This window comes from Orcinus orca, chromosome X (assembly GCF_937001465.1).
Source record: "Orcinus orca chromosome X, mOrcOrc1.1, whole genome shotgun sequence".
Taxonomy (NCBI): Eukaryota; Metazoa; Chordata; class Mammalia; order Artiodactyla; family Delphinidae; genus Orcinus; species Orcinus orca.
Window position 1 is genome coordinate 94,278,502 of NC_064580.1, and position 1,153,433 is coordinate 95,431,934.

Below are 1,153,433 nucleotides of genomic sequence, written 5' to 3' on the forward strand. Positions count from 1 at the left end.
GCCTCCCCTGGGAAACCAGGGGGCTTAGAACACAGCTCAGTGGCTCCAGGTTAGGGCGTGGTGGAGGAGACAATGAATGCCCAGAATCAGAAATGGCAGGACGCCAGATGCCAGAGACATGGGGCCAGGGAAAGGGTGATGGGTGAGGATGACCTTCAAAGAGAGGCAGAAGAGGGAAGTGGAGTCGGGATCGTTAGACTTGGCCGTGCCCACGAGGCTGGTGGGTTTTGTGAGTGAACTTTCAGCAGTGACAAGTGGGGCAGCAGGGCTTGAGAGCATCTTTCCTTGGGGGAGAGGGATGGGGTTTGGGCCACCGCATACATTGTGTCCTTTCCTCACTGAGGCCCTCTTAGCTCCTTTGCCCATGTCAGGGGTCTCCTGTGGATTGGTATTAAAGAGAATGCACCAAGTAATCTGGATGATGTTTCAAAAGAGGGAAGGGGCCCACTCACATTTATTCAGTTCCTCACTTCATGCTCCCTCACATGGACCCCCTGTCCTTTTCTTTTGGACCTTCTTGGGGTATCCTTCCTCCCGAATCACCCCCTCGAGCTGAAGTTGTGTTAGTAGTCACCTCGCCACTCACTCCGAAGCTGTTATATGAAAGCAGGAGCAGGACAGAGGGATGGATGGAAGATTGGGTCCCAACTCGCCATAATAGCTGTGTGACTTTGTGCAAGTCACTTAAACGGGCTGAGCCTCAGCCTCTTCACCCGTACAATGGGGGTGTTGTGACAGTTACACAAGATCATGGCTGTAGCACAGGCCTGCCACTCAGGGGGTGCCGGTGAACGGACAGCGAGTCAGAAAACCAGTGCCCCTGGGGCCCCTACCGCCCACTCCATTTTAAACTCAGTAAGACACCAGGTTTATTTTTAGAAAAAAAAAGAGCAAACTTTATTGAAATTTCAAGCTACATTTGAAACATCAAAGTCCAAATCCTGGAGACATAACATCAGGATAAGATGTCAGAAAGTGGAAAGTGTTCTCACTGCCGCAGAACTCCCTAGAGACAAGCTCCCTGAGCACATCACCCAGGCACCGTCGGGTCAAAGCCATTCCCTTGTCTATCCTTGTCCACAAGAGGACACCGGCAAGCTACTCATTCTGTTCATTTGCAAGTTTTCCAAAAAAAAAAAAAGTTTTCGAATGACAATGTGGAGTTCCAGCTGATCTTCTCTCAACCCCATTCTATGTAGTCAGCACCAGTGAATGGTGGGTTTGGCATTCAAAAGAGGACCTCACATGTCTTCAGGGGACAGATGGGGCAAAGGTTGCAGCAGCAAGGCATTCAGAGGGTGCCCCCCCCACCTTTACTCTTTAGTTTTACTTAACCTAAAGGACAAACTGGATCAGCCTGGTAGATGAACACAGTCAAAGAATTAGCCTTAAGAGATAAGGGACCAGTCAATACTCCCAAAGCTGGTTAGGCCCTTCAACACATAGGTGTATGTGTATATGTATACATCGCTACACTAAGATACAGATCTAGCCCTATGGGTATATATACGCACGTATGGCTATATAGAAAAACTATGCCAACACTAACCAAACAGAACTTTGTAAGCGGTCATCCCAAAGCCGTAATCCCACACTGGGCTGTGCAGAAAGCCATGCATTACACCATATTAACCAACAGAAGGCTGACTTGGCTCAATCTCTCCCAACTGTGGCCCTGCCTTGGCGAGGCAGGGGAAGAGAGAGAGGCTGCCTCTGCTTAAACCACAACTGGCTTCTTCATAGGACAGTCGTTGTCAGGTGAAGCTGTTGAAGATGTCCATGGAAATGAAAAACCAGACCCCTTAGACTTTCTGGAGCAAACTGGCGGCCTGTCTCAAACTACCTTTCTCCTCTGCCAGTTGCAGCTAAGTTGCCCAGGCCCTGGGAGCCCCCAGGGCGCGGTGGCATTAGAGGCTCGCTGGCTTGGGGTGACGAGGCCCCATGCAACTCAGCCTCCAGAGACCTGCTCTTTGTCAGGGGTCTGTCACTGGAGTGGACCCAGGTGGCCATGTCCTTGGGACATCTCTTGGCACCAGCTATGCTAGGTGTAAAGTTCTCCACGTGAGATGACGCTTGGGGAGCCAAAAACAAACTGGAAAGAACTAGGTAAAACAAGTTTAGTGGCTCTGCCCACCCTGAGGACAGAGCCACTTACACCGCAGAACCACCGGGGGCCTCGGGTGCTTCTGGGGTTTCGGGAGCTGGCTCCTCGGGGCTCAGACGGGACTGGAACTTCTCCAGCTGCTCTGGGCTCGCCAAGGTCTTCAAGAGAGTGTTTTCACGCTCCAGCTGGGAGTTTTTCTCCACCAGCTCCCGGATCTGCTCCTTCAGGATCTCCACCTCCTCTCTCACAGCATACATCAGATGATTCTTCACCAGATCCTGTCCCGGAGGAGATCACGACAAAGCTATCCGTTAGCCGCGGCGGCCCCTCTGCGGCACCTTCTCCTGGCCGTTGGGGCGCCTGCGCTGTCCCTCATGCTGCCAACCTCCAGCCTTCCCTCAGCAGCCCCTCGGAATGCTGGCCCCGCAGCCCTGGTCCTCCTGCCCCTTTCTCCGAAGCACCTAAACCTTCGCTCAGGAGAGCTGCGTGATCGGGGCCACGCCTGAGTTGGGAGCCCAGCTTTGAACTACATAGGAATTCCCCCCTGTAAGTTTCTGATGACTTTCAAAGCTGGCCTCCTGGGAGACTTTTGGGTGAGACTTCTGCTGGTTGGCGGTGGTATGCTATATCCCCATTTCCACATAAGGTCCCGCGGCTGGCCCAGATCCCAGGGAACACCTGCAATGCACCCTGTACTGTTGGTCTGCTTTACCCATCTCCACCAGGAGAATATAATGGGCTCTTCTGGAGACTTCTCCTGTCCACAGGACCCAGCATACTGAGCTGCAGCTGTCCTGCAGCCTGGCCGGAAAGGACACTGGCCCTGGGGGAAGGTACCCGGATGGCTTCATCCTCTCTGAATTCAGATGACTGCACTGGGGGCGGGGAGCTGTGTCATTAGGCTCCAGGGCACAATAAAGTGTTTGCTAAAACTGCTGGAGGCCCCAATCCCCTGCAGCCATTTTGGCTGCTTGGTGGAGTACGACCTCTACCTGGTGAAGGAGGGAGAAGGGGTGGGGTGCTTTGCTTCCTGTTTCCTCCCAACTCCTGACCCCAGCCCAGGCTCTGCAGAGGCACTGCAGTGCGGTGGCATCCAATGAGCTCTGGCCCCTGCCAACTGTGGGATGCAGACAAATCCAAGGGTCTGAGCTCCCTGCCCTGCCACGGGCCCAGGAGGGAGCCAGAGGCTGCTGCAAAGCCCTGGGATGGGAGAAGGAGGAGGAAAGGAGAGGGTCCAGCAAGGGTGGCCTGGAAATGCCCTAAAAGGTGCCACTCTGATGGGACTCTAGCTAAGGCCTCCAAGGGGACAGGAGGCAGGCTGTCAGCTTCCTCGGGCGCTTGGCTTTTGCACCCACCCGCTCACTGCCACCCTGAGTTACATAAGCAGTAGCCAGGTCTGGGGATGGGAATGACGCAGTGATGCCACTCACCATGGCCTGCTCGATCTTGTTGTCTAAGGCCACCACGCTGGCTCCGGAGGCACTGCCAAGACAAAAAGGAAAGCGACTGCGTTACCCACTTGGTTCCAGTCTGAGTACCTGGTAGCGGTGGCCACAAAGTCCTCCATCTGCCCCAGCTCTTCCTCTCTATCGCCTCGCTGGCCCGAAGTTCCGGGCACTTTGTCCCTAGGTCCCTCTCTGGCCCCTGCAGGAAGCTGCACCTCCCCACCCAGACCGGCTCCGCGCCGCCACCGCCCAGAGCTCCGCGTGGAGCAGCGCGCGGGTCCAGGGGTGCACGGGCCAGCGAGGCCTGCTCGGCGACATGCAAACAATGGGGGCGCGCGGCCCAGGGAGTCCCCGGCCGCCAGCCCATTCCGGCGCCGGCCCAGAAGGTCCCAGGCAAACCTACCGAGCTCCGAAGCTAGCTAGGAATTCCTCCTCGGCTCGACAGCTTCCGGCCTGCTCCCCAGCGGCGCACGGCGCGCGGCTAGCCCCCCTGCCCAGCCCAGGCCCACTGCCCCTCTGCCTCCGCCCCCGGCTGCAGCAGCTCGTTCTTACGGTGCAGCGGCCGCAGGGACGCTCCGACGGCGGATCCCAGCGCGGCGGTGACCCCCCCCCTTCCCTGCGTCCCCTACCCCCGCCCCTTCCCAGGATGCTGCACCGCGGGGAACGGGGACCGGCGGCGCACGGCTCGCTCGGAGATCCCGCTCTCAGCCCAGCCCCCGCCGGCGCCCGGGCTTGGGAGCTGTGGCCAGGGGTTACCTGTTATCCAGCTTAACGGAAACCACATCCCCTCCAAGCAGGGAAGAGAAGAAGGAGATGTTGAAATTGTGCAGCTGGTAGACCGCCACCTCCATGGGGGTCTGATACATTTCGGTATTCATGGCTCGGGCTGCCGGGGAGCTCTGGCCGGGCTGCGGGCTGCGGGCTGCGGGCTGGGCAGCCGCTGGCTGCTGGCGCGCTGGACGGGGCTGGGCTCTGCGCGTCGGGCCCTGGGGCTAGGAGGGGGGCGAAGGCTGCCGAGCGAACCCAAAGCCGGTCGGGCGTTCCAGAGTTGAAGGGAAGTGACTCGAGGGGTGTCACCTGGTGTGTCAAAAACTCCACGGCCGCCAGTCCAACCCAGACTCGGAGATATTTCGGCTCCTTCTTCTTTATATAGGAGGAGCCGGCTGCGTCACATGGCGTCAGCGGCATGCAAATGAGTCCTGTACCGGGCTTTGTGGCTCAGTTAAACCACATCCCCTCCCTGAACCTTAGTCTGGGACTGTAAACAGTTCAGCACTTTCTTGTGCCAACTGGCATCTCCAAAGAGGGCTCTGGAGATTGGTAAAAACCAAATGGAACTGATTTCTTAGAGAAATGAGAAGTACAAATGCCATTACAGGAGGTAGGAAGCCTTCAGTAGAGGGCGGCGCTGGTTTTAAAAGCTCTTCTTCGGATGTCCGCCAGCATACCTCCCGTGTCTTTGCAGTGCTGTCACAGGCCGCCCTCCCTGGACACCCGCCCTCACCATCAGGACCCTCACTCCTTCCTGGTGCCTGCCTTCTCAGCCTCTCTCCTGCACACAGACTTTGTCAGTTGCATGTCCCCTCACCCAGCCAGCTTGTCCACTGGCTTGCCCCCATCCGCAGCATCTATCCACTCACCTCCTCCTACGGATGTACCTGTCCGTGTACTGACACATGCACAGATCTGTGACATGCACGGACTAGCTAATCTGTACATGCCAGTGTGCATGTATGGAGGAGAGCATGAGTGTCCAGGAACTCAGATGAGTGGGGGAACATGTACAAGGGGGCAGCTGGGGGCCAGGTGGGTGACAGAGGAGGTGGGGAGGAGACAGTAGGGGAGTGGGCACTGCAGTGACCGCAAGATGCCAGCCCTTTTCTCTTTGGTCTCAACACCCTATTCAACATCATCCAGGATCTCATGTTCCTATTTTTAAAAACAAGATTTTGTTACTGTCCTATGAACAGCAAATGACAGCAAAACTACAAACCAAGGCTAAATATAAACCATCCCAGGAGAACACCCGCCCTGTGATTGGTCCAGCCACACACGGGGTTACAGGGTACTTCACAGACAAACAGATTCCAAATCACAGGGAAAATGAGGTGACTGTTGCCTACTAAGAGTTACACATGTTACCATCAAAATATATTTTCATTCTTTTAAGCGTCAAGCTTAAAAAAAAAAAAAGCCATCAGAGGTTTGAGGTCCTTTTATCCTGCTCTTTCCTAAGTGAGGCCACCTGGTGGTCTGAAGCAGAATTGCAGCCAGTTGGAGCAACCTAGACCAAACAAGGGACAGGTGATGCAACTGGGAGTATTATTTACACCAACTCAGGGCCGTAAGAAGAACGTTGGGTTTCACCACACATACAATAGTTTGGATGAAGTTAGGGCCAGTACCCATGAATCAGTTGGTGATTCAGGCTATGGTCCAAAGAAATACCCTAGTGCAATCAAGCTATTGGAAAAGTACTGGGGCCTCTTATCAGCAAAGAAGGTAATTATTATTTGCTTCAGGATATTTCACCTAACCAGGTACCTGGCACAGACACCCTGGCCAAGGCCCCAGTTAAGCCCAGTCTGAAGGCCTTAGTTTTCTTCAGGCTGCCCGTGCAGTCATGCCACCGAACAGCCAACATTTTTCACTATGACGTGGAGCTCCCATTGGATCCCACCGGTGGTAATACGTGCACAAGGGCCATTCTATTTGCAAAGGACCGACAAAGAGATCTACCCAAGCAAACCTACTGCATGCACTAGCCCAGGATGGTGATTTCCTTCACCCCAGTTTAGCTGGGAGACAATCCCAATCTCAGGATATCATGTTATCTTCAGGTCACAAACTCCCTGAACAAGGTGTTCATGCTAAGCTGCGTGTGGTAGACAGAACAAAGTGCATACCACATTTATAGGTCATCAAGAACATTATTTGAGCAAAAATAAAAAAAAACCTTCTTAAATCCGGAGCTTAGCTGATACTGGAATTCCCTGATATATTAATCTGCCCTCTGTGTCACATAGAGCTTTCTTGGTCCAGGAAGAGTCTGAGTTGACCTTTCATTGGCTTGTAAATCTTTCCTCAACTCACTATTGCTACCTACCCCAAGATTCCAAGGGAGATGATGAAAAGAAAGAAAGAGAGATAAATAAGCCGGGTCGGCAGGGAAAAAACACCACCAGGAAAACAGGGCATGGGACCGAAGAAAAACCAGCTCCTTCAATGGGGACTCCCTTATATGGTGACAGAGGCACAGAAATCCAGGTAGTTTGGGGAGGGGAAAAAAAACAACAGATGAAGTTTGCTAGCAAGGCTGTGTTTGAATTGTACATTAATTATACTTCAATTAGAAATAAGCTCGGCTTGAGACCCGCTGACAATAACAGCTACCATTAACTGAGCAACAGCTGTGGGCCAGGCACTGTGTTGGCTGAGTCACAAACCCTGTGGTGTAGGTGCTGTCACCATCATTTAACAGATGAAGAAACCGAGGGTCTGAGAGGCTACCTTGCCCAAGGCGGTGGCACAGCTAATAAATTATAGAGCTGGGACTCCAGCTCAGGTCTTCCTGAGTAGAGACCAAGTTTGTTCTTACTACACTTACTAGTGGGGGCAGGGAGTAGGTTTGTTGAATGAGTGAGTCAAGGAAGTTGGGGGACGGGTTGGAGGTGCCAGGAAAGTGGTGTAGAGGAAGAAAAGGTGAGGGGCAGGGAAAGTACTCCTAGGACTCCAGCAACATGGGGGACCAGAAGAATATACAAAATGTCCAAATGAGCTTCATAACAGGGCTTTGCTCACCTGCATTATTTCAAAAGGCAGCCACTGCAGTCCTTAAAGAAAGCCCTCTCTGCCTAGGAAATAGAAACTATGAAGCCAACTAGCTGGCTCCCAGAATGGACTCCACAGCGTCCCAAATTAGGTATGGAGTCTCATGACAATAATCACAGTCCAGTCAATTTCCAGTTTGTAACTGGCACCCTTAATTAACTCTTTCTCCCCCCTATACCTGCTGTGTCCAGCTTTTAGGAGAATTAAACCAACAAGAAAACAAGCTAATTTCAGGGATTTCATTTCAGAAAAACAACTTTGAAAGGATGTCCCAGGTTCAGCCCACACTCAGCCAATCTCTCAGTCCCCTCTGCACCTCTAGTTTACCAACCAATAGTGAGAAGAGCTCACCCTGAGGGCTTATGATTCTCAGTTCGCAAAAAATGGCTGGATCCCTGGATCGCAGGCTTTGCTAAAGGGAGACCACCAACCTAAATGTCTCTGTAGAAAGATTTTCAAACAGCAGGGGTAGGGGAGACAGGGGCAGATAGGAGGGGGAGAGGGAGAAGTTGGAGGAACCCAAAAGGCTTTCTGTGTAACCCTCGGCACACCGGAAAATTCCTCTGCCCAGAATAGCTGAGCCAAATGTTGCAGTGAGTGGAAGCTTGTGCTGTATAGGGTATCTGTGATCTGATCTAACTTTTCTGAGTAAAGTGCTGATCTATGAGGCTCTCAGCGTCCTTGTGTCTCTGGAGGTGGGCCTCAGGCAGGAAACAGTGGCCTAAGGATTCAACAGCATAGCAACTCCAACATGTGTGTTTCCAAATTTCCTTTCTTCCATCCTGTGAGTTACATGGTAGGCTGGACCCAGAGCCACTGTGGTCACAGCGCCCAGCTGATGAGCCAGGTCCTTTGCTGGCTCTCGGTTCTAGGCCTACAGCTATGGGATTCTGTGATTAAACAGACACAGCTGACCCTCCCTCTCTCAGGGTGACTTTCTAGGTGGAGGGTGGCATGAGGAGGATGGGGTCAACTCCCACCGTTTCAGGTGGCCCTGGAAGCCAACTTGTTCCCTTTGAAGTGGAAGAAGGGTCTCAACATCGTCACCGTTCTGTTCCACTTCAAAAGCCAGACTCTCTAGGACAAGAGTCCTTCCTATTTCGGGTTCCCATGGCGCAGGAAGGCGGAGACTGGGCAGTCTGGGCCTCATAACCTGTGGGCAGGATCTCAGCACGCTGCCGAGGGGTGGGAGGCAGACTCAGGGTGGGTGCGGTAGGTAGGGGGTGGTGAGAAGGGGGAACATCTCACTTCCCTTTTTGTCACACTCAAAGCATTGTGTACCACGCAGCCCAAAGGAAACTCTTTATAGGCAAGTCTTCCTTATTTTCTACAGGGAATGTTCCGCCCCCAAGGCTCGGCAATGTTGGCGGCGAAACACAGGGTCTTGCGGCAGGAGAAGCGGGAAAAGACACGATGCGAGAGGTGCGGGACAAGCCACCAAGCAAACGCTGCGTTAGGAGCTGGACAAGGAAATCAAAAAGGATGCTGAGCACCAGAGTGTTAGCACAGTTGACAGGGCGGCTGCAAAACAACCCTCCCCATTTACCCCTCCACGGCGGCCCCCTTCTGCCTGAAGCTCTGTCTACGTCTAGTTACTGACTTGTCCCTTTTTCTGAAGAGGCTGGGGGAATAAGGAGGCTGAAGTGCCATCATTTAATTTGTGCTGGCTCCACTCTTCTCTCTTCCCCTTGGTTCCACTCCAGTGTGGGAGACTATAGACAGGAAGGATGCTGCCACTTAATCTTTACTTTGGCCTCATGGAAAATCCCCAAAGTCCAGAAGGAGGGAAGCAAGAAGGAAAGACGGAGACAGACAAAGTGCCTTGTCCTCTGTGGGTCACGTGAACTGCCCTGCATGGCCAGGGCCCAGAACGTCGACTTTGGGGGGCAGGAAAACAGGGAGGAAGATGCGCACGCAGATGCAGAAGGCAGTGGTGGGCGGCAGGGAGCCCACGAGGAATCGTGGTGGAGAGGGACACTGTCTTGGAAAAGTGGCTCTAGCAACTGATTTGGGCCAAACCCTGGCACTGAATGATGGCAGGAGCAATGAATTGTGCCTTTCAGCTCCCTCCCCAGACAGGATCCAATGTGAGCTTCACAAACAATCTCCCAGTGACACGAGGGATGACAGGCAGAACCAAACCCCATTTGGACAAGGCACTCCACTCCACTCACCCTCGTTCAAAGAAGTCAAAAAGGGCTCTTGTCAAATCACCTTTGTTACCCCAACTTTGGTGGCTAACTATGGGGGGTAGGCAGTCTCTCCTGGCATCTCAGCAAGACTGGAAGTACTGGCAACGTTATCCAGGAATGAATGCAATTTAGCTCAGTGGATCTTAAATTTCATGAACCTTGTATCAATATTTATGCTTGTCTCCCTTCTCTTTTTGCCTTGCAGCTGGGAAAATTTACGTCCATCATTTTTCTAAGCTCTCTTCTCATTTTCCACCATCCCCATTACCCATCTACAAGTATGAAACAGATATTCCTGAAAAAAGAGAATGTCAAATTAACCTCGGTAAATGGAATCCCCTCCTCCACCCAACACTAGTTGCCATCATCATTCAATACAATTCAATTCAACTCAATTCAAAGTTGATTGACTGCCTATTCAAAGTACAAGGCACATTTCAGGGAAATTAAAAACAAACAAACTGGTAGTGCAGGTTAACAACTGTGCTTCCTTCCAGAATATCCTGGGCCTCTGGTGAACTCTGAAGTCTACCTACTGGTTAGATCTCAGTGAAATGTTTACTTCAGGAAAAAGCCTAGGGCTTGGGGGTGCTCAGGAGGGTAGCCTGGGGTTTGGGAAGGCCACACCACCGCCATCACCCCTGGCATCACTTCAGTCCTCAGAATCGGGCCCGCCTTTTTTCTCCCCACCCTGTCGTTTGGTCCGTGCCCATCTAGATGGGGATTAACATAGCAGCCACAAAACTTGGAATTTCTGTGGGACCCAAGGCTCCTCTGACATGGTGGCCAACAGTGTCAGGGTCCCTCACTCTGATTCCCTTCCTTTGTAAACCAGGGGAACAAAGCACAGGTCCTTAAGGGTCTCTGAGTTGCCAGCCCCTTCCTTCTGAGAAGGGGGTCTATGTTTAGCACGGGGAGGGGGTCACCTCTGTCAACCTCCTCGTGGTCTTATCCTTGTTCTATAGTGCCCTCCCAGACCAGCGAGCATCTTCACGTGGGCAAATAAACTCCCTCATCACGGCCCACCTTCTGGGAATCCTGGCCCTCGACAGCCTTCTCAGGGGCTGGGAAAGGAAGCAGCAAGAACATGGCTACTCTCCGTGTTTGTTTGTCTGCACCAGCCCTCCACCAGCTTCTCCGGGCCAGGGAGACACTGGCAGGGCCTCTCCCCAGTCCTTTTGCTTTATGGAGCAGTCCCAAGAGCCGAAATTCCAAGCCTTTTTTTTTTTTCTGGCAGTTGCCGGGGTTACTCTGAGTGGTATGTGAAGGACTTGGGACTATTGGCAATGCTTGGAAGATGAGAACCAGGAGAATCTTGCTGGGGACGCTGAGCCAGCAGACAAGGGGCCTGTGAAGAGGCCAGGGGCTCTGAGGTGCAGCACCTGACTCCCCTGTGGGCCCCGCTATAGAATGGGTGACCTCTGAAGTGGTCCAGGTTCCCTGGGGAACAAAACGACGGTAATAACGCCGGCCTCTTCAGGCGCGGGGGCTCCTGGGCCACGATGGGTGAGCATTATGAGTCTCCCAAGGCTCTCACATTGTACGCCCGAGGCCCTTGTTTAACTCACAGCGGAGCTATTCACCGTGGGCTCACTTGAGGTAGCTCCTTGATCCTCTGTTGTGCGACTCTGTGACTTGTGAGGAAAGGCTCTGTAATTGCAAAGGGCCTCTGGCTCTCCAGCCGCCTCCCCCCTCCCTTGGGTTTCCCGGATGGAAAGAAGGCAGCCCAGCTGAGGTGGGGGGCGGTGGCAGGAAGGGGCAGGGGACACACTAGTCAGGAGAAGAGAAAGAAAGGACAGAAACAAGGCAAGCTTCTCCCTGGGGGCACCCCACCCAGCCCCAGCCATGGGAACAGAGCCAGGCAGCTCAAAGGCATGCGGGGAGGGGTTAAGGAAGGCCTCCTGCCCGGTTTGAGAATTGCTGACAAGGAATACACACACCTTATCAGGAAGAAAGGGCGGCGCGCGCGCGCGCACACACACACACACACACACACACACACACACACACGTTTATGCAAACACCCGTTCAGCCTTTGACAAAGTCTAATTCACAGAGCTAGGCACGCAGAGGGCATCATTCCATCTCTGTCTCTCTCACCTGATGCCAGCTTCGTGACCCCCAAAGGGGTAGTAAAGCAATAGGACATGCAAAGTGGCAAGGCAGGACGCTGTAGACCCAGTCAGAGTGTTACAAGCCGTGGCCTCTGCTCTCTCTGACATCCAGAGCTGGCTGCGTGCTGTGCAGGGGTCATAGGTGACAGGCTCTTGGGGGAAGCTTGGAGTGGAAGTTAGGTGGGCATAGGGGGAACCAGCTTGAAGCTTCACACTGTACACCGGGCACAGGAAGTGCTGGTGCCGCCAGGTCCACAGTTTTCAAAGATGTCAATCACACATTCAAATGAAAGAGAAATAAAAACAAGCACCATTTGTGTACAATCAATCATGTGAATGCCTAGGAAATGATTCCCATAGGCTCCTCACGAGGACAGCTCTAAAGAGAGCCAGTCCTGGCATTGATGTCACATGTGACTGACGACCTGAGAAGTGTGATTTGAACGGCACTGAGAAAAATTCCTCTCAGTCCAAGCTGTTTGCCTGACCGGACTACTGCAGTGCCTACAAACGTCACCCTCGGAGTCATACCTTTGAGTTATAATGGAATTCTTTACACTTTGAGGAATTAGGAAAGTTTTTTCTTCCAGTGCAAAAGCCCTGGGAGAGTACCACATTCTGCCACTATCAGCTATAAATACTTAAATAGGGATAAACTAAAGTTCTGTAATACTTTCAACACAGTAGTCAGTGGTGGATCAGCATCAGAAGATGATTAAACACACAGCAGGTACAACTTGCTGGTGGGCTGTGGAGGGAAAGAAATGGGTCCAGGTGAGGAGAGTATGGATATCCTGGGCTCCAGCCCTAGAAAATCTAGTAGAATACATCTGTGGCTTGAGAAGGGTACTTTCAGGAGATGAGGATGCAGCTCTTCTGGCCCCAGTCCATGGAACTGCTTTTGGGAACCATTGGCCTACAGGTGAGAGCCAAGACAGGATCTACCCGAAGACTCCCCAGAGTCTAGCCACGACCACCACGACCCACTCTGTGTGACACACGATGATGGGGCTCAGCATATTCTGAGCCTAACATCTGTTCAGTCATCTCCTTCCCTGTCATGTCTGGCTACCTCTTTCCCTCTCACTCCTGAAAACTTGATCAGAACGTGAATGAGAGCTGCTATTAGAAAGATAACGCAAACTTGCTCTGATTTATAAATCAACCTTTGGCAAATTTGGCTTCTCTGTTAATGAGGAACAGATTGCTTCTAAGACACTTCACAGCTGTCTGTGGGAACTCTTGGCCTGGGAGGTTGGAGGCGTGGGGGGCAGGTATCACAGGGCGGGAAGGGAGAAGAACCTGGAGAGAGGGAGAGAACAGAGAGGGGCTGATTTTTCTCCAACAGCACAGTCTGGTCAGTTAAGCTGCCCTATCCCCCTTCAACAAAAGCCAGCTCTCCTCCAGCCCTGTGGCTGTCCCTGCCTGGTCAAACGTGGATCCATTCCGAGGTTGGCTGGAGGGCTGTGACTCATTCCCCCCTCAGGAGCTTGCTGGGGCTGACTACAAAGACTTGCCAGGATCTCTGCAAACGTGCCCATCCCGTCCCTGAGCCAAGCCTTGCGCTCCCCTGCCCCTACCATCCGCATCCCATCCCATGGCTTGCAAGTGCCTCCGGGGCAAGGAGGGCACCCCTGCGGCTTACTGACTCCCCTCTCCCAAGGGAACTCACTGCTCTCTGTGGTACGCATCCGGCCTGTGTTTCAGTATTTTATTTTATTTTTATGTTTAATTTACACTGCCTGCTAGGTTTGGGGCTTAAATAAACAAAGGCTATGTTTCCCCCAAGGCCTGGACTTCCCGGTTGCCTGTCAGCAATAGAGTAACCCTTTTAACCTCTTTTCTTGCCCCTTGAGACACGCAGTGTTGGGGGTGGGATTGGAAGAGAAAGATACTTTGGGTCAAAAGCCTGGAAATTCTTAGTGCCAGCCTAAAATACCACCCCCTCGCTCTTCTCCACATGAATGTTAAGCCCCGAAGCTGCCTTAGCAAGTACAGACTTCCTTCAAAGGCCACTGCAAGACTGTAAGGGTTAAGGCACAAAAACGGAAAATTCAAAGTATTTGCGTTGATTATTTGAAAAATCTACTTACAGATGTCTTTGTACCACTGAGCAAAGACAGAAGGGCCCAGGTCTTGGTGGGTGGAGCCTTGGCAGTGAGCAGCCTTAAAGGCCTATAGACTGAGCAGAGCTCGGTGGGCCTGCCTGGGAAAGGCTTCCTGCCAAAGCTCATACACCTTAAAAAATAAGAGGAACACTGGCCCCTGTGTCCTAGGATAGAGCTCTAACAGCAAAGTAACAAATCCTGGTCAACAGTTCTGACATCCTGTTATTTGCTAAAACTAATAATACTGTGGCGTTTGTTGACAGAGTTGCAGAAGAGCTAAAGTAAACATGGAAACTGAGGAAAGGCCAAGTATAGACGGTTACTAGCTCAGCAGTTGAGAAAAGGGAGTTTCACAGACACTCCTTGGACATCTGGGGGCAGTGGGGCCTGAACACAGTTGGGAGACAACCCAGAGGCATCTGTCTTGTCACCAGGTGATTTCTCTCTAACAATAGGCTACTGCAATAATGGGCTTGGCCCATGGAGCTGAGTCCTCAGACAGAGAGTAATGACAAGACGAATTGAGAGGGACTCTCCTAGTGCGTATGCCAGGGTAGGTGCCCCCTGAGAAACGCAGCTCTGGCACCCATTCTAAATGAACTAGGTCAAGTGGGAAGAAAATACATCAGAAGGCCAGAGTTCCTTTTCTACCTTACCACCAGGCCCCCAGAACTGCTTAGAAGGCTTCTAAAACCCCTATGCTGCTAGCTCCTCGTTCATGAAATGGGAATGATGCCCCCCTGCCCCACATAAACAACACACAAGGTGTATATGTTTATGGACTCCCCAAAGTCTGGAAATGGAGATAACATTGTATAGTTTTTGCAGACTGATGATGTCCTTGACAACATGTATATATGTGCCTATGTTTCCAGACATGGTGGATATCCTATAGGCGGCATAGCTGAGTTCTTCAGGTAGTAAAAAGGGCCATGTGAATGCGATATGTGCCGTGATGAGTAAGGGCCCTGGTCCTCAAATGCTGTTGGCAAAATGGCTCACCAAACGAGCAGTCCTATCAATGCTGTTTCAAAGTCCAGCATTTCTAACTTCCTGTCCAGTTCCAGTTTGTTGTTTCCATGATTTCACAAGTTATGGATACTGCCTATGGGGAGGGGCATAGTTTGAGGGACTGATGTTCAGATGGAATCAACATTCAAAATTTAGTGTCTTGACAGGCGGAGGTGAAGCAGGCGGTGGACGAGATGTTTCCCGAGGGTGCCGGGCCCTACATGGATCTGGACGAGGCAGGAGGCAGCACAGGGCTCCTGATGGACTTGGCAGCCAATGAAAAGGCAGTTCATGCAGACTTTTTTAATGATTCTGAAAATCTCTTTGATGATGATGATATCCAGTGAGGTGTGTCCGGCGGTGTGTTTGCTCAAGTTTTGCCACGCGGTGGTGTGGCGGATCTCCTCAAAGGACAATTTCAGATGGTTCCAGAGAACTTGTGGAAATCACTTAAAATTAGGAGATGGTTAACCAAGAAAGAGAAGATGGTTTTAACCATCTGGATGAGGCCTGTTAATCTCTGAATGTGGCCAACTTTTGTCCTTAACTTCAATTAAAAAAAGTGATGTTATTTAAAAAAAAAAATTTGCGTCTTGAAGGTCTTAGCAATCCTTCCCTCACAGAGGACTTGTAACTTGCATAAAGTTTTGGCCTTGAGAGCTTCTCCAATGGCACAGTCAGTAATCAGCAGGACCCCTAGTCTTTCAAGCAGGACTGAAGGCACAGCGAGATAAGATCATGACCACTGGAAGTGGACAGTGCAAATGGTCTCAAGTGAGCAGTGACTGGCTTTCTAGACTAGAATACAAGCTCTTCGAGGGCAGGGGCTTATCTTATTCATCACGGCACCCCCAGAGTCTAGACTAGTGCCTGGCACACAGTCTCAATGCCATAAACATGTGCTTAATAAGTAAAGAGAAGGTTTAGATAAGTATTAGAACTTGGCTAATGGCCTCCACAGGGAAGAACTACAGGCAAATTCATGAATTTGCCTCCTGTTAACATGTTAATTTGGGGACAATCATTGTACAAGAGCAACTCTGCAGTTAAAAACACGGAAGACTGGTGAAAATCAAACATACTTGGAAAACCCAACCCAAACACAATTTAATTGAGTAAGTGGCCACTAATGACCTGGAACCAAGGCCCGACCTCTTCAATAAAAGGGATAATTCACCCGTGTGTGTGCTCCTGGTTCTGCACTAATGCTGGGACTTTGCTCAGTTCCCATCTTTAGCTGGAGGGGCTGGGTCAGTTGGGAACAGGGCACCCACAGGGAGCAGTAGAGGGTGATGAAGCCCAGGAGGAGGGCAGCCAAGTCTCAGCTGGCAGTAACATCAAAGAGGGATTTCAGGCTAGCAAGCCTGATTCTGAGCAAGTGACAGCCACATAACTGGAACGATGTGGCGGGGGTGGGTTGCAGATAAAAAATCCATCCTGACTAAAAATACCCTGATGACCATCAACATAAAGGAAATTCTCACCATTAATGTCATCCTTGGGTTTGAAGTCTTGAGGGTCCCTGTTAAAATGAAAGGTCTTTCTCAGAAGGGGAACTATTTAGTTTTTCTCCGGGAAGGAACATGATGACCTGCTCACTGTGGTCCGAATAGTTGGGGGGCTTCTGGGAGAAGTGACCCAGGCTGACTAAGTATATAGACTAGGGGGGTACTGCCTGGGGTGGGCCATACAATGGGTCCTGGCCAACTGGTGGCCTTAGGCTTTCAGGGGACAGGCAAATGTGCCCAAATATTCCTGGACTCACTGTAAAGAAACCAAACTGCCTGAGTGGGCAGCTTTGAGTAGCAGAGTTTGTGACAAAGGAGATTGTTTTCTCCTGCTCTTCTTGGTAAACACAAGCAAACTGTTCTGAAGAGGCCGCGAGGAGCAGTAATATATATATGTCCAAGCCCGACTCGGGGTATCTATCTTCAGTGCTTTCCCGTCCGGGGAATCTTGTTTGCATATGCTCATCAAAGCATCCTCCCTGGAAATCTCCTCCTCAAGTCCTACTGACTCACTGATAAGTTGGCATAGGTGAGAAATGGAAGGCTCTGTGACTGATAAGGGGTTGATGGGTTCACCTTCCCCCTGGTAATTTCTTTTTACCAAGAGCCTCCTGTTGACCCAAAGGAATGCGTCCAGTGGGGGAAATGCCAGGCAGGAGGTCAGGTTGCTGGGGGGAGCTTTCTTTGGCCATCTTCCACCAGTCTCTGTTGGCAGTTGCCTTCTCTGCCTGTGTAGCAGGCGACTCTGGCGGCAGACACAGTACTCACACCAGAGCTGGCCAGGGCAGCCCTTGCCCCTCAGCACCCCTCTTTCTTGCCCTTGTAAAACTGGCAAAACCTCAGCTCCAGAACCCCACTCTAGCTTGACCAGGTGATGGCCAACTGCTTGATACCAGGCAGAGCTGGGCCGATGGAGGGAGGCAGGGGAGTAGGGCTGGGCAGGTTCTCCCACCCCCGTGGCTCTGTTGTGAGGTGCTGACAGCTGAGAGAGGACCTGAAACCAGTTAGCCTGGGGCTCCCAGCCAGCAGTGTATTTTCATCTTGTTTTGACTGGGACTGTCCTCCTCTGTGTAAACACGTCCATGTCAAGGGGAAGAAAATGTAGAACAGCTTAAAATAGGTGGGTGGAATGCATCCCACCCATGAATCACCAACTCAGGGAATGCCCTGCAGGTAGGCCTTGCTTTAAGCAAACCTGACATATGAAAACCTTAATTCAACAAGAGGGTAGCGATGCACCGCTATTAGGTCTTGACCTATCACTGAGAGATCTCAAAGCCACATCTGGTCCAAATAATAACTTCAGTAGCTCCCATGTACTGATTACTTAGCAGGCACTGTGCTAAGAGTATATTCATTAGCCTTTTGAACGTTGTCAAGAGTTATGGATAACTGATAGTAGGAATTGGGTATCGTATTATCATTAAGCCCCTTTTGTGGATGAGGAAACTGAGGCCCAGACAGGTTAAGTGACTTGCCTAGAGTTACCTGGCTCATAGTGGCAGAGGAGAGATGTGAACCTCTGGGGTGTGATTCTAAAGCTCCAGGCTGTCTCTAGCTGGGCATTTAGCTTTGTCTTGAGATTTCTAGGCAGGGCTGCATTCTTGGCATGAATGTCCATTCGTGCTGAGCCCCCTTCATCACAGTTTGCAGGGGAATGATTAACAGGCCTTTATCAGGGTTAGGGTGGGGGAGCCCCCCAGGTGGGGGATGGTTCTTGCCACTGACTAAAGGATTCCCATAAGGGGGGCCCCCCTAGCATGCCAGGATCGGACAGATCTGCATTTCATTTCAGGCCTGGCAGACTGTTTAAGGGCAACTGCTTGACCAGACACAGGGAAGGTCCCTCCTAATTGCAAGTAAGTACAAACTACTCGACACCAGGCTGGGGTAGGGACAAAAAGACTCAGTATAATCCAGTATAAGGAAAGACCAAATGTAAACATGTATTTTGAAAAAAAAATGTCACCAATCACAATGTTGGTGCAGGGCTGGCCCCCAGGCTAAACTGTGAAGTAGGAGTGTGTCTTCAGAACCTTCCTGCTTCATTTTTGGGTACCTTCTTCCTGCCTGTCCCTGCAGGTGACCTGTGCCCTCCTGCTGCCTAGGGTTCCATGGGGCCCCTCACTACTGTTTGCAGCTGCCTGTCTTCCCTAGCAATGCCCCCTTTAAGGGGGACTCTTAGTCTCCCTCCCCCAAATCATAAGGACCCAGCCCATCCTAAAGGACAAATCAGGAGATGTGTTTGTGTAAGTGATAAGTAGTAGCTTAACAGGTTTTCCCCAGATTATGGGGCTCTAACCCTTAGATTTCAGTCAGTGGTACAATTTTAGGCATGGGCGGGGGGTGTGGAGGTGGGCAGAGAACAAGCTGGGTGGGGGCAACAGTGGGAGTGGGGGAGACTGCTCGTCAGTGACCTTCAAATCTTGCCAAGTAGGCCATGTGCTCCTGTCAAGTCTGGGTCTGCATGGAGGGATAAGCGCTCCACCCTTACACTCATGCTGTATTGTTTCCAGAGCATGGTAGACAGGGCACTGGGATAATAGTCAGGAGACAGGAGTCTGGCCTGGTTTTGCCTCTGGCTACTGGAACAACCTTGGAAAAGTCTCATAACCACTCTGAGTCCCAGTTTCCCCTAAATGTAAAATGAGAGGATCAAGGCTGCGAATTTATAGTTATTTGGGGGCTTATTTGATGAATGATACCCCCATTTAGACTGGGAGCTCCATGAAGCCATATACCAAGGGCCTATAACAGTGTATGGCACATAGTAAGTGCTCAACGAATGGAATAATTGAATGAAGGAAGGAAGGAAGGAATGGCAAAAGTGACTTCTAAGGTTGCTGCCAGTTCCATCAGTCACAGCCTTGATGTCCTCAGATGCAGCTCTTTACAGCTGTGCCTCTGAGTGGAGAGGCCCAGGCCAAAGGCTGGGTTAGGCCTTCAGGCCCTTGCCCTCAGGACCAGAAGGTACAGGGGCAGCCTGCACTGCAGAGGGGCAGGCTCTGGGACCGAAAGCAGTAGGCAAGAGCTTCTGGGAGGCCCAGGAGGCTTGCAGGATGCTGGATGGGGTGGGGGTGTGGTAAGGAATGTAGGAAGGGAAGGGTCGGTCAGGAGAAGTCAGGAGAGTAACTTTTACACAGTTTTCTGTAAAACGGGAAGCTGAGATAAGAGAGACTTGATGGGTGTCTGGGCTGAGGTAGGAAAAGTGCCGAGTTGCATGGTGACTCAAGGTCAGGAGCTGGAATGGGGCCCAGAGCTCTCAAGCCTCTGCTCACCCCCTTGGGACTGGCCTCTGGCTCCAGGCCAGCTCCCTGAATAGCTCCCCTCCCCCACTCAGCCGTCCACAATTCCAGCTTCTTACGCCAACCTGCTTCCCTGTCCAGCTGATGCCTTGGCTGCCCCCTCCCCCTCCCCCACTGAGACGTGAAGTCCTCCCCCAACCTCCCTCCGAGACTCCGGTGCAGTCACCCATTAGACCTCTAGAAGCAGACTTGCCCACCCCCCTTCTCAGCATCGCCCGCATTCAGACTCTGACGCAACTCCTCACCTTCTTACGCAAAAGGCTGCCTCCCTCCCCTCCCCTCCCTTCCTGGCCTGCCCCCCTGCCCTCCCCTCCCCCACCCCACTCCGTGGCCAGGGCACTCTCCTAGGAATACTCCCAGACAATATTCTAAGGCGCTGAGATATTCTCGCGTGTCCCCACTCTTTCCTCTAGCACCCTTTCACGTTTCAACAGGAGCCACAGTTTCAATCCAGGAAAATGAATCTTTAAGAGTGAAATTTCAGGTATTAGTGAGCGGAGAGAGAGAGATTTATGGGGCAGGGGTCTTTCCCAGAATTCCTGATATAACGCTGTGGAGGTGGTTACCTCCATAGTCTGGATGCTCGTTAGACCAATTCTGTCTTTTGCTGCCCTGGGATTTGGGAGATCAAAGTTCTGGTCCCATCTCTGCCATTAAAACTGTCTGTGTGACCTTGGGTAAGTCATGTAATCTCACTGAGTCTCGGTTTCTTTATCTGTCAAATGGGAGTAATTACCCTTGCCCTACCCACCTCGACAGGGGTGTTTTGAAAATTAAAGGAGATGTGTGTGTGTGGTGTGTGTGTGTGTGTGTGCGTGTGCGTGTGTGTGTGTGTGTGTGTGTGTGTGAGAGAGAGAGAGAGAGAGAGAGAGAGAGAGAGAGAGAGAGAGAAACCACTAACTGCAAGGCCCGGGACAAATATCAGGGATTACTCATTCAGGTTACTTGTACAGCCCTTTTTACAAAAATGCCAGTGTGCCTTTGGCCTGCCCCCTTCCTCTGTTTCTCCTCGAGGGCTTGGGCCTTAGCCAAATCTGGTCTCCTGTGTAACTCCAGCTTTGAGAACATCTCCCGCCCCTCCCCCAACCCCTCACCACCCATCCTGTCGCCCTCAGGCCTTCCTTCACCATCCAAGGGCCTCTTGCCACACTCTCTCCCTCTCTCGCAGCCCAGGGCCCAGGGCCATCCGTGTGCGCCGAGTGACCCTGCTCTCCCAGCCCTGACCTCAGCCCATCCCCATAAAAGCTTTGAAGAGGAAGGACTCTGGGGCAGGGGTAATGACTGAACTTGATGATTTGCTACAGAGGCTGAGCACAACGCAGAACACCCAGCATGCGCTCCAGAAACACATCATTGTTTGGTTGCGTGTGCTGAGGGAGACCTGGGGGTGGAGTCTGCTTTGGGGCTCCTGACATCGCACCAGATAGGCAACTGCTCCACCTCTAGATCCGCCAGGCCCCGCCCGCCTGGTCTTCCCACCCATCTTTCCCTTCACCTCTCAACCCAGAGAATGTGCTGGGCTCTTTCATCTCCAGGACCTGCATGCTAGAATGTGATTTGGGGCCTCCCTGGCCTAGCGCCACTGAGTTTCTCTGGTGACCCCACCTTTCCCCCAGGGACAAGAGGCTGAGAGCAGTCTGGGGCACCCTCTGAATTTCCCAGCATAAGCAATCAGCTCTCTCTGAAGGCCGTACCCAGGAATCTTCTCACCTGAGGAAACCTGGGTTTCCCTCTTCAGAATTAGGGGCTCCTGGGATTTTCCTAGGGGCTGGAGAACGATGCTTACCACAGTTCAGCATGGATCTAATAGCTCTGCTCCTATATTAGGTTGACAGCAGTCCCCTTGGCTGGAATGTCTCTTGGTCTAGCAAATACTAGAGAGGGTTTCTTCTAAATGGCGGGGGCAAAGCCCTTACTTTTATCCTTCAGGGCTTCGTTTCAACCTCCCCTCCCCAAAGGAGGAAATTAGAAGCAAAAGGTGACCTTGCTAGGCCTTGGCAGGGAACTGGTGACAGGGCGGCAACACAAGGCCTTATTTTGTTGGCCCCTGCCACCTGTCTCCCTCCCTCTGCCTGCTGTTGGGGCCCCATGTTGGCAGGCAGGTGGAGAGGAGGTGGAACTCTCTGGAGAGGCCACCTGGGAAAGCTGGTCTCATAATGAGAACCTCAGTCACCTGGAATTGGTTTTTCTTCACTCCATTTTTTCCCCTAAGAGGCTAACAATTCCAATCAGGGATTTGTTTAAGAGCATCCAATGAATGGGGCAAAGGTCACACAAGAGTACTGGGCTCTGAATCAGGAGAGAGACCAACTTTTGCTCCTGGCCCTGCCGTGACGTTGTTCTGTGACCGCAAGCTGGTTGAATTCCCTCTCAGGCCCTCAGTTTCCTCACCTGTCCAGACTCTATCTCTGGTCCTGGGCAGGGATCAGCGATGTATAAAATCCAAGGGTGTCAAATACTTAGTGATGGGCCCCTGAACCCTCTGTCCTCTGTGGAAGAAGCCCTGCCAATTTGAAAGCGTTTCCATTCCCCAAACCCCACTTGGAGCTTACCCTTTGGTGAGTCCACTGTAGCAGTCACCACCCTTAACATCTGGTCCAGGACCCACTCAAGACCTCTGTGCCAGGCGGTGGCTCCTTAACTGGCATGCCCTCCAACCAAGGCCCCCCTCACTGAACATGCATCCATGTCCCTCCCTTCCAATCTCTCCTTTCAGATGACCTCGCCCTGCCTCTTCCTCCCAATTCTCCTTGCTCTCCTTTCCCCCCAGCTCACTATTGCTCTGGGAAAACCATCCTTCTTTTCTCCTGGCAAATATGTCAGATACACACTGGCTGGCTTCCTCCTTAAATGGGCAATTCTCCCCTTTGGCCTACTTGGCATTGTCTGACCTCTTTTTGTTGTGTTTTGCCTTCCCACATATTCAGAGAGATGGAAGGAACCTTGAGGATCAACTAGTTCCAACCCCTCCTTTTATAGGCGAGGAAACAAATTTGAATACAGCAAATGACTTGCCCAGGGTCACACAGCCAGGCAGGGGCAAAGCCAAAACTCCATCCAGGTCTACCTGATTCTGGGGCTTCTGCTCCTTTACTCTGCTCCCTTACCCTTCAGGTAGGGCCTTAGCCCACCAGCTGCCATTCCCCTCTTTCTCCAAATGCACCTATTGCCCATGTCACACCGCTGAGCACTGATTCTATTCCCTAATTGTTTCCCATGTGTGTATCTAGGTTTCCCAGCGAGAAAGTAGTCTATGAGGGCGGGAGCTAACTCATTCCTCCCACTTGAATGAGGCACAAAAAGGGGAAGTGAGCCACCTAAGGTCATGCAGCTTCAGTGGTAGAACTGGGAACCAGATCTAGGTCTCTGAGTCTCCACTTGGGGCCTCTTCCCACTATACCACGATGTGGTGCACCTCTCTTTTTATCCCATTTTTCCCATTCTGTACTGTACTGGGATGTTTCATTCTTGCTTCTTCTTTATATTCTTATCCTCCTTCTTAACTTCTGCATTTCTCACAAATCTGCTGGATTTTAGAGCTGGAAGGGACCTCGGGGATCATTAGTTTCACCTATCACTGCACAGATGAGGAAACTGAGACCAGGAGAGGGGAAGTCATCTGCTCGAAATCAGAGAGCTAATTAGTAGCCCAGCTGGGAGCCAAGTCCAAGTCACCAACTCTTAGTTCAGTGCTCTTTCAACCACCCTCTTCCTGTCTGCACTCTTTGCCAAGAGTCCTTCTTGTTTGGAAATCCCCCCTCCTCTGCCCTCCAGGTCCTGCAAGATCTGAGAGTGCTTGGGCCCAGGGTCATAGAGCATCATTGGGGAAAGGTAGAAGGAGCAGAGGCCTGGAACTGCCCATATCCTCCCACTTCCCACCCTGGAAGGCCCCAGCCTGGCCTTGCCGAGAGTGGTGACTACCAAGTATGTGTTGAGATAAAGCAATAGCCTCTCGGATTCTCAGTTCATGGCCTAGACGGTGGCGTCAAAGCCCGAGCCGGCTGCAAAATGAGGTCAGTTCACTGTCCTCCCAATGGAAAAATCTTGTAAAATCAATAGCACTTATAACGTCAACAGACCCGGAGACCTTTCCTGTTTATTTTTTCCTTCTTTCTCACCCACCCTGCTGTGAAGGCACAGACAACACAGGAATCTGGCCAGCGAAGCTGCAAAGGCCAGACCATAGCTCCCAGAGCCCCTGAACCGAATGGGGAGGGGTGGGTGCACATCAAGGTATGAGTGACTTGTGAAGACCCCGGCCAAGGCCCTCCTGGCTAACCCTCGGGCAATGCTAATCAGATCCTAGGCCCTCCTTGGTAACTGGCACCTGGTTGGGAATAATCAGAAGCTGTCCGGAGCTCCAGTAGTGATTCTGGAAGCTCGGCCCTACCCGAGCTTTGCCACACTGGGCCTTCACTAAGGAAGAGAATAACTAGAAAGCCAATTAGACAACACCATGGGGCCTTCCTGCACTGGGAAGTGTCTGAGGCCCTCAGACTGGAGTGGATGTTGGCCCTTTTCCCAGACATCCTTCCCCCAGCCCCAGTGGGTGTATACTACCTTCCCTCCATGCACACAGAGAGTGGCTGCCCTCATGCTGTTATTTGCATGGTCACAAACAGGCTTCTTCCTCCTGCCCCGAAACTGGTCCTGAAACCAGACCACAGAGCCTGAGCCTGACATTTCTTCTATTAAATGCTGTCCTTTATATGAAAGTACTGTGAATTTATTCCAACCTGGATTCATTTCACAAATATTTACTGAGCGCCTACTCTGTATCAGACACTGGTAGCTTCTATCAACTGTGTTTTGTGCAGTTGAAGACTGCTGTACCTCACGAGTTCCAAACGAGCATGTAGGGTCAGATGAAGCTCGGGGGTCAGCTGCGAAGGCAGGTCCTGAGAGTAAGCGTGTACCATAGTATGGGTCTCTGCACATCGGGGATACTGAGGCATGGGCGCCTAGGGTGGTGAGCTGGGAGATGCCACTTCTACACAGACTCCTAGGACCAGGGACAAACCTCACACACCAGAGAAGTTGTCCTGGGTAGCCGCAAGAGGCAGAGGTGAGGACAATCACAGGGCCTTCCATGGCTAAGGGACAGCTGTGCGCTCCACCCTCAGTCCTTGCCTGTTGACCTCGCAAGCAAGGCAAAGGACAGGACATTTTGGAAGGAGCGGTGCTCTCTTTTCTGATATGTCCCCCGGGCCCCTGAGTTTGGTTCCCTTGCTGGTCAAGAGGTATCCAAGGCATTTAAAGGCAACTAGGTATTTCTTCAGGGGACAGTGTTCCTGGTTAAACACCCACCCCCACCTCCCAAGTGCATGAACTTGACTTTGCAGCTCATCTTCTCCTAGGCAAGGTCTTGGTCCTGGGCCTGGTCCCCCAACCCTGCCCTCTGGGTGATCTTGCTAAAGGATGCCAAGGGAGTTGGTGGCAGGGGCTGGGAGCAGAGCCCAGGTTTCCTGGATCCTGGCCTGGCACTCTTGCCACCAGATCCCACTGCCTCTCCCTCTCTTCTCTTGCCCTTTGTGCTCTGTCTGCACCGTCTGGAGGCACGTGCCCTGCACCCCACTAGCTTTCACTGCATGAGATATTTCTGTCCGACACCAGTCAGCAGTTCAACCATATGGGGCATGGGGAGTCTGGCTGTCTGCTGCCCGTGGGGCCAGGCCCAGGTGGGGGAGGGGGAGGGCGGGTCGCTCTGCTGGTCTGGGATCCACAGAGCTGCAGCCCTAATGCAGTCATTTTTTTTCCAGGGGCCCTAGGTGGGGCCCCTAAGCTTAGCATCCCAGGGCTAGGGCTAGGTCACCGTGGGTCCCCACTCCCAGGGCTGTTGCTACGATACTGGGTTCTACAAGTGCTGAGTGGCACTGCCGGGGCCGGATGCAAACGGCATGCAGCAGGGTCTAGCTGTGAGCCAGTTGGCCAGCTGACATTTCAGGGTCCAAAGAGCTTGTGTGTACTGGACAAGCTGTTTATTGTGGTCTTGGCACTGCCCGGCCCTTCAGACAGCAACAAATGCTCCCAAACTGGGAAAGGAGAGGAAATAAGGAGACAGCCGTAGCCAAAGAAGACCTGGAATCTCTTTCCTCACACCATTTGCTCCCTGCAGCTGACATGGTGCTGGTGCCAACCATCGGAAGTGCCCCTGTGAGGGTACCGGAGGGGGCAAGCCCCACAAACCTCCATTCGTGAAGACCTACATTGCAAATCATGTACATGCCCACATCAGCATCCTTCCGACTGCCCAGCTCTCAGAGGCCACTGCTGAGGGAAGGTTGAGCAGTCAGAAAACACTAGGAATGAGAAATCTTGATGTCACAAAGTTTAAACACGCAGAAGAACTGGTACCCCAAGGCTGAAGGTTCTTCACACACACACACACACACACACATGCGCGCGCGCGCACACACACACACACACACACACACCATCTTCAGAGAGATAATTATCAACAGGCCATGATAGAAATGGTCATTTCGAGTCTTAGCCTGGTTTTTTAAGTTACACTCAGGGTTGACAACATGCTGGGGAACGTGCAGCAAGGGCATGTGTATTAGAGCATAGGGTGGGTGGACAGATGAGACATAGGAGACCCCAAATGAGGGAAGCTGAGAAGCCAGAGTCCAGAGAAGTTGTAGGAAAGGTAGAGTTTCCCAGAAGACATTTGGCCCTATCCACGCCTGCGAGTCTAGTCTGGCCTATGGCCTGAGGAGAAGCCTTACTTGGGAGGGATGGAATCAGGGATAAGCGGTTGAACTCGGCCTCAGGCTCTTGACCTCCATACCTTGTTCCACCCAAGATTGTGGCTGCCAGGGCTGGACAAATGGAACTGCCAGAGTGCCTTCTGAGTGTCTTGGTCAGGTCCTCCAGTTTGTCTATGGTTTAGCACATAGTCAGTCTTATCAGCTCAGCTGTGCATGATAGATGCCTCCAATACACACACACACACACACACACACACACACACACACACACACACACACACACGGTAGCAGTAATGAACACCAGCAGTTAACATTCATTGAGTGCCTACTTTGCACCAAACATAGTTCAAAGCACTTCATATACAGTACGTATTTTATCTCAATTAACCCTCCCCAGTTTACAGAAGGGGAATCTGAGGTCCAGAGAGACGAAATAACTTAAAGTCCCACCAGGTAGAGTGGCTGAATAGGGATTCAGTAGAGGTCTGGCTGACTGCAAAGCCTGTGCTCATTAAACTACAGGGCCCTTGTGACTAAGCATATGAATGTGCCCATTTATACAAAAAGCCTCAGGGAAGGAAGGAAGAGAGGGGTAAAAGGGAAGATTGGAGAGCTGGGCCTTGGAGAAGAACCACAATGGTGGAGGAGATGGTGGGCCATGGTGTGAAAGAGGGAAGATGGGCAGCAGAACGCCCACCAGATGCCAGAAGCTAAGATTATCTAAGTTTGCAACCTCACACCTCTTGGGAACCCCCAAGGCCCCCCATCATGGTGCTTGCCCTCACACCAGTACTCACTCAGTAAAACTGCTAAGGAGCAACCTTGGGGAATACACACAGACCAAGTTGCTGCCTCCCTCTTGGTAAGACCCAAGCTTTAAAGTGGTTTCCTCAGAGGCCAGGTCACCAGACATTACTTAAGCCCCCAGCACGTGGCAGGCACTAGGGGGATAGAGACAAACCCAACAGGCACCCTGCCCTTGAGATGTGGCAGGCTGGCAGAGGAGATGTTAGATTGGCCTTCAGCCACCCCCAGGGGTTAACTGGGGCTAACGGTGCGGGCTGTGCACAGTCAGGGAACAGAACGAAGCCCCTGGGTCTCCCCAGAGACAGGGCTGCTGCCTTTAGCTCCACTCACAGAGCTAGGCAGCCCAGCTGGCACCATTCTCCACTGGGTTGCTTCTACAAACGTAGCTCGGAGCAGCCTTTCAGGGCTGTGCCGGGACACTTTAGCTGACACACAGGGAGCCTGAAATGGGTGAGGGCTGGGAGAAGTGGTGAAGCCACAGGAGGATACCCTTGCCCTCTCGTTCTTTAGCTTCTGCCAGTGGGCCTCCCACCTCCAGCAAGGGGAGAACACTCTTCTTCAGAGCTCTCCCCCACCAGCCCATCGTCTCCTCCCTTCCTGGGAAGCCCAAGGCTTAGAGAAATGAGTCCAAGTAATTAACTAATTAATGAATATGGATGGGAAAGTTGCTGAGGTTGCTGGAAAACACCCTGTTGCAGCCAACACACACAGCCCAGCCAGGCACCCGCCTCCCAGCATGGGTGAGAAGGAAGCTCCGAGCGACTACTCGACTGTATCTCCCCAAGGCTCCAGCTGCATCAGAAGCACCCGCCACCCAGCAACCCCTCGCCCGATGCCAGGAGACCTGCCTCTGGACGGCACATCCCCTTGCAATGACAGCCACCACCACCCCACTCCAGCTGGGGCTACGATCTGCTCAGTTACTCGGCATCAAGGGTACTCTCTGTGGTCCAAGGAAGTCCGCCTGCGGGCTCTCCCAATGCAAAGTGCAAGGCTGCAGGAGATGGATGGATGGAGATAGGAGAAGGGGAGAGAAAAGCAGAAGGAGCAACCAAGAGGCACACACAGCTGGCAGGAGCCCATCTCCAGCTGTTGGGCGGGCTGTTTCCTTTGATAAAGCACTTGGCAGTACTCCCAGTTCTGTAGTTTCTGGCCTGCGAAAGCACACCCGGAGCACAAGCCTGCCTGTGGGAGGACTTCAGCCTTGCTTTGTTTTCTTTCTTTCTTTCATTTTTTTAAGCTTTAGAAGATGCCCCTCCCCTTCCAAGGAACCTCATCCCTCCCCCACACCTGGACAAAGTGAAGTTGTACCAGCAGGTGATGTGGGCTGGGCTGCCAGCTGGTCGTCATAGAAAGTCAGTGCCACAGAGGCACAGGGGTGTGCAGTGAGGCCTAGGCCTGTGTGTGTGTGTATGTGTGTGTGTGTGTGTGTGTATGTGTGAGAGAGCGAGAGAGAGCGAGAGCGAGAGCGAGAGCGAGAGGGAGAGAGAGAGAGAGAGAGAGAGAGAGAGAGAGTCTGTGTTTGTCTGAGAGGCTCTGCTTGTTTGTTGTGGCTGACACTGCCTTCTGTGTGGCACACCATCACTGGTCTCCCCACCTAGCATCCTTCCAGGCTACTAATGTTTCCCCAGAAAGCACTGGGAAATAGGAGTCCCGCGGTCACGTGATCACACAGAACAACACGCCCTCCCTCAAACCCCTGGTCCTGTGGCTTTGTGGAAGCCAGTCTCCTCCGGCCCGTGTGAAATGAGGGGCCGGGCTTGAAGGCCTCCCAGGTCCCTTGGAGGAAGCAGAGCAGGCGCTGTAGCAGAGCCCCTGCCCCCTCGTCTCCCCCAGGCTCCTCAATAGCCTAATGACAAGCCGCCCCCAGGCCCCAGTGTCCCAGATCCCTGAGGGGAAGCTCATCGCCCGCCCGCCTGCCCGGGAGTGGCACGGGCTCCTCGCGGGGTCCCCAGAAGCCCCCACTCCCCGAGGGCCCCGAGCCAGCACCCACTCCCACACCCAGTCCACCCCCGGCGCCCGGAGGCCGGGTCTCCCAGGGGGCCGCTCAGCTCGCTTCGCAAGGCTGCCTCCCAGGGGAGGAGGACCGGCCTGGAGGAGACACACAACTTCCTCCGCAGCCAGAGGGGGAGGCCCGGGGCGGCCCTGAACCACCGACCCGCCGCCCCACCGCGTTCACGGCCCAAACCGAGGGGCCGCCGGCCCTTAGCCATGGGAGAAGCCAGTCGGGAAGAAGCAAACACGGAAACAAACACAACCTGGGAACTGTGGACCAGCTTCCAAACTGAAAGTCCTCAAATATACCTTGGCCGCCCCCTCGCAAAAAAAGCATTTGCCTCATGAGAAAACCTAGGCACTTAGACTGCAGGATGGCAGAGCCAGAGCACCTCGGGGGATCATGTCGTCCAACCATTTCATCTTATGTATGGGGAAACTGAGGCCCAGAGTGAGGTGGAGACTTCTGCTGGTTAGCAGAAGAGCTGGCACTAGAAGTCAGGGAACTAGCCCAAAGAGTTCTGGGTCCTGGCCATGGTTGGAAGACGATATACCAACCCAAGGCCCAAGTAAGAATTCTGGGATCTAGAAGCTCTGAGTTGACATGGGCAGGGTAGCCCGGTGAGCTGAATGTGGCCCTGAGGCTGGTATGAGTCTGTGAGCACTTTAGATCCCTTTCACCTGTCAAGGGATATGCCTGTTGATGTTATGGGGCCATGTGGCCATCACACCTGGAGCTCAATGTCAAGTCGGAGTTGGGTTGGGGACCCCCGCTCTTTCTTGCCTTCACCTTTTCTAGAGTATTCTTCCTACCAGGGCTCAAGCTCTGGAGGGGGAAGAAACTCAGCCATAGTTTCTCCACCGGTTGGGGAGGGCAGTATGGGGGCAAGCCTAGGTATGTGACTTTTGCCACCTCTTTGGGATTCAGAGCCCACCTTGCTCCTTCACAGCCCAGGTATAATCCTCCAGTTGTGAACAGGAAAGAAGAAGTGGGTAGGCAGGAGTGCCTATCAGCTTCAAGAAGGTAATAAGCCTTAGATAGCTTTCTTAACTTTGAGCAAGCTCTGGGGCCAGATTGTAAGCAGATGGCAAGGCCCACAAGGCTAAGCCTGGCATGCTCAGGCTGAAATTATATCGACTGCGTCTGTCTTCAAGCCATGCGCTGGGGCTGAAGCTGAGCTGACCCCACCCCCTCTGACGTAGCCAACCCTCCACTACTAGAAGCCACTAACCCTTCACTATGGCTAGTGTGGAAACAGCACGTGCTGTTTTCTGAGACACAGTGACCTGGATATCTGCGAGAAGCTCCATTAACATAAAGAGCTCAGCATGGAAGACAATCATGCCCAAAACTTTCAATACTTAAACACATGCTTTAGAACCTACTTTAACCACTTCCATTCCCCCTTGTTCTTGCTGAGGGCTGTGGTATTCAAGTGACAGTTAGAACAAGGTCCTTCTTGATCCCACCCATGAAGTTCTGCACCGAGATTCCAGACAGTTGCATTTACCACTTAATTCCACCCATCACTTTATAGAGACCATCATTTTATAAGACATTTTGCTATGTGTTATTTTACATCTGTGGACTATCTCTATCATTGTTCTGGAGTGATTTCTCTGTGTGTGATCTATCTCCCCAGCTTGATCCAAAGCTCCTGATGGGTGGGAAGCGGGCCTTTGGTGGCTTTTTCTCCCCTCCTCCCTCTCCCTGTAGCACTCAGGACAGTGGTGTGGCCAAGAGGATGGTCTCAATAGTGCTTGTTCAACTCAATAACAACAACTCGGGAGGCCAGCATAATTTCTGAATTCATCGGCAGGCGCATCCAGTGATGACGGAAATCTGCAGCTGGATGTATCCGCTGCTGTAAAGAAAGAGCTATTCTTGAAGGGAGGGTCACCCAAAGCCAGCATGTCAGTTGACTTAACTACCCCCTCCCTGTCCCATCTTGATGAAACAACAACTAAGCAGTTGGGACAAGAGTGGGGTGCCTCACACCAAGCGGCCATTAAGCCGAGGAGCTGGACATTCCATTTCCCAACATCCACTATTCTGTTTCATCCATCTCTTTGGCAACAGAGTGTTAGGCTTCTTTCTAGGGTCGTTTCCACAAGTGACAGTCTCCCTGCGTCTAGCTGTGGGAAGACAGTGGACCCAGATTGAATTATTGATAGGAAATTATTTGAAACTAGAGATCATGTTTGTTCATTAATGGTTATTAACGTATACCTTGTTTATGGGTTTACCTAGGGGAAAATAAAAGAGGACTGGCTTTGATGGTGGATACACATTTATGGATGGGAACCTTGAGTATTTAGGAATACTTTTCCTAAAACACTCATTCCAGTCAGAACTGTCTCTAGGTTTTCCTTCTCTCCTGTTTCATAAGTGGCCTCACCAACTGAGTAGCTAGAAATCTTTCATTTCTAACAGGAAGAATACAGAGGTAGCCTGGAGACCTATGTTATAGCTGAGATTGAGAATTTAGCTAATATCTCTAACGAGTGAGCTACTTACTATTAACCTGGTCATTAATTAAGGTCATGTTTGCACTTCAATTGTCAGCCCCAAACATCTGTTTGTTTAAACCGAGGTCACTTCAGTTTATTACAGTTATAGCCACTGGTGAGATAATCTGCTTAGATTTCACAAGTATGTGTGAATTGCCTACCTCAGCCCTTATTTTCACAGAATAAGAGTTCTCTTGAAGGCACAGGGTCAGACTTAAGATAATACATGCTTTTCCTTCTCAATAGAACTAAAAACAAGGCTTTAATTAAGTCACCAAAATTCTCGGATTGAATATCTATATTACATTTCTTAATGATGTTAATCTGTCCAAGGGTGACCCACAGGATTCCCATTGATCCAAGAACAATCTTTAGGCAGACATTTTATTGGCTCGGAGATTGTTTCCCGATCATTCAGCACTGCCCTTCTCAATGGTGGAGTCACCCCCACTTTGTTGATAGAGACTGCAGGTGGCCTGGGAGAGGGGGGGCAGTGGGGAGGGATGATAGAGATCATGAAACAGAGAAAGGGGGGGAATGCAGAGGCAGAGAGCTTAAAGAGGTCTGTGAGTGGAGAAAAGGGAATAGGGGCCAAGATGGTTCTCCCAGGCAAGCCTAGGACTTGAGGAGAGTCCAGACATATGCACCCTCACAAACCCTCACCACACACACACATACACACACACAGAGGCACACATGCCTCTTTTACATATACCTTCCTCACCCTGACTCTCAAGTCCCAAATACAGGAATAGGCTCAGATGGAGTTACAAACATATGTCACACACACAAGAACACCAACCCTCCCAGATGCCATCTTTCCAGCTGTCCCTTCACGAACACAAGTGTCCCTCCCCATCTACACATAAATATATTTACCATACATTTTCCATACCTTTTTTTGCATACGATTTGAACATATTTTTATGTACATTCCACATTACTACCCAAACTCCCTCCACACAACCAAGTCCTCGCATATGTACACAGCTACACACATACACACACTCATACACATCTTCCTTCCCATCAGAGGCCAAAAAAGTCTGTGCTCAATAAATTCTAGTGCTTTCTTCCTTGGTGCGTGGGATTTGAAGAAGTGGCTGGATAGCCAGGTGAACTAGAGAAGTGCTTTTCCTAGCATGGTTCTTAGCATGGTGGAAAAGTCCATCAAGGACATTTGAAATCCCTCACAGAGTTCACTCCCTTGGCCTATAGACAAGACACCAGCGGTAACCTTTAGCAGCTGCCAAAAGCATCTAAGACTCTCTTAGTTCTGCTATGCTAGCTGACCTTTGCAAGGAATCCTGGGTATTTTGAACCAAGAACATTTAGTATAAGAAACAAAACAAAACAAAACAAAAATAAAAATCTTTCCCTGACATTTAAGAACAATACTAAAGTGTCTGTGCAAATTCACCTGGCAGGCTTGGCCTGTGGCAAGATGGCAAAGAAGGAAAAGTTGATTTTAAAGCCCACCAGCCCTGGATGTCCTCTTGGAGCCTGTCCCCATCCGCCTCCCCATACATGCTCTGGAATCTCATTGTCCCCCACCAGGCTGCCTCTGTTCTGGCCAAAGAAGACTAGAACTGGGAAAAGGCTTTTGGATTCGACAAAAAGGAAGTGATGAGCAAGCTGAGAGTGTGCAGTTAGTCTATTAGATCTAAGATCCAGGTGGTGGGCACTGTGATCTATGCAGTGCCATCTGCATAGGAAGTCTACGGTCCAGTTAGTTTCTATCCAAGTCCCACCAGCCTGCCCATTAAAAAGTTGAAATGTGGCTAGGCTGAAAAGCAATCAGATCTGTTATTGACACTGTTTCATTCTGAATAGCACAGAGGACTAAAGGCTTTCTTTACTTAGTTCATTAGTTAGCTAACAAGCATTTTCCAAGCACCTACTGTGCATGGAGCACTGTCCCAGACACTCGCTCTTGCCATTGCTGCTTCTGCTATTTAATTTCTGAATACAGGCTGTTGCCAGACATCCAATTTTCTGAGTGCTTGCTCTGACAGGGAACAATGACTAATGAACCAAACATCAGGGAGGGCCCTCTGATCTCCAGCACAGAACATGCCCATAAAGGCAGAGTCTAATTTGTTCAGCAAGCAGCTGCCAATTCTTCTGGGATCTTAATTACCTGGAGCAGTTTATATGGGTGAATCCCCTTGGGAGAGAAACCCTGAACTCCGTCTTTCTCACATCCTATCATACGCCAGGCCCTACAAATGGCTTTAACCCCCAGCCACTGCACATGGGTACAAAGTCCAGGACACGGTGGTTCACCAGACAGGCATTCCGGCACTGCACACGACCCTCCTTCACACCTCTACACACACTCCCCTACACACACACACACACACACACACACACACACACACACACACAGCGGCAGCAGTGGCTTATAGCGGAAAGCACTCTGGACTGCAAGTTAGGAGATCTTGGTATCAACCCAGCTCTGCCTCTGCTTCTCTGTGTGACCTTGGACAAGACTTTTTCTGTCTCTGGGCTTCTGTTTCCTGTCCTATAACGTGAGGGGTGGGACTAGATGATCTCTGTGGACCTTTCCGGTTCTAGGACTTGACATTCTACTTCCTGAGTCCCAAGAGAGCTGTGTGACCAGGTCAGGTTTGTAAAATGGGGATAAGACAAGATGGGGGCAGTGGTCGACTCAAGCAGTCACCATCATGGAGAAGGGGATATCTCCTTGGGTCGGCCCCTCCCAAAGTTCCATTCTATTTCTGAAAAGTTTCACAAACCAGGCTGGGGGATCTGGTGGCACTGTGGGCTCTGCTGCTCCCTTCAACCTCATTTCCCTCCCCCATCATTTCTTTTTAACCCTTTTTCCAACTCTCATTCCTTTTAACCAGGCTTTCAGCTCATCCTGACTAGTTCCCTTTAGCAAGCTCTTCAGAGAGACGGATGATTAAATGGTCTTGAGAGTCTCCTGAGTCTGTAAAATGTAAATAACAGTCCCTGCCCTGGCGGCCTTCACAGGCTTTCCAGAGGATCAAATAAGATAAAGTCTGTGAAAGTGCTTTGGAAATTGTCAAGTGCTATGCAAATGCGAGGGATTATTATTAATGATGGTTGGGGAGGCAGCCACGTGATGCAAGGGGGAGCAGAGTGTCAACTTGCCTGCTCTCCTCACCATCTTCGCTGGGTGAAGGCACTGGTGTTGCCAGCCAGCTTGTAGCCGACTAACACATCAGTAGGGGTGGTTCTTTGATTAGCGTTACCCCCCATTGTCCCCTAGTAGAGTTCAGAACCAGAGGAAAGAGGACAAGGAAGGAGTAGGTTGATCTGGATATATAGAAAGTAAGGCCTAGGGTAGTGATTTTTTTTTCTTACAAAAGCGAATCCTTTCTTTCAAACAGAGTCTCACATGGAAAACCCAATTTATAAAACAGATGAAAGCAGAGCTACTCTAGTTGAAGTTGAGATGAGGCCCATGGATTCCCACTGGCTGGGCTCTCCGTTTGCCCTCGAGATCACTCTGGTGGCTCCCCAGGGCTCCAAAAGGAGCACATTGGAAAACTAGCAGTGTAGAGCAGGAGCTCTTGCCTGGCACCCAGTGCTCCAGACATCCAGGGGGCAGCCACAGCCTGGGCACTGGAGTGATGGGGGTACAGGACATAGAGAAGGGGAGTGAGAGAATGCTATAGAAAGGCAGACAGAGTTGGGGGCAACACCTTTTGTTTACTCAGCAGCTTTGTCTAGGGTCCCAGGCCGGCATTCTCGGGTTACCCTAGAATGGGGCTGCAGTTTTGTGAATCAGTGCTGGAAGGCCTACGGAAAAACATGGGTCTAGAAATGGTAAAACAAAGGATGGGACCAAATGAACGTGAGCAGGGCTCCTGCTTTCTTATTTTGCTTTGAGGGGCAGGGGGTGTTGGGCCTGGTCAGGATTGGAGTCCAGAAGCCTGAGACATAGAACAAGGAGAGACAGCTGGGGAGTTGGGGGGTGGGGAAAGAGTAGGCTCCGTCCTGGAGCGCTTGCTCCATTTTCCCACCCTCCCCACCCAAACAGGCTCAGCGACAGGGCACGCTGACTGACTAGGCAGAAACCGATCAGATACCGCAGGTACAGGCTGAGGGTTCCAGGCCAGATAGGGGTATGTGTGTCCAAGACTTTCACACAGCCAAGACATGTGTTGTTGCTGACTCCCTAAGGCAGATGGAACAGTGTCAGGGATTTTGTTTGAGTCGCTGTAACTGGGAGGATATAATAATAATAAAAAAAAATCACCTTAGACTAAATGATGCTGGCATCCGAGAAACATCCGGCGCTGGTATTTCTATATTATTCAGGCTGTTTGCAAAAGCCCAGCATCTTTCTCTCTGTGGAGATTCTTATTCCACATGTGTCTTCCCCTGATTCCTTTTGCACATGTGGTGGCCTAGAGCTCCTTCTCAAATTACCCTGAGGTAGCTGCTACAGAGACACGTTTGCTGTGCCAGGGCTGAGCAGGAAATGGGTAACCCAGAGCAGAGGATCAGCGGCAAAAGCCATTTGTGCTCGAAGGAAACGAGAGCATTTGGAATTCCGGTGTGCTTGGGCGGAGGGGAAGAGGTCGTTACACGGGCCCAGACAGCCTTTGTCCCTGCTCTTCTGGAAAGGAGCAGTGGGACCATCTCGAAAAATGTGTTGGATGAGAGAATCACTTGGCTAGAGGTTACTTCCCCTGCATAAGCCTGTGTGAGCACAGACACCAGGAAGGAGGTAGAGAGGGGGGCTCCTGAGGGGCCTGGGGAGGAACAGAACTCAAGGAGGAAAGAAGAGCAAATGAGCCAAAAATAGCTTAGCAACAGACCCCTTGGAAGGACTGTAACCCTTGCTCTGTAAGTGGTTAGAGCTCCTCCCTTCAAACGAGAATGGTTTTGCTATTACAAGTAATTGCCTCACTCTTGCTTTCTCAGATATTTAAAGTCAACTGAGTTAGGTACACACACACACACACACACACACACACACACACACACACACACACACACGAGCGAGGATTTCCAGTTTCTTCCCAGCATCATCCAAAGTGCCTGCCTGGCTGGTGGGGGGAGGGCAGAGGCCAAGGCCGAATTTAGGCTCAGCTGGAGCCTTACCCCTGTGTATGGGCTTCTATGGGGATGGGGGCAGGGCACAGCCAGGACTCTCCCAGTTGCCTCTGCTAAAGTCAACTGCATCCCCTGGGATGACTTTGCACATACATGGAGAGGGTAGCTGCCTGCTTGGTATGATTTAAGGGGCTAAAGGTCAGAGGAACCTTGCCCAAAAAGGTCAGCTCTGCTAGCCCCCAGCTGAGCCTGCAGTTCTCACTTCACTTCCATCAAAGGTCTAGGTCTAAACAGAATTGTGACTTGGGCAGGGGAAGCACATTCAGTTACTACCAGCTGTTTACACCTTAGCTGGATTCACTGTACCATATTAGCAGTAGCAGCAAGTAAGCCTCCCTCAGGGGCATGGTTAAGAGGCAGGGTGATCAGGAAAGTTCTGGAACACGAGCTATCTATCACCCTGTAGCTGAGAGCCCTAAGCAGCTGGGGGTAGTTTGAGGGAACCTGTGCTAGAAAGGAGAATGGGGGAGAAAAGAGAAGGTCAAAACCAATTTCTACCCAGTTTGCCATTTTCTGTAGAATGTGCCTGCTTCCTCTATCCAGGCTGACAATGTTTCAGATTTGGCAATTAGGTTTACAACAAGAGAGATAAAATCACCTCTCCAGACAGAGGCATTTCCCCAGAATTCAGACTCATCGCCTCCCACATAACGTAGGGACCATGTGCTGGTGAGGAGGGATGAGATCTGGAGCCAGGAGTGTCATTCACCACCCTCCCTACTGGGCTTCAAGGCCTGGCATGGCCCACCCCTTGCTTCCTGAGAAGAGGAGCATGACAACAGTCACTAGTTTTTTTTCTTTCTTTCTTTCTTTTTGCTTTTAGTTCTTTATTTTTTAAATTTTTATTGGAGTATAGTTGCTTTACAATGTTGTGTGAGTTTCTACTGTACAGCAAAGTGAATCAGCTATACGTATACATATATCCCCTTTTTTGGATTTCCTTCCCATTTAGGTCACCACAGAGCATTGAGTAGAGTTCCCTGTGTATGTTCTCATTAATTATCTATCTTATACATAGTATGAATAGTGTATATATGTCAATCCCAATCTCCCAATTCGTCCCACCCACTCCCCTTCCCCCTTGGTATCCATACATTTGTTCTCTCTACATCTGTGTCTCTATTTCTGCTTTGTAAATAAGATCATCTATACCAACTTTTTCAGATTCCACATATATGCATTAATATATGATATTTGAGTCACTAGTTCTTTGTCATGGCGGGGAATCTGCTCCCTTGGCCAAGCCCCTGCCCTGGAGACAAAGAATAGGAAAGGAACACACAAAGAGCTGCACCTGGAGGCCAGGAGTCTGTTTCCGTTGGTGCTGGGAACAGACCTGAGTGGAGTGGGTGCTCCTAAAGACACTGGGTTGGACTTTGCAGCTGGGGTCCCTTGGCATTGGAGAAGCTAGAAGTCATCTGGACAACTAGAGCCCAAAAGATGGAGCCCTGCTGTCCAGCTTATATTCCCCAGAGACACCACGGAAGCCTAATGACATTGCCAAGGGAGCAATCCTGGCAGCCACGCTTCAGGGGAAGGGATGTGGAGCAAAGATGCAGTCCCAGGCTCAGCAGAGGGCCCATAGCCAAAATGTGCCCGGCAGGCAAAAATACAAACATCAATTCACAAAGACTGCAAAAAATTAAGTCTAGATAGAGCCCCCTGGCCTCTGTGGGCTGCAGGGACCTGAGGAACCCCATCCACCAGGTTGCCACAATGCCCATCATGGCAACATGGCATCCACTGCAAGCTGCTGTGACTGGCTCAAGGGTCTGGGGTCCGTCCCCTTGGCCTCTAACTGCCAGGCAAAAAGCAGCAACAAGCCTCCTTCCTTCACCTACAGCTTGGCCCCTGGCGGGATGCACCTGGCCAGCTCTGCTCTGTTTTCTTAAGTGTGTGCGGAGCCAGAGAGGAGCGAGGGAGGGAGGAAGGGGGTGAGGAGGGAGGATGGACTCGAGGAAGGGAGGAAGGGCCAGGATGCTGGCCTCCTGAGGTAGCCCGGATTCTGCATGAATACATTACTGACTGTGAAAGGTAGCAGTGCTGCCTCTTCCAATTCTAGCACTTCTGGGAGTCATTTCTCAGCTCACACTTCCCTCCTGTGACAGATACATAAATCCTTGGCTGAAGAGGCTGCCATGCCCCTTCCTGTCTCAGACGTGATTTTCCTCAGATGAATTGCACCACCTCCTTCAGACTTGCACAGGTCGGGTGACCAGACTAGGCACAGTGCAACAGCCATCAGGCTATGGAGAAGAGGGAGAAGGGAACGACGATTTCCTGTCAACTCCCTGGCCCTGTGCCTCCCCAAGTCAAACTAGGTACTGATAGGCAGACCCCTTAGACCTTCCTGGACAAATCCATGGCTTAAACAACTATATGACACATTCCAAAGACACACAGAGAAGATTTCTGAAAGCCAACTCCCAAGTATTTCTGGTGGCTTTTCCACTTTGTGAAATGTCTGTGGCAACACTTGGTCTCAGCTTAGCTTCTCCCTACACCCAGGTTCTCCTCCTAGTTTCTGTATACTCCAGGGATGCAAGCTCACTTTCATATGGGTCCAAATAATTAGGAAGGCAGAACTACTGAAAAAAGAAAACTAGACCCATAGTGCAGTTTGAAAGCTAGCTATACATGATTTTTTTGTGTAACTTTTATTTTCGATTATCTATGCCACAGGTCCAATGTTACCTCAGCCACGTAAAATTCAACTATGATCGTATTTGGAATCTGTGTGTGAGCAGATAATTTATTTTTGCAAGAATCTTCTTTATTTATGCTTGACTTGGATTGGTGTCAAAGTGACCCTGCATGCCTGAACACCCAGAGAGCAGCTCAAGGGTGTGTGTGTGTGTGTGCTGGCAACCTGGGATTCAGTGACTTCTATGGATAATCCCCGATGTGGATAATGAATATAAGAATAATCAAAGTATGACTCTACCCAGATACGAGAATGGGGCTATGTGGGTAGGGCAGCAAAAGACAGAGGTTGCAATGAATTATAAGCACACAATTTAGTATCATTAAGGAAAAAGCATGATCCTGGATGCTCTAAATAAGGAAGAAGCATGTAGGGACTCTGAGGTCATCTTCCTTCTCTATTCTATGGCCACTGGCCATTAATGAAACCCTACACTGTTCCAGTCTCCCGTGGGACAGCCAGCTCCGAGGGTTAGGGCAGGTGATTGGGTCCTCCGAGGTCCAGTTAATTTTGCTCCTTTCCTAACCTGCATTCTTGCAAATGTGTGTCACTGGTCAAAGGAGAGATTTGGGCGATTGGCTAAGGGCAGAGACGTGCCTGCTAACTCTCAGCTGTTACGGAGGACAGAATGAAGTTTCTGGTGGAGAATTTGGAGACTGTCTAAGGAATGGAGAAATACAAACTGATTCTAAGTATTTTTTAATAGATTTTGCTAATTTGGAAAAGAGAGCTGACAAAGGACATAATAACCACCATTTAATCATATTAAGGGGGTATATCTGAAAGCAGGAGGACAGAATTTAGGAGGAACAGTCTCAGAGAGCAGAGGTTGTTAAACACTGGAGTGTATGACCAAAGGACAATGTGGTATTTCCTTTCTTAGAGGTGTTGGAAGATCAGCTGTCTCTCCTTGAGCCTTTGGCTAAAGACAGTTCCAGGGACAATACAGGAAAGACATTCAAGGCTCCTGAGGTACAATCCAGGTGGAAAGCAGGAGACCTGACCCAAAACCTTTATCACCTTTCCACTTCCTTCCAGGGCTCAGCTCGCAATCCGCAAGGTGAGCCCTGGGAGGAAGCAGGACTAATAATCATGTTCCCTATCTCAGGGCAATGGAAGGAGGAAGTGGCCCAAGCTTATTTACACAGAGCCCATTACAAATTCTTGGCAGAAGTGGGAACCCTCTTGTACAGTTTGATTTTATACAAATTTCCCACCGAATCTTGCCCGAACCTGTCCGGAAATCAGCACCGGTTCATGCGAAATTGCTACAGTGACATATTTCCTGTCCTTCTACTGTGGCTTTGTGCATTCAGAGAAAGATTGGAACCTCTTTGACTTGCTTCCTGGATATACTCCTTAGGTTGGAGCTGAATATGTCCATGAACAATGCTGAGAAGTAGTCAGTGAAAGCTGGTGAGGACAACTTCTCAGTGCTGTGTCCCCGTGTGTGCCCGAGCATGGTAGAGACCATGCCCTGGAGCCAGGGAAAGGCCTGCTGCTGATCGGGAGTGTTGAGTGTCACGGGGCAGAGCAGGACACCAGAGATGTAAAAATAGCAGGGTGTTCTTACACTTGGAATCGGGCTGTCAGAGGGGGACTTCAAGCTAGGTGTACATGGACAAGACGATGTCAAGTCATACTGCATGGCTCCTATTGACCACTCTGCTAACACAGTGTGGTAGGATGGCCCCCAATCCAATAATTTGCCTACCACTCTCAAGATCTGGGCCATATTTGAGGACCACCAGTATTGTTATTTATTTACTACTTTCTCTAAAATAACTTAAAGCAGATTAACTTTTTAAAAATGCCTCCACCTCAGAAATATTTTTGAAATCATACAGTGTACACACTCCCCCCCATACATGTTAAATAAATAAATAGCTACAAAAATAGAAGAACAAAGTTAGTCCACGTACCACCTAAAATCATCTTGCACACCACCAGCGTATGTTTACCGCACTTGAGGGAACAGTGCCCTCTGTATAGTGCACGCAGATGGTCCCCACCGCCAACAAGCACGGCTTTATTTCCTCCTGCGATGTAAAGCCAGCAGGGCTTTAGAGGGCCGAATGGCCGGGATGCCTCCCTCACGCCTTCCTCTCAGGGCTAGAGCCCTGGCTCTTATTATTTTCCTCCTTTCAGGTGCCAGCCCCAGCCAAGGCTGGAGTTTGCAGCAGAACACAGGGCCCTTATTCTCGGTCAAGTGCTCCTTCCCTCGAGCTATTTCCCCTGCTGAGAATTCCTCACTAGACCTCACTTAACTCGGACAGTGCCCTCTGTGGAGTGGACTTCCTCAGCCTTGGCCCCAGGGGCTGCTTTGGCTGGAGTGCCCTAAGCCCACATCAGTCGCCTGCCTGTCCATCCCAGCGCTCACATGGGCCCCAGCAACCTCCGGCTGGGAAGCTCGGAGCACGTGGTGCCCTTAGCTGGGAACACCGTATTCCCTGGGAAGCCAGCGACCCCCCTCTGAGCCTGCTCTCCGGGTGGTCAGGAGACAAAGGAGGGCCGCAGCAAGAACATGAGCAGTGGGGCTAAAGCAACCTGCAGGCCAGAAAGATTGTGCCAATGTTGGCTAAACACAAGGACTGTCTAACAATCAGGGCTGACCAACAAGGCAACCGGCTTGTGGGTAGATGCCTTCAAGCTGAAGCAGTGTGTCCACCCCCTGGGGATGCTTTACAAGACATTCTTGTTTGGGCTGGAGAGTTAAGGCCCTTCAGTGGCTTATGGCCTTTTTTGATGTTGTTGTTAAACAGATAGTCATTCCCCATCCCCATTTCCCCCAATCTGACCTGGACACTCTCAGGGTCCCTGGATACAAAGTCTTCAGACGAGCAGAACTGCTCTGAGGGAGGCGGGGCTGAGGCAGGGAGTTCCACCCACTCGGCCCAGAGCCCCCTAACTTCCACTACCCACCAGGAAATGCCTTGTAGTTCAGGGCAGCCCAGCTCGAAAATCCTCTGGTGAGGAAAATTAAGCCAGGTGAGGACCCAAACCACTCCAACTTTAAAAGACACATGCAGATTCTTCTTTGTGACCTTATTTGGAAGTGTAACCTCTATTTGGTGAGGGCGGTGGCACAATCAACCTCCCGTCTTTCTTTCTGTCCCCCTCTAAACTCTCTCCTCTTCTCCTTTCCTCCCTTAAATTCACCTTCTCCCTGGCTTCTCCCCTGCCACCAACTCTCTCCTCCCTTTCTCCCTTCTTCTTTCCTTTCAGCAGTCCCTAAGGCACTAAGGAGGATCATAGCACTCTATATAGTGCAGCACTATTCCCTGTGGGAATTCTAAGATCCCTTGCAACCATGGGAATCTATGACTGATTAACTGAGGGGCAAGAAATGATTGTTGAACAAACTGAGCCAAGAAGAAGGAGGGTTAGCGGCGAGGAAGCAGAGTGTGCGGTGTTGAGGGTGAGGGTGCTAGGGCAGTAGGCAGGTGTCAGGACAGGTGGGGGCGGTTCCTCTTCTACCTACCCTCCCCACCACAGTCTCCCCAGCAGTGGAGAGGCTGGTGGGTACACGGTTGGCAGAGGACACTGGAGATGATCTACCATGTAGGGAACCCCGAGCTCTCAAGCCTCTTGAGAGCTCTCTGGTTAGTGAAATGGCACCTACTGTGGCTCTGGACCCTCACCATATAACCCAGGGAGAGATGACCCACTGTGAAGGAATCTGAAGGCAGTGAAATGTACCAAACACCAACATTCACCAAGCAGATTGGTTTCTGGTAGCTCATCTGGGCATTAGCTGGGGGGAGAGTAGCTATACATAGCAGCCGTCAAATTCTAGTCTTTCTTCTTAGGCAGTCTTTTAGGTCTGGATGTGAACATCCAAGACCTGAAAATCCCCCTAATTCGAATGAGAATTTCCACAAAGACACACATGAAGAACTCAAGAAACGCATTCTGGATTGAGGACCTGAGCTGTGGGGGTGAAGGCGCCACTGGGAGACATTTGGTGGAGGGCTCATTGGCAACTACACACTGACCACACCCCCAAACACCCTCGTTCTTGTTACTAACTCATTCCGAGCCCATCATCCTTGAGTTTCGAAAATGGACCCTAATGTTCTATTCAGCCTAGACCCTCTCTTGGAGTCACGACTCTACACATTTACCATCTTCTCCTTCCCTTTTTTGCTCATATGAACCCCCTCTTTGTCACTCCCACCATTCTAACATTCAGGGGTTCAATGACATATTCAACTGTCCATGCATCCCATCTACACACATCAAGATTTTAGAGATGTAGCCTTCCAGAATATCTGAATTGGAAGAGACCCTAGAGACCACCTTGTCTCCCCCCTCCCCCATTTTTTAAGTAGGGAAAGCAGCCCACAGAAGGGCAGGGAGTTACTTACTCAAGCTCAAGCATCAGATTGGTGGCAAAATCAGGATTCGAACCCAGATCTTCTGGATCCAAATCTGACCCACTTTCCACCACTTCGAGCTGTAGCTCCTCCAGGAACTGTGCCTCCTCCACGAGTTCAGTGTCCTCTACAAGCTGGGGGTCTTCCACGAGCTGGGGCTCCTCCAGCCTTTCCCCCTTCATCTCACTGTTGCCCAGGGAAACCTTGATTGCCTGGCTGGGGTTGGCTCCTGTCTCTCTCTCTCTCTGTGCCTCCCTCTCGCTCTCTAGCTCTCCCTCTGTAGCTGCCTGGCTAGGCGGGAGCAACTGGAAACTCTTTCCCAGGCTCAGAAGAAAAAGTGCTCAGGAGCCTTGGGGCCAGCCTGGGCTGGCTCAGCTGTGGAGGCGGGAGGAAGTTCCCGGCCCCGGCCCCGGGCCCGAGTGCCTTTGGGGGCTCCCAGGCTCTGAGGGAAGGCTGGAGCTCCTGGGGCGAGCGCTGCCCTCCAGATCTTCTGCCGAGGCCGGGCCAGCTTCCTAAACTAACTCCCAGACTGAAGGGGAGGGCCGGATCCTCCGGGGGAGCCCAGACGGCGGCTCTGCCAGCCAGCCCCTGTGGTTGGAACTTTCAAAAAGACCAATGTTTCAGTAACTGATTTCTTTTCCAACCCGAACAGCAGGCCTTTCTGTCCCCCTTGCATGACTGTGGCTGTGGCATGCAGCCCCAGCCTGAGCAGAAGCAAGATTCCAGGGCTGGGACTCCGTAACACCTAAACCACTGGTCAATCCCGTTAAATGAAATCAAATTCAAAAACACCGTTCTTGGCATCAGGTAGACCCAAAGCTGGTCTCCTGGCATGGAGGTGTTGTGTACCTACTGGGATGGGATGTCCACAGCCATCTAGAGACAAGAAGTCATGAGGCCATTGGATCAAGAGAATCAGGAGACATGGTTTCTTTTTTCAGCTGGTCACTAATTGGCTGTTTGCTTTGTGGCAGGTACCCACCCATCCCTGGGCCTCAGTTTCCTCATCTGTAAGGGGTGGGCGTCAGACCGAATGGCTGCGGAAGTCCTACCAGTTCTGAGCTTTTGTGTCTCCGGCTAAGATGCATGTGGCAGCCACCAACCCTCGGGAGGGGGAAGCTCAAGGTCTTGAAGAGGCAATCCCCAGCTCCACTGCCCTCTGAAATCCTTCTCTATTTGCCAGCAATGCCAGTAGGGTGCCCTGGTGCTTCTGTAGGTCTTGATCTGTTAAAAATTTCGCAGCTCCCAGCAGCTCGTCCCCCCAACAGGAGGAAGACCAGAAGCCTTCTCAGTAATTTCCACCTGAGTGTGAATGAAGAAGGTTCAGAGAGCAAGCCTTGATAGGGAGAACGCTTGCCAGACTGGGCTGCAGGTGTTAGCTGGCTTTGGGCAGGATGGGGTGTGTGATTGACGGAGCAAGGAGAGGGGTCGGTGAGGGGACTGGTGAGAGAGGGAGATGAGGCAAGTCTGAAGAGGTTTTCTTCTGGCTCCACGTATGACTTGCCTAATGATGACGAAGGCTTCCCTTTACTGAGTGCTTCCTGGGGGCGTCCTCTCACTTAACCTTCCCAACCACACTTTCACCATTTTCTACACGAGGAAACTGAGGTCCAGAGAAGTCACTTGCCAAAGTCACAGAGTCTGTCAATGGTAGTCTTATCAGACTCTTCAGGAGCACACAGTGGCTAATGTCCTTCTCTACTCCTCAGCAGCTCCTCCAGGAACTTTCAAGGGTGAAGAAGCCCAACCCAGCTCCCCACAAGGGCCAGCACCTCCCACCTCCCTGGGACAGGAACCAGGGAAAGCAGAGTGGGGGCCCTTCCTCTCTGCAATCCTTGCTCCCCCAGTCTCTACAGCCCTGGGCACATCCTGCAGCCAATACTAGAATATACCAGCAAAGCCTCCCATGTTTGAATAGGAGACTGAAGATACAGCATTTTGGAGATATGGTCATTTTGGGGGGCCAGTTCCGAGTGTAATTTTCAGCACATTAGTTCTTTTTTCTCTTCAGTGACCTTCATCCTGTTCATCTGGCAGGTGATGAGTTCTTCAAAGCCTTTCTGATCCCGATTTTCAGCTGATAGGCTATTACGGCCCTTAGAGAATCACTCTGCCTAAATCATGGCTGCTTGATCTTGGCAATGAGAAAATTTCCTCGGAGGTTTGCTCCTATCTGAGGGCCCCAGTGAGCCAGAGGAACTTCAAAATCCACATCTTAGGGTATTAGCGGTGACTGGGTTCATTTTAACTTTCCTTGCTACTGATTTGGGGCAAGAATCCCTCACAGAGGGACACAAGCAGTGCCCAAGGTTTTAACAAGGTGACTTTTCTTTTTGCGGATTGTCTAATCCTGGGGGAAGCCCCCTTAGCCTGTGTTCTCACGGCTTCCTGCACCTTTTCTTCATTATGATCAATTGTAATGATATGGTTATTTGTGTAATTATTATTTGATGTCTGTCTCCACTACTAGATTGTAAATTTCCTGCCGCGGGGATCCTTCCTGGCTTGTTGGCTGCCACTTTCTCCCCTGTGTCTGATTTTCACTTGTGTGTGGAAGGAGAAATCCTCCTCTTCCCCATGCACCTGGGGTGGGCAGTCTTATCCCAATGCCCCCCACATTGAGATGCTCCCCCAAATTGTTAGACTATGGAGGATGGGTGTCCCATTGAAGCTAATTTGTCCAGGAGATAAGGCTGAAGGATGCGGAGGGGACCTAACCGCTCCTTAGTCTATTCCCCCACATGATTCCAGTCCTAGGAGAGTATATGCTAGCTTTCATGACTGTTCTCCAATGGAAATTTCATACACATTTCTATTATGAAAGTATCTTCCTAAAAACACCTTCGGGCTTCCCTGGTGGCGCAGTGGTTGAGAGTCCGCCTGCTGATGCAGGGGACATGGGTTCGTGCCCCGGTCTGGGCGTATCCCACATGCCGTGGAGCGGCTGGGCCCGTGAGCCATGGCTGCTGGGCCTGCGTGTTCGGAGCCTGTGCTCCGCAACGGGAGAGGCCACAACAGTGAGAGGCCCGCATACCGCAAAAACAAACAAACAAACAAAAACAAAACAAACAAAAAAAACACTTTCATCTCTCACACAGGCACTTTCCTTTTCCTTATAAGCACCTACTCTGACTCCTTTGCTTTCCCCACCTGTCTATCCCCTTCTGTCCATGGTCCTTATAACCAGCCCTCTCACACTTTTATTCAGTTCTTTATTGCTATTGTTACCACCTTCCCCATATTTGTAATATAACATCCCTTGGTAATTTTGTCTAGCTTCTCTGAATGCTGGTAGGCAGGAAGTTCTTTCTGATATCTAATCGCAATTCTTCATGCTACAGTAGAGGCCTATTTCCTCTTGTTCTGTTCCTAGTGTGGTTTGGAAACAGCTAGTCACCATCTCTGAGTTGTAACTTTTCTTATATTTGAAGATCAACCTCTCTTCTCTCTCTCCACAACCCTCAGGCCCACCCTTAATGTTCCTCTCTGATCAATCATCTTAGTTCCTTTAGCCTGGCCACGCAGCTCCCTGAAGCCCCAGGCTTTAGCCCGTTGGCTAAACAAGCCTCTCTTCCCTTCTGCATTCAGGCTGTTTTTCAGCCTGGACAAATTATCTGACATTTGCAGCCCAGAAAATTTACACCCCAGGCCCCAGAAAGGAGTGCAGCCTGAAGCTCTGTGCCCCACTGCCTCTGTACGATGAGAAGCATTCATAACTCACAAGGAGGCCCACAAAGGGAAAAGAAAACCCAGACGACCCTCCCCATTCTTTTTCTTTACAGTAAATAATTTACAAAAACAAATTTTCCTCCCCATATGCTATACTCACTTTATCACTGGTCCCCAGGGCCAGCCTTTACGCATTTCCATACTGTCATGGGCTATTTTTAGCGAAGGATGACGTTAAGTACTAGCTGCCCCGTGGGCTTCAAACTCATCTCTTCCTCTTGTCAGAATGCTGTCAGTCCTCCTCTTGTGGACCTGCTGGCCACTCATGGCCTAGAAATATTTCCAAGAGTGTGAGCAGCTACCTAATGTTATGACTTCAGAGGTTCCTGAGAAAGCCTCTGTCTAAACACGTCTCCTTTGGCTTGGGTCTGATGATTAGAATTTCAGCAATAGAGATTCATTTCTTTAGCGCAATATCACTTCCTCAGGAAGCCTTGTCTGATCCTTTGTTATACTCTCTGAGAGAAGCTTATTCCTTTTCCCCCTTGGCACATATTTGTAATTATACTTTCACTAGCGTGGCTCTTCTGGTTAATGTTCATCTCCCCCGGTCTACGGACTATCCCATGATGGCTGTGACCATGCCTTTTGTGAGTTTCCCACTCTATTCCCAGTGCCTAACGGTGAGTCTGTTACATGGAAGGCACGCAAGAATTTGTTGTTGCTATATTTGTTGTTGACTGAATCTGGTCATGAACTTAAATGTGAATTCTCCAGAGCACTGATAGGAAAGGGTGTGGGCGCGGATGCCCAGGACACTAGCACGGGGACAGGGCTGCAAGAAAGTAAGGTGCTGACCACAAGCAGCATCCTCCTTCCCCAGATGATCTGAAGCTGGTTCCTCTTTGCTACTCCAGCTCCCTCTCCTTTCCCGTCAGCTCGAGGCTTCCCTCCTTCCTCAGCCCAACCCCAGGACCGTCATTTATAGGGAACCTGGGAAAGAAGCGTTTGACCAAAGTAGAAGCGAGGCTAAAATGACACCCTGTGGGGCCTCCAGCGGCAAAAGGTATATATAATTATCAGGGCAGCACCTTGGCACGCCCCTGCTTCTGTCACCCCCCCTTAGAAGGGGTCTGGTGGAGACTGTGCCAGAGGTGCACAGATGTGAAGCCATACCCCCAGGCTCCTCTGGTGCCCACCCTCAACTGCACTCCCAAGCTCAACGCTGCTGGTTCTGATGAGCTTTCCACAAGCATCCACGAGAGGTGCCTTCCTGCTCCCGGGCCCTGAAGGCCTCCACCTATCCAAGTCTAGCTAGGTCTCTGAGGGGAGGCTACTAGGGGCCAGCTTGCCCCGAGTCAGAGAGGGGCTATGAAAGGAGGGCCAGAGTAGGCCTCTCCTTCCTGAAGCTGGGTGACTCTGGGTTTCAGCCCAGGAAGAATAGAAAGTGTTCCTCACTGTTCCCACCGCAGCCAGCTCGTTCTGACCCATGAGCCCCGCTGGACTGGCAAGGTTCCCTTTCCCGCTCCCAACTAGAGAGCCCTACAGCTCTTCCCACAGGGCCACACCAATCCATTCTTTAAGGCCCTGCTGGAAGCCACAGCCAGAAAGAGACTCTCCTTTCCTAGTCTGCTTTGGCATCGCCTAAGCTCCGGACTTGCGGATCCAGGGAACAGCAAGCTCGAGGCCTTTCCCTCAAGGAGCAGAAGCCCCAGTGTGGCCTGCGGTGGCTCCGGTGGAACTGCTTGGTTCCCCGCCGGCCTTGGGATGCAGCTCTATCACTCTCAGCTCCCCGCAGCCCAGCCCGTGCCTCTGCTGCCTGCCTTCTGTGTCCTCTACAGTGCTTAGCAGGGTAGACATTCAATAAATCCGCAGTAGGCGCTAGATTACTAGCAGGCCCCTGGTCGATAAATGATGGATTGATTAACTGAAGTGCTTGGTCACTCAGTGCAGGGCCTGAGTTCATTCATTTCTCTGTGTACCTGGGGAAGGCGGAGTATATTGCCTTAAAACTGGGCAGAGGTTTTCTTATTTTTTTTCTTTGTTTCTTTATTTTACTGCAACTGAGATGGTGGTCTTCAGCTTGTCTGAGGATTCATGACTCTGAGATTTGGATACAAATCATAACTGCTGGTAATTCCCAATGCCACCTTTTTGACTTTATCTCCCTGTTTCTTCCTCTTTTTCTCAGACAGGACAGCAGTGTCCCCAGCTACCCTCAACCTGTGAGCCATTTACCCCCTGGTGACACAGTGTGACAGGCTGGGCAAAAATGAGGAAAGAGAAGAAGAGGACTTATTGGTTTAGTCACAAACTTTGAGTCAATGCACTATTAGATCGATAGGGCTATTCTGTAATGTAGATATTCGAGTAAGCTTATTAGAGAAATACGTCATAGAATTCAGCAAGCCCCAGTTCACTGGGGGCTCAGTTGCACCAAACCGGTAATGCAATTTTCTGAACAGGCTAGGAAGAGAGCTAAGTATCACTGTGAATTCAGGCTAGCCTGGGGACTTTTAGACTTTGTGGAGAATGGATTGGTAATTGGCTTAGGCCTTCCTTTAAAAAGTTCCTCCAGCTTCCACTAAACCCTTCTCCCTAAAGTCTCCAGAACAGTACCTGAACCAACAAGCAGATAGATACAAAAGGAAGAAGAACTTCTGACACCTGTTTTGGGGCCCCTCCAGATGCACCAGGCTGACTCTTTAGCACCGTACCATCAGGTGATAGCAGGAGATGCCACCCACCCCCCAAAAAACACCCCAAACCACACTAAGCCCACAGCAGCTCACCTGCCTGGTTACATTTGCTGCTGAGTGTGGGGGCTCAAGAGGGAATCACCTTCACAGCCTGGCACTTGGCTCTGAGCAGATACTGGCCTGACACTAGGGAGAGCAGGCTGTTCCTCTGGAAGTGTAGTGAGCTCTACTTAGACCCCCATCAGGCTTCTGAATGCCTGGCCCCAGGGAAGCCTGCCACTGAGCAAGCAGAAGCTTGATGCCTCAGTAACCTGGCTCTGTTACATAAGGCACTACGCGAGATATGAGTCAGGGACCTCAGGCTGGCCCAGGCCCAGCCTAGTCTGGGAGTGAGGCTAAAAGGGAGGTGTGTGTGTGTGTGTGTGTGTGTGTGTGTGTGTGTGTGTGTGTGGTGTAAGCCAGGAAGGAGCCGCTGGAACCACTTCCCTTCCTCTCACTTCTCACCCCCTTCTTCCTCAGGGATAGCTGTAGCCAATCACTGGCCTAGAAAGCTCGGAGCGGGAATCCTGGCCAGACCCTAAGCTGCGAGCAGCTGCTCTCCATCTCCCCTGAAGAGAAGACAAGAGGAAGTAGGTTGAATACCCAAGGCTGTTTCGTGAGTAAATTCTTCCTTCGAGGAAGGATGGGGAAGGTCCCTGTGGGGCTTTGTCCACAGGCAGGGGCCTGATTTCAGGCTGGGTCTATTTGAGGAAAGTGGCTCCCAGGGGAGGAAGGCTGATAGCGTGCCTGGGGCATCACTGACCAAGCATGCTTCTTGCTCTTGTTTCCCCCTGGGCTAGTGTCTGCACATTGGGAAGCTTCCTAGTCAGTCTCCATGCTGGCTGGGATCTCACACCTCTTAAACTATTTCCAAAAGGGCAGTAGCTACTTTGGGGCAGGGATTTCCAGCTAGAAGGTACAAGTGAATTAGACTTGTCTGTAGAGAAGATTCCCTCCTGCCTGGATTAGCATTTGAAAAAGTTTGTTTTCTATTCTCCAGGACCCCATCTTATCACCGCTCTGACTCCTTCGCTAAGCTGGATTTCGGTATGGTACATGGTAGCTTCCATAAGCCATTTCCCTGCCCTGACTCCTCATCAAAACTGCTTTGAGGCTGGGATCTATCCTTCAGGCCTTCACAGAGATCCCATTAGCCCACAGGGTCCTGCTCTGCCAAAGCTGCGGCCCCACAGCGAAGCCCTAACCCTTGTCCCATTACTGCAAGCCTTGGGACAGTACATGTCCTGGGCCATTATTGCCTTCTTCATCTAAAAGGGAAATTTCATCTTTTTTGACCCCTGTGGTCAAGGAATGCTCTCCCTTGAGTGCACTGAGCACACAGATGCCCCACCAAATGGGTCCAAGCTTCGGGTCCAGGCAGCACGTTGGCTTCTCCAGGGGTAGAGAGACTATTGCATGACACCAACCAATTTGTTATGTAAACCCAGCCAGCCATGGCAGATTATGGCTTTGTAGTTATCTTGAGGGATGCCTTACATAAGAGGAGAAAGTTCAGGTAGGAGCAGAATCGTGATGAGCAAACACCATGCAATGGCCACCACCAGGTGCAGACATGGCCGACCTTATTCCTCTCAATCAGCCCACAAGGTGTGGGCAATGCTCTGCTGGGCTCCATCACTCAGGGGACCTGGAGACCCTGCAGCCATGGCCAGACACATGCATCTCCATTTTCCCAGACTTCCTGGCCTTCAGGACCTGTTATGGAAAGGATCCAAAGCTCTAGCTGGAATTGAAAGCTTGTTAGCTTATCTGGAAGTACAAATATAAGCAGGATTGTTAACCTTCTCTTCAGGCTGGGAGGGAAAATAAGGTCATCCTGGAAAGAGTTATTTTCTGAGGTGTGGGCTCACATGACAAACCAGAGGTGGAGAAGGTGAAATCTGTGTTCTGTTCTTGCCACCTTTCTTGAAGAGCACGAGCATTCCATCTAGACCTCTCAAGCTCCATGCTGGCCAGAGCTCCACACTGCAGCAGGCCTTTCAAGAACTCCGGCCCCGTCTCTCTGCTTCTCTTCTCCAAACTTGGCTTTCCCATGTTCCATTCCCATAGAACCCTACTCCCAGTGAACTGTCGCCCCAAGGAAAATTCTGATAAACTAATCCACACATAGTAGGTAATGACAAGCAAAGCCGTTACATGTTACTCTTTTAAAAAGGAAACCCTCAGGTAGTAAACCCCCGTAGACCCTGGCCATTCATTAGAGAGACACGCTCAAAACTTTTGCCAGTTCCTAATTCATGAGCATCCTGAAATCACATCATTTCTCTCATATGACTTCTACTATTTCTGTTGTTTGTTAAACTTCTTAGCTTTCTTTTCATTGTGATCACTAGCACTAGCAGTTGACTCAGGGAGGGGGTGTTCTCCCCAAAGAAGTAGACATTCATTCACTTCATGGGCATTACTACACTTGAATGGATTGACTAAGAGTAGAGGACCAAAAAACTGAGTTGAAAAGTAGGTGCTGGGCAACTCCACTCCTAGGTAGAGACCGAAAAGAATTGAAAACAGGGACTCAAAAATATATGTGTATACCAATGTCCAAAGCAGCGTTCTTCACCAGAACCAACAGGTGGAAAGAACCCAAGTGTCCGCGGACAGATGAATGGATTAAACAAAATGTGGTGTATCCACACAATGGAATATGATTCAGTCATAAAAAGCAGTGAAGTACTGATACATGGATGGACCTTGAAAACATTACGCTAAGTGAACGAAGCCAGACACAAAAGGCCACATATTGTATGATTCCACTTATACGAAATATCTAGAATAGGCAAATTCGTAGAGACAGAAAGTAGAATAGAGGTTACCAGGGACTGGGGGGGGAGGGGAGAATAGGGAGTTATTTAATAGGTACAGAGTTTCTGTTTGGGATGATGACAAAGTTCTGGAAATGGATAATGGTGATGACTGCACCACTGTGAATATACCTAATGCTACTGAATTGTACGCTTAAAAATGGTTAAAATGACAAATTTTATGTTATATATATTTTGCTGGTATATATGTACATACTAATATATATATATATATATACACACTTTATATACATATATAAGACACACACATATGTAATATATATAGTAGCTGCTAGTAGAGCAGTAGGGTCGGTCACTACCCAAAGCCTCTTAGCACATGGAATTCACATCTGTGCCTCAGCAAAAAGGCAATTTCTTACATATTGAGGTTCTCATGAGGTATACAAACCATAAATGTTAAGTTTGCAAATGCATTTGTGTTTTTAACAGAGAATGTGCCTTAATCCAAGAGTGCCTATTCTTTGTCAGACCACTAGGCACTCAGGAATTAGTTATTTTGAATTAACTTGGGCTAGGGAAGGACTTTCAAAGTTTGATGCCAAAAGCAAAAATCACGAAGGCAAAGAATGACAGACTTAACCACACGGAAACCCAAAACCTCTCTACAGCAAAGTACGCCATCCTCAAAATCAAATGGCAAATTAGTTGACAAAGGGTTGCAATCTCTAATTCAGGATTTCTTATGGTGTGGTCCAAGTACCACTGCGCTATGGGATAGGAGTTTTAGATGGTACAAGGACAGAAAACTGATCTTAGAATATGAATTTAGGCACTACAGCAGGCAGGCAGGAGAGTTTTGTCCCTCAAATCACACCATGTAAGTGGCTACGTCCTCAGAAATCAGGTCCAGGAATATACATTTATGAAGTCATTAGTCTGAAGATTCAGAGAAGCACACATAATTTTTATGCAATTTTCTGTCAGAAGCCTGATCTCTCAATCTACATCTTTCCCTTTACTGTTATATATACGTCAACAGGGAAGGTTAAATGAATTAGCACACATAAAACAATTAAAAATCTTTGCTATTATTATTTTCTGAGCATCTAAGTGTGGGGACCAGTTGTTGCCAGCTCAGAAGCTTAAAGGTAGACTCCTGGGGCTCTCCGAGCTGGAAGGGAACTCAGATTCAGAGCAGCTCAGATCACATTGGCTGATGTGCTTGGGGGCCAAAGGCAGAATAGAGCTGATTAAGTAGTTTTGGATAAAATCTCAGAAATAAATTTAAGGTTACAACAACAATGACAACAACAGAGTATGGCAAAAGCTCCCATTCCAGCTTGCTACACCTTACTGATCGGAGAATTAAGGCCCCTCAAATTTCAACTTTGCAAGTTTTTTAATAGACTGTATTTCAATTGGAAATTTTAGCTCTTTGCCCGGCATATTACATCTGCCTCTTAAGTTTTCCAGTTTTAGAAGCATTTTCAAACGATACGGTATAGTCCCCTAATAATAGGGTGACCAACCATCCCAGTTTCCCTGGGACTGTCCCAGTTTGACCATTGAAACTCCTGTGTTGGTTGAAAGTCCTGGGATGGTTGGTCCCCTGACCTAATAAGGACATTTTAACCATTTGGTTAGTTTCTGGGATAATATTTACCTCTGCTTAACAATTCTTTCTTCATAGACAATTCTTTAGTGTCTTTCTGACCTTAGGTGGAGTCTTGGCTCTGCTCTTCATTGTAAGGCATCGGGCAAGTTATTCAATTTTCCCGAGCTTCAGTTTCTTTCATTAAAAAATGAAGAACGGTGATAACAGTACCCATTTCATTGGGTTGGTGTAACTATTAAATGACATTATGCAGCTATACTGCTTAGTACATGCTGTAAACACTCAATAGATGTTAGCTATTAATCTATTATAGTTATTAGTTACTTAACACAAGATTGAAAGGATGGTGTGTAAAACACATCATCTCCCCCCCCACCCCAGTAGTTTAGAGGCACCATTTACATACCAACGAGCTACATGGCCATTACCACTGATTCACATGTATATACACAGCACTGTGCATCAGGACTTCTACCAAGCTATTAGAATTACTGCATGTGGTTCATACCGAAAAAAAAATCACATTTAAACCTTAATAAGAATTTTCCAAGACTAAAGTTGTAAAATCTTTACAGAGGACCACACCAACAATTAAGCAGTCATCTAGCCAAAAAAAACCTTTACTGAGTACTGGGTGTATAACTAAAAGCCAAGGGAAAGCCAAGTAAGTGGAAAACACGCCCTACCCTCAAATTGCTTACACTCTTGTGTTCCAAGGAAACCAAGAGCTAAGCTGGGAGCCAGGGACAGGTCAAAGCAGACAAACCAGAGAGAAATCAAGAACTTGCCCCACCCTTTCTCCCAAGAATATAGGAGCCCTTGCAGCAGGGGAGTGGGCTGCAGGAGGAGGGGCAGGAAGAGTCGCTTCTCCAGAAGAGACAGCCTTGAAGGTAGACAAATTAGAAGAAAAAGACACCCAGGCAGGAATCTGAAATATCAAATCATTAAATGGAACAGAAGGAAGAATGATGGCTGTGGTATGAAGATAGAAAACCAGGGAATAAATGAAGTAAGAAGAGGAAATTTTCACTCGGGAGAAGACTGTCCAGCTCAGATTTTGGAGAAACCCCGTGACCAGTAATAATGGTCTCCTACTTTGCTAATGAGCATGTCATTCTAGGCAAAACCTCAACCAAACTGAGAATCTCCAATCTCTAAGGTCCCAGTTGTCAAGGCAAATGAGAGAATGCTTTGTCCTGCTATTGTCCCGCTAGAACCGTTAAGGCCGTTACCACAGGACCCTGTCACTCCCCAGCCTCATGGAAGCCTGAGGGCTTGAGATGCTCCCTCCACCAATGCTCTCAGCCCCCCACCCAACCTGGTAGCATTTCCAGGCTTTGCCAAGAACCGAACGTCAACAAGCAAGTGTCAGTGGAGTAGGTGACAAGGAGGTCTTGCCACTCAAGAAACCCAGACCACCAGAAAGCCTCCCAAGGTGTGGCACAAGCGAACACTTCGATTTCAGGCTTTCAGTCTCACCCCTCACTCGCTTAGGTCTGACCCTCCCAGGCCTCCAACCTAGGAACCAGAGCCGAGGAAGCGTCCCCTCTTCTGTGTCATCAAGCCACTTCGGAGCCGTTTCTCTCCCAGCTGAAAGAGTGCAAGTGCTACAGGCGCGCGCTTTCCAGGTGTCTTGCCACCCCTCCCCCGCTGCCTATGAGCCCAGATCCCAGCAGATTGTTAGGAGCCTGTTAGGGCTTTCGCTCGGCAGGGTTGCAGCTGCTGTGGTCTGAATACGCTTGTAGTAATCTTTCACCAGAAATGAAGATTCCCTCGAAACCTTTTCCATACACAGTGTGGTTTCTTGGAGACAATGAGATAAATTGATGCGTAAAGTAAAATAATAGGTGAGAAAGGGCTTCGATGGCATGGAAAATGCCTGAAAATACAACCTGTTATAATAATGCTAATTAAGTCACTTGTCCCCTCCTGGAACTTCTGGGGCTGAGGACGCAAACCTGGGCTGAGCACTAAGTGAGGGTAGTTCTTGCCTAGCTCAATGGCTTTTAAACTTTCTTATTTGTGCCTCACTGAAAAGCCATTCAATTATTCAAGTATTCTGCGGGAGCTCAAAATTTCTTATTACCTTGTCTGAGCACATTACCTGCCCACAACCTGGCATCTCAGAACTAGAAGGAACCTTAGAGACCACAGAGGTCAGGCGGCTTGCTCAGGTTCACACAGGGAAGTAGAGCCATAACTTGTACTGCAACCCAGGTCTCCCACAGTGGGGTTTCTCTTTCTCTTACATAACCTGTGATGTTGAGAAAGAAGAAAATCCACCTGCTTGCACGCACGGACGCACACACGCGTGCGCACACACACACACACACACGCACCAGTGCCCTGTTCCTATGGCTCTAAGAACACCAAACACACCACTAGGTTTCCTGAAGTTGCCTCCCCTGCCTCAAAATTGCCTCAGTTGTCCCCCCAAGACCGGCTCTTACCAGAGTGTCTCATACTGGAGGACTGCAGCCACCTTTGGTCTTCCCATTGTGTTTCTATCCTTCCCTCTCTCTTCCTTGCCCTTCAGCAAGATTTCTAGAAAGCCTGACCCGCACTCCAACACACGCCTGCTATGACATGGATCATCCACCCTCCTGTCCTTAGGATGCTCTTTGGGGCTGCATTTAACCGTCATTGGAAACTGAAGGCTGTGATCCATGGAGGCGGTGCGGGGTCCCGCCTCATCCGGAGTTTCAAGAAATTCTCACAGGTCTCTAATTTTGCCTATCCCCCCCGCTCTCCCCGACACCAGCAGCAGCTTAATTTGTCTCAACGTTTTGCTTGCCCTCATCCTCAGTCAGGGCCACTCAGTAATTTTAAAGCCCTTGCCGTTTCCATCTGAGTTTGCATATTTGGAAATGGGCTTTTTAATGAGGGTGGGACTCAGATCCCAAGAGCTACACCCAAACCATCTAGGACTCTGTCCACCTTCTGGGCTCCAGCATCTCCCTAGGAAAGACTCTGCAGGCACCTTTCAAAACAGGGCTCCCACCTGCCAGGCTTCCCCTCAGCCGTACAGGAATCCAGGTAGCCTCAGGGTCCGGTCGTGGCAGCCCGGGAGCCCGACAGCCGCCCCCCCTCCGTGCCCCTTTCTGTCAGAGGGGCGGGTCCAGCCGAGGCGGCTGCGAGCCGGGCCCGTGTGCCCACCCGCGTGCCCTGCCACCCACCTGTGGAAGAAGAGCAGGATGGAGAGCATGGTCTGGTCGATGTTGCGGTTGCAGATGCCCTCGTTGATCAGGTAGCAGGGGTCCCGCAGCACGGGCTCTAGCGAATCCTGCCGCATTATGCTGTTGAGCTTGTCGGTGTTGAGGTTCTCGAAGATCAGCTTCTCCTGCAGCTGCCGAAAGTTGCTCACGGTGGGGCTGCCCGGGTTGTTGTTGGCCCCGCTGCTGTCGCGCTGGAGCCCGCTGCGGTGGGCCAGGGCCAGGCAGCAGTTGCAGCAGTCGAGGCCGACAGGTGAGCGGCAGTCGGGCTTGGACTGGGCCATATTCTCCGCCTCGGGGGACGCCTGGCCCGCGAGGTCAGGGGCGGCCGGCAGGTGCGCGCCCGCCGGGCCGGCCTGAGGGGACTCCAGGGTGTCTGGGAAAGACAAGCTGTGAGGAGAAGAGTTGGAAATGAGCGCCGAGAGCCGGCCACCCTCGGCTCGGCCCCCTTCTGGCTGTGCCGCTCGGGGTGCGAATAGAAACAGCTGGACAAACAGCTCTGAGCGGATCCTTCGGGCTCACTTCCTCCTCTTCCTCCTCCTCTCCCCCACCCCCTCCTCTCCGGGCCGGGGCCGCCCCCCTGAGGTGCCACACGCGGCCCCAGAGCCGTCCCAAGTTTCCCAAGTGTAAGCGGGGGCCCGGGGCGGACCTGTGGTAGCAGGAAGGGCGGTTGGCGGGGTAGAGGGAGAGCCGGGGCGCGCCCTCGCTCCCTCCCTCACGGGTTCGCTCCCTCCCTCACGGGTTCCCTCCCTCCCTCCCTCCCCGGCTCGCGGACTTGCCAGAACTCGGGCTCCCCGGGGCTGCGCCGGCGGAGCGGTAGCGGGAGCCGAGCGCGAGTGAGCGAGTGAGCGAGCAAGCGAGCCGCGCGTCCGGTAGTCGGCGCGGGGCCGTGACAACATGCAAATGACCCCTGGGGGGCAGGCGGACCACGAGGGGCCGCGCTTACCCCCGCGTGCTCCTCAGAGCCGGCGCGGTCCTGCCCCGCCCCCAGCCCCGCCCCGACCCCCGCACTCTAACGGCTGCCCGCACCCTCGCCTGAGGCGCCGGGAGCCCGGCCCAGCTCTCCCTCCCACAACGCGCTCCACGGCGCCCAAGCTCGGGCTCTCTCGCCGCTTCTGGCGCATCTTCGGCCAGAAATCCCCGAGAGCAGCCGCTCGGGGCGGCCTCGCCACCCCGGTCTCGAGCTCGGCGGGCGGGCCAATGTGTCTGGTCCCACCGCGGACGGGTGCCCCTACAGGAGAGACGCCGCCTTCGAGAAGCGGAGTGGCGGTGGTGGGGGGGGGGGAGGTGCAGAGAGAGCGGTGGCCCCTGAGGAGAGTCTGAGGGCGCCGGGCACGCCTCGGGAGGACCCAAGACGGGCCTGGAACAAAAGTCACAGAAGCACACTCAACTGCTCCTTGGTCTCTGTCCCTTTCTTTTCCCTTCACTCATCTTCCCCTTTCCTCTCACTTGCTCTCTCCTGTCTCCCCTGAGCCCCAGCGGAGGCGGTCTCTGAGCTCGCTCCGGGGAGTGCCAGCCCCTCAGCGGGCTTCCCGCCGCCCCTGTTCCCTCGCTGTCTCAATCCCCCACCCCCCAGCCTGCCTTCTCTTGGCCCTTCTCCCATTCCTTATCTCAGTTTTCCTCTTTATTTACTCCTCTCTGCTCTTTCCTTTCTTTCTCGCCCCCCCCTTTTTTTTTTTTTTTTTGAGGTACCCGGACCTTTCACTGTCGTGGCCTCTCCCGTTGTGGAGCACAGGCTCCGGACGCGCAGGCTCAGCGGCCATGGCTCACGGGCCCAGCCGCTCCGCGGTATGTGGGATCTTCCCGGACCGGGGCACGAACCCGTGTCCCCTGTATCGGCAGGCAGACTCTCAACCACTCTGCCACCAGGGAAGCCCGCCCCCTTTTTTATTCTTTTTCTGGATTCCTTTTCTTTATTTCCTCATTCACCCCTTTCCTCCCCCATTCCTCTTTTTCTTGCCTTGGTTTCTTTCTTCCCCTTCCTTTCCCTCATTTTATTTCCCCCTCGCTTCCCTCACCTCTGCACCTCCTCTTTCTCCCTAGTTTTGTCCCATCCTCCCCTCTTCACTTAGTTTCCCCGATTTTTCCAAATTTCCTCTCCCCTCCCTTTTCCAATCCCCACCTGCCACCTTAGGTGATCTCTGTCCTTACCCTTTCAAGGTGGGCATGTAAATTGATACAGCCACTATGGAAAAAGTGATACATACCAATAAATTGATACATACCACTATGGTATGGAGGTTCCTTAAGAAACTAAAAATAGAACTACCTTATGACCCAGCAATCCCACTACTGGGCATATACCTTGAGAAAACCATAATTCAAAAAGAGTCATGTACCACAATGTTCATTGCAGCTGTATTTACAATAGCCAGGACATGGAAGCAACCTAAATGTCCATCGACAGATGAAGAGATAAACAAGATGTGGCACATATATACAATGGAATATTACTCAGCCATAAAAAACACAATTGCGTCATTTGTAGAGATGTGGATGGATCTAGAGACTGTCATACAGAGTGAAGTAAGTCAGAGAGAGAAAAGCAAATATCGTATATTAACGCATATATGTGGAACCTAGAAAAATGCTACAGATGAACCGGTTTGCAGTGCCGAAATAGAGACACAGATGCAGAGAACAAACGTATGGACACCGAGGGAGGAAAGTAGCAGGGAAGTGTTGGGGGGGGGGGATAAATTGGTAGATTGGGATTGACATATATACACTAATATGTATAAAATGGATAACTAATAAGAACCTGCTGTATAAAAAATTTTAAAAAAGATTATAGGGCAATTGTGTCCAATAGAAATATGAAAATCACATATATAAATTTTAATTTTCATATAGCCATATTTTTAAAGTTAATTTTAATAATGTTTGAATAATGTAATTGAAAAACATCAATCTAATAGCCCTATATCAAACTCTAAATTTTGATAACAGAGAGAATATACTTTCTTTTCAGTTACTCAGAGAACTTTTACTAAAATTGAGTTATATAAGACTACAGAGAAAACATCAAAAAATTCTAGAAAGTAGAGGAAGAATAGCATAGCGGTTAGCCTGTCTTGGGTAGATCCCACCTCCACCTTTGGCTAGCTGACCATGGGCAGTTTTCCCTTGAACTTCCTCTTTTCAAAATATCACCAATTAGAACAAGAACAGGCCATAATGCTCCAGCAATGTCCTGGTGGCCCCTGTGGCAGCTAACAGTCAATTAATGCTTCAGTTGCATGGAGGTCTCTTAAGAGGGAAGGTGGAGGGCAGGGGTAGAAGCCAGGATGGCCACGGTAGCTGGGAGCTTTGCAGAGGTTGGTGGGAGAGGCGAGGGAGGGGAGGAGGTAGGTGGCTCCAGGCAGCAGCTATTCACCAACCGTTATGGATGTATCTCAATATTTTAACAACTGGTGCAGCTTTATTATAACAATGTAACTGAATAACTAAAAAAAAAAAAAAAAAGAGGTGCAGAGATTGGATGTTCATGGGCACTGGGGTGGGGAGGGGGAATCTCATGAAACTTTGACCTGAGGGTTCTTGACCCTGAGGAGAAGGTGTCTTTGGAGCTGAGCTGAGGTGAAAGGGCAGACTTGTGGGGAGCACGGCAGGCTGATGCCCTGGGTCAAACCCCACCTTTGTGAGATGTAGGGATGCGCTGGGTGGGTAAGTGGTAGGGTTCTGGGGTGTCTCAGAACTTGGAGACCTGGAATACTTTGAATGCATAGGATTCAATAACTATTGGCTCCTGAAAAATATTTAAAATATTCATGATGTTCAGTTTTCACTCAAAACTCAAATGGATTTCAGTTTCAGTCAGCACTCCCCACCCCCCTTCTTTCACAAGCCCATGGCCCTTGCAATAGAGCAGTATATACTGCCATCTAGTGTTCAAGACTTCGAACATTTCCTGCCTGAGTCAGGTCTTGCAGAGACACTGAATTCCACTAGTGGAATTCCACTTGCCTGCTAGTGGAATTCACACTGCACTGGTCCTGAGAGCCGGAGGAAAGAGGAGGTGGTTCCTGTACACTAAGAGGGCTTGATGGCCAGACTGACACCAGTTGGGGCAGAGCCACCCTCTTCTAGTGGCGCTCCACTTGCCTGAGTCCCTGTAGATTGGGCTTTCATAGATTTGACATTCCCTCTGTATGCCACGAGGATCACCCCCATGATTAGGAGCAAAGGGCAGCAAACAAACTCCTGTTTCCAAGGCTCTTGGGTCTTATATGGGGCCCAGCAACTTCCGGAAATGGAAGGAGGGCCATACTCTCTCTGCTGTAGGGCCCAGAAAACCAAAATCAAGCTGTACCCCTGCTTCCTGACAGGATCCCAAGATAAGACGTGAAAGAGGCATTGGGAGGTCACTGACCAGTCCAGCAAAGCTGAGAGTATGCTGTGTTCTCACAGACTACTGAAGATTGTTTGTTCTCTCAAAACCCAATCCTTTAGATGCGTTAATTTCCCCTTTTCTTCTTCTTCGCTGTCTTTTTTTTTTTTAATGTTCTTGGGTAAAAGCCAGAGGAGGTAGTAGAATATGAAATTTCATATGCATTGTGTGGACTTATAGCCTACTAAATTGTTTTTTAATTACAGTGTTTATGATTTTCCCTCTTGTTTATAATTATTTTATGTTAAACATTATAACAAAATATATTAGCTCCATAAATGTTTATTTAAGTTGTGTTTTGAGACTTGCTGGGACCTTTTGCTTCTACACTTGCCTGAGTCCTCTTATCTTTGTGCATAACCTTGGGATGAGGCCCTGGTGGAAGTATTTCCTTCTTGGCATTTGGCACCATTAAACTCCAGATTTTGTCCCCTTGACATTTCTCTTGTTGTAGTCTTTGCTCGCAAGCAGTATTGTTAATAATTCAGTACAGCTTTGCATACTATATCCAGGCTGATCAAGAGCAAATATAACTTAGAAAGAGGAAAATCTAGATAGCTCGGATATAGAGTTCAGAAAGCTGTTGTGTGTTTGCATACAAGTCCAGCTTGTACTGACATATAGCATAACTCCCCGGGAAGGCTGACTGGGCAGGGCCTCCTTGACTCCTCTCTGTGAAGCCTTGCTTTGCTCACATATACTGTGTTGGATGGAGAGACTCCAAGTAGCAAAACGTTCTTACATAAACCCAACAAGCAGAAGGGGCCCCCACTTGCAGACAGAGCTGGTGGCTTTCTGGGTGGAGTAGAAAGGGGAGAAAAGGGACACCTTCTTCTCAGATGGAGTCATCAACAGTCACATACTCTCCACTTGCCCTGTGCCAAGTATGGGGTTAGTGAGGTTTCAGAGGTAGATAAGACACAGCCCAAGCCCCCAAAGAACTCATGGTCTAGTTGGCAAAACAGATACGTAAACAGACAAATACAGCACAAACGGGAAGTGACGATGGAGGCCTGGTGTGTGTGTGGGGAGCACTGCTGGGGGAGTGTGAAGGAGGGGTCAGCTCTGGAAGGAGAGAAGGGCAATCTACATGGAAAGAGGAGAGAACAGAGACCTGGAGGTGACAGCAGGGTGTATGTTGGGGGCTGCGTGTGGATTACAAAGAAAGTCGGTGTTACTGGAAAGTAAGATGTGAGGGATGGAACAATGAGAGTCAAGGCTAGAAAGGGATTTCAGGACCAGGTCTCAGGGGACCTTGTGTGAAGCATTAAGGAAATCCTCCTGCTTCACAAGTTTGCCATACATTTAACAATTATTAAGAAAAGGAATAGATATTACTTATTGAGGTCATGCTATGTGCTGGGCACTTTACATATATCATCTCATTTAATCCCCACAACAATCCTATGAAGTAGGTACTATGATTCCAGTGATGAGCTGGGCTTGGGAAAGTTAAAGAAGCTCTCATGTCACATAAGTAGTAAGTGGTAGCATTTGAATTTGAACCTACCCCTTTCCAACTTCAAAGCTTATGCCTTTTACCATTAGGTGACTTTTTAGTGATGGTTTATTATACATTTACAAAGTATAACATCTGTTTTAAGAAGATTGCATACTGCAAAAAAGTGCAATCAATGATTTATTAACAAATATATATATAACCACAATCTTCTTTTTTTAATTTTTCAAAAATTTTATACAATTTAAAAAGTTACTTTCCATTTACAGTTATTACAAAATATTGCTATATTCCCTGTGTTGTACAGTACATCCTTGAGCCTATCTTACACCTAGTAGTTTGTACTTCACACCCCCCACCCCTATATTGCCCCTTCCCCTCACTGGTAACCACTAGTTTGTTCTCTATATCTGTGAGTCTGCTTCTTTTCTGTTATATTCACTAGTTTGTCATATTTTTTAGATTCCACAAATAAGTGATATCAAACAGTGTTTGTCTTTCTCTGTCTGACTTATTTCACTTAGCGTAATGCCCTCCAAGTCCAACCATGTTGCTGCAAATAGCAAAATTTCGTTCTTTTTAATGGCTGAGTAGTATTCCATTGTGTGTGTGTGCGCGTGTGTGTATACACATATATACACACATACATATGTGTGTATATATGTATATATACCACATCTTCTTTATGCATTCATCTGTTGTTGGAGATTTAGTTTGCTTCCATATCTTGGCAATTGTAAATAATGCTGCTATGAACATTGGGGTGCATGTATCTTTTCGAATTAGTGTTTTTGTTTTTTTCAGATGTATACCCAGGAGTGAAATTGCTGAATCATACGGTATCTATTTTTAGTTTTTTGAGAAACCTCCATACTGTTCTCCACAGCGACTGCACCGATTTACATTCCCACGAACAGTGTACAAGGGTTTCCTTTTCTCCACATCCTCGTCAACATTGGTAATTTGTGTTCTTTTTGTTGACAGCCATTCTGACAGGTGTGAGGTGATGTCTCATCATAGTTTTGATTTGCATTTCCCTGATGATTAGCGATGTTTAACATCTTTTCATGTACCTGTTGGCCATTTCCATTTCCTCTTTGGAAAAATGTCTCTACAGGTCTTCTGCCCTGACCAATATATTTAAAGACTTTTGTTTGTACTGTGGAGAGCCAGGAAGGAAATTGATAAGTCTGGTATAATAATTAATATTATAGTAGCTGATGGACTTCCCTGGTGGTGCAGTGGTTAAGAATCCGCCTGTCAGTGCAGGGGACACGGGTTTGATCCCTGGTCCGGGAAGATCCCACATGCCACAGAGCAACTGGGCCCGTGCGCCACAGCTACTGAGCCTGCGCTTTTGAGCCCGCAAGCCACAGCTAATGAGCCCATGTGCCACAACTACTGAAGTCTGCGCACCTAGAGCCGGTGCTCCACAACAGGAGAAGCCACCACAATAAGAGGCCCACGCACTGCAACGAAACTAGAGAAAGCCAGTGCACAGCAATGAAGACCCAGTGCAGCCAAAAATAAATAAATAAATATTTTAAAAATATTATAATAGCTGAATTTTTTATTACTACCATGGGCCAGGCACTGTGCCAAGTGCTTTACATGGCATTATCCAATTTAATTATCACAACAACCCTGTGAGATACTATCATCATCTCCACTTAAAAGATGAAGAAACCAAGGCACTGAGAGGTTATATAGAATATCTAGAGAATAGGAAGCTGCCGTCTAAGCACTTACAGTCTAATTAAGTTCAAGTCAAGGCATACAGTAGTTTTTAGATAAGTCCATTTCCCTACCATCAATATTTAATTTTGTTAAACTTTCTTAATGGGAGAAAGCAGAGTATCTTTCCTGAAACTTTCACAATTGTTCACAGATTTGTAGACTGCTATAGTTGGTAAGGGTTTAAAACCTTCTAGATCAGGGCTTCTATTTTTTTTTGATGATTAGAAGATAAGGTTATATCTTTATTTAGTTGATCTGGACTTATAGTTAAACCATTTAAGAATTGTCCCGTGAAGGATTAAATCAATTTACATTGGGAAGAACCAATTATACAGACAAAAAAACAAATGATCTCAGTATCATGCATGCAATCTCTGAAAGAATCAGTTTTTTTTAAGAAAAAACATTATGAAATGGTAAGCAGTACACATTCAAAATATGTTTCTGTCAAGATTTTTTTTTTGGACTTACTATTTTTTAATGTAATTTTTTTTCATTTAAAATTTCTTTGGAAGCACAAAGAATAAATATAAACATAATATACAATATACGTATATAATATGTAAGTATAATATACATAAAATAAGAGGAAATAAATTAACAATTATTTCACCTTCTAGAAAATTGTGTTGAGTTTTTTCCTATTTGTCTCTATGCATTTATACACGTATTTTGCATAATTATGGTTAGAACAAAGATCTAATTTGGTACACAGTTTTTCACTTAATATAAACAGTTTTATATAGTTTTATACAGTTCATAATTATAATTTTAAATGGCTACATAATATATTCTTTTATTTTGCATGTTCATATCAGCTTTATTATTTTCTACCTGCCAGCATCATTTACACAACTCTTTTTTTTTAAGTTCTTTTTTCTCACACACACACACACACACACACTGTGTTTTATTTTTACAATAGATAAACTGACACCAAGCATTGTAAATGGATGACCACAACAAAAGCAACAATGATTGCAATTACCAAACACGAAACACACTCATACTACGTCATAATATTGACATTCAGTCCAGTAATCCTCCACTGTAACCGCTCCTTTACTTTGCAGTGAAAATTGATTTGTATATTTTTTGCCTCTGAGTCCTTGTGGGATTTTTTTTTAATTCAAACAGAAAGTCACAAAAATTATAATCATCCTCATCAGTTCACTCAGTCCCATGTAATTAATTTTTTTTCATCTTAATCTTTGTTAGCACTTTTATGAATTCATCAGTTTTCCATTAGAGTTCTGAAAATGCTTATTCATTCAGTTCAGCGGTATAGTCAGTTACCAGAAACCTGTACTTGTCAGAGTCTTTTCCATGAATTCCTTGAAGATGAAACCCTTTTATAGGAACATCTTTGCAAAGGCAACAGAGTACACCCAGAACTGTCTGTAAATGACAAAAGACTTAAAAATGACCACGGTTAAAGATTTGATGAAAGTTCATAATAATGCAATTGACAAGGAAATTTAGTTATTTCTGAGATATACATTTTAAAGTAATAACTAGAATTATGACTTATAACATTATACCAGAACATATAAGATTTTTAGAAATTTCATGTAATGTCTGAAACATTTATATTAACATATTTCCATACAAATAACCCAAAGAAAGTTTAGTATTAGTTGTTTTTTTTGTTTGTTTGTTTTTTTATACTGCAGGTTCTTATTAGTCATCAATTTTATACACATCAGTGTATACATGTCAATCCTAATCGTCCAATTCAGCACACTACCATCCCCACCCCACCGTGGTTTTCCCCCTTTGGTGTCCATACGTTGGTTCTCTACATCTGTGTCTCAACCTCTGCCCTGCAAACTGGTTCATCTGTACCATTTTTCTAGGTTCCACATACATGCGTTAATATACGATATTTGTTTTTCTCTTTCTGACCTACTTTACTTTGTATGACAGTCTCTAGATCCATCCACGTCTCAACAAATGACTCAGTTTCGTTCCTTTTTATGGCTGAGTAATATTCCATTGTATATATGTACCACATCTTCTTTATCCATTCGTCTGTCGATGGGCATTTAGGTTGCTTCCATGACCTGGCTATTGTAAACAGTGCTGCAATGAACATTGGGGTGCACGTGTCTCTTTGAATTATGGTTTACTCTAGGTATATGCCCAGTAGTGGGATTGCTGGATCATATGGTAATTCTATTTTTAGTTTTTTAAGGAACCTCCATACTGTTCTCCACAGTGGCTGTATCAATTTACATTCCCATCAACAGTGCGAGAGGGTTCCCTTTTCTCCACACCCTCTCCAGCATTTGTTGTTTGTAGATTTTCTGATGATGCACATTCTAACTGGTGTGAGGTGATACCTCATTGTAGTTTTGATTTGTGTTTCTCTACTAATTAGCGATGTTGAGCAGCTTTTCATGTGCTTCTTGGCCATCTGTATGTCTTCTTTGGAGAAATGTCTATTTAGGTCTTCTGCCCATTTTTGGATTGGGTTGTTTGTTTCTTTAATATTGAGCTGCATGAGCTCTTTATATATTTTGGAGACTAATCCTTTGTCCGTTGATTCGTTTGCAAATATTTTCTCCCATTCTGAGGGTTGTCTTTTTGTCTTGTTTATGGTTTCCTTTGCTGTGCAAAACCTTTGAAGTTTCATTAGGTCCCATTTGTTTATTTTTGTTTTTATTTCCATTACTCTAGGAGGTGGATCAAAAAAGATCTTGCTGTGATTTATGTCAAAGAGTGTTCTTCCTATGTTTTCCTCTAAGAGTTTTATAGTGTCCGGTCTTACATTTAGGTCTCTAATCCATTTTGAGTTTATTTTTGTGTATCGTGTTAGGGAGTGTTCTAATTTCATTCTTTTACGTGTAGCTGTCCAGTTTTCCCAGCACCACTTATTGAAGAGCCTGTCTTTTCTCCATTGTATATCTTTGCCTCCTTTGTCATAGATTAGTTGACCATAGGTGCGTGGGTTTATCTCTGGGCTTTCTATCTTGTTCCATTGTAGATCAGGGCTTCTTAACCTTTTTTGTGCCAAGGATCCCTTTGACAATATAATAAAGCCCATGGATGTCTTCTCAGAACAATGTTTTTAGATACACAGAACACAATACGTAGGATTACAAAGGAAGTAAATTATATTGAAATGTACTTATAAAAATACTAAAAATGGAAAACTGTCATATAGTTATGTAAGTGCTTGTTATTAATGTAAGTAGCAAGATATGGATGCAGCTCTGATAACCACGGTAACTTCAAAGTAATGATGAGTGTAACAATATTTAAAGACATCTGTAATAATAGTAATGTGACATAAAACTGTGATTTCTACTGATGACAAAGTCACAGGTACTGCTAATACTACTGCGATCTATTCTCTGCATTTATAATGGAAGGAAATCTAAATTTCAGTTAGAGGTTGGTGAAAATACAGATGTAATATTTTTCCCTTGAAGTTCATTTATCCCCTGATTTTTTAAGAGTTCCTGTTCTAGACCAAGCACCTTATAATATTAATAACAACAGCTAACATGAATGAGCCTTTACTATATGCAAGGCACGGTGCTAAGGGCTTTACAACCATTTTCCATTTATTGCTCCTAGCAAGCCTATGAGGTAGCCTTGTTTTACAGCTCTCCAAGAGATGGAATTAATTTTCCAAGGTTACACAGCTGGCAAGTGGAAGAGAACGACAGAGATTTATTTTCTCACAGTTCTGGAAACTAGAAGTCTGAAATCAAGGTGTTGGCAGGGTTCTTCCGAGGCCTCTCTCTTTGCCTTGTAGATGGTTATCTTCTCCCCTGGTCTTCATGTGGTCATCCCTCTGTACATGTTTATATCCAAACATCCTCCTTTTATAAGGATACCAGTCATATTGAATTAGGGCTCACCATAATGACCTTGTTTTAACTTAATTACCTCTTTAAAGATCCCATCTCCAAATATAGTCACATTCTGAGGTATAGGGGGGATTAGGATTTCAACATATGGATTTTGAGGAGGAACATAATATCACCCACAACAGATCCCAGTTATAAGGATTCAGATTCAGTAGGTCTGGGGTGTGGACCAGGGATCTATAATTTTAAAAGGTCCCCAGGTGATTCTTATAGACGGCCGGGGTTGGGTTCCCAGCCACAGATTTTTCTTAGCACAGTGCTTGGACATGGTAGATGCTCCATAAATATTTGTTGATTGACCAAGAGGTGATGCCTGAACTGATCCTTGAAGGATGAACTGGGAAGGCTGAGCCCATCTTCTAGTGCTGAGTTGAGATACTAGATATACAATACTTAGTGCCTAGCACATAGTGAGAGCTCAATAAATGTTATATATTATTTTACCTGACCCTTTCAAACAAACTTGAAAGACAACCTGTGTTTGCACTGAGGCATAAATGAGATGATGCATGTAAAGTACTTAAGATAGTACCTGGTACATAATAAGTGCACAGGAAAAGGTGGCAGTGGATAGTGGTGGTGGTGGTGGTTTTATTATTTTTAGGTTTTACTGGACTGAGATGGAATCGTCTATCTCTGATCTTCTGTGTTGTATGACTCTGCAGTTTGTCCTGTTACATTATTTCATATATAGTGTCTCCAAGCGTGCTTATATTTGAGATTTCCCTTATAACAAGCACTGGCCCAGCCACCACTACCACCATCACCAGTCATGTGGTGTGTTCATGTTGTAATCTCCAAAAGTGTATAGAAAATAGAGGAGCTGATGGTAGAAGAAATGGATCAGAACTCTGGTTGCCTTGGAAGATATTTTTGTGTAGTAAAGGGGTAGTCTCTGGTTTTCTGATCAGTACAGCCCCTGAAAACAGCTGGTAGAAGTGAATCAAAAGCTTTCCCCCTCTTTCTTGGGCACTTTCACTGTCTGGTAGAGTGTACGTAGGCCACAAGTATGGTCCTCAGTCCAACCCAGTCTCCCCACAAGAGCCAGCTCTTCCTTCCCCACTAGCAGCTGATGATCAGTTTTCCCCCAGTTTCCCTAGCTAGTGCAAAACTCTTAGTGTTCTCGCAGAGCTTCATGGATATCGTAATGGGCATTCGTAAATGGTGGGTATCAGACTTTGCTAGCTTGCTGCCCTATTAACCCAGAGTTCCCCTGGATATAATCAATTTTCTTGCTAAGGACTTCAGTGAGAAGGCACAAAAGTCCTTTGTTTTTTCCATGGTCCTTTGTTATTAGCTTTCCACCTCTCTCCATCCTGGGAATCCTGTTTTCACCAGTCATCTCATTTTACCCAAAACAGTAGTCTTCTCCCTCTTTGTAAGGAAAAACTGTGTTGTACTTTCCTGAAGCTTGGATCTCCTCTTGAAAGAAGGAGGTAAGGGCAGAAGGAAGCCAAGTAAACCTGGGGGGTGGTTGTCAGGGTGTGGGTTGAGAAGGATGGAGGTTGGGGATGCTGTTTTCTGTCTTCTTCTCTGAACTGAGAATCAAGGCAAATTATAGAGAGCAATGCAGGAGGAGGGTAACCATCTCACAGAGATAACTTGTAAGGCCTCTATATTGTTTGTAGATCCGAAGCTACTGATTAGGGGCCCCTGACCTAATATAGTAGAAAAATGGTTCGTGTTGTTCTTGCTGCTGTTTTTAATATCCTTCCTGGGGTGTATCTCCCTTCCTGTATTAGCTTTCTAAACCTTGATACTGTGCCCTCAGATTGATCTATTTACCCTAACTTCCCGCTCCTTGGAGCTTTCTCATTTACCATTCAGCCACCTCTAGAATTCTGGAGTCGGTTTATCTAGCCCTTTGTCACCATTCCATATGTTGACATACAGGCAGCCTCCAACATGTACATAGGCTGAGATCTCAAAGTTCACTCTGAAGTCAATCGTTTGGAAGGTGATGTGCGTTTTTCCATAGGAGAAAAAAATTGTTAATAAATGGTAGTTACATTTCCAGGCCAGCCCACAAAAGATATTTTTTAGCTTTAATGTACTAGAACAGTGGGCCATTTGCGATGAAAAAGTAGAAAATCTTAGTAATTCAGCAAAAACAAGAAGATAGTCCAAGGGAGTAAGAAATGCTTTAGCCTGACTCTGCTGGCTGGCGCTGGAATCAAGGAGGTTGAATTGGATGAGGAAAATGGGGCTTTCATGGAGGCTCTCAAGGGGACTTTGGAAGGCTACACTAGTTCTTTGTTATTTCTAACTTCACTTTGAAATGGATCGCTTTCAATAATAATGAGTACTATATACTGAGCACCTACTCTGTGTCAGGCCCTATGTTAGACAGTTTACATACTTTCTCTTCATTTCAACCTCACAAAAGCACTATAAGGCAAATACTATAATGACCTTTATTTTACAGATGAGGGAACCGAAGCTCAGAAAGGTTTATAAGCTTGATGAAGGTTATTCACACAGTACAATGGGAAACCAAGTCTGTGGTTTCCCACTCCCCAAACTCATGCTTTACGGCATGTTACCTGGCTACTCTTTTCTTTTCCTTATCTGGGCATGTCATGAGCACTACTTTTAGGGCTCTCAGCCATAATTAGAGTTGTTTGTTAGCTTACAATGTAAACAAGAATCAGAGAAATCAAGAGAGGTAGAGGGAGGGAGAAAAGGAAGGAAGAAGGGAGGGAGAGTTTTGCTAGGCGAAAGTTCAGCTGAGAAACCAGGTATAGCAGTGCTTCTCAACCTGTACTGTGCGTTCCAATCACCCGATGCTGCTTCTGTTGCTCCACGGGCAACACTTTGAATTGCAAGGCCGTACAGTGCAAATGATAAACGAACAAACAAAACCCATTAAGCATCATTAATTTCTTGTTACTAATTTAATCGGGGTCAGCTTCTATACTGAACAGTCGCTTATTACACTCTTTTCTCCTGTGGGCTGTCCTAGGCCATCGTCTCTGCTTTGGGTCTGCCTGTCTGTTTCAGCTTATGCTCAACTGTTTTTTAAAATACACGTGTTAAAGACATATGAGCATCTTCTACCACTCTGAGGCCTAAGCAGCCTCAATCAAGCATTACTTTCTCTTGGCACTAGCCAGATCTCTGGCCATGAGGTCCAGGCTTCAACAGCTGCTCTCAGCTTTCTCTGTCTTCCTAGGAACAGTCTTATAAAGGTGAGGCATGTAACACTGCTGTCCCAGCTCTTTCTAATTTCCTTTCTCAGAGCTACTGCCTTCATCTGGAGCAGGAAACAGCCTGGCTTTTTAAAGAGTCCAAATCTTTATTTCTTCCGCATAGTTGAAATAATACCAAGCATTAATTTAAGGCAGCCATTGAAAAGGTTCTTCGCAGAGTTCTCCTGCTAATTCCAGAAAGCCAGTAAAATTTGTTTCCTGGAAGGTTATTTGCTTTATCTTGCCACCTTCTCTCCTCCCTCCCCTTAGGATTTTGATTGTGATCATTTTGAGCCATTCTTCAAGTCTTTCTTCTATTTTTAGATGCTCTGACTCATTCTTCCCCACTAGCGAGAGTCAGGGAGAGCCTTCTATTCTAGCCAAGCTCTACTTTATGAAGTAGGAAATAGTCTCTCACAGTGTCTACAAATCAACTTGATGATCTGTGGCCTGCAACGACTCCATTGCTTTTCCATCTTCTTTAACAGTAGCCTTTCTAACTCCCTTTTCAGGTATGTATTCATCCAGCCTCCACTTTAATATACTAGGTAAGTTCACATTTCATCATTGGACACATGAAAAACTGTGCAGAAAAAGATTTGCAAGCTTCTCCTTGTAACTTCTATCCATTAATCTTACTTTTACCATATGGAGCAGAAATAACCCTTCAAATGTATCATGAGGCCAGTCATATCCTCCTTTAAAGGTTAACTATCTCTTTGCTAGACTAAACATGCCCAATTCCTAATCAATCCACTCTAGTCTGTAAGTGTTCACTTTAAAATAAGGTGCCCAGAAATGGATGTACTGCTCCATGTTTGGTTTGACCAGAGCTGAGTACATTAGGACTGTTCCATCTTGTGATCTTCTAATGCGATTTTACTATTGTGTGGGCTTAAAAGAAGTCACTTCTTCACATTTATTGAGCACCTCCTTTGGGTCGGATACTTCACATCTACTAAGCAACTTCTCCAAAGGTTCAGTGGCAGAAGTTCTCTGTTCTCTGTTACCCCGTGAAGCCAGGAAATGATATAGTTACCCTCTTCCAACCCTTCTTACTGTTATCTACAGCCCTCCAGGTCTCTCACTTACTGAGCACCTTGGTACCTCACTTATAGTCTCCCCAACTCTGGCCCTTAGATATGCTCAGCTTTCTCCTATTCAAAAAAGAAACAAACATGGACCTAGAGATTATCATACTCAGTGAAGTGAGTCAGACAGAGAAAGACAAATATCATATGATATCACTTATATGTGGAATCTAAAAAAATGATACAAATGAACTCAGTTACAAAGCAGAAATAGACTCACAGACGTAGAAAACAAACTTATGGTTACCAAAGGGGAAAGGGAGGGGGGAGGGATAAACTAAGAGTTTGAGATTAACAGGTACAAGCTACTATATATAAAATAGATACACAGCAAGGTCCTACTGTATAGCACAGTATCACAGAATCACTTTGCTGTATAACTTTGCTGTATAATGTTGTGTAACACAACATTGTGAATCAACTATACTTCAATTTTAAACAAAGAGAAACAAACAAGCAGAACTCTCCTTCGACACTATCCCTAACTGGTGCTCACCCTATTTCTTTCCTCCCACTATCATAGAAGCTTTTCAAAAGAGTAGTCTACACTTATTGTCTCCTTTTCCTCACCTCCCATTCAAAAGCCAGCCCCGCCTCCCTCCACCCCCCAGTCTGGCTTTTCTGACCCCAGAACACCACTGTTAACTGCTCTTGTTAAGGAAACCAATGACATCCTGATTGCCAAATCCAACGAACAATTTTAAGTCTTTGTTTTACTGGACCTTTGTTTTACTGGACGTCTTTCTGCTGCATTTAACATCTCATTGTTGCTCCACGTCTGTCCTCATGCCTCTCTTTTTTTTTTTTTAACATCTTTATTGGGGTATAATTGCTTTACAATGGTGTGTTAGTTTCTGCTTTATAACAAAGTGAATCAGTTATACATATACATATGTTCCCATATCTCTTCCCTCTTGCGTCTCCCTCCCTCCCACCCTCCCTATCCCACCTCTCCAGGCGGTCACAAAGCACCAAGCCGATCTCCCTGTGCTATGCGGCTGCTTCCCACTAGCTATCTACCTTACGTTTGTTAGTGTATATATGTCCATGACTCTCTCTCGCCCTGTCACAGCTCACCCTTCCCCCTCCCCATATCCTCAAGTCCGTTCTCCAGTAGGTCTGTGTCTTTATTCCTGTCTTACCCGTAGGTTCTTCATGACATTTTTTCCCTTAAATTCCATATATATGTGTTAGCATACGGTATTTGTCTTTCTCTTTCTGACTTACTCCACTCTGTATGACAGACTCTAGGTCTATCCACCTCATTACAAATAGCTCAATTTCATTTCTTTTTATGGCTGGCTAATATTCCATTGTATATATGTGCCACATCTTCTTTATCCATTCATCCGATGATGGGCACTTAGGTTGTTTCCATCTCCGGGCTATTGTAAATAGAGCTGCAATGACTCTCTTGAAAGTGCCTACTCCTTGGCTTTGGTGATGCTGCTCCTCTCCTGATTCTCCTCATTCCTCTCTAGTTGCTCCTTTATATGCTTCTTTGTGAACTCTTCTTCTGCCACCCGTTAAGTGCTGGTGTTTCCCAGGATGTTTCTCATTCTACACCTTTCCCTTAGATCATCTCATCCATCCCCGTGGTTTTATCGACTGTGCTGTTGACTCCCTAATCTATATCTATGGCCCCAGACCTCTCTTGTAAGCTTCAAGCCTGAATACTCAATTGCAACTAAACATGTGGGACATATGTGCCACAGGTACCTCAACACCAAACTGTGTGTCACAAATTCATCTTCCTTTTCAAATCTGTTCCTCCTGCTCTACCTACCCCATAACTACCATTTTGGTGACTCAGAACCTTATCCACAGTAGTCCAGGCCTGAATGTTGGGAGTCTTCCTAGACTCTTCATTCAACTAGTTACCAAGACCTGTTAAGTCTATCTTCTAAGTGTCTATCAGGTATGTCTTTTCTTTATATTACTACATTGTATTAGTCCAGAGTCCCCATCATCTCTTTTTTTTTTAAACTACTAAAATAGCTTCCCAAACGGTCTCCCTGACTCTGGGCCTACTCCCCTTTAATCTTTTCTCCATATTGGTACTAGAATGAGTTTTCTGTAACGCATATCAGATCACATCACTCCTCTGCTTCAAGCCCTAACATGGCTCTCCACTGCTTACTGGTAGAGTCCAAACTGTTCCACATGCCTTACAAGGTCTTTCACAACCTGACCCTGGCTACCCTTCTAGTCTTATCTTCTAGAATCCTTTCCTTATCTTCTTGCCCAAATGGTATCAAACTGAACACCCCACCATGCCTCCATGCCTTTGTACACACTGTTCTTTCTGCTTAGAATGACCCCTTGTTTTCCAGCCAAACCCTTATTCACCTTGCAGAATTGGACTTGGTGTGTGTCTGGATAGATACACAAGAAACCAGTGACAGTGATTTGCCTCTGCAGAGAACGGGGTGGCTGGGGCACAGTGTCAGAAGGCAGACTTGCTTTGCCCATCTTTTTGTATATCTTGTACCACAAATCTGAATCGGTTATTCAAAAAATAAATACAATGTGATCATTTTTTAACAGACTCAGGGATCATGTCCCCCTAGAAAGTCCCCCCCTCATATTCCTCCTCTGTAGTTTTCTGTCCCTTCTCTGTGCTACCTCTGGGCCTAGTATGTGCTCCTATAAGTAGAATAATCACATTGTGTTAGAATTTATCTTGTAAGTTGCCTGTCTCCGCAGGTTGTGAGCTCCTTCAGGGTAGAGGATGCGTCTCATTCTTATTTCCCTAGAATCTAGAGTGCTCCAAGAATGTTTATTGAATAAATGAAGAAATGAGTGAATAAATGAATGAACTATGGGATTATAAAATTATAAAACAGGACTCTTAAGCCTGTGCTCTTTCCAGATCTCCCTCACTCTGTCCTTTTGCCCTGTGTTGAATCTAAAAAGTATTACTTCACATTTATCCCTAAGTACTAGCCATCACCTTGTCAGTTTGGGTTCAATCATCCAAGACTGCCCAGATCTGTTCAAAGTCCCTCCTAACTCTGTGTCATCAGCAGATTTGATATGTACTTATTCTGGGTCACTAAATCACAGAATTGGAATAATTTGTCTAGTACCTGCTGTTTATTGAACACCTACAGTGTGTTAAGCACTGTGCAAGGTGTTTTCCCCTATGACATTGTCACAGCATTTGCTTCAAGGTACGTGTTTTTATCTCCGGTTTACAGATGAGGAGATTGAAATCAGTGTGGTTAAGTACTTTGCCTAGGGTCACGTTGCTAATAAGTGGTAAAGCTGAGATTTGAAGTGAGGTCTTTTTTTTTTCTTGCTGTGCGTGGGCCTCTCACTGTTGTGGCCTCTCCCGTTGCGGAGCACAGGCTCCGGACGCGCAGGCTCAGCAGCCATGGCTCACGGGCCCAGCCGCTCCGCGGCACATGGGATCCTCCCAGACCGGGGCACGAACCCGCATCCCTCGCATCGGCAGGCGGACTCTCAACCACTGCGCCACCAGGGAAGCCCTGAACTGAGGTCTTTTGACTTCAAAATTTATACTTGCTTCATAACGCTACACTGGTTAAAAGGGGTGTCTACATTGCCCGACTACCGGGCAAGGGGTTCTCCAAGGTTGGCTTGAACTCCTCGGTGCCTAGTGTTCATTGCTCCCCAAGGCAGCCCATTCCAACTTTGGACTGCTCTGACCATTTCAAAAGCTCTTATTTGTAGGAAGCCAAAATTATAAATGAGCTGAACAAGACACAGCCAAGAATAGAGCTTTTTGGCTCACTCCTAGAACTTCCCTTCTAGTCTGACACCAAATCATTCGTTTGTTCAATCAGTTACAGACTCATTTCAACAAATAGCTGGAGCACCCAGCCTATATTCTGCCATCTCGTCTGCAATGAAATTATGGGAAACTTTGTCTAATGCCTGGATGAAATGAAATCCACTATAGCTATCACATTCTCTGATCTGCCAATCTAGTAACCAGGTCACAAAAGGAAAAAAAAAAAGGAAATGAAGTCTGGGAGGGATATTTGTTTTTTAACGGGGCAATTTGTCAATGACTCAAAGTAATGAGTTTCTAGCAGCAGACTTTCAGACACCATTGACAGGCTGTCAGGAAGATGATTTTGGGGCAGTGGTCTTCCTACTAAGTAGGAAGGGCCCCCCATTTTCATTGCTTTGAATTGTACAGCACCTGGTTTTATTTAGGCTCCCATTTCCGGCTTCTATGCTTTTATTTTTCTTTGTGTTCTACCCTTGCACATGTTTTCTCTATCTGGCTCTTTCCTTAAATTTCTACACCCTCCCCCCAAACACACACACACACACACACGCACACGCACACGCACACACACACACACCCTCCTTGTCATTTGAGAATCAGTGCACGCAGCCCTTCCTCTGGACACCTTCTCTGGTGCCTCCGAACTGGGACTGTTTCTCCTCCTGTGTGATGTAATGGAAAGTGCACGAAATATCCATCACAAAGTAGATGCCCAATAAATGTTAGTTTCCTTCTCCCTTTCCCCAGGTATTTTGCTAAAATAGTATTGATCACACCATATCATGTTTTCTTGTTTACTTGTCTGGCTTCATCAGTCAATTCTGAATTCATGTGTTCTATCATTCAACACATATTTATTGCATGTCTACTGTATGTGCAAGTCATTGTTCATGCTAGGTGCTGTGGATACAATAATTTCTGAAAATCATACTTTCACTGTATCTTTTTCATTTTTGCATTTATAGCACTTAGCATAGTGCCTGGCAAATAAAGATTGCTCATTATAGGTTTGTTAAGAGAATGCATTTCCTCAGAAGAGTTTCTCAGAAGTGTGGTCCTTGGACTACTTGCATCTGGATCACCGAAGGGTGCAGGTTAAATGTTAAATGTCAATTCCCAGATCTTGCTCTAGATCTGCTGAGTCAGATTCTCTTAAGGGTGGGCTTCAAGAAGCTGCATTTCAGTCTAGCTCTGCAGGTATTTCTTTCACACTAAAATTTGGGAACCATTGCAAAATAGGAGTCGGGGAGGGGGGAGAACTAATGCATATTTTTTAAAAGTGTAGCTAAAAGCAGTTGAATCATTTTTAATGCCTCCGACTACAGTAGGAAAATTTAGTAAAGGGGGAAAAGGGCATTCATTAAAATTATCTGGGAAGGTTTTTTAAGTAGACTTGGAATATTCAAATAATTAAATAAAAGTCTAAGATGATGAGTGGAATTATTGCTAGTAAAATCTAATCTTAATTTAGGTCAGATTTATGATGCCAGAGAGTTCTTATTTTTATAGAGCTTCTTGTGTACTTGATAGTACTTAGGGATTCTGCCTAACTTAACAACACAATATATTGATTTCCATATTATAGACTTGAATCACAAATTTATTATTTTAAATCATAAAAGAGTATGCCACAACTGTATTTGTGCTTTGACCCTGATTATGTATGTGTTTTATCTGATGCCTAGTCCTTGATCAGGATGATACTAGTGCTCATTCTCCATGAAAATTTGATCCATTTTACTGTTTTATGCCGTATTTTCCGAGAGCGTACTGTTATTAAATGTGTTCTTTGGTAATAGATGAGGTATGTAAGATCTGAGTCAACCAAAGGTAGCATAACTTCCCTTTCAGGAAGACTTGCAAAATTGGATTTTATGACCATGTTCCTGGGGCTTTTGGAACTTTCTATTTTTGGTTTGCCTTGATGTGATCCTCATGGTCAAGAGCTGAGATGTCTATGCATCTGGGCACAAACCTCTTAAATATACACAGGTTTGTATTTCAGTTTCCCTCCTTGTAACTTTACTTTTGTTAAATTCAATTTAGGGTTTCTTTGGTGGTGATACTGGTGCTAAGCTGGATCGGGAACTGCTGCCCTCACAGCACCCACCGGGCACTATGTCCAAGGACCTGAGAATTCTGTACAGCAACTCCTCCCTGGAGCTGACCGAGTACCAGGGCCAGCTGTTTAGTAGCAACGACAATGAGCATGAAAAATTACTGATGGAAAGCTCCACACTGTATGTGGGGAATCTTTCCTTTCATACAACCGAAGAGCAAATATTTGAGCTCTTTAGTAGATGTGGTGATGTCAAGAATGTTTTTATGGGCCTGGATAAAATAAAGAAAACGGCACGTGGTTTCTGTTTTGTAGAACACCATAACAGAGCTGATGCCAAAAATGCCATGCGATTCCTAAATGCGACCCACCTAGATGACCATATTGTCCACATAGCTTGGGATCTAGGCTTTAGAGAGGGCAGACAATATGGCCATGGCCAATCTGGGAGCCAGGTAAAAGATGAATTTTGTGAAGAGGAGGCTTCGGAAAACAGCCTCAGGTCCGTGGTAGGAGAGGAATCCACTAGAGAAAAACCTGCAACTGTAGCCCCTCAAAAAATATATTAAAGAAAAATACCAGGCCAGGAAATAGCCCATTTCATAACAAATCTAAATTACTTTATTTGCTGGGCAGAAACCCTTTTGCTGTATCTTTTTCTCTGAAATGTTATTAAATGGTGCGAACCAAAATAGTCTCTTGTTCTTGTCTTAATTTTGAAGCTGGTTGTCAGATTACCAGTTTGATCATCAGGTGGTCAAAAGTGAAGTGTTTTTCAGGAATAAATTAGGTACGTTAGATATGAGTCATGAAAAGCACAACTTCCCTTTCAGGAAGCGTCAGTTGGATTTTATGACCATGTTCCCAGGGCCTGAAATGATCATTGTTTTAGACTTTGCATAAAATAAAGTCAAAGAATTGGAAAACTTTAAAAAATTATTAAAAGAATACAAGCACATTATTTTAAAATATTAAAAAATCCAGAAGAGTCTATAATGAAAGCAAAAATCCTCCTGCCCCACCTCTTCCTACCCCAGGCCTATTCCCTGGGTAATAACTTTCAATTATTTTAGCAGGTTGTTTTGGTTTCTTTCCTGGTAGTTTCCTCCATATTTCTAAATAACATGACTGCTTATACTGTTTATTTTAATTTTAAAATTAAATTTAAACTCCCTGCTTTCACAGATGAGAATTTAGCTCACTTACACCCCCACTGGCACTTCTCTTCTCTCAATCCTCTCAATATAGTTTACAACACTTTACTTACATTTTCTATTGTTACATCACATAGGTTAGGTTATGCTGCAGTAACAAACAACCCCAAAAGCCTTAGTGGCTTAAAAATCACTAAAGTCTGCTCCTCACACTACATTTCCATTGCTGATTGCCATGATCATGTTCCTTCTGGGGCCCAGAAATCTTATCTACTATCAGTAGTGTGAATCAGTTATGGTAATTCCCTCTTTCTTGCTGGTGATTGGTTTAGGAATCCAGGCTTAAGCCAATCAGAGGTTTACAATCCCGTGAGATTAGTTATTAATAAGGTCATAGGTGGACAATGACCAGTGGGGTCCCCAGTAAGACAGAAATGAAAGATTTTTAATTTACGTTTGAAGGAGCGGTTGTCTCTCTCCTTCCCACTGGATGTGAATAAATATGTGTAAAATGATTGCTACAAGCAGCCTTCTTACAACCACAAGAGAAAAAATCCCTAGGATGAATTGGACTCTTTAGAAGGTGGGAAGAAGGACCAAAGAAACTGTGTCCTTCACAAAATTATCCAGCTGCCGAATCAACTAACCGTGTAGCACACACTACATCTGGATGTCCTATTATGTAAGAAAATACATTATTTTATCCTGTAAACCAGCTTGTTTACATGCATCTGAAAGTACTCTGATACCAAATACTTTTTCTTAATTTCATTCTTGTACAAAGAATTTAAATTGCACTCTCATGACCCCAAACTTACCTCTGCAGGGTTCATCACCTTTCATCTGGAAAGTTAGATAAAATCACCTTCTTACTCCTGACTCCTTCACCCTGTGACCTGAGGTTAACCTCTCCATTCAGTAACATTCTTTCCTGAGTAGAGGAGGAAAGGGAATGTCAATTTTTATAACTATTATGTTCCGGGAAATTTGCTAGAGGCTTTAAAACACAATTTCATTTACTCTTAACAGCTCTGTGCCCTTTACATAGATGAGAAAACTGAAGATCAGAGAGGTAAAGGCATCAACTAGTAAGTGGCAGAGCTGGGGTTCAAACCAAGGCATCCATGTCAATGATGGTGCCCTTAATCAAGGTACTCTATTATCTCTTTCCCTTATCTTCAGTCAGGCCAGGAGGTGGAAACCTCTCGTTGAGTTTCCTCTTTCTCAGGAAATTATCCCACTGACTACATCATATCTGAGCTCTCTCTCCCTCAAGCAAGCTTCTCAAGTGTGATCACCTTTCGGCCTTGACGTGGAGGATCACTCAGACTCCACCCAGCCATATTTATCTTTACTCTCTGGGAGAAACAGGAGTACCCGACATGCATTTCTGGCCAATTTAGCTTACTCTGCATACAGCAATGGAGTTTACTAACTTTTTAGCATCCCCTCTCTGTAACTTCCCTAAAACATAAAAAGAGATTTTTCAAGTCATGTGATTAAAATGTTGTTTTTATCACAGGATGTTTGTGGAGGAGTACCTTGGCATATCTCCCAACCACTCTTCATATTGGCTACCCACTTACCCTGCTCCCAAGGATGTCTTTAAGGATTTAACAATGTCCTATGAAGCATACTGTTGGTTACTTTAAAGGAACTTTCATACTGTATGGCTAGAGGACTCCTCCAGTAGTTCTTACAATATAACATATTCTTTAAAATCATGCTGAATAAGGGCTTCCCTAGTGGCACAGTGGTTAAGAATCCACCTGTCAATGCAGGGGACACGGGTTCAAGCCCTGCTCCAGGAAGATCCCACATGCCATGGAGCAACTAAGCCCGTGTGCCACAACTACTGAGCCTGCGCTCTAGAGCCCGTGAGCCACAACTACTGAGCCCAGCTGTCACAACTACTGAAGCTCGCATGCCTAGAGCCCGTGCTCCACAACAAGAGAAGCCACTGCAATGAGAAGCCCACACACCACAACGAAGAGTAGCCCCTGCTCGCCACAACTTCACCGCGTGCATCAACGAAGACCCAATGCAGCCAAAAATAAATTTAAAAATAAAATAAATAAATTTATTAAAAAATCATGCTGAATAAATCAACAGAATAAAGGATAAAAATCACATGATCAAACTTCAATAGATGCAGAAAAAACATTTGAAAAAATTCAATACGCTTTTCATGATAAAAATGCTCAACATAGTAGGAATAGAACAGGACTTCCTCACTCTGATAAAGGACATCTATGAAAATCCCACAGCTAACATACTCAATGATGAAAGACTGAAAGCTTTCCCCCTAAGATCAGGAACAATAGACTTTTATTCAATATTGTTCTGGAGGTTTTAAGCTAAGATAATTAGGCAAGAAAATGAAATAAAAGACATTCATATTTAAAAGGAATAAGTAAAATATCTTTACTTGCAGGTTGCAAGAGAAAATCTTAAGGGGTCCACAAAACAGAGAACTACTAGAGCTAATAATTCAGCAAAGTTGCAGGAGATAAAAATCAATATACAAAAATCAATTTCACGTCTATGAACTAGCAATAAAAAGTCCAAAATGAAATTAAGAAAGCAATTCCATTTAAAATAGCATCAAAAAGAATAAAATACTTAGGAAAAAATGCAAAACAAGAGTGCCAAATTTATACTCTGAAAACTACAAAATATTGTTGAAATTGAAGAAAACTTAAAGAAATGGAAAAATATATCCCATGTTCATGGATTGGAAGACTTATTAATATTGTTAAGAGGACAATACCTCCCAAATTGATCAATTGTTTCAGTGCAATTCCTATCAAAATCCCAGCTGGCTTTTTTTTTTTTTTTGAGAAGTTGACAGGTTCATCCAAGAGTTCATATGAAAATGTAATAGAATAGCCAAAACAATCTTGAAAAAGAAGAACCAAGTTGGAAGCCTCACACTTCCTGATTTCAAAACATACTACAAAGCTACTGTAAACAAGACAGTGTTGTACTGGCCTAAGGATAGACATATAGATCAATGGAACAGAATTGGGAGTCCAGAAGTAAACCCTCACATTTACAGCCAAATTATTTTTGACAAGGGTACCAACACAATTCAATGGGGAAAGAATAGCCTTTAAAGCAAATGGTACTGGGACAGCTTTAAACGGATATCCACATGCAAAAGAGTAAGGCTGGACACCTACCACACAGCATATACAAAAATTAATTCAAAATGGATTAAATAACTAAAGATAAGAGCTAAAACTATAAAACTCTTAGAAGAAAACATAAACATAAATCTTTAAGACCTTGGGATAGGCAATGGTTTCTTAGATATGGCACCAAAAGCCAAAGAAGAAATAGATAATTGGATATTAACAAAAATTTAAAATTTTGTGCTTCAAAGGACAGCACCAAGAAAGTAGAAAGACAATCCACAGAATGGGAGAAACATTTTGTAAACCATATATCTGATAAGGAACTTGTATCTAGAATATATGAAGAATTCTTACAATTCAACAAAAAAGACAAACAACCTAAGTAAAAATGGGCAAAGGATCTGAATAGACATTTCTCCAAAGAAGAAATACCTATGGTCGATAAACACATGAAAAGGTACTCAGTGTCTTTAGCAATCAGGGAAATGCAAACCAAAACCACAATGAGATGCTACTTCACAAACAGTAGGATGGCTATAACCAAAAAGTCAGATTCTAATAACAAGTGTTGGTGAGGATATAGAGAAACAGGAACACTTATACATTGCTGATGGGAATATGACTTGGCACGGCTGCTTTGGAAATAGTCTGGCAGTACCTTGAAATGTTAAGCAAAGGGTTGCCAAATGACCCAGCAATTCTTCTCTTAGGTACATACCCAAGAGAAATGAAAACATATGCCCACAAAAAAACTTGTACACATATGTTCATAGCACCATAATTTATTAGAGGCAAAAAGTGGAAACAACTCAACCGTCCATCTACTAATGAATGGATAGATAAAATGTGGTATATCCATACAATAAAATATTATTTGGCCATGAAAAGAAATGAAGTACTGATACATGCTATAATATGGATGAACTTTGAAAAAATTATGCTGAGAGGCACCAGTCAAAAAGGACCACTTATATGAAATGTCCACTGTAGGTAAATCCACAGAGACAGAAAGCAGATTAATAGTTGCCAGGATCCAGGGAGGTGTGGGGCAATGATTGCTATTTGGTATGAGATTTCTTTTTGGGGTAGTGAAAATGTTCCACACTGATTGTAGTGATGGTTGCACAACTCTATGAATATACTAAAGCCTTTAAATGGGTGAATTGTGTGGTATGTGACATGTCTCAGTAAAACTGTTTAAAAAATCACACTGAATAAAAAGTTTGTTGGGGGCTTCCCTGGTGGCGCAGTGGTTAAGAATCTGCCTGCCAATGCAGGGGACATGGGTTTGATCCCTGGTCCGGGAAGATCCCACATGCCGCGGAGCAACTAAGCCCGTGTGCCACAACTACTGAGCCCTCATGCCACAACTACTGAAGCCCACGCACCTAGAGACCGTGCTCCATAACAAGAGAAACCACCGCAATGAGAAGCCCGTGCACTACAACTAAGAGTAGCCCCGCTCACCACAACTAGAGAGAAAGCCCTCACACGGCAACGAAGACCCAGTGCAGCCAAAAATAAATAAATATATTAAAAAAAAAGTTTGTTGGATATGGGCAGATATAGGGGGAGACAGGCTATTTTATCTGTGTATATCCTGGTGATATTGAAGGCTTCTTCAATTAAAAATTTATTGTATAAGACTTGTCTTCCCTACAACCCTACTTTCACCCCCAATTCATCTTCTTTCAATTTGTGTTCTTTGATGGGTTTTTCTATGGTGCTAGCACCACCAACACTTTCCTTTGTGGGAAGGGGGGATATATATTTAGTCACACATTTGGATTTGTTCCTGTATTCTCTTTGTCCTGATAAGGATAGGGCACTGGACCAATTTCTGATCTCAATCTAGGGATAACTGGAAATGATATACAATGCTACCTTTAAATCACTTCCTCCCTGAAAGACACTTTCTCTGTCCTCTTGAGGCTCTTGGATTTTTTATTTTTACAACTGGACAATGAGATTTTCATCTTCACCAATTTTCCAGACCAAAAAAGAAATCCCCCTGGAACTTTAACTAGCTGTCTCCAGTGGGTGTAAATTGGGCACAAGGTACAAAATAATGAACTGAGAATGGCCTTGTATCTCACCTCATAGGATCTCACATCTCATCTCATAGGATTCCCCCAAAACTCCCTTACTGAGATAATCCATGCTTTTCTCTAATAAAGTTCACTGTTTTATTATGTATGTTCTTTTGCTGGTGGGCAGATAAGACCTGCAGATAACAACTTATTCAAGGTTTACCAAGAAATCAGGGAAGTGAAAAGGAGGGAAAACATTTTATAATGAGTTATAAATTTCTAATGAGTTATAAATTCTTTAATAGTCTTATAGTAGATTTCTAATTATTTTGAAAAAATGTGGTTTCACTATGTTTTTGTTTTTGTTTTTTGTTTTCACTATTTTTGAACTCATATTCATTAAATAATTATTGAGTGCCTACTATATGCCAGCCAGTCTGTAGGTTCTGGGAATACAGCAATGAACAAGATGGACAAAAATTCCTGCCTTCATGGATCTTGTATTCTAAAAGGAGGAGACATAATAAATACATACAAAATATATGTTGGATGGTGATAAGTACTATGGTGTTAAAATAAAACACTACTTAGTGAATGAGCAGGTAGGATTGCAATTTAATATAGAGTGGTCAGGAAAGGCCTCACTCAAAGTGTCACTTGATCAAAAATCTTTAAGAGGTGAAGGAGCTAGCCATTTGGATAACTGAGTGTGGTAGATTGTATGACTGTAATAATCTCTCTCATGCAGCATGCCCTTTTTGTAATGTGACTTTGCTACTCCTCCTATCAAGAAGTGGAGTTTCCCCTCTTCTTCTTGAATCTGGGCTGCTCCTGTGACTTGCTTTGACTAATAGAATGGAACAGGAATGATTTGTAAAATTATCAATGCTAGACCTCAAGAGGTTTTGCAGCTTCTGTTTTTACCCTCTTAGAACGTGGCTTCTACATAGAGAAATCCAAGCTCTCTTGATGTAGAAACAGGTCACAAGAAGAATTAAAGTGCCCCAGTTGACAGCGAGCACGAAGGCTCCATTCTTGTGAGTGGGGCCATACTGGATCCTCCAGACCTAGTCAAGCTGCCCCATCCAATACCATGTGGAGCAGAGATGAGCCATCCCCACTGAACTCTGCCCAAAGAGGAGACAGACAAAAAAAGGTAAATAAGTAGAATAATTATAAAGTATAGTAAGTTCTACAAAGTAAACAAACAAGAGGCTAAGAAGGAGAATAATATAAGGGACCTAATTTATTTAGAAGGATTGGCCAGGGAAGGCGTATCTAAGGAAATGGCATTTGAGTTCAGACATAAAGGATGTAAAGGAATGGTGGTAAGAGTATACTAGGCAGAGGGAAAAGCAAGTGCAAAACCCAGTCTCAAAAGAGAGCTTAGGTGTTTCAAGCACTTTTTAAAGAAGACAAGGGGGGCTAAAACAAGGGAGATGATTCCGGGGAAACAGACAGAGATTTGATTATACAAGGTCCAGCAGTTGATAAAGAATTTGTATTTTTCCCTAGGTGAACTAAAGGGTTCTAAGCTGTGTAGTGACATGATCTTTCATTTTAAAAGGGTCACTTTTGCTGCTGTGGGAGAATGGATTAGAGGGGTCAAGAATGCAAGTAGAGAAATTAGGTCCTATTGCAATCCAGACTTGAGTGGAAAGTAGTCCCGTGAGAGTGATGACAATGAAGATGGAGAAGTGTGACTAGCTTTAAGATATGTTTTGAAGATACAGCCTGCTGAGCAGTGAGGACAGGATAAGGGAAAAGGAAGAATCAAAGATGACACATCGATTTCTGGCTTAGGAAATAGGATTGATGGTAGTGCTCACTACTGAACGTAAGGAGATCATTAGGGGACTCCAGACTTCAGTTTTGAATACATAAAGTGTGCTATATTTGTGAGATATCTTTATATAGGTGTCAAGTGGACAACCGGAACTCAGAGGAGAACTCTGATTGAAAGATTTAAATTTGGGGGTCATCAAAATAAAATACGGTATTTAAATCTATGGGAATGGCTGAGATCACCCATTGAGAGAACATAGAATAAAAACAGAAGAGAGTATAAGACAGATCACTGAAGAATACCAATATTTAAAAATTAGCTAAAGGAGGAGCAGATAGTTAAGCAGAATGAGTAGTGGCTAAGCAGTTAGGGGGGAAATCATGGGAGAATGGTGTCAAGAAAGGCAAGAGAGACTGAATGCTTCCTCTCCCATTCCTCAGAATAGCTATTTTGACCCTATACTAGGTACTTTCATCCTTGCACTGCGTAGATGACTTTGCCTCCTACTCACAAAGAATATAGGCCATCAGGAAGGATATCTCTCTCACCAACTCCTTACGTACAAACTTACCTACGTATGCACAGTCCCATGTTTTCTTTCTTTCTTTCTTTCAAAATTAATTAATTAATTTTATTTATTTATTTTTGGCTGCGTTGGGTCTTCCTTGCTGCGTGCGTGCTTTCTCTAGTTGTGGCGAGTGGGGGCTACTCTTTGTTGTGGTGCATGGGCTTCTCATTGCGGTGGCTTCTCTTGTTGTGGAGCACGGGCTCTAGGTGCACGGGCTCCGTAGTCGTCGTTCACAGGCTCCAGAGCGCAGGCTCAGTAGTTGTGGTGCACGGGCTTCGTTGCTCCGCGGCATGTGGGAACTTCCCGGACCAGGGCTCGAACCCATGTCCCCCGCATTGGCAGGCGGATTCTTAACCACTGCGCCACCAGGGCCGCCCTGTTTTCTTCCTTCTTAAGTGCAAATCTATCTACTCTCCTGTCTAAGGTTAATGCTCCAACGATGTGGAACTGCACCAATGTGCCCCATGCCAGCGATATCCCCTCTCTCCTGTATCTTTACCCTATTTCCACTTGATGTTTCCCCTGAGGCTATAAACTGGCACAAATCTGTCCCATCTGAACAACAGCAGCAGCTGCAACCACTACCACCACTGTCCTCCCTCTGGACTTGCCTCCACAGGCAAACTTGCTAAAAGAAGTCGAAAGTAAAGTAAAACTAGTTGAGAAGAAGTTGCTGTCTCCACTTCTTCATCTCAGAATCACTTCTGTGAAATTTTAGCTTTTTATTTGAACATAACTTCAGACACAGAAAACTTGCAAGAAGAGTTTAAAAAAATCCCATTTTGCCCTTCACTCAGATGCCCCAAATGTTAACATTTTACCACATGTGTTTCCTCCTCTTCTCCCTCCCGCTTCTTCTTCTCCTTCTCCTTCTTCATGTCCCCCGCCCCCACCGCCACACACACACATACACACACACACACACACGCACACACTTATGTTCTGGACCATTTGAGAGTAATTTGCAGACATGATGCCATCTACCCTTATATATTTCAGAGTGTTTTTCCTAATAATAAGGATATTATTAGCACAATGATTATTATTAATTAAGGATATCAAGCACAATGATTAAAATCAGGAATTAACATTGATACAGTATTAATAAATCTACAGACCTAATTCCTAATTCAGATTTCACTGAATGCATTGTCCCAACAGTGTCCTCTGTAGCAGAAGAAAATCTTGGTTCGTGAGTAGCACTCAGCTTTCGTGTCTCCTTTAATCTGGAATAATTCTACAGTCCTTGTGTTTCATGACATTGACAATTTTGAAGAGTACAGGCCAGCTATTTCGTAGAATGTCCTTCAGTTTGAGTGTATCTGAATTTTCCTCATGATTAGGTTCAGATTATGTGCTTTTAGAAAGAGCGTCACAGAAGGCCTGTGTCCTCAGCAAGCACATGATGCTGATTTGTCCCGTTAGTGGCCATATTAACTTTGACCACTTGGTTCAGATTCTGTTTGTTGGGTTTCTCTGCTGCAAAGTTATTATTTTTTCCCTCTTGTACTAATAGATATCTAGTAAGGAAACACTTTGAGACTATATAAACATCTTTTTACTCAAACTTTCACCCACTAGTTTTAGCATCCACGGATGAGTCTTTATAAGAGAGAGGAAGGAGAGAAGTTAGAGAAGGTGATATGACATCAGAGGCAGAGACCGTGAACGATATGTGACAAGATTACGCTGCTGGCTTTGAAGATGAAAGAAGGGGCCATGAGGCAAAGGAATGCAGGTGATCTCTAGCAGCTGGCAAAGGCAAGCAAATGGATTATTCCCTAGAGCCTCCAAAAGAACCAGTCCTGTTGACACCTTGACTTCAGCTCAGTGAGACTGATTTTAGATTTCTGACCTCCAGAAGCATAAGAAAATAAATTTGTATTGTTCTAAGCCACTAAGTTTGTGGCACTTTGATAGCAAATGCAATAGAAATAGAAATACAATACAATAGGAATACAGTACAGTAGCAGTAAAAAGGTAATTCACTGGGGCTTCCCTGGTGGCGCAGTGGTTGAGAGTCCGCCTGCCGATGCAGGGGACATGGGTTCATGCCCCGGTCCGGGAAGATCCCACATGCTGCGGAGCGGCTGGGCCCGTGAGCCATGGCCGCTGAGCCTGCACGTCCAGAGCCTGTGCTCCGCAACTGGAGAGGCCACAACAGTGAGAGGCCCACGTACCACAAAAAAAAAAAAACAAAAAACAATTCACTTACCTCCTTGTTACTACACTGTCCTGCTTTTCCTACCTCTTTGGCTGCTCTTTTTCCTTCCTTCCAGGGGTCTCTTCCTCTGTCACTCCTTAAATAGTGAGAATCCCCCAAACTCTGTCCTCAGCCCATCTCTCACCTTATTCTGCAGCCTCTTCCTAGGTGAACGTATGTGTTCTCATAATTCCAGTGTGCACACTCATGATTTCCACATCTGTGTATTCAGCCCTTATCTCTTTTCTGAGCTCCCCATCCACATATCCATTTGTCTACTCAACAATTCCACCTAGTTATTCCCTATACTCCTCACACTCAACATGTCCCAAACTGATCTCATTATGCTTCCCCCACACTCTCCATCCCCATTTCTACCCAAAGTCTGCTTCCCCTTCTGCATTCCCTGTCCCTGATAGTAACACCACCGTCTCCAAGTACCCAACCAGAAACCTGACTCTTTTCTCCTTCACTTATTTTGTCACAAAGTTCTAAATCTCTTTCCTTTGTGCACTCTCCTTGTTAGCTCTTGCTTCACATATTGCAGTGGTTTCCCAACAGCTCTTCTGCTTCTCTCTCAACCCCTTCGAATGACTTCAGCTACCTGAGTAATTTTTCTAAAATGCAAATTTCATCATGGCATTCTTCTATTTAAAGCCATTCAAAGATTGCTCATAGCTTCTGGATAATGTCCATACTCCTTGGAATGTCATTCATGAACTGCCTTCGGACTATCGCACCAGCTTTTTCTTTTCATACTACTCCATCCTCAACCTATGTGCCTACAATATTTTTTTAAAATAAATTTATTTATTTATTTATTTAGGGCTGTGTTGGGTCTCCGTTGCTACACGCGGGCTTTCTCTAGTTGTGGTGAGCGGGGTCTACTCTTTGTTGCAGTGCACAGGTTTGTCATTGCGATGGCTTCTCTTGTTGCGGAGCATGGGCTGTAGGTGCGCGAGCTTCAGTAGTTGTGGCACGTGGGCTCAGTAGTTGTGGCTCATGGACTCTAGAGCGCAGGCTCAGTAGCTGCAGCGCATGCGCTTAGTTACTCCACAGCATGTGGGACCTTCCTGGACCAGGGCTCGAACCCGTGTCCCCTGCATTGGCAGGCAGATTCTTAACCACTGAGCCACCAGGGAAGTCCTGTGTGCCTACGATATTATTCATTTATTGAAGTTACCATGTTCCCTTTGGCCTCTGTGCCACTGTGCCATCTTTCTGAAATGCCCTTCTTCCCCTGAACAACATCTACTCTGCCTTCGAAAGAAGACATAGTGTTTTCTTTTTTTAAAGTCTTTATTGAATTCGTTACAATATTGCTTCTGTTTTATGTTTTGGTTTTTTGGCCACGAGGCATGTGGGATCTTAGCTCCCCAACCCGGGATTGAACACGCACCCCCTGCATTGGAAGGCAAAGTCTTAACCACTGGACCGCCAGGGAAGTCCCTCTACTCTGCTTTCAAGACTTACCTTTCCCTGGCTGCCCTCCTCCCACTTCCACTGCTTAGTAGGATCCCGTCCTACATGCTCTGTAGCAGCTTGTATTTATCGTATGTCAGTGCTTTATCACACTTTATTGTGATTGTCTGTTCACTTACCTTTCCCCTACTAGACTGTGGACTCCTTGAGGACAGGGACTCAGCACACACTGAAAAAATTAACGCTAGTATAATGAGTTTGATTTACATAAAGCACCAATGAAAACCAATCCAATTGTTTTGTAGTCACAGGCTTGTATTTTATCTCATTGTATATGCATTGATAATTCCTTGAAGTAAAATATGACATATTTTTTTTTAAACATTGTTTTTTAAAATATTTTATTTATTTGGTTGTGCTGGTCTTAGTTGCAACTCACGGGATCCTTAGTTGTGGCTCACCAGCTCCTTAGTTGCAGCATGTGAACTCTTAGTTGCAGCATGCATGTGGGATCTAGTTCCCTAATTAGGGATTGAACCCAGGCTCCCTGCATTGGGACCACAGTCTTAACCACTGTGCCACCAGGGAAGTCCCAAATTTATATATTAATTGTCATGTGTTTTGATATATTTGCTAATTCTCTCATTCTGTCCACCTGGACTCCATTTTCACTCCTTGAAGCTTATAGTTCCTTAGAACACAACTTAAAGTCCATTCTAAATGATTATCTTCAGTGAACAGGTAATTTTCCACAGTCGCACAGAACTGAATTCTTCATTTTCTCCTACAAGCTTATCAGGAGTTAGAGAATCTAAGAGTTGAAAAAGATCTTTATAGGTTTCATTTTCCAGTGCTTCCCAACACTGATAGCTCATCTGAGGGAGCCTGTAAATATACGGATTCTCATGCCCCACCCAAGAGGTACAATACAGTATAATCTGAGATCAGTATTTCTAAAATTTTCCTCAATTAGTTCAGATGAGCAACCAGTGTTTAGAACCCTTGATTGGGTCTAATCATCTTACCGGTGCTTAAATACCCTGGATGGCATTATAGCATATACAATTCTTTTTTTTTTTTTTTTCTAATTTTTTATTTTTTGCAGTACGCGGGCCTCTCACTGTTGTGGCCTCTCCCGTTGCGGAGCACAGGCTCCAGACGCGCAGGCCCAGTGGCCATGGCTCGCGGGCCCAGCCGCTCCATGGCATGTGGGATCTTCCCAGACCGGGGCACGAACCCATGTCCCCTGCATTGGCAGGCGAACTCTCAACCACTGCGCCACCAGGGAAGCCCATATACAATTCTTCTTAAACTTTAAAGTGGAATTTTACTCGGTAGGTCTGGGTAGGGGGCCTGAGACTCTGTATTTCTAGGAAATTCTCCTATGATACAATGTGGCTGGTCCTTAGGCCACACTTTGAATAGCAAGGGCATGAAAAGCACACAGTGGTGGAGTCAAGAGAAACCTGGGTTCAAATCCTACTTCTTCTACGTAGTAGTTATGCAACCTTGGGCAATTTACTTCACTTTTCTGATCCTCAGTTTCCTCACTTATAAAATTGATATGATAATGCCTCATTGGGCTGTCGTGGAGATTTTTTTTCAAAGAATACAAATTGACACAGATATATTCTTTTGAAAATTCAAGCAATCCAAACCAATTGAACTTTCTCTTCATCTTGATTATGCAGACACATTCGAAGAGAACATCTTTACAGTACTGTGCCTTCCTATACAGAAATGTTGCTGTGTATTTGTCTTTATGTGCCATGATTAAATTAAATGAAATAATGCTTTAGAAACACTTAGCATGGTTCCTGGCCATCTTAAGTGCTCAGAACATGGTAGTGGGTAGCTTTAAAAAAAAATTGATTTTGGAAAATTTCAAACACACACACTGTAAAGAGGACAGTATAAGTGAATCTCCATGTATCCATCACCCAGTTTCAACAATTATCACCATATGACTAATCATGTTTCACCTGTACACCAACCCATGTCTCCTTCCTCTGGATTATTTTAAAGCAAATCCTAGACACACTTCAGTGTGTATCTCTGAAAGACCAGTCCCCACCCCACCCTTATCTCCCTCTCTCTCTCGTTAAAACCATCATGCCATTATTCTCACCTAAAAATTGAACCCCAAAATCTTAATGTGATCAAATATCCAATCAGCATTCAAATATCTCCAATTATATCAAAAACAGTCTTTTGAAGTTGGCTTGTTCAAATCAGGATAAGAATGGAAGTTGTATTATTCTTATTCTTATCATCATCATCATTATTATCATTTCTATCACACAACTCTCCAGCCTTGACCTCCAGTGATGAGAAGCTTACCAGCTCTCACAGCAGTTCGTTTTTATTATTATTTCTTTTTTTTGCAGTGTGTGGGCCTCTCACTGTTGTGGCCTCTCCCGTTGCGGAGCACAGGCTCCGGATGCGCAGGCTCAGTGGCCATGGCTCATGGGCCCAGCCGCTCTGCGGCATGTGGGATCCTCCCGGACCAGGGCACGAACCCATGTCCCCTGCATCGGCAGGCGGACTCTCAACCACTGCGCCACCAGGGAAGCCCTCACAGCAGCTCATTTTATTTTTCGATAGTGTGACTATGAGGTTTCCATTCAATATAAAGAAGATTGCTGTCTCCCTGTATCTTCCATCCATTTGGGTCTTACATGGAACAAATCTGCTCCCTCTGCTCCGTTACAGCCTTTATTAGTTTCCTGTGGCTGCCGTAACAAAGTGCCACAAACCAGGTGGCTTAAAACAGAAACTTATTGTCTCAGTTCTAGAGACTAGAAGTCTGAAATCAAGGTGTTGACAGGGCTATGTTTCATTTGAAGGCTCTGGGGAGAATCCTTTCTTGCCCCTTCCAGCTTCTGAGGGCTCCTGCTCTTTGGGTTGTGACACCACAATTCCAATCTGTGCCTCCTGCTTCACCTGACCTTCTTCCCTCTGTGTCTGTGACCGAATTTCCTTCTCAGAAGGACGCCAGTCATAGTGGGTTAAGGGCCGACCCTATGCCAATATGCCTCATCTGAATGAATTGCATCTGCAAAGACTTCATTCAAAAGTAAGGTCACATTCTGATGTTCCAGAGGTTAGGACTTCAACATACCTTTTGTGGAGGGGGCGGGACACGATTCAACCCATAACACAGCCCTTCAAATATTTGAAGAAAATAATCAAGTCCCTTAGAGTCTTCTCTTATCCTGGTTAAACCTTCCCTGTTCCTTCAACCATTCCTGAACTTTGGCTTTATTTTTTTCCAAACAACTGCCATTTATTGAATAGTCCAACTGAGCCCACTGATTGAAATGTTGTTCAGGCATAGTTTGACCATGCAAATAGACCCACACTATCTCCTCCCTGGTTCAACATACTCTATTTCTATCACTGCAGCTTAGGTTTGACGTATCATTTCCTCTACCTCCCCTCATCTCAGGCTGAATTGGGTGTCCCTTTTCTGTTCTTTTGTTTTACCTTTATCATTGCACTTACCACACTATGTAACAATTATTTGTGTGAAAAGAATTAAGGGTGTTATAAGTCAACCTAATGAGCCAACAGTATGTTATGGCCATAAAATAGTTGATTCATCAAATATTAATTGAATTCTTACTATGTGCCAGGCACTGTACATGGTATGATGGATACAATTTTGAATAAAGCATAGTCCTTGCCCTCAGGAAACTCATAGTCTAATGAGGAATACGGGCATGTGAACAGACAAGAAAAATATGGCTGGACTAGTGCTGGGATGGAGGCAGGATGCTTTGGAAGCACAGAAGAGGAAAATCTAACCCAGCCCAGGATGGGACATGTTAAAGAAGCCTTCTTTTAGGAAATGATGCCGGGGCTGAGTCTGAGAGAATGAGAAGTCTGCTAGGCAAAGGGGGAGTGAGAAGCAGAGAGGATGGGCATCAAAGCAGAGACTGCAGCATGAGCAAAGTCATAGAAGTGTTTGGAGAATTGCAAGGTTGCAAGCAGTTTGGTATTGTTGAGACATTAGCTGTGAGTGAGGCAGTAGCGTGGGAGATGAAGCTGGCAAGTTTGAGATTTGCATGGCCCTGACGTAGCTTGGATTCCATCTTGCAGGTAATGATGTGTTACATGATCATATCTGCAATTTCAAAAGCTCATTCTGGTGGCTGTGCGAAGGGTTGGACAGGGTCAAAACTGGAGGCAGGGAGATCAACTAAGAGTTGGTTACAGTTACTAGGTGTGTGATGAGGTGAGAAATATTTGAGAAGGAAAATTATCGAGATTGGTTGGGGGGGACTTCCCTGGTGGTCCAGTGGGTAAGACTCCACGCTCCCAATGCAGGGGACCTGGGTTTGATCCCTGGTCAGGGAACTAGATCCCGTATGCATGCCACAACAAAGAGTCCACATGCCACAACTAAGAAGTCCACATGCTGCAACTAAGAGCCGCATGCCACAACTAAAGATCCCACATGCCGCAAGGAAGATCCTGCATGCTGCAACCAAGACCCAGCCCAGCCTAAATAAATAAATAAGTAAATATTAAAAAAAAAGATTGGGTCAGGATTTAGCTATGGGGGGAGTGAGAGGAAGTGAGGAGGCAGAACTGACTTTCAGGTTTCTGGTGTGGGAGGGACTGGGTGATGCCATCAGTTGAGACAGGGAATATAAGAAAAAAAATAGATCTGGGGAGGAGATACTGAGTTTGGTTTTGGACATGTTCAAGTTGTTGTACCTGCAGGATTTTTCAGACTTGGAGTAAAGTTCTGGCCTGGAGTTATACATTTAGGTGTCATCAGAGCAAAGGTAAAAATGAAAACCATGAGGATGGATGGGACCATCTGGGAGAATTTGGAAAGTGGGAGGAACCAAGGACCCAGGATGAAATCCTGGTCAACACCTACGGGTTGATGGAGGAGGGGGATCACGTGAAAGAACAAGCAAGAATAGTCATAGAGGTGTGAAGGGAACAAGGAGAGTGTGGTGTCATGGAAACCACAAAAAAGAAAGAAATGAGCAGCAGTGTTAAATGACACTGAAAGGTCTAGTAAAATAGGGATTCCAGGAAAGAACTTATTTAATGCTTTGCTAAAATCCAAAGAAATCCAAGATTCCATTTGCTTATTCTTCCTAACAATTAGCCTCATCAAAGAAGGAAATCAGGTTAATTTGACTTATTCTTAGTGAAAACATCTCCCTTTAATAATCTGAGCATTCTAGAATTTTTATTAAATGGACATATATTTATTGAGCATTTAACTTATGCCAGGCATTGCACTAGGCTCTGTTCTAGGCTCATCATTAGTAGACTAGACAGAAAAAAATCCCTTCTCCTGTGGAGCTTGTAACTGAGATACACTATAGCTATGATTCTGACTCCAATTCCGATGAGTGTCAGGGGTTGTCCCCATACCACCAAGCAATTTTCCCACACCAGCCGAGTGTCCTACAATTCAACTCAATTCTGACACTATCCACCTGGACATAAATGTTAGAACACACAGGTTAAGGGCTCAGTCCTATAAGACCCCCACACCTTTAAATGTCAATCACAAGATCAGATTGTTGCCTGTGCTTCTGACCCACTGGCTATAGATTTGAGGTTCCAATGACCCCCTCCTTGAGTTCAGTTAATTTGCTAGTGCGGCTCACAGAACTCAGAGAAACATTTTACTTACTAGACTACCAGTTTATTATTAAAAGATATAATTTTAGGAACAGCCAGATGGAAGAGATGCATAGGGCAAGGTATATGGGAAGGGACACCGAATTTCTAAGCCCTTTCTGAGTGCCCAATCTCCCAGCATCAACATGTGTTCATTAACCTGGAAGCTCTCCGAACCCTGTCCTTTTGGATTTTTATGGAGGCCTCATTACACAGGCATCACTGATTAAATCATTGGCCATTGGCTATTGACTCAACCTCCAGCCCCTCCTCTCCCTGGAGGTCCCCTGACAACCAGCATCCTACCTTGGGTGTGGTCCAAAATTCACCTCATTAACATAACAAAAACACATTTCCCACTCTCATCACTTAGGAAATTCTAAGAGTTTTAGGAGCTCTGTGCCAGGAACAGGAACAAAATTCAAGTATATATTTCTTATTATAAATCACAATATCACAATAGCATAATGCTTATGAGCCTGGGCCTAAATCCTGGAATCACCACCTGCTAAACTATATGAGTATGGATAAATTACTTAATCTCACAGCCCTAGTTTCTTCGTCTGTAAAATGGGGAGACTAAGGATTATTGCCGGGAGGTTATTATTAAGGTTAAAAGAGCTAATACACGTAAAATGCTTTGAACAGTGTCAGGCGCATAATAAGAGCTCAATAAATGCTAGTTATTCTGCTGTGTATGGAGGCATGGGGACAAGCCAATAAATAAGAAAATATGCATTAGTGCAATGGAAATAATTAAAATAGATTTGAACGCAAGTAAATGCATAGTTACTTTAGATTGGATTGTCTTACTCTAGGACAAGGATGTTTGAGTTGAATTCTGAACAAAGAGGAATTAGCTATGTAACAATCCTGGCAAAGTACACTCCAGGTAGACCAACTATGGCCCTTGGGCCAAATCCGGTCTATAGCCTGTTTTTGTAAATAAAGTTTGATTCTTTACATATTATCTGTGGCTGCTTTTGCTCAGAGATGAGTAGTTGCGACAGAGACCATATGGCCCAAAAGCCAAAAATATTTACTGTTTGGCTCCTTAGAGAAGTTTGCCCACCCCTGCTCTAGGCAGAAGGAATAGCAACTGCAAAGGCCCTAGGCAGGTATGAGCTTGGAGAGCTCAAGGAACAGAAAGAAGTACTGGAATGGGTAAGAGGAATGAATGGTAATGAATCTTGCCTCAGACCCACATTAAGTCCACACTGGTCTGTAGTTTGCAGAATCCACCTTCCTTCCCCTTTTGAAAGCCATTCATCTCCAGTCTTTGAGGATCTGATACTGGTACTTCTCCCTTGTGTACGATTTTCCAAGGATCACTAACCGTGGTTCGATTGTACTTGCAGGTTCTCATTGCCTAGGGAGTAATTCATCTGGGCCAGGAGATTTGAACTTATTTAGAGCAGCACTCTTAACATATCGCAGGCCAGTCGATATTAACAGTAAGCACTATCTCCAACCACTGCTTTATTTTAAACTTGAATCCCATTGAACTTCATTTCACTGATATTTTTGACTTGGAATTTATTGTCATGGATCTTAAGTTAACTCTGATTAATATCTATTATATATATATTTATAGATATACATATCTATATGTTTGTCTATACATATCTATACTTGTCTATATCTGTGACAGTGTTTCCAAAACTGTATTTTGAGAGATGCTAGTATCCTGTGAGATATTAATAAGTGAGTAGAACATGAAAGTTCCACGGTCAAATATATATGGTAAATGCTAAGCAAAGCTAAAATAGGTTTTATTTCTGGCAGGACTTCTTAAAGCCTTAATATGCTAATGTGTGCTGTGAGTCTCTGAGAGAGAGATTCAGTGTGCAACATTTCCTAAACTTACTTGATCAAATTCATTTTTCTTAGAACACCAGTTAGTACCCCGAGGGACACTAGTGTTTCTTGGGTCAGTTTGAAAATCGCTGGCTTTTAGGCAGTTGAGGCACTGAGAAATGTATCTGGCCTCCCTGCGTGAATCTGCTATAAATTTCTGCCAAAAGATCCTTTTCATGTGATATTCTCATTGCAGATTGAAAGCTGGGGTAAATCTGTATCGGTGTGATTAAAGTTATCTCTGGACTGTACTCTTTCCTGATTCTTGCCATCCATCCAGCAAATATTAGCACCTACTATGAGCTAGGTCCTGTTCTAGGTGTTGGAGATACACCAGTGATGGAGACAGACAAGGTTCTCGTTCTCGTGGAATATATATGCGTGCGCGTGTGCATGGCGGGGAACATATAATAAACACATATGATAATTTTAGCTAGTGATAAGTGCCCTGAAGGGTGTTATATCAGAGAGTAATGTGAAGGGGTAACTTTAGATGGGGTAGTCAGGGAAGGCTTCTCCGAGTATGTGATGCATAACCTGAAAGAAGGAACTAGAACAACTATGTGAAGAGTGGAAGGAAGAGCACTCCAGCAGAGGGAGAGAACTTGCAAAGTTTTGGGGATGGCCAAGAGTTTGTGGTTCAAGGGGTGTCGGAAGGCTAGTGTGTTTGGATTGTAGTGAGCAAGGGTGAGAGTGGATGGAGTGGGAGAGGTAGACAGGGGCCAGCTAATGCCAAGTCTTATAGACCATGTCAAGAAATTTGCATTTGACTCTAATGGCCATGAGAGGAGAAAGTAAAATGGTCAGATTTCCATTTTTAAAAGATCACTTTGATTGCAGTACTGATTGCAAGAGGGCAAAAGTAGAAGAGGGGAGACCCAAATTAAAACTTGATGGATTGAACATTGGGTGTTGTGGAGGGGAGAGCATCAAGGATGACATCCCAGTATCTGGTTTAAGCAATTGGGTGGGGTGCCATTTGCTGAGATGGGGAGGACTAGAAACCGATAGGTCTCTTTTGGTCACATTAAGTTAGCGCTGTCCGTGAGGCATCCAGGTGGAGATGTAAAATAGTCAGGTGGAGATGCAAGTCTGGACTCAGGGGAGAGGTCTGAGCTGAAGAGCTAAAGTGGGGATTGTACTTAAATCACGGGACTAGAAGCGGTCACCTAGGAAGTGTAGCTGTAGGTGGAGAAGACAGCCAAGGACCAAGGCTTGGCTCACACCAACCTTCAGAGGTTGAAGAGCAGGAGGAGGAAGCAACAGATCCCGAGGAAGAGGCAGTGAGATGGGAGAAAAACCTGGAGGATGTGAAGTCACAGAAACTAGACCCTAAGTGACCCGGTACGCTGGTTAGGAAGTCACGGTGAGCCAGAGGGTTTAGGCTTGGCCCTAAAGATTAAAGCTCTAGGAAGCCCGTGAGCCACAACTACTGAGCCCATGTGTCACACCTACTGAAGCCCGCGTGCCTAGAGCCCGTGCTCCGCAACAAGAGAAGCCACCGCAATGAGAAGCCCACGCACGGCAACGAAGAGGAGCCCCTGCTCACCGCAAGTAGAGAAAGCCCACGCGCAGCAACGAAGACCCAACGCAGCCAAAAATAAATAAATAAAATAAATTTTTAAAAAAGAAAACTTTAAAAAAGAAAGCTCTAAAAAAAAAAAAGAAAGCTCTAGGGAAATATTTACCAATGTACTATAGATTTCAAACAGATGCGTTCATTGTAACAAACACAATAATTCAGATAAATTACAAAATTAATGAAAGCAATACCAAAATATAGATCAAAAGTGAATAAGAAATACCAGGAGCATGCCATTTCTTCATACTGGGAATGTATTTATTTTGAACATGGCCTGTTCACAACTGGTTTTAGAACAATGTCTTATTGATGAGCCCGTGCCAAAGTACTTTTCACCATCCTGTTAAGAGCCCCCTGGTTAGAAAAGCCTTCAGTCAACCTCTGGATTTCAGACAACTAGCTGCTTCTTTTGAGAGCAGCATGAGGGTTCCCTTCTGCAGAAGCAACAATGCTCTTGTGCAACAAAATCTCCCTTCTGTGATTTTTTTCCTTCTGAAACAGACTGGGTTCTGTGCTTCTCTCTGTAGAAAGTATCTGGAGCGTTCCCCTGCCTACCCCGCCCCCCTATTTGTAGTTAGAAAAAAAGAGCCCATGAGCTGTCCCTTTCATACTCTCGGACTCTGGTGTCCTGAGTCTGCTTCAGATTAATTCAATTAAACACCTCAAGCTGAATCTGTAAATCGTCTTTTTTTTTTTGCCATGGGCCTGATTTACTCTGCTAATAGGATCAACACATGTTATATACAAAGGTAACCATTAAATAATTATAAACAAATAATTTCACCCCATACTCCCAGCTGATTTTGCATCTCCTGCCAAATACAAAACATTTACTTTAATACATTTACAGCGATAATTTGCATAAAACTACTGAAAGTGGGGATATTTTCAAAGCAGCTGCTTATGTGATGTGATTAGCAAAATCTCCCTACCCCATCCCCATCCACCCACGCTATTCGTCATTGCTTTGAGTTAATACATTGAAGCCCTCTGTTAAAATTAAAACATTATCTACAGAGACAAATGAAGTTATTAACATTTAGTTCAAATTAGTTGATTGAAATCCTTAATCAGTAAGGTCCTTTGTGAAAGGAACCCAGAAGCAGTGTTAAGTTTTGAGGAAGGAAAAGGAAAGGTCCAGAATATGGGCTGCTGCTCGGGGAGGGAAGATGGGTTTGGGGCACTCTGTATAGAGCTCTGGTAAGCCAGGGAATAGCTTGAAAGCACTGGAAGCTCAGGCGGAGGGGAGACTGCTAAAAAGTAAAGGAAAGGGTGGTTTCTAAAGGACAATAAAAGCCATTAAAAGCAAGTCTCCTTTAAGTGACAGTTCTGCCAAGAGCCAGCTAGCTTGTTTCCGGTGTGTCTATGATGAAAGTGGTCATTTCTTCACATTTTAGAAAATTCTCCAGCTCTCTGTAGGGATCATATCAAGTGAGGTTAAAGAATTCTCAGGCGTCAATTGACTTCTGACTCAACTTTGGGATTTTTGGAGACATATCTTAAAAAAAATTTAACTACAAAAGAAATTCTCATTGTAGAATATTCAAACAGTTATAACATATATAGAATCAAACCTGGGGACTTCCCTGGTGGTCCCGTGGCTAAGACTCCGTGCTCCCAATGCAGGGGGCCTGGGTTCGATCCCTGGTCAGGGAACCAGATCCCATAGGCGGCAACTAAGAGTTCGCATGCCGCAACTAAAGATCCCACGTGCAGCAACTAAGACCCAGCACAGCCAAATAAATAAATAAATATATTTTTAAAAAACCACCTTGAAAATAAAACGTGAACGATCCCCTCAACATCCACCACAATTCTAGGCTCACGCTATTTTACACTGTGCTTCCAGGTTACTTTCTATGCATTTACTGGCATATACATACATCTATTTTCTTACACAAATACAATAAGCTCTACCTGTTCTGTATACCTCCTTGTTCTTTTTAAAATTTGTTTTATTGTGGTAAAATGTACATAACGTAAAATTTACCATTTTAACCAATTTTGAATGTACAATTCAGTGGTATTAAGTACATTCACAATGTTGTTTAACCATCACCACTATTCAATTCCAGAACTTTTTCCATCATCCAAAATAAAAACTCTGTAACCATTAAAGAGTATGCCCTCATTCTCCCCTCCCCTCAATCCCTGGTAACCTCTATTCTATTTTCTGTCTCTATGCTCCTCTTTCTTGCAAAATTGTTTTTGAAAAGGTAATACACAAACATTATAAAAAAATTCAAACAATACAAAAGGGCAAATACAATGTTAAATACTTCTTCTCCTATGCTTGACTCCCAGGGAACCAGGTAATCAGTTTCTTAGGTATCTTTACTGAAGAGTCTGTGTGCATACAAGCACACATGGACAGACATATACCTTCCCTCCTTTTTTACATAGTAGTAGCAAACCATACACAGCTTGCTCTTTTCACTTAATATCTGCGATATATAAATATATATTATACATATATATATATAATTCTTATACATACACTTCTGTTATGCTAGGACCATTTTATTTCTGACTCAATTTTTTAAATTAATTTTTATTGTGGCAAAAAGCATATAACATAAAATTCACCCTCCTAACAATTTCTAAGTGTACAATACCATATTGTCACCCACATGCACATTGTCGTGCAACAGATTCCCCAGAGCCCCTCACCCCAGTCCTGCATGACTGAAACTCTACATCCACAAAACAACTCCTTCCCTCCCCTTCCCCCCAGCCCCTAGCGTGCACCATTCTGCTTTCTGTTTCTATGAGTTTGACTACTTTTGGTACCTCCTATAAGTGGCATCATACAATATTTGTCCTTCTGTGACTGGCTTATTTCACTTAGCATATTTATCCTCAAGGTTCATCCATGTCATAGCATATGATAGGATTTCCCTCTTTCCTAAGGCAGAATGTATATGCCATATTCAGTGCATATACGCTGAATGTATATGCCACATTTTCTTTATCCATTCATCTCTCCGTGGATATTTAGGTTGCTTTTAATTCTTGTTATTGTGAATAATGCTGCAATGAACATGGGGGTGCAAATATCTCTTTGAGAGTCTGCTTTCAATTCTTTCATATATATTTCCAGAAGTGGGATCGCTGTATCATATGGTAGTTCTATTTTTAATTTTTTGAGGAACCTCCTTACTGTTTTCCATAGCAGTTGCACCATTTTACATTCCCACCAACTGTGTACAGTGTTCCAATTTCTCCACATCCTCACCAACACTTACTATTTTGTTTTTTGGTTTTTTGTTTTTTAATACTGGTCAGACTAACAGGTGTGAGATGATATCTTATTGTGGTTTTAGTTTGCATTTCCCTGATGAATAGTGATGTTGAGCATCTTTTCATATGCTTGTTAGCCATTTGTATATCTTCTTTGGAGAAATGTCTATTCAAGTCCTTTGCCCATTTTAAAATTTTATTTATTTATTTGTTTATTTGTTTATTTATTTATTTATAGCGGTATGCGGGCCTCTCACTGTTGTGGCCTCTCCCTTTGCGGAGCACAGGCTCCCGACGCGCAGGCTCAGTGGCCATGGCTCACGGGCCCAGCCGCTCCGCGGCATGTGGGATCTTCCCGAACCGGGGCACGAACTCGTGGCCCCTGCATTGGCAGGCGGACTCTCAACCACTGCACCACCAGGGAAGCCCCTTTGCCCATTTTTTAATCTTGTTATTTATTTTGTTATTGGGTTGTAGGGGCTCTTTACATATTAACCCCTTATCAGATACATGGTTTGCAAATATTTTCTCTCCTTTCTTGACTTTTCACTGTTGATTCTCCTGTTGCACAGAAATTTTTAAGTTCGATGTAGTCCCACTTGTCTATTTCGCCTGTGCTTTTGGTGTGACTCTTTTACTTCTCTTAGGGCCAGACTTTCATCAGGATAGCTTGGTTGTGATTTTTGCCTTCCTTTCCACCTCAGTACTCTCTAGCACATTGTTTTGTTTTGTTTTTAAATAAATTTATTTATTTATTTTTGGCTGCCTTGGGTCTTCGTTGTGGTACGCAGGCTTCTCATTGCCGTGGCTTCTCTTGTTGCCGAGCACAGGCTCGCGGGCTCTAGAGTGCAGGCTCAGTAGTTGTGGCGCACAGACTTAGTTGCTCCGCGGCATGTGAGATCTTCCCGGACCAGGGCTCGAACCCCTTGTCTCCTGCATTGTCAGGCAGATTCTTAACCACTGCACCACCAGGGAAGTCCTAGCACATTGTTTTACAGGGGTGTTGGCTAATTACTATTGGTTCTCTGATGGGATACACCCAGAATTACCTTAATTTTTCTGGAATCATTCCCATGGAAGGTAATGGGAGGCCTGTGTGAGAGGGGGTTGTTTCCTCCCATTTTCTCACTTCTTTCCCTTTCATCTCCCCTTTTTCTCCCCTTCCAGAATCTCCTCTGGGGCCTCCTCCTTCCCTCTCCCACCCTCCTCGTGAGTGGGGCAGTGGTCTCTGAGACAATGACAGGTCAGCCCAAGGGCTGACTCCAGACCAATGAGCGCTTCTGGGTTCCAGATGGACCAATTAGCTTATTAGGGACATTGAATACCTGTATGGCTGGCATCTGTCCCATTGTCCTCTTATTAACGACCCTCTTGTCCATCAAGGATTTGAATGTGTAAATGAAGCCGTATTCTCTCTCCCATTTTTTTTTGTTTTGTTTTTAAATTTTGGTGGCTTTAATCCATCCCCACAACTTCTGCCCAAGGCCAATAAAACACAGCCATTCTCCCTTTGTAAAAAGAAAGAGGGGTTGGGTTTCCTTCAATTGTCTGCCCTTTTCTGTCTCCTCCACTATTTTTGTTTTACTCTGTAGTTAACTTTGCATAGAGCAGCTTCGCCCGAGGACCTGTGCGGTGGACCTAGGCACTCTTTTCTCACTGCCGGTTGCAACCGCCTTTTCGTTGTTCTAATCTGGGGGTTTGTGGGACCAGGGGCTTGGCGGCTGGGAGAAGAGTTTGGCCAGAGCCTTCCTTCTGCATTTCACACACATTCTGCTCTCGCTCTCTCTCTCTTACTTACACACACACACACACACACACACACACACACACTCTCACACACACCCGTTCGGGCCCCTCTCCGTGTGTCTTCCTTCAAGATGACAGGGCGCTGGAGAAAAGGCTGCTGGAATCAGCTGGTAGGTACAGTAGTAGCCCGAACCCCACCCACCCGCTGCCTTTGCTCGCTCAGGTTTCTCCGGTCACTCCTGCCAGGGGAGAAAACATGTAAACGCGCCTCCAGAGGAGGGGCAGGGGGAGCTGGGAGCGGCGGGGGCGGCAGAAGGTGAGCCGGGGAAGGTGGCCGAGCACCGTGCTGCCGGGCCCTTCCCAGAGCTCCCTCGGGGCGGCAGTCCCAGCCCGGTTCGCCCCCACCCCATCCCCCTTTTCGTCAGGATTGCCTTTTTTTCCCCTCCTTCTGCGGCGGCGGAAATGACAGTGTGGTGCTGCCGCGGTGTCATGGTGCTGCCCCTGGACTAAGGAGCGAAAACTCTAAGTTTGGCTCGGGAGACCCAGCCGCGGTAGCTTGGCGGCCGCCGTGCTGTCCCCGGCGGGGCGCGCGGGCGGGCGGATCCCGGCTGCTGCGCGGCGGCGGCGGCGAAGGCGGGCGGCGGCCTAGAGCGGCGACGGCAACGGCGGCAGCGGCGGCGGCGGCGGCCGGGGAGCTCGCGCCGGAGCCCGAGCCAGTTCGCGCAGGAGGCAGGCGAGCACCCGGCGCCCTCGGGCGCGCCGAGGACATGGCCGGCAGCCGGGAATGCTCTGGGTAAAACGCGCCCCCTCGCCGCGGCCCTGGGGGCCGAGCGCCACCGCAGGCGCAGGGCTCGGCCCCGGCTCGGGCCGCGTCTCAGGTGCGGCTGGGGCCCGGCGCGGGCAGAAGGCTGCTCCGGGGCTCGGCGGGGCGTGATGACGGGGCCCGCGAGGCTCGAGGTGGCGGCGGCGACGGAGGGCGCCCCGGCCCGGCCCTGGCTTCCCGTTGCGCCGCTGGGGCCCGGGCACCCGTCGCTGCCCTCCTGGGACGGAGTTTGCACTCCGCGATGCGGGGCGGGGGCGGGTCCACGGCCTCCCGCGCAGCCCGGTGGGGCCGGGTGCGGCCCCTCGAGCGGCTCTCCTGGAGCCTGGGTGCTAGTCTGGGAAAGGGCACCGCCGCCTTCCCACGCTCCCGCGGCCGGCAGCCTCCTCGGCCCGGGCGGCGCCCCTCGGCCGCCCGGCGGTGGCTGCTGCGGCAGCCGGTTGCTGCGGACAGCCTGCCCGCAGGAAGGCCCGGCGAAACTTAATCCCTTTGCTGCCGGGGGAGCGATCCTCGAGTCTCCGTCTGGGTGGTTCCTTATTTCTGGCCTAGCTGTGAAAGCAGCTCAGTGGGGGAGAGGGAAAACTTATAGGTGCCCAGGACAGGCTGCGACTGAACCCGGGAGAGGTGGGGTTTTTCCATTCCTGGCTCGTAAGAATTAAGTAAATAACGGCGGAGTAGATTTACAGAAACATTTTCGGTGATAAGGATTAGGTTACTTAGCATTTCGTATGCAGCGCATTTCTTGGAGGTGTTTCTTCTCGGAGCAGGAAATTGGGATCCTGGGGTCCTTAGGTTCTTCACTTTCTCTCTTCCACACTCCCCTACCCGCCTTCACGCTCACTCACCTTCTTCCTACGTGGTCGTCACACATCTACCTGCCCACCCGAATCTCTCACCAACCACCCGTCCCCTGGACTCCTCCCCATCAATCTGTGCACTCCCAGCCTCCCAGCCATGCAGCCTCTGGCTTGTGAACCACTTTGCCTTTTTGAGGGTTTCTGAGTGTGAGGAGGGTGGATGGTGATGGTTGTTTGTGAAGAGGAGCCCTTATAAAGGAATATATTAGAGGCTATGTAAATAGACAAGTACTACTGTGTGTGAGTTGATTCTTCAGATTCTCAAATTGGGCCAAGAGGTCTGCCTTTAACCCCATTCTGTTCCCTCCCAGTACTCTAATCAGTTCTCTGGCAATGTTCCAAAAGAAGGGAACTGCTGAATAGGGAGACTCCCTCCATACTCTACCCGGGCTGGTTACCCCTAACCCTCACATGCCCCTTTTCACTTCTCTCCACTGATCACTGCCCTGGGAGCGGGGGGGAAGAGTCTTTGCTATTTTTCTATATTCCTGCCCAATCAATTAACTTAATGCAGATATATAATGTAAATTAGATTTCTCCTGATTGTTCCTCACAACTTGCTTTATGTGCTTGAAATACAAGTCTAGGAGCCAAGAAGATCAGAGAGTTCATTCCCAAATCTGATGTTGCATTGGCTTTGTGGCCTTAGGACATTCCTGTAACCTTTCACTTGTATGAAAGGCATCATATTGTGTACTGGCTATTGTGAGTCTTGGCATGGCCCTTTGAAGATGAAAGGGTTCTATAAACTCTCAGCACTATACTTTTCGAAGAAAGTTCTTCATTTACCTTTTATTGGGGTAATAGATTGGGTGTAAGTAGCAACCCTAGTTTACTGGGAACCCCCACTTGCCATTATTAATCCCCTTGGGAGCCAAATATATCACTCTACTTTGGTCCTAAGTCTGTTTCTTTTTTTTTTACTCTCGTGCACATGCAACTGAATGAAAACATACATAAAAGTAGGCATACAGAGTAATTGGCGATTATTTTACACTAAGGCTTGAATCATATCTAATGTACTCCAACCTAACAATCTGAGTCAGACTCATTTGAAAACATAACCTCACTAATTTTTAGCCCATATGGGGTCAGGTAGTTAATTTCTACTGAAAAGTGGCATAAATAATTTTAGTCATGGCTACCTGAGCATGATTAGCATCTAGCAGTGGTGAGTCAATAATATTTATTAAAAGCACCTACAGCGTGCAGAATCCTCTGTTGACTGGTCTAAGGCCGCAGCCTTGGCCTTGTATCTTGGCCTCCTGCTTGTTTAAGGCCTACCTCCTTACTTGCAGCTCCGGGATTAGGCCAGGGAGGGGCTGTGCAGGGCTGGGGTAGAGGCTATAGGGACATGAAGGAGCAATTGTTTCCCTCCCATTCACTTTCGTGACTACTAGACTCCTCATCTAGCATGCTGTACCTTGCAAGGCCACCCCCCGGGGAAGTACTGCCGCAAATCAGAATGACTTGCTTGCTTCATGAACATATCATCTGAACAGTGCAAACTGATTTAGGTGAAATTGGTTTAGTTAATCCCTCCTCTAAGTGCAGGGCAACTTGCTCAAACTTGTATATCCTAAAGCAGTGCCAGTGGAGTCTCATAATAGCGTCCAAAAATTGCTGTGGGTAGTGAGCCTGTCCATTCCCTCATCCCTCCTCCCATGAAATCTGCTGACACCATGACAGTTGAGAAGGAAACTGCAGAAGGAGTATGTCTTTGCTACTTGGTGAAGAGGAGAGAATGTCCTCCCTTGACTCTGTCCCTTAGTACTCAGGTTCTCTCTTTCCCAACAGGGACAGACAGCCCTAAAAAGGAGGTGAAGACAGGGCGGAGGCACAGAACGTGTCTCAAATGGCTGTTCTCAGAGGTACCAGCTTGGCCTTGTGTGTGTGTGTCATTCAGTCTCTATGGGTCTTGGTAAGTCCCTAGCTGTTAGGCCATGGTCCTCTGCTGCTAGTGGAGGCCAGGGGGTGTTCCATTTCCAGTTAGCATTAAGTTTGTGGTCTTCTCTTCTGTGCAAAAGGGGAACATGTGGTACTGTGTTTGTGAAGCACCTCCTTACTTAGGCTGAGTGCCTTGACTTAGAGCATTGCATCACCAAGATATGACATGTAACATGTTGATACCGGATATACGACAGTTCAGGAGAGTTCACAGTTGTTCACTTTTTGATGAATGAAATTTGGGTACCAAGGTGGTGTTGTGCTAATGTCTGTATTTCAGGTCTCTCAACAAACATTGTGTTCATCACTGAGCAGTGTGAAAAATAGACTAGAAAAGTGTTTCTCAACCAGTGTGTTGGATCATGCTAACATGTGAGAAGACCAGATGAGTGGTGTTGAGACAAGAAGTTCCAACTCCAATGATCCCCTCTGTACGGGCTGCTAGCCCTCTTTTTATTTCCCTTCTCTTCCAAGGATCAATATATGTTTCTATCTCCATTTTCATGAATTAAAACTCTGCTAAGAGTCTTCTGTGGGCACTGGAGGTTTGTGGCTCTTTCTACAGTTTCTCTTTTTCCATCTTCCCCTTCTCCATGATCACAGCCAGACATATTCTTTTTGACAGTCTCCCAGCTCCTGCATTGCCCTTAGAAATCCTGTAAGCTGCTAAGACTACTAGATGGTTAAAGTATGGGTGGTGGAGGGATTTTGAGTAATGTGCCAACATCCACTACTCCCTTCTCTGTGTTGGGTTCAACTGAATACATAATAAGGGTGTTGGTTCTGCCTAAGTGGGTTAGCAAAGTATCCTTAGGAAGACTTGTTCTACTTGGGTTCTTTTCTCCCTGCAGAGCTCTGACTGCCTGACCTTGGGCTTTGTCTCAGACTCTTTCCTGCAGGTCAGACTCCTCTAGTTGATGAACAGCATCCCCAGTCTCTGAATCTTCCTCTTACAGAGACCAGAAGATCTGATAACAAATTCATTATATAACCTAAAATCCTCCTGAAACAGAAAATCCCGGTATTTACAGTTTTCCCAGTTAGGGGTATAATGTATGGGCATGGTAGACAGTGCTAATGCAGGACAGTGACATGTCTGAATGTATACAGCCCAGAGATAGAAAAATGGTTTACGGTCCAGAATCCTCCATCGCTTTGTCTATAGCCCTTTGTTCAGTGTTGCTAAGATCCATGTGGTTCCCAGGGGAGTAGAAGCTTGATTTCAAATAGGCTTCTGTTCTCTGTCCCTTGTCTCTGACCTGAACTTGGGGTCCTCTCAGCCTAACACTCAACAGCATGCCCTACATACATATATTGCCAGTTTTATTCTGTAGAAGTAGAGATGACTGCCCATTTTGGGGGGGGGCACTGAACATTAAAAAATTTACAAATATTTTATTGGGTAACAGATTGGGAAAAGCAGTCCTAGAATAGATGGAAAGCTGTGCTGGTAGCAGTAGGTAAATTAAGTTTGTTCTCCAATCTGGAAACTGCTAGTGTAATTGGCATTAAGATAAAGGTGTTATGAATTATACTTAATGATTTGTGACAATTATCATGTGTTACCTTGGTAAATCTATTTCTTGGTTACTTAGATTAATCTATTGTGTTTGTAGCAGATCTAGGACTTTTAGTTCTGCTATTGTGATATTCCTTTTAATGTTTATGATGACTGTATTGTATAAAATAGCCAATGGCTGGATTTAGGAGCTAATTATTAAAAAAAAAAGATCATTAAGGAACTTCCCTGGTTGAGACTTCGCCTTCCAATGCAGGGGGTATGGGTTGGATCCCTGGTGGGGGAGCTGGGATCCCACATGCCTTGGGGCCAAAAGGCCAAGACATGGAACAGAAGCAGCATTGCAACAAATTCAATAAAGACTTTAAAAATGGTTCACATCAAAACCATCTTTAAAAAAAAGTATAGGTCTCAAGTCATTAAAAAAATCATTAAATCCATGTACTGTAAAATATTAAGTAGGCTTTAATAACCTATTAGACAGGAACTGGCTCTGGTGCTGTCAGTCTGTAATCAACCTCCAGTCCTGAGCTCACCCTGTGTGTGATAAAAGCTTAAGAAAAAAGAAGAGAGACAGTTCTTCCCTTTGCGGGGGACTCCAGTCTAACAGGGGAGACATATGAGCATAATAAATACCACAAGAAGACTCATGGCCCTCCGGAAAACTTGTGGGGGAGTGTAATTGTCCTCCGTTATGTCAACCATGCATTTGGGGTGAATTTCCAAACATGTGCTATTTCCTTAATAACTTGCTCTGTATCTGTCATCTGTGAATGTGTGTTGAGAATATCTGTATTTTTAAAGCAAGTTAATAATTTTATTTTATTCTCATCTGATCCTCACAAGAGCCTGTGAGATGGGTAGGGCAGGTATTTTTCATTTGACAGATGAGGAGGCTGTGGCCCAAACAGTTTAAATGTCTTACCTGGGATCACTCAGCTAATTCAGTTTAGAGCTAGGACGACAACCAGGCTCTGTTGTGAGGATCAAATGAGATAGTGGCTTTGGAACCATTTGAAAAGTGTAAAACTGGTACACAAATGTAAGGTGACTGTTATTATTAATTATGCTTACTGACCGCCTAGCCTCTTTTTTCTGGGTTTCTATTTTCAGTCTATCTTTTTAGGGTGAGAATTCTATGCGTTGGTTGCCTTTTATGTTCCCAAATGATCATTTCTGAAATTAAAGAGATCTTTTCCTACTAATAGTATTCTAGGATTTGGTTGTCTTCCTTTTCTTCCAAAAGGTGTTGTCATTAGTTTGTACTCCCATGGGACTCTCCTCACCTTTAGTTGTTCCCTGGAACACCCATTATATCTTCTTTGAAGTACAACAGGCAAAACCAGCCACTGTCCTTGGGCACCTTGGCTTAGCCAAGGGTAAGTAATGCATTTTGTTTATTTCCAGTTCCTTTCATGATGATGCCCATTCTTGTCAGCCTTTCTTTTCTTTTTCTTTTTCTTTTTCTTTTTCTTTTTTGGTATGCGGGCCTCTCACTGTTGTGGCCTTTCCCGTTGCGGAGCACAGGCTCCGGACGCACAGGCTCAGCGGCCATGGCTCAGGGGCCCAGCCGCTCCGCGGCACGTGGGATCTTCCCGGACCAGGGCACAAACCCGTGTCCCCTGCATCGGCAGGCGGATTCTCAACCACTGCGCCACCAGGGAAGCCCTGTCAGCCTTTCTAGTCACACTAATAAATAAGACTTGTGTCTTGAGGAGCTGGTTTTCAGTAATCCAAGGTGTCTTTCCTATGTGGTAACAGATAGCAAGAGCTCTGTAATAATAGGATGTCAGAGCTGGAACACATGTTAAAGAGATTGTCTGGTGATTCTAGTCCAACTTGAATGACATTTTACAGTTAAGGGAACATCAGACTAAGCCAGGACTCATTTGCTCATCCTCCAAGGCAGAGAGGCAGTTTCTGGTGTTTTTAGGAAGAGCTCATGGGACATTACTGTTAATATCCTGAAGAATGTAAATTCTACAAGCCAGCTGAATCCTCATTGTACAGCCCAGGGGTCAGGTTGGGTTTTATACTCATGGTCTTTCTGTGAAGAAAGGGAGACTGTGGCTCCTCAGGGAGGTAATGAGAGCCCAGACCCGTGTTCCGTGGATCTGGAAGATGAACACTAGATGGAATATAAGCTGTTGAAATAAGTAGGCATTTAATTATGTTCAAATAACACTTGAAATAATAGCATTCTGCCAAGTGCAGATCATGACTTCTCTCTCTGATCAGAGTTAACCGAATTTTGGATTTGAAGGGCAATGCTGAAATCAATCTTTCATTTTGTAAGTGCAGAATGTATTATTTTTATTTTAATCGTCTGCATTGAAAACTCCTCCTTTGTATTTCTATCTACTCACACAGTCTTATGATACCTTCTTAAAGTTTATTCTCATCAACTTTTTTTTCAGGAGTCTCAGCCTGAAGGGGGGTGCAGGGTGATGATAAGCCATACAGAAACAGTTTTATACTAGAACAAGGGCAAATACATAAGCATCCTTATTTGACTACACAGCAGTAACTAAATGATATGGAAGGGAACAAATCAGTGGATGTGGATGTGGGCATTTGTTTCTTAACATGGCATTTGGTCTGCCCGCCTAGGCATTTCATCAGTGCATTTTTATGGCAAACCATTGTGTTTTCTGGCAAAAGCTTCATGATTGCCTGTCATTCAGTGACACTCTACCAGGTTTACATCCTGTCTTTATCCTTAGTGTATTCTCTAATTCTGCATAGATTAATGATTCACAAGCTTTTTGAAGTTGCAGCACTGCCATTGTTTTATTTTTTGTCCTACCACTTCCTCCTGTACTTCCTAAAGGTATTTTGTGATCTAGGAGTCAAATATTTTTTAGGAGTCTTATCATTTTTAAATGAATAAAAAATTGGGAGCTGATAATTTTCTGACACCCATTGATCATTAGAGATGTCCCAGGTATTGCAAAACCTAGACAGGGAATCACTAACCTAGAAGAGCAATTGAAAGGAGTAAGCAATTCAGTAGACTTTAGAAATAGTACATAATTACACAGTTGACAGTATGGAATAGTGGTTAGGTGTTTGTTCACACTCTGGATTGTGGGTTTGAATCTGTTTTAAAAATTAAGGTAAAATCCATATACCATAATATTCACCATTTTAAAGTGTACAGTTCAGTGGTTTTTAGTATATTCACAAAGCTGTGCAATCATCACTGCTAAATCCTAGACATTTTCATCATCGTCAAGAGAAAACCCATACCATTAGCAGCCACTCTCCATTCCCTCTACCCCCATGCCCCCCGACCCAGGCCCTTGACAAACACTAATCTACTTTCTGTTCTTATGGGTTTGCCTATTCTGGGCATTTCCTATAAAGGGAATCATATAATCTGTGACCTTTTGTGACTAGCTTCTTTTACTTAGCATAATGTTTTCAAATATTATCCATGTCGTAGCATGTATCAGTACCTCATTCCTTTTTATTGCTAAATTATATTCTGTTGTATGGACATACCACATTTGTTTATCTGTTCATAAGTTGAGGGACATTTGGATTGTTTCCACCATTTGGTTATTGTGAATAATGCTGCTATGAACATTTGTGTACAAGTTTTTGAGTGAGCATATCTTCAGTTCTTCTGGATCATATGGTAACTCTACATTTAACATTTTGAGGAACTGCCAAACTATTTCCCAAAGCAGCTGCATCATTTTACATTCCCACCAGCAATGTATGAGGGTCCCAATTTCTCTATATCCTGGCTGACATTTGCTATGTTTTTAAATTATGGCCATCCTAGTGTGTGTGAAGTAATATTATAGGTATCCTAGTGAGTGTAAAGTGGTATCTCAATGTGGTTTTGATTTGTATTTCCCTAATGGCCAATGATGTTGAGTACATTTTCATATGCTTACTGATCATTTGCATATCTTCTTTGGAGAAATGTCTATTCAGATCCTTTGCCATTTAAAATATTTTTTTGCCTTTTTATTGTTGAGCTGTAAGAGTTCTGTGTATTTCTAGATACTTGACCTGTATCACATGTATGATCTGCAAATATTTTTCCTATTCTGTGAGTTGTCTTTTCACTTTTTTGATGGTGTCATTTATAGTACAGAAGTTTTAAATTTTGATGAAGTCCAATTTATTTTTTTTCTTCAGTTACTTGTGCATTTGGTGTCATCTAAGAAACCCTTGCTTAACCTAAGTTCATGAAGATTTACACTTACGTTTCCTTCTAAGAGTTTTATAGTTTCTGTGCTTACATTTAGATTGTGGATCCATTTTGAGTAAATTTTTATGTATAGTGTGAGGTAGGGCTGTAACTTCATCCTTTTGCATGTGGGCATCCGGTTATCCCAGAACCACTTGTCAAAAAGATTATTATTTCCCTGTTGAATGGTTTTGGAACCCTTATCAAAAGTCAGTTGACCATAAATATAGGAGTTTATTTTTGGACTCTCAGTTTTATCTGGTTTTGAATCTTAACTTTGCTACTTGCAAACAAGTGTGACCCTGAACACATTACCTTTTTTATTGTTGTAAAATAGTACCTGCCTTTTAGAGGGTTGTTGTGCCTGGCACATGGCAAAAGCACAATAAATTTAAAGGGGAAATGTGCTTAGGTAATCAGGGAGGTAGGGAAAATGGGAGATAGGTTGAAAGGATGCTGAAATATTAGGAGTGACCAGAACAAGGTGGCCTCATAAATGAGAGATGAGATGAACAGATGTTTGGAGAAGTTGCAAAAATACTCAGTTCCCCGAAATTGTAAAATAAAACAGAATAGAAACAGTATAATAGAAAAAGTTACTTACCATAAGGAACAGAGTGTAACCATCTTATATTATTCTCTATACAGCCGAAATCAGTTAAGGTAGTTATTTTAAAGCACTGATGTTTGGCTTTTTTTCTGCCAAGGACTCTTTTGAGAACATTTTGAATGCTATGGACAACCCTCTCCCTGTGAAAGTGTATATATGATATACATACAGCATCCTTTAAACATTTCTAGAAGTTTCAGGAATCCCTGGTTAAAAATCCTATTTTGACCTTATCCAAGGCAATCCTGACCCATAGCATGCTTTCCTAAGCTTAGTTTCATAGTGAGGTTCAAGTGTCTCACGTAGTCAGGAACAACTTTTAGGACTGCAGGAAAATTCGCAGAGCTTTTCCTCTGTACAGAAGAATTAATATGGTGTGATCCTAAGATTTAGAAGAGTTGTGGTACTCTAATTGTTTTTGTAAAGGTTACAACACAGAGGCAGGTCTATCAGCAATGCATCTTGACCAACTATAATTTTGGCAGGAGGCCTTACTCGATTCTCCCAGGTAGCTTCCAACACAGACACTGAGGAATGCAGACCTGCAGTTCTGGAAGAGGCAGTAATAGAAATGCAGAGTAAGGTGGAGATGGGCCTAGAAGAAAGAGGTATGATTCTGAAAGGGACTAGGAGTGAGAGGCAGATTCAGAGAAACTCAGAGGGACACAGAGAGACACAAATAGAAGTGGAAACATGGTGTCTATAAGCCCTCTTGTAAATAGTCAAGATATTTGTCAAGTGAAGGAGGTGAGATGATTGAAATAAAGGTGTGTGGGAAAGAGCACAGGCCTTGGCATTAGACTGCCCCAGTGCTCTGGGTGTGTGTGTTCATTTACTTAATAACACTGAGCCCCAGTTTCCCAACCATAATATGCGTATAGTATTAGTACCTTCCGTACAGCCTTCCTGATAGAATTTAATGAAATATTGTGTGTAAAGTTCTTAACATGGCACTCAGAATACAGGAGGTACTCAATAAATGCTAGGCCCCTTCTTTAACTTCCTCTACTTGAAGGGATCCTTCATTTAACAATTTTTAAATACTCTGTGAGTGTGAGACACTGTACTATGAATAAAAATATGAAATAGTTGATGCCCTCAAGGAGCAAGGAGGGTTAGCTGGAGACACAGATGTGTAAATGAAATAAAACAGAATGTTCTGGAAGCCACCAAGTGGTTGAAGTGATAAACATGTTCAGTGAGAGAACTCCTAGGTTTCTAGGCTTGGATGGTGACATTCAACAGATAGGGAAAATTGGAAGAGGAGCAGGTGTTTTGTTTTGGGGGGCAGGGAAGAATAGCAAGTTCATTTATGGACATGTTGAATTTGACCAATGGAACTACCAAAGGCAATATTCCTGCTTTGAGTGGAAGTTGGAATCTATCATCTCTAAAGTCTCTTCCAATTCTAAGATTCTATGATATATGTACATTTTAATTGTTTTACTTTTTCATCTCTATAGGTGAATGCTGATAGATGTTATAAGCTACAAAATACTAGCCAACAATTTCCAAGCTCTTGTAAATTGTAAAATAAGAACACCACACACCTCACTTTTAAAAAAAGTGGTTATACAAACATCAAACTTATCAAACCAACTGAGAGTGACCATTTTACAAAAAGATTCTTCACTTTTACAGTCCAATTTCCTATAGATTTCCATTAAATAGCTAGTTAGTTAAGTGCACTTAAAAGGTTTGATTTAGAAACAGCTTTTAGGGATACATCTATTGCACTTATGCACAATGTATAATTGTACTCAGTATTTAAGTTTCCTGTGAGAGGGCTATGCAGATATCTCTGACAGATGACAAAACCTGAACAAATACCAGTGGCGGAATCAAACTTTCAAGCCCTGATGAGAGTCTCCGGTGATAGTGAGATGATGACCAAAAGTTATTCAAAAGCAAAAGATGCCTTTCTCTTTCCTATAAATAAGATTAACACTTTAAACCAACAAAATATATTTTATACTTTTTATATTTTAATATTTTTCCTATTTGTCTCTAGTAACTCAGTTTACTAGAAATAGGATGGAACAGAAATTTCCATGTGTGGTAACAGGAAGTAATTCAAGTTCACACATCTGAAGAACTTATTATCCTGTGCTGAGAACTACATTTTTCTAAAGCTCTCTCTTCTCTTTTTATGCAGGCTCTGAGAATGGGATCATTTCAAGAACTAGAGAGTTAGTTTCAAATATGGCCTTGTTTTCCTTCCACTAGATGTGAAATAGGAGCAGCCTCTGTATTTTAACTGGAAGTAAAATAGAGAACAATATTGGAGAATGGAGACTGAGAATTTGGCAGGGCCTCAGGTGCATCATAGTCCAGGACAAGAGATGTCAGTGGAGAGGGTGTGTGAGAGACTGATCCGCACCAGTGTGGTGAGTTGGAACAGGAATGTGAGTCAGTAAACCGGGATTCAGAGATGGCCTCTAGTTTCTGTTTATTAGTGCAGGAAAATAAACCCACGCATTTGTCAAAAACAAGGTTTAAAGGGGGAGAATGGCTTTTTGATTAATTCCCAGCTCACTTTCTTATTGCTCCAGCATCCCTGGGGAATCCAGCCTGTAAAACCTCCATTGGTTAGTGTGTAATTATGCTACATCCACGTTTCCTTTGGAAATGCTTAATGACTCTTGCTTCGTGTTCCTTGCAGGTGAAAGCCCAGCCTCTGCGGTTCTTAATGCCTCAGCAGGATTATTTTCACTAAAGATGGAAACACTGGAGTCTGAATTGACCTGTCCAATCTGCCTAGAGTTGTTTGAAGACCCCCTTCTGCTCCCTTGTGCTCACAGCCTCTGCTTCAGCTGTGCCCATCGCATCTTGGTCTCGAGCTGCAGCTCTGGTGAATCCGTTGAACCCATTACTGCTTTCCAGTGTCCTACGTGCAGGTATGTTATCTCACTGAACCACCGGGGCCTGGACGGCCTCAAGAGGAATGTGACTCTGCAGAACATTATTGACCGCTTCCAGAAGGCTTCCGTCAGTGGACCCAATTCCCCAAGTGAGAGTCGCCGGGAGAGGACTTACAGGCCCAGCAGCGCCATGTCTAGTGAGCGAATTGCTTGCCAGTTTTGTGAGCAGGACCCGCCAAGGGATGCAGTGAAAACATGCATCACCTGCGAGGTCTCCTACTGTGACCGTTGCCTGCGGGCCACGCACCCCAATAAGAAACCTTTCACCAGCCACCGCCTGGTGGAACCAGTGCCGGACACACATCTTCGAGGGATCACCTGCCTGGACCATGAGAATGAGAAAGTGAACATGTATTGTGTATCTGATGACCAATTGATCTGTGCCTTATGCAAACTGGTGGGGCGTCACCGAGACCATCAGGTCGCGTCCCTGAATGATCGGTTTGAGAAGCTCAAGGTAAGGGATCTGGGAGATAGCCCTTACACGACTTTGTCTCTTTATACACAGTTATACAGTTAGCAAGTTCCTTAATAAACCAGGTCACTTTTTCTATATGACAAGTGAATTAACTCCAAATTCTTCTCGTGACAAATAGCCTCCTCGCCTGCAGGCTCTCACTGGAACCTGTTTCATCTGTTGCACAAACCTGTTTGCGTTCGTTCACCTCTGGCCAGTTCTGGGGGAATTAGCCTATGGCTCATACTAATAGTACGGCCAGAGAAACAGCAGCCTCTCTCCTCTGACAGTGATATATTGTACCCTATATATCTTTGCCGTGATCTTTCTACCTCTTCTTTTAAGTATGTGAGTACCCGTGTAGGTGTATTACAATTAGCATATGTGCTGATTTGCATATATATGCGTATAGCTATGGGAAGGTTGGGTGTGTCTCCGGTATGTGTGGGTGGAGGTGTCTGAGTGTATCTATGTAGGTGAGAGGTTTTTGTGGAGGACAGTAGTGTATGTGTTTGCACACTCAGTACACTAAATAAGCAAAGTTTTGGTACTGGCCACTACAAATTGCCACTAAGCCCTTAAGAGGGGGCTAATTCTAAACCTGCCTTAAAAAACAGAGCAAAACAAAACAAACAGCCAAAAAAGGGACTTCAGTGTACCACGAAGTTAGGAGGGATAATCAAATACCTGAACTAAAAATTTAAACTGAAGGCAATAAATATTTAATCCAGTATCATATTTTGTGCCAGTGTTGGTTTTGAAGTGCTTGTTTGCAGTCTCTGCCTGGGAAGTTCCTGTTCGGTTGCCAGAGTTTTCTGAAGTTGTTGTGCCAGCATAGTATTTATATGCAAGTCTAAGTGCCTATTTTTTTTAAAGCACTACTACCTCACGTTGATGTTAACAAATGTCAGATCCAGCAAAATTGTTTTAGTCCCATTGCCTGTCTGCTACGTGGCTTGATTTCTCTTAAGAAGCTACTTAACAGAAATTCCAGAAAAATAAAATGTTTAACTGAATAATAAGATTACCACTCCAAAATCAGGCCTAGATATATAAGCCAAGCTGGAAGGAAGACCCAGATGGGATGGAAGGAAGGCAATAAAAGAGTGGAGATCTTCCTCTTGCCATGCTATGGAAAAGTCATTGTAACATATGTAAAAATTATGATGTTGGTGAGGGTAGTAATACTCAGAATAGGATACATTTTCCCTTCTGTAATTTATTGAAAACAATATTGAGAGTGACATTGACAATGGTTTGTGCTGTTTTTGATTTTTTATTTACATTTAATATTTATAAATTTGTACAAAGTTTAATGTTTGTTGATTTCACTAAGGGTGATATTCTCATTCATATCAAGACTGCAGAGAGCAACAATCTCAGTGGCTGCAATTCTTTTTTTTTCTCATTTTTAATTTTTATTTATTTATTTCTTTAACATCTTTATTGGAGTATAATTGCTTTACAATGGTGTGTTAGTTTCTGCTTTTTAACGAAGTGAATCAGCTATACATATACATATATCCCCATATCTCATCCCTCTTGCGTCTCCCTCCTACCCTCCCTATCCCACCCCTCTAGGTGGTCACAAAGCACCGAGCTGGTCTCCCTGTGCTATGCAGCTGCTTCCCACTAGCTATCTATTTTACATTTGGTAGTGTATATATGTCCATGCCACTCTCTCACTTCATCCCAGCTTACCCTTCCCCCTCCCTGTGTCCTCAAGTCCGTTCTCTACATCTGCATCTTGATTCCTGTCCTGCCCCTAGGTTCTTCATAACCATTTTTTTTTAGATTCCATATATATGTGTTAGCATACAGTATTTGTTTTTCTCTTTCTGACTTACTTCAGTCTGTATGACAGACTCTAGGTCCATCCATCTCACTACAAACAACTCAGTTTCATCTCTTTTTATGGCTGAGTAATATTCCACTGTATATATGTGCCACATCTTCTTTATGCATTCATCTGTCAATGGACACTTAGGTTGCTTCCATGTCTTGGCTATTGTAAATAGAGCTGCAGTGAACATTGTGGTACATGACTCTTTTTGAATTATGGTTTTCTCACAGTATATGCCCAGTAGTGGGATTGCTGGGTCATATGATAGTTCTATTTTTAGATTTTAAGGAACCTCCATACTGTTCTCCATAGTTGCTGTATCAATTTACATTCCTACCAACAGTGCAAGAGGGTTCCCTTTTCTCCACAACCTCTCCAGCATTTGTTTGTAGATTTTTTGATGATGGCCATTCTGACTGGTGTGAGGTGATACCTCATTGTAGCTTTGATTTGCATTTCTCTAATGATTAGTGATGTTGAGCATTCTTTCATGTGTTTGTTGGCAATCTGTATATCTTCTTTGGAGAAATGTCTATTTAGGTCTCTGCCCATTTTTGGATTGGGTTGTTTGTTTTTTTTTATATTGAGCTGCATGAGCTGCTTATATATTTTGGAGATTAATCCTTTGTCAGTTGCTTCATCTGCAAATATTTTCTCCCATTCTGAGGGTTGTCTTTTGGTCTTGTTTATGGTTTCCTTTGCTGTGCCAAAGCTTTGAAGTTTCATTAGGTCCCATTTGTTTATTTTTGTTTTTATTTCCATTTCTCTAGGAGGTGGGTCAAAAAGGACCTTGCTGTGATTTATGTCATGGAGTTCTCTTCCTATGTTTTCCTCTAAGAGTTTTATAGTGTCCGGCCTTACATTTAGGTCTTTAATCCATTTGGAGTTTATTTTTGTGTATGGTGTTAGGGAGTGTTCTAATCTCATACTTTTAAATGTACCTGTCCAGTTTTCCCAGCACCACTTATTGAAGAGCCTGTCTTTTCTCCATTGTATATCCTTGCCTCCTTTGTCATAGATTAGTTGTCCCTAGGTGTGTGGGTTTATCTCTGGGCTTTCCATCCTGTTCCATTGATCTATATTTCTGTTTTTGTGCCAGTACCATATTGTCTTCATTACTGTAGCTTTGTAGTATAGTCTGAAATCCAGGAGCCTGATTCCTCCAGCTCCATTTTTCTTTCTCAAGATCGCTTTGGCTATTCAGGGTCTTTTGTGTATCCATACAAATTGTGAAATTTTTTGTTCTAGTTCTGTGAAAAATGCCATTGGTAGTTTGATAGGGATTGCATTGAATCTGTAGATTGCTTTGGGTAGTATAGTCATTTTCACAATGTTGATTCTTCCAATCCAAGAACATGGCATATCTCTCCATCTGTTTGTGTCATCTTTGATTTCTTACATCAGTGTCTTATAGTTTTCTGAGTGCAGGTCTTTTACCTCCTTAGGTAGGTTTATTCCTAGGTATTTTATTCTTTTTGTTGCAATCGTAAAATGGGAGTGTTTCCTTAATTTCTCTTTCAGATTTTTCACCATTAGTGTATAGGAATGCCAGAGATTTCTGTGCATTAATTTTGTATCCTGCTACTTTACCAAATTCATTGATTAGCTGTAGTAGTTTTCTGGTAGAGTCTTTAGGATTCTCTATGTATAGTATCATGTCATCTAGTGGCTGCAATTCTTAGACTCCTAAGATGGTAGGCCTTGGACTTGGTCTAGTTGAAGCCCTACACCTTAAAGTGGTATAAATGGAGGCTTTGAGAGGTTAAGCAATTTGGTCAAAGTCCCAGAACTGGAACTGGAACTCAGCTTCTAGAGCTGAGTTGAATTAAGTACCTTTCTATTGCAGCCTGCTGTCACTTTGTTTTGGACCTAAATTTTCCCTATGAAATGTGATTTGAAACTTACTTTTATGCTCCAGCAACTGCACATTTCATGGGTCACAGATAAACGGTTAACAGAGTCAAGGAAAAGACATAGTATAAACTTAGAGTTTTTTAATGGCAAGAGTTGGGGGCGGGGTGCAGGAAGAGTGGGGGACATGGAGAGGTAGAACAATCTCTTGCCAAATATTTGCAGGTGTTGGAACTATAATAAGGCATTGGCCTTGAGAAATATTCCAAACAGAAAAATCTGTATCCATATGTACTGTTGAGATAACAAAAGACTGGATAGAATAAGCCTGTATCTACAGAGCACCAGCTTTTTGAAAACATCCGAAAACATGAAAACATTGGATGATTGATTAGATATTTGGCATCGTGCAGCTATAGTCCTTGTCTCCAGGGATAGATGGAACACAAAAGTATTTTACCAAAAGATCCTTTACTCTGTAACTAATCAGTAATTTTTGGAGAAAGAGAGGCCAAGTTTTGAATCGTTCCCCTTTAAGTTTTTAGGAAATGTGCAGAAAATTCAGATTATAAATTAAGTGGAAACTTCTTTGCTCATTTTTGGACGGAGAGTGGAAACATATGAATCATTCCCAACCGTGTGGTTTGTTATGTTGTCTGAAACATCTTGGGCTTTGAGGGGGGAGAGGGAGGTGCTGCTTGTGTGAGAGGGGGATGGAGTGGGGTAGGAGTCACTTTGGTTTGGTGCCAAGTATAAAAGGATATTAGTTCTCCACATTAAGCAGAGAGGAAGTCTGACTTTTAGTGTCACATATCCTCACTTCTTTGAGTTAATTTTAATTTAGGAAAGCATTTAGGATTATCCCCTTAATCTGCTTGATTCTTCCCCAAGGAGAAAGGAGAAAGCCAGCTGTCAGAAGCTATAGGGGAGATGGCCTTGAGTATACTCCCCTGGCCCTGAGAGGAGCACGGGAGTCCTACAGGAGTAGGGAAAGGGCTTTGACTTTCTGGCCAGTGACTGATACAGTGTGTGTTTGTACTTTTTTGTTCTGGAGACTCGTTGTTGGCGTTTATAACTACACTTTTTTTTTTTTTTTACTAATCCCTGATTAGGATTAGTGGTCTCTAATATTTATTTGTTCAGTAAAGAATAAACAGATCATTACATTATAGATGAAAGGTCAGAATAACCAGAAGCCAGCCTGTCATCTTAACATGTACTCAAAATGGACTAGAGGGTTTGGGATACCTAGTATAGTTTATTATCCTTAGTTAATAGTCCAGTTTACCTAAATATCCTTCAGAAGGCTACCAGTGGTTCTTCAATTTGAAAGAATAATTGTGTTTATGACAGTTATTACAGTTGTAAGGCCTATCAGAGTAACCATTTTCTCTATCACTTTTCATTTACTACTCCCAATATATATCTTAGTTCATGATCTGTGTTGCGTTTCTAGTGCTTCACATTTTAGAGTTTTCATTGTCACATGACTTCCTCCCCTTAGAAAAGACTGATATTATTGTATTAATAAATGTGGCTTTATAAAAGAGGTCAAATTTGGGTGACTCTCTATTGGTGACAGATCTCAACTCAGTATTCCAAGTTCTGTACAACTTGGTTCTCATGCTTGCCCAGCTGTCTTTTCTTCCTGCCACTCTCAAACATGTTACCTTCACCTGTCCAGTCTAACCTAACTGTCTGCTAAACATACTACTCTCTTTCCTGACTCTTAACTTTCACTCATACTGTTCTCTTGGCCTGCTTAGGAATCCTACCTATTCTTTAGTGCTCAATTAAAATCCCACAAGGCCGCTCCAACATACCCCAGTTTTACCATAAATTCTTTGGGGGCCAGGCACAATGTCTTTTATTTCTCCAATGTCTTCCTTAGTGTCTAGCACACATAGTATATGCTCAAGAAATCCAAGTGAATTAAATCTTTGTAATGGATTTGCAGTAAGTATACCAGCATCTATAACTTGTTTCCATACTCATAAGATATAAAGCTGTCTTACCATTATGAATACCTTAGAAGTCTGGGGAGAAAAATCTCCTGTGAGCTACTGATAATGTTCAAAACCACAGTGTTAGCAAAAGTACGACATGTCCTTAATTTTAGGTGCCTATCCATTTTGATTGCTGGATTTTCCAACTGCCTAACCCCATGGTGACATCTGTATAAATCAGATGTGATTATTGTAATTCTCTTTGAGAGTGATGGCTTCACATTTCCATGCCCACAGCCTGCCAAAAATATAGCTGATGAAAACCAGGGGGAATAGAGGAATTTCCTGAAAGGAATAAACAAGTACATTTTCTTTATCTCATTACATTTCCACAAATTAATTACCACAAATAATTCTTTTTTTTAAGATATTGGAAATGTCTGTTTCTTTTTTTAAAAATATTTCTTTCTTTCTTTCTTTCTTTATTTGGCTGCATTGGATCTTAGTTGCGACACGTGCGATCTCACTGTGGCATGCAGGATCTTTCATTGCTGCGTGCCGGCTCTTCCTTGTGGTGCGTGGGCTCTTCATTGTGGCGTGTAGGCTTCTCTAGTTGTGGCGCGCAGGCTCTAGAGCACACGGGCTCAGTAGTTGTGGCTCGGGCTTAGTTGCCCCGCGACATGTGGGATCTTAGTTCCCCAACCAGGGATTGAACCCATGTCCCCTGCATTGGCAGGTGGATTCTTTTTTTTTTTTTTTTTTTTTTTTTTGCAGTACGCGGGCCTCTCACTGCTGTGGCCACTCCCGTTGCGGAGCACAGGCTCCGGACGCGCAGGCTCAGCGGCCATGGCTTACGGGCCCAGCCGCTCCGCGGCATGTGGGGTCTTCCCGGCCTGGGGCACGAACCCGTGTCCTCTGCATCGGCAGGCGGACTCTCAACCACTGTGCCACCAGGGAAGCCCGGCAGGTGGATTCTTAATCCCTGGACCACCAGGGAAGTCCTACAAATAATTTTTAAATGTAGTTACATTTACCTATCAGGAGTCTTGTTGTTATAAAATATAACCTGGTATTAGAGTAAGCTTTTTGTTATGGGAAAGTAAAATACACACACCACACACACAAAGAGAGACTGAGACAGAGAGAGCTAAAGATTGCCAAAGAGAAGGGAGATATGAAACTTGGAGAATATTCAAAGGAAAACCACAACGAGAGTCAAAAGGTTGGAAAATATGATATTCTAGAATTTTATCATAGTTGGTCACTTGTCCTTCTTCCTACTCAGTCACTCTATCATGTACCCACCCATTCTCACTCAGCCACCACCCTTCTCCCAGTTGTTTGTCTACTCACCCACTCCTGTCTGCCAAAGCAGATACCCTCTCAACTTATCTACCAATGGACATTTGACTGTTTCTGAACCAGTATGAATATGAGTATAAGAGAAGGAAGGAGAAATATCTTTATGAGAGACTGGGTTGAGAGGGCATATTTGCATACATCTGTATGTGCCATTATATACGAGTGTGTGTATTTCTGCATGGGTGAGTGGCTGAGAATTTAATCTGTGTGTGTCTATGTGTATCTATAAATGTGTGTCACTGTGTGTGAGGAGGAGAGAGTGCCTGTGTTAGTCTTCTGTGGGCTTATCTGTGGATAACTTGGGTGTGAGGGGGCCATGAGTGTAGGGCAAGTTTTCTGTGGTCACCCTAGGGAGAGTTAGGACTTCAGGAGAACCTATCCTGAGACTAGGGATCTCCCTAATAAATGAGCCTCATGATGAGACAAATCTTCAGTGGAGGCCAGGGTGGGTTACCATAGCTGAGGGAACAGAAAAAGTTGTTTCTCACTTTCACTCACTTAGGTACTGAATCACAGTAGCTAAATATAAGAGCAAAGCATTTGTGTCTAGATTTGGACTCTCTAAGGTATGGTGGTGGACATGTGTGCATGGGGTGGGTGTAATATCTGTCATGGGGTTTTTCAGCAAAACCAGCCTTCAGCTCAACAATCGTAAAATCATTCTTGCTTGTAGATCTTGCTTCTCTGTGGTCTCTTAATTGTCCAAGACTTGCTCCCCGTTACTTATAATATGTATAAATCTGTACATGTTTTGTATGTGTGTGAGAGGGTAAAAAATGCATATTATTCCATTTCTACTCGAACTGTGTGCTAAGACTCATTTGAACCCCCCTTTCCCCCCTCCAATAATTATATTGATTCTCTGGCTCTACTCTCACATAGTATTAACAGGACTCTGTGTTGGAAGATGTTTTCTATTGTTTCTTAGGTTTGAGAGCAAGTTTAGCTAGTGGATACTCCAACTGCCTGTGATCTTATCTTTCTGTTTTTCTTTTATTTCTTTTGTCCCAAGTCTCCTCCTCATCAACATCTGAAAGAGCTAACAATCATCAGTCTGAGAACAGCTTACAAAACACTGACTCAGAGATTGTTCTTGGGTGGATGAAAATCCTGTCTGTTATTATTGGGCAAGAGAACATGTTACAGAAATATAATATAGGTGAAGAAAGATTAAGGAAACAAGAATTATTGAACCCAAAGAAGTGAGGTTTAAAGGGGAAAATGTGATAATGACACTCAAGTTCATAAAGGGTTGATATAATGAGGTACTCTCTTGTTCTTTATCTCCCCTGAAGATGGACCAGACAAGAAGTTAAACTGTAGCCCCAGGGTGTTAGGCCAGGGGCTCATTCATTCATTTAAAAAACAATTAATGAACATGCACTTTGTTTATTAAACACTTAAATTGTTCAAGTCATTGTAGTAGGAGCTGGGGACACAGGAACTAAGGCACAGTGCCCGCCTTACTGAGCTCAAAGCTCAGTAAGGGAGATAGGTAAGAACATCTTCGAATTCAGTATGGTAAGTGCCATGGCAGAGGTTTGCACAGGGTTCTCTGAAGCACAGAGGAAGGGTCAGTGAAAGGAAGTCATTGGGCTCAAAAGCAGGGAATCATAAATGAATTCATTGGAGAAGAGGGCCAACTGGAGAGAGACTGTGAAGAAAGAATTGACAGGACTTGGAGAACGACTGTAGTGGTTATAGATGATGGAGAGAAAGAATTAAAAAATGATTTTTGAGGAGGAGATGTCTTGAAGAATGGTGGTATCGGTTACAGAAATAGAGAAATTAGGAAGGGACTAGCAGTTTTGGGTGATGACTTCAGACGAGTCTGGAGGTGCCAAGCACTAGAAAAGGGGTTGCAGTTCCAGTGAAAAAGACAGCACATCCCAACCCTGGTGGAGGTGTCAGCGTAGTGTGCAGAGGCAGACGAGTGAGGACACAGTTACAAGACAGTGTGGTGAGTCCTGTGGCAGTGGAGGCACGGGGCGTGTGTGTGTGTGTGTGTGTGTGTGTGAGAGAGAGAGAGAGAGAGAGAGAGAGCTCATAGGAGGGGCATCAGAAGAGACTTTGGGTGGCGTTAGAGACTTTAGGTGTCCCTCCTAGTTGGGGGACAGGGATGGGGTCAGGGACAGGGAGTGTTCTAGTCCAGAGAAAATAGTTTGTTCAAATATCTGGTGGAGATAGAGCATGGGGCACTCTCAGAACTGAAAGGGCAAGTGTTCCAGAAGGGGTTGAAATTCAGGCCTTTGTGGTGGCCGAAGGATCAGGGCAAGAGACATAGGTTTGAGGGTCTTTAGCGTGGAGGTAGAGCCAGGCAGTAGGGAGCTGAATGAAGGCTGAGGAGTGAGCCTTGCAGCACACTCCTGGTCTAGAAGGTAGACAGAGAGGAAGGGCAAGTGAAGGAGAAAGGGGAGGATGTGTATGAGAGGCAGGAACCGAAGAGGAACCGTGCAAGTGGAATACAGTATGGAGGCCTCCGGGAAAGTAGAGTGGTTTCAGCTCAATATTATCAAAATGAACACTGGATTTAGGTTTTTAGTATAGGTTTTCTTTTCGAAGGTCCAAATAATAATTTATACATTTAAGCTAGAGATTTAACCATGCTATGCAACTGAACAGAGGGAAAAGAAAAGAATGTGGGATTGTTTGTGTAACATTTCTGATAAGGGGACTGGGAGAGGGTGTGTCTTTGCTGGATGATTTCAGAACCTTCTGAGAAGAGGAGGGCTGGCCACCTGTTTCACCTGGCTTGAAGACCAGTCTGGTGATCCCCAGCAAACCTCAGGTAGAGTAGACCTCATACCTCCAGTATGTCACCTGCATCTCATTCTGGGACATAGCCCGTGTCTATACAACAGCGAATAAATGTTTGGGGAAAGAATAAACTCAGGCATAAGGGTGTGGGCTTCAGTTTGTGGACCAGATGGTGTGTTCTGCTGTTGAAAGGCCATATGTAATTGATACATAAAGTGACAGACTGAAGCAAAAGCAAAGTAAGTATTTTAAGACAAGCAGTTAAAAAAAGAAGGCAGAATGTGACCCCAAAAGTGTGCTAAGATTTTGACTGCTGGCTTTTGGAAGAGCTGGGAACATCAGTGAATAGACAAGATGTCAAAAAAGAGCTTATTAAAGAATAGTAACGGGGTCACTGGATCCGAGTATTTTTAAAGATGAAGTTGTCTTCTATCAATTGGGGAGGCTCGGGTTTGGGGTGGGTTGGCCCTTCTTCCCTTCACTTCTTTTCGAAACCTTCAAGGTTCAATTCCCACATCAAAACAGTTGGGATCTTGTCTAGTTTTAGATAATGTTCGCCTTGTACCTTGTAGAAAGTAAGAGAGAATATAGGCATTCAATGGCAATAAAACATGTTTCAATAGAACAAACAGAAAAGCTCTGACCCCTTTTTAGGCTTCAAGACTCGCTGTGTCAGGTAGGTGTATGTAAGTGTGCTCATACATGTGTGAATGCATGTGCCTTCCCGGAGCATGACATATGAAGAACACAGTCAAGTGTGTGCCATAAGGGGACTCTCTGGCTTCAGTGAAGAGCTGGTGTTTGGACATGTAGCTAGTTTTCTTCAGGGAGCCAATGAGAAAGTTATCTGAAATAACCTGTGTCTAAAGAAGTGGAAAAAAAAAACCCAGCAATTATTTGAGAGTGTTAGTGAAGCCATTTCTTTTTATGGGAAGCTGTCTGGAAGAAAAATAGCCTGTGCCTAGCTTTCTCAGAAATAGCAAAACATTTTCCTCTTTGGGGAGGGTATAACAGAACACAAACAGGCCAAGTCTATATGACACAAATGAAGTGGAACTTGGATAAAAATGGAATCAGTGTAGACTGCCAATTTAGCTAACTTGGGCCTTTTAAAATCTCAATTATGCAAATCAGCCAAATCTTCCCCTCACTTTGTGCTGTTTAGACACATGTACAGTTTTGTGAGAGCTCTAACAATGTAGCCACCTGGAGGTGTGGAGGGTCTCACAGTTTCATAGCTGAAATGGCTTCTCTAACCTTCACACAGGGAAGCACAGGAGGGCCCAGAGCTAACCTCCTGCAGCAGGAAATGGGAGCTTCATCCTGCTCTCCCTGCCAGCCTCCTGTCCAGTTTCCTCCCGGCAGATATCTCCATTCCAATCTCCCCTGCCACTTGGGCTCTCTTGTTGTCACAGTTCAAGTGTTCTGAGAAAGCTGCACTAACTAGGCTTGGGCAGAAGGAGCCTGGCTCAGTCACTAAGTGGACTGCATGAGGAAAGAACACAGCAAACCGGTTCTTCACAACCAAGCAACCACAACAACAACACAACAAAGAGACGTGTTTAGTTTTACATAAAATTTTGCGCGCGCGCGCACACACACACACACACACACACACACACACACACACCCTTTTTGTTTACTTAGTCTGCGTATAGACATGATAATTACTTGGCCAAGTCAATGAAATTCATACCTAGAGTGGCCCAGAATTTCTAGTTCGAAATGATTCGTCAGGGCTAAGCATGATAAGGAAGGGTGAGGAAATCAACTGCATAATTGCTTCAATTCTCTGCTTCCCTTTGCATATGTTGATTATTGAGAATCAATTCCAGCTTGAGAGGAGGCTTTAATTCCTGGTAAATGAATAGGAAGTGAGTAAGTAAATGTTCGGTGTTTCCCTCAAATTATGTCTCGTAATGTAAGAAAACAGTGGCAAAAAGCCATCAACAGATGGTGTTTTCATTAGCCAAAGATTTATTTTTCAAAGCCTTTTCATATTAATGAAGTAAAGATGAAATTAGAGTCATCTTGTCAGTTCTAGTTCTGGATTGCTAAAATGTGCTGGCATTCTGCAAATTGCTAGGGGGCCAGAGCAAAATAACCATTTGCCATAATGTTGTGATGGAGACCCAAGGTCCGTAGTCTAACCAGACCCCAAATTATGTGTTCAGCCCTAATTTTTGTTTTCAGTGGCTTTACAGAAGCTGTGAGTCTCAGTTGTGGGCCACAAATGAGGAACACACAGCAGGGATCTTAGTCCTGCTCTGCATTATGAATTATTTATAAGATATCAGTTTCCTGACAAGTGTTGCAACAGGTTGCATACACTTGTTAGAAAACATTCTCCCCTTGGAATCCCATGTTTGAAAGAAAACACATTACAGTTGAAACACAGATTTCTTACACTGTATCTGCTCTGAGTTCCTCAATCTACATTATATTTACCTAATATGTCCATAAACTCATTTGTGAGACATGGAATTTCTACTGATCTAGGAATCTGGACCACTCTGCGGGAAGAAATCACAAACTGATTGGGCCCGTTACACATGCCCACTCTCTAACTTGAGCTGGACCTTTTCATCAAACTACAGCTCCATCATATTCACCTTACGTTCGAATTTTTGAAGAGGAGTCCACACTTGTAGCCTCCACATCGTCACTATTTACATACTCACTAACCCTGTACAGTTTGGCATTTGCTTCCAAAACTCTACTGAAACTCCTTTCCCAAAGGTCACCAGTGACCTCTAATTACCAAATCCAGCTGCCTTTACTCAGGCCTCGTATTTCTTGCGCTCTCTGCATATCTGAGAGTGACAAATCCTTTCTTGAAACCTGTTTCTCTCGATTATCCTCTTAGCTTGGCCTAGATCTGCATTACCAACTGCTTTGCATATTGCACTCTCCTCCTAACCAGTGCCCCTGCCCCCAGGCTCTCCTGTCTTAGTCTGCCCCACATAGGTTGATCTCATAAATGCAGCCCTGATTATGTCATAATCTTGCTCAAAAAAACCTACAACCAAGATGACTCTACCCAGCAAGGATCTCATTCAGATTTGATGGAGAAATTAAAACCTTTACAGACAAGCAAAAGCTGAGAGAGTTCAGCACCACCAAACCAGCTTTACAACAAATGCTAAAGGATCTTCTCTAGGCAGGAAACACAAGAGAAGGAAAAGACCTATAATAACAAACCCAAAACAATGAAGAAAATGGGAACAGGAACATACATATCGATAATTACCTTAAATGTAAATGGATTAAATGCTCCCACCAAAAGACACAGACTGGCTAAATGGATACAAAAACAAGACCCATATATATGCTGTCTACAAGAGATGCACTTCAGACCTAGAGACACATACAGACTGAAAGTAAGGGGATGGAATGGAAAAAGATATTCCATGCAAATGGAAACCAAAAGAAAGCTGGAGTAGCAATTCTCGTATCAGACAAAGTAGACTTTAAAATAAAGACTATTAGAAGAGACAAAGAAGGACACTACATAATGATCAAGGGATCGATCCAAAAGCCTTTGGTAAACCCCTACTGCTTTCAAAAATAGGTACAGACTCCTCACCTAGACATTTAAGACCTTCATAACAGGGCCTCTGTCTCCATTTCCAGCCTGTGCCCCTCTATTTTCTTGTACCCTCTGTTCTAGTCAAACTCACCTCTGTTCCCTGGATGTGTCCTATGCTTTATTCCCTTTTACTTTTGCTCATGCTACTCCCTGTGCCTGGAACGCCCTGCCTGCCTCCATCTCTGTCTATTAAAATCCTGCTTATCCTTCAAGACCCAGCATAATTTCACCTTCTCTTTATCTCTGAAGTCAAAGCACCTTGAATAGAGTAGGTGCTCAATACCTTTTGTATTAAGTAGAAATGAAATACCTTTTGTATTAAATCTCCAAACTTCCATTTCTTTTTTTCCCCCTGACATCTACTTAGCTTAGAACTCATGTCCAAATCAACAATTGTGGCCCTTTGTTTTTCCTTTTTCTCTCCTTTTTTCCTTGCTGAGGAGAAGACCACAGATTGAGATGGTGGTGGGGTTAAAGAAGGCCAGGGGAGACACTGTATCCAAGCCAAGAAAAATGGAATAAATGGTGAAAAAATCACTCCCATGGGCATAAAGCCAAAGAAACCAAGTGAGATCTGGCCAGAAGCAGAGATTAAGCTGATTCTCATAATCCAGATTGAGAACAAGTGAGATCAGACTGCCTGTCCTAGAAATACATATATCTGTGGGAATACGCCTCTGGGATGGATTCATGGGACAGTGCCAAGGGTACTAAGGAGCCACAGCTACCTAGCGGAGAAGAAAGGGGCCAACACGAGTCCTCTCTCCTTCTTCCCACTATCCCTTGCCCCCTCTCCCCCCCGCCCGCCCCGCCCAAAGCATGCACTTTGAACAGCTATGAACCATAGGAACCATGGAGACAGCAATGAAGCAATGAACACAACCAAGGGAAGGAATGCTGTGCTAGCAGGATAAGGACCAGGAAGTTGGGGTATTCCATTTGGAACAGACTTTGTGGGGATGTCGGGATGGTGAGTGAGAGAGGAGTGGATATTGGGGCAGGTCCTGGAAGAAGCAGCCGTCAGAGCTGAAGACTTGGAAATGAGGAGGAATAAAAAAAGCCCATTACCAATCTAGAGTGAATAACATTCTATTTTGTTCACATGAGGAATGTAAGAGAGTAGCTTGCTCAACTGAAAATATGCGAGGAGGTCTTAGTACTGTTTTAACTTATGTTATAATAAACAGATTTGCAAAGCGCTGCTAATGTTTCCCTAAAAGGATCTATGTCCCAGTAAACAACAGTAAACAATGGATGTCCTGTCTTGATACATACAGCTAGGCTTTGCATTTCTGTAGGCTATTGCTTAGTGCCAAAGGAGGGAAGCTGTGAGATACAACGCTAGATTTTGATGAATTCCACACTGAAAATGCCATCTTTTTTTCTGAAGGAACCTACTGATAAATATAAAGTGTTATCAACAAAGACAAAAAAATCATGGAATACTGGGGCAAAGCTGTATCTGAAGACTAGAGACCTGGATTCCAGTCCTAGCTTTGCTACATACTAGTTATATGACTGTGCAAAACACTTTAAGCCCACTCTGCAGCTCAGTTCTCTCATCTGTAAAATGCTGACATCTCCTACTTCATAGACTGTCATAATTATTAAATGATATGTATGAAATTGCCTAGCATAGTGTCTGACAAGTAGTAATTGCTCAATAAATTATAGTTTTCTTAGTCAACTCATCTGTAAAAAAGAGAGAATAAAATCTGTTCTCCCTATGTCACAGGATTACTATGAGGGCAAAATGAGATATTGACTATGAAATACTTTTTTTTTTTTTTGGCGGTACACGGGCCTCTCAGTGTTGTGGCCTCTCCCGTTGCGGAGCACAGGCTCCGGACGCGCAGGCCCAGCGGCCATGGCTCACGGGCCCAGCCGCTCCGCGGCATGTGGGATCCTCCCGGACCGGGGCACAAACCCGTGTCCCCTGCATAGGCAGGCAGACTCTCAACCACTGCGCCACCAGGGAAGCCCCTATGAAGTACTTTTAAAAGTTAAAAAATATTATAGAAAACATAAAGTTGCTTTAATGTTATTAAATTCCTACATTCACAAAGTCATGAATGTCATTTTTTCCCCAATAATGACAGTCTGGAGCAAATGTACAGCATTATTACTTGCACCTAGAACAGTGCTTGGCCCATGTGCAACGAATCTTTGAAATATTTGTTTACTGACTGACTGATTTCCACGTGATACTGGGTCTCAAACTCATTGAACATTTCTTCTTTTTTCCCCTCTTCCCCGTTTCCCTCTGGCTTCATACTCTGCGATGGCAGCAAACTCTGGAGATGAACCTCACCAACCTGGTTAAGCGCAACAGTGAACTAGAAAATCAAATGGCCAAGCTAATACAGATCTGCCAGCAGGTTGAGGTATGTAACAGAAACATCTGTCATTCTTTTGAAGAACCTGGATCAGGCGATCCTTTTGGGGGGACTTGTTTTGTCAGAGTGTAGCTCGGACATTTGGAGTGAAGGGCTGAATGATCATTTTAAGAAGTCTCATTCCTTTAGGATGCCTGTTCCAAGAAAAGTGGCAGATAGCTATTGTTTAAAAAATAATAATAAGTGGTGGTGGTGGGTTGGAGAGACATCAGTCCCAGGGGCAATCCCTTCTCCTTTTCCAGTAGCAGGTGGTGTGAGAATCCAACATGAAGTGTGTTTCTTTCTTCATCAGACTGAACATCCTAGCTCTTTAAAAAGATTGCTAGGGAGTAAGGGAAGTTGTGAACCCTAGGTCCTCAGGGTAGAGCGAGGTTTGTTCAGTGCAATATTGTTTCTATAAGAATATCATCAGAACTGCTTCTCCTCTTCCTAACCTCTCCTCCCTTCTTCCCCACGCACCTTACCTGGTCCTCACTCGTCGCCTTTCCACTTATTCTTGTCATCAACAAATGGTATCTGTGTTAGAGTTATCTGTGAATTATCAAGTGTTGTACCATATGAGATTATCTACATCAGATCTCAGAACAGAGCCTACAAGAGGAGTCGACCTCTTCATAAGTGGACATAATAAAACAAAGATGTTATTTCTCTCTTTTTTGCAAGAGTGTGAAACTTCAGCCATAGCATTTGGTTTTGTGTTGCTTTTGTTGAAGAGGTGATGGTAGGTAGGGCTTAAAGTGTAAACAGGGTCGGGTAAAATATTATACAGGACTCCTCATGGGCAGTGGTTGGATAAAAATGTTTCTGTTTATAAACCTGATAGTCTAGTTCTAATCTTACTTGTATGACAGAAAATGTAATGGTTCAAGTTTATTTTATTTTAAGCAATAAAATAATTTTATTAAGATCTCATCTCTTAATACCTCCTGGGGAGTCCTATTTAAGAGAATGTGGAGAGTTTTCTTATAAGGCAAATAATCTTCTTATATAAGTAACCACTCCTGATTGTTTGAATATCTTAAAGTATTGGGTTTCTTAAAGTAGATTTTTGTTGTATGATGAGCATACCATAGCAATTTAATCCCTGCTGGGCACTCCATTTGTGGAAGAGACTGGTGCTATAGGTAGAGTACACAGGATACCAGTTAAACTCAGGTGTGAGATTATGGAATGGGGTGGGGAATTTAGGAAGAAGCATAAGGAATGGAAAGAAAGAATGCTGGAATGTAAGTTGGAAAGTTGGTTTCTGAACTTGACTCTGTCATTAACCGGTAGTATGAACTTGAGTAAGTCATCTAGCCTCTCAACTTCAGTGTCCTTACCTATAAAATGAGGGATTGAACTGAATACATGACCTTCAGTGTCACTTCCAGATTTCTCAAGTCGTGATTCTATGAATGGTTGCTTTCTTTATTCTTTTCTTTTTCTCTTCGTTCTCATCCTTTCCAAGAGGGGAGAAGCAAAACAAGGCATTTTAGAGTGGTTTTCAGCTATTCAGATTCCCTTTATGTTCTACTCTATCAAAGCTTCTGATTATGCTGTTAGATTACAGTATAAGAAACCCACACTGGTGAAGAGACAAGGAAGTATTGTGAGCAGGAGACAAGATAAGAAATCCCTTGGTTTAGAATTTACATGATTGAGGGTGGGGCAACATCTCATAGTGAATAAAATGTGGTTAGAAATTGTAATCATCACTTCCTCATTCTCATCAAAAAGTTATTTAAGTAGAGAGCAAGTTGTAGTCAAATTAGCAAAGTAAGCAGTTTATTTTCATTGCTTATTCACTTTAGCACCTCTCTAACATCTTATCATTCCACCCCCCTGCACCGCCCCCGCCCAGGGAGTTTATCACTCTGGCCAGCCTCACCCAAACATAGCCCTGTTCCAACCTTTCCCAGCCCATCGCACCAATCAAACCTTTATGATTCAGGGCCCTACTCTTTTCAAGTGGCAAGGAGCTAGTCTCATAAAACAGTGCATCATTGTGTTAGTGGAGGAGGACTCATCCTGGTCCTCTAGGTTATAGGTGATGTTTTCACAGTGCCTTTCTGAAGTTAGTATTCCTGCTTGAGCCTTCAGGAGATAACACTAGTGGTGCCAAATGTAAGCAAAGTAGGTGGGAAAAGTAGCCCCATGGCAACCAGCAAAGGAAGGGTTTAAGAGACTCCCTCAGGGATGCTTACTAATCCTCGGCCAATCGTCTGCTCTGGTACACAAAAGGTCACCTTTTATTAATACTTACTTATGCATAGCACTGTACCAGGTACAAAGAAAACAGCATAGACACAGTATTTACCCTCTGGGGGCTTACATGTTATACAAATCCACCCTGATGTGGATACACATGTGCAAGAAATACAGACAATGGAATTGAAATGTTAACTGAGAATTGGGAAAGAATCTTGAGATACTGCATTACATGTCAAGGGCGAGAGTGTATTTTGGGAGTTAACTTCATGGTCTTATTCAGTTTAGGATTCTGTCTTTGACAGGGGCCCTACAGGATGGTTTATGGAAGGCCATGGCTGTGCTCTATGACATCATCCCTTCTGAAAGGTTAGGGGTGTGCCCTAACTTCCCCATAATAATAGGGTGAATCCAGGGTACTTATTATGTTCGTTCAGCACAGAGCCTGTGTGTCCAGAAGGCTTCAAGACAAGCCCTGGGATTAGAAATGCAGTTAAAGAAGAGATTTGAGACTTCATAAATGCTTACAAATACTTTATAAAATGAAATAAATAGTAGGATACTTTCATGTAAGCCAGACATTAAGGGGTGGTTTGAATTTTTTTCATTTTATCTAATCCAGATTTGTCTATTGGGAATGACTATATTCACAGTGTAAACCAGGCATTTCACATCGGGCGGGGGTGGAGGATACCAGCTAAGGCACTTCTGAGAAAACTAGAATAGGCTATTTTCCTGCCAAACCTGTTCCCCTTCCTGATTGTCTGCAAATGTTTTTGTCACAGATTGACTTTTCATAAAAGAGCCATAAATACTGCCTCCCTCTCCTGGTTCTTTCTCCCTGTTCTCTATTCTCCTCAGAAAGTAAACAAAGCTGCAGTCTTCCTATTATTACAGAAACAGAGATTAGGATCACCACAGATTTGTTAGCTGAATTCTTTGGTAATGCAGCCTGTTAGAGTCACTGCCCAGCTTTCAGAATTCAGTGGATAGGCAGCTGGAAAATATTTTCTGTCGGGGCTGGAGAACATGGGAAGGAGGGAGAGGCAGGCCCAAGACTCCTTTAATCTGGTTAAGGAAGGGCATGCTCTGACCTTGCTACTCTGGCCACTTGATCTCTATATATAGTTCTTTGTCCGGTCTCATCAGGCATCCTTTGTTTACATTTCCAAAGGAAATCTCTGTTTAATGCATAGCCAAGGGAAAATGTATACCAACAGATGAATAGTTCCTCTTGGCTTCCAAGTCTGCATGGTTTTGTGAATAAATAAGCATTCCGGAAAATATTGAGGGGAAGAAAAATGGTTAAATACTTAGTAATCAGTCAGGCAACAACATTTCTTGAGCAAACGCGATGTACTCAGTGTGGTAGGTCATTTGGGGGTTACAAAAGAAACATATTTTTTTGATGACCTCCAGAAACTTTTATTAGTCTAGCTAGGGACAACCCAGTATCGAGAGAGAAAGAGGAGTATTTATAACACAGCGTGCAGTACAGGGAGCACAGATGAATGTAGTATAGCCCTTCTGTGTTTACTTTTTTAGTCTTCTTGTTAACTTTTAGGGCATGGAGCACATTAAAGCATTGTCCTGGCTATTTCGTGTGCCATCTGTTTTCCTCCCCTCCAGAACTGCTGCAGGACAAATGGGTTGGTCCATCCCAGAAGCTCCATGGGCAGATTGATTTCTTTCTGGCTCTTCTCAAGCCTTTTAAGGGGCTGGGTGGCATGGCTGTTTAGCATTAAGAGAATGAAAAAAGAAAGGAGATGAGCTGGAAGAGAGGGAAAGGCTTCCCTTAGTTTGGGGAATTTCAGCTTTTCATCTTGCCACCAGGGCTTTGCTCCGGTAACTTTCAGAAGTCTTAGAGCTCAAACCGTAGGTGGCTTGGAGTTCTCCCCTTTCTGCTCATGTTGCTCATTGAAATGGTATTTGGTTTGGGAAGAGCAAGACTCAATGTCTGACTACTTCTCCAAGCATAAAAATAAGTGTCTTAATAGAAATTAGTTAAAAAAACACACCACTATGGATGACTTCAGCAGATGATCCTGAAATGTTTCAGAGTGGTCGGGCTAGAAGCAATAATAGAATCTAAATCATTAAAGCACAAATATGTTTGTTGGAGGGCTCTTCTGCAAGCACGGAGGACATGGTAAAATGAAGGAATGATTAGACTGAAGTAAGTGTGATTAGGGAAAATTTAATGGATAAAATGCATTTTAGCCAAATGTTGCAGGAAGAAAAATAAATTCCTCCCTCTGCTGAGACAGAGAGCAGTGATATTAATGGAGGTGAAAATGAGCAAATTGTATGGGCAAAGTGGTACACTATGCACTAGGTATACACTGGGTATATAGAGATAAATAGCAAATGGTCCCTGACCTCAAGGAACTTGCTTAACAGGTAAAATGTCAAATATAATGTGAAGTGATGATTACTGTAATGAAGGTAAGTGCAAGATGACAAGCTAGCATAGAGAAAGAAACAACTAAGTCTGCCTGAGGGACTTAGGAAGGACTGCAAAATGGAAATAAAAATCAAATTGTCTTGAAATAAGAGTAGAATTTTGCCCAAAAAATGAGAAAAGGGAGCAAAGGGAACACCATGTGGGAACATAGAAGGGTAAACAGCATAGAGGTGTTCAGGAAATCACAGAAGTTTGGTTCAGCCAGAATGTGAGATGTGACATCATTGCAAGAGGTGAGTGTGGAGAAGTAGCTAGGGCCTGGATAGTGAAGGGCCTTGTATGCCATGCATAGGTGTTTGGACTTTGTCCTGAACACTCTAGGGACCCATGGAAGGATTTAAAGTAGGTGAATAACTGGATAAGGTCTTCATTTTAGGATTGCTCTGGCTGTAGTATGCAGGATGGAGCAAGGATCAGGGGTCAAAACTGAAGGTAAAGAGACCAGTTCGGTGGCTTTTCCTGATCCATGCAGAGATGAAAGCCCAACCTAAGGCAATGGCAGTAGGGCTAGGGAGCAGGGGATAAATTCAAAACACATTTGTAGTAGGTAGAATCAATATGACTTGGTGGTCAGTTAGATGCAGTGGGTAGAGAGATGAGAGAATAGTAGGGTGATCTATAGGTTTCTGGCTTGGGTAACTGAATGGACGTGTTTCCTTTAACTAGGTTAGGAAATAGATGGAGTTCTTTTTATTTTTTAAATTTTAACATTTTTTTTGAATTTTATTTTATTTTTTAATACAGCAGGTTCTTATTAGTTATCTATTTTATACATATTAGTGTATATAAGTCAATCCCAATCTTCCATTTCATCCCCCCCCACCCCACTGCTTCCCTCCCCCCTTGGTGTCCATACGTTTGTTCTCTACATCTGTGTCTCTATTTCGGCCTTGCAAACTGGTTCATCTGTACCATTTTTCTAGATTCCACATATATGCATTAATATACAATATTTGTTTTTCTCTTTCTGACTTACTTCACTCTGTATGACAGTATCCAAGTGAATCCACGTCTCTCTACAAACGACCCAATTTCGTTCCTTTTTATGGTTGAGTAATATTCCATGGTATATACATACCACATCTTCTTTATCCATTCATTTGTTGATGGGCATTTAGGTTGCTTCCATGTCCTGGCTATTGTAAATAGTGCTGCAATGAATACTGGGGTGCATGTGTCTTTTTGAATTATGGTTTTCTCTGGGTATATGCCCAGGACTGGGATTGCTGGGTCATATGGTAGTTCTGTTTTTAGTTTCTTAAGGAACCTCCATACTGTTCTCCACAGTGGCTGTATCACTTTACATTCCCACCAACAGTGCAAGAGGGTTCCCTTTTCTCCACACCCTCTCCAGCATTTGTTGTTTGTAGATTTTCTGATGATGCCCGTTCTGACTGGTGTGAGGTGATACCTCATTGTAGTTTTGATTTGTGTTTCTCTACTAATTAGTGATGTTGAGCAGCTTTTCATGTGCTTCTTGGCCATTTTTATGTCTTCTTTGGAGAAATGTCTATTTAGGTCTTCTGCCCATTTTTGGATTGGGTTGTTTGTTTCTTTAATATTGAGCTGCCTGAGCTCTTTATATATTTTGGAGACTAAGCCTTTGTCCGTCGATTCGTTTGCAAATATTTTCTCCCATTCTGAGGGTTGTCTTTTCATCTTGTTTATGGTTTCCTTTGCTGTGCAAAAGCTTTGAAGTTTCATTAGGTCCCATTTGTTTATTTGGGTTTTTATTTCCATTACTCTAGGAGGTGGATCAAAAAAGATCTTGCTGTGATTTATGTCAAAGAGTGTTCTTCCTATGTTTTCCTCTAAGAGTTTTATAGTGTCCGGTCTTACATTTAGGTCTCTAATCCATTTTGAGTTTATTTTTGTGTATGGTGTTAGGGAGTGTTCTAATTTCATTCTTTTACATGTAGCTGTCCAGTTTTCCCAGCACCACTTATTGAAGAGCCTGTCTTTTCTCCATTGTATATCCTTGCCTCCTTTGTCATAGATTAGTTGACCCTAGGTGTGTGGGTTTATCTCTGGGCTTTCTATCCTGTTCCATTGATCTGTATTTCTGGTTTTGTGCCAGTACCATATTGTCTTGATTACTCTAGCTTTGTAGTATAGTCTGAAGTCAGGGAGTCTGATTCCTCCAGCTCCGTTTTTTCCCCTCAAGATTCCTTTGGCCATTCGGGGTCTTTTGTGTCTCCATACAAATGTTAAGGTTTTTTGTTCTAGTTCTGTAAAAAATGCCATTGGTAATTTGATCGGGATTGCATTGAATCTGTAGATTGCTTTGGGTAGTATAGTCATTTTCACAATGTTGATTCTTCCAATCCAAGAACATGGTATATCTCTCCATCTCTTTGACTCCTTTCATCAGTGTCTTATAGTTTTCTGAGTACAGGTGTTTTACCTCTTTAGGTAGGTTTATTCCCAGGTATTTTATTCTTTTTGTTGCAATGGTGAATGAGATTGTTTCCTTAATTTCTCTTTCTGATCTTTCATTGTTAGTGTATAGGAATGCAAGAAATTTCTGTGCATTAATTTTGTATCATGCAACTTTACCAGATTCATTGATTAGCGCTTTTAGTTTTCTGGTGGCATCTTTAGGATTCTCTATGTATAGTATCATGTCATCTGCAAACAGTGACAGTTTTGCTTCTTCTTTTCTAATTTGTATACCTTTTATATCTTTTCCTTCTCTGGTTGCCATGGCTAGGACTTGCAAAACTATGGCGAATAATAGTGGTGAGAGTGGACATCCTTGTCTTGTTCCTGATCTTAGAGGAAATGCTTTCAGTTTTTCACCATTGAGAATGATGTTTGCTGTGGGTTTATCATGTATGGCCTTTATTATGTCGTATATGGCATAGGTCCCCTCTATGCCCACTTTCTGGAGAGTTTTTTATCATAAATACGTGTTTAATTTTGTCAAAAGGTTTTTCTGCATCTATTGAGATGATCATATGGTTTTTATTCTTCAGTTTGTTAATATGGTGTATCACATTGATTGATTTGTGTATATTGAAGAATCCTTGCATCCCTGGGATAAGTCCCACTTGATCGTGGTGTATGATCCTTTTAATGTGTTGTTGGATTCTGTTTGCTAGTATTTTGTTGAGGATTTTTTTTTTTCAGTACGTGGGCCTCTCACTGTTGTGGCCTCTCCCATTGTGGAGCACAGGCTACGGACGTGCAGGCTCAGCGGCCTTGGCTCACGGGCCCAGCCGCTCTGCGGCACGCGGGATCTTCCCAGACCGGGGCACGAACCCATGTCCCCTGCATCAGCAGGCGGACTCTCAACCACTGTGCCACCAGGGAAGCCCTTTGTTGAGGATTTTTGCATCTATATCTATCAGTGATATTGGTGTGTAATCTTCTTTTTTTGTAGTATCTTTGTCTGGTTTTGGTATCAGGGTGATGGTGGCCTCATAGAATGAGTTTGGGAGTGTTCCTTCCTCTGCAAATTTTTGGAAGAGTTTGAGAAGGATGGGTGTTAGCTCTTCTCTAAATGTTTGTTAGAATTCACCTGTGAAGCCATCTGGTCCTGGACTTTTGTTTGTTGGAAGATTTTAAATCACAGTTTCAATTTCATTACCTGTGATTGGTCTGTTCATATTTTCTGTTTCTTCCTGGTTCAGTCTTGAAAGGTTATACCTTTCTAAGAATTTGTCCATTTCTTCCAGGTTGTCCATTTTATTGGCATAGAGTTGCTTGTAGTAGTCTCTTAAGGTGCTCTGTATTTCTGCGGTGTCAGTTGTAACTTCTCCTTTCTTATTTCCAATTTTATTGATTTGAGTCCTCTCCCTCTTTTTCTTGATGAGTCTGGCTAAAGGTTTGTCAGTTTTGTTTATCTTCTCAAAGAACCAGCTTTTAGTTTTATTGGTCTTTGATATTGTTTTCTTTGTTTCTATTTCATTTATTTCTGCTCTGATCTTTATGATTTCTTTCCTTCTACTAACTTTGGGTTTTGTTTGTTCTTTTCTCTAGTTCATTTAGGTGTGAGGTTAGATTGCTTATTTGAGATTTTTCTTGTTTCTTGAGGTAGGATTGTATTGCTATAAACTTCTCTCTTAGAACTGCTTTTGCTGCATCCCAGAGGTTTTGGATTGTCATGTTTTCATTGTCATTTGTGTCCAGGCAGTTTTTGATTCCCTCTTTGATTTCTTCAGTGATCTGTTGATTATTCAGTAACATATTGTTTAGCCTCCATGTGTTTTGTGTTTTTTACATTTTTTCCCCTGTAATTGATTTCTAATCTCATAGTGTTGTGGTTGGAAAAGATGCTTGATATGATTTCAGTTTTCTTAAATTTCCTGAGGCTTGATTTGTGACCCAAGATGTGATCTATCCTGGAGAATGTTCCGTGTGCACTTGAGAAGAAAATGTAATCTGCTGTTTTCCGATGGAATGTCCTATAAATATCAATTAAATCTATTTGGTCTGTTGTGTCATTTAAAGCTTGTGTTTTCTTATTAATTTTCTGTCTGGATGATCTGTCCATTGGTGTATGTGAGCTGTTAAAGTCCCCCACTATTATTGTGTTACTGTTGATTTCCTCTTTTATAGATGTTAGCAGTTGCCTTATGTATTAAGGAGCTCTTACATTGGGTGCGTGTGTATTTATAATTGTTATTATCCTCTTCTTGGATTGATCCCTTGATAATTATGTAGTGTCCTTCCTTGTCTCTTATAACATTATTTATTTTAAATTCTATTTTATCTGATACAAGTATTGCTACTCCAGCTTTCTTTTGATTTCCATTTGCATGGAATATCTTTTTCCATCCCCTCACTTTCAGTCTTTGTGTGTCCTTAGGTCTGAATTGGGTCTTTTGTAGACAGCATATATATGGGTCTTCTTTTGGTATCCATTCAGCAAGCTGTGTCTTTTGATTGGAGCATTTAATCTATTCACATTTAAGGTAATTATCGATATGTAAGTTACTATTACCATTTTCTTAATTGTTTTGGATTTGTTTTTGTAGGTCCTTTTCTTCTCTTGTGTTTTCCACTTAGAGAAGTTCCTTTAGCATTTGTTGTAGGGGTGGTTTGGTGGTGCTGAATTCTCTTCGCTTTTACTTGTCTGTAAAGCTTTTGATTACTGTCAAATCTTAATGAGATCCTTGCCGGGTAGAGTAATCTTGGTTGTAGGTTCTTCCCTTTCATCACTTTAAACATTTTGTGCCACTCCCTTCTGACTTGTAGAGTTCCTGCTGATAAATCAGCTGTTAACCTTATGGGAGTTCCCTTGAATGTTATTTGTCGTTTTTCCCTTGTTGCTTTTCATAATTTTTCTTTGTCTTTAATTTTTGTCAATTTGATTACTATGTGTCTTGGTGTGTTTCTCCTTGAGTTTATCCTGCCTGGGACTCTCTGCACTTCCTGAACTTGGGTGGCTATTTCCTTTCCCATGTTAGGGAAGTTTTTGACTACAATCTCTTCACATATTTTCTCTGGTCCTTTCTCTCTCTCTTCTCCTTCTGGGACCCGTATAATGTGAATGTTGTTGTGTTTAATGTTGTCCCAGAGGTCTCTTAGGCTGTCTTCATTTCTTTTCATCTTTTTTCTTTATTCTGTTCAGCAGCAGTGAATTCCACCATTCTGTCTTCCAGGTCACTTATCCATTCTTCTGACTCAGTCATTCTGCTATTGATTCCTTCTAGTGTATTTTTCATTTCAGTTATTGCATTCATCTCTGTTTGTTTGTTCTTTAATTCTTCTAGGTCTTTGTTAAACATTTCTTGCATCTTCTTGATCTTTGCCTCCATTCTTTTTCCGAGGTCCTGGATCATCTTTACTATCATTATTCTGAATTCTTTTCTGGAAGGTTGCCTATCTCCACTTCATTTAGTTGTTTTTCTGGGTTTTTATCTTGTTCCTTCATCTGGTACATAATCCTCTGCCTTTTCATCTTGTCTATCTTTCTGTGAATGTGGTTTTCGTTCCACAGGCTGCAGGGTTGTAGTTCTTCTTGCTTCTGCTGTCTGCCCTCTGGTGGATGAGGCTGTCTAGGAGGCTTGTGCAAGCTTCCTGATGGGAGGGACCGGTGGTGGGTAGAGTTGTGTGTTGCTCTGGTGGGCAGAGCTCAGTAAAAGTTTAATATGCTTGTTGCTTGTCTGCTGGTGGGTGGAGCTGAGTTCCCTCCCTCTTGGTTGTTTGGCCTGAGGCGACCCAGCACTGGAGGCTACAGTCTCTTTGGTGGGGATAATGGCGGACTCCAGGAGGGTTCACACCAAGGAGTACTTCCCAGAACTTCTGCTGCCAGTGTCCTTGTCCTCATGGTGAGACACAGCCATCCCCCGCCTCTGCAGGAGACCCCCCAACACTAGCAGGTAGGTCTGGTTCAGTCTCCTATGGGGTCACTGCTCCTTCCCCCTGGGTCCTGATGTGCACACTACTTTGTGTGTGCCCTCCAAGAGTGGAGTTTCCCCCAGTCCTGTTGAAGTCCTGCAGTCAAATCCCACTAGCCTTCAAAGTCTGGTTCTCTGGGAATTCCCCCTCCCGTTGCCGGACTCCCAGGTTGGGAAGCCTGACGTGACATGGGGATCAGAACCTTCACTCCAGTGGGTGGACTTCTGTGGTATAATTGTTCTCCAGTTTGTGAGTCACCCACCCAGTGGTTATGGGATTTGATTTCATTGTGATTGTGCCCCTCCTGCCATCTCATTGTGGCTTCTCCTTTGTCTTTGGATGTGGTGTATCTTTTTTGGTGAGTTCCAGTGTCTTCCTGTTGATGATTGTTCAGCAGTTAGCTGTGATTCCGGTGCTCTCACAAGAGGGATTGAGAACACATCCTTCTACGCCACCATTTTGAACCAGTCTCCCCAGAGTTCTTTTTAGACATGTGAGGTATGTTGTGCTGTCAGTCAGAGAGTCTTGTAGGAAATGCCTATTGGACAGCTGGCTGGATCTGGAGGTCAGGAGAGAGGTCTGGGAAAGGGATAAAGACTTGGGAGTCATCTAAGTGGCACTGAAAGCCACGGAGAATGTACAATGTACAATGAGAAGAAAGCCTAGGGCACAGAAATCCAATTGTTTGTCACTCAGAATACAACAACAAACTGAATTTACAAAAATAAATGGAAAGACTGTGGAGCTTTTTATGAGATTACTGAGGGTTGGCGTGTGTTTAAAAAATTAAATATCAGGAGGAAATTTTTCATTTGTGGGAATAGTCAACATTTTAGAAATTACCTCTGTAAAGACTATAATAATAAGTGACACTTAATGAAGATTTTTCATATATTGCAGGTAATCACTTTATATGTGTTAACTCATTTAATCCTCACAACACTATGAAGTAAACACTTATTATTCTTGCTTTACAGATAAAGACATTGAGATACAGAGAGATTGAAGTGATTTGCCAGGGTCATGCTGCTAGTAGGTAACAGAGTGGGGATTTGAACTCAGGCACTTTAGCTCCAGAGCCTCTGCCCCTAACCACCCCATTATACTTCCTTTTGCAAGGCCAAGGTACACATCACTTGGATGTCCCTTGTTTACCACCAGTGGTTCCTGACTCATCATGAGGATGGCTTGTAGTCAGTAAGGAGAATGATATATGGGTGTGAATTCTGGAAGAAAGCAAAAGAGAAACAGATGGAGCAGAAGGGAGGAAGAAAACTGACAAAACAGAGGCTGAAAATAGCAAAGGAAGAGAGGCCTTCAAGGTGTGGAACTTTTGATAGAGTCCATTGGCGCAGCACCATTATACAGGAAGATATCATTAATGACCTTTGAGGGAGCAGGTTCAGTGGAAAGGTGAGGATAGAGTCAGAGAGGTCAAAGAGAAAGTAAGTTGTAAGGAAATGCACGCTGTGAGAAGTTTGATCGTGAAAGTGAAGAGGGAAATAGAGTGGTAGTTATTATCCTTTTGAAGTGCAAAACAATCAGACTCACAAACACTCGTACAATATTCTAGTTGTTTATTTTGTTACTGGGTAGCTAACAGTAGGAGTCACTAGATCCACTGACTCTGACCACACATACTTCATTTCCCATCCTGACTTGGCTTCCAGCCATCTTTCCAATCCTGGGCCCTCCTGCCCAGCTCCAAGCCTCAGTTTCTACAATTCACTCCTCCTAGAAAGTGTGTAGGTTCTGGGATGCAATGTGATGTGGTAGCTTTGGAGTTGGGCATACTAGCTGTGTAACCTTGGACACACACATAACTTCTCTGAGCCTCAGTTTCATTATCTATGACACTTAGACTAATCATATTTTGAAGGGAAAGGTAGTACATGTAAAACACTTGCTACTGTAATTGGCAGATAGTCAAGGCTCAATAAATGGTAGTAGCAGTAGCAGCAGCAGCAGCAGTGACAATAGGAGCAGTTGTTAGTATTAATCGTACTGGTAGTACTAGCAGTATTTCTGGGCACCTCACCTTTGCCAGAGATTCCTAGCCCTGACCTCAGGACTTCTGGAGGATCATCGTTATTTCTGAGGGTGGGGAAAACAGTCAGTCCCCAATGCTCACAATCAATCTTAAATTTAACACATGAACCAGAACTTTCCTTGGGAAGGGGGAGTGGTAATGAAATTACAGCACTAAAAATATTGGAAATCTCAGCCATATGGCCCTATTTAATCACCCACCAACAACTGTGCAAAGGTGGTACACTAAAAAGGGTTATTATGTTCAATAAGCTGCCGGTTTTCAGTTACTGAATTAAACAAATTTTATTTAGTATGGAAAAGTTCACTGCCCTTCTTTACTTAAGTAAACTTGCCTGTTATCCTGCCCAAATTCCTCTTGATTACTGCCCCAAAGCAAAGGCAAAAGAAAAGTTTTGGGGAGGGACAGATGCTTTTTTTAAAACCACCTCTAGTGGTTTTAAAAACAGAGAGTTTGGGGGATTTTTTTTTTTATTGAAGTGTAATTGACATACAACTCTGTTAGTTCCAGTTGCACAGCATAGCGATTCAATATTTATTTGGGATTTTAAAATGTTTATTAGCCAGAATGTTCTGTATTTTTGTGGGAGATGGAAGAGCAAGAGCAGCAGACTTAATACTAAGCTCCTGAGGACGATTTGGGCTACCAGTGCCTGGTGAAAATGAAATAGCTATTTTGAAACCAGTGTGGAATTATGGGTGGAGAAAATGGTTTTCATGAACAATGGGAAATAAGTACATAGTGACCTAGTCAGTCTCTGCATTTATACTACTGAAATGACTAATTCAGAGTATTATATTCAATCTTATTAAGTATATGGCAATTAATATTTAATATAGATGAAAAACCTAAGTCAACTGTGCAATCTGAAGTGTGGGCATAGCCTATTTTTATACTAGCAAAGAAAGTGCTTTATAATTTTCCAGATACCTAACGTGCTTGATTCTTTTTCAAAAATACTCTATGACAATTCTTGATATATTCCAGTGAAATAAAATTTTTGAGGACATTAAAGGTTGCATTTGAAACATTTGGAGGGTATGGACACATGACAGGGTTGTAAGGATAAAATGAGTTAGGATGAACATTGTTTTCCCTCCCCTCCTCCCCCATATCTATAGGGCATATAAACTTTCCAGTGTGGCCATGTTTTCATAGTCAGAACAGTTCATACAGGAATGCACTCTTGTTCTGTTTTTGCCCTTTTTTTTTTCAGTGCAGTGAAGCTCATTTTATAGCTCCATTCCCCATCTGCTGCCTTCTTCCTCCAGTTCCCGTTTCTCAGTGTTCAAATTCTATGTTAAATGACCAGAACACTTGCCTAATGTTGGACTCTTCTGCTTACTCCGCTCTTTGCACAATCCACCCAAGTTCCCCATTTCCAATGTGCTCTTGGAAAGTTGGTGGAATTTTAATAATTCAAGTTAAAGCCCTATCAAGCCTACCCTGTACCTTTAAATGTTTCCAGTTCCACCTCTACCTCCAATCTCTCTTGCCATCAACCCATCCAAAATACCAAACAAATAAAACAAAACAAAGACCAAAAAAAACCCTAAAATGGAAACGACTACCACTATAACAGACATGCACACAGCCCTTGAAACGCCCTTTCTGTCTCTTCCTGTCTAGAAGAGTCCAGCTGTATGATATGGTAAGCAGAGATTGGGAGTGGGAGAGAATCGTATTTGAATCATATGTGCTGGTCTTTGTGCTAGAGGCATTCTTGTTTCTAATCTCAGTGTTTATGACGACCCTGTGATAATGTTTGTGATATCCCCATTTTACAAATGAGGAACCTGAGAGTGAGAGAAATTAGATGACTTATTCAAGGTCACACATAGAGTAAGCTCGGGCTCTGTCTTGCATCTCTCTGACTCTGAAGTCCATGTTCTTTCCGCTGCACTATTTGTTTACTTGCCACGGATTCACTTGTGTTCAGATAGAAAGGAGACGGCTTAGGATGTCCACTGATTTTCCTCCCTTCATTAAACAGCTCCAGAAGAATAGATGATCTATTGGGGGCCTTGGCATTCCTGACTCCATGGTAAGCCTCTTATGTACCTGTATTTGATAGCCCAGAGTGGCTCTCTGTCCTAACAGCCCTTCGTGGGGTTAGGAAGCAGAGGGAGAATGGATGCTGGAGTTGGCAGAAGGAAGCAGTAGTGCCTACAGTTAAGGCACTTACTTGCTCAGATTATTTTTGTGCCATGAGACCCAAGTCAGGGGTTGAACACAGAGTGGGCAGCTCCAGGTATCGATACTGACCATGGTCATGCGGTCAGTTTACTGTGGGACCCACACTTCCTTCCTGAGACTGTCTTGCTGGGTCATCCTAGGGCATGACTGTTGTCTCCATGCGACACAGATTTTCTTAATTATTACAAAAGAGTTTGGCAGTAAAGATTTACTCTCAAAAAGTGTCCTTAATCTTATCATACTTTGACTATAACTAATAAATATAATACCACAGTGACTGCAAATATATGGATCTCCTCAGAAAAAGTGCATATATTGTTACTATTTTTAAAAATTCAATTTATTTAAAAAAAATAGAAACAGTTCACCCATTTCTCCCATCCCACCCCCATCCCTCACCTCTGGCAACCACCAATTTGTTTTGTATCTATGAGCTTATTTTTTTTTAATATTTTTTACATCTTTATTGGAGTATAATTGCTTTACAATGGTGTGTTAGTTTCTGCTTTATAACAAAGTGAATCAGTTATACATATACACATGTTCCCATATTTCTTCCCTCTTGCGTCTCCCTCCCTCCCACCCTCCCTATCCCACGCCTCCAGGCGGTCACAAAGCACCGAGCTGATCTCCCTGTGCTATGCGGCTGCTTCCCACTAGCTATCTACCTTACGTTTGGTAGTGTATATATGTCCATGCTTCTCTCGCTTTGTCACAGCTTACCCTTCCCCCTCCCCATATCCTCAAGTCCATTCTCTAGTAGGTCTGTGTCTTTATTCCTGTCTTACCCCTAGGTTCTTCATGACATTTTTTTTCTTAAATTCCATATATATGTGTTAGCACACGGTATTTGTTTTTCTCTTTCTGACTTACTTCACTCTGTATGACAGCCTCTAGGTCAATCCATATCCCTACAAATGACCCAATTTCATTCCTTTTTATGGCTGAGTAATATTCCATTGTATATATGTACCACATCTTCTTTATCCATTTACCTGTCGATGGACATTTTGGTTGTTTCCATGTCCTGGCTCTTGTAAATAGTGGTGCAATGAACACTGGGGTACATGTGACCTTTTGAATTATGGTTTTCTCAGGGTATATGCCCAGTAGTGGGATTGCTGGGTCATATGGTAGTTCTATTTGTAGTTTTTTAAGGAACCTCCATACTGTTCTCCATAGTGGCTGTACCAATTCACATTCCCACCAGCAGTGCAAGAGTGTTCCTTTTCTCCACAACCTCTCCAGAATTTATTGTTTGTAGATTTTTTGATGATGGCCATTCTGACCGGTGTGAGATGATATCTCATTGTAGTTTTGATTTGCATTTCTCTAATGATTAATGATGTTGAGCATTCTTTCATGTGCTTCTTAGCCATCTGTATGTCTTCTTTGGAGAAATGTCTATTTAGGTCTTCTGCCCATTTGTGGATGGGGTTGTTTGTTTTTTTGTTATTGAGATGCATGAGCTTATTTTTTTTAATTAAAAAAATTTTTTTTAGATTCCACATATAAGAGAGATCATACAGTATCTGTCTTTCTCTGCCTGACTTATTTCAGTTAGTATAATGCCCTTGAGGGCCATCCATATTGTCACAAATGGCAAGATTTCGTTCTTTTTTTATGACTGAATAATATTCCATTATAGAAGTATATCGCAATTTCTTTATCCGTTCATCCACTGATGAACACTTCGATTGTTTCCATGTCTTAGCTATTGTAAATAATGCTACAATGGACCCGGGGGTGCGTATTTTTCAATTAGTGTTTTCATTTTCTTGGGGTAAATACTTGGAAGTGGAGTTGCTGGATCATATATGGTAGTTCTATTTTTAATTTCTTGAGGAACCTCCATACTGTTTTACATAGCAGCTGCACCAATTTACATTCCCACCAAAAGTACACAGGGGTTTTCTCCACAAGGTTCTTACTGCCTATGTTTTCTTCTAGGAGCTTTATGGTTTGGGGTGTTATGTTCAAGTATTTAATCTATTTTGAGTTAATTTTTGTGTATGGTATTAGGTAGTGGTCCAGATACATTGTTACTATTAACAGTGGGCCCATGTCCTTTGATGGAATGATTATTGAGAAGTGCATGTACACCCACGGAATCAGCTATTTACCACCTCAGGACAGAAAGAGAATTCCACATCTCAGCCCATTCCCACTACCTCTCCTCTCACCTACATCATATCTCGAATCTAAGTTTACCCCATCTCAGGCAGTTCTAGGAACTCATTACTCCTAAGAGCTTTATATGCTCTTTATAAGATTCATTTAATCTTTACAATAACCCTATGAGATAAGTATTATTATTATTCTCATTTTACAGACGGGGAACCTGAGGCACAGGGCAGGTAACTAATTTGTACAAAGTCACACAGGGAGTAAGTGGCAGAGTGAGGGTTTGTATCCAGTTAGGCTCTAGAATTCATGCTCTTAATCACTACGCTGTATTAAAAGTGAAAGGCAAAGCTAACCAGATCACTTAATGGCTCTATGTGCAGTGCCTTCCAAGTTGCTGATTACTGTGCCTATGATCTGGGTAAGGACAGACGTCTGTCTGTATAACCAGTCTTGGTGTGTTATGTGAATGTGTGTCCATGTGGGAAGGACATGATGTGTATCTGGAGCAGTGTTTAGGCATGCCCTTCTTTGTGGTGATAAGCTTCCTATAGAACATGCATCTTAGCGCCCTTGCATATGCTATGCATCTCTCTATTTCATACATGGCTGACTGAGCGTTCATGTCGTGTGTGTGTGTGTGTGTGTGTGTGTGTGTGTGTAGGGGGTATATTGTAAAGAGGATATATGTGGAAAGAAGAACATGTCTAGTGAGAGAATTAGTGTTTAATTAATTAAACATTAAACTGGGTTGTGAGGACTGCTTTGACATCTGTTTTTTTTTCCCCTCAAAGGGTTCTTTCCAAACCCTCGGAATTTTCCCCATATAGGGGAAGAAACTGGGAAACAACTAGAGGAGGTTGTCTTTTGTTTCCTCTGATTGGAAACATTGTCTCTTGTGTTCAGAGCAGTTTTTCAGCCCTCTTTTCCTCCATATCCCAGGCCTGTTCCACTTTCTTCTAGTAACATCAAAAGCATGAGACAATCATTGGCTTTGGAATAATTTCTAAACCAATAAAACTTTAGCCAAAAGATTGCATTGTACCAATGGGAGTCCATGTCGCATAGAATCACACACTTCTGCCTTTAGCTCCTCCACTCCCAATCTATATACAGGTAGTCACGCATTGGCACACAATGGCAGGCTTACGAGTGCACAAAGACGTCTTCTTTGAAACATCTCAGGTGGAGGGGCAAGCACAGGACAGGAGGAGGATTAGAGAAGAGGGCGAGAAGACCAGGCAGGAAGGGATCACAATGGTACACTGTGAGAAAGTATGTGAAAAGGAAGGGGGAAACAATCATAAGATGCCAGTTTAGTATATAGTGCACATAACAACGAAATTCTTGCCAAATCTGTGACGTGTTCTAGGATCTGAAGAGCTCTGAATCTTCTAGCCTCCTGGGGCTATTCTGGGCTTCTGATTGCCACCGAGTCATCAGCCAAGAAATCCAAACTATTTTAGGAGGATTCCATTGGCTTTCGAATGAAGTGGAATTTATATTATATTGGTAGCACAGATAGAACATTTTATTTAAGAAGAATCTGATCTCACAGGTGAGTAGGCAAATTGCATATTGTCTGCAGGCCGGGGAGTAGAATTAAACATCTTCATGCTTTCACATTCCATTTCTGTCAATAACAGGATATTGGTAGCAAACCATCTGAAAAAAAACCCACTGACCTACAGCACCATGCTTAATGCTAACCTACTGTACAGCTGGTAACACAGTGACACATCGTTAGCCCAGGCGGTAAAAGCAAATGGTGTTCCCAGGATATTAGCATTTACTATTTATGGCCTTCCTTTTAAAAAAATAACTACCCTTATAGAGAGTCAGTAAAACTTCTGTCACTTTTCCTATGTGAACCTTTATCAAAAGGTATTTATTAAACTCCACTCAGTGCTTAGCATTGTGCTAAGTACTACGGGGGACTAGAGCAGGTATGTAAGTCACTATCCTTCTCTTCAAGGACATTATAGTCTAGTTGGGGAAACAAGAACTAACAGTATAAGCAATGATAAACAATATAAAATAATTGAGTCCTCAATTGTGTGATGAGGGCTATAGGAGTTCAGAGGAGAGGGAGATCAAAGAAGGCTGACATTATCATCACTCTCATCAATAGCTAACATTTGTTGATACTTAAAATGTGCCAGGGGGCTTCCCTGGTGGCGCAGTGATTGACAGTCTGCCTGCCGATGCAGGGGACACGGGTTCGTGCCCCAGTCCAGGAAGATCCCACATGCCGTGGAGCAGGTGGGCCCGTGAGCCATGGTCCGGAGCCTGTGCTCCGCAACGGGAGAGGCCACAACAGTGAGAGGCCCGCGTACTGCAAAAAAAAAAAAAAAAAAAAAAAAGTGTGCCAGGTATTGTGCTAAGTGCTTTACACATATTATCTCATTTAATACTCTCAGCTACCTCTGAGATAAGCATTATTATTATTATCCCCAAAAGATAAGGAAACTCAGATAACTAAGTGACTTATCCAAGGGGAGTAATAAAACCTGAGACTTAGAGAGGCAAGGAAGGACCTGATCAAAAAGGACCTTAAGAGCCATGTTAAGAAGTTTGTAATTCATCCCGAGGTCAGAGGGAGGCCAGTTGAAAATTAGAACGAAGCCGTTTTAAGCCTGGGAGGAGTGTGTTTTTTTAAAAGATTATGCTGCCTAACTGCTGGATTAAGAACACACTTTGTATTGGGAAGATACAGACCAGAGACAGAGGGACCAGTTAGATGACTATTGTAGCATAGTGCCTGGTACATATGTATTAGGCACTCAATGCCTATTTGTTGGATGGCTGGATAGATTAAGAAAGAGATTCTAGTGGACAGAACTAGTGAAGTAATAATAAAAGATAGAAAGGGATAGGTTCAAATTATATTTAGGAGGTAAAATATATGGGATTTAATGATTAATTGGATGTGGAGGATGAGAAAGAGAAGTTAAGAACAATGCCCAGGATTTCTGAGGGGCTGGTGATGCCATTCATTCATTTAGGGAGTATTAGAGAAGAATCAGATTTAATGGAAAAGTGTGGGGGAAGGAGATGAGTTCAGTTTTGGAAACACTGATTTTATGGTTCCTGTGGTTATACAAATTAAAGTGTCCAGTAAACAGTTAGATATATGGGTCTAAATTTCAGGAGGGAGATTTAGGATGGAGAGAAAGATAAGTGAGGCAAATAGGGATCTTTTTGGGGTGACAGAATTATTCTAAAATTGGATTGTGGTAATGGTTGCACAGTTCTGTAAATTAATAAAAACTCATTGAATTCTCTAGCAGCACTATTTACAATAGCCAAGACATGGAAGCAACCTAAGTGTCCACCAACAGATGAATGGATAAAGAAGATGTGGTACATATATACAATGAAATATTACTCAGCCATAAAAAAGAATGAAATAATGCCATTTGCACCAACATGGTTGGACCTAGAGGTTATCAAACTAAGTCAAGTAAGTCAGACAGAGAAAGACAAATATCATATGATGTCACTTACATGTGGAATCTAAAAAATAATACAAATGAATATACAAAATAGAAACAGACTCACAGACTTAGAAAACAAACTTATGGTTACCAAAGGGGAAAAGTGGGGAGAGGGATAAATTAGGAGTGTGGGATTAACAGATATACACTACTACGTATAAAATAGATAAGCAACAAGGATTTGCTACATAACACAGGGAACAATATTCAGTATCTTATAATACCTATAATGGAAAATAATCTGAAAAAAATATATGAAAAAAATCATTGAATTCTCCACTTAAAATAGATGAATTTTAGGTATGTAAATTGTATCTCAATAAAGCTCCTTTTTTTTTTTTTTTTTTGCCTCGCCACGCAGCATGTGGGATCTTAGTTCCCTGACCAGGGATTGAACCTGCACCCCCTGCATTGGAAGCACAGAGTCTTAACCACTGGATCACCAGGGAAGTCCCAAATAAAGCTTTTTTTAAAAAAAGATAAGCAAGGCACTGGCATATAGGTGGTATTGAGGCCTTAAAACTGGATAAGGTTGGGCTTCCCTGGTGGCGCAGTGGTTAAGAATCTGCCTGCCAATGCAAGGGACACAGGTTCGAGCCCTGGCCAGGGAAGATCCCACATGCCGCAGAGCAACTAAGCTCGTGCTCCACAGCTACTGAGCCCACGTGCCACAGCTACTGAAGCCCGCACACCTAGAGCCTGTGCTCCGCAACAAGAGAAGCCACGACAATGAGAAGCCCGTGCACTGCAATGAAGAGTAGCCCCCACTCGCCACAACTAGAGAAAGCCAGCGCACAGCAACAAAGACCCAACACAGCCAAAAATAAATAAATAAATTAATTAATTATTTTAAAAAATGGATAAGATCACGAAAGACTGAGGGTGATAGAATTCTTGGAATACTGGCATTTAAGGTTCAGGCAAAGGAGTTAGAGTGATCAGAAGGAAAACTAGGAGAGTTAGTGTCATGGAAGCCAAGGGAAGAGAGCATTTCCAGAAGAAGTAAATGGATGATTTTTTTTAAACTATAGGAGAGACTTAAATATCTTTAAATGTCAATGGGATCCAGGAACCAGTTGACAGAGAGAGGTTGAATGAAGGAGAGAGAAGGGAAGATTGATTAAGTGAGGACCCCAAGAGGGCAGGAGAGGATGAGTTGCAGAGCACAGGTAGAGGGATGAACTTTCTAGAGGAAGAGAGACACCACTTTTTTATAATGCTAGAAGAGGGCAGGATGGCTGAGGATGCAAGTATGTTTGTTTATTTGTTTGTTTTGAGAATTTGAGGGAATTTTCTGGAATGAGTACTATTTTCTTTGTGAAGAAGGAAGTAAAATCATTTGCTATGATTTTATTGAATATTATGAGTGAGAAGGGAGGTGGTGGCTTTGGAGCTTTGAGGACTGTGGAGATTTGAATAAGCTACTGTGGAGAGGTGGAGAGAGCTGTCAAGAGAATCACTAATATAGGATTAGTAGGAAACGTTGAGAGCCTGTTTGAAGCTGGACACCACGAATTTAAAGGGGAATCAATCTATGCTTGTGTGATCAGCATATAGGTCGCACTTAAACCCACAAGAATCAAAATGTTGCTTAGGTGAGAAGAAGGATGGAGATGTGTGTGTGTGTGTGTGTGTGTGTGTGTGTGTGTGTGTGTGTGTGTATACAACAGATAAAAGGTTAATATCACTAATATTGGAGATATCCAATATTGTATTATTATATTAGTGATGTTAACCTTTTATCTGTCTCATGTTGTGATTTTTTTCCTGGTTTGTCATTTATCTGTATTTTCCTATGTCTTTTAGTTTTTCTGGCTTGTGGAGGAAGGTCTCCCCTCCTTAAACATTGTTTTCATATTTTCAGTGGTTTTCTTTTCTGTATTTCAAGCCTTTAGTATACCTGGAATTTATTTTAGGGTACAAAGTTTTGAAATTTATCTTAGGATATGTAGTTTTGTTTTCTTCCAGATAAATAACTCCTATGCCAAGAGCATTTATTCACACAACAGTCCTTTTCCCATTGCCATATATTGGGTTTCCATATGTACTTGTACCTATTCTAGACTCTACTCTGTTCTAATGATTTAATTTTCTATTCTTATGCCAATACCGTACTATTTTGATCATGGTGGCTTCATGGTAACTTTTTTTTAAACATCTTTATTGGAGTATAATTGCTTTACAATGGTGTGTTAGTTTCTGCTGTATAACAAAGTGAATCAGCTATACATATACATATATCCTCATATCTCCTCCCTCTTGCGTCTCCCTCCCACCCTCCCTATCCCACCCCTCTAGGTGGTCACAAAGCACCGAGCTGGTCTCCCTGTGCTATGCAGCTGCTTCCCACTAGCTATCTAGTGTATATATGTATATATATGTATATATCAGTGTATATATGTCCATGCCACTCTCTCACTTCGTCCCAGCTTACACTTCCCCCTCCCATGTCCTCAAGTACATTCTCTATGTCTGCATCTTTATTCCTGTCCTGCCCCTAGGTTCTTCAGAATCTTTTTTTTTTTTTAGATTCCATGTATATATGTGTTAGCATACAGTATTTGTTTTTTCTCTTTCTGACTTACTTCACTCTGTATGACAGTCTCTAGGTCCATCCACCTCACTACAAATAACTCAGTTTCATTTCTTTTTATGGCTGAGTAATATTCCATTGTATATATGTGCCACATCTTCGTTATCCATTCATCTGTCGATGGACACTTAGGTTGCTTCCATGTCCTGGCTATTGTAAATAGAGCTGCAATGAACATTGTGGTACATGACTCTTTTTGAATTATGGTTTTCTCAGGGTATATTCCCAGTAGTGGGATTGCTGGGTCATATGGTAATTCTATTTTTAGTTTTTTAAGGAACCTCCATACTGTTCTCCATAGTGGCTGTATCAATTTACATTCCCACCAACAGTGCAGGAGGCTTCCCTTTTCTCCACACCCTCTCCAGCATTTATTGTTTCTAGATTTTTTGATGGTGGCCATTCTGACCGGTGTGAGATGATATCTCATTGTAGTTTTGATTTGCATTTCTCTAATGATTAGTGATGTTGAGCATTCTTTCATGTGTTTGTTGGCTGTTTATATATCTTCTTTGGAGAAATGTCTATTTAGGTCTTCTGCCCATTTTTGGATTGGGTGGTTTGTTTTTTGTTATTGAGCTGCATGAGCTTCTTATAAATTTTGGAGATTAGTCCTTTGTCAGTGGCTTCATTTGCAAATATTTTCTCCCATTCTGAGGGCTGTCTTTCAGACTTGTTTATGGTTTCCTTTACTGTGCAAAAGCTTTGAAGTTTCATTAGGTCCCATTTGTTTATTTTTGTTTTTATTTCCATTTCTCTAGGAGGTGGATCACAAAGGATCTTGCTGTGATTTATGTCATAGAGTGTTCTGCCTATGCTTTCCTCTAAGACTTTTATAGTGTCTGGCCTTACATTTAGGTCTTTAATCCATTTTGAGTTTATTTTTGTGTATGGTGTTAAGGAGTGTTCTAATTTCATTCTTTTACATGTAATTGCCTGGTTTTCCCAGCACCACTTATTGAAGAGCCTGTCTTTTCTCCACTGTATATTCTTGCCTCCTTTATCAAAGATAAGGTGACCATATGTGTGTGGGTTTATCTCTGGGCTTTCTATCCTGTTCCATTGATCTATATTTCTGTTTTTGTGCCAGTACCATACTGCCTTCATTACTGTAGCTTTGTAGTATAGTCTTAAGTCAGGGAGCCTGATTCCTGCAGCTCTGTTTTTCTTTCTCAAGATTGCTTTGGGGCTTCCCTGGTGGCGCAGTGGTTGAGAGTCCGCCTGCCAATGCAGAGGACGTGGGTTCGATTCCTGGTCCAGGAAGATCCCACATGCACGGAGCGGCTGAGCCCGTGCACCACGGCTACTGAGTCTGCGCTCTGGAGCCCGCGAGCCATAACTACTGAGCCCGTGTGCCGCAACTACTGAAGCCTGCATGCCTGGAGCCCTTGCTCTGCAACAAGAGAGGCCACTGCAATGAGAAGCCCACGCACCACAACGAAGAATAGCCCCAACTCACTCCAACTAGAGAAAGCCCGCGCGCAGCAAGGAAGACCAAACACAGCCAATAAATAAATTTATAAAAAAAAAAAAAAGATTGCTTTGGCTATTCGGGGTCTTTTGTGTTTCCATAAAAATTGTGAAATTTTTTGTTCTAGTTCTGTGAAAAATGCCATTGGTAGTTTGATAGGGATTGCATTGAATCTGTAGATTGCTTTGGGTAGTATAGTCATTTTCACAATGTTGATTCTTCCAATCCAAGAACATGGCATATCTCTCCATCTGTTTGTATCATCTTCGATTTCTTACATCAGTGTCTTATAGTTTTCTGAGTGCAGGTCTTTACCTCCTTAGGTAGGTTTATTCCCAGGTATTTTATTCTTTTTGTTCCAATCATAAAATGGGAGTGTTTCCTTAATTTCTCTTTCAGATTTTTCACCATTAGTATATAGGAATGCAAGAGATTTCTGTGCATTAATTTTGTATCCTGCTACTTTACCAAATTCATTGATTAGCTCTAGTAGTTTTTTGGTAGCATCTTTAGGATTCTCTATGTAGAGTATCATGTTATCTGTATGGTAACTTTTAATATTTGGTAATATCTTGTATTTCTTTGTCATAATTTTCTTGCTATTCTTCGATATTTTGTTCTCCATATGAACTTTAGAATATTTTTATCTAGTTACTGAATATACTTAATTTGGATTGTGGTTATCTTATTACATTGGGAAGAAATGGTGTTAAATCATCCCAAACAGAATCATAGTATATCCCTGCAGTTTTTTAGGTTTTATTTTTGGGAACTTCTCTTTAGTATTTTATTGTATTCTTCAAATAGGTACACCTTTCTTGTTAAATTGATCCTTAGATATCTTATGGTCTTTTCCATGTTGTGAGTGGATTGCTTTTCTATTTCCATTTAAAATAGCATGTGGAGGAAACTCTTGATTTTATGTCTTTTCTTATATGTAATAATCTTATCAAAGTAATATTTTTAGAATTTTTTAAAAAGCTAGAGTCTCTTAGGTTTATTTGAAGCACTTAAATCTCTTTTTTCACCAATATTTATATCAATTATTTAATTTTCTTATTTTCTTTTGCCTCAGCTAAAACATTAAAAACACTGTTGAATAATAGTGGTGATATCAAACAGCTTTGCTTTGTTCATGTTCTGGGACAGACCTTAGCATTTCCACCATTGACTATCATGTTGTTATTTGCTTTCTTTATTATATTTAAAAGTTGTCCTTTATGTATAGTTTTTATTTGGATTGCCTGCTGAATTTTGTTTAGAAACCTTTAAGAATGTATCAGTATAATCCTGTATGTTGATATATATTTCTAATGTTGAATAATTCTTTAATTCTGGAATAAACCCTGTTGGATTATAGTGTTTCATTCTTTTGTAACCCTTCTGGATTTCATTTTCTATTATGTAGAGTCTTTCCATATATATTCAGAAGTGAAATCAATCTATTGTCTTATTATTTCTGGTACCTTTTTTAGATTTCTGGTATTTTGGTTATACTAGATTCACTAAATGCAATTGGGATCTTTTTATCTTTCTCTGTGGTCTTCATAGTTTAAGCAGCATGGGAATGATCTGTTTTCTAAAGTGTTTGTGGAACCCAGTTCTGAAACCATCTGAACCTGGAGTCTTAAAAAAAATAATTACACATCTTTAATTCCAGTCTGGCCTAAAGTTATCAGTCTCTCTAGGTTTTTTTACTTCTTCATGGGTAAAATTTGGTAGTATTTAATAGATTTTTCAACTGTATGCTGTAGGTTGCATGTAATATTCCCTTGTAATTACTTTTATATCCATCTAGTGGTATGCTGCAGTTAGCTAGCCAGTTGCGCACATTTCTGGGTTAAGTGAGTACACATTGGTAACTTAAAATCCACCATGGTGGGAGTTTTTACACCATGAAAATCAGCAAGCACTACAAATAGAGGGTTTTTTGAGAGCCGATTGTTAAATGTTTACCAGCATACTATTGTCTGTATCAATGAGTATATCTCCTTTTCCACTGTTTTTTTTTTTTTTTTTTTTTTTTTGCGGTATGCGGGCCTCTCACTGTTGTGGCCTCTCCCGTTGCGGAGCACAGGCTCCGGACGCGCAGGCTCAGCGGCCATGGCTCACGGGCCCAGCCGCTCCGCGGCATGTGGGATCTTCCCGGACCGGGGCACGAACCCGTGTCCCCTGCATTGGCAGGCGGACTCTCAACCACTGTGCCACCAGGGAAGCCCTGTGTTTTCTTTTTTGTTTGGCTTTGCTTTCTCTCTTTTTCCTTAATCAGGATTTTCAAAGAACCCACTTTTTTTTTCTTTTAAGTTTTATTTTATTTATTTAATTTTTTTTTTTTTTTTTTGCGGTACGTGGGCCTCTCACTGTTGTGGCCTCTTCCGTTGTGGAGCACAGGCTCTGGACGCGCAGGCTCAGCGGCCATGGCTCACGGACCCAGTCGCTCCGCAGCATGTGGGATCTTCCCGGACCGGGGCACGAACCCGTGTCCCCTGCATCGGCAGGCAGACTCTCAACCACTGCGCCACCAGGGAAGCCCTATTTTATTTATTTTTTATACATCAAGTTCTTATTAGTTATCTATTTTATACATATTAGTGTATATATGTCAATCCCAAACTCCCGATTCATCCCACCACTGCCACCCTCTCCCCCCGCTTTCCCCCCTTGGTGACCATATGTTTGTTCTCTACATCTGAGTCTCTATTTCTGCCTTGCAAACAGGTTCATTGGTACCATTTTTCTAGATTCCACATATATGCATTAATATACGATATTTGTTTTTCTCTTTCTGACTTACTTCACTCTGTGAGACAGACTCTAGGTCCATCCATGTCTCTACAAATGACCCAATTTCATTCCTTTTTATGGCTGAGTAGTATTCCATTGTATATATATACCACATCTTCTTTATCCATTCGTCTGTCGATGGGCATTTAGGTTGCTTCCATGACCTGGCTATTGTAAATAGTGCTGCAATGAACATTGGGGTGCATGTGTCTTTCTTTTTTTTTTGTAATTTATTTTTTTCTCAGTTTCCCCATTTTTTTTCACACACACACACACTGTATTTTATTGTTACAAGACATATATAAACTGACACCACGCATTGTAAATGGTTGACCACAACAAAAGCAACAATGATTGCAATTACCAAACACGAAACACACTCATACTATGTAATAATATTGACATTCAGTCCAGTAATCCTCCACTGTAACCGCTCCTTTACTTTGCAGTGAAAATTGATTTGTGTGTTTTTTGCCTCTGAGTCCTTGTGGGACTTTTTTTTATTCAAACAGAAAGTCACAAAAATTATAATCATCCTCATCAGTTCACTCAGTACCATGTAATTAATTTTTTCTTCTTGATCTTTTGTTAGCACTTTTATGAATTCATCAGTTTTCCATTAGAGTTCTGAAAATGCTTATTCATTCAGTTCAGCAGTATAGTCAGTTACCAGAAACCTGTACTTGTCAGAGTCTTTTCCATGAATTCCTTGAAGATGAAACCCTTTTATAGGAACATTTTTGCAAAAGCATCACAGTACACCCAGAACTGTCTGTAAATGACATAAGACTTAAAAATGACCATGGTTAACAATTTGATGAAAGTTAATAATAATGCAATTGACAAGGAAATTTAGTTATTTCTGAGATATACATTTTAAAGTAATAACTAGAATTATGACTTATAACATTATACCAGAACATATAAGATTTTTAGAAATTTCATGTAATGTCTGAAACATTTATATTAACATATTTCCATACAAATAACCCAAAGAAAGTTTAGTATTAGTTGGTTTTATGTTTTTTTTTATACTGCAGGCTCTTATTAGTCATCAATTTTATACACATTAGTATATACATGTCCATCCCAATCGCCCAATTCACCACACCACCATCCCCACCCCACTGCGATTTTCCCCCCGTGGTGTCCATACGTTTGTTCTCTACATCTGTGTCTCAAGTTCTGCCCTGCAAACCGATTCATCTGTACCATTTTTATAGGTTCCACATACATGTGTTAATATATGATATTTGTTTTTCTCTTTCTGACTTACTTCACTCTGTATGACAGGCTCTAGATCCATCCACATCTCAACAAATGACTCAATTTCGTTCCTTTTTATGGCTGAGTAATATTCCATTGTATATATGTGCCACATCTTCTTTATCCATGATAGTTTCATTTTGATTTCATTAATTTAACTTTTCAAAAATGAAATCCTTCCTTCTGTGTCCTTTTAGTTTATTTTATTGTCCTTGAACAGTTTGTTAACTTGAAAAATTAATTCATTTATTTTTCATCTTTATGCATTTTCCTGAGTAGAGCTTTAAGCGTACGCTGTAGATTTTGTTACTGTGTGCCTTTTCATTCTTTTCTATAAAATCAAGAATTTCAGTTTTAATTTCCTCTTTGATTCCAAAATTGTTTAGGTATATGTTTCTTAATTTCCAAGTATTTAAAGATTCAGGAATTCATATTCTTGTTATTTTCTTCTTATTTTACAGGATTATAATCAGAGAAGGTAGACTATAAAATCTTTTAAAAATGTATCTGTATTATGTTGTTCTTTGTGGTGAAGAACATGATGAATTGTAAATGTTCCATGAATAGAAGAGAAGAATGTATATTTTCTGTAGGGTGCAAAGATCTACATGTAACTTTTTTTAAAATTAATTAATTAATTAATTTTATTTATTTTTGGCTGTGTTGGGTCTTCGTTGCTGCACACAGACTTCCTCTAGTTGCAGCTAGCAGGGGCTACTCTTCATTGTGGAGTGCGGGCTTCTCATTGCTGTGGCTTCTCTTGTTGTAGAGCATGGGCCCTAGGCATGCGGACTTCAGCAGTTGCAGCATGTGGGCTCAGTAGTTGTCGCTCGTGGGCTCTAGAGCGCAAGCTCAGTAGTTGTGGAACACAGGCTTAGTTGCTCCGTGGCATGTGGGATCTTCCCGGACCACGGCTCAAATCCATGTCCCCTGCATTGGTGGGCGGACTCTTAACCACTGTGTAAACAGGGTAGCCCACATTGTTTTACTGATATTTTTTTCCCATATTCTCTATGTCATTGATTATTTTTTAGTCTGAAACCTACTTATTTCATCTGTCTGCTTCACACTGTAACTGTATATTTTCCCCTTTTCATTTCTCCTATTTTTAAGAATATTTGTTTCCTAGAAGTGCAACTGACAGTTTTTTTTTCTGACAGTTTAAAGGAAAGGCGCATCTTTAAAGTTATTAATACATATTGTCAACATTCTCTGTTCACCAAGGCAGTTTACACTCCCACCAGAAATGTACAAGGGAGCATATGGGGCTTTCCTGTGTTTTCCTCTACCATACTGTTACAGAATGCTACTGAATTCAGTCAACTCCACCTAGCCTTTTCGGTCTTCTTTATAAGAGAAGAATCATTGGATGCCAAGCAGTAATTAAGAGCAGGAGCTCCCACAGGATTAGGGTTAGGGCTGACAAAATTGACATGTCATCCAATAGGCCTACTAACTCCTGTTGCAAGGAAGACTGTTGAGTCTCTGGGGTTTGGGTTGTTTCCATACAGAACGAGGTCAGAGAAATCAAAAGCAGTTGTGAGTAAGCAATTAAATATCCCCATGTTGGTCCTTAAGTAGTTTTCTTCACAATTCCTGCCACCCCCGCATCCCCCAGCTTCCTCACTCTTTGTTCTGCCCAGTGATGACTTTTTCTTCTCTCCAATATCTTTCAAAACTTGTTTTCTGGGACACTGAAATTCACAATGCTTTCTTTTATTTATTTATTTATTTTTACATCTTTACTGGAGTATAATTGCTTTACAATGGTGTGTTAGTTTCTGCTTTATAACAAAGTGAATCAGCTATACATATACATATGTTCCGATATCTCTTCCCTCTTGCGTCTCCCTCCCTCCCGCCCTCCCTATCCCACCCCTCCAGGTGGTCACAAAGCACTGAGCCGATATCCCTGTGCTATGCGGCTGCTTCCCACTAGCTATCTATTTTATGTTTGGTAGTGTATATATGTCCATGCTTCTCTCGCTTTGTCACAGCTCACCCTTCCCCCTCCCCATATCTTCAAGTCCGTGCTCCAGTAGCTCTGTGTCTTTATTCCTGTCTTACCCCTAGGTTCTTCATGACATTTTTTTTCTTAGATTCCATATATATGTGTTAGCATATGGTATTTGTCTTTCTCTTTCTGACTTACTTCACTCTGTATGATAGACTCTAGGTCCATCCACCTCACTACAAATAACTCAATTTCGTTTCTTTTTATGGCTGAGTAATATTGCATTGTATATATGTGCCACATCTTCTTTATCCATTCATCTGATGATGGACACTTAGGTTGCTTCCATCTCCTGCCTATTGTAAATAGAGCTGCAATGAACATTTTGGTACATGATTCTTTTTGAATTATGGTTTTCTCAGGGTATATGCCCAGTAGTGGGATTGTTGGGTTATATGGTAGTTCTATTGGTAGTTTTTTAAGGAACCTCCATACTGTTCTCCATAGTGGCTGTCCAATTCACATTCCCACCAGCAGTGCAAGAGTGTTCCCTTTTCTCCACACCCTCTCCAGCATTTATTGTTTCTAGATTTTTTTTTTTTTTTTTTTTTTTGGTATGCGGACCTCTCACTGCTGTGGCCTCTCCCGTTGCGGAGCACAGGCTCCGGACGCGCAGACCCAGCCGCCATGGCCCACGGGCCCAGCCACTCCGCGGCACGCGGGATCCTCCCAGACCGGGGCACGAACCCGCGTCCCCTGCATCGGCAGGCGGACCCTCAACCACTGCGCCACCAGGGAAGCCTGTTTCTAGATTTTTTGATGATGGCCATTCTGACCGGTGTGAGATGATTTGCATTTCTTTAATGATTAATGATGTTGAACATTCTTTCACGTGTTTGTTGGCAGTCTGTATATCTTCTTTGGAGAAATGTCTATTTAGGTCTCCTGCCCATTTTTGGATTGGGTTGTGTGTTTTTTTGTTATTGAGCTGCATGAGCTGCTTGTAAATTTTGGAGATTAATCCTTTGTCAGTTGCTTCATTTGCAAATATTTTTCTCCCATTCTGAGGGTTGTCTTTTGGTCTTCTTATGGTTTCCTTTGCTTTGAAGTTTCATTAGGTCCCATTTGTTTATTTTTGTTTTTATTTCCATTTGTCTAGGAGGTGGGTCGAAAAGGATCTTGCTGTGATTTATGTCATAGAGTGTTCTGCCTATGTTTTCCTCTAAGAGTTTGATAGTTTCTGGCCTTACATTTAGCTCTTTAATCCATTTTGAGCTTATTTTTGTGTATGGTGTTAGGGAGTGATCTAATCTCATACTTTTACATGTACCTGTCCAGTTTTCCCAGCACCACTTACTGAAGAGGCTGTCCTTTCTCCACTGTACATTCCTGCCTCCTTTATCAAAGATAAGGTGACCATATGTGTGTGGGTTTATCTCTGGGCTTTCTATCCTGTTCCGTTGATCTATCTTCTGTTTTTGTGCCAGTACCATACTGTCTTGATTACTGTAGCTTTTGTAGTATAGTCTGAAGTCAGGGAGCCTGATTCCTCCAGCTCCGTTTTTCATTCTCAAGATTGCTTTGGCTATTCAGGGTCTTTTGTGTTTCCATACAAATTGTGAAATTTTTTGTTCTAGTTCTGTGAAAAATGCCATTGGTAGTTTGATAGGGATTGCATTGAATCTGTAGATTGCTTTGGGTAATAGAGTCATTTTCACAATGTTGATTCTTCCAATCTAAGAACATGGTATATCTCTCCATCTATTTGTATCATTTTTGATTTCTTTCATCAGTGTCTTATAATTTTCTGCATATAGGTCTTTTGTCTCCTTAGGTAGGGTTATTCCTAGATATTTTATTCTTTGTGTTGCAATGGTTAATGGGAGTGTTTTCTTGATTTCACTTTCAGATTTTTCATCATTAGTGTATAGGAATGCCAGAGATTTCTGTGCATTAATTTTGTATCCTGCTACTTTACCAAATTCATTGATTAGCTCTAGTAGTTTTCTGGTAGCATCTTCAGAATTCTCTATGTATAGTATCATGTCATCTGCAAACAGTGACAGCTTTACTTCTTCTTTTCCGATTTGCCTTCCTTTTATTTCCTTTTCTTCTCTGATTGCTGTGGCTAAAACTTCCAAATCTATGTTGAATAAGAGTGGTGAGAGTGGGCAACCTTGTCTTGTTCCTGATCTTAGTGGAAATGCTTTCAGTTTTTCACCATTGAGGACGATGTTGGCTGTGGGTTTGTCATATATGGCCTTTATTATGTTGAGGAAAGTTCCCTCTATGCCTACTTTCTGCAGGTTTTTTATCATAAATGGGTGTTGAATTTTGTCAAAAGCTTTCTCTGCATCTATTGAGATGACCATATGGTATTTCTCCTTCAATTTGTTAACATGGTGTATCACATCGATTGATTTGTGTATATTGAAGAATCCTTGCATTCCTGGAATAAACCCTGCTTGATCATGGTGTATGGTCCTCTTAATGTGCTGTTGGATTCTGTTTGCTACTATTTTGTTGAGGATTTTTGCATCTATGTTCATCACTGATATTGGCCTGTAGTTTTCTTTCTTTGTGATATCCTTGTCTGGTTTTGGTATCAGGGTGATGGTGGCCTCGTAGAATGAGTTTGGGAGTGTTCCTCCCTCTGCTATATTTTGGAAGAGTTTGAGAAGGATAGGTGTTAGCTCTTCTCTAAATGTTTGATAGAATTTGCCTGTGAAGCCATCTGGTCCTGGGCTTTTGTTTGTTGGAAGATTTTTAATCACAGTTTCAATTTCAGTGCTTGTGATTGGTCTGTTCATATTTTCTATTTCTTCCTGATTCAGTCTTGGTAGGTTGTGTATTTCTAAGAATTTGTCCATTTCTTCCAGGTTGTCCATTTTATTGGCATAGAGTTGCTTGTAGTAATCTCTCATGATCTTTTGTATTTCTGCAGGGTCACTTGTTACTTCTCCTTTTTCATTTCTAATTCTATTGATTTGAGTCTTCTCCCTTTTTTTCTTGATGAGTCTGGCTAATGGTTTGTCAATTTTGTTTATCTTCTCAAAAACCAGCTTTTACTTTTATTGATATTTGCTGTTGTTTCCTTCATTTCTTTTTCATTTATTTCTGATCTGATCTTTATGATTTCTTTCCTTCTGCTAACTTTGGGGTTTTTTTGTTCTTTCTCTAATTGCTTTAGGTGCAAGGTTAGGTTGTTTATTCGAGATGTTTCCTGTTTCTTAAGGTAGGATTGTATTCCTATAAACTTCCCTCTTAGAACTGCTTTTGCTGCATCCCATAGGTTTTGGGTCGTCGTGTCTCTATTGTCATTTGTTTCTAGGTATGTTTTGATTTCCTCTTTGATTTCTTCAGTGATCACTTCGTTATTGAATAATGTATTGTTTAGCCTCCATGTGTTTGTATTTTTTACAGATCTTTTACTGTAATTGATATCTCGTCTCATAGTGTTGTGGTCGGAAAAGTTACCTGATACAAGTTCAATTTTCTTATATTTACCCAGGCTTGATTTGTGACCCAAGATATGATCTATCCTGGAGAATGTTCCAAGAGCACTTGAGAAAAATGTGTATTCGTTGTTTTTGGATGCAATGTCCTATAAATATCAATTAAGTCCATCTTGTTTAATGTATCATTTAAAGCTTGTGTTTCCTTATTTATTTTCATTTTGGATGATCTGTCCATTGGTGAAAGTGGGCTGTTAAAGTCCCTTTCTATGAATGTGTTACTGTCGATTTCCCCTTTTATGGCTGTTAGTATTTGCCTTATATATTGAGGTGCTCCTATGTTGGGTGCATAAATATTTACAATTGTTATATCTTCTTCTTGGATCGATCCCTTGATCATTATGTAGTGTCCTTCTCTGTCTCTTCTTATAGTCTTTATTTTAAAGTCTATTTTGTCTGATATGAGAATTGCTACTCCAGCTTTCTTTTGGTTTCCATGTGCATGGAATATCTTTTTCCATTCCATCCCCTTACTTTCAGTCTGTATGTGTCTCTAGGTCTGAAGTGCGTCTCTTGTAGACAGCATATATATGGGTCTTGTTTTTGTATCCGTTCAGCCAGTCTGTGTCTTTTGGTGGGAGCATTTAGTCCATTTACATTTAAGGTAATTATCGATATGTATGTTCCTATTCCCATTTTCTTCATTGTTTTGGGTTTGTTATTATAGGTCTTTTCCTTCTCTTGTGTTTCTTGCCTAGAGAAGATCCTTTAGCATTTGTTGTAAAGCTGGTTTGGTGGTGCTGAACTCTCTCAGCTTTTGCTTGTCTGTAAAGGTTTTAATTTCTCCATCAAATCTGAATGAGATCCTTGCTGGGTAGAGTCATCTTGGTTGTAGGGTTTTCTCCTTCATCACTTTAAATATGTCCTGCCAGTCCCTTCTGGCTTGCAGAGTTTCTGCTGAAAGATCAGCTGTTAACCTTATGGGGAGTCTCTCGTGTGTTATTTGTTGTTTTTCCCTTGCTGCTTTTCATATGTTTTCTTTGTATTTAATTTTTGACAGTTTGATTAATATGTGTCTTGGCGTGTTTCTCCTTGGATTTATCCTGTATGGGACTCTCTGTGCTTCCTGGACTTGATTAACTATTTCCTTTCCCATATTAGGGAAGTTTTCAACTATAATCTCTTCAAATATTTTCTCAGTCCCTTTCTTTTTCTCTTCTTCTTCTGGAACCCCTATAATTCAAATGTTGGTGTGTTTAATGTTGTCCCAGAGGTCTCTGAGACTGTTCTCAGTTCTTTTCATTCTTTTTTCTTTATTCTGCTCTGCAGTAGTTATTTCCACTATTTTATCTTCCAGGTCACTTATCTGTTCTTCTGCCTCAGTTATTCTGCTATTGATCCCTTCTAGAGTATTTTTAATTTCATTTTTTATGTTGTTCATCGTTGCTTGTTTCATCTTTAGTTCTTCTAGGTCCTTGTTAAATGTTTCTTGCATTTTCTCTATTCTATTTCCATGATTTTGGATCATTTTTACTATTACTATTCTGAATTCTTTTTCAGGTAGACTACCTATTTCCTCTTCATTTGTTAGGTCTGATGGGTTTTTATCTTGCTCCTTCATCTGCTGTGTGTTTTTCTGTCTTCTCATTTTTCTTATCTTACTCCTTTTTGCAGGCTGCAGGTTCATAGTTCCCGTTGTTTTTGGTGTCTGTCCCCAGTGGCTGAAGTTGGTTCAGTGGGTTGTGTAGGCTTCCTGGTGGAGGCGACTAGTGCCTATGTTCTAGTGGATGAGGCTGGATCTTGTCTTTCTGGTGGGCAGGTCCACATCTGGTGGTGTGTTTTGGGGTGTTTGTCGACTTATTATGATTTTAGGCAGCCTCTCTGCTAATGGGTGGGGTTGTGTTCCTGTCTTGCTAGTTGTTTGGCATAGGGTGTCCAGCACTGTAGCTTGCTGGTCGTTGAGGAAGCTTGGTGTTGAGATGGATATCTCTGGGAGATTTTCGCCGTTTGATATTACGTGGAGCTGGAAGGTCTCTTGTGGACCAGTGTCCTGAAGTTGGCTCTCCCAACTTAGAGGCAAAGCACTGACTCCTGGCTGCATCACCAAGAGCCTTTCATACACACGGCTCAGAATAAAAGGGAGAAAAAGTAGAAAGAAAGAAAGGAAGGAAGGGAGGGAGGGAGGGAGGGAGGGAAAGAAAGGAGGAAAGAAAGAAAGAGGATAAAATAAAATAAAATAATTAAAATAAAAAATAATTATTAAGAAAAAAATTTTTTAAAAAAGTAAAAAAAAAAAAAGGATAGATAGAACCCTAGGACAAATGGTGAAAGCAAAGCTATACAGACAAAATCTCACACAGAAGCATACACATACACACTCACAAAAACAGAAAAAGGGGAAAAAATAATAAATCTTGCTCTCAAAGTCCACCTCCTCAATTTGGGATGATTCGTTGTCTATTCAGGTTTTCCACAGATGCAGGTACATCAAGTTGATTGTGGAGATTTAATCTGCTGCTCCTGAGGCTGCTGGGAGAGATTTGCCTTTCTCTCCTTTGTTTGCACAGCTCTCGGGGTTCAGCGTTGGATTTGGCCCCGCCTCTGCATGTAGGTCGCCGGAGGGCGTCTGTTCTTTGCTCAGACAGGACGGGGTTAAAGGAGCCGCTGATTCGGGGGCTCTGGCTCACTCAGGCCGGGGGGAGGGAGGGGCACGGAATGCGGGGTGAGCCTGCGGTGGCAGATGCCAGCGGGACGTTGCACCAGCCTGAGGCGCGCCGTGCGTTCTCCCTGGGAAGTTGTCCCTGGATCATGGGACCCTGGCAGTGGTGGGCTGCACAGGCTCGCTGAGGGGAGGTGTGGACGGTGACCTGTGCTCGCACACAGGCTTCTTGGTGGCGGCAGCAGCAGCCTTAGCATCTCATGCCCATCTCTGGGGTCCACGCTGACAGCCGCGGCTCGCGCCTGTCTCTGGAGCTCCTTTAAGCAGCGCTCTTAATCCCCGCTCCTCGCGCACCAGGAAACAAAGAGGGAAGAAAAAGTCCCTTGCCTTTTCGGCAGGTCCAGACTTTTCCCCGTACTCCCTCCCGGCCAGCCGTGGCACACTAACTCCCTGCAGTCTGTGTTCAAGCCACCAACCCCAGTCCTCTCCCTGTGCTCCAACCGAAGCCCGAGCCTCAGCTCCCAGCCCCGCCCGCCCTGGCGGGCGAGCAGACAAGCCTCTCGGGCTGGTGAGGGCCGGTCAGCATTGATCCTCTGTGCGGGAATCTCTCCGCTTTGCCCTCTGCACCCCTGTTGCTGTGCTCTCCTCCGTGGCTCTGAAGCTTACCTCCTCCATCACCCGCAGTCTCCGCCCGCGAAGGGGCTTCTAGTGTGTGGAAACCTTTCCTCCTTCATGGCTCCCTCCCACTCGTCCCTATTCTTTTTTCTCTGTTTATTCTTTTTTCTTTTGCCCTACCCAGGTACGTGGGGAGTTTCTTGCCTTTTGGGAGGTCAGAGGTCTTCTGCCAGCATTCAGTAGGTGTTTTGTAGGAGTTGTTCCACGTGTAGATGTATTTCTGATGTATCACTGTTGGGCCCCCAGGAATTACTTCTTCTGATCTCTTGCCATGTCTGAGTTCTTCCACAATGCTTTCTTAATGCATGAAAACTGCTGCACAGAGATTTGCATTTTCAAAAAATACATACATTTCTGAAAACAGAATTTTAAGGGTCAATAATTTAAGTGGAAAGAGTGCATGGTACTGATGGGGTCTTCCATTTTTTTACACCATGAAACAGCAGTATTTAATTATTCATTAGAAATATACATGTCCTTTGAAAAATCGGTATTAAATTCCTCTTCGTAAAGTATCTGATTCAAAGAAATCAACTGTAAAAGCATGTTTTTTACATAATTGGGAAAATTTAAATATGGAACAAGCACTAGATGAATGATATTAAGGAATTATTTTAGTCATTGTGATTGTGCAATAAAATATCCTTTTATTTTTGAGATGCAAACTGAAGTATTTAAAGGGTAGAATAATATAATGTCGTAGATTTGCTTTAAAATACTCCAGCAAAAAAGGGAAATAAATCAAACAAGTATAACAAAATGTTGATGGCTTTTGCAGCTGGGGGGTGGGTACATGAGGTTTTTATCTAGAGGATGCCTAGCTTTAAATATGCTTAGAAAATTTCATAATAAAATGTTTACAATGGTAATAGTGATGTATGTTCATTGCAACCAGTAAAACAATGCTAAAATGAATAAGGAAAACATTTTAATCTTCCCTACCCTCTCTCCAGTCAGAGTCACAGCCTAGCTTATTTTCTGTCTGCTGAATCCATTTCTATCAAAGTCCTATATCCCCCATCTCGGGACTAGCCCAGTTTTCTCCCATGCCCACTTTATCTTCCTTTTTTTTGGTCACATTGTTTGAAGCTCCTCAGTGAGGTGAATGTGACAACAGGGAAAGATCCAGGTGCAAGAAGTAAACCACATTACTATCTAAAGACAGACCACAAGAATTGGCTGCTTGTGGATGCATCCTTCCTTAGAAAATGCAGTTGGAATCTGGTGCTGGAGATGTGAGATTTGAACTCTAAGGGATCTTAGAAGTAACTGAATAAGTTAGTTCATTGTTCAAATAAGGCCAACCCAGCCCTTTAGGTTCTAGATGAGATTAAGAAGAATGAGAGAATGGAAATAACTTCCGAGTAATAATTGAAGCCTTTAAATGATTTGGGAACACATTCATATGTGCACCATACACACCTACATGTTTTAAATTCCAAAACTATCTCAAGTAACCAACAAAAGATTACAGAAATATCAGCTGTAAATGATAAGCCATCAAGAGTTGAAATGCCAGTCATCCTATTTTTACAGTAACATAAATAAGTATAGACATAAACCTAAGACTGAATTTCAGCGTTCTGGGAAAGAAGTACTGCATATTTCCAGTCTAGAGTAGCAAGTAGGGGTGTGGGAGGAGTGGGAAAGGGAATCAATATTTATTTAACTCCTGCTATGTTCCGGGTTCTGTGCTAAGGCTGTTATCTCTATTTTCTCATTTGGTTTTTAGAACAATCCGTGGGATAGGTGACAGTGCTTCTGTTTTACTTGCTGGAAAGATGGGCTCAGAGATGTTAAGTAACTTGTCTGAGGTCACTCAGCTTATAAGTGTTAAAGCTAGAATTCAGACTCAGACCTGCTTGACTTTAAATCCAGAGCTTTTTCCAGTCTACTTTTTGCCTCCCGGGAGAAAAAGGTGCTGAGAAGAAATGACACCTTAGCACATGAAAACCCTCAAAAAGAAAAAGAGGAAGGGTGCTTTTTCTCTCTAGTTATAGCTACAAAGAGAGTGATCAAAGAGCAGGATTTCTTTGATGGTTAGAATGAAACACGGGGAATCTGAAGGAGCCCTGGCTTTGAAATTAGAAAACCTAATTTGGGTTGTAATTCCATTGCTTCGTAGTTTATATGACTTTGATAACTCACTTTACCTCTCTGGATCTCAGTGTCCTCATCTATAAAATGCAGACAGTAATGCCTGCCCTAGCAATCTTGTAAGGTTGTTATGAAGATCAAATGTAGAGATCAAATATACCTGAAAGCAGTCTCTAGTCTAAACCAAAACAACTACACAGCTATATTAACTACACAACTGTAACTAATGATTTCCTTGGTTATAGTAACATTGTATTAAGATGATCAGCTCTTTGGAGTTTTCCAGCAAGTCCTTCTTGCTTTTCCTTTTCTTTGTATTTTCTCTAGGAGCTACTGGATTTCCCAAAGTGAGAAACTGAGCCCTGAGCCCTAGGCGGAAAGTAAAGACCCAAAGTAAATCACATTCTGTGCCCCCTTATACCGTCACTATTTATGTATGGGTGAATCAGGTTAAGGGCAACATCAAGGGCAGACTTATAAGGGAAAAGAAGCTCCCAAAAGGTAGCCTTTTGTCTGAGCAAGTGTGAGGTTGGGGGACACAGACCTACCTGCTTTGTCCTAGTGAAGGTGGAGAGAGATTATGAATAACAGGAATTATACACACACAAGCACATATGCAAACACTCACACATATGTGAGCCTCAGGGGCTTTTCACCATAAGGCAATGCCCAACAGGATAGAGTCCCTAGATGTAACCTAGGGCCATCGCTGTTTCCAGTAATACTTGCATAATACCATACTTTCTGTTCATATTTTTGACAACTGCCTCTCATCTTTCCTCATCAATACCACAGGCAGGCTAACTGGTGAATCCCTGCTCTGTAGAGCAGGGATTGTGTGTGGGAAGGTGCATATTCATCAATGCATTAACAAGTATTTTAATGAGCCTCCAAGGTATAGTGCTCTACTATGCTTGGAGCTCAGAGTACAGGACAGATGGGGTCCTCTCCCTTAGGGAGCACCACAGAGGAAACTGAAACAGAATGTAATTACGGTATTATATTTTTGTAAGTGAGGGAATGTGTTAACTTTCTTGCTTACACCCCTATTTCTTCGAGACCCACCCTAATATCTTTTGGGCTCTGAGCCTGGGGAATTGTGTTAATTATGAGGGAGCCCAGAGCAGAAAAACAGAGAATAACAAGCTTGAGCCAGCCAAATTCCTTCCCAGCCAAAGATGTGAAATGTAATCAGTGTTTTGTCAGAAATCAGCACTTGATCTCCTTTCTGGCATCAGCCTTCTGCTCTGAATGGAGGGGGAAGGTGATGGTCTGGCTCCTGGTAGGAAGAGAGACCATTTTATCTTCAGATGCAGGGTGAACTCTGTCCACCAGTGTGGAGGTAACTACATTTGGGCATGAGATCTAGATGCTTAGGTGTGGGAAGAAGAATAAGAAAAGGGACATGGTAATCTCAGAGAAAAGCAAATCGTGACCCAGTATGTTCCAGAAAGCAAAAAATATGCAGAAACTGAATAAAAATAAACCAGATGATAAAACAGTGCCTGCTTGTTTGTTCGGCAGAAAACCCTAGAAGATATAGTGGTTTTAGCAATAGTAGTCACAGTCATCACCATCATCAGAGCAGTAGTAGTAAAACAACAACAACAACAACAACTATTTGACTACCTATTATATATCAGAAAATGTATTAGGTGCTTTATTTCTGTTGCTTAATCTAATAAGCATGTACAAAACCCTATGAGGCTAGATACTAGTATCCTAATTTACAGAATAGGAAACTTAGGCTGCTTGCCCAAGACCAGACAGAGCTAGGAGGCTAACCTGAGGCTAACTTCAGGTCTGACTTCAAAGCCCATTCTTTTAACAAATTTCAGTTTGGCTTTTGGTTCAGTAAAGATAAACCCCTACCCCAGGACACCCAGGGATCCTTCCCAGCGAGTGCCCGCATGTGTGTGTGTGTGTGTGTGAGTGTGTGTGTGTGAGTGTGTGTGTGTGTGTGTGCGTGTGTGCGCGCGCACGCTCTCTCTCAGTCTCTCTCCATCCCCAACCCCATCCCCACCAAGATAGCCTGACCAAGAGCTCTCCTCAGGACCCCTTTATCTCCTTGCGCTTTCCTACATAGAAACTCCTTAGCTCTGGTCTCTGTCCTGGCTCATGAGGCAGTCAGGACCCCTGGAAATACGTTCTCAAGGCATCTTTGTTACCTACTCACAGAACTGGACTTTTTTCTGGGGTCTCCTTTTTCACTGATGCTCTCGTACAGAATTTTTCAGGTCCGTGTCCTGAGGCTCTTTCCTGGTGCTTCTCTGTCTTCTTTCCCTACCCCCCAACTCCTCCACCCTCCGCAGCTTAGAAAGCAATATAGGCTCTTCTTCAGCTCTTTTCACTCTTCCACTTGGGCCCTTGCTCTTTCTAGTGACCATCTTCCTTTTCTGAACATGGATCCAGTGTTTTTTTTCCTTTTGTCATCTGAAGTCCCCTGTCTCATAAAGAATGACTTATTTCTCAGAATTATGGCTTCCCTGACCTTAGCTGTCAGAGTGTGAATTTCCTTGGCTCTCGCAGTAGATTCCTTGTTCTGTATGTATATAGGAAGTATCAGGATACCAAAGCCATCTCCCAGAAACAAAGGTCTTGGGGAGGGATGCTTATGTCAGACTTGAGTACAAAGTAGGGCTAAGTGCTCCCCACGGTCTAGTCTGAGGCTAAAGAAGGCATAATCTTTCATTGGCTCGCCCTGCTCTCTTTCTCTTACATAGTTCTGTGGTTGTGAAAGGCAGTTAAAAGGAGGACTTGGGGAAAAGCCCTAGACTCGGAATCAGGAAACCTGGTTTCTGATACTGGCTCCGCCGCCGCCCACTAGCTGCATGACCTTGGGCAGAGTGGCCAGTGCATCACGTTACACTGCCTGCTTCGCTGTATTAGAATTACCTGATTCTGTTTTGTGTCCTTCATTGGACTATAAGCTTCTTAAAGGCAGTGGCCATGACCACGCCATATTCATTTTGGAAACCGCAGTTCCTAACTGGTCTCTCTGACTCATGCTGTCCCCCCTCTAATCCATCTTCCACATTGTTGTGGGAATGATCTTTTTAAAATGCAAAGCCCACATGTCACTCCCCTACCACAAACCCTTCAATGGTTCTCCATCACCATTAAGATAAAGATTTATAAGACCTATCATGATCTGGACCCTACCTACCTCTAGCATGTGCTTTTTACTACCTGCACTTTATAATTTGTTCATTCATTCCACAGATATTTAAGCATATTTCTGCCTTGGGCCGAGCATTGGGAACACAGTGTGAACATGGCCCCTGCCCTCACAGAACTTCCACTCCTCCCTTTTTCTCCTGGCTGACTACTACTTGTCTTTTAAGACTCAGCTCAGGCATCACCTCCTCCAGGGAGCCATCACACATGCTCTGTACTTCTCTCTCTCTCCTTACCCCGTGTACCTGGAACACCCTATGCATGCTTCTGTCATAGCACTTCTATGTACTGATCTGTCTCCCCACCAGACTGCAAACTCTGAGAGCGGGTACTGTGTCCTATCAACTTTTTTATACCCAGCACATGGCTTGGTACACAATAGGTATTGAGAAAGGATAACTGAATAAACAGTACCCTCTGGTGGCTGACTGTTGTAAGTATAATCTTTTATGCATCATAAGGTGAGTAAAGCACAGCCGATTATCCAGAGGAGGTAACTTTTTCTTTCTTTTAACATTGGGTGAAGAACCATTTCAGAGTATGTGATCTCCTAGCACCCAGGTTGTTATTCCGATATCTTTCGAAATCTTCCATAATGCAGCAAACAATATGTAAATGATAGAACAAAATTACCATTTTGAGTAATTATGTAAAAAGAAAACGTTAAGGGAAACTTGTCTCATGTAATGAAGAAATGTAATCTAGTATACAGTTTTGCATTTGTCCTTTATTTCAGGGCCAAAATACTCACATTCATTCATTAATTCAACAGATATTTGTTGAGTACCCACAGTGTGCCAGGCATTATTCTAGGTGTAGTGAACAAAACAAAGTCCTTAACTTTAAGAAGCTTACATTCTAGTTGGGGGAGACACACAATAAACAAATATATTTTTATTAGAGGTTATAAGTGTTATGGATAAATATAAACCAGGGTGCGAAGTGGAGTATGAGATGAGATGCCATTTGAGCAAAGGCCTGAAGACATATTAGTTATAACTTCAGAAAAATACATAAATGTTGGTTCACCACACCTGCCTAAATCATTGTGGGACATCTAGAGTTTTCTTTCTTTCTTTTTCTTTTAAATTTTGAAATAAGTTTAAGCTCATATAGAAGTTGCTAAAATAAACCTAAGTGTCCATCGACAGATGAATGGATAAAGAAGATGTGGCACATATATACAATGGAATATTACTCAGCCATAAAAAGAAACGAAATTGAGTTATTTGTAGTGAGGTGGATGGACCTAGAGTCTGTCATACAGAGTGAAGTCAGAAAGAGAAAAACAAATACCGTATGCTAACACACATATATATGGAATCTAAAAAAAAAATGGTTCTGATGAACCTAGGGGCAGGACAGGAATAAAGATGCAGACATAGAGAATGGGCTTGAGAACACGGGGTGGGGGAGGGTAAGCTGGGACAAAGTGAGAGAGTAGCATTGACATATATACACTACCAGATGTAAAATAGATAGCTAGTGGGAAGCAGCCGCATAGCACAGGGAGATCAGCTCAGTGCTTTGTGACCGCTTAGAGGGGTGGGAGATGCAGGAAGGAAGATGCAGGAAGGAAGAGATAATGGGAACATATGTATATGTATAACTGATTCACTTTGTTATACAGCAGAAACTAACACACCATTGTAAAGCAATTGTACTCCAATAAGATATGTTAAAATAAGTAAGTTCCTGTATCAAAAAGGGAACTGTAAAAGATCATTAAAATCTAGCAATTTAAAAATAAAAAAAAATAATTTAAAAAATTAAAGAAAAGAATTTGCTAAAATAATAGAGTTCCAACATACCATTCATCTCCTCTTCCCCAGTGTTAACATCTTTCATAACCATGTAACTATCGCAATTAGGAAATTGTCATTGGTACAATATTCTACTAAGCAAACTACAGACCTCATTCAAATTTCACCAGTTTTTACATGTACTCAAACTTTGGGGGACGGGGGAGTATGTGTATTTCCATGAATTTTATCCCATGTATAGATTCGTGTAATCACCACTATCATCAGAACAATACAGTTTCATCACCCCCAAAAACCTCTGGGGTGCAAACTCTTTGTCGTCACATCTGCCCCCTGGCAACCACTGATCTGTTCTTCATCACTATGTAACTTGTAGAATATTATATAAATGGAATCATACTTTATGTGACATATTATGATTTGCTTATGCCACTCATCATAATGCCTCTGAGATACATTTAAGTTGTGTGTATCAATAGTTTTAAAAAATTTTATTGTTGATGTTCCACAATTTGTTTATTCATGCCTCCACTGAAGAGCATTTCGGTTGTTTTTGGCTAATACAAATAAAGCTGTTATAAACATTCATGCAAGTTTTTTGTGTGTTTAGACATACATGTTCATATTTCTAGGGTAAATACACAAGGGTGAGATCTAGAGAGTTTTATATCTTCAGAGGGGGTTATAAGCAAGTGCTGTGCTTCACAAAACAAGCAGTAGAGTAGGAAGAACACTGGATGGGGAGTTAAAGGATCTTGCTCCAGCCTTGCCCTGTCATTGATCAGTAATATGATGTTGGGTAAGCCCTTCTCCTCTCTAGGCCTCATATTTGTTTCTTTTTTTTTTTTTTTTTTTTTTTTTTTGCGGTACGCAGGCCTCTCACTGTTGTGGCCTCTCCCATTGTGGAGCACAGGCTCCGGACGCGCAGGCTCAGCGGCCATGGCTCACGGACCCAGCCGCTCCGCCGCATGTGGGATCTTCCTGGACCGGGGTACGAACCCGCGTCCCCTGCATCGGCAGGCGGACTCTCAACCACTGCGCCACCAGGGAAGCCCTAGGCCTCATATTTCTATCTGTAAAGTGAGGGGCTAGGAATTGATGATTTCTTCAGTCTTTTTAAGATCTGACAGTTCGGTGGTTCTGAAGAGACAGAAAGGAGGTTTCTGCCTCACATAGGATTTATAGCTATATATATAGAATCCCAGGTGCAAACCTAGATTATGCCTCTCCTACTTCTTGCATGTTCTAAACAGCAACCTTGTGTGGAAAGAGAATATGGGGGAGAAAGTAACTAACCCTAAGGCTACCAAGGTTTGGGGGTCTGATCCCTGAGGAGAAGGGACTCGAAAGCCAACAAAGAATTGCCGCACGGCACAGGGCCATTCCTAAGGCATGTATGTGGAGCAAATTGTCCTCTCTGTTGCCAAAACTTTTGTTAGTTAAACTCAGGGTGAAATAAATATGGAATACGTGTATGTGTTGATACACATGTGTGTGCATTATATATTCTAAATGTTACATTATATGCATTTTTATACTATATATTATTTTCAAAATCAGGAGGGAATTACACAAAATGTTTGTAATAGTTAACTCAAAGGAATGTGATTATCTTGAGAGGCAACTCTGAGAGGAAAAGAAGTATGTTTATGAACACATTTTCTCTGTCTCTGTTTCTCTCTCTCTCTCTCTCTCACACGCGTGCGCGCGCACGCACACACACACACACGCATGCACGCACGTATGCACGCTGGTTAAATCACAGACAAGAGCCAGGCTGCCGGAGAGCAAATGCTGGCTCTGCCATTTACTAGTTATATGTATGACCTTTGGGCAAATTACATAACCTCTGCGTTTCTCAGTTTCTTTTGTAAAATGGCAATGATAACAACAGTGCCAACTTCATAGGGTCAGTGGGAGAAGTAAATGAGTTAAAATATATGAAGCAATTAGAACAGCACCTAGCACATCGTAAGCACCCACAAGCTGACAGGAAACGTGTCTGTCAGTCGATGTCCATGTCTGTCTCGAGGCCTCCCACAGCATGGATCCCTGGACCCAATACGCTAGGGTCCTTACACTTCAAGAGATGGCCTGGCTGCTACCTCCTCAGCCACACTAGTTTTCTAGTGTGTGTGATCCACATCCTAGATGGGAGTGATCCACGCCCATCCCCCACCTACCTCTACCCTGCAACCCCTCATCCACTCCTCTGCCAAAAAATTAAACTTAAGCACTGAGGCAGTAGGTTGCTTAACTATGCCTCAGGAAGTTTTCATTTTTTTGTCTCCTAAGCTGCAGTTACTCCAGTACAGGGGACTCAAAATCCTATTAGTAGTTTTACATGTCCCCCAGTCTGTTAAGTGACCCCCTCCCTCCCAATCCAATGAAACAGATAAAATTCATAAAAACAGCCCTACTTCATTTAGTTATTTTTATGTAAAGCTGGCAGAATCATCTTTGAAATGTTGCAGTGTTTTGCTCTGGAAAATGAAAAAGAAGGTAGTCTCGTCTTCCTCTTCCTGTTATACATTTGAACCTTCCTTATACGAAGGGCTGCGGAGGTGGTGGTGTGTGTGATGGTGTCCTTTAAAGTGTGATCTGGATCAACACCTTAGCTTAGATGCTGCCACAGTAAGTGCAACATCTGTATCGTAAACATCATGGTTTCTTTCCCCCCCCAGCTTTATTGACATATAACATTGTGTTTTAATTGACATATATCACATATAATTGACATATAATATATAACATTGACATATAACTGACAGAAAACATTGTGTAAGTTTAAGGCGTACAATGCGATGATTTGATATGCTAATATATCACAAGATTACCACAATAAGGTTAATTAATACATTCCTCACCTTACATAGTTACCTGTGTGTGTGTGTGGTGAGAATATTTAAGATCCACTCTCATAGCAACTTTCAAGTATACAATATAGTCTTGTTAAGTATAATCAAGGAATCTAAAAAAAAACCTGAACTCATAGAAACAGAGAGAACATTGTGTTTTCTTGACTGCATCGTTACGAGAGTAACGAATTCTTTGCAGCTCAGCAAGGTGACAGAGTTGTTCGTAACAATTCCTTGATAATCCGTCAGATGTTCAATTTACCTCTCACTTTTCCTTCTCATCTCCTTTGCACAGAAAGTGGCTGCGTGTAGAATGAAGCCCTCAGCCTCTTTTCTCTGACATTTTGGAGTCTGAGAAGGTGGGGCAGTGGTCACCTGGGTGCTCCTGGGCAAGAATGGGAAGTGAGAAATGTGTTGTGCCCTTCCACTTCTTGGAATACTATGCCTGCTTTTTCTCTCCACCTTGTTCTCAGCTAAGATGGTTAAGGTGTTACTATGGCATTAAGATCCAGACATTTAATCCAGGTACGTTCAAAGACTCCAAATGACAGTGCAGCTTTCCATAATATATCTGCAGTCTCCGTTTCTAGCCTTATTTCCCTCCCTTGCATCTGTCAGGCTGATCTGCTTTACCCAAACACGTTCTTTGCTTTCCTGCCTGTGTTTTCGCTCATGCTATTTATAGTATTCTCTCTGCCTGGAATTCTCTCCCCATAAACCTCATCCTTCAAGACCAGCTCAGCTACATGAAACCTTCCCTAATCCCCTGATTGTCCTTTTCGACAGGCCAAATTATTTTCCCTTCTCTATGCTCTCCTAGAGCTGTGTTTGTATTCTATTGCTTGTTCTGCTATTCGTTAAATTGTAATTAGCTGAATTCACACTCATCTTTTGCAGTAGACTATAAGTGCCTTGAAGGCAGAAACTGAGTCTTTTTCATCATTTTGGTCCCACTCAGGAACCCTTGTATGTGGTGTGGGCACTCAATAAGTGTTTGTTGAAATAAAAACATTTCCAAATGATCTTTAATGCTGGCATTTCAAAATCTCCTAGGGGGAAGGGGAAGATCTATTTGGGCAGAAGGTTTCAGGAAATAATCATTTATTTATTTATTTTACTTTTGGTTGCACTGGGTCTTCGTTGCTTCGTGCGGGCTTTCTGTAGTTGTGGCGAGCCGGGGCTACTCTTTTTTTTTTTTTTTTTTTGCTGGGGGCTACTCTTCGTTGCGGTGCACGGGCTTCTCATTGCGGTGGCTTCTCTCGTTGTGGAGCGCGGGCTCTAGGCGCGTGGGCTTCAGTAGCTGTGGCACATGGGCTTCAGTAGTTGTGGCTCATCAGCTCTAGAGCGCAGGCTCAGTAGTTGTGGCGCACCGGCTTAGTTGCTCCGCGGCATGTGGGATCTTCCCGGACCAGGGATTGAACCCGTGTCCCCTGCATAGGCAGGCAGATTCTTAACCACTGCGTCACCAGGGAAGTCCAGGAAATAAACTAAGCTGGCATTGATCTTTTAGAGTGGAGTACACTAAGATGGAGATGCCGAGGAGGAGTTCTATTACCATGTAAATAAATTGCACTTGAGTCTGGGTAGAGGGCTCATCCACTATTTCATACATATTGTTCCACCTGAACATGAAATCTCAGTTCCTCCTGAACTCCAGTGTGGTGCTCTGCAGGACTGATGGACGTGACTGAGCTGAGGGGAAAGTATGAGTGGTGAAGTTTCTCCTGGGGGTGGGCTGGAGGGAAGGCTGATGAACTTAAAACCCAGAGATAAAAGACCTATAGAATGAGTGTGTGGGAGATCTCCCAAGAAACTATGAAATAAGCTCTCTAAAAGAAGGGAAGGGTAAAAGGTTAGTCCATTTACATTTCAATAGGGAACAGGAACAATGACCAACATAACTTTGCAGTCTCTTAAACCTTGGCAACTTGTGGCTTTTGTGAGCCCCTATGTATTGATTTCCTTGTAGTGACCAGCAAGAAAATCCTTCAAATAGGGAATGTGTGTCTTTGTGTCAGAGAAGGATGGAAATTGGGGAAGACTAGGTCTGACTGGGTTTAATCTTTGGGCTGGGAGGTAGGAAAGAACTACAGGAAATAGAGTAAGGTGGGCAGTTGGAAAGAAACAGGAGAGTCAAATTCTTGCTGCCTTTGGGAGGAAAGAAGAGAGCACAGAGCAGAAAAGATCTGGAGCTTAACAGGAAGGCCCATGTTCCCTAGTGCTTAGGCCTTGGAAGACTGGTGCTCAGACTCAGTCTTAAACATCAGAAACTGCCCTTCCTTTACACAAATAGGTTGCCAAGATTACTGTAATGGTATTTTCAGGGAGGATAGATGTTTCCACAGACATAAAGCCATTTAGGCAAACCCACTAATCTAAACCAAAGAACAAACTTCAAATAAAAAGCTTGAGTCTTCCACAAACCACCAACCAACTAACCAATGAACCAACCAACAGATCAACCGACCAAGAATGCCTATCAATATAACCCCAGTTGTTTTCAGCTGACGGTTAATAAGCAAGTGAAATACCTCACTGCATTTTCAAAGAAAACTGCAAACATGGAAAATACCAGGGCTTTCAAGTGCCTTCCAAGCAATTTGAGATGTTTTATTCACATCATGAAGACAGATTTTCCCTGGAGTATTTCCTGTTCAGAAAACACTTAAGGACCCTGCTCTTTTGGGCTGCTTCTTGACATGGAAAGATTTTAATGTCACTGCTTTAACTTTAGTTTGGGATTTTGCCTCTTCAGCCAACTTTCTGCTCTACTAGTTGCATCTGGCTGTTTTATCTTGCCTGATGCAACTGTCCAAACCCCACCCAAGCTCCCTCACTTCAACCTACATTTTCTCTACAAAATGCATTTACTATAGTATATTTTCTAATGTTTGCCATTCCTATTTTGATTTTTCACTTTGCTAAATCCATCGGTAAATGTTTCTTATGTGTTTGTTATGTTTAAGGCATTGTGTCTGTTACAGTGGGAGAAACAAAGTGTCATAAAACCTTTCCTCAAGGAGCTTGCTGTCTAATTGAAGATTTTCAAGCAAGGGGGTGCGTCTCGTATTTGACTGTTCCTTTCAGTTCCTGTTACCCTCCTTGGCTAAGCCCTGTTCACATCACAATAGCCTCCTAAATTGTCCCCATGCTTACTATTACCCCCAGTCACATTAAGCCCAGTTCATCTTCTTAAAAAATTTAATTATAGTCGTTCTCCCACCATCTTACCCTCTCCCCCACTTCCCAAATTTTCAAAGATACCATATTGTCTAAAGAGTAGGGTTCAATCTCATTCGCTTGGCTCAAAATTTCCCTCCTTCTCACCTTTTAAATCTGAGTCCTATCCATCTCCAAGGCTCAATTCAAGTCCCACTTCATTCAAGCGTCTTTTCTCCACTTCCCCACTGAGAGTGATCTTTCCCTTCAATTTCTGTAGATTGTAGCCTTCACCACTCATTGATATTTCACTTATGCTATCTTGACTTGTTTGCTTTATATGTATGAGGCTTCCCCCCATAAAATTGGCCAAGGACCCAATAAGCTGAAGCCCTTATCACCCTTTGTACTGCACATTTATTGAGGGCAGGGCCTGAGCATAATGCATTGCACACAAGAGATGATTAATACATGGTTGATGATGAAGACGGTGATGATTTTCCCTGGTTTCAGGGTGTAGGGTGGATTATGGGGGGCGGTTACAAAGGAAAGATTCTAGAGGCAGGGGGATGAATTAATGAGGCTTTTACAATAATAGTCCAAAAAGATGATAAGGGCTTCAATTTATTGTTTCCTTGGCCCAGAGCCTCATTGTATTACGAGAAGAACTTTAGTGAGATTGAAAAGAAAAGGAGGGTAGGACTCTGGCAGGACTGCTGTGAATTTATGTGGGGGATGAGGGAGAAGTAGGTAACTGAACCTGAGCAAGTGCAATAATGATAGTAGAAATAACCAAAAAGAGGAAATCAGAGGTGGAAGCTGGATTTAGAGGGAAAGTGATGAGTTTGTTTTTAGAGATACTGAGTTTAGGGTAACTTGAGTAACCAAGTGGACATGTCTGGCAAGCAGTGAGATACTGCCCCCCGTTCAATTCAATGCAACATATATTTACTGAACACAGACCACATGTCAGTCACTGTGCTGGAGATATCATCAAATACGACACAGCCCCTGGCCTCCAGAACTCACGTTTGATCAGGGAAGACAAACTAATAAATTCCTGTAACGTAGTAAATGGTATAATAGAATTATATATAAAGTACTATGGGAATATAAATAGGGAACCAACTGTATCCAAGCAGATGAGAAAAAGTTTCAGAAGTGATGATCTTTGAGCTGGGCTTGGAAAGATAAGTAGAACTTTGTTCAACAAACAAATAATGAAGTGACTTTCCAAGTGAAAGGAGAGTCTTGAGCAAAGGCACAAGACATGGTTGTGCATGGCCTTCTAGGGGAACAACAGGTAGTCTGAAAAGACTAAACAGAATGGGATGACAAAATAAAGGTGGATGGTGCAGAAGAGGTAATGATAGTCAGGAACTGAAGACAGGATTCTGTTACACTACACTGGAGAGGCAGTTTAGTGTGATGGTTAAAGGTGTGGACTCTTAAAGTCAGACTCCCTGGGTTCACATCCCATCTCTGCCACTTACTAGGCGTGTGGCCTTGAGCAAGTCACTTAGTCTCTCTGTGCTCAGGTTTCCTCATCTGTAAAATGGGGCTAATGGTACGTCCTTCATACGGTTGTTTTGATGATTGAGAGAGCTAGTATATAAACTGATTAGGGCAATGCCTGGCATGTAGTGAGTGTTATGTCAAGGTTAGTCCAAGGGCTGAATTATAAGAAACAAGGCACCATACCACTGTGTACTATACCATCAGCAGCCTCAAGAGGAAACTATAAATGGGAACTAAGTCTCCAAATAGTCTAAGCACAGATCCAGGGAGCACTAGATGAATCTCTTATTCTCACATGAGTGGGAGTTCTTTGAGAGGGTGATATTATCTGCTTTGGAAAGGTAGATCCAATTTAGGGAGAGAGTGAGGAGTCTGAGAAGACAAACTAGAATGGCCTGAGTGGGACCGTTCATTCAGGACAAATGGAAGCTCTCATTGTGGCATTTGCCCCTTGGAAAGTGGAAATAAAACAAAACAAGGTTGAAATTCGGCAAGCATATTTTATTTCAGTTAGGTAAGAAACAGAAAATTGGCCAGCAGGGACCTTAGAGGGTGAGAGAGGAGGCAGCAGGGTCCAGCGACAGGTATTTTGCTGGGCTTGGGAGTATGTAAAGGAGCCCTTTGAAGAGGGCTAGCAATTGGAAATGCAGCCCTACCTTGCTAACGAAGCACATCTGGCCACTTGAGTTTTGGTGCTCTCAAGTAACCCATTGTCTATTCCTCGGCTTTTTAGAGCTCTACTCGAGTGATCCTTGAATAGACTCTTGGAATGATTGTGCTTCCCTGTGTGACTGCTGCTGAAATGGAACTGAACCTTGTCCACCCACCTCGCCAGCCAAGGGGTTTCCCTTGACACGTCTTGGTTTGAATACTGGTCTCACCACGTCCCAGCTGTGCAATCTTGAGCAAGTTGCTGAAATTCTCTTAGCCTCAGTTTTCACATCTGTGAAATGGAAATAAGAATAGCTCCTATATTATAAAGTGGTTCTGATAATTATATGAAATAATTTATCTATCAATATAAAGTAATTGACACATTAAATGCTTAAAAGATGTAAGTTCCTTTCCCCTTCCTTTCCTTTTACACTTAGGCAGCCCAAAGATCCTCTGCCCTCATTTTAGCCCAGCTGGGGACTTCACATCATCTAATGTCAACAGTAATAGAGATGGGCAGAAGGACAAGTCAGTACATGGGAAGACAATGAAGAATGGTGGCTTTTTTTTTCACCCCCTACCCTGACTTGGCAGTAAAGATATTTTGATATAGCCAGTATCCCCAAGTAGGAAAGGTATTCAGATACCGGACAGCCAAAGTGAGAAATATCTACTAAGACATGATGACAACTATGTGAAAATATATCTACATAATCATATATTTAATGTGAAGATATAGCTATGCATTCATATATTTTAAAATGGAAACATTTTCTATATTTTAGAAAGGAACAAGGAAAACTGAAAACACTTTTGTTAGGATGATACAAATATGTTGTTGTAATGTTATCTTAATATTCTTGTGCCTGTGGAGAGGGAGCCTCTTTCCCTGATGTACTTAAATCTCCTTACCCTCTTTCCAAAAGAACAGTAGGAGGACAGGGTGCTGGAGTAAAGGGAATTTCACAGTGGGAATAATATGCCCCCATCTCATCTGTCCTTCTGCCCAGCCTCCATTAACCATCATGATCTACCAGAGGCCGGAGAGCTTCCTATCTGTGGTGCTTCAATGCCCTTGCATCATTAATATCATCATCTCTACCCTTCTTCTAGGAGTGGATCTTATGAGGGAGGTATGGAAGAAGTTATGCATGTTTAGCTATCAGTCCGAACCTTTGAGAGCCCGCAGTGGACAAAGGCAGAAATCACTGTGTAACACTCTGGACTTTCTTGGCAGGTGAATACTGCTATGCATGAGGCAAAACTTATGGAAGAATGTGACGAATTGGTAGAGATCATCCAGCAGAGGAAGCAAATGATTGCTGTCAAAATCAAAGAGACAAAGGTAAAGCACAGCAGTTCAGTGAGGCCAAGGCCGAGTTGACTTTACAAATGTCCAAGCTTCAAACCGATGGTTCCAGTTTGAACTTGGATCGTGAAAGCAAGAAGAAATGAGGTTTTAGGGAGATGAGCAAAGAAGAAGCAACATTTTGGCTTAGTGCTATGAATTCAGTCAAAATGATGGCAGTTCTGGGGTGTTGGAAACGTTCTATATCATGACCTGGTTGGTAGTTACATGGGTGTGTGTATATGCAAAAAATCATGGAGTTGTACACTTCAGATTTGGGTGCTTTACTGTGTGTATGGTATAAGTCAATACAAAAAGAAAACAAAGTAATGGTAGAAATGTGGACCAGAATTGCAGAAGGATCATGACTGCCATTGTAAGGACTTTGGGCTTAATCTGAAAGGCATTAGGAAATCATCCTAGTTTCTTAGGAAGGGAGAAGACTGATAGATACGGCAGAAGTGTGCAGTGTAGATCAGAATGGAATGATACTGAAGTCAGGCAAGCATGTTATGAGGCTTATGGAATGATCCTTGGCATGAGTTGATGAAGGCCTAACCAGGGAAGTGGTAGCACAAACGGAAGGGAAGAGCATAGCAGGCATTGCTAGCAAGGAAATGATGGGAATCATCGACTGATTAGATATAAAAGATGAAGGAGAGAGAGAGAAGACTTCCAGGCTTTTAGCATGGGAACTGAAGAATCGTGGTCAAGAAGCTCAGGTGTGAGCCTCTATGCAGCTCTATGGTTTTACTCTTGCTGGTCTGCTGGTCAGTATAGTGATTGTGAGCTCATGCTGTGTGTACAGTGTGAGAAGTTATGAGAGCCTGGCGTGATAGCCATTACTTTGTGCCGTGCTGGGTGGTTCCAACTAACACAGGAACTGAAGTGTCCGAGAACACAGATCTGTGAACACATAGGTATGCTTAAAGATGCTTAGAGAAATATATACATAGAAATGTAGATACTCATAAAGAAAAAGGAGGTGCTTTTTATTAAACATGTATGTGACAATAAAGTGTCAACAATGGTGATCTCCGGGTGGTAGGGTTTCTTTTTATTTTCTAAATTTTCCGTAATGACCACACATTGCTTTTATAATAAAAATAATTAATGTGATCAATAAAAAGAGGAGGTAGGTAACCTGGAGTATATGACTGTGTTGCAGGGTAAGTAAGCGGGCCGTAGGTGGTAGGAGGGGTTGACAAAACACACATGGTGGGTAGGGTGACAAGGTGAGTGGTTAGTACAGGGACCATGGGATGTTAATAGGTCTTATTTTTAGAATCACTGCAGCAGATCTCCTTCATGTTGTTTTATCATTTTTAATTAACCACTGGATGTGTTATCTTATTTTTCTTTTGCTAATTCTTTAAGGTTATGAAACTGAGAAAGTTGGCACAGCAGGTTGCTAATTGCCGCCAGTGTCTTGAACGCTCAACAGTCCTCATCAACCAAGCTGAGCATATCCTGAAAGAAAATGACCAGGCGCGGTTTCTCCAGTCTGCAAAAAATATTGCTGAGAGGTGAGTTCCTTATGTTCTTGCAGCAATGCTTCCTCTTATGAAAAGGGGCCAGCTTAAAGTCACTTAATTCTGTTCAGGCGTGCATCAATACGTAGCCGCTACCACCTGAAGATTTTACCAGCTGGCTAGTTACTAAGCCTCAGTGTGGTACATTGCCCTGTGGATTTCTGGCACCCTTCTCTCTGTCTCTGTAGCCTACTGGTTCTTCTAATGCACAGCCAACCATGTGCCCTAGTGATGCCATGGCTCTCTGCTGCCCACTCAGGGCTGGAGCTTTCTATGTTGGTGTTGGTGTAGGAGCAGAGAAACTTCTGGCCACATAGATAGGTGGATGCCCTTCTAGTCTAGACTATAGCACTAGACTCCCTAGATTTGAATCCTGCCTCTGACCCTAAACTAGTTGGTCGCTCTTAGGGAAGTCATATAACCTCTCTGAGCTTCATTCTCATTCTCTCATTTGCAAAATGGGAATGATAATAGTGTCTATCTCATAAAGTTTTTGTGAGGGTTAAATGAGTTAGTACTTATAAAGGCTCAGAATAATGCCCAACACAAAGTAAATGCTCAATACTATTATTATTGGAGAGCAGAAATTGGGGATGAGAGGAGATTGTTACTTCTTGCAGTATAACTATTAGCAACATTTGACTATTTAATTAGGTACAAGTATTATGTTAATATAAATAACTTTCAAATGTTTAAGAAGAGTAAATTAGAGGCGAAGAAATGAAAATTCTTTCAAGAAGTTTGCTATGAAGAGAAGGAGAGAGATGTGGCAGTAGCTAGAATGACTATGTGGTAGAGGAAAGTTGTGGGTATTATTTTTTTAGATAGGAGAGATGTGAGTGAGTTTAAAAGTGGATGTAAGTCAGACTTCCCTGATGGTGCAGTGATTAAGAATCTGCCTGCCAATGCAGGGGACAAGGGTTCCCTAGTCCCGGAAAGATCCCACATGCTGCGGAGCAACTAAGCCCACGCGCCACAACTACTGAGCTTGTGCGCCACAGCTACTGAAGACCTCACGCCTAGAGCCAGTGCTCCACAACAAGAGAAGCCACTGCAATGAGAAGCCTGCGCACTGCAACGAAGAGTAGTCCCTGCACACCACAACTAGAGAAAGCCTGCGCAGCAACGGAGACCCAGGACAGCCAAAAATAAATTAATTAATTAAAAAAAAGTGGATACAGGTCAGCTAGAGATGGGGCAAAACTGAAGCTATGGAAAAAAGAAGGTATGTGGCCAAAGCACAAATGAAGGGACATCTCTTCCATTTAACCAGAAGGAAGACGGAAGTAATGGATGTGGATGTCAGTATGCCCAGCAGTTTGGTATGAGAAATTGAGGAATTTATCGTTTCATACCTACCCCTCTCTTTGTAAAATAGGAGGCAAAGTCATTTGCTGAGCATGAGCAGGAAGGTAGCAGGGTTCTCTAGCTTTTTGAACATATGGAATACAGTTATAATAATTGCTTTAATGTCTAATTCTAATATCTGGGTCAGTTTCAACTAGTTGCTTTTTTCTCCTTATTACGGGCTTTATTTTCTTGCTTCTTTGCATGTCTGGTTATTTCTTATTGGATGTCAGACAATGTGAATTTTATCTTATTGGGCACTATATATTTTTGTATTCCTATAAATATTCCTAAACTTTGTTCTGGGACACGGTTAAGTTACTTGAAAATAGCTTGTTCCTTTCAGGTCTTGCTTTTAAGATGTGTTAGATGTGATCAAAGCAGTGTTTAGTCCAGGGGAAATTTTTCCCCACTACTGAGGCAAGACCCTTCTGAGTACGCTACCAGGTCCCCCATGAATCATGAGATTTTCTGGTCTGGCTGGTGGGAACATACACTATTCCTGGCCCTGTGTGAGCATTAGGGTTTGTTCCCTCTAATCTTTTTGGGTGACTCTTTCTCTAGCATTGGGCAGTTTCCTTATATGCATGTGTTAATCAGTATTTTATTGAATACTAGAGGCAAACCCTCTGAAGGTCCCAGAATTCTCTCTGTGCAGCTTTCTCCTCTCTAGTACTCTGCCCTGTGAACTCCAACCAACTTAGTCTCCTTGGATTCACAGCTCTGTGTTCTTAATTAGGGACTCCATCGGGCTCCACCTGATTCCCCCTTCATGTACCATTTTATTCCCTTAATTTTTGCTGGAACAAATTTTCCCACAGCTTCCTAAGAAAGAGTACAAGGTAAATAAAATTTTGAGAATTTTTTGTTTAAATAATATTTTAAATTTATTTTCTAATTTGATAGGTTGGAAATAAATTTTCCTTATAATTTTGAAGGCATGGCTCTATTGTCTCCTAACTTCCACTGCTATTTTGATTCCTGATCTTTTGAATGTGACCTATATTTTAAAATCTGAAGCTTTGAAGGTCTTATCTTTAATCTACTTTTTTCTGAAATTTCACCAACATATGCCTTGGTGTGGGTCTTTTATTATTCATTTTTTTTGGGCACTAAGTGAGTCTTTCCAATCTAAAGGCTACTGACTTTTAGTTCTGGGAAACTGTCTTTTATTATTTGCTAAGGACTTCCTCCCCTTCTCTCTTCTCTCTTTCTGGGACTCTAATTAGCCAGATTTTGGACACCCTTGATTTTCCCTCTAATTTTAAAAAATCTTTTATCTCGCACTTTCCATGACTTTATCTTCTTGATCTAAGATGTTTCCTTAATTTTTCATCCAATCCTTCTATTAAAATTTTAATTTAAGTATTTATATTTTTATTTATAAGAGCTCTTTCTTGATCTTTGCTTCTTTTTTAGCACTCCGTCCTTGCTTTATGAATACAAACTATTTATCTTCCTGATGATATTAAGGATCACTAAAAAAGTTTTCTTCTAAACTGCATTGTGTTGGTTTCCTCCACGTTCCTTTTCTCTGTTAGTTTCTGTCTTTCCCTAAATGTTTGGGGAGCTTTTCGCTGCCTGTTTGAATTTAAGACTAAAAGGTGACTGGAAGATCTGAGGGGGTGGGAACAGTTTGTTGCTTGGTGAACTTTGCTATAGGATTATAAGGCGGAATGCTAGATTTTTAAAAAAATTTATTTATTTTTATTTTTGACTGCGTTGGGTCTTCGTTGCTGCGTGCGGGCTTTCTCTAGTTGAGGCGAGCGGGGGCTACTCTTCGTTGCGGTGCCCGTGTTTCTCATTGCGGTGGCTTCTCCTGTTGCAGAGCACGGGCTCTAGGCGCGCGGGCTTCAGTAACTGTGGCACGCAGGCTCAGTAGTTGTGGCTCACGGGCTCTAGAGCGCAGGCTCAGTAGTTGTGGCCACGGGTTTAGTTGCTCTGCGGCATGTGGGATCTTCCTGGACCAGAGATGGAACCCGTGTCCCCTGCATTGGCTGGAGGATTCTCAACCACTGCACCACCAGGGAAGTCCGGAATGCCAGATTTTTATTGAGTGGACCCATCTGTAGGTGTTTTCTCTTGGGTCAGTTGAGGAATCCACCAATCTCCTGCTTCTGGAGAGGGATGAAGGGTACAAGTCTGGCTGCCATTATTCTAGGAGCCAAGCAGGGAAAGGGTTTTAAGACTGCTTTTAGTATGGCGTCAAGATGAGAGAGGGGTGGTCTGTGGTTGAGTGGATCTGGTGGTCTTGCTGTTCCTCATGCAAACTTTCAACTGTCTGTGGCAATAAATCAGCTTCATGTTTTTGGCTTCCCAATTCAGCTTTCTCTGCTCTGTTGTTGGTTACCACTCATCCATCCCTTTCTAATTTCCAGACATTTGTTGACAATATCTTACTTGCATCTCTTTTTCCATTCTCTTTGTCTTTGTGGGTTTATGATTTTTTTTTTCTTTGTCATTTCAGTGGGATTTCATGAGAGCAGAGATAAAACATATATTTAAACCACTGTATGTAATCATGTCCACTCACTCTTCAACTCTCTGAAATGTCTTGTGCCACTCCCACACTATTGAAAGTATTCTTTCCAAGGTCACCAAATGAATACCTTGCTGCTAAATTGTAATCAACATTCCTTTGTTTTATCTTACTGTTTCATCTTACTTGGTCTCTCAGTAGCATTTTTCCCTACTGACCATTGTTACTTGAAATTTCTCTGCCCTTAACTTGAGAAAGCTCCTGGTTTTCTTCCTGCCTGTCTGGTTTCATTTGCCTTTGTGAGCAACTATTCCTTGACCTATTCCTTTATGCTGTTGTTCTTTGTGATTCTGTCTTAAGCTATTCTCTTTTCTCAGTACACATTCTCCCTGTTGCAGACTTGTAGCACCTAGGGCTTTGGTTACCATCTAGCTGTCAATGATTCCCAACTCTCTATATCTAAATCTTCTTTTCATGGGCTCATGTATAGCCTATGTGGTAGGAAGAATAGATGGCTAACTATGTGGTATGGCTTGAGAATCATCTATGCAACCTAAATATCTTTCTCACTGGTCTCTCATAGAGTCTGAAATTCTTTCCCACAATTATTCATTGTAATGTATTAAGAACCAAGACTTCAGTTAAAATTTCATTTTAACTGGGAGAGTTATTCCTTCCCCCTTACAAATGGCACTTATTATATATTATCCCTAATAGAGATCAGAGCCTTGAGAGATAGCTAATGTTGTGTTTTGCTTAAATACAGAAACACAGACACACACACAGACACAAACACTTACGTATATGTCAATGTCATCTTTATCTCATCCTTAACCTTCCAGCCACTGTTAACATTTGGGAGTGTGTGTGTGTGTGTGTGTGTGTGTGTGTGTGTGTGTGTGTGTGTATACCTCACGAACATAAGGTCATGTCGTATATACTGCATTTTACCCTATGTTTGAAACGTAACATATCACGAACTTTCCCCTGGCATTGGATATTTTTTTATAACCTGATTTCCAGTGACCTTATAGTGTTTCATCTTTTGATGTATGACACATTACTTAGCTCAGTCCCCATTGTTAGACAACTAGGTTACATACAGTGTGTTGAGTGCTCTTATAGTTGTTATCTTTGCATATGTCTTAGTTACTTCTTTAGTAAAAAATTTATGAAGTACTTAGTGAACGGGACGTCTTGTTTGCAAGTGGGAACCTCTGTGTAGCGTGTGATGAAAAAACATATTTTAAAATGGCTGATGTTGAGAAGGGCAAGAATATTTTTTAAAAGGTCAACCCAAGGGCTTCCCTGGTGGTGCAGTGGTTGAGAGTCCGCCTGCCGATGCAGGGGACACGGGTTCGTGCCCCGGTCTGGGAAGATCCCACATGTCGCGGAGCGGCTAGGCCCGTGAGCCATGGCCGCTGAGCCTGCGTGTCCGGAGCCTGTGCTCTGCAACGGAAGAGGCCACAACAGTGAGAGGCCTGAGTACCGAAAAAAAAAAAAAAAAAAGCTACTAGTGAGTAATATTTGGCCACTGCCTTATTTACTACAAAACAGAAATAGCTCATGACTTTTTTATGTGTACCATATTTAAATTGATCTCATACACCAGAATTCAGATCATGAATGGCTGATAGGATATTTCTGTTGGATAGTCATGACTTAAATAAGATTGGCTTGTGGATAAATGAGTATGATCAGCTTTCTGAATTTTGATAGTAATTCCAGTTCAGCAAGTGCCATCACTATTTTCCCCTTCTATAGATATGATTGGGGGACTTCCCTGGTGGCACAGTGGTTAAGAATCCACCTGCCAATGCAGGGGACAAGGGTTCGATCCCTGGTCCGGGAAGATCCCACATGCCGCGGAGCAACTAAGCCCGTGCGCCACAACTACTGAGCCTGCACAGTAGAGCCCGTGAGCCACAGCTACTGAAGCCCACATGCCCAGAGCCCGTGCTCCGCAACAAGGGAAGCCACCACAATGAGAAGCCTGCGCACTGAAATGAAGAGTAGACCCCGCTCACCACAACTAGAGAGAAAGCCCTCGTACAGCAACGAAGACCCAATGCAAAAATAAATAAATTTATTTAAAAAAAGATATGATTGGACTTGATTAATAATGTTCAACTTTGCACAGAGGTGGTGAATGCCATCTCAAAACCTATAGGAGACTGTGTTTATATTTAGATTTATATAACTTGTGGTATTAATATATTTAAATACTGAGAAGATCCCTTCACTGTCTCATTGAACAGAGTAAGGCTCACCTGTGCTTCAGGGTGTGTTCATTAGCCTGTTAAGGCCAGGACTAACAATAAGCTGGCAATGTCCACTTTCTCTTTTTGGTCTTAACTGTGCCAACTTAATCAAAATTCTCTGTATCTAAAATGTTGCCTTTTACTTAATGAAAGGCATTTTAGTCTGGTTTAGGTATAATGCCAAATAAAGAGTATTTAATACTTCTCACATTTTTTTAAAATAAATTTATTTATTTATTTTTGGCTGTGTTGGGTCTTCGTTTCTGTGCGAGGGCGTTCTCCAATTGCGGCGAGCGGGGGCCACTCTTCATCACGGTGCGCGGGCCTCTCACTGTCGCGGCCTCTCTTGTTGAAGAGCACAGGCTCCAGATGCGCTGGCTCAGTAGTTGTGGCTCACGGGCCTAGTTGCTCCGCGGCATGTGGGATTTTCCCAGACCAGGGCTCGAACCCGTGTCCCCTGCATCGGCAGGCAGATTCTCAACCACTGCGCCACCAGGGAAGCCCACTTCTCACATTTTTATAGATAATCTATAAGGTCGGATGTTTTTAAAATTCAGCATGACAAGATACAGTAGCAAATTTTGCTGGGGAATTCTTCACTAAGTCAGACCAAGTTATAATTCAGGATTGTCTTTTAAACAGCTATCCAAAAACACATACAACTGTAGAACTACTGTATATGTGTGATTGGTAATGGTGCTTTTCCCAACTCATTAGAAGGATTAAAATAGAGGAGATATACCATCAGCACAAATTTTGTACATTATGTGATCATAAGTCTTAAGAATTAAAACCAAAATCACAGATCAAAAACATTTTATGAAGTAGAACTGTGATGTCAGAGAATATTTACATTTTAAGCTATTTTGATATGTAATGCTAAATTTGGCCTCCAAAATTTGAATCATTTTCAGTCCTAATAAAAACATGTAGGCATTATTTAATATAGACATAAAAAGCTCCTATGATGTCTTTATAATCATAAACGCTATCTCATTTTAATTTACATTTCTTTGATTTTTCCTGTAGTTGGGCTTTTTAATATATTTGTTGGCTATTTTCATGTGTTATGAATTAACTTTCTGTTTTATTTGTCTGCACTTCTCCTGTCACCACTTTACTTTCTGCTCATTCCCAGACACCTTAAAATCTGATCCGCCTCTAGTTTTGACCCCTTCCAGTCCATCCACTGCAGCTGGAGTATTGTTCTTATTTTTTAAATTTATTTTAAAAAATATTTTTTATTTTTTGGCTGCCTTGGGTCTTCGTTGCTGTGCGCAGGCTTTCTCTAGTTGTGGCGAGCGGGGGCTACTCTTCGTTGTGGTGCACGGGCTTCTCATTGCGGTGGCTTCTTTTGTTGTGGAGCATGGGCTCTAGGCGTGTGGGCTTCCGTAGTCGTGGCACACGGGCCCAGTAGTTGTGGCGCACGGGCTTAGTTGCTCTGAGGCGTGTGGGATCTTCCTGGACCAGGGCTCGAACCTGTGTCCCCTGCGTTGGCAGGCGGATTCTTAACCACTGCGCTACCAGGGAAGCCCTGGAGTGTTGTCCTTGAAACATAAATTTGAGCACATCACTCCTTTGCCTCAAAAGCTTCAGTGGCTCTCATTGTATTAGTCTTTCATTTGTTTATCCTGACCTGAATTTTATTCCTGAAACATCGCAATTTCCAGAAACAGCCAAAAGCTATTGTAGGTAGATGTGTAACAGGGTATCCATGCATAAGGATATGTATTTGTTTAACTCCTCATCCCCTTACAACTAGTTCACCATACAAGTTTCCTCTCTGCTCTTCCTGCATTCAATGCCTCTTCTCTCCACTCTAACATGCATATTGTTGCCAAGTTAATGTTTCTTTCCATCCTGTTATTTGCATGCTCAAGGATCTTCATTGGCTCCGATTCAGGTCTGGCACAGGACCTAAACATGCATATTTTGATCAAAGCTCAGAGATAAATCTGATGTGGAACAATGGTTTAGAATTGCTGAAGTATGTAAAAATATACCTTATTTTTTTAAAAAACAGGAACTGTCTACATGGTTAAGGGTATAAAGTTTAGAATCCAATGAACATGGGTTCAGTTATATATTTTTTTCTGATCCTTGTGTGACCTTGAGCAAGTTCCTTAACCTTTCTATGTCTCATTTACAAAATGGAAATAACCTTTGCTACGCAGGGCGATAGTAAGGAGTAACTTAATGTATGTAGAGTGCATGCGTGGTGTCTTACATGTACTAAATGCTCAATAAGGTTAGCATTTGTGTTGTTGTTAGTCATTCAGTTATTCATTCAACAATTATTTATTCATTATGTGTCCAACACTGTGTTAGGGACCATGGAAGATTATAAGAGGTACAAAATATGGATCCTCCTCTTGAGACTCTTAGAATTAGTTGGGGAGATAAAACTAGCATAGCATTATACAATTAGAGAATAATAAAATTAAATGTAAATGTTGTCAAAGGTCAAACAAAGTACAGGATTTAAGGGAAGGTTTTTACCAAGCCCCAGCATGCTGGCTTGTTGATTAGCATTAAAAAAATAGAGGGGGAGAAAAAATTCTCTCAAACTGCTCTTACCAAGCCTTCAGAGGTCTAGTTTTGATGCTGCCTGCCAGATGGAAAATGATGCAGAGGGGAAAGAATCCTGTATTTACTTCTCCTAATTAAGACAGGATGGGGGAGTGTGTTTGAGGGGTGAACATATGTGAATAAATATGGTATAACCCTTAATTGGTTCCTGATGATTAAAATTTAAATGGTTTCCATTGGAAAAGCACAGATATGATATTTTTCACTAAATGAATCAAGCTCTAGCAGTCATTTATTTTCACCTTGTTTAACCAGAAATCAAACATTGGATAAAGGTTGCAAACCTATTTTGATGTATATTGATGTACTTTTCTCTCTTCCAGGGTCGCTATGGCAACTGCATCTTCTCAAGTTCTGATTCCAGACATCAATTTTAATGATGCCTTTGAAAACTTTGCTTTAGATTTTTCCAGAGAAAAGAAACTGCTGGAGGGGCTAGATTATTTAACAGGTGTGAAAATACTGTGCTTTCCTTTCCATTTTAGTCCTTTTCTTTTGGTGTGCTTTGACTTTAAAATAATCTGTAAAGGGCAATATTGATCATGAAAATGCTTTTATAATCTTTAAAATGATACATGTATCTTTTTACATAGAATATATTTTAGTTCATGTAACAGAAAAGAGAAATGAGTTGTCAGTGTCTCCGGGGACAGAATGGGTATACATACCATCCTTACTTAAAGGTAAAAAACAAGAAGTTGCTGATGGTTTTCTCCTTATGAGCCTGTCAGTAATATAATGTCACTTGTTATAAGGGGTAGAACTCGGGTGGTAATTAAAGAATATTAGAGAATGTCTCACATGGATATAGGTACCACCCAAATGATTTTAAGGAAATTTAGGGATTAGCAGATTAGGAAGAAAAATATCTGAGTTGCAGAGAATTTTAGAAGATGAGGGAGACAACCAGTCTGTTAAAAATACTGACTACCTTCAGGATTGTTGAATGATCATTCCATGAGAAAAATATACACACACAATAACTTTGTGTTTGTAGTTATCTTTGTTACTATGTTAAAATAGTTGTCATTTATTGAACATCTACTTTATACCAGACACTATATATTAATTTTATATCATGATCCTTACAACGAATCTGTGAGGTAATTATCATCCCCATTTTACAGATGAGGGAACTCATATTAATTTGCACAATTAACCCCTATTAATACTGCCAAAAATATATAATACAACTTACTTTGAAAAAAAAGAAATAGGTCAAAGGTCATGTAATAAGGAAACATGTGACCACTTTGCTCTAATATCTACATATGTGTTAGTGCAGGCAGAGTAGATGATGGGCAATCAATCATCTCAATAACTTAGGCTTAGATCTTTGCCTAAAATACCTTTACCATTGAAGCAAAAGTGGTTTGGGGGAACTTGAGTTTTCAGCACTTGGATTCAGGTTGTATGATACATGCAATCTAAAGCTTCTTATTAGAAAACCACCTTTCCATGAGATGTTGGGTTGGGCAGCAAGAATAACGATTGTAAAATTCCAGAACAGAGAGTATGCTTTCCTTACCTTCTTTTCCACCTTTCCTTACAGCCCCAAACCCACCATCTATCCGAGAGGAACTCTGTACTGCTTCCCATGACACCATTACAGTCCACTGGATCTCGGATGATGAGTTCAGCATCAGCTCCTATGAGCTTCAGTACACCATATTCACTGGCCAGGCTAACTTCATCAGTAAGTCATGGTGTAGTTGGGGCCTGTGGCCAGAGATAAGGAAATGTAAGGAAGCAGTAAGCTGCTCAAGATTGGCCGGGGCGCCACGAGGCAAGTGTTTGTAAGACATGTTAGGTTGTTTAGTATAGTGTTTTGTAGACAGTGCAAGCTCCCCCAGGGCATTGCAAAGACCTTGCTGATGGGTGACAAGCAAGTTGTGTATTTCCTTGCTGGGCAGTCACTGGGGCCACTCCCATTTGTTTATGTAATCCTTAGCTTTTCCTCAGTTAATCCATGTCACTCCACTCTCCCAAATCAGAACACAGCTCAGAATTCATTCCTGAGTAGCTAAGCCACCATCATTGCTGATTCTATGTGTGTGAACATCTCTCTCCTTGACTCTTCTTCCACTTCATTATCATGGTAAAATACATTACATTCAAAGACTACCACTTCCTTTACCACACCTATTTGTATCAGTGAATAAGTGAAGTGACAAGCCTCTTGCCTCTGTCACTCTTCCCTCTACCCCTTCTCCCTTTCCTCCAAGAATTACACCAAATATAAAATGGCCCATCAGTGGGCCATCAAATGAAAGACGTTCGCAAAGCAGTCATTTAGCCTACATGTTATGGTTTCACCTTCTGATGAATTGGAGCAAGACAAGGCAGTAGGATCTTAACTAGAGCTGCAAGTTCCCCTCAATGTGCTGGGGAAAATGGAAATGAAAGCAGAATTAAAAGTGGACTCAAGATTGGAACTGATTTGCACCCTAAGGTTGCATCTGCATAGCTGCAGATTAGTATTTTCTTTTTACTTTGTGTTTGTGCTTCTGTGTCTGACTTCACAGACCCGCATGAGAGGAGTTTTTCCAACGAAACCATCCCAATAGGCTTCCTTTTCCCATCTTGTGACAATTTAGGGCCACATGATGGGATGGGGAGGTGAGAGGACATTTGGGCTCAAACTCTAAAAAACACTTGCCTCGTGCAGCTCCATCCTAAGCCACTTGGCCCTGGTAGCTGCTTTCCTGGGTGTTTCTTCAGGTTGTGAAGTCGCAAAACGCTAAGGCCTCCCCAACATACTTGTTTGCAGTTGTCTTTCCTGCTTGGGAAAGTCTTAAAGCCAGTAACTGTGCTTCTCTTTCCTGATATGGGGAGAGCAGTGGTCTCCTGGGAGTTGAGAATAAGTCTAAGAAGTGACAAAGATCAAAAGGCTGTCACCTCTGTTTTCAAGGGTACATAGTCCTTTGTAAAGAAAAGCTTAGAGGAGAATTCTTAATAGTGATAGGACCATAGCATCTTAGAATTGGAAGGGACCTCAGACGTCATCTTGTCAAATCTTCTTGCCTTCTGCCAGAAACCCTGTAGGTGATTGTCCTGTCTCTGCTCAAACATTTCCAGTGATGGGCAGCTGAATTCTAGCAAAACAGCCCATTCAATTGTTGTGCAGCTATAAATAATTGTTAGTGCTTCCTTATAAAAGGCCTAAGACTTCCTCCTAGTGAATAATAACAATTTGGATACGTATTATGCTTTTCCATTTACAAACACTCCCATATATGTTATGTCATCTGGTCCTCATAACTTCTCCCTTAGCCTTATGAAGTAGATGATAGTAATTCTATTTTATAGACGTAGAAACTGAGGCTCAAGTTAAATGAGTTGTCCAAGGTCACAGAGCTACAAACTGATGGAGTCATTATCTGAACCCAAGCCTGTCAGACTTCAAGGTTAATGCTCCTTGAATTAAACCAGCTACCAATTCTTCCTAGTCCACTGAGGATAGCTGTATTATTGCTCTTGTGTGTTAGCTGATGCCCCCTTGTCCTGTACCTTTTTTCCAGCAGCCATGTTGACTGTTGTGTTGACTGAGCATATAGTCAGCTGAAATCCCCAGGCATTCCAAATCCTATTCCTATATAATTGAATTTCTAAACTGAAATACAACATCTTGAATTTATTCCTATGACATTTTATCTGGTTAGTTCTGACTCCTTATTCCAGCCTACCAAAATTCCTTTGTATGTAGTTTCTGCCTTTCAATATATTTACTTTCCCTTCCAGCGTGCCTTCTATGTCTTCCTCCTTCGACCATTGATAGAAAAGTAGAATAGGACAGGAACAAAGGCAGAGCCCTGAAGCAAAATTTTGGATGGCAATGGGCAGATAAGTTGAAACTATTTTACTAGTAAAAAATATTCATGAAGATTCCAGTCCTACATGCTGGTCTGGCCTGCCACTGTTGACTGAACCCTGGTTGTGAGAGCTACTTTCCCTTGAGGTTTTCCTATATTTTCTCTTTTTTAAAACCATTTTATTGAGGTATAATTGACATACAAAAAGTTGTCCATCAACAGATGACATGGATAAAGAAATGGATAAAGAAAATGTGGTATATACATAAAATGGAATATTATTAAGCCTTTAAAAAGAAGGAAATCCTGCCACATGCAATAACATGGATGAACCTGGAGGGCATTATGCTAAGTGAAATAAACCAGACACAGAAGGACAAATACTACATGATACCACTTACATGAAGAATCTTAAAATAGTCAAACTCCACATTTTCTTTAACCAGAAATTTCTTCCTTGCTGGTTAGAATTTTGTCTGGAGAAGTACTTCTCCTTATTTTTTCAACTTTCCTCCTTTATTTTAAACTTTCTCCCCACTTTATGTAAGATTTGAAATTGTCACAAGCCAATAATGTTTCAGATGATGCTGTTAGCTGAATGAGAATTCCAACAGATGTTTAGATAATGGTCTTCCCCATTACTGTATATCTTTCCTCTGTTTCAGCTTTGCGTTTTGTATTATGAAAGCACTGGCTATAACTCTCCCTGGCCAGGCAGTCTGTAACATACTGCCACAAAGATGTAACTTCTATTTCCCCTCATTTTCATTCTCATGCAAATGCTCTCCACACACATTTACACTCAGGTTCATGAATTTCCATATTGTGGTCTTTCCATTTTGAACACGGTTTATACTTCCATTACCATAATTCAATGATAAATCCCATCTCATTAAGTCTCAGTGATACCCAGAGGATCATATATTTACCTTTTTAAAATTTAGAAATGATTTCAAAATTACAGAAAACTTGCAAGACCAGCACAAAGAATGCCCATATACTCTTTACCCAGATTCACCTATTGTTAATGTTTTATCCCATTTCCTTTATCATTTGCTAACATTCTCTGTTTCTGTCCATTTTTTCTGAACCATTTGAGAGTAACTGGCATACATCATGGCCTTTCACCCCTAAATCCTTCAGTGTGTGTTTCCTAAGAATAAAGAAATTCTCTTATGTATCCACGGTACAGTTATCAACTTTAAGAGGTATGACGTTGATGCAGTACTTTTAACTAATCCACCATTCATATTCCAATCTTGACGGTTGACCCAATAATATACTTTATGACATATTAAGGACCCAATGTTGTCCTATATAGTCTAGGATCAGGCATTGGACTTAATTGTCATATTTCTAGCATCCTTTAATCTGGAACATTTTCTCAGCCTTTCTTTGTCTTTAATGACATTGATATATATATATATTGTGTGTGTGTGTGTGTGTGTGTGGTATGCGGGCCTCTCACTGCCGCGGCCTCTCCCGTTGCGCAGTACAGGCTCCGGACGCGCAGGCTCAGCGACCATGGCTCACGGGCCCAGCCGCTCCGTGGCATGTGGGATCCTCCCGGACCGGGGCACGAACCCGTGTCCCCTGCATCGGCAGGCAGACTCTCAACTACTGCGCCACCAGGGAAGCCCATACATTGATATTTTTTAAAGTGCCCTTTTAATTTGTTTATTATGCTGTTCCTTATTTTGAGTTTGTCTGATGTTTCCTCACGATTATATTCAGATTACACATTTATGGCTGGAAGGCTACATAAGAGACGTGTTCTCCTTGGGACATCACAACTGGAGACACACGATGTGTACTTGCCCTTCATTGGTGATGCTCATTTTGATCACTTGATCAAAGGTGTTGCCTGATTTCTTCTTTGCATAGTTACTATTTTTCCTTTTGCAACTAATAAGCAATCTGTGCCATGATACTTTAAGACCATGAAAATATCCTGCTTCCTCATCAAACCCATCCCACCCCATCCCTGTTTTAGCATCAATCAATAATTCTCACCTGATCCAATCTTTACTCTGATGATGGCAAAATAATGATTTTCCAACTGAGCATCCACTTCCACATTTACAGGTTGCCACTCTGCATTCTACTGTAAGCAAGAGACTCATCCTTCATTTGTTTATTTATTTTTTTTACTTCTCAGTATGGACTTATGAATTCTCTTTTTTCGATGGTTTATAATTCTTTACTGCCCTTATTTATTTTGGTGCTCAGATTGCCCAAATTTAGCCAGTGGGAGCCTTTTAAGCTGACTCCTGGGTCCTTATAGTCTTCCATCATTTTCTCCAGTGCTTCCTTACTTTTCAGCATAACAAAAGGTTGTACGCTCATTTTGACCATATCCTGCCCCAGCCCTGAAGTCAGCCATTTTTCCAAGGAACGCTGGTCCCTTTTAGTAGGAGAATGTTATTATAGACCAAAACCTGGGTACTAGAAGTACGCACATACACCCATGTACATATACATATTCACACATAATATATGTACACACATACTTAACATATGTGCAATATGTATGCACATACACATACAAATACATATTTTAGAAATCATGAGTTTATACCAATATCTCCAATTCCAGTCCATCCCCACAGGTTCTTTCTTACCTTCCCCCATTTCATATTTGTATGTTCCTACTTCCACAATGAGAAGCCTGGTCCCAGCAACATCGACACGGATACTCATTTGCTCAATAACACATCTGAAATAGTTTCAGAATGGCGTTGCCCATCCCGCTGCAAACACAAACAATAGTGAGGATTTGCTTACAGTTCTCCTCTTGCCCTTTGCTGTGATTGTTTACATTTGAAATGCAGGTGGCTTCATTTTTTTCAGTTTGCCTTCAGTTTTAGACCCCACTCTTCCCATTCATATTGACAGCATTTAAATTTTTTGAACTTGTAAAACAACCATGTTTCCAAAAGGGAAAACTATACAAAAAAGGTGTACTCAGAGAAGTGTCATTCTCTCCTGTATCCTTTTCATTTTCTTCCCCCACCTCCATCCCCTGTAGGCAACCAGCTTCATTATTTTCTGGTTTTTCCTTCTTGTTGCTATTATTGTTTTGTAAATCTAAGCAAATATATGTATGTTTTCTTATTTGCCTTTCTTTCTCGCAAAAAAAAAAGGTAGCATACTACATAAACTCTTTTGCAATTTTCTTTTTTAAATTAACAGTATATCTTGGAAATCACTCCGTTATCAGTTCATAGAGATCTTCCACCTTCTTTTTTTATAGCTGCATAGTACTTCATTATGAAGTTAGTTTTGGTTTTGTATTGTTAGCAGTATATCTGGAAGATCATATATTTCCCTCTTAGTAGTAAAATTTAATGTGCAGTTTATGATTCATACTGTGCATTGATACATAGGCAGCCAAGCCCTCAAACATGTTTCCTTGCCCTTATCCTTGTGTCTTTTCATGCGAATCACTGAACATCGCCACCGATTATTCTTCTTTCTATAGCATATCTGTTTGCACCCCATTATGCTTCTTTTTTCTAGTTTTAATTTAGACTTCTTCTACTGCTCCCCAAATTAATTATAAAACCCTTCTGATCATATCTCTTTCAAATCACTTACTATTATTTCCAGTTTTTAACCTCACTAAATCCTTTGCTAGAGCTGCATAGAAATGACTAAATTCACCACTCATTTTCCCTGCCCTTTCTTTTCTATCCTCTGGTAGAATTATGGTTAAAAAGTGGTAACCTGACTGAAAAGCAGATAACAGAAGAGATAAGCCTAAATTCACAGGCTAGAATGTTGATCCCTCTTTTACTAAAAGTTAGCCAAATACATGTTTTTAATTATGTACATTTTCTCTGTTTAAGTCAATGTTTATGGTCTAAAGAGTTTCAAAAGCAGAAACCTAGATCTCTGATCCCTTTCCCTACTTGGGAGGGAAGGAGATTCCAGACAACAATGTGTTCCTGGACCACCCAACCTCAAATGAGTATTGGAATCAGAACCAGGAAGGGGTAAAACTGGGTAGTGTCAAGTGAGGAGATGATATTCTGCTTTGACTGTTATGTCATCTCCTTGGCTTCCCTATGACACCTTGGAGTCCACCAAGATTGGAAGTAAGGGTGAGGATGGTGTGGGAGAGTTGAATCATAAGCCCTGAAAGCTTCGCTACCTTGCAGAGACTAAGGAACATTACTGTTTGCTCCATGAATTGCGATGTAGTGGAGAGAACCCTGGACTAGGATTAAAGAGACCAGAGTTCTACTCTCAGCACCATCCCCAGCTATCTGTGGCCTTGGGCAAGTCACTTTTCTTCTCTCTGTCTTAGTTTCCTATTTGTAAAATGAGGGAAATATAGTGCCTAGTTGTCATTTTGGCTCTGAGATTCCATGTTACTGTGCTCTGCTCCACCCATTCGAGGTCAGACTCAGATCTCAGAGGATTGGACCTTTGGGGCAAAGACCTAGAGACTCCATAAAAGAGATGATTCTGTGATTTTGTATAGACGTTTTCCTGTATTATTTGGCAGCAAATTGGAGTAACCTAACTTTCACTAGTGGTTACATTCAGTTACCAGAAGCAAGGAGCCTGGCGTAAGCTTAGCTCCGTGGGAGAAAAGAAGCAGAGGAGGTTCATCTCACTATGTCTTCCACGATTCAAAAGAAAACAAAATGAAATTCACTTTTGGGGGGGCTTATGATGAATTTTCAGTGTGCTTCTCATCATCCTACCTCTATTACCTTAACATCCTTCCTTTCCCCACGTTACAGGCCTGTATAATTCCGTGGATAGCTGGATGATTGTGCCCAACATCAAACAGAACCATTACACAGTTCACGGACTTCAGAGTGGGACACGCTACATCTTCATTGTTAAAGCCATAAACCAAGCAGGCAGCCGGAACAGTGAGCCTACCCGACTCAAAACAAACAGTACGTTGTGGTGATTCCAAAAGGAGAGAGCAGTTTTGCCCTCAGTGCCAGCAAGTACACTTAGCCTGACACTGGCACCCACAGCAGTGTAAGAGGGCAGTGGCACTGGGTAGAGGAGCTGTACTGTTGGAGTCTGTGCTTTGGGCAGGGGGGTTGTTTGTGTCCTTGGGAGGTATGTGGACACAGAGATACACATAAAACAGCTGGTGGCTTGGGAGGATGTTAGTGAAGAGTTTTTCTCTGCACTCTGCCTCCATGCTTTGGGGACAATTGAGTAAAAGAGTTCTGTTTGTGATAATCTGGTAAAATCCTCCTGCTGAGAAGCCATACCTGCTAGGAATGCTTTTGACTAAAAGTGACAGAAAAATCCAACTAATTTAGCTTAACAAATAGTATTTTTTAGCAGCTTAAACAAATAGTGTTTTTCTCTCTCTTTCGCATAGCAAGAAGCTCGAAGTTTAGGCGGTTCAGGGATGGTGCAGCAGTTCTGTGATGTCGTAAGAGACCCAGGCACCTTCTCCTTTTGTGTGTTGGCTTATTGCCACATGGTCACAACATGACCACTGCAACCTCTAGACGTCATATTTCCTTTCAAGATAGAAAGAAGGGGGAAAGTGTTGGTACACGTGATGGCTGTCCCTTTCATCAAGAAAGCAGACACTTTCCTAGAAGTTTCCTCCATCCTCTCTGACTTCTGCTTCCATCTTCTTAGTCAACCCTAGCAGCGAGGGAGGCTAGGAGCTTGAGTGTTTAGCTTTTCTGACCTCTATAGTAAAAGTGGGTAAGAGAGAAAAAGTAGGGGGTGGGTGTTACGTTCGCCAACAGTGTCTGCCAGACGCGTTGGTATTGCCATACCCAGCTGTTGGCTTCTAGTAACTAACTGGTTCTGTCTAGGACTGTAAGGAGTAATTTGTTGGGAATGATCCTGCACAACAAATATTTTTTCTAATTATTGATGATGCAAAAGTCACTCTAACAAAGTTACCTAATTATGTGTTATTTACATCCCAGTAGTTAGAGGGCAAACAATTTGTCCCGTAGTTGAGTTATTCTCAGGTTTATTTGTTCTGCCACCAAGCAGCAGTTATCTCGTCTATTCCCTCACTTTGTCTCACCTCAAATACTCCTTCCCCTAAAATCTACTCAAAGCCCAAACCACCCACTGAAATAAAGCAAAGTGCAAAACTTATTTGAGGACATGAGACCCTGAGAGCCCCCCCCCTTTTTTTGTTTTTTTTTTTTGCGGTACGCGGGCCTCTCACTGTTGTGGTCTCTCCCGTTGCGGAGCACAGGCTCCGGACACGTAGGCTCAGCAGCCATGGCTCACGGGCCCAGCCGCTCCGCGGCATGTGGGATCTTCCCGGACCGGGGCACGAACCCGTGTCCCCTGCATCGGCAGGCAGACTCTCAACCACTGCGCCACCAGGGAAGCCCGAGAGCCCCCTTTTCACTTGATAGTCTGTGAAGGGGGCACAGCTTATTTTTATTTTATTGAAAACAATGGCTTCTGGCCTGTTTCCTTAATATAATCCAAACACCAGTCAACTTTCACTGACTCAAGAATGATTATCTTGTCGAGGCTCCTCTGATAGTGATGGTCCTGGAGGACAAAGATAGAATTCTTAAATACTTCCTCATGCATTTTCTTTTCTCTACTTTTTTCAGGCCAACCCTTTAAACTGGATCCCAAAATGACTCACAAGAAGTTGAAGATCTCCAATGATGGACTGCAGATGGAGAAGGATGAAAGCTCTCTGAAGAAGAGCCATACCCCAGAGAGGTTTAGTGGCACAGGATGCTATGGGGCAGCAGGAAATATATTCATTGACAGTGGCTGCCACTACTGGGAGGTGGTCATGGGTTCCTCAACGTGGTAAGTGGATCCCACTTTTCTTTTCTCCTCTCTCCCCTGTTGTTAGGTCCCTGGGAGATTCAGTTCTATAGCACAAACGTAATACCAGTAAGTCAAGGTTAAAAGGCATGTGATGGAAACCACTGCTAGAAAAATTTGCGTTTTTAAAAAATAAAATTAGGGAAAATATACTGAGCTAGGAGTTGAAAATTACAGCACTCTAATTGCTAACTATTTTTAAGGCTCTAGTGATGGGCTTCCCTGGTGGCGCAGTGGTTGAGAGTCCGCCTGCCGATGCAGGGGACACGGGTTCGTACCCCGGTCCGGGAAGATCCCACATGCCGCGGAGCGGCTGGGCCCGTGAGCCATGGCCGCTGAGCCTGCGCGTCCGGAGCCTGTGCTCCGCAACGGGAGAGGCCACAACAGTGAGAGGCCCGCGTACCGCAAAAAAAAAAAAAACAAAAACAAGCTCTAGTGCTGTCAGTATTATGGATCTAAATGTAAACTATTTAAAGAAGAAACATGTATTCTATTTCTTAGATATTCTGTATGGTGTCTAGCATAACTCAGATCATTAATAAATGTTTATTTCTTTCTCCTTTCTACTGTCTCACAGGTATGCAATTGGCATTGCCTACAAATCAGCTCCCAAGAATGAATGGATTGGCAAGAACGCCTCCTCATGGGTCTTCTCTCGATGCAATAGTAACTTCGTAGTCAGACATAACAACAAGGAAATGCTGGTGGATGTGCCACCACAGTTGAAGCGTCTGGGTGTCCTTCTGGATTATGACAACAACATGCTGTCTTTCTATGACCCAGCTAACTCTCTCCATCTTCATACTTTTGATGTGACCTTCATTCTTCCAGTTTGTCCAACATTCACAATCTGGAACAAATCCCTGATGATCCTGTCTGGCTTGCCTGCCCCAGATTTTATTGATTACCCCGAGCGGCAGGAATGCAACTGCAGGCCTCAAGAATCCCCTTATGTTTCTGGGATGAAAGCTTGCCATTAAGTTTCAAGAGAGCGTATAATTCACTGGCTCTCCAGTTCAGCAGTTCTTCCCCTCCTAAACCTCAGTTAGTGTCCAATATACAAGATACAAAAATAAAGTTCATTTGAAGCATCCAAAATAACTAGATATTATAGATTTAATTTTTGTGCATTAAAGCTTGTATTTGAATTAATGTATTGAGTTTCTCAGAACAAATTATCTGAGTAGTCTGGGTTCAAGCCATTGGAGAAGAAATTTGAAGAATGCTTCTCTTGTCATTGGAGAATTAAAATTAAAATTAAAATTCCCAGTGATTTAGGAGTATAAATGATATTGGAAGGGATTAGGGTCATTCTAGGTAAATAATGTAGAAAGATGCTCTGCACAAGGGGCTAGCCAGCTGGAGAGCAGGGGTGTGTCAGCCTTGCTAGTACTGGCCAATTAGGCCAAGTAGAATTTTGAAGTGTCAAATGATCCCATATTATATGTAGCTTTTTATGAGAAAACCTACAATCAATGATTTATTATGAAGAAAACATGTCTGTGTATATATAATATATATATAAAATGAATAAATAATATATATTATATATTCATTTTATAATTATATATACATAATAAACTTTTTAATTTAGTCATTTGCGTGAGAAATATACTGGAAGGGAAAATAAATTATACCATCCATTTTTGTCCCCTAAAGGGTACATCAAAATCAGTCAACATTTCTCCCCCCCTCCATTCATCCCTCCCTTCCTCCCTCCCATCACACACACACATGCACATGCAATAATGACATAGATGGTGGGAAGAGCTCTAGGTTGGATCAGGAGAGATAGGGAGACAAGACTGCACAAGAGATGCTATTGCTGGATAGGAAATTGATCCAGGTAGATCTGTTATATGTAGCACAGTTTCATCTGCTACCTAATGGAGGAGGTTTGTCCGAATTCTTGAAAATTCTGTCACAGAATATTTCAAAGAAGTACAGTTTTCTTACTCTCAAGTACATACAGTTACTAGAATTAGGCTTAAAAAAAGACTTGCATAATGGAGGTTCTTTAGGAACCTTCTTTATTTACTTACTCAGTAAGAATGGAGTGTTGTAGATGCAACAACTATTTGCATATAAATGTACTTATATTTTCAGATAAAACACTTCTGAAGTGCTTAAGAATGCCTGAGAATAGTTTGTTTTCTTAAACAGGTTAAATAATCATTCTTCCCGCAATCTTATTTACACTATTCATTTGCTTAGCCAACCCTTCATGGCAAATGCGGATGTAAGCTTCAACCCAGTCCTTAATCACTATGGTGGAAGGGAATCAAGCTTTATGGTCTGTGCTTCTGTCAGTTCCGCTGCTGGGATTGGGAGTGTCAGCACCAGAGCTTTCTCCTTTCAGGAGCTGAGCCGGCTTTAAGGAGTCTACTAATTGGGAGTCGTGAAAATATTGTTGTTGCACAACGTGTTAGTTGTAACAAGTCCCCAGATCGGAGCCTTGAAACAATGCCAAAACTTCTCCCCCTCTTCCTTTCCACAGCCTTTGGTGGACGTTCATTCATTAATTCATTCAACCAACTATTAGATGCCAGGTACCACGCTGAAGCTGACCTATTGGTAATCCACAGCCCCTGCTGTCAAATGACTTATTATTCTGTAGGAGAGACAAAGTGTCTATACAAATCCCCTAAGGAACAGTTTCGTATTGTTTGTACACCTAACATGGAAAGCAAGACTGATGCAGCTACAGATGGCAGGCTCAAACTTACCTATCTAGTGGCAAAGTAAGGTTTTTTGGTTTTAAAAACCCTACGTACTTACTGCTAATCAGGAAATGAGCAACCTCGGTAAGATTCAGCAGTGCTGGGAAATAGCTTGCAGTGATGGAAAGCTCATCATAGCCTTCAGACTAAAATAATCTATTTCCTCTGCCATTTACTAGCTGTGTGACCCAGGGCAAGTACTTCACTTCTCTGAGCCGCTGTTTCCTCTTCTGTACAATAATACCTACCTCACAAGGCTATTGCAAAGATGAAAAAAAGATAGCACATTGAAACTGCTTAGCACACACCCAGCATTTAGTTAAGTATGGCATTAGTATGGCATACTTAACTATTAAGCATGGCATTTAGTTAAGTATGCAACAAATATTAATCTCCTCCGCTCAGCCCCAGGCCCAGTACAGTGTAGCAGTGCTTTAAAATGGATGTCTTTCATTTCTAAGTTACTCTAAGTCTCTCCTCTAGAGCCTATCTCCAAATTCTTAAACAAAACAGATGATTTTAACCCCTTCATAAAATCTTTCACGGGCTCCCATAGCATTCAGTAGAAAGTCCCAGTTACTTACCCACTTTGGCTTTTCAAGTCCCTATTTGCTTTCCCAGCTTCGTCTTTTGCCACCTTCCCCCTCACACTGATTACTCTAGCCAAACTTAACGATTTTCACAAGTTGTTCTCTGGGCCTGGAATAGAGACATTAGTAACAATTTTGATGCCCCGAGTAAACAGTAGGAATTGTTCTTAAATTAAGGGAATAGTGTGAAAATGCTGTAAGTGCAGAACACTCCACCTTCACCCCAGTCCGATTTTCTTTACCTTGGCCTTGGGACTCCCATGCCATTCATTTTTGTGCCTTTTAGATTTTACTGACCTGAGACAAAGCTTCAGTTTCTCCACCCTACTTTTGACTCTAGCCTGGACTTGCTTTCCCCACCTCTACCCCACTAGACTAGATTAACTCCTGAACCCCTAGGCTGGATTATGTTCTCCAGCTCCCATGGCACCCTGAGCACTACCCCCTCTCAGCAATAATCACATTGTATAGCAGTGTTTTTCAAAGTGTGGTCCTCAGACCACCTGTTAGAATCATTTTTGGTGTTTGTTAAAACAGTTGATTCCTAGACCTCACCCTCGATCTTCTTAATTAAAACGTCTGGGCACATAAGTGGAATTTTACATTTTTAACAAGCTCCCCCAGGTAATTCTGATGCACACAAAGGTTTAACATATAAGAATCGTCTTCCCCACTAGACTGTGAATACCTTGAGGGCAAAGACTGTGTCTTTTGGTTTTGTTGTTGTATTTTCAACACCTGACACAGGGTGTGGAACAGAGAGTAGTTGCCTGGCTAATGTTAATTGCATGAATGTATGAGTGAACAAATGAATAATCAAAGTTTCCCTGTTGTACTCTGATATCCATATTGGTGTTTGTTGTTTTCTGGGCAGAAATGCTTGGCCTCTTCTCCATTTGGGCTGTATTGATATTATTTTGCAAATGTCCTAGGACTCATACATATAAATGAGTATTGTCTGCCTCAAAAGCTCTTTTGGAAGTTGACTTGGGGAATTGTCTGGAGCATGTGGCACCGTTCTTTTCCATAACCTTTCAGTCTTTTCAAACTTTGAATGTGGATTTCAGTTTTGGTCATAGCCCAAAATCACTCAGAGCTAAGTCTACTGAATAAAGTAGGAAAATAAACTGGGTTTGGGGTAAGCAATGAAGTTTCTGAGCCGAATAATTAAAACTGCTTTCCAAGAAAAAACATGGTGGCAAAGTATTCAGTGGGGGTGTGGTGAGTCCCAGATACTTCAGTAAACTTAAGACTTTCATAGAATACTGTCAATGCCAGGTACCTTAAGAGAAGTCATTGACTACCTCTAGCTAAACCCAGTTGGACAAAGGGAATAGGACCTGTATTTAACATCTTCAAGGAAGGAGACTCCATAAGTTTTCACTGTTGCTCTCCTCAGTCTGTTCTCGTACAATGCTTTCTGCCAGCACATTATTCTTTCTGTCTGCAATTTATGCTTATTTTCACTTTTTATATCGTCTTATTGAAGAAAGCACAAAAATAATCAACAATAAAGTTAAACATGTTTTGAGAATATGAAAGAAATTTTAATGGCACATTGGAGTTCTGGCTACTTGTAAGTAAGAGTAACTGCATCTGTATGTATTTTTATCATACAATTCCATTGTGTAAACTTTGGATGCAGTGAATTTCAAATTGCAGCAAAATCACTTCTATGTTCTTTTCGGCTAAAATACGCTAGGTGAATTTTCTAAGCTTCCATGGTTTACATATTTATATATGACTACCTGGTTGGAGCAATCCACAGATGGACTTTTTGATAAGTGCAAATATTTGATACCCTTTCTTCTACAGAATGGAGAATGTGAGGCTGACAGATGAGAACTACTTCCACACTTATTTTAATTCCTGAAGCCAACTGCAGCCTCAGAGCCATTGGGCTGTACTTTGTGTATTACAGGTTGGCCAGGTTGACCGCCATTAGGTCAGGTGAAACTGCCTTTTACAGTCTGGTCTGCCAGCTTCAGACATATGCTATGTTGTTGTTCTCAGCTAGAATATTTATTAGACTATTATTGGACTATTTTTTATCAAATATTTTATCCCAGGCTTGTTTGTACTGGGAGCTCTGGACCAATAGTGTCTCTCCTAGTGACAGAAATCTGAGCATCTGTGGATTACACAGCCTCATCCCTCTAAAAAAAATATCCCAGCCCATTCAAAATGCTATATTATGAATTAAATAAATATATATGTATTCATGAGTTCTTGATTGTCTCTCACTGGAGTTTGAATTGGGGGAAGATTAAAAGGAAAAAGGTCATGGGTTACTGGAATTGTCTAAATGACTTAGGGGAAATTAATTATGTAGTGGGTAGAGATTTGGGCAGGGAGGATCCGGAGCATCTGGAAATCGAGATCCAATCATGAAGACTTTGGTTTCAGGAGGAAGATACAGTCAGGAAGACTAAAGAATGAAAGTATAAGGCCCAAGGAAACACGGCACATTCAGTTTCAGTGATTGGGCCAGAAGGTGGGAATTAAGGAAGAACAAAGAAAATCCCAGTGCTGGAACCTAGTGGTTAAAGTCAGGATAGGGCCAGATGTAAGCTGACTTGCTGTTAAACATCTGGCCTGTAGGAGGAGCCTGGGAGGGTTAGGAGATCCACCCCCACCCCACACCCCACCCACCCCCACCACACCCACCCCCGAGCTGGGCTTGGACATACTTTAATCAGAGTTACTAAAGGGGGCATGCAATGTGAAGCGAAGCAGGCCAGTTAAGGGTGGCAGCTAGCAAAGCGACTAGGAACTATAGCCCAAAGGCAAGAGGGTTAAAATATAAAAGACAAAAATTTGGAATTTCAGGGGTTAGTGGGCCGTCTGGAGAACAGCAGCCCATGCAGAAGCTGAATATGGGGCTATTACCCACAGCTAAGAGTTTATACATTTTGGGGGATGTGATGTTTGGAAAGGCTGGCTCCATCTTAATGTGCCAGGCCAGAGCAGACATGGAGCTCTTTATATTCCCCTTCCTAGAAATAGCGTTGGTCCTAGAGTCTCAGTGAAGCTGAGCCTGTAGGTAGGGGCGAGGTGTGTTACAAAGATTAGGAGTAATGGAGGCCAGATAGGTTGTTACATGGATACTGGAAATGTATATAGCATGATAGCTAATGAGAATGACTCTCCCTCACTGTGAATTTCTAGGGGTCAGGGTTAGGACCAAGGTGATCTTCCTATAACTGTCGGGCATAACATGCAAGTTACAGTTGTGATAGGTCTGGCCTGGTCATTCACGCGGCGTTTATTTATGTTCCAAGGACTCTACTCATATCTGCGGGGGCATATTAAAAAGTATTCCTGACTTTATAATCTGGTGGGGTATGCAACTCAATAATTCTACCCCAATAATTTTCAATCTCTGAATTAGAGTTACTAGTGGTAGCTGAAAAACAAACCTGTTATTGGAGACGCAGGGGTGAGAGTGGAAGCTCTTACCAGCCTTGTACATAGGAGATACTTGGTAAGTCCTGGTTGAATAGAATAAGAACCTGATAAGCAGAATGACAAATGGGCCACCTCATATATTGTGAGGTTTGTCTTAGGTGAACTCCACACCACCACTCATATAATTCCTCTCAGGCATGTATCTCTGGTCCAGCATTCCCACAACTCCCTCTTGGTTAACAGGCTATTGTTCTTTATGGCCAGTCTCTTTCAAAGGGAACAATTAGAAGAATTAATATATTAGCCATAAGTAATGTGTAAATGGAAGGGCATGGGCAAAATTCACATCTCGGGCTTCCATGGTGGTGCAGTGGTTAAGAATCCACCTGCCAATGCAGGGGACACAGGTTCGATCACTGGTCTGGGAAGATCCCACGTGCCGTGGAGCAACTAAGCCCGTGTGCCACAACTACCAAGCCTGCACTCTAGAGCCCGTGCTCCACAACAGGAGAAGCCACCGCAATGAGAAGCCCACGCGCAGCAACGAAGACCCAACACAGCCAAAAAAAAAAAATTCACATCTCTATCAACTCCTCACTCTACCTCTTCCTTCCTTCTCAGAAAACAAGAAAATGTTAACAAGGACCTTCCAGAGGCAATGCTTTTGTTGTCTAACCTAGGGGTGACTGGGGTGGGGCAAGCTTCAGATTTTCAGGTTTGGAAAGGGTCGGCCAACAATGCTCTGGTAAGCCTATTGGGAACATATTCTGGGCCAAGAGGAGTCTTTCAAATAACAGAATGTAAATGCCCACTCTACTTGTGCATAGACGGCAAAGAGGATCTGCTACTCCTCCCACCAGATTGGAAGTCCCAGAAACATGGAATTTGAGCTGATTCTCCCGATGTACAGTGGCAGGAAAAGGCCATTATGATGTACATATCTTTTTGTTCAGCTCAACTCCCTCAGTGATAAGGGAGGGTGCTGTGATATACCAGAAATGTGAAATTCACAGCAAGCAGCAAGTACACAAGGCAAGGCAAGTCCAAGGCCTAACTCATTTAGCAGGTAAAGATACAATGAATGACGTTCAGAGTCAAACAGTTTTTTATTTTATTAGTGAAAGGAAAAGTAGTCAAAGTTTCCTGCTCCTAGTGGTTCGTATCCCAAGCACCAAAAAGAATTACACTGGGGCTTCCCTGGTGGCACAGTGGTTGAGAGTCTGCCTGCCAATGCAGGGGACACGGGTTCGTGCCCCGGTCCGGGAGGATCCCACATGCTGCGGAGCGGCTGGGCCCGTGAGCCATGGCCGCTGGGCCCGTAAGCCATGGATGCTGGGCCTGCGCGTCCAGACCCGGTGCTCCGCGACGGAAGAGGCTGCAGCAGTGAGAGGCCTGCGTACCGGAAAAAAAAAAAAAAGAATTACACTGAAACAAAAGGGGCCAGAGGACTGCAATGGTAGTTATGGGATATCCAGTTGCTCCGAAGCCAATTCTAGACTGCAACTAAATGACTTTATAGTCTGTAGCTCTCTTCTGAGTGGGATGAGTCAGGAAGACTCTTATCTCATCAGATCTCAGCAGGTGGGAGGCGATGCAAAACTGTCTCTTGACAGTTTCCCAGGGGAGAGGAGAGATACAGAGGTGAGTGGAAGATGGCCATGAAGCAACTTCTTGCAAGCCTCCTATCTTCTTGTTCTCTGGGAGGGTCACAGGCATTTTGCCAAGACTCAGATTAGCTGTGGTTCAAGCCTTTGCCTGTGGGGTTTATGTGGATAACGCAACTTCCAGGGTACCGTGGTGGAGCTGTTGTTCTATAGCAGTTAGCTGAAGGCCCAGGTACCTTCCCTGGAGGGGGAAAAAAGGAAGTAAAGTAAGGGGCTGGTGAGGAACTTCCTTTCTTCCTCCTTTCTGCTGACCTTCTATTTATGTCCTTTTATTCAGTCTCTTTGGGGCTTGGGATAGGGTGGGGCAGGAATTAAAGGAATAATGGGACACACAACAAATTCAGGCCCTGAAAGATTCAGTACCAAGGCCAGAGAATCCCAAAGCCCAAGTCCTTTGCTATCCATTTCTGGCTCTTAGTTTTTCAACTCTGAATTGAAATGTATGAGTAATCTCTAAGGTGCCTTCTCTCTCTAACAGTATTAATTTCCATAAATGCAAGTTTAGTGAATGTAGTGATAGGAGCCTAATCTGCATACCTACCCCAAGAATGCTGGGACATGAGGGCAGATCATCAGGAACCCTATGACTAGAACAGAAAGGTGGATAACATTACTGTCACTTTAGGACCGCTATCAGATTTCCTTTTGGGGTCACTATACTCCTCCATACACACTTCGATTCATTCAGAGCTCCCCCCACCAATCTCCCCCACTTAACATTTGCCACCATTATTTTTGAGTCTTCCGCTTCAGCCCTCTCCCCCTTCCTCCTTTACTTACTAACTGTACAAGATGCAAATACTGATGTAGCTAGCCACAGCTCAGTTTCAAATTTCGGGTCAGCTGTCTGACAGTCGTCCATGTAGGAAACTGCCAGACATTCCATTTTCCAAGGGCAGAGCAGGTCACTTGATATAGCAATCCACAGGAGTCCTATGTGCCACCTTTCCCAATCATAGCCCTTCTTCCTCAAACTTCCACAAACGCACCCCTTACGTGGCAGAGAAGGTCTTGGCATAGCCACTAGTCCAAGTTATCATTCAATCACCCATTTATTCATTAACTCAACAAATAATTTATTGATAGCTGCTTTGTGTCAGGTGCTGTAGTTCGGTGATAAAGAAAATACGTAGTCTCTGCCCTCATGAGACTCACAATCTAGAGGTGACACAGACCACCAACAAATGAACACCTTTGTAATAATAGGAGCTATCACTGATTGACTGCTTACAGTGTCCCTGACACTATTCTAATCACTTGAGATGTAGTAACTAATTTAATTCTCCCAGCAACACTATGAGGTAAAGACTACTAGTATTGACTCCAAAGGACGCGAAGAGTTAATTCCTGTGCCCTTGCCCAGCCCAGAAGATTCCGTGCTGCCTGGTAGTTGCTAGCAAGGGTCTTGGCTCTGGCTGCCTTTGGCACGGGGTAAAGAAGTCAGGGCCCAAAACCTAGGAAAAGATCCAGCCTAGTGGCTCCTGGATTCGGGGTTGACCAGGCAGGATTCCCAGGACTGCGCTAGACACCCTCGAAACCTCTCCCACCGCGGTTTTCCCATCCTCTTTTTTCCTCCCCTTTCCCTCCCGCTCCCCAATGCCCCCCCCTTTCCAGGCCGGCCCCTCCCTCTGAGACGCCTCCTCTCTGAGTCATTTCCCCTTCTCCGCCCCAAGACCTTGGCTCTCCCTTCCCTCTGGCAGGAAGGAGAGGAAGGGCAAACTGGCTTTGGGAACCAGGTGAGCGCTTTTCTCAGCGAGAACGAGAAACGCCTCCCGCCGCACCACCCTGCCCCCCAGCGCCCACTCCGTTGGGAGGGACAGGAAGTCGAGGGAGTTCCCTCCGGCTGAGTGGCTGGCTTCCCAGTAGTCCGAAGGCCCCGGTGGCCGAGCGTGGGAGGTGCCACACCCCGCCCGGTGTCTCCTGGGATGCGAGGAGGGAAGCGGCGGCCCAGTTGGACTGGCCTGCCGCAGGCTCGTTCGGGGTGAGCTCAGCGCGCCGGGGAGGGACCTCGCTGCCCGCGAAGCTGGGGGGCGGGGAGGGCCGGGCCGCCAGCCCCTGAGGAAAGCCCGCCCTGGAAAGGGGAGATGGGAGAGGCTCTAGAGGATGCGCGTGTGGAGTGGGGGTCGAGGCGCGGGACTTGGGGAACACGCGTCTGCGCGGAGAGGCGCGGGAGAACGCGCCTGGTTGCAGCAATTTATGGGTGTGTGTGTGGAGAACCTTGGCGCGTGCGTGCGGCGCGTCTGTTGGGAGGTGCGTGCGTGTGGGGGGCCGTGCGTGTGGGGTGCGTGCGTGTAGGCGTGCGTGGGGGTGGGGGAGGAGAGAACGGAAAGGAATGCTGAGGGACGCCGGGGGTGGGGACTGACACCGCGAGCTTGCGGGATTGAGGTAAAGATATCAGAGCGTCTCTGGCTGACAGCTCCGAGTCAGCATTCTTAACTTTTTAATTTTTTGAAGGGCGGGTGGAGGGTGGACGTGACCCGTTTGAAATTCTAAGGAAAAGTATCGGTCATCTCCTCAAAAAGAAAAAACAAAACCAAAAAACCAAACAAAAGCACATGGTGGTTCCTGGGCCCAAGGACGGCCATTCGTAGACCCCAGACTGTGGCTGAAGTCGGGCAGAAAACCCAAATAGGTGACTTAGGTATTCGCCACTGGGTCTTGTGATTCTGCGACGGGGGAACGGAACAGGTGACCGAGCTGTTGCCTCCTTTCTCTGCGGGCCGGTCCTGGGCTTGGTGGCTTCCAGGCCGTGTCACCGTGCCTTTGGGAGGTGGGGCCCTCAGAGTGGGTGTAAGAAACGGGGTCGCTCCCCAGGGTACGGCCGCTCCGGGGCCCATGGCCTTCCCCATCCAGCCGGGGCGCCAGGCCTCGCAACCGGGTCCCGTGAGCCGGCCGGCTGCTCAGCCCAGGTCTGGGCACCGGCCTCAGACGTGCTGGTCAGTTCCCTGCTCTTGCTCAGGTCCTCAGGTCGGAGCGCAGCGCGTCCTCGGATCCCCGCACCCGCAAGCGTCTCCATGGCCCGGGTGTAGTGTGGGGAGTGCGGCTTTAAGGTTGGCCGTTGGCTGGGTAAGTGACTAGGAAAGAAGCGGATTGGGGTTCTGATTCCGTCTTTATCATTAACTAACTGTGGGATGTGAAGCAATTTCCCTCATCTTTCTGCGCCTCACTTTCCTCATTTGTAAAATGGGAGAGTAGCTCACAGCGTGGTTGGAAGTGTAAATAAGACTATAATAAATTCCCAGCAAACGGAAGCATTTAATGAATGTCATCATACCTTAAGTATAAACATAAATAAGTAAGTAGATAAGTTAAAGTAGAAATTGTATCCTGAAAGAATGTATTAAACTGCTGGTTTTCTTTTTGGTCTCTTCTAGGCACACCTAGTTGTGCCATCCTCAGCCAAAGCCCACCAGATCCATCCTGTAAAGTCACACGCCTGAAGTAAGTGGGCTTTTAGTTTGGATCTTTTGAGATGTTCTGAGAGATAAGGCTTAGTCCACCATCAACTCTCCCCTGGATTGCTGCCTTGGTCGCCAAGCCTTCACACTTGGCCTGCTTCCCTCCCGTTCATTTTCCGTGTTGTAGTCAGAGTTATCATTCCCTCTGAGCTACAGAGTAACCTGCTGGTTCGGAGCACAGACCTTGGTGTCAGACAGATCTCTTTCAGATCCCAGCTGCACCCTGCTCCATCACTTTCTGTGTGACCTCGCACAAGTTACTTCACCTCTTTAAGAATCCTTTTCCTTATCTGTAAAAGGGGGTAATGGTGGTCTCTACCTCATATAGGTGTTGTGAGAAGTTCCAGAAGTAATGCATATAGAGTGGTCCATAGTAACTCATAGTAGCTCAGTAAATGGCAGATTAAAATGGATTAGAGCAGTGAGGCTGCTAGCAAGAGTGTCTGAAGTGATGTACCATGGCCACTAGACTGGATAGGGAGTTAAGCAATAAAGTGGTAATGAGCTGAAGAATGGGAGAAGTCAAAGGATGGGAGATCTTGATGAGAATGAGGAGTGGGTATTCTGAGAACCAAGAAGTAATAAGGGTAAGAGGTTGTAGCCAGAGATTGGGTTAGTGGAGTTCAGAAATTCTGAAGTGGAGCAGCTCCATGTTTATCGGGTGGTCTAGGGCACTAATAGCTAGAAATGGCACGTGAAGTGGCATGTAGTCAGAGGTTGCAGAAGTAGAGGAGGTCAAGGGACAATGAAGCTAGAGTGTTGGATGAGTCATCCATAGCCTTTGAGGTTACTTATCTGATGACGTGGGTTGGAATGGAGAGGAAAATGGAGCTAGGGCCGATAAGGTCCACCCTGCTTAACAGGGAGCAGTCATTTATTTCACAGATATTTACTGCGCTCTTACTAAATGTCAGGTTATAACAAGACAGACAAGAGTCCTGCTATCATGGAGCTTACAGTCTAGTAGGAGTGATAACAGACATTAATAATCCCACCTATAAGTAGAAAACTGCAAATTGAGATAAGAGCTATGAAGGAAAAATAAGCATTCTATAAGTACTTATAACAGGAGGACCTGACTCTGTCTGCAATGTCAGGGAAGACTCTCCTAAAGAAGTGATGAGAACTGAAGGATCAGCTGGCGTAGAAGGAGATAGAGGAGGGATGAATGGAGGAAGTGTTCCACATAGAGGAAACAAACATCATGTGCAGAGACATGAAGCTAGAACACGTGCAAGGGACTTGAAGTACTGAAGGGTGTCTCCTGTGGCTAGAGCACATTAAGCAAGGGGGAGAGTATTGGGAGCTGAGACTGGATGGCAGGGCCCCTTAATTATTTTGGGCTTTATCCTAGGAGCATTGGGAATACTCCTACTAAAGGGTTTTGATTAGGTGAATGACATGATTTATCTGTATTGGTTTCTTTTTTTTTTTAACATCTTTATTGAGGTATAATTGCTTTTCAATGGTGTGTTAGTTTCTGCTTTATAACAAAGTGAATCAGTTATACATATACATATGTTCCCATATGTCTTCCCTCTTGCGTTTCCCTCCCTCCCACCCTCCCTATCCCACCCCTCCAGGCGGTCACAAAGCACCGAGCCGATATCCCTGTGCCATGTGGCTGCTTCCCACTAGCTATCTACCTTACGTTTGTTAGTGTATATATTTCCATACCTCTCTCTCGCCCTGTCACAGCTCACCCTTCCCCCTCCCCATATCCTCAAGTCCGTTCTCCAGTAGGTCTGTGTCTTTATTCCTGTCTTACCCCTAGGTTATTCATGACATTTTTTTTCCTTAAATTCCATATATATGTGTTAGCATACGGTATTTGTCTTTCTCTTTCTGACTTACTTCACTCTGTATGACAGACTCTAGGTCTATCCACCTCATTACAAATAGCTCAATTTCGTTTCTTTTTATGGCTGAGTAATATTCCATTGTATATATGTGCCACATCTTTATCCATTCATCCGATGATGGGCACGTAGGTTGTTTCCATCTCCGGGCTATGGTAAATAGAGCTGCAATGAACATTTTGGTACATGACTCCTGAATTTTGGTTTTCTCAGGGTATATGCCCAGTAGTGGGATTGCTGGGTCATATGGTAGTTCTATTTGTAGTTTTTTAAGGAAACTCCATACTGTTCTCCATAGTGGCTGTACCAATTCACATTCCCACCAGCAGTGCAAGAGTGTTCCCTTTTCTCCACACCCTCTCCAGCATTTATTGTTTGTAGATTTTTTGATGATGGCCATTCTGACTGGTGTGAGATGATATCTCATTGTAGTTTTGATTTGCATTTCTCTAATGATTAATGATGTTGAGCATTCTTTCATGTGTTTGTTGGCGGTCTGTATATCTTCTTTGGAGAAATGTCTATTTAGGTCTTCTGCCCATTTTTGGATTGGGTTGTGTGTTTTTTTGTTATTGAGCTGCATGAGCTGCTTGTAAATTTTGGAAATTAATCCTTTGTCAATTGCTTCATTTGCAAATATTTTCTCCCTTTCTGAGGGTTGTCTTTTGGTCTTGTTTATGGTTTCCTTTGCTGTGCAAAAGCTTTGAAGTTTCATTAGGTCCCATTGGTTTATTTTTGTTTTTATTTCCATTTCTCTAGGAGGTGGGTCAAAAAGGATCTTGCTGTGATTTATGTCATAGTGTTCTGCCTATGTTTTCCTCTAAGAGTTTGATAGTTTCTGGCCTTACATTTAGGCCTTTAATCCATTTTGAGCTTATTTTTGTGTATGGTGTTAGGGAGTGATCTAATCTCATACTTTTACATGTACCTGTCCAGTTTTCCCAGCACCACTTATTGAAGAGGCTGTCCTTTCTCCACTGTACATTCCTGCCACCTTTATCAAAGATAAGGTGTCCATATGTGCATGGGTTTATCTCTGGGCTTTCTATCCTATTACATTGATCTATCTTTCTGTTTTTGTGCCAGTACCATACTGTCTTGATTACTGTAGCTTTTGTAGTATAGTCTGAAGTCAGGGAGCCTGATTCCTCCAGCTCCGTTTTTCGTTCTCAAGATTGCTTTGGCTATTCGGGGTCTTTTGTGTTTCCATACAAATTGTGAAATTTTTTGTTCTAGTTCTGTGAAAAATGCCAGTGGTAGTTTGATAGGGATTGCACTGAATCTGTAGATTGCTTTGGGTAATAGAGTCATTTTCACCATGTTGATTCTTCCAATCCAAGAACATGGTATATCTCTCCATCTATTTGTATCATCTTTAATTTCTTTCATCAGTGTCTTATAATTTTCTGCATACAGGTCTTTTGTCTCCTTAGATAGGTTTATTCCTAGATATTTTATTCTTTTTGTTGCAGTGGTAAATGGGAGTGTTTTCTTGATTTCACTTTCAGATTTTTCATCATTAGTATATAGGAATGCCAGAGATTTCTGTGCATTAACTTTGTATCCTGCTACTTTACCAAATTCATTGATTAGCTCTAGTAGTTTTCTGCTAGCATCTTTAGGATTCTCTATGTATAGTATCATGTCATCTGCAAACAGTGACAGCTTTACTTCTTCTTTTCCGACTTGGATTCCTTTTATTTCCTTTTCTTCTCTGATTGCTGTGGCTAAAACTTCCAAAACTATGTTGAATAAGAGTGGTGAGAGTGGGCAACCTTGTCTTGTTCCTGATCTTAGTGGAAATGCTTTCAGTTTTTCACCATTGAGGATGATGTTGGCTGTGGGCTTGTCATATATGGCCTTTATTATGTTGAGGAAAGTTCCCTCTATGCCTACTTTCTGCAGGGTTTTTATCATAAATGGGTGTTGAATTTTGTCAAAAGTTTTCTCTGCATCTATTGAGATGATCATATGGTTTTTCTCCTTCAATTTGTCAATATGGTTTATCACATCGATAGATTTGCATATATTGAAGAATCCTTGCATTCCTGGAATAAACGCTGCTTGATCATGGTGTATGATCCTTTTAATATGCTGTTGGATTCGGTTTGCTAGTATTTTGGTGAGGATTTTTGCATCTATGTTCATCAGTGATATTGGCCTGTAGTTTTCTTTCTTTGTGACATCCTTGTCTGGTTTTGGTATGAAGGTGATGGTGGCCTCGTAGAAGGAGTTTGGGAGTGTTCCTCCCTCTGCTATATTTTGGAAGAGTTTGAGAAGGATAGGTGTTAGCTCTTCTCTAAATGTTTGATAGAATTTGCCTGTGAAGCCATCTGGTCCTGGGCTTTTGTTTGTTGGAAGAGTTTTAATCACAGTTTCAATTTCAGTGCTTGTGATTGGTCTGTTCATATTTTCTATTTCTTCCTGATTCAGTCTTGGCAGGTTGTGCCTTTCTAAGAATTTGTCCATTTCTTCCAGATTGTCCATTTTATTGGCATAGAGTTGCTTGTAGTAATCTCTCATGATCCTTTGTATTTCTGCAGGGTCACTTGTTACTTCTCCTTTTTCATTTCTAATTCTATTGATTTGAGTCTTCTCCCTTTTTTTCTTGATGAGTCTGGCTAATGGTTTATCTATTTTGTTTATCTTCTCAAAGAACCAGCTTTTAGTTTTATTGATCTTTGCTATTGTTTCCTTCATTTCTTTTTCATTTATTTCTGATCTGATTTTTATGATTTCTTTCCTTCTGCTAACTTTGGGGTTTTTTTGTTCTTCTTTCTCTAATTGCTTGAGGTGCAAGGTATTTTGTTTCTTTTTTTAAAAATAAATTTATTTATTTATTTTTGACTGTGTTGGGTTTTATTTGCTGTACACAGGCTTTCTCTAGTTGCGGCGAGCGGGGGCTACTCTGTTGCAGTGCGCGGGCTTCTCATTGCGGTGGCTTCTCGTTGCAGAGCACGGGATCTAGGCATGTTGGCTTCAGTAGTTGTGGCACGCAGGCTCAGTAGTTGTGGTGAACAGGCTTAGTTGCTCCACGGCATGTGGGATCTTCCCGGACCAGGGCTTGGACCCATGTCCCATGCATTGGCAGGCAGATTCTTAACCACTGCACCAGCAGGGATGTCCTAGATTTATCTGTATTTCTATGTTTCTTCCTCCCACCTCAGATTTATTAAGATATAATTGATATATAACATTGTACAGTTTAAGATGTACATAACAACATAATGATTTGATATGTTTATATATTGCAAACATAATGGTTTGTTATGTGTATATATTGCAATATGATTATCATAGTATTTCTTAAGTAATGCACAACTATATGCTCATTAGAACAAAATAATCAACACAAGTATATAAATTGTGAAAGTCCAATTTGTATTTTTCTTTCTATGCATTAGAATACATATGTACCCACATATAATACAATAGATGTATACATTATTCTATATATAGAATTATATATAGAATATAGCAACTAGCTTTTTCCACTTAACAGTGTGCCTTTGACTTTTTCCATGTCTTTATTTTTTAATTACTCAATAATATATAAGTATATTTTCATGGTAAAAGATTGAAACAGTACACAGGTGTAGAGATAGTAAATCTTGAAACTTGCCTTTTCTGCTCCCTCTATAGTTGTTACTTCCACCCTCACCCCCCAAAAAAAGCAAAACAAAGAATAAACTAATTGTCAACAGTTTGGTGAGTATCCTTACAATGGCCTTTCCATGCATTTATATGAATAAATAAGTCCTTATACCATATATAATTTATTCATATCATTATGCAGCTTTTAAATTTCTTATTTATTGACTTAATTACACAATTGACACACGAATACATTTTTCTTTCAGAGGATTAGAATGTTACAGGGAAGGCTTAAGCCTTCTTTAGTCGTCATTGATTTCCTCCCTGATTCTCTCCCTCCCTACTCACTGTTGGACTTAGCTTCTTCCAGATCTTTTCTCTCTCTCTCTTTCCCTCTCTCGCTCTCTCTCACACACACACACACACACAATTTATATATATAGTATTATTTAGTGTTATTTAAAATGTCAATTATTTATACTCCAGTAAAGATGTTAAATATATATATATATATATATTTTATCATGCTTATATGTATTGTTCTGCTACTTGGTACTTTTCACCCAGCATAATGTCTGAGAACTTTTCATGTTAGTACATGTAAATCTAACTTGTTCTTTTTCACTGTTTCGGAGTATTCTACAGAACAGATATGCTATAATTCATTTAGCCATTTCCCCATTGTCATGATTATTTCCAAGTTTTTTGCTAATATAAAATGTGCTGCAATGTATATCCTTCTACATGCCTCCTTCTTTCCTTTCTCTACTCACTTCTAAATGCTACCTTTAATCAATACTAGATTCTTATGCATATTTAGGTTTGTTTCAGAATTCTTTATTTTGTTCTACTGATCCATTTATTTATACTTGCATTCATACCACACTTTAAATTTCTGTAGTTTTATAACGTTTGATATCTGACATGGAAAGTCATCTTTTTTCTTCAATTTTGTGTTATTCTTGCATATTTACTTTATAATATGGATTTTAGAATCAAATTATCATACCCAAATAGAATCTTATTGGCATTTTTGTTGGCCCCGCATTGAGTTTCCGGATTTAACTGGGGAGAATTGGCACCTTTACATTAATGACTCTTCCTTTATATGAATATATGTGGTATGACTCTCCATTTATTCAGATTTTTAAGTCCTTTAATAACATGTCATTTTCTCCATACATGTGTTGAACATATCTTGTTTGGGCTATTTCTAGATACTTTATAGCTTTTGTTGCTACTATTAATAGGATTTTTTTCTTTCATTTTGTAATCAAGGGTATATAAGATAACTTGTTTTTTGTTTGAAATTGTGCCCAACAACTTTACTGAATTCTCCTTCTTTCTAATAGTTTGTTCATTGAGTCTGTTGGATTTTCTAGGTTGGCAAACAGATTATGTGCAAATATTGATAGTTTTCTCTCTGGCTTCAATCTGTATACCACGTGTATTTTTCTTATCTGAATGCATTGTCTAGGACTTCCAGTATAAGGCTGAATAGTAACAATGATATCAGACATCCTTAACTTATCCCTCCCTTTAATGGGAATGCTTCGAAAATTTCATCAAGTATGCTTCTTAGTGTGGGTTCTGGCAGTTGCCCTTTATTAAGTTAAGTAAGTTTTCTTTAATTCCTACTCTTTTGAGGCTTTTTAAAAGCAAGAATGGCTATGACATTTTATCAATTGCTTTTTCACCTATAAGTTGGACATATAGGTTTTTCCCCTTTAACTTGTTAATGCATTGAATTGCATTGATACCTTTTTTTTTTTTTTTTTTTGCGGTATGCGGGCCACTCACTGTTGTGGCCTCTCCCGTTGCGGAGCACAAGCTCCGGACGTGCAGGCTCAGTGGCCATGGCTCATGGGCCTAGCCGCTCCGCAGCATGTGGGATCTTCCTGGACCGGGGCACGAACCTGTGTCCCCTGCATCGGCAGGCGGACTCTCAACCACTGCGCCACCAGGGAAGCCCATGCATTGATAGCTTTTTAAAAACTTTCTATTATGATAATTTCCAAACATAAATGACAGTAGAGAGTACAGTAAACCCCCATAACTGAGCTTTAATAGCCATCAACATTTTGCCATACTTGTTTCAGCTATTCCCCTCCCCTCTTTTGTGCTGGGATGTTTTAGGCTAATCATGAGCATCATATGATTTCACTCCTAAATATTTCAGTATGCCTCACCAAAAATTGTAGCAAAAATGACGTCTTCTCATATAATCATAATGCCATTATAATACTAATACCCGGCGTATCTTCCAATTTTTCCAATTGTCTAAAAAATGGTTTTATTTTTTAGACTTTAAAAAAAAATAAATTTATTTATTTTATTGCTTGCTGTGTTGGGTGTTCGTTGCCGCATGGGCTTTCTGTAGTTGGGAAGAGCCGAGGCTACTCTTTGTTGCACTGTGGGGGCTTCTCTTGTTGCAATGGCTTTTCTTGTTGTGGAGCGTGGGCTCTAGGCGCGTGGGCTTCAGTAATTGTGGCATGTGGGCTCAGTAGTTGTGGCGCACGGGCTTAGTTGCTCCGCAGCATGTGGGATCTTCCGGGACCAGGGCTCGAACCCGTGCCCCCTGCATTGGCAGGCAGATTCCTAACCACTGCACCACCAAGGAAGTCCTAAAAAATATTTTTACCGTTGAGGTTTCTTTCAATCAGGGCCCAACCAACAACTCATTATATTAGGTTATATCTCTTAGATTTCTTTTAAGTTTTTAAAAAGCTAATACAGAACAACACTACCTCCCTTTTATTTTCATGGCATTGGTTTGTTGAAGAAACCTGCTATTTGTTCTGTAGACTCTCCCACTTTCTGGATTTGGCTGATTACTTCCTTGAGGTGCTGTTTTATCTGTTTCTGTATTGCTTGTATTTCCTGTAGACTGGAAGGTGGATCTAAGTGCTTGATTAGATTCAGGTTCTTATTATTTGTTAAGACTGTTTAGTGGTTGATACTATGTACTTTCTTTTACATAATGTTTGCTTGTCTCACTATTAATGATACTAAAACTGGATTGAAGTGGTGTTAGTCTGATCCTGTCATTGTAAAGTTCTCCATCATCCTTTCACCTAGTGGCTTTACCATCCATTTGATAACTATTATGTGAGTCAATTAGTTCATTAAGGATTTCAAAATAATAAGTTTCTAATTCTATTATTCTTTCTGAATTTATTAGCTAGCATACCTCTGTAAGAAGAACTATCTCTCCTCTACTAGGGCTACTTGGTAAGTCTAAAATACAGTTCCTATACGAAAGACAGGATAAACGCTTAACTCTTTCCCTGTAATTGCCAATTTTCCAAGTAAGGAGTTGGTGTCCTGTTCCACGCTGACAGATCTGTAAGTGTTAAACTTCCCTGCATTCCTAATATTAACCTATCAGGTCAGGGAATGATGTGTTTTTTTTTTCTTTTTTAATGTACTCTGGGATTTGAGGGACTAATCTTTTATTTAGCAGTTTTGTATCTCTGTGTTCATAAGTGAGATTGCCTATAGTACTGATCCTCAGCCTGGGGCTAACCATCCCTCTAGGGGACATTTGGAAATGCCTGGAGGTGCTTTTGGTTGTCACAGTTTATTGGTGTGTGTGTGGTGGGAAGTCCTGCTGGCATTTAGTAGATAGGGATCAGGGATACTAAATGAAGAATTGTTCCGCCAAAAATGCCATCAGCATCCCCTTGAAAAATAATGGCCTGTAGTTTTCCTGTGCTTGATTATGGTATTAAGGTTATGCATTTTTAAATCTACGTTCATAAGTGAGATGGGCCTATAATTTCTTTCCCTTTACTTGTCAGTTTTGGTATCAAGATTATACTAGCCTATAGTTGTATGGTGTCATTTCCCTTCTTTTACTTTGCTTTGGAAATTTTTGTGTAAAGCTTGATTAATCTGTTCCTAGATGGTGTGGTCAAACTCTCCCACAAAACTTTCTGGGGCTGGTGACTTTTGAGGTAGAGTATTATCATTTCACATTCTTCTATGATTAATTGGTCTATTTAAGTTTTCTATTTCTTAGGCCAATTTTGGTTGTTTATTTTCTTGGGAATTATCCATTTCACTTAGGTTTTTTAAATTATTGCTATAAAAATTATACATAGTACTTTTTGGATAATTTTTTAATCTCTTGTTTCTGTAGTTTGGTTCCCTTTCATTTTTTATGTTAATTTATGATGGCTTTATTTTTGAAATCATACTTGCTAAAAATTTGTTCATTCTATTGTTCTTTTCAGATAACTATCATTTCCTTTTATTGATTTACTCTGTTGTTTAATTGTTTGCTTTCTATTTTGATAATTATTGATTTTTTTAATTGAGGTATAATTGACATACAATGTTATATTAGTTTCAGGTGTACAAATATTTGATATTTGTATATATTGTTAAATGATCACCACAATAAGTTTAGTTAACATCCATCACCATACAAAGTTACAGAATTCTTTTTCTTGTGATGAGAACTTTAAATATTTAGTCTCTTAGTAACTTTTAAATATGTGATACAGTATTGCTAACTATAGTCACCATGCTGTACATTACATTCTCGTGATTCCCATGACTTAACTATTTTATAACTAGAAGTTTGTACTTTTTGACTCCCCTCACCCACTTTGCCCACTCCCCACCCCCTCCCTCTCTGCCTCTGGCAACCACCAATCTGTTCTCTGTGTCTTTGAGGGTTTTTTTTTTAACATTCTGTATATAAACAAGATCACGTAGTATTTGTCTTTCTTTGTCTGACTTATTTCAATTAGCATAATGCCCTCAAGGTCCATGCATGTTGTCATAAATGGCAAGATTTCATGGTTTTTTATGGCTGAACATAGGGGGTATGTTTTGTTTTATGTGAAACTGCCATATCTTTGTACCATTTTACTCTCCTACCAACATCCTTAGTAGCATTTGGTAGTGTCAGTTTTTTTAATATTAACCATTCTGGTGAGTGTGAACTGATACCTCATTGCAGTTTTTATTTACATTTCCCTAGTGACTAATGATGTTGAGCCATCTTTTCATGTGCTATTGGCCATTTGTATATCTTCCTTTGTGAAAGGTCTGTTCAAATATTTTGCCCATTTTCTTTTTTTATTGTAGTAAAATATATATAACATAAAATTTATCACTTTAGTCACTTTTTTTAATTTTTAAATTTTATTTTATTTATATTTTTATACAACAGGTTTTTATTAGTCATCAGTTGTATACACATCGGTGTATACATGTCAATCCCAATCACCCAATTCATCACACCACCACCACCACCACCCCGCCACTTTCCCACCTTGGTGTCCATACGTTTGTTCTCCACATCTATGCCTCAATTTCTGCCCTGGAAACTGGTTCATCTGTACCATTTTTCTAGGTTCCACATATATGTGTTAATATAGGATATTTGTTTTTCTTTTCCTGACTTACTTCACTCTGTATGACAGTCTCTAGATCCATCCACGTCTCAACAAATGACTCAGTTTCATTCCTTTTTATGGCTGAGTAATATTCCATTGTATATATGTACCACATCTTCTTTATCCGTCTGTCGATGGGCATTTAGGTTGCTTCCATGACCTGGCTATTGTAAACAGTGCTGCAATGAACATTGGGGTGCATGTGTCTTTTTGAATTATGGTTTTCTCTGGGTATATGCCCAGTAGTGGGATTGCTGGGACATATGGTAATTCTATTTTTAGTTTTTAAAGGAACCTCCATACTGTTCTCCATAGTGTCTGTACCACTTTACATTCCCACCAACAGTGCGAGAGGGTTCCCTTTTCTCCACACCCTCTCCAGCATTTGTTGTTTTTAGATTTTCTGATGATGCCCATTCTAACGGGTGTGAGGTGGTACCTCATTATAGTTTTGCTTTGCATTTCTCTAATAATTAGTGATGTTGAGCAGCTTTTCATGTGCTTCTTGGCCATTTTTATGTCTTCTTTGGAGAAATGTCTATTTAGGTCTTCTGCCCATTTTTGGATTGGGTTGTTTGTTTCTTTAATATTGAGCTGCATGAGCTCTTTATATATATATTTTATTTATTTATTTTACATCTTTATTGGAGTATAATTGCTTTACAATGGTGTGTTAGTTTCTGCTTTATAACAAAGTGAATCAGTTATACATATACATATGTTCCCATATCTCTTCCCTCTTGCGTCTCTCTCCCTCCCACCCTCCCTATCCCACCCCTCTAGGTGGTCACAAAGCACCGAGCTGATCTCCCTTTGCTATGCGGCTGCTTCCCGCTAGTTATCTACCTTACGTTTGGTAGTGTATATATGTCCATGCCTCTCTCTCGCTTTGTCACAGCTTGCCCTTCCCCCTCCCCATATCCTCAAGTACATTCTCTTGTAGGTCTGTGTCGTTATTCCTGTCTTAGCACTAGGTTCTTCATAACATTTTTTTCTTAAATTCCATATATATGTGTTAGCATACGGTATTTGTCTTTCTCTTTCTGACTTACTTCACTCTGTATGACAGACTCTAGGCCTATCCACCTCATTACAAATAGCTCAATTTCGTTTCTTTTTATGGCTGAGTAATATTCCATTGTATATATGTGCCACATCTTCTTTATCCATTCATCCGATGATGGACACTTGGGTTGTTTCCATCTCCGGGCTATTGTAAATAGAGCTGCAATGAACATTTTGGTACATGACACTTTTTTTTTTTTTTTTTTTTTTTTGAGGTACGCAGGCCTCTCACTGCTGTGGCCTCTCCCATGGTGGAGCACAGGCTCCAGAGGCGCGGGCCCAGCGGCCATGGCTCACGGGCCTAGCTGCTCCACGGCATGTGGGATCTTCCCGGACCGGGGCACGAACCCGTGTCCCCTGCATCGGCAGGCAGACTCTCAACCACTGCACCACCAGGGAAGCCCTGTGCATTAATTTTGTATCTTGCTACTTTACCAAATTCATTGATTAGCTCTAGTAGTTTTCTGCTAGCATCTTTAGGATTCTCTATGTATAGTATTATGTCATCTGCAAACAGTGACAGCTTTACTTCTTCTTTTCCGATTTGGATTCCTTTTATTTCCTTTTCTTCTCTGATTGCTGTGGCTAAAACTTCCAAAACTATGTTGAATAAGAGTGGTGAGAGTGGGCAACCTTGTCTTGTTCCTGATCTTAGTGGAAATGCTTTCAGTTTTTCACCATTGAGGACGATGTTGGCTGTGGGTTTGTCATATATGGCCTTTATTATGTTGAGGAAAGTTCCCTCTATGCCTACTTTCTGCAGGTTTTTTATCATAAATGGGTGTTGAATTTTGTCGAAAGCTTTCTCTGCATCTATTGAGATGACCATATGGTACTTCTCCTTCAATTTGTTAATATGGTGTATCACGTTGATTGATTTGCGTATATTGAAGAATCCTTGCATTCCTGGAATAAACCCCACTTGATCATGGTGTATGATCCATTTAATGTGCTGTTGGATTCTGTTTGCTAGTATTTTGTTGAGAACTTTTGCATCTATGTTCATCAGTGATATTGGCCTGTAGTTTTCTTTCTTTGTGACATCCTTGTCTGGTTTTGGTATCAAGGTGATGGTGGCCTCGTAGAAGGAGTTTGGGAGTGTTCCTCCCTCTGCTATATTTTGGAAGAGTTTGAGAAGGATAGGTGTTAGCTCTTCTCTAAATGTTTGATAGAATTTGCCTGTGAAGCCATCTGGTCCTGGGCTTTTGTTTGTTGGAAGAGTTTTAATCACAGTTTCAATTTCAGTGCTTGTGATTGGTCTGTTCATATTTTCTATTTCTTCCTGATTCAGTCTTGGCAGGTTGAGCATTTCTAAGAATTTGTCCATTTCTTCCAGGTTGTCCATTTTATTGGCTTAGAGTTGCTTGTAGTAATCTCTCATGATCTTTTGTATTTCTGCAGTGTCAGTTCTTACTTTTCCTTTTTCATTTCTAATTCTATTGATTTGAGTCTTCTCCCTTCTTTTCTTGATGAGTCTGGCTAACGGTTTATCTATTTTATCTTCTCAAAGAACCAGCTTTTAGTTTTATGGATCTTTGATATAGTTTCCTTCATTTCTTTTTCATTTATTTCTGATCTGATCTTTATGATTTCTTCCCTTCTGCTAACTTTGGGGTTTATTTGTTCTTCTTTCTCTAATTGCTTTAGGTGCAAGGTTAGGTTGTTTATTTGAGATGTTTCCTCTTTCTTAAGGTAGGATTGTATTGCTATAAACTTCCCTCTTAGAACTGCTTTTGCTGCATGCTATAGATTTTGGGTCATCGTGTCTCCATTGTCATTTGTTTCTAGGTATTCTTTGATTTCTTCAGTGATCACTTCGTTATTAAGTAGCGTATTGTTTAGCCTCCATGTGTTTGTAGCTTTTACAGATCTTTTCCTGTAATTGATATCTAGTCTCATAGTGTTGTGGTCGGAAAAGATACTTGATACAATTTCAATTTTCTTAAATTTACCAAGGCTTGATTTGTGACCCAAGATATGATCTATCCTGGAGAATGTTCCATGAGCACTTGAGAAAAATGTGTATTCTGTTGTTTTTGGATGGAATGTCCTATAAATATCAATTAAGTCCATCTTATTTAATGTATCATTTAAAGCTTGTGTTTCCTTATTTATTTTCTTTCGGGATGATCTGTCCATTGGTGAAAGTGGGGTGTTAAAGTCCCCTACTATGAATGTGTTACTGTCGATTTCCCCTTTTATGGCTGTTAGTATTTGCCTTATGTATTGAGGTGCTCCTATGTTGGGTGCATAAATATTTACAATTGTTATATCTTCTTCTTGGATTGATCCCTTGATCATTATGTAGTGTCCTTCCTTGTCTCTTGTAACATTCTTTATTTTAAAGTCTATTTTATCTGATATGAGTATTGCTACTCCAGCTTTCTTTTGATTTCCATTTGCATGGAATATCTTTTTCCATCCCCTCACTTTCAGTCTGTATGTGTCCTTAGGTCTGAAGTGCGTCTCTTGTAGACAGCATATATATGGGTCTTGTTTTTGTATCCATTCAGCCAGTCTGTGTCTTTTGGTGCGAGCATTTAGTCCATTTACATTTAAGGTAATTATCGATATGTATGTTCCTATTCCCATTTTCTTAATTGTTTTGGGTTCGTTATTGTAGGTCTTTTCCTTCTCTTGTGTTTCTTTCCTAGAGAAGTTCCTTTAGCAGTTGTTGTAAAGCTGGTTTGGTGGTGCTGAACTCTCTCAGCTTTTGCTTGTCTGTAAAGGTTTTAATTTCGCCGTCAAACCTGAATGAGATCCTTGCTGGGTAGAGTAATCTTGGTTGCAGGTTTTTCTCCTTCATCACTTTAAATATGTCCTGCCAGTCCCTTCTGGCTTGCAGAGTTTCTGCTGAAAGATCAGCAGTTAACCTTATGGGGATTCCCTTATGTGTTATTTGTTGTTTTTCCCTTGCTGCTTTTAATATGTTTTCTTTGTATTTAATTTTTGACAGTTTGATTAATATGTGTCTTGGCATATTTCTCCTTGGATTTATCCTGTATGGGACTCTCTGTGCTTCCTGGACGTGATTAACTATTTCCTTTCCCATATTAGGGAAGTTTTCAACTATAGTCTCTTCAAATATTTTCTCAGTCCCTTTCTTTTTCTCTTCTTCTTCTGGAACCCCTATAATTCGAATGTTGGTGCGTTTAATGTCGTCCCGGAGGTCTCGGAGACTGTTCTCAGTTCTTTTCATTCTGTTTTCTTTATTCTGCTCTGCAGTAGTTATTTCCACTATTTTATCTTCCAGGTCACTTATCGGTTCTTCTGCCTCAGTTATTTTGCTATTGATTCCATCCAGGGTATTTTTAATTTCATTTATTGTGTTGTTCATCGTTGTTTGTTTCATCTTTAGTTCTTCTAGGTCCTTGTTAAATGTTTCTTGCATTTTGTCTATTCTATTTCCAAGATTTTGGATCATCTTTACTATCATTATTCTGAATTCTTTTTCAGGTAGACTGCCTATTTCCTCCTCATTTGTTAGGTCTGGTGCGTTTTTGTCTTGCTCCTTCATCTGCTGTGTTTTTTTTTTTTTTTGTCTTCTTATTTTGCTTATCTTACTGTGTTTGGGGTCTCCTTTTTGCAGGCTGCAGCTTCGTAGTTCCCGTTGTTTTTGATGTCTGTCCCCGGTGGCTAAGGTTGGTTCAGTGGGTTGTGTAGGCTTCCTGGTGGAGGGGACTAGTGCCTGTGTTGTGTTGGATGAGGCTGGATCTTGTCTCTCTAAGGGCAAGATGGGAATAAAGACACAGACATACTAGAGAATGGACTTGAGGATATGGGGGGGGAAGGGTGAGTTGTGACAAAGCGAGAGAGAGGCATGGACATATATGCACTACGAAACGTAAAACAGGTAGCTAGTGGGAAGCAGCCGCATAGCACAGCGAGATCAGCTCAGTGCTTTGTGACCACCTAGGGGGGTGGGATAGGGAGGGTGGGAGGGAGGGAGACGCAAGAGATATGGGGACATATGTATGTGTATAACTGATTCACTTTGTTATAAAGCAGAAACTAACACACCATTGTAAAGCAATAAGATGTTAAAAATAAATAAATAAAATAATCCATTCACGTTTTCTTAATTGTTTTGGGTTTGTTTTTGTAGATCCTTTTCTCTTGTGTGTCTCACTTAGAGAAGTTCCTTTAGCATTTGTTGTAGAGCTGGTTTGGTGGTGCTGAATTCTGTTAGCTTTTGCTTGTCTGTAAAGCTTTTGATTTCTCCATTGAATCTGAATGAGATCCTTGCTGGATAGAGTAATCTTGGTTGTGGGTTCTTCCCTTTCAGCATTTTAGGTATATCATGCTACTCCCTTCTGGCTTGTAGAGTTTCTGCTGAGAAATCAGCTGTTAACCTTATGGGAGTTCCCTTGTATGTTATTTGCCGTTTTTCCCTTGCTGCTTACAATAATTTTTCTTTGTCTTTAATTTTTGCCAATTTGATTACTTTGTGTCTCAGCGTGTTTCTCCTTGGGTTTATTCTGTATGGGACTCTCTGCGCTTCCTGGGCTTAGGTGGCTATTTCCTTTCCCATGTTAGGGAAGTTTTCTACTCTGACCTCTTCAAATATTTTCTCAGGTTCTTTCTCTCTCTCTTCTCCTTCTGGGACCTCTATAATGCGAATGTTGTTGCGTTTAATGTTGTCCCAGAGGTCTCTTATGCTGTCTTCATTTCTTTTTATTGTTTTTTCTTTATTCTGTTCTGCAGCAGTGAATTCCTCCATTCTGTCTTCCAGGTTACTTATCCGTTCTTCTGCCTCAGTTATTCTGCTATTGATTCCTTCTAGTGTAGTTTTCATTTCAGTTATTGTATTGTTCATCTCTGTTTGTTCTTTAATTCTTCTAAGTCTTTGTTAAACATTTCTTGCATTTTCTCGATCTTTGCCTCCATTCTTTTTCCAAGGTCCTGGATCATCTTCACTATCATTATTCTGAATTCTTTTTCTGGAGGTTGCCTATCTCCACTTCATTTAGTTGTTTTCCTGGGGTTTTATCTTGTTCCTTCATCTGGTACATAGCCCTCTGCCTTTTCATCTTTTCTATCTTTCTGTGAATGTGGTTTTTGTTCCACAGGCTGCAGGATTGTAGTTCTTCTTGCTTCTGCTGTCTGCCCTCTGGTGGATGTGGCTATTTAAGAGGCTTGTGCAAGTTTCCTGATGGGAGGGACAGGCTGTGGGTAGAGCTCACTTTAGTCACTTTTATGTGTACAATTCAGTGGCATTAAGTACTTTACATTGTTATCCAAGCATCACCACTAGCCACCTCCAACATTTTTTCATCTTCCCAAAGTGAAACTCTGTACCCATTAAACAATAACTCCCCATTACCCTCTGCCCCCAGACCCTGGTAACCACTGTTATAGTTTCTGACTCTATGAATTTGGCTACTCTATGTACTTCATATAATTAGAATCATATATTATTTTTTATTTTGTGCCTGGCTTATTTCACTTTGCGTAATGTTTTCAAATTTAATCCATGTAGCATGTTTCAGAATTTTCTTTCCTTTAAAGGCTGAATAATGTTTTGTATGTCTAGACCACATTTTGTTTATCCATTCATCCACTGATGGACATTTGGGTTGTTTCCACTTTCTCATTTTCTTCTATAATTGCATTTTTCATTGATTTTTTCCTACTTTTACAGTTGATTTTTTCTATTTTTTAATTGAGTTATAATTAACATATAACACTGTTTTGGTTTTAGGTGTACAACATAATGACTTGATACATGTATATATTGCAAAATGATTACCACAAGTTTAGTTTATAACTTTTATTAAATTGATCTGATTGATTTTATTCACATACCATAATACCCATCCTTTTAAAGTATACAATTTATTTATTTTCAGTATATTCACAATGCTGTGTAACCATCACCACTATTTAATTCCAGAATGTTTCTAACACCTCAAACAGAATCCCATAACCATTAGCAGTCACTACCACTTCCCCTTTTCCCCGAACCCCTGGCAACCACTAATCTACTTTCTTTCTCTATGGATTTGTCTGTTACGTACATTTCATATAAATGGAATTTCATGTCTGGCTTCCTTCATGTAGCATAATGTTTTCAAGGCTCATCCATGTTATAGCATGCTTCAGTACCTTGTTCCTTTATGGCTGGATAGTACTCCACTGTAAGTATACCACATTTTGTTTGTTCAGTTCATCAGTTGGTGGACATTGGGGTTGTTCCCACCTTTTTTGCTATTTAGTATAGTGATGCTGTGACTATTTTTGTACAAATTTTTGTTTAAATACCTGTTTTCAATTGTTTTGGGTATATACCTAGGAGTAAAATTGCTGGGTCACATGGTAATCCTGTGTTTAACTTATTGAGGAGCTGCTGAACTTTTCCATAGTGACTGCACCATTTTATATTCCCACTGGCAATGTATGAGTGTTCTGATTTTTCCACATTCTTGCCATTTTTCATATTTTAAATTACAGCCATTCCAGTGGATGTGAAATAGATTCTTATTCAGTTATAAAAGGGAATGAAGAACTGATACATGCTACAACATGGATGAATCTTGAAAACATTATGGTAAGAAAAGAAGCCAGACACAAAAGGACACGTATTGTATGATTCCATTTATATGAAATGTCCAGAATAGGCAAATCCTTAGAGACATAAAGTAGAATTGTGGTTGCCAGGGGCTGGGGTGGGGGGAGAATGTGGAGTGTCTGCTTAATGAGTACAGCATTTCGTTTTGGGGTGATGAAAATGTTCTGGAATTGGATAGTGGTGATGGTTGCAAAACTTTGTGAGTATACTACAAAGCAATGAGTTGTACACTGTAAAAGGGTGAATTTTATGATATGTGAATCATATCTCAATAAAAAAATCCAGAGTCTCATTTTAGGCCTGGAGGTGAGATTTGTAGCATTTCTTTCTCCTGTTTTTGGCAGCATGCATACCATGTCGAGTCACCATGAAAAGTTGTACAGTTTGTTGACTGAAAAGGCACACAGCCAAGGGTGTGAAGGGGGAGTGAAATTAGCCCATACCCTGCTCTCTAACCTGTGTTCCCTAGCTTGGTGCTCCCCCAGCCCAGAGGAAGAAGCACCATTTTACCATTTTGTAATTCAGCTGCTTGGAGGAGACTCAATTACTTACTTTGATTTCTCTTCTTGAAGAGGGCACCTTTTGGTACTTTGCTTAATGATTCCATATATTCTAGTGGAACTCCTAGTACAATGGATACTACTTTCCCATCGTGGAATTTGGGCCATCTCACAGCCTTTTACTCTAACTGGGTCTAATAACCAGTTATAAAATACCCCCATAGTTCCCTAAAGGTCTGTTGACTGTAACTAACTCTCTGGTATAATTTCTTTTTCTTTTCAATTTCTTTTTTTTTCTAGTTTTTTCGAGATATAATTGACATACAGCACTGTGTAAGTTTAAGATGTACAGCATAGTGATATGACTTACATACATCATGAAATCATTATGTCGTCTCATATAGGTACAACATTAAAGAAATAGAAAAAATATTTTTTCCTGGTGATGAGAACTCTTAGGATTTACTCTCTTAACAGCTTTTATACAGCAGTGTTAATTATCTTCATCATGCTGTATATTAAATCCATAGTACTTAATTTATCTTATAACTGGAAGTTTGTACCTTTTGACTACCTTCACCTAATTCCCCCCCCCCCACCTCTGGTGGTCACAAATCTGATTTCTTTTTCTAGGAGTTTGTTTCTTTGTTTGTTTTGGAAGTATAATTAACCTACAACACTATGTTAGTTTCTGGTACACAACATAGTGATTCAATATTTCTATACATTTCAAAATGTCATCGTAAGTCTAGTTGTCATCTGTTACCATACAAAGATATTACATAATTATTGAGTATATTCCCCACACTGTGACTCATTTACTTTGTAACTGAAAGTTTGTACCTCTTGATCTCCCTCACTTATTTCTCTCCTCCCCCAGTCTCCTCCAATCTTGCTACCACCTGTTTCTTCTCTATATCTATGACTCTGTTTCTGTTTAATTATGCTTGTTAATTCATTTTGTTTTTTAGATTACACATATAAGTGAGATTATGTGGTATTTGTCTTTGTCTGACTTATTTTGCTTAGTATAATACACTCTAGGTCCATCCATGTTGTTGCAAATGGCAAGATTTCATGGCTGAGTAATGTTCCGTTTTTTATATATATATATATATATATATATATATATATATATATATATATATATATTTTTATCTATCAATGGAAACTTAGGTTCCTTCCATATCTTGGCTATTAGAAATAATGCTGCAATGCAATATCAAAAAAACAACCCAGTCAAAAAATGGGTGGACGATCTACATAGACATTATTTATATTGCACTTGGTCCTCTGCTAAGAGTTTTATGTGTGTCATCTTATTTAATCCTCACAACAAAATAATGAAATAGTTATTATTATCACCATATTTTACAGATGGGTTACTGTAGTCTCAGGAGTTTAAGTAACTTTACTCGAAGTCATCTGGCTAGAAAGCAGTGGAAATGGAATTTAAGTAAGGTCTATCTGAGTTCAGACATTTTTACTCTCTATCAAATGATACAGCAATGCCAACATTAGCTATAGTTTAGGATTATTGAGCCCTTACTATGTACCATGTAGTGTACTGAATACTTCATATGCATACTTCATTTAATCCTCATAATAACCTTTTAAGAAAGGTTGTGATCAACTGTTGTTATAAACTGTTGTTATCCCTATTTAATAGTTGAGGAATCTGAGGCTTAGAGATGTTAATTCCGTGGTTGTCACATAGTTAGTAAGTGGTAGAGTCAGGGCCTGAACACATCTGTTTGATTCCAAAGCCTGTGTGTTTCACCAATACACTCTATCAAAAAAACTAATTCTTAGAACAGTGGCTCTTTTCCCTGGCTGTGTATTTGAATCACCTTGGGAACTTAAGAAAAAGTCGATGCCAAACCTCATCATCAAAGATTCTGATTTAATTAATCAGGAATGCAGACTAGGCACTGTATTATTTTTAAGATTTTATTCATTTATTCAGTTTATTCAATGAACATTTAATGAATGTCTTCTCTATGTCAAACACTTTCTAGGCATTTACTCTCTAGCAAGATGTATTAGTTAGCTATTGCCACAACAATACATAACAACAAGCACGAAATCTCAGTGGCATGAAAAGTTAAGAATTTATTAAGCACTTATTCTCACCGATCTGGAGGCCAGCTGGGACTCAGCTGATTAGGCAGGGTTCTGTTGGGCAACTCTGATTCGGGCTGGGGTGACTCTGTTTTTCTTGCTGAAGGACTGTGAGTAAACTGGGGTGGCTCTACTGCATGTATTTCTCATCCTTGGATGAGTGGACTACCTGGGGCTTGTTTCTCTCATGGCTCATCTCATGCCAGTGGCAGAATCACAAGAGGGAGCATGTACAACTGTGCAAGCACATATCAGGGCCCTACTTGAGTCACATCTGTGTACACTCCATTACCCAGAGCAAGTTTCAAAGCTGAGCTCAAAGATAAGAGGTGGGAAAAAAAAAGATAAGAGGTGGGAAAATAAGTTCCACTTCTTTGGTGTGGACCTGCCAAGTTCATGGCAAGGGCTGAGAATTGGGGCCAATAATTCAATTTAAGGGGAAATACTGAAAGTGAATAATAAACCTAACTCATAAGAAAATAATCAAGTGTGTTAGAAATTGATAAGTAATATTGCAACAAAGAAAACAAATTCTGGAAGGTGGTGTGAAGGTAATTCTAATGTGCAACTGGGACTTAGGACCACTGATCTTACAATGTTCAACCTGGAAAGAAACCTGGGCTAACATTCTCTCCACCATTTTGAAAATAATAAAACAGATTCAGAAAGTAGAAGAATCTTACTCAAGGTCCATAGGTAGATAGTTATAGAAATGGAACTAGGGCTTGGATCTCCTGACTCTAAACTGTTTCTCTTATACCACAGTATTCTAATCTGTGGTCTTAGAATTCTCCCTTTACCAGTGGTACCAAATTGACTGTGTTGTAGAAGGACACAGTCATTCTTTCTTATCTTGGCCACAAACATTAGAGGTATACTGCCTAAATCCTATCCTTCCCTTAATAACGCATTTTAGAGCTCAATTTGACATTTCCCGTATTTGTACTCTTCAAAAGTCTGTGGATATTCTATACTCTTTAGTTTTTTTTTCTCTTCAAGCTGAAGACTGTTGATTTTGGTCTATCTTCCTGTGATCTCCTAGTCCCACGCTAGCTCTCTACTTGGTTACTAGGCCTTCTCTCTTCCCCAGCTCTGTGATGCTTTGAGTAGTCTTTCTTGAGTTAATTTTTTACTCTGGGCTTCCACCAGGCATTAAAGTCATCATTTCTGTTTTGGGTTACAGTCTTCTTGATTTGCCAGGATGAACAGTCAAAAGAAACGAAAAGATATGGAACCTGCTTGCACCTGGAGCTTATTGTCTGAACAGAAAGGTGAGTAACTGAATGAGGTAAAAAAGGGTGTAATCTAGGTAATCTTGTTCATTCTCTTTCCCCTACTTCTCCTCATGGACTGTGGGATTTTTCTGAATCTTTAAAATTGTGTTGTATGTGTATAGGTATATGTATACTAAGGTATTACATGGATACAGAATTTACCCATTAATAATCTCTCCACAATTTTTGTGAAGAGGCATCTGGTGTTTATAATGTTTTCCATAGTCCCCAAAGCATCTATAATCCTAAAAGACTCTTAAGTCTCTTCCTTTACTGTAACCACAGATTTTCACAGGAAACAGCACAAAAGAGTAAAGAGTGAAGATTTCTGGAGTCCTTCCCCATGTGGCTGATTCCTGAACTCCAAGGAATGTTTAGTTATGGGGAATAGAAACTGGTTATCTTCAACAGACCACTCACTTGCTGCCCATTTCTGTGGCATTCTAATATCTGTCTCTCCATACTCTGCTTCCTCCCATCCACCTAGTCACAGCTCCCAACTATGTCTCACTCTTGCCTATAAAGGTGTGCAAGTACTAAAAACCTATAGGAATGTGAAGGGATGTGTGTGTGTGTGTGTGTGTGTGTGTGTGTGCATTTGAATGTAGGTCATTGTATATTTCTGTCGAACTAACATCAGCAATGTCTTATTCTTTCTCATTAACAAATTAGGCTCAACAGAAGCTCCAACAGAAGCAATAAGCTAATGTTCAAAGGAAAAAAAATACCAGAAACAGTCACTTAAAATAATGAATTCCCCTTTAAATTCATGCCTAAAATTTTCCTTATTTATCATATAAATATAAATGTTTACACCCTAAATATATTTGTGCGGGAATTTCTTAGGTTTACTTTATGTTGGACATTAGCTATGAAATACCTTTTTGGTAAGTTAGAATAGATGTGAGGTGGCTTGCTTGCTTTGTTTTATTTCTGTTTGGGGAACAGCATGAATGGCTGTAATAGTGTGACTAAATTTCTGTGTATTTCATGTTTTGGTACAAAGGTGTATTTGCGATACTCTTAACCCCAGCTCTTCCTCCCACAGCTGCTTCAAGTTCTCTGGCTTCATTTTCATGGAAGGAGCTTACAGGTAGATGTCTTTTCTGATTTACTCTTTTTCTGTTTTGGGAATAGTGTCTCCCATGAACCCCACTCATCCCCACTCCTCTCCCATTTTTCCCCCCATATTCACTGAGCAACAATCAATGGTTTTTTTGGTAATATTCATGAAGTCCCAAACTGTCATAACAAATAGGACTTTTATATCATTTAGAATAGATATTCAAATACTAGGAGGACCTCTGATGATGGTAGTCAAGCACCAGATATACAGGACTTTATGGAGACAATAGACCAGTCTGCTTCTGGAATGATCTAGGTTGAGGTCAACAAATTACAGCTAGTGAGCCAAATCCAGCCAGCTGCCTGTTTTTGTAAATAAACTTTTACTGGAACCACCCATGCCCATTCATTTACATATTGTCTAGGGCTGCTTTCACGCTAATATGGCAGAGTTGAGTAAAGGTATACCTTGTTTTATTGCGCTTCATTTTATTGTACTTCACAGATATTATGGTTCTTTACAAATTGAAGATTTGTGGCAACCCTGTGTTGCCAGATGATGATTAGCATTTTTTTGCACTAAAGAACTTTTTAATTAAGGTGTGTACATTGTTTTTTAGATAAAATGCTATTGCACACCTAATAGACTACAGTACAGTTAGTGTAAGTGTAACTTTTATATGCACTAGGAAACCAAAAAGTTTGTGTGACTTGCTTTATTGCAATATTCGCTTTATTGCAGTGGTCTGGAACTAAACCCACAATATCTCCAAGGCATGCCTGTAATTGCAGCAGAGACCTAAAAGCCTAATCTATTTATGGAACTTTACAGAAAAAGTTTGCAAACACTTATCTAGATCAGCATTCCCCAACCTGAATTCTACAGAATACTATTCTCCAGGAATTAATAATTTTGCTTTTAATAAAGGGTTCTGTAGTCATTTAAGTCCAGAAAATACTGGATTAAACAAAGTTAAACAGTCTGTTTTTTTTTTAACTGTTGATTCGCTCAGAGCCTTTCATATGCTAATATGTATTGAGAAACTCTAAAATGGGATAGAAGGTGCATTCCCCTTACCTTATTTGACCACTGGACACCTTTTTCACAGCTCTCCTATTAATATCTTGCAAAAATGTTACACAAGAAACTTATTTGGAAAATACTAGCTTAGATATTCACTTAACAGAAGTTTGAATTTGATAACTGACTCCTTGGATTATTTTTTCTAGTTGCAGAAAGTGAAAAACTATGTAATATAGTATTTAAGCATATAGGCCATGGCTTCAGACAAACCTGAGTCTTCATTGAAGTCTCTGCCATTTACTAGCTGTTGAACCTTGGACAAGTTACCCAATGCTATAAGCAGGACTGGCTACATATTTATGGGGTATGGTGCAAAATGAAAAGACAGGATTCCTTGTTCAAAAATTATTAAGAATTTCAAGATAGGAACAGCAGAGCATTACACCAAGTATGGATGCTCTGAGCACGAGGCCTAAGCACAGATTGCACACCCATGAACGTATAACCCTGGTTATAAGTTTTCAGTTTCCTCAACTATAAAATCTGGATAATACCTACTTCATGGGATTATTATGATGATTAAATTTTTTAAAATGTATGTAAAGGGCCTAGTACAGTATCTGACACAGAATAGGCATAATAAATGGCTTTTTTTCATTCAAAAGCAAGCATTTATAGCCATTTTCAATAAATATTGAGTGTCTACCATGTTCCAGGCACCAGCTAGGTACTTAGAGTACTATGATGAAAAAGACAGACAAGGTCCCTGTTTTCATGTAGATTAGTGAGAAAGACAGATAATGAAAAAAATAAACAAGACAATTGTAAATTGTGCTAAGTGCTGTAAAGGGAAAACAGGGTCCTGGGAGAGGGTATAGTAGAGAGGATCTGCTTTAAACTGGATGGTCAGGGAAGTCTTCTTCTAGGAAGTAATGTTTAAGGTCTGAAGGATGAGAAGGGGATCTCCATGGGAAGAGCAGGAAGAAGTGTGTTCCAGGCAGAGATAATAGCTGGTGGAAAGGCCTGGAAGTGGGAAAGAACATGGCATTTGTGAGGAACTAAAGGTAAGCCAGTGTGGCTTTAGTATAGGGACTGAGAAGGAGAGTGATATAGAAGGCTGGGGAGTGAAGGTAGATAGGGCCCAGATCGTAGCAGACCTTGTAGGATGAGGTAAGGATTTTGGATTTGATATCAAGTGCAATGAAAAGCTCTTGAAAAGTTTTGGGCCATGGCAGTGACGTGATGTAATTGATATTTTTAGAAGATCACGTTGGCTGCCTGTGTGGAGAGGAGCCATAGATGGCAAGAGTATAAATGAGTAGGAGGCTGTTTCAGCAGTCCAGGAAAGAGTTGATAGTGCCTTGTATTGGGTGGTATTTGAGGTTGTAGTGGCAAATAAATGGATTGGAGGCTTATTTTGGAGATATAAATGATAGGCCTTGCTAAATGGATGTGGAGGATTCAAGGGGAAAAAAAGAAATAATGAATCCCAACATTTTTCTGAGCCCTGAGGAGGGGTTTTTTGGGGGGGTTGGGCAGTGGAATAGAAATCAAGAGCTCAGATGCATGAAGTTTGAGGAGGCTTTGAAACATCTGAGTAGAGATGGTGGTGATGGTAGTATTAGTTATAGTTGTTGTTTGTATTGTTGTCTAGTATTCTGTGATTACTGACTCTTGGTGTCACCCCATTAGATTACAGGAAAGTATTTAGAAAACATCTGAAAGAAAAATACCTAAAAAAAGGAGTTGACAAATGTTATCACCATGGCAAGCATATAGAGTCACGACTGCTTGTTGTAAAAGAACACTGTATATCAGAAAAGCCACCATGCGGAATTCCTCAACAAAATAATTTTATTGAGATGGAACATATATTTGATCCTGATGAAGAGGGCTCCAGCTTATCCCAAACTGTGGTGCTTCAGGGATGTGCTGGGATTGGGAAAACAGCTGTGGTGCATAAGTTCATGTTTGACTGGGCAGCAGGAATGGTTACTCCAGGCAGATTTGACTATCTCATCTATGTAAACTGCAGAGAAATAAGCCGTTTTGCTAACCTTAGCGCTGCTGACCTGATCACTAACACTTTTCAAGATATTGACGGACCAATCCTGGATGTTATTCTTGTATATCCAGAGAAGCTTCTGTTCATTCTTGATGGATTTCCTGAGCTTCAGTACCCTGTAGGTGACCAGGAAGAGGATCTTAGTGCCAATCCCCTGGAGAGGAAGCCAGTAGAGACCCTCTTATGTAGTTTTGTGAGGAAAAAACTGTTTCCTGAATCCTCCCTCCTGATAACTGCCCGGCCTACAACCATGAAGAAGCTTCACTCTCTGTTAAAACAAGCTACCCAGGCAGAGATCCTGTGGTTTACAGATGCTGAAAAGAGAGCATATTTCTTGAGTCAGTTTTCAGGTGCTAATGCTGCAATGAGAGTTTTTTATGGTCTGCGAGAAAATGAAGGCCTTGACATTATGTCTTCTCTTCCCATCATCTCCTGGATGATCTGCAGTGTCCTGCAGTCACAGGGAGATGGTGACAGGACTCTTATGAGATCACTTCAAACCATGACTGATGTGTATCTGTTCTACTTTTCCAAGTGCCTCAAAACCCTTACAGGCATCTCGGTGTGGAAGGGACAGAGTTGCCTGTGGGGCCTTTGCTCTTTGGCTGCAGAGGGACTGCAGAACCAGCAGGTCCTGTTTGAAATCAGTGACCTCAGAAGACATGGGATAGGAGTGTATGATACCAACTGCACTTTTCTCAATCACTTTTTGAAAAAAGTTGAAGGAGGTGTCAGTGTCTATACTTTCCTTCACTTCAGTTTCCAAGAGTTCCTGACTGCTGTGTTCTATGCCCTGAAGAATGACAGCAGCTGGATGTTTTTTGATCAAGTGGGGAAAACGTGGCAAGAAATATTCCAGCAATATGGGAAAGGATTTTCATCATTAACAATACAGTTCTTATTTGGCCTCTTACATAAAGGAAAGGGAAAGTCTGTGGAAACTACTTTTGGGAGAAAAGTCTCTCCAGGACTTCGAGATGAGTTATTGAAGTGGACTGAGAAAGAAATAAAGGATAAATCTTCTAGGTTACAGATTGAGCCAGTGGACTTGTTTCACTGTTTGTATGAGATTCAGGAAGAAGAATATGCAAAAAGGATAATTGATGATTTAGGGTCAATTATACTGCTTCAACCTACCTATACAAAAATGGACATTCTGGCTATGTCATTCTGTGTAAAAAGCAGTCATAGTCACCTGTCAGTGTCTCTGAAGTGTCAGCATCTACTTGGATTTGAGGAGGAAGATCAAGCTTCAGCATTCATGCCACCAACCTTGACACTTAATCAGTGAGTATACTAATGTCTTTTCACCAGTGTTTTGGCCTACAGAAATGATAGGCCTTCTTGTTTATTTCAAGTATTCAGGCACATAATCATTTCTAGCACTTTCAATAAATAAATTGAATTATCTCTGCTTTCCATATTGTATGTCAATCAACACAATGAGGATTTATTGAGTATCTATCACATATTGAGCACTGGCCAAGGTAGACACTGAGGGAAAGCTAACATTTGTGAGAACTTAACTATGTGCTAGGCACTGTGTTAGCCACTGTAAGTGTGTGTATGTGAGTGTGTGTGTCCATTAGTCTTCACTGTCTCTCTGTGAAGGTGCTTTATAATTATAAAAAGTTATGAGCATATAAATCATTAAGATTATCATTGAAGACTCTGCTATTTTGGTGCTGATGACTATTCTGGAAAAAGTTGTAAATTTAATGTTCAATTTGTCCTCACTCTTCTCTACATATACTTCATCACTGAGGCCTCAAAGAGCTCCAGGTTGGTAAGGGACATAGCTGCACTCCTGTGTATATTGCTATAAAGCCTGGGTTCTTTCTTCTAGACTCACACCTACATGGAGAGTTGAGAGCTGGAGTTCAAAGAGGTTTAGGTAAACCACTTACACAGTATGTACTCTGTATACTACAAAATACAGCTCTACTGACTTACTAAAGCAGCCAAGGAGACTTATACCTGCATTGTCTGGAAAATGCCACTGGTCATAAGTCTGTTCTCAGTACTCAGGTTAATATCGACAGTGCCTCTCATTTAGTTGTGGGGCCAGGTGAGGGGTAGGGGACCTTGAGAAGGAGACAGGAGTGGGCAGAAGGCTCAACTTGGGAAGTGAGTTAACCCAAGTCTTTTCTCTGGTAATTGTTAGTTCCTCAGTGGGCAGTAGCATAGAGGTGGAATTGAACATGGCATAGGTATGTTTGTGGAAAGTGAGGAGGGGAAGGGAGGTGCAGCAAGACTTTGGGACCAGAGGGGAAGGGGTATGAGAAGTTACACGGACTTGGAATTGCGAAGCACTTTGGCTACAGTGTCTTCATGAATTCATGACAGCTTCAATCCAACTGTATATTATAAAGTAAAATAATGGACAGTATACATTTGAGAGATTTTAAGCACTGATGGAAACACAAAGGGGCTTCTAGCTCATTTTGGGTTTCCAGAAAATCAGCCTTAGATGGAGTCCCCATCCTTCAACCCCATTGCTTTCATCAGAAGGCTTAAATTCTTTTCAAAGTTTAACCCCCACAAAAACACCCACTTTTCCCAAGTGTGTTGACTAAGTGAGAGTTTACTGCAGTTGATCCTTGAACAACAAAGATTTGAACTGCGCAAGTCCACTTACATGGGGATTTTTTTCAATAAATGTGTACTACAGTACTATAGGATTGAGGTTGGTTGAATCCTCAGATGCAGAACCTCCGATATGGAGGGATAGGGAGGGCTCACTGTGAAGTTTTATGTGGATTTTCAGCTGTGGGGGTGTTGGTACCCCTAACCCCCATATTGTTCAAAGGTCAACCGTTTTGAACTTTCCTAGTTCTCAATTATTGTAGTTAATTCTTCTATTAGTACTGACAACCAAGAATCAGTTACAGTGTACAGATAGCTTGGGCAAGTCACTTGACCTCTCTAAGCATCTGCAAAATGGTGATTACAATACCTGTCATTGGATTAAGCACCAGATAAGATAAATTCTGTGTGTAAAGTGTTTACCTCGGTGCCTGGCATACAGTACCATGGCTTTGGCTTTGGAGTCAGACAGACCTGAGTACTGACCTTCATTCTGTTCCTCTGTGACCTTGGGCAAATTACCTTTTTGTGCCTTAATTTCCTTATCTGAAAAATGGGGTAATACCTCCTAAGGTTTTTGTAAATTAGCACTAAGATGGCAACAGAAGCCAAAATAAGCCTTTTACTTAAAATTTTGTTAATCATTTTATTTTTGCTTTCTCATCTCTTTTAGGCCCTTCCAGCTGCGTAATTTGCCAGTCTCTCCACTACACTTGCTCTGCCAAGCACTGCGTAACCCATACTGTAAAGTCAAAGACCTGAAGTAAGTTGAACTTTGCTTTAAACTCTTAGGTATTTGCAGGTAAAGACTGGGTTGCTAGAAATTACACTCCCAGCTGATGAAAAGATACGCTACAAGCCTAGAAGGGGTAGGGAGTCAGGCAGCGATCCCTGCCAACCCCTCCTGCCTCTTCTCCTTTTGTATGTGCTGTTTTTGCTGTAGCAAGTGGGTGTCAGACTGTAAAATCCAAGAGTTTGTGTCTGATGCCCGTCCTGGCCCTACCCCACTCCCCTGCCTTTTCCTTCCAGACTCCCATTGTCTTTCCCCTTGGTTTCCTTTTCTCTCCCTCCATTCCCCACGCCTATCCTCCTCTGCAATTATTCCCCCAAGCGCCAATGCTCTGAAGCCCCCACCCCCCACCTGGACCTTACGTCCTCGCTCACTCTCAGGTGACTTGTCTGCTTGTCTGTCCACATCATACACACACAGACAGGAGCCTGCTTGGTTTCCCTCCCACCTCCTCACCACACACAGCGGTGTCTGCTTTCCTTCCCTTCTGCCCCAGAGGAAGAGGTAGCCTTTCCAAACTCACCCGAGCTATAAATTCACTTACTTTTATTTTTTGTATTTTTGTGAGCATTTATTTTACTTTACACAACACCAAAGTATATAAAGACATAAAAGCCCTCCATCCCACTGCCTCGTACCCCTCCCCACCCCATACCCCCACCACTCCTGCTTCCCCACTGGAGACTGGGGAGGCTTCTCCTGTCATGGGGCTGAACGATAGTAGTCTTCGTCTGCAGCTGGTGCTGGCGTCCTCTGTGTGCAGCCCTGAAGGATTCCTTTAGAGGTGGCCCTGTTGTAAGCCCGGGGTTAACCCCAGGCCTGTTTCTCATGATATAACTCACTCAGAACATGAATGAGCTTCCTGTCCAGTTCATTCCTGGAGACTTGGGATGCAGGAATCCCCACTACCCATCACTCCCTGATGCACCTCCCCTGCCAGTTCCAACATTTTCTTTGACGGTTTGTGATTTGCAACTGCTCTTCTGGTGTAAATTTCTGGCTTGGCAATAATCTGGTTGCCCAGACCAAGAACCCTGTGAAGTTAGCTTAAAGAAAAAAGGATCTGTGTAAAGTGGATTTTCACTCAGCACAACTGCAGGAAGTGAAAAGTGGTCGGGCTGCCACTCTGCACATCTGGGATCACGGGATCAACTCCTCTCTGCTTCTCTGCCTCTCTGCTCCCTGGGGCCTCAGACTGTGATTCTCTAAAGGGCACTGGGCCTTTGTAGAGCACACGGTTCTGTTCCCCCACAGCCAAGGCCAGGCCTCAGCTGTGGCCTCGGTGTCCATGACCCCGACCTTGCCCCCAACTCCCAGTGACCCACTGCTTCATTGCCCGACACCACCCTGGCTATGAAATCTGCCTCTCTGTTCAGATTCTCTAGTGTGAGGATCTGTTTGGCTCAGGATGGGTCAAATGTCCACTCGTGCTCCAGTCATCTACAGTCTAGTTTCAGGGGTGGGGGGAGAAGCAGAGACAAGGGTGTTATATACTGTCTGCCCAGGTCCACCAGATGCTAGAGTTGGGGAGAGACACACACAGAAGCGGCAGTAGTTCTGGGGTGTCGAGTACTAGTGCTCTGGAACACAAAGACGGTCATCAGAACACGTCTGTCTTTCTAGGTCTCTCTCTCCGTAAGCCCCCAATCTACAACTTCCCCGGCCACCACCCCATACCCTACCTTCCACCCCATTTCCCCTCCTCTCTCGCAGCTCCCTTGCCCCATTCACCCACCCACCCACCCTTTCCTTCCACTCTTCCCAAGCCCTCCCCCACCCCTCCCCCTCGCTCTGAAAATTGATTTCCCATCAGGGTACGTTTCTATTCTGTTTCACATTTCTGAATTCAAGGGTTTTATAGCCAGATTCCCCTCCCACAGTGGAAGCAAGTTTTCTCCCCTGGCCTTTGAAGTACTGGAGGTCTCCCCTGCTGGTGGTGATCAGAGCCCCTCCCGTCTCTTTGTGGTTCTTGAGGGCCCATTCCCTGGCCCCCCACATCAGACCACAAGCTAGAATCAGAGGGCCCCCAGCAGGGAGACGTCTGAGATGGAGCTCCTGCTGTGAACGGTGCTGCTGGTGGGGAGGACGTGGGTGCGTCTGGGAAGGGGAATAAGGGGCATGAGTGTGAGGATGGGAATGAGGCAGGGAGCTGGACAGGAGACTGTCCTGTGAGACAGTCCTGTGAGACTGTGCGCCTGGACTTTGCTATCCCAGGTAAATAAAGCGTGGCTGTGTCCATGGACCTGAGCTCTCCCTCCCTCTGCCCACCAGAGGTGTAAATTTTCTGGTTCCCAACTCCGAGAAGCTGCATAAGGTCTCCACGCAGCTCCTCTGCTCCCTCGGCAGCTTCTGACCCTTCCACGTCCTTCTGTCTTCCTCCTCCTCCTGTGGCTCCAGAAGTGGCTGCAGTAGGAGCAGTGGCCCCTGCCTCTTCTTCCTCCTCACCTGCTCTTTCTGCCCTGTCCCACTGGCAGTGACCAGGCCTGGTCCCTTTGCAACCGACTCCTGGAGAGAAGTGAGCAGATCTGAGACCTGTTCTGGGGGCGGGGGTGGGGGTGGGGTGGCGGAGCGGCGAACGGGACTGGGGGGGAGGGGGGGCACGTGGGAGCAGCAAACGGGACTGGGGGCGGGTCCCGGGACGGGCCAGGGACCAAGTCAGAGTAATCTTACTGCCTGCAACAGCTTCCACCTCAGGAGGTCCCGCTCTTTCTGCACCTCCGCCAGCCTGGCATGGGCTTGCTGCAGCAGGGAGGCCGTCTCCTTGCGCTCCACGTCCTGCTGTGCCTTGAGCAACTTCATGTCTGAGACCAAGGCCCGCGCCACCGACTTGTGCAGTTTGGCGAGGTAGTACAGCCACTCCACCCTGTACCAGTGTAAGTGGCTCTGCCTGTGGAAGAAGCGCATGCCCAGGGCCAGGCTGCCCCAGACACAGGCCTCTTTGGCCTCGCTGGACACCTGATGATCTTCCAGTATGGCCTGGAGCTTGTCCTCCACCGCCGCCCAGGACAAGGATATATTCTCGAGATAAAACGCAGAGCCTTTTTCGTGCCTGGCCATGCTCTCATTGATGAAGGCCACCACCTTGCCATGCCGGAACCCGTTACCAGGGTCCTCGAGTTTCAAGGCCATGATAGCTGAGGGCCTTTGGGGCTTGGCTGGCCCTGCGGGGATGAATCAACCAGTTGTCCCCTCCCCTCCCCCTCGGTCTCCTCATCTCCGCTTGCCTCCCCCCGCCACCCCGTAAAGAGCTCTGCCCCAGGACACCTCCTGCCAAGCCTCACCTCCTGGCTAGTGCAGGTGCACGCCGAACACACGGGCCTACCACGTTTAAAGAGAGGGCACTGCTCGCTCTCTTTTTCTCCCCGAGGGCTCTGACTTAACAAAGAAAGCCTCTTGTTACCACTCCACACGTTCACCTTGGGACTGTTCCAACTTCCAGAAACAGTGGGGGTGGGTGGGGTGCGTGAGGAAGATTCCCGCCCCCCTCCACCGACGTAAGGGAACCCCCTACGCTGTTGAAAGTCTTTGCAGGCCGGAAGAAACAGGAGTGGTCAGAAAAGATTCAGAACCAAGAACGTGAAGTGCTTGTAATCAAGTACAAAAAGTCTCAAACACCCCCCCCCCACCACCATAATGGTTTGTCCCACTCGGTGGGCCTGCCCTTCCTACAGGTGGAATATTCTAGAACCGGAAACATCCCCCATTCCTCAGTGGCCTCCACTACCCTGTGGAGGAAGAAGGTGGAGCCAGAGTACAGCCTCATCCCCATCACCCTAAGTGGTAATAAATCCTGGCCATATCCCTCCCAAAAACGTGTCTTGAATTTCTCTGCCTCCAGCCCTTCCCCCCCCCCCCGGGCAATTTATTCCCTGGACCACTGCAGCCCTCTGACCCCAGGTTTGTTTCCTGCCCTACCCTGGCATCAGAGGGATCTGATCATGTCTCTTTAAACTTCTAATGGTTTTTCCAGGCCTAGAGGATAAACCAGACAGCCCTCAGGTTGAGTACTACTTTGCCACTTACTGTATGACCTTGTGCTATAATTAAATTTCAGTTTTTATCTATGGGCCTAAGATGAGGACTGAATGGCAAAGCGCATGTAAAGTAGTAATGTTTTCTGTGGTCCTAGTTTTGTAAAATGTACAAATCCTGTGTGTGTGTTTGCATATGTTTCTGTGATCTTGGAGAAAGGAGTGGGAGCATACACATCAGACTCTCAACGCTGGGGACCTCTGGGGGGTGGAGTTGGAGGGGAAGTTGGGAAAAAGTTTTCGTCTTTTAAAATCTTTCTGTGATTTCACTTCTTACAGAGAACATATGATGCTATATGTATGCATGCATTAAAAATCTTCAGTGGTTATCTTTGGGTGGTAGAAATACAGAACTTTCTCAAAAAAACTTTATTCTTTTTTTTTTTTTTTTGCGGTACGCGGGCCTCTCACTGCTGTGGCCTCTCCCGTTGCGGAGCACAGGCTCCGGACGCACAGGCTCAGCGGCCATGGCTCATGGGCCCAGCCACTCCGCGGCATGTGGGATCCTCCCGGACCGGGGCACAAACCCGTGTCCCCTGCATCGGCAGGCGGACTCCCAACCACTGCACCACCAGAGAAGCCCTAAAAAACTTTATTCTTTATATTTTTCTCTATTGTAAAAATTATTTATAGTAAACATGTATTATGTTTTTCAGATTTTTAAGATTTTTTTTCCTGATAACTTCTGATCACTGTAAGCAATTTCTAAATATCTAGAAAGTAAATGTCTCCCTGTAATCCAACCCTTCCCTTCAACCTGGAAGATAACCATTGTTAGCAGTCTGATATATATCTTCCAGTGTTTTAAAGTAGGCCATAGCAAATAATTGGCAGTTTCTCAGATGAAGCATCCCATCTCTTGCCTCCTGGCTTTCACTCAGGCTGCTGCATGAGTGGATTGTCCCTCAGCGCCTCCTGCTCTCCCCACTCCCATTCTCCTCATCCATCTAAGTCCTGTTCAATTTTTATCACCCTTTCAGAACAACACTCAAGTAGTGGTTCTTCTTACAAATATTTCTTGATCCTCCAAACCCCACCTCAAGCCAGGCTGAATTGTGCCACCTTTCTGTGTCCCCATGATATCTTGTGCATACCACTTGCACTACTTTTCACACTGTATTATAATCTATGATTTTCTAATTTTTTCCCCATTAACTGGGCATTCCTTGAGGGCAGGGTCTGGATCTTAATTATTTCTGTGGTTTCAGCATCTAGCACAGTGGTAAGCATCTGATAAATTAATTATTGAATGAATTTAAATAATTCATTACATCAGTAAGGGACAAATGGGTACCTTTAAAGAGAGTTCTATTTTCTTCTCTGAAATGCCTTTTTCTCCACACAGACTGATTTTCTGCCACCTCACAGCTTCTTATGGCAGAGACCTCGCCTTAGTATTTGAAACCAACCAATATCTGACAGATTTGGAATTTGTGAAGAATACCCTGGAAGATTCCGGAATGAAGCTTCTGTGTGAAGGATTAAAACAGCCAAACTGTATCTTACAGACATTGAGGTAACTGAGCAGGAGAATTTGTTGTCTGTGTTCATGTAATTTTTTTGTCAATTTCTTTTGTTTTGGGGGAGAGCATGAATAAGGTAATGAGGTCATTCTTCTGTTCTCTGAAGGTTGTACCGATGCCTTATCTCTCCTGCTTCTTGTGGTGCACTAGCAGCTGTTCTCAGCACCAATCAGTGGCTCACTGAGCTGGAATTTAGTGAAACAAAACTGGAAGCTTCAGCTTTGAAATTGCTCTGTGAAGGCTTAAAAGATCCAAATTGCAAAGTACAGAAGCTCAAGTAAGTTGTCACTATTAGTTTCCATACTGCAAGAAAAAAGTTAAAAATAGTGCAGCTCAAGATGGATGTTGTATGATCAAAACACATTTCAAGGAGTCATGGAGAGGAAGAATAAAAGTGGCAATAACGTTAATGACAGTAATGAAAACCCACACTTACTGAGCAATTACTTTGTGCTAAGCATTCTGCTGAGTGCTTTGTATACATGATTTCCTCTAATGCGCACAACAGCTCTGAGAGATTCAGGTTACTATCCCCATTTTAGCAGATGAGGAAACAGAAACCCAAGTTCAGAAGGCTAAATAACATGGCAAAGGCACAAGTAGAAACCCAGATGTGTCTGACTTCAAAGTCCATGTAGTGACCATAATAAAAAATTTACCATATATGTATTAGTCAGGTTTCTCCAGAGAAACAGAACCAAAAAGATGTGTATAAATATATAGAGAGATTTATTTTAAGGAATTAGCTCACGCGGATTATGGCAGCTGTCAAGTACAGTATCTGCAGGGTAGGCCAGCAGACTGGAGACACAGGGAAGAGCCAGTGTTGCAGTTCAAGTCAAAAGGCAGTCCGCTGGCAGAACTCCATCTTCTTCCTGGGAGGTCGGTCTTTCTCTGATAAACTTTCAACTGATTGGATGAGGCTCACCCACATTATGGAGGGTAGTTTACTTTACTCAAAGTGTACTGATTTAAATGTTAATTTCATCTAAAAAGTACCTTCACAGAAACATCTAGAATAATGTTTGACCAAATATCTGGTACCATGACCTAGCCAACTACTTGACACATAAAATTAACAATCACAACATATATGTGGGGTTTTCTAAAGTAAAATCTCTTTAGCATTAAAGCTTTCTAAATCCACTTTGAAACTCATTTTTTTGGCAAAATACCTCTATTTAAAATTTCCAAGTTGGGGAAATATAGATACGTGATGTCCTTATGAGTCCCCTTCAAGACTGAGTTTGGAGCCTGATAACTCAAGAGAAAATTGAAGACTCAGAGGTTGTAATGTATATCGTAGAAATTCTTGAAAGTGATGGAAGAGAAAGTTGATGGGAAATAGTTCAGGGAATTGGACTACCTAATATGGAGAAACAAAGATTGAGAAGACGGGAAGGTCAGTAAAAACCACTCTTTGTGCCAAAGAAGAAATGTTATATGGATGATGGTGATGAGCTGGGTCTCTCTAAGGATGGCAAATTAATTAGTAATGAACTTATAGATAAAAGGAAAGGAAAGGAAAGATCTTTTGACTGTAAACTGTATTAAGGATGATTATAGCATTTTCCCCTGTGATTCGAAAGAAGATATGAGATAGAGTGCTAAAATCCATGCAGGGAATTAAAATGAGATTAGGTCGTGTTGATATTTCCTCCCAATTCTTTTCTTTTGGGGAGCAGTCAACATGTTTTGAGTTCTCATTGGGGGACACAGTGTTGTGGGAGCAACGTACAAGTCCCTCTCATGGGTAAAAGGGGGTTGTGACATATTCAGGGTTGGGGGGGTCTCATATGGGTGAGCCTGTATTTTCTTTGCTCATGATATTTTGCAGGTAGGGAGTAGGATGATAAAGTGGCCAATTCTGTGTCTGTTCATCTTTCTTTCTCTCCAGGTTGTGTGCTAGCTTTCTCCCTGGAAGCTCAGAGACTATTTGCAGATATCTTGCCTCTGTTCTCATTTGCAATCCAAACCTCACTGAGCTGGACCTGAGTGAAAATCCCCTGGGGGACACAGGAGTGAAGTATCTTTGTGAGGGTCTCAGACATTCCAACTGTAAAGTAGAGAAGCTAGAGTAAGTTTTTTACAACTATCTGGCATCATCTTATAACTGTTAAACTTGTTAAATGCCTGCTGTGTGCCAGCATCTATGCTTGGTGCTTGCCAGAAGTTATTTCACGTAATTCACTCCTTGAAATAACTATATAGGGTGGGTTTTCTTACCCCATTGTACAGATGAGGAAACTTTGTGGATTGGGGGGAAAAGTGACTTGTCCAAGGTCACACCATTAAAAAGTGGTATAGTCAGGATGTGACTCCAAAATCTATCTCCATACCCCATGCTCTTTCCAGTATACTACCATCCTGTGTGTTTACAGGAGTGATGCTAATTAAATATTAACTCTGTAAAGAATACTACTATGTACCCAACACTGGGCTAGATGTGGATGGAGTTATCAGAAGGACTACAAGTGACAGGGCTGCCCTTAAGGACACACAGATATGAAACAGTTAGAGAGCAACACAGTTCAATGTGTAATCAAGTGCCGAACACTGTAAAATCATTTAGAAATGCCAGATGAGCCCAGGGAAAGGGAGGAGGTCACTGTGGGCTGGAGACCTCAGGAGGAGGCTCTGTGTAAGTGGTGGGCCAGGAGCTGGAACTTGAAGGATGGCTAGGACTTGGCTAAATGGGGAGACTGGGAGAACATTCCCGGGAAGCTAAATGACAGCAGTGGTTGATTTTTCTTCTTTGTCTCTGGGTAGCTTGAGCACATGTTACCTAACAGATGCTAGCTGTGTGGAGCTCTCTTCTTTCTTGCAAGTGAGTCAGACTTTAAAAGAGCTGTTTGTGTTTGCCAATGCCCTGGGGGACACAGGAGTACAGCATCTCTGTGAAGGTCTGCGGCATGCAAATGGTATAATCGAGAATCTTGTGTAAGTGTCTGCCTGTCCTTGTCCTTCTCGTGGGCACTGGCATTTGAGGTTTGGTGGGACTCCCCGCTGCCATGGTTAACCGCCACCTTGGTGTCCCCATCCCTCCAGGCTTTCCGAATGTTCCCTCTCTGCAGCTTGTTGTGAGTCCCTCGCCCAAGTCCTGAGCTCTACCCGGAGCCTGACAAGGCTGCTTCTCATTAATAACAAAATTGAAGATTTGGGACTGAAATTGCTGTGTAAAGGATTAAAACAGCCTGACTGTCAGTTAAAGGATCTGGCGTAAGTATCGTGGACAATAGCCACAGGCAGAGTTCCTTGATGTTTCAGCAACTCCCAAAATTAAGTGATTTTTTTCTGGCCTCGTGATATAATCTCTGCGGAAACAATAAACGAAGACCCAGATAATTTAGGGGGAATAAATCTTCCCCTCTCCATAATCTCTGTTTGGCCCTGGCCCAAGGGATATTTTTTACATGACACTCTGATTTTCTTTTTTCTTTTTTTTTTTTTTGTGGTACGTGGGCCTCTCACTGTTGTGGCCCCTTCCGTTGCGGAGCACAGGCTCCGGACACGCAGGCTTGGCGGCCATGGCTCACGGGCCCAGCCACCCCGTGGCACGTGGGATCCTCCCAGACCGGGGCATGAACCCGTGTCCTCTGCATCGGCAGGCGGACTCTCAACCACTGTGCCACCAGGGAAGCCCTCTTTTCTTTTAAAAATAAATTTATTTACTTATTTATTTATTTATTTTTGGCTGCTTTGGGACTTCGTTGCTGCGCGGGCTTTCTCCAGTGGTGGCAAGTGGGGGCTACTCTTGGTTGTGGTGCACAGGCTTCTCATGGCAGTGGCTTCTCTTGTTGTGGAGCACGGGCTCTAGGCGTGCGGGCTTCAGTAGTTGTGGCATGCAGGCCCAGTAGTTGTAGCTCACGGGATCTAGATCACAGGCTCAGTAGTTGTGGCGCACGGGCCTAGTTGCTCTGCGGCATGTGGGATCCTCCTGGACCAGGGCTCGAACCCTTGTCCCCTGCATTGGCTGACGTATTCTTAACCACTGCACCACCAGGGAAGCCCGCCACTCTGATTTTCTAATGTGTTTTTCTAGTGGGTAATCCTAATACCTAAAGTGACCCAATGCAGATGAAATGATGCCAACCTTATCTACCTTACTTCCTGGCAGACTGTGGACCTGTCACCTGACTGGAGAGTGTTGTCAGGATTTGTGCAATGCACTGTACACCAATGAACACCTACGAGTTCTTGACCTCAGTGACAATGCCTTAGGGGACGAGGGCATGCAGGTGCTGTGTGAAGGGCTGAAACACCCCTCCTGCAAGCTACAGACCTTGTGGTAAGTGCACAGAGACTCTTTGTACCCTGGGCTCTTGTTCCAGGCTGTATATGAAATGGAGGGTCACTGTGGAACTTGGTAAAACCGGTTTCTTTCTTGAATCCCCAATCCCCCGTAGGCTAGCAGAATGTCATCTTACAGACGCGTGCTGTGGAGCCCTCGCCTCTGTCCTCAACAGAAATGAGAACCTAACGTTGCTAGACTTAAGTGGAAATGACCTTAAGGATTTCGGAGTTCAAGTGCTGTGTGATGCACTGATTCATCCAATATGTAAACTACAAACGTTCTAGTAAGTTACTGTGGTGGGGGAAGTGGGAGAGAGGGGGTCAGGACAGGCACGTTGGGTTTGATCATAGTCATTGCAGTGAGAAAAGAGAAGAAAAACTGAGGGATGTCCATGCCTAGGCAAAATATCAAAGTAAGTGAAATTACAAGTAGGCCTCTTCCTTGGACACAGGGACAAGGAGAGAGGTAGGGAACAGGTAGGTGCTGGATACTACTGCTAAGAAAAACAACAGGGTGTAGGAAAAAGAGCATCAGATCCACATTCTGCTAGGTCTGGCTTAAATACTAGGTCTAGCATCTACTAGCTATATGACCATGCTTACTTACTTAACCTCCCTGAACTTGAGTATCCTTGTCTATAAAATGGGGCTAACATGAGTAGCACCTGACTACCTGATGTTAGCATGGGGATTGCATGAAGTGAGACGTTAATTATGAATGTGCAGCCCCTGGCACGTAGGAGGTACTCCATAAATGTTAGACCCTTTCCCTTTCTTCTAATACCTGCCAGAGGGCTTGATGTTTACATGTTGAGAGTCTTCAAGACTCAGGGGGATGAAGCTGTTGCAGAATTACAGTTACAGAAAGTGGAGGTCTTCACCCTTTCGGGTCAATGTTCACCTGCCAGCTCAGCAGGCTGGCATAACACACAAAGTAATTCTTAATTAGGATGTAGCTCTGCTCTGTTGGCGGCTAACCAGTGGCCAAATGGCCATTTATGTCTGGCATTCAGAACTGGAACACATAATGGAAAATAACGGCTGAGTGCAAAAATTCCACATTCCAAAGCCAATTTGATGGATTGAAGCGTAAATGAAAACAGCATAAAGGCCTGATTACAAGTCTGGCTGAAACAGAAGCTGGTTCTCTACTAGCAAAGTGAAGTCTGTTAGACTCGAGACTGTGGCAATTACTGCCCAGGAAGAGGGAATTATTCACAACATAATAAGCCTCCGGGGTTTAGGGACCTCCCTGGTGTCTTTCTCAGAAAAGGGTGACTGGAGTCTGTATTTTCAGTAGGTTGAAATAAACTCAGCAATCAATCCTAATGTTTCTTTAAATATAGAGTAATTTAATGTGGTAGCACCCTATGGTGTGTAAGCTTCAGCAAAGGTCCTAAACGACATCACAGAGAAATTATTTTGTGATGCCATTATTTATTTTTTATTGTAAATTGTTGCACCGTTTCCTGTTTCTCTCACCCTTTGTCTTTTAACCAATGTGCTTCCATTGTGTTTTCAGGCCAACCTTCAAACCCTTGTAATTTGTCAATCTACAAGTTGATAGCAGTGTGCAATAGTGGCTCAAAATACAAAATAAAGGACACACGCACACACAGAGTAGATACCATTCACTGACCTCAAATAAATTTTGAACATTAGAGTGTATATAAGACAGATAACACTGAAATCAGTAGAAATATATACTTGCCCAAGTAAAGTGAGAGGAAACTGTTGATCATTTAATGTGGTGGTGGGCTAGAGAGGGGATAAATCCAGGAGAGCCTCCTAAAAGGGGAGTCTTGTCTGAGAATCGGAAAGGCTGAAGGAAGAAGGTTGTTTTCTAAGAGTTGCTTCAGTATGAGGTCTGAATCTTATTCCTCATTGTATTTTCCCCATAAACTTTCTAGTTCAGTGGTTTGCGTTTAGTAAATGCATATAGGAAACCAGTTATTAATTTAGAGCATCTGGGGGCAAGGCAAGGAGACAGTTCAATAAAGACTAGGTATCTAGACCTTCAGAAGATTGAGGGGAAAAAAAGAGGTTGTGGCCTCAGAGTGACAAGTGCTCACCTTCACTCATTCTACAAGCACTTGCTGAATATCTGCTATGTGCTAAGCAAATGTGCCAGGTGCTGGGAGACAAGAATGAGTAAGATGAGAGACGTGACTCGTACTCTTTAGGGACCAGTGAACCTAGTGGTAGAGACAGGCACATAAACTTATGAATGCAGTAGGGTAATCATGAAATCTTAAGGGAACCACGGCAGGAGACAACTCACCCAGCCCAGGAGGCTCGGGGAAAGATTCCTGGAGGAAGGGCCGCCTGAGTTGAGTCTCGGGACTATAGCCAGGGAAATGGGGGTAAGGACGGAGAAGGGTAGTCCATGCTCAGGAGATAGCATGAGCAAAGGTAGACAGACAATAAGCAGCATGTTTTGTGGTACTTGAGGGGGATAGAGGTGGGAAACCTCTAGGAAGTTCGCTATTGTTAGAGCATAAAGTGCAAAGCAGAATGTGTCAAGAAATGAGACTGAGGGGGTAGGCAAGGCCTTGCATGCCGTGTGTGATTAGTAAGATCTGTTTGCAGAATTCCGGGTTCGAATTCAGTTGTCACTCTTTTCTTTCACATATCTGAGTAGTAGTACATTTGGGCGCCTTTCCTCACCTTTCCAAAACTGGTTCCAAAGATGGAGCCAGTTTTGCTTCCAAAGCTGGTTGGAGAATCAGTCCACTGCTACTGCTGTTTCTTACTGCCACGTGGGGCTCACCTTGAGAACCGATGATCCTACCCAGTCCCACGGAAGCTTGGTGACTGGATGGTGATACCCTGGCTGGCGTGGATCCCTCCCAGCCCTGCAGTGCCGTTATACTTGGACTCCGAGGTTACATATATTTTAGTCCACACCCAAATGTGCAGTCATTGTTCTCTAAAGTACCATATGTGTCAGAGTGTCTGGGTCTAGAAGAGCTCTTTGAATCAGCCACAGGTATGTATGCGTGAAGCCAGTCCTTGCCCACAAAGATGTACGCCCCTGAGTTGAGTCAGGAGCCCCACTTAAGCCTTCTTCTTTCTTCAAGATATTTTATTTTTGGTGCCTTGGTGCCTTTCCCAGGCACTGGGCCTTGGATAAAGCCCCCTAGATCACCCTGACACATGTTCCTAATTCTAAATTTGGAAAGAAGGGGTTGAGAGTAGGTGGTCTCTTAACTCCCGGAAGACCCCCAGGCTTCCTAAGCGTATTGACCTGCCTCTTCTCCAGCAGTGAGTTATACATGTCAGGAGGTAAGACAGCTTTTGCTAAGTCACTCAAAAAATTCTAAAGTTCTTGTTACACTTCCATGGCATTAAATGTCTACTTACCCTACAATTGCATAACTAGCAGGGCTACTCATTTCACTTTGCTAGATAAAGATTAGCTTCTATCTATTAAAAACTAAAAACTGTACCTCACTACACACTTGAAAGAGTTTATACCTTCTTTTGTAGTCAATACGTTTTAATCAGGGCTACACATGTGGAGTTTGAAGCGCCTGCAGGACATTGTGGGAAGTTTTCTAGTAGGTAACAGTTGGATATAGGAGTGTTCCCTGGAGGTGATAGCTGAAGCCATGGCAATGGATGAGATCCTCTAGGGAGAATGAGAAGAGAAGAACCTCTGAGGAACATCTCTTGGGAATTAGACCTGGGCAGTACCAACTTTTAAGAGGTGGGTATGGAAAGGAAAACCCATGGAGAAAACCAAGAGAGAAAGGTGTCCTGGAAGCTATGGAAGAAGTGAGTTTCAAGGAGGAATTGCTCAACAGTGTCAAATGCAGCAGAGATATCCAAAATGATGAGTACTGCAAAGTGTCCTTTGGATTTACCAATTAGGAGGCCATAAGTGACCTTGTCAGGGGCTGTTTAGTGGTGTGATGGGGCTGGAAACCAGATTGCAGTGACTTGAGAAGATGGAAGATAAGGAAGTGGAGAAGGAGTGGAGACTACTTTTTCAAGATTTTTGTGAAAATGAGAAGAAATGTGGGGTTGTAGGCTGGGGAGGGATTGTTCGTTTTCTTTTTTGTCTTGTTTTTTTAGGATAGGCAAATTTGTAAGCTGAGAGAAAGGAGCCCATAGAGAGGGAGAGGTTATAGATACAGGATCAGGGACAGATGGACTCATGGAGCAGGGCCTTGGACAATTGCAGGGAGGGATAGGAGTGAGAGTTCAAGAGGAAGTTAAGCATTTTCTCTTTTGAGATCCGAGGAAGGGAGTTAAGGCTGAGGGAGAAGGTAGATACTGGAGTGGATGAAGTAACTGAGTGGTGGTGTGGTGCAAGTGTGAACAGGAATCTTATCCTTAAGAACAGGAAAGAAAGGTACTGAAGGCGTCTGTTGGCTTGACTTGACACAAGATTCTTTTCATTTTTCATAGCATTGACACGGATCATTTACATGAAGAAACATTCAGAAAAATAGAAGCTTTAAAAATGAGCAAGCCTGGAATCACCTGGTAGTTTCCAAGGAGAGCCCCTGAATCAGCTGCATATAGACCTCCTCTGTCTGGCACCATCTCTAACAGTTGTGCAGTATTCTTGTTCTAAACCTGTTAACCTTTGCTGAGGATGCTAGTATGAAACAAGCAGCAGTGATTGCTATTTCTTACATAGACCCATCCACTAAATAGGATGTAAAAGGTGGAAGCACCTTAGTTGAAATGTCTTCAGCAATAATACCTTACATTCTTATATTGTGTTACAATGTTTACTGTGTTTTTACAAAAACCTTCCAAGGTTGGAAGATGAGGCTCAGAGAAGTTGTGACGAGCTCCAAGTCACACAGCTCAGTGGGAGAGTTGGGACTAGCATCCAGCCAGGTTTCTCAATACTCAGACAGGGCAGGGAAACAATAGAAAAAAAGACATGTGAAGGAGTCCACTTAAAGAGACAAGATACCTGAAATAATTAAAGAACAAGAGGGTGGACAAACACATGTTATATATTATGGTGCTGATTTTAAGTAAAACTGTAATTCACAAAAGAAAGTGAGAGGAATGAGTTGGGTTAATAGGTAAAGGCTTCATCGAGGTGAGACTTAATGTGGGCATTGAGAATGAATAGGATTAAGATGCGGGGAGATACACTGGCCAGTGGCTATAAGACTGCAGGCAAAAGGGCTATGTTTGTGAGCAGCTCACCAGAAGCACCTAGGGAGAGAGAAATACTTGCATTAGAGTTTCTTGAGCTGCCACAATATTCATATCCTAGGCTCCTGAGGGTGCTCTCCAGTTCCCAGGCTCCACTCCCTTTCTGAACTTTTAATACCTCCCCCATGTGTTTGTTCTTGTTCATAGACTCTTATGACTGACTCACTACTCATCCCTCACAGCGTATTCCATAGCCTAGCATGGATCCTGCACAAGCCCATGTTTCTATCTCTGCCTGGCTTCCACAAAACACTAGATGAGACAAGTGGAGAAAGGGAGTGCCAGGCAAGGAAAATAGCACAGAGCCTGTGGGACCGACAGAAAAGCAGGCTGACCTGATTAAGGTGTAGAGCTGTCTCTGGAAGCTACTTACTAGCTGTGTGACCCTGAATAAGTCACTTGGATTCTTGGAGCCTCAGTTTTCTAACCTATAAAATGGGGGTAAATTGACATTAACCTTGCAGGGCTGCTGTTCCCAGCATGGTGCCTGTCCCACAGTAGGTACTGATTAATGGTAGCTGTATGTATGAGTGTGTTTATAGTTGAACTGTGTAGTCTTAGAGCCCCCAGACCGTGTAGTCAGTGTGAACTGTGCATTTGAACTAAATGTGTGTGCTGGAGGTGGTGAATCTAGTGGGGGAAGAGACACACGGTGGAAAGTTATTGCAGGCGAGAGGTCCAGCTCTCCATGTCCTCATCTATTATCAGGTATTGTTCCCTGCTGCCCTGGGAGGTGGTAACTCTCAGAGACCCGGTTTGGCCTGAGAAGAATGGTCAAGGTAGCAATTTGTTTCCAGTTTTCTCAAGTTCTTCTTTCCCTTTAGTTATTTAACACTTATTTATTGAGGATTTATTATGTGCCAGGTTTTGTGCTAAGTGTTGGCTTTACAGAGGTGAATATACCTTTTTCTGTGCACTTTCCTTACTGTGTTCTCTGACTGCCCTGGTCCCTCTGTCAGTCTGGTGAACATCTGATAAAATTCAGTCACATTAAGGACTCAAAGATATAACGTTAAATGAAAAATTGCAGAACCCTGTGTGTGTGTGTGTATGTGTGCGTGTGCGTGTGTGTGTGTGTGTGTGTCCTGTTTGTGTACAAAAGGATAAATATGCATGTGTATGTATGTGTCCAGGGTATGTAAGGAAGGATATATACAAGAAATTGCTAACAGAAGTTACCTCTGGCAAGAGGAAGTTGGCAAGCAGGGGCACTGGGAGAACACGAAAGGAACTTTTCATTTTCATCTATAGCCTTCTGTTTTACTTGTTTTTTACCATGTGCATGTATTACGTTTATAATTAATAAACTTGATGTTAAAAATAAAACTTATTCATACTGAGGGGTTATATTTCTTCTTTTAGAACATGACAATTTAGAAGAAAATACAGGGCAGTCATACATGACATAAAAACCCAAAGGAAGAGAAAGATCTGACAACATCAAAATTAAAAATTTCTTTATGAAAAAAAAACACCATAAATAAAATTAAAAGAATATTGATAAACTGGAGGAACATATTTGTCACATGTATAAAGATAAGACTAATGTCCATATATATAATAACAAATGTCCAAATATAAATAACAAGTCAGTATGAAAAACAAAACATAGAGGACTTCTACTTCCAGCAATAATGAAGTAACAGTGAGTGGATTTACCCTCTCACATGAACGACTCAAAGAATGGTCAAAATATGGGAAACAGCAGTTTCCAGACGTTGGATAACAGGCAGAGTTGGGACAAAAAATAGCAAGATGGTAGTTTTGAACAGAACTGTATCAGTAGTCATATTAAAGTCAATGGTCTCACAGCAACCCAATTAAAAGGCTGAGATTGGTAGAATGGAAAAAAATATATTTTAAAGACTCAACCATATGCTGCTTATAGATAATCCATTTTAAATATAAAAACAAAAATAGGTGAAACATAAAAGATGGGGAAAGGTATACTATGTTAACATTATTTTTTAAAAAGCTAGAGTGACTATTATTATCAGAGAACGTACACTGCAAAGGAAAGAATATTAACAGAGGTAAAGAGGGCCATTTCATAATTGGCTAATTAATCATGAGGACATAACAATCCTAAAGATATGTGCATTTTAGTAACATTCAAAATACATGAAGAAAAAAATGAGAAATAGACAAATCCATAATTTTAGTCAGAGACCTAAATATCTTTCTCAATAATGAATAGACCAAAAAGACAGAAAATAAGAATATGGAAAATTTGAATAACACAAATAATATATTTGACCTAATTGACATCTATACAACACTCGATCCAATAACAACAGAAAACATTCTTTACAAGTGCACATTGAATATCATGATAGACCATATCTGGATCATGTAACAAATCTCAATATTAAGTTAAAGGATGCAAGTCATACAAAGTGTGTTCTCTGACCACAATGGAGTTAAATTAAAAATCAGTAAAAAAAAAATACATGGAAAGTCCTCCAAATATTTGGAAAGAATTACACACTTCTAAATAATCCATGGCTTAAGAGTAAGTCTCAAGGGAAATTCGAAAGTATTTTCAACAGAATGAAAATGAAAACATGAGACATATTTTAGAAAAGAAAGGTCTTAAATCAATGACTTAAGGTTACATAATAAAAAACTAGAAAAAGATCAAATTTAATCCAAAGTAAGCAGAAAAAAGGAAATAAAGATAAGAGCATAATATATATTGTATGATTACATTTTTATAAAATTCTAGAAAATTCAAAGTATTCTTTAGTGACAGCAGATTAGTGGTTGCCTAGTGACAGCTGAGGAAAGGAAGGGATACATTATAAAGGTGCACAAGAAAACATTTGGGTGTGATGGATATGCTCATTATCTTGTTTGTGGTGATTATTTCAGTCAAAGCTCATCAAATTGTACTCTGAAAATATATCTAGCTTATTGTATGTGAATTGTACCTCAACAGAGCTGTAAACACATACACAAACACACACAAACATGTCTGAAAGAGTCATTTAAGAACACCAGTTGGCTAAGCCCCTTATTCTGCAGATAAGGAGCCTGGGATCCAAAGAAGTCAAGGTCACACAGCCAATTCATGATAAGACTGAGATTAGAACTTGTGTCCTTATTCCTGGTCTTGCTCATCTTAGCATACTAAAGGCAGAGCTCAGATCAAAGGAATAAATTGCAAATGGTTGGTCTTCAGTCTTTTGTGGCATACCAGTGGGAAGGAGACATGTGAGTGATGAAAAGGGGTGATTTCCCAGGGTTCTTACAGTGATGTGCCGGAACTGGCTCATATTGACTGGTGAAAGTTGATGGTTACATTTTCAGGAATTTTGCAATCAGTTGTTAAAGCCATCATTAAAAAATCACATGATATAAACTTGCAATTACATAAATTTTATTAAAGGTAATAAATACTCTAGACTCATGACTTCCTACTAATTTTTATCACATTTTACTATCATCTGTGCTCTTGAGGTAACTCACATCTGTTGTATGTGTGTAGTAGAAATGTTAAATAATGGTGTTTTACTCTGCATCTCTTCGGTAGCTTGAAAATGGCCATAATGGGAGTGTTTACAACACAGAAATGGGCAAATGCTACAAATTAGGGATCCCCCTCCTCCCCCTCCCCAGGAGAGCTGGTTGTTAAAACTTTACCAGCACATTTTTGCCTTAGAGCATCACTTTCCCTGCCATTCATTTAAGGCTGGCCTGGAAGGCAACCCATCAGTACCTAAAGTCATGCTAGATAAACAGTGGGCAGTCCATAAATGTTTGAGGGTAACTAACCATCCCAGTTTATTCAGGACTCTTGATTCCTGAACATCCCAGGAAACTCCTCAGTCCTGGGAAAGCCAGAATAGTTGATCACCCTAGTGTTGGTACACTTTTTTTTTTTTTTTTAAAAAGGAACCAGGTGGGTAAATCAATTGAAAGCTCTCTCCATTCTTGGGAAGGTAGCTTCAATATATCTCTTTCTGTGAGCTAACTAGTGGCACATTTGTGCATAAAGCTCCACACTTTACACAGTCTCAGTAGTAGCCAGGGGGAAAGATAGGACCTTACATGTGATAGGTGTTCAGAGATGTCCACTGGTGGTAGATGATTGCAGAGAGGCAGGCCTGTAATGGGAATGGAGGCCCAAGGATGGTAGAAAGCTGGAGTCGTCTGCCAGCTGCTGGCAAATGCAGGTGGCAACAGACTCTGGATCTGAGGCAAGCAGGGGTTGGGGAAGCCTCAAAAGAAAAAGGATCACAAAAGGTAGTGTCAATGAGAGTGATAATGAGTGTGAATACAAAAGGGGGTGGCTGCAACTTTGAGGTGTTTATTGTGGTTGTTAGCACTTTGAGGGCATCAAAGGAGTTTATTGGGAAGCACCTGCCTATTCCACTTTGTTTTCCTTTTCTTCTGTTCAAGACTCACTCCGCCCAAGGGCTAAGTAGACAGTTGCCTGTGCAGCATGGAAAAGTTTTCTTTGTCCAAAGACTTGCCCCCTCTGCCCCTTCCCCAACACCCAGACCTGTATTTTTTTCTTTTTTTCGGTACGCGGGCCTCTCACTGTTGTGGCCTCTCCCGTTGCGGAGCACAGGCTCCGGACGCGCAGGCTCAGCGGCCATGACTCACGGGCCCAGCTGCTCCGCGGCATGTGGGATCTTCCCGGACCGGGGCACGAACCCGTGTCCCCTGCATCGGCAGGTGGACTCTCAACCACTGCGCCACCAGGGAAGCCCCAGACCTGTAATTTTTATAAGCCAGTCTCTCTCATGAGTTAAGGTGCTCAAAAGCGCTGTTAACATCTCACCTCAGGTTAGTAAGTTAGTTCCCGATTGGTTTCCAAGAGTCTAGAACATACAGAACATGTGAGCTAGGTGGTAAGAACAGGAGCGGGGAAGGTTCTACAGCACTGACAGGCAACACGGAAGACTGGGCATATCAGTAAAAGCCTAAATTGGAAAGAGAGGTAATGACCTTGGTGTGGAAGGGAGTCACCACAGACAAATGTCACCCACTTCTCAGTTTTGTTTATGGTTGATTGCTTCTCTTATCTCTTTCTTGCTTTTCCAGTCCAGGAAATCTTCCTTGAAGAAGTTCCATTCTGTGACTTCCCTGGTGGTCCAGTGGTTAGGACTCAGCGCTTTCACTGCGGTGGCCCTGGGTTCAATCCCTGGCCAGGGAACTAAGATCCCGCAAGCCACGTGGCACGGCCAAAAAAAGAAAGTTCCATTCCCTAGTGTGATTGTATCACACACTCTCTCTCACCAAGCCTCTCTCTCACTTAATCCCCATCAGAACGGCGGGAGCGGGGGAGGCATGCCCCCTTTTCTGAAAGAAACAGGTAATAGTAGTAGTAGGAGGAGGAGGAGGAATTATTACTGTTCAGGCATTCAGCTGTGACAGGCATTGTGCTTTACTATATATTCTCATTTAATTCTATGAAGTAGATATTTATTTTCTTCATGTTCTATATGAGATGCAGAGTGGTTGAGTAATTTGCCAAAGGTCACACAGGTAAGTAGCAGAGCCAAAATTCAAACCTATCTCACCCCAAAACCTGTGCTCTTAACAACCACACCTCTTCATGTGGACTCTGGCTAGGGTTGGAGGAAGAAGGAGGTAGACATAAAGGGAGAATATTTTCATTCAACACATGTGTATGCACTACTTACTATGTGCTGTGTTTATGGGGTATAAAAAGATGAGTAGGCACAGTCCTTTCCCTTAACAAGATCTCAGTTGAACAGAGGAGATATGTCCATTGTTCTAATAGCTCTGCTAGAAGGCAGAGTTTGATCAGGACCATAATATAATAATGATAATAGGAACCAGTTATTGAGAGCATACCATGTGTCAGGCACTATGCTAATGTAGTCTGCATATATTTAATCCTTGTGACAACTCTGGGACGATTACTGCATTTTACAGGTCAGGAGGAGACAAGGCTAGTAGAGGTTTCATTAACTTCTGTGGCTCAGAATAATGTGTTACTGGGCCCTTCAGAGGCAGGAGAGAACTGGGCTGAACATTCACTTATGCCTTCCTTTTGAGTGAACTAAATGTATATGCACCCACCTCAGAGCCTACAGACCAGAGCTACCAGCTGCTTCAAGATCATGTATACCTCATCCAGCACTTGGTCTGAAGTACCTTGTCACTATACTTTCATTGCATTTGGAACCTTGAGAACAGTGAAGGCCACCAGAGTTCATCATTGGCCACCACCACAAATGCGCCTCACCAGCTTCTTTTTTGTTTAAAACCACTCATTCGTTATAATTGTACTTTGTGCCACTGGTCTGTACACTTTCAAATAGATAAAATGATACATTTTATGTTATGTGTAATTTACCACAATAAAAAACATTTATTACACAAAATGTTAACTTTTTTTTTGCGGTACGCGGGCCTCTCACTGTTGTGGCCTCTCCCGTTGCGGAGCACAGGCTCCGGACGCGCAGGCTCAGCGGCCATGGCTCACGGGCCCAGCCGCTCCACGGCATGTGGGATCCTCCCGGACCGGGGCATGAACCCGTGTCCCCTGCATCGGCAGGCAGACTCTCAACCACTGCGCCACCAGGGAAGCCCCCTCCTGCTTTTTTGAGGCAGCTTCCTGGCCATTGTTTCTCTGCCCTGCTGGAAACACAACACTAACTCACATGCTAGTCTAATCATCTACCACAACCTCATTTTTGTTGTCTAGACACTGTTCATGCCCTCAAAGTAAATCAGGCCTTTTAGCTTTTAATACACAGCCTTCCTTGCCAATATCATGTCATTGTCCTGAGGGACTTCACTGTTCACCTGTTTTATTCATCCAAAATTTTGGCCTAGCAGTTCTTGACTTCTTAAAACCTAATGACTTTGACCTACCTCCATTTTATTTATTTTTTAATTTTTATTTTACATTAGAGTATAGTTGATTTAAAGTGTTGTGTTAGTTTCAGGTGTATGTTGATCTCTTTTATTATGGACTGAATGGAGTGACTTTGAGGAAGACAATTTTGTTTTTTTAATTTAATTTTATTTTATGTTGGAGTATAGTTGATTTACAATGTTGTGTTAGTTTCAGGTGTACAGCAAAGTGTTTCAGTTATACATATACATATATCCATTCTTTTTCAGATTCTTTTCCCATGTAAGTTATTACAGAGTATTGAGTAGAGTTCCCTGTGCTATACGTAGGTTCTTATTGATTATCTATTTTATACATAGTAGTGTGTATATGTCAATCTCAAACTCCTGATTTATGCCTCTCCCCCCACATTTCCCCTTTGGTAACCCTAAGTTTGTTTTCTAAATCTGTGAGTCTGTTTCTGTTTTGTAAAGAAGTTCATTTGTATCATTTTTTAGGTTCCACATATAAGTGATATCATATGATATTTGTCTTTGTCTGACTTACTTCACTCAGTAAGATTATCTCTAGGTCCATCCACGTTGCTGCAAATGGCATTATTTCATTCTTTTTTATGGCTGAGTAATATTCCATTGTATATATATGTACCACATCTTCTTTATCCATTCGTCTGTCGATGGACACTTAGTTTGCTTCCATGTCCTGGCTATTGTAAATAGAGCTGCAATGAACATTGTGGTCCATGACTCTTTTTGAATTATGATTTTCTCAGGGTATATGCCCAGTAGTGGGATGGCTGGGTCGTATGGTAGTTCTATTTTTAGTTTTTTAAGGAACCTCCATACTGTTCTCCATAGTGACCTGCCTCCACTTTAGTCACGCTCTTTCATGGCTGCTCTCTTGACTTGTACAGCCCAATACATTGGCCACTAGCCACAGGTGGCTATTTATTTATTTATTTTAGACAGGTCTTTTAAAAAATTTATTTATTTAATTTATTTATTTTTGGTTGCATTGGGTCTTCATTGCTGTGCGCAGGCTTTCTCTAGTTGCGGCCAGTGGGGGCTACACTTCATTGCAGTGCACAGGCTTCCCATTATGGTGGCTTCTCTTATTGCGGAGCACAGGCTCTAGGTGCATAGGCTTCAGTAGTTGTAGCATGCGGGCTTCAGTAGTTGTGGCTCGCGGGCTCTACAGTGCAGGCTCAGTAGTTGTGGTGCACAGCTTAGTTGCTCCACAGCATGTGGGATCTTCCCAGACCAGGGCTCAAACCTGTGTCGCCTGAATTGGCAGGCAGATTCTTAACCACTGCGCCACCAGGGAAGTCCCACAGGTGGCTATTTAAATTAATTAAAATTAAATAAAAATTAAAAATGAGCTCCTCAGTTGCACTAGCCATGTTTCACGTGCTCAATAGCCACATGTGCCGACCATATAGAGAAAATTTTCATCAGTGAAGAAAACTCCATTAGACAGCGTAGCTTGACATCATCCTCACCCAGAATTGCTCCACCTCAGAATGTGTATCTACAATTTTCTAGACACTGTTCAAGGAGCTGAGGATACAGTGGTGAACAAAATAGGTATCATTTATTAAGGCTTACTACATTTATTAAGCTTACTACTAATCAAGATAATGTGGCATTGGAAGAGGGATAGACACATAGATCACTGAAACAGAATAGAGAACCTAAAAATAGACCCACACAAACATGCCAAGGTTTTTTTTTTTTTTTTCAAAGCAGTTCAATGGAGGAAGGATAGCCTTTTCAACAAATGGTGTTGGAACAATTGGACATTCATAGTTGAAAAAAAGACAGCAAAAGGAAAAGAAAAAAATGAACCTCAGCCTAAACTTCACACCTTATACAAAAATGAAAATGAATTGCAAACTTAGAAGCAAAATATAAAACTATAGAACTTTAGAAAAAGCATAGGAGAAAATCTTCAGAACCTAGGGCTAGATAAAATTTAAAACATAATTAAAAACTTTTGCTCTGCAAAAGACTCTGTTAGGAGGATTAAAAGACAAGCTACAGGGCTTCCCAGGTGGTGCAGTGGTTAAGAATTAGCCTGCCAATGCAGGGGTCACGGGTTTGATCCCTGGTCCAGGAAGATCCCACATGCCGCAGAGCAACTAAGCCCGTGTGCCGCAACTACTGAAGCCCGTGCGCCTAGAGCCCATGCTCTGCAACAAGAAAAGCCACCGCAATGAGAAGCCCGTGCACCGCAGCAAAGAGTAGCCCCCGTTCGCCGCAACTAGAGAAAGCCCACGTGCAGCAACGAAGACCCAACACAGCCAAAAAGAAATTAATTAATTAATTAGTTTTAAAAAAAGACAAGCTACAAACCAGCAGGAGTATTACAAACCACATATCCAACAAAGAACTCAAATCTAAAATACATAAAGAAGTCTCAAAACAGTAAAAAACCAAACAGTGCAATTAGAAAATGGGAAAAAGACATGAACAAATATTTCACTGAAGAGGATATACAGATGTCAAAGAAGCACATGAAATGATGTCAAACATCATCAGCCATTAAAGAAATGCAAATAGAACTACCAGAAACCCCACCCCCTGCAAAAACCAAAAAAACACTACATTCCTACCAGAATGGCAAAAATAAAAAACAGTGATAATACCAAATGCTGATAACGATGGAGATAAAAAATCACTCATACATTGCTGGTAAAAAGTGGCACAACCATCCTGGAAAACATTTTGTCAGTTTCTTATAAAACTAAACATAAACCTACTATATGGCCCAGTAACTGTACCCCTGGGCATTTTTCCTAGAGAAATGGAAATGTATGTTCACACAAAAACCTATACATGAATGTTCATTGGAGTTTTATTCATAATAGCTCCAAACTGGAAACAACCCAAAATGTCTTTCAACAGGTGAATACAAAGCAACTTAAACCATGGTACATCCATACCCTGGAATACTACTCAATATTAAAAAGGAATGAACTGCGCAATACACATGATGAGCTGGATGAATCTTCAGAGAATTATGCTGAGTGCCAAAAGCCAGTCTCAAAAGGTTACATACTTTATGGCTCCATATATATAACATTCTTGAAATGACAAAATTTAGAAGTGAAGGACTGATTAGAGGTTAAGGGCAGGGATGGGGGAGAGCAAGTATCTGGGAGAGAAGAGGGTGTGGTTATTAAAAGACACTGTGAGAGATCCTTGTGGTGATGGGACTGTTCTGTATTTTGACTGTATCAATGTCAATATTCTGGTTAGGATATTATATTATGGTTTTGCAGGATGTTACTGTTGGGAAAAACTAGGTGAAGGATATGAGATCTGTCTGTATTATTTCTTATAGCTGCATGTGAATCTACAATTATCTTAAAAGAGTAATTTCAACTTTTTAAAAAGTCAAGGAGGTGAACATTTTAAGAAGGAGGAAGTGATTAACTGGTTAAAGGCTGCCAAGAAGTCTAGCAAGGTGAGAAATGAAAAATGCCCATTACTTTTGACAGTATGGAGGTTATTGTGACAAGAGCTGTTTTTGCTGTAGTAAAGGGCTGGAAATTAGATGGAAGTGGACTGAGGTGTAGACAGGAAGCAAGGAAACAATGACAGTAAGAAAGACCACTCTCTCAAGAAGTTTGGCTGTGAAGGGGAAGGAGGTTGCTTGAGTGAAGTGTGGGGTTAAGCAAGTTTTTGTTTGTTTGTTTTCTTTTGTTTTGTTTTTAATAGAGACACTTCAACATGTTTAAACCTGTTGGGAAGGATCCAGTGGAGAGAAAAAATTTGAACAAATAAGAAAGATGAGGGATCATCAATAGTGTAAGACTTCTGAAAGACAGACAATGGGATCAAAAGTATACACAGAGCTATTGCCAGTGGAGAGAACAAGCAACACCTTTTTTCTAATGTAACAAAAAAGAAGATGAAGATGGAAGGAGATAAGTTTCTTTGTGATGCTGGAAGAACTGCTGAGAATAGAGGTGGATATGAAGGGAAGAGGGAGGTATATGAGGGAGAACTGGGATTTAAGGAGACTGAGAAGGTTTGAAATACCTGTGTGAATTTCTCTAGCAGTGCTCAGGTGCATGTACAGAGAAGACAGAGTTGGGCTTAGCAGGGTAGGTGGCTTACAAAACAAGTTCAAGGCAAGGGAACTTAGAACTGGCAAGAATGGTACTGAAATGATAAACCATGGCATCTAAGCTAAGTAATGAGGGAAATAAAAAAGAAGAGTCCTAATAGATTGGGAAGAAGTAGAGGGATCCGTGGACTTTAGGAGCTGAGACATTTTCATAGTGCTAGTTGAAAAACTCAAAATAGGAGGTTGTGGCTGGAGGAGTGATGACAACCAGGGTGAGGGCCTGGTGGGTTTCATCTCAGCAGATCTTGGAGGAGAGTGGAAACCAGGTCCGATGGCCAGAGTTCGTTCAGCCTAGCATGTATAGTCTCTGCCTATTTGGATTAACATGATGGCAAACCCAGAGGTTATAGTTTCTAGACTGCCATAGCCTGGAGTGGCATCGATCCCAGAAGAGGTAGCTTCAATCTCTCGGTCCTTGTGGCCTAGCATTGTGGCATCCCTGGTGGCTACAGTTCCACTTCTCTGACCAAAACCCTCTATTTCTCTAGTCTTTATTGTCACTACAGTTATTCTTCTAAGTCATTTAACCCTCTACTCCTTTGACCCCTCCATTATTTCCCAAGAAATCTATCAGCCCTCTCTTCTTCATTTCCACCCCAGACAACTTACCAATATTTTCAAACTGCTTGCTGTTTGCCCATCCTTTGTACTTGCATACTAGCAGAACCCCAAACCTACATCAAACGAAAATGTCTATCTCTTATGCATGGGGATTGGCTTCAGTATCAGCTGGGTTTTCCACACTGCCATGATGGATACTTTGTGTGTCCTTCATCCCTTCATCAGCATTCTCTCCCATTCACCCAAGAAGCCAGTTCAGCTCCTCACCAGTTTTCATAAGCCCCCTTCCCCCTGCCTCTCAGCAGTTAACCTGGACTCCTACGTTTCCATAATTACAGAGGCCAGAAATTACCTCAACTTCCTGCCACCCAACGTGATACACCCCTCACAGACTTAAAGACATCTATTTAATGTTAATTGTGGCATCTATGCCCTGTATCCTCCTTCCTTCTTCGGAACTTTGATCCATTGTTTGACAACCCTCCCTTCCTGCCTCCCAGCTGTATCTTCAATCTCTCTCTACTATTTTCTCCTTATCTCTCTCTCTCTCTCTCTCTCTCTCTCTCTCTCTCTCTCTCTCACACACACACACACACACTGTTAGGTATAAATATGCTCAAGTATCATTCAGCTTAAAAAACCCAAATTCTCTTTTCAAACAAGTATTTCTCTGATATTTTATTCAGTTTCTTCATATTTTCTTCAAAACTAAGTCGATTTGAATTAATTACACTTCCAATCCGTGATAGCTTGTGTTTGGGGGTGGGGGTGGGGAGTGGGATGGAAAATAATGGAAGAAGCTAGAAGGAAAGGAAAGGGAATGGAAGGGAAGGGAAGGATGCTGACAGTGAGAGAAATGATGTTTCAATATGGCCCATAGGAATAGCAAGAAAATATTAGAATGATGCTTACACAGCACATTTATTGCTATTATCATTGCAAAGTGTTTACTATGTATTTTAATTAAAAAACAAGTTACAAAACAATATGAATGGTTTGATAACATTTTTCTAAAAATGTGTGCGTGTATGTATAGGACAACAATGGACCAGAAAGATAAATGCCAAAATATTACCTGTGATTTTTTCTGGTTTGTGGGATAGCATTGATTGACCAATGTCTTCTAAATCTTCTACATTAAACATGTAAGTTTTGTTGTAAGAAAAAAAAAAACCCTCCCTAGACACTAGGTTATTCCCTTCCTGTAGCTACCACCTTATCTCTCTTCTTTCCTTCAAATCTAAATGCTTTGAAGCCTTCCATTTGCTTTTCCACGTCTTTCCTCTCCAGTCTCTCCTCAACTGTCTGCGATCCAGCCTGACTTCCCACCACCTACTGAAACCATCCTCACCAAGGTCACATATGGCATCCTTGCTGCTCATCTGCTACACTTTTCCTGTACTTTTCTGACCTGCCTATGTTGTTGGACTGGATTAGATGCTATAGATTGCTCTGTTCTTCTTTATATTCCTTAATTCCTTGGATCCCAGGACCACCCTCTTTCCTAGGTTTGCTGGTAGCAAATGTATGAACTGAAAAGGCAGACAAATCTGGGTTTGAATCCTGGCTCTGGCACTGACTAACAGCATACATTTTTGCAGGCTTCCTTAATGTCTCTGGGCCTGTTTCTTTCTCAGGAAAATGGAGATGATAATGCCTACTTCACAAAGTTCTGTTCAGGATTAAATGAGATGAAGCTTGTGAAGAACTTGGCATAGTCATTGGCACATGGCAAGTGGTAGTAAATGATAGTAGTAGCTTTGGTAGAATTGTTATTCCTCCTTCTCGGAATTCTCATCTCAGGTTCCCCTTTAAATGTCAGTGCTTTCTAGGACTCTGCCCTGGGTCTTGTTCTCTTCTGATGCTACGCCCTGTCCCTGGGTGATCTCATCCATGCTCATGGCTTCAACTCCCACCACATGCTGATAAACTATCAAATATGTACCCTCATCTAGACTCATTTCTCCTGAGTTCCAGACCCTTCTAATCATCTGCCTGAGGTTCATCACTTGGATGTCCCCTACCAGAAATTCAGAGATGGGAGGATTGTGTAGCCCAGTGGTTATCAACTGGGGACCATTCTGTCCCTTCGGGGGACATTTTTCAATGTCTAGAGTCATTTTTGGTTGTCATGACCGGCGGTTGGGGGGTGGGGAGTGTGTCTTACTGGTATCTAGGGGATAGAGGCAAAAGATGCAGCTAAACCTCCAAAATGCACAGGACAGCCATCCACAAAAAAGAATTGTCTGGCCCCAAATGTCAATAGTGTCAAGATTGAGATACCCTTGCATAAATAACCCCTAAAGGCCTAACTCTGACATTCTTGCAGGGGACATTCAAGTGATGTTGAACGTGGACTGTGAGGTCTAGGGAAGGAGGTGACAGAAGGAGGTTTCAGTGGCAGAGCGATCATTGATGCCATCCTCCTCACTCCTCGTTTGCCTCCCAGCCCTCTTGCTGCTTCCCTCTGCTTCCTTTGTAAAATCTTCTTGTAACTATTCCTTAAACAGCTGTCCCTTCAGTCTTCTGTCCTCATCTGCGCCCCTCTGAATAACTGTCCCTGAGTGAGCGCATCTAGTTCCGTGGCTTCAACTTCAACCTTTATGCTGACGACTTCCAGATCTGTTTCCAAGCCAGATTTTAATCTCTCAAGTTCCAGACTCATGTAGCCCCCTACTTCCTATTATTCAGAGTATCTTCTGAACATAATTTCTATTCTCATATTTAAGGCTTGAGGATTTTGAAGGACTATATACATGCTACTTTCTGCCTGTACCCTCTGTTTTATTCACTTAACTGCCTAGTGTCTCATGACCAATTTCCCACTTTTTTTCCACCTATCAAAATTTACCCATTAAGCATCACACTCCCCGGAATCCTGGCAGGCGGCAAGTGCTAATCTTATAAATTCTACTCATACAAGTATTTGCCAAATGAGTTAGTATGTCTGAGATGCAGCGTCGTCTTTGGGGAATTCAATATAAGGTTACTGTAAGAGATATAATCGATTAACGTTTATCCTGGTTCTGTCACTAACTGGCTGTGTGACTTTGGGTAAATTAGTTTCACTTACTGGGTCTCAGTTTCCTAACCGGTAAATTGAGAGGGTTAGAGGAGAACAGTTTTGGGAATGTTCCTGATTATAACAATCAGTAGAACTACTTGCTAAAAGTAAAAGTCTCCAGGCACTTCTCTAGAGTAGGATTCAGGATGGGTTATTATGTCATGGATTTAACCAGCTAAAATCTCCTATAGCAGCCTTAATTCCAATAGACAAACTCAACAGCCAAAAATCTCTATCTGCAAAACTCGGGATTTTCCCCCCGTCAGCTGTCTCATCCCAAAGGACCCAACGCTCCCCTGCACTCCAGCGCTAATGCCTCTCCCTGTCTCCCCCTACTCACTCCATAGCCACGGGAGAGACTGCAACTGCTGGGTTGAGAGGGGACACAGAATTACCCAGGGCTACATGGAGGAGGCTGTGTTTGGGCTGGGCCTTGAGGGATAGGGCAGGATTTCCCCAGAGATGGAGGGAACAACTTCTTCAGAAAGAGACCGTGGTGTGAATTCATTTATTCAAATGGTGTTTACTGGTATCTACTACGTGCCACGGTCTAAGAGCAAGGTAAAGAAGGGCACGGACTTTGGAGTCAGTGGGACCTGGGCTCTGTCGACTGAAAAAAATGCACAACCTAAAAATTGAGAATTATGTTTTATTCAGGGGACTTTCTGAGGACTTAAGACTGGGAGGCAACCTCTCAGATAGCTCTGAGGGACTGCTCTGAAGTGGTAAGGGTAAGGCCAGGATATATAGGAGTTTTGCAACAAAGACCAGGTAGTCGGGGACATCAAAAGATTACTGTCAGTAAAGCAATTATACTCTAATAAAGATGTTTAAAAAAAAAAAGAAAACCTAGACATCTCAAGTTAATGAATTTAGCACTTAAAAAAATTTTTTTGTATTTTTTATTGGGGTATAGTTGCTTTACCCCAATGTGCTACCTCGTGCTGCACGTGGAAGTGAACCAGCCATATGTATATGCATATCCGCTCCCTTTTGGATTTCCCTCCTATCCAGGTCACCACAGAGCACCGAGTAGAGTTTGCCATGATATACCGCAGGCCCTCACTAGTTATCTATTTCATACCCAGCGGCATATATATGTCGATCCCAATCTCCCAATTCATCCCCCCTCCCCGCTTTCCCCCCTGGTGTCCACACATTTGTTCTCTACACCTATGTCTCTTTTTCTGCTTTGCAGATATGTTCATCTTACCATTTTCATGTGTGGGAAGATGCAAGAGTCTGGGCTCATTGAAATCATTCCTCTAATAGGCACCTTAGCTCTCTAGGGCCAGTATCCTGTTCTTTCCCATCCTGAGTCCACCCAGGGCTCACCGCTGAGGCGGGCTATAGTGGTTGAGGGCGTCCTTTATTTCCTAATATGGCAGGCACCATTTTTCATTTGCAGCTCCAAATACCTGTTTGTACCCTCATCCACAACACCCGCCTGACTGCCTACAGCAGCTTGCTGTTCTCCTTGGGCCCCGGAAGCAGCTCCCAGCCCACCCTCGCTGCTCAAATGCAGCTGTCTGACCCACAGCCATTTTCCATCCAATTGCTGCTCCCCAAATACGCTTCCTAGGCAGCTGGAATTATGTCCCCATGCATCAGATGCCCATTTTGGTGACTTTGGAATTTGTCTGTAGCAACTCCAACTAAAGTACAGGCAAACTCAGGTGCAAAACTCTTGGGTCCCTCACCCCCTGGTATCAGGTCAGGAAAAGCCCTGCAGGCCCTGTTTGCATACTTTGCTCCTGGTCCCTCCCCTGCCCCCCGCCCCATGCCTCTGTGCGCATGTGCAGTTGGCTCTGGCAGCCATATTGTCTCCCTTTTGCTGGTGGTGTGTCGGCAGTTATGTTGTCCCCAGGGGCTGCATGGGTGTGTTTGTGAGGGTTTCTCCTCGAACCCATCAGTATTAGTGCAAGAAGGTTTGGTGACCTTATAGTTTATTGTCCCAGCCAGGTTATAAAAGCAGTGCTACTAGGCTTTACACTGTGACAAAACTTCCCCCGCAGGGAGGTAAGTCCCTGAACTGCCTGGGGCCAGCTGTGATCTATGGTCACACTATTTATACCCTTATAAATACGAGGGTACAAAATCAGGGGTAAAAATATCCATATGCAAACAGGGGTTCTGGCCCAGAAAGACAGTTTGAATCTCTTGGTATTAAGTCTGAGTCGATTGCATTAGTCTTTTGCAGTACCGAGTCGTATCTGCTTGCAGCAAACTGGAGTGGAAAATCAGGGTGTAATGCCCAGTCTCCACTAATCTGTCTGTGATATAGTCATAAAGGGACAATGTCTGCCAAAAGGAAAGGGCGTCTTAGGGCCAACGAGACTACCTTAGGCCAAGGTAGGTATAAGTATTCAGAAAGTTTAGGAAGTTTTAATTTTGAAACCCCATTAGCTCAAGTAGTCAGTTCCAGCAGAAAGCAAGGTGAGATTGGAGCTCCAGCCCTGGAGACCTCCTGGCCAGGGCTGGTCTGTGAGCTTGAAGGGGGCTGGTGGGCAGTGGCTTCGGTACTTCAGTGACCTGGAATCCTTGACACTGCAACCAGTCCGGTCCTGGCCTTGAGGCAGTGGTGACCCCACCCACTGTGACCTGAAGGTTGTATTGGCTTCCCTGGGTCCTGACCACACCTGCAGCTGATGGTCTCCCAGCCCACCCTGGCCAGGCCGCCAAGGATGTGGCACCTTTGGGCAGTGAGCTTGGTGGGGCAAGAAGAATGGTGGCAGCCCAGATGCTAGATGGGCTATGAGGAGCCCTGAGGACCGGAGAAGGGAGATCAGCATGGGTGTCAGCTAGGCCACTTCAACTTCAGACCATGGACCCACACGCTTCTGAGGATCTGGTGTGACCACTGTTTCCCAGTTGGAGGAGATGCTACTTGGCCCTGGCAACAATGAGCAAAGGCTTTGCCAGACCAGAAGGCTGCTGGAATCCTGAAAGAAGACAAGTGGAGGGGTCAGTAGCCAATAGGTGGTCTCCATTCTACCAGACCTTGATAATGGAAAAAAGAAGGGGTAAGACAACATACCACATTTGGTCAATAGGAACACTAAGGGAAGATTTTCTGTCTCTTGTTTGAAGTCCTGTGTATATAATTGAAAAGTTTTCTCTTAACTTTCCCCCAAACCATTAAAAAGAAAATTTATTTTGCTATATCCACACAGACCGTCTAGCAGTAAGGATTCTTGTAAATGTTCCTTTTTTCCCCCTCTTTTTAAAATTTAAATTTTGGGGCTTCCCTGGTGGCGCAGTGGTTAAGAATCCACCTGCCAGTGCAGGGGACACGGGTTCGAGCCCTGGTCCGGGAAGATCCCACATGCTGTGGAGCAACTAAGCCCGTGTGCCACAACTACTGAGCCTGCACTCTAGAGCCCGCGTGCCACAACTACTGAGCCTGAGTGCCACAACTACTGAAGCCCGCACACCTAGAGCCCGTGCTCAACAAGAGAAGCCACCGCTCGCCGCAACTAGAGAAAAGCCCTCGTGTAGCAACAAAGACCCAACGCAGCCAAAAGTAAAATAAATAAATTTTTAAAATTTTGAGAAAAGTAAAAATTAAGTTTTTTGAGATAAATTTCGCTATTTTAACCACTTTTAAGTGTACAGTTTAGTGATTTTTTGTATATTCACAATGTTATGCAACTATCACCGCTATTTAGTTCCAGAGCATTTTTGTTACCCCAAAGATAAATCCTGTACCCTTTAAACAGTTGTTCCCCATTCTCCCCCTGGCAGTCACTAATTCGTTTCCTGTCTCTATGGACTTGCCTACTCTGAACATTTCATATAAATGAAATCGGACAATATACGGCCTTTAGTTCTGGCTTGCTTCACTTAGCATAATGTTTTCAGGGGTCATCTATGTTGTAGTATGTATCAGCACTTCATTCCTTTTACTTTTTCTTCAGCTAGGACAACAAAAGAGATGATTTATTGTACACCTGTTACATTCAGCCACAACTGAGAACAGAACTAGCCCATAATGTTACAGGTCCAGGGCAAAGGACCAAAAAGGACCGTTTTGACATGAGCAAGGTGGGTCTCTCAAAGGTAGTTGAGGCAGTCAGAACGGCCATGGATGTTCTAGATCCATTGAGATAAGTTCTAGACAGTAGGCATGCAGTCCAACAGTTTGTACCAGCGTCCCCGGCTATGGCTTCTCATTTCTGCTCCTGTGGCTTTCATGGGTGTACAAGTTTACTTGGACCTCTGCCTCAGCTTTCTTCTTTTGTGCTTTAGCCTGTGCATTCTCTTCTTCCTCCACTCCACTCTCATGGCACAGAGGTTTCTCAGAAGATGGTGCTAAGGCTGAGAAACTTCACTCCTTTTTGACGGCTGGATAATATTCCATTGTATGAATACACCATGTTTGTGTGTCCATTCATCAGTTGATGGACAATAGGATTGTATCCAGTTTTTGAATAATGCTGCTGTGAACGTTTGTGCACAGGTTTTTGTTTGAATGTAGGTTTTCACTTCTCTTAAGTATATACCTGGGTATGGAATTGCTGGGTCATATGGTAACTCTAAGTCTAACTTTTTGAAGAACTGCCAAACTTTTTTCCACAGAGGCAGCACCATTTTATATTCACAGCAGCAATGTATGACGGTTCCAATTTCTCCATATCCTCACTGACACATTGTTATTTTTCATTTCTTTAATTATAGCCACCCCAGTGAGTGTATGTCATTGTGGTTTTGATTTGCATTTTCGAAATAACTAATGATCTTTTCATATGTTTGTGCCATTTGTATATTTTCTTTGGAGAAATGTCTATTCAAATCCTTTGCCCATTTTTAAACTGGGTTCTTTGTCTTTTTATAGAGTTTATAAAGTTGTAAGCATTCTAATATATTCTATATACTATACCATTATCAGCTATGTCATTTGCAAATATCTTCTCTAATTCCATGGGTTGTCTTTTCATTTTCTTGGTAGTCTCCTTTGACATACAAAAGTTTTAATTTTGATGAAATCCGATTTATTTTTTTCATCGGTTGCTTGTCCTTTCAGTATTATGTTTAAGAAACAACTGCTTAGGCTTCCCTGGTGGCGCAGTGGATAAGAATCTGCCTGCGAATGCAGGGGGCACAGGTTCGATCCCTGCTCCGGGAAGATCCCACATGCCGCGGAGCAACTAAGCCCGTGCGCCACAACTACTGAGCCTGCGCTCTAGAGCCCATGAGCCACAACTACTGAAGCCCGCGTGCCTAGAGCCCGTGCTCCACAACAAAGAGTAGCCCCTGTTTGCCACAGCTAAAGAAAGCTCACGTGCAGCAACGAAGACCCAACACAGCCAAAAATAAATAAGTAAAATAAAAATTTTAAAAATTTTTTAAAAAAGGAAACAACTGCCTAGTCCAAGGTACAAATATTTATTACCTATCTTCTAAGAGTTTTATAGTATTAGTTATTACATTTGGTTCTTTGATTCACTTTGAGTAAATTTTTACATATTATGTGAGGTAGGGTTCCAAATTATTATTATTATTAATTTTGCATGTGGATATCCATTTGTTCTGGCACCATTTTTTGAAAAAACTATTCTTTCTCCATTGAATGGCCTTGGCACCCTTGCCAAAAAGTGATTGACCGTAAATTTATTTCTGGACTGTCAGTTCTATTCCATTGATCTACATGTCTGTTCTTATGATACCCCCACTATTTTGATTACTGTAGGTTTGTAGTACGTTTTGAAATTGGGAAGTGTTAGATCCCAGCTTTACTCTCCTTTTTGAAAATTGTTTTTGCTATTCTGGATCCCTTGCATTTCCATATAAAATTTAAGACCAGCTTGTCAGTTTCTCCAAAGAAGGCAGTTGGAATTTTGATAGGGACTGCTTTGAGTCTGTGGATTAATTTTGACAAGTACTGCCATCTTAATAGTATTAAGTCTTCATGAACACAAGATGCCTTTCCCATTTATTTAGTTCTTTTAAACTTTTTTTCTACAAATTTTGTAATTTAGAGTGTACAGGTCTTACACTTCCTTGGTTAAGATTCTTCTTAAGTATTTCATTCTTTTTGATGCTATTATAAATTGAATTGTTAACTTTTTTTGACTTTTCACTGCTAGTGTATAGAAATAACACTGATTTTTTTGTATATTGATCTTGTATCCTGCAACTTTGCTGAACTCATTTGTTAGCTATAATAGTTTATTTGTGGGTACTTTAGGGTTTTCTATATATAAGATCAAGTCATCAGTAATCATTGGTACTTTTAATTCTTCCTTTACTATATGGATGCCATGTATTTCTTTTTCTTGCCTAATTTCCCTGACTAGACCCTCCCATACAATGTTAAGTAGAAGTGTCAAAGCAGACATCCTTGCCCTGTTCCTGATCTTAGGAGAAAACATTCCTTTTTTCACCATTATGTATGAGGTTACCTGTGTGTGTTTCATAGATACCCTTTAGCATCTTTAGGAAGTTCCCTTCTATTCCTAGTATTTTGAGTTCTTTTTAATCATGAAAGGGTGTTGGATTTTTGTTAAATGCTTTTTCTGTGTTTATTGAGATAATTGCGCTTCTCCCCCTTTAGTCTATTAATGTGGTATATTATATTAATTGACTTTCATATGTTGAACCAATCTTGCATTCTAGGGATAAACCCCACTTAGTCGTGTCATATAATCCTTTAACATGCTGATGTATTTGTTTTTCTAGTATTTTGTATCTAGATTCATAAGGGATATTGGTCCATAGTTTTCTTTTCTTCTGATGTCTTTGACTGGTTTTGGCAATGTTGGCTTTATAGAATTAGTTGGGATGTGTTCCCTCCTTTTCTGCTTTTTGGAAGAATTTGAGAAGTACTGGTTTTAATTCTTTCATTGTTTCATAGAATTCACCAGTGAGATCATCTGGTCTTAGACTTTTTTGTATTGGAAGTTTTTTTTTTGTTTGCTTCTTTTATTTATTTATTTATTTTACTGCTAACTGTATCAATGAGTATACCTGTGGTATTTTAATTTGTAGAGGTGACTGAATGTCAACATGGAGAAGTTAATGCTACTGAAAGAAGATTTTTATTACTTATATTTTCCAGGAGGAGGGAGTATGCTGTACCATGCAAGGCCACATGGGGAAGCACCAGTGTCAGTCAGTAGGCAGAAAGGAGTGAGTGGAAAGCCTAGGCCAGAGCCTTTACTGGGGTTTCCAGGAAAGGCAAGGCAAGGCAGAGCAGGGTAAGTAGCTTAGGACTGCTAGTTTGAATAATTCTAGTGGGCCTTGGGGCATAGGGGGGCTGTCCCTAGTTGTCTGTTATCTGGCCTGGGTTGACTTAGTTCAGGGGAAATATTGGCTTGGTATGTGAGAGGTAGATAAGGAGGTGGCTCAAAGTATGGGCTCTGTTTATATCACAGAGGAGATATAAACAAATTTGGCCATTAGTTTGGCCCTGTAATTAGTGGATGCCAAAGAGACAGATACAGCTTCTAAGAAAACTCAGTTCAAACACTGACTCACTTTACCTGTTATTCAGATTTTCTAGTTTCTTCTTGAGTCACTTTTGATAGTTTGTGTGTTTCTAGGAATTTGTCTGTTCCTAGAAACAGATTATCTGATTTGTTGGCATACATTTGTTTGTAGTATTCTTTATAATCCTTTTTCTTTTTAATTTCTCTAAGGTCAGTAGTAATGCCCTCAGTTTGATTCCTGATCTTAGTAATATGAGACTTCTTTTTTTCTTCGTCAGTCTAGATGAAGGTTTGTCAATTTTGCTGTTTTTTTCAAAGAATGATTAATTGATTTTCTGTATTATTTTCTGATCTGCAGTTCATTTATTTATGCCCTAATCTTTGTTATTCCTTTTCTTCTGCTTGTTTTGGGGTTAGTTTCCTCGTTTTTCTAGTTACTTAAGGTGGACATTAGGATATTGTTTGACATCTTTCTTCTTCTTCTTCTTTTTTTTTCTTTTTTGCGGTACACGGGCCTCTCACTGTTGTGGCCTCTCCTGTTGCGGAGCACAGGCTCCCGACACGCAGGCTCAGCGGCCATGGCTCACGGGTCCAGCCGCTCCACGGCATGTGGGATCTTCCCGGACCGGGGCACAAACCCGTGTCCCCTGCGTCGGCAGGCGGACACTCAACCACTGCGCCACCAGGGAAGCCCTCTTCTTTTTTAATGTAGGTATTTTACTGCTATAGTCTTCCCTCTGAGCACTACTTTTGCTGCATCCCACATGTTTTGGTATGTTGTGTTTTCATTTTCATTCATCTCAATATATTTTCTAATTTACTATGTGATTTCTTCTTTGACTCATTGGCTATTTAGGAATGTGCTGTTTAGTTTCCACTTATTTGTGAATTTACCAAATTTCATTCTACTGACTACTAATTTCATTCCATTGTGGCAAGACAGCATACTTTGTATGATTTCAGTCTTTTAAAATTTACTGAAACTTGTTTTGTGGCCTAATATATTGTCTCTTCTGTAGAATGTTCCATGTGCATTTGAGAAGAATGTTTATTCTGCTGTTGTTGGGTGGAGTATTCTCTAGATGTCTGTTAGGTCTAGTGGGTTTATAGTATTACTCAGGTCTTCTATTTCCTTGATAATCTTCTCTATTTATTCTATCCATTATTGATAGTGGAACATTGAAATCTCCTACTATTATCGTAGAACTGTATTTCTCACTTCAATTCTGTCAATTTTTGCTTCATATATTTTGGGGCTCAATTTTGGGGGGAACTTATATTTATAATTGTTATATATTCTTGAGTGTTTGACCCTTTTATAATTACGTATTGTCCTTCTTTGTCTCTTGTAACAATTTTTGCCTTAAAGTCTGTTTTGCTTGATATTAGTATAGCCACTCCAGCTCCCTTTTGGTTATTGTTTGCATGGAATACATTTTTCTATCCTTTTATTTTCAACCTATTTGTGGTTTGGGTTATAAACGGGTCTCTTATAGACAGCATATGCCTGAATCATGTTTGTTTTTTTCTTTCCATTCTGTCATTCTCTGACTTTTAATTGAGTTTAATCCATTTACATTAATGTAATTACTGATAAGGAAGAACTTCCTTCTGCCGTTTTGCTATTTGTTTTCTATATGCCTCATTTTTTTGTTCCCCAGTTCCTTCATTACTGAATTCTTTTGTGTTCAATTGATATTTTGTAGCATACCATTTTAATTCCCTAGTCATTTCTTTTAATATACATCTTCAAGTTATTTTCTTAGTGGTTGCCCTGGGGGTCACAATTAACATTCTAATCTGTAGTAATCAAGGACCAGGAAAAACTTCTAGCTATCCAGAGTGAAAGCAGACAATAGTAAATACATATTCAAATTCTTGTGATGTAGGAGGCTGTACAAAGTTCATCTGTAAATGTTCAAAGCATCCCTAAGGCTATGGTTTCTCTCTGTGTCCCACCTTAAGAGTTTTTCCAGGGACTTCCCTGACAGTCCAGTGGTTAAGACTCTGCACTTCCACTGATCACTGGTTGACCCCTGGTTGGTGAATTAAGGGATTTGATCCCTGGTTGGTGAACTAAGATCCCATGTGCTGCGTGGCCAAAAAAAAAAAAAGTTGTCCCAGAGCAGTTTTCAAGTTTGTTTACTATGATAGGTCATAGCCTGCAAATTTTTCATCAAGCTTCATTCCAGAGAGACTGGAGAGACCAAGGGACAGTCTTGGTGTCTCCATAGCCCATTTGATGAAGGGAACATCCAGATTTCTCCCAATATCCTTTTTTTTTTTTCAGAGTCTGATGCTTTAACTGAAGTTTGCTCAAGGTTTCATAGAAGTAATCTGGAGTAACCAGATCATCTTTGATTTGCTGAGCCAAGTGAACTTGGGTGAGAGCACTCTGTTTAGCATACTGATCGGCCAAGGCATTTTCTTTCGCCTCATGGGTTTGTTCCTTAGTATGAGCGTGGGCTTTAATTACAGTCACTTTCTTGGAGAGGAGTACAGCATCTAGTAAAGCTTGAATGTGCTCACAGCTGCTTAAGTACCAGCAGCTATCAGGAAGCTCTGTTGTTTCATTAGTATGCCAAAATAATAAACCACACCAAAGGCATATCTTCTTTCTGTGTATATGCTAGCCCTTTCATTCCTTGCTGGTTGGTAGGCTAGAGTCAATCCTATAAGTCAACTAGTTACGTTAAGTGGACTTCAGGAAAATAATTGAATTCAGTAAGCTCTTGGAAAGTGGTGACAGTATACCTAACTTGAAAATATACTTGTTCAGTCTCAAAATATGAATTGTCTACAAAGAATTCTAAGTCTGGGTTTTGTGGAGATGTTTCATGGGGATAAGAAAGAGACAGATGGAGTTCCTAGGTTAAAGTTAAACAATCATGAGATTCTCACTTCTTTGGAAGAGGGAATAAGATAGCTGGATTAAGATTATGACAATAAGACATATGAATGGCTGGCTAATAAACACATGAAAAGATGCTCAACAGTACTAGTCATTAGGGAAATGCAAATCAAAACCACATTGAGATACTACTTCATACCCTCAAGGATGGCTCTAAGAAAAAAAGATGGACAATAAGTGTTGTGAGGATGTAGAAAATGGAAACCCTATACATTGCTGGTGGGAATGTAAAATGGTGCAGTCGCTGTTGAATAGTTTGATAGTTCCTCAGAAGGTTAAACATAGAGTTGCCATGTGATCCAGCAATTCTACTCCTAGGTATATAGCCAGGAGAATTAAAAACATATGTCCACACAAAAACTTATGCATGAATGGTCATAGTAACATTATTCATAATAGTCAAAAAGTGGAAACAACCTGAATATCCATCAACTGATGAATGGATAAACAAAATATGGTATATGCCTGCAATGGAATATTATTTAGCAAGAAAAAGTGATGAAGTACTAATGCCTGCTACAACATGGGTGACACTTAACACATGCTAAGTGAAAGAAGCCAGCCACAAAAGGCCACATATTGTATGATTCTGCTGACATGAAAAGTCCAGAATATGCAAGTCCATACAGACACAAAGTAGATTAATGGTTGACTATGGCTGGTGTGGAAGGAGACGGGGAAGTGACCGCTAATGGATATGGCTTTGCTTTTGGGGATCATGAAAATCTTTGGGAATTATATAGTGGTGATGGTTGAACAACTTTGTGAATATACAAAAAATAGCTGAACTGTTCACTGTAAAACATAAATGTTATGGTATATGAATCATATCTCAATTTTGAAAAAGAGTATGACTCCTAGAGAAGGCAATATGAGCTGAAGACAGAAGCAGCAGTTCATGGGAAGTGAGTCTGAAAGCAGAAAAATGTTGAGTGTTTTTGGTGAGAAGAATTTGAACTGCATGAGGTACCAGTAGGTGGAAAGGTGACCCCAAGATCAAATGCAGCTGCAGCTGTTGCTCTTAGACAAGTGGGATATGTTTAACTACTGAATAGGGAGAAAGATTGTAATACCAAATGAGTCTCTGATTTCCATTATGTTTCTGAGACAAAACACAAGAACTTGACCATCCCTTTTATGTTTAAAGAGAAAAAAAGACTTTGTAAAATTTGGGGGTGACCCAGAATGGTAGGGTTGTGGATAGTAGCCTTGAGTTGGTCAAAAGCTAACTCTGTAGTACCCTCTGAAGGCAGAGGTTCAGGGATGTCATTTTTAGTCATGTCATAGATGGTGGCAGGTGATTCAGAAAAGTTGGGAATCCACTAACTGCAATATCCCTAAAGGCTCTAAATCTGCTAAGTTGCCTTTTAGTAATAAGGTGAGGGCGATTTTGAATGGCTGTACTTCTGTCTGCTCAGAGAGATTTGCCTCCCTAGGATATACCATGGCTTAGGTAGTGAATCTGAGTGTAACAAAATTGTAAGTTATCCTTACAAACTGTATGTCCTTTTATAGCCGAAGTTTCTAAGAGATAAAGAGGCCTCTTGCGAAGAGGTTATATCAGGTGAATATAAGAGCAGCTCACCTGTATATTGGATCAAGTTAGAGGAACAGAGAAATGGTAATTCTTGGAGATTATGATTGAGAACCCGAGATAAGTATGAAGGGGCTTCAGTGAGGCCTTGTGGCATCACAGTCAAGGTGTAATAATTTTTGTATGTTCAAGTGAAAAGGTATTGGAAATCAGGATGTAAGGGGACACCAAAGAAGGCTGAAGAGACATCTAATGCTATGAAGTATGTTGAATTTGGTGGTATAGAAACCAGGACAGTGTTGGGCTGAGAACCATAGGGAAATGTGGGACACTGTACAGTTTGTAGCCTTACATCTTATACAAAGAGGTACCTATGTCCATTAGGATGTTTTTACTGGATGGATAGGAGTGTTGCAGACACTAGTACAAGGAATGATTAAGCCTTTAACTATGAAATCTGTCACAATGGGTCATACTCCTTCTAGTGCTTTGGGTTTTAGGAGATATTGGCCAATTTAGGCAGAGGGATTGTGAGATCAATATTGACTTGTAAGGGTTCTATATCCTTTATTTTTCCCATATCTGTAGATGAGGGGGCCCTGAGGATATTGGGTAATGAAGAAATTAAATCAGAAAACTGAGGTAATTTTAGGGGGAAAGTGAATGGAGGACTCAGGAGTAGTGCTCAGGTACTACTCAGGTAGTTGAGGACAGCCAACATAAGATGGCATACTGGGTTATCAGAGTCTAAGAGATCAAGAAAAAGTCCTTTGGGTGTACACCTAATAGTAGTTCCCCATCGAACCAAAAAGTCCCATCTGAATTGGTTAGAGAGGGTGGAAGGACAGAAGAGAAAGGTACATTGAGCAGTTAAGGGTCCCAAAGATATAGGCAAAGGACTAAGCAAGAGGGAGAAAGTGTATTCAATTGGTAAATCCCATCACGGAGATTTTTTATTATCCCAAGGGAGGGTGGTGGGAAACTAGAAGGAATTAATGGTAGAGAGTGTGGCTCCAGTGCCTACTAAAAATGAGATTGAATGACCATTTGTGAATAAACAGTTATTTCTCCTTGTTGATCCAAAGGCAATTGGGGATACTCTAGGATGACTTTCTTGGAGGGGAGGAATCACTTTGTTTCTGACTGAGCAACCTGTATAGGGTTGCCAGGTAAAATACAGGAAGTCTAATTAAATGTGAATGTCAGATAAGAAACAAATCACTTTTTAGTGTACGTGTGTCCCAGATATTTCATGAGATATACTCACACTAAGATATTACTCGTTGTTTATCTGAAATTCAAAATTTCCTGTATTTTATTTTGCTAAATCTGGCAACCCTAGTTCAGTGTCTTGTTTCCTGGCCAAAGTGGGACATTCGCAGGCCCAGTGTCATTTTCTCTGCAATATCTACAAGTATGCATGTCTATCTGTGTTGTATTTGTGGAGGGCCGTTTATTTCCTTCAAGCTGTTTAAGTCATAATGACATAAATTTGCAGTGTGCGGTTTTCTCTGTGTTTATTATGCTCTCCTCAAAATGCTGAACAAAAAAGTGCTGGACACAAAGTGTAACTCATGAATGGGTGTAGTCTGCCAGGCTATTTTGTGCTTCTAAATATCTGATATTTCAGGCTTAAGGACATTAACAAAGAATGTGAGAGAGTGGCATGGACATATATACACTACCAAATGTAAAATAGATAGCTAGTGGGAAGCAGCAGCATAGCACAGGGAGATCAGCTTGGTGCTTTGTGACCACCTACAGGGGTGGGATAGGGAGGGTGGGAGGGAGATGCAAGAGGGAGGAGATATGGGGATATATGTATGTGTATAGCTGATTCACTTTGTTATAAAGCAGAAACTAACACACCATTGTAAAGCAGTTAGCATTAATGCCCAACCCTGAATATTCTTTAAAAGTGGTTTCTAATTGGTCCCTAAAGTTAGAGACAAATTCATTGCGCCCTTGTTGACAGGTTTGAATTATTCCTCAGTCAGTGGAAGAGGGAAAACCTTCAGGGATTGCCTTGAAAAGACTTTCTCCTATCTCTATGCCTTGCGCGTATCTGGAGAGTTCTGAAGGTAGGGGTCTAAAGGTGAGAGGAAGCTAAGAAAGGGAAAGAGGAGGAGAAAGAGGGCAGAGTAGAGGACAGAGAGCAAGAGAGGAGGAAGGCCAGGAGGGAATTGGTTTATAAGGGGCAGGCACAGAGTTAGAAAGGAGAAGGTCTTTGGGAAGAGAGAAGGCTGAGGTTGTTTTAAGAGAGGACTCAGTAGATTGGAATCTTTCTATACTGTTTCTTTTCTCAGCTTCTCCTTACCAGTTAAAGAAATCTGCCATCTTGTTTCCTTTTATTCTAAGGCTCAAGTCTTGACGGGTCCCAAGAGTCCCAAATGGACCACTGTGGTTCAAAATTGTCTTCCTCTACATACAGATGGCCGAAAAGCACATGAAAAGATGTTCAACATCACTAATATTAGAGAAGTGCAAATCAAAACTACAATGAGGTATCACCTCACACTAGTCAGAATGGCCATCATCAAAAAATCTACAAACAACAAATGCTGGACAGGGTGTGCAGAAAAGGGAACCCTCTTACACTGTTGGTGGCATGTAAACTGGTACAGCCACTATGGAGAACAGTACGGAGGTTCCTTAAAAAACTAAAAACAGAGCTACAATATGATCCAGCAATCCCACTCCTGGGCATATATCCAGAGAAAACCATAAATTGAAAATATACATGCACCCCCAATGTTCATTACTGCACTGTTTACGATAGCTAGGACATGGAAGCAACCTAAATGTCCATCAACAGAGGAGTGGATAAAGAAGATGTGGTACATATAGACAATGGAATATTACTCAGCCATGAAAAAGGACAAAATAATGCCATTTGCAGCAACATGGATGGACCTAGAGATCGTCAGACTGAGTGAAGTAAGTCAGACAAAGACAAATGTCATATGATATTGCTTATATGTGGAATCTTAAAAAAGGATACAAAAGAACTTATCTACAAAACAGAAATAGGGTTACAGGTGTAGAAAATAAACTTATGGTTACCAGTGGGTAAAGGGGGGAGGGATAAATTGGAAGATTGGGATTGACACATACACACTACTATATATAAAATAGGTAACTAATAAGGACCTACTGTATAGCACAGGGAACTCTATTCAACGCTCTGTAATGGCCTACATGGGAAAAGAATCTAAAAAAGAGTGGGTATATGTATATGCATAACTGAACCACTGTGGTGTACACCTGAAACTAACACAACATTGTAAATCAACTATACCCCAATAATAAAAAAAAAAACCTAAAAATAGAACTACCATGTGATCCAACAATCCCACTCTTGGGCATATACCCAGAGAAAACCATACTTTGAAAAGATACATGCAACCCGATGTTTATTGTAGCACTATTTACAATAGCCAAGACATGGAATCAACCTAAATGTCCATCGACAGAGGAATGGGTAAAGAAGATGTGGTACATATATACAATGGAATATTACTCAGCCATAAAAAAGAATGAAATAATGTCATTTGCAGCAACATGGATGGACCTAGAGATTATCATACTAAGTGAAGTAAGTCAGACAGAGAAAGACAAATATCATATGATATCACTTATATGTGGAATCTAACAACTAATACAAATGAACTTATTTACAAAACAGAAACTCACAGACTTAGAAAACTTATGGTTACCAAAGGGGAAAGGTGGTGGGGGGAGGGATAAATTGGGAGATTGGGATTGACATATACACACTACTATATATAAAATAACTAACCAACAAGGACCTACTGTATAGCACAGGGAATTCTACTCAATATTCTGTAATAACCTATATGGGAAAGGAATCTGAAAAAAAATGGATATATGTATATGTATAACTGAACCACTTTGGTGTACACCTGAAACTAACACAACATTGTAAATCAACTATACTGCAATATAAAATAAAAATTAAAAACAAAACAAAATTGTCTTCCCCAAAGTCACTCCATTCAGCCCATAATAAAAGAGATCAACATAGAAGAAGAAAGAAAGGTCTTGCTCAACCTTAGGATCATCATCCCATTCTCTGCTCCCAGAGAACCTGAAAGGCCAGAAAACCTCAAAAGACGAAAAGGAAATAGAGGCAGTGACTTCAGTCATACAATGGGTTAACCCTTTCAGAGAATCAAAGCCTGCAACTTGCGTGCAACCAAAAAGAACATGAGTGGGAACAGGACTTACCATTCGACCCACCAGGGGCTTCCAAGAAGGGAGGAAGAGGTTCCCCAGCTTGCTCTGTCCGTAGCTGAATCTCAGTAGGCCCAAGGGTTATCCAGACCCAATCCGAGTCATAGCACCAGACTGTCAAAAATAGTTACAGTGACTCAAATAGAGGTTACAGACTTATTCAGTTGATATGCATCCAGGAGCACCTCAGCATCAGGTAACTCCCTGAGCCGAAGTAGGATTGGGGTTTTTACAGGACGAGCAGAAGAGAGGGTTATAGGACTGTGGTCTTGTTTCAGGTTGCAATTTTCTTTAACTGTTAGTGCTGCACAACTTGAAGTTGGAATGGTTGGAGATGTTCTGGTTTACGGCAACTCTCTGGGCATTGTTGGTGCAATCTCATTTTGGCTGCTCTCAGAACAGTTCTTTGGAAAGCTGTCTTTTGTAAGCCTGTGGGTCCTCTGTTAACTCTCTAATGCCAGTTAAAGTACAGGGGACAGAGGGCTAGAAAAGAAAGAAAACAAGAAGAGAAATAAAAAGAGACAACATTCCAAGCAAGGAAAAAACTGGGATCTGTTTTACTTCTTTCACAGTTGTCTCTCAGCTTCCACCATTTATGCACTCTCCACTCAGGTACACAGATTCTTAAGTTCAAACCTCAGATTTTTCCTTCCCCTACAGCACAGCTCGAACCATCCCAGTGCTCCCTACAATACGCCCTTGTACCCCAGGTTTGTTGCCTTCATATCCTCCACCCCATAGCCACCCCATAGCCACAGCCATAGTCACATCTCTTGGGTGAGGAACATGAAATCAGGGAAGGCTTCATGGAGGAGGCCGTATCTGAGCTGGGCTGAGAGATGGGGCAGGATTTGCCTAGGCAGAGACAGTGGGAAAGACTTTCTAGTAGGAGACAGTGGTATGAATTTGTTCATTCTTCAAATAAAGTATTATGGAGGGCCATTTTTATGCCAGGCATTAATCGGTTAACTGGGTTAGAGTGCGGACTCAAACCCCAAGCCTTGCCACTTTCTGGCCATACTAGGGGTTGGGGGATCAGCCATAACATAATCAGTGAAGCAGGCTGAGTGGAGACTGACAAATTGGAGAGCAAAAGCCCTGTTTAATGAGGACAACTGCTCAGATGCTGACAGTCATAGCCATGTGGGCTAGTTGGGTGTGATATTCTGATAGTTCAAGAAAAGCTAAAATTCTGGATTTTTATGTGAAATACTTTAATTTTTAAAATATTGGCCACTACATTTAAAATAATAAGTTTGTAGCTCAAACTATATACATCTGTAGGCTGGCTCTCTCCATGGTTGACAAGTTTTGTCCCCTCTGACTTAAAGGCTTAACTCTGTACTTAGTACAGCAGGCAAGACCCTATAGCTAGCACCTCTGCTTCATCCCCTGCCTTGATTCTCCCTACATCTCTCCTTCCCTGCCACTCTGTGGCCCAACACAGTAAAGTTTTTCTCCACATGGTTCTCTATGTTCACGCACATGTTGAAATGCCCTTCTCCACATCCTCACCTCAATTTTCTTCTCTTAACATCTCCTACTCTTCAAGAGCCATCTCCCTTTAAGAAGTAAGCCTTCACCAGCTCCTTCTCTGTGCTTCCAAAAACACTGGGTAGTACTTACTGCACTGTATTGTCATTCCCTGTCTACACATCTTTCTTTTCCACTAGTCTGAATATACAGTGCCTGGGACATAAGGGCATGCAATGAATATTTGTTTGGTAAATGAATAAATGGAATGAATGTGTGTTTACAATGTCACTTGCTATATGTAACCACACACCAAGAAAAATATGAAGTCCCCTTTCTAGCCACTCATCCATTTATCCAGCAGATACTTATTGAGCACCCGTTATGTGCCGGGGACTGTTCTCAGTGATGGAGATTCAGGAATGGACATGCCAGACAAAGTCCCTATCTTCACATATCTGATATTTTAGTGTGGGAAGACACTAAACAAGATGTGTAATATAATGTAAGATGGTGATAAATGCCACGAGGAGAAAATAAAAGCCGGTAAGGCCTTAGAGGGTGTCAGGTGCACTTTTAGAGTAGTTGGGGAAGGGATCTCTGGGAAGGTGACATTTAAGCAAAGATTTGTGGGAAGGGTGGGAGCAAACCATACAGATAGCTGGAGGAGGACAGTAAGTACAAAGGCCCTGGAGTGGGAGTATGGTTGGCATGTTCGAGGAATAGCAAGGGGGCCAGAGTGGCTACAGAGGAGTGAGCAAGGGGGAGAGTGGTGGGAGGTCAGAGAGGCAACGGAGGGCTAGACCATGTTATCATCACCCTCCTCGACCACCCATTGAGCACAAAGCCTTAGCTGAGAAATGGGGTAAGGAATTTCAGACTTGCTGGGTTGTGTGGTGGTAGCACCTGGGAGATATGCATGGGTCAAAACAGCTTTCCCCAGAGACACATGCTTCTCTTAGTGCCCTCTCTACCCAGAGTCTTTCCCGCAAGGCTCTCAGATGCTGGTCCCACCTGAGACCAGGCACTGTTTGCCTTGGGAGGGTCATGAAGTAGTGGAGATTGGCCAGAGTTATTTCCTGATGGTTTGGGGCTGGGACCAGGCTGCGTGCCTCCGCCCAGCTGGAAAGGGCTCCCGAGCTGTTATTCATCAGATACGTGGGTGTTTAGAACAAGTCTCGAGTTTCCCACTTCTACACCTTTTCCTCTCCCAGGAAGTCATACCAAAAGCCAGGAGACCTCTGTTCTACTACCTGCTCAGCCTCGACAAGGAGCTGTGAGACCCAGGGCGAGGTTGGTGCTCCATGAAATGAAGGATTTGGACTCGATGGTCCAGAGGTGTCACATCATGTCTTTGTATTAACTCCTCCTGCGTGATGGGCAACAGGACTTCTAACCCTGGAAGTGGGCCTCCTGTGGCCCTGTTCGCGAAGCTGCATGCAGGTGTAATAGCCGTGGCGCTTATTCAAAGGCAGTGGCAGCGGCGGGGTTTGACTGAAGCCCCAAGGTCTCTTTCCCCAATTATCTCCTCCCACAGCTTTTCCTCTCCTGCATGCCCTGACATTCCCACCATTAATCATTCCTCACAAGCAAAGGTGGTGACACCTGGGAGCGGCCAGGCCTGCACACCCACCCCGCCCAAGCAGGACTCAATCACTCAATCGTGCTCCTGGAGGGCGGAAAGTACATCTCCTCTGAGCGAGAGACACACCGGCTTCGAGACTGTCGGAAAACCACTGCGGGTGGCTCAGGCCAAGGTCTCTACTGAGTGGTCCTGAGCAGCTCCAGCACACGAAGAGCCAGGGACCACTAGGAAGCCGACTGCCTGGGAATGCTACAATGGATGGTGGCTCTGAAGGAAAACTTGGTTGACCTCGCAGCGTGGTTTGGGACTAGCTGCTGTGTAAATTCTTCCTGAGTCGTGGAGCTTTCGGACCTTGAGGCACAGTTTAATACTCTAAACGAGCATAGGAGGAGGACATAACTTGTCAAGGCCCGGTCCCTCAGGGGAAGCGTACCCATTCCTGCTTTGCTGGTCTCAGCTTTGTGCTTCCCACACAGTTGCTGCTGCAAAGGATTATGGGAGCCCTAAATCCTTCTTCCCATGAGAAGCGCTGAACTGGGCAGGAAGATCTGAGTCAGTGGAGGAGGCTTTGGGGATGCGGGTGCTGGTGCCTCCCAGTGGCCCAACGCCTGAGGCAAAGGAGGGACCCCAGCTGGGGAGGAGGACAGATACTTCCCTTAGACTCTAAGGGTGAGAGCATCCTGTGAGCTCAGCCAGGCCTGGGATCCTGGCCCAAATTGCTTCCTTTATGAGCTCTCTTTGTAAATATAGGGGCTTATTAGGAATCAGGATGTCCCTTTCACTTTAAACCGGGAGTCACAAGAGCACGTGAGGTGGGCCAGGTGTAAGCAGTTGGGGGTGACGGGAACTGTGAGCCCCATGTGAAGGCATCAGCCACTCCTCAGCTGTCCTCAGTTGATGCCATGCTGCAATCTGCCTGGATGGCCTCATCTACCAGTTGTTTTAGGAGAAAGATCTTTACACAGTGATTTTAGAAATTTCCCAAATATTTCAATGTTGATAAGAAATTACATTTGTATTTATACAAAAATCACATCTATAGTGCTTACTATATGTAGGCACTGTTCTAAGCACTTTGCAAATAATAACCTGTATGATTCTTATAGCAATAACAATCTCATGAGATAGGTCTTCTTTTATCTCATTTTATGGGTGAGGAAAATGAGGCACAAAGAATTGAAATAACTTACCCACAGTCCCTCAGCTGGTAAGTGGCAGAGCCCGGGCTTAAAGCCAAGCTGCCTGACTCTGGAGACTGTGCTCTTTGTTGCTTTGCTATGCTGCCTCATTAAAACTAGCAAACGAGCACACTATAAACAGCAAAACAAAACACCGCGCAGGACAAAAAACAAGCAGACAAGCAAACACAAAAAGAGGCCTTTCGTTTGCTTCCCTACTTTAAACCAAATCTGACAGAATTTGACACCTTTGCCATTTTTCCTGCTTTTGCCATCTATCTTCTTTGTAAGCTCCTTCATGCCTGACCTCCACTTAACAACTCTTTTTTAGATATTCCCAATGATCTTTTTTCCAGCCCTTCCATAAAGCAACCTGACCTCCTTGCCTTGTTGTCTTTCTTGCCCTCTGAAACACTACCTCTCTCTTTTCATTGTTCATTATAGATCTTTACCTTCAAAAATCCTACTCAACTCCTCCCAGAGTCCCTCTCTCCTGCCATGGAGCTCATTCTGCAAGGAAGATTTGGGGGCTCACCACCATCCCTTGCAGTGGCCCACATTCTGCTTTCTGAACTTGTATTTATTTGTTTTCTGTGTTGCATAATGTGGGCTTTCATAATCTCATACTTCTTAGCATCAATCCCTGTTTGGTGTGTATTTGTCTTGTCTTCCCAGCAAGAGTGTGAGCCATGCAAGCAGGAGCTGTGTTCCTATGTGTTTTACTGTCCCTTGTTCACAGCTGGGAGGTCACATCTCATAATTGGCAAGGGCATGGGCTATGGAGCTGTCACACTTGGGCTCAAGGCCTCACTCTGCCACTTACAAAGTGTGTGACCAATGAAAGCTCATTTTACCTCTCTGAACTTCCTTTCCCTCATTTGTAAAACGAGGAGCATAACTAATACTTCCTTCATAGGATTAGTGTGAGACACAATGCGTATTAAATGCTTAACGCAGGGCCTATCAGCTAGTAAGCCTTCAGCATTTGGCGACTCATTACTATGTCACAGTACCATTAATCGCCTCCCGCAGCTGTGAAACTCTTCAATCTCTTGGCTCCAAAAGGACCTCTGATTTTTAGGGTTCATTTCACTCAGGTATGGCAAATTTAGGAAGTGTTGAATAAGACTGGCTAAAAAAAAAAAAAAACAACCAACCAAACCAGGGCCCTGCAATTGTACAGTTAGAATGTGATTTTTCTGGATTCAAGTCAAACTTGACCTCTCCCAACTGGAAGGAATGGGATGGTCTGAGGCCTCTTTGGGTTGGATAGGTGTGTGCCTGTGTGTGCGCTCATGTGTGTGCGCTTGCGCCTGCACATACATGCATTTTCTTTCCGAAGCAGAGCCTAGGACATGTGTTTATACAGTGCGTCAACACAAACTGCCTAGGAGTAGGCTTCCCCAAACACATTAATGTACACAGCAGGTTGAGTCACACTATCGGTTAACATAGGGTTCCTGGTACTAACTCTTTCCAGCCTCCCTACTATCGCTGGGTAAGCAATCCCAGGCTACTCAACGCAATCTGACTCATACTTCTTGTTAAAACATGACTTACCAAAGGAGAACTTTCTGCATGATTCTTCCCTCCAGGACAGGAAACAAAGATTTCCCAAATTCGACATGACAGGAACCTCCATAGTCCTACCTAAATATATTCCTGACGTGCCCTTGCTTCACAGCTTTACTGAAAGCTGCTGCTGGCCGTTCTCTGGAGGCCTCTGGGAGGATTCTCAGCAAGGTGCTCAGAGAGCATATTTAGGGGTTGCGAGTTCACACGGGGTTGAGTGCCGAGGGAAATTCCTGTCCTTACACACAGGGATGGGAGGCAGAAGGAGGACTCTTTCACTGAATAACACCATCACGGAATTTCCTTGAGAGTCTCCCTTTCTGGAATCCCTAGTCTGGGACTCCCAGCCTCCTGGTGTGGAGAATTGTAGAATTACGTGCCACTTCTTTTTATTGTTTTTAAGGCAATTCAGTGTTAACTTGGAATAAGGAAGTTTGCTGTTGTTGATGATGTTATTCTAGATTTGTTTATCAACAAGTATACGAGATCGTGTACATCCAAATGAATGCTACCTTTCAAATAGTCACTTTGATATACCATGAACTTGAAAAAGTGAATTCACCAGACATTACTAGGCCAGTTCCTTTAACTCGCAGTCTACCATGAGTTAAGAGCACGTGTCCAAGAGCCAGCTGACTCGGGCTGAAGTCCTGTCTCTGGCATTTATGTGATCTTTGGAAAAATTCTCTCTGAGCCTCATTTTCAGCCATAGGTGGTTACCAGGGACTGAGGTTTTGACCAACAACAGCTTTACTTGCTCAGTAGATGTGTGCAGTAAAGGACGGGGAGGGGGTACAGGAGCCAATAGGTACTGCCCACTGAAGAGGGCAGAAGACCATCTAACTGTGCATGTGAAATAGGATGCAGGCTATATAACAGGAATATTTGAAGCCAGTTGAGAGGGACGAGAATATGAGTCCTGAGTCTATCTGTTGCTATATGTGTGATTTGTGCAAATCGCTGGATTTCCCCGTGCTTCTGTTTCTTCCGCTATAAAATGGGCATAATAATACTACCTATATATCATAAAGCTTTGAAGAAGATTGTGATATAATACATATAAAGAACTTAGCATAATGCCTGGCCCATAACAATCTCAGTGTGTGTGTGTGTGTGTGTGTGTGTGTGTGTGTGTGAGAGAGAGAGAGAGAGAGAGAGAGAGAGAGAGAGAGAGAGAGAAATCACCTAAACACAGTCCTTATCCTCCTTCAGAGCTTGCATTCTTAGAAGCATGAAGAGGACCAGTACACGAGTAGCTGCATTAACCTCTAAGTGCTGGGCAAATGGTATTCACTAGCGCTGTAAAGATGAGATCACATCATATGGGAATCAGGAGACAATCTATGGAGGAGTTAGCATTTGTGATGAGGCTTATAGGATGAGTAGATATTTGACAATGAGACTTGGTGGGGTGAGTGATCTAGAAGGAGGGAATAGCCATGTAAGGGCACAGGGGTGAAAAAGTGAGGCATATGTTCAGGGAACAGAGAGTATTTTTTTTTTTTTTTTTTTTGTGGTACGCGGGCCTCTCACTGTTGTGGCCTCTCCCGTTGCGGAGCACAGGCTCCGGATGCGCAGGCTCAGCGGCCATGGCTCACGGGCCCAGCCGCTCCGCGGCATGTGGGATCCTCCCGGACCGGGGCATGAACCTGCGTCCCCTGCATCAGCAGGCAGACTCTCAATCACTGCGCCACCAGGGAAGCCCAGTATTTTGTTTTGTTTGGAGACTACTCGTAAGACTTCGGCCAGCTCTGACATTCTTTGGTGTTACAAATAGCAGAAAATAGACAGGAAAGGTAGATTGGGTACCTACTGGATGCCAGATAAAAATGTTTATGTCTTGGCAAAAAGATGATGGGGAGTCATGAAAGATTTTTGATTATAAGAATAACATGATTACATTGGACTTTAGGAAAACTTATCTGGCAGGGTTTTAAAAAATGGATTTGAGAGGAAGATTTGAGGCCAGGAGATGGGCTAGGAGGCTACTGCAACCATCTAAATGAGAGATAACAGTGACTGAACTGGAGTAAGGCAAGAGATGGAAAGAAGAAGATAGACTATTAAAGACGTTCTCAATAGGATTTGGTACTGGTGGATTGGCAGGGTGAATAAAAGTAGAAGCCAATGAATACCCCAACGAAGATTTATAATGGGAGCACCAGCAACAGTGGCTGGGAAGTGGCACAGATTTGGAAACAGAGGATGATATGTGTGAGGTAAAGTTTGATGCGCAAGGTGGGGTATCTAAGCAGAGATGCCTGGCAGGCAGTTGGAAAAAGCAATGAAGCTTCAATGGTGCTGTGATTGCACAAGGAATTTTTGAAACAACTTCTTCAGAACCGTTCCAACAGGAATGAATTAAAATCTTAAGACTCAAAGCACTGACTATATGGTGCCCTTCTAAATATAATTCAAAATTTTAAAAATCATACAAAAGTGTAAAGAGTGTATAAGGAAGTCCAATAAATTCTGATTTTCCCATGTTGACTACTTCAACTATCAAAAAATATATATGTCCCAGGGAGGCAAGGATTCTTCAATACATGCAAATCAATCAATGTGATATACCATATTAACAAATTGAAGAATAAAAATCATATGATCATCTCAATAGATGCAGCAAAAGCTTTTGACAAAATTCAACACCCATTTATGATAAAAACTCTCCAGAAAGTGGGTATAGAGGGAACCTCCCTCAACATAATAAAGCCCATATACAACAAACCCACAGCAAACACCATTCTCAATGGTGAAAATCTGAAACCATTTCCTCTAAAATCAGGAACAAGACAAGGATGTCCACTCTCACCACTATTATTCAACATAATTTTGCAAGTCCTAGCCACGGCAATCAGAGAAGAAAAAGAAGTAAAATGAATACAAATTGGAAAAGAAGTAAAACTGCCACTGTTTGCAGATGACATGATACTATACATAGAGAATCCTAAAGATGCCACCAGTAAACTACTAGAGCTAATTAATGAATCCGGTAAAGTTGCAGGATACAAAATTAATGCACAGAAATCTCTTGCATTCCTATACACTAACAAGAAAGATCAGAAAGAGAAATTAAGGAAAAAATCCCATTCACCATCGTCACAAAAAGAACAAAATACCTAGGAATAAACCTACCTAAGGAGGTAAAAGACCTGTATGCAGAAAACTATAAGACACTGATGAACGAAATCAAAGATGACACAAACAGATGGAGAGATATACCATGTTCTTCCATTGGAAGAATCAATATTGTGAAAATGACTATACTACCCAAAGCAATCTACAGATTCAATGCAATCCCTATCAAATTACCAGTGACATTTTTTACAGAACTAGAACAAAATATCTTAAAATTTGTATGGAGACACAAAAGACCCCTTATAGCCAAAGTAGTCTTGAGGGAAAAAAACGGAGCTGGAGGAATCAGGCTCCTTGACTTCAGACTACACTACAAAGCTACAGTAATCAACACAATATGGTACTGGCACAAAAACAGAAATATAGATCAATGGAACAGGATAGAGAGGAGGTGTGGAGAAAAGGGAACCTGCTTACACTGTTGGTAGGAATGTAAATTGATACAGTATCTATGGAGAACAGTATGGAGGTTCCTTAAAAAACTACAAATAGAATTACCATATGACCCAGCAATCCCACTACTGGGCATATACCCAGAGAAAACCATAATTCAAAAAGACACATGCACCCCAATGTTCATTGCAGCACTATTTACAATAACCAGGTCATGGAAGCAACCTAAATGCCCATCGACAGATGAATGGATATGGAAGGTGTAGTACATATATACAACGGAATATTATGCAGCCATGAAAAGGAACGAAATTGGATCATTTGTAGAGACATAGATGGACCTAGGGACTGTCATACAGAGTGAAGTAAGTCAGAAAGAGAAAAACAAATATCGTATATTAACGCATGTATGTGGAACCTAGAAAAATGGTACAGATGAACCGGTTTGCAAGGCAGAAACAGAGACACAGGTGTAGAGAACAGACATATGGGCACCAAGGGGGGAAAGCAGGGTGGGGGGATGGTGGTGGTGTGATGAATTGGGAGATTGGGATTGACATGTATACACTAATATGTATAAAATAGGTAACTAATAAGAACCTGCTGTATAAAAAATAAAATTAAATTAAAAAAACATATATATATGAAAAGCTTTACTCCCAGATCTCTCTGTCTCTGTCTGTTTGTCTCTCTCATAATGGTGCCATAAGAATGGCCTTGGTCTGTCTTTTGGAAACCTGAGATTGACTTCTGAACCAGCTCCCAAGCCACACGAAGACAGCAGGCTCATTACCTTATAATTATGCCTCATTTCTTGACCACAAAACAGCATTACTGAACTTGATCACCTACCTTAACTATTAGAATTAGCCTCAAATGAACTAGCTATTTTCAAAGTGAAAATTCCCTTAAAGGGTAAGGATTTGCTCTAATTTAGGACATTAGGGCGTTAAAAAAATATTTCGCCGTATGTCACACAATACACAAAAATAAATTCCAAATGGATTAAATCCAAATTCACAAATTTGTTCATTTAACAAAAAATTATTGAGTACCTGGTATGTGTAAGGCACCATTCTAGGCCCTTGGTAAAACAGACAGAAATTCCTGCCCTCTTGAAACTTACTTTCTAGTTGGGTGAAAAAGTAAACAATAAGTAAGCTGTATAGTATGTTGGACGTTAATGAGTGCTATGAAAAAAGGAAAAGCTAGTGGGGACTGGGAGGGCTGGAGTGGGGACAGCTGCAGTTTTAAATTGTGTGAATAAGAGAGACGTTGAAAACTGACATTTGAGCAAAGGCTTGAAGATGAGGGAGTTTGCCCTGTTGATATCTGGGGTTAGAGTGTCACAGACAGAGGCAACTGCTAGTGAAAATGCCCTAAAAAGTGGGAGCATGCCTGGCTGGTGTGGAAGGTCAACAAGAAGAGCAGGTCGCTGGAGCAGAGTGAGAGAGGGAAGAATGGTAGGAGAGAAGGTTGGAGAGGTGTGGAATGGGTGATACAGATCACCTTAGGGTCTTCTAAGTCATTTTAAAGACTTTGGCTTTTACTGTGAGAGAAATTGGGAACTATTGGAGGATCTTGAGCAAAAGTGAGACATAATCTGACTTACATAGAAAAGAATCACTCCAGTTGCTGTGAGAATAGACAAGGGGGACAAAGGCGAAGCAAGGAGACCAGTTAGGGGCCTATTGCAGTGAGCCAGGCAATTGATTGAGACTCAGATGGTAACAGTGAAAGGTGGGAAAAGTGGTCAGAGCCTGGGTATATTTTGAACACGAACCCAGAAGAATTTTCTGATGAATTAGTTGTGGTCCGTGAGGGAAGCAGAGGAGTCAAGGATAACACAAAGGCTTTTGGCCTGAGAAAGTGGAAGGGGAGAATTGCCATAACTGAAAGATGGGACAAAATGATAGAAACACTAGAAGAAAGTATAATATTATATATTAATATTAACATTATATAATAATATTTCTATAGTCTTGGATTAGAGAAGGATTTCTTAAAGAAGACATGAAACTCAGAAGCTGCAAAGAAAAAAAATTGCTAGATTTAACTACGACAAAATGCAAACTTCTTTATACTAAAAGACAAATTTTTTTAAAAAGTGATGGGCTGGAAGAAAATATTTGTAATGTATGTACCAAACTCAGATTAAGATTCATAACTGTAAAGAGTACTTCTACAATATGCAAAGATAACTCAGTGAGAAAATGGTATAAGGTCATAAAACAGGCAGTTTACAGGAAAAGGAACAGAAATTAGGCCAGTAAATCTATGAAAAGAGGCTTAACCTCATTAGAGAAATACAGATTAAAACAACAATGCAATACCAGTTTTCATCCATGATACTAATAAAATTAAAAGACTGATAAATTTCATTGTGGACAAGGCTGTGGAGAAACGGGCACTCTCATACGCTCTTAATGGAGGTGTAGATTTGTAAAGAATTTCTGGTGAGCGATGTTTCATAATCTGCCCCAAATTAAAATGTTCATACCCCTTGATCATCCAGCAATTCCATTTCTAGGTACCTAATCTACAGAAATAATCACATAAGTGGGCAGAAATATAAGCAAAAGAATGTTCATTTCACCATTGTTTATAATAGTGAAATACTGGAAATGACCTAAGAATTCACCAAGAGGAGAATGGTAAAGTAAGTTGTGGTATTGTACATTCATACTATGAAATACCATATAGCCTTAAAACGGATAAGGTAGATCTATAGATGTACTTGTACATGGTGACATAAAGAGATAACAAAAGCGCTTTCTGGGGGGGAAAAACCCAACTTAATAGAACAATACATCTGTTATGATTACCTTAAAAAAAAAAGAATAAACCCACCTCATGTGCATGTGTGTAAATTCATAGAAAGGCTGAGAAAAATGAAAAACTCCCATTGCTTGTGAACATGGCATGAGATTACACATGTGGGTGAGAGAATGGAGAATTTTTTTTATCCTCTGTATGCTTCTTTGTTCTTTGAAATCCCTTTACAGTCAAAATGTATTACTTTTGTAATTTTTAAGTATAAAAAAAATGAGGGATAAGTCAGATAGTGCACGTTTCTGAAAGTTCCCAGAGAAGAACCCTGAAGGCAGTGGCATGTTTGTTACGATACAGTTACACTGTGCAGTGTGACAGGAAGGACAGCATCTAATCCGTGCTCTGTGGCCTTGGGAAAGACACAACGTTTCTGAGCCTCTGTTTTCTTATACAGAGAATGTAGATAATACCTGCCCTACTTTATTATCAGTTGTGAAGATAAAATGGAAAAGCAGTTTGAAAATTGTAAAGCTCTGTAAAACTCTGCAAGATATTTGATAATATTTCACATGCCAGTTAATGACTCGCTTCTTCTGAGCAATAGTCAATGACATCAAAATTCAGTCCGAAGTGGAAACTTTAGATGATCTCTTATTTTAACAGAGTTCTGCCTGTCCAAGTTAGTTCCCACATAGCAACAGTGTAAGCATTTTACTTAAATTTTCTAGAGTGTTTTATGTTTGTATGAGAGATTCTGGTGCAGATGGATTTTGGCAATAGCCTTGAGCTATACCCTCCACTCCCCATCTCAGGGCCAATCACCCTGGACATACTGAATTAATCAGCAGCCTCTTATTTAGCACCTGCTGTGTGCTTAGCACTCTCCTGGGGGCAGGAGGCCAGACGTTCAGGTTTGCCTGGGACTGTCACGGTTTACACTATCTGCCTCATGTAATTGTTAATAGCACCACTTTCACTCTCAAAACTGTCCTAGTTTTATGATTAATTATATGATCACCCTACTATATCACCTATGGCACACGGAAGGAAACACAGGAAGTCCTTAGCTGATAAACACCGGACTCAGAGATTTCTTTCCCCATTCCAGCTCCCCACCACTGGAAAAGCCAGTATTACTTCCAGAGGAGCCATTATGAAAACTATGGGTCTCTCGGAGGCTTGGTGGCTCAGAGGCAGAACCAAGGCTGAGAAGAGCTGGTGTGGACCTCCAGAAGGCTGCCCTACAAGTTGTCCTCCTCTGCAAAACCTCCCTCAGACCATTTGTCTTTATTCATTGCCTGCTACTCCTGTTCAGAGATTTACCTGGGGGAAGACAAGCATTCTATTTTCAATAGTGTAAACAGGTTGGGGAATGTTCATGGCAATTGATTTTGTTCCCTCCTAGTATGGAGCTGATACCTGCTTATACAGAGGAGGGAGTGTGTTTCTTGGAGGAATAGGATTGGAAAGAAAACAGTAATTTTTCCGCACAGGATTTTGGGGGTGTAAGACCCTCCCTTAGGGAAGCCTAGGTACACAAGGGGCCAGTGGACCACGAGGGTGGGGGGCAGAAGGGAAGGTGGGTGACAAAGACATGTAATAGTTATTTGGGAAAAAACGTTGTCTTGTGCTCAACCTGTGTCTTGGGAAAGGAAAGGAATGTTCTTTCTCTGCCACCTGCTGCCCCTTCTTCTCCTCCCCTCCCCTACATTGCCCAGCACCCAGAATTCAAGCCAGCGCTAGACTATGCTCTGCGTAGGTTTGGGAATGAGACTTCATTTATAGCATTGCTTTAGCAGGAATGTGTACTCCTGGGTTCAAACAATGGGCTTACCAATACATTCTGGGGCATACCCTTTCTTAAGTTGGGAACTCCTTGTATAAGACCTGGTCCCTGCCCTGGAGGGGCTCACAGCCAGTGGATTTAGGGGAGACCCCATTAATAAACAGGAGACTACTGAAGAGTAATCAGGAGCCAACTGTAGGGTATTGGATCTAAGTACAATACAGATTTATCCAAGAGGGAGCCCAGAGAGGGGCGGTTTGCGGGCTCTTCAAAATTTTCACATAGGACAGCATGACTGATCTGTGCTAAGAATATGCTTAGAGAGCAAAAGCAGGGAGGAGAAAGTTCTAAGTAGTGATGGAATTCACCTGAAGCCAAAGTTTGGCATCAGACATGAACATGGACAGAGAAGGCTTTGAGAAGGTATCATACCTGATGAGAGCAAAATGGCTTTCTGAGGAGCAGTGGGAAACCGGCTTGGCTGAGATGAGATGGTGTCAAATATTTCCTGTGAATTAAAATTCATAAAACATCTCACTGCAACTTGCACATATTTCATGGGACTGAACACTTTGAGGCAATAACCTTTGACAGCATTTTTCAGGTGGATGACTTAACATGACTTAAGTTCAGATGAGGTGAGGACCAGAGGCTGGAAGGCTGGGAATCCAGAATAAGGACTTTGGACTTGATGAAAGAGTCCATAATGGTGTCATTGAAGATGCGTGATCAAGATTGGAACATTGGCATGTGGCTGGTACACGGAGTGAAGGGGGAAGGAGTCAGGGAGACCATTTAGGAAGCTGCTACAGTAGACTAGAGGCGAGGAGCTGCGTGCCTGGACCGGGATGGAAGCAGCAGACTGGAGAAGGGACAAATCTGAGAACTACTGTAGAGACAGAAACACCAGCATTTAGAGCTTGCAGGTGAAGAGCCAGAGGAAGCCCTTATGTATCTCAGGGTAACGTAAGCATGAGAGCAACTTTGTTAGAAGTTCATGTTCAATTGAAGGCCTCTCATCTCTGCAGCCTGCCATTCCTTTCTAGTGAACCCCCTTTCCAAGTTAACTCTGTGGTACCTATTCAGTATCCTAATTCTGCAAAAATTCAGGCTCATCCAATGGAAGTCTTAAAGCATTTATTCATTCACCTGATTTTGCAAAATTAGGTGGATGAATAAATGCTATAGGGTTTCTAACTTGGAAGACAAAAGCATGCAATTCATCCTACTGCTAGGGCTTCACAAAAGTGTGACATGTCCAGAGTTTGTTCTCATAGAAATGAATGCTTTCTTACTTCATGTCCGCTGTGCCCTTCCTGTGAACCCTGTCCCCTGAGAAAATCTTAGAGCACCAATTTGCTAACTTAATTTGTAAAAGGTTAGTGAATCAATGCCCTGAGACTTTTATAGAAGTATTTGAAATTAATTAGCCTTGTCAACTTTTATTTATATAGGCTCTCTTCCAATTATATCTTTCCCCCCCTCAAGTATAACTTTTCAATAAGATTGATTTTAAACAATAAAACTTAGAGAATCTGTGTAAGATTGAAGAATTTAAATATGTGGGTTTATTATTAACACAGTAGCAAATATGTCAAGGAAACACGCCCCATGAAAAGTGTTTCAAAGAAACACACATCTGCTCTGAGAAAGGTCTGTACCCAATAAGTAAGCCCGAAGAGGCTTGTTTGCTTGGTGATGCCAGCAGATAAGACTGGCAAACCTCGGTGTGACTGAAGAAGCCAGTTTGAGACTCAGCCTAGCCCAGGAGAGCTACTGGACCCTGGCTGCGCTCGGCGAACCTTGGCACGATGGTGTTCACATTTTGGAAGGTCTTTCTGATCCTAAGCTGCCTTGCAGGTAAGGAAAGGATTTCCAACCGACCACAGATCATTGGGAATAGAGTTTCTTTTTAAACTGAAATCGCAAATTTTTACATAGACTATTCCCCTCCTGTGCTTAAAAGGAACTATGATTCGTATGCTGAGTAAAATAATTTTCGGAAATCTTGCTTAGCAAATATGTGTCATGCCGATATTTTGGGGGCCCAGCCTGTAAATAGAATTGTTTTATGTAGTTTCTGAATAAGGATTTCTTTCACAGGAAAATCACAGTATTTCCCTTTTTTTCGTTTGAAAGTTGAACAGATGAATTTACTCAGAAGCTGAAGTTTGTGCCAAGGATACATTTTTCTCTGTTTTACTTCAGCATTTCCTTCAAACTCATTTTGATTGACTTGCTAAGCCTGGCCGGGAGTGCCTGCCATGCTTTACTATCTAACATTTCTTAAGAGTTGTCCTTTTCCAAACATAAGACTGTGTTTAGGAAAATATGTGAGTGGTTTATCATTGTGTACAGTATGGGTGTTTTTAGGGGTTTGAGTGGAACAAAATTATTTTTAGAGTCAAAATCCTAATGTTGGTAGGCCCAGGAGAGATCACTAATTCAGAAAAACCCCTTGGCCAGTTTTTTCAAATACCGGATACATTTTGAATCTGTTCTTATGATAAATTAGGTCCATGGTAGATACAAGAAGGTTGTTTACCCAAGAAATGATATTTTTAAGCCATCAGTAATATTAGGCAGTTCTTAGAATGAGGTTTACTAAACATATTTAATGACATAAGAAAATGCTCAGGATAAAATATTGAGTGAAAAAGCAGGATATACCCACATTCCTAGAATAAATTACTAGAAGGTTATATACCAAACTGCTCATGGTGATTGCCTCCGGCTGCTGGGCTTATAGATTTTTTTTATCTTATTCTCTGCCTTTTTCATATTTTCCACGGTTTCTACAAAGAATATTACATAATTTTTATAATCAGAAAAAAGTGTTACTTTTCAAAACTATATGGTATTTAGTAATAGCTCTCTAAATGTTCGTTACTGTTTAAACAAACATGCTCCGTGGAGTCACCAGAAGGCAATACTGCATTTATCCAGTGATCTAACCAGGACTTAGAGCTGGAAAAAGCCGCCTTTCTCAATTTCCATCCTGGTGGGAACATATGTTACTATTTTCCCTTTCCCCCAGGGATATTCATTTTAAAACCTTAACTTTAGACAGTGAAAGTCTTTGTTCCTTTTAAAGAGCTTCCAGTCATTAGCTAATTGGGTCGCCCCTGGGCCTTCTGCACTAGCCCTCTAAAAATCACACCTGTAGTCAACACCTACTTCCCTATGTGACGCCTTTCTCTGGCCTATACTAGATGCCAGTTTCAGAACAGTTGCAAGAGTGGTTGTTCACTCTAACAAACATATATATATATATATAATTTTTACCGATTATAAGTGTAATGTATGGTCTTTGTAGAGAGGTTGGAAATACGGAAATGTATAAATAAGAAAATAAAAGTCACCAGAAATCTTACCAGAGATTTGGGTGAATTTCTTATTTTTTTCCTTTGCAAGTGTATGTATTACATTACAAAATTGGGTTTATACCTTGTATACATTTTTTTTTATTGTTTAAAACTTACTTAGATGATGTCAGGATCTTACTTGATTATGACTTTTGGAACAAAGCCCAATCAGAGTGACCAATAAATACTTCAGAGACTTTGTTTTTAAATTACTGTATAACTGGTTTTGTTGGTGTATAGTGTACATATACAATTTAGCTGGCCCAAAGCAAAATGTGGTAGTGTCAGTCTGGTAGATAGAATGGAAATATGGTACAATATATTGTTGTTTGCTTACATAAGTATGGAAGTCAGAGAAAGAAAGAGTTCAGTAATGTATGCCTGGCGTTAGTAGTGTCCATCAGTTGATCCAGAAATGGCTGTGAGGTAATGTTTCCATCCATGTGTAATTTGATGTCCTACCTGGACTTGTTTCCTGGTCAGGAAGAATGTCACATTTTTGGTGTCAAGCATGGTGCTTGGCACATGGTGGGCACATAGGAAAGGTTTACTGAAAGAATTAACTACCTTCCAAAATCTTGCCATTCGTGACATGGATGGACCTTAAGGGCATTATGCAAAGTGAAATAAGTCAGAGAAAGACAAACACTGTATGATCTCACTCGTATGTAGAATTGTATCTAAAAACAAAAAACTGAATTCATAGAAACAGAGAGTATAGCAGTGGTTACCAGGGGTGGTGGGTGTGCGGTAATGTGGAGATGTTGTTCGAAGGGTATAAACTTCCGGTTAGAAGATGAATAAGTTCTGGGGATTTAATGTACAGCATGGTGACTATAATTGACAATACTGTATTATATGGTTGAAAGTTTTTAAGAGGGTAGATCTTAAATATTGTCACCACAAAAAAGAAAACATAATTATGTGATGTGATGGAAGTGTTAGTTAATGCTATGGTGGTAATCATTTTGAAATATATATCAAATCAACACTTTGTATAGCTTAAACTTACACGATGTTATATGTAAATCATATTTGAATAAAGGTGGAAAAATAAAAAAGTGGATTACCTCCTCAAACCCCAAGCATCCAGAAATGATTTTCACTTACATATATAAAATGAATTTTTTGTACAGGTAAGCATGACTGATTTTATTTTAATGAAAACCTTTCTGCTGACTTCTAAGGAAGTTGGGTTAAATTCTACTTCAGGAAAATAATGTTAATCAACAATGTCTTCTGCAAAAAAAAAATGTCTTTTGCAAAAGTTCAAGCATATCATTTTAGATGCTTGTAATATATATTAGTCACCTGTTGGAAAGATATGTTAATGTTGTTTCCATTCTCGGAAGGTACGTGCTATGCATTTTAATGCAGTAATATATTTGAACTTTGGTTTTGCAGTCAGATCCATAAAGTTAGTGATCATTTGGTTATATTATTCCCTAACTCAAAAATGAAGCAATTTTACATGAAGTTGCTGGAAATTAAATCACTTCAAATGCATCAGGTCAAATATGGCTATTTGGTATAATAGGAGAATAATAATCCCCCTACAAGCAAAGTGCCTTCCACATTGTAGGCATTAAATAGATGAATGAACAATCATTACCAAAACATGAGGCATTTAAAATCTTTCTAGAGTGTTGATTAACTCAAGTGTATACAACTTGGATTATTTTCCTTTAATAGTATTCACTGATTTTTAAAAGCAGTCACACATATTTCAACCATGTATGTGTTTTTTTTGGGGGGGGTGTTGTTTTTAATTCAGCCAGGTCAGTGAGTGAAATTGCAATTCTGAGTTTTGTTTAAATCAGGTACTAATCTTTATTTTGCTGTTTATTCACAGTCTTGTCAATGTGGAGACTTTTTCTGACTTTTTCAATTTTTAAATAATTTCTCAATTTAGACTAAATGAATCCAAAGGAAGGGAACATTTTTTTTTTCCTGACACACACAGGATCACTTTCAGTTTAAGACTAAATTTGTACTGTTCACTATCCACATGTGGCTATTTAAATATAAATGAATTCAAATTAAATAAAATAAGAAACTCTGTTCTTCAGTCACACTAGCCACATTTCAGGTGTTCCATAGCTACACGTGGGTAATGGCTACTGAACTGGACAGCACAGCTGTAGAACATTTCCATCATCACAGAAAGTTCTATTGGACAGTGCTGGGATAGACAGTGGTCTCAGAGGTTTTAAGTAGTGAGTGTGCACTAATTGAATGATGTGACTTTTTTTTTAAAGTTCATCTGGAAATATATAACTCAGCTCTGAAATGTATTGTCATTATATTAGAGATGGACAGTTTCTGAAAACTGTCTTTTCTTCAGAATTTAAGGATTGATTATGGTGCTGAGTATTGGGAATCAGGGCAATAAAAATGGCCTGGAAATATTGCCTTGCCAATTGTTACCTATTTACAGAACAATGTGTCGTATTCTTAAAAATATGTTGTCTCACAGTGGATTTGGAGGTTACCATACTTATTCCGAGGTGATATTGTTGAGCTTTTACAGATCTCAATTTACATATTTATATGTCTTCTATTAAAAATACGTTGAAAATCCCAAATCCTTGATTTTCATTTGCCTCCATTCTGGTCTGTATTATAAATGGTTCCTCATGCGTTGACATGGCAGGCAGAGATTGTGTCTGTCTTGTTCATTAGTATTTCCCCAGTGTTAGCACTGTTTGTGGCAGAAAATAGGTGCTCAACAGATACTAACTGATAGGCATCAAGACTTCTTCCATGGCTTACCTTGTGTGAGAATTGTGTTTACTCTGCCTTCAGGCACTTTTGTCGAGGGTCGCCCTTAAAGGCTTTTTTGGTTTGTTTTTTGTTTTTGTTCTTTTTTTGCCTTACCTATCATAAATTATTACCTTTAGCCAATCCCATAATAGATACTGGGACATAAAATAGAGGACAAAAATGATGGCCAAATAATACCTTCAACATCCCTTTTTTAGGGGAAAGTTTATGGGAACTTTAATGGCCACCGAATCCCCATTCTATCCCTTTAATTTTGGGTGCTTTAAAGACATTTGGAAGTCACTATTTGGGCATAGCCAGAGGTGGATGTGGCTAACTTCCAGGAGAAATGAGATGGGCTTCTGAGGGCAGGAGAGAGTCACTTAGCTTTCTCCAGTGAACTTTCCATCAGAAAATGTAGCTGATTTCTGCAGGCCAATTTTGTTTTGGGGATACGCATTATGGGAACCAGAAACACATAGGGAGGAGAACATTGGGAAAGGGAAAACTGCATGGAGTTAGAAGGTGCTGCCTTGGTGTCTACCCTAAAACACTTCTCTCAATTCATCAAGACATTGGTTGCCATGTAAACAGCCAACTCTAACAGAGAAGCAGCTGGACCAGATGGCCTGGCTGTGACAAAGGACATGGCTATTGAATCCAGGAAACCAAGGGTAATCAGTACCATGGTTTGCTTTTTCTTTAAAATTTTCAAAATGTTTAATTCTCTGAGTTCCTTTTGCCTGACCACTGTCATTAAGAAAAAATAAAATTAAAGTCGTCTTTGGGAAGGGGGCCAGGAATTTGTCTTTACTATTTGTCTGTCTTTGGGAAGGGGGCCAGGAATTTGTCTGTACTATTTCCTCTGATCTTCCCACCATCTTTGTATCCTCATCCTGTCCCAACCTGGAAGGCAGCTAGCGTTCTCACTCTAGCCCCCCTGCAGCATAGAGAGCACCTCTTAAACTTGACCTTTTCTAATACTTGCCTGACAGTCTTATGTTCCATCCGGGAAAGCTTCTATACTCTGACTTCGCAATGGATAATAACCAGTTATTACGATGAGCCAATGCCTCTATAGTGTTACCCAAAATATTGTCCCCTATAACATCCCTTGGGAAAATGTTTACATAGTACTAAGGATTTCAAGTACAGTGGTAGGCTGGATTTTGGGGTAGGGAGCTCTTTGGTATTCCTCTAAATCGTATGGGAAGCAGATCCTTTTCTAAGGCCAATAGTTCTCTTAGGCCCCTTTTACAATCTTAAATCTTGAGGGAGATTTCTGGTTTGGGCAAAATGACATAGATCTGTGTCTCCTTGCTTCTCCCTACTAAGCACAAGTATAAAGCCTCCCTGGAAATAATGCAAGAGACAACCAAGGGAAAACTCTGAAAGATAGTAAGAAGAAAGCAAACTGGCTTGGACCCTGGGAACTACAGAGAGGCAGGGTATCTTATGCCTCTTTACCCAAAGGAGGAAGGGGCCCCAGTCCTGGCATTTCTTGATCCTAACATAGCAGCCCACAGGGAGACTGATTCTTCCCCCAAACTGAGTGGGAGTCCCTCTAACATCAGATGAGCTCAACACCACTGGCAAGGGGCAATCATCAGGAGACCCTCCAACGATAGTAGACAAAAGAAGCGATCTCCTTCCTCACTGGGCCTGAGACTCCCTACTTTCACCTAGCGATACTGAGGAGGGAGGGTGGAACAGATAAGAGGGATGAAACCACAGAAAGTATCTGGTTCTAGAAGGCTCTTTGTCTCTCCTCCCCCACAAAGAGACACCAGGGCAGCTGGGGGTTCCAATAGGAGTGTCCTGCCATACCTGTCTCCCACTGAGAGATACGCAGAAACCTGACCTAGGGAAATGCTTCCACGTGCTCAGGCAACGGGGTCAGGGATAAATAGAAGCCCTGGTGACCCCAGATAACCAAACAGACCAAAACAACACCACAAAAATTAAACTGGCATTAGAAATATGCAAAAGTAGGCCAAGACCTGTGTGCAAAACATAAAACAAAAGTGACTGTCTGCTAAAATAAAAGATTTAAGTAGGAGTTTTCTAACACAATGCCTGTAGGTTTTGACAAATGTATAATCACATGTATCTACCATTATATTATTGTACAGAGTATTTTCACTCCCCTAAAAATCCTCTGTGCTCCACTTATTGATGTCTTCCTCTACACCAATGCCTGTCAACCGCTCATCTTTTTACTGTCTGCATAGTTTTGCCTTTTCCACAATGTCATATAGTTGGAATCATACAGTGTGTAGCCTTTTCAAATTGGCTTCTTTCACTTAGGAATATGCATTTAAGGTTCCTCCATGTCTTTTCATGGCTTGATAGCTCATTTCTTTTTAGCACTGAATAATATTGTCAGTGTCTGGATGTACCACAGTTTATTAATCCATTCACTTACTGAAGGACATCTTGGTTGCTTCCAAGTTTTGGCAGTTATAAATAAAGCTGCTATAAACCTGTGTGCAGATTTTTGTGTAGACATAAGTCTTCAACTTCTTTGGTTAAATATCAAGGAACACAATTGCTGGATAGTATGGTAAGAGTATGTTTAGTTTTGTAAGAAACCACCAAACTATCTCAAAATGCCTGTACCATTTTACATTCCCACCAGCAACAAATGTTGCTGGTGCTCCACATCCTCATCGCATTCAGTGTGTCACTGTTGTGAATTTTTTAAAAAAATTAAAAAACAATTTTGGTTGCGCCGTGCAGCATGTGGAATCTTAGTTCCCCGACCAGGGATCGAACCTGTGCCCCCTCCATTAGAAGCGCAGAGTCTTAACCACTGGACCACCAGGGAAGTCCCCCAGTAGTGTTGTTTTAATTTGCATTTCCCTGATGACATAAAATGTGGAGCATCTTTTCATATGCTCATTTGCCATCCATATAGCACCTTTGGTGAGATGTCTCTTTAAGGTCTTTGCCATTTTATAATCTGGTTGTTTGCTTTCTTATTATTGAGTTTTAAGAGTTCTTTGTATATTTTGGATAATGGTCCTTTATCATCTTTGTCTTCTGTAAATAGTTTCTCCTAGTCTGTGGCTTGTCTTTTCATTCTCTTGACAGTGTCTTTCACAGAGCAGTTTTAATTTTAATGAAATTCAGCTTATCAATTTTTTCTTTCATGGATCATGCTTTTGGTGTCATCATCAAACCCAAGGTCATCTAGATTTTCTCTTATGTTATGTTGTAGGAGTTTTATACCTTTGCTTTTTACATTTAGATCTGTGATCCGTTTTGAGATAATTTTTGTGAAATGTGTAAGTTCTATGTCTAGATTCTTTTTTTTTGGCACATGGAAATCCAGTTGTTCAGCACCATTTGTTGGGAAGATTTTCTTTCCTCCATTGTATTGCCTTTGCTCCTTTGTCAAAGATCAGTTGACTATATTTATGTGGGTCTACTTCTGGCCTCTCTATTCTGTTCCATTGATCTATTTGTCTATTCTTTCATCAGTATTACACAGTCTTGATTACTATAGCTTTATAGGAAGTCTTTAAGTTGGTTAGTGTCAGTCCTCCAACTTTGTTTTTCTCCTTCAGTATTTGTCTTGGTTATTCTGGGTCTTTTGCCTCGCCATATAAACTTTGGAATAAATTTGTTGCTATCCACATAATAACTTGCTGGGATTTTGACTGGGATTACATTGAGTCCATAGATTAAGTTGGGAAGAACTGATATCTCGGAAATATTGAGTCTTCCTTAAACATGGAATATCTCTCCATTTATTAATTCTTGTCTGATTTCTTTCATCAGAATTTTTTAGTTTTCCTCATACAGATCTTGTACGTATTTTGTTAGACTTACACTGAAGTATTTCATTTCTGGGAGTGCTAATGTAAATTGTATTGTGTTTTTTTAATTTTAATTTTATTATAGTATAGTTGATTTACAAAGTTGTGTTAGTTTCAGGTGTACAGCAAAGTGATTCAGTTATACATATACATATATTCATTCTTTTTAAGATTCTTTTCCCATATAGGTTATCCCAGAATATTGAGTAGTCCCGTTTATAGATAGGAAAGCGATAAAGTTTTGTACATTAACCTTGTATCCCGAAAATTTGCAATAATCATTTATTAGTTCCAGGAGATTTTTGCTGATTCTTTTGGATTTTCTACATAGGCAGTCATGTCATCTCTTGTTTCCTTCACAATCTGTATACCTTTTATTCCCTTTTTGTGTCTTATTGCATTAGCTAGGCTTCCAGTATGAGGTTGAAAAGGAGTGATGAAAGGGGATATCCTTGCCTTGTTCCTGACCTTAGTAGGAAAGCTTCTAGTTTTTCACCATTAAGTATGATGTTAGCTGTAGGGTTTTTGTAAATGTTCTTCATCAAGTTGAAGAAGTCCTCTGTTCCTAGTTTATTGAGAACTTTTATCATGAATGCATGTTGGATTTTGTCAAACGCTTTCTCTGAATAAATTGATATGATCATGTAATATTTTTCTTTAGCCTATTGCTGTGATGAGTTACATTAATCAATTTTCAAGTGTTGAACTGGCCTTGCATAATTGGGGTAAACCATTCAGTGTAATCTCTCATATCAACAGGCTAACTTAAAAAAAAAAGAGCATATCAATTGATACAGAAAAAGTACCTGACAAAATCCAACACCCATTCATGAAAGAGAGAAACCAAAAAACCAAAACAAAAAACCCAAAACCTCTTAGCATGTTAGGAATAGACGATGTGTTAGTTTCCAAAAGCTGCTGCAACAAATCGCCATAAACTGGGTGGCTTAAAACAGACAAATTTATTCTCTCACCGTTCTGGAGGCCAAAATTCCAAAGTCAAAGTGCTGGCAGAATTGATTCTGGAGAATCCATGCCATGCCTTTCTCCTAGCTGGCTGCTAGCAATTCTTGGCGTTCCTGGCTTGTATATGCATCACTCCAATTTCTGACTCCATCTTCACATGGCCTTTCCTTCTATGTATCTGTGTGACAAATCTCACTGTCCTTGTTCTTATAATGACAGCAGTCATTGGGTTTAGGCCCCACCTTAAATCCAGGGTGATCTATGTCATCATTAATTACATTGCAAAGACCCTGTTTCCAAATAAGATCACATTCACAGGCACCAGGGATTAGCACTTGTTCGTATCCTTTTGGGGGCCCCAATTCAACCCATGGGAGAATTCCCTTAACTTGATAAAGAACATCTACAAATATCCTATAGCTAACATTGTATTTAATGGTGAAATACTGAATGCTTTTCCCCTAAGACTGGGGACAAGGCAAGGATGTCTACTTTCTTAACTCTCTTATTCAATAAAATACTGGAAGTTATAGCTGCTGTAATAAGGCAATAAAAATTAATTAAAGACATACAGATAGGAAAGGAAGAAATAAAGTTCGCTCTACCCAACAAAAGACTAGCATCTAGGTTGTATAGAGAACTCTCAAAATTCAACAGTAAAAAATTAAGCAATCAGAAAATGGGCAAAAGACATTTTGCTGAGGAAGATATACAAATGGCAAATAATCACAGGAAAAGTTATTTAGCATTAATTTGCATTAGGGAAATGCAAATTAAAATCACAATAATATATTACTACGCACCTATTAGAATGGCTAAATTAGAAAATAGTGACAGCACCAAATGCTGATGAGGATGTGGAGAGGCTGAACCACTCATACACTTTGGAAAACAGTGTGGCTGTTTTTTGCTTTCACTTTTAGTAAAACTAAACATGTAACTACCATCTAACCCAGCAATTGCACTCTTGGGAATTTATCCCAGAGACATGGGAATTTATTCTCATACAAAAATCTGTACATGAATGTTTGTTGGAGTTTTATTCAACTGCTAAAAACTAGAAACAACCCAGATGTTCCTAAATGGGTAAATGGTTAAACAAATCATGGTATATACATAACATTGAATGTTACTAAGCAATAAAAGGCAATGAACTACTGATACACAGAACAATTTGGATGAATTCCTAGGTAATTATGCTGAGTGAAAAAAAGCTAATCAGCAAAAAGGTTACCATGCTTCCATTTATGTAACATTTATGAAATGACAAAATTTTAGAAATGGAAGACAGATTAGTGGTTGCCAATGCTTAGGATCAGGGATGGGGTACAGGAGGGAGGTGAGTGCGATTATGGAAGGGAAATATGAGGGATCTTTGTGGTGGTGGACTGTTCAGTATCTTGACTGTGGTTGTGGATACACAAACCTACACATGTGATAAAATTGTGTAGAATTAAATGCATACACACACAGGAGTACAAGTAAAACTGGAGAAACCTGAAATGAATAAAATCAGGGGACTGTATCAATGTCAGTGTCCTGGTTGTGATATTATACAGTAGTTTTACAAAATAAGTTACCATGGGGGTGCTGAGTAAAGTGTACATGGGATCTCCATCTTATTTCTTAGAATTGCGTGTGAATCTACTATTATCCCAATAAAATTTTCAATTAAATATTGTTGAGGGCCCAAAAGACTTTTTGGTATGTAGGTTATTTCTATCTATATTTATTGTATTAGAAAGTAAAACTAAAAGAAATTTAAACACAAAAATACACAAACATGCATTCCATTAGCCACTAGAGGAATATCATTACTTGTCATGTAACTGCTGGAACACTCCGTTGTACACTCATGAGAAGATGAGAGTGAAAAAAATAACAACTTAGTATTATTATGAACATCATTTTGATCTTGTAGCCTCCCCAAAATGGTCTCAGGGCTAGGATGACCAACTCATCTAGTTTTACTGGGACTTTCCTGGTTTAAGCAGTGAAAGTCCTGGCAAAACCAGTATAGCTTGCCTGAGACTCACCTGGTTTTAAAACTGAAACTGCCATATCTACAGAACCTCATCAGCCCTGGGCAAACTGAACTGGTTGTTCTCCATACTCATGGACTTTTTGGGTCCTTGGACAACGCTTTAAGAACCTCTTTGTCAGCCCATCCTTACACAGAAGAAATTTCCAGTTCAGTGTTATTACCTCACCATCACGTAGGAGTTGAACATCTTCACATTGTAATTTGTTAGAAACTCCCCTACCCCATGCCAGTTACTTGCTCGACTTTCCTATATGGTTCATTCTACATTCTCCTTACCTTGGATTCCCCAAATAAGATGTCACTGAAAGTGCTTTGTAATGAAAAAAATGTCATCAGAATGTGAGTGTGTACCATCGTTTTTTGATGATTATCTTTTCAGGTCCAGTTCGTGGAGTGCAAGTGACCATCCCAGACGATTTTGTGAATGTGACTGTTGGATCTAATGTCACTCTCATCTGCACCTACACCACCACTGTGGCCTCACTGGACAAGCTTTCCATCCAGTGGACATTCTTCCATAAGGAGTCACAGCCAGTTTCTGTAAGGACTTCTTCCCCCTAAACTCCTCTCCTTTGGTAGTTCCGACATAAACTGTTGGGGTCAGTGTGAGAAGAAGGAATGGTAAGCCAGTGGCAACAGGAGCAGAACCTCAGATGCAAGGTGTTTGAAGATAGCTGTTTAGGGAAGATCATCATCTAAGTGACTTGGCTTTTGTCCTCTCCTCATATTCAGTTACAGCCTGTTATCTCAATTCTGTGTAGGTCAACATCAAGTATATCATGCATTCTAGAGTAGACAGGAAGGGTCTTTCTCACAGGTGAAATGAGCAGTAGTTCTGAAAGGGCTTCTCCCATCCCCCAGATCTCTCCCTATTATTTCCAGAAAACCCCAGTTCAAATATATGTCCTAGTTGATCTGCAAATCTCTGTCAAACTTAATATCTGGGCTCTGCCTGTCAAGTGAGCTAGCTCATTGTGACAGACTGAGTCCTGATGGAATGAGACTCTCCAGGTGGGTGGATAAGGGCAAAGTAGTAATGAACCTTGGGAAATAAAAGGCATCTGGAGACTAGAGGATAAGAGACAGGAGGGGAGGCTAGGGTCTGGGGAAGAGGTTGCTGGAGGAGGGTGGGTGAAAGTCAAAGGAGGAGGATGATTCTACTTGCAAGCTGCCTATTCCCAGATTTTTTTCATCTGGCCCTAAGGGTAATGCCTTCTTTAAATTAGTCCAGGGACTAAAATGGTATACTCAAAAGTATGTGTGTGTGCGTGCATGTATACGCACATGTACGCATGTGCATGCACTCATGCATGTGAGTGTGCAAGCATGTATGCCAACACATATCCCTTGAGGGAAAAAGTCTGTAGCTTTCATCAGATTTTCAGAAGGATGTATGATCCAAAACAAGGAGTTCAGAGAAGAGACAAATCAGTGTGGTTTGGATATAGTGGAGTTGGGCCTTAAAGGAAAGCAAGGTTCTGATTATAGAAAGACAGAGGGAGAGGCGAGTTGAGCGGGCTAGAGGAGGCCCAAGGGCAGACGTGGAGAAGAAGGAGGGCCAGTGTCTCTTCAGCCATCACTGGTCTTTTGGTCTTTTGTCTTTACCAAAGGTCCTGAACATTTGTTTAGCAGGAAACATCGTTCAAGGGGAGACTATCAATGCCACCCTCTAATCAAAGTTAAACAATTTTGCTCAGTACTGGTTACCTTAGACAAGTATCTGAATCACTCTGTGCCTCTCTTCAAAACATGGTAGAATAGTAATATTCTTCTACATGGGCAGTACACCACGTAGCATTCAGTTCTCAGATCCACCCACTTTTTTTTTTTCCATCTTAATTGGAGTATAATTGCTTTACAATGGTGTGTTAGTTTCTGCTTTATAACAAAGTGAATCAGTTATACACATACATATGTCCCCATATTTCTTCCCTCTTGTGTCTCCCTCCCTCCCACCTTCCCTATCCCACCCCTTTAGGTAGTCACAAAGCACCGAGCTGATCTCCCTGTGCTATGCAGCTGCTTCCCACTAGCTATCTATTTTACATTTGGTAGTGTATATATATCCATGCCACTCTCTCACTTTGTCCCAGCTTACCCTTCCCCCTCCCCACGTCCTCAAGTCCATTCTCTAGTAGGTCTGTGTCTTTATTCCTGTCTTACCCCTAGGTTCTTCATGACTTTTTTTTTCTTAAATTCCATATATATGTGTTAGCATACGGTATTTGACTTTCTCTTTCTGACTTACTTCACTCTATATGACAGACTCTAGGTCCATCCACCTCATTACAAATAGCTCAATTTCGTTTCATTTTATGGCTGAGTAATATTCCATTGTATATATGTGCCACATCTTCTTTATCCATTCATCCAATGATGGACACTTAGGTTGTTTCCATCTCCGGGCTATCGTAAATAGAGCTGCAATGAACATTTTGGTACATGACTCTTTTTGAATTATGGTTTTCTCAGGGTATATGCCCAGTAGTGGGATTGCTGGGTTATATGGTAGTTCTATTTGTAGTTTTTTAAGGAACCTCCATACTGTTCTCCATAGTGGCTGTACCAATTCACATTCCCACCAGTAGTGCAAGAGTGTTCCCTTTTCTCCACACCCTCTCCAGCATTTATTGTTTCTAGGTTTTTTGATGATGGCCATTCTGACTGGTGTGAGATGATATCTCATTGTAGTTTTGATTTGCATTTCTCTAATGATTAATGATGTTGAGCATTCTTTCATGTGTTTGTTGGCAGTCTGTATATCTTCTTTGGAGAAATGTCTATTTAGGTCTTCTGCCCATTTTTGGATTGGGTTGTTTGTTTTTTTGTTATTGAGCTGCATGAGCTGCTTATAAATTTTGCAGATTAATCCTTTGTCAGTTGCTTCATTTGCAAATATTTTCTCCCATTCTGAGGGTTGTCTTTTGGTCTTGTTTATGGTTTCCTTTGCTGTGCAAAAGCTTTGAAGTTTCATTAGGTCCCATTGGTTTATTTTTGTTTTTATTTCCATTTCTCTAGGAGGTGGGTCAAAAAGGATCTTGCTGTGATTTATGTCATAGAGTGTTCTGCCTATGTTTTCCTCTAAGAGTTTGATAGTTTCTGGCCTTACATTTAGGTCTTTAATCCATTTTGAGTTTATTTTTGTGTATGGTGTTAGGGAGTGATCTAATCTCATACTTTTACATGTACCTGTCCAGTTTTCCCAGCACCACTTATTGAAGAGGCTGTCCTTTCTCCACTGTACATTTCTGCCTCCTTTATCAAAGATAAGGTGACCATATGTGCATGGGTTTATCTCTGGGCTTTCTATCCTGTTCCGTTGATCTATATTTCTGTTTTTGTGCCAGTACCATACTGTCTTGATTACTGTAGCTTTGTAGTATAATCCAAAGTCAGGGAGCCTGATTCCTCCAGCTCCGTTTTTCGTTCTCAAGATTGCTTTGGCTATTCTGGGTCTTTTGTGTTTCCATACAAATTGTGAAATTTTTTGTTCTAGTTCTGTGAAAAATGCCAGTGGCAGTTTGATAAGGATTGCATTGAATCTGTAGATTGCTTTGGGTAGTAGAGTCATTTTCACAATGTTGATTCTTCCAATCCAAGAACATGGTATATCTCTCCATCTATTTGTATCATCTTTAATTTCTTTCATCAGTGTCTTATAATTTTCTGCATACAGGTCTTTTGTCTCCTTAGGTAGGTTTATCCCTAGATATTTTATTCTTTTTGTTGCAGTGGTAAATGGAGTGTTTTCTTGATTTCACTTTCAGATTTTTCATCATTAGTGTATAGGAATGCCAGAGATTTCTGTGCATTAATTTTGTATCCTGAACTTTACCAAATTCATTGATTAGCTCTAGTAGTTTTCTGCTAGCATCTTTAGGATTCTCTATGTATAGTATCATTTCATCTGCAAACAGTGACAGCTTTACTTCTTCTTTTCCGATTTGGATTCCTTTTATTTCCTTTTCTTCTCTGATTGCTGTGGCTAAAACTTCCAAAACTATGTTGAATAAGAGTGGTGAGAGTGGGCAACCTTGTCTTGTTCCTGATCTTAGTGGAAATGCTTTCAGTTTTTCACCATTGAGGACGATGTTGGCTTTGGGTTTGTCATATGTGGCCTTTATTATGTTGAGGAAAGTTCCCTCTATGCCTACTTTCTGCAGGGTTTTTATCATGAATGGGTGTTGAATTTTGTCGAAAGTTTTCACCCACTTCTGATCAAACACAGCACAGCCCATGCCTCGATAGTGAGGGTATGAAGGAAAAGGCAGTCAGTCAGTGTCTAAAAATGGTGTATGCAAGAGAAGCTTGGGAAAGATGTAGTTGGACCTGTCAGGCAAGAACACCTGTACTGGACCCCTTCATTGTTTGGGGTCTCTAGGACAATGGCACCAGCTTTTAGGAGTAGGATGGGAGGGTCTGAGTTTGGTAACAATTCAGATCAGCACAAGCCCCTGGCAAAGCTGGGACAGTCTTGAGTTTGCCTTCTCATGCCCATGTCTGGAATTCCTTTCAGCTTCCTCCAAAAGGCTTTGGGACCTGTGGCTGCCTTGAGCAGGGCAGTGGTCAACTCTTGTCATAAGTTCGTCTTCTTTTCCTCCCCCAAGATCATTGTGTTAAAGGAGCAGTTGATTCCAAGACCTAGTATTTCTCAGTACCCAGGAGAGAATATCATCTCTTACTGACTATCCCCCCCATGGGGTTCCTTTGTGAATGGGGGCTATTGAAGTATTCCATAAGTCTTCTGACCAGGAGCCAGGGTATTCATTAGCATGGTATTTCTCTTAGAGAAGCCCTCCTCTCAGAAGACATGGACAGATTCAGATAGTCAGTCCCTCAGCAGGGAGTCACAGCTGAAGCCTCTAGGCCCCAGAACAGGCAGGCTAGCATAGAAGTTTTGGTTCCCCTCTGATCACATGAATGGCCTCCTCTACCACCCAGCTAGTCACTGGTAAAAGTACAGAGACTTCACCTGCCCATGAACAGAACAGGCATTGACCCTACTTAGCATGAGTCTCTCAAACAACACTTACTCTTCCAGAATAGCCACAGTGGAAGAAACCCTGTGCCATCTTCACCTTTCTAACACACATATAATGTGGACAACCTCTTTCTAGAACCTAGTATCTTTATATTCCATGGCCGCTCAGATTCTTCCAACTTGGCCTCTGCAGATAGCATTCTATCAAATGCTTTTCAGATGTTGGTGGAGTGCGGGTGCTTCATCTCCTCAGGGGCATTTGAAAATGAGAGGAATATTGGTTTAAGTGTTATAAATGGGAGTCACTACCAGCATTTAGTGGGTGGTGGCCAGAGAGGCTTATTGTCTTGCAATATGTAGGAGAGACCCACACAGGAAAGAATTGTCTGCCCCAAATGCCAGTGTGGCTCCCACCGAGAAACACTCCAGGTTCTTCTCTTCCCACCACCCCTTCCCATCAAAGTGTATCTATTCTGTGTCCCATTCCCTCAGGTGTCTATCCTTGTTAAATCTGATAAATTAGTGTAATGCTAAGGTGTTAAGGACTGGTGATCGTTCACTTTGTTGTCTCCCGAAGAAAATAATTTAAGCCGAAACCCTCCATGCTTCAAAGAAGCAGTTCGGTTGGTGGGTGTCTCAGGCAAATGGCAGGCTGGGAAGGGAGTGGTTTGGAGGCAGGGAAGCCTTCCTTTTGGTGTTATATTCCTTCCACGTGCAATCCCAGCCCCCTTATGCAGTCTAGAGAAAATTCTGGGCTTGAGACCATTGCCACTCTATACTCCTCACCTCCCATGGCTAGCGCCTTTATGAACAGTGCAGGAAAGCAAGAAGCTGGAAGGGAAAGAATGGGTGGTTTGCTGTGGACTTCCATGCCCTCCTCATTTCCAAAATGTACCCACAAAGCAGCTCTGGAGGCTAAAGGCATTTATTAACTCCAACTCAGACTCAAACAGAAAGCAGACTGAATTCTTTCAACCCTTCTTGTTTATACTCCAGCTTCTAGTTAGAGAGCAGTGTCACAAAGCTGAGGGGAAAGAAATCTTTTTGGACAAATCTGGCTCCCAGCTGCATGGCCTCCTGTGAATAGGAACTTGGCACAGTAGGGAGAGAAAGGCTGTCATTGCAGCTGGCAGCCGTCGAAGGCCTCATGTGGTGAACCTACTCGGCATGGGAAGCATCATGCCAATGAATAGCAGCAACTGGCAGGAGAAGGGTTGGGTTGGAGTAGCGGATGGGATGGCCCCAAGAGGGGAAGGTTGCCTGGGAATCATCTTCCTCGTCTAAGGCAGGGCTATGAGTGCCGTGTTAAGGTATTCAGCGGGAATTGGGAGGTCTGGATTCTAGGTCTGACTACAAATTGTGTGACCTTGGGAAGATCACTTCCTCTACTGGGGCCTCAGTGTCCTTTTCTGTAATAGAAGAGGATGAATCAGAGGTTACAAACTGGCAGCCTCTGGGCCTGATTTGGCCAGTGGATGCATGTTGGTTGGCCAGCCCAGTATTTTGTTCATTTCCACAGTTTGAAAGCCTTGTTTGTCTTGGCTCTCCAGTTCACCACAGTTCCCACTATCCTCCATGATCTTACCACTATCCACCAGCCCCTCCCAGCCATTTCCCATATGTCCAATATCCAGCTGGTTCCTGAAGGCTCTTCAACCTTAGCAACCATGAGCTAAGTTATCTCTAAGGGGCTCTTATAACTAATGTGCTATTATGTCTCCACATGTCAGCCTCTAATATCACCAAGGGGCAGGCAGAGAGGACCTTGGGGGGAAAGTGGGGCAGTCTGTCATGAACACAGCCACAAAGGGCAAGTGGGCAAAAGAATGAACAAGCACCACTTAAGGGAACACTTGGATGGGTTTTCTTAAAGCTGACTTGTCAGCCCCCAAATCACCACCCCCGAAGGATGTGGCCTGTTGAACAACCATGACTTTTCCTGGACCTCAATTGCTTTGATTTCTAAATTGACAATATACGTTCTTTGAAAAGTGTACAAGGCTCACAGGATCGTGGGCCGGGGTTTGGCCATCGTTCAGCTTTGATTTCTAAAAGGGTTATTCTTTTGTGGAAAATCGAACCAAGTTTCAGTCCTTCCTGTGTGATTAGATAAGTGGTTTCAGGAAAGCGTTTCATTTTGTTTCTCTTTACAAGGACAGTGTGACAGTGTGGACTTCCCCTAACAGAAAGTCCCTCCATCTGTGTGTCTGGCCGCTGACCTGCCCTGGGGACTTTCCTTCTCACACAGCACCCTGAGGCCAAGGCCTTTCCCTTTTAGGTCTCCATGTTACACCTCCTTACCTCCATTTCTCTCCCAGACACCTCCAGTATTATTTGTGCGACGGCAGGATATATCAGGCTACAGTGCGAGGAGCAAGGATAGAAGGGCTGGTGAAGGTCCTTTTTGTCGGGAAGTTACAAGTCCAGGGCCTCCTGACTTATTTGCTCATTGATTCCTGGCCAACCGTGAGACTTTTACAATGTGGCTTCTTTTCATGTCCTAGTGCTGACCTAAAACACATTCTCTTGGCCCCGTTTTCTGCAGTAATAAAGTCCTTTCAACTAGATCCTCTGGGACTTACTGTGGGCCGTAAGCAGGACTGATGTATCTCCCTGTGATGTCATCAGGCTTCAACATAAAACAGGCCGACCTACCCTCAGTCCTCCTAGGAGCAGGGGAAGCGGCCAGATGTCTAAGTTGTAAAGGGCTTCCTTGATAGACCACAGGCTGCGTTCCAGGTAAGAGTCCACAGGACAGCAAATTGTTAATTAGAAAGTAAATAAGGCTAGCGCTGGCTAGTGAAATGGAAAGCCGGATATCTTGGACGTCAACTCACATGAGGGTAATAGACCTTTGACAAGTTGAACTTCCTCCTGGCCTACCTGAATACCTTAGGTTACACTGGCTTTCCAGTTTGTAAGTCAAACAAGACCCCTCTGGGGCAAAAGTTTGTGATTTCAGTAGGTGTGAATGGACGAATTGAATTATAAATGATTCATTTAGGGCAGAAAAGAAAGCTAGTTGATGTTAGAGAACTGGAGGAGAGAGACAAGTTGTTTTCTCCTTAAATATACTCTTTTCTTTGAATTTTCCATCAGAGTCTCCGTTTCTGCTTTAGTTTAAAAGTATATTGGCTTTCTACCTGAAGGAGAATACACTTGAATTTATCTAGACAATATCTTTCGGTTTACTGATTGCCTTCCTTCTCGTTAGCCTGTTAATGTAAAAAGCACTGGACAAGGAATTAGAAGAACGACGTTCTTGACCCGGCCCAACTGTTAACTTTGTGTGTCTTTTTTTTAACCTCTTTGAGCTTCAGTCTCTTCTGTAAAGTGAGGAGAGTGAATTAAATGAACCGTAAGTCTCTTCTAGTAGATTTTATGCAATATTAATTGCCATTGGACTAGGCAATCCCAGTTTATTGAATAATAAAAAACAATCACTGGAATTATACACATTTATATGAAACTAGCAAAGAGTGTAAATAGGCTTTGTGTATTATGAAGGGACCTCAGGGACCACCTAGTCCAGTGATTACCAAAGTTTAGTCATTCATGTCTCATCTTCATGATTGTGTCATATTTGTGTATTACCAACACTAGTAATTATTTAATGCTGTTTTCTCTATTGACTTGGTTTTTTTTGTTGTTGTTTTGTTTTTGGTTTTTTTTGGCCGCACCACGCAGCTCGTGGGGTCTTAGTTCCCTGACCAGAGATTGAACCCGGGTCTGGTAGTGAAAGTGTTGAGTCCTAACCACTGGACCACCAGGGCACTCCCTGACTTGGTTTTTAAAAGTCTTAAAAATGTCCGCCTTAGTTTCACTGTAAGCAATAACATCCATGAAGTCACAGATCTGATGTGATAGCTATGTCTCTAATACACATTACATTTTTAAAGTTTTCAATTTCTTGCCACCTAAAATCAACTTGTCAGCTTACGCTTAGGGAGTACATACCATACTTTAGAGAACACTACTCTGGTTCCTCATTTAGATGTGGAAACTAAAGTTTGGAGAGATTAAATAACTTTGTTTCTTATTGCAAAGTAGGTTGCCATGTAGACATGAGGAGAGGCTACTGCCCCCATGTCACAGTCAGAGGTCCAGCATGGCTAAAACCCAGGTCTTATGGAAGCAACCTAAGTGTCCATCAACAGAAGAATGGATAAAGAAGATGTGGCACATATATACAATGGAATGTAACTCAGCCATAAGAAGAAACGAAATTGAGTTATTTGTAGTGAGGTGGATGGACCTAGAGTCTGTCATACAGAGTGAAGTAAGTCAGAAAGAGGAAAACAAATACCGTATGCTAACACATATATATGGAATCTAAAAAAGAAAAAATCATTCTAAAGGACCTAGGGGCAGCACAGGGGTAAAGACATAAAGACGCAGATGTAGAGAATGGAGTTGAGGACACGGGGAGGGGGAAGGGTAAGCTGGGACGAAGTGAGAGAGTGGCATGGACTTATATATACTACCAAATGTAAAATAGATAGCTGGTGGGAAGCAGCCGCATGGCACAGGGAGATCAGCTTGGTGTTTTGTGTCCACCTAGAGGTGTCGGATAGGGAGGGTGGGAGGGAGACGCAAGAGGGAGGAGATATGGGGATGTATGTATACATATAGCTGATTCACTTTGTTATAAAGCAGAAACTAACACACCATTGTAAAGCAATTATACTCCAATAAAGATGTTTAAAATAAATAAATAAATAAATAAACCCCAGGTTTTCTTACTCCTAGACCAGGTCTCTTTCCATCACACCATACTGCTTCCACAGTTGCCATTATGATCTGAATATCCATATTCTTTAACAGAGATGGGACTATAATCAAGATCTTTCTTAAATCTAGTAAATTATAATAATAATAAATAAATCTTTATGGATTTGGGTGAGTCGTTTAATCTCTGTGTTTGAGTGTCCTTATTTGTCTAAAAGCAGTAATAATTCCAGTTCTGCCTCCTGCTATGTGGGGAGAAAGGTAGCAGCTACCATTGACCAAGCACTTCCTAGGCCCTTGGCTAAGTTACTTTGCTTCATTCTCGCACCACCACTATGAAGCGATGGGGCCAGATGGTTTCTCAGGAGCCTCTCTGCTCTGAAATGTTATTCTTCTAACAAACAGGATGAACTCAGTTTTGCTTACCCAAAGGAATATGCATGTAAGGAGCGTGAATATTCTTTTAGGGAAATCAGATATTCTAGATAATCCCACTGGGTAAAGCAAACCGAAATCAAAAATGTTTATCAAGTAGGAAAGACGATGCTTTTGGTTTTCCCATCAGATGTTTGTGTCCTATATAATGAGTTTCCTGATGAGTAGACTCATCAGGTGAGCATCTTGATCTGTTAGCCTAAGCTTAGGAGTTGAATTCTGTCAGCTCCAGCTGCCTACTGTCTATAAGATATGCATATCTCCCTGCCCTGATGACATCACAGAGCTGCTTTGAGCACAAATGAGGTCGTGGCTGTGCAATGCTGTGAGAAAGCTAAAGTGTCCCACTGACCTGAGAAACTTTTGCCACAGGGACCTGTTCCTTACCGGGGGTGGGGGGTGGGGGATACTGCTTCCTTTTTTCATTCAATGTCAAAGTAGGTAACATTGGATAGGGGGAACTTCCACGTAGCTTACCCTAGCCCCGGACACTGTCCAGTTCTCATTTCTGTCATTTTCTGTCCTAGATTTACTATTCTGAAGGTGGACAAGCTACAGCCATCGGGCAATTTAAAGATCGCATTGTAGGGTCCAATGCTCCAGGTAACGCATCCATCACTATTGCACATATGCAACCAGCAGATAGTGGCATCTACGTCTGCGATGTTAACAACCCCCCTGACTTTTTCGGCAAAAATCAAGGCACCCTCAACGTCAGTGTGTTAGGTATGGACAATTTTTTCTGCTTTTTCTCTTCTTGCAGCAACTTAGGAATTGAATGAGCTAGGGCAGTGAGTTATTGGTACCAATTAAGCCCCAGGGTAAATATCCTCCCTGTTCCTTTTATTATCGGGAAAATAAAGACACACCACAAACCCAACCCACAGAGTAACACTGAGAAATCACTCATAAAACATGTTGAAACAATTGTCAAACCAAAAGGGCTGCCAACATGACAGATAGCAATAGATGACCACTTCCTGGATCCCTATCTCTGAAGGATGCGATGAGAACAGATGGGAAAATGCACAGTCCCACTATATGATCACTAGCAACTCTTTCCGAGGGAACCTCCAATTAGGGCCAGTCCTACCTGGGGGAAACAACTGTCAATTTGTTACCTCTCCAAAGCCAGCCACAATTCCCACCATTAAATCATTCTGTGGCATAAAGGCAGATGGATCCCTTTCTAAAATATTAATGCTATTTGGAAAAAAAGAAAGAGTTGAGAATTAATTTATTTATACACAAATATTCAGTATGTGACATGGGGCCAGTCATATCTGCTCTTAAATGAATTTGGAGTGGTTCATTTATGCAGCATTTATTGAGTGCCTGCTTTGTGCCAGGAGCCAGGATGGAGGCGTGGTTTCTGCTCCTGGGGAAGTTCACAATTTTGGTGATTCTTAGGGATCCTTCCAGTCTCTGTCTGAGAGGACAATGGGAGTTTTGCCCCTGTCTGTATGCCTAGCGGGTCCTGTCTGCAGGCCTTCAGATGTACTGAAGGGAGGGATGAAAGGGCTGTCAACCTTCGCCAACTAACCAGTTGAGCTAAGGGCTCTCCCACTTCTAAGTAACCCAAATGGAGCTTATCTAGCCGTTGCTGCTCTTGAGCTGTGTATATCCATCGCGGGAAAGGAGGAACTAGATCAAACCAGTGACTTGATAATTGAGTAGCTTTGAAAAGCCGCAATTGGTAACAAGGTGCACACCCCAGGAGGACTGCCCAGAACTGTCTGAGCTTGCTGCCCAGGTGATGCCTAAAAAGAACCAGCTATTTACTGTGAGGTTTGCCACTGCATCTACCCACCTGGAAAAGAAGAAAAGGTAATCAAGAGCTGATTTCTAGGAACGGGATGACTCTATCATGTTTTTATTTTGCTGTACCCTGTGCTAGGCTTTGGGGTAAAGGGGATGACAAGAGAAGTATACACAAGCCCTTTCCTGGGAGAGTTGATGTTCCAGTGTGGAATAGATGCTAGCACATCAGGCTGGGAGTCAGAAGACCTAGGTTCTAGCTCTTACTCTGCTACTCAGTGGGCTCAGGCAAGTCAGTCCACCTTTCTCTGGCCATTTTGAAATGGGGTTGAAATTCCTGCCCTGTCATATTATCGTTATGAGAATCAAATGATATGCTGGAGATTCAGTGTTCATAGAATTTGAGGGATTAGTCCTCTAATGTTTTTCTCTTACTCCCTGGCTCTGGGTTGTCCTGACCAGAAACAACCTAAAGAAGCCAAGCCTCTTTTTCTCTGAACTTGGAAATAGCCCTGAGGTAAAGTTAGGGTGGTTAATATTCTTAAAGTTCAGAGAGTCCCCAATCAACTTCCATAAGAAGTTGAGGGTCATTTCCTCTCTAAGTTGTTTTTTCCCATGCGTCTTTGGGTCAGTTGTTCTTGCAATGACTGTGCCATGACTTTTCCTTAAGCATCCAGTATCCAGGCAAGATAAGAGACAGAAGGCTCTGTGGATTTCTTTGTTTGGGAACTCTCAAAATCCTATTTTTATTAATTAGGCTAAGAACAAAGGCATTCCACAAATTTATGCTTTCTGGAAATTTTGAGATTGATATTTCCTCTAAAAATTGCAGAGGCTGCTTGCAGTTCTCAAATTCTATTGCACATGAGTGCCTGTTCTGCTTGCCCTGACTGAGGGGTGGGGCATGGTAGCGGCAAGTGTGTAAGGGAGACCAACTGAGGAGAAAGGTATTGATATTTCCTTAAATATTGCTCTTCCTAGCAATGCATCTTTCGGAGACTTTTCATAACCCAGTGGTAGACATAGATCCCATGCATTCACTCATTTATGCATAAATTCATTCGGCAAACCCTGAACACATGTTCAGTTACCATGGTAGGCAATGGAGATGGAAAGATGTCAAAGTTCAGCTCCCAGCCCTCCTAAACTTCAAAGTCTAGTGGGGGAGGCAGATATATAACATAAGCTTACAGTGGAGGGAGGAGAGGAGAGCTGGGAGATCACAGGGGAAAGGGCATAAAGCCGTGCAGGGGGAACTGGAGAAGGCTTCCTGGAGAAAGTGACTTCTGCATTGAATGTTGAAGGATATGCAAGAGCGTGTCAGGCAGAAGAGGGGCTGAGGTGGCAGGGCACGATTTAGGTGAAGGAAACAGCAATGCACAAAGGCCCAGGTGGTTTGGACGAACATTCAATTGAGAGACTTCCATTAGGTATGATAGCTTTAGAAAATGAATCTCTGAAAAATACCCAGCAGAAGTTTGAATAATTATTTTGTATGCACTTGGAAGGAGCATCATCTTCCTTCTGCAATTTGGCACATAAAAAGAAAATGATGAATTTAGAGAAGGTTTGAGAACACAGTGAAGCATTTTCATTAATTTTCTGAGGTGAGCCTCTTCTTCCCATCCCAATTCTGTAGAAAGCAATAAAGCTAAATGGTAGATCAGTGGCTTTGCCAGTAAAACATCCAAGTTCTGTCGGGGACTTTAACTGGATGAAATGTCAATTCAATACTGAATCAGTAGTCTTAGAAAATATATGGATTTGGGATGTGGTTCAGAGTGATTTACTAAGTGTTTGGTTAATAAAAAATAAAGAAAAATGTGTTCAGCAAAATAAAAAAATGCCTATCTGGGTTTGATTCTGGGCTCAAGAAATGAATGCAAGTAATTCCAGGGTTTTGTCCATAATTAGTTCAAGTCCTGGGGTCTGGCTTCGTGATGAAGCACCCCCATTTAATTTTCGATTCAGATTATTCTATTCCACTTATAGTGGAATAAAATCACCATGTTTTTAAAAAAGGCAATATCTAAATCTAGTGATAGGTGCACTGGATTTCTGGTTAAATAGCCTAGTTTATTTAGGGTAGGCAAATCCAAGGAGTTATCTCCATCTGAGGAAATCAACAGTAAGAAAGAATAAAGAGGGACTTCCCTGGTGGCACAGTGGTTAAGAATTTGCCTGCCAATGCAGGGGACATGGGTTCGATCCCTGGTCCAGGAAGATCCCACATGCTGCGGAGCAACTAAGCCCATGTGCCACAACTACTGGGCCTGCGCTCTAGAGCCCGTGAGCCACAACTACTGAAGCCCATGTGCCTAGAGCCCGTGCTCCGCAACAAGAGAAGCCACCACAGTGAAAAGCCCATGCATCGCGATGCAGAGTAGCCCCTGCTTGCTGCAACTAGAGAAAGCCTGCGCGCAGCAATGAAAACCCCATGCAGCCAAAAATAAATAAATAAATTTATTTAAAAAAAGAAAGAATAAAGAGCTAAACAGAAAAATACTTCTTTTAATTAAAAGACACCTGTTTAAAAGAAGGGATGGCACAACAGACAATTGGCTTAAGAAGGTATGGTACATATACACAATGGAATATTACTAAGCCATAAAAAAGAATGGAATACTGCTGGTTGCAGCAGAATGGAAAGACCTAGAGAATATTATGCTTAGTGAAATAAGTCCAACAGAGAAAGACAAATACTGGATATCATTTATACGTGGAATCTAAAAAATAATACAAATGAATGTATATGCAGAACAGACTCACAGACATAGAAAACAAACTAGTGGCTATCAGAGGGAAGAGGGAAGGGGGAGGGACAGATTAGGGGTGTGGGATTAACAGATACAAACTATTATATATATAATAGATAAGCAACAAGGACATACTGTATAGCACAGGGAATTATACCCATTATCATAACCTATAATGGAGCATAATCTGCAAAAATACTGAATTGCTATGCTGTACATCTGAAACTATAACAGAATATCACAAATCAGTACACTTCTGTTAAAAGACAAGAAGGGATTGTGAAATTTTCAAAGAACTATAGCTATATCCATCTGTTTTCCTGCTCACATGTACAGTGGGTTAGAGTCTGAGATTGGAAGATTATCAGTGGCAAGGTCGGAAATGTGGCAGCAGGAGTTCATTCCTGCCTGTGGCCAACAGCAATTCCACGTGTATGATACTATATACATTATTTTATTTATATAAATACAATATATTTGGATTAGCTGGAGGCCAGGTAATCTCTTGTTCACATTTTACAGATGAATCAACTGAGGTTTGGCTATGTTAGGTTACTTGCCTAAATACATCTAGGGTAAAGTTGTGGAGCAGTGTTCGGTGTGGATCCAGAGCTGTGCTCTTAACTGCTGCCTCCCAAGTAAGAGCCAGAGAGCTGGGCATCCTGGAGCATTTAGGGTCTAACTAGCCGAAGGCAGAGAATCTATGCCTTTGGAGTGTTTTATATCCAAATTAAGGAAGGTGAATTGGAAAGTATCGATTCAGATCCTTGTCTATAAGTCAGACTGAGGATAGAATAAGCTGTGAGCAGTAAGATAAGTGAGGAGAATCAGATTCTCAGCTTCCCACAGGAGTTCCCCATACGCAGATGAAACTCAGTATATCCCAAACTGACCTCATCATCGCCCCTTCCTCCTCCTCACTACTTCCCCGAAAACCTGCTACTCACCCTAACCCTCACCCTGTATTTATCTCAGGGGATGGCAAGATCATGTACCCAGCTGTCAAATCAGGAACCTGGGATTAATCACTGAGCCCACCCTCTTCCTCATGCCACAGATCCAGCTGGTCCTCAAGCCCTCTCGACTTCTTAATACGGCTTGAATCTGTCTCCTCCTGTCCCTTGGCTCAGGAAGCCCTGGAGTCAGAGCAATTCATCTAAAACGTTAAAATGATCATCATCCCTCCCCTGCTTAAATTCCTTCTGTGGTCCTGCTGCTCTCGGTATAAAATACATGAAACACGAAGCCCCCTAATCTATGGCCTCACTGCTCTCTAGCCTAATCTCTTACCACTCCCCCACCCTACTTCAGAACTGTGTCAAGAGTCACTTTTGAATTTCTGGTGCCTAGTCCAGTGCTGGGCACACAGATGGCACTCAAGTAAGTGCTTGTGGCATGAAGGATGAATCAAGATTTCAGTGCCCTGTAGCACACCTCTCCCCCGCAACGGGTTTCCCCTCCCGATGAGGGACACGGGCAAATTCAAACCCTCTATTTTGTGTCACCCCCAGAAGAATAAATGCCAAAAAATGACTCACAAAGGAAAAATATGGCATTAATAAAACAATGTTTTAAAAAGAATAAGTAACCAGTTATCTCAAAGTATTTAAGGGTTCTGTTTTCCTTTAAGACTGTGCTTCCAAAGTATAAACTATGTTCCTAGTTGTTTTGTAATAAAGGCATATTTTAAGGCACAATGCAGAAATTCATGGTTATGAATCTGGGGAGCAGGCAGATAGAATGGATGCTATTAGAATATTAATGGCCCAGTGACAGAAGGTCTTTGTACCTGAAGTGCTCTACTCCCACCTGGTGGTACAGCTAGAAAACTGTCAAAATAAGTTTTTAAAGATTAAAAACAAATAAGTATACATATTCTACAAAAGGAAAGTGAGGAAGTGACTAAAATTGGTACAGACTGCCATTCGTCATGCAGGATTTTTTACTCTTTGTCATTGCCTTACAGTCAAACCTTCTAAGCCCTTTTGCAGCATCCAAGGAATACCAGAAACTGGCCATCCTGTATCTCTTACTTGCCTCTCTGTGCTTGGAACACCTTCCCCGGTGTACTACTGGTATAAACTTGAAGGAAGGGACATCGTCCCAGTGAAAGAAACCTTCAGTGAGTATAGCCCTCTGCTGCCCCTGGCAAGGCCTGGTGTGTGGGCTTGGTCGACAGCATGTGTGTGTGACTGGATGTTGTCCTTAGAGCACAATCTTTGAGTTTTCTGGGAGGAGAATGTACAAAGAATGTCAATCTCTCATCAAGATGGCTGTCCTCTGGTCTTCTCCCCAACTTCTAGAAACCAAGACCATTTTTGGCTCGCAGGTGGTGGGTATGGAGAAAATAGGCATCGTCCCAGATGGGAGTCTCCAGGGGTCTAGTTGGACCCTGGACATCTCAAGAAAGAGAGGCCAATGTGAGGAAGTGGGTGGGCATTGAATTATCTGCTACATTCACATGATCTCTACCCACATAAGAGATTTCAAAATGCTATTTCCTGGTTTTGACAGACCCAGCCACCGGGATTTTGTTTATTGGAAATCTGACCAATTTTGTACAAGGTTATTACCAGTGCACCGCTATCAACAACCTTGGCAATAGTTCCTGTGAAATTGACCTAACTTCTTCACGTGAGTTGATCATATAACTTTAACAGTTTCTCCTTAAGTCAAGTATGCTGGGCCTGCCAATCAAGTAAATTAATTAGAATCCCTGGTTAGTCCTTCCTGACTGGAGACTTTGGTGCTTTATTTATAGGTTGACATGGTGGATGACCATCCTAATATCTAATGCTTACATAATACTTAATATATGCCACATGCTGCTTCAAATTGTTTACAAAAATTAATTTGCTTAACCCTCACAAAATCTCCAGAAAGTAAAACAACAGCCTCATTCATAGTACGAGGCTGAATTTTCTTTGTGATGCTGTTGGTAGATCCAGGTGAAGCTACAGCAATCTGCGTCAAACATGGAGCTCACAAACTTTCCAGTTATTAACTAATTTGCTGAAATCTGCCTCTAATAATAATAGTAATAACGACACTTGCACCTACATTCAGAGCAGCTAATATTGCGGAGCACAAACTATGTGCCGGACGCTTGGCCGCGTGCTGTGAGCGTTATCCCACTCAGTCCTACAATCACTCCGTCTAGGAGGCATAATATACTGTTAAGCTTCACTTTACTGAAAAGGAAACTAAAGCTCAGGGAGGTAAGTGACTTGCTCAGGGTCATTCAGTTTGTAACTGGCAGAGTCACAATGCCTCTAAACCTCAACCTTCCAGTTCCAACGTGCCTAGTTACTAAGCATAGACTTGAGGGTCTGAGATTGTCAAATTGGGCCAGTTAGGGGGCAAGTTCTCACAAGGGATATCTTGCTACACCTCTCAAGGATCACTTCATTACATTTCAGATCCTGTCATTTATTCATTTTTTCAAACTTCCTTTGAATCTCTGATTTTAATATATATCATATCCAGGAGGCCCAGTTCCATTGGATTATTATTCTCCTATGAAGCTGGGCTTTCTTCCTTTTATTTGTCCGGAATCAGACATTTTCCAACTCCAGTTTGCTCCTTCATTTTCGTATCACTTTCAGCCATTTTTTAAACATCTTTATTGGAGTATAACTGCTTTACAATGTTGTGTTAGTTTCTGCTGTATAACAAAGTGAATCAGCTATACATATACATATGCCCCCATATCTCTTGCGTCTCCCTCCCTCCCACCCTCCCTATCCCACCCTCCCTATCCCACCCCTCTAGGTGGTCACAAAGCACCGAGCTGATCTCCCTGTGCTATGCGGCTGCTTCCCACTAGCTATCTATTTTACGTTTGGTAGTGTATATATGTCCATGCCACTCTCTCAGTTTGTCCCAGCTTACCCTTCCCCCTCCCCATATCCTCAGGTCCATTCTCTACGTCTGCGTCTTTATTCCTGTCCTGCCCCTAGGTTCTTCAGAACCTGTTTTTTTTTTTTTTTTTAGATTCCATATATATGTGTTAGCATACGGTATTTGTTGTTCTCTTTCTGACTTACTTCACTCTGTATGACAGACTCTAGGTCCATCCACCTCACTACAAATGATTCAATTTCGTTTCTTTTTATGGCTGGAAACGTCATCTTTTTGTGTGTCCTTTTTTGTGGTCCCATTCTGTCCCTGCTCCCTTGATCATTTCTGCTGTTTTTCTCCATATCTTCCCCAATCTCTTTTTGCCTTTCTAGAGGTACAGTCATATTGCAGATATAGAGACTCCTCAGATTTGTACTTGAGCCTTGCTTCCTTTTGAATCCTCTTTTCAATGATGTCTAGCATTTGGCTTCCTTCCTGCCTTCCTGCCTTCTTGACTTCCTGCCTCCCTCCTTCCCTCCATCCCTCCCTTCCTCAAACCTTCATTGACTATCTACTGTATGTCAGGGAATGTCCTAGGCGATGGAGATTCAGACATTAATAAGATATATGTCTTACACTCAAGGAGCTCACAGATTAGCTAGAGGCACAAACACTAAAATTTGTTAAATGTTATAACAGAGGTCTGCACAGGGTCTATAGGATGCCAAAGAAGAAACAACTAATTATGATTATAGAACCAGGGCCAGCTTTACCAATGAAGTGCTATTTGAGATGGAGCTTGCAAAGCCTGTTTCTTTAAAATTAGGATGAGGGTAAAAGGAGGTTGAAGGATGACAGCAGAGCAGCAGGCTTAGGAGGGCAACCAGTCGACGCTCAGGGAGGAAGGTGGAGGACTCCAGAAGGGATGTCTCCAAGGGAGGAAACAACAGCAACATAAGAAACTGATAGATTAGCTGATGTGTTTGAACTACCGAAAAGACTTTTGCTAGAAATTTTGGGGATTAGTAATAATACATTAAAAAACCCATAAATCCCCAAATGAGGCAATTATTAACCTTGGGGAAATTTTTAAAATGTTGTACAAGAAAGAGTCATACTATGTTCTGCAGCTGTGAACAATATTTACATGGTCATAATACTGCAAACATTGATTTAACGATACCTTATGTTATATTAGGAGAATATGGCGGGATGTGAGGGGAGTGGTGTAAGAGTTAAATCTTCAACCTCCAGAGTAGGAAGCCAATAGAAAATGACAAAATTTGGAAAAGGCAGAACATATTAGAACAAGTGTAATAGAAACATGGGGGCAAATTCCTCTTGTGAATGGGACTTAGAGATGGGAAGGAGTGGAGAAAGGAACTGCTGATTTTTTGTTGTTGTTGTTAGAAGCCTAGTAGAACTGTTTGACTTTCTAAATGATGCACATGTATTCCTTTAATCATAGAAAGTTAAAAGAATGATCAGGCAACTCAACTAGCCTTTCATCTCAGAGTATAAGATATTCATCCTTGCTTGAAGGGAGGCCGATGGGGATGGGCCCACCTGGAATCCAGACATGGTCTCTTGGGGACAATACCTCAGTGCTTGAAGGTCTGGCGCTCAGCTGGATCATTTCACACTCATTAAGTTTTTCCATAGACTGATCTAATAAACCAGATGCTTGTTTATGGAAATGGGCATATCCCTTCCCAGTGGCCAGAATGCATGAGGCTCTTTGGTGAGCATGGAATCTATGGAAGAGAAGGTTTTTAGGGAACTACTTCACGCATGCTTTGGGAAAGCCTGGTGAAATGTCCCTGCCTGTAACAGACATCATTTCTCTGGTGACCGGATTGCAGCTCCATCGTGTCTCTCTCACTGCCCAAGCAAATGCACGGTGAAGACTTACTTCTCCAAACCGCATTTTTTAGTTCGGGGGGGCCGTGCCACAGGATCTTAGTTCCCCGACCAGGGATCGAACCCACACCCCCGGCGGTGGAAGCGCAGAGTCCTAACCACTGGACCGCCAGGGAAGTCTGAAACCGCATTTCTAAAGCGACCCCACCTCCCCCAAGTTGGCATATTCTTTTCTCTTTATGTGTGTAAATGTGAATGGGAAGGCTACATAGTCAAGCCAGTCACCTTTCTTCTCCCACTATGAGTCCAGCTGAAAGAGTTCTAAGGGTTTCCATGCTCTCAGCCTATACAAGGCACCTTCCCACTATATGAATGCCCTGGATATTCCCCACTGGTCACGAATGCACGTGGATGAGGCAGACACTATGCTCCACTTTACTAACCAGCTGCTTGTGTCCTCCAGATCCAGAAGTTGGAATCATTGTCGGGGCCGTGGTGGGTACCCTAATAGGTGCTGCCATTATCTTCTCTGTGGTGTGCTTCGCGAGGAACAAGGCAAAAGAGAAGGGGAAGAAAAGGAAGAGAAATTCTAAACCCACCACAGAACTCCAGTAAGACCTTACTTTGTTGCCTTTACTTGAATAGACATTTCTCAGGCCTATCTCTTTCAGTCAGCTCTTCCTAAGCACTCCTTTTAGCATAAGATATAGAGGCATCTTTCTGCTCACCCTCACTGCTTTTATAAAAGAATGGTGATGGCTATCATGTACTGAGCGCTGTGTACCAGACTCTGTGCTAAGCATTTTATGTGTATCAACTCATTTAACTGCCACGACAATCCTTTTAGGGTTAAGAAAATGTTTTAATATATTAATATACTTGTCCTTCTACCAAGAGTGATAAAATGTAACTTTTAATGTTTATTTTATGGAACAAGGGGCCCATGGAAGCAAAAGTGCTGAGGGCCCAGGCTCTTGACCACTTTGTTATTTCTTATCAAATGTTATTTCTTATCCATTTCTGTGCTTCCACAACCAAGTGCCAAGCATTGCGCTAGATGGAGTGGGTGCTAGATATGCACCAGAGCCATGAATTTGGCCAAAGACCTTATTAGAACTTTAGACCCTTTCAACCTCATAAGTTTTCTCACCTCTTAAACACTGGTTTGTCTTTCTTGAACTCTCATTATATTGTTGAGACCTAACCTTTCTGCACTCCAAATGGAGACCCGTGGTCTGACAGTGAGTCAGACTATCAGAAATCACAGAGGTCCTGAACAGATTGGGACCTATGGTCACGGAGGCTACAGAGCCTATGGCTCCATGTGAGATGTCAAACCCTAACTTGTTCTTCCCTGGGCCTTCTTCCTGCAGACCAATGACAAATGTAAACCAAAGTGCAGAGTGTGAGACAATACCAGATGAAGATATCATCCAAATAGAAGCAACTCTGCCATCTTCCATCCATGAGGCTGAGCCTAATACCACCCTGGGGCCAGATGACAAGCCTCTCCCCAAGCCTGAGCCTGCCTTGCAGCCTGCCCTGGAGCTGGTCTCAGGGCCTGAGCTTGCCCCAGCGCCTGAGCTTGAGATCAAGCTGGAGCCACAGCAGGAACCGGAGCCCTCGATTGTAGTTGAGCCCTTCTGTGATAAGGGAGAGGGGGTGATTAAGACATAGGCCCGTGGCCTGAGTAGTGTTCATCACTAAGGAACCCATTACTGGCGTTTCGAATTCAGTTGACCTAACTAACCCACAACCTCCCTCCATTCTGACCAACTCTCTTCTAACAAGGTGCTCCTACCATCAATCCAAAGCAGACAGGTCAAGATAACTACTAAATAAATGCAAGGGTTCCTGCATTACCAGTATAGAGTACTTACAATTTGACTAACATGTAAACGCAACTAATTAAATGACAAATGATTTTGAACTCAGTTGAAGGTGTTTTACAACATGTGTGTCTTATTTCAGACAATCTTACTTCTCTATTTTTAGCTACTCTTTGAGATTCCACATGCACACATGACAAGGTGGCATTAACTGGATTCAATATTATTTCTAGGATTTGTTGTTGACAGAGCTTCCCTATTCATTTTCACATTGACCACTAAGAAAAGAATTCACCAGCATTATCTCATAGATTGGAAAAAAATTCCTTAAAATTCCAGAGGGAAATAAAGGGTACATATTAATTGGTACATAGCATTTAACACTAGGTCTTAAAATTAATGCTTCATTTATCATATTAGATTTCCCAAAGAACCACCAGCTATCCAATATCTGAGCACAGCAAAATTTTAAAATAACCCAATTTTTAAATGCAAAATAACGTACAGGCAAACAATTCCAAATACACTTTTCCTTCAATGAATACAAAATATTGATACTACAGGTGATGTACAATTTAGCTTTGCATGAGCTATTATGTTGTCACACTGTCTGATGCTATCTACTTTGGAAGGGCCAGAGTAGGAAACTGTTCTAAATGAACACTTAAGATCTATTTTGGATAATCGGAACTAATTAATCTATTTTACTGTTGGGATATTTCACATTAATAAAGAGATATCAATCTTGTATACATGCTTAATATTAACTAAAATGCATTGACATCACCTCTTCACCTGTTAAAAAGCTTTTCTATTGATCATTTTTTACCCACATCTGACTTTGAAGAAATTTACCGGTAGACTTTTTCATCTGTGTAATCAATCAGATTTTAAATCTTATTTTAAGGTTCAATAAGTAATACTCAATAAAAATCTTATTTTAATGATCCTAAGGTAAATCTTTTATAAATAATTTTATTGATATATACATTATGTACAATAAACTGCACCTATTTCAAGTGTAAAATTTGATGAGTTTTGACAGATGTATACACCCATGAAACCACCGTGGTAATCTACATGGAGCATTTCCATCATCCCAAAGTGTTTCCTGTGTCCCTTTGTGCAATCCCACCATCACCCTGGACCCAGGCAACCACTGATTTGTTTTCCATCCTTAGAGATTAGCTTTGCCTTTTCTTGACCTTCATATAAATAGGACCATACAGTATGCACTTTATTGTGTCTGACTTCCTTCTAAGTGAAGTCTTTTTTTAAAAAAAATTTTATTTATTTTATTTTATATTTTATTTTTGGCTGTGTTGGGTCTCTTGCTGTGCGCGGGCTTTCTCTAGTTGCGGTGAGCCGGGGCTACTCTTCGTTGCGGTGTGCGGGCTTCTCATTGTTGTGGCTTCTCTTGTTGTGGAGCACGGGCTCTAGGCGCACAGGTTTCAGCAGTTGTGGCACGTGGGCTCAGTAGTTGTGGCTTGCGGGCTCTAGAGCTCAGGCTCAGTAGTTGTGGCGCATGGGCTTAGTTGCTCCGCGGCATGTGAGACCTTCCCAGGCCAGGGCTCGAACCCGTGTCCCTTGCATTGGCAGGCGGATTCTTAACCACTGTGCCACCAGGGAAGCCCCTAAGTGAAGTCTTTTAAAATAATGAATCTCTAACTTATCACATTCAGATTTTCATGTAGAGGAAACTGTGAAACCATTTGTATATAGATCATACCTATACACTAATTGAGGTAGAGTCTTAGAAGGTTTTAGGGTAGATTGAAATTAAAATTAATATTACGCTTGTCCAGAGTCATGGAGAGAAGAGATAGCAAGTTTTTACTTATGCATTTTCCTTGATGTGTTAATTTTCAGCCAATCGCAGGGATTTTTGAAGCATCTGTAATTCCATTCAGACCAAATACAATATTATGACATACGGTATCTGATGGGTTCAGGAAGCAAAATGATGAAGGTCTTAAGAATGATCTAACATTTACAGCTTAAAAATTTCAATTACCAGAATGCCAAAGTAGCTGGAATTCACCTTCCCTTCTACTCTTATGACAGAGGTAAATCGCAAGAGACTAAAAATATATAATAGTCAACACCGCCCCCAAATTTCTGCTGAATTGGTGCTGAATAGGAAGGCAGGCACTCTTGGTGGTCTTATAGAGCTCTGCTCTTATTAGCACTGTTCTGATCAAAATGCCGATAAATAGTTGGATTAGTGGTTTTTAACCTTTTTTGAGGCCATGGATCACTTTGAGAATACACTGAAAACTCTGGACCCCTCTCCTTAGAAAAATGCTTATACACACAAAATGTCAAGTACAGTTTTAGATAAATTACAGACTCCCTGAATCCAAGAATAAGAACTAGTGAATTAGATAAAAACACAGAAGGCACACTTAATAAATCATGCATCCTGGGGTGCGTGGATACTCAAAATGATCTTGATAGTCTGGAAGGTGAGTTGAAATCAACATAATGAATTTGCCAGGAATGGAGGGTATGGTCCAGATTTAAGGATATAGAGTACATGTTGCCAATGCAGAAACCCTAGCTGGGCAAGGTTGGGAAGTAGGTGAGGTTAATCTGAAGTGGTATCTTTGGGTCTCTCCTTTCAGTTCCCTTCTTGGCCTTCTGGCATTATTTTCCAGACACCCAGGGTTGTCATGCACCTACTGGCTCAGTGACCCATTTGGATCTGAGTCCCTCAGGCAGGATTCATTGCTCAACCTATCTTTACCCTTGCCACCCTTTCAAAAGGTAGCTGTTCTGTGACCTGTTCTTGTCCAGTGAACATGATCTTTCATCATCCGGTGATGTCATTCAGGTTGATAATAAACTAGCTCTCTTAGGAAAATTTATCTTTTAAGAGGGGACTCTTTAAAAAATTTTTTTTTAATTTTTGGCTGCATTGGGTCTTCGTTGCTGTGCGCGGGCTTTCTCTAAGTTGCAGTGTGCAGGGGCTACTCTTCGTTATGGTGTGCGGGCTTCTCACAGCAGTGGCTTCTCTTGTTGCAGAGCACGGGCTCTAGGCACATGGGCTTCAGCAGTTGTGGCATGTGGGCTCAGTAGTTGTGGCTCGCGGGCTCTAGAGTGCAGGCTCAGTAGTTGTGGTGCACATGCTTAGTTGCTCCACGGCATGTGGGATCTTCCCGGACCAGGGATCGAACCCGTGTGCCCTGCATCGGCAGGCGGATTCTTAACCACTGCACCACCAGGGAAGTCCCTAAGAGGGGACTCTTGAAGACAGATAATTCTTTAATCCAACGATACTAAAAATGGTGGAATTTCAAGCACTGGAACAATCCAGAGGGGAGATATTCCTGAAGAAAGAAGCTTTCTCAGCCCCTCTCAAATCAAACCATGTGGGTTACCATCTAACTACTCCACCTACTTATAAGGCCACTCTGGGTCAGTGCAACTTTTATCCCAGTCTCCTTAATTTTCTATTAGTACATCCATAATATACCATATATTTATGTTTGTGATGAATCCTGAGACTGTATAAAATACAGAATCATAACAAAATTGTGTTCACTAAATTTTACTTGGGCAGGAAAATGGACTCCTATGTTCAAGAGATTTCCAATAAGGGAACAAAAGAAAGTTTTTTTTTCCTGCTTATTCATCAGTGGATCAGAAGATAAGTAATGGAATAGGTCATTACCCAAATATTCTGATAGCTTAAGCTTCGACCAAATTGTTTCAGCTTAATTCTCATTCAGATAAGGTACCACCTGATTTATTTTGCTACAGGTAGTTAAAAGTTAAGTGGGTAGTGTAAGGCCAACTGGCCCGAGGCAGGGGAACACAATCAGATTCACAGGTTGCATCAGAACGAAATTCTCCGGACCACCCAGTTCCAGAAACTGCCCTGGAGACATTCCGGACCACCCAGTTCCAGGAACTGACCTGGGGACTTTGAAACCAGCCCAGCCTTCCCACCTTTCGAGGGGCAGGACTAACGGTCCCCCAGGATACCCGAAAAGACCACCAAATAAGGAATACCCTGCGCCCTCCCAGATTCACCACACCCCTTTCCCTTCTTCCCCTATAAAATCTTGCCCAACCCTCGCCCGGGCGCGACTTCTCTGGCCCCCTTTCTCTCGGACCAGTGAACCTCGCCCGGGAGTGCTCCCTAATAAAGCTCACTTGAAGCATTCCTCTGTTTCGTGGTGCCGTTTGTTTTTTTTTCTTTCTTTTATTTTTTTTTATTTTTTTTTCATTTTAACATCTTTATTGGAGTATAATTGCTTTACAATGGTATGTTAGTTTCAGCTTCACAACAAAATGAATCAGTTATATATATACATATGTTCCCATATCTCTTCCCGCTTGCATCTCCCTCCCTCCCACCCTCCCTATCCCACCCCTCCAGGCGGTCACAAAGCACCGAGCTGATCTCCCTGTGCTATGCGGCTGCTTCCCACTAGCTATCTACCTTACGTTTGGTAGTGTACATATGTCCATGCCTCTTTATCGCTTTGTCACCGTTTACCCTTCCCCCTCCCCATAGCCTCAAGTCCATTCTCTAGTAAGTCTGTGTCTTTATTCCTGTTTCACCCCTAGGTTTTTCATGACATTTTTTTTTCTTAAATTCCATATATATGTGTTAGCATACGGTATTTGGCTCTCTCTTTCTGACTTACTTCACTCTGTACGACAGACTCTAGGTCTATCCAGCTCATTACAAATAGCTCAATTTCGTTTCTTTTTATGGCTGAGTAATATTCCAGATGTGCCACATCTTCTTTATCCATTCATCCGATGATGGACACTTAGGTTGTTTCCATCTCTGCGCTATTGTAAATAGAGCTGCAATGAACATTTTGGTACATGACTCTTTTTGAATTATGGTTTTCTCAGGGTATATGCCCAGTAGTGGGATTGCTGGGTCATATGGTAGTTCTGTTTGTAGTTTTTTAAGGAACCTCCAAACTGTTCTCCACAGTGGCTGTATCAATTTACATTCCCACCAACAGTGTAAGAGGGTTCCCTTTTCTCCACACCCTCTCCAGCATTTATTGTTTCTAGATTTTTTGATGATGGCCATTCTGACTGGTGTGAGATGATATCTCATTGTAGTTTTGATTTGCATTTCTCTAATGATTAGTGATGTTGAGCATTCTTTCATGTGTTTGTTGGCACTCTGTATATCTTCTTTGGAGAAAGGTGCCGTTTGTTAAGATCCGACCTTACATTTGGTGCCGAAACCTGGGAGGGGTACCAAGCCCCGCGGGTTACCGCGCGGGCCGCTCCTCCCCTCCCCCAGGAGACAACCAGGGAACCTCTACTCATCCACACGATCCGGCAGAAAACGGGGTAAGCCCCCCTCCCTTGTTCCCTCCGACCCTCAGAGTCCCTGCCCACTGGACTCCCTGTCCTTAATCGCGGCCGCGTCAGGGATCCCTCCGTCCTCTCTCCGGGCCTCGGGCAACTGTGGAGACGTCCCAATCGCCTGACTGCTCTCCGACCCGTCGGGCCTCGGGTGATTGTGGAGACGTCCCCATCGCCTGACCGCCCTCCGACCTGCCGTGAATTGGAGACTGCGACCAGGGACGCCTCTCTCCCTCTCCATTCACTCAGGGACAGACTGGGGGTCATGGGAACCTCACAATCGAAACCAGATCCTAAGACGCCCCTGGGGTGTCTCCTAGCCAATTTTACAGCCCTCGGGTTCTCCCAAGATCTCCGTCGCCGACGGCTTATTTTCTATTCCACTGTGGCCTGGCCACAATATCCTCTAGACAATCAATCCAAATGGCCTCCTGAAGGGACTTTCGATTTTAACATCCTCCGTGATCTAGATAATTACTGCCGCAGGACGGGCAAATGGTCCGAGGTCCCCTATGTTCAGGCCTTCTGGTATTTGCGCTCCCGCCCTTCCCTCTGCGTCGATTGTTCCACTTCCCAGATCCTTCTTGCCAAACAGACATCTCCTACATTCAAGCCCTTAATTTCCTTTGACGATGACCCCTCTCCACTAGCCGACCCATCCGAATCTCTCGCCTCTCCCCCCTCCAGAGCTCCTCTCCAACTTCCACCCTACCCTGAGGCGGTCCCTCCTCCTCCCGAACCCTCTCCGTCCTCTCCAACCAGTCCCCCGCCTCCCTCGACGGTTTCTCCTCCCACGCCCCTTGCTTCGCCAATTCGTGCACATACACGCTCTCACGACTCCCAAGATTCAAACCTCCTCTGCCCTCTGAGGGAGGTAGCAGGAGCGCAAGGATTAGTTAGAGTTCATGTTCCCTTTTCTCTCCAAGATCTCTCTCAAATAGAAAAGCGATTAGGCTCCTTTTCTGCCAACTCTTCCCTCTACATCAAAGAATTTCGCTCTCTCTCTCAAGCTTACGATCTAACCTGGCACGATATCTTTGTGATCCTATCTTCTACTCTGACCCCTGACGAGAGGGAAAGAATTCAAACTGCTGCCCGAAACCATGCAGATCAGGTTCACCTTACCGACAACTCCATGCCTGTCGGAGCGACTGCCGTGCCTGGCACCGATCCAGGCTGGACTTATCAGGATGGCCAAGATGGCCACCGTAACGCGACCTCATGATCCAATGCCTCCTGGCTGGCATGCAGGCCGCCGCTCATAAGGTAGTCAATTCTGAAAAACTAAAAGAGAGAACCCAAGAACCTAACGAAAATCCAGCTATCTTTCTCAATCGCCTTACGGAGGCCTTAACTCTCTACGCCCGGCTGGACCCCGACACCCCAGCAGGGGCAGCGGTCCTAGCCACCCATTTTATCACCCAATCAGCCCCGGACATCCGAAAGAAATTAAAACGGGCAGAAGACGGCCCTCAAACCCCTATTCGAGGTCTGGTAAAGATGGCCTTTAAAGTCTACAATGGCCATGAGGATTTGGCAGAATCTAGCCGACAGGCTCGGATGCACCAGAAGGTGGCCCTCCAAACCCAAGCTCTTGTAGCCGCCCTAAGGCCGGCCATCTCCCATGGATCACAGCATCCACGGGGTCCGCAAAAGGCAACCCCGCCGGGGGCCTGCTTCAAATGCGGAAAAGAAGGCCACTGGACTCGCCAATGTCCCAATCCCCGACCTCCTTCTAAGCCCTGTCCCAGCTGCGGGCTAACGGGCCACTGGAAGAGTGACTGCCCTACGACTGGCCCTCCCTCAGCGGCTCCACGCGGGGGGCAGGCCGACCCTGCGGCATTGCCACTCGAACTGCTGGGATCGGCTGACGACTGACGGCGCCCGGACTCGAAGACCCCCATCACCCTCGCCGAGCCCAGGGTAACGCTACAGGGAGCGGGTAAGTCCATCTCATTTCTGGTGGACACGGGGGCTACCTATTCGGTCCTGCCTACTTATTCCGGGCCAGTTTCTCCTTCCCAGATCTCGGTCATGGGTATCGATGGCAAACCATCCTTCCCACTCCAGACCGGTCCACTCCCATGTCATATCGAAGGACTCCCTTTTACTCATTCCTTCTTAGTCATACCATCCTGCCCAGTTCCCTTGCTAGGCCGAGATGTCCTTTTCCACTTAGGGGCCTCCCTCCAGCTGGTCAGACTTGACCCTAAGGTCCCCTCCTCCCAACTCCTGCTTCCTCTTCTCGGCCTGTCTCTAGAACCCTCCCCCTCCTATCCCCCTCTTCCAATCACACCGAACCCAATCAATCCCCAAGTCTGGGATACTTCTAAGCCCATAATAGCAACACACCATTCCCCCGTTCTCATCCGCCTAAAGGACCCCTCCAAATTTCCATCAAGGCCCCAATTTCCCATCTCTGAGACTCACCTTAGGGGCCTACAACCTATTATCACCAGACTCCTAAACCAGGGACTCCTTATCCCCACTGACTCTCCCTGCAACACCCCCATCCTGCCTGTCCGCAAGGCCTCTGGGGATTATCGCCTGGTCCAGGACCTCCGAATAATCAATGAAGCCATAGTTCCTCTCCACCCAGTAGTACCAAACCCATACACCTTGCTCTCCCATATCCCCCCATCCACAACCCACTTTACGGTTCTGGATCTCAAAGATGCCTTTTTCACTATCCCCCTACATCCCGACTCCTATTTCCTCTTCGTCTTTACCTGGACGGAGCCGGATACTCATACTTCCAGTCAGCTCACCTGGACAGTTCTTCCCCAGGGCTTCCGCGACAGTCCTCACCTCTTCGGTCAGGTGCTGGCACGGGACCTCACTTCCTGCTCCCTTACCCCCAGCACACTCCTTCAATATGTAGATGACCTCCTCCTTTGTAGCCCGTCTCTCAGCCTCTCAAGACAACACACTGCAGATCTCCTCAATTACCTTGGCTCTCGAGGTTATCGGGTCTCCCCAGCCAAGGCTCAGTTATCTGTATCTTCCGTAACCTACCTGGGGCTCCACCTTACCCCTACCACAAAAGGTCTAACAGCCGACCGCACCTGGATTATCCGTGAACTCCAGCCTCCGGAAACAGCGGAACAAATTCTCTCCTTTTTGGGCCTTATAGGATTTTTCCGACACTGGATCCCTAACTTTGCTCTCCTCGCTAAACCCTTATATCTAGCCGCTAAAGAACCCCCTCAAGGACCCCTCACCTCTCCTTCCGCCGTTCGACAGGCCTTTCTCACCCTCCGTAACGCTCTGATATCTTCTCCTCCCCTTTCTCCAAACCGACCTTTTCACCTTTTTGTGGATGAACGGGCCGGAATAGCCACTGGACTCCTTGCCCAGCCTGTAGGGCCTTCCTACCGCCCCGTGGCTTACCTCTCCAAACAGCTAGACCCAACCATGCGGGGATGGCAACCACGCCTTCGGGCCCTAGCAGTGGCAGCCGAACTGACCAAACAAACACTCAAACTGACTCTGGCCCACCCACTAACCGTGTTTTCCTCCCACCGGCTGGTCGACCTCCTAGGCCACAAGTCTCTCTCCCTCCTGGGCCCCTCCCGCATCCAGGCGTTCCACCTACTATTCATTGAAAACCCAGCTATTTCTCTTGATCTCTCCCCTCGCCTGAACCCGGCTTCCCTCCTGCCTATCTCTGGCACTGGGGGTTTTCCATCCCATTCCTGCCCTCATGTCATAGAAGCCTTCAAACCACCAAGAGAGAGACTCTTTGACACCCCTCTTTCAAATCCGGACCGCAATCTCTTTGTCGACGGTAGTTCGATACTCGGTCCTGACGGGCGCTGACGGGCAGCCTACGCGGTGGTAACTATCTCAACTATTATCGAGGTTAACAGCCTCCCAGGAGGAACGACCTCCCAAAAGGCTGAACTAATCGCACTTACACGAGCCCTTAATCTTTCCAAAGACCAAAGGGTTAACGTCTACACAGACTCTAAATATGCCTTTCTCATTGCACACAGCCACTCAGCACTATGGAGGGAACGTGGATTTCTGACCACTGAGGGATTCCCAGTGGTCAACGCTTCCCTCATTGCAAAACTCCTGGAGGCCCTCCAGCTTCCTAAAGAAGGAGCAATTATCCATTGCAGGGGTCATCAACTCCCATCCAACCCAATAGCACAAGGTAACTCGAAGGCCGATTCCGTGGCCCGAGAGCTTACAAAAGGGGGATCCTCCAGCTCCACTCCTATTTTTTACCAGTCCTGCCCAACCCACATATACCCGGCACGAGGAAGCTGCCTTACTATCAAAAGGGGGACACAAAGACAACAAAGGATGGATTTTTATAGACAACAAAATTGCCCTACCTCTGGCCCAAGCAGCCAGCCTCCTATCAGACATCCATAAATCCTTACACATTGGTCCAAAAGCAATGTTCCGTGTTTTGGACCCCCTCTTTCATCTGCCAGGACTTAGAGAGGCCATCTCAAAGACTCACATGGCCTGCCAAACCTGCGCATCCGTCTCCCCACAAGGAGGCCTACGGCCCCGAATTCCTGCACACCAGGTGCGTGGACATCAGCCTGGTGAAGACTGGCAGATCGACTTTACCCATATGCCCCGCTGCAAACGCTTCCGATATCTGCTCACTCTCATTGACACCCTTTCAGGTTGGATCGAGGCCTATCCAACAATTCGAGAAATGGCAGACACAGTCGCTGCCATCCTGCTTCAACACATCATCCCCCGATTTGGTCTGCCGGTCTCCATTCAGTCGGATAACGGACCCGCCTTTGTCTCTCAGGTGGTTCAACAGGTATCAGAGGCTCTCCAGATCACCTGGAAACTCCACATCCCCTACCACCCCCAATCATCCGGTAAGGTTGAACGCGCCAATGGGATCTTAAAAGACCACCTCACCAAACTGTCCCTTGAGGTCCGTGTCTCATGGCCCGACCTGCTTCCTCTAGCCCTTACCCGAATCCGAGCCTCACCTCAGACTCCTACTGGCCTCAGTCCATTTGAACTACTTTACGGCCGCCCTTTCCTCCTTCACGACCTACCAACCCAGAGTCCACCCCTAACCTCCTACCTTCCCTACCTCTCCCTGCTTCGCCATCTTCTCCGCGAACACGCTGACCGTCATCTACCGACAGTGACTGTCTCTGAAACTTCCTCTCTCCCTCTACGACCTGGCGATAGCGTCCTCCTCAAAGAATTACACCCTCAATCTCAAGCCACGGTGGACAGGCCCCCGTACGGTGATCCTCACCACTCCCACGGCAGCTAAACTCTTGGGACACCCTTCCTGGTACCATGTTTCCCGCCTTAAAATGGCCCCAACTCCAGAGACTTGGACGGCCCTACCGCTGGGTCCCACGAGACTATGGCTTGTCCGTCACCCTGTCTCTCCTCCTGCTGCTCCTCCTGCCACCCAGGACTCACCAGATGTCCCTATGGCGCTTCCATGTCCACGGGACATGGCAAGCTAAAGGTCGGACCCACACCCGAGTCCTGGGCACGGGAGACTGCCAACCAGATAGGTGCCAGGCCTTGGTAACAGTCCAGATCCCCATCTCTAACATAGAAGGTGTTCCCTTGGGATGGTCCACCCCCGCTGTCTGCTTCACTTACGATCAGACCCGAGATTACTGTCAATGGTGGAATGAGACCTATGGGGGGTGCCCCTATCACTCATGTAACATCCATGTGGCAAAACTAGATACCAGGAGCTCGCTCCGACAATCCCACCTGCTCACCAGAAATGGCAAGGGTCAATTATTCATCAACATCAAAGATCCCTGGGACACAAGATGGGTAAAAGGGGTACAAGGAAAAATCCACCGATGGGCAACTGATGCCTACCCCGTGGGCTCTATCAGGGTCTTTCGCTCATATATCAGTTTGATTCCCAAAGTTATCCAACAGTTGAGCGAACAAGCCACTGCCATCCAGGGAACAGAACGAGCCCTAAGACACCAACTACCTCACCCCGAACACAAAGAGGATCCTTTTTCTTGGTTGACCCTTGTCCGTCAAGCAGTACAGATACTCAACCACACAGGAACAGGTAACATCTCTGACTGCTTTCTATGTGCCTCGCCTGGCCGGCCGCCCTTGGCTGCTGTCCCGCTCGACCAGCCCTTCAATTCTACTTCCCACACCTCCCTAACACATAGTGTTTCAACATCCTGCGACTTAGAACATAAACTCCAGCTAGCCATTGAAGCCTCCGCCGGCTCCATCTCCTCTCTCCAGCGCCAAATCACCTCCATAGCCCAAGTCGCTCTCCAGAATCGACGAGCCCTGGATCTCCTGACGGCCGACAAAGGAGGTACCTGCCTCTTCCTACAGGAGGAATGCTGCTATTACATCAATGAAACAGGACTCGTCGAAGACAACGTAAAAGCCCTCCATCGCTTAAGAGAAGAACTCCAACGCAAACACCAACAGTCCGCCTCGCCTCCCCAATTCCCGATTGGTGGCGATCCACCCTCTATACCTGGCTAACACCAATCTTAGGCCCCTTAATTCTCATCTGTATCTTGCTCATGTTTGCTCCCTGTTTTCTTAGGTTCCTTCGCAGGCGCATGGAGGAAGTCTCTCGGGTGGCCACAAACCAAATGCTCCTCGGTCCTTAACACCTTGCTTCCTACAGAACCCCCCCACTGGTCTCCCCTAAGCCTCGGACCTCTGGTCGCCCGACTCCCCTTTCGACGCCCCCATTCAGCATGAAGTAGCCAGAGATCAGAACGCCGCCCCATTACACCAAAGATGTCGGGATGTAAGGCCAACTGGCCCGAGGCAGGGGAACACAATCAGATTCACAGGTTGCATCAGAACGAAATTCTCCGGACCACCCAGTTCCAGGAACTGACCTGGGGACTTTGAAACCAGCCCAGCCTTCCCGCCTTTCGAGGGGCGGGACTAACGGTCCCCCAGGATACCCGAAAAGACCACCAAATAAGGAATACCCTGTGCCCTCCCAGATTCACCACACCCCTTTCCCTTATTCCCCTATAAAATCTTGCCCAACCCTCGCCCGGGCGCGACTTCTCTGGCCCCCTTTCTCTCGGACCAGTGAACCTCGCCCGGGAGCGCTCCCTAGTAAGAGCTCACTTGAAGCTTTCCTCTGTTTCGTGGTGCCGTTTGTTAAGATCTGACCTTACAGGTAGTCCCAACGAAATTCGAAACCAGCCTTGGCTTCTTAACCATTCACTTCTCACCACCCAAAAAGACTTCCAGGAACTTCTGTCACCTCTTTGTTTCAGCATTTAGCAACTAGGATATGCTAAAGTCAATGGAACAGCTTTTGGGCTGTCTGTCGGTCCTTATTCTCCCCAAATTCATCTGTGTATTCAGTCACCCACTGGACACTTACTGAATGGGTACTATGGACCAGATACTGTGGCTGACGATACAATGGTGAGCAGAATCAGAGCTAGCTCTTGTCTTCATGTAATATACAGCTTTTCTAACTATGACAAGTTCTTGCACGTCATTATCAACAGTAGTGTGCTGACTGAAGGGAAGGCTGGAATTTGTACGGCACTGTGGAGGGCCTCCAAATAATAGTGATCTATGATAAAAAAAAAAGGAGTAAAACATAGTAATTCTTGATCAACAACCAAGAAATTATGCATTTGAGATCTCCCATGTCCTTTAGAGTACCAAGTGAACTTTCCCCGCAATATTGTATACTGAGAAGTTAATATTTGCAGCTTTTACACTGGCCTGTAACTCAGGTTTGATGAACTTTCAGTAAGAAGAACTAGAAAGGAGCTTTGAGATCAATAGTACTTGAACTTTTTCAATCTCAGTGCACCTGAGGGTAGTAACGCACACAATGGCCCACTCCTGACAATGATGGGGTGGAAGTGGGAGATGATGCAGAATTATACTCTTGGTGGGGGAGACAGGAAGGGGTAAGTGTAGTTTAAAAAGCTGGGTCATTCCTATAGAACCCCACCCAATCTCCAGAGGAGAATCCCTGAGTGAAGTGAGGTAAAATGATCTGCCTAAGATTTTACAAAGTCAATACTAGATCCCAAGTTCTCTGATTCCCAGTGTAATGCTCCTTCAACTGCACCAAACTACTAATTTCAATGAAACAAACCCAAGTTTTAGTAATAAAAGGTGGTTTTACAACCTTTAACCTGTAAAACAGGTTAGAGGGTCTCATAAAATGTTCAAACCAATCAATGAAGACTCAATCCCACTTGTCTTTGAAGCTTTGGTCTAAAAACAAAAAACTCGGAGATGATAATGAAGGTTCTGGGAAACCAGAAAACAAACAAACAAAAAATCCCCCAAACCCACGAATTTAAAAAAAAGCACAGGGTTTGGTCGGTGGGGTGTTACAACTAATGGGTTATTATCAAAATACCACAGTACCTTCCATTTGGCCCACTGTTTTTGAGTAGAGGCAGAAAGAAAATGGATCAGGATCCAGGAAAGCTAGATTTTAGTGTTGGCTGTAGTGCTAGTTGTCAGTGTCTGCTCATCTGTAAAATGGAGATGATTTCTATCGTCTTAATGCCTGCAATGGAGAATGGATATAAACATTTATAAAGTGTGGTACTCTACTTTTGTAGAACCCAGGTCTACTGATAATTGATTCAGCATTCTTTTTTCTCTCAACCAGGGATCCTTAACCTTTTGGGAAGTCACAGATCCCTTTGAGAATCTGATGAAAGTTACTGAACCCTCTTCCCAGAAAAATGAACATAAAAATTTCTGCATTCAATTTTAGGCAGTCAATAGAACTGTGAAGCTAGAGTCATACACCCAAAGGAAAGCTCCCACACTATATCAAACTTGCTAACAGAAGGTTTTGGGGGTTTGATAGTGTAAAAGGATATGGCAACAGAAAGTAGAAGACGCTGCCATGTAATGAACTCAGTGTAGTTGGTATAGTTAAACTGGGAAATCAAAACACTGGGGTCATACAGTTAAGCTGTTAAGTCAAAGATTACAAAGTAAAATGCAGAATTATCTTGAATCTCACTCATAGAACCTCACTGAAACTGTGGATTCCCTCCAATAGATAGTTGAGAATGTAATTTTTTCCACTCTTCTATTTACCTGTTTCTTCCATCTTATATTCTCAGTTAAGCTCTACAATTAAAATTGTCATCTTTCCTGAGTTCATCTTGAAAGTAACTGTAAAACCTGCTGAACTTGAATCAGCTTCATCTCTATTGGGTTTCCTACAGGGAACAGGTAACAATCTGATCAATATCCGAGGCCATCAATATCCTTAGTTTACACAAATCAATGATTGAAATATTAAGCCACTTCATTTAAAATGCCAACAGCCTACAAATTACCTGAGGCCTGGTTCCATCTGTATTATAAAGAACTAAGATGAATTTTCTTTTGCATTCACAAAGCCTATTACCTCAGACAATAAAACTCAGTACTTATGAATACCTTCAGCCCTAACAGGCCCTATTAGCTATAACTTTACTCTTTGATCATGCTAAAAAGCATTAGAAACAAATTATTTCCCCTGTCATTAGTTCTATCCCTGGCATTCAATAAACAAAGTTTAGTTCCATAAGAATATGCTTCCCTGATTAATAATCGTAAAGCTCAGCACTCAAAATACTTATGTAAAAGGGTCTGAATATCAACAACACGGTTTGCGTTTGCAAAACTCATTTTAGATACTGGTCATTAAGTCTCTGACCCCAAATTAATTGAAGTTTGTGGACTCACTTGGATTACTTATTTCAAGCAATATTTGCAGCATGAAGTTCAAATTAAAAAATAATTTGAAGAGTCACCTGCAGTTCATTAGATTTTATGACTAGTAATCATTTAAAATGTTTCCCTAAATTGAGATCAAGTTTACACTTATTAATTTTCTTTTGCTCCACATTTAATTAGCAATTCAGAAGATTACTATTTTTAAAGATTTTAGCTGCAGGTCAAGCTTCACTGATTTTATTGACTTCAGAGCTACCCAGAAATTGTCTTTATAAAGAAATTGTCTTTATAAAGGATTTAAAGGCTTAAGTGGGTGTCTGATTTGCAAAAAGAATTGGGAGATTCTCTCAACATTTTATTTTTTTAGTTTCTGAAATACAAATAAAAACACATTTTTGTTACACATCATAACAAGCTTGACATTCTTTTCAATACAGGATGACTTAATATAGGTACTTTAAAACTTCCTTTATAAAAACAATAAACTTGGGCTTCCCTGGTGGCGCAGTGGTTGAGTCTGCCTGCCGATGCAGGGGACACAGGTTCGTGCCCCGGTCCGGGAAGATCCCACATGCTGCGAAGCAGCTGGGCCCGTGTGCCACGGCCGCTGAGCCTGCGCGTCCGGAGCCTGTGCTCCGCAACGGGAGAGGCCACAACAGTGAGAGGCCTGTGTAAAACAATACACTTTATTTTGGAGGGAAATAGCTCATCATTAAAAACATACATTGGTACACAGGCTATTATTTTTCATTATTTTAGTGTTTATGAATGCCAAACTTGGATAGCGTGCCTGCCCTCTGAACTGAAAATTTCATCCTCACAATATGTAAGTATTCCTCCTATAACAAAAACAAATTAAACCATACTGTTGGAAAAAACAGAAATATTTGGCATAGGCCTCTGAGTGGGCTTGAAAAACGAGTTACGATGTGTTTCAACTGTATGGAAGAACATTCTAGAATCCACCTAGAAACATTTGGCAAAACAATTGGCCTGGTGCTATTGGGGTTGTTCTGCCTCAGAGGGGGATAAAGGGTGCATGGCAGGGTGCTGAAGACTCACAACAGCCACAGAATCACTGACTCAAAGTTAACCAAGATTCAATACAGAATAATATACAACAATAGAACAATCTCAATTATTATTATTGTTATTCAATGCCTGGAAAGCAAGTTGTAAGCTAAGAAAAAAATACCTCAGCAGGAACAATAGTCAACATGTTTATAATACTTGGAAGATGAAACAACTTCATAATTCATAGATGACATCTTGTGCACATTAGTTTCTAGGACAGTAGGGGACAACCACAAAACATACAAAGTAAGAGTAAATCCAAGCTGCTTAACTTTCCACCATTCTCTTGAGTATTAAACCCAGACCACCTTTGGCCACTTGCAGGGGTGTCTTTTCTTCTTTATTCTCAATGTAAATACTTGCTCCGTGGGACACCAGCAGTTTTGCTACTTCCACTCTCTCCTCATCACAGGCTAAGTGTCTGAAATCAAGGACCACAAAGATGGATTAATCATTTGCAATTCTATGTAAAGGTTAGGATTTCCTGACAGGTAGTCTAAACTGCATATTATTAGGTAGTGTAATATCGGAAAGTTACTTAATCTGGAAAGGAAAATCGATTTTCATGGGGAAGACTGTTTATAAGTTAAAATTCATTGGAATAGTCTTATAATACCAGATCATAAATCACAATTCTGGTCCTACTACAACAGAAGTGATGTAAATGCCGGCCTAAGGAATAATGTCCTTATTTTATGAAGATTAGTGGTTTACACCAAACACATGCAATAATTCCAGGCTAGAACTTAGAAAAACCTCCATACACAACCTGCTAACAGCAATTTGTGTGGTTTAAATTTTGGAAAAGCAGTTTAAAAAATTTTATATTATCTGATTGTTACAGACACCTTGTAAGTTAGCAAGGTACTATTATCACCATTTTACAGTTGAAATTGTGACAGAGGTTAGTCTTTGCCTATGATGACATGGCTGAGCAGTAAGTGAGGGGGAAACCTTGTCAGGCACTTAACAGTTTACCAGGTAGGGTATTAGACCCTAACATGTTATTTTATTTAACCTTCACAACAATCTAGTGAGGAAGGAATTATTATCCTCACATTACAGATAAGGAAATTAGACTCAGGAAAGTTAAGTAACTTCTCTGAGTTACTTAATACAAGTATTTAATATAGTTGTTTAAGTGGCTGAGTTTGGATTGGGTAAACAGCATGTAGCTATTCCTTAATCGTAGGCTCTGCTCAGGACCCGATACTGCCTGACTCCTAAATTTCCTCCAGGCCACCCTGCCTTTCTTATTTGGAGAAAAGGGATAGAATATGCATGTTTTTCTAGACAGAGTCGCTCAGAACTACAGAAAAAAAATTGTAAAACTAAGAGTTAAGAAAACAATACTTAAAAAAAAATTGAATCCTACTTTGGACTAAAAAGAAGACTCACAGAATTTCTGGTTCAAAAAAGTCACCATTCGATAAGGAAGAATAGTGGCCAAGTACTGTAGAAAAAATATCAAGGTAGAGGATAGCTTCAGGTCAAGCATAAATCAATTCCAGATGGATTTGAGTTAAATGAAAAACAATAACCAAACCAAACCAATGCAATGTTTTAAAAAAATATATAATAAAATACAGGTGAATAGTTAACTAATTTCAGGGTGAGGAAGCACTTTCTAGTTATGAGGGAAGATTAATAGGTTTGACTGTATAGAGTTGAAATCTTCGGTTATTTCAAAAAAATCATAAACAAAATGAAAAGACAAACTGGGAAAAATATTTTCAACATGGCAGAAGGTTAATATTTGTACTATGTCAAGTCAAGGGTACATAAAAAAATCAGTAAAAATAAATTAATTCTCCAAAAGGAAACAGAGAAAGGGACACAAAATGTTATAATTTAGAGAAGGAATATAATTAGTCATAGCCATTAAAAAATGTTTAACTTCATTGATAATAAAAAATGTAAATTACAACTCTGAAATACCATTTTTCCTATAAGACAAGGATATTTTTGGTGTTGGTGAGGGGGTAATAGGCACGCTCACACTGCTATTGGGAGGGTACAATGATACAACTCCTCTGGAAGCAATCTCGGAATATACAGCAATTGTCTTAAACTATGTGTATCTGTTGACCCAGCAATTCTACTTCTAACTTCTATACTAAGATAATAATCAGCAGTATGGCCAATGATTTTTGTATAAAGTTGGTCAATGTAGCATTATTTATAATAATGGAAAACTCAAAAAAGCTTAAATATACAGTAATAGAGGAATCATTAAATTATGCCTTATCCATAAAATGGCGTTGTGGATAGCCATTCAAAAACGGTTTAGAAATATTTATTCACATTGGAAAATGCTCACAATATACTATGAGGTGAGAAGAACAAGATATAAAACTATATACACAGTATCGTCCCAATTTTACAATAAAAAAAGCATATGTAAAGTATGTACATTTGCATATAAAAGACAAGGAGGAAATACATTAAAATGTTATCAGTGGTTATTTCTGGGTGGCAAAATGATAGGCATTTTGAATTTTTATCTTTATACTTTTGTGTACTTTCAAATTTTTTTTGCCATAAACATGTATTACATTTATAAGCAGACTAAAAAAAGAAATGATGTGTAAGAATTAGTGCAAGAGGGCTGATGTCAGGTAGAATACAAATGACTGCTACTTGTCACTTACAGAGGAGTGTTACCCTCAGTGTCTTGGATGTTTGTGGAAGCTTTGTAGTACAGAAGAATATGAATCATCTTCAAGTTACCCTTGGCTGCTGCCCGGTGCATTGCTGTAGCCTCATAATGGTCCTTAGCATCTGGATTAGCCCCGCCTTCCAGTAACATGACAGCAATCTGGGAAGATGGAGAAGAAAACAATGCAGGGATCTATTTGTGTTTGCGTACAGGTTTAGAACTCAAAAGAAGTAGCCTAGGAATGGAACCCTACCTCATGCCTGTTTTTGGAAGCTGCATAATGTAGGGGAGTACAGCCATTTTGATTGACAGCATTCACTTGAGCACCTTTTCCCAGAAGAGCTTTTACAATCTCATCCCGGCCAGCGGAAGCAGCAATATGAAGAGGAGACCAACCTGCCTGTAAAAGAGGTGGGCAGAACAAAAACCAGGGAGAAAAGGCACAGGGATTAATGCTAACATTTAGGCAGGGTTTACAGAGCTGTGTGTAAATGGTTTAAAAAAATAATATTCTTTCTCTTTCCCTCATTAAGCACTGCAGGATATTTAGAGACCAGATATATAGAAGAAAAGAAAAGCACCCATAATCCCACAACATGGAAATAATACATAAGTCTAATTCTAATGTGTTTTAAGATTGGGATCAAGGATACCCCAATAGGATATCAAGTTCCGTGAGGTGCATTTTCCACAATGTCCACTTATCATTACGTTGTGAAAATTTTTCTATGTCATTCTTTGGAATCATCACTTTATTGGTTGCATATTATTATCGTTATCATTATTTTTTTTTTTTGGCCACGCCGGGCGGCTTGCGGGATCTTAGTTCCCTGACCAGGGATTGAACGTGTGCCCTCAGCAGCAAAAGCGCGGAGTCCCAACCAGTGGACCACCAGGGAATCCCCTGGTTGCGTATTATTTTATTACGTGTATATATATGCTGTATTCAACTGTTCCTCCATTAAACTGTTTTTACTTTTTTGCCATTATCAATATTATTTCATTGAGCATCCTCGAAAAGGAATCTGCCTACAAAAACATTTCCATCCTTATTCTTCACAAGTCTTATCCTAATATAACCAATACCATTACACCAAATCTTTATATAACAAAAAAAGATATCTAGGCCCTCATTATTCAGGCAATATTCACCAAAAACAATTTCTAACATAATAAAAAGGATTTGTAGTCTCTTAGGGATCATCATAATAAGACTTGATCTGCATGTTTACCTTAAATTACAGGCTATGGGTGGCAAAATGAACATTCTGAAATAATGCAACCACCAGTCCTGTATTTGGTCACTGGGGCCATGCTGTAACTTCCTAGTCATAAAGGTTAAAATTTGTTTGTGAGCTTAATACTCGGGCTTTAGTAAACACCAGTCTGGAGTCTAAAGATAACTGGGAATTTATCAACTCTGCCTAGTACTCACATCATCTTTATCATTCACTGGCACTCCAAGTTGCAGCAAGAATTCAACAATTTCTGTATGTCCGGCTGAGCATGCCCAATGCAAGGCAGTTCTGCTGTCCTACACGGGAAGCAGAGAAGCAATAAGACCAACATTCTTGAAGAAAAATAGAAGCACTAAGGCAAGAAAGCAGAAACAAAAATTAATATTGGAGCCAGCAAACCTACGGTTTGGGAACAAGAAATGGAGAGCACTGGATCCTCAGGTAGGTAACCTTAAACCATATTACTTACATAAGAGAGACCAAGGTTTTAGTAACATGAGGAGAATACATTGATGAAAATAGGTAATTCTGGGCAGACTAGAGCCATGAAAGCAATAGAGCAAAAAACTGATTTCAGTGCTTTGGCAGAAATACAGCTTTGGCTATTTCCATTATGTACGTACTTTTATGTCAGGCGCTGTGCTAAGAGTTTTACGTGCATCATCTCCTGTAATCCCCATGATCCTATACAGTGGATATTATCCCCATTTTACAGACTCCTCAGGGTGAGCAACTTGTTAAGGTCGCACAGCTAGTAAATCGTGAAGTTGGGACACAAACCCGTCAGCTCTGAATTTTCTAGATGCTCTGGGAAGAACAAATGTATCTTGTGGGAAAGAAATATTCATGAAACTAGTTGAGATTATAACCATTTAAAAAACATACCAGGGCTTCCCTGGTGGTGCAGTGGTTGAGAGTCCGCCTGCTGATGCAGGGGACACGGGTTCGTGCCCCGGTCCGGGAAGATCCCACATGCCGCGGAGCGGCTGGGCCCGTGAGCCATGGCCGCTGAGCCTGCGCGTCCGGAGCCTGTGCTCCGCAACGGGAGAGGCCACAACAGTGAGAGGCCCGTGTACCGCAAAAACAAACAAAAAACATACCACACACAGAATTAGAGAGCAACGTTACTTTAAAAAAATAATAAGCTAGGAGTTAGTCATGTTTCTCAAAGGGAATCTCTCTCTCTATTTTTTTTGCAGTGACTGCTATATTTCTTAGCCCTATGTAAAAGAAAATGGTATTTTAAACTTTATTACAAAAATTTCAAACTCATATAAAAATACAGGGAACGTAATATAATCCATATGCCTATCACCTACATCTTATAACTATTTTTCCATACTTGCCTCATCTGTTTTTCTCCTTGATGAGATTTTTAAAAACAAATCTTAAATATTATCTTTCATACCTAAATATCTGAGTATCTAAAAAATACTTTACTACATAGCTATTACACTGATTAAAATTAACACTAACTCCTTTGTAACATCAAATACCCAGATTTCCCCAACTGTCCCCCAAATGCCTTTTTGCACTTGGCTTGTTTCAATCAGGATCCATACAAGCTCCATAAGTTGCAAATGTTTGTTATGTTTCTTAAGTCTTTTGATCTTGAATAGTTTCTCCCTTTTTCATGCCATTGACTTGATGAAGAATGGTTAGAAGTATTATTAAATCTTAATATTGTTAAATTAAATCTAAAGTATTAAATATCACCAGAGCAAAATGAAGGTAAACTAGACAAAGGCATTTTCAGGTTGAGCAATAAAGAAAAGTTCCAGAAAAAAAAGTCTCTGAACTTCTAATTCTCTTCCCAAACACACAAAATGGAGATTTGTAATTATGTGACACTGTCTTGCTAGTGCTGAGCACGGTGCCTGTCAAATAGGAGGCAATCTATAAATGTATGATGGCTTACTGAGGGCACCGTGAATCTTTCTAGAAACTCAGGGTGAAAGCATGAGGGTCTTTTGAGCAGGAGGGCAGAAAGAAACACTTCCCAAGGTCCACTCACTTTTGTTCTGCCTTTGCCTAGAATGCCCCTTCATCCCCCAGGGAAATCCCACTCATCCTTCAAGATACAGCCAATCTTCCCTCCTTTGCAAAGCCTCTTCAGTTACGACGACATTCGGCTTTTCTAAGCGAGATTAAATCAGGTTCTTCCATATGTTCTGAAAGCCCCACGTCAACTTCTCTCCCGAGTATTTACCACAATTTATAATCGGACATATGATTTGGGATTATTTTATTAACGTCTGATCCTTCTATTCGACAGTATCCTCAGCTCCCAGCTGAGGCGTTCAGTTACACGTGTTCCGTTGAATAGTCACTAATAAAAGCAAACAAACCCACTTCCAAAAACCAAAAACTTCCCTTCTCACGGATGTCTCAAAGATTGGGCATTTCTGAGAAACGCGCAAACGTTCTAGAAATATCCAAAATACAGCGACTAAGTACTGGGCCAAAAAACAACACTGGCGGTTTGTGGGGCTAGCTCCGGCCGCCCGGTCCCGAGTCCTGAGGTGACCCTGGGGTAAGGATGGGGCGGCGGGGGCGGGGATCTGGCCCTCTCGGAACCGGCCTCCCCATGGGTTGGGCTGGGCCGGGCAGCCACGTTGGCCTCCGCCGCTGCCGCCGCCGCCGCCAGCGGAGAGGCCCCAAGCGTTGCTTTACCTGGTCAGTCCTAGTGGCCAGGGATTTATCGGCCAGGATCCTCTCCTTCAACTCCTCCAGCTTCCCGCTGTAGGCCAGGTTGCAGACCATTAGGTTAGACACACACCCCTCCATTTCGCTTTCCCAGGATCTCGGTGAAGCCTGACCAAAGACCGCCTCACGTCGCCAGCTCCGACTGCCAATCAAAACAGGCATTAGAGCTCCCCCAGTGACCAATCGCGCTCGTTCCTTTGCTTCTTTTCCCATCGCAGGGCGCCTCTGGGAGTTGCAGTTTGAGCGCAGTTCCGGGCGGGGAGGAGCCTTTGCCGCTGTCTCCGTCTCTGCCGTTAGCAGCGCGGAACTACGAGTCCCGGGGTCCCTTGCGGCCGCCGTAGTCAAGTGGCCGGTGGAATTGGCCCAGGATGACAGCTGGAGAATGGAGTCAGGTACGGGGAGCGGCTTCGTGTAGAACCGGGGTGGGTGGTCGCTGTTGGGGCATTGAGTCGGTGACGCGAAGTGGGTGCGGGGTCATGGCAAGAGAGTTATGGGAGCCAGAAAGTCCTGTCCCACGGGGGCCCTGACCTGCAGTGGTAAGCGGAAGGGAAAACGGTAGCAGCTGAGTACTACCTCCTGAGCTCGAACCAGTGCCTGTGGCCATCCTCCCCCGCCGCCAAAGGAATGGAAAGAACTAGGGGTTAATTATTCTTACGTTCCGACGGAGTGGCATTAGGGCAGAATTCTGCCACAACAGTGATAGCATATGACACCGTAGTAAGGTGATGTGCCAGGGTGATGCCAAAGGCAGGGTGTGATGCCATAGGACCCACTTGATATCTAAGAGATCTCGGGGAGTCCATGGCGTGGTGACATCACAACTTGATGAGGGTCATCTTGACACTGTGGCATGGTGTTGGCTCTTTAATATCACGATAATAACGGTGACATCGAAGTTTTGCTACAACTATTAAGCTAATAGTGTTTCTATTTATAGGATTCCTAAATAGTGCCATAGCAGAAGAGATGCAAGGCTTATCCTTTATAGGGCATATCCAGGCTGGCATCATACCAAAACCAGGTAACGATAAGAATACACTCAAGAAAGAAACTGACCATGTTTATATTTACCCTGTTATGGTGTAGAACAGAGCTTGGCAACCTTTCCGTAAAGAGCCACATAGTAAATATTTTAGGCTTTGGGGGCCAAAAGGCAAAATCGAGGATAATTTGTAGGTACTTATATGACAAGGGAGAAAACAAATTTCAACAAATATTTATTGATGAAATTCAAGGTATAGTAATAATAATTGAGCATTTTTTTGTAATATGAGACTACTAATGAGAATAATGGAATTCTTTTGGGGGGGATAACATTTTGTTTATTTGGGGCTAATAGTGTTCCCTATCATCAAAATCATTTCAAATGTTCATCTGTTAATACTGATCTGTAATGAGATTTTACCCATTTCATCTTTGTAAATGTCTTTTCACACAGATAGGTATGAATCCACAAACATATTCTTGTTATTTTTTATTTAAATACATTTTAAATTTCAGAATAGCTTTAGATTTATGGAAAAGTTGCAAAGATAATGCAGAATTCCTGTGTACCCCTCACCCAGTTTCCCCTACTCTTCCTTTCCTATTTTTAACAGCTTTATTGGGATATAGTTTTCATATCATAAAATTCACCCATTTTAAGTATAGTTAAATATTTTTAGTAACTTTACTGAATGGTGCAACCATAATCATAATCAGTTTCAGAACACTTTCATTTCCCCCCAAAGATCCCTCATGCTCATTTATTTACAGTTAATCCTCGTTCCCACTCCCAGCCCCAGGTAACCACTGATCTACTTTGTCTCTATAAATTTGCCTATTCTGGGCATTTCATCTAAATTAAATCAAATAAGAAGTGGTCTTTTGTGCCTGGCTTCTTTCACTTAGCATAATATTTTTTGAGGTTCATCCATATTGTAGCATGTACCAGTACTTCATTAATTTTTATTGCCAAATAGTATTCCATTATGTGGCTATAAAACATTTTGTCTGTCTACTCGCTACACGTGTAGGTTGTTTCCAGTTTTTGGCTATTATGAATAATGCTGCTAAGGACATTAGCGTGCGAGTCTTTGTGTGGACAGGTGTTTTGGTTTCTCTTTGGTAGGAACCTAAGGGTGGAATGACTGCATGATATGGCAAATTTATCTTTAACTTTATAAGAAACTATAAAACTATTTTCCAAAGCGGCAGCACTGTTTTGCATTGCCACTAGTAATGTATGAGGGTTTCTGTTTCTCCACGTCCTTGCCAACATTTGTTATTGTCTTTTTGATATAGCCATTCTGAATGGAAGTGAAATTATATCTTATTGTAGTTATAATTTGTACGTCCTTAGTGACTAATGATGATGAGCGCCTTTTCATTTACTTACTAACCATTCATACATCTTTTCCATTTTTAAATTGAGTTATTATCTTTATTGTCTTTTTATTATTGAGTTGTAAGAATTATTTATATATTCTGGATACAAGTCCCTGTAGATATGATATGTGTATATTTTCTCCCACTCTGTTGCTCGTCTTTTCATTTTCTTAATGATGTCTTTTGAAGTGCAAAAGTTTTAAGTTTTGACAAGATCTAATTTATTGGGTTTTTTTCTTTTATGGGTCATGCTTTTGGTGTTGTACACTTTTAAAAATTGTACAATTTAATGTTATTAGTATTTTAGAATTGTGTTACCATCACCACACTCTTATTTGAAACATTTCCATTACCCCAGAAAGAAACCTCATGCCTGTTTTCACTCTCTCCCCATTTCCACTCCCAGGCCTAGGCAACTACTAATTTATTTTTTGTCTCTATGGATTTTCATTTTGGGGGATTTTATATAAATAGAATCATACAGTATGTAATCTTTTGTGTCTGGCTTCTTTCACTTAGTATAAGGTTTTTGAAATTTATCCAAATTTTAGTTTATATCAATACTTCATTCATTTTAATGGCTGAGTAATATTCCATTGTTTGGCTATACCATATTTCACTTATCTGTTCATGAGTTCGTTGGTTTCTGCCTTTTGGTTATTATGAATAATGCCGTCATAAACATTCATGTACACGTTTCTGTGCAGACGTGTGTTTTCATTTCTCTTAGCACGTATCTAGGAGGGGAATTGCTGGGCCATATGGTAGCTCTATGTTTAACTTTGTGAGGAACTGCCAGACTTTACCAAAGTGGCTGCACCATTTCCCTTCCCACCAGCAATGTAGGAGGGTTAGAATTTCTCCACATCTTTACCAACACTTGTTAATGTCTTTTTTATTATAGCCATTCTAGTGAGTGCAAAGTGGTATCTCACTGTGATTTTGTTGTTTTGACCTGTGACAGCATGGGATGCATATAAAGCATGTTGACATTACTTATGATTCAAACAATGTTAGCTGTTGAAATGACTTTCCTGCAGTGTAAATTTCACATATAAGTGCTGTTTTGCCTTGTAATTTTAAGTGGAATTAATTAAGAAACATTATCAAGTCTGGAGCAAAAGCTAATTTCCAGGGCCATTCGGTGTTTGGTAGTAGTGGTTGAAGGCAGTTCTTCCAACAGTTAAAAAATGTAAAAATCATTCCTACCTTCCTTACCATAAGAAAAACACATAGTGGATCTAATTTGGCCTGCCAGATGTAGTTTGCTGATGGCTGGTGTGTAAAAGTGTCCTGTATTTGGCAGGTGTTCAATAAATATTTATCCAGTTGATTACAGAGGTACAGTAGGCCTGTTGTGTGGTATTCACACAGGATTGGGTATAGTAACATTTCACCATAATAATACATCAAGAAATTGGATTTGATTGTCAGAATCAGCTGGAAAAACAACTCCAAGTGCCTCTCCTACTGAGTGACTTGTTTGGGTAATCTTCCTTTATAGACTGTGTGTTGTGCTTTTATTTTATTTGATATGACAGGATGGTTAACTTTCAATTCTGAGTCCCTTAAGGCCAAGGGTAAGGTATTCTTTGACTCTTTGAAAGCTTTCAAAGGTGTCTTCCCTTTTGTCACTGTCCTCAAGTATGGAGGAACAATGTGGTTACTGTTTATCAAGAAGAGTCAAAGGGGGGCCCTGTTAGGGACTGACTCCGTTGCTGTGCATACAATTGCATATTCCCTTTACTACTGGTCTTATAGAGTCTAGGTCCTAGAACAAGCCAAGTTCACCTTCTGGCCTTTAGAATAACTAACGTTTACTGATCACATGTGTCAGGTATTGGGCTTATCTCATTTAATCCTTCACAACAACCCTATGAGGGAGGTACCGTTATCCTCCAGTCTCCACCTTTTAAAAAATGAGAATACAGGCACAGAGAAGCGAAGTAGCATGCCTGAGGTCACACAATTTGGCAAAAGTTGGAGCTAAAATTAAAATCCACTGCTATTCTACCCCAAAGCCCTAGCACTTAACCACTGCAACATACTGCTCAATATTGCTGAAGGTGAAATTATGTGTAAATGCAAACCTCAGGGGCTTCCCTGGTGGCGCAGTGGTTGGGAGTCTGCCTGCTGATGCAGGGGACACGGGTTCGTGCCCCAGTCTGGGAGGATCCCACATCCCGCGGAGCAGCTGGGCCCGTGAGCCATGGCCCGCAGAGCCTGCGCGTCTGGAGCCTGTGCTCTGCAACGGGAGAGGCCACAACAGTGAGAGGCCCGCGCACAGCAAAAAAAAAAAAAAAATGCAAACCTCAGGTAACGGAATACTAATTCCTGTCAGAGCTCTTTGGGCTGTAACACTACCTATGATTCTTGGGAAATGTCATGATTTTCATGCTCTAGAGCAACACTGTCCAGTAGAACTTTTTGTGATGATGGGAAAGTTCTGTATCTATGCTGTTCTGGTAGGGTAGCCACTAGTCACACTGAGCACTTGCAATGTGTCCAGGGACTAAATTTTAAATTTAATTTTAATTATTTTTAATTTAAATAACTTCATGTGGCAAGTGGTTATCATTGTGGACAGTGCAGAGAGAGGCAGTTTCCCCCTACTTGCTCCTTTCTAATTATCACTAAACATTTTATTTAATGTAAATATTCTTTCCATAGCACAGCTGGAAACCAATATATAGTGAAACAAACTTGAGGAAACCCTACAGAGGTATATGACAGTTAACTGTATGACAGTCACAGGAATAGGTTCTGTCTTATCCAGAATGAAACTTCTCCATTCCCACCACTTACTAGGTAAAGTTTGAACAACTGGCCTGAAGACCCTTTGCGATTGATTTTTTTCACTGTTTGCAGATGTAAGTTGTTTATGTGGTTAATTGCAAACAATTCACAATAGCCAGTTGCCTGGTTTAAGATGAGACATTTTAATCTGTGGCTCTAATATTTTTTTAAGCACATGTTTTAATCCTACAGATAAAAATGTCCTTGGTATTGTGTGTCACTGACCTATGCAAATATTCCCCGTTTAAATCTCTCTCTTCGTAAAGCTGGCATATTGTTATAGGCTATTATAATAAAACATTTTATTTACTTGCTCCCTGGGTTTTAGCTTCCACACACTCTTGTTTTCTGAGTTATTTGCTTTATAAATGGTTTACTTTTAAACTTTTTACTATAAAGAATAAGGGACTCACAAGAAGTTGCAAAAACTGTACCATACACTCTTCATCCAGTTTACCCCAATCATTACATTTTATGTAATTATAATACAAGGTAAGAAACAGGAAATTGACATTGGTAGGATGTGTGTGTACAGTTCTATGTTATTTTCTCACTTGCGTAGATTTGTGCAACCACAACTGCAATCAAGATACAGAAATATTCCTTCACTAGAAAGCTACCCCTTCATAGTCACAGCTGTCCACACCCCCTGCCAAATACTAATTTGTTTTCCTACTCTATAATTTTGGCATTTTGAGAATTTTATATAAATGAAGTAATGGAGAATGTGATATTTTCCAATTTTTTCCACTTTGTTTAATGACCTTGAGACCCATCCAGGTTGATACATGTATCAGTAGTCTGTTCTTTTTTTATTGCTGAGGAGTGTTTCATGGTATGGGTATACCACAGTTTGTTTAACCATTTACCTAATGAGAGACATTTTGGTTATTTGCAGTTTGGGTCTGTTGCAAATAAAACTGTTATAAACATTTGAGTATAGGATTTAGTGTAGACATAACTCTCATTTGTCTGAGATACATGCCCAGGAGAGTAATTGCTGGGTCATATGGTAAGTGTATGTTTAGTTTTTAAAGAAACTTCTCCAGAGTGGCTATATAGCATTTTACACTCCCACTGGCAATGTATGAGAGATCCAGTTTCTCTGCATCCTTACCAGCATTGTCGTTGTAATTGTTTCTTATTTTAGCCATTCTGATAGGTGCATAGTGATATCTTATTGTGGTTTTATTTGCATTTCTCTAGTGGCTAACGATGGTCAGTATTTTTTCATGTGTTTATTTTCCATCCCTATATCTTCAGTGAAATGTCTCTTCATGTCCTTTGCCTATTTTCTTTAAAATAAAAAAAAATTATGAGGTAGCAGTGGTTAATAACCTATGTTTCATGTGTACAGTATTTTATTTCTGTGTACACGACAGTGGGCTCACCACCAAAAATCTAGTTTTTATCTATCACCATGCAGTTGACCCCCGTTGCCCATTTTGCCATCCCTCCGCCCCTTCCCTTCTTGTAACCACTACTCTGTTCTCTGTATCTATGTGTTTGCTTATATTTGGTTTCATTTGTTCATTTATTTTGTTTGTTTATACATTTCACATATAAGTGAAATCATACAGTATTTGTCTTTTTCCATCTGACTTATTTCACTTAGCATAATACCTCAAATTCCATCTACATTATTGCAAATCCTTTGCCCATTTTATAATTGCATTGTTTGGGTTTTTTTGTTTTTTACCTGTTGAATTTTGAGAGTTCTTTATATATTCTAGATATAAGTTCTTTGTCACATATGTAGTTTGCAAATATTTTTCTACCAGTCTATGGCTTGTCCTTTCATCTTATTAATAGGATTTTTTTCATAGAGCAAAAGCTTTTAATTTTGATGATGTCCAGTTCATCAATTTTTTTCTTTTATGGATTGTGCTTTTGTTGCTATGTCTAAGGACTCTTCACTAAGCCCTCGGTCTCAAAGATTTTCTCCTAGATTTTCTTCTAAAGTTTTTTTAGTTATATTTTACCTTCAAGTCCATGATTCATTTTGAGTTAATTTTTGTATTTAGTGTGAGGTTTAGGTTGAGGTTAATTTTTTTAAACTATGGATGTCCAGTTGCTTCAGCTCTATTGAATTGCTTTCGTACTATAGTAGAAAATGAGTATGCTGTACTTGTATAGGCCTATTTTGGGGTTCTCTTTTCTGATTCATTGATCTGTGTGTCTGTCCCTTTGCCATCTCACACAGTCTTGATTACTATAGCTCTATAATAAATTTTAAAATCGGGTAGAGTGATACTTCTTCCTTTATTATTTTTCAGTATTGTTTGTTTGTCTTTCCCTATACTTTTCAGAATAAGCTTGCCTATATCTAAAAAAAGTTTGCTAGGATGTTGATAGGAATTGTATAAGAACTGTATATCACTTTGGGGAGAACTGAAATCTTTACTATGGTGAGTCTTTCAATTCATGAACAGGGCATATCTCTCCATTTATTCACATCTTCTTTTATTTCTTTTGCTAGCTTCGTGTCGTTTTCAGCATTGTGTAGTTTTCAACATACAAGTCCTGTATATGTTTTGCTAGAATTATAATTATTTCATTTTTTGTGTGACTGTTAATGGTATTGTATTTTAAATTTTGGTTTCCATGTGTTCATTGCTAGTACATAGTAATGCAATTGATTTTTATATAATTTGTACCCGGCAATGTTGCTGAATTTACTGATTAAGTTCTAGGAGGTTTTTTCTGTTGTTGGTTTCTTTGGATTTTCTTTGTAGACCATCTTGTCATCTACAAATAGGGACAGTGGTATTTCTTTCTTTCCACTTTTTATGCCTCTTATTTCTCTGTCTTCCCTTATTGTTCTGGCTCAGAATTCCAGTACTATGTGTAATAGCTGTGGTGAGAGCTGAACCTTTGCTTTGTTTCCAATCCTAGGGGGAAAGCAGTCAATCTTTCAGCATTAAGTGTGATGTTAACTGTAGTTTTTTTTGGGTAGATATTCTTTTTAAAATTGAGGCAATTCCCCCCTAATTCCTAGTTTTCTGAGGATTTTTATCGTCAATAAATGTTGAATTTTGTCAAATAGCTTTTTCAGTGTCCACTAATATGACCATGTGATTTTTTTTATTACACTGATTGATTTTCAAATATTGAACCCAGCTTGCATCCCTGAAATAAATCCACTTGGTCATAGTGTATAAATTTGTTTACATATTGCTGAATTCTATTTGCTAATATTTTGTTAAGGATTTTTGTGTCTCTATTCATGAATGATATTGGCATGTTATTTACTTTTTCAGTACTATCTTTGTCTGATTTTCATATCAATGAGATATTAGCCTTATAATAAGAATTGGGAAGTATTTCCTCCTCTTGTATTTTCTGGAAGAGATTGTGTAATAGTATCTACACAAAATTAATTGTGTATTAATTTTCCTTTAAGTGGTTGGTAGAATTCTCTAGTATAACCAACTGGGCCTGGAGATTTTTTTGGAGTTTTTTTTTTTTTTAAAGGGAATTTTATTTTTATTTATTTATTTATTTATTTTTGCCTGTGTTGGGTCTTCCTTGCTGTGCAGGCTTTCTTTAGTTGCGGTGAGCGGGAGCTACTCCTCCTTGAGGTGCACGGGCTTCTCATTGTGGTGGCCTCTCTCGTTGGGGAGCACAGGCTCCAGGCGCACCGGCTTCAGTAGTTGTGGCTCGCAGGCTCTAGAGCGCAGGCCCAGTAGTTGTGGTGCATGGGCCCAGTTGCTCCATGGCATGTGGGATCTTCCTGGACCAGGGCTCAAACCTGTGTCCCCTTCATTAGCAGGCAGATTCTTAACCACTGCGCCACCAGGGAAGCTCTGGAGTTTTAAAAGTACAGATTCAATTTCCTTAATAGCTATAGGACTACTAAAATTATCTATTTCATATTGGGTGTTTGTTTGTGTTTTTCATGGAATTGGTCCAGTTTTCAAAATTGTAAAATTTGTTTGTAATATTTCCTTTATCCTTTTGGTGTTTGCAGAGTCTCTAGTGATATCCCCTGTCTTGTTCTGATATTAATAATTTGTGTTTTCTCTGTTTTTTTATTTGTCATTCTCGCTAGAGATTTGTCTATTTTATTGCTCTTTTCAAAGAATCAGCTCTTTAGGTCATTGATTTTTCTCTATTAATTTTCAGTTTTCAATCTCATTGATTTTTGCTCTTAAATTGATTATTTCCTTCCTTGTCCTTGCTTTGGGTTTATTTTACTCTTATTTTTCTAGTTTTTTTTTTTAAGGTGGGAAATTATATTTTTAAATTTGAGACTTTTCCTCTTTTCTGAGGTAAGCATTTAGTGCTATAAATTTCCCACTCAGCAGCGGTTTAGCTGCATATCACATATTTTTTTATTGTGGTAAAAAACACATAATATGAAATCTACCCTCTTAAAATTTTAAGTGTACATTACACAATATTGTTAACTATAGGCACAATTTTTTAAAAATGTTATTTTATTTTAAAATTATTTTTAAAAAATTTATTTATATTTATTTATTTATTTTTGGCTGCGTTGGGTCTTCATTGCTGCATGTGGGCTTTCTCTAGTTGCGATGAGCAGGGGCTACTCTTCATTGTGGTACGTGGGCTTCTCATTGCGGTGGCTTCTCTTTGTTGCAGAGCACAGGCTCTAGGCATGCGGCTTCTGTAGTTGTGGCACGTGGGCTCAGTAGTTGTGGCTTGCAGGCTCTAGAGCACAGGCTCAGCAGTTGTGGCGCATAGGCTTAGTTGCTCCATGGCATGTGGGATCTTCCCAGACCAGGGCTTGAACCCATGTCCCCTGCATTGGCAGGCAGATTCTTAACCACTGTGCCACCAGGGAAGTCCTCCCCACAATGTTGTTTTCATCTTGCATGACTGAAACTCTATACCCATTGAATAGCAACTCCCCATTTCTCCCTCCCCCTAGTCCCTGGCAACCACCATTCTTTCAGTTTCTATGAGTTTGACTACTTTAGATACCTCATTTAAGTGGAACTATGCAGTATTTGATCTTCTGTGACTGGCTTATTTCACTTAGCACAAGGTCCTCAAGTTCCATCTGTGTTGTAGCATATTGCAGGATTTCCTTTTTATATGGCAGACTAATATTCTATTGTATTTATATACCATATATATACCACATTTTCTTTATTCATTCATTGATGGACATTTAGGTTATTTCTTCCTCTTGGCCATTGTGAATAATGCTGCAATGAACATGGGAGTGCAAATATCTCTTCCAAAGCCTATTTTCAATTCTTTTGGTTAAATACCCAGAAATGGTATTGCTGGATTATATAGTAGTTCTATTTTTAATTTTTTAGGAGCATCTATACTATTTTTCCATAACAGTGGCATCATTTTACATTCCTACCAACAGTGTAGAAAGGTTCCATTTCTCTACATCTTTGCCAACACTTGTTATTTTTTTTTAAATAGCCATCCTAGCAGGAGTGAGATGATGTCTAATTGTGGTTTTAATTTGCATTTCCCCGATGATTAGTGATGGTGAGCACTTTTTTCATATATCTGTTGGCCATTTGGATGTCTTCTTTGGAGAGATGTCTATTCAAGTCCTTTGCCCATTTTAAAATAAAGTTGCTATTATTATTTGCTATTGAGTTGTAGGAGTTCCTTATATATTTTGGATATAAACCCCTTATCAGAGATATGGTTTACATATATATATATATATATATATATATATAAAATCTCCTATACTGTAGGTTGCCTTTTCATTCTGTTGATTGTTTCCCTTGCTATGCAGAAGATTTTTAGTTTGATGTAGTCCCATCTGTCTGTTTTTGTTTTGGTTGCCTGTGCTTTTAGTGTCATATCCAAGAAATCATTGCCAAGACCAATATCTTGAAGTTTTTTCCCTAGGTTTTCTTCTAAGTGTTTTATAGTTTTAGGTCTTCTGCTGAAGGCTTTAATTTTGAGTTGATTTTTGTGTGTGGTGTAAGATAAGGGTCTAGTTTCATTCTTTTACATGTGAATATTCAGTTTGCCCCACACCATTTGTTGAAGTGACTATCCTTTTCCCATTGTGTACTCTTGGCACCCTTGTTAAAGATCATTTGACCAAATATGTGTGGGTTTATTTCTGGGTACTGTGCTGTGTTCCATTGGTCCATATGTCTGTCTTTATGCCAGCACCATTTTGTTTTGATTACTGTAACTTTGTAATATGTTTTGAAATTAGGAAGTGTGAGGTACCTAGCTTTGTTCTTCTTTCTCAAGATTGTTTTGGCTATTTGGGGTTCTTTGTGGTTCTACATGAATTTTAGGATTTTTTTCTATTTCTATAAAAAATGCCATTGGGATTTTGATAGGGATCATATTGAACATGTAGATTGATTTGGATAGTGTGGACATTTGAACAATATTGTCTTACAGTCAATTAACATGAGATATCTTTCCGTGTATTTGTACCTTTAAATTCCTTCCAGCAATGTTTTGTAATTTTCAGTGTGCAAGAGTTTCACCTCTTTGGTTAAATTTATTCCTAAGTATTTTATTCTTTTTGATGCTGTTTTAAATGAAATTGGTTTCTAAATTTCCATTTCAGATGGTTCATTGTTAGCATATAGAAATATAACTGATTTTTGTATATTGATTTTGTATCCTGTAAAGACTTAATAGTTAGAGCATATGCTATTAATTTATTAGTTCTAACAATTTTTGTGGTGTCTTTAGAGTTTTCTACATATAAGGTCATGTCATATATAAACAGAACTAATTTTACTTCCTCCTTTCTAATTTGAGTGCCTTTTGTTTCTTTTTATTGCCTAATGGCTCTGGCTAGAACTTCCAGTACTATGTTGAATAGAAGTGGTGAGAGTGGGCATCTTTGTCTTGTTCCTGAATGAGGAAATCTTTCAGTTTTTCATGACGGAGTATGATGTTAACTGTGGACTTTTTATATATGGCTTTTATCATGTAGAGGTAATTTCCTTTTATTCCTAGTTTGTTGAGTTAAGAATACTCAACTTTTTAACCTGAAAAAGTGTTGAATTTTGTCAAATGCTTTTTCTGCATCTATTGAGATGATCATGTGATATTTTTCTCCCTTCATTATGTTAATGTGGTGTATCACATTGATTGATTTACATATGTTGAGTTATCCTTGCATCCTGGAGATAAATTCTACTTGGTTATGGTGTATAATTTTTTTAATGTGCTGTTGAATTTGGTTTGCTAGCATTTTGTTGAAAATTTTTGTGTCTATATTCATCAGGGATATTGGCCTATTGTTTTCTTTTCTTGTAGTGTCTTTCTTCTGGTTTTTGCATCAGGATAGTGCTGGCCTCACAAAGTGAACTGGGAAGGGCTCCCTCTTTTTCAGCTTTTTGGAAGAGTTTGAGAAAGATTGGCTTCTGAAACTCTTTTTAAAAAGGAATGAAGTTAATTCTTTAAATTAAGAATTAACTTAGACATGAATTGAAAGTTAATTCTTTAAAATAAGTTAATTTTTCTTTAAATGTTTTATAGAATTCACCAGTGAATCCATCTGGTCCTGGGCTTTTTATTTGTTGGAATGTTTTTGATTACTGAGTCAATCTCCTTGCTACTTATAGTTCTGTTCAGATTTTCTGTTTCTTCATGATTGTCTTGATTAGTTATATATTTCTAGGAATTTATCCATTTCTTCTAGGTTATCCAATTTGTTGATGTATAATTGTTCATGGTAGTCAATATAATCCTTTTAATTTCTATGGCATTCATTATATCTCCTCTTTCATTTAAAATTTTTTCCTCTTTCATTTTTGATTTTATTTATGAGTATTTTTTTAAACTACTGTAGTTAAAGGTCTGTAAATTTTGATGATCTTTAAAAAAACCCAGCACTTAGTATCATCGATTTCTTTCTATTCTCTATTTTGTTTATTTCTGCTCTTAATTACTTCCTTCCCCTAACTTTGGGCTTAATATGTTCTTTTTTTCTAGTTTATTGAGGTGTAATATTAGATTGTTCATTTGAAAAATTTCTTCTCTTTTAATGTAGGCAATTTTCACTATAAACTTCCCTCTTAGTACTGCTATTGCTGCATTCCATAAATTTTAGTATGATGTGCTTTCATTTTCATTTGTCTCAAGGTATTTTCCAATTTCCCTTTTGATTTCTTCTGTGATTCACTGGTTGTTCAAGAGTGTGTTTTTAAATTTCCACATATTTGTGAATTTTCCAGTTTTCCTCCTGCTATTATTTTCCAGTTCCATTCCATTGTGGTTGGAAAATATAGTTGGTATGATCCCAACCTTTTAAAATTTGTTAAGAATTATTTTGTTACCTAACATGTGATCTGTCTTAGGAAATGTTCTGTGTGCACTTGAGAAGAATGTGTATTTTGCTGCTATTGGGTGGAATGTTCTATATATGGCTGTCAGGCTCATATAGTGTTGCTCAAGTCTTTTGTTTTCTTACTGATCTCATGTCTGAGTATTCTGTCCATTATTGAGAGTGACATGTTGAAATCCCCTACTAATATTTTGTTGCTGTCTATATCTCCCTTCAGTTTTGTCAGTGTTTGCTTCATATGTTTGTGTCCTCTGACGTTGCATGCTTTATATTTGTGTTGTTATAACTTACTGGTGAATTGACTTTTTATCATTATATAATGTCTTTCTTTGTATTTCTTGGCAATTTTTTTAAACTTAAAATCGATTTTGTGTGATATAAGTATACCACGCCTACGCTCTTTTGATTACACTTTGCATGGAATGTCTTTTTCCATCCTTTCAAATTCAGCTTATGTGTGTCCTTAAATCTAAAGTGAGTCTCCTGTGGTTTTCTGAGTACAGGTCTCTTGCCTCCTTAGGCAGGTTTATTCCTAGGTATTTTATTCTTTTTGTTGCAATGGTAAATGAGATTGTTTCCTTAATTTCTCTTTCTGATCTTTCATTGTTAGTGTATAGGAATGCAAGAGATTTCTGTGTATTAATTTTGTATTCTTCAACTTTACCAATTTCATTGATTAGCTCTAGTAGTTTTCTGGTGGCATCTTTAGGATTTTCTATGTATAGTATCATGTCATCTGCAAATAGTGACAGATTTGCTTCTTCTTTTCCAATTTGGATTCCTTTTATTTCTTTTTCTTCTCTGATTGCCGTGGCTAGGACTTCCAAAACTATGTTGAATAATAGTGGTGAGAGTGGACATCCTTGTATTTTTCCAGATCCTCGAGGAAATGCTTTCAGTTTTTCACCATCGAGAATGATGTTTGCTGTGGGTTTGTTGTATATGGCCTTTATTATGTTGAGGTAGGTTCCCTCTATACCCACTTTCTGGAGAGTTTTTTTTATCATAAATGGGTGCTGAATTTTGTCAAAAGCTTTTTCTGCATCTATTGAGATAATCATATGTTTTTTATTCTTCAATTTGTTACTATGGTGTATCACATTGATTAGTTTTCATATATTGAAGAATCCTTGCATCCCTGAGTTAAAACCCACTTGATCATGGTGTATGATCCTTTTAATGTGTTGTTGGATTCTGTTTGCTAGTATTTTCTTGAGGATTTTTGTATGTATGTTCATCAGTGATACTGATGAAAGAAATCAAAGATGACACAGATGGAGAGATATACCATGTTCTTGGATTGGAAGAATCAATATTGTGAAAATGACTATACTACCCAAAGCAATCTACAGATTCAGTGCAATCCTTATCAAATTACCAATGGCACTTTTCACAGAATTAGAACAAAAATTTTACAATTTGCACAGAGACACAAAAGACCCTGAATAGCCAAAGCAACCTCGAGAAAGAAAAACAGAGCTGGAGGAATCACGTTCCCTGACTTCAGACTATGCTACAAAGCTACAGTAATCAAGACAGTATTGTACTGGCACAAAAACAGAAATATAGATCACTGGAACAGGATAGAAAGCCCAGAGATAAACCCACGCATCTATGATCACCTAATCTATGACAAAGGAGGCAAGAATATACAATAGAGAAAAGACAGTCTCTTCAGTAAGTGGTGCTGGGAAAACTGGACAGCTACATGCAAAAGAATGAAATTAGAACACTCCCTAACACCATACACAAAAATAAACTCAAAATGGATTAAAGACCTAAATGTAAAGCTGGACACTATAAAATTCTTAGAGGAAAACACGGCAAAACACTCTGTGACATAAATCACAGCAATATCTTTTTTGACCCACCTCCTAGAATAATGAAAATAAAAACAAAAATCAACAAATGGGGCCTAATTAAACTTAAAAGTTTTTGCATAGCAAAGGAAACCATAAGCAAGATGAAAAGACAGGCCTCAGAATGGGAGAAAATATTTGCAAACGAAGCAACTGACAAGGGATTAATCTCCAAAATATACAAACAGCTCATGCAGCTCAATATGAAAAAAATAAAAAACCCAATCAAAAAGTGGGCAGAAGGCCTAAACAGACATTTCTCCAAAGAAGACGTACTAATGGTCAATAGCATGAAAAGATGCTCAACGTCACTAATTATTAGAGAAATGCAAATCAAAACTACAACGAGATATCACCTCACACCAGTCAGAATGGCCATCATCAAACAAATCTACAAACAATAAATGCTGGAGAGGGTGTGGAGAAAAGGGAACCTTCTCACACTGTTGTTGGGAATGTAAATTGATACAGCCACTATGGAGAATAGTATAGCGATTCCTTAAAAAAACTAAAAGTAGAACCATCGTATGATCCAGTAGTCCTACTCTTGGGCATATACCTGAGCCATAATTCAAAAAGACACATGCACCCCAATGTTCATTGCAGCACTGTTTACAATATCCAGGACATGGAAGCAACCTAAATGTTCATCAACAGAGGAGTGCATAAAGGAGATGTGGTATATATATACAATGCAATATTACTCAGCCATAAAAAGGAATGGAATTGTGCCATTTGCAGAGATGTGGATAGACCTATAGTCTGTCATACAGTGAAGTAAGCCAGAAAGAGAAAAAAAATATTGTATAATACCTCTTACATGTGGAATCTAGAAAAATGATACAGATGGACTTATTTGCAAAGCAGAAATAGAGACACAGACTTAGAGAACAAATGTATGGATACCAAGGGGGAAAGGCAGGGGTGGGATGAATTGGGAGATTGCGATTGACATATATACACTACTATGTATAAAATAGGTAGCTAATGAGCACCTACTGTATATAGCACAGGGAACTCTCCTCATTGCTCTGAGGTGACCTAAATGGGAAGGAAATCCAAAAAAGAGGGGATATATGTATACGTATAGCTGATTCACTTTGCTGTATAGCAGAAACTAACACAACATTGTAAAGCAGCTATACTCCAATAAAAATTAATTTTAAAAGTTTTTAAAAAAAGAATACCAGGGCTTCCTTGGTGGCGCAGTGGTTGAGAGTCCGCCTGCCGATGCAGGGGACACGAGTTCGTGTCCTGGCCCGGGAGGATCCCACATGCCGCGGAGAGGCTGAGTCTGTGAGCCATGGCCGCTGAGCCTGCGCGTCCGGAGCCTGTGCTCCGCAACGGGAGAGACCACAGCAGTGAGAGGCCCGCGTACCACAGAAAGAAAACAAAAACAAAAACAAACAAACAAAAAAGTTCTAGAAGTGTGAACTGAATATAATGCATATTACATCACTAGAGCTACATCTAGAAGTCATAATTAGGAAAAACAAGGAAGGCAGTTACTAACTTCCCTGAACATATCTATTTTTAGTATTTATTATAATGGAATTATTTCAACTTTTCAGGTATCTTAGAATTTGAGTGTATGTGCTAATCCTGACTCTGGTGAAGTGTAAGATATGTGAAACTGAAATACAAGCTTTGAAATTTAAGTACATTTTCTATTGGCCACACCCAGGCACAAATTCTAATTAAACACAGCTTTGAGGATATTAACACTTATTTAAATTTTACAAAGCACTTTCACAACCATTTTCTTATTTGATCCTCACTATAGCTTTGTAGGGAGGAAAGTATTATCTCCATTTTATGGATAAGGAAAGGGAATCTTTGCTTGAAGACTGGCCCAAGGTAACTTGGCTAGTAAAAGAGCAGAAATAAAACCCAGCTCTTCTAATTCATAGGCCAGTGTTCTCTTTAGTATACTATGTTTTCTTTCATTAAGATTTGGGGAACAAATTCAATATATTTCTCTGATGAAGTGACTTTCAAATCAAAATGATCCTGTATAAATAGATAACATTTTAGAATGCTATAAATGGAAAAATCCAATAAATTAGCCTTATATCTAAATAATATCTGAAGCCCCAAACTACTTGCACTTATATTTGATGTGTGTGTGTGTGTGTGTGTACAGGGATAAATTCATAACTATATCTCTGCTCCTGATAACAAAATAATATTTTGTTGTTAGCATAATTTTTATTCGTATTGCCAATCTGTACCAGAAATAAATCCACTATAGGGACTTATCTTTTTCTTTTTTCTTGAACTGAGGTATTTCTTACAGACAATAAAGTACACAAATCTTAAGTGTACAGCTCAATGAAATTTTATGTATGTGCATCCTCCACCCATATCAAGACAGAACATTTCTGATCCCCCAGAAGTTTCTCTCTTGCCTCCTCTTAGTCAGTACCTTCTCCCAAGGGTAACAACTGCTTTGACTGCTATCATCATAGGTTAGCTTTTCCTGATTTCAAACTTTATATAAATAGAATTGTATTGTATGTAATGTTTTGTGTCTGGTTTCTTTTGTTTAACATAAGTTATGTGAGATCCATCTATGTTTTGCGTATAGTATTAGTTAGTTCTTTTTTGTAGCTGTGTACCATTCCCATGTGTTATTCACCACAATTTATTTATCCATTCCCCTTGTCTTAGTCAATTCAGGCTGCTGTGACAAAATTCCATAGACCGGGGGATTAAACAGCAAACATTTATTTCTCACAGTTCTGGAGGCTGGGAAGCCCAAGAACATGGAACCAGCAGATTAGGTGTCTGGTGAGGTCCCTCTTTCTGGATTGCAGATGGCCACCTTCTTGCTGTGTCCTTACATGCTGGAGAGAGATATCTCTTTGGTATCTCTTTTTATAAGGCCACTAATCCCTTTCATAACAGCTCCACCCACATGACCTAATTACCTCCTGAAGATCCCAAATACCATCACATGGGATTAGGGCTTCAACATATGAATTTTGGGAGGACACAGATATTTAGTCCATAACATCCGTGTTGATAGACATTTGTGTTTTTAGGTTTTGATTATTATGAATAAAACTGCTATGAACATTTTTTACCATATCTTTTGGTGGACATGAGTGCTCATTTTTCTTGGATATAAAACTAAGAGTGGAATTGCTAGGGTAGGTGCAATAAAAAGACATTTTAACTGAATTAATTTAACTTAGAATAATTTAACTTAGTATTAATGAAAGAACTGATGGCAGAGAATAAGAAAACCCACTTTATGAAGAGCCACTTTTAGGGATTAAAAATGGATCTGTGTTTTGTTTAGCAGATCAAGATTTTCTGCCTGTCAGATATTAGAGAGTATTTTTGTTGTGGTTGGAGGGTTGGGTCTTTCATGCTTGTGGGTAGATAGATATTTATTTTCCTCATGTCTGATACATAGAGTGCACATCAGGGCTGAGGAACCATTTTAATACAAGCTGTATCTTTCCTGGATGGGGTCAAATTGTCTTTTCTTGGGTAATATGGCTCAAATGATCATAAAATAACATGGAAAAATCAAGTTCACTTTACAGAAATCTGCCTTAGGATTAACTTGGGAGTACATCTTTTGTTTTGGAAGTGAAGATACACATATAATTTTATGTAATCCAGCAATTTAACTCTGGCAGTATAATTTTACATTACATTGGAGGTAAAGAATTTTTAAACATCATATGTCTGCTAGCAACATTTACTAATGAAGTGTGATGTTGAAAGAGTGTGTGGAAAATTCCTGTGGTCTGGGAAGTGGGTGAGGTGGTTGTAAACAGAGGAGAAAACTGGAAAAGTGCTCCAAATGAAGAGTACTGTTTCTGGAAAGGATTCAGGATTTCTCCAGTTGTGCTGTACCACTGAGTGTGCTGTAAGACAGAGACTCACCTTAAACCCTTCCTTGACAAAGATGGTTACTTCAGGTTTTTGAGGATTTCTGTTTTGTTTTGTTTTGTTTCTTAACAGAATTTAATTTGATAATGAATGTAAAAAAAACCCAACTACATTACAGGCAATTACTTGTTGCACAGCTTGGTTTCTGCAAATAGTGGAATACCTAGACTTCCTCTTGGATGTATTTGAAACCCTTCAGGGGCTCCATGAAGCCTGGGTTAAGTCCAGAATTTTTACCAAGGCTTCCAAGACCAGCATCTCTCAGCCCTGCCTGCCTCATCAACTTCAATCTTTGACAGTCTCCATGTGGCATCACTATTCCACAGTCTCTCAGCCCTCAGTGTTTTGGTACATGTTTCTCCTCGGCCAGGAACCTCCTTCCCTTGCCCAAATTGCCTAACATTTATCCGTTAAGGCTAAGTCCTGCCATCATCTTTCTTCCCAAAGCCTTCTCTGTACCTTAGGCTGGCTTAGACAACCCTCTGCTGTTCTGCCCTAGCCCCCTGTGCAGACACTGACCATACTATATCAAAATGAACTCTCCTTCTCATTATCTTCCCATTAGACTTGAAATTGCTTAAAATATATTGCTATCCCCAGGGCCTAGCACAGTGCTGGTCATATGCTAGGCACTCAGCAAAGGATTGTTAAATTAATGTGTGGATGGACATATAAACCAGCTTTTGGACTTTAGTCAGTGTGCCCATTCATTCAATAAACAGTTGTTGGCCCTTAGGGGACAACTTACTGCAGGACACTATGATCAGAACTGTAGGAGATACAGAGATGAACACTACATGGGCTGAGATGGGAATTCATTCCAATAGCAGAGAGATGACATGCCTGCAAATAACAATAATCTAGAGTAAAAAGTGCCCAGTGCCATAAAGGAGATATAAATAAAGGACTATAGAGGCTTAGAAGAAGGAGCAAGTATTTCTTGGTGGGAAAATTGAAGAGGAAGGGTTCATAGAGAAGGTAGTATTTGTGGTAGGACTTATGTGCAAGTAGGACATGAATGAGCAAAGAACCTCCAGTGTATCATGTGGTTTATATTGGCTGAAAAGAGTAGATCTCATGAAGGAGTAATGAGCAGTGGGGAACAATTAGAAATGTAGAATGTGGCCATATTGGAGAGGGCCTTAAATGCCAGGCTGATGAATTTGTATTTGATTCCTATCAGTTGGAGCGATCTGGGAAGCTGGTGGAAATTTCTTAGCAGCGCAGTGACATGGGCAGAGAAATCCTTTAAGATTAATCTGGCAATGTTGTATTTTAGTGTTTTCTTAGTAAATCATTATTAGGTAATTAATTGCTAAGCTAATAATTAGTTTTACTAAATAGGGTGGAAAAACTCCAAGGCCTGTAGCTCCTTGACCTTTTTGCACTAGTCCTTTCTCACTGGAAATGTAGATGAGGTAAGAAATCATATGACCAATTAGTTTTCAGAAATGAAAATTGAAATCGACAGAGGAAAGAAACACTATCAAGTCAGAAATGGCTCATTAAAATGCATAGACATATAAAGGGATATTTGCTTAGGAACCATGTCCAAAACATTGCCTGCAGCTGTCTGGAAAAGTCCGGACACAGTATATGAATTATATTGTTAATATTTATTCTTTTGGGGGTAGTTTAGATCACTTCCAGTTAAAAATAACTCTAGTGTTCTAACCTCAGACTGTCTACTCTTACTCTCCCCTATAAACAGTGGGTACTGAATTGTCAGTCTGCTTTATGGGATATTATATAACCAGAGCATCTGGTTTCTTGCCACCTTAGGTCAGGCCTTCAACACTTCATGCCTGGATTATTACAACTTTCTCATTGGTCTCCCTCTCTCCAGTGCTTCAAATCTAGCTTTTATCCTAACAGCAAGGTATAGTGGGAAGAATACTGAATGGAGAGTAAGATTAACTCAGTTTGAATCCTGGTTATACTGTTCATTAACTATATAACCCTGGGCAAGTCATATCACCTGAGACTCAGTTCCTCAACTCTAAAATGAAAGTAATGATCCTTGCCCTGGCTATCCCAAGGGGCTGTCACAGGGTCATGTGAAAGTGCTCTGAAAACTGTTAATGGCTTTACCGAGACTTTGGACTATACTGCCTGGCTTTCCAGCCTCCACAATCCAGTCCTAAGCCACCTATCTAATCTCTTTGCTCAGTATTCTCTGGAACCTGTCCCTGTCTCTGACACACATGAGGTGTTCCTCTCATCTGGAATATTCTCCCCTCTTATCTCTGCTCATCCATATCCAAGCAATAATTTAGGGACCAGTCCAAATCCTGCATCGTCCTCGAAATCTTCCCTGATGACTCCAATGCTGACTGACTTCCCCCTTTTCTGAATTTTGACAGCACTTAGTTATTATCAACACTTGCCTATATACATTACCTTGTATTTTTAGCTATTTCATTTACCTAAGGCTCATATGCTTAACTAGATTATGATTTTATGATGCCTTAGCTTGTTTATTTAACATTTAGTGAATGTTTATAAGGATGTTTCCTCTGTGTTCCTCACAGAACCACGTACGGAACTTAATAAATAATTGCCGCCTCAATTACTTAGAAATTCACATACAGGCTCTCTTAAGAAAGAGACAAGTGAACCCATCTTCTCTTCCAAGCACTTGGAGTACCCCTCCTAACAACCCACGCCACCTCCACCTCCTACAGAATCATAGAAATGCCATTAGAATAGGACTGTCCAATAGAACTGTGATGATGGAACTATTCTACAGCTGTGCTGTCCAATACGGTAGCCACTAGCTGCACGTGGCTATTGAGTGCTTGAAATGTGGTTAAGGCAACTAACTGAATTTTTGGTTGTATTTAATTTGAATTAATTTAATTGTAGATAGCTGCACGTGGCTAGTGGCTACTGTACTGGATAGCATAGGTCTAGACCAGTGCTAAGAATTGTTATCCAGCTCTTTATTTTCAAAATTCTTGGTTGTCAGAAAAGCAGGGCACTGGAAGGAAGAGAAATGAAGATGGGTGCAGGGCCTATGCACAGATGAGCAGAGGCTGGGAAGACCAGGACACTAAGTGGACCCAGGAGGAAGGGGATGAAGGTACATTTTAGGCTGAGTTTTGTTTTTCTGGATTCCTCCTGTTTTCCTAGGCTCTGCTAATCAACCTGCCATCTACGATGCCCGTCTACATGATCCCTATGCAGGTTGATTTTCCTCTTCGCTCTTTTTTTTTTTAACCTCTCATTCCTTTGTCAACCAAATCCATGACTCCAACAGGTTCTGGCTGGATCAAGATTATTATCCCCCTATCCCCAACCATGTTTTTCTGCTACCATTTCATCACCCACACTTGAAAACTGCAACTTATTTTTGACTCTCTCTCTTTCTCACTCTTCCCAGACCCATCCCACATGCAGTTGCTTGTCAGATCCTTTTGGTGTTCCCCCATACAGGAGTTTCCTCCCTTCCCCCATCCCACTTATATCTTATTTCCATTAAGGTTCAGCTCTGATGCCACCTTTTCAAGGTTGTTGAAGATCCATTCATTCCCAGATTAATCATTTGTTGCCTTCCACATCACCTTCCTTTCTTATTTTTAGATTGAAGTATAGTCGATTTACAATATTAGTTTCAGGTGTACAGCATTGTGATTCAGTACTTTTACATATTATACTCTGTTAAAAGTTATTACAAGACAATAGCTATAATTCCCTGTGTTATACAGTATATCCTTGTTGCTTATCTATCTTATACATAGTAGCTTTTATCTCTTAATCCCATACCCCTAATTTGCTCTTCCCCCCTTCCCTTTCCCCTTTGGTAACCATTAATCTGTTTTCTATATCTGTAAGTCTGTTTCTGTTTTACATATATATTTGCTTGTATTTTTTTATATTCCACATATAAGTGATATCATACAGTATTTGTATTTGTCTAATTTATTTCACTAAGGGTAATATTCTCTAGGTCCATCCATGTTGCTGGAAATGGCAGTATTTCATTCTTTTTTATGACTGAGTAATATTCCATTGTATATATATACCACATCTTCTTTATCCATTCATCTGTTGATGGGCACTTGGGTTGCTTCCATATCTTGGCTATTGTAAACAGTGTTGCTATGAACATTGGGGTGTATGTATCTTTTTGAATTAGTGTTTTCGTTTTTTCCAGGTGTATACCCAGGAGTAGAATTGCTGGATCATATGGTAGTTCTATTTTTAATTTATTGAGGAACCTTCATACTGTTCTTCATAGAGGCTGCATCAATTTACATTCCCACCAACAGTATACAAGGGTTCCCTTTTCTTCACATCCTCTCCAACATTTATTATTTGTAGGCTTTTTGATGATAGCCATTCAGGTATGGAGTCATATCTCCTTGTTGCTTTGATTTGCATTTCTCTGATAACTAGTGATGTTGAGCATCTTTTCATGTGCCTGTTAGTCATCTGTATGTCTTCTTTGGAAAAATGTCTATTTAGGTCTTCTGCTCATTTTTTAGTTGGGTTGTTTGTTTTTTTGATATTGAGTTATATGAGCTCTTTGTATATTTTGGATATCAACCCCTTGTTGGTCATATCATTGGCAAATACTTTCTCCCATTCGTAGTTTATCTTTTCATTTTGTGGATGATTTACTTTGCTGTACAAAAGCATTTAAGTTTAATTAGGTTCCATTTGTCTATTTTTGCTTTTATTTCTTTTGCCTTAGGAGACAGACCCGTAAAAATATTGCTAAAATTTATGTCAAAGAGTGTTCTACCTATGAGCTCTTCTAGGAGTTTTATGGTTTCAGGTCTTACATTTAGATCTTTAATCCATTTTGAGTTTATTTTTGTATGTGATGTGAGGAAATGTTCTAATCTCATTGTTTTACATATAGCCATCCAGTTTTCCCAGCACCACTTATCGAAGAGACTGTCTTTTCTCCATTGTATATTCTTGCCTTCTTTGGTGTAGATTAATTGACCATAGGTGCGTGGGTTTATTTCTGAACTCTCTATTCTATTCTGTTTATCTATATGTTGGTTTTTGTGCCAGTACCATACTGTTTTGATTGCCATAGCTTTGTAGTATAATTATGAAGTCAGGGAGTATGATACCTCCAGATTTGTTCATTTTTCTCAAGATTGCTTTGGCAAGTCATGGTCTTTTGTGGTTCCATATGAATTTTATTTGTTCCAGTTCTGTGAAAAAAAATGTCATGGGTATTTTGATAGGAATTGCATTAAACCTATAGATTGCTTTGGGTAGGATGGCCATTTTAACAAATATTAATTCTTCCAATCCAAGAGCACAGTGTATCTTTCCATTTCTTTGTATCATCTTCAGTTTCATTCAGAATGCTTTATAGCTTTCAGAGTATAGGTCTTTCACCTCCTTGGTTAAGTTTATTTGTAGATAATTTATTCTTTTTAATGCAATTTTAAAGGGAGGTTTTTTTTTTTCTTACTTTCTCCTTCTGATAGTTCATTATTAGTGTACAGAAAAGCAACAGATTTCTATGTATTAATCTTGTATCCTGCAACTTTGCCAAATTCATTTATTAGTTCTAATAGTTTTGGGGTGGAGACTTTAGGGTTTTCTGTATAAAGTAGCATGTCATCTGCAAATAGTGACAGTTTTACTTCTTTCCATCCAATTTGGATACTTTTATTTCTTTTCCTTGTCTGATTGCTGTGGCTAGGACTTCCAGTACTATGTTAAATAGTGGAGAGAATGGGCATTCTTGTCTTGTTCCTGAATTTAGAGAAAAGGCTTTTAGCTTTTTACTGTTGAATATGATGTTAGCTGTGGGTTTGTCATAAATGGCCTTTATTGCATTGAGATATGTTCCTGCTATACCTAATTTGATGAGAGTTTTTATCATGAATGGATATTGAACTCTGTCAAATGCTTTTTCTGCATCTATTGAGATAATCGTGATTTTTGTCCTTCCTGTTGTTAATATGGTGTATCTCATTGATTGATTTGCAAATTTGAACCATCTTTGTGTCCCTGGAATAAATCCAACTTGAATAAATCCAACTTGATTAAATCCAACTTGATTATGGTATATGATCCTTTTTATATATTGTTGGATTCAGTTTGCTAATAGTTTGTTGAGGATTTTTGCATGTACATTCATCAAAGATACGGGCCTGTAATTTTCTTTTCTTGTAGCATCTTTTTGTGGTTTTGGTATTGGAGTAATCGTGGCATTGTAGAAAGAATTTGGGAGTGTTCCATCCTCTTAATTTTTCAGAATAGCTTGAGAAGGAGAGGTGTCAGTTCTTCTTTATATGCTTGGTAGAATTTCCCCATGAAGCCATCCAGTCTTGCAGTTTTGTTTGCTGGGAGTGTTTTTTTTTTTTTTAATTACAAATTCAATTTCGCTACTAGTGATCAGTGGATTCAAATTGTCTGTTTCTTCTTGATTCAGTCTTAGCAGGTTGTATGTTTTTTGAAATTGGTCCATTTATTCTAGGTTGTCAATTTGTTGGCATATAACTATTCATAGTATTCTCTTATGATTTTTTGTATCTCTGTGGTATGGATGTCATTTCTCCTCTTTTCATTTCATATTTATTTGGGTCCTCTCTCTTCTTGGTGAGCCTGGCTAAAGGTTGATCAATTTTGTTTATATTTTCAAAAAAACAGTTCTTGGTTTCATAGATCTTTTCTATTGTTTTTTATCTCTATTTTATTTATTTCCTCTCTGATCTTTATTATTTCCTTCATTCTGCTGACTTTGGGCTTTGTTCTTTTTTTTAACATCTTTATTGGAGTATAATTGCTTTACAATGGTGTGTTAGTTTCTGCTGTACTGTTTGTTCTTTTTCTAATTCCTTTAGGTGGCATGATCGGTTGTTTATTTGAGATTTTTCTTGTTTCTTGAGGAAGGCCTGTATTGCTATAAACTTCCTTCTTTGAACTGCTTCTGCTACATCCCATAGATTTTGGAATGTTGTTTTTCCATTTTCCTTTGCCTTAAGGTATTTTCTGATTTCCTCTTTGATTTCTTCATTGACCTGTTGGGTTTTTAGTAGCATGTCATTTAGTTTCCATGTGTTTGTGATTTCCCCATTTTTCTTCCTGTCATTGATTTCTAGTTTCATACTGTTGTGGTCAGAAAAAATGCTTGATATAATTTCTATCCTCTTAAGTTTGTTGAGACTTGTTTTGAGGCCTAGCATGTGATCTATCCTGGAGAACATTCTGTGTGCACTTGAAAAGAATGTGTATTGCTGTTTTTCATTGTAATGTCCTGTAGATATATATTAAGTCCAACTGGACTATTTTGTCATTTAAGACCACTGTTGCCTTATTGATTTTCTGCCTGGATAATCTGTCCATTGATGTGAGGTGGTAAAGTCCCCTACTATTATTTATTATTGTCAATATCTCCTTTTATGTCTGTTAGTCTTTGCTTTATATATTTAGGTGCTCCTGTATTGGGTACATATATGTTAACAAATGTAATATCCTCTTCTTGTATTGATCCCTTTATTATTATTATATAATATGCTTCTTTGTCTTTTGTTATAGCTTTTGTTTTAAAGTCTATTTTGTCTGATATGATTATTGCTACCCCCGCTTTCTTTCTGTTTGCTTGAAACATCTTTTTCCATCCCCTCACTTTTATTCTATGTGTCTTTATCCCTGAAGTGAGTCTTCTGTAGGCAGCATATTGAAGGGTCTTGCTTTTTATCTAATCAGCCACCCTATGTCTTTTGATCAGAGCATGTAGTCCATTGACATTTAAAGTAATTATTGATAAGTATGTACTTATTGCTATTTTATTACTTGTTTTCCACTTGTTTTTGTAGTTATTCTCTTTTCATTTCTTCTTCTTTTTGCTTCTTCCCTTGTGGTTTGAGGATTTTCTTTAGCAGTGTGCGTGTGTTCCTTTCTTTTTAGTTTTTGTGTATTTATTGTAGGTTTTTGATTTGTAGTTACCATGAGGTTCATATATGCTGACCTATAATTATATCTACTTGTTTTAAAGTAGTAGTCATTTAAGTTCAAACACATTCCAAAAGATCTACATTTTTTACTTCCCTGCCCTACATTTTTTTTTTTTTTTTTTTTTGCGGTACGCAGGCCTCTCACTGCTGTGGCCTCTCCCACTGCGGAGCACAGGCTCCGGACACGCAGGCCCAGTGGGCATGGCTCATGGGCCCAGCCACTCCGCAGCATGTGGGATCCTCCCAGACCAGGGCACGAACCTGTGTCCCCTGCATCGGCAGGCGGACCCTCAACCACTGCGCCACCAGGGAAGCCCCATTTTGTGTTTTTTGATGTCATATTTTACATCTTCAATCTTATCCCTTTACTGTTTACTGAAGTTATAGTTGCTTTTACAATTTTTTGTTTTTTAATCTACATACTGGCTTATTTAAGTGTTTGATTCTCAATCCTTACTATATATTTGCCTTTCCTAGTGGGATTTTCCCTTTCCTATAGATTCTTACTTCTTTTTCATTTAGAGAAGACCCTTCAGATTTCTTTTACGGTAGGTTTAGTATTGATGAACTCTTTTAGTTTTTGCATATCTGAGAAGTTATTTTTCTCTCCTTGTAAATGATAATCTTGATGGGTAGAGTATCCTAGGTTGCAGGTTTTTCCCTTTCAGCACTTTGAATATATTATGTCACTCCCTTCTGGCCTGCAAGGTTTCTGCAAAGAAATAGCTGATAGCCTTATGGGGGTTCCCTTGCATATGACTCTTTGTTTTCCTCTTGCTGCCTTTAGAATTCTCTCTTTATCTATAACTTTTGCCATTTTAATTATGATATGTCTTGGTGTGGGTCTGTTTGGGTTCATCTTGTTTGGGGCCCTCTGTGATTCCTGTACCTGGATATCTGTTTCCTTCTTCAGGTTTGGGGATTTTTCAGGCATAATTTCTTGTACATTTTTGGTCTGCTTTTCTCTCTCTTCTCCTTCTGGAACCCACATAATGCAAATGTTTGGATGCTTAGTGTCCCAGAGATCTCTTCAATTGCTTTAATTTTTAAAAATTTGTTTTTCTTTCTGCTGTTCTGATTGTGTGGTTTCCATTATTCTGTCTTCTAGATCACTTATGTGTTCCTCTGTATTACTTTGTCTGCTATTCATTCCTTCTAGTGTGTTTTTTATTTCAGCTGTTGAATTATTCATTTCTGATTGGGTTATTTTTATATTTTCTAGTTCCTTGTTGAAATGGTCACTGTTTAGATCAATTCTTTTCCCTAATTCAGTTAACATTTTTATTACCAATGTTTTGAATTATGTGGTAAATCGTTTATTTCCGTTTCATTATTTATTTTTCAGGGGCTTTCTCTTGCTCTTTCAATTAAGAGTAGTTATTCTGCCTTTTCATTTTGCTTAACTTTCTTGCCTCTGTGATTTAGGTGAAACAGTTATCTATTGCAGTCTTGAAGGTGTATTTTTCTGTGGGACCATCTCTATACAGACTGTGTATGCCGGATGCCTTTGGTGGGAGAGCTGGATTTGATGTGAATGCAAGTCACATCATTCCTCAGGGTGTGCTGGCAGCTATCACCTTTGTAGCTGGTGTGGCTGGAGATATAAGGGCTAGAGCTGGAGGTGGGTGTGAGGTGGGACTTCCTCTCTGCTCAGTGGCTGTCACCACCCTCTTGGGGGTGGGGCCTGAGCTAACTCTGTTCCCTTTAAGTGTGTATTTTTCCCTCTCCCCACACCAGGACCTTTGCCCCAGAGGAGGAGAGTGCTGAAGCAAGCGGGGCCAGGCGCTGACAGAGGTCTAATGCACTGCCTGTATAGGTGTCTGTGGCTCCACATAGCCTCAGGTGCAGATCCCCTTTGTTCCTCACAGCCTCTGCCACCCCTGCCCTGTTGTGGAAAGACGGTGCCTGTGTGAACTCTCCATGTATATTGGGAGGTTAGCTGTGGTACAGCGGCCACTGTCAGAGATCTGGGGGGCTTCTGAGGCACTGCTTGAGTAAGAGCTAAGAGTAGCTCCACTCTGGGACTGGGTCACCTCTGTGTCCCATAGTTGAGTCTTTTCCTCTGTCATGGGCACCCCAGATCCAGTCAGTGCTATGGCGTGGGTTGAGCGGGGCTAGAGTATTCACTGAGCTTGGGCTGGCGGGCACGGCAAGGCAGTCACGGGAAACCCAGCAGCTGCTAGGGCAGACCTCTCTCTGCCCTGCCTTAGGGGCAGTTCCCCTTTGTCTCTCACAGCTGGTCACTGTCCCCAGCCTCAGCTGCTCCCACCCTGTTGTAGAACTGCTCCTCAGGGCAGGCAGGGCCCTTGTGGTCACTCTGTGTGTATTGGGGTGGGGGAGTGAGCTGTGGTGGGGTGGCTGCCATCAGAGATCTGGGTGGCTTCTGGGACGCTGCTTGAGTAAGTGTCAACAATGGCCACTGCCGCCCCACCCAGGCTCCACCCCACGACTCAGTCACCTCTGCATCCCATGGTCAAGTCTTTTCTCTGGTCGTGGCTACCCCAGATCCAATTGGAGTGCTGTGGCATGGAATGAGTGGGACGGAAGCATTGCTCGGTTCTTCAGGCTGAGGTGCATGGCTAGCTGGTCGTGGGAAAACCAGCCGCCTCAGAGCAGATCGATCTCTGCCCTGCCTCGGGGACAGCCAACGTGCATGCACTCTTCACAAGTGGAGTCCAGTCTTGTTTGTCTAGCTGTCCTCCAACCAGCCGAGGGGCCTTGTCTCCTCCACAAAGAATCCCAGCTCTGGGACACCCAGTCTGTGGCTCAACCTGATCACTCCCCAGGGTGGGTGTCCACCCATGCGACCTCCCTTTTCCTCTGATTCCCCTCCCAGGGGCACGGGTCTCAACCTGATCACTTTTCTTCCCTTCCTACTGGATTATGTGTGGATCGTTCTTACAGTCTTGGTTGTACAGGAGTGCTTCTGCCAGTTTCCAGGGTTTTTTTAAAAATTAATTAATTAATTTATTTATTTTTGGCTGCGTTGGGTCTTTGTTTCTGCGTGGGGGCTTTCTCTAGTTGCGGCGAGAGGGGGCTACTTTTCGTTGTGGTGCGTGGGCTTCTTGTTGTGGTGGCTTCTCTTGTGGAGCACGGGCTCTAGGGGCGTGGGCTTCAGTAGTTGTGGCTCTCGGGCTCTAGAGCGCAGGCTTATTAGTCGTGGCACAGGGGCTTAGTTGCTTCTCAGCATGTGGGATCTTCCCGGACCACGGCTCGAACCCGTGTCCTCTGCATTGGCAGATGGATTCTTTTCTTTTTTATTTTAATTAATTAATTAATTTTTAATTTTTATCTACGTTGGGTCTTCGTTGCTGCATGCGGGCTTTCTCTGATTGCCGTGAGTGGGGGCTACTCTTCCTTGTGGTTCATGGGCTTCTCATTGCGGTGGCTTCTCTTGTTGCAGAGCATGGGCTCTTGGTGCACAGGCTTCAGTAGTTGTGGCACGTGGGCTTCAGTAGTTGTGGCTCACGGGCTCTAGAGTGCAGGCTCAGTAGTTGTGGCACATGGGCTTAGTTGCTCCATGGCATGTGGGATCTTCCCAGACCAGGGCTCGAACCCATGTCCCCTGCATTGGCAAGTGGATTCTTAACCACTGCACCACCAGGGAAGTCCCTCCAGTTAGTTCTAGTGAGAATTATTCCACATGTAGATGTATTTTTGATGCTTTTGTGGGGGGAGGTGGGCTCCATGTCATCTTACTCCACCATCTTGATCTCTTCTCTCTCACTTTCCTTTCTTATAGGACTTATTGTTGTTAGTTGTTTCCAGACCTATCCTCTCTACTAGATTAAAAGCTTTTGGAGGATGGAGGCTACATCTCAGTGATGTCTTATTCTCTGTGCTTAGCACATAGTAGGTACTCTGTAAAAATTTATGGAATGAGTATATTAATGTATATTCAGCCCTTACCATACCTGTCTGACGTGAACATTTTCTTATGTTTTTAAAGCTGTGACCTGACAGTATGTTAAATGTGTATGTATTAAACTAGTGAATATAACAAAAAGGAGATGGACTGACAGATATAGAGAACAAGCTAGTGGTTACTAGTAGGGAAGGGCAAGATAAGGGTCGGGGATTAAGAGGCGCAAACTACTATGTATAAAATATAAGCTACAAGTACATATAATACAAAACAGGGAACATAGCCAACATTTTATAATAACTATAAATGGAATATAACCTTTAAAAATTGTGAATCACTGTGTTGTACACCTGAAACTTAAATAATATTGTACATCAACTATACCTCAGTTTTTAAAAAAATTCAAAAAATGTATCGCTGAGAAGGCAGTTTTGGAAGCAGCAGTATCCTGGAGTGCTTTTAGAATAGGGTGATCTACAAGGAAGATATGCTGTGGTGCCTCAGGCTTTTTCTGGCCCTGAGATTCTGTGACCTTTTGATTTCATTTTAGAGTGATTGTGTTGTTTGTGGGGCACAAACCCCACAGAATCTGGGAGCCTTGATGTACAAGTTTTGTTAAGCCCTATCAGAAAATCTTGTTTAAAATGATTTTTTCTTCATTTACTTGCAGTTTTACAAAATAATCCTTAGAAATATAGTCAATCACTGGAAAGCAAATTACTTATTTATTTATTTATTTATTTATTTGCGGTACGCGGGCCTCTCACTGTTGTGGCCTCTCCCATTGCGGAGCACAGGCTCAGCGGCCATGGCTCACGGGCCTAGCCGCTCCGCGGCATGTGGTATCTTCCTGGACCGGGGCATGAACCCGTGTCCCCTGCATCAGCAGGTGGACTCTCAACCACTGCGCCACCAGGGAAGCTCCCTGGGAAGCAAATAATTAAAGTAAGTTATCAGCAAAAATGGCAGAATGAGGACTTCTGAAAATTCTACCCATAATAGAAATGACAAGAATTGGCAAAAATGATCAGAATCAACTTTTGCAGCATTCTGGAAATTAACCAAAGGCTTGCACCAATCTGGGGAGTATTTATTCATGAAAAACGGCTGCATTTTGGTAAGAATAGTAAGCTTTGTGGCGTTTTCACTTGCGCTGTGCCCATCCTTTGCTCTCCAGCTCTGCAGTAGCCTTGAGAATCCACAGCCTGCAGCCATAGGGAAAGCCAGCAACCTGGTAGCCCCTGGAGGACGCAGAACACGGTTGGAGCTCCTGTCAAGCCTCATTTCTAGAGAATTGTCATTATTTGATCTGTCTGACAATTCCCCGGAAGACCCCACTTACAAGACTTGTATTTATTTGTCCTGACTTGGAGGTACAGAAAGCCTTCCCTGCTGGGGCTTTTTTGGAAAATTATTAGAGGCAATTGATTAACTTCACAGCTGTTTGAGGAGTAGATAACCAAAAAGTTTAAAAGGTAAAGCTAAGGAATAATATATCCACTGGGGCTTTGAAAAGTTCAGGCATATTCCTGGGAATATGGGAGGACCACATGCATGTTCAGGGCTATGTTCATTCCCAAGGCTGTGCACATGCTCAGGAAAGACCTGAGAAGGCCCTCAGCTCTCACTCTGGCTATCCTCGAGCTCTGTACAAGCAGAAAGGGAAAACTAAGGCAGAGTTAATCAACTGCCTGGCTGACTGTTGAAGGCATGCCCCAACATGTACACAGAGCCACTTGGCCAAGACTGGGAGACTTTTTGGTTCCAGGAGTTTATGGAAACCTTTTTATCAATTATTAGTTGACTACTAAGCTAACCCAGCAGAGACTTCGGTGCAATAATTATTAAAGTAGAATGGAACAGAGTGAAGCCTATTGTCTATCGGACTTTGTAGAAGCTAATTCTTGGTCCACCAAGCTGCAGTATTTGCAGCTCTGCCTGTACAGTTCTATGTCTTTATAAACAGGCTGAAAGGGCAAGGAACTTGTATGGGGCTGATGTCTTGTTTGTTAATTTTAAGGCAAGACAAAAGTAGTTTTCGAAAATTTTTTTCCAGAGGATTGCCATTAGTGAGAAGTGATTTGTTTGGAAATGCCATCTCACTTCTGCGCCTCAGCCACATCCCAGCTGGCTTCTTCGTCTCTTGGAGGTCTTCTTGTGGAAGACCAATTCCTCTCTCCTCCCCGGACTCCCATTTATATACTCTCCCTGTGTTACTGCCCTTTGCTTCTGTTAATCTCATCTTCTGTTCTGGCTTTTCATTTGTTTCATCCATGTAGCTTTCAATTCAGGCTGGCTATGGCCTGACACACTGCATTCTGGGAGTCTGTTTTCTAAGAGGAGAATCAGGCAGAATAGAGACTGTAATGCCCTTTCTGCTGGCCTTGGGGGGTGGTGTGGAAGAGCAAGAGGAAAATTCTTTGGCTGCCATTTTGGTCAGAGCCATCTCAGATGAAGCAGTGCAGTTCTCACAGGCTTTAAGGGGCTGTACTAATTTGACCAGATAGCTGGGCAATGACTCACTGAGACAGGGTTGGCGATAGAAAAATGTTTCTTTTTTCAGCCAGTACTAAAAAAAAGACCCAAGGCTTATATGCATACATGCTGTACATTCATCCAGTGCCACCCTTCCTCATCCCTACCAGGGGAATGCCAGAGAGGTTGCCCCTTTCCCACACTCCTCGCAAGCTACTTATTTCCTGACTTCTTTTTTCTCTTTTCTATGCTACACTGGATGTTCATTTTAAGCTGATTTCTCTTGCCTGTGAGGGGTGTAGAGTAGGGTGGGGAGGTACACAGTGTGATTTATGCCACCTCAGTCCACCACCTCCTGGGGATGGCCTGACCTGGATGATCATTTTTAGCCTGCTGTTTCCTGGGCATGGGCCAGGGGCTGAGGCCAGTGGCAGAAAGGCTAAGACGGCACAAGCTCCCTGGCAGATTCGGCAGTGATGAGTTTTCACTGGGGAATGAAATGGCTGTCTCATTTCTAACTTCTTTAGGTTTGAAATACTGCCAAGACTGTAACCCTAATGATTAAAACATCTTGAGGAGAAAGGCTACCTAAATCCCTGAAAGATTGGACTTCTGGAATGTGTTTCAAGAAAGGCAGTATCCCTGGGTAGCTGTGTTTCTAAAATTTTAACTTCAAACAAATTATAACTTCAATTTATACAAATTATACAAAGTATAACATCAGCCTCCAACCACGTAACCTGTTTTCATGATCAGATAAGACTCATTTATACTTAAGAACATTTATTTCTATGAAAACAGCATGCCTTAGAAAACAAAGCCAAAAGAAAGCAATTTGTCCTTTCAAGTGAGCTTAAACACATCCCACGATGCCATTTTTTATAGGAAACTATTCCCCTGCTGCTCTTAGGGACTGGTCTGGGAGAGTCCCTGCAGCTACTTGTATCTGCACAAAATGACCCCTACTCTGTCTGAGCTCCCCTCCCCATAGGGGCTGGGAGCCTCCAAGAGCTGAGAAGAGAAGGTGTGTGTTGAGTTGTCTCAGCTTTGAACTTGAAATATGATTTGTCATTGAAATAACACCATAAACTACGATATATACTAGCAATTTGATTTTTCTGGTTACAGGTTAAGATAGATTTTTCTGGGCTGGCTTGGAAACTTATTTACCTACAATATTCTTTCTCTCAGAAAATTACTTAAAGGGAACTTTTGCAATAAGACCCCTTCATAAATCAGTCTCGACTCTTTTAGCAGACCCTTTCTCCGCAGGTGGTACAAAAGTGAATATTAACATATCTCGCATTACATGGCCATAAGTTCTGAGACTGTGGCCTGTGAACTTATGAGATTTAATTGTATTTTGTTCAGTTGCTTTCTCTTGAGAGAGAGTCACTTGTGAATCCCAAGAACAAGTTATATTTATCGGCAGCTTCAAGATTCTTCTTTGCAGAAGTTATAAGTGAATAAAATGGTAAATGAAAGTACTGTTAAAACATCTGGTCTTCCAGCTAAAATATTACGTTTTCACTGTTATATAGTCTTTCAGGCTTATCATAACCCCCTTCTAAGCCACTGGCCGCTAGAAACCTCACAATATTCCCTGTGATGTGGACAGGGGTTAGGTATGCAGGTATTATTGTGCCACCTGCTACAGTCACACTAGGAGAAGCTGGAAAGTGACTATTTACAAAGAAAGCCCCATTGGAAAAAAAAAGTTTGACATAGCTGTGATCAAAAAATTTTCAGAGATGGTGCCACATGGGACCATGAGAAAGGGAAGGTCAAAATAGGTGGTCAAGAGGAAATCCCTCTACTAAAGGATTTTCAGGCCTTGTGAGTGTCTTTGTTCCTCAAGGAAAAGGATTTGCTTCCATTAAATTCTAGCCAGCCACCTTTTACCTTCAGGACAAAGGTAATAATCAGTAAACCACAGAAGCAAGCCCTCTGTATTAAATTTTGCCTAAGTTTCTTTCTTTTTCTTTCAGTTTTATCCAAGTATGAAAACCAGATTACTATTTTCGCTGACTACCTAGAAGAATTTCCAGATACAGATGAGCTGGTATGGATCTTGGGGAAACAGCATCTTCTTAAAACCGGTAAGGTTTGGTAGCATTGGACTGTGAGAACCCAAATGAGGTGGGTGCCCAGGGTTAAGGTCCTATCCTGTTTTCCTCCTTGGGTTGATAAGGGTCAATGCTACTCCTAGGTGGATTTACCTGACAACCAGAGGAGTTTTAAGCCTCAGGCCCCTTGCTTGCATGCAAGGTCCCTTCTAAGGCCCTGAGAGGCCCTAGCAGTGTGTTCACATGGTCATTGGTATTTGTACGATTTGAAAAAGTCATGTATTTTTGTTCTTTTCCTTAAAGGAGAACCCCCAGATTCTATAAGCCTCGGGTTTCAAAAAACATGGACCTGCTCCTGGTATCACTAACCAGTATCTAGTCTTTGATGACTGGGCTACATACTTCTCATTCCTCTCACGTCCTTTTCTATCTAGATGAAAAACACTGCCACCCAAGGGACTTCTAAACAGCCCATGGCTGTTTAGAAGTCAGAAACAATATCAGACACTGAGAAGTCTTATAGTTTTAGAGCTTTTGCTGACTGCAGCACTGTCTCCGTTTATTCTGATTTTGTATAGAACTTTTACCCACTGCAACTAGATGGAAAGGAGGCTTGGATTTTTCTTCTTTACCCTTATATAGATTGGGAAAGACCTTTTCACCTGAAACTGCTAACAACCCAGCACATAGATAAAGCCTGAACTTGGAGAGGCAGCTCTGAGTTTTGTATCTGAGGAGAGATCCTCTTTGGAGGCCCTAGCATGGCGGGAGGGACAGAAGAAGCTGATCAAAAGGCAGGAGGGGGCACTTCCCTGGCAGCTCAGTGGTTAAGACTCTGCGCTTCCAATGCAGGGGGCGTGGGTTCAATCCCTGGCTGGGGGACTAGGATCCCACGTGCCACACGGCATGGCCAAAAAATTAAAAAAATTTAAAAAAAAAAGGCAGGAGAGGAAGTTAGCATCTCTTAACTCCATCTGAGTCTGGCTGCATCCTTTTGATTGGAGAATCCTGAATAGTAGAGAGCACCTAGTGCTAGCAATTAGGCGACCTTTTGTATTCAGGCTCTTCTACCTTGGATAATTCACTTTCTCTTTCCACATCTTAACTCCTTTCACCAGTAATTAACTGGAGGGGGACTGGAGATGATCTCTTCTAGTTCAGCATTCCATGACAACACGGATCCCCAAGTTGCCATATATGCCCATTTTCTTTTTTTTAACATCTTTATTGGAGTATAATTGCTTTACAATGGTGTGTTAGTTTCTGCTTTATAACAAAGTGAATCAGCTATACATATACATACATCCCCATATCTCCTCCCTCTTGTGTCTCCCTCCCACCCTCCCTATCCCACCCCTCTAGGTGGACACAAAGCACCGAGCTGATCTCCCTGTGCTATGCGGCTGCTTCCCACTAGCTATCTATTTTACATTTGGTAGTGTATATATGTCCATGCCACTCTCTCACTTTGTTCCAGCTTACCCTTCCCCCTCCCCGTGCCCTCAAGTACATTCTCTATGTCTGCGTCTTTATTCCTGTCCTGCCCCTAGGTTCTTCAGAACCATTTTTTTTTTTAGATTCCATAATTATGTGTTAGCATATGGTATTTGTTTTTCTCTTTCTGACTTACTTCACTCTGTATGACAGTCTCTAGGTCCATCCACCTTGCTACAAATAACTCAATTTCGTTTCTTTTTATGGCTGAGTAATATTCCATTGTATATATGCGCCACATCTTCTTTATCCATTTCATCCGTCGATGGACACTTAGGTTGCTTCCATGTCCTCAAATATGCCCATTTTCAAATGTTAGGCTGGAAAAGGCCTTTCAAGGTGAAATTATTATTAAAATGTCTATACAACTTTTCCCCAGACTTTCTAGCATATAGGCAAGCTGGAAGACATAGAGAATATCAGAGGAAGGAGTGAGTGGCGTGAGCATTTGAGAGGAGGGAATATAATAACAGCTAACATTTACCTCAGGCTTACTGCATACTGTACCATGTAAGCTACTACTTTCCATGTAGTGTTATCTTGTTGAATACTCATAAGTCTATGAGGTAGGTACGATCATTCTCCCCATTTTACAGATGAGGAAACTGAAGCTTAGAGAGGTTAAGTGACAAGCCCACACAGTTGGTAAGTAGTAGAGTCAGGGTTCAAACCCGGGCAGAATATGGCTCCAGAAGTCTCACTCTTAACCATTTTACATCTGCTTCCCATAATGTGCTAGGCACCGGCAACATGAAGGGGAAGGAAAATCCAGACAGCTCAACTTTCTGATTTGTTCAAAGGAAAGGCAGGAGGAAAAACAGAGACTATTGGATAAAATTGAACTTCCTTTTCTTCTTTTAAAGTGCAATGGCTATAAGTTCTCTATAGAATACAAATATAGATGTGTTGTTGAGAAGGGGGAGAGAGAAGACTAAGAAAGACAGAACCACATCTAAGTACAGATGACATGTGGATGCCAGATTTGTGGCCATCGAAGTAAATTTATGCCATGAAATACAAGAAAGCGTGCTTTGGAAAAAAATATACAAAAGCATTTGTGGTGTTATACATCCATTTAGATTAAAAACGCCAGTTGCAGTAGGTAGTATTGATAAATTTCTTATACACTTAATTTGCTTAGCAGGGACATCTCCTTCATAATTAAACATTTGTGTGTACCCCCCCCACATACACACACACACACACACACACACACACACACACACACACACACACACACGACCCATCCCTAGTTTTAGATAACAGACAGTGGATGCTGATAAGAGATCCAACCAACCATCATCATTCAGGCAGGGGCTGATTGCCTTGTGAGCAGGTTATCCAGGATCCTTGCTTTTCCTAGTCCTTGTCTTTTGGTCATGTGACCCCAGTGTTAAGTACCTGTTGGGGCTTTGGCTCTCAGTGAGAAGGAGGCAGGAACCACTCAGCATCATTGTACTAGCCAGTAGCTCTGATCAAAACATAGGTGGGGGCTTCCCTGATGGCACAGTGGTTGAGAGTCCGCCTGCCGATGTGGGGGACACGGGTTCGTGCCCCGGTCCGGGAGGATCCCATGTGCTGTGGAGCGGCTGGTCCCGTGAGCCGTGGCCGCTGAGCCTGTGCGTCCAGAGCCTGTGCTCCGCAACGGGAGAGGCCACAGCAGTGAGAGGCCCGCATACCGCAAACAAACAAACAAACAAACAAAAATACATAGGTGGGAGGAAATGCTGAAATTATTTGGCTAAAATGAGATTGGGTTGCCTATGAATTTCCCTTAGCCTCATAACAATGGAATTGTCTGGTTATTTGAAATTGAGTTTGCTGCTGGCTCAGAAATCAAAGGCAGATATCTTCAGATGGCATATGATGATTTAATTTTAATTTCACATTTAATTACAGAAAAATCTAAGCTGTTGTCTGATATAAGTGCTCGTCTGTGGTTTACATACAGAAGGAAATTTTCACCAATTGGTAGGTATATCATTTATTATACCGTGCTTTCTTCTTTGTAGATAGCTTTCCTGAGGTTATCAGTGACATCATGGAAACCTCAGAACTAACAGCTCACTATGGCGAAGAATTTAATGTGGCGGAGTAGTTAAGTCTTATGCTTCATCCAGAAATCTCATTGCCGACGTGCCTCATCGTGTATGGTTCCATGGTGTTAATGTGTAATGCCAGTATACTTTTGAGCCCAACCACCTCCAAGTGTTCAGGCACTTAGAAGTGTTACTTGTTTTAATTCTAAGAGCAAGGCAAAAGTCAAGCTTTTAATTTGGACAGTATCTATTAAATTATAATCCACTGCTTTGTGGAGATATTTGATTATTAAAGATGGCTGTACCTTGAAGGAAAGAAAATAATTCCTTTGCTTTTTTTTCCCCTGTGAGATGAAAACATCTTGCCACTGGGAGATGAATTATAATGGACTTGCTTGGAACTAATTCTAGTCAGTTAAGAGTACCAGCTGCTGTCTAGAAAAAAGGACAGTTCAATGAGCTAAGTGAATAGGATCGCTCCAGAGAAAATTTGTGAAATGTTTGCAAGTAGGGTGACCTCTTCCTAGTCTCGTGGTACTGTAGGAAAGGATCACCAAACTCAAATGGTGGAAGCTATTCTAAGAGGAAACCTGTCTGACTAATTTTGGTCCAGGACTGGACCTAGTAACTGGAGTGAAATAAACCTTTCTGATAAGTGCAAAGAGTGAAGTTCACACAGACATTTTTTTTTTTTTTTTTTTTTTTTTTTGCTCTCCACAGGAAGTACCTGAGCAAAATACGCAAAAGAACAATCTTTAGTACCCAGTGATTCTAAACTGTTAAACTTTTTTCTGGGTGAAGAGATCTTTGCAAGATTTGAAAACATTTGCAGTTCAACTCTGACAATGTTGTGGAAGAGATGATCTTTTTTTTATATGGGCTTCCTTGCATCTTTTCCATACTAATCTGGCCCATAATCCCACCATTAGCAAGAGCCAAAGGACTCCCCTTCCAGCTCACAAATTGGCTCAACCTTCCCCATCTTGCTGTAGCAACTCTCCTTCAGTCCCCACAACAAAAGGAAAGGAGCGGCCACCTTGGCCCACTTGTCTTATGTGGTTGATGACCCCCTTTACAGTTAGTCTTGTGAGACCATGCTTACAGCATACTTTTCCACTTCCATGTTGGGAAATGAAGCAATGAAAGCAGAATGTCTCTTCCACCATCCAAGTTATCTCATTTCACTGGTACCTTGAAAAAGGATACTGAGCTCACCCTGGCCACGTTTATGGGATTTTTGTTACATCAAGTGTTCTTAAAATGGAACCCGTTGCCTTATTAACTGGCTTTGTGCCTTTTAAAAAGGTAGTACATTTCTAATTTATTAGTGGTATTTTTAATTATGACCATACTCATAACACCAAATATTTACATCGTCCTGAGTGGGTTGTAGAACACTTTTAGACTCTCTCTTTTAATTCTTACAATATCCACTAATAGCAGGCAAGGCATGTGCTATTATCCCCAGTCTACAGATGAGACTGGTCTTCTGATGCCTAATCTAGGACTCTTTCCTCTATTTCACATTCTCCCTCTTACTGTTCAGACCTTCATAATGTATATTTAGAACAGTCAAGAGCCTTCCAGATTTCCTTGACCATTTTGATAATCAAGTTTGGTAGCATTTATTCCTTAACTAAGGTAAGATTGCCCTCCCCGAGAAGTGAGTTGTGAAAAGTCAGGTTCGGTCAAGCAGATGATGACATGGCATGGACTAAGTGTTGGTAGTCATACATGTTAGTCATATACCAAAACCGTACACATACCTGGATGTCTCTAGGCAGAAAACATAAGGGGCAGGTTTTGTTCATTTGTTTGTTTTCCTTTGGCCATAGAACCTGTTTTGGTTAACTCAGCATTATCTTTGCAAGTCCCACCCTGTAACAAACCCTGTTTGATGTCTGACTTTATCTCTTGCCTCTCTATTCCGAGTATGTGTGCCTGTCTGTCTTGTATGATTCCCAAATATGCTGATGTTTCGGGAAAGGGCAGTTCAAGGATCTCATATTCATTCCCATCCATTTTGCCAACAGGGGGAACGGGCCCTTCGTCAGACGCCGGCTGGGGATGTATGCTACGCTGTGGACAGATGATGCTGGCTCAAGCCCTTATCTGCAGACACTTGGGCAGGGGTGAGTTCAATTTGTTCTGGAAACTGCCTCGGAGACCTCTGCAGTCGCACTTGCTGCTGGTAGTTTAGCACTGGTGCCGAGGGAACAGAGCTGCAGGTCCTGAAGTACTCTCTGCAAGTCCAAGTAGTGGGGCTGACAAGTTGACAAAACCTCTCGTGAGAAGAAAACAGCCAGCATTTCCTTGTGACTCACCAAGCCGGAGACTTATTTTCCTGGGGCAGATGAACGCTGAGGCAGGTGTATCATTTAGAGTTTCCATCTTCACTATTGTTCGCATGAGTCCTTAAACAGGTCAGATAACAAAGGGAGCAGGAAGAAGGGTGTGGTGGTAAGTCTGTTTTTTGACCTCATTTAAAATATCTGCCTAGTGAAGGATGTCAGTGACCTAAAGGAAGTGCCTAATGAGGGAGATATTTTGGTTTGGGTTCACTGATGATGTCCATTCGATGATGAAGAAATCCTTAAATCAGCTTCCTCAGGAGGCTGCTTCATTAAGAACCTTCCAGTAATCACTGCTGGAACTCTCGAGTCTTGCTTTCTTAAGACATGCGTGTGCTTCCCTGTCGGCATCTGTAGGCTGACCTTGGGTAGATGCCAGTTCAGGCACTTGGGTGAAAGTCTGGTTTGCCTTGGGGATGAGGGAGTGAAAGAACACCTTGGATGAGATTGGGCTGCTGAACTCATTGGCTTTTGCTCCTTGAGATTCAGAGGTACAAAAACGTCGCTCCCTGTCCGGGACTACGCAACCTCACACATCTTCCTGCGGTTCCCAGAGAAGATTGGGGAAGAGGCTGGGGAGAGTTTAGGGCTTCGTGCCTTCTTTTCAGGGTCTAGGATGTCCTGTGCCTGTGTTTCCTGGGTAGTATCATAATTTCTGTTTTACAGATGAGGAAACTGAGGCTCAGGAAGTAAGGTGACTTGCCCTGGGTCAAACAGCAAGAAGGCATCGATTTGGGAATAGAATGCAGGTCTTCTGTCTCCTTGTCCAGTGATTTCTCTACTGTACACATACTTCTTGGAGCAGATTGTTCTTACTGTTTAACTTTCTCATTTATGAAACACTTCAAGATGATTCTTCTGGAAGTGAATTTTGTGGAAAGCAAACTGGGGGAAAAAACCCACAGTCAGCAATCTCAATTGTCTTAATATAAAAGCAAGTAGCAGGAAGAATGTGTAAATAGATCTTGTAGCTAAGATGAATGAGAAGATGTAATTTTATAAAGAAGTATTTTGGAGTGTTTCCTATTCGGTTATTTTACAGTTGAGGTGGGGTGTTCACTTATCACTGTCATCAGTAAATATTTAGTGGTACTTAGAAGCCAGCTAATCAGGGTTTCCCCCAGACTTGGACAGTTTGGTAGCTGATGAAAAACAGTTGGGTGTTCTTCACCCTTTGAAGACTGCTGGATGCGAAGTTTAAAACTTGGTTTCAGAAATACTAGAAGCGAAGAGAACTAAAGACTCTGGAGATAGTGGCCTTTGGCTTCAAGTAGATTTCAGTTGTGAATTCAAATGCTCTCTAAAACCTCAGGAGAGAAACTTCTGTCTTGGAAGGAAACTAAGTCTCAGAAATCTGTCCCATTAGACAGAGTTCCTAGAGCTGAGGGAATGGGAATAGTGCGTCCTGTCCACAGCAGTGACGACGAGAGTTTTTGCAGTTGTCCTCAGTAAGCGATAAGCAGCCCCTATCGGATTTGGGGGGCTGTGCCTGAGGCACAGATGGGATCCCCACAGATGTACTTATTTTAGTTTTGGTCATAAGGAAACCTGGAACACCTGATAACAAAGGTATTTGTTTTTCCAAAACTCATCGTGGCCTTTTTAAAAGGTTGTGTAAAAATGGCAGCATGCATTTAAAAAAAAAAGCTTCCTTAGTTGCAAATTGTGTGTATTCCCCTGGGAATAGGTGTGTGTCAGAAGAGCACTTCCCCCCGTGAGACTCTGTGGGCAATGCTGCCAAAATATACGAACCAAAGCCATTGCTGTCTGTGTGGACATGAGACATAACAGCGTCTGGGTGAGACACGGATATACTGCCAGGTTTTGTGGTGACCTCCTGTTCACTGAGTAGCTGACCAGAAAGGCCTTGTGACACTGTCTTCATGTAATATTTATCCAACTCAAGCTCGTGGGCTAAGTCAATTCCTTGGTCAACTTCTTGTTTTGCTTTTACTTTATACCCAGTGAGTCTTTGCAAGAAATCAGTTTCCAGATGTCTTGGTCATCAACATTAAAGATCCTTAGGAATGTTCTGACCTGATCGCTCCCACCTTCTACATGTAACTCTTTTGTTTTCCTTCTAACCTCGTAGTCCCAGTAAGAGTGCAGAGATAACAAGCAGTTATAAAAATGATTTTAACTCATTTTTTCTTTTTCCTAAAAAGACTGGAACTGGGAGAGACAGAAAGAACAACCCAAAGAATACCAACGAATCCTACAGTGCTTCCTAGATAGAAAAGACTGTTGCTACTCTATCCATCAAATGGGTAAGGTCACATGAGTAGTTTAAAGGCTGTCTCTCTGTTCTGTAGTTCAATTAAGAGGAAAGGAACACTGTATGTGAAATTCAGCTTACATTGCTGTACTTGCTTTTCTTGTTCCCTGCTTTATATGTGGCTCTACTAAGTCATCCCATCTACTTATTTATGCAAAAAATTAGGAGTTGGTGGTTTGCTAACCTGTTTATTATTTTTCCACATAAAAACAGCACAGATGGGTGTAGGAGAAGGGAAATCAATTGGCGAATGGTTTGGACCAAATACAGTTGCACAGGTGTTAAAGTAAGTAAAAGAGTCTGTCATGCGCCTTATGCTACCATCTCCTATGCCTCCCTCCACCAACTCAACATCCCATCAACCCAGCTGTTCCTGCCATCCCACTAAGCCGCCAAGCATCTGTACCATTTTGCTCAGATAGTTCTTTGAAATGTATAATGTGTGTGGGCAACTGTCTTGGTAAATCACAGTTATAGTCATTGGTATCAGTCTATGGGGAGGCCCCTCAGGACTCATTCTGTATCCCACTTGTAGATTGGTGCTCACGTGCTCAGCCGTCAGCCTGAGGGTCACTTTGAAGCCAAAGGGTTTGCACTAAGTGGGGAAGCCTGAGCCAGCCTAGGCAAGGCACAGACTCCCACCCTGTATGGTATATAAAAAAAAAATTCTTCACTGATTCATTCAACATTTACTGGGTGGCTCTGTTGCCCTAAGTACTGAGTGCACAGAAATAAACTAGGTGTAGTTCTTGCTTCAAGGACCTCACCACCTATTAGAGGAGACAAACCTCAAGGGAGTCTTAGAATCAGTTTGTCATCTCTTAGGAGACTCAAGGTACCCTAGCATGGTACTTTCGCAATTGTCCTGTTAAGTCTCAGAATTCACCTCCCACAGCAAGAGGCGACATGGAGAGGCCAGGACCAATGCTTTGGAAATGAATGGGGTGAGTGGCATCAGCACCTACACCTGCAGGCCACCTCACCTATTGTCACTCTCCTTTCTGACAACCTATCACCAAATGGGAACTCCATGAGGGCAGAGATTGTATTTGCCTCGTTCACTCCTGTAATATTAGCACATGAAACTGCCTGGCACATGTAAGTGCTCAATAAATACTTGATGAATGAATGAATGAAAATGGCAGATAGAATCTGGGGCTGGATTTAGGCATCAGAAAATTGAAACCGTCTAGCCTCCTTTGGTAGCTACTTCAATTCCTGGCTCTCTGGCGTGTGATGATGGGACCTGCTCCATGCAAAATACAGATGGGGCACTGTTTCAATTATTAGCCAACCTTCAATGAACTGGAATGCTTTGTAAATGTGCTTTTGAGGGGAGTAGTCTGGACTTCCTGGGGACCCAAGTGAAACCTGTATCTTTGCATTACTCTGCTAACAGTGCAGCCTCTCTGAGACCACTTTCTTACCTTGGTCCGTAGTGGTTTTTGGGGTGTTGTTGATCTGCTGAGTGAGGATCTGGTGGTATTTCGGGAACCACTGTAGGAACCCAGGACAGAAAGTGTAGAAGATTAGAATGGCTGTGCCGAGCCCAAAACCTAGCTTGATATGGTTGGTTTATAAATGACATCCCTCAGAATTTGCTTCTTTCTTCTAAATTTTGAGCTTCCCACAACGAGCAAATGGAAACATACATTTTTAAAGAACTTAAGTGGGTTCTGAGTCATCGTGATTGTTATTAACAACAGTAGATGATGATGATGTCATCATTATTATTTTGGGGGGAAGATACTACATTAAATGAAATTAAAATATAATGGTAATTAACCTCTTCTTGGGAGTTCCTTTGGTTTGGGAGAGAATGTGTCTTTTGTTTTGTTTTGTTTTGTTTTGTTTTGTCAGCTATTGAGACTGGGCTTTACTGCAGAATTCCAGAGTAGCCAGGGTAAACATGTCTTCTCCATACTGGCAAGAGGAGAAAGAAATAAGGGAGAGATAGACAAGGAACTTTACTCAGACATCAGATAATCTCTCTTTTAAAGGGGTTTTCTTTCTAGTCTCCTCTGAAGTCATGCACTTCAGCATGCTCTGTCTTCAGCTGTTGACCAGCAAGGCCCGACACTGAAGCCATCTGCGGCCCAAGTCTCCTGGGACAGCATCCTTACCACATGTGGGAAGGGACAGAAGAGATCACCTCTCTCTCTCTCTCTCCCCCCCTCCCTGGATTTCCCTAGAACTTATTGTTTGTATTATGTATGCTCCTAAACAAATATATATATATGTGTATATTAATAACAGTTTTCTTTTTTTGAAAGAAGGAGTAAGTCAGAATGTCTCTTATTTAAGAAAAGAAAACAAAATCTCTTGGGAGAAGATGCACTGGTAACCTCTCTCTCTCGCCCAGTAGGAGTAACATTATTTAGCAAGGCAGCCTTTTGCATTTTGTAAAGCAGGCCTTATGTTTGAGGTGCGGAAACAGTGCCTCTGGCATTCTCAAGGTCCCTGGACATAGAATGTTCCAGAGCTCAGTCAAGGGAGCCAGACCTGACCTGAATCCCAACTTCTCTGTGGCTCAGTGTTCAGTAACTTCAGGAACGCTGGGCATACATAGGTTGTACTGCTTCCTGCCGAGATGTCCATCTTCCCCAATTGTGACTTCATTGTATGTTGCTTTGCAGAAAACTTGCTTTATTTGATGAATGGAATTCCTTGGCTGTTTATGTTTCAATGGATAACACCGTGGTTATTGAAGATATCAGTGAGTCCCGGGCCAGTTTACATTCTCGGGTGGCTGGGTGATGCGGTTCTTCCTCACCATTCAGAATGTGTGTGGGGCGTGGTGGAGAGAAAGACAGAAAGCGAGGGAGAGGGAGAAAAAGAGAAAGAAGATACATACATACCCCCATTCCCCCGCCCCACGACTCTCTGGCCTGCCCATCTAGCAGGACAGGGGAGCACCGGGCTCCGGTTAATCATTCCCTGTGCCCCTTCTTCTCTTCCCTTTCAGCTTTCTGAAAGGGAGAAAACAATTAGAGGATCTCTGCTGCCCCTCAGTGAAGCACCAGACCCTTTTCCTGCAGGACTCCCCAAGTGCGGGTAATCAGTTAAACCACTGACAGGTCTTCTGTGGCAGCCCCCCTGTGCTCCCTGACACGGGGTTAGAGGGACCAACAGATACAGTCCCTGTTTCCAAGGCCCTTGCAGTCTGGTTGAGAAATGAGATTCTCCCAGTGAGCCCATAATATCTGACAAGAGGTAGGTGAGTGTTCAGTTGCCAGAAGGAGGAGAAGTAAGGGCTGGAGGAGTGGCCTGGGCTTCCTGTAGGAGGTCGGGCAGCAGGGCCCCGGTGGCCGGGGGAAGGGCCTTCCAGGCAGCGGCTGTCATGTGAGGTCTCCTTTGGTTTTGCCCTTGGCACATCTCCTAGGGCTGGATGCCCCTTATTTACCCAGCTCTCTTGTCTTCTGTTTCTAGAAAAAATGTGCCACACCCTCCCCTTGAGTGCTGAAACAGCTGCCGAGAGCCCCCCTGAGTCTCTGAATGCTTCGACCCAGAGTAAGGGCCCCTCTGCCTGCTCTCCAGCCTGGAAACCCTTGCTGCTCATTGTGCCCCTCCGCCTGGGCATAAACCAAATCAATCCTGTCTATGTCGACGCCTTCAAAGTAAGTCGCACCTTTCCCCAAGCCGCTTGCTGCCCGCCCATCCCACCGCCATGTGAGCACGGAGATCCGTGAGCAGCAGTCCACACATGAGCTGAGAATCTTGCGTTCTCTTTCCCTCCAGGAGTGTTTTAAGATGCCACAGTCTTTAGGGGCATTAGGAGGAAAACCAAATAACGCCTATTATTTCATAGGATTCTTAGGTAAGAAAAGAGGAATCACAAGTAAGTCATCATGGGCTAGGGGAGGGTGGGCAGAAGGTCTGCACGGGAGACCAGGCAATTCCAGTTTTAGGGGGCCCTCACCTAGCCTGGAGATGCTGTGGCCTCTGGGCAGCTCATCTTGTCTCTGGCCTGGAGAGTAACGTTTACCTGTGCCTGGCAGAGAGCAGATCCCCCTTCAGTGCCTCTGCTTCATTGCCTCTCGACAAGATGGTTCCATGGCTGCTTTCCCACTGGACGGCCCCAAGGTCATAGCATTGCTTCAGCACCTGTCTCTCTTTCCTGTGGCGCCCAGGGTGGCAGGGCTTCATTCCCCTGGCCTTGCCAATACCCCTCTTACTGGGGCTCGGGCGTTCAGGCTAGGAGCCGTCTTCTGGCTTCCTAGGCTCATGCAGCTTGGGTTGCTGGCTTATTGTTCAGAGCCTTGACTCTGGTGAGAATAAGAGGAGGTGAAGACAGAGGTATCCCTTTCCTGATACTGGAGGCTAAGCCTTAAAACGACTAACCTCCTAATGTGGATCCTGATGAGCAGCCCGGCATTACCTGCCTCAGTAGATGCCTCTGGAAACCCAGCCACTCACTAGCTGTGACCAGAGACATTTAAGGCCCTTGGCACACGACGGGAGCTAGCCCGGTGCTTCTCAAACTTTAATGTGCACATGAATCACCTTGAGAGCCTATTATAATGTGGGTTCAGCAGTTCTGGGGTGGAGCCTGAGAGCCTGCATTTCTAACTAGGTAGTGCCGGTGCTGCTGGTGCCACACTTTGAGTACCAAGGGCCTAGACACCTGCTTAGTGCCGCAGAGTAAGGGAGTGATGCGGTGAGGGAAGTGGGGTACGGGACACCTCTCGCAGGTGTGGGCTTCGAGGAAGCTATGAGCTTAGAGTGCAAGGGAGAGCCAGAGCAGGCGTGGGGAACGGCCTGAGGCATGTGCAGAGGACTGAGTGAGATGGGCTTGGTCACCTCCCCACTCATCTCCTCCTCGGAGATTCATGGAGGTGGGGCGGGTGGAAACAGACGAGCCCTGTATGTGGTCAGTCTCCCACTGGCTAGCTAGCTGTGTGCCAGCAGGAAAAGAGTGTCAGCTCTTTCAGTCTCAAGCTCCCTTTATGGAAGATAGGGCTGACCCCCAGCTCACCATGTTGTCCCCTCACAGGAAAGCACTCAGCAAAAAGAGCCAGCCTGACCCCAGCGCCTCTTTCCTCTGCTTGCTCTTTCTCTCTTTAAGGTAGGGTTTCTCCACAGTTGCTGGGGCTCTCTCGAATGCTGCCATCTACTGGTCTATCCTAAGAACTACAGCTTGATGGAACATTTGGAAAGTGGAGGCTTTTCTTTTTCTAAGTACAAACCCCAGTATTTAGAGTGTTATAAATTTAGATGTTCTCTGTTTCTAAACTTTTGGGTTCCTGTCAAAGAAAATGTAGCAAAAATATATTTCCTATTGTCCGTGCTTGAGGAAAAGGTGGAAACACTGGAAAATAATTTTGGAGGGATCTCAGTGAATCCTGGGCACCCTGGCCTCCTTTATCCCAAGTTACCCAGAGAGAATTTGCCAAGCTGGCATAGCCCTCCTGTTTCCTGAGGCCACTGGGTCGGGGAGACATTGGTGGAGTTGGACTACTTTTGAAAGAGGTGTGGGCAATCCTCAGTTCCCAAGACAGAGGTTTACATAGTGCCCATTTGCCCGCTAATGTCCATAAATCCTTTGTTTAACCTTCACTTGAGGCTCCAAACTCCCCTCAACTCCCATTTTCTGACTTACCCCCTTACTGTATTAGGCTCAGGTGGGGAGAGTCTGGATTGGCAGAATGTCTGAAGGGAGGGGACAGATGAGAACTGCCATTTTCTGAACAAGGGACTCTGCAGAGGGTTCTCTCTCAATCTCTCTCCCCCTCTTTCTCTCTCTCTCTCCATGTATAAAAATATATATATTTATATTACTTGTCATTATAATATATTGTTTCCTATGTTATATATAAATATATAATTTATATTATATAATATACAATTATATATTAAAACATATATACATGTATAGAGAGACATAGATTAATATCGATAGTTATGTAGAGATGTATAGCTTTAGATTGATTGATTGATAGAGTTAGCACAACACCCCTGTGAGGCAGAGATCATTATTTCCATTTATGCCTAGCGGAAGACTTAGAGGGGTTGTTTACTCAAGGTTACTGAGCTCAAAAGTAGCAAAGCCAGGATTCGATCCCAATTTGGCCGTCCCTGCCCACCACACCACATTGCTTCCCGAGTGCCCTCTTGCCCGGTGGGAAGCTGGGAGAAGCTCCTGGTGCACAAGACTATGGCCAGGGTGAAAGACTGGCTGGGAGATTTTTTTCTGCTTAGAATGTTTGTCCCCTGTGCTTTGGTGGAGGGTGCCACCTGGAGATCCGTCGCATGAGCCCGGTGTCTGCAGATGGTGGACCTGCCTGCCACTTCTTCTTGGGCCTCATTAGAGACCTTGATTTAGTCCCCATATCATTTCTAGGACTTTTTCTTTTTTTTTTTTTTTTGCGGTATGCGGGCCTCTCACTGTTGTGGCCTCTCCCGTTGCGGAGCACAGGCTCCGGACGCGCAGGCTCAGCAGCCATGGCTCACGGGCCCAGCCGCTCCGCGGCATGTGGGATCCTCCCGGACCGGGGCACGAACCCGTGTCCCCTGCATCGGCAGGCGGACTCTCAACCACTGCACCACCAGGCAAGCCCTCTCTAGGACTTTTTTGATCTACTGTATCTCTTTTAAGCACTCTCAGAAATAGGGCAGCCCACACACACACACACACACACACACACACACACACCCATGGGAAAGGGCCAGAGTCAGAGAGGACACTGCTATTATTCCCAGTACCTTAACTCAAAACTGGCAGAACGCTCGGTCCTAATCCTGCTTTGGAGTCGCATTTTCTCGTGCACAGCTTCCTTCTCCCCTTCCCTTTCTATGGTCTTAGGTAGACTTTCCTCTAAACATCCTGGTTGTTGCTCTTCATTGAGCCTTGAGGCTTTTTTGATATAACTGGTCTCACCCGCCTGTGGTCTGGGGGAATATGTGCCTTGACTTTCCTAAAGCAAGCCATATGGGGGCATTGATTTCCATATGCTCTTAAACATGTATTTGTAGGAAATCCTTTTGAGTCTCAGCAAGGTACATCTATGACTACCTTGCGTTTGTATTGTGTTTTAAGCAGTTCACAGAGGTGAGATCTTCTCATTCTGATAATACCCTGTGAGGTAACTGGAACAGACCCAGTGACCCCAGTTTAAAAGCAAGAAAATTAAGACAGAGTGAAGTGGTTTGTCCTAGGTCTGCGACAGAGATAAGTTAAACTTGGCATCAGACATCAGAAACACTCTTTGCCAACAGAAGCACTTAGATGTACGCAGAAGAATCCTGGGTGCCATTTCAGAGAGTGTCTTCGGGGTGTCCCTTCCCACCCCATCCTCCTGCCTCAGGCAGATCTCTCTCTTTGCTTGCTTAACCCAGTCTAGAACACAGAGGCCCAGATGGTTCTCAGGCCTGGACAGCGAGGTTGGGGTGACCCCTTAGGTACGTCAGCCTACTCGGTATGCTGCTGATGAGCGTTAGAGGGACTCTCAACCCTTTGAACATTAGATAAAAGTAGAGATTTTATTATCCCATACTCCCCCCAGATCATTATTGGGCTAGACTTTTTCAATTTAATGAAGCGGCATTTTTCTCCAATTTGTAACGGTCGACCAATCTCAAAGTGAGTTTTCCCAGCAAGGCGTATGTGTACTGATATTACTGTGACCAAGGCAGTGCTTTCTGACAGGACTTACTGACTTGCTAACAATGACTAACTTGCTAGCGAATCAAGACCAGAAGTCAGCTCCCAGGTGTCTCACCCACGGCAGAGTCAGCATTCCCATTTCCTTTGGAGGCCAAGGCCTTTTTCCTTCCCAGATGTGCTCTTTGACCATAGGTCTAAGAACCAATGGTCTAGAGCAAGAGGCTTTCCAGTGTTGAAAGGGTCAGGAAGCTCCCTGATGGCACCTGGACTCATGGCTACTGCTGCTCACCGAGCCCGCCATGTCATCTGTGGTCACTCATTCCCCCCTTTCCCCAAACCTGTGCCTTTCCACTTTTGGACTTGGGCTTTGAGGAGATATAAATGCTAGGGCAAGTCTTCACATTGAATGATTGGCTTTGGGCGTGGGTGGCTTCCTTCAAGCATGGTCACCCTCCTTCAGGCTTTCTGTCATCTCATTCTCATTGTCACCAAGGGAGGGGTTAGGACAACCAGAGCGCCTCATCCCAAGGACAGCAGTGTGGCCAGGGCCGGTGGTTCTTCGAAGGTTAAGCATGTCTCATTCAAAACAGGTGATGAGCTCATTTTCCTGGACCCTCACACAACCCAGACCTTTGTTGACACTGAGGAGAACGGGACGGTTGACGACCAGACTTTCCATTGTCTGCAACCTCCACAGCGAATGAACATCCTGAACTTGGATCCTTCCGTAGCATTGGTGGGTATCTGAAGGTTGGGTGGCCCAAGAGACACAACGCTGCCCTATCACAGTTTGGCTCCCTGGAAGTTATCCAGGTTGTTAGGTAGGGCGGCAAAAGAATGTTCGCTCCCCACCCCCACGAGAGGTAGTGTCGTGTGGTGTAGTGGGGAAGGAATGGGCCCTGAAGCCGAGTTAGGATCGAAGCCGCTTACCAGCCATGGACTTAGGGGGAGTCCCTTAACTTTTCTGAGCTTCGGCCTTCTCATCTCTCCAGTGGGCAAAACGGTAGTTCCTTCCTTGCATGGCTGTATGAGTATACTATGTGTAAGGCACATAGCACAGTGCCTGGCGTGTTGTAAGCATTCTAGAAATGTTAGTCACGACCAGTGTTACCATCTTTCCCCCTTTTCCTTCTTGCCCTCTAAATATTGCTATCCGGGCACCGGGAATAAGGTGAGACATAGGGAAGGAGGGATAAGGAGGCAAGACCTCCTGGGTGGACAATGTCCATTCCTCTGGGCACACAATCCAGGAAGCTGCAGGCTTTCCCCTGCTGGAAATATGACTGCCGTCCACACATGGAAGGGACAGCTGCCTGGGAAGTAGCCAGTTGTTCTGAGGCCTGTCTGCATCCTCTCTACCAGTTTAACCCAATTGTCGGAGGGCCAGTGATGGAGAGCTGACAGAGTCCTCCTCTTGTTTTGGACCATTCTTTTAGTGCTGTAGGATGGTTCTGAGGATGGGGAAGGAGGCTGATGGTTCTCTTTATTCCTTTTTTTTTTTTTTTAACCACGAGGGACGTCCCTGACTTTTTTTTTTTGAATTTTATTTGATTTGATTTTTTATACAGTGGGTTCTCATTAGTTATCCATTTTATACACATTAGTGTATATATATCAATGCCAATCTCCCAATTCATCACACCACCACCTCTTTATTCTAAAAGATAATTTCCTTAAGGTCAAAGCCACCTTGTTAAGTAATGCCTCTAGCTAAAAGTACTATTTGGCTTTTGTTTGCTGGTTTTAATGGGTCGTTTTTTATACGTAGGTATATTTGTGCACTGAATGTAATGGAAGTAACCCTGTGCTTTGGAGATTGGTTTTCAAGTTACTGTATCTCACCGTGTGAAGGGAGAGGATCAGGGAGGGAAAGGGACAGGGTAAAAGGGAAGGGGACAGAATAAGAGAAAGAGGCAGAGAGAGAGAGAAAATATGAAGATGAATGAGCAGATGTGTGTGTCCAAGTGAGGCACTGATCTAGGAGAGAGATAAGCTCAGACACTCTTCCTCCTTGTTGCTGGGAGGACACATCCAAAGGAAGTGGCCCACATCCTACTTCACAACTCCGGGCCAACGGCTCCATCTTGCAATACAAAGGGCCTGCCTGGGTGCCCCTGACCAGTTCTAAGTTGTCTTCTTTTGCTTTCCCCCAAGGGATTTTTCTGCAAAGAAGAAAAAGACTTTGATAGCTGGTGTAGCCTTGTTCAGAAGGTAAAGATGTATGTTTTTCTTAGTCTTAAAAAACAAGTGTTATTCAATATAATTCCTTTTCAAGATGGTTTTTCATAGTAACATAAATCCAGCCTGATATGACTTTATTGCAAAAGAAAGAAACTAGGATGTGGGGAATTGTACATAACTTTGGGGAAACTAAAGGAAAACTTTGGTTTGCAATATGCTTAGTGTGTCAGGTGAGCGATATTTTTAACTACTGAATGTTCCATCTCATTGAGCCCGTGAGTCAATGAAATATTCAACTAATATTCTACCATTTTAACTTAAAAATGCCAATTTCATATAGCTCAGCCTAAATTCTTCCTTACTCTGTTTGTAACACTGAGATGGTTGAAGAAGCCAAACTACTTTTCTATTTGTTTCGTGTCCATTTACAGTTTAATGTGTTCCATTATGGTTTAAGGGGCTTGCCTTTCTATTAACTGTCTTATTTATATAAAATATAGGCACACTGCCACTTAAAGCAAACACAGTTTGCAGAAATCTGTGTAAATATGAAAGCAAGTTATTCTTTCTTTTTGGCATTTTATGTCAGAGGGTATTTATCATTTTGCTGGCTCACAACTTTTGTATCTGCCTCCCTCATCCTTTGCTTCTAACACATGCCAATTATGTGGAAGATATTGATCAACTCTTATTGAAAGAATGAGGGGAAATCATAGGGAGTAGTTTAAAGAGCCCTGGATGGGGTGGCAGGAGACATCATGTTCTCTTATCTGCAAAACAGAGGGGTTGGAGAGATGGGATCTCAGAGCCTCTTGTAAGTGTAAGGAGGGAAGATTTTTCTTTGCAGGTGAACAAATAATTAACACTAAAGTCCCCAGCTGAATCTGAAACCGCAGTTAATAATTGGCTGAGACATAATGGAGAATTATTTTCTAAAGGCATTACTTACATTTCAGAATGCCACAAAACTGTATATCACATTTAACGTTAGAAAGAAAATTTTCTGATAAGACTATGCTATTTAAATTAGGACATATATCATACATCTTGGATTGAAACTGAAACCATGCCAATATGTACCAATATTCTTTGGGGGCAGATTTAACTTGACTAACCAACATTTCTTTGGAGCCAACACTTCAGGAACATCTCACCCCTAAATTGAGTTGGTCCCATGCAACTGGCGTAAGACCTCATGATGGAGCATGGGCAGTGAGTACTGGCCTTCCATCAGATCCTCCCTCCAGCGTCCTTCCTTCCTGGCCAACAGTATCTAGAATTGAAGAGAGCTGGGTCTTCAGACGGGTCAAGTAGAGGATGGGTGTATTTGCTAAGCCTTTGCTTTCACCTTTCAACAGCCAGGCCACTCTCTTAGGGTTTGGAGTCATATACTGCCAACTGGGCAGATATGTAGTGACTCTGCAGTGTTTACAACTGTTTCTATGTCTCCTCAGGAAATTCTAAAGGAAAATTTAAGGATGTTTGAATTAGTTCAGAAACATCCATCACACTGGCCTCCCTTTGTTCCTCCAGCCAAGCCAGAAGTGACAACCACGGGGGCAGGTAAGCTGTTGTTCAGAAGCTCTCTGGCCAGCAGACCCATGGATAGCAGTTGCTTTTTGTTTTTTTTTTTTTTTTGCTGTACTCGGGTCTCTCACTGTTGTGGCCTCTCCCGTTGCGGAGCACAGGCTCCGGACGCGCAGGCTCAGCGGCCACAGCTCATGGGCCTAGCCGCTCCACAGCATGTGGGATCTTCCCGGACCGGGGCACGAACCCGTGTCCCCTGCATCGGCAGGCGGACTCTCAACCACTGTGCCACCAGGGAAGGCCTAGCAGTTGTTTTATGAGACAGAAGCAATTGTGCGTCATGTTTTCTGTGGAAATGAAAAATTTCTACTCAGCTGCACTGATCAAGGAATGGTGCTTCTTCTGATGAACTAATATTTACCAATTTCAAAGAATGATAGTAAAAAAAAATGAGCTCCGTGTAAAAGTTCCATACAAAATCAAAATGACTAGAATTTCTTTTTTTCATGGTCTGGTTCAGAAGACAAATCAGAGGCCATGGGTAATTCAAAAGGTACCTTGAAGGTCTCACAGAGCCTCAACTTCATCACTTTGATTAGGACTGTGTAACAAGTCCAGTTAGTTTGATTCTTTTTTTTTTAATTGAAGTATAGTTGATTTACAATGTTGTGTTAGTTTCAGGTGTACAGTAAGAGATTCAGTTATATATGTACTTTTTCAGTTTCTTTTCCATTATAGGTTATTATAAGATATTAAATATAGTTCCCTGTGCTATATAGTAGGTCCTTGTTTATCTATTTTATATATAGTAGTATGTATCTGTTAACCCCAAACTCCTAATTTATCCCTCCCCGCCCCTTTCCTTTTGGTAACCATAAATTTGTTTTCTATGTCTGTGAGTCTGTTTCTGTTTTGTAAATAAGTTCATTTGTATAATTTTTTTAGATTCCACATATAAGTGATATCATATGGTATTTACCTTTCTCTGACTTACCTCACTTAGTGTGATAATCTCTAGGTCCATCCATGTTGCTGCAAATGGCATTATTTCATTATTTTTTATGGCTGAGTAATATTCCATTGTGTGTGTGTGTGTGTGTGTGTGTGTGTGTGTGTGTGTGTGTGTATCTCACATCTTCTTTACCCATTCACCTGTAGATGGGCATTTAGGTTGCTTCCATGTCTTGGCTATTGTAAATAGTGCTGCCATGAACATTGGGGTACATGTATCTTTTCAAATTAGAGTTTTTGTCTTTTCGGGATATATGCCCAGGAGTGGAATTGCTGGGTCATGTGGTAGTTCTATTTTAGTTTTTTAAGGAGCCTCCATTACTGTTCTCCATAGTGGCCACACCAATTTCCATTCCCAGCAACAGTGTAAGAGGGTTCCCTTTTCTCCACACCCTCTCCAGCATTTATTATTCGTAGACTTTTTGATGATGCCCATTCTAACTGGTGTGAGGTGATACATCATTGTAGTTTTGATTTGCATTTCTCTAATAATTAGTGATGTTGAGCATCTTTTCATGGGTCTGTTGGCCATTTGTATGTCTTCTTTGGAGAAATGTCTATATAGGTCTTCTGCCTATTTTTTGATTGGGTTGTTTGTTTTTTTGCTATTGAGCTGTATGAGCTGTTTGTGTATTTGAAAATTAATCCCTTGTCCGTCACATCATTTGCAAATATTTTCTCCCAGTCCATAGGCTGTCTTTTCATTTTTTAAAATGATTTCCTTTGCTGTGCAAATGTTTTCAAGTTTAATTAGGGCCCATTTGTTTAATTTTGCTTTTGTTTCCGTTACTCTAGGAGACGGATCCAAAAAAATACTGCTGCAATTTATGTCAAGGAGTGATCTGCCAATGTTTTCTGCTGGGAGTTTTATAGTATCTGGTCTTACATTTAGGTCTTTAATCCATTTTGAGTTTATTTTTGGATATGGTGTTAGAGAATATTCTGATTTCATTCTTTTACATGTAGCTGTCCAATTTTCCCAACGCCATTTATTGAAGAGACTGTCTTTTCTCCACTGTATATTCTTGCCTGCTTTGTCGTAGATTAATTGATGATAAGTGCATGGGTTTATTTCTGGGCTTTCTATCCTGTTCCATTGATCTATGCATCTGTTTTTGTGCCAGTACCACGCTGTTTTGATGACTGTAGCTTTGTAGTATAGTCTGAAGTCAGGAAGCCTGATTCCTCCAGATTGGTTTTTCTTTCTCAAGATTGCTTTGGCTATTTGTAGTCTTTTGTGTTTCCATACAAATTGTAAAAATGTTTGTTCTAGTTTTGTGAAAAATGCCATTGGTAATTTGATAGGGATTGCATTGAATCTGTAGATTGCCTTGGGTAGTATGGTCTCTTTAGCAATATTAATTCTTCCAATCCAAGAACATGGCATATCTTTCCATCTATTTGTGTCATCTTCAGTTTCTTTCATCAGTGTCTTATAGTTTTTGGAGTACAGGTCTTTTGCCTCCTTAGGTAGGTTGATTCCTAGGTATTTTATTCTTTTTGATGTGATAGTAAGTGGGATTGTTTCCTTAATTTCTCTTTCTGATAGTTCATTGTTAGTGTATAGAAATGCAACAGATTTCTGTATATTAATCTTGTACCCTGCAACTATACCATATTCATTGATGAGCGTTAGTAGTTTTCTGGTGGCATCTTTAGGATTTTCTATGTATAGTATCGTGTCATCTGCAAGCAGTGACCGTTTTACTTCTTTCTTTCCAATTTGGATTCCTTTTATTTCTTTTTCTTCTCTGATTGCTGTGGCTTGGATTGCCAAAACTATGTTGAGTAAAAGTGGTGAGAGTGGACATCCTTGTCTTGTTCCTGATATTAGAGGGAATGCTTTCAGCTTCTTACTGTTGAGTAAGATGTTTAGCTGTGAGTTTGTCATATATGGGCTTTATTATGTTAAGGTATGTTTCTTCTATGCCCACTTTCTGGAGAGTTTTTATCATAAATTGATGTTGACTTTAATCAAAAGTTTTTTCTGTATCTATTGAGATGATCGTATGGTTTTTATTCTTCAATTTGTTAATGTGGTGTATCACATTGATTTGCAGATATTGAAAAATCCTTGCATCCCTGGGATAAATCCCACTTGATCATGGTGTGTGATCCTTATAATATATTGTTGGAGTCAGTTTTTTGTTGGAGTCAGTTTTTAGTATTTTGTTGAGGATTTTTGCATCTATGTTCATCAGTGATATTGGCCTGTAATTTTCTTATTTTTTGAGATATCTTTGTTCTGTTTTGGTATCTGGGTGATAGTGGCCTCATGGAATGAGTTTGGAAGTGTTCCTTCCTCTGCACTTTTTTGGAATAGTTTGAGAAGGATAGCTGTTAACTCTTGTCTAAATGTTTGGTAAAATTCATCTGTGATGCCATCTGGTCCTGGTCTTTTGTTTATGGGGAGTTTTTAAATTACTGATTCAATTTCAGTACTGGTAATTGGTCTGTTCATAGTTTCTATTTCTTCCTGGTTCAGTCTTGGGAGATAGTACCTTTCTAAGAATTTTTCCATTTCTTCTAGGCTGTTCATTTTATTGCCGTATAGTTGCTCATAGTAGTTTCTTATGATCCTTCGTTTTCTGTGGTGTTGGTTTTAGCTTCTCTTTTTTCACTTCTGATTTTATTGATTTGGGCCCTCTCCCTTTTTTTCTTGATGAGTTTGGCTAAAGGTTTATCAATTTTGTTTTTCAAAGAACCAGCTCTTCGTTTCATTTATTTCTATTGTTTCTTTAGTCTCTATTTTATTTCTGCTCTGACCTTAATGATTTCTTTCCTTCTACTAACTTGGGGTTTTGTTTGTTCTTCTTTCTCTAACCTGTTTTAGGTGTCAGGTTAGGTTGTTTGAGATTTTTCTTGTTTCCTGAGGTAAGCTTCTATCGCTATAAACTTCCTTCTTAGAACTGCTTTTGCTGCGTCCCATAGGTTTTGGATCATCATGTTTTCATTTTCATTTGTCTCTAGGTATATTTTAATTTCATCTTTGATTTCTTCAGTGATCCATTGGTTGTTTAGTGGCATATTGTTTAGCCTCCACATGTTTGTGTTTTTTGCAGTTTTTTTTTTGTAGTTGATTCCTAATCTCATAGTGTTGTGGTTGGAAAAGATGCTTGATGTGATTTCAGTTTTCTGAAATTTACCAAGGCTTGTTTTATGGCCTGGCATGTAATCTATCCTGGAGAATGTTCCATGTGCACTTGAAAATAATGTGTATTCTGCTTTCGGATGGAATGCTCTACAAGTATCAAGTTCATTTAGTCTAATGTGTTATTTAAGACCTGTATTTACTTATTGATATTCTGTCTGGATGATCCATCCATTGATGTGAGTGGGGTGTTAAAGTCCCCTACTATTATTGTGCTACTGTCAATTTCTCCTTTTATGTCTGTTAATATTTACCTTGTATATTGAGGTGCTCCTATGTTGGGTGCATATATATTTACAATTGTTATATCCTCTTCTTGGATTGATCCCTTGATCATTGTGTGGTGTCCTTCTTTGTCTCCTGTAACAGTCTTTATTTTAAAGTCTATTTTGTCTGATATGAGTATTGCTACTTTGGCTTTCTTTTGATTTCCATTTGCGTGGAATACCTTTTTCTATCCTCTTACCTTCAGTCTGTATGTGTCTCTAGATCTGAAGTGAGTCTCTTGTAGGCAGCATATATACAGGTCTTGTTTTTGTATCCATTCAGCCAGTCTATGTCTTTTGGTTGGAGCATTTAATCCATTTACGTTTAAGGTAATTATAGATATGTATGTTCTTATTGCCATTTTGTTAATTGTTTTGGATTTGTTTTTGTAGGTCTTTTATTCCCTTTTCTTCTTTTGTTCTCTTCTCTTGTGATTTGATAACTACCTTTAGTGTTATGTTTGGATTCCTTTTTCTTTTTTGTGTGTATATCTATTATAGGTTTTTGGTTTGCAGTTACTATGAGGTTTTTGTATAACAGTCTCTATATAAATGTGATTGTTTAAGTTGCTGATCTCTTAATTTCAAGTGCATTTTAAATACCCTGTATTTGTACTCTCCTCCGCTCACGATTACAGTTTTTGATATCATATTTTACATCTGATTGTTTTCTGTATCCTTTAACTGCTTATTGTGGATACAGGTGACTTTACAAGTTTTGTCTTTTAACCTCCCTACTAGTTTTGTCTGTGTATGATATACTACCTTTATTTGTCTTTACTGGTGAGCTTTTTCATTTTATAATTTTCTTGTTTCTGGTTGTGGCCTTTTCTTTTTCACCCAGAGAAGTTCCCTTAATATTTATTGTAAAGCTGGTTTGGTGGTGCTGAATTCGTTGAGCTTTTGCTTGTCTGTAAAGCTTTTGATTTCTCTTAAGGAGAGCCTTGCTGGGTAGAGTATTCTTGGTTGTAGGTTTTTCCTTTTCATCACTTTAAATATACTGTGTCACTCCCTTCTGGCCTGCAGAGTTTCTGCTGAAAAATCAGCTGATAGCCTTATGGGAGTTCCCTTGTATATTATTTGTTGCTTTTCTCTTGCTGCTTTTAGTATTCTCTCTTTATCTTTAATTTTTGTAAGTTTGATTACGGTGTGTCTTGGTGTGTTTCTCTTTGCGTTCATCCTATATGGGACTCTCTGTGCTTCTTGGACTTGGGTGCCTGTTTCCTTTCCCAGGTTAGGGAAGTTTTTAGCTATTATCTCTTCAAATATTTTCTCAGGCCCTTTGTCTCTCTCTTCTCCTTCTGGGACCCCTATAATGCAAATATTAGTGCACTTGGTGTTGTCCCAGAGATCTCTTAAACTGTCCTCATTTCTTTTCATTCTTTTTCTCTTTTTTCTGTTCAGCTGCAGTGGTTTCCATTACTCTGTCTTCCTGCACACTGGTGCATTCTTCTGTATCATTTGGTCTACTATTGATTCCTTCTAGTGTATTTTCATTTCGGTTATTGTACTCTCCATCTCTGTTTGGTTGTTCTTTGTATTTTCTCTTTGTTAAAAACTAGCTTCTCATTCTGTGCATCCATTCTCCTCCCGAGTTCTTTGATCATCTTTACGACCATTACTCTGAACTCTTTCTTGGGTAGATTGCCTATCTCCACTTCACTTCGTTCTTTTTCTGGGGTTTTATCTTGTTCCTTTGTCTGGAACCTATTCCTCTGCCGCCTCATTTTGTCTTAAGTTGCTATCTGTATTTTTATGTCTGTGGTAGGTTAGTTACGTTTCTCAACCTTGGAGAAGTGGCCCTCTGTAGGAGGCATCCTATGTGTTCCAGCAGTGCACTCCTCTCTTGTCACCCAAGCTATATGCTCTAGGTGTTCCCCCTAAGAGGGCTGTTTGGTTCCTTCTGTTGTGGTGGGCTGACTATGTGGGTGGTCTGCTAGGCTTAGTTGGCTTCTAGTCTGGTTGGTTGCCAGGCCCTGCCTTGTGCAGATGCTGCTGGTTGCTGTTTAGTGGGGCCTGGTCACGAGGTGGCTGGTTGTGGAATCCAAGGGGGCCCTGGAGCTAGTGCTGGCTCACTGGTGGCCGGAGTCAGGGTCCCGAAGCCTCTGGGGCTGTTGCCCAACTACTGGCAGGGGTTAGTGCTGGATTACTGGCAGGCAGAGCTGTTTCCTGGAGTGTGGCTCCTGGGCCCAGGGATCCCAGAGCTCATTTCAGATCACTGGTAAGGGGGGGCTGGTTTCTGATACAGTTGGGTATGGGGTCTGGGGTGTCCCTGAGGTTGCAGTGGCCTGCTAGTTGGCAGGGTCAGGGGCCAGCTGGTCCCAGGATAGGGTCTCTGGCCTGTGTTGTGGGATTGTAGTTTTCTTGCTTCTGGTGTCTGCCCCCTGGTGGGTGAGCCTGCTTTAGAGTCTTGTTCAGGCTTCCTTGTGGGAGGGGCCAGGGCCTGCCCACTGGTGCGTGGAGCTGGGTCTTGGCCCTCAGATGAGCAGGGCCATGTCTAGGGGCTTGTCTGGAGGCCGTGGGTCAGGACTTCTTTAGGCAGCCTGTCTGCTGATGGGTGGGGCTGTGTCTCTGCCCAATTGGTTGGTTGGCCTGAGGTGTCCCAGCACTGGAGCCTATAGGCTGTCGGGTGGGGCCAGGTCTTGGCACTAATGATCGAACATGTCAGCCACCAGGAGTGTTCATGTAGTTGAATGTTCCCCAGTATGTCTGCCACCAGGGTGTATGTCGCCCGGGTGAGCTTCCCCACCCCCCGCCTCTCCAGGAGAGTCTCCAGGCCCAGCAGATAGGTCTGGCCTAGGCTCCTATCAAATCACTGCTTTTGTCCTGGGTCCCAGTGCACATGAGATTTTTGTGTGCGCCCTTTAAGGGTGTAGTCTGTATTTCCCCCAGTCCTGTGGGGTTCCTGCAGTAAAGCCCCACTGGCCTTCAAAGCCAAATGCTCTGGGGGTTCCTCCCCCCAGTGCCAGACCCCCAGGCTGGGGAGCCTGATGTGGGGCTCAGAACTCTCACTCCTGTGGGAGAACTTCTGTGATATAATTATTCTCCAGTTTGTGGGTCGCCCACCCTGGGGGTATGGGATTTGATTATATCGCAAGTCTGCCCCTCCCACCCGTCATGTTGTGGATCCTTCTTTATGACTTTAGTTGTAGAAGATCATTTCTGGTAGGTTCCAGTCATTTTCATCAATGGTTGTTCTGCAGATAGTTGTGATTTTGGTGTGCTCATGAGAGCAGATGAGCTCAGGGTCTTTCTACTCCCACATCTTGGCCCTTAAACCTATTTTGATTCTTTATAGAGAATTGCTAATACTCAGCAGTGGTCCCACCTATAAGTCTCCTCTACACAAACTTTTCTGTAGCAAAGCAATTAAAAATGCATGGTCTTGGGGCTTCCCTGGTGGCGCAGTGGTTGAGAGTCCGCCTGCCGATGCAGGGGACGCGGGTTCGTGTCCCGGTCTGGGAAGATCCCACATGCTGCGGAGCGGCTGGGCCCGTGAGCCATGGCCGCTGAGCCTGCGCGTCCGGAGCCTGTGCTCCGCAACGAGAGAGGCCACAACAGTGAGAGGCCCGCATAAAGCAAAAGAAAAAAAAAATGCATGGTCTTAACTACTGAGTAACTTATTGACCGCTTGAGACAAAGTGTCAAGCTTTTTTCTTCCTCTTTTCTGTATTGTGATAGAATTCATCGACTCTACTGAACAACTAGAGGAGTTTGACCTGGAGGAAGATTTCGAGATTCTGAGCATATAGAATAGTGGGAACTCACCTTGGAGATCTGTCTTCCATCTGGCACCAGAAGAACATGAATTTATCACATAAAACTTTTCTAGTCAGCAAGTGCCTGATATGCCAACAGCATACAAACTTGATAGCAATCATGACTGAGCCAATCACCTTTTCTCAGAAAAAAACACACAAGTGAACAATATACCCCTTCCCCAGAAAGAACTAAAACAATCATGGAATCTAGGAGCAGAAAGATTAGGAGTCGTCTCTTGCACTTCCCAGCTTCTTACATGGCCACAGCGAACCTTCAGCTACTGAAATGAGGAGGTGGATGTCTGGAAGATAGACAGCAACTCCCACCTTGCTTCCAGCACCAGCAGATGAGAGATGGTTACCCTGTGCTTCTTCACCCTTTCAGGTTTGACCTCTCTGGGCTAAATACTAAGAAGCAACCTGTTCTCTTGCTCTAATAATAAAGTGATAATCGTATCAGGGAAAAAAAGTTATTAAATTATTTGAACATGTGTTTAAATAATTATAATTGATCTCAAAAAGTGTGTCAAAGACATTACATCAAATGTATACTTATTGATCTCCTTCCCATTTGAGAGAACCTTAACTATTTGATGGGTCACTGTCCCCATCTTTACTGATACTTTTGTCAGATGGTCACCCTGTCCTTAAATCATTATCATTTAAATCAGGGGTCTGCAAACTTTTTCTGTCAAGGGTCAGATAGGAAATGTTTTAGGCTCTGAAGACCACATAGTGTCTGTCACAGCTACTCATCTCTGCTGGTGAAACCCCAGGACAGCCATAGACAATGTGCATGCACATGAGCCTGGCCGTAATCCAATAAAACTTTATTTACAAAAACAGGCAGAGGGCTGGATTTAGCCCACAGGCTGTAGTGTGCTAATCACTGACTTAAACTGTTGATTTTTGTTTGGGAAATTAAAAATTGTGTTTGAATTTGACTCCATTTTGCTTGACAGTCATAACTGGAAAGAATTATTCATGTGGTGACATTAATCTGTGCATCAAATACAATTCCAAACCATTTCAGGACTAGCAAGCAACATACTAAATTTGAAAGCTCATATTCGTCAAATTGGCTTTGCTAACCACTCTCTCGTGTGGACGCACCTCATGTCCCAGTGCTATCTTCCCCTTTTCCTCTCCTTGTCTTCTTAACCTATGCATTTCACCTCCATGCTCAACCAAGCCCCCAGGAAGGCCAGCAACTGCGGTTTGAAAGCTAGCACCAAACCAAGGTGGGTTTTTTTGTGTGGTATATTTAGGAATATTTGAACACTTGTTTCCTTAGATTCCATTTTCTTCTTTTCCAGTAGATAATATATTCCAGCGGTTCAGAATTCGAAAGGTGCAAAATGGTATTCAGTGAAATGTCTCTCCCTCCCACAGGTCAGTTCTCTTTCCTGAACACTCCCAATGTTATTAATTTCTTCTTTATTCTTCCAGAGGATATATTTTATGCATATACAAATATATGCACATATATCTTAGATTTGATTTTAATGACTAAAATTTCTCTACCTTTTTTTTTTTTTTTTTTTTTTGCGGTACGCGGACCTCTCACTGTTGTGGCCTCTCCCGTTGCGGAGCACAGGCTCCAGACGCGCAGGCTCAGCAGCCATGGCTCACAGGCCCAGCCGCTCTGCGGCATGTGGGATCTTCCCGGACCGGGGCACAAACTCGTGTCCCCTGCATCGGCAGGCGGACTCTCAACCACTGCGCCACCAGGGAGGCCCTAAAATTTCTCTACTTTTGATTTATCTGTAAATGATCCTGAGGCCCCAGAAGTATGGAAATTCCTTTCTTGAACTCTAGCATGTGATGGGGCTAAAAACAGTTGTAGGCTTATCTTGAAGCATGTTGTGGATTTGTCGCCTGTTGGAAGACATTATCGACCCTTGACTTTAATTGTATTTTTCCGTGTCTCAGTGTTTTGTTATAAAGCTCGACTTGCAGTGACAGGAACCCCCTTGGCTCTGAGGGGGGCTTATGAATTTCAGTGAGATGGACTTTAGAAAAGTTTTCATCAAAGAAAGAATGTCAAAGGAGTCAAATGTTCATATTGGATTCCTTTTATTTGCAATGTACAAAGCTGACACCATGCTTATTACTGAGGAGGTGAAGTTAACAATAGTTCAGATTATACTGATTATGCTTTGTCTGTGTTGGCACAGTTTACATAATATTTAAGGAAACAGAATCACCTGGAAGGAATTGCCTCATGTCAACATAGCTAAGTGTTCTGGGAAACTGATAATTAAAGGAAATGGTTAAAACAAATCCCCCTAAACAGAATATACTTTACAGTCTACTCAGGCTTGCTTTGGGTCTGCTAACTGCTAAAGAGAGGACTGTGCTAGATTTTTATGAGGCTTTAAAAACATATCAAAATGGTTTAACAGGCTACCTGTGAAAGAACAATTGGATGGACATTTTAATGGAAAGTCTCTCACAGCCTCAAAATGCAAAGGAACCAACACTGCAGTGTCGAGTTGCCACACTGCACACATCTGAATGGCATTTGGAATAAACAGGGGCTTCTGAGAAATCGGGACAAGGGATTTTCCTTTTTGTTCCTGGAGTCAAAAGCAAAATTCACACCTCCTTACCCATCCTCCCCTCTCCCCCCGGCCCAGGAGAAAGGGCTGCGGTTCTCATTTCGCTTTATGGGTCTGACCACATCTGGTGCATCCTCTGCTCTACTCTGAACAAGGCCAAGTCTGCTGCCTGTGGCTGGGGAGGGAGCCGGCAAGGAGGAAGTGACTTGTCTACGACCATGTGAAGTTCCTGAGCACCTCTCGGCTGCTGGTCTTCCAGCGTCCCTAAGTAGTCTGGGGCCCAGTCGTGCTCACTCTCGAAGGGGTCAGAGCTCACCCCGGGACACTGGCTGGCATCTCATTCCAGCTCTGCTGCCTGCCTAGACACAGTGGGTCTCTGGGAAGAGGTGAGAGCTTGCCCTGTGCAGGCTTGAGCCATCCATAATGTTGAGCCAGAGAAATTTTTTTCATGTGAAAACACTGGGTTCTAGTTTAAGCCAAATGATGTGCGGTGACCTCTGGACATAATGAAATGACTCCTTTCGCTATCACGAAGAGCTTTCTGATCAAGAGAGTGAGGAAAGCTAGCATTCTAAGAAAGTGGTGGCCCAGCAGGTCTTTCTGAGGTAGCCATGAAGAGTCACACAAACTGTAGCACCGAAATGGGACAGCAGATCTCAGCAGGGTGGGCTCACCCATGGGGCCTGAGGGTGGAGGTGACCAGTGTCCAGTAGTCCAGCCCAAACGAGACTCCAATGTACAACTTGACAGATGGGCAAAAGGGCTTGGCCTTCCTTCTTCAGACCGTTCAGGTTTGTGAGGTGACCGTTGTGCGGGGCAGGGGGGGGCAAGGGGCAGAGTGGCAGGTGCCACCCTACACGCTTTTCATACACACCTGGCAGCGGCTGACCCGGGTGTGGAGCTGCCCGGCTTTCAGCGTCTCAGATACAGGCTCCTCCCCAAACTGCTCCCTCTCTTCCACCGTCGTCAGCCAGAAACTGTACTTGTTGGCAAAGTAGTGGCAGGTGCCCCGGGCACCACTGCACTCGATGAAAGGAGTGGCTCGGAAATCCTCTAGGCAGGAGCCAGGGGAGACCAGGGACTGGCCCCCGCCCTCAGCGCCGGCGGCCGTGTGCTGAAACAGATGGGCGGTGGCTGTGAACTGGTCACCTTGGGAGGTGATGGACTCCGCTGCTCCGTCTCTCAGCTCTGGTCTCTCGGCTCAGCCCCCCCTGTCTGGCCAGCGGACCAATAGCTATGTTTTAGGACCGGGGGCGCTCATCCTCCCTTGTCTCAGCCTCAGAGCCAGGAGCGCCCCCTCCAAGCTCTCTAGGGCCCTCCTAACCCACGGCTCCTGGGCTGCAGCTGCATCCCAGCCAGTATTTCCCAAACTGCTGCCGTCCCGCCAAGTCCAAGGTGTGTTAGGTGCCCCCCGAACATTTCCACTGACAAATCTGAGAAAGGCTGAATTAAGGAAACCGCCAACAGGATGCAGTTCTTCTCAGAGCCCTCCGTCTGCCCCAAGCCCTTGGCGGTGTGCTCCAGAGAAGGGAGAGAGCACGGAATAGTCCACAGGTCGTTAGACCATGGCTCCCTCAGCACTCGATTTCAGAATTTCCCTCCCAGCGCTCCCCGCCCTCGGCCTTCCTCCTGGTGGAGAGGGCGGTGCGGGACCTTACCATGAGGAAGGAGTACCCAATCCAGAGGCTGCGCCAGCCCACGGGGCACTGCGGGATGGTGATGTCCTGGCTGTGCACAGCAATGGCTTGTGAGGGCGCCTCACACACAGAGCAGCGGCTGATGTACGGGGGAATCTGCGTCTGGCTGACGGGCATCATGGGGATGGGCGCGGTGGTGGAGAGCCAGTAGGATTTATCGTTGCGCCGGGCATAGTGGCACACTTCGTTGATGTTGCAGTAGATGAAGGGCATGGTGCTGAAGCGGGGCAGGCAGGAGCCAGCAAACCCTGCAAGGAGAGAAGGTGGGCAGGGGCAGGTAAGTTCTGGCTGAGGGGCAGGGCTGCGATCGTCCCTGGAGCCACTACAGCTGGACTAGATGGTGGTTTGGGTTCACATCCAACTGCTTGTAGCAGAGCAGGGACGCCTTTCCTTCCTATCCCGGACCACTGTACACACACTGAAGTCTATTTTCTATGCACCAGGGAAGTTTGATAATGAAAAGAATCTTTTTAGAAACTGAATGATGACTCCCTAATTAGTCTGCTTTGTCAAATCAGCATTTAATAGAGTGAGACTGTGGTTCGCTGAAACACACACCTGAAGACAATTCAATTAATTCTTGGGTAATCATTGTTGCCGGCAGGTCATATTATTATTACTACTACTGATCGCTAACATTTAATGGATGCTTAATACGTGTCAAACGTTGTTCTAAGCATTTTACATGGGTGATTCCCGTAATCCTTAGCCTACCCTATGGGACAAGTACTAGCATTAGGCTTGTTCCACTGAGAAGGAGGCGGAAGCTTAGGCTGAATAACGTGTCCAGAGTGAGCGGCAGAGCTGGGGTTTGAACCCAGATCTGCCTGACTCCAGAGCTGGTGCTTGTAACCCACTACCCAACATGGGCCCACCAAGGGTTGGGAGGAGCGAGGAGTGTGGCTCCTGGTCCTTGTGGGGACAGAGGGCCAGGGCTGGATGTGCGAGCCGGTACCTACCCAGGTCCTGGTTGTGGGCTTTCTCCTGCCCCTCCACGAACAGCAGGCTATAACCGACCCACAGCTGGCTCATCCCGACAGGGCACAGGGGCACCTGTTCTGACTGGCTGTGCTTCACCAAGGTGTAGCCCACTCTCACGCTCTGCCCAGGCATTCCAGCCCTCCCGAAGGGCCCCGGCTTCCCTGGAGCTCCTGAGATGGAGAGAGCAGAGATAACCAAGGACCCGGTGAATCAGAGGCAGTGAAAAAGCAGAGCCGGTGTTAGCGAGGCAAAAATCACACCCTCCTCTCCTGCCCGTGACAGACGTGGCTAACAATCGCGGCACTTTCCCAGCAAGCTTCAGGACTGTTCTCTATTCAGGACAACTGATTTGCCGTCTCTGATATAAAATGGAAGGTAAGTAGCAGAGCAGCCATGTCTTATCTCAGATTCTCTTCTCCCTTGAACCACCCCCCTTCCATCCACGTCAGAATCCCTGGGTAGAAGAGGAGGTGTGCAGGGCAGGGGGCCACGCTATAGTATAGAGTTATAGCTCTTAAGAGCTGGAAGAGAACCCAGAGAACTCTGTGGAACAGTCCTTTGCCTTCTGGAATGTAGGGCTCTAATCCTTCACAGGCTCAGAATGGAGTGAACAGATTCGAGCCCAGTTTTCCAGCCTGCTAGTAGTATCAAGCTTTACTGCCCAGTTTCCTAATTCCACGATTCGAGATTTTGACTCACCCTCAAGCCTCAAACCCTTACAGAAGCCCTCTGCCCCCTAGTGCCGACATTGCCAGACCTTCAAATCCTGGAGGGCCTTGCAGTCCAGGGAGACCAGGATCACCAAGAGCCCCAGGTGGGCCAGGGAGTCCATTGGGGCCGTCTTTGCCGGGGATGCCAGGTAAACCTTTGAAGCCTGCCAGGAGAGAAGGCCCACAGCGGGGTACTCAATGTGCAGTGTCTGGAGGAGCCTTCCTCGGAGAAAGGGGACTCGTGTGTCACGCCCAGGACTCACCAGGAGAGGGCGAACTGGCCATCACCCTGGAGTGCACGCTGAGCTCAGGACTGAGCCTCCTGGGCTAGTCCTTAGTTCACGTCCAGGCAGCTCAGCCCTGGGACCTCACTCTGAACTTAGCCCTTCTGAGCTCCTTCACACCCATGTCCCCCTCCCTTCCTCTCATCTTCCCAGCAATGCTAGGGAGGATGCAGGGCAACTGCTGGGGTCCCATGTCAGAAATGAGGACACCGAGGTCCAGAGAGACTGCTAGCTTACTCCGGCCGGGGCAAAACTGGGATTGGAAGCCGGGTTTTCCGTCCCCCAGCCCTGGGCTTTCTCCGTTGCTCTCTGTCCCCCCACCACGCTCCCTCCTTCCCGCAGCAGCGCGTTAGCGAGGGACGAGCTGTCTGGATTAGCTGCTGTGCTCTGCCCACACAGAGCACTTCGTTCCGTGTGCTTCATTCTCTGAAGCCAAGTACAACTGCTGGCCCTGCTGGTCCCCTCCTTCCTGGTGAGAAGCTTGGAAGCTTTGTGAAGGAGCCGAGGAAACGCTCCATGAAGGTGCCCCCTTGGAGCCGGGGTTCCCAGCCAGTTGCTTCAGCCTCCCAGCCAAAGCCATCTCAGCTCCCCGCGAAGTCCCCTTTCTCTGGCGCCCTCCTCACCTTGTAGGCCTCCAGGGCCTTGGGCCCCAGGGTCCCCCATGAGGCCAGGGATGCCATCGATGCCTGTTAGACCCATGGGTCCAGGAGGAGCCTCGATGGCTTCTGCAATTGGTGTTTGTCCAGGAGCGCCTCGGGGGCCGGATAAGCCTGTGGGCACGTGGGAGAAACAGAAATGTCAAGCGGAGGCAGAGGAAGTGGCCAGGGTGGGCTCCCGGAGGTTCAGCTGGCATCACAGCCGAGACCCCAGACCCAGCCAGCTGGCCTACTAATAGAAGCCAAACAAGCCAATTTGCTTATGAATTCATTGAAAAAGTATTTGAGGGCCTACTATGTGCCAGAGCCTGGTAGATCAGGGGATAGAGCAGTGAGTAAGACCTTTATGAGACGATGGTCTGGTGATAAAGATGAAAAATGCATAACCTGACAAAAACCATTAATCTTACTGCAAATTGTAAGAAGTGCTATAAAGGAAATGGACAGTGCACGGACAGTGGGAGGGAGCGGAGAGGGCTATGGGGTGGAGAACCTGCTTTAGAGAGAGTTATAAGTGGCCTCTTACAAGCAGTGACACTTAAGCTGAGACCATTAAAGCATTAGAACAAGCTGGGGGGTGGGGGAGAGTGTTCCAGAAGTAGAACTAGCATGTGCAAAGGCCCTGCAGCCAGCCAGGATAACTGGATAACTGAAAGAGGCTAGTGTGACAAAAGCACAGTGAACAGCAAAGGGGAAGGGCTGGTAATGAGGATGGAGAGGGAGGCATCACAGAGGGCTTCATGGCCATAGTTAATTCTTATGCCATGGGACGCCCATGAATGATTTCTGTTTTTATAAGACCTCTCTGACCACTGTATAGAGAAATGATTGTTGGGGGAGGTGAATAATGGAAGCAGGGAGACCAGTTAGCAGTCACCGCAGTGGTCCACGTGAGAAATGTTGGTGCCTTGGACCTCAGTGGTAGAGGTGGAGGTGATGAGAGGGGGGCAGATGCAAGGCACGTTTATAGGAGACACAGCCCTCAGGGCTTGCTAATGGATTGGATGTGTGTGTGAGGGGAGTGGTGATAAAGGACAGAAAGGATGGTTCTTCATTTCTGGATTCAGCAAATGGGTGAGTGGTGATCTGAGTGCAAACGCAGTGACCGCAAATGCAGAAACAATGCAGAGAGGGGAGGTCGGTGGCAAGATCCGTGGTGGCAAAGCGGCAATGGCCTTCAGTCCTGGGAGCTGATGGAGGCAGAGGTATCTCCGAGGTGGAGAAACTCCCTCCCTGGAGGAGCTTGATCCAGCTGCTTCAGCCATTCAGGCTTTCTTGGCGTGCTTAGCAGTGACTCCTGAAGGAATGATACGCCCCAACCCCTCCCCTGAGCTCAGGATCAGCCTGGCACATGCTGTCAACTCACCTCTTGGCCCTGCCTTCCCCTTCATCCCCGGAAGTCCTGGGTCTCCAGGTGGCCCAACTTTGCCTGGAGTCCCCATGAAGCCAGGCTCACCTCTCATGCCTGGCAAAGTCCAAAGGAAAGCAAGTCAGGGCCTGGCACGGTGGTGCTGGTGGTGGTGGGGTTGAGACTAAGCAGAGACGAGGGCAGGAAAAGCATCAACAGCTGGTCTCTCTTCACAGGGCTGCAGGAAGGGGCCATATCTGACAGTAGAGTGGGAAAGGACCCAGTAGGCAGCCGCGCAGTCATACCTTTCAGTCCTAGCTCTCCAGGGAGGCCAGAGAAACCTGGAATTCCTTGGTCTCCCTTGGGCCCTTGAGGGCCAGGAATTCCAGGGAAGCCAGGGTCTCCCGGGTCGCCTTGATCCGAAGATGGCCCAGGGGGTCCTGGGGGCCCCGGGGGGCCTGGGCGGCCTAGGGATAAGATCGGAAGAGGGATGAGGGCAGAGGGAAGAGGAAGCGGCCATTGCTGAAAGCCTTGGGACTGATAGGAAGCCAAAGGCTATTCCCAGGGCAGATAATGTTCCCTTGCCTTCTGTGGGGCCCCAGTGCCCAGACCTTCCCAAACCCTTTTAGCAAAATGCAGCCCATTCCAACCCCCTGTGCCCCTGCGGGAGGAGGGACGTGGGGCCTCACAGGCCCATGCAGGTCCAGCAGTGGGGATGGAGCTGGACTGTAGACAGGCCCTCCCCAAACTCCAGACAAAAGGTGATGGCCAGCCCTCTTTGGGCTTCCTGACTTTACCTTGTTCTCCATCTAGGCCTGGTCGCCCGGGGTCGCCAGGTTGTCCTGCTATGACTGAGGGCAAGGAGAGACCTGGGGCACCAGGGAGACCAGCGGGGCCCTGGAGACCTGGGAAACCTGCAAAGAATAAATAAAAGGGGCTGCAGGGGCTTTGTGTGGCTAAGAGAGGGCCAGGCTCTCTCAGAGAAAACGGAAGTTCACACAAGAAAATGGAAGCCCTTAGGGTAGGAGCCAGACCAGCTGAGGCCAGCAGAGGGCTCTTCTCCCTTTCTCCTCCGTTGGCAGCCATCGGCCCAGTGCAGCTGGCAGGGGCTCAGAGACTCCTCGCTCGCAGCAGGCGCTGCATTGAATTGGGACGGACAGAGCTTCGGAAAGTTCCAGCTCCCCAACCTCGCTGGTAATGGAAATACTTTAGACAGATTTTCCCTCAATCAGGAAGCAAAGAAGGTATGACTGCAACACCTGGAATCGAAGTTTCCTACAGCGTTTTTAAACCTACTGTCCCTGTTGCACAACATTTCATCAAGTTAGCCAGTCCTGTCTGCGGCTACTCCGAGGAGGTCACAGATCGAGGTGGGGCACAGGCCCCAGCCAGTCAGAACAGACACCCACTCTCCCGCTCAAGCAGAATGGAGGTGGCAAGGGCGCTATGACCCCCGATGTCTTCTACAGCTAACTACTGGGTCTTCCAGGCAACCTGGAAAACAGTTTTATAGGTAATTCATGATATTAGCTGAATGCTTGCTGAATTGCCTGAATCCCTTCTCCCTGTTTGGCCAAAGAGAATAGCCATTTACTGGAGTACATACATAATACTCGTTTGCTCAAAGTTTAATACTGCTTTACATGTTTTCTGTTTGTGGAATGATTTCTATTATAATATGTTCAAAACCAAAAATTTCAACCGATTATAGTAGATTTATACAATATGCATACATTGAAAACATTGATGGTAATCTTGCTGGGAAAACACATCAAAGCCACGTATACAAATGTAGAAATCTATTTTATTCTTGTAACATGGAAGAAATGTATTTATTACTTTGGTATATTCTAAAAGATAGTCAAATGCAGGGGAATAGATTTGAATTGGTTGACAAACTGTTTTGGTGGTTGAGATTCTTGTTTGTGACAAGAAAATCCCAAAATATGATGTTGAATTTTATTTTTCTGACAAGAGAAGCTGAAAATATTAATGTTGAATTTCTCATATTTCGCTAAGAAATAGTATATCCATGATAATTTGTAAAGAAAGATGGCAGATTGGTTAACTTGGGTGTCTTTAGCAGCTCATTGATTAATTGAATACTGAGGAAACATAAAGGAGGAAAAAATAAATTTAAAGAAAAGTTTCCACTTATTAGAAGTCTAGAAAAGAAACAAAGGAAAAACAAAAAGCAAAACTAGTTGCAGGGGCTTCCCTGGTGGCGCAGTGGTTGAGAGTCCGCCTGCCGATGCAGGGGACGCAGGTTCGTGCCCCGGTCTGGGAAGATCCCACGTGCCGCTGAGCGGCTGGGCCCGTGAGCCATGGCCGCTGGGCCTGCGCGTCCGGAGCCTGTGCTCCGCAACGGGAGAGGCCGCAGCGGTGAGAGGCCCGTGTACCGCAAAAAAAAAAAAAAAAAAAAAAACTAGTTGCAAAACCACTTGGTGCTACTTTTAGCATTGTGAGTTAGGTCTTGATGAATTGTTGAAGTATTTTTCTTTTTCACAAAGCTAGAAATCTGAAATGAAAGACATTGTATTTTTGTCCTGAAAATATAACTTCATATACCTATACATATATATGTGCTGACATTATGCAAAACCAATAAACAAGACACCAAATATAGTAGAGTAAGTGTGGACAGCACATGGATTGTAAAAATGTCTGTTTCCATGGCAATATTTGGAGCCTCCTTCTCTTTTCACCTGTTTCTTGATTTTATAATTACACCAATATATCATTAAACCTACAATAAAGGTACTACTGACCTCAAGTAGTTAAAAAAAAAAAAAAGCTCAAGTATTTCTTTAAGAATGAGACACTTTTTTAAATTTTGGAATTTTATTTTTTTTTTTATGCAGCAGATTCTTATTAGTCATCAAGTTTATACACATCAGTGTATACATGTCAATCCCAACCTCCCAATTCATCACACAACCCCCACCCCCCTGCCGCTTTCCCCCCTTGGTGTCCATATGTTTCTTCTCTGCATTTCTGTCTCAATTTCTGCCCTGCAAACCGGTTCATCTGTACCATTTATCTAGATTCCACATGTATGCATTAATATACGATATTTGTTTTTCTCTTTCTGACTTACTTCACTCTGTATGACAGTCTCTAAATCCATCCACATCTCAACAAATGACCCAATATCATTTCTTTTTATGGCTGAGTAATATTCCATTGTATATATGTACCACATCTTCTTGATCCATTTGTCTGTCGATGGGCATTTAGGTTGCTTCCATGACCTGGCTAATGCAAACAGTGCTGCAATGAACATTGGGGTACATGTGTCTTTCTGAATTATGGTTTCCTCTGGGTATATGCCCAGTAGTGGGATTGCTGGATCATATGGTAATTCTATTTTTAGTTTTTAAAGGAACCTCCATACTGTTCTCCATAGTGGTTGTATCAATTTACATTCCCACAAACAGTGCAAGAGGTTTCCCTTTTCTCCACACCCTCTTCAGCATTTGTTAATGGTAGATTTTCTGATGATAACCATTCTAACTGGTGTGAGGTGGTACCTCATTGTAGTTTTGATTTGCATTTCTCTAATAATTAGTGATGTTGAGCAGCTTTTCGTGTGCTTCTTGGCCATCTGTATCTCTTCTTTGGAGAAATGTCTATTTAGGTCTTCTGCCCATTTTTGGATTGGGTTGCTTGCTTTTTTAATATTGAGCTGCATGAGCTGTTTATAATTTTGCTGCATGAGCTGTTATAATTTTGGAGATTAATCCTTTGTCCATTGATTCGTTTGCAAATATTTTCTCCCATTCTGAGGATTGTCTTTTCGTCTTGTTTATGGTTTCCTTCGCAGTGCAAAAGCTTTGAAGTTTCATTAGGTCCCATTTGTTTATTTTTGTTTTTATTTCCATTACTCTAGGAGTTGGATCAAAAAAGATCTTGCTGTGATTTATGTCAAAGAGTGTTCTTCCTATGTTTTCCTCTAAGAGTTTTATAGTGTCTGGTCTTACATTTAGGTCTCAAATCCATTTTGAGTTTATTTTTGTGTGTGGTGTTAGGGAGTGTTCCAATTTCAGTCTTTTATATGTAGCTGTCCAGTTTTCCCAGCACCACTTATTGAAGAGACTGTCTTTTCTCCATTGTATATCCTTGCCTCCTTTGTCATAGATTAGTTGACCATAGGTGCGTGGGTTTATCTCTGGGCTTTCTATCTTGTTCCACTGATCTATGTTTCTGTTTTTGTGCCAGTACCATATTGTCTTGATTACTGTAGCTTTGTAGTATAGACTGAAGTCAGGGAGTCTGATTCCTCCAGCTCTGTTTTTTTCCCTCAAGACTGCTTTGGCTATTCGGGGTCTTTTGTGTCTCCATACAAATTTTAAGTTTGGTTCTAGTTCCGTAAAAAATGCCATTGATAATTTGATAGGGATTGCATTGAATCTGTAGATTGCTTTGGGTAGTATAGTCATTTTCACAATATTGATTCTTCCAATCCAAGAACATGGTATATCTCTCCATCTGTTGGTATCATCTTTAATTTCTTTCATCAGTGTCTTATAATTCTCTGAATACAGGTCTTTTGTCTCCCTAGGTAGGTTTATTCCTAGGTATTTTATTCTTTTTGTTGCAATGGTAAATGGGAGTGTTTCCTCAATTTCTCCTTCAGAATTTTCATCCTTAGTTTATAGGAATGCAAGAGATTTGTGTGCATTAATTTTGTATCCTGAAACTTTACCAAATTCATTGATTAGCTCTAGTAGTTTTCTGGTGGCATCTTTAGGATTCTCTATGTATAGTATCATATCATCTGCAAACAGTGACAGTTTTACTTCTTCTTTTCCAATTTGTATTCCTTTTTCTTCTCTGATTGCAGTTGCTAGGACTTCCAAAACTATGTTGAATAATAGTGGTGAGAGTGGACATCCTTGTCTTGTTGCTGATCTTAAAGGAAATGCTTTCAGTTTTTCACCATTGAGAATGATGTTTGCTCTGGGTTTGTCATATATGGCCTTTATTATGCTGAGGTAGGTTCCCTCTATGCACACTTTCTGGAGAGTTTTTATCATAAGTGGGTGTTGAATTTTTTTCTTTTTCTGTACGCGGGCCTCTCACTGCTGTGGCCTCTCCCATTGCGGAGCACAGGCTCCGTATGCGCAGGCTCAGTGGCCATGGCTCACAAGCCTAGCCACTCCACGGCATGTAGGATCTTCCCGGACCAGGGCATGAACCCATGTCCCCTGCATCAGCAAGCGGACTCTCAACCACTGCGCCACCAGGGAAGCCTGGGTGTTGAATTTTGTCAAAAGCTTTTTCTGCATCTATTGAGATGATCATACGGTTTTTATTCTTCAATTTGTTAATATGGTGTATCACATGGATTGATTTGCATATATTGAAGAATCCTTGCATCCCTGGGATAAATCCCACTTGATCATGGTGTATGATCCTTTTAATGTGTTGTTGGATTCTGTTTGCTTGTATTTTATTGAGGATTTTTGCATTTATATTCATCAATGATATTGGTCTGTAATTTTTTTTGTGTAGTATCTTTGTCTGATTTTGGTATCAGGGTGATGGTAGCCTCATAGAATGAGTTTGGGAGTGTTCCTTCCTCTGCAATTTTTTGAAAGAGTTTGAGAAGAATGGGTGTTAGCGCTTCTCTAAATGTTTGATAGAATTCACCTGTGAAGCCATCTGGTCCTGGACTTTGGTTTGTTGGAAGATTTTTAATCACAGTTTCAATTTCATTACTTGTGATTGGTCTGCTCATGGATTCTATTTGTTCCTGGTTCAGTCTTGGAAGGTTATACATTTCTAAGAATTTGTCCATTTCTTCCAGGTTGTCCATTTTATTGGCATACAGTTGCTGGTAGTAGTCTCTCAGGATGCTTTGCATTTCTGCGGTGTCTGTTGTAACTTCTCCTTTTTCCTTTCTAATTTTATTGATTTGAGTCCTCTCCCTCTTTTTCTTGATGAGTCTGGCTAATGGTTTATCAATTTTGTTTATCTTCTCAAAGAACCAGCTTTTAGTTTTATTGATCTTTGCTATTGTTTTCTTTGTTTCTATTTCATTTATTTCTGCTCTGATCTTTATGATTTCTTTCCTTCTGCTAACTTTGGGTTTTGTTTATTCTTCTTTCTCTAGCTCTTTGAGGTGTAAGGTTAGATGGTTTACTTGAGATTTTTCTTGTTTCTTGAGGTAGGCTTGTATAGCTATAAACTTCCCTCTTAGAACTGCTTTTGCTGCATCCCATAGGTTTTGGATCATCATGTTTTCATTGTCATTTGTCTCTAGGTATTTTCTGATTTCCTCTTTGATTTCTTCAGTGATCTCTTGGTTATTTAGTAACGTATTGTTTAGCCTCCATGTGTTTGTGTCTTTTACGTTTTCTTCCCTGTAATTGATTTCTAATCTCATAGCGTTGTGGTCAGAAAAGATGCTTGATATGATTTCAATTTTCTTAAATTTACTGAGGCTTGCTTTGTGACCCAAGATGTGATCTATCCTGGAGAATGTTCCATGCGCACTTGAGAAGAAAGTGTAATGTGCTGTTTTTGGATGGAATGTTCTATAAATATCAATTAAATCTATCTGGTCTATTGTGTCATTTAAAGCTTTTGTTTCCTTATTTATTTTCATTTTGGACGATCTGTCCATTGGTGTAAATGAGGTGTTAAAGTCCCCCACTATTATTGTGTTACTGTCGATTTCCTGTTTTATAGCTGTTAGCAGTTGCCTTATGTATTGAGGTGCTCCTATGTTGGGTGCATATATATTTATAATTGTTATATCTTCTTCTTGGATTGATCCCTTGATCATTATGTAGTGTCCTTCCTTGTCTCTTGTAACATTCTTTATTTTAAAGTCTATTTTATCTGATATGAGTGTTGCTACTCCAGCTTTCTTTTGATTTCCATTTGCATGGAATATCTTTTTCCATCCCCTCACTTTCAGTGTGTATGTGTCCCTAGGTCTGAAGTGGGTCTCTTGTAGACAGCATATATATGGGTCTTGTTTTTGTATCCATTCAGCAAGGCTTTTGGTTGGTGCATTTAATCCATTCACGTTTAAGGTTATTATCGATATGTAAGTTCCTATGACCATTTTCTTAATTGTTTTGGGTTTGTTTTTGTAGGTCCTTTTCTTCTCTTGTGTTTCCCACTTAGAGAAGTTCCTTTAGCATTTGTTGTAGAGCTGGTTTGGTGGTGCTGAATTCTCTTAGCTTTTGCTTGTCTGTAAAGCTTTTGATTTCTCCATCAAATCTGAATGAGATTCTTGCTGGGTAGAGTTATTTTAGTTGTAGTTTCTTCCCTTCCATCAGTTTAAGTATATCATGCCACTCCCTTCTGGCTTGTAGAGTTTCTGCTGAGAAATCAGCTGTTAACCTCATGGGAGTTCCCTTGTATGTTATTTGTAGCTTTTCCCTTGCTGCTTTCAATAATTTTTCTTTGTCTTTAATTTTTCCCAATTTGATTACTATGTGTCTCAGCATGTTTCTCCTTGGGTTTATCCTGTGTGGGACTCTCTGCGCTTCCTGGACTTGGGTGGCTATTTCCTTTCCCATGTTAGGGAAGTTTTCGATTATAATCTCTTCAAGTATTTTCTCTGGTCCTTTCTCTCTCTCTTCTCCTTCGGGACCCCTATAATGTGAATGTTGTTGTGTTTAATGTTGTCCCAGAGATCTCTTAGGCTGTCTTCATTTCTTTTCATTCTTTTTTCTTTATTCTGTTCAGCAGCAGTGAATTCCACCATTCTGTCTTCCAGATCACTTATCCGTTCTTCTGCCTCAGTTTTTCTGCTTTTGATTCCTTCTAGTGTAGTTTTCATTTCAGTTATTGTATTGTTCATCTCTGTTTGTTTGTTCTTTAATTCTTCTAAGTCTTTGTTAAGTATTTCTTGCATCTTCTTGTTCTTTGCCTCCATTCTTTTTCCGAGATCCTGGATCATCTTCACTATCATTATTCTGAATTCTTTTTCTGGAAGGTTGCCTATCTCCACTTCGTTTAGTTGTTTTTCTGGGGTTTTATCTTGTTCCTTCAGCTGGTGCATAGCCCTCTGCATTTTCATCTTGTCTATCTTTCTGTGAATGTGGTTTTTGCTCCACAGGCTGCAGGATTGTAGTTCTTCTTGCTTCTGCTGTCTGCCCTCTGGTGGATGAGGCTATCTAAGAGGTTTGTGCAAGTTTCCTGATGGGAGGGACTGGTGGTGGGTAGAAGGAATGAGACATTGTAAATGATCACATGAAAATGCAAGATGGCATGTTTTCCCAACTCATTCTATTGTCAGAGACCTAAAGAAAAAAAATCTCCAATATATGAATGCAGCCTCTCAATATTTAGTGCAAATACGAAAATGTTTGGCCTAATTTAATGTTATTTAGATGAAGGTATTGTAGGGATGGGGATTGTTCCTAAGAAATTTTCTTGGGGGTAAATCTTCATTGTACACTGATTTCTTTAATCAAATCAGAGATTCGGTTCCTGTTGGGGATTTCCTATATTCTTTTTTTTTTTTTTTTTTTTTTTTTGCGGTACGCGGGCCTCTCACTGTTGTGGCCTCTCCCATTGCGGAGCACAGGCTCCGGACGCGCAGGCCCAGCGGCCATGGCTCATGGGCCCAGCCGCTCTGCGGCATGTGGGATCTTCCCAGACCGGGCACGAACCTGCGTCCCCTGCATCGGCAGGCGGACTCTCAACCACTGTGCCACTAGGGAAGCCCCCTATATTCTTTTAAAACAAATTTTTTTAATTAGACATTGAGAAGAACAGAAGAATATTTATAAATCATATGTTAAAAAATCATCCAGATACAATGAACATCTGTGTTCCAACCGCCCAATTTAAGGAAAAGAAGATAGCGATACCTTTGAATTTCTTTGCATGCCCTTCACAGATTCCACCACCTTCCCTCCCTCCCAGAGGCAACCACTCCTGAAGTTTGTGTTCATCATTCCCTTTTCATCACAGTTTGACCATGCATATTTGTATCCCTAAACAACATATTGGTTGGAGTCATACCAAATATATTCCTGTGCAACTTCCTTTTCTTCCCCCTCTCCATTATGTGCCTGAAATGTATCCACCTTGACATGTGCTGTTTACTGCATTTGTAATTGTGATTTTATTTCCTCAGATAGCCAAAGGCAATGAATAATTTAATGACCAGGAATTCATAGTCAAGGTTTAAAAACAGAACAGGCATCGTGCCTGTGCTTCCACCCAGGACCCTTCTTCTCTATCTCCTGCCAAAGAAGCCACACAACCTCCCTACAGGCTCAGACCCTGTTGGAGGCCTCACTCTGAAGAAGCTGCTGGCTTTCAGAAAAGTACAGGTTGGTCCAGACAAAGGAAAGAGTAAACACAGAGATAGCAGATGCCCCAATATAAAATGCAGCTGGAAATGAATTAATGCATGAATATAGTTCCTGGAAAACCTACACACACATGCACATAAACACATAAAATAATGTGGTGGGACATCAGGCCCCAGAACTATAAGGAACAGAACATTTTGAAAACATGATTTCCCCAGGTAACATGTGATGGTAGAATGGCCAGTGTTTCTTGACCAACTACTATGTGCCATGCACTGTGCTAAGTGATTCCATATACATTACCTCACCCCTCATTGATTCCTCACCAAACCTATGGGGTAGATTCTCTTATTCACCTTTTATGGAAAAGGAAACCCACGTTCCTTTGGGATGGAGGGGCACGTAACTTCCTTGTTCAAGGTCATGTAGCTAGGGAGAGGGAGAGCTGGAATTTGAATCCAGCAGTCTGACTTCAGAGCCCATACTCTTAGCTGTGATACTACACTAAATTCATTTCTTGTTCTACGTTGAGTGGGAGGTATATGCGTCTCCAGAACATTTCTAAGGAGAGTTAATGAATCAGAATTCATTCACACTATTTGAGAAGTGGGGAAATGGGGGCTCAGAAAGGGACTTCAGACTATGTGATGAGTCAGGGGCCGAGATTAAGACGAAACCGGATTTCTAGTAAACCTAGTAAATCCTAATCAAGTGCTTGCTGTGTGCCTGTCCTAGGGAGACATTTATCCTCTTAGATCTGGGCTCCTTCCAGCAGCCACGCTGTCGTTCCAGGGCCCTGGGACTACCAACCGCACTGGACACCAAGGAACTTCTGGTAAACCACTCGCTAAGTGGACAAGCACAGTCCCTCAGGACCATTAAACCCAGGCTGTGGCCAAGTGAGAAAGAGAGGCCCTGAGGTTAATAAGGGAGAGTGGGAGGGAACCTGGAGGCTGGGGGGGTGGGACTCACTGAACTGCTCTCTGACATTCCTTCCCAGGAAAGCCCTAAGTGTAGCCTACCCTCTTTTTGTCGGTGGTCAGTTCCACTGGGTTCTGAGATTCCCAGAGATGCAAAGACATGCACTGCTCATCCCTGTAAGCCACATGGCCCTAAAGAAACCCCAACCCTGGCTGCCCAGCCAAGCCTGACTTGGGCTCACTTACCCCTGCTACCTTTTGGTCCTCTCACGCCTGGATTTCCTGGGGCTCCAATGCCAATTCCTGGAGAACCTTTTTCTCCTTTGGGACCAGGCAGGCCAGCTGGCCCAGGCACACCGGTTATACTAGGTCCTAGGAGGAGATGCAGAGAGATGTGGGGACAGAAGTCAGTGGGGTGAGACCTTTGTGCCTATAGCTCACTTGCAGGGGGCCTGCTTGACAGACACCGGAGGCTGAGGATTGAAATGACAGGAAGGAGAGCTCGTTTGGGTAGAAGGACGAACCCCATCCTCCTTCTTCCCCACATCAAGGCATCCCAAATTGGGGGCTGGCAAGGAGACCTAGGAGTCTGAGGATATGGGATACACCACAGTCAAGAACTCAAGGCCAGCCTCTGTCAGGCTTCCGGAAGAGCAAGTGCTCTCCTCTATGCCTTTGAGGGTCTTGCTTACCTGGAGTTCCATGGGTTCCCTTGGTTCCTGGCAGCCCATTCAGTCCATGTAAACCAGGAAGTCCAGGGAAACCTGAGGGGAGAGAATATCAGAAATGGCTCCAGCAGCTCTGAATCATGAAGGGTCAGCAAAAGGTCCTGCCCCCAGGGACACTGCAAAGTCCTCATTTCAAAGGTCATGGTCTCTCTTGAGGCATTATTTAATGCCCTAAGGGAGACTGGACCACACCTAGTCTCCACCCTCCACCCTAAGTCTTCCTGCCTTTTATTAGAGACCAATATAGCTTAAGAGCAGGGTGCTAGATAATGAGGTATCTTCAAGAAGAAATCAGAGTGGCAATGCCAAGACCTTGAGTTGCCAGCTCCCAGAGACTTGCTGCCCAATCTCTAAGTCAGGAAAAGGCTACATATGCCAGGGCAACAACCTTCCTTCCCAACTCTGCTCTCCATGGATCCCATGTTCTCCTCTTCCCATTCACGTTTGCACTCCTTTCTTCTTCTTCTTCCTCCTTTCCTGTTATCCCTCATGAAACCCAGTCAATGACTCCCCTGGATACGGCTTAATCCCAGCTAGGGTCTCCTAAGAAAAAGTAGTTGCCATCCTTTTTTTGAGGAAAGGACCCTTTTCCCCACTGCCTACTCCCAACTCTCATACCTTTGGTTCCTATTAGGCCAGGGGGGCCCAGGGGCCCAGCTGCCCCTGGGTGGCCTGAAGAACCTGGAAGTCCTGGATTTCCTCTCATGCCTGCAACCCCGGGGAGTCCTAAAAGTGAAAACAAGGCAGAAGTTCAGAAGGGGTTGTGACCTGAAGCTGACCTGAACTTTTTCAGAGTAAAGTTGTCATGTGGCATGGTACCTGGGGAGGCAGGAAGGCCAACATCTCCAGAAATACCAACTTTCCCATCTTCACCTTTGTTTCCTGGGAAACCCACATCACCAACTGGTCCATCTTTTCCTTTCACACCTACAAAATCAAGAAAAATGCTGAGGAGTGATCAGGCCACAGTTCAGGCAGTATGTTCCTCCACGGGAGAGGGGGAGCAGGAAGGTGAAGCCATTTTGAGTTGCCATGGGAGCTGGATCCAACAAAGATACTCTGAAAGGGATTGTGACAGCTGTCTTCATATTTGAAAGATGCTTCCCAATTGAAAAGTAAGTAAACTTGTTCTGAGTGTTCCCAGCAGTAGGAGCAATGGGTGGAAATGTTCACGAAGTATTTAGTTTAACTAAAAACTAAGGGGGTGGACACCATTATCTTAAAGGTCTTAGAGACTTATCCCGTTAAGTCTGTGAGTCTTGAAGGAAAAGTAGGTTGGTTTGCTTGGGAAAACTGTTGACTGCCTCTAAGTGGATACATGTCAGGTAGGAATTTTTCTGCACTGCATAGAAGTTGCAGAAGTTGGTGTTGGCCTCCAAAATTCCTTCCGATCCTCAGTTTTGAGGAGTTTGTGAGACATGGGAGACAAAAGTGCAGCAGCCTTACCTTTGAAACCAGGCTCCCCAGGTTGTCCCTTGGGTCCTGGGCTACCAGAAATTCCAAGTGTCTGGCCTTGATCTCCTGGGGATATCAAGACATTGTTCAAGTGGTCAGGAGAAGCTACAGCTCAATTTGCAGCACATAGATCTTTTGAGGGAAAAAAAATCATAACCAGAGAGGCTCCTTGACACAGTTACTCACCGGGTAAAAGGTTATGCTTTTATGCCCCAATGAAGGGCTGGGATGCTTCCAGACAATTGGCATGAAATGCTGCTACATGCAGCATATCTCCATTGGGAAACACATCACTAGGCTCAGTATGGGCAGAGAAGATGAGAGGAGGGGCCCTAAAACATCACCAGAAGAGGAGACTGTCTAGAGCTGAGGTTCTCCTCTGCTGCTGAGTCTGGAAGGCAGCTGGGTCAAACCACTGTTTGTCGCATATCTTTGAGGAACAAAGACTGCAAAGGGGGTTCAGCCGAAGGGGCAATGTAAATCGATTCCTTTTCCTCGAAACACAATGTCTCCCCCAGGGAGAGCCCTGGGCCTGTTAGAAATCCACCTTGCTCTGGAAAAATGCATTAAAGGGGAAAATGCTCCTTACCTTTTAAACCTGGGAGACCAGATGCTCCTGGGAGCCCAGGAGCTCCACTGAGACCCTGTGAACCCTTCAAAGCAAGACGGGAGTCAGTATTTCTGCCCAGCGCTCAGGGCCTCCCACCCTCTCTTCCCCCTCCCTTCCCTGAGCCACTGCTGGAGAGATGTCCATCGAGTGGTCTGTGGCAGGGGCAAACAGGTGGGGGGCATCCTGCAGAGGGGAAGGTGATGAACAAGGGGGCGGAAATGCGTATTTACGGGTTATAGGGGAGGGATTCGATCTGCAGAGTAATCCTGGTCTTGTCATTCATAACTTCCCAATGCCTATCAAAACTGGTACCTTGGGAAATCAAGGTGTGAATGTTCTAGCAAGTCTCTTAGAAAATACGAAACTTAACAGTCAGGCCAGGCATTTGATCTGCTCTACATACAGTTGGCTATCACTGCCCATGCCAAAGCTCTGGAGCCATTATGCACGAGAACAAGTGTGACCTCACTAACGTGGGGCTAGCTCTCTGCCACAGGTTTCACAAGGAACAGAGTCTTTCTGCCACCAGGTAGTGGGCTGTATGCATACAGGTACTGGAGTCTGAATTTGGTCTAATATTTCCGTGATTTTCACAAGAAAAACTGCCTTCACTGGCTAATGTCCAACACACTATCTGAGTCTGGGAAATGGGCGTGTCAGCTGCCATTGGTACAATTCTTTCCCTGGCATCTGGTATGGTTTTGATTCATTTGAGATGTACCCAGTAAGGACATACGCTACCTACTGCCTTGGGTAGGAGTCCAACTTGGGTCACTCTGGTCACTGGACCACGACCCAGGACACCCCCTGCATTCACCTGGCCTCTTCTGTGTATTGCCATATCTACTCATTCTGAGCCTCTGCTCATGCTGGGACCCCTCCCAGAACGCTGTCCCACTTTGATTCTATCCTTCCTAGTGTGTAAGTAGCAGGTTGAGAATTGTTTATTTTGCAATTGCTTCAGGTGTGTGTGTGTGTGTGTGTGTGTGTGTGTGTGTGTGTGTGTGTGGTATTTTCTCTCCACAAGCTGGATTGACGCTTCTAAAGGACAGGGACTTTGTCTGCAGGGAACACAGGTGTCCTGTGATACAGTTTATTTAGTCCCTTCAATACTACTACTATTATTGCTACTATTTACTCAGAGCCTACCATGTGCCAAATACAACGTAACTGCTTTACACACATCAGCTCACTTAACCCTCACTATGGTCTGAAGAAGGTTTGGAAATTATTCCCATTTTTAACAGATGAGAAAAGCGAGGCTCCGGCAAGTTAAGCGATACGCACAAAATCACAGAGCTAATGAGTGATGGAGCTGAGATTCAAGCCTACGTCTTCTCATTGCTAAGCCTACTCTACCACCCAAACTTTTAAGAACACAGAGAAACTGGTTTTGAGTCTTTGTTGTCTCCACAAGAGGCAACAACTGGCAAAGACCTTTCCGAAACCAAAACATCAAATAGTCTGTACCGAATTCTTCTGCTGTCCCAAACTCAACGTGGGATGCTGGCGGTGGGATGCAGACCAAAAAGCATGCAAGGCGGTTCTTGTTCTCAAGTCCTAACAGTCTCATCGAGGAAATCAGACCCACACAGAACCAACTAGGATAAGTGTAAGCAGTGAGAAGTGTAGGGTGCCAGCAGGGTGGGAGCTCAGGGACTCCTGGAGGGGCGGGTGCCTGGGCTGGGGCCTGAAGGATAGGCGGGTAGTCAGCAATTTTGAGGAGGACGCTCTGCCACGTGGGGGAAGATAGGTGAACAAGGGCCCCGGAAGGAAGAGGGGATGTTTGGGAAAGGGTGAGAAGACCTGGCAGACTCAAGGAGGGGCCTTGTCTGGGGTGAGCTGGGGGAGGGAGCTGGGCAAGAGGGCTGGGAAGTGGGCTGGGATCAGAAAGGTGGGCAATAGGAACACATCCCCCTGCTATGGAGGCGATTCCCTGGTGGGGAGATAGAGAGGTGGGCAGACTCACACTTTCTCCTGGTATTCCTGGGAAACCTGTGATTCCAGGGGACCCCTTCAGGCCGGGTAAGCCCCGTAGTCCTGTGGAGCCAGGGGAGCCTGGTCTCCCACTAAGTCCCTTGATGAGGCTGGGGAAGCCAGGAGCTCCAGGCAAGCCTGGTGGCCCAGGGCTGCCAGCCTCTCCTTTGTCACCTGGGAAAGAGGCAAAAGTCTTGGGGAAAGACTCTAGGCAAGAGAAAGTCTTCTCCCCAAGGTGCACATGCCCTGGGTCACAGGCGGCCAAAGCGCAAGCTTGGGGACAGTTAGCTTAGGGGGAGGAGTGGGGATAAAGGGAGGTGCCTCACTGGGAAAGCCACTCAGTGCCCATCCCCACTGTCTGCCAGGCCCTTCCAGGGATACAGCCGCCCGTGGTTCAAAAACGGAGTTCCACGGTGGCAATGAAAATTGGCAGGCTCACAGTACAGGCCCCCCTCAGGCCCAGGGAAGGCAGCCTCCGTGGATCCCCAGCTGCCACCCATACTGCTGCTCTGGGGGTTCTTGTTCTGTGGGGCCTTTTCTCAGGAAAGAAGTTGAATTTGGTCATAAAAACTGTCTCGGGCATTTCTCCTGTCCATTCCCTGCCCCAGCACCTCTGGGCCCAGGAAATCCGATGGATCCAGGTGAGCCCTGAGAGCCTTTGTCTCCTGTGAAGTGCAGGTTCAGCACTGGAAGTCTGGGGCTGGGTACTCCGACTGGCCCCGGGTCGCCTCTGTCTCCTGCAGGGATGGAGATCATGAGAGCCGTGTGAGCGGGAGCTTAGACACGAGGTCAGGCACGGGCTGACCGCTCATATCAGCTCTTCCCGCCCCACCCCAGGCCCCCTTTCTGGGCTCTTCCACCTTCTTCCCTGCCCCTGTTTCCCAAACTTTGCATTAATGTGCACGCCCTCTCCCTCCTTTGACAAGCTCAAGGTCCACCTGCAACTTTAGACCCTACTCAAAACCCTTCTCTGTTGAGCATCGGGAATGTGTGTCCAGGCCTCTAACGCGCAGTAGTAACTCAGAGTGATTGGGTCTTTTGGTTTAAAAGGACTTCATTCAGAAACCTCAAATATTATTATCTAACACAGGGTTGGTATAAGCCACAGGAATGACAAAGTTGATAAACAAGATGTACCTTGGGAAGCATGGGTGGCAATTCCAGAATTCGATTCCCCAGCTCACCTTTTTCACCAGGGCTACCAGCCTGTCCAGATGGTCCAACTCTTCCCATCGACCCAGGAATTCCCTTTAATCCACTTGCACCAGGAATACCAGGGAGACCTGGAATCCCTGGAAAACCTATCAGTCCGACAGACCCCTTCTCACCTGTTGAGAAACAAGAACTTCTATTATTATCCCTGTTTGACATATAAGAAAATGGAAGCTCAGAGACGTTAATTAACTCACACAGCTAGGAAGTTGCAGAGAAGGGATTCAAACCCAAGTTTCTCTAACCCCAAAGCTCAAGCTCTTAGTCAATACATGTTATGCTACTTCCCTGGAGAGGGACGTTGTACTAAGCACCAGAAAGGAAAGAAGAGGTGGGAACCTCTCTTATGATTTGCCAAGTTAGAGCTCATGTTTGGCACAGGAGGAATAAAAAAAGCCTATGGCCAGGAGGCAGGGAGATGAGCTCTAGCCTGGTGCTGTTGCTAACCAGTTGTGTGACCTTGGACCAGTCACTTTCCCCCCTGCCCAACCTCTGATGTCTAGCAGGACAGTCACAGGAATTGAGAGCTATCAGGCTCTACGGTAGAAGTTGTGCAAATGAGTAACCTTGGTGTGGCTGTTCCTGTCTTGGGCTCCCTGCCCATGCTATTCAGCCCAGTGATCCACCCAGCAGGCAGGGAAGGCGAATCACCTTGGGTGGGGTTCCTCCTTTAGCACTAGCCTTGTCCAACTATCTTGCCAAAAAAGCCCTGCCCACCTCCCTCCCCATTCCCCTCTCCCAGGCAGAGAGGAGGGAGGGGGCGAGCTGGGCAGCATGGCAGCTCCTTTTTGGCCCCCATTGGTGCCTTCCTGATACCTTCACTTACCCTTCGGACCTGGCAGGCCTGGCAGTCCAGTGGCCCCTGGCAAGCCGGAGTTCCCCAGGAAGCCAATTAGCCCTGGAGTTCCCGGAAGGCCTTTCAGCCCAGGCAGGCCTCTCTTTCCAGCTGATGCAGGGGGACCTATATCGCCTCTTGGACCTTTCTTTCCAGGATGTCCTGAATCAGTACAGGAGAGAACACAGGACAGCTGTCAAGTGAGACTGTCCAGACCTGGGCCACTGCCCATTCCCATGGCTTCTGGTTGGTTGGTTTGTTGGCGTTTATAAACTGCCCTTTAACAATGGCTTAGGCAGGCTGCTAACAGGCAGAGTTCTTAGCTGGCTGAAGCATTAGCACCTACCACCCAGGGCGCCCTGCCAATGGCGACTTCTTTCAACATGGCACTGTAGATGGTGGGGGCGGGGAGGGGGGAGCAAACCCCTTCTGATGATAACTCTCCCCCCTTCATGAATGTGGTTCACACTTTAGCCTCTGAATGGAGCTCTGGGAAGCCAGGGTGGCAACTGGACTCTAGTTTCCTGGTACTTCCAGTTTGAATCACTCCACAATGGCTGTTTCCTGAGCCAATTGGTGAAGTAGAGGTTAAAGCCAAGCCATTGTTTCAGCCTCCCAGGGAGCCCTGGATACAGGGCTGCCCTTTTAATCCCTCATGCAAGCAGTTAAGTCAGCCAGTTCCTTGGCATTAGGGTTGAAAGACCCCCTAGTGCCAAGTACTGTAGAAATCCCCAAGGCCCATCTGGTATCCTAGGTATTCTGAAACTTCTTTCACCAGGCTTTAAGTTGCTCAATGGGATTAAGCTCCTGAGCTGCTGCCAAAGTGGAATGTTCAGGTACAAAGCAAGGAAATTAAAAAACCAAAGGATTAAATGAGTGACGACAGAGGTATTTGGGCCCCCAAGGACCTAAATGAATGGCTGACTTGGCCTTCTATGGATTGAAAAGCATCAAGTAGCTGCGAGCCCCAGGATTCTAAGGGGAGGCTGTGAAGGGGATTCCACAACAAGGGAAGGAAATTCAATGGGGGCCAACCCCACAGCATGAGTTCAGGGACCCCTGGCCTTGCCAGGTTATAGTGTATAGTAAGATAATTCCCCAAGAGGCCAAGCTAGTGGGAGTGTTAGTCTGTGAGCTTGTGTGCTGTTTTCTCACCTGGACAGCCTATGTGAAGACCCCAGAAACACAGAAGGACAAAGGGGATAAAAAAGATATTAGTGGCTCTGTAAAAACTCAACTTCAGTCACGTGGCTGGGAGTCGGGGCGGACGGCAGGGTGAAGAGGGGGGTGTGAGAAAAAGGCAAGCTGCAGACGGTAGGCTGGAACCAGGGGGCGTCAGGCCCCGCTGTGGAGTGAAAGACACTCTGGCCCTGGGTCCTCAGAGGCCTGCTGGCCCGAGAGGCAGGCTGCCAGCACGGTGGTCACCCTCTCCGCCTGAGCTCCTCGCCCGGCCCCAGTGAGGGCGGTGGAGAGGGGCGAGGCCCACCTGCACAAGGAGGGCAGGAAGGCAGGAGGGAGGCTGAAGCCTGAAAAGGGGGACGGAGGCCATGGGGGAGGGGCGGGGAATGAGCATACTGTGGGGTCACATTTTGGAGGCTAAACTGCAGCGATCGGTTTGGCTTGGCACTGCGAGGGCGACTTGAGAGGTTAGGAAAGTCAGTCTCCTTGTCAACTCTGACCCTGTCACACTGCTGCTACTGCCCCTCAGGGCACCGGGTTGCGGTGGGGGTGGGAGTGGGGCGGAGGGGAGAGCTTAGCTTAAGTCTGTCAAGATGGGGCTCCTCCTCCGAAGGACCTACCTGAAGTGCCTGGAAAGCCTGGTGCTCCTGGGAGCCCGGGTTTGCCCTTGATGCCGAATAGACCATCAGATCCCCGGGGGCCTGGCTGTCCTGTGCGGCCTGGTATTCCAGGGCTGCCCCGATCACCTTTGGGGCCCAGCAAGCCCGACTTCCCAAGCAAACCTAAGGAAAGGAAGGGCCAGACAATTACAGCCTGGACTGAGAGCAGGGACCGATTAGCAAACCAACTTCCAGCGGAAGAGCCTGCCCAGGATGTACCCCACGGGCCACTGTCTTGTCAGCTCAAGCCTTGTGGCTAATCACAGGCTCTGCAAGAAATCTGACTATGGATTATAGATACTTCTGGAATTACTAAGACAGGAGAATGGACGCAGGTGATTTAAGAAAAAGTTCCACAAAGGGAAGGACAGAACACAATGACTTTTCATTTCAAGCCCCTAATTAATCCATCACCCCAGAGTCACGCAGGTATTCATGCAAGTATAGCAGTTACTGAAAGGTTTTCTGTAGACTGTCAGATAAGTGGGGCAAAGAGAGTCACCCTTGGGTCCTGTAAGGCCAGAGTCTCCAGGAAATCCTCTGTCTCCTGGCAGTCCCTGTAGGCCTTGCTTCCCAGGAGCACCATTTTCAGCACCAATGATGTCACCAGGGGCTCCCTTGGGACCTGGGAAGCCGGGACTGCCAACTTTCCCAGGCAAGCCATCTTTTCCAGGGAGCCCAGGAAACCCAGGCAAGCCCTTCTCTCCACGAGGTCCAGGAAATCCTAAGTGTAAAGAGGCAAAAATAAAAGGCCATGGAGGTTTAGAAGTGATAGGTTTGGGGAGAGGACTCTGACACAGGTTTTTTCCCTACTACAAAAGCTAACATATTAGTAATGTGTGTCGCTTCCCTTAAAGGTCAGGAGTCTCTGGTCCTGGGAAGACTTGCCCAGTGGCAGGCACTGCCCTGTGTGCCCTGGAGGAGGTTCTAGCTCAGCGGGCAGAGCTCAGCAACCCGCTCCTGGGGAGCCTACAGTGGCCAAAGAGCACAGGTTACGCCCGGGACCTCCTGTCAAAGGCCTGGTCTCTTCTGGAGTCGTCTAACTCCTGCCAAGTCACGCCTCCCTCTTTCTGGGTGGCAGACGGATCTGTAGCACTGATAAGCCCGAGGGAACGTGGCCTCAGATGAGCCCCAGGCTGCAGAGCAGGCGTGGTTCTCAAACTGAGCGTGCATCAGAGTCTCCTGGGGCAGGGGTGCTTGGGAAAAGCCAGATTGCGGGGCCCACCCGCAGAGCTTCTGATCAGTAACTCTGCCAAGGGGCCAAGGCACTGCGTTACTACCAAGTTTCCAGGTGATGCTGACGCTTCTGGCCGAGGGAACAGTTTGAGAACCACTGGTGCAGTGCAGAACAATGAAGCTCAGGTTGGAATGACAGGGTGTGAGCGAAGTCTTTGAAATACGACAACTTCCCTCTCACTCATCTGAATCGCCTTCTCTGATCTTTAAGGAGTTGATCCAGGAAACTGCCATAGAACTTGCAGTCGGATCATGTGGCAGAGTCCTGGCTCTATCACTAGTGACCTTGTGATCTCAGGTGAGTCACCTTCCATAGGAGCCTCAGTTTCCTCCTCAAATGGCCGTTACTGCTCTGAGATGCTGGCATTCTATAGCTCTAAGCTCTCTTGCCTGAGTATGAAATCAAAACCGTCCCACTTACACCAGAGCACAAACCTAACTTCCTATAGTGGGTGGATGGCTACCACAATCCGAACACACACTCACACAAAAGGAGAAGCAGGTGAGGAGAAGCTCCTTTTCTTACCTGGCATTTCGGGGAGGTGAACCAATCCTGGACTTCCGGGCTCCCCTTTATTTCCATGCAATCCAGGCTGGCCTGGAGTCCCAGGGAGGCCACGGGCCCCGTTAGGGCCTGAAAACCCAAATATGAGTGGTAAGGGGAAAGGAAAGTCGGTGTGGCTAGCTATGATTTGTGACGTCCAGTCAAGAATCCTAGTCTTGGGAATTCCCTGGTGGTCCAGTGGTTAGGACTCCGTGCTTTCACTGCCGAGGGCATGGGTTCGATCCCTGGTTGGGGAACTAAGATCCCACAAGCTGCACGGTGCAGCCGAAAAACAAAAAAAATTCTAAGCTCTTGGAGAATCTCTCTTATTCTCACCTCCCCACACGGCCCTCTCTAGCAGCCATTCTATTTCCTCAATCCTCAAGGCCGCCCGTTCAGAAGGAATGTGGATCCCCAAATGCTACCAGGCTATCCTCAGCTTCCTTTGGTGCATGGCCCTTACAAGTGTGCTCAGTGGCTTTTTCTGGCCTCATTCCATACCTGGGAATCCGGGAGCTCCTGGAAATCCTGATGGACCGTATGGCCCAGGAATAATACAAGGCAAGGTGATACCTGTAAATGGTAACATGTGAGCAGGTGGTGAACCCCCTGAGTTCCCCCTAGCATGCGCCTTTACTCCCATTCCATCGAATGGAACAGCTAAGTTATTCTTCCCACCCAGAAGCTGGGAGCCCATGCAGAAAAATCGTAGCATCAGAAGCTCTCGGGAGTTACTCCTAGTGCAATTTCTCACAGATACGAATGCCCCTAGTGTCCAAGTCAGGACATCTCATTCTAACAAAGTTTCCTGTTGTGTAGGAAGAGCAGCAAACGGCAGTTGCCTATTCACCCTGCCTTCAGATGGAGCCCCTCCCTGGGATGCGTGCTTGGTGTTAGTTATTATTATGTCCACATCACTAGATTGGAGTGTTTGAAGCCAACACCTCTCAAGTTCAGATGACTGCTCTTTTCTTGGAATGAGGCTTTTCCCAAACCACTGGGTTCTTTTGACACGTGTTATTTGAGATCTACTGAAACCTATTGATTGTCCTTGGTCAGATGGACCCATATGTCTGTACCAGGTAAACACTGAAGGCCACTCTCTTGGCCATGGCAGACAGTGACCCTTCCCTCAGCTCCTCATTTGAAACTGTCAACTCTGCTACTCAGGGAGAAGGGGTAGTCAATTTCACTATTCAAGACATTGAAATTGACCTGCGGAGCCCCTCCCCTGGCAAATTCTTCCTTGCTCACTCAGAGTACAAATAAAGAGTCTGTAAGATCACAGCGGGGAGGTTTAATAAGATACCAGTGACCAAATTGTTAGTTGGCTCCTTCAAATGCCATTTATAAACAACTGCTAATTAAAATCAGTCTTGCCTATTCATTAAAACAACCCCCTGAGATCTACTTTAAGCCAGAGTCCACAGTTCTAATAAACTGCTATAGCTTTTGCCTGTACGTAAAATAAATCACAAATTGCATCTCTTAAAGATATGTATACAACCTATGATTCAGACTGCTTACTGAACTGGCTAGCATTCCTCCTCCAGTCCCGCTTCCATTTTCCAACTTCAAGGCCTGATGGCATTTTAGCCCACCTGTTCTAGTCCTAAATCAAAATTGGGAATTGAACAGTATAATGTATTGGTTAAGAGGTTGGGCTCTGAAGCCAGACGGAGCTGAGCTCGTATCGTAGTTCTGCTACTAACTAGTTGTATGAGCAAGATACTCAACCTCTCTGAGCCTCATGTGTAAAATTGGAGCTACTTACGTCATATGGTGCTTGTGAGGATTATATGGAATAGTGTTAACAGCACTTAGCACAGCGCCTGGCACCCTGGGATGTGCTCAGTGAATACCAGTGTTTTAGTATCTTACTTAAGGAGGAGTATTCAGAACAGCCCCCGCAAGGCCATCCCCTGCATTCTACCTCAGTCAGGTTAGTGACACTACTGTGTAGCCTGGGCAGCAACTCTCTGCCTTCTAGACCTCAGGCTCCTACAGTTATATTTTCACAGGTGGGAAGATGGCCACAAGCCTGATCTTCCTCCATAGGTAGTCATACCCATCTCCATCCTGCCAGATGTTGAAATGATGGAGCTATTTTGGAGGGCTATTACCCTACTGCGGAAACATGCTTTATGATGGATGAGATGCTATATGGGGAGAGGGCTGCCAGTCCTGTGCTCGGCTTTGGACTAGGCTGAAGAACTGCCTCGCCAAATGGTATCATGAGAGGGACCCTGCAGAAAACCCTCCTGCCCCAACTATTTCAGTAGCTGATTGACTCTAATGGGTCAAACATTGTAGTTCCATTGCTTTATGTCTTAAAAAACAAACTGGATAAAATACAAATCTCTCTGGGCCAGGTCCAAACATGAAGCCATCCATCTTCAATTTATCATATGTGTTTCATAGATTCTTTTCACCTGTGATAGCCAGAGCAAAACAAAATCTTTAGAAGATGGGGCCAAGGACAGGCATCTGGAAAGGTTCCAGGGCAGGAAAAATACTTAGAAAAGGGAAGATGAGTAGAACCCAGAGGAAATCAAGGACATACTTCCCTTTGCCTCGGACCAGTCCTGTACAACACACCACATTTGTGTATTGCAAGCAGAGGGTCAAAATGGTGAGAAGGTAAGGACTTCAAGTCATACTGCTACCTGACTCTTTTACTTTACATTCCTGTCTTTTATTTTACATCCCTGAATTCCGAGCCTTCTCCCCAACAAAGCAGAAACCAGCTCTACCCTTGTTCTGTTTTATAAGTGCAACAAATGACCTAGTTATTCAGAATTTTCCCCATTAATGACAAAATTCATCTTCAGAATAAAAAAGCACCTCTGGTTATCAAGTTTCTAATATCTCAGTTGATTCTGGTTCCAATGAATAAATATCAGACATGTGTGGCTCCTTCCAGGTACCTCCCAAGGCAAGTCATGGCCTCAGTTAAGTTCATAAGTGAAGATGCTCAAGGAAGAGATCAGCCAAGCCATCAACATGCACAGTGAAGGAGCCAGCCCCTCACACAGACTGCATGCCCACTTCCTCTGTCCTCCCTCCCAGGAGAGGCGTGCTAAGGAGACTTTGCAGCGGTGTCAGCGTGAGTCTTTGCACCCCAGCCTTAGGATCACCCCTCCCCAGCCCGGGCCTCCAGTGTGGTACTCAGACCATTGTGAGTGTCTGAGATTAAGTGAGCAAAAAGGAAGGGGTGGGGTTGCCATCATTGGTGTTTGAGAACCTCTAGACCTAACTACCTCTCACCTCCCTCTGTGTCTAAGTCTCCTTGCCCAACCTTCTCCCTGCAGCAGCAGTCACCTAGACCAAACAAGTAAAGAAGAAAATTAAACCGGGACAGAAGTTCCTTGAGGCCCAAGGGAAGTCTCGTCTGTAGCCCACCGATCAAATTCCCTGTCTGGACTGAGTCGAGAAAGCTGGCATCCACACAGGATCAAGGACACAGTAGCCGCTGCAGTGATAACCAGGGTGATTGATTACTAGGAGCATCTGGATCAGAGCCTCTTTGGAAACAGCCAGTTGTCTCCTTGCCCAGGATTTGTAATAATTCACACTATTAGGTTGAAAGGCTTCTGATTACTTCATTCCCTTTCCTGGCAACGTAGCTGTCCTAGCCTGAGCCACGACCAGTTGGAGTGAGTACATTTAGGAACAACATCTTCATCTTTCATGGCAACAGTAATGGCCATAATGCAAATGTTTAGGGCCCACAAGTTAAGTGTTTTTACAATTGTGTGGAAACAAAGCTAGGTTTGAGGAGTTATATTTGGTGGCTGTAGAGAGAAAAAGAAAGCTAACGCTCTTAATTGAAGTAAGTTTTTGGAAAGTCTTGGTATTGCAACAAGAACATTTTCTGCATAAGGCATCTCCCAGGCTATAGCTTTCTAGATCACTAGTTTCCTGAGAACTTTCTGGGTCCAGGGATAGTGAAGTTTGGGACAGAAATGTTCCTGTGGGCTTCCTTCTGTTTCCAAGCAGTTGGAATGTTGATAATATCCAGATTTGAGCATATCTAAGTTTATAGGCACCATGTTAATATAACTCAGTTTAAAACCTAGTTGCCTGCAAAATGGGTTGAACTAGAACGAAGACCCAATTGGCGGAGGGGCGGTGGAATGACCATGAATAATGTCTCTGGGAACAAAGCTGGAAGCAAAGCTATAGCTGACACCAGGACTTCCAAAAGGCCGAATGGTTTTGTTTGACACAATTCCTCACAGCCTTAACGGGGATACTGACTTGGACTGAAATACTGACTTGGGTTTAAGAATCCTGAATCATCCATTTTTAACTTGTACTGTAATCCTTATTAGACCAATTCACAAAAGTACATTTTAAATAAATTTTTACAAGACCTGGTATCTGTCTTCTTTTTTTGTAATTCTTCAAGGTGACGAGGTGGAAAGAGGAGAAATAGGTCTAAGAAAAAGCTCCTTGGTTATGGAAAAGGCCCTTTCCTCTGTAAATGTATATTAGTCTCCTGTGGAACACTGCACTATACTAGGCAGGTTGAGAAACACTAAAAAGGATTACTCACCTTCCTTAGTATCCAGAGGCTTACAATGCATTTGGAAAAAGTAAAAGCATTAATGGAAGGAAATATATAATCTAACTGGCAAAGACATACTATAGGGGTCATGGGAAAGCTTAGTGGAAGAATTAGGGCCTATATCGAAGCCTGAAAGTTGGATGGGATGTGAGTACATAGAGAAAAGGAGGAGTATTCAAGAAAAAGGCAACATGGGCAAAATCTTGGAGTTAGAAATGAATATATTGTTTATGGGGACAGTGAAAGATACAGTTGTCTTAGTGTTTTGTTTTGTTTTAATCATGAAGAGTATGAGATAAAGTCAGGTTAGAAAGGTTGGTTGTGTCCATGTTTGGAGACTTCTGAATTCTAGACTGAGGAGTTTCAACATTATCCTCTATTTAGTAGAGAACATTTGTGGCTTTGGACTAGGGGAGTAACATGATGCAATCAGCTCTTTACAGATTATTAAATTGGCAGCAGTGTTCATAGTGGAATTGAGTGGGGAAAGTCTAGAGGTAGGAAATGAAAAACTACTTAGGAAGTTGTCATTCTTCCATCCATCCATCCATCTATTCATCCATCCATCCATCTATCTATTCATCCATCCATCCATCTATTCCAACAAGCATATAGGTGTTAGCTAGGCATGAGATAATGAGCTTAATACCAAGAAGAAGAAGGGACAAAGATAAGAGGCATTGCAAATGAAGAATATGAGATGAATTTCAAGTTTTCAAACTTCAGACGACTACAGGAAGTGTGGTACCACTCATGGGAACATAGAAGTTGTGGAAACGTAGAAGTTAGGATGAAGAACTGTTCTAGCTGTATGCAAGAAGGCAAGTTAACAGCATAGTACCTTGATCTATAAGCAGGGCTGTCACTCATTATAATTACTAAAATTCAAGTAGAAAGAGAAGTTATATAAATGGGAGGGATTTAAGGTATGAAATGGAGATCAGACTAGATAGAACTAGGGTCTCTTCTCAATCTGAGATCTCATGAATTAAGGAAAGGTTCTTCCCTACTGATGATATTACCATACAACTTAGAGGATACCTTTCTTGTCCAATTTCCACTCATTACTTCCATGGCACTTGTAATAAATGGTCATCCAGCTTCTGCTTGAAATCTTCCAGGGATTATGAGCTCATAACCTCCCAAGGCCATTCTGTTATACTTTCAGACTGCTCTGTTAGGAAGTTTTTCACTTAGTAGGGCTGAAATCTATATTGTTCTGTGTAACTGTACCACAGTATGATCCTTTTTCCACATGAAAACCCTCAAGAGGATTGAAAGTAGTGATTCCAGTTGGCCTTCTTATGACACATTTCACGCATCTGGGTCATATCTACCCTCAAGGAGTCAGTTTTCCAAGCCCAAAGCCATCTGATTCCCTGACTCACCTGGAATCCCAGGGGGGCCTGGTTGCCCTGGGAATCCATCTACTCCTTTATCTCCAGGAAGCCCACGAGGTCCAGAAGATCCTGGTAGCCCAATTCCTGGGGGGCCAATTGGACCAGTGCGGCCTTTTTCACCAGGAAGTCCTGGTAACCCCTTTTCACCTGGGAAGCCCTGTCCACCATCACCCTAGACAACACATAGGAAAGGATGAATCATTACTTAAGAGACTTATCTGGAGAGCCCTCTGACCATAGGAAAGAAACACCTAACCAGTATGAGCAGGCCTTTATTTTTTGGTTAAAATTCTCTGTCACTCTAGTTTTTCAATCAATTCTTCTGAGTCGAGTTAATGGGAATGAAGCTTGTCAACCCTGAGTGATCTGATAATGCAAAAGGTTCTAGATTGGTGTGGGTGAGGGGAAAGGACAACTCTGGTGGGGGGGGGTGGTCATAGAAAGCAGCTGGATTGCTTGCAATGGAAAGCTCCTCAGAAGCTGAAACATTTTAAGTGATGTGGTCAGTTGTCACTAGCGTTTATCAAGTGAGCCAATGACCCATTCTGAGAAAAAGATTCCTATTTTACAGAAAGGAAAAGCACAGAGACAAAAGTGTCAGTGGCAGAGGCAGGAAGTAGGCATCAGCTACTCCCCACCCGCCCACCTGCCAAGTCAGGTGTGAGGATTTACAGCACTATTTACCCAGGAACAATCGACTTACCTGAAAGCCCGGCAGGCCTGGTAAACCTGGTACTCCGTCCTTGCCTGGGGCTCCTGTCTCACCAGGGAGCCCCTGGAGACCAGGATCACCCTGATCTCCTGGCATCCCTGATCCTGTACTGAGAGTCGCTTCCCCTTTCTTTCCTTTGGGGCCTTCCAGACCTCGAGGCCCAAATACACCCTGACAAAAAGACAGAAGGGAATGATGAGGAGACGCAGACTTCATAGGATTCTGGCACCTCGCATAGGTCTGACCTAAAACAGGTCCGTGGGTACATTATGGCACAGTTCTGGACACTGGATTATGTCGTCATCTTGGATTATAATTGCCCATTTATTTCCTTACCCTTTCTAAATTTTGAAATCTTTGAGGATGGGAACCTTGTGTTCAGGGCCTGGCACAGTTCTAGGCAAATGTAAATAATTTTGTGGAAGGAAGGGAGGGAGGAAGGGAGGGAACATAGGTAGGTTAAAGCAGAAAGGGACTTTCAAGATACCTAGATAGACTTCTTCATATTATGGATCAAAACCTTGAAGGTCTGCTTCATCCCCATCTTTCTTTTATGTGTTTTAGGAAAGTGATTGGTGAGGAGTGAGGGGCATTTAAAAGCTCCCACTTGCTCCCTCAGGGCCAAAGTTTGGTAAGACTTACTGGATCCCCTGATGGGCCCTGTGCACCCCCAAAGCCTGGATCTCCTCTTGCTCCTTTCAGGCCCGGAAGGCCCAGGAGACCTGGTGGTCCAGGTAGGCCTGGCCCCCCAGGTGGTCCAATGTTTGGGACACCACCATCACAAGCACAAAAACCAGAGTCCCCTGGAGGAAAAAAAAAGACAACATTAATCTAAGTGGGCCATCTTTCCAAGAAGAAGGAAGACCTGCCAGCGGTAATTCGTGACCTGAACAACTCCATGGAGGAAATCAGAAGGCCTGCAGAGAACAGACTCGAATGAACTAGGTTCACTTTCCATCAAAGTACATCTGTGCTAGTGATTTGGATTTCAGTCTTCTGGGGTGGAGCCCAGCCATCAGTGAGTCTAATGTGCAGCCAGAGTTGAGAACCACTGACCTACACTAACCAACTGAGAGTCCGGAATCCAAGCCACTTGAACATACTATTCACCAGAATGTCTTTCCCCTGTCTTTTGTACACAGAGACAAATGCCAAATAAATTGATGACAGAGATTTCAGCAAAGCATCTTTGAAGAGATAGCAAGGAGTCACTAGCACTATAGCCCAGCCACTTATACCTTCCATGCTTCTGGTCTAGGAAATGAGACTTTGGATCAACAGAGGTGACTCTGAGTTTCCCTAAGATCCTGAAGGGCCTCTTCCTACCTTTAGAAAAGCGATAATCCCTGAAACTCTGAAAGAACAGCCTGTTCTCCAAATAATCATTTCTCGAGTGTGATCCATGACCTCCTGCCTGAGTCACCTGGGATGCTTGCTTATAAGGCAGCTTGCTGGGCCTCACCCCAGGTCCAATCAGTCAGACTCTCAGGCGGCCAGGTCCAAGAATCTAATTGGTAGTAATTTCCCCTAGGTGATTCTCATGTCCAGTGAATCACCTGAGAATCACTATCACTATTCCAGACTTAGAGAGAGAGAGAGAGAGAGAGAGAAAAAAACCTTCTGGTCCCATGGGAATATAGGAGGGGAGGCATCAGAGTTGGCCCTGTTTTTAAGTATGAGAATGGTATCAAGAAGCACACTAGCTCTGCAGTGAGTCAGGGAAGGGCCAAAGTTGACATCCTAGGTCGAGACTTGAAATTTAATATCCTTTGCCCTCAACCATCTTCCCTGGATCTAAAAATTAGAGATGGGGCTTTCAAAAATTTCTGAACTAGCTCCTATACTTACGTAGTGCCATTTTATGATAGGGCAATGAGAAAGGAGAGGAGTGAGTTAAAACCTTTCTGTTTGAGGTCGAGGAGAGCTGTAAATTCCTTGAGAGAACAGGAGAGATCTCAGGTACCTGAAACCCCCAGGTATACCCAAACCTCTCTTCAGCCAGTACTTTCACCTCTTCCTCCACCCTGCCCTGGGCTGGAACTATAATGAAGTGATTTATTTGCACTTTAGCATCTGCCCCTCAGAGTATGAAATGGAGGAATGACCCAAAGACAACAGAAAGATGGAAAGTGCAAGGCAGCCGAAGGCTGGGGCAATCAATCAATCCTTCAGTCAATCTGTGGGGACCGGAGTTGTTTTCCTGGAGCCAGTTGGCTTTTTCAGAGTTCCAGGTCTTGACCTCTCCTTCAGGCTGAAGGTAATCATAAGTGACTTCCTGCCTTGGCCTTGCAAACTGAGAGGGGCTGCAGAATGTGCAGAGTAGCTTCTGCAGGTGGAGGGGGCAGGTAGAGTAGCCTGGGGGCCCCTTTGTCCTGTGTGACCTCAACCGCCAGCCTCAGTCTTAGAGCTCCAAATAGAGCACTTCCAACAGTCGTATAATCACATTCCCACTCAAGATCCAGGATTCGTCCTGTTCAGGTTCCCAAGGCTGTTAGTTTGCTTCTTCCCAGAGGGCCTTCTCCAGGGAGTTTGGGGAACAAAGAAACCTAAGGGGACAAAATCACCTTTGATTCCTTTGAGGCCTGGGTTTCCTTTTGGACCTCGTTCTCCTCGGAGACCAGGCAACCCTGGCTCTGTGCTCTGTAGAGTTCCCGTCTCAAATGCTGGACCTTTAGGGAAAAAAAACATAAAAGATTGGCAACTTACAGGAGCCTGGGCTCATGTGACTCAGCATAGCAGCTCAGTCACCAAGGGTCCTTGAGCCCCAACCACCAGAGCAGAGACACCCTTCCCCCCAAAAATCCAAGACAAGGACCCAAAGTCTGTAGCAAGTCCAAACTCTGTTGGCTCAATTCTCTCTACTACTACTACTTACAGGATGTCTACTATGTTCCAGGCACTGGACTAGACACTGGGGATATGGGAATAACCGAGGCAGCTTCAGCAACTCAGCAGTCCCCATGTCTATCCCAGGAAGTCCTCGTAGGACAAAAGAGGAGATGGGTACAAGCTGCAGTGGTCAGGGGTTGCAGGTTACAAAGAAACATGCAGGGCATATTTCTAGCCTTTTTCTTAGAATCTAGAATCTCATACTCAGGTAGATGACCTAAGGAGAATAAGCCCTGTGGAGGTTTTTAGCAGCCACTTTGAGGATCCAGGCTTGGTTTCCCATTTCTTGGACTCTCAGCCCGCCCCGCTGGAGCCCTGAGGACCAGGGAAAGCTTGAAAGAGCCAATGCTGCTCCTTCAGGAGCTGCAAGACCACAGGCCTAGGGGCCGAGAACAGTGAAGGGGGAAAGGGAATGACTATGCAGTCAGAAGGCATTAGGTAGTGTCTGATCATCGAGATGGCCCTCACTTGCCTATTCCTTGGTGAACACTCTGATCGCTGCGGTCCCTAACCTGTGAGATGCTCCCTCCCTCAAAAATCAGGACTGTTCTGCAATCTGGATCACACCTGGATCTCAAGACCAAAGAGAGAAACACACAACTTACCGGGTAGGCCTGGTAGGCCTGGTAGGCCTGGCAAACCATCTCTGCCAGGGAGGCCAGCTGCCCCAGTTGTGGTGTGGCCGGGGTTTCCTTGGTCCCCCTTCAGGCCTGGAACTCCCTGGAGCCCTAGAGTACCGGGGCCACCTGGAAGGAGAAGCCCACACAAAAATGCTCATCACATCATCCTCCTCTTCAGGGGATTCCAATCAGTGCCGATGTTAGACACTAGCTCCGAGGGAGAATTTGGGAAAGCATTTGCCCTTCTCCTGCAGCTGAGTTAGAAGGGTCCCTAGGAATCAGCTAGCCTAACCTCTTGGGAAATGGAGGCCCAAAGACGTACAGAAACATGGTCAGGGGTGCAGAACTTCTAAGTGGCACCTGAGAGGGAAACCTGGGTCTCCAGCCTCCCATTTCTAGATTTTTTTCCACCTTGGTGCTGAGATCAGCTGTACCTCCTCCAAGGGGCCGTTTTAAAAGCACAGGTATCCTTACAGAGGCCCATCTCCAGAGAATTTAGAAACTGCTGTCTTTAAAAGTAATGTCTGAGGCTTTATATTTGGAACATCACTGCCTCCCAGACGCTGGCATGCCCTTTCTCTGTTTACTACTATAGAGTGACATATGGGCGTGTTCCTCCAATGACTGTGTCAAGGATGTCGTCCACAGGATCCTGGGTTAAGCACAGAGTGAAGGGCTGGGTACAAACTTTCGTCTGGGCTTCTGTTAGCTCCTTCTGGCAAGCATCAACTGGGATGGCACATGAACAGAAGGGTGACAGGGCTCTGGCAGGCCAACCCAGGCCCCCTCATTGATGGTCTGGGATTGCCTATCTAGCTATGGTACATTACTGAGGTCAAAGGAAAGCTGCTTACCCAGGCCCTATTCTCATATACATTGGCCTTGGGCTTGCAGCAGGGAGCCTACTGACTATAGTCTACCTTTCTTTTGACTGTGGCTGGGTATGTACCCAGACCAGAGTATAGAAGGGGATGCTGAGCACCAGAGTGGAGATCTGTGCATGGGGTGGGTTAGTTTGTTTACCTGGTAAAGCTGGTAATCCAGGGGCACCAGGAGGGCCAGGCAGGCCCTGGATGCCTTCATCTCCTTTAAGGCCTGGGAGGCCTGGCATACCGGGGTCTCCAGGATAACCTGGTGTTGCAACAACAACAACAAAAGCAGTAAGCAAACCGAAGGGAGGCCCACAAATGCCACAAAATGCCTCAAAAGAGTTGCAAGGAGATGTCCTCAGGTTAGCAGCACCTTTCTTGCCCTTCACAGGTCTCCCAGATGCTAATGCTCTCATGTGATAATGGGCCTATTTGAGCTAACGCTCTCCTACTGTTCAGTACTGGTCTGGCCAGGGCTTACCTTCCATGGTAAGATCTGATAAGTACTAGGAAGGTTCTTCTACTACTAGTAATCTTTTGTCATGCCTCAAATCTCTGCCATTTGGGTTAAGGTGTCGAAGCCTACTCTTCATGTTATACACAGGTTTCTTGAGCGTGGAACACAGGAAGCCACTGTCAACCATTAACACCTCAGCTTTAATGAGTTTACCAGACAGGGCACAGGCCTGAGAGGATGTGAGAAGGAAGTTAGGAGACCCAGATGGAAGAGGCACTATAGGAGAAGCCTTTGGTCAAGCGAGAAGTAGCTGGAGACACTGACATCTAGATCTCTAGAGAAGGCGAAGGGAAGAGTTGGGCACACACAGTAACTAGAACAAGGAGAGGTGAAGGCAAACTTCCAAAGTGTCACACTATTGAGGGCTGTCCTAACCGAAAGATACTTGCTCCCCTAACCAAAGATACTTTTCCACTTCCTGTGAAACTGTCAAGCTCGAGCATGCATGGGATCACGTACATGAGACCCTGTGTGTCCCACAGTATCAGGCTGAAGTTAGCCTAGCTGGGAGGGTATGAATCCTTCCCTAAGCATCACTAGGAGAACCATTTTTAGCAAATCCAGACCCAGGCCAACGCAAATCCTAGTCTTGGTGGACCCAACACAAACATGGAGTATGGGGCTTGGCTTCTTTGCCTAAGACATTGGAGTTAGATTCATTTCCCAAGTTTAGGATCCACGAGTGGCCCTTGTGGGGATCGGGTTTAGCAGCAATCCAGTGGCTGACAAAGTATCCTCTTAACAATTACAGGGGATATAGAAGTCAACTTCCTATCTTTTTTTTTTCCCACTCCAATCAATGAAAAGTTGCACCTGAGATCACAGCACCATCTGTATCGATGAAAACATCTGGGCCTGGCAGGCCAATGTCACCCTTTTCACCCTGCAAAGATTAAATACATTAAACACAAATATTTCTGTGACCTCATCACATAAGATTTATGTTCCCTCAAAACCATTCCCTGGGACAATGGAAGGTTCCTCCTTCTGTAACCCCTGATTTCCAGGGCCAAACAATCCATAGGTTAATTTCAAAGTCCAATAAATTTAAGATGAAGGTGACACAAGGCAGCCCAGAGGCCTGACACTCAACTGAGAACCTGTCAAGGACAAGGGATCCCAATTTTATCTTGCAACCTGACTCCAAGACAATCTGCTTCTGGGCCTGGGAAACATATCGCAGGAATAGAAAATATGGCTACACCCAAGAGGTGCTAAGGAGGGAACAGAGTTTTAACTTTTTTCGTTGCAGAGCACAGGCTCCGGACGCGCAGGCTCAGCGGCCATGGCTCATGGGCCCAGCCACTCCACGGCATGTGGGATCTTCCCGGACCGGGGCACGAACCTGTGTTCCCTGCATCGGCAGGCGGACTCTCAACCACTGCGCCACCAGGGAAGCCCGAGTTTTAACTTTTATTTCTCACTTTCAGCAGGCTTGGGACTCTGCTACTGTCAGGGCCCTTGTTAGTGGGTGATGTCAGGCAGAGGAAGTCAAAAGAGTCCTAATTCTCTCAAAAGGGAGACTCAGGTACCAGAATCAGACAGAGTGGCATATCCAGGCTTGGGAGGTAGGAGCTGTCTGTCCCAGGTGCAGGCAATAAGGGGATGCATTGCTTGAGAGAATTTAAAAACGATAACAAAACCCAAAAGTTGGCAATTCTAAACAATGTCAATAATAAAATATTTCTCCTTGTAGGGATGGATTTGCTTGTACGCATTTCGTGTGAAAAGGGTGACATCTAAAATGTCAAAATACTAAAAAATACTCTATATTTCATCATATAGGCATTTGCTATGATCTGAATGTTTGTGTGTCCCAAAAATTCATGTTGAAAACCTAATGCCCAAGGTGACGACGATATTAGGAGGTGAGGTCTTTGGGAGGTGATTAGGTCATGAGGGCAGAGCTCCCACCATTGTTAGTGCCCTTATAAAAGAGGCCCAAGAGAGCTAGCCTGCCCCTTCCACCATGTGAGGACACAGCAAGAAGTAGGCAGTTTGCAAGCCGGAGGAGGATCTTCACCAGAACCTAACCATACTGGCCCCCTGATCTCAGACTTCCAGCCTCCAGAACTATGAGAAATAAATTTCTCTTTTCTATAAGCCACCCAGTCTGTGATATTTTGTGATAGCAGCCCAAATGGACTAAACAGCATTTATACTAATTCTTCACCCTTCCATCTCCTCAATCCTGGATTTTCACTTCCTAAAAACATTACCTTAATTCCTGGGAATCCATTAAGCCCGGGGAAACCTGAAGACCCCTTCTTGCCCTGTGACAGAAACATAGTTACAACTGAATTGAATGTCTAAGAGCACAAGAGGGGCTGGTTTTTGGATTAGGCCAGGGCAAATGGCACAGGGATTTTGGCCGGCATTCCAGGATATATATGGATCATACCTGACTCTGGAAGCCGTAAAATGTTCCAGAAGGCAATATGGCGCTTAGGTAGCCAACTTGCATGTTAGGAGGTACAAGGGCCACAAGGCTAGAGACGAATACAAGCAGGCTGGCTTTGCTAGGCCCTGATAACGTGTTAAAGGAGTACTACTTCATCATAGGACTGAACACTGGACACTCATCTTCTTGGGTAAAAACAAAAGAAGTGAGTGGCTGAGATTCTATCAAACAAAGAGAGGCGGACAATTTGAATCGTAAGCAGCGTTTCCCTTTGCATTGATGGTCATGTTAAGTAAAGCAAGAGGGCCTTCTGATTTGGATTTTATACACTGAGGCTTTAATGATATTAACCAAAATACCTGACTCCCTGGAGGGCCTTGGACTCCTTCTAAACCCGTGGGACCCTGTAAAGAGAATAGAGGTACCTTAGAAAGATTAATAGCCCATACTAGACAAAGCAACTAGACTTACATAACAAAGCTCTCCAACTGAGATCAGGATTTAGCAGCTCCTAAAACCAGGTAAGAGAATGTTCCTAGACGTGCCTTAATGACTTCTTTCTAAGCACTAATCCATCAGGCTAAATAGGCACACAGGGAAATTTTAAAGAGCTAAATAAATGGAAACATTTTAAGTACTATGTGGAATTGGGTAGAAGGGCTGGGTGGTATTATACTTAGTCTGCATTAGTTCCAAGTCATGAGATTTTTAAATAGATTGTGGGAGGGCCTCTTGTCTCTCTCCCCCAATTCATTTTTTGTTGGTGATTTTGTGTTTTCAAGACAGGGGAGTAGAGGAAAGTGGAGAAAGAAATGGCAGGGTAATGGATGAACATTGCAGAATGCTCAAAAGACTCTTGACAAACTTCATGACCAAGCTAAAAAGACAATTAATTCTCTGAAGTGTTGCTTCTTTAAGGCTAAGGTTGGCCAATTACTAACAACGTAAGACCTAAGTGCCTGAAGCTAGGAATCAGAGAGGCTAACAGTTATTTCTCCACTTGAAGTGAGATTATTATTGGAAACTGTTGACTCCAAACATTACTCACTATGTTCTAGAACTTCCCAGGTTTCTTTCTGTCCTATAAAAATTGCACTTGGTCCTCTTTCTTCCATTCCTGCAAACTGCCCCTACCCCACCTTCCCTCAGGATAGAATGGAATGAAAGTAAGACATGTCATTCTTTAGCCCAGAAGATAATTATAGTTGAGGACAAGGAGAGTAAACGGGCTGAGGAACCACCTGGTGTAGGGAGTACAGTAAGTCCCCTACATGCGAACGAGTTCCATTCCAAGAGTGCATTTTTAAGTCCAGTTTGTTCGTAAGTCCAACAAAGTTAGCCTAGATACCCAACTAACACAATTGGCTATATAGTACTGTACTGTAATAGGTTTATAATACGTTTACATCTTTGAAAGGTTCACAACTTGAAGGTTCGTATGTAGGGGACTTACTGTACCTCATTCCTTATTCAAAGGAGCCACTAAGTCAAGGGAATGTGGCAGAAGGGAGAGGAAGAGGTCTTAGGGACCTGCCCAAGGGTTGAGAAAGAGAAACAAGAGAAGCTTAGGAGGCCATCAAGTTACATAACAGAGATGCAAACGGAAAACAAAAGGGACCGGGTGACTTGACAGATCCAGGCAAGCAAAATTCCAGGTTCGTACCCTAGGTCCCGGCAAACCAGGGATTCCCTTTTCTCCTTTTTCTCCAGCAATTCCAAAACCCTAAAGGAAAAAGAGACCACAGATTATAACATTCATTTCCTCACAGGTCTCCTGGCTCCATCCAAAGCAAGGTGGTAATTTCCAATCAGCTCCACTGTCCCACTGGGGAAGCTCAACCATGCTGAGCGTCTCGTCACCGCCTGAGAAACACATAGGCCTTGAAGATAATTTGAACCATTCATTAAAGGCTTCTTTTTGGTTCTAGAAGTAATGTCTTCTCCCCAAAAAACTATTACAAGTATTTATGGAAACACGAACTAACAGCATAGAAATAATGACAGATCTAAGCTCATTGATTTTACAGATGCGGAAACTAACACTCAGAAGGGCCAAGCATCTTGCATGGGTTAGAGAGTCAATGAGACAGTCAGGGCGTTAGCTTCCATTCCAGGGCCCTTTCCAAGAGAACAGGCTGCTTCCCACCATCTAGGAGCTTGGGTCAAAGATGACCCACAAATGGAGAATTGTGTTAATCCTTGGGGATCGATGCTAGAGAGAAGAGCTTTTGCCCTTTGGAGACATGATGACTGCAACATCCTCTTCAGTGGGAAGGAGTGTTTCTATCTAGGCATGATCTAGAACCATGCGGGCTTTAGGAACACTCTCAAAGGGACTGCAAGATGGTCACCAACCCCTCTTGTCCTGCTCACAGAAGGTGAGGGCTTGCAGCCACGGACATGACTTGGGGATTCTCTAGGAATAAGCAGAAATCCAAAAAGCAGAGTGAATGAGAGAGCTTCCTCCCCTCTGGGTCCAGGGCAGGCACATTCTGGGCCCCCGAGATACAGAAGAATTCATTACCAGAGTGGATAAAGTCTTTCATGGCAAATGTAATCGAGGTCACTTTGTCGTTACTGTTTAAAATGGGACTTCCTGGAGTACGGATGTTAGCAGATAGCATTTAGGCCTATTATGAGAGTAAAGGAGGCAGTGAAGTTCTCTTAAATGTAAGCTTGTAAAAGACACTAGATGTTATGGCACACCTCCTGTTGTCCTCTTGATGTGACCTGGCTCAGCTAATTGTCAAAGCACTGCTCCAATCCCATTTGTAGTTTTTTTTTCTTCCTCTTTCATACTCAGAGCATTCCCGTGGGTACAGTTGGCTGAATAGCCCTTAGTTCTCTAGGCCCAAGTTTTGACTTTCTTTTGTTTTTAAAACGTGAGTTGTTTTTACTGTTGTTGTTGTTGAGGAGGGCAGTGTACGTCTGTGAAGGGTCCAACTCAAAGCAGCCTTTGGCTCCTACTTGCCTTCCCTCTTTTCTACATCCACAGTTAGGAGTCAAATTGCTCAGACCTCACGCTGAATAGGGTTTCTATTTGAAAGGCCTGTGTGTCAAACTGAATGCAAACTTAGTTCTGCAGTTCAAATTGGAAACCGAGGCATGCTGCCCCCTGGTGGCATGTATCTATTGGCGGCTGAAGTCAAACACTTCACGGAGCCTTCCCTGGCCTGTGCACAGAAGCTACGGCAGCCCACGCTGCCCCAAACTCTTCAAGCACTAAGCCAGGTTCCGGATGAAAGTCTGTGACAGAAGGTCTGTATCACATTCACTTCTGTCTCCTCCAAGGCATGTTACTGTAGCCTGACACATACAAGGTGGTCCAATACACACTTGTTGAATTAAATGGAACAGTGACCAAGGGAAAAAACTGTTCCAAAGTGTGAGGAAAAGAATGTCCAGGTACCATCTCACAGCCTCCACCTATCTTTACCACAGTTGTAAAGACAAGGGGCCCTTGTCCTTCTTCTCCGGAAAACAGAAAGAGCCTCTGGACTCTTGCTTTCTCAGAGAGAGGGTGTGAGAGATTGAGCTACAAGGTGAGCAAAAAAACATATACAAAGTTTAAAAAGGGAAAAAAATGTTAAAAAGCAATTTGTGTGTCGGGGTTAGAGCCAATAAAACATAAATGACTTGGCAAGATATTGGGCTGTAGGCTCAGCTTGTCTCCCAGCACAGGGAGGCCCTGTACGAGGCCCTGCTGAACAAGCTGTTCTAGCAAGATGTCTTGGGCCCCGGCCCCGGCCCAGTCAGTCGCCATCATGAGCTGACCAGCACCCACTGCTCCCTTACCCCTTCTCACCCACGGTCAGGAACACCTCATCAGAGCCTAGCTTAGCTGTTTACAGGCCTGCTCTCTAGGGCCCTGGTCTCCTGGTATTTTGGGTTCATGGGTGTTAGCGGCTCTGCAAAAACTCAACTTCAGTCACGTGGCTGGGAGTCGGGGCGGACAGCAGGGTGAAGAGGGGGGTGTGAGAAAAAGGCAAGCTGCAGACAGTAGGCTGGAACCAGGGGGCGTCAGGCCCCGCTGTGGAGTGAAAGACACTCTGGCCCTGGGTCCTCAGAGGCCTGCTGGCCCGAGAGGCAGGCTGCCAGCACGGTGGTCACCCTCTCCGCCTGAGCTCCTCGCCCGGCCCTAGTGAGGGCGGTGGAGAGGGGCGAGGCCCACCTGCACAAGGAGGGCAGGAAGGCAGGAGGGAGGCTGAAGCCTGAAAAGGGGGACGGAGGCCATGGGGGAGGGGCGGGGAATGAGCATACTGTGGGGTCACATTTTGGAGGCTAAACTGCAGCGATCGGTTTGGCTTGGCACTGTGAGGGCGACTTGAGAGGTTAGGAAAGTCAGTCTCCTTGTCAACTCTGACCCTGTCACACTGCTGCTACTGCCCCTCAGGGCACCGGGTTGCGGTGGGGGTGGGGGTGGGGCGGAGGGGAGGGCTTAGCTTAAGTCTGTCAAGATGGGGCTCCTCCTCCGAAGGACCTACCTGAAGTGCCTGGAAAGCCTGGTGCTCAGCAGAAAGAGAACTCCCGCCTGTCCAGTAGTTGCCTCAGATCCACTCAATAGGTACCTCAGGATTCACCGCTTTCTTCCCTTCTCTCTCCCATCATCTGCCATGTTGCCTTACCCTGCGTTTGCTGGTGCCTTGGAGGGCACAGAGGTATATGACTCTCTCTGACAATCTCCACGGGAGCATCTGTGGCCTACACATGAGTGTACTGCTGGGACAATGTCATGAAATGTGTGAAGCTGGGGCTGAGCCAGAAAAGCAAGGATGCTGGGTCACTGCAGAAGGGGCAAGGGAAAGAAAGTGAGGTCTAAATCTCTCAGGTTGGCCACTTGTCAGCAGCTCCTGCAAAGATCTGGGCTAGGATGGAAAGAAAACAAATGGTTGAAGGGAACATTTCAGATTCCCCAGAGATTTCCACCCTCAGCGCTGCCTTGTTTCTCAGTGAGTGTGGATAATTGAAAGTCAACGTGAGGGCTTTGGATTTGAGAAGTGTGTTTCCTCCGAAAAGCCCAGAGCATCTCAAACACGTCACCACCTTTCTTCTTACAACTATTCTGGCAGAAGTCACAGAAGTTACCTATAGATGTTCCCATTAAGCAGATAGAGATATTAGCAGCAAAGGAGTTATAGGATTTGGCCAGGGTTGCATGTGGAATCCACACCAAAGTGGGCTGAGAACTCTGGTTTCTTGATTCCCACTCTCTGAAAAGATGCTGTACCATATAAAGGAAGCTTTTTTTTCCACCTTGGATGTCTTTACAATCAACTGGGGTTTCTATTTGTCAGGGCACACTGTGAAACACTGGAAACGCTGAGCTTGAAACGGTATTGCAGTTTACCACTGTGCATTGCTGTCAGTCAGCGTGTCTTTCTTTCACAGGGCAGAAGGGAACGGGTGAAATTGCAGAAGGGGAAATCCTCTGACGTAGAACAGGGAAGGGAATGGTAAGGAGGGAGGGAGCGTGAGCCAGTGAATTGCAAAGCACCAGAGATCACGCAATCCACAACCACCATGACAAGAATGAACTGAACAGTAGGGGGCAGTATGGTATGAGGAAAAAGCCTGGAGTTGGCTAGTATTCAAGAAAACTGAATTTCAGTCTCAGCTCTGCTAATAACTTGCTGAGTGACTCTGGACAAGCCTCTTTACCCGTTCAGGCCATGGTTTCCTCATCAGTCAGGGATATAAACCCAGCCCACCTTGCTTACATCATAGGGATGATAAGAGGTGACTAGAATTTATGTGAAATGCTCACAAAGAAAGGTGCAGACTTTCTTCCCCAGCCCACTTGCAAAGTACTCTATGTCTGTGCTGTCCAATCGAAAGATAATGTGAACTACTATGTTATTTTAAATTTTCTAGTAGCTTCATTAAAAAAGTAAAACAAATAGGTGAGGTTAATTTAACAACATTTTATTTAACCAAACACATCATAAATATTGTCATTTCAACACCGACGTAAAAATTGTTAATGAGATAATTTAGATTATTTTCCTCACACCTAGGTTTGGAAATCTGGTGTGTATTTTACACTTACAGCACATCTCATCTCAGACTAGCCACATTTCAAAGGATTGGTAGCTGTTATGTGGTTAGTGGTCATCATATTGGACAGCACAGATTTATACTTTGTAAAGAAACCTGATGAACATTGTGAGTTGGGCCTCAAAACAGTAGATATGACCATTGCCACAGGACATATATACAGAGAGGTTCAGATACTTGAAGGCCCAGAGCTGGGGCTGAGGCTGAAGTCCAGGTGTCCCGTCTCCAACATGAATATTCTTTCCCTTTATGATTCATTAGATACTGAGCTGATTAAAATCAAGGCCATTGAATAGATGGTTCTCTGTTGCCCCTGTGTCTCTACGGAGTAGTAGGGATCACTGTGGAAGTAATCTGTGCCAGTGGCTCTACTGGCTGTGTTTTCCGGCCACCTGGAGAGACCCAAAGTGTTTCAAAGAACTGTAGGGAAGCACCGGAGTCATCTCTTCCCACTTTGCCAGCAAGCCGGGGGCAGGCCTAGTCATCTTTGATTCATCCATTTCCCTCCTGACCCCTACACCCAATCCATGGAAATCTCATCAGCTCCTTCAAAACATATCTTGTAGTTTAAGAGATATATCAACCAAATGTAATCTGTGAGCGTCATTTGGATTCTGATTCAAAACCAGGTAATTATAAAAATATATATTTATGAGACAATCATAAACCTGAATTCTGACTTAACAGATATTGTCATTTCTGATAATTAATTAGTGGTGATGAAATCATCATTATGTTTTTAAAAAGTCCTTATCTCTTAGAAATACTGAGGTATTTGTAATGAAATGCTACATCTGTTGTTGGCTTCAGATTGGCCGTGAGTTGCTAATTATTGACGCTAGGTGATGGGTACACAGGGGGACCATTATGCCACTCTCCCTACTTTGTATGTGTTTGAAATGTTCTGTAACAAAAATTTAAAACGTTTTACATTTTGAATCCATGTACTTCTCTCCATTTCCACTGCCATCATCCTAGTCCAAGCCACCACCATTCCTCACCAGGATTGTTGCAGTAGCCTCTGTTTGCTGCCTTCCCCTCCCCCCATCCTCCATAACCCAGCCCCCCAACTCCCACTACCACCAGAGAGATCTTAAAAATACAAGTCAGGGCCTTCCAATGGCTTCCCATTACATTTAACATAAAAGCCACATTTGACCTACAAAGGTCTCCATGATATGGCTCCTGCCTCTCTGCCTGGTTCTTGGCCTTGCTCACTCTTCTCCACCCGCTCACCTTCTTGCTGTTCCTCTAAAGCACTGAGCTTGTTCCAACCTCAGGGTGTTGACACTTATGGTTCCCTTGGCCAGAAACACTCTTCCCGACCTTCCACATGACTCGCTCCCTCATAATAAGCGATCCCTCAGAGAGGCCCTTCTTGACCACTCTGTCCAAAGGTGCCCATCCCATTACCCATCCACACTCCAACACTTTTACCCTTTTTTTGTCTTCTATGTATCACTTACCAATATATGAACTTGTTCTCCTTCATTTGTTTACTTGGTGATTCTCTCCCCTCCCTCATCCCCCCCAATTAGAATGTACTTTCCTCAAGGACAGGGACTTTTCCTTATCTGACTGTTAGTTGCTGTTGCAGCCTTAGAGTCTAGCAGAAGGCCTGGCAAATAGGGGCCCTCAAAAAGTATTTGTTGGGTGAAAGAATCTAAGATACAAGGGCACATAGGAAAGTGAAAATAGGATCACTAACAGTAACTACCATTTACTCAACAATTGATATGTGCCAGGCATTTATTAAGCCCTTTTCATGCATATTATCTCATTTAATTCTCATAAGCACCCCATTATTATCCCTTTCTTGGTAGGTTAGGAAACTGAGGCTCAGAAAAGTTAAGAAACCTGTCCAAGGTTACATAGCTAGAAACTGCTGAAATCAGAAGTCAAGCCTAGGTCTGTTTTAACTCTAGAGCTTAAGATTATAACCTCTAAGCTATATAGTCTCATAAAGAACCTCATGTCCCCATGGGTACATTTCCTTAAATGCCTTCGAACAATGAAGATGGTGAAATTCTCTACAATAACCATAGGAAGGAGGTCCTCCTGTTAGCTTTCTATTGGTATAGCTTTTGTCCAATCAGATCCTTGAATACATGTTGACCAAATAGGGAGACTTACCGGCAGACCTGGAGGACCACTTATTCCTGGGAAGCCCTGAAGCCCTGGTTCACCCTGGAAAATCAACCAAAGCTTAGTGAGTAGCAGCAGGAAGCAGTGAACATAAAGGAGATAGTTCCCTTGAGTTACTTGGGCTGGGCAGTGGGAAACCATAGGGTATCCCAATTGGGACACCAGAGGCTGGTGCAGATTGCCTAGTCTCCACAACTAGTAACTACACCAGGATGTCTTAGTTTACGGAGCCCTTAGTAGTGTGGAAAGGACCAAAGTCCATGACAGGCAAAGAAAACTATCCAAAACAGAGTCTCAAATGCTCAGGCTAATTGGGAGACAGAAAAGATGATCATCTGCTTTCTTTCTAGCGGAAGAAGCTGTTCAGTGCGATTTCCTCTAGCAAATAACTGGCTGCAAAGACACCAATGGTTTTGGGAAAAGAGTAACAATTACAGTTTGCAAAGGGAAACATAATATTCTAATCTCTCTCCTTGATATGCTAATTTATCTATAAGTGCCATGAAAGGGCTCCCTAAGGTTTGGGAATGATTAGGGAGGCAGGCAATTTTTCATATGCTCCCAAACTGTTCCCAACTCAATAATTACTTCCTGTAAACCTGGAGAAGGCCCGGAGCTGTTGCTTCCACAAAGACAGAATTAAAGAAATGGGACTAAACACCTTCCCCTGCCTGGGTCCCTTGACCACAGGTGCAGGATCACAAAACTTAAGGAATCCCCAGGAAGGAAGGGAAATCAGGTTATTGAAAGATATCTGCACACCTTAACAGCAAACAGTCATTCAAATACAACCACGTGTACATTCATATCAAAATACAGGTTATAAAATATCTCAGTTAAACAGGTCTACAGCTTCAGCCTTGGTAGTTCAGATCAGGCAAATTAGGGCATCTACTGCCACTTGGTGACAGTATACACTATTCGCAGGGTCATCTTCTGAGGGCAAATAGTTTCTTTAAACAGATAACTTGAAAGCAACCATTATACCCTATTGCTCTGTCACAGTGCTTTGGGGACAACATAAGTATTGACAGGGTTGGTAGTTAGGAGGAAAAAAACCCAACTATTCAATGTTTGTTTTAAGTTATTCAGCATTTTGATAACTGAATCTGCAAAACAAACACAGAAAATAGCACTTGAACGCATATTCAGAAACCCAGTTAAGCTCATATCCATATTACACAGAACCCTCTATCCTTCCAGTATACTCTGGTTATTAGAGTTGAACTCTGGTATTACAAGGAAAAGGCTTATTAACTTCTTGTTCTCAAATGTTCACTACCTTGGATCCTTTCTTCCCTTTGGGAAATCCCATGAATTCCAGTTCCCCAGTAGATGGTGGGGGTCCTGCAGGGCCAGGCAGGCCAACATCCCCCTGTAAGATCAAAGGAAACATTAAGCAAAGCAGACACCACACAGATATTTCTCCGGAGGGTAGGTTTGTCCTCAGGATGTAATTCACAAATCAACTGTCCATGACTTTAGCCTCTTCACCCTCACCCTTGCATCAATGAGGAAACAAAGCTACCAGTCTCAAGGGGTGAAAAGAATTATAAGCCTGACCAGATGCATTTTGTACCAGCACTGCAGAGGGAGGAAACAAGATGGATGAAAGTAAATGGCAGGTTCACAGTTGCCATGGTCATGCATGAAAGGGTGTTTAGAAGAAAGCAAAAAAGGATTTGAGCAAGGTAAATGGCTACCTCTTGGCAATAGTGATCAGACTCTAATTGGTCCAATCATTGCCAAGAGCACAAGCAGAGGCAGTGAAGTCCGTGTTGGAACACTGAAGACTGGATTTGCTCCTTGAAGACAGTGCAATCTACAAGAGGCAGCCGCCAAGGATGGGGAGGGCAAGCTCCCAGTCTCCCTTGAGGGTCCTAAATCACTGTACAGTTTGTATAGAGGGAAATAGGAGAATGAGGGAAGGGAAATAAAAGGGAATGATGAGAGAGGGTTAAGAAGGAGAGATGGAGGAGATAGAGGAGGAGGAGGAGGAGGAAGGATGGAGAGAAGAGAAGCAGAGAAAAGGAAAGAGAAGGTGACACAATATAATGCAAATCAGCAGGGAAATACCCAGGTGGAAGGAAGAGAAAATATATCTCAAGAGCGTATGTTTGTAAGACATATACATTTCACAGGTAGGAAGCAGGAAGACTACAATATTTTGAAGGAAAAAGACTACAGTAGCCTATGCGTGCACATGCAGCCCTATCACAAGCAGGCATATGTGTGCAGCTAGACACATTTCTAGGAGCACATGGACTGCAGAGCGTAAGTTCCAAAATTTATTTACCTTGACTCCTTTCTCTCCTTGGAAACCTAACCCCATATTCCCCTGAGGCACAGGGGTATAGGGAGGAAAAACAAAATCAATTACTAAACAACCTCCAGGAACTTAAATTGGAATGCAGTCTTTTTTACCAGAAAGTATGTTTAACCAGACCAGAATATCTCTGGGGAAACTAGAGTACTTAGCGGTAGGAGGTCAAATGCCCCAAGACAAAGTATACTTACATCAGGACCAGGGAAACCAGGGGGGCCTGGAGGACCCTAGATTTAAAATGAAAGGAAAGAGCGCTTTTTAGTTTCAGCCCCGAAGAATCTAGGCATGTTGAGAGTCACTGAAGATAAGTCCCCCACCCCCTTGGTGTGGTCTGGCTTTGGTGTAGCAGATTCTAGCTCCTTCTCCCTGGGTTCCTTTTTTTAAAATCTCCTTTGAAATTTCCCCAGTTGACCTGATAACCACATTCATGCTAAGGTAGTGAAGACTTCATGTGTCATTTTCCCCATTAGGCCAGCGCTTTTTAAATGATGACTTTTGGTGAAAGTAAACCAAAGTAATCAGTGGTGGTGGGATTTCACACATTGGAGAGAGAACAATCTGGGGATGTGGATTTCCCAGAACCACACAGATGACTGGCTATGCTCTTCCTATAGCCAGTGATGGGAAATAGGTAGGTGGGAAGAGCTCTCCAAGGTGAAGTATTGAGAAAGATTTTGAAGCCGCCTCTGTGCTCAGGGTGGGTGATAATGGTGTGATTAATTAGCAATGTCTGTCGTGGGTAAGGGGAGTGGAAGGTCACAATAAACGTGCCGGGTATTAGCCATCCTTGGGCTGTACTTTAGGTTGAGCTAGACTAGGAGGCTTTGGAGGCACAGAGTGGATGGTCAGAGAGACTCTGATAAAAGAAGATAACAAATAGCTCCTTACAAGAGCATGCTTCACTTTAACCTCCTAGAATGGAAGTTGCCTTTCTCTGCTAGGAGGGCGTACATTTACACGGGCTTACATTTACTTCACGGCCTGGTAGGGAAAGCATTCACGTGAATGCTGTGAACACGTGGTAGATTTAGCTGGTTCTTACTTGCAATCCTGGTGGTCCTATGGGTCCCACAGCTCCTGGAGATCCGGGTGCTCCTTGTGGGCCCTAGAGAGGCATGTTTTTATCAAGGTCAAAAAAGTATGGCAGTTTCTCAAAAAAAATATATCCACAAGAATTGCACAAGAATGTTCATAGCAACTCTATTCATGAGAGTTAAAAACTGAGAAAACACGGGGCTTCCCTGGTGGTGCAGTGGTTGAGAGTCCGCCTGCCGATGCAGGGAACACGGGTTCGTGCCCCGGTCCGGGAAGATCCCACATGCCGCGGAGCGGCTGGGCCCGTGAGCCATGGCCGCTGGGCCTGTGTGTCCGGAGCCTGTGCTCCGCAACGGGAGAGACCACAACAGTGAGAGGCCCACGTAGCGCAAAAAAAAAAAAAAAAAAAAAAAAAACTGAGAAAACACGATGGCCCAAAACCTATGGGATGCAGCAAAAGCAGTTCTAAGAGGGAAGTTTATAGCAATACAATCCTACCTCAATAAACAAGAAAAATCTCAAATAAATAAACAATCTAACCTTACACCTAAAGGAACTAGAGAAAGAAGAACACACAAAACCCAAAGTTAGCAGAAGGAAAGAAATCATAAAGATCAGAGCAGAAATAACTGAAATAGAAACAAAGAAAACAATAGCAAAGATCAATAAAACTAAAAGCTGGTTCTTTGAGAAGATAAACAAAGTTGATAAACCATTAGCCAGACTCATCAAGTAAAAAAGGGAGAAGACTCAAATCAATAGAAATAGAAATGAAAAAGGAGAAGTAAAAACTGACACTGCAGAAATACAAAGGATCACGAGAGATTACTACAAGCAACTATACGCCAATAAAATGGACAACCTGGAAGAAATGCACAACCTGCCAAGACTGAATCAGGAAGGAATAGAAAATGTATATATCTATATCTATCTTAGATGTGTATGCACCTATTAGCAGAGCTTCAAAATACATGAAGCAAAGACTGATGGAACTGTAAGGAGAAATAGATTAAAAAATCAGTGAGGACAAAGAAGATCCATTAGGTCTGTTTATATTTTGTTTAGTTGTTCTATTAATTACTGAGGGAGGGATGAAATAGATAAATTCATGATTCTAGATGGAGATTTTTTTTTTTTTTTTTTTTTTTTGCTGCCTGCAGGGTCTGTACTGATATCTCCTGTTTTATTCTTTTTTTTTTTTTAACATCTTTATTGGGGTACAATTGCTTTACAATGGTGTGTTAGTTTCTGCTTTATAACAAAGTGAATCAGTTATACATATACATATGTTCCCATATCTCTTCCCTCTTGCGTCTCCCTCCCTCCCACCCTCCCTATCCCACCCCTCCAGGCTGTCACAAAGCACCGTGCCAATATCCCTGTGCCATGCGGCTGCTTCCCACTAGCTATCTACCTTACTACGTTTGTTAGTGTGTATATGTCCATGACTCTCTCTCGCCCTGTCACAGTTCCTAGATGGAGATTTTAACATCAGTACTCGCCCCAACCAGCTGAATACATAGTCTCTTCAAGTACATATGGAACATTCACCAAGATAGTTCCATAGGTTGGGCCATAAAATAAAACTGAACAAATATAAAAGCATTGAAATCATCCAGAATATGCTCTCTAACTGCAATAAAATCAAACTAGAAATCAATAATATAAAGATATCTGGAAAGTCACAAATTTGGGGAAATTAAACGCCACAAGTCTCCATGGGTCAAAGAAAAAATCCGAAGGGAAACTAGAAAATATTTTGAAATGAATGATGACAATATTGAAAGCAAGAGAACGAAATCTGAAGAGAAAGATGGTATGGGAAAATGCATGGCCCTGTTAAAGCTGGGGAGCAGGAATAAGGTGATATGTGCTTAGGTAAGGGATGGAGAGGCTAAGTGAAGTTGAGACTTAGGAGGGAGAGAAAGTAGGGGTTCAAAGGTTCCCCAGGAATATATGAGAGTAGAACGTTGCTCTGACAATAACTAATAACCTGTGGTCTCCTTACTGATCACAACTCTCTTATCCAGCCAGGAACCCTCCCCCTTCCCCAAATCTAAGTGGTTTATTTATCATGTCTGTACATGCATACAAACACTGTACTTCTGGGGGCAGGGAAAGGCATCTCTAAGAGAAGTTATGCAGCAAATACACTGGATGTTATTCTACAGATTTAGTTAACACACCATCTAAGCCAATGCTGTTTCACTCTAGGAGACCTCTATGCCCTTGGTCCTCACTCATCCCTGTTTACATGTGCGCTTGCTCACACTACTCTCTCTGTTTAGAAAGCTTCCTCCCATTGCCAGCCAGCCTAAATGTCACCCACACTTTTCAGAGGCTACCTTCTCTTAGATATAAAGTTTCTCATGATGTAGCCTTAGGTGGACAGCATCTCTTTCTTGATGATGTCAGTGGAATCCTTACGGCACATTCCTACTAGTTTTTCACATCCTGGGGTGGGAGGTGGCTGTGTGTGTGTGCAGAGACCGTGTCTGAATTGTCTCAGGGATCACTCCTAGCCCTTTGCTCAGTATCTGTTCTGCTCAGTATCTGTTCTGGAATGGAAGAAGAAAGGAAGGAACCATGATACAGGAAAAGAGGAGAGAAGGGGCCTTTATGAAGCCACTTCAAAGGAAAATGATGACAATGTGGAAAGTCAAGGAAAAACAAAGCTCTTATTAATACAACTCATGGCCTTTCATGGACTCACTCTTATTGAGTCCCTAAAAAAAATTTCTACGTGGAATACCTTTTAAAGAAGAGTGTTTTGCTTCTTTTATTTTACCCACAGTACTCTGAACACACAGAAAACACTTAATAAATGCTTGCCAAATGCCAGGCAAAATTCTTTCCTAATACATCCCAGGGAGGATGCAGGTCCCTGGCCGAGAGGTCTGAAAGCCAGCCTGCCATGTCACTGGAGGTAGACAGTCCATCCTCTCAGTACTTTCTCATTTGGCAAATGTCGATAGAGTGATCTATTCTACTTTACCTCTCTGGATTGTCCTTGAGAAGCTCTACAAAGACCTTCGAACACCGTAGAGAGGAATGAAAAGGGGTCGTTGGTACTGTTGACTAGAAAAACATTGGGAGCTCAACACATAGTTAACAACTTACAGTGACTCCATCCAGTCCGGGCAGCCCAGGCTCCCCCTGAGAAACAGACAAAGGCAGGACATTGAAGAGATGAATACATTAAGCTTGTGGTATTTCACAGATAACTGACCTAAGATGCAATAGGCATAAAAACGCATCACTGAAGCTTGGGCCTCCTCTGTCAAGGTCTTGTGTTTTAAATAATGCATGAATTGGAGAGATTCAACCATCTACTTTTTTTTTTCCTAAGAAAAATCTAGACTCTAGAAGAAAAATATTATAGCCTTGGTTGAACAGGAATTCATATTTTACTTGGATTAATTAATTTTCACCTTTGCTAGGAACTTATCAATTAGAAACTGCTTCTGCGGGCTGGTGATTTTCCTGCTCTTTCTGGAGGAAAGCAAAGCTACCTTCCAGTGTACCTTCATCCCCAGAGAATCTGTGCCCATATGTATACAACGCAAATCAGACATTTCAAGGGAGAATCAATAGAGCATGTAGTCTCTGATTACGTCTTAATTACTTTGCAGCATCTTAAGTCACCGTAGGAATCTGTACTATAACCATCTTGTGGAAATTGCTGTGTTCCGCTGGGTCCAGGGTCTCTTTGGTTTTTGGCAAAACCATTTAATCAACGTTTGCTACAACAATGGTCACATTCTGACACCTGCTAGTCTTACCCCGCTTGGCTTATAGTGAAAAATCAGCTCTCTGCAACCTGGGAAGAGCACTGCCTGGGTTTTAGCTCCTCGGGAAGCTGGCTTGTGCCTGTGAGCGAGTCACATAGCCTCAGGCTACCTCAGTTTTTCTATCTGTAAAATGAGCAACATGAATCTGACAATCATGAGGTCCTTTCCAAGTCTAACATTCCACCTTCAGCTATGGCTTCTATAGCCAAGAACCCAAACCCTGTACCTTCTTCAGTTCTCAGCTACCCACACCCACCACTGCCTTCCAAAGTGATTTCCAATATTTCTGGCTCTGTGCATGGGTGGAAGACAGAAAGATGCCATCTTCAGCTGAGTGAGCTCGGGCGCATCTTCCCCTCAGATGTTGCACACATAGATTCCCGTCTGCTCCCAGGGAAATGATGGGCTCCCTTCCCACTCTGCAAGGGATTAGGGTCAGTCATTTGGCACCAGAGTTTACTGAAGGCCCACAGGATACCAGGCAGCATACGTCAAGAATACAGCCACAAGAATACAAAAGGTTCTTGTCAATTCCAGGAAGAGATGAACGTTTCCAGCCAGCTGCAGGGTTGATGGGCAACTTTCGTAGATAGCCAGGGGCCCAGCGAGGGTGATGGCTGGTATGCAGGTACAGAAAAGGGCGGAGCCATGATCCTGGGCTGGTGGCCGTGTTAAGATGGGCAGAGACATACATGGCTTCAAACCAAGGTATGCAGACATCAAAGATTCTGTAGTAGACTAAAGGTATCTGCCTCCAGGAAATGTCTCGGCTTGTCAAGGAAAATGACGCCCATGCAAACAGTTTGTTTGCTGATCTGTCCCCTATTTTGGGCCTAGATCTTACAAAGCAAATCTTTTTGACAGTATGGTTGCAAACATTTGTCAATGTTTCCACCACAAAAAGCTCTGGATTCTTTTAAAATCCAGCTTGGTCTGCTCCTTAAATAGAGACACAGATGCTAGTTCTGGAAATGTTTTCATTGGATGTGGGGCTCCATCCCGGGGAACTCAGCTTATAGCCTACTCAGCTGTCTGCCTTAGAGGCTCTTACCTTCATTCCTTTGAAACTATCTTGGGCAAGGATAGGTTCACCTTTAGAGCCTTTCTGACCAGGAAGCCCCTGAGCAAAATAAGAAAATTTTGTGAAGAAATGCACGCACGCACGCGCACACACACACACACACACACACACACACAGTATTGTTAATAGTGTGATCTGATCAGACAGAGGATCCATCCTCTGGATCCTCTTCAAGCAAGAGCCTGAAACCATGTGGCTTAGTCTATGGCAGAGTTGGCCATGCTAAAGGGGCAAAGTACATCCCCTGAACTATGCTGTGTCTCAGAGCTGCATGCCTGCTCCCCCAGCCTCCAAGTCAGAAGTCTGTAAAGGGACTAGAAAGTAGACTTTGAATCTATTCAGAGTACCAATCTGAACATCCACATATAATACACATGCCGTTTATAAGCCTATAGCTCACCTGCTCCATATCTCACAGGTACAAGTCACTGACAGGGACTAGGTCTAGGACAGAGGTTAGTGGACTTTTTCTGTAAAGAGCCAGATAGTAAATAATATAGGCTGTGTGGGCCATATCTGTGCTCTGTTTCATGTTCTTCTGTTTTTCTTCACAGTCTTTTAAAAATGGAAAAACAAGCCATGGGACAAGGGTCCCATGGGCCAGTTTGCAGACGCCTGGTCTAAGATATAGCTACAAAACCATCTCCATCCTGTGCTTCTACCATACAACTTCAGTTTCTACACCTGTCTAAGAGGCTGGTGTGTCTCACTGTTAACATGGAAAACAGTTCAAAGTATGCCCAACCCATCCAGTCAGCCAGACTTTCAGTGGCAGATGCCACCTAATGTCTGCTAGATGTTGGCCTCCTGGGGAAAATCAATATCCCTATACCTAAGCGGAAGTTGGGATTAGTGTTGGGGGTAGGGCTAAGCTCTGGGGACTGAAGCGTTGATTGAACGATGGATTCCTGAGTTCAAGGTCCATAGGTATAATAAAAGTACAATGTGGTTCCAGAAGCGCAAACCAGCTTCTTGCCTAACACTTCCAATTTCCCCTTATTCTCACGGCCACTACTTTCATCAAAGAAGATTCAAAGGATATCCATTCAGTATTCGGCAGGGTTAGTAAGGTTCAGCTTAGTAAAATACACACCCAAGTTCCTATTCAGGCTTAAGGAGAGGTTTAGGGACAGGATTAGGTTTTACCCTGGTCCTTTGGCTGTCAGGGGCTGTTTATTACCTCAAAATTCCTTTTCTCCCTCTTGGGGGCAGTGATTCCTTACTTTGCTGGATTTCCATTGTCTTAACACAGATGTGATCTGTTTTCCTCCCCTGTTGCCATGGCAGTGTTTGGAGGCCTCTGTGACTCAACCAGCTCATACTATGTTGGTAATACATCTTTCTCCCCCACTCCCTGCTGCATATTGGTTTGGTCCTTAGTTGTGAAGGTCCTTATGCCAATCTGGCGCTTGTGCTTTCTCCGTCTCACCTTCTCACGTGTGCACTCACACCCACAACTTGGTCACTGAAGGCAATTCTCTTCCAGTAAAACGCCAATTAATTCACGTAGCTATGGAGTCTAACAGATCGTGTAATTTCTAGCTAAACGTATCACATCAGCACCCTTATTCTCTTAGATTATTTCAAATGAGGTTGAGAATGGGCTTGAAATGTGTTATTTTTCTCTTTCCAGCCACTCATAAAAGTAGCCTTGCAAGGGCATGGTATCTTTTAGAGATCTTTTAGATCCCAATATTTGAGCTCTATCTGGATGAATGGAATGAAATAAAAGTGATGACACCAAGATCCAATAAACGTCTTAACAATCCCAGAACTGAGGGTTGTGATGTGGGGAGCGGGTGGGAAGAGGGAAAACTACGTCAGTGTAGAGCAGGATTTCTCAACCATTTCTCACTATTGATACTTTGGGACAGATGATTCCTTGATGTTGTGATGGGGGGCTATCCTGTGCCAGTAGCATACCCCCAGTTATGAAGACCAAAAGTGTCAATAATAACTGTCAAATGTCCCCGGGGGTGGGGCCAGGGCAAAATCACCGCTGGTTAAGAATCGCTGGTAGAGACCAAGCTTGCCAAGCCCTTTGGGTCACTGTTAGTGCTCCCACGATCCCATGTAGGCCTTCCAAGTACTGCATCTCCCCATATCGTCTAATGTGGGAAAATGTCAAATAGCCCAAGTGTGTACTTTGCTCTAAAATTTACTACAGTCTTTTCATAATCTTGCCAACTCTAAAAGCATCATTAAAAAAAACCAAACCCTAAGTAGTGTAGCATGTGTACACTTCCCTGAAACTGGTATTCTTCTTTAGACTTTTAATGTTGTGGTGCTACCAGCACAGACTCCTGCATTGGACAAGGGTCTGCAGTGGTTGCCCCTCGGCTACTTAACGAGCTCTCCAGAGAAGCAGAAGATAGGGCACACTTGGAGGCAAGCAAAGACATTTGAAATAATGTACAAAGATCTGACAGCATACGGGTGGTCCGAGAAGCCCGGGATAGCCATCAGGGCCTGGAAATCCAACAGCTCCTTGAGTTCCATTACAGCCATCCAGGCCAGGTGGGCCTCTGGGTCCTGGCTGTCCAGGGTGGCCCTGTTCAAAGAGAAAGAAGGGATCAAGTCAGCCACAGGACTCTCAGCTACTCCAAGCTCCACAGCGAGAGAAGTCAAGGATGCTGTCAAACTCTGGCTCCTTGCCCACTCCCTTTGCCCCATCGCCTCTGCTGCCATCGCTGTTCATTATACTCAGGTGTAGGTGGCTGATGACAGCTCAGTGTTACCCCTCCCCAAAAGATCGATGTTTTAATAGGATCCAAGCTGAAACCAAAGGGATCAAACGTGAAGAGATGGGCTACACAGGGTGCTGCAACTTCACCTTCCTTCAGTACAAAGATGTACTAAGATGTACTAAGATGGGGCTTAGCTGCCAGGCAGCTGGACTGCCACCAACAGGGAATCATGCCAGGCCTTGGGAATTCCTCAGAACAGACTGGAACCTGGGCAGCCTGGCACGGCTTTCTGTATTGGAAGCTCTGCATGGGAAATGAGGCTGGATTTTGGTCAAGAGCAGAAGGAGTTTCCATAGCACCACCTCTCCTGAATGCTGCTTGGTCAAAAATAAACAAGTCAAGGAAGAACCACACTTTGAACCTTATTTTGTCATTATCTCACGTCATGCTATTGCTTCAGTCAAGGAACTGTATCTTCTCTTCTTCATACTCATTACTGAGGCAGTTGTTTTGCTGGGGAATCAGTAATCATTCACATACAGCTGGTGTCTGAATTCAATAATTCTGTGCTTCCTTGGTGCATAGAATCTACCTCTTTTGAGGAAATATATCTTTTTCAATCTATCAAAAGCAGGTTGTGTGTTGGGTATGGAACAAAGAGATGACCTGAAAGACCAAAAATCTAGATGGGTCAATAAAAGGTAGACTCCCACCCTCCCATACACACTTTTAAAAGCCATTTTTATATATATATATATATACACACACACACACACACACACACACACACACACACACACACACACACACACATATATACATGTATATACATATATATTTTTTGGCTTTAAAATATATATAAAATATATATTTGGCTTTAAAAAATATATACATATATGTATAATATATATGTGTATATATTTAATGATTTGAGGGAAACATGCCATGTGTTCAAAAATCAACTTTTCAAATTATCAGAGGAAACAACCTTTTGTCAAATGCTTATTGTGAGAATGCGCCACAGAATTCTGTTTCATCGTCATTGCTATTACAGTTGTAGGAGATAGATGATATGTTAATGCAAGAGTATGAGTCTAGACTGCTGGACTTATGGAATGCAGAGTCCAGAGGAGTGGTCAATAAACATATCTTTGCAATAAACCTGTTATAAGCTGTGCCTCTCCGGACTCAGGTGAGGAGTTTTATTTGCACTGGGGAAACTGAGACAGCTTACTAGAGTCATCAACATCTTATTACCAAATGAGATGGCTATTCCTGTTTGCCCTGAAGATCTACACTCTACCTTCCCTAGATCTGTGCCTTGGGAGGCTGACCTTCACGGATGGTACTGTCTAGGCTCCCTTTCCCTCTGTCTTCCAATTATATTTGGTCACTGGGAGGCACAAGCAGGAGATGGGAGAGCACGAGAAGGACGAGCACAGATTGTTTATTTCTCCCATGCCCTCCCTCCTTGGCTATATTTCTGGCAGTGGCCACATTTCTCTATAATCTTAGCTCCCACTGGGCAACTGTTATTCCATGGCTCCAGGTCTTACAGGGTTCCAGTATTACCATTCCTCCTTTCCCCTTTGGGACTAGGGGTGGTAACAGCTTTGTGCTGGTTGCTTCACCCTGCACTGTTGTTTCCCTTAACCCCGCCTGCATCCTTTAAATAAGCCCTTCACTTAACTCTATTTAGCCGACCCCTTCAGGTGGAGTGTCTATTTCTTCCTGGGATCCTAATCACCATTTTTAAATGTCCCGGCCAAGTCTGCTAGGGGTTATCTCTCAACTGGGTAACAGAGATGAGTTAAGACAAGACAACAGGCTGGCTCAGTACTAGGGATCTTCCTTAGCCCTGGGACCTTGGTTTTGCCCTTTCTGGGTAGAGATAATGACTTTACATATGTGTGTGCCAGCTCTCCAAGGGAATGCAGCTCTTTGAGGGAGAAAACCACGGTTCTATATAATCACAGGGGATTGAACACACAGAATAGGTGGATCTGCTGTATTCCAGAAAAGCACTGTTCCTCAGAACCCAGAGTGCAAAGGAAAAGTTTCCATTTGGTGAGTGGTACGTGGTCACTTTGAAGATACAAACCTCGTGTGTTCATTTATGAGTCTCTAGGCGGGGAAATGTTTGAGATTGACTCCACGGGAAAAGCTAAACATAAATTGCAAAGGACAACTTGAAAACTTCTGCTTCCAACTTATTTGAACTGAAAACATTGGCTCAACCTACATTTCTCGTGGGTGCCAACAGCCCAACTCACAGCTGTGATATCATTAAAAGCCACAGCCCTACCGCCCCTCGTCCACGTTGTTTTAATGTTGAATATCTTTATGACTGCTTGTTTGTTCACTCTCAACTGGTGGCCGTGCCCCTTAGTGCACAGACTTGGATGCTCTTGCTCATTCATGTGGAAAGTGTCTACATGACAGCGAAGATGGAGTTCTGGGACCAAAACCAGTGACACAGATGTGAGCAGTCCGCCAATATCAAGAGGGGAAACCAGATTTGTGCAGTGATCCAGTTTAGTAAGATGTGTTTTGGGGAAGCTGTTGGTTTTAGCCAAATGGCTTAATAAAGTGCTGCTGAGAATTGGGCAAAATCATAAGTCTGACTGGGCTGAGGGTATCTGTGTTTTCCTCTGTCTGAGGGAGTCTTGCCAGTCTGAGAACTGCTGCTTCTATAGGCACTAGAGGTTGGACTCAGTCCCCCCAATATTTCTGGAGTTCCTGCTCTATGCTGAATTTAGCCCTGGGGTCTCTGAGGCCTCTGAGAGGAGCAGAAGACAGACTCTGTGCTTTCAAGGAGCTAGATACGGCTATCGTACAAGACAGTCAATAAATACCATGCACCATATGTAATAAGGAGCTAGAGCGTGTGAGACAGACGCCAAAGACTCCTGGAAGAATAGAGATGGAAAGGAGAGGTAAGCTGTCAACAGGAGGTGCTCATTAATACATCATGAATAGCTGGAAGAGAGGGAGGGAACAGGGGATGATAATTTCTTAGAGTAAGTGAGGCTTGGAGCCTGAAGCTAAAGCGATTGAAAGTCAAAAGAAAAAATGTGCAACCTTAGGTCAAGGGAAGGGCCAAGCTACGGGCCAAGGGAGTGGGGACTTCTACTGGGAGCAGCGCACTCATTTGGAGGAATCTGGACAGCTGCGACTCATTCTCCCAAGCAACGAAGCCCTCAAAGAGAAGTGGTCAATTTCTAGAAGCCCTCTGGCTCTGTTGGCCACAAGTTGGAGGCAGAAGTGTCCAGCTGGACTCTGGGGTGGGCTCCAGCTCAGAACTGGAATCAGCCTCTGCTTCACAGGATTCATTTCCTTCCAGCCCCCATTAAAAAGAGACTACGGGAGGAAGGGTATAGTACTGTTGCGAGCTTCAAATCCTCCACTCATCTCTGGTGAAGCCAGCTCTGCAGGATGAATGGAAGAGGTGGCCTCCAGTTTGCTAGTTTCCCTCACCCATTGGTTCCCACAAGATACACATTCTGAGTGGAGACTCTGGACGACGTGGTCATAGAACACAGACATGAGAAAATGCCAGGGGATGGCGTAAAAGGGTGGCCAACCCCATCCACTTATTTCCCCACTGGCCCCTTCCTGGGCATTTTTCAGACTCTGCAGTTGAATAACAGGCAGAAATATGATGGCCGATTTGTTGATACGTATAACAAATACAAGGTAAGTGAGCCTTCTATTCTCTAAATCCACAAATGTATATGAGATCTGGGGAAAAAGTGAATCAGATGATAATACCTTTGAGGGTAGAGCCATATGCCTTTTTTGTATTCCCATAGTAGAGTGTTAGCACATAGCGGGTACTCAAGAAATTCCTATAGATTGGCACAAAGAAATTCGAACCCCCTTAGCTGATACTAGATGATTATGTAGTGTAACACAAGAAGCTGTTAAGTCAAAAGTTTGCCAAACTGCTTTGATATGATTCAGAAGAACCCCTTAGAGGTTGTTTGAAAGATAAAGGCATGAGGTAGGACTTCCCTCAAATGGAGGAGCTCCATTTTTTCCTGTTCTATATATGCTGAGCTTCTACACAAGATTTGGTTCTTCTCTTAAGGTTGAAAACCACTGCTAGAGGCAAACACAGTCCAGGCTAAAGATTAAATATATAGAGAAGTGCTGAAGGATATAACTAAAAAGTGATAGCAGTAAGTTCCAAATACTGTATCTTAGAGGCTGGAGAAATGTTACCATGCAACCTCCAGTGGCAGGATAAGTAGGGATATTGGGTGAAAATGGAGAAACTAAGGGATTGAGCTGGATGGAATGGGAAAAGGAGATGTCTGCAAGCTCCAGACTTCCCACTTATCTCTAGCAAAGCCAGTTCCTCAGGATGAATGGAAGAGGCTGTCTCCAAGTGACCTTAGGAGTAGCCACTTTGTAAAAACCATCAACAAAGCAAAAAAACAACCTAACGAATGGGAGAAGATATTTGAAAATGATATGACTGATAAGGGGGTAATATCCAACATATATAAACAGCTCATACAACTCAATATCAAAAGAACAAACAACCCAATTAAAAAATGGGCAGAAGAACTGAATAGACATTTTTCCAAAGAAGAAATGCAGATGGCCAACAGGCACATGAAAAAATGCTCAACATCACTAATCATCAGGAAATGCAAATCAAAACCACAATGAGGTATGACCTCACATCTATCAGAATGGCTATCCTCAAAAAGAACACAAATAACAAATGTTGACAAGGATGTAGAGAAAAGGGAACCCTCCTACACTGTTGGTGAGAATGTAAACTCGTGCACTCGTGCAGCCACTGTGGAAAACGGTATGGAGGTTTCTCAAAAAAATAAAAATAGAACTATCATATGACCCAGCAATTCCACTCCTGGGTATATATCCGAAAAAAACAAAAACACTAATTCAAAAAGATACCTGCACCCCAATGTTCATAGCAGCATTATTTACAATTGCCAAGATATGGAAGCAACCTAAGTGTCCATCAACAGATGAATGGATAAAGAAGACGTGATATATATATACCACAATGGAATACCACTCAGCCATAAAAAAGACCGAAACGTTGCCATTTAAAGCAACATGGATGGACTTGCAGGGTGTTATGCTAAGTGAAATAAGACAGACAGAGAAAGACAAGTACTGTACGATGTCAATTATATGTGGAATCTAAAAAATACAACAAACTAGTGAATATAACAAAAAGGAAGCAGACTCACAGATACAGAGAACAAACTAGTGGTTACTGGTGGGGGAAGGGAGGGGCACTATAGGGGATGGGGGAGTGGGAGGTACAAACTATTGGGTGTAAGACAGGCTCAAGGATGTATTGTACAACACAGGCAATATAGCCAATGTGCTGTAATAACTGTAAATAAAAAGCAACCTTTAAAAATTGTATTTAAGAGTCAAAAAGAAAAAAAACTAAAGGGAAATTCACTCTGAAATAAGGCTGAAGAAAGAAATTATTAAAATTAAATGTATTAAGGTATCACTAAGTATTTTTCTATCTAATTTCATGAACCCCCTTAATTTTCTTATAATGAGGATGTATGTGCTCTAATGTGGCACTATCTTCACACCAGTCCCTCATCCCCAATGAAAGCTCCCCTCAAGCCATAAGACCTAACTCACTTTGTCTAAGATACTGATGGTCTTTTATGCCTGCACATGTCTCTGCATCCCCCAACCATATGGTTTAGCTCTGCCCGTAACTGAATCCCAAGGAAACTGTGGATGAGCACTGCCCTTTAAGCCTTACCACGCACATCTCAACACTTGACCCTGAGCACGTGTGCCTGAGACAGGATGTTGTTAAGGCCAAAGTGCTTGAGCTATGAGGCAGAACCTAGAGGTTGTATTAAAAATGCCTCTGTGCAATGGATAAACAACAAGGTCCTACTGTATAGCACAGGGAACTATATTCAGTATCCTGTGATAAACCATCATGGAAAAGAATATGAAAAAAATGTATATATATGTATAACTGAATCATTTTGCTGTACACCAGAAACTAACACAACATTGTAAATCAACTATACTTCAATAAAATAAATTTCAAAAATGCTTCTATGAACACACTCACCGGAATCCCATTGATGCCAAGAAAGCCAGGAACTCCCATGGGACCCTAAGAAAAGGAGGAGGGAGAGGAATGTAAGAGATGATATAACTGATCTCCATTAGATGAAGTGGGTTTGTTCATGTGATTCATGACCTAAGTCGTTAAGAAGTATTTTGTACCTCCCTCCCCACATTGCATCACCTTGCTCCCTATTCCACTTCCAAGCAATCATTAGCCTCTACCTAAGGTCTCGGACAGTTCTTGTCTTAGACAACGTGGTGTAAGACCTAAAAATAAGGCTCAATATTAGACGGTGCCTTGACATCTGGGAAAACTGGGAGGGCCTCAAATGGCCTAAGCAAAAGTTCATTTCTCCACTCTGCTTCTGAAGATAAGGTCTCTTGGGCAAACGACCCTTCTTATTAAATAGACCAGGTGCAGTTCTCGCTTATTCCTGAGTAGTGGGTTTCCGTCCCCTGCTGGCCCACTGAATTTTTCAAACAAGCCAGTCATACTCTCCCTCGAGAATCAAGGGGCACTCACCCTGTTGACATGACAAAAGTCTGCTTCTCACAGCCCCTTGTGGCCCATTCTGTTCCAGAGCGCAAGCCCTGTGTGGCCCTGCATGGGGTGTGATGTCCTCCTCCCCTGTGCTGTGAGTGTATGTGACTAATAAACCTGTTGTTGATCTCTTCTGTCCAATGTCAGGTGTCATATCTTCGGCCATCCCCAGGACCCTAGAGCAGGAATCCCTCCCTCACCAATGGGGTGAATAGGAGGTGATTAAAATCGGCAGATAACATAAACTGAACTGCTAACCTCAGTCAGCCAGCTACCATGACATGACCAATCTTTCTTGCATCTCTTTCCCTCCATTTGTGGCCCAGCTGGCTTCCAAGCATCTGACCCCTTGCATCCCGTTCCCCTTGCTTGGATTCCTTTGCTGCCCTGTTGATTGGCCTCCTGACCCGTGCCCAGTTCAAACCCACATGACTTCCCACCACGGTCAGCCCACTTGTCTAGCAAATAGCTTATACATGCACTTTCTGACTTGCTGGCTATGGGAATCTCTCCAAAAATGGGCTGTAGCAGCACAACACCCAGCCTGTCTCTTATTAAAGTATGTAGCCTGGCACCAAGGTATCTGGGATTAGTATCCTTTCCATAAATAAACAGAACTGAGATTTAGAACCTTTTACCTTCACACTCACAGCCCATGAGTCAAAGGAAAAATCAAGCTTTGGTGTTCTTACCTTGTCTCCTTTTGGTCCATACGGTCCCAGAGGTCCTGGGGAGCCCCTTTCTCCTTTCAACCCTGATAAACCACTAGGGCCAGGCAATCCTTGAGGACCCACTGGACCTTGAATTCCAATTGGTCCTGGTCGCCCCTAAGATGGGCAGAAGGAGTACGATTAGTCAACAGAGGACTTACCATCCCCGCTTCTCATTTTCCCATGCACAAAGAACACTGTCATCACTTCACTAAATAATTTTGGCTTAGAGACCTATGAAGCATGTCAAAGTTCCAGACACGGATCAGAACAGGCTATTTTAGGGACCGCTAAGCTTATTTGGATAGAACATATTTTATAAGCACATTTAATAAGATTCATGTGCGCCAAGATCCTTCAACTTTGTACTTCTTAGGAGATTAGTTATTCAGGCTGGATAATATTGTCCTCTTCCTAGTTAATGCTAGGCCATCAGAAGAGTGAAAGAACAGAACTCTGGAGAGCATCAGGACGTTTTCGGACCCATGTCCAAATGGCCAACCGCATGCTTGCAGTGAAGCCCGGAAATGGCTGTGCCTGGAGAACACTGCCTCAGTGGGCCAAAGGGAGGAGAACCCAGAAACCCACGGTTGACCAACCTGTCAGCTTATCTTTGACGGCAGTTCCCAGAACCCCAGCACTGCCACTAGAAACAGACACTCACAGCGAACACACACGCATTGTTTACCTGCTCCCTCTCTATGCCCCTGCGCCCCCGCCACCTGTACAGTGTTGAATGTGTAAATCCAAGAAGCCTGAGAATATCCATCAAGTATCAATTATGATAGCAAGAGGGAGAAGCCTGAGGATTTTGAATGCCCTGGTGATAAAGTGTCTGTAACAATTAAATCTGAGAGTTCAGGCTGACATTTTCTAGCTGACCGAGATAGAGAATTAACCCCAGTGGGTGCAACAGAGGCCGGCTAGTCTGTTTAGAACAAATCCCAGAAGGGACTGAATTTTCTTGGCAGAAAAATGAAAACCATTAGTAATGTGCATTAACTCTCAGAGAACACAACACCGTATCAGGTAGAAAGCCTGTTTTCATAAACACTTCCATCTCTGCCCCTTAGCCCCTTTTACCGACTGTCCGCAATTTCCTACAAACCTGTGCAAAATTCTGAGAAAAGTCCATTAAACATGCCCTTTAATATTCACCTTCAAGATTTACTTTTGAAAGGGCTGAGAAGAGGACAGATGCTTTATGCAGTGGTTAGACTCACGTACTGGAGACGCAAATGTCAATCAGGCCCACGAAGACCCGGGACTCTTGCAAAGAAGTAAAAGATGCTCTTCCCAAGGAGATGCAATTCTCTGCGGCTGCCACCCACCAATCAAACTTTCCCGACCCGTAACACGCAACCTACAGAGGGTGCTAGGCTGCAGAATGCTTAACAGGCTTATTTCTGAGAATGATGGGGTGGGAGGTTAACTTTTGCTTTTTATGCTCTTACCTCCTGTTGGTTGGACTTCTGTTTACAATGATTCTCTTATTTATTACTCTTATAAATTTTCGCTGTATATACACACACACACACACAACTAAAAAGTAAAAGAACAACACTTAAAAAAATAGTGCTGGGTTGTGGTTGAGGATTAACAAAGAAGTCTAAAATGTGGGCCTAGCTTTCAAGACTAATGTACACAAAACCATTGCAAACAGTTCAAGTCCGGAATGGAGCAGAAGTGCTGCGGGAACACAAAGGCAGGGTTGGCCATGGAGGGTTTGTGGAATGCTTACATTCTGTCCACGGCTCAGGGGAGTCATGGGCCACACTGGAAAGGCTGAGTGGGCCCCAGCTGAAGTAGGCCTGGAAAGCAAGGCAGGGAAGTTGAAGACTTGATGTGGCAGGAAATAGGGAACCCTTAGAGGTTTGGGGACACAGGAGGGATGGGAGGAAGGCAGTGTTTCAGGGCTGAAACTCATCAACAAGTGTTCAGGAGAACCCACGCATGTGCGCGTGCGCGCTTGTGTGTGTGTGTGTGTGTGTGTGTGTGTGTGTGTGTGTGTGTGTGTGTGAGAGAGAGAGAGAGAGAGAGAGAGAGAGAGAGAGAGAGAGAGAGAGAGAGAGAGAGAGAGAGGATGAGGCCAGGGCAGGCTGCCTGAGGCTGGAACAAGGGAGACAGATAAGAACCAGCTGTTGGGGGAGGAAAGGACTGGTTGGTGGGAGGATGAGAGGCACGATAGGTTTGGCGAGACCATGTTATTACTAGCAAAGGAGATGCAGTCAGGGCACTGAATGCTTGACCCAAATCTGAGCCCTGCCCAAAGCTTTCGCGCATCAAGGGAGGGGAGGTGAGAGCATGATAAACCGTTGAACAGCTACTGAGAGGGCAGACTGTGGCGTGGCCCAATTCCCATCTCGCTCACATCACTAGAGCCCGAGCAGTGCCTGGTGTGGGCATAGGGGCTGGCACACTCCAGACCTGGTCTCTTGCCTTTGTGAGTGCACACTCAGCAAGAATAAGCAAAGAGACATAGGAGTGAGGCAATTCTCTGGCTGGATTTAACAGGAAATCTGATTCCATCCAGAAAAGGCAGGCTTCCATGGCCCGCTCCCTCTCTCTTGGCTGGGAGGGCAGGCTGAATTTACCATAGCCACACAGATGACTCCTCCGTTCCAGTCAGAGAGCTTAAAGTGAGTCTCTGAAAGAGCTCATGGATTCTTTGAATTCGAATTCTTTTTCCAAAGGGGCATTTGAAACGGTACCCCTTGGAGGAAGGTGTACTTCTGGGCTGGTCCCGGCTAGAAACCTCTCAGACAGAAGCAGGGCCTGCGGGATGTCTTAAGGCCTCTGAGGCGCTGTTGGCCCAGAACTTCCTCTTTAGTGTGGTACCAGGCCCTTCTGGAGCCTGCAGTCCTAGGATACGAGACAAGGAGGCTTCCTATCCACTGAGGTCCTTTCTTTCATACAGTGGCACAGAGCACCGTGAACAGACGAAGATGGCCAAAAAAAAAAAATTGAGAGAGACATTTCTTTCTTGGGCTGTTCTGTCAGCCATCTCTAGCTATGCTTACTCTGTGCCTATAGCTGTATGATCTTTTCCCTCGTCTCCAATGCACAGGCTTTCTGTCACCCTGCCCAGTGGACTGCTGACGCTTAATACTAAATCAGTGATGAAGTGCTTTTTTTGTTTTCCTCCAAACAAGCTATCGGTGGCACTTTTCATAACGGCCAGCAGAGGGCAGTGTGAGAACACAGAGGCTACAGATAAGCAGGTGGGTGGGTGGGCCTCTCCCTCTCCCACTACAGAGAAAAAGAAATCAAACCGGTGTCAGAGAAGTCACGGAATGTTGGAGCAAGAAGGGTCCTTAGAGACCGTTCCATCCAGGCTCTATTTTATACACACGGGGAAAAAAGGAGGCCGAGAGAACAGGAAGGACTTGTTTAGGTCACGTAGCTAGTGAGGAACAGCATGGGACTCAAACTAGACCACCCGTTGCCAGCGTGTGGCTCTCTCCCTGTTTGCCAGTGGCAGATGTCCTGGGGGGGTCCTTGAGGCTGCCCCCCCCTCACCCCAGGCCCGCCCCTGGGACTGTCCCCATCAGTAGGCTGCAGTAGCCAGATGCTCACACATCATTTCTCTCTTCCTAACTGATCATTTCACAGAACCAATCTGAAACATCATCACTGTTTGGACTGCTAGCAGAATTTCAATGGGCTTGGACCAATGCCCTGCCCTGATACATGTCATTTATTTTGGCAAATAGACCCAGACAGGGCAGAAGGGACTCCTCCAAGTCTTTCCAACAAGCTCTCCTGCCTCCATCTGCTCGGTATTTTAAATATGCACATCAGGGTCTAATTCTCAAGAGAGTGAGCTGGGACTTGAGCCTAAGGCCCAGGCTGGCTGCCTCCTGCTGACCACAGTGGGTTGGGATCAGCGTGTAGTGGTTCTTTTTTAGATAGTGCTTGGGACAACGCTGGCTTTTTAAAACTATATATAAATTTATTTATTTTGGCTGTGTTGGGTCTTCGTTGCTGCACGCGGGCTTTCTCTAGTTGCGGCAAACGGGGGCTACTCTTCGTTGTGGTGCGTGGCCTTCTCATTGTGGTGGCTTCTCTTGTTGTGGAGCACGGGCTCTAGGTGCGCGGGTTTCAGTAGTTGCGGCTCGCGGGCTCAGTAGTTGCGGCTCGCGGGCTCAGTAGTTGCGGCTCGCGGGCTCTAGAGCACAGGCTCAGTAGTTGTGGTGCACGGGCTTAGTTGCTCTGCAGCATGCGGGATCTTCCTGGACCACGGCTCGAACCTGTGTCCCCTGCATTGGCAGGTGGCTTCTTAACCACTGCACCACCAGGGAAATCCCCAGTGTGTAGTTTAATTTCACCTTCGATCAGACCACACCCGAACCCCAGCCCCAGATTACTGGGTTAGCTGACCCAGAAATGGGCCTGCATATAAAGCAGTACACATATGCAGAAATAACATCTAAGAACCTTAACAGCACATGCCTCCAACCATGTAGAACTATGAAACTAAGAGGGGAATGACTTTTCATTACGAAGCCCATTTCTGCCTTTTTATCCCTCCCTCAAGGTTCCAGTGTCCTTCTCCCATAAAATTAAAATTTGTTCTTAAGGAAGAATCTGAAATTCATTCCCACTGAGGCATAAATGACTGACAACAACTTAGAGCTTTACTTCTCCCCAGGGGATTTGTATTTTAATGGAGAGCAAAGTGTTAAGCTAGGGGATGCAAATGATATTTATGAAGCACAGAAGGGAAAAGCGGTGTGCACAGGCTTTCTTAAGGACCTGGCTATACTGCAGGATGTGGTGGAGTGCTGTTAGGTGTTATCATGGTGCAGGCTCTAGAGTAGGACACACCTGGAGTCAGATCTTAGTGCCATTTAATAGCTATGTGACCTTGGGCAAGTGACTTAACCACTCTGAGTTTCTAAGGGCTCCAAGAAATAATAGCTCTAGTGTAGGGTTATTGGGAGCATTTGAGTCAGTGAATGTAACACACCTGGTAGATAGCATGAACGTATCTGTTTCCTCTCTTCTTTACGGCACGTTTATGGTAAAATGGAGATGTTATAATTGGGTACTTAATGCTCCTTCTCTTAAGTATAAGTGGGCAATGCACAGACAACATTGTGAAACTCTCTTTGGGGCAGAGATGTGTGCCCAGGAATGAATGGGCACTCCACATCTGGGAGAGTATTTCCCCTCTTAGCACTGATGTCCTGGATCTCTTGGGCACTCAGCTCTTCAGGGTCTGCTCATTCTCCTCAAAGGGATCTCATCTACAAGCTAATGACTCCCCAGTCTGAACCTCCAGACCAGATTCCTCTTCTCAATGTGTCAGATCCTTATAGCCAATGGCTTACCAGACCTCTTCACCTGGATATTCCAACTCAAACTCAACAAGACTACAGCTGAACCAATCATCTTTTCCCCAGCCTCATTCCCCAAACCAGATCCTTCCTCCTGAGTTAATGGAACTAACTCTGTAAATAGCAGTCCATCTACAAAGCTGATAAAGCCAAAAACCCAAGGGTCCTCCATGACCTCTCTCTTTCCCTCATCTTCTACATCCAATTCACCAGCAAGGACTGTCAATTCCACCTTGAAAATATAACTGAAACCTGTCCATTTTTCTCTGCCTCCATGGTCTTAGTTTAGGACTTCCTTATCTCTCCCCTAGTGTTGCCACAGCCTCCCACTTGGTCTGCCATTCTCCAGTCTAGCTTTAGTCTCTTCCAGCATCCTGCCTCAGGGCCTTTGTACATGCCTTTGTTCTCCTGGCTAGCTCCTATTTATCATTCAGGCTCCAACCAAGATATCAGCTCTTCCAGGGAAACTTTCATGATTACCCCCCTCCACAGAATGGGCTAGATTGTCTATTTGTGTCCATACCCCCCACAAGAGATTGAACTCCTTTAAGACAGGGCCTGTGTCTTACTTCCCACTGAATCACTTGTGCTAACTACAGTGCCTCATACACAGTGGGTGCTCAGTAAATGTTTGCTGAATGGAGAAATGAATGAATGAATACACACACCAAGAAGCCAGAGGGCCAGGTGTATCAATATCTTCTTTGGAAGTCTGGATGGCTGCACTAGAGTACGAGCAAGAAACATCTGATCACGGAACAACAGAAAAGAGAGCTGCACCAGACTTAGGCAGTCATCCAGTTCAGGATGGAGAAGTTGAAGCCCAGAAAGGGAAAGGGACTAACTCAAGTTCATACAGTATCACCTCTGGACACATCACAAGTGGAAGGGAGTGGATGGGGCAGCAAGACCAGAGACAGGGAACCCAGTGAGGAGGTTGTGATCTCTGGGAGAGAAATAATGGTGACCTGAACTAGGTTCATGGCAGTGAAGACAGAGACAAGATGGATTTAAGAGATATTTCAGAGGCTAAAAATGATAGGACTTGATGCTAGATTGGAATTGGTGGGTAAGACAGGGAGGTGTGAAGGAGGACTCCCGAGTCTCTTGATTGGGCGACCGAGTGGACCTCTTCACTGACATGAGGAAGCTTAGGGGAGGAAGTTTTGGGTGGAAGATGAGAGTTCACCTCTGGAGAGGTGGGGATTAAGATACCTTCGGACCATCTTGGGAGATGTTCAGCACCTGTTTCTGTCACTAGACTGGAAAGTCTGAGAGGGTAGGGAGCTCAACTGACTTTGTTTGCCCTGGTATCTCTGAGAGATGCAGTGTCTGGTGTGCAGTAGACCCTCAAAACATAGTTGTGTGGAAAAAGCACAATTGTGGAATGAATGAAAATACAGAATTAAATATGCACATGGGAATCCTTGAGAAGGCCACTTCCAAGTCTCATTAGGGGCAAAACGGGATTAAAAGACTTTGCTGGGCTTCCCTGGTGGCGCAGTGGTTGAGAGTCCGCCTGCCGATGCAGGGGACGCGGGTTCGTGCCCCGGTCCGGGAGGATCCCACGTGCCGCGGAGCGGTTGGGTCTGTGAGCCATGGCCGCTGGGCCTGTGTGTCCGGAGCCTGTGCTCTGCAGCGGGAGGGGCCCCAGCAGTGAGAGGCCCGCGTACCGCAAAAAAAATAAAAAATTAAAAAATTAAAAAAAATTAAAAAAAAAAAAGACTTTGCTGCCATCCCTTGTGGCCTTTGGGAAAAGGGGAGCAGAAATTCCTGACCTCCAGCCTAGGGACCAGGTGGCTTGAATTCTACAATTTGTCCCTACTTTTCAGCTGGAGCTCCCATCTCAGCTATGAGGCCAGGGCGGAGTGGGTGTAAGAACTTAACAGATTCTGGCCTAAGTAGCTGGGATCTCTCCCTAGCCATGAAATATGTGGTAAGCAGGAAACTAACGATGATACCCCCCAAGGGCAGATCACTTAAGAAACTTCAGAACACTATTCCTTTCACCATTCTTTCGGAGCATCACGATACACCTGTGAAGTGGGTGGAGGGCACTAAGCTACAAAGCGGCTAGTCAATGAGGCTTGCTAATTTCACACAGCTGGTCAGTGGCAGCGTGAGTATCAGGGCCTCCCCATCAGCTCTGTGCTCCTTCTATTGCGACAAACGGAAACAGCCATCCGTACAGCCCTACAATCCACTCTCCTAGTAACAGCACTAATGCTCTAGCGCTGTCTGCAGAAGTAAATAACGGAGAAAGGACACCGGCAGGTGAAGAATAGGTCTAAAGTCGGCAGATAAAGACTCATATTATACAGATATACAGATCCATTTGGTGGCCCAGGAAGCCCTGGTTCGGCTTGATAATGTTAGCATCATCTACAATTCGCCAGCACAGCCAGTGACCCTTCCCATCTTCCAAAAAAAAAAAAAATAATAATAGGTGATTGGTGTCTACCAAAGAAAGAACCCCCAAAATTCTCAGTGTCTGCCATAGCTGAGAAGCAGTATCAGAGTCTCGCCCTCAACACCCAAATGAAAACACATTTATTTTCTAGTTCTTAAGCTATAATCAGTGTTTGAAGCAGCCAGCCCAGGCATGAAGACATGCATCTACATGTTTTGTTTGCAAAGACACACACACCCATCCCATTGGCTGTTGTCAGCATGTTTAAATTTTTGGAAAGACACCTCCCAGAGTGCTAACGTTTAACTCTTGCTAGGCAAGGCTCTGCAGCCCTCCATTCTACCTGTTTATTCACATTTCTCTTCTAAAACATAATAATAACCTTCTTTTCACCAAACACATACTAAGTGCCGTCTCATTTAACCTGTCTCCTTTAATCCTCTAAACAGCCCTAACAGGTGGGTATTAGCTGCATCTTACAGATGAGGAAACTGAAATATAGACAGGGTAAGGAATTTGCTTGAATTCACACAGTAAGCAACTGGTGAAGCCAATTTTGGTGCTACCAAATCCTCTGCTTCTTCTACCAAGCTTATATTGCCTCTCTGCATTGAATAATGCCCTGAAAGTATCAACAGAAGCACAAACCCACTTGAAGAGGGGCAGTGAGAGCTACTCTGGGCAGAAAATATTTTCATTTTCATTGATACTGGAACAATTCATCTCAATTTTCCCAATCTTTTCACTGGAACAGGTACTATTTAATAGAAACTCGCTTAACAGAATTAATAAATTAAGTCACAAAAGGCACTTCAAGGGGTAGCACATCCTAGACCTTAAAAAGATGGAAGATTCCTTCTTGTTCCACAATTAAAGTGGCCTTATTGATTGGTCTGTGGGCAATGGACAGTTTACTAGGTTCTCGTAGACAAATTCTAATGTGCTACGAGTCCCTAATGCTAGCATATTCAGTTAGGGGTGGAAGGGGGAATACAGGCACAGTGTACTAATTTGATGATCATCGTGGCGAGCAGAAATTGGTAATTTTGTCTTTAAACATGTCGTATTTTCCCTTGCCCTTGGGGAATGCTAATAATTATTAAAATAGGATGAAGCAGAGACGTCTGCTAGATAGAGGCAAATAAGTTGATGAAGAATTTTCAGGTCTCCCTTTTCTCTATAACATGTTCCTAAAACTACATCAGAAACCAGAAAAATCTTTTCTTTTGTGATAATAGTATTATAATTGGGATGGTCAAGAAGCCCAAATCAAATGAAACTGGAAATATGACCAATAGTTGGCCACAAAAATAAAAACAGAACAACCAAACACCTCTGTAACCATTACAAATGGTTGAATGAGTCCCCATAACCCTTCAAATATACACGCAGACTATACAAAGAGCTCCACTGTACTATAAAGTGTGTGCTGAGTTTCCAGACTGCATGAGAAAATAAATACAGCTCTATCTACTTAGGATGAATTTAACCTAAAACTAATACACACGTTGGAAAAATTTGAAATACTTAACTTACCATAATTTTGTTTTCCTTAGAATTTGAAGGGCAACTTGTGTATGGTTTGATAGCACAAGTCTCTTAGAAAGCCTTCTAGTAAACAGAAAACTCGCCTATTTAAAGCAGAATCATAGGATTAAGTTTCTATTTCCTGCCCTCACTTTCTAACTGTGTGATCTTGAGAAAGCCAATTCATCTCTCGGCCTTAGTTTTCTCATCAGCAAAATGGGGTATTACTTGCCCTACCTATTTCCTGAATTGCTCTGAGCATCAGTTGAGACAATGTATGTGAAAAGGGGCTGAGGGTTCATTCCACGGACTAAGCTTTGCTTCGGGGGAAAAAAAAACCCTAGTAACCAAACTCCCAGTTTTCAAAAACCCTGTTTGCTGGGCTCATAGAGCAGTAAGCTCTTAAATAAATACAGGTTCACGAGGAGGAGATTTCAGTAGATAAAAAATTGAATGAAACAAGGAGCGGAATGTAAAGCTGTGAAAGGTAGGAGCAAATTGACGGTCCAGCACAGGGTTGTCATTATAGTTTAGAAAGGATGTGGACCTACCCTCTTATCCTATTATTGTAGTTTAAAAATATGTGGTTTACAATGTTCATCGCAGCTCTATTTACAATAGCCAGGACATGGAAGCAACCTAAGTGTCCATCAACAGATGAATGGATAAAGAAGATGTGGCACATATATACAATGGAATATTACTCAGCCATAAAAAGAAATGAAATTGAGTTATTTGTAGTGAGGTGGATGGACCTAGAGTCTGTCATACAGAGTGAAGTAAGTCAGAAAGAGAAAAACAAATACCGTATGCTAACAAATATATGTGGAATCTAAAAAAAAAAAATGGTCATGAAGAATCTAGGGGCAGGACGGGAATAAAGACTCTGACCTACTAGGGAATGGACTTGAGGATATGAGGAGGGGTAAGGGTAAGCTGGGACAAAGTGAGAGAGTGGCATGGACATATATACACTCCCAAATATAAAACTGATAGCTAGTGGGAAGCAGCCGCATAGCACAGGGAGATCAGCTTGGTGCTTTGTGACCACCTAGAGGGGTGGGATAGGGAGGGTGGGAGGGAGGGAGATGCAAGAGGGAAGAGATATGTGGATATATGTATATGTATAGCTGATTCACTTTGTTATAAAGCAGAAACTAACACACCATTGTAAAGCAATTATACTCCAACAAAAATAAATAAATAAATAAAAATATGTGGTTTATTTTAAAACACATGGTTTAATTACAACCTGGAGCCAATCTTTTTTTCTTTTCTTTTTTCTAGCAAAACATAGCCATGGTTTTATAAGTAAAAACTCAAAGTGAAACAGGTCTTGCCAGAAATTCACTTTACAGCGATTTTTGCTGTAGTGTACCTACTCCATTAGAAAAGGGATACTTGTGGCATTTTTCTCTGACATAATAAATTACCCATCATTGATATACCACACAACCTTTGGTCCAATACTGAGCGTGTGTGAGCTGATTGCTTCTGGATCAGTGTTGGCTTCCCCAAATCTCTGGTGAGAAGCCCTCAAGTTTTGGGGGTGGAAGGTAGCAGGGAGTAACCAATTACTGCTCCTTAAACAGAAGGAGAAAAAGGAGGATAGGATCAAAGAAATACGCTAGGACCCCATTGCCAAAGAACTCAGGGAGCTCTGAAAGGGGAGGGGAGGGCAGGGCAGGGGAGGGAGAGGAACAACTTAGTCTCCCTGCTGTTCTCCTGCAGGCCCACACCCCTGCATTCATTTAGAACCAGAGGAGCATTCATTTCCACACCCATGCAGATAAAGAGATAGGCATTCCAACCCCAATACACATGCCCGCAGGCACAGGAGTCTGCTAAAATGGTAGGGCTTGCTGGTACTCTGGCTTAGCCTACCCTACACCTCCCAGCCAGCCATGGATTTGAATTCAAGAAGATGGGATGACTTACAGCGTCCCCTGCTGGCTGTATTCAGTAGTCCCTATGGACAAGTCCAGTCATACGCACAGACGTGCACAGGCCAAAAAGGAGAGGGGAAGGGCGTCTAGAGGGCGAGAAGCTCCACATTTCTGATATATTTTCCTTTTACGTGGTGGACAATGGGAAGCTGAGATGAAATCAAGCTCTGTGTGCAACAGGAAAGACGGGCTGTGCTGCCGGAGGCTGCTGCAGTATAGGTGACGAGCAGAAGCTCCAGAGCTATTAGTGGCATCAGAAACAAGCTGCAAGCTTGCTTTGGAGAGGCGCTTCAGATTTCAATTGTGTTTGTACATCCACGACTCCACTGAATGTTCAGAATAACCCCATCTCAAAGTACTAGAGAAGTAATTGAGCCCAGAAGTGAATTAACTTGTCCGTTGCCACACAGCTTCTGAGCAGCTGAGCCAGACCTTCTTAGTCCCAGTCTGGTGCTCTTTCTGCTACTCCCTTTATAAAGAGACAGGTCAATTCTGGGTCCAAAATTCCCACAAAAATGTCATGTAACTCCACCCAAAGCCCTGGATCTGGAGGTTATTGAATCCTTTTGACTCTTCCCTTCATCCGTCTTGCTGCCCAGTGGCACACTTATTAACCAATTAAGTAGATGCAAAAAGGACAGAGAACTCAAGTCAATCTACATCGTCCCTTCATAACTCATCAATTGAGAAAACAGTTGTGGAGCGCCGACTGTGCGCCAGCCATGGTGCCACATGTTGGGAGCACATAGATGAAAGTAACAGTCCCTGCCCTTGAGGTGCACTCAGTCCAGGTCAGAGAGACTAGTTATGTACACACATGAATATACCATAAGGTAGAGGAAGGCAGAAGGGATAGGATTCTGAACCCGAGGGCTGTCGATAGGTCTGTCTTGAAGATAGAAGAGCACATTTTATCCCTCCAAACTAGAGAGTGGAGAAGGATACATAAAGAAAAGGAGCCAGGATGAGTTTTGGTAAGAAAGAGGGAAGTGGAGAAAGTCCATTTCAACTCGACCTCAGTTTTCTCAATAAATGTAGGAAGCGAGGTTGCAGGTAGAGAGTGAGGGTATTTGAGGTTGAGGATGACTGGCAAAGGGCGGGAAGGAGATGCTGTGGAGGCCATGGCAGGAAGTCAATTGTTAGAAAAGTGTGAAGGGCTGTCAAGCAGCTCTGAGGGCTCTGCCGACACTAGAGAACGTACTTTTGTTGGGGAAGCTTCCTCAAACAGTACTTGGCAGCCCTGGCAAAGCAGGTAGTGGGGTTTTCCAGGGTTGGGTGCTGGCACATACATCAGAAGTACTGGGGGTGAGGGAGAAGGGTGGGTCCAACAGGAGGATATGAAAGCACTGTTGACACAACTGATCTTGGGGGCCAGGCTGGAGAGTGAGCCGGAGGGGAGCTAGCCATTTCTGATAAACAGATGACTTCCTAGATCATTTGGGCCTGGCTCAAAGGGAGAAGGCTGGACTAACTATAGCTAGGAACTATGCACAGCATTTAGTACTTGAGTCAAGGCTGTCAAGACAAATCTGGAGCCAGAGAGAGCAACCTGGTGATCCAAATGTGGAGAAATCCACCAGACCATTAGCGATGTCACGCCACATCTACACGACCTTGGTGTAGTATCCAATTCAAAGGGAGATGGTTTGGGCTGATGCAAAGATAATGGTGCCAATGCCCAGGACAGAGTCAGTGGCATGTGTGGGTAGGGAAGCAGGTAGCTCCCATGTTCAAAGTTCACTGAAGACATGTTTTGTCCGAGTTCTTGGTCCTCTGTACCTTCCCCACTGCCACAGTGTCATTTACAATTTTGTTATACTTCACTCTGCCCAACTATTCCCTTAGAGATAGGAGAAATGAAAGCACTTTAAACAGCTTAAAACAATAATCTGGTTCCCAGAGAAAGCAGAGTTAGGGATAAATCAGGAGAGGATTCTGAGAGGAATCCAGGTGGAAAATTGGGGAGGAAGGAAGCAGTAGCTGGAAAAGAAAGCAAAAGGAGCCAAACCCTAGGACCTGGGGGACAAAAGATATGAAAATGGAGCTGGCCTGTCCAGGGGCCTGGCCCGGGGAGGTTATCTGGGCGAGAGGCCCCATGGCCCCCCCTTACCTCTCCATCCATCACCACTTTTTTCATTCTCTGGTTTTATGAGGATTTTAAAAGCTTTTAGATCTGGTGCTGGCAATCTTTCAGAAAAAGTTAACAGAGAATTCTGCAGAGATAAAATCCCCAGTGAAGCCTGTAGCCAAGAGTAGCAACAATTGTCCCCTAAAGCTGAGTGGTAAACAGACCTTCAAGTGCTTTCCCCTTCAAGGCTTTGAGTGCTGCAGGTCCTTTGGCCTAAGAACCTAGCAGCTAACCACTTCTCTCAACTTGCTGACTGACAAAGAGAGGTTTCTTTGTTAGTCTAGTTTCAACCAGTCTCTGGAACCCAGCAGAAGGAAAAATAAGTGAGGAGGTGTAAAAGGGGGGCAGGGGAAAGCTCTAGTAAGTCATCTGGGAGAGGGATGCTCTCCCAAAGGCAAAACAAAGGAGCATGATTAGGGGAAAGGTGGAAATCAAGGTACAGCAAGGCTAGCTTTCAATGAGCATGGCCAGGTAGCCTACTCCAGCGCTCAGAGGAACCCTCCTATCCCTTGAGACCCTACTCCTGTAACTACCCTCTCTTCCCCTTCTATCTTCTGGACTGGTTGTTTTCTGTTGGTCTTCAAGATGTACTCTCATCTGCTTGATGCTAAAAAAATAAAGAAAAATCTTTCCTCCGCTGCTCTGACCACTCCATCTCTCCATCACCCTTCCAGAACAAACCTCTTGATAGACATCACTCATTGCCGCCACTCTTCCTCTCCTACCACTCTCCCCACCCCCAGGCCATCTGGGCTGGCCAACTCCTCTGTCTCGAAAGTCCTCTCTGGAAAGTAACCAGTGATCCCTGCTAAATTCGAATCCCATAGGCCTTCTCTGCAGCTTTTGTCATTGCTAAGCACTCGTTTCCCTTCTGAAACCCTCTCCTTGGCTTTCATTGCTCTATACTCTGGACTCTCCAGTCTTTTATCATGTCGCCATCTTATTTACTGGTCCCTTCCATTCTGCCCAGAGGCTCTTGCCTGTCTCTTGGTGATTTCATCCACCACCTACAGCTTCTACCACCTCCTCTATAAAGATGAGGCATCGCTCTAATTTATTTCTCAGGTCCTGTCAATTTCCCAAGTCCATGTCCACAGCACTATTATTGGTCCCCTTAGGGACCAATACCAAAGCTTATCTCAGTCCCTCATTAGCTCTCCCCTGGATAATGACAACAGCCTCTGGAGTCCTCTCTGTGTCCAAACATTGCCACAATCTAACACTCTGGACAGTAATCTTCCTAAGTCTGATCCTATTGTTTCTCCGCTCAAAACTGTAATCACTCCCCATTACTTTCACAACTAACCCCCCTGTACTCCTTCTTAACTGGGCACTGATGGCCCTTCATTCAGTTCCCACCTGTTTTTGCAGGCTTATTTTTCCCCTAAACACCCTTACCTGCCCTAGACTCCAAGTATAACAGTCTCCTCGCTGATTCTTAAATCCACACTGTACTCTCTCACCCCTGGGCTTCCAACCAAGTGGTTTCCTTGCCAAAAATACCCTTCTCTTCCAGAACTCTCTACCAAGGTTCTAGCCATCCTTCAAAGCTCAACGCAAATCTGACCTCTTCCAAAAACACTTCTCTTATTTCCCTGCTTGGAGTTAACGTCTCCTTTTTCCTAACACTTGAAACAACTTTTTTTGGTTTGGAATTCAGCTACAGAGAGCTGGATTAGTCACACCCCTCAGTTCATGGCAAAACAGAATCATTAGTCCATATAAGGCCCATCCTTTTATTTTTAAATTTTCCTTCATCCAAATCTCCACTCTCATTCTTGTCCCCTCACAGGAAATTTCTCGAATGTATTTGATGTCAGTTCAAGATATCCATCTAGATCTAGATCTACACCTACACCTACACCTACACCTACGTGTACATCACCTACATCCACATCTTTATCTGTCTCCTACCTTTGGTGTGTGTTTTTTTTTTTTTTTTTTTTTTTTTGCCGTACGCGGGCCTCTCACTGTTGTGGCCTCTCGCGTTGCAGAGCACAGGCTCCGGACGCGCAGGCTCAGCGGCCATGGCTCACGGGCCCAGCCGCTCCGCGGCATGTGGGATCTTCCCGGACCGGGGCACGAACCCGCGTCCCCTGCATCGGCAGGCGGATTCTCAACCACTGTGCCACCAGGGAAGCCCTGTATGTGTGTATTTAAATTCAAGCAAATGTCACTGGGCTATATAGAGATCATTCTATTTCTCCTTTCATGAGAATGTTTTTAAGATCTATGTTGGTATTTGCTCCTAATCCTTGTTAGTATGCATTCAGCTTGCTTTCTATGTATATTCCCTCACTGATGGACAACCTAGTTTGCCGCCAATCCCTTAACACAGATGATTCTGTGATAAGCGAATGATTCTATGATAAATATCTTCATAAAGGTTCCATTTTAGAACTATGGAGAAGTTGGCCAGGATATATACTCAGGAGTGAGGTTGCTGGGTTGTAGGAATATATACATAGTTACCATCAAAAAGTGCCACCATATTGCTCTCCAAAAAGCTATTCCAGGGCTTCCCCGGTGGCGCAGTGGTTGAGAGTCCGCCTGCCGATGCAGGGGACGCGGGTTCGTGCCCCGGTCCGGGAGGACCCCACATGCCGCGGAGCGGCTGGGCCCGGGAGCCATGGCTACTGAGCCTTTGCGTCCGGAGCCTGTGCTCCGCAACGGGAGAGACCACAACAGTGAGAGGCCTGCGTACCGCAAAAAAAAAAAAAAAAAAGCTATTCCAGTTTACACTCCCACCAGCAATACACGAGAATTCCTTTTCCCCCACACATGCTCACAAACGCTTGGTGTTATCTTTTTAATTTTTGTCAATTGGATGAGTACAACTTGTTCTCTGTTATTTTAATTTGCATTTCTCTGAATACTAGAGAGATCGATCATCTCTTCATATGCCTGTTAGCCAATACAGTTTTCCCTTCTGTGAGCTGTCCATACTGTAAATGTGCTTTGCCCATTTGTCTATTGTGTTTTCTGCCTTTTTCTTGATAAGTTACCAGAGTCCCCCGGACATTCTAGATATCAATGCCTTGTCAGTTTTAGACATTGCAAATACCTTCAAGTCTATAATCTGTCTGTTAACTTTGCCTATGGTGTCCTTTCATTGAATTGAAAGTTTTAGGTTTGTTGTAGTAAAATTCATGACTTTTTTGACCTTATGTTTTGGAGTTTGGGGTCTTACTTATGAAGTCCTACACCATTTCAAACTATAAAGAAATTGTACATTTATAGTTTTACCTTTCACATTTAGGCTTCTAATCCACTTGGAAGTCACCTTGGTAGGTGATGTGAAGTAGTGATGCAACTTCATTTTTCTCCATATAGCAGCGCTTCTCAATCTTTTCGATGTCATGGCATAGAGAGTATATGGTAGTATGCGCCAAGCATAATGTGGTAAACGAATGGGGCTGCTCATAGCCAGAGATGGAGGCCACCAGAGCTCTGGCCACTTTAGGTCCTGCCTGGCCATCCTATGGGTCAAGGGGATCAATAGCTCTACACCCCTATAACCCATTTGTGGCTTTCAGTATGACACACTGATTGGGAAGTTTTGCCACATGGTGACCCACTCCTTCCAATACCAAACAATCCATCCTTCCCTTGCTGTGAAATTGCACTGTACTTATTACCATCTGTTTCTGTGCTCTATGTTCTATTCCTATGGTTTATTTGCCTTTTACTGTGACAGTCCTACAGTTTATGATGATGATGATGATGTCTCAAACTGTAGAAGAGCAAGTCTCTCATCTGTTCTTTTTCAAAATTGACTTAGATATTCATAGACATTTATTCTTCTATATACATTTTAGAATAAGTTTTTCAAGTTACTTAAAACATCCTGCTGGTATTTTTATGGGAATGGCATTGAATTGATAGATTTGGGGAAAATTGACATCTTTACAATGATAAGTCGTCCCATCTGCCAACATGGTATATCCCACCATTTATTCAGGTCATTTATGTTTCATTAATGGAATTCAAAAATTTTATCTGGAAAATGTCTGATATACTTTTTGTTAGGTGAACTACTAACAAAAAAATATGTTACAGGTTCTCCTTTTTGTTGTTATTGTGAATGGTAATTTTCCATACAGAACTTTGCACCTCTATTGTATATTCAGAGTGCACATTGAACAACTAGAATTCTATGTCTAAGGGTCTGTTTCCCTAACTGGACTTGGAGCATCTAAAGATGGGACTTTGCTTCACCTTTCTTTCCACTACTGTGCTTTGCCATAGTAGGTGCTCACTTAATATTGGTTGAACTGAATTGAGGGGTCTGTGAAGTACTGCAGAATGTTTTAGAAACTACCATCCATGTAATTTTCTGACAAAAATGCCATGTGATTCTCATTTAAAAATAAATAGCTATGTTACTTCAAATTAGATATTGGAGGAAAGAGAGGGAAGGAGAAAAAGAGATTAACTAATGTAGAGATTTTTTAAAATTAATTTTTGTTGGAGTATAGTTGCTTTACAATGTTGTGTTAGTTTCTACTGTACAGCAAAGTGAATCAGCTATATGTATACATATATCCCCTCTTTTTTGGACTTCCTTCCCATTTAGGTCACCACAGAGCACTGAGTAGAGTTCCCTGAGCTATACAGTACGTTCTCATTAGTTATCTATTTTATACATAGTATCAATAGTGTATATATGTCAATCCCAATCTCCCAATTCATCCCACCCCCACCCCCTTTCCCCTTTTGGTGTCCATACATTTGTTCTCTACATCTGTGTCTCTATTTCTGCTTTGCAAATAAGATCGTCTATACCATTTTTCTAGATTCCACACATATGCGTTAATATACGATATTTGTTTTTCTTAATGTGGAGTTCTGACTTTTGAACCATGTTATTGTTTTGCCTATCCCCAAATTATATTAAATTATGAAATATGGAGGGGGAAGGATCTCTGAAATTGAATAGAAACAAAAACAAATGAGTAATTATGGTGGGTAATAAATGGGAGGGGACATATGGGGACTTCTGGGGTGAGGATGGTGTTTTATATTTTGATCTGATTGTTAACACGGGTGTTAACTTTGTAAAAATTCTTTGTGCTGTACACTTATGATTTGACTACACTGTATATTAAATGTAATTTAAAACTTGTTGTAGTATATATTATAATTTAAAAGCTGTGAAAAATAAAAGTGAGACATGATAGGAGGTTCACATGTAATATAAATGTATATAAAACACAATATAGTATCTGCACATAAATAATAACACCCAGCATTCACTGTATGTCAGGCCCGTGCTAAGTACCTCATAAGGATGCTCTCATTTAATGCTCAGAAAGTCTTATGAAGGAGGTACCATTATCATCCACACTTTGTATATAAGGAAAATGAGACAAAGAGAGGTTAAATAACTAGCCACAGTCATACAGTTGGAAAGTGGGAGAAGCCCTATTCAAATTCAGGCTTCCACACTCTTAACTATTATGCTGAACTGACATTCAGCAAATAGTACTATGAAGAGCCTCTGTGAGATACACAGAAGTAATGAATTACCTTTTTACAGCTTGGAGCCCTGAAGGAAAAGTGCCCTCTGACCAAGTTATTTGTAGAGGACCATATCATGGTGAGGGGTGCTCTGTTGATCCTCCGCTGCCATCATTTCTAAGGGGCTTGACCTGAAAGCTCTGGAGAAGAAAAGGATTCTAGCTCTTGTTGTCTTCTGTCAGATTGCTCTACTGGTCTTTCCTACATCCTTTCCAAAATGATGCGTCAGACTAGAAACAATTTTTAATATTTTAGTAACCTGTTTTGGGGAATAATCTTAGATTTATAGAGAAGTTGCCAGGGTAGCAAAGAGTTCTCATATACTCCACACCTCCATCACCTGATTTCCCCTAATGTTCACATCTTACATAACTATTGTACATTTATCACAACCAAGAAATTAACATTGGTATGAGGCTAACAACAAAACTCCATTCTTCATTCAGATTTCATCAGTTTTTATCCTAATGCCCTTTTTCTGTTCCAGGATCCAAACCAAGACACAACACTGCATTTAGTAAAATGCATTATTTTTAAAAATTGTGGTAAAATGCATGACATAAAAGATTTACCATTTCAACCAATTTTGTGTACAGTTCTGCAGCATTAAGTACATTCACGTTGCTGTGCAAACATCGCGACCATCCATCTCTAGAACTTCATCTTCCCCAACTGAAACTAGTAAAATGCATTTTTACAACAACAAAGAAAACCTTATTGCCCAGAGTAGCTGGCACCAAAGAAAAACAATCACCACGCAATTAATGATTGGTTGTAACAAGACCAGACAAAGAGGGTGATTTATGTGGAAACCATGGAAACTGCTAAGTATGAGCAGTACATATAGGAAACATCTAGATTGGGTTAGTGGTATGCCCTCTTAATAATCAAAACCTTTGGTGATAATAAGCTGAGCAAGCCAACGGGGTGAAACTCATAGCCTGAAAAAGAGGCTGCAAATGGTTTTGAGAGAAGATAATTCTGTGAAACCAATCCAATAGCAAAAACATCACCAGGAAGAAAGAGGGGACTGCACTCCCGTTTTCAGAAGAGAACCTCAAACTGGTCACTTCACTCACATTGTTGGCAATTACCCAGCAACACGCATGGCACCTGAGTGAGTGATCAGACCCCAGCAGACCACCTCGTACTCTGTACCATCCAGCAATTGTCTGAAGACTGCCCAGCCAAGCATCTGGTATCGGAGATAATCCTATAGTTTGTGAAGGGCTCACATAGCTATTGTTGCAAATATTCGACTGCATAAGGAAGGAGGAAGATGCTCTAGAGTACAAACGTGTTAGATGTTCTCAATCAGCGCTTCTCAAAATGTACCGTGCATATGGATTACCTGGGCATCCTGTTAAAATTCAGGTTCTGGTTCCGGAGGTCAGGGGTAAGACCCAAGATGCTGCTTTTCTAACAAGCTCCCAGGTGATGTTGATGCTGCTGGTTGTGGGCTGCTATAAATTAGTAGTTCTCAGCTTGGCTGCATATTGGAATCACCTGGAGGGCTTTAAGAACTACTGATGTCTGGGTCTCATTCTCAGAGAGTCTGATCTAATTAATTGGTTTAGGGTATCCAGTGGGCTGAATTGCATTCTCCTAAAATTCATAATGAAGCCTACACACCCACCCCCCATAATTATACTGGAGAAACAGGCTTAAGGAGGTGATTAAAGTTAAACGAGGTCATAAGGGTGGAGCCCTGATCAGAAAGACCTGGCGCCCTTATAAGAAGAGGAGACACCAGAGTTCTCTCTCCACCATGTGAGGACACAGTGAGAAGGTGGCCATCTGCAAGCCAGGATGAGAGCTCTCACCAAAACCCAACCATGCTGGCTCCCCGATCTTGGACTTCCAGCCTCCAGAACTGTAATCAAATTTCTGTTGTTGAAGCCACAGCAATGATATTTTGTTATGATAGCCCAAGCTAAGACAGGGTATGGCATGGCCACTGGGAGTTGAAAAAGCTCCCCCACGTGATTCTAATGTGCAACCAAAGCTGGGAGCCTCTGCTTTACATAGTAGTTGAAGTGAATGCAGCCTCGAAGTTGCATCACCCTTGCACCTGCGTGAACACAAAAGCTACCGCATGTGTTTGGAGAAACATCACCCTATATCACCGCTTCATCGCAGGACAGACACGAGCCCCCTTCCTGCTCAAACAACTTAGTCCTATCCATCAAACACATGACTGTCCTCCCCCAAAGTTGGGGCAGCTTATGTGACATTTAATGAAATGACAGCTGTCATATTTTCTCTTTTAGTTCTCTTCAGAAGAACGGCAATGTTATGATCTGTATTTTCCGTTTGTGGACTTAACTAAGACATATGATCCCCTTGTCTGAGTGGGCATACGTGAAGCCCTGTGAAAACTGGGCTCTTCAGATGTGTTCATCAACATTTTTTGCTTCCTTCATGGGAGAATGAGAAGTGAGCTATCAAACGCTCTTCTCTGATTACACCAAACAGGGCTCCATTGCCACAATGTGTTACTCAGTGTTCACTTTTAAGCAACATTCTCAGAGTTATAATGCTTAGAATCAACATTGAGTTTGATCAGAGAAGATTTAATTTGAAAGAATTTTACAGCAAAATCGAAGGGTTGAGAGAATCAAAGTCTCTTGTTGGTCATCGCTGTATCGTTGGTCACCGATCATAAAAACATGCAACTGTGAGTTCAGTTTGCTTAGGCTCTGCTTCTCTTTGAGCTGCCCAGTAATGCCACAATTCCCCAAGTCCCAGGCCCAGGGCACCTGGAAACACACACCTGAGCACCTGACCTGCCGAATGGCATAGCTGTCGACCTACTGATCTACAGGGTAGCCCCTAATCATGGAACTTGCACTGGATTGTTGCGAGGGTTTAACGAGAATCTTCAATGGAAAAGTGCTTTGAAAAAGGATTCAGCACTAGGTGAATATGATCAGAACTTGGTGATTAGACCTTGCGAACGAGTGTGCTGAAGGCTGGTTTGACAACTGTCCTGACCAACACTCCTTTTCCACATACAGATCATCAAGAAATAATAATGAAAGTTCCTAACGGCGTCCCTGGGTTCACTCTTTTGCTAGTTAGCTCCAGGCACTCATCCAAAAAAGAGCCAGCTCGGACAGCCATGGAGCTGGGTTTTGACCCACAGCAAAAAGACGTCTGTGTTTAGACACCATTTCGGGTGTCCCCTTGGCCCATTAGCAGACGGTTAAAAAAAAAAGGCGTTCCTGGGGGCCCATCACGTGCTACAAAATACAGGACGCTCACAAATTTTCTCCCAACCTACTTGGCAGAAGTAGGGTTTTCTTCTTTAAATTATCAGAGAGAGAAGTTTGCTGAGGGTCAAATCACTCCATCAGTACATGTGACAATAATGAAACTCACAAATTCTCCCAACGAGCTTAAAAGAAGATTCTTTTAACAGAAAGGGGTGTGTGTGTGTGTGTGTCCGTCAGTCCCCACGTGCATACACAAACAGGTCAGTCCGATAACACTCCAAAAGCCTTGGTCCAAGAAGCCTCCTTCACCAGTCTGCATTTTGCTCCTTGCTACCTTCAGACTCTTCCAACAGAAGGCTCGCTGCTGTGAGATGTTTACTTGTCATTAATTAGCTTAATTAAATGGTATACTGAGCAGAGGGAACACCGTGTTATTGTAAGGATTCACAAGAGTCCCATGGAAGGAACTCCAGGCCCAGTGGGTAAGACTGAAAAGCTGTATGTGCCTGAACCTTCTCCCACCCACCCCTGAAAAGCTGTGGCTTATTGGCCATTGTCGTCTGCATTTAGCAAAGCAAAAGCTCCAGACCGCTGAGCTCAGGGTGAAAGTGACCATCTGCCCTAGTCACACAGAGAGGACAGAGGGTTGCCTGTGAAATTAGCTTTTGTGGTCATCTCCACATGAGCCACTTCAAAAGACGGCACCGACTACATATTTCAATATGTAGGTGGTATTAACGAGCAAGCCTTGCACCCTATACAGTCAGGCCACTCAAGATGGCTGTTCTCTTGCTCTTTGTACATCCCCTGCTCGACCAGTTCCTGCCTCGCCTACACCCTACTCACAGGAACCTGCTTGCCCCATGCCCTAGCTACTGATTGTTCGAATCCTTAGGCTCGAATGGCTCCACCTGCTATTTTATTAAAGAGAAACATCAGCCCTCGTGATGGTCATTAACCTGAGGCTGTGCCCAAGCTGCTGGTTTCCCTGGTAACTGATGAGCCAACCTGACATAGTTCCCCCTATTAATGGTAGCTGCCTTCTCCTCCAGGAGTGAGGATGACTGCCATGTCTTGCCTGCCGTCCACAGTGGGGGGTGTCACTCCAGGCCCTTTTACTGAGGACGTGTAATGTCCCCTACCCAATAAACCATTGACGTCCCTGTTGCTGTCTCTGGGCTCCTTCTTTGGCCTCGAGGCTGGGCAACTACAAGGCTTACAGGCCTGTGGGGTGCAGCCCAACACACTCTGTCCTCAAAAGGCACAGATTTTAGCAGAGGAAACAATATGGTACTTCAGCTCCTGTCACCTGGATCCAGCATAGGTCCAAGTGACCTGAAGAGAGAATTCAAACTCCACAGTCTAGTATACCTCTGGGCTGCAACTCAAATGTATTCTAGATGTCTCAGCAAGTAAAAGGCTGGCAGAGAACGTAAGAATTGAGAGGTCAGTGTAACCTTTTGACAGAGGCTCAAACCAACATTTTAATAGACTGCATAGAAGCAGCCAGAGGGAGATAAACATGTCAAACCCAAGCTGCTACTATCTCTGTTCCTTTCTCCTCTCTGTTTCCAGAGAGGTGCTGATCACTTTGGTGCTTCCACACAACATGGGGAAATAATTTTCCTTCATTTGCTATCTCAAAACAGGTCTGGGACTGCTAACTGCTCCATCTCCATTTTCTTCATTTCTTTCATGTATGATAGAGTCAGATAGAACTGGGCTGGAATTTCAGCTGTGTCACTTCCTTGCACTTATTATCTGTGTGATCCCGAGCAGATAAGCTCCTTGTGTCTTAGTTTTCTTCTCTTCAAATTGAGGTTAATGATAGCACCTACTTGTCTGGGTTGTTGTGAGGATTAGATGAGATAATACATTTGTAGCAGTTAAAGTTCTTGGCTGTAAGCAACAGAAATCAAGTCTGCATATATTAAGCAAAAAAGGGATGTACTGGAAGGATGTAGAGCAGGAGAGGGCAAACTTTCTGGAAAGGGCCAGGTAGTAAATATTTTAGGCTTGTGGGCTGTATGTATGGTGTTGCAACTATTCAACTGTACGTATGTTGCAAATATTCAACTCTGCCACTGTAGGCCCCAAACAGCTAAAGACAATATGTATTGTATAAATGCATGGGCGTGGCTGTGTGCTAATAAAACTTTATTTGGAATAAAAGGTAATGGGCCAGATTTGTAGTTTGACAATCTGTGATATGGAGACTTCCAGAATAGATGGAAGGGTGGAGAAGACTTTGGAACCTCAGTAGCAGGAACAGTCTGGTCGAGGTACCATAACCACAGCCATGGACTACCACTGTAGTTGAATTCTGTCTTGTCATCTTAGCTTCAGTTGCTCCAGATTGAAAGTTGCAGGGAAAGTGCCCTATTGGCCTGGCATAGGTCCTGTGCCCACCCCCTAGCTACCCAGGAACGGGGAAAGAAAGCATCTGGTCTCCTTCAGCTTCCACAGTAAGGGGTGAAGCCCTGCCCTACAACAAGACTCATGCAATGGGGAATTCTTTCCAACTAGAAATGGCATTTGGGTGCTGACTGATTTTAAAATGACGTATATTCACTATGCCCCAGAAAGCGCTTGGTGGTTTTAACTACGCCCCTGCTACTGCCTTTATTATTTATTAGAGCACTGGCACAATGCCTGATCCGTTGGGGTGCTCCACAGGTGCTAGTCCTTTCCTCTTCTCCTCTCCCCTGTGAACTTTCCCATCACTCACTCTCCACCTCTCACTCTTGAGACGCCACACGGAATAGAGCTCCGGGGTAGAGATTCTGGACACCGCTTGGGTTGGAAACCTTACTGATACTTCCTAGCTCTGTGACTTTGAGGCAAGCTGCTTTATGTCAGTTTCCCACTTATAAAATGGAATGATGATTGTAATAGCACTTGCCTCACAGAGGTTGTCATAAGGATTAACTGAATCGATGTATGTAAAGTGCTTAGAACAGTGCCTGGTACATAAATGTTGACCATTGTTATTCTGTCTGTTCTCATAGCTGCTCTACTCCCATTCTTTCAACTCCCCAATCTGTGACTCCTGTCTGATTGTTTTCCCAAGCTTCATCCCGCATTTCTCACTGTCCTCAGATGATTTCTATTGGGATGCTGGGCTGTCATCTGAACCAGTTTACAGTTTCCAAGAATCATTGCCCTTCCTCCACTACCCCAAACTTGAGGCCTCAGAGTTGCCATTGATTCCCCTCCCTCCCCTTCATCTGCTACTGATCACTGAGACCCGCTCACGCTTCCTTTGAAATGTTATTTGCATCTGTTCTCTTTTCCATAGTCATTACATTTGTACTTCAGGCCTGAGGTTTTGAAATAGCCTATTAATTTGTCTCCCTGCTTCCACCACCTGCCCTTCCCCACACCACCCTGGCCACAGCCAATTCATCTTATGCACGATGACCAAATTCAATGAAAAGATTAAAGTCTATAGGCTGTTATACTACTCAGAAGTCTTCAGTGCCTTTCTCCACCCAGGGAAGGGGTTCTTAAACTGGGGTCTAAGAATGGGCTTCAGAGGGTTCATCCCCTGTTCCACCCTTTTTGAAATTGTACAAAAAACTTAAGCATCTGTGCATGGATTTCTGGGGAGAGAAGAGGACATGTAGCTTTCATCAGATTTTTAAAGGGCTCTGTGGTCCCAAAATGTTTAACTGATGCTCTAAGGCAGTGGTATCCAGAGTGGGGGCACAGGCACCCCAGGGGGAACACAAGATGATTTTGGGGGGTATGAGAAGGAAATATTAGAACTTTTAAAATTTTATTACATCATCCTTTATAATTTTTGCTTATGCTTTATAATGTACTAGTGCATTAGTATAAGTATACACTTTACAAATAAATATACGTACGTTGGGGGTATGCTAATGTATTTTTCTGACAGGAGTGTATGATCAAAAAGGTTTTGAAGATACTGCTGTAAAGGATCAAATCAAGATTCCTCTGCTCTTTACTCTGGTCTGAAGCTTTTTTTTCCTACCCTTATCTCTTTTACATAACCCCTCCACATACATTTATAGGCTCATTCCCACCTCTGGACCTTGGTTCGTGTAATTCTCTTTGCACAAGTGGCCCTCTTCCTTCTTCTCTTCATATTAAAATTATATGCATTTTTCAAGGCCCCAGGAAAAGTCCCATCTCCATCAAGAACCCTGTCATGACTAATCCATCTGCTACATCACTGCAAAACTCTATCTGGAGCACTAATTATGTCACTTAGCACGTGGTCCTTAAAGGTATACATTGCAGATTTTGTCGACTTATCTCCAGTAACCAGAAAACAAGCTCATTAAAGGAAGACTATGGAAATATTTTCCACATCCTCTACAGGACCTAGCACAGTGCTAGAATTAGCGCTTAACAAAGATTTGCTGAAAAAAGCAACAAACTGCTTGGGATGCACTGGGATAATAGAGTCCTCTGATGGTTTTACCAGTGATAAGGCTGTTGGCTGGCAGATAAGTGAACTCATATGAAGCAGGGAATCTTTAGGGCTTGCTGATTATCTAGGAACTATCTGATTATCTATGCAACTATCTATGCACCTATTATTAGGTGTCAAAGGGTAAAAAGACTAAGCGAACAAAATCCTCTCCAGTCACCATAGAGAGCTTTATACTTTCAGCCCGTTTCCCCAGGGGTCCCAATTTTCTCTTGAGACTAATTTGATAAATGCATCTGAGGGGAAAAGTATTAATGACTGATAATGTATTTGATGCCTGATCGCATTCCAGATAATGATTGCACTCAGGGACCCTTCAATGGAGTGAGGAATGACTGTCAGTGTAGATACGAACAGGATTGGTTAGGGAGATCTGGGCCTGGCATTTCATCATGTCCTTCACATCATATCCCAAAAATGAATAGGGAGAAAAGTAAAAAATGACGCATCCAGATATTTCACCATACAAAGAGGTGAAGTATACAAGGTCAGAGTAGGCACTAGAGCTCTGTGCTTTGCCTTCCTCTGCAGTGCTTTCTGCCTTCCATGACACTCCGCCTCCTCCGTTTCTAGAGCCTGCAGTGTATATATAACATACAATTCATGATTAAAATGCCCTCCATTGCACAGTTCAATGTAGGCTGCAGTGACATGAAAGATATGGAGCTGGAAACGCTTGAAAATCCAAATAACTCTAAATTTGAGGCTACATTTATTGCAGCGGGTCAACTTCCCTCAGGCTGTGGAACCATGCAAATGAAACTCCAGGAACACAGAATGGCATCCCCTTCCCATCTCTCTTCAGCAGGAAGTCCAGAGGATCAGAGAGAGAGCGCCAGCTGGCCAAGCCAGGAAACTGTAAATTTCCAAACAATTTCCAATTAGCTTTAAAGTATCTGCTCTCTATACAGCACTGCCTTCTATTTCAAGTCTTTTGGGTGGTGGTAAAGGAGCTCTGACAGCTGGAGGCGAAAATTAAGACCATTAAGACCCCCAACAACTCCCTGAGAAGGGGACAAGTGAAAAAAGTAGCCCTTGGTGTTGAAAACTTCTCTCCACTGCAAAGTGGCGGATGTGCAGTGGGCAAACATCCTGAGATGAACTCTTTACCTATCTCAATTCCTCTCGGCTAAAGTCTATGAAATAATTAATTCCAGCCCCCTTGTCATCACTTACATGATCTAGAGAAGTTCATGGGCATTGATGACAAGGCTGTCAACCTCTCCCTACAGCGCCATTTGTTTGTGCGCATAGGCTCCCCTTCCAGTCTGCTCAATCTCTGGAGGACAGAGGCCTTTGTCTCCGAAATCCCTCCCTCCACAATACAATCAGGGCTTAAGTGACTCCCTGGGCCTGTAGAACCAGTCACAATGCCCCACGCTTCCTGCCCTGAGAGCCCAGAATTCATGACCGTGCAGATAAATGAATTATACACTTGGCCAGAGATTAAGCCTGGTCCTTTGTACAGCAACCTCTGAGGTCTGGGGGAAGATCTGACCTGTCAGGATCTGTGTTCATTCTGCCTTGATGAGAGGCAGAGCAAAGCGGTCCTGGCTGTACAATCCCACACCCTGGGGTGTGATAATCAGCAAATTGCAGACAAGGAATTGGCTATTGCCCGATGCTCATTGTCCAGGGCCCAGGCTGAACCGTTCAGTGGTTGGCAGGCTGTTTTTCTGACTCCAGATGGCAGACCTGTCTCTTGCCAACGAAGAAGAGCATCCTGAGTGGTGGTACCAGCTCCAGAGAGGTCACAGAGGAGTTTCAAGAGACTGAATGCACGGAGCTAAGTCTATGCAGAATCCCACATGGGGACTGAAGCAGGAGGGAAACATGGGTCTGAACTCTGTTGCCTTGGCTTTAAACCCAATGATTTAGGTAGAACTGGGAGACTGAGATAATCAACAAGAACCCCCGCTTACAAATTGCCACTTCGAACCCATTTCTTAACGTGTCAACTGAGTAGCCTGCAAATGGGAGTCACTTAAAAACCAGACACCTGCAGATTTCCAGGAGTTTTTGTATGCCAAATGGGAGCTGTTTGTTGTCTAAAGGGTAACGCCCATGTCTCTGCTCAAATGTCTCTGGCTCAGAGAGACCCATCGAGATGCCCTGATCTACAGCAGATCCCCTTGTTATAATCTCTAATCACACACGTTAATATTCTTTCAAGGCACTTCTCATAATTTTTAATCATCTATATTTAATTTACTCATCTGTTCAACAAATATTTATTACACATTCACTGGCTCAGTTCTAGGCGCTGCAGCTACAACAGTGAACAAAACAGGCAAAAATCCCTGCCCTCGTGTAGCAGATATTATAGAAGGGAGCTAGATATACAAAAGTTATGTTATATAGTAAATAAAGGCCCAAATGTGAATTCTCATGTGAAAATATTTTTGCAAGAAGTTATATGCTGGTCAACATATATCCCTATAACGTACAGTGATGAACAAATTATGTTTTTTCTTTTTTTTTCCGAGTTCAGATAAATCTGATCTTAACCCATAAAAACAAAGTGGTCACATCAGCAAAGGAAATAATCATCCTTATAGCTATTTCTACTATGTGACAAATAACAAAAAATGCTCACTTTGCATTGTGTTTATACCTCTCTAATAACATTTACCTCTGTAAATTGTGATTGTTAATCTCTTGGTCTCCTTCTGTCACCGGGTAGTGAGGTGCTTGAGGGTGGGGTCTCTGTCTTGTTCATCTTTGTTTCTCTAGAACCTAGCCACATGGCCATGAAATATTTGTTGAAATGAGAACCCTGGATCCTGTCATAGGTACTGAGACCACTGAATGATTTGCACATACAAGCCCAGAAACCAAGTAAAAATAGAGAATGCATATATTCCCGTGGAGCCCAGGCCAGGCTGGGGCAGAACTAGAACCCCCACTTCTTTCCCAAGCTGGAGAAGCTCCTGTCTGATTCACAAGCAACTTCCTCAGCCCTTGGGAATTATATCCTAGGATCTCTGGGTTCCTGTGGGCCCTATCTTTTAGAGAACTCATTAATTTATTAAGGTATTTATTAGAGTTTACAGCAAATCTTTTATGTAATGGGGACTCTTGGAGTATGGACTGTGCAAATTTACAGAATTGTATGGTTCATTGAGGCCTAATGGGAAAACCCTTATTGATGCTAATCTCTCTAAATTGTCAGAGGCAAACTTCCTGTCTCATAAGGTAGAGTCATGTGGAGATGATAGAAAATCTTTCTTTGCTATTTGAGAGCTCAGTGGCTTCTGAGTTATTCTCCAGTAGATCATTTCCCATTGTCTGAGTCTGTATTTGTTAGAGCTGCAGGACATGGACTAAATGGGAAGGGGTCCCAGGATGCTACAGGGAGGCTCTTTTTTTTTTTTTTTCTGGGTTATATCCCTGACCTCTCGGGTCATTTCCCTCTCATATGTGATTCTTCCTAAAAGAGGAGTACCACAGATATCCCAGATAGCAAAGGTTCTGGCCTATCAAGGTTTTACTGAACATTTCAGTGGGATATGTGTAATCCTATGGGTACACCTAATTTAAAGGGAATGATTTTTACTCTATAATATTCTTCCCTAAGATGCCTGGAATAGGGTTGCAACGAAAGTACTCCTAGACAGTTATAGTTGACATCAGGGGACTTCTGTAATTTGGTTTGAATTAACACACTCCGAGTCCCAAAGAACATGACATGTTGGTTTGCTAACACGCAAGGGGAATAATTAATTCCTGTCTGGGAAGAAAAAAAGGTGAAATCAATCAACTGTACATGTTAAACGCACAATGATTTGAGGCCAGAATGTCCATTTTATACAGCTCACACACTTCTCTAAATCTTGTATCAATAGATGTGGTAACACTCATGGGCACTCTGCATATAGCTACCTCTGTTAGTTTTGCTTATCTTGGGGAACTGTGCAGAATAGAAGAGGGGTCAGAGGTGTGTATATGCCAGGATCAAGGAACTAGGATGGAAGGAGTACGTGGGGAGAGGGGAAGTTAAGCTTGGAGACACCACCAGTGGAGTAAAACATTTTGTTTACTTTACCTTATCTGCGCAAATCCTGAACTTTTTTTTCCAGTGAGATAAGGTTTTTTTTCCCATTTATATTGGAGTATAATTGTTATATATAGTTTCTGCTGTACAACAAAGTAAATCAGCTATATCTATACATATATCCCCATATCCCCTCCTTCTTGGTAGTGTATATATGTCAATGCTACTCTCTCACCTTGTCCCAGCTTCCCCTCCCCTCCCACCATGTCCTCAAGTCCGTTCTCTATGTCTGTGTCATTATTCCTGCCCTGCCACTAGGTTCATCTGTACCATTTTTTCAGATTCCATGTATATGAGTTAGCATACAGTATTTGTTTTTCTCTTTCTGACTTACTTCACTCTGTATGACAGACACTAGGTCCATTCACCTCACTACAAATAACTCAATTTCACTCCTTTTTATGGCTGAGTAATATTCCATTGTATATATGTGCCACATCTTCTTTATCCATTCATCTGTCGATGGACACTTAGGTTGCTTCCATGTCCTGGCTATTGTAAATAGAGCTGCAATGAACATTGGGGTACCTGTCTCTTTTTGAATTATGGTTTTCTCAGGGTATATGCCCAGTAGTGGGATTGCTGGGTCATATGGTAGTTCTATTTTTAGTTTTTTAAGGAACCTCCATACTGTTCTCCATAGTGGCTGTATCATTTACATTATCACCAACAGTACAGGAGAGTTCCCTTTTCTCCACACCCTCTCCAGCACTTACTGTTTCTAGATTTTTTGATGATGGCCATTCTGACCAGTGTGAGGTGATACCTCATTGTAGTTTTGATTTGCATTTCTCTAATGATTAGTGATGTTGAGCATTCTTTCATGTGTTTGTTGGCAATCTGTATATCTTCTTTGGAGAAATGTCTGTTTAGGTCTTCTGCCCATTTTTGGATTGGGTTGTTTGTTTTTTTGATATTGAGCTGCATGAACTGCTTGTATATTTTGGAGATTAATCCTTTGTCAGTTGCTTCATTTGCAAATATTTTCTCCCATTCTGAGGGTTGTCTTTTCATCATGTTTATGGTTTCCTTTTTTTTTTTTTTTGCGGTACGTGGGCCTCTCACTGTTGTGGCCTCTCTCGTTGAGGAGCACAGGCTCCGGATGCGCAGGCTCAGCAGCCATGGCTCACGGGCCCAGCCGCTCTGTAGCATGTGGGATCTTCCTGGACCGGGGCATGAACCCGTGTCCCCTGCATCGGCAGGCGGACTCTCAACCACTGCGCCACCAGGGAAGCCCTATGGTTTCCTTTGTTGTGCAAAAGCTTTGAAGTTTCATTAGGTCCCATTTGTTTATTTTTGTTTTTATTTCCATTACTCTAGGAGGTGGGTCAAAAAGGATCTTGCTGTGATTTATGTCATAGAATGTTCTCCTCTAAGAGTTTTATAGTGTTTGGCCTTACATTTAGATCTTTAATCCATTTTGAGTTTATTTTTGTGTATGGTGTTAGGGAGTGTTCTAATTTCATTCTTTTACATGTAGCTGTCCAGTTTTCCCAGCACCACTTATTGAAGAGGCTGTCTTTTCTCCATTGTATATTCTTGCCTCCTTTATCAAAAATAAGGTGACCATATGTGCGTGGGCTTTCTATCCTGTTCCATTGAGCTATATTTCTGTTTTTGTGCCAGTACCATACTGTCTTGATGACTGTAGCTTTGTAGTACAGTCTGAAGTCAGGGAGCCTGATTCCTCCAGCTCCATTTTTCTTTTTCAAGATTGCTTTGGCTATTCAGCATCTTTTGTATAATCCTGAACTTCTTAACTCCAGTTATAAAAAAAGCAACAATGGAAAATGGTGCCTCAGGGAAAAAGCAAACCCTGGCCACGTTTTGTATAAACCCTTCCCTAGATCTGCCAGGGAAGCCTTCCAAAAGTTGGATGGCTTAAGAAGGCTCTATCCCTCTTGAGAGCACACTTACAAAGAACCCCCATTGTTGGTTCTGCTAATTGCTCAAGCCACTCTGAGTCTCACAGGGAAGAAGAAAAATGGAAGGGCACCTCAGAATTGAGGGGACTTACTTCCTGAAGGGAGCTGTATGCAAAGTTCTGCTCTGATGGACTGCTATTTGAATTGGACTAAGGTGAGGGTCTATGCTATCTAGAAGAGTCTGTGTTAGTGCTCCACACTAAAATGTAAAGCAGCATTTCTCAAAGTGAGGGCCAGGATGCCCTTGGGCGTTGAAAGAACTTGAGAAAGGACTGATGGTTCTATAAAGAGACTCATCAGCTAAATAGACTTCTCCCATGCTTGCATATGGCCTACCAAACAACACAGCATTCGGAGCCTCTTTCCTCTTCCCTGCTCTTGTTTCCTCTTTCCTCTTTGTTGAGATCCAAGTTGTGTATGTACCCTGAATCTGCTTTTCAGTTCACTCCTGTCACTGGTCTGCCAACCTCACCCTGTTAAAAACCTCTGACTGTTTTTCTTGCCCATGTTCATTTTTCACACTTCCTCCTAATTATCTGGCAGCCAGCATGTTCGGCTTCTCTTCCAACTCTAAGCTCTTAGGACTATAATCAACCATGGCCAAAACCCCTATGATATAAAAAACAGATGTTGTTACAGACCTATAAAATCAGGTTAAATGACAAAACCTTGCTAGAAATTAGGTGTCTTCAGTATTAGAGAGACAGCTGCTATAATGTCATCCTAAGGCAGGAGGAAGGGGTAGTGGGGCATTTCTTCCAAGAGGTAGTAAAGACAGTGTCCTTGTCAGGGATTTAGGAGACTTGGTCTCAGCTCTGCCATTAACTTTCTGTGATCATAAGTGAGTACCTCCTTTCCTTTGGATTTCAGTTTCCTTATTTGAAAAGAAGGCTTATGAGTGACATCAATCCTCTTTCAAAGAGGGATACCCAAACAATAAGTGGTTTGAGGTGGTACACAGATAAATTTATTTTATTTTAATAGTTTTGTATATATTCTATCTTAAATTTGGAAAACACTGGTCTTCCATTTCTATTTTTATTTTAAAATAAATTTAGCCAGGTAAAACCATGAGCCAACCTAAAGAAAAGCATTCAGTAAAATAATGAGTACTACATACGGCAAGAATAAAGGTATTATGCAAATTTGGACTTGATTTGGTGAGGGATGGCCTAGATTATTCTTACTGGCTCTAGCATTTTGGGTCAATTGAACAATAATACCTAACAAGTTACAGCATTTATTATGTGCCAGGCATGTGCCAGTGTACTAAGAACTATATATATTAAATCATGTAATCTCCACAACAACTGTATGAGGTAGGCATTATTACCTCTATTTTACAAATGAGGAAACTGAGGGACTAAGAACTTGCCTAATGTTACACAACTTAAGAGTCAGAGCCAGGATTTGAACTCAGGCAGACTGGATCCAGAAGCCACACTCTTAACTGCTATACCAGTGCTTCTCAAAGTGTGGCTCCTGGACCAGCAGCATCCACATCACTTGGGAGCTCGTTAGAAGCGCAAATGATCAGATCCTCACCCCAAACAGACTGAATCAGAACCTCTGGGAGGGGAGGTCCAATAATTTGTGTTTCAACAAGCCCTGCAGGTGACCTCTGACACACACTCACATTGGAACATGTATTACACTGTAACGCACTGTCCTGAACCAATGGCAGCAAGTGTGGAAAGATGGGAAAGTAATTTGGATTTCAAATTGAGGTAGAGTGAAGGTTTATGCAAGAGTGGAGAAACCAGGACATGTCTGATAGCAGAAGGGAAGGAGCCAGATTATGGAAAGATTATGGAAACAAAGGAGAAGTAGAAGAAAGCAGAGTAGCTTGGGGTCACAAAGGACAACGAGGATGGCTATCTCTTGAGCACTGGAAAAGACAGAGATGGACCCAGGGAAGAAGAAGCTGATGCTTTCGATTTTTGCTCATGTGACCAGAAAAATTGATTAATAGATTTTAGTGATGGTGCAGGGGATCTGACCAGATTTTTAGGAAAGAGATGGCTGATTCAAACAACCTGCTGTGAGCCACTGACACCGGTGAAATAATGTTTACTCACAGTGCTTAGGTCAGAGTAGCAGCTGGAGATGAAGATTTTCCAATGAACCAAGCCCAGTGATTATTAGGTTTTGTGGCAGCCCTGAAAATGTGCCACACAGTTCTCTTGCTTTGGGGAGCATAATTGACAGATGGCCCTAGCTGCTGACCCTCTGAATCCATCGCTGCATTTGAGCCGAGGTCATGCTTCCAGCAGGCAGTTCCTAGCCAATGGCTGAGCATGGCAAGAATACTAATGTGGGCCCCTTCCGTGAGACAGGGGACTCCTCTCTCATGGGCGACTTTGGCTTGAGGACTCTTTATTGGCTTGGCTGAAACATTCTCAAAACTGTCCTGCAATCTGAGATTCTACTTGTCCAATCCTCTTTCCTTCCCTCTCTCTTTCACAGGGGTTGGCCCTGCACTATGATCTAACAGCCCCTACTTCCTTTGGCTCCCTTCCCATTTTTCCTCATGGGAACTCAGCTCAATAAACCTCATGCATATCTAATGCCATATTAGAGTCTGCTTCATAGAGGTCCCAAACTAATAAAGGATTCTTCCCCAACCATGATTTGCTATATGGGCAAAGATATGGACTCTGCAAGTATCCCAGGGTTGGATGGTTTGAGGATAATGGTAACACACATTCTAAGGAGGTAAAGGGGAGTAGAAGTAGAGATTCCTTAACCCTAGACCTTTACAACAGAGGACCTGCAAATTCAAATTCATTCAAATTCCCTCACAGAGAAAAATGTCAGACATTTATAAATTAGCAATTGGAAAGCTCACCATTATACTGGTTTTGGTCTCTATGTGAATTCCACAGGAAAAGCTCTGATACAAGGCCTTGAGCTTAATAGTGTGGAAGGAGTCAATGATCTGAGTAGAATGGGTGGATCCTAGTGTGGGATGAGATACCTTCCTTCAGTATTGATAGGAAGGTATCTGATTTCATGTGAAAATGAGGCTGGTGGTGACAGCAATATGAGAAAGAAGAATGATCTGGCAGAAGTTGAAGGAGCTGATGTTGGCAGTCAGACTTTCCTTTATTAAGAGTGTACACATAAACTACATATACTCTGTGGGAGGGGTCTCTTTGAGGCTAAATAGCACCAGGAGAAGTAACATTTTCAAAGCCAACATTTCAGAGGGCATAGTCTGCGATACAGTTGGAATAGAGCTCATTAGAGATGAGTTATGGGGTCTCACTGAAAGAGGAGCTGAGATAATATGAAAAAAACACAAATTTTTACAACTTTCCCTTTTCTACTTTTACCCTGTAAGGGAAGACACTCACATCCTCTTCTCTGTCAAGAAACTTGAGTGTCCCATTTACCATTGCAACAAAAACCCACAGGCAACATCGTTTGCATGGTGAAAAACTGAAACCATTTCCACTAAGATCAGGAACAAGAAAAGGTTGCCCACTCTCACCACTATTATTCAAGAGTTTTGGAAGTTTTAGACACAGCAGTCAGAGACAAAAAAGAAATAAAAGGAATCCAAATCGGAAAAAGTAAAACTGTCACTGTTTGCAGATGACATGATATTATACATAGAGAATCCTAAAGGTGCTACCAGAAAACTACTAGAGCTAATCAATGAATTTGGTAAAGTACCAGGATAAAAATTAATGCACAGAAATCTCTTGCTTTCCTATACACGAATGATGAAAAATCTGAAAGAGAAATTAAGGAAACACTCCCATTTACCACTGCAACCAAAAGACTAAAATACCTAGGAATAAACCTACCTAAGGAGACAAAAGACCTGTATGCAGAAAACTATAAGACACTGATGAAAGAAATTAAAGATGATACAGACAGATGGAGAGATATACCATGTTCTTGGATTGGAAGAATCAACATTGTGAAAATGACTCTACTACCCAAAGCAATCTACAGATTCAATGCAATCCCTATCAAACTACCACTGGCATTTTTCACAGAAGTAGAACAAAAAATTTCACAATTTGCATGGAAACACAAAAGACTCCGAATGGCCAAAGCAATCTTGAGAAAGAAAAACAGAGCTGGAGGAATCAGGCTCCCTGACTTCAGACTATACTACAAAGCTACAGTAATCAAGACAGTATAGTACTGGCACAAAAACAGAAATATAGATCAATGGAACAGGACAGAAAGCCCAGGGATAAACCCACACACATATGGTCACCTTATTTTTGATAAAGGAGGTAAGAATATACAATGGAGAAAAGACAGCCTCTTCAATAAGTGGTGCTGGGAAAACTGGACAGCTACATGTAAAAGAATGAAATTAGAACACATTCCTAACACCATACACAAAAATAAACTCAAAATGGATTAAAGACCTAAATGTAAGGCCAGACACTATAAAACTCATAGAGAAAAACAAAGGCAGAACACTTTATGACGTAAATCACAGCAAGATCCTTTTTGAACCACCTCCTAGAGAAATGGAAATAAAAATAAACAAATGGGACCTAATGAAACTTAAAAGCTTTTGCACAGCAAAGGAAACCATAAACAAGACCAAAAGACAACCCTCAGAATGGGAGAAAATATTTGCAAATGAAGCAAGTGACAAAAGATTAACCTCCAAAATTTACAAGCAGCTCATGCAACTCAATATCAAAAAACAAACAACCCAATCCAAAAATGGGCAGAAGACCTAAATAGACATTTCACCAAGGAAGACATAGAGATGGCCAAGAGGCACATGAAAAGATGCTCAACATCACTAATCATTAGAGAAATCCGAATCAAAACTACAATGAGGTATCACCTCACACCGGTCAGAATGGCCACCATCAAAAAATCTACAAACAATAAATGCTGGAAAGGGTGTGGTGAAAAGGGAACCCTCTTGCAGTCTTGGTGGGAATGTAAATTGATACAACCACTATGGAAAACAGTATGGAGGTTCCTTAAAAAACTAAAAATGGAACTACCATATGACCCAGCAATCCCACTACTGGGCATATACCCTGAGAAAACCATAATTCAAAAAGAGTCATGTACCACAATGTTCATTGCAGCTCTATTTACAATAACGAGGACATGGAAGCAACCTAAGTGTCCATTGACAGATGAATGGATAAAGAAGATGTGGCACATATATACAATGGAGTATTAGCCATAAAAAGAAATGAGATTGAGTTATCTGTAGTGAGGTGGATGGACCTAGAGTCTGTCATACAGAGTGAAGTAAGTCAGAAAGAGAAAAACAAATACCGTATGCTAACACATATATATGGCATGTAAAAAAATGGTTCTGAGGAACTTAGGGGCAGGGCAGGAATAAAGACGCAGATGTAGAGAATGGACTTGAGGACATGGGGAGGGGGAAGGGTAAGCTGGGATGAAGTGAGAGAGTGGCATGGACATATATACACTACCAAATGCAAACTAGATAGCTAGTGGGAAGCAGCCTTATGGCACAGGGAGATCAGCTCGGTGCTTTGTGCCCACCTAGAGGGGCGGGATAGGGAGGGTGGGAGGGAGATGCAAGAGGGAGGAGATATGGGGATATAGGTATATGTATAGTGGATTCACTTTGTTATAAAGCAGAAACTAACACACCATTGTAAAGCAATTATACTCCAATAAAGATGTTAAAAGCAAAAAAAAAAAGAAACCCTGAGTGTCTGGTCTGCTTCTTCGTAGACCCAAGGTATGGCAGGAACCAAGCCAATCTTGTAAAGGAAATTACAAGTCACTAGCTGAAGGGTGTGTCTTCCTATGGAAACTGGGGGATCAGGCCTCTCCTGCTCATGCCTTCGGAAGAGCTGAGAAGCTTCAGACACACTGAAATTTAGTTTACTGAAAGGATTATAAGGATCTAATTGGAAAAACAAGAAGGGGATCTTTGAGACACAACCAAAGTGTTAAAAGGAAAAAAAGGAAGGAGAGTAAACTACTCTAATAAAACTTGCTGCTTAATGGGAATGTTCAACAGCAGGGGAAACTAGGATATAAACATACCTCTAAACAGAGGCACTGAATGTTTGTTCAGAAACAGATGCACCTGGCAGTTAATGATAATGCCATTAACCACAATTATACCCTTCTCCTGATTGTTCATTTATAGTCATTATACTACTTAATAAATAATAAATGTGATTCTCACTTTGCAAATCATTTAACATTGCCAACCTAAAGAACCATTTAGATTGTAAACACAATCTAAAGAACGGGTAACTCCAAAGGCGGAAGGGAGGAGGCATAAGTTAGGAGTATGGGATTAACAGATACACAACACTATATATAAAATAGCTAAACAAGAAGGATTTACTGTATAGCACAGGGAACTATATTCAATATCTTGTAATAACCTGTAATGGAAAAGAATCTGGAAAAGAATATATATACATGTATACACATATATGAGTATATATATGAATATATATATATGTGAACCACTTTGCTGTACATCTGAAACTAACACAATATTGTATATCAACTATAAATCAAAAAAATAATAATAAAGATGGAATAACCCAGACTCCCAGGTTCCTGCTACTGCATGATTAGAATAGCAGGTTTCACTCCTCTCTATTTAAAATGTGAGGGCTCAACCCTTAGAAACTGCCTGACAATGATATCAATGTTATTAAACTTAATAAACAGTTTATTAAGGCATAGGAGCAACCCCTCTTGAGGACACAGGCTGTATTAAGAGGAGCAAATTATTAGGTGAAGAGCAACACATTAACAAAGGCAAACATCCAGGAATTTGCTAATGATAAAAATAAAGATTGTATTTGTTAATCAGAACTAAACATTCCAGTGGGTCCTGCTAAGCTAGGGTTGGTCGTTTCAATTAATGGGCTGCTATTTCTTTCTTCCAATCAGTTGGCACTGGACACAGATGTCTGGAAAACATGTAAATCCGACTCATGGGAAAATATACCAGATAATCTGTTTGGATGTGGCCACACCACAAACCAATAGATGGGTCCAGTTTAATAGGCCTATCCAGCTCATTTGTCCAGGAAAGTAGACATCGTTTCCAGTAAACTCAAGAGCAATGATACTCCTGCACCAAACATGCAAAGTACAATTACCACGTGGTAGGCTGGAGACGGTGTCTGTCTTGCTGAGTCTGTCTGAGTCAGGAGGCTGGGATCTAGTCCTATTTTTGCCACCAACTGACTTTCTAACCTTATTTAAGTCACCTCACTTCTTTCAGCCTCAGTCTTCTCATGTATAAAATAAGGGGATTGGATTGCATGCTCTTTAGGGATCCTTTCAGCTCTAGAGCTGAAATATAATAGTATTTTACTGTGTTTTTGTTTCTTACAAATCGATCATGTCCACACGGCAAAAACCAGAGAGGGAAAATCAGCTTCATCTTAAATGTTGTCAGTTAATTGTCTCACTTGTTTGATACTGGCTGCCTAGAACACTGTGTTGAGAAGAATTCTGAGGCTAGGTCCAAGCTCAGTGGGAAAGAAAGACAAAGACAAAGGAATGGGTGGGAAATGACAGCTTTCATGCCATGGATTTACCAACCCTGACATATACAATACCACTTGGGCAAGTGGATCATATTCTTTAGAACTCTCCATTCTCACCAGTTCATGGACTGGCGTTTAATATTTTTTCAAATATTCCCAAGATTTATCATGAATGCTATTTGTACTATAAGAGCTATGATAGAAAGTCTTGACTAATAAATGCTTATTATTACTTAGTTATTACTGGTACTAGTTTTAGTAATAACTAATAATCATATATTATTTACTATATCAAGAAAAATATTGTAAATTTGGAAGCAAGAAAGGCAAGTCCAGGAACAGCCATAGCTGATTTTCAACTCAACGAGTTGTATAATGAAGAGCTGCCACTATTTTTAATTCAGACAGATGAATAACTCTCTGCAGTCAATGCTATGAAATATAGATCAGTCAACTATTAAATGGCAAAGAAACACTTTGCAAATTAAGTAAACAAGCTCTTTTTTTGGTATAAAAAATGTTTAATGTGAAATGATGAAGGTTGATTCTGTGCAATCTGTGTGATGTCTTAGAATGCCCTACACTGATACTGTTTTCCCAGCTTACCATAGTGCAGCTAAAAGCATATTAACATTTCAGACAGAAAAAAAGAGGAAATCAGTTCAATGGCTTGACACTTTTTACTGGCATTAATAAGAACTCAGGAGTTGTACATTTTGAAAACCTCAACCCATCTGAGGATATCTGATTGTATCCCACCTTCTACATCAAAGAAAGAGCATTCCAACTGAGCAGTGTTTACCAACAACTTCTTTAATCTTCTCCAAATTAGAAACCGTCGTTAGCGCAGATAATGGCCTTCTGTAAGGAGCGAGGCAATACCATTGTTAATCGTCTAGCATTATGCTGCCCTATATGGTAGCTCCTAATCACAGATGGCTATGACATTTAAATTAATAAAATAAGATTTAAAATTCAGTCCCTCAGCCACATTAGCTACATTTGAAATGCTCCGTAGCTAAATGTGGCTAGAGGCTACCTTATGGGACACCACATTTCCATCATTGCAGAAGGTTCGATTGGAGGGCACTGCTCCAGAGAGCCTGAGTATTACACCTGGAGTGGGTAGGGATTTCAAATGGCTTAGAGAACGTTTCCATGAGGATTCAGAGCTGGAAGAAATTTTAAAAATTCAAATTCATCTCTTTTATTTTATAGATGAGGAAACTGAGGCCCAGCGAAGGTCACACACCTAATTGGTAGCAGATTGGGGGCTAGAATCCAGGTTTCCTGATTCTGAGGCCCCTCCTCATTCCATGATCCTGGTAATATACCTAGAGTATTTTCCTGGTTACTCTACTAGCTCGGGGTCAGCTCCCACCAACATCAGAAGCTCTGTTCCAGTAGCCAGATGTGCCCATCATCTCCCTGCTACTCCTTATAGAGAGAAAACATCAGGAGAACACTGAATAGGGTTGGAGGTGGGGGAAGAGTATGCAATTATGCAAGTAAATACCTAGTTCCAGAATGAAGAGTAAACATTCCAAATGATCTATAAATATTTAACCAAAGTCATACATCTGGGCGCCAAAGAAAGGGTTTTTTTTCTTGGCATTTGCGATTAAAATGGATTAATCCCCTGACACAATGTTAATACTAACCTTTCTTGAGTATAAACATGTCCTAGGATACTCCACACTGAGTGTAAATGTATAGGAACACATTATTCACTGGATAGCCAGCTCTTGGCGAAAACACAATGGTCTATTCTCTGAGCACATGGATGGGGATATTGCATCAGCAAGGGGTTTGTTGGGTCCTGTTTTCCATGGGCAGGGGGGAAAGGAAATGGTCTTGTTTACAAGGATGATTAGGCTGTCCTCCAGACGTTTGGCTACTGGGACTCATTTGGCTGGGTCCAAGGCTGGATCCAAAACCTCCCATGGCAGTTCTGCAATGATACATTTTCACTGGCTGCCATTCATTAACTATCCCGAACCAGGTGCAGGGGCTACAGAGATGGCAGCGCCCCAGCACACTGTTTCTCAGAGGACTCATATTGGTTTATTTAGTTTACGGTTTTTTTTTTTAAAAAATCTCTATTGGAGTATAATTACTTTACAGTGTTGTGTTAGCTTCCGCTGTATAACAAAGTGAATCAGCTATATGCATACGTATATCCCCATACCCCCTCCCTCTTGCGCCTCCCTCCCACCCTCCCTATCCCACCCCTCTAGGTGGTCACAAAAGCACCGAGCTGATCTCCCCGTGCTATGCGGCTGCTTCCCACTAGCTATCTACTTTACATTTGGTAGTGTATATATGTCCATGCCACTCTCTCACTTAGTCCCAGTTTACCCTTCCCCCTCCCCATGTCCTCAAGTGCATTCTCTACGTCTGTGTCTTTATTCCTATCCTGCCTCTAGGTTCATCGGAAACATTTTTTAAATAGATTCCATATGTGTGTGTGTGTGTGTGTGTGTGTTAGCACACGGTATTTGTTTTTCTCTTTCTGACTTACTTCACTCTGTATGACAGACTCTAGGTCCACCCACCTCACTACAAATAACAACTCAATTTCCTTTCTTTTTTTTTTTTTTTAAGTATAACTGCTTTACAATGGTGTGTTGGTTTCTGCTTTATAACAAAGTGAATCGGCTATACATATACATATATCCCCATATCTCCTCCCTCGTGCATCTCCCTCCCACCCTCCCTATCCCATCCCTCTAGGTGGTCACAAAGCACCGAGCTGATCTCCCTGTGCTATGTGGCTGCTTCCCACTAGCTATCTATTTTACATTTGGTAGTGTATATATGTCCATGCCACTCTCTCACTTCATCTCAGTTTACCCTTCCCCCTCCCCGTGTCCTCAAGTCCATTCTCTACGTCTGCATCTTTATTCCTGTCCTGCACCTGGGTTCTTCAGAAGCTTTTTTTACTTTTAGATTCCATATATATGTGTTAGCATACGGTATTTGTTTTTCTCTTTCTGACTTACTTCACTCGGTATGACAGACTCTCATTCCATCCACCTCACTACAAATAATTCAATTTCATTTTTTCTTATGGCTGAGTAATATTCCATTGTATATATGTGCCACATCTTCTTTATCCATTCATCCAATGATGGACACTTAGGTTGCTTCCATGTCCTGGCTATTGTACACAGAGCTGCCGTGAACATTGTGGTACATGACTCTTTTTGAATTATGGTTTTCTCAGGGTATATGCCCGGGTAGTGGGATTGCTGGGTCATCATACGGTAGTTCTATTTTTAGTGTTTTAAGGAACCTCCATACTGTTTTCCATAGTGGCTGTATCAATTTTCATTCCCACCAAGGGTGCAAGAGGGTTCCCTTTTCTCCATACCCTTTCCAGCATTTATTGTTTGTAGATTTTTTGATGGTGGCCATTCTGACCGGTGTGAGGTGATACCTCATTGTAGTTTTGATTTGGATTTCTCTAATGATTAGTGATGTTGAGCATCTTTTCATGTGCCTCTTGGCCATCTCTATGTCTTCCTTGGTGAAATGTCTATTTAGGTCTTCGGCCCTTTTTGGATTGGGTTGTTTGTTCTTTTGATAATTGAGCTGCATGAGCTGCTTGTATATTTTGGAGATTAATCCTTTGTCAGTTGTTTCACTTGCAAATATTTTCTCCCATTCTGAGGGTTGTCTTTTGGTCTTGTTTATGGTTTCCTTTGCTGTGCAAAAGCTTTGAAGTTTCATTAGGTCCCATTTGTTTATTTTGTTTTCATTTCCATTTCTCTAGGACGTGGGTCAAAAAGGATCTTGCTGTGATTTATGTTATAGAGTGTTCTGCCTATGTTTTCCTCTAAGAGTTTTATAGTGTCTTGCCTTACATTTAGGTCTTTAATCCATTTTGAGTTTCTTTTTGTGTATGGTGTGAGGAAGTGTTCTAATTTCATTCTTTTCCATGTAGCTGTCCAGTTTTCCCAGCACCACTTATTGAAGAGTCTGTTTTCTCCACTGTATACTCTTGCCTCCTTTATCGAAGATAAGATTACCATATGTGTGTGGGTTTATCCCTGGGCTTTCTGTCCTGTTCCATTGATCTATATTTCTGTTTTTGTGCCAGTACCATACTGTCCTGATGAGTGTAGCTTTCTAGTGTAGTCTGAACTCAGGGAGCCTGATTCTTCCAGCTCCATTTTTCGTTCTCAGGACTGCTTTGGCTCTTCGGCATCTTTTGTGTTTCCATATAAATTGTGAAATTTTTTTGTTCTAGTTCTGTGAAAAAATGCCATTGATAGTTTGATAGGGATTGCATTGAATCTGTAGATTGCTTTGGGTAGTAGAGTCATTTTCACAATGTTGATTTTTCCAATCCAGGAACATGGTGTATCTCTTCATCTGTTTGTATCATCTTTATTTCTTTCATCAGTGTCTTATAGTTTTCTTCATACAGGTCTTTTGTCTCCTTAGGTAGGTTTATTCCTAGGTATTTTATTCTTTTTGTTGCAATGGTAAATGGGAGTGTTTCCTTAATTTCTCTTTAAGATGTTTCATCATTAGTGTATAGGAATGTAAGAGATTTCTGTGCATTAATTTTGTATCCTGCTCCTCTACCAAATTCATTGATTAGCTCTAGTACTTTCTTGGTAGCACCTTTAGGATTCTCTATGTATAATATCATGTCATCTGCAAACAGTGACGGTTTTACTTCTTCTTTTCCGATTTGGATTCCTTTATTTTTTTTTCTTCTCTGATTGTTGTGGGTAAAACTTCCAAAACAATGTTGAGTAGTAGTGGTGAGAGTATGCAACCTTGTCCTGTTACTGATCTTAGAGGAAATGGTTTCAGTTTTTCACCACTGAGAACAATGTTGTCTGTGGATTTGTCATATATGGCCTTTATTATGTTGAGGTAGGTTCCCTCTATGCCTACTATCTGGAGGGTTTTTATCACAAATGGATGTTGAATTTTGTCAAAAGCTTTTTCTGCATCTCTGTAGATTATCATATGGTTTTTATCCTTCAATTTGTTAATATGGTATATCACATTGATTGATTTGCATTTATTGACGAATCCTTGCATTCCTAGGTTAAACCTCTCTTGATCAGGTGTATGATCCTTTTAATGTGCTGGTGGATTCTGTTTGCTAGTATTTTGTTGAGGATTTTTGCATCTATGTTCATCAGAGATATTGGCCTGTAGTTTTCTTTTTGTGTGACATCTTTGTGTGGTTCTGGTATCAGGTTAATGGTGGCCTCGTAGAATGAGTTTGGGAGTGTTACTCCCTCTGCTATATTTTGGAAGAGTGCGAGAAAGAAAGTGTTAGCTCTTCTCTAAATGTTTGATAGAATTCGCCTGTGAAGCCATCTGGTCCTGGGCTTTTGCTTGTCAGAAGATTTTTAATCACAGTTTCAATTTTTGTGATTGGTCTGTTTATATTTTCTATTTCTTCCTGGTTCAGTCTCAGAAGGTTGTGCTTTTCTAAGAATGTGTCCATTTTCTCCAGGTTGTCCATTATATTGGCATATAGTTGCGTATAGTAATCTCTCATGATCCTTTGTGTTTCTGCCAGTGTCTGTTGTTATTTCTCCTTTTCATTTCTAATTCTGTTGATTTGAGTCTTCTCCCTTTTGTACTTGATGAGTCTGGCTAATGGTTTATCAATTTTGTTTATCTTCTTAAAGAACCAGCTTTTATTTTATTGATCTTTGCTATCGTTTCCTTCATCTCTTTTTCATTTATTTCTGATCTGATTTTTATGATTTCTTTCCTTCTGCTAACTTTGGGGTTCTTTGGTTCTTTGTTCTCTAATTGCTGTAGGTATAAAGTTAGGTTGCTTATTTGAGATATTTCTTGTTTCTTGAGGTAGGATTGTATTGCTATAAACTTCCCTCTCAGAACTGCTTTTGCTGCAACCCATAGGTTTTGGGTCGTCATGCTTTCATTGTCATTTGTTTCTAGGTATTTTTTGATTTCCTCTTTGATTTCTTCAGTGATCTCTTGGTTATTAAATAGTGTACTGTTTAGCCTTCATGAATTTGTATTTTTTACAGATTTTTCCCTGTAATTGATATTTAGTCTCATAGCATTGTGGTTGGAAAAGATACTTGATATGATTTCAATTTTCTTAAATTTACCAAGGTTTGATTTGTGACCCAAGATATGATCTATCCTGGAGAATGTTCCATGAGCACTTGAGAAAAATGTGTATTCTGTTGTTTTTGGATGGAATGTCCTATAAATATCAATTAAGTCCATCTTGTTTAATATATCATTTAAAGCTTGTGTTTCCTTATTTATTTTCATCTTGGATGATCTCTCCATTGGTGAAAGTGGGGTGTCAAAGTCCCCTACTATTATTGTGTTACTGTCAATTTCCCCTTTTATGGCTGTTAGCGTTTGCCTTATGTATTGAGGTGCTCCTATGTTGGGTGCATAAATATTTACAATTATTATATCTTCTTCTTAGATTGATCCCTTGATCATTACGTAGTGTCCTTCTTTGTCTCTTGTAATAGTCTTTATTTTAAAGTCTATTTTGTCTGATATGAGAATTGCTACTCCAGCTTTCTTTTGGTTTCCATTTGCATGGAATATCTTTTTCCATTCCCTCACTTTCAGTCTGTATGTGTCCCTTGGTCTGAAGTGGATCTCCTGTAGACAGCATATATATGGGTCTTGTTTTTGTATCCATTCAGTCAGTCTATGTCTTTTGGTGGGAGTATTTAATCCATTTACATTTAAGGTAATTATCGATATGTATGTTCCGATTATCAGTTTCTTAATTGTTTTGGATTTGTTTTTGTAGGTCTTTTCCTTCTCTTGTGTTTCCTGCCTAGAGAAGTTCCTTTATCATTTGTTGTAAAGCTGGTTTGTTGGTGCTGAATTCTCTTAACTTTTGCTTAACTGTAAAGGTTTTAATTTCTCCATCGAATCTGAATGAGATCCTTGCTGGGTAGAGTAATCTTGGTTGTTGGTTTTTCCCTTTCATCACTTTAAATATGTCCTGCCACTCTCCTGTGCCTTGCAGAGTTTCTGCTGAAAAATCTGCTGTTAACCTTATGGGGATTCCCTTGTATGTGATTTGTTGCTTTTCCCTTGCTGCTTTTAATATTTTTTCTTTGTACTTACTTTTCGATAGTTTGATTAATATGTGTCTCGGCATGTTTCTCTTTGGGTTTACCCTGTATGCTACTCTCTGTGTTTCCTGGACTTGATTGACTATTTCCTTTTCCATGTTAGGGTAGTTTTCGACTGTAATCTCTTCAAATATTTTCTCAGACCTTTTCTTTTTCTCTTCTTCTTCTGGGACCCCTATAATTTGAATGTTGGTGCATTTAATGTTGTCCCAGAGGTTTCTGAGACTGTCCTCAATTCTTTTCATTCTTTTTTCTTTATTCTGCTTCCTGGCAGTTATTTCCACTATTTTATCTTCCAGCTCACTTATCTGTTCTTCTGCCTCAGTTATTCTGTTATTGATTCCTTCTAGAGTATTTTTCATTTCAGTAATTGTGTTGTTCATCACTGTTTGCTCTTTAGTTCTTCTAGATCCTTGTTAAATGTTTCTTGTATTTTCTCCACTCAGTTTCCTAGATTTTGGATCATGTTTACTGTCATTATTCTGAATTCTTTTTTAGGTAGGTTGCCTATTTTGTCTTCATTTATTTGGTCTTGTAGGTTTTTACCTTGCTCCTTCGTCTGTAATGTATTTTCTTGTCATTTCATTTATTTTTTGATGGGTGGTGTTATATTCCTGTCTTACCGGTTGTTTGGGCTGAGACGTCCAGCACTGGAGTTTGCAGGCAGTTAGATAGAGCTGGGTCTTGGTGCTGAGATGAGGACCTCCTGGAGGCCTCACTCCGATTGATATTCCCTGGAGTCTGAGGTTCTCTGTTAGTCCGGCGGTTTGGACTCAGAGCTCCCACCACAGGAGCTCAGGTCTGACCTCCAGCCTGGGAACCAAGATCCCACAAGCCAGTCTCTGGGGGTTCCTCCTGTCCCCTTAGGTGTCCATGGTTCCCCACCGGTGCCTGGTAGGTGCCCTAGTTGTGAGGAGACGCGAATTCCACATCCTCCTAGTACTGCTTTGCATAGTGTTAAGGATAACTCTCAGAAGGTAAGGGTTGAGTATGGAGCTGAAAACAGGAATGGTAGCAAGTCTGTGTATCAGTCTCCCATGTGTCCTCCTTCACCCTAAGCAGCCTGGAAACGATTGTTCCTTTATCTGCTGGTCTTGGAGAGTCTCCTGGAGAGGCAGAGGGTGGCTGTAGCACATACTGGGGAGCTCCTTCTACTGCATGAAGCCCATGCTGGCAGGTGCCATTGTGGAGGCTCCTCCCTCTTGCCTCAAATTGGTTTTTCAAACAGCTTACCTCTGCAAGTAAATCCTGAAATGGGAAGTGCAAGGAAAAACCAACTTGCAGTAAGAAGAGAAGCTAGTCTTCGAAGCCTTGGGCTCTCTTTGTGAGGTTCTTTTAACTTCTCTTCTATGGTGTCATTTCTCCACCAAGATTGTCATGGCTCTTCCTTCCTGAGAGTATTGGAGGTATTGGGGACTTAATGTGTTAGTTCTGTTTATATTTAAAAACACGGATCTGACGAGGGAATGTTTAAATGAAATACATTCATCATTAGTGATGGAAATTCAAGCCTAAATGAGGAAATAGAGGGAATTTTTTTTAAAATGCATTTTGAGGAATAAGGGGGTGTTCCTACTGTATTCGGCAAATCTCACCATGTTTGGTGTGGTCATCCCTGCAAGGCTGACTCTGTCTGTGGTTGTCTAGCTGTCTTACACAACTAATGTGAGGCAGACAAACATAAAGACAAAGCTTCAAAAAAATGGAGTGATATTTCTTCCATTTGCTTCAAAAAGGACCAGCCAGGTGATGGGGTTCAGGGCATGCTACCCCCAAACATGGCACCTCGATATATTGAATATTTTAAGCTGAAGGAGTTTGAGAAAACTGCACAAGTAGGAAGGTCACTCTGACCTTCCCCCCACCCTTCTCCCCTGAAACAGGTCATAAAACCCTTATGTGAGATGCCTTCCCCATACCCAGAGGAAAGGAGCATCCTTGTCTCCGAAGACAAAGAGACGCGAAGAAGAATCTGAACAAACAGGCCTTGCTAAGTGTTCCTCAGTTTACTACACTTACCTCATACTCCTTAACCTATCATATTTCTACACAACTGCCCACTCTTCATCAAACCTAGCATAAAAATATACAAGTATAACTCCCTCCGGTCTCCAGTTCCTTATGAAGGTTCTCGTATCATGTAAAACTTAAAAGTTAATTTGTATGCTTTTTCCCTGCTACTCTGTCTCTGTCAGTTTAATTTCTAGACCCAGCAAAGGACCCTAAGAGGGTCAAGGAAAAGTTTTCTCTCCCTTACAATAGCTAATCATGGATTGGCAGTTAAGCTGTCTTTTTGCTCCTACTAATTCACAGTGAGGGGCCTTGAAGGCCTCTCACTTTAAATACAACCTTGTCTTTACAAAGACTGTCTCTTAAAAGCATCAATTGCCCTTGTTTTCATTTGATTATCTAAATAAAATTTAAAAAAACATCTTCAAAAACCTTTCTTTATAGAGGTAAAAGATATTGGAATCTACATTTTATAAACACTCAGGTACACTCAGTAGCTCTTCGTTTAAAAAAATGAGTAAGCAACTGCAGCCAATGTTTACTTAGTCCAGGAAGACCCATAAGACAACCATAACCATAATAAATGATAGATTCTAGTGGGTAAACAAGGTTAGGGAAACAGAAGGGGTTCTACCGCCTAACATCAAGCCAAAGCACTAGACTAAGTCAGGGACGGAATCCATAGCAAAAGAGAAATGACATCTACCTGATGAAGTTCTCAAATGAGGTTCCTGCATCCTACTTCTTAGAGCATTGATTCTTAGAGTTTTAGCTGCACATTAGAATCATCCAGGTTCTACCCTAGAGAGTGTGATTTAATTGATCTGGAGTTAGACCCAGGCACTGGTGTTCTTAAGAAGTTTCCCAGGAAATGCTGATGTGCAGTCTGGGTTGAAAATCACTGTCCTAGAGTACAAGGTTCTGCTTAGAGTTGTCATTCATCTGAGGCATTATGAAGAGCTCAGGGCAGTGGTTTCCAAACCTGGGTGCACATCAGCTTCCTCCTGTGAGGTTTTTAAAAATACAAATTCTTGGGACGTATCCCCATACTTCCAAATTCAAAATTTTAGGAGTTGGTCCCAGGAATCCCCAATTTTACAAGCTACTTAGACAATTCTTATGCAGCCAGCCTGGCAGGTCCTTGTTGGAGGAAGTGCATTTGAGAAGTACTGAGTTAAGTCTTCTGTATATCTGTGATGGTACAGAGCAGTGGCTCTCAACCGTGGATGCTCGGATGCCTGAATCTCACCTCCAGAGAATCTAATTTAATTGGTCTGGGGTGGACTCCAGGTACCAGTATTTTTAAAAAAGCTTCCTGTGATTTGTGTGCAATCATGTTAAGGAACTACTAGCTCTGAGCAAGAGTGGAAAAAAAAAAGTAGATCATTTGTTGGCAAATTTTCATGTCCATGGCAGACATCACTAATCAATTCTGGCACTCTTTCCTGCAGAGCTCATATGTGGCCTCATAATTCTTCTCACTATATTGTTCTAGGCAGCCACTCATGCATGGAGTGGGCATGAAACTACTGTTTGCCATCTTTACCTTAAATCCTGCCTGGCAGAGATCTAATAACCTCTGGAGAAGCCTTCCTGGCTTTTGCTTCTAGTATCATACTTAAGTATCCAGATTGTTGTCCACCAGGACACTCTTTTGAAGCAGGAGAAGGTGGAAGCCAGAAGTGGATGCAATAGAGAGATCCCTCACCTAGCTACCTCTACTACCCAGTGAAGCACTTTCAACCCCAGCTTCTGCTACAAGTTGAAAGCCTTATGCAGAGGAATTTATCATATTGGGTTCATGGAGGGTCTCTGTATGACCTCCTAGTATCAAGTGTACAGGAAAGGCCAAGCATAAAGGGAGTTTCACTCAATATTTACCCTAAATTCAAACTAGAGTTCTTGTTTGTACATCCCAATCTATTTTCCATAAACATTCCACCTCTTGATGGTTGTCTTATCACAGGAATCATACCCAGCACTCTGAACCTTTGTCCCAGGCTATGGTATGTGGGAGAGCACTTGAGCTTCAGAATGAAGCTCTTCTCTTGCTGTGCTGCTTCCTGGTTTGGAGGAGAAGAAAGGTCAAGTGGGCCAGAAGTTTCAGCAGTTTCTTCTGTAGCTGATAATTAATGTGGTATGTGAGGAGGGCAGAAAGAACATTTTTTTTCTTCTAAGAAAGGGCCTCTTCCCCTGGGGTCTGTTGTTTCTACAAATGCAGAACAAAGGACTGTAGGAAGACAGACCTTTTTCCCTCGGTAACATGCAATAAAGCACCTTTAAAGGCAACAGATCATAATTCTGATTAGGACTGTAGAGGTAAGTGCACATTGAGCTTGCCAAGGATCCAGAAGTCTGCAAATGAGGAGAGCTTTGTGGGAGGCAAGTAGCCTGGAATTAAAGGAAAAAGGCGGGCTTTGGAGTCAGAATATGTTGAGTGGCACTATGATTTATTATCTGTGTGACTCTGGGCAAATTACTTAACCTCTCTTAGCCTCAGCTCTCTCACTTACAGAATGAGGGATTAAATTAATACCTTCCTCATAGACTAGTGGAAAAGATTAAATTAGGTAATGATAGCTTTCTATAAGGCCTCCTGGAACAGACCAGTATCTGGCAAACAGTAACTATCAATGGATGGTATCTAATATTATTATCCGAAAAGGTCATTACACTGCCCAAACACTCAATTCAAAATCCATATTAGGCATTCTCAAGGTATGATTCCCAGACAATCAGCTTCAGAATGACCTGGGGGGAGCTTCAAAAACACAGATTCCTGGGCTACATGCTAGATCTAAAGAATCAGAATTGAGCTTGGCTTTAGGAATAAGCAATTTTAAGAAACACTCTGGGTGATTCTGCTTCAAATTTAAGTTTAAGAGTCACTGATCTATCTAATAGGGCCAATTATATCTGGCTTGTTCATCTTACAAAAAATACAATTAATTCATAGGGGGAAAATTATGTAGAAGTACTTGAGGAAAACAACATTGTAAACTTTCTAAGTAGTATTAACTAATATCATTTAGATGACAGGAAAGAAATGGAGTTAATTTCAGGATTCCAGGTTCAGGGGGAATCCCAAAACACTGGGAACTTTCTCATTGCTTCCTTCTTTATGTATAAGTGGCCTAAGATTTAAGAAAGGTATGTTTTGACTGGACTCCACAAAGATGCCAACATTGTTTTTAACTAATATTTTTTAAATATATACTATAAGCTGGGCACTGGTGGTGACACAGCAGCAGTCGATAAGATAGACGAGGTTCCTGCCTCACTAAGCTTACATTTTAATTGGAGGAGACAGATAGTAAACAGCTGTAGAAGTTGAGACTAAAAGATCATTCATTCATTAGTTCATTCACCCACACTCTTTCTTTCAACAAACATGGAGCTTACATCTAGAGGAAGAAAAACAGTCCAAGTAATTACAAGTTAATAAGTGCTACAAAGAAATGCATGGTGCTAAAGGGTTATGTGTCTAAGGGAGGATACTATCAAGGGAGGTCTAATACGGGGTGATTTTTAGTGAGGAGGGTGGGGGCAGGAGTGGGAAAAGAAATAGCTGATGATAAGCATTTCAGGAAGATGCAGCATGTTGAAGGCCCAGAGGTTGAAGAGAAGATGGAAAATATCACAAATGTTTGATATTTGAAAATATCAGAATGGCTGCTGAGGATAGTGCTATAGGCTGAATATTTGTGTCGCTGCCAAATTAATATGTTGAAACCTACTCCCTCAATGTGATGGTATTTGGAGGTGGGGCCTTTGGGAGGTGATTAGGTCATGAGGGTGGAGCCCTCATGAATGAGATTAGTGCCCTTATAAAAGACACCCCAGAGAGCAACCTCACCCCTTCCACCATGTGAGGACACAGTGAAAACATGGCCATCAATGGATTTCGAAGTGAGCTCTCGCCAGACACCAAATTTTCCAGTGCCTTGACCTTAGACTTCCCAGCTTCCAGAACTGTGAGTAAAACAATTTTGTTGCTTATAAGCCATCCAGCCTATGGTATTTTTGTTATAGCAGCTTGAAAAGACTAAGACAGATGAGGAAGGTGGAGAATGGCACTAGAATATGAAGAGGAAGACAGGGCTGCCAGATCGTGATGACTCAGCGCTATGATGAAGAGTTTGGACTTTATTCTGAAGGCACTGGGAAACCATCGAAGGGGTTTCCAATCAGGAAAGTAATAAAACTCAGATGCCACATGTAATAGAGGACAAAATGACAAATAATAAAGGACACAAAGGCGTGACTCAGAACTGTGCATACTACAGAGGCAAAGGTGAGCTGCTATGGCTGGGGAGGGGATTGTTGAAGGCAGACATAAGCTGGACCTGATAAATGGGAGAGACTTGGAGTTCATGAGGTCCTTCATTTTGGATGGAGGAAAACACCTGAGTGGAGTGGAAAGCTTACAACAAACATGGCCATGTGGGAAGATGGAGCATGAGGGAGCCATCCTTCTCTTTCCTTGGTGGAAATATCTGTTTTGTTGTTGGTATTTTTATGTTGGAAGACTGTAATGATAGAATTCTGCAAAGTCACTTTGTGGGATGGGTGAATGGGTGAAAGAGGAGGTACCGGAGTCACAAATCAAAAGCAATCTGAGGAAAAGGATTAGGGGAAGAATGGAGTTCGTAATGGCCTAAACTCTCTGTTTTACAAATGAGCAAAAAACAAGGTATTCCTCAGTCAAGACACATGAAGATGTTGAGAACCATCTTCCTGTAAAATATAGGTCTTGAAATGGGAAGAGATAATGAAAATAGCCTGAGAGCTCCATGAAGACAGATCCTTTATCTATGCTGTTCATCAGTGAGGCCTTAGCATTTAGTGTACTGCCTGGCAAATGGTAGGAACTTAGTAAATATAGTGCTTCTAAGGCCAGACACAGATATTAAGTGTAAATTCTGTGTCTAGGGTACCTGAAAGTATGAAGGGCCTAGGCTTCCTATAAGCACAGTTGCGGGACCAGGAGGTGGTAGTGGTGGTGACGGTTAGGGGATAGAATTTGTTGTTTGTCATCAACTTGGCTCAATGTCTGCAAGAGTTTCTTATTACTGCTATAACAAATTACCATAATCCTGGTAGCTTAACAACACAAGTTTATTGTTTTACTCTTCTGTAGGTCACAAGTCTGAAATGCATTTCACTGGGTTAAAATCAGTGTTGGCAGAATGGCATTCCTATCTGGAGGCTCTAGGGGTTAATCAATTCCTTTGCCTTTCTAGCTTCTAAATGCTGCCCACATTCCTTTGTTCATGGCCCCTTCCTTCTATCTTTAAAGCCAGCAACATCAGTCAAGTCCTTCTTACCTCACATCACTCTGACACTCTCTCTTCAGCCTCCCTCTTTCCACGCGTAAGGACCTTTTTGATTACATTGGGCCATGCCAGGTGATCCAGGATAATCTTCCCGTCTCAAGATCAACTGATTAGCAACATTACTACTATCTGCAACCTTCATTCCCCCCTGCCATATAACATAGCATGTTCACAGTGTTCCGGGGATTAGGATGTGGACATCTTTGGGAGGCGAGGCATTATTCTGCCTATTACAAGCTCTCACCCATAAAGCTGGTAAATGTACTCTACTGGGCCTTCTTTCAAGCCCAGAGCATATAAACTACTTAACACAATACACTGACCATATAGTAGAAGCTCTCTTGTATATATAATACTGTCTTGTATAATAAGTAATTGATTGGTTAAAGTGAAAAATCATATAAAATGATACATATGGTCCTTAAGCATTTTATTTCAACCTAAAACACACAAATGTATATTCATTCAGCAATCTGGTGATGTGATGTAAGACCAAGCCCCTCTTTCTGAGTGTGGGTCCTTTGGCTGACATTTCTGACTCTTTCTTCCGTAAGTTACATCCCAAATGCATCCCATTTGATTTCCAGTTTCATGTTTCCCCCTGCCTCAACAATAGAGCAGTTTTTAAGACTTTTCTTTATCAAGTCTTTCCAAAGAATCGAACTTAGTTTACATGGAAACAGTAGCCTTCCTTTTACGCTCATATTTCATAAATTTACAATGTTACCTAACTTCATTAGCAAGTACAACTGGCAAAAATGGGTTTGGTGATGAAACAACTAATTCTTTTTTTTCAGATCAAGCTAAATATATTTGTGACCTTATAGGAGAGAAATGACATTTAATTCAGTGGCTATAGGGCAGTATGCTCCATAAACGGTGCCAGCTGATAATGAAAACAACTAATTCTTGATAAGCATCAACTTGACACATGGGAGCAGAAGTATAAGGGTCAACTGAAGGGTAACTTACTGCCCGTGACCTTTCTTTGTGCCCTGAGCATTAGTCAGTATATATTTCAGTAGGAAGGGAAAGCATCAACTCAATCCACCACATCAGTTAAGTAGATGTCAGTGATGGGAGCTTTTACTATATTTAAGAGTTTACTAAAAAAGGAATGCCCAATAGATACCACGTAGTCTCAATGTACTCTGGTACTGATTTCCTTCTTGAAAGTCCCCCCACCCAAAATGTGCATCAGCTAATGTTAACAATGGTTAATATTTATTTAGCGCTTCTTATGTGCCCAGATTTGTGCTAAGAACTTTATATTTTATTTAATCCTCATGACAACCCTATGAGGTAGGATGCATCATGCCCATTTTTATAGATGTGATAACTAAAACTTAGAGTTAAGAAACTTGCTAAATGTCACACATCAAAAGACATTCAAGCCCAAGCAGTCTAGCTCTAGAGCCCACACTGACTACTACTGTACCATGTTGTCAACTATTAGACACACAAGTCAGGAATCATAGCATGTGATGCTACCCTGTCAGCTGCCTCCTTGCTTCCTCTTCATATCCTAATGGTGGACCATACCAAAGTGAGAGACAAAATATCTATGGCGATGCTCCTAACCAGACTTCTTTGCTTTCTTATCTCCCTAGCAATGAGCCAGCAAGATAATCAGGGACCACAACTGGACACTGTTTGAATTTACTGATAATCAGGGACCACAACTGGACACTTTGAATTTACTGAGGTTCTTTATCAGTAGCAGAAATTTGTTTCTTCCAGCAGCTGCACCTATTTTTTTTTTTTTTTACCAAGCTGGTCCTTATTCACTTTTCCTCTGGATTTAGCTATATTCTCCAAAGGCTCAAGGACAACCAGCATTCCCTCTTAGTTCTACCACTATAGAGGCTACTCACTTACCTTCTGCCTCCAGAAATCACTGCAAGTAATCTGTCTTCCAGGATTCCATGGAAGTATGGAGAAAGAGATCAGAACTCAGCCTCCTTGCTATGGCTAAGGCACATTAGCCCTTAGACTCAAAAGAGATTAGACGGAGCCTCACTGAATGATATAGCCAGACAGCCACAGCAACCAGCTGCTGGAAGTTAGACTACAGGAAAAAAAAAGATAAGGATAGAACTGTGCTAAGGAAAAGGGAGGGGCTTTCAGAGACTGGGGTCATGGAGACCTCTGTCTAGAAGGTTCATATAAGGCAAACACACTGTCAGTGCATGCTGGCCAGAAACCCTGAGGAGGAGAATTTAAGGGCAGATGGTATCTTCTACCTTTAGGATTCCAAAAGCCAGACTTAGCAGCGCAAGTCTACCAAAAGCCAGAGACACAGGTTGCCATGGAGACTCACACCTGAAAAAATCTTGCAGGCTATATCAAAGATACCAGCTCAAATCTCTTCAGGCTAGGTTTGAGCAGCTTGGACTAAAATTCTACCCAGACCAGACTGGGCAGGATGGGGCAGAGGCATGATTTGAGGGCAACTAAAAACTCTACAAAGGCAGTCAGGTAAGGGCTAAGACAACACTAGCCTGGACCTATTAACATCTAAGTAAAGCTCAGAGTCAGCAATAAGCAAGCTGACAGATTTCAGATGATTATAATATTCCCATTCTTCAAAGAACCATAGTATATTGGGGTTTGAGGCCACTCTAGTTCAACTAATATGTGATGTTTAGATTTTTTTAAAGATCTATTTTTATTAAAAATGGAGAGATAGGTATGTCTGTTTCAGGGACGGGAGAATTTGTGTCTGCATGTTTCAGTAGGAGGAACTTCCATCCTCCCCCCCAAACAGGTCCAAATGGAAGAGTAGATTGTGACAACTGTGAAGGAGGCAAACCCTAGGGGCATAAGAGAGAACAGAAAAGGACCAGGCCATGAGGGTTCATCCCTGAAGAGACAAGAGCCGTGGACCTTTACCTAGCTGTGTATGTTATGGGATCGTGGAATTTAGTGTGGCAAAAAGCAGAGAGGACTAGAAGTCATAAGAGTTGGGTTTGCATTCCAGACCTGCCCAGATTTTCCATGTGACCTTGAGCAAAGCATTTAAGTTCTCTGGGTCTCAGGTTTCTCATCTGTAAAACAGGAACAGTCATATCTGCCCTAGCTACCTGTGGAAAACTGCATTACTGACCCCAATTCTTTGCCCCTGCCATCTCCCATCCATTGACTCTGGGTTTGATCATGGAGCTTGCTTTGGCAAATTGGATGATGTGGAAATAACAGTGAGCCAATTATGAGCCCAGGCCTTAAGAGGCATTACTGGCTCTACTCACCCCTGCATCTCTCTCTGCCTTACCATGAAAATAACACGCTCAGGTTAGCCCATGGTTCTAGGAGGAGGATGAGGAGCACGTGAAGCACAGCCATTCCCAGCCTAGACCAGGTAATCCCTAGGCTTGCCACAGACTCATGACCAAGCCCAACTTAGACTGGCCTACGCCCAAGAAACCTACAGCCTGGTGAGAAATAAGAAATCTTTTAAGCCACTGAGTTTCGGAGTGGTTTGTTACATAGTGACAGTTATTTGATATAACTTGTAGAGGTGATATGAGTCTCAAATATGATAAATATATGAGAGTACTTTTACAAAACATCCAAGGTTTATACAAATGCAATGGACTGTTTTAAGAGTGTAGCAGCTTGAAGGGCTAGAATGCTAGGGTAAAGTGGAATTTGGTCATGTTCTGTTACTGCAGGTTTTAATTGAAAGGGTCCCCTTTGCCACAAGTAAACTAGCGGGGGGGCTAAGTCTCAAGGTTCCACTCCAGTGACCTCATCCTGAAGTCATCGTTGCCCATGAGTCCCTGTTCAGGCACTTGAGGAAGAACAACAAAGCCTAGAGTAGAAGGAGATAGAAAAAGGATGGCTTAACGAGAAGCCTTGCAGACTTCTTCAGACAGCAGAACAGGATGCCAACAGCTCTTCACTGTGTCTCTTCAAATACTTGCTGTGTTCACTGAACCAGCCATAAAATTCATCGATGTTGGTGGAGTCATGTGGGCTGTGGCCGGCAGGCTTGCTGAGCAATAATTCTGTCAGCTCTCTATTCCAAGCAACTGTCTCTGAGAGTTCCAAAAGCTAAACACAGGAACACCACACCAGCCACAGGCCTCATTAACCAATAAACCCTTGATGGAAAGCAGGATCTCACACGGTTGTTTCTGGTACAAAACTTCCCTAAGGGAGGGGGACAGTTGTACTTAAAAATCCCACTGGGCTGACTAAAGATGCTCCCATCCTTCACAATTTACTTCACAGAGTTTGGGTCAGGCCAGTATTTCTACCCAGAAAATAAATATTAGAAGGGATATTTAGAAGACCTTGGCAAGAAAAGTATAAGTAAATATAAGAGCGCAGGCAGGAGTATTTTGAGAAGTAATATTAACTGGACTCAGTGGACTAGAGAGTAAATTATTTACACTCCTAAGGAATCGGGCCAGACTCAGCCATTTAAGGGAAGGAGGAACGACCATCTGCTGCTTCAGCTACAAGTGACCAGCTTACAGGTCGCACGCCAAGGCTTGAACCACAGCCAAAAATATGAATCACAACCAGATACAGCCTCAGAAAATTCCACCTTGGGGGTCTATAAAGGAAAAAAAATTGTGTGCTCTCTTTACTGGCAGCTGGGATTGCTGTTTCTCACTGTATGCAGCTGTCCAAAGGGAGTTCTCTCCTTTATAGAGAATGCGAGAAAGCGAACTACTTTAAACCACTTTATTTCTACTACGTTTCCCTTGTGAAATCGATCAGTCACCCATTCACTCTGAGCAAGGGAAAGCCTACGGTGGATGAATTCCCTTAGTATCAGCTGCCTTCAGGGATACCCAAGAACATCTGAAATCTAATCAATCAGTTTACCCTTCCTTTAACCACAATGCCAAAATAGATACATTTTGATCAGATCCCTTATTACCATCTTACCATCATACCCAAAGCTTGGCAACCCACATCCAATAGGTCCTTCAAATTTGCCTTTTCTTCGGATGCATCTCTGGATTTGTCCTGCTCCTCTCCCCTCCCACTGCTCTGCCCTATAATAGGCTCCATTCCCCATGCTTTGCTTACTGTAACAGCCGGTGGGACTCCTGGCTTTTAGGTTTTCTCTACTTTCCTTCATGTTGCACTCAGGTCGTCTTTCTCAGCTACCGTTTTGAAAAATCTATTCATTCCCTTTCTTTTCAAGGAATGAGAACGACCCGTTTTCTTATAGCACTGAAGCCTCTGTGTGACAGCTCTGTCCCTCTAACTTCACTCATTGTGTCAACCACTAACTTCAGGCTCATACCTGGAAAACGAATTCCCTCCTTTGAAACTGCTCATAACATTTCCTTTGGCTGGAATGCTCCTTGAGACCTCCTCAACATTCCTGCCACTCCATGTACGCATAAGCAGCCTCACGTTTCTATCTTCTCATGAAAATTCTAATAATAATACTAATGAGATGAGTGGAAATCTAATTGGAAACAAACTAAACAACAATAAAAGCAAGATGAGCTTTCTTCTTACCTCTCAGTCTTCTTACTACTGGGTTATTGGTGGTTTCCTCAGCAATGCCTTATTCACCCCATCCCTCCTTTTCTATTTCCACAGGACCATTTTATTTCAAGATTGCACACTTTACCCTCTACCTGCCAGTGGTTCTCAACCTTGGCTGTGCATTAGAATCACCTGGGGAGGTTTTAAAACACTGAATACCCAGGTTGTACCCTAGACCATTAAATCAACATCTCTGGGGGTAGTGAGTCCCAGGTATCAGTACTTTAAAAATTGTTCTAGGAGATTCCGAGGTTGAGAACTACCAATCCAGATAACCAGTATAATCTCCTGCCAGGTTTCCTCCACTTCTGGGTTTTCTTAACTGTACCACATTTTACTGCTGTTTAAATTCTCAGCTCTAAGTGGTTCATTCCCTTACTCAAGATCTTTTAATGGTGTATCCATATCTATACATCTATTTCTATTTATCTCTATATACATGAACATAAATATGCTACATTAAATGAAAAAACATAGGTTAGAGAAGAATATAGTCTGTTTAAATATCAATTTTATGTGTATGTTAGTTTTCTATCATTGCATAACAGATTTCCACAAACTTAGCAGTTTAAAACAACACAAATTTATTAAGTCACAGTCTCCATGAGCCAGGAGTCTGAGCATAGTTTGCTGCTAAGGGTCTCTCACTGTTTTAAAATATCGGTTTTATTATCAGTCAAGTATGGTGAGGCCAACAGATCAGGGGATGACTGCCGTTGAAAAGATAATTTGTTACTACAGGTTCCAAGAAGAGGGGCACAGCACACCGCACAGAGCCACATGGGAAGTGCCAGGGTTGGCCAGGAGGCAGAAGGAGTGAGGGAAAAGCATGGGCAAGGGCCTTTATTGTAGTTTCTATGGGAAAGGCAAGGCAAGGCAGCGTAATCAGGCTCAAGACTGGTTAGTGTGAATAATTTCAGTGGGCTCTGGGCTATAGAAGCTGTCACTAGTTGTCTGGTACCTGGCCCTGGGATGATTAGGGCAGAGGAATATTGCCTTCTGGAGTGTAAGAGCCAAACAGAGGGGGTGGTTCAGATACTGGGTCTGGATTGGTTGGTTTGCATATGAAAGGCACCCCTCTGGGCCAGTCATTTGCTATCTTTAAGAACTGGCTACATAAAAGAAGAAGATGTAGTCAATACTTAGTAGGTTGAAATTACAGCATCAGCCAGGGCTGTGACCCAAGCTCACTACTTATTGTCAGAATTCAGTGCCTTGTGGATTTAAGACTAAGGTCCCCGATTTCCCCAGTCAGTTGCTGGCTGACTGCTGGGGGTCAGTCTCAGCCCCTAGAGGCTGCTCTCAGGTCCTAGCCACATGGCTCTCTCACAACGTGAAGATTAGTCTTCAAAGCCAGCTGGAAATTCTTATATAATGTAATGTAATTACAGGCGTGACCAGCTCACCACCTTTCGCATATAACATGACTTATCAAGGGAGCACATCATATTCACAGGTGTGCCCACACTCAAGAGGAGGGGATTATATAGGGCATATAGCCAGGGAGCAGGCATCTTAGAATTTTTCCTTCTACAAATATGGAATATCCAATAATATGGAATTATTTATATGTATAAATTTGCATGGGATAAAAGTCTGGAAATATATATCTCTATATATGGAGAGAGAGAGAGAAAGAGAGGGGGAGAGCGAAAGAGAGAGATGTTAACATGAATAATCTCTGTTGAGGGGCTTTCAGGTGGAATTCTTTTTTTTTTTTTTAGATATTAATTGTTAGCACATATATTACTTGGGAGGCAAGGAAAGAAGGAAGGAAAAGGGGAAGAGGGAAAGAACTTTCAGTTGCTTACTGAACTAAGCATAAATTCATCCTGTCAAAACAGGCTCCCCATAATATAATCCCAACTCTGTTTAAGGAATCACCTTCCAATACAGCCTTCAAATGACCCCATATTCTAGCCAAATGATCTACCCTGGCCCACATTTTACCCTGTGCTTTGCTACCTGTATGGCATACTCACATTATTTCAATGCTTTGTTCTGTCAAAATCTATCCCTCAAGGCCCATGGTTATTTTCTCTGCAAACTCACCCTTGACTCCACCAGCCTTGAGGTGCTTCCTCTTGATTTTTGAATCCCTGAGCAATAGAGCATAGGGGTTAAGCTCCTAAACTCTAAGGTCGTATTGCCTAGGATCCACTCCTGGCTCTTGCTACTTTCTAGCCAAGAAATCTGGAGTAAATTGCTTAACCTTTAATAAATCAGGACCACAGCTCAGAAGAGATAAAGCAAGTAGGAGAAGAAGGGCTTTTATCCACAATCCAAGGAGAAACAGCAGAGTGGGAACACTGGAATTGAAATATCTAAGTCAGCAACCCAAAGGAAACCACATATGTCTTCAGAAAGAAATCAACTATGTGGGACTGATAGTAGAATGGTGGTTCAAATGAGTGGAGCTTTGATCTTCAAGTCCAAAATGTAACCTTTGCCTTGGAAAATTCCCCAGCCAAAGTCACAGAAACTAAACAGAAAGCAAATGCTCCGTGAAACCAGGCAATGCCATCAATGACACTTCCCAGGCCATGTCTCCAAAACAGAGGGTTCTTCCTATTTAGGTCTCTATGCAGTGACGTATGAGTGTGTTCACTGCAAGTGAGGAAATTTCATTTGTTTTTTGAGAATTGAATTCATCCAAGAAAAACGAACATCCTTTTTGACAATTTTCTTCTCCATGTATGCCAGCTCAATTATGAGAGGCAAAGCATAGTATTTTCCAGACCTGTGCTTTAAAGAAACCTAGTACCACACCCTCTATTTAGCTCTCTGTCCTGGCACAGTTGGATACACTAGGATTGCCAAACCCTACCAGGCTCCCTGGGAAATGAAGGATGTGCCTTGACTCCACCAAATAACATATGAAATTGGCATCCATCTGGTAAACCAGTTTAGCTCACCCTGGACTTGGATTCTGATTCACGAATCCTCATTTTCTTTGCCTATATAATAATTGGGAGCCACATCACTGAAAGATACCACTTTATATTCCAAAGAAATAGCTATATGATTAAGATTTACCATTTATTTAGCACCTATTATATGCCAGACTCTTTGGATGCATGATCTCAATTAATCCTCACAATTCTACCAGCTAGGTAGTCTTATTGCTTTGTGAAGGATGAGGACCCACTTGGGGGAAGCAAAATGGGAGGCTGAACAATACCTCTCACTGATCTCTCCTTTCTCTGATACTGTGGAATAACTCAGGCTAAGCACTTGGCTCAAGATACCCCAAAGCAACTTCCTCCTGCTCCTGAGACAAGTGACTCTTCTTAAGATGGCAGGCCACGCTGATATTTTAGAAATGTCTGCTGCTAGGCTGCTAGGTGACATGGGGAAGTAGATCACAGGAATCAGAAAACTGAGGGTTGCAGCTTCTAACTGGCCATGGAGCCACAAGCAAATTCCCTTCACTTTCTGGGGCTCTGTTTCCTCACCTGTAACACGAGAGGGTTGGACTAGACTTATGGCTTGTAAATTTTCAAAATCTATGGAGCTTTAGTGACACAAACAACACCTTATAGAAGTTCAAAGCAGTGTCACTGGTTGAAAGGGACAGAGGCAAGAAGGGCAGAGAGGCAGCATTTGAGGCACTTTGCTGAATCTTAAGGCTTGAGGATCCACAGTTTGAAAACATGGTTGTACTAGGTGATAACTAAAGGTTCTCTCCAGCCCTAACATTTGATGGTTCATAAGCTGGACACTCTATTCTTAGGGTTTATTATATATTTCCCTTCCCCAAGCTGAAAATAGAACATCATCCAAGATGGGGACCATGCTATGCCCATCTTATTTCTACTCTGGTACGTAGCTCAATGCTGTACACAGAATAGGTGTTCAGTAAACACTTGCTATGTACCTGTTGGTTCAAAGAGAATGTTTGCTTTGGGGTGTCTGTACCTTAAGGTGAACAACATCTTTTGTCCATAGAGTGGCTCTCTGAAGTTTCGAGGGGGAAGTGAGCCTCAAAGTCTCTCATTCTTATTCTCTTCAGTAGCTAAAACTGACAATTGTGGGATCTGACATCCTTGATTACAGGTAAGGGCAGGACACAGTGCTTTATAACAGGAACCCTTTAAAAAGCCTTTAAAATCTACATGACAAGGGCATAAAAAGTGACAAGAATGTATTAGACATGGGTTCCCAAGAAAAAAGAGGTCTTGGGAGGAAGGTAGAGCCTCTTTAATAGAGGGTGCTGGGGGAGGAAGATTGTTGGATGCTAATTTGCTGTTTGAAAATATGTTCTGGTTATGTAAGACGACATCTGAAGAAGGGCCACACTTGAGAAATGTGAACAAGATGAAGAAGCCCAAAATACGGAGGCAGAGAGAATTGTAACACGTTCAATAGGTTTAGTGTTATATTTATTGATTTGTTAATACTACTTTATTGCCCTGCCTGACTGGTGGAGGACAGATAGCTCTTGTGTTTTAGGTTTAATCCACTGAAAAGAAAGACACAAAGACCTAAAGCTGAATTGTTCTTTTGCATATTATTGGGTGAAACTCTCAACACGTTTTTTTTTCTCAAAGACAGCAAAAAATCCTCTTTGATTTGCCTCGTTTGTGGCAATTCACTGGTTGGATCCCAAACACTTCACAGATCTGGAGCCAACCAGTTCAAAGAATGTTATGTTTTCCAAATCAATAAAAAAAGAGGGGTCAGAAAGACAGGCGCTCAGATGGCAAACGTTTGCAATTTTTAGTGTTAATAGTCATTGACAGTTCAAGCATTCACCCCAATCTTTTGATAGCATGGTCAGTGAGGGGTTTGTTAGAATAAATGGAACAAAGTTCCAGTTTTTGAGCTCATATAGCATCAAGCTTCAAATACACCTCCATGCTTAACAGAGGTTTCCTTCTCACCTTCACCTGGAAAACAACTTAAGTTGTTAATGTCCATTTCTTATTGGGTGAAAATAGACACCCAGTCTCATGAGTTATCTTCCCTTTACATTAACTCTCCATCCCTACCTTCATTTTATCCAAACTTCAAGGTCTTACTGAAAACAAAATTACACCTGACAAACAGCATTTTGTTAAGTCAAAAAGCATCTCTTTCCATTTGGCCTAGATGGTATGCTCTGGGTCTACTGGATGTCCAATGGGAAACCACATTAAATAGGGCACAGCAGGTCAACGAGTGTGTTTACTGAATCTACTCCATCATGACTTCTGTGGACAGGTTCACAGTGGGAGAGCCCAAGAGTAGCCAGAGTGGTGGTTGTCCCGTTCTCTCAAAGATTTGGGGAAGGTTGAAATAGGAGTAGGGATTGAAACCGAGTTTCCCTAAAGCCGAGTTCCTCTGCTGAGTTTATGATTAACCTCTCTGTCCAAAATTGTATTCTCTTTCTTGTTCTGAACTTGTTCCCCTCAAGACTGAGGAGTATCAAACAAAAGGAGGAATTGAAACTGCATACAAGCCCCTGTGTCCCTGTCCTTTGAAGTAAAAGGGTTTTGCTTTAGTCTCCCAGGCCTCCCCTGAGTCTCGAAAGGCTGGCTCAAGAGTTAATGATTAGGAAATGTGAAAATGTATAAACAAAGAATACTTGTTGGGCCAGGAAACTGGTAACAATTTAGACTATAAATCCACCACATCGCAGAATCGCTGAACTCCTAGTTCCCTGAAAGATGGAGATACAGGCCTGACACACATTCCTACATTGTTTATACAGGAAGCAGACCCCCACCAGATGAAAACTGCTGACCACAAGCATGTATACTCCAGACTGGTTGAAACCAGAAGGTTGGTGATGCTCAAAACTTAACCTTGATGCCAACCAATCTGAGAATTATGCATGAGCTGATCATGCACCCTGAAGCTCCCTCCCTCACACTGCCTTTAAAAACCCCTCCCTGAAAGGCATCAGGGAACTCGGGTCTTTTGAGCATGAGCTGCCCATTCTTCTTGCTTGGCACCCTGCAATAAACGCTGTACTTTCTGTCACCACAACGTGGTGTCAGTAGATTGGCTTTACTGCATGCAGGAGAGTGGACCCAAATTTGGTTCCATAACAAGGAAAGAGTCTTCCCCTGAGGTCACAGTCTGGAGTCCAAATCAGCACTGTAGGTTCTATCTCAATTCCTTCCACCAAAGCATTTCTTTAGGTTGTTAGTTTGCTATATGAAACTCCTATGTATGTTATACTTCAAAAATCACTATTATTTGGTATAAAGAATAATGATGGTGGTGATGCTAATAATAGAGAAGCAGTGTGATTACAGGAGGAGAGAGCTTTTTGGGGAGAAAGTGGAAATATTCTACTGCAATGTCTGTGCAGAAGGTTATTAAAACATTACTAACTGGAGAGCACCCAGGCCTGACTTCTTGTAGATTTTTTGGTCTGAGTTGCTCAAGACAGCACACAGAGCTAGTGCAAAAGGCTCTATGGGAAGACTCAGTGAGCCAGTCATATACTTGGTTTGTACGGCACCTTGAAAGAACTGCCATTTTTCAGCAATAGTTTCTTGCCTGACAAAAACAGATCAATTGCATGTCCACCTACCATCTCTTGCAAATAACAGGTTGTATCTATCATGTGCTAAAATTTCCTCCATCAGGAAGAAGGCCCTGATGTTCCAGGGCATGCAATATGGATGCCCCTGTGAAAGTTAGTTTCAGCTGCAGGTGTTAGTGACTTTATTAGGAAAGAAAGAAAGTGAGCTGTTTCAGGACTAGGGCATAAACACATTGAATGACCCCACTTTCTTGGCCAGGATAAACATAGGCATAAGTCAAACAAAATGTTAAACTCCACCTTTAGCTTGGTGTCACTGATCGGGGAAATGGAGCAACTCTGGCAGTTTGATATAAACTCAAAATTACATGGAGGTATGGAGGTTGGAAGTCAAACAACCTCAAACCAAATTAGCCAGATTTTAATTTTTTTTTTTTTTTTGAGGTATGCGGGCCTCTCACTGTTGTGGCCTCTCCCGTTGCAGAGCACAGGCTCCAGACGCGCAGGCTCAGCGGCCATGGCTCATGGGCCCAGCTGCTCTGCGGCATGTGGGACCTTCCCGGACCGGGGCACAAACCCGCGTCCCCTGCATCGGCAGGCGGACTCTCAACCACTGCGCCACCAGGGAAGCCCTAGATTTAAAATTTTTGAGTATGAAAAACACCGAGGTGTGTCTTATTCAGATTGTTTTTAAGCCAGGAATCATATTATTCAAACTGGATCAGGACCTCTCCTGCACTGATAGGAGCCTGAACTTGAAAAGTGGTGGCTAGTTGCCCCCCTATTTTGGTTCTCCCATTCTTCACTAAGTAGTAAAACTCTGACATTTTAACTGGGCACATAGCCACCCAGAATAAAGACTACGATTCTTGATCTCACTTTCAGACAAGTATGACCCTGAAACTATATTCTGACCAACTGGATGCCAGGGAAAGTGATGTCATGTGATTTCTAAGTGTCTTTAAATGGAGGGGCATACTATTTTCCCTTAGTCTCCAAACCTGCTGGTTGGAATGCAGATATGATGGCTGGAGCTAGAGAAGCCATTTTGGATCATAAATTGGAAACCATACGTTGAGAATGGGAGAGCATCAAGACAGAAGGAGCCTGGGTACCTAGGGATCATGGAGATGCCATACAAGCCCTCAACTATCTATATGGACTTTTACATCATCTCAGACATTGAATTTTTCATCTCTAGAAGTTCTATTTTGGTCTTTTTAATGTCTTCCATATCTTTATTTCACATGCTTAATCCTTCCTCTAGCTTCTAGAACATATGGAAAATAGTTATAATAACTGTTTAAAAGTCTTTGTATACCAGCCCCATTATCTGTGTTATTTCTGTGTCAGTTTTAATTTATTTCTCTCCTTATTATGGGTTATATTTTCCTTCTTTTGGATGCCTGGAAGTTTTTGATTGGATGTCAGATGTGAATTTTGCCTTGTTGGATAGTCTTAGGCTTTGTTCTGGAACACAGTTAAGTTACTTGGAAACAGTTTGATCCTTTCAAGGCTCTTTTTTAAACTTCATTAGGCAGGTCTAGAGCAGCCTTCAGTCTAGGGCTAATTTGGCACCACTACTGAGGCAAGACCCTTTTGAGAACTCTGATACTGTGAATTATGAGATTTTCCACTCTGGCTGGAAGGAACAGGCACTATTTCTAGTCCTGTGTGATGATATCTGTTCCTCTTGGGTGGTCCTTTTCCTAGTCTCATGTACATGTGTTGATCAGTATTCAGTTGAAGAGTCAAGGGGGACTCTGCAAATCTCCAGAGTTCTTTTTCTGTACAGCTTTCTCTTCTCCGGTACCTTGTCCTGCAAATTCTAGCTGCCCTGGTTTTCCCAACTCCCAGTTCCATAGCCTCATCCACCTGGCCCTGCCTGGATTCCCTCTCCCTGTATCACTGACTGGAAACTCTTTCCAGGCAGTAAGCTGGGGCAATCATAGGGCTCACCTTGTTTGTGTCCTGTCTCTCAGAGATCACTGTTGTTTCTTGCCTGGTGTCCGATGTCTGAAGACTATTGTTTTCATTTTGTCTGGTTTTTCACTTGTTTCAGGCAGGAGGGTAAATCCAGTCCCTGTTACTCCATCTTGGCCAGAACTAGGGACTTTTACATCAGAGAGAAATAAATGACTGTATTGTTTAACCCACTGTTATTTTGGGTTTTCTGTGATTTGCGGCCAAGTCTAATCCTAACAAATACAGGGCTGATCCTTGATTTATTTAGAGCAGTTTCTGACTTTAATATAGAGAAGCTAAGATTTTTAGAATAACCAGAGACTTGAATAGCGCCTGAGTAAGGTCAAATACCTGGATGAAAACTGAAATTTCTGTCATTTCCCATGAGAAGAGTGGTGCTTAAGCAGCCAAATCAATTCCAGCTGGTGCCAGTTGACAAAATAAAGTACATATTTTTACTCAGTATGATTAATTTCTCATTCATGGAGACAGTACAATTAGAGAGACATTTATTCCATAAACTTTCCCTGAACACCTATGGTAGCCTAGGCACTAGGCTATATTCTAGGGATACATATATATGTATAGACTGGGACATACGCTTCCAGCAGCAGGTCACAATTTAGATAAGGAACCCCTTATTTAGATAAGATCTCTTGTCATGTGAATAGCTCATGAATTTGTCTAAGAGGCTTACTGCCAGCTTTTTTTTTTTTTAATAAATCTCATCTTCTATTTTTTTTTTAATTAGGGAAAATGCCTTTTCAACCCATGGTTCTGCAGTGAACCATGTAATTTATATTTTCAGTAATAAGGTAATTTATACTTGTGGCATAAAGAAGCTTCTCCTGGAACAGGATATTCACGTAAACTCAAAACTTTACCAGTATCAGTGCAATGGAGAAATATGTTGGATACCACCCTAACCAAATGATCGAGTTTACCATTATCAATAATGGTAAAAATGACATGTTCTTCCTGTTGTGAGGCACTGAGAAGGATATAACATTATGGAAAACAAAAAAGTTTAAGCTCAATGTATTCATGAGAAATAATCAGAGGAATCAAATTGAGAGACATTCTGCAAAACATCTGGCCTGGACTCTTAAAAAAATGTTGATGACATAAAAGACAAAAGAAAAAAAAGTGGGGTGTGCAGTTCTAGATTAAAGGAGACCAAAGATACTGACAATTAAATGCAATTCATAATATTTTATTGCATCAAAAAAAAAAAGCTGTAAGAACATTACTGAGACAATTGGGGAAGTGCAAATATAGACTTTATACCTGTCTGTGGTATCAGAGTTGTACTTCCTGAGTGTGATGACTATATTGTAGCTATATAGGATAGTGCCCTTGTTCTTAGGAGACTCTTACGCAAGTATTTAGGGGTGAAGAGTCAAGATATCTGCAAATACCTCTCAAATAGTTCATAAAAATAGAGTTATAAAGTAGATGTGGGAAAATATTAAGAATTGGTAAATCTAGGTGAAGGCTATATGGGCGCTCATTGTTCTACTCTTGTAACGTTTCTGAAGGTTTGAAAATGTTCAAAATAGAAAGTTGGTGGGAAAATGAAAAGCTTGACAAGCAGGGAAAAAAAAAGTTTCTCTCATTCCTATGACAGGTGTTAGCTTTGGCTTTACTGAGAGGTTTCATGAATGGCCAGACCTGGACTTGCAGGCAGTAACCAGAAGCTCCTCTGTTCCCCTGGGCCTTGCCTTAAATTATCTCACCGGCTGGATCCTAACCCATTAACTTATACTCCCTTCCCCCTCCCTTTTTGACATACTAAAACCAAGCTCCTTGAATAATGCCCATACTTGAATTCTCACTGAGTTTATATACGCTCAGGAAAGCAACTGATTCAAAGTTGGTATTCTGCTTTTAGTGGTGCATTGGAACTGGTCTGCCTTGGCTTGTACTGGCTAGCATTGGTTCACAGAAGCCAATCACAATGGTAGTTTGAAATCAGGCCTGGTGGAAATATTTACGACATGACGTCTGCACATGCTACAAATCAGGGTCCCTCTACTCCCTCTCCCAGAGCCAGTGGCTAAACATTCACCAGAACACTACTGACTTTCAGCCTTACTGTATGAGAAGTGTCTTGCAGACCTTGTAATTGGTTTACAGCCTTACTAAAGAATCTTGAAGTTCTCTGAGGCTTGCTAACAAATATCCCATAGATTGTTCCCTGGTGTCCTCTATTTGGCCTAAGAGTAGGCTTTGACTAAACTGAAGATGTACGTAAGAAGAAGGTTGTCTACAGTAAAAAGAAAAAAAACTGTTGCCAATGTTCTCAAAAAAAGCCAAAAGGCTTTTGACTGGGTGGCAATTTAATAAAGTGGAAAAAGAGTGCTGGACCAGGGGACAAATGGCGCTATCACTTACTGACTGTATACACTTAGGCAAGGCGGTTAACCTCTCTGAGCCACAATTTTCCCATCTGTAAAATGGGAGTATTAATCGAAGTACTATCTCATGGATAGTACTTTTAGGGGATTCTCGTATCTGTCTTTTCAAGTTGAGACATATAATCAGTCACATATAATCACCAGAGCTAATGTTTAATGAGTGTTTACTAGAAGACAAGCATTGTATTAATTTATTTAGAAATATAATCTCACTAAGACTTCAAAATTCTACAAATTTGGAATTATTAATACTCCCCTAATCTTAGAATTGTGCCCCAAAGCGATGTAGTGTGTGCCTAATACATGTTTATTATTACTGATAATCCCTTGTATTTGCGAATAATTGAATATAGTCTGCAGAACAAGCTGGTGAGCAAACAAGGTAAGTGTGTATAGCCATAACTAAGACTGAAATTAAGTATCTTGCTAAGAGGCAGCAAAATAGGGAGTAGGGCTTCCCTGGTGGTGCAGTGGTTGGGAGTCTGCCTGCCGATGCAGGGGACGCGGGTTTGTGCCCCGGTCCGGGAGGATCCCACATGCCGCGGAGCAGCTGGGCCCGTGAGCCATGGCCGCTGAGCCTGCGCATCCGGAGCCTGTACTCCACAATGGGAGGCCACAACGGTGGGAGGCCCGCAAAAATAAATAAATAAATAAATAGGGAGTAGAATTAAGCCCTTTGAATTCCCAGCCCAGTGCTCTGCTTCCTGTGTGACTTTGGTCATGACACTACCCATCTACCGGCCTCAGTTTGCTGAGTCTGGGTGACTAATGCATCCCAGTGTGCACAGAAATTTCCCAGTTTTAACACTTCAACTCCCACATCTTGGGAAACCCCTTAGTCCTGGATAAACCAGGATGATTGGTCACCCTACTTGAGTCCACCCTCTCGTTCACAGAATAGATCCAGGCCTCTTCCCAAGAAAACCCACCTGGCTCTGCTACCTAGCTATCTCCTCATTCCTTCAGATCTCATTAGCATCCTATTTAGGAATACTTTCTCGGTCTTTTTTGTGGGCTCTTCTTCCTCTGCCTGTCCAAAATTTCCCCCACAATTCTACCTCTTGGTGACAACCACTGCTAATTTTGTGGTGTATGTTCTTCCAGTATTTTTTTTTACAGTTAGATATATATTATAATTATCATCATTACAAACTTGAGATCATACTGTACAAATACTTGCTGCCCATAATTCCCACTTAACATTATATCATAAGCATTTTTCCAAGTCATTAAAGATTCTTCAAAGAAATATCTTATCATCGACTACATTATTCCACTGCAAGGGATATACCATATTTCTTTACTTAACCATTCCCCTACTGTATGACATTTAGGCTTTTTCCACTTTTTACCGTTATACATAGGGCTCTGACAAATATCTTCATTCATAAATCTTTCTGTACTGCTTTATTTCCTTCAATTACATTTGTAAGAGTGGAATTACTGTGTCAAAGGCTGTGAACATTTTTAAGGCTATTGATACACATTGCCAAAATGCAGAGAGGATTAATTGGGAAGGGAAATTGGCAGCATTAATTTGGAAGACACATTTGGAAATTGTTTGAACAGTATCTGGGTGATTGTGGAACTTCATTTTATAAATGGCTCTGTGGAAAGAACTTAGATTACTTTGGAAAGCACTTTAAAGTTAACATCTAAGAAGGTGAAAAAATTGTGAATAAAAAGTTTAGTCAATGTATATTGTATTGTTTATTTTAGGTGGCATTTTATAATTAGATGAAAAAAGAATGATACAGCAGGGATCCCTTTTATAATCATTATGTAGACTGTACCTGTGTCCATTATAAGGCACAAGCCTTGATTTTATTATTTGGAATTATTATAGTTCTACTGTAAGTATCTTTGCTAATATGAGAAATTGTTGGTCATATTTTAAATTTATTTGATATAGTATCCTTGGTTTGAAACATAGCTCCAATTATAACATTATTCTTTAAGGAAGTAATCTTCTTCGGATGTTATTTCCAGGATTGCATTTACAGTAAAAAGTGGGCACCGCTTATACCACCGTTCTTTCCTCCTTCCACTGACCACTAGAGGGAAGAAAGCATTCAGAGGTAGTTCACAGTATTATCTCCACCCTCCAAAAAGAGCAAGGTGGTTTCCAACAGAGGCCACCCATCTACCACAGTCTTCAGCGCTTTCCTTCTGAGCCTATTTCTGTAGCACCCAGACTCCATCCTTGCAAAATGGGGCCACCTTTTAGAAGAATTGTTGTCATTTAATTTACCAGAAGGCTACATAGCTCTTTAGGGGACAAAGAGCCACCTCCTCCTGCTTGTCATATTTTTTTTTATAGATCAAGGGAAGCAGATAAGAAATTTAAAGGTAGAGTGATAGGAGCTATTATTCTATTTGTGACCACTGAAAATTAGAATATATGAGGCAGTTAAGACAACGTCTCTGATACTGATACTCTCAGCCCCACCTCAGACTCTCAGCATATTCTTCCTACCACGAAGTAGAAAAATCCATGACCCCAAGTTCAATAATTCTCTGGCTAAGCAGCGAGTCAGCTTTATCGCTAGGATCATTTTATCCTTGTGCCTAAGTCTCCAAGTGTGTGGCCTCTGGTTACCAGCAGTACTATAGTGTTTGGGGATGCATTCATATGATGCAGTGGTTGAGGGCATGTATGTTGGACAGATCTGGGATTTAATCCCAGCTTCACCACTTTCCAGCACTATGATCCTTTGTTTCCTTAACTTTTAAAATGGGGAAGATAATGCTACTTACCCTTATAAGATAGGGGTAAGAATTAAATGAGATAATGAATACACAGTAAAGCCCTTAGCAAAGTGTCTGTTTATATGGTAAATAAATAATGGCAACTATGCTCGTGGGTCAAGTTTGGGTCTCTGGTATTTGCTCCTGGATTGTGTTGGGGCACCCTGCTCTTTGGACCTTTGCTGACTGCTCCCGTTTGGATTGGATGTTGAAATTGACTTAAAGCCTAAGCTGATAACCCTGCTTGAAATCTCTATTCCAGATTCTCATCTTAACCTGCTAACTCTAAAATAGCCCATGGGTTATACTCTCAGCTATATTTGGGCCTTTGACCTCTATCCAACCACATGGGTCTGCCAGGACTACCTGATCTCCTCAGGCAGGTCAGACCCAACTGGACACTGCCACTCCTGGCTGTGCTCAATATCTTCCAAGTCAAGTTTTGCTTTTTGATGACAACAGGGAAATGCTGTGACTGCTGTGAGGAAAGCAACCAGAGATTTAATGCCAGAAGGGATCTTTATGCTTTTAGTTGATTAACCTGGCAAGAGTTTGCAGGAACTATTTAACTTGATTGGTATACTACCTGGCAAACTATCATTCATTTCCTTGCATAATAAATGCTTTTTTTAATCAACATTTGCCCTGTGGGCCTGCAGTCTAGAGAGACTCTAGGCCATATATCTTAATGTGTGCTCTATAATTCTGCATTCTACCCACCCACTGAAGCCACCAAAATAACTACTGCCATTTACTGAGCATGTACTCTGTTTCAAGGCATTGCATTATACATTTAGCGTGTATATGCCATTTAGCCCTCATAGTAGGCCTGTGATGCGTGTGTACCATTATTATTTTTTGGCCACTCCACGTGGCGTGTGGGATCTTAGTTCCCCAACCAGGGATTGAACCCACGCCCCCTGCATTGGAAGTGTGGAGTCTTAATCACTTGACTGACAGGGAAGTCCCGCATGTATTATTATTATTATTATTTGCATTTTACAGCTGAGGAAACTGACACTCACAGGGGTGAATTGCCCAGAGTAACACATTTAGCATGGGGAAACCAGACTGGAACTTAAAATCTAAGCTTGATGTCAAAAGTTTTCTTCAGGGCTTCCCTGGTGGCGCAGTGGTTAAGAATCAGCCTGCCAATGAGGGGAACACGGGTTTGAGCCCTGGTCCGGGAAGATGCCACATACCGCAGAGCCACTAAGCCTGTGTGCCACGACTACTGAGCCTGAACTCTAGAGGCCGCGGGCCACAATTACTGAGCCCCCATGCCACGACTACTGCAGCCCGCACGCCTAGAGTCCGTGCTCTGCAACGAGAAGCCACCGCAATGAGAAGCTCCCGCACAGTGGAGAGTAGTCCCCGCTCGCCACAACTAGAGAAAGCCTGCGCGCAGCAATGAAGACCCAATGCAGCCAGAAGATAAAAAATAAGTCTTGTTCTTATCACTATGCTAAATGATGGCTTACTGTTAAACAAAAGTAGGCCTAAGAGAGTATAACAAATTAAAGTTTTATAAGTCTTTTAGACCTTCAATGCAAAGTCAAGTCACTAGCTGAGAAGAGATTTTGACAGGGGAACTGTGTGCTGTATATTAGTATGTATATGAAGGCGGTGTGAGCAGGAGGAGGGTGGTTGCTAGGGATACCAAAGCCATTAATCCCACGAGGGATAAAGGAGAGGAGGGCAAGAAGTGGAAGAGAGAAATAAGAAAGTTACGACTTTTCCCTTTAGTGTCCCTGTTGGTGGAACCGATAATGGACCATGGTACAAATAAAGGACCATCAAGGGGATAGAAAGAGATATATGGGTTTGGGGCCCAGAGAGATCTGCCTTTGACTCTCAGTTCCACATGAAAGAACTCTCAGTTCTTACATGCTGTGGGAACTTGGTAAATCACTTAACCTCACTAAATCTTTGTTTTCTCATTTGTAACATGGTGTTTAAAATAAATACTTACTCCCCATGGCTACTGTGAAAATTAAATGAGACAGGGTGATGAAATGTAATGGAAGTAGATAGTTGTGATGGTTTTGGGCAGCCTTGTGAATGTACTAAAAACCACTGAATTGTACTCTTTCAAAGGGTTAGCTTTCTGGTATGATATTTATATCTCATTAAAGTATTGAGACAACATACGTAAAATACCTAGTACAATGCCTGGCACATAGTAAATACTTCATAAGTGGTGACAACTATTATTATCTCGTTGTTATGTGTTATCACTTTTATGACGGCGACCATGAAAAAGATGACAATCATTTCCTCGGACAGCTCTGAAAGCAATGTCTATATCTTAGTAGGAAAAATATGTCTCTGTGAGCACATTAGTCGACATGAGGAGATGAGTGGGTGGTTTCTGGACACATTTAGATCACAGATGGGACTACTAGGCTAGGAGCTCATTTGGCATCTATAGAGGGCTCAGGGGACTCGGGCAGCTGGGTCACCTTTCCAGAATGAATTACAACTTCCCCCCTTGGGCTCTATCAACACTTCTTTCAGGAGCCTTGGCTATCTGTGGGCCCAGATGGGTATTGGAGGGTCTTTGACAAATAATAGTAGAGCTGCCAGAAGTCACCAACAGCACAGCCAGTTGGAAAATCATGGTGGCCTTTATGTCACTTGTATGTCACTTGTGTATTTATTCAGTACCTACTGGAAGGCTTAAAAAAACAAGCCTGTTGAAAAGGTTTAGAAAATTTAGAAGCTAAGTTAATTTTTAGAAGATCTCTGAGTTGATGGCAAGTTCAAACCCAAAGAAAATTAATGCTGATTTGAAAATAAAGTTGTATTACCATAATTCCTTTTGAAGTCAATGGTTAGAGTTTTGTGGATTAAAAAAAAAAGTCTTCGGTTGTTAATGTAAACCAGGTTGCAATTTTTCTCTGCACTTGGCCAGGTCCCATCTGGCAAGTTACAGATAGGCTGAGCCATCTGTAAAGCAGGTTGGTTACTGCACATGGGCTATAATGCAATGCAAGTGAGCAGGGGTGTAGGTTTTAGATGGTCAGGGACTGAAAACATATGGGTTTTATTTAATAGCATTTCTTAGGGTCCAAGCTACGGACATTTCGTTTGGAGTAGGTGGTGAAGGAAAGAAAGGAAAGGCTAGTCATTACTTAATGCCACAGTTGGCAGTAGTTAATGGCATGAATATTATAAAAACCAGTCATTCCATTTTTAATGGAAAAGAGAATCTTGGTTCAAATAGCCTATTTGGTTATTACCTCATTTTCACTAAAATGCTGACAAATTATGTTATTACAATGATCAGCAACACTTAATAGATGTTTTGAGTGTTCACAAGTTTTCTAATAAAATTTGGGTTATGTACTTTTTCTAATGGCTATCCCTAAGGAGCCAAATCCTCAGGCTAACATAAACGCCACTTGCAAATTTGTACAGATGCTAATAGGAGCTGATTAGTGTACAAAGTTGCTCAAAGTTCAAGATGACTGAAAATGAAGTGCAACCAGTACTGTGAGTCAAGTGAATTTATGTTGCTTTTTACTCTGTCAAGTCCAACAGATAAGCTCTGTTCATGCTAACATTTGGTCACAGTCCCACTTCTCCCCCATACTTGGGAGAGGAGGAATTGAGATGATTAATGGGTGAGAACTGCTACTCCCTACCTTTTATGGTCTCATCATTTATGAAGAGGGGAGTGGAAATGGCTAAGATGTGACTCCCTTCTGGATGCCTGTTCCCATGAGACTCTAGCCACCCACCCCCACCCCCGATCAAGCTCTTCCAAACCTATTTCTCCTCTAAGGTCCTGCTCTAGGCTCGTGCCCTCGTCAAGTACTCTCATCCAGAGCAAACTGTTTTCTGGATATATACCCAGATTTGGATACATACCCTGCTATTGAATAAAGCTAAACGTTAATCCGTGCTCGAGGCTCATAGCCCAGTAGGGGAGAAGGATAATAATAGCAATAACATCAGTGGTAATAGTTGTAGTAGTACTGGTAACAGTGACCGGTTGTTAAGTGCTTGATGTGTGCTAATCACTTTACATACATGATCTCATTTAATCCTTAAAATAAATATTATTCATTACTTTATTCATTCAACAAAACAAAACAAACCAGACCAAGTCCTCCTCCTCTTGGATGAAAGCTTTCTACATTGAGGTAGGAGGAGAATCAAAGGAGTGGTGTCCTGGAAGCCAAGCAAAGAAAGTTTTTCAAGAAAGAGGGAGTGAAAAGCCATTTCAAATGCTGATGGCAGGTCAAGTAAGATGAAGACTGAGACACGGTCGTTGCAATTAACAAAGTGGATGTCACGGGTGACATTTATAAGAAAGGAGTGGTGGCAAAGAAAGCCTGATTAGAGTAGGTTCGAGAGAGAATGTGAAAAGTGGAGATTTTGAGTATAAACAACTATTTCAATGAGTTATGCTGTAAGAGGAACAGAGATACAGGGCAGTAGCTATAAGAGAAGGTGGAGTTAATGGAGGGTTTGGGGAACTAATAGCTAATAATTAGTAGAGCACTTACTTTGTGCCAGACACTATGCTAATGGCTTTATATGTTTTAGTCTATATATTATAACAACCCTGTGAGATAGGTACTATTACTCCAGGTCACCGATGAAGAAACTAAAGCTTAGAATGGTTAAGTCATTTGCCTAACACAGGATTTCTCAACCTTGACACTCTTGACATGTTGGACCAGATAATTCCATGTTGTGAGGGACTGTCCTGTGCATTGTAGGATGTTTACCAGCATCCCCGTCCTCTACTGATTAGATGCCAGTAGCACCCCACCAATAATGGTGACCAAAAATGTTTCCGTACCTGGCCAAATGTTCCCTGGGGGGCAAGACTGCCCCTGGTTGTGAATCACTGGGTAAAGACCACACATCTAGTAATTGATAAAGCCAGGTCTTAAAAGATGGGCTTATGTGGCTCCAAAACCTGTGCTCTCAAGCACTGTACTCTCTTGTACTACCAAAATGGGAAATTTCCCCTACCCTGTTCTGGGTACCTGTGAATCCCTGGGAAGTGGGAAGAATATCTGGTCACTGGCTTAAGGGCATTCCTGCTCACAAGTTCCATGGTTCAGTACACACACCCCTGGCCTTCATAATCAAGGAAAAGTCCTTGGAGCTTAAGTCTCTTCCACACTATGGACCCCATACGTAAGATGAAACGGTTGGACGACATGATCCCCCGAGGTGCTCTGGCTCTGCCATCCTGCAGTCTAAGTGCCTAGGTTTTCTCATGAGGCAAATGCTTTTTTTGCGAGGGGGCGGCCAAGGTATATTTGAGGACTTTCAGTTTGGAAGCTGGTCCACAGTTCCCAGGTTGTGTTTGTTTCCGTGTTTGCTTCTTCCCCACTGGCTTCTCCCATGGCTAAGGGCCGGCGGGCCCTCGGTTTGGGCCGTGAACGCGGTGGGGCGGCGGGTCGGTGGTTCAAGGCCGCCCCGGGCCTCCCCCTCTGGCTGCAGAGGAAGTTGTGTGTCTCCTCCGGGCCGGTCCTCCTCCCCTGGGAGGCAGCCTTGCGAAGCGAGCTGAGCGGCCCCCTGGGAGACCCGGCCTCCGGGCGCGCCGGGGGCGGACTGGGTGTGGGAGTGGGTGCTGGCTCGGGGCCCTCGGGGAGTGGGGGCTTCTGGGGACCCCGCGAGGAGCCCGTGCCACTCCCGGGCAGGCGGGCGGGCGATGAGCTTCCCCTCAGGGATCTGGGACACTGGGGCCTGGGGGCGGCTTGTCATTAGGCTGTCGGTGAGCCTGGGGGAGACGAGGGGGCAGGGGCTCTGCTACAGCGCCTGCTCTGCTTCCTCCAAGGGACCTGGGAGGCCTTCAAGCCCGGCCCCTCATTTCACACGGGCCAGAGGAGACTGGCTTCCATCCTGCTCTTAGCTAGAGCTAGGCTTGGGCCTGATTTGGAAGGTAAACTCAAAGAGAGATTCGTGTGTCTTACTCCGGTGCCAGTCATTGGAACCTTGGCCCCAGGTGCCAGGACTGGATTCATCAGGCATTAAGCTCTGTCACATGCCTCTGTTAGGCATGGTGGGACTCCCGGTATTTCTGTGCTGCTGAGCCTCTCTGAGTCTGTTTCTGAGGGGTGGTACCCTTGGGGTTTCTGGGGATCAATACTAATATCTCTGCGGATGTACAGCTTTAGGTACGTTTTTAAATTCATGGAGTGTCTGTGCTGGTTTTAAGAATAACAAATGTTGCTCTATATGGACACGTGTGGCTCTTCTGTGTGTGCTCAGTTAATCATTCTTCAACTGAATTGCAAAGGCTGTGTTTAACCCCTGGCTCCCCTCCCTTCCTGAGCTTTGTGAAGTTTAAGGCTCTGTTCTTACAGCACAGGGGCCCTGTCTGGGGAGCCTGTTTAGACCTGTCTCTTCCTTTTGTTTGCTTTCTTTTTGTCTCTCTCTGGGGAAACCTGGCTCCTGAACCCTGGTTACCCCTCATTCCATTCAGGGCCTCACAGCCTGTTTCTCCACAGCTCCCTGCTTTGCTCAGAGCTTTACTGGCATTCCCGCAGCAACATGTGAAGGGGGCAGCAACCACTGACTGGTGTCAACCCCAAGAAGGAACCCAACCAAAGCAGTGGAATGCCAAGTTGCTCCAATTACTTGAACTAGAAAAGACATGTACAGGGCCAGAGACCATGGTTTCTTTGATATGGCTGATAACCAAACATATACATTAATCTTCCTGGGGTCTAAAGGAACGAACCTTTTTTCCTCTGGGTTTTCAAAAATTAAGGAGTAAAACTAACCTTGTAAAAACTGTAAAAGCTGTCATAGCAAAGCCGAGTGCTTAGTTAAGTCCACAGAGCCTGCTAAGGTCCTAGCTGGTAGGACCAGGATAAGGGAACCATTCTAAGGTATTCTGTAGATTTCTCCGCTGATCAAGCTTTAAGATCTGTCTTATGTGAACCAGTGCCTTCCTTCTTTCATGATTCCTCAAACCCCACCTTTCACTCATAACTCCCACAACAAAATGCATCAAGTAGGAAACAGATGCTCTTTCAGAACCCACTGAGGTGGCCTTTCTCACTGGGCACTGTAGTAACTGTAGGAGCTTTTAGCATGTGATGGAGAGAAGCACCTTACTGTCCTCTCTGTAATCAAAATAAGGTCACTTCAGTGCTGCTGATTCCACTTGGTTTGGGGATGAGTTTTCCTCAGTTGGGATCAGTAGAGACTAACCAATGGGGATACTGGTTTCCAAGGAGTTAGAGGAATGTGGTGGAAAGGAACTAGTACCATCGTTCAGTTCATAAAAAACAAAAAGGTGATACCTTCAATGAAGACGAGCCTTCATCGTCAAATCACTGTTTGAATGTGTATGCATCTCTGCGTGTGTTCAAGGTTGGAGAGAATCATTTAAGAAAGATAGAATCTGAGCAGCAGAAAATGCAAAGTTTCCATTCTGCTGTGCTAGGGGATTTTGGACATGCCACTTAACCTCTAAAAATAGAGAGCATTCTATCCACCTATCATGTCTCTCACTCTAATCCACTCTGTACAGCCCCCATCAAATTAATCTTCCTAAAGAAACATTTTTGTCATAATATTTTAAAAAATAGTTTGTTTAATCACTCCAGTCTATACCAATACCTCCTTTTGAGGACTTGTGCTCTCTGGCACTCAGACTTCCAATCAGATGATGTAGTGCTGTGTAGTTAAGGGCTGCTGCTGGCTGTGGTGTGTGTGTGTGTGTGTATGTGTGTATGTGTGTAGTCTCCCTAACTCTGGTGCTTGTGATATGTCTGCATTCTCCGGAGTGCCTGCACCCCCCCCCCCCAGAGTGTTTCCTTAAATGTTTGTGTAGTGGGTTTGAACCTGATGCAACACAATGAGAAAAACAAAATGCAAAGCATAGTCTAGGACCTCTACCTCTATAAGTAAAGGTGGTCACTAAATAATTGGCCATTTGCCTTATGTGTTAAAATAAAAGCTCTTTTGAAAAGACGACAGTGAGGTAAATTTCTGCAAAGCAATGCACATTTTTTCCCATCGACTTCTATAGCTTAAGAGAGATGCCATGCAATTAATTTTGTTAAACATTCTTGGAAGACTTCCATTAATGCAAGTCTTCTCAGAACAGACACCATATTATTTCCTTGACATATACTTGGTAGTTTCATCTCTACACATTTCTAACTCCATTGCAGAGAACTTCCATACAGCGAGTGGCCTACATAAAGGGACAGACCTGTATCAGAGCTGTAAAAACTGATGTGACACCTCACAAAACTTTCATCTGTGTAATCACAGATGAAAACCAGGCTTTCCTTATGCACGGATTTCAGTTCCTGTGACTTTTAAAAGACAGGGATATTAGGAAAACATTTTAAAACCCAGACAAGGATATAAACAGATGCTATACACATGGTCAGGGCTTACTTCTCACTGGGGCAGGGAAAGGACGATTGATTTGCTGAGATCTGGTCTACATCTTCTTGGGATCTTTTTCTTCTCCACTACAAGTATTCCTCCATTCACGACAATCTAATCAAGATGAGCTCAGCTGATTATGGCCATGAAATTAAGAGGCCATTTGACATGGTGGAAAGAACACTGAGCAGGGGGATAGAATACTTGGTTCAAATCTCAGCTATGCCACTCGCAAGGGACCTTGGGAAAGTCTCTTAACCTCTCTGAAATGGCTTCTTCTAAAAGTCTTCACGTTTAAAGAGAGGGAAAGAGCATTCACACGCATGGTTTAGAAACCACGATATGCCACTTGAGGCTTGGATCCAACCTCCCAGGCTTGAGATTTTATGATTTTTAAATTTCTTTGCTGTCTCACCTCTCCCAGCTCCTGAGATATCCATTGCTTTATTTTATATAAAGTTGTCAAGGTGAGGCTCTAAAGTTGGTGGCATGGCTGTTCGATAGGGAAAGAACAAGAGATTTGGGGACAGTTATTCTTTTTCTTATCTCATTTATTATCTCATCTCAAGTTCTTTTGCCTCTGCTCGTGGGTCCCATCTATTTTAAGTATGGTCTAGGCCGGTGGTTTCCAAGTCTTTCTGATTGCACACCCTTTTCAGTTAAAAGAAAATTAGAGCAGGGCTTCCCTGGTGGCGCAGTGGTTGAGAGTCCGCCTGCCGATGCAGGGGACATGGGTTCGTGCCCCGGTCCGGGAAGATCCCACATGCCGCGGAGTGGCTGGGCCCGTGAGCCATGGCCGCTGAGCCTGCGCGTCCGGAGCCTGTGCTCCGCAATGGGAGAGGCCACAACAGTGAGAGGCCCGCGTACCACACACACACACACACAAATGAGAGCATACTTTATATATATACACACTATATTATTAATGATTATATAAATTATATACATGTCCTACTCTGCATATATATGTACCTACACATATATTATGAAATGCACACAAGAAATAGAAAATGTAAAAGGATGAGCTAAAGATGAAATAAATAGCATGTCAAATGTCTTGTTCATTGTATTATTAGCTAATATTTCAAGGCACCATATACACTTAGGGAAAGATCTTTCATTACTGAGAATGGGTATAAATCCATATTTCATTTAGTCTTCTTGATTATTCTTGCATCATTACTTTTTTGCTGACTTCTTGTCAGGTATGATTAGGTTGCTGTGCTTTTTACCTCACAATGAGGCTGATGGAAAAACTCATTCAAGTAGTAAGAGAAGTGTGAGCGCTGCCATTTTCATGTGCTTACATTATTGGTACTATCTTTTTTTTTTTTTTTTTTTTTTTGCGGTACGCAGGCCTCTCACTGTTGTGGCCTCTCCCGTTGCGGAGCACAGGCTCCGGACACGCAGGCTCAGCGGCCATGGCTCACGGGCCCAGCCGCTCTGCAGCATGTGGGATCCTCCCAGACCGGGGCACGAACCCGTGTCCCCTGCATCGGCAGGCGGACTCTCAACCACTGCGCCACCAGGGAAGCGCAATTGGTATTATCTTCAATACATGGTTTATTTGCAGGAATCTTCTTAAGACACTTGTCCATTTTGTGAGGGTTAATGTAGTTAGATAATATAATCCGTAAATCTGCTTAACTGGGCCCAAGGAGGTAGCAATACCTCTGGTATACATAGAGGAAAAAAAAAAAAGTAAGGGCTCCAGGGTCAACCCTTCCACCTGTGGGCTCCCATTCTTCCCTCAGAATACCTTACAAAGCATATGCAACAGAGGGTGCCAGTGACAATACGTGTATTGCATATTTGAAAGGCTTAATAGTAGTGCTAATAATAGCTAATATTTAGATAGCACTTGGTGTACTATACACTGTTTTAAGCACTTTACATAAATGACATTGCTTTAATCCAAATCTTAATTTCTTTCTAGATGTTTTCAATTTAAATGGAAATAGAAGTCGTAATATTTCCTTTCACACTGATTTTTTACAATGGACTGATTTGCATGTGCCAACCTCCCCCTCCACCCAAACCCACCAATTTTGGAGACCACTGATCCAGGCCTTGAGATTTAGAATCTCTGGAGAAGTGCAATGCTTCTGTAAGTACATCTCAGCCACTCTTTCCGATCTCCTGCTGCTATCATTTCACACCTGCTCATAGAGGACAGAAAACAGGGACTGGTGACACAGGAAGCACTCCGAGGCAACTGAAAGCAGAGAGCAGTAACTGGGTGAGGAAAATGAGAATGAGGGATGGAGAGCTAGAAACGCTAGAGCCGGAGGGAGGGAAGCCGGGAAGGAGAAAGAAGGAAGTTAGAGACCAGAGAAAAACAAGGAGAGGAGAGGAGAGGAGAGGAGGGTACATCTGTGGAGGGAAGATGAAGGCAGATTCTGGGAGAGGAGAGACTACGTCACACATTAGCAGGCAAGATCCTCACCCATGTCTTGATATCCAATGTCTCTGACATATGGATGAGCAGGGCAGGACAAGGAAACTGAGCAGTCTCTAAAGATTTGTACACACGACTCGTCCCCAGAGGAGAGGCCTATGCAATTTATTCAAGCAATGCAAAGATGGGGCCATGCTTAACCTGAAGAGTATGTCTCTAAAGCTAGAACTGCAGGCAGGCCAGGCAGGGAAGGTATTTGGGGGGCGGTGTGTGGTGAGTCGACATCCCTGTGACTCTCTTCAGATCACACCAGCCAGATGGCCAAGGAGGAGAGCACGGCACATTCCTGCAGGGGTGCAACTTCAGCTGTTAGGCGCTTCTAGCATCGGCAGTAAAAAGCCACAGCGAGTGATTTACGTCTGAGGCAACTGCCAAGACACCATTCCAGAGGGTAGAACACTGTCAAAAATGGCCTCCGTATCTCACTGCCACACTAGAAAGCACGATAAGACACTTGAGGGGCAAGGAACTGTCATGGTACAGTAGCACGGGGTCTGACTTCGATCATCAGAGCTGGTGGGTTCTTTGAGATCACCCTGCCCAAACTCCTCACTCTTTTGACTGGTAAACTGGGATGCTGAGAGGGGAAAGCAGCAGCCCAATGTCATCCAGTTGGCAAAGCTCAGGCATGGCACTGAGGTCTCTGGCTACCTAAAGCAGTGCTCTTGACTCCACAGCTGCGTATTAATCTCCTCCTCCAGCTCCTTTGCTCCTCTTTAACAGAAGCCTGCCTCACTAGTACGGATAATATGTTCCATAAATCCCACACTGTCCCAATATAATCAAAGAGAGGATTAAGATAACCACAAACATCTGCTGGGCTACGAGTGCATCTTGACTCCAGGCAGAGACACTAACTTTTAACATTACCATCAATTATCCTTGACCCAAACAACTATATTTAAAATACACAGGGCTCTTTGATTTTTTTTACTTCCCTCCCCTACTGTCACCCAGTGGCTACTTCCCTGTGCAAACACTTTTCCTCTCCCCCCACAAGGAAGAGGAACAAGGGAAACTCAAGACCATCAACTTTGCATAAGGTTAAGAGGCTTTAAGCAAAAGGTTTGGTGGAGAGGAGGGTGAAATCAATGTCAAAAAGAAAGGTTGTGATTATCTTTCACTCACGATTATTCATGAATGTACTCATCTTGGAAAGAGAACGAATTGCTGGTAGTAAAACAGAGTAAGAAGCAATCAGGGTTTTCAAGGTCAAAACCCCAGAGGAGTTAGGTAGAGCAAAATCCCAAAGCAAGCTATGGGAACCAGAGTGTGGGCAAGAGCTGGGATCCTTACAGCTAACAAGACCTAAAAAAAGATATGGCAATGACTGCCCTGGCTCTTTGCCTTCTTTTAGCAGAATGGATTCCTCTCTAGACAAGAGACTCTCATCTGCTTCACAGCAACCTAAGAGCTAATCCAGGAGAGCAGGGCTGGAACCATATCCAACCAAATTGGTTGGTTGGTTGGTCAGTCCTTCATGAAACAATCTGTACTGCCTACTGCCCCTGCAGAGTCTAAGGAGACCAAATCTCTGCCCCTTAGGAATTCATAAGATAGTGGAGATCAGACAAGTCATTAGATTGCTGTAGTTCGGCATGAGAAGAAGGATGAGAAGAGTAGATAACCTTCGATCATGGAAAGCTTCTGAGGAGGTGAAGTCTGTGTTCAGTTTTAAAGGATGGGTAAAGAGAGGCAAGTCAGCAGAAAAAGGGTAGAGCCAGTGGAAGTACATATAAAGTGGAAGTACATGTAAAGGGAGTAGCAGGTATAAAACCTGGAATGTAGTAAATAACATAGCAGGTTCTGTGAACTATAAATAGTTCGGTTTATGTGTAGGGTTTTGTTTTGTTTCTTGTTCCGAAGAGGGAGGCTCCTAGCGATGAGAGGTAATGTTGGAGAGGTAGTCAAGGGCCCTGTCATGGAGGACTTTGTAAGCCTGCTAGAGTTAAGATTTTATTGTGAGATCTATGGGGAGCCATTGAGAGATTTTAAGCAAGAGTTTTGTGATCATATTTATGTTTTGGAAAGATGATGACAGCAGAGTGGCAAGTGGACAGTAAATAGCGGGACTGGGGGTTGAGAGACCAGTCTGGAGGCTATTACGGCAGTTCAGGTAAGAGATTATACAGGCCTGGATTGGAGAAAAATAGGTATGGAGAAAAGTGGATGGATTTGAGCTCAATTTAAGAAGATAAATAGATGGGATTTGATGACGAATTGGAGGTAGAGAAAAGCAAGAGAAGACAAGAATGACTCCTGGGTTTCTGGCTTGAGCAATGGAGTGCTTGGTGGGGCTGAGATGGGGAAGACATAGGTAGGACTTAGGAAGGTTGAATTCTGTGTGATACATGTTTGTGGTGCCAGTGAAACTCCAAGCAGAGATATCCAGCGAGAAACTGATAATGCTGATCCGAAGCTACAGAGAAAGGTCTGAACTAGAGATAGACACTGAATATCTATCATCGTATGGGTGGTAGCTGAGATCTCTGGAATATATGAAACCACCCTGGGAGAGGCCTACAGTGAGAAGAGAAGTAGGATGAGGAGAGAACGCTGGGGAGTCCCAATCAGAATAGGAAAGAACCAGGAGAGAAGAGCACGATGAAATCCAAGGGAACCGAGAGTTGCAGGAAACAAGGGGGCGTCTCGTGCAGCAAAGTCAAAGAAGATAAGAATGAAAAATGTCCATTGTTTTTGGCAACAGGAAGGTTAGTGGTGACCAGCGTTAGCAGTGAGGCCAGCCTTCAGAGGGGCAAGACGCCTGATCCGCAGGCAGCTGGAGCAAGGCCCGGCCACCCAAGGAGGTCATGCGCATTATGAGCTTTCGCTTTGGAACTGGAGAGGCTAAGGACAGTGGCTGGCCAGGGCACCCAGAGAGAACAGAAAGATGTTTTACCGGAATTGCCTAATTCAGGAGAAAATGGAACCACCTCTGGGTACTCTCGGTAGCCATGGCGCCAGTCAGCTGACACAGGGAATGCCAGCTGTTTGCAGGAGGAGAGTAAATTGAAGGGCTGGTGGTGAATGCATCTGGGCTCTGGAATTCATGGGAAACACACTTTGTGACAGAGAAGCAGCAGGATGCAGGCAGGAGATAAGGAATTAAGAACCCTGGGCTGTTTCTCGTGAAACTCAGGCTAGTCTCATAAACTCTCTAGCTAGCATATAGCTTCCACAGCCATAAAACAGGGGCCAACAGCCCTTACCTAGGTGGGGAATCCAAACATTCCCTGTGGTTTGGGATTCTCTGTGATAATGCACCCTTAGATGGCATGGCTAATCAGGAGCTCTCCATGCTTTATGTAAACACCAGAACACTTAAAACAGGGAAAACTCTGAAACGCTATTAAGGAATAGTAGACTCAGAATAAAACAAACAGTCCCGCCTGCTCCCAACTCAGACAAACACCGGCCGGTAATGCAGAGACAGCTTTCAAATCCAGTAGGGAAAAGAGAGCAAGGGATGGAAATGTCAAGCTACAACAATTTGATCAATCCAATGGCAGAAGAAAAAAAAATAACCAGGGAAGAGAACAACTCAAAAGAATGGTTTTTCCAGATAACAACACTTACCCGCAAGAAAGAAAGCTTGAAGTCAAACATTAAATCCAAATTTAAATGTCCAGGGGCGGGGGAGAAACACCTTTATTTAACATTACTAGGCATGTCATTTTTTAAAGTTGCCATTCTCCTAAAGTAGGCTAAATAAGGTTTAGCCGCTGACAGGCTAGTGACCTTGGGCAAATCACTTATCAGTTTATTTGTTGCATACAGATAATGATACAGACCCTGGGAAAAGATGCTTTGGAAAGCACAGAGCAGTGCAGCAACGCTAGGCAAGGGCTTTTTACCAGGCATGGCATGCCTTCGAGAAATCAGTTTGAGATGGCTTAAAGCCCAAAAGGGTTGGATCACAGTTGCGCAGGAGTGCTAGGTGTTGTGTAAATGTCTTAATCAGTTCAAGAGGCCTTTGGCAAAGGAAAAATACACACTGCCCAGCAAGCTACGTGCTTGATGTCTCCCCAAGGCAGGAGGCAGGCCCTGCAAAGGGCTGCAGCATATCTCAGGGGTGAACCAACGTTCCGTTCCCCTCCCAGCTCGCAGAGCTGGAGAGAACAGCTTGAAATCCAAAAGGGGCCCTCTTCTCAGCTAAGGAAAACAGTCTCAAATCTTTCTGACATCTGCACAAAAGGGGTACTGAGGGGCTGCCCTGCAGGGTCAACAGTGCTGGGTCCAGTTTAAACAATCCTGCTTGGCCCTGGGAACGCGAGAGGGTAGGGAAGATGAGTAAAAAGGACCTGGCTGCGTGGGCAGCTTCAAGCATCCGTGTGCACAGGATCGGCCCCATGTGCACTGGCCTCCTGATCTACTTGGGAAATAGGACATTCCTGCTCTTGACTCATGAAATACAGCTTGGTCTGGTTCACTAACCTTGACAAGCATTCCCAGAAACTTCAGGCTTCACAAATAAAGTTTTAGGAGCATATCTGACTGTGTGGACACCGAGTCTTTTAAATATTGACGAAAAAAATCTGTGCGGTGATATTCTATTTTTCTCCATCCCACGACCCTTCAACCACTCATGTTTTCAAAGGAGAAGGCAGATTAGGGCTCCAGATGTTTGGAATCCAAATGAGAGCTCCTCACAGAGGAAATCTACCGCCTTCTATCTTCAAAGATCAAAATCTCAGCCAGGGGTGAAACAATGAGGTCATCGTAGGCATGTTTGCCTGGTGTAGGACTGACCTCTGTTCAGAATATACAAGAATTTCTAGTTTTAAAGGCTCCCCAGCCCCACAAACAGTTCAGAGTTGTTTCTCAGTTCCCTGGCTGCTGGGTCTCTCATGCTCCATCAGGAAATGCCCTTTTGTGTCAAACTTCAAATCTCATCTGCTTCCACTTGGGCCATTTTTACTTGCTGTATCTTTGCAGGGGTAAAGTAAATCAATAAGAATCACCCCTTAGGAAAGTGGGGAGAGGATATGTCCAGGAAATTCACCCCTTAGGAAAGTGGGGAGAGGATATGTCCAGGAAATTCACGGAGGAAATACAAACCTGCAATGAATATGTGAAAAGATGCTTAAACTTACATGTAGTCTGGGAATTGAGATGATTTTCACCCATATTAACAAAAATATCAAGTGATGGCAAGGGTATAGAAACATGGGCACTCTTGTACAACAATGCTGATGTAAATAAATTTGAATAGATACTCTGTGGGGTAATTGGTCATTGGCTTTTAAAATTAAAAGTGCCCATTACCCTTACATCTGGTAATTCGTATCCTTAGCGTCAACACTAGAAATGAGTACAAGGACGACTGTTCAAGGATTTCTACTGTAGCACTTCCATTTTTCAAAATAGCAAAAATTTGGAAACAAACTATGTGTTCATCAAAAGGCAAATGGCTAGATTAAACTTTGGGGTGGAGGAAAAGATCTTAAGGACATATTATGTGACCAAACAAACCAACCCAAAACGGCATAGTATACTTATGATTATAGTTTGGGAAAAAAAAACCCAGAAAATGAAACTATTGTTATACATATTCATACCTATCTTTGATCATGCACAGAAAAAGACCAGAAAGACGATAGTGGGACCGAGAGAACATCAAGGGAGACTTTTGCATTGTCTGTGTTGCTTGCTGTTGTTTAAGAACATATTCATATATTTGTTGTAGAATTATTTTTTTTCTAAAGTGTTGCCTAGATATAGATCAGAGGAAGAACGTGGGCCTCGCTGGCTGTAGTGAACACGACTTCCCCGGGAGACAGCAGTGGGTAAAGTAAATAGGCGAGAAATCAAAAGACCCAGGTAATAGCCTGAATCTGTCATCAATCTGCTGTGTGACCTGGGAAGTCATTTTCCTTCTCAGAGACTGTTTCCTCTACCATCTGTGGATAAGACGAGAAGCTCACAAAGATACCTTCGCTTTCTAATATTTTATGATTCCCTAAGTCTCTGCCTTTAATGTATAATATGTCTGGTCCCTTTTGATGAAGAGATGGCTTTTTATACTTTTCCTTCAAATTCTGGCATAGTTTGACATTTCACTGTACTGCAAATGGAAAATAATGAAAGAGGAGGTAGAGTGGTCACTCTGTTCCCTGTTCGGCTATGTTTTTAAGGGTTTGGTTGACCTATTTATGCTACCTTCCTTTGACAATGTAAGCTCTTAGGCTGGTTTGAATGTGATGAGAGTGTAAATACAATGCTGCAAGTCGGAAGATCTCAATTCTACAGGGTGGCCATAAATTTTGAAAACGCAGATAGGATTTTATTTTTTTTATGGATTGATCCCCCCCCTTGAATACTTTTGCTGAGTTATACTAAAGATGCAGGTTTCTTCAGTGCAAATCAAAAATACAAATCATCTGGGGCAACACATCACATATGCATATACGAGGATTGATAGAAATGCTGTATCAAGGCACTGTGTTCATTGCAATTTGCACAACAATTTGAACTGGTCATGGCTATTAAAGGACAATACATTGAATAAATCACTTAATGTTTTGAAACGTGTCCTATGCCTTAATATAATATCTATAAATCATTCTTTATGTATAGTCACCTATATTTCTGGACTTTATGGCTACCCTTGATTTTGGATGAAGCACATCCCTAGTCTGTAGATAACGATTGGACCACTTGTCCCCCAGAGTGGTAGGGAAGAGCCTATCTGTAAATGAGCTATGAAAATTGATGTGCATCTACAAACATATCATAATCTGGTTCTGCACAACTTAATTGCCTTTTGGAAATACCCCAGATGAAACTTTGAGGAAACTTCGCTATTGAGTCAATGAAAGAAACCTCTTCCCGGTCCGTCAGAGACTTTGACTAATCTAGTTCTGCCTATCATTAGTCAGCAAAGCTCCTTCCAGCTGGTCTTCATCACTTTGCTTGTTCCATGAGGTCATAAGAGAAAATTCTAAGCAGTTTAATTCTAAAGAAAACACACACACTTCAGATATCGGCTCCTGTGACTATCTGTCTTTCAACAATGAAGGAAGCAACTTACTCGGGCTCCTTTCTCAGGAGAGCATTTACAGCCCCCAATGCAGTCTTGGCCTCCACATGGCTTTCCATAGGGCTTCTTCTCTCCCTATTAAAAACAAGAAAAAAAGAAAAAAGTGAACCATGTGAAGCAAGAAGCAATGCTGCCCAGGAAGCATACCCCTTAGCCACACTCGTCCTAACGAAATAAATCAGAGCAGCTTGGCGGTGTCATGAGTCCCATGAAATAAAAAGCCATCTTAAGCTAGCACCCTTTTAGGTCAGGTCTATACCTCACTATATAGCCAGCTTGGTAGCTGGTTGGGGAACTGTGACATCTCCCCACATAGGTAGAAATTCCAGCCACAAAATACAACAGCATTTCTTTACATGGGGCTGGAAATAGACTCTAGCTGTATCCCTAAGCCCCGCTGGACTTATATATTTGCACTCATTGAGAAAGCAGCAACTGTAGCAGAGAACCTGAGAGAAATTCAAGTGCCAGAAATGTAATGATAAATGAAAATAGCCACCCTGTACTCTGCCCTCAGAATTGTTCTCCTCAGGGTCCCACTTTCAGCACAGCATTCAAACCCCTGTGCCCAGTTAGTCAGATCCAAGTTTCTCAGGTGATACTGAACACTATTCCCTAAACTCTCCAATCCAACTTCCTTTTCCCTTCTCTGCTTTTTTTTTGGGGGGGGGGGACCGCGCTGCGTGGCCTGCAGGATCCTAGTTCCCCAGCCAGGGAACGAACCAGGACCCCGGCAATGAAAGCGCCGAATCTTAATCCCTGGACTGCCAGGGAACTCCCACCTTCTCTGTTTTATGATGATGATTATAACAAGGTGAACTTCTCCAAAGTCCCCCGCATGACCTGACATGTGCTGACCCTCTCCAACCTGTTCTCCTCACTCTCTCCCTGGCTCACTCTGCTTCAATCACACTGGTATTCATGCTATTCTTTAAACACTTAAGCCTGTTCCTGCCTCAGGGCCTTTGCCCCAGCTGTTACTTCTGCCTGGAATGCTCTTCCCCTAGATGTTTTTGATCACTGGCCTCTTTTTATCACCCTAGTCTCAGTTCAATTGTCTATTCTCAGAGAGGCCTTTCCTGACCACTCAACCTAAAGTAGCCCCCAGTTACTTCCAATCATAGCACTGTTACCTTTTCAACATTAAACATTCTGTCTCCCCCCCACCCCGTTAGAACGTAAGCTCCATGTAAGTAGGGACCTTATCTGTGCTGTCCAACACTGCATCCCCAATGTCTAAAACAGTGGATGGCATGTGAAAAATGCTTGATGACCTCACGGAGCTGGGATTTGAACACAGGTCTAACTCCCAAGCCTTGACCTTAACCCTTATGCCTTAGTGTTTTCTAAGTCTTCTGTCTCAATGCAGACTCAAAAATGAGGAAACTGCCATTCTGACCCTACCCACCTTGGGAAAAAAGCAACACATAAATTCTAACTATTATCTGTAATAAGAACTTTATCTCTGGGATGGCTTTAGTATCATCCAACTTTTTTGTTTAATGTTGGCTGTTTTGTTCAAAAGAGAAAGGCATATTTATGAGCCAGCCTCACACTTAATCATTCTTGCCTCTTTGTACTGTGAACCTTTTCCTAATTCCCAGGGAGCACTGTGAATTTCTCAGATGGTCTCTTATCTCTTTAGACATTCCCACAACCCTTTATCACCACAACACCTCGGTAATAAGGTAGTGATGGCAGAGCTATGACAAAATATTGCTATTTTAGATTCCAAACACCTTGATATGAAAGATATTTTATCTCTCTTATATGCCTTTGACATGGTAAGTGCTTTTGTACAGTTTCCAGTTTGCCCTCCACTTTATGGTATACAGGACAGGCAAGTTTTCATAAGGGTGAGATCAAGAGGTGCTGTGGAAGGTGAAAGCTGGGGGCTGGAATGGAATAGAGAACAGGGAGGCAGAGCAGCTTTGAATTTAATCCTCACCAGTGCTGTGCCCCCTTTGTCTAATGTTGAATGCTATATTTCTCAGGATAATGGATAATTTCTATTTGCTTTTCCATATAGTTCTGTATTCTCCAAGCAGTCTTCAATGAACACGTATAATTAGTAAGGAGAAAAAACACCAGTCTGTTTCCGGATGATAAATTCATCACCTTCAAGGGAGAGGACTCAACAGGCATTGCCAAACTGGTATCTGTTTGGAGCTATGGCCTAATTCGAAACAATGCCCTTTAGGTGTCCCATAAAATTTGTCCATCATGGACCAAAAGTTTCCAGATCTCTAGCGTGGAGCAAGGAGGCTGGAGGCAGGGAGCTGGATAAGACAGGGGGAAAAAATCCCAATAACAGGAGCTGAACAAAAATATAAGGAGCACAAGCTGAGGTTTCTTGGGAACTTGGCATAACAAGGAGGCAAAGACACCCAGCTAACAGACAGGAAGCCATCACTGTCTTCTGTCACTGAGGAAAGTAACCAGAGAAGCCCCACTGGCCACAAGGCAATTTCCTGTAATGCTGGTCCTGGCAGTTCCCCCAGGAGTCTTCAATTACACTGGGTGGGGGAGGGGGCCGGGGGGAGGGCAGGGATAAAAGGAGTGGCTTCCAGGGAACATGGCAAGACCAAGAACAGAGGAAGTCTCTGACCTATCCTGGCTTGTCTGGGGACGCGCTAACCGTTGCTAAACCAGGCCACATCACTGGTGTCATTCCCACCCCGGAATGCTTTCTCCCTTCCATGTGTATGTATGCAATGCATATCCAGTGGTTAGGACTCTGTGCTTCCACTGCAGGGGGCCTGGTTTCGATCCGGAGAACTAAGATCCCACAAGCCCCATAGTGTGGCCAAAAAAAAAAAAAAAGCACTTATTATGCCATAATTGTATTGCAAAGAAAAAACAAAAGTAGTTCATAATGAAACAATATGTATTTTAATATGTAAATGCTCATACGTGGCTCTATTAGATGTAGGGACTTCGCTGGTGGCGCAGCGGTTAAGAATCCACCTGCCAATGCAGGGGACACGGGTTGGAGCCCTGGTCCGGGAAGATCCCATATGCCGTGGAGCATGCATGCATGGCGCGTGCATGTGCCACGACTACTGAGCCTGGGCTCTAGAGTCCATGAGCCACAACTACTGAGCCCGCATGCAACAACTACTGAAGCCTGCGCACCTAGAGCCCGTGCTCTGCAACAAGAGAAGCCACCACAAAGAGAAGCCTGACTACCACAACGAAGAGTAGCCCCTGCTCACAACGACTAGAGAATGCCCGCGTGCAGCAACGAAGACCCAACACAGCCAAAAATAAATAAAATAAATAAGTTAATTAATCAAAAAAAAAAGAAGATGTAATGAAGTCATCAGAGGCTAGCAGCTTGATGCAGAATCACCAGGAATGCTACAGTCTGCTGAAGCAGAATGATTCTGGAATGTGGTATTGCTGACTCAAGTACCACAGATGGAGCTGCTATTAGTGCAGTGATTCTCTGAAATGGTGAATAACTCATGGTAAAGCTCTATTTTAACACTGTCAGATTTCTTCAAAACACCTTTCACACCAAATCTCATTTGATTCTCTACCACAAAATGACATAGGTGTTTTAGAGGTACAGGTATATGCAGTGACATACACACATACACAATATTACAATGCTTTCTTTATATCTTCACCTATCCCCCTAGACAGTAAGTTCCTCTGAGGTGATGTTGGTTTGTTCACTATAAAGCAAATCAGTTTAAACCCTCTAAGCCTCAATTTCCTCAACTATAAAATAGGGATAATAATATTTTAGCTCATTGGGTTTTGGGAGGTTAAAGGTAATGCCCCTAGCAAAGTGCTTGCCACATATAGTATGCTCAATATATGTTAGCTGGAATTATCTAGTACTGTGCCTGCCTACTAGGTGATCCCTGGATGACTGATTTGCATTTTAAAGATGAGGAAATGAAGGCTCAGCTGTTAGTTACTTCCTCACCATAGGAAGTTAAGTACCAGAGTTGGGATAAGAAACCAGCTATCCTCACTCTCTGCCTTTTTTTTTTTCCCCCACTAAACCCACTGCCACCAATTCCAGGAATCAGCTTGAAATTGGGAAGTCAGGAAAAGAAAGATGAGTGTTGGGAGGTGTCTTTTTATTTATTTATTTATTTATTTATTTATTTTTGCGGTACACGGGCCTCTCACTGCTGTGGCCTCTCCCGCTGCGGAGCACAGGCTCCAGACGTGCAGACCCAGCGGCCTTGGCTCACGGGCCCAGCTGCTCCGCAGCATGTGGGATCCTTCCAGACCGGGGCACGAACCCACGTCCCCTGCATCGGCAGGCGGACTCTCAACCACTGCGCCACCAGGGAAGCCCTGGCAGGTGTCTTTTTATTCTTTTGCTTTTTTTATCAAGATGGGTTTACTGACTTTACCATAACTTACATTGTTTGTACACTTACCATAACTTGCATTGTTTGTACACTTTCTAAACAACCATCCTATAGATATAATTCTCACAACTACTTTTGAAACAAGGAAAATTTATATATAAATTTTCCAGATTAAAAAAAAAATTTAAACCTGAGTCTCAGAGTTGGTATTACTTGGCAGTAGTGAAGACCCAAAGACAGGGCCTTTCTTTTCAGTGCACAGGTAAACTTCTAAAATGAAAAATAATACAAGATGCTGAGGTGCCCTTTTAAAATCTTCATTCCCTGCTGGTTGCCTCAGGGTCCAAAAACCGAGAGAGGCCTCTTTGGCTGTATCAGAACTAGTCCTGGGGCCACATTCATAATAATGGGTACCACTCATGGAGCATCTGCTATGTGCCTGGCTAAGTACTTCACTTTTGCTATATCACAGAACTGTCCCAACTGCACTGTGTGGCAGGCACTATTACCGCCATCATTTCACAGATGAGAAAACTGAAGCTTGAAGGGGTTTACTAGTTTGCCTACTCAAGGTCATATAGCTAGGGAGTGGCACAAATTCAGACCCAAGTTTGACTCAAAATCTTAGTGCCCTTCCATTAAGCCTGGCCCCCTGTAGCACCATCCTAGGTTTCTGTACTTTGTGATAATAATACAGAGAGTCTGGCTTTACTTTGAGCAATTCCAAAGCAAAACCTATTCATTGAAATTTAAACACACACACACACACACACACACACACACACACACACACGCTAAACCAACCTTAGTCTTCTCCCATGTTTAATGTGCATTTGCCTTTTAAGAACAGTTCTCTATGAGTTTATGAATGAAAGGCTCTGGGAAGAGAAGGAATGGATCTGTACGAGCTGGCTCCCTACAAGGTGAGACTTGTCACCCACACTTTATTTTAAGGATGAAGCTGACACCAGACATTGATGAGTAGTTCAGGAAGGCATTTCCCTCCGTCTGTCCAACTGTGTTCACACACGTACACAAACACAACAGATGGGCTCAGGGGGTGGTGAGAGGAACAAGCATTTTGGATTTCACTTGGAAAAGCCCTAGCCAGCCAGAATGAACCAGGGCCTGTACTGTCCAGCTAGACCTTAAAGTGAATTCACCAAGCAAATGTTTAAGACACACAAACAGAAAAACTAAATCTTGTCCATAATGTTCGTAGAACAGCATTTCTGAAGGATATATGAGAAAAATATGTGAGAAAGACACTGGGAGAAAGTGAGGAATCTTTGAGCTTTAAAGCTGGAAGGGGCCTGAGGACCAGAGGTCACACAGTTCACATGTAGTTAGGGTAGCCAGTTTTAACAAATAAAAATCCAGGATGTTGAGTTAAATTTGAATTTCAGAAAAACAATAAGTATATCCCAATTAGCATATTGTCTTATACGTATGTCCCAAATTAGCATAAATATGTTCCATGCAATATTTGGGACATACTTACACTAAAAATCTATTTGGTGTTTACCTGTAATTCAAATTTAACTGGGCATCTTACATTTTATCCGGAAATCCTACAAGTAGCATCAAGACACACTTGTGTGACAAGTTCAGATGTGAGGAGTGTCAAAAGTAATTGTTAGTAATAACATTTTAAAGTACAAACTCTGCAACTTACTTTTAAACATATTAAGAGGGTATTCACATTTCTTTCTGTAATTGAGTCACTCTAACTTATTTGCCTTCTAATATGGTTTCTAAAGCAGGAAGGAAAGGTACAGTTATCACTAACATTGGAAGGATTAGATTCATTCATTTACTCAACACATGTGTATTGTGTGCCTGCTGTGTATGAGGCACTGTGCTAGGTGCTAGGGGTAGGATGATAAAAAAAATTGAATATGACTTTTTCATGAAAGTTCATAGCAGTTTTATTCGTAATAATCCCAAAGTGAGAAGAGCCCAGACTTCCATCAATAGGTGAGTAGATAAACAAACTGTGGTATATTTGTACAATGGAATACTATTCATGAATTTAAAAAATGAACAAAGTATTGATACATGTAACTGCATGGATGAATATCACAGATACTATGTTAAGTGAAAGAAGCCATGCACGTAAGTGCATATTCAGTATGAATCCACTTATACGAAGCTCTAGAATAGGCAAAGCGAATATATGATGACAGAAATCAGTGGTTACCTCTGCAGGGTTGTGAGAGTGAGGTTGACTGGGGGCATGAGTACTTCCTGGGATAATGGATATGTTCTATATTTTGTTTGGAGAGATGTTTATGAGTGTACACATTTGTCAAAACTCATGAAACTACACATGTATAATCAGCACATTTTGTTGTCTGTAAAATATAATTTGATTGGGCTTCCCTGGTGGCGCAGTGGTTGAGAGTCCGCCTGCCGATGCAGGGGACACGGGTTCGTGCCCCGGTCAGGGAAGATCCCACATGCCGCGGAGCGGCTGGACCCGTGAGCCATGGCCGCTGAGCCTGCACGTCCGGAGCCTGTGCTCCACAATGGGAGAGGCCACAACAGTGAGAGGCCCGCGTACCACACACACACACACACTATATATATATATATATATATATATATATATATATATATATATATATATATATAATTGATTAAAAAGTAAGCATAGTACTTGCCATCATGGAGCTGATATTCTCATATGGGATACAGATAAATACTTACACAAATATTTGAAGAATAATCATTGTGCAAAGTGTGATGGAGAAAAACAGGATACTCTGAAAGTTTACAGTGTTCAAGTCATTAAGATATAAGCACTACTTCTTCATTCAACAAAGATTTACTGAGTGCCTACTCTGTGCCAGGCACTGGATTATGCCCTGGGAGTACCCTGTTAGACAAAATAGACTTGCTCCTTTGCTCTATGTTCTTGTAGAGGAGACGGATGTTGGAAGAGTAAATAATAATCTTTTAATTATAATTGTGCTATACGATACAAAGGAGACCAATGGAAGGATATGAGAACGTACAACAGGGACACTTGGCCTCCTTGATGGGATCAGAGAAGGTTTATTTAAGAAAGTGCAGTTAGGGGGACTTCCCTGGTGGTCCAGTGGTTAAGACTCCATGCTCTCAATGCAGGGGGTATGGGTTCAATCCCTGGTCGGGGAAGATTCTCCACGCCAAACGGCGTGGCCAAAAAAACCCCAAAAAGTGCAGGTAAACTGACGTCTGAAGAACAGGAAGCATCAGCTAGGTCAAGGGATGGGAGTGAGGCAGAGAATCTTCCAGACAGAGGGAAAAATCAATGCACATGCCCTATGGTGAGAAAGAACGTAGCAGCTAGGAGAAGCTAAAGAAAGCCAGAGTGACTTTAACAGGAAAGTAAAGGGGAGAGTGACAGAAGATTTTGCTGTCTAGGCAGGCAAAGACTTGCTCATGCAGAGTCTTGTGGGTCATGTTAAGGAGGTTTGGTTTAATTGTCAGAGCAACAGGAAGTCACTGAATTATTTTAAGCAGAGACTAACATGGTCAGATTGATATTTTAGAAAAATTTTTCTAGTGGCAGTATCGCTAGTGGACAGGAGTGGGTAATAGTGAGGTGGGAGACCAATTAAGAGACTGTTGGAGAGGGATTTCCCTGGTGGCGCAGTGGTTGAGAATCCGCCTGCCAATGCAGGGGACACGGGTTTGAGCCCCTTCCCACGGGTCTGGGAAGATCCCACATACCGCGGAGCAACTAAGTCCATGCGCCACAATGACTGAGCCTGTGCTCTAGAGCCCGCGAGCCACAACTACTGAGCTCGTGTGCCACAACTACTGAAGCCCGCGTGCCTAGAGCCTGAGCTCTGCCACAAGAGAAGCCACTGCAATGAGAACCCCGTGCACTGCAACGAAGAGTAGCCCCTGCTTGCCGCAACTAGAGAAAGCCCGCGCGCAGCAGTGAAGACCCAAGAACGAAGACCCAAAGCAGCCAAAAATAAATAAATAAGTAAATTTATATATATATATATATATATATATATATATATATATATATATATGAGAGACTATTGGAGAGAAGATGGTGGCCTGAACAAGGGTTATGGCAGTTGGATGAGGAGAAGTGAATGAACCTGAGACGTATTTAAATAGAGGGGACACGACCAGAAAGGGACAAGTCTAGAACAAGGCTTTCTCACACCAAGTCTACTTCACTGATTTGAGGACAAATTTCAATGCACACCTGCTATGTATTATCACTGTGTTGGGCACAATGAAAGAAAGACAAATATTTAGGAAACTTTTATTACCCTCAAGGAGCTTAAAGCCTAATGACAACTATGATCAAAAGAAGAAAGTGAGAAGTATTATTGGAAAAGGTAAAGAGATACTTTTCTAAAACTTAGATGTGATTATGTCCTGTCTTCTCTCAAAAACCTTTCATGACCCTCTCTTATCTGTAAACTTCTAAATCCAGGCATAACATTTAAGAGCCCCTTTAAATCAGGCTAAACCACCATTGTAGGCCAAACTATCACCTCCAATATTCTACTCATTGAGTTCTATTTATCAGCTATTCCATTTTCATGGAATGCTTTTCATATCTTATCCATTTCTCTGGAAATCCTAGTCACATATTTTCTTTCTCTTTTTTGTAACAATTTTATTGAGATATAATTCATATACAATACATTCATTCACACATCCTTTCTTAAATCTTACCCTCCCTCTTTTCCAATAGCACTATTTATGTTTCATTATGGTATTCATTGCTCACTCTAACAGCTTCTCCTTTTGACTGTTTCAGAGAAATTGTGGTGAGAGTTTCTAATAAAAATATACAAGATTATTTTGAGTGGCCAGGTGGATCCTCAGGTTCCTCAGCTGTGTAAAGCATGGTGGGGCTTCATGTCCTACTTTCTGTGAGCCTATTCTTGCTACTAGACTTTAGGCATACAGTGTCATGGGCTTTAGTGGCCTGTCCCAGAGCCTTATGGCTTATTTATAATATGATGTTTTTAGGGAAATCATTCCAAGTTGAAAAAAAATCCCTTAGGGTTTCTAGTTGGTAGCCTAAGTTAGGATGGAAGAGTCAATAAGTTCTCTAAGAGTTGAACCTACAGGAATAGGAAGGACTGGGATTCCAGGACAGAGTATTCAACTTGCTGGAAATACCCTGACGGACTGTCTCATCTATCATTGAGTCCAAAGGATCAAGGACACTGCCATTTCTGTCTTTTGTACTTGGAAGAGAGAATTTAACCAATGCTCAGTTGAGACAGACAGTGAGTCCATGTGGAATTCACCAGCAGTAGCAACTATCAGAAGGATATAGAATGGGAAACAAATGCAGGTTGTTTCTATAATTTTTTAGCTAGATATTTAGCTCATGATATAGACAGTCTCTAAGGCATACTGATATAGATGAGAGTATAGATGTTCTGCTTGCTCAGAAATGAGCAAAGAGGACATGGGGAGGAGGATCTAAACCAGGGAAATAGAACGGTTCATAGCAAGTCCATCCCTCATGACTAGAAGGAAAATGAGAGGGAACCCCTCCCCAAATTACAAAACCCAGTACATAGAAGACTAGGATCTCTGTCTTCATTTGCCAAGAACTGCATGTTACTTTTACCTAATTTTATGGCTGTAATTTTAAGCTGTAAATCCTTTCAGAAGTTTTTAATTTTGCTTGCACGGTAAGAAAGACAAACTAACTTGTCACATATGCCTGCATTTCTAAAATTAGGAGAAACAGCCCTAATCCCTTCTCATATGCAGAAAATAGAAACTAGTCGAGTAGTCTACTTGGTTGTGGGAACAGACTTTCAAAAAGAAACATGCCAAAAAATAAAAATAAAAATAAAAGCATGATATGTCGTAAGCAAAGTTAAACTCCAATTCAAACTTTTTGGCCTTAGCCAAAGCCCACAAGCAAAGGAGTGGGCCAGTATTTCTGTCTCTGATTCTGTTTCATGGCTTTGAAACTCATCTGCTTTTTGTTTCCAGGCAAAGTGACATGCAAAACTCATTTCAGAAAGCCCATCTATAGCAAGGCCTCAACTACACCTTTGGTAAGTCCTTTGCAATATACAACCTACCAAAGCTCACTGAGAAGAAATAGATAATCTGAATAGTCCTATATTGATGTTAAACATTGAATTTGTAGTTAAACCCTCCCCACAAAGAAAATTCCTAGGCCAGATAGCCTCCCTTGTGATTTCTACCAAAGCTTTAAGGAATAAATACCATTCCTATGCAAACTCTGCCAGAAAATTGAAGATGAGGGACTACCTCCTAACTCATCCTATGAATCAAGTATTACCATTACAGACTAATATCTTTTGGGAATATAGACACAAAAATTCTTAACAAAAATTTAGGAAATTGAATCCAATAGTATGTAAAAATAATGGTACATTATGACCAAGTACAGTTTATCCTAGGAATGGTAGGGTGGTTTAACATTCAAAAGTCAATCAATATAATTCATCATATTAGTAGACCAAAAGGGAAAAATATTATTATCTCAATAGATGCAGAAATATAATTTGACAAAACTCAACATCTATTCCTGATAAAAACCCAAAGCAAACTAGAAATGGAAGGGAATTTCTTCAGTCTGCTAAAGAGCATCTATGAACAAGCCTATAGGTAACATTATACCTAATGGTGAAAGCCTGAATGCTTTCTCCACTAAGATTGGGAGCAATGCAAATATGTCCACATTTACACTTCTGTTCAATATTGTGCTGGAGGTTCTAGCCAGTTTGATAAAGCATGGGTGAAAAAGGCACCCAGATTTGAAAGGAAGAAGTAAAACTGTCTTTATTCACAGATGACAATGTAAAAATACTACGATATCTACGAAAGAAGCAACTAGAACTAAGTGAGTTTAGTAATGTTTAATGACACAAGTTCAATATACAAACATCAATTGTATATATGTTAACAGCAAACAACTGAAAATTGAAATTAAAATATAATTATAATAGCATCTAATATATGAGACATTTAGGAATAAACCTGACAAAATATTGGCTAAACCTGTACACTGAAAAGTTAATTGAAGAGAAAATTAAAGAAGACCTAAGTAAATGGAAAGCCATTGTTAAGAAATCGATTTCTACCCAATTGGTCATCATAGATTCAATGTCATTTTAAAATGCATACAGAAATACAGAGGACCTAGAATATCCAAAACAACTTTGAAACAGAAAAACAAAACTTTAAGACTTCCAGGACTTGACTTTTGAAAGTATTATTATGAAGCTACAGCAATCAATACAGTGTGTTATTGGGACCAATGAAACAAAATAGAGAGTCCAGAAATAGACCCACACATATATGGCCGATTAATTTTCAACAAAATGGCAAAGGCAATTCAGTAAATAAAGGATAGATTTTAACAAATGGTACTGCAACAACTGGATATCCTATGCAAAAGAAAAGAAAGGAAGAAAGGACGAAAGAAAGAGAGAGAGAGAGAGAAAGAAAGAAAGAAAGAAAGAAAGAGAGAAAGGAAGGAAGGAAGGAAGGAAGGAAGGAAGGAAGGAAGAAAGAAAGAAAGAAAGAAAGAAGAAAGGAAAGGACCTTGATCCGTACCTCACACCATATACAAACATTAACTTAAAATGGATTGCAGATCTAAATTTAAGCCCAAACTTTAAAATTTTCAGTAGAAACATAGGAGAAAATCTTTATGACAAAGATTTTAGGTTAGGCAAAGATTTCTTAGATACAACACCAAAATCTTGATGTAAAGAAGAAAAAATTGAGAAATTGGACTTCATCCAAATTAAAAACTTCTACTGTTTGAAAGATATTCTTAAGAGAATATAAAGGCAAGCTCCAGACTGAGAGGAAATATTTGCAAATCACGTATCTCCTAAGGGACTATAATAGAGTCAATACCATAAATGAATATAAAAAATAAATATGCTAAGTAAAAGAAGCCAGTAAGAAAGCATTTATATTCTTTATTTCCATTTACATAGAATTCTGGAAAATGAAAATTAATTTATAGTGACAGAAAGCAGATTCGTTATTGTCCAGGGACAGGGGGTGATGCAAAAGTGTGAGGGGAGGGATTACAAAGGGGCATGAGGAAACGTTTGGGGATGATGAATGTGTTCATTATCTTGACTGTGGGGTATGTTTTTATGGTTGTATACATATGTCTAAACTTAAAATGTACACTTTAAATATATGCAGTTTACTGTATGTCAATCATACCTCAGTAAAGCTGTTAAAAATACTATTAGGGTACTCAAAAGGACTCAAAGCCAATCTGAATACACTTCCACTGGCCAAGTAAGTGATGATTTGTATATCAATAATGATAACTGCAGTGAATGAAATGCTTAAAATATTTAAACCTCCATGAGTTCATAATGGTACTCTCCTCCAGACCCCCAAACAAAAACCCCTCACTAGTCACCTTTGGAGGATGCTAGAGAATTAAGTATTTTTTAAATTGGTAGAAAAATAAATGGGGGGGAGTGGTGGTGGAACCAAGCATTTATCCTGCCTTTACTAAATGAACTATAACTCAGGGTAACCATAAGAATTAGTGAAGGAATGTTTCCCCTAAAATAAAAGATGGAATTACAGAATCAACATTTGCAAGCCCCTACGAGGTAAAGGATTGAGGCAATGCATATCAACAACTGCTGACATCCCAGAGAAACAAGCATATATTGCAGACATTTTACACCTCCTGATGGGAAGGATAAAATACGACCTGATGAAATATGATGAAACAGTCTTGGAGAGAGAGGAAGGGAGGGGGAGAAAGAGACAAAGAGGGAAGACAGAGATAGAGATAGAGGTAGAGATGAGAGAGAGGGAGGGAGGGAGAGAGAGAAAGAATCTGATCAAGTGTCTAGATCTAACTACCAATGCTTTACAATAATGCAAGAGCAAATGCAGGAAACGGCAACCAACAAATCAAAACCGTGGGCAACTGTTACAGGAAAAGGTGACTTAAGAGACTTACTACCTAATCATAATGTAGGGGCTTTATTTGGACACTCAAGTGTAAGGAAGCAAAACAATGAGAAAATATGAACACTGACTGGCTATTTGATTATATTATGGAATTATTGTTCATTTTGTTTTTGGTATGATAATGGGATTTTGGATGTTTTTGTGACTTATTTTTAAGAAATACATAATGAAATACAGATGAAGTCAAATGATCTCTGGAATTTGTTTCAATATAATTGAGAGTGAGAAGTGGGGATAGATGAAACAAGAGTGTCTGAATTGGTCAATCTGAAGCTGAGCACTTGGTACATGGGAGGAGTTTCACTGTACTATTCTATTTTGTATATGTTTGAAGTTTTCGATAAGAAAGGATTTTAGGAAAGGAATTTAGGTTTCCGAACTGGTGAATGGACGGATGAAGGTGAATGATGAGATGTGGGAGATGGAGGAGTCAAAGGTGACTCCTTCAGCTTGAGCAACAGGGAGGATGGTGGTACTATTTGCTGAGATGGGGAAGCATGGAATAGGACCAATATGTGTGTGTGTGTAGAGAATGAGTTCTGTTTTGGACACACTGAATTTAAGGAAACTGTGAAAGCCAGGGTGACATATCTAAGTAGTCAGCTATATATGTACTTAGAGCTTGGAAAGATTTGGGCTGAAAGATATAATTGTGCAGGAATGACATTGTGCGTGGTGAGAAGAGGTCCTTGGGAAAAGGCCTGAGGAACACTCACATTAAAGATCTGAGCAGAGAAAGTCGGGTCTAAAATTGTATGGATACAAAGCGGAATGGGACAAAGCCTGCCTTTGGGGAGCTCACACTTTAGCCAGTGAGACACATTCACTTAAGTTCTATAAGACTGGTACTGGCTCAGATACTGGGGAGAAGACAAACTTTTGAAAATATTCACATGCTACCTTGCATGGTTCTCCAAGTATTTTATGGACATTCATTAGTCTTCTCTCCCCCAAGGCTGTAAATGACTCCAGTGCAGGGAGTGAGAGAAGAGCTTGCGTTTTGGGGCATAAGTGGAATTCAGCACATTTTAAGGACATAGGTCTTCCCTAAAATACCAGGCCAGCCTTTCTGATGGGTGTTATGTGCAAGTTAGGCACTGATAGAGCCTGAAAACTGAAGAGGCAGTCCTGAAAACCAGGAGGTGGGAGCCGGGGGACAGCTTACTGTCCCAGCCCATAGATGCACTGTCTAGTTTGGCTCAAATCAAGTTGTCAGAGAGACAAATGCGCTGACCAGGAGCATCCATGTGCCTGGTTTTCACGCACAGTGACATCAAGCAACTTCTCCATACCTAACCTGGGCTCCAGAGATTAGGACAATATTAGGGAAAAGCTCTGGCAACACTGAGGCTTCTTAGATCGTCACCACTTTGTCATTATACACCATGTAGAAAGCCAAGATTCAATACATGTTTACTGAATTAATAAATTCAATCAATAGATTTAAACAATAGCCTAAAGAGAGAAGCAGAATCTATTTTTGCCTGGTGGCAAGCTTTCTCCTTCAGAATTAAGTATATTGTCCATTTACAAAGTCTGAGTGCCATGAGCATTATTAGCAGGTGTAAAGGGCAGCAGGAAATACACCTGTGTACTCTTCTTGTGGCTTTATTTTCCTACCTTGTCCTACCTTTGTCAATGTGCTTTGCCATATTTTGCCACATTGTACAAATCTCTTTGTACAGAGATCTCTTCTCTATCTTCCCAGAGCCTAGTACTGGGCCTGGTATGTTAGTAGGTGGCTGTATTAGTTAAGGTTCTCCAGAGAAACAGAACTATGAGGATGTGTGTGTGTTTACTGTATGTATGCATGCATGTATGTACATCTCTACATATGTCTGTACTTTTTTTTTTTTTTTGCGGTATGTGGGCCTCTCACTGCTGTGGCCTCTCCCGTTGCGGAGCACAGGCTCCGGACGCGCAGGCTCAGCGGCCATGGCTCACGGGCCCAGCTGCTCCGCGGCATGTGGGATCTTCCCAGACCGGGGCACGAGCCCGTGTCCCCTGCATCGGCAGGCGGACTCTCAACCACTGTGCCACCAGGGAAGCCCTGTCTGTACATATTTAAAGGAACTGGCTCATACAATGGGGACTGGCAAGTCTGAAATATGCAGGGCAGGCTGTCAGGGTGAAAACTCAGGGAAGAGTTGATGTTACAGTCTCAAGTCCAAAGGCAGTCTGGAGGCAGAATTTCTTCTTCCTTAGGAGATCTCAGTCTTTTCCTCTTAAGCCCTTCAACTGATTGGATGAGGCCCACCCACATTATGGAGGGTAGTATGCTTTACTCAAAGTTTATTGATTTAAATGTAATCATGTCTAAAAAATACCTTCATAGCAATATCTAGACTGGTGTTTGAGCAAATATGTGGGCACCATAGCCTAGCCAAGTTGACATATAAAATTAACCACCACAGTGGTTAATACATGTTTATAAAATAGAACTGAAATCAGTGAACGGCCCACATTTGTATACTACTTTTGAATATCAAGTAGCAAATGCAGTGGGCACACAGGCATCTGGGAACACAGGTCACTGGTTTATTTCTAACTGGACAAAACAGTTTTTCAATAAAGCCTGTGAAACATGAAATGGGAGTAATTAAGGTACAGATGAAACTTATTTTCAGATTCCCTCCAATCTTTTAATCATTTTTTAACTGATGAGCCACTACATTATTCATTCATTTAGAGTCAAAAAAGTAACGTGAGCTGGCATTCTTGGAACTGGTTTCTAGTCCCTTCTTTACTATTAACTGGCTTAAGTGAATTTGGGTAACTCACTTTACCTCTCTTGGTTTCTGCTTCACCAACAGCAAAACAAGATCCCAGACATTCTTTAAAGCAAGTGTGGTATAGTAAATTGAAGCCTTCAGAGAGATCTGGGTTCAAATCTTGGTTTATAACACTTACTAGTTCTGGGCAAGTTGCTTCTGAGCTCGTTTCCACAGCTGCAATGTGGGAATATGGACACTTACCTCACAACAGGGTTGTTACACAGATCGAATAAGACAAACTGAGTGCACAGTGTACAATGGATGTTAATTACTTTCACTGCCCCTTCCCCTTTCAGCACAAATACTATATGATTCTGTTTTGTGTAGGTGGAACATTAATCCCTCTTAGAAAAATACAGCTTCCAGCCAAGAGACTAATCATAAGCAGGAAATTCAAAAGATACATTTGAGATTATAGAGTCTTGAGCTGCTTTTGTTATGGTGTAATTTCATTTCATTTGGAAAGAATCTTTATGATCATTTGATATTCTTTCGAATCTGGCTAAAGTCTCTTGACTCTTTAACTCCCATGGGCCACATCGATGGCTTGGAGGGTGTGGGAAAGCAGGGAAGGGCAATGTCATGGGTATTTCTGCAGCAACAGACAGAGGGTTGAGAACTTGCTGTGTGGCAAGCACTATGCTTGCGTGATCTCATTTAACATTCATAACAAACCAATAAATGTAGGTACTATTAATATCCCCATGTTTACAGATGAGGAAACTGAGGCTCAGAGGGGTGAGGTAACTTGCCCAAGATTGCACAGCTAGGAAACACGGAATTGGAATTTAGTCCCACATCTGTCTGATTCAGAACACATGCTCTTAACTAGTACACTGTCTCTTCTTGGACAGTGTCTTATATAAAAAACACACAGGCTTTTGACATTTTAAAGAAACTTTTTGAGTAGAAAAATTAATATGTATATGTAAGTGTGTATGTATGTGTGTGTGCATATCTGTACATGTGTACACACAATTTACATAGTTAAAAATTGAGGTGTTAAGAAACCAGCATACCTCATTTCTCTGGAGATTAAGATCACTTCCAGAGTTCTACAAGGGGGTGCAGGGGTAAGTGGCAAAGTCAATAAAAGGGCTGTGCCTCTACTTATCTGTGATATTGACTATACATCACATTTAGCGTGAGACTTATAGAGGGTATTCCTAGTAGCTGCCATGTATTTAGTGCTTACTATGTGCCAGGCACTGTGCTAAGTGCTTTGCATGTATATGCCACGTAACCCCCCAAGCAACCATATTCAGCAGATGCGAAGACTGAGGCTCAGAGGTTATATCACTCACTCGAGACCATACAACTAGTAAATAGCACAGCTAGGATTCAACTCAAACTTCAAAACCTTTGTTTTAAACCACTATGCTAGATTTCCATGAAAAGCATGCCATTTCCTCAATAAACTAAACATAGGTTTATCGTATGACCCAGTAATTCCACTATTTGTTATATACACAAAAGAACTGAAAGCTAGCGCTCAAACAAAAATTTATATACCTGCCTTCATGAAAGCTATATTCATAACAGCCAAAAGGTGTAAACAATCCGAATGTCTATCTACAGATGAATGAATAAACGAAATGTGGTATACACACACACACATACATATACACAATGGAATATTATGCAGCCATAAAAAGGAGAAAACTTCTGATACATACTATAACATGGATGAACCTTAAAAGTATGCTAAGTGAAAGAAGCCAGACACAAAAGGCCACATATTGTGTGGTTCCCTTTATATGAACTATTCAGAGTAGGTCAATCCATAGATACAAAGGGAGATTAGTCATTGCCAGGGGCTGAGGAGAGGGGGGAATGAGGAGGGACTGCTTAATGGGTATGGGGTTCCCACTTGGAATGGTGAAAAAATTCTGGAATAAGATAGTAGTGATGGTTGCACAACATTGTGAATGTACTCATGTCACTGAATTGTAGACTTTAAAATGGTTAAAATGGTAAATTTTATGTGATGTGTATTTTACCACAATAAAAATCAATCCATCAGTCCATTGGTCCCTGATTTTCCCTGTGTCTAATCGTGGGTTGTGCCCCGTAAAGCATTTAAGTGTCTCTTCTCTGCTGGCCCATCAACACTCCGGGCTCATTTTCCTCTCTTTGCCATAACTCTTTCTGTCCCTTCCTGATTCTTCCTGGGACCTGGAGTCTCCTCCCTCCTCCCTACCAATTCGAATGCAACCCGCCCTTCCATGAAGACTTCCTGATTATTTCTTGTCTTCTGCTTCTAATCAAGAAACCCAGAATGACCCAGGTAAGCCCACTTTATTTTAAAATTAATATGAAAAGTTAACATTGCATGACTGTTCCTAAAACAACACCTTTTGGCTCTTAGGCCTGTGTCCTTTCTATTAACACCTCACTGTCTCCCATAGCACTTAGAGATGTCACCTGAACTGGCGTATTATTATTTTTTTAATTAATTAATTAATTTTAGGCTGCATTGGGTCTTCACTGCTGCGCGCGGGCTTTCTCTAGTTGCGGCGAGCGGGGGCTACTCTTCACTGCGGTGCGCAGGCTTCTCATTGTGGTGGCTCCTCTTGTTGCGGAGCACAGGCTCTAGGCACACAGGCTTCAGTAGTTGCAGCATGTAGGCTCAGTAGTTGTGGCTTGTGGGCTCTAGAGTGCAGGCTCAGTAGTTGTGGCGCATGGGCTTAGTTGCTCCGCGGCATGTGGGATCTTCCCGGACCAGGGCTTGAACACGTGTCCCCTGCACTGGCAGGCGGATTCTTAACCACTGCACCACCAGGGAAGTCCTGGAGTATTATTATTATTATTATTATTTTTAATTTTATTTATTTATTTATTTATTTATGGCTGTGTTGGGTCCTCGTTTCTGTGCAAGGGCTTTCTCCAGTTGCAGTGAGCGAGGGCCACTCTTCATCGCGGTGCGCGGGCCTCTCTTGTTGCGGAGCACAGGCTCCAGACGCGCAGGCTCAGTAGTTGTGGCTCACGGGCCCAGTTGCTCCGCGGCATGTGGGATCTTCCCAGACCAGGGCTCGAACCCGTGTCCCCTGCATTGGCAGGCAGATTCTCAACCACTGCGCCACGAGGGAAGCCCTGGAGTATTATTTTTTATACATACATGTGTATATGTTCTCGGAGGGGTTCCTGTGGGTTAGCCTTATTTCTCTGGTAAGACACTTCTTGATGGTAATACCTGTTTCTTACACGTCTTTGAATCACCCAACATGTGCTGGCTCATGATAGATGCCCAATAAATACTTTTGATGTGTGACCTACAAATTTCCACAATCTGCCTCAAACCCATTAGTGGCATGTAAAATAGGACAATAAAATCCATCACTCCATCAGAAAGGAAACATCTGTTTATTCTACTGCGTTTTAGTTTCTAACAAATTAAAATCAGATGAGCTCTCGCTAGCGAAGCAAGGAGCAGACAGACGCTTTTCAAGAAGAGAAAATGTAGTGTACTAGTTAAGAGCATATGTTCTGAATCAAAACAGACATGGGAGTAAATTCCAATTCTGTGTTTACTAGCTGTGTAATCTTGGGTAAGTTACCTTACCCACCCTGAGCCTCAGTTTGCTCATCTGTAAATGTGGGATATTAATAATAGTACCTCCGCTTGTTGTGTGTTGTGAATATATCACTTATATGTGAAATCTAAAAAAATGATAGAAATGAAGTTATTAGCAAACAGAAATAGACTCACAGACAAAGAAAACACACTTATGGTTACCAAAGGGGAAAGGGGAGGAGGAAGGATAAATTAGGAGTTTGGGATTAAAATATACACACTACTGTAGATAACAATCAACAAGGACCTACTGGAGAGCACAGGGAACTTTACTCAATATTCTGTAATAACCTATAATGGAAGAGAATGTAAAAAAAAGAATATATATATGTATATCAATCACTTTGCTATACACCTGAAACACAGCATTTTAAATAAACTATACTTCAATAAAATTTTTTAGAAAACAAAGTAAAAAAATATAAATGAGATAATGCAAGCATAGTGCCAGGCACATAGCAAGTACTCAATATACATTAGTATTTATGATTATCAATTGCTTTCCCAAAACTCCTTCCTAAGGACACAGTTTATTCATAGACTTAGGGCTCAGGGAAGCATTCAGCCTAGTTGTCTATATGCTAGTTTTCTATCAGTTCAACCATTGGATCCTAAATGGTGGCATCAGGATCCAAAGATATACATTAGGAAGCGCCAATAATCACATCCAGAAAAATGCAGGCTGATGCTCTGATACTGTAATTATGACCTAATAAGTCCAATTAACTGTGCCAGCCAGATTCCTTTTGGAATAACTGCAGCATTCCTAAGCCTGAGAACAAAAGTGGGACTTGAAAGAAGGGCTAGTTGGCATCCTGGCAGATGAACAAGGGATCTGCTTGTGGCTTACCAGCTGATAATAGAGAAATCAGTGCACGGGAATGAGATGGCATTCCCAGTGTTTAACCACAAGAATAAGCCTTTTAATTCCCTAAGCCCCATGGATCTCTTGGACACATGGGTATTCATCAATTTTCTTCAAACATCTGATTGCCCATGCATGCCAAGACAGTTGCCCATATTTCAGCAGACTGGCTCATGCCTGGGCACAGGGATTTGAGGCTGAAGAGTGAAGTTACATGAGGTGGAAAGAAATAGGGGAGTCAGAACAAGAAATAGCCTTGGGAATCAAAGAGCTGTAATCTTTGTGAAGAATTAGCAATGCACACACACAGCTCTTTCAGACTGGTCTTGTTCAGGAATCCAAACCTCTGACAATATTGCTAGAGGGTATAGAAAGCCATTGAGAAAGATTTCTGTGATTGCAAACCCACTGTTGGTAGACAGTTGGCTGCTCTCGTAATGGATAATCTCCACTTGAATGATTACTTTCCTAAGGTCAGATGAGTTTGTTTCCCCTTTGGGCGCACTGTGTCTAGCTCTTCTGTCATTGGCTTTGGTCCTCAAAAGCCATGGTTAGAAATGAGTTTGCAATATTGTAAGCAAGCTTATAAAAGAGCTTTGTTTCGTCTGGTCCTAGAATTGGTTATATCTTTATTTGTTTTGAAGGTAGGTACTACTCTGATTGAGTTTTGAAAATAACAACGGAAATCTGAACTGAGTTTGGACTATCTATAGCATGTGAAAGGATGAGGGGTGGGCAGGAGAGATAGGATTTTTATGGTCAAGCTAAGCTTCACAAGATTTCAGACAGCGACATGGGATACCCTGCTTGACTCATGCACTTTCAAACGGCTGTCTCTGATTTTCCACTCAAAGCCAACTTCCCCTGTGGCCACACACCTGTCCCCTCCATGCCAAAAATGTTGGGGACCAGAATTTTTTCATCACTACCTCTGACTTGGGGAAGTTAGTGGATTCCGGGGAGAAGCTTTCCGGAAAACTAGGAGTGGACTTCAGAGCAACTCAGAGAGCCTGGGGCTAGAACTGTACTTTCTAACTGAATCAGACCCATGGCTTCTGAATCTCACACAGCATTCCTGTGTTTTGTTTTGTTTTGTTTTGAATTTCCAGAAAGAACCCTACAATTAATTGAAAGCCAATATTAAGACATGTAAAATGCCCCCACTCGTATTCTGCTTCATCTTACCTTGCCCTTTTCATCCCCCTTTCCTTTTCGATCTGCTCTTCTTCTACCACACCTGCTCCCTCACTGTCTCTTACTCTTTCCAGAGTAATTACTCTCTCAGAATGCTGTTCTCAGCAGCCTAGTCCAGGCCCCATCCTCCACCCTCCAAATGTTCACAGCTACTTGTAATGGGACCCAAATTCTAATCTTCTTCCACATTCTTCCAGATAACCCTCTCCTAACCATAGCTTCCACTAAAAGTGGAGAGGCCTCCCCTCTTGTGGGTGATGGCAATCTGCTCAGGAAACAACAAGATTTTCATCTCAAAGCCAGGAGTACACAGGCTTCAGAGATCTTCACATTTTTTCACAGCCTCTGTCCTGAACTGCTCTCTCTGACCTGCCTTGCACTCTACCTCTTGGCCTCCTTTTAATCTTTTTGGCTTCTGACCTCATGACTCATTTTCCCCACTCACAGTCTTGCCTTGGATCTTATTCTTGCTACAGCTTCTCTGTTTTTGAGCTATCTGATTTCCTCCACAATAATGATTCCAACTCCTTTTCTTGCTATGTTGCACTTGACTGCCTTGGATAAACACCTTGCTCAATTCTCCTCCAAACTCATGCACAGGACCCTGAAACTCTGCTCAAATCCCACCCCTTCTAAACTTGTTTAGCTATTTTTCCTGGAACTCATTTAACACTTACCATATACAGCCTTGTAATGCAATATTTTCACATTCATTCATTCCGTAGATATCAGATGCTTTTTATGTTCATGGTATACTGGGCATGTGCAGATAAAGTCATTCTCCAAGGCAACACTGGGGAATTCAATAGAACTTTCTGCAATGATGGAAATGCTCTATATCTGCGCTGTTAAATTTAGTAGCCACTAGCCACATGTGGCTATTAAGCACCTGAAAGGTGGCTAGTTCAACTGAAGAACTGATACTTAAATTAATTAAAATTTAAATAGCCACATATGGTTTGTGGCCACCATATTGGATAGTGTAGATCTAGTGTATGTATCTAGGGATGGACTTGCTTGTGTTGAAGAGCATGTGCATTTTGTTTGTTTGTTTTCTTTTTCGTTTCTTGAGAGTCAATACATGGGATGATTTGGAAAAGTATACAAATTTTTTTAACTTTTTATTTTATATTGGAGTATAGCTGATTAACAATGTTGTGCTAGTTTCAGTGTACAGCAAAGTGATTCAATTATATACATACATGTATCTATTCTTTTTCAAATTATTTTCCCATTTAGATTGTTACATAATATTGATCAGAGTTCCCTGTGCTATACAGTGGGTCCTTTTTGGTTATACATTTTAAATATATCAGTGTGTATACATCAATCCCAAACTCCCAATCTATCCATCCCCCCTACGCTTCCCCCCAGTAATCATAAATTCATTCTCTAAGTCTGTTTTGTAAATAAGTTCATTTGTATCATTTTTTTTAGATTCCACCCATAAACGATATCATATGATTTGTCTTTCTCTGTCTGATTTATTTCACTCAGTATGACAACCTCTAGGTCCATCCATTTTACTTTTACTAAATATCACCAAATTTTCCTAAAATGGTTGTCTGTGTTATCCCAAAATAGAAAAATAACTTAAATACCCAACAAGAGGGAATTCCCTGGTGGTCCAGTGGTTAGGACTCCGTGCTTCCATTGCAGTGGGCAACAGGTCCAATCCCTGGTCAGGGAACTAAGATCCTGCATACCACACAGCATGGCCAAAAAAAAAAAATAGCCAAAAAGAGACAAAAAGATACACAAATTATGATTATATGCATACAATGGAATACTAGATAATAGTTAAAATGAAAGAAATGGAATTATAACATATTTGAATCTTAAGACATAATGTTGGATGAAAACAGCTGTAAAATTATATATCAGTTACATAAAGTTTATAAATATGTAAAACAATATTCTGTGTTTTTGAGGAATGTAGTAAAAGTATAAAGACATGCATAGTGGACTTCCCTGATGGTCCAGTGGTAAAGAATCCATCCTGCAATGCAGGGGACGCAGGTTTGATCCCTGGTTGGGGAACTAAGATCCCACATGCTGCGGGGCAACTAAGCCCACATGCACCACAACTACTGAGCCTGCATGCCTCAACCAGAGAGTCTGTGTGCCACAACTACAGAGCCCACGCACCCTGAGCCCAAGCACCACAACTAGAGAAAGAGAGAACCCGCACGCCACAACTAGAGAAGAGAAAACCCACACACCACAACTAGAGAGAAGCCCGTGCACCACAATGAACAGCCCATGCACCACAACGAAAGATCCCGCATGCTGCAATGAAGATCCTGCGTGCCGCAACTAAGACCGGACACAGCCAAAAAAAAAAAAAAAAAAAAGACACGCATAGGAATGATAAATATCTGAAATAGTTCATTAAAAAATAGAGTCCTTTCTTTTCCAGTAACTTAAAATCTACTAATAGAGGGGAGTAGACAGGAGGGCAGATCAAACTTGTATATTTACACAAATAGCTATGCTTTATGAAGGCCATGAGAGGAGAAAAATGGCCAGAAGCTTACAGGGGAACGATTCTCATATTTAGCTTTGTATAGTTAAACAATTTTTTTTTCTATTTTTTTGGCCACACTGCACAGCATGTGGGATTTTAGTTCCCTGACCAGGGATCAAACCCGTACCCCGTGCAGCGTAAGTCTTAACCACTGGACCTCCAGGGAAGTCCCTAGAACAGATTATTTTTTTATTGAAGAAGTATAGTTGATTTACAATGTTAGTTTCTGGCATACAGCAAAGTGTTTCATATGTATATATATGAACACACACACACACAAGGAATCAAGGATGGTATGCAGGTTTCTCCTCTAGCAACTAGGTGGATGGTAGGACCATTCACTAACATAAAGAACAATGGAGCAGGACCGGGTTGGGGTTTTGTGGGGAGAGTAGAGGGGGATGTCTTTTGTTGAGTTTGAGGTTCCTTTGAGACATCCAAGAAGAGCTATCAAGTAGACAATTGAATTGCAATAATCTCCTAACTGGTCTTCCTCCATCTGTTCTTGCCTTCCTACAATAGCCAGTCACCCTTTGAAAACGTAAGTCTATAATGTCTGTGCCCTGCCCCCAATTCTCCAAAGGCTCCCCATTTTACCCAGAATAAAAGCTAAAATCCTTACAATGGCTTACAAGACTCTATATGACCTACCTCCTCCCTTTTTAAACTCTCTAAGCTGACCTAAAACTCTACCTTCCATTTATTTCACTCTAGCCACACTGGCCTCCTTGCCACACTCCTACTGCAGGGCCTTTGCACTGGCTGTTCCTTCTGCTTGGGACAGTTTTCCTCCAGATATCCACAAGGCTAATTTTCTCATTTTTTCAAGTGTTGGCTCAAATCTCACCTTTTCAGTGAAGCCTCTCCTGTCCACCCTATTTAAATACTGCTTCTTCATTCCCAGAACTTTCAATCCTCCTTACCCTGCTCTACCTTTCCTTTTTACCATAGCACCTCTGACCTTCTGGCATACTATATAACTTAATTATTATATGTATTGTCTGTTTCGTCTCCTAATGTAAGTGAAGTAAAAGCTGTTGTCTGTTTTGTTTCATGGTGAAACCAAAGTGGCTAGAAGAGTGCCTGGCACATAGCAAGCACTTGATTAATACTTGTTGAATGAATGAATGCCAAAGTGGGTCAGGAGCTCAGAGCTAAGGTCTGGACTAGAGCTATCACTTGGGAAATCATCAGCATATATGAGATCACTAAAGCCATGAAAATGCTTAAGACTGATTAGGGTACAAAGAAATGAAAAGAGGGCCTAGGGCCAAGCCTTAGAGCACTACATAATTTAGAGGTCAGAGGAAGCTGAGCCTATGGAATAGGAAAGCACTTCCACACAGGAAGGAAGAGAATACACAACTTTGTTGAGAGCTGATGAGAGGTTCAATAATAAGAGGGATAGAAGTTACCACTGGACTTGGGAACAATTTATTCAGTGATAGCGCAGGCTCCTTATCTCTTGCCTAGATATTTGCAGCGGTTTTGCAATATCACCTTGCCCTCTGCCTCTCCCTTTTCTTTTATATCCAATATACCAAAACCAGATTAATATTCCTACAGACAGATCATTCAGTATTTACTGGGCAAGTATGTCCCTGAACATACATGCCATACATGCCAATGAACCTCATTGCTACCCAGCTTATCCATCTAGAAAATGGGGATCAGAATGACTGCTCTGCTTCATAGGATTAGCAGGAAGAACAAATGAAATGATGAATGTGTAACGTCTGGGTCTTGCATCCGTGCAATTTGACGTTACTTATGTGGAATACAGTCAGATTGGTCTAGGCCTGCCTTCCTTTCCTGGCATTCCTGGGGATGTCTGAAATAAAAACAGTTATTTATTCCACAAGGTTGCATTAAGAGGCATAAGTAACAAGATTACACAGTACACACACGTTAGGTGAATCTGTGTCAGGACCATGAGAATTTCCATGCCGTATTATCCTTTCTATCACCCCCCTCCCACCATTCCCTTACCATCTACCAGCTTCCATGTTCCTCCCCAATGCTGGAGGTGGTAACTTCTCTGCTCCCAGCTTCTGAGCTTACTGAGTTGGAACTGACCTGAAGGAACTGACTTTGCCTCCCCTAAGGCCCCCAAATGGGGTTGAAGTTTGTTTCTTCCCCGGCTCCCCCTGAAGTACCCACCAAATCTTGGAAGCAGGCAGGAAATGTTGATCTCCTTTCACAGCCACAGGCCAAGTTGCCGGGGGATGAGAGTGAGGGTCTGGATGGGTGACGTTATGGGAACTCAGGCCGAGATGAGACCCACTCTGCTTCCAGAGACCACACAGTGATTTGCAGCGTCCCCCTAGCCTCCTAAGCAGGCCTTCTAGCTTGTTCTCAAGCTAAGACTTACAGGTTGCTAACCCTCACTGGTTTCTCCAGAGGGAGGGAAGCTCATTGTCTTTCCCTGGCAGTTTTCCCTTTTCTTCTTTCCCTCATTCAAAGTGTCACAGCCTCTTCTGGGGACCACCTCTCTCTACTCCCTGACACCTCCTATAAATCTTGGTCTTGTTTTTTCAATTTATATTAACACTAGAGTTAGCATACATGATAATAATTTGGTAAGATTCACTTATGCTCAAGAAGTGTATATCTCAAGGGAGCAAAATCATACATATCCACTCAACAATTATTTATTTAATACCAACTGTGTATCAGGCATTGTTCTGTTGGGCTGGCCAAAGAGTTCTTTTGGAAAAACCCGAAAGAACTTTTTGGCCAACCCAATAGATCTCGGTGATAGATCAGTGAACCAAAAAGACTGCAGGGGCCGCGGGTTCCATCCTGGTTGGGGAACTAAGATCCCGCATGCTGCGCAGCGCGGCCAAAAAATAAAAACAAAACAAAAAGACAGATCGCTGGCCTCATGGAGTTTACATTCAGTTGAAAATACAATGGACTGTGATACATGTATCAGAATACAGAGTAACACATGTTAATTGCCATAAGTAAGGTGCAAAGACAACTCTGTGTGTTCAGATTTAGCAGTAACCAGAGAAATAGCAGCACAGGGCAAGGGGACAAGCACGTTTCAGGGTTGACCTGGATCCAAGTTCCCTTTATGCTGCCTGATTACCTGTGTGCCTTGGGTAGGTAACTTACCTTTGCTGAGCCTAATCTTTAAATTGAGGATGAATGCTACATATGTTATAGGGTTTTGGGGAGATGTTTTAAATCATGAAGAGCAGAAATAGAACATTTAGTTCCTTTCTCATTCTAGACAACTAACTACACCCATATCTCATGCCTTTAGGATTTTCAGATTTTTGAACTAAAGGTCTGAAAAATAGGCAAAATATTTAATATCTGTGAATTTCATTTTTTTATCTGTAAACTGGGGATTAGAATAATTACTTCCTAGGGTTATTTGAGAATTAAAAAGCCTCTAGTATAGTGCCTGGTTCATAGCAAGTAATCAATAAATGGTCATTGGCTTCCTTTATTATTCTTTCTGCCTTGTCCAGGTCACCTACATAGACTCATATCCAATGTTCGAAAGGGACTTAAAAAACTCAACTATCAGGTATTTGTTGATGAAATCTACTTTGGCAGGGTTATTGTCAAGATTAAAGGAGATAAGTCATGTGCCTGGCCTAGTATCCACACATAATAAATCTCATATTCCCCAACCCCGAGAAGTCTAACTGAAAAAATATCCAAGCCCAAGACACCACAATGGGTGATTCAGAAGGACTGGTCATACTCCATCAAAAACCACATGAGGCTCTCTTTTCTGAGTAAGCAAAAGAGCAGAGTAGAAGAAGCAAAATAAAGGTGGACTAGGAGAGCAGCAAGAAGTACTCAGTAGGTAGAAGTTGGGAACTTTGGGTGATAGTTAAGAACATCTAACTTTTAAAATGTATGGCTGGTAATTTTTGCAGTTGTGATAACAGTACTATAGTTGTGTTAAAAAAAAAAAGCCTCCTTATCTTTTAGAGATACACACTGAAATATTTATGGATACATTTTTTAAAGGTATTGAAAATTTTGATTTAAATTGCGCTAAACTTTAAAATTTTAGGAATATGAATACTTTAGCAGTAATCTGGTTTTCTAAGCAAAGCACATACGGGCCCAGTTGATACATCATAAACACGCACGCTTATTTACAAATTATATTCTAAGCAAGGACATTCTCCATTTCCTATCCTTTTTCAATTCAAAAACACACTATTAACATAATTACCCCAGATTTATTGAGCACCTACTATATATGTACAACGGTTGGGGGTTGGCAGTGTTCCCATAAACTACAAGGTACACTCAATTCAGTTTAACAAACATCTGCTATGTGTAAGCCACTAAAATATGGCTCCTGCCTTCATACCATATAAACCAGCGGGACAGCAGTGTAGCATTATCTGGGAGGCATAGATAACAATCTAGGGCAGTGAAAAATTGAGGTTGAGGTTCTTAAGGTTCATTTTTGGTTGGATAGGATGTCTAACTACAGAATGAAAACTACTGCATATAGAACAGTCCCTCTCTTTCAAGAAGAAAAACCTAACAAAAACACTATCTAACAATAAATATTCCTAGCCATAGCAGTATAGCAGTATATAGGTTTGAGATAAACAGGATTTGGGGATTGGAAGGGAACCTGGCTTTGAGATTTGATTTCACTGATGAATTAACTCTTAGTTGAAATAGAAACCAGAGCATTACTAAAAGTTTAGAGTGACTGAATGCCAGAAGTGATTGAGGCACCAAAAAGATTGCAGTAAAACTTTGGTTTTATCCTTCCATTCCAAATTAGGATGAGAATGAACATAATTTACCAGTTATTTTTGGCTGCAGAGGCAAAAAGCCAAAAATGGCAGGGGGGGCGGGAGGGCAAGGACTGGGGAGAGTTAAGTTGCTGCCATTTAAACGTATCTAGCCGTTAACAAAAGGTGGTCCAATCAAACAATAGTGAAATTGATTAGAAACCTTAACTGTCTATTACCAAATGGTAGGGATAAAATACAATAGCTTGACTTACTGATTAGGGAGGGTGGGAGGGAGACGCAAGAGGGAGGAGATATGGGGATATATGTATATGTGTAGCTGATTCACTTTGTTATAAAGCAGAAACTAACACACCATTGTAAAGCAATTATACTCCAATAAAGATGTTTAAAAACATACAATAGCTTGATTTTTGTTGTTTTCTTTTTCATGAATGTTATATCTGTAAAGATCCACTTTGCCGACAGTAGCTGGTATGTACTGCATCCATTTAATCAAACTCCAAGGATAAAATCAACTCCATTCCAAAAAGTAATATTTCTGGAAGCCTCAGATCTGCATTAAAAGTTCCACGATAAAGCTCTGTGTCTAAAGTCAGCCCCTTGAAACACCCAAAACATTAGTTTCCATTTAGAGTGTACTTAGAGGCAAAAGCTGCCTCTGCTTTTCACTTCAAGGGAGCAGACTAAGGATTTCGAAACCCTTCATTTGGTAAAGTAGTGATCCCAGATAAAGAACAAAGCAGCCCAGGACCTCTCTCCTGGCCACCACAAATAAACAAGAAAGAGGGACAGCTTTACAAACAAAACAAACCGAACTATCCTCCCCTTCTGCTTTCTTCATCCTACTTGGCAGAATATCAGAGTTTTGGGGAAGATCTTGGAATATATAAGATTTGTGCTTAAGATAAAACTTAAATTTTGCTGAGGTTTAGCAGTAAGTCCCTTCCAGAAGGCATTATTTCTAACATTTCTGAAAGATACTTTAAACTTTTCTTCAGCAACTTAAGTCACACACTAAAAGCCATATTATCAATAATTCATTTCCAGTGAATGTTCTTTCTCCTAAGAATGCTTTAAATTAATAACATATTATATGATCAACCATCATTTGTTTCTGATTCGAGATCATCTGATTTCAAATTGGTAAATTTATATGCAACTGGGCTTTTTGGGGTTCAGAGAGTTGCTTCATAGATCATGTCCCTGTGTAAAAACCATATCCATTTTCCTCCATCAAGAGCAATGAGACTTTTACAGGAAAGAATCCAGGCAGAAATGCCAGTATTTGAGTGATGATTTATATTTCCATTTTACATAGAAATTAACTGCACACTGAGCCTGTTACCCAGATGAACACTAACCATGGGGGGTAGGTGGCGGGATGATTGTGCCTATATTACTAATATGTCCCACCCTGGATTAAGTGTCTACACCAAGCTAGAATACATCAAAATCATAAAGGGTGGAGACACGTTCCTAACTGCTGCCCTCTCAAGGTAAGTTTTTGTTGCCTGGCTTTGAGCCCTCCAAGCAAACAACAGTTGTTCTACTTGTTTGTAATCCATACTTAACGAAAACCTCAAGTACTATGTTCCCTTCCTCATGTCTCCCATCCCAGGAGACTTCATTAACCAAACAAATCTGTTTTCAGATGATTTTTAGTGTGTAATAATGAAGAGTGCATTTTACCACTTATCATCTACAAATGGGCCAAAATTACCAAAAGAGTTGAAAGTCAGCATAATTACATTTTATCTCAATAAAACACATGTAGTCATCTTCTGGAACTGACAGAAGGGCATGAGTTATAGCACCATCTGGAATTGTGGACAAGGCAGATACATGTTGAAGCCTAAATTAATAAAAGCTGAGCAACAGCTAACAGCCCAAGCATAGGAGATCAGCATTAATGAGATTAACTCTTAGGCTACTGTCATATGTTTACTCAACTTAATCACAAGGCCAGGTGTGAGCTTTTTTATCCTCCCTTATGCACACTGGACACATTAAACGGAGAGGGGTACAGTAGGGCTAGGGGTGACATCTGGTAAATACAGGTGGGCCAATGCGGATTCCGTGGATTGGTGATTATTGCCCTGGGTCAAGAGATTTGGGAGGAATCTGTGATCGAGGCTGCAGTGGCAGCAGTGGCTGTAGTGGCACTCTGCTGCCTTCAGTGGTATGATGCTGATTTTCATCATCTTTATCACAGATGTGCGGCATCTGCCTAAAATCAAGTGGTTCTCGACTCTCGATGCACATTACAACCACTTGGGGAGCTCTGAAAAATCCCATTGCTCAGGCGCCACCACAGATGAATGAAATCAGAATTTCTGGAGGTGCGGCCCAGACATTTGTAGTTTTTAAAGCTCTGCAGGCAATTCCAATGTGCAGCCAAGGGTGAGAACGACAGGTTTAAATGTTGTGATTCACAAGGATTCGAAGCAACACAATAGAGGGAAACAAGGAGCCACTCTCCCCCTTCCATGGCACCGACACTTAACTGGAGGGTCAGCTGACTCCCTGTCTTGGGATTGCTACCTTACAACTAGGGCTATGAGGACATTGGCTTCCCCTTGGAGAAAATAGTCAGCATTGGATGGGCATTTACTCTGTGGCAGGCACTGTGTGTAAAGCACTGCACGTGACTGTCTCATTTAATCCTTGTGACATCCCTACGAGGCATATATTAGTTATTGCCTTTTACTGAGGAGGAAACTGTGGCACAGACAGGTGAAGTGATTTTCCTAAGGTCACACAGCTAGTACTCTTCACTCCTCTGAAACTAAAAAATACTTTGTCTTTCACAAACCGTCCAGAGGCCTGGGTTCTCTTTGGTCACATTGTTTTCCCAGCTAAAAAGGTTTCGTCTCCCTGGAAGGAGCCCGACGGTCTACCTCACCAATAATGATGCATTAGAACAAAAATGTCAGCAAAAATGCATCAAACATCACCCATTTCTATATATGCAATTTACCACAACTTTAAGCAACTCCTAATTACGAGTTACGTTTCCCCAAACATTTTGTGGTTATCCATCTTTCAACTGTGGCCTTCAGGTAGGGAATCAAACTCAGAGAACATGGGAGAAGAGGATCTGTCAAGAAAATCCACAACTGAGATTAAGAGCCAAAAGCCAAGATTCCAGAAAGGTCAGCTACTTTAACTTACATTTCGGCAACTCTGATTGGCTCCTATTCCCCAACTTAATAATGAGCATCTATTTCAGAAAGAAACATTAATTTCCCAGAGTCAATGATCTCGCATTGTTATTATGACTGGTAAATTTTTCTAGGGTATTGTTTCACTAAAATCAAGACTGAGTAGAGGGAATGAACAAATTCCATTTCTAACAGCACCCCACTGGGCTGGACATGTGTGAAGGATGGATGGCCCCAGGATACCAGATCAGACTGTTGTATGGTGAGCTGCAGTGAGGCAACCCCAAGCAGGGAGGGCAGAAGAAAACCCATTAAAGTGGCTCTGAAGCCCCACTTCAAACAATGGGGCCGAGCTGCAGGCAGCAGGAAACAAGCAGCAGGCAGGCCAGCCTGGCTACAGCAATAAGGGAGTGCAGGAGGGGGTTGTTTTCTGAGTTCCAGGATGACCTGAGGTCTCGGAGGCAGAGTCCCAATCAACCACCCCTATCAGCACAGCTGCAATTGTAACTCAAAAACAGTCTTTGTGTGTCCAGTGGTCTACAGACTGGAAAGGGCTGAGACTGTCACCCTGGTCTTTTGAGCCCCATCTGTACTCACAGATAACAATCCCCATTAGTAATATTATCTTCAAATGCGTGTAGAACATCAACATAAATATAGCTAACATACCATTTCCGTGAATACAAATAGAGTGGCAGGACCTGTACCGGGAGGATAATAATCTGTGGTATCTTTTCATTCTGTAAATGGATTTCTTTTACAGTAGAGCCATTTCTGAAAAAAAAAATCTATCTGCATATAAGAGAAAAAAATTAGAAATATGCACACTAAAATGTTAGCCATTGTTTATCTCTGGCTCTTGGAATAACAGATGAGTCTCTAACCTATTTTCTTTTGTTTGTTTGTATTTTCTAAATTTCCGAAAATAAACATATATTCCTTAGGTTATTTTCTAAATTTTAAAAGGGTTTTTGGCTGTTGTAGATTTTTTATTTCAAAAATAAAAACAAACAAACAACGTATAAGTGCCTTAATTTGTCCTCAATCTCAAAGATATCATTTGAGAAAAGGGATTTGCATTTCTAAAGATAGAGCATGACACAATATATTCCTGTACCCTTTGGGGGGGAAAAAGATTCTATAAATAAGTCACAAGAGGCCCTTGACAGGGGTTCAATATCAGTAATAGAGCCAGGCCTAAACTCTCAAAGAAGAGTTGGCCAGAATACCAATTCTATTGAATTTTAGAATCCTGGCATATAAGAAACATTCATTTCTTTTGCTCTTGACTCTTGGAATCTTACCTTGAAACAATACCCAAGGTTTGGTTTGTCATTCTCTACAAGGATGGAGGTGGTGGTATGCTAGAGTCCGCTCACGTCAGCTCAAGACTCTGGATTGTACACATCTCTTCCCAACGACGCATTTAGTGACATCACTGTGATAGCTTGAAATCAGATTTGGTGGGAGTATTTATACCGTGGAAATTGGCAAATGCTACAAAACAGGGCTTTCCCCTCCTCCCATAGAGAACTGGTTGTTAAACATGGGAATATCTAACTTCCCCTCCTAATTCAGCAGAGCCATTGTTTGTCCAATGCTTTCGCTGGGGAGTGAAAACTTTTATTTGTAGGAAAGCAAAACTACACTGCCGTAAAAACTGCAGAGGTTGGGTTCAACCCACGTTTGAACTCTGCCATTAGTGAGCTGGAGTATCTTGATCCCCTTCCTGTGCCTCAGCTCTTTCCTCTCTACAGTGGGAGGACCAGACTATGATGTCTAAGGTCCCTTTTAGACAGGGACAGCTTATGATTCTAAGCTGAAGAGGTAGTGGTTAGAGGTTCAGCCTTTGGACAGATGACAGCCCTTAGTTTATTTTTCTCTATTTCTTTTTTATTGAATGACAGTCCTTGGTTTAAATCTTCGCTCTGCATTCACTAGTATCTGTGTGACGTCAGGCGAGTTACCTAACCTCTCTGAGCCTCCATTTCCTCATCTGAAAAATAATGATGATAATAATAATGCCTTCATTATAGGGCTGTTATTAGGATTAGATGAGATCATTCTCAGCAGTCATAGTAGAGGGCATCAATAGATTCTAACTATTATTATTAAACTTGTTCCCGCTTGTCCCTGACACAAAAATGCCTTAGAACTATAAGGAAAACTTGATTTGCTAAGATATCTATGAGATGTTGCCTAGGCTCCCTCAGATATTTATAATCTATAACAGAGTAATCAGCACTGGAAATAGTGGTAGAGCGTCACTTGCAGTATAAATATAGATAATAAAAGAGGGATAGAGGCCTAATATTTATTGTCCCCTATGCTAGGCCTTTCATACACGCTTTATCTTGTCTAATGCTCACACTCCCTGGGCAAGCCAGGTGTTTTTCTGTTTGGGGTTTTTCCTTTCTACAGATGTGGATACTGCAGTTCAGAGATATTAGGGAACTTGCTCAAGGATCTACAGCTAATAATTGGCAGAGCCAGAAATCCTCTCTCCCAAAGAGACAGGCCCAGATATCATCTGAAGGTATTGGAAGGCTGTATTTTTTCAGAAACACGAATATCAGAGCAATTCTGTTGATTAGAAGGCACAGGGGTAGATAAAAAGGAACTCTGGAACAAAAATGCTGTTAAGAGATCTGAAAAGTAAAATCTGCAATATGTGTGGAGTGGTGGAGTGTGGTGGTAGCTAAGTCCAATAATTTTCTGGAAAAACTCACCTGAAGCAAGAAGAGTATTTTGGATAATTTACAGTTTCATCTTCTCCCTAAATATTTTGGGATAGGATCCTTCCTATACATTCTAGTAAGGCAGTGGTTCTCAAAATCTGGGCCTCAAAGCAGCAGCAACAGCACCACCCAGAAACTTGTGAAAAATGCAAATTCTCAGGCCCCCATCCCAAACCTACTAAATCGCAAACTTGGGAGCAAACACCCTTTTCTTAAATCCTCCCGTGTCCCAGGTGTTTCTGAGGCACGCTACAGTCTGAGAACCAGAGCTGTAGGTGTTAAGTGGAAAGAGTGAAAAACAGAATTCAAGTGTCTAAAGAAATCTGTATATATAAATATATTGCCCTAACGTGCTGATGGGTGGCGACAATGTAGTAAAAGTGCTACAGCTTCAAGAAAGATTTAAATGATTCATCGTTGTTTTATACATAACAACTAAATCCTGCCGAACACTGAGCTTCACGTCCTTTTGCCACACATCCTACTCTCCCCAAAAGCACCTATAATTGATTTTTTTTGAAAGAGTGGTTTCTGAAAAATAGATGATGTTCAAAGGACCTTGGTACTTAGTACTAACTTTGTTTCTAGTTTGGGGGCAGTGAGGGCCTGGAGAGCACGGAGAGTTGACTGTCAAAACTAACCCTTACGTTTTCGAAAGCTAGAACTCAAGGTTTTAGCCAGCAATGAGCAGGGAAAGTTTTGCTTACATTACAGAGCCTGGGCAGGGACAGTCAATCCCTTGAAACGGCTTCTGTTCTGGTACTTAATTCTACATTTCCTTCACAAGGAATTCTGCTGCAGCCACGGTTAGCCTCAGGGCGCCCAATAAGCTCTCAGGTGCACATCCTAGCACCCTGACTTTGCTTCATTTCAAGTCACATTACTGTTTTCCCCCAAAGAACTGTGCCCTATTGACAGTTTACTATTCATTACTAAGTTGAAATTAAATGAATCTGTGTTCTGGAAAGATATAATACCCACTGTTAGAAATGTTAACAGTGGCTATTTTGGGGGAGAGGTGGTGGGATGGTCTTTTCTTCTTTATATTTATCTGCATTTTTAAATTTAAAAATAAAATAGGGCTTCCCTGGTGGCGCAGCAGTTGAGAGTCCACCTGCTGATGCAGGGGACACGGGTTCGTGCCCCGGTCTGGGAAGATCCCACATGCCGCGGAGCGGCTGGGCCCCTGAGCCACGGCCACTGAGCCTGCGTGTCTGGAGCCTGTGCTCCGCAATGGGAGACGCCACAACAGTGAGAGGCCCGCATACTGCAAAAAAAATAATAATAAAAAATAAATAAATAAAAATAAAGTATTTTTTAAAAATTATTAACTTTCTTTTTTTTTAAACATCTTTACTGGAGTATAATTGCTTTACAATGGTATGTTAGTTTCTGTTTTATAACAAAGTGAATCAGTTATACATATACATGTTCCCATATCTCTTCCCTCTTGCGTTTCCCTTTAACCAGTATAATTTAATTTTTAAATTTAGGGTTTAAACATAAAAATAAGCAGTATTCGGGAATTCCTTGGTGGTCCAGTGGTTAAGACTCGGCGCTTTCACTGCCGAGGGACCGGGTTCTATCCCTGGTCCGGGAACTAAGATCCCGCAAGCCACGCGGTGTGGTGGGAAAAAAAAAGACAAAAAATAAGCAGTATTTTTAAAAGGAGATGACTCTGTGTGTGTGTGTGTGTGTGTGTGTGTGTGTGTGTTGGAAGGGTAGCTGGGAAGAGTCTCACAGCCACACCCTGAGCAAATAAAAATAAAACCTGTGGTCTATTGCTGAAGTTCATGACTGTATTGCCCTGTGACAGATCCCAAATGGTGATACACTCACAGGACTGTACGTTGATCTTAAACTCAGATGCTTCAAGATGGAAATGGAGACTTTGCTTGTAGAAGGGCAGGAAGAAGGGGAAAAATCAAGAACAACAAAATAAAGTTATTTCCAACTGGGATAAATAGTGATGCTATGTGCAAAGAAAAACCATTGAGGCTGTATTTCTTCAGGTAGCAAGAAATAGAAATTAAACACACATACACAGAAGCAAGAGAGTAAAACAAGCTACCCATATATTCACTGCCCCAGGCTTGTAATCAGAGAACATTTCTGCCAGAGAGCACTCCGTCCTTTGAAAATTGCCTGGATAATTGACATCATATTACAAAACCTCGTCTTCCTTGATCAACATGGCAAGGTTTTGGGTACACAGGAATCTTGATCAGAACCCTCTGGCCTGCAGTCCTTGCTTTGGACTTAGGTGAACGCAGGCATTAGGAGGAGTATTCATGAGCCTGTCATGAAGAGTGTGTGTGTGTGTGTGTGTGTGTGTGTGTGTGCGCGTGCGCACGCGTGCAGCACACGTGCCCTCATGCATGCACGCGTACTTCTAGATAGAAAGGGAGGGACACACTTGACCTATAGAAACAAATTCTAAAAATGTGTTAATGTGAATGCAACCCAACATTGTACCCTGGAAGGTGTGAATTGCAAAGTGCTTCCCTCAAAAGTAGACTTTTACTTTGCCAGGAAGCAAGGAGCCAAAGTGCTTTGTACCCATGCTTCACAGAATCCTCGTGACAAAACTTTGAGGAAGATAGTAATGTCTTAATGGCCAAAAAACCGTATTCTGAGAGAAATTAACCACAAACACGTCCCATGTAGAGAGCATTTACTATCTATCTGGCGCTGGGCTACATGCTTTGTATGTATTATCTCACTAATCCTCACTAATCCAATCCAGGTTGAGAATATTCTGGAATGTTCAGTGGTGTGCCAGGTAGTCCCTGAAAGCCACAGCAGCATAAACCTGGTACACGTATTTGGAGCACCAACTTTAACTTCAAACATTATTTTATTTATTTATTCATTTTTTGGCCATGCCACAAGGCACGTGGGATCTTAGTGCCCTGACCAGGGATCAAACTTGCACCCCCTTCAGTGGAAACATGGAGTCTTAACCACTGGACCGCCAGGAAATTCCCTCAAACATTAGTTTAAATATTCAAACACAGTTACATTATGGATGAGACTACAAAGCAGGTCTGGATTTTAAGATAAAGCATGAGCATCAAACTTATGGAAGGTGCTTTGGGCCACCATGCTAAGGTCCCTAAAGGGTATGTGCTTACTGCCCTCTGTCATTGGCATTACACTCTGTTATACTGCTTCTAAACAAGGTAGCAGGCAATTTTTGTCTATCATTTCATGCGATTTGCTAGAACTTGGGTTCCTTATGAGAATGTCTTAATGAAAGGAATATATATGGTTTTCTTTCCTCTTATCTATTCCCTCCCTGTGGAATCCCATTATATAGTTTCCTTGGCATCAGGGTGATAGGCCACTGGTTGAAGAGGTGATGAGTTCTCTGACAGGCAGGCTGAGCTACACAGGGTAGTGGTGGCAAGAAATAAGAAAGACCAGACAAGGCCACAGTCCTCAGTGTTTGGTCCCAGTGCCCTTCCCTCTAAGGCTTGTGTTGTACTGCTCAGGGCAGTGAAAAGCCAGGTCTTCTGAGAAATTCCTTCTCAGTGGTAGTCAAGTAAGCCTCCTTCTCTTTGCCTGATTATCACTTCCCAAACAATCCCCCAAGTCATCTTCTCTTTGGATCATGGAAGACAATGAGAAAACAGGCTTCAGTATACAGAATACCTCCTGGCCAGCCTTGCTAGATGGCGGTCAATTCTGCCTCTACGGCCCTGGGATATATGTGAGTCAACCTACAGTTCATTTATGAGTCTACGAATATTTGAATACCTGTATGGAGGCTTTGTGTTGAGCCTTGGGAGGATGAAAGAAGATTAGGAGAAAAGGCTAAAGGAATTCGCAACACCAAAAGATCACTTCCCACTGAGGTGGCATTTAAATGGGCTTTAAAGGATGGGAAGAATTTCATTAGCTAGAGATTATAGGGTGAGGGAGAGGCATTCCAGAGGGAAGGAACAGCATAAGCAAACATTCAGCAGGGGAAGGGGTGGTGGGAAAGATTGATCCAACAAAGCACAGGGAATAACCAGGAAATGCAAGATAAGTACTCCAGGATGTCTGAGATTAGGGTATATTTTGGAAGGGGTGGGAAAGCAAGCTAGAAAGATAGATCTTGAAAGGGTTTTAGTATCAGACTCAAGGGTTTGATTTTATTTAATTGGCAGGGAAGCATCATTAAATGTTTGGATAGAAAGCAAAGCTATCAGAGAAGTGATTCAGAAAGATTAATACAAGGGAGTGGGAAAACAAGAGAAACCTTGCAGATGAGACAGGGTAAGGTGCTATACAGGACGCAAAAGGAATGTTAAGATATGGTCTCTTCCCTCAAGAAGCATATACTCAGATAAACTGAAACCAACAAACATCATGAAATAATTCCGGGCTGCTTAGTTCACTTCTACCGTATAAGTGCTTTATTGTAGGACACTGACTATAACAACTTCTGAACACACATTTCCCCCTACAAATGTTATTTTCTGTGACAACAACTATTACAGGCATATTGCAGCCCTGACCTTTGAACCTTGTGACCTGGAACCCTTCCCTCTTTCCTCATATTAACACATCCTCATTCATCAGAGGGGAAAGGAAAGGCTTTCCAACAATAGCCTTTTTTTAGGATGGTCTTTAGATTCTCTTTCCTCACTTCATTTAAAAAAACTAGACCTTTATAGGGTAGCAAGACCTCCAAGCTACCATAGCCACCCCCTCCCCACTCTTAAATCACCTGTGCTAATTTGCTGACCAGACTTCTGAGATTACAAGCAAATATCATTTAGGAAGAAAAACATGCCATCTCCATGGCAACCTGAAAGTTTGAGAGGGAGCCCACCTTGAAACCACCAAACAATGGTCTCTTTGAGAAGTCTCCAGGGCCTGGGTTAGACAGTCTCTGTTAAGAGCTTAGCTGTTGTTAGTGTATCCACTTCTCAAATCCACAAGTATAAGCCCTAACTCTTGAAATTCCTATGCAAGTGGTCTCTTTTCTTTCCACACCTCATTGACATATAAAGTTGTGACGCTAAAAAAAAAAAAGCAAATCCATTCATATAGTGGATAATTATTGAGTACCCGCTGTGTGCAAATCATGTGCTAAATGCTCTAGTGATGATATAATAAAAATGGCAAGGTCATACCCATTGAGGTGTCAGGATCTATCCAGAGAGACCCATGGGAGGCTGTGACCAACATTATCAGGTACCCATTTTGCAATGACCTCCGTAGGAAATGCCAGCATTGCAGAGATCATATGCTTGGATTTTCCAATCCAGTGCTACTGACATTCTCTCTTCTATCCCACCTAAACCATTGAAAATGTACAAGAAATTTCAGTATTTTAGGATCCAAAGTATATCTTCCAATTGTTTCTTATACCTTGAAACATATAAAGGTTCTTTGACAGAAGAGGTTGCCTGGATTTTGGTTCAGAAAATAGAATAACTGTATTTGTTTCTTCGTTCAACACATATGAATTGAACTCTGCCACGTGTTATGCACTACTATACAGATGAAGTGGTGAACAGGGCAGACAAGGACACTGGCCTTGTGGAGCTTACGTTCTAGGGAGAGCACTCAGATAATATGTAAATACAGAAAGCAGATGGTTTCAGAGAGTGGATACAGACAATGAAGTAATCACAGTGCAATGTGATAGAGCACGGCAGGGAGGGACCTACTTTAGATTAGGTGGACAGGGGAGGCGTCTGTGAGGGAATGACATTTGAGTGGACATCTGCATGATGTAAAGAGTCAGTCATGAATATCGCTTAGGGAAGAAAGTTATGGAGAGAGGAAATAGTGAATACAGAGTTTCAGAGGCAAATAATATTAACTCTGTGACAGGCACTGTTCAAATGCTTTACCTGTTGAAGTCATTTACTAATAATTCTCACCAGAACCCCCTGAGGTGGATACTATTAATAACCCCAGTTTTCATAGGTGGAAACTGCATGATATACAGAGACAAAGAGAGGTTTCAAAACTAGCTTAAAGTCAATAGCTATTATGGGGGAGGAATGGAGCGGGGGTTTGGGGTTAGCAGATGCAAACTATTATATATAGGATGCATAGACAACAAGGTCCTACTGTATAGCACAGGGAACTATATTCAATATCCTGTGACAAACCATCATGGAAAAGGATATGAAAAAGAATGTATCTATATATACAACTGAGTCACTTTGCTGTTCAGCAGAAATTAACACAACACTGTAAATCAACTATACTTCCATAAAATAAATTTTTTTAAAAAGTCAATACCTATTAAATGACATGACTAGGATTGAAATCTAGGCAATCTTGCTCCATAGTCTGTACCTAAACCATACAAGGGGGAGGTGTCCAAGCAATATAAGAATCTATCCTTAAGAGTTGAAATTTGCATAACACACACTGAAAAGTCTTACATAGCAACCTAGGAAGTTATGAGGCTAACCCAAGTAGCTGGGACCCTAGGAAGCAGGTGGGTTTGAATAGTGAAATAACTCACTTTATATTGAATCAGATTTAAAACATGGGATTTTGATCTATGGAGTTGTGCTTCAGCACCTAGACTTAAACTTTTCTATTGATAAAACATTCAGAAGAATCATAAAAAGGGCAGGAAATACCAGAGTGTAGGAATATTAACCCTCTTCATAAACAACCACCATAAATCCAAGTCTCCATCACCTACCTAAAGACCTCTCCAAAAAAACAGTCTGATTAAATAAGTGTGAAGAAGCTGGCAACATGTCATCAATGTAGACAAGCCAGTTCAGGGGTATAACTATCATTCTTCATTTCCCTGGATTTTTTTTTCTTTATTAGGTTCCATTTGTTTATTTTTGTTTTTATTTCCATTACTCTAGGAGTTGGATCAAAAAAGATCTTGCTGTGACTTATGTCAAAGAGTGTTCTGCCTATGTTCTCCTCTAAGAGTTTTATAGTGTCCGGTCTTATATTTAGGTCTCGAATCCATTTTGAGTTTATTTTTCTGTATGGTGTTAGGGAGTGTTCTAATTTCATTCTTTTACATGTAGCTGCCCAGTTTCCCCAGAACCACTTATTGAAGAGACTGTCTTTTCTCCATTGTATATCCTTGCTTCCTTTGTCATAGATTAGTTGACCATAGGTGCATGGGTTTATCTCTGGGCTTTCTATCTTGTTACATTGATCTATGTTTCTGTTTTTGTGCCAGTACCATATTGGCTTGATTACTGTAGCTTTGCAGTATTGTCTGAAGTCAGGGAGTCTGATTCCTCAGGCTCCGTTTTTTTCCCTCAAGACTACTTTGGCTATTCGGGGTCTTTTGTGTCTCCATACAAATATTAAGATTATTTGTTCTAGTTCCGTAAAAAAAAAATGCCATTGGTAATTTGATAGGGATTGCATTGAATCTGTAGATTGCTTTGGGTAGTATAGTCATTTTCACAATATTGATTCTTCCAATCCAAGAACATGGTTTATCTCTCCATCTGTTTGTATCATCTTTAATTTCTTTCATCAGTGTCTTATAGTTTTCTGCATACAGGTCTTTTGTCTCCCTAGGTAGGTTTATTCCTAGATATTTTATTCTTTTTGTTGCTATGGTAAATGGGAGTGTTTCCTTAATTTCGCTTTGAGATTTTTCTTCATTAGTGTATAGGAACGCAAGAGATTTCTGTGCATTAATTTTGTATCTCGCAACTTTACCAAATTCATTGATTAGCTCTAGTAGTTTTCTGGTGGCATCTTTAGGATTCTCTATGTATAGTATCATGTCATCTGCAAACAGTGACAGTTTAACTTCTTTTCCAATTTGGATCGCTTTTATTTCTTTTTCTTCTCTGATTGCCATGGCTAGGACTTCCAAAACTATGTTGAATAATAGTGGTGAGACTGGACATCCTTGTCTTGTTCCTGATCTTAGAGGAAATGCTTTCAGTTTTTCACCATTGAGAATGATATTGGCTGTGGGTTTGCTGTATATGGCCTTTATTATGTTGAGGTAGGTTCCCTCTATGCCCACTTGCTGGAGAGTTTTTATCATAAGTGGGTGTTGAATTTTGTCACAAGCTTTTTCTGCATCTATTGAGATGATCATATGGTTTTTCTTCTTCAATTTGTTAATATGGTGTATCACATTGATTGATTTGCGTATATTGAAGAATCCTTGCATCCCTGGGATAAACCCCACTTGATCATGGTGTATGATCCTTTTAATGTGTTGTTGGATTCTGTTTGCTAGTATTTTGTTGAGGATTTTTACATTTATATTCATCAGTGATATTGGTCTGTAATTTTCTTTTTGTGTAGTATCCTTGTCTGGTTTTGGTATCAGGGTGATGGTGGCCTCATAGAATGAGATTGGGAGTGTTCGTTCCTCCGCAATTTTTTGGAAGAGTTTGAGATGGATGGGTGTTAGCTCTTCTCTAAATGTTTGATAGAATTCACCTGTGAAGCCATCTGGTCCTGGACTTTGGTTTGTTGGAAGATTTTTAATCACAGTTTCAATTTCATTACTGTGGTTAGTCTGTTCATATTTTCTCTTTCTTCCTGGTTCAGTCTTGGAAGGTTATACCTTTCTAAGAATTTGTCCATTTCTTCCAGGTTGTCCATTTTATTGGCATACAGTTACTGGTAGTAGTCTCTCAGGATGCTTTGCATTTCTGCGGTGTCTGTTGTAACTTCTACTTTTTCCTTTCTAATTTTATTGATTTGAGTCCTCTCCCTCTTTTTCTTGATGAGTCTAGCTAATGGTTTATCAATTTTGTTTATCTTCTCAAAGAACCAGCTTTTAGTTCTATTGATCTTTGCTGTTTTCTTTGTTTCTATTTCATTTATTTCTGCTCTGATCTTTATGATTTCTTTCCTTCTGCTAACTTTGGGTTTTGTTTGTTCTTCTTTCTCTAGTTCCTTTAGGTGTAAGGTTAGATTGTTTATTTGAGATTTTTCTTGTTTCTTGAGGTAGGCTTGTAGAGCTATACACTTCCCTCTTAGAACTGCTTTTGCTGCATCCCATAAGGTTTTGGATCGTCGTGTTTTCATTGTCATTTGTCTCTAGGTATTTTTTGATTTCCTCTTTGATTTCTTCAGTGATCTCTTGGTTATTTAGTAACGTATTGTTTTGCCTCCATGCGTTTGTGTTTTTTACGTTTTTTTCCTATAACTCATTTCTCATCTCATAGCGTTGTGGTCAGAAAAGATGCTTGATATGATTTCAATTTTCTTAAATTTACTGAGGCTTGATTTGTGACCCAAGATGTTATCTATACTGGAGAATGTTCTGTGTGCACTTGAGAAGAAAGTGTAATCTGCTGCTTTTGGATGGAATGTCCTGTGAATATCAATTAAATCTATCTGGTCTATTGTGTCATTTAAAGCTTCTGTTTCCTTATTTATTTTCATTTTGGATGATATGTCCGTTGGTGTAAATGAGGTGTTAAAGTCCCCCACTATTATTGTGTTACTGTCGATATCCTCTTTTATAGCTGTTAGCAGTTGCCTTATGTATTGAGGTGCTCCTATGTTGGGTGCATATATATTTATAATTGTTATATCTTCTTCTTGGATTGGTCCCTTGATCATTATGTAGTGTCCTTCCTTGTCTCTTGTAACATTCTTTATTTTAAAGTCTATTTTATCTGATATGAGTATTGCTACTCCAGCTTTCTTTTGATTTCCATTTGCATGGAATATCTTTTTCCATCCCCTCACTTTCAGTGTGTATGTGTCCCTAGGTCTGAAGTGGGTCTCTTGTAGACAGCATATATATGGGTCTTGTTTTTGTATCCATTCAGCAAGGCTGTGTCTTTTGGTTGGAGCACTTAATCCATTCAAGTTTAAGGTAATTATTGACATGTATGGCCCTATGACCATTTTCTTCATTGTTTTTGGTTTGTTTTTGTAGGTCTTTTTCTTCTCTTGTGTTTCCCACTTAGAGAAGTTCCTTTAGCATTTGTTGTAGAGGTGGTTTGGTGGTGCTGAATTCTCTTAGCTTTTGCTTGTCTGTAAAGCTTTTGATTTCTCCATCGAATCTGAATGAGATCCTTGCTGGGTAGAGTAATCTTGGTTGTAGGTTCTTCCCTTTCATCACTTTAAGTATATTATCCCACTCCCTTCTGGTTTGTAGAGTTTCTGCTGAGAAATCAGCTGTTAACCTCATGGGAGTTCCCTTGTATGTTATTTGTCATTTTTCCCTTGCTGTTTTCAATAATTTTTCTCTGTCTTTAATTTTTGTCAGTTTGATTACTATGTGTCTTGGCGTGTTTCTCCTTGGGTTTATCCTGTATGGGACTTGCTGCGCTTCCTGGACTTGGGTGGCTATTACCTTTCCCATGTTAGGGAAGTTTTCGACTATAATCTCTTCAAATATTTTCTCGGGTCCTTTCTCTCTCTCTTCTCCTTCTGGGACCCCTATAATGTGAATGTTGTGCATTTAATGTTGTCCCAGAGGTCTCTTAGGCTGTCTTCATTTCTTTTTTCTTTATTCTGTTCTGCAGCTGTGAATTCCACCATTCTGTCTTCCAGGTTACTTATCTGTTCTTCTGCCTCAGTTATTCTGCTATTGATTCCTTCTAGTGTAGTTTTCATTTCAGTTATTGTATTGTTCATCTCTGTTTGTTTTTTCTTTAATTCTTCTAGGTCTTTGTTAAACATTTCTTGCATCTTCTCGATCTTTGCCTCCATTCTTTTTCTGAGGTCCTCGATCATCTTCACTATCATTAATCTGAATTCTTTTTCTGGAAGGTTGCCTATCTCCACTTCATTTAGTAGTTTTTCTGGGGTTTTATCTTGTTCCTTCGTCTGGTAGATAGCCCTCTGCCTTTTCATCTTGTCTATCTTTCTGTGAATGTGGTTTTTGTTCCACAGGCTGCAGGATTGTAGTTCTTCTTGCTTCTGCTGTGTGCCCTCTGGTGGATGAGGCTATCTCCCCCTGGAACTTTTCATCTGCAGTACTTATCTACTGAAATAATAAAAGCAGAAGTAGCACCTTTTGTCTGAAAAGACTAAAAATGCCTGCAAACATTAACTCATTGTCCTCATGATATTAAGAGCAAAGTGTAGAAATGTCTTTTCAATTCCTTTTAGGGAGGGAAAAAAAGAAGGGTTTTGAAGTTGAAATACTTTTGTCCACACCACCTCATACTAGACTGTCCTTTGTTCCTTTTCAGTTGTATCATGCTTTTAATATTATATTCTGAACATACATACCTCTATACAAACAGAGAAGTCTAGACAATTCATTCAGTGAATGCTTACAATGATGGGAAGAGAGCTTGAAAATACACAGGACTGGGACAAGAGAAAAACGAATGTTAGAGCTGGAAGACATCTGGTAGAGTTTTATCATTACACACCCTGGGAACTAGACTATACAAGATCCAAAAACCTGCAACAGATAGGCTAGGCCTCCTCCACTGGCTATTTCACAGTCCCTAGCCCAGAGGTTGGTGATTTCTCAATAAAGACATGATAAAATGATTTCACTCCATGCCGGTTTTGGCCCTAAAATGTCATTCCAACCTGGAATTTGGTAAAATTCCACTTGCACCCCTTGCCTCAGTTTCTCTCCCTGACAACCACTGAGATAGATCAATGACAACACATGGAGTGACCCTCACTCTTAAATACAGCTGCTTCTGTGGTTTCTCATTACCTTACAGGATGAAGTCCAACTCCCTTACTATGGCATACAAGGCCCTCTGCGTCTGCTTCTCCCACCTTCTCTTGTTACTTTCACCAACCTCCTTTTTCACTAAAAATTCCCCTCTTTCATCCCCTTCCTTTTCCATACACTGTTATTTCCTTCCTGCAGTGCCACCCCTTCCTCTCTTTGCTTCTCCCTCTCCCCCTTCTTCTGGATAATTCCAACTCGCCAACTCATCTTGGGAACTTTTAGAAGAGTAACTCTGGCCATTAGCATATGATGGCCCAGAATAGGGTTAGCTAGGAACTGGGAGGGTCCCTAGTTAATAAGGTATTTTATAGTCTTCTGTCATAACACATAGACCTGTTAAAAACAGTAGTAGGCTATATATAAACAATTTGTCACAAATAGTTGTTAAAGTACCAACGTTTGCAAATGACTGAAGCAGATTCAAGGATATTCTTATATAGTATCACTAGCACTCAGGTTCCCCAAGAAGTCTTGCCTGATACCTCCCACACTATTTCATATGTCCCAGATTTCTACCATACCCCTATGCATAGCACTTAGAACTCTTCCTTGGAACTATCAGTTTTCTTGTCTGTCTTCCTTACTAGACTATGAGTTCCTTAAGAGCCAGGAGAATATATTTTCATTTCTGTATTTCCAGTGCTGGGCACAGCATGTGGTACAGCATAGGCATATGCTGAATGGGAGCATGAACATTGATAAGTAAAGGAGCTAAGAAAACACTAAGAATTCATTCTGCCTCACCTATAACATCTGAGCAGACCTAAGCTCAATGGATAATTACTTTTAAAAATTTGTCTCATCTTCTCATTCTATTGGTTATCAGGGAACTCAATCAATATTCCTTTCAACTTGGGAGGCTGCAGACATAACAGAGCAGAAGTCTTTCTACAGCAATCCTTTCCTTTTGAATTCTATGAGCTGACAATACAGCATAAATTGAAGTATGAGTAGAATAAAGTAGCTGAAATGGAAAGTTAGGAGTCCAGATCCTTTCCAGAGGGTGGCGTTTCTAGACCAGGCACGGGGAGAGGGTATCATTTGAAGAGAACTTCAGAATGCTAGGGCTTGGATCTATACTAAAGATATAGTTTGAACATGGTTCAAGACAGAACAGAATCCCAAACCATTCTGGAAGCAGCTTTAGCCACTGCATTCTAGCCACAGTATTCAAAAGATACTATCTCCAAGTCCCTGCTAATCAGTGATTCCCTCCCTTTTTTGTATCAACCTCTTATTCTCTACTGGCTCCCTCCCTACCTCCCGCAAATGCCCAAGTGTCCTGCATCATTTCATTTGATTCTCAAACCAACTGCATGCAGTATGCAATATCATTATCCTCATTTGAGAAATGAAAAAACTGAGGGCGAGAGAATGAATTACCCAGGGCTACACAGCTAGCAAGTGACCAAATCCAGAATTCTAATCCAGATCTGTCTGACACCAAAGTCCTTGTTTTAAACCACTCTGCTAATTTTGTCTTCTTATCTAACTCAAGCAAGTTGCAATTGCAGGTTTTTTCCTATTATCCTGTCTTCCCAGGTAATGGAGGACAACTGTCTACACTATCCATGTAATACTCTACCTTGTACCAGGAGATTCATGATCATGTCTCTCCTTAATCATTTCTTCTTAAAATTAAACACAGATGGTTTAGCCTATAGACTCTATTTAGCAGATCTCTAATTAAATCAGCCAAACCTGGAAATATTTATTAAGTGCCTACTAGGTACCTGTTCTGTGTTTCAGAACTCAATACAAGTTCTTGGCTTGAAGTGGGAGTGGTGTATCAATATGGAATGCAACATGGTGGGAAGTAGGCACGAGTGAGCAAATGTACATTATTTATTTCAAATGCTCACATGTTCAGCAAAATTAAATGACAGAGGCTGTCATCATTTGCCTTTGGGATGTACAAGTTTCAGGGAAATACTACCTGCATAACATATTTGGAGTTAAGGAAATAAAAGAATCCCCATGTATATATCTTCCTTGTGTAGAGTCAACAGATGTGATCCAGAAGTGCTATATTCAGAGCAGCTGCTGGAAGACTGGACACAGCTGGACAAAAGTCATTAACTTCAAGAGCAAAGTATTTCTAAGCACCCCAACAGCTGTGCCAATGATATTTGGAGGCAACCAGATGTTTTGGTCTGTGTGGTGGCTACCATCAAATACCTTTACCTAACTGTTAAATAATCCCAAACTCCAGAGATCTATTCATTTTTCTTTTAGTTCAACTGCTTGGGTCCCCACATCCTTTCATTCATGCTAACTATTAGTCTCACTTTTCCATTCTGTTCAACTACAACTCTCCTCAACATGAAGTTCTCAACCGATTCGTTTAGTGTCTCATCTGCACGTGGTGCTGTTAGGAACACAGTGATACGTCATTTAAGGCAGCAGTACTAGGCTCTGTCTCTCAGAAGCTTACAAACTGCTAATATTTGGGAGACAAGAATGACTCACATGAGAAGATTATTAGAATTTACTGCCTTAAAGTATGACGTGCCAAATGAGAATGCAGACAGGTGTATAGGATTTCAGAAGAGGGAACAGAAAGATCGATGTTTGAGGGTAAACATAGTCAGGGCAGTTTCAAAATGGAGTTGTCACCTAAACTCCTGAAGGAGCAGTGTGTTGTGATTTAGGAAGGAAGGGGACTTTATAAGCAAGGAGGGATGAGAATGATTCATGGGAGAGAGAAGAAATGGATGAGTCTGGAAAACTAGTCTGGGGCCAGATCAGGAAGGTCTTGTATTCCTGGTAAACGATCTGACTGTCATCCTATAGGAACCTGGAAATCCTGGGCTATCAGGATGATGGTCTACAGGATATTGCAAACATTGATTTACCATTTTTAATTTTGTGGAAACCAGTCCCCACGACCTCTCCATGTAATATTTAATTATTTTTCTGCTATCACTTTTAATCCTGTTTTTGAGGATCTTTCCCCCTCTGGTTGATTAAAATAATATATTTATGGTATGAACCCCCAGGTTCAATGCCTTTATCCCTTAGAAGTCACAACCTGAAAAGTTGATAACGTCTATCACACTGCGTTCAGTTAAATTAACTGCACAGATAGATTGATTCTCTAACACAAAAAATTAGCTGGAGAGAGAAATAAAAGGATAGGGAAGGAAGCTATGAGAAGCAGAAGCCAGAAGACAAATTTATCTCACTCAGGAAGCCATACTGGTTATCGTAACAATAACAAATATTTATAGAGGGCTTTCATCCTGAAGAATCCCAGAGCCCCAGAGCAATGAACACTTGCAGTAAATAGAGTAAAGGAGCTACTCAGCCATCCAAGAGAGGAAGCCATCTCTCCCAGGCCCAGTGCACTAAGTCATCCCAGGGACAGCATTTGATTTTAGCCAAGGGATTTTTTTTTTCCTGCGGTACACGGGCCTCTCACTGCTGTGGCCTCTCCCGTTGCGGAGCACAGGCTCTGGATGCGCAGGCTCAGCGGCCATGGCTCACGGGCCCAGCCGCTCCGCGGCATGTGGGATCTTCCCGGACCGGGGCACGAACCCGTGTCCCCTGCATCGGCAGGCGGACTCTCAACCACTGCACCACCAGGGAAGCCCTTAGCCAACGGATTTTAAAGGAAGGTGGATGGAACTTTCAAGTCACAAAACGTGGACAGCATGCATAAAGAACATCCCAGAATCTTTTCACAGGCGAGAGCCTGTGAGCAACAGGCATGCCCATAGTCATCTTAAGTTTCATGCATTAAGAGCACAGCAGCTTCAGGGGCCAGTGAAACCTCACTGATTTGAGATAAAAGAAGTCACAAATACCATGAGATATTGTTTTATATCTTGAAACCATAGACTTGCCTTACTAACACACAACTATAAATAAATTAATATAATACATATTTGGTGGGAGGATATTAGAGAAGGGCTTACTATCTCTTTAGAAATTAAAACCACACCATTAATAATGAAGTGTATGTTGTTCTGGTCACATTTCTGGATCTAAAATAAGTAGCATATGATCTTGGACAAAGTCATTTGGCATCTCTGGATCTCAATTTCACCAAACTACTTGTGTGTGTGTATGTGTGTCTGTCTGTCTGTCTGTCTGTAAGAAAAAGGGAGGGGGGAAGGAAGGAGGGAGGGGGAGAGAGAGAGAGAAAGAGAGGGAGGGAGAGAGAAAGAGAGAGAGAGAGAGAGAGAGAGAGAGAATATGTATTACATAATTCTAATAACTTTTCTCTGCCTGCATGGAGCGGTCAAAGGTCATTTGGCTCAAGGACCCCTTTGGAGACCTGAGAAATACAGTCTACTAGAAAGCACAGAGCTCCCCACTTAGAAGTTTAAGAAAAAAATTAAAGAGAGAAGCAGATTACAAGACTGTAGAACTTGAACAAATGGGTAAAATCTATAGATATACTGATGTTTGAACATGGGAATAAACTAGACTGTAAAGGTCACTTAGGTCCAGTGGTTTTCCAATGATTCCTTGGAGTATCAGGCTTCCTTGAGAGCATCTCAGGGTCCACCAATGGGGCCAAAATGGCTGGCCTCCCAATCCAATGCTGAAATGTCCTCTACAACAGCGGTCCCCAACCTTTAGGGCACCAGGGACCAGTTTCGTGGAAGACAATTTTTCCACGGATGGGGTGGGGGGAGTGCTTCAGGCAGTAACGCGAGCGATGGGGAGCGACGGGGAGCAGTAGATGAAGCTTCGCTCGCTCACCCACTGCTCACCTCCTGCTGTGCGGCCCGGTTCCTAACAGGCCGTGGACCAGTAGTGGTCCACAGCCCAGGGGTTGGGGACCTCTGCTCTGCAACGTCCTTTCTGCTTCTGAAACACATTCAGCCTATGTTGGAATAACTTCAGTTACTGGGAATTCCTTCCCTCTTAAGGTGGCCTACTGTACCTTTGGAGAGCTCAGACTACTAGACAGCTTTCCTTCACGTTGAGCTGAAATTTATTTCCTGTAGCTTCAACATATTGATCTCAGCTCTAGTCCTTGTGGCAATATGGCCCACGGTTACTCTCTTTCCCCCATGACGGCATGACCCTTCAAATATTTAAAGACCACTAATCTGCCCCAGAAGTCCCCTCTACTCCAGTCTCAACAGCCCCAGTTCGTTCACCTGTGCCTTCACTTCTCAAGCCACTCTCTTCTGAACACAAGTCAATTGCCTTACATACGTGTTAAACCTCATGGCCCAGAGCTATCCTTAAATTTTGAGGTATGATCTAACTAGTACAGAAGAATACAGGGCAATCAAGTCTCTTGGTTTAGAGACTCTGCCATGTTTACTTCTATTTATGCATGTCATATTACGGTAGCTCAAAACAAGGAGAAACCTCCTCAAACCCAGAGTGGCTGAAGATAATTGTATTCAATACTAGCACAGGGGGGCATGAACTGTAGCTGGACGTGACACGGGCCTACTGGAGGGGCATAAACATAAAGTGGGATTATTATTTGGTAGGTATATTGTAGTGGGATTTTGGTGGGGTAAGCAATGTTTCCCCATTCCCTTTGAGCCCTTGAGTCTATGATTCCATGAATCAACTGACATCCTACAGTCTCTCATACATGTCTACATCTGGGATGATTGGAACCTCTTCAGAGGTTTCTCACAGTAGAGTCAATAAAGCAAGGAATCTAGTGGGCACTTACTTAGGAGTGTTAACACCCCAGCTGAGCTCGTGGTTTCATACAGGAAGATCTCTCCCAAGTACGGAAGCAGGTGATAAAAATAAAAAATAGCTGGGGCCTATTTTCAGCCTCCAAACATAGGCATAACTTTCCTCATACCCCATAACTAGTAAGTAGAAGAGCAAGGCTCAGATACTGGGTGTCCAGACCCCAAACTACAAGACTTCATCTTCACAGCTGTGAACTTATCCCAACTCCAACCTCATGTACTTCCACGTTCACTTTCGAGACACCTGCAAGTCTGTTACCTGTAAAGGGGGCCTGCAACAACCTAAGTGTCCATCAACAGATGAATGGATAAAGAAGATGTGGTATATATATATACATATATATATGTATATATATATGTATATATCACACAATGGAATAGTACTCAGCTGTAAAAACGAATGAAATATTGCCATTTGCAGCAACATGGATGGACTTAGAAATTATCATACTAAGTGAAGTAAATCAGAGGAAGAAAAATAGCATATGATATCACTTATATGTGGAATCGAAAAAAATGATACAAATAAACTTATTTACCAAACAGAAATAGACTCAGAGACATAGAAAACAAACTTATGGTTACCAAAAGGGAAAGGAAAGAGGGGAGGGATAAATTAGGAGTTTGGGATTAGCAGATACAAACTACTATATATAAAATAGATAACCAACAAGGACCTACTGTATAGCACAGGGAACTATATTCAATATCTTGTAATAACCTATAATGGAAAAGAATATGAAAAAAGGGGGCCTTCAAGGGCTCTTCACCTACATCAGACATTCTGTATGGGTTTCAATGACATAATAACCCACATTTTATTCAGATCAATTTGTTCTGAGCCTTTAAGTTGTGCTTTGACTTGACAATTCGGATAGCGAGCTCTCTTCAGTCAGGCACATTTTCCTCCCCCATCATGGCAGGCCCCTGACAATCCTAATCAAGACTGCAGAATCCAGAGCAAATTAAAGGACAGTTTGTCTATCCCCTTGAAGAGACTCTTCTCTCTCCTTCCACAATCAATTCAAGGAAGTTTTATTGAGCACTTGTTATGAGATGATAATATCTGAAAATCACTAAGAACTACCCATTGTATAACGAAAGGAAAAAAACCCCATAAGTTTCTTAGTGTTATACATGTTGTATAGGATATTTTTTCTTTTTAACATCTTTTTTGGAGTATAATTGCTTTACAATGGTGTGTTAGTTTCTGCTGTATAACAAAGTGAATCAGCTATACATATACATATATCCCCATATCCCCTCCCTCTGCATCTCCCTCCCACCCTCCCTATCCCACCCCTCTAGGTGGTCACAAAGCACCAAGCTGATCTCCCTGTGCTATGCGGCTGCTTCCCACTAGCTATCTCTTTTACATTTGGTAGTGTATATTGTCCATGCCACTCTCTCACTCTGTCCCAGCTTACCCTTCCCCCTCCCCGTGTCCTCAAGTCCATTCTCTACGTCTGTGTCTTTATTCCTGTCCTGCCCCTAGGTTCTTCACAACCATTTTTTTTCTTAGATTCCATATATATGTTAGCATACAGTATTTGTTTTCCTCTTTCTGACTTACTTCACTCTGTATGACAGACTCTAGGTCCATCCACCTCACTACAAATAACTCAATTTCATTTCTTTTTATGGCTGAGTAATATTCCATTGTATATATGTGCCACATCTTCTTTATGCATTCATCTGTCAGTGGACACTTAGGTTGCTTCCATGTCCTGGCTATTGTGACTTCAAGCCTAACTTTGAGCCTTATCTGCAGCCATCCAGCCGCCTCTGCCTTCCTCCTCCCCAGCATGCACACATAGCCCACATGATGTACGCACACCTGACTACTTGCCATTCCCTAAACATACCATGTAGTGTGTGTGTGTGTATGTGTGTGTGTATGTGAGCGCTATTCACTCTGTGTGGGAAACCTCTTCTACCTGGGGGTTCAAAGTCAACTTCCAAATTTAACCCTAACTTCTTTCTGGAGCCCTTCCTACCTCCTCATTTCTGAAATCACTTAATCACTCGACTGCACTCACGAGGCAACACTGTTACAGCATTAAGAAACATTTATTAAAGATACTTGCTTCTGTAGAGAACAGACTTGTGGGTGCCAAAAGGGAGGGGGGTGAGGGAGCGATGGATAATTTGGGGTTAGCAGATGCCAACTATTATATATAGAATGGATAAACAACAAGGTCCTACTGTATAACACAGAGAACTATATTCAATATCCTATGATAAACTATAATGGAAAAGAATATATAAAAAAAGAATGCATATATATGTATAACGGAATCACTTTGCTGTACAGCAGTAATTAACACAATATTGGAAATCAACTATACTGCAATAAAAAAAAACCCAGAAAACCAACCAACCAAATAAATAAATAAACAGCTACTTGTGGCTAGTCACCACTGTACTGGACAGTGCAGGTATAGGAAATACAGAATGGCAAGAATACAAAAGTAATCTTGAAAAAGTAAGACACAGGTTACCACTCTTCCAACTTATTATGAAATTCTAGGAATTAAGGCATGGGGTACTGGTCAAGGAGAGGCTAATAAACCAATGGAATATTACAGAGAATATAGAATCTATCTATCTATCATCTATCTATCTATCTATCCACATACTGGTTCATCACACAGGGCATGGGAGGTTGGGGTTAGCAGATGCCAACTATTATATATAGAATGGATAAACAACAAGGTCCTACTGTATAACACAAAGAACTATATTCAATATCCTGTGATAAACCATCATGGAAAAAAGCATGAAAAAGAATGTATGTATATGTACAACTGAATCACTTTGCTGTACATCTGAAACTAACACAACATTGTAAATCAATGATATTTCAATAAAATATTTTTTTTAAAAAGATACTTGCTTATGGTCATATGTATTTCCACCAGACTCAAAAGCAGAGGCTTTGTCTTGCCTATCCTTATATTCCCACAACTAGTGTCGTGTATGTAACAGAGTAATGTTTGGAAAACGTTGAGGAATGGAAAGAAGGAAGGAAGGAAGGAAGGAAGGAAGGAAGGAAGGAAGGAAGGGAGGAATCCCTCCCTTTACTAGACCTCGAGCTCCTCAGGGTAGGTACTACATCTTACTCATTTCTGTACCCGCAATGGCTTATACAAAGGAAACCTCTGCGGAATTGAAAGCAGGTAAAAAAATGATTCCTAAATACAAAATCATTAAATAAATAGCTGCCTCCCAAGTGCTTACAGTCTAAAAGTTGAAAAGAATAGTTTAACTGGGAAGCAATTCAGTAACAAGACAGACAACCCCAAGTGCTCTAGAAGTTCAGAGAAGGGAGAAGTAAAGGAGGGCTGGAGCTGTGTAGGACAGCACTTCTCAAACTGTAATGCACAGTGGGGAGTTTGTTAAAATGCAGAAGCTGATTGTTGGACTGCACCCTGCAGGCCTACAAGGCCTGTACTTCCCCAGCTTCAAGACCGAAAAAAGAGCCTGGAGTCAGCGACAGAGACGTCAATGGTTTAATGGATGAGGGAGCTTACGTGTCTGAAGCAAGGTCCTGGAGCGACACCCCACTGTGTGCGGCCAACAGTGGGCAGGACATGGTGGCAGTCTTCACTACTCGGGGGCAGGGGGAAGGTTACTAGCTATAGGGGCAATTGACGTTAGGTTGGCTCATTGGTTACCAGGGAAACTAGCAGAGGGGCACTACCCCCTTTGATAAGGTATCATGGTGGAGATGCTCTGATCTAAAGATTAGAACAATCGTTAGCTGGAGCCAGGGGAAAGCACGTAGGCATTTACTGATTAGGCTCTATGATTAAGAGGGAAGGTCAGTCATGTGAGTAGGGCATAGGTAAAGCAGGGGATGTACAGAGAGCAAGGGAAGAGCCATCTTGGATGGCCTGATCATAAACTGGTTCAGTAGGTCTGGGAGGTGCCTGGAAATCTGCATTTCTAATGGGCTTCTAAGCGATGCTGATCCTGCTAGTGTGGGGACCATGCTTTGAATATCAGTGAGGATGTAGAAAGCGTTCTTGGAGGAAGCACTTCTTAAGCTAGGTGCATTTCCTGGCTGTTCTAGTCAGGTTAAATAAAAGGGGACGGGCAAAAGGCAGGAAGAACAATATAAGTCAAGTAACAGAGGCACGAAGATAACGTTTTATTCACAGGAGAGCAAATGGAACCATGTAAATAGAGCAGAGAAGTCTCATAAGGGCATGAATGGGAAGGGTAGAGAGAAGAGGTCGGGCCACATTATTAGCTGCATCAAAGCCTCTTCTGAGGATTCTGGACTTTCCATTGTAAATTCTTAAGAACCTGATGTATCATCTTCACACCTTATACTGTTATAGAAGTGTTCAGTTTATAAGACACATTTCTTACTCATTATTGTCACCTGATCCTCACAACGACACCAGGAGTTACGTCAGGTGTTTTGTTTTCATTGCTGTTTTACAGGATGAGGAAACTGAGGCTCAGAGAAGTGAACTTACTTTCCGAAGTTTATCCAAACTTGGATTAGAGACAATAGCCAGACCAAGTTTTTATGACACCCACTCCAAAGTAATTTTTCATCACATCACACTGCAGATTGCCACTTTAAAACAGAGGGTCCTGAAAAGGGGCACTTGTGAAATTATCTTCACATTATTCCAATCTTCTCTTTAACTGCAGCTCATTATCTGGCTAAGGAAAATCTGCCTTTAGAATTATAATTCTCTGACCTAAAAGGCTATTAATTTCCTTCTATTTAGTCATTGAAGGATTTCTCCCTGCCCCCTCCATTCTCACTGTATGTTAAAGAATGAAATTATTGGAGTAAGAATATGAGGAGGCACCTGCTAATCTATTTTGCTTGAGAAAATTAAATGGGACCAGTTGGAGTCTTTTAATGATAGCATCAGAGTCTCCTCCCAGAGGCCTTCTTTTGTAGTTTCACTTGCCATGCATCTTTTGTTTGTATCTCCCAGCCTGGAGAATTGATCACTCTGTTATTGCCTATTGTGACTTTACAGGAGTCTATTATTCACAAATATCCCTTCTTTACTGACTTTTTTTTGGAGATTTGCAGGGCTAGGGGACTGATGGTGTGGCATCAGTGTCATACTTTCTGATGCTTTCTTTTCAGTTGCAAAGAATGAGTTTTGCCGTGTTGGAATTAAGTGGGTCCAAATTCCATCTAAGCAGCTCAGGAATTAAGAAACACTTTATCTAGAAAGGAGAAGAGACAGAGAGATGGACTCAATTGAAAGGTCTACAGAACTTGTATCATCAAACAGGTGATACCTTAGGAGGTTCTCAACCAGCATTTCAAATTTGACTAATTTCTAACTTATCGGTTGAATGTTCAGACAGTACCAAATTGAGTTTATTTGTGTTTATCTTGTTACTAACTACTTAGGCAAGAAAAATTTACTGGCTGTGTGACCATGGGCTAGTCTCTTAACCTCTCTGAGCCTCAAGCATCATTAACTGAAAAGGGGATAATGAATTGTGTCAATCCTGCAGGACAGCTGTGAGGATTAAATGGTATAATTTACACAAAGCACTGTCCGGCACCAAAGTAGGAACTCAGTAAATGATGGCTTATGCTCTCTCATTGTCATGCTTTGTCTGAAAGGAACGTGAAAGGAAACAGACCTGAAGAACACATCCCTCTGCCTTTAAAGGCAGGCACCTAAAGAACAGAGCTGTTATCTGATAAACTGTAACTTTATAGAGTCAAGGCAGATCCTTTGGATCAGTGGCTCCCACTTTCTAGACTGACTCACAGTAAGAAATGCATTTTACATAGCTTCACAAAACGATTATTTCCAGTAATGCAATACGAAAGTTTCATTCATTTCTACTCCTGTCTTGTCCATTCCACTCTATTGTATTAGGAAACAAATGCTGGTCAGGATCCATACAATTGATAAAAAAAAAAAAAAGAATGGGTTTCATTCAACCTGCACTTTGAAAAATACTGATTTAGATGCCCCAAACTCCATTTCCATCAACCAAGAAAAGAAACAGATCTCACTAGTACTATCTAGATTATCAATCCTACTCATCCTTCAAATTTTAGCCGAAACGCTTCCTCAGAAATCATTCTCTGACCTCTCCAGTCCACAGCATATTCCTTTGTTATATGCTGTCTTAGGACCACGTTCCTTTCCTTTAGAGCATTTACTACAGTTGAAAATTATATATTTATTTGATTTTTTGATTAACATATATCATCCCCAATAGAATGTAAGGTCAACTAGGACAGGAAATTTGTCCATGTTTTTCATTAGCGTATTTCAGTATCTAGCCCAGCCCAGCACCTGACACATAGTAAGAACCCTATAAATATGTGCTGAATGAATGAGTGAATGAACAAACTAATAAATGAATGAATGAAGATGTTCATAAACCCATAGGTAAACCTGGTCAGTCATCAACCAGCTATGAAATAATTAGTTGGCTTTGCTTTCCAAAGTGAAAGAGGTGCTGAGGTTCTGTTAAAAACTGTCTCTTCTAGTAGACTGTAAGCTCCACGAGTGCCAGGATCATGTCTGGTTTTGCTCCCCATTGCACCTCAGAACCAGTAGAGTCCGTAGTAAACAGCAAATGCTTCACAAAGAGTTGCTGCATTAGTCACAAATTTACAGATGGGGCCTCTGGAAAATTTCCAAGTTTTATGAAAGGTTTTTAAGATGAACCTAATGATTGCAAATAGTCTCGTGCATTAAGCCTTTAGCAGCATCACAAGAATGTCAGAGGTGGAAGAGACCTTACACGTCAATAAGCAGTCAGCTGACATTTTTTGTAAAGGGTCAAATAGTAAACGTGTTCAGCTTTGTATGCCATACAGTCTCTGTCACAGCTACTCAACTATGCCATTGTAACTGCAAAACCGACCATAGATAATACCACATGAATAGGCATAGCTGTGTTCCAACAAAACTTTACTGGTGGTGGACTACATTTGGCTGCAGTTTGCTGACCCTAACTAACTCTAATCCAACCCATATTTTATAGGTGAGAGCAGAGAGGGACCATTTCTCCATAGGGAAGTGGCTTGTTCAAGGTCACACCACTAATAAACGACAAAGTGGGGACTTTCAACTTCTAGCTTCAATTCTCATGACATAGCAGCCATGTTTTAGGGTCTGCCTGCTTCAGTCCTGGCGTTGGTCCTACACTGCCTTGTTTATTGAAGCTAACAGACTTTGCCTTAAATTTGATTTGCATTGGTGGTTTTCCATTTTTACTTTTTATTCTATCATCCATGTAGTCTAAAATCCTTGGGAGAGATCAGCTTCACAGGGAAATTATACAACTCCTATTTTATTAGATGTAGGAGTTCTGTCTCCTCACATATCCAGAGAGGGTATGTACTAGGTTCTCTCAGGGAAAATATTCTGACCTGTATAGTATTAAGGGCTGGAGGAGACGAGGAGGTGAGGGCTCTGTCATATCATGTCCTACCATACACCTACCTGACTCTCTCATAAATCATTCTGTAGCAGGGATTCACTGAGTTCCTACTGCATATGCAGCACTACATTAGGTTTGGGAAGGAAGGAACGATAAGAATGAGAATATTAATAGCAGCTAACTTGTATAGGTTCTGATTATATGTCAAGCACATTATATACAGCTTCCCTAAAACCTCATCACAACTCTTTAAGGAAGGATCAGATAGACTAAATTGCTTGCATTGGAAGCCAGTTTGGTTCACGTTGAAACCCTGGGCTCTCTTTACCACCATCGATGTTCTCAAGGCCATACATTCCTGAATACCCTTCTAAGGATTGGAGGTGAAAAACACAAAGCACCTAGCCCCGTGTCCAGCACACAGTATGCACTCATCTGTTCTCATTACTCACCACACTCGCTCGCCCACAGACACAGTCTCCGACCACACGGAACCTCCCAACACTCCTAGAACTAGCACTGTGCCTTTACAGGTGCTGTCTGTTCTTCTTGGAATGCTTCCCACCACATGTCCTCTGCTCTACCAAGCCTCAGCTCAAATGTCACCTCTTCTGTGACACTTTCCTGACACCTCTGGGGACACCAAATCAGTTTCCCCTCCATGCTTTCCCCGTCCAGCACTTTGTTCAAATCTCTATTATTGGACCTAGTAAAGCATTTGTTCTCTGGTTCATCACACTAAGAACTCTACTGAGACAGGGGCTGTCTTACTGATTTCCTTTTTTAAATAACATCTATTGTGTGTTTTTAATACAGAGAAGTATAAAAAAGGGAAAAAACCATAATTCATCTCTCAGAAACCTTTTTTGGTTTTTAAGAAAACAGCAATACAGGAACATATTAGGAAAATTCAAACTGTATAGTAAAGGTACAAAATGAAAAGTAAAACCCTTCCACTAGCCAACCCTCACCCCAAAAGAAATCTTTGATAACAGTTGTTTACACAGCCTACCAAAAATATATTTGTACATATGTCAGAATACATATATAGCATCTTATTAAAACAGGTTTCTTTTTCCACAAAGGTTTTTCTAAACATGATATTATGTACCTTAACTTTTCCCCTTAATTATATACCTCAGAAAATTTTTTTGAATCATCACATATAGATCAACCTAATTTTTAAAGTAACCGCATAGGATATTATTTGGGATGAATGTGAGTTAGTTAACCAGTATTCTATCTATGGACATTTATGCTTTTCTTGATCTTACTGTTACAAGTGACACTGCAATAAAAATCTATATGGTAACGTCTTGTGAATGTGGGGAAGTACCGTATTTCATTGAATCAAAGGTGCATCCCAATTGCACAAATATTAAGATATGGATAAAATGCACATCTATAATATAAGTGTGCATCTTAGAATTAATGAAATATGGTATATTTGTGGGATATCTCCAATAAGTGGAAATGATGGGTCAAAGAGTACGTGAATTTAAATTTTTGACATATGTTGCCAAATTACCCAATAAAAGGCTACATCAATTTCCACTCCCACTAGCAAGGTCTGAGATCTACCATCTTCCCACATTCTTGCCAACACTTGGCAACAGCCAGTGTTTTAATTGCCAAAGAAAGAGACTGTACCTAAGTTACATTCATGAAGCACAGTTTGAGAATCATTGCACTAAATGCCTCTCAAACTTTCAACCTTGAGATACTCTGACTTCCTGTGAAATTTCAACAACTAATTGGCTCTAGCAAATTAGAAGTTTTCAAGTAAAGCCATTCAAAGGGCAAGTTTTCCATTTGGAGCAGCATCTCTGAGCCAAAGCACAGCAAGACAGACAATAAGGCCAGATGCAGGGCTGGAGATTTTATGCAAGAAAAACACTCCCTCCCTCGACAAGAGCAGCTGAAATCACTCAGATCTGAAACAAGAATTCAGCCCTCTCTGCCTTCTCTCCTAACCTTGTTTAGTTGATTGCCTTCTTAGATTTCTGCACCATTGTTTCAGCCAGCCTCCCAAACTGCCCCCAATCATGCATCTTCTGGGAAAAGATCTATCTTCTCTAGGTAAATGCTGTCTCATTTTATCCATTGCTCTGGACATCTAGATAACAAAAACCTGCACTTGAGAGCAAGGCACTTTTAGCTGACTTAAGAGCTTTGAGCTATCATTGTGGTTGTTGTCTCCTTGGTGTTGAGGTGGGCGATTTCTCAGCTTCCCATAGGTACGGTTCATACCAAGAGTGAGATGGCGAGTGCAGTTCCTCACTTGGGAGAAGTGAGCTCAATGGGATCTTCGGCAGAGTGTCCACATAATCCAACGACCCAGAGAAGAGCAGACAAAAGCTACTTATTTTATTCAACAAATATGCACTGAGCAACTACCAAGTGCCAGGCTAGTGGTGCAGCACTGAACCCCCAAGCTCCTGCCTCTGTGGAGCCTACATTGTGTATGTGGAGGGAGGGGGTATGGGGGGTGTAGAAAGGACACAACCAAGAAACTAACTAAAATATATAGTATGGCAGATGGTGACTAGTGTTATGATGAAAAGTAAAGCAGGGAAAGGGGAAAAGAAATACCAGGGGTTGGTTAAACTATCATTTATTTTGCCAGGCCCAGTGCCAAGTATGTTCCATACATGATGAGATGAAAGACAGGGAGAAGAAGAACAGGATGGGGGAGGGAGGGAGCCACTCCACTTAGCTTAAGCTTGTCTTTAGAATCAGTTTGAGGGCTGACACTGTCCACCTTCACTACAGAGTAGTGGACACACAAAGCAGAGAGAAGGGAAAGTGAACCACTTCTCAGGCTTTCACACTTTTAGGCCTTCCTCATAGTACATCTTCCGAATTTATTTTGCCGGCTGTTGCAAGATCAGAAACAGTCCTCTTTCTTTTTTTAATTAGAAAAAATTTGGGGGGGCCATGCCGCACAACATGTGGGATCTTAGTTCCCCATCCGGGGGATCAAACCTGCACCCCCCACATTGGAAGCGTGGGTCTTAACCACTGGACCACCAGGGAAGTCCCAGAAACACTCCTATTCTGATATTAAGCACAGTACAGCTCCCAAAGGCAAACCTATACTCTTTAGGATTATATAATTTCTTTTCTTCCAGTCACACAAATAACTAAGCATATAGAGAAGAGCTTGAATGCAAGGCGTATGTATGGTGAGGGGTTGCATGTGTCAAAAATAAATAACTAAAATGGGTGAGTGCCATGGAGAGGTATGGGTTAGATCAATGTAGACCATGACAGAGGCGCTATTTGGAAAAAAGACCAGCATGGGAGGTGGGGAAGAAGAGCGTGTGACTAAGTGTAAAAGATGGAAAAAAGAGAAACAACAAAAGCCGGGGTAGGGGTGGCCGGAGAGTCAGTTGAGCTGCCGCTGAGATCATGGGAAACAAGTAAAAAATGAAATCTCTGCTTTGCTTCCTCTGCGCAGACTTAAATCCCCACCCTCAAACAAGCATTGTACAAGACAAGCTAAGGGGTTGGTTGGTTAAAGCGCTTTTCAAGTGCTTTGCAAAATCAAGGAAACTAAGTCATTTTCTCTCATTGAGCAAGGCTGGGCCTCTCAACATCAAAGAATGGCCTCTCTTTTCAATGAGGCAGCTTCCCACAGCAGTACCTGGCTCCCTTAATCTCAGTAACTACAATAAATGCACAAGCCCCCTTTTGTGTGGAACTCCTATCTAATCAAACTAATCGCCAAACAGATCTTTGCCTAACATCTGAGTAACAGAGCCAAAGTCTTTACCCCAGCAGAGGCCCCCAGTAAGCCCCTGTGAATGAGAGGAAGGGTGGTCGGGACTGCCTGGTACGGGAAGTGGCTTCCTCAGTATCCAGTGAAAACTCTTGATACTGACAGGAATTAAATCAGATATACGCACAGGCATCTGAAGGACAAGGATATGGTCCAACTCTCTACATCTAGATTGACTGGGACCAGGCAAATCCAGATACTGACAAATTGAGAATAGCAGAGATGCCTCAAAACCTGTTTCCTGGGAGGGGAGTGGAGGAAGTCTAAGCGTTGGGGGAAGGGGCTGTTGTGTAAGCTGACACGGAGGCCCTCAATTTAAAGATGATAAAAGCTCAGTCTCTAAGGAGGGGCTAAAGAGGCCCCTTTGTGTAATCTAACTTGTCTAGCAAAACAGTCAAGCCAAACCAGGGCTCCAGTAATTGGGAGCTATAAATGGCTACCATTTATTGAGTGTTTATGGCAAGCCAGGTGGGCAAAACATGCTTTGCTCAGATTAACTCATTTAGTTTTCAAAACAAGCCTATTAAGTATATAGTATTATTATTCCAATTTAAGAGTTAGAAAGTTTTGGCTCAGAGAGGTTATGGAACTTGCCTGAAATCATAACCAAGTGGATAAATTGGGATTCAAACCTTGGCCAGGTCTAGTCAAATCCAAAGCTTATGTTCTTTCTACTACATGATACCACCTCTCTCCAAATTTAACGGATTTGCATAATTTTTAGAAATTTATTTATTTTTGGCTGCATTGGGTCTTCATTGCTGCGTGTGGGCTTTCTCTAGCTGCAGCAAGCGGGGGCTACTCTTCGTTGCGGTGTGCGGGCTTCTTATTGCAGTGTCTTCTCTTGTTGTGGACCACAGGGTCTAGGCACGGGGGCTTCAGTAGTTGTGGCACATGGGCTCAGTCGTTGTGGCTCATGGGTTCTAGAGCGCAGACTCAGCAGTTGTGGTGCACGGGCTTAGTTGCTCCACGGCATGTGGGATCTTCCCGGACCAGGGCTCGAACCTGTGTCCCCTGCATTGGCAGGTGGCTTCTTAACCACTGCACCATCAGGGAAGTCCCTAAGAGGGGACTCTTGAAGACAGATAACTCTTAACCACTGTGCCACTAGGGAAGCCCCAATTTAATGGAGTTGATACAGAATTTTCTCTCATGTATATTTTTCTCCATGACTGGTGTTTCCTTATTCTGGTCCTGACCTTTAATGGAGGGGCCTTCAGAAGGTTCATTCCTCACCCCTGTAATCTTTCACTCTTCAGCCTTGAGACATATTGAGAACTTGAGAACCTGACTGGATTTAAAATTTAAAACTCACTTCTCTGAGAAAGCTCTCAAATTCTAGAATGCCCTGGTTGGAAGCCCCTTATGTGGTCCCAACCCCTGCAATGTGGAGGGGTGACCTAAAGTTTTGAGAGGGGAAGTGACCAACCCAAGGGCAAGAAGCTGCAGAACGAAGTTTGCATCAGGACTAAACCCAGATCTTCTGAATCCCAGCCCAGCACTCTTTTCCCTATAGCCTCCTTCTCCCCGTTTCCCCACCCTCTTCCTTGATTAAGCTCTCCTTTCCTGATTAAGACCTTTATATACCCCTCCGAAGTCCATCCTACACACATCATCTTGTTCATTACTATCCAAAGCAAGGCCTCTACATTAGTCAAGCCTGTTACCTTATGCCCACTTCACTGCTCATTTACTGGAGAGTTCCTTCAGACATACGCATAATGTTTGTGGTTTACCATTTTTTATAACTAGCTTAACTTTCTCAGATCCATCAGCGCCTTTTAAAATTTTTCTTTTGTATTCTTCCGTATCCCGCATAGGCCTTAAAGGTGCTTAGTAAACATGGGTTAAATCAACAAATATTGTCTCCTTGGAAAAAACAAATGTTTGCTAAAATAATATATCCTCCCCTGAGAGAAAATAAAACCTGGTAAAAAGACTCCTTATCAGTTCTCGTTAGAATTTGACAAAGTATACACTAGTTAATTAGTCCTTCGAAAAGGCTTAGATAGGAGCTTGTGGATGCTAATTAACCCCAAGTCCCACACAGACCAAAGGCAGAGAAGTGGGAAAATATTTTAAGCAAATTTTGTTTCCAAGAGAGTACGGTTTTGTGAAAACCAAACATGGCATATTTACAACATTATATGTTTAACTGCTGTAGCAACCAAGCCAGACTAGAAGCAAAAAGATCCTGAAAACAAGGCAGTTCATCTTCGAAGCAGCTCACTAACTGCTGAATTCTCAAAACACCTTTTTGAGGTAGGAAAGTATCATTATCCCACTTGAACAACCGGGAAACTGAGACAACCAGGCTAAGCGACTTGTGGGGTGGTGGGGAGGGAGCTAAAGTTATCTGAGGTATGTATACCTGGAATGGATATTCCACACATTTGTTTACTGTTCATAAATCACTAATAGGATGGTCCCTAAAATACAGGTGTGCTTGACAGTTTAGTCTTCGAAGGTAATTGTCAAAAGGGTATAAATCAAACCCTATTTTCAACACAGAGAGAAGGCTCCTGGTGGTGAGTGAATTCTTTAGTAAACAGCCCCCTCATTTATCTATTTGGTAAATAACCTCCTGCCTTGTTCATCACAAAGTGCCTGGACGAGCAGTCTGACCAAAGAAAAAGAGCTAGAATCTACCACTATAATTCACGAAAGAGCAGCAATTTCAGGTGTTTTTTTGAAATGTTAATAACTACTTCATTCATTATACTGATTAGAACTTCACGCTTGCTCAAAGGGTGGAAGTAAGGGTTGGCCATCCACAACACAGAAGGATTGTTATTATAAGTCCCTTGGCAGAATTTCATTCAGCTATTAGAAATCAGGAGAGAGCTCTCTGATCCACTGTTACAAAGCTTGCAGCCTCTTTAATAAACTTTACAAAAGTATTTTCAAAGCGTTAAGTAAGTAAACTGTGCAGAAAGTGTAATGAAGTTGTCTTTTCTGAGTTGTCTGTCCCCTGGATACCATTACCACCTATCTAAGTTAGCTCAAGGACTTAGTATCATTTTAAGTAATCAAGGGGAAGGCTCCAGACTTTTTAATCTAATTGCCATCTCCAGGGAGGTGCCTTCTTCACTCAGCTAGGCTGAAGGGGAAGAGCATCTCTAGGTATTAAGACATGAATGATTTGGACGGTAGATTTTTCAATCATGTTGATGGTGCTTGTCTCAGGAATTAGGGAGGTTCCCCGCCCCCCCCCCCAATTTGGTTTGTAGTGAAAACGCTGGTCTGGGTGGGCAGGTGTAACAATCTACCTCTTTGGGGAACACCACTAATCTGTGATGCCTGGTATGCTTCTTCTTAACATTTCAAGGGCTACAAATTGCTGATGGCAAGAATATGGACTACTTTGAATGGAAGATGTAAGAAAATAATATTATCCTCAAAGATTTGTTTTTCTGAGCTGCCTGGGGAAGAGAATTTTTATCATCAGAATCAGTGGGAGTTTAGAAACTTAACATGGTATCTGAGATTCTTAGAAAATTCTTGCTTTTAACATTCTTATTTGTATTCTGGTATAGAGTAGGTACCCTTACCTATTCCAACACTATCTTTTCTTCAGGTATCTTAATATACCAGTCAGGCCTCTACCTGGTTTCCAGCTTTTGTGGCTTTCCCTTTGGGGGCCATTTGCTTACCACCTGCAGCTTCAGCCAGGCTCCAACCCCTAGGATTAAGATAAATAATAGCTGAGAAACGAGGAGCATTTAAAGAACCCTAACTCAACTTTCTAGTCTATAGTCATCACAACACCACTGTCATTGCCAGTCTGGCCCTAATTCTGTATCCTAGTCCTCATAATTTGATGGCTCTGCTATTCAGTTCACTTCAGCAAGCTTTAATGAGCATCTATTTTGTGCCAGGTACTCTAGTTAGGCCTTGGAAATAGCTCAGCTTAGTCAGGTCCAGACATGTAATCTTAAAATATCATAGCATTTTTTCAGAGCTAGAGTTATGCCTAGGGTGCTATGAGGGTCTAAAAGAAACCTGGTCACTACCGCATAAGCTTGTTAATAATAGAAACTGGATTCTTCCACCCCTTCCTGGATTGTTCACGTTGCCCGAGTTTTTTAGTTCCCTTAGCTTAGTACCTTATTTGTAGGGTTGGAGACATGCTCTGGGATGTACATATATATATATATATATATATACAGACTCCTACTTCTCCCACGGATACACTCCAGTCTCCTTCTTCAGAACTAGCCACTGTTAAAAATTTTCTATGTGTCGTGTATGTGAATTTTCATCTCATGTCAACGCTTACGAAGAATAAAGGTTGAGAAGAACGCTCAAACCCTGGGTTTCTAAACCTAACGAAGCATCAGAGTGATGAGATTCTTTTCAAGTAGTAAATGTTTATTTTGTCTTACAGTTTCTGTGAGTCAGGAATGTGGGGGCAGCTTATCTTGGTGGTTCAGGCCCTGTGTCTCACATTAGATTGCCATCGAGGTGTCAGCTGGGGCTGCAGTCATTTGTAGGCTTACTTAGGGCTGGAGGCTTCCCTTTCAAGGTGGCTTACTTATAGGATTGACCAGATGATGCTGGTTGTTGACAGGAGATCTCAGTTCTTCCTCATGTGGGCCTTTCCACAGGGCTGCTTGAGTGTCCTCCTGACATGGCACCTAGCTTCCCACAGAGTGGGAAAAGAGGTCAGAGTGGAAGCTGCAATGTCTTTTAGACCTAGCCTTGAAAATCACACACGGTCACCTTTGCCATATTTTCTTGCTCATACAGATGGATTCTGAGTCAATGTGGGAGATGACCACACAAGGGTGTCAATGGCAGGAGCTGAAAATCACTTGGGGTCATCTTGGAGACTGGCTATCACAGGTATAGAGCAAAGCGAAAATGGGCAGAGAATGAATTGGTGGGAATGGGGAGGTGGTGGAAATCAGAGAAAAAACAGCACCCTTCATTGACCACCCTACTTAAAACGTTATGTGCATTCTTGACATTCTGTGCCCCACGACTCTGCTTTATATTTTTCCCCCCATAGGACTTAATGCTACCTGACATATTACATATTTGTTAACTATTTTATTTGCTGATTCCCCTACTAGAATACAAACTCCATGAAATAAAGAACTTAGTCTCTTTTGTTCCCTGTTGGTACCCAACAATCTTTAATTAAATGTTTATGTATTTGAATTAAATATTTATGTATTTATGCATTTGAAAAAACAACTGAGTTTTTCAAAGTTCCAGATTCCCCGATCCTATCCTTAGAAATTCTGATTCTGGAAACCTGGAAATCTATATTCTTCTAAACCCCTCCTGGGTGATTTTTATTATCATCTGGGTTTCTGAATCAGTGCTCTAAATAATAGGGAGGTTGTGTTTGATACCCTAAATGACCTGTCCTAACTGGAGGGTGCTTGGAACTGGAATAGACTATTGGATGGAGAGAGAGAGAGATACAGATAGAGATAGAGAGATAGATAGAATCGATAGCTGTGGATACTAAGAAGAAATCTAGTCTACCAGGCAGCACAAGATTTCATTTATGCAGCATTTATTGAGTGAGTATCCACTATGTGTCAAATAGTATTGTAGGCATTGGCAATACTACAGTGAGGGATGAAACAAACAAATGTCTTTGGAATCAAAATTAAAGCTGAACGTGAAGGTGGCATGAGGGACAGCACGCCAGAGGCATGAGGCAGAGCACAGTAATAGGCATAAAAACATAATATACAGAAATTGAAGTAAGCAAGTAATTGGTATAGGCGGTAGGGAAGGAATTTTATTTTTAACTATGTTCATGTATTGGCTTTACAATTAATTTTTTAAAGTTTTCATGCATGAGGAATTCCCACGAGCACATCTGGGATTGCAAATAATACCCCCAGCATTACCTGTAACCCTGCTTCCTTCATCTCCCACTCAGAATGCACGTTAGTATCAGTGACTTTATTATAAAGCAGCATTCACCAAAGTTTTTTAAAAAATGTATATACTGAAGGACTTTTCAGAGCCTTTGATATATTAATATCCATTATAAATCTCAATGCAGAGGGAGAATCTACTAAACATATTTCCCAATTCATATGGCCTCAGACCCAGTTTTCCTCTAAGAAAGTCTCCAGTGCATGTGTTACATATATGGAACATCCTTTGGGAAACAACGGTTTACAGCAAAGTTGGAAGTACATGCAATCCTCCACATACTTTCTCTCCTCTTATTTGCCCTCAGATGCAGAGAATTCTAAGAAAGGCTGTGATGATACCTTAGGCCAGGGTTGGCAAACTATGGTCCGGGGGTCAAATCCAGCTGCCACCTATTTTTTTGTAAATATATATATTGGAATACAGCCACACTCGTTCATTTAAGTATTATCCATAGCTGCTCTTGCGCTACAACAGTTGTTGTAGTTGTGACAGAGACTGTATGGCCCACAAACCTAAAAGTATTTACTACTTGGCCCTTTACAGAAAAGTTTGCTGACCTCTGCCTTAGGCCATCACACAAACTTGATGGAAGGAACGTGGGTCCCTGAATGATTGCATGGAACAGAGGCTCCTATTTCCTCCATGGACCCTCATTGGACCTTTATCATGTTAAGCCCTTGAAATTTGGGGTTTGTTTATTACTGCAGTTGGGCTAACATATTGTTAAGGGATGTGCTCGATATTCTTCTTGCTCTTCCAGATTGACTGTCTACCTTTTTCTACTCTGTTTTGTGCCCAGGGAGGATGCCTACACTTTTGTGAATGGTCACTTTATTAAATCCTCTTTTATTAGTCTTTTGAGTGTGCCATATGCTTTTTGCTGAGATCCTGACTGATACAAGGAATAACCTTGAGTCTGCTTTATTTATATTAAGAAATCCACACATTTTATATGTTACTATTAATATATTACTTGTAGTGCACTTCATAGCCGATGGAGACACAGTAGTAGTATTATAGCACATACAGGTAAAAAAAAAATACTAGATTTGTCTCCATATCGCATTTAAAATAAGTTAATATTTTTAAAAAGCTCTCAAGGCTGGGTGGTACAGAAAGAATATCCCCCAAGGATTTGGCAATGAAGAGTCTTCTATTTGCTCTGCCCTGTGACTCCCTTGGTATCCTCTCACTTCATTATTTCCAATGAGCAGAGGTCTTCAGAGCTCTTTAGAAAGCTGAACCTGGTGGTCTGTCTTACACATCTCTCTGCCACCAGTATTTGATAATGACCCCAAGAATCCACCCACTAATTAACCCAACACACTAAGAATTCAGCATGGAATCTCCTGGGTTTATGCATTATTGAGATTTTCCAGCAGGGGAGTTTGTGCTCAACACTCAGTTAACGAGGTAAGGCTGTCAATCTACTATTTTAAGAACACAAGCTAACAGAGGCCTTCATATATTTAATTAACATAGATTAAATTTAAGGAGGCTAGTTTTTACTTCTGTGAATCAAGAATGTTGTTGATATTCTTTCCTATATAAATTGCTCTCTACAGCTTAAGGGGATTATCTCAGTAAACTAGTTCATAAATAGATGGCTTGCCATTTAAGAAAAAAAAAGTTTAACTGAATCACTTTTTAGAAACTGGATTTCTTCAGGGCTGGAGACATAGATCATGCACGGGCCAGAGTGAAGAGTGAGGTCTCCATTGACCCACAGGTTATTTACTGAGCTTTATAATAGACAGGGGATTGGATACACTTTGGACTTAGGAGTTTTTCCACAGGCAATAACATCAATTTCAATCCAGAACAATCTGTAGTACTGATTAACTTTTGGGATCTCTTTTTACCACTACTGATCTGTCTCATCTTTTATTCAACAGCTCCCTGAAAGAAATTGAGAGGCAACTCTGGAACACCTGAGGCAAATCCTACTTGCAAATTCTCTGCAACACTGTTAGCTCCTCAGTTTACAAACTGTCCTTAGAGAATGGGGAAACTGCCCAGATCTTCAGCTCTTTCTGAAACTGCTCTGTGAAGGACACTGAACCAGAAATCAGGAGCTCAGCGTTCTTGAGTCACTGAGTAGCTGTGTGTCCTTAAACAAATCACCAAACTGGTAGGGGCACCAGTTTCCTCATCTGTAAAGAGAGAATAATATTCATCTACTTCAAAGGGTTCTTGACAGGATTCAAAGAGATACACTCATGTAAAGCATTTATTACAATGCCTAGCACATATGAGCACTACTATTATTGGAGTATTATTTTTCATAAAGTAGATCAACTCTGCCTATGATTCTATTTTCACCCACTCTTCAATGTAAGCCATCTGTTGTAAAAATGACCAGTTCATAACTATAACTTTAAACTGTGCCTTCAATTGTAAGTGTATTATTAAATTATAAGTTGTATTATTTATTACTGTTTTAACTATGTTTGTCTTTCTCTAAAATTCCCTGAGAACTGTAGGTATGTCCCATCTCTTAAGGATTGTGACTCATATCCCTACAAGGACGGTCAGATAACATAAATGAGTTAAGAAGGCTGGGTAGGCATTGAAGTCTATGGGAGCCTATGCTCTGTCTAAAGCAGAGGCTCATTAAGTCCAGCTGAATATTGCCATGTGGGAAAACATGCCAAGTGTAGCTAGATTTTGGCATATATTTTAAAAGAAGCAGAAAAATCTGTATCTTTTAAGAAACGTAAATTGTCTTTCTTTTTACATGTTGAAAACAAATTAATTTTAAAAAATGCTGCACAGACCAAACAAAAGATAGCAACACCTTCAGACTATTTTTGGCTGCATTACTGGCTACTTTGTGTGACTTTGCACACGTAACCTTCTTGTACCCTAGCTTCCATAACTGCCAAATGCGAATAACAGTACCTAACTCATAGGCTGTTATGGGGGTTAAATGAGGTAATGTATGTAAAGAAAATAATTACAACAGTTCTGAGCACTTAGGTAGCATTTAGTAAATGTTAACGATTATCATATTCATTTAAAAAGTTATTGGTGAGGAGCTTCAAGATGGCAGAAGAGTAAGCCATGGAGATCACCTTCCTCCCCACAAATACATCATAAATACATCTACATATGGAACAGCTCCTACAGAACACCTACTGAACGCTGGCAGAAGACCTCAGACCTCCCAAAAGGCAAGAAACTCCCCACGTACCTGGGTAGGGCGAAAGAAAAAAGAATAAACAGAGACAAAAGGATAGGGACGGGACCTGCACCAGTGGGAGGGAGCTGTGAAGGAGGAAAAGTGTCCACACACTAGGAAGCCCCTTCGCGGGTGGAGACTGCGGGTGGCGGAGCGGGGAAGCTTCGGAGCCGCGGAGGAGAGTGCAGCAACAGGGGTGCAGAGGGCAAAGCGGAGAGATTTCCGCACAGAGGATCAGGGCCGAACAGTACTCACCAGCTGCAGAGGCTTGTCGGCTCACACGCCGGGGCGGGCGGCGCTGGGAGTTGAGGCTCGGGCTTTGGTCGGATCCCAGGGAGAGGGCTGGGGTTGGCAGCGTGAAGGCAGCCTAAAGGGGGTTGGTGCACCACGGCTAGCCGGGAGGGAGACCGGGGAAAAGTCCAGAGCTGCCGAAGAGACAAGAGACTTTTTCTTGCCTCTTTGTTTCCTGGTGCGCGAAGGAGAGGGGATTAAGAGCGCCGCTTAAAGGAGCTCCAGAGACAGGCACGAGCCGCGGCTAACAGCGCGGACCCCAGAGACGGGCATGAGACGCTAAGGCTGCTGCTGCCGCCACCAAGAAGCCTCTGTGCGAGCACAGGTCACTATCCACACCCCCCCCTTCCGGGGAGCCTGTGCGGCCCGCCACCGCCAGGGTCCCGGCATCCAGGGACAACTCCTCCGGGAGAACGCACGGCGCGCCTCACGCTGCTGCAACGTCACGCCGGCCTCTGCCGCCGCAGGCTCGCCCCGCCCTCTGTGTCCCTCCCTCCCCCCGGCCTGAGTGAGCCAGAGCCCCCGAATCAGCGGCTCCTTTAACCCCGTCCTGTCTGAGCGAAGAACAGACGCCCTCCGGCGACCTACATGCAGAGGCGGGACCAAATCCAAAGCTGAGCCCCAGGAGCTGTGCGAACAAAGAAGAGAAAGGAAAACCTCTCCCAGCAGCCTTAGGAGCAGCGGATTAAAGCTCCACAATCAACTTGATGGACCCTGCACCTGTGGAATACCTGAATAGACAAGGAATCATCCCAAATTGAGGAGGTGGACTTTGGGAGCAACGATATATTTTTTTTTCCCCTTTTTTTCTTTTTGTGAATGAGTATGTGTATGCTTCTGTGTGCGATTTTGTCCGTATAGCTTTGCTTTTACCATTTGTCCTACGGTTCTGTCTGTCCATTTTTTTTTTTTAGTATAGTTTTTAGCACTTGTTATCATTGGTGGATTTGTTTTTTTGGTTTGGTTGCTCTCTTCTTTCTTTCTTTCTTTTTTTTATTACTTAAAAATATTTTTTTAATAATTATTTTTGATTTGAATAAAATTATTTTATTTTATATTCTTTTTTCTTTCTTTTCTCCCTTTTATTCTAAGCCATGTGGATGACAGCCTCTTGGTACTCCAGCCAGGTGTAAGGGCTGTGCCTCCGAGGTGGGAGAGCCAAGTTCAGGACATTGGTCGACAAGAGACCTCCCAGCTCTACATAATATCAAATGTCGAAAATCTCCCCAAGATCTCCATCTCGGCACCAAGACCCAGCTCCACTCAATGACCAGCAAGCTCCAGTGCTGGATACCCCATGCCAAACAACTAGCAAGACAGGAACACAACCCCACCCATTAGCAGCAAGGCTGCCTAAAATCATAATAAGGCCACAGACACCCCAAAACACACCACCAGATGTGGACCTGCCCACCAGGAAGACAAGATCCAGGCTCATCCACCAGAACACAGGCACTAGTTCCCTCTACCAGGAAGCCTACAAACTCATTGAACCAACCTTAGCCACTGGGGGCAGACACCAAAAACAATGGGAAGTATGAAGGTGCAGCCTGCGAAAAGGAGACCCCAAACACAGGAAGTTAAGCAAAATGAGAAGACAGAGAAACACACAGGAGATGAAGGAGCAAGGTAAAAACCCACCAGACCTAACAAATGAAGAGGAAATAGGCAGTCTACCTGAAAAAGAATTCAGAATAATGATAGTAAAGATGATCCAAAATCTTGGAAATAAAATGGAGAAAATACAAGAAAGGCTTAACAAGGACCTAGAAGAGCTAAAGAGCAAACAAACAGAGATGAACAACACAATAAATGAAATTAAGAATTCTCAAGAAGGGATCAATAGCAGAATAACTGAGACAGAAGAACAGATAAATGCCCTGGAAGATAAAATAGTGGAAATAACTACTGCAGAGCAGAATAAAGAAAAAAAAATTGAAAAGAATTGAGAACAGTCTCAGAGACCTCTGGGACAACATTAAACACACCAACATCCAAATTATAGGGGTCCCAGAAGAAGAAGAGAAAAATAAAGGGGCTGAGAAAATATTTGAAGAGATTATAGTTGAAAACATCCCTAATATGGGAAAGGAAATAGTTAATCAAGTCCAGGAAGCACAGAGAGTCCCATACAGGATAAATCCAAGGAGTAACATGCCAAAACACATACTAACCAAACTATCAAATAGTAAATACAAAGAAAATATATTAAAAGCAGCAAGGGAAAAACAACAAATAACACACAATGGAATCCCCATAAGGTTAACAGCTAATCTTTCAGCAGAAACTCTGCAAGCCAGAAGGGAGTGGCAGGACATATTTAAAGTGATGAAGGGGAAAAACCTACAACCAAGATTACTCTAACTAGCAAGGATCTCATTCAGATTTGATGGAGAAATTAAAACCTTTAAAAACAAGCAAAACCTAAGAGAATTCAGCACCACCAAACCAGCTTTACAACAAATGCTAAAGGAACTTCTCTAGGCAAGAAACACAAGAGAAGGAAAAGACCTACAATAACAAACCCAAAACAATTAAGAAAATGTTAATCGGAACATACATATCGATAATTACCTTAAATGTAAATGGATTAAATGCTCCAACCAAAAGACATAGACTGGCTGAATGGATACAAAAACATGACCTGTATATATACTGTTTACAAGAGACCCATTTCAGACCTAGGGACACATACAGACAGACAGTGAGGGGATGGAAAAAGATATTCCATGCAAATGGAAATCAAAAGAAAGCTGGAGTAGCAATTCTCATATCAGACAAAATAGAGTTTAAAACAAAGACTATTACAAGAGACAAAGAAGGACACTACATAATGATCAAGGGATCAATCCAAGAAGAAGATATAACAGTTGTAAATATTTATGCACCCAACATAGCACCTCAATACATAAGGCAAATACTAGCAGCCATGAAAGGGGAAATTGACAGTAATCCAATCAAACTAGGGGACTTTAAGACCCCACTTTCACCAATGGACAGATCATCCAAAATGAAAATAAATAAGGAAACACAATCTTTAAATGATACATTAAACAAGATGGACTTAATTGATATTTATAGGACATTCCATCCAAAACCAACAGAATACAATTTCTTCTCAAGCGTTCATGGAACATTCTCCAGGATAAATCACCTCTTGGGTCACAAATCAAGCCTTGGTAAATTTAAGAAAATTGAAATCATATCAAGTATCTTTTCTGGCCAAAACGCTATGAGACTAGATGTCAATTACAGGAAAACATCTGTAAAAAATACAAACACATGGAGGCTAAACAGTACACACTTAATAACCAAGAGGTCACTGAAGAAATCAAAGAGGAAATCAAAAAATACCTAGACACAAATGACAATGAAAACACGACGACCCAAAACCTATGGGATGCAGCAAAAGCAGTTCTAAGAGGGAAGTTTATACCACTACAATCCTACCTTAAGAAACAAGAAACATCTCAAAGAAACAACCTTACCTTACACCTAAAGCAATTAGAGAAAGAAGAACAAAAACCCCCAAAGTTAGCAGAAGGAAAGAAATCATAAAGATCAGATCAGAAATAAATGAAAAAGAAATGAAGGAAACGATAGCAAAGATCAATAAAACTAAAAGCTGGTTCTTTCAGAAGATAAACAAAATTGATAAACCATTAGCCAGACCCATCAAGCAAAAAAGAAGACTCAAATGAATAGAATTAGAAATACCAAAGGAGGAGTAACAACTGACACTGCAGAAATAGAAAGGATCATGAGAGATTACTACAAGCAACTATATGCCAATAAAACGGACAACCTGGAAGAAATGGACAAATTCTTAGAAATGCAAAACCTTCCAAGACTGAACCGGGAAGAAATAGAAAATGTGAACAGACCAAACACAGGCACTGAAATGGATACTGTGATTAAAATTCTTCCAACAAACAAAAGCCCAGGACCTGATGGCTTCACTGGCGAACTCTATCAAACACTTCGAGAAGAGCTAACACCTATCCTTCTCAAACTCTTCCAAAATATAGCAGAGGGACGAACACTCCCAAACTCATTCTACGAGGGCACCATCATCCTGATACCAAAACCAGGCAAAGATGTCACAAAGAAAGAATATGACAAGCCAATATCACTGATGAACATAGGTGCAAAAATCCTCAACAAAATACTAGCAAAAAGAATCCAACAGTACATTAAAAGGATTATCCACCATGATCAAGTGGGGTTTATTCCAGGAATGCAAGGATTCTTCAATATACGCAAATCAATCAATGGGATACACCATATGAACAAATTGAAGGAGAAAAACCATATGATCATCTCAGTAGATGCAGAGAAAGCTTTTGACAAAATTCAACACCCATTTATAATAAAAACCCTCTAGAATGTAGGTATAGAGGGAACTTACCTCAACATAATAAAGGCCATATATGACAAACCCACAGCCAACATCATTCTCAATGGTGAAAAACTGAAACCATTTCCTCTAAGATCAGGAACAAGACAAGGTTGCCCACTCTCACCACTATTATTCAACATAGTTTTGGAAGTTTTAGCCATAGCAATCAGAGAAGAAAAGGAAATAAATGGAATCCAAATCGGAAAAGAAGAAGTAAAACTGTCACTGTTTGCAGATGACATGATACTATACACAGAGAATCCTAAAGATGCTACCAGAAAACTACTAGAGCTAATCAATGAATTTGGTAAAGTAGCAGGATACAAAATGAATGCACAGAAATCTCTGGCATTCCTATATGCTAATGATGAAAAATCTGAAAGTGAAATTAAGAAAACACTCCCATTTACCATTGCAACAAAAAGAATAAAATATCTTGGAATAATCCTACTTAAGGAGACAAAAGGCCTGTATGCAGAAAATTATAAGACACTGATGAAAGAAATTAAAGATGATACAAATAGATGGATAGATATACCATGTTCTTGGTTTGGAAAAATCAACATTGTGAAAATGAGTATACTACACAAAGCAATCTACAGATTCAGTGCAATCCCTATCAGACTACCACTGGCATTTTTCACAGAATTAGAACAAAAAATTTCACAATATATATGGAAACACAAAAGACCCCGAATAGCAAAAGCAATCTTGAGAAAGAAAAACGGAGCTGGAGGAATCAGGCTCCCTGACTTCAGACTATACTACAAAGCTACAGTAATCAAGACAGTATAGTACTGGCACAAAAACAGAAAGATAGATCAATGGAACAGGATAGAAAGCCCAGAGATAAACCCACGCACATACGGTCACCTTATCTTTGATAAAGGAGGCATGAATATACAGTGGAGAAAAAACAGCCTCTTCAATAAGTGGTGCTGGGGAAACTGGACAGCTACATGTAAAAGAATGAAATTAGAACACTCCCTAACACCATACACAAAAATAAACTCAAAATGGATTAAAGACTTAAATGTAAGGCCAGACACTATAGAACTCTTAGAGGAAAACATAGGCAGAACACTCCATGAGATAAATCACAGCAAGATCCGTTTAGACCCACCTCCTAGAGTAATGGAAATAAAAACAAAAATAAACAAATGGGACCTAATGAAACTTAAAAGCTTTTGCACAGCAAAGGAAACCATAAAGAAGATGAAAAGACAACCCTCAGAATGGGAGAAAATATTTGCAAATGAAGCAACTGACAAAGGATTAATCTCCAAAATTTACAAGCAGCTCATGCAGCTCAATATCAGAAAAACAAACAACCCAATCCAAAAATGGGCAGAAGACCTAAATAGACGTTTCTCCAAAGAAGATGTACAGATTGCCAACAAATACATGAAAGAATGCTCAACATCATTAATCATTAGAGAAATGCAGATCAAAACTACAATGAGATATCATCTCACAACGGTCAGAATGGCCATCATCAAAACATCTACAAAGAATAAATGCTGGAGAGGGTGTGGAGAAAAGGGAACCCTCTTGTACTCTTGGTGGGAATGTAAATTGATACAGCCACCATAGAGAACAGTATGGTGGTTCCTTAAAAAAGTAAAAATAGAACTACCATACAACCCAGCAATCCCACTACTGGGCATATACCCTGAGAAAACCATAATTCAAAAAGAGTCATGTACCAAAATGTCCATTGCAGCTCTATTTACAATAGCCAGGACATGGAAGCAACCTAAGTGTCCATCGACAGATGAATGGCTAAAGAAGATGTGGCACATATATACAATGGAGTATTACTCTGCCATAAAAAGAAACGAAATTGAGTTATTTGTAGTGAGGTGGATGGACCTAGAATCTGTCATACAGAGTGAAGTAAGTCAGAAAGAGAAAAACAAATACCGTATGCTAACACATATATACGGAATTAAAAAAAAAAAAAAGGTCATGAAGAACCTAGGGTCAAGACGGGAATAAAGACACAGACCTAACAGAGAATGGACTTGAGGATACAGGGAGTGGTAAGGGTAAGCTGTGACAAAGTGAGAGAGTGCCATGGACATATATACACTACCAAACATAAAATAGATAGCTAGTGGGAAGCAGCACATGGAGATCAGCTCGGTGCTTTGTGACCACCTAGAGGGGTGGGATAGGGAGGGTGGGAGGGAGGGAGATGCAAGAGGGAAGAGAGATCGAGTTATATGTTTATGTATAACTGATTCACTTTGTTATAAAGCAGAAACTAACACAACATTGTAATGCAATTATACTCCAGTAAAGATGTTAAAAAAAAAAAAGTTATTGGTTACAGGGGTATTATTAACAACAGCAACAACAATAATGTTATTAATGACAACAGCGTAGTATACAGTCTAACATATACGTCATCATATACAATCGATGATATTGTTATTAATAATTGACATGATTACTTACTGTTTCTTCCTCAGCTTTACTCAGTAATAGGCATGCAGTAGGGTAGGGACTTTTCATTCTTGATTTTCCTCCTTTTTCTCTCTCTCCTTATGACTAATGCAATATCAGTTCATATTGATTCTAATGTATACATTTCTCTTTTTCTCTTGAATTTGAATTTCCCCTTCCACCTCCAGAATTACTAATTTTAGGACCTCATCATTTCTCACCTAGGCTGTAACAATAGTGTCTTCACTGGTTTCTCAGCCCTAGTTTTGGTACCCTCCAATCCATTTCCAATACAGCAGCCAGAGTTATTTTGCTAAAATACAAGTCTGCTCACATCTCACCTCTGCTCAGAAATCTTCAAATGTACTCCAGTAATTAGAATATATAATTTTCCTTTCATCTCCATTATGTCTGCCAGGGTTTGGTGGGTTTTTTTTTTTGAATTTTTTTTTGGATTTTATGTATTTATTTTTACAGCAGGTTCTTATTATTTATTTTATACATATTAGTATGTATGTCAATCCCAACACCACCATCACCCCCCACCCCCACTTCCCCCCTTGGTGTCCATACGTTTGTTCTCTACATCTGTGTCTCTATTTCTGCCAGGGTTTTAATCCTGGATCTGTTCTGTACTTGCTATGTGACCTTAGGAAAGTTACCGAGTCTCAGTTTTCTCATATCTACTCCATTAGGTGGTTGTGAGGATTAAATGAGTTAGTTTAATGTGTATAAAGCAGTTACCACAGTGCCTGGCATATAATAAGTAATTGATAAATGGAAATATTATGATCACTCTAGTCAGATTAATTGGTTATGTTAACCCCTATGTTGATCTCTGAGATCCAGGTTCAAAGAACATCTTCGTTTCCAAACATTCCAGATTATTCTCCACCTACATACTCATGACCATGTATATTGTGGTTAACCATAAACCTTAGTGCATCCACTACAAACAACCTCCCCCTTAAAAGAAAAACAATAACCAAGAGACATAACTAAAGAGCCAATATTGTTAGGAGATAAAATGGAATACGAAAGAAAACAAAATTTAAAAACGTTAATTCAAAATAAGGCAGGAAAGGAAGAACAAAGGAACAAAGAACAGAAGGGGGCAAATAGAAAACAAATAGCAAGTAATTAGACTTAAGCCCAGCCATAACAATTACTACATTTAAAGTAAATGGGCTAAATGCTGCAATTTAAAGGTAAAGACTGTCAAAATGGACAAAAAACAAGACCCATCTGGTTCAACCATAGACTCATAATTTTAGCATAAATAGTCACATTTGAAATGAAGACAAAATCAGACAAAATGTACTTTAAAACAAAAAGTGTTACTAGAAACAAAGAGAGACATTTCATAACGATAAAAAGGTCAACCCAGCAAGAAGATATAACAATTATAAATGTATATGCACTTAACAACAAAGCACCAAAATACATGAAGCAAACCTGACGGAAATAGATAATTCAGCAATATAGTTGGAGACTTCAATTACTCACTTTCAATAATGAATATAAGTAGGCAGAAGAGCAATAAATGTTCAGCAATGCTATAAAATAAATAGATCTAACAGACATCTTTAGAACACTCCACCAAACAACAGTAAAATATACATTGCACATGAAACATTTTCCAGGACAGAACATAAAAGAAATTTGAATAAGTTAAAAATGATAGAAATAATACAAACTATTTCTTCAACCACAGTGGAATGAAATTAGACATCAATAGACAGGAAATATTTGGGGAAATCACAAGTATGTGGAAATTAAATCACACATTGCTAAATAATCAAAGGGTCAAAGATGAAATCAAAGGGAAATCAGAAAATACTATGAGATAAATAAAATGAAGACAAAACATACCAGAACTTAGGAGATGCAGCTCAATCATTGCTTAAAGAGAAATTTATAGCTACAAATGCCAATATTAAGAAGGAAGAAATATCTCATATGAATAACCTAAGTTTACATTTAAAAGAATTGGAAAAGAAAGAGCAAATTCAACAAAATAAATTAATGTACTACACTATATCACATGACCATCTCTATAGACATAGGAAAAACACTTGAAAAAATCCATCACCCTTTTATGATAAAAAATTCAACAAACTAGTAATAAAAGGTAATTTCCTAAACCTGATAAAGGACATCTTCAAAAAATCCACAGCTAACATCATACTTAGTGGTGAAAGATTGAAAACTTTCACCCTAAGAACAGGAATAAAAATGAAGTTGTCTGTCCTCACCACTTTTATTCAACATTGTACTGAAAAATTCTAGCTAGAGCAATTAGGCAAGAAAAAGAAATAAAAGTCATCCAAATTGTAAAAGAAGAAACTAACTAAAAACTATATTTGCAGGTAACATAATCTTGTATATAGAAAATCCTAAATAATACATTAGAATTAGCAGAAGAGAACTATTAGAACTAGTAAGAGTTCAGCAAAGTTGCAGGATACGAGATCTATATATAAAAATCAATTGTATTCCTATACGCTGGCAATGAACAATTTGAAAATAAAATTAAGAAAGCAATTTCATTAAAAAGAATAAAATATATAAGAATTAATTTAATAAAAGAAGTGCAAAATTTATGCTCTGAAATTTATAGAACATTTTTGAAAGAAATTAAAGAAAATCTAAATAAATGGGAAAACATCCATATTCATTCATCAGAAGATAATATTTTAAGTGGCAATACTCCCCAAATAGGTCAACAGATTCAATGCAATTCCCATCAGAATCCCAGCTGGCTTCTTTGTAAAAACTGACAAGCCAATTCTAAAATCTAAAGAAATAGCAAGAATCCCAGAATAGCCAAAACAATGTTGAAAAATAAGATCAAAGTTGGAGGATTCACATTTCCTGATTTCAAAGCCTACTACAAAGCAACAGTAATTAAGACGGTGTAATACTGGTGTAAGGATAGACACATAGATCAATAGAATAGAATCAAGACTTTATTGAGAAATAAGCCTACACATCTTGATCAACTGATTTTTGACAAGCGTGCCAAGGTCAGTCAAGGGGAAGGAAGTCTTTTCAACAAATGATGCTAGGACAACAGGATATCCACTTGCAAAAGAATGAAGTTGGATCCTTACCTCACTTCATATACAAAAATTAACTCAAAATGGATTAAGGTTCTAACTGTAAGAGCTAAAAGTACAAAACTCTTAGAAGGAAAGGGGGATAAATCTTTAGATTGGCCAATGGATTCTTATAAATAACACCAAAAGAATGGGCAACATAGGGAAAAAATAGAGTGGACTTTATCAAAATTAAAAACTTTTGTGCCTCAAAGGACATTATCAAGAAATTGAAAAGATGATGACAGACATTCATACATCTGATAAAGAATTTGTATCCAGAATATTTAAAGAACTCTTACAATTCAATAATAAAAAGACAACCAATTAAAAATGGACAAATGATCTGAATGAATAGACACTTCTCCAACAAAAATATACAGATGGCCAATAAGCATATGAAAAGATACTCAACATTATTAGCTATTAAGGAAAAGGGAATCAAAACCACAATGAGTTGCTATCTCACATCTGCTAGGATGCCTATAGTCAAAAAGACAATAACAAGTGCTGACAAGAATGTGAGACATTGGATCCTTCATAACACTGCTGGGTGGAATGTAAAATGGTGCAGCCACTTTGGAAAACAGTCTGTCAGTTCTTTAAAAAGTTTATATAGAGTTATAATTTGACCCATCAATTCCACACCTAGGTATATACTCAAGAGAAATAACATGTCTACACAAAAACTTGTACATGAATGTTCCTAGCAACATTATCCCTAATAGTCAAAAAGCGGGAAAAAATCCAAATGTCCTTAAACTGATTAATGGATAAAGAAAATGTGGTATATCCATATAATGGAATATTATTCAACCATAAAAAAGAATGAAGTACAGATATATGCTACAAATTAATGAACCCTGAAGATATTATGCTAAGTAAAAGAAGCCAGTTACAAAACACTGAATACTATATGACTGCATTTATATAAAATGTCCAAAAGTGGTTGCTTAGGATTTGGGCAGATGAAGTTATGGGGGCGGGGGGCAGGTGACTGCTTATGGGTACAGGGTTTCTTTTTGAGATGGTAAAAATATTCTAAAATTAATTGTGGTGATGATTGCACGTATCTGTGAATATACTAAATATTATTGAATTGTACACTTTAAATAAATGAATGTAATGTTACCAAATAACTATAAAGACATAGATAGGTTGAACGTAAAAGGATGAGAAAGGTAACCCTTACAAACATTAGTCACAAGAAAGTGGCTGTGGCTATATTATTATTTTTAACCTGTCCATCTTACCTTCTAAAGCTGTGAGTTCCTTGAAGGCATATAACTGGGCTCTGGATTCCTAGCAGCTAGCACAATGCCTGGTATATGAAAGGCATTTATTATCCACTTGTAAAATTACTGAATTGTTCACTAATAGTACATGCTGCTTGCAAAAACATGAATGAATCTCACAGACCTGATGAGACAAAAAAGCTAGACATAAAAGAATACACACTGTATGATTCCATTTTTATGAAGTTCAAGAACAATCAAAACTAATCTATGGTGATAGAAGTTAGAAAGGAGTCTGGTGCAATTCTGGAAATGTTCTATATCTTCATCTAGGAGGTTGTTTTATATATTGAACTAAACAGTTAATGTTTGTATACTTTATCAAAAGTGTGTTATTACTCAATAAAGAGCTGACACTAAAAATGATCCATATATGAATAGAGGTTCTGGAGTTCTATGTTGCCATTCACCACTTTCTTTAGTAAGGTATATTTATGTAGATTATCGCGTGAAGCTTGCTTTTATATTAATATTGTCACCATCCCATCCCAACCTCAGCCAATTTACCATTGCTTGCCTTTGTCTCTTGATGCATTACAGAAAAATAAAACAAAAAATAAGGACAAGAATACCCTTTCCTGCAAAGGTTATAAACAGCTCCTCATCAAAGGCTAAACGTGTGTTAATGCATGGCCTTCCACATGCTACCTCCGGAACATCAGATTATGAGTCAATGTTTAAAATGGGAAGAACTTATCAGTTTGGGGGTTGAGGGAGGCTATCCTCCATGACAGCAGATCCTGTATGCACTATGAAATATGGCCCCTCAGTAAAAGGATCATTCTTTAGGTAAGGAGCAAAAGCCCCCTGGCGGTATTCATCAATCTCAAAGGATAAGTACGATCGAAAGAAAAAAATCACAGTGAGTGGACACTATAACTGTAGATATCTCAGATTTTCCCTTAACCCAATATCTAGAGAGCATTAAATCTGATAAAACAGAAATGACTTGACTTTGGTTTATCCCGTCAGTCTGATTAAGCACGTTCCACATTTCCTTCACCGTTTTAGGTGCCCTGAATTATATTTGATATTTGCCCTTACAGTTTGTGTGGCAGTTTGAACAAATGCACTATGCTTATGCCAGTATGTATTTTATATTTTCTGAACTTAACTTCTGTCCCAAGAGTTTCTCACCAAGGCAGTCCAAAATACATTTAACTAGCTTTTCCAAAGGATTCCATAATAAGAGGGGCTGACCTCATTTTTTCTCCCAGTTAACCATCTTGCAGTTTTATGATGAATCAGAACAAACACAGTTTGTATTCCTTGTATTCCTCATTTAAACATGGCTGATCCAGGACAGCTTTAACCAGCATTAAACCATACACGCTGTCATTCTGGATATACTTATAAGTGTCTCAAAATGGTATTTGTCTCTCCTCCTTTCTCACGCTACCCCTCTCTCATTCCCCAAACTCTGGGGAAAAAAAAGCAGAAAATATTAATATTAATGTTCATTCTCCAGAGCGAACTGTCAACTGTCTATGGAGCAATGGGAGTTGGATTACAAACTGCTTTCCCCAGGTATGTGAGAGCACTAGCCCGTACCTGTGCCTCACGCTGTTCACACATTCCTCTGTTGTGGAATTCAGGTCAGAAACTCCACTCCTCCTCCTCCTCTTTCCACTCTCCCTTCTCAAGGCCTCACAAGAATGAATGCACAGTCTTGGAATGAAGAAGGTGAACGGAGCTTTTTCTTTGCTCATCTGAATGTCTGTGCACTGGCTTGGGTTTTCCCAAATTGAGTGAATTCATCAAATGTGTCGGGGCAGAGGTGCTCTCTCTTGTTAAGCTCACTCCAGCACAAAGGCGTTCTCTTCTCTAAAGTCTGTGGCCCAGTGCCTGAACTCCTGGCAGTGAGATACCTATAGAAGCTCCGGTAACTATTTCAGGACAGAAAGGTATGATACAGCACCACCTCGCAATGCTAAATGATCATTCAACAGGCTGGTTGGGGAAATAGGCTTACAATTTAGAAACAATTCAAGGCACTATTCACTTAAGATTTATAAAATAATATCATTCAGAAGGTAAGTCACAGGAAGCGAGTTCAATATTGACCAGGAAGTCAGGGAAGGCAAATCAATGTCATGGGCTCCTTCTTCTTCTGCCTATCCAATTTCCATGCCTCTTTTAAGGTCTAACTGAAGTTTCACCTGATCCAGGAAGCCTTCCCTGACCACCGAGGCAAATGTTGAGCACTCTCTCTTTTGATCACTTATTGCCTGAAACTGACACTTATTTTAAAATTATTTCTATTTGTAATTAAATTTGTATTTCTATTTCTATTATTTCTACACATGTAAATCATGCCTATCCATATAGGTTGCAACTTTCTTGAGAATAGGAACCTTGTCTTACACATCATGTCCTCCACAAAGGCAATTAAACACACAGTACATTCTGAATCCTCAACCAAGAAGACCCTCTCTTTTTCACTAAGCCAGACCCCATCTATTCTTTAAGATCTAACACAAATAAACATATAATCCACAGAAGAATAATGTGCTTGCTAATGTACATGTAGCTTCAAGGTAAGTCCTCCATCCTCCCTTCTAATCAGATTGCCATCCCCTAAGCCTCTCCTACACAGAAATTCTGAATCAACCATAATGGTGACAATCTGTTTTCTTTTTCTTTTTCTTTTTTGGGGCCGTGCCACGTGGCATGCAGGATCCTAGTTCCCTGAGCAGGGATCGAACCCCCGCCCCCTGTAGCAGAAGCATGGAGTCCCAACAGCTGGACCCCAAGGGAAGTCCTGACAATCTGTTTTTGAGACCTTCTCCAACGTCCCAAAAGGGAGGTTGCAGTCAATAATTTTTATTGTCTTTACCATTTACTATTGTTGCTCAAATATAGTCAGTCTTGCATCTTTTTTAGCTCTCTTTCATTATTATATCTTGTTTCTCAAACTAGGTATTAAATTACAGAATGACTGGGATCAGTGTATTATATTTCTGTTTCATCTGCCACAGCCTTTGAATGCATTGCTGTGTGTATAGTAAGCTCTCAAAAATGGCATTAAATGAACAGAAGATATTCAGGACAATAAAGTGCTAGGCAAATAGAACATAACTAGGAGTAGATCAGCCTCTGCCTATACTTGGAGGGCTGTGTAGTGTTGTTCACCCTCAGTGTGAACATAGCTCCCTGTAACAGACACCAAGCAAACAAATTCCATTGAAGTTAGTTTAAAAACTGCCAAGCAGACAAGATGTACCTTTTTGAAAGAATTAATTCGCTGACATTTTGTGTCAAGATGGCCAACCAAAACACAAAATGAATAATCAGATATTTATTGAGCTTCTTGTACATGCAGGACCCTGTGCTAGATGATGTGAGAATTTAGTCCACAAAGCAGGTAACTATTCTTAAAATTATTTTGAGAAAGACAAAGCCATGAGCAATATATGATAAAATAGTTAAATAAAGCTCATTTTGCTCAGTCAAAAAGTACTCTCCCCACCCTGCCCTCGCAGCAAGAACTGACTAACGATGAATCAATCTCTGCAAACCTTCGGCACTGCCCATCTATTTTAGGCATTATCAGATTCTGAGTCACTTTACTCTTGCAATTAGTTCTGCACATTTTCCCTCATTTTATGTGAAGAATCAGACTCTTAGAAATCCTAGAGCTGGAAAGGCTGAAGGGGTTGTCCAGGGGTTCTGCACCATTGTGTGTTTGTGTATTTGGGCGGGGTGCCATGGACGTTTTGGCAGTCTGGTGAAGGCTTTGGAGACAGAATAATGGCTTTAAATGCATAAAGTAAAACACATAACAGTGATTCGTACTAGTTAAAGTTTTAGAACAGGTAAAACTAAACTAGAGTGCCAGAGTCATGACAGTGTTATCTTTGGGGGTTCTGATTGGAAGGGGGCCTGAGGGGCCCTTCTGGAGTGCATGTAATATGCTTATTTCCTATTCTGGGTGCTAATTATACAGTTATGTTCACCTTGTAAAAATTCATTGAGCTGTACACTATGATTTGTGTACTTTTCTGGATGCATGTTCTATTTCAATGAAAAATTTTAAAAATAAATAAGCTATATAGGATTACAAAGAAATCTATTACATTGAAATACAGTTCTACCCAGATTCTTAAGGGATCCATTCCTTAGGTTAATAATCTAGAAAAATAAAGAGGAAGGGTATACAAAGAGATATGAGACATTACAAGGACTTAAAAATCTACTTGAGGAAAACAGACTGACAAATCTGCAATCTGAAGAAACCAATAAGCATACTGGATAAGAGCCAAACTAGAGGAGAAGCCAAAAGAGAAACACGGGAATAAGTACTTTGGAGCTAGAGTGTCAGGGCAGAATAAGTAGAGGATGTGGAATCCATACTGTAAATGGAAGGGTGTGAAGTGTTTGGTTAAGTTGAAGTGAGAGCATTCCTCTTGTAGTGGGTAGTCAAGGGCTTAGGAGATCTTGTATCCATTTGGCCATGGTGAAGGAGGAATGACTGTACTTAGGATGAAATAAAGCTGGTGACTACTGCTGGGTGCAGAATGGGAAGAAGATTTTGAACTGGGATTTCTCACTAATAGAAAGCCATTGAATTTTTTTTTTTTTAGCTAATCAGTAAGACAGAACGTTGTTTTATGAAACGATTCAGTTCAATTTAACAAATGTTTACGAAATGCCTACTAGGTTCAACGTACTATGCTAGATTCTGCCCTGGTTGATGGTTTTAAGTATTCTCTAAGATTCTCTGTTTTGTATCTTTCATAAATACTAGACCTGTCTAATTTGTAAACTGCAACTCTTTAGATGTTACAAATCAAGCAAAACTGGGGCAAAAAGACAATAGGGTATCTTCCTATTTGGGTCAGGAACATGCCTCAAAGTTTTTAGCTGGATTCTTTCCAAGCGTACTGTTTGTCCAAGTGTTTCCCCTTCAGGCAATGTTCTTTTCAACACACGAAATGCTAGGGCTGGAAAGAAGATGAGACACCCAGGGAAGGCAGCAAATTTTAATAACCATTGAATAGCCCAATGAGTCACCCTAACATCTTTCATTATTAACCATTTTGAAAGTCTGATAATGAAAAAGAACCATGGAAAAGTCCATCCAAGTATATATACCCAGATAATGGAGAAACTTCCAAACTTCCCAGCCCATTCTGCTTTCCTAGTTGTCTAACATGGAGGTCACACTAAGTTGTAAGTTATCGAAAGTCAGTTTCACATTGAGGAAGGAAATGGAGATGGCTGATTTCAGGGAGTTTATTGTGTTCCTTTCAGTGCCTGAAAGCTATTCTATCTTTGTCATCATGACTACCAGTCAAGGCATGCTTTATGATTTCTATGACATTCTATCCAGACTACATGGCTGCCAATAAAATATTTCTTTTCTGAAGACCAACACTAAGCCTCCTTTATTGTGAGGTGAAGGTTAGTAAAGATTAGTATTTGCTAGCAAAATGTGTCTAAGACAATTCTACAAGAAATTAGTTCTCTACCACATTTACTGCTGGGTTAATATTTTGCCCTTATTACCTCTAGAAAACAGAAATCCCTAGGCTCGTAGTTTGATTCTGCTCTCTCTCTCTCCTCTCCTTCTTTCCTCTCTCCTCCAGAGGATCTTAAACTATAGGATTTCTGTACTACAATGTATAAAGACTTTAGTCATACAAATCACATACAGGTGGTAATGTCTCACTAATCATTTCACATCAGAAGAGGTTAATTTAACTATCAGCATTTTAATAGTCACTCCCAGATTTTCATAGCCCTCTTATTTTTTCCCTTAGCTAAGACTAGAGCTGCATCTCAAAGCGATGATGGAGGGAATATGACTTTTATCTGGGCTCCAAGTATAGCGAGGTGAAACTGCTGTGTCTCATGTCACCTGAACCTCAGACTAAAAAGCTTCTTATAATTTCCATATAGTCTCAGAAAATCTGTTTTCCAGCTCCCAAACTGAAGAAGGCTAAAAAAGAAAGCTTTGACTTCTCTTTCTTGAAAAAGACCCAAGTAATCATGTGTATGTGTTTATATTTTCATACACATATACATGCACACACAAACCATAGATAACCTTCAGTTCTTTAAATAGTAATGGATTAAACTTTTCTTATGCATGTGTTGTAAATGTTTTCCCAAACGTGGCAGTCTACCAATTCTTTCGCGACATATTTTTGACACAAAAAGTTTAGAATGTGCTCCAATGTATCAACATTTTTCCTTATGTTTTAAGATTTTTATAAGAGTAGTTATTCCCTACTTCACACTTATGAGAACACTTCTCTACATTTTCTTCTAGGATTTTTGCAGGTTTTATCTCGTACAGTTAACACTTTACTGGCATGTTAAAACTTTACCTGGCATATATTCTGGTACATTGTGTTCAACACAGATTTGACTTTTTCAAAATTATTAGCCAACTATCTCCAAAAACTGATTTGAGATGCTACCTTCACTATATCTTAAGTTAATACATGTACCTGGTTATGTGCCTGAAGCTGGTAATTTCTTGGGTCTTTAGAAAAGGTGTATACCCTTTAACTTAGCAGTTTCACATGTAGTTATGTACCTTAAGAAAAATCATAGATAAGTATAAAGCCTCAGCTATAAGAGTGTTAATCACAGCATTATTTATAAGAACTTATATTGAAAACAACCTAAACTGCCTAACAATAGGGGAGTAACTCAATAAATTACAGTATAGCCATTTGATACGATTCAGTACAGCCATTGCATGATAATGTATAAAGTTGTTAGGGATGTGATATGAAAAATATTTATGATATTGATAAATGCAAAAAGGAGGTTACAACAGAGTAGTATGCACACACATAATCACATTCATGTAAGTTACACAAATGCACACACATACACAAAACTATTGGAAGGATATGCACAATAATGTTAGGTGTTGTGGAATTATGGGTAATCTTATTCTCCTTTTTTGTGCTTTTCTATATTTTTCTACTTTCTATAATGAAGATATATTATTTTGTAATCAGGAAATTATAAGTTTTACTGTTAAATAAAATAAAATTCACAATATCTGCAGGTTAACAGGAAGTAACCAAACTGAAATACGAGACATAAAATGTATTGCTTATTGCTTTAAAGATGTTTCAACCTCTGTGGAGATCAAATTAATTGTCAGGGAGTTATCCATATACTATTGTGTGAAAATTTCTCTACTGAGAGGAGCATAAGTTTTTCTTCTTGAATCTATTAATATGGTAAATTACATTTATACAGGCATACCTTGGAGATATTGCCAGCTTGGTTCCAGAGCAATACAAGAAAGTGAATATCTCAACAAAGCGAGTCACACAAATTTTTTGGTTTCCCAGTGCATATAAAAGTTATGTTTGGGGACTTCCTTGGTGGTCCAGTGGTTGGGACTCTGCACTTTCACTGCAGGGGACATGGGGGTTCAATCTTGGTCAGGGAACTAGGATACCACATGCCTCATGGCATGGCCAAAAAAAAAAAAAGTTATGTTTGCACTTTACTGTAGTCTATTAAGTGTGCAATAGCATTACGTCTGAAAAAACAATGTACATACCTTAAATTTTTTCCTTTATTTTATTTTTTATTGAGGTATAATTGATGTACAATATTATATAAGTTTCAGGTATACAACATAGTGATTCACCATTTTTAAAGGTTATATTCCATTTATTTTTAGTTATTATGAAATATTGACTATCTCCCGTGTTTGTACATACCTTAATTTAAAAATACTTTATTCCTAAAAAGACAATTACAATAGTAACATCAAAGACTGCTAATCACAAATTACCATAACAAATATGATAATAATGAAAAAGTTTGAAATACTGTGAGAATTACCACAATGTGACACAGTAGACACGAAGTGAGCAAATGTTGTTGGAAAAATGGTGCCAATAGACTTGCTTGCAGCAGGGTTGCCACAAACCTTCAATTTGTAAAAAAATGCAATGAAGTGAAGCATGATAAAACAAGGTATGCCTGTTGCATTCCTGGAATTAACCCAACATGTCATGATAGTTTTTCTATTTTATATCCTGATGGATTTATTTCTCTAATATTTTGTTTAGGCTTTTAACATCTATATTCATGAAAGAAACTATCCAGTCATTTTCCTTTGTTGTCATTTTATCTTTTTTTTTTCTAAAAGTTATCCTTATTTCAAAAACTGAGTTGTGTGTGTGGGCATACTCCCACTTTTTCTATTCTCTGGAAGAATTTGTTTAATATTGGGATAATCTGTTTTATGAAGTTTTGGTAAAACTTTAACTACAGAATTCATTTCTTTAATAATTATTCTTCTAGAAAATTGTCCACTATCAAAATTTATTGCCATAAAGTTGTTCATAACATTCTGATTATATTATTTTTTGCTTTAAGCCATTTATTCACGAAATATTCATGCATCAATTTATAACAGACTTTGTGTTATATACTGGGAATACAATAAAGAATAAGACGATGAGGTCTCTGCCCTCAAGACAACTACTGTCTATGGTAGGGAGGCAAACATTAAACAAATAAGTATAGAAATAAATATTTAATTACAGTGCTACAAAGGAAAAAGTCAGGATGCCATCAGAGCTTAAATTGGGAACTCAATCCAGAAAGTTAAGGAATTCTTCAATGAAGAAGTAGTATTTAGGCAGTCATATTTAGGTCATATTTAAATCAGGAATAGTACTTAGCCAGTCGAAGGAGAATAGGACTATTTCAGGCTAAGGAAATAGCATATTCCAAGTCATTTCCTTGAGTGGGATGAATTCCAAGAAGTTAAGAGTGAGATCAGTGAATGTTGAAGTTTTAGAAGAAGGTAGATCATGAAATATTCTATAAACCATGTAAAGATTTTGGATTTTTTTCTTTTTCTTTTTTTAAACATCTTTATTGGAGTACAATTGCTTTACAATGGTGTGTTAGTTTCTGCTGTATAACAAAGTGAATCAGCTATACGTACACATATATCCTCATATCCCCTCCCTCTTGCGTCTCCCTCCCACCGTCCCTATCCCACCCCTCTAGGTGGTCACAAAGCATGGAGCTGATCTCCCTGTGCTACGCAGCTGCTTCCCACTAGCTATCTAGTTTACATTTGGTAGTGTATATATGTCCATGCCACTCTCTCACTTCGTCCCAGCTTACCCTTCCCCCTCCCCGTGTCCTCAAGTCCATTCTCTACATCTGCGTCTTTATGCCTGTCCTGCCCCTAGGTTCTTCAGAACCATTTTTTTTTAGATTCCATATATATGTGTTAGCATATGGTATTTGTTTTTCTCTTTCTGACTTACCTCACTCTGTATGACAGACTCTAGGTCCATCCACCTCACTACAAATAACTCAATTTCTTTTTATGGCTGAGTAATATTCCATTGTATATATTTTTAATATCTAGCACATCTGTACTTATATCCTTTTTTCTAAAATATCACTCATATTGATTATTTGATTACTGACCTTATTTTTCTTGCCAGAGGTTTTTCAGTTTTATTATTCTTTTCAAAGAACCAGCTTTTGATTTTAAGGACGCTTTCCACTGCATGTTTGTTTTCTATCTCATTAATTTCTGCTCATATTTTAATTGTCTTCAATCTTTTAGATTTATTCTATATCTTTCTAACATCTTTTAAGGTAAATGTTTATACAATTAATTTTCAGTCTTTCCTTTTTATTATAAGCATTGAACACTATATATTTTCTTCTCTATATACCTTTCACTATGTCTCACAGTTTTGATATGTAGAATTTTCATAATCATTCCATTCTAATGTTTAGTTTACATTATGATTTCTTTTTTTAATGTGTGCTTTTAATGTCTAAATGCATGAGGATTAAAAATTTTTTCTTTTTGTTATTGACTAACTTAATTTCAATGTGGTTAGAAAACATGTTCTGTGGATATGGATTTCTTTGAATTCTGTTGTAATTTGCTTTAGGGCACAAGACATGGTCAATTTTCATGTATGTTCCATGTGTGCTTGAGAAGAATGTGTATACTCTAATTGCTGGGTACAGCGTTCTATACACATTCATTATATCAAGCTTGTCAATTAGGTTGTTCAAATATTCTACAGCTTTGTTAATTTTTATCTGCTTTAAGTATCAATAATTGAGGGAGGTGCTTTGAAATCTTCCTCTAAGATGGTAGATTTGTGAATTTCTTCTTGAATTACTGTTAAATTTTGCATTCCATTGTGAGTGGTAAGTGATCTGCTATCACTTTAACTGTAGTTCCTTCGTAAGTGATCTTTCTGCTTTTAAGATATTTTTGTTGATGGTGTACTGAAGTTTCACTACCTTTGCCTAGGCTAGGATTCTCTCTCTCTCCCTCCCCATCCCTATCTTTCTATTTCTATCCCTGTCTCTATTTCCCTCATCCTGTTTGGTATAAGTTGTGCTTCCTGAATCTGGGACTCATGTCTTTCATCAGTTCTGGAAAATTCTCAGTGATCATGTCTACAAATAGTGCCTATCTTCAACTCCCTCTATTCTCTCCTTCTGGGGAGCTAATTAGATATAACTTAAGTCTTCACATTCTGTACTCCATCTCTCTCTATTTTTCAAAAATATATTTCAGCTCCTTGTGTTTCTGTCTCTATTGTAGATAATTCTTCTAGATTTTTCTTCTAGTTTACCAATTCTCTCTTCACTTGTGGCCTGAGCTATTGTTTTAAACAGTCACTGCATTTCTTATTTCAATAAATACATTGCTCATTTCTAATAATTAAGTTCCACTTAATTGACTAGAATACAGGTTTTCGACGAATGGAGAGGAACCTGGGTGCTTTCAGGATAATAATTCAATAAATAAGCACAATTATTTTATTTTTCAATAGATCAATTATACCTTATTTTAATAAAGAAAAATAATGACTTGCAAAAACTACTTCATTTTTAACTTTTTAAATATGCAAACTTTACTAATCCATTTCTATCAGAGAAATATAACACTGATTATCTTTATATGCTTGACTTCCAGGGATTTATATCCTTTGCTGATAACTCATAAAACTGATACAAGTTTTGTTGCTTAATTACTGGAGTGGGATGGAGGAGAGACAGAAGCTATCACCCTCATAAGCAGATTATCCTTTTCCCAGGTTTTCAGAAGAAACAATGACCAACAACCTACCAGAAGTTTTCATTTGTAGAAATTTCATCACTGAGTAATCATAATTGTCAATTCACCTCATGTGTCATATATGATGAGTGAAAAGGTTGAATGGCAGAAGCCCACTGAAGAACAAACACAAGAGCATACTATTTAAGAATCTACATTATTTGGCCTTGTCTCAGTACCCAATACCTCATCTGGCAGGCATCTCCTAACAAATATGTATTCCATTTTCCCATCTATTAGCTCATACTTAGCAATATATGATGATTTAGTGATGTTGAAGTGAATGAAATAGAACTGAATGCTGGCTATATATCATTACCAATTTTTCAACATTGATCTCATTCCTTCCTTTTCACCAAAAGTAGAGTCCGAGGCATTATATTCATCCCACATATTTTGGTTTTTGATTATATTTAAATCAGTCCTTCAGAGAAGTGGTTGCCAAATTCTCTTTTTTAACAGTAAGGTCCCCATTCACCCCCACCCAAATCATTTACCCACACACAGAGTAGAAATGAAGGTGCTCTAGTTAAGCACTAGTGAAGCATGTTCTGGCATGAGTGAAGTGGCTGCCCAGCCTCTTCCTTGCCCCATGCAGCAGCCTCAGTGGTAGCTCCTCAGAACTCTGGCACTTTGAGGAACAGTTTGAAATTTAGTATTATCTTTTTTTAAAATAAAATTATTTATTTTTACTTATTTGGCTGTGCTGGGTCTTAGTTGCAGCATGCAAACTCTTAGTTGTGGCACGCAAACTCTTAGTTGTGGCATGTGGGATCTAGTTCCCTGACAGGGATCGAACCCGAGCCCCCTGCATTGGGAGTGTGGAGTCTTAGCCACTGGACCATCAGGGAAGTCCCAGTATTATCTTTAAGTAGGTTGTAAAGTGCTTGAGGTCAGGGCCCTCTTATATTTAGCATAGACACTCAGGAAGCATTTGTTAAATATTGATGTTGTACCAGGGTTCTATTCTCAGATCTCTGCTCTTTTTATTCTACATGTTTTCCTTGAGTTAAGCTCATCTATTCTCATAGTTTCAACTACCATCAATATATCCATCATTCATATATATCTATACATATCTGTATCTCTTATTATATATATATATATATATATGTATCTCAAGCTCAAACCTCTACCGAGAAATAGTATTTCCAACTGTCTCATGGTTATCTCCACTTGTAAGGACCAAGGGACATTGGGCATCTCAAACTTAAAACATCCAAAAACTGATGTCATGTCTAATTCCTCCTAAATCTCTCCCTCTTCACGTGTTGAATCAATCATTGCCATCACTAAGCTAGACACCTAAGGTGGGAGTTTTCCTGAGTAATTCATCTTTTTCTGACCCCATGTGCACCAAATCAAAAAGTCCTACCAATTTTATCTCCCAAATATCTCTTGTGAATCTGCTTTTTCCACTCCACTTCTACAATCGTTGTCCTAGTTCCCACACTTATCACCTCTTAGTGTACAACTTAGGAAAACTGTCACCCAATCATTCTACTAGACTTCTAGTATCCACCCTTATGTTAGAATCTTCTAGTAGATCACTATCATTTAGATGAAACATTTCAGGCTTCTTATGTTATTCAAGGTCCTTCTTGATCTGGCGCCTGCCTGTCCTGGCTTTGTTTTTCATTGATTTCTACCTGGCGCATGGTGCTTTTCTAACACTGAACTGCTTGGAGATTTCCAAACACACCATGCTAGTTCTTGCCTTGGTTTTATGCTCAGTGCAGCAACCTCTGCCTTAGTCTTTCTTTCCATCTTCACCCCTGTCCCTGGAAAACTCCTTTCTATCCTTTAGGATGTCCTATGGAGACTTCTTTAGGTGCTTCCCTCCTCTTTGCTTTCGTAATACTCTTTGCATATTTCAAGTAGAATGCTATGCAATAAATGCAATGGAAATCTGTTTGTGTGTCTGTCTCCCTTGCTAGACATTTAACTCTTTCAGGGCAAGGACTGATGGTGGTGGTGGTAACGATGGTTTATAGAATGTTTGTGGAAGGAAGGAAGGAAGGAAGAAAGAAAGGAAGGAAGGGGGGCAGTAGTCCTCTAACTCTTTAAGGAATGGCAATCTAAATTTGCCTGCTGGATTTTAAGTACAGATTGTGTTAATATACAACTATCAGGGTTTTATGGTATCTGTGATTTTACCACCAGAAACCTCAGCTCTGGCAGTGAATTATATGTAATCAAACGGCTTGGACTATGCTATGACTGCTAATGACTTTTAGATGGCTGCTAAAAGTAAATTTTATAACCAGAAACTGTCGAGCCTAAAATCAAATGTTTCTTGCCTCTCCTATGAGAGATTAATGCTAAAATGCAAACTCTTGGGAGGGCCCCAAACTGTGGTTTGAGAAGGAGGGCTAGTGACCTCTTAGTGACTGTTGAACAGGAGTAACTTCCTTTCCTTCTTTAGTGGATATTAAGTCCTTCAAAATCTGAACGTTCTCGCTGAGAAGCTGAGGAGCTCCTTACCTACATAAAGGTTAGTACCCTCAATTGAGGAGACAAAAAAAAAAATGTATAGCAATGTTGGAGAAAATGGAGAGGAAGACCAAGAAGAAAATTTAGTTTTATGTGGCAAGGGGTTTAGGGGTGAAGGGAAGTTTCTTTCAAATCCAGCGAAGTGAACTTGAATACAATCCAAGAAATAGTTTTTGAACATCTGCTGTCCCAGGCACTATAAGGATTACATAAATAAATAAAATATAGGGCTTGCCTGGTGGCACAGTGGTTGAGGGTCCGCCTGCCGATGCAGGGGACACGGGTTCGTGCCCGGTCCAGGAAGATCCCACATGCCACGGAGCGGCTGGGCCCGTGAGCCATGGCCGCTGAGCCTGCGTGTCCGGAGCCTGTGCTCCGCAATGGGAGAGGCCACGACAGTGAGAGGCCCGCGTACCGCAAAAATAAATAAATAAATAAAATATAGCCCCTGCTCTCAAACAGCTCATAATCTGCCAGGCAAGGACTTTGCAGAAACCTAATCAGATGTCTAGACCAGCGGTTTCCAAATTGTGTACTAGAGAACCTAGAGTTAGTATTCGACAGAGATGGACATTTAAAATGAAGCATTTAAAACATTGTAAGATACATTTGAAAAAGTGTTCCCCACCAAACAGGTAAGATGCAAGGAGCTAAGGAATATATTGAACAATTCTATTGCTCTATGATTTAAGGAATTCAAGCAGATGCTGCTGGTGGTGGCGATCATGACCGTGCCAGTTAATATCTACTGATTGCTTACTACGTGCTAGGCACTCTGAAAAGTGTGCAAAATTCTTCAAAGACCTTTACATACAATATCTTATGTTCCCTCATAACCTTTTGAGCTAGGTACTATTGTACAAATAGGGAAACCAAGGCTCAGGGAAGTTAAGTAGCTTATACAAGTCCATGCAATTTTTTTCTATTAATATTCTTTTAAGCGCTGGATTAGTTATTAAGACAAACTGCAACAATTTTTGATTACTACATCTATGTGAACTTCATTTTTTTTAACTGTGTGGAAAACAAAATGCAAAAACAAATGTGGATTACAATGACAAAAGACTACAACTGTCATCCTTAACACCTAGTTTCATTTTTTGCACTGAACATATATACAAGTATTATATACATGCACCTATGAAAAATTTCAAACTAATAAAATACTACCTTTATATGTTTTCTATATTAGGGCTCTTTGTATGATTTCACGTGGGTGAAAAAGAGGTAAGCTGCCGTTCAAAAAGTTTTGAAAACCACTGTTCCAGACCATTTAAGGACTGTACTTTGGGAATTAAGAAGAGATGCAGCCTAACTGAAATGTTCAGGATCTTTGGTCTCCATAGCTGGGAACCCAGTGGTTGCAATGCCTAGCTTTTAAGCAGTCTATATTCACAGAAGGCATAATCACATTAGGTAGAAGGAACTTGGCCCGAGTTTGTAAGGAGAAGAATCTGGTAAACTCTTCTCCTTAAGCTGTGGCCCACAGAGCTTCCCAGAGACCTTCTATAATGGCAACGATGATAGGAAGTTATTATTTATTATATTAATAATTATAATGAAACTATGACATTGGGAGCAACTACCAGCAACAATCAAGTGATTACTATGCTAAGTGATTTAAATGTACCATCTCATTTATTCCTCAAAACAATCCTGATATATGGATACTATTATTATTCCTCTTTTACCAGTGCAAAAGTTCAGGCTTGAGTAAACTCGAAGGAGTTAAATCACTTCAGCAAGGTCTCACTACTAGGAAGTGGAAGAGCTGGAATGGAACTGGGGTCTATCTAACACTACCTCCTGTGCTTTCACCACTATGTCAAACCCTGTTGCCCACAGTCAGCTCTGTAAAAACTCCATTATGTTGCTCTCTTTAATTGAAGCCCCTCAAAAGTAGTAGGAAAGGATGGCAAGGCATCAGGCAAAAAAAATGGGTTGGATACCAAATCTCGTGCTGAAAGCTATGACCCTTAAGGTCAATAGTGGCACTGTATGGTCAAGGGTAGAGGATGGTCTTCATTTTTCCATTGAATGGCTAATGAGATTGCTCCCAACAATGTTTTCCCTGAGCTGAGCATGACCAACCCTTCTGCATATCTCAAGCAGCTCATTCCAGGCTTGTCCCCTGAAGTCTTCTCCAGGATCCTCCTCCTATCATCCAGGAGAAAGATCCTTGGGGAAGGTGAGAAGTTGAGAATAAGGAAAGAGTTTCTCAGTGGCTGTCAAGCATCAGGTCGGAGCGTTTTTGGGAATTGATCAGTATGTTTTGTGAAGGTTCTGTATGCATACATAATTAATATGATTGATCAATAAATATCTCTTCAAAGACTGGTTATCACGATTTTAGGGTGAACAAGACTTGTTTTGCACTATCCCTAACAAAAGTCCAGCCATTCATGTTACTTTACTACCGCATATTTGTATTTTCTTGGTGAAATTTGCACGAAGAACTCAATTTCCATCTTATATGAATGACAAACGAGTTGTGGTGTGTTTTTTAAGCTTAAACAGAGAATGTTTTCTCCTAAAGAAACTCTATACTAGGGCCACCTAGGACAATAATTTCCCAAACTTTTAATAACCGTTATCTGCTTAGACATCAACTCATACTAAAAAAGAGAAAAAACTGTCAAAGGGTAAAACAATCAACATCTGCAAAACTGAAGAATTTGGGTACAGTAGACGTAGATTAAAAAGTAAATAGGGCTTCCCTGGTGGCGCAAGTGGTTGAGAGTCCGCCTGCCGATGCAGGGGACGCGGGTTCGTGCCCCGGTCTGGGAAGATCCCACATGCCGCAGAGTGGCTAGGCCCGTGAGCCATGGCCGCTGAGCCTGCGCGTCCGGAGCCTGTGCTCCACAATGGGAGAGGCCATAACAGTGAGAGGCCCGCATACCACCAAAAAAAAAAAAAAAAAAGTAAATAAATTGCATTTCAATATGGTGATTAATGCATAAGAAAGAGAAGCCCAGAGGTGGGCTAAGGCAGGCACTAGTAAATATCTTCTCTTAAAAATCTTGCCAGTAAATCATAATTACATACCAAGATCATAAAGTCTTTTCGAGAAGGTACGTTTCACTTGGTAAGTGGACAGTGTCTTAAAAATATAACAAAACTACAGAAAAGATTAATGATTATAATAAGTTTACATTTTAATTTCTTCTAGCTGCAGTTGATAGGAAGTGGTAGGCAGTTTTGGCTCCTTTGTGATAGGGAAGGGAGGTGTCTGAAATAATATAACTTTCAAGTTCTGTGGGGTCTTGTGTACACTTTCACTATTATGTGGGAATTTGGCTACAACCTTGTGAGGTGTACAGGGCAGATACTGTTATCATCATTTTGCAAACGAAGCAACTCAGGAAGAATTGAAGTGAAATGCCTAAGACCACGGTGGTAGGGCCAGAAGTCCTCCAGTTGGTACCCAGTGAATTTCCACTACTCCCACCCCTTTGAAACAAACAGGTTAAATAAGAGTACTAGGTTATCTATGAATTTAATTTATCCAGGATATTCTAATCTACCAGCAGGACAGAGAGATGTACTTCAATTGTTTTAGAACTCTAGGTACCTGACATCTGTAAATCCAGGGCACCTGTGCATGCCAGAGTTGATCCTTCAGAACATTAAGCTTTATTTTAAAATCTGCAGGCCTTTCAAGTGCATCTCTTTAGTTTCAGTTTTTTCCCTCTACTGCTATTTGGAGGGAGGGGATGCTTAGTGTTGAGGGTAGGGGTGGGATCAGAGGGAAGATGAGAGATTTATGGAGACCATGCAAGGGAGGCCATAGGGGTGCCTGTTGTGCCGAGGGGGCTGCATTTCACATGCTAAAATAGGCATTTTCACAAAAGCACACCTAGATCTTAATGAAGAGGAGCATGAGATAAGCCTTATCAGAGAAAAAGAAAAGACTCACAGGAATAACATTAGTGTTTGCTTTAATAGAAAAGCAGGAAATGTGTTTTGGGACCCATCCAAAATGCCTGCGCAGGAAAAGGAGTGAGAGATGGTGTCAGTAGATTTGTAGGTTTATCTAGCTTTCCCCAAACAAGTATTATATGTAAATACTGGTTTATTACTACTCATTCTAATTATATTGACGATCTGGCACAACTTAGGACAAACAAAGATTTATGTTCTCTCAGAAATATCAGACGCAGTACAGCACACCGGCTAGAGTTTCTATATCCCTCTCACAAGAAGTTTGAGAACAGAGGTAGTTTCTCGCTGCTTAACGTGTCTTAAGCTTATTACGTGAAGGAGCATTCTACTTAATCTAAGACTTCCATAAATTCAGAAAGGATGAGGAAGCAGAGGTGAGGGATAAGGGTGCATCATTATCATAATGTGCCATTTGAGGGGCCATTTTTGGTTTGTAGGAGATCTGTGGAGGGATCCCACAACACCACCCCTGCCCCTGTGAATTAAAAATGCTGCCCGCCATATCAGCAAACAAAGGATGTTGCGGCCATCAAGCCATCAGTCACTACCCGCACCAATGTTGAGCCTGAGGGAACTCAGGATGGAAACAAATGGGCTGTCCACAGCCAAGCCCTCAGCCACTGCAGCTACGCCCCCAAAGGTGTACCCTGAGGGGACTCAGGATGGGAAAGAACAGGATACTGGCCCTAGAGAGCTAAGGTGCATATCAAAGGAGTGATTTCAAGGAACCCAGACTCTTGCATCTTCCCGTATGTAGAAAAGTGCTAAATTCATTAACCTGAGACATCTGGTTTTCTTTAACTAGCGGTAAATCTTCTGATGTCTTTGTTGCAAAAACCCCTATATATCCTGGCTCCTCCCTTACCTCTTTGGAGTAGTTCCTCACAGCTATCTGAGAGACTACCTCCCCAGCTTGAGTCCTCAGAAAGTCCACCAAATAAACATAATTCTCAACTTTTAGGTTGTGCAATTTTCTTTAGTCGACACCCTACTAATTTGATAAAAAAAAAACACTAAAATGCCTTTGCCTCTCCTGTGACCCTCTGGCACCCAACCACTTTAGGCACCAACTCCACGGAATGAAAAGGGAGCCCAGTTGACATAGGAAAGTTTCCGGGATTCTGACAGCCAGTGTATAATGATTCCAGTGGGTACACACCCGTTAGCTGAACAAAGGCATTTCCCTGATCCAGGAAACAAAACATTGAATTTCATGTTCAGCTAATTCAACAAAATTCTGGCACAATCAAAAAGTTTGCACAGCTTGGAGTACCGTGAAATTGATTTGGTATATGCATGCCAAATATTCAAAGCTACGGAAGTGACTTTCTTTTGAAAGGTCTTGTTAGTCATTGCTGGGCAGTCTATATATCATTTGACCCACATGCTGTTGTTTGGGGAAACTGAAGGTTGGTAGTACCTTATTGTGGAATTTGGAAGAGTAGGTTATATAGCCTGAATGTTTAGTAGTCTTAATGGCACACGGGAGGATTGCTACATCAGTCAAAGTAATCAGAGGTAAAAAGACTTTATTTGGGGATCATGTTAGTGTGTAAAGATGTGAATCTCCAAATGAAAGTACGAATGTTAAAGTTCAGGTGTAAGAAGATGATAGATTTAATCTTCACACATTTTAAAAGAAAGGAAATAGTCTATATGATGGAATTGAGTCAATGGATTGCCTGGCTTACGAAGTTAATCACAACACTGGGGGCTGGGGTCAGTCTAGCCCATCTGAGCTGATTCATCACGCTCTGCAGGACCCCGAAGAGAAGAGATAATATAACCCTGCCATCCTTCTAGCAGCATTCAGGCAGTTCCCACTGCTTTACTGCAAACAGGATGCACTGACTTTGCCTGGCTTCTAGACAGTCTATTCAGAACTAGTTTTCCCAGCCTAGGTCCACGGCACTCTGGAGGTTCACAAAGACTGAAGGCAATGTAGGAGTTAAACATCTATTACTACTGGTTTTCAGGGACCATGTAGATAATATCTAGTGATTCTCATCTATGCAAAGCTCTTCAGAACCATCATATCCTCAAGAGACACTAATTAAAGGTTTCACTCTCTCCCCATCTCATTTGCTACAAAATGCATGGGTTGAGGGTTAAGTCTATGGCCAGTGCACACAGCAAAGGGAAATTCATAGAGACATGGAAAATGCACTGTATGACGATTTTTAATGGAACTCTCTAATCAGACCTCTCAGAGTTATGCTCAGTAGTCAGTGACTAATAGGTTGAGGAGGAAAAGATTATATTCAATCTGCCTGTTAACTACAAAACTTTAATCAATTTCAGTGGACAATGGTCTGAGGCAGAAAGAAATATAATAGGGCGGTGATCTAATCTCTAAGAAAGCTTGGTGCCATTTTCTCTTTTCTCTCCAGTTGTGGAGATGCATTAGCTGAGACCTTTCCTAAGTGTATTCTACATCAGTGCTGAGGAAGAAGAGGGTCATCTTGCTCAATGAACCGCACATATCCTTAGCTACGAACTGCTGAAACCTGGCTTTCCCAGTATGGTTGTATTTCATTGCACCAGAGCATCTGGAGGGCCTTGCTGGGGGATTGTGGCAAGCCTGTGGGCTCAAAGTCCTGCCCTCCTGTCCAGGAAAGCCAACAGGGTTCTACCTGTAGCATACAGCATGATGAGAACAAAGCACATCTTTGAGCCAGATTTGGACCATGGCTCACCAGTTTGCAACCTCCAGTCTAGACCGTAATTATTAGAGGATTTTAGAGAAAAGGGAGATTAATGGAGGCCAGAATGGTCACAACATGCTTTGCGGAAGTAGTGCAACTTGAATGGACCTTGGCAGGTGAGTAGGATTTCTCTTCGTCCAACGACTTCGTTTCACATAAACATACTTTTGAAAGGTCTAAGAACAACACCCTACCACCCCTACACGTGCTCACCAATCTCTATCAGCACCCCCATCAATTTAGATTCAGGGAAACATATCCTTTGCCCACCTATGGGATTTATCGAAGAAGGAGGGAAATTGATATATCATCCTGCAACTCAAACTTACAAGGAAACTTTCCTGATTATCCTCTTCCCAAATGGGCTCTCCCCTCAACCACCCCAACTGACTACTCTAGGACTTAATATCTGTACCATTTATTTATTCACAGAAGAGGCTTGCAATAAAAGAGCAGATCTCTTTGTAAGATGGGATGTATCAAGTCACAGGATGGACAGAAAAGCAAATAATGTGGGACTGTTGGAAGACCACTGAATTCAGGTTGTGGCTCTGTAAATGACTTTTCTACTTATCAGCCAGGTGACCACTTAAAATCAGTTAGCTTCAGTCCCTTTCATTTATAAAATGGGTATAATAATTGCTACCTCTCTCATATTAACTGCTGAGTAGCTCAACTCAGATAACATATGAGAGGCCTAAACACAAGTGGAAAGATACCATCATCATTATTATTCAACATTGCAGCCTGTGAGAATGGGTTGTTTAAAGTTCACTCCGGAAGAATGATCAAACTTTCTATTTACTAGTTGCAAAAAGCAACTCTCCTGACGTATTATTCATTATTCCTAGTAGCCTTGCATGAAAAGAATTTATAAGGAACACATTTTGAGCTATACGTTGGAGATAAGATTTATATAAAGAACATCTGACTATATTGTTCAGGCTCCACTTGAGAAACAGCAACAATGAAGACCAAAGAGAATAAGTAAATAAGTACAAGTAAAGGCAAAGTAGCCAGTAATGCTGAATGAAAGGGAGGTGATTACCTAGGGGGAATCCAGGCCAAAATACCTGTCATAGGACTTGAGCCCACAGATTTGAAGTCTCCATTGTGACTTAAGTCAATGTTTGGCTCGGGCATCTTCCTAGCAACAATTCATACATTCCTTTTCATTCTCTTCCCCTTCTTTTCCTAACTCCCACTGATTAGGTAGTACAGGGTAATGGTTAAGAATGGGAGATTTGGGTTAAGTCAGACCTTGGTTTAAATCACTGTTTTGCTTTTCTGAGTCTCAGGTATCTCATTTGTAATAATGAGATAATAATAGTAATTAAGGCGCAGAGTCTGCCACATAGTTATTCTTTTTTTTCTTTTTTCTTTGGCTGCACAGCTTGCGGGACCTTAGTTCCCCGACCAGGAATCGAACCCAGGCCCCCAGCAGTGGAAGCATGGAGTCCTAACCACTGGACCACCAGGGAATTCCCTGGCACATAGGTATTCTTAACAAGTGTTAGTTATTGTTGTTACAGTAGATAATAAACAATTTGTTAATACACTCCTTCAAAATCTCCCTAGCAGTGATCCATGCTCCAAAATGATCTTTTACCTCTTTCAAAACTACCCTGGCCAAACACTCAGCAAAGATTAAAAAATATATATTGTACTAATCTATAAATGATCTGTACTTTCTAGAGATATATGTAATTAAGGATAATGTCTAGGAGTATCAGTGGCCAAGGGAATGGATCTATAATAGTCTAATTTTAGACAGTATGTGATAAATGGCAGGTAAAACATTTGGGGCCCTTCTGTAGCAGGGAGTTCCTGGGAAGGTTTAGAAGACTATATAGCTTAATGAATAGCCTCATACTAATGGCAAGCCTTATCTAAAATTTATTTTATTCTCATAGCTCTTCTTCTATTTAAGTATAAAATCTAACAATCCAAGTCAACAGGCATTTATCAAGTGCCTGTTGTATGCCTGACATCATGTTAGGTGAAAGATAAATGAGGATTAGTTTCTGTCTCCCTTTTAATCAAAAAAAAAAGATGAATATACTTTCAACAGTTCAAGAGGAGTCAAGATTGAATATAACAGGAGCAGAAGGTGATGTGAAGAAGTCTTGTACCTCGAGCAAGTAAGAAGTATCTGAGCCTCCATTTTTTCATCCTAAATGAGTATATTACTGTAAAATATTTTCCTTTCCTATTTCATAGTGTTCCTGCTAGGATCACATGAGATAGTACACATAAAAGAGATTTTGTTAACTGCATGTAAATTTAGATGCGAATGAAGTATCATACCCTGCTATGAGAATGAGTGTTACAGCAGTAGCAACTGTGAATGAAAAATGTTGCCTGCCATATTAGCAAACAAAGGATGCCCTCAGTCACTGCAGCCACCTCCAAAGGTGCACCCTGAGGGGACTCAGGATAGGAAAGAACAGGATGGCCCTAGATAGGTAAGGTGCATATCAAAGGAATGATTTCAATGAGCCCAGACTCTTGCATCTTCCCATGCAGAGAAAAGCACTAAATTCATTAACTTGAGATATCTGGTTTTCTTTAATTAATAACAGTAATCTTTTGATGTTCCGACTACCTGGTCTTTGTTGCAAAACTCCTATATATCCTGGTTCCTCCCTTACCCTTTCGGAGCAGTTCCTCAGAGCTATTTGAGAGGCTGCTGCTTCCTGGGTTTGAGTCCTCAGAAATTTTGCCAAAAAACCCATAATTCTCAACTTCTGGGGTGTGCATTTTTTTCAGTCGACACAACCCACTGCAAGATGGAGAAACTGCCCATAGGGAATACAAACAGATGAGCTCTAGCGCCTTCCACCAATGTACACTACCTGATATCAACAGTACCTCAAGCAAACAAGGAAGATCCTCTCACCCTACTTACTACCCTTGGGTTGTTGTGAGGATGAAATAAAAAAGTAAATAAGATCCTTAGTATAACGACTGGCACAGGCATTATCATCTTCTTTTGCTATTGTTATTGTATTATTGGTAGTAGCAGGCATTAATTTACATACAATAGCTTAAGCTATGGTCTTGCCTTTCAGAGCTCTGGAGTGAAAAATGAAAGCATTAGTAAGTTTGCATCCCAAAGCCTGCTTAGAATTCTCCAAAGCCACTAAGTAACCTGTGTTTCAGCAGATAGGAGTCCTCCCCCAGCAGATCATTGTTACATGTAATATAGGTATAAAATTAAAATAATGTTCAGTTCTGCATGACAAAAAAGTACTAAAACCTTCATTGTTGTCAAGTTCAATGCTTACTAATGGAGATGAATATAGAGAGAATATTGTTTTATTTACAGAGTATTAAAACCCAGTATGGAATCCTACCTTGATATGGAGACAGGCTTCTCTACACTGTACATGAGAGTAGAAAAGGACTGCCAAAATATTCTCCTACTGAGCCACCCAAGTTTACAGAATCCACACTTAAAGAAGACAATATCCCCGACCTCACATAAAACAATATCATATTGACAGAAAATATAAAAGTGTAGACTCCTTAACCTTATAGGAAGGTATTATGTTTTAACTTAAATAATTCAGTTCCAATACACCTTTATAATGTTATTTTCCACTACTAACTGTTCAACCTTATATTCTTCAGAAAGCTTTTTTCTCCACCAGAATGTCCACATTCTGTTCACTGAGGGCACAACTAAACTTTGGGGCCTATCTATTTGTTTCAATGGTAACTTGTGTGATAAAACTCTCAATTTTTCCTGTATTCTTCCCTCAGAGTGGGATTTCTGCTCCTTCAGAACTCTAATGAACTATAGAATGGATTCATGGATCTATTTGAGAAACACTGACTAAGAAAGTGAAATCTTGGGGCTTCCCTGGTGGCGCAGTGGTTGAGAGTTCGCCTGCCGATGCAGGGGACGCGGGTTTGTGTCCCGGTCCGGGAAGATCCCACATGCCGTGGAGTGGCTGGGCCCGTGAGCCATGGCCGCTGAGCCTGCGCATCCGGAGCCTGTGCTCCGCAACAGGAGAGGCCACAGCAGTGAGAGGCCCGCATACCGCAAAAAAAAAAAAAAAAGAAAGAAAGTGAAATCTTATTTTATAAAAATGCCTTTTGATAATGCATTGCCATTTTAAAAGATAAGTACTGATAAAAGAGTTCGACATGAGTACAAGAGTGAACACTCAGAAGAATTATTACCAGTTTGATATTGGAAGAATGTTTCTTAATCTTAAGAACTTATAGATCCCCAAGAATACATTTGCTGATACCCAAAGGTTGATAGACCACAATATGAGAAGCAGTGGTCCTTTTCTAGCTTTTAAGTCCTTTGATAAAATGGATAGATCCTGATAGAAGGATGTTGGCTCCCTCGACTCTAAGAATTTCTTAGGAAATTGGTTGATAACGTCTGCAGTTGAGCTATTCTAGTGATATGAATATTTTGAAAACTATTTTTCTGGTGGTGTGAATAAATCCTCTTTACGTAAAAGCCTAATATTTATACTTACAGTTGCCATAAAAAGTGAAAAGATATTTAAAAATAGTTCATAGCCATGAAATGCAAATGATTATGATACTCCTCGTAAAGACCTCATAGCAGATTGGCCATGAATTGATAATTGTTGAAGCTGGGTGATAGGAACATGAGGTCATATGATACTGTTCTCTCTGCTTTGTTCACGTGTGAAATTTTCCATGAGGAAAAAAATTGACCTGGTAGCTAAATGACTATGGCAAAGGACTCCGTGAGAAAACATTATGGAAGATATTCTCTCATCACCACAGATATAAGAGAAATTGGCTTTGCCTTTGCACTAATGGCCAGTGTTCTCAGATATCTAGCCTTGTGCTTCTATATATGGCAATAATGCTGGGTTTTAGTGTCCAAAGAGTAATCAAGACCACCTGATAGCAGAAGGCAAAGTATTGGAACAATTCAGAATATTGTCCTAATGGGTTGTGTGTGGCATTCTTTAAAAAGGTTCCTTGTTCCTAACCTACAGTTTATATTATTGAATGTATATAAAATGGTGTATTCTTCTGTTAAGCCTGCGCAGAGGTTCGTGTTATCTGCAGATACCCTGGACCACCCATGTCATATTTGTTCATATCTTAACAAGAATTCTATGCCTGTGTGTTAGGGCTTGTTTTTGTATTAGAGATGCCTCCTTTATTATCTATGATTTTTAGTGATAGTCTCATTGGCTAGGGCCTTTTTTTTTTTTTTTAATCTTTTGGCCGCTTGGTGCAGCATGTGGGATCTTAGTTCCCCAACCAGGGATCAAACCTGCGCCCCCTTCACTGGCAGTGTCTTAACCACTGGACTGCCAGGGAAGTCCCTGGGTAGGGCCTTTTATTAAACAGTTATCAATAGTGAATTTGGTTAACACTAGAAATGCCACTGAAGAGCTTTATAGTAAACTATACCTGAGGAAAGCCCACAGCAGTTCACACAAAAACTAACTCCAAATTGAGACAGGCTGACACAGCTTGTGCAGTAATGCTTTCACTAAGCTATTGATACCATTTGTAATTTGAAGCCTTGAACATTGTCTCACATTCTAAATACTAGTGAGAAACAAACCTGCAAAAACACAATGCGTGCAATGCCTTATTCTAGATTGAGATAAAGTGAAAGTCCTTATTTGTTTGAGTCTTACAGATAGTCAGGATCATGTCATTGATTCATTCAGGGCCAGTTGTTTATTTGCTTCAAGAAAGAACACAAACTTATTGGCATCGGAATCCCAGGAATCTGATTTTATGACATGGAATTCATCAAAATACTCCAAAGGAGACATTTAAGTGGAAAATTCCTTCTGTTCAAGATTAAAGACTAGGTTCTGTTGTTACCAGTCATCTCTGGTAGTAAATTACAGAGCTGCCAGTTATACAACTTTCTTTATAATAGGGCCTGGTGTAATAAAAAGAAAACAGACTCTGAGTCAGAAAACCTGAGTTCTAGTTCAGGCTCCTCCGATACCAACTAACTACACACCCTTGGGCAAGTCATTTAATCCCATCTTTATGGTCAGAGGATCACAGAATTATAGCTATTCTGTTACTTACAACTGTAAACAGCAGGAGGTGAGGAAGAGTCCAAAAGACAGCATTTTATTTAAACAAAACTATTTCAAGCTAATACCTCTGTATATCACAGCAGCATACAACTGCAGGAACACCAAAGAGGCTGAAGGAATTCAAATCGAGGGGAAAAAAAACCTTGCATTAAACAACACAGCCTACTACCGTATGCACAATAATTACCAAACTGATAAGAAGTAGCTTGGTTTTTACAGAAGCAGATAAACAAGAATGAGTGAAATTGAAGGGAAGTGACTTAGCAAGGTGTCCCAGGGAAAGGGACAGGGCTAGAGACCAGGGATGTCTTTCTACAGAGAACATTAAGTAACAGTGTGACTGAATATTTCCAGCTCTCCACCTTCAGGGCACATGGTAGGATTGCCCTTCTTGGCCTCCAGTTGGTCTCTGATCAAGGCTGACCAATGGTATATGAAAAAAGTGACATATGTCACATACAGAAATAAGACTTAATTGGTAGTCCAGTGTGAGACCTGCAGAGCTCCCTTTCCCTCTGCTACAACAATCAGTAGTGTTCCGGATGGTGGCTGTTCCCTCTGGGTCCTAGATTGAGGACCACATAATGTCCCCCAGATGACCCATGATGGACATGCAGTGTGAACCAAAAATAGACCTTTGTTATTTTAAGCCACTGAGATGTTGGGAGTAGTTTGCTATAGCAACATAACCTATCCTATCCTGACCGAAGGGATGGCAGTTATGAGGTCAAGCACTCTACCTAACAGAGGGCAAAGATAACTTGGCTGACTTTCTCTTAGCTGATGGGCCTCAGTGAGGGCATTGGTGCTTCTCAGAGGTTTGTGCCCTCAGATATTTTAAGGTTCTATTATGCATATGAACAAAAGTATGTCACTGTTACTGGCAGCTAATAGAGGACATGAAGGATAAAGAGGACAGCTCAGGACAGGGCAGACTCAGGGGACTGGTAACTTGATATAAATCCTTCCTCTCATTCTGTTCCAAGTAAATAGTGTCTGAAAGTCATATGGCTCTTCAATGGCCTGTCCAGGATAACTGGCCCTAGGCCAGCTTGAAGCCAGCAGGTGTCCTTCGTAATAGAGTTGGCACCTACATTTGTCAGTCTGTTTAGTAGCAGAGTGGGCAAAAAGCTGAACAAACAAGGAAAGGAGAACTAACTTCTTACCATCTGAGGTTTTTAAAGGTGACCAGGCTGAGAACAGCGTTACAAACTTTGGGGGATGAAATTTAAAACTATATCCCTATGTAATTCAAGGCTAACTAGACTTCACCTAAATTATTTTCTCTTAAAGACTCTTAGGATCACTGACCCTGCCCTAAGGAGAACTATGAATACGTATAGGGGTTACTATTAGGCTAATGAACAGCACTGCAGGAAGCTGAGGCAGTAATTGCAGGCTGTCTTCCTGGCATGACCTCTGTCCATTCATAACACCTTAAACAGGGGGCTGGGAGATGATGAGACACACCACAGCGGTATGAGAATTGACTGCGAATAATAGCTACAGTTTATTGAGCACATACAACAATCAGGCACTTTAGGAGCATCTTAACTAACCCTCACCACCATATGAGGTAGGTATTATACTTTTCAGATGAGGAGACTGAAGAATGTCAAGAGAGTGCTGAAACCAAGGCGAGGGAAAGAGTCTAGAAGAAGTGAGTGAAGAGTACGATGCTACTGGTAGTTCAGTGAGGATGGCGACTGAGAAGAAGCAATTGAATTTGGTGATTAAGAAGTGACCTAATCAAATCAATCTCAGTGAATTGGTTGGGGAGAAAGCCAGAATACAAAGAGCTAAGCAATAAATGAGTGGCGGAAAAGGATATGTGCTAACTGTAGACTATTTTTTGGTGAACTCTGCTATGTCACACACAGCTTACGTTTATGCATGTAAATGTCATCAAAGCTATGGACCTTTTCCCCAGAAAAATGTACATGCATATCTAATTTTACATACAGTTTCAGGGCACTTACAGACCTACCTGAAACCCACTTAGAAACTCCAACTTAGGAATGAATGATACATACCAAATTCAAGATGGTGGAGGTGGGGGGGGCGCTGGGAGTGATACACAGGTGGTTTCAATTGCATTTTATTTCTTAAGCTGGGTGATGGTCATATATTCATCATACTTTGTTTAATTACATTATTATATATGTTCATTATATTATTTTTCGTAATATTATATAAATAACATTCCTGTTGCCTAAAATACTTCATAATAATTTTTAAGAGAAAAAATGACTACATAGCAGAATATCTTTGTTTGTAGGAAATATACACTAAAGTATTTGGGAGTGATGTTGGATCATATTGGCAACTTACTCTCAAATGGTTAAATAAAAAATTATTGTAGCATACTTGAAGCTTTTCTGTAATTTTGAGATTGTTTCAAAATTTTAAAAAGACAGTAAAAGACACAACACAAAAAAGAAAAAAAACCTGACAAACAAAATATGTTAAATAAATACATACTCTCACAGGTATACAGGAGGGCATAACCAAACTTACAGAGAAATGTACACATAGAAATGCATAGGGAGATCCTTCAAAATAGAGAAAGGAAGTGCTGTCAATTTGGCTCTAAAGTACAATGTTTTATGTCAGAACTCTCTTATTCCCTGACTTATAGTCTGACAGGGAGAGTATAAACTGGGAGTCAGTGGACGAAGAAGCTGCCATCTCTCTCAGCACCTTTGGTTGTCACAGCCATTAGGGAAAGTGGGAGCCACAAGCCAGTCTCAGGGCTTCAAGACTGGAGATCGCAGGCTGAGGGCTCAAAACAGGTGCTGGACATTAAACCAAAGAAAGCTACGGATCTCTTCCAACTTGACCACTGTGCCTTAAATTCTTCAGGTGGTCCAGTAGGGAGAGATTTGGGGGTTGGGGGGAGAACTACAATGTTTTAATGGAGTAGGCATCTGGGTGATGTTACAACTTCTCGAGGAGGGGAAGAATAAAAGTGGTGATTTAGGATAATACATAGAAGGCAAGAAAGTAAAAGCAAAGACTGTGGTTAAAGCTAGAGAGTAGTCTTTACAATGAAAAGAAAAAGAAATCAATAAAAATTAAAACAGCACACTCTTGGTATGTATATGTGTATTTACGTTGGATATATAGGATACAGGGAGTTATATGTACAGGCACTTGTCTGACATATGAAGAGCGGGCAAAAGACCCACTGATCATGTCAGTATTTCCCTCAAATAGCAATCAGCACAGTGCTCTGTAGCCAACTTTTTCTCTCTGCCTGGGTTTTAAGACCTCCATAACCTAACCCTGCCTCAGCTGTCCATAATCATTTCCTTCTACTCCGGTGCTTTACCCAGGTAGGTCTTCTCGCTGTCCTCCATTCAACCATATTCTTGCTAGGGCTGCAGTGTATGACTGCTCATGGGGTTCACTGCAAAAGGAACCTTGACTGAGGCGGCACATGGGGGCTGAAATCCACACTGCTTGCTGCTCAGCAAGGAGTGAGGCGTGGCAGGGAGCTCTGACTGCCTAGAGGAAAGTGTGCCTTTTTCTAATTTCCTCAAAGACACTGCACCCTCATACCTCCTCCATGTTTTTGCTCATGCTCTGATCAGCTTGTCTCTTTGATATTTAATAGGACTACATTTAACTATCAAAGATAAATCATCTGTCCTGACAAATACAAGTATATTTATAGAGACCTAGAGAAGAAAAACTTGAAATCGGGGATGTCCTGGAAAAATCTAGAATATCCCATCTCCACATTTATCATTTATTTTCTAGGAGTCCTTTAAGGCCCAGCACGCATTTTACTTCTGTGAAGGTTTCTCTAACTACAATCCATACTGACCTCTTCCTTCTTTCACTTTCTAGAACACTTCATTCTGATCTATGAAGTTTGATGCTGGCTTATCATATGATCCAGTGTTTTTAAAGGGTGGCGGTATTTCAACAGTTCCACAACATCTGATTTTAATTTCAGTTAAAAATTCCATTTTAAACTATTTTAAGACTGTAATAAAACACAGCATGTACCATTCAAATGGGTTCCACACCGAACATTCACACATCAGAAACCATCACCGATTGCACTAATCTGTGCTGTCAAGTTGGCAATGTGTGTGTATGTGTGTTTATGTGTGTGTATGTGAGAAAGAGAGAGAATGAAAGTGAGAGGACAGAGAGAGTAGTGTATGTATACCTAGAAATATAGATTTTCTTCCTATGTCTGTTTAACTGAAGAATATCCAGAGATGACAAGACAAACTATTAGGCAAAAAGCCACTACTTATTTGGGTACATCAGAATTTTCTCCACACAGGAATAAACTGGAGACTAAGACTGCCATAGTTCTCAATTTCAGATTTTATGTTTTTTCCATTCTCTTCCTTCTTACTGACTTTACAAATAAATATTAAAAACTTTGACTTATTAGCAAAACACTTCGGTTTTTATGTTGGGGGTCATATAAGATTTTGTTCCGGGGAACAGGGTCTACTGCTGTAAATTTTGAAAAGTGCTCTCATCATTCTTCTTCATCCTTATCAGCATCAACACCAACATTATTATCTATGAGCATGTTCTGGGTATCTAGATGCTGGCGAGTGTTTTTGCAACTTAATCTTATCGCAAAGGCAAGGTCACATAAATCTTATAAATCTCAAGTTGATCTTCATTCTCAAGGGATCTGCTACACTCACAAACAGAATTTAGAGATTCTAGGCATTTCAGATTTTCTCTGCCAACTCTCTTTGCTCTGGATAAGGAAAAATTGTCGCTCAAAGATTTACAGAGCAAAGGAGAAATACCACTTAACTTTCCTTCTCTCCCCCAGAGAAAATGTGTCTCCCAAAGGACTAATTCTCTTGGCCAGAAGTCCCAGACATTTCTGGGAAAGCCTGGTCTCTCTGAGGTAAATACTGTTAGAACTTTAGGGCCAGGGAAATTTCCACTGAAGAACACCAACTCCCCCTCAGTAAAAGCAACCAGATTGAGAGATAATGGCAAACTACCTCTATTGTTGTTGGACTAAAGGGAACTGGGACTTCAAAGATGCCTGAAGAGGTGTCTTCAGACATCATCTTCAGTTGGTACCTTGGTCTCTACAGGAAGTCACAAAGGTAGGGCAGCAGAGGTAGAAGTGGCTTTGGAGAAACTGGAACAAATATAACAATTCTAACTCTTCTTCTCCCTTTAGGAAGCTTGAAATACAAATTCAACACATAATTAAGCAATTTACTCTAAAAATGCCCCCCAAATGGGTTCACCACTCATTTTTAGTGCAAAGGCAGTCACAGTGAGTGATGGAGCAGAATAACAATAGTAATAATTTTTCAGCCAATAATACATTTAGTGATTTCTCCTAAGGCCATAATTAATGCTGAAGTCTGTATCTGAACTGAGAAACATTTGGCTCCAAATATGGAGCTCTTTACTTTTTTAACCACACTATGATCCATAAAGGGAAAAAAATCAGGAAATAGACCTCCAGACTTAAAACATGGAACCCTCCCAAAAAGCTGAAGAAAAGACACATACCTCATGACTTACCTAAATTTTATAAATCTGGAAGGGGTAGATATGTGCCACAGGAGTGAGCCCTCCAGGCATAAGGGTTTGCCAGTGCTAGACACAGAGATGGTGGCCAGCAATAACTATAACACCTATTACACTCCACCAGAGAAATACACCTTAGTGCAGGCATTAGGTAAATGCTCTAAGGAATCAGGAGCCAATAAGAGTGCAGGGTAGGGACTTCCCTGGTGGCGCAGTAGTTAAGACTCTGTGCTCCCAATGCAGGGGGCCTGGGTTTGATCCCTGCTCAGGGAACTAGATCCCACATGCATGCCACAACTAAGGAGCCCACTGGCCGCAACTAAGGAGCACACGTGCCGCAACTAAGACCCAGTGTAACCAAATAAATAAAATAAGTATAACAAAACAAAACAAAAAGAGTGCAGGATATATCTGGTCTTTTCCTGTTCCTCCAGCCTCATCTCACACAATCTTCCACCTCCCTCCCTCTACTTCCCCCTCCCTGTGTTCCAGCCACACTGGCTTGGTACTTGCCATGGTCCTTCAAACAACAGGGATGGCCACAGTGTTTGACACATAGAAGGCACTAAATAAATCTTTGTTGAAGGAAGGAAAGAAGGAAAAACAGAGGGGGAGACAGAAGGCTAGAAAGAAGGGGAGATTTCAGAAAAACATTCACTAAACTGGGCCTTAAGGGAAAAATACTAAGTCCATCGGCAGAGACAGGAGGAAGAAAGAGGATGAGAAAAGAAGGGTGTTTCAAGCAGAAGGCAAAGCAGGAGGATGTTGGCATGCTGAGCCAACATCAAAAGCAAACTATGGTCTAAACATCAGAATGAGAACAGTAACAGGAGATGGGGTTGGATGGGTGGGCAGGGCCAGATGATGATGGGTATGGGGAACTTGGAGTGGCATGATCATATTTGTATTTCAGAATAGGTCCCTTGCTTGCAGAGGATGGCTATCAGGAGAGGGGGTGGGGGGCAGGGGAAGACTGAAACCAGAGGAAGTCAGGTCTGTTTTGGAGTCCAGATAAGAGATGATAAGATGCCTGAATTAGAGAGACAGCAGAGTATAGTGGGTTTTAACCCAAATGCTGCCATTTGCTGGATTTGTGATCTTAGAGAAATCAGTTAATCTCTCTGGGCTGAGAATATTTGCCCTATATATTTCTCAGGGTAGTCTTCAGCTGCTAATAAGATATTGAGAAAGTGCTTTGTAAACTTAAAGCACTAGTAATTATATGTCATTATGAAAGTGGTAGAAGAGGGAAAAAGAGACAAGGGGGCAATTGAGAAACACGACCATTCTTCTAGACATACAATCTACAAAACGAGAGTCTCGTCCGGCATCTCTTATTTTTTTTTTTTTTTTGCGGTACGCGGGCCTCTCACTGTTGTGGCCTCTCCCATTGCAGAGCACAGGCTCCGGACGCGCAGGCTCAGCGGCCATGGCTCACGGGCCCAGCTGCTCTGCGGCATGTGGGATCTTCCCAGACCGGGGCACGAACCTGTGTCCCCTGCTTTGGCAGGCAGACTCTCAACCACTGCGCCACCAGGGAAGCCCCGGCATCTCTTTTTATCAGTTGTCAAAATTAGGAAATACTTTAAAAATTTCCCTCAGCATTAAAAGAAATAGAGAATACTTTTCCATAGGGGGATAGAGTGGGGATTTAGCAACTACCTTGTGAATGGTAACTACACATACGTTCTCCCTTCTAATCACCCGACACTCTCAGGAGGAAGGTGTTATTATCCCTTTTTTACTGATGAGAAAATTGAGTCTCAGAAAGGTAAAATGACTTGCCTTACGTCACACAGAGGGCAGAGGCAGCATTCAAACGTAAGTCTGATTCCAGAGTCCTTTCTCTTAAACATTATACCATTGAACAAGGTGGTTATTTTTCCATCAAAGCAACTGTTATTAGAGTTAACATTTATAATTCTCAAGAGAGACAAGGAAAAGGCAGTTGTTACAGGCCATTAGGAGTAGATCTGTTTACTCACTTGAAAGTCATCTACTGATCACTTCCTATATGCTTGGCAGTATCCTGGACATTGTAAGTTTGAAGAGGGCAACATTGCATACAAACATAGGAATTTCACAACTATGTGGTAGGTTCCACCAAAGGGGCCCAAAGAGTTTTGGAAGCACAGGGGAAGGAAGAATAAATTCTTTCTGAAGAGGACTGGGGCTGTTTCATAGAGGAAACAACATTTTATCTGGGTATTAAAGATTGAGGAGTTCACTAGGAAGAGAAGGTGTAAATGGTGGAGAAAGACATTCCAGATGGAGGGGATGGCATATAGAAGAGCAAAAAATGTGAAAGAACATAAAGTAGTTTGGGAATGGAGAGAAGTTCAGTCTGAATGAAGCGTAATGTACACTATGAGTTTGAGAAGGAGAGGTGGCAGGAAAAAACACTCAGACATGAGGCTGGAATGGTAGTTGGGGCCAGATAATGAAGGCCCTTAAATGTGTCAAGCCAAGGAGTATGTATTTTAATCTTGGAAGAAACAAGAAACCAACAAAACTTAAATCAGGAGATAACATAGTTGGATTTGTTGTTAATAAAATAACTCTGGTGGCAGTGTAGAGATTAGAATGGAGTCAGGGGGTAGAAAAACTAGTTAGGAGATTATTTATATATGATGATGAGACTTGGAACCATTAGAATATGAATAGAAAACTGGATTCTGCGGGGTTTTGGTAAAACTAACAGAACTTGGTGGAGATGGAGATAATGAGGTTTGGTGCCCGATTCTATAGTTTCTCGCTTGAAACTGGGTGGATGGTGATGACATTTAACAAAGATAAAAAAGATAGCAGGTTGGAGTATCATGGTAGATTAGAAAATAATTTCATGTTCAGACACACTGTGTTTTGGGGCAATACAACATAAGACCTGGCATTGGTTGAGGGCTTATACTAAGCTCTAGGCACCATTTTAAGTGCTTTGTATGTAACAACTAATTGAGATATAGGTACTTAGTAGGTAATTGGAAATAAAGATTTGGAGCTAAAAAGAGACATCTGGGCTGGAAATAAAAATTTGATAGTCATTAATGTATAGGAGGCATAGTTAAAACTGTTGAGGCAAGAAGAAGGCAAAGGATAAAAATGCTGAGCAAAACCACCATTTTATGACCAGGGAGTGATGAAGATTGTAACCTCCATGATGGCAAAGATCATGCCTCACTTGTTCACCACTGTGTCACCAGAGCCTGGCATACTATTTAGAATACAGTGGCTGCTCAATAAATAAATGTTGAATGAATGAAATAAAAATATCAGAGGGAATTCCCTGGTGGTCCAGTGGTTAGGACTCTGCACTTTCACTGCCGAGGGCTTGGGTTCAGTCCCTCGTTGGGGAACTAAGATCCTGCAAGCCATACGGTGCACAGCCCCCCAAAAAGAAAAATCAGAGAAGTGTAATGAGAAACAATGAGGCATCGTGACTTGGAAGACCAAGGGGGAAAGGTGGTTTGAGAATGACTAGAAAATGCCAAGCAGTACAGTAAAGAAGTCAGATAAAATGGGGACTGCAATGAAACCATTGGGCTTGGCAGTCAGGTATCCATTAGTAACTTGAAAGAGGGCAATTTTGGTAGAATAGCCTCCTTCTAGACTGTAATAGGCTTAAGGGTAGATGGTTGTTGAAGAAGAGTAGAAAATGACCAGAAATTTGGTGGTAGTGTGATTGAGGGGGTTAGAGTAACAGAGGAAAATGAAGCCATGGTTTGTTAAAATTTTGTTTTTATAATGGAGGAGACTTCAATATTGTTTGTAGAAGAAAAAATATCCTAGGAGAGGGATAAATTACAGATGGTAAGAGTAGATAATTGTTCTTAGCTAATTTTCCTGTCAGTTTTCCCTTGGGCATGCTTATCAGGTGTTCTATTTATATTTAGACCTTAAAACAAGTTAGAGCTCCATGATCTGCCTCACTGGGACATTGGTCAGCTTAAAAGGACTTGGTAGTTTAATACAGCATGGTGCTTTCCTAATATCTTCTTTCTAGATGTATATGTCTTGTCATCTACGTAGGATAGGACAAGTCTATATTCCAAGCATGGTGGTGAAATTATGGAATTAAGCACAAATTGAGGCAAGTGAACACCAATATGTATTGATAATTGAGGTCAATCTATTTGCTTCATTATTATATTAATGAAGTAATTAGGGGAATAGCCCACTTTGCTCCTGTGATTTGGCTTGACAATGATCTTATTGAATATAGAGGCATATTTACTGGAGGCGCCATAATATGTCTAGAATCTAAAAGGTTGTTGGCACTTGTAGTCAATACAAATGCCCTCACACCTGAAGATGCCTTAGACACCAAATTGTAAAAACCAACTGCATGGGCTTCCCTGGTGGCGCAGTGGTTGGGAATCCGCCTGCCGATGCAGGAGACGCGGGTTCTCGCCTCGGTCCGGGAAGATCCCACATGCCGCAGAGCGGCTGGGCCCGTGAGCCATGGCCGCTGAGCCTGCGCATCCGGAGCCTGTGCTCCGCAACGGGAGAAACCAACTGCATAACTAGATGGGTTCTTTTTCAGTACCATGGATTACTCTGACAGTCTAGTGAAGCCTACAGACTCCCTTTCAGAAAAGTATTTTTCAATGTACTCAATAAAATACATGGGGTTACAGTAGAAACCAATCATCAAAATGTATAATAAAACAAATTTGTGATATAGTAATATATCTATCTGATTCTTTAGTAACACATTAAATAATATCTATTTTCCCCTCCACTCCTATCTGAAAATGTTTCTTTTGACCTGTCAATAATATAACTACATTATCACCTATTGCTACCTATTTATGTAGTCATTTGATGGTTCACTTGATGATGCATTCATACATATGTATCAGCATTCCCAGTCACCCAAGATACATATTTGATGTCCATGCACACACACATATATATGTTATATATTCCAATCATTCATAGCTAGCTGATATAGGATATTTGCTAGCAGGCAAAGCAGAAGACTACTTTAAGAATTCATATTAAGAAAATGAAAACATAAGCCACAGACTGGGAGAAAATATTTGCAAACTGTATATATGGTAAAAGACTCGTATCTAAAATATACAAAGAACTCTTACAACATAATAATAATAAGACAATCCAATTTTCAAATGGGCAAAATATTTGAATAAACATTTCTCCAAAGAAGATATCCAAATGGCTAATAAGTACTTGAAAAGATGCTTAATTGATTAGTCATTAGGGAAATGCAAATTAAAACCACGAGACACCACTTCACACCCACCAGGATGGCTATAATAAAAATGACAGACAATTACAAGTGTTGGCAAGGATGTAGCAAAACTGGAATTTTCATACAGTGCTGATGGAATGTGAGGTGGTACAGCCACTTTGGAAAACAGTTTTGCAGTTTCTTAAGAGGTTAAATATAAAGTTTTCATACAACCCAGCGATTCCGTCTACTCAGGAGAAATAAAATATATGCCCACACAAAGATTTGTATGTTAATGTTCATAGCAGTATTGTTCATAAGAGCCAAAAGTGGAAAGAGCCCAAATGTCCATTCATTGGTGAATGCATAAAGAAAATGGGGTATATCCATAATGGAATACCAATACTAAATACCAATACCAATACTAAAAAAAAAAAAGGAGTAAAATACTGATATATGCTACAACATGAATGAATTTCAAAAATATTATGCTAAGTGAAAAATGCTAAACACAAAAGATTATATATTAATTGGTTCTATTTATATGAAATGTCCAGAAAAGACATATCTATAGAGGTAGAAAAGTAGATTCATGCTTGCCTAGGCTTGGGGGGTGGGAATAGGGATTAATTAAAGGGATATGAAGGATCTTACTGGGGTGATGAAAATGTTCTAGAACTGGATATAGTGATGGTTGTACAACTTGGTAAATTTACTAAAAATCATTGAATGATATACATAAATGTGTGAATTTATGGTATGTAAATTATATCTTAATAAACTTGTTTTAAAAGAGAAAAAAAGAAAAATCCTAGAGACAGCCCAAACAAGGCAAATATTCCTCTTGATCCTTACATTAGGAAGGGATTTTCTCCATCTCTGAAAAACCTTAACACTCCATTCATACTTTGATGACTGTGATTATGACTGAAAATCACATTGGAAAGGACCAACCTGAGCAAGTTACAACTTTAAGAAGTTTGTATTTCAATCAGATCTTGATTTGAATGTGGCTAAAGGCACTTTACCTGTGCTCTAGGCAGAGTTGATAATAGACAGGTGTTTTCTCCCCTTTGCCTCTTCCCCACTCCAATAACTCTCCCGCTGGGCTTTGACTTTTAAATATGTCTGGTTGTATTAGATCCTCTTGTGAAAGCAGATTTGGGGCAAAATGGGAAGAAAACATGAGGACCCTGACTAATTTGGGATATATTTTAACTTCTAAACATATTGGCCTTTGGTGAGATATGGGTCTTTCTAGTCTCTTCTCTAACATGATGTTGATGGTAATTTATCAATAAGTATCCTATATTTTTAAAAATATTTTTATTTATTTATTTGTCTGTGCCGGGTCTTAGTTGCGGCGTGTGGGATCTTTGTTGTGGCATGCAGGATATTTTAGTTGTGGCATGAGGGATCTAGTTCCCTGACCAGGGATCAAACCCCGGCCCCCTGCATTGGGAGCTTGAAGTCTTAACCACTGGACCACCAGGGAAGTCCCAAGTATCCTATCCTTTAAGGAACAAAATGACAACCATTGTCTGAGAAAGTGAACTCCTACAGAGTTAGAGACTGTGTTTAAATAAATCTTTGTGTGTGGTGCCTTAGGCACTTAATAACCAAAAAACCAATATGGATGTTCTGAAATTCTAGGCTCTATCTCATTCAGATAAATTGTGAAAATATTTCAAATAAATGAAGATCAGCACTCTTTTAAAAGAAATTTAATGAAAATTCATTATTTAATCCTGGGTTTTAACATTTAGTTTTCCATCCCTTCAAAAGTACTGCTTTATAAACTCTGACAAAGAAAGAACTCAAAAGCACCTAAATGACCCTATCTTAAATGCTCACCAGTATTCCTTTATTAACAGCGTTTAACTCTCACAGTGAAGAGACTTTGTCATAGTGAAGCACAACATAGTTCCTGCCAATCTATTTATAAGTTATTTTTCACTAATATAAGTCAAAAAGTTACAAAGAATTCAAATGTTTAAAATCATCTGAAAGGTGAAAAATATTACAAACCCAGATGATGAACTGGAATTGAGAGTAAAAGATGAGAACCAGCTAATATAAATGATAATCCAGTACAAAGAATACAAAGGAAAAAACTTCCCCTCAGCAAAGTCACCTTCTGAGAACTTATCCTGTTACTCTTCTCTTTCTCTTTGCCATTTTTCCAAAAATTAAAAATTAGCTTTACAATGTCAAACATATAATGCAGAAGTAAATAATAGGTGAATGAAGTAGTTATGAACTGAAGGCAAAAAATAAAGTACTGTCAGTGTATCTCAAGGTTTATTTTAGTCTTACCAAGGTCAGTCACACTGACATAGCAGGTGACATGGTAAAACAATGGGACAGAGTCTAAAATCCACACACCAAAGTAGTGGATGATTTTGGAGACATGCTTCAACACTTCTCAGAAATGAAGACAACATCCTCTAGTAACTTTTAAAGTTATCAAGTGATAGGATGCAGTGTTTGGGAAATCTCCTAGAATGATTTGTTAATGCTTTTCCCAAAAGTACACTGAATACGATCAGCCAGAGTCTGAAATAAAGGTTTTACTGGAGGGTATTCTGCCCAAGCATGACATTTTTATAAGTAGCAAGATTCCCAGACAAATTGTTAACTAATCAAAACCTGGCATTTTCAATAAATGTAGTATTGAGCCTCAAGGTAACATATAACTAAACTTGTATACTGCAGGAATCAGAAAGGGAAGTGTGCAGAAAACTAGATCAATACCTCTGCTTACAAAATCTAGAATTTACTTACATAAAAGCTGATGTTCTGAGTTAAGGGGTCACAAAACATTAAAAGTCAAGTTTTCTGGCATCATCCTCTTTTCATAAGAGAAGTCATTTCACTTTATTCTGATATTTTCTTAAAGACATACACCAGGACAAAGTAATCCATTTTTTTCCCATAAAAGTATTAGGTAATCTTACTGGGTTGAATTAAGTATGGCTCTATAAATAGTATTTTAAAATATCTGAAGTATTAAAAATAGAGCCAATCAGTGAAAATTGTCAAAACTCACAAAGTAAATATTTGGAATATATATTTAGCTGTCATATATATACATATATATATATACACACATATGTAGAGTACATGCATGACTTTGGCAATTATTAAGAATTTTTAAAATAGAACAGTGAAACAGTACTCAATAGTTAACTTCATATTTGAACTCAATGATTAACTTTATTTCTGCAGGCGTAAGTTGCTAGTGAGTCTGGAAAACTGCAGCATCTCTGATTATTCAGGTCACACCACTTTTGGTAGCTTATCCTAGTAATTCCATTGGAATTACTACTTTCTGGGATCTATTAAACTTTTCTTGACCAAACGTCTACAGAAAACCCTTTGCAGCCCCTAGCTGACTTGATGGATGATATCTAAACAGCCTATGAAATGTTAACTTTTAGAATTTTTTTTCCTATTCTAACCACTTTAACTTTCTGATGATAGAGAAAACCAGTAAAAGGAAACATCAGGCAGAAACTGAACATCATCTAGTAGTATCAGTGCAGTTCAGGCAGTTAAAGAATCCAGATGTTGTCACCTGGTACTGTCAGAGGACTCACAAGAAAATACTTAAAGTTTAACTTCTAACAACATTCTCGGTACTTCCAAGTCCCACTTCTTGGATACTCCTCCCACTTTCAAACTTGTGTGCCAATTCATGTTCTTGTAAGCCAGGGAAAATTACATTTCTTCTGCCTTGGAGATCGATACAGAGAAAGGCATCAGATGTCAGTCATCTTTAAGTCGTCCGGGAAGACGCTCAGAAATGCGTGCCTCTTGTGTCTTCTACTTTTATTTTCCCAACCCCTTACGAAGTTTTGGAACAGAAAGATGCCTGAGTCCCAAAGGCATTAGCCTGACACTGTGCTATTCCTTTCTAAGAACCCCATTAACTCCCAGTAGAAATGAGAATGATGTGAACTCCGTTTCATGGCGCAACCCTCTGCAACCCCCTTACACAAACACAAGAGGTGGGATGGGGAGGAGGTCAAAGGAGGAGGAGGGAAAGGGGTCGGGAGATGAGACTCACCGCTCCTGCCAGTTCCTCGGTCAGGCACAACGTAACCAGGAGAAGCCACAACCTGAAACGGGAGGGAGGGTGAATAACATGGGTTCTCTAGGCTCCGGGGTCCTGCGTCTGCCCATAGACCCCCGACCCCTTTTTGCTGCCTGCCCCAACTTTCTCTGTAATGACAGAAGTACAAGTATAGTCCCGGTCCGGCAAAGTGGCCCAGAATAGGAAAGAGGAGAGGAGCTCGGGGCAGCAACAGCTCACCCAGGGTGCATGCTTGCGGCTCCTCCGGAGCTGGGTCCCGGGAGACTGCTAAGCGGCTCCGCGGCCGCGGCTCATCGGATGCTTGGCGGCTGTTTCCTTATTCAAGAGGATGGGGTAGGGGGGCGAAGTGGCTCACTTCTGAAGAAACTAAACTCAGCTTCTAGATAAAGAGGTGCCCCAAAGGGAAACACGGTCAGCGGTGCCCGCTACAACTTGCCGCACTCAAAAGATAGTTCCATGCACCAGGGGAGGAAGGAATGGAGGGGAAGGGGGCGGGGCTGTCTGCTGTCAATCATCCCCCCTACCTCGGGCAGCCGGTCGTCTTTCTCACTTTCAGGCACCTCTACACGTAACATTCCCACGCATCTCCACAGCTTCACGCACAGGCCCACAGACCTACACACTAAGATGTAAGCAACTGTGCATCAAACACTTTCTTAAAGCACTGTTAACTGTTACACATATACAGATTAAGGCATACTCCTCCCACATAGACACATGGGCCTTTGCACACTTTCCCAAATGCATATCACTAATTCTAATTTATTGCACACTAACCTCTTGGGGTGGTGGTAGTTTCTGGGGTTGTAAAACTACCTTTAGCTGAGCTGAACCTAAGGATAAGTGGGCCCCCGTGATATAGGTCGAAAGCCCTGAAAGACGCTAAAGTGGTAAATTCTAGGGTGTGAGATAACAACTGTTCTGAAGAATTCGTCAAGAAATCCCTAAAAGATCCACCAAGGAGTCCACATAAAATATTTTCTGGGCCTGATGGTGCTTTAAAAAATCTGTATGTCAGAATTACCAAAGTAACGTTCAAGTCTACTTTATTTGGGAGACATCAATTCAACTGCCATTAACTCCATACAAATATTTCCAATTAAGTGTCCGTGTTAGTATTAAGGAAAATTGCACTAAAGTTATTTAATCCCCTACCCTAAATCTCTCCGAGAAACATCTGCAATGAGAGTCAATGCCTTTTATGTTAGTCAGTATGAGGTAAATATTAATTATGGCATTCAATGTAGCTAAAGAAAAAGATATGACTGTGTTACTATAACATCCAACCACATAATTACTCATATCTACTGAACGCTCCCAAATCTTATATGAATATAATATGCATAAAGTCTTCACACACGTATACGTACGTTCATTTTCTTAATTCTTCAGCTGTAAGCATATATTTAATTATATAAATATATTTATATGTTTCTAATATTTTCACATTTTCTGTTGTATGTAGAAACTCCCTCCTGTGAGCAGGTGGAAGGCAAACAACCCCAGCAGCCCTGGGAGCAGGCACCAAAATTTGTTTCTAATCATTAACAATAAAAGAAACCGTTCTCTTAGATCCCTCCGCTACAAAAAATAGTCCCAGCTCAGGTCTATTTGTAATTGGCTTTGGTGCTCACACCAATGAGAGAGGGACTGGGCAGGGAAAAGGAGTATCAACGGAAGGTGCAAGTGAACGAATAGAAAAGCTTCCCGGGGGGAGTCAGGGTGCGCAGTCAACTGGGCTGGACGTTTCCCTCCTCCAAATAACTGAGCGTCACTCCCTCGCAGGTTGCTGGTGCGGTCTAAAACTGTGGCGGAGTGATCCTCAAATTCCCCAGGGCTGGTGGGGAGGGGGCGGTGCAGGGGAAGAGAGGGAGGAAAGTAGATCTGTGGGACTTGCGCGAGGAAAAAGTTTGCAAGTCTGGACAGAAGGGAAAAGTGCTCCCGAGAGACCGGCTTTGGGGAGGGGAGCGGGGAGGGAAGAATAGCTGCTGCTTTTTTTTTTTTTTCTTTTCCCCTTCCACTCTTAAAAACCTACTTTCTCCTCACCCAAGACGACCGGCACAATTGGGACACCCTCGCTGTCTCTCTCCGGCTCTAGCTCTCTCCCTATAAACCCTCAAGATTATGTCAGTTGGTCAGAGCCAGCCAGGGATTTCGTGCGGGTGCTGAAGGAGCTGCGGGAGCCGGAGAAGAATGAAACTGCGTGGAGTCAGCCTGGCTGCCGGCTTGTTCTTACTGGCCCTGAGTCTTTGGGGGCAGCCCGCAGAGGCTGCGGTAAGTCCTTCCTTCTACCTCCGACCCCCATCCCATCACCTCGCTCTCACGCTGAAATCACTTTTTGTGCCTTTACCTTCCTTTCTCCTGGGCCTCGGCTAGGGAATTCAGGTGTGCCTTCACTTGTTTAGGAAGAAACATTATTTACAACGCTAGTAACTCAAGCCTTCTGAAGTCCAAGGGAGAGATTTAAGTGTTTAAAAATAGGGCTGCTTGCTTTCCCTGCAGCTAGCTGCTCTGGGGGCAAGAGCAGAGCCTGGGGAGGAGGATGCATGTTAATAGATAACTAAGCTCTGGTGGATATTTAAAACTTTTCCTCTGCACCCTCCCACCTCGAGTGTTTCCCTACATGCCCGCTAACCTTTTCACTAGTTGTGCCCAATCCACGCACTCTTTAAACTTTGTCGATAGTTTACTATTTTGGCCTTTCTAAAATCCACCTTCCACCAAAGTGTTAAGCGCGCCCGTGAAGTTCTTCCCTTTTGCCTTTTCCTTAAGGAACATGAACCTACCCTCACCTCTGGTCAGTAAAGCCTCTGTAGAGACTGCTTCCCTCTTGACATCCTTGTTGCAAATGCTCAGGTAACATACCAAGAAGAATGAGGTAAAGACGGATGGCTTCAGGCTTCGGTTTTTCTGCATCTTTTTTTTTTTTTAAGTTCTCAGTTTTTGTTGTTTACTTTTTTTAGCTTACTAAGGCACCTGAAACAAATTGAGAATTTGCCCATCACCTATTTAAAGAAAAAGAACGGTCTCTTTTTCACAGGAGAATGAGTGTTCTGGTTTAAAGGAGAGTGGAGGAGGGAAGTACACGTGAAATGACAAAGCAAAAACTTCCACTCAGTTTTAGGAATGTAGAATTAAAATCCTAATATATCTCTTAGAAGGGTATCTAGGTCCCACCCACTATCCTTCTGGGGATGAGAGGCAGATCTAAAGGAATGAATGGCTTTGTCAGAGAAAATGTTCTCCAGACTGAAACCCATCATCCTTAATTTCACTTAACCTCTAAATAGAGAATTAAGTGTGTGACAAATTATTTAAAAGTTATATTTGAGTGAACATAATGGGTGGTTTTAAAAACACTTTAATATGAGATCATGGCTTAGGCCTTCACATGGTTGAGTGACTATCAATTCTTTATATGCAACTGCTGTGTTATATAGCTTATGTGGGTCCACTTGTAAGTTAGCTGTCTAGCTGTTCTATACACTCAGCATGCCTCAGGTTACATTGCCCTCCTCCCATCCTCCAGAAAGTGTGTACTCAAGGTATGAGAAAAGTAACTTTCATATTACTCTAAGCACAACATAATAATAATGGCAACTCTGCTGAAAAACCATGCATATCAAATATCTTTAATTACACTTGCCATAATTATTCCTCCGTCAAAGTAGATAGATAATTTAAAATTGCTTTTATGATGCAGAGCTTCTTAATGGGCTAAGGTTTAGCCACTCAGTAGGGCTGCAGGCCCTTGGATAAAACTACAATTGTGTTGTTGAAAATAGTTCCTTTTAAAAACATCATCTTGGTGTTTACTGCTTGTGGCATTTGGCCCAGGGGCAAAGATTTTGTGGATGTTTGATTAAATATTTCTCGTTTTTTTACTTTTGACGTTGCTATTAATAAATGTACACCAGATACCAATCATACAGGTATGTATAGCTGTACTTTATGTCAGATTATATTAAATCATGTTATGTTAAACGTGAAATTTCTTTTTATGATTGACAAAATTTGGGAGCAAGCTTGTTTTCTTGGACTCTTTAACAATTGAGTGTTCATAAAGAAATTACAGAAGACACCAGGCAGTTTTTTTTCCTTTTTTCTCCTATGCAATTATTTATTTATTTTCCTCCTATATAATTTTTAAAGAACATTTTAGACCCCATTTCCCTACCATTAGTATAATGTGCCTCTAATAAAACCAGGGTTTGTTTTTTCTGCTTCACACATTAATATCCTAGTTAGAGTAATGTTTTAATCATCTCAGAGATATGAATGGTATCTGCTTTCCATACTAGTGCTGGGGATATTGGTGACCTTCTCCAGAGTAAACTGGATGGTAGTGGGGCTGCTTGTTGACTGAAGTAGTCTAGTATTGGGACTTTTATACCAGGAAGAGCATTGCTACTTAAATTGCTTTAATTTTTCATAGTTAAGTGATTTCTTTATCTCTGAAGTCATGCCAAATTGGGATATCACAAATATGTGGAAAATTTTTTAGGTGGAGAGTTTGTTAGGTGGAATAAAGTAACTCTTATTCCGAAAGGTTAACAATAAAGGAAGAAGGCAAATTTAGTTGGAAAGGTCAGTTCTAGTGATGGAAATACGTACTTTTATGTAAAGGTACCTGTGCTGACTCTCTGTTAGTAGGATATACACTTAGATTTATGAATATGGTGTGTTAAATTCTAGTACTACTATACAATTTTTAGTAACTTCGTGTGTGTGTGTGTGTGTGTGTGTGTGTGTGTGCACGCGCGCAGTGGAGTGGATAAGTTTCTTTAAATGTACTATCTCCCTTGTGACTAAGAGCAACAACTTGTTAAGGGTAGCAGTGTGGTTTGTGGCCATGGAACAGTTTTTCATCTGAAGTATACTGCTCCACAGGGAGAATTTGTTGACATTGTTATCATAACTTAACATTTTTGCATGTTTACTGTGTGCCAGGCACTGTGCTAATATGGAAATGTACATTATCATGTTTAATCTTCACAACAGACCTATGAAGTATATACTATTGTTATTCCCACTTTACCGATCAAGGAGCTACAGATCACAGAGGTTAAGTAATGTGCCAAAAATAACATAGTTAGCAAGTTGTAGAGCTGGAAATTTGAATCCAGGCAATTTGACTCCAAATTCTTTACCCTTAATGACTGTCCTATACTGCCTCCTTTGTATGTGGTCTATAGAGATGTATTTGCTGTTCAGAGTATTTGGATCTCTGCTACTTTTTTTTGAGTTAGGGGGAGACACAGGAGGTGAAATGGAAAATATAATGGGGATTACATCTCTTCCTGCTGATGTTAGGAGAAGCATCATGTTGTAATGGAAACAGCTCTGGGATTAGAATAAAAAGATCAGAGTTTGATCTCTATATGTATGTCTATTTATAGAGAGATAATTTAAAAGTAATCTAGAAGCAATTGCTTATTGCAGATTGTATGATTTTATATAATTACATATATAAAAGGTTAGATTTATAGAACAAGTGTAATTTTGTGGTAGGTGATTATTTTGAAGAAAGATTTGTCTTATTATATTTGTAATTAGTGTCCATAATAATTTTAAATATACTGAACTTTTCAGGAGCGTGTCTATTGTGATAAGACAGAGTACGTGTATGTGGTAGAATACTTTGCTTAAGATGTTCAACTCACTTCTTTTGTTTTACCAATTTACCCACCCATCATATCCAATTCTATTCACTCAACTGTCTCTATAACTTAAGTCTTGTGTGTGTATTTGTATATGTGTGTGTCCTGTGACTGTAAAGAGTGTGTACCTTTTTTTCCTGTGTTTTTACTTGGCTTTTGATGTATGTATGTTCAACATATGAGACTCTACCTTGAGTTAAAATTGATAAGTTGGTCAAGGTTGTGTCTGCCAGGTTTATCCACTGTAAAGTCACTGTTTCTCCCTTTGTAATTACAAAGCGACCAGATTTTCTAAGACTATATGGGGCAATATTGCAAGACAATGTACATTTCTTGTTTCTTATCATAGTTTTGCCCACTGTTTTAGCATCTGTTGAGGATTCTGACCTGAATAATTACTGCTGTGATATTTTTCAAATGGTGATCTTCAGTTAGCAACATTTTCTGCATTTATTTGTTGAATTCTAATGTAACAAAGAACTTTACCTTCTTTTCTGTTTGTTTCTATTTATTTATTCAGTGATTTATTTATGATAGTATGGACTTATGGATACTTGTTTTATTCTATGAACTATAATGAATTATGCTATTTTTCCTTTTTTTTGCTGAAATAACCCCAGATTTAGTCAATAGAAGCCCCTTCCAATTGGCTCCTGTGTCCTTTCAGTGTGTCCCATCATTTTTTGAGCATTCTCTTACATTCTGGTACCACAAGGTATTCCAGACTCATTTTCTACTTTCCCTGCCCCAACCCTGGAATGAGCCATTTTTCTAAGGAGCTCTGATTCTTTTTGTTGAGTAATGGTATTTAGAGATCAAGATCTGGGTGCTTGGCATGCTCATTATTACTGGGGTGTCATTGCTTCTAGGCCTTCTCAGCAGATAAAACTAGGGAATATATGTATATATACATAGACACATACCCACTTCTATATTTCTTACAAAACCATGAATTTGCACTGATATCTCTGATTCCAGTCCAAAATCACAGAATAAACCTACCTCTTTGATACTATGGGATCTCGCTGCTTTCTGGTACCTCTCTTCAGGCATATTTTGTGGTCTTATACAGAGTCTTTAAGAAATTGGCCTCTGGAGTCAGATCTGGAGTCTGAGTGGAGGATGTGTGACCTTCGGACAGGTAGTAACCTCTGAGCTTTAATTTCCTCATTAGCAAAAGGGGGCCAGTGGTACCTATGTCACACATTGTTTTGAGGATAAAATGAGAGAAGTTATGTAAAGCGTTTAGAATAGTACTTGGTACATAGTAAGTGCTCAATAAGATTTCAATTAGATTCCATTATTGTCATTACAAACTAGTTATTGACTTGCCATTTCTTATTTCATTAACTCTCAAATTCTCTGCCTGATTTGCAAGGTCTAGCATGATCTTTCCCTTCATTCATCCTTATTTTTCATTACATCTTACAATACACTCCCTCCATTCTAGCCTAGGTGAACTTCCCTATAATCCCTTGAGCATTACATACATTTTTTAAAAATTTTATTTATTTTTTTATGCAGCAGGTTCTTATTAGCTATTTTATACATATTAGTGTATATATGTCAAACCCAATCTCCCAGTTCGTCCCACATTACATACATGTTTTGCCTCTCCATCTTGTTTAGAATCCTGTGGATCCAAATCTTTCCTCAATTTCAGCATAACATTTACATTCATTCAGCAGATATTTATTCAGCAACTCATAAGTACTTAAGAATTATATTTATGTTGTTCTATTTCTCCCCTCATGGATATGTACTATCCACAAAATCATTTTGTGCTAGACACTATAGATAAAACTGAATAAGATAGACAGGGTCCCTGCCTTCATGGAGCTTCCATGCTAGTGAGCATAGATAAATAGTTCTGTGGAGCTTTCCCTTACCATTAAATCAGTTGCTGATTTTACCCTTCTTTGAACATTTGTCATATTTAGCCTCTTGTCTAGTATCTAAATGTATTTGGTCTTACAAGCATTTTGTTTCATGGGATTTTATGTCTTCTCCCTATTAGATTATAGACTTTTTGAGGGCAAGAACTGTATATTTGTTCATTCAACAAACTTACATGTTGATTTTGTCTGATGACAAAAATAATACATGCTTAATGTTGGAAACTTGAAAAATGAGAAAATTATAAAGAAGAAAATAAATATCTCTCCACAGTTCTACCAACAGCACAGAAATAACCTACGTTATTGTTTTGATGATCTTCCTTCTTATGTATCTAATATTTTCTTTAAAAAGTAGATTGATTAAAATTTTTTAAAAGTTGGGATTACGATATATACAATTTTATATGCTATTGTTTTTTCACTTATTATTTTCCCATGTTATTAAAATTCTTAGTTTAAAAGTATTATTTTTAAATGATTGCATACAATTTGTATTTATACACACCACAATTAATTTACGTGTTCACTTTTATAGACTATATTTTTAAATTTCAATTTTTTTAAGTCATTATAAGAAATACGGCCATAAACAATTCTTATTCCATATTTTGTATTATTTTGTTAGTACTGCCTCCTTCGTGGAGAATTATTGGGTTAAAGGTCATCAGTATTTTTAAAGTCTTTGGTACATGCAGTAGACCCTGACATTTACAAAGGCTGTATCAACAGATGATATGATAGCTAACTTTTTTTTTAGTGGTTACTATGTTATACCGTCTTAGGTAGATAATATTATTCCCATTTTATGTACAAGGAATCTGAGGCCAACAGGGTGGTTAAAAAAACTACCAGAGGTCACACAGTTAATAAGTGATTGAGCAGTTTAGCTCTAGAACATGCTCATGAAATTTTCCTCAGTTCCTATTTCATTCACGGTAGTACAGAAAAATAGAGTCATGTTGAAAAGTTGAATAATTCCCATTACCGTTTCCATGAATTGATTCTAAAGATAGGCTTACCCACCAGTTCATCCTTTAATAGCTCTTTGCTATAATTGCCTGGGCCATTCATCCTCAAGGACCTAAATTTTAATTTTGTAAACCATGCATCCCCCTACATTTCTCCCCTATACGGAAGGTGGAGCCTGTATTCCATGAATACCTCCCCCACTGACCTCTTCCTAGCTATAGCAAGGGTGTAACATACTCCAAACTCACTGACATTCTCCCTCCCCCAGGAGAGTTTTGGAATGCGTCTGAATATGGAGACCCCCTTTACCCTCTCTCCCCACCCCCTACCCCATAGCTGCCTATGAGCTTTACACTTAAATGCCGGTGTCTTTGCCTATTGTTGTCCCTTGCTTTCATCCTCCCTAAGTGATACTCCAGAAGTTTCCCCCCATTAATTTCTAATCTGTTTTTCCCACTTTGGGGTGATACTATTCCAGCCCCCATCTCCTGTTTTTAGCAACAAACTTGGAAGTACATATGGAGTGAGAGGTCCCCCATCCATTTTGCAACACTCCCGCCTTACCTTTTCCTTGTGTTTCCTCACTAGCTAAGTGACTTTACTGCCTTTATGATAGCCTTGTGGCTTGTGCATTTCAAATGTATTCCTCCACAAAATCACAAACTGTTACACATTATGGCTTTTCCAGGTGGCATTTGAATAGCTGAACTTTAAGCTTCTGAATGATAGGGATCTGCTCTTGCCAAATTACTTTCCAGAATGTTTTTACCAATTATATTCCTATCAGTAGTATAAAAGAGTACCTATGAGACAGTCTTAATAATTTTTTTTCTATCTAGTACAGTGACTATAGAATTGATGCTCAATTGATTGCCAGTTGGTTGGCAGATTTGGTTCTATCCTCTAATGATTTTCTTTTTAAAATGTAATCCTTCCATCATCTCGTCCCCTTCTGACAATAGCAACCATAGAACAGAAGTGATTTTTGAAAATAAATTCTCTTCTAATTAACATTATAAATGAACCACCCAACCACTTAACTAAATCCTCATTACAAAGATTGTTTTTAATAGCGGTAATTCTTGAGGTGTTTTGGAGAGGCGTCTTTAGTGTGATCTCTGATACATTAGCTTCTTTCATTTTAACCAGATTCTCATTTTATGCATCAATGCTTGAGTTTATTTACCTTCATAATCTGTATAGGTCCAACTGCCCTTGGTTCCTTTAGAAGCTTCTGCTGGCCTTTTACCAAAAGTGTAGTCTGTAATGGTACCTGCTACCCTGTTGAAAAGGGAACCTTAAATCCCTTGCTATTTGCTAACGAAAGACAACCAAAGGCAAATGTTACAAAAGAAACAGGTTTTTGCTAAATTTAATTTTTAACTTAAAAAAATTTACTAAATCATTTGCTTTACTTTTTAACTTGTAGAGAGACTTAAGCACCTTTTTTGAGCAAGTGCTAGTCAGGTTAATGGAATTGGTTTTATGACAGTGAGTACTAAAATAGAACTGGAAGAAATTCTGTTGGCATTTGTATCATCTTATAATTCAGTCAAATGACACTCTTCATATATGTTAACAGAACTGGCTGATTTGCTTCCAAAATTTCTTATAGTGTGTGTGACATTAATGGAATCCTGAAGGAGATATTGGAACTTTGGCGGGGGAAGATGGTATTAAGAGTGGGACACTAGTGAAAAATTGTTTCGTGTATTCTGTATTTTGAGCTCTCCAGGACTTGCTAAAGGAGGAGAAGTCCTTCTCTGTCCATAATCTCATAATCTAATTGATGTAGTAAAACACTTCTGTATGTGAAAGGCATAGTAGTGCCTGTTTATATCAGGTTGTTTTCTGTTGCAAGTGGTAGAAAACACTAATTCAACTGCCTTAACAGAAAAATTTTAACTCACATTACAAGAAGTTTGGAGGTAGAGTACCTCCAAAATTAATTAATTCAGCCAAATAGTGACCCAGGTTCTTTCCACTTTCTCCTCTGCCATACTCTGCCTATCAGCTTACTGTCTCAGATTCGTGCCCCTCATACTTGCAAGATTGCTGCTGCAGTTCCAGGGATCACATGCAGATGCCACAATGCCTAACAGAAGAAGAGTATGAACTGTTCATTTGTGTCCCTTTTTATCAGCAGTGAAAACTTTCTCGGGAGTCCCATACCTTCACCCTTACATCTGACTGTTTAGAATTGTATTACATTACACCAGTACATTGGCAAGTGGAATAGGACCATAAATGTAGAGTTACACAAGTGACTTACACTGCCACCTCCCCCTGCAACACACCAAAGCACATTGCTGCCTGGAAAAGTTAGAGGGTGGGAAAATTTGAATAAAATCAAGGTTCTTTTAGGAAGGAATAAATAGTTCCTGCTTCACAACCTCATGAGTTTGTTGTCAGGATCAGTTGACTAAAAGATTTGTAAGAATTTGATGTATTTGTTAAATGTAAGATGTCTTTCTTAATAGGGAAACTAATGTCTTATAGAGTTGTACAAATGAAAGATGTTGGCTATTTACGTAACTATAGATATTTTAGCATTGGAGGGACATTAGGTCAGTGGTTCTCAAAGTGTGATCTGAAGACCCCTGAGATTCCTGACATCCTATCAGGAGGAACATGAGGACTATTTGAACAATAATTTGAAGACTATTTTGCCTTTTTCACTGTGTTGACATTTGCACTGATGATGGGTAAGACAGTGCAGTATACCAAATTGTCCTAGTAGCTGTATTCTTCATAGTCTTGGAGGACAAAAAGCCAATTTTACTTAACAGTGTCCTCAATGTAGCATTGATTTTATTCAATCTTGACCCTTGAGTACAGATATTTTAAAATTTCTGAATGACAAAATGGGAATTATACAGAAAACGCTTCTGTATGCTGAAGTAACATCATTTCTAGGAAAAGCTCTTGTGCTTTGTGAGTTGTGTGAGTTGTGTGAGTTGGGGGCTGAACTAGCTGATTTTTGCCTGGAACACATTTTTACTTGAAAGAACAACTGAGACAAACTGTGGTTATTCAGACTTGAGTATTTGGCAGGAATTTTCTTGAAAATGAGCAAAGTGAGTCTGTCATTTCAAGGAAGACAACTGGCAGTGTTTGTTGCCAATTAAAACATTTGAGCTTTTCAAGTATTAGAATTTTAGAAAACTTGAATCTTGAATATGGGCTTGATAGCTTTCCAAAACTTAGCCTTTTCTAATGAGATTGGTAACTATATTAATGTGTATGATTTTTTTATATTATGAAATAAAATGTGTTAACATTTGGAAGTTCTGCAAATCCCACTGAACTAATATTTTCCAAATGACTAATGCATGATGTTACAAAATCATGATGGCTAAAAGATCCATTGAAAGACAAGTTAGATCAATCAGTTTTAACGTAATTGAGTACAAAAATTAAATAGATAAGGTATCAGATTCTATGTTGCAACCTACCTTCTTTTAGGTAGACTCTTCTGTCTACCACTTGCAGAATTTTGGCATAGTATCAAAGAATATCTACAGTTATTTTAAAAAGGTATTAAAATACTCAGTTTTCTAAATATATAACTTCATGAAGCCAGATTTTCTTCATATATTTCAACCAAAACAACATATTGCAACAGAACGGATGCAGAAGCAGATATGAAGATCTAGCTGTCTTCTATCAAGGCAGACATTAAAGAGATTTGCAAAAAAGATGTAAAACAATCCCTCTTCTCCCTTTTTTTTTGTTTTGGAAAATATAATTATTTTCATGAAAATGCATAATATATGTTAACATGTAATGAGTTCATTATTTTTTAAACATTTGTTTGTTTATTTATTTATTTATTTTGGCTGCACCGGGTCTTAGTTGCGGCACGCGGGATCTTCACTGGGGCATGCGGACTCTTAGTTGCGGCATGCATACGGGATCTAGTTCCCCGACCAGAGAGCAAGGAACCTGGGCCCCCTGCATTGGGAGCGCAGAGTCTTACCCACTGGACCACCAGGGAAGGCCCATGAATTCATTATTGTTGCTTTTAAATGAATAAAGAAATAATTATTTTAATTATTACTCAGTTTTATTTTATATGGTACATACTGATAGATGTAACCCACATAAGCAAAAGCTTTGGGGTCCTCAGTGATTTTTAAGAGAGTAAAAGGGTCTTATAAAGTTTGAAAACCACTACAGAGACCAGCTCCCATCATTTTACAGGAAAGTGATTGATGAAAGATGCAGCTTGTTAGTTGCAGAGGCAGAGAAGTAATATTATTCCATTCCTCTCTCCAGTATACCACATTGGTTTAGGGATTGGTGATATGATTTTGTAATTTTATTCATCCTAGTAGATAGAGTTAAAATACCAAATAGAAAATGTACTAGATTGTACTTGTATCTTTCCTATAATCTTCAGTCTAATTGACAAGTCAGAAACATTCTCACTATACAAACCACAGCAGAGGAGACACTGATGAAGAAAGACTATGAGCTAAAGTTACAGTTATTTTTAGATACCAAATTGGAAAACCCATAAAACCAGAGTTCTTGGCTTACATATCTTTGTATTCGTCACAGTGTATGGACTGGTTCCTTGTATGTAGTTGATTCTCAATAGCTAATTGCGGAATGAATTTTGAATTTTGGGGAAGGGTAGATTTATTTGCCAAGAGACAAGACCTAGAATCAATTAGTTAAGTTATAGGAACTCTTGATATCAATTATTTTCTAACCATTAAGCTATTTAGTAACAGGAATGACCCATTACTAAAAGTGCTCAAAGAGAGGGTAGATGCTACGTTGTCAGCAATACCCACAAAGTCTCTTTCCACTCTAAAATTCTATTGTTCTGGTTGTTGGAAGGAACTTTCTTTTTTATTGAGCTCAAATCCTTGTCTCTATAATTTTTAAGTAACTCGGAGGTATAATCGACATAAAATAAAGTGCACATATTTAAAGTGTACAATTTAAGGAGTTGTGACTTATGTGTACACTTGTGAAGCCACCAGTACATTAAAAATAATGAACATATAAATCACTCCTGAAGATTTTCATGCCTCTTGGTAGTCCCTCTCTCCCTTCCTACTCCTATCCCCCATCCCCAGGTAACCACTGATCTGCTTTCTGTACATTAATTTTGTTTTCTAGAGTCATATAAATGGAGTCATATGTACACTTTCTTTGTTTTGGATCTTTTTTTTTTCAGCATTTGAGATTCATCCACATTGTAATGTGTATCCGTAGTTCATTATTTTCTTGTTGAGTCATATTCCATTATATGGATATACCACACTGTGTTTTTCTGTTCGCGTGTTGATGAATATTTGGGTTATTTACGGCTTGTCTATTACACGTAAAGCTTCTATGAACACTTTAATTTTTGCATTTTAACAGTTATTTTATTGAAGTGTAATTTACATAAAGTGATATGTACCGATCTTAGGTGAACAGCTCAAATATATATATTTTTAATTGTATACACTTTGGTAACCACCATCCAGGTCAAGATATAGAACATTTCCGTTAGCCAAGCTCCGCCATGCCCCTTTCCTTTCAGTGCCTTTTGTGTCTTCTATAAAAATTTTTAAACTCCAAGGTTGCAAAGATATTATCATATGTTTTCTTCCAGAATATTTATAGTTTCAGTTGTCTTTAGGACCATTTTTTTCTATATAGATAACCAGTCGTTCCAGTACCATATATTGAAAAGAAATACCTCTTCTCATTGATTTGGTTTGATGACTTTATTAAAAATCAGTTGAATGTATAGGTCTTGGTCAGAACTTACTAGTCTGGCCTGTTGATCTGCTTGTCTACCCTTATTCCAATATTATGCATTCTTCATTATTTTGGCATTAAAATAACGCTTTAAATTTTGTAGTGTAAGTCCTTCAAATTTGTTCTTTAAGATTGTCTTGACTATTGTCTTGAATGTTTATTCCATATAAATTTTAGATTCATCTTGTAAATTTTTACTAAAAAACTATTTGAGATTTTGGTAAGGATAGCAATAATTCTATGGATCAATTTAGGAATAAATGAAATCTTAAAATTATTGATTTTCCCAATCTATGAACACATCTCTCCTTTAACTGAGATATTCTTTAATTACCTTCATCATAGAAGTCATGCTCAGCATTTGGTCAGTTTCTTCCTATGCATATGCTTGTATAGTAAATGGTATAATTTTCAAAATTGTATTTTTAGTTTGTTGCTAAGATATAGACATTCATTTATATATTGATCTTTTTACCCTAAGATATTACTGTTTTTTCTTTTTTAGGGTATGATTTATATATTGTAAAATTCACCCATTTTATGCACAGTTCTGTGAGTCTTGACAGATGCATACAATAGTAAGTGTAGTCAATCAAGATATAGAACAGCATTGCTAAGATTATTCATTAGGTTCTAGTAGTTTGTATTTTCCATGTACATAATCATATCATCTGAAAAATAGAGTTGTTTTTCCTTTTCAATCCATATGCCTTTTTCTGCTCTCCACCTTATTGTACTGGCTAAGACTTCCAGTACAAGTTTAATAGAAGTGGTAAGAGAAAATATCCTTTTTTTTTGCACTCTATCTTTTGGGGAGTATATTTACTATTTCGCTCTTATGTTAGCTTTAAGTTTTACACAGTAACAGATTGAGGAGCTCCTATCCCATTCCTATTTGCTGACATTAAAAAAAAGTTAAATTTCCTCAAGAAATAATTTGCACCTATTTAAATCATCATGTTGTTAGGAACTCAGCTGAACTGCTAGGTGTCTTAGTAGCCAGTTAAAACAAGCAAGCCAAAATGAAAATAACAACCCCTTAACTGCTTATTATGATTGATAAGCAAGAGACTATATCAGGGAAAGTGCCAACTCCCCTTCCCTCCCATTTACATTTTTCTCCATGCAGTGACTGCAGGTCTGGTGGATCAGCACAGACTTGGGGATCAGGTCATCTCACTGATGCAGGAGCCTCAAACAAAAAGCTCCTGCACTTTTAGGGAGCTGGAGACCTAGGAGAGGAAGAGGAGAAGTGCTATGAGTGAGAAAGGTACTGAGTACTGAGTCAGATGGAGAAAATTGTCTTCAGAGTTTCCCCCCACTTCCTCTGCTATGAGTGTTGTGAACAAGTCTTTGTGTGGACATACGCTTTCCTTTTTCTTGGGTAAATAATCAAGGAATGGAATTGCTGGGTTGTATCATAAGTCTATTTTAAATTTTACAAGAAACTGCTAAATTGTTTTTTAAAGTGGTTGTACCATTGAACATTCCACCAATGTATAAAAGTCCTAGTTGCTCCTCATCCTAACCTACGTTTGCTACTGTTACTCTTTTTAGTTTTAGCCATTTTGATGTCTGAGTATTGCTACCTCCTTGTAGTTTTCTTATAGTTCTTTTTATTTATTTATATACAGTAAAATTTACTATCATTGATGTACTGCCTGTGAGTTTTGGTAAAAGCATACAATCTTGTAACCACTGCCATAAACACGATTCGGAACGGTTCCATCACCTCACAATATTTCCTAATGCTGCCTCTTTGTAATTAGCTCCTCCACTTACCCACAGTTCCTGGTTATCAGTGGTCTATTTTCTAATTCTATAATTTTACCTTTTTCATAATGTCATATAGATTGAATCAGCCAACATGTAACGTATTGAGTCTTTTTTCTCTTAATGTAATGCATTTTAGATTTATCCATATGGTGTCTATCAGTAGGTCATTTCTTTTTTCTTATATTTGAGTGGTAAGAGCTCTTACATATTTGGGATACAACATCTTTGTTTGATATATACAAGTTTTGTGGATGTGTTCTCCCATTTGGTGGCTTGCCTTTTTATTTTCTTAACTGGTCTTTGACTACTCCAAGGTCACCAAGATTTTCATCCATGTTTGCTTCTAAAAGTTTTTTTAAAAAAGTAGTTTCAGCTTTTGACCCATTTAGTTGTTTGTGTATGGTGTTTGGTAAGGGTACTGGTTCAGTTTTTTCCCATGTGTTTAACTAGTTCCAGCACCATTTTTTGAAAAGATAATCCCTTCCCCATTTAATTACTTTGGTACCTTTGTTGAAAATAATTAACCATGTATGTGTGGGTTTATTTTTGGACTCTAATAAATTCCTCAATCTATATGTCTACGCTTAAGGTAATAAATAGCAGACTGCCTTCATTACTGTAGTTTTATAGTAAGGCTTGAAATCAGGTGGTGCAAATTCTCCAAATTTGTTCTTTTTCAAATTTTTCGTTCTCCTCCTCCTCTCCCTTCTCCTCTTCCTCCTTTCATCCTTCTTCTCCTCCTTTGCATTTCTATGTAAAATTTGCAGTCACCTTGTCAAGTCATACAGATAAACCTCCTGTAATTTTGAATGGGATTGTGTTTAATCTGCAGATCATTTGGGGGAAAATTGATCTCTTAACGGTATTCATTTATTCTGATAAATGAACATGGTATATCTTTCTGTTTACTAAGGTGTTCTTTAATTTCTCTCAGCAATATTTTGTAGTTTTCACTGTGTAGGTCTTATACATATTTTGTTAAATTTATCCCTAAGTATTCCTGTGTTTGAATAGTATTATGTAGTATTAATAGTATTGTATTTTATCTTCTATTTTCAATTATCAGTGTATCGAAATATGAGTGATATTTTTCTATTGACATATATACTATGATCTTGCTAAATTAATTTATTATTTCTGGTAGCTTTTCAATGAATTTCTTAGATTTATCTACATAATGTGATTATATCTTCTGTGAATTAAGATATAAGATAGATTTACTTCTTCCTTTGTAGTCTGCACACTCAATTTCCCCCCTTATTTTATTGTTAGGACCTTCAGGAGAATGTTTAAGTGTTGAAACCACCGTCTTTGCTAACTTTTCCCAATGTATGAAAACATTTGTTTCACATACTTTGCAGAGTTTTTTGGTTGTTTTTGGCAAGATGGCAAGTCCAGTAGCAACTGTTCCAACATAGCCTGCTGTCATTTCTGTTGATAACACTGCTGTGAACCTTGCTGAACAAAATTATTTACTTTTCAGATTATTTCCTTTGAGTAGACTTCTAAAACTAGATATTGTCATCTGTATACCTATATCTGTACCTATCTGTCTACCTACTTATTATCCATCCATCTATCTATCTATCTAAATTTACAGTATAAGAGTTACCTTGAAGGGGACTCCCATGGTGGTCCAGTGGTAAAGAATCCGCCTTACAATGCAGAGGATGCAGGTTCAATCCCTGGTCAGGGAACTAAGATCCCACATGCCGCAGGGCAACTAAACCCATGTGCCACAACTACTGAGCTCACGCAGCTCAACTAGAGAGCACATGTGCCGCAAACTACAGAGCCCATGTGCTCTGGAGCCCGTGTACCACAACTAGAGAGAGAAAACCCACACGCCACAACTAGAGAGAAGCCCGCGCACCGCAACGAAGAGCCCGCATGCCACAGTGAAAGATCCCGCATGCCACAGTGAAAGATCCCACATGCCTCAATGAAGATCTCATGTGCTGCAACTAACACCCGGCACAGCCTAAATAAATAAATAATCTTTTTTTAAACAAAGAGTTACCTTGGAATGGAATTGCTGGGTCATATAGTAGTTCTATTTTTATTTTTTTGAGAAACTTCCATACTGTTTTCCACAGTGGCTGCACCAATTTACACTCCCTCCTTTTTTCTACATCCTTGCCAACATTTGTTATTTGTGTTTTTTTTGTTTTTTGATGATAACCATTCTGACAGATGTGAGATGATATCTCATTGTGGTTTTGATTTACATTTCCCTGATGATTAGCAGTGTTGAGCATCTTTTCATGTGCCTGTTGGCTATCTGCATTTCCTTTTTGGAAAAATGTCTGTTCAATTCTTCTCATTTTTTAATCGGGTTGTTTATTTTTATTTTTAATGTTGAGTTGTATGAGCTGTTTATGTATGTTGGATATTGATCTCTTATTGGTCATATCATTTGCAAATATTTTCTACCATTCCATAGGTTGTCTTTTTGCTTTGTCAATGATTTTCTTTGCATTGTTGTGCAAAAGCTTTTAAGTTTAGTTAGGTCCCATTTGGTTAGTTTTGCTTTTATTTCCTTTATATGACTTGACAGTTCCACTCCTGAGTATATATATGGAAAAAACAATAACACTAATTCGAAAAGATACATGCACCCCAATATTCATAGCAGCATTATTTACAGTTGCCAAGGTATGGAAGCAACCTAAGTGTCCATCCACAGATGAATGGATAAAGAAGATGTGATGTGTGTGTGTGTGTGTATACACACACACACACAGACATATACACACACAATGGAATGTTACTCAGCCATAAAAAAGGACAAAATAATGCCATTTGCAGCAACATGGATGGACCTAGAGATTGTTATACTAAGTAAGTCAGACAGAGAAAGACAAATTAACATATGATATCACTTATATGTGGAATCAAAAAAAGGCTACAAATGAACTTATCTACAAAACAGAAATAGAGTTACAGATGTAGAAAATAAGCATGGTTACTGGGGGGTAAGAAGGGGGAGGGATAAATTGGAAGATTGGGATTGACACACATTACTGTATATATTCACTAAAATAGATAACTAATAAGGACCTACTGTATAGCACAGGGAACTCCACTCAATACTCTGTAATGGCCTATATGGGAAAAGAATCTAAAACTCAGTGGATATATGTATATGTATATGTATAACAGACTCACTTTGCTGTACACCTGAAACTAACACAACATTGTAAATCAACTGTACCCCAATAAAAATTAAAAAACAAAAAAGAGAGAACAGAAGACTAGGGTCATTCCTATAGTTTTTATTTCCTACTACCTTATTTTACTTCATTTAAGTGTCTTATTTCTCTTCGATAATGTATGAAACAAAGAATTAAACTATAGGACTAAGATTGAGTAACTGATAAAAATATTTTAGAAAAAAATACAGTTCAGTTTATTTTGGGATGAGGAAGACACTTTTTCTAACTTTCCTTTATTTTGACTTGACTTCGTAGGAGAAATGCTTGAACGACGACCCTGTAGGAAGTGGCCCTATCTATTTTGAGTTACTATGATTTAATTTAGTTTCAGGAAGCCTTCTGAAATGTGAAGCATTTATTTAAGCTTTAGTATCCCTTCTGAGTAGTTTTCCTAGCTGACTATAAATGAGCCAATTTTCCCTAGCTTTAAGGTCATGTTAATTTTCATTGTTTTGTTTCAAAATGAGTCAATTCCTTTTATGTTGTGATTTTTGAAATAAGCTATACATTTTTTTCAGATGTGGGTATGTTGAAAGTTTCCACTATCTGGCAAGATTCATCTCTCTAGATTTTCCCCCTCCCATTTTCCTCACTCCTTAAAGGTACTAAATACATTTTGGAGGAAGAAAAATGATATCTTTTTTCTTCTAGTTCTTATGGTCAGTTGAGTTCCTGGGTTTCTAATTTAAAAAAATTTTTTTTACCTTGGAGTGAATGTACTCAATTTATAGTAATTTGGTTCATAGTGAATAAATGCATCCTTAGCTCTTCTCTCAATTCTACTTTCCTGTTTATCTTTTACAGCTTATTTAGGCATTTCATTTTTCTCCACAGTTGCAGTAAAGACTTTTTTTGTTATAGCACAAGCTTATTAGACCTTATCATAGCCTTCATGCCTTCATTTGTGTATACCGTATAATGGAAAAAAACACAGACTAATGTTGTAAAGTAACAAATGAGATTAAACTGAGAAAGGTCACCTTTTTTAGAGGCGGAAAAAGAGGTTCATCTTCAGGGGCTTAGGTTTGTTTTGCTAACTAATTTGAATGACACATTTGAATTTGCAGATTGACAACCATTATATTTAAAACATGAGCTTACAAACTTATATGTATCCTAGTAGATTTTCACACCCATATTCTCATTTTTTCTGCACTCCATTATACCCAGATAGGGAAAGAGAAATATCTTTTTTCTTCAAATGGTTAAATCGTTATAATTTGAAGTTGACAATATGCCAAAAAACACAGGTGAGTTCAAAATCAGGTCTTTCTGATTTCCATGAGACATTATAAACATTTTGTTACTCAGGCTTTGTTTAAAAATCAGGTCCTAATTTATTTTGAAAAACTGAAAATATTCATAGGCAAGAGCGATTAAATTATTTCAGGTTATAATATTTTTCTTACTTCTGCTTACATGTCTACTTTTTCATCTGTATTCTTCATGGTACATAAAAATTCTGTAAAGATTTTTATTGGGTTTAAATGTTAATAAAATCATAAATTATTATAGGAGAAAAGTATATAGACATAGGTTTTCATAAATCACAATTAATGGAAATGTATACTCATAGGAACATTAACTTGGTTCATTTTGGGTAGAATTCTCTAGGGTGTAAAGTTTCATCTCCTTTCCATACCGTTGTCTTTAAGAATGCAGTATCAGTCTAAACATGAAATTTTTATATTAACAAAGAACTTCTCTATGATAAATGCTTATTCAAAATTAAATGGAGAAAAAAGATTCAGAGGATGATAGATTATGGGTCCTTATTTTTTTTTCCTTGTCTATTTTCTCAGTTATCTATAGTAAATGTTTATTATTTTTGCAATAAACATGTTTTTAAAATATTGCATACTAGTTGACGGCTGTATATTTCAACTTTTTTTGGATTTAAACAATTTAACAACACATTTTAGGGTTTAGCCATTTTTATGCCGTTATTCCTGTTAAAGGAAAAGAGGCTAGGTGAATTAATGAAAAACTAAAACAGGATTTTATTATTTTAATAAACATTTCGGGTCAATTTTAGAGTTTTCCTTTACCTGTCTTTTTTTAAAAGAACTTCGGTGGGTTTTTTTTTTAAGTAAAAAATTCCAGAGGCTGCCAGAATAACCTAATGCCAGTAGTAATTCTGTCATTGAACACTATGGAGAGGAAATATCTTTAATTTGTATGTACTCTTTCGTGTAAAGTGTAACATGTATTCTCATCTTTTCCCCTCACTATTTACACCTTCCCACTTTTTACTTTACCAACACTAAAAAGAGTGATATTGAATGCTGGATTCAACTTTTTCACTTATATTTGGAGCAAAATATGTAATGTATGTATGAAACCTGTGATTTTATTTTAAGGTCTTGTAAATGTATCCAAAATATTTAGATAAATTGACACAAAATTTGTGATAAAATAGAAATTCCCTCTTAAAAGGAAGACTTTTTTATTTTTTTAAATAATTTTATTTTATTTATTTTTGGCTGCATTGGGTCTTCGTTGCTGCACGCGGGCTTTTCTCTAGTTGTGGCGAGCGGGGGCTACTCTTTGTTGCAGTACACGGGCTTCTCATTGCGGTGGCTTCTCTTGTTGCAGAGCACAGGCTCTAGGTATGCGGGCTTTAGTAGTTGTGGAACGCAGACTCAGTAGTTGTGGCTCACGGGCTCTAGAGCACAGGCTCAGTAGTTGTGGCACACGGGCTTAGTTGATCCACAGCATGTGGGATCTTACCGGGCCAGGGATCGAACCCGTGTCCCGTGCATTGGCAGGCAGATTCTTAACCACTGCGCCACCAGGGAAGCCCCAAAAGGAAGACTTTTAAACCTTACATTTTAGTTGAGTGTTTTCTGGTTGAATTAGGAATATTCAGGATTTGTAAAATATGTAGTAACTCTCTAATAAACACTTCAAGAAGGTATCTTAGTTTTTAATTACTTACAAGTTCTATAATTTATTCCAAAGCCTTAATAAATCATTTTAACTAATGATTTATTAAGGCTGTTTCCCAGTATTGGTTGAAAATAATTGGATAATATTACCTGTTGCTGTTCTAATCCCCACCCCATTTTATAATTTCCCTGAAGAAAAAATTGTGTCAGTCTCAGTGAGTGTCTGAGAGTTGACTTCATAGCCAAGATAGGGTGTTGTGGTAGTGAGATATACTTTTAGGGTTTATATTGATGAGAGGATGTACACTTTCTGAATCTGTCTAGAAGATGGTGTAAGTGAATGCAACTGGGAAAAGTGAGAGTGGCATCCCATTAGGCATGTTGTACCCATCTTATTTTAGGATTCTGCACATTTCTTAGTCATTTCTTTAAGAGGTAGTCAGCATGTAGTGTGGGAGGTACATTCATCTTCTCCACACTGTTGCTTTACTGTTGCACTTTATCACAGCAAATTATTGGACAGAGCAGGATTTGGAAGTTAGGTTATTCAATAGAACTGGGGTAGAGAGAGACTGCTCAGAGAGTTTATCCTGAATAGCAAAGGGTCAGGAATTAGAATGGTGGATAGCTGTAGTATTTTGGTGTTTTGCAGTAGGTAGGACAGATTCCTCTCTTTTTTTGTGGCAGTGCAAAACCCCTGCAATGGCTAGTTCTAAAGTTACTGTGGTAGTATAATGTAATGGTTTAGTTTAAAGCATGGACATTGACATCACGCTTGGTTTAAGTCATGACTCTTCCACCTACTAACTTGGCTAATATTATTGACCTAAAGTGCCTTAATGCCTAGCATATAGTAAGTGTTCAACAAATGATAACAGTGATTCTCCTGCAGGATCTGTAGTCTGTCTCAATATAACTTACTGAAATCTAGTTGCCTTTCTTAGGCATAGTAATTTGTTTTCCTTCTTGATTAGCTTTCTTCATCTCTGGTCTTTACCATGAAGTGGAAAAATGACTTAGAAACACTATTTTAGTTTATTTCTAGAGGTGTTGGCTAGACATTATGTCAGTTAGGTATGCCTATACCAGTATTTGATATATTAAAAACAGATATAATTTCATAAGTAGTGTTGTCTGACTAGAGATGAAATGGTCCGAAAGAGACAGGAAAATGGGGAAGTGGGAGTAGTTGTAAAGACAAAATTAAAACTAGCGTGTAAATAAGAAAGCAGGTTTATCTGCATCCATAGAGAAAAACTATTAAAACTACTTAGCTCACTTTAATTTCCTAGGAAGCTTCCTAAGGTTCTTAATTATTAAATTATGTATTTGGTTGAAACTAAATATTTAGATAGTTGTAGTATAGATATGCATGTCTGCATGCATGTATGTTACATATATGTAAATTTGTTATTCCTAAACTAATTTCAGGGGGTTCCTTCTCACCTAAAGGAAATTTAAATAAATACTTTAAATATTTTAGGAAATACAACATACCATTTAGTAAATTTACGGGAACAAGTGAATAACTTAGCTATTCCAACAATGTTTTGCCTCCGCATTCCTTGGCGCAAACAGGGACCTCAGTGAAGCGTCCCTCATGGGAGTTGCCTGTGGAAATCTTACGAAGAGGTCCAAGTCCCAATTCAGGCTCCCTCCCTTCTATTTTTTAAAAGTCAACTTTATTGAAGTATAGTTTACATACAGTAGACTGCATTCATTTTAAGTGCACAGTTTAGTGAGTTTTGACAAATGTATACACCCTCAACAATCAAGATAGTGCATAGTTTAATCACTCCAAAAAGTTCACTTGTGTCCCTTCCCAGTGAAATCTTGCCCTGTCCCTGTACCCTGGAAACCACTGATCTGCTATCTTTTGCTGTGAACACTGGTGTACAGTCATCTTGTACACAAAATTTTCATTTCTCTTAGGTAAATACAAAGGAATGGAGTATATAATGTATTTAACTTTACACGAAACCACACAAATATTTGTCACAATGATTTTACTGTTTTACATTCCTACCAGCAATGTATAGGATCTTTTTAATTATTGCTGAGTGAACAATTCAGTGGTATTTAGTACATTCACCATGTTGTGCAGTCACCACCCCTATCTAGTTCCAAACATTTTTATTACTCCAAAATAAAACCTTGTACCCAATAAGCAGTTCCTTCCCATTTCCACCTCCCTCCAGCCCCTGGAAACCACCAATCTGTATTCTGTCTCTGGATTTACCTATTATGGATATTTCATACAAACGGAATCATACATTTTGTTTATCCACTCATCCATTGATGGACATTTGGGCAGTTTACGTTTTGGCATTTGTGAATAATGCTGCTATGAACATGTGTGTACGTGTATTTGTTTGAGTACCTGTTTTCAATACTTTGGGGTATATACCTAAGAGTAGAATTACTGGCCATGTGGTAATTCTATCTTTAAGTTTTTGAGGAACTGTCAAATTGTTTTCCCACCAGCAGTGTACTGGCATTCCAATTTCTCCACACCCTTTCAACACTTGTTATTTTCTGTTTTATTATTATTATTATTACCATTCTAGTTTGTTAATGAAGTAATTCTTCATTGTGGTTTTGATTTGCATTTTCTTACTGACTAATGATGTTGAGCATCTTTTCATGTGCTTGTTTGCCGTTTGTGTATCTTTGGAAAAATGTCTATTTAAGGCCTTTGCCTATTTTTTAATTGGGCTGTTTGTCTTTTTGTTGTTGGGTTGTAAGAGTTCTGTTCTGTATATATTCTGAATACTAGACAAATACATGACTTCAAATATTTTCTCCCATTCTGTGAATTGTCTTCTTACTTTCTTAATAATATTAGTTTTTGCACCATTTAAAATTTTTTTCATGAACTCCAATTTATCTTTATGTTTTGTTTTGTTACTCATAATTTTGATGTCATATGTAAGCCTCCATTGCCAAATCCAAGGTCGTGAGGATTTACTCCTTTGTTTTCTTATAAGAGTTCTATGGTTTTAGATTTTACATTTAGGTCATTGATCCACTTTGAATTAGTTTTTGTAAATGACATGAGGTAGAGGGCCAACTTTATTCTTTTGTGTGTAGATATCCAGTTGTCCCAGCACTATTTGTTGAAGAGGCTATCCTTTCCCATTAAATGGTCTAGGCACCCTTCTCAAAAATCAATTCACCATATGGGTTCATTGCTGGACACTTAATTCTATTCCATGGACTATTTCTTTATCTTTATGCCAGTACCACAGTTTTGATGACTATAGTTTTGTAGTAAGTTTTGAAATCAGGCAGTGTATGTCCTCCAACTTTCTTTCTCTTTTTTTTTTTTTTCCGATTATGTAGGCTACTTTGGGCCCCTTGCAATTCCGTATGAATTTGAGGATTGGCTTTTCCATTTCTGCTCAAAGGCCGTTGGAATTCTGATAGGGATTTCATTGAATCTATAGGTTGCTTTGGGTGGTATTACCATCTTAATATTGTTGTTTTCCAATCCAAGAGCAAAAGATGTCTTTACATTTCTTTTTGTCTTCTTTAATTTCTTTCATCAATTTTTTCTGGTTTTCGATGTACATGTTTTTCACTTGGTTAAGTTTTTAAAAAGTTTTTTTTATTGGGGTATAGTTGTTTTACAGTGTTGTGTTAGTTTCTACTGTACAGCGAAGTGGAGTTCCCTGTTCTATATAGCAAGTTCTCATTAGTTATCTATTTTATACATATTAGTGTATATATGTCAATCCCAATCTCCCAGTTCTTCCCACCCCCCCCTTTCCCCTCTTGGTGTCCATACGTTTGTTCTCTACATCTGTGTCTCTAGTTCTGCTTTGTAAATAAGTTCATCTGTACCATTTTTCTAGATTCCACATGTATGCGTTAATATATGATATTTGTTTTTCTCTTTCTGACTTACTTCACTCTGTATGACAATCTCTAGGTCCATCCACGTCTCTACAAATGACCCAATTTTGTTCCTTTTAATGGCTGAGTAATATTCCATTGTATATATGTTCCACATCTTCTTTATCCACTCCTCTGTTGATGGACATTTAGGTTGCTTCCATGTCCTAGCTATTGTAAATAATGCTGCAATGAATATTGGGATGCATGTGTCTTTTTGAATTATGGTTTTCTCTGGGTATATGCCCAGTAGTGGGATTGGTTAAATTTATTTCTAGGTATTTTATTCTTTTGGATGATATTGTAAATGAAATTGTTTTCTTAATTTCCTTTTCAGATTGTTCATTGTGGTTGTATAGAAACAAAATTGATTTTCGTGTGTTGATCTTGTAACCTAACACTTTGCAGAATTTGTTTATTAGCTCTGGTATTTCATTTGTGGATACTGTAAATATTCATTTACTTGGCTGCATCGTGTCTTAGTTGTGGCACATGGGATCTTTTACTTGCGGCACATGGGATCTTTTACTTGCGGCATGTAGGATCTTTAGTTGTGGCATGCGAACTCTTAGTTGTGGCACATGGGATCTAATTGCCTGACCAGGGATGGAACCCAGGTACCCTGCATTGGGAGTGCGGAGTCTTAGCCACTGGATCACCAGGGAAATCCCCATTTGTGGATACTTTAAAACTTCTGTATGTATGTATGAAACAGACATAGTTTTACTTCTTCCTTTCCAATTTGGATGCCTTTTATTTTTTTTCCTTACCTAATTAACTTTGGCCAAGACTTCCAGACTATGTTGAATAGAAGTGGTGAAAGCAAGTATCCTTGTCTTGTTCCTGATCTTTGAGGAAAACCTTTCAGTCTTTCACCATTGAGTATTGAGTTAGCTGTGGGTTTTTCATAAATACTTTTTATCATATTGAGAAAGTTTCCTTCTGTTCCTAGTTTCTGAGTGCATTGATCATGAAAATGTGCTGAATTTTGTCAAATGTTTTTTCTGTATCAGTTGAGGTGATCATGCGTTTTCTTCCCTTTGTTCTATTAATGTGGCATATTATATTGATTGATTTTCTTATATTTAACCATTCTTGAGTTTCTGGAATAAATTTTACCTGATCATGGTGCATAATCCTTTTTAGTCAGCTATTGGATTTGGTTTGCTAGCATTTTGTTGAGATATTTTGCAACTATTTTTATAGAGGATATTGGTCTATGATTTTCTTTAGTGTCTTTGTCTGGTTTTGGTATCAGGATAATACTGGCTTCATAGAATTAGTTAGGGTGTGTTACCTCCTCTTTTTATTTTTTGGAAGATTTTGAGAAGAATTAGTGTTAATTTTTCTTTAAATATTTGGTAAAATTCACCAATGAAGGTATCTGATTGTGGACTTTACTTTGTTGTGAGGTTTTTGATTATTGATTCGATGTCTTTACTTGTTATAAGCCTTCTCAGATTCTCTATTTCTTCTTGAGTTACTTTTGGTAATTTGTGTGTCTAATTTGTCCATTTCATCTAGGTTGTCTACTTTTTTGATATATAAGTATTCATAATCTCTCATAATCCTTTTTATTTCTGTAAGGTTGGTAGTAATGTCACAACTTTCATTATTTATTTCAGTTATTTACATCTCTATTTTTTCAGTCTAGATAAAGGTTGGTCGATTTTGTTGATCTTTTCAAAGAACCAATTTTTGGTTTCATTGATTTTTCTCTATTTTTCTATTCTCTATATCATTTATCTCCACTCTAATCATTATAATTTAATTCCTTCTGATAACTTTGCCTTTGGTTTGATTTTCTTTTTCTAGTTTTTCTAAGGTGCAAAGTTAAGTTATTGATTTGAGATCTTTCCTTCTTTTTAATGTAGGTATTTACTGCTATATATTTTCCTGTGACCACTCCCTTTACTGCATCTCATAAGTTTTGGTATGTTGCGTTTTCACTTTTATCCTTCTATGTTTTCTAATTTCCTTTGTGATTTCTTCTTTGATGTATTGGTTGTTTAGGAATGAATTGTTTAACATCCACATATTTGTGATTTTTCTAGTTTTTCTCCTTTTATTGATTTCTATCTTTATTCCATTGTGGTTGGAGAAGATCCCTTGTATGATTTCAGTCTTTTTTTATTTATTGAGATTGGTTTTTTGGTTTAACATATGTTCTCTCTTAGATAATGTTCCACATGCACTTGAGAAGAATGTGTTTTCTGCTCTTGAGTAGAGGGTTATATATTTATGTCTTTTAGATATAAGTTTATGGTGCTGTTCAAGACCCCTATTTTCTTATTAATGTTCTGTCTGGATATTCTGTCTATTACTGTAAGATGGTTATTGAAATCTCAAACTATTATTGTACAACTGTCTAATTCTCTCTTCAATTCTGTCAATATTTACTTCATATATTTGGGGCTCTGTTTGCTGAGTATGTTTATAATTGTTATAAATTATTGATGAATTTACCCTTGAAAAAAATATAGAGTCCTTGTTTGTCTCTTGTAACAGGTTTTCACTTAACGTCTAGTTTGTCTGATATTGTTATAGCCAGGCAGCTAGTTTTCTTTTGGTCATTATTTGCATGGAATATTTTTTTCCTTACTTGAACTTTCAAACTATTTGTTTCTTTGGATTTAAAGTGAGTCTCTTATAGAGATCATATAATTGGATCCATGTTTTCATATCCATCTGCCAGTCTTTGCCTTTTGATTGGAGAATTTAATCCTTTGCATTTAAAGTAAATGGATTAATACAAAGGATTTACCTCTGTCATTTTGCTGTTTGTTTTCACCCTTTTAGGGTGCTTACACCCTTTTTGCCCCTCATTTTCTACACTAATCTCTTCTTTTTTGTTCAACTTATTTTTTAATTCCTTATTTATTTATTTTTTATTTTTGTCTGCATCAGGTCTTAGTTGACACATGCAGGGTCTTCGCTGTGGCATGTGGGATCTTTTGCAGTGCCTGGGTTCTTCGTTGTGGCAAGCAGGCTGCTTTCTAGTTGTGGTGTGTGGATTTTCTCTCTCTAGTTGTGGCGCGAGGGCTCCAGAGCATGTGGGCTCTGTAGTTTGTGGCATGTGGGCTCTCTAGTTGCGGTGTGTGGGCTCAGCAGTTGTGGCACATGGGCTTATTTGACCTGCGGCAGGTGTAATCTTAGTTCCCTGACCAGGGATTGAACCCGTGTACCCTGCATTGGAAAGCAGATTCTTTACCACTGGACCACCAGGGAAGTCCCTTATTTATTTTTTTTATTGTACCAGTTTGATTCTTTTTTCATTTCATTTTATGGTTTTTGTTATTTTGGGTTTTTTTGTTTTTGGCCACTCTGCATGGCTTGTGGGATTTTAGTTCCATGACCAGGGACTGAACTGGGATCCTTGAGAGTAAGAGAGTGGAGTCTTAACCACTGGAGTGCCAGGGAATTCCCTTATGTATTTCTTTTACATATTTTCTTGGTGGTTACCATGGGGGTTAAAATTACTGTCCTAAATTTATAACAGTCTGATTTGAATTGATACCATAATTGTTGTTCTCACATGTTACATATTTATGTATTGTGTGTACTTTAACATATATTTTTAGTTATCTTTTTATGCATTTGTCTGTTAAGTTATATAGGACATACTGGGTTTTATATTTACCCATGTAGTTACCTTTACTAGAGATCTTTATTTCTTCATAAGGCTCTGAGTTACTGTCCAGTGTCCTTTCCTTCCTGCCTAAATCCCTTTAGCATTTCTTATAATGCCATAGCAATGAAAACCCTCAGGTTTTGTTTATCTAAGCATGTCTTAATTGTTTTAAATTAATTTATTTTTATTTATTTTTGGCTGCGTTGGATCTTTGTTGCTGCACACGGGCTTTCTCTAGTTGCAGCGAGCGGGGGCTACTCTTCGTTGCAGTGCACAGGCTTCTCATTGTGGTGGCTTCTCTTGTTCTGGGGCACAGGCTCTAGGCACACGGGCTTCAGTAGTTGTGGCGCATGGGCTCAGTAGTTGTGGCTTGTGGGCTCTAGAGCACAGGCTCAGTAGTTGTGGTACATGGGATTAGTTGCTCTGCAGCAGGTGGGATCTTCCCGGACCAGGGATCGAACCTGTGTCCCATGCATTGACGGGTGGATTCTTAAACACTGTGCCACCAGAGAAGCCCCTAAGCATGTTTTAATTTTACCTCCATTTTTAAAAAATTTTTATTTAAAAAAATTTTTTTAACATCTTTATTGGAGTATAATTGCTTTACAATGCTGTATTAGTTTCTGCTTTATAACAAAGTGAATCAGTTATACATATACATATGTTCCCATATCTCTTCCCTTTTGCGTCTCCCTCCCTCCCACCCTCCCTATCCCACCCCTCTAGGTGGTCACAAACCAACTAGCTGATCTCCCTGTGCTATGAAGCTGCTTCCCACTAGCTAGCTATTTTACGTTTGGTAGTGTATATACCTCCATTTTTGAATGTTTTTTGCTAGGTAACGAATTCTTGCTTCTTCTTTTTTTTTTAATACAGCAGGTTCTTATTAGTTATCAGTTTTATACATAGTAGTGTATATATGTCAATCCCAATCTCCCAATTCATCACACCACCACCCCCTGCCCACCACTTTCCCCCACTGGTATCCATACATTTGTTCTCTGCATCTGTGTCTCAATTTCTGCCCTGCAAACCGTTCATCTTTACCATTTTTCTAGGTTCCATGTATATGCGTTAATATACGATATTTGTTTTTCTCTTTGACTTACTTCACTCTGTATGACAGTCTCTAGATCCATCCACATCTCAACAAATGGCCCAAATTCGTTCCTTTTTATGGTTGAGTAATATTCCATTGTATATATGTACCACATCTTCTTTATCCATTCATCTGTCAATGGGCTTTTAGGTTGCTTCCATGACCTGCCTGTTGTAAATAGTGCTGCAAAGAACATTGGGGTGCATGTGTCTTTCTGAATTATGGTTTTCTCTGGGTATATGCTCAGTAGTGGGATTGCTGGGTCATATGGTAATTCTATTTTTAGTTTTTTAAGGAACCTCCATAACGTTCTCCCTAGTGGCTGTATCAATTTACATTCCCACCAATAGGGCAAGAGGATACCCTTTTCTCCATGCCCCATCCAGCATTTGTTGTTTGTAGATTTTCTGATGATGCCCATTCTAACCGGTGTGAGGTGATATCTCATTGTAGTTTTGATTTCCATTTCTCTAATGATTAGTGATGTTGAGCATCCTTTCATGTATTGGTTTGCAATCTGTATATCTTCTTCAGAGAAATGTCTGTTTAGATCTTCTGCCCATTTTTTAATTGGGTTGTTTGTTTATGATATTGAGCTGCATGAGCTGCTTGTATATTTTGGAGATTAATCCTTTATCAGTTGTTTCATTTGCAAATGTTTTCTACCATTCTGAGGGTTGTCTTTTCATCTTGTTTATGGTTTCCTTTGCTGTGCAAAAGCTTTTAAGTTTTATTAGGTCCCATTTTTATTTTATTTTTGTTTTTATTTCCATTACCCTAGGAGGTGGATCAAAAAAGATCTTGCTGTGATTGATGTCAGAGAGTGTTCTTCCATGTTTTCCTCTAAGAGTTTTATAGTGCCCAGTCTTACATTTAGGTGTCTAATCCATTTTGAGTTTATTTTTGTGTATGCTTTTAGGGAGTGTTGTAATTTCATTATTTTACAGGTAGCTGTCCAGTTCTCCGAGCAGCACTTATTGAAGAGACTGTCTTTTCTCCATTGTATATCCTTGCCTCCTTTGTCATAGATTAGTTGATGATAGGTGCATGGGTTTATCTCTGGGCTTTCTATCCTGTTCCATTGATCTATATTTCTGTTTTTGTGCCAGTACCGTATTGTCTTGTTTACGGTAGCTTTGTAGTATAGTCTGAAGTCAGGGAGTCTGTTTCCTCCAGCTCCGTATTTTTCCCTCAAGACTGCTTTGGTTATATGGGGTCTTTTGTGTCTCCTACAAATATTAAGATTTTTTGTTCTAGTCTTGTAAAAAATGTCATTGGTAATTTGATAGGGATTGCACTGAATCTGTAGATTGCTTTGGGGAGTATAGTCATTTTCACAATGCTGATTCTTCCAATCCAAGAATATGGTATATCTCTTCATCTGTTTGTATCATCTTTAATTTTTTTCATCAGTGTTTATAGTTTTCTGCATACATGTCTTCTGTCTCCCTAGGTAGGTTTATTCCTAGGTATTTTATTCTTTTTGTTGCAATGGTAAATGGGAGTGTTTCCTTAATTTTTGTTTCAGATTTTTCATCATTAGTGTATAGGAATGCAAGACATTTCTGTGCATTAATTTTATATCCTGCAGCTTTATCAAATTCATTGATTAGCTCTAGTAGTTTTCTGCTGGCATTTTTAGGATTCTCTCTATATAGTATCATGCTGTCTGCAAACAGTGACAGTTTTACTTCTTCTTTTCCAATTTGTATTCCTTTTATTTCTTTTTCTTCTCTGATTGCCATGGCTAGGACTTCCAAAACTATGTTGAATAATAGTGGTGAGAGTGGACATCCTTATCTGTTTCCTGATCTTAGAGGAAATGCTTTCAGTTTTTCACCATTGAGAATGATGTTTACTGTGGGTTTGTCTTATATGGCCTTTATTATATTGAGGTAGGTTCCTTCTGTGCCCACTTTCTGGAGAGTTTTTATCATAAATGGGTGTTGAATTTTGTCAAAAGCTTTTTCTGCATCTATTGAGATGATCATATGGTTTTTATTCTTCAGTTTGTTAATATGGTGTATCACATTGATTGATTTGTGTATGTTGAAGAATCCTTGCATCCCTGGGATAAATCCCACTTGATCATTGTGCATGATCCTTTTAATGTGTTGTTGGATTCTGTTTGCTAGTATTTTGTTGAGGATTTTTGCATCTATATTCATCAGTGGTATTGGTCTGTAATTTTCTTTTTTTGTAGTAACTTTGCCTGGTTTTGGTATCAGGGTGATGGTGGCCTCATAGAATGAGTTTGACAGTGTTCCTTCCTCTGCAGTATTTTGGAAGAGTTTGAGAAGGATGGGTATTAGCTCTTCTCTAAATGTTTGATAGAATTCACCTGTGAAGCCATCTGGTCCTGGACTTTTGTTTGTTGGAAGATTTTTAATCACAGTTTCAATCTCATTACTTGTGATTGGTCTGTCCATGTTTTCTATTTCTTCCTTGCTCAGTGTTGTAAGGTTATACCTTTCTAAGAATTTGTCTGTTTCTTCCTGGTTGTCCATTTTACTGGCATACAGTTGCTTGTAGTAATCGCTTATGATCCTTTGTATTTCTGCAGTGTCACTTGTTACTGTTTCACTTTTAATTTTATTGATTTGAGTCTTCTCCCTCTTTTTCTTGATGAGTCTTGCTAATGGTTTCTCAATTTTGTTTATCTTCTCAAAGAACGAGCTTTTAGTTTTATTGATCGTTGCTGTTCTTTTCTTTGTTTCTATTTCATTTACTTCTGCTCTGATTTTTATGATTTCTTTCCCTCTACTAACTTTGGGTTTTGTTTGTTTTTCTTTCTCTGTTTCCATTAGGCATAAGTTTAAATTGTTTATTTGAGATTTTTCTTGTTTCTTGAGGTAGGCTTGTAGAGTTATACACTGCCCTCTTAGAACTGCTTTTGCTGCATCCCACAGGTTTTGGATTGTCGTGTTTTCATTGTAATTTGTCTCTACGTATTTTTTGATTTCCTCAGTGATCTCATGGCTATTTAGTAACATATTGTTTAGCCTCCATGTGTTTGTGTTTTTCACGTTTTTTTCCCCGTAGTTGATTTCTAATGTCATAGTGTTGTGGTCAGAAAAGATGCTTGATATGATTTCAGTTTTCTTAATTTTACTGAGGCTTGATTTGTGACCCAAGATGTCATCTCTTTTGGAGAATGTTTCATGTGCACTTGAGAAGAAAGTGTAATCTGCTGTTTTTGGATGGAATGTCCTATAAATATCAATTAAATCTATCTGGGCTATTGTGTGATTTAAAGCTTGTCTTTTCTTATTAATTTTCTGTTTGTATGATCTGTCCATTGGTGTAAGTGAGGTGATACAGTCTCCCACTATTATTGTGTTACTGTCAATTTCCTGTTTTATTGCTGTTAGCAGTTGCCTTAGGTATTGAGGTGCTCCTATGTTGGGTGCATATACATTTATAATTGTTATATCTTCTTCTTGGATTGTTCCCTTGATCATTATGCAGTGCCCTTCCTTGTCTCTTGTAACATTCTTTATTTTAAAGTCTATTTTATTTGATATGAGTATTGCTACTCCAGCTTTCTGTGACTTCCATTTGCATGGAATATCTTTTTCCATCCCCTCACTTTCAGTCTGTATGTGTCCCTAGGTCTGAAGTGGGTCTCTTGTACACAGCATATATATGGGTCTTGTTTTTGTGTACATTCAGGAAGGCTGTGTCTTTTGGTTGGAGCATTTAATCCATTCACGTTTAAGGTAATTATTGATATGTATGTTCCTATGACCATTTTCTTAATTGTTATGGGTTTGTTTTTGTAGGTCCTTTTCTTCTCTTGTGTTTCTCTCTTAGAGAGGTTCCTTTAGCATTTGTTGTAGAGGTGGTTTTGTGGTGCTGAATTCTCTTAGCTTTTGCTTGTATATAAAGCTTTTGATTTCTCCATCGAATCTGAATGAGATCGTTGTCGGGTAGAGTAATCTTGGTTGTAGATTCTTCCCTTTCATCACTTTAAATATATCATACCACTCCCTTCTGGCTTGTAGAGTTTCTGCTGAGAAATCAGCTGTTAACCTTATGGGAGTTCCCTTGTATGTTATTTGTCATTTTTCCCTTGTTGCTTTAAATAATTTTTCTTTGTCTTTAATTTTTGTCAGTTTTATTACTGTGTGTCTTGGCGTGTTTCTCCTTGGGTTTATCCTGCCTGGGACTCTCTGCGCTTCCTGGACTTGGTAGGCTATTTTCTTTCCCATGTTATGGAAGTTTTTGACTATAATCTCTTCAAAATATTCTTGGGTCGTTTCTCTCTTCTCCTTCTGGGACCCCTACAATGCGAATGTTGTTGCATTTAATGTTGTCCCAGAGGTTTCTTAGGCTGTCTTCATTTCTTTTCATTCTTTTTTCTTTATTCTTTTCCATGGCGGTGAATTCCACCATTCTGTCTTCCAGGTCACTTATCCATTCTTCTGCCTCAGTTATTCTGCTATTGATTCCTTGTAGTGTATTTTTCATTTCAAGTATTATATTGTTCATCTCTGATCGTTTGTACTTTAATTCTTCTAGGTGTTTGTTCTTTAATTCTTCTAGGTGTTTGTTGAACATTTCTTGCATCTTTTTGATCGTTGCCTCCATTCTTTTCCTGAGGTCCTGGATCATCTTCACTATCATTATTCTGAATTCTTTCTCTGGAAGATTTCCTATCTACACTTCATTTAGTTGTTTTTCTGAGGTTTTATCTTGTTCCTTCATCAGGTACATAGCCCTCTGCCTTTTCATCTTGTCTATCTTTCTGTGAATGTGTTTTTTGTTCCACAGGCTGCAGGATTGTAGATCTTCTTGCTTCTGCTGTCTGCCCTCTGTTGGATGAGGCTATCTAAGCAGCTTCTGCAAGTTTCCTCAAGTCTTTGGCTTTTCTCTAAAGGTAATGGTGAGCTCTTGTAGCGTTTTGAGCAGAAAAATGACATGACTTACATACCAGTACCTCTCTGCCTGCTGGGTTGAGGCATGCATCTGATTGGAGCCAAAGCCTTCATTCAGATGTTCTTACATTTCACACATCACTGTTTGCTTTGACGACCAGGTGAGATAACGCTTCAGAGAGGCAGCTAGAACCACAACCAAGAATTCTTGTTTTTCAGGTTTTTTTTTTCCTTTCAGTACTTTAAATATGTCATCCCACTCCCTTCTGGGCTGCATAGTTCCTGGTGAAAAATCAGCTGTTAATGTATTGAAAATCCGTTCTTTGTGATGAGTTGCTTCTCTCTTGCAGCTTTTCCAGATTCTCTCTTTGTCTTTGTCTTTTGACAGTTTGATTATAATATGTCTTGGATCTCTTTGAGTTTGTCCTACCTGGAGTTAATTGAAATTCTTGAATATATTAATTCATGTATTTTGAAACTTGCGAAGTTTTCAGCTAATATTTCTTCAAATATTCTTTCTCAGCTTTTCTCTCTCTTCTGGTATTTCCAAAATGTTTATGTTGGTCTGCTTTATGGTATTCCACAGGTACCTTAGGCTCTGTTTTTTTTTTCTCTATTCTTTTTCTTTCTGCCACTCAAACGGGATAATTTTAATTATCTTCAATTTCATTGATTCTTTCTTCTGCTTGCTGATATCTGATGTTGAACTCTTCTTGTGAAGTTTTCATTTCAAATATTATCCTTTTTGGCTTTAGATTTTCTGTTTGGTTCGTTTTCATTTTTTCTATATCTTTGTTGATAGTTTCCTTTTGTTCACATTTTTTTTCTGGTTTCCTTTATTTCCTCATCCATGGTTTTCTTTTGCTCATTGAGCATATTTAAGATAGTTGTTTTAAGTCTTTGTCTAATAAGGACAAAGTCGATACTTCCTTAATGATGATTTCTATCAATTTTATTTCTTGAATGGGCTATACTTTCCTGTTCTTTATATGCTTTATAATATTTGGTTGAAAGTGGAATTTGAATTTTTTCTTCCTTTTTTATTGAGAAATAATTGGCATACTGTACTGTATAAGTTGAAGGTGTGTAGCATAATAAGTTGATTTACATACATCATGAAATGATTATCACAATAAACTTAGTGAACCTCCACCATCACATTTTGTATAGATACAAAATTAAAGAAATAGAAAAATATTTTTTTCCTTGTGATGAGAACTCTTAGGATTTACTCTTTTAACAACTTCCATATATGACATACAGCAGTGTTAATTATATTTATTATGTTGTACATTACATCCCTAGTACTTATTTGTCTTCTAATTGGAAGTTTGTACCTTTTGACTGCCTTCCTCCAATTTCCTCTCCTCTCACCCCTCCCACCCATGGTAAACACAAAGCTGATCTGTTTTTCTCTGAGTTTGTTTGTTTTTGAAGTATAATTGACCTACAACACTATGTTAGTTCTTTTCATTTTTTATTTTATGTTATTTAGTTTAGTTTTTTTTTTTTGGCTGCCCCATGTGGCATGCTGGATCTTAATTCCCTGACCAGGGATTGAACCTGCTCCCCCTGGAGTGGAAGAATTGAGTCTTAACCACTGGACCACCAGCAAAGTCCCAACACTGTGTTAGTTCTTTTGGTATTTCTATACATTTCAAAACGAAATGATCACCAGGATAAGTCTAGTTACAATATGTTACCATACAAAGATATTACATAGGTTTTGACTATATTCCCTACACTGTACATTTCATACCTTGACTCATTTATTTTGCCGGTGGAAGTTTGTACTTCTTAATCTCCCACACCTATTTCTTTCTTCCCCCCATCCCCTCCCCTCTGGCAACCACCTGTTTTTTCTCTCTGTTTATGACTGTTTCTTTTGTGATGTTTGCTCATTTGTTTTGTTTTTTAGATTCCACATATAAGTGAAATCATATAGTATTTGTCTTTCTTGGACTTATTTCTCCCTCTAGGTCCATCCATGTTGTTGCAAGTAGCAAGATTTCATTCTTTTTTATGGCTGAGTAATACTCTTCTTTATCTATTCATCTTCTTTTTCCATTCCTCTGTTAGTGGGCACCTAGGTTGCTTCCATATCTTGGCTATTGTAAATAATGCTGCAATAAAAATAGGGGACCATATATTTTTTCCAAGTAATGTTCTTGTTTTCTTGGGGTAAGTACCCAGGAGTGGAATTGCTGGGTCATATGGTAGTTCTATTTTTATTTTTTTGAGAAATTTTCATACTGTTTTCCATAGTGGCTGCACCAATTTACCTTCCCACCAACAGTGCACAAGGGTTCCGTTTCTCCACATCCTTGCCAACACTTGTCTTTTTGATAATAGCCATTCTGACAGTTGTGAGGTGACATCTCATTGTGGTTTTGATTTGCATTTCCCTGATGATTAGTGATGTTGAGCATCTTTTCATGTGCTTGTTGGCAATCTGTATGCCTTCTTTAGAAAAATGTCTATTCAGATCCTCTGCCCATTTTTTTTGTGGGGGGGCGTTCATGGGCCTCTCACTGTTGTGGCCTCTCCCGTTGTGGAGCACAGGCTCCGGATGCGCAGGCTCAGCGGCCATGGCTCACGGGCCTAGCCGCTCCACGGCATGTGGAATCTTCCCGGACTGGGGCATGAACCCATGTCCCCTGCATCAGCAGGCAGATTCTTGACCACTGTGCCACCAGGGAAGCCCTGCCCATTTTAAAAAAATTTTTTAAAATGTAATTTAAAAAGTTATTGGAGTATAGGTGATTTACAATGTTATGTTCTCTGCCCATTTTTTAATTGGGTTGTTTATTTTTTTTTTGCTATTGAGTTGTATGAGTTCTTTATATATTTTGTATATTAACCCCTTATTGGATATATTTTTTGCAATTATCTTCTCCCATTCAGTAAGTGGCCTTTTTGGTTGGTTGATAGTTTCCTTTACTGTACAAAAGCTTTTTAGTTTGATGTTGTCCCATTTGTTTATTTTTGCTTTTGTTTTCCTTGCCTGAGGGGACATATGCAAACAAATATTACTAAGACAAGGTGTTTGTATATTTTATTGTAGTAACTCTGGAAATCCGATTCTTGCCCTTTGCCAGAGTTTGAGGGCAGCAGTTATCTGTTTGGTGACTTTAAAACCTATTTTAGCAGAGACCATATCCCTTGTTATGTGTGGTACTGAAATTTGTGTTCCTTTATCTTGTGTTTAGATAGTGTTTTGATAGGTATTTCTTTGAATGCCAATAATCAATAAAGAAAGAGAGGGAAAAGGATTAAAGAAACAAGGGGAAGGAGAAGGAAAATCTCCTCTCTCTCTCTCTCTCTCACCCCCTTCCTCCCTTCCTCCCTACCTCTCTGTGTGTGTGTGTGTGTGTGTGTGTGTGTGTGTGTGTGTGTGTTGCAGCACTCTTTCAACACTTAGCCAGGCCATGTGTAGCTCTGCTTTAGCCTTTACTTCCTGCTTACACTGTGCCTGGAGATCAGCTAGAGTGAAAATTCAAGGTTTACTCAGGTCTTTCTTGAGCATGGGTTCTCCTCTGGGCATAGGCCTGCTTTTTAAAATTTCCTAGTATATATGGGCACTTTTCAGTGCCCTAATTTTCCCAAGGAAAGTCTCTTCCCTGCTTTTCCTCCCAGGTGTTTGGCACTGTCTCCATATTCCTCACCTGTAATCTTTTGCCCCAGGAAGCTGTAGGTTGTTCATTCACTTTACAGTGTTTTCTCACAATGCATATGGTTCTTCTGTCCTGAGTCTTTTCTAAGTTAGGTGAAACAAAGATAAGTGCCCTGCATTAGCCTTTTAGGTAGCCCCCATAGAGATTAGACAGACAAACAATTCTTTGTGAAAAAAATCTGCTCTATTCCCTCTGGAACCAGGGACAAGTGTTCCACAATGTGAACGTGGCTGCCCTTTTGAAGATGGCCACTAAGCTGGAGAGGCAGTTGGGTCAGAGCAAGCAAAAACACCACAGACATTTTATACCATCTAAAGTTGTGTTTTTCTTGATTCAACGTTTGCTTGGTTGTTGTAAACCTTAGATTGTTTTCCAGAGTTCTAAAAAATTTGCTTCTGATAGTTCCTGCTTGATTTTTTGATGTTTCTATGGAGGGACAAGTGTTTAGAGCATCCTGCTTCACCATTTTCACTGGTGTCCAAACATAATTTTCAGTATGAATATCCAGTTGTTCTTTCACTGTTTTTTTTTTCTTTTGGAAAGACAGTCCTTTCCCTGTTGAGTTATGTTTTCATTTTTTGTTGCAAGTCAATTGACCATATATGTGTGAATCTATTTCTGGACTTTATTTTGTAGATCTACTTGTCTATCCATATGCCAATACCAGGCTGTCTTGATTACTGTAGCTTTATAGCAAGCCTTGAAATCAGACAGTGCAAGTTTGTTTTAAGTATTTTAACATTATTGCGTTTCCATATAAATTTTGGAACAGCTTGTCAATTTCTGAAAAGTCTCCTGGGATTTTGTTTGGGATTGCATTTAATCTGTAGTTCAGTTAACATTAATGATATTGAGTCCTCTTACACATGTCTATAATATATTTAGTTTTTAGGACTTCTTTAATTTGTCTTAGCAATGTCTTATACATTTCAGTGTACCAGTTTTATTACTTCTAGTAGTAGCTTTTTACAGATTCTAAGAACGTTCTATATGTACAATTATGATGTCTTTGAAAGGGGACAGTTTTACTTTTCCCTTTCCATTCTTTATGCCTGTCTATTGTTTTCTTTGCCTTGCTCTCTTGGTACTGAACTCCAATGTACAATATTCAGTAGAAACAGTGAGAGAAAAGTGGTGAGATCAGTCATCCCTGCCTTGTTTCTGTTATTAGGGGGAAAGCATTCTGTCTGTTACCATTAAATGTGATGTTAGTTCAGTGATTCTCAATGGGTGGGGAAACTGCCACAGAGGACAGTTGGCAACATCTGGAGACGTTCTTGGTTGTCATGATTGGGGGCTGTTAATTGGCATCTAGTAGATAGAGGCCAGAGATGCTGCTAAACATCCTACAATACATAGGACCCCCACCTACCTACTCTGTGCAACAAGGAATCATTCAGGCCAAAATGTCAATAGTGCCACTGCTGTGAAACTCTTGTTAGCTCTAGGTTTTAAGGGATGTCCTTTATTGGATTAAGGAAGTTACCTTTATTTCCTAGTTTGGTGTGTTTTTATCACAATTGGCTACTGAATTTTTGTTAAATGTTTTTTTCTGTATCTACAGAGATGATTATACAGTATGTTTTCCCTTTTTCTATTAATATAGTGAATTACTGGCTTAGTCTGTTCAGGTTGCTCTAACAAAATACCATAGACTGGGTGAGAAATTTATTTTTCACTGTTCTGGAGGCTGGAAAGTTGAAGATCAAAGTGCTGGCAGAGTTGATGTCTGGTGACAGCCCCTTCCTGGTTCATAGACAGCTGGGACAAAATCTGGATCTAGGAATACACTTGATTTATTGGGGATTTGTGAGACTAAACTGGCTAACAGAGCTTCACATTGGGAAGTGTGGAAAATAATTGTTACCCCTCTGTTGATTATCTCATTATAGTTGGGCTGAAATATATTAGGATGTTTTCAGAAATGAGCTAATACTATTAACATTATTTAACTATTTCGTTTTACTTGGCATTGAACATTTAATTTTCCATGTATATTTGGTTCCAAGCACTGCTCTAACAAAATACTGCAAACTGGGTGGCTTAAAATAACAGAAAATTATTGTCTCTCACAATTATGGAGATTAGAAGCCTGAAACCAAGGTGTCAGCAGGGCCATTCTTTTCTGAAGGCTCTAGAATAGGATCCATCCTTTCCTCTTCCTAGCTTTTGGTGATTACTTGCATTCCTTGGCTTATAGATGCATCATTCCAGTCTCTACCTCTGTCATCACATGGTGATATGATGTGTGTCTTTGTGTGTCTCTGTGTCCAAATTTGTCTCTTCTCATAAAGACATCAGTCATTGGATTAGGGCCTACCCTAATCCAGTATGACATAACTTTAGTTTGATAACATCTGCAAAGAACCTACTTCCAAATTAGGTTACATTCTAAGGTTCTTGATGAACATGAAGTTTGGGAGGACAATATTCAAACCAGTACAGCATGTATAAGAACATTTCTTATTTGTGCTTTCAAAGGACACCTTGGAAAATATTTTCATTTCAATGTATTTTGGTCTATATGCCAAATCTAAATAGTGTTATGCACAAATGTTCAGATAGACTAAGATTAAAATAGACTTTCCCGAAGTTTTCTAAACAATAAAAATGTGGAAGGACATGTTATCAATGTTACTTTCTTATGATTTAAATTTATCAGAATTTAGCAAATAATGATTACATGAGAGAGTGTTTGGGGGAGGAAGTTAGGCAGTTGTCAGACTTTCACATTGCAATGTGTATGCCAGGGTGAGTAGTACATAATCTCTTCACACCGCAAAGAGCTCACAGTTCTGTTGAGAAAGAAGTTACAATATAGCATGATGAGTGCAATACTAGAATTGTACATAAGGCACATAAAGAAAGAATTATCTATATTTAATTATAAAAAAAATCTCTGTGTGTGTGTATGTGACACAGAGGGAGGGAGAGAGAGAGAGAGAGAAAAGAGGGTTAACTGATCTGAAAGGTAATTAGGTAAACTGAACAACATTGTATATTTCACTTACACTAATTCAAAAGTAATGACCCTCACAGTGTTGTATTTATCAAAATGTTGACTTATTTATTCCAAAATGATGATTCTCTGATGATGTATTTTCTTTTGGATCTGGAGGATCTGCAAAGGTGAAGCTCTCATATAGCTTATCAGGAAACATCAGTGGGGAAAACTTACCAAAATACCATGAAACAAACATCAACCTGAATACTGATTTTGTAACTGAAATAAATTGGTACCTTTGGTTCTTACCCTGCCCCAAGGTGTTTTTTAGACAGGAGAAATTAGCTGTAATAATTGCTTCTTGAAGATGAGCTGTGCTACTCTGGATTGATTTTCTTTTTCTTTCTTACGTTTATTTTTGATTAGGTACTGCATTCAGGTGGTTCAAATTTTGGTAGTTATAAAAAAGTATACAATGAAAGGGCACTCTTTGTGTCCAGCTACATAGTTCTCCTTCCCAGAGCAACCTGTGTTAACATTTCTTGTTTTTAGTTCTAGAGCTATTTGATGCATAAAAAGCATGGGCACTCACAAACATAAATATACTTTATTGTTTTTCCTTATTTTTACACATTTTTATGTACTTTGCTTTACATCATTCCATATTAGTACATAAAGAGCTATGGCTACACAGTAGTGTTTGATTGTATGAATATGCCATAATTTATTTAACCAGTCTCCTGTTGAGGAATATATAGATTGTTTCCTGACTTTTGGTATTGCACTTCTGCAATGAATAACTTTGTAATAGGTCATTTCAGATATGTACTATCTGTAGGATAAATTTCTAGAAATGGGACTGCTGGGTTGGATAGTATGTACTTTTGTCATTTTGATGGATATAGCCAAATCGTCCTCCATAGACGTACCAGTTTACACTTATACCAGCAGTAGATATAAAAGTGCTTGCTTCCCCAACCCTCACCAACATATTGTGCTATCAAACATTATATCGTAATATGATATGTGAAAAATTATATCTCATTGTGGGTTTAATTTGCATTTTCTGGGTAAGGTTGAGTCATCTTTTCGTATATTTAAGACCATTTGATATTTATAAAAAATAATTTCCTTTTTATAATGGTTGGGATGCTACTGGATTCATGGGCACAATGTCTTTTCTCCTTAATATATACCTATGGGCATGTTCCTTTGCACAAGAGAACAAGGATGATTCCAAAGAGCATGTTTAGGTCAAATAAACTCTAAGCCAGGAACATTTTATGTGTTTAAAAAATTCACTAGCTTTTTATAATTCACTCATTATACAGCTAATATATCATGGTTGACAACAACTGAACTAACATCCCCTAGTAATTTTAAATGATTTAAATTACTCATAAGAAATTTAACTCAATATTTTGTTACTTCTTAACATAGATTGTACTTTTTAAAAATGTTTTTTATATTCCAAGAGAAATAAAATTATTCTTTAATTAGAAATTTAACAATGTGTTAGAATTTACACAGAATTATTTAAAATTATGATATGTTCTCATTTGAAGTATGTGTATGAAGCCACATTACAGGAAGGTTAAAATTTCAGTGTATATTTATTTATTTATTTTAAAAATTAATTAATTAATTTTTGGCTGCATTGGGTCTTCATTGCTGTGTGTGGGCTTTCTTTAGTTGCAGTGAGCCGGGGCTACTTTTCGTTGAGGTGCGTGGGCTTCCCATTGCGGTGGCTTCTCTTGTTGTGGAGCACGGGCTCTAGGTACACAGGCTTCAGTAGTTGTGGCTCGCGGGCTCTAGAGCACAGGCTCAGTAGTTGTGGCGTACGGGCTTAGTTGCTCTTCAGCATGTGGGATCTTCCTGGACCAGGGCTCGAACCTGTGTCCCCTGCATTGACAGGCGGATTCTTAACCACTGCACCATCAGGGAAGCCCCAGAAGTTCAGTGTATATTTCAGTGTGTTTGATGATGCATAAATGGCTCTGGACTCTTTTGCATCATACAACAAAATTGTTCTCAGCTTTGTCTATGGCACACTAGATCACTTATCTTATACGACTTATCAGTGTCTGCATGTATCATCATTAGTTAGTTGTGTGTCTGCCTTTCTCACTAGATTGTGTACTTCTAGAGGATATAATTTGTATTCCACATTAGCACTAGCTTAAGAGTTTTGCATGTACCCCATACTCACAAACTGTTTCTTGAATTGAATTGGATCACATTTATATTTAGGTTTTGAGTTGCATTTTTAAAAACACTTTTCCACATATTGTTTGATTTTGTTTTTCTTGTAAAATCTTATTCTAATGCTGCCTGGATTTGCTTTCTGCTAATATTACTGACTTTGTGTCAAAAAGAATTACTCAGAATGCTCCTCTAATAATAGCATTGAAGAGGTAGATTTTTTGTACATATTTCTTTGCCATTCTTCATTTTTTCTGTCAAAGTCCTACTTTATTTCTAGCCACAGACAGTTCTATGTATTAATTGGGCAATAGTGGGTAGACTGAACATTTTGGTGAGATATATTAGTTGTTTCATTTCACTAAGATTCCCAATTTATGCAATTTGAAATGTGCAATTAAAGTTCTGATCACTGCTAATATTAAGTAATTTAGAAGGTTCTATAGCAGAGTGAACAGCTTTTCAAATTGCTGCGTTTTTCATATAAATTTTTATTGAAATAATTGTAGATTCACATTCAATTCTAAGAAGTAGTACTGAGAGATCTCTTGTACTCTTTGCCTATTTCCCCCAATGGTAACATCTGTGTTATGTAATATCACAACCAGATATTAATATTAATGCAATCCACCAGTCTATTCATATTTCACCACATTTACTTGTGTTCATTTGTGTTTTAATACTATACAGTTTCATCAGGTATATAAATTCATGTATCCCCCACCACAGTTAAAATACTGAATAGCTCCGGGACTTCCCTGGTGGTCTGGTGGGTAAAACTCTGCACTCTCAATGCAGGGGGTCCAGGTTCAATGAACTAAGTCCTGCATGCTGCAACTAAAGATCCCACATGCCACAACGAAAGATCCTGCCTGTGGCAACTAAGACCCGGTGCAGCCAAATAAATATTAAAAAAAATACTGAGCAGCTCCAATATCGCAAAGATACCTGTATTGCCCTTTTATAATTACATACACTTTACACTCCCACCTTCACTATCATAACCCATGGCAACCAGTAATCTGTTTTTCCATTTCTAAAATTTTGTCCCTTAAAAAATGTTATACAAATGGAAGAGTATAGTATGTATCTTTTTGTGATTAGCTTTTCTGACCAGCATAATTTGCTGGAGCTACATCCAAGTTCTGATTATCAGTAGTTATTTCCTTTTTATTTCTGAGTAATATTCCATCTTACGTATGTACTGTGTAATGATTTTTTAAATCATTCATATACTGAAGGAAGCCTGGGCTAATTGCAGTTTTGGGCTATTATAAATAAAGCTACTTTGAATATCACTGTACAGGTTTTTGTGTAAATATAAATTTTCATTTCTTTGGGATAAATGACCAGGGGTATAATTGTTGGGGTGTATGGTAGTTGCATGTTTACTTTTATAAGATAGTGCCTAACTGTTTACAGGGTAGCATTCTCATCCCAAGTAAATGAGAGATCCAGTTTCTCCTCACCCTCACAAACATATATTGTTATCACTATTTTTAAATTTTTGCTACTCTTTACAGGTGTGTAGTGATATCTCAAGGTGGTTTCAATTGGTAGTTCCCTAATGGCTAATGATATTGATCATCTTTTGATGGGCTTGTTCGCCATTTTTGTATCCTCTTCAGTGAAATGGCTTTTGCTCTTTTTCTAATTGGACTTCGTTCTTTTTACTATTGAGTTTTGTGAATTCTTTATATATTCTAGTTCTAGTCCTTTGTTAGGGGTGTGGTTTGCAAACATTTTCTCCCAGTTTGTAGCTTGTCTTTTTGTCCTCTAAACAGGGTCTTTTTCAGAGCAGAAGATTGAAAATTTGATGAAGTCCAATTTATCAATATTTCCTTTTATGGATTGTGCTTTTGGTGTCAAGTCTAAGAACTCTTCACCTAGCCCTAGATACTAAAACTTTTCTTAAAAGTTTTATAGGAGAGGACCTTCAAGATGGCGGAGGAGTAAGATGTGGAGATCACCTTCCTCCCCAGAAATATATCAAAAATATATCTACATATGGAACAACTCTTACAGAACACCTACTGAACTCTGGCAGAAGACCTTAGACTTCCCAAAAGGCAAGAAAGTCCTCACGTACCTGGATAGGGCAAAAGAAAAAAGAAAAAACAGACAAAAGAATAGGGACAGGACCTGCACCTCTGGGAGGGAGCTGTGAAGGAGGCAAACTTTCCACACACTAGGAAGCCCCTTCACTGGAGGAGACAGGGCGTGGGCAGGGGGTGGGGAAGCTTCGGAGCCACAGAGGAGAGCGCAGCAACAGGGGTGCAGAGGGCAAAGCAGAGAGATTCCCACACAGAGGATCTGTGTTGACCAGCACTCACCAGCCTGAGATGCTTGTCTTCTCACCCACCAGGGTGGGTGGGGGCTGGGAGCTGAGGCTTGGGCTTCGGAGGTCAGATCCCAGGGAGAGGACAGGGGTTGGCTGCGTGAACACAGACTGAAGGGGGCTAGTGCGCCACAGCTGACCGGGAGGGAGTCTGGGAAAAAGTTTGGAACTGTCTAAGAGTCAAGAGATCATTGTTTCAGGGTGTGTGAGGAGAGGAGATGCAGAACACCGCCTAAATGAGCTTCAGAGATGGGCGTGAGCCGTGGCTATCAGCGCGGGCACCAGAGATGGGCATGAAACGCTAAGGCTGCTGCTGCAGTCACCAAGAATCCTGTGTGCAAGCACAGGTCACTATCCACACCTTCCCTCCCGGGAGCCTGTGCAGCTGGCCAGTGCCACGGTCCCGTGATTCAGGGACAACTTCCCCTAGAGAACACAAGGCATGCCTCAGGCTGTTGCAACATTATGTTGGCCTCTGCTGCCGCAGGCTCGCCCTGCATTCCATACCCCTCCCTCCCCCACCCTGAGTGAGCCAGAGCCCCCTAATCAGGCGCTCATTTAACCCCCTCCTGTCTGGGTGAAGAACAATTGCCGGAGGGCGACCTTCATGCAGAGGTAGGGCCAAAACCAAAGCTGAACCCCAGGAGCTGTTTGAACAAAAAAGATAAAGGGAAATTTCTCTGTGCAGCCTCAGGAGCAGCGGATTAAATCTCCGCAAATCAACTTGATGTACCCTACACCTGTGGAATACCTGAATAGATAATGCATCAACCCAAAATTGAGGCAGTGGACTTTGCGAGCAACTGTAGACTTGGGGTTTGCTGTCTGTGACTGACTAGTTTCTGATTTTTATGTTTATCTTAGTATCGTTTATAGCACTTGTTATCACTGGTGCATTTGTTTATTGGTTTGGTTGCTCTCTTCCTTTTTTTCTCACTTTTTAAATCATTTTTAATCATTTTTTAAAATTTATTATTTTAATAACTTTATTTTATTTTATTTTGTTTTGTCTTTCTCTCTTTTTCCTCCCTTTTCTTCTGAGCTATGTGGATGACAGGGTCTTGGTGCTCTGGCCGGGTGTCAGGCCAGAGCCTCCGAGGTGGAAGAGCCAAGTTCAGGACACTGGACCACCAGAGACCTCCAAGCCCCACATAATATCAATGAGTGAGAGCTCTCTCAGAGATCTCCATCTCAACACTAAGACCCAGCTCCACTGAATTACCAGCAAGCTCCCCGATGCCAAACAACTAGCAAGATAGGAATACAACTCCACCCATTAGCAGAGAGGCTGCCTAAAATCATAAAAAGTTCATAGACACCACAAAGCACACCACCAGATGCAGTCCTGCCCACCAGACAGGCAAGATCCAGCCTTATCCACCAGAACACAGGCACCAGTCCCCTCCACCAGGAAGCCTACACAGCCCACTGAACCAACCTCACCCACTGGGGGCAGACACCAAAAACAATGGGAAGTACAAACCTGCAGCCTGCAAAAAGAAGACCTCAAACACAGTAAGTTAAGCAAAATGAGAAGACAGAGAAATACTCAGCAGATGAAGGAACAAGGTAAAAACCCACCAGACCGAACAAATGAAGAGGAAATAGGCAGTCTACCTGAAAAAGAATTCAGAGTAATGATAGCAAAGATGATCCAAAATCTTGGAAATAGAATGGAGAAAATACAAGAAACGTTTAACAAGGACCTAGAAGAACTAAAGAGCAAACAAACAGTGATGAACAACAAAATAAATGAAATTAAAAATTCTCTAGAAGGGATCAATAGCAGAATAACTGAGCAAGAAGAACGGATAAGTGACCTGGAAGATAAAATAGTGGAAATAACTACCTCAGAGCAGAATGAAGAAAAAAGAATGAAAAGAGTGGAGGACAGTTTCAGAGACCTCTGGGACAGCATTAAATGCACTAACATTTGAAATATAGGGGTCCCAGAAGAAGAAGAGAAAAATAAACGGTCTGAGAAAATATTGGAAGAGATTATAGTTGCAAACTTCCCTAATATGGGAAAGGAAATAGTTAATCAAGTCCAGGAAGCACAGACAGTCCCATGCAGGATAAATCCAAGGAGAAACATGCCAAGACACATATTAATCAAACTATCTAAAATTAAATACAAAGAACAAATATTAGAAGCAGCAAGGGAAAAGCAACAAATAATGTACAAGGGAATCCCTATAAGGTTAACAGCTGATCTTTCAGCAGAAACTCTGCAAGCCAGAAGGGAGTGGCAGGATATATTTAAAGTGATGAAAGGGATAGACCTATAACCAAGATTACTCTACCCAGGAAGGATCTCATTCACACTCAACGGAGAAATTAAAACCTTTACAGACAAGCAAAAGCTAAGAGAGTTCTGCACCACCAAGCCAGCTTTACAACAAATGCTAAAGGAATTTCTCTAGGCAGGAAACACAAGAGAAAGAAAAAACCTTCAAAAACAAACCCAAGACAATTAAGAAAATGCTAATAGGAACATACATATTGATAATTACCTTAAATGTAAACGGATTAAATGCTCCAACCAAACACATGGACTAGCTGAATGGATACAGAAATAAGACCCATATATATGCTGTCTGGAAGAGACCCACTTCAGACCTAGGGACACATACAGACTGAAAGTGAGGCATGGAAAAAGATATTCCATGCAAATGGAAATCAAAAGAAAGCTGGAGTAGCAATTCTCATATGAGACAGAATAGACTTTAAAATAAAGACTATTAGAAGAGACAAAGAAGGACACTACATAATGATCAAGGGATCAATCCAAGAAGTTATAACAGATGTAAATATTTATGTATCCAACATAGGCACACCTCAATACATAAGGCAAATGCTAACAGCGATAAAAGGGGAAATCAACAGTAACACAATCATAGTAGGAGACTTTAACACCGCACTTTCACCAATGGACAGATCATCCAAAATGAAAATAAGTAAGGAAACACAAGCTTTTAAATGATACATTAAAGAAGATGGACTTAATGGATCTTTATAGGACATTCCATCCAAAAACAACAGAATACATTTTCTTTTCAAGTGCTTATGGAACATTCTTCAGGATAGATCATATCATGGGACACAAGTCAAGCCTTGGTAGATTTAAGAACATTGAAATCATATCACGTATCTTTTCCAGCCACATTGCTATGAGACTAGATGTCAGTTACAGGAAAAAAAAACTGTAAAAAATACAAACACAGGAGACCAAACAATACACTACTAAATAACCAAGAGATCACTGAAGAAATCAAAGAGAAATCAAAAAATACCTAGAAACAAATGACAATGAAAACATGATGGCCCCAAATCTACAGGATGCAGCAAAAGCAGCTCTAAGAGGGAGGTTTATAGCAATACAATCCTACCTCAAGAAACATCTCAAATAAACAACCTAACCTCACACCTAAAGCAGTTAGAGAAAGAAGAACAAAAGAACCCCAAAGTTAGCAGAAGGAAAGAAATCATAAAGACCAGATCAGAAATAAGTGATAAAGAAATGAAGGGCACAGTAGCAAAGATCAGTAAAACTAAAAGCTGGTTTTCTGAGGAGATTAAAAAAAAAAAGATAAACCATTAGCCAGACTCATCAAGAAAAAGAGGGAGAAGACACAAATCAGTAAAATTAGAGCTGAAAAAGGAGAAGTTACAACAGACACTGCAGAGATACAAAGGATCATGAGAGATTACTATAAGCAACTATATGCCAATAAAATAGACATCCTGGAACATATGGACAAATTCTTAGAACTGCACAAACTTCCAAAACTGAACCAGGAAGGAATAGAAAATACAAGCAGACCAATCACAAGCACTGAAATTGAAACGTTGATTAAAAGTCTTCCAACAAACAAAAAGCCCAGGACCAGATGACTTCACAGGCAACTTCTATCAAACATTTAGAGAAGAGCTAACACCTATCCTTCTCAAACTCTTCCAAAATATAACAGACGGTGGAACACTCCCAAACTCATCCTACGAGGCCACCATCACCCTGATGCCAAAACCAGACAAAGATATCACAATAAAAGAAAACTACAGGCCAATATCACTGATGAACATAGATGAAAAAATACTCAACAAAATACTGGCAAACAGAATAGAGCAGCATATTAAAAGGATCATACAACATGACCAAGTGGGGTTTATCCCAGGAAAGGAAGGATTCTTCAATATACGCAAATCAGTCATTGTGATACACCATATTAACAAATTGAGCAATAAAAACCATATGATAATCTCAATACATTCAGAAAAAGCTTTTGACAAAATTCAACACCATTTATGATAAAAACTCTCCAGAAAGTTGGCATCGAGGGGACTTACCTCAATGTAGTAAAGGCCATATATGACAAACTGACAGCCAACATCATTCGCAATGGTGAAAAACTGAAACCATTTCCACTAAGATCAGGAACAAGACAAGGTTGCCCACTCTCACCACTCTTATTCAACATAGTTTTGGAAGTTTTAGCCACAGCAATCTGAGAAGAAGAAGAAATAAAAGGAATCCAAATTGGAAAAGAAGGAGTAAAACGGTCACTGTTTGCAGATGACATGATACTATACATAGAGAATCCCAAAGATGTTACCAGAAAACTACTAGAGCTAATCAATGAATTTGGTAAAGTAGCAGGATAGAAAATTAATGCACAGAAATCTCCTGCATTCCTGTACACGAATGATGAAAAGTCTGAAAGAGAAATTAAGGAAACACTCCGATTTACCATTGCAACTAAAAGAATAAAATACCTAGGAATAAACATATCTAAGGAGAGAAAATACATGTATGGAGAAAACTGTAAGACACTGATGAAATAAATTAAAGATGGTACAAACAGATGGAGAGATATATACCATGTTCTTGGATTGGAAGAATCAACATTGTGAAAATGACTGTACTACCCAAAGCAATCTACAGATTCAGTGCAATCCCTATCAAACTACTAATGGCATTTTTCACAGAATTAGAAAAAGAAATTTCACAATTTGTCTGGAAACACAAAAGACCCCGAATAGCCAAAGCAATCTTGAGAAAGAAAAACGGAACTCGAGGAATCATGTTCCCTGACTTCAGACTATACTACAAAGCTACAGTAATGAAGCCACTATGGTACTGGCACAAAAACAGAAATATTGGTCAATGGAACAGGATAACAATCCCAGAGATAAACCCACACACATATGGTCACCTTATTTTTGATAAAGGAGGCAAGAATATACAATGGAGAAAAGACAGCCTCTTCAGTAAGTGGTGCTGGGAGAACTGGACAGCTACATGTAAAAGAATAAAATTAGAACACTCCCTAACACCATACACAAAAATAAACTCAAAATGGATTAAAGACCTAAATGTAGGCCAGACAGTATAAAAGTCTTAGAGTAAAACATAGGCAGAACACTCTATGACATAAATCACAGCAAGATCATTTTTGACCCACCTCCTAGAGAAATGGAAATAAAAACAAATATAAATAAATGGGACCTGATGAATCATAAAAGGTTTTCACAGCAAAGGAAACCATAAACAAGATGAAAAGACAACCCTCAGAATGGGAGAAAATATTTGCAAATGAAGCAACTGACAATGGATTAATCTCCAGAATTTACAAGCAGCTCATGCAGCTCAATATCAAAAAAACAAGCAACCCAATCCAAAAATGGGCAGAAGACCTAAATAGACATTTCTCCAAAGAAGATGCATAGATTGCCAACAAACACATGGAAGGATGCTCAAAATCACTAATCATTAGAGAAATGCAAATCAAAACCACAGTGACGTATCACCTCACACTGGTAAGAATGGCCATCATCCAAAAATCCAGAAACAGTAAATGCTGGAGATGGTGTGGAGAAAAGGGAACCCTCTTGTACTGTTGGTGGGAATGTAAATTGATACAGCCCCTATTGAGAACAGTGTGGAGGTTCTTTAAAATACTAAAAATAGAACTACCATACGACCCAGCAATCCCACTACTGGGCCTATACCCTGAGAAAACCATAATTCAAAGAGTCATGTACCACAGTGTTCATTGCAGCTCTGTTTACAATAGTTAGGACATGGAAGCAACCTAAGTGTCCATTGACAGATGAATGGATAAAGAAGATGTGGCCCATATATACAATGGAATTTTATTCAGGCATAAAAAGAAAGAAAATTGAGTTATTTTTAGTCAATTGGATGGACATTGAGACTCTCATATAGGGTGAAGTAAGTCAGAAAGAGAGAAATTTATACCATATGCCAACACATATATATGGAATCTAAAAAAAAAAGAAAGTTTCTGAAGAACCTAGGGGAAGGACAGGAATAAAGATGCAGACGTAGAGAATGGACTTGAGGACATGGGGACGGGGAAGGGTACACTGGGATGAAGTGAGAGAGTGGCATGGACTTACATATACTACCAAATGTAAAATAGATAGCTAGTGGGAAGCAGCCGCATAGCACAGGGAGATCACCTCGGTGCTTTGTCACCACCTAGAGGAGTGGGTTAGGGAGGGTGGGAGGGAGACACAAGATTTTTGGGATATATGTATATGTATAGCTGATTCATTTTGTTATACAGCTGAATGTAACACAACATTGTTAAGCAATTATATGCCAATAAAGATGTTTAAAAAGTTTATAGTTGTACTTTTTAAATTTATGTCCGTGATCCATTTTTAATTAATCGCCCCAGCACCATTTGTTGGAAAGGCTATAGTTTTCCATTGAAGTGCTTTTTTACTTTTGTAAAAAATATCACTTGGGTTATTTGTGTGGTTGTACTTCTGCGTTCTTTATTCTGTTCCGTTTATCTGTGTGGCCTTCCACCAGTAACATACTATTTGGTTACCATAGCTATATAGTAAGCCTTACTGGGATGACTGATTCCTCTCACTTATTCTTTTTTCCCAAGATTGTTTTAGGTATTCTAGGACCTGTGCCTTTTCATATGGATTTTTAAATTAGTTTGTCTGTGTCTATAAACCCTTGCTCAAATTTTGATAGCAACTGAATTAAACCTACAGAAAAATATGGGAGAATTGACGTCTTTACTATGCTGAGTCTTCCAATTCATGAGCATGGTATGTCACTCCATTATTTAGATTTTTCTACCCAGAATAGTCTTTATGGTGTTTTCCTTGTTTTGTTGTCAGATGGGAGTGCATACATTAATCTGGATTTCAACTTCTGTAGGCTTGCTGAGAATGATGAAGCTCATTTATTAATATTCATTCACTATTTATTCATTCATTCATAGTGCAGGTATATTTGTCTTACTCCATTGCGATTGATAGATATTTTATGTTTGTAATATTAATTTTGATTTTAAAGATTACAACACTGTAAATAGGTGAGGAATTGTACTAAAGAAAGAACAATAGTGTTATAGACTAAGGAATCTTTGTAATAATATTTACTGTAATTATTTTTATCTCTATCATATTAAATAAATGTGATAGGCTGATGGAGGGATTACTGACTAAAGGAATAAGGATTTATTGGAGGGAGGGTATAATCTTTGACAAATGTCTTATTTGACAATTTTTGAGCCCAATATCAAAAAAATTGCAGGTATGGAGAGGGTCAACTCAGGAGGTGGAAGTAAGTGATTATTATTTAGATGACCCCAGATAAATAAGCTTGGCCTGTACTAGAGAGATCACATCATGGAGTAATAAGAACATTTTGCTTAAGGTTGTAACTCCTTCTTGAAATAGGAAAATCTAAGGAGTTGTATTTATGGAACCCCTACTATTTTCCCCACTTTTTGCTGGGAACTGTTAATATATAGCTGTTAAATATATCCCTGAATTCATGGGATTTACACGGTAATATGATTTATGACATACCAGTTAGAGCATGTATAGGTTTTTCAGCAGGTAAATGGCATGATAAACTCATTATTTGAGTAGGCCTATTTGCAGTTATTAGTGGCCAGTACAGTAAGGAATACCAACCTTGTACATCAATTTTTAAGTTAGGGGGATTTTTTCTGGTTTTAATGGTTTTCAAGGTTTTGGAATCTATACATTTGAGATTATTGATCCTATTGTCAAGTTAATTATGACTTAAAATGTTTTTTGAGCCATTTGTGAACAGCATTTTATATATTTTTGGTGAATTGGTAATATATGTCAAAAGGGAAGGCGTATACAACCTTTGCTATAAGAAATCTAGCATAAATGGCTGATTATGTTAAAAATATGAGTCACATTGTACTTCTCTCTTCATTCATAAAAGATCAAGGAGTCTGTAGAAGCCTGTGTAAAGTTTATATTAAAATAGATACCCTGGAAAGCAGAAAAGTATACTTCCTGTCATGTTAAACAGTCGAAACCCACTTTAAAATGTGGTTTAGATTGAATGGCATGTTAATAGGGATATTGGGAATGATTATATCTTTCAAACCATTGATTCTTTTGTGTATTTCATTTGTTAGATCACAACCATCTATTTTACAGTTTTAAAAATTCCTTTTGAATATTTTGCATTTTTAAACCTCCCATTCTTATTGGATTTCTATTCTGTGGAGTTGTTTTTGAGACATTAGTGATTTTTCACTGTTCACTTTCTTTGCTATTCTCAGTAAGCACATTTCTGGAAAATTTCTCTTAAGTCCCTAGGGACATTTAAAGGAAAATCTAATTTATAGGGAATAATATTTCCACATTTTTCTCTGAAAATCTGAATTTTCATGAAATAGAATTGCATAAAACATGGTATCTTATGCAGCTGCCTTTTATAAAAACCCAAATGTGTTAAAATATTTATAATTTCTTTAAAATAAATGAATATTTTTTTAACATCTTTATTGGGGTATAATTGCTTTACAATGGTGTGTTAGTTTCTGCTTTATAACAAAGTGAATCAGTTATACATATACATATGTTCCCATATGTCTTCCCTCTTGCATCTCCCTCCCTCCCACCCTCCCTATCCCACCCCTCCAGGCTGTCACAAAGCACCGAGCCAATATCCCTGTGCCATGCGGCTGCTTCCCACTAGCTATCTACCTTACTACGTTTGTTAGTGTGTATATGTCCATGACTCTCTCTCGCTTTGTCACAGCTCACCCTTCCCCCTCCCCATAACCTCAAGTCCGTTCTCCAGTAGGTCTGCGTCTTTATTCCTGTCTTACTCCTAGGTTCTTCATGACATTTTTTTTCTTAAATTCCATATATATGTGTTAGCATACGAATAAATGCAATATGATTTGTTTGAATCTTTATTGGAGAAGCAGTCTGTCTATTTTAGTAAAGAGTAGGGATGGTTTGGGTTCTTAGAAATAGATATCCACTCTACCCCTTGATATGGGTGGGGTGGTTATTGTAGAATGGAACTGTAGTGTATTCCAGTGGTGAGGTAGTCAGAAGAGGATAGCTTGTTCATGAGCTCCAAGTTTCCATATTATCTATAACATATTTATTTCGTTCTCTTTTTTCTCTTCCTTATACTTTTTTGTTTCCTCTTTTTTAACTTTATTTTTGTTTTTAAAATTTTTATTGGATTATAGCTGATTTACAGTGTTGTGTTAGTTTCAGGTGTACAGCAAAGTGAATCAGTTATACATACACATATGTCCACTCTTTTTTAGATTCTTTTCCCATGTGAGTCATTACAGAATATTGAGTAGAGTTCCCTGTGCTATACAGTAGGTCCTTATTAGTTATCTTTTATATATAGTCATGTGTATATGTCAATCCCAATCTCCCAATTTATCCCTCCCCCACCCCCACTACTTTCCCCCCTGGTAATCATACATTTTGTTTTCTACGTCTGTGACTCTACTTCTGTTTTGTAAATAAGTTCATTTGTACCTTTTTTTTTTAGATTCCACATATAAGCCATATCATATGATATTTGTCTTTCTCTGTCTGACTTACTTCACTTAGTATGACAGTCTCTAGGTGTATCCCTGTTGCTGCAAATAGCATTATTTCATTCTATTTTGTGGCTGAGTAATATTCCACTGCATATATGTACCACATCTTCTTTACCCATTCCTCTGTCAATGAACATTTAGGTTGCTTCCATGTCCTGGCTGTTGTAAATAGTGCTGCAGTGAACATTGGGGTGCATGCATATTGGCTTGCACATGGCCAACATACCTTTGTAGCCATTCTGTATCATGGCCTCTTGGCTTTGTTCTCATTGCTACCTAAGTTAATCTCTTGCTATTTCCTGGTTCAAATTCATGAGAGTAAATCTGCTCAGTCTGATTGGTATAATTTATCTTTTCATGCTTGCCACATCATAGTCCACTGGCCAGCCTATGGGTTGATTGTCTTTGAGTTACCTTGCTTCCTCCTTGTCTATAATTACCTATAGTCATGTGCATGGGAAGCCTGGGTCATGTGGTCTAAAATATGATTGTCTGTGACTGGCCTTGTGTTAGGAACTGTTGGCAGGACCATTTCACTTAGAAAGGACTTTAGTTGTCACTGTGATCAATAATAGTAAAAAATAACTTCTGCAAATGTACTACCTTCAAGTAGGCTTATTTAGGCCTAGAAACTAGTTTTTAGGAAGGATCTCTCCACCGTGTTACAGTTAACTGGGATGTAATATTGATTCAGAGTTGTCTTCGTTCTTCGTTTTAGAAAGTTGCTGGTACCCTAAAGTTTGCATTGCACACATTACTTTTGGGAAAATGGACGAATTTCAGGTCTTCATCTAACAATATTTATGTATACTGTATAAATATAATGAAGTGTAACTTACTTGGGCAGTGTCTACCTATTGTTCTTTACCCAGTTTGAACCTCATCAATGTTATAGAGATAACTAAATTGGTTTGTTTTATCTATACAGACCTGTGTCAACATTTGTATAGACTGAGCCAAGAGTACAAATACAAATCTATATGCCATATGTATAAAATTTTAAAAATTTGTAACCCAATTTAAGCTGTTAAATAAAATGAAGTCCTATTCTCACATTTTGACAAATATGCCTTTATAATGAACTGGAAGGTCAGGTTCAAGTTTAGAATTCTCAAACTCCTCCGACTTCAACACTGGCACATGATTGCACTGGGAAAGTTGGCTCCTAGACCTTGGCTGGCCTCCTTCTCTTTAGATACCTGTCTCTGTCTTGCACCAGAAAGGGCCTCTCACTCTAATGTATGCTTCACTCCAGCCTATGTATACAAGCTCTGTCCATGGTCCCTGTCACTGGCCTACTTTGACCACCCCTTGGGCTTAATAGTGGGCACATAGATAGCAAGATCCACCCTCTAGAACAACACTTCAAAATGAGTTCCAGGAGAGAATTAAACCATTAACTTATTTAAATAATTAAACCATTAAATGCTTTAAATTAAACCCCAAGGCATCTATTAGATGAAAACATTAAAATGCTATCAGCCTTGTGCTGTATTTGGGAGAGTGGAGAAAATGGTTACATGAATAATTTTCTTTAGGGCTTGAGAAAGGTTAGTGGGCTGAGAAAGGCTGGTGAAGAGTAGACCTGAAGAAGAGGCCCATGTGGGCTCATGAAAGTGGCTTGGGGCTATTTGGGCAGGGAATTTGGGGATCTTGGGTACACAAATTATGATCTAGAAGGGGGAAGCACAGGCTTCTGATGTTTTTTTCCCTGTGGCCCCACAGATTCTTTCCTCTAGGAACTGGGAGCAGCTGAGGAATTGGTAGAGTGGGTTCTGCTAAGTTATGGGGCGTCTCTTACCCACATCAAAGTGTGGCACTTCATCCATTAATTGTTTTTCGTGTCTTAACTATTAAATGCTATGTTAAAGTTTTTGTCTTGAAAATGTGTTTAGATGTAATCAGGCTTAATTCCAATGAACATGGCAGAGCAGGGAATCCCCAAAATCCATATTTCCATAAAATCACAAATAAACTAGCAGATACTCTCAGAATCAACCTTATTGGTATTCTGGAAACCAATCAAAAGTTTATAGCAACCAGGTAAATGCTTAATCAAGGAAAAAAACAGTTGAATCTCAGTAAGAGAACTTTGTGGCATTTTAACTTACCTTGTCCCCATCCCCTTCACTCCAGATTGGAAGAAGCTTTGAAGACAACAGTCCATATTCGAAGTACAAGTTCTTAGTGCTGGAGGTAGTAGAAGTGACCTCATTCTTAAAGAATTGTGGTTGTTCATTTTGACCAGCCTAGTGGCTCCCTGAAGACTAGCTCTAAAAGGCCTGCCCTTATTTTGCCTAACTCAGAACTCTCTGAAGGTTGAGGCAGCTACTTTGGGGGGCATTTAATAGATTTAAGGGCAAATGTATTAGCCACTGCCTCTCAGAGCAAGGAATAGCAGTTGGACAAACAATAGACCAACCGAAAATAATAGTATTTGGGTGTAAAGTATCTCTTTGAGACCCCGCTTTTAATTCTTTTGAGTACTTGCAAGTGAAATTGCTGGATCACATGGTAATTCTATTTTTAATGTCTTGAGGAACTGCTACACTTTTCCATAGCAACTGTACCATTTTACATTGCCACCAACAGTGCATAAGGACTTCAATTTCTCCACATTCATAGTAGTCACCCTAGTTGGTGTGATGTGTATCTGTTTTTTTAAAAAATATTTATTTATTATTTATTTGGCTGCACTGGGTCTTCATTGCCACCTGTGGGATCTTCGTTGCTTTGTGCGAGATCTTCGTTGCAGCATGCAGGCTCTTAGTTGTGACATGTGGGATCTACTTCTCTGACCAGGGATGGAACCCGGCCCCCTGCATTGGGAGCGCAGAGTCTTAACCACTGGACCACCAGGGAAGTCCCGCATTGTGGTTTTGATTTGCATTTGCGTGTTGATTAGTGATGTTGAGCGTATTTTCATGTGCTTCTTGGCCATTTCTGTCTTCCTTGGAGAAATGTCTCTTCAGGTCCTTTGTCCATTTTTAATCTGGTTGTTGTTTTTTTGTTGTTGAGTTGTACAAGTTCTTTGTATATTCTGGATATCAACCCCTTATCAGATATGATTTGCACATATTTTCTCCCATCCCATAGGTTGCCATTTCACTTTATTGATTGTATCCTTTGATGCACAGTTTTTACTTTTGATGCAGTCTAGTTTATCTATTTTTAGTTTTGTGACCTGTGCTTTTGGTGTCTTATACAAGAAATTGCTACTAAATTCATTGTAATTCATGAAGCTTTTCTCTTATGTTTTCTTCTAAGAGTTTTATAATTTTAGCTACTATATTTAGGTCTTTGGTCCACTTTGAGGATGTTTTCATTTTTTAAAATATAATGTGACATTCATCATTAAAGGTGAAAAAGAAGGATGGAAGTTGTTGAGTGGGAGAGATTTAACTTGCTGTATTGCTCACTGAATAAGTGAAATGGATGAATAAAGTATTTAACACAACTGAGGGGACTCTCATTTACTAGTAAAATATGCTTTTATAGAAATAGACAGCTATTAAAAATGTCTGGCCTTTTTATTGCATTATAACTTATAATTAAATTTTGGTTATTGTTCTGTCTTATTTTGATATGTAGAAGCTAACCCATTTCTCGTGAGCATATGGATTGATGAGTTTTGCTCAAATGTTAAAAAATCACTGAGTATTTTGCAGGATTTGGTTCTTTGACTCTAGATAAAATCGTATGTATAAACCCTTTCCCGAAGAGTACCTGGTTTTGCTATATTTCTCTTTCTTCCAACTATATAGCCCAATTTTTACCGTCTCATTTGTACCTTCTACTGGGCATTTAAATTTGCTTAATATTTTCATTTTATAAAGAAAGCATTATATAACTATTTAAAAAATAGATTGTTTAGTGTAATACCATCTTAAACTATAGACCTCTAATACCTATCAAGACTTATCAAAAGGAAGAGGAATTTTTAAAAAGATACATTTATAAGCAAGGGTAGAGGGGGGGTTCAGTAAGTGAGTCTGGAATTGTGCATCCATTTCAGGGCTCTTATTAACAGAAAATAGAGAACATCAGGGAAAAGACTATCAGTTTTATCAGCTGAGTATACTTCATGTATATAAAGCAATTTGAGTAGAGTTCAAAGGGAAAATTAATGATTTCAAAAATAAAAGTATCAATTTTACTTCACAAGCTGCTAACTCAAGTAGTGAGCATCTAGGAAATGTACTGGGACAGCCTATAGGTGACTTAAATATTTTTCTTAATTAAGCCTTTGTTGGAAGAGTTGAATTTAGTGATTAAGATGCTTCTTTGTGGTGTTTTTCTGTGTTGGCTTTTATTTACATACTTTATGTTGGTGACATGTCATCAGTAGAAATCGTAAGGCAATAGATATGCTGTTGTTTAATTCCAATTCTGTTTTTCTTAAAAAAGAGTAAATGTGTGTACAGAACAGTTTGTCTATTATCCAGGGATTATAGGGACTTAAGCCTTGGGTCTACATAGCCATCAAATAAAGTATCATATTTCACTTGAGGGAGCTCCCCAATTGCATGGGGCATTAACCAGCATTTATAGGGCTTACCTTGTATCTCCAACATAGAACTGATGCAAAGAATAGTATCGTTTAAATGTTCTTTGACATTTTAGTTGATTCTCACCTTTGTTTTGTAAATTAGTATTTTGGCGGGAATAGGCTAAAGCTAGAGTGAAGCACATTAAAATACGTTAAAATGTGACTGCTTTGTTTACTTTGTGATTTATTTTGATATTGGCCGATGCTCAGAAAAGAATAAAAACTCTTCATAAGAAACCAAGTTGCAACTATTTAAGTACATAGTACTTCTTTCTTGTTTTTATAAATTAAATTTCAAGCACAGGCTATATTGAGGCTACATTTAAGGCTGGTTTTGAACTAAACAATTATAATACTGAACTCTGTGTATAGTTTTGTAGAATTCCTCTGTAAGTCCAAACAGATCTAGCATTATGGAGACAGCAAAAAAGATGCTGCCTCAGGGTGTAACAGGACCCATAATTGAATTACTTGAAATTATTATTCTAGAAAAATATTTCACTCCAACATGTAGATTTTCTTATAGGTCAGCATTTTATATAAATGAGCCTTATGGCAAATGGGTGATAGGAAGGGCAAGAGAGGAGAAAAGATCCATAAGTAAAGATATAATCAGCTATAGTTAGTGTAAGGGGCAGGAGGTAAGAGGACATCTGGTTCTTCTATCTTTTCATTTTGAGATGCTTAAATCTTTTATAGATAAGAAAATATTTCACGTTTTAATACATTTATGCTATTTTCTTAATTTGTATTTCAGCATTCTATAAGCATTTACTTCCAGAAGGACTTTTTCTGTTATAAATTAAAGCACTGATGTTTTTTCAGATGTGTTTATTCAGTGCATTCATAGGTTAGATAATGTAAAGAGAGGTTTATGTGGAAATGATTGTTTCTATAAATAAACAATCATCCAGTGAGTCACTCACATGGTCTCAAAATGCCTTAAATGTATTAATATATATGAGTGGCAGATTCTATACTGCGGAAATAATGCCAACTTTGTAACAATTAAAATAAAATTAAGCTTTTTCATCCTCTCATTCTCTCTACCCCCATGATTGAAATTAGTATCACTGGGGATGAGAACTTACTTAGATAGATGTACACTTGATGTGTTCGGGCTCTGGGTTAGAGTAAAATGCTTAAAACTCCGTTATGAATATTGAAAAAGAAGAGTAAAGGTGGGAGGAATCACTCTACTTGATATTAAGGCCTACTGTATAGCTAAGTTAGTCACCGTAGCTGTGATAATGTAAGAGGGATAGACACATAGATCAATGAAACAGAAGAGAGAATCAAGAAATAGACCTACATAAATATGCCCAGCTAATTTGTGAGAAAGCAGCAAAAGAAATTTGATGGAGGAAGGATAACTTTTTCAAAAAATGATGTTGGAGCAGTCGGACATTCATAGACAAAAAGGTGAACCTTGACCCAAACCTTACATCTTTAAAAATATTTACTCAAAATGGATTGTGGACTTAAATGTAAAAATGAAACTTTAGACTTTTAGGAAAAAAAATATGGGGAAATCCTCCATACCTAGGGCTGGGTGAAGAGTTCTTACATTTGATACCAAATGCCTAATTTAAGAGAGAAAATACTGAAGAATTGGACTTCACCCAAATTAAAAACTTTTGTTCTGTGAAAGTCTTTACTAAAAGGATAAAAAATACAAGCTATAGACTGGGCAAAAATATTTGTAAAACACATATCCAACAAAAGATTAGTACTTGAAATAAGAACTCTCAAAATTCATTATTAAAAAACAAAGAATCCTATTAGAAAATGGGTAAAGGACATGAACATACATCTTACAGGAAAGGATATACAGATGACAGTTAAGCACATGAAATTATGTTCAAAATTGTGAGCCATTAGGGACATGCAAATTAAAGCCACAATCAGATATCACTATACCTATTAGAATGGTTAAAATAAAAATAGTGACAACACCAAAAGCTGAACAAGGATGTAGAGAAACTGACTCATTTGTACATTAGTTCTCCTTTGTAGTGATATTTCATCATGGTTTTAGTTTTCATTTCCCTAATGGCTCATGATGTTGGACATCTCTTCATATGCTTATTTGTATAACTTCTTTTGTGAACTATCTGTTCAAGTCCTTTGTGCATGTTTAAATTTGGCTCTTATTTACTTACTGTTCAGTTTTTCAGATTTCTTTATATTCTTGGGATACAAGTCTTTTGATTACTACGTGATTTACAAAATTTCTTCCAGTCTGAGCTTTTCTTTTCATTCACTTAACAGTGTCTTTCACAGTTCAAAAATTTTTAATTTTGATGAAGTACAATTAATCCTTTTTCTCTTCTATGGAATGTGTTTTCTTCATCATATCTCTAAGAATTTGTGTGTGTGTGTGTGTGTGTGTGTGTGTGTGTGTGAGAGAGACAGATTTTATTGTTGAATAATTTTGCCTAAGGAAGATTTTGTCCTATATTTTCTTATAAAATATTTATAGTCTTAAAGCTTACATTTAGATATCTCCTCCATTTTGTGTTAATTTTTGTGTAAGATGTGAAATTTCATTTAAGGTTTATGTTTTTGTTTATGGATTACCAATTGTTTGAATACAATTTGTTTAAAAGACTACCCTTTTTCCATTGAATTGCTTTTGTTCCTTTGTTAAAAATCACTTGACCATATTTGTGTGGTTTTATTTCCTGACTATTCTTTTACACTATGTGTATATCCTTCCATCTATACCACTCTGTGTTGATTACTGTCTCTTTGTCATTAAAAGTCTTAAAATCTTCAGTGGGTTTCTTCCTAATTTATTGTACTTAAAAATGTTTTGGCTATTCAACTTACTTTGTTTTTCTATGTAAATTTTTAAATTAATTTTTATTGGAGTATAGTTGCTTTGCAATTCCATGTAAATTTTAATACTAGCTTTTCTGTATTTACAAAAATTTCTGCTATGATTTTTATTGGAATTACACCAAATGTATCTATCATTTTGGGTAGCATTGACATCTTTACTATGTTGCATCTTCAAATCAACAAAATAGTATGTGTCTCCGTTTAATTACATTTTCTTTAATTTCTCTTATGAGCATTTTGTGGTAAAAATGCTTAAAAATATATAAATCTGCTCATAATTTGTAGATTTATACCAAAGGATTTTATTTGTTGGAGTTGTTGTTAATGATATTTCTTTCTTAGTTTCAGTTTTCAATTGCACATTGCTAGTATATAAAATACAATTGATATTTTCTATCTCTTTTTCCATTTACTGATTTGCATTAGTTAATTAATTAATTTAAGCTGATCATTGCAGTGATCCTCTTTTTGTAATAAATTTATTTTATTTTGTTTCTGGCTGTGTTGGGTCTTCTTTGCTGCATGTGGGCTTTCTCTAGTCATGGCGAGCGGGGGCTACTCTTCATGGTGGTGCACGGGCTTCTCATTGTGGTGGCTTCTCTTGTTGTGGAGCATGGGCTCTAGGCACGCGGGCTTCAGTAGTTGTGGCACACAGTCTCAGTAGTTGTGGTGCATGGGCTTAGTTGCTCCACAGCATGTGGAATCTTCCCGGACCAGGGCTTGAACCCGTGTCCCCTGCATTGGCAGGCAGATTCTTAACCACTGCGCCACCAAGGAAGCCCCAGTTATCCTCTTAGAGTACAGCCTTGGTAGTCTCAATTATTAGTTATACATGATGTTTTGTTGATTCCCTGGGTTTTTTTACATAGAAATTTCTTTTATATTTCTAGCTTATTAGGTTTTTATTATGAATAAGTATTTTATTTTCTTAAATGCTTTTACTGAATGAAGTTTTTATTCTCTAGATTGCTAATATGTAGGATTACATTGATTTTCAAATATTGAAGTACTTCATGCATCCCGGAAACATATCCCATTTGGTCACAATATATTATTCTTTATGTATATTGCTGGCTTCAATCTGCTAATGTTTTATGAAGAATTTTTGCGTTTATGTTGATGAAGGATACTGGGTTGTAATGTTCTTCTTTTTGTATTGTCTAAATAGGGTTTTGGTGTTAGCATAATGCTGGCCTTATAAAATAAATTGAAAAGTGTTCCATCTTCTTCTACTTTCCAGTAGCGATTATATAGAATTGGTATTATTGCTTCTTCAAATGTTTGTAGAATTTGCCAATGAAATTATCTGGGCTGAAATATTTTTTTCAGAAGGTTTTTAACAGTGAATTCAATTTCTTAATAGTTATGGGACAGTTCAAGTTATCTGTTTGATTTGAGGTGAGTTTTCTAATTTGTAGATCTTTAGGAATTGGTTCATTTCATCGAAGTTGTCAAATTTATGAGCATAGAGTTGTTCGTAGTATTCCTTTACTATCATTTTAAGGGCTCTTGGATTACTAATGATGTCTTCTCTTTCATTTCTGCTATTGATAATTTAGGTGTATTGTTTCTTTAGTCAGCCTGGCTAGAAGTTTATCAATTATATTGATGTTTTCAAAGAGCCAGCTTTTGTTTTCAGTGATTTTCTCTATTTTTCTGCTTTCAGTTTCATTGATTTCTGCTCTACTCTTTCTACTTCCTTTGGTTTTGTTTTGTATTTCCCTTTCTAATTTCTTAAGGTATAAACTTAGATTATTGATTTGAGACCTTTTTTCCTAATATGTGCATTTAATGCTATAAATTTCCCTCTAAGAACTGTTTTAGCTATATGCCACCCATTTTTTAAATTGAAATACAGTTGATTTACAATATTATATTAGTTTCAGGTATACAGTGTAGTGATTTAGTATTTTTGCAGATTGTATTCCATTATAGGTTATTACAAGATAATGGCTATAATTCCAAGTGCTCTACAATATATCATTGTTGCTTATCTATTTTATACATAGTAGTTTGTATCTGTTAATTTCATGCCTCTTAATTATTTTCCCCCACTACCCTTTGGTAACCACAAGTTTGTTTTCTATATCTGTGAGTCTGTGTCTGTTTTACATATACATTATTTGTATTTTTTTTAGATTTCATATGTAAGTGATATCATACAGTATTTATCTTTCTCTGTCTGACTTATTTCACTATGCATAATATTCTCTAGGTCCATCCACATTGCTGCAAATTATATGCCACTCATTTTTTTTAATAAATTTATTTTATTTATTTAGTTTTGGCTGTGTTGCATCTTCGTTGCTGCGCGTGGGCTTTCTTTAGTTGCAATGAGCTAGGGCTACTCTTTGTTGCAGTGCACAGGCTTCTTTTGTTGTGGAGCACGGGCTCTAGGGGCACAGGCTTCAGTAGTTGTGGCTCATGGGCTCTAGAGCGCAGGCTCAGTAGTTGTGGTGCATGGGCTTAGTTGCTCCGCGGCATGTGGGATCTTCCTGGACCAGGGCTCGAACCCGTGTCCCCTGCATTGGCAGGCAGATTCTTAACTACTGCGCCACCAGGGAAGCCCTGCCACCCATTTTTGACATGTTGTTTTCATTTTCACTTATTCAAAATACATTTCTTTAAAGAATTCTGCTTTGACCCATAAGTTATTTAGACTTGTTTTGTTTCATTCCAAACATTAGGGGATTTTTCCTAGTATCTTTCTGCTTCTATTTAATTCTATTATGGTCAGATAATATACTTTGTATGATTGTATGATAATATACTCTGTATGATTGTTATTCTAAACTTATAATTTTTTATGGCCCAGAATATGTTTTATCTTAGTGAATGAACTATGTACACTTGAGAAGAACATGCATCCTGCTGTTGTTAGATGAAATGTTCTATAATTATCAAGTTGCTTAATAGTGTTCAGGTCATCATGAAGAAATCCTTACTGATTTCATCATGTTTGTTCTATCAGTTACTGAGAGGACTGATGAAGTCTCAAAATTCAATCAGGGGATGATTGGTTCAAGATGGCAGAGTAGAAGGACATGCTCTAACTCCCTCTTGCAAGAGCACTGGAATCACAACTAACTGCTGAACAGTAATCGACAAGAAGACACTGGAACTCACCAAAAAAGATAACCCACATCCAAAGACAAAGGAGAAGCCACAGTGAGATGGTAGGAGTGGCGCAATCATGATAAGATCAAATCCCATAACCGCTGCGTGGGTGACTCATAAACTGGAGAACATTTATAGCACAGAAGTCCACCCACTGGAGTGAAGGTTCTGAGCCCCACGTCAGGCTTCCCAACCTGGGGGTCCGGCAACAGGAGGAGGAATTCCTAGAGAATCAGATTTTGAAGGCTAGCGGGATTTGATTGCAGGACTTCGACAGGACTGGGGGAAACAGAGGCTCCACTCTTGGAGGGCACACAGAAAGTAGTCTGTGCATCGGGACCCAGGGGAAGGAGCAGTGACCACATAGGAGATTGAACGAGACCTACCTGCTAGTGTTGGAGGGTCTCCTGCAGAGGTGGGGGTTGGCTGTGTCTCACCTTGAGGACAAGGACACTGGCAGCAGAAGTTCTGGGAAGCACTCCTTGGCGTGAGCCCTCCCAGAGTCCTCCATTAGCCCCACTAAAGAGCCTGGGTAGGCTCCAGTATTGGGTCGCCTCAGGCCAAACAACCAACAGAGAGGGAACACAGCCCCACACATCAGCAGACAGGTGAATTAAAGTTTTACTGAGCTCTGCCCACCAGAGCAACAGCCAGCTCTACCCACCACCAATCCCTCCCATCAGGAAACTTGCAGAAGCCTCTTAGATAGCCTCATCCACCAGAGGGCAGACAGCAAAAGCAAGAAGAACAACAATCCTGCAATCTGTGGAACAAAAACCACATTCACAGAAAGATAGACAAGATGAAAAGGCAGAGGACTATGTACCAGCTGAAGGAAAAAGATAAACCCCAGAAAAACAACTAAATGAAGTGTAGATAGGAAACCTTCCAGAAAAAGAATTCAGAATAATGATAGTGAAGATGATCCAGGACCTCAGAAAAAGAATGGAGGCAAAGATCGAGAAGATGCAAGAAATGTTTAACAAAGACCTAGTGGAAGTAAAAAACAAACAGAGATGAACAATACAATACTTGAAATGAAAAATATACTACAAGGAATCAATAGCAGAATAACTGAGGCAGAAGAACGGATAAGTAACCTGGAAGACAGAATGGTGGAATTCACTGCCGTGGAACAGAATAAAGAAAAAAGAATGAACAGAAATGAAGATAGCCTAAGAGACCTCTGGGACAATATTAAATGCACCAACATTTGCATTATAGTGATCCCAGAAGGAGAAGAGAGAGAGAAAGGACCCGAGAAAATATTTGAAGAGATTATAGTCGAAAACTTCCCTAACATGGGAAAGGAAATAGCCATCCAGGTCCAGGAAGTGCAGAGAGTCCCATAAAGGATAAACCCAAGGAGAAACACACTGAGACAAATAGTAATCAAATTGGCAAAAATTAAAGATAGAGAAAAATTATTGAAAGCAGCAAGGGAAAAACTACAAATAACATACAAGGGAACTCCCATAAGGTTAACAGCTGATTTCTCAGCAGAAACTCTACAAGCCAGAAGGGAGTGGCATGACATATTTAAAGCCATGAAAGGGAAGAACCTACAACCAAGATTACTCTACCCAGCAAGGATCTCATTCAGGTTCGATGGAGAAAGCAAAAGCTTTAGATACAAGCAAAAGCTAAGAGAACTCAGCACCACCAAACCAGCTCTACAACAAATGCTAAAGTAACTTCTCTAAGTGGGAAACACAAGAGAAATAAAGGACCTACAAAAGCAAACCCAAAGCAATTAAGAAAATGGTAACAGGAACATACATATTGATAATTACCTTAAATGTGAATGGATTAAATGCTCCAACCAAAAGGCACAGGCTCACTGAATGGATACAAAAACAAGACCCATATATATGCTGTCTACAAGAGACCCACTTCAGACCTAGGGACACATACAGACTGAAAGTGAGGGGATGGAAAAAGATATTCCATGCAAATGGAAATCAAAAGAAAGCTGGAGTAGCAATACTCATATCAGATAAAATAGACTTTAAAATGAAGAATGTTAGAAGAGACAAGGAAGGACACTACATAATGATCAAGGGATCAATCCAAGAAGAAGATATAACAATTATAAATATATATGCACCCAGCCTAGGAGCACCTCAGCACATAAGGCAACTTCTAACAGCTATAAAAGAGGAAATCGACAGTAACACAATAATAGTGGGGGACTTTAACACCACTTACACCAATGGACAGATCATCCAAACAAAATTAATAAGGAAACACAAGCTTTAAATGACACAATAGACCAGATAGATTTAACTGATATTTATAGGGCATTCCATCCAAAAACAGCAGATTACACTTTCTTCTCAAGTGTGCATGGAACATTCTCCAGGATAGATCACATCTTGGGTCACAAATCAAGCCGCAGTAAATTTAAGAAAATTGAAACCATATCAAGCATCTTTTCTGACCACAACACTATGAGATTAGAAATCAGTTACAGGGAAACAAGCATAAAAAACACAGACACATGGAAGCTAAGCAATACATTACTAAATAGCCAAGAGATCACTGAAGCAATCAAAGAGGAAATCAAAAAATATGTAGAGATAAATTACAATGAAAACACGACAATGCAAAACCTGTGGGATGCAGCATAAGCAGTTCTAAGAGGGAAGTTTATAGCAGTATAATCCTACCTTAAGAAACAACAAACATCTCAAACAAACAAACTAACCTTACACCTAAAAGAACTAGAAAAAGAAGAACAAACAAAACCCAAAGTTAGTAGAAGGAAAGAAATCATAAAGATCAGAGCAGTAATAAATGAAATAGAAACAAAGAAAACAGCAAAGATCAATAAAACTAAAAGCTGGTTCTTTGAGAAGATAATCAAAATTGTTAAACCATTACACAGACTCGTCAAGAAAAAGAGGGAGAGGACTCAAATCAATAGAATTAGAAATGAATAAGGAGAAGATACAACAGACACCACAGAAATACAAAGCATCCTAAGAGACTACTGCAAGCAACTCTGTGTCAGTAAAGTGGACAACCTGGAAGAAATGGACAAATTCTTAGAAATGTATAACCTTCCAAGACTGAACCAGGAGGAAATACAAAATATGAACAGACCAATCAAAAGAAATGAAATTGAAACTGTGATTAAAAGTCTTCCAACAAAGGTCCAGGACCAGGTGGCTTCACAGGTGAATTCTATCAAACATTTAGAGAAGAGCTAACACCCATCCTTCTCAAACTCTTCCAAAAAATTGCAGAGGAAGGAATATTCCCAAACTCATTCTATGAGGCCACCATCACCTTGATACCAAAACCAGACAAAGATTCTAAAAAAAAAAGAAAACTACAGACCGATGTCACTGGTGAATATAGATGTAAAAATCCTCCACAGAATACTAGCAAACAGAATCCAACAACACATTAAAAGGATCATATACCATGATTAAGTGGGATTTATCCCTGGGATGCAAGGATTCTTCAATATACGCAAATCAATCAGTGTGATACACCATATTAATAAATTGAAGAATAAAAACCATGTGGTCATCTCAATAGATGCAGAAAAAGCTTTTGATAAAATTCAACACCGGTTTATGATAAAAACTCTCCAGGAAATGTGCATAGTGGGAACCTACCTCAACATAATAAAGGCCATATACAACAAACCCACAGCAAACATCATTCTCAATGGTGAAAAACTGAAAGCATTTCCTCTAAGGTCAGGAACAAGACAAGGATATCCACTCTCAGCATTATTATTCAACATAGTTTTGGAAGTCCTAGCCACGGCAATAGAGAAGGAAAAGAAATAAAAGGAATCCAAATTGGAAAAGAAGAAGTAAAACTGTCACTGTTTGCAGATGACATGATAGTATACATAGAGAATCCTAAAGATGCCACCGGGAAACTACTAGAGCTAATCAATGAATTTGGTAAAGTTGTGGGATACAAAATTAATGCACAGAAATGTCTTGCATTCCTATACACTAATGATGAAAAATCTGAAAGAGAAATTAAGGAAACACTCCCATTTACTATTGCAACAAAAAGAATAAAATACCTAGGAAAAACCTACCTAGGGAGACAAAAGGCCTGTATGCAGAAAAGTATAAGACACTGATGAAAGAAATTAAAGATGATACAAAGAGATGGAGAGATATACCATGTTCTTGGTTTGGAAGAATCAATATTGTCAAAATGACTGTACTCCCCAAAGCAATCTACAGATTCAGTGCAATCCCTATCAAATTAGCAATGGCATTTTTTACAGGACTAGAATAAAAAATCTTAAAATTTGTATGGCGACACAAAAGACCCCAAATAGCCAAAGCAGTCTTGAGGGAAAAATACGGAGCTGGAGGAAACAGACTCCCTGGATTCAGACTATACTACAAAGCTACAGTAATCAAGATAATATGGTACTGGCACAAAAACACAAATATAGATCAATGGAACAGGATAGAAAGCCCAGAGATAAACCCATGCACCTATGGTCAACTAATCTATTGCAAAGAAGGCAAGGATAGACAATGGAGAAAAGACAGTCTCTTCAGTAAGTGGTGCTGGGAGACTGGACAGATACATGTAAAATAATGAAATTAGAACACTTCCTATCACCATACACAAAAATAAACTCAAAATGGATTAGAGACCTAAATGTTAGACTGGACACTATAAAACTCTTAGAGGAAAACATAGGCAGAACACTCTTTGACATAAATCACAGCAAGATCTTTTTTGATCCACCTCGTAAAGTAACGGAAATAAAAACAAAAATAGACAAATTGGGCCTAATGAAACTTAAAAGTTTTTGCACAGCATAGGAAACTACAAACAAGACGGAAAGACAGCCCTCAGAATGGGAGAAAATATTTGCAAATGAATCAACGGAAAAAGGATTAATCTCTAAAATATATAAATAGCTCATGCAGCTCAATATTAAAAAAACAAACAACCCAATCCAAAAGTGGGCAGAAGACCTAAATAGACATTTTCCAAAGAAGACATACAGATGGCCAAGAAGCACAGGAAAAGCTGCTCAACATCACTAATTATTAGAGAAAGGGAAATCAAAACTACAATGAGGTATCACCTCACACCATTTAGAATGGACATCATCAGAATATCTACAAGCAGTAAATGCCTGAGAGGGTGTGGAGAAAAGGGTACCCTGTTGCACTGTTGGTGGGAATGTAAATTGATACAGCCACTATGGAGAACAGTATGGAGGTTCCTTAAAAAACTAAAAATAGAATGACCATATGACCCAGCAATCCCACTACTGGGCATATACCCATAGAAAACCATAATTAAAAAAGACACATGCACCCCAATGTTCATTGCGGCACTATTTACAATAGCCAGGACATGGAAGCAACCTAAATGCCCATCGACAGATGAATGTATAAAGAAGATGCGGTACATATATACAATGGAATATTACTCAGCCATAAAAAGGAATGAAATTGGGTCATTTCTAGAGATGAGGATGGATCTAGAGACTGTCATACAGAGTGAAGTAAGTCAGAAAGAGAAAAACAAATATCGTATATTAACGTATATATGTGGAACCTAGAAAAATGGTACAGATGAACAGGTTTGCAGGGCAGAAATTGAGACACAGATGCAGAGAACAAATGTATGGACACCAAGGGGGGGAAAGTGTCAGGGGGTGGTGGTGGTGGTGTGATGAATTGGGAGATTGGGATTGACATATATACACTACTATATATAAGATGGATAACTAATAAGAACCTGCTGTATAAAAAAATAAATAAAATTCAAAAAAATAATTCAATCATGGATTTGCTACTTCGTTTTTTTTTTTTAGTTTTATCAAGTTTTGCCACATGTTTTTTGAAGCTCTGTTGTTCATTGCATACACACATAAATATTGTCATATTTTCTTGAATAATTTATCCCTTTATTATTATGTAATGTTCCTCTGTCTCTGTCAATATCACTTATTCTGGATAATATGATGTCAAAAATTAATATTGCTGCTACAGCTTTAATTTTTTAATACTGTTACTCTTTTTTTAAGGAAAAAGATTTATTGAGCTGTAATCCACTCATTCAAGATGTACAAATCAATTTTTTTATTGTATTCATAAATTGTTGTACAGTTATATGCACAATCTAATTTTGAAACATTTTCACTGCTCCATAAAGGAACCTCATACTACTAGCAGTAAGTTCCTATTTTCCCCTAATCTCTCAGATCTAGGCAACCACTAATCTACTTCGGTCTCCACAGATTTGACTGTTCTGGATATTTCATATAAATAAAATCATACAACATGTGCTCTTTTGTGACTGTATTCTTTTACTTAGCTGAACTTTTACAAGGTTCAGCCATGTTGTAAGATAAATTAGTACTTCATTCCTGTTCATTACTGAATCAAATTCCATTATATGGATACACCACATATTGTTCATTAATTCATGAGTTGATGGACTTTTGGTTGTTTCCTCATTTTGGCTCTTATAAATAATGATATGAATATTTGTGCAAAAGGTTTTGTATAAATGTATGTTTTCATTTATCTTTGACATATACCTAGAAGTAGAATATTTGAGTGATATGGTAACCCTATATGTTTACTTAATTGGAAAACTAACATTCTGTTTTCTAAAGTGACTACTTCATTTTACTTTCCCACCAGAGAGCCTGGTGAGGTTCCTGGAAAGGGCTATTAGAGAATGTCTTCCGTGTAGCTCCCAGAAGTTTCACACTCATGTCTGTCCATGCTTGACCTTTGGCAATTAGTTAAAATTTCTAATTTCATCCTCCTGCCTGCTTCTATGCATTCAATATTATCATCCCCAGATAATCAAATGTTCTAAACTGGTTTCTCTCTGTAAGTTTGGGCACGTTGTTTGCCCTGTGATCTCTTTTATCTGTGATTGGTCCAAGGAATGTTGTTAATCTGCACGTTGCTTAGCTTTCTCTTGTTTCAAGTTTAGGAGTAACGTCTTTCTAGTTATCTACATCTCCAAGCTAAAAATGCCATTTAATGTTCAGTTTTAACTGTTCCTTATATATTATGCATACTAATCCTTTATTATATATGTTTTGCACAGGTCTTTTTCCAGTCTGTTCCTTGTTTATTCATTTTCTTGACAGCGTTTTTTGATAAGTAGAAGTTTTTAATTTTGATGAAATCTATTTTTTTTTAGTATTTATTTCTTCTGTTTCTTGTCTAACAAATCTTTTCCTATACCAAGGTCAAAAAGGTATTTCCTTTTTTCCCCTAGAAGCTTTAAAATATTATCTATTATATTTAAGGTAATTATTGATCTCAAAGTAATTTTTTGAATGATGTAAGATAGAGATTGACATTTCTTTTTAAAAAATATGGATATCTTGTTGCTTCATCAAAATTTATTGGAGAGTTTTCTTTTCCTAGTGAAGTTTTCTGGTACCATTTTTGGAAATCACTTGACTTTATTTTTGTGTATCTAATTTTGGGATCTCCATTTTGTTTCACTGATCTATCCATTCACTAACATTATACCATTTTGGTTGTGTAGCATTCTAGTGAGTGAGTCTTAAAATCGTGTAGAGTATGTTTTACAACTTTCTTCCCCTTTTCAATATTATTTTGAACTGTTTACATTCTTTTCATTTCCATATAAATTTTATAATCAGTTTGTCCATTTCTTAATGTCTCCTAGGATTTTGATGGGGGCAAAATGGAATGTATGGATCAATTTTTGGGAAATTGATAATATTTAGACTCTAGTACATGAACTTTGCATATATTTCCATTTGTTTAAGAACCTTTTAATTTTCTCAGCAATATTTTATTATTTTCATTGCATAGGTCTTGCACATCTTTCCTTAACTTTATCTCTTAGTAATTGATGACTTTTAACAACAGTGTAAATCGTATTATTTAACAGTTTTTAATTTTATAATAATTTAATATTAGTTTCATTTTTGTATAATTACTTTTTATACTGTGATATCACAAAATTCGCTTACTTAGATTTTACAGTTGTTTACACATGACTTGGAATTTTCAACATTTAATAATTATGTGATCTTCAAGTGATGAGAGAGGATATTTATCTCTGTTCCCAATCATAGAGAGAAAAGTCTTCAATATTTTATTATTAAGTATAATGTTAGATGTATTTTTTTTACATGCACATCATCCGGTTGAGGAAGTTCCCTTCTATTTTTAGTTTGGAGGCAATTTTTATTATGAATGGTGTTGAATTTTATCCAATGACCATATAATTTTACTCCTTTAATCTGTTAATGAATAAGATTGTATTTATTGATCTTTAATTGTTAAGCCAATCTTGCATTTTGGGAGCTAAAACCTATTTGAGCAAGATATAATATTCTTTTTATGTATCACTCTATTCAGTTTGGTAATATTTTATTAAATTTTTTGCTCCTGTGTTCTTGAGGAATAGTTGTCTATAGTTATATTTTCTTGTAATTCCTTTGTCTAGTTTTTGTATCAAGGTAATCGACACCTTCTAAATAAGTGTTTTCTCTTCCTGTATTTTCTGAAAGTGTTTGTAGCATTGATATTAATTTTTTTCCTTTAATATTTGATCAGATTCACTAATGAAGCTATCTGGACCTAGATATTTCTTTGTGTTATAATACAATTTTTATTGTATTTATTTAATTAACATTATATCATGAGAATTTTCCTATTTCATTAACTATTTTTCAAAAACAAGATTTTTCAAAGTTGCATAATATTTGTTTGAATAAATATACCATAATGTATGTAACTAGTCCCCTACAGTTGGCTATTTTGGTTGTTAAATATTTTCCTCTCATTGATTTCTTATTACTAAGCAAGACAATTGAACTGTGATATTCTTTTTATAAAACATCCATCAGTGTGTATGAATATTTATGTATAATATATATTATATAAAGCTATATAACACAATATATTATATACATTATGTACATAGATAATAAATGTATATGTTTATGTATAAAAAATACACACATACACACTGAAAGAGATAGACAGATTGACAGACTATGGTATTAGATACATCAGTACATTAACATAGTCCAACTTTGGATGTTAGGAGTTTGGGAAACTTTTTCTTTCTTTTCATAGTTTTTGGTATTTCTATGTTTTTATTTCCAGACTGAAAATGTCACTTTATAGCTAGAAAGGAAAGAAAAAAAACTGAACTGTTTTTTTTCTTGGGAATTAAAAAATAAAGGATTTATTAAGCTATCACAGGCAGTTTGAGAAATTACTAAAATACTATATGGTAGTTAAAATTCTAGCAATGTTTTACATTTGAGAATTTTTTCCCCCAACAGCAGAACATTAAATGATGTCTGAGTAGGTGCAGTATTTCAGGCTCCCATGGGAATTGCCAAATGATCAAAGGGGCACTTACGCTCTTTGGGAATAGGTCCAGGTTTTATTTTTGTCCTCCTTTTTCAAAGTCTTAAAGAAATAAAAATCTTCACAGCCAAATACATTTTTTGGTTCCCTTTGGTTTAGAGCATGGAAGGCTACCCAATGTCAGGAGACACTGGGAGAATTTGGCTTGAATTTTTAAAGCTATTTGATCGGGGGAAGGGAGATGAAAAGAATTACTTTGAAGAATTACCCAGCTAAATCTGGTTAATGTAGCCAATGATAGGATAAAGTAAGTTTTAGCACATGTAATCCATTGTGATTGCTCCAATTTTCCAAGCCAAGTAAGAAATAAACTTTATTGCTCATAGTCTTTAGAAGTAATGGAAAAATACATGGATACTTCATCAGGTGCTTGTAAAATTAAGTGGGTGACAGTTTAGAACTGTTACTTAAACTCTTTAACTTCTTTGTCTTGTACAAATGTATGTGACAGCTTATAAGTTTTTAAAAGAAACATTGAAAGAACAAAAATAGAGGGCTTTTTTAAAGGTGCATGTATATAGGTAGAGATCTAGTATTAACCCTCCCTTGCAATAAAATTGTGGAAAGAAAGATGTAATCATTAGAAGTCAGAGTTTACTTAGGCTGTTTTATATCAACCGTGAGGGATGAGTGTAGCAAGAGGAATAGGACCAGAGGACCAAGGAAGGATGAGAGGTTGTTGGGAGGTGGAGAGAAAAACTGGAAACAAAATAATTAGAGAAAAATCCAAAAGGTTATTGGGCATAGGGTGAGGAAGTTTTTTTTTTTTCTAATTCCCTAAATTGGATGATTTCAGAATGCTCATATCTGTATCCGTAAGTATGTTATTCTTAGATCAGTCTAGGAGTAAATGATGCTAAGTACAAATAATGAGGCCATAAGAAAATGAAAAGAAATAAAATCTTATTTGCCCGATTTCTCTAGGTCAGTATCTCATGTGTAGTCAGAAGACTACCCAGTTTTGTCACCTGGGATGCTTGCTAAATAGGATATAGAGTCCTGAACCCACTTCAGACAATGAATTTCTGAGGGTTTGAACCTGGGATCAGCATTTTTAACAAGCTTCACAGATGATTCAGAACATAGGAAAGTTTAAGAACCATTGCTATCTAGTGTATGTCAGACTTACTCCCATTATTTCCTAATCCATAACTCCTCCTTTTCCACCCCATCGCCCCTGCCCCCTTAAACACAAGTGTGGATCATTTATTTGATCTGGAATAGATGTCACTTATTTCAAAATTGTTTTGCTCTATCATTCCTTTTTTCGGTACTGAACTAAAGGTACATTTCTTATAGTTGTTTGTAGTTTTACTGCAGTACCAAATTGAATAATGCATCCTTAGGCCAGAAAGCAGTACAGGGCCATCACTTAGTTTGTGAGTGAGCCTAGGCAGCTGTCTGCTGGACAGCTATATCTCCTTGTGGCCGTATTTCCTCTGCTCATTATTAGGTACACTCTAATTGTTGTGGAGTTATAAATAATATTTATTTATTTTTTTGTTTGTTTCTTTTTAGTCATAATGATCCTAACCAGAAAGCTATCTGCTGATGATTGTGATGGAAGTGAAATAATGTGAGAAAATTAACCTTTAGTCATGACATAGCTGTGTCAGTGACCTTTCAGTTACATATTACTACAGTTTGTTTGGGACATTATATATCCTAGTGCTTTTTGTAATTGTGGGTTTTGTAGTTTGAAAATTTATGGAGAGCATTCTACCGATACTCTCTTTTTTCCCCATTAGGCAATCATCAAAGTCTTGTTGGGTTATTTGTGTTTCTTTATTTCCCTTTGATTATTTGAGAGGTAGCAAACCAAAGAAGAAGGACCTGGGGCTCCTAAAATGGGGCAACTTGAAGTATCACCTTTGTTTTTTTGTAGCCAGATGTTTGGTGAACATGGATGAAACCCAGAGAGTATAGAACAAAACCAGGATATAGGGTAGGTTTCAACAGTAGGCATTTTGTAAGTCCAGATATCTGTGTAGTCAGTATGGTTGAGAGTGTGGTAGGTATTGTTCACAAGTGAGTTGAGTACAAAACCCAGGGTAGCTAGCGGTAGGCAGTATGCTGAGATCCAAGTCAACATTATATCTCTGGTTGTGGGATTGGAGCAAAGTTGAAAGTTTTACAGTGATCACTCATGTAGCCACTGCCAGATTTATCATTTAATTTTGCTGTAGTTGTTTTATCGGTGTGTCAATTTATCCATTCCATTATCTATTCATTAATTCATATTATTTTTTAGAAGTAAATTGTGGAAAGACATCCCATGATCATACATCAGAAGAATTAATATTGTTAGATGGCAGTACTCCCCAAATTGATCTAAGGATTCAATGCAATCTCCGTAAAAATTACTTCTGGCTTCTTTGCAGAAATTGAGAAGCTGACCTAAAATTCCTATGGAAATACAAGAGAGCCAGAATAGCCAAGACAGTCTTCAAAAAGAAGAACAAATTTGGAGGACTCACACTTCTAATTTCAAAACTTACTACTAAGTTACAGTAATCAAGACTGTGTGATACTAATATAAAGAGAGACATATAGATCAATGGAATAGAATTGAGAGTCCAGAAATACATCCTCATTTTTACGGGCAATTGATTTTTTACAAGGGTGCCAGGGCAATTAGATGGAGGGAAGAATAGGCTTTTCAACAGATGTTGTTGGGTCAGCATGCAAAAGAATAAAGTTGGTCTCCTACCTCCACCATATACAACATTTAATTCAAAAACGGATCCTTTGTATGAAATGTACAGAATAGGCAAATCTCTAGAGAGAGAAAACAGATTAGTGGTTAACTAGGGCTGGGAGAGGATTGGAAGGAAATATGGAGTGGCTAACAGGTATAGGCTTTCTTTTTGGGATGATGAAAATGTTCTAAAATTAATTGTGATGATGGTTGCAAAACTCTATGAATATAATAAAAACCATTGTACTGCACAGAAATCATGGCTTAATAAACTGTTAGATAAAAACAAGTAAATTGTAGAAATCAGTACATTTTCCCCAAGTACTTCAATATATATTATTAATATACAATATTTGTTTACAGATTTTCCTTTTGATGTTAAAATTATATATAATGAAATGCATAAATCTCAAGCATGCATTCACTGAGTTTTGACAAATGCATACACCTGTGTGACCCATTCCTCTATCGTGTTATAGAACATTAACGTCATCCCCAGAAAGTTATGTCACCTTCCCAGTCAATTTTTCCCTTACCCCCATTAAAGGCATCCTTTGTTCTTTGTTCTGATTTTTTCCACCACACAATCATTTTGCCTGTTTTAGTATTTTATATAAATGGCATCATATAACACGTACTGTTTTGTGTGAGACTTTCACTCGGTATACTGTTTCTGAAATTAATCCATGTTGCATTTCTTTAATGGCTGAGTCATATTTCATTGTATGAATTTATCAAAGATTGTTTATTCATTATCTTAATGATACACACTTAATCTCTTTCCAGTTTCTGGATATTATGAATAAAGCTGCAATGGACATTTTATTACAAGCCTTTTTGTGATTCTGTGTTTTCATTTCTCTTAAATAAACACCTAGGAATGGAATTGTTGGGTCATAGGGAAGGTATATGCTTCCCTATGACACATAAAAGCTGCCACAGTTTTCTAAAAATGGTTATGCCATTTTACATTACCATCAACTATGTATGAGAGTTCCAGTTATTCCACACCTCTTCAATATTTGATGTCGTGTCTTTTTTAATCTTTAGCCTTTCTGCTGATTGTATAGTGGTATTTCATTGTGTTTTTAATTTGCATTTCACTGATAATTAGTGATGTTGATCACTTTTTCATGTCCTTATCGGCAATTTGTATATCTTCTTTTGTGAAGTGTCTGTCCAAATCTTGTGGCTGTACTTCCATTAGGTTGTTTGTATTTTTATTGTTGAGTTGTAGGAGTTCTTTTTATATCCTAGATATCATTTCTTTGTCAGATATATGTATTGTGAATATCTTCTTCCATTCTCTGCCTTTCTTATATTAATTATGATGTCTTTTGATGAATAGACATTTTGAATTTTGATGAAATCTTATTTATCAGTTTTTTTCTCTTACGGTTTTTCCTTTCTTTGTCTTGTCTAAAAAAATCTGTGCCTAAGCTCAAATCACAAAGGTATTCTCTTATATGCTCCTCTAGCAGGTTTGTGGTTTTTAGCTTTTATGGTTTTTTTCTATGATCCATTTCAAATAATTTTTGTGTTTGGTATGAGGTAGGAATTGAGGCTAATTTTTTCCCCATAGGGATATCCAGTTATCCCAGCACCATGTTTTGAATATATTTTCCCTATTGGATTGCTTTGGCACCTTTATTGAAAATCTAATATGTTATATTCTGTTTAATTGATTTATTTCCTAATCCTTAAGAAACCACACTGTCTTAATTACTGTACCTTTACAGTAAGTCTTGAAGTCAAGTTTGTGACCACCCCCCAAGATTAAGCAAAAGATCTAATAAAGAAAAACAAGCTTTTAACTAAGTTATAATAAATACCCTCATTTTCCTAATATGAATAATGATTCACTTTGAGTATTTTCAGCTGGATTAAATGAACCATTATAATTTTCGGAAGGCCATTTCAATTTATTAGGGAAACTACTCTAATAATATGTATAATTTGGGGCATAATCCTTAGGAATATGTGAACCTAGCATTAGGTAACCTTTCCTGAAACTTAGCAGGACTCACCATCCAAGACCACTGCACTAGTTTTGTACTGTTTAACTCCAGGGGGCGCCATTTACACAGGCATAGTTAGAAAAGTAAATAAAAGCACGAAAGAGATTAGAATAGAGAGGAAAGATGAGGAAAAGATAAGAGAAATATATGTTGTGTAAATGGTAGGTCATCACATGTCTGGTATCCTATAGATAGACTAGGAAATTTAGTTTCAAATATTTATTTTAAATGTATCAAAAAAGTAAAGCACATATAAAAGTGGAGCTTCTCTGTCTAAAGGATGTGTGTGTAATATCACCAGAGCTCCTTCCATTCACACCTTCACGTCTCCTATAGTCCCTAAAGTTGAAATCCAGTATATAAGGCTATTTATTATGTTGCATATTGCAGTTTGGACTTTTACATGTTATGGTGGTAAAAAAAAAAAAAAAGTATTGTGCTACGTGCCAAAGTGAAAGCTATATAATTCTTTGAATCTTTTTGCCATTAAAGCAATTAACAATTATTTAATTAATTATGCAGTTGTCTCTGATTATTGCATCTCTGATTGATTTTGACCATTGGGGAAATTGTGTACAAGATAGATTTATTTAAAAACTATTTATTTGAGGTTGCTAACATCTATCTAGTTAAACTCAATGTAATGAATAAAGTACAATTCTGCACATACACTTACAAATATTTTCTTTATTCTCCATCTCTTTCACTTTCTTTCCATGTTCGATAACTAAGAGATGCTCAAAAAGTTGATATAAGCATGAACACCTCAATCAGAACTATGACTTTTTCCTAACAGGTTAGAAATTCAGAACTGTCGTTTGTTCTTATTATGTAAGTGGGAGAAGGTAGAGAAATCTGCTGATTTTTATTAGTTGCTACGCAATTTTCTATTCATGGGTGTTTTATTTTCTGATCTGTAGTTTATTTACCATTGTTACAGGATAGGAGTATTTTGGTTTAGTGATTTTTCATTCTGGTTCTGGAATCAAAGATATTGGTGGGATTCTTGGCTCTACCATTTACTGTGTGAATTTGGACAAGTTACAAACATTTTTGCTACCAGTTTCGTCATCTCTAAAATGAAAGTAACTATTACTGCCACCCACAATTGCTGTGAAGATTGAGATATAATGCATGTAAAGCACTTAACACAATAGTTCTGATGAAGTAAGTGCTCAATAAAAGGTAGCTTCTAATGTTCATACCATCTTCTTCTGAAAAGGGTTTGATGTACGTCAGAACTGAGTACTCTTCCCTGAAATGGGACTATAACCCACCCACTTTTGTGTGGGTGGGTTATCAGTTTCTTAAGTTGTCATTTCTGTTGCCTGGTCTCTGTTACAGTGATGGAATTCTTCATTGTATGACTTAATTTACCCCCATTTGAAAGGGTAAGGAAGAAGGCTTACTTTTGATAAAAAATACATTCATGGCTGTTTTGACCAGTCAGCTGTACCCATGGAGATGATACTGTAAATGTTATATTTAGTGATAGCTTTGTAGTTGATAACATCATGTTTGTTTTAGGTATAACAGTAATAGTTTGCTGCTTAAATTGAATTCCAATGAAAATGAAGACTTCACACTCTTTAATAGTAATTAGCTCAATGATATAAATAACAGGTGTGGTATTGAAGTAGATATAAACAATTGAAAGGAACTAACCATCTCATTTAGTGTGTGTTCAAGAAACTAGACTGAATTAAATGGATCAATAGCACTTTACTATTTACTCACATGTACTTAAGCTTATTTACTTCCTCTTAATCATGAAAGTCTTTTTGACGTGGTGATTAACAATTTTTATGGATTTCATTACAGATTTTATCTGACAGTCTTTTATCAATTTTTTAATAGAATTGTCATCATTTTTTCTGAGCATGTTAGAGCCTTCGGTAGGCAACTCAGTTTTAATAACTTGGCTTGTTCAAAGAGGTATCATAAACTGCAGAGAAGCAGTAATAGGCAGGGTGTACCTTCAGATTGTATTGCAGGTCTGACAGCTGTGAAAGGACAAGTGGAAGGAAGTGTGCCAGACTGCAGTGCAGCTCTAACAAAGTTTTGACCAGGCCAATGGAGAGTCCTTGAGCCAAAGTCACCTGTTGGTGGAGTCCCTTGTCCTACAAGAATGGATCTGTAATAGCATTCCTGCTATGATCAGTCATTGTCTTGGAGCAGCCTGAATGAAGCATGGCCTTATTTTGAGCATGATGGTGGTCTAGAGGGATGGCAACTTGGACTGTAAATCTGCCATGATCCCTGCAGTATATTTGAGTGGCACATTTCCATAACCCCCACATTCCCTGTGCTGCATACATCCACTTGCCCATGCAGATTTGGGGAGCAGTTTGTCCATGCATGGTGCCCATGATCCTGTCTTCTTGAGGGGAAACTTAGAAGAGAGAGGTTAGTTGGATGAACCATGGTCTCCCATTCTTGCAGTTAGTCTTGGGGCTTCCATCTTGCCAGAGATTATTGCTTCTAATAAGGAGGAGGTTGGGCTGCTTTTACACATGTGGGATCAGGGAAGAATACAGGTGAAACCCAGGGGATCTACTTGATGTCTTCTTGCCCCGTTTAAACTGTGAATGGACACCTGGAACAACTCTGACATGACAGATGGATCATTACCAATGGATTAATTCCTTCAGGAATGAATATTTAAGTCACACCAAGACCCATAGAGGGAAAGCTAATGATGAGAGGGATTTATAAGGGCTAGTAGAAGAGGGAGAAGATGAATAGCACTGTTTCAGATATTGGGATCTACTAGCGAACAGAATAAACTCATTGTCTTCATGGTTACATTCTAGTGTGGAGACAGAGTACACACACACACACACACACACACACACACACACACACACACACCCAACCACATAATGAGTCATAAGTACTATGAAGAGAAATAAGAAATAGAGAATGATGGTTTTGCTTTTTTAGAATGAATGATCATGGCAGAACTCTTTGTAGGGATAATATTTGAGCTGAAACCTGAATGAAATGAATGAATGAGCCAGGTATGTGGATATCTGGGATTGGGTCATTCCAGTCAAAGGCAACAGCAAAAGCAAAAGCCCTAAAGCATGAACACTCTTCGACATGTTTGAGGCAGGGCAAAAAGGTTAGGCAATAGGATAGTGTGAGAAATAAGGTCTGAAAGATAGGAGAGGAGTCAGATATTGTGGGACCACCTTGTGGTCTATGGAAAGGACTTTAGGGAACTCATGTGACTGAATCATAATTTCATCCAGCCACATTTTGCCATTTTATCTATAAGTATATTGTATTAAATGCCTTGCTGAAATTAAAGTCACTATGGTATTCCATTTCCCTTATCTAAAAAACTATTATTTCACCTGTTAACTAGTTCAACCTGTTAACTAATTTCACCTGTTAACTTTTCTGTAGTTCCTCTAATTCTTCTCTTTTTAACAATACTGAAAATTTTCCAATTTGAGTCATCCAAACATCTTTACTGCTTTCCATACATTTAAAGATTTTCCTAAAAGTGGTTATGAGAAAGCTTGCATTAGCTTAGTGCATAATTTATTTGAACCTGGAAATGTGAATACATTTAACAGTTAATGACATTGCCTGCCCTTTAGTTAGGGTCTCAACTTCTCTTCTGTCCAGTTTGAAGACCACCTTTCTTGTTGGAGATGAAGGAAACCAAGTGTTTCCCAAATAGCACACTAACCACGTCCCGGTTTGCTACTTTTGTTTTTCTAAGCATTTTTCCCCCATGAGCTTTGGTCCCTTTTATGTTTTTACCTTTCCTGTGATTGTTCTTACAGGTTTATATTACTCATTTGTGCCTTTCTTCATTTCTTTTTCTCCTTTTTCTATCTTTTCACATTTTAAAAATCTAATTTAGTCAGAGTGTTCCCTGTGTTGTACCTCTGGTTTATTCATATGGCTCTATTTTCTTTGTCATTGAATTCTCATACTTGTATGATAGAATTTTACTTTTTAGGATTGCCCATAATCACTATGCTATTAGAGTCTTTGGTCATGAAATCACAGTTATAATTTTGAACTTTCAGAAATCTGCTTTTTAGCTTACAGGGTCTGCGGTTGACTGAGCTCAGCCTCTCTTCCCTTACTATTAACAACCCCAATCTGACATTACAGTTTTTCTTCCTTAGGTTCCTTTTACTGCCAAATGTCAATCACCTCAACTGTGCTCTTCAGCCTTAAAGAGCAGAGTGCTTTGGTTGGAAATAATCTGATTTCAACCACCTTTTGAAGACTGAGTCTTCCCAATTTTTTAAACTTAGTGGTTCTCAGCCTTGGGTGCACATTAGATTTAATTGGTCTGGATTGGGGACAAGGCAGTCAGATTTAGGACTACCATTGTAACAGAAGAGGAAGCTGCACAGAAATTTTTGTATTACCCAGGTGATGAGAAGGTGTTTTTGTTTATTCATTATCATGTTTTTAATATTTCCTCTTATTATAAGATAGTTTTTCCCACCCACTCTTCATTATTCTTTTTTCTTGGTTCTGTCTTATAGCCCAAATATATCTCGCCAGTAACGATCACAATTGTCATTTTTGTTTTCTAGATCAGCTTTATTGAATTGAAGTATAAGGCATGTGACCCATAATTTAAATTTTTCTACAAATGACCTTAAAAAAGCATAAAAAACAGGTGAAATGAACCTTCATAACATGTTTAACTCACTATATCTAAAAATGTTATCATTTCATCATGTAATATATAATTTATTAGTGAGATATTTATACTCTTTGAAAGCTGGTGTATATTTTACATTTATAGCACATTTCACTTTGGACTAGCCATATTTCAAGTGTTCATTAGGCATAGGTGGCTAGTGGCTACTGGTTTTTTTTTTTTTTTTTTGCGGTACGCGGGCCTCTCACTGTTGTGGCTTCTCCCGTTGCGGAGCACAGGCTCCGGACGCGCAGGCTCAGCGGCCATGGCTCACGGGCCCAGCCGCTCCGCGGCATGTGGGATCCTCCCGGACCGGGGCACGAACCCGTGTCCCCTGCATCGGCAGGCGGACTCTCAACCACTGCGCCACCAGGGAAGCCCGTGGCTACTGTTTTGCACAGAGAAGTTCTGTGAATAGTTGTCCGCATTATTTTCCCTTAAAATCTGCTATAGAAAATGCCTGTTGATTTGTTCTTTTGTCATGACTTTTTCCTAATTAGAATTAATCCTTTATCTTTTCTCACATAGCACTTTGTTTTATACTTCCATCATTGTTTTTATTATATTATAATATTGTTTTTATTGTTTTTATTGTTTTTATTGTTTTTATTATATTATTGTTTTTTGTATTTTATTGTTTTTATTATATTATAAAATTGTTTTTATTATATTATATTGTTTTTATTATATTATAATAAATTGTTTTTGTTGTTTTATTTTATTGTTGTTTTATTATATTATAATAATTGATTGGCCTGTGTGTCTCTCCAACTAAATTGCCAGGTGTTCGAAGGCAGATTTTGTGTACTGTATTCACCTTTGTGCCATCTTTCCCCATCCTCAGCCGTTATCATTGCTTTCTGAGATAGTAACTCATGCAATAAATGTTTATAGAATTGAATACAACCCATCTCGTGGTGTGTCTACATATTACAGAGGGTTAGTAACTAACTAGGAATGTGGTCGGTATTCCCTCAAGAATAAGGAGACATTCCATTTTCAAACATCTAGCCACAAGTCAAGATAGTGTACGTTCTGTTCTGATTTTGTCTACTCACATATGTGTAGCTCTTCTTCTACCAGATGTACCATTTGAATTTCTTTTTATGATTTTCTGTTATGTAGTATTTATTCTTTTTGTTTCAAATTCAGCTTTGCCTTCAATTATACTTATAGATGACTAGCCAGGTAGACTTTGATTTCTAAAATTGTTTTGCTAGTTTATGTATGGTTCTTAAAGCTTTTCACCCAACAGTAGTATTTGTTCCTAAGAAATGGACTGATGATGGAAATCAGGTACAATATCATGTTAACAAACTTGATTAAATAGCAAATTGCAAGGTTGTTGCAATTTTTATTAAAATAAAAGCTCATAGATTGGCTCTGTGTATGTAGGGTATGTGTGGACTCTTTCTGCCTGTAAAGGATTTTCTATCTTCATCTTCCAGATCTGTTTGTCAAATCATCTCTCTCACCTACACTTCCACCGATCTCTCTAAGACAGGGCTAAGTAAAGACAGATTTTTGTCATGACAGGAGCACAAAGTGACAATAGATTTTGAGTAGTATATAAATTGAAGCTACTTTGTAAATACTCTCAGTGACAAATATTGAAAAAGTACTGCCAGCTTTAATGTTAGAGGAAGTTGTAAGTTTTCTAAATATTGACTTGACAATTACCAGCCTATTAGATGGAGCTAGAGCTTTTGTGATTTGGGAGGGGTGGCAGCGGTGACGGTGCTATACTGCTTCTCACCTTTGATATGTGACTTTATGTAATCAGTGTCCCAAAATCAAGAACACTATTAAGAAGGCATTGATTTTTTTCCTTGCTGATTATAAATGAAACAGCCAGAACTGAAGCATGCCTGCTTTTTGTGATTGTACTAAACTAGGGTTTTCTGATTTCTGTTTGTGTTGGAAAATACCATGGAGGTTTTCATGCAGAACACTTGCTTTACTGAAAGTGGTAGCAGGGTTTCCTGCTTTGCTGCCTGTGAAATAAACATCATATTAGCTCCTCCTACCATGAATACCAGCTGCTGCGGTGATCAGCCAGTAATTCTGTTAGAAATGCACAGGAAATGTTGGTCTACTCAGTGTAAGGGCAAAAAACAATTTCTGCTTCTTACCTTCCTGCCAGCAGCCAACAGGGAGGCCTAGGGTATATTAGTGCATTTTTACACTGGCATAGGGCCCTAGAATTGGATGCACTGAGTCTTTTTTTGTTTTTAACATCTTTATTGGAGTATAATTACTTTACAATGGTGTGTTCGTTTCTGCTTCATAACAAAGTGAATCAGTTATACATATACATATGTTCCCATATCTCTTCCCTCTTGCGTCTCCCTCCCTCCCACCCTCCCTATCCCACCCCTCTAGGTGGACACAAAGCACCGAGCTGATCTCCCTGTGCTATGCGGCTGCTTCCCACTAGCTACCTACGTTACCTTTGGTAGTGTATATATGTCCATGCCACTCTCTCACTTTGTCCCAGCTTACCCTTCCCCCTCCCCATATCCTCAAGTCCATTCTCTAGTAGGTCTGTGTCTTTATCTTAAATGCACTTAGAATACAGGTTTTGACTGCTTCATAGGAGACATTCCAGACATATTTATGCTCAGCAGAACTCTGAAGTTTTTATTCTTATTATCATGGTACTGTGTTCTTTCTGCTTGTTTCTTTTATCTGTGATGTTAGAACTGTTCCAAGGCCACAAATAACTCAGATAAGTTCAACTTGTGCTATAACCTCTTTACATTAATGGAACCGCTTTACTGAAATCCTAAGAAAGATGTTGAAACTCAGGATGTCTGTACAGGTCTGGTAGAATGGAAAGCCACAGTGCTTTCAATAGCCAGTCTATAAAAATCTTGGTACAAAATCAAGGTTTATTTTACTTCTCAATTTTCTTTTCTCAGTGAACCCATAGTTGTGGTTAACTCATTTATCTGAAAGTAAGTCATTTTAAATGCTGTTGGAAGTTTTCATAATGTCCAGAAATAAATTATAACATAAAATCCAATGATTTTATTATATTACTCATGTTTGTAATTCCATCATTCTGGACCACTGATCTTTAATTGGAAATTTTGGATACTTTCTTCCAGAGTTAGTAGTGGAAGGAACATAGCATTTGGAGGCAAAAGACAAAAATCTGAGTGTAAGTATTAGCTTACTGTGTGGTCCTATATCAAGTCATTTAAGCTCTCTAAATCCCCATTTCTACATGTGATACCATAGGTAAGTATAGCTGCATACATCCCAGCAATATTACTGAGACGACCAAATGTGATATATATCATATCATTTGTAAATTGTAAAGGGCTATTAAAATGTTGGTTATCATTTTTATTATTCTACAACCCTTTCACCCTAAAATCTTCAATACATTTATCTCATGCTTATAATCCCTTAGTGGCAGGTTGGATATGATAGTATCACTTAAGAATGTATGTTTTGGGGCTTCCCTGGTGGCGCAGTGGTTGAGAGTCCGCCTGCCGATGCAGGGGATGCGGGTTCGTGCCCCGGGTCTGGGAGGATCCCACATGCCGCGGAGCGCCTGGGCCCGTGAGCCATGGCCGCTGAGCCTGCGCGTCCGGAGATGTAAAAAGAACGTATGTTTCGTTTTACTGCTGAAAATGTATATATCACTAGATTTTCATACGAAGTTTTCATATTAAAAATGAATAATAATTCCAGCAGGAACAATTTATGTGTAAGCACTGTCCATCTCCTTCTACCCACAAAGTAAAATAACTGCTTTTAGTTCGAGTAGGGAAATTAAATGTTTCTTCTTCTGCTTATATTACAGCTTTATTAAGTGATTCATTGGGTTGATCTCATTTTAAAGTGATTTTAATCTGTTACTTGCTTGAGTTCCCATTGTTGAATTTTCTTTGTAAGAGACTTAAGCAGATTAAATCTCTTACTGCACAAGTGTCTTAGACCTTAGTACTATGGGCTGCATTATGAGTTCATCACTAGAGGTGTTAACTAGGTGAGGCTGGATGGCTAGAAATGTTTTAGGTGGATATCATAGATCATACAAAGCTAAGAATTGGAAAGCTGCTAATTCTGTGATGTGATCCTTACTTGTGTTTATTTTCAAAGTTAGATCATGAATATGCTTATAGATACTTATTTCCTTCAAATATTGCTTGTACCACTTAAAAACTTTGGAAATTCTTGCTAGGGAAAAATCTACTAGAGTAACATATGAAAAAAAATATTTTGTGTGTGTTACCAGTTTTCTAAGCATTTTTTTCTTTTTTCAGTGTTCATAATACTTTATGTTCATCTTGTGTCATTTATCTTATTCTGTCTAATAAATACTAATTTGCTTATTTCTCTAATTCCTCTTTTTAGGTTATAAAATTTTCTAGAGAGATAAGATATTTAATAATCTCCCTACACTCCATATTAATTTGTACAGAGCCAGACTCAATAAAAACTTCTCAAATTTAATTTATGGTTACTGGTACCTAAAATAGGGGAGAAAGTTGCTCTTGATTAAGGTAGCTTACAATTGGTTTTTCTTCCTATCTGCCAATCATAGAATCTTCTCTCAACAAATGCCATTCTGATTTAGGGTAATTTTCTAATGTAAAAATCCCATTTATACAAACACCATTAAAAGTATCTAGTAACCTAATTTTTTTAAAAGTTCCTCCATTTCACGTATTTCCAAATGGTATCCAATAATACTTGGAAATAATAAAATTTGCCCAAAATAGGTATAGCTTCTCCACCCTAAATGTAAAATCACTAAAGCTAATGTGAGTAACTTGTTTGTGGATTTTTAAGGTTAAAGTACTTCTGGTAATAAAGCATTTGGTAATTTGTCCAGACTAGATGCCAGAAGAGCTCCACTGTCTGATACTTGATATCTTTAAATATTTGGGTTCACTTTGACCAACCTTTGTTTATGAGCATAAACACATAAACTAAGGTTTAGGCCACCGCCTCCTTTCCCCAACATTCTTCCATCCCTGTTGGAAAAAAAAAATAGAATCTTGAAAACCAAATGAGTGTGTCTTTTTCTTTAGTTATCTTAAAAATTGTAATGTTTTTAATCAAGGAAACTCATTACCTATGTTAGTATTGGTGAATCACATGTTGTAGTCATCAAATTTTTAATGAGTCTCCATGTATTTTTTAGTTCTAGATTTTTAGGAAGTGGCAGGTGCTGCTTTGGTTAAAAGGCTTTCAAACTGATTAATAGGTTCATCTATAATTTGATTTTTAAAGAAATACATTTATGATAGTGAGAAAATGTTTCCTCTTCATAAAAAATCTGGCAAGACATACTGGCTTTTGCTCAGAATTTGAAAGTATATGGGAATCAGTTTGGAATATTGAAAAAGTCAAGAAACTAATTCTAGCTCTGGCGCTGTCTTTCGCCGTCCATTTCTTTATATTTAAAATGAGGGAGGTATATTAGGTAATTTCTAAGACCTCCTTCAACTCTACTGACATTCTTTTATTGATAGCATTTATTCGGAAGAAATAGATCTGTTTATGGATTGTGTCAGGATATCAAATGAAGGGATGTAACAAAAGATACATAAATTTTTACCCTTGGACTGTTAAAGAATGGCGACTCTGTGCCCACTCCATCCCCCAAAATGGAGGTTTGGTGTTAAGAGTAGGCAACTCAAAGATGACTTCTGTTTTGAAATCTTAAATTAGTATCTTCTAAGAGTTTATGAGACTTGTGAGAGTAGCCCTTGTGTGATGATATGGCATAGTATTATATTGTATGCATATGGTATTTTTTAACATCTTTATTGGAGTATAACTGCTTTACAATGTTGTGTTAGTTGCTATTGTCTAACAAAGTGAATCAGCTACATGTATATATATATCCCTATATCTCCTCCCTCATGTGTCTCCCTCCCAACCTCCCTATCCCACCCCTTTAGGTGGACACAAAGCAACGAGATGGTCTCCCTGTGCTATGCAGCTGCTTCCTACTAGATATCTATTTTGGTACTACATATATGTCCATGCCACTTCCTCACTTCGTCCCAGTTTACCCTTCCCCCTCCCTGTGTCCTCAAGCCCATTCTCTGTGTCTGTGTCTTTATTCCTGTCCTGCCCCTAGGTTCTTCAGAACCTTTTTTTTTTTTTTTAGATTCCATATATATGTGTCAGCATATGGTATTTGTTTTTCACTTTCTGACTTCATTCTGTATGACGGACTCTAGGTCCATCCACCTCACTACAAATAACTCAATTTCATTTCTTTTTATGGCTGAGTAATATTCCATTGTATATATGTGACACAACTTTATCCATTCATCTGTCAATGGACACTTAGGTTACTTCCAAGTCCTGGCTATTGTAAATAGAGCTGCAATGAACATTGTGGTACATGACTCTTTTTGAATTATGGTTTTCTCAGGGTATATGCCCAGTTGTGGGATTGCTGGGTTGTATGGAAGTTCTATTTTTAGTTTTTTAGGAACCTCCGTACTGTTCTCCATAGTGGCTGTATCAATTTACATTCCCACCAACAGTGCAAGAGGGTTCCCTTTTCTCCACACCCTCTCCAACATTTATTTTTTGTAGATTTTTTGATGATGGCCATTCTGACTGGTGTGAGGTGATATCTCATTGTAGTTTTGATTTACATTTCTCTACTGATTAGTGATGTTGAGCATCCTTTCATGTGTTTATTGGTAATCTATGTATCTTCTTTGAAGAAATGTGTATTTAAGTCTTCGGCCCATTTTTGGATTGGGTTTTTTGTTTTTGATTTTGAGCTGTATGAGCTGCTTGTAAATTTTGGAGATTAATCCTTTGCCAGTTGATTCATTGGCAAATATTTTCTCCCAAAATAAGGGTTGTCCTTTCATCTTGTTTATGGTTTCCTTTACTGGGCAAAAGCTTTTAAGTTTCACTAGGTCCCATTTGTTTATTTATTTATTTTTCATCCATTTCCCTAAGAGGTGGATCAAAAAGGATCTTACTGTGATTTCTGTCATAGAGTGTTCTGCCTTTGTTTTCCTCTAAGAGTTTGATAGTGTCTGGCCTTACATTTAGGTCTTTAATCCATTTTGAGTTTATTTTTGTGTATGGTGTTAGGGAGTGTTCTAATTTCATTCTTTTACATGTAGCTATCCAGTTTTCCCAGCACCATTTATTGAAGAGGCTGTCTTTCCTGCATTGTATATTCTTGCCTCCTTTATCAAAGATAAGGTGACCATATGTGTGTAGGTTTATCTCTGGGTTTTTATCCTGTTCCATTGATCAATATTTCTGTTTTTGTGCCAGTACCATACTGTCTTGATTACTGTAGCTTTGTAGTATAGTCTGAAGTTGGCTATCAGAATCTGAAATTTTAATAAACATCTCTAGGTGATTCTGATTCATGTGTTCTAAGATATATACTACAAAATAACGGCATAGAGAAACGATACCCCAATAATGGAGTTAGGTATCCAGACTGATATGTCTACTTAAAAAAAAAAGATAAACAAATGGATAAATCGTTAGCCAGGCTCATCAAGGAAAAAAGAGAGAAGACTCAAATCAATAGAATTAGAAATGAAAAAGGATAATTAACAACTGACACTGCAGAAATACAAAGGATCATGAGAGATTACTACAAGCAATATATGCCAATAAAATGGACATCCTGAAAGAAATGGACAAATTCTTAGAAAAGCACAACCTTCTGGGACCAAACCAGGAAGAAATAGAAAATATAAACCGACCAATCACAAGCACTGAAATTGAGACTGTGATTAAACATCTTCCAACTAACAAAATTCCAAGACCAGATGGCTTCAGAGGTGAATTCTGTCAAACGTTTAGAGAAGAGCTAACACCTATCCTTCTCAAACTCTTTCAAAATATAGCAGAGGGAGGAACACTGCCAAACTCACTCTACGAGGCCACCATCACCCTGATACCAAAACCAGACAGAGTTGTCACAGAAAAAGAAAACTACAGGCCAATAACACTGATGAACATAGATGTAAAAATCCTCAACAAAATACTAGCAAACAGAATCCAGAAGCACATTAAAAGTGTCATCCATCATGATAAAGTGGGGTTTATCCCAGGAATGCAAGGATTCTTCAATATACAGCAATCAATCAATGTGATACATCTTATTAACAAACTGAAGAAGGAAAACCATATGATCATCTCAATAGATGCAGAAAAATCTTTTGACAAAATTAAATACCCATTTATGATAAAAACTCTCCAGAAAGTAGGCATAGAGAGAACTTACCTCAACATAATAAAGGCCATATATGACAAACCCACAGCTAACATCATTCTCAATGGTGAAAAACTGAAACCATTTCCACTAAGATCAGGAACAAGACATGGTTGCCCACTCTCACCGCTATTATTCAACATAGTTTTGAAAGTTTTAACCACAGTAATCTGAGCACAAAAAGAAATAAAAGGGATCCAAACAGGAAAGAAGAAGTAAAACTCTCACTGTTTGCAGATGACATGATACTATACATAGAGAATCCTGAAGATGCTACCAGAAAATTACTAGAGCTGATCAATGAATTTGGCAAAGTGGCAGAATACAAAATTAATGCACAGAAATCTCTTGCATTCCTGTACACTAATGATGAAAAATCTGAAAGAGAAACTAAGGAAACACTCCCATTTACCATTGCAAAAAAAGGAAAAAAATACCTAGGAATAATCCTATCTAAATAGACAAAAGACTTTTATGCAGAAAACTATGAGACACTGATAAAAGAAATTAAAGATGATACAAACAGATGGAGAGATATACCATGTTCTTGGATTGGAAGATTCAACATTGTGAAAATGAATATACTACCCAAAGCAATCTACAGATTCAGTGCACTCCCTATCAAACTACCAATGGCATTTTTCACAGAACTCTAGCAAAAAATTTCACAATTTATATGGAAATACAAAACACCCTGAATAGCCAAAGCAATCTTGAGAAAGAAAAACAGGACTGGAGGAATCAGACTCCCTGACTTCAGACTATATACTACAAAGCTACAGTAATCAAGACAGTATGGTACTGGCACAAAAACAGAAATATAGATCAATGGAACAGGATAGAAAGCCCAGAGATAAATCTACGCACATATGGTCACCTTAGTTTTGATAAAGGAGGCAAGATAATAAAACGGAGAAAAGATAGCCTCTTCAATAAGTGGTGCTAGGAAAACTGGACAGCTACATGTAAACGAATGAGATTAGAACACTCCCTAACACCATACACAAAAATAAATTCAAAATGGATTAAAGACCTAAATGTAAGGCCAGAAACTATCAATCTCTTAGAGGAAAACATAGGCAGAACACTCTATGACATAAATCACAGCAAGATCCTTTTTGACCCACCTCCTAGAGTAATGGAAATAAAAACAAAAAATGAACAAATGGGACCTAATGAAACTTAAAAGCTTTTGCACAGCGAAGGAAACCATAAACAAGACGAAAAGACAACCCTCAGAATTGGAGAAAATGTTTGGAAACGAAACAACTGTCAAAGGATTAATCTCCAAATATACAAGCAGCTCATGGAGCTTATTATCAAAAAAACAACCCAATTAAAAATGAGCAGAAAACCTAAATAGACATTTTTGCAAAGAAGGTATATAGATTGCCAACAAACAAATGAAAGGATGCCCAACATCACTAATCATTACAGAAATGCAAATCAAAACTACAGTGAGGTATCACCTCACACTGGTCATAATGGCCATCATCAAAAAATCTACAAACAATAAATGCTGGAGAGGGTGTGGAGAAAAGGGAATCCTCTTGCACTGTTGGTGGGAATGTAAATTGATACAGCCACTATGGAGAACAGTAAGGAGGTTCCTTAAAAATAGAACTTCCATACAACCCAGCAATCCCACTACTAGGCGTATACCCTGAGAAAACCATAATTCAAAAAGAGTCATGTACCACAATGTGCATTCCAGCTCTTTTTACAATAGCCAGGACATGGAAGAAACCTAAGTGCCCATCGACAGATGAATGGATAAAGAAGATGTGGCACATATATACCATGGAATATTTCTCAGCCATAAAAAGAAACAAAATTGAGTTATTTGTAGTGACGTGGATGGACCTAGAGACTGTCATACAGAGTGAAGTAAGTCAGAAAGAGAAAAACAAATACCGTATGCTAACACATATATATGGAATCTAAAAAAAAAAAAAAAAGGTTCTGAAGAACCTAGGGGTAGGACAGGAATAAAGATGCAGACATAGAGAATGAACTTGAGGACACGGGGAGGGTGAAGTGTAAGCTAGGACAAAGTATGAGAGTGGCATGGACATATATACACTACGAAATGTAAAATAGATAGCTAGTGGGAAGCAGCCGCATGGCACAGGGAGATCAGCTCAGTGCTTTGTGTCCACCTAGAGGGGTGGGATAGGGAGGGTGGAAGGGAGATGCAAGAGGGAGGAGATATGGGGATACAGGTATATGTATAGCTGATTCACTTTGTTATAAAGCAGAAACTAACACACCTTTGTAAATCAATTATACTCCAATAAAGATGTTAAAAAAATAAAAATAAGTCTATTTAACTCTTAATGTAGTTGGCATATAGTACTAAAAGCAGAGTATATAACCTAATCACCTATGTATAATAAATAGTGGCTATATAACTGTTTCAATTAGAAATGTCAAGTTCACATCTGTTATTGGAACAGTCTTTTGCAATGTGCATGAGAAATTTCCCCCAACATCAAGCCCCTGTAGTTTGCTGTTATAATCAGGAAAAGGAGTTTCAGTATGAGGGTGACTTCGAGTTGCAGCTGAGTGGGTTAGGATTTCTAACCGGAAGGACAAGGTTAGTAGTTTGTTAAGGATTGGGGAAGGTACACTGGTAGTGATTGGAGTAAAGGAAAGCGCGGAATGATGGGACGGAGGCTATCGTACATTTTAATTCATAGTCTCCCATGGCTGAACATTGATAAACATTATTTGGTATTTACATCACATAAAAATTTCTCTTATTTGATGAGAAGCGTAACCCCTTATTGTACATAAATGCTGAGCTATCTACATATGTTAAACTAATTACTATTTGTTTTTCTAAGCAGTTCAGCTTCATGCCAGAGTAAAGGATAGTTCTGGATGGCAGACATCATCTATTGTCTTCTTGTCCTACAGGTTCTTATTTTGGAGGAGTATATTTTTCTGGCTCTAGTACCTCAATTCCTCATATGAGTGAATGAAGTTGTTACGAGTGGCTATTTAGGACACCTAGGCTGTGGGAACAACTTTTGTGGTAAAGCTTGGAGCTATTAGAGACTGAGCTACTAGTGATGAAATAGTGGAAGCAAAGAAAAGAAAGGTGGTAAAAGACAGTATGTATTTCATGCTCATGAATGCAGAAGAGCAAGGGACTTTAAGTGACAAGCATCTTTGGCTAGTTGCCGAGGTCTTTGCTAATATAGATTGAGAGGTAATTTCTTATAAGTGATGTGAGGAGAGAAAATGAGTTCCTTAGAGCTGAAAATCATATTACAGGGAAGTTGTATGGATTTCTTTTTCATTTATAAAAAGACATTTTTCGGGCTTCCCTGGTGGCGCAGTGGTTGAGAGTCCGCCTGCCGATGCAGGGGTCACGGGTTTGTGCCCCGGTCCGGGAGGATCCCACATGCCGCGGAGTGGCTGGGCCCGTGAGCCACGGCCGCTGGGCCTGCGTGTTCGGAGCCTGTGCTCCGCAATGGGAGATTAAAATTATAAGTATTTGCTCATTTTGAAAAGTTCAAACAGAAATGTATACAATAAAAGATGAAAGATTCCCCAGAGGTAACCATTGTTTGCAATTTTGTATATATCCTTTCAGATGTTTTTCTGGTAGTTGTTTTACAAGTTTGGATTATTGAATTCATTTGAGCTATAAGTCAGAGTCTGGTTTTCAGGTTCATATTTAATGATTTTCCTCCCCTTTTCTCTTCCTTATAGGCTTGCTATGGGTGTTCTCCAGGATCAAAGTGTGACTGTAGTGGTATAAAAGGAGAAAAGGTAAGATATGAGATGAGCCTTAAAAAACTTGGAAAACCAATAAAATCGTGATTTTAATATTTTTTTAAAAAAAACAGGGCTTGTACCTCAGCATCTAATTAAATAAAATGAATTTTACTCTACTGCTTATTTTAGATTGCTTTAAGGATTAGACTATATCTCAGAGATCAGCAAACACTTTCTGTAAAAATACATATGGTAAATAATTTAGCCTTTGTGAGGCACATAAGGTCTCTGTCACATAATTTTCTCCTTTTTTAAAAGTAGCCCTTTAATAGTGTAAAAACATTATTGGCTCTTGTACTATACAAAACAGAGATCTGACTGAATTTGGCCTGAGAGCTGTAGTCTGCCAACCTCTGATGAATCTTGTTGCAGTCAATGACTTAATAGGCAAAAGAATGCAAAATTCTTAAGGAACCAAACATTTATCAGGCTACTAATCTGTGCTAGTTACCATACAATTTCATGTGTTTCATGTATTTTTATCGAATCCATTTAAGTTAAGGATGGTCTATCTCTGTTTTCATCTCACTTTAACCACAACACCATCCCTATTATATAGATATGATGATTACAAAGTAAGTATTGGTGATGAATAAATAGCATAAACCTAGCCACTATGAATCAGTGACTGACATTGAAAACAGAAGATTAAAAAGGGATAGTGAATTGTGGCCAAAAAGGAACTGTACTAGGAGGAAGGTGATCATACCCGAGTCTTCACTCTTTGGGGCTCAGTGAATATTTTTGAATGAATTATTGAATATTACTAATGATATATGAAAAAGTTTGGGATAATATCTCAAGAGCATATTCCATTTAGGCATATAGAAGGTACACTAGCATACTAAAGGTGTTTAAAAGTCCTGGAGTAAAGAAACCTGTTTGTTTTGCAGTGCTGTATTTCCAAGCTCTATTTAACCATTTAACCCACTTTCCTTCCTTCTAACGGAACACCTATTAATAATAATTGAAGAGTGTTATACAGAACGCTTATTTGAATAACATTAGCTTGAGGGGAATAGTTTTATAGTAAAGCTACTTTCTGTAGCAGTAAAAACACCACGAGGGATTCATTTCTGATATTAGCGGAATGACTTTTATCAGATTAACTCTCCTTAAGATAAGAAGTAAACACTCTGGACAAAATATAACAACTATTTAATAGTACAGGAGAGTGGCCAAAGTAGGAAAAAAGTAGAGAGGAGTCTTTTAAAGAAGGGAAGTACAGTGGGCAAGTTTGCACTTATGTGCCTTTTCTCCTGGGTGGGCGCTTCAGTCTGCAGGGCAAAGGATGGCAAGAACCCAGACAGAAAAACAAAGTCTCAGTGGCTTGAGAATTCCAGGACAGAATTGAGGATGCCAGAATGGCTGGAAAATGATGGGAGATATGCTGGAATGGAGGGAGTCACAGAATGGAGAGACCAAAAATCTGCTTGTAAATGCAGCCCAAATGGTTGGACCCTGGACTTTATATGTATAGGGGAGGATTCATGCAACCCAGCAAGAAGGAACAGCTGGAAGCCTGCAGTAAGTGAACATAGACTTAACTGCTGTCCATTGAAAGGAAAACAGAGTTTTAAGTGTTAGTTCAGCTGAGTTAGCTATTTCCTAAAACAAAAAGTTCAATACTTTTTAGACAATATAAAACAATCCAGTATGTGTACATATTAACTACAATGTCCACTATGCAATTAAAACTTACTAGACATGTGAAGTAACAAGTAAAAGCGACCCATGGTCAAGAAAAAGACCAATCAATGAAAACTAACTCTGAAATAACACAGATGTTAGAATTCTTAGACAAAGATTTAAAGCAGATAGGATAAATATATTTGTTGATTTAAAGGGAACTCTGCGAATAATGAGTGAACAGATAGAGAATCGCAACAGAGCATTGGAAATTGTGAAATAAAAAGGAGGGAAATCTAGATTTGAAAAGCAAAATATAAGAAAGAACAGTTTACCAGGTGGGCTTTTAACAGCAGAATGAAAAACACTGAAGAAAGATGGGCAAATAACTTGAGAAATACACATTACCTAAAACTAAGTAACTAAATGAAGCAAAATATGACTAGCCCTATATCTACTAAGGAAATTGAATTATCATACTCTTCCCACACACACATAAAAATTCCAGTCCAGAAGTTTTCACTGATGAATTATGTGAAACATTTATGTAAGAGACAATATCAATCTTGCATAAACTTAGAAAATGGAAGTGTAAGGCCAACTGGCCTGAGGCAGGGGAACGCAATCAGACTCACAGGTTGCATCAGACCGAAACTTTCTGGACCACCCAGTTCCAGAAACTGACCTGGAGACTTTCCGGACCACCCAGTTCCAGGAACTGACCTGGGGACTTTCTACCCGGCCCAGCCTTCCCGCCTTTCGAGGGGCGGGACTAACGGTCCCAAGACTGATGCGACCGTCACCAGATATTGCCACGATACCCGGAAAGACCACCAAGTAAGGAATAACCTGCGCCCTCCCGGATTCACCACACCCCTTTCCCTTCTTCCTCTATAAATGCTGCCCAAACCCTCGCCCGGGCGCGACTTCTCTGGCCCCTTTCTCTCGGACCAGTGAACCTCGCCCGGGAGCGTTCCCAAATAAAGCTTGTTTAAGCTCTCCTCCGTTTCTTGGTGCCGTTCCTTACAGGAAGCATTCGGGCTGATGTCCAACTAATTTTATGAAACAAATATGCCCTAATACCCAAGCCGGACAAAGATAAAATTTTAAAAATCATTAAACTATAGCTCATTAACATAGATGCAGAAATGAAGAACAGAATTTTAGCAAATCAGATCCAATGGCATATAAAGTGGATAATGTGTTCTTACCAAGTGGGGTTTATGCAAGGAATGCATGGTTGGTTTAACATTTGAAAACCAAAATTATAATTCACCATATTAAAAGACTAAATACAATTTTTTTTTTTTTTTTTGCGGTACGCGGGCCTCTCACTGTCGTGGCCACTCCCGTTGCGGAGCACAGGCTCCGGACGCGCAGGCTCAGCGGCCATGGCTCGCGGGCCTAGCCGCTCCGCGGCACGTGGGATCTTCCCGTACTGGGGCACGAACCCGCGTCCCCTGCATCGGCAGGCGGACTCTCAACCACTGCACCACCAGGGAAGCCCCCTAAATACAAATTTTAAACATAAATAAGCCTACCATGTAACTATCTCAGCAGATGCAAAGAAAGCATTTACGAAAATACATCATGGATTTTTTTTTTTCTTAAGGCAAGGCTTTACTGAGGCCCCTGCTGCAGCAGGGGTAGGGGTGCATCCAGGGATCGGGCCAGAGGGGTGGCTTAGGTGTTTTGCCCACCCCTCTGGTGGTGGTGTGTGCAGGGGGCATGCTCAGTACCCTGCTTTTGCTCCTGACACCCTGTTTTTGCTCCAGGCTCTTCAAAAGTGGCAGTTGGGTTTTTTGATCTTTTGTATCTTTTTGGGTCCAGAATTTGCCCCAACTGCACATGCGTGCAGTTATTTTTAGTCCCATATAGTTTCTTTGTGTGTTGTTTTTCCAGGAGAGCTGTGTCTAGGTGCAAGCATTGCAACACTGTAGCAAAGGGTCCCAGGTCCCAGCCTGTTTCTTTTTCTTTTTTAACATCTGTGTGATATTCAAGTGGAGATGTTTAAGATAGTTGGCCCTGTGAGCCCAGTTTTTAGGGGAAAATGTGTTGATGTTTGAGATTTCCCAGGGAAAGGGGGAGAAAGGGTCAAAAAGGGCCTCCAGAGAAATACCAATATTTAAAGGACAGGCAGGGAGAGAAGAATATTATTCCGTAAAGAAAAATAAGACTGATTTTTTATTCAAATATGGGCAGGCAGCATAAACCAGGTTTTTTTAAAGTTTGACCTTCAGAAATAGATGTTCTACACCATTTTCTGTGTTAGTGAGTGTTAGAAAATTACAGTAAAATCTAGGCAGCTGTAAGGATTAAATAATTGCCTGACAACCAGTAGCAAAGGGTAGGCACATAACAAATGTCAGCCTTCCCTGCCATCTGTATTAGGAATTAGGTAGAGGACCCTCCTGGCACCCTCTCCTCATGGAAGCCTTCTATAGTTTCTACTGCAGGAAAACTTTCTACCTTTCAAAGGCTGGGGATTGCTATTGCAATTCTTTTTGCTGTTTTCCAGTAATTGCCCTTCTATCTTCTGTGGTATAATATTGCTTTGTCAGCTAGATAGGACTACAACATCGTTTGACTATAGTGTGAGATTTCAGGACAAGTATCTGGTATAGGTATATGGTTTTTAATAATCCCAGCACAGTTAAGCTTTTTAGCACTCTCTACTTTCAGTTTCTAGTGTATTCCTCTCATATCTATAGCCTGGGTAGCAGTTTTGCTTCTGAGAAAATATAGCTCTCTTCAAGCATTATTCTCGAGTTTTGGCAGAGATATGCTCTAAATACTAGCGGAGATCCCAAAACGTAGCTGTGTTTTCCACTTATGGAAATATACTTGAACTAGATTGTCTTTTTCCTTCTAGCTTACTTTCTGACTGGCACTTGTGGTCAGATTTCTACTACCCGCTCTGCCAATATGGGCTATGTAATGATTTGAGCCAATCCAGCTCTAAAATTTTTGAATCTTTTATTTTTCTTCTCTTGTTCTATTTCCTTCAAAATGATGACATTGAGATTGATGGATACTAAATTATCATAATTCTATGAGCAATTAAAACAATAAAGAGATATATTTATAGAAAATAGAGAGAAAATGCTGTAATATGTCAATAATAATTATTGTCAAAGCTACAGGAATGTTTAGGCCTACCTTTAACTGGCTAACATTTGCTTCATTTGCTTTGAAGTAATAAGTGAAAACTGATCAGAAGTAGCCTTTTCAAAGGGCTTATATTTATTGTAGGATGCTTCAACATGAGAAGTTATTCAATACAAGATCATCTAAGCTATCTAGGCTAAACTTAGTATTTACCCCCTGTTACCACACACACACAGACACACACAGATACACACACATACTGGGGTTATGAATGAAAGTCTATTGTACCTTAACCTCCAAGGGTAAGTGCTTCTAATGGCCCATTAGTCAGTTGCCTTGTAGATATGGATGCTTCCTCTTTCTCAGGTGCTGCCTAGGTTGTCACTGTGGATAGGATCTGGGGAGAAGAGGGTTCCCAGAACAAGGTCCAGAGCCTCTGGCCGGAGACTCCACCTTCAAGCCTTAGGAAAGTAGAGGAACTGCTTGCAGCACTGCAGTTGGAAGCACATGCTACGGAGCTGTGAGCCCTTAGGGTTCTTAAACTTAACAGTGATGAATTTACTTTCTGTGACTGGATCCCCTAGAGATGTTAGGGTTCACACTCTTAATATAAATTGACTGTATGCAAGTTAACTAACCCTAATGTGTCTATCTAATGGTATATTAGTATACATGGTCACCCTGCAACACCCACCTATCTGGTTGTATAGATATGCACATCAGGCAGCCTTTCCTGATAGATGGTGATAAGATGTAGACCTAGTAGACCCTCACTAGTAGGTAGACAGCCCTCCTGTGCTGGTGTTGGTAAGTGCTGTGGTCAGAACTGGGACTTGAGTCACAATTGCTGGTGGTTTTTTCTTTTCCTCTACAACAAACATTGATTCCTTTTTGTATTGATTTTACAGTCAGAGAAAAATATAAAAATTTTGATGTTATAGAGCCTTTTTCTAGCTAACTCATCGCTAATCAGCAAATGAATTTCCATTCTGAATAATCCTGCAACTCTGTACTCCACAGCAAACCTGAAATCTTCTCTGATGTTTTCCTTTTGTACTTCTTCATCCCTGCACCATACTTATTTCATGTAACCCCTTCATTCCTGTTTTCCTGGATTTATTGCCATCTTCCCTGTTAAATTCTTGATGTCAGTATATATAAACTTCATTTCTGATAAGCTTTTTACTTTTATGAGAAAGCAAGAGATTACATTACCAAATATGATATAAATTCAGAGTGATTTGTATCTTTCCACTCCTATCTTACAGGTTTCTCCATGTTAGTGGACACTCTGAACTTAGCATAATTAAATTAATTTAGTCTTCTCTAGATAGTCATTTGATGTTTTTGAATCTCAACCACGTTTGTGCTTGAAAATTCACAAATGACTTTATCTTTCATTCTTGTTCAATTGCAGGGGGAGAGAGGATTTCCAGGTTTGGAAGGCCATCCAGGTTTGCCTGGATTTCCAGGTCCAGAAGGGCCGCCAGGGCCTCGGGGACAAAAGGTATGTGCCAAATTACCAACCAGTAATACCAAAGGAATTAAGCCATCTTAATGTGGGACAGGTGTCAAATCAATTAAAAAGTTACTGAATTATAGCCAGAAACTAATATTTAAATAAAACAATAGAATGGCCAAGAATCTATACTTCATTGTTGTTGTTTTTTTAAAAAAGCTGAATATTACTGCTGTATTCAAATGCTTTTGGAAGCTGTTAATTGTGTGTGGTCATTGGGATCCTTAACAAAAATTAAGTCCTGTCAGGAGCTCAGCTGAGCTGGAGAGAGCTTAACTGCCAGGTGTCAGAGTACTGATTAAGACAACAAGCCAACATGAAAGTAACAGTCAAGGCTTTAGTCACTTAACCGTGACAGTGTGTATAAGCAAAACATAAACCAGGGAAAGCGTGGACTCCCCCACTCTTCCATTATTCCTCATGGAACAGTGCCAGTGAGGGTGAAATGGATAAGCACAGACACAGGGAATTGTTTCACTGCTCAGGGAGCTTGGAGCAAAAAACTGCTGTTTTTTAGTATACCTGACAGCGGGATGAAAGAAGGGGGGGGAAGGGCTAGGAGTGGAGAACTACTGAGTCAGAGTACAGAAAAAATGTCCTCAAGGTTCCCCCTCTCTGAATGAAGACGTCTTCACCAAGGTTCCATGTAAAGAGGCCTTTCAGTGCAGATATGCATAAGAGCATGACGAGCCAGGGGGATTGACTCCTTTACTACAGTTCCCTTCAGAGACTGACATGCATTGGCTGTGCACTAATTCTGGTGTGGGATGGGCAGCTTTTCTCTATGAGGCTTACCATATGGTTGGGCCTGAAAAATCACACATAGGTCTTTAGCCAGGAGCCAGACTCCTCGATTCCATTTCTTGATTTTTCAGGACCCAAATGAGAAACATAGGTTACTCCAACATGGACCTGAATGGGTCGGGCTTTGAGGAGTTACGTCAAAAAATAGGTAGTTAATCTGAGGCTCCAATGGATCATGGTCATGATCAAAATTATTCCAAGCAGGACAATCAGGCCTGCCTGGAGGAGTGAGTGTAACCATAAGCTCCAAACATTACCAAGCCAGGAATAGATGGGGTTGGGTGGTGAGAGACATGTCTACCAGTTTGTCAAATTTACAGTGGCGGCAGCTATCTGAGACAGGTGTATCAATGAATTTGGTGAGGTGGAAGTCACACAGGCTATTCTGTGGGAGAGAAAGAAGGAGACAATATATCCTTACACTCTCCCTCTCCTGTACCCAGGCTCATAGATCCAAAGGTGCTGTTATCCTGTCAGTTGGGAATACTTTTCCCCATTGACTGCTGTGTGGGCAGTTTCTCCTATACCACGAGCAAGGATAGCATCTTATATGCATGTTAAGATATAGGATGTGAAGAGATAATAGTGAATTTTAAGATTGGGAAAAGCTTCTGTGTTTTTTTTTTTAATGGCTCTTTGACTGATGAACTGATATATGAAAGGGCCAGTTCTGTTCATTTTCCTGGAAAATAATAGTGGTTTAGAAACCCTTTTTTCCTAATTTTATTTCATGGAATAGTGGTACATCGTGTCATTAGAGCATTAAGGAAATCAAATGGATACTCATCAAGTAGTCCTCTGAGTAAAGGGGGAATATTAATTTAAACGCACAAATACTTTTTAACACTTAACTATACCGTAGCATAGATTGTGGGAATAGGCTTGAGCATGATCTCTGAGGAGGTGGCAGTACACCAAGGAAGTTTTATTAGATTCAAGAGCAGAAGGGACATGTGCTAAATTTCCTGAGTAGAACTTTACACTGAGGAAAAGGCAAGACTCTAAATGACTGCATAAAATTTAAGTAGATGGGCCATACAACAGAATTTCCTATGTCCAATGAGGTGCAAAATAGCAGAATGTTTCTTGTGCACCCAGAAATAGCAGAAGGATCTGAAAGAGTCAAGTGGGTAGAATTGAGCACTAACTCAGCAGCAGTCCATGTAGACTGCTGGCATGGGACATCTCAATGGATTCCAGCTTGGACTAGACTGTCCCACCCCTCAACGTCTCAGAACTACTTAAGCCCTCCATAGCTTAGGCACAGGCTTGTGAAAATGAGGTGGGAAGTCCAATTAACTGAGGTTAAGTTTCAGCCATCTTAGTGAAATGGGTGCTTTGAAATAGAAATTAAGTTGAACCATAGAAAAGTAAAGTTACATTTCTTGTATCTGAGTTTACCTGGGATTTGGGGCTGAGTTTCTTGCACACTATGCTCAGTGAGAGGTGGCAAGTCTAATAAAGATTTAGGTCAGATTAAAAAGAGCTTCCCTGGTGGCGCAGTGGTTGAGAGTCCGCCTGCCGATGCAGGGGACACGGGTTCGTGCCCCGATCCGGGAAGATCCCACATGCCACGGAGCGGCTGGGCCCGTGAGCCATGGCCGCTGAGCCTGCGCGTCCAGAGCCTGTGCTCCTCAACGGGAGAGACCACAGCAGTGAGAGGCCCATTTACTGCAAAATAAATAAATAAATAATAAAAAAAAATTTAAAAAAAGAGCTAACTACATCAGATTTTTTGAAATAGTTTAGCATTAACTGGGACTATTGTACAATAGTATGATAATTTTTAAATGTGTGGTTGTATGCAGTTTAAATTTAGAAAGCAATCCAGTCTTTTACTGTGATTCCATTTCTATATCCATAAAAGGAGGAGGTTTGACTGCTTTCTTAACTTTGGGGATTTTGAATTAGAAGCACTTTCTGCTTCTATCTTCAGTATGACTTCATGCTCCCCAACATAGCTGAATTTATACTTTTTATGTGATTGGGTATTCGGGCATATGTGTATGTGTTAACATACATACCAAGTCAAAAATTTTGTAGGACTATTCTTTAATCTGTATACTCATATGTGAAAGTAAATATATATAAAACAAATATATATAGGAGTGTATATATAAAGATTGCCAAAGGATTTCTTTATTCTTAAAAATAAAATTTAATTGATTTTCAATAGATAATATATTCATTTTGTTAAAAAAATTAACATAAAAGGGTATACAATGAAAAAAATCTCCTTTCCACTGTGTCCATTAGCCACTGAGTTCTACATATTCCTAATGGGCATCCACTTATGTTATTTTCTTGTGAATATGCCCAAGAATTTTTTATGAATATGTGTGCAGATATAAATATATACATGCACATACATGCATATACACACATACACACTTTTACCTCCCTTTGTTTATGAAATGGTATCCAACACATTGTTTGACCTTTGTTTTTCACTTGATATACATTGTAGATATCCCATATCAGTATACACGGAACCTCCTCGTTTTTTATAACTGCATTGTATTATATTGTGTGTATAAACCATAACTCATTAAGCCAGTTCCCTATTGATGATCATTTAGGTGGTTTTCAATTTTTTGCTACCACAAACAGTGCTGCTATGATGTACAATTTAAATAGATTTTCTTTCCCCAATAAGGGATTATCTCTAAGATTACTAGAGTGATTTTGCTGGATCAGAGCATACATGTATTTATATATTTTTGTGGATATCGCCAAATTGCCACCCAAGAAGTTGTATGATTTATCCTTGGTTCAGCAATGTACAAGAAGATCAATTTCCCTGTAGCTTCACCCAATCCTATTATGAAACTTGGATTCTTGCCAATCTGTTAGATGAAAAATGACCTCTCAATGTACTTTTAGTTTGCACTTCTCTTATTAAAAATAAGATTGAGCATCTTTTCATTTCTGTGAACTGTCTATTTATACCATTTGCCCATTTTTCTACTGGATTGTTGGTGTTTTCATATTTCACCGAGCTATTTATATTTTAGGGAGATTGCCCTTTATCTGTGTTGTGAGTTACAATTACATCCCACCAGTTTGTCATTTGTCTTCGATGGGTGTGTGCATGTGTATGTGTATATTTATGTGTCTGTGTGTTTTGTGTGTGTGTGTGTGTGTGTGTGTGTTTTGTTTATCAGAGGTCTTTTGTGGCATTTGGGTTTTGAATATTAAATGCCTTCCCCACTGTAAGAGTATAAAATAATTCTCCCATGTTTTCTTCCAGTATATTAATAGTTTCACTTTTTCATGTGAATGTTTTATTGATTTCAATTCATCCTGGTATGGTTTGTGATGTAAGTTCCACTTTTTTTTCCAGATGTCCTCACAAGTGTGTCCCAATGTAATTTTCCCCACTGATTTGCAATGCCACTTTCATTATATACCAAATTCACATGAATATATGGACCTGTTTCTCAACTTTTCATACTCTTCCAATGGTCTGGTTATTCAAATATCAGAACCAAACTATTTTAATTATTGACATCTTATGCTATATTTTTATATCTGCCAGTACTAGTGTCCCCTCATTGATCCTTTTTTTTTTCTTCAGAATTTTTCTCAATGTAACTAAATTGTTGATAATTGACTTTTTTAATGTTGAATCCTATTATCCAGGAACATGGAATGCCTTTCCATTTGTTCCAGTCTTCCTTTTTGAACTTCAGAAGTGTTTTAAAATTTTCATCTTATGAATCTTATACATTTCTTGCTCAGTTCATTGCTAAATATTTTATCTTTTTCTGCTATTGTAAATTGCACATTTTCTTCCATTATGTTTTCTAACTGGTAGTTGTTGGTATATAAGAAAGCTATTAATTCTTCATATTAATTTTATATAGTTACCCTACTGAATTATCTTATTGATTATAGTTTTTCATTTAACTATCTTGGGTTTTCCATGCATACAATCGTATTATTTGCAAATAATATGTTTTACCTCATTCTTTCCAATTTTTATACCTCTAATTTCTCTCTCTTATTTAGCCACGTTGGTTAGTATGACCAGTATAGTTTTAAGGCATCCTTGTCTTATTTTCACCTTTAGTGGGAAGACACAAAAAGATTGAACAAACAATTTTCTAGTTTTAAAATAGAATTAGATTTACTTTAATTTCCTTAGAGATGCATCTTTTGTGAAAAGAGTAGATTATTAACCTTGTTTTAAAGCAAGGTGTGGTAGGCAGAATAATGCCCACCCCCTAAAGATGTCCATAACCTAATCCCCAGAACCTGTGAATATGTTAGGTTACACAGGTAAGCAAAATTAAGATTGCAGGTGGAATTAAAGCTGCTAGCTAGTCAGCTGGTTTTAAACTAGGGTAATTATTCTGGATGATCTGGGTGGGCCCAGTATAATCATAAGGGTCCTTTCAATGTTGAAGAGGGAGGCAGAAGAGTCAGTGTCAGAGTGGTGCAATGTTAGAAAGATTCATTCAGCCATCACTGACTTTGAACATAGAAGAGGGCCATGAGCAGAGGGATGCTGGTAGCTCTGGAAGCTGGAAAAAGAAAGTAAATGAATTCTCTCCATAGAATCTCCAGAAAGTACATAGCTCTGCCACTGAGACCCTTCATACCTCTGACTTCCAGAACTGTAAGACTGTATTATTTTAGGCCACTAAGTTTGTGGTAATTTGTAAGAGGAGCATAAGGAACTAATACATCAGGTAACCTTTTCTTCAAATAAAACTTTTCATGGAAGCCCCAAATAAAACAGATAAAAACAGAGCTTCAGTGATTGAAGGAGGGTGGCATAGGCATAAAGGAACCTCCAGGGGAAATTCTAGGGTTGTAAGTAGAGTAGTTTGAAAGCCACTTGTATAATGCAAGATGTCCCAGTTTAATAAAAACTATCTAAAGGCTCAGATGGTGGCCTACTAGCTGTATGTTCCACTGAAATTCCTGCCTATTGGAGCAGAATTAGGTTTTCTTTATTCCATTTTTAAAAGAAACTACATAGTAAAACTTAGTGAGGCAAGACTAAATTCTCAGCAATGCGGTTGTAACTAGAAATGGGTAAATAGATTAACAAACATGTGGGCAGCCTCTTTTGCATGGAGTCTATAGCAGAAGCTTGAAAGGAAAGTCTATGGTTTTCTTTTTCTTTCTTAGCTCTGCCAGTAGAAAGTGTCTTATAAAACATAGCAAAGGTTTAAAACAGCAAACTCAAGAACAGCTCGTATTTAGGCCCAGAGATGATGCAAGCAGATTGACACAATATAGAAACTGCCCAGATTTTCAGCTCTTATTTTGTTTATGCATAAATGATTTGGGGACTATCTATACTACTATTTCATCTTTCTTTTCTTGCATGCTTCATAATTAACTTTACAGGTATAAAGTTTCTTCTACATGTTAACAGTTTTCTTCTCAGTAAATAAAGGCGTTTCTTTTAGCATCTGACTTACCTCAGTGCTTTCAGTCTCAATAATACATGCTTCTTCCTTGGGCATGTAAGTGTCTCACTAACTTTCACAAAGGTTCACAAAAATGTGTCTCAGTTTACAGTCTAAAATTAGTTATTTGAGGGCTATTTTTGAAGGAAAAATAACTAAATATGTTGTATTTTTCAGGGTAGTGATGGAATTCCAGGGCCACCAGGACCAAAAGGGATCAGAGTAAGTGATATTTGCTGTATCAAATGCTTTGTTGGTCAAAATAGAGAAGAAGCAAATGAAGTGTTATGAGGCAACTAGAAAAGACTCATATTGAAATGCAGAAAGAAAACTGAAGTCTTTAAAAAGTTAAATTTAAGAGTTTGTATATGTCTACAATTAGCCTTTCTCTAGTATTTTGATAGTTACCTTTATATATCCAGAGGTCTGTTTAAACTAATGAAAGAAGACTTTTGGTAAAGAAATAGAACGTGTTGAATTACAACAATTTTTCAATTTATTAAAAATATATATCATACAGGTGATTTAAAGCAGAACTTCCCAACCAGTGCGATCATCTCAGTCCTCTGGGTTCAGAGGGCTGATCGATCACATCAGGCTGTGTACCCTCCCCGGGTCCTACATACAAATATTATAATTTTATTTGTGTATCTTGAAGAGAACAAGTTTGTGAAGCACTAGTTTAAACCGTTAGGTTAAAGAATAACTATTTTTGGAAGAATACAATATTGCCTCAGTTCTAAGATGTATGATTTTTCAAGTTTTAATGTTCTGGAAATCAGGATGTGTCTCAAAATTGAAGTAGACATTTAGTGTAATTTTTCTGAAAAGCTTTTAGGTTGATATATACTTTTCAGTGTGTTTTCGATTTGGGAGGAAACTGTGACGTTTAAAAATAGTACTGACTTTTGGAAAATCATATTTAACTTTTTGAGCCTCAGTTTCTTCATTTGTTAAATTGAAGAGAGTCAAACAACACAATCTCCAAGGTCCCTTTTAGCTCTGAAATTCTGTTGTCATGGATTGACAAGGTCCCTGAATTTGAATATAAAATACATGGGTGGTGGCTATGTGTAACAAAGACAAACATTCTGATCTTCTGGATCTCCAGAAATTTAGTAGATGTACACATTTTATATAAATATTTAAAACAGTCTGTTTGCTATCTACGTCTTAACAACATGTAGCTTGCCTTACGTGCTGCTTATGACTGGTGTGGGTAGGGCACTGGAAAAGCAAGGAGGAAACTCAAAACTCTTAGTTTATTTTAGCAGACATGTATCTATGTTTTTTTGTAGTAACTGAATATCAGTATACTATTAAAGCTCTTCATAATAATCATATCTCTTAATAGCTATAGCTACCATTAACTATGTTCTAAGCACTGTTGAAACTAAATAGCTTCAAAATAACAATATGCAAATAAAACAACCATTTCAATTTTAATACTAATAATAGAATTCTTAAATGCCACTAATTATTTCTTTGCTGTTCTTCTTTTCCCCTTTGAATTGACTAATTTCAGTTAAAATATCATGTTTTAAAGACACTTGAAGTAATTCTCTTCTCTGTATGGTTACTGTCCACAACTTGCTGTACATTAGGTTCATTGGTCCCAGTTTGCTTTCAAGTTTTAACGATTTCCTTTTTACCGCTTTCTAATTTTTCATTATTTAAAACATTTACATTGTTCTATAAGACAAGGTATAGTCAGAGATGCTACCTATCCTTCCTTCCATCTCCCTATTCTCTTTCCGCCTTCCCCCAGAGGTAATCATTTTTATTATTTTCTGTTTATCTTTTCATTGTTTAGTATCACTACCCTTGCTATAAAAAGTTAGTGTATTATATACACTACTTACACTTTGTTTCTTTTGCTTACCATTATATCCTGGAGATCACTACATATTTCAATGTACAGAGATTTTGCTCATTCTTTTTAACAGCTGCATAGTTTTATATTATGCGGATGTACCATAATTTATTTAGTCATATCCCTATTTATTTAGTCATGTCCCTATTTAATATGGTTATACGGCCATTTCTAGACTTTAGCTATAATAATGCTTCAGTCAGTAACCTTGAATTTCATATTTTGTTTCATAATTTCTTGTGTGCCTTTGGGATAGATTCTTAGAAATGAATTTCTTCGAAGAGTAAATAAATACATGTGTAATTTTGTTAGGTATTTCCAAATTTCTCTCCATGGTGTTTAAATCCCATTAGCAGTTGTATGAGAGTACCTTTCCCCCATAGCCTCACCTACAGAGAGTTTTGTCAAACTTGTATTTTTGCCAATCCTGACAGGGGAATTTGATTAAAGAATTTTGTGGGTGATCACATTGATGTTCTCAGGGGCAGATATATTTGCCACATACCCATACCCTGCTGAATTCAATATTCATCACAAACCTGGGAGAATCACTTTATCTTTTAGAAAAGACCTTTCATCCACTAATTTGCCTGCTCCTACTAAGTGCAATAAAGGCAATGCTCCCTCAAATAGGAGTTTTTTTCTATAGTTTTCTATAAAAGAGATTTTTAAACACATATAGGAGTTTTTTTCTATAGTGTTTAAAAGAACGAGTGGTAATAATCAATGAAACACATTTTGTCCATTGCTATTCTAAATGTAATTCTCATAATTCCCTTAGGTAGGATATTATTTTATTGTTACTGATTATTATTTGATTCAAGGAATTTATTTCTTTTATAGGGTCCTCCTGGACTTCCTGGATTTCCAGGGACACCAGGTCTTCCTGTAAGTAGGATTTGGCTTCTTATTTTAAAATCCCTTAAAAAGTAATCTAAGAAATATTATACATGTGTTATATCCCCTTTCAAAGGGAATGCCAGGCCATGATGGGGCCCCAGGACCTCAAGGTATCCCTGGATGCAATGGAACCAAGGTGAGGTTTCTTTGACTTAGTCTTAAGCAATATGCTTGATAATAATAGACTTAAAAATTTCAAGGAATCAATATGAAGAATGTCAAAGAAGAGATATAGTAGCTTCACGTCTAGGACAGACATAGGATATGTTCTCAGTTAACATTTTCAATATATTGAAACATCAGTAATTCTTGAAGCTTGTGTAATTAGCTGGGATATTGCATTGGGTTGAAGATTATTTACCAAATCCTTTTTTTTTGACTTTAGTGTAAAGTAAGATGAGAGTTAAAAAGGAATTAGGATATATATGTTTCAAATATTGTATCGGTTGTTAAGAGTAATACTTGTGAATGTCATTCATTAGCTTTGTCTTTTTTAAACAACTAGGTACAGTTTAAGTTTTCAAATCTTTCATGTTCTTAAAACTTCTTTACCTTGCCTAATAACTTCCTTAAGAAAAATCTTAAAAATCTATATGTAATATATCACATCAGTTTTTACCATAAACTATTAGTATGAAACCTGAAACTTCTCCATCAGTGAAAATAATGAATTTAACAAGTGAAAAAATAAAACTTCACATACTACAAACATCGTTTCCTGACCCTCTTTTCTTATCTTCAGTCAATCCTAATTCCAACTATTTGGATTTAATATAAAATGAGAGAAAGAAAAAAAAAAGAGGAAAATCTGCTCTTTTTGAATGCTTACATATTATTGTTTCTGCTTCTTCTTCCCTCACTTTTCTCATTTTCCTATAGGTTAATGAAATTTATTATTATTTTCTGTATATCCTTTTGGCATTTCCATTTTGCACATAATATTCAGTGAAACTATTTATGAAATACCCTAGATTTTTCTAACTAATGACGTGTCATATTTTATATTAGGGCATATATTTAAAATAACTTGAAAAAGCTATTTTGCATTATGGGAGGCCACGTTTTGTGATAATCGTTGTAGTATATACTTGAAGGCAATAAAATATTTTTACCTCCAATATTTCTCCAAGTCATTGTGACCCTTGCCAATAATAATAATGCCATTATTTATTATTATTATTATCATTTTGATTTTGATTGTGGGTTTGTTTTGTGAGGCTTGGTTCTTCATTTCTGCTTGGGGTGACCTTACAGTCATAGAACCAATGTGGAATTAGTTTGCATGGCACATTGCATGTTAAAGTAGGCTACATTTGTATGCCTATTCTGGTAATTTGTTTGGTTTTTGCCAGCACACCTTGAGCGACAGACCACTAGCCAGTTTTAATTTTGAAGACCAGATGTATCTACAATGAGTATAGCATGCTATGTGATTAAAGGGATCTTTTTCTTTCTTTTTGTTAAAGCAGCACCTTAGCAGATCTCATGATTAGCTTGTGTTTGAGGCCCCCAATTATGTGAGCAACAGAGTTTTTGAAAATGGATTTATTATGTATACTTTCAGATTAAATGGTTTCTTATATTTCTAACTACGTAACTAATAGAACGAACCCTAGAGATGGAGCCAGAATACATGGGTTGTTTTGTTTTCTGTCTTCTAAACTCAGTGTACAGGCCACTCCCTTTCTCTCTGGGCCTACTTTGTCCATGTGTAAAAAGTGGTGGAGAGAGGGATATTGGACAGTAACTCAAAGGCACATAGCTGTAATCATTTTACTCTTTTAAGCCTCTGACGAGGATGTTTCTAAGATTACTATGGCATATAGATATTTGAAAGGAGGTTGCATTGGGGTTCTTCTACAGCAATTTTAGCTTTTGTTTTCTAAACCAAATGTCCATATTAGTACTTTACAAAAGGGAGTGAGAAAAATTGGGTGCCTAGAGAACATAATGACCTGCAATTGCTAGAACTATTGCTATTATTGTCCTTTTGGTGATATTAATGGCGTTCTTTCTTATCATCTTTTTCTCTTTACAAAAATAATTTGAAATAGTTTATGATGAAAGAAAAATGCAATAGGGCAGTTAAAATAAAAATCTATATAATACATGGGCAGGAAATTGGGGCAGATCATTAACTATTAAATGTGATGATGGCCAGGAATCTGTGGTATGATTGTCTCAAAATGGATTTGTCAGAAGAAAATGACTAAGGTAGATTTTTTTCTTTATTTCTGATTGGGATTGATGAGTAGAGATAAAAGTATCTTAGAAGGCTGAATTGATATGGATAGTAGATATTGAAGTAATTGGAAAGTGAAGGCTAATGAATTTTTGGCAATCTGGTATGTTTCAAAATGGCTTTTACAGAAATCTTTTCAATAAGTCATTGTTTGTTGGTATAGCTACGCTTTGTTTTTTGTTCCTCAACGCTCTTTATTTTTAACTCCTTCTAGGGAGAACGTGGATTTCCAGGCAGTCCCGGTTTTCCTGGTTTACAGGGTCCTCCAGTAAGTTATAAAATTTGGGATTATAATGAACACAGGAATTAACAGAAGAAGCAGAATTGTAGAAAGTGAGCTCAGTGCATTCATGTGGAACAAAGGAGTACATTTTGAAATACTAAACTAGAAGAGGATTTTTTAATATAAATTTATTTATTTATTTATTTGTTTATTTATTTATGGCTATGTTGGTTCTTCGTTGCTGCACACAGGCTTTCTCTAGTTGTGGCGAGTGGGGGCTACTCTTTGTTGCGGGGCGCGGGCTCAGTAGTTGTGGCGCACGGGCTTAGTTGCTCTGCGGCATGTGGGATCTTTCCGGACCAGGGCTCGAACCCATGTCCCCTGCATTGGCAGGTGGATTCTTAACCACTGTGACACCAGGGAAGCCCAAGAAGAGGATTTTTTATAAAAGAAGTTAGTAATACACAGAGCTCTCTGCTCTGTAAAACTAAAGATTCTGTGGTATTTAATATAAATGTCATCTCTAAGTATCTTAAGATACCTTGTACTCAGAATGATCTTACAGTAGTCTATTCAATTTGTGTTCTTTTGCTTGCTCCCCTCTCATGTATATAAAATAATCCCTTTTCTTTTTAATAATAGGGACCTCCTGGGATCCCAGGTATGAAGGTAAGCATCTCATGTTGGGAAGGTAAACATTTTGAATAAAATATTTAGAAAGCCTGCATCTTCAATCAGATAATGTCTCTGACTTCTGTCTTAAAATGGATGCTTCTAGAAGTTGTGCAGGTGCACATTTACGAGCTCTCCTTAAGTAGTCTCCTTTGTTCTCGTGGCTTTAAGTACATTTTTATGGGCTGATACACTTGCAAATGTGTATATCAGACTCACATTTCTTTTTTGATACCTTCCTCATTACATTTTTAAAATATTTATTTATTTATTTATTTGGCTGCACAGGGTCTTAGTTGTGGCACGCGGGATCTTTGATTTTTAGTTGTGGCATGCGAACTCTTAATTGCGGCATGTGGGATCAAGTTCCCTGACCAGGGACAGAACCCAGGCCCCCTGCATTGGGAGCGCAGAGTCTCAGCCACTGGACCACCACAGTTGACCACCTGCTCCCTCTAGAAATATTCTTTCTCTCTGGCTTCTGAGACGCTACCTTTTCCTGATTTTTCTTATGCATCTCTGGTCATTCTGCAGTCTTCTATGCAAGCTCATGTTATTCTATCCAGCAGGTATCAGGACACAGTCCTGACCTCTTCTTCTCTTCTATGCCTAGCAATATTATTAATGCTCATGTTATTGATTGCTGTCTAGTTATGGAACACCTACATTTCTTTGTCTAAAACAGAATTTTCTTCTGTGTTAGATGCATGTATTAAACAGCCTCCCTGACATCTCCACTCAGATATCTCCCAGACATTCAAATTAACATGCTCAAAGTTAACCCAGACCCCCAAATGAACCTGTTCCTCCTGTTTTCCCCATCTCTAAAATTTGTATCACTATCATGTACACTTTTGCATGTATCAAAACCTGAGAGTTAGTATTTGCATTTTCTACTTCTTCACACAGCTCCTCATTCCATGCTATCTCTAAATGCTGTTAATTTTGCTTGTAAAATATATCATAGATTCATCCACTTTTATTCATTTCCACTGCCACCACACTAATCATAATGCCTCATCTGGACTAGGTAGTAGCCTCTTAACTAGTTTCTTTTTTTACACACCCTCACCTCCCAGCCTGATTTATTCTGTACAGAGCAGCCAAGAATGATCTTTTAAAAATGTAAATCAATAATTTAATCTCCCTCCTTGTTATGAAGCACAGAACTTTTGGAGAAGCCTTGAATCCCAGAAGAGAGGTTTTTGCTGCCTCCATGGCTCCTAATGCCAGACCTCGCTCTGTTTCTGGTGTGCGACAGCAAGACAGAATATTTGATTTGAATGACGTGTTTGCCAGCAAATAGATTGCCTTTCTATTGCATAATGTCATTTCATACCAAAAGATACAACAGTCCAAAAGCCATAATCCTAAATAATGTTGAGTCAGTATCAGTCAGGATACACTAAGAATATAAGAAGTTTCCGCATAATAAAGGACTCTCACAAAATGAAAAATATTTAATCTCCCTCCTTATAAACCTTCAAGGGCTTTCCACTGCATCTAGGATACAGTTCACATTCTTTTCCATTGCCTGTAAGACCTGCATATTCTGGTCTTTGCCCCATATTCCAGCCGTATCTTAAACCACTTTTCCTTTGGCTCACTGATCACACCTGTCTGCATTAAGTTATTTGAATGTGCCCAAGCTCTCCTCTTTCTGGGTCCTTTGTTCATGCTGCTTACACTGCCTAATGCTCTTCCCCCATCTTCACCTGGCTGACTCCTTATTATCCTTTAGATCTCAGCATGAATGTTAACTTCATAGATTGCCCTTCTTTACTACCCAAACTAATTTCCTCCACTATTTCTTTTCTTAGTTGAAATATATTTGATATATAACATTGTGTAAATTTAAGGTGTACAACATGTTAATTTGATACATTTATATTTTGTAATGTGATCGCCATTGTAACGATAGTTAGCCCCTCCATCACGTCACATAATTATCATTTCTTTTTAGTCCTCCACTGTTTCTTTTTTTTTAAAATTTATTTATTTTTGGCTGTGTTGGGTCTTTGTTGCTGCACGTGGGCTTTCTCTAGTTGCGGTGAGTGGGGGCTACTCTTCACTGGGGTGCATGGGCTTCTTATTGTGGTGGCTTCTCTTGTTGCAGAGCACGGGCTCTAGGCACACAGGCTTCAGTAGTTGTGGCTCGCGGGCTCTAGAGCGCAGGCTCAGTAGTTGTGGTGCATGGGCTTAGTTGCTCTGCGGCATGCAGGATCTTACCGGACCAGAGCTTGAACCCGTGTCCCCTGCATTGGCAGGCAGATTCTTAACTGCTGCATCACCAGGGAAGCCCTCCACTGTTTCTTTATCATGTACCATGTAGTTTTCCTTTATAGTCCTAAACAGAAAATTTTGTCATCTTATTTGTTTATGCATTATGGTCTGAATTTCCCCAGTATATTATTAGTACAATAAGAACAGAAGTCTTGTTTATCTTCTTCACTACAAAGCATCCAAAGCCTAACATAATTCTTGGCAAATATTTATATTTAATAAATGTTTTTAATGAATGAGTAACTAAAGGTATGACAGGTTCTTAATAAATCGACTGTACTTCAGCGTACTCTGGCCACTTCCTCATTTTCCTTTAAAAGGTAAATTTAAAAAATGTCATGAAGAACCTAGGGGTAAGGCAGGAATAAAGACGCAGACCTCCTAGAGAACGGACTTGAGGTTATGGGGAGGGGGAAGGGTGAGCTGTGACAGGGCGAGAGAGAGTCATGGGCATATACACACTAACAAACATAGTAAGGTAGATAGCTAGTGGGAAGCAGCCGCATGGCACAGGGATATTGGCTCGGTGCTTTGTGACAGCCTGGAGGGGTGGGATAGGGAGGGTGGGGGGGAGGGAGACGCAAGAGGGAAGACATATGGGAACATATGTTTATGTATGACTGATTCACTTTGTTATAAAGCAGAAACTAACACACCATTGTAAAGCAATTATACCCCAATAAAGATGTTAAAAAAAAAATAAGAAAAAAAAAAAAGGTAAATTTATTCACGTTAATTACTGAGATCGCCTAATCTTTGGGGACACTTCTGTGACAGATTGAATTCTCAGATCACTTTTTTGTGTTCTTGCCAGTTTTCATGTATCATAACTATTACTTACAATTTCCATTGATGATTTCTTTCAGGGAGAACCAGGTAGTATAATTATGTCATCACTGCCAGGGCCAAAGGGTAATCCAGGATTTCCCGGTCCTCCTGGAATACAAGTAAGCATCTGGTGATTTTCTTCTTTGCTATACTGATTAAATCAGACCACAGCATCACTTTTTTATCCTCTGCCTTTAATACTGTCTATTTTAGTTATAGAAATTATCACTTGAGGTTTGATAGATATTGCAGGTACCTTGTACGTGAAAATAAAAGTATTCTGGACCAGGGAGAATTTTAAGAAGCGCTGCTTTGTTCTTTTAACTCTCAGTCCAGTTTCCATGGAAATTTTTGTTTTGGGGTTTTGCAGCAGAAATAGGCTTCTATATTCTTATTCCTATGCTGTGGGGATCAGTAGGGTGGTAGGAGTAAATGGTCTGATTAAAAATAAAAATTGTGGGTTTCCCATTTAAGATATTAGAAGACATAATTTGTAACATTATCAGTTATATATAACATGAACATATTTTGAAAGCTAAAAGGATAAAATTTATACATAGTGAACATCAAGTATAATTTTCAGAAAAATAGTCATGTCAGCCTACACATAACATACATGGAGACAACAATAACTTTTGCGAATTTATAGATTAGGAAATTAATTTCTTGAGGTTTATTTTTCATGAAGATTGATCCCTTTGCCAAAAATAAAAATCAGTACTTTCTAGTATTTGATCACTAAGATACAATTTCAGGAACTTTTTTCATTAGCCACCTTCTCATTCCATACTTGATATAACCCATCCATATGTTCTTAAGTACTCCCAATCTTTTATCTCTTATAAATTTGTATTATGTTATATTTGAAAATATCAGAATACATGCAAAATATATGTAGGTTATGAAGCATAACAACCAAATGAACACTTATGAACCCAACACAGTGTTTAAGAACTAGAACATTACAAATAATTTTGAATCAACCTGTGGTTTCCTTGGCAGCCACATCCTTCTGCATTCTCCCAAGATGTGACTACCATCCTGGGTGTTCCATTGCTTCTTAAAAATAGTTTTATTATATATACATATATCTTTAAACAAGAGTATTTAGCTTTTGAAATAATATAAAATTTATGTGTAGTTTTCTCCAACTTTTTCTATTTGATATGTTAAGATTCATCCATATTATTGTATGTGGCTGTAGTTCATTCAGTTTCACTTCCGTATAACAGTCCTCGTTTGAATATACTAGAATTTGTTTCTCTGATCTCCTATTGTTGGATATTTGGGTTGTTTTGAGATTTTTTTAAATTACAGAATAATCCAGGATTTATACCTAGATATAAAATTACTAGATTTCAGGGCAGTCAAAATTTCAACTCCTTAAGATGCCAAATTGTGTTCCAAAACAGTTATATCATTCCCTTACCTTTTGTCCCAGTTATTCTCACTTCCTTCTTTGTCTTTAATCTTATTTATTTTTATTTTAAAATTAGAGAAGCCACCTTGAATCTAGTAGCCTTTCCCTTCCCATTTCTAGCATAAAAGCCCCACTAAATGCCCATCGTTATTGCTTTATATTTTAAAACTTCCTTACTATGTGTTTGTCCCACATTTGTTATGTACCACTGTAAAACATAAGTTTTCTAATGCACCCATTTTGTTTAGTTGAATTTCTTTATAGTTATTTAATGCTTTTATTCTTCTACATTTTAAAATTCTGCTTATAACACTTCAGAATTATAGAAATGTACAACAGAATTCTGGCAACTGAAGTTAGAATTTCATCCATTTAGTTCTTTATACAATACAGTGAGACTTTTTTTTCTCATCCTTTTCTTTACTTCCTTTGTAACAGGGCCCAGCTGGTCCCACTGGTATACCAGGGCCAATTGGTCCCCTAGGACCACCAGGTTTGATGGTAAGGTTGCTTCTGTAATTTCATTTCTCCTTTTCTTTTGATTTCTTTCACAAATATTAATATTATTTGTATTACTTGAAAGTATAATGTATTTATAGTGTTCATGATCTATAGTTTTCTTAAATTTTCTTATTTATGGGAGATTTTACAGTGTTATGGTGAACAATATATATGCTAAGTAATAGCTCCATTTTATAGATGGAAAAAATGAAGTACACAAAAGGAAAGATTTAAAGTATTTTGTCAGTTCTGGCCATCTTATGAAGTCTTCTAAGGCAGTTCTGTAGTCACTTGATGAAATATGTTTCTTCAAGCTGTGGTTTGCTGTTAAAGAGGTATTCACAAAACAGGTATTCACAAAAAAAAATGGCTCTCATTTCTTAAGGACCTGTAACAAAACAGTAGGATTGGTGAGGGTAGTGAATCACTGTGCAATGGGATAAGGATTGGTATTCCCCAGGAAAGAAGCAAAAACTTATAAAGACCCTGAATGTGCAACCAGCTGTCTTACTTTACTACCTGTATGGTCACTTACATTTTCTACTCTAATAAATTGTAAGTACTTTTACCCCTGAAATACTTAGATTTCATTCAAGTCATGTTTTAGACTTAGAGCTCTGCTGTTGCCCTCTTAAAAGGGCAAGAAAATTGTACTTCAGTCAAAGTAATTTCTCATATGCCATTCTATCGCTCATCTACCATATATTTAAGTGACAGTTTTCATTATACATTTATAGAGTGTACATTTTTGCTTGTGACAATTGGTCCTCTATTCATGAATGAAGGAAATAACGTTCGATAAATACTAGAAGATCTATCAGAAAAAGATTGTGATTTTGTCTTTTTTATAAATCTTTGGGAGAGAATTAGAAAACCTCTGAGTTTAGTTTGTTTTAGTTGTAGGTGTCTTGCAAAACATGAGATTCTGGACCATGGCACTTTTTCCTAACTCTGTTATTTACAACCTTGGCCTACCCTAGGTGTATTGTTACACCTTGAATTTCGTTAACTCTTGTGACCACATAACAGATTCACTCTGTGCTTCTTAATGTCCCTGCAATTAACCCTGATTCAACAGATGAAGCAAAGTCTTAGAAATGCCACCAAGGTACAATATGTAAATAAATAGGTCAGCTGACATCAAGAAGTGATATACTTGGGCAGACAAATGCCAATTTAACTTTTCAAACCTTGAAACATTCTCAAATATACAAAGATTATATAAAATAAAACTGGACTAAAAAAGTAAACACATGCTTTTTACAACTAGACAGTTAATTGTCTTATGGTACCTAAATTTAACCTATAATTCTGATACGATAAATTTGATGTTTGTTGAGATTAATTTTTGTATTGATTTTTGGCACGAGTGTTACTCCTCTGCCTCTACCCATCCTTGCATTTCTTCCCCCGCCCACTTGTAGCCTGTCATGAGAAGTCTCCACAATTATCTAGTTTCTATAGATCAATTTAAATGTGTGTCTCTGACTAGAAAGCAATGAGAAAAAACCCCAGGAAATATTATTTTGAAGGGCTTTTTCAGTCCTCACTTTTTATGAAACCAAATAATTTTTTAATATACTCATTAATATAACACTTTTTTCCCTTTTCTGTGTCTTTTATTCTTAGGGCCCTCCTGGCCCACCAGGACTTCCAGGACCAAAGGTAGTTTTCTTTTTTTTTTTACATCTTTTATTTGGTGTGGATTATTTTTGTTATTGTCAATGAGGTTTTAAATTGAAATCTTTCTCTTCAGGGGAATATGGGCTTAAATTTCCAGGGACCCAAGGGTGAGAAGGTGAGTAAAGAAGAAAGTTGCTTATTTAGCCCTCAGTTTTTTCCTGTCATAGTCATTTGAACTTGTGGTTTTGCTTCCTGCAACTGTCTTAGCTTACATGTTATATTATTGTCTGTTTAAACTATGAAATATCACTTTCTTATTTTATCTTGAAAACAGGGTGAGCAAGGTCTTCAGGGCCCCCCTGGGCCACCTGGGCAGATCAGTGAACAGAAAAGACCAATTGATGTAGAGTTTCAGAAAGGAGATCAGGTGAGTATGTAGGGAGGAAATCAATGAATATTTTGCTATGAAAGTAGCATTGCATTAAAATGCATTACAAGCTGGAATAAGGTTATATGTGAAAGGCCTTTTAAAATAACAAGGATTTGAGATAATTAAAATTTTAAAGTAGCTTGATTGAGATATACTTTATATACCATACAATTCACCCATTTAAAGGGCACAATTACATATTTTTTTAGTATATTCACAGGGTGGTGAAACCACCACTACAATTTAAGTTTAGAACATTCTCATGAGCCCCCTCCAGCAAAACTCCATACCAGTTAGTTATGACTCCCCATTTCTCCCCAAACTCTCGAGCCCTGGGCAACCACCAATCTAATTTTTGGCTCTGTAGATTTGCTTATTTTGGACATTTTGTATAAATGGAATCATACAATATACGGTCTTCTCTGTCTGGTTTCTTTTACTTATTATAATGTTTTCAAGTTCATCCATGTTGTAGCATGTATTGGTACTTTGTTCATTTTTATGGCTGAATAATATTCCTATGTGTGTATATTCCACATTTTATTTATTAATTCAACGGTTGATGGGCACTTGGATTTTTCTCCATTTTTGGCTATTATGAATAATACCTTTATATACAAAATCAAGTCATGGTAAGATAGATTGTCATTGTTTTAGATGACTCTACATTTCACTGATATGCGGGGAGAAAGATGGTATTACTCTATAAAATCTTGTCGTTTTTAGAAATAATTTTCTGATACCTTGCTTCTACGAGAGTAGATGAGGGGATCAAACACATCTTTTATAGAATAGTGGCTCACCCTTCAACAGAGTGTGTGCATTGTTGTTTCACTTAAATGCTAATAAGAAAGTTAAGAATAAAGGACAAATTATACTGAAACTCTACCATCAATATGTATTGGGCCATTTAAATCTCTGCCAAAATGGATGTGTGTTATATAGCTCCCAAATCTCCAAGTTTTAGGTACCCTTGCTTTTTATAAAATATTTTATAAGAATAAAAAATCATTAATACTTTTGGGACTTCCCTGGTGGTGCAGTGGTTAAGAATCCACCTGCCAATGCAGGGGACAGGGGTTCAAGCCCTGGTACGGGAAGGTCCCACATGCCATGGAGCGACTAAGCCCGGGTGGCACAACTACTGAGCCTGCGCTCTAGAGCCCGCGAGCCACAACTGAGTCTGCGTGCCACAATTACTGAAGCCCGCGCATCTAGAACCTGTGCTTCACAACAAGAGAAGCCACCGCAATGAGAAGCCCTAGCACCGCAACGAAGAGTAGCCCCCGCTCGCCGCAACTGGAGAAAGCCTGCGTGCAGCAACAAAGACCCAACACAACCCAAAATAAAATAAATAAATAAACTAAAAAAAATCATTAATACTTTAATTTGAAGTGTTTTCTTGCTATTTACCTCAAAACTTGGCTTGTCCTAAAAATTAGCTGAAATGAGCAAAGATGGCTCTAGATTTTTTGCCTAGTAGATTTCAACTTTGAATTTGAAACATCTTATTATCTTTGGTTATATTACATGAGTTTATAGTTCAGCTTGTTAAAAGTGTTCCTAGCTAGCTCTAGTGCTAACTGTATTTATATTGCTTTCCTTCTCCCTACTACTGCATAGGGACTTCCTGGTGACCAAGGGCCTCCTGGACCTCCAGGGATACGTGGTCCTCCAGTAAGTAACCTAAAATTCTTTAGCATCATTTAATGTAAATTGATATTGACACATAGTACTCCATGAACCAATGTAAAATTACTTTTGTGTGTACAGGGTCCTCCAGGTGGTGTGAAAGGTGAGAAGGGTGAGCAAGGAGAGCCTGGCAAAAGAGTAAGTGTTACGGCTACTAATACTCTTTGCAAAAAATTTTAAATGTGTCTATGTGTGTGTGTGCGCCTGCCGGTGCACATGCACATGTGTGTCATTTTCTTTTTTTCCTCTTAAATCCTGCTTTCATTGCCTCAAAATGTCATGACTGACATATTCATTTATTTATTATAACACTGAAGTCCGAAAAGTCTACTTAAGAGAGTCCCACGCAGGAAAAAGCTTGTTATATTCTTTAACCTTATATTTCCAAATAACAAATATATATTCTTACATTTCCTTGAATCCTATAGGGTAAACCGGGCAAAGATGGAGAGAATGGCCAACCAGGAATTCCAGTGAGTATTTAAAGTCTATCCCTTCCCTCAAAAAAAAAAATGGCAACATTTGTACATGTTGGTAAAGAAGCAGGATAGCAAAGAAGCTTGGCTTTGGAAGTAGTATAAATGAATGGAAATTTTGCTTTCTTTCTTTTCTGAATGTGAATTTGAAATTTCTCTGTTTTTCAAGACAGATTTTTGTCAGGTTTACTGAGATATAATTTGTATACAGTAAAATGAACCATTTTTAGTGTACAGTTCTGTGTATTTTGCTAAACACGTACAGTTGTGTAACGATCTCCATAATAAAAAATAGTTCCGTCCCCTCAAAAGTTCCCTCACGATCCTTTGTAGCTATTCCCTACCCTTCCCCAAAGCCCCTGGAAACAACTGATCTGTTCTCCATCCCTATAATGCTGCCTATTCCAGAGTGGCATATAAATGGAGTCATATTGTGTATAGCTTTTTGAATCAGAATTCTTTCATATAGCATAACGCACTGTACTGTATATCAGTAATTCATTAACTTTTAATTGCTGACCATTATGTGGTTATATGGATGTACCAAGATTTGTTTATGCATTTACCCATTGAAGGATATTTTGGTTGTTTCCGGTTTGGGCCATCAGGAATAAACTGCTAAAAACATTCCCATACTATTTTTTGTGTGAATGCAAGTTTTTTCAGTAAAAGTTTTGACATATAATTCTAATTGCTACCAAAAAAAGAGGAAAATAAAATATGCAAGTCCAGGAACACTATTTCAGGCAGCCTCAGTTTCAAGAGTATCCACCATAGATGTTAAAAGAGGTTTTCCAGGACAGATAGAAAATTTGATGAAATTTGGAGACTATTCTGAAGGAAAGGGAGCATTCTTAACAAGACTGGAAGTTATAAAGTCAGATAAATTGATTTCCAGATGATTTTCCTAAACAGGCAGTCCTCAGCTTATAAACTCTAGATTCACCAATGGCTTAAACATATAAAATGGCATAAGGTGGGGTTAAATTCAGGGCCCCAGTTACTGGCTTCCTTTGGAAAAGTGATTTAGGCAGCCATGATGTTCAGCAATTCCCTCTGATTGTTTTTGACTGATATCCCCAGGGAAAACGCTTTTCTCTGTTTGCACTGGGAGAACTAAAATTAGGTCAAATAAACATAGCCATGCAAGTGGGATCTTTTTGGGAACCACCAGACAGGTCAAACATGACAATTCTCTGGGAATGGGGCTTTGAAGAAGCTTCAACCTGGTTCTTTCCCTTCCAGTTGCTGCTGTGCTGCTGGTTTTTACCTTGATTGTGAGCTGTTGGTTTTCAAGGCTACTGCGGAGCTGAGGAAGTGTGATGGGAATAGAGCCACAAACCTCTGTGTTCTCACCAAGATTCAATCTTTAATTTTTTTTCAAGAAACACTTCCTGGATTGCTGCAAGCCTTTGGTTAATTTCTAGAGTTCTAAAAAGGTTGACTCTGACCATTTTTGCAAGTGTCCTTGTTGCTTTCATGGAGGAGAGGATTTTTGGAGGTCCTAATTACTCCACCATTTTTGCTGATGTCACTCTGTCTTCCATGTTTTAAAGGGTTTGCCTGGTGATCCTGGTTACCCTGGTGAACCAGGAAGGGATGGAGAAAAGGTAAGAATTTTAACACTTTGAAGTGACTGGTTTTATTCCAGTTAGTACACTCCTTTTCTTGCCCAAGTTTGAGTTATAAATGAAAAAATTCTAAATAACTAGCTTTTGTATTCAAAACATACCTTCTTTATCCATCTTTTGGTGTTGCTCCCTTTTCTGTTATACCAGTTCCTCTAAATTTTCACTCACTATCCTAAATCACAGTCCATGTGATAGAAATACATGGAGAAATGTTTAACTTTAGCATTTCCATTGTTAAAAGTTGATGCCTTTGCTTTGAGCATGTATCGGCAAAACTTTTGTTCTCCAGAAAGAGGATTCAGCACTATTTTAGTCAGGTCCTCATACTAAAAAGGCTTATATAGTTGTGAATTTAGAATGTTGCCACTAAACATTTCCATTCTCTATGCAGTTATTGTCTGGAAGTCTGTGGCTAATTCTTTGTTGTTTTTTTCATTTGGCTATGCAGCCTGACTGAAGTCATTTATTTAGCAGCCTATTTTAAAAGTGACTTTGAAAGAATGTATGAAGCACACAGTTCTCCTATTTATAGCAAATCACAAAATATCCAGTTTTCCAATCTCTCTGGTCTTTAATTGCTTTCTGTGAAAACCAAAACTGAAAAGCTTTGTTCTGCAGGCAAGGAGGGAAAGGTGTTACAAACTTGAACGTACCCAGAGGGCACACGTTTTAATGGTGGTTTATCTCTAAACTAGATCCAAGTTCTAGCTTGGCTTTAGAGGCACAGCTAGAATAAAGGAAGATAATAAATACTCAGAGAATAGAATTTTGTTTTTCTAGTGTAAGTAAAGTTATAGGATAGAGTATCTTCTTAAACCAAAAGGAGTTTATAGATAGATGAAAGGTTCCTATGAGCAAGCCTAGAATGAGAACAGAGGTGTGAGAGAGATATCTATTCTTGGGTCTTGGCCAGTAGAGTAACAGTTGAATACTGTGTTCTTCAGCTGTTGTAGCTACTGGTTAAGGGTAAACAGTTTTGTCTGAATTTGTCTTTCATTAGATTCTAAGAGCAAAGTCACAAAAGTAATTATGATTTATTAACTGTTCCTGATGATAGTTAAGTCCATCGTCTCTAAAATATCTGTCACTGATGGAAATGACACTAAATTTATGCCGTTGACACGTTTTTTGAAAAGGAACATGGCTAAATGTAAAAAACAAAAATGTAATGATTATAGCTGATTCTAGTGCTACAAGTTTGTAAATCAGCATCTTCTTTATAGAGTATTTATAGTTTGCTGGAAAATAGGAATTTTAAAATCAAAGGATGTTACAGCTAGACATACCTTAGAAGTCTGGTCTATATATAAGGCAGAAAAGTTAATTGATTTAGTCAGCATCATAGAGCTTGTAAATCTGAGACAACATCACAGGTCTTCCTAGGCTTAGCTAAGTACTGTTTCATTACCTCATTTTGTATTTCTCTTTGAGATATTTTATTATGGATTTCTGGGTCTTTATGAAACATAGTTATCTGTTATATCTTTGAGAAAATTGATGTTTTCGTGTGATTTTTACTAACCTGTTTTACAATTGTGTTGAACAGGGCCAAAAAGGTGACATTGGCCCAACTGGGCCTCCTGGACTTGTAAGTTTTTTGTTTCAGTTTTTATTTATTAAATTTATTAGTGCATTTTAATTTTCATGTTTTAATTATATACTCCGTAACTTTTCCTCATAGAACACAAAATTCCAAGATCAACTTTTCCTGGCTTAAAAGTCTTTACATCCGAAACTTCAGTGATGTTGACCTCCAAGTCTTTGTATTGTTCTGCCTGTATATTACTTCTCCATAAGAAAGGTCCAAAATTACGGCATTAGGTTGTTTTGCATCATGATTGCCAAATCATTTCTCAAGTAACCAGCAGGTGGTGCAAGTGTTGCTTACAAAGTTTCAAAAAAAGAAAGTGTTGAGGAACTAGGGGATTGGTCCTTTCCCCTGCAGAGCTCAGGGGAAAGATGGATTTGGTCTTAATAGGTTTTCTCAATTTGTAATTGTCTGATTCACACCTCTTTCTTCCCTGAGTGTGTGCTTTCTAGGAGCTCTTAATCAGAAATGTAGGAAACTGCTCTGTAAAAGAATACTTGAGGGGTTTACAAATCTTCTGTCATGTTTGCATTCACCATGAAATTCTAGTCAAATATATTTTCATTCTTATTAAGAATAAAATGTCACTGTTGCAGTTGACATATTGGTTTTACTATCATTGAAATTTGCTAAGACTCTTGACTTTAGGCTGCACTGAAGCTGCAAAGGGTCAAGTGCCTATAAAACCTATATGTTCAGACATTTGAATAACATTAATTATTTTTGTCCATAGTGAGTATCAGATATTGGTACTTTACCAAATCTAATGAGGAGGTACTTAAAGAAGATCTTAGACAATTTTTATTCACTTGCATTTTAAAATCAGAGTTTTACTTCTCTAAGAAGCAGTTTCTCTGAAAAATGAAATAAAATTTTGATGAACATCAGAAGAAATGGAAAATTTGAGAGTGCAATCCAATCCAACAGCTCACTTACCCTTTTGAACTACTATCCCAATTCTAGGTCCCACAAATTTCAGTGTCCATTTGTCTGAATATTTCTTATATCTAAAAGAGCCAGGATAAATATCTCACTTTGCCAGTAGGTGATGATTTCTGTCTCAAACTGGTAGTTTCTTAAATGTAAAGCTTACTTTACCTTTATAGCTCTATGAAGTTAATTTATTTATATTTAGATTATTTAATGTCAAATTATTTAGGCATAAGGGTCTAAGAAGATAGAAAGGGAATGATCAGCTAGTTGATTTTAATTAATAAAGCCTTCCTGGTAGAGATGTGTTTTCTTTTTTTTTTCTTTTTTTTTTAAGAAGAAGAAATAAATATGGGTTGACAAAGAGAAAGATTGGGGGAAGGCATTATAGATGTTTAGAATGGCATATTCAAAGGCAAAAGCAGGAATCTGCAAGATGCATGAAGTGGTTATAATCAGATCTCACTCTCCTAAAAGGTCATTCAGGATGTGAAACAGGTGAGAGAAGTATTGGGAGTGAGAAGTAACTTGACAGAGTCCAGGGTTAAAAGTGACATCAGATATAGTAAGAAGTAGTGAACAATTTTGAATCCTTTAACAGGATAAGTAACACAGAAAAATTGATTCTTGAGGAAGTGTGTCCAAGTAGTAGATTTGGATTAAATGGGACAAGCTCAGAGTTGCTTCTGTTAGTCCAAGTGTAAGGTAAGGATAGAAGCTGTTGCAACAGGAAAGAAGGGGACACGTTGGAGAGACCTTTTTAGTAAAGAATTATCAGGCTTAGGTGATTGGAATGAATCGAATGTGAATTATTAGATAAGAGACATCAAACATAATTCTAGCTCTGTAAGTCTGGGGCTCAGGAGAGTGGTAATATTAGTACTGGCACTGAACATTTTCTAATCTGTTGAAGCATAGAAGTAATATAGAATATGACTCACAATCTTCGTAAGTAGTCTTGATGATTTTGCATCTGAACACCTTGTGACAATGATACACTGTAATCATATATAGCTGCTAGGTTATTTTCAGAAGAACAAGTCTCTTCCTCTTTGAATTCCTTTATTTTTTTCTTTCATAATAAAGGTGATTCCTAGGCCTGGAACTGGTGTAACTGTAGGAGAAAAAGGAAACATTGGGTTACCTGGCTTGCCTGGAGAAAAAGGAGAGCGAGGATTTCCTGGAATACAGGGTCCACCTGGCCTTCCTGGACCTCCAGGTAAAAGAGACTGTGCTGTACTTAATAGCCCTGAATTTATAGTATCTTTACTAATCCAAGTATACAGTATTATCATACTAGTTCCAGGGTGAGCATGGCAAGGAAGACAGAGGTAATTTTTAATTGACAGAAACTTCTCAACTCTTACTATAGCTTTTCTTACCTGTTTTCTTACCAAGTTTCTTACCTGTACTTTAAAAAAAAAAAGAAAAAAGAAAAGTTACTTGAATAGTGTCCTTCTACCCTAAAAAAATACCATTTCTACCTTTTGTTATTAATAAATTACACCAAACAGTACTATGATCCAAAAATTAATCATTATACCTTTCATGCTGTTATGAAAGGGAACATTGTGCTAATAATGCCTAGTTATATAAGATTTACTGTATTTTTATATAGGAAATAGCACTGTCCACTTAGAATTCCAGAAACATCTACCTAGAAATCCCCATGGTGATTTTGCTGTGCAGTCAAATCTTGGAGCTCAATACTGAGTTTTATATCATTCCTTTGTTGAAGATACACAGTATAGTAGAGCATTTCTAATTTGGCCACAAACTGAGCAGTACCCTTGTTTAGCATGTTTATTTGGATGTTCTGTGAAATGAGGTGATAGTAAGGATTTATGTAAAATTTGAAAAAAAATCTACAGTATCTGTCACACATACATGTATAATAAATTATGGTTACTTTTCCTTCAAAAATATTTGGCTAATGAAGTATTACCATGATGAGATGAGTGACACTCAGTGTTCCTCCCAAGGAGAAAGAGAATAAATTGTGGGTCCCATTTCGCTCTAAGTATGCACTTTGGATTTCGAACTTCAAGGTAATGGACTAAACACATACTGTGTCTGGAAAATTGAGATAAGGAATTCTCCAAGGATGTAGCAGAAAAGTTAAAGTGTTAGATAGTATGAAATAAAATTTAAGACGCACAAAAGATAAACCTAGAAGTCCCAAAATCCAGCATGAAGGAGTTCAAGGAGAGAATAGGACAAGAAGCAATATTTGAAAAATTAATGGCTGAGAACTTCTTTCTATTAAAAAATGATTCCCTGTGAAAAGGCTTATGAATTACGAAGCAAAAGTAAAATAATAATACAAAAATACGTAACTAGACAAATTTTAGGGACATTTTAGAATTTAAGGGTAAAAAGAAATTCTTAAAAACTGAGAGCAAAGGCAGATCACCTACAAAACAGTGAGAATAAGAGGAGGATAATGGAGCACATTTTCAAAGTAATAAGGAAAAATAACTATGAATTTGAGATTCTATATTACATCAAACTATCATCCTAGTGTGAAGATGGGATGCTTAGAAAGTTTACTACCTCCAGATCTTCTCTGAAATAGTTACTGGAGGTTTTACTTCAAGAAGAAGATAATGAATTCAGGATGAAGTTGGCGGTGGGGGTGGGTAAGATATAAGAACCAGTGGTTAGGAAAGATATTGATAAAGTATTTTAAGTCTAAATAAGTATGGATCATAAAAAATAACAGAAGTATTTTAAGTAACAATATGGAAGTATAATTGTACACATGACTAACACAGGATATGGACGGACAGTGAGAATGGGGAAGTGAATGATAAGGTTTTTTGTCTTGTTAGAGGGAGAGAATATAAATATTATTAACTCTCTAAGTTTTTCGAAAAATATAAGTTTTAGTACATAGGTTAAACATTTTAATAGTAACCACTAGGAAAGAATAGAAATAATATACATTACTTACTTGTTGAGGAAAGAAGATGACCAAAAAGCTGGATCTATGTCACACAAATTAGGATTGGGACAAAACAGACACAGATAAACCTGAATAAATAGAAAAAAATAAATTAAATGACAAGAAGAAGTTAAAAATAAATCAGCAACTCCAATAAATGTGAAAGGACTAAACACTGATTAGTAGACAAAAACTAAAATAAAATTAGAATAAAAATATCTGTATGCTGTGCACAGTAGACATATCTAAAGTAAAACAACATAGAAATTTTGAAAATAAAGCAATGGGAAGATATTAAGCAAATGCTACCAAAGGAAAGCTGGTTTAGCAATTCTAATACAGTGTGAAATAGAATTCAATGAAAAAAATGCATTAAAAAACAGATATTTGACGTGGATAAATAGACAACTTATACCACAGTGATATAAAGGTCACTAAACTTATGCATCTAAAAATATAGCTTTGAATATGTAAAATGAAAACTGATAAACTACAAGGGATAATTTGGCAACTCCCCAATATATCAAGTAAGTGAAAAATAAAAAGGATATAAATGATTTGAGCAACACAATTAAGCTGTATTTATGGGGGAGAGAGAAAAACTGTGTGCAGCAGAGAATGTACATTCTTTTCAAACACACATGAAGCATTTATAGAAATTGACTCTATTAGACCAGAAAAAATCTTGTAAAATTATATGCGGGCCATGCTCTGTGACCACAGTGAAATGAAGTCAGAAATTAACAACAAAAAGCACCAAATATTTGTATATTAAAGTGCATATTTCTAAATAACTCTAGAGGTAAAGAGAATACAGAAATGGAGATGATGAACTACTAAATGCTAAATAAACAACCCGTATCAGAACTCATGGTACCCTTAATTTATCACAAAATTAGAGATACTGAAAATAAATGAGCTAAGTTGGAAAAATAATAAGAAATAAAACAAGCACATGCCATTTGCAGCAACATGCGTGGACCTAGAGATTGTCATACTGAGTGAAATAAGTCAGACAGAGGAAGACAAATATCATATAATAGCGCTTATATGTGGAATCTAAAAACAGGCTACCAATGAACTTATCTACAAAACAGAAATAGAGTTACAGATGTAGAAAACAAACTTATGGTTATCAGGGGGCAAAGGCGGGGAGGGATAAATTGGGAGATTGGGATTGACATATACACACTACTATATACAAAATAGATGACTAACAAGTACCTACAGTACAGCACAGGGAACAGTACTCTGTAATGGCCTATATGGGAAAAGAATCTAAAAAAGACTGGATATATGTATATGTATAACTGATTCACTTTGCTGTACATCTGAAACTAACACAACATTGTAACGTAACTATACCCCAATACAAATTTTAAAAAAAAGCACAAGCAAAATAGATGGAAAAACTTGAGAAAGGTAAAAATAAAATATGGTCAAGATAAAGGGAAGAGAAGGCACAAATAAAATCAGTAAAGAAAAAAGATTATTACCATAACTACAATTAAAATTTTTAGATTACAAGATAACTCTAAAACTATGTCAATATATTTTAAATTCTAGGTGAAATATACATTCCTCATGAAACAGAAAACATAAAGTAATAAAATTTTCCCGAGAAAGTAGGACACCTAAGTAGATCAATTACCATAGAAGATTTTGAAACGTTAATGGTCTCCATGAAAAAGCATTGGTTTTGTGGGTGGTTTTATAGAGTTTTATGGATGAAATCTACCAGGTTCTTGAGCAGGTGATTCTCATAGTTTATAAACTGTTTCAGAACATTTTTTTAAAAAGGAAATTCAGTTTAGCAGTATCAATACCAAACCACCAAGGAGATACACTGGAAATAACTATAGTTCAATATCACTTATGAATGTGTAAGTAACAATCTTAAATAAAATATTATCAAATCAATCCAGAAGTATATTAAACAATATGATATATGACCAAATAGATTTTACCCTAAGATTGCAAGGATGGTTCAACATCACTGTCATTGACCACACTGACGTATTAAAAGAGAATAGGCCAATAGATGCAAAGAAAACAGTAAAATTCAATACATACTCATTTTTAAAAGGAAAAAAAAATCCTTAAACTAAGATTAGGGACTTCCCTGGTGATGCAGTGGTTAAGAATCCGCCTGCCAATGCAGGGGACATGGGTTGGAACCCTGGTCCAGGAAGATCCCACATGCCATGGAGCAGCTAAGCCCATGCGCCACAAGTCCCGAGCCCATGCACCTAGAGCCTGTGCTGCGCAGCAAGAGAAGCCACTACAATGAGAAGCCCACGCACCACAATGAAGAGCAGCCCCTGCTCGCCGCAACTAGAGAAAGCCCACACTCAGCAACGAAGACCCAACATAGCCGTACATAAACAAATAAATAAATATATTTTAAAAAACAACTAAGATTAAAAGGGAACTGTTTTGAAGACCTAAATAGACATTTCTCCAAAGAAGACATACAGATGGCCAAGAGGCACATGAAAAGCTGCTCAACATCGCTAATTATTAGAGAAATGCAAATCAAAACTACAATGAGGTATCACCTCACACCAGTTAGAATGGGCATCATCAGAAAATCTACAAACAACAAATGCTGGAGAGGGTGTGGAGAAATGGGAACCCTCTCGCACTGTTGGTGGGAATGTAAATTGATACAGCCACTATGGAGAACAGTACAGAGGTTCCTTAAAAAACTAAAAATAGAATGACCATATGACCCAGCAATCCCACTACTGGGCATATACCCAGAGAAAACCACAATTCAAAACGACACATGCACCCCAGTGTTCATTGCAGCACTATTTGCAATAGCCAGGTCATGGAAGCAACCTAAATGCCCATTGACAGATGAATGCATAAAGAAGATGTGGTACATATATACAATGGACTATTAGACATAAAAAGGAACGAAACTGGGTCATTTGTAGAGACGTGGATGGATCTAGAGACTGTCATACAGAGTGAAGTAAGAGAAAAACATATTGTATATTAACACATATATGTGGAATCTAGATATTGTATATTAACATATATGTGGAATCTAGATGAACTGGTTTGCAAGGCTGAAATAGAGGCACAGATGTAGAGAACAAACGTATGGACACGAAGCGGGGAAAGTGGTGGGGGGTGGGGTGCTGTGATGAATTGGGAGATTGGGATTGACATATATACACTAATATGTATAAAATGGATAACTAATAAGAACCTGCTGTATAAAAATATAAAATAAAATTCAGAAAAATAAAAAAGGAACTGTCTTGGGCTTCCCTGGTGGCACAGTAGTTAAGAATCCCCCTGCCAATGCAGGGGACACGGGTTCGAGCCCTGGTCCGGGAAGATCCCACATGCCATGGAGCAACTAAGCCTGTGCACCACAACTACTGAGCCTGCGCTCTAGCACCCGTGAGCCACAACTACTGAAGCCCGTGCGCCTACAGCCCGTGCTCCACAACAAGAGAAGCCACCGCAATGAGAAGCCCACGCACCTTCATGAAGAGTAGCCCCCGCTCGCCGCAACTAGAGAAAGCCACACACAACAACAAAGAACCAAAGTAGCCAAAAGTAAATAAATAAAATAAATAAATTTATATAAATAAAAGGGAACTGTCTTCACTTGATGACAGAATATAAGACTTGATGCCTTATATTCTCTTGAAGCTATCTACTTCATATGGGAAGTACAGGACTGTTCGGGAAATGTCATACTTTTTGGTGAAACATCAGGAGCATTCTCATTAAAGTCAAAAATCAGAAAAAGATATGGTCACCAGGGCTTCCCTGGTGGCGCAGTGGTTGAGAGTCCACCTGCCGATGCAGGGGACATGGGTTAGTGCCCCGGTCCGGGAAGATCCCACATGCCGCGGAGCGGCTGGGCCCGTGAGCCATGGCTGCTGAGGCTGTGCGTCCGGAGCCTGTTCTCCACAATGGAAGAGACCACAACAGTGAGAGGCCTGCGTACCATAAAAAAAAAAAAAAAAAAAAAAAAAGATATGGTCACCAATACTGTTTGATCTTATACTGAAGATCCCAGCCAGCATACTAAGTCTGGAAAAAAAAGAGGTGTATGGATAAAAAACAAAAAGCAAACCAAATTTTGGTTATTTACAGGCCATGTGATAATCTACCCATAGAGCCTAAAAGAATCAAATGACAAATTACCAGAACTTAGAATGTTTGCAAGGTAGCCAAATATGAGTTGCAAACTTAAATAACTTACCTTCCTCTAAACCAGCAATAAAATAATTAAACGTACAAGAGGACAAAATCCAGTTAACAAAAATAACAGTCATAAAACTGACATTAGCAATCAAATTTACCCATGAATAAACCAAAGATGTGTAAGATCTCTTTCATAACTTTGTAAAATACTATTGAATAATATAAAATTAATAAATGGAAAGATATAATAATTATTACTTGATGCGAGAACTCAATATTATATACAGGCGATTCTACCAAAATTTAATCTTTAAATTCAAATTAATCTCATTCAAAATTACAATGGCTTTTTAAAATGAAACTGACAAGCTGACTCTGAAATTCACTTGGAAGAGTAAATTTGTAAGTGTAGTGAAGATGGTTTTAAAAAGAACAAAGATGGGTATATTTTCCTTACCAGTTTTGCAAACATTATAAAGCTGTAGTAATGAAAAAGTGTGTTAATGGTGCAGGAACAGGTAGTGGAACAGAAGAAAGTCCAGAAACAGAGCCACGTTTACATGAGAACTTTGAGATGCCTCTTTTTTTTCCTGTAAATGGCTTCCTGGTATTTCTGAGATTAAAAAATCATAGTCAAAGGAGAGTGAGTAGAGAGTTAGTTATTAGTACATTTCCAAAAGTAATAAAGCTACTTTAAATTAGTCTTTCTTATACTCAAAGTAGTACTTACATTATTGGAACTTTCCATCTTTTCTCTAGATGTTGATTCTCATAGAAAAAACTAAGAACATAACTGGTGTTATACATTAAAGGAAGATCTTATCATTACTTAATGTCTCATTGAGACCTAAAGTAATATGTCTAAAATAAGATCATTTTGATCACTTTTAATGGGTATTTGTTTTTATCTTAGGACTTGCAGTTACAGGTCCTCCTGGGCCCCCTGGCTTTCCTGGGGAAAGGGGCCAGAAAGGGGATGAAGGTCCACCTGGAATTTCCATTCCTGGATCTCCTGGACTTGATGGACAGCCTGGGGCTCCTGGCCTTCCAGGGCCTCCTGGCCCTCCTGGCCCTCACATCCCTCCTAGTAAGCTATAGTTTTTTCCTGTTAAGTTCTATTGTTGTTTTTGTTTTGTCTTTATTTATAAGTGAATCTAGCTGAAGGTTGACATCATTCTTTGTATTTCTGATAGCTAAATATTCTTCCACTGCTTCTACTTTTGATTTTTGGTGATTCTTTGATATTTAGATTTGTTCTTCAAATTATCACTAATATTATATCTTCCTTTTGTTTATAGGTAGTTGTATTAATGCAGAGAAATAACTGAAAATAGATCTCTTTTTTTCCTAGCCTATCAGACTTTCTCTTTGTTGTCTTCTGGATATTTTACAAAAATTGGCTTGCTGTTCTTGTTTTATCTTATCTCAGGTGATGAGGTATGTGAAGCAGGCCCTCCTGGCCCTCCAGGATCTCCAGGTGATAGAGGACTCCAAGGAGAACAAGGAGTGAAAGGTTTGATTCCCATATTCCTTCATCCTTTGAAATCATCAGCAAAATCCCCTATATCCTCCATCCTACCTCAGCCACTCACTCCCATGGTCATACCCCAAGACCACACGTTACCAGTAGTGCACACTTCCATATTTTGATTTCCCGAATCTCATTTTGTGACCACTACATCCTATCTTTCTAGCTTACTACCTCTAATAACCTGACTCCAACATTACTTCACACTCACTGAAACCTACCAACTTTGACTGTCCGTTAACCTTTTGATGTCCTTTCTGCTCTCTTAACCCAGCTTAAATTCCATAATCAATCTCATACATAAACTCTTGACACCTTTGCCCTCCTCTCCTGCCATTGTACTCACTTCAAACAAAAACACAGCCCTGGTAATTCCAAATTACCACCTCTTCTGAGCCTGTGCCTTCTCTCTTCAAACTTCTAACACCTCCTCTTCCATTCTTATTTTAGGATTGTGACTTTGCTTTCTCCTCCACTGACCAATTGAAGCAATAACAAGAGAACTTTCACAGATTGCCGCCACCACCATATTTACCCACCTATTTGCATCTTGCCCCTATATTGTGCCTTCCTGCCTATTATTGTTACTGCTCCTATCTAAAGCAGTTCTTCTGTTTGTACAATAGATTCAGTTTCCTCTTGTTCTCCCCCAAAAATTCATTCCAGAAATTCTTGTCACTCCCATATCATCAATTTTCCCCTTTTACTGGATCATTCCCAGCAGTATACAAATATGCTTTTTTCACCCATCTAAAAATATTTTATCATAATCCCACTTCCCCTGCCTGATACTACGCCATTCCTCTGCTTCCATTTGGAGCAAAACTCTTCAAGAATTTTCTACTCGCTGTCTCTAGGTAACTCTACTCTCATTTTCTCTTAAAAATACTCCTCCGAACTTCACTCCCCTCCCCCAACCACTCCATAGATGCTGCTTTTGTCAAAGTCATCAGCAGCCTGTTCACTGCCAATTCAAATATCAAGTCTCAGTCCATTATTTACTTGATTTTTCCATTCTTTAACACTTTCTTCACTTGGTTTTCAGTATATTACATGCTCTGTTTTTCTTCCTACCTTCCTGGCATATCGTATATATTAGATATAGATATAGATATGTCTCTCTCTATATATAGATATGTCTCCTCCTATATATACTTTGTCTCTATATGTATATCTCTCCGTATGTATGTCTATCTATTACCTCCCATGTAACTACTGTCTAAATCAAAATATAGAACTTTTCCAAGACTCTAGAAGACTCTCTTGTGTATCCTATACAGCACTCCCAAAGGTAACCACTGTTGTATCCTCAATCAAACAGTTTGCCTAACTTTGAACTTTGTATAAATGGAATCATACAGTATGGGCTCTTTTATGTCTTAATATTTTATCTGGTTTCTTTTGCTTAATATTATATCTGTGAGGTATATCCATGTTTTTGTTTGTAGCAGTATTTTTTCACTGCTCTTTGGTATTTCATTGAATGAATATTCCTATTCCTATTCATCCATTCTAATGTTAATGGACATTTGGTCTGGGGCTATTATGAATAAAGCTGCTATGAACATTCATATATATATATATATATATATAGTAGGACATAAGCATTCATTTCTGTTGTGTAAACCTGGTAATGGAATTGCTGGATCATAAGGTAGATGTATCTTTGATTCCATAGATACCACCAAACCATTTTACAAAGAGGATTTAGTTTCCATTTTCCTCACAACTTATTGATGCTGAGCCTCTTTTCTTATAGTCTGTACATTCTTTTTGTAAAATACCTATCTTCTTCTATTTTAATTGGGTTGTTGGATATATGTATCACAAATATATTCTCCCATTCTGTGACTTGCTTTTTTACTCGCGTCTTTTCTTGAACAGAAGTTGTTAATTAAAAGAAGTCAAATTATTAATGTCCTCTTTTATGGTTAGTGCTGTTTATGTCCTGTTTTAGAAATCTTTGCTTATCCCAAGGACCTGATGATATTCCTCTATGTTTTCTTCTAAAAGCTTTATCGTTTTTGCCTTTTACATTTCGACCTTTGATCTGTCATGGAGTCATCCTTGATTCCCTTCTTCTTTTGAATTCTATATGATCCATGAGAAAACCCTATTGGCTCTACTTTCAGATATGTCCAGAATCTAACCAATTCTCATCATGTTCATTGCTGTCACTCTGGAATGAGTTACTATCTCTCCTAGATCACTTCAGCAGTAGCCACTTACGTGTTTACCCTGTTTCCATCCTTGTACTTAGATTATATTATTAACATAGCAACCAGAGTCATCCTTTTAAAACTTAAGTCATATCATGTTGCTTTTCTGTTTAATTTCTTCTCCTAAATTCTCATTTCACTCACAGTAAAAGCCACAGTCTTTGTGGTGGCCTATGTGATATTTTATGATATGCCACTTGTTATAACCTGTTAACTGTCTGACCTGGTTCCCCTTCCTCACTGTACTCCCGCAATCTGTTCTCCTTGATGTTCCTTCTATATGCCAAACATGGCTACTCTTTCTACCTGGACTGCACTATAGTCGTTATGCACGTGCCATGTCCTTTAAGTTTTTTTAATCACGTGTCATCTTCTCAATGAGGTCTTATCCTGACCACCCTATTTAAAATTGCAACCTGCCACCCACCCCTAAGCGTATCCAATTTCACTTACCCAGCCACTGGTAGAATGTAAACACCGTGAAGGTATGGATTTTGTCTGTTTTGTTTATCAATGTATTACAAACTCCTTGAACAGTGCTTGACACATAGTAGTTGCTCAGTAAATATTTATCAAGTAAATTGATTCTAGATATAGGCTTCTCCAGCTACACTGTTAGGTAGGAATATTGTCCCTTAGTGCTAACTTCTTTAGAACCTATCTAAAGAAGGTATATGTACCCCTTCAAGTAAAATTTGTTTTTTATTATGGTTTTCTCTAGGTGACAAAGGTGACACCTGCTTCAACTGTATTGGAACTGGTGTTTCAGGGCCTCCAGGTGAACCTGGTTTGCCAGGTCTTCCAGGTCCCCCAGGTAACACATTCTTCCTCAGGGCAACCTTAAAAATATTTCTTGGCTAGATATTAGTGACCTTATAGTTTTAAATGATGCCAGTGTCTCATTTTATGACTAGTCACTCACATCCATAAATAATTAAATATGAAATGTCACTATCTGCTGTGAAATAAATTATGCTCTTGTTTCCAGTAGCTGAAGCTACCAGCATTTTCTATTAAAGAATTTCGACAGTATTACTCCAGGAAAAATATCTTCCTTATTTTCCATATGGTGAGGAAAATAACTTATACAGAGTCAGACTTCTTTATTCCAGAAAACTGGGGAAAATGTTCATAATACCTGACCCCTGAATATGGTTTTCAGTGGCCAAGATTCTAGTCATTGGGATGTATCACATGTTGTCATTAAGAAACGGTCTTCTACCAGAGTTTGGCAATCAACTGCCAATATTCCTCTTTATTTTTTTTAATTTTTAAAAATTAAAAAATTTAAAATGTTCTTTCTTTTTTAAAAAAATTTTTATTGGAGTATAGTTGATGTTGATATAGTATAGTTGATATTGGAGTATAGTATAAATATTGTGTTAGTTTCATGTGTACAGCAAAGTGAATCAGTTATACATATACATATATCCAGTCTTCTTTAGATTCTTTTCCCATTATAGGCCATTACAGAGTATTGAGAAGAGTTCTCTGTGCTATACAGTAGGTCCTTATTAGTTATCTCTTTTATGTATAGTAGTGTGTATATGTCAATTCCAGCCTCCCAATTTATCCCCCTCCTCCCTTACCCCCCTTGTAGCCATAAGTTTATTTTCTTCATCTGTAACTCTGTTTCTGTTTTGTAGATAAGTTCATTTGTACTCTGTTTGTAAATTCCACATATAAGTGATATCATATGATATTTGTCTTCTTCTTTCTATATATAACTCCCCCTTCCCCATTTCCAACTCTTTTACTCAACTGCCTCTTGGGGTTTCCCAGGATTATATTCTCTTGAAATCACACTTCATGTCTGAGTCAGTCAGGGCTGAGAATAGATACCAGATCTCTTACCTTTCTGTCTAGTGTGTCTCCCAAACACACATTTGGTGTTTGGAAATAGATTTTCAGCAAGTCTTATAGCTGCCCCTAGAAGTTAATCATCTAGCCTTGTACTTCCAGTCTAGTGGTTTTCAAACTTGGGAGTGCATCAGAATTACTTGGAGGGCTTGTTAAAACCCAGATTCCTGGGTCCCACCCCCCCAAATTTCTGATTCAGTAGACCTGGGGTGGAGGGCCCAAGAATTAGCATTTCTAACCAGTGCCCAGGTGATGCTGATGCAGCTGGTCCAGGGACCCATTTTGAGAGCACTGCTTAGTAATATTTTCTCTAGTCTTTGAGCACCAATCCTTTCTCATAAACCAAATTTTAGGGAGTGACAAACCAAAGGAAGAATTGGTAGGAATCTAGGAAAATTGTTTAAGTAAGAACAAAGAAAGATACACAGACTTTGTCCTTATCTCCTTCTCACCTTGGCAATGGGGTGGTTATAAGAGCAGAGCATTTCTGTGCATAGTACTTGGTAGCTGCGAACTCTGAGAGGATTTGGAATTGGAAATACCTAAGGATACAATGCTGTATGTACCAGGAAATGTTAGCTTTACCTAAAAGAAAGGATGATCTCCTCGCCTTCAGAGCATAGAATAGAAAGATCAAAATGTGACTTGTTAAATGGGATTGAATGGCATTCTTATTTTTTAATTAATTAATTAATTTATTTATTTATTGGCTGTGTTGGGTCTTCATTGCTGCAGTGGGCTTTCTCTAGTTGTGGCGAGCGCGGGCTACTCTTCGTCGTGGTGCATGGGCTTCTCATTGCGGTGGCTTCTCTTGTTGCGGAACATGGTCTCTAGGCGTTCGGGCTTCAGTAGTTGCGGCACGCAGGCTCAGTTGTTGTGGCTCGCAGGCTCTAGAGCTCAGGCTCAGCAGTTGTGCCGCATGGGCTTAGTTGCTCCACGGCATGTGGGATCTTCCCAGACCAGGGATCAAACCCGTGTCCCCCGCATTGGTGCATTGGCAGGCAGATTCTTAACCACTGCACCACTGGGGAAGTCTGGAATTCTTATTTTAAAACTTGACTTCCTGACTTGCTGATTTTTATATGAGCTTTGTCAGGATTTCAAGCTGAAAGCTCACATTACTCTGTGTGTGTGTGTGTGTGTGTGTGTGTGTGTGTGTGTATTAGGATCTCTTGGTTTCCCTGGACAGAAGGGTGAAAAAGGACACGCTGGTGCAACCGGTCCCAAAGGATTAACAGTAAGTTTTGAGTATATCATATAACAAAAGAAGTAGAAGAAACCTATTTACACTTTGATTTTCACTTGTGGATATATATAAAGGAAATTTAGTTTTCTTATTATGATACATTTGATTCTTTTGCTCGCGCTGACTCATATGTCTCACTTGACTCATAGCTTGGTACACTAAATGTTATTGGGCAGGTTGATGGGATAAACTGGAGAAAGTATTAGAAAAAAAGAAACTGAGTTTCTTTTTCTCTCTCTTCTTTTTCCCCTCTTTATTGCCCCCCCTCAGGGCATACCAGGAGCTCCAGGTGCTCCAGGCTTTCCCGGACCTAAAGGTGAACCTGGTGACGTCCTCACTTTTCCAGGAATGAAGGGTGACAAAGGAGATTTGGGTTCTCCTGGAGCTCCAGGGCTTCCTGGTTTACCTGGCACCCCTGGACAGGATGGATTGCCAGGGCTTCCTGGCCCCAAAGGAGAACCTGTGAGTTGGTTTGATATTTTTGGTTTTGTCATGTCAAATTGTTAGTGATGTTTCCTAGGATAGGCCTGGTGCTGAGATGAACATGTAATCAATGCTTAAAAGAATGTGATTATATATAGTAATGGTACATTGTTATTGACTACCTAGGGTTTCTTTACAGTTCTTTTCTCAGTGGTTTTATTAATTATTTCTGCTTAACCCACTGCTATATTGAGTAATATTTGCTATGACTAGGTAGGCAGGAGGTTAAGATGCTTATGGGTCACTGTGAGGTTCCCCTTTTCTTATCCCACATAGCCTTGTCTGGTTTTTTTTAGACCGGACAACAAAAGACTAATTTGGTTTTTATATAAAGTAAGCTTAGAGATTAGTGTGAGTAGATGGCCGTGTGAAATGTGCCGTGGAGCCTACAGATTGAAGATAAATGAGTAGATTCTTATTTTGTGCACAACACACAGCCCAGGATATTTAGGTAGAAAGTGCTGTTTTATTAAATGTTAGCTAGGCTGTAAACTTCTTGACTTCATGAACACAGAGATTTTTGCCAATTTTTATTCTTTGCTTTATCACCAGCACCTGGCACATAGTAGGAACTCAAAAATATTTGTTAAAAGAATGAATAAGTAGAGTGAGCACACATACCACCCGATAATAACACACACTTATGTAGTTTTTAAGAACTATTTATGGCTGTATCATTTCTCTAGTTGTACTTAGTAATACCAACCTACAGATAGCTGTTATATCTATGTTTCTGTATTAAATTTTTCCCTTTTCAGGGTGGAATTGCTTTTAAGGGTGAAAGAGGTCCCCCTGGGAACCCAGGTTTGCCAGGTCTCCCAGGAAATAGGGGGCCTATGGGCCCTCTTGGTTTTGGCCCTCCAGGCCCACCAGGTGAAAAAGGCATACAAGGTGTAGCAGGAAATCCAGGCCAGCCAGGAATACCAGGTGACTTTATTATGGTTGTTTTGTTTTTAGTTTGGTGCTTAAAAGCAGAAATGTATTTATTATCTTTTGGCCATTCTTGGCTTCTTTTTATGAGAGTTGTGTTTCCGTCGCCATTTATATTTGGGCCTTTTCGGAGCTTCTTAGCAGGGAAACATAAGTGTGTGTGTGTGTGTGTGTGTGTGTGTGTGTGTTTTAAGAGGGGCTTCTCTTTAAATTTTTTGACTATATTTATTGTTACTGTTGTTGTTTTTAAGTGCATGATATATATAATGTACATGATATATATAATGCAAAGTTTAACAAATATAATGGAAACACACACATAACGACCACACACGTCAAGAAACAACATTGCCAGCATCCTCGAAACCCCTATCCTCCTCTCTCTGTTCTTTCCTGATCATAATCCCCTTCCATTTCTCCAAAGGTAAACACTGTCCTGACTTTTGCATAATTTCCTTCCATATACAGTTTTATCACCTAGATATGTATTCCTATCAAAGTACTTTAATTATGCTTCTTTTTGAGTGTTATATTAATGGAAGCATAGGGTAAGTATTCTTTATGTTAACTTTGTGTATGGATATAGCATATTCATTTTCACTGCTGTACAGTATCCCACTGTGTGTGTGTGTGTATCACCGTTGCTTTATGCATTCTATTGTTAATGGACAGTTGGGTTATTTATAGTTCAGGCCTATTATGAATAATGCTTCTATGTGCATTCTTTTATATATATTTCTGGTGTACATGTGCATACACTGCTCTGTGACAGAGATCAGCAAACTACAACTCTGGCCCTCCACATGTTGTCATAAATGAAAAGTTTATTTGAACACATCCACAGCCATTCACTATTGTTTATGCTTGCTTTTGCACTACTACTGCAGAGTTGTTGTTGCTACAGAGACCAGATGGCCCACAAAGCCTAAAGTATATGCTGTCTGGTCCTTTACAGAAAAAATTTGCCAATCCCTAGGCTAGGGTATATATTTAAGATTAGCATTCTTGAGACATAGAATAAATGCATCTTCCAGCTGTACTAGATAATTCCAAACTACGTCCAAAGCAATTGTACCAATTTATACTCCCACCAGCAGTATTAGAGGTTTCTTGTTGCTCTGTATCCGCATAAGTATTTTGTATTGTTAGACTTTTTCATTTTTGCCAGTCTGTTGAGTGTGATATATCTCATGGCAGTTTTATTTTATATTTCTCTGATTATATTAATGTTTACCACCTTTTCATATGTTTGTTGACCATTTGAATTTCTCTTTGTGAAATGTCTATTCAAGTGTTTTGACCATTTTTTCTTTTGGATTGTTTCTTTTTCTTATTGATTTGGAGGAATATATATGTGTGTGTGTGTATATATATATATATATATAATTTGTATTAGTTCTTTATTAGCTATTTATTTTGTAAAATCTTAATTCACTATGGCTTGCCATTTTCACTCTCTGTATGGTGTCTTCAATGAACAGAAATCACTTTGAATGTAGTCAAATATATCAACCTTTTCTCTCTCATGGTTAGTGCTTTTTATGTCATGTTTGAGAAATCCATCTTTGTCCTGAGCCTATTTCAAATTCTTATTTCAATTAATGAGAAGTAGTTGTACTTGGACTTTGCACACATAAAACCTTAACCAAAACTAGTTAACCAAAAATAAGTATTTTTCTTTTGACCTACATTTAGAAAATATTTTTATAGATGCCTAATATTTTTATAGATGCCATCTTCATGGAAACCCTTAATACTGTCATCTACTTTTATCTTTGAAATTTCATCCTTCTGTTTAGTATCTTCCTTGAAAATATATACAGGATTGTTTTTCTCATGGATTTTTGTTAGTTTGAATTTTTAGAAGATTGTAAGTACTTTCTTTTTTGTTTTAATTAGCGGAGATCTTTAGTCAAGTGAACACTTCCCATTCACTATTAATTCCCACTTGTTCTTAGGTCCTAAAGGTGATCCAGGTCAGACCATAACACAGCCAGGGAAGCCTGGCTTGCCTGGTAACCCAGGCAGAGATGGTGAAGTAGGTCTTCCAGGTATGTGAGGAATTTATTTGACCATGTCTTCAACACTTGTTGGTTTCTGTCTTTGGCTACTTCCAAAAAACTGCTGTTTCTCCGTAGGTGAACCTGGACTCCCAGGCCAGCCAGGCTTGCCAGGTATACCTGGTAGCAAAGGAGAACCAGGTATCCCTGGAATTGGGCTTCCTGGACCACCTGGTCCCAAAGGTATGTAGGACTGGGTAGCAGGCAAGGTAGGTTAGCTGGTTAGTATGATATTATTCTTTGATATAGCTCACAAAACAGATAAAGTATATTCGTGCAACTTTTTTCTATGTGCAATAAAGAATGTAAAGGAAAAGTCACAGCATGTATGTACTATAGTTTCATTGTCTTTATGTAAAACATTCCAGACAAGAAAATATCTAAATCCTAGATATGCAAAAATGATATACAAGCTTTAAATATCACAGTAATTATTGTCTTTTGTGTTCATCACTGTATTTTCAGGGCTCAGAAAAGTCCTGGCACGTATTAAGCGCTCAATAGATATTTGTTAAATGAATGAATTGTATTAAACAGAAAACAGATTTATTGCACACTTATATCCAAGTAATGTTTTATCCTAAATCATATTCTCTTGATTTACTGAAATTTTTAGGGCTGTTGCTTCAGTTATGCTTTATTCTTCACAGAATTTCTTTTCTCATGAATGGCAAGAGTGTGCATTGGTCTGAGATCAGTGCTTAAACATGTCCTTACTCATTTATGCTACATGACTTCAAAAGAGTCAGATTTGATTTTATGTGTATATATGTGTATAATATCTGCGATTTTTTTTACATCTTTATTGGAGCATAATTGCTTTACAATGGTGTGTTAGTTTCTGCTTTATAAAAAAGTGAATCAGCTATACGTATACGTATATCCCCATATCTCCTCCCTCTTGCATCTCCCTCCCACCCTCCCTATCCCACCCCTCAAGGTGGTCACAAAGCACTGAGCTGATCTCCCTGTGCTATGTGGCTGCTTCCCACTAGCTCTCTATTTTACATTTGGTAGTGTATGTATGTCCATGCCACTCTCTCACTCCGTCCCAGCTTACCCTTCCCCATCCCTGTGTCCTCAAGTCCATTCTCTATGTCTGCATCTTTATTCCTGTCCTGCCCCTAGGTTCTTCACATCCATTTTTTTTTTAGATTCCATATATATGTGTTAGCATACGGTATTTGTTTTTCTCTTTCTGACTTGCTTCACTCTGTATGACAGTCTCTAGGTCCATCCACCTCACTACAGATAACTCAATTTTCTTTCCTTTTATGGCTGAGTAATTTGCATTGTATATATGTGCCACATCTTCTTTATCCATTCATCTGTCGATGGACATTTAGGTTGCTTCCATGTCCTGGCTATTGTAAATAGTGCTGAAATGAACATTGTGGTACATGACTCTTTTTGAATTATGGTTTTATCAGGGTATATGCCCAGTAGTGGGATTGCTGGGTTGTATGGTAGTTCTATTTTTAGTTTTTTGAGGAACCTCCATACTGTTCTCCATAGTTGCTGTTTCAATTTACATTCCCACCAACAGTGCAAGAAGGTTCCCCTTTCTCCACACCCTCTCCAGCATTTATTGTTTGTAGATTTTTTGAAGATGGCCATTCTGATTGGTGTGAGGTGATATCTCATTGTGGTTTTGATTTGCATTTCTCTAATGATTAGTGATATTGAGCATCCTTTCATGTGTTTGTTGGGGATCTGTATATCTTCTTTGGAGAAATGTCTATTTAGGTCTTCTGCCCATTCTTGGATTGGGTTGTTTGTGTTTTTGATATTGAGCTACATGAGCTGCTTATAAATTTTAGAGATTAATCCTTTGTCAGTTGCTTCATTTGCATATATTTTCTCCCATTCTGAGGGTTGTCTTTTCATCTTCTTTATGTTTTCCTTTGCTATGCAAAAGCTTTGCAGTTTCATTAGGTCCCATTTGTTTATTTTTGTTTTTATTTCCATTTCTCTAGGAGGTGGGTCAAAAAGGATCTTGCTGTGATTTATGTCATAGAGTGTTCTGCCTATGTTTTCCTCTAAGAGTTTGATAGTGTCTGGCCTACATTTAGGTCTTTAATCCATTTTGAGTTTATTTTTGTGTATGGTGTTAGGGAGTGTTCTAATTTCATTCTTTTACATGTAGCTGTCCAGTTTTCCCAGCACCACTTATTGAAGAGGCTATCTTTTCTCCATTGTATATTTTTGCCTCCTTTATCAAAAATAAGGTGACCATATGTGTGTGGGTTTATCTCTGGGCTTTCAATCCTGTTCCATTGGTCTATATTTCTGTTTTTTGTGCCAGTTCCATACTGTCTTGATTACTGTAGCTTTGTAGTATAGTCTGAAGTCCAGGAGGCTGATTCCTCCAGCTCCATTTTTCTTTCTCAAGATCGCTTTGGCCATTCTGGGTCTTTTGTGTTTCTATACAAGTTGTGAAATTTTTTGTTTTAGTTCTGTGAAAAATGCCATTGGTAGTTTGATAGGGATTGCATTGAATCTGTAGATTGCTTTGGGTAGTATAGTCATTTTCACAGTGTTGATTCTTCCAGTCCAAGGGCATGGTATATCTCTCCATCTGTTGGTATCATCTTTAATTTCTTTCATCAGTGTCTTATAGTTTTCTGCATACAGGTCTTTTGTCTCCTTAGGTAGGTTTATTCCTAGGTATTTTATCCTTTTGGTTGCAGTGGTAAATGGGAGTGTTTCCTTAATTTCTCTTTCAGATTTTTCATCATTAGTGTATAGGAATGCAAGAGATTTATGTGCATTAATTTTGTATCCTGCTACTTTGCTAAAATTCATTGATTAGCTCTAGTAGTTTTCTGGTAACATCTTTAGGATTCTCTATGTATAGTATCATGTCATCTGCAAACAGTGACAGTTTTCCTTCTTGTTTTCCAATTTGGATTCCTTTTTTTTCTTTTTCTTCTCTGATTGCTGTGGCTAAAACTTCCAAAACTATGTTGAATAATAGTGGTGAGAGTGGACAACCTTGTTACTGATCTTAAAGGAAATGGTTTCAGTTTTTCACCATTGAGAACGATGTTGGCTGTGGGTTTGTCATATATGGGCTTTATTATGTTGAAGTAAGTTCCCTCTGTGTCTACTTTCTGGAGGGTTTTTATCGTAAATGGGTGTTGAATTTTGTCAAAGCTTTTTCTGCATCTATTGAGAGGATCATATGGTTTTTCTCCTTCAATTTGTTACTATGGTTTATCACATTGTTTGATTTGCGTATATTGAATCCTTGCACTTCTGAGATAAACCCCACTTCATCATGTTGTATGATCCTTTTAATGTGCTGTTGGATTCTGTTTGCTAGTATTTTTTGAGAATTTTTGCATCTATGTTCATCAGTGATATTGGCCTGTAGTTTTCTTTCTTTGTGACAGCTTGATCTGGTTTTGGTATCAGGGTGATGGTGGCCTCATAGAATGAGTTTGGGAGGGTTCCTCCCTTTGTTATATTTTGGAAGAGTTTGAGAAGGATAGGTATTAGCTCTTCTCTAAATGTTTGAAAGAATTTGCCTGTGAAGCCATCTGGTCCTGGGCTTCTGTTTGTGGGAAGATTTTTAATCACAGTCTCAATTTCAGTGCTTGTGATCGGTCTGTTTATATTTTCTATTTCTTCCTGGTTCAGTCTCAGAAGGTTGTGCCTTTCAACGAATTTGTCCATTTCTTCCAGTTTGTCCATTTTATTGGCATAGAGTTGCTTGTAGTAATCTCTCATGATCCTTTGTATTTCTGCAGTGTCAGTTGTTACTTCTCCTTTTTCATTTCTAATTCTATGATTTGAGTCTTTCCCTTTTTTTCTTGATGAGTGTGACTAATGGTTTATCAATTTTGTTTATCTTCTCAAAGAACCAGCTTTTAGTTTTATTGATCATTTCTATTGTGTCCTTCATTTCTTTTTCATTTATTTCTGATCTGATCTTTATGATTTCTTATCTTCTGCTAACTTTGGGTTTTTTGTTCTTCTTTCTCTAATTCCTTTAGATGTAATGTTAGGTTGTTTATTTGAGATTTTTCTTGTTTCTTGAGGTAGGATTGTATTGCTATATACTTCCCTCTTATAGGTACTTTTGCTGCATCCCATAGGTTTTGTGTCATAGTGTTTTCATTGTCATTTGTTTCTAGGTATTTTTTGATTTCCTCTTTGATTTCTTTAGTGATCTCTTGGTTACTTAGTAGTGTATTGTTTAGCCTCCATGTGTTTGTATTGTTTACAGATTTTTTCCTGTAATTGATATCTAGTCTCATAGTATTGTGGTTGGAAAAGATACTTGGTACGATTTCAGTTTTCTTAAATTTACCGAAGCTTGACTTGTGACCCAAGATATGATCTATCCTGGAGAATGTTCCATGAGCACTTGAGAGGAAAGTGTATTCTGTTGTTTTTGGATGGAATGCCCTTAAATATCAATTAAGTCCATCTTGTTTAATATGTCATTTAAAGCTTGTGGTTCCTTATTTATTTTCTGCAATTGTTTTTAGATCACTTCCAGAATTATGTAGTAGGTCTTTTATCATACTGTATCCAGATGTAAGCAGAAGAAAAGTTTCTCTGCATTTTTGTGTTGGATTCATTCCTTATTTTTAGTCCTGTCTCGTTGGTAATAGCTTTGATTTTCCTTAGAAGAGCATATCTTCCACACACATTAGCCCTATATGACAATAATAGGGGACCATATGGTGATTGAGAGAGAATATCAGGTATCTGTAAGGCTTAGTCTGAAGTAGTCATCTAGAATGTCATTGTGGTTTTACCATCTTACTGTAGTCACTAAGCATGATTGAATAGGGTGAAAATGTGGGTTTGGGAGTTTGGGTATCTTTCTTACAGTGTCTTCTCTTTGGAGATTAAAAAATGGCTTCTAATTTTACAGGTTTCCCTGGAATTCCAGGACCTCCAGGAGCACCTGGGACACCTGGAAGAATTGGTCTAGAAGGTCCTTCTGGGCCACCAGGCTTTCCAGGACTAAAGGTCTGAGACATTTTAATTTATTTTTTATTCTTTTTCTATTCCCCCTACCTTCCTTAGCCTTCTCTATTTTGATTTAGACATCATCCCAAGGCTTCACTGTATAAATAAAACTTAACTTATTGTATTTTTATTTAAAAATATTTAATTCCAAATACTTTTTAATAGTCCAAGGGGTCAAATTTGAAGCAAAAAAAAGAAGTTTCTGAACCTGTTTAGAGTGACTGGTTATATGATGAGATGAGATGAGGGAATACAATCATCAGCTTCCCCTGTGCTTTTCTGTAATACCATCATTCCATTTAATCTCTGTCCATGTCTGTGTGATGTTTGGTTGAAATGGTGTTGAATATCATGCCAAGTACTTCTCATACATTTCCCCTCTGTCCCAATTCCATCCCAGATACTTAATACAAATCATTGCTATTGACTTAGTACTAATAATGGTACTGTGTTTAAGTTGGTTTCTGTCCCTCTTACTACATTTTAGCTAATGTAAAATTTTCCTTAGTCAGTCTTCAGCAAACTGCCATGGTACGTAATTATCCTAACTGTTCCTGTATTTTCTCTGTGTTTAATTAATTTAAACTTCCTGTGTTTTTATGATTACTATCAATAACTTTTTTCCATGGGAAGAAAAATTGACCATGGCCACAGTTGTCATGAGAAATCACTTCTCTATTGATTGTTTTTATTTTATTATTAACCTTTTCAAATGAACGCAAAAGTAAAAGGAATAATACAGTGAACTTTCATATATCCATCACTCAGATTCCAAATTATCAAGATTTTACCATATTTGCTTCATCTACGCTTTTTTTCTTTGCTGAAGTATTTTAACCCAAATCTCAATACTGTGTCATTTCACCTATAAATATCTATACTTCAGTATTCATCTCTAAGTAAACAGACATTATATAGAAAACCCACAATTCTTTTATCATACTTAGTCAAATTTAAAATAATCATCTAATACAGTACCCAGTCTGTAATCATATTTCATCACTTTGGTTCTTTAATCTCATGCTGTCTCAGTTATTTCTTTTTTGTCCTGAAACCAGACCAAATAATTCAATTTGTTTTACTAAGCCCAGTTTCCTATCCTTCCAGATGTTCTGTCCTGCATGCCAATTACTTTTCATTTAATTATCCTACTCCCTTTACCATGGCGGGGGGGATATTACCTTGTATTTTCTGCTTTAAATTCTCTGTAGTAAACAGTAAACACCAAGAAAGTCATGGAAGTCTTTGTTGTGTCTTATCATGTGTACGCTCAAGGGAGAACCAGGATTTGGGCTACCTGGGCCACCTGGGCCTCCAGGACTCCCAGGTTTCAAAGGAATACTTGGTCCAAAAGGGGATCGTGGTTTCCCAGGACCTCAAGGTCCTCCAGGACAAGCTGGCTTGGATGGGCTACCTGGACCAAAAGGTATGGAGGCTGTTGCTACTTCTCAATTTGCTTTTAAATTTATAGAAATTGAAACTGTTGTGACAGTTTATGGGTGATAATCCCAATTAACTAGAAAGCCTATGCTGCCACTCTGTCATGGCTTTTTGTTTTAATCCTCCATTGGTATATGTTGTGTTTTATTTCATTGTATAGATGATACAATCATATATGTATTGAAGTAACACTTTTGTAAAGGTCTTCCCTTTACCCCATATCCATCCATTATGTTCCTCCCCATCCTATATGTAGCCATTTTTTAGTTACTTATTTGTCCTTCTGGTATTCCTTCATACAAATACAAGCCAATAAGAATATGAATATATATATTATATATATATATATATATATTATATATATATAGTTTAACATCTTTATTGGAGTATAATTGCTTTACAATGGTGTGTTAGTTTCTGCTTTATAACAAAGTGAATCAGCTATACATATACATGCATCCCCATATCTCCTTCCTCTTGCGTCTCCCTCCCACCCTCCCTATCCCACCCCTCTAGGTGGTCACAAAGCACTGAGCTGATCTCCCTGTGCTAAAGAAGAATAAAGAATATATGTATTTTTATTTACTACCTTTCTCAAAAGATAGAGTACTACCTTTTGCACTTTTTTCATTTAACTTTATATTCTAGAGAATCCTCCATGTTAGTACATAGAGATTGTGATTTTTTAAAAATAGTTGCCTAGTATTGGATTGCTTGGGTATGCCATGTTTTATTCTACCAGTTGCTAGTTGCTAGACTGTGTTTTTGGCAATATTTTCTTATTAGAAATAATGCCACACTGAATAATCTTGCATACATGTTATTTCATCTGTGTACAGGTGTAATGTTAGAATAGAGTAATAAAAATGGGTTTTCTGAATGGAAGGGCAAATGCATTTCTAGATATTGACAGATTCCTCTCCATTTGTACCTTTTTACACTCCCCCCCCAAAATGTATGGGTGTGCTTGTTTCCCCACAGCCTTGCTAAATGAGTATGTTGATAAACTCTTGGATTTTTGCCAAACTGTTGGAAACAAGTAGGTATCTCAGTATAGTTTTTTAAACATTTTATTGTGAAAAATCTCAAACACACAGAAAAATTAACAAGAATTGTACAGTGAAAACCCATCTATCTACCACCTAGATTCTACAATTCACATTTTATCTCTCTGCCAACATTTAATTTTTTTTTTCTTTGCGGTACGCGGGCCTCTCACCGCTGTGGCCTCTCCCGTTGTGGAGCACAGGCTCCGGGTGCGCAGGCCCAGCGGCCATGGCTCACGGGCCCAGCCGCTCTGCGGTATGTGGGATCCTCCCGCTCCGGGGCACGAACCCATGTCCTCCGCGTCAGCAGGCGGACTCCCAACCACTTAGCCACCAGGGAAGCCCCGGTGGGGCTTTTTAAAAATTTTTAAAAGTTTTTTATATAAAGCAAAGTAGAAAGAATTTTACAGTGACTACTGTATACCCACCATTGATATTCTACTATCAACATTTTACTATGCATGATTTGTCACGTATTTGTTCATCCCTTTCTACTTTCACTGACTTATTTTTAATGCGTTTCAAAGTAAATTACAGTAGCAATGCACTTCTCCCTAAATACTGCAGCATGCATGTCTATGGTTGTTCTTTTTCTTTTGATACACTACCAAATGTAAAATAGATAGCTAGTGGGAAGCAGCCACATAGCACAGGGAGATCAGCTTGGTGCTTTGTGACCACCTGGAGGGGTGGGATAGGGAGGGTGGGAGGGAGGGAGACGCAAGAGGGAAGAGATATGGGAACATATGTATATGTATAACTGATTCATTTTGTTATAAAGCAGAAACTAACACACCATTGTAAAGCAATTATACTCCAATAAAGATGTTAAAAAAATGAAACGTGCAAATCTTAAGAGTACATTTTCTGGATTTTAACAGATGCATACTCCTGTTTAACCAAACCCCTATCAAGATATGATCCCAGAAATTTTCCTTTTGCCCCTTTTCTCAGTCCTAACCCCAATATCCACAGTGGCAACCATACGGTAATGATTTTTTTCATCAAAAATTAATTCTACCTGTTCTAGAAATCCTTTGGAATTATACAGCATGTACTTTCTTTGTAAGGCTTCCTTCACTCAGATTATTGTTTTTGAGATTCATTCATGTTGTTGTGTTCATCAGTAGTCCTTTTTTTTTTTTAATGAGCATTTCATTGTATAAGTATACCAAAGTTTGTTTATCCATTCTCTGTTGATGGACACCTGGGCTGTGTCAAAGTGTTTGGCTATTATGAGGGAAACTCTTAAGAACATTCTTTTACAACTTTTTTTAATGGACATGTGCTTTCATTATGCTTGAGTAAATACCTAAGAGTAGAATTGTTGGGTCATAACACAGGTGCATGTTAGTTGTATAAGACACTACTAGACCTTTTTCGGGGAACCCTTGTACATCGTTGGTAGGAATGTGAATTGGTACACCCACTGTAGAAAACAGTATGGAAGTTTCTCAAAAAACTACAAGTAGAACTACCACATGATCCAGCAATCCCACTCCTGGGCATATACCCTGAGAAAACCATAATTCAAAAAGAGTCATGTACCAAAATGTTCATTGCAGCTCTATTTACAATAGCCAGGACATGGAAGCAACCTAAGTGTCCATTGACAGATGAATGCATAAAGAAGATGTGGCACATATATACAGTGGACTATTACTCAGCCATAAAAAGGAACGAAATTGTGCCATTTGCAACAACATGAATGGACTTGGAGGGTATTATGCTTAGTGAAATAAGTCAGACAGAGAAAGACAAGTACTGTATGATAGGACTTATATGTAGAATCTAACAAATAAAACAAAATAGTGAATATAACAAAAAGGAAACAGTCTCACAGAAATAGAGAACAAACTAGTGGTTACTGGTGGGGAGAGGGAAGGGGGAGGGGTAAGATAGGGTAGGGGATTAAGAGGTACAAACTACTATGTACTATAAAATAAATACAAGGATATTATTATTATACAAGGATATATTGTACAGCACAGGGAGAATATAGCCAATATTTTATAATAACTATAAATGGAGTATAACCTTTAAAATTGTGAATCACTGTGTTGTACACCTGAAACTTATGTAATATTGTAAATCAACTATAACTCAATAATAGAAGAAGGAAATTACTAGACCTTTTCCCAAAATGGTTGTATCATTTTCTAACCAATACGGTATGAAAGTTTCAGTTGTTCCACATTCTCTCTAACATTTGGTTTTATTAGTCTTTTCATTTTTGAATTTTAGTAGGTATGTAGGTAACGTATTTTGGTTTTAGATTTCATTTCCCTGATGGCTAATGATGTTGAGCTCTTTTACATGTACTGGTGAATTATTTACATATTCAGATATTTTTCCCACTTTAAAATATGGGTTGTTGGACTTCCCTGGTGATGCAGTGGTTGAGAGTCCGCCTGCCGATGCAGGGGACATGGGTTCGTGCCTCGGTCCGGGAAGATCCCACATGCCGCAGAGCGGTTGGGCCCGTGAGCCATGGCCGCTGAGCCTGCGCATCCGGAGCCTGTGCTCTGCAACAGGAGAGGCCACAACAGTGAGAGGCCCTCGTACCACAAAAAAATAAAATAAAATAAAATAAAATAAATATATATATATATATATATATATATATATATGTTGTTTCTCTTTTTATTGTTAAGTTGGAAGTGACCTTTACGTATCCTGCATACTGGTTCTTTGTCAAATACATGTTTATGAGTATTTTATCCCTATCTGGCTTGCCTAGTGTATTTTGATGAGCAAAAGTTTTAATTTTATTGATTTTTCATTTATCAATTGTTTTCTTATTTGATGATTATTTTCTGTGTTTTATCTAAGAAAACTTTCCCTGTTCCAAATATATTCCTTTTTATTTTGTAAATTTTATAGTTTTAGCTTTTATGTTGGAGACTATCATCCATTTCAAGTAATTTTTGCTTAGTATCATTTATTTAAAATAGCTCCCTCCTCATTGGATTATTTTGGTGTCTGTGTCAAAAATCAAACGACTGTTTATGTGTGGGTGTATTTCTGTGCTGTCAGTTCTGCTTATCTATCTTACTATCCTTAAGTTCCTACCAACTGTTTATATTACAGTAGCTTTACAAGTAAGACTTGATGTCAGGTAATATAAGTTCTCCAACTTTTTTCTTTTTTAAAAATTTATTTGGATATACTAGGTCCTTTTCCTTTACTCTCAGGGTAGTTTAAAATTTGTATTTCCATTATTATGAGGGAAATTGACCATCTTTTCATATATTTAAAGGACATACATATTTTTTCCTGTAAACTGCTCATGTCCCTTGCTCATTTCTTTATTGGTTTCTTCTATCCCCTTGATTTTGATTTCCCTAATTATGTATATGAATAGAATTAGTCTAACTGGTTTGGCAATTGTTTTTTTTTTCTTTCTGGTTTGCAAGGAAGTAGACTCTCCTGGTCAACGTTTTGGCCTCCAGAAAATAATCTGAAGAACCCCATGCTTCTGAAACATGTTGGATTGATTCCTATTAAAGCAATAAAACAGCATTGCCAAATTTAACCAGCCTATATTCTGCCAGCAAGAGCCCCAAACTAACCCAATATAAATTGTTCTCAGATAAGCGCTTTTAAAAATACCTTCCTGTCTTTGAGTACACAATTCTGGCTGGCTATAAACTGTAACACTCAAAGTTACAGATAGTGTTTCCCATCAGTTACCTCCCCCAGCTTAAACCTGTGACCCCCCCAAACTTGCAGATAGAAACATTTCAAATGATAAGCTATGTGGCAAACAGTCTCCATATGGAAATTACTCACTCATTATACTTTGTTTATGAAAATATCCTTGAGACAGAGGTTGGGAAGAAAGGGGTTGAAGCCCATTTTAAACTTCAGCTCTTTATCAAGCATTTGCCTAACCTTTGAAAGGAAGTATAGGATCCCCATATCCTAATAGGAATCATTCCCAAATATTAAAACCTCAGTACAGTTCCTAAGGTGCTAGGAAAAAAAGAATTTGGGGCTTTCTGCCACGTAATTCCTTTATTCCTCAAACATTCATTATGTTCTTATTCTGTGTCTATTACTACTTGAATCGTTAGAAACACAAAGGCATAGACTCTGCTCTTGAAGATCTCAGAGATTGTTCTCTACTATAAGAAAATCTAGGTGGTATCACCATGATAGTGTTTATCTCAACCAGAACTTTTATGAATATGTAACACTAATGTTTTGGACCCATAAACCATAGTCAAAACACAGCAAGCAGATCACAATAAAAGTTCACCCACCAGATATACTTACACCAGTGGCTGGGTATCAGAACTTAGTGACTAAACTATAGGAGAAATTGGTACAGCATCTTCAAGGCAACATAGTGACCAATAATAAATTAATAAGGCTAATATCCATCAGGAAAGAACTATAAGAGGAAGAAAATGTGCTTAATACTGAACATTGGAATCATTAAACAAAAAAGAAAAAAATGATGACTTTGGAAGCATTTAGTTTACCTCATATGTTAACTTTTGTTCAGGGCCGCATCTAAGGTGCCTTGGGAAGCTTCATATACAAGGTGACATTTGAACTGAATCTTTAGGGAAGGATGTTCCAGGTAGCAGAATTACGTGCAGAATATCATTGTGACAAATAGAATGGTGTGTTTGTAAATATTGAAACAAATAATAAATAAAATATAATTTGCAAAAAATCTATATCATATCTAGAAATTAATAAAACAAAATGTGCCTAATGTATTTGTGGGAAAAATTAAAACTCTATTATTAACAGCTTGAAACTTGTGTTTTGAAAAATGGTAGAATTAATTGGTTAATAAATCGTATGTGTAGATGGGAAGAGACAGTCAATTCTCCCTAGATTTGTCTGCAAATATACTGCATTTTCAGTGAGAATTCAAGTAGAAATTTTCTGGATATGACATAACTGATTCTGAAACTTGATATTTAGCAAACATATGATAAAACATACTACAAACTCATTGTAATTATAACTTGTGAACCAATGCTAAAGACTAGTGACTCAGCTATTGTTGTTTTTAATATCTAAATTATATTTATTCCTTAAAGGTGACATTGGACCAAATGGACAACCTGGGACAATGGGACCTCCTGGGCTGCCAGGAACAGGTGTTCAGGGACCACCAGGGCCACCAGGAATTCCTGGACCAATAGGTCAACCTGGTAAGATTGGAGTAAATGTGCATTTTGTAGCACTAATTATGTAGAGGTTGATTAGCCCCTCAATAAAGTGTAACCTATGTAACAGTCTTCCAGAAAACAGATTTGCGAGTTAACATGTCCACTTATATAATTATGTAAAAGTGAAAGAGCACAGATCACAAGAGCTACTTTAATCCCTGAAATTTCCCCTCCCTGTTAATTTAAAATTGATCTATTAACAACAGTGCAATTTAACAATTGCAGTGTGTTGCCATGGCTTATAATCATTGAGCTAGTCATAGCCTTGGAATCCCAGACCTTCTAGTGCTCATCATTTCAGACCTGAGTAGCTATATGGCATTAATAGACCTTTGTGGAACCTCGTAACATTTCTTAGCACATGAGAACTAGGGTTAAAAAAGTTCTTTGAAAAATATTTCTTAGGCATTCTCAATTTTTTTAATAAGATAAGTGAGTTTACTTGAATTTTCTCTTCTTTTGCCCGTAAATCAGCATTTACTTTGCAACTCATAAGCACGCTAAGGTTTTTCTTAATATGAATACTCAGAATAGTTTTGTCAGCTTGTAACCTAATAGAGAATCATATGATTCCTCTATGTTTGTGTGAGAGCTTACTCGAGTTTGTGGATTCTGAGACATCTGGTGATGTGAATTATTTTTATCTTAATCTAGGCAGGCATAGTAAGGGCCACACTTGGGCCAAGATTATGTTATTGCAAAGCACTATAATAATATATGAAATTAAAACAAATATGGAACATTTCATCATTCCTTACTTCACATGAATACATCGGATGACTTAAACGCACCGTTCAGATATACATACATTGACTTTGAAACAATGGAATATATTTTCTGACCTTAAATGCCAATAGGTATTTTGTTAGTTATTATGCTAAACATCTAGAAACACTGATTAACAATATAAAAGCCTGGAAAGTAAAGGTTATTTTTGCTTATGTCCTATTTTAAACATTTATTTTATGGCGCGTTATACCGTTTTTTTAGTGGCCCCTAACCTGTCACTACTGATTTAGAAATAAGAAAACTTACAGTGTTGCTTAACCAGCTTGTTAAAAAGTAAGTGCTTCAACATTCATGAGAAAATCATCTGTTCAACTAGCAGAGGGATCTTGAGAGAAAACAATTAATTTTTAGGTTTGGCCATTATAGTCTTGGCCCACTGTTTCACAAAATGGCTAAAATGAATTTATCATTTCTGTTGTGTTTTGTCATTTATTTTATTTCCCAAAATTGCATGAGGTTTTGGAAGCATTTTGAATTCTTAAATCACAGCTTAGCAAGAATAAAAAGAGACCACTGTTAATACCAATATGAACAAAATAAAAATACATTCATTTGTGCTTTATGCCTTTTCAAATTTAGCTAATGCTCTACGATGTTTCATTCATCTAATGTTGTTTCTTTTTAACTGATGGATATATAGGTATATTTATAAAGTCCGTATAGAATGGGCAGGGGGAAAAGTAATGATGCTGAATTTAATCTCATCTCTTCCTTCTGTAAATATATATTTTGCTACAGAATTGAAGATCTTAACTAATATGGTTCAACAAACAAAGGAAGTTAACAGCAACCGCCATGAAAATGTATTGAATGCATTCTTATTAATATAGAAATGTTCTCAAATCACAATTTTTTTACCAAAGGATGACCACATTTTGTATTTGATAATAGCAACATGTACTCACTTTTAAAGTAAATTTTATTTGTATCACCAAAGCAGAATATTATCTTAGTCCATTTCAAAAATACCATAATTTCTGTTTGTACCTCTCAATAACAGGATGATCAGCAAGGCTACTACTAACATCTTGATACACCTGACTTATACTGCATGGCTGAAATTCTAACTACCAATTCTTTTCTAATAAGAAGCTTATTAAATATACTTGCTGTGTTTCATTTTGTAGTAGAAAACTTAATGCAAAGTATTCTATGTTGTCATTTCTCCAGAAATATATGCTTTTCAGGCTTTTCTTTTGACTCCAGTTTTCTATTATATAATTAAGCTTTACTATTTGTCATTCTCTTTTCCATAGCAGGCTGTACAGTTTAATGCATCTTTATAAGTTAAAGACCTGTTGAATATCAATTCCTCATTTGGCAGTAGGGAAATAAATTTTTTTAAAAATGCTAAGGGACAAGAAGCAAAATGCTTTTCACCCCATGCCCTAGTAACCCAGGCAGAAATGGAAGTTTTTGGTTCTTATTATTTGGTCTGGCCAATAACTAGAAGATAATTGCTTTAGTCAATCGTTTTAGAAGTCAGTTAAATATACTCAATTCCATGTCTACAGATAATACCCTAACCTGAGTTAAATGTGGTGTAACACTTGCCCAGCCTCAGGAACACGTGCATGGCTGAATCAGCTCAGGCTCATCACCACTAATGTGAATCAAAGGAACAAGGAATTAGTCGTGTCATTTTTATAGATGAAGGAGAGTACATTGTAGTTTTCTAACTTTTTTTGGCTATAAAACCCTTGGGCTGTGTGTGTGTGTGTTTGTGTGTGTGTGTGTATGTAAAGTTTTCACAGATAATGCATGCTTTTGGAATTTTCTCTTTTTTCCCATAAACTCATTCCATTTGGCTGCAAATAAATTTAGAGCATTATACACCTCTAATGTACTTAGCCTCTATAGATATAGCCATATAATTCCTTTTATTGTATAAGGAGATTCAGCAGAGCCTTTGAATTTATATTGACTTTCTTCATTCTGGATCTTACCAGGATGCCAATTCCTGACATAGTCGTGGAAAAGATCTATGCTGTGAAAAACGCAGCATAATATCTGTTACTACTACTAATGACAATGCAGAGATCTTTGCCTTGTACATGTAGTTTGCTTAATCATAGACTGCACTAATAATTATTGAGTTATCTGTACCTAACCTGTTACAGTATAAAATCAAGTTTATTTTTAAATTCTAACTAACCTTTACGAGCTTAAATTCCAAAGTGATCATTCACAGCAATATAAAGATCAGAGATAAACAAGAGTGTAAAGCTGATCTTCATCAAAAAGTATTACTTTTTGTGAATGTAAATATTTTATTGTGTCCCTGTTGGCAAACACATTTATAGTATATGTTATATGAGCATCTGAGCAAATGCCTAAAATACATTTCTTTACTGATTACTAATATATGTTAGTAATGAATCAATATCTAATAAATTCTATTCGTAGACTTTTTGTTCTAATCTTTACATGGTTAGTTTTGTTTCCTAACCTAATGAATCTTTTTGCAACTTGCTTCTGCTTGGGTGGTTCATCTTACTGCTGAACTGTAACTTCCTGCCTCTTGAACTTCAGGTCTACCAGGTACTGTAGTTCTCTCTCAAAAGCCTTATCTTTTTCTTTTTTAATATGGAGAATTTATTATACTAGTGCAAATAGAAAATATCATTCAAATATAATAGGATCATTGTAAAAGATGCAAGAGATATTTCATGAAAATGGTTCTGAGAAACTGTAAATAGGATATTTCCTTTGATTTATTATCTTTTGAGCTCTATTGAGGTATAATAGACAAATAGAATTGTAATATATTTCAAATGTACAATGTGATTATTTGATATATGTATACGTGGTAAAAGGATTTTCACAATCAAGTTAACACATCCATCACCTCACATATTTTCTGCGTTTTGTGTGAGAACCCTTAAGTTCTACTCTATTAGCAAGTTGCAGTTATACAATACAGTATTATCAATGATAGTCACCATGTTATACATTAAATCCTCAGACCTTATTCATCTTTTTTTTTCCCCAAAAGCCATACCTTAAAGCTTTAAACTTGGAAAACAAACAAGATTTCTCCAGATTGAAGTCTTTGGTTTCTTTTAATTCTTTTGTAGAACCACTCTCTTGGAGCATATTTCAAAGGACTAATTAGTTATCTTGAAAACTCAGCTATTAAAAACTACTTGGGCTGTAATATAACAATAGACAGTGATTCATATAGGGCTATAATTGTGCACATGATTAGGTATCTCATCATATTTAATAAATATAATAATATAAAATATCTCTCCCCTTTTAATAATCTTTTAACTATGAAATGGCAGCATTGGAATCATCACTACTGTACCAACTAAATGGAATTCTCTAATCTTCAAAGTGAATTTAATCAGTTTAAAGGCATGCTGGTATATGACATCAAACAGGTCTTAAAATGCCAGTGTCTTGCTCTCTTATAAAAATAATTGTCTGTGAATCTTCAACAGTAATAAAATTAGGTCTTATTGTTGAAGGGATGCTTGGAATGGTCACCTGTTTCATCCCGCAGCTTTCAGTCAGTTATGGCACATCCCCATTTAACAGATGAGGACCAACAACATTAAGTGACTTAATAAGTCACGTAGCTGATAGGTATTGGAGTGTGAACTTGCACCATGTTTGTAGTGTAATTCTTTTCACTAAACATATTCTTTTTTAACCACCTTGTTTCCTGGAGTATATTTTTGCAATGACATATTTTTTCTATAAAATCCTGGCTGGATTACTATGAAACAAAAGTTAACAACAAAGACTAATAATAATGTATTATTAAAACAACATGTAAAACAAAGCCAAAATAAAGTCAAAAGGGCCCATGTAACTTACTTATTCAGTAATTAATCTTTTTATGGATTACAGAAATACATCTTTATAATTCATAATACCTTAGAGCAATGCAAATCCAAGTGTGGTCAATGGACCAATGTCGAATTACAAACTGTTTGTTACCAGTCTGCACTGGAACTAGAAGAAATAGAGAGTAAGCATTTAGAAACTTTTATAGCAGTTTGACAATGTAATTATATTGAATATAATAACCAAAAGGTAGGATTGTATTTTATATGTCTTTAATTTTTTTATTTTAGTAATTTTTATTGTATTTTATTAAAAAAATAGTCCATGATGGACCAGGAATTAAGAAAAGATTGATCGTTCATGAGAAATAATTTCAGAAGCACCTTCTTAGAGAAATATACTTGAGAATCCTAAACTTTTATTGTTGGTTATTTTCTGTGCATGATGCCAAAAGTGTCTCTAACTCACTGTTAGGTTTGTTATATACAGGATTCTATCACTTGTTTGCTAGAAAAATAACCAGATACATCTCTTAAAACTGCTTCAATACTTCTTAATATTGGTTTGTATTAAATAGGCTTGCATGGAATACCAGGAGAGAAGGGGGATCCAGGGCCTCCTGGATTTGATGTTCCAGGACCCCCTGGTGAGAGAGGCAGTCCAGGGATCCCTGGAGCACCAGGTCCTATGGGACCCCCAGGATCACCAGGGCTCCCAGGAAAAGCAGGTGCCTCTGGCTTTCCAGGTAATTTTTAAGTCTTCCCTGATTTTGGATTCAGGAAATTAAAACTAATATGACTCTGATATATTATCCTCTTGTACTTTTCTGGATTGACACTGTCCTTTAAGAAAAAGTGTTAAATGTCTTTGATTGTAGGAAACTCACTTTGCTATTTGCATTACACTTTTTCTGTCTGAGGGCTCCAGTTATATATTGCTGTGTAACAAATGACCCCAAAATTTAATGATTTAAATCAACCTTTTAATTTTGCTCAAGTTTTGCGGGTTAGGAATTAAGGGATGGCTTGCCAGGGTTGTTTATCTCTGATCCACACGGCATCAGCTGGAGTGGTTGGTGTTGAAGGATCTACTTTTCTGACACCTGAGTGTTCATTGGCCTCTTCACATGGTATCTCATTATCCATAGAGGTACTTCGTGTTATGGTAGTATCAGGGTAGCTGCTCTCCTTCCAGGGCAGCTGGCTTCCAAAAGAGAGAATCCCCAAAACTGAAAGTGAGTGTACTAAGAGCCACAGATGGAAGCTGCAAGACTTCTTATGATCTAGCATTGGGAGTCATACAGTGTCACTTAGTCAAGGATAAGGCACAGAGTCATCCTAAATTCAAGGGGAGAAGGCTACTCTAGGCTGTGTATACTGGGAAGTGTGGTTCATTTGGGGACCATCTTTAGAGACTACCACAATGATATAGGCAGTAGTGGTCACTAAGGTTACAATAGTTGGAAAGGGGTGAAACTTAGTGCCTTCCCTCCAAGTTTCAATAGTTTTCCAGTTGACATCTTTAAACTTATCTTTTATCTTTCCAAGGTCAAGGAAAGGTAAAAGATACTTATCGATATTCTTAAAAGGTGCCAAAGGTGAAATGGGTATGATGGGACCTCCAGGCCCAACAGGACCTTTGGGAATTCCTGGCAGGAGTGGTGTTCCTGGTCTCAAAGGTAATATTCAGGGTTTGCTGGCAGATGCATGAAAGAAAGAAAATTAAATATTTTACTTTATGTCAATATAGAATATTTTTATTTGACTGCTTTAAAATGAGCAATGCTTACTTGTATTTTGTTTCTTGTATTTTCATGGCATTTAAATAGGTACTGTTTTAAGTTTGGTGGTATGCTTAGCTTGAATACTATGAAACATGGTAAGTGCTTAGCTCAAAATAACAGAATATAGGGATTAAATTTTTACTTTTTACAGTCTTTGTAATTGTCCAAGAATCCCAGAAGAGAGATTGTTATTTGAGTGTAAAAGTGTGTGTGAGCTCGAGTTATTTATAGACAGTAAATAAGGTGCCTAAGTGTTTTGGGTGGTCAGTGGCCTACCCAACTATGTAACATATGAGTAATCTTTATATATGCATTAATCCTGGACGGATAAATCTGATCTGCTGTGTCTTCCCCACACATGTTGTGTTTAGGTGATGATGGTTTGCAGGGTCAGCCAGGACTTCCTGGCCCTGCAGGAGAGAAAGGTAGTAAAGGAGAGCCTGGCCTTCCAGGCCTTCCTGGACCAATGGATCCAGATCTGCTGGGCTCAAAAGGAGAGAAAGGGGACCCTGGCCTACCAGGTGAGTGAATGCATTTATTTATTAATGTGTTTCCTGCTATATATGAATTTTAATTTTTAATAGCATGGAAAGTGACTTGTAATCCAGGGCTCACCAACAAAAGGCAGTTAGGTGCATCAAATTTTGGTAATGAAAATTAATTTTCACTGATTTCACTGATCAACTTTTGTTTGAGCATTTTCTTTGTAGTTTATCTGTCACAAACTATGAGGTTTTAAAATAGACAGTCACTTTCAGGCCTTCCAGAAAATAGTATATAGGATATGGTCAAGAGAAAAAAGATCTATAGCCAGAATTACTTGGAAAACAGATTTCAGTGTTTGGAAAATTTGCTGGTCCTTTAAACTTTTTCACCTTGAAACCAGATGAGGATGAGTGGTACTTTGTTGCCCTGCAGTGTTTTGATATCCACATCATGCTTGACTTTTACGTACAGTTCATTGTTATTCTACCCTGGAAGAATAAACAAGTATTGGACTTTGAACAGCCAAGCTCAGCTCTGGGGGAGGTCGCTGAAAGTAGGTCTAGGGAATGACTGTGTTGTTACAGTTATTTTATTAGAAGCAAATAAGGTATGAAGTGTAACAGGTTTTTAACATTTAAAAGTCCTTTTTTCTTTTTATAAAAGTATAATATATTCATAACAAAGCACCAGAAAATATGAATAAGCACAGATCAATAAATAATACACAATCCAATCTATATAGAATAGTCTTTCAAACAACATGGAACTTTAAAAACTATCTATGTTTATTTGCAGATCATAGTAAAGTTTGTGACTCTTTCTGTGTTGTAACCATTACTACTGTCAGTCCGCGTGTGAGTGTGTGCAGGTGTGTGTGTACACAGATGTTATAAGCTTCCCTATGAGCAGGACCTGGTGGGATTTCTCCTCAAAAAAGAGTGTTAAGACATTACTGTATACAGTCATGAAAGAAGCAAAGCCACCTAATTTTTATTCTTGTTAAAATGAGGTACTTTCTTGACTTACTTCTTTCAAGGCTTCTCTTCTCTTTCCATTATGCCTTCTGCAAAACAGAGGCAGTAAACTGTATTTGCCTGTGATATAGGGTTATTAAAGATAGTTATAGAATCTAAGAGATAGCTTAGAGATAATCCTCCCCAATTCCTTCATTTTACAGTGTAAGAAACTGAGGACCAAAGAGGAAAGTGACTTAATTATTGAGTGCTCTGCAATTCTTAATGGTAGCTAAATAAAAAAGTGGGGGATTTTAGTGAGTCCAGTGCTGTTGGTTCATACTGTATCAGAATATCACTGTATTTCATTCATATTTCAGAGTTTGGTTAGCTTGCTTCACCAGATTTATTTAATGATATCAGCCTAACTTGTCTTTCTTATACTCATCCTTGGAAGGTATTCCTGGAGTTGCAGGGCCAAAAGGTTATCAGGGTTTGCCTGGAGACCCAGGGCAACCTGGACTGAGTGGACAGCCTGGATTACCAGGACCGTCGGGTAAGTATGATAAACCACCTGTAGCAATTGGGTGGTCGATCCTGAATCCTGGAACAAAGTAATTATGTATTTATCATGTGTGATGATATTTTGAATCTGGTCATGGCAATATGCTTGGGTAGCTACTGAGATACGGACCTCTCCTTAACAAAGATGTTGCCATTTGGCCCAAGTGTCAACAGACAAGATTTGTAGAATATTTTGCTTTGCTCAGTTTCTTCTTTTTGTGGCATCAGTGTGTATGCAAAATCAGAAGTACATCCAAGTAAGGTGCTGTGTTTTATTTATATACATTGCAGCATATGTAAATAAGACAGGTTATCTGGTAGGAGCCTGAAGAATTCACCCTTTTCAGTTCTCTGTCTTCAGATAAGTCAATCATTAAACCATGTAAAACAGATGGCTGCCAATTCTATTTTTAAAAGTTTCTAGGGATAAAAATTTCACAATCTACCTTGGTAATGTGTTATAGCATTAATCACTCTTACAGTCAACATGGATTTGTTTTTCTTATTTCTAATAAAACTCTTTCTTGCTGCTTCTTAAGCCATTTTCTTTTAGTTGGGCCCCTAAGGAATAAAGAGTAGCTCATCTCCATCTTTGTAGGAGCCCTTTAGGTCAGTTATTCTGTTCTGGACTCTGTACTGCATTACCTTGATGTAGTAGGAAGGAGAAATTATCTCCTTTTCTATCCTTCACATGTTTTGCATTTTCTTCCCCAAGGTGGAAGACAGTGTGAAAGAAAAAATAAAAGAAAATAATATTTAAGGCAACATTGTGGTCCTTGGAAAATACCTGGGTGACACCACAGAGCTCAAGTATCTAAGCTCTGGGAAGAATGTGTAAGCACAACAGCCATGACTGTTGGGGGGAGATAGTCCAGTACTTCTCCATCAACTCTTATCTATCCCTGGCCTAGTGTGCTGAGGGTGTATCATGATAGGTTACCACTTTCCTCTTCTGGTCTCACATGATCAGGCTCTACATGGGAATGCCACTTCTGAATCTTTTAAAAAGAGTCCCTTTATATTGGATTTGCCTGTGATAAATATAGTAAGGTACTTACTTATACACAAACAACAAATAAGATTTCAGGTGATTGGAATAGTTTTAGGGCAAGAAACAAGGTGTCTTGGTGAAAGTTTTGCATTTCTAAAATAAATTTGTATTAGGAAACCTCTGTTACCATGATTATATTGTAATGTGTTCCTAAAGAGATTTCTTAGGTAACTCTTAACTGTTCTATGCTGAGTTAGATCTGTGGAACTTAATCATGTTAAGATTTAATCCATTCAATCTCACGCTTGCATTTTAATTACAACCCATACCAGGAAACCAGGAAACCTTAATATTGCTGAGTTGTCTTAATTTTACCAATTTGACTTTTGTAGGTCCCAAGGGTAACCCTGGTCTCCCTGGGAAGCCAGGACTTACAGGACCTCCTGGACTTAAAGGAAACATAGGCGATATGGGCTTTCCAGGTGAGTGATGAAAATTTCCCAAATATTTAGTTCCATTAATGAAAGATGGTTCACTATCTTTGTTATTAGAAATGAGACTGGTGTTGATAGAGTCAAACAGAGACAATATCTAAGGCAGTCAGTGGGTAGAGCTCTCTCATTACCCAAATATTTGAAGTGCAATTTAAGAGACAGAGCTTTAGAAAGAATTCACAAACTTACATTGTTTTCTCCAGCATACCCTTTCACTTAAACTTCCTTGAAAAATAGGCTTTTATATAATCCTGGTTGTAAAGCTCATTATTATATATATCAGAATTTGAAGAATTCTTTTTAAAAGTCTTTTTGCTTGGTCATGTGCATCATATATATCCCACAAACAATATTTTGTAAAAGATTGCATATTACATGTTTCTAACAGGCCCCCAGGGTGCAAAAGGGTCTCCTGGACCTCCTGGAGTTCCTGGACAATCTGGATCCCCGGGATTACCTGGACAGAAAGGAGAAAAAGGTGATCCTGGTATTTCAGGCATTGGTCTTCCAGGTCTTCCTGGCCCAAAGGTAATCCTCCTCAGGTATATGCCTGAGCAGATATGATTTTTCTTTAACATTGTACTCGTTCCTAATTCTTACTCAAACAAACTATAGAATGACGTGGTATAGTCTGGGCAAGAAGTTCATTCCTTCTCTTTTCTCCTATATTGTAAGGAGATATATTTTAGGTTTGCAGACAGTCCAAAAAAAGGGGGGGAAATCTTTCTGATTTCTTTATTTTCCCTCTATCTTACTCTTTGAGCATGTTTCAGTAACCCAAAAGCATATTTCTGCCTAGTTTGGGGTTTTTTTTTTTCCTTTTTAGTGATGGAGTTGTTGGTCTTTGTCCTAATATTATTATTAACTAATTTGAAGAGGCTTATAGGCAAAGTAACTTATAAAATTAATGAAGGTGCAGTAGTATTCTTAACTGCATATCTGAGGTGGTTCTCCAAAAACAGTTTTACATATCTCTCTCTGTCCCTAGTCAGTGTGAAAACTTTGGTGGTATTTCTCAAGCAATCAAATCTAGAACTTGTTTAAGAATCACTGGACTCACAAATGTTTGATAACTGCTTAATTCCATGTAAAAAGGTAGTAATTGCTATTGATTTGCAGAAGTATTTTATAACTAGCAGAGAGGTATCCATTGTCTAATATATACGTTGCAAGTATTTTCTCCCAGTGAATTGTTTGTCTTATAACGATGTTTAATCATTCAGTTACAGCACAAAACCTGAGAGTATTAGAAAAGAAATTGTGTTGCTCAACTTCCATGAAAGTAGTGAAAGTTCCCACTGAGATAAGAAGTTATTGAATAACATTTTAAAGATAATTTCTTTTTAATAGTATACAAAAAGACTATATTTATTTTCTTTCTTTTTTTGGCTGCATCGGGTCTTAGTTGTGGCATGCGGGATCTTTTATTCGTTGCAGTGCGCGGGCTCTTCGTTGGGGTACGCAGGCTTCTCTCTAGTTGTGGTGCGCGGGCTCCAGGGCACGTGGGCTCTGTAGTTTGTGGCACACAGCCTCTCTCATTGAGGCACGCAAGCTCTGTAGTTGTGGCACATGGGCTTAGTTGCCCTGCGGCATGTGGGACCTTAGTTCCCCAACCAGGGATCGAACCCGTGTCCCCTGCATTGTAAGGTGGATTCTTTACCACTGCACCACCAGGGAAGTCCCCAAAAAGAATATCTTTTGATTGCCCAGTCCGTCAACTTATTTTAAGAAGTAATCAAGAGAAATTTCTGCATATTAATTGTGGATTAACAGTATAAAGTTTATTGAAATGAATCTTAATTTTTTCTATTTAAATTTTATCAGTAATACATGAACACATATTTTACGAAAAATAATAATACAGACATATCAAGGGCAAAAGTGAAAATCTCCTTTATAACACGTCTTCTTTATTCCATTCCCTTCCCCATAGAATCCACTGTTAATAGTTGGTGTGTAAATTTGAATCCCTTGCAACATATTCTCTTTCTCTTTCTCTCTCTCTTTCTCTCAATACACACACACACACACACACGCACACACACGCACACACATATATACACACAGAATTTTGTTTTTTCTATACTTTGTGCATATGTAGAATCATAGAATACACACTATTCTGTATGTTACCTTATCACTTATGCCTTTTAATATTTCTTCTTTCAGTATATCTTAATCAGTTTTCTTCCTCAGTGTACATCATTGTTAATGGCTGCATGATATCCTACTTCTGTTGCAATTCATATCATAATGAACATTCTTACACATATCTGTGGACACATGTACAATTATTTATACTGTAGAGATTCTTAAAAGTGAAATTGCTGGGTCAAAAGATATGTGCATTTCAATTTTTGTCTTTTTAAGTTTTTATATTAATAGTAGCAAATTAGATTGATTTTAAAAATCAACCAGCACACCGTAGTGTATACAGAAGTAGAAATATAATGTTGTACACATGAAACTTTTATGTATAATGTTATAAATCAATAAAAATAAAATCAACCAGTATGAAATGATGTAAAATGAGAACTCTTCTTTCCACACATTTACATACTCCAAATCCACAGTTCTTCCCCAAGGTAACCACGTTTAGTAGTTCCTCATGTATTTGTACAGAAAAGGCTTTTTACGCATATATATGTTTGTATATATGATAGGTATTTCATCAATTTTAAGACTCAATTTTGTACAATTCAAAATCTCTGATATTGAGGTGCATCTCACAATGGGAAACATCTTACGATGATAATTAGAAGCATTTTTCCCTCAGTTATTGATGCATGGAATGATGTGGCATCTTCGAATGGAAGTTATATTTTCATTTATATGCATGAAATCATATTCAGTACTATATATCTGCTCTGGACCTAGTGGTCATAGTTTGTAGATCTTAGCATACTTTCTTTATCAGCCTATAAATATACACCTCATTCTTTTTCATAATTATAAAGTATTTTCTGTTTAGGTTAACCATAAATAATTTAACCTATTATTAGTACTGAAGTTGTTTCTATATTTTCATGATTACAAACATATGTTGCACTGAAATTCTTATCCATATCTACATAAATATCTTAAGATTATTTGGTAAATATTGCCATAGAATAAATTCTGAATAGATTTGCTGGAATCCAGCATACATATGCCTTTTTGTTTTTTACATCTTTATTGGAGTATAATTGCTTTACAATGGTGTGTTAGTTTCTGTTTTATAACAAAGTGAATCAGTTATACATATACATATATCCCCATATCTCCTCCCTCTTGCATCTCCCTCCCACCCTCCCTATCCCACCCCTCTAGGTGGTCACAAAGCACCAAGCTGATCTCCCTATGCTATGCGGCTACTTCCCACTAGCTATCTATTTTATCTTCGGTAGTATATGTAAGTCCATGCCACTCTCTCACTTCGTCCCAGCTTACCCTTCCCCCTCCCCGTGTCCTCAAGTCCATTCTCTACATCTGCGTCTTTATTCCTGTCCTGCCCCTAGGTTCTTCACATCCATTTTTTTTTTTTAGATTCCATATATATGTGTTAGCATACAGTATTTGTTTTCTCTTTCTGACTTACTTCACTGTATGACAGACTCTAGGTCCATCCACCTCACTACAAATAACTCAATTTCGTTTCTTTTTATGGCTGAGTAATATTGCATTGTATATATGTGCCACATCTTCTTTATCCATTCATCTGTCGATGGACACTTAGGGTTGCTTCCATGTCCTGGCTATTGTAAATAGAGCTTCAGTGAGCATTGTGGTACATAACTCTTTTTGAATTATGGTTTTCTCAGGGTATATGCCCAGTAGTGGAATTGCTGGGTCGTATGGTAGTTCTATTTTTAGATTTTTGAGGAACCTCCATACTTTTCTCCCTAGTGGCTGTATCAATTTACAGTCCCACCAACAGTGCAAGAGGGTTCCCTTTTCTGCACACCCTCTCCAGCATTTATTGTTTGTAGATTTTTTGATGATGGCCATTCTAACTGGTGTGAGTTGATGCCTCATTGTCGTTTTGATTTGCATTTCTCTAATGATTAGTGATGTTGAGCATCCTTTCATGTGTTTGTTGGCAATCTGTATATCTTCTTTGGAGAAATGTCTGTTTAGGTCTTCTGCCCATTCTTGGATTGGGTTGTTTGTTTTTATGATATTGAGCTGCATGAGCTGCTTATAAATTTTGGAGATTAATCCTTTGTCAGTTGCTTCATTTGCAAGTATTTTCTCCCATTCTGAGGGTTGTCTTTTCGTCTTCTTTATGTTTTCCTTTGCTGTGCAAAAGCTTTGCAGTTTCATTAGGTCCCATTTGTTTATTTTTGTTTTTATTTCCATTTCTCTAGGAGGTGAGTCAAAAAGGATCTTGCTGTGATTTATGTCATAGAGTGTTCTGCCTATGTTTTCCTCTAAGAGTTTGATAGTGTCTGGCCTTACATTTAGGTCTTTAATCCATTTTGAGTTTATTTTTGTGTATGGTGTTAGAGAGTGTTCTAATTTCATTCTTTTACATGTAGCTGTCCAGTTTTCCCAGCACCACTTATTGAAGAGGCTGTATTTTCTCCATTGTATATTCTTGCCTTCCTGGGATAAACCCCACTTGATCATGGTGTATGATCCTTTTAATGTACTGTTGGATTCTCTTTGCTAGTATTTTGTTGAGGATTTTTGCATCTATGTCGATCAGTGATATTGGCCTGTAGTTTTCTTTCTTTGTGACATCTTGGTCTGGTTTTGGTATCAGGGTGATGGTGGCCTCGTAGAATGAGTTTGGGAGTGTTCCTCCCTCTGCTATCTTTTGGAAGAGTGTGAGAAGGATAGCTGTTGGCTCTTCTCTAAATGTTTGATAGAATTTGCCTGTGAAGCCGTCTGGTCCTGGGCTTTTGTTGGTTGGGAGATTTTTAATCACAGTCTCAATTTCAGTGCCTGTGACTGGTCTGTTTATATTTTCTATTTCTTCCTGGTTCAGTCTTGGAAAGTTGTGCTTTTCTAAGAATTTGTCCATTTCTTCCAGGTTGTCCATTTTATTGGCATATAGTTGCTTGTAGTAATCTCTCATGATCCTTTATATTTCTGCAGTGTCAGTTGTGACTTCTCCTTTTTCATTTCTAATACTATTTTTTTAAAGGATCTTTTTTTTTTAGATGTTGGGGGTAGGAATTAATTAATTAATTAATTAATTAATTTTTGCTGTGTTGGGTCTTCATTTCTGTGCAAGGGCTTTCTCTAGTTGTGGCAAGCAGGGGCCACTCTTTATCGCGGTGCACGGGCCTCTTACTATCACGGCCTCTCTTGTCACGGAGCACAGGCTCCAGACGCGCAGGCTCAGTAGTTGTGGCTTATGAGCCTAGTTGCTCTGCGGCATGTGGGATCTTCCCAGACCAGGGCTCGAACCCATGTCCCCTGCATTAGCAGGCAGATTCTCAACCACTGCGCCACCAGGGAAGCCCTCTAATACTATTAATTTGAGTCTTCTCCCTTTTTGTCTTCGTGAGACTGGCTAATGGTTTATCAATTTTGCTTGTCTTCTCAAAGAGCCAGCATTTAGTTTTACTGATCTTTGCTATTGTTCCCTTCATTTCTTTTTCATTTATTTCTGATCTGATCTTTATGATTTCTTTCCTGCTGCTAACTTTGGGGGTTTTTTGTTCTTCTTTCTCTAATTGCTTTAGGTGTAAGATTAGGTTGTTTATTTGAGGTTTTTCTTGTTTCTTGAGGTGGGATTGTATTGCTATAAACTTCCCTCTTAGAACTGCTTTTGCTGTATCCCTTAGGTTTTGGGTTATCGTGTTTTCATTGTCATTTGTTTCTAGGTGTTTTTTTATTTCCTGTTTGATTTCTTCAGTGATCTCTTGGTTATTTAGTAGTGTAAGGTTTAGCCTCCATGTGTTTGTATTTTTAACAGATTTTCTTCTGTAATTGATATCTAGTCTCAACGCGTTGTGGTTAGAAAACATACTTGATATGATTTCAATTTTCTTAAATTTACCAAGGCTTGATTTGTGACCCAAGATATGACCTATTCTGGAGAATGTTCCATGGGCACTTGAGAAGAAAGTGAATTCTGTTGTTTTTGGATGGAATGCCCTATAAATATCAATGAAGTCCATCTTGTTTAACGTATCAGTGAAAGCTTGTGTTTCCTTATTTATTTTCATGCTGGATGGTCTGTCCATTGGTGAAAGTGGGGTGTTAAAGTCCCCTACTATGATTGTGTTGCTGTCGATTTCCCCTTTTATGGCTGTTAGCATTTGCCTTACATATTGAGGTGCTCCTATGTTGGGTGCATAAATATTTACAATTGTTATATCTTCTTCATGGATTGATCCCTTGATCATTATGTAGTGTCCTTCTTTGTCTCTTGTAATAGTCTTTATCTTCAAGTCTGTTTTGTCTGATATGAGAATTGCTACTCCAGCTTTCTTTTGATTTCCATTTGCATGGAATATCTTTTTCCATCTCCTCACTTTCAGTCTGTATGTGTCCCTAGGTCTGAAGTGGGTCTCCTGTAGACAGCATATATACAGGTCTTGTTTTTGTATCCATTCAGCCAGTCTATGCATTTTGTTTGGAGCATTTAATCCATTTACATTTAAGGTAATTATCAATATGTATGTTCCTATTACTGTTTTCTTAGCTGTTTTGCTTTTGTTATTGTAGGTCTTTTCCTCCTTTTGTGTTTCCTGCCTAAAGAAGTTCCTTTAGCATTTGTTGTAAAGCTGGTTTGGTGGTGCTGAATTCTCTCAGCTTTTGCTTGTCTGTAAAGGTTTTAATTTCTCTGTCGAATCTGAATGAGATCCTGGCTGGGTAGAGTCATCTTGGTTGTAGGTTTTTCCCTTTCGTCACTTTAAATATGTCCAGCCACTCCCTTCTGGCTTGCAGAGTTTCTGCTGAAAGATCAGCTGTTAACCTTATGGAGATTCCCTTGTGTGTTATTTGTTGTTTTTCCCTTGCTGCTTTTAATATGTTTTCTTTGTATTTAATTTTTGATAGTTTGATTAATATGTGTCTTGGCATGTTTTCCTTGGATTTAGCCTGTATGGGACTCTCTGGACTTCCTGGACTTGACTGATTATTTCCTTTCCCATATTAGGGAAGTTTTCAACTATAATCTCTTCAAATATTTTCTCAGTCACCTTTTTTTTCTCTTCTTCTTCTGGGACCCCTGTAATTCGAATATTGGTGCGTTTAACGTTGTCCCAGAATTCTCTGAGACCGTCTGTAATTCTTTTCATTCTTTTTTCTTTATTCTGTTCTGTGGTAGTTATTTCCACTATTTTATCTTCCAGGTCACTTATCCGTTCTTCTGCCTCAGTTATTCTGCTATTGATTCCGTGTAGAGAATTTTTAATTTCATTTATTGTGTTGTTCATCATTGTTTGTTTGCTCTTTAGTTCTTCTAGGTCCTTGTTAAACATTTCTTGTATTTTCTCCATTTTATTTCCACAATTTTAGATCATCTTTACTATCATTACTCTGAATTCTTTTTCAGGTAGACTGCCTATTTCCTCTTCATTTGTTAGGTCTGGTGGGTTTTTATCTTGCTCCTTCATCTGCTGTGTGTTTCTCTGTCTTCTCATTTTGCTTAACTTACTGTGTTTGGGGTCTCCTTTTTGCAGGCTGAAGGTTCGTAGTTCCCATTGTTTTTGGTGTCTGCCCCCAGTGGCTAAGGTTGGTTCACTGGGTTGTGTAGGCTTCCTGGTGGAGGGGACTTGTGCCTGTGTTCTGGTGGGTGAGCCTGGATCTTGTCTTTCTGATGGGCAGGTCCGTGTCTGGTGGTGTGTTTTGCGGTGTCTGTGACCTTATTATGATTTTAGGCAGCCTCTCCGCTAATGGGCAGGGTTGTGTTCCTGTCTTGCTAGTTGTTTGGCACAGGGTGTCCAGCACTGTAGCTTGCTGGTCATTGAGTCTACCTGGGTCTTAGTGTTCAGATGGAGATCTCTGGGAAAGCTTTCACCGTTTGATATCACGTGGAGCTGGAGGTGTCTGGTGGACCAATGTCCTGAACTCGCCTCTCCCAGCTCAGAGCCACAGGTCTGACACCCAGCCGGAGCACCAAGACCCTGTCGGCCACACGGCTCAGAAGAAAAGGGAGAAAAAAAGAAAGAAAGAAAGAAAGAATAAAATAAAGTTATTAAAATAAGAAATAATTATTAAAAATAAAAACAATTAAAAAGTAATAAAACAAAACAAACCAAAAAAACCAGACAGACAGAACCCTAGGAAAAATGGTAAAAGCAAAACTCTACAGACAACATCACCCAAAGAAGCATGCACATACACACTCACAAAAAGAGAAAAAGGAAAAAAATATATATATCATTGTTCCCAAAGTCCACCGCCTCAATTTTGGGATGATTTGTTGTCTGTTCAGGTATTCCACAGATGCAGAGTGCATCATGTTGATTGTGGAGATTTAATCCGCTGCTCCTGAGGCTGCTGGGAGAGATTTCCCTTTCTCTTCTTTGTTCGCACAGCTCCCGGGGCTCAGCTTTGAATTTGGCCCCACCTCTGCATGTAGGCCACCTGAGGGCATCTGTTCTTCGCTCAGACAGGACGGGGTTAAAGGAGCAGCTGATTAGGGGGCTCTGGTTCACTCAGCCCGAGGTGGGCATGGAGGGGTACGGAATGCGGGGCGAGCCTGAAGTGGCAGAGGCACACATGTCTTTGCACCAGCCTGAGGCGCGCCATTTGTTCTCCCTGGGAAGTTGTCTCTGGATCACGGGACCCTGGTAGTGGCGGGCTACACAGGCTCCTGGGAGGGGTGGTGTGGATAGTGACCTGTGCTTGCACACAGGCTTCTTGGTGGCTGCAGCAGCAGCCTTAGCATTTCATACCCGTCTCTGGTGTCCGCGCTGATAGCCGCGTCTCGCGCCCGTCTCTGGAGCTCGTTTAGGCGGTGCTGTGAATCCTCTCTCCTCGCACACCCCGAAACAATGGTCTCTTTCCTCTTAGGCAGGTCCAGACTTTTTCCCTGACTCCCTCCCGGCCAGTTCTGGCTCACTAGCCCCCTTCAGGCTGTCTTCATGTGGCCAACCCCAGTCCTCTCCCTAGGATCTGACCTCCGAAGCCCGAGCCTCAGCTCCCAGCCCCCACCCGCCCTGGTGGGTGAGCAGACAAGCCTCCCGGGCTGGTGAGTGGTGGTCAGCACCGATCCTCTGTGCAGGAATCTCTCCACTTTGCCCTCTGCACCCCTGTTGCTGCGCTCTCCTCCGTGGCTCCGAAGCTTCCCCCTGCCATCCCCCATCTCCACCAGCGAAGGGGCTTCCTAGTGTGTGGAAACTTTTCCTCCTTCACAGCTTCCTCCCCAAGGGACAGGTCTCGTCCCTATTCTTTTTTCTCTGTTTTTCCTTTTTTCTTTTGCCCTACCCAGGTACGTGGGGAGTTTCTTCTGCCAGCGTTCAGTAGGTGTTCTGTAGGAGCTGTTCCACATGTAGATGTATTTCTGATGTATTTGTAGGGAGGAAGGTGATCTCCACGTCTTTCTCTTCTGCCATCTTGAAGGTCTTCCTCTAATTGCTGCTTTTCCTCATTTTCTTGTGGAGTGTCTAACTTTTTTTCCCTTGTTGCTTAGTCTGGTTTCCCTTGCTCATAGGGGGCTGCATGCAGAGTTCTCGCACCTGGCCCTTCAGATCAGAGTTCCTCCTGGGAAATAACTGTGCCAACACCTCAGCTCTGGGATGGTGTGCAGAAGCCTGTATATTCCTTTTTAATATTGATAGTTACTGGCAAATTTTTCTAATTAAATAGCTCTACTGCTTGATACTCCCTTGATCAGTGTAAGAAATTTTCTATTTTCTCCTCATTTTACAAGTATTAGGTATTATCAGTCTTTCTAATTTTGCCAATCTAATGGGTAAAAAGTAGCATATCATTGTTTAAATTTGAATTTTCCTGATTCCAAGTGAGATTTCTTCTATGTATATCTGCTCAGCAAATTTTCTATTCATACTCTTTGCCTCATTTTTTAGGAGGGGATTTGCTTATGTATTTCCTATTGATTTGTAAAAGTACTTTATAAACACCAAAGATGCATCCATTGTCTATTATATATGTTGCAAATAGTTTCTCCCAGTCAGTTGCTTGTCTTACTACAGTGTTTACTGTATATTTCATCAAGTAGAAGTTTAACATTTTAACATAAACGAATGTTATACTCATTCATTCATTCAAAAAATACCTATTGAGTATGTATGATGTGCCAGAAACTATTTTAGGTGCTGGAGATAGAGTATGAGTGAAACAAATTCACTGCCTGCATGGAGTTTACATCTAGTCAGTGAACAAAATAAACAAAATAAATAAGTTTGTTAGAAGGTATTGCAAAATTAGAGTGAGGCTTGGGGATAAGAATTGCTGAGAAATGTTACATTTTTTAAAATAGGGTAGTAAGGAAAAGCTTCTCTGATAACAATTGTTTAAGTGGCTTCATGCAATGAGGGGGTTAGTCATTCAAAGACCCTGGCATTTCGAGAAATATAAATGAGGCTAGTGTGAATTAAGCCAAGTATTGAGGTGAAAGTCAGTAGGAGATGAGATCAGGTTGGTAATGGAGGGTAGATTATCTAGGGCTTTTTAGATCATAGTAAGGCTTATACTCCTAAGTGAAATAAGGGACAAGTGGAAGGAATAACATGATTGTACTTTAATTAAAAAAAAAATCACAGCTCTCATTTTGGATATAAATCACAGAGGAGTAAGGATGAAAAGAGTGAGACCAATTATGACACTTTTTATTATTATTATTTTATTTTTATTTTTATTTATAATACAAACTAGAGATGTTGATAGCTTGGATCAGGGTGGTGGCAGTGGAAGTGATAAGAAACTGTCATAATCTTAAGATATTTTCCAAGTCAAGTCAGCAAGATTTGTGTATGGAATATGAGAGAAAGAGAGATGTCAAGAATGACTCTAAAGTTTTTATCTGAGCAACTGCAAGAATGGAGTTGCTACATACTTAGATAGGAAAGATTTGGGGAGAAACAGATTTGGCAGAAAAGATCAGGAGCATAGTTTTCTGAATGTTATGAAGACTTCTATATCTAAGATTATAAAAAGAATCCTATATCTTTTATTCCAGTATTTGCATGATTTTGTTCTTTATGTTTACATCTTTAACCCATCTGACTTTTTCTGTGTGTTTTGCAAGGTGAGGAACTATATATTTTTTTCCAAATAAATTATCCAAATAACCCAAACCCATTTGTTATGAGCTCCATTCTTTACTCATTGATTTGAAATTACATTTTAAAATTTTTCTAAATTTGTTTATACATATTTTTTTCTAGACTGAGTGAACTTTAACATCCATATAGTGCAACCAAAATTACCATAATAATTCATCTCTGAAACTATAATGGATGGCAGCAGAAAACCATGTTTCAACTGGCCAGTGTCCACAGTATATTCAACTCTTCAAGCAAGAGGCTAACTCTTAGTTTTTCTATGCATCCTACAAGTATATTTCAATAAGGAAATCTACACTAAATTTGGACATTTGCAGAGCTGACAAAACCAGGAAATCATGTATTTGAAGTATCCTACTCTTTCTTTCAGGTGGTATTATTTTATCTTAAAATGATGACATATTTAAAAAATAAGATTTTACCTCTCAGTTCTAATAGGCACAGGCAGTCCTTGCTTTGTACAGTTCTGATATGCACAAATTTGTTACCACAGTTTAGTTAAATAGCATCAGTCTACAACAATATGGTTCAAATTTAATTTACCATGATATATTAGCTCTTCAATCCCTAAACCACTATGTAAATATCTACTGTGCATCATGATCAGTGAGCAGTCATTTCACTTCTTTCAAATTCTGTCAGTGATTCATCACTGTGAATCTATTGTTCCCATAATGCATTGACAGCAAAGCATGTAGGTGTGTTGCCTCTGTCTCTCATTGATAAACCAAACTGAAATTTAACAAAAATGGATAATCAAAAGAGAAAATTGGCCAACAATGATGAAAGTGCAGTAAAAGAAAAGGAAAGGTGATAATACTGGAAATGAAATTTAAATCTAATGTAGATGGAGTTAGAGATGAAATAGCCAGCCAAAGGAATGTTGACACTGCCACCATTTGAGAGACTTTAGATGTGCAGCCAAGAAAGCTAGTGAAGTTGAAATGATCAACATATGAACTTGACTCTCTATACATGTATAACTGACAGGAAGAGGGATTTTAGTGTTTTGAGAAAAACTTTTACAGGTCATAGAATGATCATATTTTTCCCATTGATTTTTTAAATCTCTTTACATGGTTTCATCTTGCATTTTCATTTTTATAGTCCAATACTGTTATGCAAAATGAAGAGTGCCTGCCTATATTGTAAAGGAAGAGTAGAATAAAAGTTTCAGAAGACATGATAGTATGATTGGGGGATGTCAAGCATAAGAAAAAATTCTATAATTAGTGAGCTGTTAAGAAGTAAGGATAGTGGTAAAAGGTCAGATGGTAGTTTGTTTTACAAATGACACAATTTATGAGAGAGTGTCCTTGTTAGTCAAAAAGCATAATTAATATAGTACACTGAAAACCCTGGACAGGGAATCAATAGGCAGAACTTTGAGTCCCGAGTCTGTCTACATGACCTTGTAAGTCACTTAATTCTTTTGTATTTTCACTACTTTGTCAGTAAAATAGAAAGAAGAATTATACCTATTGCACAGAGTTATTGTGAGGCTTCAGTTAGATTTAAAAATACACTTTGTAAATTATAAAGCACTCTATACATAATGTTTGTCTGTGAGATGAGACAGCTGGGCTAGGGTAGTACCTAAGATTTCTTCAACTCTTAAACTTAATGACTGTATTCTTTAAATGTGGCATAATATTTCTAACCTCCATTAATCCTTAAAATCTAATCATACTACAGACTCAGAGCAATCCCTATCATAATCCCAGATAGCTTTTTTGCTGAAATTGACAAGCAGAAAGTCTTAGAAGAAAACATGATATATCTTCAGGACCTTGGGTTAGGGTAATTATTTCTTAGATATGACACCAAAAGCACAAGCAAACAAAGAAAAAATAAATGAATTGAACCACATTAAAATTTTGTGCTACAAATGATGGCATCAGGAAAGTGAAAAGACTACCCACAGAAAGGGAGAAAATATTTGCAAATTATATATCAGATAAGAGATTTGTATCCAGAGTATATTTTAAAAACTCTTATAATTCAATAAGAAAGCAAATAGACCAATTTTTAAATGGGCAAAGTCAATTGGGCCTAACAGACCTATACAGAACATTCCAACCCACAACAGCAGAGTATCTATTTTTTCAAGTGCACAAGAAACATTCTTCAGAATAGGGCATATGTTAGGCCACAAAATAAGTCTTGATAAATTTTAAAAGATTGGAACCATACAAAGTATCTTTTCCAGTTACAATAAAATGTAAACAGCAAAAGGAAAGCTGGAAAATTCACAAATATGTAGAAATTAAAGAACATACTCTTAACAACCAGTGGGACAAAGATGAGGACACTAGGGAAATTAGAAGATATCTTGAGACAAGTGGAAAAGAAAACACAACATACCAAAACTTATAGGATCCAGCAAAAGCAATGCTAAGAGGGAAATTTATAGTGTAAATGCTTGCATTAAAGAAGAAAGATCCTAAGTCAACAATTTACCTTCATACCTTCAGGAACTAGAAGAAGAAGAACAAACTCAACCCAAAGCTGGCAGAAGGAAGGAAATAATAAAGATTAAAACAGCAATAAATACAGTAGAGATTTAAAATAATAGAGAAAATCAGTAAAACCAAGAGTTGGTTCTTTTGAAAAGATGAACAAAATTGAAAAACCTTTAACTAGGTTGGCTAAGAGAAAAAGAGAGAAGACTCAAATTTCTAAAATTAGAAATGAAAGAGGGTACATCACCACCAATTTTACAGAAATAAAAAGGATTATGAGGATACTATGAACAAGTGTACAACAACAAATTGGATAACTTTGAAATGGACAAATTCCTAAAAACACAAAATTTACCAAGACTGAATTATAAAGAATAGCTTTTCTGAATAGACTTATAGCAACTAAGGTAGTATCTTCCTTGGGTGGTAAAGGATACCATAGGGTTCATTATTTTATAAACTTAGTTCATATTATTTTTCTCTAAGTTCATCGCCTTTTCTCTAAGTTCATCACCTTACACATACTCATTGAATCCCATGTACCGTGTTTTGGCCTGCTCAGGCAGCTTTGAGCCTTTATTTATCAAGTTGTCCCTGTTAGCTTAAAATTTCACTACCTGGGAGAGGAAAGTAGCATGCAAACTTGAAGATCTTATTTTATACTCCCTTTCCTATATCATTTAGTAAAATACTAAATAAGAGTATCTCTGCATCCACTCTTTAAATCCCTATTGTTAATATTTCCTAACTAAAGAAGAACCTATATATGGCTTGGTTCATGGTGTCTTTAATCTCCAAATATAAATTGAACTGTAAAAAAATTTAATAATTATGTGAGAACCACAACTTCCAACTGATTGGACTACTATTGCAATACTCTTCTTGCCATAAAACAGGGTATGGTTTTTACCCTTTCTCACCAAATATTTTCAACTCATTGTCCTGTGTTTTTTTTTTCTACTGGCAGTGCTTCTTCAGTTTTACAGTGGAACACAATAGCAGTGTTAGCTTTTTCACCAACTTTGATGTCTTCTATTCTGTATATTGAGGTCAGCCTGATATTTTATTCCAGGTCTTAGGTTATAGCATGGAATGGAAACGAGATTCTGTTATTAAGAGATAGTAGAGAATGACTATGATCCAAATACTCTTAGATAACCAATTTGGATTTTAACAGCAAAATAGCTATCAACTTGACTCCTATTTCTACGTGGAGTGCCTGTTATACAGCACAGTGACCTTGAAAGCAGTTCTAGTTTCAGGCTTGTTGAAAAGCATTTTAGTCTTACAGTGTTACTGTATTTGTTAGGTAGTTTCACAATGTTAAATTTGACTCATTAGGGATGATATATTCCATTTTCAGTTATATCAAATCTCCCAAAAAATAAAAGTCTAGAACCAGACAGCTTCATTGGTGAGTTCTATCAAACATTTAAAGAAGAATTAATACCAATCCTTCTCAAATTCTCCCAAAAAAATAGAAGAGAAAGGAATACTTCAAAATTCATTTTATGAGGTGAGCATTACCCTGATACCAAAACCAGACGAGGATGCCACAAGAAGAGAAAATTACAGCCAATATCACTGATAAACACAGATGAAAAAATCCTCAATAAAATATTGGCAAACCAAACTCAAATACTTTAAAAGGATCATACACCATGATCAAGGGGAATTTTCCAGAGGTGCAAGGATGGCTTAACATCTGCAAATCAAACAATATTATACACCACATTAGCAAAATGAAGGGTAAAAATCATATGATCATCACAATAGATGCAGAAATGCATTTGACAAAATTCAATACCCACATATGATAAAACTCTCAACAAAGTGGGCATAGAGGGAACATACCTCAACGTAATAAAGGCGATACATGATAATCCCACAGCTAGCATCATACTCAATGGTGAAAAGCTGAAAGCTTTTCTTTTAAGATTAAGAACAAGCAAGGATGCCCACCCTTGTCACTTTTATTCAACATAGCATTAGAAGTCCTAGCCAAAGTAATTAAGCAAGGAAAAGAAAGAAAAAACAATCAAATCGGAAGGGAAGAAGTAAAACTTGTTTGCAAATGACATGATATTATATATTTTTAAAACCCTAAAGACCACACCAAAAAACTGTTAGGACTAATAAACAAATTCAGTCAATCTGCAGGATACCAAATCAATATTTAAAAATGTGTTGTGTTTCTATACACTAATAACGAACTAGCAGAAAGAAAAATTAAGAAAACCATTCCATTCACAATTGCATCAAAAAGAAGAAAATATCTAGGAATAAATTTAACCAAGGGACTTGCACACTGAAAGCTGTAAGATGTTGATGAAAGAAATTGTAGAAGACACAGATAAAAGGAAGGATATTCCATGCTCATGGATTGGAAGAATTAATATTGTTAAAATGTCCATTCTACCAAAGCAATCTGTAGATTCAGTGCAATCCCTATAAAATTCGAGTGTCATTTTTTCAGAAAATAGAACAAACAATCCTAAAATTTGTATGGAACCATAAAAGACCTCAAATAGCTGAAGCAATAGAAAAAAGGACAAAGCTGGAGGCATCACACTCCTTGATTTGAAACTATATTTCAAAGCTATAGTAATCAAAAAAGTATGAAGACTATATTTTCAGGGATCATTTGTATAGTTTGTTACTAGAGAAGTTTTTATGAACGTGTAGAGCACCCGAAACCATGAGAAGGAGGTGCAGCGTTCTCTCCTGAGTGTGAAGTCAGCTCTTGGTGTTACTTCTGCAACTGCCACTAGCCACTGATGATTGTTCTTCTCTTCCTTTGGGAGAGTAAGAGGGAGAGAACGCTGTCAGAGTTAAAACAAAAACAAAAACAAAAAAAACCCAAGATGGTATTCACCCAAAAACAGACACATAGATCAATGGAGCAAAATGGAGATCCTAGAAATAAACTTAAGCATGTATGGTCAGTTAATTTATAACACAGAAGCCAAAACTATACAGTGGGGAAGGGACAGTCTCTTTAATAAATGGTGTGGGGAAAATTGGACAGCCACATGCAAAAAAATTGAAACTGGACCACTATCTTAACACCATACACAATAATCAACTCAAAGTGGATCAAAAATTTGAACATAAGACCTGAGACCATAAAACTCCTAAAAGAAAACACAAGTGGTAAACTCCTTGACATTGGTCTTGGCAATAAGTTTTTGAATTGGACTCCAAAGCAAAGGCAACAAAAACAAAAAAATAAACTAGTGGGACTACATCAAACTAAAATACTTCTGCACAGGAAAGGAAACCAACAAAATGAAAAGGTAGCCTACTAAATGGGAGAAAATATTTGCAAATCATATATCTGATTAGGGGTTAATATCTAAAATATATAAAGAACTCATTCAACTCAATAACAAAAAAATCAATCTGATTAAAAAATGAGCAGAGGGGCTTCCCTGGTGGCGCAGTGGTTGAGAGTCCGCCTGCCGATGCAGGGGATGTGGGTTCGTGCCCCGGTCCGGGAAGATCCCACATGCCACACATGGCTGCTGAGCCTGCGTGTCTGGAGCCTGTGCTCCGCAACGGGAGAGGCCACAACAGTGAGAGGCCCACGTACCGCACACACACAAAAAAAATGAGCAGAGAATCTGAATAGACATTTTTCCAAAAAAGACACACCTATGGCCAATAGGTACATGAAAAGGTTCTCAATATCACTAATCATCAGGAAAATGCAAATCAAAATAATGAGATATCACCTCACACCTTTTTGAATGGCTATTATCAAAAAAACAAAAAATAACAAGTGTTGGCAAAGATGTGGACAAAAGGAACTCTTGCACACTGTTTCTGGGACTGTAAACAGTATCCAGGTTCCTCAAAAAATTAAAAATAGAACTACCATATGATCCAGCAGTTCCCCTTCTGGGTATTTATCCAAAGAAAATGAAAACACTAACTGGAAAAGATATATGCACCCCCATGTTTCTTGCAGCATTATTTACAGTGGCTAAGCAACCTAAATGTCCACTGATGGATGAATGGATAAAGAAGTGGTGTATAAAAAAGAATGAAACCTTGCCATTTGTCATAACATAGATGGACCTTGAGGGTATTACGCTAAGTGAAATAAGTCAAACAGAACAACAGATACCATGTGATGTCATTTATATGTGGAATCTAAAAACAAATAAAATCAAAACAATAAAACAAACAAAAACCAAGCTCATGGATATAGAGAATATATTGGTAGTTGCCAGAGGCAGGGGAGGGTGGGGGTGGGTGAAATAGGTGAAGGGGGTTAAAAAGTACAAGCTTCTAGCAATAAATTAAATAAGTCATGGGGATGTAATATACTGCATGGTGACTATAGTTAATAAATTATATTGTATATTGAAAATTGCTTAAAACTTTTCCTCACAAGAACAAAAATTTTATAACTGTATGGTGATGGATACTAACTAGACTTACTATGGTGATCGTTTCACAGTATATGCACATATTGAATCATTATGTTGTACACCTGAAACTAATATGTCAATTATATCTAAATTTAAAAAAGAATTATATCAAAGCTTGACATTAGAATAAATATAGATATTTGTGCTTTAAGTGTATGGATAAGTGTGGTTTAAGTCTTGCCTAGCTTTTGCTGAGAGTATTAGTAGACTAGAATTTTCCCTTCTCAGAGTGATTTATAGGATTCTTGGCCAGATTGTTGATTTTCTGAGTACTCTTTTTCATTATCTTCTTGCTTATCTTTTTAGAAGCTCATTATTTTTTCTGCAAGTGTATGAATAATAAAAGTTTAGGTGAAACTTAAACTAGCAAATTGTAGTACTTTTCAGAAGTCCTAGTGAAAATTTACTTTCTTTTTTACAGTTCACTTGGTTTGAAGGAGTAGGGCCATACAGTGGTAAGAAGAACTGTATCAGGGAACAAGAACTGGTCAAAATTACAATTTGGGGTTATTTGTAGAATTTAAAATACTTCATTATAAATAATCAGAAGTTTATCTACTGCATTTCACGTTTACCATTAGCAGAATAATGGAATTTTCTTCTTGTTTTTTTAAATTTTGATATATGTCATTGGTTCATCAATAACAAGAAGAATTATGATAGTTTATTCAAAGCTTTTCTGTGTAAGTACGTAAGCTGGAACCAGTTCAATCCAAAATTCAATTGTATACCTATTATGTGTGTAAAAATATGCTAGATATTTGATTTATAATGGTTCAGACAGAAATACATATATTCCAAGCACAAGATTGTTAATTGTTTTTTAAGAAAGGGAAGTAAGGAGAAAAGTCATTAGTTTAAAAAGCTTTTACCATAGTGTGGAAACACTTGAGTCACAAATATATGATCTTACTCACCTAGCCAAGCATAAGCACTAAATGAAAAAGAAAGTATTCAGCAGGTGATGTTGAACACTTTGTTGGACAGGTCATGGTCCTCAAGAGCAGAGCAGTGAACACTGTGGTAGATTTAGTGTTATGACATATATTCTCATTGTTGTTGGGAAAAACTTGTTTTAATCGTGAAAGTGGGTATGAATTCTTCTAAGGCTTTATTAGAAGAAAACAATGCAAATTTTCGTTGAGCAAAAGTGCTTATATATGAATTATCTCTGACCCCAAAGAAGTTTTCAGTGTAATTGAAGAGTCAAGACATGCATATGTGAAAGCATTATAAACATAATGGAATAAGAACCTACCCTAAATTTTTAGGGTAGGCTTTCTGTCCTGGAAGTCTTCATGGAGGAAATGGGATTTGAGATGTCCACTGAAGAACTGATAGACTTCTTCATGTTAAGATGAAATTTCCCTTTTACAGTAGAACCTACTGTAATTATTGTTTGACATGCTTATTGTAAGCCATGAATTTCATTGTAGTATACTAGGGATGATGATCACAGGTTCTGAAATCAAACTGCCTGGACCCAAACTCAGATTCTACCACTTATTAGCTGCATTACCATCAAATGGGAATAATAATAGTATCTTTCTTACAGAGTTAGGATTAATGAGAATAATGCATCTACATATCATGGGAATAGCATGAGCTCTGGAGTCTGACAGATCTTGGTTCAAATCCCAGTTCTGCTACTTACCAGAGACCTTAGGCACTTGAGTTCTCCAAGATTCAGTTTTCTCATTTATAAATGGAGATGATAAAGCCTAACCCAAAGGGCTGTTGTGATGATTAAATGAAGCAATTTATGTAAAGCACTTAGTAGAGTGCCTGACATACAGTAGAAGCTCTATGAATAATTTTATGTTGTTATAAAATCTAAGTCATGTAGAGACTTCAGTTTTATCTTTCTATTCATGTTTTTAGGGTGAACCTGGTCTGCCGGGATACCCAGGGAACCCTGGTATCAAAGGTGCTATGGGAGATACTGGTTTGCCTGGATTACCGGGGAGCCCTGGAGCAAAAGGACAACCAGGCCTTCCTGGATTCCCTGGTAATATTACTTTTCTTAAATGCTTCCTTCTCTCCTTTCTTATCTACTCTAACCCATGTCACAAAGCAACTTCTTAATTGACAGACTTCTGTTCTATTTCTCAATTAGCTATGGACCAGCAAAGCAATCTCGAACTAGCTCTTTAACATTTTTGCCCAAATTTCTTTCTGTATAAAATGAAAATGGGCATTACCAACTCAGCAGGACAATATCCTGTGGGCAGAGAGCACTTTTGAGTCTTTGACTGCTAGCCACAAGTCAACTAAGAGGCCTTACTAGTTTGCTAGGTGATAATGTACACTGCTAAGCCCTAGCCTGCTGCTGATTCCCTTAGACTGTTGTACTCAGGCACAGGTGGGTAGCTGTTGGTAGAACAATCATGCATCACTATGAATGTAAGATTCATTTATCTTGTTGCCAGTCAGCAGTTTTTGTGCTTTTTTTTAATCATTGATCCATAATATTCCATTGAAGAAATAAACCATAATCAATTACCCATTCTCTTCTTGATGGACTTTTGCGTTGTTTCCAGTTTGGGACTATTAAGGAAAAAGATGCTATTAACATTCTTTGACACGTCTTTTGCGGGACACGTGTACTCATTTCTCTCACACAAAAACTTAGTGGTAGAATTACTGAATCAGAGGGTAGGTGTACATTTAACTTTAGTAGATGGTGCCAGTTTTCCAAAGTGATTTTATACATTACAGTCCCACCTGCAATGTATGAATGTCCATGGGTGGCTCCTGGTGGCTTGCCATAATCATATAGTAGTTAGTACTTTGTGTTGTGAAATGTCCAGTTGCCTGTATCCTCACCTCACTTGATATTGTCAGTCTTTTTAATTTTAGCAATTCTTGTGGTTATATAGAGGTATTTCAATGAAGTTTTAATGTACCTTTTCCTAATGAATGACAATGTTAAACACCTTTTCGTATACTTATTGGCCATTTGGCATCTTTATGAAGTACCTGCTCCAAGTTTTTTTGCTCTTATTTAATGAGTTGTTTGCCTTTTTTCTTATTATTCAGAGCAGTTCTTTATATATTCTGGATATGTATTACAAATAGATTCTTTCTGTCTCAAATTTGCCTTTCACTCTCTTAATGCTGTCATGCGATGTTAATAAAGTCCTTTCTTACTCTTCTTTCATGGTTAGTGCTTTTGTGTCCTATTAAAGAAATATTTGCCTACTCAGGTTTATGGAAATATTCTAATTTTTTCTGTAACTTTCAATGTTTAAGGTTTCAGGTTTTATATTTAGGTTTATGGTCTGTCTCGAAGAAGAATAGTTTTATGGTGTGATTGGGGTCAAGGTTCATTTTTTTTCATACAGATGTCCAATTGCTCCACACTCTTTTTTTATTTTAAAGAAACTGAGTTCTTCTTTTCTTCTGCTTATCAAAAGACACCATTAAGAAAATGAATAGGGAAGCTACAGACTAGGAGAAGATACTTGCAAAACATGTATCTCATAAATGACTGATATCTGGGATATATAAAGAACTTCTACAACTTAATAATAACAAGACATGCAATCCACTTTTCTAAATGCCGAAGACTTGGAACGTACATTTCACAAAAGAAGGTTCACGGATGTTCAATAAACACGTGCAAAAGCGATCAATATCGTTAGCTATCAAAGAAATGCAAATTAAAACCACAATGAGGTAGCACTACATTTCTACTAGAATGGCTATTATTAAAACAACTGGTATCACGATATGTTGTACAAGGATCTGGAGCAGCTGGAATTCCCAAATATTTTTGTTTGTTTATAAATCACAGCATATACCTATTCTGTGACTCAGCAGTTTCACTCCTATCCAAGTATTTACCCAAGATAAATTAAGACTTATGTCTACAAAAATACCAGCACAGAGTTATTCATAGCAGCATTACTCATAATAGCTAAGTAGACCAGGTTTCCATAAATAGAATAGATATTCATGATAGCTAAAACCTGACAACAACCCAAATGTCCAACAAGAAATGAATGGATTCTTAAAAATTTGGTATATCCATACAATGGAATCCTACCAATTAATTCTACCAGTATAATATGTGATAATTGTTTTTATTATGAATATACAATAATGTCAACCTCTGGATAAATCAATTTAAAACTTAAAATTATTCTTAAATCATCAAGCAAACACCAGCATCTTTTTGGGTTTTCTTTCTATTCTTCACTGTTTCTATGCTAACACTCTAAATTGTAAATTTGAATTGTAGCTCTCAAAGCAGTGTGGTTTTTCTTTTATCATTAAATTGAGCTCTTTACTCTAGGAACCCCAGGCCTTCCTGGACCAAAAGGTATTAATGGTCCTCCTGGGAACCCTGGCCTTCCAGGAGAACCTGGTCCTGTAGGTAAGAATGAAAAATAAGGGTTTGCTGTTCTGTTAAACTAAGGCTTTATTCATTTTTGGAAAGTCAGATCATTTCTGGGAGCTGTGAACATTTTCAAGACAAAGAAACATGGTGATCATTCACTTAATACTACCTGTTAGGTACGAAGTGAGCAATTCTTAATAAAAGTTGCTTAAAATTATTATTATGGGACCTTATTTTGGGGGCTCACTTTTTCCAAGGAGAGTTATTTCAAGTATCCTATAATAGTAGGTAGACACTCTGATTATTTTAGAATGGCAAGGTGTAGTTTTCTTTGTTTACTGAATTCTAAAGCAAATCACTTCCTTTGGCCCCATACAAGGCCTATAATTCACCCCACTTCCATCCCCCCACACATGCACATCTTGCTTTCTTATATATTCTAAAGGTAGATTAAAATGAGAAAGTGAAATGTTTTGAATACTGAATGAATGATAAAGCAGTTCCTTATTCTCAAATTATCCTGTATTTCTTTTCCACAAGATTTCATGATTTAAAAGGAGTGTCCCAGAGACACTTTGTGTCTTTTGGGTAGAACTATTTGAAGCCAAAATGGAAAGAATTGGGGATATGTAAGGAAAAGGGAATTAGGAAGATAGGTGTAACCTGCTGTACTCTGTTCTTTAGGTGGTGGAGGTCGTCCTGGGCCACCAGGGCCTCCAGGTGAAAAAGGCAAACCAGGTCAAGATGGTATTCCTGGACCAGCTGGACAGAAGGGTGAACCAGGTGCTATATTTTTTTATTGTCCTTAATTTTCTAATTTCTTTCTTGTCTACTTTAACTTTTGCCCTTTTTTACCCAGAGTGAAATTGTATCTTCTTTCTTACCCTCTAAGCTACCACATACTTTTCCCTTCCTAATTACCTTCTTCCACTCCGTCCTGCGAATATTACCTCACATTTATCGATAAAGTTGCCTCCCTCTTATGAAGAACTCCATATCCTTTCTTGTTCAATTTTTCATGTCAAGAAGCTACCTGGACAACTTCTTGTCATCAAGAAGTCAACTACTCTGGATGACCTCCTTTCACTATGCAATCTCTATTCCATTTATATATACACACATATATTCATATGACATGAGTTTTTAAAGATAACACTCATCACAAATAGAATATAAGTTTATATGGTTTTCTCATGTTAGAATTGTAGTTCCATGTTGGAAATGTCTTCATGTTTCACATAATATACGTTGCAGCACTTACGAAAAACCTAAATCATCTAAAAATAGTTTGTCCTTGTTTCAGTTATTATTATCTATTTGAGAATTTTTGGTTTATGCTCTAACAGGTCAACCAGGCTTTGGAATCCCAGGACCCCCTGGACTTCCAGGACTTTCTGGTAAACTTTAATGAAGCATGCTAAATCAGTCCATAAAATATAATACTCTCCAGTACACTTACTTATGCATCTCCACATACAACCCCAGACAACTCAAAGCTAGAGTTACATCTTAAAGCATTTCTTAATTAGCAACTTAGTATAAAGAGTTGTACTATAAAAAATGTACCATCAAGAACATTTACATATAGATATCTCTTCATTAACCTCATAAATAAGTGTTAGGGGTGGGATAGGGAGGGTGGGAGGGAGACACAAAAGGGAGGGGATATGGGGATATATGTATACATATAGCTGATTCACTTTGTTATACAGCAGAAACTAACACAACATTGTAAGGCAATTATACTCCAATAAAGATGTTAAAATTTTTAAAAAAAGAAAGCAAAATTGTACGAAGAGGTAGATTTCACTAAGTTTTTAAAAACCCTTTTAGCCAGAAGAAAAACACTATTTTCTCCCCATGGAAACCAAAACCAAGGTAATATAAGAAAACTGTAGAAATATGTACCAATAATAAAAATGTCTATTGAAAACTCCATCTTAATTTACATCTTGCATTTTGGATGGGTAGGTGTGCACACACATCTACCTTCCCTCATTTGTTCTTACTATTATTGTAAGCACCAAGTAGTCAATTAAATGACTGAATGTGTGTACAGATATGTATGTTTATGTTCTGAAATGACCATTGTCTATTCTATGGAGGCTTTTTTCAAACCACACATAGATCTCTTAGAAATTCCTGTATTTTTTTCATGAATCCAACATAAAAATTATTAGTCTAATGTGCGACTGTTTTATTGCTCTCAAGCATGTCGGTGGTGTAGAAAAGGTGTTGAAAAGAGTTCATCTAGATTATGTTTCTAAATCTTGGATAGAATGGTCTTCGGGGACACACAGCAACCGTTGAAGATCCATATCTTCCAATGGTCTCAAAAATTAGTCTCAAAACATTTGTGTTAGGAATTTCCTCCAGCTATCTCTAACCTATTGTTGCAGATATTTTATATTTCTATTTTTCTATTTTTCTATTTTTCTCCTTTTTTCTCATAACTACTGGTCATGTGATCATTGCTGTGTGTCCTAATACAAAGGATATCTTTTAGGATGCAAGTTATTATTGTTTCTATATTTCTATACATAGAAATAACAGTATGGGTTTTCTGGATGGGCTGGGGATTTGGTAGGAGGTAGAAATGACCTCAGTAAATTCCATTACTTGTTCTAGTAAGTGGGAGCAGCTTTAGTCTTACAGACAAGCCTGATATTCAGTATCATTTAATGTGTTCTCTAACATGACTTCACTTTCATAGGTCAAAAGGGTGATGGAGGATTACCTGGCATTCCAGGAAACCCTGGCCTTCCAGGTCCAAAGGGTGAACCAGGCTTTCATGGTTTCCCTGGTCTGCAGGGTCCCCCAGGCCCTCCTGGTTCTCCAGGTCCAGCTCTGGAAGGCCCTAAAGGCAACCCTGGGCCCCAAGGTCCTCCAGGGAGACCAGGTATGTACATGAGTGGTAGGGGAATGGTCTATTTATTAGTCCATTTATTTCATTTTGCTGGTAGGTTATTCAGTCTTTAGGACTTTCGAATCTATAACCCAAAGAACTTCTTAAAAAGAAAGAGCTTATTTTATTCATAGCTCCATCCATTTCCATGGCATCTAATAATTCTTTTCAGTAATGCGTTTCATCATTTAAAGTTGAACTAAAACATACCAACTTGGAGGAAAAAAGGAAATAGTGGATTTATTAGTCTTTTTATTAAACATAAAGCTATACTGATAACCTGGCAGCAAAATGTCATCTGCATTTTTAATGTGAGCTTCTCAGCATGTCATCACAGAAATCATTTTAGTGATCACCCAATAGATGCTTGTGGTCCATACCAAAAGTGTTGCTATGGTTCTGTCATATGATCAGCAAATGTCACCAAGCACAATAAAGAAATTTTATCTTCTCTAGGAGCTAGGCAATCAAATTTATCTTCAACATCACAGCATGATTAAATTGAATAGTGATCTCTTCATACCAGCTTCATGTCTATACCTCATTTGTCTTGTGTTAACTGCTCTAGTAGTCTCAGTTTTGCATCCAATGTTCACTTTTCATTTTGTGTTTGTGCTGTGTCATTTCATTTTAGTAAGTTTGGAAATGCTCATTTTCATCCTGAATTAATGTCGCTGAGCTCAATCACTGGAGATAGATTATTAATACATTCTTGAGACTTGATATTCAATTTTTATATTTCTAATTATTGAAAACTTGGCCCTCATTGATTTTTTAAAAATAAGAGAAATGTAAGATTAAAAAAACAAAGCAATTGCCTTTTTATCCTTTGAAGGTCTCTGACCCATTTTTAAAATGTATTTAAAAGTGAAAATTTCCATGAACTCTGAAGAGATTGCAGTCAGTTTTAATACAGTGTGCTCTAAAAACATGAATTAAATGGGATCACATACTTTGTTCAGAAGATCATTTTCAAAACTAGATTTTATCTGATCTGATTTGACTGTTTATAGAGAGTGTTATTTAAAGTTTTACTTTGGTTTACTACTGAAGAAAAGCAGTGAAAAGCTCCTCAGCCATGTTAATTCTCTTGCATGTAATGTAAAGAATTGACACAAATATCTTGCTTGGTTATGCATGCAATAATTCAAATAAACCAAACTATTATCATTTTTTGTATTTTAATCAGCACAGTGGCTGCTTATTCTTACTAGTAATAGAACTCAATGCTGAACATTACTCTGAAATATGTCAACATAAAGACATCAGTCACAAGGGTTCTTTAAAAATTACTGTTTCGGGCTTCCCTGGTGGCGCAGTGGTTGAGAGTCCGCCTGCCGATGCAGGGGACACGGGTTCGTGCCCCGGTCCGGGAAGATCCCACATGCCGCGGAGCGGCTGGGCCCATGAGCCATGGCCGCTGAGCCTGTGCGTCCGGAGCCTGTGCCCCGCAACGGGAGAGGCCACAACAGTGAGAGGCCCGCGTACCGCAAAAATAATAATAATAATAATAACTGTTTCTAAAAGAAATAATAACAAAAGTAGTCAGAAGAAGAACACACATCTGATGAGTATTTGTGACTCCTTGACTTGTTCATAAACTACATATTAAAATGGAATTTTAAACCCAATTGCTCTTAGAATTGATTGTTGCCGTCTACACTCATAGTAATAATTATTATCAAAATGATTTTTGGTCTTTCAAAATTTGTTACATGTGCTGTTTTTATTTTAGTGTTGATGTGAAGTGGTGATGGTTTGGTTTATATACAGATGCATGAATATGAGCTGCAGAGTATTCTTTTATTGAATTAAAGTTTAACTTGAAAGAAGTTAGTGTAATGCTTTAGTTTCTTGATATTTCTAACAATTTTGATATTTTTCCTTTTTGTTAATGATGACATTGGGCCTTGGTGAACTTTGATCCCTATCCAGGTCCTACAGGTTAGCTCCTTAACTCCAAAGTAGTATCTGCATGAAGTATGAAACTTTTCTTATATTTATATATATATATATGTATGTGTATATTATTTATATACACATATATAGTGTATGTATATGTGTGTATATAGGTGTATATACACCTGTACCTAATATTTTCAAGTGTTTGAATATATTTTAAGAGCATATATGCCAATTCAATTCTTACATGTTGATCTATCTCTGAAAGTTGTCAGGAACTTGCAGAGTCCAGTTTTTCTGTCTATTGGAATAACTCAAAATTACCTAATTAGGAAAACTGATTTATCATTTTAAAATTCATATATTTGTGTCATTTTTAGTTGAAAATTTTTAGTACTCAAAAGTATATTGTATACTATTTTACGTTTACCTTTAGAGTGTATTTCCTATTTTTGCCTCGTATCTGTTAATGTAAATGAAATATTCTTCAAAAAGACATTCTTTTTAAACAATAATATGTATTATCAGATCCTGCAAATATGCAATTCTTGACGAGCCATACCTCTTGTAATTTTTCAAACCATCCCATCTTCACATTTTGGTTTGTCACAAAGTTCTAAATTCTGCTGCTATGTAAATGGACCAATAGGCACAGAGTAAATAAAAAAGTCAGTGCAACCAGCACAGACTAGAAACCTCTTAATCTTACTTTCATCCTATACATATAAAAAGTACGCACCCAAGAAAAGTTACCAAGAGCTGCCCGTTAGAAAACTGCTAATTCATATTAAAAGATGTTCACCTAATCAGGAGTAAAAAGAACCACAAATATCTGAGTGTGTTTATTATTTTTCAAGATAAATAGCCCTTTTCAAATTTCTAAGGAGGAACTAAAAGGGGAAAAAGTATAATCCTGAGTTCTGGCTATTGGAAATGGCAGGAAATTTTCTCTTCTTATGATTTTAAAATTCATAATTTTTCAAGATTCTTTTTAGGAAGCCGTCTATCTCTGTGTGAATCAATTCCCTGGTTTATTACTCCCCCACAAACCCATCATTTCATATAACCATAGATTATCGATCTAGAAGGACCTCATTTTTACATTTGTCAAAGAGGTATTCACAAGGCATTTGTTGATGATAGCAAGACAGATTTTATTCAAGACTATTGAATTAGGGAAGAGACTATTGTAATAGGAGAGACTGAGCTCAGCTCTGAGTACAACAAAGTCAAATGGAGATTTATAGTCCACTAGCAGAGTGAAGGAGTCAGTGGATGAAAAATTACTAAAAGGAGACATCAAGGGTAAGCAGATTCTTGCTAAACTGGCCTGTTAGAGTTCTCGCTAAAGGCAGTCCAAGGACTTACACATCAGGATAAGGAATGAGGAACTTGATCAGATATCAAGGGTGGGGAGGCTCTCCCTAAACTGACTTAGCAGGATTCTTGCTAAAACTGGACTCAACAGACCAAGGCCAGGGCCCAAGGGGTGAGGCCTAGTTGAGAAGAGGGCTCAGAGAAACCTATCTAAAGTTTAGTCACAGATGAGGAAACTAAGGCCCAAAGAGGTTAAGAAGCTTGCTCCAGGTCATATTGTTAGTTACTGGCATAGCTGGGAATCTGACTTGGGGCTCTCCAGTACTCCGTTAAGTGTCTGTTCTACTAGTAACATGTATCATCTTTCCACAAAGGCAGTTATATAGCTTGATGCTTATGATCTGGCCTCTTATTCTAGTTATAAATATGATAAGTGATGGAGCAAAGCTGCTTCTGCCATTTTAGGAGACTCTTATAGATAGCAGACTGGGCTTTGACTTCACTTTCTTGTTTTCTGTTAACTCAAAAGCTCCATCAACCCCTACTAACTGCTTCTTGTGTTTTTCCTAAATGGATGTCATCAAAAAGTTTAAGACAAACACATGATATTTAACTATTGCCAAGATAAAGAGAAGACTAGGGTATTCTTTGAAGTAATTTTGAGTCCTGTCCTATCTGACTTACATAGAAGTCTGCTGCCTTGATACTTCCAGACTTTACTGTCAGCTAGAATATTGTTTTCTTCTGAGGCACTAGAATATATTCAAAGAAGAAAAAAGAAAGTAGCCACATTACTTTAAAACTGATTTGACAACTTATTTACCAGATGTACTCTAAGTTACATAGTTATTGGAATCTGGTATCTGCAGCGTTCTCTTCTTTGCAACAGTTGAAGACTACAACCTTAAGTGGAAACTGGATTTAAAATTTACCAGTCAATTCATCAGCTTATCTTTAGTTATTACCACGTATATACAAGACTTGAGATTTTTGTTTTATTTTGTTTTTCAGTTAAACTTTGTTAGATCATTTGAGAAATAATGGATTGAGAGCCTCATGTACAAAATTGACTTGGCATATAACTCATTAAAATGTTACCTTTTAGAAATTAAAGTCTTAGAAGTTTTGCTATGATATGATCTGAAGTTTTCCTTGTTACTTACTCAGACTGAAATGTCATATAGTTCAATGACATATTTTTCTAAGAGTTCTTGTTTTGGTCCTTCTATATCAAACACATATATAAAATGTCTTTACTCAAACTCTGAATTATCTTTGGTAGGAATTCTAATTTATCTAGCTAATTGTGTTGCCAGACTGCTCAAAGTGTTGTCTTGAGTCAGTTTGCTGTATGTGATTTAGAAACCATTTAAACAAACAGAAACTGATTTTTGGCCTCCTGAATTTCAAATTGTCAAATGCTTTAAAAGTTTTATCACTAGGTAGTAATAGCAATGTTTTATATTTATATGACATACCACCATTTATATCATGTAACATACTTTCATTGTAAGCTCCTTGAAGGCAGAATTTGGGTCTAGCTAATCTTTGTGTTCCCTGTAGCATCTTTCACATGGCAGATATCAGGTCAACATTTTTTTAAATGAATTTGATCTTTAAAACAACTCTGAAGGAGGTTAGGGCAGACAACACTATTCCCATTATGTGGGTGAGAAAACAAGCTCAGAGAGATTGAATTACCCAGAATCCCATAGATATAAGTAGTAGAGCCAAGAATAGATCCTAGGTCTTCTGATTCCTAGGATTCAGTGCTCTAGCACAATTCATTCTTTCTGCTAACCTCAGTGCTTATAAATCATAACAAGACTTGTAAGAAAAGGAAATTGTGTTTATAGTCAATTAACATTAACCAAGGGTTGTCCTGTTTGTAGGCTTTTTATCTTTTTATTTAATGATCCTTCTTTTAATAGTTAATAGCCTATTTTAATATGTGCATTGAATAATATAAAGTAAATGTGATATTTTCTGTGGTTTGGGGTGGGATATTGCATGCCAAAATATTTTGAAGTGCCCCTTCACTGATGGTCTTCATATCTTTGGAAAATTCGAACTCAATAGTGAGCAAACATATATTGTCTTTTTGTCTTTGAGTAACTTGTTACAAGTAATAATGCACAGAAGAACGCCTCTTGACGGATTATTTTTAAAAATCACTATCTGGCTTCATGGAATGATTTTCAAAGACAAACAGAAGTACAGTTGGTAATGGCCATTGTATACTCGTGTTTTAATTTCTCTATTTGATCACCTATGATCTTTGTATATTTGTCTAATAAGGCCTTTAAATTTAACTGTAGCTCCTTGGAGCAGCCTGCACACACCAATAAATTTGCACCTCATGTTTTTACTAAAGAATGGCAGAGGCCAAGATAAACTTTTACCCAGAGGAATAGAAGGCTATCAGTGAAGTGGTACTACCTTTCCAACTTTAATGTTTTGAAGGTGCTAACTTTTGGAAAGCCACTGTAGCAGTGTTAACATGTCTTCAGTAGAGTTTTGCATTTTTTGCATTAATGAAAATTAGCAGCTTATTTTCTAGAATAAGCTCTATTTTAAAATATTTGGCTCTCTATACTCCTGTAGGGTCCTGTTTGCATACTGATTACGCTGTAGGTATAAGAAATGCTGGCAAAGAGGATTATTGTTTAACTTGTGCTATAATGTGAACCACTTCTAACTCATAATCTTATTTTGTACTGTGTGATGTCTGATACTGCTAACATCGATCTTTGGGCTTTGGTGAACTCTGATCTTCCCAGGTTTTCAAGGTTAGACTCTTCACTGGTCAATTCTTTTTTTTTTTTTTTTTTAATGCTTTGTATGTGTGACAAGAGAAATGCACTTTTTTTGCTATAATTCAGAAGTCATTGAAGAGTGCTGTTATCCTCAAATACTACCTGCTCTGGTATTTAACATTTTGGTGAAGGTAATGTGACTTGTTTATAATCAAGTTTGAAATGACATTAGGTCTTTGTGGTTTCAATTATTTATAATAGGTAATTCATACATAGAAACATGTTGAATTTTAAGTGGAAATACACTTATTTTTAAGACTGCATTAAGATATTCAGGCAGGCATCTGGCCCATTTGTAACCTCTGTATATTGATTTTATTTTCTTGAATTTTTGTTCCTTGAGATTGATCAGATCTATGTTTTCATGGCTATTTTCAGTAATGGAAGAGGGTAACTACTGAGTATTGTTAAAAATAAATCTTGTATCATTAGCAAATCAGTAATTTAAATTTGAGAGACTCTAGAACAACAGGTCTGAATTAATAACATGTAAGTTTCCCCAAATTTCCTTTTAATTGCAAACAGAGCAATGCCCAAAATATGCCTACTTTTTTTCCAAATGATAACAATGTTCTGTTTACTTTTCAAACTGGGGAAGCAGGGTGTAAAATGTTCCTTTTTTTCTTCCTCTTACTCTTACCCTAGTCATTGTTAGGCTGATTCACAGATAGTTTACTTTTCTCTTAATGACCTGATTTGCTACCTGATTTCTAGTCCAAATTATACATATGGATGAGACTAACAATTTTTCTTAGAAAACCCTATCAAGGGGTTTGAACTCAGAAGTTGTTTTTAATTTGTTTGTTTAAGTTCAAAGTACCCCAACCCTTTCTTTACGATTGGGAAGGGAATTTCTGAGTGTGTCTGTCTGGTTGCTGGGCTAGGGTGACTATATGATTAAAACTGTTTAAAGATAAAATGATTGTTGTACTGTTGTGAACCTGCTTCCTCTTTCTCATGTGACAGATAGAACACTGTTATATTATGAAATCACATAGATATAGCTGAAAGATTAAAAACAGGTTTATATTTTAAAGATATGTTCTTACCTTCAGTTTTACCAATAATGAAGATAATACTAGTAATAATAATAATTGTTTAAAACTTCTTAAATAATTCTTACTGTGTGCCAGGCACTGTGTTTATATATATTATCTTATTTAATTCTTGGAACAACCTGATAAGGTAGGTACTATTCTTATTTCCATTTTAAAGAAGAGGAAATTGAGGCTAAGATGGTGAATAAACTTATTGAGGTCAAACAGCTAAAGATTAATGGAGCTGGGATTCCAACCCAGCATTCTAGCTCCAGAGTCCAGGCATTCATAATCCCTATAGCATGCTGCCTTGTTAGCCTGTAGCCATTGATTCTGGGTCATAAGAGTATTGGAAAGGATAGGATAAAAAATGAGACCTTTTGTGCATGTTGTAAGCATGAACTCAGTATTCTAAATTCATATGCCTATGTTATTTCCTTCAAAAATAATCCCTACATATTTTCCTTTTTTGTTGAAACCAATGAAAAACTAAGATTACTGGAGGAGAGAAGGTATAAGTGCTCACTAGTTGCTGTTCATTATTTGGGGCTTCGTAATTATTTTCTTAAGGCAGGACTACTTAGTCTCCACCTCAGCTATTGCTTAGCACACTGCAGGCAAGGAACAGCTATTTCGCACCTGGTGAGAAAAATGTGGCCATTTATCAGATCTTCTTGGTTACTTAATGGACCTGATATCTTTATTTAGGAAGAAAAGTTTAAAACACAGAATAAGGAAAGAGCTTACCAAATCCCCTTTTAAATTATTTATTCAGAAGTTATATGCCAAATCCTTTATTTCTCTTCAGAAATATTTAAACTGTAAATAATACAAAAACATATTTAAAATAAATTCAAAAGTACTATATTGAATCAATAACTTTCTGACACTAAAATATTCCCATGTATTAAGCATGTCACTAAAATGAAATTAAACAATTAGTTTGCTTAAATAACTATCTTAATTACATAGTAATACAAGCTGAATAAAAGTAACTACTTACAAGTAAAGAAATTTTATTTTAATCACAATGAGACAAATGGTTTGAATCCCTGATTGCCCTACGAAGTGTGGTCATGAACCAGCAACTTTAGCTACAGGACACTAGTTTATCTACAGGGCATTTGTTAGAATGCAAATTCTTGGGCCCCTCTCCAGCCTAACAAGATTCAGAACTCTGGGGTTAGACCCAGGAATCTATTTTAACAAGCCCTCCTGGGTATTCTGATGCATTTCCAATTTGAGAACAGTGTCCTATGGTGTCTCTTTTGGTTCACTTAAACACTTAGGGATTACAGAAGCAATCTTTATTATAATGTCCAAAGTCCTTCCTTTAGATATGAGCTTATTGGATTAAATATATAATCAAATACAAACTAAAAGAGTCTGCAAACCAGTGTTAATAACAAAAAGAACCCAGCCCACTTTACATTAGAGAGTCAGCATGGATCTATATATTTAATGTAGTCTGGATTTTATTCTGCAAACTAATAGTATTTAGATGACTAATAGTATTTGGATAATGTAAAAGCCTGACTTTGATGCTATTCTTATGTTATACTGAAATGTGATTATTTGTTTTGCATTATCAAGGTCTACCAGGTCCAGAAGGTCCCCGGGGTCTCCCTGGAATTGGGGGCATTAAAGGAGAGAGAGGAAACCCGGGCCAACCTGGGCAACCTGGTTTGTCTGGTTTGAAAGGAGATCAAGGACCACCAGGACTCCAGGTAGGAAATGGGAGTATTTGGTGAGGAAGGGGTGTGGGTGCTTGCATTCCAAATGAGAATTCCAAATTGCATTATTTTAATTAGCATTTACTGGTCAAAGCTCTTGACTAAGCTATATATATATATATATGAGCATTGCATGTGGAGGAGTAGTCCTTCCATAGAGAAGTAATTATGGTGAGTGTGGGGATATTTTAGACTTTGAAATTAGGTAGAGTTAGGGTCAGATTTCAGCTCCTCTGTACACTTCTACTTTGTGTCTGTGAGGAAGGCAGACAGACACTTTGTGTTTCTGTCTTTACCTGTAAAAAGAGAATAATAGCATATCCCCACGTCTGTGTTCATGTGTTTTCCACCTTCGTTTGAGTGACCCAGAAAGTCACATACTTCTTTATGGATCCTCAAAGCTTCCTTCCTTCATTCAGGAGGATTGTTGTTAGATTTTGCAGCCAACAGAGTCTGGGCTCAGTCTTTTAACTCTGATGGCTGCTTTATAGCAGAAAAAAATATCTAAAGAAATTGTCCTTAAAGCTTTCCAACAACTAACCATTTTTTCCTGTTATCACTATTCTTCTAGACATCTAGACTTAAAATTTTAATCTTCTCTTTATTCATTCTCTACTCACTTCCTACCTCACTCATTTCCCATGTCCTTCCAGTTCACATGTCACTATGCCTGATTCAAGACTACTGTCTGATACCAACATTTTATAAATCTGGTATTGTTGCGTTCTGTTCATTTTCTTTCATGCAAGTTCTTACATTTGCACCTTTCTAATTTTTGTTTGGAAATAATGTTAAACTTATAGGAAAATTGCAAGAATGGTGAAAAACCACATTTACCCAGATGAACCAATTGTTAATGTCTTGCCCCATTTGCTCTCTGTATGTATGTTGTGTGTGTATGCGTGTGTGTGTATAATTATGTATTTTTTTCTGAAATATTTGGGAATAAGTTGTATCTATCATGTCCCTTTATCACTAAATACTTCAGTGTGTAATATTTCCTAAAATTAAATATATTCTTTTATATAACCATAGTACAGTTCTCAACTTCAGGAAATTGAGCATCGATGTAACATTTTTATTTCTGCCCACATGTTCTAATTGTATCAATTGACTTAGTAATATCCTTTATAGCATTTTTCCTCATCCAAAATAAGATCCAGACCAAACTATGCGTTGCATTTAACTGTTATATCTCTTTATTCTCCCTCAATCTGAAACAGTTTCTAAACCTATTTTTTTCTTTCATAACCTTGACATTTTTGAAGAAATGTAGCCCGTTCACATTTAAAAAAAAAAAAAGAATGTTTCTTCTTTTGTCTGCTGTTTCTTCATAATTAGATTCAGGTTATGCATCCCCAGTTGGAATACTCCATGAGTTGTGTGTTCTCAGATATGGAGGCCCATGGTGTTCATCTGCCCTTCATTAGTTATCTCAATTTTGATCTTCCCATCAAGTTGTTACCTCGTTTCTCCACTGCATGGTTACTATTCTTCCCCTTGTAACTAATAAGCAAAACTACAGGAAGACACATTAAGATAATGCAAATATATATACTATTCCACATCAAAATTTCTCCCTAGATATAATATCTATTTATGATTTTTGCCTCAACTGTTCAATACTGTGATAGTGGCAACTACCTCCACATATACCACTCAGCCCTACTGTAAGCAAGAGCCTCCCTTCTCTTCTATTTACTGTCTATTTGTTATCATTATGGACTCATAAATTCTCATTCTCTTCAATGATTCATAATTTTTATTCTATTATTACTTATTTTGATGCTCGACCTGTCCTAGATTTGGGAGCTCCTTCAAGCTGGATCCTGTGACTTTCTGACGTGCCCCCCGTTTTAAAGTTCTTTCTTACGTTTGGGCATAAGATGTTCCAGCCTTGCCTCTTTTTTCATTACTACTAATAAGAGCTTCATCGTTCCACACTTATTTTCCCTTTAGATCCATTCTAGAGTTATTTTCAACTCTTCTTCCCATTGTTTTCCTGGGTCCTCAAACCCACTATATTTTTTTGCTTAGTCTTTCAGACTTTATCATTTCTTAGATTCTAATTCACACACTTACCACATCAGGGCTACACTAAAAAAGAAGTGCCGGGCTTCCCTGGTGGCGCAGTGGTTCGGAGTCCGCCTGCCGATGCAGGGGACACGGGTTCATGCCCCGGTCTGGGAAGATCCCACATGCCGTGGAGCGGCTGGGCCCGTGAGCCGTGGCCGCTGAGCCTGCGCGTCCAGAGCCTGTGCTCCACAATGGGAGAGGCCACAACAGTGAGAGGCCCGCGTACCGCAAAAAAAGAAAAAAAAAAGTGCCTTTGTTAATGATAGTAAAATAATAACTAAATTTATTAAGTATACATCATATGCCAATCAGTTTTCTAAGTACTTAATATGAATTATCTCATGTAGTCCTCACAACAACTTCATGGAGTAGATACTATTATTTTCTGTATGTTAGAGGTGAGAAAATGATGCGTCAAAGAAGTTAAACAACTCAAGGTCACATGAGCTAATAAGAGGTGAATTGGGTTTTGAATCCTGGAAGTCTGACTCTAGAGCCAGTGCTACAAATCACCACCTATGCCCTCACTTCCTTCCCTCCCCCCAACTTTTTTCTAAAATTAATGATTTTATTTATTCAGGGTAATCCTGGACGGCCAGGTCTCAATGGAATGAAAGGAGATCCTGGTCTCCCTGGTGTTCCAGGATTTCCAGGTATTTGAAGGGGTGTTTGGAAGTTTCCCTCTTTACATTAAACTACTTTGGGAGAAGACACCATTTTCTGATTTGGCTGGGTAAAGGCTGTGGCCCTGTTGCTTTGCTGTGCAATTGTGTGTACCTTCTTTGCAGGCATGAAAGGACCCAGTGGAGAACCTGGTTCACCTGGCCCTGAGGGGGATCCAGGACTTATTGGCCCCCCAGGTAAGAGTTATTTCTGAAGCTAGTTATACCTGATACTTAAACTCATTGAAGAATTTGAAAGTTTGCATTCTGCCTTTCAACCAAAACTTTCAGAGTCTCAGTCCCCAACAACTGAGGGGAAATAGGCAGGACTCTCCCTCTATGAACTAATCTTCTCAAGCTCTCTATTTCAATAATGTAATATCAGGAGCAGACCTTTTAAGTTTAAGGTAGATGCAGGACCAACAAGAATGCTTCAATGAGATTTTTATTGACCTTTATACTAACTTTCCCGTATTCACTTGAATAGATCACAAGAGCAAGTCACATAAGTATGTTTGTATATTTTTAATATGAAAAGAGTTCTTTTTGCTGAGAGACTTAAAGAGGTTTCCTGTAAACTGTGAAAAAGAGCATCTACTAAATTCCTCTACTAGTTAGTTCAGTGGGTCCCTTGACAAGCACAACAAACAAGAACTGCAAATGATGTTAGAATCAGAATGGACTCTACAGAAAATAGAATTGTCTAACCTTGACACCAGTGTTCACAGATTTGCAGTGGATTAGATTTTCTTGTAACCGAGTCATGATTCAAGGCTTGAAAATTGAGACAATATGCCTAATTTGTCCATGGACCCTAAGAAAATTATTTATTTTTTCAGCCTTTTGGGTGAGATAATGATAATTTTCCCAAACAGATTTCTGTTGGACATAGCAAATTCTAATACATGTAACTTGTTTCTCTCAAACCAATTCTTATTCTGATCTGAGGTTACTTTGGCATCCGTTCTTTCCGACCTTTCTCTTCCCTACCTTCAACTTCATGTGCTTTGCCCCTTAGGCCCCCCTGGATTACCTGGTCCTTCAGGACAGAGTATTGTAATCAAAGGAGATGCTGGTCCACCAGGGGTTCCAGGCCAGCCTGGATTAAAAGGTCTACCAGGACTACCAGGACCTCAAGGTTTACCAGGTACCTTTGTAGATCATCTTTTTAAGCCTTATGTATTTGAAAACATTTCCCTCATTCTTCTTTCACTTGTTAGAGTTTGTCTCTGACGATAGGAGTCTCAGCAACTAGTAGAATACCAGACCACTAGGTTCCATTTCCTTTTCTCCTTGAAAGTGTTCATTTCTCATGCCCTAATTTCTTTTAGGCCCAGTCCAATTTCTTTTAACTCCTCTGGCTATCCTAACTTGAATGATTAGGTTAATGTTGTTAAAATCTCTGTAATGAAACTAATATGCATTTAAGATATGGTGCTTTCTCTATCCCAACCACAAGAAGGATAAAAGGCTGATTTGGTGGGCTATCAGTTCCCCACTGTGAGGCCTCCTGATTTTCAAACTAAATCCTATCTAGTTGGCCATTTGACTCTATGCTTGCAGCCAACTTTGATTAAAAAGAAAGCTAGAAACTAACTTGTCTTTCTGTTTTATCAGGTGGCTTAATAGCAGTTTTTTCATAAATAAAGTACCAGGCAGTAACAGCCTTGCCTATGGTGAGATATATAATAAAAGTTGGCCTTGCGCTCTATCTTGTTCTGAAGGCGAGGAGAACACAACTGCCATATTATGGAAATCTCCACAGAGGCAAATGAATTGTTTAAAATTAAAGCTAAATCCTTGTCTGCTTCTTTTGTCCTGGGCTTGAGCTGTTCCTTCATTTATCTGAATTAAAGACAAAACCAGATTATGACTTCAGTGACACTCGAGGACCTAAGTGTCCCAAATCTATCTGGATGTGGATTTATTCTACCCACATTTGAAAACCCTACTTCATTTTCCTATAGGTCCAATTGGCCCTCCAGGAGATCCTGGACGCAATGGACTCCCTGGCTTTGATGGTGCAGGAGGGCACAAAGGAGACCCAGGTTTACCAGGCCAGCCAGGTGAGACATGCTGCTGATACTAGTTTTTAAGTCTGGGGGACCTCTGGACATACGGCCTCCGATTGAAGCTGTGAGAGCCTCCTCTTGAGAGAGCATAGCTAGGTAGGGAGTCTGTTGCTTGGGAAAAATGGGATGACACAGATGTGCCAATATAAGAGAAGCATAGAAAGGTGGTTTTTATTTATGTGTTTAGGGCACTGGAAAACCCAGCTTTTCCTCAAAATGAGGATTTTCCAGGTACTCACTGTACTTAACTTCTGATAATTTTCAATGTTTTTTGAATAAATTTATTTATTTTATTTATTTATTTTTGGCTGCGTTGGGTCTTCATTGCTGCGCGTGGGCTTTCTCTAGTTGCGGCGAGCGGGGTCTACTCTTCGTTGCGGTGTGTGGTCTTCTCATTGTGGTGGCTTCTCTTGTTGCGGAGCCCGGGCTCTAGGTGCGTGGGCTTCAGTAGTTGTGGCACATGGACTCACTAGTTGTGGCACGCAGGCTCAGTCGTTGTGGCTCACAGGCTCTAGAGCACAGGCTCAGTAGTTGTGGTGCACGGGCTTAGTTGCTCCGCAGCATGTGGGATCTTCCCGGACCAGGACTCGAACCTGTGTCCCCTTCATTGGCAGGCGGATTCTTAACCACTGCGCCACCAGGGAAGTCCCTCAATATGTTTTAACAACTTTAGATAATATAAATATAACTCTAAATAATATAAACATAAAGGTTTGTATTGGTAAAAACTAGCAGCGGCAACAAGGCAGGTTGGTGATAACTGTGTTGCTCCTAGAACCAACACCCTCCTGTTTCATTAACTGTATTTCTAGGGAAGAAACAAGTTAGTGCCATCTTCATCACATATATGGGCATTGCTGTCAAATTCCCCCAAATGAAAATCTATACATACAGTGGCCAAAGGCCTGTAAATAGAGAAAATTTTTAAATAAGCTCAAGTCGAGTGGCCAAATGGAGAATGGGAACCAGTGGTAGATTGAAATTAGACATTTTGAAAAGTTTCCTTAGAGTACCCAGCCTATTCTCTAAACAAAAAGGTATGCGTGAGAATAATTCCCCAGACAGATTCAAAGGAAAATGTTTATCAGCACTGAAGCTGGCAGGTTGATGGCAGCCACACCCCTCCTTTCTCATTGAGGAACAAAACAGCAGGCTGAAATTTCGTCATGGAGTTTGCACTCCTTTAGTACAGCAAGAGACTAGATAACACAAACCCCCCAAATAAGCATCACATTTTCCCATCTAATGTTCCATTCACTCAGTATTTATTTAGTGCCTAATGTCATCAACCAATTTCAGAAGAAAAAGAATACATTTAAATCTCTTTGAGGGCAGGGACTGTATTTTATTTATCTCCAAATCCATGATATCTGACAATGCCTTTGTAGACATTCTATAAATATTAACTAATCAAACAAGGTCATAATGTTGTGTCGATAGCCATAATAGGGAATCAGAGCTTACTCAATTTGTATACTGATGATTCTTTGGAAATAGGTATCCGTGGTTTGGATGGTCCCCCCGGGCCAGATGGATTGCAAGGTCCCCCAGGTCCCCCTGGAACCTCCTCTGTTGCCCATGGATTTCTCATCACACGTCACAGCCAGACAACAGATGCACCACAATGCCCACAGGGAACTATCCAGGTTTATGAAGGCTTTTCTCTCCTGTATGTACAAGGAAATAAAAGAGCTCACGGTCAAGACTTGGGTGAGATAATCAGCATCTTATTTCTTACTATGCATTTTGTTTTTGTTTTGAAAATCTTGTTGGGTTCTAGAGTAGCCTTGGCCAAAGTGTCTCTCTCTATTCTTTTGGGGCTTCTAAACTGAAGATCATGTCAAGGGCAGCTGAATATATTCACTATATGTTTTAAATAAATAATATTTAACTTTAAACTAAAAGCATTGATTAGCTAGTGTGAGGTACAATTCTTGGCCTAAAGCAAGGCATTTGGAAAGGGCCATATGTACTTTTGTTAGCTTAGTTATTGAGGAAACAGATTCTCTGGGCCCTCTATAGTATAGCAGCTGCTTAAGTGGGCAGTGTTCGTAACTCATGGGAGATAGTTTCCTCTTTCCTGACACTGGTCTTTATCAAGTTAAAGATAAGTGCTGAAGAGAATCTTGGATTCTAGATCAAAGAAAGTAAGGTCATTGCTTAATTTTGCTAGTTCATGAATAAGCACGTTAGCTTTATAAAGTGTTATCAGAGTAGTTTAAAGCTGTACAAAGCACCATATTTCCATATAGGATCCACTTCATTTAATGTGTTCTCATGCATCTTCTCTATGCTATAGGGTGGGCAGTTTTGTTGATGGGATGAGGCTGGACTGAATGACTTTCAAGACCTCTTCCAAATCCCTAACATTTCTTTTTCTGGAATTCTGACTTTTCATTTTGAGGCCCCATTGTTTGACCTGGGGCTGCCTATTTTAGAAATCACTATCCCTTCTGCCTCCATAAAGACATTTAAGAAGATAGTCTAGGTCTCCAGTTTCTGGGGTCTCCATAGTAAGAGGCCTTCTGAAGTCTCTTTACCTGGGCCATTCTGTGAAAACAGTTCTGCAGCAACAGAGACCTCCAGAGGTCTGCTGTGCTCACTCTGTTCCAGGGCACATGGCCACACCTGCCAGGCACATCTACCTACATGGAAGCCAGTAGTCACAGGTCATTTTAAAGAGCCTAATAAAGTAGGAGTTTGCCAAACAACTTTCTTCTTTCTCTCCTACTTCTCTTTTTTTCCTTTTCATCTTCCCTCTGCTACTTTTCCTTCTCTCTTTTGCTTTCTTTATGTAGCATCTTTTTCTAATTTTAGAATCAACAAATCTTTATTATGAAAATACTCTTATCTTTTAGATAATTTTCTCTATTTTTTCTCCCATAAACTTTTTTTTTTTTTTTTTCTTTGCGGTACACGGGCCTCTCACTATTGTGGCCTCTCCAGTTGCGGAGCACAGGCTCCGGACGTGCAGGCTCAGCGGCCATGGCTCATGGGCCCAGCTGCTCTGCGGCATGTGGGATCTTCCCGGACTGGGGCACGAACCTGTGTCCCCGCATCGGCAGGCGGACTCTCAACCACTGCGCCACCAGGGAAGCCCTCCCATAAACTTTTTCTCCTTTTATTCCGTTCTCTCTTTACTGTCAGAGTCTAGCTTATACCCGTAATCAAGCTTATAAACTTCAAATCTCTAACCTATCTAGTGAATAGAAAGCATTAGAAGTTTTTGAACATCATGAAATTCACAAATGTAATGCAAAGAAAAACTGGGATCTCTTACCCTGTATATCACTATAACTTTTCAAAATGTGTGTATCTGGTCAAACGAGACCCATCATAGTATGTATTCAGACGTAGAGGCTATAAACTGGCCCTGACTCAGGTACAGCTTATGCCTCAGACATAGGAAGGCCATGATAGGGCCCAAGATCCCAAGTGTGATACTGGATTGCAGGGTCTATGCTTAGAGCTCACTCAAGGATCAAACTGGAGATATCTTGATGGCTAAGCAAAGAATAGTTATAGGTTTGATGTTAAGGAAACAATTACCTGATTAAGTAAATACATAGTCTCTGCTGGATTAGTGAAAGGATTATGGTGTATAAAAAAGAGGGTGGAGGAAACACACTGAATACTAAAACTGTTCTGTCTGGGAGAAAAAAGCATACTAGGAACCATTAGTCTATAGTTTTAATAGAGGCATTGAGAGTTCATGAGATCACAGTCTCTTTGAATGTTTAGAAACTATAACCAGAATTCTGCATCATTATAGGTAGCCTACAGCATAAATACAACCAAACACCCATGTTCTCATCATTATGGGCATTCCTTTTATGCACATCTTCCTTTTCTTTCTGAGACCAGGGATATTTCCATCTCTGTCCCTGATTAGTAATGTTAGTTTTATTTTTAAATTACTTTATAATTTAAAAGTACTTTCATATTCATTATCCAATTTGATTTTCACAACTATGATCAAGAATGATATAGGACAAGTATTGTATTTTTCCACTACGCACACCCACATGCATGTGCGTGCACACACACACACACACACACACACACACACACACACACAAACTGGCTAAGCGGTTAAGTGACTTATTCAAAACCACACACTCAGAAAGTGATGGAGATAAGAATTGACTCCAACACCTACCAATTCTTTTTTTTTATTGAAGTATAGCTGATTTACAATGTTGTGTTAATTTCTGCTGTACAGCAAAGTGATTCAGTTATACATATATATGCATTCTTTTTTATATTCTTTTCCATTATGGTTTATCTCAGGATACTGAATATAGTTCCCTGTGCTATATACAGTAGGACCTTGTTGCTTATCCATTCTATACATAATAGTTTGCATCTACTAACTTCAGACTCCCAGTTCAACCCTCCCCAAACCCCCTACCCCTTGGCAACCACAAGTCTGTCCTCTATGTCTGTGAGCCTGTTTCTATTTTGAAGATAGTTTCATTTGTAACACCTACCAATTCTAAACCCATTCGTTTTTCAGTTATGTCAATTTTGTTATTTGCTCTCACTTGACTTTGAAATCATTCACCCCTCTGAGCCATTTTTTTCTGAAAAAAGTATAAATTACAATAAATCAATGCTTTTCAACCTGGGGAACTTTTGAAAAGGTTCCTAGGCCCATCCCAAACCTATTATATAAAAATTCCCAGTGATTCTGACAGTCTACCAGTTTTAAGAATTATTGGTCTTTTGTCAGTCACCTTCAGCCTGAGATAAGCATACCCCTTTGGATACATGAGGAATTTCCAATGTATAATTTTAAAGGACTTAGTTTACAAATCCTCAACTTTCATATGTACTTTCTCCTAAAGTCGAACTGCCTGTGTATGTGCTTTGGATAATCTTGTTTCCCACGTCCCCTTTCACTACCACGCATCTCCCACTTTATAAAAGACTCATACTATGGCATATTGCCTTGAAACATGAAAACCTCTAGGGGACAAATTCAGAGGAACAATTCAAAATAATGGCTTTGTTAAAGTCTCCATCAACTCAGGCTCTATAATTCACTTCTAATCCATCTCATTAGGAAATGCATTTCCAATAAAAGTTTTCTTTTAACGTTTAGTAATTATCAAAATTTATAATAAACTATCTTTTTGATCAATGTGAATTAGTAATTATTATGATGATGACCATTCAAAATAAAATATTTAACATGTAAAGCCTTAGGGTCACAGAAAGTTTTTAAAAGTTACTTTAAATTTTTGTTTCAGAAAACTATGATTGGATAATCAGTAAAAGACTTTCAAAAATAAAAAAAAATACATTAGGATAAAACTGTGTGAGAGAAGTGGAATGGAAATATAATTTCCAAATGCAAAAGGAGCACTGTATAATTTCCAGTTATTAAAGATGAGTTTATGCACTTTTCAAAAGGTTTATTGTTAGGTTTCAAATACTTACATTGGATACATTTAAAAGAGTGATGTCAAAGTTTGTTTTTAAATATAAATATTCACAAAACACTACAAATGACAGCTGGCAATGTTGAAATGTGGTTTGCAAAATTCCAGGCTCCGGTATTACAAAGTATAGAAGGGTGGGTTTGAAGCCAAGAGACAATAACCAATAACTTAATAACTGGCACAGTATCAATTTAAACTTCTGATGAAAAATTTGAGATGTCAACTTAAAAATGTGTGAGGGGGTTACATCATTTTTCATCATTCTTTTGTGAGTAAATGAGAAAAGAATGGCCTAATTGCTGGTAGAGATAACCTCTATTGCCCCTACCAGCTCAGAAATTTAAAGACTAGTTCCTTTCCTTTTTTTTCCCCTTACGTTCTTCCTTTCTCCCTTATTTACTTTTTTCCCTTGTATTATTTACCTGCAAACCTGTCCATGGTTGCTGTGCATATTAGTCAGCACTACAGTTTTCCCTAGGCTTAAAGAGATTGTGAACCCACATAAGACATATACTGGGGATGTCTTGGAAGAAGCGAGGACAGCCTGGAGAGGAAATACTGATATGATATTATAAGGAATCAGTGTGTGCCTTTCACTCGTCTACAATAAATTACCCAATATTCTCCGTAAGACACCATTGTTTATAAGATGCCTCACCAGTTTAAAAACAGTGCTGGGGAGTATATAATAAGCTACCACAATAAATGTCTACATAAGTTGTAAGATCTGTCCTGATTTTAGAGATGTAAAAATATGAGTAAATGTGCATCTTACAACTGAAGAATTAAAGTATCTTTATTATCTAAGAGATGGGGGAAAGTTCCTCTTTAAAAGGTTGTTAGTATGTTAGAAGAAACTAATCATCATGACATTTTTTCTTTTTCTCCCCATTCTTCCCAGGAACGGCCGGCAGCTGCCTTCGTCGCTTCAGTACCATGCCTTTCATGTTCTGCAACATCAATAATGTTTGCAACTTTGCTTCAAGAAATGACTATTCTTACTGGCTCTCCACCCCAGAGCCCATGCCAATGAGCATGGAGCCCCTGAAGGGCCAGAGCATCCAGCCATTCATTAGTCGGTGAGACACTGGTATACCTTTGATTTTTATCAATCTCCAGTTAGTTTAGCTAGTTACTTTAGCTAGTTAGAAATGAGTCCAAAGCTAATAATCTGATCATATTCATCTCAGGTTAGGTAGAATAGAGGTGCCTTTATAATACTCAGTGCAGTATGTAGTTTGATCCATATTTATCAGGGATCTACTTTTGACCAGGACCCATGATAGACTAGTGTAATATACAAAAAAAGCTCACAGTCTAGTCATTAGGCAAATATATGTAAATTAATATGTATCAGGCTTGGGCTAAGTGCTGCAATAGATCCAGTAAAGTGTTATGAAAGCATTGGGAATATTTAATTCCAGCTAGAGAAATCTGAGATGACTATATGGAAGAAATACGTTTTGAACTGCTTAGCCCTTGAAGGATGTAAAAGACTTGAGACACAGGCATTTATAAGGGAGAAAGGCATACTAGGTAGAGAACATTGGAATGGGTTGTAGACTGATAGGTCTAGAATGTAGTTTCTAAAAGTTGCAGAGGGAGAAGAGATCAGAAAGTTAGCTTGGACCTAGACTGTAGAAGGCTTTCAATGTTAGGTTTTAGTTCTGAATTTATTTGGTATGTAATGGGGACATCTGACATTTTTGAGCTTTCAGGGAAGATTACAGAAACATCAGTGTATAACATGGATTTCAAAGGGGATAGTCCAGAGGTGGAGAGAGCAGTTAGATTGAGAATATCGCTGTAGTCCTGGTAGGAGTGGATTGGAACTCTCAGTAGGGTACATGTATCACATTAATAGAATAAATAAGATTTGGCATGATTAGTTATGGGAAGGAGAAAGTGGTAGCTGAGACTTGGCGCATGAGTAACTAAGAGGAGGGTGGTACCATTAATAGAGATTTCCTACAGTGTTGCTACATTAGAACCCTAGTTTAACTCGACCTCCTAGGCATGTTAGATATTGCCATTTTCATTCTGATCATGACCCAACTGACCTAGGAGTCTAGTAACCATAAAGGGTGAATCATTGGAAACTCTAGTTTCTTTGACATTGAATATAAAGGTTAAACCTCGTTCAGCCTCTCTTAATAGCAAATTCATGGTGCCCTTTTCAATATATTTGCCCTAATCCTTTGGGAATTCATTTTTTTGTGTGTGATTTTTTTTTTGTCAGTCCCAACCTTGGGAATAAAAGATCCCCTAAAGGCATTCCCTATTTTGTAGATAAACTTTACCAAATTGGTTTAGTCATATTTCAAAAGGTACCCTCATGCTCTTTACTAAAGATTTGGTAGACTCAGCTGTATTTTACTTGATTTTATAGATTTAAGCCACATCTCCAAGTGCCTGGGTACTTGCCCAGCATTCTGGGTATGTTGTACTTCTACAGATATGGCCAAATGGTTAATAAATATCCTTTGGGCCAAAAATAATGGGTGGGGATTAAGAAAGTGTCTGTTTCTTGTCTTTTTAAGTTTACTAGACATTGTTCTTACCACAGTTTTAGCATTACTAAATGTCTCCCCTCCAGTTGGGCACTTTGACAGCAAGTAGTATGTGCAGTACACTGAGCCAAACTCTTACAGCAATTATGACATTGACTATAGCAAGTATGGATACAAATTTAGGGCAGAATAGAAAATGAAAATGCTATAGCAGTGGTTCTGTAGTTTCTTTTTAAAAAAGCTTACACTTTTCATTTATAAATTTATTATGTATATTGGGAGACTGGGCTTATGCAAAAGCAATTCTCAAAGTGCATTTTTCTCCTCTTTTTCTGAGCACTGAAGACACCTTAATGGGCTTTTATACCAGGAAGCCTTCCAAAGAAGAGGGACTGCTATTTCCCATATGCTTACCCTGTAGATTGTGTTCCTTCTGCCTTTCCCTTACCAGATGTGCAGTATGTGAAGCTCCGGCCGTGGTGATTGCAGTTCACAGTCAGACCATCCAGATTCCCCGTTGTCCTCAGGGATGGGATTCTCTCTGGATTGGTTATTCCTTCATGATGGTATGCAACACTCTTCCTTGTCTTTGTCATCAAAGCTGACTGTCCGTCATATCTACATTTCTATCTAATATGAGGAATCCCTATCATCTACGTAGTAAGAAGCTTGAACCTCATATAGCTTCTATCCAAGCACTGTGTTCCCTCTCATACATTTGCTGGAACATATTTTCATAATTTGCCTGTTTCTTCTGTTGGATACCTTTGGTGTGGATACTGTTCTGTTACCTCTGGCTCTAGTTCCTTCACTGGCTTTGAATTTTTGGCCCAGCTCAGCATATATCTTTGGATGTTCACTAGGGTATCATGGCACATGGGTATTGTGGCACATTTTCCCTTGTCTTTTCTAGCACACAAGTGCAGGGGCAGAGGGCTCAGGTCAAGCCCTGGCCTCCCCTGGTTCCTGCTTGGAAGAGTTTCGTTCAGCTCCCTTCATTGAGTGTCATGGGCGGGGGACCTGCAACTATTATGCCAACTCCTACAGCTTTTGGCTGGCAACTGTAGATGTGTCAGACATGTTCAGGTAAGGTGCTTATGGCTTTAGTTTAGGTCCTAAGCTTCCTTCAGAGGTGCTAGCGAACAGAGAGGCAGTTCATGGATGGTTTATACCCAACAAATATTAGGAATTTAAAGGACCATGTTGTTTATTCTTGCTTGTTCTCCTCATATACCAGACTCAGGTCAGCAAAGCAGACTTGGCTAATAATAGGTATATGTAGTTTGGGATGGCTTGGTAATAATTCTTCAAAAGCAAAACAGAGCAAGGAAAGGTTATGTGACCTGCTCAATAACAAGTGAGCGACTGAAGCCACCCCAGAAATTGAAGCAATAATCTGTGTTGCCTTCCCCAGTCCAGTAGTCTCCTTTCCCAGAATGTTTTCAAGGCTCTCATCCAAGTGTTTGAATGAGTAAGACCACATATGATACATGTACCTCAGGATACTTTATCCTATTGGAATTTTTTTTCAATTTCAATTTATTTTTATATGTTGCTTTTTTTGTTATCATTAATATTTTTCTTATGTATTATCTTTATGTAATTGTTATGTATCATCATTTATTCATCATCAATTGCCCAGATCCCTCTCGTTCTAGGACCATTAAAAAAATGTATAAGAGAAAGAGAGGGAGAGACAAATAGACAAGGGTAATGGCGGCAGGGAGGAGAATCACAAAAATACCTATGACCACTAATGACTCTTAGGCTATAGCAGTCATTGCGTTAGATTGCATTGCTCAAAAGTTAACCAGTAAGTCATCAGAAGAGCTACTGAAACACAAAGAGAATGTTTACATGTGAATTTGAGCCAAATACCAGAAAAGGCTAATCTGATAATCTTGTTTCTTATTTCCCAGCAAACCTCAGTCAGAAACGCTGAAAGCAGGAGACTTGAGGACACGTATTAGTCGATGTCAAGTGTGCATGAAGAGGACATAACATTTTGAAGAATTCCTTGTGTGTTTTTAAATGTGAGATATATATATATATATATATATATATATATATTTCCCAGGATGCAATGTCTCACTCTCCCCAACTTTACCACTGCTGCCACCAATGGTGCTACTATATATGACCAGGAGAACATGCTGACTAGTAATCATGAAGATTCAAATGTACCTCAGCAATGTGCCAGAGCAAGGTCTCTATTATTTTTCTACGAACAAAATAAGGAAATGAATTTACTTTTTGGGTCCAGAATGACTTTCCCCAAGGATTATAAGATGAAGATTATATATTTTGCCCAGTAACTAAAATGGCACGTTAAAAATTCAATTAAGAGAAGAATCACACTGAGTAAAATAAAAGACTGCAGTTTGGGGGAAGAATTATTTTTCATGGTGCTACTAATCCTACTGTATCCCAGTTTTTTAATATAAAAGTGTTAAGCTTATTTTGCTCTGTAAGTACAGAATGTGTATATTGTGTAAACAGCCTTTTAGCTCAAAATGTTGAGTCATTTAGATGTGACCTGACATGAATCACTCTTTACAGAAAACTTAGGAAAACCTAGAATACAAACAGCAAGATTTTATATCCATGTTTATCAAAGTGAGAGAATTTATATTCTCGCATCAAGTTATTACCGAGAGTGAATATAACTTGAGTTTTATCCCCTAAGTTCTTATTTGACTTTTTTTAAAAAAATAGGTCATTTTTAGTCACTTTAATCAGAATTTTAAATGTACATGTTACATACCAAATTATAATATTTAATGAAGTAATTTCTCTTTTGCTGTATTCTCCAAGACACTCTTAACACTAGATGCCCCCAGCTTTGATGTTTCTTACATCTTGTTTTTGCTCATCCCCGACTGGGCAAAGTTCTCCCAAATAATTTTGAGAAACAAAAATGTATTTAAAAAATTGACAATTCTTTTCCCTGTGCTTTTTATGTAAGAATTATTCTCCTGTGGGCTGTGCTTGTACAAGAGCTGGGAAGACAATACTTAGTCTTCTCTCTTCAATTACAAAGCCAATTGATGTTTCTTACTTTTTTATTTTAAACGTTTTATTATAAATAGTCATAAGAATACCTTATTTCCCTAGCTGTCATCTTCTCACTTAATGTTTTTTAACTCACCAATATCAATTTAATTAAAGATATCATATGTTGTAAGGATGGTTTGTTGTGTATCTCTTCAGGCTATGTGTAAAAATCTGCTCATTTACAGATAGACTACACATCTGCACATCAACAGGTAGTCTGCCTTCTCAGAGAATCATTTAGAGCAGTTCTAAAGCAAAAGGAGTTTCTGCAGACTTTGATCACTCTGATACCTGATAGGAGACATAGTAATGTACTTTTTCCAATGAAGAAAACAACTCCTTGGAAAGTATTTTTGAGGTAATAAATTTATTAACAACATTGTGTTGATGGCTGAGAAAGGAAGCAGAACTACTTTCTATTTTGGGAAGAATTCATTAATAATCTTTAAAGCAGATTAGTGAGTTAATATTCCTAATGATTAAGAATGAACACATGTAGCTCTCTGAAATCGTTGAGGACTTGCCTCTATAATAAAATGTGTATTATAGCTAAGATATGAAACAACCAAATGATTTTGAGAATTTTAGACCCTAATATGAACCCATGTAAAAACTAAAGCTTAGAGTGTATAGTGGTAAAATTTAGGTTCTAAATAATGGTAGATCATAGTGCTGATTGCTCGTAATACTGTTGATTTCAAAGCTAGCCAATTGCAAATTCTAGCTTTATTTTTCCATGAGCTACACGCATGAAAACACTAACGGGTAATTGTAAGTGAAAATGCCATATTACATCCCATACATTTTTCTATATGCTGTACACCTGAAGGTTGCTCCTTGAGTTACAGCTGCAAACACTGATTCCAGAGGTTTTGCTGTTTGTAGCTTTCCCTCTCATGTTTAGCTGGTTGAAAATCTTGGCTCAGAAAGAACCTCCTAATATTTTATATTTTAATAGTTGCATGTGCAGCTGGTTTTGTGTTTCTTAAATCCCCTAACTAGCCCCAGCCCTGCTTTGTTGTTTAAAGTACATGAACCCAGTCCATTCCAGGATCTTAATGTTGTTAACTCACCCTTGCCACTGAATATTCAAAGATTATTCTGATGTAACTGCTCTAGTAGTTACCTATAGTGAGTTTTGCAGTCAAATACAGTTAATGGTTTTCCCACATAGGCAGGCAATGAATGAACTGTTCTGCTTAATCAGATACAAATAGTTATTACATGTACCAACCAAATGAGATATGTGTGTGTGTGTGTGTGTGTATGTGTGTATGCCACATTGCTATCACACTCATCATCTCCAACACTTCCAAAAGTGTTTTCGCTGGACACCTTGTGATTATACAATGCCTTTTCTCACCTGGGCAAATTTGAAAAACTCTTTCTATTTCTTATGGTGCCAGTGAGGTTCTTCGCCTCAATTGGCATGTTTAATTGAAATCTCACTGGTCATGCCAAGCCATCAGAAGTTTATTCATATGTTAATCACAAGAGGGCACTATCGCCTTTAAAAATAAATCAACATGGGAAAAAACTAAATGTCAGCATATATTTGTTGAGCTCATTGTTGATGAGATTCCTCGTTTTAGCTTCACGTATTCTTTCATCCTCATAAAGATCAGTAGCAAGTATTTTAAGAGGTGGCCCAGTTACCCAATATCTGCATCCGAGATAAGGGACAACTTTGCTGTCAAAGATTTTCTTAAGAGCCTGATTAAGAGTTGGCTCTGGTAGTAATTCCTGTGCCTCTCAACACAGAAGCAAATGTCCCTGCTCCCCTATGCAGCCACTTTTGTTTGGCCAGGATTTCAATTGGCTTCTTCAGCAGAGAAGCGCTGTTCTCAGACTGGACTGTAAAAACACCTTCATCTATAGGCAGCTCCAAAATAAATTGAATAATATTTTGAAATCATATGTCATTTCCATTTTACAGCAGTGGTTTCTAGAGTATATTCAGGATGTTTGGAAGGTTTTTACGGTAGAAGCACTCGTAGGTTGGGACATGGAAGGAAAAAGTTGAGCTAGGCCTGTCTCCCAAGTTCCATAGCAACGAACGTTCATTAGGTACTTATTAGCTGTAGGGCACCATAATAGATAGGAATCTAAAATCAACTCAACCAGAAAAATAGGTAGTCACTCTAATATATACTCCTAAGAATAGGTATGCTGTTACTACCAAATCTAATTCTAGGCCGGACTAGGACAGATCATGAGGCTTTTTGCCAGCAGTAGCTGTCTGGAGAAAGCTGGCTCACCCACCCATTCTCTAACACATGGGCAGGCTAAAATCACATTTATGTAACCGTAATTCTCTTCTTTTATGAGTAGACAGCATGCCCAACACCTGACCCCACAGGACGACGAATTGCTGATATCATACCAATTTATGCCACATATCTTCTGTTTTCCTCTTCTGGATTCACATTGCATTCTTCACCCTGCTTTCTGCCCCCGAGGGTTACTGTGCCCTCTGGCTTCTGCTTGGGTTCAACCAATGCGGTTCCCCAACAGGATAGCAGAGTGATGTGCAAGACTGAGATTAGGGTATTTATTTTTATGGGGCCTCTAAGGTCACCTCAGGTTGGCTTGTACTCCTCAATTGAATGTCTCTGCTCCTCTCAAGATGACCTGTTCTTCTTAATTATCTCCCCCTCTGATTGTAGTAACCTCTTCTCATCCCTTCAGGTCTATGTTTATGATGACAAGTCTGCTGTTGCTGTGCTGCTCGTCCTGGATTCCTGCATTACCTTCTGTGGTTTCCCTACAGACTCCCTATATCTTTCTAATTAAACTCTCCTCAGACTATCCTAATATAAGTGTATTGTATGTTGTTGATAACCTGACGAATGAGCAACTGCTTCTTGTTTCCAAAATCTGTTGGAGGTGCTTTATTCTGCAGGTGACACAATGAGGCTGAATTGATAAAACCGACATGCATGACTAGCACCTGCCACTTTGTACTGAGGGATAAGCCAACAGAAATGACTTAACATCACTTAGTCTAAGACCTAGTTTACCAAGCTTTATTGGAAGCTGTGTTCCAAGGTTCTTAGGGTGAAACGAGGCAAAATATATTTGTTAATCTTAAATTATTTAACTCTTTTCAAATATTGTTTCACTGGATCTCTAAAGAATGCATCTTGACTTCCCCCAAGGTGGTCATTTGGCTTGCTTCATCCTACTCTGAATGAAGATTCTCAGTTGGCAAACTAGATGCTAAGCACTGGTAACTGATCCCTGAAAGCTCCAGAAAGAAAACTCCTAGTAGTACTACTTCCCCCAGAGAAATCTGCCAAGTCAGGTGTACACGCCTGTAGTTAGTTAAAAACCCCAAAGTATTACTAGGCCAAGAAATAGGCAATTTAAATCACCTAAAACAAGTGGTGTTCTAACTTCAAGAGTCCCTGTGAAAGGTGAGCCAGCAGAAATACTTCAGATCTGCTTCCCTGTGTTCATCAAGGGTACCAGAATGAATACTTAGACTGGGGATTATGGAAGATGTAACAGCCTCTAAAGCCAAAGGCAGTCTGAGACTACTTGTAAATTTCAACCAGGGCCACATGGAGCCTGCCAAGAAGTGAAGATATTTTCATTTAAAGTGAAATCGTTTTCTGGTTGATTTCCTTGGGGCCAGTAAAGTGTTTGCTATTGCCAGTCTATCGCAAGCCAGAATGGTAAACCAGATGTCAGGTTTTTGTGTCTTTTTTTGATGCAGTAATTTGACTCTTGCTTGGGCTGTAAGAAACACTATCACTGATGCCTCAGTAGCAAACAAGAGTAACACCTTACATTTATATAGTTCTCATTAAAATGTCATTCTTCAAACATTATTTCATCTGAACCTCAACAGTGCTGATCTATTCAAACTGCATTTTACAGATGCAGAAGCTGAGCCTTAGAATGGTTAAGTGACTTTCTCAAGGTCATAGAACAAACCGCTAAGTTCTTTTTCACTCAGAATCTAATCATCACCATCTAGTCATGAAGATGCCTGTATCAAAAAATTCAGAATCCTATGTATTGGAGATTCCTGGCACTACAGGGCTCTCTGCCTCATGAGAAGTGATAAGTTGCATGTTTTGAAAATCTTGGTTCCTAGTTAATGATGAGTGATTTTTCCCAGCACCATTGCAGCACCTGAGACCCTTTAGAATTAGCCCTTGGACATAGGGGACTTACAGTAAACCCACGGTACCTCAGGATACTTTTGTCTGTCTGGTCCAAGTCTCTGTAGTGAAAGTAAACCTTGTGAGTCTGGCCTGGTGTCCGCCTCACATGACCTTCCTCGGGGATCTTGAATCCAGATGAGCGCCTGGAATTTGAATGCTCTGATCTGCAAACACTCCAGTGCTACTAGTGTCCAAGTAAGGACCAGTGTGTATTGATTGCTATGTAAACCTGAGACCATGCAGATACTCTCTATTGTCTATTTTAAACAATGTAAAAAGTACTCTGGGGAGGGGAACTTTTCTTTAGTTCCAACAGGAAAGTTCATTATATTTCATTAACACCAGCATACATAAACACACAGAAGCAACTAGAGTTTGCTAACTATAACCTTCACTGGTCATACTTTACATGCAATAACTTTCCTTATTTGGCTCCCTTCAGCAGAAATTTAGGCTGGGAATCAAATGAACCAACATCAAACCAACTGGGCCAAGCAGTATGTGGTTACTTATCAGAATAAAAATGAAGGGAAGGTTGAAGACAAGTTGGAAAACATGTAGGCTAAAATAGGGCCCTGCTTAGCTTATAATAATCAGTACAGTAAGAAGCCAGGCTTTGAGATTACTAGACTTAAATATGTTCTTAAATTAACTGTGTACTTTCAGGTGGCAGCTGTTGCCCACCTCAAGTCCAGCAGCAGCACAGAAAACTGCCCACATGTAGTGGAAAGAGATAACAGTCTAAAGCCATTTTCACAAATGCATCCTTCTCCTGCTCTGAGAAAGCGGTATTTTCTTTTTTTTCCTGTATTCAGGTTTTTTTAAATTGAAGTATACTTGATTTACAATATTATATGTTTCAGGCGTACAACATAGTAATTCACAATTTTAAAGGTTATATTCCACTTACGGTTATTATAAAATGTTGGCTATATTCCCTGCGTGTACTATATATCCTTGTGGCTTATTTATTTTATACATAGTAGTTTGTACCTCTTAATCCTCTACTGCTATCTTGCCTCTCCCCACTGATAACCACTACTTTGTTCTATATATCTGTCTATTTCTGTTTTGTTACATTCATTCATTTTATTTTTTAGATTCTACATATAAATGAAAACATATAGTATTTGTCTTTCTCTGATTTATTTCACTTAGCATAATGCCCTCCAAGTCCATTCATGTTGTTGCAAATGGCATTCTTTTTTATGGCTGAGTAATATTCCATTGTGTATATCTGTCTAGATAAATAGATAGATAGGTAGATAGATGGATAGATGGATAGATAGATATACACAACATCTTCTTTGTCCATCCATCTGTTGATGGACACTTAGGTTGCTTCCATATCTTGGCAATTGTAAATAGTACTGCTATGAACATTGAGGTGCATATTATCTTTACAGATTAGTATTTTCATTTTCTTCTGATTTATACCCAGGAGTGGAATTGCTGGATCATACGGTAATTCTATTTTTAGTTTTTTGAGGAACCTCCATAATGTTTTCCATAGTGGCTGCACCAATTTACATTCCCACCAACAGTGTACAAGGGTTCCCTTTTCTCCACATCCTCACCAACATTTGTTATTTGTAGACTTTTTGATGATAGCCATTCTGACAGGTGTGAGGTGGTATCTTATTGTGGAGAAACTAGTATTTTCTTTTGTCCTCTCTGAGCAAGCAGAAGCAGCCATGGGCACATGACAATGTGCTAAGGCTTTTCTCCTTGCAGGTCTGTCAGGTTTTGCTTCATCTATTTTGAAGATCTCTTATTAAGTGCATGAATATTTACACCAGTGGGTATAAAGTGGTATCTCATTGTTTTGATTTGCATTTTCCTAATGCCTAATGATGTTGAACATCTTTTGTATGCTTGTTGGCCATTTGCGTGTCTTCTTTAGAGAAATGTCTCTTCAGATGTTTTGCCCATTTTTAAGTTGGGTTATTTTTCTTTTTACTGTTGAGCTGTAAGAGTACTTCGTACACTCAGAATACTAGTCCCTTATCAATATTTCCAAATATTTTCTTCCATTCTGAGAGTCGTCTTGTTACTTTCTTGATGTGTCCTTTAAAGTATAAAAGATTTTAATTTTGATGAAATCCTATTTATCTATTTTTCCTTTTGTTGCTTTTGCTGTTGGAATCATATCTAATCCAAGGTCATGAAGATTTGCCCCTATGTTTTCTTCTAAGAGTTTTATAGTTTTAGCTCTCACATTTAAGTCTTTGATTCATTCTGAGTTAGTTTTTGTACATGGCGTGAGGTAAAGGTCCAACTTCATTCTTTTGCCTGTGGCTATTCAGTTGCTCCAAAACAATTTGTTGAAAAGACTATTTTCCCCCCATTGAATTGTCTTGGCATCCTTTGAAAAAATCAATTGATCACAAATGTGTGGGTTTATTTCTGGACTCTCAGTTCCATTCCATTGATCTATATGTCTGTCTTTATGCCAGTACCACACAGTTAATTACTGTAACATTTTAGTAAGTTTTGAAATTGTCAAGTGTGAGTCTTCCAACTTTGTTCTTATTTTTAAGGATTGTTTTGGCTTATTCAGTCTCCCTTGTGATTCCATATAAGTTTTAGGATCAGCTTGTCGCTTAATTCAAGGGAAAATATAGCCAACTGGGATTTTGATAAATTGCACTGAATCTGTGCCTCACTCTGGGGAATTTTGTATTTTAATAATCACTATTCCAACCAATGAACACAGGATGTCTTATCATTTATATAGGTCTTCTTTAACTTCTTTCAATGATGTTTTGTAGTTTTCAGTGAACAAATGTTGTAGTTCTTTTATTTAATTTATTCCTAAGTAGTTTATTCTTTTTTACATTACTGTAAATGGAAATTTCCCCTTAATTCTCTTTTTCAACTGTTAACTGCTTGTGTATAGAAACACATTTTTTTTGTATATTGATCTTAGTATCCTATAACTTTACTAAATGCATTTGTTAGCTTGAATAGTTTTTCGTGGATTTCTTAGGATTTTCTATATATAAGGTCATGTCATTAGCAAATAGAAGTAGTTTTACTTCTTCCTTTCCAAACTTTATGCTTTTTATTCATTTTCTGTTATTAATTGATCAGGCTAGAAACTCCAGTATAATATTAGAGATGATTAGAATGGACATCTTTTTCTTGTTTCTAATCTAAGGGGAAAAGTTTTAGTCTTTCACCATTAAGTATGATGTTAGCTGTGGTTTTTCATAGATGCCCTTTGTCAGGTTGAGGAACTTCCCTTCTATTCCGAGTTGGTGAATGTTTTTATCATGAAGCGTTGTTGAATATTGTCAAATGATTTTTATGCATCAATGAGATAATCATGTGAGTTTTTCCTTCATTCTATTAATTAGGTATATCACATTGATGGATTTTAATATGTTGAACCAACCTTGCATTCTGGTATAAATCCCACTTGATCGTGATGTATAATCCTCTTAAGATGCTTTTGAATTTGTTTTGCTAGCATTTTGTTGAGGATTTTTCACATCAATATTCATAAGGGATGTGAATCTGTAGTTTTCTTGTAGTGCCTTATCAGCATACTACTGACCTCATAGAATGACTTAGGAAGTGTTCCCTCCTCTTCAATTTTTTGGAAGAGTTTAACCAGGGTTTTATTAATTCTTCTTTAAATGTTTGGTAGATGTCACTAGTGAAGCTGTCTGGTCCTGTGCTTTTTATATGTTGCTTAGCTGGATTTGCTAGTGGCTTTTATTGTTTGTTTGTTTAAAGATTTTGTGTCTATATTCATAAGGAATATTGGTCTGTAGTTTTTTGTGGTGTCTCTCTCATGTTTTGGTATCAAGATTTTGGTATCTATGAGGTTTTGGCCTCATGGAATGAGTTGAGATGTTTTGCCTCCTCTTCAATTTTTCTGGGAAATTCTGTGAATGATTGGTATTAATTCTTCTTTAAACATTTGGTAGAATTCACCAGTTATCTTGTTCTAGGCTTTTATATGTGGGAAGTTTTAAAATTGATTATTCAATCTTTTTACTTGTTATATCTATTCAGTTTTTTCCATTATTTATTGTCAGTTTCGGCAGTTTGTGTCCTTCTAGAAATATGTCTATTCCATTTAATGTGTCTAATTTGTTCACATACAATTGTTCATAGTATTCTTTTATAGTCATTTTTATCTGTGTAATGTCAGTAGTAATGCCCCCTTTTATATCTGATTTTAATAATTTGAATCTTCTCTGTCTTTTGTCTTACCTATGCCATGAATTCTAGCCACATTGACCTCCTCGGACTTAGAGGTCCATCTCTTTAATTCAAGGAATTGGCTTAGATTCCACAACCCTGCTCCATGACCTGAAGTTGTTCTCAAGGCAGTAAGACAGGGCAGATGTAGGTCTTACCAAGTTTGTTTCTCATCTCTTAGGGATCAGTATTCTTTATTACTTGATATCTAGTGTCTTGAACCCCCTTGTTTCATATTCTGAGGTTCTTTTCTCAGTTGTTCAGGTGGGAGATTAACTATGGTCTACCTTGGCCAGAAGTGGAAGTCTCATATCTCATTGCTTACAATTACTTGGTGCCAGCACAGGGCAAATATTCATTACAACAGTAGGTCAAAATCTTTGTAGAGGATTTTGTTTACGATATGGCACATAGGGCTTTAACTGTAGGGTCATCTGTTACCTCTTGTAATATGAATATTTGTATTAGGATAGCCTAGTCTTTTGTCTCAGCTGTGATTTAACAGTTGGAGTTTCAGATAAGATATTTTTCTCATTAACTTTAGTAATACAGTGTTTTACTTTATTGTAAGTGGGGAAAGTAGAAGAAACGGTTTTAGGCTCTGAATCCACAAAGTGAAATATTGTGAGCACCATTGGTGTAATGAACACATTTCTTAGTGGGGGTGGGAAGTATGAAAGCAGGGAAGGAGAAGTGAAAATCCTCCTTTCAAATCCTATATGGCAAACTCTCATTTTTTTTCATGTATCATGGGTCATAGAACTCTAGACTAAGAAGAAATCTTTCCAATCATTACATCCTATTCTCCTACTAGACCTCTTATGACTTCAAATAGCTAGGAAAGATGGTTAAAATAGACTTCTCCAAGGGAGAGAAGTGGATGAAAAAAGTAGTTGGAAGGGTGGTAGGGCCTGGTCTATACAATGCCTAAGATCCCTTGTAGTTCTAAACCCAATTCCAGAGTATCAACTCTATACAAACTAAGAGTCAAGTGTAGTTTTCTAAGGTGTTAAGGAACCAAACTGGAATCCTTGACAACTAAAAGGTTGACCTATTGTCATTGTCGTGCTCCCACCAAAAGACCTGGTAGTCTTGCAAAAAAAGTTTTTTGCAGTTTCTGTACCTTATGTGCGTTATATCTACTGTGTAATTAATGTGAGATATTTAGCTATAATTCTAAGTACTGTCTAAGCACCACCACCAATACTGCCTGTCTTCCTAGAATGAGCATATTCTTAATATAAAGAGGAAAAGAAAACATAATAAAAAGGCAGGGTCAGAAAGATGGTTCCTAAACTGCTTCTGAGAAAGTTAAAATAAAACAATAACAAAAATCTGAGCATGGACATATTTTCAATGGCCAATATGCATTCAATTCCCTGAAAATGATGCAGAAAGTACAAAAATGTTGAAAAACTTCTTGGGAGTTACAAGTGTGGAAATACAGAATGAACTGTGGGCATCACATTTTTCTGTAGATGTTTAAGAATCTGCTTCCCATTTCAATATTTCCTTGCTCCTTTTGTTATTGAAATGATATTTCAGGTTACTGCCAGTGCAATAGAATACTCTATAACGCATATTCTGAGATTGAAAAGTCAAATCATTAGCAAAATGAAAAGGCAACCTACTGAATGGGAGAAAATATTTGTAAAGCATATAACTGATATGGGATTTGTATCCAAAATATATAAAGAACTATATAACTCAATAACAAAAATACAAAACAAAACAAAAACAACCCCAAACAATCTGATTTAAAAAATGAGCAGAGGATATGAATAGACATTTTCCCAAAAAAAGACACACAGATAGTCAATAGGTACATGAAAATATGCTCAACATTACTAATCATCAGGGAAATGCAGATCGAAACCAAAATGAGATATCACCTCACACCTGTCAGAATGGCCATCATCAAAAAGACAAGAAATAACAAGTGCTGGTAAGGGTGGAGAAAAGAGAACCTTAGTTCACTGTTGGTGGAAATGTAAATTGGTGCAGCCACTATGGAAAAAAGTATAGAGGTTCCTCAAAAAATTAAAGGTAAAACTACCACATAACCGAGCAATTCCACTTCCGAGTATTTGTCTTAAAAAAAAAACACTAATTTGAAAAGACACATGCACCCCTATGTTCATTGCAGCATTATTTACAATAGTCAAGGTATGAAAACAACCTAAGTGTCCATCAGTGGGTGAATGGATAAAGAAGGTGTGGTACATATGTACAATGGAATATTACTCAGCCATAAAAAGAATAAAATCTTGCCATTTGCAGCAACATGGATGGGCCTTGAGGGCATTATGCCAAGTGAAGTCAGACAGAGAGAGACAAGTGCCATATGATCTCACTTACATGTGGAATCTGCAAAAACAAATGAACAAACAAAGTCCATAGATACAGAAAACAAAAAGGTGGTTGTCAGGGGGAGGGGGGATGGGTGAAATAAGTGAAGGGGGTCAAGAGGTACAAATTTCCAGTTATAAAATATATAAATCATGGGGATTTAATGTACAGCATGGTGACTATAATCAATAATATCGTAGTGTATATTTGAAAGTTGCTAAGAGAATAAATCTTAAAAGTTCTCATGGCAAGAAAAATATTTTTTGTAACCTTGTATGGTGACAGATGGTGACAGACTTATTGTGGTGATCATTTTGCAGTGTATACAAATATTGAATCATTACATTGTACACCTGAAACTACCAGTTTTATATGTCAATTATACCTCAATTAAAAAAAGAAAAAAAAACAAACAAGAAAGGTCAAGGAGGGGATTGTTTCTATTTCAGTTCTATGGACCCAAATGTTTAAGTTAAATCAGTGGTCTTCTCTGAAATTCTCAGGACTTTAAAAAGTTTCCCCCATTTATATAGCACAGCACTGATGTTACTGACAAATTCCAATGTAGTATGCAACAGTGGTTCCTAATTGCTTTAGCGTTTATCATGCACAAGAGACAGGAGGGAAGTTGTCTCATTTTGTACAGCTCAGTTGCATTTCTTATCTCCAAAGTACGCGTAAGCAGCGAACTGGGACTTAAGGTAGCTGCCTGAAAACCAGCATCCGTTAAAATGCCTGTCTTGGAGGGAAAATGTATTGGTTTTTCTAAAACAGAATACAGTTGAGCCTCATTCTGTGCCTTAATTTTGCATGATTTCTCTTTTGCACATTTTATAAATTAGGGGCCCTGATCTGGTTTACCATATTTTCATACTCACATTTTCCAGGTTCTGCCTTTGAGCATTTTTGTTTTCAAAACATTTTAAAAAGCATTTTGGTGCATTTCCAAGATGCCCTTTGGGGTCAGTTACCACCTAGTAATATTTTTCTAAGCAGTCACTGAAGGTGCTTAACTTGTGTATACTTAGGCATGTTTTACCTGACAAGTCTTCTGAATAGGTTTTATGCTTTAAAGAAACAGTACCCCTTCACATTGTACAGTGAGCACGTGGCTGCTATGTATGTGATTAGAGGAGTGGAGAAGCTGAAGTTCTGTTCACATACTCTTCAACACAGAGCTTTCCAGCTGGCAAGTTCTGCTGATAGTCAAAGCAGCCACACTGACTATGCCTACTATTGCAGGAATTCAAGTTCCATTAAGATGTGAATCAGCAAGTGAGTATACAATGATTATATAGACTGAAAAGCACAGATGTGCCTATCTGTCTTTGAGGGGCTGTTTGGGATGAAAAAAATATATTTGGGCTATGCCTTGGCAAATATAGATTGCCTACCTTGAAGAGAGGAGAGATAGATCTATCCATATATATAGATATAGATAGATAAATAGATATATTAAATCTGTAAAGTGTGTGTATATGTATTTATATATACATATGTGTATGTGTGTACACATACATGTACACATATACACATTTTAATTACAGATTTTAAGATGATCTCTGTTGTGGACACTTTCTAATGATAAAGGCAGTCTAACTAATACATTCCCACTGTGATATTCTTTTACACACAACTTCTTAGGTGCATCAAGTAAACTCAAGCTGTATAATGAACTCAATTGTCCACAAACATACAATCCATGAAGCTCGTGGCTTATGCACATGATGTGGGAACTGCTTCCTACTCTGTGGCCCATCTGACTCCACTGATCCCTCCCCCATTTCCCCGTTGATCCTTGAGCAAGCATGGGTCCCAAAGTCTTATTACACTGCCCTTCTCTGTGGCAAGGGCGATTTGGTAAAGGAAGGAATCGGGGATGCAATCATTTGTCTAGTGTTCCTTTAAACCTTTGGCTTCTGATTAGGCTGACAATACAATTTACTAATATATTCTTGACATTCAATCCATTCATCAATGCAGAAATGTTTGCTGTCTGTTCATTGGTGAATTTTCCATGTACTCATATTTATCTTCCCAGGGGTTAAAAATAAGTAAATATAAAGGGAGTCATTTAAAGGGCAAGAGTAAGTGGCAAGAGAAGGAGACAAAAGAAAACTGTAACTGATTACCTGAAACCTTATTGAGTAGTCCCTTCTACTTGGGATTCACACATTATCAGGATTGACATGAAAACTCAGGTTAAGTTCTATACCAGGGACTTCCCTGGTGGTCCAGTGATTAAGACCCTGTGCTTCCACTGCAGGGGGCATGGGTTCGAACCCTGGTCATGGAACTAAGGTCCCACATGCCACGCAGTATAACCTCCACTTTTGGAGAATCAAGACTTGGGAGATATTAACTCTATTAAAAAGCCTCAAGTTTCTAGGCATAGTAACTTTAACCCAAACCCTCAGTTATCCCAACTGCTTTATTCTGAAAAATGCAGTCAATCCTACCATGGAGCAGAAAAATATATTTATAATGAAGTAGTAGAGATAACACTATTAAGAAAAAATGAGTCTCCACACAAATAACTTTCATGAACACATTTATTGCGAGTAGCTCTATGGAAAGGCAAGTCGGATATATATATAAACACTATACAGAGTTGCACGTTTGTCTCCCAAAACTGCAAATGAGATGTTTACAAAGAAAAAAGAATATAAGAGTATTTACAAAGGAAGACAAAGCCAGAGCAACTCAAAGCAGATCTGTGAAGCAGAAATAGCAAATGTAATGAACTGTTGGAACTGTAAAGTTTTAGATTTTACTGACCAAGTGACTATGTCTGATACCAAATGAAATGTAGACGTCACAAAAAATCGTTCCATCATTGGTTTTTCTTAACAGCAGCATAAACTGGTAGCTGGACGGTAAGTGATATATTGGTACACATATTCTAAAAAGATTCTTCCATCACAATACTGAATAAATTAGTTGTGTCTGTAAACTAAGAAGTAGCGTCAAAAGATTGCATATTTGTTATGCTGTACCTGTGACTATTTGTACCTGTTACTATTTGTACTGTTGTGTATGAGGTTTCCCATTCATTTATTCAGCAGTGTCACATCTGTGCTGTACCCTGTCTGCTGGCAGCCTCTGAACCTAATATGCAAATAAAGCAATACAGCATTTTCCCCCAAATAATCTTTTCATTCCACAATTCTGAACGATTATGACTTAACTTACTTGAAAATAAAATGGTGACAGAAGGCTTGAGAAAAGGCTGCCTAAAGACGCATTGTTACCATAATGAACAAAAGCCACACTGAATTCTTTGATTAGGTTGGAAAAAGAGAAGAGTCTGAAGGAACTGATGAAACTGATACCCTAGCAGTGACCAGTAACTGGAGTAGTGATTGGTACTGCAGCCTTATCCTCTCCTCAGCACCACTCACAAGGGAACAAACAGTAAAGAGCCCCCCCCCATCCCTTTGGTTGGTAGGCAAGGAAAAATCATAGAAGTCAACTCGGTTCTTCGGAAAAGTTAGTGTAGCAACACATGTACTATAAGCCTGCTTGAAGATAGAAGTACACGTTCAAAGACATCAAAACCAAGTGGTGAAAAACTTCTGGTAAATGTTATACTATTTCAAAGTTGCACATTAAATGCAAAGCAATTTTTTTAAACAGAGTTACGCACAACAGGTACATCTACAATCACATGTACACAAAAGGTGTGCACACACGTTAGCACTCACACAGTTATACAGACACTCACACCCATCTTTGATATGATGAGGTTTGCCAGTGATGGTACAAGTCGTGATTTGTGTGCCACCACGTAACAAAGCTCTAAGCAAGCTTCAAGACCTTTGTACCTATCCTCTGTGATCACCACCTGTTAGTGTCATGTTCTCAAAGGTCCAGGTTCCTAAAATCTTAATTCAGTTTCCATCAGAGGCAAGCAAAAACGGGAGGGGCGAGCTTGCTCTGATTCTTTTTTCTTTTTTTTTAATTTGGTACATCTTACATAGTCTCATTGTCCAAAGGGAAACAAGACCTTATAAGAGGTTCCTTTTGGCTTAAGTTTTAGTCAGAATATTGATTGATATGTATACACTAATGTTTTGAATATGGGAAACTGATCTCTTTATAGGAGCCCTGGGCATAGGAGGGAAAGTATGTGTCAAGGAAAGAGCCAGAAAGAGGGGAAGAATGGAGGGTGAAAGGGGGAGGCCCAGAGTGGCAGAGAGGGTCTTTGTGAGGAAACGTTTTGAAGAACTTGGTTCTTTTAGGGGGAAAATGTAGGTTTTAAAATTTTTTAAAATTAATGAGTTTGGAAATCCTCAATTGATTTGCAAGCAGAACATCACAGTATTGTATAAGAAGAAACAGATCACCTGTTCCTCAGTTCTGCCTTTATAACATTGGAAATGTTCGATCACAGTATCAGTTTAGTTAACATTTAATGTGGACAGAATGTTGCAGTTTTGTTAATGAGCAAAACTGAGATAATCTGCCCTTTGGTGCTGCCTTTAAAATATTAGAAATGTCCCATCAAGGTATCAGTTCAGTTCATGTTTAATTCCTTGATCAAGAAAAGTTTTGTGTATATACTACTCAGAAAAAAAAGATTCCAGATCATACCTACCTTCTCAGGAACATACCTTTCTTCTTTATCTCCTCTTATTTCAAAGGTTTTCAACTTCAAAACTTAATCTAAGTATTATACATTAGTAAAATGGGTATTGGCCAAATTTACACATATGTAAATAACATTTTTTTTAAAAGAGGAAATGAGTTATGAGATGCTCACTTTTATAGTATTTGTTTCCTTTCAAAAAGACAGATTGGGGAGGGAAGCCAGAAAACAAAAAGAAAATACAGTGGGAATTTCTTAATTCAAAATCACTGGATCTATAAGGCAGCAGTACGAATGATCTGTTGTAGGATCATTCAACTGACAGCATCCACTTGTAGGCTTTTAGAAATTCAGGTTGCTTTCTATTCAGAAGCCTGTTATTTCTCTTTCTTTTAGGCAGATCTGGAGTAGACAAAGATGAAATTCCATAAGCATCACTTTTCTTCTAAAATGTGTTTTTGTGGCAATGTAATCACTCTAGGAAAAAAAATGACAGAATAAAAGTTACTTTCAGAATTAAAGTGTGAAGCGCTTTTACCCGCACCCTATTCTAAAACAAAACAAAACGAAATCGAACTAGTAGTTTTGGGGAGCCATATTGAGGAGACTGCCTTTGCACAGACATGCATAACGAAGCTGGCTGCCTGTGACGTTTGAAACGCCAGCACAAGCCCAGCAAAGGCGCAAGGGCAGTTACTCCTTTTGCCCCCAGGCTCCACTCTGACTTTTCTGGTGGATAGCAGCTTTGTCAATCAATGTGCATGCACTGCTCTACTTTCTCCCAGTGGGGCCAGCAAGTGAGCCTGGCATTGGGCAAAGAGAAATTTTCTCTTCTCCTACATGCTTGATTATGCCTTCATCAAATTATGTGGCACGAGTCAAAGGCTTTAAGCATAGACTTGGTGCTAGTCTCCAGATTCAATCACTAAATTTTGTCTAAAAGAGCAAAATCACACCTGTAAAGGAGATATGACTGAAATCTCCATCTGTCTAACAGAAAGAAGTCTGGTATTACTCTCTTGGCCTTCTGCTTATTGAGAGGGTACATAATCGGGAGTGGGGCAGAGGAAGGGTGTCTGGTACATTGAAGAAGGTGCTGAACTGGAGAAGGGATGGGGATAAAATGGTCAGCAAATCGATTATGGGATGTGAGTGTTAATTTAAGATCAGGTCACATCAAAGAACCAAATATTCTATTTCATTATAGCCAATGTAAAAAAATCCATGGAACACACACACCCCGCCCCCGCCCTCCCCCAGAGTAGGCTTCAAGTACAAGATCTTGCATTAAACCAGCAGTATACGTTTTAACCATTCATTCTTTCATCAGAGGTTTTAAAAATGTAACAACTTGCATCTGGATGAAGCATCAAAGCTCTCCATTCCCCTCCCACCTACTTATGGCTATTCATCGTGATTCATTGTATAGGGCCGTTCCTCCACATTAAAAGTTTTCTTTTTTTAAATTACACCTTAGATTAGTAAAGACATTAAGTTTTCTTGTCAGTAGTGGGCTTAGGAAACTTTAGATTCTATGTATCTATCAATTTTACACAGGATGAAAGGTGTGATAGCTAGAGGTTAACCACGACAGTACATACTAGCAACTCAGTTATCCACTGCAAAATTAGGCTAGACATTGTGGAATTTTGAAGCTCCTGTCAGCTAGAGGATTTTAACAGAAATTTAAGGTTAGAAAGATATTGCAGGGGCAATATCAAAACTAAATTAGGTATTTAGTTTTCTACTTTGTTTTAATATAAAAATATGTTCATATATAGTATACTGAATGGGCTTTAAAAGAGATTTCTTACTACCCTCTATAATATACTATATTTCACAGGTATTTTTTCTAGAAACATACAAACTAAGCTCCATCTAACTGCCCCATCAACATTACACTAAGCCTGAACTTAGGGGCATTTGTTGCTATTAGAGGTTTCTTTCGTCTTACTTTTTAAAAAAATGACAGGGGCTCTACTAAAAATTTGATTCATATTTCAACTGCTTTCCTATAACACCTACACACCAGCATTGAGTGAATGGTTGACAACATACTAAAACCTAGCAAATAATGGTGTGATTTCAAGTTTACTTTACAAAATATATTTGTCAACGCTTGATTAGCCATGCTGGTAGAAAGGAATAATGCTATCCAAAACAAGATAATCCAAAAATAATTTAATTTGCTTTTGAAATGCATTATGGGAACTTGACCCACAGATTTACCTTTATAATCCTGTTTTACTTAGGCCAATATTAAAATGAGCTTACATTCCCGGAGCACATTCCAAAGAACAGCGTAGGAAATAACCCAGAAGCTTGCTGGGTGGCAAAGGAAAGCAATTTGGGATTAAAACTCCAGCAAAAACAGTCTGCAAAATGAATCAAAGGGCTGACAGTCATATCTTAGTTCTGTTTCCTGTTCATTTTGATATCATTCCACCACCAGAAAGGTAAATGTCGATGCTTTTAAGAATGTGATCTGATTTTGATGGATTACTTCCACTTGAGATTGACAGATTGTAAATAATTACTGTACCAGGTATTCTTACTTTCTGATTAATCAAAGATCTCTTTAATGACAAGTTAATTCCACCCCTTTTAATGGGAGGTATGCTCTTCAAGTAGTTTTTCTCCGTAAGGGAGAAAACTCAATGGACTCTGGATGGGTCAGAATATTTTCCTACTCTTGGCCCCCCAAATCTGGCAGGTATCATTTTCTTCTCAAAAACAAACGCAGTAAATGTTTCTGGTTCAATTTGTCTAACGATATAAACCTAAACATTAATCTTTAGTATACTAATAAAACACACATGACTTCAATATCCCTGGAAATGTGCAGGGTGAGCCAGGAAGGCAGTTCCTCCAGGGCATTCCAGGCCTCTTCACATGAATTGCAAACATGCCTCTATTACAGCCTGAAGTCCAACACAGCAATGGTTCCCCTGCCCAGAGAAGCCCAAATGATAACAACATATCCAGTTAGCCTCTCATTCTCTTTCTACTCTCCCCAATCTCGTGGCCTCAGTTATATTTCTAACTCCAATCTTCCTAGAACCGAAAAAAAAATTCAAGTTCTTTTGAAAATTTCTCACTGTTTATTAGTCAACATGCTAGCCATCCCCATGATCAACTGGTGATCACAAACAAGCAGGGGCAAACAAAGCATTGAAGACAAGCAAATGAAAGTAAATGAGGAGAAATGGAAGCATTTACCCCAAAGATGAGTGTATAGTAATACAGTTACATTATTTAGCTTAGCACTGCTTCTGGCTTATATACAGTTTTTTTCCCCCAATAAGAACAGATCATCACACCTTTCTGTGCCCTGTAAATATATGGGAGGATGACCCTCAAGAGCCTGATCAAAATCGAAGTGCTGTCCCTCAAGGGTGAAAACTAGCAATAATTGCTGCTAGTCTTTACAACACCAATCACAGCGGACTGTTGTCTCCTTTACAGATTAGAAGATCAAATATGCTTCTCCTCATGGCGGCAACGGTTTTGTGATGGAATACTCAAAAGAATCTGTTAAGGGAAATTGATGACGCTGGTAAACCTCCATCTCCTCAAAGGTCAGCTCAATTGTTTCACACCTGCCCTTCGCAGGCAGGCCCTGGACCACTTATGCATGTTCATTCCAGTCTTGATTATCTGGATACAAACTATCTGGGGATCAGCTACAGGATTTTCCTCGCAGGTCAGCTTCGCCACTACCTCCCAACACACACTTGGGCCACTTCACTCTGCTGCCTAGTTACTGCAGACTTAAAGAATGCAAGTTACTAGAACTCTAATATAGGCAGTCTCCGATTTACAAAAGAGACATATTCCAAGCCTCATTGTTTAGTTGAAGCTCAGAATAAATTATCCTACGGAAACAATGTTATAAATAAATGGCGGATAGGTTCCTAGGTTCACCCACACATGCCTGTATTAAACCTATGCAGGTCCTGAACTGGGAGAGGAACGATTTTGACTGCACCCAATGGTCACTTATAACATCATTTCTGTGGGGAGATCTGTTTGAAGTTTCAATATGAGGCTCCAGGAAAAGATCTCTTCTAGCCATGGCAATAAGAATAGGGTCCCCTAAATTCAAGCAGCTAAAATAGCTGGGGGCAGGGTGGCAGGAGAAACTATGGTCAGAGCTGCAGCCACAACAAGGAGTCCTTCATAGGAGGTGGCAGGTTTGCGTGTGAGGACAGTGTTGATATGCCTTCCAGACCAGAGGCACAACTTATGAAGAGGCAGGAGTTAAACACCACACTTATTGGTCAGACCTTCAAGGGCACCGTGGGTGCACACGTGAATCATTTTTAAGGTGAATTTAGAGGTAGTCTTCGTGGATATTCTCTCTGAGTTTCAAGTCTACAAGTAGCAAATTAGTAATCATAGGCCAATTATATAAATTGTGAAAACTAGCTCAAGTGACTACAGTTTATGGGGAATTGGATATTCAGTAAATCCAGAAGGTCTGGCTAGCATCAGACATATTGTGGTCAACCCAACCAGAAAACGGCTTTAAACACCAGCCCAGCTGCCTCTGTGCCAGCAAGTGAGAGCAGGGCAGGCAGCACAGCCCAGGACCTGCAGAACAAGAAGGCCACAAGGAAGGCTGTTCCTGCGAGCTAAGCGCAAACAGCCTGTGAACTAGGAGTGGCAACGTCTGGGGAAAGAAATCCTCCCTCTGGGGGCCTCGAGGGACTCCCAGAGCAGCCTCACCTTTACAGCTAGAGAGAGACCAGGAAAGGCATGTTTTCCTGAAATTAGGGACACAAGTTTGGCAAAGGGCACAGGAGGGTAAGACTCACATAATGCAATCAATGCAACCCTAACCAATAAGAAAGGGCATGTCAGGAAGCTAGGGAAAAAATAGCAATAATTTTCTCATTTCAATAAATAAATATTTAACTACATATTTTCCATTAATTCTAAAAGGAATTAAGTCCTCAGTCAGAAATTGTAAGGTACCCTGTAAAAGAATGCAAATTTAAACTAGGATAGAGGTCTACATTAAAGAAAATCTTTAAAAAGTCTTATTTCTCAAGTGTGCAGCCCAACATTTTCAAAAGAAGATGGAAATCTAAGACCTGTTGCTGCACAACCAATAACCAATGCAGAATTGCTAGAGAACGTATTTTCATTTCATGTGGTGAGTGCACTATCTTGGCAATTTTATCAATAGCTTTAAAATTAGCAATCTAATAGTTGTGGTAAAAACTGAGTGTGCTGTAATGTATTCATTTCATGATTATAAAAGGTAGCCTTTTTCATCTCTCATTTCTCACTCAGGACCAAGCAGTACTTTCCAGTAAATGATCCTCACCATCTTTGAGCCTGGCAGCACCTCTGAGACAAAACATACTGCAGGCTTTAATTAAGTATTTGACAAAAGCTATTTTCCAATACTGCCAATAAAATGTCTGAGCTATTTGAGCTATTTTTACATAGTCTTAAAGCATTTTCAAAAAGGTGCTAAACAAAATGAATTTAAAAACGGATTTTTTGGTCCCAAGGAGAGGATTTGATTTTCAAGGCTTCTAAAGTCTACTTTCCTGACTGCCAAAAGCAAATTTGCTTTTTAAACAAATGAAGAGCATCTCTTTCTTACAGTGCTTTTGCTTCCACCTGTGTCATTTTATTCTGTTTTTTCCCACCATGATGGTGCAGATTAAAATATCAGATTTTATACATATGGAAAAAATGGAATTGAAAGACTTTTGGCCATAACTGGCAAATGTCAATGGATTATTCGGAAAACCACACATAGGTGACTTCAGTTAAGGAAAGGACCATTACCGGAAGTTTACTGAATGTACCCCTTTCATTCCTTTCAGTGTTTCCGTGGGATCCAAGTAGATACACACACTATTTGTGTTTGAGAGGTAAAGATGAGCAAACTCCTCCCCCAGACTGAAAACCTTCGATTCCAGTACAGGTCAAATACTTTTATTCTAAAGCTATGGCAAACAGTTCAATGTAATGAAAATGACCCAAGCTCTGGTGGATGGCTCACAGTTGTAACACTCCGAATGAATTACTTACAACAAGATTGGATACTATCAAATTCAAGAAGACTTTAAATTTTCCCAATCCTTGCCTGTATAATAATCTTTCATCAACAGGAAAATAACATATTGAACATCTGATGAAAGGGCAGTGTGGTGTTCTGGGTGGAGCACTGGGCTTGAAATCAGATGTATGGGTTTGATTTTCTGCTCTGCCACTTACCTCTTTGACCAGGGGGAAATTCTTAACACCAGCTTCAGTTCCAGTACCTACTGTCCCCCAGTAAAATAATGAATGTAAATATGCTTTGCCAATTATAAGGCAGTAGGCAACTGTAAGGCATTTCCTCCATCAACAAGCTGACAATTTAACAACGATCCCTTTTAAATCACATACAATATTCCTGATTTCTCCCTACACCGGTTATCCTCATCTCTATTCCAACATGAAGACTTGGGGGGATCACTCGAAGAAGCCCGAGTTTGTTCCCCAAACAATTCCCTGCCAATGACTGAAGTGTTTTGGTTCATATTTGGTAATTAGGGGGAGGAAAAGAAAGCAAGAGGTCTTATTCGAGTTTTGATGCATGTGTGATATTCAAGTCCCAGTCCTTGTTTAAAGAAGGTCTTTTGCTAGTGAATGGCCAAAATTTTTACCTGGGAAGCATCACTCTTAAAAATGGAATGAATGCACATGGATAATGATTGCCAATAACTTTAGTTAACTTTGAATGAAATCTTTAATTGTTATAAGTCAAATATATCTGCTCCAAATGACTGTCCAGTTGTTTTTTTTTGGTGGGGATGAATGTTGCCTAAAATAAGTGACCCATCCATGGTGACTGACATATCTCTGCTATATGGAGATTTTATTCTAGTAACGTATAATAAATAAGTCCAATACAACAAAAAATTTGCTCTCAAGCACCTATAATTTATAGCAAGAGGAGTTGGCAGTAGTACACTGAAAAGAAGCTTATATCTCCTTCATGTTAATAACACTGTCTACAATTTCAAAAGATAATTACTACAGATTTTTTTTTTTTGCTTTTTCATACCAGGTGCTGTTATAACTTTACTAATTTGGCTGGCCAATTCTCTCACCTCTCTTAGAGCTGCTCTTATCTTCCCATCTCTGGAATGGAAAAATCAGTGAATTTTTTTAACCTTAAGTCATTTCAAACTATGAATTCTATATCAGATACAGCAGTAAAAGAGGCAAAAATGCATTCGTGGGTCAGGAGTCACACTAAACCATATAAGAAACTGCATTCTCCTCCTAAATGCTAATACTTATAACCCATGTGTTTAAAATCTGAAGACTTCACACTTCTTAAATTATTTCATTTATAAAAAAGTCAAGTCCAGGTTATATTTCTGTGTGCTTCTTTCTAACTGACTTGAACAAATGGCTTTGAAGTACTTACTTATATGCAATGTGACTTGTAGGTAAATGAGATTATATATTAATTTTGTGTTATATGAAAAAAGTTGTCTCACTGCCTTACGGGCTCCCTTCATTTCGCTCAAGTTATAAACAGATCCCAACTATGAAGATCCCAACTCTGAACAAGCATGTAAGCCATTTTAAGTGAAAGTAATGACTAACTGAAAAGTGGGATTTGGGGACACAGAACTTTAATTTAGCTTTGTGTTTCTAAAGGTGATAATAATAAGAACAGTAACAACAATGGTAATAGTAGTATAACAATTCATGTATAACACCTACTATGTGCCAGGAACTGTTCTAAGCATTTGCCATAGATTAAAATTACTCTGGGAGATATCTAACTCCTAATGAAAAGACTGTGCCTTTGCTCCTTTATCAAAGCATATTTGTTATTTTCTAAGATGATCTTTTTTTTTAATGTTAGATAGGAAGGTGAAGAGAGATCAGAAATGGGTGAAAATTATTCTATAGCTTTATAGAATCAGAATTAGCCAGCTTGTTCTTAACCCTTCACAGACAACATTCTACCATATCAATTTACATAAAGATGGTAGCGAAAGTAATTTCCTGCAATGAGTTCTTTCTATATATCCTCCCTTTTATATATCTCAGCAAATCACGTGCTTTAATCAGTCTCAGGACCAATCATTTTGGCAAGAAGCTAAGTCATCTGTTGAAATTGTTGAAACTTCAATGTTTGTTAATCCAATGACAAAATTAAAATATCTTACACTTGTAAAGTGCTTTAAAGGTCCAAAGTGCTTCCACATTCACTCTCTTGTATTAACCTAACCACCTACCTCCCTGTGAGATACAGCCTCCTTGCTGTAGTTACTCAATAAAGTTAGGAATTTCCTCAATGAACAACACATTTAGAGAACATTAAGCCTCCAGAATAGCTACAAAGTCATTTGAAGTTATTCATAAATCAGTAACTTATGCTAAGATAATGTTAATTATTTTAGAATCTAGATAATATTTGGGAAGACAGGGTTTATTTAAGGAAGAAGAAATTTTCACTAATTTTCATCTTTGCTTAAACAAAGAGTAGTGGAAAGTATAGACAAACCTCTATGAAAACTTGTCCTTAAGTACCAAAGTACCACAGGGACATAGACGGCTATGGAACACCCACATCAATATCATAAATGGTGTCTTCAGCAGTTAGGTTCAAACAGTAGCTTAAGACCAATTTCCAGGTGTACTTTACAGAATAAAATAGATCTGTTCTTGAAAAGCTGGTTATGAATTAAATTCTTGGAAATAGATCTGTATATTTTAAGTGCATGGTTCTAGTAGTAGTGGTGATTGTGTGTGTGTGCCTGCACGTGTACGTGTGTGTGTGTTGGGGGAAGCTCACAATTTAAAGGAGATCTGAATTGAATCCTTTGGCAAGCCAAAGCATCCTTTGGTCGTTTTAATGATCACTCTTTAATGTGTCCGTGCTGCAAACGTGAGTTTTTGTATGGCAAGTTTTCTAAAGCAGGGGGAGAAAGGGGAGGGGGCCTACACCTGCACTAAATAGGGAGCTTGTTAGGTGACTGCTGTGATCAGTCCCCAACTTGTTCTGCCTGATCAAGCACAGTGGGCAGAGATCCAATCACAAAAGCATTCCACAAAGCAAGCAAAGCAAAAATCTTCACTAAACTGACTACTGGAATGAAAACTGCTGGGGTCCATCCCTTCTCTTCCCTGGAAAAGCAGCACATTCTGGTAAAGAGGGAAGGCAGTTGAGACTATGGAGACATCATCTTCCAAAATCATTTCTTGAGAATGTCTCCAGACACCCTGATAACAACATTGCACGATGTACACAGCAGATTTACTCGAAGTCTTATTTCCAAGATCCTATTCTCTCTTACTTCTTCCTTTGGAAAAGTAACCCTTTAAAAAAAACTTCCACTCTTCCAGGGTAGGCTGCCCCTGGGGTCAGGTCTTCCTCCAGCCCTTATTATCTTGCTTACTGAATTGCCCAGAAGACGCACCAATTAGATGTTTTAAATGCTTTCTAAACCTTTCAAACAATATTCATACCCATTATAGTGTTGTCACCATACCCTCTTTGGGGGGAGTTACATGAAGAAAATGAGGCACAGCAGAGGTGACTTGCCTGTCACTGTTAGTGACAAAGAAAAGGAATGCTCAAGGTTTCTGGCAACTTATCCTGTGTAGAAACTAAGCAAATCAACACAAAAACACATTCCAGAGCCAAATACCCTCTTCTTTCAATCACCTGTTGTTCTGGATTATTTACCTTTTGTTCCCTCCAGACGTTCATGCTAACAGTTGAGATTTAACTTTCTTGGTAAATCACAGCAAACCAGCATAACAATGACTGCTTTTTAAGAAAGTAACTTTCAGAAGGAGAATGTCATCAACCCCCAAAGGTTAACAGTTGATTATTACTGCTCAATATTCGGGGCTCTTATTAAATTTCCTGCAATTAAATATGGTCATTTGTAGAAAAGCAGCTTTCACTTGTTGATCTGAAAATGAGTTGATGGGATTCAATTTACGATGTCCTGTTTGTATAACTCACTAAGCGTTAGGGAAGGATATCTGAAAGCATCCTCATGCTACATATCCTTAAGTTTGAACTACTCCTAAAATGTAGAACCAATGTTTAAATGATAATCGGTTCTTTCCGGGTAAAGAAACTTATCATTAGATTAAAACAAGTTTTTGCAACGATCACAAGGTATTGCATGATTAAAACTGAATTCTACTTTCCATGCTAAATAAGCACCAGTGAATGAAATGTTAGCTCACATTTTCCTAACAATGCAGACAGAGTAGTGCATCGATCGATTCATTAAGCAATAACCATTAACTTCAGGGAAATGAATTCTAAACTCACCAACCTCTTTGGGGAGAGTCGAACTTCTCGTTGTCAGGTCTGGCAAAGTCCATTCTCACGTACGTGTCGTCGTCGTCAGAATCTTCTTGCTCTGGGGGTCTCGGCGCCCGGCCGCGGCCAGGTGATGGAGGGGGAGCGGCGGCTGCAGCGGCAGCCCCGCCGGCTCTGTTACCTCCCGCAAGGTCTGCCGATGGGTTTTGGGCTCTGGGGTTCGAGCCACCCGCAACGTCTTGGGCCGCTCTTACCACTTCGGCACCAGCAGCATTAGCAGCAGGTTGGAACCGGCGGACGGAGGCGGAGTCAGATCCCGCGGCGGCCTCGAGGCCCGCGGCGGCAGCGCCGCTGCCCGGGGCAGCGACCAGGGTGGAGGCGGCGGCTAAAGCCCGGCTCACGGCTAAGGTTGGCGCGGTTGCCGCGGCCGCGGCTAAAGAGGCGGAGAGGTCTCTCTCGAGGCTGTCGGTCGGGAAAGCAGAGACGGCGGCTCTGGCAGCTGCAAAGAAACTTTGCGGACGGCTTTGTGGGCGTCTTCTCTCGAGCTCTTCTTCCAGCAGCAGCCTCGCTACAGGTGGTGGTTCAGAGCAGCGGCTCGGGGAGAGAGAAATGTCCATACAGCACTCAGAAAATGGGTCGACCACGTAGATGCGACCTGTTTCAGCATCGTAGCGAATGGCACTGTCAGCAAAAGGCACGGCTGGTGTCATTGCTGGGTTGAAAATCACTTCAATGTAGTCACCTTCTTCCTCATTAGCACTGTTACCTGTAGCACTGGGAGGAAGAGGCGGAAGTGGCCACCTAGCACCGTCCAGAGAGAAGGGGTTGGCACCTGGAATAGCTCTTAAAAGATCTGAGAGGTCGTTTGCTGGATTTGGAAATGGCACTCCGAACTCAACATTCACGTAATTCGAAAAGGCGAACTGTCTGGGGTCGGCAATTATGCCCCACAAACCTGGCAGTCTTTGAATACAGGGAGCTGGCATATTGCTACCTCTTTTAGGGAAGTCAATCTTGATGTAGCCACTAGTGCTGTCGGCTTCTTTCTGCTCATGTGTGGGCTTTTGTGGTTTTGGCTTGATTTTATTCCCTTTTGTAATAAAAGGAAGTCGATTAGGTCTCTTAGTCTTGTTCTTGGGGGGCCCATCACCTGAACGCTTGTTAGGTGATCCCTCATCTCTAGGCTTTGAGAATGACCCCTCAACTGAAGGCTTTGAAGTTACATCTTTGGGGCCTCTGTTAGATGAGGCTTCTTTGTCTAGGCCCTTCCCCAGGAATTTTCCAGGTAACATTGGTACATACTCACTGTGGTCACTCTGCCCCAATGGGGAGCTCCGAAAAGCGTTTGGCAGAGAGAAGTAGGAGCTCCAACTTTTGGAGGAAGAGCCTCCCTGAGGATTTCTGGGGTTTTTTGGAATTGCACCAGCTCCAGGAGCCATAAACATGTAGTCACTGTCACTGTCATTGTCCTTTGAGTCATCCTCTTTGTCAGGATCAGGTGCTTTTGCAGGACTTGGTGCAGGTGGTGGGCTCACCCTGGGAAACATCATCATGTACCCTCTTGAATCTTCGAAAGGTGATCGAGAGTGGCGCTTCTTTGACACAGAGACATTTTGAGGAGCCATTGGCATATAATCGCTGGAGCTTGAGAGAGGGGCAGCCACCCCTGGCCTCATTGGCACGTATGGGTCATCCTCATCTTCATCAAAAGCTCTGGCCCTGTGGGGACCCCGAGCTGCACCTTCTGGGGTCTCTGCGTCTTTAACTTCTTTGGCTTCTTTGCGTTCTTTTGTGGCTCCTCTGTCAGCACAAAAATAAAGTCGGAACCTTCCCCCAGACTTTCCTTTTCCACCAGTTGCTGCAGCTGGCGGGGGTGGAGGCGGTGAAGGTGGTGGCATTTGCTGTTGCTTGCTTTGAGTTAATTTGCCAAAGTAGGATCTTTTCTTCAGAGATTTCCCATGATCACCATTGCCTTCGGAGCCTTTCCCACTTCCTGAGCCTTTGCTCCCTCCAGAGTTCCTGCCCCTGCCTGAGCCATGGCCATCTCCGGGTCCTTGGCCACGGCCTGAGCCGTGCCCACCTCCAGCTCCCTGGCCACTGCCTGAGCCATGCCCACCTGAGGTGCCCTGGCCATCTCCTGAGCACTGGTTTCCTCCTGCACCCTGGCCCCCAGAGCCCTGGCCACTTGAGCCCTGGCTGCCACTTGAGCCCTGGCCACCTCCGGAGCCGTGCCCCCTGCCCGAGCACTGGCTTCCTCCAGAGCTCTGGCTACTGGAACCTTGGCCACTTGAACCCTGTCCACCTCCTGAGCCCCGGCCATTTCCAGAGCCCCAATTGTTCATGGGCATATAGTCGCCTCCGTTTCCTTCCTGGTCCTCTTTTCCCTGAGGATTGCCTTCTTCCCCAGAGTTGCCAGAGCCGGAACCAGGTGCTTCAGAAGACAGGCAAGCTCCCTCGCTGGGGGCTTCTGCAGGGTGCGGGCCACGCACGGGGCTGGGTGCTACACGGCGAAAAAAGCTGGCTGGCACTGAAATCGCTCTCCTGGATCTCCGCGCTCTGGGCAGGTGCAGTCTTCCTCGCCTGGAGGGGGGCACAGGCTCACTGGGTGTTATGTAGCGCCTGGCGAGGAGCAGCTCGTCTTCCCCATCACCGATGGCCCTGAGGTGGCAAAACTGCTCAAAGCGGGACCTTCTGAGCCAGCCGCCGGGCTCGAGCGGCAGCATGTCCAGGTGCCTCCTAGTGGACAGCAGGGTTAACAGGTGGGCGCCGATACTGATGCTGTAGCTGCGGCAGCGGGCTCTGTATTCGTCTGCACACAAGGCTCTCATCTTCTCCAAAAACAGCTCGTGCATGTTTTGGGCCACCACACAGTCATCGACCTGCATCCAGAGCTCCCCCGGACCGATGACGGTGGACCTGCCGACTTCCAAGAAGAAATACTGCTCCGAGTGCCCGCAGCGACGGATGCTCAGGAGCTGGACGACCACGCTGGCCACTTCGGTATTTAGCCTCACAAACACAACCTCCTCGTCGGTAAGACAGAGCCGGAACACGCCGCTCAGCTCTTTTCTGTGCCCCAGCCCCCTGGGTTTGACTATTACCTGCCACACATCTTTGTAGAAGGGTGGCTCCGCCGCCGCTGCAGCCGCCAGTGCGGCCGGCTCTCCATCCGGCTGCGCGCCGGGCGTGCCACAGCGGCGGCGCTTGCTCTCGAGGATGAGGCGGCTGAGCAGCAAGTACCAGCTCTCTTGCTCCGACTCGTTCTCGGCCACCATCGCGAAGTACTCGTCCTGGGTGAAAAGAGCGATGAGGTGTCGGTACCTTGCGTCGGCTCGCTGGCTCACCGAGAAGCACTGGTACAGGGTGATCACGCGCCGCGGTGGGATGAGCGCGGGGACCGCGGCGCCAGAGGCAGCCGCCGCTGCTGCAGCCGCCGCGGCGCGGACACTGTGCCGGAACTTCCTGGCATTTTCGTAGTATTCCAGTCGAGCTGGGGCGTCGGCGGTCTCCAGTTTGAGCACGAAGTAGCGCCTGTGGCCATGCTTCTGCTTCCGCAGGTAGCCGCGTTTGCAGACTTCGTCCCCGACGGGGAGGTCCTCCTCATCGGACTCGGAGTCTGACCGGGAGCCTGTGGCCGTGGAGAGCCACATGGCTCCCGGACAAGACGACCCGGTCCCAATGAGTGCGGTCGGGGTTCCCGAGGAAAGAAGTGGGGTGGGCGCCACCGCAGCTAGAGCTGCCGCTGTTGCCGCTGCTGCAGCTCGCAGTCTCCTTGTCGCTTGGTCGCGAGCGAAGGAGCAACTCGCCATGGTGATGCACGATGGTTTTAAGGTGAGCGGGCGGAGGGGGGGGGCTCGGGGAAGCGAGGGTTGGGGGAAGAGGCCGTTTACCCCTGTCCGCCCGCCCGCCCGCCTCGGCCCGCGCCCCCGCCCACTCCACTCGAAGCGCGCGGCGGCGGGCAAAACAACACGTGACCGCTGCCTCACGCGGCGGCCGCTGTGGCTCCGGCTACCAACACAGTGGAGAGGCGCGAGCGGCCGCCAGCAGAGGTGTGCGAGGGAGGGGGCAGTGGGCCCGAGAGGCGGGGCCACCTCCTATCCCGCCTAGACCCTCTTGGAGAATCTTCCGGCCTCTGGGCCTCGGGAGGACCGACGGGAGGAGGAGGGGCTCTCTCGCCACGCAGGTCCTCACGAGGAGTCCACGGAGGCACGGGCGTGGTAGGCGGGGTTTGGAGGGAGAAGTTCGAGAGACGCGGGAGAGCGGGCCGCGACGGGGGCAAGAGCACGGTTGGCTGGAGGGGGCGCTAGGTGGCGGGAGGAGGCGGAGCCTCCGCAGCTGTCTTGGGCGGTGCAGGGGAGAAGAGCTGGCAAGGTTCCGGGACGGTTTGTTTGTTTATTTGGGAAGCCGAAGCCAGGTGAAACTGTTACAAGGTTTTCATTGGATGGGATGGGAGCCAATGGGAGTGTCTGGCAGGGAGGCGGCCTCGAATTAATTAGTTTGGGGGGCAGGAAGGGAGCTGAGGGGCGTGGAGGAGTGGCTTGCGTCCCGTAGTGGGCTCCGCTGTCTGGTTGTCGCGCGTTCGGCGGTAAACAACCCTCTGCGAGTAGCTATTAATGGTAGTGATAAACTCATGCAAATCCCCAAGCCACGGTGACCCGGGACCGAGCCGGGCGCCCTCTCTTTTTCTTCCCGTCCCTCACATAAATTCTCTCTTTCTGTCACAGTCTGGTCCACTAGTTGCTGCCGCGCACGGCGAGCCGAGAGTCTCGGGAGAAAGCGTGGGCACCCCCTGGAAACGTGTTAACCACCAGGGCACTCAGACCTGCCGACCACTGCGCTGCAGGCACTCGCGAGCTCGCTTCATCCCTGACAAAAGCCCGCGAGTCTGAGGCACACAGATAACATCGATGCGTTCAAAATGAACCTAATCTTTCATCAGGGCGCGTCTGTAGCCCACGAGACGCAAGTTGGCAAAAGATGGTGTTTCTGGCTATTAGATTAATGCTGACTATGAAAGCACAAATTTGGGGGCCTGCAAAACAGCCATGACGAAAAAAAAATCGGACTCGATTCTTACTCAAATACACCAGTGTTGAGCTGTCGTGATATTTTCCCGTGGGAGATGCTTTGAAAGGCGTCTTTAAGAGAATTTCAAAATAATATTAAGTTTCCCTTTCCTTGATCGAGACCGAAAAACTTTAGAAAAAGAATAGCTCATACCTAGAACAAAGGATCATACTGAACACATATCCTAGAATATATTTCACATCCCTTGCGTCGAGAAAAGAAGATTTTTGCTGAATCTCAGTCTACAACTTGACACCTCAAAAATAAGAACTACTGCCTCCTCTGTTTCTGGAAAAACTGCTGGAGTGTAAGTGCAACCTGAAGTGTTTCTCAATTCCTCTCTCTCTCTCTCTCTCTCTCTCTCTCTCTCTCCTACTAGGATTTCAGCTTCCTAACTGTGGAGATGGGTCCATGTTACATTAAAATGTTAAAGGGGTGACCACAATTGCAAAGAGGGATTTTGGAGGGGGAGGGTGGGACGTGGTATTTCTAAAAGAATGGAATGTCAGTTCACCTTTGCCCTTGGGTAGATGCTGCAAAGCGTATTATTCATAAAATCTAACAGTAAACCAAGCAATGTATACATCATAAAAATAACCCCCAACCCTGCCCTCTTAAGAATTTGTTCTCTGTTAGTAACAGAATAAACACATTTGGATGAATGACTCCTTTTTGATGTTCCCATTTTGGGAGAAAAGAAATTGGTTTTGGCTGTCTCCAAAATATTAGAAATAACCATTAACATTCCCTCTGCTGCCACCGGTTTATAAGCACAGTATATTCACAGGTGCTAGGAGCAGCCGTGATTTCTGAAAGGGGCTAGAGGTAGAAGGAGTGTGGATGCTGACAGAGCTCTGACTGCAGCTGCTACCCACGTTTCAGCTGCTTGGTCACATATATAGAAGATTCCCTACTCCTATAACCAAAATGAAAATGATTAAAATCATTTGAGATTTTTATGATAGATGTTATAATGTTTCATAAGCCTTTCCAAGCACTGGGTTTTGCTTTAGATAGAAATGTTTTGAAAACAAGGCAATGCATTTGAAAGTGCTTTGAGTAAAAACTTGACATTTAAAAATGTATGGGAAAACATTAAACTGCATGTTGAATAAAATTTTGAAAATACTGAGAATAATAGATTTTTAAATCCTCATGTCTTTATAGAATTTTATCATAGAGTGGTAGGCTTACAATGTATAGAATATTGTATCTTGTTCTTTTCACTTAACATTACATGATAACATTTGCCCATATTATTATAGATCAACCTAAACATTATTTAAAATGCAGCAAACTATTCTAGGCAGCTGTATATTAATGTACTTAATCATCCCTCTGTTCGAGGTATTTAGGTTGTTTTCTTTTTTTTAATATTATAAATAATGCCGCAATGAACATCTTGGACCTATAGATTTTTTTTTTAATGTTGAGAATTATTCTCCTGGGGTAGAAACTGAGGAGTGGAATTACTGGGTTAAAATATATGAACTTCTATCTGATGCATTATTTTTCAAAAATATTTTATCAGTTTACCCTGTCACCACACTGATTGCCAGAATTGTATATTGTTATTTTTTTAAAATCACTGATAAGATGGGTTAAATGGTATTCCACTGTTTTTTTAATTTGCATTTTTTTTTACTAGTGAGATTAGAAAAAAAAAAACCTTTTACATATATTTGCGGACAATAGTGTTATCTTCTTTAAAGTGTCTTTTTGTGTCCTTTGCCTTACCTGTTGGGTTCTCAGTGTTTTGGGGGTGGGTTTTTTTGTCTTATTATGTGTGACTTGTTTACATAATAAAGATATTAAAACCTTGTCATATTTGTTGCAAGTTTTTTCCTAGTCTGTTGATGAAAAATATCACTTTTAAGCTAGATTCTCTTCTGTTTTGAAAGATGTGTAAATTTGGCACAAGGAGGTTTGTAGTGTAGTTTAGAAGGGAGATACTGACACACACAAATGTTACCATGATCACTTCTAACCTTCTTTTAAACAAACTCACATATCTAAACTTACCTGCTATTTTAAAGAGAGAACTAAGTTTGTTCTCATATCAACAAATTATAAGAGAGCTTCTATACTTCTTAAATGTTATGGAGCACTCTTAAACAATAGTTTGTAAGACATTATTTTCTACTCTAGCGGGGGAACCCCTAGGACTAATCAATGTGTTAAAACAAAAACAAGCATGAAAATAATTTTAAATAACTGCAGTGAAAGATTATCAATGTTGATTATTTGTATGCAAAGTATATTATTTGGCTGCAACAGAATGGAATTAGAGAGAGAGTGAAATGTTTCATAGAGGGATCTTACTTTCTGTGTTTTCTACGATGGGAGAGGATATGGTCAATATTAGTATTTGTGAACAGGGAGAATGTGTGGCTAGAAGAACGTTATTTTCTTTACATAGGTTAACCAAATCTCCTCAGTTCTAAAAGTTGTTCCAACACTGAAGCTCTCTGGAGGAGACGATCATTACTGAATTGCACCAGATGCTGTAGCTTGTCTGACATATATTTAAACTTTCATCTTCCTGGACAACTTAATGATATAGAATAGTTGTTTAGTTTAGGTCAGGTTTCCATAGGCAAAATAAAGCAGAGGGGTGGTACAGACCTCTAGATGGTTCAGGCAAAAAGGAGAGACTTTGTATTTGGCCTGAACTCACCAGATGGTTGCTTTTACTGTTCTACTCTCCTTTGGTTGTAGATTCTTGTCTCTTAATTTTTTGTTTTTATATTTAGGACAAGTTACCCCAGAAAGCTCAAGTTGTCATAATTTCTGTAAAGTTTGGACTCTGAACCAAGAATCTCAAGCACAGATTTTTAAAACAGCAGATAAGAAGTAATGAAATCTACAATATTTTTTATTTGTTTACCACTTTAGCTGAAGGGGGGAAACTCAAGCATTTCAGCTGGTATTTTACACCTAGAAACTAAGATCAATGGATAAATACAGCCACAGTACCTTTAAAACAGTTTCTATCTAATGAAGAAATATGCCTTTAGTGCAGTTTGCCTTTAAAAGGAATCTCCTGTGAATCCTGTTTTAAGAAAGCAGTTGTTTGACTGAATTGATAGTCAGTAGTAATAAAAACTCATCTGCTTTTTTCCTCATACAGATGATCATCAGTCTTCTAAATTCCACTTGTTCTAAAATCAAAATGAACAATAGAAATGTGGATTTACTTAGCTTGAAAATTAAACCGTTACTTTAAATAGGGACATTGTTCAAGAGAATAAAGCCTGAGAGGAAAAAGTAGCCAGTATTAAAAACACTATTATTCTCGCCCAATATATAAGTTGTCCTTTAAGTATTAACTCTAGAGTTTTTGTGAGCTAACATCCAATTATGTTGATAAAAATGTGGTGCTACCTTGATATCAAAAAATGATGCTAGTGATGATGATTGCTTTCTCTGTTAGGACATAAGTAAAATCATGCACGATAAATGATGTTTTCTACACTGTGCAGGAAAAGGGGCTGCCCTGTGATTTGTGGCTGCCGCCACTGCTTGCAGATGATGGCTTTTCGTCTCAGCTTTACTTCTGTGCTACTCAAAATCTCTGCTGGAGAAAACAACCGTCAAATGCCTGGCTGCTGCGCACAGAACAGGTCTGTTTGCTGCTTTTGTTTCCTTGCAGTCTGCGGCTAAAGTAATTAGAGCAAATACATGGTTTAATTAGGCTCCTAAAGCTTCCCTGTTATCTCAGGAGTCAATTGAAAATTAACTCAGTTAAAAATCAAGCATTTCTTTCCACCTTCAAAAGATAAAACTTTCATTTGGAAGTGACTTAGTAAGTAAACTGAACATCAGAACAATTAAATCTAGCAGATTTCACATAAATGTCAACAACTTCATACTATATGCATTTTCTGTGTTAATATAAATGAACAGTAAAAAAAATTAGCTAATGCTGTTCCTTGTGGTATCATACAGTAGCCTCGTTCTTAGTATCAAAAGATTATCAGTTCATACTGCCTCATCGTGAAGAGTTAGGATCTTTATTTTGTAAATTAGATAGGATCGTTATATGGCTAAATTTGCTATTTTTAAGGAATTAGTATTAGAGACTTACATTTTTCTTTGGGTGTTTAGAAAGCCAGCTATCATATTTAAGATGTAATATATTATGCTTATCATCGATTCCTTTCTCCGCTCCTCACGTGGTCTTGCAATATCTGTGAGATTGAACCCTTCCTTTCATTTCCATAGTCACCATACTGGTTCATGCCCTAATGAACTCTTCCCCAGGGTTGCTGAAGTAGCCACTTAAACTGGCCTTACCCTTCTTCAGTCTCTATATAGTCAGCAGAATGGTTTTCCTCATACGTCACTTTCATCATACTGCTCGAGGACAGAGTAGCCACCCCCCTTTTTTCCTGCTATGTCAGAACTAAACTTGTAACCCTAGCATATGTTTCCCTCTTCCCAATTGACACTACAACCAACCCCCTCTCTCCCTTGCTACACACAACCCATTCTTCCAAATGCACTCTTCATCCTATTACAATACATTCTCACTGCCCACACTTCCAGTTAAGTTGGTCTCTTTAATGGCATTCTATATATATGATTTATCCATTTCCACTGTTACTTGGGCTATTTCTCACGTCTAAATGTCCTCCCCTTCCTAGTCACCAATTAATGCCAATCTTCTTTCTCAAGACTAAGCTCAGTACTCACTCAGGAAAGCTTCCCTCACTCACATAATCTCACTACAACCACTGCCTTCTTTTCCTAACTGTTGGCTGTAGTTAGAGCTAAGGATTTAATTGGTACCCATTGATACAGTCATATCATCATTAAATGACTGTCATTGTTAACCATTTGGTAAATAGTTACTGCCACAAACCAATCCCCCTCCAAGTGCTGTTACCTACCCAATTATCCTGGCTACTCCAACCCCTCCCTCAGGACCTCCTTCCTCGCCACTATGCAGCCACTACAAGGTTAACTACTAGCACAGCAGTGGATTTCCAGAACCCTACTCTGGAACCTTGACTGGCATATATTCTCATCGGTAGGCTTGTGCTACATGGGTTGCTAAGTAGTTAAAAGTACTACCCCTGGATATAACGAATCCCTGAGTTGGGAACGCTGTTTTAGGCTATAAACTGCTTGAGGACCAGGGCCAGGACTGTGTCATATTCCTCTTTGTATCCCTCATGCTTAGGATTGTGCCTGGCAATCACCAATATATGTTTGCTTCAAGGAAGGAAGGAGAGAAGGGAGGAAGGGAGGGAGGGAGGGAGGGAGGGTGGAGGGAGGGAAGAAGGAATGGAAACAAGGAAGGAGGAAGGGAGAAAAAGAGGAGAAAAGAAATGGCCAAGACAGGTTTAAATGGCCAATGCAAACTACCTCCTTTTAACAGTGCCCAAGCTCTCTGTGACTGATGGCAAGGCTTTGGTGATTTCTGCCTGATGTAACACCCTTCCTCCTCAAAGGAATCATGCCCATTTTCTTTCTCTCATTGGTCATAGCTGAGGTCATCTTTTCTAACATACGTCCCTCTCCCATCCTGGGGTTGTTGCCAGAAACCTCGGGAAATGTCTGTGCCCTATATTTGCCCCACCCTCCTTTAGTTCCATTTAGAACAAAGAGACATTCCAACCCCAATCATGGAGGGTGGTAAATATAAAATTAATATTGGTCATAAACAGAGTAATGGTCAACACGAAGCAAGGAAAAGCACTTATCCGTTCTTGACATCATTGTTTTTCCCTCCCAGCCCCCACTAGAAGGTAAGATCCCTGTGTTCTGGTGTGTTCCCCATGCGCTCTCCCCATGTACTCCCAGTGCCTGACATGTAGTGGAGATCCTCAATAAATACTTGTTGAATGAGTGAATGAAAGTGAAAAATATATATTTTGAAGTTGAAAGAGAGATATGTCGCGGACTGCAGGTGTTCTTGATAGGGATCCCTTTCTGAATCTCCACAGAAGTCTTCATCCACCTGCTTTAATTAAACATGCTCTTTCTCAAGCCTCAGCATTCAGAATATATCGAGATGTATTTTATAAACCTATTTCATAATCGTTTTTGTTTTCCAATTTTTGTCTAATAGTATTACGACACTTTTGCTTTCTACTGTATTTTCCTGGCAAATATACAAAGAAAATTTCCCTATATTCCGAATTAAATGAGTTTCTTTTGGCAAACCTATAAACCCAATCAGCATTTATTTATCACATTTCTGTTGGTAAAATGTGTTCTAAGTTGAAAACAACACCCTTACAAACTGCTTTAGTTTCGTGAGTTTCTACGTTCAGTCTGTGCTTTACTCTCAGACAATTGTTTATGGATTGTAAGTACTTTTTTCAGTTGCCTCATTAGTGGATGCTTTATCTTCCCCAGTGTATTTAAGCTCCCCTGAAGGCAGGGATTATGTTTTTCTACTTTTGTTCACCTCTTCATGGTGCTTAGTACTGCATTGAACTCAGTAACTACTTGTTGAATGAAGGATTTTACCTAAGTGCAAAATACTACATAAGGTGATAAGCCCAGAAGACAATGGATTTTTTTTTTCTGCAAAAGAGGAAACATCAGTCATTCAATGCACTCTTCAGTATTTAGGGCCACTGCCCTTGAGAGTCACGTTAGATACCACGTTTTATTTAGGCTTGTTAATCATTCTTCCCTGTCAAATTTTTCACATGAGGTTTTTTAAAAAAAATAGCAACAATACAGGACAGTAAGTCATAATTATAAAAACGTCAGCAGCATAGGTTTAAAATATTTCGTTCTTCATTAACTATACGTTCCCTCTTCCCCTTGAATACCTCACCAGGGAGCATCATGAACTATTACGTAAAGAATTTAATTTGAGTTCAGGAGTTAGGAAGTAAGGTGTTTGTACTTGTTTACTTCAGGACCTTTTCCAAATTTGGGACTAACATGTCAAAAGAGAAATGAGGAGGGAAATTTTTCATTTTTGATTAAGGAACAACAAGGAAATTTAGACTCTGTCTCATCGTAAACTGCTCCCTTCCTTCTGTGACAGTGCATTCAAAAACACCTGGGATTTTATTTCTTAACCTGAGTGATAGTTACATGGGCATTCAGTGGGTATTTATTATTTAAACTGCACATATGTACTTTGTACAGCCTTCTGTGTATATGATGTATTTTACAATCAACGAAAAGATACCTTAAAGAAAAATCTGGTCCAAAGAGGGAAACATCCATATTTCACATCGATTCAAAATCAAGAACCAAGTATGAACCATTCCTTCTTTTTGTTAATTAGCATTCAGAAAGGAATAATGTTAACATTTGAATAGAGTGTTTAGGAAATAGTCACATTTGCATCTGAAAAGAGGTGTCCCTTGGAAAATAAAATTGGTGCTTTCAGAATTAAAAAACAGAAACCAAACGAAATAAAGTTTTGCCTACCTAAAAAGATTTCTTTAAAGATTGTTTCAAGGTCCACCTGAAGACTTTTGTCACATGGTTCAGCACTCCTCTGGAATCTCTGAGGTGTTACAGAATCAAAGCTGAGAGCACTCCAAAAAGTGAGACATGTAAGCTGAGAAACCCTATTCACAGTGCCTAATAGTACAAGCTGATATTTATCAGGGAAGAGATACCTTTAAAGTTTATTTACTTTCTATGATTTTCACCCTCTGTGCATATGTGTGTACAATACAATTGTGGGTTTTGATGTAAATTTTTTTCTCATCAACATGATTGTAAATTTCTTGAGGACAGGGATAATCTGCTGTCTTTCATGCTCCCTGAGTGTCCTAGCTCTGTGATAGTCACCTAATACCTCCGCTTGATTTGCAAATGCATTCATGTCATATTCTGATACCTTGTGACTCCTTTGTCTCCGCCATTTTATACTCAAAAGAATTTTTGCTGGAGAATATAAGGATCACAGTCTCCTGTCCTGTAATGCATATGATCTGGAGGCATTATAACCATTAATTGTAAGTTTTAGGGTTTTTGTACAGTGAAAATAATTGAAATATAAATGTGAAAGCATGCTGTGATCTGGAAATCTTTTAAAATAGTATTAACTCCATAAATCAATTTTGAAGATTTTCAGATATCCAGGTTAAGTTTTTGCTACTCTGACCATAAGTTTTTAAAAAAACTCACTCAACTTACTAGAACTATTGGCTTATGCCTTTTTTAAACTTCTGTTACTTAAAGTGGAAATTGATTTACTATATACAATCTTTCTGTGAATTGAAAATCTAATATGTTAAAATTTAATCCTCTGTGACATTTTGCAATGTTACAAATTACTTCTAGCACCTGTATTGCAATACATCTCTAACTTTTAGATGTCATCATTCAACTTTAGCCAAGTGTTAGTTTTTCGTGAGGATTGAACACGTGTGATTTATTTTTGTTTTACAATTTTAAGTTCTCGCCCATAGCAGACCATACACTCATAAGTAAAACTTTCTTGAATTCATTAGTTCTCTTCATGAAAGACCTATCTTTTAAGCTTTGTTATGCCATAATAGAACAAGTATTTGATAATGACCAAAATATTTATTTTTAGTAATAAGAAAGGTGTGGAAAGAACACCACACCGGAACTCAGGCGAGGTGGGTTCCAGTCCCAGTTCTGCAACTTACTAGCTGTGTGATCATTTAATCCTATATATATATCAGCAGTCCCCAACCTTTTTGGCACCAGGGACCGGTTTCGTGGAAGACAATTTTTCCACGAATGGGGTAGGAGGGGTGCTTCAGGCGGTAACGCAAGCGATGGGGAGCGACGGGGAGCAGCAGATGAAGCTTCACTTGCTCGCCCGCCACTCACCTCCTGCTGTGTGGCCTGGTTCCTAACAGGCCGCAGACCGGTACCAGTCTGCAGCCTGGGTGTTGGGGACCCCTGTTATATATGATTGTTTACTCTTCTGAAAAATGAGAGGTTGGGGACAAGTGATTTCTAACGTTTCTGAGACAGGGAGGAAGAGGACAGACATATACATCCCAATTGCTATACATTTAGATTGTTCCTTATTTTGGACCATCCACAGAGAGTAAGCTTTACCGTGTGCCCTTGGAGCAACAAATCTTAACCACTGAACATCTCGTTAAATTATTAAACAAAATTTGTTTTCATCCTCTTTTTTCATTCATTTATTTAGAAATATTTATCACAAATCAGATATGTTCCAGATAGTGTTTTAGGAGCTGCAAATATGGCAGTGAATAAGATAATGTCTTTAATCTCATGGAGTTTACATTCTAGTAGGGAGTAGCCAAATAAATAAATGCATAAGAAAATACCAGGTGGTAAAAAGTGCTGTTTAAAAAATGGAATTGGGTGATATGATAGAGAATATAACTGTGTTGGTTGATCAGAAAATGTCTCTCTCAAAGGAGAGGACATTTGTTCTGATATGCAAATGCCAAGAAGAACCGAGCCATGCAAAGATCAAAGGAAGCATTCCAGGCAGAGAAATAGAAAGTACAAGGCATAAAAGCAGGCATGAGCTTGGACTGTTAGAGGAACAGAAAGAATGCAGGGTGCTGGAGCATAGTCGGGTCAGAGCCAGGGGCCACATCAGGGAGGGGATTGTAGGTTAGGGTGAGGAGTCTGGAAGTCTTTCTAGATAAACTGGGCAGCCATTGGAGAGGTTTTAGCTGAAGAGTGACATTACCTGATTTATGTTTTTAAATGGACACCACACCACTGTCACTTGGATTGATGGTGGTCAAAAGTGGCAGCTGACAGACTAGCTAGGAGAATTTTGTAGTGCTCCAGATAAAGCTGGGTAAACAGTGTTGATAGTAGTGGAGGTAGAGATAAATGGACAAAGTTGGGATATATTGATATTTCGGAGGTAAAGTCTACAGAAGTTGCAGAGGGATTGGATTTAGAGTATGAGGGACAGGGATGAATCAAAGATAACTCCTAGGTGTTTGGCGTGAACAAGTTTAGTGGAGTTATTATAAACTTAAACAGTTTTACAGAAAATAGAACCCATTGAACATTAAACTCTATAGGATTTCATTTCTTTTTCCATCTCTTAGTATAGTCTCATATGATTTTACTTAACTGTAATAAGCGAAGCAGGAAGTTTGAACGGTTTGATGTTATTTTCAACTTAACATTATTTTCAGCATGACTATATCATTCTCATACATTCCCCTGTTTTATAGATACACCTTGTTTTATTGCACTTCATTTTATTGAGCTTCACAGATTCTGCGTTTTTTTTTTTTTACAAATTGAAGGTTTGTGGCAACCCTGCATCAAGCAGTCTATCAGTGCTGATTTTCCAGCAGCATTTGCCCACTTCTTGTCTCTGTGTCACATTTTGGTAATTCTCACAATGTTTCAAACTTCATTATTATTATATTTGTTATGATGATCTGAGATACGTGATCTTTGATGTTACTATTGTAATTGTTTTGGGGTCCACGAACTGTGCCCATGTGAGATGACAAACCTAATTTATAAATGTTCTGTGTGTTCTGATTGCTCTACTGACTGGCTGTTCCCCCATCCCTCTCCTTCTTCTCGGGCCTTTCTATTCCCTGAGACAGAACAATATTGAAATTGGACCAATTAATAATCCTACATGGCCTCTAAGTGTTCAAATTAAAGGAAAAGTTGCACATTTCTCACATTAAATCAAAAGCTAGAAATGATTAAGCTTAGTGAGGAAGGCAGGTCGAAAGCTGAGATAGACCATAAGGTAGGCCTCTTCACGAAGCAGTTAGCTAAGTTGTGAATGCAAAGGAAAGTTCTTGAAGGGAATTAAAAGTACTAACTTTGGTGAACACACAAAACAGGCTTTTTGCTGATGTGGAGAAAGTTGTAGTGGTCTGGGTAGAAGATCAAGCCAGCCACAACATTCCCTTAAGCCAAAGCTCAATCCAGAGCAAGGCCCTAACTCTCTACAATTCCACAAAGGCTGAGAGAGGTGAGGAAGCTGCAGAAGAAAAGTTTGAAGCTAGCAGAGGTTGGTTCATGAGGTTTAAGGAAAGGAGCCTTCTCCATAACATAAAAGTGCAAGGTGAAGCAGTGAGTGCTGATATAGAAGCTGCAAGTTAGCCAGATCTAGCTAAGATCATTAGTGAAGGTGGCTGCACTAAACAACAGATTTTCAATGTAGGCAAAACAGTCTAATATTGGAAGAAGATGCCATCTAGGACTTTCATAGCTACAGAGGAGAAGTCAATGCCTGGCTTGAAAGCTTCAAAGGACAGGTTGATTCTTAGGGGCTAGTGCAGCTGGTGACTTTCAGTTGAAGTCAGTGCTCACTTACCATTCTGAAAATCCTGGGGCCCTTAAGAATTCTACTAAATCAACCCAGTCTGTGCTCTATAAATGGAAGAACAAAGCCCAGATGACAGCACATATGTTTACAACATGGTTTACTAAATATTTTAGGCCCACTGCTGAGACCTACTGCTCAGAAAAAAAGATTGCTTTCAAAATATTACTGCTCATTGACAATGTATCCCGTCACCCAAGAGCTCTGATAGAGATGTGCAATGAGATTCATGCTGTTTTCATACATACTAACACAAACACCCATTCTGCAGCTCATGGATCAAGGAGTCATTTCAACTTTCAAGTCTTATTATTTAATAAATACACGTCCTAAGGCTGTAGCTGCCATAGATAGTGATTCTTTTCATGGATCCAGGCAAAGTAAATTGAAAGCCTTCTGGGAAGGATTCACCATTCTAGATACAATTAAGAACATTTGTGATTTGTGAGAAGAGGTCAAAACATCAACATTCACATGAGTTTGGAGGAAGTTGATTCTAATAGTCATGGATGACTTTGAGGGGTTCGAAACTTCAGGGGAGGAAGTAACTGCAGATGTGGTGGAAATAGCAAGAGAACTAGAATTAGAAGTGGTGCTTTAAGATGTGAGTGAATTGCTGCAGTGTCATTATAAAACTTAAATGGATGAGGAGATGCTTCTTATGGTTGAGCAAAGAAAGTGTTTTCTTAGGACTGAATCTACTCATGGTGAAGATGCTGTGAAGATTGCTGAAATGAAAGCAAAGGATTTAGAATATTACATAAACTTAGTTGACAAAGCAGCGGCAGGTCTTGAGAGGATTTGACTTCCAATTTTGAAAGAAGTTCTGTGAGTAAAATGCTATTAAACAGCATTGCATGCTAAAGAGACACCTTTCATGAAAGGAAGAGTCAATTGATGTGGCAAAATTCATTATTGTCTTATTTTAAGAAACTGCCACGGCCACCTCAAACTTCAGCAAACACCACCCTGATCAGTCAGCAGCATCAACATCAAGACAAGACCCTCCACCAGCAAAAAGATTATGACTGGCTAAAGGCTCAGATGATTGTTAGCATTTTTTAACAATAAAGTATTTTTTCATTAAGGTATTTACATTGTTTTTTAAGACAATAATGGACTACAGTATAGTGTAAAAATAACTTTTATATGCACTGGAAAACCAAAAAAATTGTGTGACTCGCATTATTGCAATATTTGCTTTATTGTGGTAGTCTGGAACTGAACTCACAATATCTCTAAGGTATGCCTGTATTCCTGTTATCACCCTAACCTTAAAATATATATTTTTAAAAACACTGCCACTTTAAATCAGGGGCCCATTCCACACTACTTTTCCAGGTCTGCTTTTCATCTTTATCAAACATTTATTAAACACCTTTACTTACTAGGCAACTAACCACATTATTTTATTTTAAAACTTTAAAAAAAATACTGTGCAACTCTGGAGGAGGTTAGGTACATAAGCACCTGAAAGCAATTGAGGAAATTTTGTCCTACTTAGTTGCAAATACAGTATTAAGCCACTTTATGACTAATGCTGTCATACACGATATGAATGATGGCTGTAGTTATCTTCATGTTTGCCTAGAACTATAGGGCTCTGTTGCACAAAATGAGTACACATACAGAGATGGTTCACACCCTTATGATAATCCTTTTTTCAGATTATGGTGGTGTTATGCTGGAACCTGTGTTTGGAAACAGTCATTCAATATCTGATAGCTACAGAAAACAAACTGATGTGCCTTCTGTTGCTATTATTTCTCAGCTGAAAATAGAATGCTACATTGTTTGAAGTTTGTTTTCTTTTTATTCAGAATGCCCGTGAAATGCTTCTTCTGTTCTTCTTGCTTATTATTTCCTTTCTGAAGATCACTATTCCTGCTTTCATCCATTCTTCTCATTTACTTTGCAAAGATTCTATCTCATAGAAGACACTAATGAAAAACTCCAAAAGGCTATCAGGCTCTTTATAGTAGTCTGTGATTTTGGGAGAGGCCACAAAAGTGAGAGGCCCGCGTACCGCAAAAAAAAAAAAAAAAAAAAAAAAAAAAAAAAAAATACAGAAAACAAAAAATAAATATCTCTACAAAGCTTGTTATAAAAACAGCTATGGGGCTTCCCTGGTGGCGCAGTGGTTGAGAGTCCGCCTGCCGATGCAGGGAACACGGGGTCGTGCCCCGGTCCGGGAAGATCCCACATGCCGCAGAGCGGCTGGGCCCATGAGCCATGGCCGCTGAGCCTGCGCGTCCGGAGCCTGTGCTCCGCAATGGGAGAGGCCACGACAGTGAGAGGCCCGCGTACCGCAAAAAAAAAACAAAAAAACAAAAAAAAACAGCTATGCTCTGTTATAAAAACAGCTGTGCTCTTCCCCCATTTGATCATGGTGTATGATCCTTTTAATGTGCTGTTAGATTCTGTTTGCTAGTATTTTGCTCAGGGTTTTTGCATCTATGTTCACGAGTGATATTGGTCTATAATTTTCTTTTTTTGTGATATCTTTCTGATTTTGATATCAGGGTGATGGTGGCTTCATAGAATGAATTTGGGAGTGTTTCTCCCTCTGCAATTTTTTTGAAGAGTTTGAGAAGGATAGGTGTTGGCTCTTCTCTAAATGTTTGATAGAATTCGCCTGTGAAGCCACCTGGTTGTGGACTTTTGTTTGTTGGAAGATTTTTAATTCCGGTTTCAATTTCATTACATGTGATAGATCTGTTTATATTTTCTAATTCTTCCTGATTCAGTCTTGGAAATTTGTATGTTTCCAAGAATTTGTCCATTTCTTCATGGTTGTCCATTTTATTGGCATATAGTTGTTTGTAGTAGTCTCTTATAATCCTTTGTATTTCTGCAGTGTCAGTTGCGATTTCTCCTTTTTCATTTCTAATTTTATTGATTTGTGTCCTCTCCCTTTTTTTCTTGATGAGTCTGGCTAAGGGTTTATCAATTTTGTTTATCTTCTCAAAGAACCAGCTTTTAGTTTTATTGATCTTTGCTATTTTCTTCATTTCTCTTTCATTTATTTCTGCTCTGATCTTTATGATTTCCTTCCTTCTACTGACTTTGGGTTTTCTTTGTTCTTCTTTCTCTAGTTGTTTTAAGTGTAGGGTTAGATTGTTTATTTGAGATTTTTCTTGTTTCTTGAGGTGAGGTTGTATTGCTATAAACTTCCCACTTAGAACTGCTTTTGCTGTGTCCCATAGGTTTTCATTGTCATTTGTTTCTATGTATTTTTTAAATTCTTCTTTGATTTCTTCAGTGATCTCTTGGTTATTTAGTAGCACACTGTTTAGCCTCCAGGTATCTGTGTTTTTACAGTTTTTTTTCCTGTAATTGATTTCTATTCTCATAGCGTTGTGGTCAGAAAAGATGCTTGATATGATTTCAATTTTCTTAAATTTTCCAAAGCTTGATTTGTGACCCAAGATGTAATCTATCCTGAAGAATGTTCCATGTGCACTTGAGAAGAAAGTGTATTCTGCCACTTTTGTGTGGAATGTTCTATAAATATCAATTAGATCTATCTGGTCTGTTGTGTCATTTAAAGCTTGTGTTTCCTTATTTATTTTCTGTTTGGATGATCTGTCCATTGGTAAAGTGAGGTGTAAAAGTCCCCTACTATTATTGTGTTACTGTCAATTTCTCCTTTCATGGTTGTTAGCATTTGCCTTATGTATTGAGGTGCTCCTATGTTGGGTTCATAAACCTTTATAATTGTTATATCTTTTGCTTGGATTGATCCTTTGATCATTATGTAGTGTCGCTCCTTATCTCTTATAACAGCCTTTATTTTAAAGTCTATTTTATCTGTTACGAGTATTGCTACTCCAGCTTTCTTTTCATTTCCATTTGTGTGGAATATCTTTTTCCATCCCCTTACTTTCAGTCTGTATGTGTCTCTAGGTCTGAAGTGGGTCTCTTGTAGACAGCAAATATATGGCTCTTGTTTTTATATCCATTCAGCCAGTCTGTGTCTTTTGGTTGGGGCATTTAATCCATTTACGTTCAAGGTTATTATTGTATGTATGTTCCTATTACCATTTTCTTAATTGTTTTGGGTTTGTTTTTGTGGGTCTTTTTCTTCTCTTGCATTTCCCTCTTAGAGAAGTTTCTTTAGCTCTTGTTGTAAAGGTGGTTTGGTGGTACTGAATTCTCTTAGCTTTTGCTTGTCTGAAAAGCTTTTGACTTCTCCATCAAATCTGAATGAGATCCTTGCTGGGTAGAGTCATCTTGGTTGTAGGTTTTTCTCTTTCATCACTTTAAGTATATCCTGCCAGTCCCTTCTGGCCTACAGAGTTTATGCTGAAAGATCAGCTGATAACATTATGAGGATTGTTTTGTATGTTATTTTTTTTCCCCTTGCTGCTTTTAATATTTTTCCTTTGAATTTAATTTTTGTTAGTTTGATTAATATGTGTCTCCACATGTTTCTCTTTGGGTTTATCTTGTATGGTATTCTCTGTGCTTCCTGGACTTGACTGACTCCTTTCCCATGTTAGGGAAGTTGTCAACTATAATGTCTTCAAATATTTTCTCAGACCCTTTCTTTTTCTCTTCTTCTGGGACCCCTGTAATTCAAACGTTGGTGCATTTAGTGCTGTCCCAGAGGTCTCTGAGATTGTCTTCAATTCTTTTCATTCTTTTTTCTTTACTCTGCTCTTTGGCAGTTATTTCCACCATTTTGTCTTCCAGCTCACTTATTCATTCTTCTGCCTCAGTTATTCTGTTATTGATTACTTCTAGTGTATTTTTCATTTCAGTTATTTTGTTGTTCATCTCTGTTTATTTGTTCTTTAGTTCTTCTAGATCTTTGTTAAACATTTCTTGTATTTTCTCAATCAATGCCTCCATTCTATTTCTGAGATTCTGGATCATCTTTACTATCATTACTCTGAGTTCTTTTTCAGGTCGATTGCCTATTTCCTCTTCATTTATTTGGTCTTGTAGGATTTTACCTTGCTCCTTCATCTGTGACATTTTTTTTTGCCATCCCCCCCCTTTTTTTAATGAGTGGGATTGTGCTCCTGTTTTACTGGTGGTTTGGCCTGAGGCTTCTAACCCCGGGGTTTGCAGGCTATTGGGTGGATCTGGGTCTTGGTGCTGAGATGAGGAACTCCATGAGACCTCACTCTGATGAATGTTCATTCCCTGGAGTCTGAAGTTCTCTGTTAGTCCAGTGGTTCGAAAACAGAGCTGCCACTGCAGGAGTTTTGGCCAACCCCAGGTTCATAAACCAAGATCCCACAAGCTGCCTTGGGCGGCAAAAACAAAATAACCCAACAATAACAAAGTAAAAAGTAAAATTAGACTAGAAAACTAAGAGATATGTTAGGAAGAATATAAAAATAAAAATATAGATGAATTAACAACCAGAAGGTACATCAGTACCACAATAGTAAAAAGGAGGAGGAGAGAAAAGAAAATAAAAGAAAAGAAAAAGGAGGGGAAAAAGCCTTGTCTGTGGAGGGTAGGGCCTAAGCAAGGGCAAGGTTTGGGTGGTGGGCAGGGTGAATGCTCAGGACACACAGGGATGGAAAAGGCTCTCTGGGCTGTGGGGGGTGGGGCTTAGGCTCAAGGTACAGAAAAAGTAGGAATGGCTAGGCACCAGATGGCAAGGGCAGATTTTTCAGATCAGAAACATGGTGGACTTTTTTTTTTTACATCTTTATTGGAGTATAATCACTTTACAATGGTGTGTTAGTTTCTGCTTTATAACAAAGTGAATCAGTTATACATATACATATGTTCCCATATCTCTTCCCTCTTGCGTCTCCCTCCCTCCCTCCAACCCTCCCAATCCCACCCCTCTACGTGGTCACAAAGCACTGAGCTGATCTCTCTGTGCTATGTGGCCACCCACTAGCTATCTATTTTATGTTTGGTAGTGTATATATGTCCATGGCTCTCTCTCACTTTGTCACAGCTTACCCTTCCCCCTCCCCATATCCTCAAGTCCGTTCTCTAGTAGGTCTGTGTCTTTATTCCCATCTTACCCCTAGGTTCTTCATGACATTTTTTTCCTTAAATTCCATATATATGTGGTAGCATATGGTATTTGTCTTTCTCTTTCTGACTTTCTTCACTTGGTATGACAGACTCTAGGTCTATCCACCTCATTACAAATAGCTCAATTTCTTTTCTTTTTATGGCTGAGTAATATTCCATTGTATATATGCGCCAATCTTCTTTATCCATTCATCTGATGATGGACACTTAGGTTGTTTCCATCTCCAGGCTATTGTAAATAGAGCTGCAATGAACATTTTGGTACATGACTCTTTTTGAATTTTGGTTTTCTCAGGGTATATGCCCAGTAGTGGGATTGCTGGGTCATATGGTAGTTCTATTTGTAGTTTTTAAAGGAACCTCCATACTGTTCTCCATAGTGGCTGTACCAATTCACATTCCCACCAGCAGTGCAAGAGGGTTCCCTTTTCTCCACACCCTCTCCAGCATTTATTGTTTCTAGATTTTTTGATGATGGCCATTCTGACTGGTGTGAGATGATATCTCATTGTAGTTTTGATTTGTATTTCTCTAATGATTAATGATGTTGAGCATTGTTTCATGTGTTTGTTGGCAATCTGTATATCTTCTTTGGAGAAATGTCTATTTAGGTCTTCTGCCCACTTTCGGATTGGGTTGTTTGTTTTTTTGTTATTGAGCTGCATGAGCTGCTTATAAGTTTTTGAGATTAATCCTTTGTCAGTTACTTCATTGGCAAATACTTTCTCCCATTCTGAGGGTTGTCTTTTGGTCTTGTTTATGGTTTCCTTTGCTGTGCAAAAGCTTTGAAGTTTCATTAGGTCCCATTTGTTTATTTTTGTTTTTATTTCCATTTCTCTAGGAGGTGGGTCAAAAAGGATCTTGCTGTGATTTATGTCATAGAGTGTTCTGCCTATGTTTTCCTCTAAGAGTTTGATAGTTTCTGGCCTTACATTTAGGTCTTTAATCCATTTTGAGCTTATTTTTGTGTATGGTGTTAGGGAGTGTTCTAATCTCATACTTTTACATGTACCTGTCCAGTTTTCCCAGCACCACTTATTGAAGAGTCTGTCCTTTCTCCACTGTACATTCCTGCCTCCTTTATCAAAGATAAGGTGACCATATGTGTGTGGGTTTATCTCTGGGCTTTCTATCCTGGTCCATTGATCTATCTTTCTTTTTTTGTGCCAGTACCATAGTGTCTTGATTACTGTAGCTTTGTGGTATAGTCTGAAGTCAGGGAGCCTGATTCCTCCAGCTCTGTTTTTCGTTCTCAAGATTGCTTTGGCTATTTGGGGTCTTTTGTGTTTCCATACAAATTGTGAAATTTTTTGTTCTAGTTCTGTGAAAAATGCCAGTGGTAGTTTGATAGGGATTGCATTGAGTCTGTAGATTGCTTTGGGTAGTAGAGTCATTTTCACAATGTTGATTCTTCCAATCCAAGAACATGGTATATATCTCCATCTATTTCTATCATCTTTAATTTCTTTCATCAGTGTCTTATAATTTTCTGCATACAGGTCTTTTGTCTCCTTAGGTAGGTTTATTCCTAGATATTTTATTCTTTTTGTTGCAGGGGTAAATGGGAGTGTTTCCTTGATTTCCCTTTCGGATTTTTCATCATTAGTGTATAGGAATGCCAGAGATTTCTGTGCATTAATTTTGTATCCTGCTACTTTACCAAATTCATTGATTAGCTCTAGTAGTTTTCTGGTAACATCTTTAGGATTCTCTATGTATAGTATCATGTCACCTGCAAACAGTGACAGCTTTACTTCTTCTTTTCCAATTTGGATTCCTTTTATTTCCTTTTCTTCTCTGATTGCTGTGGCTAAAGCTTCCAAAACTATGTTGAATAAGAGTGGTGAGAGTGGGCAACCTTGTCTTGTTCCTGATCTTAGTGGAAATGCTTTCAGTTTTTCACCATTGAGGACGATGTTGTCTGTGGGTTTGTCATATATGGCCTTTATTATGTTGAGGAAAGTTCTCTCTATGCCTACTTTCTGCAGGGTTTTTATCATAAATGGGTGTTGAATTTTGTCAAAAGCTTTCTCTGCATCTATTGAGAGGATCATATGGTTTTTCTCCTTCAATTTGTTAATATGGTATATCATGTTGATTGATTTGCGTATATTGAAGAATCCTTGCATTCCTGGAATAAACCCCACTTGATTATGGTGTATGATCCTTTTAATGTACTGTTGGATTCTGTTTGCTAGTATTTCGTTGAGGATTTTTGCATCTATGATCATCAGTGATATTGGCCTGTAGTTTTCTTTCTTTGTGACATCCTTGTCTGGTTTTGGTATCAAGGTGATGGTGGCCTCGTAGAATGAGTTTGGGAGTGTTCCTTCCTTGCTATATTTTGGAAGAGTTTGAGAAGGATAGGTGTTAGCTCTTCTCTAAATGTTTGATAGAATTTGCCTGTGAAGCCATCTGGTCCTGGGCTTTTACTTGTTGGAAGATTTTTAATCACAGTTTCAATTTCAGTGCTTGTGATTGGTCTGTTCATATTTTCTATTTCTTCCTGATTCAATCTTGGCAGGTTGTGCATTTCTAAGAATTTGTCCATTTCTCCCATGTTGTCCATTTTATTGGCATAGAGTTGCTTGTAGTAATCTCTCATGATCTTTTGTATTTCTGAAGTGTCAGTTGTTACTTCTCCTTTTTCATTTCTAATTCTATTGATTTGAGTCTTCTCCCTTTTTTTCTTGATGAGTCTGGCTAATGGTTTATCAATTTTGTTTATCTTCTCAAAGAACCAGCTTTTAGTTTTATTGATCTTTGCTATCATTTCCTTCATTTCTTTTTCATTTATTTCTGATCTGATCATTATTTTTTCTTTCCTTCTACTATCTTTGGGGTTTTTTTGTTCTTCTTTCTCTAATTGCTTTAGGTGCAAGATTAGGTTGTTTATTCGCGATGCTTCCTGTTTCTTAAGGTAGGATTTTAGTGCTATAAACTTTCCTCTTAGAACTGCTTTTGCTGCATACCATAGATTTTAGGTCATCGTGTCTCCATTGTCATTTGTTTCTAGGTATTTTTTGATTTCCTCTTTGATTTCTTCAGTGATCACTTTGTTATTAAGTAGTGTATTGTTTAGCCTCCATGCATTTGTGTTTTTTACAGATCTTTTCCTGTAATTGATATCTAGTCTCATAGCACTGTGGTTGGAAAAGATACTTGATACAATTTCAATTTTCTTAAATTTACCAAGGCTTGATTTGTGACCCAAGATATGATCTATCCTGGGGAATGTTCCATGAGCACTTGAGAAAAATGTGTATTCTGTTGTTTTTGGATGGAATGTCCTATAAATATCAATTAAGTCCATCTTGTTTAATGTATCATTTAAAGCTTGTGTTTCCTTATCAATTTTCATTTTTGATGATCTGTCCATTGGTGAAAGTGGGGTGTTAAAGTCCCCTACTATGAATGTGTTACTGTTGATTTCCCCTTTTATGGCTGTTAGTATTTGCCTTATGTATTGAGGTGCTCCTATATTGGGTGCATAAATATTTACAATTGTTATATCTTCTTCTTGGATCGATCCCTTGGTCATTATGTAGTGTCCTTCTTTGTCTCTTCTAATATACTTTATTTTAAAGTCCATTTTGTCTGATATGAGAATTGCTACTCCAGCTTTCTTTTGGTTTCCATTTGCGTGGAATATCTTTTTCCATCCCCTTACTTTCAGTCTGTATGTGTCTCTAGGTCTGAAGTGGGTCTCTTGTAGACAGCATATATATGGGTCTTGTTTTTATATCCATTCAGCCAGTCTGTGTCTTTTGGTGGGAGCATTTAGTCCATTTACATTTAAGGTAATTATCTATATGTATGTTCCTATTCCCATTTTCTTAATTGTTTTGGGTTAGTTATTGTAGGTCTTTTCCTTCTCTTGTGTTTCTTGCCTAGAGAAGTTCCTTTAGCATTTGTTGTAAAGCTGGTTTGGTGGTGCTGAACTCTCTCAGCTTTTGCTTGTTTGTAAAGGTTTTAATTTCTCCATCAACCCTGAATGAGATCCTTGCTGGGTAGAGTAATCTCAGTTACAGGTTTTTCTCCTTCATCCCTTTAAATATGTCCTGCCAGTCCCTTCTGGCTTGCAGAGTTTCTGCTGAAAGATCAGCTGTTAACCTTATGGGGATTCCCTTGTGTGTTATTTATTGTTTTTCCCTTGCTGCTTTTAATATGTTTTCTTTGTATTTAATTTTTGACAGTTTGATTAATATGTGTCTTGCTGTATTTCTCCTTGGATTTATCCTGTATGGGACTCTATGTGCTTCCTGGACTTGATTGACTATTTCCTTTCCCATATTAGGGAAGTTTTCAACTATAATCTTTTCAAATATTTTCTCAGTCCCTTTCTTTTTCTCTTCTTCTTCTGGAAGCCGTATAATTCAAATGTTGGTGCGTTTAATGTTGTCCCAGATGTTTCTGAAACTGTCCTCAGTTCTTTTCATTCTTTTTTCTTTATTCTTCTCTGCAGTAGTTATTTCCACTATTTTATCTTCCAGGTCACTTATCCGTTCTTCTGCCTCAGTTATTCTGCTATTGATCCCATCTAGAGTATTTTTAATTTCATTTATTGTGTTGTTCATCGTTGCTTGTTTCATCTTTAGTTCTTCTAGGTCCTTGTTAAATGTTTCTTGCATTTTGTCTATTCTATTTCCAAGATTTTGGATCATCTTTACTATCACTATTCTGAATTCTTTTTCAGGTAGACTGCCTATTTTCTTTTCATTTGTTAGGTCTGGTGGGTTTTTATCTTGCTCCTTCATCTGCTGTGTGTTTTTCTGTCTTCTCAGTTTGCTTATCTTACTGTGTTTGGGGTCTCCTTTTTGCAGGCTGTAGATTCGTAGTTCCCGTTGTTTTTGGTGTCTGTCCCCAGTGGCTAAGGTTGGTTCAGTGGGTTGTGTAGGCTTCCTGGTGGAGGGGACTAGTGCCTGTGTTCTGGTGGATGAGGCTGGATTTTATCTTTCTGGTGGGCAGGTCCACGTCTGGTGGTGTGTTTTGGGGTGTCTGTGGACTTATTATTATTTTAGGCAGTGAGTCTACTAATGGGTGTGGTTGTGTTCCTGTCTTGCTAGTTGTTTGGCATAGAGTGTCCAGCACTGTAGCTTGCTGGTCGTTGAGTGAAGCTGGGTGTTGGTGTTGAGACGGAGATCTCTGGGAGATTTTCGCCATTTGATATTATGTGGAGTAAGAATTAGTAAAAGAAGAAAGAAAGAAAGAAAGAGAGAGAGAGAGAGAGAGAGAGAGAGGGAGAGAGAGAGAGGGAGGGAGGGAGGGAGGGAGGGAGGAAGGGAGGGAGGGAGGGAGGGGAGGAAGGGAGGAAGGAAGGAGCGAAGGTAGGAAGGAAAGAAAGAAAGAAGATCAAGTAAAATAAAATAAAGATAAAATAAAGTTACTAAAATAAAAAATAATTATTAAGAAAAAAAATTTAAAAGAAAACGGATGGATAGAACCCTAGGACAAATGGTGGAAGCAAATCTATACAGACAAAATCTCACACAGAAGCATACACATACACACTCACAAAAAGAGGAAAAGGGGATAAAATCATAAATCTTGCTCTCAAAGTCCACTGCCTCAATTTTTATTCTTTTTTATGCCTGAGTAATATTCCATTGTGTGTGTGTGTATGTATATATATATATATATACATACACACACATATATATATACACACATACGTGTATATATATATATATATACACACACACACACCCAACTTCTTCTTTATCCATTTGTCTGTTGATGAACACTTAGGTTGCTTCCATATGATGACTATTACAATTAGTTCTGCCATGAACACTGGGGTGTGTGTTATCTTTTCAGGTTAGTATTTTCATTTACTTCAGATATGTACCAAGGAGTGGAATTGCTGGATCATATGGTAGTTTTTTGAAGAGCCTCCATAATGTTCTCCAAGGTGACTGTACCAATTTACATTCCCACCAACAGTGTATTAGGGTTCCAGTTTCTCCACATCCTCACCAACATTTACTGTTCATTATCTTTTTGAGGATAGCCATTCTGACATCTGTGAAGTGATATCTCATTAGGGATTTGAATTTCTCTGAGGATTAGTGATGTTGAGCATCTTTTCATGTGCTTGTTGGCCATCTGTATGTTTTCTTTGGAAAAATGTCTATTCAGGTCTTCTGCCCATTTTTTTACTTGGGTTGTTTCCTTTTTTGATATTGAGGAAGAGCTCTTTATATATTTTGGATATTAGTCCCTTATCAGACATATCATTTGCAAATGTATTCTCCCATTCAGTAGGTTGTCTTTTCATTTTGTCAGTAGTTTCCTTTGCTGTGCAAAAGCTTTTAGGTTTAATTAGGTACCATTTGTTTATTTTTGCTTTTGCTTCCCTACCCTGAGGAGACAGGTCCAAAAAAAATATTGCTAAGACTTAGTCAGAGTGTACTGCCTGTTTTCTTCTAGGAATTTTGTGGTTTCCAGTCATAAATTTAGATCTTTAATCCATTTTGAGTTTAATTTTATATATGGTGTGAGAAAATGTTCTAATTTCTTTCTTTTACATGTAGCTGTCCAGTTTTCCCAACACCACTTATTGAAGAGATTGCCTTTTCCCCATTGTATATTTCGGCCTCCTTTGTCATAGACTAGTTGACCATATGTGTATAGATTTATTTCTGGGCTCTCTATTCTGTTCCATTGATCTATGTGTCTGTTTTTGTACCAGTACCATACTGTCCTGATTACTGTAGCTATGTAGTATAGTCTGAAGTGTAGGAGCCTGATTCCTCCAGCTCCGTTTTTCTTTCTCAAGATTGCTTTGGCTATTCAGGGTCTTTTGTGTTTCCATACAAATTGTAAAAGAATCCACAAACCAAGGCATCAAAAGCATGTGAAACAATGGCACCAAAAATACCATAAAATACTAGTTATAACTCTAATAAATTATATGCAGGATCAGTATGTTGAAAACTACAAAAGACTGATGAAATGCAGTCCTAAAGAAGTGGATAAATATGCTATGTTCATGGATTGGAAGACTCAATATTTTTCATATGCCATACTCCCTAATCCTGTGATTCAATGCAATCCCAATCAAAATCCTAGCAGGATGTTTTATAGATACCAGCTTGTCAGTTTCTTATAAAATTACGTATACACTTACCATAAAACCCAGCAATGCCACTCCTAGGTATTTAGCCACAAGAATGAAGACTTAAGAAAGCACACTTAGAGAAATGCAAATCAAAACTACAATGAGATATCATCTCACACTGGTCAGAATGGCCATCATCAAAAAAACTAGAAACAATAAATGCTGGAGAGGGTGTGGAGAAAAGGGAACACTCTTACACTGTTGGTGGGAATGTAAATTGATAAAGCCACTATGGAGAACAGTATGGAGTTTCCTTAAAAAACTAAAAATAGAACTACCATACGACCCAGCAATCCCACTACTGGGCATATACCCTGAAAAAAACATAATTCAAAAAGAGTCATGTACCATAATGTTCATTGCTGCTCTATTTACAATAGCCGGGATATGGAAGCAACCTAAGTGTCCATCATCAGATGAATGGATAAAGAAGATATGGCACATATATACAATGGAATATTACTCAGCCATAAAAAGAAACGAAATTGAGATATTTGTAGTGAGGTGGATGGACCTAGAGTCTGTCATACAGAGTGAAGTAAGTCAGAAAGAGAAAAACAAATACCGTATGCTAACACATATATATGGAATCTAAGGGGAAAAAAAGGTCATGAAGAACCTAGGTGTAAGACGGGAATAAAGACACAGACCTACTAGAGAATGGACTTGAGGATATGGGGGAAGGGTAAGCTGTGACAAAGTGAGAGATTGGCATGGACATATATACACTACCAAACGTAAAATAGATAGCTAGTGGGAAGCAGCCGCATAGCACAGGGAGATCAGCTCGGTGCTTTGTGACCACCTAAAGGGGTGGGATAGGGAGGGTGGGAGGGAGGGAGATGCAAGAGGGAAGTAGGTTAACTTATGCAGGGATTGTAGCTTCAATCCAGCTTCAAATCATATACATATGGGAACATATGTATATGTATAACTGATTCACTTTGTTATAAAGCAGAAACTAACACACCATTGTAAAGCAAGTATACTCCAATAAAGATGTTTAAAAAAAAAAAAGCACACAAAAATTTGTATGTGAATGTTCATAGCAGTTTATTTTTCATGATCACCCCCAACTGGAAACAACCCAAATATCCTTCAGTTGCTAAGTAAAGAAACAAAAAGCTTTGTTTCATCTATACAATGGAATACACTTCAGCAATAAAAGCTAATTAACTACTGATACAAGCAGCAGCATGCATACATTATGCTAAGCCAAAGAACCTAGACTGAAAGTCTACATATTGTGTAATTCCACTTATATGAATCCTGGAAAAGGAAAACAATAGATACAGAGAACAAATCAGTGGTTGCCAGGGGCTGGGGTTGGGAAGAAGAGTTGACTACAAATGGGTAACATAAGGCTAGATTGTGGTGATGGTTACATAGCTACATGTGTATTTAGAACCATACATAAATGTTCAATAAAAAGAATGAATTTTACTGTATGTAAACTCTACCTCAATAAAGAAGTATGAAAGAAATGGAACTAAAAATAACCTATGATTATTTGACATTTTAGCCTCCCTCCTCTGCTCCCAGGAAGTGAACTGTAAAAGCCTTCCAGCCCCCAAAGAAGGGCATACTATTCTCCTAAGATTCACTTCCTATATACTTCAAAGGGTAGACCTGCGGAATATGAAGGAAATAGGTGAGAGAATTGTCACCATAGGACTTCCAGAGGAACTTACCTCACTGCTAAGGGAGGGAAAGAATCATCACAATCATGTTTAGAAGGATTCAATGATTGCTACAGGGCAGTGATTACCACATGTTCTCATTCTTACTTTCTTTGAATGGAAGTTTTTATTGAATTTTATTTTGTCCTTACCCCACCATTTTGTATTGGCTGTTTTGAGTGTAGGGTAGGGAGAGGAAGGTAACATGTCATTTACACGAAGCTGAATCTACAGCCTATCTAAAACACTGCATGGTCTGTTTACTACAAGTTAATCTCTTCTATTTGTTTTGGTTGCTGTCTTTCATAAGAAAAAGTTATCAGGTTATCATTTGTTGTCTGCTCATTTTAAAGATTGTGGAACTAAAATGTTGCTTGGGGACTTCTGCTTCTGGTAATTGCAGATTTGGTAAATTGGACTAACCTTCCCACTGAGGATAACTGCAAAAAAAGAACTAATCTTTCCTGAAATCTTCAGTGTATCAGAGAATAAACAAGGTAGTGAAGAAACATTGGACTTGGATCAAAGAAGATGGGAATCCAGAAATGTGAGCTATCCTTTTGGAACTGCTCTTCCCCTTGGATGTTGTCAATTCTATAAAACATGGCAAAGATACAAAGCAGAAATGTTGAAAGACTCTTGAGTCTAGAGGGGCAAAAGAGTCCATGATCTGCTAAGAGGCAGGAGGCCTGGGTAATCCCATATGTTTTGGATTGGAGCCCTGAAGGATCTGCCATAGAAGTAAGGGTAACCTTGAAGTAGGTTAACTTTTGCAGGGATTGCAGCTTCAATCCAGCTTCAAATCATATTCATCTCTGAATTTGTAGTATAGTGATTCTATATTGTTATTTCCCACAGGTGCTTGGCAAAAAGCTAATGTAAATTTTCTCTGGAGGATGGTAACATTATCTTAAATTTCAAATTATTTCTATAAACAAATTTTAATTAGAATGTTTAATATACAATTAAATCACACCAAGAGACAAAACAATATGAAAAAGAACCAGCAGAGAAAATAATCAATAGCAACACATGCATGGGGGATCCCGAAATATGAAGTATCACACACAAATTTTAAAATAACTATGTTTACCATGCTCAAGGGGCTATAAGACTAGATTGAAGTTTTTGGCAGGATACTAAAAAGAATTTTTAAAAAGACAGGGATTTGAAAAACAACGAAGTGGATATTTTAGAATTGGAAAATTATGGTAACTGAAATTAAAAATTTGGTGGACGTGTGGGGTTTTTTTTAACATCTTTATTGGAGTATAATTGCTTTACAATGGTGTGTTAGTTTCTGCTTTAAAACAAAGTGAATCAGTTATACATATACATATGTTCCCATATCCCATATATGTTCCCAGTTATACATATACATATGTTCCCTCTTTCGTCTCCCTCCCTCCCACCCTCCCTATCCCACCCCTCTAGGTGGTCACAAAGCACCGAGGTGATCTCCCTGTACTATGCGGCTGCTTCCCACTAGCTATCTATTTTACGTTTGGTAGTATATATATGTCCCTGCCACTCTCTCACTTTGTCCCAGCTTACCCTTCCCCCTCCCCATATCCTCAAGTTGGTGGATGTGTTTTAACATCAGATAAAACCTAGCCGAAGAGTAATTTGATGAACTGAAAGATAGGTCAGAAGAAAACTGCCCTAATAAAGCATATACAAAAGGTGAAAAATAAAGAAATGAAGCTGGAACTATAGAGAATGCATGGAGAAGTTCTAACATATGCATAGCTGCAATTTCAGAATGAGAGGGAAGAGAGAATGGGGCAAAAGTGGTATTTGTAGAGATAAAGTAAAGGCTTTCTTTCAACAAATAATGCAGAAACAACTGGATAGCAGTTTTGAAATAAAAAATTAAATTTTATTCTTACTTTTCACGTTCATAAAAATTATTTTCACAAAGAGTGTAAATGTACATATGAAAGGCAAGATAATAAAAACTTCCAGAAGATAATATAAGAGAATATTTTTATGATGTTACAGTAGAGAAATATTTCTTATACATGATAATGTACTAAAAGGAAAAAAATTGGTAACATAAAATTCAGAGCATCTATTTAGCAAACCATTCAGAAAGGGAAGAATGAAGCCATGGAACATATTTGCAAAATATCTATTTGACAAAGGACTCATATCCAGAATGCCTAGGAATCTATAAAATAACAGGCATGAACATGCTGTTCCAAAAAGAGAACATCCAATAAATGTATGAAAAATTGTTCAACCTCCTTAGTTATGAGGGAGTAAATTAAAACCACAATGTGATAACATGAATGATCCAATAAAATGGTTAATACCAAGTGTTAGCAAGGATGTGGGTTAACCAAAACTCTGAGACAGTGTTAAGGGGAATATGTATTGGTACACTGTCTGCAAAATTACTTGACTCTATTCACTAATTTAAAAATATCTGTATCCTATGATCCAGCAAAGGTATATTTCTAGTAGATATGTGTGCATATGTGCATGAAGAAACATGTACAGGACTATTTATAGCAGCATTATCTAACTAGGCAAATTGGAAACAATTCATATGTCCATTAATCGTAGACTAAACAAATAGTAGTAGTTAATAGTAGAATAAACAAATCATGGCATATTCATACAACAGAATATTATATAGCAGTGATTCTCAAAGTATGATTCCTGGATGGGCATAGCAGCAGCATCCAGAAGGTGAGTAGAAAAGTAAATTCTTGAGCCCCATCCTAGACCTTCTGGATCAGAAACACTGGAGGTGTGGGCCCATACATTTGTGTTCTAAGAAGGCTTCTGAATGATTCTGATACTCTCGAGTTTGAGAACCACAGCTCTACAATAATGAAAATGAATGAACTACAGCTACATGCAACAACATAGATGAACCTCACAAACATAATGTTGAGTGTAAGAAGCCATATATAAAGTAAGCTATGTGATTTTATTTATATAGATTCTAACCAATTAGGCAAAACTAAACTATATTGTTTAGGGATGCATGCTGAGGTAGTAAAACTAGAAAGAAAAATCAAGGAAATACTTGCTATAGAAATCAACATAGTGGTTATTTCTAGGTGAGGAAAGAGCAGGTAGAGATTTGGAAGGGGCTCTGAGGAGTCTTCTGGGGCTGATAGCGAGCTTCCTTCATCTGCATGGTGGTTACTCAAGGGTTGTTTGTGATCATTCATTTGTTTGCTTATCTATTATATATATCTAATAACTATATACATAAAATATTTCACAATACTTTTTTTAAAAGGTGATTGTAAATTCCAGGTCATTTTGAGGAGAAACCCCAACGTTTCTTTCTCTAAAACGTTTCTTTTAGAGATTCAGATTTCCAAGAAGAATCTTTAAATCTCTTGCCTGGGAGGCCTGAGGCCTGGCTTCCAATGTTCTGAGAACGGAGAAAGAGGGCTTTCCTGACAGTTAACAGTTACCACTTGTCCATCTGCTTACCTGAAATGTTGTAGCTTTTACCTCTTCTTCCATAATTTTTTTTTGTCTCTGTGGGTTTAAGCCTTTACACAGTTCTTACTGTTGCTTTAGTGGGGTTTCAGGAGGAAGAAAAATAAATGTATGCATTCAATTTCCCATCTTTGCTTGGAAGCCCTCTATCATTGGGACTTTATTTCACACGTTGGAAGACTTCATAAGGAAGTGTTCCTTGTCTATGTTCATAACTTAAACACTAAATATATTCCCATTGGGTAATACATTCCCATTGAGAAAAACATAAATATAAATAAGAAATTAAAATTAGTCTTCTTTGATCTTTTTAATATTTTTCTTAAGTGCATACTATATCTATAATTCTTTCTATTTTTTCATTTAACTTTGTATTTTCTCATGTTATTTAAACTATAGAGAGTGACATCAGCAAAATGGCAGCATAGGTGGTTCCCTGTTCTTATGTCCCCTCAGCAACAATAATTTGGCAGCCATCCACAGACAAAAGTTTCTTTGTGGGAGCTTTGGAATCCAGGTAGTAGACTGTGACATCCCAGTGGATACCAAGTCTGAGGAGGTCCACTTTCACAAGGCTGGCCTATGCCAGGGTGGCAGACTCACCCACTGTGGTCATGGCTATAGACTGGGCAACAACACTTTCCCCCTGTGGATTCAGATACAGCTCCATTTAGCCTTGGTCCTGCCACTAAGTGGTACTATCTGCCAAGGCACCTGGCAGGAGTTACATCTCCCCATGCTTAAGGTAACAAGCCCACCGACCTTTGTCCTGGTTGTGGACCCTGAAGTGGCTAGTGACCTGACTCCAGCCCCTCTTAGCCATGGTCAGGGAGCAGTCCTGCCCACCCAGGGATCCACCAGAGTCACACCCGTCTGTGCTTTCAGAGGTAGGCACACAAGCCTCAGCCCAGCTGCAGATCTTGAAGTGGTACTGTAAGCTAGCTCCAGCCCCTCCCAGCCATGATCCAGGAGCAGTTCTGCCCGCCCAGGGACCCCCCCAGGAGTCAGACATCTCAGTGCTCCCAGAGACAGGCCCATCAACCTCAAGTCTAAATGCACACCCTTAAGGAGCCTGGTGAACCAGCTCCAGGCCCACTCAGCCCAAGTCCAGGAGAATTCCTGCCTGTCCAGGGACCCACTGGGTCCTCTTCGGCAAGAAGTCAGTTGTCTGCAACTCAGAAGAGGGCTTTCATGAGAACCTCACCATGTTGGCATCTTGATCTCAGACTTCCAGCTTCCAGAACTTGAGAAATAAATTTCTGCACTCCCGTGTTCATTGCAGCATTATTTCACAGTAGCGAAGATATGGAAATGACCAAAGTATCTGTCTATGGATGAATGGATAAAGAACATGTATACAAGTTCAATGGAATATTATCTAGCCATGAGAAAGACGGAAATCCTGCCATTTACCACAACATCTATGAACCTGGAGGAAATTATGCAAAGTGAAATAAGCCAGACGCAGAAAGACAAATACTGTATGATCTCACTTCTATATGGAATCTTAAAAAGTTGAGTACATAGAACCAGAGGGTAGAACAGTAGTTGGCAGGGGCAGAGAGGTGGTGAAATGGAAAGATGTTGATCAAAGGATATAAAATTTCAGTTATGAGATGAGTAAATTAGGGGGATCAGATGTACAGCACGGTTACTACAATTAATAATACTGTATTGTATGCTCAAAATTTGCTTAGAGAGTAGATCCTAAGTGGTTGCACCATATACACAAAAAAGTAACTATGTGAGGTGTTGGGGTGTTCATTAACTTGATTGTGGTAATCATTTCACAATGTATATGTATATTAAATCATTACACTGTACATCTTAAATAAGCACAATTTTGACTTGCCAATTATACCTTAATAAAGCTGAAAAAATAAAAGGACCAAATCATTTTATTTTTAACAGCTACATAATATTTCATCATAGAGGCAAGCCAGAAATTTACTTATGTATTACTATGATTTGATTTATAGAGTTACCCCCACCCCAACTTCCCTTTATTATGAGGAATGTTGCAATGAATAGCTTTGTGATTCTGATCTTTCCCTTAGGAAATATTTCAAGAAATATATCAAAGAACACAAAAAATTTGTCTATTTTTCTTCCAGAAAATGGAATAATTGATTGATATTTTTCTGGTTATAGAGCTAACACATGCTTATAGGAACTTTCAGAAAGTAAAGTAGGGGTGAAACAGGAATAAAGACACAGACTTACTAGAGAATGGACTTGAGGCTATGGGGAGGGGGAAGGGTAAACGGTGACAAAGCAATAAAGAGGCATGGACATGTATACACTACCAAACGTAAGGTAGATAGCTAGTGGGAAGCAGCCGCATAGCACAGGGAGATCAGCTCGGTGCTTTGTGACCGCCTGGAGGGGTGGGATAGGGAGGGTGGGAGGGAGGGTGACGCAAGCAGGAAGAGATATGGGAACATATGTATATATATAACTGATTCATTTTGTTGTGAAGCTGAAACTAACATACCATTGTAAAGCAATTATGCTCCAATAAAGATGTTTAAAAAAAAAAAAAAAAAAAAAAAAAGAAAGTAAAGTAGGACAAAGCAGGGAAAAATTACCCACAATTCCACAAGCTAGTCCTAGAAATAAGCACTGTTAACATTTTGGAATATCCTTCCACAAATATTCACAAATACAAATACAGATTTAAACATGAATCTATTCTTATAACTTATACTTAAAAAAATTGAGATATAATTGACATGTATCATTGTGTGAGTTTAAGGTGTACAACATGTTGATTGAATTCATTTATATATTTGCAATACGAGTACCACCATAGGGTCAGCTAGCATCTTCATCATGTCACATAATTATCATTTTTTTGTGGTGAGAACATTTAAGATCTAGTCTCTTAGTAACTCGGAGATATATAATACAGTATTGTTAACTATAATCACAGTGCTGTGCATTAGCTTTCTAGACCTTAGTCACCTTCTAATTGCATAATGTACACTTCTTGTTTAACAACCTGCTGCAGACATCTATACACCACTGTCCAGTAGAACTGTTTGGAATGATGGAAATGTTCTGTTCTACACTGTCCAATATGGTAGGCACGAACCACATGTGGCCAGTTCAACTGAGGAGCTGGATTTTAAATTGTATTTAATTTTAATTAAGTTAAATTAGATAGCCACATAAAGTTAGTGGCTCTTTTATTGGACAGCACAGGTATATAATATCTACATATTCATTTTCATAGTTTGCAGAGTACTTCATTGTATGGATGCACTATAACTTGTTTAGTTACTATCTAATTGGTAGGCATAAGTTTCTTGCAATTTTTGCTATTATAAACAATGGTTCAGTGAATTCTGCAAAGAAAGAATATGTTGAAAGAATACTGGGCTAGTTCACCTTTCTGGTGTATTATCAGTTCATAATCTTTTGCCAATGCTATACATAATTCATTTGATTACTCTTTTAATTCAGTTATGGAAATATTTTGCTGTACCTGGATAAATGTTTCATAACTTTAACATTCTGAGTATTTCCTTTTGGAAGATTTTCCTAGTGTTCAGGTAGATTTTCTCACACTAGTTCCCTAGTATGACTGAATATAATATTTTTATTCCATACCAATTATAAAACACTCTTGTGATGGCAAGGAATGGATAATTTAGTAAATTAACCAGCCTTAGAATATTAGTGAAATTCTCAGAGAACTAACTCTATGTGATATACTTTAATATATTTTTTTCTTTATAGGGTAGTAGTTTTATATTTTTCTTAACTTTGAAAATTAGCATACACACAAAAAATATATTGAAAAGTGTTTCTAAAGTTGATGGAAAAAGTAAAAATCAACATACATGCATGTACCACTCAGTCTAAAAAATAGAATATTACTGTACCCCAAAAGCTCTATACATGGCTCTCTGTCATCATATATATCCTCCCATTTCCCAAGAGATTAAACACTTGACTTTTGTGTTAATCATTCCTTGTTTTCTTTAAAGTTTTTAATGCTTAAGTATGTATCCTTAAAAAATACATTGTCTAGTTTTGCCTGTTTTTGAACTTTATATGCATGAAATCATAAGTATGTTTTCTGTATGGCTTCTTTTGCCTGAATTATGCTTTGTTATTGATGATGTTATTGTTTTATATTGAAGGATAACATACACAAAGTAAAGTGCATTAATCTTTATTGTACATCTTATTAATTTTTTAAAATTTATATTGACACCCATATAGCCATCACTCTTATAAAAATAAAAATTTTTCAGCACCCTGTAATATTCCCATGTGAGCCTGCCCTGTCCATCACTCCCTTAGAGGAAACTACTATTCTGATTTCTATCATTAATGGTTAGTTTTGAATGTTTTTGAAGTTTATATGAATGCAGTCATACAGTATGCGATATTTTGGAGTCTGGCTTCTTTTGCTTAAAGTTATATATTTGAGAGTCATTCATGTTGTGATACCATTTATGTGTCATTATTATTATTATTTTTCAATAGGATTGCATTGTATAAATATACCACAATTTTTTGGCAACTTTTTTGACGATGAATATTTGGGTTGGTTTTAGTTTTTTGCTATTATAGAAAAGGTATTATGATCAATCTTGTACATGTCTTTTTGTGGGTATAAGCATTCATTACTTTGGGATATATTCCGAGGAGTGAAATTGCTAGGCCACAGAGCAAGTATATGATGAGCGTTGGTAAATACTTGCAAAGAGGTTTCCAAAGTGGCTATACAGTTTTACATTTCCAGGAGGAGTGTATGAGAGTTCCAGGTCTTCCACATCTTTTCCAGCAATTCATATTGTCAATATTTTTAATTAGAACCAGTTGGGGTTGTATCTCATTGTGGCATTAATTTGTATTTCACTGAGGAGTAATGATGATGAGCACCATTTCATACGCTAATTGGTCACTTTAATCCTCTTTTGTAAAGTGTCTCTTCAAGTTTTTTGCCATGTTTGTATTGTTTTCTTTTTCCTATTAATTTGTAGAAATTACTTACTAATTTGTAGAAATAAAATTTCTTTTTATACATTTAATATGAGTAATTTGTCAGATATGTGCATTGCAAATATCTTTTGGAACCCTTTAGCTTGCTTTTTCATTTTATAAACGATGTACTTTTAAATAGCCTTACTGAGACATAATTCACAGATCACACATTTAAAGTGTGCAGTTCAATGGCTTTTAGAGTTGTGCAACCATCAACAAAATAAATTTTAGAACATTTTTATCACTCCATAAAGAAATCTATTACCTATTAGCAGTCACTCGCCACTGTCCCTAAATACCCCCAGCCTCTTGCAACCACTAATCTGCTTTCTGTCTCTGTAGATTTGCTGTTCTGGATTTTTCATATAAATGGAATTATACCATATGTGGTCTTTTGTGACTGGCCTCTTTCATTTAGAATAATGTTTTCAAGGCTCATCTATGTCGTAGCCTATATCAATACTTCTTTCCTTATTGTGGCTGTAATAATATTCCCTTGTATGGATATACCATATTTTTTTGTTATTCATTCATCTGTTAATGGACATTTGGAGTGTTTCCACTCTTTGTCTATTATGAATGATGCTGTTATGTACACAATTTTGCATGGACATATGTTTTAATTTCTCTTGGGAATATATCTAGGAGTGAAATCACTGGATCATATTTTAACTCTTTGCTTAGCTGTTTGAGGAGCTATCAGATCATTTTCTAAAGTGGCTCACCTTTTTTTTCCATCCTCAATAACATCTACGTGGGTTCCAATTTCTCTGTATCCTCACTAACACTTTGTTATTATGTGGTATTTTTTGACTATAGCCATCCTAGAGGATGTGAAATAGCATCTCACTGTGGTTTTGATACGTATATCTCTGATGGCTAATGATATTGAGCATCTTCTCATGTGCTTCTTCACCATTTGTGTATCTTCTTTAGAGAAATGTGTATTCAAAACCTTTGCCCAGGGCTTCCCTGGTGGCGCAGTGGTTGAGAGTAAACCTGCCGATGCAGGGGACATGGGTTCACACCCCGGTCTGGGAAGATCCCACATGCCGTGGAGCGGCTGGGCCCGTAAGCCATTCGCTGAGCCTGCGCGTCCGGAGCCTGTGCTCCACAACGGGAGAGGCCACAACAGTGAGAGGCCCGCGTACCGCAAAAAAAAGTTTGCCCATATTTAGTTGGCTTTTCGTTTTATGATTGTGTTGTAAGATTGTTTATATGTTCTGGATATAAGTCCCTTGTCAGATATATGATATGACACTAATTTCTCCAATTCTGTGAATTATCTTTTCACTTTCTTCATGGTGTCCTTTCATGCACAAAGATTTTATTTTGATGATTTTAATGATGGTATTTTGATGAACAGCACAGGACTTTTAATTTCAGTAAAGTCCAGTATGTAATTTTTAATTATAAATGCATTTTGTATCCTATTTAAGAAATCTTTGCCTATCCAAATGTCATGAACTTATTCCTTTGTGTGTTCTTATAGAGCTTTTTGGATTCATTTTACATTTAGAAATATGATCCATTTTGAATTCATTTTCTCTATAGTATGAGATAGTCATCAAGATAATCTATTTCTGAATTTTCTTCACTTTCATTGATCCATTTGTCTATCTGCTAATACCACACTGTCTTAATACTGTTGCTTTATGAGAAGTCTTCAAAACAAGTAGTATGAATCCTCCAACTTCATTCTTCTTCAAGATTGTCTTGGTTATACTAGATCCTTTGCATTTTAGATTTTTAAATTAGCTTATCAATTTCCACAAAAATTCTTCCTGGAGTTTGATTGGGATTAAAATAAATCTTTAGAGAATTCCCTGGCGGTCAAGTAGTTAGGATTCCACACTTCCACTGCTGGGGGCCTGGGTTCAATCCCAAGTCAGGGAACTAAGATCCTACCAGCCTCGTGGCATGGCCAAAATATATATATATATATATATATATATATATATATATATATATATATATATATATATCTGTAGTTCAATTTGAAGAGAATTGATATCTTTGATTCATAATTGATATGTTAACAATGTTGAGAATTCCAATTCATGAACATGATACAACTCTCAACTCATTTATGACTATGCTCAGCAATGTTTGTAGTTTACATTGTAAAATGCTTGTACATCTTTTATTGAATTTAGCCCCAGCTATTTGAAATTTTTGTTGTATACATTAGAAAAAAGCATTAAAAAACACATTTTCCAATAGTTTGTTTCCAGTTTATATAAATGCAGTTTATGATCCTTGTCCCTATGGTGAGCCACAGCCACCCCCCACCTCTGCAGGAGACCCTCCATCACTAGCAGCCATGTCTCCGGCCAGGTATCAGGCTGGAGCCTCTGAGGTGGGAGAGCCGAGTTCCGGACATTGGTCCACCAGAGACCTCCCAACCCCTTGTAATATCAATTGGTGAGAGCTCTCCCAGAGATCTCCATCTCAAGGCTAAGACCCAGCTCCACTCAACAACGAGCAAGCTCCAGTGCTGGATGCCCCATGCCAAACAACTAGCAAGACAGGAACACAACACCAGCCATTAACAGAGAGGCTGCCTAAAATCATAATAAGGTCACAGACACCCCAAAACACACCAAAGGACGTGGTCCTGCCCACCAGAAAGACAAGATCCACCCTCATCCATCAGAACACAGGCACCAGTACTCTCCACTAGGAAGCCTACACAACCCACTGAACTAACCTTGCCCACTGGGGGCACACACCAAACACAACGGGAACTACAAACGCAGCCTGTAAAAAGGAGACCCCAAACACAGTAAGTTAAGCAAAATGAGAAGACAGAGAAATACACAGCAGATGAAGGAGCAAGGTAAAAACCCATCAGACCAAACAAATGAAGAGGAAATAGGCAGTCTATTACTCTGAAAAAGAATTCAGAGTAATGATAGTAAACATGATCCAAAATCTTGGAAATAGAATGGAAAAAATACAAGAAATGTTTAACAAGGACATAGAAGAACTAAAGAGCAAACAATGATGAATAACACAGTAAATGAAATTTAAAATTCTCTACAAGGAATCAATAGCAGAATAACCGAGGCAAAAGAAAGGATAAGTGACCTGGAAGTAAAAATAGTGGAAATAACTACCACAGAACAGAAAAAAGAAAAAAAAATGCAAAGAATTGAGGACGGTCTCAGAGACCTCTGGGACAACATTAAATGCACCAACATTCGAATTATAGGAGTCCCAGAAGAAGAAGAGAAAAAGAAAAGGATTGAGAAAATATTTCAAGAGATTATAATTGTAAACTTCCCTAATATGGGAAAGGAAATAGTCAATCAAGTCCAGGAAGCACAGAGAGTCCCATACAGGATAAATCCAAGGAGAAACAGACCAAGATACATATTAATCAAACTATCAAAATTTAAATACAAAGAAAAGCTATAAAAAGCAGCAAGGGAAAAGCAACAAATAACATACAAGGGAATCCCCATAAGGTTAACAGCTGATCTTTCAGCAGAAATTCTGCAAGCCAGAGGGGAGTGGCAGGAAATATTTAAAGTAATGAAAGGGAAAAACCTACAACCAGTATTACTCTACCCAGAAAGGATCTCATTCAGATTCAACAGAGAAATTAAAACCTTTACAGACGAGCAAAAGTTAAGAGAATTCAGCACTACAAAAACAGCTTTACAACAAATGTTAAAGGAACTTCTCTAGGCAGGAAACACAAGAGAAGGAAAAGACCTACAATAACAAACCCAAAACAAGAAAATGGTAATAGGAACATACATATCGATAATTACCTTAAATGTGAATGGATTAAATGCTCCAAGCAAAAGACATAGACTGGCTGAATGGATTCAAAAATAAGACCCGTATATATGCTGCCTACAAGAGACCCACTTCAGACCTAAGGACACATACGGGCTGAAAGTGAGGGAATGGAAAAAGATATTCCATGCAAATGGAAATCAAAAGAAAGCTGGAGTAGCAATTCTCATATCAGAAAGAATAGACTTTAAAATAAAGACTACTACAAGAAACAAAGAAGGACACTACATAATGATCAAGGGATCAAGAAGAAGATAGAAAAATTGTAAATATTTGGGCTTCCCTGGTGGCGTAGTGGTTGAGAGTCCGCCTGCCGATGCAGGGGACACGGGTTCGTGCTCCGGTCCAGGAAGATGCCACATGCCGCAGAGCAGCTGGGCCCGTGAGCCATGGCTGCTGAGCCTGCGCGTCCGGAGCCTGTTCTCCACAACGGGAGAGGCCACAACAGTGAGAGGCCCGCGTACCACAAAAAAAAAAAAAAAAAAAAAAAGGATTCATGTACCACAATGTTCATTGCAGCACTATTTACAATAGCCAGGACATGGAAGCAACCTAAGCGTCCATCGACAGATGAATGGATAAAGAAGATGTGGCACATATATACAATGGAATATTACTCGGCCATAAAAAGAAATGAAATTGAGTTATTTGTAGTGAGGTGGATCGACCTAGAATCTTTCATACAGAGTGAAGTAAGTCAGAAAGAGAAAAACAAATACCATATCCTAACACATATATATGGAATCTAAAAAAAAAAATGGTTCTGAAGAACATAGGGGCAGGACAGGAATAAAGACGCAGACGTAGAGAATGGACTTGAGGACACGGGGTGGGGGAAAGGGTAAGCTGGGACGAAGTGAGAGAGTAGCATTGACATATATACACTACCAAATGTAAAATAGATAGCTAGTGGGAAGCAACCATATAGCACAGGGAGACCAACTCAGTGCTTTGTGAACACCTAGAGGGGTAGGATAGGGAGGGTGGGAGGGAGATGCAAGGGGGGTGGATATGGGGATATATGTATACGTATAGCTGATTCACTTTTTGATACAGCAGAAACTAACACACTATTGTTAAGTAATTATACCGCAATAAATATGTTAAAAAAAAAAAAAGAAAAGGAGCAGGTTTGGGAATTATGAAGTCAGTTTGGGATGTGTAAAATTGAGATCAGGGTAGTTGTTTTGCTCTGGGTGTGATCAGCTGCACAAGTACAGATTAGTTGTATGGATTAAACAAGATTTATCAAAAGAGTGACTCATGAGACAACAGAAGGCAAGAAATATGATTACGAGGGTATATGTAATTATTTTAAGGACAAAGCGTGGATTAAAGACAGAAGCTGGTTCAGGAGCTCATTAAAAAAATGCAGTTTAGTTTTGTAGATTGATTTTATGTCCAGCTACCTTGCTAAACTATCTTATTTATTCTAATGATTTATCTATAGTTGCTTTTACATATCCTTGGTATACTATATTATCTGTGAATAATGACAGCTTTGTCTCTTCCTTTCCAATCCTTATGTATTTTGTTTAAAAATTTTGTCTATGTATTCTACCTAGGTTCTTCAGTACAATGGTGAATAGAAATGGTAATAATGGGCAATTTTTGTCTTGCTAATGATCTTAAAGGAAATATCTTCACTTTTTAAGTAGATTAGTATGATCTTTTCTGAAGAAATTTTGCAGATACCCTTTATCAGGTTAGAAAAGTTCCTTCTACTTTTAGTTTTCTAAGAATTTTTCTTATGAATGCATGTTGGATTTTATCAAGTCTTTTCTACATCTATTGAAATGATCACTTGTTTTTTCTTTTTAAACTATTAATGTCATGGATTACATTATTTGATATCAAAATAAGCAAATTTATATTCCTCAAATACATTTTTATGATGATACGCTATTTTTTATAATTTTTAGATTTAATTAGCTAATTTTTAAAAATTATTTTTATATCTTGGTTCATGAATGAGACTATCTTGGGATAGTTTATGTGAGATTTGAATTCCTTGTTCTTTGAATGTGAGATATTGCTCACTAGTAAACCTTGTGGAGCTGAAATTTTCTTTCTAGACACATTTTTGAATAATGATTCATTTACCTAAGGGTTATAAAACTATTCAGGTTTTCTATTTCTTTCCAGTTCATTCTTAGTAAGTTACATAATTTTGGGGGTAATTTGTTTGGTTTATACAGATTGCTAAAATTTATGGGCATAATTTTGTTTATAATATATTATTTTTTCATTGTCTGCAGTATCTATAATTAGGTACCCCACTTCATTCTTAATATTGTTTATTTCTGTTTCCTATCATATTTTTCCTTGATCAATCTTAACAGTAATTTTGTTAGTTTTATTAGTTTTTTCAAAGAATCATCTTTTGTCTTCATTCATTTCCTCTATTGCTTGCTTTTATCTATTTCATTAATTTATGCTTTTATTCATTATCATTTCCTTCTTTCTATCTTATCTGAATTTATTTTACTGTTCTTTTACTAAGTTCTTAAGATATATATAGTATATATAATTTTCAGAGCCACTTGGGAGTACATTGTAGACAGGATGACTGTTTAGCCCTAAATATTTCAGTATGTATTTTCTTAAAAACTTTTTTCTTACATAACCACACTGCAATTATCAAAATTAGGAACCTAACACTGGTTCATTTCTATTATCTAATCTACAAACCTCATTCAAATGTTGCCAATTATGCTAATAATGTCATTTATATAAAAAGATTTTTATTTTCTGGTCTAGGTTCCAGTCCAGGATCACACATTGCATTTATTTGTGATGTCTCTTTAGTCTCCTTTAGTTTAGAACAGTTCCTCATTCTTTCTTAGTCTTTAATGACTTTGTTACTTTTGAAGAGTTTAAGCTAGTTATTTTTGTAAATTGCTTTCAAATTTTGTTTATTTGTTGTTTTTCCATGACTAGATGCAGGCCACACAATTTGGCAGGATTACCACAGAAATAATATTGTGTTCTTCTCAGAACATTATATGAAGACTCAACTATGTTGATCTGTCCCCTTCTGTTGATACTAATTTTGATTAGCCACAGCCACTTGTGTTAATATCCATTGAAAATTCTTGCCCAAGTCAATTATTATTATGGTGATTTGGTTGCCAAATTCTTATTCTGTAATCCCATCATTACTTTTACATTTGTTAGTTGGCATTCTAATGTAAGAATGAGATATTTTGCTCTTTATTTATTTGTTTGTTTACTTGTAGTATGGATTCATGCATTCTTATTTTATTTAATAGGTTACAATTCATAACCATCATTATTTATTTTGATGCCCAAATAGTCCTACATTTGGCCAGTAAAAGCCCTTTCATAGAGACATCTGTATCCCTTTGGCATGTACTCATCATTCTTTGAGCCCTTCCTTACTTTCTGACTCTACAGGATCCTCAGACTCATCTTTTAATTTCTCAGCTCCAACTCTGGAATGAGTCATTTCATCAAGGAGTCCTGGGTACTATGTGTGCTTGTTGTTACTAGAGTGTCATTGCTTCTAGGCCCTCTATATCTATATAGGCCAAGCTATATACATTTCTGTTTATTTATATACATAAAATGCTAATTTGTTATATTAGTTATAAAGTTATAATTTTACATATATTTTATTATATGTATGCATGAAAATCAAGAGTTCACATTGATACGTCTAATTCTAGTCCAATATCACAGGGTTGATTCTAGCTTACCCCCTTTCCACAGTTGTAGCTCCCTTTTCCAACAGTGAGAAATCTGGCTCCCATTATCCATAATACATTTACTCATTTGCTCAATCCTAGAATGCACAGAAAGCAGTTTTATGATTGCTAACCAATTCTACTGTGAGAAACAAACCTATAACTCAAGCTCAATATTTGTTTATAGGGGTTTTTGTTTTGTTTTGTTTTTAGACTGAGGATATATAGTCAAAATACTGCATTCAAACATTACTTGGGTTTATTCTGCCCCCTCCTTCAGTTTGGTTATAAGTTAGGTTCATTTGTTTCTGTTTCCATTTTATGTTTTCCCCATCCCTTTTTTGAGTATGTGAAATATTAACATGGTTCCAAAAGTCAGAACTATAGACAGAAGTATTCTCAGAGAAATGTAACTACCTCCAACCTTTATATCCCATTTACACCCCCATCCTTTCTACCCTGCCCCCACCCCAACATGTGTATAAATCTCATTATTTCTGCATTTTTTTCTTCCTATGTTTCCTTTTGCATAAATGAATAGACATTTTTTCTTATTTTCCGTTTTTGCTTACACAAAGATGACTTACAGTAGACACTCTTTAACACTTTGCTTTTTCCATCCACTTAGTGTATCCTGGAACTGATGTTCAGAGATTTTTTTCATTCTTTTTAAAAAATTATAATTAATAGACTTTTCTGGAACAGTTTTAGGTTTACAGAATAAATTTAGCCAGAAGTACAGAGTTACCATATGCCCATTACTTCCCAACAATTTCCTCAATTTTTAACAGCCTGCATTAGTGTAGTACATTTACAAATGATGAGCCAATATTGATACACTATTATTGAAGTCCATAGTTTACATTAAGTTTCACTTTTTGTGTTGTACGTCCTATGGGTTTTTGATAAATGTATAATGATGTTTTATCCATTATTACAGCATCATGCAGAAAAAACTTCATTGTCTTAAAAATATCCTGTGTTCCATTACCATATAATTAATCCCCATCACCCATTTTGCCCAACCCCCAACCCCATTCCCCCCTGGTAACCACTAATGTGTCCTCTGCATCTATGAGTTTGTTTCTGTTTTATTTTGTTCATTCATTTGTTTTGTTTTGTTTTTTAGATTCCACATGAGTAGAATCATACAGTAGTTGTCTTTCTCTGTCAGACTTATTTCGCTTAGCATAATATGTTCAAGGTTCATCCATGTTTTCAAAAATAGCAGGATTTCATTATTTTTTATGGCTGAATAGTATTCCGTTGTATATATAACCACATCTTCTTTACCCATTCATCCATTATTGGACACTTAGGTTGTTTCCATATCATGGCTATTGTAAATAATGCTGCAATGAACATAGGAGTGCATATATATTTTCAAATTAGTGTTTTTGTGTTCTTCAGTTAAATACCCAGATGTGGAATGGTTAGATCATATGGTAATTCTATTCTTAATTTTTTGAGGAATTCCCATACTGTTTTCCATAGGCTTTTGTTTGTTGGGAGAGTTTCAAATTATTATTTCAGTCTCCCTATTATTAATCAGTCTATTCAGAATTTCTCTTCATTCATGATTCTATTTTGTGAGATTATATGTTTTCATGAATTTATCCATTTCTTCTAGGTCTTCAATTTGTTGGCATATAATTGCTCTTAGTAGTCAATTATAATCCTAGTCATATTATAATACTACTAGTAGTCTCTTATAATCCTTTGTATTTCTGTGCTATCAGGTGTAACTTCTCCTGTTTAATCTACGATTTTGAGTTCTCTCTTTTTTTTCTTTGTTAGCCTAGCTAAATATTTGCTGATTTTGTTTATCTTTTCAAAGACCAATTCTCAGTTTCATGGATCTTTTCTATTGTTTTTTGTTTTTGTCTCTATTTCGTTGATTTCCCTTCTGATCTTTATAACTTCCTTCCTTCTTCTAATTCTGGGCCTCCTTTATTCTTATTTTTCTAGTTTTTTATGTGCAAAATTAAATTATTCGAATTTTTTCTTATTTCTTGAGGTACGTCTGTATTGCTATGAACTTTCTTCTTAGAACCACTTTTGCAGCATCCTATAGATTTTGATATGCCATATTGCTATTTTCATTTGTCTGTAGGTATTTTTAAATTTCTCCTTTGATTTCTTTGATGACCCGTTGGTTGTTCAGTAGCATGTTTTTAATCTCCATGCTTCTGTGTTTTTTCCTGTTTTTTTCCTTTGTGATTGATTTCTAGTTTCATACCATTTGGTTGGAAAAGATGCCTAAAGTGATTCAACCCTACTGAATTTATTAAAACTTGTCTTGTGACCCAAAATGTGTTCTATCCTGGAGAATGTTCCATGTGCACTTGAGAAAAAAGTGTATTCTACTGCTTTTAGATGGAATATTCTATATATATATATCTATCTATTAAGTTAATCTGGTAAATGTGTCATTTACATTCGTTGTTTCCTCATTGATTTTCTGTGTGGATGATCTATCCATTGATGTAAGTGGCATGTTACAGTCCCCTATTATTAGTGTATTGCTTTCAATTTCTCACTTTAAGTCTATTATATTTGCTTTATATATCTTGGTGCTCCTCTGTTGGGTGCATATACATTTATAAATGTTATATCTTCTTGCTGGACTGACCCCTTTATCAATATATAATGATATTCTTTGTCTTTTGTTGAAGTCTTTGACTTCAAATCTATTTTATCTGATATGAGTATAGCTACTCCAGCTTTCTTTTCATTTTCATTTACATGGAATATCTTTTCCCACCCATTCACTTTCAAACTGTGTGTGTCCTTTCTTCTGAAATGAGTCTTTTGTAGGCAGCATATAGAAGGATCTTGCTTTTATATCAATTCAGCTACTCTATATATTTTGATTGGCAAATTTAGTCCATTTGCATTTAAAGTGATTATTGGTAGGTATGTACTTATTGCCATTTAGTTAATTATCTGCTGGCTGTTTTTGTAGTCCTCTATGTTCCTTTCTCCTTCTTCTCACTCTCTCCCTTTGTATTTTGTTGGGGTGTTTTAGTGTTATTCTCATCTTCTTTTGTGTATTTATTGTAAGGTTTTTGTGGTTACTGAGGTTCACATATGACATCGTAGGTATTATTGGGGTGGCCACAAGGTTTTTTCGGTTTTTTCCATAAATGGCTCTAGTAGTGCTTAGTTGTCTTTAACTTCATTCAAAACAATTTTGTTAGATTGTATTGTGACAGCTGTCATATCAGTGTGCATTAAAAAAAAAGACATCAAAATTGGTGAATTTTTGTGTAGCCATTTTAATATTGAAGATGGAAGAAAAGAACAACATTTTTGGCATATTATGCATTAGTATTTCAAGAAAGATGAAAACACAACTGAAATGCAAAAAAAAAGAGACTTATGCAGTGTATGGAGAAAGTGCTGTGACTGATTGAACGTGTCAAAATTGGTTTGTGAAGAGTTGTGCTGGAGATTTCTTGCTGGATGAGGCTCCACGGTTTGGGTAGACCAGTTGAAGTTGACAGCGATCAAATTGAGACATTCACTGAGAACAATCAACGTTATACCACGTGGGAGATAGCCAACATACTCAAAGTATCCAAATCAATTGTTGAAAATCATTTGCACCAGCTTGGTTATATTAATCACTTTGATGTTTGGGTTCCACATAAGTTAAGTGAAAAAAACCTTCTTGACCATATTTCCCCATGTGATTCACTACTTAAATGTAATGAAAACATTTTGTTTTTAAAACAAATTGTGACAGGGAATGAAAAGTGGATACTGTACAATAATGTGGAATGGAAGAGATCATGGGGCAAGTGAAATGAACCACCACCAACCATACCAAAGGCCACTCTTCATCCAAAGAAGGTGATGTGTATATGGTGGGATTGGAAGGGAGTCATCTATTATGAGCTCCTTCCGGAAAACTAAACAATTAATTCCAACAAGTACTGCTCCCAATTAGACCAACTGAAAGCAGCACTCAATGAAAAGCATCCAGAAATAGTCAACAGAAAACGCATAATCTTCCATCAGGATAATGCAAGACCACATGTTTCTTTGATGACCTGGCAAAATTTGTTACAGCTTGGCTGGGAAGTGCTGATTGATCCCCCGTTTTCACAAGACATTGCACCTTCGGATTTCCATTTATTTCAGTCTTTACAAAATTCTCTTAATGTAAAAATTACAATTCCCTGGAAGACAGTAAAAGGCACCTGGAACAGATGTAGAGAACAAACGTATGGACACCAAAGTAGGAAAGCCACGGTGGCGGGGGGTGGTGTTGTGATGAATTGGGCGATTGGGATTGACATGTATACACTGATGTGTATAAAATTGATGACCAATAAGAACCTGCTGTATAATAAATAAATAAATAAATAAAGTTCTTGGTGAAAATGAAAAATGTGTCTTTTATTTTTACTTAAAATCTGAAGGAACTTTTTGGTCAACCCAATAGTAACCTGTTTTAAGTTGGTAGAAACTAAAATGTGAACACATTCCAAAGCTTTATCGTTTTACCCCTTCCCCTGTCATTTCATACTTTTGATAACACATTTTATACTTTTGAGGACACATTTTATATTTTTATACTGTATGCATCCCTTAGCTAACTTTCTGTACTTTTACTGCCTTTGTCTGCTAACCTTCATGCTTGCTTTATAAGTGATTGATTCATTACCTTTATTATATATTTACCTTTTCCATTATGATTTTTTGCTTTCATATGTTTTCTTGTTATTAATTAGTGCCATTTCTTTTCTGCCTAAATAAGTTATTTTAATGTTTCTTGTAGGGCTGGTTTAGTGTTGGTAAACTCCTTATCTTTTGCTTATCTGGGAAACTCTTGGTCTCTCTTTCAATTCTGTATGATAACCTTGCTGGGTAGAGAATTTGTGGTTGAAAAATTGTTTTCCTTTCAGCACTTTGAATATGTCATGCCACTCCCTTCTGGCCTGTAAAGTTTCTGCTGAAAAATCTGCTGACGGCCTTATGGGATTTCCCTTGTACATGACAAGTTTTTTTTTTTTCTCTTCCTGCTTTTAGGATTCTTTCTTTATCCTCAACTCTTACCATGTTAATTATATGCCTTGATGTGTGTCTCTTTGGGTTCATCTTATTTGGAAATTTCTGGGTTTCCTGGACCTGGATGTCTGTTTCCTTCTCAAAATTAGGTAAGTTTTCAGCCATTATTTCTTCAAATAATTTTTCTGGTCCTTTCTCTCTCTTCTCCTCTGCGACCCATATAATGTGAATGTTATTCCACTTAATGTTGTCCCAGAGGTCCCTTAAAATGTCTTCACTTTTAAAAATTATTTTCTCATTTTGCTACTCTGTCTTTGTGAGCTCCTTTGTTTTGTCTTCCAGCTCACTGATTAATTCTACCTCATCCATTCTTCTATTGAACCCCTCTAGTATATTTTTCATGGGTACTTTATTATATTTTCTATCTCTTTTTTTGAAGTCCTTACTGTGTTCATCCATTCTTCTCCTGAGTTTGGTGAGGATCTTTATGACCTTTACTTTGAACACTTTATCAGGTAAGTTACTTATCTCCATTTAGTTTAGTTTTTTTTATTTTTTGAGATTTTTTCTTGTTCTTTCAATTGAAACATATTCCTCTGTCTCCTCATTTTACCTAATTCTCTGTGTTTGTTTCTATATATTAGGTGTATCAGCTATTTCCCCCAGTCTTGAAAGAGTGGCCTTATTTAGGAGATGTCCTTTGGGGCTCCTAAAAGCAATCCTGCCTGGCCACCAGAGCCAAGTGCTCAATGGGTGTCTCTTGTGGTGGGGCCAAAGCTGCCATGGGACACTGCTGGGTGGAGCTGTACCCCTGGAGTAGCTCCAGGACCTGGTGGTAGCTGTGACAGGACACTGGTAGGTGGAGCTATCACTTGGCTGACTTTGAGGCCTGGTTAAGGTGCAGAGATGGGCAGAGCTCTCAGTGGGCCATGTACACTGGTGCTAACAGGTTAGATGGAAAGTTCCAAAATGGCAGCCATCAGCACCAGTGTTAGCAAGGTAGCCTGAAATTGCATAAATGGTTCCCACCAATGACTCAGTCCCTGGGGAGCATCTGAACTGGTTCCTGCCTCTTTGACAAATGCTTCAAAATTAGTAAGTGGGTCCCTTTCACCTATGATGTTTTTGTACTGGTTTTCAGGTTGAGTGTGTCTGCATGTGAGCCCATTAAGAGTGGATTTTCCATTTTCTAGTTTTCCTGGGCATATTCCCATTGGTTTTCAAAGCCAGGTGTTTAGGGTATTGTTTCTTCTGTGCAGGATCTAAGGGTTGTGGTGCCTGATGTGGGGCTTGAATCTCTCGCTCCTCAGGGAAAAGATTTTTACTTGTGTGATCCCTCCCAATTGTGGATTGCTGCGACTGGGTTTTGGGGTTTTTTCTTGGCAAGCTTGTATCTCTGCCTCTCCTACCCATCTCAGTGCTGTCATTTTACCCTTTTTTGTGAAGCCTCTGTTCATCCAATAAGGTTCCTTTCCAAGGAATTATTCCATATGTAGTTGTAGATTTGTTGTTTCTGTAGGAGGAGGTGAGTTCAGGATCTTCCTATGCCACCATATTGAACCCTCTTGGCAATTTTCCTCTTGGTCTGTTGGGAAAGCAGATTTATTTATAGATTATTCTTAAACTGACCTCAAATTTTTGAGGTTCAAGATTTCCATAAGGACCTTTTGGTTGATTCCACACCTTGAGGAAGCCCTGGGCTTTCTCTTCTGTTTTCTAAACGCTTTAAATATGCAAAAATTAATGCTTAATTCCACATAGTTTGGTGAGTGTTATCATGATGAAAACTTTAGTGTTCCACTTAATTTACTGTGAGGTAATTTTTTTTATTTTTAGGTAATTTTTAAAATACGTAGCCAAACAATTCCTTACTTTTTGTCAGACCTTAAAAGGCCCTAAAAATACTTTAAAGTGTTTTACCCATTATTTTTATTGCTTTCTTATGGAGGATCATTCTGGTCATGTAATCTGCTTTGTTGCTAAAAAATGGAACCATTTTGAAAGGACAGAAAAGATAGTGATTTTATGTTTTCCTATATTTTATGTGCAACAAAAATATATTCTGTTTTGATTTTGGGATGGTCTTGACTGGTAATACGGTAGATTCAGAAGGACTAGAGACAGCATGTCAATAATGAAAAACAGATAAATTTTATGATAATCATTCTTATCAACTTTATTTTCTTTCTACTTGAAGAACACGTTACAAGAGATAACTCTGAAATCTTTTGGCATTATTCACTGTTTAATTTTTTAAGAGATAGCCTTTAAAGGCATCTTCTCTTGACAGTGTACTTAAAGATATGCTGTCAAAGCCTTTAGCATTATGTTTCTTCACAGCTGTGAAGGTAGTGTATTGCAGTGAGTGAATGATCGCTGTCACTTCTTTAGTAATCCCCCTGTCTTTGTGATTAGAACCATCTTATTTCGGCAATGACACTGAAAATAGGAAATAGCTTTCATTTTGCAGTTATCTTAATGGTATAATATTCTTTAGCGATATAATAATTTGAAAAGCCCTGAATTTCTGCAGCAAAGAATTAATTTGGCATGAGCTTGTCAAACAAGGCCATAATTTGAAGTGGAAAAATTATCTTCAGTTAATCTTCACAATTTCTGAATTTATGACATTCTCTGCTGTTTTGAGTTTCGTAAGTCTTGATAAAAATTTTTATTATGCCCTTACACTATAGAAAAGTATCTACCTACTATTACAATCTAAAATTTCTGCCAATTTATGCTGCAAATAAAGTTGCCATCTATAAACAGATAACACAATAATTTCTTTGACATTTGTGGCTAGCTATGATAATGATATTTAACAGAAATGAAACTTATGACACTCATTTAAATGCTATTTTAACTTTTCCTTCCAGTTTTATTGAGATATAATTGATATACAGCACTATATAAGTTCAAGCTGTACAACATAATGGTCTGACTTACATACATCCTGAAATGATTATCACAGTAAGTTTAGTGAACATCCATCATTTCATATAGATACAAAATTAAATAGAAAAAAATGTTTTCTTGTGATGAGAATTCTTAGGATTTACTCTCAACAATTTTCAAATATAACATATAGCAGCGTTAATTATATTTATCATGTTGTACATTATATCCCTAAGGTAGCCATATTTTTAATCTGAGTCCAGCCACGAATCCAGATACCAAATGCACAAAGCTGGAAACCATGGAGGTATGGTCAGAATTGAAATTGTTTTGAAAGCTTCCTGCAATTGCTTTGTTTATTTCTGTTCAGTTCAGTAGTGTGTATAATTGTAACAAATTTCTTATCTCAGAACTTGAAGTCAGAGTAGTTACAAAGAAATTTATCTTTGATGCAACCAAGATATAATCTATCATGATTGGTGCCTCCAGTTACATTTCTCAACCACTAACCTGATTGTTTTACTTCCCAGCTCAAAAAAAACCTTTGCTGTCTCCTCAGCACTCAAAGGATAAAGTTAAACTCTCTCTATATATATATATGAATATATACTAACTTAAAAGTCCTAATATCCTCTCCAGTTTCCTTTCCTATCACTTTCTCTCAATGTCTCTTATTTTTCCATGCTTTAGCTGTACACATCTTGCCATTCCCGTATCACACTGTGCCTATATACATGTGGACATCCTGTTCATTCTGCCTGCAATGTCCATTCCTTTCATTGACACAAGAACAACTGATTCATTTTTCAAGGCCCACCTCATATATTACTTCCTCTGTGAAGCCTTACTTTACATTTCCAGGTACAGTTAAGTTATTCTTTCTTTATTAGATATGGTACACCAGGCTTCAGTAATAAATGGATCCCCAAATTTTATCACGTTAGCACTATATAAATATTTTCTGTCTTTTAACATTTGTGAGAGATTTTTCAGGTTGGTGGACTAGCTCTCCTCTATGTAGTCATTCAAGACCTAAGCTGAGAAAACACTCCAATCCTCAACACATGACTTTCATTTTGCCTTGAATGTCAACATCCTAGGCAGCCAGAAAGAGGAAAGAGCATGGAGGAGCAGCAAGCATGGGTAGTTTTAGGATCTAGATCTGGAAATGGGGTATGTCACTTGTGTTCAAATTTTATTTGAGACAACATATTCCCTTGGCCATACCTAACTACATTAGGTGCTAGATTGTGGCCTAGTTGTGGGCCCAAAAATGGAAGAAAAAGTTTAGTGGAGAGCTGTAATTTCTGCCATATCCTCCTAGAGGGTTCCCATAACACTACATAAGCATATTTCCATTTGTAATGCAATTATCTTTTTGTATGTTTATCTCTCTCAATAATCTGGTCTTAAACTGTGAGTTTTTTGAGAACTGGGACTTTTGTCAGTATTCATAATTCATTCCCTCAATAAATGCTTATTAAGTGTCCTATGTGTGGCAGTGTCTCAGTACCTATTACATATTTCCAAATTAATTAGTTAAATAACAGAGCTTATAGTATTATGGAGTAGGGATTGGCAAATATTTTCTGAAAAGGGCCATATAGTAAATATTTTAGACTTTGTGAGACACATACAGTCTCTGTCACAACTACTGAACTCTGACTTTGTAATGTATAGGTTTCCCGTCTTGGCCTGTGGCAGGCCATAAATTGCCAACCTCTGGCATAGGGGAATATATGCTAAGATATAAAATCACTGGCTATTTCTATAGCCAAAAAAGGTATAAAATATATCAAATAGTTTTAATAATTACTTGGAAGGCCAATATAAAAGAATTTTGTTGGCTGAAGCAAGATGGCAAAGACTCAATTTTCCCTGTTTCTTGGCTCTAAATAAAATTAGTTACTATAACAAAGGGGCTCAAAAATGTAGAAAGCAAAAGGTAGACTGGCTGGAGAGCCCAGAACTTGGAGCAGGACACTACAGTGAGCTCCCTAGGTTTTCTTTTTATCTTCCATGTATCCTGGACTGGGTGCTGGAGAGTTCAGCAACCCAGAAACACCAATAGGTATGGAAAAAATAACCCTCAAAAAAGTTTGCTGCCTCTGGCCAAAGGATTGAAAATGGGGGAGCCCAGCAGGGACTTAATGTAAGACCTAAACCTGCTGGCATCAGTAGAAATGATCCTCTAGAATTAGTGGCAAAAGTGGATTGATTCAGGGAGTGATAGCTCACCATGTTGCCCACACCTGCTGGAGGAAGTGGATACAATCTGCCCACAGTGGTAACAGCAGAACATGGGCAGGACAATTCCCTCCATACTCAATACTAAGAGGTAGCAAGTATGCCCCTCTGCCCATATTAGAGGCACCACTGTGCCTGGTGTCTCCTGGCCCTCCACCCAGAAGAATATGACTCAGGGCTGGCATCTCTTGACCTTCCTTCAATGGCAGAGAGTGACTTAGGCTTGGTGGCCCCAGCCCCTCCACCTCGTAGGAGAAGGAGGTCCAGGTAAGCACTTCCCTTCCCTGAAGGCAAAAGCAGAAATATAGTGGGAAGTCCATCAGCAGGCATCCAGTGGGAGAATAGGTCAGGGGAAATGCTCTCCATCCTCTGGGTCTAGTATACCCACTCCATACCTAACAACACTGGGTAGCATCACCAGGGATCCAGCAGGAGCTCAAGCAGAGCTAGAAGTTGGAAACACCAAAATAGCATCATAAGAGCTCAGAAATCTCAATTTTCACTGGAACTACAGATCACAAAAGTAAGCCATAATCTACATGATAAACCTAAACAAGGTGACTGCTTGCTAAATTCAAAGATTTAGATAGGATCAAGAGTCTCCTGACATCTAAAATATATACACTATGACAGAAAATCACCCATCATACCAAGAGCCAGGAAAATCACAACTGGAATGGAAAAAAAAATGATTCCAACACTAAAATGAATCAGAAGTTGGAACTACCTGATAGATATTTTAAAGCTGCCACCATAAAATTGCTTCATTGAGCAGTTACAAGTTATCTCAAAACAAATTTAAAAAAGAAAAATCTCAGCAAAGGAAGAGAAGTTATAGAAAAGAATCAAATGGAGATGATAGAACTAAAAATATGATAACTGAAATAAAAACTCACTTGATGAGATGAATAATGAGTGGATATGACAGAAAATATAATCTGAACTAGAGGGCTGAAAAGTAGAACTTAATCTGAACAAAGCAGAGAAAATAGACTGAGAAAAAATAAACAGAAACACAGGGATCTGTGGGAAAATAACAAAAAAATTAACGTTTACAGATGCCAAAGGGTCTATGAGTCCCAGAAGGAGTAAAGAAAGAATAAAGGGCTGAAAAAGTTTTGAAGAAATAGTGGTGTAAAACTTCCCAAATTTGGCAAAAGGTATAAACCTACAAATTTAAGAATGGAGTGAATCTCAAATAGGATAAACCCAAAGGAATCCATGCTAAGATACAACATAATTAAACATATGAAAAGTAAAGTCAGGAAAACATCTTCAAAGCAACCAGAGATAAATGGCCCATTACTCATAGGGGAACACCTATGTGAGTGGCAGAGGAATTTTCGTCTGAAATCATGGAAGCCAGAAGAAGGAGGCACAACATTTTTCAAGTCATGAAAGAAAAAAACTATATACCCCCAAACCTATATCTATTCTTCATCAATGAAGTGGAAATAAAGACATCCTCAGGCAAAGGGAAATTAAGAGAATTTATTATTAGCAGACCTTTCCTAAATAAATGATTAGGAAAACTCTTCAAACAGAAGGAAATTATAGCAGACGAAGGCTTGGAAACTCAGAAAAGAAATAAGAATAAATAAATTGATAAAATATGGGTATATAATAGACTATCCTTCCCCTTATAAGTTTTCTAAGTCATATGTGATGGTTGAAGCAAAAATTCTACCAACATCTATTGTAATGCTCAATGTATGTAGAGGAAATACTTGAGACAATTATATTTTAAATGTGTGAGAGTGAAAGGAAGTAAGCATCAATACTTCTTTCAAAGTAGTAAAACATGGATACTAGCAGGCTGTGATAAACTGTGTATAGATATTGTAATACCTGTAGAAATCCCTAAAAATCTATGCAAAATGACATACCCAGAAGCAGTATAAATAAAACAAGAGGAATCCTGGAAAAATGTTCAAGTAACCTACAGGAAGGCAAGAAAGGGAAAACAAAGGAAAGAAACAGAAAATTAATAATAAAACACAGACAAACCCTAATAGAGCAATAATTACATTAAATATAAATGGTTTAACTACACTAATTAAAAGAGATTCACAGAATGGATTAAAAAATATGAGCTAATAATATTCTGTCTACAGGAAATTCATTTAAAATACATCAACAGAGGTATGTTGAAAGTTAAAGGATGGAAAATGATATATCATGCTAACATTAAGTTAAGAAAAATAGGAGTGGCTATATTAATATTGATAAAGTAACTTCAGAGCAAAGATAAATAACTGCCAAAGAGATATTACATAATGATAAAAGAGTCGATCACCGAGAAGTTATAGTGAGCTTAAATGTGTATGCCTCAAATAACTGAGCTTCAAAAATACATTAAAAACCCAATAAAACTAAAAGAATAAATAGAGAAATCCAAAATTATAGTTGGGGACTACAACACCACACTCTCAGCTATTGATAGAACTTACAGATGGAAAATTTGCAAAGATATAGAATAACTCAACAAAATCATCAGCCAATAAGATCTAATTTATAGACTACCCCACTCAACGACAGCAGAATGCACATGTTTTCAAGCACCCATGGAACATTCATCGAGATAGACCATGCATTAGTCTTCGTGCTGTCATAACAAAATACTACAGACTGGGTAGCTTAAAAAATAGAAAATTTATTTTCTAATAGTCCTGGAGGCTAGAAATCCAAGATCAAAGTTCTGGCAATTTCAATTTATGGTGATATCTCTCTTCTTACTTGCAGACAACCACCTTCTCCCTGTCTTTACATGGCCTTTCCTCTGTCTATGCATGGAAAAAGAAAGGGAGAGTGAGCTCTCTGGTATCTCTTCTTATAAGGACACAAATTCTATCATATCAGGACCCCACCTTTATGATCTCATTTAAACTTAATTACTTCCTTAGAGGCCTTATCTCCAAATACAGACACATCAGGGGTTAGGGCATGAACATATGAAGTTTGGGGGGACACAGTCAATTCCTAACAGACCATATCCTCAATCATAAAACAAATCTCAACAAATTGAAAAGAATTGAAATTATACAGAGTATGTTCTTCAAACATAACATAATCAAACTGGAAATCAGTAACACAAAACCAATAAGAAAATATTCAAACATTAAAAATTAAACAACACACTTCTATCTAATCCATGGGTCAAGGAAGAAAACTTAAAAGAAAATTTAAAATACATAGAACTTAATGAAATAAAAACATAACATATCAAAATACGTGGTATGCAGGTAAAGCAATGCCAAGAGGGAAATTTATAAAACCAAATACTATCAAATAGAAATGAAAGGTCTCAAATCTATAATCCAAGTTTCAAGACACTAGGGAAAAAAGAGCAAGATAAATCCAAAGCAAGCAGAAGGAAGGAATAAAGGTATGAGCAGAAATCAATCAAATTGAAAGTAGTAAAACAAGAATATAAATGAATCCAAAGCTGGTTCCTCAAGAATATCAATACAATTGACAAATCTTATGCAAAAATGACAAAAATAGAAAGAGAGAAGTCATAAACCACCAATATCAGGGCTGAAAGAAATCATATAGCTACTAAAAGGCACTAAAGGAATATTATGAGGAACTTTATGCACATAAATTTAACAACTTAGAATAAATGGATCAATTCCTTGAAGACCACAAACTACCAAAACTGAACCAAGATGTAACAGTTAACCAAAGTAGTCCTATAAAAATTAAAGAAATTGAATTTGTCATTAACAAGCTCCTGAAAAAGAATTTTCCAGGCCCAGATGGTGTCACTAGACAATTCTACTATGCACTTAAAGAATTAACAGCAATTGTATACAATAAATTTTTCAGAAAACAGAAGTTTTAAACTTATTTTATGAGGCAAGTGTTAACCTTGATATCAAAATGAGACAAAGAAAGTGCAGAGAAATATACAGACTAATATTTTTCATGAACATAGACATCACTCCTGGTGAATATGCTGTGAAGATTGTTGAAACGACCACAAAGTATTTAGAATACTACATGAATTTAGTTGATAAGGTAATGCCAAGGTTTGAGAGGATTAACTCCAATTTTGAAAAATTTTCTACTGTGGGTAAAATGCTACAGAGGAATTGTACATGAAAGGAAGAGTCAATTGATGCAGCAAACTTCATTGTTGTCTTATTTTAAGAAACTGCCACAGCCATCCCAACCTTCAGCAACCACCACCCTGATCAGCCAGCAGCCATCAAAATTGAGGCAAGATTCTCCACCAGCAAAAAATCATAAAACCACTATGGAAAACAGGATGGAGGTTCCTTAAAAAACTAAAAATAGATGTACCACACCGCCCAGCAATCCCACTACTGGGCATATACCCTGAGAAAACCATAATTCAAAAAGAGTCACGTTACCACAGTGTTCATTGTAACACTATTTACAACAGCCAGGACATGGAAGCAACCTAAGTGTCCATCAACAGATGAATGGATAAAGAAGATGTGGCACATATATACAATGGAATATTACTCAGCCATAAAAAGAAACGAAATTGAGTTATTTGTAGCAAGGTGGATGGACCTAGAGTCTGTCATACAGAGTGAAGTAAGTCAGAAAGAGAAAAACAAATACTGTATGCTAACACATATATATGGGATCTAAAAAAAAATGGTACTGATGAACCTACTTGCAGGGCAGGAATAAAGAGATAGACACAGAAAATGGACTTGAGGACATGGGGTGGGAGGGCGAAGCTGGGGCGAAATGAGAGCATCGACATACATACACTACCGAATGTAAAATAGTTGGCTGGTGGGAAGCAGCAGCACAGCACAGGGAGATGGGCTCAGTGCTTTGCGATGACCTAGAGGGGTGGGATAGGGAGGATGGGAGTGAGGCTCAAGAGGGAGGGGATATGGGGACATGTGTATGCCTATGGCTGCTTCGCTTTGTTGTGCAACAGCAACTAACACAGTACTGTGAAGCAATTATACTCCAGTAAAGATCTATTAAAAAAAATAGATTATGACTGGCTGAAGGCTCAGATGCTTAGCATTTTTAAGCAATAAAGTGTTTTTAGTTAAGTATTTACATTGTTTTTTAAGACATAATGCTATTGCACACTTAATGGACTACAGTATAGTGTAAGCGTAACTTTTATATGCCCTGGAAAACCAAAAAAATAATTGTGTGACTCGCTTAATTGCAATATTCACTTTATTGCTGTGATGTGGAACTAAATCCACGATATATCTGAGGTACACCTGTAATATGCTTAAAATTATAAAAGGTGGAGAACAGATTAGTGGTTGCCAGGGGTTAAGGACACACAAGAGAAGTGGCTGTGGTTATAAAAAGACAACATGTGTGATCTTTTTGGTGATGGAACTCTAAAAATAAAACTGATGAAGTCTGAACAAGATTGGTGGATTATATGGGTGTCAAAATCCTGGTTGTGATATGGTACTATATTTGGGGGAAACTGATTAAATTTATGTGAGATATTTCTGTATTATTTCTTACAACTGCATGTGAACCTACAACGATCCCAATGTAAAAGTTCAATTTAAAAAAGTATGGTTTGGCATGAAAGAATCAGAAGTTGGTTAAGTCTATGAGAAATGATTTTTTAAAAAATTCATAAGAAGGACACCATCTAACGATGCATTTTTCATAGCTAAAACAGGAAGCAGAATTATGAGAAGTATTTTTATGGAAAATTACTCTAATGGTCAATTGTGAATTAAAGAAAAAAAGTAGAAATGTGAATATAAATGGAAATGGCATGCTCTTTTCTTTGGAAATAGTATTAAATTTACTTCTTGAAATTATAACAAGTAATTTTACTGATATTTTGCTGCTCTATTTTTCTGATGAAATAATACTGGAATAAACTACCAGAAAGATGTGGATTTCCAAATCCATGAGGGATTTCAGACTCTGTGTTTGCACTCTTTGCTTTGGCAAGATCACTCTTATTTGGGGACCATGATTCCTGCTTAATTCAAAACCCTTCTGTATGGGGAGGGAATCTTTCCCCTTCATGGAAATCTTGCCAGAAAAACAAAATTTTTTTGTGAAGACCAAAAAGCTGACAGGGTTTTTCATCTTGGTAGAAATTATTTTAATTTTTTCAGAATATTTGTCTTCTGAAGTTTATCAGAAGTTTATTTTAATTCTATTAAATTAATACATTCTGAAAGAGGCATCACTGGGTTTAGGACAGAGGTGGAGAAAGAGAAGGGGGACATGTTTGACCTCCATAGCATCCAAAACATAGATGCCAGTTTTCTTCTCTCTCCCCAACATATTATGTGCTTTTTAAAAAATATTTTATTTATTTATTTATTTGGCTGTGCCGGGTCTTAGTTGTGGCACATGGGATCTTCGTTGCAGCATGTGGGATTTTTAGTTGTGGATTGTGAACTCTTAGTTGCGGCATGTGGGATCTAGTTCCCTGACAAGGGATCGAACCCGGGCCCCCTGCATTGGGAGTGCAGAGTCTTAGCCACTGGACTGCCAGGGAAGTCCCTCCCCAACATATTATGTTTATTTCAGGACTCAACCTTGTGCTGTTTATTCTATCAGGTGGCTAATTGTGGAAGTAAATCCCCAAAGGAAATTTTCTGGGTTTTTTTTTCTGGTGGATATAGGTCAACTTGAAGATCTTCTGATTCTCCCTTGGCAACATATTACCACTTGAAGCTACTCTTCTACCATTTCACCCTTGAGTTTCTTTAAACATTAGAGTAAATGGCACCTTCATATGTATATCATTTCACATCATATCTATAACTCTGCCTGCCTGTTTATGATCTAATATCTCTGACTTCATTACTTCACATTTCATTTAGATTCAGGATTCTCCTTCATGGATTCCACAGTAAAGAAAAAAAAAACCTCACTGGGTCTCTCTGCTACCACTCTTTCATGCTTGATTATACTTTTGGCCTGATCATAAGGCAGCCCCACTGATTCTCTAGCTCATTCCCTGGTTTTATATCTTAAAAACATTTTAATATTGATTTAGGAATGTCTTGTAGGGTGATCCTTGAAATTATTTTTTTTTTTACTCCACCAGGCACACATTTAAAGATTTCCTGTTCTCTTCATGTAGGGAATTTTTTTTATCTTTGAAAAGTGTATTCCCCTCTACCCCCTACCACCTCTCTTAGCCTCTTTTACTTTGTCATATAGCTGTGGAGATCTTCAAGTGTTTTTATTGCTAAATTGTTTTTAATACACTGCACACATTTTTGGTCTTTTTAAAATAGAGATGTAATTGACAAATAACACTGTGTAAGTTTAAGATGTTTAACATATTGATTTGATACATTTATATTTCAATATGTTTGCCAATGTACCATTAAATAACACCTTTATCAAGTCACATGATTATAATTTCTTTTTAAGTACTGGGAACAGGGGACTTCCCTGGTGGTCTAGTGGTTAAGACTTTGCCTTCCAATGCAGGGGGTGCAGGTTAGATCCCTGGTCGGGGAGCTAAGATCCCACATGCCTCGTGGCCAAAAACCAAAACATAAACAACAGAAGCAATATTATAACAAATTCAATAAAGGCTTTAAAAATGGTCCACATCAAAAAAATCTTTAAATAAAAGTACTGGGAACAATTAAGATCTAGTCTCTTAGCCAGTTTAATGTTTATAATACAGTTTTGGTGTCTATAATCACTGTACTGTGTATTACATCTCCAGGACTTATTTATCTACTAGTTGCAAGTTTGTACCCTTAAACTCTCCCATTCTCCTACTTCCCAGCTCCATAGTAATCACCATTCCACTCTCTGCTTTTTCAAATTCATTTTAAAAAATTTCACATATAAGAGGTATCACACAATATTTGTCTTTCTCTGTCTGACTTATCTCACTTAGTGTAATGTCCTCAAAATCTATCCATGTTGTCCCAAATGGCAGGATTGCCTTTGTTCTCGTGGCTGGATAGTTGTGTGTGTGTATGTGTGTGTATGTGTATATCACATTGTCTTTATCCATTCATCCATTGATGGACACAAGTTGTTTCCATTTCCATATCTTGGTTATTGTGAATAATGCTGCAATAGATATGGGAGTGCAGATATCTCTTAGATAATATGCTTTCATTTCCTTTGGATATATACCCAGAAGTGGGATTGCTGCATCATATGGTGATTCTTTTTTTAATTTTTTGAGGAACCTCCATACTAGCTGCAACAGTTTATAATCCCACAAACAGTCAGTAACAATGCCTTGTTCTCCATATCCTTGCCAACACTTGTCTTTGTATTTTTGATGATAGTCATTCTTACAGGTGTGAGGTGATAGCTTATTATGGTTTTTCTTTGTTTTCTTGATGATTAGTGATGTTCAGCACTTTTTCATGTACTTATTGGCCATTTGTATTTTTTTTTGGAAAATGTCTATTTAGTTCCTCTGCCCATTTTAAAGTCTGATTTTGTTGTTATCGAGTTGTATGAGTTCTTTAAAAATTTTAGATATTAACCCCTTATCTGATACAAGGTTTGCAAATATTATTTTCCCGTTCCATAGGTTGCCTTTTCATTTTGTTCACTGTTTTGTTTGCAGGGAAGAAACTTTTAAGTTTGATGTAGTCCCACTTGTTAATTTTTGCTTTTGTTGTTTGTGCTTTTAGTGTCATATCCAAAAAATCATCGCCAAGACCAATGTTGAAGAATTTCTTCCCTATGTTTTCTACTAGGAGTTTTACAGTATGAAGGCTTATGTTTAAGTCTTTGATCCATTTCAAGTTAACTTTTGTGAGTAGTGTAAGATAAGAGTCAAATCACATTTTTCTGCATGTATTTATCCAGTTTTCCCAGCACCATCTGTTGAAGAGACTATCCTTTTCCCATTGGATATTCTTGGCTCCTTATCGAATATTAGTTGACCATATATGCAGGTCATTATATGCAACTAATTCTGGGCTCTTTATTCTGTTCCATTGGTCTATGTGTCTATTTTTATGCCAGTACCATACTGTTTTAATTACTGTAGTTTTATAATATAGCTTGAAATCAGGAGGTGTGATACCTCTGGTTTTGTTCTTCTTTCTCATGATTGCTTTGGCTCTTCGGGGTCTTTTGTGATTGCATACAAATTTTAGGATTGTTTATATGTCCATGCCAGTCTCTCACTTCATCCCAGCTTCCCCTTCCCCCTCCCCTACCAAATGTAAAATAGATAGCTGGTGGGAAGCAGCCTCATAGCACAGGGAGATCAGCTTTGTGCTTTGTGACCACCTAGAGGGGTGGGATAGGGAGGGTGGGAGGGAGACGCAAGAGGGAGGAGATATGGGGATATATGTATATGTATAGCTGATTCACTTTGTTATAAAGCAGAAAGTAACACACCATTGTAAAGCAATTATACTCCAATAAAGATGTTAAAAAATAAAAATAAATAAATAAATTGAGTTTCTGGCAGCCAAAAAAAAAATTTTTAAGATTGTTTTTTCTATTTATGTGAAAAAAATCCATTGGAATTTTGATAGGGATTGCATTGACTCTATAGGTGGCTTTGGATAGTGTGAAAATTTTAATAATATTAATTCTTCTGATCCATGAACAAAGGATGTCCTTCCATTTGTTTTTGTCTTCTTTGATTTCCTTCAACAAAGTTTTGTAGTTTTCATTGATTTTTGGTCTTTTAAAGTGATTTTTAAAAGATTTTAGTTTGTAAAAGTATGTTTTAAAAAGTAGCAACACCTGCATTTTATCATCACTCTCTTTGCTGAAACTGAATAACCAAGTGATTGATAAGTCTGTTTTTTTGTTTACACTGGTATGCGAAACTTAACCACTCTTATGCAGTAGTTCCTATGGATATTTTTGGTCTCTCAAAGTCATATTTTTTTTATTTAGAGTCATACAAATCTCATTATAAGAAGTGGTCATTTGTTTTATGCAAATCTCAATTATCTATTTCATCTCAATGACATGTTTGATAAATTTGCTTGTGAATAATTAAAAACCTCCAAAAGTATAACATTGACTTATTTCCATTTTGGGTGGCAAAACTGTATTATTCTGGTCAAGTCTTCTGTGAAGTAGACATAGGCTACTAATTTTGTTAATGAACTTTACATTTTAAAGATGGTATCTTTGCACTCACATAGTTTGTATTGCCCTTTCCTTGTCTAAATATTCTATGCTTATACTATGTATGTTGACCCTTATACACACAACAGTATACTTCTCTATCAGCCCAGGCTGGGCCTTCCTGTAGTTATATATAACTTGGCATTGTAAATGGTTGGTTTTCCTCCTTCTATCAAATTGCTTAAAGGCTAGTTATATATCCTTACATGCTGGTCTACATTCCAATTCAGCTATTTTCCTTTTAAGTCTTCTAGAAAAAGTATAAAAAATATGTACTTATATTGTATTCTTACTTATTTTAAACCACTTCCTATATATGTCAATTGCGTATTTAAGAAGTTGGCATTGTAAGTTGTCTTCAGTTTTATTTATGCCGCTGTCATAGCCCTTACCCATTTTCCATTCCTTTCTTTAGTTTCCTTTACTCTAGTGGGATCTACATTGGTTTGAATATTATGCTTTTCTACTAGCTTGCCTCATGTCCTTTCCTTTTTAGTACAAGATTCCTGATGACATTTTGTTCAAGAGGAACATAGCCTTCCTATATAGTCTACAACTATTAAAAGAGTTCTGTTGGGTTAGGAAGAATTTGGGGTATCCATTCTTATTTCTCTGCATGGAACTGATGCTTTTTAGAAAACATTAACATAGAGATTTTGGCGTTGAGTTTCTTGTCTAGGGCTCTAAATTTGGCCTCCAAGACTAAATTTTCTTAAGTCTTAATATTTAAATGTGCAATGACTACTGGCTTTTCCTCCTGCCATCACTTGAGGCTTGCCTGGCACATGGTAGCCATGTAGCTAATATGGCTTAATGCTCTTACATAACCTTCATTATTATCATAGGCATGGCTATCTATGCAGTCTACGATCTGATCTATCAATACTAACACCACGTGTTGCTAACCTATCTTGGAGACATACTCTCCATATATAGGACATTGTAGCAACATATTGATGATTGGATCTCATTTAAGGATCTTTTTCTATTCAAGTCCACCTTCTTTAAGGATTTTTTTTTCTCCTGAGCACCACTGTAACTGCCCTCATGGAAATGGGATTATTCTACAATAATCTAGAAACCCTTTGATGCTGTTTGTATCTGCTACTTCTCCTGCATTTACTGACAGAAAATGAGCCTATTCTATGAGGGCCAAGAGTTCTTTGAACTTAACGTGGACACACCACACTTTTCACGGATGCTATAGCTCCCATGCTAGTCCTGACATTTAAAATTGAACGTAGCAAGCCATACTAAATATTGTGGTGTTCAGAGTCCAAAGCTCTGACTTTGGATCCTAGCTTCAACTATTTATATCCTTGAAGAAATCATTTAAACATTCTGTGCCTCAGTTTTCTTATCTGTAAAATGGTCCACCCCACACAGTTGTTGAAAGGATTGAATTAATTAATGCATTCAAAGTGTTACATAAAATTTTGCTATATAACTATATAAAATATGTATTAATATAACATGCTAATGCTATATATAATATGATATATAATATTAACATACTATATATCATATATATAATACTATATGTATATGTGTTTTTACAACTTAGATTTCATAGACTCATAAAATATTAGACCTGAAGCCACCCTAGAGATCATCTAATCCAAATACATATTTTTACAGATGACTAATCAGAGTCCCCCCCAAAATTAAGTTGCTCAAGTTTACTACAGCTAGTGTGGCATACCTAGAGCTAGAATACAAGTGTCCTAATCTCTTTGCTTTCTTTCTGTTTGTTTCCTTCAGTCAGTCACCAAGTCCTATAGATTCTGCCTTGGAAAAGTGTTTGAATAATGGTTAACATTTATTGAATATTATTACTGTGTGCTACACACTCTTCTAAGTATTTTGCATGTATTTCCAAATTTAATCATAATGACAACCTCAAGATGTAGATACTATTTTTATTCCCATTTTTGAAAATGAGAAAATTGGGGGGGCAGAAATACTAAGTACAGTAAGTCCCCTACATATGAACGAGTTCCATTCCAAGAGCGCGTTTGTAAGTCCAATTTGTTCATAAGTCCAACAAAGTTAGCTCAGGTACACAATCGGCTATACAGTACTGTACTGTAATAGGTTTATAATACTTTTCATACAAATAATACATAAAAAACAAACACAAAAATAAACATTTTTAATCTTACAGGACAGTACCTTGAAAAGTACAGTAGTGCAGTACAACAGCTGACATACAGGGGTTGGCATCGAGCGAACAGGCAAGAAGAGTTACTGACCGGAGGAGGGTGGGGAGGTGGGAGATGGTAGAGCTGAAGGATCATCAGCACCAGGAGACGGAGGGCAAGCTGCAGTTTCACTCACGCCTGACGTGGATGGCACAGGTTCTGGTTCCTTGCTGGATTCAATTCTATCTACCCTCTTGAAAAAACGGTCCAGTGATGTCTGGGTAGTAGCTCTTCTTTTCTCGTCATAGATGACATGGTAGCACTGGATTGCATTCTGAACGGCTGCTGCAACCTTCGTGTACCGTCCTGTGCCTCAAAAACTAACAGTGCCTCCTCAAATAAAGAAAATCCCCTTGCCATTTCCTGTGTTGTGAATCTCTTCTGTTCTTCAGTTACTTCTTCTTCCTCTTGTCTCTCTTCGTCCTTTCTCTGGGCCTCCAATTCCATCAGGTCTTCATTAGTAAATTCCTTGTGTTGCACAGCAAGGAGTTCAATGTTATAAGAACGAGCGACATCTACCATCTTTTCGCCTCGCTACACTCTCTCAATTATTTTCACTTTTGTTTCCATTGTTATTGCTTGGCGCTTCTTAGCAGTACCAGTTACATCACCACTGCTTTTACGCTTGCTTCTGGACATCCTGGGCTTGAAATAAAGATACTGTACTACTGTACTCTATACAGTACTGTACAGTAAAATACACAAAAGCACAACTACTTGTAGAGGATGCGCGCACGTGACAATGTACTCCAGGCACGTGAACTAACTTACGTGATTGGACATGAGAACACATGTTCATATCTTTGAAAGTTTGCAACTTGAAGGTTCGTGTGTAGGGAACTTACTCTAATTTACTGAAAGATATGTAATCTTCCTAGGATTAAAGTTTCAAATGCTAATAAAATAATGTGACTAGTTGGATAGAAGTGATATGATTGGTATCCAAAGTAGGGTAATGTAGGGTATAAATAGCAATGGTAGATTCCAGATTCTAACTCAGGCAGTCTCCAGAACTCATGTTATTAACCAAAGTACTCCTCTATCCTTTTCTCTATATTTCCCTCACCACCACCATAGGCCAAGCCCTCAGTTCCTCCTAAAGGATTTCCCTGCTGTATTCTTGCTCTTTTCCCTGCAGTCCATTATCTTCGCCTTGGTCTGATCAATATTCCTAGGCCACAACTTCATTCACATCATTATCTTTTTCAGGAACAAGTCATGTTTCTTAATTGCCTATCATATCACGTCCCAAATTCTGTCTCACTCACTCAAGTTTCTCTACAATATAGGCTCTCTTCATTGTCCAATATGATTGCTCACTATTCACCAGCATGAATCCTTTGCTCTATTCGCATGAATGGCTGGACAAAACCTGATTTCGTTCAAATAAAGAGAACTTACTAGCTCATATAACTTAATAAAACCAGAGATAATTCTGGCTTCAGGCAAGGATCGATCTAGCAGTTTAGTGATGTTACCAAGGATCCAGGTTTACTCTGAATATCTTCCACTCTGCTTTCGGTGATGTCCATACCAACCCACAAGGTCCACATAGTAGATCTTTGGCAACTGCAGGGTCTCCCTACAACAATGGTTTTAAATGGCTAGAAGCTTCGAATCTTCATAATATACTAACCAGTAGAAGAGAGATCTGTGTCCCATTCTCAGAAAATGTGCAGAAGTTTACTATGATAGAAGCCTTTAAGAATCTACTTTTATATTAATTACTGGGGCCAGAGGAATAAGATTCAGTAATTCGTTTAGACTTGGGTTACATACCCATCCCGAAGGCAGTCACTGGTGCCAGGAGGATAGACTCTCCTGATTGACTTAATGCAGTTATCATGCACACCTGGAGCTAGAGTCAACTCTGCCTAAAGCACTTGGCTGAGAATTGTCTATGCAATGGTTTCCCAAGCGAGAATTCAGCAATACTGCAAGAAGAAGGGAGAAATAGATTTTTGAGGGGAGGCACTCAGCAAATGAGTGATACAGTTTTTCTCTCTCTTCAGCAATTCAAATCTTATCTTTTCTTTCATGTCCAACTTAATTTTGCTCACTCTGGTTCATACGGATCTCTGAAGCCACATAGTAGGTACCATATTGTGTACTCTATACTTGGGTTTATACTGCTTTAATAGTTTATATCAAAGCAGTATAAACCCCATTAGAAGACGATGTCTTCTAACTCTATAGCCCCCACAGAATCTAGAACGTTTCTGGTCATATAGCCAGTGCTATGCAAGCACTTGTTCACTTGACATTGACTGGTTGGTTTAGGTACAGCCAATTTGTTCATTTTGGTCATCCTCAAGATTGATGCTGATTGCTCTGGTTCACTCAGTCATTTGGCTCTCCACATCAATCATGAAGATAACCAAAATAAATGGGTTGGCTAAGGCTTCAGTTCATTCATTGTGCAGTTATGGATAGATATAGCCTTGCTGGTAAGTAGTACTTACCTGTATGTACCCAAATCATACTCCATAGTTTTGTGTAGGTTTTTGAAAATGTATCTTTTTGTTTAGCTATAGTTACTGTTAATACCATTTCTATTGAAAACATTCTCTAATAATTGGTTACATCTGAGTTACTGGTAAGTGCTTTCTATTTTGCAGTGTTTACTTGCATTAACTATTGTACCCTATTTGGTGTGCATCTACCTTAATCTTTTTCTATTTTGTGTTATTATATTTTTCATGTCCCATAATCAGACTTCTGGAAAACAGCATTAGCCATGTTGAGTGCAGTTCATCTTGTACACATAATCCACTATTAGCATGATTTCACCTAAGTGGAACACTCAACTTTTTCTCCAGATCCATGGGACTTTTATTTTCCTAACAAAAAAAAATTAAGTGGATCCCAAAGAGTTGTCTTGTCCTGCCTTTAAGATTAGTTTCAAAGCTAATGAAAAGATAATGTGGATAGTTGAATACCAGTGATATGATTGGTATCCAAAGTAGGGCAATAGAGAGTATAAGATTTGGGACTCAACTAGAGTCCTAATTTTGCTCCTTACCTACATGATCTTAGTGAGTTCACTTTACATTTTGTGAACTTAGGTTTCTTCCTAAGTAAAATGAAGAAAATGATATCTACCCACCAGGATGTGGAAAGATAACGTGTATGGATAAGACTTTAAAACTTTCAAGTACCCCCAGAAAAATTAGTGGCTATAATTATAGCAAAGGAATTTTGGAAAATGACCTTTTTAAAAGGTACGATTGATTACGTCATCCCCTGCAATGTCTTCTAATTGAGCTTAAGAGTATTATTATGCCTATAAGGCCTTCCATGATCTGGCTGTAGTTTCTCCATCTTCATTTTCCTTCATTTTTCTCCTCACTCCCTTCCTATACTCTAGCTGTGTTCCTCCTCACTCACTACTAGGTCTTTTTTTTTAAAAAAAAAAAATTATTTATTTATTTATCGGCTGCATCAGGTCTTAGTTGGGGCATGTGGGATCTTTTCTTGCGTTGTGCGGGCTTTTCTCTAGTTGTGGTGCGCCGGCTCCAAAGCGGTGGGCTCTGTAGTTGCAGCACTCAGGCTCTCTAGTTGTGGCACATGAGCTTAGTTGCCCTGCGGCATGTGGGATCTTACTTCCCTGACCAGAGATCGAACCCGCATCCCCTGCATTGCAAGATGGTTTCTTTAACCACTGGACCACCAGGGAAGTCCCTAGGTCTTGAGTTATTTCAAGCTTTTTCTTTCTTCTGGAAATTTGCAGACACTAGTCATTCTTCCTGGAGTCACTCTTCCCGATTGTTCACCTAACTGTTATTACTCCTGCTCATTCTTCCAGTCTCAGCTAGGTTTCATTTTTTCATGAAAGCAGACATTGTCTATGTTTTGTTCACTGCTGTATTAGGTATTCAGTAAATACTGACTGAATGAATGAATGACACATTATTTACTCCCATCTCTACTAAACTTTAATTTGCAGTGGATTGATATAAGTGTCATTTTCAAGTCAATGCAACATCTACTTTAAAAACCAAAAGGGTCATAAATATTTATCTATTAAACACTTAAAAAATTTTGGAGATATCTATTTTAAAACAAAACAGAAATCTTCAAGTTAAATGGAGGTAAGCTCAAGTAACAATAAAGATCTACACTTAAAACTTCCTGTCTTGAACATTTTAGAGTAAAGGAAATAAAACCTTAAGACTTAACTTTGAAAGATTTATATAAGTTAATAAAGAATCTGCAAACACATAGTGGAGAACCTATTTCCAAAGGCTAGTACAGAGTAATCTTTGTTGTTTGGGACATGTAAGTTAACTAAGAGTTATATTTGGTTTTTATTTCTCCCAAACTTCTAAAGATTTCTGCTTTCTGACTCTGTGCTTTCACCCATCAGATATTTCTAATAACTTTTGAGCTTTAAAAAAATATTGTTACACAAGTATTGCACTCATGAAAGAAAAAATATAGGTAAATATAGACAGGAAAAATAAAATAAAATCACCCATAAAATCGCCACCTGACGTAAAATACCGTTTACATTGTGGTGCTTAATCAACTGGACATTTTAGTGAACATATACACATATGGTGGGCACAAAATAGGATCATGTTATACATGGTTATTTGCAATTGGCTTTTAAAAATTGTGGTAAAATATATGTAACAAAATTTTACCATATTAACCATTTTTAAGTGTAAAATTTCGTGGCATTAAGTACATTCACAATGTTGTGCAACCATCGTCACTATCCATTTCCAGTACTTTTCATCATCCCCAGAAGAAACTGTACCCACTAAATTGTAACTCGCCATTCCCTTCTCTCCCCAACTTCGGGTAACCTCTATTCTACTTTTTGTCTCTATGAACTTGCCTGTTTTAGATACCTCCTATAAGGGGAATCATACAATATATTTCCTTTTGCCTCTGGTTTATTTCACTTAGCATAGTGTTTTCAAGGTTCATCCATGTTGTAACATATATTTACTTGATTTTTTTGCTATTTAAAACATATTGTGATTCTCTCTCTCTCTCTGTCAGTAACATAAAAACAACAATTTTAATGGTTGCATAGCATTCCATTATAATATGGGTTTACATAATTTAACCAACTATCATTGAGATTATTTCCAATATATTGCTATTATAAACAACACTTTGCTGAATATTCTTAAGCATACATCTTTTCACCCTTGTCTGATTATTTTCTAAAAGTAGAATTCTTGGATCAACAGATATGCACATTTTTCAAGTTTTTGATCCTTATTGACCAAAAGCCCTTCAAAATTCTGGTACCATTGGAAACAGCCACCTTTGGTAGAGGAGTGCTATTTCATACATCCACTTGATTATTTTTGCTGATCTGATGGGTGACAAAGGTGTATTGTTTTTGTTTGTACTTATTTAATTACTAGTGTTTAGTACTTTTTAACCTATTGTTGGCTATTGCACTGTTTACTGGATAAATTGCCTGTTTATGACTTTTGCCCATTTTTCCCTGGTATTGTTGCCTTTTCATATTGAATTGTAAAACTGCTTTGTGTATTGATATGGTATAAATTTCATTACGCACACTGTATATTATCATTCTACAAAAATTATGAAATATTGATGAGTGAAGGGCAAAGAAAAGCAAATAAAATTCCACCATCCAGAATCAACTACTGTTGACATTTTGATGTATATCTTCTCAAAATGTTTCCATACAAATGTGATCATAATATGCATAACTTTTTTTCACTTTATTTACTGTGAATCTTTTCATATCAATAAACATACACATATATAATTGTCTTAATGGCTTCATAAATATTTAACCAGTTTTTTATTGATAATTTAAGTTGTTTCCAATTTTTTGAATGAAAAATAATGCTATGTTGGACTTCCTTATCCACCAGCCTTTTTACATTTGTCCAATTACGTCCTTAGAAAAATTCCGAGCAAAAGGATTGCAAAGTAAAATGGTACGAACTTTTGAGGACTCTCAGTACATGTTTCACCCAAATTGCCCTCCAGAAAAGTTGTGACAATTTATCTGCCCACCATCAGCATTTGAGATAGTGTCCATCTTCCTCCATTTGCTCAACATTGAGTATTTTCATTTTATTCTAAGCTTTGCCATCCTGATAGACAGAAAATGGTATGTCGTTATTCAATTTGCATTTTTTGATTACAGGCAAAGTTGAATTTTTTGAATTTTCTTTTACAGTTTATTGGTCATTTGTATTTCTTATTTTGTAAATTGCCTGATCTTGTTCTTTGTCCATTACTTTCACCTATATCTTTTCCTTATTAATTCATAAGAATACATTCTATATTAAGAATATTATTCTTTTGGCAGTCATATATATTTTAAATATTGCTTTTTATTTTGCTAGCTGTCATTTTTATTTCATCAAGATTTTCCAGTTTATTGCATATAACTTTATACTTATTTTTTAAGAATCTCAGGACTTCCCTGGTGGTGAAGTGGTTAAGAATCCTCCTGCCAATGCAGGGGACACAGGTTCGAGCCCTGGTCCGGTAAGATCCCACATGCTGCAGAGTAACTAAGCCCATGCGCCACAACTGCTGAGCCTTCGCTCTAGAGCCTGTGAGCCACAACTACTGAACTCATGTGCTGCAACTACTGAAGCCCGTGTTCTTGGAGCCCGTGCTCCACAACAAGAGAAGCCACAGCAATGAGAAGCCCATGAACTGCAATGACGAGTAGCCCCCACTCACTGCAACTAGAGAAAGCCCACGTGCAGCAACAAAGACCCAACGCAGACATAAATAAATAAATAAATAATTTAAATAAATAAAGGTTCCTTAAAAAAAAAAAAGAATCTCTATGCTGTAATAATTGTTTAATTTTTTTAATTCTAAAGTTTGGTTGTTTGGATTTCTCTGTTTTGCTTGTTTAATATTACTGTTTCTCAACATTTTATTTTGAAAAATTTAAACCTATCAAAAAATTGCAAGTGTAGTATAATGATCACTTTCTATATTTACCACTCTCACTATGTTTGCTTTCTTTCTCTCTCTCTCTCTCTCTCTCTCTCTCTCTCTTTTTCCTCTCTCTAATATATGGACATATATAGCTGTCATTTCCTTATTGAGTTTGTTTGTAATTTCGCTCCACATAAAACTTGAAATTTTTATAGAGTCCAATGCATTACCCTTTTCCTTTAAGAATTCTGCCTTTAAGTTCATATTGGAAAGTCTCTCCTCATCATGGGATTATGTGTACATTCACCAGTATCCTATTCTTTCTTGTTTTTTTTTTTTTTTTTTTGCGGTACACGGGCCTCTCACTGCTGTGGCCTCTCCCGTTGCGGAGCACAGGCTCCGGACGCGCAGGCTCAGCAGACATGGCTCACGGGCCCAGCTGCTCCTCGGCATGTGGGATCTTCCCGGACCGGGGCACGAACCCGTGTCCCCTGCATCGGCAGGTGGACTCCCAACCACTGCGCCACCAGGGAAGCCCCTCTTTCTTGTTTTTTATTCACATTTTAAATCCATATAGAATTGATTTGGGCTTATTGCTTTGGGTAGGAATTTTTTTCCAAATGGTGTGCTAACTTTTCTTGCTATATAAATAATTCCTATAAATCAATAAGGGAACAGACCAACAATATGCTAGAAAAAATAGGCAAAAAATAATAACTAGATAATTTGTATAAAAGGAAATAAAAATGATGGCTAATAAATATATGAAAACATGAAACTCACTTATTATAAAAGAAATGCAAATGAAACAAGTTCGAGATAACATTTTTCACCTGTTAGATTGGCAAAGATCAAAAAACTTCTGGTACTCTGTTTTGGGAACAGTCAAAGGAATCAGGCACTTTTATGCATTGCTGATGTGAGTTTAAATTGGTAACTCCTCAGTGAAATAAGTCAGACAGAGAAGGACAAATACTGTATAATCTCACTTATATGTGGAATATAAAAAACTGAACTAATTGAAACAGAGGATAGATTGGTGGTTACCAGAGGCAGGGAGTGGGCAGGTGGGGAAAATGGGTGAAGGTAGTCAAAAGGTACAAACTTTCACTTTTAAGTACTGGGGATGTAATGCACAGCATGGTGACTATAGTTAACAATACTGTATTGTATATTTGAAAGTTGCTAAAAGAGTAGATCTTAAAAGTTCTCATCACAAGAATATGAGGTGATGGATGTTAACTAAACTTATTATGGTAATCATTTCACAATATATAAATACATTAAATCATTATTTTGTACAACTTGAACTTACACAAAATGTCAATAATATCACAATAAAACTGGAAAAAATACATTGACATTTCCTCTATGGAGGACAGTTTGAAAACAATATCTATCAAAAATAAAAGGAGACAAACCGTTTGACTTAGAAATTCCACTCCTAAGTACTTATCCTACAAATACAGTCATATTTGAGTGAAATAATTATTGCAGCCTTGTTTGTACCTTCAAAAGATTGGAAATAACCATCACTGAGAGCTACTTAAATTATGAGACATCTATATAATGGAATATTATGCAGTTATTAAAAAGAATTTGGCAGCTCAACATGTAGTTATATGGAAAGATATTTTTAAGTGAAAAGAACAAGGTGCAGAGCAATGTGGTGGTATGCTACCATTTGTGAGGGGAGAAAAGAATGTATAAATAGGAAATCCTTGAAAGTGCAAAGATTATCTCTGTCAGGATATACAAGAAACTTGTAACACTCCAGGGAGGTTGTAGTACACGGGAGAAAGGGAGACTTAGCCAGTTATCCCCACTTTATTTATTGAATAATCTACCATTCACTACTGGCAGTGGTTCATGCAAGATGCTCCCTTTGTCATATATTAAATGTTTACATGTATTTGGCTCTGGTCTGGACTTTCTATTCTACTGATCTACCACTTCAATTCCTCAATGGTACTACACTATTTTAATTATTCATTATTCAATTTTTAACATTTAAAAATACCTACTATAGAAAATTCCCCTTCTTTACTCATTTTTTCTCAAAGATTTCTTTACTATACCATTATGCTCATTTTTTCCCAAGCAACTGAATAATCTCTTTGTCAAGAACCCTTTTCCCCAAATACTACTGGGATTTGATTGAAATTATTTAAAATTTATACATTATTTTTCCTTCATTCATTCTATAAGTATTCATTGAGCATCTATTATGTGCCAGGCACTATTATACATACTGGGAGAAAATGAACAAGTCAATGAACAAGTCAAACGAGATCATTGCTCTTGAGGAGCTTACATTTTAGTCAGTGGTGGTAGTGTGGAGGTGAGTAGTAAACAAGTAAATATATACTGAAATAAGTTCAGATAGTAGTGAATGCCATAAAGACATTTAAAACAATGTACTGTGATATGAATATCTGTTTCAGCAAATGGAGAGGAGTATTTTAGATCAGGTAGCCTGGGGAGTTGACATTTGAACTGAGACTTAATTGATGAGAAGAAGCCTTACGAAGATCTAGAGGATACGTGTCCCAAGCTGAAGTTAGAAATCAAGAGTTCTGTACGTTTGAAGTTTGATATGCCTAAGATGCATCAGTGTGACAGTGTCAAGTAGGTAGCTGAATATATGATTCTAGCAGTCAGAGGAGAGGTCAGTGCTGAAGTCATCAACATATGGGGAGTATTTGAAATCACAGGAGAAGATGAGTTGACTTAGGGAGAATGCAAATAGAGAAGAGAAGATGCTTAAGGACTAAATACTTCAGAGGTTCCTGGGAGAAGGAAAACCCAGGAAAGAAGACTAAAAATGAGCAAGGAAAACAGGAGAAGATTATAGAATAAATGCCAAGAGAAGAATATGTTTCAAGGAAAAGAGAGTGGTCACACCTTTACACTATTAAGTCTTCCCATTGAGAAACATGACATGTCTCTCCATTCATTTAATTCTTCTTTTATGTCTTTTCTGTTTCTCAGTGAAATTTTGTGGTTTTCTTCACAGAGGACCTTAACACACTCACAAAATATTTAGTTTTGCTCTGAGTAGAGAAATGACTCACTTCAGAGTTGGTCTTGGTTTATTTTGCTAAAAGATCCAGCTGCAACTTGATATTTACATTTTTATCACTGATTACTTGAATATCTATGTTATACTTGTCTATATTGTGTGTGTGTTTTTAAACAGATTTTAGCTCCTTATATCTATTTCTAGTCATACTTCATTTTGAATGATTTGTTCTTTCTCTTGGAATTCAGATGTCTACCTATGTGAATTCTTTTAAATGGAAAATATTTTTAATATTCATGAAAGTAATTCAAGTTAATTGTAAAAATACAAGCAGTACAAAAAGTGAAAAATGAAGTCTCCACCATTTCCATCTTTCAAAGAGAAACTTTGTTAATTGTTTTGTGTCTATCCTTCCATATATTTATCTATGCATACATGAACCTACATATACATATTTTTTCTTTACAAAATTGAATACTAGTTATATACCAGAACCTGCTTTTCTTCCCTTAAAATATATGGGGAACATCTTTTCATGATAATACATAGAGTTTTAATTCATTCTTATTCTTTAACCAAGTAGAGATGCACTTATTTTTAACAATTTATTCTACTTAGTATATCATTCATGTCCACTCTTTCTATATTTTTTATTTCAGCACTATTTCAGAAAAGTTGCACTACAGCCCTTTACTCCTAAATATTATTCAGCATGTGTTTCTTAAGAATGGGTATATTGTCTTACATGATAGTACACTCTCCAACTTCAGGAAATATAACATTGAAAAAATAATTTTTTCTAATCTCCTATCCATATTATATTTATGTTAGTTGACCCCAAAATGTCCTACTAGAGGATTCAGTCTAGTGTCAGGGATTGCAGTTAACTGTCATGCCATTTTTGTCTTTGGTTACATTGACAGTTTTGAAGAATACAGTCTCATCCTCTCTTTTTTCATAAAAGGTTTCTCATTTTTTCTGATATGTTCTCATAATTAGATTTAGTTTATGCATTCCTGGCCAGAATAGTACATAAGTAATGCTGTGTTCTTCTCGGGGTACCATTCAGTAGGCACACAATGCCCATCTGTTTCTCCTTGGTGATGTTACTTGTGATCATCAGTCAAGGTGTTATCTGATTTCTCCACTGTATAATTAGTATTTTCCCTTGAAAAGAATAAGCAATCTTTAGGGAGACACTTTCATAATATGAAAATATCCTTCTCCTCATCAAAAATTTTCCCTAGATTAAGCATCCATTGATGATTCCTGCCTGGACCGATCTTTATCATAATGATTGCAAAATGAATCATCTTCTAACTCATCACTCCCTTCACATTTATCAGTTGGCACTCAGCATTCTAGGTAAGCAAGAGACCTCCTTCCTCTCCAATTTGCTTACTTTTTATCTATCTAGTTGTTACCAGTATGAATTCCTGGGTTCTTATTTTTTCAATGTTTTATAATTAATCATTGTCCTTGTTTTTTGGGGGTTTTTTGATCCTAATTTTGTTCCAAATTTGGCCAATGGTGGCTCATTCAAGGTGGCCTCTGTGTACTTTTGACACGTTCCCATCACTTTTCTAAAGCACTTCCTTACTTTCTGGCATAACAGTGTTTACCAGGCTCCTCTTGTGCCTACCCTGCTTCATCTCTGAAATCAGCTATTTCTCCCTGGTTCCTTTTAGTACAATTTTCTTTTCAAAGACTGCATATTATTTGACTATATAATATAGCATATCTATTTAAACTTTCCCTTATGGTTGGACAATTTAGGTTGTTTCCAGTTTTCTCATTATTTTAAATGCAGCTGGGTGCTCTATTTGTACCTAATTTGGATGACAGTCTGTAGAACCAATGAGTGCTACAAAACCAGGGTTTGTAGAACAAAATACCTTTGAGGGGATCTATTTGCATGAGTTGATATGCATGGGGGCTTAAAGAAGTTTTGTTTTGTTGCCTGATGAAGGTCTTTTTGTTAACTAGGGTAGAGGAAGGGAGAAGATAAAGATAATGTGGATAGGTAGGTGCACTTGGAAAATGCTGTACATCATCATACAGAGCCAAAATAAAATTTCGTGGCCCCGTATTTTAGCAATATCAAAGAGGAAACAAAGAAGAAATTATAAATCAAGCGTAGATTTTATATTTGATCAGGGGAGGCCACTTCATATAGAGGGAGCAGAAGGGTAGAAGGATCATAAGGATAATTTTTTTTGTAGTTTCCAGCACAGGAATATTATCATCAGGTTTAAATTATGTGATAATGACTCATATTCTGGAAACCATGGAACCTCTTTATTTGTGAAGTTGTGTGCCTAGTCTTGAAATCGCCTGATGCTTTGAGGTTTGGAACCTATATTGAGTCCAGTGACCTATTTTTGTCCTTGATCCCTTCTTTAGTAAACACTAGCACTACGAGCAGGAGATGGAAGAGTTGATAGCCTTAAAACCATTTAATAAGGGGGAACCTCCCCATAAGCACATGGATGAAAGTGGGTGTGAGCTCGATCACATGATTTATAGAATTGTTGGCCATTTATGCTTATATAAAGTGAATTGCACTTTTGTGAATAGGGCTGAGATCAAGTGAATTACTTCCTTGGTATGTACCTTATGTAAGGAATTGTGAAAAGGCATAAGAATAGATAGCCAGACTATTCTGTAGAATATCTGATAATCCTTCATGATGGCTTTTAGTGAATACCAGTAAATATTCCTAGAAATAAGAAGTGGCCTTCATCAATACCCAGCAGCCCTCAAGTAAAATGCCCTCCTGGTTCAGAAAGTAAGGAAAACTAATAAAATGTTCTTTTCCCAAATTTTTAGGCGGCAAGTGTGCTTGTTCATTCAGAATTAATTATTCAGCTACTGGGGTCTTAGTTTTAAAATGGTCCAGTCTTTATTCTTTTTCAAACAGAGTGCACTTTGGAAGAGAAGAAAAGGTTCGATTAAATCAAAGTCAATATTTCTCAACTCCATGCCTTCAAATTCTTCTCTTTATGGACCATACCATTGGAAGGAACTGAAACCACCTCCTAGATCATACTGTGGATAAGCAGTTATATACAGGGCTCACTAGCTCCATGTACAATCAAAGAGATATTTTAGTCTCAATGCCTTGGTTATTTGATGAATTTCCCCAAATCCAAAGGTGAGAAAATGAACTTGGGAAAACCGCTGCCTCGATTTGAGTCCCACCTCAGCCATTCACTAACTTACAACCTTTGACAAATATCTTAACATTTCTGATACAGTCTGCTCCTCTATAAAATAAGAATGAGGATCAGGGTATGGATAACATAGCATAAACTTGTCTCTTCCTGTTCCCCTCTATTAAATACAACTTTAAATCCAGGAAATAATGCAAGGTAAGTCTGAGTAGTGGTAAGAGGAAGGTGAATTGGTTTGGGACTTAAGGAATAGAGGAACAACATAGTGGCAGTGTGTAGAACCACCCAGCAGAAGAAGGTGACCCAGGCCCAGAATTTCCTGACCCTCCCACCCTAGAAACAGAAGAGAGCCTAGGTAGGCTCGTTCTACCTCCAGTTGCACAAGTTCCACAGATAAGACCAAGCAAGCCCAGAAGGTAGTGAGGATTGACTGACTGGAAGTCTTGCTGACAATAAGCAGTCTGGTGAAGTGCTCTTCTTCTTGAGATTGGGCCCAAGATTCTGCTCCTCCACTGAGAAATACTGGGGTGACAAGCGCCAGGAAGAAGGACCCCACCTTATGAAATGACCTGGCTTGGGAAGCCTTTATGTCCCTGCAGGTCAGAGACTTCCTTCTCCTTCCCAGAGGCAGCTGGAGAGATGGATGGCACCAGCAAGAGGGGCCACACTACAAAAAGTGACCAGGTCGGTACCCCTTTGGTCTCCTGGGCCTGAGACTCTTCTCTCCTTCAGGGGGAATAAACTCACTGGATGAACTCGTTAGTAGAGTGAAGATGACAGAGGATAGAATCAGCTAACTTGAAGACAGATTAATAGAAATTACCTGATCAGAACAACAGAGAGAGAAAATAGTCTGAAAAAAAAAAAGGAACACAGCCTCTGTCTGGGACTGCAGCAAATAACAAAAGATCCAACATTTGTACCATTGGAGTCCCAGAGGAGAGGAGAGAATGGGACTGAAAGGGTATTTGAAAACATAAGGCCAAAACCTTTCCAAATTTGGCAAAAGACACAGACTTATAGGTTCAAGAAGCTGAATAAACCCCAACTAGGATAAACGTAAGAAAACCCATGTCAAGATATATCATAATTAAACTTCTGAAAACTAAAATGGGGATAACAAATTTTGGGTCATTATGAGGATTAACTGATGCAGTTCATAGAAATTGCTTGGGGCATAGAAAATACTCAAAATATATGAACTATCATTATAAGCTTCTTTCTTCATTATCTCTATAGATAGTAAGAGATGATCCTTGAATCATCAGAAGAGTGTACATATCACTATGTCCAGAAGCAGACGCTTCTTTCCATATCTTATAGGTTTCATAACCTTTCAGAATTGGGATATCTAATTTCTGTTTGTGAGAAGAAGGGCAGGGCAGGAGAAAAAGAGGGTAAATTACCTGGGAATCCAGTCAGTGTCGTGGTAGGAAAGAGATGACATGCTTAAATGGTATAATTGAGGAAAGCTTATTAAAGGGGCTATTAGCAAATGTGTGGTCAGGGTTAGGGGAATGCAACAAAGGATGGTGCAAGGTCCTAGGACTAGAAACATCGGGGAGCCTATAGGCCCAAGGGAGCAAGAGGACTTCACAGTTGCCAGAATCCATTAAAAGCTGTAAGAGGACAGCCTGACAGAAGGTATGGCTCTTATTCGATTGACTTAGACAGCCCATGGTGATGCAGCAGAGAAGGAACTAAGGAAATAAGTATCCTGATCTCACTATGATGCCCTTAAGTCATCTGCCAGTATTTCCCATTGGCCACACCTAATGTGAAGCCAAAGGACAGGATGACCTGTTGATGCAGCCTGTAAAGTCCAGTTTCCCAGGCCACAGATCAGGATGAAAAAGGGTAGAAATGGATCTGAAGGGCAGGGGGGGACAATGGAATATAGCTAGCACAGGAAGTTTGAGTCTATCAATTGTTCATACTCTAATTAATATGAATTACTTTATTCAGTAACCAGAATTATTTCCTTTTTGCTAGTCAGCTGAGGGAACAAGATCGTAGGGAGAGGGAAGAGTCAGAAAGAAGATTATTTTTAGTATAAATCACTTTTTTATTGAGGTATATAACTGATGTACAATGTTATACGTTTCAGGTGTAGAACATAGAGATTCACAATTTTTAAAGGTTATATTCCATTTATAATTATTGTAAAATGTTGGCTATATTCCCTGTGTTGTGCTATATATCCTTGTAGTTTATTTATTTTATACATAGTAGTTTGTACCTCTTAATCCCCTACCCCTATCTTGTCCCTCCCCTCTTCCCTCTCCCCACTGGTAATCACTGGTTTCTATATATTTGTGAGTCTGTTTCTTTTTGTTATATTCACCAGTTAGTTTTATTTTTTTAGATTCTACATATAAGTGATAGCATACAGTATTTGTCTTTGTCTGTCAGTATAAATCAATTTTGAGGAGGGCATCTTGGGTTACTTTGAACTTACCGAGGCCACGGGATAATACAATGGCCCTAGATAGTGGTGAGGAGCTGCTAACTGCAAGTGAGAATGGCAATCAGAAAAGAAGGTGAGAAGGGTCAAAACCAACTGCGCATACTCTGCAATTTGGCTTTAGCCCTACTGGTCATCAAACCTCCCTGCCTCATTTCCTCTGGCAACTTAACTGATACACCATACAAAATGAGTGAGAATAGCCGTCTGAATCTTGGCTCAAAGCTTGGCTCAAAGCTTTCAAAGCTTAGCAGTACCTTAGGAATGACTAATGTCAGAGCTTTTCAAATTTTGAAAAGATAGGTTTACGTCTGCCAGGGCAACTAAAGAGTATAGATTTATAATCAACAGTTTTTAAACTGTTTTAAGGCAGGAATTTCCTGTATACACATATTATCAGAGCTCAGATTTCATTTAATATACCTAAATGCACTCACTTGAACACTGATTGTTATCTTAAAACCAAGTGATTAGAACCTTAGCATGGCTATTCAAAAGACAATTTCTCTTATGGATTAAGTGATTCTGAAGCCACATTTGTAAACATCATTTACCAAAAGAGCCAAAGGACTGAATGCTCTATGTCCCGTAGTACCTCTTGCAACCTAATATTTTAACACAGAAACCAGAGGTCCAGAAGCGTATGAAACGGTACCTACAGCTCAAGGCAGCTTATGAACTTTTGAGTATCTCTCCAATAGCATGGAAGAAGGCACAGATTTTAGCTACTGATAAAAATACTGAATTCTAAAAATTTTGGCTTTCCTCAGGTCTCCTATCCTGGAAATAATCTCCTATCCTGGAAATAATCTCCTTTGGCTCTGTGTGGTTTTAAGAGCAAAGAAAACTACAGCTCCACTCTCTAAGCATTGATTCTAACTGGCTCATTAATGTTTTACTGAAAATCATGGATAAGGCCACATTGTTAGGCTCACGATTTTGAATAAGAAATAACTCTCCTGTGTTCACCCTCCCCCCAACCCTTTCAGAGGTGAGAGGGAATGTTCTCTCCCAGGTTTTGTTTTATATTTTATGGTGGATGCCAGACAAAAAAAAAGAGACATCAAATGTTTTATGAATTTTGTTATGACAGCACTATTCAAAATGCAGAAGCTTATATTTTCTAATGGATAATCAAATGTAAACAAAATATCTGTATTGAACAAAAGCTGACAAACAGAGCAATATATGGGAATTTTAACTTAATTTCTCAGAATTAATTTTAACATGAGAAGCAGAATGCATTTATATTCCCCAAAGTCTGTTCTTTGCTGTTTACAAACATAGCTCTCCAATAGGAGATAAGCTCCTTTATTACTGAAATCTTAGAATTTTTATCAATGACATGCTTGATGGAAAAGTCATTTTTACAGCCATTTTAGAAAACGGTTTGGATGTTTCTTAATAGGTATTTACCTAACGGAAAGAGAAACATATGCCCATACAAAAACCTGTATGCAACTGTTTATAGCTGCTGTATTCATAATCGCCCAAACTGGAAATAGCCCAAATATCCATCAGCTAGAGAATGGAGAAACAAACTGAATCTTCCATCCATACAATACAATACAATTCATTAATAATAGGAACAAACTGTTGATACATGCAACGACATGGATAAATCTCATATTTGCGTTGCTATGTGAAGGAAACTAGACTCAAAAGGCTACATGCTATATGATTGCATTTATATAACATTATGGAAAAGGAAAAAAGAACATAAATCAGACGAGTGATTGCTGGGGAAGGGGTCAGGGTTAACTACAAAGGGAACTTTTTGATTGTGGTTGTGATTACATGGCTGTATACAGTTGTTAAAATCCATAGAATAGTACACCAAAAGGGTGAATTTCACTGTATCTCAAGAAGTCTCCCCTTAAGAAGCAGCCGCATAGCACAGGGAGATCAGCTCGGTGCTTTGTGTCCACCTAGAGGGATGGGATAGGGAGGGAGGGAGGGAGACGCAAGAGGGAGGGGATGTGCGGGTATATGTATATGTGTAGCTGATTCACTGTGTTATACAGCAGAAAGTAACACACCATTGTAAAGCAATTATACTCTAATAAAGATGTTTTTTAAAATGTCCCTTTAATAAAACACACTGTAAGCTATGAAATTAATCATTACAGCTAATAATTAGTCAGAGATGATTCATCATTTGGTGAAATTTCTAGGCCCTTTCTTTCTCTTCTTGTGCACATCTTCATTGGTTCCTGACATATTCACACTTCTACCAAAGAGTGATGGAGGCCAAATAAGAATGGAGTAAACCTTAAATCTGTTGGTATATATTAATTATGGAAAGTATAGAGATAAATGTAGGAAAACCAAGGTCTACAATTAGATTTGGGGGCATGCTATGAATTTCAATGATCTAGCCCCAGTAGTTCTAAAACATGAGTGCACAAAGAGCTTTGTTTTTGTGAATTACATCCATCAATATTTACCATATTATAAATTAAAACTGAGAAAGGTTAAAATATTTATTTCTTAATTCATTTAAAACGAACAATAATAAACCCACTATATGTTAATATAACAATATAACATATAGCTGTAAAAAAACACTACATTAAAAAATATAATAGTGAAAAGTGAGAAGAGTGACATTATTTTGCATTTTTGCAAATCTCTTTAATATCTGGCTTAATAGAAGACAGCTGGATTGTCCTAGCTGCTTCTCCATTCAATCCGTTGTGGCACCCCACTCCACTGTAAACTTCTAAGAGGATGAGAGTGAAAAAGGCAAGTAATATTTTAGTGTTATTATGAAAATAGCTTTGCTCTCACAAACCCCCTGAAAAGGTATTGAAGACCTGCAAATTTCCCCAGACTACATGGAGAGAACAGCAGTTCTGTACGATTAGTGTGGCGGAAAGGACACAATATTTATGAATTACCTACTATGAGCCAGGCACTGTGCTTAAGGCTTTGCATACATTGTTTATTGTTATTCCCATTCTATAGATGAAGAAACAGATGTTCAGGGCCATTAAGTTCCGATCACACCAGTAGTAAATGACAGCTTTAGGATTGAAACCTAGGTCTTTCTGCCTCTAAAATAGGGCTTTCTTCACTGTACCCCAACTCCATTTTTACTAATAAGTAAAGTGTACTCATAGAACCTGTTTCCATCCTGTAGTTGAAAGAAATAGTATTTTATATTATTGGAGCAAGTAGAGATTTTACATAATTACTGTTTTATTTCATGTGTTTAGAATTTATTCCTGATGAAATTGCAAGGGATTAATGACTCAGAAGAAAGGAATGCATTAATGCTAGTAGAAGTGCATTCCAAACTCCCTTTGAAATCCTCCTTTTCCCTTTTTATACCTCAGTATCTCTTGCAGGAAGGGATCGATAAAATTAATTCTCACTTAGGTGTTAGGGATTTAATGATACTCCTCTGAGGAGTATTTTTAGTACCTGAGGGTGGAGAATGGCTCTTATTTATCTTTGTAACCTCAGCAACCTGTACACTGTCTGGAACAGTCGGTGTACAATAAATATTGGTTGCCTTTATAGACTAATGGGAAGTAAAAAGCCAAAGAGGGAGTTCTTAAAACCAAAGAGTGGAATTTCAGTCATCAGCAGAGGAAATATATTTATTGGATTCAACAAATCACAGCACCAAGAAAACTACATATCTAACTGCATGGAAAGACAGAAACAGCTGCTTTCATGTAAATGCCCTTTACATTCAGTTTTGATTTGATTGTTCTAGAAACTCTAGAAGGTAATTAATCTTTTAAAATGTTCAAATTAGCTGTTAATTACCAACATTAAACTAACATTTTTTGGCCACAGTATTTGTTTTTATGCTGTTGGTTTTCCTCATGGGTGTTAGAGAAATGGAGAGAGTATAACTCCATTTCAACTAATAGCAATGTTGTTCATTACTTTTCTCATCAATGGTTTGTCTTTATTGTAGCTTCTGTAGTAATTCAAAGAAAACTCCTAGTCATATTTTTCATTCGTTCCATTTGGATGTTTGACCTAATCTAAAAGGCAAGAGGCTTAGTCACTGCGGAGAGGATCAAAAGCAGGGCACAGCACGTAATATGTGTGTTCTACTGTAAACTAATCTCTACCTGATATCAGTATCAGTTTTGTCTGTAGCCAAATTATGTTTACATTGCATGCAGTTTTTTAAACCTGCAGAGAAATAATGCAAATGATAATTGTGTGTGATGATTAAGGAAATATGTTTTTCATTTAAAATTGGAAAATAACCATGTTCAAAGTAATAGCTTCCAGCCAGAACTCATCCTAAAAATTCTGATGGAGATGGGCTCATAATTCATGCAATATTATTAAATCTTTGGTGTGTTGTTTGCAATGCTTTTAAACTTCCTCTTCCATAATCCTAAACCCACTACTGAATTTGTCCATCTATAGATAACGATTGATAGACAAGGTTATTAAGTTTTGTCTTCTTGGTGTCGCTGCTCTCTAGAATAATGAAAAATATTAATTTCCTTTCAACCTCTAGGATAGATGACTGTTATAAAATCCAGTGGACAACTTGTCCTACCCATGTGCTTGTCAGTAAAAGATCAGTCTTAGAGGAATTCAGCTATTAATTATACAAGTTTCTTAGATATTTGCAACCCATTATCACTGGCAGCCACTTTCTATGCATATCGACATGTTATTTCCACTCTGGGCCTTGGATTATTAAGATGGTCAAAATAAGTCATCATGTGTATGCTAAAATTACCCTGGGCTGATGTGGTTTTTATAACATAGAGAATATTTAAATGTGACCAGGACTTTCTTTTTTCATCACTGTAGCATATAGCTCTGAATTACTGAGCTAATTGGATTCAGATAAGTAATGGGCTGGCCAAAAAGTTCTTTCAGTGTTTTCCGTAAGATGCTCTAGTAGCTCTTAGTTGTCTTTAACTTCACTCAAAACATTTTTGTTAGATTGTATTGTGATAGCTGCCATATCAGCATGCATTTTTTAAAAAAACTTAACAAAATTGGTGAATTTTTGTGTAGCCATTTTTCTATTGAAGATGGAAGAAAAAAGCAACAAATTTGGCATATTATGATTTATTATTTCAAGACAGGTAAAAACGCAAGTGAAACACAAGAAAAAGATTTGTGCAGTGTATGGAAAAGGTGCTGTGACTGATTGAACGTGTCAAAAGCGGTTTGTGAAGTATTGTACTGGAGATTTCTCGCTGGACGATGCTCCACGGTCAGGTAGACCAGCTGAAGTTGATAGCGATCAAACCGAGACATTAATTGAGAACAATCAACGTTATACCACGCAGGGCATAGTCGACATACTCAAAATATCCAAATCAAATGTTGAAAATCATTTGCACCAGCCTGGTTATGTTAATCGCTTTGATGTTTGGATTCCACATAAGTTAAGCGAAGAAAACCTTCTTGACCATATTTCTGTGCATTTCTCTACTTAAACATAACGAAAATGTTCTGTTTTTAAAACTGTGATGGGCGATGAAAAGTGGATACTGTAGAATAATGTGGAACGGAAGTGATTGTGGAGCAAGTGAAAGGAACCACCACACCAAAGGCCGGTCTTCATCCAAAGAAGGTGATATTGGGTATATGGTGGGATTGGAAGGGAGTCCTCTATTATGAGCTCCTTCCGGAAAGCCAGATGATTGATTCCAGCAAGTACTGCTCCCAGTTAGACCAACTGAAAGCAGCACTCGACGAAAAGCATCCAGAATTAGTCAACAGGAAATGCAAAATCCTCCATCAGGATAATGAAAGACCGCATGTTTCTTTGATGACAGGCAAAAACTGTTATGGCTTGGCTGGGAAGTTCTGATTCATCCCCCATTTTCACCAGACATTGCACCTTCGGATTTCCATTGATTTCTGTCTTTACAAAATTCTCTTAATGGAAAAAATTTCAATTCCCTGGAAGACTATAAAAGGCACCTGGAACAGTCCTTTTTTCAAAAAGATAAAACGTTTTGGGAAGATGGAATTATGAAGTTGCCTGAAAAATGACAGAAAGTAGTGGAACAAAACGGTGAATGTGTTGTTCAATAAAGTTCTTGGTGAAAATGAAAAATGTGTCTTTTATGTTTTCCTTGAAAACCGAAGTCACTTTTTGGCCAACCCAATAATTGTAAGTTGAAGTAATAGCACGCTGTCAATCTTGCTAAGAGTATATCTCATGTAGAAAATAAAAATGGTTAATATTTTTGGGCCACTTTTCTAACCACTAATTTTCACTCTAAAAACCTGCTTTGTAGTGAAGGGGGTTACGAAATGCTTCTTCTCCAGGGTGATGTGTCCTATCATGTGGAGGTTTGGCCACCACTGTAATGCACTTGACCTCTCTCCACCCTTTACTGTGCCTCCCCATGAGAGGTGGAATGACATGGCTAGTGAGTTTGGGAACAAAAACTGGATTTGAATAGTCCCCTCTCTTCTTCTTGGGAATGAGCTATACCCTCTTTTGTTCTTCTTTTGCTCTTATAAGGAAAGGACTCTCAACATACCCTGTGGGGAGAGGCCTGATCTCATAGAGCACTGCCTGTGCCTGGGTTATTATCTCTGTTAATTCTGGAATTCGGTATCAGGAAACTCTTGACTAATGTTATGAGCTACATCTTCCAACCCATCCCTTATCAGTGATAAAGGCTCACTGTTTTGTCTTATTTCACAATAGATCCAGAATTCAGGCAGGGAAAGGATGACCTTTCTAAGATGCCAACACCAATTTCCATCATCTACTTACTGAGCCATTCTTTCCAGTGCCACCTATTCTCCATTCATCTGTTCCATTCTCTTTCTATCTACATGCCCACCAAGCCATACACCATCTGAAAGAACTGCTGTTATCGCTACGTTTTCTGGTAAATGGTATAACCTCGGATCATACCTAGGAAGAACTCAACATCCTAGCAACTAAATTTAAAATATCAATAATAAATTTGAGGCACAGTTTTCCCTAGGACACTGTGAATTCAAAATTGTCCAGGTCTCTTTGCCTAAGGGAATAGGTAGTGAAGGGGAAGAAGTGATTCCCTTCATGAACACTAAAATTATTTGAGACTTTTATAAAAACAATTTCATAGAGCTTCCCTGGTGGAGCGGTTGTTGAGAGTCCACCTGCCGATGCAGGGGACGCAGGTTCGTGCCCCGGTCTGGGAAGATCCCACATGCCGCAGAGCGGCTAGGCCCGTGAGCCATGGCCGCTGGGCCTGCGCATCCGGAGCCTGTGCTCCGCGACGGGAGAGGCCACAACAGTGAGAGGCCCGCTTACCGCAAAACAAAAAACAAACAAACAAACAAAAAAACAATTTCATAAAATCTCCAGTTATCTCCAATGTAAAGTAATTGGGCTACTCCTCCTCACTTCCAACGTATTTCCTTTTAATTTTATTTTCCTTATTGAATGCTACCTCCAACGTACGTTGGAAACTTATTTACCTGTAAGTAGGTTTACGAATATGAAGAGAGGTTGGGTAGAAACACATGGTGTGATTTCCTCCATGACTTCCTCCTCTGGATGACTCTGGGTTCATGCCACCCTAGAGGGGTAGGTACATTCAAGTAAATTGCCCAGACCAGTGGATACAACCTGGCCACATGTTATCACCAGGCTGCCATGAATCTCAGGGATGACAGAAAGCAGGTATTCTGTGACAGCTTTGGATCTGAAAGTTCAAATGCAACAAGCATTCATTCTGTTCTTAATATGTGCATGACTGTACTAAATATAGTGAGGAATATGAAGATATCCACAGTGTATTCCATCACACAATCCTGACATTATCTTAAAGCTATCCAAGAATGCAGAGCGTGCAACAGGGATGACAAAAATGCCAGACATTCACAACACATGCAGAGGGCCCTCAGGGCCTCGGACTTAGCTCTGGGTCATATAACACGGAGTATACCCTATGAGGGTTTGTTTTTGAACATGAAACCTTAGAGTCAGAAGAACCTTAGAAATTATCTAGACTAGCCTCCAACTCAGTGTAGGAATCTCCACTACAGTACCCCTTAAAGGTGGTCATACAGTCTCAAATTCAATGTCCCCGGTGATGGTGAGCTAACTACCTCAAAAAGGCAGCATGTTATGTGTCTATAAGCTTCGGATAAAATTGCATGTTACTTGGGTATTTACGTATGTAATTTAAATGCTTATTTCGCAAAAAATTTTTTTCTACAAAGTACTCAGCAAAAGCTCATATTACCAGGGCAACAGAAAATGTGGCATATTATGGTTGTTGAACAAGTGGGTTACCAATAGTGCCCGTAAAAGATGAGGCGCCACATAAAATCTCAACCCAAAATAAAGGAGAAAATCCTAGGGACCTTCTCTAGTAACTTGAAGGAAGTGTACTTCTTGCTGCAGTTCAGCACTGGCTATGTGGCTATCAAAACCATCTAGCTGCCACGTTTGGGGAGTAGGCAGAAGTTGTACAAAGCATCTCTCTGGACTCCATATTATCAGGAAAGATGGAAAGCATCCACAACAATTGGGGCAATATTATTAAAAGAAAACAAAGACGTTTTAGATTCTAATAACATAGAAAGAACTCAAAGCTAAGGCAAGATTGCCAGTCTTTCTATTTTAGCAACTACAGATTTGTATCCACTGTCCCTAAAACAATGCTCTGCTCATAGTTGAATTTTCATTGAATGTGTCGTGGATGAGCAAAAGGAGAAATAAAAACGCCTGACCCGGTGAGGTATACAACATGTCCAATAGGTGTAAGGCCTTTTACCCAGAGAACGAAGCTTGATTTTTTTAAAGAAGCAGCAGCATCCGAGGATCCGTGGGCCAAAGGTGTCATGGCTAAAGGTATCAAAGACAGAGTCATGGAGGGAAATAGGAGAAAGGGTCACAGAAAAGGAAGAGAAGGTGAGGAATCACTGTACAACTGCAAATAAATATAAACATAAATATGTATAAAACATAATAATAGATGTGTGACTCTAATCACAATGGAGTGAACTAGACCATCTTTAAAAGCGCAAATTACATGAAGGATTCCTGAGCACTATTAGAAGCAAGAGAATGTGCTACAGACCTTCAGGGGAGCCATATCTTGGCCGTTAGGATTTCCCATGGAAGGTATAGAGGAAGTCGGGAGTGACTCAAATACGGCCAACCTGAAAGTGTACCATCTTCCAGGAGCACTTATCTAGGATGGGCCATAGGACCTGCAGAGACTTACCAAAGCTACTGATCACTACCTGTTCCTGTCGATGCTTAGGACACCATCAGAAGATCAGACAGATATCTCTAAAGACTGTGAAATCTGTGGCAGTAAACTGAGCGACCTGGGAAGCTAGGAACACAGGTCTTTTTTGTTTGTTTTTCTATTTCTCCTTTTCGAAAGTTGGGCCTTTGGAAGAAGAGTTAACAGGATTGGAAGGTGGCTGCCTGATTATGCAGATTGTGTCAAATAATAAAGAAAAATGCATAGATACTAAATCTAGTTCCAGTAGAGGAAAGCAGGTATGACAGGAAAAGGGGAAAAAAGATCAAAGTTTAGAATTTACCTGGTGATTAACATGAGAAAGCAATTAGGGAAAGGGCTAGTCACAGTATTGTGTCCACAAATGTTTGTGTACTAATGCCCAGAGACAGTATGTGTAATAAAGTGAAATTTGTATTAGAACTCAGGACATTAAATGTGAGCTCGTCAGTATCACTGAGACCTGATTGAATGGAACATCTGGCTGGAAATTGGAGTTGGTGGGTAACAGGAAAACCTACGGTGAGAGGACTTGGAGTACGATTGCAACAACACTATGTACACCAGTCTGAAAATTCATGAATGGTGGTGTCGGAGGAGCATGGTGGCATTCTCTGGTCAGTTACACCAGTCAATCTTCAAATAGATATAGACCTGCGTTTGAGGAGAGCCATCAGGATGAAGGGACTCGAATGCCTTATGAAGTTCAGATGAGGGAACTAGGAATGTGGGAATAACGGAAGGATAACAGGCTTTGGACTTCGAAGTCGAATCCCAGCTCCACCACTTACTGGCTGTGTGACTTGGGCGCTGAGCCCTACTCGTTCAAATCAGTTACTGTTTACTTTAACACCTGCCATGTGTCAGGCGCTGTGCTAAGCACTGGGTCTATAATGCTGACATAAACAGGCACAGTCCTCGCCTTTAGAGAGTTTTAGTTTCTTCACTAGTAAAATGGGGTTAATAATATTAAGCACGTCCCTTATACAAGATTATTGTGAGGATTAAATGAGCTGGTGCATGTTCGTGATGCATGGAGAGTTCTGCTCAGTACACAGTGTTGGGGCTTTGTCAATGTGTAATAAATTGTAACTTTATGTACATGTAGGGATGCATGAATGTTTTACTTATATTCAACTATCAGAAGAAATGTCCTGTAGAAGATAGGGTAGGCTTTTCTGTATGTTAGAACCAGGAGGTATAGGTAGGAGCCTTGGGGAGAGGCAAATTACTGCTCAGTAACGGAAGATGTTTCTAATAGAGCTGACCAAAGATGGAACGAGTTGCTTGAGAAGCTTAAAAGTTCCCCACTGTGAGGAGAAATTAAGCAGAGGGTAAATAGCATCCTTACAAATATGTGCCCTGTCTTAATTCTTGGTTGTGTGGTCCCAGTGTTTTGTTAAAGCTCCTTTGCTTGTATGAACTGCCTAGTACCAGATGCAGATGAGGCACTGGATTTTCTTCTGGTTTTCCCAGTCCAGATGTGGCCTGATGGAGTTTGGTTTTTAGAGTGAGGTACAGGGCCAGGAGTAGGATAAGGCAAGACAAATGCCTAAGATGCAAAATTTAAGGAGACACTCATTCTCATGGCCATGCAAGTATATGGTTAGCAACTGCATGACCCTGAGAGTGAGTGCCTTATTCAATTTTGCACCTTAGGCATTTTTCTTGCTTCACCCTAGTCCTGGACCTGTTGACATATTAGGACAGTAAGGAGTGGGTTTGGTTGGGAGTTCTTTCAAACAATAATGACATCAACTTTCTCGGGTTTAGGTGTCTACGTTGCCACTTACGGTACCCCCTACATCTGCTTTTGACCCAGGCAGTTGGTGAGCTCGAGGCATCTCTTATTCCTGAGTGACTCCACCTTGTTCATGTGCTGCTCAGGTGCTAATACTGCCAAGACGTGGAGTGCACTGCATTCTGCACCTGGTGAAAACTCTGAGCACCGAGGAAGTCTCCAGGGGAAAACTCCCTGAAATAAATAACTTTGTAAAAAAGACATGTTTATGGCTTTTCTCTTACCCTGTAGGTATGTGCACATTTGTCTCTGTCACCAGAGGTGCTTCTGATCTAGGGTTTCACAGTTTTCATCTCCTCATCCATCTCTAGGAATCCTTTCTTCCCCACCCGTTTTGCTTAACCTGCAGCTGAAGATGCAGTACTGAATTCTTTGACTCCCTTGTCTAGCTGCCTGGAATCTGGGATATGGGCACCCAGGCTCTTAAAGAGCCCTGTTAAGAACACCTTTACTAGCACACAGAGAACTTAGGGAGATGGTTGAGGAATCTCCCCAGGCAGAAGAGTTCTGAGAATAGAGGTATTGGGGCAAGGCAGCTGGAAACCTCTATTACACGTAGCTTGGTTTACCGCTACATCTCTGGTGTGTCAGGCAGGGAAGGATGCCACCTACAGAGTCTAGCGTGCTTGGCATGTGGAAATTTGCTCCATCCCAGGAACCAAGTCTTGGGGTTATTGGGTTGCCCTATTTAGAGTACTATTCACTTCCTTATTTTTCCCTATGGCTGTCTGGAGGATTACAGGGATTCCAAGGAGGAATATAGTGAGGGTCTGGGTTGGCATCCAGAGAGGGAGGTACTCCTCACATACCCCCATCCCTACTTCCTTCATGACCAGCTGTTGTCAGTGAGCACAGTTGTATCAGGACTACCAGACCTTTTTCCGGTAAATAGTGAAGAGGATTTGGGGACTGGTGGCCAGGTTATAAGACTATAAGTTTAATACTACTGATCAAAGAGAGGACAAAGAGATGGCCCCTACTCCTTCACCCCTTCTGGGGAAGGGGGTCATGGTGTCAAGAGTAAGACAGGATTTTAACCAGAGGTAGATGAGGATTGAGAGCTCTGGACTGTATCCTGACTCGCTGTTTCATCTTCGGGAAGAGCGCTCTGACAACCTGCCCCAAGGTCTTCTGCAGGGGAGACTGTGAACTCAAAGGGCCAGATTACCCTTTGGGGGCCTCAGAAAAAGTTGCAAACATTAGTGAGGTGAGTCGCTGCCCCACCTTAGCCCCGGAGCAGAGAGAGCAGTTCCAGCCTGCTGCCTTGCTCGGTGCCTCTACAGCGACCCCAAGGATCTGCCACATTTGCGAGCAGCTCCACAGCTGGGCACTGACACACCCACAAGCTGCCTATGCCGCAGCCGTCTTTTTTGCTTTTTTTTTTTTTTTTTTTTTTTGCTGTGAGGCCGGGCTTTGGGGGTGGAGTGTCATCTGGCTGCTTCAGAGGACTGAGTGGTTGGAAAGAATTTGGAGGTTTCGGGGAGCGGGGGCTTGTGGGAGAGAAATGAAGAGAAAACAAATCGGTCGGCGAGGTAGTGCCTAAGTAACGCGCGTGATGTTGGGAAATGAAAGTGGAGTGTATATGGTCCCAGGCAACAACTATACGCTGCATGGTCTTAAGTCCGCTCAAAGTAGCTGAGGGATTTCAGACCCTTTCTAAACGAGGTGGAGCAGTGTTTGTGTGCTGTATTCATGTGCGCAATTGCTCGTGGACAGACTGGCGAGGGAGGCACAGTTAATCTTTGGTCTTATCCATATTTTAAGTGAACGGAACAAATCTGAGTAAAGTGTGTGCGGTGTGTGTGAGGGTGTGTAAAATTCCTAGAGGCTCATAGAATTCAGCACAGAGACTGGCTTTGAATGCCCTCCTTTGCTTCCTTCCCAGGCCTCTTCTCCTGCAGCCCCTGCTCATTACCTCTCATATTGGGTTTCTCGTTCCCCCTCCCCACCTCTGCCCCCTCTTCAGTTCTCTGCTTCCCTCCACCTCGGGTCCCTAGCCCTTCTCCCTCTCAGCTTCCTTCTCCCTGCTGCTCTCCCCTCTGGTGTCTCGTTCTCTGCACTCCCCTTCTCTGTACCCCTCTCTCCCACTCTCCTCCCTTCCCTCCTAATCCCCCTCCTGTTTTTCTTCCTTCTGATCCAACTGCTCAGACCTCCCAGATTTCTCCCCTCCGGGGGCCTCAATGTTGACATTCTGCTCTCTCCCTTACTTTCTTCTAATACGAGGCAGAAAAGGATAAAACCCTTAAGTCTTTACATACACTGAAACTGGTCTAATTCATCCTAATTGCGGACTGGAGGTGGAGGGTGGGAGAAAGGGAGGAGGTAAGGTCAGTCTGAATTAATGAAAAATCGAAGTAATAGAACGTTTTGCAAGAAAAGTAATTGTACTACTTTCAGGTACATCCAGTAATACTGCTAACTGGAACAGAAGCCAAGAGAGTCTTATAAGTGCTTTAACAAAGAGATAAGAATCATGGATAATTAGCATTATTATGCAGCTGTAAGGCCCTCACTCTTAAATAGGCTGATATTTCCCTTATTTATACTCTAAATCTGTTAGTAGACCTCTTTTCTTAGCTAGAGGTAAAATCCTATTATAAGGGTTCTTTATAACCCTGATTTCCATGTCACTGCAGATGGTCCATTATAACAGTGCTTTGTTGATCTGGTTACCAAAATTACCGACAGCAATGATGTACAACAAATGATTTTTCTGGTCCCTATCTATTTAATAGTTATTCTCCATAAAGAGAGCTCTTTTCCACTGTAGATGGTAAACAGGAGAGGGGAGTGGAGATGAGTTATTCTGGAGCTAAGCCATGTAGATGTGTGTATTTGTGTGCACAGATCCATGGCTGTTGATTTGTGGGGAAGCATTTAATGGGATTGTGTGCACGGTAGCATATATAAGGGGGTCGGCTGTGTGTCTGTATGTATAAAGGCCTGGTAGGTACCTGGATGTGCGTTGAGGTCACTAAGTATGTAAGTATCAGGATGTGTGTGTCTGAGATCTGAGTCTTTTTATGGGTATGGGCGTGTGTGAGACAATTTGTTTAAACAACTGTGTGAAGGGTAGAGTTTGGGGAAATTGTAGTTTAACCCTGTGAGCATAGCTATGTAATTTGTTATGTGTGTGTAAGAAAAAGAAAGACTATGTGGTCTGTACACTAGTAATTCTCAAAACAGGGCTATGAGATACTCCTTAAACCTACTCCTCTCCTAATATAGATCCTTTGAGTTCTCTACCACCATTTTTTCCTTTGTTGCCTCTCTCCCTTCCCTTCTTCCTCCAGCTCCTTCTCCCCCCTTTTTTTTTCCTCTCTGATTTCAAAGGAAAAAACCTCCTCAAGCCTCCGTCAGTTATTCCTATCTTAATCCTGTCTTTTCTTCTCCATCCATAGACTTGTCAGTTTTTCTCTCCAGGAACATTCAACCATGATTAATTCAAAACACCATTCAGAAATGTGCCTAGCACTCTACTAGGTGCTGAGGAAGAGCAGGTGGGGAAAGCTGCCGAAAAAGCCTTGTAAAGGTGACAGTAGGGAAGACAGTACAGTAGTCCCCTGTTTTCCACGGGGAATATGTTCCAAGACCCCCAGTGGATGCCTGAAACCGAGGATAGTACCGAACCCTGTATATACTATGTTTTTTCCTATACAAACACACCTGCAACAAAGTTTAATTTGTAAATTAGGCACAGTAAGAGATTAACAAGAATAACTAACTAATAATAAAATACAACAATCATAACAGTATACTGAAATAAAAGTTATGTGAATGTAATCTCTCTTGAAATATCTTATTGTACAAATTAATTGCCTTTTCCATCTTAACTAAGCACTTACCATGCACTGTGGCCATGACTTTTGCTGTTTGAGGGTTATGGGTGTCCCTGGTGGGACCCGGGAGGAGGGGGATGGCATGAGATTTCATCATGCTTGTTACTCAGAACGGCACACAGTTTTAAACTTATGAATTGCCCATTTCTGGAATTTTTCATTTGATATTTTCTGACCACAAATGACCACGGGTAACTGAAACCATGGAAAGTGAAACCTCAGATAAGGGTGGACTACTGTAGTCTCCTTTGGTGAGTTCAGCAATTTTAGGATACAAGATTCCTCAGGTAACGCTCACAGTGTCTCCCTAGTGCCTCTGAAAACACCCTAGCACCACAGTGATGGTGCCGGCTTTCTTACTCCCAGTGATACTGCGCACCACTTCTTCAACCCCCTGAGGGGAGGCTAAGCCTTTACCACTCACAGTTCTTCTTCCATAATTTCCCCAAACTCTGAATTTTGGTCCCACTTACTATAACCTCCTATTTATTCACTTATTCATTCATTCACTCAACAAATATTTAGTGATGGATATTCATGTATCAGTTACTGTTTGTTTCAGCCATGTGGGGTATATTACTGAACAAAAGGGACAAAAATCCCTGCCCATGAGCTCATATTCTAACGTGGGGGGACAGATAAACAGCAATGAACATTAAAAAACATGTAAACGGTATACTCTATTAGTCGGTGATAAAGTAGACCAAAGTGAGACAGCTTGGGAGTGTATAGGTCCACTGTGGGAGTGGGTGTCACATATTTCAATTTTAAGCAGCGTAGTCTGAATTGCCCTCACAAAGAAGGTGACATTTGAGCCCAAACTTAAAAGATCTGAGAGAGTGAATACACTAGTCCTCCCCACCCCATTTGAGGTTTTGTTTTCCATGGTTTCAGTTGCCTGCAGTCAACCATGGTCCGAAAATATTAAACGGAAAATTCCAGAAATAGACAATTCACAACTTTTAAATTCTGCACTATCCTCAGTAGTGTGATGCAATCTCAAGCCATCCCACGCTGTCCTGCTTGGGATGTGAATCATCCCTTTGTCCAGCATATCCCACCCATTAGTTACTTGGTAGCCGTCGAGGTTTATCAGATCTACTGTTCTTGTATCGCAGTGCTTGTGTGTTCAAGTCACCCTCACTTTACTTACTAATGGCCCCAAAGCACAAGAGAAGTGACGCTAGTAATTCGGAAAGGCCAAAGAGAAGCCGTAAAGCGCTTCCTTTAAGTGAAAAAGTGATTTCTTTCTTCCTTTAAGAAAAAAATCAAATGCTGAGGTTGCTAAGATCTACAGCGGGAAGGAATCCTCTATGCGTGAACTTGTGAAAAAGGAAAAGGAAATCTGTTTAACTTTGGCTGTCATACCTCAAACTGCAAAAGTTATAGCCACAGTGCATGGTAAGTGCTTAGTAAAGATGGAAACGGCATTCAGTTTGTACAGTAAGGTATTGAGAGAGGGAGAGAGAGAGGGAGAAAGAGAGAGAGAGACCACATTCACATAACTTTTATTTCAGTATATTGTTATAATTGTTCTATTTTACTATTAGTTATTGTTGTTAATCTCTTACTGTGCCTAATTTATAAATTAAACTTTATCATAGATGTGTATGTATAGGAAAAAACATAGTGTATATAGGGTTCGGTACTATCCTTGGTTTCAGGCATCCACTAGGGCTCTTGGAATATATCCCCTGCAGATAAGGGAGATTACTGTAATGTGGATTCCAGGGAGAAAGATCTTTGCAGCACAGAGAATAGCTAGTGCAAAGGCCCTGTGGTGGGAGCATGGCTCATATTTTTTAAGGCACAGGGAAGATGCACAGTGGCTCTAACAGACTGAACTGTTAGCAGGAAATGTGTTCCAGAAAGGAAATGGTGAAGGGTTGGGGGGTGTGTGGGGAATTTGTCTATATACTTCTTGTCCTCTACTCCTTGTTGTTCACCTCATCGTGATTACCTCTTACATAAAATGCTTAAGAAAGAGGGTTGTGGGCTTCCCTGGTGGCGCAGTGGTTGAGAGTCCGCCTGCCGATGCAGGGGACACGGGTTCGTGCCCCGGTCCGGGAAGATCCCACATGCCACGGAGCGGCTGGGCCCGTGAGCCATGGCCGCTGAGCCTGCGCGTCCGGAGCCTGTGCTGCGCAACGGGAGAGGCCACAACAGTGAGAGGCCCGCGTACCGCAAAAAAAAAAAAAAAAAGAGGGTTGTGAGGATTTAAAGAGAAAACATGTATACAGAGCGTGGAACATTATAGGTCCTTTTGGAATGTTTTCCTCAGCTCCTTCCCACTCTCCTTAAGTATCCCATGACTGGCCCTTCACCAATAGTATATGGAAATTCAGTGAGAAGTCCGTTTCTATTTCAAAATGTTTAACTTCCTCCTCTCTCTCTTGCTATATTCTGCCTTTAAGAAAAAATTATTCCTTTCTTCTTGCCAAGGCTGACTCCTCTGTACCTGTGCTTGGTCTTCCTATCTCTCCCTCCTCTTTATCCCCTTTCTTGCATGCATTTTCAAACCCTCTCTTTCAGCTGGCATCTTCTCTTCTGGGGACAAGTATGCACAGGCCTCCATTACCATAAAATACCTTCCTTTAACCCTACTACATACTCAAGCAACAGCTTCATCTGTCTCCCTTAGCAAATTTCTTGAGTCTTGTTGCTTTTTCTGTTTCAACCTACATGCAATTTGACTTCCACTTTCATTTCTATATAGAAACTGAACTCAGGATGGTTACTAATATCCTCTTTCTCACCAAATCCAAAAGTATATTTTTAGTCCTCCTCATTCTTGTTTCCTTTGCAATGGGCTTTGATGAAAAGAGCACAGACTGGATCAAAACCAACGTGGTTTTGGATTCAAATCCTGGCCCTGCAACTATGTAACTTTTTTGAGCTACAGGTTTTTTTCGTCTTTAAAAAGGTGTTGATAATATTTGCTTTGCCAGGTGTTGGTGAGGTTTAGAAACAATGGATGTAAAGTACCTAGTATATACTAGACACATCGAGTAATTTACCTCTACCTTCTGTGATTGATTTTTTTAATTGACATCCCTATAATTTAGTAGATACATACTTTGTTCTTCTAATTTCTTTTTTTTTTACATCTTTATTGGAGTATAATTGCTTTACAATGGTGTGTTAGTTTCTGCTTTATAACAAAGTGAATCAGTTATACATATGTTCCCATATCTCCTCCCTCTTGCATCTCCCTCCCTCGCACCCTCCCTATCCCACCCATCCAGGTGGTCACAAAGCACTGAGCTGATCTCCCTGTGCTATGTGGCTGCTTCCCACTAGCTATCTATTTTACATTTGGTATATACCGTATGCTAACACATATATATTGAATCTAAGAAAAAAAAATGTCATGAAGAACCTAGGAGTAAGATGGGAATAAAGACACAGACCTACTAGAGAATGGACTTGAGGATATGGGGAGGGGGAAGGGTAAGCTGTGACAAAGTGAGAGAGTGGCAGGGACATATATACACTGTGGTTGATTTTTAAATCACTTTTGCTGAGTCTTCCTCCTCCTGAATCCATAAAAAGATTTGCATGACCCAAGATTTTGCCCTTGAATCTCATCACACTGAAACTTCCCAGTCTGTTACCTACTGCCACCTCTAATACAGATATTTGGATGACTTTTACACCTAATTCTAGGTCTCTAGAAACTTCTTCTAAATGCCTGGCATGGATTTCTGACTTAAAGGTACCTTCTAGTATGTACTTTCTGTGATTCTATATTGGAAATAAATGAAAACAGAGCTTTAGAGGGGCATGGATAGAGAGACAGATGAGGTAGGGTACTATCTACTCTAGGCTGATGAGTTTAAATTGACAAAGGCAGCAGACTAAAGGAGTTCTGAGAAGTGGAGTAACATGATTTGAATTTAGCATCTATGTGGGTTTCACTAGAGCAAAGCAAAGCTGGGGCAAGGAAACCATTTGAACATATATTATGAAAGTCTTGAATTACTTGATGTGATTTTACAAAGGAAAATTAAGCTGCAACGCAAGGAATTTTGCAGAGGAAGAATTAGAAAGACTCAGCAATATATTGGATGTTGTATAAAGATTTGCAGGAAATCAAAAATATTCCACAGTTTCAGGGAAAAGACACTGGAAAACTAAGGTGGTGGTGGTGGTAGTGGTGAGATTAGGAGGAATTCTTGTTTTAAAAAGGATCCAGAGAGTGAAAAAGGAGAATAATTAAAAATTTGACATATTAAATTTCAGGAGACAGTAGGAGACCTAAGGGAAAAATATCTTTTGGGCAACTGGAACTAGAATACAGAAAAGAAAATAAGAAACTAGTATCAGTCAGTGCTGGTGCTAGACATATTAGATTCATTTGTATACAAGGAGTAGCCAAAATTGGAAGAATAGATTAGCTCCCCTAAAAGAGTGAGTACAAAGGGGAATGGTTGGGGGACAAGAATTGAATTTTGGGAGACAGCCAGAGGGAATAAGTAGGAGGAAGAAGGAGAGCTGGAGGAGCCAGAAACAGAGAATTCAAAAACATAAAAGGAGAAGCAGTGTGAGAGAAACCTACTGAGTTTCACACTAATTCATTGGTCCCTGACTGACTTTTCCATTTTGTACCCACTCTCTTTTACTCCCCAACCCGGTCCCAAGCTTTTCTTTCCATCTATCATTTATCTGGGCCTCCTGGGCCTCAGAGTCTAATTATTATTCCTACTTTCGAAATCACTCTCAATTAATGCTTCCCTGCAACATCAGTTATTAACTCTTCTGTCCTAGGTAGTTAATACAGTCAAGAATACTCATTCACAAAAAACACACAGAAGGTGCTATATTTGCTAATTTGGTAAGTGATGTTTATGAACTGGAACACAATAGTAGAGGGTCTTCCTTCCCAATAGGGTGGTCTGTAGGAACAAATACAGATGATCCAGTACACATTTATTTGTTTAGAAACAATGAGTGAAATATCACATTCTTATTAAGGCCCTTTGTGTGTCCAGCTGCCCCAAATCAATGAGAATATTGTGAGCAAATTAATATATAATATGAATCAGAGTAACATATCTAGACTTTTGTGCACTCTTTTTCTATTTTTTAAAGCTTTCCTTCCTCAACATACTTCTTGCCTCCCCCATTCCCCCTTTTCTTCTTTTACACTCAATCATATTTCTTTTTTTTCACGTGCTCACAGTCTGCACACATCCATAAATATTTTCAAAGACTCAGGACTCTTCTACATTGCACTAACTTGCACACAAAAACTTCCATTCATGTTTTTATACTTTTCTCCAGCTTGAATATTCAGCCAACTCAATAAAGAAATGTCCTCAAAAACCCAGCATAAGAATTAAATCATTTATACTTGTCCATCTTTGTATTTCTAATAACATTTTGCTAATGGAGGGTGTAACATAGAGATCTAATATTGTCTTTGATTCGGAAAGTGATATTTTCTCCTGGATTAATATTTTATTTTATTATGGTTCTAAAAATTTAAAATATGTCTTTATTATTTCATCTGATTACTGAAGCAATATATATATATACACACATTAAAATATTAAAAATTTAGAAAAATATAAATAATAACCAAATATTCTCTGCAACCATGACAGAGTAGCTGGCAATGAACTTGATCTCCTGCCATAAACAACAATGAAACTAGAGAAAATATTTAAGGACACTATTTTCAGGAACTAGACAATAGACAGTACAGGAATATGAACCCTAAGAGAAGGGAGACAAATGAGGTGAGCCTCACATTCTCCCACCTCTCTGCCTGGGGACAATTTTCCAACAATGGCACAGAGACCAGAGTTTGTGAGAGGGTTTCCTTTAGGTGTTTGGCTTAGGCCTGAACTGCACAAGTGCAGAGCAAGATGCCATGAGACCTAGCAGACTGTGGCTGTTAGAAGTGAGCAGAATGGAGATTTTAGAGGTCACACAATGCAGGGAGATATTAGGACTCAATTCCAGCCAGAATGGAGAGACTTTGTTAAAACCTAGGCACCAGAAGGGCCATGCCTTAAGAATAAAGACCATGCCCTAAAGATAGGGCCACTCTAGACACATCTTAACAAAGCTTAAAACCAAGTCTCCACAGGGTAAAGGAAAACTACTAGTAAATAAACTGAATATCAGAACAAAAGTTATCATTCTTTAATGGAAGTAAAATCCAGACTCCTTAAAGTGTATCTTTGACAATAACTGGCATGCAATAAAAAATCACTAGACATGTGAAAAATCAGGAAACTATGACTAAAATCAAGAAAAAAATATGCTGTCAATGGAATACAACTCTGTGATGATCCAGATATTGGAATGATCAATCAAGGATTTAAATCAACAATTTTTAAAATGTTCAAGGTCATAAAGGAAAATACTATTTTAATGGACAAAAAGATGGGGAACCATAGCAGAATGTAAGTTCTAGAAACAAAAAGCACAAAAATATAACATGAAAAATAAGCTAGATGAACATATCAGATTGATGATGACAGAAGAAAGGGACAGTGAACTTGAAATACCATAGAAATGACCCAATCTAAATAATGGAGAGAAAAATGATTGGGAAGAAAATGAACAGAGTTGCTGAGACCTGTTGAAATCCCAGATGGGAGGAAAGAGGGAGAGAATGGAGCAGAAAAAAATATTTTAAGAAGTAATGATTGAGGGAATTCCCTAGTGGTCCAGTGGGTAAGAATTTGTGCTCCCAATGCAGGGGGCTCGGGTTCGATACCTGGTCAGGGAATTAGATCCTGCATGCCACAACTAAAAACGATCCCGCACATGGCAACAAAGATCCTGCATGCTGCAATGAAGATCTTGCATGCAGCAATGAAGATCCCTCATGTCACAACTAAGACCCGGTACAGCCAAATTAAAAAAAAAAAAGAAAGAAAGAATGATTGAAAATTCCTCAAATTTGGTGGTATTCAGCAACCTACAGATCCATGAAGCTAAGTGAACACAAAGGAGAAAAAAATACAAAGATGTCCACACCTAGTTTCATTATAGTTGACCTGCCAAAAAATAAATAAATAAAGTGAAAATTTGAAAGCAGAGAAAGAAAAATGACACATTACATACAGAGGGAAAGCAATATAAATAAGAGCTGATGTCACATCAGAAAAAATGGAGGCCAAAAGTCTGTGGAATGATATGAATGAAAACAAAAAACCTGTCACTCCAGAATTTGACACCCATCAAAACATAATCTTCAAACATGAGGGTAAAGAGAGGACATTTTTGGATCAATGAAAGCAAAGAAAATATGTCTGCAGTGGATCTTCACTATAAGAAGTATTAAAAGGAATTTTTCAGGCAGAAAGGAAATGATACTAAGTAGAAATATATAATATATAAATAGGAAGAAATAAGGAACCAGAACTGATAATGAATGAAATATGTGGAGAAATATGAGACAAGTTTTTTATATTTTATTAAACTTTTTAAAAGGCAAATTACTATTTAAACAAAAATAATGTCATTGTAAGTGTTATTGCATATATTAAAGTAAAATATGTGACAACAAAACAACAAAGGATGAAGATAAATGGAATTATACTGTTGTAAGTTTCTTACATTTGTGGAGTATGAACTATGAAATAATACAACATTAATTTTAAGCAAATTATGGTAAGTTAAGAATGCATATTCTAATATCTAGAACAACCACTAAAAATTACCTAAAGCGGTAAAGCTTAAAAGTTAATGGTGGAAATTAAATTGCATATTAAAAATATTCATTAAATGCAAGAGAATACAAAGAGAAACAAAGGGAAAGAAACAAATGAGGCAAATAGAAAACAAATAGCAAAATATTTAAATCTAAACACATCAATAATTACATTAAATATTAATGGAAAAAAACTCCAAAATGTCAGATTGCATTAAAAAGCAAGAATTCTCAAATATATGTTGCATATCAGAGACAAATTTTAAAGATGCAACACAGTAAAGGATAGGTAAAGATATTATGCGAATGTAAGAATATGAAAACTGGGGTAACTATATTAAGATTAGTCAAAACATTATCAGATGGAGGAAAACTTTTAAAAATTTGTTACCATCATACCTATCATAAAAGAATAGCTAGTAGAAATTCTCTAAATAGAAAGGAAATGACAAAAGAAAGAACCTTCAAACCTCAGGAAGCAAGAAAGAACCAATGAAAGAAAGAATACGGGTAAATACAATAGGTTTTCTTCCTCCTCTTGAGTTTTTCTAAATTATGTTTGATGGCTGAAGGAAAGATTAAAATCCTGATATAGTTCTCAATGTACACAGAAAAATATTTGACAGTTGTATTATAAATAAGGGAGGGTAAAGAGATGTAAGGGAGTTTAGGTTTCTATGCTCCTCTTGAACTGGTAAAATGTTAACACCAGTAAACTGTGATAAATTAAATATATATAATATAATGCCTAATGCAAATGCTTAAACAGCAGAACAAAGAGATGCACTCAAAAACACTATAGATAAATTCTATAAAATGTTCAAGTAACTCACAGTAAGGCAGGGAGAAGAAAATGGAGACATCAAAAATAGAGTCCAAATAGAAAACAAAAAATAAAATGGGATGCTTGAGACTAATGTCAATAATCACATTAAATGTAAAAGGTGTAAAGACACCAACCAAAAGTCAGAGATGTCAGGATGGATAACAAAAAGTGACACAACTCACTCACTTCAAATGTAAAAATATAGGTTGACTGAGAGAGTAACAGGATGGGAAAAGATGTAACAGTGTGGAAAATATAATCACTAGAAAGCAGGAGTGGGTATACTAATATCAGATAATGTAGGCTTTGGAGCAAAGAAAATTACCAGAAACAGATAAGACTATTACATAATGATGAAAGGGTCAATCCATTGAGAAGACATAGCAGTCCTAAGTGAGTATGCACCAAACAACAGAGCTTCAGAATATGTAAAGCTAAAAATGATAGAATTGAAAGGAAAAATAGACAAATCCACAATTATAGTTGAAGAGTATAGTACATCTTATGAAGAATTGATAGAATAGAAAAAAATCAGCAAGTATATTGAAGAGCTCAACAACACCATCAATAACAGGATCTAGTTAACATTTGTAGAACACTGAACCCAACAACAGCAGTATACATATTCTTTGCAAGTGCCCTTGGAAAAATATATGAAAGTAGACCCTATCCAGGGCCATAACACAAACCTCAACAAATTTAAAAGAATTGAAATTATTCAGTATGTTTTTTGGCCATAATATAATCAAACAAAAAAATCAGTACTAAAAAGATAACAAGAAAACCTCAAAACACTTGGAAATTCAACAGAACAGCTCTCAATAATCTGCAGGTTAAAAAGTAAGTCTCAAGAGAATTTAAAAATGCATGGAACTGAATGCAAATTAAAATACAATATATCAAAATTTGTGGGATGCACTGAAAGCAGTGCTTAGAGGAATATTTATAGCACTAAGTGCTTCCATTACAAAAGAGATAAAGTTTCAAATTAATAATATAAACTCCTGCCTCAAAAAACTAGGAAAGAAGAACAAAATGAACCCAAGGCAAGAAGGGAAAAAATACTAAAAATAAGAACATAAATCAAAATGAAATTGAAAACAGAAAATCAGTGAAACAAAGATCTGGTTCTTTATAAAGATTAATAAAATGGACTAACCTCTAGTAAGAAAAAAAGGAGAGAAAATACAAAAATTACAAATATTAGGAATAAAACAGTGGACATCACTACAAACTTCACAGATATCAAAAAGATGAGTAGGTCCAACTTCAGAGTACTTAAATAAATTAAGTAAATATTAACAGATCTGAAGGGAAAAATAGACAACAATGCAATATAGGGAACTTCAATACCCCACTTTCAACAGTGGATTGATCATCCAGACAGAAAATCAATAGGGGAATAATGGACTCAAACTATACTTTAGATCAAATACACCTAACAGACATACACAGAACACTCCATCCAACAGCAACAAAATACACATTCTTCTCAAGTGTACATGGAACATACTCCAGGATAGATCATATGTTAGGTCACAAAATAAGTCTTAGAGAACTTAAAACATTGAAATCATACCAAATATCTTTTCCTACCATAATGATAGGAAACTAGAAATCAATAACAGGAGGAAAACTAATAAAAAGCACAAATATGTGGAAATTAAACAGTACACTCCTGAACAACCAATGGGTCAAATATGAAATCAAAAGGGAAATTTAAAATTCTTGAAACAAAAATGGAAGCACAACATACCAAAAAAAAAAAAAAAAGGTAGTGTTAAGAGGGAAGTTTAAGTGATAGATGCCTACATTAAAAAGAAAGAACTCAAATAAACCACCCAAATTTACACCTCAAGGAACATAAAATAGAGAACAAACTAAGCCCAAAATTAGCAGAAGAAAGGAGAGAAAAAGATCAGAGCAGAGAGAAATGAAATAGATAATAGAAAAAAAAAATAGAAAAGACCAACAAAATTAAGGGTTGGCTTTTTTTTTTAAGGTAAACTAAATTGACAAATCTTTAGCTAGACTTACTGCGAAAAAAAGAGAGAGGAGGGGCTTCCCTGGTGGCGCAGTGGTTGAGAGTCTGCCTGCCGATGCAGGGGACACGGGTTCATGCCCCGGTCCGGGAAGATCCCACATGCCGCAGAGCGGCTGGGCCCATGAGGCATGGCTGCTAAGCCTGCGCATCTGGAGCCTGTGCTCCGCAACGGGAGAGGCCACAACAGTGAGAGGCCCGCATAATGCAAGAAAAAAAAAAAAAGAGAGAGGATTCAAATAAATAATTTTAAATGAAATAGGAGACATTACAACTTGTCCTACAGAAATACAAAGATAATAAGACACTGCAATGAAAAATTATATGTCAACAAATTGAACAACCTAGAATAAATGAATAAACTCCTAGAAACATATAACTTATGAAGACTAAATCATGAAGAAATAAAAAAACAGAACAGGCCAATAATGAATAAAGAGTTTGAGTCAGTAATCAAAAATGTCTCAATGAAGAAGTGCCGAGGACCAGAGGGCTTCACGGGTGAATTTTACAAAACATTTAAAGAAAAATTAACACTAATCCTTTTCAAATTCTTCCTAAAAAGTTGAAGAGGAGAGATCACTCCCAAACTCATTTTACAAGGCCATTATTACCCTGACACCAAAGCCAGATAAGGATACTACAGGAAAAGAAAATCACAGGCTAGAATCCCTGATGAATATAGATGCAAAATGTCTTAACAAAATACTTACAGATCTAATTCAACAGCTCATTAAAAGGATCATATGCCATGATCAAAAGGGATTTATACCTGGAATAAAAGATGGCTCAACCTATGCAAACCAATAAATGTGATACATCACATTAATAGAATTAAAGATAAAAATCATATGATCATCTTAATAGATGCAGAAAAAGCGTTGACAAAATTCAACATCCTTTTATGATTAAAAACTCTCAACAGATTAGGAATAGAAGAAAATTACACCAATATAACAAAGGCCATATATGACAAACCCACAGCTAACATCTTACTCAACAGTGAAATGTTGAAAGCTTTTTCTCTAAGATCAGGAAGAAGACAAGGGTACTCTCTCACCACTCCTGTTCAACATAGCACTGGAAGTCCTAGCCAGAGCAATTAGGCAAGAAAAAGAAATGAAAGACATCCAAATCAGGAAGAAAGAACTAAAATTATCTCTTTCTGCTGGTGACATGATCTTGTATATAGAAAATCTATATACAAAAACAGTTCACCAAACCCTGTTAGAACTAGTAAAAAAAATTCAATAAAGTTGCAGGATACAAAATCAATGTACAAAAATTAGTTGTGTTTCTATACACTAAAAATGAACTATCTGAAAAAGAAGTAAAGAAAACAATTCCATTTATAGTAGCATCAAAATACTTAGGAATAAATTTAACCTAAAACTGTAAGACATTGATGAAAGAAATTGAAGAAGAAACAAATAAATTGATAGATATTCCATGATCATGGATCAGAAGAGTTATTAATGTGAAAAAGTCTATACCACCAAAAGCCACCTATTGATTCAATGCAATTTCTATCAAAATTCCAATGGCAGTTTTCACAGAAATAGAAAAGAATCCTAAAATTCATATGGAACCACAAAAGACTCTGAATAGCCAAAGAAATCTTGAGAAAAAACAAAGCTAAAGACATCACACTTTCTAATTTTAAGCTATATTACAAAGCTATAGTAACCAAAACAGTGTGGTACTGGCATAAAAAGAGACACACAGACCAATGGAACAGAATTGAGAACTCAGAAATAGACCTATGCATATATAGTCAACTCATATATGACAAGGGAGCCAAGAACACTCAATAAGGAAAGGATACTCTCTCCAATAAATGGTGTTGGAAAAAATGGAAATTCACATGCAAAAGAATGCAATTAGACTCCTATTTTACATCACTCACAAAATTAACTTGATATAAATTAAAACAACTGTAAGAACTGAAACCATAAGACTCCTAGAAAAAAACATAGCAGAAAAGCATCTTGACTTTGGTCTTGGCTATGACACCAAAAGCACAGTCAACAAAAGCAAAAATCAACAAGTGGCACTATATTAAACTAAAAATGATTCTGCACAGCAAAGGAAATAATTAACAAAATGAAAAGGCAACCTATAGAATGGGAGAAAATATTTGCAAACCATATGTCTGGTAAGAGATTAATATCCAAAATATATAAGGAACTCATACAACTCAATAGCAAAACAAAATAAACAAAACAAAACAAGAACCCACAATCTGATTTTAAAATGGGCAAAGGACCTGTACTCTCTGTTTCTTTGAGTTTGTCCTTTTTAGATTCCACATAAAAGTCATATCATACAGTATTTGCCTTTCTCTGTCTGATTTAGTTCTCTTAGAATAATACCCTCAAGATCCATGCGAGTTGTCGCAAATGGCAGGATTTCCTTCTTTATCATGGCTGAATAATATTCCTATCTTCACATCTTCATTCATCCACTGACAGACGTTTACATAGTTTCCATATCTTGGCTATTGTGAATAACACTGCAATAAACATGAGAGTGCAGATATCTTTTTGGTATCTTGTTTTCAATTCCTTTGGATATATACCCAGAAGTGGGATTGCTGGATTATAGGATAGTTCTATATTTAAAAATTTTAGGAACCTCTATACCATTTTCCATAGTGGCCGCATCAATTTGAATTCCCAGTATCGATGCACTAAGCTTCCCTTTTCTCCACACCCTCACCAACACGTGTTATCTCTTGTCTTTTGATGGTAGCCATTCTAACTAATGTGAGGTGATATCTCATTGTGGTTTTGATTTGTATTTCCCCGATGAGTAGTGATGTTGAGCACCTTTTCATGTACCTGTTGGCCATTTGTACATCTTCTTTGGAAAACTGTTCAGTTCCTCAAAATGGGCAAAGTATTTAAACAGATAATTCACCAAGCAAGATATATGGATGTTAAATAAGCCAATAAAAAGATGCCCAATATCATTAGTCATTAGAGAAACAGAAATGAAAACCAAAAAAATGAGATATCACTACACACATACCCTATAATGGCTAAAATAAAAACACTGAGTATATCAAGTGTTGTGAAGATGGGAGCAACTGGAAATCTCAGACATTGCTAGTGGGAATGTAAAATGGCACAACTACTTGAAAAACAGTTTGGAAGCTTCTTTAAAAGGTAAGCATTTCACCTACCATATGGATCTAGCTATTCCTCTCCTAGATATTTACCCAAGAGAAAGGAAATGATATGTCCCTATAAAGATTTATACATAAAAGTTTACAGCAGCATTATTTGTAATAGGTAAAACCTGTGAAAGTCCAAATGTTCATCAACAGAGAAATGGATGGATAAACAAATTGTAGTTTGTCTATACAAGGAAATACTAGTCAGGAAAAAAAGAAAAGAATGAACTACTGATAACCCAAGAGCATAGATGAATGGCAAATAATTATTCTTAGTGAAAGAAGGCAGACAAAAAAAGAGCACATTTCATTTATATAAAATTCTAGAAAATCTAACCCATAATGACATACAGCCAGCCGGTAGTTGCTTAGATGGAGGTGGGATGGTAGAAGAGGTAGGATGGGTTGATTGTAAAGAAGCACGAGAAAGCTTTTGGGGGTAATAGATGTGTTCACTATCATGATAGTGTTGATAGTTTCATGGGTGTATGTGTATGTCAAAACATCAAATTGAACACTTTAAAAATGTGCAGTTTATTGTATGTTCATTATACCTCAATAAAGCTGGCTAAAAAAGAAATTTAAAAAACTCCTTGAAATGTTTGCTTAAAATCTCTGTACTTTATAGTAAAAAAATTATGCTTCAATCAAGCTGATTTAATTTTAAAAATGGAAAAAATAATTATAATCACTGTTGGCATTTAGGTATATACCTTTTTGGTCTGTTTTCTACGTACAAGTATAGAGAGGGATGCATATTTTACAGGCATATTATACATACTATTTTAAATTTGTTTTTTCACCTCATTCATCAAGAATATACATCTATTCCAATAGATATAAATTGACACAATCTTTTTAATGGCTATATAAAATTCTATTGTATGTATGTACTATATTGTATTCAATGGCTCCCCTATTTTAACTTTGGTTTGTATTTTATTATTACATACAAAACTGGGATGAACATCCTTATACATATATTTTTGCAAATTTTTATATTATTTTCTTATAATAAATTGTTCTAATTGATTTCTATGTCAAAGGACATTCTTTTTTTCTTTTTAGGGCTTTTGGTGCCTACTGCCAAATAGTCATCCATAAAGGGTTATAGCAACTTATACCCTTGTCAGAAATATATGAGAGTGCCTATTTCCAGTCATCACTGAGTATATCCATGTTTTCTTTGCATATCTGATGTGTGAGAAGTGGTTATCTCATAGCTATTTTAAATTACATTTCTTTGAATAATATTGAGGATGTATAGTAAAAAATTTTTTGGCATTTGTATTTCTTTTGTGAATTTTCTGTGCACATCCTTCTCCATTTCTCTATTAAGGTGTTATTTTCTTATTTATTTAATGGAGCTATTTTAATAGTAAGGATATTAACCGCTTGTCTGCCATGCATATTTCAAATATTTTCCCTCATTAGTTGTTCATCTTGTCTTTTTTTTTTTTTTTTTTTTTGGCGGTACACGAGCCTCTCACTGCTGTGTCCTCTCCCGCTGCGGAGCACAGGCTCCGGACGCGCAGGCCCAGCGGCCATGGCTCACGGGCCCAGCCACTCCGCGACATGTGGAATCCTCCCGGACCGGAGCACGAACCCGCATCCCCTGCATCGGCAGGGAGACTCCCAACCACTGCACCACCAGGGAAGCCCCATCTTGTCTTTAACTTGTGTTTTGCTGTTTAGAATCTTTTCATTTTATATTCTTTTTACAATTTATATTCATAGACTCTAAATTTTGTGTTGAAAAACAGGAGTTATCATTTTGTGTCTTTCACCATACATTGTGTTGTACTTATTTGATATTCACAAAATGTAAGAATGCATAGAACTATACATGTAGAGCACTAGGAACAGTGCCTGGCATATAGTAAGTATTCAATAAATTTTAGCTACTACTATTATTGTTATCCTTATTAAGTTAAAAAGTGAGTCTGATGATCTGGGAAATGAGATAGTTATATCAAATACAAAAATAAGGCTCCATTTTGTGGCCTCCACCCAGAATGAAATATAAAGTTGACTTCATCCAAATATCAACCGTCAACTTCTTCCTTTTGCTCCCTTTACATGAAGATTGAATGGCTTGATCTTTGGAGCTGATATAAATCACCCATCAAGTCTAGTTGTCCATTCTCTATGCTTACAAATCTACCCTAAAGCTCCTTTTGGCTCTGACAAGTTCAATGGAATATTTTGGTAAAAGAAAGATTCCCTAATAATTGAACCTGAGTGTGCAGAAAAAACTTTCAAACATCTCACCTTTCCAACTCCTGTAGCTGCAGGCGTCGTACAGAATGAAAGTAAAAGGAGACAGTAATGATGCCATAAACAAGAATCTGAAGCAGTCGCCAAGCAGCTGAAGGACTCTGAGAGCAGAGTGATGCCTGTGAGAAAGAAGTTGTCTGATATCGGGAATGGTAGCATGTGATTGACATAGGTGAGAGTTATAATTGACCATCTCTCTCCAGCAGGGCAAATAGTGGGTAAAGATGTGTTCTTATCATAGTCACGTTTGTACTTTAGAGATGTTCAAAGCATCTAGAGTACATGAATTTGGAGGGCGATATAATGAACATGTTAACAGTCAATTCACTCATTTTATGAATGAGATTTGGGTAAAAGTAATAATGAAATGGATGCCTGGACCTAATATAGCATTGTAGCATTTAATCATAATCAGAAACTGTGCCTTATCTGGATCAATGAGAAAAATAAAATAAAGTTAACCATGGAACACTAATGAAGTTTGCATGAAAATTAAGACATGTACTTTACTGCACACAATATTTATGTTTTTAAGTGGGTTGTACAAATGTAAGGTTTTAATTACAACAGAGAACGATCACATAGGCATCTCTTCTAAAAATATTGTCTATTGGTCAGGTAGCCCCTATAGTTTATCACAAAATCCAACTCGACTAATGCTGGGTTACAATGCTCCCATACCCTTAACTCACTGCCCGAAATGCTAGTGTCATGCTTCCCCCGTCCCTTTTTTTTTGCCTCTCCTGGTAGATTCTGGGGAACTCTCAGAGGTTTCTGCATCTTCTGATGTCAGCAGCAGCTGTCCTTGCTGCTTTGGTTGAGAAGCATAATAGTGCCTCGCCATAAAAACCTTGGAGAAGATTGCATTTAGACTGTAAATAAAAATAACCTGCAAATGATCTTTCATTCATTTTCTATGTTCCTTGGATTTGTTTTTCTTCAATAAGGATAAGGATGATGAGATCGTATGAAGAGAACACACGATGCTTCAGGAACCTCTTGGACTCCATTATCCTTGACCTGTAGTTGCCTGTCACGCTTTAATGGTGATCATCCTCTCCCTTTTGAAATTTTATTCTATTGGTTTCCATGACACTGTATACTGCATTTCTCTTGCTTACCTCTCTCTCTGCTACTTCCTATTTTTCTATCTTCTTTGCTGATCTCCTTCAAAATCTTGCTTCCCAAATGTGTGTGCTTCGGGTCAGTCTTTGGCACTCTCCTTTTCTCTGAATACATACTGTCTCCACGCTGTTTCAAATGCCACCAAAATGTGCATGACTCCCGAAATTTTCTCCCAGGCCCTAATATTTCTCCAAGCTCATTTCACCTTCAAATCCTGGCTGGGTATTTCCACTTGCTTGTTTCACCTAAACTCAATACATCTCGAAATAAGTTCACTACCTTTGCTATTCTTCATGTGAAGCGACTTTTCTTCTGACTGAATTATTTCTGTTAACAAGCTCTTTTCCCAGTTACATAGTTGTGAAGCCTCTGGATCACCTTTAACTTCCTTCTATGTCAGCCTTCTACACCCAGTCAGTTACCAAGTTCTGTCTGTTCTTCCTTCCCAATTAGCCTCATATTCTCTATACATTTTATTTCCCACTGCCACCACCATACCTTACTATTTCACACCTTGTTTATTGTGCTGGTCCTTCTGCCTCCTGTATTTCTTTCTTCTAAACTATTTAAACAAAAGTCCAAGCTCATCTTTTTAATATACCATTCTCATTGGGTCAATAAATGCCTGAACCTATTGTCTCTTCATTGAAATCCTAACTCATTATTTTGGCGTTTAATCTTTCTAATATTATGGTCTCAATTGTCTTGTCCAAACTTATCTTCCATTACTTCTTAGAAGAATTTAACTCTGTTTTTCCACATCCAGATTTCTATGCTATTGTTGCTGCATTTTAATTCTATATTGTTAAAATCCTCCAAAGGATTATTATTGTTTCGAATAGTCAATATTCATTTAAATTTACTCAAATGTTTACCACTTTGCTCTTCACTCCTTCTTTCTTTTTCCTGGAGTATATCCTTTAGAATACCTTTGATTCTATTTCACTCTTCTAAAAGACACCTTAGTTTTTGTTTGTTTGAAAAAGTCTTTAAAGTAATAAAATACTGGTTTCTAGGTTAGTAGTTATCTTTAAGCTAATTGAAGTCATCATTTCCTTGTCTTCTCGTTTCCTTTGTTGCCTTTGAGACATCAGCTGTTGTCTAACTTGCTCCTTTGAAGGTAATCTGCCATTTTTAAATTCAGGTTGCTTTCAAGATTCCCTCTGTGTCTTTGTTTTACTGCAATTTTACTCTGATGTTTCCAGGTGCAGCTTTCTTTTTATTTATTTTAGTTCATATTTCTAGGACATTTTAAATTCATGAATTAGGTTTTTTCATTAGTTTAATGAAACTGGCAAGTATTATTTCCTCAAACATTACCTCTGCTCCATTTTTTTTTCTCTCCTCTCCTGGGTTCTGATTAAACAAATGTCACATCTTCTCACTCTGTCCTCTGTCTCTTACCTGCTTTTCTTTCTGTATATTCTATAATTTTTCTCTTTGTGCTGGATTCTGGATATTTTGTTTTGACTTATTTTAGGTTCATCAATTTCTCTTTGGCTATGTCTAACCTGCTGTTATACCCACCAAAGAGCTTCTAATCTTGACATTGAACTGTTCAGTTCTAGAAGTGTATTTGGTGCTTTTTCATATCTGCTGTATCACTTTTTATGGTTTCGTGTTCCACGCAGACCATATTCATGCTTGTCTCTTATTTCTTTAAGCATAGTAACCATATATATTTCTTAGTCTGTATCTGATAGCCCCAAATCTGAAGTTCTGTGGGCCTGTTTCTACTGTTTCTTGCTGGTTCATCCACATGATGTATTGTTTCTGTATGGGCCTGGTTGTCTTTGTAGGCTGACAATTAGATCTTAATAACTATTAGTAAGAAAAATTCAAGGTCGAGAATGATGGTATCCTCACCAGAGAAGATATTTTTTTAACATCTTTATTGGAGTATAACTGCTTTACAATGTTGTGTTAGTTTCTGCTGTATAACAAAGTTAATCAGCTATACGTATACATATATCCCCATATGCCCTCCCTCTTGTGTCTCCCTCCCACCCTCCCTATCCCACCCCTCTAGGTGGTCACAAAGCACGGAGCTGATCAGAGAATATTTTTGATCCTTCTGCCAGGCCCCAGGGAGCATTACCAATTTGGGACCATGTTAACCAAAATTTATGGCCTGAGAGTCTCTGGGCTACTCATGAACTGGGTTGCAAGTCTATGGAAGGGCAGGTCCGGTTCCCCTTTACCCTGAGGGTGTAGCCCGTTGGGGTCTGAGCTTATTGACAAAGGGAGTTTATCAGAATCTCCACTTTGAAAAGGCATTGGGCTTTGACTTCTGTTCCCCTCACCAGTGCCACTACAAAAACCACTACTCAATTTCACAGCTATTTATCTCAGACTGTCAGAAGACCTCAGGACAAAAGCAGCTTTTAGTACTAGGCTTACCTCTCTGGAATATTGCTTTCTCCTAGGTTTTGAAAAAGCAATTCCTATCCAGTTAGTATTTTGATACTTTTAAGATGATTTTAAAATATTTCATTCTTCCTAACTGGGAGCCATCAGTAGGAATTACCTAGCCCACAATTATCAGAAGCAGAATTTCCTCTATGCTTCTTTTCAAAGAATACTGTACTCAGGCCAAACTGCCCTGTGCCCTCTTGCCTGAAATGTGATTTGCATATTCCCAATTACTAGTCCTTTCTTATGTTATACCTTATGTTTAATTCCATTCTCTTTGGGTTTCCATTTAAACCACTCACCTGTCTGTCATTTGTCTCTTGTAATCTGACCTATGCATTAGGCTCTGTTTATTCTCACCTCCTTTATGTAGTCTTCCCTTACTAGAGATTAAAATGAATTATCCTCTGAACTATTATGAGAACTCTTTGCCTAACCTACTCCTTTGTCACATATATATTGCCTTTTATTTACTGCATTTCATTTACCCCAGGATGCCATTCTGATTTCAGAAAAGTTAACATGAGAAAAAAGTACATATTTGAATTGATGAAATTTGATTTTGTATTAATTGCACCATTTCTTGTGTACATCTAGAGAGTAAGCTGCTCAAAAATAGAGACTGTGTCTTAAGACTTTTCTGTAACCCCTTGAAGTATATGTCACATGCTAAGTTCTAAATATATGTATTACTTGGTTTATTGGTTCTTTCTGTGATTTAATTGGAAAGTTGAAGATTGTGGCACTAGAATAATCTTTCATATTTCTTGTTTAGTGTTTTCTCAGTCAGAAGGACTCTGGAGGAGAAAAAGAGCTCTACTTAAAACTTGTAAAATATCAAAAACTATGTTGTTACAATTTTCAGCATTTTATGTAGCCTATCTTTAAAGAAATCAAACTTTTAATTTTGAAATAATTGTAGATTCACATGCAGTTATAAAAATTACAGAGGTTATATACCCAGGAGTGGAATTGCTGGGTCATATGGTAGTTCTATTTTTAGTTTTTTGAGAAGACTCCATACTGTTTTACACAGTGGCTGCACCAATTTACATTCCCAAAAACAGTGTATGAGGGTCCCCTTTTCCCACATTCTTGCCAACATTTGTTATCTGTGGTCTTTTTGATGATAGCCATTCTGACAGATGTGAGGTGATATCTCATTGTGGTTTTGATTTGCATTTCCCTGATGATTAGTGATGTCTTTTCATGTGCCTGTTGGCCATCTGCATTTCCTCTTTGGAAAAATGTCTGTTCAGTTCTTCTGCCCATTTCCTAATTGGGTTGTTTTTTTTGACGTTGAGCTGTATGAACTGTTTATATATGTTGGATATTAACCCCTTATCAATCATATCACTTGTAAACATTTTCCCCCATTCAGTAGGTTATCTTTTCATTTTGTCGATGGTTTCCTTTGCTGTGGAAAAGCTTTTATGTTTAATTAGGTTCCATTGTTTATTTTTGATTTTATTTCTTTTGGTTTAGAAGTTGAATCCAAAAACATATTGCTATGATTTATATCAAACAGTGTTCTGCCTATGTTTTCCTCTAGGAGTTTTATGGTATCTGGTCTTCCATTTAGGTCTTTAATCCATTTGAAAAGCTACATGCACCCCAATGTTTATAGCAGCATTGTTTACAATTGCCAAGATATGGAAGCAACCTAAGTGTCCATCAACAAATGAATGCATAGAGATGTCACACACACACACACACACACACACACACACACACAGGAATACTACTCAATCATAAAAAATAATGAAATTTGCAGCAACATGGATGGACTTGGAGGGCAACATGCATCATGCTAAGTGAAATAAGTCAGGCAGAGAAAGACAAATACTGTATGGTATTGCTTATATGTGGAATCTAAAAAATACAGCAAACTAGTGAATATAACAAAAAAGAAGCAGACTCACAGATTTAGAGAAAAAACTAGTGGTTTCCAGTGGGGAGAGAGAAGGAGAAAGGGGCAATTACAGGGAAAGGGGATTAAGAGGTACAAACTTTTAGGTATAAAATAAACTATGAGAATATATTATATAACATAGGGAACATAGCAAATATTTTATAATAACTATAAATGGAGTATAACCTTTAAAAATTGTGAGTCACTATATTGTACACCTGTAACTTATATAACAGTATACATCAACTACACTTCAATAAAAAAATACAGATGGATCCCAAATACTTTTTTCTCCATTTCCCTCAATGGTAATATTTTGCATAACTATAGCACAATATCACAACTAGGATACTGACATTGATACAGTTAGTTATATCACCACAAAGATATATTATGTTGTGCTTTTATAATCACACCCACATTTTTGCTTCCTGACCCCACTTAAGCCCTGGACACCACTAATCTGTAATCCGTTTGAGTTAATACTTGAATAATTTATGAGACTTAAGTCAATGTTCTTTTTTTTTTTTTTTTGCCTATGAATGTGCAATTTCTCCAACACCATTTGTTGAAGACAAGTTTTCCTCTACTGAATTGCTTTTGTTCCTTTGTCAAAAGTAAGTTTGGTATATATGTGTTACATCTTAGTTCTTTACATATGGGTTGATGTATGTGTCTATCCCTAAACTAATACCATACAGTTTTGTTTTGTTGGAGTAATACATTCTTTTATTTATTTTTATTTTTTTGTTAGTTTCTACTTTATAACAAAGTGAATCAATGATACATATACATATGTTCCCATATCTCTTCCCTCTTGTGTCTCCCCCCCTCCCACCCTCCCTATCCCACCTCTGTAAGTGGTCACAAAGCACCGAGCTTATCTCCCTGTTCTACGCGACTGTTTCCCACTAGCTATCTATTTTACGTTTGGTAGTGTATATATGTCCATGCCACTCTCTCGCTTTGTCACAGCTTACCCTTCCCCCTCCCCATATCCTCAAGTCCATTCTCTAGTAGATCTGTGTCTTTATTGCTGTCTTACCCCTAGGTTCTTCATGACATTTTTTTTCTTAAATTCCATATATATTTGTTAGCATATGGTATTTGTCTTTCTCTTTCTGACTTACTTCACTCTGTATGACAGACTCTAGGTCTATCCACCTCATTACAAATAGCTCAATTTCGTTTCGTTTTATGGCTGAGTAATATTCCATTGTATATATGTGCCACATCTTCTTTATCCATTCATCCGATGATGGACACTTAGGTTGTTTCCATCTCTGGGCTATTGTAAATAGAGCTGCAATGAACATTTTGGTACATGACCCTTTTTGAATTATACCATACAGTTTTGATTACATTACCTATACAAGTCTTAAAATCAGAGTTATTCCTCTAGTTTATTCTACTTTTTCAAAACTGTTTTAGCTTTCTAGTCCTCTTGCTTTTCCATATAAACTTTAGAATAATCTTTCTTATATCTACAGAAAAAAACTTACTGAGATTTTGTTGGTAATCCTGTTTATTAATTTGGGAAAAATTGACATCTTTACTATGTTCTTTCAGTCCATTAACATAGTATTAATCTCCATTTATTTGGACCTTTTCTATTTCCTTCATCAGCATTTTATAGTTTTCAGTGTGCAAATCCTGTACATGTTTTTTACATTTATACACTATTTTTGAGCAGTTATAAACGTTATTACAGTGGCCATGTATGTGTCCACTGCTAATATATAGAAATGTAATTGATTTTAGTGTTTATCTTGTGTACTTTGACCTTCCTGAACTCACTGAACTCATCTAGGAGGGTTTTTTTTTTTTTTGTAGGTTCGTTGCTTATTTTCTACAAATATCACCATGTGATCTGCAAATAAGGATAGCTTTATTTCTTTTCCAATCTGTATTCCTTTCATTTCCTTTTCTGGCCTTATTGTACTGGCTAGAATGTATAGTACTATGTTGAATAAGAGTGATAAGAGCAGGCATCCTTGCTTTGTTTCTTAACTTAGGGGGAAAGCATGTAGTCTTTTACCATTAAATAAAATTTTACCTCCAGTTTTTATATGGACGTACTTTATTAAGTGGAGCAAATTCTCTTCTATTTCTGTTTTTCTGAGAGTTATTTAAATCATGAATAGATGTTGAATTGGTCAAATGTTTTTTTGGCATCGATTGGTATGATCATATGATTTTTTAGCCTGGCTAATATGGTAGATTACACTGATTTGATTTTCAAATATTGAACCAGACTTTTATCACTGGAATAAACTCTATTTGGTCATGGTGGATAACCCTTCTATGTATTGCTGAATTCTATTGCTAATATTTTGTTAATTTTTTGTATCTATATTTATAAGGTTTGTTTGTAATTTGCTTCTTTTGTACTGGCATCTCATTGTTATATCAAAGTAATACTAGTTTTTAAAAAATTAATTCCCTCCTTATTCTATTTTCTGGAATATTGTGTAGAATTGGCAAAAAAATCTTTAAAAGCTTGGTAGAATTTTCTACTGGAACCATGTGGGCTTGGAAATTTTGAGGGGGAGGATTTTAAAATAAGAATTTAATTTCCTTAATAGATATAAGGCTGTTTAAGTTATCTACTGAATTTTGGATGAATTGTGGTAATTTGTATTTTTTGATGAATTGGTCCAATTTATCTAAATAGTCAAATTGATATGTGTGGAGTTGTTTCTACTATTCTCTTATTATCCTTTTGATGTTTTCTTTCTTTTTATTTTATCTTCCTTGCTAGAGGTTTGTCAATTTTATTCATCTTTTCTAAGAATCACACCTTTGAATTTCATTGAATTTTGTTTTGAATTTCATTGAATTTTGTTTTGAATTTCACTGAATTTTTATTGATTTCTTCTCTTACTTTTATTACAATTTTGCTTCTGCATTCTTTGGGCTTATTTTGCTCTTCTTTTTCTAGTCTCTTGAGGTGGGAGTTTAGATTATTGACTTAAGACTTTGCCTCTTTCTTAACGTAAGCATTTAGTGCTATAAATATCCCTCTCATCATTGCTTAAGCTGAAACTCACAAAATTTGGTATATTATTTTATTTTTCTATTTCACTTGAGACTTATTATTTGACCCATGAATTATTTAGAAGTGTGTTGTTTAACTTCCAGGTGTTTAGAGATTTTCTTGTTTATTTTTCTGTTATTGATTTGTAATGTGATTCCATTGTGTCAGAGAAAACACTGCATATTTCAATTCTTTCACGTTTGTTTTATGGCCCAGGATATGGTCAACTTTGATATATGTTCTGCAGGCAGTTGAAAAGAGTATGTATTCTACTGTTGTCAGGTGGAGTGTTCTATAAACATCTCTAAGATCCTTTCAGTTGATGACATTGTTGAGATCTTCTATAAACTAGCTGATTTTCTGTCTAGTTGTTCTGTCAATTGTTGAGAAAACTGTGTTTAAGTTTCCAACTATAAATGTGAATTTGACTATTTCTCCTTTCATTTTTAATCAGTATTTGCTTTGCATATTTTGCAGTTGTGTTGTTTGGTTCATAGGCATTAAGAATTGCTATGTGTTCTTGGTGGATTTACCCTTTAAATATTATATGATGTTGCTCTTTGCCTCAAGTAATCTTCTTTCCCCTGAAGTCTATCTGATATATCCACTCCTGCTTTACTTTTATTAATTTTTGTATGATATATCTTCTCTCATTTTACGTTCTACTAGCCTGTGTCTTTATATTTGACATGAATTTCTTTTAAATAGTGTATAGTTTGGTCATGTTTTAAAATCCAATTTGCCAATTCTTGTCTTTTAATTGTTGTCATTAGACCATTTACATGCAATATAATTATTGATATCTACCATAACTTGAATTATTTGTCCCCTATAAGCAAGATGTCATTTTTCTCTGGCTGTTTGCCAGTTTAATTTTCTCATTAATTTTCAGAAGTCTGACCATGATATTTTGGTGCGGATTCTGTTGGGGGTTGAAAATTTTCTGGAACCTGTAGCTTTATGTCTTATGCAAAATGTGGCAAGTTTTCAACAATTTTTTTTTCAGCACTGCTCTCTTTTTCTTGCCTTCCAGGACTCCAGGTACATGACTGGTAGATCTTTTGTTACTGTCTCACAGATCCCTAAGGCTCTGTTTAATTTTAAAATCTATTTTCTCTCCATTGTTCAAATTGCATAATTTTTATTGTCTTAACTTTAGTTTTGCTACTTTTTTCATTTGTCCCCTCCATTCTGTTCTTGAGTCTATTTATTGTGGTTTTTATTTTATTTTGTTTACTGTAATTTCTTAGTTCTAAAACATCCATTTGTGTCTTTTCCTTTAATTGTGATAAAATACCTATAACAGAAAATTTAGCATTAGTGATATTTAGTACATTCACAATGTTGTACAACTATCACCATTATCTAGTTCCAGAACATTTTCACTACCCCAAGGAGTAACCATACCCATATGTAGTCACTTCCCATTCCACTCTCCACCAAGTCCCAGCCAACCACTAATATGCTTTCTGTCTCTATTGATTTGCCTATTCTGGATATATCATATAAATGAAATAACACAATATGTAGACTTCTATGTCTGGTTTCTTTCACCTAGCATGTTTTTGAGGTTCATCCATGTTGTAGCATATATAAGTACTTCATTTCTTTTAATAGCTGAATAATATTCCATTGTAGGGATATGTCACATTTTGTTTATCCATTAATCACTTTATGGACGTGTGTATTGTTTCTACTTTTTGGCTATTGTGAATAATGCTGCCATGAACACTTGTGTATAAGATTTTTTTTTGAACATCTGTTTTAAGTTCTTTGAGGTATATATCCAGGAGTGATGGGTCAAATAGTAATTCTATGTTACATTTTTGAGGATTGCCAAACATTTTTTCACAGTGGCCTCACTTTTTTACATTCCCACCAGAAATGTATGAGGATTATATCTCCACATTGTCACAAACACTTGTAATCCTCTGTTTTATTATTATTATTATTATATACATCCTAGTGGGGGTGCAGTGGTATCTCATTGTGGTTTTTATTTGCATTTCCCTAATGACTAATGATGCTGAGCATCTTTTTATATGCTTATTGGCCATTTCTATGTCTTCTTCGGAGACATGTCTATCCAAGTCTTTTGCCCATTTTCAATCGGGTTGTTTGTTTTTTGTTGTTGAATTGTAAGAGTTCTTTATATATTCTGGATACTAGATCCTTATCAGATATATGATTTGTAAGTATTTTCTCCCATTCTATGAGTTGTTTTTTCACTTTCTTGACTGTGACCATGATCCACAAGTGTTTTTTTTTCACAAGTGGTTTTAATTTTGATAAAGTCTAATTTAACTAGTTTTCTTTGTTTTCTTTATTTGTTGCTTGTGCTCTTGGTGTTATATTTAAGAAACAATTGCCAAATCCAAGATCATGAAGACTTACCCCTATGGTTCCTTCTAAGAGTTTTAAGGTTTTAGCTCTTATCTTTAGGTCCTTGATCCATGTTAATTTTTGTACAAAGTGTGAAATGTATGCAACTTCATTATTTTGCAAATGGCCATCCAGTTGTTCCAGCCTCATTAATTGAAGAAAATATTCTTTTCCTGTTGAATGGTCTTGGCACTCTTGTTGAAAGTCAACTGACCATAAATTTGATGGTTTCTTTTTGGTTTCTCTATTCTATTCTATTGATCTATATGTCTATCCTTATGCCAGTGCCACACTATTTTGATTAGGGCAGCTTTGTAATAAGTTTTGAAATTGGGAAGTGTGAGTCCTCCAACTTTGTTCTTTCTCAAGGTTGTTTGGCTATTTGGGTACCTCGCAATTCCATATGGATTTTAGCATAAACTTTTCCATTTCTATGGAGAAAAAGGCTGTTGGGATATTGATAGCTATTTCATTTGATCTGTGGATTGCTCTGAGAAGTATTGTCCTCTTAACATTGTTGAATCTTCTAATTCATGAACTTAGAATCTTTTTCCATGTATTTAGGTCTACTTTATTTCAGCAGTGTTTTATAATTTTCAGTTGTACAAATCTTGTACCTATTTGCTTAAATTTATTCCTGTGTGTTTTATTCTTTTTGATGCTATTTTTTTAAACATCTTTATTGAGGTATAATTGCTTTACAATGGTGTGTTAGTTTCTGCTTTATAACAAAGTGAATCAGTTATACATATACATATGTTCCCATATCTCTTCCCTCTTGTGTCTCTCTCCCTCCCACCCTCCCTATCCCACCCCTCCAGGAGGTCACAAAGCACCGAGCTGATATCCCTGTGCTATGCAGCTGCTTCCCACTAGCTATCTACCTTACGTTTGGTAGTGTATATATGTCCATGCCTCTGTCTCGCTTTGTCACAGCTCACCCTTCCCCCTCCCCATATCCTCAAGTTTGATGCTATTTTAAATGGAATTTTTTCTGAGTTTCCTTTTCAGATTGTTCATTGCTAGTATATAGTTGTACAAATAATGCTTATGTGTTGATCTTGTACCCTACAACTTTGCTGAATTACGTTTGGTTCTGTGTTATATGTTCTATTTATTTGCTGAAAGCTTCTTTTTCTTTCTTGAGGCTTTCTATCTTGTCATTTGCTTCAAATGTGTTCATAATTGCTGTTGAAACATTTTTATAAAGGCTATTTTAAAATCCTTGTCAGATTATTCAGATATCTCTGTTATCTTGGTGTTGATATTTATTTATTTTATTTTTATCATTCAGTTAGACATCTTCCTGATTCTTATTACAAAAGATTTTTTTATTGAAACCTGGCTTTCAGATATTATGAGACTCTCATTCCTATTTAAACTTTCTGCTTCAGCTGGTCTCCCCTAAGACCATGCCATCAGAGGAAATGAGAGTGCCACTTAATTACTTCCAGGTGGAAGTAGAAGTCCAGTTTCCCTACTTGGCCTGTGTAATAAAGAGGGTGCTCTTTATTACTGTCAAAAGAGTGTGGTAGTTCTGGCTCTCCGCTTGGCCTACAGTGATACCTCCCTGAATGGGAGGATCAGGTATTCCTCATTAATGCTCCCCAAGTAGCCTTCACTGACACCACCAGATGATGGCCTCCTTATCACTGGGGTTAGTGAAAGTTTTACTCTTCTTTAGGCCTTTTCTGACATTACCCTAGTGAGGAGGGGGAGTGGTGCTTCGTCACTGCCAGATGGGAGTGGGAGTCCAGGCTCCCCACATGGTCTCCACTAACACTGCAGTAGTGGGAGTCAGCAGGCAGGGGGAGGAGGAGAACCTCATTACTTCCCAGCAGGAATGAAGTCCCAGCTCCCTACTTGTCCTTCTGTGACACCACCCTAGCAGAGTGTTTGGGGCACTTCATTACAGCCTGGCTAGCCTGGAAGACTTGGCTTCCTACTTGGCCTTTGCTGGTATGTAAATGACCACAGATTTTTTCCTGTGGTGTTTAGCTGGGGTAGAGTCTGTATTGTCTAAAAGATTTCTGTCTTGCTAGGCTGCCTCTTTCCTTGTCCTTTGGCTAGAGAAAGCAAGATTTTGTTGAAGGCTTTATTTTGTCCAAGTCCATTAGCATTTCTGGGTTGCTGGCTCCTCCAGTACCTAGTCTGGGATATATAAGGCAAAAAGAAAACCTAGGGAACTCATTACTGTGTTATTCTTCAGATCCTGAGGTTTCTAGCCACTCTGCCTTTTCCTCTCCTCTTTTCTTGTGTTTGATATATAAGTACCAAACATATAACAAAATAATATATATATGTATATTCATTCCATATATAAAGTTGTTCTTAGTGAAAGAATAAAAAAAAGTATGTCTACTACATCTTCTCAGAAAAATAAGTCTCTACAGAGGTCTTAGAACAAGTCTGTGTAGACTGTTTCTAAAGAACTTTTCATTTTATTCTTACCACATATTCATAATGGAAAGGCAAATAATATTCATGTATCAGAGATAAAGAAACTGAGGCCCAGAAGTATTAGATACTTCTCCATGTGAAGTCATGATTTCTAGGTGAGTACACGGGGAGAACCAAACCCCATTGTTCTGATCAATAACCTAGGGTATTTCCATTAGGTCGTGCTTTATAACCCAGGTAAACTTCCAGTCTTCTATGTGCAAAGAAATAATTTTGTTGTAATAACAGGATACATGCATGCTAGTGCATGCTGTGGAAACACTGAGAATTCTTGAAATTCTGGAAGAAATAAAGCCACAGGGAACCTCAACCTGTAGGTTATGATCAGATGGGACATAGCTTAGGTGTAGCATCAGCTATCGCAGGATCCCTGTTGCAGACATCAGGTAAATGATTTAAGGTACATTTTTCTGGTAGAAATTCCTAGTCAGTACACATTTTCCAAATATGGTTCCTGGTACAAGCACAGGTCTTCAACTTCAGGTCAGTTTATAAATGTAGAGTTGAAAGGGGTCTCAGCTTTTCTTAAATGAATCCTTGCTGCTTCTTAGAGCTAGCAATCTTTTTTTTTTTTTTTTGCGGTACGCGGGCCTCTCACTGTTGTAGCCTCTCCCGTTGCGGAGCCCAGGCTCCGGACGCGCAGGCTCAGCGGCCATGGCTCACAGGTCCAGCCGCTCCGCGGCATGTGGGATCTTCCCGGACCGGGGCACGAACCCGTGTCCCCTGCATCGGCAGGCGGACTCCCAACCACTGAGCCACCAGGAAAGCCCAGAGCTAGCAATCTTAGAGTTACCAGTCTGTGCTGGGTGGCTCTAGAGAACAAAATAAAGGACAATGGCAATTAGAGGAAGACAGGTTACATATTGATATAAAACTTTTCAAACTATCAAAGCTATCCATTATGATATGGGCTGCATCATTGAATAGTAAGTCCTTTATCACTGGATAGCTTCAAGCCAAGGGATACTGTAGAATTGATTCTTGCACTCAGTGGGCACTTGGTCGAGATGAACTCAGAAATCCCAACTTACTCTAAGGTTTTATCATGACTTCTTGTGCAAAATCAACTCAGCAATGCCCTCTTAGTGTTCTCAGGCTGCCATAGCAAAATACTATTGATTGGGTGACTGAAATGTATTTTCTCATAGTTCTGGAGCCTGGAAATCTGAGATCAGGGTGCCAGCATGGTCAGATTCTGGTGAGGCTTCTCTTCCTGGCTTGCAGATGGCCACCTTCCCACTGTGTCCTCACATGGCCTTTCCTCAGTGCATGTGCCTGGAGAGAGAGTGTGAGTTCTCTTTCCCTCTTCTTATAAGGGCACCAATCCTATTGGATTAAGACTTTACCCTTATGACTTCCTAAAAGCAGTATCTCCAAAAACAGTCACATTAGAGGTTAAGGCTTCAACAAATGAATTTTGAGGGACAATTCAGTCCATATCACTCTCTCCTGTTCCTGCTCAAGATTTTGTTTGTTTGGTTGGTTTGGGTTTTTTTTTTTTTTTTTGCTTCCAATCCTATCACCTAGAACCCAGTCACACCAAATTCATTGCTCTTTCCTGAGCACATTAAGCTCTTTCATACCTCCAAACATCTGCCTGGGTAAAAGTCCCTTTGCCTGAAATGGCCTTTTTTATCTTTTCACCAGGCAACACCTTCAAGATCCAATTCAAATGTCACAATCTTTATGAAGACCTTACTAATTTCTCAAGAAAAAAATAACAGTTTATTCCTTTAGATTCCCCAGCATTTTCTTCATGCCTCTATAATAGCCCTTCTCACATAGCCTTACAGTTATTTATTAACATCTGTTTTCCCCACTAAACTGTGAACTACTTAAGGGCAGGAACCCTTGTCTCTTTGTACTCCTAGCACCTACTGAATAGTAAATAGTGGGTGTTCAGTAAATGTTTATTGGAAACATATGTGCTTTTGAGCTGCACAATCTGATAGTTATTGAAGGATATTTAACTTACAATGTTGTGTTAGTTTCAAGTGTACAGCAAAGTTATTCAGTTATACACACAGACACACACACATGCGCACACACACACACATATATATACACATATATATTCTTTCTCAGATTCTTTTCCATCATAGGTTATTACAAGATATCGAGTATAGTTCCCCGTGCTATACAGTAGGTCCTTGTTGTTTACCTATTTTATATAGTAGTGTGTATATGTTAATCTCAAACTCCTAATTTATCTCCTCCCACCATAGTACTTTGGCTAGTCTTTTTACTTAGAAGTGAAGTTTAGTTTTATTTAAGATATCAATCATGTAAAAATAAGATAAATAACAGAATGAGAAATGTAATCATATTTATTTTACATATATATTTTTTACAAGAAATTTTGTGATATGTGGAGGTGACATGTTCCTGAAGGACTAGTAAATTTCACGTCTCAAAAGTTAAATAACCCTGAGGAATACTATGTGTATGCATAAAGAAGCACTCATACTTGTAGTTCTCTTTTTCTGATTCAGCATTATTTTGATTTTAGCATGTAGTGTTTTAAATTAACAGAATTAATACACATTCCATCTAGAGAAAGGTAGTTAATTCAACTTTCCAGTACACATATTAAATCTGTGCCATTTTGTCTAAATAGGCTTTATGTAGGCATATGTGAAAAGGATCTGTACCTCCATTTTAGATGTTGCCACCTGATAATTCAGTTACTAAAGACGTTTTTCACTAAATTTTAAATTCTAATATCAGTCCTGTAGTGGAGATTGAGAGATATGGAACATTAAGGGAGCAGAGATTAAAGGGAAATTGTCATGGTTTCATAAACACTTAGGAAAAAACCCATCCAAACAAAAGTTGAAAGAAATAGTTATCACTAGATCTCTATCTACATGAAGTTGTCCATGTGGACTAAGTGAAAATTAGAACAAAATTTTGGCCAATATTGGTTAAAATATGAGAATTATCTTTCTCGTCTTCTCTAGATAAGTGTTTTGCAGTATGACCTGCACTAGCAGCATCAGCTTCTGACAACTTGCTAGAAACTCAAATTCTCAGGTCCTACCAAAGACCTGATGAATCAGAAACTCTTCAGGTAGGGCCTAACAACCTGGTTTTTAACAAACCCTGCAGGTGATTCTGATATGAATGCAAGTTTGAAAACCACTGCTCTAGATTTCTGGCATTTATGAATTCCCTGGGTAATTAAATATCTTCCTTCCTCATTTTTTCCTTTATGGGGCTGATGACACATTGTTTTCAGGTGTTAATCATCATTATTATTATTATAAAGATTGTTCCAACTCCCTTTGTCCGTGGGCTTTGCAATACTTGGACTCCTAGCCCAGAAGCCCCAGATTGGCTTTCCATCCTTTGATACCTAATTTGGCCTCCTCTGTCATAGAATATAAGTTTTATCTTGCCAGCTGATGAAACCTGGAAAACACACTTTCAAATAACAGAAATAGCACACACTGCTTTCTGGGTGTGTAGACTGTGTGTGGGAGTGAACTCTGCCTAAAAGTCCCCTTATCTCATTTCTGGAACTCTGTCCTAAGAATATATAAAACAAATGTGGAGATAAATATCCAAAGTTTTTCACTGTAACCTTGTTTGCCAATATGAAAAACTGGACAACTCAAATATTTGAGTTTGGGGACGACTATATAAATTATGTTAAATTCATATTATTGAATATTATGTATCTGTTAAAAGAATTTAGTAGCTCAGCATGTACTGGAATGGAAAGATATCCAAGATATGTTGTAATGGGATACAAGTAAAACCATGGTGCAGAACAGTATTGTTTATATGATCTCACCACTAGAGAGGAAAGGATATTTGAATTTTCAGCATGGACATATTTCACATTTACAATGAAAAAAGAGAAATAAGAGCTATATTAGAAACAAAACATGATCACAATATGCTTTTAACTGCAAAAAGAGTGCACTACAAAACAGTATGCAATAAAAACTTTTGGAAGCAATGTGTTTATCTCAATGGGTCTTGGGTTGTATGCGTGTATGCATTTTAAAAAACTCATTAAATGGTACCCCTAACATTTGTGTGTTTCACTGTATGTGAATTTTATCTAATTAAAGGGTCATACAAAAGAATGAAACTGGACCCCTAACTCACACCATATACAAAAAGCAACTCAAAATGTATTAAAGACTTGAATATGGGCTTCCCTGGTGGCGCAGTGGTTGGGAGTCCGCCTGCCGATGCAGGGGGACACGGGTTCGTGCCCCGGTCCGGGAAGATCCCACATGCCGCGGAGCGGCTGGGCCCATGAGCCATGGCCGCTGAGCCTGGCGCGTTTGGAGCCTGTGCTCCGCAACGGGAGAGGCCACAACAGTGAGAGGCCTGTGTACCGCAAAAAAAAAAAAAAAAAAAAAAAAAAAAAAAAAAAAAAACTTGAATGTAATACCTGAAACTATAAAAATCCTAGAAAAAAACATAAGGAGTAAGCTCCTCGACATTGGTCTTGGGAATGATATTTTGGATTTGATACCAAAACAAAGGCAACAAAAGCAAAGATAAAAAAAGTTGGGCTACATCAAAATAAAAGCTTATGCTCAGCTAAGGAAACCGTCAACAAAATGAAAAGGCAACCTTACAGAATGGGAGAAAATATTTGCAAACCATATATCTGATAAGGGTTTAATATCCAAAAAATTTTAAAAAGTAGCCAAATTTAAAAATGGGCAAAAAGACATGGAAACAACTTGAATGTCCATCAGTGAGTGAATGGATAAAGAAGTCGTGGTATGTATGTATGTATGTATGTGTGTATATATATATATATATAACAGAATATTATTCATCCATAAAAATGAGGAAATCCTACCATTTGCGATAATATAGACGGATCTTGAAGGCACTGTGCTAAGTGAAATAAGTTAGAGAAAGACAAATATTGTCTGATTTCATTTACATGTGGAATTTAAAAACAAACAAAACGCCTTACTAAACTCATAGAAAAAGAGATCAGATTTGTGGTACCAGAGGCATGGGGTAGGGGGAGGGGAAATTGGAGGAAGGTGGTTAAAAGGTACAAACTTCCAGTTATAAGATAAATTATGTACTAGGGATGTAATGTACAGCATGATGAGTATAGTTAACACTGCTATATAATATATAGCAGTGTTAACTATAGTTAAGAGAGTGGATCCTAAGAGTTCTCATCACAAGGAGATAGTTTTTCTCTTTTCTTTTTATTGTATCTGTATGAGATGATTGATGGTAACAAAGACTATTGTGGTAATCTTTCCACAATATATGTAAATCAAATCATCATGCTGTTCACCTTAAACTTCTACAGTGATGTATGTCAATTTTTCTCAATAAAACAGGAAAAAAATTTTAAATGGGCAGAGGACCTGAATAGACATTTTCTCCACAGAAGACAAACAGATGGTCCACAGACACATGAAAAGATGCACATCATTAATCATTAAGGAAATGCAAACCAAAACCACAATGAGATACCACCTCCCACCTGTCACAATGGCTATCCTCAAAAAAGACAACAACTAACAAATGTTGGTGAGGATGTAGAGATAAGGGAACCCTTGTGCACAGTTGGTGGGAATGTAAACTGGTACAGCCACTATGGAAAACAGTATGGAGTTTCCTTAAGAAATTAAAAATAGAATTGCTATACAATCCAGTAGTTCCATTTCTGGGTATATATCCAAAGGAAATAAAAAATTATTTTGAAGAGACATCTGTTCTCTTATGTTAATAGCATTATTCACAATAGCCAAGAGATGTGTGTGTTTGAGTGTGTGTGTGTATATATATATATATATATTATTCAGACTTAAAAAAGAAGGAAATGCTGTCATTTGTGACAAGATGGATGAACCTGGAGGGCATTGTACTAACTGAAATTAGCCAGGCAAAGACAAATAGTGCATGGTATCACTTACATGTGGCATGGACTTATATATACTACCAAATGTAAAATAGATAGCTAGTGGGAAGCAGCCTCATAGCACAGGGAGATCAGCTCGGTGCTTTGTGACCACCTAGAGGGGTGGGATAGGGAGGGTGGGAAGGAGGGAGATGCAAGAGGGAAGAGATATGGGAACATATGTATATGTATAGCTGATTCACTTTGTTATAAAGCAGACACTAACACACATTGTAAAGCAATTATATTCCAATAAAGATGTTAAAAACTTCCAAATATAAAAAAATTAAATTAAATTAAAAAAATAAGTTGAATTTGTAGAAACAGAAGAGAAAATTTATTGTCAGGGACTGGGGGAGGAAATAGGGAGAGGTTGGTAAAAGTGTATAACTGTCAGTTATAAGATAAATAAGGTCTGAGGATCTAATATATAACATGGTGATTATAGTTGATGACACTGAAATTGTTAAGGAGTAGAACTTAAATGTTCTCATAAAAAATAACAAGAGAGAAAGAAAGAAAAAGAAAGAAAGAAAGAGGTAAATATGTGAAGTGATGGATGTATTAATTAACTCAATGGGAGGAATCTTTTCACAATGTACATGTAATATAAAATCGTCACATTGTACACTTTAAATATCTTACAATTTTTATTTGTCAATTATACCTCAATAAAGCTGGAAATGGTTTTTAAAAAGTCATAAACAAATATTGGACTCTAGTTATTCATACAAAGGTATTTAGGGGTAATTTGTACTGGTATCTGCAATTTCATGTGAAATGTATCAAAAATTAAGAGGGATTAATGGACTGACAGATATGTGTAAAGCAAACAGGATGTTAACAAGTGCAGAATCAAGATGATGAGAACATAGGAATTTGCTGCATATTTCTTTCAACTTTTCTAAATGTTTGAAAATAATCGTATTAAGTGAAGTAAGCCAGGCAGAAAAAGACAAATATCATATGATATTGCTTATGTGTGGAATCTAAAAAAATTATACAAATGAACTTATTTACAAAGCAGAAATAGACCCACAGACATAGAAAACAAACTTATGGTTACCAAAGGGGAAAGGGGAGAGGGATAAATTAGGAGTTTGAGATTAACATATACACACTACTACATATGAAATAAATAACCAACAAGGACCTACTGTATAGCACAGGGAACTATACTCAATATTTTGTAATAATCTATAAGGGAAAAGAATCTGAAAAAGAATATATATATGCATGTATGTATGTATGTATATATATATATATACACACACACACACACACACACACACGTGTGTGTGTGTGTATAACTGAATCACTTTGCTATACACCTGAAACTAACACAGCATTGTAAATCAACTATACTTTAATTTATAAAATGTTGAAAAAACAGCATGTATAGGATAATCTCATTGTAACTCATTTTTTGATTCTCCATGATTTTGAGTTTGGCACATAGTCTATAAATTAACAGAATTTATATAATGTTACAGTACAAGAATATTTATTCTTGACATGGAACGATATCTAACCTTTTAAGTGGACAAAACATTTTGCAAAACATCATATATAATATGATCTCATTTGTGTAAAAACCAAGGTGTTTATATAGACAAATTAAATGTCTAGAAGAATGAACATGAAACTGTTAACACTGGGGATCCCTGGGGGTTGAAATAATGAGGGCTTTCATTTTCTCTGTACTATTTTAATGCTTTACTACATTCAAGTATATTCAGCAAAAAAAAATAGATATCTCCATTTTAAAATTTAATTGGTTTTAATGATGACAGATGGTATAATTTAGGGGAGAAATGGGAATTTTCCAACCTGTGCTTGAATACCTCTGGGCTTCAGGAGTTACCTACGTCAAGAAACAGTCTGTTCCATTGTTGGAAAGGCCTTAATTGTAAGAGAGGTTTTGCTTATAGCAAGTTAAAATCTCCTTGCCTCGGTGTTTTTCTTATTGGAACAACACTGAACAAGATGACATTTTACTATACGACATAGTGGTCTAACAATATAAAGGGAACTAGAGCAACTAACGGTGGCACAATGTATGGGTGATGGACATAGACAAGGAGCAATAGTGAGGGCTATAACAAGAGTTTTTGAAAAGAAGGCACAGTAACTTCTAAGAGATTTGACCCAGGTCCTACCTGGAGTGAGAGATGACAAAGCCACAGAAATTCATCTGAGAGCTTTCTAGGGGTTCCCAGTTGTTCTCTGCAGGTCTGGGGGCGTTGTCTTGTAAGGGGCATTGTATTTCCAGTGATTCTGTTTAGCAGGAACACTACTTGACAGTACAAACTAAGACTAGAATAAATATCTGTGCTAATAGACATGCTCAGCAATCAGAAAATGATGAAGCTCTAATCAAACTATCAAGATGGCGATTGTCTTTAAGTACGTAATTTTATTATGCCTGAGATATGTGTTTGAGGAAAAACTCATCAAGTTTGCAAATGATACAAAATGACACAGGGGCTGCTAAATATTCTCAAAGGCAATTCAATTCAAAATGACTTTGACCAATTGGGGGAAATGTCCCTACAACAACAGGATAAAACTTAAAAGGGAAAAGTACAAGTTGTTACTTTTAGGATGGACTGATGGTTAGGTGCATGTGTAAAAGGAAAAGACTGAGTAGGATGGAGAGGATCAGAATTTACCAGAATCTATAGCATAAAGTTGTTGTGGGAAAAGTACCAACCAAATACTGGGGTAAAATTAGGATTAAGTAGTTCTGGGAGATGGGCCTTTATATTACAAATTTCTCAGAACTCTCTTATTCTCTCTTTCTCTGTCCCCTTACCCATTTATTTATACCTTGCCTTTTCCCAGAAATATAATTATACATCTTATAATGACACATGAAATAAAATATAATGAAATAAAAATAGATGGCAAAGAAGAAAGATAAATAAGTGTGAGGATGTAAGACTAGGAATGGGGCTCAAACATGCAAGTTATAAAGGCATATATCTTTTCTGTTGGTGGAAAGCAAATTTAGCTTTAAGCTTATTCGCTGCTAATTAAAAAGAGAAGAAGAAAGAAACAAAGCAGGCCAGTTATATAGTTTAGAAGTGTATGGTGTTTATAGTAGGCTACTAGAGTAATAAAGTGTACACAAAGTGGAAATGTGGTTAAAGAAACTGAAATATCAATCCTATGATGAAAGGTTAAGAGAATTGTGGCTATTTAGCCCAAAGAAGAGAAATTTAGAGAGTGACCTATTTTCAAATATTTCAGAGGACTTTATGTGAGAGATTCAAAGTAATTGTTTTCTGTGCCTATGGAGAATAATAAAAAACAAATGGACAATTTAATCTAGTGACAATTGTGATGTACCTAGCAGGTAAAGATTCATATCCACAATATATAAAGAACTTCTACAAATTTGTAAGAGTACTTAAAACAACTTAACAGAAAAATGGTCAAATACATGAACGTGTAAGTTATAGAAGAGGAAATACAAATGACCAATACAAATGAAAAGATACTTAACTCCACTAGCAATCAGAAAAAAATACAAGTTATATTGGCACCATTTTCTTCCTGGACTGGAAAACAAACAAACAAAAATACCATGATAATAACAAGTGTTGAGAAGAACATGGGGAGATATATATGCTCACAGTCTGACAGTGGGAATGCAAATTGGTGTAGCCACTTTGGAATTTAATTTGGGTGTGTATATTAAAGTGGGAAATGCGTATGCCCTATGACGTCAATATTGCTGATTATTAGAGTAATTAGTGATCTTCACTGTTATTCAGTTCTCCTTTCCTTCTGGGCACACAGTAGGACTGCACTCAGTGGTTCTCTTATGGTTGATTAGGACTGTGTCTAGTTCTGGTCAACGAGTTATTATTTCTGTGGCAAGTGGGAAACTCTGAAAAGCTTTTTCTTCTGCCGTGTGGACTGTCAGTGTTCAAAATGGTGACTGCTCCAGCAGTCTGGGTCCCTGAGTCCAATGAGCAGAGCCCTCTGACCCTCAATGGACATGTAACATGAGCAAGAAATAATACCTTTTTAAAATATTAATCATCGATCAATGTAGCGAGAACTCAAAAATGTATGGTTAAGTTTTAAAAAGATGCAAAATGATATGCCTAATACGATACCATTTATGAACAAAAAATCAAACCATCAAACTTCAAAGTATATTATATCTCTTCTATAGCTCCACTTATGTATTGTCAGTTCTCAGAAAAGAGTCAAGAGGAATACATCCCATAACACGCAACCTCAAAATGGTGGTTACTTTGAGGGCAGGACTAGTTAGACCAGATTTGACAATGGTGGCCAAAGGCCATTTAGCTTACTCTAAAATGTTTTAAAGGAAGAATATATTAATTTTAAATAAAAAATATTTAAAATGTTGAAATGGCATAAAGTCAGGAAGATTTTTATTGTTCATAAGGGAAGAAATTTTTACTGTTAGTTTTAAAACATCGATGGAGTGTAAACTCGGTAGATAATAAATTGGTCATATATATCCACATAAAAATGCACATATCCTGTGATTCACCATTCTAGGGGCACATGTGCATGTAATGTGTGTACTAGAATGTTTATTGCAGCACTGATTGTAAAAGCAAAAACTTGAAAAAAGCTTGCATCCTTCATTAGGGGATTGGTTAAATTAGTTGTTGTACATTCATAAAATGGAATACCTGGCAGCAGTTTAAAAGAAAGAGGAGGATCCATATTGCTGATATGGAAAGATGTCCAAGATAGATTACTAAGTGAAATGCAATGTATAAAATATTTTGTATAGTATATTAACATTTATAGAAAGAAATGTAAACAACACAAAAAAAGAACGTATCTATAGTTCTTCTCTCCAAACCAACAAACACAGACAAATCTTGTACAAGATAAGAAGGTGACAAAGGGCCTCAGCGTGTCTATGAGTTAGAAAAATAGCTTACCCCAGCCAAGAAACATCAAAAAGGTTTTTACTTTATCCTGGAATATTTGCAAGTATAGTAATAGAAAAGGATTACTTTTGCAAGGAGGCCTATACAGGACTAAACAAATGATGTCTGAGAAAGCAGTGATTACAGAGGAAACAAGATAAAATGTAAGCAATGGAAAACAATTGGTTAATGGTAGGAGAGGACATGCATACTCCTGCGAGATGCTGAAGGAGCCACTGAGGCTGAGCAGGAAGAAGATTCCAAGAGTATAGGTCCTATACTAGAGGAAACAATACAGGAAGACCTGGACCAGTGTTTCTAAAAGTGTAGTCCTGTTATAGTGTAGTGGATCCTCTGGTATGTAGGCAGTGTAACCTCCCGAGATGGAACTTTAGACTACTTCATATTCTGTATCACTGATGCTCACAAACATCTAGGTCTACTCTGGCATTAGATCCTATTCTCCTCTGGCCATGGATGCCCGCGCCATCACAGATGAGGAAGTGAATATGCAGTTAGACTGTGTGCAATATTAAAGTGAGATTGTGGGCTCTCTATAAGTTTGCATACTAAGATGGGCATTCATAGGTACCCAAAGTTACTATTAGTTGAACATAAGCAGTTTAGTAATAATAAAAAGTCTCAAATAAGATTGAAATTAAAAATGAAAACAAGCTGTAGTCAGGCATTCATGGGTCCATTTTGTAAGTTTTACTTGTGCTATTACCATTATTATGCTGTGATTCTTGATAGGCAGCTTCAGCCCTCAAGGGGCTATGTTTTTAAAAAAAAATTTACTAACATCAACTCCATCACCAATATCAGAAACCTGGTTGTACTCAATTTCCTCCTTTTTCTTCAATTGAAAATAATTATTGCAACAGATTCCCAATTAACGTCCCTAACTACGTACTCTTTTCATATATTCTTCAAATTATGACCTGAGAATTACTTTCTAAAATCTAAGTGTGCTAATGTTGCTCCTCTTTACAACTCATCAATTGCTTCCCATCCATCTACTGAGTAAAATGCAAATTCCTTAGCACCATAGGCAAGATTGTTTAGTCCTCGACTCTTCAACCCTATCTCAAGGGGCTATTTTTTTCTTCATCAGGTACTTTGCCCACAATTAGAGTACAGTGCTTTTATAATGAGCCCAGTAGGTGTCTGGATTCATACCGTATCATGATTAAATATACAAGGCACATGTTTTATCTTCAAGTTGAATCACAGACATTAACTTTCCCCTCAATATCATTTTATGGTCAAAAATATAAGCCTTTGCTAAAAGAGTTGAATTGAAACATTAATAACAAAGTAGATAGTTCACACAGAACAGTGTTACAGGAGTGTGGTCCTTTGACCACCTGCACCAGAAACAACTGGAAGCTTGTTAAAGCTGCAAACCTCTGGGCCCTATGCCAGCTCTATCAAATCAAGCCCTGTGGAGGTGGAGCCCAGGAATTGGTCATTTTAATAGGTTTCTCCAGTTGTTCCTGGTGCACACATCAGTTGATGAACCACCTGCCTGTATGATGACGGTGACAGCAGAATTAAGGAGAATAAAGTAGAAAGAAAAAGCTTTTTTTTCTCAAAGAAGTGATAATTTAAAAACTAATTAAATGTGTGCAGGGGTTAGATGAGTTGAACATTACCCTAAGTTACCTCATTCAGGATGTTAAGAATAAATGATCAAATTTCCCCTTTCCGGTAGGACAGTTTAGCCTGAAGGAAGCCACAAAGAATAAATGTATGCTCACACTGACGGTGACACTGATAGACATCTGTTAGAAATCTTTTCAGTAAAGTAAATTCATTAAAAGTACAACTAAATGTGGTTGAATTTTTGAATCTTTGCAAGTCTTCATATGAATAATTCACAGATCAGAAAAAAAATCCTTTGTCAGGTTATGCATATGTCTCCTGATTTTTGGTGCAGAAAATATGGTTGCCTTAGTTATACAGGACTGAACCCATGGATTAAGCTCAGCGCAGACAAGTAGAATTGTGTGTCATCCACAGAGACGATAATTGAATCCAGGAGACAGATGGTATTGACCCTGGTACAGTAAACCCACCACATTCAGAACTGTGCAACTTGATGGTTTCATAATTTCAGCAGAAGCCAATGCTATGGGCAATCAGCACAGAACTGCTAATCTCTCTTGATAGAACTTTTAGCTTGGCTGATTTATTAATTCAGTCAAGGAAGATGTACCTCCATCTCTCTTGCTGACATCTTTTAGAATAACTAACTTTTCTCCTCTTCCCGTAGTACAAAGATCTGTAAGTCTCTTTGATTTGGGGATCTCTAACAGTTCGTCTAAGAACAGACAGGGCCTCATTTGTAGAGCAATAAAAAATCCCAAAAGGGAGTCTTAAGGCCAGTGGGAAATGCTTTGATGTGAAAGTATGGAAACAGATACTAGAGAAGAAGCCAAAGATAGGAGATGCAAACCAGATGAAGACTAATATTACTGAGGCCCAGATTGGAGAATGTGTTTAGGAGTATGTAGTGATTCATGGTATCAACAGCAGCAGAGAAGTAGATATGATAAAGAAAAACTATCCTTTGATGTGGCACTGAGGTTTTTATTGACCTTAAAAAGCCAATTTGAGGGTAGAAAAATCCAGAGATTTTTAATACACAGTGTTAAGAATTCACTCCAGAAATTTGGTGATGAAAAAAATAGAAAGAGGATTAAAGTTTATTGATGCTTACTGTGTACCTGCCACTTTATATTTGTTATTACATTTCTCCCTCACAACAAGGGTGTGGAAACTAAGCCTCAGAGAAGTAATTAACCAAGATTAAAACAGCTTCTAAGTGACAGAAATTGGTCCTCTCTTTAAACCTAGTAATCCCATAGCATTCTTTCACGACATCCCTAAAACAATCTCTTGTTCTTTATCATCTCTCTCTTTATTCTAATCCATTATGTAGGACAACCTCAAATCCCTACCAAATGTTAGAACCCATTTCCTCTTACCTCTCCAGTTCATCTTACCAAGTGGAACTCTTGTTCTCTCCTGCGAACACAGATTTCTCTATGGACTCACCAAAGAGGTCTTTTTCGAGTCAATGGAGGTTCTTTCAACTCAGTGGAGTTGAGGAGGTGTACCGGTGGCACACTCAGAGCTTCACCTTAGAACATGTACCATGAAGTATCGAAGCTGAATGGGGACCCTACTGATCATTAGTCCAACCCTCCCACACCACCTTCTTCAGTGGAAAACTTTGAGTCCCAGAGACTTTTCCTTAAACTGCATATATCTCAAAGTTCATTCATATACTAATCATAACTACGGTAGGCTAGACCCATTTCTCTCCTTGCCACCCCTTTATCACCTTCTCTTTTGTGGGTAACTAGCACTTAGATGACTTTTTCCTCTCTACTTCTTCCTTTGCTATTTTCTCAGCAACATTTATGTTAAGCCATCTATCAAGCAATATTTATTTTTCGTGACCGACCAGGTGCCAGAGATAGAGGAGTCATTGCTCTTCTAAACTTTGTTTAATGCTTGCCTTCACGCTACATTTACCACTCACCAACAATAATAGGACTTCATTCAGCCCAGCTCTATTTCAAACCACAATCTTCTTACAAGCTCCCTGATTTCACCAGGACACTCAATTGCTCTGACTCCAATAACTTCACTGAGATCATTGATTCTCTTCATGCTTTGCTGGACTCCCTCCGCAGCCTGACCACCATTACTCACTCCTGTATCTTTTATAGTTCTTGAGTTCTCGTAACCCCCATTTGTTGTCCAACTAACTCTTATCTCAAGCATCTTCTGTAACAACCTCTAGCTAACTATTATGTCCTTACCTATTCAATTATCCTTCCTGTTCATGACCTCTCTCTACCTTGCCTGCCATGCTAATGTGTCTCTGCTTATGCGTCTGCTTTTGCCTGTTGACCAAATGTCTTCTTATGTTTTTATCCCCAAATTACTTGCTTGATACTTGCCTGTCTACCATTGGCCTATAATTCCCAATTAGTCAGGTATGCCAATGATCTGCCCCATAGTGTGCCTTGCTAGGGATATAGATCACACCCTATAGTAAATCTGCAACATCTCTGGTCTTTTTTGGGGTATTCTCTCCCTCTACACATCTGCCCCACTCAAGTGAACAAAATAGAAGTGGTTAAAGTGTTCTGCCTTAATATTGGCAATTTAAGGCAAGAAAATGATATCTGATAACAAAGGTACTAATTGCTATTCTTGTCTTTGGTTTATGTTCCGTGTAGTTGATAGAGAAGTGAAGAAAATACTCTAGTTGTAGGATTTGTATTTATGTGAATTTGGTAGATGAACCTAGACTAAGTTATATATGATATGTAAACAACCAGAATATAGAAATGGAAAGCAGTTTATGTGCTCCATAAGGAGGAGCAATTAGTAAATTTATGGTTTGGAGTTGACGTTATTCTTGTAATGTGAAAATAACTATTTGTTAGCTAAAGTTAGTTTTTAAAAAATAAGTTAATTAATTTATTTTTAGCTGCATTGGGTCTTCGTTGCTGCGCGTGGGCTTTCTCTAGTTGCGGTGGCTTCTCTTGTTATGGAGCATGGGCTCTAGGAGCGTGGGCTTCAGTAGTTGTGGCTTGCGGGCTCTAGAATGCAGGTTCAGTAGTTGTGGCACACGGGCTTAGTTGCTCTGCGGCATGTGGGATCTTCCCGGACCAGGACTCGATGCCGTGTCTCCTGCATTGGCAGGAGGATTCTCTTTTTTTTTTTAACATCTTTATTGGAGTATAATTGCTTTACAATGTTGTGTTAGTTTCTGCTGTATAGCAAAGTGAATCAGCTATACGAATACATATATTCCCATATCCCCTCCCTCTTGCATCTCCCTCCCACCCTCCCTATCCCACCCCTCTAGGTGGTCAGAGAGCACCGAGCTGATCTCCCTGTGCTCTGCGGCTGCTTCCCACTAGGTATCTATTTTACATTTGGCAGCGCATATATGTGAATGCTACACTCTCACTTCGTCCCAGCTTACCCTTCCCCCTCCCCGTGTCCTCAAGTCCATTCTCTACGTCTGCGTCTTTATTCCTGTCCTGCCTCTAGGTTTCAGAACCAATTTTTTTTTTTAGATTCCATATATATGTGTTAGCATACGGTATTTGTTTTTCTCTTTCTGACCTACTTCGCTCTGTATGACAGACTCTAGGTCCATCCACCGCACTACAAATAACTCAATTTTGTTTCTTTTCTTTTCTTTTTTTTTTTTTTTTGGAGTATGCGGGCCTCTCACTGTTGTGGCCTCTCCCGTTGCGGAGCATAGACTCTGGACGCGCAGGCTCAGCAGCCATGGCTCACGGGCCCAGCCGCTCCGCGGCATGTGGGATCTTCCCGGACCGGGGCACGAACCCATGTCCCCTGCATTGGCAGGCGGACTCTCAACCACTGCGCCACCAGGGAAGCCCAATTTTGTTTCTTTTTATGGCTGAGTAATATTCCATTGTATATATGTGGGCAGGCGGATTCTTAACCACTGTGCCACCAGGGAAGCCCAGTTGTTATGCCTTGATTACAATGACCAATATATAAGATTGTTGATGGAAGCTCTTACCCCACTATAAAATACAAGACATGTTGACTTCAGATATTGATATAAATTCTAAACATGCTGTTGCCTAATCATAGGAATTAATGACTTTAATGAAGTCAGATTCTCTTTCTAAAATCACACAAATGAATGGTCTTAGTCATAAAAAGAGAGTCTGTTCCTTATTTATGAATGTATTAATTGTCCTTCAGTGTTGGTTTGCTGCATTGGAATCCTCATCTCCTGTCATTTCTACTAAGGAAGTGATGGTTACCTTTCTTACCCCTCCCTATCACACCCCCCAACACCTAAATGCTTCTGCCAAACCAAACCAATCCTTTGTTAGTTCCTAAACATATACTTTAATGTAGGTGGAGCTTCAGAGAGCTTTAGAGCTCTCATAACCTTATCACCCTTCCAAAGCCATCCAAATAAATACCCAAGCTATGGAAGCATGATGATGTGTCTTCTATGAAAAAATGGCCTTATCACTTTAAGAGAAGTTTCCTAGACCTTCCTCCTATTCAGTTTATCCTCCCCAATTCCCCCTATATAAAATTTCTTGACCTGTCATGGCCTTTAACAATGTTAATCTCTATGCATGCACAATGATTTCCCACTCCCACCAAAGTTCAACCAATTTCTAATTTTCCTTCAAGAACTGCCTCAAATGTTGCCTTCCATGAGAAGTCTTTTCTGATCCTGGACTCAAAGTAGTGGATTTTTCTTTTGTGATCTTATACTGTTTTGCTAAAACTATAGCATTTCTCAATTAATATTCCAAAGCTTTACTTACATGAATGTCCCCCGCGATAAACTGTCAGCTTCCATATTCAAGAATGATGTAGTTTATATTCTCAGTTCCTGCAACAGTGGCTGACATAGGTGTTTAATTCATTATTTAATACGTGAATACATTATATTGTAAATCAATTATTGCAAAATCTATTAATAAGCATGTCCTCCACAATATAAATTATTTCTATTAAGTGCCCACTGCACTGGATGTTGTACAGAATGCATTATGAACTAATCAGACATGAGGTACTCATATAATCTAGACATTTAAAACCTCATAAATTCTGATTATACTAATTTAGAAATTGAGACAATCCAGATGGACCAGCCTCAAGATTACCTTGGTTACAAATTCCTCTCTTCGTTTTTGCGAAATAATAGTAACCATATTCAAGTACCCTAGAACAATTTTAAAGTGTTTTATATAAAATAACTGATATCCTAATTAGCAATAATTCTTGTCCATTTTCATTAAAGCAAATTTCCCTAAGGACCTCTATTAGGATACAGTTTTTGTTAGCTCACATTTAATTATAATATGTACTTGAGGGTAATGATATTTACTGAGGAAAGAACTGAAAGTGGGAAAAGAGTGTAGAATCGAACTTGGACTATAGCTCACCCCAAAGGGGCATAGACTCAGAGCAAATTACATTTATACCAAAAGGTCTACTGCAGTTCCTTTCTTCACCTTAAGCCCCAGTATCTTAAAGGCCTCCAATAAATATGTTATTTTCTCTCTCACCTTTTCCCTTATACAAATCTATTCTCAGGAAAGTATCTGAAAGAATTTTAAAGAATGTTCCTAACACCATGGTCCCACATAGCCACATTTAATTAGTTTGTTTGTTTACTTGTTTTTTAGTGTGGTAAAATATACATAAAATTTACCACTTTAATCTTTTTAGGTTTACAGTTCAGTGGCATGAAGTATATTCATGTTGTTGTGCAAACATCACAACCATACATACCCAAATTTAATTTTAATAGAGATTGAAACCTTGAAGTAGAAATAAAGTCTGGACCGTATTTTCAGCCAGTTGATGAGAAAATACCTGGGTGAGGTGGAGTGGGTCTTCCTTAGATCTGTGACGTCACTTTATTGTGATTCTATTGCCTCCTACTCAACGGTGACTTTTATTAGGCTTGCGCTAGGTGAAGGGCACAGATGTCGGGATATTGGTTTCACCTCCTCGTGACGGTATACATTTTTTCTCACGATGAACAAAAGTTCTGTCAAAGTTTAAAGAATTATCCTTTATTATGAAGTGGGTAAATGTGTCCCACTGAAGCCCTACAAGCTTCCAGGGCCTTTCCAGAGACAAAGCAAACCTTTCCTCTTTTCTAACATTTAATGAATATTGAGAGAGCATCTGAAATCACATTTTTTCCCAGAAGTAAGTCTTCTGAGTATATTCATCTCTTGCCTCAGCTAACCTTAAAATTCCAGTGGGAATCTTTTGTTATGAAATAAGAGTTACTGCACTTTTAACATGTGAGGCACATTTCTGCTAGTATTCCAGTTTCACGTTGTTATAAATTCGTTTAATTGGTGACTGGTTTAACGATTGTGTAATGTCTCTGGAAATATAGAATGGAGTGAAGAGCCAGAAACAGATTTTTGGTTATAGTTGACATCAAGATCGATCTTCCTCCAAGAGGAAACTAAATGTTAATTTGCAGTCAAATTGTATGTAGACATGTGGTTGTTGGAGGGGGTGGCGGAGAAGCTGAAGAGAGAAGAATCTAAAATAGAATCTGGTATGAATGGAACACCAAGAGAATCAGGGTAATGAGATTCCAGTTTCAAGTTTATTGTCTTAACTTTTCCCATTGCTGTCCCTATCTGTAAAATGGACAGAATTTCCTTCCCTTGCCTACTAAAGGGGCTGGTTGAGGACAGGGATATTTCGAGTGCCCTTTTTAAAAGGCCCTACTCATGTTTAACAATCAATTGTCATTGTAAAGGCAAGCCACAGAATAAGAGAGTTATTTGAAGTTCATATATTCAACAGAGGACACATCAGAATATATAAAGAACACCCAGAAAGCAATTTAAAACCACAGTATACTCATAGAAAAAGTGGTTAACAGATTTGAATAGGCACTTCTCCAAAGAGGATATCTAAACAGTCAATAAATATACAAAGGATGTTCAATGTCAGTAATCATCAGGGAAATGCAAATTAAAACCACACTGACATGTAACCACAAAACCCAGAACGGCTAAAACGAGAAAGACAACAAATATCAAGAGCATTGGTATGAATACATCCTGGTGGGAACATAAACTGAGACAACAATTCTGGAAAACTCTCATAGTATCTTCTAAAGCTCAGTATATGTGCACACTATAACCCAGCAAGTTCACTTCTAGGTAATAAACCAACATAAATACTCTTATATCATCAACATAAGATATGTACAAGAATCCTAATAGCAGCACTATTCATAAAAGGTAAATACTGGATTCAAATGTTCATCAACAGTATGGATAAATGCATTACAGTATGCCAAAAGAGTACACAAAGGAGTGCATAAAGTATGATTCCATTATGTGAAGTACAAACACAAGCAAAACTAATACATGTTATGAATCAGGATGGTAGCCACCCTTATCTAGGGAATGACTAGAAGGAGACTTGAGGAGGGCTTCTGGGATGTTAGTTTTGTTGTTTTATTTTTATCTGGATGCTGGTTACATGGGGGCGTTCAATTTGTGAAAATTCATTGAGCTGAAAACTTAGGTTTTCTTCACTTTTCTGCATGTGTGTTATACTTCAATAAAACTTTAAAAAGAATCACTAACGTTTTTTTATCAGGACTCTGAGACCCTGGTTGGTTCCGATATTCTTTGCACATGTGCTAGTAGGCAAATATTGATAATTTAATCTCTTTTTTTTCTAGTTTATCATCTGAAAATGGGTTGATACCTACTCTACCTGGTAGGAATCTCTTTATATTATGTCATTTCCCTTTTGTGAGGAGAGAAAAAGTTTTCCCAGTACCCACCCAGTACATTTCTACTGTGTGTATTTAACTTTTATGGTCTTTATGGTGGAGGCAAGCAACACATTCAGGTTTTTACCATTGAGTATGATGTTAACTATGGGTTTGTCATATATGACCTTTATTATGTTGAGGTAATTTCCTTCTATTCCTAGTTTGTTGAGAGTTTTTATCATGAACGGCTGTTGAATTTTGTCAAATGCTTTTTCTGCTTCTATTCATATGATCACATGATTTTTACCTTTTATTCTGTTAATGTAATGTATCACATTAATTGATTATCATATGGTGAACTATTCTTACATACCAGGGATAAATCCCATTTGGTCATGGTGTATAACCCTTTTAATATGCTATTGAGGGCTTCCCTGGTGGCGCAGTGGTTGAGAGTTCGCCTGCCGATGCAGGGGACACGGGTTCGTGCCCCGGTCTGGGAGGATCCCACGTGCCGCGGAGCGGCTGGGCCCGTGAGCCATGGCCGCTGGGCCTGCGCGTCCGGAGCCTGTGCTCTGCAACCGGAGAGGCCACAGCAGTGAGAGGCCCGCGTACCGCAAAACAAAAACAAAAACAAAATATGCTATTGAATTCAATTTACAAGTATTTTGAGGATTTTTGCATCTGTGTTCACCTGGGATGTTGGCTTGTAGTTTTCTTTTCTTGTGGTGTCTTTGGCTTCAGTATGAGGGTAATGCTGGCCTCACAAAATGAGTTTAGAAGTGTTCTCTCCTCTTCAATTTTTTGGAAGATTTTGAGGAATATTGGCATTAATTCTTGTTTAACTGCTTTGTAGAATTCACTCATGAAGCCATCTGGTCCTGGGCTTTTTCTTTTTTCAGAGGTTTTTGATTACTGATTCAGTTTCCAAACCAGTTATAGGTTTGTTCAGACTTTCTATTTCTTCATGATTCAGTCTGGTAGGATGTATGTTTCTAGGTATTTATCCATTTCTTCTAAGTTATCCAGTTTATTGGTGTATAATTGTTCATGGTGGTTTCACAACCCTTTTTATTTCTGTGGCATCAATTGTAATGGCCCTCTGTTTTTAGAAGAGTAAAAATAATGTTTTATTTTTCCCCTTTAAAGAAACATGCTGAATAAAAGTGATGACTTGGAATAACATTATGTAAAAGGATATTTTTACACATAAAATTTCAGTAGAGAAACTCTGAAGTTAGTCTGCCCATAAATACTTACTGAAAGGCTTACCATATATTTGGCAATACAGCAGTAGCAGAACAGTGACAAATAAAAAGATCTAGATCATGTTAGTCTAAAACAAAATTTTACATAAACTTCTGCTACCAGTCTTATCCAGCCCTCCATTACTTTTGATCTAAATCCTTTTTTTAATTATAGTTGATATATAATATTATATTAGTTTCAGGTGGACAACATAGTGATTTGATATTTTTATAGATTATACTCCATTTAAAGTTATTACAGAATATTGCTATATTTCCTGTGCTGTACAATATATCTGTGTATCTCATTCTTTTTATCCATAGTAGTTTGTACCTCTTAATCCCCTACCCCTATCTTGCCCCTACCCCCATCTATCTTGCCAATGGTAACCACTAGTTTGTTCTCTATATCTGTGAGGTAATGATGCTTTTTTCATTTCTGATTTTATTTATTTGGGTTTTCTTTCTTTTTTTCTTAGTCTAGCTAAGAGTTTTTCAATTTTGTTTAACTTTTCAAAACACCCAACTCTTAGTTTTGTTGACCTTTTCTATTTTTTTCTATTTCCTATTTTATTTATTTCTGCTCTAATCTTTGTTATTTCCTTTCTTCTTCTAACTTTGGGTTTAGTTTGTTCTTATTTTCTAGTTCCTTCAGGTGTAAAATTAAGTTGTTTATTAAGATGTTTCTTCCTTTAATGTAGGCATTTATCACTACGAATTTCCCTCTAGTACTGCTTTTGCTATATCCCATGAGTTTTGGTATGTTGTGTTTTCATTTTTGTTTTTCTCAAGGTATATTTTAATTTCCTCTTTTATTTCTTTTTTGGTCAAATGATTGTTCAAAAGTGTGTTGTTTAATTTCCAAATATTTGTAATTCTTCCAGTTTTTCTTCTGCTATTGATTTTTAGTTTTATCCCATTACGGTCATAAAAATACTTAATATGATTTCAGTCTTCTTAAATTTACTAAGACTTGTTTTGTGACCTAACGTGGAATCTATTCTGGAGAAAGATCCATGTCTTCATAGACTGAGCTCATGCAGGAGATGACACTCACCATGTAGCCTAGCCAGAGATTCTGGAGGCCTCTACCAACTCTCAGTTCCCAGGAAAAAGCAAGCAGCTGTAGTATTGGTTGGCTTGCTCTGTGCTGAGAGAGCAGGAAGGAGGAGGCATGACATCTACCAGCCCAAGCTGCCACCTCCATTTTTCCATGGGAGGCTAGACTGTGCTGGACCCATCACAGCTCCAAGACTGGCAAGACAGAAGCCAGTCCTCTGGAAATCTCCCTTAGAAAATTTGGAGCACAGGACATGTGAACCAACCCCTTCCTTCCCCTGGGTGAAGTTGGGAGCTAGGGGGTCTCTTCCTGATTCTATCGTGCTGCAGCAGGGGCAGGGGTTCTTGTGAGAGAGTGTCGTGAATCTTCGTGCCAGCTTTGGTGAATGTGGTTTTGTGTTCTCCCAAGGTGCAGGAGCCTTTCAATTTGTTTCTGATTTCTCACAAAACTAAGTTGTCCATGAATTGTTACTGAATCAGTGTGTTTGTAGGGGGAAGGATTGTCCAGGGCTTCCTCCTCTGCCATCTTGCTGACCTCACTCTCTAGAGAAAATTGGTCCTTATCTCTAATCAAATCACAGTTTTGAATCTCTCAACTTTGTTTTCTGTCAATAGAGAATGCCATCAAGTAGTTCCTTGCACCATAGTCTAACTAGCCCAGCCCACTCTCTTATTTACCCTTATCTTCTCTTTTATCCACCATTCAGCCCTCATCCTTCTTTCACCTTCTTGTCCATTTACCATCTGCCTTCATCCCTCCCTTTCTCCCTCTTCATTCTCTGCTCCTTCCTTCCTTTTGTATTCTTTATACTTTTCTAACTGTGATGGTTGACATCTTGTTGTCGATCTTTGCCCATCCTATGTATGTTTTTCCTAGAAGTGTGTGCATGTGGGAGTTGTTGGGGATTGTGACCAACTATGGTTGCATGAATTTGAAGGACCTATATGGGAGGGTGCAAACATCCAATGATGGTGCTTGTATATATGAGAATAAGGACAGTCACATATGCTCCAACAGCATCTGTGAAAAAGATAATCTTAATCCCTTCTCTTTTTTTTCTTTTTCTTACCAAAGTGACTTTGAGGTTCTCTTTCATGGTTTTCATTGTAGATGGCCAGATCAGGATAGTCTGCTACCTCCTCACTCTGATGTCACCACCTATATCCTTTGTAAACACACATACTTTTTCTGTTTCTGTGTTTCTCTTTGGGGGAACAATGTAGGATTTGAGATGGAGAGAATAAGGTCCAGGGTCAGCTTCATGGGCATATGATCTGTGGAGTCACACAAGGCTTCACACTCAAAAGGACTCCACGCTTGATTTAATGCTCTGCTGTCACTGTCTTGAGAGCCTTAATAATTTTATCTTTGAATTTCTGTTTTGTAAGTGTAGTAGAATGGGACGATTCATGTGTGTGAGCAGTGGAGATACATGCAATATGTGTGTCCATCACCATTTCTTGCCACTGTATTTGCATATAGCGTTCATGATGCCCCAGAGCACAGAATTCCAGTGGACCCACTCTGTGGGAGTTCTACATGTCTAATAGTGAGTAAGGGAGATGCTGTCAGCCAGAGAGGCCACACTTTCCATTCCAACAAGAACTTGCTTCTAACACAGAAAAAAAGCAATAGCATCCTAAGAAACATGAACTATCAAGGAACCCTTCTTATCTCCTTTCTTACTTGTGCTACCTCCCCAAATCATCCAACCACTTAAGCTGAAAGCAATGCATATAAAAAAAGGGAAAGATACAGCAAACCATTCTTCCTTTTCCTTTTAGTCCTTCCATATTCAGCAGCAAACTGAAGGTAGAGAGTATCAGTAGAATATGAGTGTAAAAATAAATTAAATAAAAACGGTTGAGTTAGTTTTGTGCAGCGTTTCCACAGTTCTGGTAAGAACAAAATATATAGGCAAGTATGGGCTATGAAATATGAATTGTGTCTTTTCAGTGATTTCACATAGGAGTTCAGTGCTCTTATATTTGCATTTGAAAGAGGCATTTCACAATATAAAGATGAATGGTAAAATTCATGCTAGTACTTTAATGTTTTTACTATTTAGAATGGCTTTCAATAGCCAATAGAAAGCACTATCACAAGATGAGAGAGAGAGACAGAAAGAGAGACAGAGAAGGGTGGTATTTTAGTACCTTTAATGACACTTTTTTGAACAAGGAGACCCACATTTTCATTTTGCCCTGGCCCCTGAAAATTACGTAACTCACCCTGTTTAGGTCTGATATTGTTTCTGCTGTTCTTTTTTGGGGAGAGTGGGTATTCATTTTCATCCAACAGAAATGGGCTGCTGAAAGTTTCACTGCTCAAACAGAAGAACAGAAATAACTGTTTCTTCTCCTTCCTATTAATCTATAACCTTCTAAGTTCGTTGTTGTGCAGTTTCTCTATTGGATTCAAAGATCCTACCCATTAGAGCAATATGACTATAAGATGGCATTAGAAATGAGATCAGAGTAAAATTTTCTGTTTGCTCATAAGTACTTATTCATTCAACATATATTAATTGCCTACTATGTGGTAGTCACAGTTCTATGTGTGTGATATGGCAGTGAACAATGCAGGCAAAGTCCCTGCCTTCAGAAAGCTTAAATACTCTATCACAATAACATTTAATGCATTACTAATTGGTGAAGAATGAGGAATCTTGGGTTCTCCTATCAGCAAATAATATATTTGTCATGAGTTCACACAGCTCTGTCTACATCATTATGATGAAAAGAAGAGTGTCAAGTGATTTAGATGATGAAATTCTTCAATTTAGGTATGAAAACTTTCCTTTTCCCCCAATGGCGTGTTTTTCCATTCAAATTATCTAAGTAACTGTTTCAACTTTTTGTCTCTGTCTATGTAACACTCACTAAATATTTTTTCTCTTTGGAGTTATCTGGTCAGTCTAATAAGTGAATAGCACCCTTCTCATTCATCCAGGCTAAACAACTCACTGTCGCCTTTGGCCTCTTTTCCCTTGCAGCCCATGTATAATCAGCTCTACTCCATAGTAGTACTGAGATCTATTTCCTCCTCTCCTCTATCCATTATTATCTCTCTGCAATAGTTTGTTATCTGATCTCCCTGCCTCTGGATCCTGAAGGCACTCTCCTCACAGTTGTCATATTGATCATTCTAAAGCATGACTCCAATTGCCACTTCAGGCCTCAAATTTTTCAGTGGCTCCCCATTGCCTACTGGATGCAATCCAGACCCCTCAACCTGGCAGTCACAGTTCTTTACAATATGGCCCCAATCTACCTCTTTAGCTTCATTCCTTTACACCTTGAACTCTTGCCAAAACTAATCTCTCGTTCTTTCTTAAAATATCCCATGTTGCTCATGTTATTCCCTTCCTTTTAAGCCACATATTTACACATATAAATCCTACCTATCCTGCAAATTCAAATCTCATTTCATGAAGCCTTTCTTTAAACCCCCAAAGCCCCAAAAGAAAATAATTTCTCCATCCTCTGAAACCTCAAATATCAAATTTGAACATTTCCTACAGTATTTACCTCTTTATATTTTTGCTATAAAATTTTGTACTATTTTATGTCATTTATAATATTTTATATTTACAAAATAATTATGCTTTTACAATAATTATCAAGCATGATAATTATTATAATCTGCCTTCAGAGATTTGAAACTCATACCTGGTCTATAGAATATACTAAAAAATGTTGAAAGAATGAGCGTATGGATGGATGACAATAATAATTTGTTTCCCAGAATATGAACTGAACACCAAGAGGGCTAATGAAGATTGAAAAGCTCTCTGAAATTTGCAGCTGAAAAATCCCTTTAGATACAAAGTGTAAATATTTGACAAATTAAAAAATCAACCCATGAGGAACAATCTTATTTGTAGAAAAAAAAAGCCTTGTATTCTAGTAGAACAAAACAAAACAAAACAAAAAACAAGCAAAATACAGGATAGCTAATCTTGTGGAGTTATCTTAGATGAGAACCAGACTTCATGAGTCCCTTATTCCTTCATGCCTTCGCATTCTGTCCCTGAAATGTCTTGTATTACGCCCCTTCCTATGTACTCCCACTGCCTGGGTCCAGAATTTTATATACTTTTTTTATCTGTACCATTGCAAATTACTTACTGTTTTTGCTACCTCCAGTTGTACCAAATTTTACAAATGCTTTAAGAGCAGCTGAAACATCAATCATCCCCCTACTTCAAACTCTTGCCTACTTTCCTTTATCCCCTACCTAGATAAAGTCTAACTTTTTTTTTTTTTTGCTGTACGCAGGCCTCTCACTGTTGTGGCCTCTCCCGTTGCAGAGCACAGGCTCCGGACATGCAGGCTCAGTGGCCATGGCTCATGGGCCCAGCTGCTCCGCGGCATGTGGGATCTTCCCAGACCGGGGCACGAACCTGTGTCCCCTGCATCGGCAAGCGGACTCTCAACCACTGCCCCACCAGGAAGCCCAAGTCTAACTTCTTAATAAAGACATTCAAGGCTTTTCAGAGTCTGACTCCAACCTATTTGCAATGGTCATCATTTATATTTCTAGCTGCCTATCCAACATCTTATGAATAGGTTTTCTATGTTTAGAAAAATGTCAGTGTATTTAGGCTCACTCTTTAGCTATAGATGTCAGAACTCAAATTTCTAGCCTCCCTTGCAGCTAGGAAGCAGACATTTAATCTAGGATCAAACAGGCACACTCATGTGAGACATTGATTTGCGAGTGTGTAACATGAGGAAACTGGCTCTGTGTGGAGCTCTCACTTTGCTGGCACAAGTGGTGGTAGAGGCATCCAACTTTCAGGAGCAGCAGCAACACAGACGTGGCGTTGGTACTGGCAGCAGTACCCGCTGCAGTCAAGTTGAGTTCCTGGCACTTAGTTTTTGGCAGTGGTAGAGATTGCAATTTCCTTCTCATCAGGCCAGTTCTGTGGTGTGGTTTTGGGCATTATTCCTGGAAGATTAGCCTTAAGCCTGTTTCTTCAGCCCTCCCAATAATACTATGAGCCACCTAATAACTGTTAATAAATGTCTTTATGCTTTAAATAGCTGGAGTGCATTTTGTTGTTTGCAACTAAGAACTCTAACTTCAGCCTTGGGTTTTTTTGTTTGTTTGTTTTTACCAATTTCTCTCATGTGTGCTGCCACACCAGATTACTTACTCATGACTCCATGCCTTTCCTCCTGTGCTTCTCTTTTCTTAACATACACTGCATTCTCCCCACTCTCTCAAGCCTAGTTAATTCCTACTACTCTTCAAAATCTGGCATTGAAAAACTTTGGGCGTATGTTCCAGGTCCATCTTTCACCTTCATTATTTTCTTCAGCATAGAGTTCACACTCTTCCTAAGCATCCCAAACTCAGCTGTCTTTCAATGAAGTTTATATTCTGAGGCTGTCCTTGAAGACATAGCACCTGCCACATAGAATTCCCCAAAATGTTCATCCCTTTATGACAGCTTGACTTCATTGTTTTACCAGGAGTCTTTTTCCTTAACTAAATTTGTGTTTTTATTACAAGAGTAATACATAAATATATTCTCATTGTAAAAAATCAAACACAAGAAAAGCAAAAAATTTATCTCTTTATAAACAACTCTAAATTCCAGAGCAAAAAATGTATCTGTGTTATTCCTGCTCTGTCTCTAAGAACATAGTTCATACTCAATAAATATTTGTTGAATGAAAAAATGATTCTTCTTCTTCCCATGAAAGAATTGAAAATATGACTTAGATTCAATAAGACAGAAGGTCTCTCTTACGGCTTTGATTCTTGAGTGAGTGAAAGAACGCTCTGCTGCAGTACTCCATGGAGCTTCTGTTTTGTGGCTTGGCTTTGGGTCCCGCCTCCTTGGTTCCACACAACTTTCTAAGCCTGATCCTCCAGCTAGCCACCGATTCTCTGAATCCCTGATGATCTTCCAACAAATTCCCTTTTTGTCTAAGATCATCACAGCCAGTTTCTCTTTCAGGAAATCAAGTACCTTGACTGACACATCTTTCTTAGATGATTTATGCTAATCTCTCCTATTTTCTTCTCCCCAGAGCTTCATCCTCATGAAGATACTGGCATATAATTCACATCTAGTGATATTCTGCTTTTATGGATCATTACTATTGCACGGGCAAAATTGTAGATTTTTATAACTAGAAAAGATCTTAAATATCTTGTTTGATTTTCTTATTTTAAAGAAGGGAAACTGAAACTCAGAGATATGTTGAATCCATTATCCAGGTCTCTAGAACCTTGGTCTTTTATTTCCACTGTAAATCTTTATGCCTCTCTATAGACTCCTTGAGGAAGTCCTAATTACATAGCTCCAAAATGTCCTTAAAGTTTAAGAGTAAGATTACTTCACTTACCTCACATTTTGTCTTGGAAGGCAAGAGAAGGTAATTCTTCCCCAAAGGATGCATTTTCCCTTTTAAATTTGCAATACCTTTTGTACTTTTGGAAAAAAATTAATAAAAAGAATACAGAGAAGTGAACAATTAGTTATATTCCCACCACTATGGGTTAATAACTATTATCCTTTTGTGGTATTTACCTCTAGTCCTTTTTCTTTTTTAAATATATAGAAAATTACATAGAAATTAAAATCTCCTTTAGGGACCACCCTCATTTCTATTGCACTCTTTTACCTGCCAAGGGGAAACTACTACCAGAATTCAGTATATATCTTTCTAGTCCATTTTCTATATAAACATATATATAACTAATACATAATATTGTGTGTTATTACATGTGTGTTTTTCAATTTATAAATGATATGAAGCATATAGTTTTATATATTCCTAATATAACTCAGTATTATATATTTGAGATATAATACTCTATTGTGAGAATGTACCATATTTTATCAAATCTATTTCCTTTATATGGGCATCTAGTTGTTCCCAATATTTTACATTTATAAATAATGCACCAACTGAATAAACTGTGGGCTTCTTTGCATTTTTTTGGATGAATATCTTCAGAGTAAATTTCTAGAAGTTGAATTGCTGGGTAAAAACATATGTAGTTGTGTTAAACAATGCCAAATCCCTCACCCTGCCATAAATGTTGCACCATTTTGTATTCAGTCCAGCAATGTATGAGAGTGACTTTTATTCACAGCCGCTTCAACAGTGTTTTATTGAGGCTTTGAACTTTTTCCAATCTGTTAGATTGTAAATGATATCTTGGATTAGTTTTAATTGCATTTCTTTTATGTTGTGTCAAATTGTACATCTTTTCATATCTTCAAAGGTCATTCATATCACTTTAAAAATTATCTGTTCATGTCTTTTGCCTGTTTTTTTAAATTGAGTTTGCGTATTTTTTTGTTCTTACTTTATGAGTTCTGTACGTAGTAAAGATACTATGATATATGCTGAAATCCTTTCTCCCAGTTTACAATTTGTCTTTAATTTTTCTTATGTTGCTTTGCGCACATGTTAAAAAAGCTTATAGTTGGGCTTCCCTGGTGGCACAGTGGTTGAGAGTACACCTGCCGATGCAGGGGACACAGGTTCGTGCCCCGGTCTGGGAAGATCCCACATGCCGCGGAGTGGCTGCGCCCGTGAGCCATGGCCACTGAGCCTGCGCGTCCAGAGCCTGTGCTCCACAACGGGAGAGGCCACAACAGTGAGAGGCAAAAAAACTTATAGTTGAATTCATCAATATTTTTCTTTATTAAATCTGGATTTTGCATCTTAGGTAGACAGCCTTTCCCACACTCAACTTGTATAATTTCACTTTTTACATTGAATCTCTCTCTTCTACTAGAGTTTATTCTTCTCGATGGTATGAGGTATGGATCCAATATTTTCTTTTGCAAATAGTTATCCAATTGTTCCAACACTACTTAATAAAAAGCCCATCTTTGTCCCTAAGATTTAAAATGCTCCCTTTATCATATAAAAAGTTTCCATATGACTCTACCTATTTCTGAACTTTTATTCTATTCCATTAGTCTATCTCTCCATTACTTTCTAATATGTTATTGATGGCATATATTAAAGATTGATTTCTATATGTCAATATTATAGCTACCTTCTTTCTGTACTCCGTTTAGCTGTATTAGTTTATTAATTGGGGATTACTATGTAGATAATATTTCTGCAAATAATGACATTTTCCCTCTTTTTTAGCATTTCATAATCATTTTCTTCTATAAAGTTGCCAAACTTTATACCATTCATTTTTTTTTAACTCTCATTCATTAGCTAAGACTCTAGTAATATGTTGAATAATAATACTACTGACCAGTATCCTTGTTTATTTTTTTATTTTAATGGGGAGAGTTTTAATGACACAGCTAAATACGATGCTTGATGTAAGTTTCTGGTAGATGCTTTTTGTGAAGTTAAAAAAGATCTAATTAATTTTCTATGATTTAAAAAAAATTATGCATGTATGCCAAATTTTACTAAGTGCTTTTTACCCCCAAAATCTATTGATGTTTTTATGCTATTTTTTTCTTCTGCAATCTGTTAATGTGTAAATTTCATTGTTAGATTTTCTAAAATTTATCTACCCTTTATCATTGACACACTATCCTTCTTTCCCCCAACTTTATCAAGATATATTTGACATTTAATATTATGTAAGCTTAAGGTGTTACAATAATGATTTGATATATGTATATATTGTGAAATGATTACCATGGTAAAGTTAGTTAACACATCTATCATGTCATTTAGTTACAGTGTTTTGAGATACTGTTCTTTTTAATTAGGGGTTCTATTTATCAATATTTTATTTGGGATTTTCCCATCTGAATTCATAAGTGATATTAGCCTACAATTCTCTTTCCTTGTGCTATCTATTTTTCCAGGTACATAAACTGAGGAAAATAAATTATATAGGGTCCATTTTTTTTAATGCTCTTGAAGAGTTTGTGTAGGATAAAAATTATTTCTTCCTTGAAAGTTTTCCCACAGTACCACCTGGGCCTCATGTATTTTTTAGGGAATATATGTTTGACTACTGTTTAAATTTCTTCTGTAAGTGTTGGTATATTCACATTTACTATGCCTGCTGAGCAAATTAGGGCAATCTTATTTATATTTCCTTTTCATCTAGGCTTTCAAAATAACTTATATAAAGTAATATATAGTATTATTTTGTACTATATCTTATACTATTTATAATTTCATCTGTATTTGTAGTTTTTCTCTTTTGGTTTATATTATTTGTGTCTTCACTTTTATTTTATTTTCTTGATTATACTTGTTAAAACTTAATTCATTTCATTTAGGATTTTTGCATCTATGTTCTCAAGTGTGTAAAAGACTTGCTAACAGCATCTAAAGATTCTGAAAGAAGCAACTCACAGGGCTCTTTGAGAGGCACAATAGAATGGATAAGCAAAAACAGTTAGGAATGTCCCCCAGAGATAGAGAAGATCATTTGGGATTTGTCAGGGGGTGCAAAAGAAAAATAAGGTAAAGAGTCGAGAGTTTGAGAGCAAGGTAAATTCTCAAAAGCTGTGGAAGATCATGAGTCATATAACTCAGACGAGACAAAGGGCCACACCAAGGGCAAGTTCTGTTTCTCAGGGAGCAGAGGGGAACAGTGAAGAACATGAACTGCATAGAAGACATTGCCAGGAGAATCAAGGATCAGATGGTGGGAAGGTAGAAAGCCTGGGGACTTGGGAGTTAATAGAGAAATTGAGGGGTGGGGGGAGGGAACTTAGAAGGTGCATGCAGAAGGAGGTAGGCAATGAAGATTCTGCCAGTTTTCTCCCAGAACATAAAAAGTGGAAGTTAGTGCTATCATAAGCTTGTATTTTTGCCATAGCTGGAGTGAAGTCAATGATTTGAGGTGTGGAGGAATAATAAAAACAATGATCTTTTAGTGAAGAATTAATACTGTTCTAAATGTTTTCCATATATGACTAATTTTGTCCTCATAGCAACTCTGTAGTGTAGGTATTATTATTGTCCATATATTACAAATTAGTTAGAGGAGTCATAGTGAGATTAAGCAATTCACCCAAGGTCATCCAGCTAGTAAAGTGACAGAACTGGGATTTGAGCCTTTTAGACTCTAACTGTAGGTCTGTCTTACCCTACAGTCCATCTGCTATACATAGGGCTGCTTCTGCTCCTTCTTTGCCTTTTCCTACAAACCCTCTTACGTGCTCAATTTTCTTCCTGTAATTCAACAGAAACTTCTTAGTCATTTTGTTAAATTCAAAGAATATGAAGGGAGCAATGCACTCTTGACACGGTAACTTATTGTGGTATATGTTTCTGGGATAGTGTCTCTGTGATCTATTGAGGGGATTCCCAATTTGCCATATTCTTTGTTCTGTCCAGACCCCATAAAACTCCAATAAATGGGCAGCAAGACTGTGTGCCATTGGGTGGCAAGTGTTGGTGATAAAAAAGAAAAAGGGTTATATAGGTCTGCTGTGATTATGACTAATTCTTGATTTCTGATTCTTTACTATAGAGTTATAAAGGTTGTTGTGCAGTGAGCTTAATTTAGAAGTCTTGAGTAATGGAGAAGTGGGATAAAAATCCTTTTGGAATTAATCTCCTTCGAATATCTTTCAGCAAGTTAGAATTCTTGCACAGGAAATTTCCCATTGCATTTTCATTCATCAAAATAGAGAATTTCCATTTCAAGTAGTCACTACTGCATGCACAGAAAGGAAGTGTGCAGCTGGAGAGTTAGGCCTTTAGTGTTTAACTGTGAGGAAAAACCCAGTATTATATTCAGGACATGGTATCCATGGCAACCTGCCCAGCAGCTTTTTAACTTTTCAACCTATCAAAAGATGATTTCTTTAGTTTTCGTTCAATTTTCTTCCTCTGATTTTTTTGGTCCGTAGTCATAATCATTCCTGGTTCACATGGTGTTATTTCTCACCACACAATAAAAACACTGAATGATCATATTAGATCGCCACTAGTATGTTTATCAGAGGTAAATATGAAAAGCTTCATAATCCTGAGTCCACTAATTAAAGATCTTTGAGGGTTGTGGTAAGGCAAGGCTGGACTAAACCTCATCTATGCACTAGCTAAAGACGGAAAGCTTGCTAAGAAGATACAATTGGAGGTGCAATTTTTTAACTGTATTCATATACATGTAAACAATTGTTAGGCTCATTGCAGCAGTCTTGATGACTTTTACTGTTCAAGGAGGGGAGGTTGTAATGATTTACTTTCCTGGTTAACCAAAGGTTAAGCAGAAAACCTTTATATTTCAACCCTCGTTACAAATTCCTCGGAAAGATGCTAGTTTACTTTCCTGCTTTAGCAATGCAGTCTACTGAAGATAACTGGCTCTTTCTTCGATGCCAGAGGATCCTGCGGTCCCCAAGGCTCATGACTCTGGAAGTCACTGATCTTTGTTTGGAACCACATATGTAGCTGCAGAGACCGCAGGATGTAGAAGAGAGCATTCAGTGTGTGCTGGTGCCAAAACATACTCTGAAAGTTTTTTTTGTTTTGAAAATAAATCCTTGATATCAGATTTTTTACCTGAGGCCAAAGGTTGTTTATCCGAGGCAGCACAGTACTCTAGTTAATAGCACAGGCCCCGGAGTTAGCCTGTTTGGGTTCAAATCTGGGTTCTAACTCTTAAGTGACTGTATGATTTTGAGTAAGGTACTTAATCTTCCTAAGTTTCCTCATCAGGAAAATGAGGCTAATCATCAAATCTACTTTATACAGTAATAATGAGGAACGAATATGACAACCCAAGTAAACTGCTTAGAACAGTGCTTGCCTGGTATATAGGAAGTACAAAATAAACATTAGCTATTGTTATTTCTCTGAAAGATGGAGTGCCAAGGTAGAATCTACTTCATTGAAAAACTCTCATAGCTGGGTTCAAGGTAATTGCAATTGTTCTAAACAATCCATTCTGAACTCTTTGTGGAAAGCTGGTCCTTCACCAGGCAAAATTGTCTTAAGATAGTTTGAGTAACTGTTTGCACTTGAAAGTAATAAAAATGCATGTTTTTAAAAATATTGTGTATTTCAGATTTTCCACTACTTCAGCTTAGCCCTGCCTCCAGTGACTTACAATAGTGAGATTATATTGGACATTGGCTTAGCCATCTGTATGTGTGACTTCAAATGTTTGCCAACACAGAGAACAATTTGAAAAGAAAAAAAGGTAGTTTTTTTTAAAATTCCTTTTGGCTGTCTAATTTCTGCTTTCCAATGGTTAGAAGATGCTCTCAATTTTACAGGATTTTTTTTGCTTCTCAGATAGCAGTAGTTGTTTTTGCATTTGTTTTTTTTTTTTTTGCCTTTCTATCATGAGATGTGCATGCTTATTTTCTTAGAAATACATTTCCTAAAAGTTTGAATTATTTAAATATATATATTTTTATATATACTAATATGATCATTTTGCACTTGCATAATTGTTCTGGGAAGTGAATCTACTGGAGAATGTAGAAAAGGTGATTAGAATTTACTTTAGTGTGTGGAATGCAAAGGCTTGATAGAAAATTCTAGCTTTGAAACACTAGTATTTGGGAGATTTGTGTCTCATTCTGTTCTAATCCACCCTTAGGTGGAGTTTCTATGGAACCAGACTAACTCATTTACCCTCTCTCTTTCACACTTCACTGCTAATCCAGTCTCTCACCTCCACCTCTGCCTCTCCGACCACCTATGGCTTTCCCTCGCTTTCTCCCACAATTCTCCTCTCTGCCTAACTAATTTTTTGAGGGCTTGAAAAATGTGTGCTTTTCTGGATGTCTCCCTTTGTCCCTTTGTTTCTGCTCAAAAGCATACACGTGTCCTGGTAGCCACTGAGGTCTCTGTTGACCATTGTGTATGCATGGGTGGCTGACTGTGTGTGTCTCCCATTGAAGAATAGGGGTTTGGGTATTACAGGTGGCCTATACTCCGTAAATCATCCTTAAACAGGAGTGTAAGAACATCCTCAAGCCCCGTTGCCTTCCTTTTCAGCGCTACCTTAACATTTCTGGCAGGATTCCCACATAAGGAGACCCTGACTCTGAGAGAGGGGTTACAGAGGCTTGGGTTTTCCCACTCTTGTGTTTCTTCCTTTTTGTCTGTCTTGAGAGCAGTGGTCCCTGGTAACTCGCCCTTTAACTCCTCCTTTTCCTACCCATTTCCCTCCTCCCTTTTCTAGGCTATGCCAAAATCTTCCCAGCAACATCTAAAGGGAAAGAGGGTGGTGCAGGGAGTTGGGGGGACACAACCAATCATAGGTTCGGGAAAAATATACAAGTTAATGAAATGTTGGCTCAGATATTGTTCCTGGATCTGTGGATGAATGTGAGTCTTCTATGTACTAAATGGACAGATTAGCAGTATCAAGCAATATCATATTGATGAAACCTTTTTTTAAAAAAACATATTTATTGGAGTATAATTGCTTTACAATGGTGTGTTAGTTTCTGCTGTATAACAAAGTGAATCAGCTATACGTATACATATATCCCCATATCTCCTCCCTCTTGTGTCTCCCTCCCACCCTCCCTATCCCACCCCTCTAGGTGGTCACAAAGCACTGAGCTGATCTCCCTGTGCTCTGCGGCTGCTTCCCACTAGCTTTCGGTTTTACATTTGGTAGTGTATATATGTCCATGCCACTCTCTCACTTCATCCCAGCTTACCCTTCCCCACCCCCTGTGTCCTCAAGTCCATTCTCTACAGATAAGAGACCTTTTGATTAAGAAACAAAAATGTTACCCAACTTAAAACATGCTTTAAACATTTCAGAGTACCAAGTTTGTTTGATTATACTCTCCCAAGGGTGTGTTAAAATTGAACAGAACACCGATTCCTCCAACAGGAAGGCCTACCTTTCTGTAACCTGCCATGAATTTTGATCACCTTGTGGAATCACGCAGAAGACTCTTTCTCCCAACAGAGAGCTTTCCCTTAATCATTTGAATGAGAAGATGGAGATCTGGAGTCTAGTCCCATTTCTGCCATTGACTTACTGAGCGACCTGAGACACATTGCTTACTATCTCTGCCTCAGCTTCTCCAAGTATAAAGGAAAACTCTCTGCTTTCTGCTTCCATATATATTCACATAATAAATGGGGAATATAGGGAAAAGTATGATTTACTTTGGAGGAAATGTTTTAGACATTTATGAACAATACCATTTAACAAATCTGAAAGAGTTCTCTCCTCAAATAATTGGCCTCCAGTGGCTTGACATAATGAAGGGGTCTCAGAAACACAAACTAAGAAAAAAATAACCCTTAAAAGATTTTGTTTGCATTCCATATATCTCCTTTGCTGAAGTGTCTGTTTAAATCTTTTGCCAATAGGATCAGTCTTACTCTTAAAAAATAAATTTTATTTTGGAATACAATTGACATACTGCACTTGTTTAAAGTGTAACGTTTGGTAAGTTTTGATATATGTATACACCCCTGAAATGATCACCATGATCAAGATAATGAAGATGTCCATCACTCCCAAAAGTTTCCTCATGCCCCTCTATAATTCTTCCCTCATGCCCTTCTCCACAGCTCTTCATCCCAAGGCAACCACTGATCTGATATAAACCTTGACAGATTAGTTTGCACTTTCTAGAATTTTCCATAAGTGAAATCATATAGTATGTACTCTTTTATTAATGGCTTCTTGCACTTGAAATAATTTTTAAAAGATTCATCCAAGTTGTTATGTGTACCAATAGCTTATTCCTTGTTATTACTGAATAGTGTTCAATTGTGTGTTGATACCACAATTTGTTTATTTGTTCATCTGCTGATGGACATTTGGGTTGTTTCTAGTTTGGAACTATTGCAAATAATGCTGCTATGAACATCCATGTACAAGTTTTTGTGTGGACATATGATTTTATTTCTCTTGTGAAGATACTTAGACTGGCTGAGTCATGCAGTAAGTGTAAGTAAGAAGCTGCCAAACTGTTTTCCAAACTGGTTGTACCATTCCCACCATCAATGTATGAGAATTCTAGTTGTTCACTGTGTTTACCAACACTTGGTATAGTCAATATTTTAAATTTTAGCCAGTCTAGTATGTGCATAATGGTATTTCATTGTGGTTTTGATTTCTATCTATCTCCCTAATGACTAATGATACTGAGTATTTTTCATGGGCTTATTGGCCATCCATATGTACCCTTTGCTGAAGTATCTGTTTAAATCTTTTGTTCATTTTATTTGTTTGGTTGTTTTCTTATTATTGAGTTTTGAGATTCATTTACATATTTTAAATATGGCCTTTATCAGATATATGATTTGCAAATATTGTCTCCAGATCCGTGGCTCAATTTTTCATTCTCCTAAAAGTATCTTTGAAGAGCAGAAGTTCTTAATTTTGATGAATAGAAGTATTTTCTCTTTTCTTTTGTGGATTATAATTTTGGTCTTGTATTTTTTTTAAATCTTTGTTATAACTTCCCTAGAATTCTTGATTTGAAAGAGTGTCCTAGAGTCTTCAGGTGTGTTACTTATCCTACCAGATGTTCTTAACCTGGAGCCAATGGACAAAGTGGTATACTATTAAGTATTTAGCAGTTGTCTCAGCAGGGTAAAAAGCCCTGGTTTGTAGCACTTCCTGGTTTTCATGGCTGATTTCAAGTTACCAACCTGATGTCACCGAAAGTGGAGTTGGGAAGATGTGGCATGGTAGCATGCTATTATATAGTATTTTTACCACACAGATACAATAGATATAAATAAATAACCTCAAGAGCATAGACAAAAATAGAATGCAATGAAATAATTAGGAAGTGATGAGTTTTTAGTGTTTATTGACTTTGTTTTTAATATAATTTATTGAATTCTAAATTTATATAATTTACTTATTCACAAAGGTTTCATTTAGCAACCAGTTTGCAAACTGCCTGAAAATTCAACAGTCATTTCTTGTAAGCCACTTCATGTCAACTCCAACACACCACTATGTAGACCCCTTGTGGAGCATAGATGGGGTCCATGGTCTTAATTCAAGGATTTTAAAACAATTTTTATTAAGAAAAATTACACCTTACATAAATCACAGAAAGATCTTTTTTTTTTTTTTTTTTTTTTTTTTTTTTTTTTTTGCGGTACATGGGCCTCTCACTGTTGTGGCCTCTCCCGTTGTGGAGCACAGGCTCCAGACGTGCAGGCTCAGCGTCCATGGCTCACGGGCCCAGCCGCTCCGCGGCATGTGGGATCTTCCCGGACCGGGGCACGAACCTGCGTCCCCTGCATCGGCAGGCGGACTCTCAACCACTGCGCCACCAGGGAAGCCCAGAAAGATCTTTTTTGATCCACCTCCTAGAGTAATGAAAATAAAACCAAAAATAAACAAGTGGGACCTAATTAAACTTAAAAGCTTTTGTGCAGGGCTTCCCTGGTGGCGCAGTGGTTGAGAGTCCGCCTGCCGATGCAGGGGACACGGGTTCGTGCCCCGGTCCGGGAGGATCCCACATGCCGCGGAGCGGTTGGGCCCGTGAGCCATGGCCACTGAGCCTGCGCGTCCGGAGCCTGTGCTCCGCAACAGGAGAGGCCACAACAGTGAGAGGCCCACGTACCGAAAAAAAAAAAAAAAAGCTTTTGTGCAGCAAAGGAAACCATAAACAAAACAAAAAGACAACCCTCAGAATCGGAGAAAATATTTGCAAACGAAGCAACTGACAAAGGATTAATCTCCAAAATATACAAGCAGCTCATGCAGCTCAATATCAAAAAAACAAACAACCCAAACAAAAAGTGGGCAGAAGACCTAAACAAACATTTATCCAAAGAAGACATACAGATGGCCAAGAGGCACATGAAAAGATTCTCAACATCACTAATCATTAGAGAAATGCAAATGAAACCACAATGAGGTATCACCTTACACCAGTCAGAATGGCCATCATCAAAAAATCTACAAACAATAAATGCTGGAGAGGGTGTGGACAAAAGGGAACCCTATTGCACTGTTAGTGGGAATGTAAATTGGCATGGCCACTATGGATAACAATATGGAGGTTCCTTTAAAAAACTAAAAATAGAACTACCATATGACCCAGCAGTCCCACTCCTAGGCATACACCTGGAGAAAACCATAATTCGAAAAGATACATGCACAATGTTCACTGCAGCATTATTTACAATAGCTAGGACAAGGAAGCAACATAAATGTCCATCAACAGAGGAATGGGTAAAGAAGATGTGGTACATATATACAATGGAGTATTACTCGGCCATAAAAAAGAACAAAATAATGCCATTTGCAGCAGCATGGATGGACCTAGAGACTCTCCTACTGAGTTAAGTAAGTCAGAGAAAGACAGATATCATATGATATCACTTATATGAGGAATCTAAAAAAAGCTACAAATGAACTTATTTACAAAATGGAGTAGAGTCACAGAGGTAGAAAACAAACTTATGGTTACCAGGTGGTAAGGGGGGAAGGGATAAATTGGGAGATTGGGATTGACATATATACACTACTATATATAAAATAGATAACTAATAAGGACCTATACTGTATAGCACAGGGAGCTCTACTCAATACTCTGTAATGGCCTATATGGGAAAAGAATCTAAAAAAAGAGTGGCTATATGTATATGTATAACTGATTCACTTTGCTGTACACCTGAAACTAACACAACATTGTAAATCAACTATACGCCAATAAAATTTTTTTAAAAAAGAAGTCAATGAATGACATTGCACTCTAACGTCAAACATGCCACTCCTTTGCTGAGACTATGAACCAATCACTTCAATTTTTTGAATTTTAATTTTTTTAAAAAATAAGGAAAATTTTAATTCCCTTATTTGTGAAATGAAAGTAATAGTACGCATACCCAAGTAATTCACAATATTCTCACAAGTTTCAAATTCCAATAAATTTACATGAAATTCCTTTGTTTTTTTTAAAAGAAAAGTTACATCTTTATTTTTATTAAACTCTAAGTGAAACTTATCATTTCCTTCGATCATGCATGTACTTTGAAATTATAGGTAGAACCACTGCTAGATCTTCTATTTAAAACCTTAATAAAAAGCACATATATTGTCATATAATTTTTAAAAATTTTTGATAAGAAAATTTTAATAGGTCTTCTTTGTAATCCTAAGTATTTTTATGCATTTTAAAAGGGCTTTAATAGGCTTTCCATACATTAAGGTGGTCCATAGCACACACACAAAAAAATGTTAGGAAATCTTGCAAGGGATTCCAGGTGAATGGGTAGCATCTGTGTTCATAAATGAGATGGACAAGATATAGTCTCTTTGCTTAGATCACTATCAGAAATGTCTACCTCCTTCTTGTTACTTAATGCCTTGTAGTCTGAGGCGTTTTGGAACATGTAGATATAAGTTCAAGCCCCAGTTATGTTATTTATTGGTTACATGACTTTGAGAAACTTCATTTGGCTCTTTGTGTCTCATTTTTTCAACTGTAAAATAGGTGTAATAATGCTTGCCTCAAAGGTTTTTATGAGGAGGATAAAATGAGTGCTTGGCATGCATTAGGTGCTCAATAAATATTTGATTCCTTCTATTTCAGTACTCAATAAAAGAGGAGAATCACTGACCCATTCCTGGTTGTCTATTGCCTAAATTCATCATATTATAATTATTAGGGTTTTTTCTCTGTGGTGGGAGTGTCTCTAATTCTGAAGAGAAAATTATATTCTTTCCTGCTTTCAATACCAATCACTGAAGTCTAGAGGTGTCAGCTGTCCTGTGTTCATCTCAACTCAAAGTTAGGGACCAAGTTTTTCTCTGTGTTGGGAGTGTCTAATTCTGAAGAGAAAATTATATTCTTTCCTGCTTTCAATACCAATCACTGAAGTCTAGAGGTCTCATCTGTCCTGTGTTCATCTCAACTCAAAGTTAGGGACCAAGAAGATTTCTGGGGAAAGGATGTCGGATTCTGGTTCTCCAGCTTTGATTATTATGCTGATCCCATCTGCTCCTGATTCTATCCCTTTACTGGTCAAGATTCTGAGTGTCAAGCATTACCTCACTCAAATACACAGTCACTTCTTTAACCCAGCCCTGAGGGCAGGCCACAGCTCCCAGGACATTGATATAGTGGCTCTCCATCTTTTTCAGTCTGTGGACTTCTTCCAGTGGTAAAAGCTCTGTGGACCACCTGCACCTCCAACTCTCCCTTGCCACAGGCACAAAAACAAAACCCAAACTTAAAACTAATGGAAAGGCTGGCACTACTTTAAATGAGACACCAATGAGATGATGTCTGGTTTAAATGTCATAAGCAAATTATTTACTCGTGCCAGAAACCAAAGTATAGGCCTTGCCATACTGCACATGTTAGCACATACGAGACATCAGTCTATGGACCTGCTCAGGATAACCTTTGGAGACAGCGATAGTCTCATTTGGAGTCTCCATTTTGGGAAGTATTGCTTTCCAAGAGTACTGCATGCTCATTTGATCATTTAGTAAATTCACTTATAAATTTTATTTTCATAAATTTTCTTTTCTTTTCTTCTTTTTTGGTAGAGAGACAGCAGGGAATAGTGGAAAGAACACTGAATTTTCAGACAGAACTGAATTTGAACTCTTTCTGTGTTCATTACTTGTCATTAGCTTCAGCAAGTTCTCTCAACCTCTCTGAGCTTCCACTGTGTCCTCTGTATAATGGATATATTTATTCCATAAGATAGCGGTGAAGGCTAACTAAAATAATGTACTTTATGTAGCTAGGCCATAACATATTCATGGCCCTCTAATTCATTTCTTTCCTTCCTCTTCCTAGGCCACAAAACTAAAGTAAAATAAACCAAGAAGAAGCCAATACTTTACCAGTATCACTGGTAAAGTATTGAGGAAGAATTTGTCCAACACCGGGATCTCCAGGCTCTTTTATCTTATCAATCCCTTCCATCTTGAGCCTGGACGATATAGCACTTCACTGAATTCTCTCTCTCGATGAACAATTTCCATGTCCTCCACTTCTTGTTTTTCTGACCTAACTACTTGGCTAAAAACTCCAGCCTTGGATCATTCTAACTGCCTGCTTCTCAACTTCTACAACCAATAATACCATCTGCTGAGGACACCACACGGTTGTACTCATTGGTGTCGCAGCAAATTTGTGTTCTCTAATCTCAGCTTTATGGCCCTGATCACTGCCTTAGTCCAAGCCCCAGAGTGAAAATTACAAAACTTCCTACCCTGCCATCTTTCCACTCTCTTTAGAAGCTTATTTTAACTCTTATTTCTTAGAGAAAATTGAGACTATTACAGATGGACTCTTTCTATTTCCCACACTTAAGTTTATCTTTACCTGTATCCACTCTCATTTTCCTCCCTCTGGTGTCAGAACTTTTCCTTCTCCTGTCCAAGTTTAATATCTCCATCTGGCTCTGGTGCCTATCTCTTAATATACCTTCAAGAACTTCATTAGCTATTCTCTCTGTCTCCTTTGTATCTTTAATACATCTTCCCCCTTTCCATTGACATATAAACAAGTCCAAGTTGCTCTGATGCTGAAAATTTAGTAACCCTCTCTGGACTCTGCATTCCTCTCAAGCTACTACCCTCTCTCTTCTCTTTTCTTCTTTCACAAGCTTCTTGAAAAGTGATCCGCTCCACTGTCTCTAGTTCCTTCCTAATTTCCCATCCTTTCACCAGACCATTATAAACTGCTATCCACCCCTAAATCTCCATTGAGACTGCTCTTGCAAAGGACACTAATGATCTCCTAACAGTCAGAGCCAATGGACTCTTTTGATTCTCATATTACTTAATCACTCTGGGTGAATTTGGCACTGTTTAAGATTCCCTTCTTGAAACTCTGTCCTACTTTGACTCCTTAGGCACTACTTTTAATCCCACCACTTTGAGTGTTCTCCCTCAGGCTCCTTTGCTGACTTCTCTTCCTCTGTCTGTTCTTATTTTTATTTTTTGCCGTACGCGGGCCTCTCCCTGTTGTGGCCTCTCCCATTGCGGAGCACAGGCTCCGGACGCACAGGCCCAGCGGCCATGGCTCACGGGCCCAGCCGCTCCGCGGCATGTGGGATCTTCCCGGACCAGGGCACGAACCCGTGTCCCCTGCGTGGGCAGGCGGACTCTCAACCACTGCGCCACCAGGGAAGCCCTGTCTGTTCTTTTAATGGTAGTTTTTCCTAAAGAATCATCTGTGGCCTTTTATCTTCTCAATCTATACCATATACCTGAGCAATTTATTTTCATGCTTTTGACTACCACCCATAGAATTATTCAATCTCTATCACCATTCAGCTCTCTCTACTGTGTTTCAACTCCCTATTGGTCTTCTCCATCCAGCTGAATGTTCTACAGATACCTCAAATGTAACTCAAAGGTTAAGAAATGAAATCTTAAACCTATTCTACTCTAATATTTCTTAGAGTACACTAACCAACCAGTTATTCAAGTCATAAAACTAGATTTTCTCTTATATGTTTCTTTTTTCCCTACTTTCTACCCACAGTGTGCCAGTCATAGGCTTGTTTGCCCTTGGATCCATTCCTTACCTTTCTTTGCTCTGCTCTTTTTTGCAGAGGGGTTGATCACTGCAAGCTGCGTTTCCCATGTTTCCATGTTAGGAGGCTCTGATTGGAGTCAACCAATAGGAAACACCAATAGGAAATTGGAGGATGGGATAAAAGGAGAATCCAGTGGTTTTTGGCAGCAGCTGTGTCTCCTGCATGTCTTCAGCTAACACTAGAAAAGCTTGCAATGATTCCAGCTTCCATGGTGTGACCTCTGCTCTTGGTCTCTGGTAACAACATCTCTTCTTGTTGTCCTTTCAGCCTTGGGAGTGTCAGGGGATTCCTGCTGTTGCTAATCTCTGTGTAGCTTCAACTTCCTCTGTGTGTCATCTCAGTTTTTCCATCATCAATGTTACCAGTTGTATTTAATTTCCTTTGTGTTAAATGCTTAGAGTGGTTTTCATTTTCTTGTTTGAACCATGGATTAATGCACCCATTCACCAAGCATTATAAATGCTGTCTACTTAATAGCCTTCATATCTATCTGTTCTCCCCAGTCTCACTGCTACTGCTTTAGTTCAGATTTTACTGCAATACTCTAGCTAGCCCCCCTTTTTATTTATCCTCCATGTTATAGGCAGATTGATCTTTCTAAACAATAAATCTTATAATTTTACCCCCCAACTAAAATCCTCCAATATCTCCCTTGTAGAACTCTTTCCCAAATATCAGTCTTTTGTACATTACCCTCATAATTTTTTGCCATATCTGTGTACCATCTGTACTATTATTTAGGTAATATTTTTCTTTAAATTTGTTCATTTACAAAATTTTAGCTTTGCCATGAGCAATTACATCTGTGAAATCAAGAGTTTGAAGGTCTAATATTTTTCTAACACACATTAAAATAAATACTATTAAAAATAACAACATAACCCATATACCACCTTAAACATCCCTCATATGTATAATCATACTTTGGGACACACTGGCCTATAGGATCAAGCAAAAAGTTTTTATTGAAATTTATAAGGTCTTTTATGATCTGGCTCTTGAGCCTTACTTTCCCATCTTCTCCATGGGTCCCCACTCACACTCTCTGTTCTGGCCACCCTCTCCTGCCTGTAGTTCAAACTGATCACTTACTCCTTCATAATCCCCTCTATGCCATATAGAGACATATTTTTTTGCACGTACCTATTTACATGTCTTTTTATCCCTACTAACCTGGTTTAAGAAACTCATTGCTGACTGTTGTCCATAGTCTATATGCCTATGTCATTCTGGAATACTAGATGATTGTGGGCCATTTTTTCCAAATATGTAAGGTCTTCTTAAACAAGAGTAACATCAATTTTTTTTTTTTGCTGAAAAAGATGCTGTTTTTTTGTTATCAAGACAACAGTGAATCATCACTGTAAAGTAGTATTTTACTCTTTCTACTTTCATCTAACATATGGACTTACCTTGGTAAAATTTGTTAAGACTACTAGGCATAGAAGTTGGACAGGAGAATAGAAATTATAGTTGGCACCCACATTAATTCCAATACTTCTTTTTGTTTTCAAAGTATAATAAAAGTACCCAAAGGATAAAAAGCTATGTTGCTTTTTTCTTATGCAGCAGTATGGCTTGAACTGACTTTCGACTTTTTGATTTTCTGCTGAGGGCAAGGCTTGAAGTAAAGAAGAAAAAGGGTCAAGTTGCAAGTTTTTACAAACGGCATCACAAACTCATAGAGCTAGATGGTACCTCAGAGATAATCTAGTCCAACCTCCTCGCTTTACAGATAGGAAGTGAATAAGGCCAAGAGAAAGGGAAATTCCAGTCTAAGTGAGGATTCTTCGGCAGAACTGGGAAAAATACTACCATTTGGAGCTATCTTATTTATAAGCACACAATTCACATATACAATTGCTTTGACTATTTGTGCCAGGAAGGAGAGACCAACGCGTAGTCCTGGCATCACTCACAATCCCCACAGAAGACAGCAGAGTGACCTGTGCCCACATTGATGATGCATTTCTTTTTTTAATCAAATATGCTCTTCAGTCATTATCAGTTTTTCTTCAAACTAACCCTAGAGTAGTCTGGAGGTATTCCTGTTTCACAGATTGGAAATTAGAGCCTGGAGCAAAAAATTGCTCTGGAAGACAAAAGCAGTCCTAGCACTGAAACTGCATACATAGGTAGTTTTGGACTCCAGAACTATATATCTAGAGGATATATTTCACACATCTGATATGATTCTGGATTTTTAAAACTTCTGACCCCTCCTTTGCTCTTTTGATTCCTGATTTGTGGTCCAATCTTAGTGATGAAACTCCGGAAACATCAGGAAGAAACTAAGGCTATCTAATGAGCCAACACAGACTACTCTTTTAGATCCAGTGACTGATTATTATATTAGTAGATAATACCTCTTCCCCTTGTTTCCCACTCTCCATTCTCCTGCTCATTAGACAGGGATAAGAAAGGAAGTGAAACAAATCTCTACATTTACTTAATTGTCAAGAGCTCTGATAAAACTCGTGATTAGGAAAGAGGTTGAAATTAATGGATAAAAATGAACTGTAGGACTTACCTGTGGAATTACACTTAATCCATACTTTGCCTGCTCCCCATAACCCCAGTTAATTAAGAATTGACTGCACTGCATAATGTTCTTTTCTGACAGAGGTGTCTGTCATGAGAGGGTATTGTGTTACCTCTATATTTGTCAGCCGAGAAAATATCTCTTTAGGAAAACATTCAGTATAATAGAAGATAAGTACTAATACAGCAGTAGGAGGACCGATCTTAATTTTAAATTATCGCCAGTGACTGAGTTTTGGAAAATAAAATAAATGGCAGTATTTACTTAGAATGACATCCATATGGGCAATTTTTCTGCCAGATATAAAATGAAAGTAGGCTTGGGGAATTTTACATACAGAAAACTGGTTTATTTGGGCTGTCTACAAGTTATCTTTTTGGAGAAGTGGCTGAAAAATGTCCAGGATCCTTTCAGAAGTGTACTAAGTAGATACCAGAATGGGAGTTCTCAAGATATCCCTCTGACCTGCCTCTACAAACAGAAACTAGAAACTAGTGTTGATTTCCATTAGCAGACTCCTTCAGGTCGCAAACCCATTTCCTCACCTCAATGGCAACTCCCTTTTGAAGGACTGGGCGTTTTTAATAAACATCTCATTTGGAGTTTGTTTGCCAAGGCATGGCTAGACTTTCAAGTTTATTTTCTTAAGCCACTGCATTATTTCTCACTTCTCATGCCTAAAAACTAAGTTCATAAGAAGATAAGTATTTCGAAGGACAGCCGAAGACAGTTGTGACTCCGACTCAAAGGGAAAGGTTAAGTGAACTGAAGTTTTTTAACCATGTTAAAGAAATTTTGAATGAAGGCAGGTGGTAATGATGTACTGGAAAACGTGGTAATAAAAGAGACAACAGAGCAGCGATGTCTAAAAACAGTCATGTGTTATAGAAGAGGAATAATTAAATCTTAAAATTAAGGAGGTATTTTGATGATTCAACTAAAATAGCAAAAGATCTTTTCTTAGCAAAGAAATGATGATAGTTGTCAGCAATCACTTAAAATAGTTGAGTGTAATCAGCAATGCCTTGGGGTGCCACTGGGTGCCAGTGCTAGGCCTAAGGCTTGGGTAGGATAAAAGGAGAAATAGAAACAAAAAAAAAAAAAAGAAAAAGAAAACTAGTAAGACAGTTGAAAATAAGGGAAGATGAAAAAGAAAGAAAGAGAAATACATAAGGAGGGAATATCCAGCAACAATTCTTCTGATATAATCTTATAGTAGCAGGACCATATATTATGACTTAAATTTTTAAATATAGGCAGTAAAGTAAAAACGTTGTTGATAAAACTATTGTTTATTAAAAAAAAACTTAAGACTTCATATATTCTGGAAGTAAAACCCTTACCCATGAAATGCTTATATGCTTTGTCATTGCTTTCATTCCTTTAAGTAACTGTGGTATACTAAAATTAGTTTCAGAATAGTTTGGTAGCTATAAACTTTTTTTTTTTTTTTTTTTTTTGCGGTACGCGTGCCTCTCACTGTTGTGGCCTCTCCCGTTGTGGAGCACAGGCTCCGGACGTGCAGGCTCAGGGGCCATGGCTCATGGGCCCAGCGCTCCGTGGCATGTGGAATCTTCCCAGACCGGGCCACGAACCCGTGTCCCCCGCATCGGCAGGCGGACTCTCAACCGCTGCGCCACCAGGGAAACCCGCTATAAACATTATTTAACTGTTTGTCCATTCTCTAGCTCAGTGGTACTCAATACTAACATTTTTATGGTTATCAGGATGGCATTCTGTTTTAAAAAATCTGGGTGTTGGTACATTGTACAAACCCATGCTTTAATAAGACTATTAACTACTTTAACAGATTGCCTATATTACAAGGAAAAAGAAACAAATCCTTTACATAAAATAGGTCATAGGAGTTATCTTAAAGAGTCCAAAGTTAATTAGCCTGCTCCCTAAGATTCATATGCTAAGATACATTCATTTTCCCAAGGCCTGAGAAAAGCAATGGTATCCTTCTAAACACTGATGTTGGCACAGCGTAGGCCACTATCATTGCTACCCCTGCTTATCAAAGATCCCTGTATCTATGACATGGAATGAAGCCATGGCTTGAATTTGTGGAGTTTTGGAGAGCTCACTGCTCTTCAGCATCATGCATTGTTGAGTGAATGAAATAAATGGAATGAATAGTCTAGTGAGGGCATTGTTACATTAGTTGCAGAGCTGTGCTATCTCCCTTAAGACAGTTCTGAAGAACTCTTAGATAACATATAGAGTATATAGAGTATGCTCTCTCTATGTATAGAGTTTATTGTCAAATCCTTCAAAGTTGCTCCTTTCTAAAACTTTAGAAAATTTTAGCAAAGTAATATGGTTAAATGCTTGGCTAAAAAATCAAACAGCACAGAAGGACTTATATGGGAAAAAAGGCAATTCTCTCCTGCCCACCTTCAATGTGGCTCCCCAGTGAGAATCACTTTTAATTCTTTCAAACATTTAAATTTTTTCTGGTATTATCTCCATATCTCTTAAGTAATATGTTTATTATTTCTTAATCGATTTTAGACATTGTCTATTGACATCCTGCTCTGCTAGATAAGCATGTGGTGAGTTTATGTAAGTCTCCACTCAACTGTCTTTCTTGCTATATAATTTAGAGCCCCATTCTCATTTCTACCCTAGTTACCTCTGAAATGTTAACTATATTTAACATTTAAATGGACTAATGTTCCATCTCTGGTTCCATGTTTCTTGATTCCCCACTTTGTAAGATGAAGACATTAACACTCCCACTCTCTTTTCACTGTTCCTCATCATCCCCTACCTTTTAACCATTTTCAGTTAAACCTTTATTTTTACATTGTTAAGACTGATGACATTTACATTCTGTTATGTAACTATATTTAAGTGTACTGTAATTAGTCAGATTGATTTATTGATACTAAAACTTGAATACCAGCAGACAGTCTTTATATGATTATAACTATAGTTCTCACTGTATAGCCAAATTGTGTGCTGGAATAGTAATTGCTTCTCTACAGGAATGATGTTATGTTCCTGTACCATTCAGTGGAGAATATTTTGATGATCAAGTTCAAATAGATTATCCTATTTTTATACTCTACCAATTGCCTTGATCATATCCTCAAGTTGTTTTAAACATTCAATCATGCTATCAATGCCCCTCACTTTTTTTGCTGGGTACTATTGGTATACCAAGGGCAGGGCAGTGGGATCAGTCACCATGACTCAACAATCACTGCAACAGTTGTTTAGAACTTAGACTAACAAAAGATATTTTTAGAGAGGAGTATTTATCACTGATATTTTTTACAATTTCTGGTACATGGTGGTAACAGAAAGTTGACCAACTTTATTCAGTTTCATTATAGTTTTTAATCCTCTATTAAAATGCATTTTCTTATTGCCTACACCCAGAGAAAATGACTCTTACTGCCCTGGCCCTTGGTACACCAATGCTAGTGACAGCTCTCCCAGAATTCTTTTCTATCTTGTCTTCAAATATGAGCTGCTGCACAGTGACTGTCCTAGGACTTCACTTTCTTACTATTCTGATTTAGATCTACTTTTTCTTAAACCCCATGACTTCTTTTTTCTTTGCTCTTTCATTTTGCTGTAACAGTCTTTAAGTAATGTCTAAGAGAGGATGCCTAGGAGGTCAACTTTCCCATTCTTTCCATATCTGAAAATGTCTTTATTCTATCATCTTACTTAGTTGATATATTTGTTTGCTTTAAAAGTCTAGGCTCAAAATAAGTATCCCTCAGAACTTTGTAGGTATTGTTCTAGCATCTTCTAGCATCTAGTATTGATAAACTCTATGTCAATCTGATCCTTGTTAATTTGAGGGTAAACTTTTTTTTTCCACTAGAAATTTTTAGGATCTTCTTTTTATCCTTAGTGTTTTGGAATTTCATGATTCTGGTTGTTGTTTTGGAGTTATCTTCAGTTCCATATATTCTATTTCCTCAAAGAATATTTTTTATTAATTTGTTTTTTTTCTTTCAGGTTAGAGATTTTCCTCAGTTGTCCTGTGGCTGGTGATTGATTATCCATCATAGTTATGAGTAGGAAAATAGGAAAGCTGACTAGGAGCTCCTACGAGAACAGGGCTTATGGTCTGGCAGGATTTGCTTTGGGTGAGCAGGCAGTGAATTAGCTGGTATGCCAGGGAACTCTAAATGCCAGGATGAGGAAGGTTTTTATTCTGAGACACCAACTCCCACACTAGCTCATTAGGTTATTTCCAGGCAGTCTTAGCCTAGGGGAAAATACTTTGTTTCATGGCATTCTATGTGGGGGAATGGAAATGTGTGGGTAGGAGGTCAACATTTCCCTATAGAGACCTGCTTCATTACCCATTTTCAGCTCACTTGTCACTCCTACCCTAAAGTTCTCATGAAAAGATTGCCCAACTCCATCTACTCTAGCTCCCCTCTTAATGTTTTTTAGGCTGTGGCTTTCTATTTTCTACTTTACCAGTTACCATCCTTTCATCTGCTTTTTCAGCTTCCAGAAATTTGTTTGAAGTCTTTTATCTACTGCAACCCATTCCAATTCTCTTTGCATTCTCTCCTCCCCCAACAAGTCGTTTTGGGGCACTTAGAGACCTCCACACCAGGTACTATTCTATGCACTAAAGACAAGATGAAAAGAAAAAGTGAAAGATACAGGTATTGAGGACACAATAGAGAAAAGACAAGCAGTCTAGTAAGAATAAACAAGGCAACAAATAAACAAGGTAATCTCAGAGAATATTAAGTTCTATGAAGCAAATAAACAGTGTAATATGATATAGAGATCTGGTGAGAGGCAGAGAAGCTGCTCAGAGAAGGTATCTCGTTTGACCCTAAAATCATGGAATCCTAAATTGGGAAAGATAGTTCTAATTTGAGCACATAGAATGATGAGAAGCATTAGGTCTGGGGAAGGACATTCCAGAAAAATGAAACAGCCTTAAGGCAGGAAAACAACTAGCAAATCCAAGGGACCAAAACAAATGACCAAATAAAGGGACCAAACAGGGGCAGATCAATGAAGAAATAGGAGGACAGTAGGAGGTGAGATTGGAGAGGGAAGCAGAGGGTCTTGAAACCATGGTAAGAAGTGTGTATTTTATTGTAAATGTAAAGGAAGACCACAGGGGGATTTTTCCCAGGAAAGGACACAACTGGCTTTCTGTTTTATATTTTCTTTTTGTCCTTCATGATTATTTTAGTGGAATTTTAATGTGAGAGGTAGGAGAGTGTAGTTGTCAAGAACGTGGAATTTGGATCCACATTACTGGCTCTGCCACTGACAATCCTTTATACCTTGGGCAAGATAGTTTGTCTCTCTCTGTCTCAATTTTCTCATCTGTAAAATGGAAATAATAATGACACCTACCTGATGGAGAATTACTATAATTAAGGTATGTAAAGTACTTAGAACAGTGCCTGATACATAGTAAACACTGTATAAGTGTTAGCTATTACTAATATTATTGTTATTATTATTGTATGGGGAGAATATAAATATGTGTAGTCAATCTACTTTCTTGAACAAGAAGCCAAAAGGTGTTGATTTGCTTAAATGGAATAGAGTTTTACAAAGAGCTAAAGAAAGACTCCAATTGTCTATTAGATGCCATTACATGTCACAGAAATTAAATAAAAATTTTTTAAATCATTTTCTCTTTTTCTATATCTTTATTTCATATATTCTTCAAAGTATAAATGGAGATTATTTTCTTTATTTGTTGGAAATCTTCCTTTTCTGTAGTTAAAGAAAGGTATAATGTTTGTTTAGCAATGTATAATATGCACTGTTTTTCAAACTAATACATATGCTTTTTAAAAATAAAATACTGTAGTCTTACAATGAAAAACAACCATTCTCTGCCCAAGTTATCCCTATTCCCCCTTCCTCAGGTTCAATGGCTTTTGACTTTTTAGCTGTTTACCACATAGCTTTAAATAATAGAATATTATTTTTAATATTTTGTTTTTAGATAGTACCTATTTATTTCCAGATATGGCACATGAGGATTTAATTATCAATCTCTACTGCTACTTCAGGTCCACAATCCTCCTACTATAGTTATAGTATTCTTTTTAGTTAAATTGATAAACAGTGCTTGCATTATTTTTGATACTCAAATGTTTTTCACTTCAGAGTCAAATTAGGCAATGGGGTGGGCCTTGCAGGACATTTGGTCCTGTCCAAAACATCCATAAGACATTGGTCTATGCCAAAAGGTCCTTGATATTAGTTAGGTCTTTTTCAAAACCATTTGGCATGGATGAAATATACTCATGGATGTTTTGTATAGGACCTTTAAACGTGAACCAAATGTCTTATAGACATCTTGGACAGGACCAAATACCTGCCAACCCATTTTCTATTTCTGGGATTCAGAAATTTTGCAGTTATAAGACTTAGTGAGTGTGTGTGTGTGTGTGTGTGTTTCTCTTTCATTTGCTATGCTGGGAACTTGATGGGCCCTTTCAATTTGGTGATTAGTGTCTTGCAGTTCTAGAAAGTTTTCTTGCAAGGTTTCTTAAATAATTTTATCTCCTCCATTTCTCTGTTCTTTCTGGAACTCCTGTTATCTATTGTCAGGTTATCTGGATTTATCCTCTGATTTATTTATTATTTTTTAAAAAATTAATATTCATTAAAATTGACTTTTTTCTGATTTATTTTAGTGTTTCAATCTTTTGAAATCTATTGATAATTGTTTTAAGACCTAGCATATGATCTATTTTAGTCAGTCCCAAATTAGAAATTAAGTCTTTTTTTTTTTACAAAAAAGCGTAGTGGCTCATGCTTTGTTTAGGGGGATATACAATACTATATGTTGCACGTAGCATCCCTGGCCTCTGCCCCCTAGACACCCCTAGCACTGCATCCGTGGTAACCAAAAAAGTCTCCAGAGTTGTCAAGTGTCCCCTGGGAGCAAAATCCCTGCCAGGTGAGAACTTCTGACTTCAGGTATGAATTTGGATTACAGACTGTCCCGACTTACGATGGTTCCACTTAACGATTTTTCACTCTGATGGTGCAAAAGTGATACTTGATTCAGTAGAAACTTAGAATTCTGAATTTTGATCTTTTTTCCAGGCTAGCAATATTCTCTTGTGATGCTGGGCAGAGGCGGGGGCCGCAGCTCCTGGTCACTAGGGTAAACAAATGATATAATCAATCTGTACACACTTGTAAAAGTGTGTATTTTACAGTCACTGAGTATAATATTCTCTCAATGTCAATTTGATCAAGTTATCCAAATCTTCCATAATCTTGATAATATTGTTTCTTCTTGTTCTGTCAATTACTGTGAGAAGAGTTTTTAAAATCTTCATCTATGATTGTGGATTTGTTGAATTTTTCTTTCAGTTATGTAAATTTTTGTTGGCTCATTTTGAACCTATGTTATTGGGTGTACAAACCTTTAGTATTTTCACATCTTTCTGGTGAATTAAACCTTTTGTCATTATGACACAACTCTTTTTCTAGTAATGCTCCTTTCCTTGAAGACTACTTTATCTGACATTAATATAGCCACACAGTTTTCTTACAATTAGTGTTTGCATTGTATATCTTTTTTTATCTTTATATTTTCAATATGTTAATGTCCTTATATTTAAAGTGTGTCTCTTTTTTTTTTATTTTTTTGCTGTATGCAGGCCTCTCACTGTTGTGGCCTCTCCCTCTGCGGAGCACAGGCTCCGGACACACAGGCTCAGCGGCCATGGCTCATGGGCCCAGCCGCTCCACGGCATGTGGAATCTTCCCGGACCGGGGCATGAACCTGTGTCCCTTGAATCGGCAGGCGGACTCTCAACCACTGCGCCACCAGGGAAGCCCTAAAGTGTGTCTCTTTTAAATAGCATATATCTGGGTCTTTAAAAAACCAATCTGACAAATTCTGTCTTTTAATTGAACATTTTAAGTTATTTATATTAAATATAGTTACTGATATGGTTAGCTTTATCATATTGCTATTTGCTTTATAATTAAACCATTTGTACTTATTACTTTATCCCTTCTTTCCAGTCTTCTTTTTAATTAATCATGGATGTTAGTAACTTGATTTATGTCCTCTGTTGGCTTTTTAGTTATACACATTTGAACCAGTATTTTCTAGGTTGCCCTAGAGATTGCAATATAAAACCCTAATTTACCACAGTCCATTTTGAATTTCTATTCTATCATTTAACAAACAATGTAAAAAAACTTTTAACACTATAATTCCATTTTTAACCCATCTAGCCCTTGGTGCTATTATTCTCACATATGTTTCTTCTACATATATTATAAAGCCCACCACATATTATTTTTGCTTTAAACAGTTGATAATCTTCTAGAAGCATTAAAAATAATCTTTTATATTAACTGATATATTAACTATTTCTGGCACTATTCATTCCTTCCTGTAGATTTAGGCTTCCACCTTTTTCCTTTTCCTTTCACCCTGCAAAATTTCCTTTTGTATTTCTTGTAGTAAAATTTGTTGGTAACAAATCTCTCAGCTATTGTTTGCCTGAAAGTGTTTTTATTCCTCCTTCATTTTTTATTTGGTTATGTGGTCTGCAGCATTTTTAAATGCCCCTCTTCCACGATTCCTGGCCCCTGGTTATTCAATCAAACACTAATTTAAGTGATGCTATGAAAGGATTTTGCAAATGTAACTAAAGTTTCAAATTGGTTGGTTTTAATATATCTGGGAGGGTCTGACCTAATAACATCAGCTCTTTTAAAGCAGATTTTTCTCTGGCTGGTAGCAGAAGAGGAAATCAGAGATATTTGAAATGTGAGAGGAATTCAATGTGAGGGAGATTCTCTGTTGCTGAGATGTAAAGGGCCATGGGGTAAGGAACTGAAAGTGGCCTCTAGATGCTAAGAACAGTCTCTGGCAGATAATCAGAAAAAAAAAGAAGGCGTGTTTCAACTCTACAACATCAATGAACTGAATTCAGCTAATAATAAGTTTGGAAGCATATTTTCCCCCAGAACCTTGAGCTGAGGACTCAACCTGACTGACACCTTGATTTCAGCCTTGTGATCTCTTTAGTTGAGAACCCATTCATGCTATACTGGACTTCTGACCTACAGAAACTGTGAAGTAATAAATGGGTATTGTTTAAAGTCAGTAAGTTTGTGATAATTTGTGCTGCAACAATAGAAAATTAATACAAGTTATAATTTGCATTCAGTAAAATGCTTAGATCTTAAGTGTGCCGTATTGGTTTGGTCAAATGCATATGCTCATGTTACCCACATCCCTATCAAGATACAGAGTACTTCCATTACCCTGGAAAATTCCCTCAAGCCCTCCTAGTCAGCCCTACCACCACCAAGTAAACACTGATCTGATTTCTATCATCTGTAGGGTAGTATTTTCTGTTGCAGAATATCATATTAATGGAATCATTCAGTATGTGCTTTCTGTGAACATATATTTTCATTTCTCTTGGATTACTGCCTAGGGGTGGAATTGCTTTGTTATACAGCAGATTTACATTTAACTTTATAAGAAACTGCTGAATAGTTTTCCAAAGATGTACCATTTTGCTCTCCCACTAGCAATGTACAAGAGTTTTTGTTATTCCATATCCTCTCCAGCATTTGATGTTGTCATTTTTTGTCTTGTTTTGTTTTTAGCAGTTTTAGTGGGTATTGCTATATCTCATTATGGTTTTAATTTTCATTTTCTTGATGACCATTGATACTGAGCATCCTTTCATGTTCTTATTGTCTATTCATGTATATCTTGTTTTGTGAAGTGTCTTTTCAAGTGTTTTGCCCAGTTTTACTCGGTAGGTTTTCATTCACTATTGAGTTGTAGGAATTCTTTCCTTATTCTGGATACAAGTTATTTGTCTGTTCTATGCTGTAAATATTTTCACCCAATCTGTAGCTTGCTTTTTCCTTTCCTTAATGTTGTCTTTTGATGAGCAGAAATTTTTAATTTTGATGAAGTAAAGTATATTAATTTTTCTTTCATGGTTCATGATTTCTATGTTCTCTCAAAGAAACATTTGCCTACCACAAGTTTGAAAAGATATTATCCTATGTATACTTTTAGTAGGCTTATAGTTTTAATTGTTGTGGTTAGGTCTATGATCCATCTTGAATACTTTTTTGGGTGTGGTATGAGATAGTTATCTAGGATTTTCCTCCATAAGGATACCCAATTATTAAAGCATCATTTGTTGAGGTTTTCCTTTATCCTAGTGAATTGCTTTGCACCCTTTTTGAAAATCATATGTGCAGGTCTATTTCTGGACTCTCTGCTTTTCCACTTATCCTTTTTTAACTCCTGTCCCCAGTACCACATTGTCTTGATTACTGTTCCTTTATACAAAACCTTGAAGTCAGGTGGCATGAGTCCTTCAACTTTGTTCTTTTTCAAGATTGTTTTGGCTCTTCTAGGTACTTTGCCTTCCAAATAAATTTTTAAATCAACATGCAAATTTCTTTTAAAAAAGAGATTTTTCAGGATTGCGTTGAATCAATACTTTCCAACAGAATTTTCTGTAATGATGTCAATGCTTTGTATCTGTGCTGTCTAATATGGTAGCCACATACATGTTGTTGTTGAGCAATTAAAATGTGGATAGTATAAATGAAAAAAGGATTTTAAATTTTTATTTAATTATAATTAATTTTAAATAAACAACCACAAATCTACAAAATAAAACAAACTAGTGAATATAACAAAAAAGAAACAGATTCACAGATATAGAGAACAAACTGGTGGTTACCAATGGTGAGAGAGAAGTGGGGAGGGGCAAGATAGGAGTAGGGTGTTAAGAGTTACACACTACTACGTATAAAATAAATAAAGTACAAGGATATATTGTACAGCACAAGCAATGTAGCCAATATTTTATAATAACTATAAATGGAGTATAATCTATAAAAATTTTGAATCACTATGCTGTACACCTAAAACTAATATAATATTGTAAATCAACTATACCTCAATAAAAACAAAACAAATTAAAAAAATAAACAACAACATGTGGCTAATGGCTACCATATTGGACAGTGCAGCTCTAGGTCAGCTTGTGGACAATTGACATCTTAATATTTACTCTTCCTATCAAAGAACATCTTATTCTGCATTTATTTAAGTATATTTTAATTTCTCTCAACAATGTTTTAGAGTTTTTAGTATATTTATCTTACACACTTTTTGCCAAATTTATTGCTAAGTATTTTGTATTTTGTCAGATGCTTTTTCTGCATCTACTGAAATGATTATAGGATGTTCTTCTTTAATCTGATAAAAATTAGTCAATTTTTATATGTGAAACCAACCTTGCATGTCTGTGTAAAGCCCACTGATCAGGGCATATTACCCTTTTCATATATTGCTGTATCTGACTTTCTAATATTTTGTTAGGACTTTTGTATCTATGTTCAGGAGGGATATTTGTTTATAATTTCTCTTTCCTGTATGTCATGTTTTGGTATCAAAGTTATACTGGTTTCATAATTTAGTAAGAAATGTTTTTGAATGATTTTGCATAGGATTGGTATTATTCCTTCCTTAAATGTTTGATAGAATTCATCAGTGAAGTCATCTGGGCCTGGAGCTCTATTTGTGGAAAGCTGTTTTGTTATGAATTCCACTATGTTAACAAGTATAGATTACCTACTTCTTCTTGTATTGGTTTTGGCAATTTGCTTCTTTCAACAAATTTATTCATTTCTTCTCTGTTGTTGAATTTATTGGCATAAAGTTGTTCATATTATCCCTTTATTATCATTATAAAACCTGTGTAATCCATAGGGATATCTCCTCTTTCATTCCTAACATTGATTATTTATGTTTTCTTTTTTTTTCTTGATAAATCTTGCTCTGTGTGTCTTCATGCTGTTAATCTTTTAAAAAAAAACACAACTTCTGGCTTTGTTGATAATCTCTACTATTTGTTTCTATTTTATTGATTTCACATTTATTTTTATTATTTTTCTTGTACTTACTTGGGTTTAATTGGCTCTTATTTATCTGACTTCTTGAGATGGAAACACGAATTATTGATTCTATATCTTCTTTTCTAATACAGGCATTCAAAGTTATAAAATTTCCTCTAAGGGGTGCTTCAGCTGTATCAGGCAACATTTGATATATTGTTTTATTATGATTCATTTAAAAATATTTTCTAATCTCCCTTGTGATTTCATTTTGACCCATGAGTTTTTTAGTAGTATGTTACATAGTTTCAAAATATTTGGGGACTCTGTATATATCTTGTTGTTATTGATTTCTATTTTAATACCTGGGTAATTGGAGAATATACTCTGAATGATGTCAAGCCTTAGATATGTACTGGGACTTGTTTTATGGCCCAACATGTGATCTGTATTGGTGAGTGTTGTTTACGAAATGTGTATTTTACTATTAATGGGTCTGATGTTACATAAATGTCAATTCGGTCAAATGATTGATGATGTTGTTTAAGATTTTTCTCTACATGTTCTATCAATTACTGAGAAAATGTTGTTAAAGTCTTCTTGCTTGTAGAATTGTCTATCCTTTATTTTCTAATAATTTTTGCTTCATATATTTAGGGACTTTTCATCAGATGCGACACATTTAGGATTGTTATATCTTCTTGATTAATTAAACCTTTTATCATTATGAAATGTCTCACTTTATTTCTAGTATATCTCCTCATCATGAGCTACTTTGCCTGATAGTAATATAGCCATAACAACTTTTGTATGCTTAGGGTTTGCATGGCATATCTTTTTCCATCCTTTCAATTTCAGCTTCCTTGTGTCTCCATGTTTAATATATGTATAAACTAAGAAACATATGGTGGGGTCTTACTTTATCATCAAATTTGACAGTCTTGTATTTTAATTGGGATGTTTAGTCTATTTACAAAATGAAATTGATATTTTAGATTGAAGTCTACCATCTTGGTGTTTGATTTTTATTTATGTCATCTGTTTTTTGTTTTTCAGTTCCTACTTTCCTAACCTTTTGGGGGTTAATCAAATCTATTAAGTATTGACCTTGCCTGCACTTGCCCAGAGCCAGTGGTTCTCCATACACCTGGCATCCAGTGAGATAATGGAGCAGACATGGGCAGAACGAGGGTGGCCAGGCTCAGACTGGGGCTGCTGCTTTTGGTGTTACTCCTACCCATGCAGATTTATTCAAGTCAAACAACTGTTGTAACCCTTTCAAGTAACTCCTCCCAGAATACCTTGGCTGCCTCAAATTCAGTTAACCCCACCACCAAGGCAAGTAGCAGTTCTCTGCAGTCAACAGCCAGCCTCTTTGTGATCTTGTTCTCCCTTTTACATCTCTACTGTTAAGAGACTCAGGCCAAGAAATATCTATACTTGCTCATCTTCTAAACCCAATCCAAATGGCATCTAGACATCTAGTGTGACAAGGGAAAGACAGGTCTTCATTGAATCTGCTAATTCTACACTTTATTTTACTGATACATAAAATGTTGAGAATCTCCAATTTGATTGGTTTGAAGGGGATTTGAAGGGTTTGACTAGATCATGAATTCCAATACTAAATCTGTTCTTGTTGCATCTACGAAATGAAGAGAGACAGCATCTGAAATTAGTTGAGATGATTTCCTTAAATGTGGCTTAAGTAGCATGGACACATAAATCTCTACCTTGAAAGTGAGAATAGATTTCATTTTATCTAGAGATAAAGGATTGGATGTGGAATAGAGATTAAGCTTTCATTTGGTATATTAAATCTATAAGGTCATAAAACAGGTAATACAAAATGCTTCCATGATTGTACTTATGTATACATTAGCCGAACTTCCAGGTGTTACTGTAAATCCTCAATGCATGTTTCAGGAGTACTAATTTAATGCTGATATAGTCTAGATAAAGTTTTATATTGTTAAGCTAGTGTTACTGTAAATCCTCAATGCATTACTTCAGCAGTACTAATTTAATGCTGATATATTCTAGATAAAGTTTTATATTGTTAAGCTATCACTGTTCTCTTGGGAACTGAATTTTTCTTCTGAGGCTTTGAATTTGACATTGCATTTTACTTTTTA

At 40.2% G+C, this 1,153,433-nt stretch overlaps 12 protein-coding genes and 2 non-coding genes across 52 annotated transcripts; 8 read left to right on the forward strand and 6 right to left on the reverse strand.

Moving 5' to 3' along the window:
* Positions 1-868: 868 nt before the first annotated feature.
* On the reverse strand, positions 869-58,753 carry TSC22D3 (TSC22 domain family member 3). 4 transcript variants are annotated; one of them, XM_049704365.1, is made up of 4 exons: positions 58,630-58,753; positions 57,815-58,240; positions 3,535-3,586; positions 869-2,382 (listed from the first exon to the last, which is right to left on the reverse strand). In XM_049704365.1, the coding sequence occupies exons 2-4, from the start codon at positions 58,132-58,134 to the stop codon at positions 2,152-2,154; spliced, it is 603 nt and encodes a 200-aa protein (XP_049560322.1). In that variant the 5' UTR covers positions 58,135-58,240; positions 58,630-58,753; the 3' UTR covers positions 869-2,151. The 4 variants fall into 4 exon arrangements, with proteins under 4 accessions (XP_049560322.1, XP_033264680.1, XP_004281559.1 ...); XM_033408789.2 differs by lacking the exon at positions 58,630-58,753 and adding an exon at positions 58,500-58,568; XM_004281511.3 differs by lacking the exons at positions 57,815-58,240; positions 58,630-58,753 and adding an exon at positions 4,306-4,681.
* On the forward strand, positions 12,546-15,152 carry LOC117197307 (COP9 signalosome complex subunit 9-like). The gene is made up of 2 exons (XM_049704935.1): positions 12,546-12,608; positions 14,973-15,152. Exons 1-2 carry the CDS (start codon positions 12,546-12,548, stop codon positions 15,150-15,152), a joined length of 243 nt encoding a protein of 80 aa, XP_049560892.1.
* A 20,651-nt stretch (positions 58,754-79,404) lies between the features above and the next one.
* On the forward strand, positions 79,405-80,098 carry NCBP2L (nuclear cap binding protein subunit 2 like). Its single transcript, XM_049704366.1, has one exon. It carries the CDS (start codon positions 79,472-79,474, stop codon positions 79,979-79,981), a length of 510 nt encoding a protein of 169 aa, XP_049560323.1. The 5' UTR covers positions 79,405-79,471; the 3' UTR covers positions 79,982-80,098.
* Positions 80,099-104,442: 24,344 nt separating this feature from the next.
* On the forward strand, positions 104,443-215,524 carry MID2 (midline 2). Of its 10 annotated transcripts, none has more exons than XM_033408844.2 (12): positions 106,443-106,582; positions 117,973-118,133; positions 118,409-119,124; positions 134,761-134,856; positions 188,828-188,950; positions 189,055-189,162; positions 190,543-190,691; positions 199,697-199,824; positions 200,926-201,159; positions 207,937-208,098; positions 209,764-209,971; positions 210,567-215,524. In XM_033408844.2, the coding sequence occupies exons 3-12, from the start codon at positions 118,465-118,467 to the stop codon at positions 210,967-210,969; spliced, it is 2,271 nt and encodes a 756-aa protein (XP_033264735.1). In that variant the 5' UTR covers positions 106,443-106,582; positions 117,973-118,133; positions 118,409-118,464; the 3' UTR covers positions 210,970-215,524. The 10 variants fall into 10 exon arrangements, with proteins under 10 accessions (XP_033264736.1, XP_033264735.1, XP_033264733.1 ...); XM_033408842.2 differs by having other exon boundaries at positions 106,444-106,582; positions 117,902-118,133; XM_033408845.2 differs by lacking the exons at positions 106,443-106,582; positions 117,973-118,133 and adding an exon at positions 104,443-105,959.
* A 4,543-nt stretch (positions 215,525-220,067) lies between these two features.
* On the forward strand, positions 220,068-268,119 carry LOC117197314 (NACHT, LRR and PYD domains-containing protein 12). 17 transcript variants are annotated; one of them, XM_049704350.1, is made up of 15 exons: positions 220,798-221,437; positions 221,746-221,812; positions 237,345-237,396; positions 244,128-244,215; positions 245,267-245,311; positions 248,000-249,659; positions 251,632-251,721; positions 257,125-257,295; positions 257,409-257,579; positions 259,200-259,379; positions 260,072-260,242; positions 260,351-260,521; positions 261,420-261,590; positions 261,709-261,879; positions 266,009-268,119. In XM_049704350.1, exons 4-15 carry the CDS (start codon positions 244,146-244,148, stop codon positions 266,088-266,090), a joined length of 3,153 nt encoding a protein of 1,050 aa, XP_049560307.1. In that variant the 5' UTR covers positions 220,798-221,437; positions 221,746-221,812; positions 237,345-237,396; positions 244,128-244,145; the 3' UTR covers positions 266,091-268,119. The 17 variants fall into 17 exon arrangements, with proteins under 17 accessions (XP_033264750.1, XP_033264748.1, XP_033264747.1 ...); XM_033408857.2 differs by lacking the exons at positions 220,798-221,437; positions 237,345-237,396 and adding an exon at positions 220,089-220,107; XM_033408856.2 differs by lacking the exons at positions 220,798-221,437; positions 237,345-237,396 and adding an exon at positions 220,248-220,352.
* Positions 254,392-254,980, reverse strand: TEX13B (testis expressed 13B). Its single transcript, XM_049704367.1, has one exon. It carries the CDS (start codon positions 254,875-254,877, stop codon positions 254,404-254,406), a length of 474 nt encoding a protein of 157 aa, XP_049560324.1. The 5' UTR covers positions 254,878-254,980; the 3' UTR covers positions 254,392-254,403.
* A 52,156-nt stretch (positions 268,120-320,275) lies between the features above and the next one.
* On the reverse strand, positions 320,276-320,348 carry TRNAR-UCU (transfer RNA arginine (anticodon UCU)). The gene has a single exon. It is a non-coding gene; the product is annotated as a tRNA-Arg (tRNA).
* A 3,281-nt stretch (positions 320,349-323,629) lies between these two features.
* VSIG1 (V-set and immunoglobulin domain containing 1) lies at positions 323,630-347,562 on the forward strand. Its single transcript, XM_033408850.1, has 7 exons — positions 323,630-323,647; positions 324,689-324,892; positions 335,024-335,222; positions 340,977-341,132; positions 341,525-341,644; positions 345,174-345,321; positions 346,084-347,562. Exons 1-7 carry the CDS (start codon positions 323,630-323,632, stop codon positions 346,385-346,387), a joined length of 1,149 nt encoding a protein of 382 aa, XP_033264741.1. The 3' UTR covers positions 346,388-347,562.
* A 14,349-nt stretch (positions 347,563-361,911) lies between these two features.
* On the reverse strand, positions 361,912-369,380 carry PSMD10 (proteasome 26S subunit, non-ATPase 10). 2 transcript variants are annotated; one of them, XM_004281518.3, is made up of 5 exons: positions 369,214-369,380; positions 366,738-366,836; positions 365,556-365,702; positions 365,295-365,461; positions 361,912-363,064 (listed from the first exon to the last, which is right to left on the reverse strand). In XM_004281518.3, the coding sequence occupies exons 1-5, from the start codon at positions 369,325-369,327 to the stop codon at positions 362,911-362,913; spliced, it is 681 nt and encodes a 226-aa protein (XP_004281566.1). In that variant the 5' UTR covers positions 369,328-369,380; the 3' UTR covers positions 361,912-362,910. The 2 variants fall into 2 exon arrangements, with proteins under 2 accessions (XP_004281566.1, XP_004281567.1); XM_004281519.3 differs by having other exon boundaries at positions 365,374-365,461; positions 369,214-369,379.
* Positions 366,832-432,905, forward strand: ATG4A (autophagy related 4A cysteine peptidase). 5 transcript variants are annotated; one of them, XM_033408868.1, is made up of 15 exons: positions 366,832-366,981; positions 369,465-369,638; positions 370,184-370,267; positions 404,700-404,810; positions 408,171-408,242; positions 410,344-410,442; positions 412,827-412,928; positions 413,150-413,222; positions 415,573-415,652; positions 416,366-416,553; positions 416,675-416,753; positions 421,130-421,275; positions 422,694-422,750; positions 424,175-424,283; positions 432,357-432,905. In XM_033408868.1, the coding sequence occupies exons 1-15, from the start codon at positions 366,960-366,962 to the stop codon at positions 432,425-432,427; spliced, it is 1,467 nt and encodes a 488-aa protein (XP_033264759.1). In that variant the 5' UTR covers positions 366,832-366,959; the 3' UTR covers positions 432,428-432,905. The 5 variants fall into 5 exon arrangements, with proteins under 5 accessions (XP_033264759.1, XP_033264760.1, XP_004281569.2 ...); XM_033408869.1 differs by lacking the exon at positions 422,694-422,750; XM_004281521.3 differs by lacking the exon at positions 370,184-370,267.
* A 1,590-nt stretch (positions 432,906-434,495) lies between these two features.
* On the reverse strand, positions 434,496-718,976 carry COL4A6 (collagen type IV alpha 6 chain). 4 transcript variants are annotated; one of them, XM_049704349.1, is made up of 47 exons: positions 718,886-718,976; positions 718,581-718,740; positions 718,335-718,386; positions 593,226-593,309; positions 501,739-501,873; positions 500,507-500,551; positions 494,157-494,273; positions 491,693-491,761; positions 489,971-490,006; positions 486,858-486,920; positions 486,007-486,042; positions 485,786-485,827; positions 484,772-484,864; positions 483,478-483,531; positions 476,954-477,013; positions 475,650-475,694; positions 475,109-475,162; positions 473,703-473,772; positions 472,527-472,634; positions 471,489-471,629; positions 470,559-470,663; positions 468,637-468,797; positions 467,986-468,165; positions 467,271-467,454; positions 464,580-464,633; positions 461,814-461,885; positions 461,295-461,402; positions 460,035-460,256; positions 459,494-459,655; positions 457,686-457,856; positions 456,832-456,975; positions 456,259-456,384; positions 455,640-455,821; positions 453,650-453,713; positions 453,052-453,126; positions 452,425-452,532; positions 452,224-452,331; positions 451,570-451,641; positions 451,124-451,249; positions 441,471-441,587; positions 440,979-441,140; positions 440,692-440,790; positions 439,293-439,439; positions 438,433-438,549; positions 437,654-437,845; positions 436,656-436,942; positions 434,496-436,111 (listed from the first exon to the last, which is right to left on the reverse strand). In XM_049704349.1, exons 2-47 carry the CDS (start codon positions 718,589-718,591, stop codon positions 435,851-435,853), a joined length of 5,121 nt encoding a protein of 1,706 aa, XP_049560306.1. In that variant the 5' UTR covers positions 718,592-718,740; positions 718,886-718,976; the 3' UTR covers positions 434,496-435,850. The 4 variants fall into 4 exon arrangements, with proteins under 4 accessions (XP_049560306.1, XP_012392801.1, XP_033264682.1 ...); XM_012537347.3 differs by lacking the exon at positions 718,886-718,976 and having other exon boundaries at positions 718,581-718,829; XM_033408791.2 differs by lacking the exons at positions 464,580-464,633; positions 718,886-718,976 and having other exon boundaries at positions 718,581-718,829.
* A 1,264-nt stretch (positions 718,977-720,240) lies between these two features.
* COL4A5 (collagen type IV alpha 5 chain) lies at positions 720,241-938,241 on the forward strand. Of its 2 annotated transcripts, XM_004281525.3 has the most exons (51): positions 720,241-720,635; positions 816,332-816,391; positions 822,552-822,641; positions 829,058-829,102; positions 831,597-831,641; positions 831,727-831,789; positions 834,110-834,163; positions 834,761-834,787; positions 837,940-838,020; positions 839,760-839,822; positions 841,452-841,487; positions 841,579-841,620; positions 841,780-841,872; positions 843,499-843,552; positions 843,649-843,705; positions 843,996-844,040; positions 845,600-845,653; positions 847,221-847,262; positions 849,279-849,411; positions 856,223-856,396; positions 856,739-856,822; positions 859,778-859,870; positions 862,083-862,153; positions 862,433-862,624; positions 863,404-863,572; positions 865,534-865,626; positions 865,714-865,818; positions 870,524-870,621; positions 871,897-872,047; positions 878,168-878,281; positions 883,461-883,628; positions 884,472-884,561; positions 885,038-885,187; positions 886,563-886,661; positions 888,053-888,142; positions 888,543-888,682; positions 908,123-908,249; positions 910,539-910,619; positions 911,268-911,366; positions 911,930-911,980; positions 913,297-913,482; positions 922,154-922,287; positions 924,950-925,022; positions 925,158-925,229; positions 926,050-926,178; positions 926,999-927,097; positions 928,601-928,813; positions 933,449-933,626; positions 935,509-935,623; positions 935,971-936,143; positions 936,977-938,241. In XM_004281525.3, exons 1-51 carry the CDS (start codon positions 720,555-720,557, stop codon positions 937,056-937,058), a joined length of 5,058 nt encoding a protein of 1,685 aa, XP_004281573.1. In that variant the 5' UTR covers positions 720,241-720,554; the 3' UTR covers positions 937,059-938,241. The 2 variants fall into 2 exon arrangements, with proteins under 2 accessions (XP_004281573.1, XP_033264685.1); XM_033408794.2 differs by lacking the exons at positions 911,930-911,980; positions 913,297-913,482 and having other exon boundaries at positions 720,251-720,635.
* Positions 904,427-904,637, forward strand: LOC117197315 (small nucleolar RNA U3). The gene has a single exon (XR_004477882.1). It is a non-coding gene; the product is annotated as a small nucleolar RNA U3 (small nucleolar RNA).
* Positions 938,242-951,378: 13,137 nt separating the features above from the next.
* Positions 951,379-967,757, reverse strand: IRS4 (insulin receptor substrate 4). 2 transcript variants are annotated; one of them, XM_033408847.2, is made up of 3 exons: positions 965,930-967,757; positions 963,758-965,899; positions 951,379-953,909 (listed from the first exon to the last, which is right to left on the reverse strand). In XM_033408847.2, the coding sequence occupies exons 1-3, from the start codon at positions 967,551-967,553 to the stop codon at positions 953,905-953,907; spliced, it is 3,771 nt and encodes a 1,256-aa protein (XP_033264738.1). In that variant the 5' UTR covers positions 967,554-967,757; the 3' UTR covers positions 951,379-953,904. The 2 variants fall into 2 exon arrangements, with proteins under 2 accessions (XP_033264738.1, XP_004281575.1); XM_004281527.1 differs by lacking the exon at positions 951,379-953,909 and having other exon boundaries at positions 963,671-965,899; positions 965,930-967,615.
* Between the last annotated feature and the right edge of the window lie 185,676 nt (positions 967,758-1,153,433).

Coding starts and splice junctions, on each gene's coding strand:
- LOC117197307 (XM_049704935.1), top strand. CDS start 12,546: ATGAGGATGCAGCTCTTCTGGCCCCAGTCCATGGAACTGCTTTTGGGA. Junction 12,609..14,972: donor TGGGAACCATTGGCCTACAG/GTGAGAGCCAAG, acceptor GTGTCTTGACAG/GCGGAGGTGAAGCAGGCGGT.
- TSC22D3 (XM_049704365.1), bottom strand. CDS start 58,134: ATGGCCCAGTCCAAGCCCGACTGCCGCTCACCTGTCGGCCTCGACTGC. Junction 3,587..57,814: donor ATCCTGCTCTTCTTCCACAG/GTGGGTGGCAGG, acceptor TTGTCTTGGCAG/TGCCTCCGGAGCCAGCGTGG. Junction 2,383..3,534: donor ACAAGATCGAGCAGGCCATG/GTGAGTGGCATC, acceptor CCTCCGGGACAG/GATCTGGTGAAGAATCATCT.
- NCBP2L (XM_049704366.1), top strand. CDS start 79,472: ATGTCCAAGGACCTGAGAATTCTGTACAGCAACTCCTCCCTGGAGCTG.
- MID2 (XM_049704356.1), top strand. Junction 189,163..190,542: donor TCAAAATCAAAGAGACAAAG/GTAAAGCACAGC, acceptor TAATTCTTTAAG/GTTATGAAACTGAGAAAGTT. Junction 201,160..207,936: donor ATTGGCCGGGGCGCCACGAG/GCAAGTGTTTGT, acceptor CCCACGTTACAG/GCCTGTATAATTCCGTGGAT.
- LOC117197314 (XM_033408853.2), top strand. CDS start 220,475: ATGCGCGTGTGGAGTGGGGGTCGAGGCGCGGGACTTGGGGAACACGCG. Junction 259,380..260,071: donor TGTAAAGTAGAGAAGCTAGA/GTAAGTTTTTTA, acceptor GTCTCTGGGTAG/CTTGAGCACATGTTACCTAA. Junction 260,522..261,419: donor TGTCAGTTAAAGGATCTGGC/GTAAGTATCGTG, acceptor ACTTCCTGGCAG/ACTGTGGACCTGTCACCTGA.
- TEX13B (XM_049704367.1), bottom strand. CDS start 254,877: ATGGCCTTGAAACTCGAGGACCCTGGTAACGGGTTCCGGCATGGCAAG.
- VSIG1 (XM_033408850.1), top strand. Junction 341,645..345,173: donor AATTGACCTAACTTCTTCAC/GTGAGTTGATCA, acceptor TGTGTCCTCCAG/ATCCAGAAGTTGGAATCATT. Junction 345,322..346,083: donor AAACCCACCACAGAACTCCA/GTAAGACCTTAC, acceptor TTCTTCCTGCAG/ACCAATGACAAATGTAAACC.
- ATG4A (XM_033408868.1), top strand. CDS start 366,960: ATGGAGAGCACTGGATCCTCAG. Junction 369,639..370,183: donor CAGCTGGAGAATGGAGTCAG/GTACGGGGAGCG, acceptor TTCTATTTATAG/GATTCCTAAATAGTGCCATA. Junction 416,554..416,674: donor TCTATGTCGACGCCTTCAAA/GTAAGTCGCACC, acceptor CTTTCCCTCCAG/GAGTGTTTTAAGATGCCACA.
- PSMD10 (XM_004281518.3), bottom strand. CDS start 369,327: ATGGAGGGGTGTGTGTCTAACCTAATGGTCTGCAACCTGGCCTACAGC. Junction 365,703..366,737: donor CAGTGAATGATAAAGATGAT/GTGAGTACTAGG, acceptor CCTCTTTTACAG/GCAGGTTGGTCTCCTCTTCA. Junction 365,462..365,555: donor CTTCCAAAAACAGGCATGAG/GTAGGGTTCCAT, acceptor CCATCTTCCCAG/ATTGCTGTCATGTTACTGGA.
- COL4A6 (XM_049704349.1), bottom strand. Junction 485,828..486,006: donor CTGGTTTCCCTGGTCCTGAT/GTAAGTATACTT, acceptor CCTGTGCCTCAG/GGGAATATGGGGTTAGGTTT. Junction 464,634..467,270: donor AGGCCCCCCTGGGATTCCAG/GTGAGTCAGGGA, acceptor TGTTTGGTCTAG/GTGACTGCTGCTGCAGGGAG.
- COL4A5 (XM_004281525.3), top strand. CDS start 720,555: ATGAAACTGCGTGGAGTCAGCCTGGCTGCCGGCTTGTTCTTACTGGCC. Junction 862,625..863,403: donor CTGGCCCCAAAGGAGAACCT/GTGAGTTGGTTT, acceptor TTCCCTTTTCAG/GGTGGAATTGCTTTTAAGGG. Junction 908,250..910,538: donor AGGCCTTCCTGGATTCCCTG/GTAATATTACTT, acceptor TCTTTACTCTAG/GAACCCCAGGCCTTCCTGGA.
- IRS4 (XM_004281527.1), bottom strand. CDS start 967,553: ATGGCGAGTTGCTCCTTCGCTCGCGACCAAGCGACAAGGAGACTGCGA. Junction 965,900..965,929: donor AAGTGGCAGCCAGGGCTCAA/GTGGCCAGGGCT, acceptor GCCAGGGTGCAG/GAGGAAACCAGTGCTCAGGA.